We start from the raw sequence: 1,067,955 nt of genomic DNA on the forward strand, positions 1-1,067,955 counted from the left end.
ATCGGACCAGTAGTTCCTGAGATTAGCGCGTTCAAACAAACAAACAAACAAACAAACAATCAAACAAACAAACAAACTCTTCAGCTTTATAATATTAGTAAGTATAGCCTTCCTCGATAAATGGACTATCTAACACTGAAAGAATTTTTCAAATCGGACCAGTAGTTCCTGAGATTAGCGCGTTCAAACAAACAAACAAACAAACAAACAAACAAACAAACAAACAATCAAACAAACAAACAAACTCTTCAGCTTTATAATATTAGTATAGATTAGTAAGTATAGATTGTTGATTCGCAGTTTTAGTTTTCATTTTATAAAGGCGCTGAATCTATTTGAATATACCGGGCACTTTAGTAAAGCTACTATTACTAATCTAATATTCCAACTAGAATTAAAAAACCCTGCTACTAAGGCTACTATTAAATCAATTTTTCCAACTAGAATTTTAAAATACACTAAAAAAAATGTTAATTTCTCACCATATTTATACACAATCCACAAAAAGTAACAATGGATATAATTCTTACTTCTATATAATATTGTTTTATGTAAAACTTATATACGCATGGTGGTTGTGAGGATTTATTTTATTAGCATTAGCTCCTGGACCTGTGAATTACACCCAGGACTTTTACCTACTACTTCTACTTCTTCTACTTATCGTATGGTTAGTGGTCAACCTAGTGTCAAAGTTGTTCAAGCCGCCCGAAGGCCTTTGACGTGGCTTAACGACTGTTATCGTGGTAGATAACAACCGGGACCGACTTTTAACGTGCCCTCCGAAGCACGCCCAGTTCAAATACCACTATGCGGTCACCCATCTATGGAGTGACCGCGCCAAGGGTTGCTTAACCCACAGATCGTTTACCGACCGGTGAGCGCAACTGGCTATGGACGCTTCAAACTGTTACTAGGTAGCACCCAACACTTATTGATTTTAAAACATTAATTACGTTATCAAGCACCTTAGCTATAGGTACAAGTATAAAACGTGATAAGAATCCTCACGTAAGGTGTTAATTAGCTGTGAACGCAATTAGGTATGGACTTATCGACATTTATTCTGCTGTGGTACTAATTTAAAATTTTAATCACCAATATTTTGTCGTGGCTTAGCCTTCTTTCTTTGTTTATTTCGATATAGTATGATTACTTATTGTCCTACTTCGATAGTTAAGACTCTAAAATTTGACTGCCACCGTGGTGCAATGGTTTACGTCGCTTCGCCAATACCATTGCGTCGGGAGGTTGTGCATTCGATTCCTACACAGATCAATTATTTGCGCGATACACATAACTACAGTGAAATGCCAAGTACTTACATCACTTATGTCCGGTGTCTGAGGCACGTTTAGTGGTAGTTTATCTATTCAAACATAACACCCTAAAGTTTAATCAAATTAAAGTTAAAACTACATACAATATCATGCCTTTTTCCCATATGGTTACGCAGAGACCAAATAACGCCACTTGGTACCATCCTTATAAACTTCCCTTGCCTTACCGCCAGTTGCTAGTAACGCACCTGACCTTTTTTGAAGACATCGCCAAAGTAAACTTAAAACTATACGATAAATAATGAACGTTACGTGTAAATATCAGAAGGTAATCCACTTACGATGAAGCCTTACAGTAACGTACCGGGTCTCCAACTGATATCGGTTCATAGCCCCATGGCATCAGTCCAAAACTCCTTACACGATTAATAGCTACTGTTCCCGAAATAAAAGTTGCATTTGTCATTTATTTCGTTATTACTGTTCAATGGTAATAAAAGCTATGAGTAATAAAAAAGGCCAGTTAATGCTATTTTATTCATGATTCAAGCACGCATTCCATTTCACTGTGTAATTTCAAATGTCTTTATCTGCCATCTTTTTTGTCTCTATCCTCTTGCTATTGTTTTTCGTATCGCCTTCCGCAACAATACCTTCAATAGGGACAGCATTTCTATGCGCGTACGCTCTACAAAACTACGAATATTATCATTAGTAGTAGGCTCTATTAGAACAATAGAAAACAAAATAGCCTTTATTGCTTATAGAATAAGGTTGACGCAACGGCAAATGCTAAGTTGGTTTGGAGCAGCGTTTCGGTGCGGTGCACATGGAGTCGGCAGTCGCGCGCCCACCGACTGTGGTTCCGGTGGGGTCGATCACCAACGCGTAGTGTGTGCGTACCTTAACACACTACATTCCGAACTTTACTCGCGTCATGCGTGCACGGACCGTTCGCGCCAAATTTTGACATTTGTTTTTTTTATTGCATAGACTTTTTGGAACATTTATTAATTTGATTTTTTAATTTAATAATCGACTAAATAATAAAGTGGTTGTGAAGTGACTATTATTTTTTGTGAGGCGAATTAAGTATGCGCAAATATTTGTCAGTAGTTAAATAGTAGCGGATGTTTTTGTGTTTTCAAGTTAGTGTTTGTGATGATTTGAACTAATAAAACGCAAAAATGAAGATGCGATGGGACTTTTTATTACATTTATTTATTTTCTTCGTCTTCGCGACTTGTGTCGGTAAGTAGCTCATAATATTATTTAGCTGTTATTTTTTATTGCGGCCCTTTTGAAATAAACAAGCAGTAGGTAAATAGAATAATAAATAAACATAATCTTTTATAAGTTACTTTGTAAATGCTCCATTTTATTTTATTTGTAGTGTCGATCGATATAAATAATGCGATTATTTTTGGATTGAAAAGTTAATAGTTACGTATTATTTTAATACATTTATTTTGTTCTTCGTTTTGTTAAATTAATATTTAAAATATTTATTTAACGTATTTAATTTGCTTTGTGAGCCTATTAAGTAGGTAGGTACCCATTTATGAAGCGCTGGGTATTGCGGTATACCCATTATTGCCCTAACTTCCACATACAACCATAAACTGTAGGTACCTAGTATTTATTTATAGCACGTATGTATTAAATTAATACTTCAAAAAATATTCTACGTTATTAACATTATTAGCAAACATAAAACATAATTATTTCACATCTTACGTAATTAAACAACGTACACCTAAAATTTTCCGGCATATTAATTTGCCCCCACAATCATAGCTCACGGTGCCTGACCATGCAGGCCGAATGTTTTTACACTCATTGTCTCTGGTTATTTAATGATAACGATCTTCGTACACACGGCATGGAAGCAAATAATACAAACACGATAGAATTATGTTATGTATGAATAATGTCTGTAATTTTGCATTACAACATGAAGATGCTTGTCTAAAGCATTTTGTAATATTTGATTCTGATTGTATTTTAATATAGGGAATGGTATTGCACTGATGGGTTGGACGATCAATTTGATATTAAGAAATGATGTTTGGGCTTCGACCTTTTGCAATGTGCAAAGGATCAATACTTAACTAAATGTGTACCATCTTAGTAGCTAAATTAACTTGAGGATACCGAAATAGATGAATGGCTCCATTGAACTGCATCTAATTCCAGAATTGAACTAATTTTATTTCAAAATAAATATATTTTATCTATTAATCTATTAAATACATAGTTCTACGTTCAAGCTCTATGGTTTTGCCCAAAGATATAACGATATTACTAATATAAATCAACGTTTTTGTCTGTATTACGGAGTCTATTTGGCATATATCCGAAAGTGATGAATCAGGCATAATAATATGCCGTTTTTATGGAAGACACGTAATGCCGATAATGTAACATTACTTTATTACAAGAGTATTCGAGATTTCACCCCTTGTTCTTCAGAATCAGAATAATTCGGAAGGGTTATTTGTTTTCATTCAATTATCTGATAATGTTAGTTCATGTTTTTGAAGGGGACTTTTCTCGTATCATGTCTATTCATACACTGATATATAAATATATACTTACTATAGTATTTTTAGTACAGTTTGATGCGTTTTCTTAAGGTAATTAAAGAAAAACATTGTGCTATGAATCAGCTACGTAAAATCAACATTGTTTTGATAATAATGTCCGCCGTATACTTGATGTAATTAGACGTATATTTAGATATGCATATTGTGATTTATAGTTTATGAATCATTTTCTTTACTTGCTATAAATAGGTCTTCAAGAATTTATTAAGTTTTTTGTGGAGTTACAGGCTAAAATTATTTTTTAAACTTTACTCCAAATGAAAATTAACTAGTATCGGTTTGTTTTTTCATCGTCAGATTGCTATGTTTGCCGAAACGTCAAGTGTCTCCGATGGATTCTTCATATATTATCTATAAAAAAAAATTAATAATCTTATTTAAAATGCGGCCCTAAATCATAGTATGCTTAATATCTCGTATCAAATGCAATTATTTTCATAGTATTTAACAATACAAAACAAAAGTATTAAAAGCTAATAAAAATAAAACTTTAAAGACATAAAACGAGTTAAAACGAGTACTCTAGAATTTTATCTCCTGCAAGTAAAATAGTGCCTTGGAAAATTCCAAAGATCTCTGCAGTCTAGAAAAATCGAGAGCTGGAATATTTAACTAAGAGAGAATTGCATAAATCTTACTAATTATACTTACTGAACGAATTTAACACTAGTATTACGTGTAACTGGAGCACCGTTTCATAATTCGATTACAATGTTCGCTTTCAGATGACTACTAAGACTACAGTTATAAGATTAAATTACGCTTTTTACAAGAAATTATCAATTTTTTAATAATGTCGTTAATAAACATTATAAAGCAGACACGTAAAGGTAAATAAAAATACAAATTTAACAATTTTCATGACAAATTATTGTCTTCTGTGTCTACAATTTGACAATTCAATAAATTAAATCAAGCACCGATACGGTAGCTTTATCAATTATCTGTTACACGCAAAATATGCCTAAAAACATTTATTAAGGCTACATTATACAAAATCTATTCTAACTTGTAAGCTAGACTTACAAACAAATCTATAAAAATAAGTCAGAAACACAAGTACCACATAGACGGGCAAGAACGGAAGAGAAACATTCAAAGTTTTGAGAAGCAATAATTTCCGTAGCGCCAGCCCTCAATGGTCGTAATGATAAATAACTAGCTAGTTTACTCGCCTAATAGCAGTTTTAGTAACAATTAAAATAAATCCGCCTTAGTTATAGTGCTTACTAACGGTTATAACTTCACTAAACTTGGACCTATATCCATAAATATTGACATGTCGCTCCTTCAATGCAAAAAGGCCACAACTCAAAAAAAAATGAAAATCGTTTTATTGCAAAAATGACACCTAAACCGACTATATTTTATAGTAAAAAAAAACCCCCATGATTTTTGCTTATATTATGGCTGCACTGACTTACTGCCCTTTTTGCATTAGCTCACTTTGACAGGTAATGTCAGTGCAAAACAGCCACTTTGTGAGTTGCGCCCGGAGATTCAACGCAAATGCTCGTCAGTTGCATGAAAAAGTGCCACAATCCAAAATATGTCTGTGTTGGGTGCAAAATTTCAAGTTAATGTAATTATGTTTTACAATACAAAACTGCCATATTTTGGAAAACGTCCTTTTTGCATTCTAACTATAGTATTTGTTACCATATTTTGTAATAAAAAAGTGCCATATTTCTGAAAACGACTGTTTTGCATTCAAACACTAGTATTTGTTATTATATTTTGTAATATAACAGTAGCATATTTTGAAATACGTCCCTTTTGCATTAAATTATTGTGGAATAAATAATCATTTTTAGCGTGCTCGAATGGGAAGGCCAGAAATATGACCGTTTGGCATGATAATAATTTTAGTTTTCGTTACAATTTTAAAAATAAAATAATACATTTTGATGCATGCAAAGGCAAGAGGCACCCTTTCCTTTCAAATTCCTCTTTCAGGGGCAAGATCCGACCAGTCCTTTTCAAATGCGTCTAGGTCATCCCGCCATTTCCATTTAAGTCTCCCGCGTCTGCTATGACCATCTTCTGGCATCCAGTTGGTAGATATGCGGGTCCACCTTTCCGAATGCATATGTATAATGTGGCCGGCTCAGTTCCATTTCAGCCAGGCGGTCTTCTCCCTTACATCGGCTATGCGAGTTTGGGAGCGCAGTATAGAATTTCGGACGTGATCTGTTCTTTTGACGCATAATATACTATGCTCCATCGCTCTCTGGCTCTTTCTGGTTTTCCGTAAGGGACCATGTTTGGGTAGCGTAGGTAAGGACGGGTAGTAGGTATAAACATGTCGACGAGCTTTCACTTCAGTGACAGTGGAAGGTTACCCTTCATTAGCTCTTTCCTGGACCAGGATCTCTTTCAGGCACTTGTGACACGTTTGTCCAACTCTTTGTCCCGTCGGTTGTTAAAAGAGGTTATCTGGCCCTAGCAAATGTACTCGTCGACATAGTCTATGACGTGCCCGTCTACCTCGACCCTACGTTTTGTGTTGTTGGTCATAACCTGGGTTTTTGTACGGTTCCTACTCAGTCCAATCTGAAGGTATGCCGTGCTCAGATCTTTGAGCATTGATTCGAGTTCCGATGCCGAAAAAGAGAAGAGGACTATCTCATCTACAAAACAATGGTTTGTTAACTGTTTACCACTTACAACTATGCTTTTGATTGCCATAACACCGCCAGGCTCCTGAAAATTTATCTGAGGGTGCTGGTAAATAATTTGGAAGATAGCGGGTCTCCCTGTTTCACGCTTATTTGGATTTGAAATGATATTGTTGTCTATTGCTTTGATGAGTTTGATGTATGAAGGTTCTATTCTACATAGTATCTTTAAGTAGGACTTGGATGGAGTGATGATTCTATGGCGGAATGAGTAATGCTGTCAAAAGCTTTGGAATAATCCACGAATGCTAAATATAAAAGCTTATAAAACTCAAAAACCTTTTCTATTATCTTATTTCTTTAATACTCCTGCTGCACTCAGTCTACTCGTCACGTTACCAATTGATTGATGTTTAATTTGACTAAATAATGAAAGTTACGCACAAAGTTTATCTCAATAATTTAACTTACTGAATAAAAAGTTAAGATTTTTTAATTTAGATTGTTTAATACAATGTTTTCCTGGTCTATTCAGTTATGGTTTTACTTAGTAATTATTATTAAACTTTTTGATACGGTTTTTTTACCAAAAAAGTACAATTAACCATTTTTATTTGTAAAACTGTGTTTAATTTTTGACATATTTCTCATAATATTGGTTCAAATTTTGAATGCAAAAGGGACTTATATGCTTTTTTCTCTTAATAGGTAACAGCTATTACAAAGTTTATTTTGTAGAAAGATAGAACTAAAAAATACGCATCTAATGATATATTAACATCTTATATTTAATAAATAAATATATGAAATGTTATAAAAAAACAGTTTCAAAAATTTGTTTTGGCTCTCCTGTAAAATTTATAGATTTCGATTTGTGGCCCTTTTGTATTCAAGGAGCGATGTGCTTAAGAACATAATCATTTACTAGAGCCTGAATCTACTATAATATTGAGCAATTAATTTTCATAAATAAATTGAACGTTATTTCATATCTAAATTTTCAAAAATATTACCCATAATAATCCGCAATAAGGACAACAATATTGTTCAATCCTACTAATTTTATAAATGCCAAAGATTCTTAGTATAGAGGTATGTATGTTTCTTACTGTTTCACGAAACAACGACTGATCTTATTTTAATGAAATTTGGTACACCGATATCTAAGGAAATCTTTTCTCGCGAACGACGTGGCGGACAGAAGCTAGAACGCCATTATATTGTTGATTGTCAATGGGCGGCCTAAGAGAAGTTAGAGATAGCCTCTTAGTTTCTCTCTGCTTACTTAAAACCGGCCGTTGTCAGTTTATTTCTGTTTAAAAAATGCTATGGATTGAAAAATCACAGATTTTCGTTATACGAATGTGATTTTTTGTAGCAGAATCCCATAAAAACGGCATCTATATTTATAGCATCAGCACGAGTTTCATCGTAAAATATTTACGAAATTATGACACTGAATAAAATAATATGGAAAAAAGAAAAAGTTTTATATTATATTGTGAAAATACACAAAGAATAAAAAAACAGAATCAAGGATTATACGAACCATGCTTCTGCCTGCGATTTCGGAGAAAAGAATTCCCGGGGTACAATTATAGCAAGCGTTAATGCAATTTAAAAACTATCTCCTTATCAAATTTTATCTAAGTCAGTAGCCTCTAGTCATTGTATGTTTTGTTACTCTTTGTTGCATAAGCATAAATGCATTCATCCATCCATACTGTGAAACTTTTGTATTTATAACCATTCATTAATATTTAGAATTGGTAATCAATACTAATATTATATAGCTGAAGAGTTTGTTTGTTTGTTTGTTTGTTTGAACGCGCTAATCTCAGGAACTACTTGTCCGATTTGAAAAATTCTTTCAGGTTTAGATAGTCCATTTATCGAGGAAGGTTACAGGCCATATATCATCACGCTACTACCAATAGGAGCAGAGTACCAGTGAAAAATGTTACAAAAACGGGGAAAATTTTGACCCATTCTCTCTTATGTGACGCAAGCGAAGTCGCGCGGGTCGGCTAGTATCGATATAATTCCGATACAATAACGAGATAGGATCCTAAGATGAATGATCCAAGTACAGCGGTGTACCGAGCTGTATGATATTGAAGATTTACATCCTCCGAAAGACTGCTCTCAGCTAACGTCCACAACATTAACCAACAACTTCACACGCGTTTAAGAACTTACGTCGTTAAGCCAAGTTCAAATTTAATGTTTAATTCGCACGTAACTCAAAGTCCAAGTAAGACCTCCGACTAAGCTTTTTAACTTGCGAGTAAACAGTCATTTAAATAACTGTAAATTGACATTAAACTACTTGACATTTTTTTAAATGGCGAGACAAGATACGAGGTTCCAAAGGAATTAGAGAGAACACTGAAAATGTTTAAAATTACGCATTAAAATACTTTAACGTTAAGAACTCTAACTAAACTAACGGTGAAGGAAAACTTTCTGATTAAACCTCGCAATTTTTTTGAAGGCATGCGACGTCCCCGATCCGCACTTCGCCGGCGTGGTGGACTAAATGCCTAACGCTTCTCTAGTTAACTCTCGCCCAGCTTTGGGACTACCAAATTGCTGCACTATTACAACTCAGTTTACCTATCAATATATCGATGGAGCTGTAATCAGCTTAACCCATCAAGACGTTTGCACTACAGATAGTTCATTGAATAACCAATAGCTTCTGAAGTAAGTGTACAATATTCAATTCTGAGGGGCGATTCACTACTCTACCATATTCGACTATCGACAGCCGCATAAAAAAATATGGATGAACTCCTTTCGCGCCAATCTCTACCACTATCGACTATCGAGAAACGGCTAGCTATCGAACAATTCTGTATGAAAAACAAATCAGTGCCACTAGCGTGCGTTGTAGGAACTATTTTTACAGTACATTTAAATGTCAAGCTATCGATATTCGATAGTGCCATCTGTATGTGACTCATGGTACAGTAGCTCGATTATTTACAATGGGTACTATCTACAAAAAAATACTTCGAATAGCACTCGCTGAAGGCGCTATTAGCAAGCTTTAATGCAAAATTTGTCGATAGCTAGCCGGTTGTCGATAGTCGACAGTAGGAAATCGCCCTCTCTGAACAGTTGCGCAATGTGCATCAGTTAATCCACTGCAGATCGTAGGCTTTCAAACGATATTGCTCAGTCTTAATACTCAATACTATGGCCGTCGTGTGAGTTTATTTTACTTCATTCAACTCGATACTGGCGCGGATTTACGTTAATGAGTTCAATTGAACAAGGATTTAACCTAATGGATTGGATTTATTTCCTACAGTCTATAAGTCGCTCGTGAGTTTTTTACAGGCTTATTAAACTAGTAAACGTGTAAGCACTGTATCTCAGTTGACAACTAGTGTATGTCAAATTGATAGTCACTATTTAGTACATTGCTGCTTTGACGTAACGTGTAAATCACTACAATCTAAGGTAGAAAGCAATGTACAATATAGGGGCTTTCAAATAGTTGTCAACTGAGATACGAGATAGCTCTTTAGTTCTACAGTGTTTTGTCTTTTACATTCATATACAGTTGCGAAATTGATTGAAAGTGACAAAATACTGCATAACAAATTATATACGATGTTTTTTTAGTGAGACTGTGTTAGTGTATAATAGTTCTTTAATGAGGTACCACGAAGGTCAAAATGAAATTATAATGTAATTAAATTCTCAAAAGGATCGCTTGATAATTGCTTTTTGGACGTGAATGCTTAACAAAATCATCTCGGGTTACGTTGTCCCGGTTCAACCACACAATGAAGGTTGCAAGGACAGTATTATGTGTAGAGTACCTGAATTCGTAATCCGTATTGATTAGTGCTGTTTCTGTTCATGTTTTCACTATAAATATTGTAGTGGCCTACTATAATGATAATATGAAGAGGCATATTATAGTAATAAATCATAAATGTCATTGAAGTACGACTGCACCATTTTACCGTTTCGAAAGCTTCTAATATAATAAATGAGTTTCAGTCAATCTCTTTTTGGAAAAGTTACTACAAATATAAAACAGTATGCTAGTACTATATTCCTATTCCATGCATTCATATATTTTATCCAATTTTGATATAAAATTGTTGAGATTTATCGAGGTCGGTTGGCCAAGACGCAGGTTTTACCTATACAGCGAAAAATCTAGTTCAATCTTGATAGATTTTTTCTTATTGCCGTTTAGGTCTTCCAGACAAGGAGTCATAAAACGATGTAGTAAAAAACTTTTATATACAGCTCCAATATTTTGCTGAATTCGAAAAGCCTGCGTATAAAATGCCGCATGCCTTGATTGCAGCTTCATCCTATAAAATATTGCGGAGTAGGCAGGACTGATGGCACGGTAAGATGTGCTCATTAGCTCTCTTTTCATCAAGGGCTGTTTGCTGTTTTATTTTGTAGTTGAGACTAGATTTATAATTTCAGAATGATGGTGTATTAGCCGCTTCACAATGTACGGTTATTTTATTGCAGTCTAGTCCTATAGTCGAAATGTCTAACAATGGGTGAAGAATATTACATTTGTGAAGTCAAAAATATTATAAATCGATATTTTTGTGGATCGCTTTTTGGCCGCAACTGAAAATTAATTTGTAAGAATGTTCGCTCTGAAAATAGCAAACGTTTCAAGAATAAAGTAGAGAACAAAAGTTCGATAGTGTTTTACAGCACGTCAGATTATGAAAACTGCAGCATAGGCCGCAAACTTGTTCGCAGATAACAAACTAAGTTTATTCGTTGTACACCAAGTAGATTGTTTTTATCCCAAGATTCCGATCAATATGTTCTGAAGGCGTACTCTGTAAAAACACGATGTTTATTAGTTTGTTTTCTCGGCACTTCTACCCGATAGTTTTAAATCGATTTCCAAGTGATACCCAGGCTTATTACTCTGGGAGCCTCCGTGCGTATATTCGAGTACGTTTTCCTAGAAACTTGTGACGTTTAATTGGAAATGCTACTACAGTATTACTCAGCCGAGACTTCAATTACTCAATACAATGTATTTCTTGTATGTTAGTATTCCAGAAATTTCAATTATGTCTGATATTCAATCTTCGGTATTTAATTTGTATTGTGCTAGACAGCCAGTAGGTATTTCGTCAAATAACGCTATTTCATTGCAGTAATTGTGTCGTTGCAAAATATCCAGCTTCCTAATGTGATTGTAAACTTCATTCGCCTACAATTTTCAGTCAGTTTTTGTAGCAATTAGCGAATAAATGCAATGAAAAAGTAATTTGTGTTAGCATAATGTACTCAAAATGCAGGAGGACTAGCAATTTAAAGTGAGAGAACGCAATCTAACATTATTACAAGATACCCAAACGTGCAATAGCAGTACAATGTAGGTAATCACTTAATATCTCGGCTTATAACATTTACATATTTATGCATTTATGATTATATCATTAACCTCATTACGGTAAACTCATGCGAATTAATGATTAACAGTCACCGTAGTAAATATTGAAAATGACAAAATGGAATGCTTATTATAAGCAGGATGTATTAAAAACTGCAACATGGCTAAAGGCGGGTTTATAATACCTGAACCGTGTGAACAACACACGCTTGACCAATTTCGAGCACCAGCCAGCAACACGCTACTTAATTATGCAAATGCCTTGCAATGCCTTATTATTTATTCAAAATCGACTAAAACATCACTTATTTTTTAACATTTCGCTCACCTCCATATTTATTCGAGTATACCGAATTACGCGGATGGATTTTAAATTGCAACACCATATTTTTTATTAGATTAAAAAAAATATAACTGCGTTTTTAAATGACTTTTTCAATTTACTCTGTTCCCATTTATCTGAGTGAGCATTAAACATTTATTTGAACATCGCATAGCTTTTAAGTATCAATTAATTACCCTTGAGCCATCTTATGGAGATTTATAACGCTATTAATATCATTTGTAAGTGCGGAAGATGGTATTTTTCACACCTCAGTCTTACCGCTTCATTAGGCGGCTGAGAAATATTACTCGTGATCATGACCAAGATAAAGATTAAGATGAATGGTTTAGACAGGAACGTTTAAATTTTGATGCTTATCGGTCTTTTGACTTATGGATTAAAGCATGCCAGTTACTTCATAGTTAAATAAAGTTGGCTTCGTTCCCTTCCGTGTAGAAGTAGAGTTAAATCCAACAATTTTTCCTATAAATCCCAGTTTACCTAGGTCTTGCATTCTCGGGCAGGTTTGAATAAATATTTATCTGAGAATAACACGATATCTTGAGTACGCTAATAGTTTACAATGTTTGTATAAAATTGCCACTCCAGAGTGATTGGAGACTGATATTGCGAATCAGCGGGAGGCAAACGATTCCCTTCATTAGATTCACAAGTCCTTATTTCCATTAAGACCCTCAGGCGAGAGAAAGGGTCGTCCATTCACAGTCGAGGACATACGCCAATTTGTGAACCTATTAGTGCTAAAGACTTCAAAGCTATTGCGTTTTAATTGAACATTTTAAATCGAAAAATAACCTATTTTTTCTTTACCCGTTGGTAAAGCAATAAACGTCGAGAACACACTGCCACGATAATTTCATGATGTAATTACAAATTGAAATATGATCGGAATATTTTAATTCATTGCAAAACTCATTCCGTTCTGATTATCGTATTTACTTAAAATTAATTTTCGGATGAATTACGATGCTTTATACAACGAAATATAATCGCGGATATTAATTAATTTGAAGTTATTGGTACGTTTTATTTGCGGGCATCGGGTATCGGTCACTCACACTCTCTCGGGAACTTCGTTCACGGAAGATCAATAGCTATGCTTCTTATTTAGCCATAAATATTTTATGTTTATTTAATATATAATAAGACAAAAGGAAACCTTTGCGCGGGAGAGATCTTAGAAACCGGCAGCGTTGCGTTAAATTATGTCTGTCTTAAGATGAAAGATACCTACATACAGTTAAGTAGTAAACTAGAGCGATCTAAGACGGCTTATTCAACTGCCTACAAATCAACATGTATATTTGATTACAATCATCAATGCATATTTCATGTCCATTTGGCGAGTATATCTGCAGTGTTAGTCCGCCAAATACTAGTGCAGACATCATAGCGAGATGTTGGCACCCGAGCACGATCATTGGCCGTACGATGTGACAGCGCAAATCCTCACCGTGTTTAACAAAGGCATTACAACTCTCAAGTCTTTAGTGTATTAGTTAATTAAATGAATACGGCAGCACCTGGTGCCGAACGAGGTATAAAGTTTTGTGTATTTGTTACGGATTTACGAAAACTCGGATTAGGGGTGAACGTTATATTTATACCGGGTATATTTATTTACTAGCTGACTCGCGCAACTTCGCTTGCGTCACATAAGAGAGAATGGGTTACATTTTCCACTGGTACTCTGCTCCTATAGATGGTAGCGTGATGATATATAGCCTTTAACTTTCCTCGATAAATGGACTATCTAACACTGAAAGATTTTTTCAAATCGGACCAGTAGTTCCTAGCATTAGCGCGTTCAAACAAACAAACAAACCATCAAACAAACAAACAAACTCTTCAGCTTTATAATATTAGTATAGATATAGATTTACGATGGTTATAAAGTTTGACGGAAAATAAAAATACGAATACGTTATTTGTAGTCTTATGTTACAGTCTAGTCTTATGAAAGAAACGATTTAGATGTTAGAATTTTATAACGTATGTTAGTCTCAAAGGAGTAGGTAGATTGCAAGCAATATGCGAGGCTATTACCGACTTTCCTCTGATTTCTAATCTTGTCTGTACTTATAGTATAGTAACTTCATTAGTTTGTTTGTAGAGTGATTGAGAAACTAAAAAACAGAGAAGTATAAAAGTTTGCTCAACTATAAAATTGTATTTAATCTTGAAGATTGCGAGGTAATTTAAAGCAGGCAAGATTAGAGGCACAACTTAGTCACCAAAAACTTCCTCACATTTTCTTTAGTCTCTCAATTTTATTAAAAAGTCTGACCCGGCTCACGCTATACCTATTATATCTTAACGACATTCTTTAGAAAATGTAGTAAAAAGTTTTTAACAAGAAAATAAATTTTAAACCGATGTGTTGACAAAGAAAAACCCTGGCCTTCGAAGCCTTGACTTACTTTTTTTTATTAACCTTTACTTTTTTCCTTATGTTTTGATCGGAGTAGCAACGCGCGTTGACAAAGGTACGTGACCGAATTTATTGACAAAGTTATTTTGACGTATTTTCAGGTTAAATATACCTGCGTATTGTAACCCAAAAATACTCTGATTTAAGAGATATTATGTACGTTATTGAGAACGCAACTGAAGGTAGAATAAACCAACGTTGACGGCAAAGAGATGAATGTTTTATTTATACCTTTTCATAAATGTTGGATTATTTTGACTGAATTAAAGGGTTTATTTATCTTTGATGATTATTGGTAAATGAAAACATTGAGAGTACTTATATACATAGATTATTTGATGTTTACGTAAAAACTCATTTAAATTGAAAAAGTATTTCGTTCGAAATTGCTGTTTTACATTAGTCTTTATTGCTAATATTTACGTTAGTATTTTTCAATAGGTATTTGGGTTTAGTCTCCAAGAGTCTTGGTTCTCTATTGTAGAGAGCTAGCGACCGTATCTTCACTATAATCCCCTATACGAGATAGAGTCAGTCTAGAGCGCTTTCCTTTGTAATCGTTTCAGTTTCAGCAATAGAGCCATGTGATGTGCAGTTGTTTAAGCTTTCCTTATTAAAATTAATATACTCTTTTAGTGTACAAGGTAAAATAATATTTCAATATTTAGCATTTAACAGAGAACATACCTAAACTTAGCTCAAACTTGGAAATCTAATATTATTAAAATGTTATTTGTGTTTGTTTGTCTTTCGTTAATGTCAAAACTGCTGAACTAATACGCATACTATTTGGCAAGGTGATAGACCTCGAATAGAATATAGGTTACTCTATCTGCGAGCAGGGCCACGAGTATGAATAAACCATGACAGTTAATTGTCATGTATTTTAATAAAAGAGCATCGGATATTTTTAATTATTAAATAAGGTCTATATCAAATAGACCAGTCAATAGTCATAGCTCGATTCTACAACTATCGACTACCGACAACCGGCTAGCTATCGAGAAATTTTATATGAAAATCTAATCAGCTCCCCTAACAGGCGTCGCACGAACTATTTTGGCAGTACATTTGCAAGTGTCAAATTTTCGATACTCGACAGTACCGAGTGTAGAGAATAGCGCTACTGGTAAAAATCCTTTAAAAATATATCTCGCAATAATGTTACAAGAAAAATACTTTGTTTTTATTAAATCACAAAGTTTTGACTTGTATTAAGACTGACGGCGATATTGTTTCTAATATGGCCGCTCAACGAAAAAACCTATTGTGTCGGGAATGATAAAATAGGCTTTACCCGATGTTACATGACCTATATTTAGCGGATTTAGGCTTTGTATGCTTCGAAAAATATCTTTTTTACTTTACTATACTAATATTACATACAATACATACAGATACATAAATTAACTTTTTTTATTTGTTTAAAATATTTATATTATTACTTATATTATTCTTTTCTACAAAAAGCGACGCGCTATATATCGATATATAGCGCGTGAAAGATGTCGAAGCTGGAGACCCTGATTCAGCTATCTCTATGCTTAATTTCATCAAAATCGGTTGAGCAGTTTAGTCTTGCTAGCGTAATAGACAGACTTTCACATATATACCCGATATTGTTATTGATGTATCTATTTTTTTAGATTTACGTTAAGTTAGTTAATTAGTTAGAGTTAACTAGTTAGTTAATTAGGTTAGTTTAGTGTTACTACTAGGGAAGAATCTAAAAATATCGAGACAATCTTCAACGGGGATAAAAAGTATATGGATTAAATAATGTATTCGAGTTAAAATACTAAAGTAGAACTTACAGTTCATTTAATAAATTAATTCTGCCGCAGTCTTATAAAAACATATTATTATTTTATATTAATGCATCAACTAATGGAAGTCCATTTCATAGCATTAATATACTTAATATAAAATAGTTGTACCATTTATAATAGATGGTAATGTATACTTATATTAATCACAGCATAAAAAGTAATATTGTAAAGCAACCTCTGTCACTGGCTGGGACATAAACAGTTTTTTACCCTACCAAGAAGGTTGTAGTTCCCGCGGGGCATAGAGTAAAATATTATTTTTTTCCTACTCTATGGATCGATGTTTGAACATAACGGTCACTCATGCAATGTTTGTAATTACTTACCAAACGAGAAATACGGAAATCAATACCTTCAAAATATTTTGACTGCCTCTGTGGCGCAGTGGTTTAGGTGGCCATGCCGATACAATTGCGTCGTCGTCGGGTTCGATTCCCACACGCAACGATTATTTGTGCGATCCACAAATAATTGTTTCGGGTCTAGTTGTGCTTTGTGTCCTTTGTTTGTATGTTTGTAAAGTCCCCGCGACACAAGAGTAATTTTTAGTGCGGGATTAATCTTTAAAAAAAATCCTATTCATATCATAAATGCAGTAGCGCGATTCGCTACTACTAACGACAATCGGCAACCGGTTAGGCTATATGAAAAATTACTCAGCATCTCAAGCGGTCGCTGGAGGAACCATTTTTCAGTACATTTTAAATGTGTTCCGTTATAACAACAAAACGGTTGAGTCGACGTGGATAAAATTTAGGTAATAAATTATTTTCTTTCTGGAAAAGAGTAAGTCTAAAGACTCAAATAATCTTGGGCAGAGCGACGGAAAAACATTGTAAGTGGTTGTTTATCAATAAGTATACTCTATATAAGCTTTGAAAAACACTATTAATCTTCCTATAATAGGTTTCAAGTTTAAATCAGATACAATCGGATGGAAATACAATTTGTTTAAGTAGAAGCCACGACTACGGAAAATATTTCCTAGGAATTGATCAAACTGTCACAAATACGATTAATCATGGAGAACGTTTATATACTCGCGATCAGCGGTTTAGTTTGTCTTTCATTCTAAATTATAAAACTAAAAGGTAGTTTAACGAAATTTCATTTGTTATTACTGACCTAGTAGCGCTATTTTCATATAGGTACATATATTTTCGAAGATACAGTCAGTTCTATCGAGTATCGACAGTTGACAATTAAAATATTTAGTTGCGCAATTCTCTACAGTTGGTACTGTCGAGTATCGAGAGTTTGACATTTAAAATTCACTGCCAAAATAGTTCTTACAGAGCCCGGTAGAGGCGCTAAACAGATTTTCGTGTAAAATTTCTCGATAGCTAGCGGGTTGTCGGTAGTCGATAGTAGTAAAGAATCGAGCTGCTGCAGAAATAGTTCCTACGGTGACCGCTAGGAGCACAAACAGATAGCTAACCGATGTTGTAGTTTAACTGGCCGTAAGATTATGTAGCCGTTTCTACGGCACCATTCACAATCATTCTATAACAGTCCACTGGTAGACAAGAGTGGTAGTGAACACGATTTTTAGTTGTTTTCTGCTCCTACAGAACAAGGAAAAAAATACACGCACCCACACTTTTAATCTACAGAATCGTAATTTAATCACGAAAGCTCAAACTAAGCACAAAGCAGTATTTGTATCACAATGCACAAAAAATGTCAGCAAAAAGAAATTAAGTTACAATTCCTTCCATTCCTTTTGAAGAATGCCACCAAAAGCCGAAACTCTGTATCCGTGCGTCGAATCGTGAAATATGTTGTACATGTACTGTGACGTACTTTTAAAATATGAAAGAGTACAAATACAGCTCTCCTAGTTCAAGCGAGGCAATCAGAGAGAATTGTGTACCCGACTCTACAAATTTTTTACCGTCTTTTCCATTTTCACACTAAATCCGGTATACATTTTGTAAAGGCCATTGCACGATTTGATACTTTTTAAATTGTTGTTACGATGGACGATAGAGTATAATTAGCATGCGCGCATCGAATTATGATTGTGTAAGAGATAAGCGTTGGTGAGATTCTTGAGAAATAATTTCATTGGATTTCTGATTAGAAGCGCTGAAATTATGCAAAAAAATTATAAATCCGATACAATGCTTTCTAGAAATTCAAGCTTGTTATGCAACGAGTAATTTAATCGGATCATTTCCATACTTTATTTAAATTGACTTCGGAAAAATAAGAGGTTTTCAATGCGTCGGAATCTTTTTTTCTTACAAAAGTTATGATTGTAGTCCTCATTAGGATGCAGTAAGCGAATACGTGCTCTGTAGGTTTCAAGACATATTTATGATGGCAATTTGGCTTTTGGCTGTCTCACAAAATCAATTACATAAGTCAGAAGTAAGACTGAACTCAGGCTTCTTTAGTATTCCAGACATACTACTAGGCTAACTAGCTACAGTACATATCCACACTTCTATATTATACATACGTGCTATACATACTCTGAAAAAATATTTAATTTTACTGAAAATGTGTCTGTTTGTCCTTATTTTACGACAAAATGGCTGAACCTATTTAATACGTACTTAATTTAATGTTATCAAAAATGTGTCCTTGTGTTATTCTTGTCGAAACGGCTGAACCGATTTGAATAGCATTTGACAGGGCGATAAGCTATATCTTAGAGAAGGTTATAAGCTACTATTTTTTAGTTCTGATGTAGTAGTTTCGTAGTTTTCTAGATACTGTGTAGGCTGTACCTCAAGCACAAACTAATTTCAAAATTAAATCGAGTGATAAGGGGTATTATCCAAGGGAGGAGACAAGCCAGTATTTTATACAAATATTACGGTACTATACTCATAAACTAGTTGTAAAATGAATCCTGCCGTGGTCAAGGGGTCGAGTATTTCTGCGAAGTAACAAAAGTGCGCAGGATCATTCTCACGGTCGCAATTATCGCATACCGCGCGATGCACTCGCGCGCAACCAACAATGATATTTGTACAAGCTGTTATTGTTATTTGATGCCATGTGATAGCCGGCGAGAGTGTTTGACATACTGTTGGGAATATATTTTCACTTTTATATTAAAATGGCTTTTGCCCGCGACTTTGTTCGTGTGATTTGTGTCTTAAGACTGTTTTTAAAACAAATTTTCATCGTGGGGATAGAATTGATCAAAAATCGTTTTTAGCCAAATTTCAACTCGCATTCGTCGATCCGTCGCATTGTGACTGATGATCCAAAGGTAAAAATGCATATTCGCGTAAATTCCTGCATTCTATTTTATAACACCACACAAGAGGACAATTTAAAAATCACGTGGTTTTTTTTAGAAAACCTAATGGTACTTCCACAAATTGTAAAGTTGTTCCAAATTTCAGCTCAATCTGTTCAATAGTTCAGCCGTAAATCGTAATAGAAAGACACACGCGGAAAAATGAAAGAAACGTAAATGAAAAGAGGAGTATCGATAGCAGAGACGAAAATATCGAATCATATTTCGAAACAGAAGCTTAACGGAATATTCCCGAATTAAAACGAAACGGTGCAAAACAAACTATGCAGAAAGTTCGTTCGATAATCTCTAACGTAAAAATGTACAACTCGAACTATTCTCGAAGCTTAACTCGAACGAATCAGGTCAAATGGAAAACTCTCCTCTTATAATGTTAGTACTTCATATTCGTTGGATAAATGTGTGTGCTCTTGCGATAGCTGATTTATGACCTACATCTCGTATGTAAATTGGTGAAGTCCAGCGAATCACTGAACTTGGATATCGTTAGCCATTTCCATTGAGTGAGTGTGGTAAACACTGTTGTGAATGATTGTGCGATCGGAACAATAAACTGTATTCATAAATACTATACTTTTCTGGAACCTCTAACTCCCGGTTTTTGAGTACATTTAGCGGTAGTTAATTTATTCAATAGTGTTTAAACTCATATAAAAAACGCTATTGAATAGATAAACCACCGCTAAATGTACCTCAGAAACCGGGGGTAAATCCTTCAGACGTGAACTAAGAGTATCAAACAAAAAGATTGATTTTTTCTAAACTCATTTCCTTTCATTTGTCGTATTGTTAGTGGTCAACCTAATGTCAAAGAGCCGCCCGAGAGGCCTTTGACATGGCTTAACGACTATTATCTTAGTAGACAACAGCCGGGACCGGCTTTTTACGTGCCCTCTGAACCACGGAGACGCCCAGTTCAAATACGGTCACCCATCTACGGATTGACCGCGCCAAGGGTTGCTTAACCCACAGATCGTTTACCGACCGGTGAGAGCAACTAAATATGGGCGCTTTAATTTTTTTTACTGAGTTGCAAACGCTAAACTACAAACACTAAACGTGGTAGTAATCAAACACAAGAAGATCCGGATTTTGTTTCGGACACAGACAATTTGATTTAATTATGCAAAGTCTTTGAAACGTGCAGGTAATTTACTGAGAAATGCAAGCTAATATAGCTCGCATTTCACTTGTCACGATTTAAAATATAAAACTCTAAAACAGAAAGACACTCCGTCTTTACACAACTATTCTCTTTTCATTATCACATCTTCCCATCGTCAGATTACTCTTTCGAGAAAGAACTTTGACAGTTTAATCATCGTAAAAAAAGAAGATCAGCACATCATACTGTGACTATTTTGCTTTTTTACGTAATCATAAAAGTGAATCATTAAAATAATTCATTTTAAAATTTAACGTTGAAAAAAATCGCACCAAAACAACTATCTGCAACCGAGAGACACATTAAACTGCTTTAAAGGATAACCGAAACCGTTCACTGAATCCAAAACTGGCGAACTTCGATACATTACGAACAGTAAGCACCACTGTTCAATATTCAAGCAGCTCAATCAAGTATATACTACCGGTTGCCAAATGTGGTTTCAAGTACTACAAAAATATGTACGCGGTCCCCACATTTGTTTGTTTGTGTTAGTGATTTATGTTTGCAATATCCTCCCGTACGCTGCGGGTGCCCACAGGAACAAGGAGCTGTGCAAAGTGTTTGTTTCTTGTTTACTTAAACACTTAATGCATGTGGACATACGTATGTTGTGGCGTGATACAAGTTACAACTGCTTTTTTTAAACGAGAGTAGTATTAATCTAGAAAAGGAGATGAGGAATCGAAAGGATGGTTTTATGTTTAAATTAGGTAGTGAATAATTTCTGGAGCGTTATCATGAAGAAACATTAATCACAGACGAAAAATGTTACAGAAACTCTAAAATTAAAATCTCATACACTAATTAGTTAAGAAAAATTAAAATACACTTACAAGATTCGTACATTATGTAAATTTTTCACTAACGGCAGTGGACTTAAAACTGTCTCGGGCTCTAATGAGATTAATATTCTTCAAGTAAAAACTACGAAATGATAAATTAACGAGACAGCCAGCACGACGGCTTATTCAGTAAATCGTGATTTACTTTAGACAGTTGACCCGTAGCGGCCTTCTGCGTCAATATTACCTGAATTACTAACAGCCCGTGACAACAGTGGTGAAACGATCCAACCGCCAAACTTTTTGCGACTACTCTCAAAATAAACAAGCATTTTTTACAATATTTTCGTAGATACGTATTTATTCACGGGTCGTCTACCAGCCCACCTATTTCCTCCTAATCTTACGCATGGATGCAAAGTAATCTGAAATATTAGGTATTTGGAGAATATGGAATCCCTATTCAGTACGGAGTTGGGCAGATAGCGATCTATCGAAATACCGAGTTTCAAGTATCAACGTTTTGTATCTAGTTTCTGTATATTGCTGTATTTGTATCTTATTACAGAATATATTACCTTCCAGAGTTTTATTTATTCGTCTTTATTATATTTTAAGCTTGCTGTGCTTCAACCTACTTTCATGTTAGAGACTCATGTGTTAGTTTCCGAAAAATCAAGCTTTATTCGTTCCGCGAAATGACTATTCATGAAAAATGTGTGTGGTGCAGCCGACCCGTATTTGGTTTATATTACATTCCAAAAGCTTCATATCCCTTTGTGAGAAATAGTAAAAATATGAACGAACAACAATTTAAACTATATGTCATTTTTATACAGAAATCAAAGAGGACAGAAACTAATATCGAAGAGATTTTCCGACTGAAAATGAAAAAGCATACAGTTGCGACCACGCAATATATTTTTATAGACTTTGTTCATACATTTATAACACTGGGATTCATTGTACCGGCGCTGTCGTAAATCCAAAGTATGTATATGCAATGCAACAAATGTCTGCAGCTTCGAAATGAAATCTGCAAAATTAATCAATCAATCGTAACTACCTGATGTTCAACCATAAGTTTAAATACATTATAATGACTGGAGAGTATATATTTGTCATCATCAACAGCCCATTTCTGATCCCCTCTCGCTGGGGAATGAAAAGGGTATCGTCCCCCAGGTTGTTCAAATACGGGCAGATTTCACTCATCGTTTCGGAAATTACGAGTAATCAGGCCTTCATTCCACTTAAGGACTAAAGTGATCAAGTGCTGAGATCGTGGGTTCTCAGGTACTCTGAAATGTAGTTTGTAATACTAGGCTAATCTTTACATTACACTTTGATAAACTTAGCTGTGTGTAAACGACGAGACATATTCCAAAATAGATAAATTGACGTTAATTTGTGTATAGGCACTTCTCGAGTATTTAGAGAAATTACCTAAAATTTAATTGTGATTATTTAAATTGTGAAAAGAAATAGAAATCTTCCTCTACAATCAGGCTCTGCGTTCGGACAGATTATTAAATACTTACATAATATAAGCCTTTTTCCGACAGAGGTAGGCAGAGACCAAAAAACGCTACTTGCAACAATCCTTACAAACTTCCCTCGCCTCATTCACATCCATACGTCTTGTCATACAGATCTGCATTATAAATGTAAATGAGCACTATATGAGCAAACTAACAATAAAGTTTGTTTGAACAATGAACAATCAGTGCAGTCATGATTAAGGGTGGTATTGAAGAGCTCGATCGACGAACAGAGAAATACGCTTAGTAATTATCTTGGTGATTATGTTCGGATCAGTCCACATTACGTCAGCGAGGCGCCTCTAGAATAAGGCCGAATATGATTCATTGAGCTTACACTCGGCTAGACTTTGAGAAGTAATAAATCAGTGCTAAAATGATATTAATGGTTTCTATAATACTCGATAAAGTACTTAGAAACGTATTTTGACTAGAGGAACGGATTTGGAGGTTGATTTTTGAAGAAAAAGTAGCCTATGTTCAGTTTCGTATTTTCAACTACCTTAATGTAAAATTTCGTCAAAATCATTTTAGTTGTGAAAACGTTACAGGCATAAAGACAGACTGACTGAAACACTTATAATATTGATTAAAGATAAATAGTTTACTTTAAGTAATTTAAGTAAGAAGTAATTTCGAAAAAACGGTTGTATTTTAAACAATGTAATTAACGGTTCAGTCGCGTCATTGCATAATTAAATACACATGTTTGTAGGATAATGAGGGCACAAAGACGGAGTACTGTGTCTATGTACGTCAGATTAGCATATAGAGCACTTTTAATTTGGAAAGAATGCGCACTCCCCCAGGCAATGTGATACAAAGCATTCCATATGGACGCGGAACAGATTGCAGCGGTCAAAGTAATGAATTTTCATAACTATCGCGTAAAAAGCTTTTATGAATATTTAATTCATTAAAATTAAAAGAAAGATATACTATTTTAATGTTAGTATTATTGTTAGTGGGAGGTAAAATGATGTTTTTTGTTACGTGGATTAGAAGGCCGATGTTCTGTCACAGTCGACTAACGACAATTGAGCTCGAGCAGCGACAAATTTTGTGTGATAAATGGATCAGGGTTTCTAGCGCGACACAAATCTATATAGTCATTTAAAATGTCTAATGACTTTATTTTGCCGAGTGGGCAAACGCACCATCTAAGTAGAAGCCCAATAATAAAGTACGCACTATACGCTAGAAAGTCTTTAGCGATAAGAGTACTTGCTAAAGTCTGCTCTCGTTAGAAAATAAAAATTTATAGTAAACTCGCACGTCGATTTCCTAATGAATTAGTTTTAAAAGTGGAGCAGTTTGCATCCTTAAGCCACTTTATGGCGAGGTGAGAAAGTATAAAAGTATTCAAGTTGAATATTTTCTCTCTACATTACTCCCTGGAGAGCGCCATGTTCCATGCATCCTGTAGGGCTGCCATCCATCCTGGTTTACCGGACACAGTGTTAGTTTTGAATCCGTTCTCCGAATCTTTCCGGGATTTATTGGACATCTATGTTTTAACAATTTCGGTACTGTGGTTTTGGTTGTTATACTTTTTGTGTAACGGATTGAATTTAAGATGAGTCCGCGAAACCGAGAATATCGGAAATGTATACATTTTATAAGGTAGTGTTGTGTGCCTAAATGAATGCTATAAAACTTAAATTTAAAAAGGAATTGGGGGCCTTATTTGTAATTTTGGTTTTACAAATAAGTATGAATCTATATTTATCTATAAATTTAAAACGATATAGCCTTATTTTGTGTTATCTAATTAAACACAGTATAAAAGGCGATTTGTAGACGGTCTATGTGTGTAGGCAGCCCTACAAAGTGCAGGTAACAGAAACTTATCAACAATAAGTAAATATGACTGTTCCGTAGAGACACATTTGCCAGGAAATACATTATTTAAATTAAATATCGATATTTGAACATCTCTATCTTTTGCTTGTGTTTAATATTGATATCGAAAACTATTACGGAGATAGTAAGATACTCATTCAATACGTGCGTACGTATTTTTAGTATGTTTATTTAAATACCGTTCAATGATAACTGATTTATTTCTTTCTCCTTGTGGGATTTTCAATACAAATTCAGTAAAAAAGCGACCGGTCAGACCGATAACGATCTTTAAATAATCCTAATTTAAAGCAAACGGGAGCGGCTCTAGTATCGCGATCTACCACTATCCAATATCGACAATCGGTCAGTCAAGAAATTTTGAATGAAATTATAATTAGTCTCTCCAACGGGCGATGTAGCAATTATTTTTGCAGTACACTTTAAAATGACATACTCACGATAGTCGATAGTACCGATTGCAGAGAATAGCGCCATAGAAATGTGCTCGTGTGACCAGTGGGCTTAACACGTATCTCAGTTGACAGCTAGTTTACGTCAAATTGATAGTCACTATTCAGTACATTGCCGCTTTGAAGTGACATGTCAATCACTATGATCTTAGCGAGAAATCAATGTACAGCGTAGTTGCTTTCAAATAGTTTTCTACTGAGATACGCGATAGCCTTCCAGATGTGCAATGTAAGTTGGATATTCTGGCCACCCATCTAAGGAAAGGCCTCTCTATACGTAGCTGAATTAGAATCTCAGCATACAAGCTTATTGCGTACATCTTATGTAATTACAAGCATCTATTGTTTATGTGTTCGAAGCAACGTGTGCGTATATAATTGTGCCTTTCATCAGCCGGCTATTGTTGACCACGGCCTTCTAATGGACCCTCGCAGAATACAGAACTACCCCTCTTGATAATGACCACGCACGGCTCATATCACGGTACTAATGTATAATAGACTACTTTCTTATATCTTGTAACACGCATCTTGTATAAAAAGATTTTATGACCGTAAGGTTAACTCATTGAATGGATTCAAATTAAAAAAAATAATTAACAGTGATTTAGCGGTCACTTCCCCAACATTTTTTTGCTGGCAATCGTATCCATTCGAACGTGGGTTCGAATGGATACGCTTGCCAGCAAAAAAAATGTTACTGTCCCAATGCTGGGCAAGGGTCTTCTACCGATGGTTTAGATCTCAAGCTGGCTAAGTGCCGGTTAGAAACTGGGACGGATTTTAAATACTTAGTTTTACCACCATTCTTTAAAAAAAATGATAAGTTCAATTTTTTTGATGGCAATAACTATAAAATTTATAGCAGGATTAAAATGCTTTTAAAATCTTATAAAATACCATTAGTGCATTGCTGTCGAAGTATTTATATAAATATCAAAATTATTTATTATGAACAATAGCAAACCACAATATTAAAATATGATAGTGCAATATGTTTTAAGTATGGATTAAATGGAATCTATTATAATACAATAATCACTTATTGGTTTATAAATCCAACGTAGAGTGCCATTGCAATCCATTAATCTACTCGAGTACTACATAAAATTATTCATTATATCTCTATCCTATTACAATGATATGTATATTTTTATCTATATATATAAATATCTACCCTAAAAAATAGAGTTATTATAATCTAATTAGGTGCTAGCAAAGCCTTAACAATTCAAGTATTCTAGATTACACAGCCTGAACTATCCGCCCTCTTCAGAGCAACCCTTATCAAAAGGTCACGTTATCAATTTTTTATTAAGTATATCCAGTCCATCTCGATACCTTTTACAAAGTATATTTTATATCCAGGGATCTGTTTATAGAGGCTCTGACCCACAAAGTATTGAACTTGACAGTTCGCACACACTCACCCTTTTTTGAAAACACTTGCTAGAATTATTTTGTGACGTCCTCACTAAAATAAATTATCGATGAGACACCATTTTTCGGCTTAAAAGTTTTGAGACCAAACACCACTTTCGCATATAAAGCACTTTCGTTAGGTTGAGAAACAAAGTATGATATTTAACCGTTATAGATAGAACATTTTAGCTCGAAAATTTGTTAGCATGTGTCGTGAAATGTAGAGTATAAAGCCTGCCTTATTTTACGTGAAAACAAGGGAGTGGAGTTATTATTTAGGACATAAAAATCGACAGTCGACTATCTAACCTAGTATACATACAAGAATGATGTAAAAAAGAGCATCAACGCGCCAGCCGTGTCATCAAAACTGATGTTTCAACCTCCCCTTAACTTTTTATTTTTGTTTTCATAGTTGTGCTTTTTTGAGCGAGTAATCGATTCCGAATCGTTCCCTAGGGCAATACCATGATAGACAAGTATCGATCGGCGATGCTCGGGATAAGTAAAGCGTTTATGAGGATAGTCATTATAGTTGTAGAGATTATTATAATGCGAACGAGATGCGTGACCTCTTTTTGTAAAGACCCCCTTTTTGCCCCGGGATGTTGTGTGATAGACGTCAATCCGTGTATCTAAATGGGCCATTAAATGCTTTACCTTTCTGAGATTTACATGACATTACGTAATGTAGTTTTCTGAACGAGTTACGTGAAACGATTTACTTAGTTTTATAAAGGGTTTAGGTTTTAGATTTACGTTTGATACTTGAGTTTAGAGCTTTTGCAAATCTTACAAGTCATCGACATTAACATTTGCTCAAGATATTTCAATGAGATAATGAGAACACGAAGGGAAGTCCGCTTTACAATTTAAACCCTTGCTCGAGCACGGCAGTATCGCGACGTAATTCTAATTTAAAACATAAGCTATTTGTTTCCATAATAAATATATCTGTCACGTCCGCGGATATGCTCGGGGCAGGTAGACAGACGCTTTATCACCGCACTTGAAGGCAACAGAACCAAAATACGGGGGAATAGCGGAATACCGTGCGGTACTAACATTTTGGACTGATTTCTGTTGGCTATCACAACAATATTTTATATATATTTTTATAAACTTCATATACACTAGTCCCAAGAATTAAAGGATACAAAAAAACATCCAAATTTTTGGGTGATTTTCAACAAGCTGTAACTCTGAGGAAAATGGTTGTACAGAAAAAATAAAAAAAGCAAATTGTAGCTCCAAGTGTCTAGTTTTCAGATATGACCATGAAAATTTTTTGTCATGGCCAGGTCTGGAGAAATCCTACGAAAACTACCGAAAAAAAAAATTCCAAATTTTTTCCCGTCTAAAAAAAGGTCCACGGGCTTCAAAAAATTTTTTTTGATTGTTTCGTTCAAAAGCTCTTTTAGAAAATTTAATCCTCTTTAATTTGCCGTATTCAAAAAGCCTGTACGACGATTTGCCGCGGAGTTATCGTCAATCAAAGCAAAAAAGTTCTTTTTGACTTTGATATTCAATAACTCCGGAAATAATGATCGTACAGGAAATCAAAGTAAGGTTTTGAAAACTGCACAATATTCTCTATAAGAAAAGGTAAACATCTTTGAGAAAAAAAAAAATTTTTGAATTGAAAACTCGGACTGAAAAAAGGACAAAAATTCGCAAAATTAAGGATATTTGGATAACTTGGTATAACTTTGGATAAAATGGATGAACGAAGGATATCGTCGGTAATTTTTCAACCTCAAAGTGTCCCCTAGAATCCCTCAAAAATTCAAAGCGCTGCGATGTTTTTTTCATTGTGCCCCGAAGCTTCAAATTCTTTGTTTTTGCAAAAATCACCATTATGAGCAATTTTGAATTGATGAGTTTAAAAAAAAAAATTCTCTCTAAAATCTTAATTTTTTCGATTAATAAGCAAATCGCGTGCCTATGCTCATCCTCATCCTCATACTGCAGTTCGCACGCGATTTTTTCTCCGCGCAAACAACGTAACAACGCTTAATCATCCAGCTATGAGTCCTGATTTGAACCCAATTGAGCATGTTTGGGACATGCTCGGGCGTCGATTGTGGTGAGACAATCTTTTTAATCGAAAAAATAAAGATTTTAGAGAGAAAAATTTTATTTTATTAAAAATATGAATAACAATCACGAAATTGCTCACAATGGTGATTTTGCAAAAACTAAGAATTTGAAGCTTCGGGGCACAATGAAAAAAACATCGCAGCGCTTTGAATTTTTGAGGGATTCTAGGGGACACTTTGAGGTTGAAAAATTACCGACGATATCCTTCGTTCATCCATTTTATCCAAAGTTATACCAAGTTATCCAAATATCCTTAATTTTGCGAATTTTTGTCCTTTTTTCAGTCCGAGTTTTCAATTCAAAAATTTTTTTTTTCTCGAAGATGTTTACCTTTTCTTATAGAGAATATTGTGCAGTTTTCAAAACCTTACTTTGATTTCCTGTACGATCATTATTTCCGGAGTTATTGAATATCAAAGTCAAAAAGAACTTTTTTGCTTTGATTGACGATAACTCCGCGGCAAATCGTCGTACAGGCTTTTTGAATACGGCAAATTAAAGAGGATTAAATTTTCTAAAAGAGCTTTTGAACGAAACAATCAAAAAAAATTTTTTGAAGCCCGTGGACCTTTTTTTAGACGGGAAAAAATTTGGAATTTTTTTTTTCGGTAGTTTTCGTAGGATTTCTCCAGACCTGGCCATGACAAAAAATTTTCATGGTCATATCTGAAAACTAGACACTTGGAGCTACAATTTGCTTTTTTTATTTTTTCTGTACAACCATTTTCCTCAGAGTTACAGCTTGTTGAAAATCACCCAAAAATTTGGATGTTTTTTTGTATCCTTTAATTTTTGGGACTAGTTTACTTACATAGATGTATACAGGCGGACTTAATGCCAAAGGCATTTTCTACCAGTCTACCTTGGGGTGATGCAGATATTGAAAGAAGTAGGTGTTTAATTAAAGGAAGGATATTACGTTAAGAAAAAGATTTACAAATAAATAAAAAGCAATGGTCGTGTAAAAAATATAGATACAATAGATACATTTTCCAATGTGTGTTGCATATTTCAATTACTTGTTACTTGTATTCATTTGTTATAGCTATCGGCAAGTTTGGTTTGTAGCGTTGCGGATTTCCGAAACTATTGTTGGGTTACCGAATATAGACTGCACTTTACGATGCGAAAGCAAACATCCGATTGCCCTACAAAACGTTAGATTAATCAGAGCGTTTGATTGAAAGATGAGTAGCGCGTGTAATAAACTTTTATTTTTGCGCAGTGTGTGTTCTTTCTCCTAGAATCTAGGCACTCATAATATTATGCTATTAAATGAGCATCCATGAGTGTATTTTTAGTTTATATCGCACTGTACATAAGTTGTAAATACATATTTATGTTCCCTACGTGTTGCGAAGTATTTCTTCGGATGGGTTACTTACCTATTTAGTGTATTCCCTAATGTGTCGGTTCCGTTCTATTTTTGCTACGTTACACAGCTGTGGTTTACAATGTCACACGCGCATTTAGACAATGACTGTATTAGTAGCACGAACTAAACTTAGTTTCTCTAATAAGTTGTACGCTTGCAGAAAAAGCTAGTGAACGATCGCTCAAGTAAGACATTTTGCACGGAAAATTATCACGTTAGAACGGGTGCTCATTAGCACATTCCTGACAGCGTGCTATTAGCATGATGGAGCAGCCCAAACTCTCCATCAAAACTTTGCCTGCGAGTTCTTACCACAAGTATTTATAGCTAAAGTACTACCAATGTATGCATTGTCACAAGCCGTAACTGTATTTACAGCGATACGGGTAATAAGCATGACTTTATGTGTGTTTCGACTTAAACTCGCTCTTGTTTCTACAAAAACACGCTGTTGTAGAAATTTCTAAGTCATTTGCATTGAAGTTGGTCGCTAAACAAGTCATGTTTGTGAGTTATCAGGCTGCTACCCTCGCCCTAAGTTCACAGCGAAGATGGCAGAGCGCCTGGCACCCCGTGGTACATGTGTTCCACGCTTTATTTGTGTTTCGGGAGCCATGGGGAACTCCTTGTATCTTTTATATTGAAATAAAATGTAAGTAAAGTCCACAGTCATTTCATTGATGGACTTCATTTTATTGGAAGGGCGTTCAAAGTACAATTTTATATGAATGTACGACTACGACCGTGGCTTTGTTTGTTTGTTGTGTTCTTTACGAACAGTATGTAACATTGAATATAAATTCGTTCATCAGTTAGAACATCAAAGCGTAAGGAAAATAAAGAATCTCACTTTAATTTGTATTATTTGCGAGGATACCTAGAAGCTGAAATTGTTTTCAACTTTTCCCAGAGCTAAAGCGACAGAGAAAAATGTTAAGAAACCTTTTCGTTTTTGTCCCTTTGAATTAACAGAGTTGGAGGATAAACACAAACGGCCATACATTTTTCTACCGCAAAAAGAAAAGGAAGTTCCACTGGCCATTTTCCACGGTTATTATATAGAAAATATCTTCGAAGAAAATTTTGATGTATCACGCGGGATTCCCTCGAGTAATACAACAAAATATAACTTAGGTTCTTACTTTTGTACGTGGGGTTGGTCTGTATTGTACATTCAGTGAGGTATTTTGGCATAAAGCCAAGGTGAAACGGTTGGTTTTAACCGAAAGCTGAACGTTTAGGCATTTAGCTAAAAACAATCTATTGTGCACACCTGTGACACCGAGCGAGAGTTGGCTTAACGATATCTATGTTCCGTATTAGAGGAGCACCTAAACTTATTTAATACCGTGCTTCTAACGTATATTACGGTGATACTATCCATGGCCCTTATTCCGTTAATTACTTATATGAATCAGTCGATGAAAAATGGTCCGTATGGTGTAATGTAGTTCATATTAGCAGCTATTTCTTAAGGCTAAGTGCCAAGTTAAAGGCCTCCGTGTAATAGTGTTCGTTGGCGCTCGGCCAGTAATGTGTCATCGTTTGGCTCCCCTCTTTACGTGGCTATGTTAGGGTCAAGGAGCCTTATGACTTTATAATGGTTTCCTTGGAAATCTAAGAGATGTTATGCTTCTGTTTATGTAGTGACAATTAGTTTCGTTTACAGTCCAGTGAGAAAAATCCTATATTTTCCATAACGATCGACTCCAATATTTTAATTTATATATTTTTAAAGGACGTTTAAATATTTGTGAATCATCAAAATACAATCTTGGGCATATCATAGCCTACAAATTTTAATGGCTACTTGGATGTTGTCCAATTCCTGTCAAATTGATCATAATTATGGTCAATTATGAGGCTTGTATCGCGGCCCACAATCTACTGACGGAGAATCCAATTATAATTGCCAAAATTAAAACCCGGGATTAAAGGATTTTGCTAGCGGCAGAGGTCCGCAACCATTAAAATAAGACTAATGACGCGAATTACACGCGAAATGGTTTTTTTTTTCACCAAAAACAATTACTTCAGTAAATTATTTTATTTTAAAAGACTTAGAAGCGCGTTTTTTCTCGCACGACATTTTTTTTCAATCTCATAATATATGGCCGATACTTCCTTAATATAAGTACAACCCTCTATCTTTAGAGGTCATAAAAACGTATATAAATATGTTTACCGATACCCAACGATATTGGGCACGGCTCAAGAAAAAAATTCGTCCCTTGTCCCTCATATCTACCGCCATTTTATATACGTACCAACATAAATACACACAATATATCCATATATGAAAATATTTGTAATAATGTTTGTTGGAACAAATAATGGAATATCGATATTAAAAAACTAATATTGACTCCTTTATCAATAGCGCCCTTTCCTTTTCCATACGCGATTATAAATAGAAAATACGATAAAGAGCTTTATCGTAAACTTTGATGGATTGGAAGGCAAATAGGTTTACTGTTCAGAGAACTTGAAAGCAGTTTTGATAAGGAGGGTGCTTCGCCCTTTCCATTGAACCTTTGCGTCCGTCCGTCTCACGGCTTATGATTTCAATAGGAGTCTCACTCGGGTGGCTTTGAACAAGTCCCCGATATAGATAGAATGATTTAAATGTTTCCAACTTGCTTATTTGGGATAGTTTCGGGCTAATGTTTGTTTACTTTGATCTGTACCATTCGGATCTGATGGTAAAATAAACAATAAGTATACAACACCGGTGTCCGTCCGCCGGTTTATCCCAAAGTAAATTGCTTAATAAAATCCATATTTTCAATTTCAGCAATGAAACGCGACATATCATTTTATTTTCAGAAGTTTAGAACTTTACGAGCGCCGTAGATAGTCAATTCTTATCGCTCTTTGTTCGCGTATCGAATTTTAAGACGATACTGCGCGACAGAAGTTGGAAATTTATTGACAATAAAGTTTATTTTTAATCGAGCTATCTTGAAAAGAAGTAATTTTACAAGTCATTGGTATAAAAAGTAAATGGATTAAGAAATAAAAAGTGGTATCCTACAGCGTTGTGGGACATAAAGCAAATATTTGTCTACTTGATCGAAGTTACGTGATTCTGTCGCGCATGGCTGGCCACGCTCAGGGGGGCCGGGGTAGAACGGCGCGCGCGCAGGAAACCGATCCAATTTTATATCGCAAGCCCTCATTACCATTGTCACGTTTCCGGGATCATTTCCTTTGAAGAGGTGCAAATAAATAAAAATAAACGTTTAACTACTTGTGAAGCATCCGAGGGGAACTGATTTCAATAATAATTGTACGAACGTTTATTTTTTTTTACCGACCGTTGTAGAGTTCATAAGACAGAAAGAAAGGTCAACATTTTACGATGCCCTTGCATATTTATTCTTCACCTCACTTGAACGTTGTTAAGTTAATATTGACTGAGAAACGCGTAGGAGTAGCCAGGGGTTTTGATTATAGCTGAATACATAGTCTTAAACCTTTAGCAAGACATGTCCGTGTATCTTTTAGTGTGACATAAACACAATGTCCATTCCCAACTGATTGAAATGTCCAGAGTTAGTAGTTAACCAGATTGGTTCGCGGCAAATTGAAATTTAACCTCATCTGAGTGAAATTCGTTTGTCTAGCAATTAGTACGAATGCAGTAGAAATGAGATCTCATGTCGATTAGCGTGTGCTGTGAAATACTTTATTAGGTTGTTGAAATCATTATTTTTAATAATGTTTTAACTGGTTTTGGCTTTAAAACTGTTGTTTGTTATTTCATAAAATCGTTAATTAGAGTCGGTGTTATTTATATGTGTATCATAGTAGCATAACTAATATACAATTATTAGTTTGCTTCAAAGTTTTACGTCTCTCAAGGAATTAATATTTTAAATATCATATTATAGAACTTTTAAAGAAATATATATGGCTTAGGTTCCCAATAACGTAACCCAACAGGCAATAAAATTAACACGTTTTGTAGGAATACACTTGGAAACAACATTTAACTTATCTACCTGCTGAACACCGAGGAAAATTAATCAGTACAATAAACAGTTGAGCTACGCGAAACATCCATAAGTTATTCCGCTAAACCGTCTAAACTTATAAATCACGATAAACTCCAATTTCCAAGTTTTGGACAGAGATGTATCATTAAGGTTGTCCGACTCAAATCCGTTTCAATAATTCATATCAATCCCTATCATTGCTTCCCATCCCTATACTTTCACGTGGGTCCCATAATTATTCGTTTATACTCGCGCACCGTCAAGGGTTCGGTCAATGCTTTAGGCAAACTCAGCAATTATCACATCGCCGCCGGACAGTTCCCACGGGATGGTAAAATTTTTAACTTACATACAAACGTGTCGAACCTCGCGGCTCTCACTTTTTGTAACATTAGGCTCGCAGTAGGATACGGTACTGCGGTCACTCTTGTTACGAAGCCTTAGAGCGCATCCTTAGCGACTATCTCTCACTTCCTTTCCATCGCTGCCTGCCTTCCACTCGACGCTACGTAGCCACTTCAGCGAGGAGAGATGGTCGCCGTACACAAGAAAGTGGGCGTTCGGTTCTCAAGTTACAATGACGCAGTACTGGTTTTGTTTGCTCGAGACGCGCGCGATCGCGTGAGAACCTTCGGAACTGCATGGGCGTGACATCGGACTCTTTTTGTACAAGTTTTTTACTTATTTTCTTTTGTAAGGCTAATGTTGAACTGTGAGTATCGATAATAGCTATGCAGCCGAGAGGTTCCGACGTGACTGTGACAATGCAATTCGTATGATTGTTAAGATCATTACATGAGCGACGTAACATAATGTACGATATGTATTGTTTTCCATGAATAATTTCGGCGTGGAATCTGAAAAGAATTCGTTTGTAAGCGACTGGTCATTCTCGTTCCGTATCTGTGTTTCGTCACACGCTGATTTCGCGGCAATTAGCTGCGCTTTTTCAATATTTTTTGTATGCCTATCGACATAAAACGAAAAAGTTACCGAGTTAAGCCTGTTCGGGGCAGGATTATATAATTGATTGTCGGCGCGCTATTAAAAAGACATTAGACGTGAACGTTTGTTTGCTTAGGACGCATTGCAACAACAGAAATAACACAATGTGGATGGGCTGTTTTCAATTTCCGATGTTATCACCGCATTATAGTTAGGTGAGCACTTTCCCGCTGTTTGTGGGTAAGCTACTGAATATGTATTGATTGTTTATTTGGAAATTTGATCTAGTTGTATAAACTTTGCGGGCTGATATAGCTCTCAGCTGTAGTCAATACGCGCGGAGGTATGTTTGTAAACTGTGAGATTATCTGCAGCGCAAGTTTCAGCATTCAGCGAGTGCACGGTTGCTTACGTGTAAGTGCTCGCTAAACGTTTTGAATTCCACCAGAATTTAGTTTAATAAGCGCGAGAACGCAAAGGCGCATTCTTAATGAAGCTATTATGCTTGCAGTAAGAGCTCTACTTGTGGCAATGTTTGAATTAGAACGCTCACACGTTGGATCGAATTATAACTAGCAAACAACTCAATCACGTACCAAATTTCACAACAAAAATACTTTATATTCTGTTTTTTTGAGACGATGGGAACTCGTAAAAGGAAGACAACAAGTTTAACTCGATTCCTCGATCGCTCCACGGAGGGAGACTGCCTAAAATCGTACCGGGTCGAACAAATAATTCTATATACGTATTTTTGTGTAATGAAATTTACATATTTCATTTTATATAACTATCCAATAAACTCTCCGGTCTGGTATATTGTTTCCGAGCGTGCTCCGCTGAATAAAACATAATATTTTTATTGCATGTTTGCGTCCAACGGTGCATATATTTCACGTAGATCTCGATCTGGTACAACAGAATTGGGTGCATCTACATTTTTATTGGTTTTTCTAAACATATTTTTTTAAAGGGGAAATATAAAAACGATATCAAAACAATAAACATTGACGGCAATCACATTACTGTAAGTTATTATTAGTAGTTGCGGCACAGAAGTTCGGCTTTTTGAACATTTGCATATTTTTTCCGATACTATCTTCAACGACTTCGACAATACGAAATTAAATTTTCGATTATTTCGTTCTACAAAAAAGCTTACGTGCAGATTCAATGAACGAGTTATTTCTAAGGTTGTGCACCATTATTTAGGTCTCATTAAAACTTTAGATTTAAAATAGTCCGGCAGCGATACAGCAAAGTAGGCTAATTAACTTTTAAAGTTCGCACGAATGCAGTGAACACCGACATTAAGATACGGCACAATATTCCCAACATGTAATTATGTAACTAAAACCAAAGAAAAACTATTAACGGTTCCAAAAAATAATCATTCAATACACTTGGTACAGTTCCCACGAAGGTATTATCAAGATACTCGATCACAAAGTTATGTTTGCGCGCGCATGCGGCGTGCTCTTCGTGCATTACCTCGTGGAATGTACCGGAGCGGGTTCAATGTCGACTCGGTTGGCGGCAAAGGTAACTTTGTACGAGGCATAAAGCGATATAATAGAATAAGCACTCAGCCTCTGGGCAGTTGTCTATCTTTCGCCTTTTGTTGGGACAGGTGATTGATGGACCCCTCATTGTTTATGTCGCGTTTACTTTGAAAAATGGCCAATGTTTGCGTTTATTTGATTGCGCATTCGAATTCGAATGTGGGTTGAATTTTTCCCGCGTTTATAATGGCCAGTTATGGTATTTTGACGTTTGTGTAATTAGTGACATTGTTGAATGCGGAACACGGGCGTACATTAATATTTTGTAGCAAATGTACCGCGTACAATAAATGTAGTAACGGGGATTGTATTTACTTTTGACAGATGAAATATTATATCATTCGAGTTTAACCACATGTTTTGTTATACGATTGTGGTTGGAGACTATTATAACTATTTATGGGTTGACTGAAATTAGGAAGATTTGCTGTGATCGTCTACACCCACATAGTTCCGAAATAAGACAGATAATGTACTTTAAACATTTTTGCAAAATCCAATCGGCATGAAATTAGCAGGTGTACTTCAGCTTTTGGTATTAGTGAATACCACTTTATACCTAATTGGAGTTTATTTATTATATCTACGAGTACCTATATGTCGTGGCTATAGAATTGTGATTTCATATTAGAGATTAAGTTTACCATCAATGGCATTCGATTTCAAACCTTTTGATGTTCCCAGCGGACCCTCGGGTTCTTATAAATAGGATATTGCGATGTTTTGATTGAGATCCTTTTTTTAATTTCATAGTAGGGCCCATACGTACTCATGTTACCTATAGAGCTGATATTTCCCCCTCGTCCGCTCTCCCTTTTGTTAGAATCAGCATTATACTCGCATCTCACCCCTGTGTCACTCGCATGATGTCGTTTACCTATGTCAATGGACACTGAACGTTCCAAGTGGTGTAGATTTCTTATCGAAGGGATAATCTGGGTATCTTACAAGGGCGTAAAAAATGTATCGAAAATAAGAACTAATAAGTTCGGTAGTGTATCTGAGCTGACCACGAGGTTATTTTCTTCTAGATTATTCTGATTAGTAGTCTGGGGTTTGGTTTCATACACCTCTGCCTACACCTTCGCGTATAACAGGTGTGATATTATGTATGTAAAAACAGCTTGGTTTAGATTTTTTGATTGAGTGCAAAGCGCCTCCTTTGATCATAAACTACGCCCAATTTTGGCCAAAGGCTTAACTTTGACGTCGAATATACGCAATCCCATGATTTGGCAGTTCACCCGTCTCCTATAAAAAAACTATGAACGAAAAAAAATATCTAGAACCTGCATTTAGACGAAAAATCGATGTAATTGGACTTCAAAAGATTTATAGAGATATTATTACATTCGCTTTCGTCCCCATTTTAGTCAAATTTCATTCTTTACGAAAAGCAGTGTTCAATCATTCCCCTTGGTAGCAATTTATAACAGTCCAAACTTTTTACTAAAGTAAAAAAGAAAGATTTTTCACTTCACATAGTGGGTGGTTAACCCAGTGTAAGAATGTTCAAGCCGCGTAGAAGATGTTTATTGGCTTAAAAATTGCATTATGCGGTTGCAATACTGTCTTTTGGCTGATTTTTTATAGTCCAACAACTTAACAGAGAGCCTTTTGGTGCAGAATTATCAAAATCATAATTCATTATTTTGCGTATTTGCAAAATTAAGCAGTATCATGCAGACCACCATGAGTTGCATAAGCTTTTGGGTCACTGGTATCGTAAAAAAGAGAATTGTTTTTTACTTAGAACAGTAACTGTAGTATCAGCTGATGGTGGACTGGTTCATACATCCAATTATTAAGGAAATTCACTAAATTCTCAATTATAATGTAGATAAATAATTGTGCATGCCAAGGCTATACTAAGTTGTCCAACTATAGTAACTTAGGCCTCTTATGCCTGGTTTTTGAGGCACACTTAGCGGTAGTTTATGTATTCAAACTTTTTTTTATATGAGTTGAAACGCTAAACGAATGATAACGAATGGATAATCTAACTTTAAGTGTACCTCAGAAACCGGGGGTGAGAGTGCCTTAAACAATTTAGAGGAGTAAAGTAGAAGCTGCATAAATATGAAATGTACGACCAATTAAGTAAAGAGTAGAGGACATAGGAACTTCTGTCCGTAGTCTTGTATTAATTCCAAGTTTCAACTAGTAGGTTCACCGAGTGCCTCACCTGCGAGTTAAACTGTAGTTTGACATTAAGTGCAGTTCTTACCAAAACTTGGGACGTCTTTCTAGCTTTGCACGAACGGCTTTTGCTGTAAGAGCATTGTGGTGACCTCAAAAAATAAGAAGGCAGAAAATAAAGCCACATTTTTGATTCGTTGATTCAGAAAAGACGGGTGTGTTAGTAATTAGTCTTGTGTTAGAAATATACAAACAACGGGCACAAATTACAATCTGACCCGAAGCAATATCGGATATAATTTGTATCGAAATATTTGATTGAATGCCGAAAGATAAATGTTAACAATAATAAGCCAAAACATAATTTCTAAAGCTGGTAAAACAATTCGATAAAATGTTGTATTTTTTCATATTTTTTAATAGAATTTCGTATTTTTCAAAAAAAACATCACATAGCGTATCATATTTGTTGGTGTACATTCTATCAATTTAGTCGCAGGTCGTATAACGATATTGCGAGCGCATATTGCACCATCGCAATTTGAAAATGACCAGAAAATATCAGGAGAAATACGTCCCGTGTCATCGTTCATTTAGGCCGAATTTTAGGTGAAAAAATATCTTGATTTTTGGCACTCTTATGCAAGCAGTGCGGTTTTGAAGGATTGGGGTTTGGCAGTGCTGGGGAGTGGATTTATCTCGCATTTCGATCATAAATTGACTACGTTAGTTTGATTTTCAATTATGGGAAGATTAATCGTTGAATTTTGACCAGTAGAAAGGATAAACTTGAGCACTATAAGGTCTATAAATAACAATAAAGACTTGTTTGGGTATACTGTTGTAAGTTGTTGGATAAAATTAATATTTCACTATTGATCAACTTATCGCAAAAGAATTTATGTTATTTATAATATCTCGTTAATTAGTCACATAGCTTTCGGCCCCAGTCAATGAAACCTTTGTCGAAAAGTCAAGCAGAATATTAATAATTTATTTTAATAGCTTATGTATTCGCGTGTATTTTTATGTACCTAATAATAAAATAGTAAACATAAAAAGGACGGCTTTAAATTCCTAAAAATATGCGCAAACAGCACTATTAAGTACTCGCTCAATTGAGTGTAGTTCGCGCATGACGTCACGCTCTCTACATAACACTCGTTCACTCGTTCATTCGTTCAATCGTTCACCGTCAACTGTTTATTAGTTTCACTACACGATAATACTACTAAATTTTATGGAAAGCGAAATAGCTTTTGAATGCGTATAGAGAAATGTACTTAAAACAGAGGAGATAATTTTACAAAAGATCGCTACTGAATTGCCAGAAAGAAATTGAACGAAAAGTGACAACCTCTTAGCTGTGAACGCGAAACTTTTTACCCACTTTCTTATATTTACTTACTTTGTCGGGTAATCAAGTAACTAACACTTAACGCCTTCAAAAATATACATTTAGCTTTATCAATTATTCACCCTTTCCGTATGTAAAAGCCTAAAACGCCATAGCACATCTGTATTTTGAAATAAAAGTGTATATTGAATTTATACTCAGCCTGGATTTTAAGCTATGCGTTGATCGTGCCAGCTGGCAACATAGATAAATCTTGATAGGACAGACAAATGGGGAAACGATAAATATAATCATTTACAGACTTAACTTTTGGAAAATTGACATTCAATACAAAGGCAAATGCACAAAATTAAGTCATGAGTGACGTATCTCAGTTGACAATTATTTGCCACTTTGCTGTACATTGCTTTCTCCCTTAGATGACAGTGATTAACACATTACGTCAAAGCGGCAATGTACTGAAATGCGACCATCTATTTGACGTACATCAGTTCCCATAAAACAGAGACTGAACAACGCCAGTTAACTTACAACTACGAACCTTGCTAATTTATTTTGTCTCATCAAGTCTCTTCCATCTAGTCATTTGCAAGTTTAAAGTATGCATGATATAAGAGCACCAATATCACGAGATTCACGACCAGTACAGATATTTCATACTAGAACAAAAACCTCCCCTTTAGTCATAAAATATTATACGAGTATGACACAAGTTGTCTTCATTACCACATAATCTAGAGTAGCACCTGAAAGTCTTCGCTTTCAACTCAATATTTTAAAGTACTCCCAAGAGTTACCAAAGAAAATTTCCTCGTAAAAAACTACGTGTTATGAAAATTTGAGGAAAATGACAACGTGTAGTACCATTTGCTTTGGAGGCTTTACACGAGGATGACAAATTGTCACTACTTGTTTATCTAACGTTATTTATTAGAGCAAAGTAACTTGTAGGTCGCGATATATGATTTACGTAACACAACCTTCTGGCTTCGGTGATAGCGGTTCGTTACCCCGGGAAAATAATATCTGATAAAAAACCTTATGTTGTAGATACTTTTATGTTCAAACTTTTAAGTTATTTATTGCTTTGTATTACCATGATATAAAAGATAACGGTATGCAGTTCAATATAGTTAAGAGAATATTATTATATCCCAATCCAAACCAAGATTATTTGCAGCGGGGTTAGCTAACAAGTTCGGAATAATAGTTGCCATAATACCTTATTCCCAGTTTCTTGATTGTGGCGGTCTATGAGAAATTGAGTGACTCAATTTTGATTCAATTTGCCTTTGACAACTAAGAAGTTCATTCCACGAATTCAATTTGATATTACTCTATCTGAGCTGAGCGCTCTGTAACCGTCCAAAATTACAGAGCAGCTCTTTGTAACCTTTACGGTTTTCAATTTCTTGAACGAAATACAAAGAATTGTGCTCTATTGTTTTCGAACGGTTCACGTTTTCTTTAAAACATGTAAATTCGGTCAAATCGTTCCAGTGAAGCGCCGTCAAACATGTAGGTTGTGATGTCTACTTAAATGAGGCATATAGCGAAGCGGAATGGAACACGTTCCACTTACTGAAAGTATAAAGCACTAAGGACATCGCAAACTTTAAAGATCGATCGATCAACTAGTGGCAGAACTAGTTGGGTAACAGGTCGGAGGCAGCATTTCCTATCCGGACTTAGAACATTCAAAGCACTACACGGAAGCCCGCCTGCAGTTGCTGTGTCGTTAAAATTCGCGTGACAAAAGATAATAACACGTTCTCTGATTGTACTCTTTTATTAAACCTTTATGTGTAGCTGGCACATTGGCATTTTAATCCTCGTTTTATTTTAAAACTCTTGTATTGGAAAACTGTCTTCGGATTTAAAATGAAATGTTAAATAGGTTGAATATTTTCTTAGCTGGTAATTCTGTTCATAAATATATTGCTTATTTTAAAGCAGCTCCGATGAAATTAAATTATTAATGTTATCGCATTTATTCGCTATCGTAATGGAATAACAGTGTGTTAATATATAATGAACACTGCTTTACTTTCGTTTTAATTTGTAAATTTTTTTTTGATAATGGAACATAATATTTTATGTCGAAAATGTATAACGTAAAAAAGCCACTAGTTTTTTTAATGCTGACCAACCAAGAGTGTTTAGACATTCATCATTAGACTAAGTCTTTCTTCCAACAATGTTGAAGTCGGCTTCCAGTCTCACCAGACGCAGCTGAATGCCAGTATTATTTATGGAGCGCCAGTCTATCGGACCCCTACAATCCAGTTACCTGGATTATAACACGAAAGCTATCGGTAAGACTGGTTTTCAGACTTTCAGGCTTCTGACTTTCATGCTTGTCAAAGATTTTCAAGAAAGGACAACCGGGGCCCACAATTTAACGTGCCTTCCGAAACATGGAAAATATACGGCATTGTAAAAAATAAAGCATAATAATTTCATAAGTCAACTACGTTTCACATACTTGAACATCGTGCAAAGGCAACAAGGCATTCTGCCAATAATGGCATACGTATCTTAGCATAAATAAAACGTCGGTATATTTCAACTTCGTTTATGGATATCTGTTTAAAGTCTATCTTATCTATTCTACCATCCGTAGGTCGCAAACTTTGTTCTCTATGGGCGGTTATGATGTATGTGTGTACTAAAGTTGGCAACTTATAAAGCCTGCCACTCCAGGCTTTACACTATGTTTCTCGGTATCGAGTGACGTAAGTTACGGAGTAATATCCACACTCAACTGTTTGTATACAAAATGTTTGTACTGTGCGGAAATATAACTCATAGAAACACGTTAAACGTAGTACATAACTGCTTTATTACAGAGTTTTAGGAAATCTTGGGCAGATAATATTACCGTTTTAAAATTTAATGTAATATTTGGCCCGTACGTTATAAATTATCAGAAAAATGTGGCAAAGATAAAACTAGGCAAGCGCCTTTCCAGAGACAAAACTTTGCCGTAGTAAACTTTTGTTATCTGCAGCTTGTTAGTAGTTTTATAAAATAAGTAATAAAAATAAAACATTATTTAGTTTCACTTCGAATCAACAATGAATTAAGTTACCTGGAGCGTAATATGTAAGTTACAATTTTCATATTTTTATTTGCACGCTCCGTATTTTTCTTTTCTATGTAAGATCGCGAAAGTAACAGAGAAATAACAAAAAGTAGTTATTCACAAATATTAACTCAATTATAGACATCGACAAAACACCAATTTTTGATAATCATTTGTAACCTCTTTGGAACTGGCCACTAACATTTTACACCAAAAAAAAATAAAAATAGAATTAACAGAAAAAACAAATGACGCATTTTCCTTTGTATAAATTGAAGTACAAAGACGTGTGTTTCAAAATTATTTAATCATAACATTGCACTTAATTATTTAAACAATTACCTGCAGCGCGTGACGTAACAACGTTAAGTAAACATTACTTGAACAATTACTCGTTTTTTAACGCCACGTAATGTACTGTTATCGTGAGGTGGGTTTGACTCGCGACTTAATTTTTAAACCCTGAGTTCAACCACAAAAATGGACATCAGGCGGTTTCACAAGGTAATATTTCTTGACGTTAAATGAACAGAATTTTGGCACGAGAATAGATTTGCGGGAGAAATGCTAGCGACGTTTATACTTGTGAAATTTACTATGTGTGCTTGCATTTAGTAGTCGTAGAAAAATGTCATTACTAAGAACAGTTATGTTTTTCTTTAGAAAGCAATAAGCAGCTTAAGCATTTTGCTACATTGTAGAGTAATATTGTAGAGTGGAAGAGGAGCTTAGTTACTAACAGCCTCGCGGATCGATCTCTGAGGTTAAGCTACGCTTGTCGAGGTTGTTGATGGGTGACCTTATAAATATCGAGTTCTTCTGTGTTTTGGAAGGCATGTTAAATTGTAGATCCCGGCTATCATTTTAAAAGATCTTTGACAGTCATTAACAGTAGTCAGAAGCTTGAAAGTCTGGCAACCAGTCTTACCGAAGGGTATCGTGTTATAAACCCAGGTAACTGGGTTGTGGAGACCCGATAGACAGTCGCTCGACTCCAACATAGTTTGGAAAAAGGCTAGGCTCAATATAGAGTAATATCGTAAAGCAACGACGCATTTTGTAACAGTTGTTTTACTATTTCAAATTAAAATGCCTAAAATCAGTTATTTTATACTTAATTTACTTATATGTATATTGTTACGTTATGTATTGTGCATTGTCACAAACATTTGCAACCTCTATTCGATTAAAATGCGTATGCTCGAAATAAATGGTGTTTGGAAATTGAAATGGTAACTGACCATTTCAATTTCCAAACACCATTTATAAATTTACATATTGTTTACAATTTTAAAGCTATCAAAACATTTTTGAAGGTACATTTCAAAGCATATATTTCATTTGCCAGTTGGTATGACTTGTGTTGTTGTTCTAAGAGCTCTCGAAATTTTTCCCAATGTATTTCGAACTCGAAGGAGTTTTGGTCACGTCTGAAACTAATAAAACTTCTTGGCTTGCTCTGAAAAGCTTAACTTGATTGCTAGATTGAGATTCTTCATTGCTTCGAGAACTCCCGGAGGTGTATACGAAACTGATTTTACAGGTAGAAATAAGGTCTTTCATGTTTTGTTGAAAGGAGTTCGAGTGTTGGAGAGTAAAGTTATACGATGTTATGAAATGCGCAGTCATGGTGAGATATTCAGGCGATTGTAATTGCATAGAAAATATAACTGTCTAGTGTCTTAGTTATATTGCGGTTTCATTTTGCTAAATTTAAAAACTGCCTTTGATGTTATAGCTGCAATTTTCTCACTATCGCTACTAAAATAAAATTATACCATATATCACGGGTTTTGATTCAGGTTAAGACACTGTGCTAACTATATTGCTATGTACATCTTATTCAGCCGCTATTACTGCAAAAAATATTAAGAAAGTTATTTTTTAAAAGTATTACATTCTTTAAAAACTATTTATTCCTACAAAATATATTCGCACAAAATACACAATGTAGAATGTAATATCCAACACGAACATAGTCACGTGTGTTTGACTGCGGCCTCGTTATCTGACCATCTTCACGGCATTCGCTCCGGCCGTAATGAGCAGCGAGCCTCGCAATCCGTGCACTACTCGTACTGATATACTAAAGGAAAATTTCTAGATTATTCTAATGGATTACGATATCGGTGCTATAATTGTACGTGAATTTTTGCAAGAACTGTCTTTGCTTTGTTAAATTTTTTGTTACTTTGGTATAGTAGCTGAAAATTTTAATCAAAAATAAATATAATAATTCAATGATGTTAAAAGTCTTCCGTAGTAGAATGTCAACTATCCAGACGAAAAGAAAAATAAAAATTTCGATTGTTGTTTTTCTCTTTTCTAAACTAATTTGATGGTTTACAATAAATACAGCTGCTTAGTATCAACCCCTATAAAAGTTAAGTTGTTATAGTTTCGCATTACGGCTGAAAACGGTTTCACGAGTCAGGTAGTTCAAAGACCTCTACTAGATTTAATGTTATTTTTACTCTAGTAAAAAGGAATCCGTATAAATTTAACTTAATCGTTCGATTCACTAGAGTAGTATATACGTACGACGTATAGAGTGGGACTGAGGACGTCTGAAACATTGCTCCGACGCTATCTGAGTTAAAGTTCGCGCTTCACCTCACTTAAAGTCTACCCGATGCACCTCACTTCGGCTACTCGCTTCAGCGCTATATTATCGCCACGAATGTCGTCTCTTTAAAGACTTAGAGCTTTTGATTCGTGATAAAATATATTAACAAAAAACTTACCCGGAACTTAACATCTTGACTCGCATTTTGGTTTCCCTTGCCCCCATAAATCTAAAACCTTTATTAAAAACGCACAACAAAAAGTAGGTTTCGGTTAAAAGTTCGCTCAACAATAAGCTTTGATACACTCGCGGTTAGCGCTTTGTGTGAAATATTCGTAATCTTCATAAACTGTGTCGTAATGGTACCGCGGAGGCCCCGACGATTTTGCCTCGCCTACCCTTTTATGTGGCAAACGTACGGTTCAACTTACGATATGGGATGTTCATTAGCTCCAACTTCCAAATAACGGGCCGTAAAATTCAATATGTTTATTTTGGAGCGATTCTCGAGATGAAAGAAGCGTTTTGGAACGGACGCATTCGTTCTTCAAATTGCAACATGGGATACTGAAGTAAATTGGGCTCGTTTCTAACGTTAAATTCATGTGGCGGATTAGGTCTTCTTAAATTCTATGGATATTTCTTATAATCCCGTGATGTTTATTTACGAAAGGAGGTTATGATGTATGCATTTATTATCTCTTTGATGCTAAACCCTAATCACTTACAAATATCTTGCACTACTTCGTTACTTCGAGCGATACAGATCTATTTACACTGCCGCGACAGAGCTGAAAATAAATAGTTTAGTACAAAATAGGACACTAATTCAAGCGAGATATGCAAGGTTTAAATAAATTACATTTTTAAATTAACAACCAGGTTTACATAGTTTTTCAGTAGGCTAGACACGCCATGGTAAGCGTACCGTAAAAATGTTCTTTTACGCAAATTTTCCTTTGGCGGTATAGCGAAGAAAGGAGATACGCAGTGTAATTTAGGATTATTTTTAAGTTTCCAGTTCCATTTTGGTCCCATCCCTTTTTGCTTTCCTTAATTCCGTTTCAAACACGGGTTTATTTTGGGGATAGGAAGTATTTTGTAGGTAGACATTTGTTAGCATTAATTGCATTGGTTTACTTACATTTCTGTGCAAATTGTTCGTAAAGAGTGGAGTCTTAAAGCCTTGTAAAAAATAAAATACAACAGTCCAAGCTACAGTAATTGACACCTTCCGCAAACAATCTCATTCAGCTGTACAATTTATTTAAATAATAAAAGTTAGCAACTCAACTGTACAGTTTCTAGGAAATAAATCAGATATTCCATCGTTCTTGTACTTAAGGCCGAAGTAAATGTACTTGGAAATAATAAGCCGGAGAAAGAAGAGTTTATATTACAAAGTGCGATTCTATTACATACGAATGGAAGTTTTCAACGAGCTCCGACCATTGTGATAATGTAGACGATACGATCACTCAATTCAAAATTGAAATCGCTATTGTTTCAATTACATTGCTTTGTGATCATATCTATTGGTTTACGGATAATGCGGTTGTGATTGTTTACCATGAATCACAACGCAATCGATTTCAAAATAAACATGTTTATTACTTGCTAACTTTTGTCCGTTACTGCATTGAATAGTTTTCCGTGTTTTTCCGCTTATTTTCGCAGATCAAAATAAGCTTACATAATAACAAAAAAATAGCTTTTTATTAGCGAATAAATTATTTGAATGAAGGCAATAGTTTTATGGAAATACTCTCTTGTGTACAAACAAACGTAGATTATTTTAATAAAAGTACGAACTACACATATTGCGCGTAAAACCAGTTTGTTATTAAATTAGGCACACATTTAATACACCGTTGCTAAATAAATAAGATCACGTTGGCGGTAAGCACGTGTTCTGATATTTATTATATTTTTTTCAGTATTACATATATGGTAAATTTTTCTTACCCTCATTTCTTTTCTATGGAAGGGTATAGTACCTACATGTATGGGATATGTAGTAATACATACATCTTAACGTATACATTCCCATACTATATTACTTATTTGATCCGTATCAACATACATATTTGCTATTTACGACTAGATATTAGATCTCTTTGAGAGATGTTATGAATACGTTTCGATGTTTCAAAGCAATCTCTAGTCTTTACTCGTATTATCGGCATTCAATAATTCGGAGTCTTGTTTGACTGTAACGTTTCCATTATGCATTTCCTCGATTCAAAGAAACTTTATGTAACTTTTAACCGTATCAAATACTTGATTTTCTGGCGGTGACAAGTTAACTTAGGCAGTAAACTTATCGTCCAACTTGAGTGGAAGTCCAGCAACTTGCCGGTTCGCAGTTTACACGCTTTAAAGAACCTCATTTCCTTCATTGACTCTTGCAAGTTCTCGCTCAGATAAACAGCTTATACTCGTAAAGAAATCGTCTTCTTTTCATTTATCTTCCTTCTCGCTTGATGGTGCAAACTTTGTTTTTAAGGTGCTTGTTCCTACTAAAAGCATGTCTCGAGATTCCCTCCGGGTATAAAAAGTATGATTTAAATACTTTTATTTACTCAAGCCGTTGCTAAATTATAATTCGTTGTTTTGTTGTTGTAACATAGTAAGCTGTCAGCCGCAGCATTTTCGAGGCCCCACACATTTTCAGCGCATGTTCCGGTTTAGTATCAAAAATATGTTTTCAGTTTTTACAAACAGATATAACTAATTAGTTTGAGATTGTAGTTTGCAACTAGTATCATGTTGCATACTTGAAATCTAATACTATGATAAGCACGGCACTTAGACTTGACTATGATTATTATGCATCAGGTTACAGTTACTCACCATGTACTTATTGGTTAGTTTCCTCAATGAAACCTAAATTAATTAGCCAATAAACAGGAATAGAATATTCAATAAAAGTTTTGTCGTCGCAAAGCAAAATGCCTCCTTTTCATTAGCAGTCAGTAAAAGAAGCAGCCACATACCGGAACACTCTATTATATTACTTCTGCAAGTGAATGTATAACAAAAGGACTATGGTATAATTAATTAAACGACGAGACACAAAGAATCACGGAAGCTTTTTGCCTTCGGACTTCTATTTCTTTTGTACGATTTCTTCAATTAATATTAAAAATGTTTTTATTAAATATGGTATTACGCTTATTATAATAATATTAATGTTATTTCATGTGTGGGAAATGGTTTCTTGTCAGTATTTTTAGTTTTATTTAAAAATCATTGACGATGAATCCGTGATGTTTCCTTCTAAAGATAAAGAGATGTGTAGACCTCATCAATTTCCTAGTTTTACATATAAAATATATATTATAAAGTGCCTTATTTAGTAGCCAAGTATTTTGTTGTAATAAATTACATACATAATTCGGGCACAGTTCCAAATTCGTGAAAGATTTTCCTTTGTTTCAAATATATTGGTGCTTAAACAACGTTTTGATTTAGTTAAATGCACAGGTTAGTTTCCCACTAAATCACTATTTAAAGACTGATGTGGCCGCATGGTTGACCACAGAGATATGCTCCGGCAGTGCTCGTACATGAATGACAGACATCCCAACGCAAAATCTACCTGTATTAGTGTACTGCACTCCGCTCCGCTGTGGTTTAGAAAAATCTATTTAACCACAAACCTTTTTACGTTTTTCTATTTGATATAAAAACATTGGAAAACTGTTTTCAGTTTTGCGTTTTCAAGCACTCTAAATTTAATCGGTGTAGATTTTTTTATTCGTTTTATTGTAGCTGTTAGTACCTACTTTGCAAACATAAATAGGTACGTAGTAAATTCGTACAAACAAGTTAGTAATTAGAGTAAAACATAACAAGATTTTGTCAAGGTTTCATATATAACCGTTATACTTTTGATACAGCCAGTAGTTATTATAAATGAAAACGTCCACCGAATGCAGAGCCGTACTTAACGAATCTTATTGCGGGCTGATATTGCTCTAATCTTAGCTCTTGCAAGGCGTAGCGATTAGGCAACGATGCCATTAACACATACTATAGATACTCGACGTATTACTGCGTTCTTATCCTTTCATAATACTGATAACCATAAGGGAAAACGTTTGGGCGTTGAATGACGTCATAAAAAAGTAGTTCCACTTTTAAGGCTGCCCAATGGGGCTGTTATGTGGTAAATGGGCAGTTTTAAACTACCTGCTTTTTTTCAAAATGGTGTACCTAAATATTAGGTCGGGGAAAAACTCTTTTCGCATTATAGTATGAATGAACTTGTAATAAAATCTTTTCTCTACACAAAAAAGCTCGATATTTGGGTACCTCACGAGATGTGATTCTTAAAGCCAAAGAGATTGTATTACAAGTTCATACATACTATAATGAAAAGACTTTTTCCCCGACCTAATACTTTGTATAGGTACTAGTGCCCTTAGATAATGATGATATTTTTTTCACGTTTCGTCTTGCAAAAAAATAAATTTTAGGTAGTTAATAAACAAAGGAGGTTTTATTCCTATTCACCCTCGTCTCAACAATTACGGAATTTCACAGAACAAACATTGTCAGCATTCAAATCGGTGTCAAATCTATAACCTGTCGAAATCAGCCGAGCGTAAATACACATAGGACGTCTGAAGTGAGGCAGTAAGTCGTTGATTGTGAGGCTTACAGACTTCTGAGTTTCTAACGTGACATTCAAACTGTCGGCCAGTTTCAATAGTCGGGTCTCAAGGGTTTTGTATGTCAACGGCGTAACTAACAAGAATCTTGTTGTATGTACAGGCAGGTGCGGTTACGTCAATATAACATACAAATAATAACACTGAATATATTGTGTGCGATACTGCAGATATGGATAGGAAAATAAATATATATATTCTTTAGGGCTCCGTACCTAAAAGGTAAAAACAGAACCTTATTACTAAGCCTCTGCTGTCCGTTCGTCTGACTGTCTGTCTGTCTGTCTGTCTGTCTGTCTGTCTGTCACCAGTCTGTATCTCATAAACCGTAATAGCTAAGGAGCTGAAATTTTTACAAATTATGTATTGATTTCCGTTGCCGCCATAACAACAAAAACCTCTTAAATATATTTTTTAATGATTACAATACACGTGTTTTTTTGCATTTTTTTATCCGGAACCCTAGGTGCCGACACGCACTTGGCCGGCTACTTTATACTCTGTCGAACTGCAATACCGATCGATCTCCGAGAACTGGGTAATGAAATGTACATGTCCAAGCTTTACATCAGTGAATGCCTGGAGCGAACATAGTGCGTGCACCTGTAATGATGTAATCTGTAACATTGCAACTAAGGATGCGGAAAACCGGACATCGCAATGTGCGCCATGTGTAGATACAATAAGGGTAATGTTTACAATTAACAGCTACTTACTAAAACGAAAAGAAACTTTTAACGGCAAGATTTCCTTTTTTTTTTATTGAATACTACTCCCGCACTTTTGGCGTCGGGACGTGACGACCCCACCGCCCACTAGAGGTACTTCGTAGCACTAGTGCAAACAGTCAACCGACTAATGGCGGTCAAACCATTCTAACACGGCGGAAGGAAATAGCGAGACACAAGACGGGCAGCAGCGTCTTGTGATGAGCCTTCCGCTACTGCGATCGCCAACCCGCCTGCCAAGCGTGGCGATTATGGCAAAACCCCCCCAAAATGATGGCACAAAAAGATCGGCCCCTAGTCCCCGGCGGCCCCGCTATTCCTGACTATGGTAGCGGTCATGGTAACGGCGGGGCAAGGGGTGCTAAGAATCCCCGGCAGCGATCAGGCTACCACAACCGACGACAACTGGCCCTGGCAACATATAACACGCGCACACTGCGGACCGACGAGAAGTTAGTCGAACTGGAGGAAGAATTGAGCAGGATACGATGGGACATTGTAGGGTTATCTGAAGTCCGAAGACAGGGGGAGGACTCAATAATCCTTAAGTCAGGTAACCTGCTCTATTTCCGGGAGGGCGACCAGCAGTCCCAGGGTGGTGTCGGGTTTATCATCCACAAGTCCCTCGTGAACATCGTGGTGAAGATCGAGAGTGTGTCGACAAGGGTGGCGTACCTGATACTCAGAATTACCAAAAGGTATTCGTTGAAGGTCATCCAGGTCTACGCCCCGACTTCGGCACATTCCGACGATGAGGTGGAGGCTATGTACGAGGATATATCCCGGGCTATACATAGCTCCCAGACCTACTTCACCGTTGTCATGGGAGACTTCAACGCGAAACTGGGCAAACGTTGCGGTAGTGAGTTGAAAGTGGGGCAATTTGGGTATGGGCAACGAAACGCGCGGGGTCAACTGCTGGCCGACTTCATGGAGAGGGAAGGACTCTTTATGATGAACTCCTTCTTCAGGAAGCGGAATCACCGCAAGTGGACCTGGGTGGGTCCCGATGGTGCGACCAAAAATGAGATCGACTTCATCATGTCGACCAAACGGCGCATATTCAATGATGTCTCTGTGATCAATGCGGTGAAAACCGGGAGCGATCACCGAATGGTAAGAGGCACATTGAATCTAAACATAGCGCTCGAACGGTCACGACTGATGAAGTCCACGCTCCGACCGGCACCTGCTCATATTCAAAACCCCGAGAGCTTTCAACTCGAACTACGTAACCGCTTCGAGTGCTTAGGTGAGTGCGTAGATGTGGATGATTATAGCAACAGGCTCGTGGAAACTGTCCAGATGACTGGGTCCAAGTTTTTAAGACCCAGCATCCAAAAAGAACTAAAAAACTCTCAGACCCTACCCTACAGCTCATGGAAGAACGACGTAGGATGGTTCTGCAGTCCTCCGGTGACGTGACAGTCTGCCGGCGGCTCAACCGACAGATCTCAAAGTCCCTGAAACGCGATATACGCCAATTCAACACCAAATGTGCTGAAGAGGCTATTGAGCGAAACAGGGGCTCTAAGGTGTTTACCAGGGATCTGTCCATTGGGCAAAGCCGGCTGACCAAACTGAAGACCGAGGACGGCAGGATCATATCTTCCGGAGCTGAGCTCATGGGTGAGGTAGAGAAGTTCTACGGACAGTTATACACGTCCACACGATCACCTGTTTGCAGTGCGGCAACAGATCCAAGAGCCGCACTAACCCGACACTATACCGAAGATATCCCGGACATCGACCTGCGCGAGATTAGTATGGCTCTCAGACAGCTCAAGAACAACAAGGCTCCAGGTGATGACGGAATAACAGCAGAGCTTCTAAAAGCGGGCGGACAGCCGATATTAGAAGCTCTCCGAAAACTGTTTAATTCTGTCATCCACGAGGGTACCACGCCTAAGGCATGGCACAGGAGCGTGGTGGTGCTGTTCTTTAAAAAGGGCGATAAAGCTCTTTTGAAGAACTATAGGCCCATCTCGCTCCTGAGTCACGTCTACAAGCTGTTCTCGAGAGTTATTACGAATCGTCTCGCTAACAGGTTCGATGACTTCCAGCCTCACGAACAAGCCGGTTTCCGAAAAGGCTTTAGTACCATAGACCACATACATACGCTGCGGCAGGTTATACAGAAGTCCGAGGAGTATAACCGGCCCCTATGTTTAGCGTTTGTGGACTATGAGAAAGCCTTCGATTCGATCGAGACCTGGGCAGTGCTACAGTCTCTCCAGAGGTGCCAAATTGACTATCGGTACATCGAAGTGTTGAAGTGCTTATGCGAAAACGCCACCATGTCAGTCCGCCTTCAAGACCAGAACTCGAAACCTATCCAGCTGCGGCGTGGCGTGAGACAGGGAGATGTAATATCTCCGAAACTGTTCACCGCTGCACTGGAAGACGTCTTCAAGCTTCTGGATTGGAGAGGACTCGGCATCAACGTCAATGGCGAGTATTTGACTCACCTTCGATTTGCCGACGATATCGTAGTCATGGCTGAGACCATGGAAGACCTAGGCGCAATGCTCGATGACCTCAGTAGCGTATCCCAACAAGTGGGTCTCAAAATGAACATGGACAAGACAAAAATCATGTCGAACCACCATGTCAGACCCACCCCTGTCAAGATCGGCGACGCTACACTCGAAGTTGTTGACGATTACGTCTACCTAGGACAAACTGTCCAGTTAGGTAGGTCCAACTTCGAGAAAGAGGTCACTCGTCGAATCCAACTCGGCTGGGCAGCGTTCGGGAGGCTCCGACACATCTTCTCGTCCGAATTACCGCAGTGTCTCAAGACGAAAGTCTTTGACCAGTGTGTGTTGCCAGTGATGACCTATGGCGGTGAAACGTGGTCGCTCACTATGGGCCTTATCAGAAGGCTCAAAGTCACCCAGAGGGCAATGGACAGGGCTATGCTCGGAGTTTCCCTGCGAGATCGAATCAGAAATGAGGAGATCCGCAGGAGAACCAAAGTAACCGATATAGCCCTAAGAGTTGCGAACCTCAAGTGGCAGTGGGCAGGGCACATAGCTCGCAGAACCGACGGCCGTTGGGGCAGAAAGGTTCTTGAGTGGCGACCACGAACCGGGAAACGTAGTGTTGGCAGGCCCCCCACAAGATGGACCGACGACCTGGTAAGGGTTGCCGGAGTCCGATGGATGAGGGCGGCCCAGGACCGGTCCTATTGGCGCTCGATGGGGGAGGCCTTTGTCCAGCAGTGGACGATTCCCGGCTGAGATGATGACTACTCCCGCACTAAGAATTGCTCTTGTGTCGCGGCGACTTTTACAAACGTATAAACAACGGGCACAAAGTACAACCAGACCCGAAACAATTATTTGTGGATCGCACAAATAATTCTTCCGTGTGGGAATCGAACGACTTACCGACGCAATGGTAGCGGTGTGGTCACCTTAACCACTGCGCCACAGAGGCAATCATATGGCATATGTACGGCAAGCTACTGTCGAGGTACTGAAATCATACTCTAGTACGATTCTTGCCTTGTTACATTACAAATGAGCGAATGTTCCCATTAAGTCACTTCCTTCAAAAACATCACATGATAATGTTCAATATTTCATATTTCATACAGAGTAATTACAATTCCCATTTCCATTTTCTACGAAATCAATATTTAAATACACATTGATTCAATGATAATAACAGTGTAAGGGTCCATTAAAACAATGTAATCAATATAAAATAATGACTGTCTTGGACGGACAGACCGACTTTAATAATTATTGTGTAGTGTCAAAAGTCAATATTGTTACATTTCAGTTACGGAAAAGCTTTCAGGAATGTAATATAGATAATAATACGCCTTATTCCTTACAGCCCGCTTCCGTGGCGCAGTGGGTAAAATTGCCACGTCACTCTCGTTGCGTCGGCGGGTCGCAGGTTCGATTCTCACATGGAACAATTATTTGCGCATTCCACCTATAGTTAGTTCGGGTCTGGTTGAACTTTGTGTTCGTAGTTTACATGTTTGTAAAAGTCGTCGCGACATAAGAATTTAATTTTAGAAACACAAGAGCAATTTTTTGCAATTTTTAAAGTGGGAATTGTCTTTTTAAAAATGAACTGAAAGTCGGTAGAATCTTCCGCATTCGCCGCGAACGAATCGTCAAGTTAAACCTAATGAGATTCGTCTTAATGTCTTGAGACTTAAGCACCCATTAATAGCGCGATTGGAATACGGCATAGCGTCATTTTAAGACTACAGAATACGAAAGTACCCATCTCTCGAGTCGCTTGAAGTAGCGAGTACGCGAGGCTTATCCAAATCGACATTTTTGACACGATCTCATTTGAGGCTCACGTAAACTTTAGTACGAAATTTATACACCATTTGTTGTGTAGTAAAACTTGCATATATTAAAGAAGCTTTGGATGGAAGTGCAGTTATTTTGTTGTTTGTCCTTATCCATTAAAACGTATTTAAACGTGTAGCGCTGTTCTCTACAGACGGTACTGTCGGGTATTGAAAGTTTGACATTAAAAATGTACTGCCAAAATAGTTCCTACGACGCCCGTTAGAGGCGGTGATCAGATTTTCATGCAAAATTTCTCGATAGCTAGCTGGTGGTCGGTAGTCGGCAGTAGTAGAGAATCGACCTAGTGTATATTGTTTTATTGTAGCGTTCAAAAGTTAAATATTTATCTATCTATTTCAGATGCTGTCCAGAGGTTTATTGAGATGCCGACGTATACGGAAGTGAATCCGGGAGAGGATGCCTTGCTCAAGTGCCGGATATCAGACAAGAAAGGCGTTTGTTCGTGGCAGAAAGATAATAAGGTAAGTTTACTGAGTACTACAACAAAAGTTTATTAAAAAACTTTCCTTTATTTTGTTTTTGCTCTATATTTTTTTGAGATTGCGGATATCGTGGTTGTAAGTGGTGCCTTTTGAGCTCAACAACTAAGTTTTAGTGAATGGGAAAAAGTTAAGTTTTCATCAAATTAAAATACAATGCTGCAAAGACTAGAGCCAACATTTCAAATCTACTGCAGACTGAAAAAATATTTTATAATCTACGACGCAACAAAAAGTGACCTGATTTTCAGACCTGAAGGCAGTAGGTATAGAACTGCAGTTGATTACATTTAATGCTAGAATTCTATTACTTGAAATTAAAAACTAACGCTTATAAAATTTTATGTTGACCGTAAATAGTAATAGCGACGTTCATTTCAAAGGCTTCAAGTTCTCTATAGCAGTTTTCAAACAGATAAATCAATACTATAACATATGAATTGCAACTGTATTTTCTATTTATTCTGTCCGAGAAATTCTTTGTATGTGAGACTCCTTATTACAAGCCTTTCGAGTATAAAATGCCATAGGCAGAATGTTGTATTTCCAATGCCTCGCTGTATTTCTCTCGGCTCTTTTCACAAGCATTGCACTCGCTTCAAATATGTTTTCAGATTTTTATTTATATTGCGACCGAGAATTGAAATATATATGTAATTAAAAAACCTAAATGACTCCCGTCAAGTACGAAGTCTACGCCATTTTAATTTTTTTGTGTAAGCTTGCTGCGTGAATGAACGCATAATTACTACATACTCTGTTCATATTAAAACTTTAATATTAATAAGCTGGGATTAATTACTGCAAGTAAATGTTAAAACCGTTACTTTAAATTAAAATGTTTTCAACGGGATGTAATATTCCATTATGGATAAAGATAAAAGCTAAAATTTAAATTCGTTTGTTTTCGGATTTTGTAGGTCATTTGAACTAAACTCTCCTTTTGATATCCAGTACAAGTATAGAGAGAGCTCTGGGATTTTCATAAATCTCGTGATGTGTGTTACTGCTAAATAATTCCTGGTATCTCTTCATTGTATTGTTGATGTTCGTGCAACATGAGATAACATAAGTGAATTCGTGTAACACACCAGCTGACTAGGGTTCCCTTCTGGGAGGACTTGGCCCGTTGTCGGGCGAGTTTACAGACTCTCGCTTGTCATAAATGGACAAAAAACCATGGAACTATTTCAGTGACAGCCTTATTCCCAAGTTGATCCGGGATAAAAAATAAAGTGTCGCGTGCTTGTCATCCCCTGAAAGTTGTAGAGTCAACTAAGATAAATGGGTTATCGAGTTGGTCGTAGTTTGTGAACTAGAGCAGCCGCTGAATTGGCTCTGAGGCCAACACTTTGTTGCCTCAATCTTTAGGCTTTTAAAGAGCTTCCTTCTATAGTAAGAAGTTTTGTGGTTAAGGAATGTTGATACTACAAGTATTTGATGTGTAGCCGTTCACTAGTGGAGCTTTCAACGTTTGATGCTCGTAAAGTTGCGCCCTTTACTCCCCTTGTAGGTAACTGAGATTTGTACCAAAAGAAACTAATTCTTAAGAAGCTAGCAACAACTACGAATTTCATTTTTAATTTTGTACGTTCTCGTGAGCTCTTTAATTAGTTTAATTAGGCGAGAGGCGAAAGGTAAACCGTACACGAAAATGTAAAGGATTTGCTTGAAACTACAACTCTAAAATCTCTTGTATGTTGTTAAAACTTATTCGTTATCACGGGCACGTGTTAAACAAATAGGTTAGTTAATCAGTAGGTTAAATATTTTTGTAGAGGCATTCAAAGGCGATGACGGGGTGACAGCACAAGCTATAAATGCATGTTGCACCGTCACGCGACATCGCGACAGTATAGAGCCACTTACGACACTAAAATCGCAATGTCGCGTGTTGCCGCATGAGTGTTTAATTTCCCATGGGCCTCTTAAGATGTGACTAAGGAAAGATGTGCTTGAATTATATCTCTGTGCCAATGTGGGGTGCTATACAATCGTTTTAAGTACGTAATTATATTGTCTTCGAGTTGTTTACGAGAAAGAACCCTTTACTTCCGCGAGTAAACGAATTTTGTCGCACCAAATTTCTGAGAAATATTTCAACCTCGGGTATATAATGTTTCCCTTTTTTAGAGTTTTCTTCCTTTTGGGATGTTTGGTCGAAGTTATTATTGTAAACAACATTTATAAATAACATCTTCCCGGGAACTTAGCCTTTCGCAGTATTTGTAACATTGGATTTCGTTTACGCATAATCGTGAACCATACGTCTAATAGCTGGAAGTGTCTCAAGATCAGTATCATTATGCATATACGCCACTCAAATAGACACTACAGCGTCGAATGCATGACCGAATATCTTTTGAGTCATCTCAGACTGCCAGGAAAAGGAAATGCAAGTACGATGTTATGCTACACAGGACCGCTCGTAGTAACGCACGCACGCATTTCCACTTTTATATATGACTGAGTTCCTTCGGTTCTCTGGTTAGCCGTAAGCCGAATGCCGTATCCAATCCTATACTGTATTGCACGTTTCGTTCCTAGCGTTCATGCACGGAGTGTCATTGCGTGCGTGACATTCAACGGTATAGTGAAATATTACCATCGCTTACGAGAGTGCGTAGAATTGATTTGGTTCACATAAAACTTAATTTTGTTTGTTATCGGCATGTGAAACGTGTATGATTTTTGTGATGGGAAGAATGTACATGGGAGTTTTTATAACAATATCGAAAGGAAACCACAACTAAAGCCTTTATCGTGATACAATTATAATAAGTATTAATTTCACATCTATAGCCCAACTACGTTCTAGACAGCCTTTCTATACAGCCTTGCAGTAAAATAGTACTGGATGGAAAAAGAAGCTAAATGAAAAGGCACAGTCTACAGGTCTCTAATGTTGCACACAATGCTCTCTACCAAGTTATTGGACTATAGGAGACTATTTAGCAAAAACGGAAAACAATTCAGCACATCCAAACTTTAAACTGCAACTAAACTGCGTAACGAATTCAGGATAATATGTTTGGTATAATTCAAGCCTTCTAGCTCCCTCTAATGAGCACTGCTTTAGAGTGAGGTTTTGTACAGAACTTGTGTTTGTTATTATGTAGCCTCGTTTTGAACATGAACCTCAGTTTGTCAGTATAACGACTTTATCACTTGATTCCGAGAACCGAGTCATTCGTGTTTTGAATTTGAGCCGCGCGCTCACTGTGACTTTTGAACTATGGAAAATACTGTGTATTGTTACAAATTACGAACCTGGCTCGTTGTCGTTTTGTAGTTGAGTCAGTCATGTGATTGACTCATTATTTTTATTTTATATTGCCTACAGGTTTATTTTTAAACTGCCAAAAATGCCGCTGTTGTTGAAATGGGTTTTATTCCCTTAGGCTTCATAGCGAGCGTTGCTGTTTTCTATTAGTACTTAGAGTACTTTTGCAACAGTGTATTTGTATAGTTCTTAAACTTAGATCGCGTGAATTTTGACATGCGATGCCTGCATAGGTACATTCTTGCAACTTTCATTTTTAATTGTCTAATTTTGTATTTCGCATGAGATATTTACTATAATATGCTCTAAGAATTTTAAAAATACCTTTTAGGTAACATAATTGTAAAACGAAAGTAAGCCATTCAAACTATTAATAATATATCTGTGATTTACTCGTCTGTTCCAAGAATTGGCAGAGATGTAAATCTGAGATGACTCAAAAGATATTCTGTCACGCATTCGACGCTGTAGTGTCTATTTGAGTGGCGTATATAAACTAATAAAGATCAAATGCATCATTAAATGCCGCTACATGCAGACACTTCAGTACACCCCTTAAATTCACTGCACCAAATTAACTTTTAGAAAATCGCAACTAACTGTTTAAAATGGCTTAATGCGGTACAATTTCCCCGTACGAGCGATAAACAAAACTCGCCGGGAATACAGATAAAACTAAACATTAACATTAACCAGTGTTTATCAGTCGGGTTAACGTTAAACGCCCGTTTGGTATGAGCAATCGGCCGCGAACGAGATCTGAATCTTAACTAGCCCCAGTCACGATTGTTTTAAAAGTTTAAACGGATTATGAGGTCGCATCCTGCCTTGTGTACCTTACCTCTGCTTTACAAAGGGATATTATAAGGTTTTATTGCGCTCGTGGTCGATAAATGCAAATGCAAAAATGAATTTCTTTTTTAATTGTCCGTTAAACTCGAATTGCGCTAGTCATCGTTTTTTAATAGTTTTTTTTCAACAATTGGAATTTTGCAGCGCTGCGTATAAAGTATCCTGTGTCCCAATCCGTAACGTTGGCTATCTATCCACCAGCAGTTCAATCGTTACGCGGTGATTGAGTAACATTTATTAACCCGTTTCAGGACTTTCTGGTCTGATAAAGTTAATAACATTTGTGGAAAAAGTTATAACCAGGAATTGAATTTTTCTAGTTCAATTCTTGGCGTACGATATTCCGTCGTATTCAATTACAAGAATGAATTTTTAAAAAGCTCGCTTCTTTCTTCCTCGAAAAACCTCGTTCCTTCATGCTTAGTAAAATAATATTTACTTTTACTCCAAGTTAGTTATGTTCCGACCGTGTTCACAATTTGAATAACATTTAAAAAGAATACTAGACCCTCTTTTATCTCGTAAACAAAAAAGAACTAAGCATTGTGCTCCAAACTTTTTAAGGCAATGATCGCTGCATCAGTAATTATGGTAATGTCTCCTTATTTGGTGGTCGTTTGTTCAAACTGTTGTCTATGCCCCGTCGCGGTAGGTTTGTTAAAAACCGGCAGTTTCATGAATATCATTACCATTTAGATTTAAAATGGCGTTATCTTAATTGTTCGATTCTTATCCGACAAGAAACTATTATATTAAACTTTTACGAACATCTTAAAGGTGTCTCTTAGTGTTCATAGATGGCATTTGAATGTTAAGTAAAAAGGAAATGTCTCTTTTTTCTTAACTACAAAGTTTTTATTATAAAATTGTGTTTGAGATAACTTCAACAAGCTATTTTATTTAGTTTTTTAGTTCGTTCTCGGCTCCAGAAGACAAGGGTAAGAAAATCTGTCTACCTCTATTAAAATCGGTTCCGTTGTTTGTTATTCTATAACAAACATACAACAATATAGGGTAACATTTCGTACCAAACAAGTGAGTGGAATGAAAACTGTTTTGTTTTGGTTCAACATATCTAACAAACATCAATAAACTATATTTGCTATTCTCCATACAAATTCAGACATTTTCAACAAACTAATGGTTTATTTTTATTTTGTTAGCTTTCGGATTGAATGGAACAAAAAGTTTGCTTCTATTAAACCCTGTGCCGTCGAAAACTAAATATTTTTGGATATTGAAAAAGTTGAAAGTTTGCTTTATAAAATTTGCTTATCCAGTGAACTAACAATAGGTATTGGATACACAGGGTCGCGAACTGTTGTTGATTTTTTTGGTTTTTATTAAGTCAATCTTGTTTATAAATTTATTTGTATAGAAAAAAGTTTATACGCTACGTAAACTATAACTATAAAATACGTTCAATGTTTGACTGTGATAATATACCTATATTCAAAGGGTAGCCTGTGGTTTTGGAAAGTTTAAATTCAACCGGACGATAGGTAAACTCATTATGCGAGAAACCTAATTAACGTTACTAAAACTACAGAGCATTATTAAAGGTACGAAAGTACAATTGAAACCACAAACACATTTGACTGTATGTATTATTAAATTCGCACTAAACATTACTTTGCCGACTAAAACATAAAAAAATCTATTTCCTATGCAATAACAACACCATCTTATTTTAAATCCCTTTCAGCAAAGCTCATAGCACTACCTTTGACTGCAAACAGTTTTCCAAGTGCTTTTCTTCGACATGCAATTTTAATCTCTATACCAATGACATTTGACACGTATTCATACGAACAATACTAGTTATTTCTATCAGTACAATACGGGTCGAGACAAAGCCTTATGTAGAGTCATTACCAGGCCTCTCACGAGTCCGTAGTCTGTGATTCATGACAAGGAATCCTGGGAACGTTGGCAGAACGCCTGTGTCCCCGGGCATCGATATCTGTGGGAATTATACTCGCATGTCGCACGTAATAGTGATTGAATACGAAATTACTAAGACTAACAACCAATCACTTGGAAAACGTTTGATGGATTTTTAAAGATGCTCCTTTTGTACTAAGTCTAGTCTCTACTTTACCTGCAAAGGGGTAATTTCTCTGTTTGTCATGCCATTCTTAGGAATCGTTAGGGAAATGGCTGGAAGGTGATTTATTTTTCATCAAAGGACTGCCACTTTAATGTAAGTGGACGTTATAAACGGAGTAAAAGCATTTGCAAATGTGGTAACAATTGTTTTTTACATTAGTTTTCTGTTGAAACGGCTTCATATTTTTATATGCGTAATTACTAACTTATTCCCTGTATTCAGTCATCGAGGATTTTAATAGATTATTGGTTCACTCGTATTGCAAATTCGTTTTCATATTTTCTGAGTATATTGAAGTGAGCATATTATGAGCAAAGCTCAGAAGGGATTCAATATTGCAAAATAACGAGCACGAGTTATATCAGTGAATTTAGTTTATGGCGTACTAAAATACATATCTCATTCTATTTCGAAATTGTGCTTAAGCAAAGTTTCGAAAATGTTGTATCCTTTTTGTAATTAAGTCATTAGAGACAGAGAGAGAGTTGCAGTGATAAATAAACGTGCCCCATTTTGGCATCGCAACTATGAATAGTCCCCAAATTGATTAACTAACATTTTTTTCCATTAGCTCGCAGAGGTCCGGGCGGAAAAGGTCGCATATTTATAGATCACGCACAATAACGTGAAGTTACAACCATGTAATTTGTCGTATTACGCGAAACTTATAAAATTATAGGTCCTGTGTGACCGTTTAATGCGGTACCTTAATGTTGGTTTCATGTCGTGACTTATTTTGTCTAAGATTTTACTTTATAATTTGTATAAATTACTTTTGGCTGCGGTTTCATCCGCGTGTTATTTGGTTCGTTCCTTCGGGACCTATCTATTACGAGATGAAATTCTGCCTTAGCTACGGACTATTTTTCTTCATACACTGAAAAATTGCGCCTTCAAGGACGCGCTGTATTTAGATGCTTATAAATAATTACTTACCTACTTTTATTTTATTGCCAAATGCGTCTGTCGTCGTCTTCAGCAAAGTTCGTAGTATTTTTCGATTAAAGGTAGTTGTCTACTATATTTCCAGCGGCCAGTGAGTGAACCGTATAGATATCGGTAGTCTGGTTGGATTATACTTTTGGTCCGTGACCTGTGATGTAAAGACTCCCCCGGCAGAAGATTAATTCTTAGCGAGAGTAGTCTTTCGAACCAAAAAAAGAGGACGACCTTTTACCGACTGAATTAAGTTACAGTTCAATGAATTCAGTTTAAAAAAAATCCATTCAGTTTTAGTTCGCTCTTTTCGATGACACAGTGACAAAAGAATTAACCTACGTAGGCGTCAACATCAATCAATGATCTAGTCAATGTACTGTCACCGAGTCACCTATCAAATGACTATGCATATCCATTGAGAGGCCCTTCACACCAGTGGAATGTGACGAACATTAACCCTATAAACCTCTATATTTCGCTCTATAAAGCTAAAGCTATGAATTTTACATCTCGCCGCTACATTTCGCACCTGCAGGGTTATTGGCTTGATCCAAAAATACGCGTAACGGATTATGTTACGCAATTAGATGCATGAGGGCCCCTGTGTACACGTTCATGGTAATTATAATTGCAGATTGTCAACTAGCCAGAAGGCTAACCAACTGTTATGATTCAAATAACAATTAAATAAAAGCTAAATCTAATCCATTACTGTCCCACTGTTGGGCAAGGGTCTCCTCCCGTCATGAATGAGGAGGTAAGCCTTGAGTCCACCACGCTGGCCAATTGCTCATTGAGATAGCAATTAATTTATAGAAAATATAAATACTTTTGATAGACCGGAATTCAAGACACAAGGAAACAATTTATTAGTGAATCACAACAGTTCCGTGTGGTAATCAAATTCACAACACGTGGTGGAGCATTCATTCAGAGAAACAACTTTCCAATTCATGTGCAAAATTGCCTGATTCCATTTAGCTAAGGCAGTTAGTAGCTCGATTCTCTACTACAATCGACTATCAACAACCGACCTGTCATCGAGAAATGTATGAAAATCTGATCAGCGCCTCTGACGGGCGTCGAAGGAACTATTTTGGCTGTAAATTCTAAATGTCAAACTTTCGATACTCGACAGTACCGACTGTACAAAATCGCGCTATAATTCCAATTAAACAGTATCATTGGCTATATTGCTTGTCAATCAGCTGCATCAACTTCGAACGGGAGCTTCTTTCTATTTGATTGACGTTTGAGATTGAAGTTGTAGAGTACGTGTAGCGGATCCATATAGCACAGTACGGAGGTGTAAATACGGTCGTGCGAGCGACTGTGCTGTGAGGTAGTCACGCCTCGCGGTCACGCCGTACACTGCACTGTTCTACGCCTATGTGGGATGGTATAAAGGATAAAATACCGCGTGGTGTTTCCGTATGGTCGAAGTTCCTTGTCTGTCTTTGTTTTTTTAGAATGCAATATTTAGCGATCTTTATTTTAAACTTGTATATCTGTGATTGGTATTTATTCAAAGTTATTCAATAACAAAGATATTAAAATATAAAAAGAAAATGAAGAAAATTTGGTTAGTCAATCAGAAATTGAAAAATAATTTATCTGTCAATTTTCTATTTTTTCGTAGATAAAATTTACACCTTTGAAATAATACTTTTAAAAACTCTGTGTTGATCTCAATATTTTATATTCACGTACACCTATGTGTTTTTAAGTAACTGTATAAACATGACAATTATTTCTTGACTTATTTGTATTTGATTCTAAATAATGATCATTCAAAATCAACAAAGCAATCCATTCGTCTCTATTAACTTGGTCAACTAAATGTATTTAATATTACTTCTTGACATATTTGATTATGTATTTTGTAACAAAAACGCCGTGTTATTAATCATTTCTCGCAGATTATAACCGTGAAATGTTTTGTTAATAGTTTTTACTTGTACCCATGTTTTTTGCGACGGTTGACCTTTAATTTATTTAGATGCTGGAGTTATTAATATCAAGTAGAAATTGTTGTCCCTAGAATAATCAGTCGATACTCGGTCATATTAACGTAGACATTTTGTTGCCACAAATTTTGGCTCATTAAAAAAAAGTTTCGTATGATAAGACAATTTGTTTAAAACAAAACAGGACTATTACAGACAAATGTAGAGTTTGTTATGATTGTTTCCAGTAGTAGTAAAAAAATATTAAAAAATTGCGCGCGTAATTTGCATCCGCTAGATACTATGCTTTACGTCAAACCAGAAAGCGTTTTCACCACCGTGCGGCTGACATTTCGGGCGCACACGTCCGTATCCGCCTGTGACGCGACTAAAAACACCACTTTTTAGTTTTTACTACTTTTTACCTTTTGACACGGCTCGCGTTTTATTATCATTACTTTTTGTACCACGCACGCTGTTTTTGTTCACTCAACCTGTCATGTTTGTGATCCGATTTACTGCCACTGGCGTAAACTGAAATACAAATTAATATTCAATGGTTTCGGGTTCCGTTTTTCTAAGAGATTTCAATTATGTAACCTAATAAGTACTTTATGCTAATAGAAAATGTGGACTTATTACGAGTTAAAGTCTCCCGGGTTTTAAGACTTTGCTGATGTTAATCTTATAATAAAAGGTTTTTTTTTGGAATTCTTACGGAATAATTTATACATTTGCTAAAAGAAAGTAGTCAAATGTTTAGGCATTTAGCGTTCCGTAAAAGTCGTAAAATACTTTTTAAGGATTGTTTGTAGGTAGACAGCGGCGAGCCATAACCGTAACTTTGTCAATTTGTAAACCGCACAAAGTTTTTTCCATTCACGTGTTTTCAGTGCTTTTGCATTAAATCGCGGCTAATGGATTTTGGATACTCCATTAACCGGAATTTTATGTTAAAGCAATCATAATCGAGCATTCATATAGCCCTGTATGAGTATAGACTTAAACGTACAACGATTATACGATTCCGCAAATCAGTCACAGCATGACTAATAAGCCAACAAATAACCATTGACAAAGACATCCAAACAACTTTAAAGGTCCGCAATTTGAGGTATTGTGCATCAACAAAAGACTTCCAACTACTTGCATAAAAGGTTTTTTACAGTCGTCGAACATGCGGTGAACATATTTTGTCAACCGAGTTTGCGTACGCCAATCAATGACAAAGCCCTTTTCTTTATCTTAATCTGTTAGGGACCGATCGTCCGTCAGCCAATTAGTGGCACAATGGCACATTATTGCGTAGTCACCACGTTCCCATATATTACAGGGCCATTAGTCATCTATATCTGATAAGAACTCATCCATTGCGCGCTGACTCATCCGTCTTTTTGCATACCCTTGAGAAACGGGCGATGTACACAAAACGATTGATGATAAAGATGAATGATATAGCAAGTCACAGATATTGATCGTTGTGCTTGATTGGACTTGAGATGGGTTGCGATTGTCAATACTCATTTAAGGTTGGGCCACACCGAGGACTGATTATACTAACTTTTTATGCTGAATTGTAAGCATTAGCAACGAAACTGTTCAGAAAAAACTTTAACAGTAACTTAGCCACTTAAATCTGGAGTATTTAAAGGGTTTAAGAAGTAGGTAACCGGATATTACTTTGTCATATTTTACGACATATTTTTATAGCCATAATATGAAATTTTAATGCGTAATACACGCAATACAGAAGGTAATTATAAGCTTTTTATGTTGCGGACAGTTGGTGCGATATCACACGTTCGGGCGAGAAACTCCCCAAAGAGCTGTAAAGCGGAAGGTTTAAATAACGTGTGGATTTCTGGGCGACAAATGTTGGTGGGCGCGCGTTGCTTGCGACATTGAGTGACGTTGCCGGAAACCCGGCGACGTTGCTACACGTGTTGTTCAATGGACGACGAGCCGTCCACATTTGGTCCAGTTACTTCTGTTATGCTGACCGTACTGTTTGCTCAAGCTTGCCTGCAATAATAATGTTCTAAATTAAAGGAAGTTTGGATAGAAGTTACTTATTTACAATCAATCATTAATAAACAAAAGTTATACTTTCAAAAAGTTTGTACTTAAGCGTTTACTTTCTACGTAATAGCTGTCTTCGTAACCAAACAACACAGTACATATAAACAACAAAAGACAATAATTAGCACAACTGCGTGAATACATTCCCAACCATCGTAATCTCAGTTATTAATAACAAACAGGGTGGTTAGAACAAATTTCATATTTACTTTCACTTGTCACGTAGGGTGGCGGCAACTCGTAGTTCGGCCAAGTTTTCCCATTTAACTTGTTGTCGCAACTTATTGATATATTTACCAAGTTCCGAATTAGTTCGCTACTTTTAACACCCAGTAAATACGGTTTGGACCTTGTTATAGTGTTAAGTAATTAGAATTTACGGGTTGACAACTCGCGAAATTCATAGTTATCGCACGTGAATATTTTTCGTTGCTTCAAATGTTTTTTCTGCGCTTTTGTTCGCCAGAAAAATCCGCTAGCAGTTTTAATACTCAAAGTGCAGCACAATCCTATCCCATTCACAAAAGTGAGTTTTAAAACTAGTCGGGCAGAACAAAGGCGCTGTCTAATATCGGTTATAAAAAAATAGACCGACATACCCTTTATCCAAAATTTTGCACGGTTTCATAGAAAATAGGACACGAATTCCATACAGCTGGAGTCTGCAAGCTAAAGCTGGTATGTTTGTAAGTGTAATCCTAAAGTCAAACGAGCTTTTAACGTGTCTCGATGCACTCTGTCCACTCCGCAGCTCGGTTACTATAGCGTCAAATTACCGGCTGCCGTCCGACGGGCGCAAACACCAAACCGTATTAAGTTCGCTTCTTAACTTTTATAAAAGATTGAGGTCGATACCAAAGAGCTCTTTCAGCATTATCTAGGGGCCATGGACGCATTGGTCACTAGGAATTAACCTCGACAAGAATGTACTTGAGCGTGTTCTTACAGGAATTTATTCTGTGGAACTGTCGAACGGCTTGAGCACGAGGTAAGAAATATGTGTTGGCGACCTTGCCGTGTACGCGGATACTACATACTACAGATACTGCATTACAGATTTTTTAGTTTTTAGTTCAGTTACATATTTTACAGGTAGGTTTAGTATTATTAATATAAATGTTTATATTTTCGTAATAAGTTTAAGTTAAAGTACGAAATCACGAAGCCTTAAATACAGAGATATTTTTATCGCAATGAAGTCAATTCTAATTCTCACTTACTGCTTTTTTTAAACATTATTTTATCATCCTTTAAAATGATAAGTAAAAGCTTTATACTTGGTTTCGGTCACACTCAGGAACAAATGTGAGTGATATGTCAGCGAGGGGAAGTTTAAGCCACTTGCATGCATCGCTTAAGTTGAACTTGTGTTAAAAGTGTAAGTCACTCCCGCGGCGTACTGTTCGCGACTCTAACTTTCTGAAAGAGCTTCCCAAGTTTCCTACCACGTCACATTTTAATATTTCCGTAAGTATTCTCTAAAAATTTGCTACAATCTTATGTATTATCTCTTGAGGCACTGAACAATAAAGAACATAAATGTAAAGATGATTTTGATTCTAGCAAAGTAAAAAAACCTATACAAAAAATAGTTTTATACAAATAGATTTTGTAGTTTGTTGTGTTTATGTTTATAAATCCCTAAACCCTAAACCGAGAGTTGTCTTTTGTAAAAAAGAATAAAAACAAATAACTTCTAGCTCACGTTTTCACGTGTTTTGTATAAAATATAGAAAATAAAATTCCACGAAAAGAAAGAAAGGTCGAGTGACTTATCACAAATCGAAGCTTTTAACTTAAAGTGCGGGTAATCACGACGAAATGGACAAATTAGTGTGATTTTGAGTGAAGACTAATCTTTATACTTATACAATCTATACTAAATTGCTCCGTCATGATTCATTTTACGTCCAGGCAGAGAAATATGTACCTTTAATTTATTTTTTTCAGCATTCAAGTAATTAGCACGTATAAGAATTTTTCTCATGACAGGGAATTATACAAATCAGTTGTTAGAAAAAAAAATCGTGCTAAATCCACAAAATATTATATTCTGTTAAAAATAGCTTTACTTCGATATAATGTAGGTGTAGTAGAAAAGTGCAGGTGCTGTGTTGTTCAGGCCAGTGCACAATTTCAAAATTCAGATGATATACAACAGGAACAACGTAATATTGTGCATGGAGTGGACACGCGACATTTTGTCTGGCATAGCACCATTCGTGCACACTTCTTTATGAGTGAAAAAACTTGAAAATTTTTCAAACTAATTTCAACTTTAAATAAATTTCAATGACTCCCCACTTTAAAATACGCTCAGGAAGCAATTTGCAGTAACTTGTGACTTATGTTTTAGCTCCAAGAAATTAACTACTATGCAATTAATAGAAGTTTTTAGTAAAAAATGTTTTCTAAGTATTTTTAATACCGAAACACGTCGCTAGTTTGGCTAAACGTCACGCTGTATAAACAAGGGGCTCGGCAGCGGGGTTATTAACTCGTAAAGGTTAATTTTGTTGTCATTTCTTAAATATCAAATTGGATTTAGTATTTGAATACCATTCTGTGTTGTGATTTGAAAGTGAGGGGTTATACGGGTAATATAACATAGACAATGATGCCATTTCTGGTGTTACGAACACATTAGTATGCTTTCATTACTTTTGTGTCTAAAAATATGCATACGACCACTCTAGTGATAGTTAGAAAAGGCAATTTTTATGAAATCTGTTTATCCGGTTACACCTTTGAATAAATAGAATTAAAATAACCTGTAGTTAAGTACTAACCTATATAATTAAATTTATGGAAAGTAATGAAACAAGTTTTAAAACCTTTCATTTGTACAATATTGTACTGTAGTGGTAACACCTGTGTGAATAAAATATCGTATTTTACCAATAACATAAAGCTTTAAATTGAAAATCAACAAATAGACTATTCACCACTCCACTCTACACTCTAAAATTATATTAAAACTTGAATATTTCGGTACTATTCAAAACAAAAAGCGACCCTAATAAAAATTCAACCGTACAAAGCCTAACCACACGTGTTATTTAACAATAGAACCATTGGTATTCCAATACTTGTAGCCAGCAAACCGCGATTACTATTAACTGTGTTATGCGACCATGAAAGAAAACCGATGAGTAGTTCTTATCATTCCGCTCACGTTGTGTGTCAGTTCGTAGAACAGACAAGTGACTCGTAACCCGATACTGCATTACGAACATAAGGACGAGTATCATTGCTGTCTTTTATTGTATTACTATCTTATAAAGACTGTGGTAATGAAGAGCTTATGTCTTAATTCAGCGCAGCGTAGTTATTGTAGTTTTTTAACGGTCTTTTGGATTTGTTTGTCGTCAAAAAGTTTTAGGTGAAAGAATGTTTTGTCAATTTTGATCTACGATTGTGATTGTTCTGGAAAGGGTATGTTACGATAGAATTATAGTATAGTTAAAGACTCAGTCAGTCGTAAAATTATCGCATAGCGCTGCTCACTATAGGAGCGCTATATGATGATTTTTTTATTCATGCTAGTACATGATTTCAGGAAGATTTAAAGACCATCGTTGGAAAACTATCTCAATATTAGCCACAGGAAGTCTAATAAAAACAAATATAATAATATGTTTTTTCTTCCCATCGAAGTAAATGTTTTCTATTTCATTCATGTCTATACTTAATTAGTCATCCTTGTATTATCACTTGCCCTTACATACGTAATGTTTTAAACATGTCTAATGAGTAATTGTCATTAATGCTAGAATCGTAGGTAACCTATGCAAAGAGGCACCTTTACAAAATTTGAATAAACTGTTCGTCGTTATCGTGTGCACGATGATCATTACTAACATTTGCATAAAATTATGGCATAAAAACTAGGTACCTAAGTTGGTATTGATTTTCAATGAAATAGATTATACAAATTGGCAGTATCGAACAAATTCCAATAAGAGCCCACAAAAAGCATATTCGCAATCAATATGATTATTTCTTCTAATTTATTAAATCTGTGACGTTGCGAAATCGTTGTTTCGAGTTTCGAAGCGACCGAAATTGCTCTTATCCTCAAATTATAGGGCAGGCCACACATGCTCGTCTTTAATTGCACGGCGTGTCTCATACACGGCGTCACGATAATTCGGTGTTCGTGACTGTACATTTTAATATCAACGTCTGAGACGCGTTGCTATGCTTTGATACATCGATACTTCTGACTACGACACTGTTGTAAAGCTCCTTCAGATACAACATGCGGTGTCGCAACGACTTAATTGTGTGTTTTTTTGTTTCTGTTGTGAATGCGTGCAGTCATGGGTTAGGTAGTCGATAGATTGTTGGAAAGGTAAAAAATATCGTCCTTTTGGCAAGCACTTCAGATCAAATACTTTTTTGAAACATGGTTTATTTCGCTATTGAATTTGTTGTGCAAAAATCCAATGGCTCTTAAAATAACCCATACAAGTACTATTCTATATTTTTTGTGAATATGTTTTTTTATGTTCCTAGTACGCACAACTGGCTTATTGTGAATGACTATAACATAATGATTACGTAATACAGGACACAAAGCCCAGCTCCCTTTCGCTTAATCCTACTTTAATTGTTCGAACACAATAAAATCTTAATCTTTACCTGAATGGATAGCAAAAAACATACGTTGACAGTACATTATTCATAGCAAATCGTCCGTCAATGTACGCAGCGAACGAGTGAGTATTGTGTGAACGCCCTTTATTTTAACCTCTTGCTTTCATTTCTCCCCCGACTGCTTATGAATAAAAGGCTTTCTGTTCGCCGGCTCTCGAGAACATTAGCGATGTTAATATACGATAATCGTGTTCATAATCGATCCTTTAGTATTGAATGTCTCGTTGTATGAATGAGGGGCCACTTCAAAGCTCGATGTGAACCCAGCAGGACGATTATATAGATTCATTTCAAAGGATTGAATGTTAAGCACGTGAAATAATCTCTCATGCGGGCGGTTTGCAAATTCACCCCTATTTGCTTTCGTACTCTTTCATGGTCTGGATTTTATTTGATTTTCTATCTCTTTAAAGGTAATTTTAAGCTTTAATTTGTAAAGGTCGGCTTAATAAAATGAATAAAGAAAAGCTTATCCATAAATTAACTGAATGAACGGGCCTTTCTCACTATAAAAGCTACGAAAAGAAAGGAAAAATGTGCTTAATTTTTTCCTTCATAACAATATGCCTGACGTGAAAGCTAGTAGTCAATAACTTGTTCATATTACCGTCCATTATTTAAATCAGCGCCAGTAAAAAAGGAATGTACTCGAGCGAGCCTTTGAAAAAGTCTAGTCCCGGATTAATACTAAGTCGATTGAAAACCGTTTTGATGGGTTTAACACACTGAAACTTAATGACGCTTATTTGAAATCGTTGAACTGTGTACGAATAAATTGCTCAGCTAAAACTTTTAACTGATCTTATCTCAATCATTTTGGAAATAATTTTAACTTTGACGTTTTTGAATGTTATGTCAACGTCTTATTAAAATTAATTTCAAATCGGTTATTCCATTATTACCCGAAGCATTCCTTGAATAATTTCGTTCGTTTATTGTTAAGTAGGTCAAGACTTTTGAGTGCGGAGTCTACTGACACACTTCAATGTTTGGCAAAGAAGTTAGTGGCTTGTGAATCAGTAAACCGAACACAACTCTACCACAAGTTTGTTCATCATATGCGCCGAGAAAACATCAATGGTAATTGTGCGACTTTCGTCGTTCTATTACACGTAACATTTAAAATTTTGGCACAATTTATTATTTTAGAACTTTAAGAAACAAAAGATTTTAACTTAGTATTTGTAATCTGAGATTTTGTCTTTAAATAAATGTTCTCGAGCGATGTGGCCTCACAAGCTGATATGGGCGGAGTCAACGACCGGAAACGGACAGACAAATAAAATCGAACTCTAACCTAAATAACTGGCAGTAACTCAATACGAACGATATCTTCAAGGCATACAAAGGTCGTCCTTGACTGTCAGATCAATGGGTGTTATGGTGTATGCAGGATACAGCCGAACCCATCATTGTTGGCGAGTAGGTGGGCGCGCGTAGGTCGCATTGAGCACCATGGTTGAAAAATGAAGGCGAAACACGAATAGTAAGATTGATTGTGCGATACAGTGCCTTTTAATCATTTTCTTTTTTGTGTTACCACATTTTTTTTCCAAGTTAATGTGTCGATGAATGTCAAATAATAAAATTTTACTGATTTATTGCTCTGGTGCGGTCGAGAGAAACTTGGCTGGCGTCGAATCAATTGTGAGCCAAGTTTTAACTTTGTGAGCTGAGTTTAGTCGAATCGACGTGTTTTCATGCGTTTTGTATTTATTTTAGTTTGCAGGTTTTTTAAAGATCACTGGCTTTATATTAAAATTTTTAAACTATCGAATAATGAGTTAAGTTGAATCATTTGGACCAAAAGGCAAAAGCGATAGCCATTACCAAAAACTTACTTAGCAAAAAATATTATGTTCAACGTTGGTAATCGTATCTGCCCCTCTGTTACCACAGTAAACAGCATATTCTCATGTAAATACAGGCTCCCTACAAAAATCTCTATCCTTTCAACATCGAGAGCTGCCGTACTGACACTTAACCCTACACACGATCCATTACAGTATCGTTGAACGGTTCAACCCGACTAATGTTCGAACACTATATTTATAAATCGCACCTATCGCCATCTATCGGGCGTAACTTGAAACGTGTCTTAATTGCTCACCCCCAGGGAAACATTCACCGTTGGGATAAAAGTATCACATGTACACGAAATGGGTGGCTATTTGTTTTGCGAAATTTTATACAGGTCAGTAACAAAAAATTTATACATCGTATTTGTTGACATATAAAACTGCATATGGCTTCATCAATGCCGTGAAATATTTATGTACTTTTTATTTATGTATATGGCCGCTGACCGTTGCTTTGAAGTAGAGCACTTTGATGCTACGGTCTCTCCTCGAGATTTTCTAAATCTTTAGCGTCTTTAGTAAAGAGATAATAAAATGTAAATCCCTTTTCGGTCATAATTTTATTTGATGCTTTAGTATTCGTCAAAGTAAATATTATAACTCCATTGTTATTCTTACATATTATTTGAGTTTATTATTGCATTAAGTGTACAAAAAGAAATACAGACCTTGCCAATATAGCACGGCAATTATACTAGCAAAATTTTATAAAAGAATACGAAATCAATCCGTGAAACTGTACTACCTGTATATTGTATAACCTAAAAAGTAAAAAAAAATACTCACCAACAATGAATTTAATGGCTTCTTTTACTTTATAAGGTTGACTAAGGAGCCGTAGTCACTTTCCTCGCACCCTTCCTAAAGAGCACCTAATATCTAGCTTCAGGAATATTAAGCTTATTGTTATTAAGCATTATATTCCTTTTACGACTCTAGCAGAGTAAACAGACTGACAATTAGAGCAGCTTTACGTAAAATCTTATTCGATGTAGTTTGCGGTCAAATTGTAATGTGCTTGGAACTGTAATTGCCACGTTATAACCATCTGAGCCGTATGGATATGTCTTTGCCACACCCTTGCCGAATAATCTTGCTAATTCTTACTTTGTTATTAATAATTATAAATGCGAAAGTTTCGTATATGAGTATGAGTCGAATGTTTCGATGTATGTTTGTCTATCACGATAATATGTCTGAACTACTAGCCCCCGGTTTCTAAGGTACATTTAACGGTAGTTTATCTATTCAATAGCGTTTAAACTCATATAATAAAAAAACCGGGGGTAAGTTAATTCTATGGTTACAAGCATGAATTTACGTATAGTTAGTAGGAAAATCGAAATAAAAAATATATTTCAAAGGTTGTTTATGTCTGATGGAACAAAGTCATGTCTGTTGTAATTGTTTCAACATGTTCCCAAATAAATATATTTAGCTATTCTTAGAAAAATATTTTTCTTAAAAGACCTTCATATTTTTATATTGAGTACCTGCAAAGTCTCCAACCCGCATTTTGCCAGCGTAGTGGCCTCGAGGAGTAGCCCGTAGTTCGGGAGGAGATCCTTGTCCTGTAGTGGACAGTACTGGTTTAAAAACCGACCAAGTGCGAGTTGACCTCGTGCACAAAGGGTTCCGTACCGTCAAAATAAATAAAAAATACGAGAAAAACACCTTTATTGTATGGGGACTCCCTCAATCTTTTTTTTTAGTATTTTTGTTATAACGGCAACGGAAGTACATAATTTGTGAATATTTCAGCGTCCTAGCTATTACAGTTTATAAAATACAGCCTGGTGACAAACGGACAGACGTACGGAGGTCTAGTAATAGAGCTCTGTTTTTACCTTTCAAGTACGGAACCCTAAAAAGGCCTTAATAATAAAAAACAAAGCTGCCAAGAACAGCAAGTTTCAAAAGTAAAGTTAAAATCTTGGCATGGTTACGTAAACTTAATTCGTCCTCTCAGTATACCGGAAGAGTTGTTAATGTGACACTCATTACTGCTGCGGGTTGAATTTCAACTAAATTACTTCGTGTTACACCCCCTAAATTAATTAGGATTAGTCATTACACACGTTTATGTGTTTAATTTAATTATAATTGTGAAGTAGTTTGTTTTATTGGTGTTAAGTTACGCTAGTTTGTGATTGTCAAATGTCTAGTTTCGTGATTATACGTGTGATAAGTTTGTATGTTATTTTTTTTGTTCTTTTACTAAAACTAATAAAGGTAGCGTAAGTAACTTTAAAATGAATTTCCCCCGGTTTCCGAGGTACATTTAGGGGCAGTTTATCTATTCAATCGCGTTAAAACTCATACAAAAAAACGCTATTGAATAGATAAATTACCGCTAAATGTACTCAGAAACCGGGGGTTAGGTTAGGTTAGGTTAAACTTATACTTATGGTCCACAAAACTGTTTGAACAGTTTGTCTGTGGACACGGTCGAGTCTCATTTAATTATAGCAGATAATTATTTTGGTAGAGAAATGTATGTATCTAAAGCCATTTTGAGGTAATATGATATTTGTACTTTTCAGAACAATGTTTACAAAACTACTTTATATCAAAATGTAAAACCACGTTTCCATAAGTTCAAACCGAGGGTGATAAAGTAACTTAAGTATGATCTTGTTTGCTTTGCATCTTATCAAAGTTGCCGTGCACAAACGTTCATCAAGTAGTGAGCTAAAATGGCGAAGTAGTCTTGAAATTAGTACTGGTCTGTATTTCTAAAATGCTTTTATTTATGACTAGCTGACCCGTGCAACTTCGCTTGCGTCACATAACACCTCGTTTTTGTAACATTTCTCGTTGCTACTCCGCTCTTATTGGTCGTAGCGTGATGATATATAGCCTATAGCCTTCCTCAATAAAGGTCTATCTAACACTGAAAGAATTTTTCAAATCGGACCCGTAGTTCCTGAGATTAGCGCGTTCAAACAAACAAACAAACTCTTCAGCTTTATAATATTAGTATAGATACGTATTATACTGTAATACATCCTAATACAATAATAGCATTGTGCCCACTATAACTTAAGATGTACCTAATATAATATCACATGCCATAGTCGAAAGCCGTCCTAATAATCCATACCAGTAACTTACCCAAAAGAGGCCGGTATCGTACAACACAGGTGTTTTATAAAAACTATCATCGACCTTAATTATACATTGTTATTCCGCCCACTAGTTAATATTTATTATAACTCACATCTTACAGTAAATAAATTGCCTATGGCTATGTGATGTATCGTATTGCAGAATCGATTTTTGTAGGTTAATTAAAGTTGCGTGCGTGAGAGCAAATACGATGAGTTTTTTTTTTGTTCAACTGACACCTGATGGAAATATTTTACTTTTAAACAAATTAATGTTGTTATAACACAATTGGTTGGTATATGAATTTGGTCGGGTGTATTTGAAACAATGATGTTTTGTGGGTATTTTTTTATGTTTAAGTAATTGTTGTTTTTAATGGGTAGAATAAAATTAAATGGGTGGGACAAGCGCAGGATTGCAATAACAAAAAATGGCGTACTCAGAGAGAGGCCTATCCTCAACAGAGTGGGTATAAGTAGGCTAAATAGAGGAGAAGAAAAGTTGTCAAGTGTATATTATATATAAATACATATTATTTTAACCACTTCGTCTCTGATTAATCATATGAAAATGTAGAATGGTATGTTTAAATCAGAAAGATAGTAGCATACCCTTTTGAAATTGGCCCACTTCAGAATTTAGGGCGACTTTATATGCGTCGTAGAGCATAAAACTATAGAGCCAAAAGCTTTGCCAATTTGATAATCTTCACTGAAACTGCAACTGTTTCACATTACCATTGTTTTGATCGTCCAACTCGTCCAAAAAGTAAATTGTAACAGGCATCCTTTCATTCGGTGAATTTGTGTCGTTATCTGTTAAATGTATTTGTGCTTATCTTCGACATAACAAATTCTCGTTATGTGAAATTAATAGTTATCTAGCTAATATGTGCAAATATATATATTCTATACGTACGCATACGTTATATTGTCCAGCTATAATGCGGCTTATGCACATTTAATATAAGTTTACCATAAATTTTAGCGATTACCGTTTACTGATTAATATAAAATTATTAGCATACTAGAGACCGCCCGCGACTTCGTCCGCGTGAAAACCCTTCCCGTGTAAATCCCGATCTCTCGGTAACTCCGGGATAAAAAGTAGCCTATGTGTTATTCTGGGTCTTCAGCTACCTATATACCAAATTTCACCGTGATCGGTATAGTAATATTTGCGTGAAATAGTAACAAACATGCATACATACATAGATTCTCACAAACTTTCGCATTTATAATTTTAATGGGATATAATGAAAAAGATCGAAAATAAAGTTATGTTAGTAAACTACCTATTAAAAAAAAGTTAAAATTTCCGATTAGTGTTTACCATTTTTCATCTTCGCGTTGTTACTTTTCAGTTCACGATAAGCAGTCTTTTAGTATACTACTTTTGATCCCTTGCAGGACACAACTACTCAGCCATGCAAGTAATCCCCTTCTACCCTCGTGAATTACGCAACCATGATCTTCTTTTACGGCTGATATTAAAGCTTTACTTCTTATTTTACTAGCTAGGGACTAATTTAATAATATGAGTAATCTTATAAAAAAAACGGACTCGCGCACATAGGATTCCGTACAATCCATATCTTTAAATTAATTTATAAATACTCATTTTATTAATATTTCAAGCACAAACTTGTCACCATAAATATTGACCAAATCAAGCAAAAAACCACGTTTGTTGTATGAAAGCCCTCTTAAATATTGATTTTATTCTACTTTTTGCTACTTGTTACTATAGCGGCAACAAAAATACACCATTTGTGAAAATTTCAAACCTCCAACTATCACGGTACATGACGGACTGACAGACAGAAAAGTCTCAGTAATATGGTTCCGTTTTTACTCTTAGGGTACTGAACCCTAAAAAATGAATAATCAGCAAGTACCATGGGAAAAATCTACTTAAATATTAACTGTTAAACCTGGCTAGTTATAAAGTAATCATTATGGTAATTTAAACACGTAGCCATTATCACTTCGTGCGTTTATTAATAATTATGAACAGAGCAATTTGCGGCTCAATACTTTAAGTCTCCGCAGATGATTTCATGAACCGTTAATGTGATAATTGGTGGTATTAAACAATCGTGTAGAATGGTTCATACAAGCTTATACGCGCGGGTCTCTACGCGTGCAAATATAAGATTAAAGTACTATTTTATTCGATAAGGAATTAACTTTTAAAATCTAGCCTAGGCAAATCAAGTCCAGACTCTATGTGATCCTGGCCTTCAATTTTTTTTTATTTAGCCTGTTTCTGTGTCCCACTGGTGAGCGTTTCTTTCTTGAATTTTCAGTCCCATCCAACTCCAACTATCTTCAAAAATCGGCCCAGTGGTTAGCCTTATGTTCGTAACAGACAGACATTTACAGCTGTATAAAATTGGTCAAAGTTTTTGATTTATGACTAAATCAATTCGCCTCTTAAGAATTTTAAAATTCCGCAGCTGATTTCAAAAATTGGTATTGTAAAAACAATGTCGTGTATTTCAAATTTCTAAATTTTATTTATGAAAAAGGATGAGCACCGCAATAGAAATGAATGAATAATTTCCCTGTCACAGGGGACATTACAAACGTTAAAACAGGAGACACAAACTGACAACATTTTCTTGTATTCTTTGTTATTCTAGGCACTTATAATGCTTGAAAAATATGTATTTGTTTATTGTATTCTGCGGTTAGATTGTAATATTGCTTTTTTGTTAAATACCAAATGGGCAAATACGATGTGTTTAAACAGTTGGCATTTAAATGTATTGCGTATTTATTCATTATTCATTCGGTTTTAATCAATAGGCAATAAATTACAAACGGATATCTAAGTATAGGTACTTAGTAATGGATTTGTGGATGAGCAACTTTGTATAAACGTTATATGATTAAACGGCTATAAAACTTATTAATTGATATAATGTTCTGCAACTTCTTAAGCAAAAACTATCAGTTTAAGACTTGTTATTTTATCGATTTAATTCATTCTTCTATATTGAAGTTGTAGGATATCCACTTGTCCAATTTACAAATGCAATCAAGAAAATCCTTGGACTACGACCTACAATTAAAAAAATCACTTGCGATGTTCTCCTAAAACATCAATCTGCAAGTAAGTAGAGCCTTCACCTTCTTACATATTCGACCTTTGGCTTTAGTTAATAACAGAGTAAGTGCAAAAGATCACATATATTGCGCAATGAAAGATGAGGCGGTGTGGCTTTAGTATAGTGCGGTTAAATGTCTCGGCCACTCACTTTATGCAACCACTTATAACAGTATGGTACAACATGGAGGCTATTTGACCCGTTTTTACTAGTAGAAGTCCATGGGAATGTTTATTCACGGATCCATTTCATTCTAAGAAAACTTGCTTAGTACTCGTAGTTGTCTTGTAGTAGGTACCCTACTTTAAAAGAGGGAAAGATCTGGATGGGAATAAAATAGAATAAGAAATACTGACGTAATCAAGAGAAGGCCCCGGAGTAGGAGAAAAGCTGTGAATAATACTGTTTTTTTTTTTTAATCTGTGCCAGTCTGGATAAAACAGTAAAATGTAATTTTATCGTTAGCACTAATGTAGCTTATAATAATGTAGCCTAAATAAATTAAGTAGAGACATTATGTGAATAAGAAACAATGCTATAAAACATCTAAAGAAAAGATACAAGATCTAGTATACAAAAGCCGCGCAAGTACCTCCTAAGTATGTAGTTTTATGTTTGTACTTGAGATATACACATCCAACCAGTTTCTTAAGAAGCATAATGTAACACCATCATAAAAATGCTCTATGAAAATAGCAGGTAATAAACAAACGCGAGTGGAACATTTTTTTGCATGAGTATGAATAAATCATATTGTCACCCACAACGGATGAATAAGTATGGGATCATTTATAAAATTGAAATGACCTAGGTGGGCGGATAGCGTTTCCAATATACGACTGTCATTACCACGGACATGTTAATTAACTATCAGCTACGTAGTATCGTGTGTAATTGAGATAATCGCACGTAACCGTAACTCAGCGGTCCGTAAACAATCGGTGAGGTAAGCAACCTTTGTAACGCACTGGAAAATGACTGATGACCGCTTTGGGGTGATCATACACTCGGTAGATAGTGAATCCATGGCATCAGTAATACTTTAGCCGATATCTACCGATAGTTTTACCACACCACGCGATTGATCACCAATCGATCAAGATAGATTAATCAACAAGTGTAACCTGAGCCTGATTTTCAAAGGCACACTAACAAAATATACCAGTATTTTACATGGAGCAACTGCCCATCGGACCTCTACAACCCTGGGTAATAACACGATATCCTCCGGTAAGACTGGTTGTCAGACTTTCAAACTTCTGACTACGGTTAACAACTGTCAAAGATCTTTGAAAATGACAGCCGGGTCCCACAATTTAACGTTCCTTTCAAAACACGGAGGAACTCGACATGTATAAGAATAACCTCGGCAAGCGTAGTTTAATCTCAGAGATCGATCTAAGTAGTAAGTACTCGTTCAAAAACCTTAAAGCAGTTTTATAAATTTCATACGTTGGAGACGTACACGATCCAGCCACCAACGTAACTTATGTAAGTTGTCAGTGCAGCAGCTGTGCACTGTAGTGCCGAATGAATTATTACATACTTACGTTTGCAAATAGTCCCAAACTCCGTCTGCCAAGTTATACGAGTTGATTCGCAACTAAACAGCGTGTTACCTTTGCGGTGGAAACTGACTTACTAACTGACGTATAAACGCGTATCATAAACAATTGGGTCAAAACTTTGACGGTAGTTGTCTTATGAGTTATCCATCTAGGTACTTATAATAGGCTTAATATATGTATTTTATGTTATAACGAAAGGGGTGAAAGCCTTACTTTTTATTAATAATATTATAAGCATATAGAAGCTTCATATAAAAGCACATACAGAATATCACTCTTGTTGTACCCGAAAGAGTTAGCAGAGGTCTATGAAATGTTCCCACTTTTCGCTAGTGTAAGTCCCATGTAATAGGGAGGAGCGGGTAGTCTATTTTGGGAGTCGAACCTGAGACATTATGATCAACAGTATCCGACTGTTAATACATTACCGTCCGCACCAAGAAATACATAATAAACAATTTTCAGTTCATACTCATAATAAATTGTACCAATGACAACACGAGAGACTTTTAACAATTTTAATTGTTCGGAAACAAAAACACAATACAAGACACTGATTCGCAAGGTTGTGCGAATTTAAAAGTAATTGTCCCATTAAGTTATTATAACGTTATCATAAACGGTATTACAATGTGCAAGTTATTCTCAGACATTCGGTATTCGGTATAAATAGACCGCAGAACGTTTGCGGTCAACTCAAGATGGACGCAAAGTAGAGTTGTGGTTCTTTTGATAGTGAAGACCTAAATACGTTTGATGACTTTTATGTAGTAACGGAAAATGACGATTAATCGAGTAAACGGTCTCGGCCATATCGAGTTCCTGTTAGAAAAAGATGAAGTTTTTGCAATAAGAATATTGTATTATACACGGCCCCGCCTCATGCAATTCAGCTAGGTTTTGTTCTGGATTTGTTTTGACTCTGGATCTTCAATTATCTTCGTGCTTAATTTCATCTGAATTGGTTGAGCAGTTTAATATTGAGCATAATAGATATACAGGCAAACTTTAACATTTTTAATATTAGTACTCGTATGTCTAAACAATATGTTTCACGTTAAATCCAATAAGATTTATCCCTGATTCTCAGTTGCATATTGGAATGCGACAATAAATACGCACCATATGCTAAAAAGAGATGCGAAATAGACAGTACGTCAAAGTCATTTTAAGTATTCATCCCATCAGAATTCGTGTGAAGATTCGCGACTTCATAAACGCACCCTAAGGGAGTCGATTTAGAGGCACTCTTTAAATTATAGCTCTTCTTACTACACCCGAGCATCGCGTGATATGCCAATGAAAATGTGATTGGTATTTTAAAGATAGGTGATTTTATTAGATTTCTCAGCTATTGCCAATTACTACTATGAAAGATCTGAGTTGACGTGAATAATAAATAAAAGAAATTGATTTCTTAGCGAAAAAAACTGTCTCCTAAATTCTAAAATATACGAAGTCTCAGTTGTTAACTTACGACTTCTAAGAAAATCCTGAATGCCTTATAATATCAAATTAGGACTCACTGGAATCACAAAATCAAAAGTTATCAATGTATCATAACTTTATAATAATATTGAAGCCTATCCTGCAGGAAGAGATTATGAGGCCTAGAGGTCGATTTCCGTCTTGTGCTAGTTACTCCAACGAATTTCCTATTTCTATCTGAATGTTATCTCTAAACGGATCCTCTACCATTACTTCACTCTATGATGTAGACCAACCAAGATACACCAATACAAACAGCGAGAATTCACCATATTTTGATTCAATTCTCTCATTCCCTAATATAGCATTCATTAAGCAACATCTTTGGCGTTAAAACAAGCCTTTTGAACATAGACTGAGTAGATCATAGACGCGTTGTATACCAAGTTTATGAACATAAGTCTATTGAGAGCTTTAATCGCCCGACGGCATGGCCTTTGTGTTACTATAACGCTATGCGAACTTAATACCTTAGTCGGCTGTTAATTGATAGGATGATCTATTCCTAGCCAAGAGATTACGAGGAGAACAGCGATACACAAACGTGAGGATATACTCTACTCTATCGATTATAACCAAGACGTTGGCCTGTGCTGTAAGCAGTCATTATCTTGGAAAGTCTAGTAATAATTTTGTCTATGTACGTACGTTTGAGGTTTTGGAATTCTATGAAATAAAACGTTACGTTAGCTCGATGCTGTACTATTATCGACTACTGACAACCGGTTTGTCATCAAAAAATTCTGTACGCGTTGGGAAAAACATTAAAAAAATTGTTTTTTGGATCTTCAGCTGTCTTCATGCAACATTTTATGAAAGTTGGTTCAGAGGTTTAGCTGTAAATTTTAGCATTCACAAAAAGACAGATTTTCAATTTATGATATCAAAATAAATATAGATTATTTCTATTAATAAAGACAGCCAGTGTAGACTTTCATAAAACATCATTGCTCCATATTTCTGACTAGTTATCGACATATTGAATAATTCCAGTTAATGGTTCTACACAGGGCTAGAAATCTGCTGAATTCACAGTACATTATGTTCACGTAAAACCCAATACCTGCCAAATGTTCTCTATACAGTGTAACAGACATGCCCGCTAGTGAAATACGAAAGCTGATAATGGAATTTTCAAAGATAAAATGCACATACATACATAATATCACACCTTAGTCCCCATAGGGGCAGGCAGAGACCAAAGAATGCTACTTGGTATGTTTCTTACAAATTTCCGTTGTCCCACTCACATGCATACATCTCCTCATACAGCATCGCCGGTTGTGAAAACTACGTACATAAAATGCATGTAATCAAATAAATATATACGCAGATCGCATCGGCGATACCTTGAAAAAGTATTAAGTGTGTAATACTCGCAATCGGTGATGCTGTATGACAAGATGTATGGCTGAGAATGAGGCAAGGGAAGTTTGTAACGATTGTACCAAGTGGCGTTCTTTAGTCTCCTATCCGTTTGGCCTACCCGTGAAAAAGGCATGATATTATGTGTGTATGATATGAATGAATGCACGTACGTATGTGTGTATGTCTGTTTGTATGTAAGTATGAATGTAAAATACACATAATGTTGATCACAATTGTACAACAATAAATCCAGCTTTGCATAGCTCAACTGTAGGACTTATGCAGTACTTAACCACGTTTGTTTATAGCGAACAACCCTCTCGGCGAACAAAAGATGTGTATGCATTGCACCTACATACCTGTGTGTTTCAGTTCTTGTCCCATTGCAAGCGAGGTTTTAAACTGCATAGTTTAGTATTAAAATTAAAGTTTCAAAATCATTGTACTGTCTTTTTGAAACGTAAGCGACGTATATATATTTATAATTTTGCGGGGATTTTACCAGTTCGCAACTTTATAATAAACTTTATTATTTCGTGCCGGAACTTGTATACTTGACAAAAAAAGACACGCGTATTTTTGCAAAGTTGTTCCTGTAATTCACGTATAAACGTAAACAACTTAGAGTAAGCGACTTATATGACAAATGCGCTTATATCCGCCCCGCCTTTCCCCGCGCTATCAATGGCACAACAGCCTTACACAAAGAAATGACAAACACATTGTTATATTCATGCATATTTACATACAGTTAAGTTAACCGTTCGATAATTTAACATTGTGCAATTATGTTGCGATGAACAAATTATTTAATTATTCTTTTGTTACGCGTGATCTCACATTGGATTGACATTGTTTCTGCTTACTGTCTTGGGAATTTTTAATAGGCATCTGTGAATGCCTTTTGAATTTTTGTTTTTAGGAATACAGTAAATTATTACAACAGTACCGCGATTCTTTACTACTATCGACTACCGACAACCGGCTAGCTGTCGATTTATTTTGTATGAAAATCTGATCAGCGCCTCTGACGGGTGTCGTAGGAAACATTTTGGCAGTACATTCTAAATGTCAAATTTCGATAGCTAGCCGGTTGTCGGTAGTCGATAGTGGTAAAGAATCGAGATACAGTACCTCGATTCTGAACATTCGATACTAGCGTCACGCTATCGAATACCATACATTGCTATCGAGCTACTCGTTAGAAAACTGGCAGCAATCCGGCAGAGAATCGCGACCTATCGAGTATCGAAAACTTGACATTTAAAGTGAGAAAACGATTCGTTCTGAAAATTTCTTCTTTTAATAAAATTTTATTGGTTATAATTGTGTAAAAACTAATTTGAAATATATTATATAGTGGATAAAAAATAATCAAGAAAGGTATTATTCTCATAAATAATAATTATAGTCTACTTTAAACGGTATTAGTAAAAATAAATCAATAATATAAATATTATAATTAATGTTGTTCAACGAAACATTATCAACACAAAAAAGAATTAGCGTCTTTTTTTTCTACTTTGAAGCAGGCAAAGGAGACAATACCTTTTCAGCCTCGTTGGCCTTCCTAAAATTATCTAATATAGAATATTTAAATAATTTATTAAAATTAAAAATGGAAAGAACATTTTATTTCGAAATTCGAATTTCGAATTGCCCCTAAGTGCGCTCCAGCAAAAAAAATAATTTATTTTATTTTATTTTATTTTAATGTTTGGTGGAAAATGGCGCCATTGAAGAACATAGTTGTTGCGAAAATCCGCTAGGGGCGCTGATCAATTTTTCATACAAAATTTTTCGATAGCTACTCGGTAGTCGATACTCGATAGTTCTACAGAATCGCGGTACAGTACTGCGATTATCTACTACTATCGACTACCGACAACCGGCTAGCTATCGAATTATTTTGTATGAAGGTCTGATCAACGCCTCTAGCGGGCGACATAGAATCTTTCAATAAAAAATAGTAAAGCTATATTCTTACTGTTTTGCACAAAATACCTTATAAAGCGTAGTACGACTTAAAACACTAGTAAAATAACTTAATACTTTTACTGAAGGTGCATAAAGTGTATCCACATTTAATTTACACCGTTTATTATTATCGTACGCTGTCAAAATCCTGCAAATGTCAAAAAAACACGAGTCCTTTGTCTGGTTAAAACCTCGAACCACAGATGCATTAACAAATATAAACTTATAGTAAAAATACTTTTCTATGAAATTGGTATCTAAAACGCACAACATGATTGTCCCATCAGTACAAGCATAGAACTTCAACGAATATTATTTTAGAATATGACATGATAGTGCAATAACTTGTCACCTGTCCTTTCAACTGGTTTCAGTGCGACGCGACGTTTACTAGTTAATACGCTTTGAGAGATGTCTGCAAATTAGTGTTACCACTTTGGATTCTCTACGTTTCAACGCAATACTGTAAATTACGCGGGCTAGTTTAATGATGGTATTAAACGTGTCTGTTTATAGCTTGTAGCAATGTAAGGTTGTATAAGGGCAATTATGTGAAGAAAGCTAAGGATGATTATGTCACTTTGTGTTTGAATTTGCGTTCCGTCGGTTTTACAGTTGCTAATTATTGAACGGTAGGCGCTCAAGTTAGTGTTCATGGTCACTAATATTAGTTAGAATGTTATATTAGCAATCGAGCCATATTTAGACTTCACGCCTCTCCATAATTTTTCTAAAAACTGTAAAAGAGTAAACATCAACATAAGAAACAACTCATCTCACTGATGTTGTATAAACTACTTAATAGATTATACTCAGCTTTTGCACAACTTGCAAAACTAAGTTCTCTTAAAAAATAACAACAAAAGCTAATCTACACTTGCATCAATATTAATACAAAAACCTATAAACATATTCTGGAATGGACTATTAAATTTTACCTCCCGACTAGCTCTAAAATTTCATGTAATATCTGTACATACAGCTATTTTGTTAGTCTGTGCTTGCATTAAGCCCGCCATTTACGATCTGTCTGTAGCACGTAGGTAATCGTAGAAAAATCACTTTGGATCCGATGCTAGAAATATTTTCACTTCGCCAGTGATAGAGTATTTTCTTCATTGCTCTACTGATGGGTAGGAAGGGTACAAATGGGAGGTAGAGACGTTTTTTCTAAGAGGACTCTTTAACAAATTGGGAACGTTGACGATTGATGTTGCCGGCGCAACTGGTGTTTTACGAGTCTCACATATTTAAGCGTTTTTGTCTATGTTGTGTTCTATTTATTGCGAATGAAACGTTAGATGTAGTTCCTAAATTTAGTGGTTTCATCTTAAAGCTTGCTAAAGGAATCGCGAACATCTTATTATATCACACTCTACAACAATGTTCTTTTCAAAATTGTACATATCGATAATCTTGTAGTAGTAGCACTCATAAGTGTACACAACGATATCGGGTCATCTGAATCGTCTTATGCACTACCTTCATTTAATGTTTTATTTAAATGCTGTGTTTGTATTTACTGAAGCAGACAATTTTCAATCGACAATAAAAGCTAAGCCGGCTGAGCCAAAAAGCTTAAAACAGAACAAAGGTAGTTGGCATCGCAGCGAATCGCGAGTTTTCTTGCGTTGCTGTTGAAAACTATTTTCATCACAAACGAACACACTTCCACAAAGCAGACATTTATACTTCAGGCAACGGTAAACCTAGACACTGAGTATTCATTTAAATATCTATAGGTATTCAATTTACCTTTGTGTCCGTCAAATTATCAATGGACCAGGGTTCTGGTAATTGGATTCAGCTCTCCTTTGACCACAGTAAGTTAGTTATACTCGTACTGTACACTGAGATAGTACGTCATGTCCGGTAGTTAAGCAGCTCGTCTTAGGAGATAAGCGCTTCTTGCTACTTCATTTCCGTTCTGCCCCTAATCAGTGAGGACTGGAAATTAGGGTGGTTCACAACTTTAAGTGTTTTGCATGCAAGTACTTTGACCCTTAAGCTTTTCATTATCTTAGATATCGCGGATAAACTGGTGCAATATCTGAAGTTTGGCTTGGTTAGTCTGTTAAGTGGACTGTCTCTCTGTGTACTTTGGAAGTCGATAGCAACTAAGCAGAAGAAAAGTGCCTTAAATTCTGTATTTCGACGTGAAATTTAGGACATAATGTAACTATGATTTAGAAAGTATTAAGTAAATGAGATAAAATAGATTTCCCTCGGGTGATTCCCGGAATATTGTCAGTAAACAGAGGTGTCTCGTTCCACATTGTCAATGCATTCATTGTAACGCGGCGCTCTGTTTATGACCTATGAATTATAATGCATTTCTCTGACTAACAAAACGCAATATTCTCTGCGCTGAATATCACGACTTTCACATAAAAATAGACAGCTGCTGCTTCAAATACTGTTTTGTTTTTGAATTACGTTTTAGCTGAATTCGTATATTATTTCGTTCACAGGAATACGGTTTGTAAAAGAGATTTTATGCTCTACGGAACTACTAACTGCATCTGTATTACATCGAAATCAAATATTGCTTTTTGCTTCCACTCTAAAAGCTTGTCTGCAACCAATAAAGTTCAGTCGCTTTTTGCGAATACCCGAGAAAATACTTTGTATTTCGAGTGACAAAAATAACTTACATTATCTAAATATAGGGTATAATATTCTGCTGAAATTTATCCCATTTCATTTCCGTATTACACCCCGTACACACTCCCATAAAAAAACGGTATGTAGGTGGTTATAATGAATACGTTGTTTACACGAGAGAGAAGGAAGTATATTCAGTTATTAGTAGAAGCAAAAATATTATATTCATTGGCTATTGCGGTAAATTGTCGTCATATCAGCAGATATTACTCAGCGTGATTGATCGTATTGTCTACGGTATCGGATATTACGTACACATATCAACGTCACAACTAACTTCTGATTCATACTCGTATAACGACAACAGCATGTTGTAATAAATGTGCGAAAATACCTAAATAACTGTTAACATATGATACAGATCGTTTTATACGATACCAATAACAAAATCTGTTCATAAGCTCGCGTATACGAAAGTAAAAGTACCAGAGCAGATGTTTAGGGCATCGTCCACGGCTCATAAACCGCTATAAACGTAAGGCGCGGTCCACACTGGCGGATATTGCGTCTCGTATTGTTCTCTAAGGTGATTAATCAGACTGTCTCTGTTTTGTTTGTGTCTAACTACGTCACGGTTCGGTTACAGAGGTGAAACTTGCGATTAGTGTGTTCACACACGGTTTGCAAATGTGAAGTGTATCTTGTCTTAAGTGGCTACAGAATTTATTGCGTACGCTTTTCGTAATGTTATTTATTATTTGGTTCTATTGATATATCTTTTACATGACAGACATTTTCATTATTCAGTTATTTTTAGATATGGATTGAATCCGGAATAAATTACTTTTTAATATAGACGTGTTTTATATTCAAATGAATACGCCGAAATCAATTTATAGTGTATGAAACAGCGTATAAAAATGTATATTTTTTGTGGATTAACTGTAACCTCAAATGTTTTTTTAGTATCACGCCTTCCTATTTTGCATAAGCATTTTACAAAAATAGCATTTCATTTATACATTTTACAGTTAATCTATCTACATAGTGTATTCTACTGTAAGCAATCTATTCACCGTATATAACTACAAAGTGTATTACAGTAGCAAGATTCTGTACAGTCTCTTAAATCGAGTCCCGAGAGTTTGACATTTAAATGTAAGTACTTAAATATTGTTCCCATGGTTCCCGTAAGAGGCGCTGATAAGATGTTCATACGTTCATACAAAATAATTCCATAACCAGCCGGTTGTCGGTAGTCGATAGTGGTAGAGAATATCGGTACAGTTCAATCAATTTCCTACGGATATTTTATTTACCTCACCGCAGTTCCCAACGTGCGGTGCATTACCGACTGTGAGGTTACCGTGGACTACCACCAGAACCAATGCACCAAATATAATCCTTGTTATTATGACGACTTTCGCAAACAATTCTACTCGAAACTTCAGCGAATTATAACACGACTATATAAATAAAATTGTAATTATTGGGTAGTCTATATTATATGCTGATTAATCTGTTTTGTATTTTACTTTGGATTGCTTGACGTTTTGGCGCAGGTCGCACTCGCCGCGCAAACTGTGTGACCTGTGCCGCAATGTCAAGCAGTTCGACGTTAAATTCATTTTTTTATATCTATTTGAACACTAATTAAAAATTTGTGACATGATAAAAAGTCCGTCAAATACATTAAAAAAAACTTTAGACGTTTTTTTTGTTTCAAATAATTATAGGATGACTTAGTAGATCACATTAAAGTTCGTAATATCGTAAATACTCGGAATAAATTGCACTTATGCCCGGTTCTTAACGCATATTTAGCAGTAGTTTATTTAGTACTAGCTGACCCGCGCAACTTCGCTTGCGTCACATAAGAGAGAATGGGTAAAAATGTTCCCCGTCTTTGTAACATTTTTTACTGGTACTCTGCTCCTATTGGTCGTAGCGTGATGATATATAGCCTATAGCCTTCCTCGATAAATGGGCTATCTAACACTGAAATAATTTTTCAAATCGGTCCAGTAGTTCCTGAGATTAGCGCGTTCAAACAAACAAACAAACAAACAAACAAACAAACTCTTCAGCTTTATTAGTATAGAAGATAGAAGATAGATGAGCTTAAACGCTATTGAATAGATAAACTACCGCTAAATGTACCTCAGAACCGGGGGTTAGTTGTGATACGTCCCGTGATTTTCCAGCTTAGTGATAGTACCAATAGTATGTAAAATACGTTATAAATACACTACACTAGCATTAAAAATTATTAAACATGTAATCATCCCTATTCTCAGTTCGTCACAAAATAATTCATGTAATCATTTGCTGAAAGTATTGTATGATAAATTGCTTTCAAGGAAAGGGTAACCTAACTCAGGCTTTAAATGACGGAGGTCTGACCTCGGTTTGTTAATAATGTTTTATTGCTCTACTTTTGTGCTTATCTTTAATGCTTATTGTCGAATAACTACTTTCTTTTTCTTTTATAAAACTATTTTTTGATAATTGTATTTTTCCGCAAGCGTTTCTTAAGAACGAAAAGAAATTTGTTATTATTCATTCCTCGAATTTATAAGAAACAGTTTTATAAATCTGTTTGAGGTTACAATTACGCAGGAATGATTTTTTTTTAGTAGGCTTAGACAAGCCACCTAGATAGACTTTAAAATAAATGATTAAATAATTCAACGGAAAGACTGTTCATGACCATAGTTATAATTGCACATTTTAATACCTATGCCTTAAAATTACGACATTTAATACGTATTTATTTAATAAAGAAATTTCAACAAAATGCATTTAAGCTAGAATTGAAGTTCCAAGCGACCATTGTCTCCTATGACAAGAATGTTCTAATTAAGCGGGTGCTTTGAACTTATCAGTTGAGTGGACACTGTTCTTTGTTATCTCCTCTATGTAAATGTGACAGTGCATTCTCACAACCACTTTCTAATCAATTTATAAAACAATGCTTTAATTGCCAACAAACAATTACAAAATCTATTCGTTCATTTCCATACGTTGTGTTATTCGTTTCAAAATTCATAAATGAACAATGATTTTGAATTTAACAATTAATTGTAAAAACAATAGCTTTCACAGTAATTGTTTGTAATAATCAATTCCATTTTTTACCTCTCACTACATTTTGTGTATGAATATTTGTCACCAAACGTTACTAATGAATATTTATTTGTAAATATTTCAGTTCCATAGTTCTGTCGTTGTTTAAATTACACTATTGTAGTTTTAATAAAATAAAGCACTTGTATAACCTCAGGACAACAAAGCCGTAGCTTGTAAGCTGTTTAAGAAGATTAATAAAATTTCAAATACACTCAAAAGAAAGCAACACGATTACTTATAAAAGATTACTTGAGGGTGAAACATCGCTTTAAGACTTCTCGAGACGTAATGTAATTGAGCGGTACCTTACGCAGCAACAAAATTATAATATTTAATCTATTTACATTTGATATCACTTTATTCATAATAACAGACGTTGTTTCTCTCATATTTTCCTCGCGTACCTTCGCGTACAGGAAAATTCATACACTGTTCCTTTTTGATTCCGGACCAAGGAGCAATTGAAATTGTTCATTTTTCACTTTTGTTCTCCTATTTTCCTGCTTCTGCAACTGATTGTACGTTTAATGTTAAAAAATCGTCTACCGCATTTACTTTTATTGTGATATAGTGCGTCAGTACATTGCCGTTAACAAATTTTTAGTGGCATCGAAGCGTGCTTTATTGTGATCGTACGATGACATAAATCAATGGCGCTGATCCGGAGGCATATTTCACGAGTGCCATAGCCAGCGAGTCCAAGGTTAACGCACTAGGCTTTTTTATATTGATCAAAAATCTTTAGTTTTGAACCCTTACAAATAAAATAAATAAGTATCAAGATAATATATTCTCAAATAATCGCTCTACCAAATGCAAAATGTTCAATGAATGAACTCAACCACAAATGTAAAGTCTAAATTGTGAATAGATTCAAATCGCACGTAGTGAGATCGTTTATTTGAACAAACCGCCAGTAATGTCCATTGAATCGTCCATTTCCTTCTGTGCCCTGAGACATACCCCTTTTTAATGGATCTCTACATTATTGGAAAATATATGTGGCCATTTGTTACTTAAGTTCCTAATGGACGGAATTAATAACCAATGTTCTAGACCCATTTAAGATAATGTATTATTAATATTACTGTCTAGGCTTGCTGCGCAGAAAATGCTATCGAAATTTCGTTTGGAATTTAATTAGTACATACCGTATCCCTTAAAAGTTATTATAAAATCGGATCAAATATTAAACCCTCTAAACAGATTCCAGCCCAGTCAGGTTAGATAAAGTTTTCCATATATTAGCGTCAACTTTAATAACTTATTCCGAAAGTACTATCTATGTTAATTCGGGTGACTCCAGTGTGAGGAGCGTGGTATTCAGATTGTACCGACCCCTCGGGAAAGGGACAATATTACGGGATGAAAAGCCTTTTTGTGCTAATCCAGGACATAAACCACCGAAAGACATGGAAATCCATTCGGCGATTACGTCATTATGGAACTGAATTGATACAACAAACCATACCAAATTTATACTTTTAATACTTTCTAAACGATTCTGTATCAAGTATCTCTCCCTCATTATTTAACTCCAAGTGGTTCTAAAATATCAATGGCAACTTCAAAATGAATATTTTGTTTCACAAATTGTAACTCGGTTGCGTGATTCCCTGCTGGTGTTTTGGTACCTTCATTTTACTTATCTTTGCGCATAAATATAACATTGTATGGTTTAAGTCATTATATTGCTATATACCTACTATTGTTTTGAATCTTTTAGAATTATAACAAAGAAGTAAAATTGCTGTTGCGTACTGCGAACCATGAGCGATAAGCCAAAACATGTAGGCAATCTCTTTGGCTTATTGAAACACATTATACGTGTATTTACTATGAGATTGCGTGCATGTGTTACACGTCACAATAGTGAGGTTTTCTCTGTGCACGCTCGTTCGCGCTGCAATTTTGTAAATCGACGACCTTATGTTTTTCACGTACCGTTGGCACAGATAAAAGGAGCGGCTGCTCAACCGTACTCCGCTTATGCAAAGTGTAGAAATCTCGTTTTTTGTACTTTAGCCACAGTGCAACTCTCATTGAGGCTATGAAGCTATCCAAAGAAAGGTACACAGAAATCCCGAGGGTTACTCAGGACCTTTTAGTTAATTAAAATATTTGTTCCGCATAACAAAAGTTAGATTTAATTTGCGTAGCTTGAGATTTATTACGTCTCTCTGAAAGGGCCAGATTAGTTTATTTCAGATAAAATGTTACTCTGTTTCGCAACAATTCAGGTATCTTTTTAATTGTCCGCCTAACTTATTTAGATTTTATTCAGCTGTACTTGGGATGAATTTAAAACGTGTGCCGCTAATGGGCGTGCAAATAACAAAGGTAATTTTATATACAAACAAACAGCTTCATGTAATTAATGAATAGTAGGCAGCCGCGCGCGTGTTTATTTGCTAAAAACATTTCACGTTATTTACATTTTGAATCGGTTTACTAAAATCACTTTTATATTTTGTACGTGTGTTGTTTTGGAAGTAAATCAAATACAAATGTTAGCGTGTACAATGTGTAGGTTGCCTATTATCTTGAAGAAATAGCATGTACCTTCGATTCGATAATGGAAATGGGCGATTCAATGTTCTCTATAATGGTCTGACTATAATGGTCTTGCTAGACTCTAGACGATTGGCTTCAGACTTCGTAATTGGCCTCCACTACTGCAATAATACGATTTCAAACACTAAAATATGTATTATCATACGAGAATTTATTAGAAGATATACGACCACCAAATGTAGTATTCGATTCTATTAGTACATAAAGTTTTAATGATAAGTTAGGTAATGAATTCCTATCATGGGTTAGTCATAATAAGGGGCTTTGAGAGCAGCATTTAAATACATCTTATACAGGCGAATAAAATAGCCCCCACATACATTCCATTCCTTACTTCCTGGCCTTTATCCTGCGAATAGAAAGATCCATTCATCGCCCCATCCTCTATACGGGCTTGGAAATTAATACTTTTTGACTGTAATGAGTTTATATGTAATTTGATAGTTAAATGTACATAGATTTAAAATTATACAGTTTCATTCTAAACTTAATTAAGTTTGTTTTGATTTTAATTTTGTTCTGTATATTTAACGATAGTAAACCGATTTAGTGAACTATCAAATAGGCACTTACTGTATTGTTGATCACCAAATTGGTATTGTTGAAATTGACTTGATTAGTTTATATACTCTTTATAGGCTTATGGTATTCGATGCATATTATTTTCTCACGACGTAATAATGTAATAAGCGTTTATATTAAAAGCTATCATCAAATTGTAAAGACATTGGGAATATTGGGATAATGGCTTGTGTTGGATAAATCAATTACTTCGTAAGCAAACAAGCGGAAGTTTGCAGTTTCTAAATACATACTTCTGACTTATCAGGTTCGAAATTTTCTTATAGCAATAATTTTGAAGATAATAAATTGTGCTTTGGATATTACAAAGCCCACATTGAAATATTTGATTTCTTTTTTTTACACAAGTTAATACAACAGAAAAAATTGTGTACAATATTAGACGTGACAGTTAGTCAGTTGTTTTTGGATAATGTGTAATGATAGCAATGTTATTTTGTTTTCAGCCAGTGGGAATATACCGTGGGAAGTACGAATGGGCTAACGAGAACAGTCCAGTAGGGGGTGACTGCTCGCTGTGGGTGCGAGCTGCCACTCTACAGCTCGACGATGGACAGTGGCAGTGCCAAGTGACTGCCAGCAACTATGATGTGCAGGTAAGCGGTTATCTATATCAGTCAAAGGTGACTGACTAACATACCCCTGGTTTCTGAGGTACATTTAGCGGTAGTGTATCTATTCAATAGCGTTAAAACTCATATAGAAAAGGCGCTATTGAATAGATAAACTACCGCTAAATTCACTCAGAAACCGGGCATTAGTGATCTATCAACACACAGCTCAAACCATTGGACGGATCGGGCTGAAATTTGGCATGCAGGTGGATGTTATAACGTAGATATCCGGAAACTGATCCGGAAACGGACAGCGGACAGAAAGGACTTTGACTAATTCTTCCCCCAAGAGGATAAAATAGAAAATGTTTCTATGAAAATTCTATCCTAAGTCTCAAACTACGCGGACGAAGTCGCGGACAAAAACTAGTTAGGTACTTATGTAATTAGATTGAGATGACGCTCACAGCCAGTTGCTCTCACCGGTAGTAAACGATCAGTGGTTCAAGCAGTGCGGACAGTCCGTAAATGGGTGGTCGCTTAGATGTAGTTGAGCGTCTCCTTGCTTCGGAAGACATATTAAGGTCTTAGTTGTTGTTTAATATAGTAACAGTCCTTTAGCCATGTCAAACACCTTCGAGCGAAATTATAGCAACTTAAAGTTAACTGCTTTTAAAACTTCAACATGAGATTGACCACTAATTATACGAAAAGATAGTATTTTTTGGTAACAGGAAAACCACACAACGCCCACACGTCAGACCTGGTAAATTAGTGTCAATCACAAAAATATTGATTTCGATCGCGTTTCCAATCTTTTTACCTTAGAATTAATGCTTAGTCACCTACTTTATTTAAGGATAAGGTAGTTTTCTATTAGTAATATGATGGCTAACTATACTACCATAGTTCCGGCGATTACGTCCAAGTCTTAACGTTGGATTTTCACTATGATAAGAAAATAATTGTATGATTGAATAAGTAAGACAAATATTTGTGTGATGAGCATAAGTATCTGTTCTGAGTCTGTTTGTTAACTTATCTTATTATTATAAGTATGTATTTAGAAGTTTATCAGTTATCTGGTTACCATAGTAAAGGCTCTGCTTAGTTTTGGTTACCATAGTAAAAGCTCTGCTTGGTTTGAAATCAAATGATCGTGTGTGAGTTGTCCAATGATTTTTATTTATTTATTCATCATTTTAACCGCTTCGTCGAATTACACATCGTTCAATTCAACAGCTGCCAATTTATAGATATTTCGCAGAACATTCGATTTTATTGTAACGAACTAGCACCAATTACAATAATTAAAAGTACCTACGAAACTTATAGTGGTATAAATATTAATTAATTTAAATGTAGGTCATTAATTAAAATTACAATCGAGAGATGTTTTGTGAGGTTAATTTGTTTCATATAGTTCTCAGTTAATATTGCAATACGAGTATTATGTGGTTATATCAAATGTAAAGCTTCAATTTCTGTAACTGAAATAAATAATACTAAAAAGTACTTCAATTATATTCGTTTCAGCTGATTGAAAATTTTAGAGTGGTATTGTAAATTACTGCAATACATTTTTATTTGTGACTTGTATGATTCATTTGGTCCCACACTACAAAATACTTTTGTGGTGCGGCAATTTTATCAAACATACAAATAATAAACACAAAATACATCCAGACCGGAAACTACTATTCTTTGATTGCACAAACATCTGTCCTATGTGGGAGTCGAATCCACGTCCTACGCATTGCCACTTTCACCACCCTAACCACTGCGATACGGAGGTCGTAAATATGTATACCTACTTAATGTTTCAGGATGCCCTATCAAGTCCACCCGCGGCGTTAGCAGTACGAGTACCACCACAATCGCCCAGGATACTGTTCAACGGATCCCACGTGATGCCTGGACAAAACATCACTGTACCCGCCGGTAATAGAGCTACTGTGGTTTGCGAGGCCAGATATGGAAACCCACCAGCTTACATTGAATGGTACTTAGGTAAGTTACATGAATTGAACATCTACAACTTTGACACGAAACTGACTTTACTTTTTTTAACCCGTAACTATCTCACTGCTGGGCAAGGTTGAGTATCCAATTGGAGGTACCGCGTCCTGACCACTTTATGGTGACTGTTCAAGGAACACCGTCAGGTCTTTAGTCGGGTCGTCAGTCGGTATGCCCAAATTTAAAGCCGGAACGCCTAGCCGGCGGGAGAGCCCGACAGACCCTCGCTTCCTCCCTGGAGCGGGACATGCAGAAATGCATTTTCCTAAGGGTTAGGCTTTGAATCTGCTAGCCAAGTGCGAGTTAGAAACTTCGCATGCCCTCAAGAAATGTCTTAAACAACTTATAGTCGGGGGCAAAAATAAATTAAAAACTATAAATTAATTTAGTCTTAATTCAATCTAGACCTTTTATCTCAGTGTTTCTAAGATTTCAATAGTAACAAGGTTAGTCTAGATTCTGCCTAATATAGTAGGAGGTTGTCAATTATCGTTAGCTAAAAATATAGTACAGAAACAACCAGACCGTTGCTAGTCTACTACAATAGAATTGTAATTTAATTAATCAGGTAAAGTAAATAATTAATGCAATTTCTACTAGTACTGATTTTACGAAATATGAGCACATAAATATAATAGTAATATGTTCGAGTATTATTAAATTTATAAGGTACTGTTAATTTATTATTTGAACTACCCCCGGTTGCTGAGGTACATTTAGCGGTGGTTTATCTATTCAACAGCGTTTAAACTCATATAAAAATGCCATTGAATAAATAAACTACTGCTTAGTTAATTTACTCAGAAATCGGGTACTAATCGTCTATTTTAAGCCTTAAAGCACTTACTTATCATGCTATTTACTTAGCCATTAAATAGAGGCTTTAAAATCTAATAGATCTTTCCGGTGTTTAAACCTATTGCAACTATTCTAGCTTTAGATAATCGAAACGTGGCGCAAAGATGGACTGAAGGTTACGATAATATCATTCATATCCTGTCGTTTTAAGTAATATTTATTTGAGCTGTGTGTCTACCAAATGCTTAAGAGTAGAGGATAATAACAATAATATTTTCCTGACGATTTTGGAAGGAGGAAAAGATTGTTAGAAAAGCTTGCATGTCAGAGCCATCTTTGTACAATAGTGGACTCAAACTCCTTTACGAGACGAGTGTTCTCATCTCCGGGTTAAATAGGTTAAACTTAATTTTGTAAACCATTAAATTTGATAAAAATAGAACGAACAAATCGACATCAAAGGGTTCAAATTATAACTTTGGGGTGTGCTTCAAACGATGAATTTACAAGTTGTCCCATTATATTCGTCAGGTTCAACGTAAACATAACTAGATATCAGGATAATTACGAGGGTACGATTACAAATTTAGCCCTACGTGTATCCGCGACCGACGTGTGGTCCGGTGTAATTTCCAAACCCGAACTGATTTCACAAATGAGTTATTATTAAATTTGACAAATCAAGCCGGGGTTTGAAAATTTCGTGTGTCGGCTTCCGTTATTATCTGATTGACGTGCCTGATTGTGACTGTTTGGGATAAAATATGTTGATACTTGAAATGTTTTGAATATTTTTTTACCTCCTTGTTTAATATTAGTTTGTTTTAAGGCATTCTTTTAAACCTTATCCTAAATTTTGACAAATAATTCTTATCGCTTCAATCCTTTTTAAAGACTACGAAATCCTAACTTTAGAAATTGTATTAATTTTACGACATCTAGTTTCCATTAGTTCTAAAATGTAGATAGAGAGAGCTCTTTAGAAAACTCTGCCAAAAAACTTAGCGTTCTATATTTAATCAACAAAGTGGCAAGTTGAAACCCATTCAGTATTTTGCTGCCAAGAGAACTAATTTTCGTCAAACTTTTAAATGTCTTTTCCTCATTGCGGGAGGACACTGGCCAGGAGTGAAACATTAATAGGTTATATATATTTCGTTTCGAGCGCCTTTTTTAGTCTGGGCGTTCAATGTACACGATTCGTCGTCATTTCCACCGGGTTCCACTTTCTAATTTTTATTAGAATATTTCTCAATAGTAGTGGAGTTGGTAACGTGTACGGTAAATGGCAATAAACTCGTCCCTTCATGGGATTTACAGTGTAAATGACGAAAAGTTACTCTGTTTTATATAAAGCAGAAGAAGATTCTGTTTATTATGCTTTGTTTCATACACCTCTAAACCTTCGGGTATAACACGCGTGATATAATGTTTCTAAGTCTGTATTTATTGTACTTCAATCTTTACAGAGAAGGAACGCCTGACTGCATGGAGCCAGACGAACGCATCCGAAGTGGAACGTCCAAGAGTATGGGCCGCGCGATCAGTGTTAGAACTAGGAGCCACCAGGTCTGCTCATGGACGACAGCTGGCTTGCCGCGCTCACCATCCATCCTACCCATCTCCTTACTACAGGGACTCTTACACCATGCTTGATGTCACATGTAAGTAAACACAGTTAATTGTAGTTATAATCATTTGTAAAAATGCTAGGTTTTAGCAATATCCTCAAGGCACGTATCACAACACCGCTGTAACTCTTGTTTTGGTGTTTCGACATACGTGTACGTCAATTTTCATGATCGATCGGTCGAGTGCATCTGCCAATTAGTAAGTCTTAGATTTGATGACTTTTCAAAGTGTTATTGAGTTCAAATAATTTCGTACTACTGACGGTTAGGTAGAGTTAAGTAACGTTTCCAGTATGACAAATGACTTACGACTAGACAGAAGTACTAGAAGGTGCATAATATGGTGAAACAAGGGTGAATTTCATATATATCTTCTTATACCAGCGAGATGATATAAAAAGGTAATTTTCTACCGAATGGATAACTAAATGTAGCATTTTACCTGCTATCTAAAACGAAATACAAAGGTTTTGTATTTCTAGGTCGAGCGTATCTCGCTAGCAGCTTGAAGTTAGGTAATGTGTTCGGTAAACGGTAAATAGCGTGATGTGGGTATTTTAAATATACTACTCTAGCTAGTTCCGCAAAATAAAAGGCAAGAAGAATGGTTTCAAAGAGCTTTACAAACCCAATCAGTACTTTACGATGTTTCAAAGAAACAAAGTACCAAAAACAGTAAGGTTTTTTCTTGTGATCTAAATATTTTATTTCTTATCTCATGGATATTATTTGTATAAACTACAAGCTAACTACAAAAGAAACTATCAATGAAAGAGCTGACTTTCTCTTACCACTATTGATAATATAATTTGTGTAATACTTATAATCGGCGCCCCTAGCGTAAGTAGCAAAGACTATTTGCCCTATTTGGTCATCAAAAATATTTAAATGTTAAACTCTTGCTATACGATGGTTTCGTCTGAAATTCGAGCTTTAGTTAAACCTTAAAGCAGTTACAGACAGGCTTTAGTATTTAAAATTAGTATTAATTTATGGACAGCAACTAGAGAACAAATTCATTTGTCTTAGGATTCTAAATAACGTGTTAAACCCTTCTCATTGTGAACAACCCGCGTCGGGATGGCTTATGTTGATACACAATCAACCTTGTTCAAGCAACTTTGGTAATTAAGATAAGTTGTATAGCCTTGCATTGTTTTCACTCTACGTGTTAACAATTAAAGGAAAGATGTCTTTATTTCCTTCGTTAATTTTAAGATACTCTTTCTCTAAGATCGTTTAACAGGGACTTTTACAAGCATACAAACAATACACAAAAACCATCTGGCAAAACAATTATTCGATCAAACTAAATATTTTTTATTTTGTTTACGAATCGAATTAATGGCACCTGTAGCCCTGTAGCCAATAATAGCAGTTTTCAATTTAAGATATATTTACACATGTTGTTTTTTATTTCGATAAAGCAAGACATTAGAGTCAACAACTTAATAAAGGGCCCATTGATCCCAATACGCAAGGTTCAGAGCTGTGGGACGTAAACAAAAAACAGAATTTAGAGCATCAGTAGCCTGCAGTTTTATGTAGCTAAATATGGCCTGTCTGATGGCAAGACCGCGCAAATGTCTTTGTCTAACTAAATGTACGATATATTTGACTTGTGTTGAACTGTTTTCACTTTGTAAAAAGCTGTGATTATTATTCCCGGTGTTTTATTTCATTCTCCCGATGCATTTGTGCTGAAAATAGAAAGGAATCAATAAGTAATTAACACGCTATGTTGTAGAAGTACGTAACGACTGCCATTATTGTGTGCATTTGTTTGTTCACTTATATGAAACATTCGGTGTAGAGAATAGATTGTTAGTATTTCATTAGTACTTCAGTTCTTACTTACGTTACTTTGACTTAATGCAATCATCATCCTGTTTATAGTCGTATAGCCTAATATATTTCTGTCTTACAATCTGAATATTCCAAAAAAATCTGACTCAACACATAATTGGTTGCCCTCTGCCTGCATTTTTACGGTAAAATGTAACCTATGTATTAGTCCAGGCTATTAATTTTTTAGTCTTCTATGCAGCAAAGTTCCTGAAAATCCGATTATTTGTTTTGCGTTAAAATAAACTTTTATAAATACATTTTACACTATCGCAGTTGGAATTATAAGATGTTTGTTATGTATTCGAAGGCAATTGTCCCACTCAAAAGATGTCTTTCTCGTTTATCAAAATACTTATCAAATCCGTCATTCAGTTGTTCCAGTAGTGTCGATCATCGGTGGAGACGCGAGCACTCTTGCTAACCTCGAGGAAGGATCCAGTGCGTTGACCCTGGAGTGCAAGGCTGACGGCAACCCCAGCCCTTATGTGTGGTGGACTAAGAACGGACAGGTCATCGCTACTAACGGCGCTAAGCTGATCCTCGCTCCAGTGGCTAGGAATCATTCTGGTAAGTTACGAAAAGACGACCATTTTAAACAAATCTGATGACCCCTTTGACACTTTGTTATAGTACTTTTAATGGTTTTACCACTGTTTTAGTCGTCGATTGTTGTTGGGTCCATATGACGTTTTACGATTTTTTAGAGATTTATTAAATGCTTATCTAATTTTTCTTAAGTTTAATTAATTGTGCTTTTACTTTCAGGTATCTATGGTTGCCAAGCGAGGAATTCTTTAGGAACTTCTGATTCTGTCAAGATTGAAATTGATGTCAAATGTAAGTAGTCATCTTATATGTCTAAAGATTTTACTTCAAATATCTTGTTTAGACAAACATAGCAAAATTGTTCATCTTAACTTGATAATAAAATAATGATAAAATTTTTTGTTGTTAATTACAGATCCACCCCGAGTAACGTGGATTGGACCCGACACCGTAGTAGAAGCGAATCTGTTCTCTCAAGTGACTCTGGACTGTAAAGCAGAGGGCAACCCTCCACCATCATACACCTGGTATCATACGTAAGTATTTTCATTGTAGCTAGAAATTTATAATACTAATCAAACTGGTTTCATGGTAAATTTCATTTTTATATCTAACTTCTTAAAGACTTATAAAGTCAAAAATTCTGTACAGTGTATCTATCTGCTTTACTTTAAATTTAACATTACTAGAACAAATTGAATGAAATTTTGGAAGGGTAAAGAGGGATATGCTGATCATTATACCAAAAATAGCACAGGATGATAAAAGAAAAAACAAAGACAAAACCGCCAGCAATATCAACCGTAACCTCATTTCACCAAATTTACTCATTTTACTAATGAATGTATATTTTTTCCAGGTCTGCATCATCAGCTCGCATCAACTCGTTACAAGACGGCTCGTACCCGATCTCGATGACTCCGCAGTTGCAGTTACACAACGTGTCATATGATCAACATGGACGGTACACCTGCGTCGCTACTAATCAGATTGGATTAGAAGACAGGTGAGTTAAAATACAATTGTTAGCTGATGAAGTAGATTCTGAAGATACAGATTGATAGTCGCAGCTTTCCTTAAGGTCGTCTTTGTTATGGATATCGTAGCTAATGGCATGGAACGTAAAACAGTTTCAGATCCCTTTCTGGATCGAAAATGTTAAATTTGGCCGTTATTGATTTGTTTATCTTCTTGTACTCTCTTGTATTATGTGGTCTACCCACGATAGAAAGAAGCCCCTTATCGGTGTCGTAAGGTCCTGCTCATACAAAATAATACGTTCTAGATCCCTATTATAAAAAGTACACAATTTATTGCAATTTATTACAAGTATCACGCTCGTGTGAACTGAGACGATTCATTGGTTATTTATTTCTGCCCTTTTTGTCTATAAGTTAGAATATAACTTTGTTCGTGAATGGAACTAAAATGTACATGGTCATCTTCAGGAGTCACCAGTCAGAAGCAGTGACACTGAACGTGCTGGGCCCGCCGGTGGGCGCGGACAAGGGCGCGGCGCACGCGTGGAGCGGCGGCGAGGCGCGCGTGGCCGCCTCCGTGTGCGCCGACCCGCCGCCGCGCCGCGCCGCCTGGCTCTGGGGCAGCCTCAGGCTCGACGTGCCGCAGACCATCGGTAAGACATCACATGCACTTATATCATATTCATATCGATTTTAGCTTCAAGACATACTAGGTATTGAACATTTTGACAGAAGGTGGTCACACCTTCTGTCAAAATTATTAAAGTCATTTCAAATTTTTTTGGGAGTGCGTTAAGTAATTCTTTATTGAGAACGACTGAATCCGACTTTGAGCATACCCTACAAAGCACTGAGACGTTCAAGTAAAGTAATTTCTGACCGGTGAGCGAGTTGACCATTATAGTAGCTAATATGAGGTATGTGAAGACCTGAAAACATGCTAAAAACATTACAACAAAATAATTTCCGTTTTAATAAAATGATTTACAAAAAATACATATGCCGATACCGATTATAATAATATTTATCTGGATGTAGACCGTCGACCCACCGCGGAGACAAACCGGCGATTCTACCGGTACTTCACTTGTAAAAAATACTAGGTTTAACTTATACCCCTTGAAATATCTGTCTTCTCATTAAATTATTTTGGTCCAGGTCGTTACCACAGCCTGGAGCCGGCGACAGACGGCGGCTGCTACCGCTACACGCTGCTGATATCCAACACGGCCGTGGCGGACGCGCGCGACTACGTGCTGCACGTTGAGAACGAGAGGGGATTCTCTTCACATGCTGTCTCACTCACTGTTCATGGTGAGTTTATAGTTCCATCTCTTTCTATCACTGACTCTTTGTTCTATGTATGAAAGAGACAATGCGACGGTCACGGTCAGAATGAAAGCCTATACTGTAGTACTTAACTTTCAATTTCTTGTGCGCAGCAGTATGTGGTTACTAGCAAGTTGCTGCTAGGAATATTGTTCTTCTTAAAAAACAATTATTTATCAAGGAATGCGATACCTTACCCCCAGCCATACTTTTAAAAGAGCCCAAAAACCCCAATTATACCTAAATGTTTATCACACCATTACACGCTCGAAGCATGAAACAATGCCAATGTGCAATGCCACTTTTAAATGTTGCTTGCTAAGTCCCTTGCCTTGAGTCAATGTAAAAACCATCATAATAAAATATATTCCAACACACATGTTATTGCCTACCATTTCTATACCCGCATCTTTCAAATTTAAAACTCAATACCCATCCGAAAACATGCTTTTACTTGACGTTGCCGAACCCAAACACGATGCACTTTAGCACAATCCAAATACCATATTTTAATTCAAAATTGTTCATATTTTTAACATTGCTTGTTGTTATGTGAATGTATTAAAATGCATGTTTGATAACGTTATTATAATTTTGTTCACGCAGATAATTTTTCGCTAACAGAGACAGCGCACGTGGCGCCGTTGATCGCCGCGGCGCTCGTGATCGCCGCGCTGCTTGTCATCGTACTCTGTCTTATTATTAGGTGTCGGAGGCGCAGAGGTGAGTCCTATACGAAACTGCCATAAAGTCCTTATAGCATGCTACATTTTTTTGAAGATAAATAACTAGTACATCAAAATATATGCCCTATTGTTCTGCTATGAGATATTTCATTTTTTGAAGGGACACAACCGTTTTATGCGGTTCCGTCATATTTTTTCAGTTCTTCTGAAATAAAAATACATCAAAATTAAATTTATTAATATTTTGTTTTCCATTTGTTTGCAGAAAGCGTGGAGTATAAGACTGAAGATTTAGATAGGTAAGTATTTTTAAACCATACTAAAACCAACTTAAATTCCCTCTATGAAACCATCAATTAAAACCATTTTGTTTGTGTCCTAACAGCGAGAAAGCGGCACTCCCAGCCGACGCAGTATACACGCCACGTGATACAATCCGCGCGCCGATTACCGCTGCAATGGGCGCTAATAACGCGAGCGTGATGGGCGGCGGTACTGTGATCGGCGCGAGCGGCGGCATCGGCGCGGGCGGTATCGGCGCGGGGAACAACTCGGGCTCGCTGGGCGCGCGCTACTCGCCGGGCGCGCTGCAGGTGCGGCGCGCCGCCGTCGTGCTGCAGCCCCCAACCACCGTGTGACACAGCACAGGTGTGACGCACGCACTTACTAACTGCATCTACTAACATTCGTAGGGAAACGGTTTATGCCTGGTTTCTGAGGGCTCCTACACACAGAGCCGGTGGGTTACCCTGCTTGCCGGCGTCATTTATTAAAAAATTAACATTTTCAAAGGTTTCTTGTTCCTAACATTCGAGCGACTGAACCGAGTATTTGACAGTTCTGCGCGGCACGTCTCGATGGCATTGCCGCCGACTTGCGTGTAGAAGCAATAAGACACATTTAGTGGTAGTTTATCTATTTAAACTGTCATGTTTACATCAGCTTAAACGTTTTTGAATAAATAAACTACCGCTAAATGTACCTCAGAAACCGGGGGTTAATGGCGTCTTTGTTGTTTTCAGTAGCTCGATCCTCTACCACTATTGACTAACGACAGCCTAGCTATCGAGTTGTATAAAAATCTGATCAGCGCCTCCAACGGGCGTCGTAGGAACTATTTTGTCAGTATATTTTAAATGTCAAACTTTCGATACTCGACAGTACCGAATGTAGAGAATCGTGCTACTGTAGCTCTCTTGAGAATACTTTTCATTTGCATTTTGTTAATCATCTACTTCTTTCATTACTTCTCAGTCATGTCATAATTCTTTACAACCATATTTTGTTCTCTCTATAGGCAAGAATTGTTGACAAATTCATACTAAGACAAATCTTTTATTATGATAAAATGCTTATTTCAGTATAAGTATTGGTTATTATTTGTAGACAAACATTGACCTATATATAATTTGCCAAGACATATTTAACAAAGTAAATAATACATTAAATGCCAAATGCCAACGATTTTGAGATTATAATCAATCTTGCAACGGTTCCACTCTTGGCATTACCCATCAGTTAATTTTAGCCTCGGAATGCTGATGTTGTTCGATAGAGTGAATCTTATAAGAAGACCCATAATTTATTACTTTTTTGCCTGATACATAGTTCTGGATATATCACAGATTTACAGAATTATTCTTTCAAAAGACCTTTTTTCTACCGAGCAACCGGCTTTTCCGGACTAGACTAGACTCAAATGCTATGACTACTTGAAAATTGACTTCTTAAAGTTTAGAACATAAAGGCTTATTTGAATTAAATTCAATAAATGTCCATTTAAGACTTTATCAAAATCATTTCGATAGTTTTTACATAAAGCAATGCTATATATAGCTAATAGCAAGACTGACTGCGAAAAAATAAAAAAATGATTTTCTTTTTATTATCTTGAAGCATGTTGTGTCACACCGAAATGGCTTTATTTAATAAAGTTTGTAATGTTTTATGTACCATCTATTATATACAGATTTTGAATGTATCTAAGGATTAGGATAACAGTGTTTGTCGAGTGAATTTAGATAATACCTAATTTTGGTTATGGAACCGTGTGATATATTATCTATCCAATAAGTTGTACCTTATACAACTTATTGGATAGATAGATACAATAATAAATTAGTTTATAATTACACAAACAAAATCAATTTCAAGTCGGTCTAGAACGGAATGGTCAATAACACAATTTACGGTACCAAAGTTTAGTACCAAAATAAAACAAATTCTATGAAAAGACATACCAACAATCAGCTTTTCAAAAAAATTGATACTCGTCGTATCCAGTTATAAATCCAGTAGTAATTTAACTTTAATGAGCTGGTTTTCCATTCGTCAGAAAACTTTATAGTTTAACACGTGGAGAGTCTGCCCAAATCATGAGAATAATAATCAGTTAAATGACAATGAAAAAATTCACTCTAATTGAAATAGCAAGTTGAAACTATTCCAGACTATCATATACCTATAGCAACAAACATTGTTGTCTTATCCCTAATTCACTAAGAACCATGTTCTAATTAGTTGGTACGCCCATTATAACATCACTTGTACAAAGTGAACTAATGACATTGACCCATTGTGCTAAAAGCTTGTCACTTCACTGCCCAATGTCGGACAGTGGAGTGTTCCACAACCTACTTGCGCTGATAACAATTGAAAATCGGAATTCAATACAACGCGAACGTGATAAAATAACAGTGTAATGTTTACACAATACACACGCTGTATTATTGTTTTGCCCACTTTATAGGATACTAGCTGACCCGGCAAACGTTGTTTTGCCATAAAAATTAAGTTAAAAAACATTGTCCAGCGGACAAAATTGTGAATCAAACCATTCTCAGATCCCCTTGAACACACACAAAAAATGTCATCAAAATCGGTCCAGTCGTTTAAGAGAAGTTCAGTGACATACACACTTACAGAAGAATTATATATATAAAGATTAAACTTTATGTGCGGCTGTAACGGCGGTAATATTTAGACATTTATTATGTAGACAAATTAAATTTATTTGAAAGTCTATGTAGGTACTTTGGTATATATTTACTTAGTCCTGGACTTTTGGAAGACTTGCAGGGCAGGCCAACACGAGTGGGCCTTGAAAACTGCTTTAAATTATTTAAAACGTATGACGTGACAAAATGAGTATAGTTATTTCATTGGATAATACATTTTCGATGTAGATGGTTTAAGTTGGAAAAGTTTGATTGATGAGGAGCTTGCTAGGTGTTTTCAGAAAATATGAATATTTTGACTCACTGTTACTTTTTATCAAAACTGAATACGGTTTAATTAATTAAACAACTATAATAAATGAAGTATTTCGCGAAAATAGAAACATTATCGTTATTTATATTTATACTAGCTGACCCGCGCAACTTCGCTTGCGTCACCTAAGAGAATGAGTCAAAATTTTACCCCGTTTTTGTAACATTTTTCGTTGCTACTCCGTTCCTTATAACCGTAGCGTGATGTTATATAGCCTATAGCCTTCCTCGATAAATGGGCTATCTAAAACTGAAAGATTTTTTTAAATCGGATAGATTCCTGAGATTAGCGCGTTCAAACAAACAAACAAACAAACTCTTCAGCTTTATAATATTAGTATAGATTTGCGGTGTTAACGAGTACTCACTCGTTATAGACAATTAATGGCGTCAGTTAGTGGAACGTCAAGTATTTCGGACTACCGCCACTCCTCGTGCCGTGACTTTGACGATGTCGACGTAACGGGTTCTTTATTGAACTAATTTCACCAATTACTCGCAAATATTTTGGTACGTCTATAGACTTGACCTTCCACAGTTAAAGATAATTCTAGGACACATTCTTCGTCAAATATAACTTCATAATTGAAAAATACCAGCAAACTAGAACTAGAAGTAGACTTCACAAAGAGTAGGTTACAATGGTTTTAGTGTTTCTAAATTAATTATATCATTCATTTGTCAGCTATTTGCTTATTTAGGTTTCAAAGACCGCAAATGGATTCAAAACTAATAAATTATACCTACAGCAATATTTTGCGCAGATTTGTTTATTTAAAATTTGAATTTCCCTTATCAAAATAAAATCATTCATTATATTTTAGGTTAATTTTGGGTCACATAATGACTCACACACATAAATCTATTTAACATAATACTTAATATCCAAAATTAAACTTTTAGACAAACATTTAAAAATAACATATACACAAGTTACATAACCTTAACAAACATTGACTTCCTACCAAAAAGATCTCAACTAATTGATTTGTAACAAGGTGTGGCTAACAAACTAACAGTTACGATCAGGGTGAAACATTCAGCGAATAAGTCAATGTCCGTCAGCATGGCTGTTCACGTTTAATTACATTGAGTGCACACACACAAGTCCACACGGGTTTTGCGGTGAGCATGCCGAGCGTGTGCTCCTTACCTACCTTTACTTTTCAGGGATTTCTTACACTTTCCATTTGTCTTTTATATTGTTTTATAGAAATGTTTACGTGTCTTTTCTTTTTAGTTTTTTTTATCCCAATATTGATCTACATACAATACTTATATTACATTTTTAGTGTAACGACTATGTATTTCAATAAAAGGGTACTCCATTGAGAATTTTAAGAACCTCCATTATTTTTTGCAACATTTTTGAATGTCGTAGAATATATATCTAACGTATTTTTCTTTTGTCTGCAGGCAGCTTTGACGTCGCTGGAGAGAGAAGCCAAAGAGAATGTATACGCGGTTTTGGACCCGCACATTCAATACGATATTACGATTAATAAGCACGGAGAGCCGCCTAAATATTTATCCTTATCGAAGCCCCTCACTCACCAAAGAGCTCACGCATTCGATCCACAGAGCGTCCCCAATAAAGAAATTAACAATAATGATTACGATAGATTCTCTACTTTTAAGTCTGGACCGCCAAAGGCCCGGAGATCGAACAGAAAGAACGGGCCCGAGCAGAGCTACGTCTGTAAAACAAATAACGATATAGAATATTCCAAAGATCCGTTTTTTGGAAAAATAAGAAGTACAGATACAAATCAATATGCACAAAAATACAACGAACATAGAGATTCCAAGAATTATTCCCGTATGTATGAGAGGAATAATTCTGGAAGAAAGGAGAACGACAGAAGGAACCAGGATGGCTTTGAGAAGGATTTTCAGAACGCTAAGAGATCTTCGAACCGCAGCTGGAGAGGCACAAAGGAGAAGGAGAGGTCTTTCGAAGATTATACTGAGACTGAGAATGTTCAAGGTAAAGAGGAAGACTTCAAGCCGAGACCAGGGAAGGTTAAGGAAATAGCTTCAAGATTCAACAGGTGCAGTGGTGGTAATGTGTCATCATTTATGAAGAAACAGAGACCTAAACCGCTGCAGAGTTACGGTAACCAAGCGTACCTTGACCACGTGTTTCCTGACGCTGTGGAAATATAAAGTGCTGTGTGTTGGACATGACAAGTTAGATCTCCGTATAATTAGTGTGTACTTAATAAGGACTAGATTTCTCACTATACTTATTTATTAATGTAGTTTTGCCATATTCTTCTAGATATTTTAATGTGACTCGTGTCGGGAGTCGTGAATTTTGGACTTGCATTATGTAGTTGTAAATAGTAATGCTATTAGATAGCTGCACACGATAGGAAATGCACGCGGGGTGCGCCGGCTAATAGGACAGTGAGCCCGTAGAGTCTCCTGCATTCAAATTATTCATTAATCATAACGTTAAGCAATATTATAAAATGTCAGAGTTGTATTGTTACGATTTGTATTACCATTTTTTTACCAAGTTGTGACTTTTGTACTCACGAATTTTGCATTTACTATTTGTAAATAGTCTGAAATTTATACAAGTTGATTTTGTAACTTTTCTTCCTTTCTTTTGTATCAATAGATTATTAGTTCGTTAATGATTATTTCATTGTGTGTATAGACTTTATTACTTATGTTTCATATTGTTGAATTTTAACAGTATTAAAATTATCATTTACATTTTCTTGTTTTATTTGAATAATAAATGTGCCACCTTTTTATATTAGCATCAAAATAAAGTCAACTATTAGGTATGTCTTTATCTATACATATCTATAATATCTTTATGACAATATATTATTATGTCAGCTGAGTATACAACATCTTTCTACATAGATTAGTATTCAAAGAAACTAGTTTTATTATAAACGTCAATAAATCCACGCGGCAACGTGCCCGGCTAGTTCCAACGTTATTAGTCTACTAAAACAATGTCATAAGTACATCTATTATGTTCTAACAATTACAATAGTGCATTAAAACATTAGTTAAACAGACAGACAGACTAATAATCATAAAAAACGCAGCGGTTAATGCACCCAATTCCACAACCCATTACTTAAATATCAAATTGAATATGCAAAACAGTATTTCATACTCGTATTACCTGGGCTGCGCTGTTGTCGTACTCCGATACTCAATGCTTCAGATAACTTATAAACGTTCACACATCGCAGAGTGCGTCAGTCGCTAGACAGAACTCGCGAACGATTAATAAAAGAATGGCTGTCATCTTACTTAAGATCTTTGTGATTCTGTGTTATCAGTATTCCGTAATGTGCCAGTACAATGAAACTGCAAACAAAATTCCATCCAGACCTGTGAATATGTGTTCAAATGATAATTGTGTAAGTAAATGCTGCCCAAAAGGAATGGTGATTCGTTTAATCCCGGGAACAAAAGCTGCCTGCGTGATCGGACACGACGCTTTACTGAAAGAAAAACAAACAGTGTATTTCGACAAAAATATTGTAAGTGCAGTGAACGTTAGTGAGACTTACGACGTTTTGTTCGGTATGACGTGTGATAAAAGATATTTATCAAGACGACCGTATTATTTACAAGAGGTGAGTTACTGTTTCAATCTGCATAATTAATGATTTTGTGACGATATAAGGATTACTATTTGATTCTTAAATGAGGTATGTATTACTTCTACGTGGTAAGGATTTAAACAATGCTATATTAGATACTTAAGAATAATATGACAATAGTAAAATTTCCGCTGCTTAAATAGGCGTCACTGATTAAATAGGCTTTGAGGTCCTAAAGTAATGAATGGATGTATAAAATAGGTTGGTAAGTAATCTTTTGTGAAAACTTGTAAAAAGCGCCATGCTGAAAATTTTTAACTCGATTGAAAGCTAACGTATTTTATACCTACCTTATATAATAATATGATATTTTTATAAAGTAGTATCTGTTTTAATCCAAATATGTCCAGATTTTAACAAGCTAGGTACATTTTTCTTTGATGTTACAGAATAAACGTAAAAAGCGTAAAGTTATATCAATATATTCATTCGGACTAATTTTTACAAAAAATCTAAGTTTCTTTGTTATGAGTTACTCATGTGCTTAACCAATTAAAATTAAAGATGAACTATAAACTGGTAGTTCCCATAATCTGTGTATTAGATTATAAACAATTGGTTTTTGTTATGACATGTGTTCATGCGTATGTTTAAACACTTAAGGTTCCGCATAGAAGTGTCTGTTACTATCTGTGCTAGTTTCAGCCGTTTATGATGATTGCTTTGCTCTCGTAAGTTGTAGATAGTGGATAGCATTTCCTATTATTGTAACTCTTTCCTTGACTTTTCCCCTCGATAAGTGGAACCTGCACAGCATGTTTTCTTTTTGAAAAACGTAGTGACAACGTATTAGATCTATATCTATGTAAAATCTCTTTGGCTTCAAGAATCACAAATGAGTACACGGTTCATTAGGTCTCTTTCAGTGAGCTCATAAGGTACCCAAATATTGAGCTTTTTTGTGTAGAGAAAATAATTTATTACAAGTTCATACATACTATAATGCGAAAAGACTTTTTCCCCGACCTAATATTTGGCTGATGTTTTTACAAGCGGCCTGTTACTGAGTTATAGTAAGAGTCGGACTGTGAAACACTGCACTGAAGGATTTGGTGGCCGCAGGCTTGGATAGGACGGCATCACATGCCCAAATGTCTTAATTTTATGATCGGACAGATTATAAGATAGAGACATCCCTGACTCCTTACAAATGTAGCTATCGTATACTACAATATTTTTGAAACCTGATAGTTCCAGGGATTAGCGTGTATAAATATTTCCTAATTACTAAATTAGTATAGATATCTGATGAAATTGCAATTTAAATAGGTGATAAAAGTTGGTTCCAAAGTTTACTATAAGATTTGTAAACACAATGTGGTTTGTAGAGATCAAAATCAATAAAAAAGGGTCTATTTTTTAATCTTGGCGTGATAATAATAAAATTATACAGGAAGCAAATACACAAGAATCCTACACACAACAAATTTTGTTACTTTGAACATTTTAAAATAGCGTAAGCAATATTTTATCAGACTATTTACAACACTCATTTTGATGAAATATTGATGTTGGCCGACAAAAAAATATTTCATCTTTATTTTCATGAAAGTTTTTCAACTATAATACATGAAGTGGGATGCGGGATTAAGATTGAGCTGCATGACTGACACGTCTTGATACTTGAGTCTGCACTGTAATAACTGGACTCAATATATTCATAGACTGTTATGAATAAATAATTCTGGTTACGCACAGGGTGCTTTAATAAGAGTGCACTTTTTAAATATGCTGCATTTTTCTCTGAATTTCACTACTCTTATATTAAATCTTATCTTATATAAGAAGCTGGGACCCCACGATACAGGCATGCCTATAATAGAGACTACGGCACCCGCAGATTTACACTCAATTGTAAAATCTAGTAGTGTGATATTTTGACCTCACTATAACTTTTGTATTTTGTACCTACTATAGCAAATGTTTTTCATTTTCATATATAAGTATAACTAACGTATGTCAGTTCCAGTAAAAAAAAAGAACACAAGCGTTTCACACAAGAAGAACGTGTTATCACTGTGAAAGCTTATTATCAAAATTAAGAAAGTTTCGCCGAGATTTGACATATTTTGAAAACTGATCGCCTCAGCTTTTCATTATGATTAGAATAACCACCTCAAGCCGCAGGTATTATTCCAGAACTTCAGCAGCAATTGAGACATATATTTGCTGTTTCTTTATTCTGTACCTTGCTAAGACAACAGATTGTCCCTAAGTATATCAAAGTACAAGCTCTCGTTTTATTTCCACGATTTATTGCACAGCTATAATGTTTTATGTTCCGTTTGTCACTCATTGCACACCATGGAGCTATGGGACTCTAAAGATAAGAATAAATATCCCTTTTTGTTCCTCTTTAGCTATCCCAAAAATATCAAAGTTAAAATGAAAAATCTGTTTTATTGTGCATTACTTACGGCTGTTACAATATGTATAGGCAGAGACGTTTGAAATGTATCTACCCGCATTTCAGCGTTTATAATGATAAGTCCATATCACAGGTTCGCACCTGTAGTCGCTTAGGTATAACCATAATTATACCAAGTACGTTATCAAACTTTAAGCTACTATAAAAAATATTTTCATTAGTTTAAGTAACATAAATTTGAAAAAAAAAACAAACACTGCCTGACCCGAGAATCGTACCCGAAATTTTGTTCAGCAATCGTAAACACACTATGCTATATTGTCTGTCTGTACACAATGGCCGTCGTATAGACTACAGCTAACCAATTCATCAATACGTATTATTCTAGATCTATAACTTCAATATAAAACGCCGCGATCAAGAGTTACTTAGATACATCGATTGTCACTTAAGCGCTTCATTCTTAGCATACAAATGAATTAGTTATGTCAAGTTATAATGTTTATGTCTCCACTTGAGGCTTAATGATTATTGATTCAGTCGTTAACGATTATGTACATTTGACTGTTTGATTTGTCGTTCAGGGTCGGGCATGTGAGAATTTGACACCTAATTATCAAAAGCTTAATATATGTTTGTTACAGTGTCACTTATAAATACTTATAACAAAATAGTAGTATGGATTAAAATATACATTTTTTTTTTTACTTAAATGTAATGTAATTTTCATGAAACCTGTTGATGTTTTACAGTTAAAATATCAAAAATAATTCGTTACTCTATAAAACCATGTGACACAATATACTACGAATAGCTTTCCTCAAACGTCAGTACACGGAACGTGTATTAAGAACTTATTACTTTTCCCAACACATCACAAGTGGTACGTGGTAGAAGCTCAGTCATGGATATAATTTCACAAAATCAATTTCGCGTAAAGTTAGGTGACAATGGCAATCAGCGGTGCTCTGATAAAAACGCATTAATGGCTTTGTTATCGTAATAGAATACGTGGACACATGTACAGATTGCATCCTCCTACGTACAACGAACGAGATAAAACATTTTTATAACATTATTTACTACTGAGCCAATACCTACTTTGTTGTGTATACATTTTTATTGGTGTCAAAACTTTGATAAACTTTGACACTTGATAAGAATTATATTTGAGAAAAACACATGTAAATCTTTGGTTTTTATAAACTCTTCCATGTTTCTAGTAAAAAATAATACAGTTATTATGTAGGACAATAGGGCCATAAAACAAAAATAAATATTATTATGTCAGAAAGAGCTTAGTACCTACATAAGGTCATAGTCTCATTGGTCAATATTAAACACTATGATTGTCCATAAATTAATATGAGAGACCAAAATATGACACCTCAGAATCAACGTTTGAAAGCACTTTATTGTACAAACAATTTATAATTAGACATTTCGATAGCTAAGCGTACAAAAGGACAAGAATTTAAAAATGTTTTCAATGCAATTATCTCAGAATGACTTTTGTTTGCTTACTTAAATACCTTCAGAGAAACACGTTCAAATTCAATTTGCAAGAAAGGTAAACAGGGATTTTCCTACACCTACGTAATTTAGAATTTACATCTATTAGTCACATAGCTTACTCGAGTGTTTAAACCAAAACTCAAGTCTCAAGACGTTTTTCATACACTATACTACGAATTGAATGTAGGTAATACCTATATATTCTGATAATAAGAAGTAATCGGAATAATGCCTAACTATGCTTACAAGAAAATGACGAGATTTGCGCGTGATTGGAATACACAAAACATAAAGATTTAATACCCGAGTAATCTTCGACGATTGCCGATTCACTAACACTATGACGCCCATGCAGCAAAAAATCGGTTTAGTGAGTATTTTATATTTTTAGTATTTCCTTTTACCAATATTACTTTAATAAATTTTAATGACCTCAGTGAGTGTTATAGCAAGAGAGTTAAGAGATATTGCCTATTTGCTTTGTCAATCATTGTTATATAACTGTCCGTATGTTCTTGTAGTAAAACGTATTGTAGTGTTTCAGCACCGCTTTTCGTCTTCTGCCTACCCATATAGAAAATATAAGATATTTAGTTCACATAAAATAGGGTAGGTACATGTAGATAATTGTAAGATTTACTAAAAACACCACTTTATTTAATGAGAATAAAGATATTAAAGTTAAATAACCATAAAAAGATTATTTTACTAACATTGCTAAATACCGGACTTCCTGTCATTATGCTAAACATTTGATAATCACAGCACACATTTTTTATATTAATATATTTTTAACAAAATAACTGATTATTGTATTGTTACACAATAAATACTGTTACAGACTATTCGAAAGCCTAATCCCCGTGGTATAAGCACTACGCCGACACAAATTAAGGCAAATTAACCATCTGACAAGCCTCAAGGTAGTGTCACAAGTCACTACGTCGAACTCTTGAAGAACGTGAGGGTTCTATTTACTATAGTAATTTATGTACCTACATACATACCCACATAAAACCACGCCTTCTTCCTATAGGGGTAAGCAGGAACCAGAGAACATCACTTGGTACGATCTTCACAAACTTCTCTAATCTTACTTCATTCACATCTATACATCTTGTCACATTGGACTAGATGTTAGTAGGTATATTGATGTAACTACATACCTACTTACAAATTGCAAATTCATTCTTTATCATTGCATTACACAACTGTTATTTGCTACGCTCGGCTCAAATACCATTATTAGCTATTACTCATCTATGAAATATTAGTATGGCGCAGCCCTAAGACCTTGACAAACTCTGCAGTTTGTCAAGGTGTTAGAGCTACTATTATTAAATATCTGCATCTTTAGTAATAGTGAAATCTTAATACTTACAAGTTTTTAATGTTATTTATTTATTTGGGACATCTACAGACACTTTGGCCACGAGTTAATGACACAGCTTAGAAACAAATCCAAATTTATTCGCAGTAGGTACCTACTATTTTGAAAAAATAAGTAGGTAAAGTATACATGAAGGTATTTTACTGTAAAATTGATATAGTAATAATGAATGATGATATTACTTCCGAACAAGTATCGGATAACTTATCAGGAGGAAATGTGGCAGATTTTTTTTACATCGCTGTCCGGCAGACGCTTATTGGTAGCCTGTAAATCTGGCTCTAAAACGAATGTATTGGTAATTATTAGTAATAATTGTTAATTATCAACTACCTACAAAACGTAATTCATTCATTTAAATATAGGTAGCATTTGCGACATTAAGATAGGTAATTTTATTTCAACTCTACATTATTTTGATGATATATCAGAATAATATAGAGCTTTACAGACAGTGAAAGAGAGATAGAGAGAACCACAATTACGCCCGCAATGATTTGAGTATAAACACTAATAAACAGATAGTAATGTAATGTAATGTAAGAGTATTTTGTAATGTTTTGTATCTAAACAGTAGGTACAAATCACTTGTAATCACTATATTAAATGTATCAGATAAGTACCCCTGACCTGTTTCAGGTATGAGCTAAATAAATAATCATCTAAAAGCACAGTTATTGCTATTTTATTACCAATATATTAATGTACTTATGATTAGACTAGTATTTATTATACCAGGTATTATTTATAGAGGCTTCTCACTAAACCTATAAAGATATCATGGCATTACCTAATACCTATTATACATACAGCAATCAATGCCATATAAATAGGTACTTTAAATTTCTTGACGTTTTGTCAAAATCACTCGTAGAATTTTACTTTCAGATCTTCTTTTTGATCCTTCAGCAAAAGTTACTCATTTCGAGGTCATGAAAAGTTTAAAAGATGATAGCGCATTAAAAGCTCTCTTATTATTTGGTCTGGTGTTTTTTTCACACCCTATTCTTGATGCGCTACGGCCAGTTTTATAAGAACCCTACAGAATAAACGCAAACTAGTTAGTTAGATAATGAGTAAATGTGCGATGTTTCACCGTATTTAAATTGATTTATTAGTATGTAGTTTAAGTACGTAGGTAATGTAATGTAATTTTCTTGAATTTTTCCTTACTCAGAAAATCGTCACCGGCTTTAATTGTTTCATAGAAACTCTATTTTTACAATTTACACAGTGAAACGCGCAGTTTTCCAAGTAATATAATATGACACATTTTCATTGCTACCGACATCTAGCGCCTTATGAAGGAACTAAGCACTTTAAAAGTTTAAAGTGAATCAATTGGTTGGCGCTAGAGGGCTGTAGTAATATTGCATGTGTTATTTTAATCTAAATTATTTAAGCTAGTTTCACAGCTCATATACAAGTGTTAGATAACGTATCCGATGAATAGTGTCCGCTAAATTATGAAAACATCGGTCCAAAATTCTACCGGTTAGACTAACCGATTCCTATTTAAAAATGCTGAAATCGTAGATTAATGTTTTAGAGACCATTTAAATGTACCATTTTCAAAATAATAATTCTCCGAAAGTGGACTTATTTCGTTATGATTTAATATTTTTGGCCGGAACTTTAAATGTTTAATTTTCAATAAACGTTTTTATATTTACGGAAAGGATAACATTGCGAATGTTTCTTTGTCGATTGTTAAATAGCTACTTACTTAGTCCATGTTCCACAACAATAACAAAGCAAGGACCTCTTAATTATGCCCAAGATACTGTAATTAAAAACCAATATCCTGTTGAAACAAGAAATGAAGCAGTTATGATTTTGTAACAGAACATTGAAGTATTATTGCAGGTAGATAAAGAAACAATAAACAAAAATGGAATCGTAGTATATAAATGTAGAGCAGTGAATCAGTGATCTCATAATTAAATTTACGAGTATCGTTGATGCAACATAGTAAGTTCACAAACACATTTGAAATTTGAAAGGTTTTTCGACATTCTTATCGAACAACTAACAGTTTAGAGGATGTATATTTATCTACATACTAGCTCTTATAACTAAACTCCACGATTTCATCCGCGGGGTTTAGTGACTTTGGGCAGAATTGGACACAGCGCATATCCTTAAGAGGATCCTCTAGCTGGAGCCCTTACCAGGGGTGTCTTAAAACCATGCTCCTAATGTCTATCTTATTTTATTACCACCACCACCACCATTACAGCTCCACTACTGGGCAAGGGTCTCATACTTTAATGAGGGAGGGGTTAGGCCTTGAGTTCATCGCGTTGCCCAAGTGACCAAGACCAAAAGCTTTGATAAAGAACTCTGAGGCATACAAGGTTGCATCATTTATTTCTCCGCCGTTAGAGCAAGTGGTATTGTTTCTAATACACACATAACTCCATTGGTGTGCTGCCTCGGGTTCGAACCATTTACCACTAGTGAGGTGTATGCTGAGACTGACACTGACACTTTAACTTTATTATAAACTAGGTGACCCGCGCAACTTCGCTTGCGACACATAAGAGTGAAATTTCCCCGTTTTGTAACATTTTTCGTTTTTACTCCGTTCCTAATGGCAGTAACGTGATGTTATATAACCTAAAGCCTTCCTCGGTAAATGGTCTATTCAACACAAAATACATTTTCAATTCAAACCGGTAGTTCCTGAGATTAGCGCGTTCAAACAAACAAACTCTTCAGCTTTATAATACTAAGTATAGATATTTCTTTTGATAATGTTATATTTAAAACAAAATCGAGTGAAGGCTATAACATTAAGTGTAGGTAATCGCACCGCAAAAAAGATATCCATTATACTTAGACCATACATAGCTAGCTCATTAATAAATATAAGTATTAGCAAAAACCATGTACATTGTCGTACTATTTATATGATGTACGAGTGTATATACTTATTTATATAAGGCTCGGCCGTCCTTAAGCCGTCCAATTAATTATGCAAAACGATGGAGGAACACAAAGCTGGACAAACAATTCGTTTAATGGTTCAATGTAAATTAAAAGTGGTATTAGTTAAGAGGCTTAAAACCCTATTACACAGAAAGCATAATCAATATAATACTTTATAAGAAAAAAAATATTTATATGTATAATCACTCAAAACTAAACAAAGTCTTTTGTAACTTTTTTCATTAGTCCAGTTTAACAGAGCCTACAGAGTAAAAAAATATTATTGAATATAATTATTATTGAAGTTTTCAGTAAATAGATCGTTTTAATCAGATTAGAAGAGCTTAATAAAAATCTATCATTGATTTAAATTTTTAACAATGGGAAAGGCGTGAGGCATATAGGCGCTAAAACACACACATAGAAGTAGCTACTTTACTAAGTACGTTGTAGAAATGGGCTGTTTATGATAATTATGACGAACACCAAATTTAATTAATTAACCAACTTCAAATAGGTCTTCAACTTTAAAAAACCCTTTCTGAAAAGGTTTTTTATTATTACTAAAGAGATTTAACACCGAAACCTACACAACATCACGATAAAATGATTGCTGTGGTAACGTGAGATGAATCACACAAACCAATAGTTTATCTAGTTCGTGTATCGACGGAATTGATCCGTGCAATAATAATTAATTCACCATCGACACCGCCACAGGATATCCTATTGATTTACGTTATATCAGTCATAGGCAACGCTGTTAATACAAAAACACGTGGCACTTGTGTATTTGTATTCCAAATGTTTTGTTTGTGAACACAACAGTGGCGAAGGGTCAGTTTTTACAAAAGGTAAGCCGGAGCTATTAGTCATTGTCTAGGTATAGTACCTACATATTATGTACATCGTAAGAATATCGACGTAAAATTCTGCATAATAACAATATGAGAGTATTATCTACATTCTCTTATTTCTCTCTCTACAGTCTAATAATACATAGGTACTTACCATGCTACCTAATCATGCTTGTTTTGCATTAAGTTACTCTGTCTTCAGTGTAGTAACACGTAGGTAACACAACAGCACATAGGTATTTAAGATAACGTATATCGAACGATTGATGATTGTCTCGCACTGGTTGTTTTATAACATATTATACAAGCAATTTAGAATGTATTCATCAACAATAAAATATCAAACACATTATGGATAAACGCAGAACACTTTAATAGAAATGAGTTTAACCTATAAATCTGACAAAATGAAAATTTACTCGAATAGAAACATGCAAAACAATTACTGTTTAATACACCGATACGTTCACAGTTATGCACAAACACATTTACTAAGGAATAATGTTGTAATAAACACAAATATTCTAATTTGTTATAGAGCGCGCAAAAAAACAGTAAACAAACATAACCTAATGTCAAACTGGTGAAGAATGTTCGACTCATACTTATGCAGGATGCTTAGCTTATATTTCGCCATCTCGCTCTTGCACGCGGCTCGCGCCGCGACAGAAACATGCGTAAGATCATGTCTGTGTCCGGCGCGAGCGCTGTAGTGCGAAGCAACCCGCTCTTCCACCGGCTTGCTCGCCACTATGCAGCGCGGTGTAAAGCGCGATCCAAAAGGTCGTAAGCGACATCGCCGCCATAGTTTTTATTGTACGCGATTCCCGATCAGCGCCTACGGTTTATTTCATTATTATTACTTCACGTTGCGTTTTTAGCGGAGCGTAATTTTTGAAGGGTAGGCGTTTTCGGCCTGTTTCGATTAGATTATTGATTCTAGTTAAAGATTTCGGTTTAAATATTGTTGATTATTAATTAATTGTGTATTATTAGGCAAAAGTAAACAATTAATTTAACACTAATATTAAGTCTGTCTAGAAAGGGAAGCCGGTAGGAATCGAGTTGTATGGAGCCTTCGCCACTGGAACACAAGAACTGTTGTTTGGGACATTAAACTGATATTTTAATTTAGCAAAATTTGTCAAGACGGATTTATCCATTCATACTATTTTTATACATTCAGCACATTGCATTCAATACCTACATTACATGTTACTCTTTTACGTAAAAATCTATTGATTGAAGTCATAATTGGCACATAGCTTTATAATCTGTATAACTCATCTCTTAATTTAAAAAAAATTGTGAATGTTGTATAAAACTTTCACTATTCTTCTCTTATAATCTTGGAACCATATAATATTTTTGATTTAACGGCATTTGCGTGTCCATCGTGGCAAGGAAAGAGGGGAGGAAGGCCTTTGCCCAGCAGTGGGACACATAAAGTGCTAACAAAAAAAACTGCTGCTATTGCTTCAGGACAGCGTTTCAAGCGAAAAAAGTCGCAAACAGTTTAAATTGAATGAAAGGCTAAACAGAACAATAAAACCGTCAGTTTCATGACCCACATGTTTAATAAGTCATAACTTTATGAATTACGCATTGCATGATTAAGATGCCATGGGGATTGAAGCGATAATTTAATAATTAGGTTTGTTAGCTTGACCTCTTAAAAAGGTAACATCAAATTATAAAAGTATCTATACTAATATAATAAAGCTGAAGAGTTTGTTTGTTTGTTTGATTGTTTGTTTGTTTGTTTGTTTGAACGCGCTAATCTCAGGAACTACTGGTCCGATTTAAAAAATTCTTTCAGTGTTAGATAGCCCATTTATCGAGGAAGGCTATAGGCTATATAAGATCACGCTACGGTCATTAGGAGCGGAGTAGCAACGAAAAATATTACAAAAAACGGGGAAAATTTTGACCCATTCTCTTCAGTGACGCAAGCAAAGTTGGGCGGGTCAGCTAGTTACAAATATAATGATAAATTATGACGCCCTTTCTACCACGTAACCTACTATAATGCGAAAAGACTTTTCCCCGACCTAATATGATGGATCTAGTTTAGTATTTTTGTTACTCTTTGATGCAAAAGCCGCTAAAAGTACTTTAATGAAATTAGTTTCATAGGTAGTTTTGACGGCCAGTTTCATTGCAAACATCCGACGGTGTGGGACTTTGTTTATCGAGTCCAAATGTGACCACAGGTTTACCTACTCTCTATTTCCTCTCATAGCCCGGTGGGACGAATAACCGACACGACCAGTGTCAGCGCAGGACCGACCGTTTATGCCCCTCATAGTTAGCTTGTAAAATGTAACTAACACAGTATATTTTGTTTTAAGTAACGAGCACAAACAAGTTCCTTTCTAACTTAATAATGTGACAGTAAACGCATAGCTAAAAAAATCTGTCAAAATTATACTAATCTTAACCGGTCGAGTAACTTCGGTCAGTGTAAACACCTTCTTATAAGCGGTCTGAAAGTAACGCTATAGGTTTTTTCAAAGGCTTAATGTTTAAACTCAATTAATTAGTGTCATGTCATCAGGTAACGGGTAGAAATAGTTTTTATGAGTCCCTCGGGCCTGTCTATTAATGTTTAAATTAAATAGTTTATTTAGATTAGGGCGACTAATTTATTCTTTATTTATTTAGAGGTGGTGTGCACACTGCTAGTAATTTTTATCTATTTTTAATACACATTTGTTACACTCAAATAAAAGCAGAGGTGAACGCAATACACCCAGTTTTCGCCATTTCAATAAGTAGCATCTTACAAAATACCCTTTTGTAGGCAAAACCCTTTAAAAATAAAACAGGTTTCATTCTGCGGCAGTACAAAAGTACTTATATTTGTATTTTTTAGGCAATACAAATTTCATCTGAAGTTCTTAGCACATTTTAAAGCTTGTTATAGATGTTTATCAGCGATACGATATTTTAGATTGGTTACGATAAACTTAAGTTACTAGTTACAAAGTTAAAAATGTCAGTCGAGAGTGCATTTGTATTGCTGAATCTACTTAACCAGAAATACGCTTTATTTCTCGTAAAGTTCTAAAGTTAGAATTGAACAAGTCGAGTCAGTCATGCGGATTTTGACAAAAACCATACAATGGATGCCACAATTTAATTATAACTTATGTTATTATATCATTGTTTCTAGTTTTTGCGCGACTTCACTAATATCTAACCCTTTTATTCATAAAAATATATGAAGTTATGAAAGGCTTATAAGTGTTTTGTTTCTTTCACTCCTTAGCGAAATGAAAGAGAGAAAACATATTATAGTAGCTTTTTAATTAAAATAGGTTTATAGTGTGTTTATGAGTAAGAGGGTAAGTGTTTTGCTCAGCTTATATTACCGGGGAGGAGTACTACAACGCATAGCGAGCGCGCTATCTTTATTATTTTGTTTTATATCTATTTGTATAAAGAGTTTGTGTCAAACATCAGTTATTAATAATTTGCATACAATGCCTTAAATCCTTGACTATTTAAGCTGCTGTTCTCGTTCAAGGAAAATACACAAAATAAACAAAATACGTACGTAAGTCATTGTTATTCTACTACCGTAATTAAAAATATGTTAGATACGTCGTTTTTATACGTTTTTCGTTTTCGTACAAAAATTAGAGGTTTTTGAGAAAACTTAATAAAACTAAAGGACGATATTTCTTTTATTTTTATTTTCGTACATTTTCGTTAACAATAGAATCAATTATTAATGAAAAACTTATATAATTATTTTTTTGGAAGATCACAACATTAAAGAAATCAACCTATGATAATTTTTTTAAGAAATACATTACTTACTTATTAAAGGTAATTAAAATTTATTAGTTTTTTACTGGTTTTAAAAAAATGGAAATTCACATTAATTAAATAGTAGGAACATACAAAGGTAATAGATATTTATGTTTTTTTTTTAAATTTTAAATATTAGTTTAAATATTAGTTTTAAACGTTAATTTTAGTTTTTTTTTTATTATTATTTACATAGGTAATAGGAACATCCAACTTTTTCCAAAAAAACTGGCCAAATGTGATTCTGCAGAGGAACAAGATTTAGTACCTATATTTTCAGCTATTTTAAATAAGGATAATATTTATGTTTCAACGACCTCTTGACATTAGCTGTTTTGTTTACGTGCCACTAACATTGAGGATGTGCAAAACTTATTGTTATTCTGAGTACTTACAACCGACAGATAAGTTCAAGACTTTATTTAGAGGTATATGTTTTTGTCGTTAATGTTAGTACATACTTCGGTTGTACCAAATGCGGATTTTTAGAAATCCGCGGATGTGGATGTGCGGAGTTTTATTCAAAACACTAGCTGACCCGTGCTTTGCTTGCATCACATAAGAGAGAAGAATAATTTTCCAATTAGTAGCTCCTGAGATTAGCGCGTTCAAACAAACGAACAAACTCTACAATTTTATAATATTAGTATAAATTAAATCTGCGAATATCGCATTCGATTAAATAATACTTACATAAGAATCTCGAAAGACTGGATCAATTGGTTATATAATCTGCATATACTATGCATTCTTCCAGTCAATACTAAAGCTTGAATAATGCGAAAATTTGTATGTCTGTCTGTTACGCATTCACAGCTAAACCGCTTACCCGTTTCTAACGAAATTTAGCACGATGATAGCTGAGGACCTGTGATCCAGAATAGGCTACTGTTTAAAATACGTTCCTTATGAGGCTGAAATATAAGATTAAACTTTGTACTCAAGCAAAGTAGCTTCTGTATAGTTAGTTCTAAAATTTATATACGTAACTTTAACTTGTGTACTCATGTCTCAATTGCGTGTGGTACTGATGTCATAGCGCATATTATTTATATTCTTCCGTTAATATGATTGTACAATAATGCAAGGTATTTGACTTTGTGTCATCATAACCATGACCTTTATTTTGTACTGCATTTGAAGCAGAATAGAACTAAACCACATTTTTTTACAGAACACTGAGGTATCATTGAACCTTTTAAAGTCCTGTAGAATTTTGTAAAGCTTTCACTGTCAGTGTGGGTATTTTTTTTTCATAATATATTGAAAGGAATAGATTCCAAAGACATAACAGATTACACGAGACAGCATAAATGTAACAAAATTTGACACATAGCAAACAAATGAGAATAAAAAAAGGCACAGTATTCGTTAGAACAAAACTAATAAAATAAAAATGTACTCTCCCACACCCAAAATTAACCCATTGTGAACGCGCCGCAGGGGTGAGTTTAAACAATTAATTTTTCCCATTAATGAATTCCTATTCCAAGCAAGTTTATATAAATAAAGTAGGTGTCAGACCGGCCAGTGCGATTCGTTCAACATTATGCGTCGGTCGTGGCCGTCAAACACAGATTACAAAGAGCCGCTATCTTAACGTTCGCGCGAAATATATTTTTTCTCGTGCATCGAACATGTTGCCGATAATTTTAATTCTATTTTTGAACGAGTTTGTAACTGGCCAGCCATGCGAAGACGTCTTCAGTGTAGACGTTACGAACGGGAAAAGATTAAAAAATGGTTCTGTTGAAAAAGATGGTGTTGTGTTCCCGCAAAAATATGTGTATTCTAAATTTTATTCGAATGGTACTTTGAGAAAGTTTGGGTGTTTGTGTGAATTTAAGACATGTTTTCGCAAGTGTTGTCCTGTTGGTTCCGTGATGTTGGGAAAGAATTGTACACAACTTGAAGATCTGGATGTAATTGGCAGTAGCGGCTTGGAGTTGTATAATGGTTCGCAATTTCGTGAGAAGAAGACGCTAGAGCAGACCGGTTTTGGCGTTTTGATTGGAAGACCATACCATCAGTGTTACCTGGAAGATTTGTTTTTGTACATTCAGCAGGCAAGTATTACACTATTTATGATATTTTTGAGTCTTATGTGAGAGTGCAGTTCTTAGACCAAGATCTTCTTGAGAGAAGTGGATCTTCGTGATACAACGAACGTGAATGATAACAACTTTAGTCAATATTATGCCTCCATTGATATGCCTAATTATACTCAACGCAAATTTTTCACAAAGCCAAGAAAACAAAGAGCAATTCTGTACACAAAACTAAATCACTTTTCACAGCCAGAAATCAAACACAGCAGAAATTAGGTTAACAAAAACTAGGCAAAGCGTCTACAACCTTGGTTTTTATAAAGCTTGTTTTTACTCAGTAATTGTAAACAAAACGGCTGAAGCTTTAACACACATATCTAATCTTGAATGAAGTTCAATGACCGAGTGTTGACCTACAATCGGCAAGCGACGTACAAATATTTTTCTTCCGAGATCAGTCAATGTCAAGGGCATGAATGGACATGATTATTATAAATGAATATGTCAAGTGCTTGTTTTGAATAGCTTATGTTTGAAGTTCAGCGGATATAGCGGCTATTGCATTGATAACGGGTAATTTATTGCTAATTTCTGCTTGAGCCTTTGGTCGCGTAAAAAGATTTTCGGTGCTATAAAGTACCATAATTACGTGTACCTAAATCCAAATTATAGGTAAACGATCTGTGCGTGATTTTTCAAAATCCGTTTAGTAGACTTGTCTGTAGTTGTCTGTCAGTAAGAAACAAAATTATATTTATCAATGAAAACCTCAAATCTTTCGCATTAATTTCTAATATAGTTATAGACCGCGATTAGATTTACTACAGGTCTCCATTAGGTACATGCCACTATCAAAATGCAAGAATAATGTCTTAAATATCCTTACGCGGCGTCATCCAATAATTATTTTAGTCAGTGTTATTCTTGTAGCATAAAATTATCATACAAATGTCCAAACAACAATTACGATATCCGTGTTTTATTTTAGTTAAGTACAAAAACTAAATGAAGGAATAATCAAAGAGTACCCGAGACACAGTGTATACAGTATGTCCGAAACTCTTTTTTTTATTGTTATATGTCCATCAACTGTCATACAACGTATGAATCTGTCAAAAAGTGTCATTATTTGTCGAGTAATGTTATACAACGATAAAACGATCGTCCTTTGTTAAATTACACAGACATTCGAAACCCGCTGTTAAAAACATCAATATTTTTTTGTAAAAAATGTTTTAAAACGTTATTTTAATCGTTTTGTATGTAAGCCAAGGATAACAAGGCTTGATACGAATATCAACAACAGGATACAGGAAGCCGTGGGAGGATTATACCTAATAATTATTTGTGTACTCATTGTCTCGGCGTATCACAAAAACACGGTCGTTTCAATTACAAATACCTACCTACATACTTTGATTGAAATGTTTAATATTCATACGTGGGATAGTCTATAGATTTCAATTGGTTGTTGGTTGAAGGACTGCGAATTCCCTTATCCGTACCTAATCACCATCATTATACTCTATTTCTCTCTATCCATCGTAGGGCATAATCATATGCCTTCTTCGTTGTTCCTACAAGTATTAAAATGTTTACTTTTAAGTTGTAGTCCTACCAAGTAATCGTCTAAAATATTTAATCACGAAACAGGCTATACATAGAAAACCTTTAGTTATTAATGTTATTTTTGTACTACTATGAACAGCCAGTTTTATTTTATTTTTATTTTGTGCCAGTTGGCGTTGGCCAGTTCTGTTTAGTTGTGGTGGATAAAAGCCTAACCTCTCTCTCATTCCGGGAAGAGACCTATGCCCATCAGTAGAATAGCAATGACTTAAAATAAATTTGAAGTAATCTGGAAATTCCAGATGGGAAAACCCAGCTATAGTCATAGGCATAATTCTTAGTACTATAAAGATTGGACGTGAACTGTGTCCGGTAAATGACAATAGTGTTTAATAATAAATGTATTAAAAATTACAGTTATAGTAGGTAGTATATTTAAATTACCTACGTCATGACTAATGCAGTAATATTACACGGAATCAATATGATAATGCAAATGTACCTTTACCCCGAAGTTATTTAACACGACAGTTTAAAAGTTACCCAAAAGCTCAATAGTTATGATGAAATAACAATTACTTAGTTTATATCTTCAAAAAGTCAACTTTACTCTCTTCCTTTTAAAATGTAAATTTGGTTATTTATATGTTTTGTGAAAAATCAAGGCTTTACCTCTCCCTCGTTTGGGAAGAGAGGAGACCCTTGCCCAGCAGTGGGACAGTAAAGTGTAACAAAGAACACAAAAAAGTAAATGTATATTGTTTATCTCAATCAACATAATATGTATTTTATAAATTGTAAATTTTTGTGTAAATAATATGTAATTACTTAAATAAACACGTTCGGGGTATAAAGTTATTCTTTTAAGTTGCGTGTTTAATGAAAGTAATTCGTATGTTACTAACTTCACACATAATAAATCACTGACACTAAACCAGACCGTTATCAATTATGAAGCCTGACAGTTTTACATATTTATACACCCTGATTTCAGTATTAGAATTTGGGTACTACAAAATAAACTGCAGGCAATTTTCCATTCTTTTGAGCGATCAAATCCTCAAAATAAAATTAAATTGTTAGACATTTTTATACGCTACATCCATAACTGAACTAATAGCCTATATTATTCTACGTATACGCCTAAATGGGAGTAGAGGAACAACAATGAACGAGAGAAAATGCGAGGAACAACTTATAACATAATAATATGGACAATACAGTAGCATTGATCTTCCTTTTAGTCAAAAGATTTCACTGTCTTCAATGTAACAACACGAGTAGTCTACTTACCGGCTACTAATATAAAAAAGCTGTGTTACCGGCTACTAATATAAAAAAACTAGCTGACCCGCGCAACTTCGCTTGCATCACATTAAAGAGAATGGGTCATGATTTTCCCCATTTTTGTAACATTTTTTACAGTAACTCTGCTCGTATTGGTCGTAGCGTGATGATATATAGCCTGTGCCCTGTAGCCTTCCTCGATAAATGGGCTATCTAACACTCTAAGAATTTTTCAAATCGGACCAGTATTTCCTGAGATTAGCGCGTTCAAACAAACAAACAAACTCTTCAGCCTTATAATATTATAGTATAGATATATTTATTTATTTATTTATTATATATATAGGTATATAATTTGTATTTTAGGATGTCAATCACATTGTTCATTTCCTCTTGACGTAAACTCACTTATGTTTTAGCTTCTGAATCAGATCGTACCTTCAAGGTCTGTCGAATGTCTCGGCTCCACGTCATTAAGATCAAGGCTACTACTAGAAGAATCTGCAATGTTTACATTACATTGCACTTTTTGTTTACCGGTATTTTAGTAGTATTTGTTAAGTGACAGCAGTGGATATGCAATTGGTGAAGGACTCGATTTAACTGTTTAGGTTTTTTTGCGCAGCCGGCCGGCGGGGAATCCGGTTAAGTTGGTGTGCACAAAAGTATTCATAGTCTTACTAGGAAACGACTGATTATGTATACAGTTGTACTGTCCTTTTCACTCATATACAATTTCAAAAATGATTGAAAGTGACAAAACACTGCATAAATAATCAAACCTTACACGACGTTTTGTTGTAAGACGCTTATAGGTTAGGTTGGTTTAGTTAAATTTTGTGTGTTCCATCAACTTATTTCTTTAGGTGAAATTCTTCTCATTTACTGAATAATATAAAAATAAATGTTGCATGTAATTATGTATATCGTATACCGGACGTGAAACAAGTACGTCGTATGCAGGATGTGATAAAAATGTTCAATATATAATAATTAAACGGCTATAAATACTTAATAAATACAAGTGGAAGTTACTAAAATATAACTTTATCATAATATAAATTCGTCTGCGACAATTTTATCAATTTTCAAACAATGTTTGCTGTTTGCAAGTCAAATGAAAATCTCTGTTTAGAATTTAAAACAATTTAGTCAAGTTTTACAGCTTATAAATACGTGTCATATTAGATTGAAAACTACTGTAAAAATACCCTTGATAAGTAATCCGACATTTGTTCAAAGGTAAATCACATTGTAGTTTGAACTGAGCACGGAAACACGTCAAAATTTCGTCCTTGTTTGTTGTCTAAGAAAAGTTCGTTAGGACATCAGTCGTTATGTTGTGCAAAGCCTTTCAGGCAGCTGGATAATTTTGACAATAAATTGATCATCACTAACTATACGACAAAATAAAAAAAATATTCAGAACTGGTAAAACCGAACATTGTTTAACCTTATCATCAAGAAACCTCGTGAACGCGACCCTTGAAGTTCTTTAGGAAAATCTTTGTCTAGGAATCCGGATTTACTCCTTAAAGGAAGCCATACACTGAGCGTGCCAAGAAAACTAGATAGGTTAATGTTAATCTTATTTATATGGAAATTAAAACATTATGAAAACATGGAAGACGTCAGCTGAGATTGTTATATTGTTAAGATGAATCTTTATTCTTGACGCATCTTTTGTTGCATGTATAAGAAAATTTTAATTTAAATATTTTAATAACTTGTCTTTGTCTTTGCATTAAATGTCGATAGAAATGACATGTGCCACCATTTTCTACCCTCAGTGTTTATCGAGTAGAGAACGTCTGACAATTAAAATCACCTGTAACAAATAGTTCCTGCAAAATACACTAGTGGTGCTGATTACATGTTTGAACAAAATATCTTGACAGCTACTCGAATCTCAATATTGGCAGGATATTGTCGAACTGTTTTAGTTTTGAGCTTGCCCCACTGCTGGGCGAAGACCTCCTCTATCCTTAAGGATAAACACTTTTTACTGCTTTACACGTGCAATCCTTGTCAAAGAATTTAAGGTCGATAGGTAACCTATTAAAGTTTGTTATTAACCTATTTATTGAGTTTAACAATGATTATATGCAGAATCGAAACGTCGGGTAAACAAATAAGGTAAACTAACCTTTAATTTTCAGTAACGTTTACGACCCGTTGCATTATAATATTAAATATGCAGGATGTTGGTAAATACATTCTCGGTCACTCACATTAGCTCAATGAAGTCTAGCATTAAAAATAGTCTGCACCAAAATAATTACGTAAGTGTTCTGAGAACATAAAAAGCATAAAGTAGTTTGAATTACATTATCTTCAAACAGTTTCAAAAGTTATTGCATTTAAATTATACTCGTAATATGTCCCCTTGGAAAATGTTTTTGGAAATATGCCATTGGAACAAAACTAGGACTAATTGACTCACGCTACTCCACTCGTGTAAAGTTTCAACCCTTATTTTAGTCGCCGGGGGGTTAGTTTTGGAAAAAAACTTACGTTTTATACTACACTGGTCTTTTCTATATACTCTTACTTATACCCAGTATACGCTATACAATCTCAATGCTAAATTTCTAATTGCAATTGAATCACTTCATCGGTTCGGCTGTAAAAGTGTTACAGATTCGTACAGACCTTAGGGCGGCTTTAATAAATTAGAAAATATTTATACTGGGTTTCCGAAGGCTGCTTTTATTTTATTATCCCCATTCCTCTATTAAGATAGCAGTTGCTATGGATTACCATGTGATACTTACTGTGTTTCCTCATTGATGAATAATAGTAGGTAATTGATTATTTCTAGCAAATTATGTCATTTCTGTGTACTGCACGTACCTACTAATATAACGATCGTGTACCGGATCTCATAGAGGTTTAATAGCATATTTTATTTATTTCACATTTCAAATAATTACTTGATACGTTTACCTACGAATGACTAATTATCTTAAGTTTCATATTTAAATACGATCACGAAAAAATCTTGTGTCTTTGCTAATGTTGGTACGCGTTTTTAGATGTCGTATTGCCTTTGACATCAGTGTCAATCATAGAACGACTGACACTATAGTAAAGATTAAAAAATATTTTTTATAAGTACAGTCCACTAAATTGTCGGTAGCAACTAGATAATAAAGTCGCCAGTCATTTGTTAGAGATTGTTTTTTTCATTCAACATTCTCCCGCCCAGCTCAAACACCACTATGCGGTCACCCATCTATGGAATAACCGCGACAACGGTTGCTTAACCCACAGATCGTTTACCGACCGGTAACCGCAACTGGCTATGGGCGCCTCGTAATATTTGGTATGTATGTACAAAAAAAATATAGTACGGACGGATGTATAAAAAAATGTGACAAGGTTAATTTCTTCAAAAAGTTCTAAGGCTATTCTTAAAAATTCGGAAGCGCTTATGTTTTCTTACAATTTTTATATGACAACAACAGCTGACTATTTCACAGAACTAAAAATAATTGAATCGATCGCGTAGTGCCGTGATTCTAGCGACGTAGAGGAAACATTTGCATTGCAAATAGACCGCGTTAATCTAGGTAACCTAGGCAGTTTGATTAAGGTAAATATGTTGTTATTATTTATGGAATATGTTTGTAAATTTAATTTAAATTAATGATTGTATTTACTACATTACTTCGTAGCCAAGATGAAAATAAAATTAAATATTTATATGAATCGAGCAAAAGACGTTTGCAGAAGGAATTGTTTCTACTATCGACAAATTATAATTCTGATTAAAATTTGTTCAGCGCCCCAAGCGTAATTCACACTAACTATTTATTTTATGACATTTTATATGACAAACGCTAGTTTATACTAAAATTGCACTATTACGGACTGGATAACTGGACTGCATGTGTGCCGCTTTCGGTAGTGTCCGACTGCCACGTTGAGGTATCGGGTTCAAATCTTGGATCGCCAAAAAGTACTTTTGAGATTTTCTGTTTAAAACATTCTTAGAGATTGCACAGGGACGTTGAGGACCTCTGATCCTCGGAGAGCAGTATAACCGTCGGTCACACGCCTGATCTTTACGTGACTATTAATAAGTTTGGTAAAACCTTCAATGCGATAAAAATAATGCGATTTCCTTAAAGGATAATTAAACATTCGATTTGGTTTCAACAACCACAATTGATACCAATTAAACTCTTTTGCATCCGTATCCTACAGTCGATCGAATACAAATAATATATCAGAATGCACATCACGATTAAACTCGAACGCAAACATGTTTTGGTTTTAGATCGCGGTAGGCCGGTAGTCGAATATTTAAGAGGCTATTTTTTCGCACAAACCGAAGCGTCATACGCACTGTGTGGAATGTTATCGTAATCAAAATCAGCAATGTACAGAGTCAGACTAATAAAATCCTTGACAAAGTCTAGATAAAAATAAATAGTGCTAGGATTTCTGGATATACTTACACCGTAACTAACGCAGTATTAAATGTCATCGTTCCTGCTTAATTCTTTGAAATTCTTGCAAATAAAAGAGACTGAATTCTCTCATAAAATCTTGGGTCCTGACTGTAATGAGATAACAGTGGTTTTAATGTTAAGCTTACATACATACATATATGTTTTCTAATCTCAGCCTATACCTATGGGATAAAGGCGTAATTTTATGTATGTATGTGTATATTATCAAATATCGTCATCGTAACTGTCTCTTTCAATGTTCGATCTTTGATTTAAACCTTACATGATTACCCCGGAAATCTCTATACGCAGGTGAAGTCGCGTACAGAAACTACTACCTACATAAACAAATCTCTCAGGGCTACAAAGTAAATAAACGAATTTCTATCAATACTCAATGTATCGGCTGTTAGAAATAACACAAGTTACTACTGATTGTAACGATTCGAGTAACCTCAGAGTATAACGAGTGTGTGCTAATACAAGCGATATTAAACCACAGTGGTCGATATTGGTGCGAGGTTAATAGGTGTCAAGTCCTCTATTGACCAGTCAGTGAGATAATGTAGCTTCTGGTAGGAATAGGTTGAACTATTAATTAAAATCCATTTAGACAGGACATTCTAGGATATCAATTTATCCTACTAACTAACAAAGGCGGTTCCGCTTGTCTATAAACATTCATCCGAAAGTGACATAGTAGAGGCGCTTTTCATATACATATAAAAGTTCAAGCCTGGCCTTTTACGTTTAAAAGCCTGTTTCAATTTTTCGAACATGATAGTGGTTGTTTTTCAGGAATAACAATCCCTAGACCTGATTCCGGCTCCTAACTTATTTCATGCTTAATTTTATGAAAATTATATTCTGTAGTTTTTGTGTGAAAGAGTAACAATATACATCTGTTCTTAAAAAGTATCGCAATTATAATGTTATTGGGAAAAGAGCTAGAAGGTTTGGGATTTTACCACTGGTTATTGATTTATATTAAGTAGTAAGAATCGAATCGAGCAGTATAATTATGTGCCTCCTACGCAATGATCCAGGGTTCGAACCCTAAGCAGCATGCCTAAAGCTGGTGGACCGTGGTAGAACCGAGGCGGAACCTCTCCCTCATAGATGGGTATTTTCTTTCCCTACATCGAGTGAAAATGATTTTACGTTTAAGCATTCGCAATTTCCAGGTGTTATCAACATTTTATCGAGATAAGACCACTATGAGAGGTTGATGAACGTTGCGCCTACATTACAAGAAATACACATAAATCTATACCTATGAACTATTGAGCTCAGATATAAGAACTCACACTACGTATTTACGAGAGCACAACTAATAGGTTTTTATCGATATTCTTTATTTTACGAGCAGCAAATAAAAATGGATGAAGACAAATTGACGGTTATTGATGTACTTGTCTGTTCAAATGTTTGATAGACGGATATTAGGAGCAAGAGGAAAATGTATGAAAATAATATATTTAAGTGCTTTTGAGATTGACAGGTGTCTTATTATTTTGAAATGTGTAGGAATTGAAAGCTTTTATGCAAAACTAGGTTTTGAATGCAATTAATAGGTTATGTTTAGATTGAAATTACGTATGTTCTTTTCACGCATATAAGCTTTCACATTGTGTAAACCATGTTGTAAATTGGTCATTAAAGTGCATCAGGTAAAGACTTTCGATTTTAAAATAAATGTAATGACCTAAGGTACAGCCTTAAGAATATTGAAACTATTCCCAGTCGTAAAAAAATAAAATCCGTTGCTAAAATAATAGTTATAGCATAGCATTGTGCAATGTTTTAGTGTTGTTTATATCTGCATATACCCTTTTGAAGAACACCACGGCTAAATAATATCAGAGTAATAATAAAAATGAATCATACAAACTTCGCCGTACATAAATATCAAAACCAGTTATTTCCGTCATTCTTTAGGCATCATTTGCGGTAACTCCCTGGTCCCTAGGCCTAGATACTTACATTCACGGATCGTTTAGGTCAAAGGTCAGTAAACTCTTGAGTCAACAGTGTCGAACTGTTGTCGCCACTAACATCGGATGTCGTGGTTTTAGGCCCATATGGTATAAATATTTGCGTGAGAAGTATCGTCGTAGTTGTTACGGGCAGCATGTGTTTGTTTTTGTATTTCGAGATACAAGATACATTTTTCATTGACGATTTTTACAGTTATTAGAATAAAACTGCAGAATTGAAGGACGTTTTATCTATAATCCTGTATTTATATGGTACTATTCAAGACCCTTACTTTTCTTTATTGTATGATCATTAATGGCGACATATTTAAATAGGCCACAATTTGAACTTTGAAGTGAATCAAAATTACACATCGAGGTAATGGCCAAATACTCAAGTGATTCTCAGTTTAAAGTAACACTTAAGTCTCGTGATATAAAATTAAGCATCACTTAAAATTAAAAGTCTTGTCACTGTTTGCCGAGCGTAATAATGGCAGCATGACATTCAAGTTCACTAACTTACAATTTAGAGATGCTTTTCATATACATAAGTGTAGAAGTCCAAGCTGGCCTTTTACATTTAAAACTTTACACATATTTAAATAAAGATAATATATTACTTTAGTACAGATAATTTAACTACAGAATACATGCATCCGCCTTTGTAAGTACTTAACGTTACCTGAAGCTTCACGAGCTCTCAATTTAGTCTTTGCGGTTAGACTGAGTGCAATTAAATGACTGTCGGTACGTCACCAATCAATTCCAGCTATTTGTCATTAGTCAAAATGATTGCTAAAGTAAACTTATTTGATGTTTCTTAATATCTGACGCAAGAATGACTAACAAACCTTGAGTTTTCCCAGCTATAACTAATCATAACGAATATAAACCAGCCTATGCTGTTATTAAAAAAACCGCAAAAACAAACTATTTAGCCAAATTCTTAACAGAAAACAAGGAATAAGGAAAACACTTTTGTACTAATACCTATAATAATAATGTAAATTTGATAGAGAGACCCTGCTGGTTCTAATTTAAGCCTTCAACTTTGTCCCATATTTATAGTAAAAACTAGCTAGTAACTGCACGTTTGGCGCAGTGGTTAACGTGGTAGCGCCGCGTGTGGTCGGTTCGAATCCCACCTTGGACCAATATTTGTGTGACAATTAAGAGTATCTGTTCTTATCCTGGTTGTTAATTTATCTATACAAGTATGTATTTAGAAACTTATAAGTATATTTATCAGTTATTTGGGAACCAAAGTACAAGCTCTTCTTAATTTGGAATCAAATGACTATGTGTAAGTTACCCAATGATACTTATTTATTTAAACAATTTAGGACAGACCAATTCTATTCATCAATACATTTGGCATGAAAGAGTATCAAACATTCATCCAAACAAACTTTCGTCTTTATACTATTAGTAGGATTACGGTCACACTATTCTGAGAATGTGAAAATAAGTCTGAGATTCTTCGTAACACTGATCTTGACCTAAATATGTATTAAATTGCTTGTATTCAGCCTGTGCCAACACTCAGCTTGTTTTCCTTATTTTATGTGTGTATCACGCTAATATTTGTATACAAGATTATCTCAATTTTATTATATTTTGCGTGGTTTTTACCAGTAATTTTATTGTTGAAAGGCCGCCTCTAAATCTGCATTCATGTAACGTAATGAGTTTGCGTAATAAAATTGAAAAATATGTTTCAAATATTGCACAATATTAATTTTAAGCGTCAATCATTGTGCAATACATCATATTTTATAGTGGAACGGTATTATAAAATAACGTAAATTGTAGAGTTAAGTAGGTTTGGAATGAAAATCAAAAAGTACTTAAGTAGGTTCCATTTCTGTACGAAGAACTTTTTGACCATATTGTGTTCGAAATCAAACTCCAGTCTTTATTATTAGTGTCAGTGAAAAATATGTTAAGGTAGAGCCACGGGTATAAGCTTGTATGTAAACGACACGTCACGTCATTAATTGCGTGGTAGGTTACTACAATTCATGTTAATTTATAATTGTGTTATTCTCATACCACTTCTTGCTTTTAAGCAATTACTTAAATTAATTAAATGTATTTTAACTGGGGTGACTATCATTCAGGATTTGAAGTAATATTCCTTCTTTTAATATGTTAAATACAAGTTAGTGACTAGAATTATAATTTTTTAATTTATTAAGCGCCTGACTAACTAATTTAGCAATATGTAGAGAAGCAATTATGCTATACACCTTTTAAAGGAACATTACAAATTATAACACTAGGTTTTTATACCGGCGTATAACTTAAAAATATGAAAACTATTAATTATTTATGAACTCAAAAATACATTTAAAAAATACAAGTACTGCCATCTAGTCTGTGCATAAAGAAGCAGTTAATATAAAGTTTGACGTTTACGCTTAGTGCTACTAGGTGACGCTACTTAATATGCTATTCATATTAACTGTATTTAAAGCTTTTACTCATGTACTTTGCGATGTTTTTCCTTTCGTTTCAATTATTTAAGATTGAAGACGTAAGATATGCGTTTTGATTGGTTTTAGATTTTTCACAATATAAAAAGTCTTTTTTTTTACTTTCTGATATTGTAATGCAGTACGAAGTGGTGGGAAAGTCATATTTTGTAGTGTACCTCCTAGAGTAATAGTTACAAAATCCATTCATAAACTTTTTCACTTAGGATCCTTTCTTTTAAATACTAAAGCCAAGCAATAATAGTATTTGTAATAGTAGGCAGCCAATTGCGCTCACCGGTCGGTAAACGATTTGTGGGTTAAGCAACCATTAGCGCGGTCATTCCGTAGATGGGTGACCGCATAGTGGTATTTGTACTGGGCGTCTCCGTGCTTCGGAGGGCACGTTAAAAGTTGGTCCTGGTTGTTGCCTACTAAGATAACAGTCGTTAAGCCACGTCAAAGGCTTCTCGGGCGGCTTGAACAACTTTGACACTAGGTTGACCACTATACGACAAACAAACAAACAGTAATAGTAGGTAGGTAATAGGTTATTTTTATACTTCTATTTTATTCTATCGTCATACCTAATACCTAGTAGTCTTATTTCCTCTTTGCATTGTTCCACATTAATCGGGTACTCTACCAATTAAATATCATTAATATAGGTCAATGACGTCTAAACCGTCATTCTTTACGAAATAAATGAATCATTTACGACTAATATTAGGAAATTATAGTATATTATAGGTATTTACCTCATAGATATAAATAATGGGATCTTTACTAAATATAAATCCAGAAATATATTTGTTTTTTACGCCATCATTGATCTGATGATATTTCGGATTAAGTTAGCTAAAGACCTAGGACAAAGAGACATAGGGTGTTGTTTTTAAAGACATCCTTTATAGCCTAAAGCGAAGTTGCGGTGTGAATAAACGGAAAAATACTAACTGATAAAGAGATATTAATTGGTGGAGATTTTGTGCAATTCTATTGGTTATTATTTGTCCGTTTTTTCACTCCTCAAGGCAGCGCCCTGGTGGCCAAGCAGTCATGGGCAGTTGAAATAAGAGATGTCACTTAGCATGTGAACAAAACCGCGGGTCAGCTAGTTAACCTTATAAGACTAAGTAATTATTTAAAATAGTTAATGATAGATTTTTGAGGTTTGTCAAAGACGTCAACAATAGCTACTTGTTATAAAACCACTAAGGTCTAGGTAAAGTAACCGACAAGCTATGTTAATTATAAATGATAATTAATATTAAGGAAAAATGTATTGTACCAAGAATGAAAATGTCTGTGTTATTGTTAAATGTTGTATGTAGGAACCGGACGGAAATAATTTTCTTCTTACTGGGCCGAAACAAACAATCGTGTTTATCAACTTCTTCTCTAGAATAAATCAAATAAAACACTTCGTCCAAAAATATTCACTGCTATTGATTCACACTCATATACCTACTCACAAAAGATGTTTCTAAAGCTGCGAATTCAACCAGTGATAATAATGGTAATTACTTGAATCTGACCAATGATTTACGTTAATATTGTCATCATAAAACTTTAACGTAACTTGGTGTATTAATTGGTAAGGGCATGTGACCACACGTAAAATGTCGGTCCCCGTTGTTGCCAGTCAGGATAATAGTCTTTAAGCCACGTCGAAGGCCTCTGGGCAGCTTGAACAACTTTGACACTAGGTTTATCACTAAGCATACGATAAGAAGAAGAAGGGCTTGTGAACACCTCACCGCTCTATCGCTATTGATCAACAAACGAAGTGCAGTGGTTGTAAAATTATTTGGTAGTTAATATACAACAAAAAAAAATCTTTTGAAACGTGTCAATGCACACATCTATGACGTTGAACGTAAATAGTTACGATAGTTTCAATAAAGTTATTCTTAGAAAATTCCAAGCGCGGTAATAAGATGCGCGAGCGCCACTATAACTAGTGTATCACAATTAACATCAAATTATACATGCGGTTAGATGTTGTCTCAATTGACTATAATTATCTAGGAAATACCCAGAACACTATGCTATTATTAACACTTATTATACAATTCTGTAAGCCACTGTTGCGACTTGCGATGTTTTCTTAACGAGTTCTAACTTCTATGATATGATTGTTAAGTGGACTGATTGGAATGCTTCCTGAAAATATGTCATAGTTATATTATCCGATTGAACTGTTATAATTGTTCCTTCAAGATTGGTGGGAGTTCTTTGGTGATACAGACAGATGGTAGAGTTTGGGAGAGACCATGAATATGACCAAGTATATATAAGCATACATACCACTTTGGTTCTCGATCTTATGCCAGTGTAAGGATACTGCTGTAGCCCGATTTTGGACTGTCTGTACTATCGAGTCCCGAGAGTTTGACATTAAAATGTACTCCAAAAGTTGTTTCTATGTCACCCGCTAGAGGCGCTGATCAGATTATCATACAAAATAATTCGATAGCTAATTCGATTGTCGGTAGTCAATAGTGGTAGGTTCGCAGTACTGACCCTATGTCTTTTTTTGTACTCAGGCGCAACCATGTGTTATTTCGGCGTCACCTACACGATCTCACTTAGGTCGTATAGTAATAAGAATCACTGTTCATTTCATATTCATTCATTAAATAATAAAATTAAATAATCTGATAGCAAAATTGATTCGACATTGGTGATCCCGACGTGTATTTGAACACGTAGCCTTCTATTTCACACGAGAGAACTGTTATGCACTCAGTGTTTGGTTAAATAATAATAAATTATCTTTTAATTCAGTATGTATTTGTGAACAAAAACCAGACAAACCATAAGAACAACAAATCAAACACTAATTGACCGTGCACTGATTTATAAAACTTATATCAAGGCAGGTGATCGACGATTTGTTATACAACGAAAACAACTCTGCGCTTCTGAAGAAAATAGCATTAAAATATCATACATTTCACCTTGAATTTCCTGAGGTTTAAGGCTGTCCGTCAGCCTGTGACCAGGCCAGTGTGTTCTTTGATTCCCGTAAAATATTAGGCACCAAACAAGCAACGCAACATTTTAAAAGTTATGACTACCTAGCGATTAGTCCCGGCGTTGCCCGGTTTAAACAGTTATTTTACTAAGAAACCTTCACAACTTTTAAACATGAACCTTTCTTTCGAATCACCCTATCTTTAAAGAAACCTCATCATTACTGCTGCGTAGTTTTAGAGATCTAAACAATGGGACAGACGAGGCAAGAAACTATGCTTTATACATTGTAGTGAAGTAACATTAGTTAAAGTCTTGTTATAGGTTTAGGTTCGGTTGAAACAACATTTATCTACCTACACTCGATTGACTGCTACCTATACGAAAGGAAAATGAAAAGGAAACAAGCACAAGAACTGTGCAAGCCGGTCATAACTCGGCTTACTCATTTCCTTAACACCCTGTTACATCATGAACGGATTAAAGGAAAAGAAAATAACATTATTATTGTATAATATGCACGTAATTGTTCATGAAAGACGAAAAGTCGGCCTACCTGTTTACGCACTTACCGAGTATATGATTAAAGTATCCGTCATCAAACTTCTAATAGTTTACCTGTTGACTAATACGAGTACAATAATGAAAGTTGTAGGGTCAAAGACCCTTACAAATGGTTTTTAACTCGTTTTTTCTGTTTACTGTCCCATTGCTGGGATTGCCATCCCATTCCTAATCACGGGTTAGGCTTTGAGTCTATCACGCGGGCCAAGAGTGGGTCGGGGACTTTGCGTGCTTAAATTTTAGGCATGCAAGGTTTCATCACGATGTTTTACTTCGCTGTTAGAGTAACCTCAAAAAGTCTTTCATTTGCGCGGGAGGTGCCAACTTGTACCAGTCGACCAACACAGCTTCAAGAGCAGCAATAAATGTATGAAAGAAGAACTGAAAAAAATCTTATTCATAAGTGGTGAAGCCGACTTAAAGCGTTGAAACTGACGCCGTGCAAAAAAATGCGGAAAATTTCGAGTCGGTATCTCAATTAACACCTTAAATTTAATTATATGAAATATCACAAAAATATTCCTACGTTACTATATACTAATTTATAGGGATCCGTACCGAAAATGTAAAATCAGGACCCTATTACTAATAATTTTGTCTGTCTATCTTTCACCGAGCTGCATCTCATGAACCGTGATAGTTAGATATTTGAAGTATTTCACAGATAAGGTATTTCTGTTGCCGCTTTAAAAATAAATAGTAAAATCAGAAATAATATAAATATGTAAGGGGGCTGCCATACAACAGATACTTTTGCCGTTTTTATAAATAATGGTAGGTAACCCTTCGAGCGCGAGTCTGACTCGAACTAGTCTGTTATTTTTTGTATCAAAATTAAATAATCATCTATCAATCAATAGCTTCGCGCCCTATTGACCCGTAAATACCCAAAACTATTTACTATATAAGGCCTCAACAAAAAATATACAATTAATTCGGATTTTACGCAAATACTGTTTACATTTTTTGTTACGTATACATAGAATTATTTTTTATAAATCAAATGTTTTTACTAACAACGCGTTACACTATTCATAATAAATTAATTTATGATGTAAAGGAAAAAACCACAGACAAGCTGAAAGGTTGCTACGTAGACTGTAGTAGAATCATAATTATTAATTTATAATCGTTTTATTACAAATTTTATTATAATTATAATAAATAAATAAATTTAACCCATTAATGTCCCACTGCTGGGCAAGGGTCTCCTCCCGTAATGAGAGAGGGGTAAGGCCTTGAGTCCACCACGCTGGCCAAGTGCGGGTTGGGGACTTTGCATGTCTTCAATTAATGTATTAAACAAATTTTAGGCATGCAAGGTTTCCTCACGATGTTTTCCTTCACCGTTGGAGCATGTGATAATTATTTCTAATACACACTTAACTTCGAAAAGTCATTGGTGTGTTGCCTCGGGTTCGAACCTGCGACCACTTGCGTGGGAGGTGTCAACTTATACCACTCGGCTATCACTGCTTTATTATTATAATTAATTTAATATAATTTCCTGTAATTTTCGCAATGACCTGAGACTAAAGTAGTCAACTACATGATAAGAGAATTTGGAACTGTATCTCCCTTTATGACAAGCTATATATGTAAATAAAGCAAAATAAGTTTGTAAGTATCGTACCAAGTGGAGTTCACTGGTCTCAGACCATCCAGGGGAAGAAGGCATGATTTTATGTATTTATACATATATGTAATTGTTTATTTAAAGACTGTCCCAAGCCGGGACAGTTACATTCTATAATAGTGAACAAGTGTATGCACGATATACAGTTTATTTTTCAATGAATTCAAACTCCATACATAGCACTTTTTGAGTTCAATGTCCAGTCCAACTCTTCTTCCAAGAGACGAACCTATACGCAATAACGAGCTTAATATACAAATTCAAGAACATTCCATCAGATGGCAACGACAAAAGCAAAACTTCGCCTCGAGGGCTCAAATAAATCAATGTTCTTTAAACAGAAGTTACAAAACAAAACATCATGTTAGCAAGTATTTGCGTAACCGTAACTCACTACTTGTTCAGCCTTGGCCTTTATGTCTTCAAGTTGCTGAACCAAAAGATTACTTATTATGTAAGCTAGTCTTGCAATTTGTAAACAGTATAACTTAAATGAACAATGACATTAGAACGTATATATAATATGTAGTGTTAATTGAATTAGTATGTTTTTTTTAATAACCCATTCCTGTCCCAATGCAGGGCAAGAGTGTCCTCCCAAACGAAGGGGAGGTTAGGCCTCGAGTCCACCACGCTGGCCGAGTGCGGGTTAGGCACTTTGCATGCTCTCAATATATGTATTGAACAAATTTTAGGCATGCAAGGTTCCTCACGGTGATTTCGTTCACCGTTAGAGCATATATTTCCTAAACACAAAAACCAATATTGTGAAACAAATGAGCACTCATCTGCTTTCGTCAAAAGACATGATTACTTAATAAATACGTTCTTTATAATTAATTACTCGGCCGTTTTCATTGGACTATTAACTGTAGTCTAAATAAATAAGTTCCTGAATAAACCCGGATATCGTGTTCATCCGCGTTCGAACATGTTTAACGAACTTTCACTTCGAGTTCGAATAGGAAGTGCACTGTCGTGAACAATTGGTTGCCGCATTGTAATATAAAGGTTTATTAAAATTGGTACAGTTGCAAGAAGCACTATAATAATAGTCGGACAATTTAGTAGAGCCTTGTATGCGAGGTACGAAATATACAAAATTTTAAGTTTAGAATGAAATTCATTTGTTTATGCAGCGGTCAGTCACCTGTTTGCTGCAGCGTTTGTCCAATACATCGATACCTAAATTATATTATAGATCAGTCGTGGTTTTCCAGACTCTCCACTGAGTTTTCTGTCTATAGCTTTTGCTAGTAACTTCGTCTGCGTAAAATTGTCCGGGATAAAAAGTACTTATCCCATGTAGATAAAAATAGTAGATTAAAAACTATGTTTATACTAAATATTATCAAAATCCGTTTATAAGTTTTGGCGTGATTTAGTAATAAACACCCAAACGAACATCCAAAATTTTGTTATACTGAAATATTATATGATTACGGCATTATGGCAAATTGCAGTCATATGTATAATGACTAAGTTGTAAGTTGATGTAACTATGTGCAATCCTCGATGTTTGCACTTTTTGGGTCATTCACTTCATTTTACTTACGCGTCCTACTTCTGTTATAAATGCTAAAGTTCAAACTTGCATAAATAGTCACTGCACTCTCAATAGGGGTAGGCAAAGACCAAAAAAAGCTGGGTAGAAAAAATCAAATAAATCCATTAAGTTAATTATGTTTCTCTGTACTTTCTACCACAGATAATTTCTCCACTGGGTAAGAATTACATATGTGGGATGAAATTATTTTATATACGAAAGCTCTATTACTCTTTTATGGCTTTGTGGTTGAAACGATATCGTTGAACAAAAACTTACGGTGAATAATAGTTAAATTCCACGGTCAGAGTATTAATGCTACTTTACCAGTCTTAATTAAAGACAAATCTACAGCCGTTTAAAAACTTACTCATACCTTTACTAAAGCATTTTCTATGAAAATGAACATCATGTAACCGTGACTGTGCTTTAATACGAATATTTTATTTCAAACTAAGCCTAAGGCTTCTTCCCAGAACAATAAAGTTTTGACGTCAAACCTAAAAGTTAACATTAAATGTGTTTTAGAATGACCTACATTAAATCAGGGATTGCTGAATATTATGAGGTGTCTTTAAATAAAGTAATACATAGGCAACATAATCGTACATAATATTTATTTATTTACGAATAGGTATTAGCGGTTAATAAGAAAATCCTACTGATATCATAAATTTGAAAATTGGTTTGGATGTATGGATGTTTGTTATTCTTTTACGCTAAACTCCTAAGTGCTAAGTGCAATTTGATGAAATACAGCACATTATAAATTCTTAAACTCTGTGTAATAACATCCTAAATTACTACCCCCGGTTTCTGAAGTACATTTAGCGATAGTTTATTTATCCAACAGCGTTGAAACTCATACTAAAAACGTTATTGAATAGATAAACTACCGCTAAATGTACTCAGAAACCGGGCATACATGTGATGTTTTTTACTTCAGGAAAGCTTTCCACGCGAATGGAGCCACGGACTGTAGCTAAACTAGTCTATCTCAACTATAAAATTAGCTTCGACTTATAGTCATAGTAAATTGTACAGACCGATTCTTGAGATGTGCGAGGCTGGGGAAGCCTCTCTCCAATAACAATTTCTAGTGCATTCTGTCCCTATAATTATTATTCATCCAATGAAGTCATGCCTTTTACTAAGGTAAGTATAGTAACGCGTAGTATTACTAGACCCCCCTTCCCTTAAAATCAGTAGTTGAGGTGGTCGCAACGCCACTACCAGCGCGTCTGGAATGCGTGGGTTCGATTACCACACGGAATAAATAGTTTTGAGATTCAAAAATATTTGTTTCGGGTCTGGTTGTCTTTGTGTCCGTTGATTGTATGTTTGTAAAAGTCCCCTCGACAAAAGAGCAATTGCGCGGAAAATGTCTGTTTTATGAAAAAATAACATTTTTGCAAACCATTAAGGATTACTAAACACTAAGTACATAAATGAATTAAACTATACACTAGACACCGCACCCTATATTAAATAAAAAAGGTTAAAATGGCTATTTAAATCTGCGTGCCAATGTAATTATAATGAAAATCTTTATGTAGAACGCCTACTTTGTTTGCATCGCCACAGAACTTTACTAGTTCTTAGAACCAGGTGCCTTCTGTATTATACAAGTAGTGAATCGTGACTTCATTTTAAATAGGTATACCTTATCAGTGAGCAGTGATAGCCGAGTGGTTTAAGTTGGCACCTCCCACGCAAGTGGTCGCAGGTTCGAATCCGAGGCAACACACCAATGATTTCGAAGTTATGTGTGTATTAGAAATAATTATCACGTGCTCCAACGGTGAAGGAAAACATCGTGAGGAAACCTTGCATACCTAAAATTTGTTTAATACATTTATTGAGGGCATGCAAAGTCCCCAACCCGCACTTGGCCAGCGTGGTGGACTCAAGGCCTAACCCCTCCCCCTCGTTTGGGAGGAGACCATTGCCCTGCAGTGGGACAGATATGGGTTATTAAAAAAAAAAAAATACCTTATCAATAGTCAATAAGAGATTAAAATGATTAATGCCACGTTTCTGAGTACATTTAACGGTAGTTTATCCATTCAATAACGTTTTTTATATGAGTTTTAACGCTATTGAATAGATTAACTACCGCTAAATGTATCTCAGAAACCGGGGGTAAATAATTAAAAGCGTTTTGAACCAGGACATTTCAAAGCAAAAAAAACGAGGGAGGCAATTCCTTCTTGCTATCTACTTTCAAAGAACCGAATAGTTATCGAGAAATATTGTATGAAAAAATTATCAGTGCCCCCGACGTGTTTTTTTGTAGGAACGAATCTTCAAGTGAATTTTAAATGTGAAACGGTCAATGTTTCATAATCTCAAGTACAGGAGATCGCGCTACAGGCGACTTCGGCAGTTTCCCGACATTCATCCAAAATAACGTATATTCCTAACTCATCGCCACCTGAAATAATAAAAATATTTATACAAAAGATGAAAGACTATAATTAATTACGTCATTGCTACAATTATTCGAATATCGGAATTAAGTGTTTTCACACCGGTCGATTTTCAATACCTGTCTCTATTTTCCCCGTATATTTTTTGCAACATTTGACAGACGCCGTCATAGAAATATGAGAGAAGAAGCTTATGCACTGGAAATCGCCCCGTGTGAAAGCTCTCTTAAGATAACCGTCATTGTATGTTTTTCTTTTTCTTTTTTTAACTCCTAGTTCAATGGCCAGTGTTATGCAAATGAGAGCAATTTTCAAAGAAAGAAATGTGTTAATTGCAATCAACCTACTGTTTGACCTGTTTTATAAGTAGGTTGGTGCATTTCTATCTAATTTACAAGTAAACTCGAGGTAGGTAGACTCTGTTAGGGCTGCGAACCGAGTGGGAATTAATTAAATCTTTTTCTTCGCCATCTCGATTGGACTGGACACGTCTATGAACGTAGATAAGTAGTAGTAGGTAGACAAAGACGGGGAAGGCCAATTTATATAAAATCGGTCTTTGTAATATAAATAAATCATATTGTTAAAAACATTTGGCGGTTAAAAAGAGTGGCCAGGAGTTTCTTGCCAGCTCTTTCCATTGGCCCTATATTCCGATCTGGCGGTAAATTCACTTTCTGTATCATTGACTATCATAAGTGTCAGCACTTGACCTATGATTTGATTTTGATTTTTACTATAGTACCAACTTAATACAATCGAAGTATTTCTTTTGTATAGCTGAAAGTCATTTATCATATTTCAGATTTTACGCTTGTCACCTTTTTGACCTATCCATGGCCTCTAATCTCATGATTGTGTAAACATAACTACAAGATAAGATAATGTCGTATATCAATAAAGAACAAAAAGAGTGCTTTTAGGTACCTACTGTAAGTAGGCGTAGATCGAAAACACCATAAGTGCATATTGCAACACCCCTTGTAATGCAGAAAGCAATGACGTAAACGACATTTTTAAAATTAGATGAAAATTAAAATGGACTTTCTATGTCGCCAGTGACACGATATTAATACTTGTCACTGTCAATGGGAAGGTGCGCAGGTTAAATAGATTGATTGGACCGTCTGCAACAATGTGGGTGTAAGAAACTAATTTCGTTATATTGTATTCTTTATGAGGTAATTAGTTCAGTAGTGCGATTCTCTACCACTATCGACTATCAACAGCCTGCTAGCTATCGAGAAATGTAATATGAAAATCAGATCAGCGCCTCTAGCGAGTGGCATAGGAACTATATTTGCAGGACATTTTAAATGTCAAACTGTCGTTACTCGATTGCCAGTGCAAAAAATTGAGCTGCTGAAGTGTCGATATATTTGTAAACATCATTGATTTATGTCTTGGTAACAATATTTCGTGGATAGATAGTATTTTTCCGTGCTTCGGAGAACGTACACCTACTTGCTTTAATTTTTTTCTTTGTTGTATCTTATTATTAGTTTGTATTTCATCTGGCAATTTAAAAGAGTGAATAAAGCAAGATCATCAAACGGCCTATGTTTTTTACGAATGAATTATATACAAAACTAAGGCCTGTAATTTCATCTGCGTGTAAACAAAAACATAAAAAAATCCCTGTAATAAAAAACTGGAGCATTCCCAAAAAGCTTCTGCAAAAATTAAAGCGGCAACAGAGATTGCTCTATATGCACACTTACCATTTAATAATATAAACAAGATCAAATATAGTACAACAAACTTTTTTGTAGAAACCTAAAAATAGGCCTTGAGTTTAGCTGATCACAAGTTTTTGCATTCCATCAAAACCGGTTTCTAGAACTCAGACTTGAAAGGTCGACGATGTTTACCTTCAGCAAAGCAAGTGACAATTACCACTATTAATACTTAACATATCTATAAATATATTATTGAAGACATTCTCATAGCTAAGTCCACGGTTAAGCCTGCTGTGGTTTTTTATCGATATAACTCGATAGTATCTATGTGCAAAATAAAACCTCTGTTTCGTGTCATGTAAAAAATAGAACGGAATACAGAATTCTGACTTATAAATAAACTTCACTTGCAGGTTCTTTCAACCCACGGTAGAGTGGAAGTCCCCCCTTTTGCGTCAGTCTTCTGTCACTCGCGTCCATTTCTCACCGTTGTCTTAACAAGGACAAAAGTTTGCATTCTTAATAATAGTTTAATGTCATCGGCATTCTTGTATGATATCGTCCATTATCGATATTCAATTAATTTGTTTTAACAGTACAGAATTTCGGAGGCGTTGCCGGCCAGTCGTTGTTTGTATCGCGTCCTGGAACATCGCGTATAACGGTTATCGCGTTAGTCTAATACCTGTTTTCGAGGAGAAACTCCTAGTTGTATCAAAGGTGCAATCTATCTGTGTTGTAGTGCTGTGACTGTTTATGATAACGATTATAAAGTAGTTTGGTTAATTACGAAGAAGTTATCTGAGTTTGGTTTAATTTTGTGATTTTGAATTTTTTCGTAGATTGTCTGGATAGATTTTTTGATTGTTTTTTTTACTTTTTGTTTAACGTATCGTAAATAGTATTTAAAATTGGCAATTCTATAGAAAAACTACTTAAGACGTTTTGTTAACTTTCCAAAAAAGTTTAGTTTTCTAAACTTCTACTTGAGCGGCTGAGACTTAAACTTTAAATTATTTCAAGAAGTTTTAATTAAATCACGGTTTTTGATAGCGGTATTTCACACAACATGCACTTAATATTATTAGTATAAACATAGAGTATGTTTGTTTGACCTTTTTTGTCTTTAAAATAACGGAACCTTTCGGGTAAAATTTTGCAGAGCGATATTATAATATCTTGTTAAAAGAAATAAAGTTATGTTAATTTTTGACAATAACAAAAAAATCTTGATCAGAATCTAGTATATTATTGTGATATATTTATTATTTACGATGAAATATTACGTATTTCGCACATGCAGATGTACTTCAACATGTGCTGTTTACAAGCAATTAAGATAAAATATTATTATGATCATTGTAGCATGTGTTGATACAATATATTGGTCGGCATTGTTCGTAAGTAGCTGGTCTAAGTGTTTAATATCTCTTTGATTTATGATAGTTCAAGAAATATCTAAAACTAATAGCACTTTGGAATTACTAATATTTGGAACCAAACCCATATCGTGTTATAACCCGGGTAACTGGGTTGTGGAGATACGATAGGCAGTCGCTCTATGTACAACCCTAGTATTCAGCTGCATCCGGTGAGTCTGGAAATCGACTCCAACATAGTTGGAAGAAAGACTAGCCTGATGATAAAAAAAACGGTCACGAAAATCTATCCAGCCGTTCATTAGACATAAATGGTGTTAATAACACAGTTTGTTTTAAATTGCGATTTGTTTGACATATTAAAGATTTATAGATATTAAAATATATTCATTAGAAATAATATATAACATATTATGTTTCTCAAATAACTTATTTGTAAACAGAGTGAGTCACAAACAGGTTCAACTAAAATGTGGTTCTCATTGTCACTGATATTTGTGATGACGTCACGCGTGTTATCAGACTTGAACAGTACGCAAATTGTTGCCGAGAGATTGAGTGATACTGCTACTAAGAGTGCAACATTGGTTAAGTGTTGTAATCCGGGTATGGTGTTCTTAAAGAAGAATAAAACATGCATAGATTACGATGCCCCGTTTGAACCAAATGTGTATAGATCGGTGAGACCTGATCTTGATGAAAAGATAGATTTCGATATGAGAAACTTCGATGTCAAGTATAAGGCTATGAATTGTAGTCAGTTCAAAAATACTATATATTTCATAGCGCGAGAAGGTGCTTTCTTTCATCTGCTTGAGGTAAGTGTGCACGTTTTTTGTTTGTATGTTGTTCTGCGCCTGATTTTCTTCCCTACATTTATTCATTTATCGTACCTACGGTTAGTCTAGTGTCTTTATTTAGTGTCAAAGCTTTTCAAGCCGCCCAAAAGACCTTTGACATGGCTTCACAACTGCTATCTTATTCGAGAACAACTAGGACCGAAGTTTTAAGTGTCCTGCGAAGTACGGAGACGCTCAGGTTAAATACCACTATGCGGTCGCCTATTTATAGAATGAACACCTCAAATATTTTAACCGGCCGATAAGCGCAACTGGCTCTGATACGGTATAGGATGGGTTGGTGGTACTGCACACTTCGTCAAAGTGCCGTTATTCCTATTATAAGTGTCGCCTGGACTACTTTTAGGAAATATTCTAATAAGAATTTAGAAAATACCAAAATTTTCTCGATACGGGAACCCAAGACCATATTATGATCAACAGTCGGATACACTACCGATCGCGCCACATAAACAGCATAATATTAAGTAGGTTTAGAAGTCGTCAAAGTTTTCATACGCTTAACTATCATATTATTGCTAGGCGCCAGAAGACGCTCAGTGTTATTTACTCCATAACGTCATGGACGTAATAGGCTACTTCATTGGCAGTCAAATCAGCTACTCTTTGTGAAATGTCCAGATAATATATAACGACTAAAGTATGGCATTTTAGTTAGGCTCGAAGAAGAATTGTCTCTGTTTGTAATCATGTCTCAAGGTTAAAAGATAATAAAACATACGTTATTATTTTTGAATGTGCATTTTGCCTGAATAAGAACTTGAATTTTTTTGTGAACGTAGTCACGTACCACTCTGCGTATTTCAGTATTTTTACGACTGTTCAGATTTGTCTTATTTGCCCGGTAGAAGCGTTTTAAGAGCTTATGAAAAGTCTGTTTCAAATGTATTTGGTACGAAAAAAATGGAAAATTCACATAGTATTAGACTGATTTAAACAGCTCAAATAAAAGATTAAGTTATTTTTTGAATTGATGAACAGTATCTTCCTATGGGAGTTATAAGACTGGAATGGATGAGAGTGGAGGATCATAGAAATGGTGTATTGAGGAGAAGTTTATACGCAACAATAAGTAGAAGTAGGTTTAATAAATAGGTATGATTTCTATACAGTAGCTCAATTCTCTCTATCGACTACCGACAACCGACCTGTCATCGAGAAATTTTGTATAAAGATCTGATCAGCACCTCTGACGGGTGTCGTAGGAAATATTTTGGCAGTACATTCTAAATGTCAAAATTTCGATAGCTAGCCGGTTGTCGGTAGTCGATAGTGGTAGAGAATCAAGGCACTGATCAGCGCCTCTGACGGGTGTCGTAGGAAATATTTTGGCAGTACATACTAAATGTCAAAATTTCGATAGCTAGCCGGTTGTCGGTAGTCGATAGTAGTAGAGAATCAAGGCACTGATCAGCGCCTCTGACGGGTGTCGTAGGAAATATTTTGGCAGTACATACTAAATGTCAAAATTTTGATAGCTAGCCGGTTGTCGGTAGTCGGTAGTAAAAGAGAATCGAGCTACTGATCAGCGCCTCTGACGGGTGTCGTAGGAAACATTTTGGCAGTACATACTAAATGTCAAAATTTCGATAGCTAGCCGGTTGTCGGTAGTCGGTAGTAGTAGAGAATTGAGGTACAGATGATCCTTTTTATACTAATAAAGAACAGTACCTCGATGAACCACTATCGACTACCGACAACCGGCTATATAGCTATCGAAATTTTGACATTTTTAGTAGTTGTAGAGAATTGAGCTACTGGTTAGTACGAATTATTTATAAGTATTATTTGTCATCGCACATCAAATTAATTTACAAATAAATTCTCAAGGGAAATTATAATATCCACCGATCACGTTCATGTTTACAAGTCGTATGTTTTGTTGTCACCCTACTGCGAATAATATTAATGGAGTACCTCCATATCATGTCACAGTGAAATAATTCATTTTGATAACAAAAATATGCTTTAACAGTTTGTGTCCAGTTCTTGGTAATAACTGTCGTGTATAAGAAAGTGACAAAAAAGTAAAAAAGATTGAGGTTTCGTTTTAGGACTTACGGTTAAGTGCCTGATAAGTAAACTAGTAGATAGAGTGACGGCAAATATATGAAAACATCTGATAAAATTCTGATTATTAAGTCAATTGATACTCATTCAAACGTAGTCAAACCGGGGCTAAGTATAGAGAAACAATAATTTTATATGTTAACTATCTTAATTCCATTATCATTGATATCCCTACATACATCTATTTAATTGCAGATTTTTATACATCAGATAAAGGTCACTTTGTGTCTAGATCCTTTTATTTATTTTGTACCTACTAGGTAATAAATAAGTTGAAAAGCTAATTAGTGAAGTTACTTTAGATAGATAGTTTTCCCGTAGGAACTGTAAACAAACTGCCTTTGGTAAGGTTCCCATAGGTACTGTAATTCTATTTATTGTACCCATTATTTTTAGTTACGTACCTGCGTAAAGTAAGTACATTTTCAACACTATCCTATATGGTAAAATAATGTCCTCTGCGTCTGTCTTTCGGTCTGTTCGCGATGGGCTCAAAATCAATTTGACGAGTTTCTATACTGTGTTAGTCATTTTTTCTTATCGGTGCTAGGAAGTATAATTATTTTGTTAGGTCACATTAAGTTTCAGCGAATAAACAAAAATAATAAGACATGAAACTCATTGAACCTGTAAGAATAAATTCACGAATAATATATTAGCCATTTTTAAGGTTTAGGTTTCAAAGACTATTAGAAACGTACGTAGTTTTTGCATGAGTATAACAGGTATTTCGCGTTTTCCCGAGGGTGTTAATTGCGTGATATGGGTCTAATTATATATAATTTATTATTTTCGTGATACATGTTTTTTCATGAAAGTATTCACGATTGTAGTGTATATTTTCATGAATACATTTGTTGTGCAAAGATTGTTTACATTTTTTTCGTAGAGCGACAATTAAATTACAAAATTTTATTAAATAGAGCCTATTTTTCTTGTTTACTTTGGTGTATAATTTTCAAGAAATAACAACATAGTAAAATAACTAAAATTTTCGTTTCATTACTCGGTGTACGGTGGAAATAATATTTTTTGTTTCATGAAGCTTGCAAGTGTATAATACACTCGCATATTGACGTATTGTTGGAAACGTTAGTAACTGCTAAATTAATGTTTTTATTTCTCTAAATTTTAAAGCCACCTATTCATTATGTTTCATTTTTCTAAGTATAACATGACGCACATTCGTATTTACGTAGAAAAATTATAATTTAAAGCGACCGCGGCAGGAAGGGTCTACAAAACACGCTGTTTTTTATGAGCTTGTTTTTGAATAACTTTAAACTAATTAACATTTTTTTGCGAACATTATAGTCGAAGTAATTCTTAATTCATTAAATAGGCTATTTGTAAAAGCTGACTAGTTTGTTTTAGCGTTGTTATTGAATCTCAAATCCTAATCGCGGAGTGTGAATTGAGAACTTGTTTGCCAAGAAAATGATTTTAAAGTAAAACAAATCTACCGATAAAAGATACCTACAATATAATAATTTAATGATTTGTAATCCTTAATTTAGTTGAGTAGATACCTATAGTCCTATATTCAATGTATTTAGACTTTTTCGGGGAAATATTCATAAGTTATCAGTCAGTAGGTATTTGTATTCTAGTGCAGCCTAAAAGCTGCTTTCTTATCAGTGAGCCTATCAATTTCACGTATCACTTATTTTTATTGTGTTTTTGCATATGTACTACTGTGTACAAACATACTATACGACCTGAGAATCTCCAGTACTTGTGATTTTAGCGTCAACATCTGAGTATTTTTCAGAACCTGTACTTTTTATATTTGCCCTCACTTAATTTTTTTCTCTCAGTCTTTTCAAAGAAACAAAGATGGCCAGGTCGATCTATTTGTTTTAAACGTAAAATATTTTTAATATTGGCATGATAATAACTTATGTAATAACTTAGGACAAAAGGTCCTTTAAGTAGAGACTAAATAGATTTATCGACTGGTATTACATATGTAGCCGTAACAAGTTGTGAGATCTATGGATCTCACAACTTGTTATGGCAGAGACACTGAGCGACTTGGGAATTTTTACAGGATGTTTTTGAAAGCATATTGTTTGTAATAAATTATTTTTATTTAGGTATATGACATCTCCCAAAATAAATTCTGGATATTTCCGTATCTGAAACTTCACACGCCTTAACGATGTCGTCAATGATCATCAAATAAAACGACTCAGTGGAAGCTAAATATAGACTTTTATTAAGCCAATTCTCACGTGGTGTATATCCTTCGTCGCGGGAGTTCCAAACTAACATTTTAAGAAACGAACCGGAATCAACACAAATGTAAGTGAATCATACGAAGTACTAAGAGTACTTGAATCTCGAGCACTATTTCGAGTACACCGAATAGATACCTTCTGAACCTTTTAAGTGACTTACTCCCGGTTTCTGAGGTACATTTAACGGTAGGTTATCTATTCAATAGCGTTAAAACTTGCATCGATAATCAGGTCAGACATTTTACAGAAGTACTGCTAGACATATACATCAAATTCCATAACGCCTGGTCTTGAGGCATATACTTTCAATGTCTCCAATGACCTTTAGTCGTAAGTCCATCTTGTAAGGGACCTTAGCACACATCGGTTTTCCAGTCTTCTTCGATCACACAGCTCGATTGTTGTTTCACATTATTCAAGCTTAAATCTAAATAGGTTAAAATATTTTAACCAAAACAAAGCCAAGTCACAAAGTAGTCATGCTTCCAAAAACTGGGTTTAAATAAAATGAGTAATATTCGCGTAAATATTTGAAACTACTATTACATCTTTTACGCTGAGTTATATATTTTTTCTTTTAACCCCTGTGAAGTAAACTGTGGTTTAACTTTATTCACCTTTACGAAAACGTGACCTCAAATAATTAATTAAGCCGTCAGTTATCGTCTAAAATAAGTATCAATGTTAAAATCATTGGACGTCACATAACAAGTTAATGACAAAAACCACACGCAAACCGGTTCAGTTATTTTGGAGATAAACACACAAACAACCGCAACACTGACCGCTTTTGTATCTTCACTTTGAAATGAAGTACCGGTCTGTTTAAATATTATACGACGTAAACATCATCAATTGTTAGAATCCCACTCGGGACAAATATTTGTATGTTGATAAATATGTTCTGAGCCTGGTTATTAATTTATCTATGTATATAAGTATGTAATTATAAGTATACTGCACGTTTGGCGCAGTGGTTAAAGTGGTCAACTCGCCGTAATAACCGTCGCGCCTTGTGTGGTGGTTCGAATCCCACCAGGGACAGATATTTGTGTGAGGAGCACGAGTATCTGTTCTGAGTCTGGTTGATAATTTCTTTATATGTATGTATTTAGAAGTATATAAGTATGATTATCAGTTATTTGGTTACCATAGTAGCTCTGCTTAGTTGTAGTAGTCGTTTGGAATCAAATAACCGTGTGTACTTGTTCATGATATTTATTAAATTAAATGTAGCTTATTGTCCGATCTGTTAAACAAAAGAGTCATGTGCCTTAAATAAATTTAACGAGCCGTGACAATAAAAAACGGATTTGATTGAGCTGCCATCAACCTTCATTGTTGCTCGGTACATTTTTTTCATGTTCAATGTCTTCTTCGTAGATGGATGCCGTCATTTTTAAACTATGAGTAGGCACAGGCGTCAAAATAGCTCTACAAGCAAAATGAACATTCCCATTCAGTTTTTATGACGCAATTATCATAAACAAACAGTCTGCGAACGAGTCATTAATGTCCAGTTACTTTGACGAGAACAAAATAGTAAATATGATTCAATTTAATTGTCATTAATCGTCTTAGTAGGTGCGCGTGAGTTGAACGAAACCCTTCTGCCGCGAGTCGACTGAGACTTGATTTTTGTAATCAAAGTAGTCGCTGCGAGACTCCCGTACGCGACGGACGTGTGCAGTGATTAATCAAAATGCGTGCTATAATAACTATTATATTTGCGATCGTGTCGGGTACTGTGTCGGAACAATGTAACCGCGAAAACAGTGTTGAACTAACTAACCATTCGTATAATGGTATAACGTATAGGGAGGGTGAATATTTTGTGGACAACGTCACGGGACTTGAAAGAGGCTGTGTGTGTATGAAGGAGAAATGTGCCCGAAAATGCTGTCCTTTTGGCGAGGCGTACAATCCGTATACTAAATTGTGTCAGCAGACTCCGGACAAGTTTAGTCCGAGAGTATGGGATGACTCCACTGTGGTCGAAGGATTTGACGTGACGAAGGAATTCCATTTCTTGTTTTACAAGATGAACTGCTCGCAGGAGTTGAATGAATCAAGAGTGCCAGTTGACGACAGTATTACCAAATTGCAGCTACAAACGGTGAGGATAATCTTATGTTGTTATTACTATGTGGAATAACCATTGTAAAAACGCGATTGTGACGCAAAAACGTGTAATTATTTTTATAAACGGAAGGCTTATATAAGGTACAAAAGACATCAAAGCTAATTTGTCTAAAGGTGTTAAATTCAATAACCTCTTTATGTATGGAGCATTTATTCATTTTTTACTGGCTCCATACACTCAAGGTAACGACAGAAAAAATATTGATAATTTGTCAGTCTCGTTGTACAGTAACTAAATAATTCTGCGAGTTATTTCAACAGGAAAACTTTGATAAAACTACGTCTATGTTTATTTTGTGGTGACAAGTAATAAATCAAATATCAGTTTTGAAGATGGAGGCTTTTTATAAACAGAGCGCGTTACATAACGGGCCGGAATTCCCGAAGCCGAAACAACTTAGTATGTAAGTAACATCAATGTACACAAGCATGGGTTTTTTGCACTCGTCTGTATCGAACTGCAATTTATAATGATAGTAAAACTGGTTTTGGACCGCAACTTCGCTTGTATTGCGTTATTGCTTCCCGAGACCTACCTTCTATTTTCTGGTGAAAAGGGAGTTTAGTTAGTCCCGCAAAATAGTGCCCAGATTAAGAAAGTATGCAGTTCTTAAAAGAAGTTTCATATCTTATGGATAAATGTAGTATAACCGATGGATAAAGTGACGGTTTTAGAACAAAATCTGTCATTTTACATGTTAAATTACCCAATTCTTATTCAGAAGTGGCGAAACCGTCCATTTAAAATTGCCTCATAACAACACACTACATCTTGTTGCAATAAAACCTAGATATTGAACATACCACTGCCAAGCTTTTTCGCGTTTTTGATTACTTCACAACGTAATGTCAAAGTTATTTTGTTGGAAGCCTTTGAGATGACTTAATGACAAACCATGGACCGTATTTCGATGTGAATTATGAAATTTTAAATTCCCTTAAAACGACAACACTACAAAAATACGCGCGAAAGGTTGCTTAACCTACTGATTGCAAACCACTCGAAAGGCCTTTGGAATGGCTTATCGTGATGAGAAGAACCAGGTCCGACTTTTAACGTGCCCTTCGACGCACGGAGACGCTTATTTCAAATACCACCATGCGGTCACTCATCTATCTGTTAGAAAAAGCGTGAGCAAATGTCTGATAAGCTATTTGATACGTATTTCGAAGTGGAGAAACTAGGCATAAGGATCAATTGTATTAAACTGTGAATACGAAATGAGACTAGGCAAAAAGATAATACTACAAAGCCTAGGTACTTGACTACAATATGTATGCGCAAGCAGTGACCACAGATACACATACTACATTGTATGAACATAATATAACAATAAAGGTTTAAAGTGCGGATTTTTGCAAATCTTTTCCTCCAATAATATACTGTCTCATGATTGCCTTTGCCGCGTTGATTGAAGTAGAAAACGCGGAAAGAAAAGTAAATAGGAAAAAAGTGTGTTTACATTCATTACTGTCTTATATTTTAAAGCTTGACAAGGGCTATGAGAGGCCAGGCCTTTGAGACAGTGACTGTTTTTAGAAAGTATTCCTCTTTCAGAACCAATTTCTTTTTAAGCACCTATGGTGGCGGCATCTATAAGCAGCAGAATAAATAATAATAATATCCTTTTGCTATTGCTGAAAAAATAATACTCCATTTTAGAGCTATCAGACATGCAAGGTTTGTTCACGATGTTTTTTTCCAAAAAAAATAAATGTTTGGATGTTAAATCGGATGACCAATAAATAGTATACAAAACAACTGTGTTCAAGGAAATTGGCTCGAAATATAATAATAATGTAGTCAAAATCATTTATATTTTCCGGAAAATCTGGCTGCCTTTACAAAATACGAGGTTGTTTTTCCGCTATTTGTGTTCGAAATATATCTAATTTTATATAACTATTTATATTTGCTATCATTCGTTTAGATGCTAACAAGATTTCAACATCAAATATTAGAATGAAGGCCGATGGAAAGTGACATAGACTATTAGAAATGTCTTTGGGTTTTCTTGATGTTTACCGTTGCAAAATGGATTTTCCTACCTAGAATCGAAGATCCGTTTTGACCGTAAATGTACACTTTAAACCACAAATATTGTGTGTCTCAGGGTCATAATTTTGAAATTAATTTTGACATTTATGTCAAACTAGAGGCCGTACAAAACATTTTCGGCCTAGACTTCAGTTTTCCCGTTTTCGCAACATTTTTTTATTGTTGTTCAGTCTAGTCAGGCAGTCTCCTTCCACGGCTAGTGTAAAACGTTAGGCAAACCTGGGTGCATGATGCAAATGGAGTTTCGAGTTATTTTCCAAATATTCTCGATTAATATTAGATTATAGACCGCAACATGACGCGGTAAACAAATAAATTATTCATGCCTTTGATAACTTGTATTTTTAATAACTATGAATTAGTTAAAACTATTGTCGTCACCAGAATCCCATTATAAAATGATACAGCATTCTATAAATTCTCGTATATTTTTATCGACGTAAACCACAGATACATATCATGTATAAACATTAAAATTACATATAATCTGTTGTCTAGCGAAGATAAATGCTGTAGGTATGCTATAATTATCTTTGTTCGAAGAAAATGCGAAATCATTTAACGACATAACGAGGATAGAATTATACGATCAACCTTTAGTAGGCAAGCTACTGAAGCGCGATTCTTTTCAATCAACGCAGTTACAATATACTGAAAATTGGCTGATCAGATTTTAATACATTTTTTTTTATAACTAGCTGATTGACAGTCGATAGTGATAGAAAATTGAGATACTGGTAGTTGTTACCTTTTACTTACCAGTATTTATAAACTTTGCTTGTAATAAAAAGCATCTTAATGAGATTATATTTTCATCCTTTGTCGTGTTCAATCATTTGGGTAAATATTTTTAGAATAAACTAAGTATAAAAACCTACTATGATTAGACCATAAAATAGTAGTAATAATACATTTTATATATAAACTATGGTAATACCTAAGGTAGTTTTAGTCACTGACTGAAATGCAGCTTACGAAATCAGTAGGAACTAATTATTTTCTAACATAACTTCAGTTATTTGATACGAAGACATTACGTGAAAACCAATCAGAAAATCGAGTAGGTAATTAATCTTAGTTATTAATCAATTAGGTTACCTACCCACATTTACTTCCTACTTGTATTATTAATGCAAAAGTTTATAAGCATGAATAGGTAGTTAGTATGTTTTTCTGAGATTTTCTGTTAAGAATTTCTTAGAGATTGCCCGGAGTTCGGAAGTTGAGGTCGAAGACCTCCGTGCCTCGGAGAGCACGTAAGGCCGTCGGTCCTGCGCCTGACCTCTCACTGGTCGTGTCGGTTATCCGTCCCACCAAACTATGCGAGTGATGGAATAGAGAGTGTACCTGTGTATTGTGCACACACTTGGACACTATAAACAAAGTCCTGCACAGATGGCCAGTTTCAATGAAACTGACCGCCGTAGCCGTATATCGGCTAGGAGGACATTATTATGTTAGTAAGTATGTTTGTAACTCTTTCACAAAAATAGTACTGGACGGATTTTAATGTAATTTGCTACACATATAGCTTATAACCCGGATTAACATATCGAGGGTATAGTGCTAAAACCCAATAAGTGACAAATAAAAAAAGATTTTTGCGCTCTTTCTAGTTCATAGTGTAATCAAATAAGTTAAATTTCCCAGTGCAAAGCAAATTATTTTAAGTAATAACCAAATAAAATGCATGTGTTTGTCCACAACTGAACCGATTACCGATTTTATACTTATTGGGTTCAGCACTATACCCTCGACATAGGTTATTTTTTACCCGGGAAGTCTTTTCACGCGGACGAAGTCGTGAGCAAAAGCTAGTAGTCTATAAATAAGTGTAGATTTGCCTGACTGCGCGTGCGCATCCTTGTTCACTAAATGGTCAGTGTATAGATAATTACTCATTGTTAAGGAGTGTTCTCAAGGATAGGGTCAGCTCTTATCTATCGGTTAAAAACAAAGTAATACGAAGCCTTGAAGGGTTATCTTTAGTAAAGTTAATTACTGTAGTAAATTGTATTACTATTTGTGCATTTGTATGTATTGTGTAGTAACATAGTAAATTATTACTTTAACGATTATTGAAGCGACAAAAGAGCAAATCTTGCGTAGAGGAGCTGTCATTTTAAGAAAAAAAATGTGGATCGCACAAATTGTTCCGTATGGGAATCGAATCCTCCCGACGCAATGGTAGCGGCTTGGCGACCTATTTTCTCTGTATTTCCAAAAATATATGAGTATAGTTATATCATACAGGTCACCGTCAGCTGGCCAATTATACCTATTCTAAATCCTGAATTTTGTATACATCCGCCAACAACGAAACTTGTATACAAAATCACTCTACTGACTTGTTCACTGCCTACATAAATGTTACAAAATAACTATTAGGTAAATCTGTGCAATAGATGTCCAAATCAAAATGTCTATTACGTCTTTATGACTCTTAAGGAATCACGGATTTAGTTTTTGGACCATCGTTTAATGAAAAACATATAAAACTATCAAAATCAAATAAGTACAAATCTCATAAAAATCTGTGACGTAATTTGGGACATTAGAATCTATACTTTAATGCTAATATGTGAAAGTGTGTCTGTCCTTCAATTATGTCAAAACAGAGCGACGTATTAGAAATTATTATCTTTTGTTCTAACCGTGAAGGAAAACATTATTATGAAAATTTGTATATCTAACCCCCGGTTTCTGAGTACATTTAGCAGTAGTTTATCTATTCAATAGCTTTTTTTTGTATGATTTTTTACACTATTTAATAGATATACCAAATACTACTACTACCGCTAAATGTACCTCAGAAACCGGGGGTAAAAGTATTTTTATACATTTTTTTAAGGCAATCTAAGTCTCCAATCTACACTTGGTCAGCTTAATGGGCTGAAGGCCTAACAGCTCAATCAATTTGGAAGAAAACCCTTGCCCAGCAGTGGAGTAACGTAATCATAATAATGGGTTAAAATTATACATAAATTCAATAATGCACTATTTACTCTGATAACAGACGATACAGGCGAAGTCACGAGAATAAACTAGTAATAAATAAAATATTACCGAATAAGCTGTTATCTATTAAACAATTATACAGTCGTTAAAAATCGTTTAAGATATTAAGACCAATTAATAGTTCATACAAAATCCGGGAGAATCTTTAAATAATATTATTGAGAATGCATTGTTATGTCTAGTTAAAATTAAGACGAAAAACGCGTATATTTTTGCAACTAACAGCCGGCTATGGAAGAACATTTATGTGTAATGAGTTTTGTTTATGAGGAACATCCTTTGCGTGCATATGCACTTAGCTTTGTGTGTCAAGCAAGTACGAAACAGTAGGCAATTCTGTATAGTCTGCACTGTCGAGTATCGAGAGTTTTAACATAATATAAGGAAGTAGGAGTATAAGGAACGAGGAATAGTGGCTAGAGACGTTTGAAAAGAGTGTGAGTGATGGAATTGGAAGCCGTCGATGTTGTTGTCTCCATGCTAGCTATTTTTCTTGCATCCCTCAAATTTGTATTAGGCATACTCATAAGCCACAGGTTCTTATATTCAGAAAAAAAAATGTTCGTATGTCATGCTACAAACTAATTCCTTTCGGCATTAATCGGCCTAGCCGCCGGCAAAACCGAATGTGTGTAGATGAACCCGATCGGCACAAGCGAAACAAGTGAGTCGAGTCGGTTTTGTTGTTCGGTAATTTTGCCCAACCGAATGTGCGAACCGAATTTGTGTGTACTATGTAGCAAACCTTACATTATAGTACCTACATACTATGATGTTCAAAATGATAAATCGTTGTACTCTTGCGAATTTGTGTATATGTACGTGCGCATCTTTGAATGATCGCTATGAGTCAATTTATTAAATTGTTGTTGTATTTTAGCCTGTTATTCCTCCGAGTAATTTCATTAAGAGTTAATTGTTTACCTCGTGACGAAACTTATATACGTCATAAGAGTTCTTCAAGGATGTAATATTTCCCAACAAGTGCGGTGAGTGTAAATTGCGTGACCCGTACAGGAAAAATTATCATATTAATAACGTAGAATGCTAATAAGTTTATTGGCGTTATATAAGATCAAGTAACTTATATGCTAAGATTTATATGATTGGACAGATTAAACTTAGTAACCCTAAAATTGTTTTAATTTACGGTTATTTTAGTTTTTCCACCTGAGTATGAAGATGATGGAATAGAGAGTGTATATTTGGCTGGTTTCAATGAAACTAACCATATTGTAAGAAAATATCGGATAAGAAGTCATTTTTAGTATTTCCGTAAGTTGTGAAACTAGGAATCATGGAATCATCGTACAATATTAGCACAGTCAATAACACACACATATGGAAGCGTTTGTTTGTTTGTTCGCTATAAGTGTAAACCGTTGGCAAGAGGTTAATAGCTATAAATTATGGGCAAAAGGGAATGGTCTTTATCGGGCAGATTGCCAGGAAACAATGAAGGTACATTATAATATTGTAGAAGTAGCACCATAATATAATACTTTAAAAAAAAAATCTTACATATATATATAACATCACGCCTGTTTTACCCAAGGGGTAGGTAAAGGTGTACCATATGAAATAGACACTACGTTTTACCATTACAATGGTAAAGTTATGTAGGTACCAGTCACGTAGAGTCTATTCCCATACACAAGGCAAATTACCAAACTTCAGGCAATGAGAATAATCTTATATAAATCAGAAAAGACCAGAAGCACTTCACTCGAACCTACCATCGAACTCGAGACCACGTGTTCAGCACCGACCAGTACGTTTATGAATAGTTAATATAAAAAAAAACATGAACTCATCTTGTTGTTCGTTTTCACTTTAAGTATGTTATCAAGAATGACGTTGATTCATTGAGTTCTAGCTGAAAAGTAACATGACGGCGCGGTACATTTTATAACGAGATATGACGTAGTTAATTCTCACTATTAACTTTGATGCATTTGACTAATACGTCTTCTATGAATAAATCCCTACATTATTACAAAATAAAGTCCCCTGACCGTATCTGTTTGTCTATCTGCAATAAACTCAAAACTATTTTGATGCGGTTTTCACTATTAGATCGAAAGATTCTTGAGGAAGGTTGTAAAGTGTATTTGTTTAAGATTAACCCTGTCACCTGTGTGACCCGAGCGAAAAAGTTCGTGTCTGTATTTTATTATCTGTAGCGCGATTCTCTACACTCGGAAACATCGAGTATCGAGAGTTTGACATTTAAAATGTACGACAAAAATTGTTTCTACAACGTCCGCTAGAGGCGTTGCCCAGATTTTCATACAACATTTTTCGATAGCTAGCCGGTTGTCGATACTCGATAATAGAAGTCGAACTGACTGTACTAGACTAATCACATTTTAATGTTATTACAATGTTATCATAATATTATAAATGTAAGATGTGTTTACGATTTGTACGTCACGTAAACGAATCAATGTTGAACCGTTCTCATGTGCTAGGCATGTTTCGCGGTAGACCTAACCATACTTCCATACTAATATTATGAATGCGAAAGTAACTCTGTCTGTCTGTCTGTCTGCTACTCAATCACGCCTAAACTACTGAACCAATTTGCATGAATTTTGGTATGGAGATATTTTGATACCCGAGAAAGGACATAGGCTATATATCATCACGCTACGACCAAAAGGAGCAGAGTAAAATATGCTTTTTTTTCACGAAAAATATTCTCAAAATTGTTTATATCTTTTAATATAACGAAGTCGCGCTAAGGCATATCCGCCATTAAAACACTTGCCATGACAATGGAATTTTGTTATTTTAATGTCATTATAATATTGATTATTTACTGCTTCGTTCGCCACTTGAATTTTCCCGGGAAATGCGTCATTTTCCCGGGGTAAAAAGTAGCCTATGTCCTTTCTCGGGTATCAAAATATCTCCATACCAAATTTCATGCAAATTGGTTCAGTAGTTTAGGCTTGATTGCGTAGCAGACAGACAGACAGACAGAGTTACTTTCGCATTTATAATATTAGTATGGATATACAGTTGATGAAATGGATCTTTTGAATAACAATAAACAGTTTTTATTGAGTCCTCTTAACAGGAATGCGATGAAATAAATATGTCTAAATTGAATCTGATAATTGCACGAATATAAAAAACCATACTGAGAGTAGTATTATTAATATGAATGTAGGAATGTTTTTTTTATTTTCTATATATACGAAACTGCTTACCAGATTTAGATGACGTTTGGAAAAGTATGCATATAGATCAGGGGATCCCAACCTTTTCTTAGTCCGACACCACTTTTATATTATTCTGGTTAGCAGGGACCACTATTTAAGTATATTGTTAGTAAGTATAGTATTAGTGGTATTAATATCATTCGCGGACCATATTTTGGCTTCCACGAACCACTGATGGTCCGCGAACCACTGGTTGGGAACCACTGATATAGATGATAGCTGACCCGCGCCACTTCGCTTGCGTCACATAAGAGAATCATAATTTTCCCCATTTTTGTAACATTTTTCATTCACTGGTACTCTGCTCCTATTGTCGTAGCGTGATGATATATAGCCTATAGCCTTCCTCGATGAATGGGCTATCTAACACTGAAAGAATTTTTCAAATCGGTCCCGTAGTTCCCGAGATTAGCGCGTTCAAACAAACAAACAAACTCCTCAGCTTTATAATATTAGTATAGATATTCCCAATATAAATAAGTTCGCACCGGCGTTTTTGAACGGCGTGAACTAGTAACAGAAAACCTAAGTAAAGTAGCCAATGAAAATAATTATGTCATTTGCGGTTGAGTCACAGTAGGCAATGAATGCTATTCTTGTTCGATATCAATGAATCGAAAGTACCCGTGATAAGAATGTTATCTCTGTGGCTTGCATTTCCCTGTATGATATAACTTTAATGAGAAATAGATAAGTTTATAACCTATTGCTACCAAATAAAAAACAGCTGTAACGTGCTATTTTAATTTTTTTCTTTTTTAAGACATCTCTGGCGCTAAGAATTGGACTTTTACTAACATGCAAACAACGGACACAAACTACAATCAGACCCGAAACAACAATTTATTAACTCTATTGATATAATTGTTCCGCGACTATCAGACCTGAAACAACAATTTATTAATGCACAGATATTTATTCCGCGTAAGAATTGAACTGACGCACCGTTATAGTTAGTGGCAAAGAACACCTTATCCACTGCACCACAGAAGCCGCATATTGTATAATGTTATTTTATTTTATTAGGGAAAAAGCAATTCTAGAATTAGACTTACGTATAATACAATGAGATTAAATTAGAGTACAATCAATGGCGTTTCCACGAACGTTATGGATTTCTACCGTTGTTAAAAAATATCTGCGCGCCTGTTCATTTATCTTTGAGCCGCTCCCTTCTGGTCACGCAACTAAATTCTTCGCGACTACTTAGAATTTCCATCTAGGAAAACCCAAGAACTTGTTGCACTGCCGGGAATGAACCTTGTTAATATTGATTTGTTAACACTTCTGAACACATAAGAATCACATAGTTACGTTACATGTATACATAACGTAATATATAAATAACTTTTCAGCTTAGGGGTTAAATCTAAATAATTTTAGGGCCATGAGCTGAAGCTATTCTAGAACTATGGGTTAGAGGCTTATATAATTGTCGGTAGCTTAATAGAACAAAAAACCGAATATTAATCTACACGATGACACTGGACTAAGTACTAAACTCCGGATTTTTTTTAATTATCCTGCCATTAGGATATCCTATTCATTATGTCAGAAACTATACTTTAGATAGTATTATACCCAACGAAACTTTTTTACCTTCGCCAGCCGCGAACCTTACAAGACTCACTACCAATTTGTCGAACTATAGTAGCTAACCTCTGACTGCCGTCACCGCCACGGTCTATTATTACGCTTTGATTCGCGAATTTTGAGATAAAACATGATTAATTACAAAGTCGTTATAAACAAACAGTCATTGTAATCTGACAATGACAGAGGAAGTTCATGGCTGAAATAGTTTTTTTATGCACGTGTTTACATAAAATTTGACACGAGACATGGGAACTAATGGTAACACAAAGTTAAATTATACATTATACTATTTTTTGCATTTTTTTTTTATAATAGCACGCATGTACCCGAAGTTTACTATAAAAAATCATATTGCGATTGTTGGTACCATCAAACGGCAGGCAATTTAGTTGTCAGAGGTTACATGCACTCTTTATACATCACGAGAAAGAATAAATAGTAGCATTGTTTAATCCTTGCCTAACCAAAAAGGACGTAGGTGTAATTCTACAATATTTTTTTTGTTTTAAAACTTATTTTATTTCTTTTTTTGTTGACAGAACGGTCACCTCAACGTGTTCGTGGACGACACACCACAAGACTATGGTCCGGATAAATACTGCATAGACAACTTCGTGAGCAGTCCTAACTCCAACACGACGGAACTGAAAGCATTGATCTGCTTCAGATCAAAAGATGAAACACACAGCTACCCACTAAGTAGTACTTGTAAGTATATTTTTTAAACAAATTATAACTCCAAAGAACAGTCTCATCCGGTTGGTCAATAAGCAAGCACCTCTCACGCAAATACTCGACGATCTCAACCACAAACACAGAAATAACTTTTAGACGTTATGTGCAATTGAAATAATTATAACCTATTTTAATGGTAAAAGGAAAGATGATCAAATCTCTAATTCCTCACAGTTTTTTTAAACAATGCAGCATGATATACTAACGGTTTATTCCCTGCCATATATGTAGCTCCAATAACACAATAACGTCCCATTAATGGACAAAGATTTTCCTGTATCGAGAGAAGGGCTAACTTTAGGACTAACACGCTAGTCAAGAGCCTTAACGCAATGGTTAACATAGTCATCTCACGGGGTCGTTGAACCAGCTGAAAATCAAGAAACCGTGTAAAGGTTCTAAAAGATCAAGGATCCTTTAAAGCGTACAAAGCCTCATCACAATGCTCATAGTTTTTCATGTGTTTGCAAATTACACAACAAAAATCACAAAAACCTTTAATGAATGTGTTACTTAAATATCGTGTTTACATTTTAAGAGTATCGTTTTTTGGTCATTTCATTGTTATTGTGGTTATTAGCAAACATTGTTTTGCCGAAATACATCTTCAACGAATGACATTATATGCCCACTAATCTACCAACCTTAAACTTTAATTAAATATACATTTAATCTTGTCTATTGAATCACTCTGTCTATTGGAAACTAGCTAACTCGCGCAACTTCGCTTGCGTCACATTTGAGGATGGGTCAAAATTTTCCCCGTTTTTGTCACATTTTTATTAGTACTCTGCTCCTATTGGTAGCGTGATGATATATAGCCTATAGCCTTTCTCGATAAGTAGACTAGACAACACTGAAAGAATTTTTCAGATCGGACCAGAAGTTTCTGAGATTAGCGTGTTCAAACAAACAAACAAACAAACTCTTCAGCTTTATAATATTTAGTATAGATAATATTAAGTATAGATAATTGGATGAAAATCCGTTGAGAAGGTTTAAGTTCATCTAGTTCATAATGAACAAACGAAGACCGATAGACGGGAACTTTGTATTTCATATGGTCATACACAGTGATGTAATAAAGTCAACTTTATTATTACCAAATCGCATATTACGTTAATGACCAACCTAATGTCAAAGTGAAAAAATGTTATACGTATCCTCCGAACCCGGAGACGGTCACTCTTCATACCATTATACAGCCACCCATGTACTAAATGTCCGCGCTTGTGGTTGCTTAACCCTTAGATTGTTCACTGACCGGTGAGCGCAACTATTACTTTTAAGTATAATATAGCTAAAAAAGGTTTTCTGTGGGTTTTGATCTCGATGACAACATTTATTTGTTTCGCTGACGCTCTAGTTTGCTTCATGTATGTTGTATAATACGATGTCTGTGTCATTAACTGGGTCATAAGCGTAGGAGCGAAGTGTATTACAATTTTAGATACTTGAGAAGTTAATGCAAATGAACTTTACCAAATTGGTTTTTCCGAAATAAAGTTCTTTATAAGTTTTGTAAACCGAAATAGGAATAGTATGTTTACGTAATTATTGAGAAAACTTTTATTAAGTCTTGCCTCACTTAGGAACCTAGATATCGTATGTGTAATCCAAACTCATTTTGCAAAGCGAGTCTGTTACTAACGCTTTTACGACTAAACTACTGAACCGACTTTGATAAAATAGCACTGTTGAATACCCCGGGGCTATGCAAATGCAATTTTTTTAGTTTTTTTTTATTTGACTCGAATTTAATCGCGAGCGGCACCAAACTTTGACTCAAATTCAAATTAAAAATATACTTTTTTTGCGAAAACTTAGCAATGTATTCAAAATATTCTCATATTTCGTGACTCAGTATGATAATTCGCTTATGTATCGACGTCAGCGCTCTTCAAAATTTAATTAATAAATTATAAGACCTTTTCTTTGACCATGAGAGGCTTCGTTCAATGTAACAGCTATGACGTCAAAAAGAATATGCGCAAGTGAATTATTAGTACAAAGCTTTCTACAATATAGTATCTGGTTTTATGTTTGACCGAGTTAAGTTATTTTTAGCAACTACTTTTAACTAATATTATGAATGCAAAGTTTTGTTTATTTTTCTTACTTAAACATGTAAAAGAATCTGGATTAATTTTTACGTAGGTCATAACCGAAGCTCTATTTCTTTGAAATTCAGAAGTGGCTCAAATAATATACTTAGTTATTGTGGAATCCGCCAGGGGCGCTGATTGGTTTTTCGTACAAAATATATCAGTTACTATGGCAATTAATAGTGTTTTGCTTCTCTGGATTAACACAAAAGGTACTTTTTACACACCAAGAATTTTCTACGCAAACAAAGTCAATGACAGGAGCTAGATTTAAATAAGTTTTGTATTTAAAAAACGCGTCAGTTTACCGTTATATTGTAAAGTAAAAAACGTCTACGTTTTAACAAAACTTCGCACTTAGTACGTAGATTGCAATGAGTTTAATTATTTATTTGGCAAAACCCAAGATTGACGTTTCCAATATACCGTTGCGAAAGCAGTTATTTTCAAATGTTTGTTATTTTCAACGATGAATAGACAAATATGATACGTATCTAAAAGTTATTAATTCTTTTATAGGTGAAGTTTTAAATGAAAGCGAAATTGACCGACTTTTGTCAAGCTTTGCTTGTTTTTTTATAGAACGTTTTATATAAGGAAGATCATAACATATCGTATTATTCTTGGTATGTTTGAAGGTCATTGACATTTTATTTGTAGGTTTGTAGCGCCACATAGCACTTATAACATTTACACCGTACAAAATATTAATAAATTTGTTTTGGTGCATACTTTAGAGTGTAGTTATTAGAGAGAATTATTTTTTTCGTTATTATATACCTACTTACCAAGTAACACAAAACTTAGAATTTAGAATTCCAGTGACCTGTAGGCTTATGTAGGCTTGGGTAGCTGGCGCGATGCTATTTATTTGCTACAGCTAGTTAATTTCGGACACACACAGAATTAACAATAACTAAACGACATAAATCGTACATGCAAAGGCTCTCTACTAAGTTGCTGAACTATTTAGATAAACTAGGTTTCTTCGGCCGCGTAGTTTGTGACTTAGGACAGAATTTTCATACAAACTTTTATCCGCTTGGTAGAATTGATCAAAATCCTTAGCGGATACCTACGACATAACATCTACCTGCATGCTAGATTTCAACCCGATCCGTCCAGTGGTTTGGGCTGTTCGTTGATAGATTACAACTTCAGTCAGCTTGCCCCATGTGTCCTTCAAAGGCTGATTTATATGAACACATAATAATCAGTATTGGCGATGGTAATATATTGTATTTCATATGTTTCAGGTATGTTAATATCATGTTTCTTCATAATCCTGACGGTGGCGGTGTACGCGTGGCTGCCGGAGCTGCGCAACCTGCACGGCATGGTGCTGATGGCCTACCTCCTGAGTTTCCTCGTCGGGTTCACCTTCACGGCCACCATGCAGCTCCTCATGATCATCTCCAATATTGACTCTACGACCTGTGTCGTTTTTTGTAAGTAAAGATCAATTTAAAGTAGTGATGTCCCATTGCTAGGGTTTTTTACAGGAATGAGGGCTAGGTCTTAAGTCCACGTTGGCCAAGTGCGGGTTGGGAACCTTTTTAAGTATATTTGGTTTTCGTGTTTGAGACTGCCTCTGTGGTCTGGGCAGTAATGTTAACGACTGGTAATCAGACTTGGGTTCGATTTCCGGGGCGGACAAAGTGCTATTGGTATTCTCTTATTTATCGGTTTGGTCACGTACCAATAATAAAAAATAAATAAATAGTCAAAAATCAGTTCTTATGAAGTACGCTAGGGAAATATCGGCCATATCTATATCAATCTTCAAAAACATCACGACGAGCGGCGAATGGTATTTTTTAATTTCAAAGATTGCCTATTATACTTTTCATCAAACAGTTTCAAGTGCCCTGTACAACAATTATTACCAATAAATCTAACTATCTTTAAAACTAGTTCATATGTTTCATTGCATTCCGTAGGTTTTCTGTTTAATAGTGAATAAACAATAATACCGGCTCGAACACTGACCGAAAATAATCCCTATTAACCGAAATTTGAACAGCAAAGTAGATTATCTGGCTATTACTAAAGAAGATTATGTATACAATGCTTTAGTAGTTCATAAACAACATTCATCTTATGGGTCAGACATTGGTAACGACTCATCCGAGCATTCGCAACTGTGGGAATGGGATCCATGTTGGAATTTTCAAATCAAATCAAAATTGTTTATTTGTCAAACATAGGTATTTTATACATGATCTTCCATGTAGGTAGTCCGCTATTAATTTTGCATAAATGACATACAAATATCCTTAAAATGAAATTATGATAATTATCGCTATTGGTAGATGCCACAACATCAAACTCAAAGCATTTATTAATTTAGTTCGAACACTTTAACTTATGTGAAGTAACAGTTACTTAATTTGTTGTTGCTTCATAGCTCGAATATTGACACTTATAGCTGTGAATTAACAATTGAGGATTTTTTACTCCAATTCAGAAGGTAGATCAATGAGAAGATCTGAAAGAATCTCTTGGCTGCTCAGTTATTTGTCCAGTAGTTTTCAACAACGGTTAAAAATTATATTACAATTTTAATACGCCTAAAAGGTGAAAAGTTATAGAACATATCACTTTTGCATTCCCAATTGTTTCGACAATCTATCTTCAATCGCGTTGCAGTGCAGTGTAATAACTTAATCCACCAGCTCAAACATTTGAACTATTTATTTTGACAACAATCACATTTATAAAAACAAATCTTTCATGAACCACTCTTATATATACTTACAAAACTTCGAAAATAAACAGTAATAAATCGTGGCCCTTTTAAATCTATTGAACTTATATGTTTATGAAATGGTGTATAAATCTGTCAGCTTTTAAAAAGCAGCATTTGATGGATGCCGTCGTTCAAATACATCAAACTTTTAGATCTAAACACAGTTTTGAAATAAAAGTAGATTAAAATTAAACTTGTGTTAGTTTAATGTGAAGCTGTTTAAATATTACAGACAGACGACATAATATTGTGATATTAATATCAACATGTTAAAATAGACGCATACCACTCTTCATTTTTATAGTCTGTGCCTACTAGTTTCGCTAAGAATTTGTTCGTGTTCTTATAATAACGCCAAACTTTGAGATTACTGAAAAAACTATAGTTTATTATACGAATCGTATCTAATATAATGCAAAAATCGCCAAATTAATTAGTGTATCTCGTGATTTGAGACTGTTGAACAAAATTAGGTACAGCCAAAGCTCAACGAAGCAGACCAACCTTTTCAAACGGTCAAATACATTTTAGTGCGTGGACTAAATTATTTAAGGATATTTTTAGCAATAAAACCGGTTAATAACAGCGTTTTGCTTATTTTTACATCGTTATGTCTGTGGGATTACAAATCGAAAGTGTACGTTCAAGGACGGCTTCAAAACTGACCCAACACTGATCGTAAGATTATAAATGATTCAAGATGACTAGTTTAGTAACAATATTTAAAACCTACGTATATTACAAATTAGTTTCTGATCGCGATTTAGTTTACGTGAAAAGATTTCCGAGATATACAATCCTATTAGTAGGATATGCAAAAGTTTGTTTGGATGAATGTATGGATGATGCTTACACGAAAAGATTACAGAATAAATTTTGCAAACGAATTGTGAACAATAAAATTACATGTCAATGCTAACAAATCTTAAAAAAGAAGTAGATGCATGGGAATTACTGAATTCAAAAGAGTAGTCGACTACCACTCACATCAGCTAAGCTTTATGAAATGTCAAAATATGTGCGAAATTATTTCGTATTTTCAGTATAATCAAGTGAGTGCCTAATATAATGTTGCAGTTTCTGTTAACTCTATTTAGGAAAAGAATTTCATAGCAGAAGAGCACCTTTAATGAAAACATTTTAATATTTTTTCGTTAACATAGTTGACTATCCTATAGCGTAGTCTGAGCTGTATCGTTGTATTATTTTATTCATCGCGTAGTAAAACATAGGTTCATTCATTTTCCTATGCACTCAATGTACTCATAGGGGAATACTAGGGTTTAGATACTACTATTAACTAAAGATTTACCTGTTATTTTTCCTTAAAAACTGTTTTTCCCTAGAATTGTTACGTTGGATTTTTAACTGAATGGTTTAGTCATAGTTTTGTGGTTATATCGTTCCGGTCTAACATTAAATTGTGCGATTACCTTGATACTATTGAGTCTAGTACTTAGAAATTTAAAACCTACTTAAAAAGTTAGTTCGTATGGAAATCCAAACCAATGGAAGATTTTTAACATTATAACTAATAAAAATACTTTTTATTAGAAAAGTTTCCTACATTTACATAATTTTAGTAAAAACTATAATTTATTTCTGTCTTACATTTCAGCATTCATCATGTACTTCTCTCTGCTGGCTGCGTTCTTCTGGCTGAACGTGATGTGTTACGACATCTGGGCTACATTCGGGTATATTCTTTTTAGTTCTACCATACATTCATAGATGGCGTAAAATAAAAATAAGCTAACTTATTCAGTATTTAACTTTGTTTACTTTGATACTGGTCAAAAGAATAACTAGAATAAGAAACATTTAAGTAGATATTATTAGTTCGTCGTTTTTTTTTTAGAAAACGTAACCTATTTCTGATCCTTCAACTATCTCCATGCTTAGTCTATAGTGTTTTTTCTGTATTTTCTTGAAAGGTTGATTTTCACAATAATAATATCAGTGTGACAATTTATCAAAATTTGTATTATTCTTTTTCTAGTGGGAAACGTTCCACGTCCAGTCGGAGGTCAGAAGCGAGCGTTTTCTTCAAGACGTACAGTATCTACGCATTTGGAGTGCCAGCCTTCTTGACTATCTTGCTTGCAATACTAGAATTTGGAGTCGATCCTGAAATTAGTCCCTACCTGCCCCGCCTTAGGAAGCAGGGATGCTTTTTATATAGTAAGTGGTGTTCTTATAAATTGTCTTTACAGCACATATTCGGCTATGCTGGCAAGTCTAATTCAAAGCAGTGCCCAAGTGCAGTACACAGGTACACTTTCCATTTCATCACTTTTCTACCCGGACGGAATGGATGCTTAAATATGACCAATGGGAATTCGGACACAGGACCGAAGAAATAAGAAAACATCAGAAACAGCTTTTTGTGACTCAATCCCGAGTTCCGGGCGATGCAGTCATTGAAGCAGTTATATACAATGCGCTACCCTAGATCTACTAGTCAAGGGAGTTATATAAACCTAAGGGAGTTATAGACACTTAAATATAATTGTATTATTTTCTTTCTTACAGAAAACAGCAAATTAATTTACTTCTACGGGCCGATCGTAATCTTGTGCATATCAAATTTGATCTTCTTTACGCTGACAGCAATCAATCTAGCAGAGATAAAGAAACAGACAAAAGTACTGAACAGAAAAGACCAGCAGAGGTGAGAACAGTAGTTAGAAATTACGGCTTTTTGTTTGTGTTATTCAAATGTAATATCGGCGACATCAGGTGTACGATTATCAATAGTCAGTACTAACGGCTACCGAGCTCTCGACATAAATAATTACTCGTGTAAAATAGTTCTAGCAAAATACGCCAGGGGTACTTTATCAATTTCTAACACACAAATTCAAATTTTGTTAATAATTATGTGGTCGAAATAACTCTTACATTCAGGGCTATCGTAGACTTAATTGGTTCTTAATTATGTTTTGAGGCACATAAATACATACTATATAAAATCGCGTCTATTTTACTCGAGGGTAGGCAAGTAAGTACATAAATACCTATATAAATAATTTATATTCAACAGGCATTCAATTATTCCAGGTTCGTGTTATACATCAAGTTATTCATCGTGATGGGTGTCAACTGGCTGTTAGAAGTCGTCAGCTCGCTCTACGCCACGGAACATTACATCTGGAAGTTTACAGACGCTTACAACGTTCTCATTGGTCTAATAATCTTCATCATCTTCGTCTGCAAGAAGAATACATTGAAAATGATCAGGAAGAGGTGCGTTATTTGCTGGTCTTGTGATCCAGACGCCAGATATGACAAGTCATTCAACATGCAATCATACGAATAACTCACAGAACTCACTCTTACAATTATTTATTTTTATTGTTAATTGAATATTTTTGTAGGAAGCTACAATGAGTAGTGTTAGTCTCGAAACTTTTAAAGTCTGAGGGCTAATTCTCGTAATTTTTATTACTTACCTGTTTTATATATTATTTGCATTGTATGAGATTGTAACTAAATTTTACAAGTATTTATTCAAGTTAATTAGCCCTCTGTTGTATGAAGTACAAAATACTTTATGTAAAATTGTATGCGACAATTCTTTTTTACTTTACAACGAGTCAATATTAGTATCCTTGTATATGTAATAAGCAGGTTATTGACTGAAACATTGCATTTCTTAGCATAAGGATTTTGTAAAGCTAGAATACTTTATAAGCTTGATTGATTTTGTATTCAGGATCAAAAACTGTCCACAATCCAATAACAATAATGAAGACACCAGAGGTACCCGTAATAAGTTAAGTCGTTGGCAGAACAGTAAAGGAAGCAGTATGGATACGACCAGAACGCCACTTGAAGAAAGCACTAAATCTAATAAATCTAGCCTCACATAACATTACTAGGAACAAAAACAAACAGCAACGACAAAAAGAAAAAAAAATCTACCAGCTGTATGTTTTACCCAAGAAGAGATAAAATGTAATATGTATCTGAACTAGAAAATGAATACTCAAATCCAAAGATTATGATTTCTAAGTCTGACTGAGAAAATGGCAAGAGTTGGTCCAGGGCAGCGTCAGTACTGCAAGAACTGGCTTCCAATGACTGAAATACATTGAGAGCAGATGAGGCAAAGCCACAGAAGCTAAAATATGGATAAAAACAATACAAAGGTACAAACGAAGTTACACACTGGACTGTCAATGACTCTTAAACTAACTTTTTTCATTAGTGGCAACTAATGTTCAGGGCTTACTGTGTGGTGTGAACTTAGAATAAGATATAGATAAGTGGGTATTGTATATATGTATAGGAAGGAAATATATCGTTAGAAATTGTATTATAGGCATTATAATTGCACCTCAAGATACATTTTGGACGTTTTTTTTTTGGTGTGGAAAGCAGAAGTACGCGCTATTTTATCTTGTATACCTGAATTTAGCAACAAGCCACTGGCCAGACGTTTGTAGATAAATCTTCTTTTTCTTTTTGAAAGTTGTAATTTTCTATCTTTTTTTCTTTTTTACGTGTTTTGTATTTATTTTTCTGCACCCTGGCTTGTTACTTTATTCAGCAAACAAAGTATTGTTTGGCGCGGACTTTAACTTAAACTAGGATTTAGTGCACGACTAAAACTAGTTATAGTTTTAAGACTTTTATTTGGAAATACGGTCCCGGTGAATGGCATTTTTCAAGATGGTGGAAGATACAACACAGAACAGAACAAGAGATTCGCAGAATAATGTGTAGGTAGAATTTGTGTTGCTGCTTTATATAAAATTACAATGTACTTTATTATTTAATTTCGTGGTAAACACTTTTTATGGATTTTTACAAAGTCTGTTCTGGATATTTTTATTATTTTAAATAATATGGGTTTTTTAGATTATAAATTATTCAATATTATGACATCGTTAAGGTCGAATGCAGAAACATCATACAAGATCAAGCAATTGTTAAGAATCTGTGGTCTTTTTCGTTCTGTAAACTGTGGTTTCGTCGATATTATTACATTATTTTCCAATAATATAAATACATTTGAGTAACATTTAAATCCGAGGAGTTTTTTTGCATTCGGCTATACGTGATAAGTAAGTTTTTAATAAGTTGGTGTTCAATTTGCAATATCAAATTTGGTAATTCGGATTTTTGGATTGGGGGGTATGGTGACTGGTAAAAATAAATACAATATTACCATAAAATAAGTGGAGGGTAAAATTCATAAGAAGGGTTTATACTTTATACAATGATAAGAATATTTCAGAAAAAAGCTTTCTGTGTGACGCTAAGATCTAGTTATGTAAGATTTCTATTTTGAAATTGCTTATTATTTTTTGGATATTTGTTATAAAATTGAGGTTTGCATCTTTTAATTGGGTGAAATGTCAACAGAAGCGCGATTTTCGACATTCAATACTATTGACAACCGAGCACTTGAAATTTAATATTACTTAAAAATAGTTCCTGCAATGTTCGCTAGAGGCGCTGATCGGTTTTTCATACAATATTTGTCGATAGATACTCGGTTGTCGATAGTCTTTCATGGAGTTAAATCGCCATTTCGAAAGTTATTATTGCATGTATTTTCTTGGAAGTTACAAAAATGAAATATTGGAATTAAATATTTTAGTTTTAGTAAGTTGGGATTTACAAAAGCATTTATGTATTTGTTACTAATATTTGGCTTTATGATGAATATCTTACTATCTTTAAGATGTCAATGCAATGGCTTTAGTGTGACTAATTTTTAAATAGAAATAGACCACATATTTACTTTATCAAAATTACAAATACAAAACAGACGACACTAGACAACAAAAAAACATAATTCATACTTTGATATATACACATTTTTGATCAAACTACCAAAGTTATTACAAATAATAGTAATTTGAATTTTAAACGATCTTTTTACACACATCATTTAAAAGCATGTGGATTTATATCCCGCTTAAAGATATAATTTTAACAAGAAAATTTATGTTTTAGATACAGACATCTGATCGGTAAACCGCTGTCCAGGACACAGACGACGAGTACTTCGCTGTCCACCCGAACTTGCTCTCAATCCAAGGATGAATTACAATTGAACTCCGTAAACAAGACATAGGGAGAATAAAACATTATGACAGTTTCACAGCAGCTAAATAATAGTCAAACATACTGCTACGTTACTATGGATGCGTTTGCTATCCATTCGCACACGTTATATATTTTAATCTTGGTTGGAACAAAGCGATTCAAATTCTACCGTGAGAAAGAGATGGCATTATCAGGTATGCATAGTGCTATCCTTTTCTAACGCCGGAATTTTTAGCATGCCACAGTATAGAAATGAAATTATTTATAATTGATATAATGTGCTGCTCGTTTGATTACTCCCAAATATAAAGATTTAAATGTTCTTGTTGAAAGGCCAATTTCTTTTAATTATCTTATTTCTGTTACATTCTTTCTTTTGTCACCCTTATTGCTATGGCCCTTAATTCTACACAAAATTATTTTTAGGGATCTTAATGTTGGAAACACCGTGTGTATGTTTAATTTAAGACAATTTAATGACAATCTAAATGTTAAGTGTTTTTGTACTTACGTTTTTTCATTCGGTGTAAAGTATACGATCAATGTTATTTAATATATTATGATGTTAAATCCTGTATTCCGGCTTCTCAAAAGGCCCATTAGTGTGTGTAGGAAATCACACAACACGTTGCTTATAAAACGAATTAAAAATACACTAAAATATTTTAACAACATTTAATATTATTATCAGCTTTTTTTAAGATTGGTCTATTTTTTTACTTTAAAAACACGTTATAGCAGCTTTTTATATTGACGTCATATAATCGTACCTATTTCTTAAAAAATATTATTTCAGTGTAACTTAAAAGTACATGTGTCGCCATCTAGTGGCTACTTTTCTTTCGTGTTTTCTGAGTCTTAACTGCCTTGTAACTTGGTTTAATCTCCGACTATTTAATGCATGTTCTATTATTTTCTATACAATTTTAGTCAGTGATAGAGACTTGAGATTGAGTCAGAATGATTAATAAGTATAGCGGCACACCTGAAGACGCAACGTTTGGTGTCAAACACTCTATCTGTTTGTCAGTTTTGACACTTTTGACACATCAGTTGAAATTACGTCGCATTTAACTTACTAGCGAACCTTGTTTCCACAAGTTTGGCACGTGTGTCGCTACACTAAGGCAGTTTAATTAGGTCGGGGAAAAAGTCTTTTCGCATTATAGTATGTATGAACTTGTAATAAAATCTTGTCTCTACACAAAAAAGCTCGATATTTGGGTACCTCACGAGCTCACTAAAAGAAACCTAATGAACCGTGTACTCATTTGTGATTCTTGAAGCCAAAAAGATTTTATTATAAGTTCATACATACTATAATGCGAAAAGACTTTTTCCCCGACCTAATACATTGTAAAAATCTTTGTATATCAAAGCGAAATGCACATGTTCTATGTAGCTTCAGTGTAATATTGTATGTCTTGGTGTTTTATTCTCCAACACAAATCACAGCATTTACTAGTCTTATTATTTAAGGTATTATTATACGCCATATTAGATTTTAATGTATATTTTTTAATTTTAATTATTAATCTAAGTATGAAGAATCTATGAAACAATTTATGTTTAGGACAGTAAGCGGGACGAATTAAATAACTGAAAAGTCTTTATGAAAATTGTAATGCTTTTATTTTTTTGAATTAAGTCTAAAACCTGGCTTCAGACTTTTGTATAAGTACTAGATAACTTAACAAATGGAATATTGAAAGACCTTTTCATACTCTCGCTGTAATTATACCTAACAGTCAGGTTATTTGAGGCTTATCCGTAAATCGTGACTATCTTTAAAGAATCGGTAAATTTTTCGAGAACTGAAAAGTATTTAATATTTGATTGCAATTTTCATGAAATCATATTATTATTATGCATGCGAATTTCACAGTGCACTGTTACCTATATCTTAACACAAATAGAGTCTGAGCACAAATATTATTATGGAAAACGTATTATTTTTGTCAAATATAATAAGTCAATGAAGAAAAGGAATTTTGTTTTCTACCTACCCTATGGGAAAAAGGCATGTTGTATTTAAAATGTGTATAAAATATGTATGCCATAAAAAAATATGAACTTAACATTATTAAAATAAATAATGTAAGTATTTTCAAATGAATAAATAATATTTTTGATCTCATCATGGTCTAAATGTATTTTTGTAATTGTATTTTCGATGTATAAAATATAATTAATGTGAAATATTTTATGAATAATATTGATATTTAGTGCCAGTTTCGCAGCTTACAATTAAGTGTCAGATAAATTATCTGCAAGATAATGTGACATGAGATTTATAAAACAACTTTTAAACTCTTGCGTTGCATGTTTAATGTATAATAGAATACGGGAATTAACGCGAACACGCATTTTAACTTAAAGCGCCTAACGTTTCGGCGCGATTGCACTCGCCGTGAACTGATAAAACAACTGACAAAATTATATTTTTATCTGATACTTAACCAAAGCGATGGGACTAGGCTATAAACACCAAAAGTCGCCTTGAAGAAAATCGGTGCTTCAAGTATTTTTTCAAAATGTCTCACATAATTTTAAAAAAGACGAATAATTTTGACACAATAAGTAACTTAGTTCAGTAAATATCAATAGATATCATAAAAAAACAGTTATAAATAAGGCACGCATAAATGTACTGTATTATTATATTAATGAATTATTATAAATGTCATAAAAAATATTTGTTTTTTTATTACTTCATGCAAGATTATGCAAATATAGTACGTACTACGTTCAGTATATTTATACCGTAGGAAACTATCAGTTCCTACAGCACCCGCTAGGGGCGTTGATCGGGTTTTCATACAAAATTGATCGTTAGCTAGTCGGTCGGACAACCAACTAGCTAACGATCAATTTTTACTTATCACTTTCTATATGACTAGCTGACCCGCGCAACTTCGCTTGCGTCACATAAGAGAATCATAATTTTCCCCGTTTTTGTAACATTTTTCACTGGTACTCTGCTCCTATTGGTCGTAGCGTGATGATATATGTATAGCCTATAGCCTTCCTCGATAAATGGGCTATCTAACATTGAAAGATTTTTTCAAATCGGACCAGTAGTTCCCGAGATTAGCGCGTTCAAACAAACAAACAAACAAACAAACTCTTCAGGTTTATTATATTAGTATAGATTTAGTTCGTCGAAAATACGCTAGAGGCGCTGATCAATTTTCCTTTACGCAAAATCCCTATATTGTTTCACAATATTTACATTTTCGATTGTTATTTTCCTGCAAGTACACTTATACCAAGTAGTTTATATGAAAATCTGAATAAGATTTCAAGCGCAGCGATGGTCCTGTTTTTTTATTGCTCTAAATGTTAAAAGAATTTCAAGAACATAAAACTAAGGAGTGTTTAGTATGAGTATTTAGAATATCAGAGACTCGCAGGTAATCCGGCTTGAAATAATTATTTTGTTTTCGAAATTTACAGAATTACAGCCATTGGACTAGGTAAAGACTCTACTAAGTTGTTGGAGTATATTATTAAACTCCATAATATAAGTATCTAAGAATACTTAGAAGTTTCTTTGGTAGTAGTATATTTTCCTTCATTATTAGGATATTTTGAGGTACACTTAAAAAATGTACATAAAAAAAAATTGAACTAACGGTCTATTTAGTCTGTTGAAAAGTGTCGTCGACCCCACAAACTTTAACCCCCCCCCCCCTCATAACATATCATATCATTCAAATGAACCATTTGGTTTTTCTTACTAGTTTTCAAACAATTTAATTAGTTACTGAAATGTAGCTAGAACTGTACTTGGTACAGCATTATTATTCAATTACTGTGGTAAGGTAAATCCTATAATAATTTGTAACTATTTTTCATTATGTTTTCCTAATCACGTCACAGATTATTAAAATTCATATTTTTTCCTTGATAGATTCCGAGTATTTCAAAAGTAAAGGAATATACTGGTACTACCTAACCACGGCAAATAATAATGGATATTATATTTACTAATAATATAAAGTTCTACTATCCATTAATCGACTACAGCGGCCGGTTTAATTGAAACTGGCCGATTGTGCCAGACTTTGGTTGTAGTGTCCAAGTGTATGCACAATACACAAGTACACTTTCATAGCCTAATAATAATGTCCTAGTCGATATTTGGCTACGGCTGTCAGTTTTATTGAAATTGGCCAGTGGTGCAGGACTTTGTTTATAGTGTCCAAGTGTGTACACGATACACAAGTACACTCTCTATTCCTTTACTTTTATAGCCTGCTGGGACGGATAACCGACACGACCAGTGGGAGGTCAGGCGAAAGACCGACGGAACCGACGGCTTTACGAGTTCTCCAAGGCACGGGAGTCTACGACCTCAACTTCCTGTCTCTTAGCAATCAATGAGAAATTCTCAGAAAAGACTTTTTGGCTGAACTCAGGATTCGAACCCGAGACCTCTTCTGCGGTAGCCACGTGCACTTCCAAACCCTGTTAAGATAACAGACAGGGACAGAGAGGGATCAATCGCCATTTTGACCCCTGCCCTACAGAGGACAAAATGGCGGATAGTAATGGGTTTTTATTTTTATATTATTATATTTTATCATATTATTATTATGTTATCGCTAGTAACCTATTTAACTAAAACAGGAAAATAAATAATTCTAATGGACAGAATTTCAAACCGCAAAATATTGATTAGATTATGCAAAAATATATTAAAAATTAGTAATCGAAATTTTTATCAGTTATCCCGCCTGTCACCACAAGACGGTGTAAGCACAATTGTATGAAAAGTCATTATTTACTACTTTTACTAGTAATAATTATTTTTATTTTGCACTAGCTGACCCGCGCAACTTCGCTTGCGTCACATAAGAGAGAATGGGTCAACATTTTCCCCATTTTTGTAACATTTTTTATTGTTTCTCTGCTCCTATTGGTCGTAGCGTGACGGTATATGGACTATCTAACACAGAAAGAATTTTTCAAATCGGACGAGTAGTTCCTGAGATTAGCGCGTTCAAACAAACTAACAATCAAACAAACAAATTCTTCAGCTTTATAATATTAGTATAGATTCGACATTATGTTTGTAAAGATCGCACCGAGTGGCGTTCTTTGGCAGTTTGGCCTCAGCCTACTCCTATAGGAAAATGGCGTGATATTATGTATGTAAGAATGTATGTGTGTAAGGAACAATAATAATTGGTATGGCGAAAGGTGGATTTATTTCATATATAGCACCTTCGGGTATAATAATATTTAGCCCTTAATAATTCTTGTCATTATTCGAATTGCGAAATTCTGTCTGACTGTTACAACTTATCGCCTAACTGCTGAACCGATCCCTGCTTTAAACCAAAGGGCCACAAAACCAAAAAATCCAAATTCAATTTTATCATAAATTATACAAAATACGTTTTATCGGATATGCTTTTAATATTTTATAAGGACTCCCATCAATACCACACTATAAGCAATAATTAATTGTTATTAATTGTACACGCTACATGCGATATTTTTTTTAATAATGAAAAGGACTTTGAATATATTTGGTTTATCGCCCTTAAGAAAAAGCTCTTTTAAAGTAACGTAATGTTCATGTTTCGCATGGAAATGTGGAATACCCAAAATCATGTGAGCGTAAATTACGCTAAATTTTATCTCGTGACGTTATCTAATAAAGATAATTATGATGTAAGCATGTTCTCAGAATAATGGGTAATTTATAATAGCTGGTATTTTTATTGATAACAATTAGTCACTTTTGGGAAACTCTATAATTACCGATATAATAATAATTCATTCATTTACAGTTCAACTGACGCATGATGGTCCTGTATGACAATATGTGTGATTGCGAATGAGGTAAGGGAAGTTTGTAAGGATCATACCAATTAGCGCATTTTGGTTTCTACCTAATATTATATGTAGTTTATCTACCTAATTAGGGAACGTATTCACGTATATACAATCAAAAGCGAAATCACATTTTGAACGACAATTTGTATTGCAAAATAAAGTAATTTCGATTTGTAACAATGACAACTTTCAAAAATACTGAAACACGTGTTTGTTTATATTAAACGAAAATGTAAATAAACATATATTTTAATGCTGTTAGCTAAGAAAACGACGAACTTACATGCAAACTTTCATGCCCTATTTCATCCCCTTAGGAGTGGATTACAAAAAAATCCTATCTTTGGCCTTGGCCTTTGTTTCTAAAGTTGGCCTTTTATGGTGTAGGCACCCCTCCTACACTATACAAGGCCAACTTGTACAGTCAAGCAGTCAATCATTGAGTCGGGACAAGTAATTTTATATGTATAGATGAAATAGTGTGTTAAAGAACACTAACACAAATAATAACGAGAGACAATTACGTGAATAACACAGTTAATTCTAAAAGTTAAGATAACTTTGTATTTCCCCAATCTTTATAAGCATAAACAGCGATAACTACAAGTCGCGAACGACGTTTTTTTTAATCATTATCAGCTGATTAGCTTTTGCCTGCGACTTCGCGTGGTTTGTGACTTAGGACAGAATTATTATACAAACTTTCATTCCATATTGTTTCCCCTTGGGGGTAGAATTAACCAAAATGCCTATATGCCTACGCGCCAAATTTCAGCCCGATCCGTCTTTTGGTTTTGACTGTGCGTTGGTAGATCACTATGTCAGTCAATCACCTTTGATTGATATCTATCCAAATATAAAATGTACATATTATATTTAGATAGATTTTGTCGTGTGCACGCACGCTGTCTTATATTACCTCTTGTAAAACGACGGTTCAAGTCAGTAATGACCGAGGTCTGCGATTAGCCCGACTTATATAAACAAACGTTAATTATGTTATTCCTGTTTCCTCCTACTTCAATGGATAACGAAGTTTCCTTGTTTTTAGATTGTGTTTTACTGTTAATCTTCCTATATACTTATATAAAATGAACCGCTTAATGTGTTGCTAAGCGCAAATCTCGAGAGAAGGTGAACCGTATTAGTTAATTATTTTTTTATAATATTCTTACGGAGTGAAAAAAAATTAATTTGTAATTAAAAAATTAAGAATCTACTGTTAGTCGGTACGAAGTTCGTCGGGTTAGCTAGGTCCCTGTTCAAATAAATTAAATATTTAAAAGTCAAGAGTAAGCTCCAATAGTAAGGTTAGGATCTGATAACGAGTTTCTGGAACTATCAAATATTTTTTTACAAAAGTACGCCGCTAGGCATAAGGTCTTTGATTATGCTGTTAATTAACTAATAAAAAACCGAATCGTGTCAAAATCGTAATTTATCTTCACTCAGGGTGCGATATATATACGATACGTCAAACGATATACATATATTCCCAGCGTGACCATATACATCGGCAGTCGGTCATTCTTTGCGAGTTTGTGTTATGAGATTGTTGGTACACAACTGCTATAGTTAGTAGCGGAAAAAAATCTGCATAATCGATAGCTAAAAATGTTCCTGTATATTGCTTTGTCGCTACTTCTCTTTAATGGAATTAAAACAGTAAAAAGTGAATCTGATTGGACTGATATGAACAATGCAAGAGTACAAGTTGATAAGTATTGTGTTGATAAAAATTGTCTGGCGAAGTGTTGTCCCTTAAATCAAGTAATGATACTTAATACTACGGTACAATGTTATACGCCTGTCGGCAACGATTCCAAAATCGATATAAGTTTTTCTGTAATCGATGTGTTTAATTGGAATCATAAGTTGCAAATACCAGGAAATAAGACCGACAATGTCATATCACATTTTAATTTAGTTCAAAATCATAGAAAGTTTTCCAACCCAGACATAACCTATTTATATCCGGAGTGCGGATTCAAGATTTTGGAGGTAAGTTATTTTTGTGACTCTTCTTCATCTTGTCCTTATCCTTCAGTAGCTGACCCGTGCAACTTCGCTTGCGTCACGTAAGAGAGCATGGGTCATAATTTTCCCCGTTATCGTAATATTTTTTACTGGTACTCTGCTCCTTTTGCTTGTAGCGTGATGATATATAACCTATACCCTTCCTCGATAATGGGCTATCTAACACACAAACAAACAAACTCTTCAGCTTCATTTCATAGATTAAGTGAGAGTCAGTGCAGCATGAAATGCGTTCATTATCAAAAAAATACCGTCAAGGGATTTGACTAATGTTTTTACTACCGGCCACCTGTCTAACGTTAATCCTTCTTGAGATTTCTTGTGCTAACCTCTAAAAATATTATTATCACCACATCTTCTGTCTTATTTCAAATAACAATAAATAATCATAATAAATATCATTGGACAACTCACACACGGTCGTTGATCATCACATGATTTCAAACTAAGCCAAGCTTGTATTATAGTTACCAAATAACTGATAAACATACTTATATACCTACTTATTATTACTTTATTATTTACATACGCGACGGCTATTGCAGCAAGGTAACCACGTTAAGCATTGGGCCTAACGTGCAGTTAACGGTTAAGGAAGTTTGTTAATACATGGATTTTGGGGAAAAACATTTCGCACCCAAGAAGCGAAATACTTTTGTTTACAAAAATGCTTTATGTACAACAAAAATGGATATTCTACGAAAATGGAGATACCATAGGTTAAGGTTGGCACCGGTAAAAAAATGATTCGAATTTAAATTCAATAAAGAGAAAACACGCGTTTTCTTCGAAAATGTACACATAATTTTCATGTTAGAAATATTTCGTATTTACGTTTTCTCGTCTAAACGAATATACATAACAAGTCCAAAGTCTAAAAAAAATACTAAGCAAAAAGAAAATATGTTTATTTTCAGCGTACAGCACACACGCCATACACAAATGTGTAGGTGTCATAATTAAATAATAATTATATTAATAAAGTCATAGAAAATAATGATTTTATGAAAATAAAAATAATATAATATATTAGGGCGAGGAAAAAGTCTTTTCGCATTATAGCGTGTATGAACTTGTAATAAAATCTCTTTGGCTTCAAAAATCACAAATGAGTACACGGTTCATTAGGTTTCTTTCAGTGAGCTCGTGAGGTACCTAAATATCGAGCATTTTTGTGTAGAGAAAAGATTTTATTACAAGTTCATACATACTATAATGCGTAAAGACTTTTTCCCCGACCTTATACATAACGTCGTTGAAATTATATCATAATATAAGATGCGTATGAAGATACCTTAGGAGGTGTAGAGGAGCACTAAATATGAACGAATCTAAAGCTAAGGTTAAGCTGCAGGCAAAAAGCCAGTTCAGTATAAGATTTTAAAACTCAATATGTTTGTTTATATTTATATTATTTTAAATAATTTTATTACAATAAAATTAATTAAAAAAAATAGGATGACAATCTAAATATTTCTAACTTGTATAGTTTGGGTTCTGCGATGATTATCAGTCAGAAAATCAGTCAGGACAATTTAAAAGTTCTGTAGGATATAAGATTTATAGTTTACTAATTTGGCTAGTTTCAATAAAACTGGCCGCCGTAACCGATTATCGGCCAGGAGGACATTAGAATAAGAACGTGATTTTATGTATGTAAGTATGTAATTTTAGTTCTTTTTTCTTTGCAGGATGGATCGTTGTACGCAGAACCAGAAAACGATACAACATTATGCACCCATCGTATAAATCAACTGGGATATTGCATAGATTTTCTGCTTTACGAAAGTCATTTACTCTTGTATTACCGATACACGAGCGACAATTCGGAAGCAGATAAAAAAACTGTCTTCAGTTCAGCAGGTTTTGATAGTATTTGTAAGATATTTTTAAATTCACGCTCCCATTCCCTTATGGACGCTCCACATTCTCAAGAGAATCGCGCGAGAACACGAGAAGCGTGAATGTGGAAGCGATTCGCGTATTCTTCTCAATTTTTCGCGTCGTTCTCCGGATTTTCTCCACTTTTGACGGTTTTTTTTGGCGCGCGAGAGCATGAGAATTGACGAGAACATGTATTGACTCCATCAATACTCGTTCTCGCCTGTTTCTCACGCAGCGGTTACTTCTGCGTCCAACGTCATCGAGCGCGAGAACCGTAGTGAGAACTATTTGAGAACTTTGTGACAGTGTCTACCCAAAGAAGTCCTCGCTACAGTTCTCGCTGAGAATCTCCGGAGATTCTCGCTTGAACGTCTCGTGTGAATGTGGAGCGCCTTTTATAAATTAATGTAGGGGGGAAGTGTGTAGAATATGTAGAAATATGTCTCCGTTTATCCGTTTGCAAAGTCAGCCTCATGTAATAGGAGACCAACCTTTTTGAAAGCTACCAAACTCCGAAATAAAACTACGTTTTGTGGATAATGGTAAACTAGACACAGTCGCGGGTCAGTTTATCCCAATTCGGAAAATTTATTTTTTCCATATTTATATTTCAAGGGCTTACCTTGTCACAGCATGCCTATTGTTTAACTGTGTCTATTTAATCGTCCTTCTGAGATGTGATTGTTAGAAAAATATGCATTTTATATTTATAGAGAAAAATAAGTAATTATTATTATGTTTGTGTCAAAGCATTTAATTTCATTTATTTATTTACCTCTTGATAAGTAATCAAGGAAAAATAACTAATCAAATTAGTACTTCGTTAGTGAATATTTACTTCATTTTATATAATGTAACTACTTTTTACTATTTATAATAACTAATACTTAATTATCTTCATAATAATAACAAAAAATACTTTAAATAAACCCTACATCAAAAACATAAAAGCAAAAAATAACATAATAAAAAATAGAATTTTGGGCAAGTCTTTAGCGAACATGAAAAAAAATCTTTTTTTTCGGTGACCTTTGCCCAACAACAAGACAAGCTGAACATTTTTTTTTTTTGTGTTTGATTTAGGTTTTATTTAAAATAGTTTTTAGGCGTTTATTTAAAATAGATTGAACAATATATACATTTCAAACCGTGTTTCGTTATTCAGACGGGTCAGTCACTTGCTACGGCGATCACAGAAATTGCCGTAGCAAAATACACCCGAGAGAAGCCGGGTTTTCATCTAGTTTTCTTATATTTTCAGGTATGCTGATATCGGCCGTGTTTATATTCCTCGTGCTCATAGTATATAGTGTGTTGCCAAATCTTCGCAACCTTGCCGGGAAGATCTTTATGGCGTACCTCGCGAATTTATTCTGCTTCTATGTTTTGCAATCGGCTCGTTTGCTCAGCGTTAGTTACCTTAATGAAGAAGCATGTCGAAATCTCAGTAAGTCATTTATTAAACATACATACATAATATTACAATTGTTATAACTGAAGTTTTAGATAGAGGTGTATGAAATACGCCCACGTTTCGCACATGACAATGTTAGTCCCATGTAATAACTAACGGAATCATCTCGTAATATTATGAAAAACAACTAAATTATGTAAATTTTATTACAACTGAGCAGTGAGCATTCCCTTTAACAATTTATAAAGCTAATAACTAATGAGGCTTCTTTCTACGGTGATAGCGCACTATACTTAGTACATTGCATAGAAACATCTGTACGACGTACGCGCTCGACGTCAGCGTAGGAAAAAATCAAGCCTTATTAGTCTCTTTTTGTATTTTCAGGTCCCGCAGTTTACTACTTCACTCTATCCAGTTTCTTTTGGTTGAACGTTATGTCCTACGATTTGTGGTCGACCACGCGGTAAGTAAGCTTTTATTTTGCTCTCTCTCTCTCTAAAATGCACTTTTGAAAATGTGAAAACGAATTAAAATAACGTTTTACACGTGCAAGGTCTTAACTCTTATCACGATGTTATCCTTCACCGTAAAGTGATAATTATTTTTAATATACAGCAGTCATAGCCGAGTAGACGCCAGTTCAAACCCGAGGCAACACATCAATAACTTTTCGAAGTTATGTGTGTCTATAAAATTTGTCTTATACATTTATTGAGGACATGCAAAGTCCCTAATCCACACTTGGCCAGCGTGGTAAACTCAAGGCCTATCCCCTCCCTCATACGGGAGGAGACCCTTGCCCAGCAGCGGAAAAGTAATGAGTTAAAAAAACACCCTTGACCACTTGCATGGCAAACGAATGGTCGGCTATTCTTTTGAATTTTCATTCGTTCTGGAGATCAATATGGCAGTATTAAAAATTGCTTTTAATTGCAGAGGTATGCGTAAAATGAAAGACATTGATCGTCGTGGCGAGGTGATGAAGTTCCTTATGTATTGTGTATACGGCTCTGCCGTGCCTGTGCTGTTCACGGTCATGCTGGTCCTCATTGACAGACTCGAACTGGATGCGGGCAGTGATATTAAAGTTCCCTTCAAGACTTGCGCTTCTGACGGTTGGTATAGCTTCTTTACTATTGGTTACGCAATATGTTTGCGGAGTATCCAATTGTAGGTAACGCGTCCTGGCCACTTTATTTATTTATTTATTTATTTAAACTTAATATACAAATTTGTATAAAGGCGGATTTAATGCCAGGGGCATTTTCTGCCAGTCTACCTTAGGGTGATGCAGAGATTTGTTAGCTTTATGGTGTTCGTCGAAGGAAACCCGTCAGATTTTTTGTCGGTATGCCCAATTCAAGCCGAAATGCTGGCGGGAGAGCTGGACGTACTCCGCTTTCTCTACTGGAGCGAGGCATGCAGCAATCTATTGCAATATATTACAGCATACCTGCAAAAAAAATAGGCAATGTCTATTCGACGCTACTCGTGACCACTAAATAGGCTGGCCTGCTTCTAGCCCAACATACGCGCGTACCAGCAATATCATACTATGTGGCAATTCCTTTTGGGCATGTTTCTGACCGACAGCGATGCGGACGAATTCTACACGCACAGAAGAACTAACCTACTTTTATGAATTGTATTTGTTGTTTTTTATTGTTTGTCATAGCTTAGTATTAATTTTAATTCTATTATATATTAAGAATGACCAAGCACTACATTTTTTAAATTTAACGAGCTTTTTAAACATTTAGTGATATTGATGTTTTTCATATATTTTTTTCAGTAAAATCAATGCAGATTTATACTCACATACCTATGGGTATATTGACATTGTTAAATTGTTTGTTCTTCATCTTGATCGCGTACAATATTTGGGCAATCAAAAAGGCCATCAAGGGAACTATGGATTCGAAGCGCACCAAAAGCAGTGGAGACAGGTATTTAATGATTATTTTTATTTATTCAAATTTCATATAGATTGAAGTCAAATAATCGAACTAGTTACAGTTGCTCACCGGTCGGTAAACAATCTGTGGGTTAAGCAACCGTTTGTGCGGTCTTTATATAGATGGGTGACCACATAGTGGTACTTGAACTTAGCGTCTCCGTGCTTCGGAGGGCACGTAAAAAGTCGGTCCCGGTTGTTGTCAATTAAGATGACAGGTTAAGCCATGTCCAAGGCCTTTCGGGCGGCTTGAACAACGACACTAGGTTGACCACTAACTATACGATAAATGAACACTAACCAATCGAATTAGTAATAACTATTAGAATTTTGTTTGTATCCGCCAACCGCAAACCTTGCAAGGTTCTACTAACTGTTCGGACTGTAGTACTGATTTTTATTTTGCAGATTTGCGATCTTCATAAAAATATTTGTATTGACTGGCGTCGGCTGGTGTCTGGAGTTGATAACTAATCAAAACTTCGTCAACTTAGTTATCACGAGCTCCTACAATCTATTCATTGGTGTTGCGATATTTATCATCTTTGTATGCAAGAAATCCATCATACGGATGCTGTGCAAGAGGTCAGTGAACTCTGAACAACTGTCAAATGTCATTTAGATTATTTTTATTCTACAACTTCGGTTCTAAGAAATAGAGGTATGGGTTGATTTTTACAATTATACGAACAATGGATAACATAGTACCTACAAACAGACCCGAAGCAACTATTCGTGGATATTTGTTTCGTATGGAAATCGAAACCATGACTGCAAAGGTAGCAGTAATATTTAATACTTTTTAAACAATTAAAGTTATTTTTGTTAGCTAATGAATAAAAAAACATTTTTTGACATAAATTTACGAAATTATCTTTGCCAATCCTGTTCTAACGGCCTTCGTAGCGCAGTGGTCATGAATGTCGCCATACCGTAGCAGTGTGCCGGGAAGTCTTGAGTTCGATTCCTATACGAAACAAATATTTGGGTCCACAAATATGTAGTTTTTTTTTATTCTAGTAGCACTTTGTATCTCTTGTTTGTATGTTTGTAAAAGTCCCGCGCGACACACGAGTCGATTTTAGTGCGGAAGTCATCTTTTGAGAAGACAAGAAGATTGTTTGCTTTAAAGGTTTTTATTCCTTTACTTTAATTTTGATTCCATTTTTACTTATAGGTTTAACGTTCGTAGTGAATATGCAGATCGTTTTAATTCATCTGGACATAACAACACCAAGAGTTCCTCACTGAGCGCGGTTTACAGCAAGAATCTGAAAAAAAATGAGGAACCTTCCGAGGGCCCCGTCTCCGCTGCTTGAAAGCTCTTTGTTAAAAATAATGTGTATTTGGCTAATGCCCGGTTTCTGAGGTACATTTAGCGTTAGTTTATTTATTCTCAATGTCATGTTTATATGAGCTTTAACGCTATTGATTAGATAACTACTGCTAAATATATGTACCTCAAAAACCGGGGGTTAGAGTTACAATAATATAATTTTATTAACTATTGCAAGAACCTAGTGGTATAAGTTGGTTCCGCGCAAGTGGTTGCAGTACCAACTGGTTTTTTAAATGAAATTTTACAAGGTATGAAATTTACGAGAGATTATTTGTATGAGAGATGGGCTAATATAGCCACGAAGTGGGTGTCACAAGATGGTCGGCGGCAACGGGGAAGGCCCAAACGGAGATGGCGGGACGACATAGACGCGTTCATGGAAGATTGGCCGGAAGCAGCAAGCGACCGAGGGGACTGGAAGTCTAGGGGAGAGGCCTTTGCTCAGCAGTGGGACACAGAAATAGGCTAGATAAAAAAAATTAATTTCACGCTGTTCTATAAAGTCGGTACTATCGAGTATCGTGAGTTTGACATTAAAAATGAACTACCAAAATAGTTTCTACGAAGTCCGCTAGAGGCGCTGATAAATTTTTTATACAAAAATTATTGATAGCTAGTCAGTTTTCGATAGTCAATAAGAGTGGAGGATGGTAAATTTTGTACTGTATTCTCAGAGACTGTATTTATTAAAAAAACAGTATTAAACACTAATTTGTAAAATAAAGTCTTCTCGCCGCGTCAGTTTGTTCGTTCACGATAAAGTCAAAGTCAGAATCATGCGGTTACCACTAGTATTTGAAGTGATTCTCGAAGAAGATGTTAGTGTATAATTTGTTAAGATAGTCTAGCACTAGTTTATTTTAAGTAATTATACATATCATTAGGAATTAATTTACAGGTTAAGGTTTAGGTTAGGCTGATAGAGATGAGTGGATTTGAGACCATGAATTGCAAAAGTCACTTCGGGTGAGGTGAAGTTTGATAATTTAAGCATTTATAAGCTCGTAGATTTAGGGAAGGTTCATATCTGACGGAACAAACGTCGCGTATTATCGGTCACGCAACGTCAGAACAGAAAAATGTATACAAAAACTCTCGACTGTTCAAACTCAACCAATGATGCGTCGGTGCGAAGCCCATACAAATTTAGTTACGCTCGACGTATCTTCCGTCAGATATGAACGTTTTCTTAGGCTATACACAAATTTGGCTCGGCAGTAATTGGCCTAGCCGGTCGTTAATACCAAATATTTGTAGATGAACCCGATGAACAAGTAAACAGGTTAGCGAATATGTTTGTAGCAAGACTTAGACATAACGACTAGAATATATAAGATACAAGTTTGATACATGTACTTGTTTAATTTTTACCGGACAAAATGCGAAGTAATATTATTCGGGAATTAACTCGAACATGCATTTTCTTTGCATAACAGCGGCTACACTTAGCCACGGTCACTGGGCTTTATGTCAGCCAGTGTCAATAAAATGCATGTTAACATTAATTACTACGACATGCTACGAAATTACGAAAATTTATTGGAATAAAATATAGTTTCCGTTGTTCTGTCTCGCACAGACCAACTCTTTTTACTGGAGATAATTCAGTCAAAATTGCCCTTGTCTCGCGGGGTCTTCTACAAACATAGACACAACGAACTTCTAGTACAACCAAACTGGAAACTACTATGGGTGGATCGCACAAATAATTGTTTTCTTGTGGCAATCGAACCCACGTCTTCCCGACGCAATGGTAGATGCCTGGCGACGAACTTACCCTCTGCGCCACTGACGTCCGCATCGTCGTGTCGTCAAATATCGGCGTATTATCATAGTTGACAACTAATGTGCGTCAATTTGAAAGCTACGCACTAGGTAGTAGGTACTACATTATTGTTTTGACATTTGTAATGTATTAATCACCAGAATGTTATGGGAAAACCAACGGCAAACACGGGCAACAAATAATTGTCAACTGGGATAGGTACAAAATACGCCTGGTGGAAGGTAATTGTCATTTTTGTTTTATGCCGTCATAATATATCAACTACCTACATACAATACAAACGTTTTCAGTTGAAGCTATGACGTCAACGCGTCTGTGTGAATGCTGGTATAGCCATAGAATTATTGCCTTTATCTTCCTTAACGTCTATCGTCGTAAATATTATTGTGCTGCACATTGAGTAACGGGAAAAGCTCGTGGCTTAGTTAACAACCGCCGCGCGGATCTCTGAGGTTTAGCTAAGTTTGTCGAGGTTGTTCTGTGGATGGGTTACCATCTTATACATATCGAGTTCCTCCTTGTTCGGAAGGCAAGTTAAATTGTCGGTCCTGGCTGTCATTATCAAAGATCTTTGACAGTCGTTAACAGTAGTGAGAAGCTTGCAAGTCTGACAACCAGTCTTACCGAAGGTCTCAGTCTTCTTATCGTGTTGTAACCCAGGTAATTTGGTTGTGTAGACCCGGTAGGCAGTCGCTCCATGTAAAGCACTGGTATTCAGCTGCATCCGGTGAGACTAGAAGCCGACTCCAAAATGTATGAAAGGCTAGGCTGATATGTACATAGGTGAGTAATGAGCTCTACACACAGAATGTCTGAGGATTTATTTCAAAGTTTACATATCATCTTCGGTATATAGAAACAATAAACGCACCATATATTGCTATAAACGATGTTGATTCAATAAAAAACCAACGCAGTCCTGCACTATATACGTCTTTATTCGGAACCTGTTTATTCCCCACTCTCAAAGCCCGGTGGAACGGGTTACCGTCACGATCAGAAAAAGGTCACAGGACCGACGGCTTTCGTGCTCAAAGTGCAACACTGAGAATTTCTTAACATTAAAAAACAGGAGTAACTTTTTGAGTCCAATCCAGGATTCGAACCCGTAAAACCAGCGCAGAGGTATTCACTCAATTGATATAAAGCTTTTAAATTTTTCAAATATCCACCAAATTACTGTAGCGCAATTCTCTACAGTTGATACTGTCGAATATCAAGAGTTTGACATTTAAAATGTACTGCCAAAATAGTTCCTACGGAGCCCGCTACAGGTGCTGATCAGATTTTCATGCAAAATTTCTCGATAGCCGGTTGTCGGTAATCGAAAGTGGTAGAGAATCGAGCTACTGGTCCTCTTAATATTTATAAATGTTTCATTACATCTATACTAATATTATAAAGCTGAAGAGTTTGTTTGTTTGTTTGAACGCGCTAATCTCAGGATCTACTGGTCCGATTTGAAAAATTCTTTTAGTGTTAGATAGTCCATTTATCGAGGAAAAACTAGGCTGTAAAACATCACGCTAGGGCCGTTAGGAGCGGAGTAGCAATGAGAAATGCTACAAAAACGGGGAAAATTATGACCCATTCTCTCTTAGGTGACGCAAGCGAAGTTGCGCGGGTCAGCTAGTTTTAGCTATAAGTTGTCATTACGTTCCCTCGTGTATGACGTCACAAATAAATGAATATGAAATAAATACATTATTCCCACTAATAACAATGTTGACGCTACTGGAAACCCGACATCAATTCTCAAACAAGGAAAAAGGCGAGACCTCTACTGGTTGTCACTCGTCGCATCGAACGCAACATGCAGTTCACAGTATATTTAATTTTATTCGTATTTTTTATCTATCAAGTGAAAAGTTACAGTTTGGAGGACTCAACATGGAGTTTAATGAATTATAAAACGATAAAAGTAAAGGATTATTGTGCTAACAGAAATTGTGTTGCAAAGTGTTGCCCGGACGGACAAATTATAGCAACAGTGAAAAACAAAACAGGGTGTATCACGCCGATAAAACCAGAATTTATAATAAAAGTTAACTACACGAATCATTTGAGTTTTAAGTATGATTTTGTTCAGAATGATTTGCTGTCAGATCCAGACTTAAGTATACAATTTGTTGGATGTAAATTTCGTATTTTAGAGGTGAGTTATTATATGTATATCTATCCTTATTAACCCTAGAACGATAGTCTGCGTAAAATTTACGTATGCGTTTGCGAAATATCGCTCTATCTTTCTTAATATCGCGAATGCATCGCTGTGCGTTCGGACATTTCACTGGTCACTGGGGGTAACTGTGTGGCGTACGTGTCAATAAGGTAAGTTGCACCGATTTTGAAATATAACGACAAGCGTGAGTAATTTTTATTTCAGGATGGCTCCTTGCGCAGTGAAATCAGATTACCAGACATACCTTGCCGGGACACATCCAAACTTCAATTTTGCATTGGATTTAAGCATGAAATTGTTCTAACTCCTGAAGGCTGGAAACCTGACGTCGTTTTCATGTACAGTGCTCTCCATCAAAATGACCCTGATGCTAAGACAAAAACCATATTTTCTGCAACAGGTTTGTGTTATTCAACAATGTTTCTTTATTTTGAATTTCTTTCCCTGATTCCACTTACCCCCGGTTTCTGAGTACATTTAGCGGTAGTTAATCTATTCAACAGCGTTTTTTTTATATGAGTTTTAACGCTATTGAATAGATAAACTATCGTTAAATGTACCTTAGAAACCGGGAGTAGCAATAAAAAATGTAACAACAACGGGGAAAATCTTGACCCATTCTCTCTTATGTGACGCAAGCGAAGTTGCGCGGGTCAGCTAGTTGAATGATAAATTACATTTTTTTTTCAGGAATGTTAATATCAGCATTTTTTATGATGTTGGTGCTGTTAGTATGCAGACTGATCCCTGAGCTGCAGAATTTTAAAGCTGCATTGACACAAGCATACCTACTGTCTCTCACTGTATTCTACATTTTAAAGCCAGTATTGCTTTTGAACATGGCCGAAATGGATGGCCCAGCTTGCCAAAAACTGAGTAAGATAAATTTAATCTTTATTTTATTTATTTTTGTCTATTTTTATATATATATAGTTAATTTATTATTGCTGTAAATAATTTAAAATGTCATTATAAATATCGTGCAAATAATTAACAAACAATTAGTGCAAATAAAAATCTCATAAATAAAAAATCTTTTAGCTCATAACAAGCAGTGAAAGCCGAGTGGTATTAATTCGGTATGGAGATATTTTGATACCCGAAAAAAGACATAGGCTACTTTTTACCCCGCAAAAATGACGCATTTCCATGGGAAAATTCAGGTGGCGGACGAAGTCGCGGGTAAAAGCTAGTATTCGATAACGTTAATAATATGCTAACGTTTTCATTTTCAGGTCCAGCAGTTTATTATTTCTTCTTGGCCAGTTTCTTATGGTTGAATGTCATGTCTTTCGACTTGTGGTACGCTGTTACGTACGTATTAAAGTTTATTAGAGGTATAATCTATTTATTAACGGTGTCCAAGAAAATAATACATTCGTTTGAACAGGTTAAACCACCCGGATGAAAAAACAATAAGAATGAATTGAATAACATAAATTAAAATGCCTTTTTGGTCTGTGGTATGCGACTGCTGACCTAAGATGTCCCGGGCTAAATTGCTGGCAAAGCAAGTGTGATTTTAATTAGAATAATTATATTTATTAATTCATAGCAGCTCGGACTGTACCCGGTATATCGCGTTTAAATTAGACTTTTTATTTTGGGAATTGCATTGAAAATGGCGAAACGTGGATGCGTTTGATCCAGCCCTGTTCTCTGTTTCTCGATAAAACGCGGGTGTTCTTTTTATCTTTATACTAATAAAAAAAATCTTTGTTTGCAGAAACGAAGTACTCCCGACGAGAAAAAATGACTTCGATTGGCGAACGTTTAGGCGGTACTGTGTTTATGCTTGGGGTAGCCCGGCGTTGGTGACCATTATCGCTGTCATAGTGGACCGACAGGAGCTCTTCACAGACCCACAACATGCACCTCCCTTCAGAAAATGTTTTGCAGAAGGTAATTTTGTTACTGACTTAATAGTCCAAGATCCCAGAGCTGCCAGACCTACGTTATTTTAGCAAAGCTGAAATTTTGGGGATTGTTAGTAAAGGGTCTGTTAAGAGGTATATATGTATTCTGGGTCTTTAGCTACTTACAAAAATGCTAAATTTCATCGTAATCGGTTCAGTAGTATTTGCGTGAAAGAGTAACAAAAATCCATTTATACATACATTCTCAAAAACTTTCGCATTTATAATATTAATAGGATACTTGTATGTTTTCAGTGGAATCGAGACAAATATACATGGACCTACCGATCGGCTTACTCATAGGAATTAATATGGTGCTGGTCCTTCTTACGGCGAAGAGTCTCTGGTTGTCACATCGCAATCTCACTGCCAACCCTGACTCGCGGAGTACGCAGACAAATAAAGACAGGTTAGTATATAAATTTTAATTCAAAGTTTTTGAAAAAAGTTCTGTCCAAAATTATTGGCAGAAACCAAGTCGATAGTAATAGACCGACAACCAGCTTGTCATCGAGAAATTTTGTATGAAAATCTGATCAGCGCCTCTAACGGGCGTCGTAGGAACTATTTTAACAGTGCATTCGAAATGTCAAACTCTGGATACTCGACAGTACAGATTATACAGAATTGCGCTACAGATTTCGATGCTTGGTAGTTTATAACTTGATTTTGAAATTAGTAAGTCTGTCACTGCTGTGAGGTTCTCCTCCTGTAACGTACGAGAGTTTGGCCTGAATCCACCACCAAGTACGGGATAGGAAATTTAAATAATTGTATGCCTTTTTATTTCAGATTTCGCATGTACGGGAAAATGTTCGTAATTATGGGTATTAGTTGGGCACTGGAACTTTTGTCCGAACTACCTCTACTAGCTTATATCATCGTTGCGTTTTTCAACATTTTCATCGGAATCTTTTACTTCTACATATTTGTTTGCAACAAACGTGTTTACATTTTACTATGCAAAAGGTAAGAATAATTTACGTAACTTTTATATTTAATCAGCAGCTTTCAAGAAGAGATTTTCTACCACCATTCACTATTATGAATCATTTTTTTTTAAATTAATATATATATATTTTTTATCATGAATCAAATATCTATCAAAAATAAATTGGTTTGTCAAAAATAAAGTTTAACTTTATGCAAAATATTGTTATTGATAACTTCAATAAACATATTTCGAGCAGGAACAAGCAATGATCGACGTTTAATCGAAAAACAATGATATTGCCTAATTAGTCATTTATACGGTCCGTGCTCCACTCGTGCTAGGCTCTTCAACCGCAACCCCTAAACACTACACTTGCCTTAAAGTAACTTTTTTGTTGCAGGTTCAACATAGAGAACAAACTTTTTAATAACCTAGATAGGTCAATGTACACAGGGTCAGAAGCTACGCGTGGACAACGCCATAGAAGTCTCAACCAGCATACGAGAAACAGTAGAGTAGCAGAAATACCTGCTTAAAATGTTCATCATATTAGGTCAGGGAAGAAGTCTTTTCGCATTATAATATGTATGAACTTGTAATAAAATCTTTTCTCTACACGCAAAAGCTCGATATTTGTGTACCTCACGAGCTCACTGAAAGAAACCTAATGAACCGTGTACTCATTTGTGATTCTTGAAGCCCAAGAAATTTTATTACAAGTTCATACATATTATAATGCGAAAAACCTTTTTCTCCGTTCTAATACATTATGATACATATTATGGAAAATTAACGCGAACATGCATTTTACTCAGGAATATCTGACATTGCGGCGCAGATTACATTGGCCGTGGTCGCAAGCTGACTGGCCCCTAGATAAAATGCTAGTTACATTAATTTCTCGTCTTCTATTATGTAAAACATGCAACGTGAAAGTTTAAAATGATGAGTACTTAAAATGTTATTATTCAACCGTTAGTTAAACCGGGTGGTGCCTCCAAAGTGTACAAATATAAAAGCTGTTAAACTTTTGCGTTGCATGTTTACTTTTGCTTCACATTTGATTTGTCATGTTTCTAGGAGAGATTATGTTTATTAGATAATGAATTTAAATAATAATAAAGTAGGCCACATTATATATCGATTATATTAATCGAAGTGGTAATTATTGTAGGTTATTTGTAAGTAAAATACGAATTAGTGTTATAATAAATGTAATAAAGGTATAATAGTAAATTATTTATCTACAACTTTACAAATAAAGCTTGCTACACACGTATTCTGTTCGGCTGTAATCGGCCTAGCCGGGTAAAACCAAATACGTGTAGATAATGTTTGGGAAAAATGTCGCTCGACATCAGCAGCATTTTTCTTTTGCATTTTGTGATCTAAATGCTTAAACAGAATTTTAACGATGGGACCCGAAGGAACAACCCAACACAAGTCAAAGAAGTCGGTTCGAGTCGATTTTGTTGTTCGATAAATACTGCCATACCGAACGTTCCAAACCGAATAAGTGTGTAGCAAGCCTTAGGCGATTCACTTCGTTAGTAACAATATTCCTTATACCTATATTAGTAACCCTATTCTATGTTAAGCGTAAAATATTTTTGTTCTATTTAATTAAACTTGAGAAGATTCATTCAGGGAGAAATTGACTGAGAGTTTTTTTAAAGTTCTCGTAAAGGAAAAAAAAAAGTCTGCATTTCGCAGCAATGATATTAAATTGACTACATTTATTTAAATCTTAAAAATATGGCAGTATGGCACTAGACAAAAACACAGCCGAAGTTATATTCATATATACTTTTTACAGTGATGAGATCAGCATATAAAGTCTAAACTCCATTGACATTTAAAATAATTATATACCCGTTAGTATACTTTTGCAGTAGACCAGTAACATCTAGCTGTAAAGCACACCTCGACACGTCTATAATATTCCATCAACTTAATAGAGAGCCTTGTAAAGATTCTCATCTGGAAAAGGTATAAGTACAAAGTTTTCTCGGCTGGAAAACTTATTTTTTTTATATATTAGTGATACGCAAATGACACTGGTCTGGTTGAAATAACATGTTGTTTCATTTACAGAATTGTTTATTATAATTGCTCTCTACTAATTATATCGGTATATAGGAATGCCAACGCCTGTAGCTCAATTCTCTACCACTATCGACTACCGACAACCGGCATGTCATTGAAAAATGTTGTGTGAAAATCTGATCAGCGCCTCTAATGGGCGTCGTAGGAACCATATAGCAGTACATTCTAAGTGTCAAACTCTCGATACTCGACAGTACAGATTATACAGAATTGCGCTACTAGTCCTTAGTAACAATTTTGGCAGCTTCGGTGTACCGAATACTGCCGAAACTTGCAGAAGGTTATAACGCCGGCCTTTTCAAAAAATTTCTAGGTATATACCTACTGAGGTTTGCATTGGCAGCGTTTACCTGCTAGACTGTAACTGAAAACTGTTTACCTACTACATTATTTCCTTCCTCGTTCATCCGTTTATGCCTAACTAAATAAGTAACCTAACTGACTAATGTTGTGACTAAATTCTTAAATTCAAGAACACTTATTCCTACTATATCTATTTTCTATTCTATTATAAACAGAGAGCTAGAGGTATTTCAGTTTGTGTATATTTGAGTCGAATACAGAACCATGGCATCTCACCTATTTGAGTTAAAAACTATTTTAAACCAGATGGACATATAACGCATCAAAAATGCGTAAAGTTGGAACGACCCAGACACCGACAATAATATACGAAATAAACACTCGTCTATCTTTTACGGTTTTACTGCTAAACAGCTGAACCGATTATGATGGTATTGTGGTTGATGCTGAACAACAACGGACAGTAAGCTTTTCTACCAGAGATGAGTTGTGCTACGCTTATGCTACGTTATTGTAGATTTGTTTGATATCCACCAATGATATTAATTGATGCATATACTAGCTTAGATGCGAGCTGTGGATACCTGATACGCGTGTTGCGTGAACGTCTGTCCTCTCACCCTGCCACTCTCACTGCTTTCCATCTAAGATACCTATGACAAATGTGGTCAGCCGAAAAATATGGCTCCATACCCTTAATAACACGAAATATTGTTACGCGAATATAAATTGTAGCTAGTGTCGCATGTATCCGAACGGTGTACCTGTCCAGTCCAGCGCAATACTAGTCCCCCAGTGTCGGTTAAAGGACCATAGTTTGTGGCCATATTTTTACCCAGGTACCTTATTAAATCGATTCATGGCATAGCTTTGCAACACATCTTACTCGCACATAGCTTAGTATCGGTGGAAACGGTCATAAAGTTTCACATCTTAGCTATTACATCCTCGCAGCCTACAGCACATTTCTGGTGGGAAAGCAATCTTAATTTAGTGTACAATATAATTTTCTTCCGGTACCTATTAGATTTTCACACAGCTTCCGTCGATATAGTATTTATTGGTATTTGTTCAACGAATTCCTCGTTCACTGTACCGTTGCGGTGTATTCTATTACTCCTTGATGATTCCTTCAGCGTCTCTGATCCAGATAAATCAATCGACTGCGATGTCTTTCCAAAATTGTTCTTTATATTGAATCTGAAAAGTGAAAGATCTGCGTTAGTTACTAAGAAATAGGGACATCTTTTAAAACTCTACTCATCAGTCAGCATCAAAAATATATATATGTTACTGTAAAAGCCCGAACTGTGGTAAATCCTAAGATTTTCCGGTAAAACCTAAGATTTACCAACTCTCAATGGTAAAAGTCCGAAAAAGCCAGAGTTTAAAAACTATGTTACGATATATAAAAAAATCCTCCTTCATAACTATGTTTATAACTATTTCACGGTATAATTATATACTGTGACATAGTTATAAAGAAGGAGTTTTGGGCATAGCGACATGGGTAGGTTAGGTTAGAAGGCTAAGGTGGGAGCGAGCGAAGCGAAGCTCCCACCTTAGCCTTCGTGGTTATTTTTTTTTAACCACCCAGAAGGAGGAGCCCCGCGAAGCGGGGCTCCGGCGACATCTCGATATCATCAAGTGAATATAGGTAAAAGTTCGAAATAAAAGAATTGTTCGGACTTTTACCATTGCGAGTTGGTAAATCTTAGGTTATACCGGAAAATCTTAGGATTTGCCACCGTTCGGGCTTTTACAGTAACATATACACTGTTTCCTTAAAAACATTACATAAACTTATTATGTACATTTATATTATTATGTTACTGCAGCTTCAATCATCATATTGTATGAAAATTTTGTTCTAAGTCACAAACCACTCGGACGAAGTCGCGGGCAAAGGTTAGGAGTATTTATAATTACCTTTCACACAATGAAGCGAGTATAGATTTCTTGCAGACGAAAATGACGAATATAGTGACTCCAACGAAAGCATTGTAGAAGTTTATGAAGACGTATAACACAAAAGTTTGCGCCGGCACGAGCTCCAACAACCAACCGACACCAGTTAATACAAACAGCTTTATGTAGATCAAAAACCTGGAATGTAATTATATTAATTACTAGCTGACCCGCGCAACTGCGCTTGCGTCACATAAGAGAGAATGGATCATAATTTTCGTCGGTTTCGTAACATTTTTTATTCTTATTGGTCGTAGCGTAATGATATATAGCCTATAGCCTTCGTCGATAAATTGACTATCTAACACTTGAAGAATTTTTCAAATCGGACCAGTAGTTCCTGAGATTAGCGCGTTCAAACAAACAAACAATCTCACACATACAAACTCTTCAGCTTTATAATATTAGTATAGATAATAATAATAAACATCGATGCACAAGTACAAGGGTGCGTTTCCGCAAAAGCGTAGCCCGCCATCACGGAGTAAAACACTGAAGCGCGATCTTTTACAGTTAGTATGGAGTATCGAGAGTTTGACATTTAAAATATACCAAAGACATAGTTCTCCCGCTAGGGGCGCTGATCAGGTTCTCATATGAAATTTGTCGATAACTAGCCGGTTTTTACAAAATCTATAGTATTTATCGTTTAATTTCCATCGATACTTTTCGCCAGTTTTCTTCAGAGCTGCAGTAGTGTGTGAGTTTATCGCTAACAGGCAGAAATGACGAAGAATCTGTTATAATGATAATATTCAGTGCTGGTGACAGGTCAGTTTATCGGTGGTCTGTCCAGCGCATGCATTGTTTGAGACACATGGCCGCATGTGAGCTGCAAATGAATCATTTATTAATTGATTCACACTATAATATGTAGTAGAGTATTTGAGTTAACCCATTACCATCCCACTACTGCGCAAGTGTCTCCTTCTAAACGAGGGAGGGGTTAGGCCTTGAGTCCACCACGCTGTCCAAGTGCGGGTTGGGGATACTACTTTATGGGTATTATTTGTTGTAAATACCAATACCTTATTGTGAAAATTTCAACTGTCTTACTATCACGGTTCATAAGATACTGCTCAGTGGCAGACAGACAGCAAAGTCTCAGTAATAGGATGCCGTTTTTACCCTTTGGGTACGGAACTCTAAAAAGGATTTGTGTTCGACAAAAAATTGGTGAGCAATAAAAATGTCAAGCTCTCGATACTCGACAGTACCGACTATAGAGAATCGCGCTACAGTTTATGTTAATGTGCAACATACATGATTGTTTTAGCGTCAGCATAACTTTATAATTATAGGGCATTAGCCTGGTGAGTAACAATGAGAAGGCGTATTATCCTTTAACTACTATATACAATAGAAAAAATAATTTCATTGTATTGCACACACTTGGCCTGTATAAGGAAACTTAACAAAGTAGTGCAAATTTGGCTCTTTTCAATTAAACTGACTATTGTAGCCATCTGCATTTCATCAATCTGAAAAGCGATAGTTACCTACCGCTAACCGTATTTTTTTTTTATAAAAGCAACTCCCGCACTAAAAATTGCTCTCGTGGACGTGTGTCGCCGGGACTTTTACAAACATACAAACAACGGACACATAGTGCAACCAGAGCAATTGGATACACTACCGACCGCGCCACAGAAGTAGTAGGACTACTACTATATCAAACCAATGCATAACTTATCGGAAAAATTTAATAATATCCTAAACATTTGGTAAATTCACAGGTAGAAGTAATGAGGCAAAAATGTACTTATGTAATTTAAATCGGATTTTATATTTAACTTATGCATATATTATATTAAATATGTAATTAGCATATGGGAAAACCTCAATGGTTTGTATGTCGTACATACGTTACTAATAATTCTTGGAAAACTTTATATGTGCATCACTCATGCATGACGGTAAATACAAGTATCATTGGTTATGGTGCACGATGGTATTCGTCCAATATAAAATACGTATAACTTACGAAGTATCGTAAGTTATACGCGAGCGAAGCCGCGCGGGTCCACTAGTTGATAATAACAAGCATTCTAATTTGCACAGCTCAAATATTAACAGCCATTGGGCTTCAATCAATATTTCTTTTTACCCATTTAGTGTCCCACTGCAGGACAAGGGTCTCCTCCCAAACGAAGGAGGGGTCAGGCCTTGAGTCCACCACGCTAACCAAGTGCGGGTAGGGGACAAATCAAATCAATTCATTTAGGTCAAGTGCTGACACTTATGATAGTCAATGATAAAGAAAGTAAATTTACCGCCAGTTCGGAAGGTAGGGCCAATGAGAAGAGCAAGAAACTCCTGGCCACTCTTTTTACTGGACTTACAATAAAATCTTTTTTTACCTGTTTTCATTAGATTTCGTGTTCCTTGCGTCACTGGTCTTAGTCACCGCGTGCTTCACTAGCCATATGTTATAAGCAATCATCACATATAATATCAAGTTGATACCGGCCAGTATTCCAATTGGTATATCATGATAAATCTGATTCGGTTTAACTGAAAAATAATAAAAATATTATGCAATACATGTATTGTAGGCTTACCGAAAGAGTATCGTGTTATAACACAGGTATTGGGTTGTAGAGGTCAGATAGGCAGTCGCTCCATGTAAAACAATGGTATCCAGGTACAGTGAGACTGGAAGCCGACTCCAACAAAGTTTGGAACAAAAGACTATGCCAATATATATGTTTTTGATTTGCTTAAAACTTTAAGGATAAGATACTGACTATCAGCAAAGCAGCTACTAAATGGAGGTCTGTTGTACAAATCCGTGTACAATTCCAGTTTTTCTACAGCCACTATCACTAAGGTAAGGAGTAATGGAGTGCCCCAACCATACAGACAGTACAATGAGAACTTGGCCCACTCGCTGCGACAATGTGAGTCATACCGTTTGTTCATACTCCTGAAAATATAACAAAATGTCATCAAAAAACATAGTAAGTATATATTTTTTATTTTGGAAGCCAAAAAGTTAGAGTTCCAAAATATACATACCTTATGTTGCACCACAGATCGTAGGACATAACGTTTAACCAAAACAGAGTGGACATAATAAAGAAGTAATTTGCTGGACCTGAAAACATTTATTATTATTTATTTTTAAAAACAACTCCTGCACTAAGTATTGTTCTTGTGTCGCGGGGACTTATACCATAAACTACGAACTCAAAATACACCCACACCCGAAAAAAATATTTGTGGATCGCACAAATAATGGTTCCGTGTAGGAATCAAACTCACTTTCTCTCGACGCAATGGTAGCGGCGTGGCAAACTATACCTCTGCGCCACAGAGGCATTAATTTCATATGTTATCCTATTTTTTAGATTTTAGCTCCACTTGTTGCTATGTTCAGAGACATAAAGTTAACTAACGATCGTAATTTAAGCCCTGTTATATTTCTGGGTCAGGGCTACCCGAGTTCCGAGTTGTTTCAGGGCCGTACCATCTGTCACATATATATCTATTAGCTAAATCGGTATTCGTGTAGTCTATTTCAGTAGTTGATTCACTGCGGAATCGGTCCGAACACAACGTCAGAACGTCTTCTGCGAACCTAACAGCAGGCGAAGATATACGTGCCAATATTTTATCTCACTAACTAATAGAAAAAATATTTTTATTGCCCATTTACTTATCGGTTAGAGGTCAACCTAGTATCAAACCTTTTAAAAGCGCCCGAAAGACTTTAAGATAGCTTAATAAATCAATTATCTTTATTGCTATTTAGCTTTAGTACCGCTACGAAACACGCATTTATGATATTTTCGCTCTAAGCTCTGCTTTACCCGCTAAGTCTGAGCGTGAGCGTAATCTATACTAATAATATGAAATTGTAGAGTCTGTTTGTGTGGTTGAACGCGCAAATTTCAAGAACTACTGCTGCGAATTGAAAATCTATTTAACTGTTGGATAGCCTTTTATGGAGGAGGGCTATAGGCTCTGTAATATCACAAGAGCAGAGTACCAGTAAAAAATGTTACAAATACGGGGAAAATTTTGACCCATTTTCTTTTATGTGGCGTAAGCAAAAGCGCGAGTCAGCTGGTCTTTGAAATAAAGCTGAGATTCAAAGTATCGTAAATTAAAGAATTACTTACTCATAATCTTGCACATTCTTGAATCGATTAGTTCTTTATCGAGCATGATCATCATTGCCCCTTGTAATATGTAGGCTATCATAAAAGTTATGAGATAAGCCATCAGAATCTTGCCGACGATGTTTTGCAGCTTAGAAATTAAACTGTATACCAGTAGTACCAAGAACATACAAAAAGCTGAAAGCAACGTTCCTGAAAATAAAATAATTTTGATGATATCAATTGTGGACTCAAGGCCTAACCCCTCCCTCATTACGGAAGGAGACCCTTGCCCAGCAGTGGGACATAAATGTATTTATTTATTGTAATATAAATTTTATAGGTATTCGCTGTGTGCACGATGACGGCACTGCCTGGCGGTCGCGTTTTTTTGGCACTCGTAAATGCATCGTCTTTCGTACATAAAATCACGCCTTATTCCCAGTAGAAGCTAGTTGTTTGGTCATAAGTAGTTTATCCATACATCCATACTAATATTATAAATGGGAAAGTAACTCTGTCTGTCTGTCTGTCTGTCTGTTACTCAATCATGCCTAAACCACTGAACCAATTTGCATGAAATTTGGTATGGAGATATTTTGAACTCCGAGAAAGGACAAAGCCTACTTTTTACCCCGGGAAAATGGCGCATTCCCATGGAAAAAAATCAGGTGGCGGACGAAGTCGCGGGTAAAAGCTAGTTAAAATATATAGCAATTTCACCGTTCAGTCTGAGATCGATTTAGCAGTTCCCACCTCCCATTTTGCACAAAGCGAATAAGTTAAAATTGTACGATTTTAATATCGGTATTAGTAGTACTAAGGAACAGTTTTCTCCTACTATAGCTAAAAACACTATTGAATAGATAAACTACAGCTAAATGTACCTCAGAAACCGGGGGTTACTCGTTTACAAAGTGTCTATTTGCATTATACCCATGACAAACACTCGTTAAATAATTACGTCCGTAACACGTAATTCGAAACCAATTATTTTGATATGAATATTAATAAATTGTCATTTGATTACTTGTCTGTCCATGTTTATACTCAAATTACTGCGATATTGGAACATGTACTTGATAGCATATGTGTTTTTATATTTCAAACATTGTTTCATAGAAGTGCAGGCTTATTCCCGACAGTATCGAGTCGAAAATCAAATTCGATTGGTTCAAACTTGTCAAATCGTAGTTTTAAATTTCAAACTAGCGCCTGATTGAACGCTCATTTAAAGTGAAAATAGGATTGTTTGATGTAAATTATTGCCTGCAGAGTTGTTAGTTTATCACCTGGTACTGAATTGATTCATTTGGCAAAGGAATCTTAAGAAGGTATTTTGCGTGCGGCTTTTGGTCGCAGGGCAAAAGTCGTGTTTTAGTCATCCGCGTGAACTCCACGTTACTAATCACCATTCTTACTAATATTGTAAATACACAAGTTTAGAGGTTTGATATTCAATACATATAAGGGAAATAAGGTATTTATGACACAGTTTATAACCTACATTAACACAGGATGTTTTTTGTTTTACTCCAATATTTTTTAACGACGACGAAGTAGTGTTATGTAGCGAAATTCTGTATTATCTGTATTGTCGAGTATCGAGAGGTTGACATTTAGAATGTACTGCCAAAATAGTTGCTACGACGCCCGTTAGAGGCGCTGATCCGATTTTCATACAAATTTCTCTGATGAAAAGCCGGTCGGTAGTCGATAGTAGTAGAGAAGGGAGCTACAGAAGGTAGTAATTTATAAGAAAAGTACTAACCTGTTGCAATAAATGCCTTTTTTTTCGAATCCTCAGGATCCTCCTCACTGAGGCGCGTGTACGCAAATCTTACATACGTACTGTTTAGTGCTACGAAGTCCGCGCAAAAGCTTAGTCTTGCAGTATCAAAACACGGGTACGCTCCCATTTGCTCAACTTTCAACGATCCATCCTGAAAAAAATACATCACATGTGTTATAGACTAAGGTAGGCAGAGGTATAAGCAAATACCCCCTCGTCTGTTATAGTATCCATTATGTTAGTCCAATAATTGGGGGCGGCCCTATTGCCATGATACGAGCACGTTACTGAACTCCGGACTACTATTTAAAATATCCTGTTATAAATTAGAAAAAACTACAAAAAAATAATAAATCTGATGGAGCTCAAAACATAACACCAGAAGGCAGGAGTGACGCGTAAAATGGCACTCAAGCATGCACGCATTTTTCCCTATCGGGTAATTTACCCCTGAGGAAAAATTAGTGCATGCAAAGATCATCACCTGTAGCGCGGTTCTTTACTACTATTTAAAATATATTTTATAACTAGCTGACCCGGCGAACTTCGTACCGCCTAAAATATGCAAAATTAAATGTCTATTTTTCAATGATTCTGAGGGATTTTCTTAATTTTTTCTCCGCAAGAACCTTCTCCTATTAATAACAAATACAACACAAAAAGAATTAGTAAAATCGGTCCAGCCATTCACGCGTGATGTCGTGACCAAGGAAAACGGGTTTCATTTTTATATATATAGATTAGATCTTACGGCACTCACTAGGGGCGCTGATCAGATTTCCATACAAAAAATCTCGACAGGCTTTGTCTATATAGTAGTATGGAATCGCCCTTTAGAAAGAGAACTTTTTGGTTAAGTCTCCATTAGTCGCATGTCTCCTACATCTTTTGTTTTTATTTTTTTAACCTTGTTTTTATTTGGCGCGGAATCTTGCTGACCGAAGCTATTAATATGTCTGCCTAGACTTCATCACCAGACATCGTTGGGAGTTCCACAAATAGAGTAAAGCGTGTTACTAGCTATTTAAACACAGTTTGTAATGTTTTACAAATTTTACGCTCTTTCCGCGTAGATAATGAGATTTGTATGTTTACATTAAGATTGAATACAAGACTAAATAGCCTAACTGAAAATAAACACATTGCGTTCAAAATTGCTCTGTTTGAATCATAAATTAAGATAAAAATGACAAAGACTTGTTTAGTGTTTCCAGTTCAAATACTAATTGCTAGATATGATAATTACTTCTGGGAGTATTAAACTGTCATATCAGAATTTACGCGCGCACAAATTTGCTATTCGTTATAAGTAAATTATAATAATGCTTTGAAAAATGAACACGTAGCAATATTGACTAAGCATAATACCTACTATAGAAGTCATAAGAAGTGCGAAATTTTGTTCGGATATAGGAATAAACGTTTGTCATCGTTTCACACGAAAACAACTGAATCGACTTTGACGTAATTTAGCCTACAGGTAGTTTATAGCCTAAAGTATGTTACAGAAAACTATCTACCAGGGAAATCTATGAATGCCGGCGAAATTCCGGGTAAAATCTTGTTAAATGCCAACGGACCGATGATAAAGAATGGTCGTAATTATAGTCATTATCCTCTATAGTGATAAGCATTTTATATTATTTTCTTATAGCGTAAAGAATTTTTTTTTTTTGTAATTTCTACTATACAAAATACAAGTAATTAGTATTTGTAAATATTTTGCGTAGTTTATTTACAAACAAACTTATCTTACTTTTACTCTCTCTGTCTCTTTTCTTAACTATATTTTCCTTCCGTTCAAGTCTTAATCGTAGGTTAATGCTCTCTTCAATCATTGTTCTTTCATCGACACAATACATCGTTCTACATTATTGACTTCAAAGCAACCCTAACCATATCATCAATGTATACAATTATACACATTCTTGAGAAAAGACCAAAACTATTTCTTTGGTTTTAATCAAATTTTAATGGCACCACAACAAGAGCATCATCGTTCAAACAAAACGAACTAAATCGGGCCGCCTAAAGACTTTCAGGTGACAAACAAAATACAGATGACTTGAAAAACTTCCCCTTTTTGGAGTCGGTTAGAAAGATGTGTTTCAAAAACTAATCCATGCTGCTGGATTTAAATAACATATACCTATTATAAAAAATTAAACAAATTACCTGCAAAACTTTAAATTTGCGACATGCCAAGAACATTAAAATTTTTGTAGAGTCCGATAGTAAGTCATTCTGAATGAAAACAAATCGGGACGATAGAGTTTCTGTAGTGTTTCTCGCTTCTCCTGTCGTTTTATTCAGCTGATACACATTTATATCCGAATAATTTATTTTCTCTTTCACTTCTCTCTCAGGTGTATAACACACTGGCGGTTTATTCGAAATAAACCGCTTCTGAACTTGGCCTTGAGGACAACACTTCACAAAACAGTTATTCTTCTCACAATATACACTTTTATCAATAATTTTACCGTCCATGTCCCGCCATGTTGACCCTTCTAACTCGTAACCTTGTACTTTAAAAATAAATATCGTAGTAAAAACAATATGTGATAACATTTTCGTACAGCGATGTTATATGTCCAGAAGGCGAAACTTTACTGAACAATATTAATATCGCGCCTGCTATACAGTGTGTTCACTTAATTAGGATGTATTAATATTAAAGCTAATTGAAATATATATAACTCAAAGGTGACTGACATTCCCCGGTTTCTGAGTACATTTAGCGGTAGTTTATGTATTCAATAGCGTTATTTTTATACGAGTTTAAACGGAAGTTTATTGCATAGGAGGTTAGTGATCTATCAACGCGTAGCCGAAACCACTGGTCGGATCGGGCTGAAATTTGGCATGCAGGTAGATATTATGACTCAGGCATCCGCTAACAAAAGATTTTGATCAATTTTCTCCCCCAAGAGGATAAAATAGGAGGTGAAAGTTTATGTGAAAATTCTGTCTTTAGTCACATACCAAGCGGACGAATTCGCGCGCAAAAGCTGGTGATTTATAATATATTTTTCAACATTTAATTATATGGTCCATACATGTCCAATCACATCTAACTATTTAAATAAATAATGTAGAAACACAAAAGTCTGTCCGTCGCGTATAATCAAAATCGAATTATTTATTTAGAGCAAATTTTGACACTTAAGACAGACGTTACAATAACTAAATCTACGACTAACTCAAGACACAAAAATGCGGGCATTTTATTAAATCGCCAAATTATTTACGATCTGGTTAAAACAATTTATTTATCACTAGCTGACCCGCGCAACTTCGCTTGCATCACATAAGAGAGAATGGATCATAATTTCCCCCGTTTTTGTATTTTTTTTTGGTACGCTGCTCCTATTTGTCGCCTTCCTCGATAAATGGGCTATCTAACAATGAAATAATTTTTCAAATCGTACCAGAAGCGCCTGAGATTAGCACGTTCAAACAAACAAACAAACAAACTCTTCAGCTTTATTATATTAGTATAGAGGTTGATGCCTCAATCAGCAATGTAGACTTAACGTGAATACAATCAAAGGGATGAAATATAGCAAGCAATTTTCTTCACAAAATTAATATCTTATAAAAGAGATATAACTTATTGCTGCATAAATTATACGTGAGCAGACTCGTGTAGGCCCTAAAATATAAACAATTATTATAATAAGCATTTTACCTCGGTTTTGACGCAAAAGGAATTTTGCATTCCAAACTCCATTATATTCGTCTGTACCTGTTCATACGATTGAAAAGTATGATTTATAATATATTATTTCCTGTGCCTACATATATTATATTGCGAAATATACAAGTTACATATTATTATTATGTATTATGTTATACTGCACGGCTAAACCAAAAAAAAACTAAATTTGATGAAATTCTACGTCGAATTTTCGCGCCAGTGGTAGCTTAATTAATAACAGCCATCAACATATCATATTTCTTCTTCTTCTAAAGTACATTTCAATTATTCATTTTTCTTAGGATTCCGTACCCGTCTGTCACCAGGCTGTATCTCATAAACTGTAATAGCTAGGAGACGAAAAATTTACCAAATTATGTATTTCCGTTGCCGCTGTAACAATAAATACTAAAAATCAAAAAAATATATTATGTTTTTCATGTTGTTCATGTCAAAAAATTATATTTTTTGATAAGGGACCCTTCACATTTAGCCGGCTTTTTATGTAGATTTTTAACCTAAATTACCCCGAAACTTCCTTGTTTGTATATATTTCGTAACAGCCTGTATTAATCAAATAATAGCCCGCGGTTACACGGCGGGTGGTTTATCAATTGATCGAATTGCCGTTTATGGTAGGTTTTACTAGACATAACTAATTAATATAACTACATCATTTACATCTTACTACCATAAGGTAATTAACCGGATTAACGAAAACTTATTTTACTTGTGCTCATAAAAAGGTTATCTAAAATGCTCAGACTATGTGATTTTTTTCAACACACACACCGTCATTAGATTTCAAACCAAGCAAAGCTTGTACTATGGTAACCAAATTACTGATTAACATAAATAAATAAAATAATAAATAAATATTATGGGACAACTCACACACGGTCATTTAATGCCAAACTAAGCAGAGCTTGTACTATGGTAACCAAATAACTGATAAAGATATGCTTCTAAATACATACTTATATAGAAACATGATCATCCAGGCTCAGAACAAAATACTCGTGTTCATCCTACAACTTATTGTCCCGGGTGGGATTCGAAACCGCCACACATTAATAGGCTCGCCCCCTATAACATAGTACGAGTAATGTAACGAGTGCAACCTGCACCGAAACGTTAGGCATTTTAAAGTAAAATGCGTGTTCGCGTTAATTCCCGTATTCTATCATACATGAAACATGCAACGCGAGAGTTTAAAAGTTATGATAGTACGAGTACTCAAGGTCTAACCTCTTCCTCATACCAGGAAAAAAACAATGCTGAGCAAAAAAAAAATATTAGGTCGTTATTAATTTGAAATATAATATCCCCACTCTGTATACAGTTACTTATAATCAGAAACACAGTATCTTATCTTGAGTAGCAGAGTTCAAGGAACTATTTTTGTTAAATAATTGTTACACCAAATATATCGCTTTTGTGGCACGGCTGGTAGTGTATGCGACTGCCGCGCAAAATGTCTCAGGTTCTGAACGCAAAGAGCTGTAACTTGGCATTTATGCTTCTTGAAGAATGTAAAGGAGTTCAAAGAGAGGCTCATGTTCCCTACTTGCCATAATATGCCATACAGTTAAATCTTTTGATCCCCATATTAAACTGTCTGCATATTAAATGAATCCAAATCAGTTTAACACTGTAACCATATTAACCAGAACGCCACTTGGTGCGATACTTACAAATTCCCTTGTTTTATTCACATCCAAACATCTTGTCATACAGGAATATGTTATGTTTTAATAAATATTTTCTGGTATTTATATTTTCTGTTATAATAATATAATCGTTTTATAGTCAGCCAGTTTATTATCAACATTTACTCGGTTACTTAATAGGGGAAAAATTATGTTACAGATTATATTATCCTGATACCTTTATACCAACGTTAATAAAAATAATTTACTTTATTTATAATTATTTATTAAACAAATTTTAGGCATGCAAGGTTTCCTCACGATGTTTTCCTTCACCGTTGGAGCATGTGATAATTATTTCTAATACACACATAACTTCGAAAAGTCATTGGTGTGTTGCCTCGGGTTCGAACCTGCGACCACTTGCGTGGGAGGTGTCAGCTTATACCACTCACTCACATTTATTAAGGGCATGCAAAGTCCCCAACCCGCACTTGGCCAGCGTGGTGGACTCAAGCCTAGCCCCTCCCTCATAACGGGAGGAGACCCTTGCCCAGCAGTGGGACAGTTATGGGTTAAATTTATTTATTTATTATAATTATTTATTATCAGAACTGAGTATTTTTATAATTACTGTATAAAATATTTCGATTATTAGTTCAATAATTCTGCCACATTATCAAAATACACTCACTCGACATTGATAAAATTTTATATAGCCTTTCAAATTATCAAAATTGGTTTAGCTATTTTTCATATAACAATATAATATTTATTGGTTCGGATATTTATCGATTATCTGATAACATGTGTTTAAACATGTGACGATCTTGAGTCTAAACATAATATCTTTTTGACTAACTACTGGCCGCCATTTCGTTCGCGTGAGCTTTTCTAAAGTAAAGATTGTCTACTGTTACTAGTATACTAGATTGCTAATCTAGGTCTTACCTATACTATCTGTATATCAAATTTCATTAAAAACTATTCAATAGTTTCGGCGTGGTTAAGTAACAAACATCCATCGAAACATAGAAATTTTGGCATAGGTCAATTTGGGTAACTTTGAATCATTTGGGTAACATTGACAGTGGGAATATGAACTAGTTTCGATTATTTTTTCATATGAAACCAACACAATTGATAAAAGATTCCAAAACTAAAATAAACCTAAAATACCCAAATGATTCAAAGTTACCCAGGTTGACTGTACAATATTGGTATTATTAAAGTAAGACTAGGTAGATATTATATTATGAAAGTATAACTAAACTGTTAAATATATAGATCAAAAAATAATATGGTTTAAGTATTTCATTATGTTTTTACAAAAACACATTCCTATATCGAGCCCGGGGTCCCTTTAGTGCATGGTATTCAACTTGAAAACGTGGTAGTAGTGCCATCTGGGTCTTCAGTCGTCACTAATTCCTTGGGTGACATTGCCACTGAATGATTACTGTAAGTTCTACAGTATTATTAGTAGTATAATATTTTTTCGCTAGATGGCACATAACTCAAGACTGATTCGCCCAGATCACAAAGTGCAGCATGTTTTGGAAAGAGTATCTAAGCTAACATGAATAGCTTAGCTTTTTCATGTCAAATAGGGATATTTTGACTAGTGATCACGTGAGCAAACCAGATCCATTCAACGTTGCAATGCTGCCAGTCTTCTGGGCACGTAACCCGAGGACGACGTTATTTTAATTAGGTATATTTATATTGTCATGTTTTTCTTCTTCTTTATAACTATATTACGGTATATAATTATATCCCTAGGGATATAACTATGTTACGGCTTTATCTATCTTACTGCGACAGATACATGACATATGATAAAACTTTTACCCGCGACTACGTCCGCCACCTGAATTTTCCCATGGGAATTCGTCATTTTCCCGGGGTAAAAAGTAGCCTATGTCCTTTCTCGGGTATCAAAATATCTCCATACCAAATTTCATGGAAATTGGCTCAGTAGTTTAGGCGTGATTGAGTAACATATAGACAGACAGACAGGCAGACAGAGTTACTTTCGCATTTATAGTAGTACTAGCTGACCCGCGCAACTTCGCTTGCGTCACATAAGAGAGAAAGGGTTAGAATTTTCCACGTTTTTGTAACACTTTTTACTGTTACTCTGCTCCTATTGGTCGTAGCGTGATGATATAAAATATGCTTTTTTTCCACGAAAAATATTCTCAAAATTATTTATATCTCTTAATATAACGAAATCGCGCTAAGGCATATCCGCCATTAAAACAGTTGCCATGACAACGGAATTTTGTTAATTCAGTGTCATTATAATATTGAATATTCGCGACTTCGTTCGCCACCTGTAGCCTATGTCCTTTCTCGGGTATCAAAATATCTCCATACCAAATTTCATGCAAATTGGTTCAGTAGTTTAGGCGTGATTGAGTAGCAGACAGACAGACAGACAGACAGATAGACAGACAGACAGAGTTACTTTCACATTTATAATATTAGTATGGATAGTATGGATGGAGTATTAGTATTAGTATGGAGTATGGAATAGATTTGAAATGTAAATTGAAAAAAAATAGTCAGTTAATATCAAATTCTCGTGTCACAATGTTCGTTTCCTTACTCCTCCGAAACGGCTTGACCGATTCTCATATAATTTTGTGAGCATATTAAGTAAGTCTGAGAATCAGCCAACATCAATTTTTCATACCCTTTGGTGGTAAGGGTTGCCAACGCCTAACATTTTTTTTTTATTTATGTGGCAAAACAACGTTTACCGGATTAACAAAGAAAATAATTTAAATGAAATAATAAAATATTGCACAAAGAGTGTGTTGATAAATGGTCAATAACCCATTTAATTCCCAGCTATTTTTTATTTACCTGTTGTTACGCAAGATGGGTTTGTTAGGAATGCACTAGATCAATTTTCCCCATAGTTTATGTTCAATTAAAACCTGTTACTGTGGAATGCTATTGCTTGGAAAGTCCACTATTTATTTATGTACTTATTTTTATTATTTTACCACTTTACAAAAGGCAAAAACAACTTCGACACAGTTTTCTTCTAATCACTATCCAATTAAAAAATTTATTATAATGCCCGGTCCTTCTAGCCGATAGCTGGCTACAGCGACCAATTTAATTGCAACTGGCCAGTAGTGAAAGACTTTGTTTATAGAGTCCTAGTGTGTGCACAACACACCATACAGTAGGACGACTAACCGACACGACCAGTGAGTGTTCAGGCGCAGGACCGACGGCTTTACGTGCTCTCCAAGGCACGGAAGTCTACTAACCTAACTTTCTAACTCCGGGCAATCTCCGAAAAATTTTTAACAGAAAATTACAGAAGAGACTTTTAGGCCCGACCCAGGATTCGAATCTGAGACCTTTTTCGTGGCAGACGCGTACTCTGCTGACCGCACCACAGAGGCAGTAAAGGAAATAAAAGAAAAACCTATTACTATCTCACTGCTGGGCAAGGGTCTTCTCCCGAAATGACGGAGGGGTTAGGTCTTGAGTCCACCACGATGACCATTCTGCGGGTTGGAGACTTTACATTCCTTCTAGAAAAGTTGTTAAAGAACTCTCAGGCATGCAAGTTTGCATCACGATGTTTTTCTTCACCGTTGAAACAAGTGATAATATAATATTTCTTTGCCTTATATCCCAATAATAATTACTCAATTATAGCAATAAAATATTAAAATAATCTATGCTCCATTAGGTATTTAACTATAGGTAAACATGTCGTATTAGTTATTTCATTTAATGTAGCCGAAATTAATTGTTTAATTATTTAATCTTGTTTTCCTTTTACAATACCGTATATAGCTATGCAATATTAAACTAAATAATAAATTGTTATTGTTATAGTCAACAACATACATACATACAATAAACCACGCCTTTTTAGACGGAGACCAGATAACCCCACTTTCCTTGCCTCATCCACATACATACCTCTTGCCATACAGGACCTCCGGTTATGAGTACCATGTACCTTTTGCAAGATATATTTTAACTAGATTTTTTCTTAAAATATATTTTGCAAAGTTTTCTAACAATTTGACCAACAATCTTAAAAAAAAATCTTGTGTAGATAATGTCGTTGTATGAGTACCTTTTTAAGGATCCCTCACAGAGGGTGCCCAAAGCAACCTATAACAACAGCCCACCGGCAACCTGCCAGAGGACCTGTTGACTGGACAGCTATGTCCCCGTAGCCGCTCACTCACGGTCCTCACTAAAGCCCGGTTTCCATTCGATTCAGACTTCGTTAAACTCGCAAGCGCAAACTCCATACTTTGATATTCAATTTGGTGGAAATACAAGAATGCAGTTTGCGCGTGCGAACTTGCGGACTTAAGGGAGGATGCTGATCGCGCTCTATCTAGCCGCCGGCGACCTGTCCAGCGGCGACACGACGCATCGAAGCGGCAAGGTTTTGTATTAGTACCTAATTACACTATAATAGGTGAATTCCTTATTAGGTATTTAAATATTATATGCGGAAAAAGCACATAAAGCTTAGCGACATTAACTTATCCTTTCAGGAAAAAAGAGCAAAATAGCTTTTAAGCAATACCATGACCATTTTTTTGTTTTCGTGTAGTTGCGGTCGCAGATGGTCAGCACCTGAAAAACATCCTTAAAGCACTATTAACAATGTAATGATTTTGGATACTATTAGGACTGTAACAAAGATCTTAATCATTCCTCAAGACCAGTTGTGCTGGGGTATATTTATTTCGAGGCCATGGAGTTTTGTCGGGTCCGATCGTCACAATACGGTTTAAAGATTCAGCCGTCGATGTCAAGCGACATTTTTCCAGAACCTTAATCTATACTCGGTTTTGCCACCCGGCTAGGCCGAAAGATGCCGAACCGAACATGTGTGTAGTAAACTTAAGACAGTACCTACTCTAGGCTTAGAACTCGACCGCAGAACGCAGAACGCCAGAGCGATGTGGTCGGTATCTTAAAACTTTACCATTGTGGTGACCTCAACGTTTATTTACTTAAAGTACATTGACATAATTGAATTAAATAAGTTCATAGCTATAATTGAAGGTATTAGTAATAATAATATGTATCTAACTAATAGCAATAAACAACTATTGACGCAAGTTGCTTCCGTTCCTTTGTACTTATTGTTTACCTTAATTGATAAGCGCATTCTGCAACTTTATATGAGTCTTTTAACCGCGGCTAAGGAACAACGACCGGACGGATGGATTAAGTTACACTTGCCGATGTAATTCTGTGGATGGGTGACCACAAAAATATACATACCCAGTTCTTTCGTGCTTCACAAGGCACGTTAAATTGTGGGTCTCGGCTGTCATTTTTCAAAGATCTTTGACAATCGTTACCCCTTAAGTAGTCAGAAGCTTGAAAGTCTGACAACCAGTCTCACTGAATGGTTTCGTGTTAAAACCTGAAAACTGGATTGTGGAGGTCCGATCGGCATCCGGTGAGAGCCTACTCCAACATAGTTAGAAGACAGTCTAGGTTTATTGATATGAGTCTTTAGCCCTTTCTTCTAGGGATGCAGATGTTATATGTTTTAGAAACATAGTTAGTTAATACTATTAGTAAATGATGTTGGTATCGATGTTTTTTTTTATTTTTTTTTTTATTAGGTCATCTATTTAACTTAATTACAAGCCCTGTCCAATTTTATTTGTCACTTTTAACAATAAAGTTATCCTAGAAGGTTTGGTGAAGTTATAAACACGAGTATAAAATACTCGATGTTTTTCATAACGAGGTTTGCACTTCGACTTTGGATAATTTTAATGACCAATGAGGAAAATTACCGAATACCCAATTATTGCAATTAATTGTCCCTTTATGTGACAGCCTATGTGACGCGATCGATAGAGGTTGAAATTGATTCGCAGAGGTCACAGGTCCGAATCCCGGATCAAAAAGATGCTTCACAGTTGTTCTGACAACAAACGCCTTTACAACTCCCGCACTATGAATTGCTTTTGTGTCGTGGGGACTTTAACAAACATACAAACAACGGACACAAAGTACAACCAGGGGGGCTAACACGTATCTCCGTTGACAATTATTTGAAAGCCAATACGCTGTTTACCCCCTTAAAATGTTACTTCAAAGCAACAATGTACTGAATAGTGACCATCAATTTGACATACAACTGAGGTACGCGATAAGCCCACAGATCCGAAACAACTATTTGTGAATCGCATAAATATTTGTTCCGTGTGGGTATCGAACCCCGATCTACCGGTATCACCTTAACCAAACTGGGGTTTGTAGAGACCTCCATGCCACGGAGGGTAGGTAAAGTCGTCCGGCCTACACTTTACATCTCACTGGCCGTTTCGTTTATCCGACCGACAGACTACAAGAGTGATGGGATACAGACTACACATGTGATTTGAGCAGTCACTTGGATACTATAAACAAAGTCCGGCCCCATTGGCTGTAAAATACGCACATTACATACGAAATTCGATAAAATCCTGTAACTTTTTCCTTAACGAATAACTCGTTAATATTAAACGGAAATAAAATGGTTACAAGGCGTTCGAGGAATTAATTAAAACAATTATTAATACCTTAGAAACCAATTAAAAAATAAACGAATACCGCAAAAATATTATAAGAACTCTATTTAATTAGTCTATTAGAGTCGATTTCATTATGGCATGGCAACAATTTTTCTTAGTTAAATAAATAAATTTAACCCATTAATGTCCCACTGCTGGGCAAGGGTCTCCTCCCGTAATGAGGGAGGGGTTAGGCCTTGAGTCCACCACAACCCCTCAATAAATGTATTAAACAAATTTTAGGCATGCAAGGTTTCCTCACGATGTTTTCCTTCACCGTTGGAGCATGTGATAATTATTTCTCATACACACATAACTTCGAAAAGTCATTGGTGTGTTGCCTCGGGTTCGAACCTGCGACCACTTGCATGGGAGGTACCAACTTACGGCACTAGTTGAATATTATAAATGTTATACTTTTGTGTTAAATATAGTATTATATATATATTTACCTGTTAAACCTGAATGTATAGGTAGAGGTGTATGAAGCAAATAGTGTTTTTATATCATTATCTGGGGGCACGGAAGTGCCCCCGCAAGTCGAGCAAAAAAAAAGCGGCACGGCCGTAACATCCTTTTCTCGAAGCAATTCGGGCTATTTTTGACACCCCTATAATTTCGTTGTGGATAAAACAAGAAGCCTGGATTTTCAGCAACTAATCAGTCATTGTATAAACACGGTATATTGAAAATTTCAGTCAATTTGAACCAGTAGTTAAAGAATGGCAACTTGTTAAAATTTTGAATTTTGTCACTCACTGATTCACTGACTCACTGACTCACTGACTCACCGATCATCAAAAGTCTAAGGTACTTCTAGCAGAGTTAGAAGCTTAAAATTTAGAATACAAATAGGGTTTAGTGTTTTAATCATGGGAAAAATTTAATATTTTCTAATTTCGGTCCAATTTTCTAAATACACCAACTGCAACAATAACTTTGTAATCCCATATAAATGTATAAGATTACAAGGTTACATTTGCAGTTAATGAATTATTATTACTGTAGAAAATAAAATAAATAGGTGTAAATAGGTACCTACTATATGAGGCATAACGGGAGGGGGTATAGGGTGGGTAAGGGTGTTTAGCCCATGAAACTGAATAACATTCCCATAGGAAAATATGTTGAATTATGAAAAAAAACGTCTTTCCATACAAATTGGACTTATGTTCGCTCTACAAAAAGAAGTGAGATGCCATCAAAAACATTCTGTAAAAACCTCAAGTCTCGCCGTAAAAAGTTGTGAGATCTAAATAATACCAAGTCGATTAATCTATTTAGTCTCTACTTAAAGGACCTTCTGTCTTAAGTTATTACGTATGTTATTATCATGCCAATTTAAAAAAAAAATACCTTTAAAACAAATAGATCGACTTGGTCATCGCAAGAAAACACAAATTCGCCATTAACATTTCAGGAGCATTAACTTCTCGTGCTGTGTAGTGTGATACATACTAATAATCAAATCATGCGATGGCCAGGTCGGTCTATTTGTTTTAAAGGTATTTTTTTTTAAATTGGCATGATAATAACATACGTAATAACTTAAGACAGAAGGTCCTTTAAGTAGAGACTAAATAGATTAATCGACTTGGTATTATTTAGATCTCACAACTTTTTACGGCGAGACTTGAGGTTTTTACAGAATGTTTTTGATGGCATAAATACTGTTTTTCATCGATGTTCATAATTATAATATGAAGTCTCTTGACCTTTTAATTGTATTGTTTACCTCGAAAAGTAATTATTTTAGTTCTAATGCTATATCTACATAAGTTGTATGAGCAGAAAGTAGTTTTAACATCGGTGCAGTAGACAAGCAGTTTTACCATCATAATAAAAAATAAGCTTTATTTAAGCTTATTTTTTCTGATTGTATTGATAAAACTGTAAAAGAATTATTCAAATATATTATAATAAAAAGATATAAAGTTACGGGACTTTGAATTTGCAAGAATAGGAGAGAATAGGCACCGATCGGTTGTATTTCATCAAATAACATTTAATTTTGATTCCCAATGTTTGTTGCAACCATTTACAACATACTTAACTTAATTAACCAACAATTGTGATCAGTTTCCTTATTCTCCCCTAATTACGATTTACTCAATGCATCAGCGTGTTAATTCCTTTCTTATCGGCTGCAAAAAGGAGGACGTACTATGAGGATGTACTGGTATAGTTTTTTTTAGCAGTTTTGTGTGGAGTATAAAGAGAGCTAATCAAATAAAGTTTCCGGAAATATCTTCATTTCGGTTAATTTCAAAAAACTGCATGATTTTATTGTGCATTGATTATCTAAAGTTGAGTTTTTGAAAGCTCACAGACATATACATGCTATAATAATATACACCTGTCTGAATGACGGGTGACGTACTATTTATATTATTGTGTATGTTATCAATACGGCACGAGTTGCCCTCGCTCGTTTCCCGTACCCACAGTTGAGAAGCTAAGCTATGCTAACAGGACGTAACAATGGTCTCCAGAATAATTTTCTACGCTATAGTATTAGTTATATGTTCAGTGCAATCTAGTGCAAAACAAAACGACACGGTTCCAAATAATGTTATCTGCCTCGGTCCGAAGAAATGCATATACAAATGCTGCCCTCATGGGCAATATGTCGCAAAAAAGAAAGTGTGTACACCAAAGAACGCACCTTTTGAGAACCATGCATATAACGTTTACGATGATGATTTGAATCTCAAAAATAAGTCGGTGTTGGACACATTCACTTTTATCCCCGGGAAATTTGCAAAAGATAAATTATTTCATGCTGACAGTGGAAATTTGAATTCAGTCGGATACCGCACGTATTTTATGGAGGTAAGTGGTCCATGTATTAAGAGTGTGCTCGCATTTAACTGTTATCCTCGAATGGCTATTTTGAGGAATAATGTATCTACCTGCAACGCTAATGAGCCACGTGATAACTAGTCATATAATTATATTAATTACTTTAATGTACATATTACGTAATTACCTTGTACGATACCATAATATAATAATGTTACACTAATAAATTTTCACATACACTTTGACTAAGTGCGGTTAGAACACGTATTTTTTGTAGCTTAATAAATTTAATTAGTGCATTTAAATGTACTTAGCCTCAATGACAATTAGTTTAATAATAAAATAAAAATGATAAACTTCAAAGTTTTCTTTTTTTTGACTACATTCGTGATTTTCGGTGTTACGCAACAATTAGATAGTAATTCTACTATTGTCGATTGTGCGGGTGATAAACCATGTATAAATAAATGTTGTCCTTTTGGCCAATATGTAAATGGGAAAAAATGTATACCTAGCAACGCAACGTTCGAATATCATGGATATGATGTATATGATACTGATTACCGTCTGTTAAACAAATCAGCCCTGAACATATTCACCATGGTACCTGGTTTGTTTATACGGTATAAAATGTTTAAAATATATTCTGTTCCTATGGATTATTCGGGTACAAACTTTTTTATTATGGAGGTAAGTTTCATATATTTTTAATCGACTTCAAAAACAGGAAAATGTTCTCAATTCGACTGTATTTTTTTTTAATTTTTAGTAAATCAGTTTGCTTAGTGGTTAATTAGTTCTTTGCAAACGTACACTTATTTTATTATACATGATTTTACTAGCTAACCCGGCAAACTTCGTACCAGAGGAGTTGCGGAGGCCGATTTTTATAAATCCGCGGAGGTGCTTGTCGATGCGGAGTTTTATTTGAAACATCCGCGGATTGCCTATGTCTGAATTGATGAGGCTGTTCCGTGTTTGCGGATGTGGCTGCGAATATTCGCAAAACGCCTTGTCATTACTTGCTTGTACTCGCCTATAAAAATCCGCATCTGCAAATGATCCGCATTTATTATGGCGGATGCAGATGCTATTTAATATACGCTCAATTGATGTAGATGTTACGCGTTTTTAGATGTGGATGTGAATATCCGCAACACCCCTGCTTCGCACTACCTCAGAATCAATCAATAAAAATCTAAACAATAATAAAAACAAAGGGAAAAAAGGGACTGACCGACTGACATATCAGAGCGCTATACCTCAATCCCTAGATTTTATAAATATAGATTGTCAAATTATAATGCAATGAATGATTATATACAAGTCGGCCAAGTGCGTAGTATTTGTTGTTAAAGCGGCAACGGAGACGCATAATATTTTTGAATATTTTGGCTTCCTAGCTATTACAGTTTATGAGATACAGCCCGGTGACGGTATACAGCTGAGGCTTAGTAATAAGGTTCCGTTTTTAACTTTTAGGCTCGCAACCCTAAAAATTAGTTTACTTAAGCAAACTAAGCCGACGATTATAAGTTTTATTTTTGCTTTTAAAAACCCGTGACTATGCCACTGCTGCGCAAAGGTCCCCAAACAAGGGGAAGATTAGACCTTGAGTCCACCACGCTGGACAAGAGCTGGTTAGGGCCATACTCTAAAGAAATATGTTAACCTCTTTCGCAACGCTAGGTTTCTTGAGAAGTTTTTATTCACTGAAAGAGTAGGTATTAATTATATTATTTCTATAGAAGTATATTAAGAAAGACAGTAAAATACAAGACATTTTTACAAAACTAGGGCAAAGCGCGGTTCAGTTTGCGTTATTTTCCCTAAGTAATCACCTTCAGTCCATGGGAATGAGTGAGACAGGAATATTAAATGTAAAGAGTTTCCTTGACTTGTTTGTTGGTTACATGTATTTGTTCACCTACTGTAAATAAAACAGAAATAAATTATTCAATAATAATTAAATTTACGACTTCATACAGTTAGGGCGCAGTCTCATGAATTTAACGCATTAATGTCCCACTGCTGGGCAAAGATCTCTTCCCGTAGTGAGAGAGAGGTTAGGCCTTGACTCCTCCACGCTGGCCAATTGCTGGTTTGGGTCTTAGAAGTTACATAGCAATACGTTTTGCAAGCCCGTTACTTGATGACTTATGTAATCGATATCACAAGTTCACACCCAGAATAGTATCCCTGTATGCGTATCACGTATCTCAGTTGACAACTAGTGTACGTCAAATTGATCATATGATATCATATTGATGATCACTAATGTACTAATACATTGCTACTTGGCTTATCGTGTTAATCACTATAATCTAAGAGAGAAAACAAAACACAGCATAGTGGCTTTCAAATAGTTGTCAGCTGAGATACGTGATAACCCTCCAGGTCCAGTAAAAATGTAAGTCTTGAGACTTTGGCATCTGAAATGTGCTACAAAAATAGTTTCTACGGCTCCCGCTAAGACACCATTTCTCGATAGCTAGCCGGTTGTCGGTAGTCGATAGTGGTAGAGAATCGAGCTGCTAATTTCATACAAATGCCATCTGGAAACATTCTGAATTAAGATAGAAAATGATCTACAAGCAGACAGATTAAGTCGAAAATATAATTATTATTTAATATTTTGTTTTTTTACTCTAGCACAAATAACAATGACTGTTACATAGCAATCTATACTATACTAATATTATAAAGCTGAAGAGTTTGTTTGTTTGAACGCGCTAATCTCAGGAACCGATGGTCCTATTTGAAAAATTATTTCAGTGTTAGATAGCCCATTTATCGAGGAAGGCTATAGGCTATATATCAACACGCTACGACCAACAGGAGCAGAGTACCAGTAAAAATGTTTCAAAAACGGGGAAAATATCTCTTATGTGACGCAAGCGAAGTTGCGCGGGTCAGCTAGTTAAACATAAAAATATTAATCCTTAGTTTAAATCTCTTGATTTGACAGCCTCCCAACTCACGTCAATGTTTAACAAGTATCATAGTCAAAACCGCTATGACACCTACAAGTCCAAAAATAAATATTATTAGAACTATGAATCGTTTTGACCGCACGGTCACGTAGTTAGTAAACACGCCCTACTAGGTTATCACCTTACTGCTTGAAACGTGAGGAAAAACCGCTAACATTATGTCAAATTTTGACTAAACTAATTCAGTATTAGGCTCGAAACGAGTAAACAAGGAAAAAACACCTTTCAGTTTGTGTTAGCTATTAATAAAGTAAGAATTGTTCCAACCTGAAACTGGCTAGCTAGTAGGCTTAAGGCTTAGCCGCTAAGTTACTATGGGAGGAGACTTCAGGAGACCCTTGTATTGTGGCTACTGATGTTACTATAAAGCATATCCAAATGAAAATAAAAAAATATCACAGTATTCGTTTGTCCAACATGGGAATTGAGACCAAACCCAAAAAAGATATACGAAAAGTCCAGTAGTCGCAGTAACCCCCAAAGGATTGGACACTGGGATACACCAAATATACTAAACAGATTTTCCTGAAATTTTGTACACATAGTTCATAACCTAGATTCACACAGAGGATACTTTTTTATCTATTCACGCGAACAAGACCGCGGTCAGACGCGAGTACATCATAAAAATATTTTCAAACAATAAATAAATAAATGCATTTAGCTCTCATGCATTCAACTTCGTTATTCATATTCCTCTTTCAACGTTGTTTTATGGACTTGAGCTTTGAAATTAATTAAATTAACTTTAAAAAAATAAAGTACCGTGTACCGAATTGATAACATAAATGATTAGTACTGTAATGGCCTATCAACGAGCTCTAGTTTACAATAATTAAAGGGCAATCATATGATTATTTCTATGTCACCAGTATTTAGGGGTAATTTAACGGCCAATAAACAGTACTCCATTTAATTCCAAATGAAGTTTTATTTAAAGACATATCCTACTAACATTATAAATGCGAAACTTTGTGAGTATGTACGAGTAAGTATGTATAGATGTTTGTTAATCTTTCACGTAATTACTACTACTGTAATCGATTCGATTACGATGAAATTTGGTATGTAGGTAGCTGAAGACCCAGAATAACACATAGGCTACTTTTTATCCCGAAGTTCCCGAGAGATCGGGATTTACACGGGAAGGGTTTCCACGCGAACAAAGTCGTGGGTGGCCTCTAGTACTTAAATATTTTTTATTTAAAATTCTTCTTTTCTTTTCAGTCGGGAATATTAATCGTCGAAATGCCAAACGCATACTACCGCTACGTTAAAGTCAATAATGAGAGTTTCTGCGTTGACTTTCGAATTGACAAGAAAAACAACGTCATGCCTGTTCCGAAGGTCTGGGCTGTGATGACGGATGAGCAGAACCAACCAAGTGACATCTACATGACAAGTGGTGAGTATTGCTCAAAATTACAAGATTGAAAATTGTATACTGTCAACCTCGGTAACTTTGAATCATTTGGGTAACATTGAACGTGGGAATTTGAACTAGTTTTGATTATTTTTTCATACGAAACCAACACAATTGATAATATTTGATACCCAAATTTACCTTACTCGAACAATTTAGTAGATAGCCTTAGCATGCCCGATTTTTCTTAATGTTTGATTCTGAATATTTCCGAAATAAAGTACTTAGCCTCTCTCTGTATCAAAAAAAGCACAATCAGTTGCATAAGCCTGCGAGTCAATGATGTTCTAAATTTAGTACACTTCCACAGGCCGAAAACCTTTACATACAATTAACGCTCTACTAAGGCCTTGGACTTAAATAAACACTGACTTTATGATTTCTCATCGCAAATCATGTTTTGATTTACTACTTTGAACCAAAAACTTTAGTTTCAATAAGTATCTAGCATTTAGAGCGGTTCATTGCTTAGTTAACAACAGCCGCGCGGATTGATCTCTGAGGTTAAGCCACGCTTTCCGAGGTTGATTTGCGGATGGGTGACTATCTTATATATCGAATTCCTCCGTGATTCGGAAGGCACGTTAAACTGTGGGTCCCGGCTGTCATTTTCGAAGATCTTTGACAGTCGTTAACAGCAGTCAGAAGCTTGAAAGTCTGACAACCAGTCTTACCGAAGGGTATCGTGTTATCCCAGGTAACTGGGTTGTGGAGGTCAGATAGGCAGTCGCTCCATGTAAAACACTGGTATTCAGGTGCATCCGGTGAGACTGGAAGCCGAGCCCGACATAGCTTGAAAGAAAGGCTAAGCTGATATATATACGTATCTAGCATTTATTTCTATACTACGACTACTGAGGGTCTATTAAAGCCGGCATAATACTTATAATGATGAGCAATCGGCTGATTGCATTGAGATCACCTATTTAAACCACTTAAAATATAAGTACACCGTGTTTATTTATTTGTATCTATCTCAAGTTACTCATTCGCAACTCGTAATTAATTTATTGGAAATTAACCGTTTTCTAATAAAATAACAACTTTAACCGGAAAATTGTTAGAATTAATATGAATCATTAAGATGTTTATAAGGAATACTGACGTTCATATGAATTTATGGAATTATTTTATTTGAGGTATAAAGCATATTAAGGAGCGTTACTACTTGGTACTTCATAAAGATGTTAAATCATCGTTGCATCGTTAGCTGGTCTCTACCTACCCCTATGGAAAGAAGGCGTGATTTTATGTGTGTATGTACAAAGCATATAACAAGCAATGTTCAAAGATCTCTCACTGAACGTATCGGTTCTACGTCCCACCGGACTATGACAGTGAGAGAAAAGGGTACACTCTCCGCATTACGCACACACTAAGAAACTATAAGCAAAGTCCTGCACAGTTGGTTTCATTGAGGCTAGGAAAATATTAGGCTTGCTACACACCTAGTCGGTTCAGCAACATTTATCGAACAACAAAACCGACTCTGCTCATTTGTTAGGCTTTTGCCGATCAGGTTAATCTATGCATATTCTGTTTTCGCCCGGCTAGGAGGATTTATGCCGAGTTGAATATGCCTGTCTATTACCTTATATCAGCCTAGCCTTTCTTTCAAATATGTTGGAGACGGCTTCCAGTCTCACCAGATGTAGCTGGATACCAGTATTTTACATGGAGCGACTGCCTATTACCTACCTAGGTTGCCTAGGTTTTAACACCTTACCCTTCGGTACGACTGGTTGTCAGACTTTTAAACTTCAAAACCCGGAAAAAACTTTAAAAATCGGAACTCGATATGTATGAGATGGTCATCCGTTCACAAAACAACCAGCAAGCGTAGCTTAACCTCAGAGATCAATACACGCGGCTTTTGTTATCTAAGCCACGAACTCCTTTTTATATTGATTCTTATTACCTTATCTTTGATATAAATACTAATTAATGTTATGTTTCACAGCTACATTAGTATCATGCGTGTTCATGCTACTGGTCCTGGTGGTCTACTACTTACTCCCAGAGCTTCAGAACTTATGCGGTATGATCCTGATGGCTTACGTCGCCAGCTTACTGATGGCTTTCCTACTACTATCTACCATACAAATGAGTGTGTATACTGAAGAAACCTGTTTGGGATTAAGTAAGTAGTTTTGTATCTGTTTTTTTGCTGATAAATTAAGATATTTGCTAAATTGTTTGAAGATATGGAATATGATCGTAGTTACATCAGACGATAAGAAATTTCTTGGGTCGCGAAATCGTCTATACTTCTGTACCTACTTAAAACAACAATTTAAGAATGACCCAAAAATTGTTCTATTTAGTCACTGGACCCACGACCTGGAAACACAACCCAATTATTGTCCCAATAAGATGGGCACGTATCTCAGTTATTACTGAAAAAAATGTTAACATTTTTCTTTTTATTTCTTCATTGAGCGTAAAAAAGATTAAGATTAAAAGTCTTATGTACTAGAGTCCATCATTTAATGTGTTATTGTTTTTTGTTCCAGCATTCTGCATTTACTACTTTTTCCTCGCCAGTTTCTGTTGGATGAACATCATGTCTTACGATATTTGGTGGACATTCAGGTACGTAGCAAAACTACCTATCAAATATAATCTAAGTAGATAATTATTATAACTGCTCTATTAATTTACCACTGCAGGGCACTATAGTTCGATTCTCTACTGTTTGTACTATCAAGTATCGAAAGTTTGACATATAAAATGTACTGCAAAAATAGTTGCTATGGCGCCCGTTAAAGGTGCTGATGAGTCCATTAATTTCTAAATATATAAATCGGTCGATGCCTAACCAATTGTTAATAGTTAATAGTGATAAAGAATCAAACTTTGCGTCTATCGTAATGAGATAAGAGTTGAACGTTGAATCCGTCACACTGGCCAAGAGGGGTTTGGGGACTTTACATTTCTAAGTACTCTCAGCCATGCAATGTTTTGTCCCGATGTTTTCCTTCCCGTTAAAGCACGTGATTTAGAAACGCTTTACTGCAAGCATCGTTCTTGCATTGCCTGGGTTTAAAATCTTCGTGAACGCCACGTCTACAGCCACCAAAGTCTTCACATGTGTGGGAAGCCTAATTTTAAATATAAAAACATATGAAAATGAGCTCTGTGAATGAAAATTTTTGATACTGTAGCTACCAAAAACAAATGTTAAATAAAGAGGAAATGTGGGACTCCAAATGAGTTGTGGAAACACACGACACAGAACCGTGAGTCTAGATTAGGGTTTCTCATCGAGAAGTCTCGATCCGGGAATTCCCGGGAAATTTGGTCTAAGTCGAGACGGGAAAAAATTGGTCGAGTACCCGGGAAGTCGAGAAATATTTAAAAAGCCATGAAATTAGTAGTTTCGAGCTGATTCCTGGTTTTATTATTACTAAAATTATATTTTTGTCAACAACAAAGATATAAAGTATTTTAATAAAACATTTTGACTGTTATACCGAGTAGATCTGTATAATCTACTACCCAAAAACCCCAAGTAGTATACCTCAAACTCAAAAAAAATTGTACTACGTCTTTTGATACTTCATTCTACCCCGTATCGTATTTAAGTACTTAAATTTAAATTGTAAATTTTAAAAGTGAATGTTTGATGATTTGCCAATTTAAATTTCCTTTTAATATTTTATACTATTTTCTAAACTCCTAAAAAAATTTAACTCTGTGATCATAAGTGAGTGTGATTGTTTTATCTTTAACTTGTGTACGTCATGAAATGCACTCCCTGTCCAAATTCCATGTGTACCTAACTGGTATAGTTTAGGCTGTGCGATGATTTTATCAGTCATTCAATCAGTCAGTCAATACAAGTAATTTTATACGAGTATGTAGATAGACAATAAATATTATAATTTTTGAGCTGTTTGACTAAGACTCATTACCATTCACCAATTGTGGTTTGCGAAAATGTGATTTAATTAATTTCGTAATCTTTTCAATATGTTATTAATAGGTTTTACCGAATTCTCGACTTCCCGGGAATTCCCGGGAAATAGGGCTCGCGAAGTCTCGGTATCCGGGAACAAAAAACAGTCGAGAATTGAGAAACCCTAGTCTAGATGTAAACCCATATTTTGGGAAACCAAAGATCGTCCTCCAAACGTTTTTTTCTTTTATTTCACGCGCAGAATCTCGATTATATCTCACTCGATTACTATCGACTACCGACAACCATCTGGCTATCGAAAATTTTGTATGACTATCGGTTCAGCGCCTCTGGCGGGCGTCGTAGAAACTATTTTGGCAGTACATTCTAAATGTCAAATATTCGATACTCGACAGTACAAATTATACGGAATTGCTACTACTGTACAAGTATTTAAGGGTGTAAGTATACTATTAAACATAAACAATGATATCCACAGAGGTTATGCGAAAGCCCGGCCAATCCATCGTCGCGGTGAGCGCTTCAAGTTTATGATGTATGCTCTATACGCGTGGGGCCTCCCGCTAGCCATGACGATAGCGTTCGGTATCCTCGACACAATCGACATGAAAGAATATCCTTGGTTCGTCACACCCAGTCTCATGAAGACCGGCTGCTTCCTTGAAGGTGAGCCTTTATTTTACTACATATATATAATATTTTTATACTGAACTACTTATCATATGGACATACATTCGTGCATAATTATGACACCACAAACTAGTTAAAATAAATAAATAAATGTTAATGTTATTTTATGTGTGGTTTCTAAGTGTAGTGTAATAGTTAAAAATAATAATATTAGGAGATAAATCATTTAGAATAGCTGAATAAAAGCATTAGAATGTATTTTTTATCCAGACACGCCTTTTGAGAAGCTGGATAAATACCCAAACACTATTACGAATTAAGCCATCTGAATTTCCATGAGACCTTAATGACACTTTACATCTTTACCCTCAATGATCGCTGAAAAGACTTATTTATACCATTCGGTTATAAATCTCTATCTAAAAGAATTTGTAATAAAACAGTGTATAAAGTAATCTGCCTGAAATTTAAGCTACGGACAATCCAATTAAAAATACTAAATTAAATATAAATCCGTCCAGTCGTTTAGAAGATAGAGTATAAATAAAACTGTTTGACAATTTATGTGACAAACATACGTATAGAAAAAATTCAAGGTGAATATTCAAAACACAGGTGGTGTGAAGCTGTTATACCTGTACATGCCCATGCTGATCATGATCATATTTAACTGGATACTGTTCCTGATGACTGCTTTCAATCTGTGGCGATTGAACCGAAGCACTGCTGTTCTGGACACCGCGGCTGCGGGCACGCCAGCTGCGCATCGCTCCCAAAGACACAGGTAAACCTGAACATAAGGACTTTACACTGTACATTTTCACGAGTTTTCCTGGAAGGAAACTAAAAATTGCTACGCAGAAAATCCCGAAATTATTTGGTTTTACCTGCGGGTTTATTAAGTATCTCAGTTGACAACTAGTGTACGTCAAATTGATAGTCAATTTGCGATACATTGCTTCTTTGACGTAACGTGTACATTAGGGTGTCCCAAAATAATCAAAGTGATTTTTTTTCGACGCATACCCGCAATTATTATTCGTTTTGTAGTAATATAACTCTAAAATAAATATCACGTACTTCGGATAACAGCAACCCGTGCCGACTTGTATCGAAACATGTTACTACGTGAACTCCTAAGCGCGTAAGGACTTGCAAATATCAGTGCGTGTTGTTTCTTGTTTTAATATCATTTATTGCATTGTTTTCAAATAATCAACATGTCAGTCAAATTGCGCAGTTCTAAAAAGAGTGAAATATATTTAATTGGTTACGTAAAACATCAAATAACTGGTTCAAAACTTCCCTCTAATGGGCAAGTTCTAGCAGTTTTGTTTTACAATATCCGCGAAGTAAATTTAAAGGTAAATGAGAGTGCAAATCTAACGATACGCGAGTGCATTATTTTTTGGGAAAAGGCACGAATACCTACTAAATCATTGCCAAACTGTATAAAAAAACTTGTAAACTTATATCAAGTTTGGAGAGACTTGCAAAAAAATGCTAAGAAAACTCAAGATGTGCTTAAACGGCGTCGCGAAGAGTTTGTTGCTAATTTGAACAATCTTTTTGATATTGCTCACGCTGATGCGTTGACTATGATAAAAATAGATGAAGACAAAATCTTCCTGCAGCACCAGAGAGAGCCTGGTCGGCCGGGCCATCTAACTGGAGTCGACAAAAAGTTAACGAAGAAAGAGGACAGGGCGCGCCTTAGATCTATTGAGGAAGAGAATCGCCGTGCTAAATATTTTGCTGCGTCGACTTCGTCGGCGATTATTGAACCTTTACCGATTAATTCGTCTTCAGATTCTAGCGACTGCGAGACCTTGCAAGAAAGTTCCAATAGCCCGCCCATTGAAAACGTGCAACCTGTAATTTGTAAGTCAGTGCGGAAGAATTTTATTACCCCGAAGTTAGTAGCAGCATTGGACCGATGTCAATTGAGTATGAGAGATTCTGTGTTTATTTTAGAAGCTACTATTGAGGCGCTGGGACATAATGTCGACGATTTTCCAATTAGCAAATCCTCCATCCAAAGAATCAGAACGGAAAAACGAAAAGAGCGTGCGAAAGCTATAAAAATCGATTTTCAAGACAAGGTTCCAGATGTTGTGACTGTTCATTGGGATGGCAAACTATTACCAGCTTTGGATACTCGAAAATCAAAAGAAGAACGTCTTCCGATTGTTATTTCTTATGAAGATAAGGAGCAGCTTATATCTGTGCCACGTTTAGAGAGTTCTACTGGAAGTGAGCAAGCCCAGGCTGTTTGGAATGCTATAGTAGACTGGAACCTCGAAGAAAGAGTACAAATACTTTGCTGTGACACCACGGCTTCTAACACTGGTCGTCTCAACGGGGCTTGTGTGATTTTGCAGCAAAAGATCAACAGAGAAGTGCTTATTTTTGCTTGCCGCCATCACATCTATGAATTGGTACTCAAAGCAGCGTTCGAAGTGAAAATTAGCCAGGTGACAACAAGCCCAGATATTCCCCTATTCAAAAAATTTCGAGACAACTGGAAAAATGTCGATAGTACTAAAATCGAAAATTATCGAGAAAAAATTGTTTCTTGCCTGACATTAAGCGAAATCCAGAATCTGATTTCGTTTTACCGTTCTGAATTGACAAAAACAATTGTCAGAGACGACTATCGTGAGTTGATAGAGCTCTCAGTTTTGTTTTTAGGCGGAGATGAAGAAAAAAAGTTTAAAATCCGACCCCCAGGTGCTATGCACCAAGCTCGATGGATGGCTAGAGCTATCTATTCTTTAAAAATAGTGTTACTTAGCTCTCAATTTAAAATTAATAGTAAAGATAAGAATGCTCTATTGGACGTCTGCCTGTTCATCGTTTCATCCTATGTCAAGCCATGGATGCAGTGTATTTCGGCAGTCAAAGCACCCTACCAAGATTTGTCATTTTTGAAAGCCATGAGAGCTTACGAAAATATTGATAAAAATATATCAAAAGCAGTATTGAAGAAGTTTACTCAGCATTTATGGTATTTGACCGAGGAAGTATCTATGTTATCACTTTTTGACGACGAGGTGAGCCAAGAAAGTAAGGAAAACATTATATCAAACTTATCTAAAGATAGTATCTCGTCTCAAGAAAAACGCTATATACCATCAAAAGAAGATTTAAGCGGACTATTGTACGAGAAAAACATAGAAGATTTTATATCGTCTTCAAGTAAGTCTTTGTTCTCTCGTCTGAAAATTGATGATAGTTTTCTCGAAGAAAGTCCTGCTTCGTGGTCTAATAATTCTTCGTATCTTGAAGCAAAAGTGAAACTATCAACACTGAAAGCAGTGAATGACACTGCTGAAAGGGCAGTTAAGTTGATGCAAGACTTTCACGGGCTAATCACGGTTGAAGAGGAACAAAAGCAATTTTTGTTACGTTGTGTACAAGAACATCGTAAAATTTACCCTGATTGCAAAAAGAAAACTTTAAAAAGAAAGTATATAGAAGATCCTTGATGTATATTAATATCATTAAATACTATTTCTTTTAAATATTATTAGTTGTTTTCTTTCCAAAACCTAAATTAAGACTAAGTAACATAATTTTTCCATACAAATTTTTAATTTATAACTTTGAAGTCAAGTCGGCACGTGATAACATTAAGTTATCACTATAATATTTTTTATTTAGGCTTTTGAGGTCAAACAGAATAAAATAAAAGGGTATGCGTATAAGATTTCAAAAAAAAAATTTTTTCCCTTATAGCTTGGGACACCCTAGTGTACATCACTATAATCTACGGAAGAAATCAATGTAAAGCATTGTCACTTTTAAATATTGGTCTCACTGTTTGTTGTTCTTTCACGGCTGGAACAGAACCTGGAAAAATTAACCTTGTTTTAAAGTAGGATATGCAGAAAAAAATATTTATTTCCTGTTATTAAAAATATGAAACGTACTCCAGGAATAGCTAGTGTTAACTTTGTTTTTTTTCCTTCACAGATTCCTGGTGTATCTCAAACTGTCCATTGTGATGGGACTGAACTGGGTATTCGAAATAGTCAGCTTCCTCTACCCTGGGTTTAAAATATGGTGCATTTCAGATGTTTACAACATTCTTATTGGTTTGATGATATTCCTCATTTTCGTATGCAAGAAGAAGATCTATAGGAAACTTTACAAACGGTAAGTTTAAATAAATCTTGGATTTTTTTTCCGTCCGGAGTAAACCGATGGTGACTGATACATTCAAGTCTTCTATCTTAGTATCTTAGTACTAGTACTTAAATACTATATGAAATGGGTTGATCTGTTTGTACCTCGATATACTACGTATCAAACTTAACAAGAATACTTGACTTAAAAGCAGAAAATCCTTAAAGCAGTTACTGAAAATATCTCTCCATAAAATATCGAAAATACCTACTATTTGAAAAAAAATTGAAATCAAGAAAAGAACTAAGTAACTCGTGACATTTAGTTTGATAGGTTATGACTGTTACCATTGTAAGCAGTTGACCTAAAAGTTCAAGCTAATCAAAATAATCCTAATAATTGCAGCAATTTTCTAAGTGAATTATATTATTTCTTGTTATCCAACAGGTACGTGCTGAACACCGGTAGGCGATTCTACCCCGGTTCATCGAAGAGCTACTCCTCAAACAGTAACTCAGATTCTGCCGAGACCACCACGCTTCAAATATCCCCCAACCCGAAAGGGGCCATCGCTTTATCGGCTTCTGCAAACAACTTATAATATGTGTAGAACGACATTCATTCGAAGAATAACAAATAGAAATATTTGTCTAAAAATATTGAGACAAACACTCATAATAGCCATGAAAACATAAAATTGCGATGAAATTGAAAAAGTTCAAATCGTACTTTTTGAAGCGTAACTACCGTAAAGTGAGTTAAATGAGTCCTAATTATAAAGTCACTTTATTGCACCTTCTCAGGAGCATCAAGGATTGTGCAGACGACTGTTCAGACAATGAACGCAAAACGGGCATCTCCACACGCAATAATATGATTGTATTAAGTCAGCTTTAAATCTGAGTTCGAGTGCAAGGAGTTCTGCCATCGTCTTTCGGAGTTCAAGCCAACCTGTTTAAACTTTCTTAATAATATATTATAAATGCGAAAGTTTGTGAGTATGTCTGGATGTTTGTTACTCTTTCACGCGAATACTACTGAACCGATTACCGTTAAATTTGGTATGTAGGTAGCTGAAGACCCAGTACAACACTAAGGCTACTATTTATCCCGGAGTCCCCGAGCAATCGAGATTTACACGGGAAAGGTTTTCACGCGGACGAAGTTGCAGGCGGCCTCTAGTATATCTATAATAACGAACGAGGCAGAACTGGCGCCCTCTACCGATATCAACTAGAAGCGCGATTGTATATTCTTAACCGATATTGAGTAACAAGCGTTAGACTATAAATATTATCTGAAAAAAAACCTTAAAAATTTCGTGATGGCTATCCAGTGTTACATCGTTTCCCGCAAAATTTTAATGAAATAATAGTTTCAGGCCATTAGCGCATACTACGATTTTGGGAGGTTTCTGGTATTCTCGATGCCAATACCTTGATGCTATTATCTGCTTCCATGGTTAGGTAAGGATGTGAGGAACGGAACTATACTTTTATAGCCTAGTTAAATACGATATAATTTAAAAGATTTTCTTTATGTCTACCGAGATACTATAATGTGATGAATGTTATAACAAAAATATGGACCAAAAGTGTTTCAAGGTTATGTTTAAGTTAATGTAGAGCCAGTTTCACAGTTTATGTTCAATTGTCAGATAGCATATCTGCCAAATGAAGTGACAACACATGTATAAAAACAACTATCAAATTTAACAATATATTATATTTGAGATATTTAGATGAGACTTTGTCAACAATATTATATAATTCCGTAATTTTAAATACATGATATCTGTACACTCAAATTCTAGTTTCAAACTTTAAATAATATTAATATTACTTACTAGCTATTTACGTATTAATGTTTACTGGTAGGTTTTAATTCTAAGATAAAAAACTCCTTTGAACTCGATTGTGAATAATTAGATATTATTTTACAAAATAACTTTTCATTGGTATAATATGAGAAATGCTTGTAGACTTGCTTTATTTCGTATTTTTTTATGTCAAAAAGTTTTTGTGTAAACTCCAATCAAGTGTGTGTGTGTGTATGTCTTGTAAAGCGATTAGTTGCATCCAGTGTAATTGAATATACATACAATATGTTTTCGAAACACAATTTTCCCACGACCATTCTCAATGGTTGTAATAGTTTATGATGTCCAGGATAAGCGAAAGGGATAAAAAACATTAGGACGGCTGACCTTACTGCCATATTGGATTCATAGCATGAAAGAGAGAGAGAGAGAGAGAAGATACCTTAAGATAAAAGTATTATTTTGATTTTAAGTCATTTGAGTGGAAGTAAGCTTTGAGACCAAACTGTATTGAACATAATTCTAAATAATTATTTTGTTTTTAGTCTCTAGTGTTTACGAGTCGGCTTATCAAAGCTATTTTAGTTGTATATAGGCAATTACGTTATTTGTGGTCATTTTATCGTTCAATTAAAGGCATTTGCCTCCTATAATTGAAGGGTTTGCTTAGTCATGGCGAATAATAATAAGAATATAGTGTACCAGCATGTGAGTTACATCACTCTAGGCTTGCTACATATATTCGGTTCGGCATTAATTGGCATAGCTGGGTAGCAAACTGAATATGTGTGTTCGGGAAAAATGCCGCTTGACATTACCGCGCCTGAATGTTTAAACCGAAATGTGACGATCAGACCCGTAGTAACTACCCAATCGGCACAAGCCAAAAAAGTGCAGTAATTGCTTCGAGTCGGTTTTGTTGTTCATTAAATATTGCCGAACCGAATGTGCCGCACCGAGTATGTGTGTGGCAAGCCAGAGTTTCAATATCGAAATAATAATTTTACTAAGCTTTAAATACTTATTTTTATTTCTGTAAATGTCTTTTTACAATATATAGGGCTTAAATAAGATGTATTGTTTATATAACTTTCACTAGTACCTAGTACCTACCTATAATACATTAGAACCAAATATTCTTTAGTCATTCCTCTTATCTGGTATTTATTAACCTTTGGAATCCCTACAAGCTCTGATCAGTACGAAAACAATGTATTTTATATTATGTCTAAGCCCCCTTACGCACTTAAGGCTTGTACACAAAACTGCGATGCGAGATCGCATCATAAAAATCTACGAGCTTGGACAACGCATCGCAAGAACTTACGAATTGATTCGCACGTGCATTCTCCTCATCCTGGGATCACTGTGGGAGACGCCTTGCCGCACGAAATCGTCGCGTCGCATCGCAGTTTTGTGTACAAGCCCTTATGGCGATAAACCGCGAGAGCGCAAAGCCGCGCGGTTACATTTAATGAGCAACCGCATGACAATCAATAGGTGCCTTTACATACACGCTCTATCGCGCGTGAAAGAGCGTGCGTGTAAAGGGGTATTCCAGTGAGAAAGGAAAGAGCGCTTGCCGCGTTCATCTGTCAAGCCCGCGAAGGATATCGCGAGCGAAGAGCGCGCCGTCTTTCCCGTGCGTAATCTTGTACGCTCCTAAAAACGCGCGATAGAGCGTGTGTGTAAAGGCGGCCATTAGCGGTAAAGTGACGGTTTACAGGCGGTTGCATATGAAACTGTAACCGCGCAGCTAACCACTAGTGCGTAGGAGAGCTAATAAGTTGGTGTTTCAATGGTTAACAAGTACCTACAATCCTTGTCACTTATAAAACTACTTTCTATACAATAAATGTCATTTTCTTAATTCCGTTCTTCTTTCATTTGTGCATCCAAACTAGATTCAAAGCAACTGGTGACGGAAAAGTCAAATCGTTGTATATCTTGATTGTAAGGCTGCATTTCCAAACAAGATGTGCGAAGCAGAGGTGCTCGTAGTAAATTCACACAAAAAGTGCCGCTGTTTTCTTAAGCAATCTTATTTTCATCTCTCCTCGCATCCTACTTCGCTTCCCCGCACATTCCTTACAGAAAAGCAGCACAGAACTAGCAAATGTCAAAAAAAAATCCACGCAGATGTTTGTCAGTGTCAGACGCGGTTTAGGCATTGGTCGGTTCGGGAGTATTGTAAGTCTGATTATGATGTATTCACATCTTTCTTCTTACTACAGGTTCGGGAAAGATGACAAATAAGTCTCCCATTTTCTTTCATATGGGGCAAACACACGTTAAAGGTCGGTGATACCTACACCATGATTTCATTCAGTTAAATGGAAACCGCGCCTGTCGTTTGTAACTATTGAAACAGCACGGTTTTAATAGAACTGCTCACTACTGTACTGTAATATTATTATGTACAATCGCTTAAGCTAATATAAAGCACCCGACAGGCAACCGCGTTTGTTACATGCTAAGCCATTTCTATCTTAGTGTCGATTCTAGTAAGAGTTGCGCCTTCGTCAGAGGATCTTCGACGAGACCTGCGACTTTTTGCACTAATAGTACTACTCTGCGTGTTCCTCTTAGAAAACCGTGACGATTCCAGCCTGGTCACTAGATTTTTCCCGATGTTGAACCTAAAAAGATAGATTATTTTATATTGTACATCAATGTGACTATTATTAGTATAGTCTAAGCATACGCCTTTCACGCAAATGATCGAGGGCTCGAACCCAAAACACACATCATTAAAAAAAATCTTGTATTGTAAAAATCGTAGTATAAATAATAATCGCTTTTATAGGGTTTCGTAGAGCAACGAATGCGCGAATATTTTTTAAATATTCCAAAAAAATAATTGATAACTGTTCAAAATAATTAAAAACTAAAGTATTGTGTTATAAACATTATTACACGTATAGTATGAAAAGATAATTTAAGATTATGTGCTGCTAGTCTTCCTAATAAATAAAATAAAATATAGGTTTCAGTATTCTAGCGATTTTTAGAGCGAATTTGATGAAAAACATTTTAATCTACTGAGTCACCTTTTGCACAGCTGAATTATGATAGACTTTTTGCAGACTAAGATATAAAAGATGGCCACTCCGATGAACATGTTGAAGAAGTTAACGAAGACATAAGGTACTATCGTCATATCGGGGACTATCTCCAGCAACCAAGACACGCCCATCAATACTGATAACTTGATGTAGATGACAAATCTGAAAGTATTTATAACAATGATTAATGTTTTTAAACGTCGTTTCGTACACATAATAGATAAACTAACGGGTCTTAAATGGCATAATATGATGTAGGCATAAGATGTCTAGATTAGACATGCTCGATTTATCTAGATTATAATAATTCATTATTCTGAGTGATTCTAAAATCAAGTAGCAAACAGTAGCATCGAACAGGCCACCGTCAGCAACATAAACTTGAGGTGCACTGAAGCTCTAAATTCTAAATTTTTTATTCCTCCTATTCCTAATTTTTTATAGAAGGCCCTCTACGACTACGATATTCGACTTAGGTTTTCACTTTAATTGAAACCAAGCAAATGTGTATGAGTTTCGTAACGGAGCCGAAAGTTTCGTATAACAATTTGATCAGCGCCTTCAGCCAGCGGCTCTGTAAGAACTATTTTGGCAGTACATTTTAAATGTCGATCTCTCGATTCTCGACAGCACCGACTGTAGAGAATCGCGCTACTGTAGCTCGATTATCTACCACTAATGACAGCCGGTTAGCTATCGAGAGATTTTGGATAAAAATCTGAACAGCGCCTTTAACGGGCGTCGTCGGAGTTATTTAGGCAGTACATTTCAAATGTCAAACTTTTGTTACTCGACAGTACGGACTATAGAGAATCGAGCTACGACGCAAAGCGTGTTTAAAGAAAATCACTACTTAGAGTTAACTTAAAAATTTACCTGTTTTCACTACTTTTAGTGTTTCTCGAATCTGATGTGTTCGAAACTGCTCGTTTAACCAACCATATATTGTAAGCCGTCATTAAAAACAATATAAAATTGATTCCAGTTAAAACAGCAATCGGTATCTGGACATACAAAAGTATCGGCTTCGCTGAAAAAATAAAAAATATACTTTATTTCTATATTTTCAATTCAAAATAAAAATGGCGTTTATTTCATAAACTTCATACGAAGTACTTATATGGAATAGTCATAATAATATATTATATTTTTTTACCGTTTCAGAAAAGCTGTTTGCTCATGAGAAGAAAAGGCATTAAGCTCAAGGCTTATACTTGCTACAATTAATTTTCTATATTATTTTGCAGTATCTACACAATTATATAAATTATAATTTATGCTGTATAGGTACTCATATATAAAGTAATTGACCACATAACAATACTATTCTTATTACACAATTAGTATAATTATGTATATTTTTACTCGATCACGATTTAAGATCAATATGTGCATGCAAAACACACAAAGTGTAGCGCAATTCTTTACCACTATCGAGTATCGATAACCGGCTAGCTATATAATAATTTTGTATGAAAATCTGATCAGCGCCTCTAGCGGGTGCCATAGGGACAAGTTTTGAAGTACATTTTAAATGTCAAACTCTCGTGACTGCACAGAATCGCGCTACTGAAGGCGCCAATCGTGGCTTATTACTCGATTATCGAACACGTCAAATACAAAATCTATCTGCTAATACAGCAATCATTTATAGATACCGTGATACTGTTACTGTAGGAAAATTTGAGGTTAATTTAGTTATAGAAATAAGTAACTAAACAACTCGGATATAAAGCTAGCGATGAGTTCAGTTTTCCGCTTCTTGGTACTAAATATCGCTATGAATAAAATTGTACCATTTCTAATAGCGTAATTGATCTCAAAACTTGCATATCTTTCCATTTTAAAGTAACTTGTGTATTTAAATTTAAAAGAACACCGTTTTACCGGTATTCAATAGCCGGGTCCTGACTGAGTGAGCAGCCTCGCGAGGCTATAACTAGGTCTCTCTTCTTTCAGATCGAAATGAGCGTGACGGAGATATTGCCTCGCGAGGCTGCTCAGGACCCGGCCAATTACTTACCTCCCGCAAAACACGATTTGAACGGAGGTTTATGATAAATGTCCACAGATGTTGCATATAAATCTATTGAGAGTGCTGCGAAGGTTATCAGTAAGGAAGTCCCAAAAGAAGAGAGGCAGTACCACAGAAATTTGATCAGCTCTCCTTGACGATGAATGGCGCGATTTTTGCGAGAGCCTCTGTGAAAAAACATGTCAATTGAATTATATAAACTGTCGCTTTATTTATTTTTTATAGGCATTTATCACTTTTAATCTTTTGCATTGCATGTTTGCATGCTTGCTAAATCAGCGGTCGTCGTAACTATCACAATGAAGTATATTATTATAATTGGGTAGTTGACTGAAAAATTATTAAACTTGTATTCGTAAAAGGTTCGTCTAAAATGACCAGGCTTCGTAATTTTGCTAGTATTGTAATTACTGCAGACTAAAACATTTTATTAGGCACTCATTTGATATCAACGATAATACGAAACTGTGACGACACTATTTCATATTCCTATTTTAAAATGTATTTTTGACCCTGTGAATCAACACAGAGATATTCTTTCAGTAATTATGCGAATTTACTTTTATTCGGTTCATTTTTAATGTCATAAGGTAAGCTGTTTATAAACATATGATTTAATATATAGATAACAAGATAAACACGTACCTGATAGTCCACCATAGATCAAAGGACATAATATTTGACCAGAAGAAACTAGATAAAAGAAAGAAGTAGAGTATTGCACCTACAAAAAAACTTGTGTAAGTAAATAGGTACTAATATATTTTACTTTGCCTCTGTGGCGAGGTCGTTAGTGTGTGCTACTGCCATATAAGAGGTCTCGGGTTCGAATCCTGGGTCGGGCCAAAAAGTCTTTCTAAGATTTTCTTAGAAATTGCCCGGAGTTAGGAAGTTGAGGTCGTAGACCTCCGTGCTTCGGAGAGCACGTAAAGTAGTCGGTCCTGACCTCTCACTGGACGTGTCGGTTATCCGGGTTATGAGAGTAAGGGAATAGAGAGTGTACCTGTGTATTGTGCACACACTTGGACATTATAAACAAAGTCCTGCATTGTTGGCCAGTTTCAATGAGACTGACCGCTGTAGCCGGATACCGGCTAGGACAAACATTATATATTTTATGCTTTCAGCATTATTAACATGATGATGACCCCACTTTATGTGGAATAAGGTCAAGACAAAGAAGAATCTTGAAAAGAACACTTACTGATTATTCTGCATTCCTTATCCCCAATGTTTCGAAATATAATCAATTGTACCGCCTTCGTGACAAAGGTGACTATGAGACTGAATAGATACGCCATTAGGATCTTGCCTACGATGTTCTGTAAATTTGGCAACAGGCTGTATACCAATAACACCAACAACATACAGAACGAAGAGATCAACATTCCTGAAAATTGAAAATACATATTTTTTTATATTAACGATTAGAAACTCTCGCGACTTGTAATCGGATCAGCACCTCTAACGGGCGTCGTAGGAACTATTTTGGCAGTAGCCCTTTAAATGTCAAACTCTCGATACTCGATAACTCCAAGTGTAGAGAATCGCGTTAAGGGTATTTCGTGAAAAGACACAAACATACATACATATCTATCCTTTCTAACTTTCGTAGAATATCAATCCTGATATTATACGAAAGTACGATTATTGTGCTCACCTGAGGCTTTAAATGCATGTTTCTTGTGACCATCAGGATCCTCATCGGTCAGGATCCAGTAGCCCATTGTAGCAAATAGTTTGCCCTTAGTTTCATTGTTCGCCTTTGGTTTTTGCTGCATTACATATTCCACACAATATTCCAATTTTTCAACGTTGTCGCACATATCATTCGGAGATGACGATACCAGTGACCCATCCTAAAAATATACAACATAATATTAAATAAGTTTGGCGTAGAAGCTCATGGCTTAGTCAACAACAGTCGTGGGATCGATCTCTGACGTTAAGCTACGCTTATCGAGGTTTTTTTATGGATGGGTGACCATGTTATACATATTGAGGTCCTCCACGTATCGAAAAGCACGTTAAATTGTAGGTCCCCGGTGTCTGAGCGTTTAGCGGTAGTTCATCTATTCAAACTAGCGGTAGTTTCTATGACTTTAAACGCTCTGGAACCGGCGGTAAGCCAGGTAATATGCGCGTAATATATATGTACTCAAGCGTGTTCCAATGCTATTTTCATAGCAAACGACATATTTATCAAGGAGGATAATAATCATACTTACATCACTTCTATTTCAAGTGTGTTTATTAACTGTTCAATAATGACTGTTGAACTAAGTACTGTAGCCTGACAACCAAGTAAAGGGCCTTCACATGCACGATATATCTAGATTATAAGGGAGCGTCCATAAATTATGTAAGGTGTTTAAGGGGATGAGGAGTACATTGGAGAGTACCGGCAAAAATCACGCAATTTTTTTTGTGACTTGCTGACCCGCGCAACTTCGCTTGCGTCACATAAGAGAATGGGTCAACATTTTCCTCGTTTTTGTAACATTTTTTGTTGTTACTCTTCTCCTATTGGTCGTAACGATGATATATAGCCTATAACCTTCCTCGATAAATGATCTATCTAACACTGAAAGAATTTTTCAAATCGGGCCCGTAGTTTCCGAGATTAGCGCGTTCAAACAAACAAACAAACAAACTCTTCAGCTTTATAATATTAGTATAGATTAAATAAGTTGAGTTTTAATTGAAAAATACAGGAAATTTAAAGAAACATCTCACGAAATTTATGGTCGCCAACTTAAAATTCTGTGTATTTACAAAAATAAAGTAACTCTATCAAACAGGCTACCGTCAGCTGCATAAGCCTGCGGGTCGCTGATTGTCGTATTAAGAATTTTGTATACTTTACCAGTTGCGAACGTTGCCTAGAAGGCTTTCTCCAAGTTGTTGGGCTATTAATGCTTATTATTTAACTATAGTCGCAGGTTCGAACCCGAGGCAACACACCAATGACTATTCCAAGTTATGTGTGTATTAGAAATAATTATCGCTTGTTCCAACGGTGAAGGAAAACATCGTGATGCAACTTTGCATGCCTGAGAATTCTGAAGAACAGTTCTTGAAGGTATGCAAAATCCCCAACCCGCATTTGGCCAGGGTGATGGACTCAAAACCTAAGCCCTCCCTGAATACGGGAGGAGACCCTTGCCCAGCAGTGGGACATAAATGGATTAAATTTATTATTTCCTAGCTGACCCCCGCAACTTTGCTTGCGTCACATAAGAGAGAATGGGTCATAATTTTCCCCGTAACATTTTTTGCTCGTACTCTGCTCCCATTAGTCGTAGCGTGATGATATTTAGCCTATAGCCTTTTTCGCTTTCTAACACTGAAAGAATTTTTCAAATCGGATCAGTAGTTCCTTAGATTAGCGCGTTCAAACAAACAAACAAACAAACTCTTCAGCTTTATAATATTAGTATAGATAATACTACTACGTAGTTGCATTATTAGCTGAGTAGGTAGTTCGCTTAAGTAGCAATCCAACAACTCTAGAGAGAGACTTATATTAAGGTTCACGTACGTCAACAATATTCGGAATTTACGACTTTAGTGACCCGAAAACTTAAGCAAATGACGGGTTAACACGAGGAAATACATAGAAATATTAATTAAATTAAAATATAGACACGTCGTGCACGCCAAGGCTCTCTATCAAATAGTCGGACTTTAGTTCTTTTTTATACTTAGCCATTTTTTAATAAATACATGTAATTGAATTTTAGAAAAAAATATCATTATTTATATTAATTTATCCTATCAATATATATCTTACAATTACATACTTGAATAGATAGAAAAACAGAAGAACAATATGAGAGATGCGACTCAAAACTCGGCATAAAAAATAAACAAAAAACAAAAAACACCTGAAAAAGAACAAAACAAGACTGTGTATTTGTGTGCATTCCATTATGGCTACAAAAAAAGTCTTAGTTCGGCAATTTGTCAGAACAAAAGTCCTAAACGAAGACGCGCATATTTATGCATGTAAAATAAACAAAAAAATATATAGTTACCTCCATTATAACAGTTTCACAATCATTGAACAATCGCCACTTGGTCTTCGACCCATCGGACAGCATATTATTTCGCACAAAAACGAAATGAGACTCAAGATTGGTCGAATTTAATAGCCTTTTCGACTTTTCATCCCGTTTATAAACATTTACATAAGAATAATGAGTTAGTTTATTTATTATCGTGTTCTTGGGTTGCTTTTCGTAACAAGGTATTACTGGTCCTCCTTTAGGAAGCATTATTTGGTTAATCGGACAACATTTTGCTATACAATTTTTGTTCTTACAATAGGAGTTGAGGTCTATTTTATTTCCATGAATGTCAGTCCACGTTGAACCACTAAGATCGTAACTTATCACTTCATAAATTGAAAAGAGGAATAAATATATAATGTGGAATAACATTTCGGAGAGCTAGCAGAACGAAAGCCGCGCTTATAACAAATGAGGTAGGATAAATAGGTGATGTAAATGTATCCTCATTCCTCATGTTATATGGAAAATGCATGAGTTCATTATCCTATATTGATTACATAGAACCTATACCTACTTAGGTATTATTATAGGAAAGTTTAGATATTGAATTTCCTTCCGATTATGGTTTTCTTCAAGGCTTTCAAGATAAGAGGAACATTGTCAAATATATCCTTTAAGGAAACTCTCCCTTACCTAGTACTAGTAAGTATCACTTAATTTACTATCTAACCTAATCATTTCACTTTATAAACTGTATTGTTTTAGTCAAGAGAAATCCATAATGTACCTACCAACAAATTCCTGAAACTTCGGTCATGTGACGACTCATACAAAATATTTGAATCATAATTCGCAATAATTCAGTGTAATAATAGTTCTTTAGGCAGTTTGTAGGCACTGTTAGTACCTACCTAGTTCGTAGGTACTGCGCAATAACAGGCAGGTATTTATTTCTGATATGGCTTATATTATTATACAAGCAGGCAGGAAAAAAATATTTGGCTTATTATTAAACACGTGTAACATTCATATTGCACTTCGGGAATGTTAAATCAGGATTACATTTAGTTTTCGACTCAACCAATTTTTTCATTGGGCTGTGTAAGGCTGTCTTTGTGGAACGAGAAAAGGAAAAACGACCACATTCGATTTTAGCTTGGTCCAATCAGTAGCGCTATTCTGTAAAATAGCGAGAGAGCGAGAGTTTAACATTTAAAATGTACTGCTAAAATAGTTTCTACGACGTCCGCTGGAGGCGCTGATCAGATTGTCATACAATTTTTATCGATAGCTAGCAGGTTGTCGATAGTCGATAGTGGTAGAGAAGGCGGTGCAGGTAGTTTTTTAATTCAAATGCTTGACTATTCAGGCCTATAGATCCCGGCTTGGCCTATTAATGCCAGAATATGTGTGTAGCATATTACTCATTTAAATGTTGGTATAGCCTTATAACCAAAGTACTTACTTACTTGAAACTGTAAAGAGTCCAAGCATGCATAGTGTATATTGAGTCTAAACCTAAGGGTGTCCTTAATAATTCGTGTAGGTAATATATTTTATAGTAAGGTACTTGAGTCAAATATGGCCAGCCGAAAACTATAGCCATATAGCAATATTCTAAACACGAAATATTGTGACGCGAACATAAATTGTTGCTAGTATCGCATGTAAGTATACGAACTTCGTACCTATCAACCCTTCCAGAGCCTGCTAGTCGCTTAGTGTCGGTAAAAGTGAAACATGCATGAGGTTTGGAATAATGGCATGTGGCCATATTATTCGGCTAGTCATATTTGACCCAGATACCTTAATCTATACTTACATCTATACTAATATTATAAAGCTGAAGAGTTTGTTTGTTTGTTTGTTTGAACGTGCTAATCGTAGGAACCACTGGTGCTATTTCAGTGTTAGCTAGTCCATTTATCGAGGAAGGCTATAGGCTATATATCATCACGCTACGACCGATATGAGCCGAGTAACAGTAAAAAGTGTTACAAAAAAGGGGAAACATTTCACCCACTCTCTCCTATGTGACGCAAGCGAAGTTGCGCGAGTCAGCTAGTAATAATATAAAGCTGAAGGGTTTGTTTGCAGAAGTTGTTTTTATTTATGTTAGAAAAGTTGAAATAAATATAATTATCATTCTCAGAAAAAATCTATATTATTATAATATAATATGTACATAAGCTACCGTATTTAAATATGACTTGATTCTTAACCTAAAGTTCTTTCTGTTCCTTTGCTTCTGGCTGCGGCGATCTATTTGGCTTCATCTGAATTTCGTCGGCACTTTGAGAAAGCGTGTTCGATGATACTGTCGTGGTCAAAGAGTTCGTGACAACTGGCTTGCCGATCAGATACAGGAACCTAGAAATATTTTATAACAACTTTGTTACTTAAATACTCCTTGTTTATTTTCAAAGTTATTATTTTTATTTATTCCTGTTTTTTTTTAAGATAACTCCCGCACTAACTGTCGTGACTAAGTAACTCTGAAGACACGTTCCCACTATGTCTTGACAGATAATCGTGCAGTTTTAAGTGTCGTGGCTTATATGTTTAAATGGAGGTGTTCACATATATTTTAGATTTAGTATCTCTTGCATAAAAAAGTAACAAACTAACATTCAAAATTACAAGTTTACATAATTACAGTATAAGTAGGTCAATCATAAAGCTGAAATAACTATAAAATTCTCGGTCACAAAATATTAACATAACTGCTCAATTATACGAGAATTTTCTTTAAAGCGACCATCTCTCTAGTGCCCGGTTTCTGAGGCACATTTAGCGGTAGTTTGTCATTTAAACTGTCATGTTTATATCAATCTAAACGCTATGGAATAGATTTAACTACAGCTAAATGTTCCTCAGAAACCGGGCATAGGCAAACTAAAAGGATTTAGCAGAATAACACAAAATAAATTAAAGCAATCAAACAGTAGCGCGATTTTCAAGAATCGGTACTACCAGCTAACGAGCGTTTGACATTTAAGTTTAAATTATTTAAGGAAAATAGTTCTTGCAAACTACACTATATAGGGACGCCAGTTTACCATACAATATTTGCCAATACCTGGGGGCTATCACGTATCTCATATGACAACTATTTGAAAACCACTGTGCTGTACATTGTTTTCCTTCTTAGATCATAGTGCTTTACACGTAACGTCAAGTAGCTCGATTCTCTACTACTATCGACTACCGACAACCGGCTTGTCATCGAGAAATTTTGTATGAAAATCTGATCAGCGAATCTAGCGGGTGTCGTAGGATATATTTTGGCAGTACATTTTAAATGTCAAACTTTCGATACTCCATAGTACTATATACAGAATTGCGCTAAAGGAAGCAATGTATTGCTCAGTGACTATCAATTTGATGTACACTAGTTGTCAACTGAGATACGTGAAACCCGGGGTTTGGTAGTCGATAGTAATTGAAAGTCGCCCCACAGTTAGAGATATAAGTAAGCACACTATCTCCATAGACTGATTTAATTTTTAGAAGTTTAAGCGGAACACAGTGCATCCTTTCAAGCTCATAAACATTTAAAGAACAATCTAGTTCAATCTACTATTACACATAAATACTACTTTGTTTCATGCCGTAGTACGTACTCCAATATGTTTTGCCTCTCCGACTGTCTCAGTCTCGATGTGGGTTATAGGTTCAAGGTCTCCAGTTAAGATGCCGTCGCGCCAAGTTTTTCCGTCAAGAGAGTCTCCGTCTCCGAAATTTTGGTTTTAAACTTTTGGAATTGGAAGTTGTGGTTTTAAACGTCCATGCCTCGGACTGTACATAAATTTGTCGTTCCAGCTCATGATCTCTCACCGATCGTGTCCTTTCCACCTTACTATTAGAGCGATAGAAAACAGTGCGTCTGTGTATTCTGCACACAATTGTACACAATAAATGAAGTTCAGCACAATTTTCTGGTTTCAATAAAATGAGCAGCTTAAGCAGACGCAGGAGGACAAACATCATTCAGGCATTTAATCTCTGGTACTTTTTGTTTGCTGCTTTCTTCCTTGCTTTTGTTTCCATCTATGTGTGTGACGTAATACTTCCTCCGACTCACCATTTCAATATACAAAATAATTTTACATACAGTTTTATTCTTATCTTAAAATAGTACTTTATATCAAATTTCTAAATCACAATATAAAAAATCACTTTTCGTAACACATGTTCGGTGGGACAGAACTTGGGACAGAACTATCTGGCTCGCAATAAAATAATGAAACGCACCTTTTTTTAATGGATATCAACATTTTCTTTTTGCAGATGAAAAGAATGAAGAATACCACGCCAAGAAGGACGTTGTAGACATCAGTGAAGACCCAGAAAGGATGGGGATAACAGTAGCTGATCACTTCAAAGAACCAGTTGGGGCCGGTCACGATAAACAGCTTTATATAAAGAGCAAACCTGGAACAATGTCAGATTTCTTTTAATAGGTATTCAGATGCATCTGGTAAGACTGGAAGACGACCCTTAGTTGAAGTAAAGGCTTGGCTAATGCTGATTCCTTTTATATTTTTACATCAAAAGTAACCCAATGTCTGAAGACTAGCATTCAGCAAATATCTGCCTATTTTTACATATAAGGCCAAAACACAATTACTCAATAAACATGTCTTCATAAAACTAAAGTAGTAAAAAGAAAAAAGCAGGCGCGTCCTCTTTTATGGTTTTGCAAGTAAAATATGCTGCCTGATCGTTTAAACGTGGCATAAGGTGAATAAACGGAGGCCTTGCTTACCGTTGCGTGTCCTTTCTCTGCAACATCTGAGTCTGCCTCTTAATGTGTGCTATCCTTAGAGCTGTCAATGTGAAGAACACCACGTTGGCCACACATAAAATTAATATAGGCGTGTACAGATACAGTAGCTTGCTGCCTCCTGAAAAACATTTATTAATTAATAGAATAAGATAGATCTCTGGTTAAAAAATTACTAATTCTATCATTTAAGAGACCTTCGAGAGAGCTATTTCAGTTTTCAGACGCCACGTCCATTCAAGCCAAACAGTTCTTGAATAGATTTATTCCGTAACCCGTGCGGCCGGCATCGTGGACTGTGGGAGACCGCTGTCCAGCTTAGCTTAGCTTAGCCTTTGTTCCAAAATATGTCGGGCTCGGCTTCCAGTCTCACCGGATGCAGCTGGATACCAGTGTTTTACATGGAGCGACTTCAAGCTTCTGACTACTGTTAACGACTGTCAAAGATCTACAAAAATGACAGCCGGTACCCACAATTTAACGTGCCTTCCGAAACACGGGACAAAGGGCTAGATAGTAATTTATTTATAAAAAGTTGAGACTAAATCTACCGTTAATAGTATCACAAATCTTACCATTTAAGAAGCATCCTTGCTGTCTTAGGTTTGGTAACCATTTGCTTTTTGGAGATAAGTCAGATAACTCAAGGGCTGCCAATAAAATTGTCAATATAGCAGGTACTCCGAATGCGTACGCGCAGTACGCTAGGAACCGAGTATACTTCGATTTCGTCAGCCCACTGGATATAGTAATCCTTCTGAAAATAAAAAGCTGAATACGTATATAAATTACTTTATGATAAATAAATTACAGGTAATACACATTGTTTATATTTCTTGTTAAAATAAACAACTCCCGCACTAGCAATTGCTCTTGTGTCGCGGGTTTACAAACATACAGCAACGAACACAAAGTACAACCAAACCCGAAACCAACTGTGGATGACACAATATTTGTGTGAGAATCGAACCCACGACCTCCCAACACACTGATAGTAGCGAGGCGACCTTAACCATTGCGCCCCGGAGGCCGTTAGTTTTGTTGGATCCTTTGGGAACTAATTATTATTAAGCAACAAAACTATAAAAATAAGTGTTTAATTGAATAAGTATCGGAGTAGATAGACCATAGTGATTGTAACGTACCTGAAAGTCCACCAAATATCGAAGCACATTACGTTCAACCAGAAAAAGGCCGCCAGTAATGAGAAGTAGATGATAAAAGCTGTAATATTAATAAGAAATCTTTGATTATTATAGCTACAACTTATCTAGATTTTTATTAATAGTTCTGTGTATTTCTAGAATCTGCATAAATAAAACTCAAAGGTGACTGACTGACTGTCACAGTGATCTATCAACGCACAGCTCAAATCACTAGACAAATCGGCCTGAAATTTGGCATGCAGGTAGAAATTATGACGTAGGCATCTGCTAAGAAGGGGTTTTGGTAGATTAGATGTTTGTATGAAACTCTGTCAATTTGAAACCGATCGGGCCGAAGCTTTGCACGCATAAAGCTACTATGACGAAGGCATCCCCTCAGAAAGGATTTTGGTAGATTCCACCCCTTAAAGTATAAAAAGGGGGTTAAAGTTTGTATAAATCTTCTTAGATTTTCGACTGATTTAACTCAAATTAACATAGATTCACACACATAGGATACTTTTAACTACGGGAAACGTTTTCACGCAGACGAAGTTTTGGGCAGAAGCTAGAAAATATTTTCACCGGCCGACTGCCAACAGCGCCGAATCTTTCTATTAAACAGCTAGCTTTATACATATAAACTAGGTGACCCGGCTAACCTCGTAGCACCTAACATTCGAATATATTTTTATGTCATTTTCTTGCAATTTTGCTCTCCGTAAGAACCACCATGTACTTCAATGGCATATTATAAAAAAAAAATGTCTTAATGCAGTTTAAAATATCTACGTTGCTGCTTTCATCCGCATTCCATTTAAATTGTTTCCTGATATGTCAAGGTTATTGTTGTAAATAATGTGTGCACAGAGATGACACAGAGTCTAAAAAAAATGACAATTATTTAAAATATGCCATTATTCAAAATACCACTAAAATATTGAATATTTCGACACAATCAATCATTTTAAAACGCTAATTTAACGTGTATTTTTTGTTCCTGAATATCTCTTGGGAATATGAATTACTAGAAGCCGTCCACGACTTCGTCTACGTAGAAACTCTTCCCGTGTAAATCGCAATCCCTCTCGAGATCCAGAATAAAGCCTATTTGTTTTTCTGGGTCTTTAGCTACCTTTATACCAAATTTCATCGTAATCGGTTGAATAGTATTTGCGTGAAAGAGTAACAAACATACATACATACATACATTCTCAGAAACTTTCGCATTTATAATATTAGTAGGACTTAAATATGGACGTACTGCCGCTTACGCTATAGTCCACACAAAATGTGCACAAACATAATATATGTCTTATCATCATTATTTGTTAACCGAACCGACAAATAAAACTGTGAATATAGAGTAGAATCTAAAATTACTTTGCCATTCATATAGTTCAGTAAATATTGATCTACATCTTTGCGGTGGCAGTCTAAAGGTTGCTAAATCTTTAGTGGAGTACTAGCTGACCCGCGCAACTTCGCTTGCGTCACATAAGAGAATCATAATTTTCCCCGTTTTTGTAACATTTTTCACTGGTACTCTGCTCCTATTGTTCGTAGCGTGATAATATATACCCTATAGCCTTCCTCGATAAATGGGCTATCTAACACTGAAATAATTTTTCAAATCGGACCAGTAGTTCCCGAGATTAGCGCGTTCAAACAGACAAACAAATAAACTCTTCAGCTTTATAATATTAGTATAGATATATTATTATCATGTGTGACAAAATCAAATCAAACAACCCAAAATTTCGTGTTTTTTACTTAAAACGAATAGCTACCTTTACATACACACTGTATCGCGCAAGAAACAACAACCGCGCGTGAAAGAGCACGCGTCTAAAGGGTGTACAAGGGGAAAAGAAAGACCACGCGCCGCGCTCATCTGTCAAGCCCGCGAAGAAAATCGCGAGCGAAGAGCACAACTCTCCCGCGCGTTATCTTGTACGCTCCTAAGAACGTGCGATAGAGTGTGTGAGTAAAGGTGGCTATTAAGTCGAAGCAAATAAGAATAATGAAAATCAATTTGATCACCGTCATAAAAAAGAAAAATCTTATGAATACGTACCCATTGTGGCACACCATCCGGCACTGATAGTATGTTCCGTGAGCAGTAACTGAACAGTGCCCAAGCACAAGAAGCCCGTGAAGAAACTCGACAGATATGCCGTCACCACCATGCCGTTTAACGTCCGGAGCTCTGGTAGAAAGTTGTACACTGCCACCGTCACGATTATGAAGAAACAGGATACGAACATGCCTGAAAGGATACGTTTATAAATGACTAGCTATTTTTTCTCGTTTTTGAAACATCGTGATGATATATAGCCTATAAGCCTTCCTCGATAAATGGGCTATCTAACACTGAAAGAATTTTTCAAATTGGACATTTCCTGAGATTTGCGCGTTCAAACAAACAAACAAACTCTTCAGCTTTATAATATTAGTATAGAAATATAGATTTCCTTGCTCATACAGATTGATAAGGGGTGCTATATTATCTACGTATTGTAAATGTTACTGTAAAAGCCCGAACTGTGGTAGGTAAATCCTAAGATTTTCTTGTATCTAGCTGGCTCATGTAGCTCCAACCACCCATAAAGTTTCATCCTATATTCCAGGCGCTTTTGCATGGAATATGTGACTATGTTTCTGTATAAATTTACAAATTAAAACGCTTTCAAGGTCTAAAGCAATAATCTTTCTTTTTTTTTAAGTGACGGGTGAGTTGCCGAATAGAAAAATAAATAGAATATTTTGTGCCATCTAATCCAATCGGGCGAGTTTAATGCGAGCGAGGACGAATAACCCCATATTTCAGTGTACGTTAATGTCACCGGCTGAGATGACGTCATGCCCTTTCCTCTTGTGTTATTCCATGGTTATCTGGCCTACCTATCCGGCGATCAAAGCGCAATAGCCGCATTTCTATCCAAAAAGACTTAAGAATCTTTCATTATGATGATGTAGCGAAATTGTTCTAATTGTTTAGCGGCACCTAGTTATATCTTTAATATTACTTTCACCTTGACACGTGCAAACAATAAACTAATAACATAATGTACTTTGACGCCAAATTAATTGCTTAATTAATTTTGTTTGTTATATACTTAATTAAGTATAGAAGTAACAGTCCTTATGGGAGCTGTTTTCATTCTGTAGGCGTGTTTCTAACCAATTAGTTTATGATAACGTCATATAGGAATATAAGGTGCGGTCCTTTTTTATCACCATGATAAAACCAAAGACGAGCAAAGAGGTTATAAAATGTAGGCGTGGTGGATGGAAAATGAATATTGTTTTTTTCTATATACGTTTCTTGGTTTCACATAGAACTTGACTACAGTCGGAACAAACGAATAACGAGAATTTGGCATTAAAAAAATGCACTGCCAAAATTGTTCCTACAGCCCCCACTAGAGGCGCTGATCAGGTCTGAAAACAAAATTTATCGATAGTTAACCGATTGTCGATAGGTATTGTATTGTAAAAATTAGCGCGACTGGCCAAAAGACTAAACCAATGAAAAATAAATACGAAAGATATATCTTACGACCTTTAAATAACAAACGAATATTCTCTACGTCAAAAAAAGAAGTCCAGCGTGGGTTTTATTATAAAACTGGGTTTATCGATAAATCCGGAACGATGTATTATTATACTATAATTATAGATGATGGCTTATGGAAAATGTTACACAATAGATCTGACTGTGTTTTACACATTCTGTATAACACAGTCGTAATACATTTCATTGCGCGTTTCCTTACTTAATTATATTTAAGGCAAGTTTTACGATGTAAGGGTAAATGTCTAACTTATCCGATTGAAAGCAAATGTATGAAAAAAAACGGTGAAACTTGTCATGTCTCAGGCGGTGGGCCGATTGTTTTTCCTCTTTCTGTCGTTTAAAGCAGTAATCATCGTGTCTACGTGTGTGTGTCTGCGTGTGTTAGTGTGCGTGTGTCATCACTGTGTACCACAATCAATAAAATATTTGAAATATTAGGTCGGGGTGAATTTCGCAATATAGTATGTATGAACTTGTAATAAAATTTCTTGGATTCAAGAATCCGGATGAGTACACGGTTCATTAAGTTTTTTTCAGTGCGCTCGTGAGGTATCCAAATATCGAGCTTTTTTTATAGAGAAAAGATTTTATTACAAGTGCATACATACTATAATGCGAAAAGACTTTTTCCCCTACCCTAATACAAAAAGTACTCACATGATGCGATCAGCTTGTAATTAGTGTGCTCTTCTTCCGGAATGTAACAGAATAGGCCATTTATTTCAATGATTTTGTTACCATTCTCCTCTCTAATGGTATTGTCCAAGCAATACTTGTCAACTTCGTAGAACAACTCAAAAGGAGCATTATCATACGTCACTTTAAGTCTTCCGTCCTGAAATTTTAATTAATTAATAAATATTTTTGGACAACTCACACACGGTCATTTGATTCCAAACTAAGCAGAGCTTTTACTATGGTAACCAAATAACTGATAAACATACTTATATAGATAAATTAACATCCAGGCTCAGAACAAATACTCGTGCTCATCACACAAATATATACAGTATACAGTTTCAATAAAAAAATGAACTTTCTATGGCATTAAATTTGGTTTTGATGTCAAAAAAATACTATTTTCTTTCCGTTCCTTCGCTTTATGCTCGAAAATAGAGAAGTAGTCATCGTCAAGCGTATAAATTGAAACATTGTTAAACTAACTCTTATCAAAGAAAATTGTGAAATTGTTACTAGTTACATTTTATCTTCAAAGTACCTAATCTCATATTGAAAAGGTTTGTTGATGAACAACAACAATTAAGTTGATACTTCACACAAAAAGTACGATTGAAATGTTTATAGTTTTTACGTTAACCTCATCGAAATAAATAAACTAGTGTGGAATTAAATAAAATTGGACCGGTCACATTATGAGAACGATCAAAGGAGAATGAACTAAATACGTAATGAGGTATCTAAGAGATGGAAATATAACTTACAAAGGATGAAAAAGAACAATAGCACGATTCTCTACCACTATCGACTATCGACAACCGGCTGACTATCGAGAAATTTTGTATGAAAATCAGATCAATTGTGGGAACTATTTTCGCAGTAAATTTTAAATGTCGTATTTTCGATACTCGATGTTACCAACTGTAGAGAATCGCGCTACATCTCACAATAAAAAGCGGTGGAATAAAATGGGTGAGATCTATATTGAATGACAAACTCTAACAAAATTCACTAACAACTGAAGAACATCATATTATAAAATTCTTTAAGACCGTCCCTTTTTTCTTTTTGCCTTAAAATTAATGTTCAAAATATGGTAAGTAAATAAAGGTTTTGATTATACCTACGAGTTAAGGATGGACATCTGTAATAATTTAAATGTTTAGTCCTCGGGAATTTTATTAAAAAAGTATTGGACCAGGTAATTTTTCTTTCGACGCACGGCTTGGGGAATGCCCACGACACGGTTTTAGAACAAAAGCCATCGGTAACATGATAACAACAAGGCTTTTATTTCGTCCAAAATGACATCACCGCCACACAATGATTTCATGCAGTTTAAACAAAACTTAAATTATTTTATTATACTCTAACTGTACACACTACCTTCCTCGTAACTCACTTGGCTGGTAAAAATCACTTAAAAATCCACTCAGTAGGTTTTGTTTGACTATCGCAAATAGACAGACAGACGGAGCGAGAGACTTTCTTTCCTAATATATGTGGCTGTAATAATAAACTTGTTATCGAATGCCCCCGCTAGATCACTGACTATTTGGATGTTGACAACTATTTGATAGTCAACTAGTATACATCAACTAGTGTAGTCACTTTTCAGTACATTACTGCTCTGACGTAACGTGTTAATCACTATAATCTTCCTACCTATAAACAAAACATTATTTTTTCCTTATGTAGTAATATAGAAGTATTTATTTAGATAGAAAAATACATATAGAATGATATAGTTGGCCTAACCTTTTAATTTTGTTCGGTTATTTCTCTCTTGTTGTTACGACAACCGGTTTTAAGTTTTATTGACATTTAGTTGGAATTTTACAAAAATAGCACAACAAATATTATACAATTCCATGTATAATAGGTTTTTAATATATTATTGTCTACGATAGAACTTATTTTTGATTTGATTTGACTTAACAATAAATAAATATTTTGCTTCTTATTACTTATTCGCTTGCGTAACATAAAAGAGAATGGGTCATAATTTTCACCGTTTTGGTATTTTTTTTATGGTATTTTATAATATTTTAAAATTATTATTGGTATCCTATTAGTCGTAGTGTGATGTTATATAGCCTATATCCTTCCTCAATAGATAGGTTATCCAAAACATAAATATCTTTTCAAATTGCACAAGTAGTTCCTGAGATAAGCGCGTTTAACCAACCAAACAAACTCTTCAATTTTATAGTATTAATATAGATGTACATTGTACATATACATACTCTGCGTCAGTCTGACACCACACTTCAGACTCTATCAGTGTGAGTTATTAAAAATTTCCTAGTCAGCTCTTCCGTGTCATGGACCGAGGACAAAAACGCAGAAAGACTGATATCAGAAATTTTACGGACGCCGAGGTCACTCAGACGGATAGATAGAGAGGCTTGCATCCATGCACGGTCGTCCAGACACATTAAAACAATGTACATAACACGTCTTTGACACTCTTTGATGATTTTTTTATTATTTATGGTGATATTCTTTTTACAAATAGGTTAGGATCTAAGAGCATGGGTTAATTTTCAAACTTTTCATTTCAACACAACAATACCAGATTATAATGAAGGCCGAATGATAGTTAATTTGGAGTATACGGTACTCGGAAACTGTATTCAATTTTCTGTTTTTTCATCTATGAAGGGTAGGGATATCAATTGCTCAGTCAGCTTAATCGGTCGGGGAAAAAGTCTTTTCTAATTATAGTATGTATGAACTTGTAATAAAATCTCTTTGGCTTTCTCTCTTTTCTTTCAGTGAGCTCGTGAGGTACCCAAATATTGAGCTTTTTTGTGTAAAGAAAAGATTTTATTACCAGTTCATACATACTATACTGCGAAAAGGCTTTTCCCCGACCTAATATAAGGAAAACACGCTGTAGGTACACAATAACTAACGACAAATGACGTAAGAAGAAAATACAAAACCGATGATTAAACGTCTTGCGGCCACTTGCCGGTCTTAATGCAGGGGTTTTTTTAAGGAAGCGTTCGAGAGATCCGTGCGTCAAGCACCTGCTCTGCTTAATAAATACCTTTTTTTCATCAAATTTATTTATTAGGTCGGGGAAAAAGTCTTTTCGCGTTATAGTATACACATGAACTTGTACTCTACACAAAAAAGCTCGATATTTGGGTACTTCACGAGCTCACGGAAATAAACCTAATGAACCGTGTACTCATTTGTGATTCTTGAAGCCAAAGAGATTTTATTACAAGTTCATACATACTATAATGCGAAAAGACTTTTTCCCCGACCTAATATTTATTTATTTCCTTGAATCCCTACGGATACCCACTATCCCGATAGGAAAGAACAGTTTATGTGGTGATAACACTAAAACACCGCCTCGATTATCATTCGTTACTTGCTCGACTTTGAGGACCCTGGGACCTAAAAAGCACTTTAGTGCCCCCCATATGCATTTTGATTTAATAAAGAAAATGTAGTGCGTTGTTATAAGTCTGGATGACTCTGTTGATGATCCGATGAACTCCGTGTTATTAAAAATCACTATTACAGGCAGTCATTTGTACCGGAATCATCATCTTAATTATTGTCTATATTTATAGGTACTATTAGTAAATGAAAACTAAATAATAATATAGGAATTTTGGAAATAATTCTAGTTATCCGGATTTTCCCGTCGTCCGTACATACCCCACATACCAACACATCTTGTCCTCATAGCCGGATGACCTTTTACTTAGTGATATAACAGTGTGGTATATTAAATATTATAAGAGCAAACTTAAAACAAACAAATCGAACAAAAAAACGTAAACTTAATAAACCGGTTTGAATCTCGATACACAAACATTGTGTAGATGTTCCAAGTTTATAAAGATATGCTTTTATCTCACCGTTCTAAGGCGAAAGCCAGCAGTCGAAGTCAAAGGTAGTCTAACTTCTCGATCGGGTTTTGAACAATTCATTCTCTTTGTAAATAAATAAAATTCCTTGTGAATGTCAAAGCCTGGCTTCAATTCGGAACGTTCAAACACTGGTGGTTCGAATGCTCGAGATAGATTTACACATCCATAAGCATTCATGTTATAGGCTTGACCAATTGGACAGCACTTTCGGGAACATATCTCCTTCATACACACACAGCCTCTCTCGAGTCCCGTGACGTTGTCCACAAAATATTCACCCTCTTCATACATTATGCCGTTATACGTACGATTAGTTAGTTCGACACTGTTCTGAGGATTGCATGGCGGTTGTGACACTGTAGTCCTTACGATCACAAATAAGATAGTTATTAAGACACGCATTTTTGTAAACAGTAAGTGTTTGCGTACGTCCGTCGTGTTTGAGATCCCGCGTGAACTGTTGACTTGTTCTCGTCATTGAGTAACTACGACTGTATCCGCGTCAAACCTGAACTTGAACAGCGGATTATTATATTGTTTATGTTTTTTGCAGGTCTGCTTCATATTTGTAGAATATGAATCATCTTCACATAGTTATAGTAGCTCTAGGAGGCACAGCGCAATGTTGAATGGTCGCTGAATAGACAGGTAGAGCCTTATGAGAAGAGCTAGCAAGAAATTCACGGCCACTCTTTTCGATCGCCAAAAGATTTACAATGTGGTTGATACAATAATTAAACTTGCAAGGAGCTCCCAACAAGCAGCGATATTAAAGACTTAACGTCTATTATGTGGTAAGGAAAAAGAATACTTCCACAATAAATTAAATATTCAACTCAATTTTTAATTCAACCCGAAGCAGTAGTTCCTTAGATTTGAGTCAAACAATAACTAACTGTTTATCTTTGTATTAATAAGTATAGACGCAAACTTTGTTACACATTTGTATGTTGTTATACATTCTGAGGGCCAATTCTCTTATTAATTGTCACTGACAATGACAGTTAATAGAGTTAATTGAACGGCTAGTTATAAAAAATGGCTTCCAGACCGAAGTCTGTAGGGTAAAATGGTTCAATTAAAACGATGACAATCAATAAAAAGTAAATGTGTTTATTAAAATTATGGGTAAGTAACCGAAATGAAAAAGTTTAAATCTGTAATATCAGTATAAATATATGTGTATTTCTTATAGATATCTATTTTATTCAAAAAAGACAATGTTTAAAAATAGATACCAAATTATAAAAATGTTATGTATCTTACATATATGTATATTTTTTTATTATTTTTAACGACGTATAATATGAAAGACTTTACTTCTTTCTAACTTTTTTGCTTCTGTCCTTCTGAAATCAGTATTAGAAACGTCTCCATTTGTGTACTGAACTAAGTGTTATATGGGGTTGTGCATTAAAAGAATAAACGACTTTTAAATACATATTTATATAGATACATTCTTAACCAGGCCTACAAATACACAAGTATTTGTCCCGTGTGGGATCCGAAGCCGAAACACGCGGCGGTTATTACGGCGAGGTGACCATGTTTACTACCGTACCCCTACATACTTAATTAAGACGTTTTATTGTTATTCTCCAAGAAAACGGTTGCCTTTAGCGCTTTGTATATTTTTTTGTTGCAGACAAACGTGATAAATATTGTCAGACCGACGAGCATGTTAAAGGCATCGGTGTACTTCCAAAAATGATGCGCTTCACGAAACACCATGCTTAACACTTCCAACACCCAGTTGAAACCAGTTATAACAAACAACTTTATGTACAGCGTGAATCTGAAACACATCAACAATAATTAGAAGAGCCTTTGCATGCACGGTTTATCTAGATTATATAAGGTCGGGGAAAAAGTCTCTTCGCATTATAGTATGTATGAACTTGTAATGAAATCTTTTTTAAATTTTTGTACCTCACGAGTTCACTGAAACCTAATGAACCGTGTACTCACTTGTGATTCTTGAAGCCAAAGAGATTTTACTGCAAGTTCATACATACTATAATGCGAAAAGACTTTTTCCCCGACCTAATATTAATTAGTTATTTCATGTAATAAGCCTGATCCGTCCAATGGTTTGGGCTGTGCGCTGATAGAGCTCTATGTTAGTCAGTCAGTCACCATTATATCACAATTTATTATAAGGTACCTGGGTCAAATGTCAACCCAAAATTAATTATGGCCACTTCCCACTATTCCGAACCTCATGCATGTTTCACTTTAACCGACACTAGGCGACTAGAAGGCTCGGGAAGGGTTGACAGATACGCCGTTCCTACATGTGACACTGACAGCAATTCATGGTCATGTTACAATATTTCGTGTTTGGAATAATGGTACGTGGCTATATTTTTCGGCTGGCCATATTTAACCCAGGTACCTTATAATATAATGTGATATAATTAACTATAATTAACTCAAAGGTGACTGACTGACTGACATAGTGATCTATCAGCGCACAGCCTACGCCACGGAGACCGTCAGACAGCTGAAATGAAAAATTTTAACAAACAAAAATAAATACCTTTGAGTGGCCTTTTTATGCAATAATTGCTGTGTCTGTTTCCTATGCTCTAAAATCCGTTTGACCACTAATGCAATAAATACTACGTCTGAGCAACACACGAACAATATCGGCGTGTACAAGTATATCAATCTGCCGGTCCCTGAAAATTAAATAGCGTTAAGCAACACGTATATTAATATCACGGCATTTATATTCGAAGGCGTAGACAGAGGTGTAGTCCCATGTAATAGAGGGCGAAACTATTGCCTTATACTGGGCACGTTACAAAACTACAAACTATTCAGATAATAATACGACAGTCACGGGTAGAGTATAAAAATATAAATAATCATTATATCTATCTATCGTATGGTTAGTAGTCAACCTAGTGTCAAAGTTGTTCAAACCGCCCGAAAGGCCTTTGACATGGCATAACGACTGTTATCTTAATTGAAAACAACCGGGGCCGACGTGCCCTCCGAAGCACAGAGACCCTCAGTTAAAATACCTCTATGCGGTCACCGATCTATAGAATGACCGCGCCCACAGTTGCGTTACCCACAGATCTTTTACCGACCGGTGAGCACAACTAGCTATGAGCGCCTCTCATAATAATCATTATAAATGTTTACCATCTATAAAGCATCCGCGTTGTCTTAAGCGAGGCATTAGTTCATTATACATTGAAAGGCCGGAGAACTCGAGAGCAGCAACTAGTATGGTTAAAGCAATCGGTACACCGTATGCGTATACGCAGTACATTAAAAAACGCCTGAGATCCTGCGGTCTGACGCGTTTCGACGGCGTATTCGGAACTTCAAGCTTTCTGTAACAAAAAAAACATAATAATATCTATTTACATATAATAATAATAATATCCTACTTGATATCCGGCTACGGCGCGGCGGCGACCAGTTTCATTGAAACTGGCCAACTGTGCAGGACTTTATTTATATTGTTCAAGTGTGTGCACAATACACAGGTACACTCTCTATTCCATCATCTCATAGCCCGGTGGACGGATAACCGACACGACCAGTGAAAGATCAGGCCCCGGACCGACGGCTTTATGTGCTCTCCGAGGCACGGAGGTCTAAAACCTCAACTTCCTACCTCCGGGCAATCTAGGAGAAATTCTTAACACAAAATCACAGAAAATACTTTTTGGCCCGACCTAAGATTCATCCAGCATACACTACCGACCGCGCCACATATACCCACTATGTGACTCTGCCTTCGTTGTCGTCGTAAAGTGTTTTATTCCAGAGAAATCGCTCCTGTTTGTTGACATCTAGCGACATGATTTAATATCATAATATAATCAACTATCGCGCTAAAGACCTCTCGACGAGAAGCTTGGCCATACATAATTATAATATATTTAATTATTTTCTTATTGGTAAAGATAGTCTATTAAAAAAAAGTGGATTCGACTGCTTGCGTAACTTATTTATAACACAGCCATGTTTTAGAACTTGACTACATAATCTCGTTTTATTAATAATTCTCGAAACCCAGCATACCTACTTCGTATAATCTAACCTTAATAATATTAATATTATAAAAAGCAAAAAACAAATGCCTCGACGAACAGGAAAGCAGCAAATTAAAAGAAGACGACTGAAATAACACGTACTATAACATTTTTTATATTATTTTTACATAAATATCAGATTTATACAAAACACAACGTGTACCTATTTGGTTTGAATCTTACCCGGGAGAAATCTTTGTACAAGCTCTACTTAGTTTGAAATGAAATGACCGTGTGTGAGTTGTCCAATAATATTCATTTATTTTTATTTGTATCTTTGTGCTATGTGTTAATTTCAATTATTTTTCCCTTACCAGAGTTAAGCTATTAGGATCCAGACTTCCAGACCTCTATTCTTCATTGTATATTTAAATATTTTGGCTTATTGAAATATTCTCATTTTTTATCTCTGACTATTCGCAGTTATGACTGGCATGAGAGTGATGGAATAGTGCGCCAATGTAGTATACACAAGCTTGGACACTATAGTTCCTGCCTAGTATATAATGTCATTAGGCTAGAAGGATAAAATCGTACTACTTAAATTACTTTTAATTTACCTGAACTTCCACCAGGAGTCGAAACACATCACATTCATCCAAAAAAAGGCTGACAGCATCGCGAAGTAGATTACAAGAGCTGTAAACAACAAACTAATTATAACACAAAATTATTACGTGGACGTACAGTAGCATTATTGTCTACGGTCGGTACTGTAGAGTAACGAAAGATTGACATTTAAAATGTACCGCTAAAGTAGTTCCTGCGATACCCGCTAGCGGCGCTGATCAGATTTTCATACAAAATGTCTCGATAGCTAGCTGGTTGACGGTAGTCGATAGTGTTAGAGAATCAGGTTACTGTAGCGTGATTCTCTACAGTCCGTACTGTCGAGTATCCGAAAGTTTGACATTTAAAATGTACCGCTAAAATATTCCTGCGACGCCCGCTAGCGGCGCGTACCTCGATTCTCTACTACTATCGACTACCGACAACCGGCTAGCTATCGAAATTTTGGCATTTCTACGACGCCCGTCAGAGGCGCTGATCAGATTCTCATACAAAATTTCTCAATAGCTAGTCAGTTGTCGCTGGTCGGTAGCTATAGAGAATCGATCTATTGGATAAAGTTGCCAAGCCTCAGCCGCTAAATTGTCTTTCATTACTACAAGTACCTTTTTTGGTCTACCTGGGGAAAATGCAATACGCATATAACTGCTCAAAGAGTGGAGTGCAGGGTTATGTGGGACTCTCCCGCCAGAAGGGCAACAAATAAACACAGTGATACCAACAATATTAGGTTGCTGCTGTACTTGAGAAATCTGTGATCGTACCTAATAATATTATGAATATGTAATAATAGAATAATAAAACTACTATGAATAGAATCAACAACATGCTAATTTTGTGCGAGATTTATTATTGAGTTATTTATCTTGTATTAATAAGTAATATAATATATTATATAATATTAAGAATACATAACATCAACAAAGGTCAAACAGCAGTCTAAATATATCGCTAGTTAATTCAATAGTAGGTACATAAATTTTACTTCTTGTTATAGCGGCAACAGAAACACATAATCTACGTAATTTTCTATTGTTTACTTATCACGGTTTATGTGATACCGCGTGGTGACAGACAGACAAGGACTCAGTATAATAGGGTCCTGTTTTTACCCTTTGGGTACCGAACCCCAGAAAAAAGGGGATTTAATACCAATCTTTTTTATAACTAAGATAAATAATTGGGACACTTCCCCACTACTAAAAAAAAATGTAGTAGTTATTAATATATGTTTTGAGTACTTCGTTGAAATAATATAATTAATTATAATTATGTACCGTAATTTTTGAGCATAATAGTCAAACTGCGTCGGTGGTTTTGTGGACATATACTTATTACCTAAATAACTGTGTTTTAAAGTTTAATAAATAACTACAATTCTTACTCATAGCGGTGCAGCAATTTTGATTGATCATCCCGTGTGTTAGAAGGACTTGCATAGTGGCAAGGAAAAGGAATGCCACAAAAAAGCTGGACAGGTGTGCCAACATCACCATGCCGTGGAGAGTTCTCCTGATCTCCGGTAAGATAGCATACACGATCACTGTCAGGATAATGAAGAAACAAGAGATGTACATACCTGAAACAAACAAAAATTAACCTTCTAACTATAGCGATACTTTAACAATATAATTTGAAACATTATACCTATTTATATCGACAAGCTGACCTGGCAAACGTTGATTTGCCATATGAACTTTTTTTAAATGTTAGGGGTAGGCAAAGGTATAGAGTAGGTCCGATTCTCAGACCAACTCAATATGCTCACAAAATTTCAAGAGAACCGGTCACGTCGTTTTGAAGGAGTATCTACGTTAACCAACATTGTGTCACGTCACGAGATTTTTTTATAAGTATAAGATTGAATCAGCTGGTCTCCAAAATGCCAAATAATTGCTAAAAGTCATTAAATGCCCTCAGTGATTTAGCCGTGAGACAGACATTTGGCCACAAACGACGAGTTTCTATTTAACATTTATTTAATTTCGTAGAAGCAACAAATTTGGCTGACATTTTACGTTACCCCTATAATTTGACTGTTATTTTTGATGAAGAAACTGGCCGAAATTTAATAAAAAGCCGTTTAGGATTTTTTTCGTGAAAATGAAACAAAAATACATGCATCCATCCTCACAGACTTTTGCATTTATAATATTTACAGAAAAGCGTAGATGATAGTTCCTAATATTTATTCAACAACAATAATAATATGTACTTACAAGCAGCATTCATAACCAAATATCTACTTCTTTCTGATTTTTTCGGTTCATTACATATAAGCGCGCTTTGTACCACAGAACCTTGGAATATAAACTGATCTATGCAGTATTTGTCGGGATCTAAAATCTTGCTGGTTTTGGTGCCATCTACAATTGTATAATTAAGTCTACCGTCCTGCAGAATAAACAGTTACATAAATAAAAAAATAGTAAACGCCGCGACTCATTACACGTTTTGGTGGAAAAATAACTACTTAAAGTACTCTATGTTTAAACTTTAATTATATCGATTAATATTATAACAAAATTTTAAAAAGTGTTCAGTAAAATTGGTGACGTGAATTAGGCGGTTTACACATGGAACCGCGCTATGCCGCGTTAGGCGGTGAAGCCAAACGCTCATACACCGCCAGACCGCGCGGTGAACGACGCGTACACTCAGCGCTACCAGTCACCGCTTCAGTTCGTCACAGCCACGTTAATTGATGCAAATATTAGGTATTATTCAAATTTACCATTTCTAAATGTATATCCTCTGTTATCCCTAGCAGAACTAGTCTGAATTCATGTTCAGCACACTTCATTTTGGACAAAAAGAAATGGAATTCCTTTTTGGCATCAAATCCTTTCTTTAGTTCATAGTTTTCAAACACTGGTGGATCGAATTCCTGAGTAAAATTATCACATATATGTTTTGGATGATCCCAGTTACGTCCCTCGCCAAAAGGACAACATTTTCTTGCACAGGTCTTCTTCATACACACACAGCCTCTCTCGAGTCCCGTGACGTTGTCCACAAAATATTCTCCCTCTCCATACGTTATGCCGTTATACGTACGATTAGTTAGTTCCACACTGTTCTGAGGATTGCATGGCGGTTGTGACACTGTAGTCCTTACGATCACAAATGTAACAAACAATAATAAAGATACCATTTTATTTTTGTAAGAAATGGTGTGTCCAAGCGTCCGTCTGGCTGCGAATTTATATTCAGACTAAAAACTACAAATTGGGCTACTCAATAAATTGCCACTTCTATTCTAGTCAAGATTTAATCGAGTAGGTATTTAATGTCAACATTTCTTTGATCTCTTTTTTAACAGCGGTCATCAAACTTGTATCCCTGCGACCCGCTGGGACCTACCCTGTTGGACTATTTTAGGGCAAAAGGCGATCATTCATTTGTTTAACTTCGTTTGAAGCCATCCTACAACTTTTGTGCCATAATAACTATTGCTCCAAATGGCTAGCTCTATCGATATACTTATATGCCGTATCGTATCATTTGATGGCCGGCACTTTAAAAAAAGTTTATACTCAAGCTAGCTAAAAAAAAATGTAGCTATGAGCTTTCCTGTATGTGTATGTGTAGGTATGTGTATGCCACTTGACCAGGAAAGAGTGACGACCACTGCTCTAAACGTTTTATAGTAGATATGAGGGACGAGTATTTACCTGCATGAGTTTTATTATTAGTATAGCTATTTCTATCTCTCAGAAACATTCGCTTTAGAATAAAAAAAGAATACATCATAAAAAATTCAAACTTGCGAAAGGATTTTCTATCAGGTCGTATTGCATACTTCACGACCATTGGTCGGGACTATCAAAGCATCAAAAAAGAATATCCAAAATGTTTGAGAAATAAACCTGACCCCGACGTGGGCAAAATGTGTCTTAATTTATTATTAATGAAGAAACTAATACTACCTACGTAGAAAACATTTTAGCAAACTGTGGCTAAAAGTGTAATATTGCTATTTGAACTTTTAAAGGGTTAATAAATTGGAACGAATTCCTATGTCAGTAGGTAGTTACCAGCAGAAACACATTAGTTTATTAAAAAACATATGTAGTCGAAATAGCGTACTTTTACTTTGAACATAAAAAACGCACCCCAACTTATATAAATTGACGTTTTGTTGAAAAAGCTTAAATGGAATCTTTCATTAATGTTTCAGTATTTTACAATTTTTTTTATTAAATTCAAAATGCATGTTATCCGCTGACCTAATAAAATCGACTAAACAAGAAAATTACCAAAAATAGATCAGAGATACATCTCTATTAAGAATTTATTATCTATGGTAGAAAATAATAATGATTGATTTTTGTCGCGATTTCCACTGACTGAGTCTCCCAGCTGTTTGGCTGCATCAGCTGCATTGCGCCTGCCTGAACTGAATGCACCCCTGAAATCCGGGCTGAGACTTCATATCAGTCACGATGTCGGCCGCTGTAGACGAAAGGTGTGTAACTTAGTTGCACAATTTCATTCAGTGTTAAATTTCGAATAATGTGATCAATGTTTTGCAATTTTACAGAGTAACGGATGAGATTGAAGCTTTAGAGGCTATTTTAATGAACGATGTCGTGATAAAGCGTGTCGGCGAGGTGCCGGATATTATAGAGACAGTTGTTCATCCTTCGACTGGTGACGATATCGACCAGCAATTTGTGTGTGTCACCCTGGAAGTGAAGTTAACTCCGGAGTACCCCGACACCAGCCCCGTCGTGACGCTTAGGAACCCTAGAGGACTTGACGATGAACTCATCTCCACTATTAATTCACAAATCAGGGGTAAACTGAGTGATTGTCTTGGTCAGCCTGTAGTTTTTGAATTGATTGAGGTAAGATTTCGAATGCTTTATGAATCGTGACTATTGTTATCATATTTGGAGTCATAATTAATAAATAATGCTATATTATTTATTTTTGTTGGATGATACAAAATATTTGTAGAATAAAAGTAGAGTAAATTACATAAACACTGAGTTAGGAATTAGTCAGCAAAAGTCAGTAATTAAGGATTAAAATACTATAGTTCAAACAATTTATTGGAGAAAAACGATTATAGTTTTGTAAGCTACATGCTAAAGCAAATTTCAATACATATTTCCAGCTGATTCGGGAAAATTTAACTGAGAGTAACTTGCCGAGTGGTCAGTGTGTAATCTGCCTGTATGGTTTCTCCGATGGAGATGTTTTCATCAAGACGCAATGCTACCATCACTTCCACAGCCACTGCCTAGCTAATCACCTCATAGCTGGCAAGAAGTATTACAAGGAGGAGTTAGATAAACTACCTCTTTGGCAACAAGTATCTGCACCAGCTTACCAGGTAATTTACCCTTTTAGTTTTCCACAATTGAAACATGAAGGTGAATCTAAGATCTGTAGTTAAAATTATATTTTATGTCAATAGAAGGCAGAGACCAAATCTGACTCTATAGTTGAAAAGATGCATCTAAAATTTTTCTTGAAATTGAGTTTTAGTTAAAGTGTAGAGGGCCCTACTTTATTTTGCACCTAGGCCCCATACTACCTAGCTTTTTCATTGTACACCTGAATTCTGATGTACAGTCCAAATTACTGCCAGTCATGAGACCAACTCACCTGAATAACAAACCATTTTGATGATTTGTTTTTTTTAACATGCATCCATAATATCATGCCCATTATACCTGAATGTGTAGGCAGAAGTGTATGAATACATACACGCATGTTTCACCATTAACAATGTTTAGTCCCATGTAAAGGGATGCCATATACATCTAAGTTTAATTTGTTAGAGGATTGAATTAAATGCAGTTTTTCTGCATTTCTAACTACTGTGAGTAAGAGATAGTGGCAAATTGGGGATATTGTTTTCTAAAAATATTCACAAGTTTAACTTGTGAATCATTAATGCTTCACTTGCTTCTCTTCTGCTTCACTTCAACAAAGGTTGCTTGTGACTAGCCCTACAAAAGGCTTTCTATAACATTAGGTTAATTGACTACCAGTCAACTTGGCTAATCTTTATGAAATGTTAAAAAAACATTGTTTTGACATTTCATAAAGATTTAGATCACATCACGATTTTTAGTTTTAGTTGGGATCAGTAGCTATTACATTTCAGTCTGTAATCATTTTAATTTCGACATTATATACGAAAAAAATTTACATAGGGTGTGGATTTTTATTGAATGTTTTATGTGTACAAGTTGAATATTTTTTTCATTAACCCACTCAACTTTATAACATTAAAGAAACAATGTTTTAATAAATATAATAACAGGCTTTTAATACTAAATATTGTGGGTATGTGATATGACAAGTGTAACATTAGAAGGGGGCATTCTTCATTTTGTGGCTACCAGTCACAGTACAGTGAGTTAGTGACCTCTTTACAAGTTTCTGTTTGGAACATTTTGAATGTTTGTATGAAGATATATTTATGATTTAACCCATTTTCTAAGGTATATTATATTTAAGGGTGACAACTGGGAATACAAGTAGGAAGAAAATTCCCAGTTGTCATCACGGGGGACAGTGTTGGAGGGGACAACTGGGAATATAGCTTTCCTAATGGGTAAAAGGTTTTTAAATGTTACAATGGGATTTTGCTTGAAACTCCTCTGCAAAGAAGCATAGATATTTAATAAGGATTACAACAAAAATTTACATAATTTTAAAATTATATGTGTTAAGTACTATAAATCATGTTTTTAAATATTATTAGAGAATATTCGAAATTTTATAGTTTGACTTGCCGAAACCAACATCCTAAATTATAAAATAAAAAGAAAAAAAATGTGACTTCTACAAAGATTACAGGTCGAAACAACATATTTATTACTCAATTAATATGGGCCTGTGATGCAAATGTTTATGTACAAAAATGCAGTTTTACAGGGTGCACACAATTCATCATGTAGTAAAGTAAATTTAATAATTTCCTATGTACAAACCCATTTTGAATGTTTACAGCAAACATGCCCTGTGTGCCGATGCACTGTGTCATGTGACGTGGAGTCTCTGAAGAAAGCTCCACCACCCATGGACTCTGTCTCCGCACCACCGTTCTGCTTGACTGCAGAATTGAAAGTAAGTACATACAAACAGAGGTAGTCCATCTAGAGAACTCGTTCGAATAGCACCTAGCCTTACTCACAGTCATATTTGACAGGTTCAGGTAAGCCACGTCAAAGGCCTCAGGGTGGCTTGAACAACTTTGACACTAGGTTGACCACTAACCATACGGCAGGAAGAAGAAGACAGGTTCTCTTCGTGGACTAGGCTAGGCGCTATTCGATTGAGTGCTCTAGATATTGATAGCGGTATAAGGTTTTCGCATTTATAAGTGTAAATATGGAGTATATGGAACCCTTCTTGCGAAATTCCGTCACGCAAATGTTTTTTGACAGATTTACTTCAACCTAAAAATTATTTTATTTTACTCCGGTAAATCTTTCCTGGACTACGTCACTGGTAAAAACTAGTCAATATTAAATCTTATGTTTCAGGATCTTCAAAAGAAAATGGCGGCGCTATTGGCTGAGCAAGTGGCTAAGGGTGGCGTAGTGGGTATCGGTGATACGGGACCGCCACCCCTCACTATTACTACCCCAGCTGATAACGAGATTGTAAGTAACTTTCATGATTATTTATAATTCTTTTACATTTTTATTCCTAGACTGAAAGATTAAAACACCTTGAAGGAAGGGTATCGAGGATCAGGAAAATATATACCGTAAAACGGGGTGAATAGAATTCGCGGGGTGAATAGAAAAAAAATCAGGAAAGTTTTCAAGCCCAATATTTGAGTACTCCTCGTTTAAGAATTTTGTTCAAATTTGAAATGATTACACGTCGATATTACTTCTCTGCGGTGTCATAATTGTTTAAATGTTTAAATTGATATTTATACCCAAAAAATTGCTTCAAAGTCAACCGTCCTCGAATGCCTTAATGGTCCATATAATTTTTTCAAAACTTTGGATTTAAAGTGGAATTTATTTTCTAATGAGTTGTTTGGAGTCTTTATCTCTTTAAGTGTATATTTATCTATAAAGATACAATATTGTTAACTGAAAAAACGTTTTAAAACACAATTTTTCCATTCACCCCTTTGGTCGTTTCGATTCACCCCTATCGTTGGGTGAATAGAAATTGACCATTTTTTTAATGAAATATCGTAAAATTATGCATATTTTTGGATAAATATGGTTTTAACTCTTTCTTCATAGCGCCGGACATGATATAAAAGAACCCGACAATAAAAATAACAAGTTATTCGCAACAAATTTTTAGGACAAAGTTGAAAATTGTTTCTATTCACCCCGTTTTACGGTAACATCTTAGTTGTATAATGAATTTTATGAGTTTGAGTTATAAAAGACAACTCTCGCACTAAGAATTGCTCTTGTGTCGCGGGGGCTTTTACAAACATGCAAACGGACACAAAGTACAATCAGACCCGAAACAATTATTTTTGGGTCGGATAATAAATCGATCGAGTTTTATTTGAAATACTGTCAAATTATATTAGATTTTTAATCGATTCAGGATTAGGTCATTCCCACTAAGTTCAATATCGTATGGGGGTCAATGGTACGTCTAAATGTATTGCTTTAATTTGTAGGATGAAGCAAGCAACGGGTCCCCCGGCGGGTCCCAAGACATGAAGGCAGAGGCCGTGGGCGAAGCGCGACAGAATGGAAACGGCTCCAATAACAATTCAGCGCCTGGCTCGCCTCAGGCACGTGCTGCGTATCGCGGACCCTACAGGTAATTTAATAATTTAACTACACGTTTAGCGCAGTGGTTTAAGCGGTCACCTCGCCGCAAGAACCGTAGCGCCGCGTGTGGTGTTCGAATCCCATCCGGGACGAATCTTTGTGTGATGAGCACGAGTATTTGTTCTGAACCTGGTTGTCAATTTATCTTTGTAAGTATATAATAAAAAGTATATGTTTATCAGTTATTTGGTTACCATAGTACAAACTCTGCTTAGTTTGGAAAGGACCGTGTGTGAGTGGTCCAATAATATTTATTTATTTATTTCCGCTTTCGTCGGTAAATGTAGACAAAAATATAGCGTCGTGAGCACGTTCTGATTTGACTTATTTATTTTATTATATTTAATTTTAACCCATTAATGTCCGAATTAAAGTGAAGGGTAAGGCCTTGAGTCCACTAAGCTGGCTAATAGTGGTTTAGGGAGTTTGCATACATTCAAAAACTTTAAAGAACTCTCAGGCGGTAAACATCTTACCGATGGAACAAGTGTTAATTATTTGTCTCTGTGTCTCTGTCTACGCTACCAGCGACACGTTCGATTCCTGTGGCGGGCTTAGTGCTATTTTTTTTTTCTAATTTCTCAATAGTAGCTCGAAGTCGGATAACGTACCCGGTATATGACAAAAGGGTCGCCTCACTACGTATACTCGAGACTGATATTGTAAATTGTGAAACATGTATGTATTTTATATACCTGTTTGTTCGACTTTTGGGAATAATAGGCGTGTTGTAAATAAGAATGTGACACGTGCGTGGTGTGTGTGCAGGGGCTTCAACCGTCGCGGCAAGCCGGGGCGGCGCGGGGCGCGGGGCGGCGCGCGGTGACCCCCGGCGCGCCCCCTGCCGCCGCGCGCCGCATAGCCGCGCCCCCCCGCCCCCGCCCCCACCTGGCCTGCACCCCCCCGCCGCCGCCCGCGACCTCACCCGCCGCAGCTCCACCGCAGCAGGTCATGCTCGTCAGTTTGGTACGGCACGTTTTTCGACCACAATTTTCTGAAAGAAACTGTCGATACTTTGAATCTCTATCGTTTCGCACCGAACGATGCGGAGGTTGTTGTATTTTTGTATAGTTTATCTTTAATTTTAAGTTACCTTAGTTTTACGTCCGCGTTAGTCAGACTACGCGTCTCCCGTGGCGGCGAGCGCGTGCCGTTCCGCCCGGCGTTCGGCTCGAAGACAACGGTCGCGAGGTCGGCGCCGGGCGAGGCGAGACCGAACGGTACGCGGGAGACGGCGAAACCGTGGACTTTCGATACAGGGTCTACTTTGCTAAGATGGACTGAGGTGTACCTTTCGAGACTGACGATTTACCCTAGTTATCCTACCCTAAATATAGTTCCGAGACTGCTAGTGCCGCTTCGCGCGAACCGTACAGATTCTACCACCGATTTACCGCTAGCGATCTGCAACGAAGTTATTTGCCAATATTATAATTTTATTTCTAGAAAATATCTGTGATTTCGGCCTCCTTTCAGGATATTTGTTTTCGTTAGTAGATAGGTAAATAGTCCCTCCAAAAATTGCTTACACTGCCATTGTTGGGTTCAAGCGTTAGCTTAAATTTTAATATAGAAGCTATTTTGCTGTCTTGCAACAGTGTTTACACAACGGACTTAACGGGCGTACACGTATACTTTCGTCCACGTGCGTCCACGTATACTCACGTTTTACCTTTCATGCGTAGCATTGTAACGTTAAGCTCAGTTAAAATATTCGTTTAATTCTGTGTACAATTATCTATGGTAATGCTACGCGAAAATTTCTTGCTATGATGTAAACATACACGCTTTGAAACTCGTACGAACGTGCGAGAAAAGGCTCGAAAGGCCCGACGGTCCTTTACACGCAGCACGTATTATGTTTTACGAAAACAATAAGCCTGAAAGGATTCATAAGCTTCTCCCAAACACTCTTCTATTCTAAGTACCTTCCAAACGTCTTTCCCAAGTTCTTATCTATGTTTTTATCAATATTTTCACGTTTCATACGTAAATCGTCAGTCTTTTGTACAAAGTCCATCACTCTTTCAAAGTATACCAGTTTCTTGAACTTGTTTTATTAACTAAACAAAAAATCACACATTTCTATAATGGAATTGTGTAAAAAAAATACTGATAGTTCAGAAATTAATTGGAAAATTGTGAAAAACGTGATGTTCAAACGGATTTGTAAACTGTTTCATAATGTCAAACTGTGACGTTATTCCATAGACCATAGAGGAGGCATATATTTGGTGCACATAGTTCATACAATGGGTATATTTTAATGCAATAACTGCTAGTTTCATCACCTATAAATAAGCGCCTGATACCCTATCCGGCAGTTAAAGTGGCAGTAAATGTATGTTGCCAACAGTAAAATTCCACCATATAAGGTAACCAATACTTATTCAGAATCATGGAAACTGCGACTAAATGTAGTAGGTAATAGTTAAATCTTAGCCAATTTTTCAATATTGTTATCTGATTAATTTTATAGATCAATTTATGTATTTCACTGTTTAATTGCAAACACCGCGTAAAATATTAAACAACAACATTGTCAAATTGTGGAAAAATGATTTGTGTCTAGTTTGTTCGTGTCTTAATTTGTAAACGATTACAATTTGTATTGTACACGCTATTACATTGATCGCAGCGTCAAAATTTAGTATCAAGCCGCTACGCAGAAAACAACAAATTATATAGATGCCGCCAAACAATTTCACATCACACCATAATGAACGATTTTTAGTTCCGCTTGGAAAGAAGTGCTGGGCACGACGTCGCGGCTTGTTGCTATATTCACATACATAAAGATAAGTAGCGTGTGTAAGTTTACAATCATACGGTAACTTATACAAATAATTATGCATAATTATTTAGTAATTCTGTGCACCAAATATAAATCTCTAACAATAAATAGGCCATAGTGGGTCGGCACAAAGTAATAAATAATAATCGTTCATTGTATTCTTAGCTTAAGACACATTTCTGTGACGAAAACTAGTCAGAACCCTAGTATTCCACATAATTAAATTAATAAAACATTACTGTAACTGCGTGTCAAATGTTCGATGTGTTTGGACAGTTTATTGGACCTTATTTCATAGGTTTTTTAGCCCATGACTGTCCCACTGCTGGGCAAAGATCTCCTCTCGAACGAGGGGTAAGGCCTTGAGTTCACCACGCTGCCCAAATACGGGTTAGGAACTTTGCATGCCCTCAAGAAATGTGTTAAAACAACTGTAGGCATTGAAGTTTTCAACACGATGTTTTCTTTCACCATTAAAGCGAGTGATAATTATCTAATACACATAAAAGCATACCATCCACTACGAGTTCTTATGCTTTTATTGTCGTGAAACGGATTTGTGATGTCAAGTCATACGCAAAGTTCCCACCTTCAGATTACAGGTGGCCTTAGGCCTAAAAGTTCAAGCCAGGTGATTTACTGGTAATACCAAACGTTATTTGTCTTACTGATTGTGTACCAACCGCTGAAGGCAACAGCCAACTATTCAAAAATTCTTCCTCTTGAAATTTGAATCAGTACCTTTACAACACAAATCGTTGGAATACATTCTCATATCTACGTAATCAAGCGAAATAATACTCAATTGTTAAAAAATATACCTTGTTGAAATCTAGTTCCAATAAACTATCCGAATATATCATTAAAATAAGAATTATAGCTAAACCTATGTTCTAGATCAAATAAGAATTTCATGTCAAAAATCAAAACTTTTATTTTATTATTTTACAGGAACACCCTGTACATTTCGATAATTTATTCTGATTATATATTGTAAACATTGTTTTTATTTAAATGTACATGTATCAAATGGATTGTTATTTATAATAAAAATATATTTTATTTTCAAAACATGCGGTTGAATGGGACGGGAAAACACCATGACTGTTTAAATGTATTTAGCATTACTACATTATTTATTAATATGGTTGTGTTTGATATCATTTAAGTCACGGAAACACTAGTGGACAATGTCCCACGGCATGTCAAGCGAAGCTGTTGGACATATATGGTGACATCGCACACCTTAAGCTATAGTTACACATGCTCATAAAATGTTATGCTTAATAGAATATTTCAAACGAGCGTGCTAGTCAAACGGACATATTATAAGTGATTTTGTGTAGCATGCCTTTTTAGAGCATGCCGTTAAAATGTTTCGGAACACGTGTTATGAAGTAGCAGTTGATCAATAGTAGCAAGCTTTCGTGATAGTATTGAGCATATGTATAGCAAAGTGTAGCATATCAAGCGAAGTCTACCAATGGCTCCCTCTACACACACATTATCGCTCATGATACAACAATCCTCCGTGGAAGAGCGCGCGTATAAAGGGTGGACAGGGGGAAAGGAAAGAGCGTGCGCCGCGCTCATCTGTCAAGCCTGCGAAGAAATTCGCGAGCGAAGAGCGCGCCGTCTTTCCCGTGCGTAATCCTGTACACTCCTAAGAATGTGCGATAGAGTGTGTGTGTTAAGATGCCTAATGTCGCGCTGCTACGCTAAATACTCAAACATGCCGTGGAACATTTGTCCCCTTGTATCCGTGGTTTTAGTAATTAACTATTTACTTCATTAGGTACAATTTAATTGTTCAATGTCACGTGAATTCGTCTATTTCGTAATCTTTAGCACTTTTCATTGTTTATCAACATTTCTAATCTTTCGACGTCTTTAACTGTCGTCTAACTTCAAATCACGAAAGTTGACGATTATGCTTCTAACTTAAAATGTTTTACGCTCATTTGTACGTTTTTATTTTTAGCCGTATTTTTTTATTCTGCAGCTAATCATTTCTCTACGGTTTACGTATCGTATACATTTTTTCTAAGGTTTTATTTATTGTAAATAAATTGGACGTATTTTTATATAATTTGCTAGCCATTTTCGCACTTAGTATGTATTAAGGGAATAGAAGCGGAGGTATAACATTTCTAATTTGGTTGTGTTAACCTCTCTTCGTTCAGTTTCCTCTCAGTGAGTCTCATATAATTTAAAATTTTTCTTGTTTGTCTTTTAAATGTTTTACATTCCAATATGTAAATAACATGAGACTTGCTAGTATGTTCTACGTGTTTTCAATGAATGAGAGAAAGGTTTGGAAGATAGAAACGTACTTATTCTCCTTTGTTTGGGATATTTAATGAAAATTTAGGATATTTGTTATTTATTAAATTCGCAGATATTGGCTTAGCGTTAGGGGATAGCATAATTTGGCTTTTTGTGGCATTTATTAGCCAATAGGATTAGTGTATACCAGGGTTGTCAAATTTTGATTAGCGCAAATTATAATGGTTCCTATAATATTAAAAATACGCAATATTGATACGCCAGAATACGATAAGATATATTTCAAATGATTTTAGATAGTTGTTTAAAATATTAGTTAATTGTTGAACACTTATTGTTGTGGTCACAGAACACAGTCGTCTTATTACAATACAATATATTTACGAAATAAGTTTGCCAATTAATTAATATGACTTGTTGTTAAATACCTCCCAGTTACAAAGAAATATGGTTGTAATAATGATCTTCCATAGATCGACTAACGTCAACCGACTTTACAATATGAAGTTTGTTATCAAAGTATGTCTTATCGTATTTGGCGGTCCCTTACGTATCTCTTCCATTACTTACGTTGGAATATAAAGCTAAGATTTATAATGCCAAAACAAACTACCATTATTACCTAGCATACCTATCTAACTAGCACTGAAACTTGACATTTTGGCCTTTCTGCTTCTGCCATTTCCTCTCTCTTTCTTATCCTAACGCGTGAAAGAGAGCACTGAATTAAATGTCGTTAAACTAACCCACTTATTCATAAACACACATAAAACAATTTTAGTTAAAAAGCTACTATAATATGTTTTCTCTTTTTCATATCGCTAAGGAGTGAAAGTAACAAAACACTTTATAAGCCTTTCATAACTTCTTTTTTTATGAATAAGATGGTAAATATTAATAACATTTAAAATAGTGGTTTTATCCCAAAGGAGGCTTCACCTGACAGCCCTGCGTAGTGTCGGCATATCTGTTGATGACTGTACCATTGTAAGCCATCATGTGTCGCCGACTGTACCCGGTACACTTGACAGTTTTGTAAATGTAATTTTATCTATATGTAGGTATTAATTGATGAATAAAATCTTACCAAAGATGATGCTGTTTTTTTAATTTAATTAAATGTCCTTTAATCATTTATTATTACGGAAAGATTGCCAGAACTGTCTAAGGGACTCTCAGGTATGTAAGAATGCGTCACGACGTTTTCCTTCACTATTGTAACATCTAATAATTATTTGTAATACACATAACTTCGCAAAGTCGTGTGAGGTGCAACTTAAACCACTCGGCTATCACTGCTAGTAAAATCGTTACTGACCTAAAATCATACCAAGGACCTTACTGTGCTAAAAATGTCAATTGTATTTATTGTTTTAAAAAGACAACTCCCGCACTAAGAATTTCTCTTGTGTCGTGGAGACTTTTACAAACATACAAACAACCAGACCCGAAACAATTATTTGTGGATCGCACAAATAATATTGTTCCGTGTGGGAATCGAACCCACGACCTCCCGACGCAATGGTGTGGAATCGGTATGGTGACCTAAACCACTGCGAATCGGAGGCAGTCAATCTCACGAATACACAATTTAAACTAGCTACAACATTTTAGAAGTCAACATTTATTTGAAAACGTGAACTGGTCACATCCTATTATGGCCATAGCCTTGGCTTGCTTCCGATAGAGTTATTTGCATATCTGACCTACACTATATTATGGACATGACAGAGATGGTTCCTGTTAGACGTTCGGAAGTGACCGACCTTTATAATGAGGGTAATTAGTTAAGTTATAAAAATTATTTTGTAGATACAATTATTTTTCACTGCTTCAAAGGCGCAGTGGGTAATGTATGATCTCGAGGTATCGGGAAAACAATACGTTTTGTCTACTTATACAATCCTACCTATTTGTTTTACAAAAACTGCAGCGTTTAATCATGCATTTTTTAAAATGTTTATGAGGGAAAAATACGATATGACATAATATAATCTCGAATTCGCCTGGAATGGAATCAAATTCGAATGACGATTGCCGGGAGCAAGCCTGCGAGAGTTTTTATGAGTATATGTACGTCAAAAGGAAAAGTCATCCCTACTTTCTGTCAAGGTTTAAAAGTATACTTACGATACGTAGTATAGTGACTGCCTCCGTGGCGCAGTGGTTTAGGTCGTCACACCATACCATTGCGTCGGGAGGTCGTGGGTTCGATTCACACACGGAGCAATTATTTGGGCGATCCACAAATACTTAATTGTTTCGGGGTGGTTTTGGGTCTGGTCGTGCTTTGTGTCCGTTGATTGTATGTTTGTAAAAGTCCCCACGACACAAGAGCAATTCTTAATGTGGGAGTTGCCTTTAAAAAGAAAGAAAATAAAACAATTTAAATGTGTAAAATACCGAACCACGACTTAACAATGTTGGCGAAAGCTACCAACCTACCATTTAGATCGTCGTAATGATTTGATATCGACCATTACAGGGACATTAGTTGTACTTTATTATTCTGCGGCGCCTTTAAGTTTCACATATACAAAATTCCTTCATAAGATATCCTTATGGAAAGGTTTTTGCAAAGTTAACACTGCCGAATACGGATACCACTTAGCTAAACAATCCTACGCAGTAAATTAATTAGGTAAATGCCATTTATAAATTCAAATATTTGTTAATAATATCTCGTATCAATATTTTCTTTGGCTTTTCTTATTTATATTAATTTATGCCATACTTACTTATAATAATATGTTGTTATTCGTATTACCTGTTATATAATGCTCTATTTACTTACTAGTTAGATGCGTTAGAGCAAGAGTAGAAACTGTAGGCTATTGCGGCAGGCTGAGCTGCCATAAACATACTTAGTATTTTTTCATTATTGGTCTAGCCCAAAAATGAAAAAATTGTGTGTTTATTAAAGGCTTATATTAGGAATATTTTATGTTATTATATTATGACAAATTGTATCCAATATTCAACCTGAATATATCGATATCAAACAACAATAATTAAATAACTAAACTAAACTTATTTGTAAATATCTATATCTAGATCAATATTAAAATAAAATATTTCATCAAAAACGTAAATAACTTATGAAAAACGGAATGCCCTTAAACAACAACGATTAAACTCAAATATGCGCGAAAACGATTTTTATATGAATCTCAAGCCCACTCACACTCAATGCATCTTTGGTAACGTATATTTAAATGAGCCGTTTGTCCTCGTGAGTCAGTGTTGTGCGCACACTGCGTATGGTGAAAACATCCGAAGGCAAACTGTTTCTTGAATAATGAGTAATGTAATTATAATGCAGGGAGGTTGTAAGATCAACTGTCGATATGCAAAGGATATTCTCGACTTGTATTACGGAAACTGAGCGAAGGTTTAGCTCTTGGATTTACACGTACCTACTACCGTGCAGTACTATATACCTAGTTAGTATAAATCGCTAAAAACGCCAATGGAGTAAATTTTTATCTTTCTTAAGAATATCGCCTTTGTTAATGATAAGGAATTCTTAACACTCAATCTAAAAATAAATATCCTTTCAAATTTTGAGTTATAAACAAAATGGCTGGCTAGTTTTAAGAATATAGTAACACTGTCCCTAATTAGCACCCAACCCCTTTCAGTTAACTATCAATTCTCTTCTTTCTATCATTTGACTGCCTCCGTGGCGCAATGGTTTAGGGCGCTACGCCCCTACTATTGCGTCGGGATGTCTTGGGTTCGATTCCCACAGGAAATAAGTATTTGTGCGTTCCTCATATAATTGTTTCGGGTCTGGCTGTACTTTGTGTAAGTACGTTGTTTGTATGTTTGTAAAAGTCCTTGCGACACAAGAGTAATGCTTAGTGCAAGAGTTGTCTTTTTTAGAAAAATAATAAATAATGGTGGGTGATCCTAGCGTTATGCCGAATTCTGACAATAATAGTTTAATTAATTAATAATAATATGTATAATGTATACTTAATTTAAAGTTTAAGGTATTTATGGGCAGTAGCCTGAAATAAATGATTTTGATTTGGTAAGCATATTTTTGAGTAGCAGTACTTCATTTGCTAAGCTAGAACTAATCAAAGGTCATCTTTCTCCGATTTGATCGAAACCATAGCCCCAGTATCAATAAATGATTTTTTTTTTAAGAATACTACTTACCTTCTTAGTAACAGATTCATAAATACGCATACGATCTCAACTCATTGACAACATGCAATACAAGTTAAAGCTTGTACAGTAACCATTAAATACATCCGGCTTTGAATACAATTTGAGACGTCGAATGCGAATTGTAAAAGTCATTGAGGTCATCGAGTTGTAAGGAAGCTGTTTATTTAACACTTGCTTTTATGCCCAGAAGCTTTTAAATAAGGGATATATTTACAATTACTCATTCAAAGCTAAATTTAAACAACCCAAGGATATTATGATAACTGTAAGCGATAAAACTTGTTGAAATTTTAAGTTTTATATTGGAATTAAACCGTGGAGTATAAGCAAAATCAACATAATTAAACTTTACAAACTTACCTAACTTTGGTTTTGATACTACTAATTGAGTATAATAATTATAATTAAAATATAATTAATTTTGTTCAGCTTTTTATGGCTTGCTCTACATTAATTAATCAAAACATGAGTCAATTTGTCCACAGTAGTCTACACATTGTGTAAAGCAAGTAAACTTTGTCAGGCATGTTGGTTCCGTTCCGCGCGAGCCATTTCCTTCAACTTGTTATCGCGCTACGCTCGCCGCAGTCTGGTTTCTGAACGCTTACAGGCAGAACGCTTGTCGTCTTTGCCATTAAAATCGTAATAAAAATAAAGTTGGAAATATTGCGCGCGCTATTAATCATTTTAAATCTGGAGTGTCGCATTGTTTTAAAAATAAATAATTCCAATTACGAAATCAATACGATAGTTTTTTGTTTTAAAAAAGTGCTCTTAAATGCTGTTTTTTTTTTCTTGGACGTTATAATGTTATAGTTTGTTTTTAATAATAAATAAATAATATTTAAAGTAATCTGAATAATAAAGTGGTGCATTAAACTCTGTGATGTAAAAATGTCTGCGTTACTGAAGAACGTAACTAATTGCATCTGGCACGCCTTCGATTCCTTGCAAAACAACGATTTGGTGCACAAGTCAAAATTAAAGGTGCGTATAAACAATTTATTAATCACATGACTATTCAATATTTAGCTCAAAATAATGAAAAAGAGTAGGTGTCAACCTACCGCCTATCTACGTAGATGTTTTTCTATGAGGTAGATCAAGGAATAGGGAATATTTACGTCTAATCAAAACGTCAAGTTTTCCAGTCAGTCGAAGTTTTTCATAACACATACCTAGTCAGTAACAAAAGTCGCAATCCCGGTAAAAGGATATTTGTATCGTTTATGTACCAAGAAGCTTTACAAACGTGTAATCTATGTTTATTCGCGTATTAATTGATACTTAAGTAGGTATAATATAGTAAGCTTAAATTCAATATTAAGAATGAGAAGGTCTGTTTTCGGTCTGTTACGCTTTTTCAGCTCAACGTTGAACCGATTTTCATCAAATGTGGTGATAATTAACGACCGGGAGTGAAATATAGACCAACTAGGCTTTTTCTTTACACTGTCGTTCTGAAACTCGTTTTAACTATTTCGTAAAGTATCTTTATCCAATAGCTATAACTATTTTAACAGATTTTTTGTCTATCAATATACCTACTTACATAAAACTCCGTTACTGAGTGACTGACTGATCGACAACACACAGCTGAAACTACTCGTCCTAAAAACATGTAAATTGGTATGAAGATAACTTACAATGTGTAGAGGAACACTAAGAGAGGATATTTGGAAATTTCCAATCGAAAGTGAAAATCCACGCGGGCAAAGCCGCAGGCGGAAGACTAGCCCTGTTTATAAAGAAAAAAATACTTCATTCATATTTATACGTGAGCCTAGCTGGTCAGCTAGTAAGTATTTTATGACAAAACCTAGGTAGGTAATACAAAATGCATGTTTAGCATACACACGTAGAGTATGTTTTACATATCGTCACGTTTTTACGCAGCCTCTTACAAAAATGTTTAGCTAAACGGTCCTAGTTGATTGTTATTACTTACGATGAATCACTGTTCCCCAACAAGTTATTTATAGAATCGCAATATAAACTTTACGTCTACTGACTATTGTATTATTTCTTTTAGTTTTCCCTTATTGGTTCTTCTTGCCATAAATGGAGTTTTAGAATTGGGAAATCGTTAAATTCTTAAAAATAGTGAAGTTTATTACATTTTTTCATACTGCGTCCACTATCGGCATCGAAAAGAAAATAATTATTCGACATTCTTACATGTAACTGCACATTATTAGAAGCTATGCCTTAGGGATGTTGACTGTTGGATTGTTCTTCAAAAATGATGTAGCATAGTGAGAAAATAGGTCTTCAATAAACTTCTTCATTCACAACTTTACTATATCTGAGTTCTGACTTACTTCGAGAAGATTTTCAAGGTGAAAATCTACAATATTTACCCAAAACAAGCATTATCAACGGACATTTTAGCTCTTATCTACTATCTTACGGATCAACAGAGATAATGCCACGTTTTAGCCTATATTATGTTTGTTTATCTGCTGAATTTATTGTTGTAGTACCATTTAGTAGTAATTTTATAATTTTAGCATAAAGATAACAAACAATACATAAATTATATCACGCCTGAAGGTTTCGGCAAAGGTGTATGTATGTGGCGGCCAATTGCCATTTACCAAAGACGTTACCAAACTCTGGGTTAATATAACAAATCTACTAAGTTCTAAATGCGAAATTCGGAACGCCTGTTAGACTTTCAAACATCACTAATCCTATATTGATGAATTTTACGAAGTTGAATACCTGAAATTAAAGTAGGAATGAAATTTATATTGTCACTGTGGATAAAAACCGGACATAAAATATGGTCAGTAACAAAAAAGTATGATGCACTATTTCGTGGTAAGTTCATCAACCTTCTAAGAGGAAGACACTTTGCGGTACATTATCTTACCCGCGTGAAGTCCTTTGCAAATACTTTGTATAGGTGCGTTACTTTATCTAAGTGAAGCCACGTGACTAACACACATTTAGCCGCTAAGCCCGCATATACACATTCTACTACTCACTTAAGCCAAGCCTAGTCGATCGTTCATTGAATAAACTTAACTTTACATTCGGAAATCGCTGGATTCGTTTGAAGAGACATAAATGATAATAATCCTGAATGGACGCGATGTAGAGAAGTAGCCTTATCATAGTAGCAGTCATGTGAAAGTCCACTATCAATCCAGCCACTTCCAAGTTTAGCCAGAACAAACGGGCTGTTATCTTAATTTACAACAACCGGGACCAACTTTTTACGTGCCGTCCGAAGCAAGGAGACGGCCATCTATAGAATGTCCGAGGTAAGGTTGCTTAACCCACTTGACCGTTCAACGACCAGTGAGTGTAACTAGTTATGTTTGATTCTTTCCTACTGCCTGACACTACTCAGACGGTGTCGTATCTCCTCCCTTCCATTTGGGTCGGCATCTACTTTATTAGAGTGGCAGCTAGTATGTAAACTATGTATGAAACGTGACCCTAAGCATATACTAAGTAAATATGTGGTTAGCATACGCCGGGTCAAGGGTATCGCCGACACCCTGGTCGCGATACTAGATTATTTTCCACTACATAAATGTTTGACCTCGGACTTATGCAAACTGGGATTATGGGGCTTTATGACTTAGGTGTTTTGCAGTAAAAAACTAATGAACTTCTCTTATCGTGCCACAGATCTGCTTCTTGATTAAGATTCATATTTGAATCAGAAAGAAGTAATCTAAATAAATTGATATTTGACTAGCTGATTTGTGCGGCTCCGCTCGCGTAAAATGTGCAATATTGTTTCAAATATTTGAGGGGTAGGTTTATTAAAGAAGTAGTCCATATTTATTTTTTCCAGGGCTCCTACTATCTACGTGCTTAACGATATCAAAATCGGTTCAGTGGTTTAGCCGCGAGCGTAACGGACTAAAATATGGACGTGTAATTTACCGCCAGTCCGGAAGTTAGGACCAACGAGAAGAGCTGGCAAGGAATTTTAGCCTGCCCTTTTTAATCGCCTTGTCATTTTAGTACCTTCTCTTATTAGTTTCTTGTTAGCTTGAAAGCATTGTTTGCCACATCTTCATTAGTTTAAATCTTATCATTTTATACACCAACGAACAAAACTTCGTGGCTGTAGTATGGAATTAAAATATCATAACAAAAATCTATTTCCAAAAACTTAAACCACTCCTTTTTCTACGTTCCTTTTTACCGGCGGCGGCGCGGCGTTCCGTGCCAATACGTCTTGGCATGTATCCCAGTCTGCTAGTAGGACATGCATTCCTGTACTTGTACTTAACTATTGTCTTTATGCACAGCCATTCAGCAGGAGTCTACACTGGACAATACGAATGAAAACGTGACCAGTGACCAATTTATAGTCCGCTGTGCTTATTAAGTATTTTTAGTTAACCATTGATTAAACTCGGTATAGGCATGTTACAGTGCAAAACTATAGAGGAGACCTTTGCTAGGCTGATAATAAAAAAAGGCTACGACCAGCTCTGAGTGAATCTAGAATTTTGGATGTGTTTTTCAAACAAATCTATTTTTCCCATCTATACTAATATTATAAAGCTGAAGAGTTTGTTTGTTTGTTTGTTTGAACGCGCTAATCTCAGGAACTACTGGTCGGATTCGAAAAATTCTTTCAGTGTTAGATAGCCCATTTATCAAGGAAGGTTATAGGCTACATATCATCACGCTACGACCAATAGGAGCAGAGTACCAGTAAAAAATGTAACAAAAACGGGGAAAATTTTGACCCATTCTCTCTTATGTGACGCTAGCGAAGTTGCGCGGGTCAGCTAGTCTATACTAATATTATAAAACTGAAGAGTTTGTTTGTTTGTTTGTATAATTTATTCTATATAACATTACGCTACGGTCATTAGGAGCGGAGTAGCAACGAAAAATGTTACAAAAACGAGGAAAACTTTGACCCATTCTCTTAGGTGGCAAGCGAAGCTGCGCTGGTCAGCTAGTTGTTCATATTTTAGGTAGACCATAGAATCATGTTGGCCGGGTTATTTCATCTTTTCACTTAGAAAAAAGATGTTCCTCAGTTATTCAGGCTGGCAAATTTCTTTGTTATACCTGTTCTTGACCGATTAAGCCTTGAATCTAAAACATCATTGTAACCATTCTTAAAAGCTTAATATTGTAAAATTTTATCTCTTTAATATCATGCTAAATACTTTTGAAATCATAGTCAAATCGGTCATCTTAAGCCTGCGTGGGAGTTACAAATAATAACATATCATTATTGAAATAGAAATGTGATTATGGTAAATCAATTACGAAAACTGAGAGATTATAGTGTTACACGAAACAAAACAATCAAAATTGATTTACATTGAACTTCCAAACTTAGCAATGATTAATGAGAATATGCGCCTACGCGGCTATTGTCTAAAATGGTTTATATTTTGTAATTGATAAAGAGCCGACTTTAGGCTGCCTGTCCTCCGACGAGGAGAGTACTGTGGCGATATAGCAAACTGAATTGCATAAAAACTCCACTTTGTTATTTTCGCAATTTTATTGGTAACCAGAATACCGCTCCCGCTTCTATCGGGTTCAATTTAATTGATAGATGGCATTTACTAGACGAAGTATTGTACATTACTTGCTTGTTTCTGCGACATAAAATGTCTTTTATAAAATTTTAATAAGTATTGCCTTTAACGGCGGCATGTTTGTATTACAATTAGTTATGTAATCGAGACTTAACATTTATGTAGACATTTATATAATGCATCAACCTGCATAGCTCTACGCTACATTCCTATGTATAAATATATCTACACTCATAAATAATCTGTATACTTATGTATGAAGAAAGATTATTTCCTTAGAACTAAAAACTAATGTGATTGGGTGCAACAATTCCAAGGGTATATTTGTGTCCAAGTGTATCCAGTTGCCAAAACTGATAACTCTTTAGTTAAAATTGATATAACGTTAATGTCCAGTTACAAAAAAACATTCAGCATTAAATTGCCTTATTACGAAACGTAATATATACATTTAACTGCTACCAACATCCGTCATAATTACACAAAAAAACGTGATTTAAAGTTCATGCAGTCTTATCTCAGCGCAGTTAAACAAGTGTGAAAATATTTAACACGCCATTTTCTTGTCACCGGTCCGGTTCAAAACGGTCAAAGAGATAATTGACATGAATAAGTGTCATTATAGGAGTTGCTTTCACCGAGCGCGAATTTCAAGAATGTAAAAACAAAATACACTTAATTAAGCACAGTATTGCTTAAGAATATGACGCAATATATTTTTGTACTGTCGACTCTGGCTAGGCTTTTATAGGGGAACTATAAAACTGGATTACGGAAGTCGCGAAAAATTTGGCTTTCATGCCAATATGAAAAGCCAATGACCTGAAATCTAGGTCAGAGCAAGGCTCCAGACATAATAAAATGTCTAGTAGATACCTATTTCGTGAACGTTTTGTTACGCAAGCCAAGATCTTTTCTTCTGTATTATTTATATCATAAGAGATAGAATCGTTTTAAGTTAGATAGAGCCTCTTGGAAAATTAATTATTACAAGAATAAGAACGTCGATTATCATATTATTATGTAGCCTCTCTATATAGCCTCTTTATATTCAATCTCAAAGTTCAAACCTCTGCAGATTTTTTTTAAAAAACCTATAGGTATGTAAACTCGCGTCCTTACCGTACTTTTCCCCAACCCTGAACAAAAAATCGCAAAATAAAAAAGTACGACGGAAGTCGCCTCGTAATCGTATCAGAGTGCCTTTCGCTCATAAAACAGAATATAAAAGCGACTCGACAATAAAATCGTATTAGTGAACACGTCTTGCGGTGCCTGAATCAATTTATCACTTTGCGAAGATAATAAAAACTTATTGAATTATTTACGCAGACATTATCATGGGTCGACAATAGGACAATAAGAGCGTATCTATTCTAATATTTGATATTTACACGACTTCCGCAACACTTGTACACGTGCGTGGCATTAATATGTATATTTCTATGAATGGTATGACAATACATAATATGCGTACCTAAGTAGCAACTATACTTAAGTAGATTTTTTTGAAAAACAATGTTCTTCCCTGGGCTACTTGTATATTTCACCGGTATGTTAACTGATGAAAATATAATTCAGTTCTTACTAGTCATGAAACTAGAACAGTTAGAAGAGTCACTATAGTATTTAAAATATTATTTTAATTTAGATTTGACAAACAATTTACAACTGACTTGTCCAATAAATTTATTTTATAACCGCTATATGGTAAGTCAAAAGATGAATTAATTTTTTTAACTCGATACCTCCCTTAAGCCCTTGGCATTTCAAAGGGCAAACCTCCCTAAAACAAAATGATTTTCACCCAATATTAGATTATTAACCTTATTTTAACTTACATGTTCGTCGAAGCTACCAATTTATGCTCGAATTGATCTTCTCAAAATTAACCTTTAGGTACCGTTGTTCACGTTTAGGTATGCTTATTTATAGAACCGGTAACTAATTTGAATTGACGACACGAGCAAGCAATATATAATTAATTTAGTTCATTATAGATGTCTAAAAGGTATATAAACAATATGATATTATTTCATTAATTAAGTAACAAAATTAGCGACAAAACATCTACAAAGTTCAAGGATTGCAAGTTCAATTCCTACAAATATGAACAGTTTTACAATGATTATCGTAGTTTCAGGATAAATCGTTTTATTCTATTAAACACGTGTATTTGTTATCGTTATTACTGTTAGCTCACGTCCCACTTGCTGCCTACGGTTCCCTGACCTTTCAGTCTATAGCTAAACTAGAACAACCTTTTTTGTTTGTCTAGCCACATCTTCAAACCTAAACTTGTCTAACTCAATGTGTGCCAACAATTTTTAAATAACAAGACATTTAAAGCTTACGTGGTGGATTCAAAACCTAAGCCATATCTCGTACAAGAGGGACAGTCTTCCAGCAGTAAAGAGTAATGGGTTAAATCATAACGTTTTTCTTAAACCTATTACCTAACTCTAGCTACTAAATCAGAACGTGATATTATAAAGCATTTTCGCAAAAGTTGCACTCGCTACTAAAATGTCGCAAGTCGTCCAGTTATGTTCACACATCGTTTATGGCAACGAACGACATTCCCCGACGATTGCCGATGACAGCCGAACACATAGGGGTGGCAAATGTAGAAACACACTCGTACATATTGAGAGGTTTTTTTTATTATCCCTATTCTGTCCCACTGCTCTCCCCCAAACGAGGGAGGGTTTAAGCCTTGAGTCCACCACGCTGGCCAAGTGCGGGTTGGGGACTTTGCATGCCCTCAATAAGTGCATTAAACAAATTTTAGGCATGCAAGGATGTTTTTCTTCACCGTTAGAGCAAGTTGCGTGGGAGGTGGCAACTTATACCACATAGAAGTTTTTATTCACAAATATACCGAATCGCAGTTATAGTTTATTCAGTTATATAAAGCCAACACCTAAGTTTCGTGCTTTGGAAAGCACGTAAAATGTCCGTACCGGTTGCTATCAATTACCTAGATAACAGTTGTCAAATCATGTCATTGGTGGCTTAAAAAACAAACGCTAGGTTGACGCCTCACCATACGGTGAATGAATACATGATTAAATTTAATAGACTTATGGATCAGGCATTTATTACACAACACAGGAGGTCTCAAGCCCAATAATTACAGACATAAGTGATTTTAACGTAAACGCTTATAATTGTATACTTTTATACAAATTTCCACATTATGAATATCTGTCAGCATTGTTTACTTACGAAACTTGTCATAATAAATAATTACTTATAATTATATGCAATATAAACAGAATGGATATTAAATTCACATTATAACGTGCAATCACGAGGCAGCCCTGACATGATCGCTGAAAATGTCAAGCGTGACTGCTACTACTTTCACGCGAAAATTGACATTTAAATTAATAGAGCGAAAGGAGCTTTTCTATTATAAGGCTTTGGAACAACGTGGTCTGAAATAAACAGGTTGAAATGAACCCTACAAAATTTCTTAAGCTGGTTACATCTTTAAGTATGTTTCAACAATTTTAAGTCGATAGATGCTAATCTATTAAAGTAGTTTTACGGTATAAAACGCTTATCTACTTCAAATATAACCTAATATATTACATTAACTGATTGAGCCAGTATGTGAAATGCCATTAAAGCGAGTGCGCTTACGTCATCACTGGACTTTTTATAATGAATGAGCCTTAGTAGGGCTCTTCCTACTGGTAATCCAACTATCTCTACATCCTTTTAATGTGATATTACGCGCTATCAACTCCTAGTCAACGTGTGTGAACAACAATCCAATAGTCAGAAAACTACAAAATAATGATCACGATCCCAATACAGGCATATAGAGTAGGTAGTCGAAGCGCTCTACGGCAATGAACAGTTATTGCATGTTAATTAGTACCATTACTCTATTAGTACTCACTGACTACGAGGTTCTCCGTGTTCCCTACTTGTGTTATTAGCTAAATAGTCACGAACTACCGACCTGACCCGAATTATGTATAGCTAATATTATGTATTGCACAATGACTTAAGCCCATACTTAGTTTTCTTATTTTTTACAACTCCCGCACTAAGAATTTCTCTTGCGTCGCGGGGACTTTTACGAACATACAACAAGAAAATACAACCATACTACAATAGAAATAACATACATTATTTTTGGATCGCACAAACTATTGTTACGGGTGGGAAACAAACCCTCTCAACACACTGGTAGTGGTGTGGTTACGACCTTAACCACTCGTCTAATATTATAAAAGTAGCTTCCAAAATGGTGACAGGTTTTTTCTGTTTCCGGAGATTACACTCTGCATTAAATTGGCAATTATGAAGCTGAACTTCCTCAGTGTATAATAAAAATAAAAACTTAGTGTATAACTGCAGCGGATTACAACGATCTAGTCTGAAGTCATCGCTTGTTATATTAGAGTAGGTCACGACTTATCATCTATTCATATGCAAAAATAGCAACAGCGACCGCACAATACTATATGCTGTATTTATTGAAATTAAACAAAAATATCGCTACATAGTATTCAAGAATATACATAAATATCGAGCTGAAAACTCAATTGTGAGACACTTATTCTACACATATTGAACTAACAATAGATTGTATTAATGAATTGACACGAAGGACTAGGTAATAACTATTAGGTAGTATTACTAAATTCAACATTATACTGTATGTCTATGCAAATTCGCCGCAAAGATAACAAAGTAAAACATTGTTCCAACAGCTTAACACAATATCATCAATAACAAAACCACATATGTATATTAAATCACTGAAGATACCATACTCAATCGAGGAGCATGATAAATTAGCCAATTTAAAACTTTAAACCACTAATAAAGAAACTTATGTATAAATTAAACCATTTACATACATATATTGGACACGATCTTAACGAAGGTTACGTCCGGGTGGCCATATTAGACCCTAAATGAGAACAGCTGTCCGTGTTATTCACATTTTGACCCTGGCGTGACCCTACCCGCCTATGACCGATGGCCATAATGCAGTCATTGTTGAAACATTCGTGTAAAAATATTCTACAATATTATTTCAATGTAAAGCTTTGCTTTTTCTTTGTTTTTTTATCTTTGCTATGAGTAAATACGACTGCCTCCGTGGCGCAGTGGTTTAGGTCACCACGCCGCTGCCATTACGTCGGGAGGTCGTGGGTTCGATTCGAGCACGGGACCATTAATGTCCCACGACCCCCCGACGTATAATCGAACAAATAATAATTATTTGTGCGATCCAAAACTATGTGTTTCGGGTCTGGATCTGATTTGTGTCCGTTGTTTGTAAAAAGTCCCCGCGACAAAAGGCCAATTCTAAGTGCGAGAGTTGTCTTTTATAAAAAAAGAAAGATAAGTACACTTAAGGTACAGTTTCTTTCTATACCTTTCCTTGCCATGATAAATAACAGGGATATAGAGCAAAAATTAATACACATAATTAACCACAGAATCTTCGTTCCTACGTGAGTAATTGATTCAAGTTCAATGATCTGTAGTTACTTCTTAACAAGTGTACGCCTATCATGACGTGGGTCCATTGCGTAGGCAAGGGAAAATACAATGGGCCTTTTTGAAACAGTCATATGACGACTTTGATTTATCATGACCACAATCTGTTACATCATTCATAAGCTTGCATATGCATTTGCATTATGCTAATAGTCCTAATAAGCTTTACGAGAGATATGACGATAGGTTAGACCTGCGCAGGAGCGTCTATCGACTTGTTTTATTAAGTTGTAGGTACTTATAGACTTACTAAAATAATATAAAGCTGAAGAGTTTTTTTAAACGCACTTAATCTCAGAAACTACTGGATCCAATTGAAAAAAAATGTGTTGTATATCCACTTATTGGATAGAGCTACATTCTACATAACATCACGATATGACTATTATGAGTGAAGTAGCAATAAAAAAGTTTTTAAGCTGGAATTGCGGTCGAGAAACAAAACGATTAATTGTCTTAATTTACACTATCATTTGACCGATATGTGTATTAACTCACTATATTACCACAATCTCGAAACCACAGCGATAATTCAATCACCTACAAAACAATTCTACTATAAACTTCCTCTCGCATCAATTTCATAATCCAATCTTCAACGCAATGATTTTGATTAGTTACGCTAAATAATAAAATCAAAGTAGTGTAGGCGTAAGGTTATACAACCTATTTGTATATGTATTTTCTATTGGTATACTATGCACACATATACAGTGTCTAATGCTGGCTATACACGATAAATTTTGCTGTAAAATTTGCTAAAGATAGTGTTTAAAGAGACGATTTCCCTACTACTAACGACAGTATCGACTATCGAAAAGCGGGTGAATTTCGACAATATTTTTATAAAATCTGATCAGTGCCTTGAGCGGTTGCCGTGCCTTACCAGACCACAGAAACTATGAAAAATCAGTGAAAACATAGTGTATGTAAAATTTAGTTAACATATAAATAGGTAAAAATTGCCTTGCCAATCTCTACTAATATTATAAAGCTGAAGAGTTTGTTTGTTTGTTTGAACGCGCTTATCTCAGGAACTACTGGTGCGAATCGAAGGATTTAGAAGATTTATTTTACTGTTGGATAGCCTATATAGGAAGGCTATCATCACGCTACGACTAGTAGGAGCAGAGTACCAGTGAAAAATGTTACAAAAACGGGGAAAATTATGACCTATTCTCTCTTATAGCTAATATAATAAACATAACGTGATCCAGTTTTCAAAATCAAAATTTGCATACAGTATACTAAACGGAATACAACGAAACTGGCACTACAGTTTTCTTACAAATCTGGGTCAAATGTCCCGGCAGAATGATATTACAGACATCTTGATCGTATATAGCCAGCATATGACACTATGACAGCATAGTATCAAATATATACCTTTACTATGTGTGTGTAATAGTAGTGAATCATACGATTACGGAACGTTTAGCGCGATAATGAGTGCTAGTTCTAAAGCATTGCCTATTCGCACTTTAATGATTAACCATGAGCAGAAATACATCATGTGACTTTATGTAGTCCTATGTTATAAATACTCACGTCTAGCAGCCAGTTTCTTCATCAAAAGTAACAACCAAAGTAAAATAAAAATTATTTCTACTTTGCTGTTACTTTTGATAAAAAATGTGACTGTTAGATGGATACATTTCTCAATCGTATGCTTCGAAATAAGTGCATTATTTTAATGTAAGTGTTAACAGAAACAAATACAATTCGCTTTCGTCGTCACTCATAAAGAGCTCCTGCCTTGTCGCCTGTTAATAAAGTAACAGTTCAAATAACATTAAAACCAATACATAAAATAGAAAAATAAACATTGAAATCCAACAACTGAAATGAATAATAAAACAAAAGAATGTAACTCAATATTAGCAGACTAATCGTATTCCTTGAAAGAGAAATAGAATGTAACAACATAAACGGATAGAATAACAAAACTTATAATAATATGAGTCATCGTTATCGGCGGATATTGAACTGCGTGGGGAACTGGGGAACGCTTCATCACGCTCCATACTTGTACAGTGCATGCAGTGCTCTAAATAAGACGCATTGTCATTTGTCTTGCATACAATACAGCTGTTACGATAATACCTAAATTATAGAGTCGTCGTATGCGCTATTTAGCATTTATGTTGTGACTTATGTAAAATGTACATAGAAATACTATTATGTGCCCTTAAATGGCACAATAGTTGCGTATTTACTTACTGCCGTTTATCGAGTTGCAGAATTATTCCCTTTATATGTTATTCCGATGTTTGAAGTAATTTTTGCCTTGCGTAAAATTTCAGTAAAATATTTTCAGTAATCTTTGTGTTACAGTAATTAAAAATGATTTGTTTTCAGCTAGTTTCATGGGCATTTGTAAACAGACTGATGAATCGTAGAAACGATTTTCCTATTTAGTTGGCCTATCGCTTCGTCAAAAATGATGAAACCTAGATGATTCTGATACCACTATCAAAATTATTATTCCTGTGAAACTAGAACAGTGACTCATAGTTGATATCTTCCGGGTATGTAACCGAATATCTTCAGAGCTAATGTCAATCACAGTAGTCAGCATTTGACAAAAACAGCATACAATTCACGCCTCTATGTCATATGACACCTTACTATCTGTTCTCAAGGCTTTGAGGCATGTATGTGTTATAACAATCGTTTGTGCTAATGACTTTTATAATTCCTTGCTGCTAAAGGAGAATGTCTTTTCAGAGGTGCTAGGATTACATTCTACCACGAAGACTACGCTGACCAACTACGAGGGTCTTTCATTCTTTTAACAACAGTTTATATGACACTCTGACATGTAGAGATTTTCTCTAGGACTTTCCTTACAATGATACCTTCAATATTTTGAATCTTCAACATCTTGCGTGGCAAGCCATTCTCGATAAAAAATATAGTTGTACCTACTTATATCATATTCTTTCTTTTACAGGTGCTAACAGCGAACATCGGGACTCTACTAGACCTCTACGGTGTAGAGAAAGGCCTGGACCACTTCCGATCTTCCCAAGAACTGACCTTCGACGAGTTCCGCTACTACCTCCAGCACGAGGTCTTCAGTTCTCTACCTAAGACCATCACATTGCCTATTGTTAGAGAATATGAGAAGAAAATCAGTGAGGTATGTGTACCGCGCCTGACATCTCTCTGGTCGTTTCGGTTATCCATCCCACCGGGCTATGAGAGTGAAGGAATAGCGAGTGTACCTGTGTATTGTGTTGTGCACGCACTTGGACACTATAAACAAAGTCGTGTAACGTTGGCTAGTTTCTATTCAAGTGACCGCTGTAGGTGGTATCATGTATGAACTTGTAATAAAATCTCTTTGGCTTCAAGAATCACAAATGAGTTCACGGTTCATTAGGCCTCTTTCAGTGAGCTCGTGAGGTACCCAAATATCGAGCTTTTTTGTGTAGAGAAAAGTTTTTATTACAAGTTCATACATACTATAATGCGAAAAGATTTTTTCCCCGACGATTGCGAAAAAAGTTTGAAAATAGTGCCTACCTCTTTAGTTTCAGAGTTCACTAAAGTCAGCAACGACTGGTTCTATTTTCAAACTTAGTAAAGCGCTACCTTTTTTTTCAATGGGGATTTCTAGAAAAGAAAATTTCTAGCTATTCCATCAACCTTGTCTTTGCCTAACAATCCTATGGGAACACGGCATATCGATTGTATGTTTGTATGCTCATACTAAGTACAATTCCAGGAGTTTGGTTATGTTCTCAGTATTTGGGAATAACCACCGATAATAATCGTAATGACTAAACGGTATGACTGTTGCATGCATAGGATGAATTAGTGGATGTCTAATTATATTTATATTGTTATCTTCCAATGACACATTAGAGATTATGGCTACAACTTCCTGTCATGACGGTACATGAATGCAAAAAGCAAACTAATCAGAAAACAATGCAGTTAATATAAACTAAAGCATAAACTTATACGAGTACGTAATTGTAGGAAAAAAATAATTCACGATTCTCAAAACTATTTATTTTTTGTAGAAAATACTTGTGTTGGGTCCTCCTTAGCTACGAGTCAATGTAGTGTATTGCTCAATGCGCATTGCCATGACTAAGTATCTATGAAACTAGCGCCGCCCGTGATTTTGTCCACATTAACTTTACTTTTCCCGTTTTCACATTATTATTACTGCATAACTCTCATTAGTCCTAGCGTAATGCCCTAAAGCCGGCCTTCCTGAATAAATGGTCTATTCATCTCAAAAATATTTTTTCAATTTCATCCAGTAGGTAGTTCTTGCGTTAAGCACGTCCGAACAAACAAACTCTTCAGCTTCATGTTATTATATTATTAAAGAGACACACGTAAACCCAAACTATCAAAAAATAGCACTATTATGTAAAACTTCCCAGACTATATTCAGATTGCGTGACAAGTTTGCCGACAAAATTGAGGCGTTGTGCCGTACCTCAATTAGTTGGTCGCCATAAGGGTAAGAAAACACTGAACAGTGAACACTTATAGACTACATTACTTCTTATCTACGTTATAGCAATGTGCTCTAGGCCTTGAATAGTTTTTAGTTGACTCAACTGACATTTACCAGTCAGTTGTAATAGTTAGTCATTTATGTAGCAATTTAGATGAATTGCTTCAACACGCCGTCCACGTCAGCTAAGTTAAAAATATTTTACATATTTTAAATACTTCACAAAACTAAAATGCTCACTTTAATTTATTACCAATATTGACGGCCTCCGTGGCGCAGTGGTTACGGTGCCACGCCACTACCAGTGCGTCGGGAGTTCGTGGGTTCGATTCCTAAGCGGAAAAAATATTTGTGCGATCCACAAAGAGTTGTATTGGGTCTGGTTGTACTTTGTGTCCGTTGTTTGTATGTTTGTAAAAGTCCCCGCGATACAAGAGCAAGTTCTTAGTGCGGGTGTTGTCCTTCAAAAAAAAACCGAAGTGTACTACGTTATATTTTTTAAATACCCATGTTTATAATAGATATATTATTGTTTGAAAAGACAAATAGGCAGCAGTAATTCAAGTATATTTGCCTTATTTACATTAACAACAGTCATTACGGAAAGTCTAAATTCTAACAAATAAGGAAAACCGCTTTACATGTTTAACATTAATTAAGTACGAGTTCTGCGTTTATCTCAGATTCTGATAACATCTTACTCATCAATCTTAGAACTTGACGTCCCTTGCATAAAACACTAGATAATGCCATCTTCAAAGAAACCCTGCTACCCTGTGGTTACTAAAATGTAGTTATCTATCTACTCAAAAAAAAATTCAAGTAACTTTTTTTTGGCGTGATGTTCGAGCCTGGACATTAAATTCCAAAGACTTAATAGGAAGCCTTGCTTGCCTGGATCTCGGCTAGCGTAGGTATACAATATTCTGAATTTTGAATATCAATGACCCGTCGCGTCGGTAGCAGCTGACGGGGGCCTGTTTGATGCCGCTTCTTTTTAGAAAATACACGTAATTTTTAAGTCTAGATAGGCTATTCTTGCCAAGGTTCTCTACCAAGTTGACGCAATCTAAGATCGTAGTAAAAATAATTCTAAAAGGAAGTATTGCTAATTTGTCGTTCATTGTTCATTAGAACACAATTTGCGTATAGCATTGCGATACGGTGACCGTTCTTGTTAAAAATGCCTCGAATGATACGTGCAACAGCGGATTTCCACTCGGTCGACTGTTATGAATACTGAAGATTGTAGTAGGAATTGCATAACGTAATTCAAACTTTGACCTTTTTAAACGTTTTTCACGGCTTCAACGTCTGAACCAAAAAAAATCACTAATTAAATAACTTTATTTAAATCATAGAGTTTGTCATTTTATAGATTTGAGGGACAACGATGATTTGCTAACGAATAGCCATCGAGTTAGGTAAAAAACTAAATAATTGACCACGTTTTCGAAAAATAGTGGTAGATTCAGTAATTGTAACGAAGATAAGTGTTCATATTTGACCTAAATTAATAAATGGTTCGATTTCGATTTAGAAGTTATTTGTCAAATGTTAAATTAATTGACGCGAAGGTAATAATACACAATAGGTATATCCATTATACAGGATTCGGAATCGACCTCCCGACCCATGTAATAACTTTTCACGGTCTAAAGTTATTTGGCACATCTCCAAAATCCAGACAAAACGATAAACTTTGGGATAATCGTATTTTGGCTCTACTAACACTCTAAAGAAAGTTAAAAACCGTTACGCTATGGCTCCACAACAAAGCTTATATGTCTTTAATTTTCGATTATTACCTGATATTTTTAGTTCATTGCTTATATGAATAAAGCCAAAAGATACCTATCTAAACTATTCTTCAGAATAGACCAGTATTGTAATCACAACAAACATTAGTGAACAGTCTAGAAGCTCTTCAACGAAGCCACGGTATTGATTTCCACTAAAGACGTCTGGAGCGTGATATATAGCGTACAAGTCCGGCTGTTTACATAAAATACCCTCCCTGTCCCATCCCCTACTTCGCTTCCCTTAGAACTAATGTAAATTGATTGTGACCAAATGAAGAACTGTATTAAATTGTACTTATCTCCTACCCGCTATTCCGTCTACTTTATATCGCATGTTATGTCACGAACAAAACCACGGGCAAATCGTCGTTTAAGTTATATTACCACGTAAGTCTTTTCTTGCAACTTTTCAGGAGAGACAAATATTAATTTCGTGTTTAGATTCTCTAGCCAATGACATCAAAATGTCAAAACTGCCAAAAACTACTTACGTGTTTACATTTCTTGCTAGTAGTTCATTCGTTTCGACATGGTTGAGTAACAAAACATCTTTCCAAACATGCAAAACTTTCGCATTCATAACATTAGTATAGATATTTCCAAATGATCTTGAGATGTCGTTGTAAAATGTAACAGGATTTTTCATGCCTCGTTTATTCTATTTCGAGTTTGCTAAGCCAATAATCTTTTATTGCATCATACCTGTCTGAGTCGAGACTAAGCTATGTGTATAATCAAATAGATTTAGGTATTTACTTTCGAATGGTTATGCATTTTTTGCGGGAAAAAGTATCACACACTGCTGCTGCGGCTGCATTAGTCAATCAAATGATTAAGAATCGACCAAGTTCAGTGCAACATCCCAAGACGCTAAAGTATTACCTAACAGTGTTTGTCCTATGCGATTTGTATTATTTATTTTATTTATTCATATGTTTGTATTTGTTTCATTTGCTGTAAATCTTCTTGTGCATTAAGATCAGCATCTATCCCCCTTTAGATAGGGGAATTTTAAGTCAAGCAATCTTATCAATCAAAGTGCTTTCTTTCTTTCACTGTATTGTAACACCAAACAAAGTTTACACCCTATATACAAGGGGAGCAGACCCAAATGTCAGAATTATTATTCATGCTGACTGTCCAAGACATCGTCATAGAATTTTACGATACGTCATGAACGTCGCGACTATCCGAGAGCAACGATTTATCTTATTATACACGGCGCCAACTGAACAGAAGTTAGTCACCCAGAAACACTTGAAATGTTGCTTTATTTTTATTTATTTATACAGTCGTGACTGCGGATTTAAATCAGCGATTTATACAGACAAATTTGTCAATTAAAGTAATACGAGAATATTTCTTCGGAAGGTGATTTAACTTGTCTTTATTGTATCATTCTCTCCTGTAGACCGTAGATTCAATAAAATAAATAAGTAAATGTAATAAAATTGTTTTATTACCTAATCAAGACTTAAGAAATCGAAACGAATACTTATCTAATTTCTCTGGTATGGCAAGAAACTCCACGCAGAATTTATTTCTTGGACCTTAAAAGAAAAATACTTTATAGACAACTTAATAGTGTAATTATAGTTACTTACAATAATGCAGACAACTTACTTAAATAAATTATTTCAACCTTACTTCGTTCATCAATAACTTTGTTCAGCTGTACGCGAGTAGATAACAAACCTATCATTTGAGTACAAAGTTGATGCAACTTACACGTGTTGTATCTATGAGTAAAGCCTTTGTTTTAAATTAGGCAATGTTAATTGAAGTTCCAACATGTTTTGATAGCCTATTGAACCTTTTAAACGAACGACCACTTGCGTAAATATCAGAACAAACTTTCTTCACCGCTACTCACCTACTTATAGTCGATACTAATATTATCATCCTCTGTTTTATACAGATAGGGATTTGAATTGGATTACTATGTGCTATTACGTAAATAAAACTCTTTGTCCCGTCCCTTTCCCACGTTAATAAAATTAGGTTCGGTACAACATGCTTTCGTACTTAAAACGTAAAGAGATTTGGCTGATTTTCTACGGACGGCTGGACCAATCCAGTTGGATTGGCGCCAGGCGCAGTCGCCTGGCGCCAATCCTTCTTGAAAATACTTCACAGTCTATTATTTTTTAATACAATAACTTTCAAAATAACGTCTAACATCTAATACCTTTTACCTACACAGGAACTAACGGCTAGGACAAAATGCGCTCAAATGACAAGCATTCCGTGACAATACGCATGTTTACGTTAATTTATACTTAGTAGAGATTATAATTTATAATGGTAGAGTCGGCATGTAGACATAAACTTAACGTACATACCTACTTAGCAATTATTTATTTAGTACAACAGATGAATGGCGGTCGACCTTCAGCAAAGTATTACCTCATTTATGTATCTTGTAAGTACAAACTATGTACTTATAACTAGCGGGTTATTGTCTTGTCTATAGTAATAACATACTGTCTACGAAGCCGCGGTGAGTCATCGCGACCTGCCGCGATCGTTAACAATTAGCTAATGTCGCTAATTACCTAAACATACACAACGATATCATAACAGTAAACATTGTGTACAAAGTACAATATACGTAATTTATGTAAAACAGTTTTCATCGAAAGTGTCTTATTTTTTACCGTCTATAACGATCCCAAGTAAGGTGCAACTATAGCAAAACAATGAACACAAGACCAAATTGTGAGCTACTATTGATTACAATCCGGAAACCTCAATGTCACTTTGCCTGACTCTAAAGTAAACTAGGGATGTCGTACTCATCGTAAGTTATCTGCGTACTTAAAATCAATTAAACTAAGTATCAAAAGTCCACCGTCCAGCTATCATAAGTTGGTTAAGTTTCGTTTGTATAGTTGAGTTACTTTTCGATACATGTCCGTCCACATACGATTTGCCACATACAAACTTGTGTTTCTTGAACGTAACTAAAATGAAATACATAATAATTATATTAGGTCGGGGAAAATGTCTTTTCGTATTATAGTATGTATGAACTTGTAATAAAATCTTTTTGGCTTCAAGAATCACAAATGAGTATACGGTTTATTACGTTTCTTTCAGTGAGCTCGTGAGATACCAAAATATCGAGCTTTTTTATGTAGAGAAAAGATTCTATTACAAGTTCATACATACCATAATGCGAAAAGACTTTTTCCCCGACCTAATATGATACTTAACTTTATTTATCGTGTAGGTCTGCTGGCTGGTATGTCGCAAGAGTCTAGTGTCACGTGACAAGCCTGTCTTCGCCGATGACTCTGTACTCAAGCTGTTCAGGATCTTCTGTCTACTTGGAGACCTGGTACAAGACGCTGATGACACCAATCACTATGTTGTAAGTAATTATTGCTTTACATATAATCTTGATACAAATACTGCAGTGTTCTTAATTGCTGATTGACTGCCTCCGTGGCGCAGTGGTTTAGGTCGCCATGCCGCAACCGTTGAGTCGGGAGGTCGTGGGTTCGATTCCCACACAGAACAATTATTTGTGCGATCCATAAATCATTGTTTCGGGTCTGGTTGTAGTTTGTGTCCGTTGTTTGTATGTTTGTGAAAGTCCCAGCGGTACAAGAGCAATTCTTAATGCGGGAGTGTTCTTACTTCTTACTAAAAAAAAACTTAACAAAGTAGTTCAAACAAACTTAATTAAATCTAAGTATTGTCGGATTCGATTCATTGCTTTCTTACAACTATCCTACATCGAACAAAAAATCTTATTATAATCTTCGAGAATATTATCAAGTAACGAGTGTTGATTCTTTATTTCAATAACTCAATGTCTTCATAAAAATAAATCACAATTTCAAACCATTTAGTAACAAACCGGCTCGCCTATTGTCAAAGAGTCATTAACCTATGTAATAATTAATGAACACTAATAAAAAACTACCGACGGTATACTGTAGGGTACAAAAAACAACAATTAATGATACATTTTATACGTCATTACAATCATCTGCTGACCACATGTTACTCCAACAAACATTACGCATCGGGTTTATTATTCCTTATTACTTTCCTCTAAGGGCCAAAACAAGCCTAGTAATTTAATATTTGTTGGTCTACAAGAGCTGAAATAATATCGATTTTTATTGTTGGTTGCGAAAGAATCGGTGATCAAATTTAATGTCTGTGCTACATTTTTTTTAAATTTCTCGACGTTTGTAGATTTGATTGCAGTTTATTTAGCAGGAAAACAAAAGACGCTTTGTTTATAATCTAGGTGTGATAAGAAACTATTGGCATCCTAAATCCAGATTCAGGAAAGAAATACAGATATTAAGATCTCTTAACAATCGATGCCATTGATCAACAGTGTTATTGGAGTCAGATCACATAGATTCAGTTTTCGGTTCAGCATAGGTAGATTATTGCAGAAACCCAAGCTTTTCTATAACCATGTTCACCGTGTATTGTGTATTAGTGTGTTCACGCAAGGTAACCTAGTCGCATGTATTCAGGACATTTCGCAACTTCCTTAACACCTGTTTGAGAAAGTGATAAACAAACATACTTAGGCATATCGTCATAGCAAGCACTAGGTGGCACACTTTCTTATTGGTGAGCAAAATACAGACATCAAATCAAGCAAACTTCAGTTAGGAAAGTTACGATTATTACTTAGATATGAATGTTCGAAATCTCACCAAAGTGTATCTATCTTAACTTCAAATACTTACAAAGACTTTATACAAGAAACATTTTCTTCCTAGTATACTTACTAGTAGGTACTTACTAACCAGAATAATTATTATGTATGAAGTCCTATAAGAGAATAAAAAACATAATTTAATTATGTATGACCAACCATTTGAATAAACCGCAATCGCTACCACGTGAAGGTATCATCTAAGATTCATATAAATCCTCACAATTTGAGAAACACACGCAGCACTTATAATATATCATTGCAGTACAATATAATAAACTTACTGACGAATACATCTTAGCATTCCTATCTAAAACATCCAAAAAATCATGTTTGTTCAAACACGTGTTTGTATTTTACAGGTGGTTTTGCAACCTTCAGAAGCAGGTATAGTAGCGGAACAACTAGTCCATTGTCTCGGTCTCCGTTGGGACGCAGCCGATTGGGAAGCCCTAGGCACTTCCATAGGGCACTTCAAATGGGCTGCTTTCCTAGCCGTACTAGAAGCGAAGTACTGTGGAGATCAACAACTACACTCTGAAGCTCTGATTGAGGCAGTTGACGAAATATACGATGTTTTCATTGAAGATATTATTAAGAAGGTGATATTTTTATTTGTTTTGTTATACTTTTTTGTTATAAAATTCCAAAAAAAATTCAGTAACCTCCATTCCAGCGCGATTCTGTACAGTCGATACTTTCGAGTATCTTGAACATGACATTTAAAATGTATTGCCAAAGTAATTTCTACAACGTCCGCTAGAGCCGCTGAACCGATTGTCATTCAATTTTTTTCAATAGATAACCGGTTGAGGGTAGGCGATAGTGGTAGAGAATCGCGGTACTGAAACTAAGTCAGTTCTGAATGTCATCCTAAAGAGTCATGTCTACAATTAGACGTCTTTCAGTTTGTTAATATAATGATGAGTTGTAAGTTCTATTACATAGCAAAAGTTCATTCCTTGGGACATATTCTTATGAGTATGGAACCAAGTTTCATCATAAGAATTGAATTAAAAGCCTTACCACCTTAAATCGTTTCAGAGGGTACAATACCAACACTGGAAATAGTAAACGTCGTTAATAAAATTAACAACCATGCTTTTTACATTTTCAGGGCTACCTGTTCAAACGCGGCTACCTACTACCCACCATGCGTGAATACTGGTGTGTACTCCAGCCATGTGCCCTGACGTACTACAAGAGTTCCTCTCAGAAAGAGCAGTGTGGTCGCATCACCATCGACGAGTACTGTTCCGTCGAGGCAGCTGCCGGCGAGGGCAAGATACAGAGGTTCCAGCTCATCACCCCTGACAGGACCTTTGAGTTTGGCACGCAAGATCATAAGTTAGTATACTTTCCAGTCATAAAATAATGTACTGTTTTGGTCAATAATTGCACTTTGATCACATTGGCCAGCTTTATAACCTGACAGCTCTCGAGCAATTCAGGAACCATTCAAAATGTATCAGTAGAGAATCTTTATAATATTTATGTTAAATTCGACGACATCCATGCTGCAGTGCAAAAGGCTACAGCTAAAAGCAGCTAGCTGTAGATGATGAGCCAATTTCATATTGTAAAGAAAAATGTCGGATAACATACAGAATAGATAAAGTGACAACCGAACAACCGTGTAAAACACAGGCTGTGAAACTTGTAATAAAGTTACGAATGTCAATGAATGTCCACAGGAGTCGTCTGCAGTGGATATCGGCGCTGCGGCAGGCGGCGGCCGTGTCGGGCGGCGTGGAGGGCTACCAGCGGCGCGCGCGGGCCGTGCGGCGCGGGGCGGGCGCGCGCCGCGAGCGCGAGGTGCGCGAGACGCGCGCGCGCCTGCAGCACGAGGTCAAGGCGCGCCTGGCCGCCGAGGCACAGGCACAGGTACACCACCAATTTTCTCTTTCTTGCCTTTCTTCCAAACTATGTTGGAGTCGGCTTCCAGTCTCACCGGATGCAGCTGAATTTTACTGCGACTGCCTATCTGACCTCCACAACCCAGTAACCTGGGTTATAACACGATACCCTTCGGTGAGACTGGTTATCAGACTTTCAAGCTTCTATTTTATATACCCTACGGTAAGACTTATTGTCAGTTTCAATCTTCTGACTACTGTTAACTGTTGTGTGTGGAGCCTCAATTAAATAACCAAGTTAATAAAGTTCTTAATACTCTTCAGGAACTAGCAGAACTAGCGCAACAAGATAACAAGAAATTAGAAGAATTAAAAAATGCGCAAGTGGAATTAGAAAGATTACTGCAAGAAGAAACACAAGCTAAAAGAGACGAAGAAATTGTACGAGCATTACAGGCTAGGTAAGAAAAACCTATACTGCTCATGACTTAATTTTCTTTCTTAATGAAACTAACATACGAAATGCCAATAGTAAATCTAAAACTTTTCGTCAACAACACGCATCTCCGGAACGGACTTACTGTGCATGGTTTAGACATTTTTGTAACTATGTCCTTTTTTGGGCAAATATCTTTTTGCCACTCTTTCATTGATTTCTATCGACAGCCATAAACTTGCCAATGAGTACATAACAGTATTCTTTTTTTACATAAGTTTTTTCTTAATCTTATTTCGCCTCTATTACCATTATTAGAACCTAACCTTAGATCCTAGTACGGCGTTAATATAGTGTTTTGTTTTCAGAGTATTAGCAGAAGAATGGGAAAGACGAGAAGAGCTAGAACGACTTCAAGAAGAACAAAACAAAATGTTACAAGAAGAGAGAGTGAAACGACAACAGTTTGAACAACTGCAGGCAGCTAAAGAAAACGAATTTAGAGGTATGTTTCTTAGAAATAATAAAGTTAACCCAATGCTGTACCGCACACAGGTCTCTTTCTGGGACGAGAGAGAGAATAAAAAAGCCTTGAGTGACACTATTTTTCATACAGATATGTTTACAATGAATAACTCATGGCAAGCGAGTATTTTTTCGTATATTTTGTTCCCCATTCTTTTTACAATCAGACATGCAAAAATATGAGAACAGTTTTATTTATCGAAACAAAAAATTGTTTTGTATAGAAATACCACTGGACAGTAACTAAGTTGTACTTACTTCATTGAGTGATGTATTTTATACTTGTACTGTCTAAACCGTGATCTAAACTAATATTCCTTTGATATAACAGAAGCAGAGAAACGTCTAAAAGAACTAGAAGAAGAGAAGCAACGATTGGACGCTGAACTGAAGGCAGCTCAAGACAAGATCTCCAAGACTGAACTCACGGCGCATGCGCTACAGGTGCAACTCAGAGTAAGTATAACTTTGCTTGGACTGCTGTTACAAAGCTCCTGGGGTTAGGTTTTACAATTTACATAAGTCTTTTTGTTAGCATACGTACATCAAATCGCGCCCTTTTTCGGGGTAGGCAGAGACCAAAGGACTAACTAACTTTTCTCAGCAATTACTCCAATTCTGCAGAATCGCCTTGTAGAAGTTTAAAAACAAACCTTAACCTTGTTCAAAAACACAAGGTGAAGACAATCCTTAACCAATCCAAAGAACTGTGGGGATTTGAGTCTAAACTTAGTGAAAACTGACAAAATCCTACATCACAAGAATTCTTTCAAGGTATCATTTAATTCAAAATATGATAGCAGCCCAGTTAAAATTGACTTTGAACAAACCACTTCTGTAATCAACAGAAATTGCTAGAAATGTTTATTAATATATTTATTTTGTTTCTTTCAGGACCTGAACCCAGTACTGCGCAACGGTGAGCGAGCTCGTCGTGCGCTGTCATTCGTGCCGACCACCAAGAGTTCATCCGACACGCTGATCGACGTGCGAGCCATCAGACACCTCAAGATACTCGACGACGAAGACAAATTATGATCTGATTTACAATAACTAACTTAATATTATATCCAAAAGGCAATACCAATATGTTGAAATTGTTCACACTTTGGCGTGACGAACAATTGTGCAGTTTAGTCGGTATATTCCCAGCTGTCTCCTCTAAAATTGTCCCCCGGGGTGACAACTATGAATAAAAGTAGGAAGAAAATTCCCAGTTGTCACCCCGGGGTGACAGCGTAGAGGGGACAACTGGGAATATACCGTTTAGTCTATGTTAAATTGAGATGAACATCGCATGGCTGGTCTTTTATTCCCACATTTTAATAGGGATTTTTTATCCTTTTTTGGTTTTAAATGTGTTGTCGAAATATCTCCCCGCAAATTCATCTATACTAATATTATAAAGCTGAAGAGTTTGTTTGTTTGATTGTTTGTTTGTTTGTTTGAACGCGCTAATCTCAGGAACTACTGGTCCGATTTGAAAAATTATTTCAGTGTTAGATAGCCCATTTATCGAGGAAGGCTATAGGCTATATAACATCACGCTACGGTCATTAGGAGCGGAGTAGCAACGAAAAATGTTACAAAAACGGGGAAAATTTTGACCCATTCTCTTAGGTGACGCAAACAAAGTTGCGCGGGTCAGCTAGTTAATGATATATTTAATTCAGACAGTTTGGTTATTTGTCCGCTATGGTCCACATTTATCTTTGTTTTTTTGCTATGACAACATATATGAAATACGAAACACTACACACAATGGCAACACCAGCTAGAGATGATTCTCATTCGTTTAACAATAAATAAATCGTCACGACTTAGTGGGAATGTGGCTGTAGTTACCTAAATCATCATACAACTTTCTTCCATTAAAGACTTGCAATCATTTGCCGTAAAAATATGCAATTTAAATAACGACAAAAGTTACGGTTAGAAGGTAAACTATGTACCTATCGGTCAGTCAGCAATAGACCTCGAATTGAACGGAAGATAGAATATTGAAATGCATTTTTGTATTCGGCTCGATAGTTAACATTTGATAGAAAATGTAGGTATGGAGAATATGTCAAATTCATTTATATTTATTTGACAAAAAAAATCAGCCCTATTGTTTATTATTTTCCAAGATCTTGAATTGTTGTTACATTTTATATTGTACTACCCTCATTTCGTCGGTAGCAAATTTATTTAAAAAATGCTTGTTATTTAGGAAATATAAATGTATGTATTTGTGTACTGTGTACTTATTCGAAAGAAAAATGTATGATACTGCACTTGGATATTCATGTTTGCTGTTAATTGTATGACATATAAAAAAAATTGAGATAGCAAGACAAAAAAATAACCAAGTCAGATTGCCCACAGACAGAAGGTAGGTTTCTACATTAAGGGCCAATTTCGAAGCTTATGAATAAGTATCAGATAACCTATTTGCTAGATAAAGAGGTGGCAAATTGTCAAAATTATATCAGTTAGTTATTTGATACTTAAATGGTGAAACCGGGCCTTATAGTGCCTAAAATCTAGAGTAATGCTTCCAAAAACAATAGTTTATATACTACAAAAATAATAAAAGTAAAACTATGCAAGCTACTCTTGAATACCTGTATATTGTATATTTATATCAAAACAAGTATATACCGTGTATCAAAAATATAATTGAAATATACGAGACAGAGGATGTTTTATTGTACACAATTTATTGATTTTCATCTCATTGAAAGGACTGCACAGAAGCCTAAAAGTTAATAAAAAGATTCCCATTTCGCTTACCCCCGGTTTCTGAGTAAATTTAGCCGTAGTTTATCTATTCAATAGCGTCAAAACTCATACAAAAAAACGCTATTGAAACCGGGGGTTAGTGCACTGTTTGCACTTTAGCAAGGCTATTCGTATTACCGATTACCAGATCGGGATGCAAGAGAGGAAGAGCAGAGAGAGAATAATTATATAATTATATAATAAATAAGAGCAGAATTAAGTTAGTCATAACTCTGCTCAAAAAGTTTGCAGTCTGAGCACTAAAGCAAAAAAACGCTAAGCCTAAGATCCAGAAATTAAGTTACTGGGTCTTAAAACTACGTAGGTTGATTGTCATGCAATGGGAATTCAGTTGGTTCGAGTTCAGAGCCAGCCCTTTTCCCAAATCCAGCTTTGTAGTGACTAGATGCTATCTAAATTATGTTTGCTTAGTCGCAATCTGCATCCTCGTACAAATACACTGTCCAATAAAATATTTACCACAAAATAAGTTTTAAAGCAAACTATAAAGTAGTAATTCAGGCACTAAAAAAGACTCTTGCCTTCCCGTTACAAATATAAATTTCAAAATCAATTTATTTCTTCTTCTTGGCGGCTTTTTCTGCTGCCTTAGCCGCTTTCTCTGCCGCCCTGTCGAGGGCAGCTTGCCTTGCTTCTGCCGCTGCTTGTTCTGCTTGTATTTTCTTCAACTGTTTCTTTAGCTGTAATTGGATAAAGGATCGGGATAGGACACAGTTTAAAGGAAAAGGATATCAGCTACGTCTTGGAGAATTGCTTGGGTATAATGGAGTGGATAATTGGATATGGTAAAGGAAAAATAGGATTGTTGTTGGATAAATTCTTTACCCCTTCTTCTTGCCCTTTTTCGCCTTTCCTTTCTGATGCTTGCAAAAGAAGATTATAAAGATAACATCATCATTAGTACATTATATTTTACTACATCTAGGACCACACACAAGTAAGTATACTCTTAGCTATTCCGAACAAATTTTATAAATTACCTTTTTCTTTTCCGCTCTGTTGGCAAGCACAGTTCTCCACGCATGTTGTATGACTCTCGCCGAGTGCTCGATCAGGAACTTCTGCATCTTCTCCGTCATCTCTTGGTGGTATTCCTCTTCGCGTTCAGCCATCAGTGGCTCGTATTCAATGTTTTGTTCATCCAGTTTAATCTGTTAGCATATAATACAATGGCACTAAGTACGGAACAGTAATTTCCCTTTAATGGAAACTGACAAAAACTTAAAAAGTGGTAGTTGGCAGCTAAATTGTTATACCTATAGCACAACCGAAGAGCATGCTGGGAGATTGATAAATTGATATTGCAGTATCTTTAGTGCTATCGTGAACCCAAATCTAAATAAATTAACCTCTAGCTGTTGTTATAACGTCTATCGGCTAACAAAAGATTTAACGTCGCTTAGAGGAATACCCATAATAACAATAGGTTATAAAACATTATAATATTTGCCTGCAACTCTTCACACTTTTGGACCTCGTCTTCATACTTCTGCGTGAACTCATCCAGTTCGACCTGCTTGTCAGCCATTTCTGCGTCATATTTCTGTAGCCACGATAACAATTGAGTTTCGACTTTGAACCTGTAAGCAAGAACAACATTCCTAGATCATTTCGGCTATTTTGAACAGAAAATTAGTAACGATAGAACTTATTTTTCATCTATAAAATTGAATGCTTGAGAATTTATATCAAGCTTTCGGTTTTTTGCCTACTTCTATAGGAACAAAGTTTTTTGTATTCGTATAGTAAGCCTTTCTACGTCAAAACGTATGGAAGTCAGTAACAGTATAGTTTCTTCAAGTTACCTGCGAGCTCTTTGATTTTTCTCCTCTATCATGTGCATTCTCAACAGAGTTTCATAACTTTCCTTGCATTCCACCTCTTCTTCTTTCAACATCTCGTGCTTTACTAGGTGAGCTCTAGTAGCCAGCACCATTTGACGCTCTGAGTCCAGACTAAAATGTAAATTAATACTTTCAATTTACTTTACAATTACATTTTGATATCTCTCGCGCTTCTACAGCTGAATTATGTTCTAGTGTTTATGATGTGACAGCCTATATCTCAGGAAAGAAACAGGTTAAATTAAATAGTATATTGTATAATATTGAAAGGCTACGAAAGAAAACTATAAAATAAAGAATATTATATAATTACAAAAATAAATTATCACAATCTGAAGTTTAATGAAAAATATTCTTGAATATAAGTACATAAAAAACAATGGCCTTACATTTTCTTTTTCAGCTTGATCGTGGCCTCATAGTTCAGTAGAGATAGTTCGTGTTCCAGCTTGGTTATAATTTCAGCCTTCAGTGCCATCGTGTGCTCAAACCGCTCGCTCTCTTCTTTCAGTGTTGATGTGTATTCTAGTAACGTTAAATTGACATTTAATGAGAACATATAAATTAAACAACTTAAGAATAAGTATACGATTGGAAGGTCTAAGTGGTTAACCATGGATTGTTAGGAATACCTAAGTTAATTGCAATTGAAGATACAAATAAATATTTTTCCTTATCTTTGGCGATCGTTGTGACATTTTTTTATTGGCTAGAATTTTTAAATTACAAATATTTTATACTAGAGGCCGCCCGCAACTTCGTCCGCGTGGAAACCCTTCCCGTATAAATCCCGATCCCTCGGACACTCCAGGATAAAAAAGTAGCCTATGTGTTATTCTGGGTCTTCAGCTACCTATATACCAAATTTCATCGAAATCGGTTCAGTAGTATATGCGAGAAAGAGTAACAAACATCCATACATGCATACATACTCACAAACTTTCGCAGTAATAATATTAGTTGGATATCCTTGACGATGATTTAGACTTGGATTTGTAGACACTAACCCAATATGACAATACACCAAACATACCGTTAATGAGACTAATAAGACTGTTATTAGAAGCTTCCAGTTTCCTCGTGTTGATCTTAACCAGCAATTCTTCTGCAGCCGTGGTCTCCATCTGCCTGACCATCAGGTCACGAAACTGTTCCAACTCCAGTAGAAAGTCCATGCCGGGCGACGGATTTTTTGACTTGAAATAAAAACATACATAATATTACGCCTGTTCTACCCGAAGGTGTAGGCAGAGGTAGGTATATGAAAATTCACCCACGTCTCACCATTAGCTACAATAAAAATAGTCTAAATTAAATTAGAGAACAAATAGCACCTCATCCGACCTGGATATCAAACCCAAGCCCTCATGATCACTGACATCACCACATAGGCAGTAGGTTGTAAAATGACAAACTCAAGTATCGTATTGTAAAAAAAAACTATTTTCTTTCTACTTACATCTTGTGACTGCTTCATCTGAAAATAACAAGAAATCACAATTAGTTGTTTAAACACAACTAATATTAATAATACGTTTTTATTAGTTTTTTATTCCCAACAGTATTCACAACAGCAAAATATTACGCAATCGGAACCGCTAGTTTAGGCTAGTTACCTGTGTAATCATATTTTCCACAGTTGGTTTGAGTTCAGGATAATGATTCATGATGTACAGCAGATGTCCCAGCTCAGGGTTCAAGCGGTTTTTCAGTGACAAATCTCCCTGTAAATCAATAAAATAAAGACCTATAAAGGGTACAATCGGGTACATGATACTTCTGACCTACAAAAGTCACCAAGAGACCTAATCAGTTGATATATTGACAAACGGAGATTTTTTACACGCCTGCTATTAGGGAATTAGTTAGTTATAAAGCCGTTTAGAAAGTAGATACATACTATGCGTTTGTACGCTGAGATTCTGACCGGAGCAAATATTTATATGATAACCACGAGTATCGTAAATCTCTCTCGTATAGTATCGCGTATGTATTTAGAAGCACATAATTATGTTTATAAATTATCTGGTTACCATAATACAAGCTGTTAGTTAGAAAACAGATGACCACGTGTGACCAATAATATTTATTTTAATAACTTACAGCCTTCAAATCCTCCATAGTAGCCATATTTAATACACTCGCAGAGAACAGTGGATTGTCGTACTGATCGAAGATAAAGATGAGATCGTCCATATGCATGGAAGACAACACGCTGCTCAATGTCTTGAACTCCTGCACCAGGTCAGGGAGACAGATGGACAGCTTGCATTTGTAGATGGCTTCGTCTAAGATTTTCGTGATGCGCTCGCATTGAATGTGACATTCTAGGTCGATTGGAGACGCCGCTGAAAATAACATAGGTTTTTAAAGATTACTTCCTGTTTATGACTTACGATATTGGTAAATTACACATTGGTATCACACACACAACACAACAGTGTAATTTTCTTTAAAATTATTGAAAATTCAGGTATTGTGTAGAATACGCATAGAACAACTTAATCAGAAGTAACTAGTTGCAGATGACAAAAATGTTTGCTTCGTTGGAACATCTTTCTCAATCTATCGTGAGTAACAATACTATCAAGGCAATCATCTAGTGCGACCCATATGCTTTTCGAAACAAAAGGCGATGAAAACAAGGGATGATACTGACAAATTAGTTAATATTTAAGGATATGTTTAATAGTATCACACAGTCGTTTATGTAAATCAAATAATTGTATAAATTTAACCCATCCATGTTGCACTGCTGGGCAAAGGTCTCCTCCCGGAATGAGGGAAGGGTTAAGCCTTTAGTTAATCACGCTGGCCAAGTGCAGGTTGGGAACTTTTTTAAGACATTTGTCTACTGCTACTAACTATTTCCACTACAATAATTGGTAGATGTTGACCCTCAGGGATAGATTTTCGATCTATTATAAAACTTTTGATGAAGGTACCTTTTCCACTCACCATTGTCTTTTGTAAGGTCCATCTCTTTCTCCTTGTCCATGCTGATGGCAGACTTGCTGCTGCCGGTCTTCGTGGAAGACGAGGAGTATGTGGAAGGGGACTGTAGAGTCCCGGACGATGGAGCATCCATCTTCACCAACTTTTATGTTCAGCACTTTAACACGAAAGTATAGGTACTTGTCGAAATCTTTTGTGTAGAAATAGCTCTTGTGCTCGAACAATTTCCAATGCCATCCACGAACGTAGTGGATAAAATATCAATAACAATGTAAATAATTCGCGGGTTTCCGTTACCATGACAACGGTTGCCATAGCACTGACAGAAATTGTACGCGACGCAAGAAGGTACGAGCCATGTTCGACAGTACTTCTTAATGCATTCTCGAATTTATATCGTTCGACAGTACTTCTTGTACTACTAACTAACTAGTACTGCCGGTACCTACTAGACTATGAGATTGAATGACCATTATGTATAAGTACCACCAAAATATAACAAGCAATCTTGAACCACTAGTACCTATACCAATTTTTGAAATCATTTATGGACAAAATCTGTAACCCTTGCACGTTTTCGTCTTTAATTCAGGATTCAAACCCAATAATTCTCGAATAATTTGAAATAGATACATTAGGTACCTACCTAAATATAAACCAGCAGAAAGATAAACTCGTGTTTCGACAAACAATTATAATATTATGCAGTACCTATTTTCGTCCGTTTTCCTTAATATTAAACAAAATGTAGGTACACGGCAAATTATTTTACTAACGTTTGTTATAAGTAAAGACTCCTATAATATTAGGTCAGGGAAATGTCTTTTCGTTTGTTCATTATAGTAGGTATGTATGAACTTGTACCTACTCTTTGGCTTCAAGAATCACAAATGAGTACACGGTTCATTAGGTTTATTTTAGTGAGCTCTTGAGATACCCAAATATCGAGTTTTTTCTGTGTAGAGAGTTTGTCCCCGACTTAATATTAAAAAAAATAGCTTTCGTCTGCAAAAAAGATATTTAAAGGTACTTGAATAGTGACTCCTGCCTGTACCTAAAGATTACTATATAGTTATACAAAGATTAGCGTGACTGCAAAAAAGATGTTCAGCTTAACATTACACGATTCTGATGGGTCTTCGTGTCTGACATCAGTAAAAATGATAAAAGCTTAAGCTTACTTCGTAATAAACAAATGCGCCACCGTCGCGCCTCGTTCGTTTTCACGACAACATCATTAATTTATCAATACACGCCTGTTGCCGCGGAACTACTAGTTTTCAAGTTTTGTCAATACTATTATCACTATCTTGTAGTGTAGGCGTAACGCTAGCTGAATAACAAGCGCTTGCGTTAACTTGTTGAACGGTAAGTCTTTCTTTTTTCACCTCTAAATAATCAAGTTTTAAGCATGTCCGAGTGTTATACGTATCATCTCCTGTAACTGGAAAGAGTTAAGTTTCATACACCACTCTGGCAAAGGAGAGCGGTCAACTAATAACGAATTGAAGACATTGCCTTACTTCAACAACTGCTTACTCTCAAGCATACAAAGTAGGTCTTTATTGTCCCTCATCTTAATCCTCCTTCCTTAACCTAATTGAAAAAAAGAGAGCGGAGGACGGATTTTTTATAGTATTATATTAGCTATACTGGCTAATGGCTCCACTCCTGTATTCTACAGTGGACATTCACCCTGAATTTCTTTTCAGAACTTAGGTACATAACTTACTAAGATGACGAAGAAAGGTAAAGTAAACAAACTAGCTCGTATGTCTGATGAAGAACGCGCGAGGTACTTGCAACACCGCGCAGACATCGAGGAGGAGGCTCGCAGACGGAAGCAGGAACTCATTGCCAGGTTCATTAAGGTAAAGCCAAGTTATTGTCAATAAAATTACAATACGCTCTTAAGGATCGTTTAAATTTGGCAAAAATTTAAAAATTTTAAAATTGTTCACTAGGCACAAAGTCTTTCTCAATTTGCTTTTAATCTAGAAACTTTTACGTTAACGGTACGTCTATGTTTGTAAAAGTCTTTATTTTCATATCAAATGAAGGAAAATAAGAAGGATTTTTGAGAACAGATCAGTAATTATTTAACATCTTATTTCAGAACAAACTCGACAAGGAAGAGGCATACAGTCGTTTGAATACCGCTAAAATAAATCAAGAATGGAGGTTTATACTGCGCAAGATAAAATGCAAGCAAATGGCCGTGGACATTCAGGTACACATCAATAAACCACTTAATTCTAATCGAAACGCAAAATTTCTTTTGTCTCAAGTAAAACTACAGAATGTATCAAATACCTATAATTTTACAGTCTTAAATTCAATGCTAGTTGCTAATTCGATTTTTTTATAAATTCATTGATTACTTTATAATTGAAGTAATGTTCAAATAAATATTTTAAAAATAAAAACCTGCAGCATTTATCATTAATTCAGCGAAAAAAAGAATTATAATGTCGTCGATAGTCTCAATTTCATAATACATGCATAGTAATTGTTATAGAACATGTTGACAAGCTTCAACTTCCTGGTGGAGCGCAAGAACCGTCTCATTACATCGCTGATGATGTCCACGGAAGACTCCGATGAACAGCATCGACGAGCCTTCCAAGCTCATACGGAGAATGTCAGCTATTTCTTGAGTAAGTACTACTAACACTTTAGACTGATACTAACACTATAGACTTTAGTTTGTTAAAAGGCAACTATAGTTCAAATAAATAATAGCCGCGGACATTTTCAAAAACATACAGACAACGGACTAAAAATTACGATCAGACCCGAATCAGAAATATTTTTTGTGGATGACACCATAATTTTGTTTCGCTTGGGAATTGAACCCACGGTCCTTAAGAAAGGAACCTGAGTAAGAATGCTCAAAGACCACAATTACGTATTTTTCATCATATTTGGCGAATTAAGTTGTTCTCTTATTTATTGCCGACTACATTGCGTGCAAACAAAAAAGCTATTTACATTCAAGCTTTAGCTTTAGCTGCGTTAATAATTTCCAGTCACTATTACCGCAGATTGTTAATTTACCAATGCAATTAATATTTATTCTAGTTTTTGATCTCTTTTTTTAGATATAGGATCGCAACGTCTTGACAAGCTACAAGAAGAATACGATCATCAGAAGAACACTCTTCTAGAAAATTGGGACAAAGAAGAGATGGAACTAGTCGATGGTCAGGACCGAGCAGAGTTTAAACTGAAACTCATCACTTACATCCAAGATAGAGACTTTCAAAATGATAAGAAGGAAAAAGAAATTGCAAGAGCGACGGCCATGAATGATGCTAGACTTGAGGTAATCTTACGTTACATACATACATAAAATCACGCCTTCCTGTCATACATTATTCCTCTTCTTCATTTACCTTTGCTATTTTACTTTTAATCCATATTAATATTATAAATGCGAAAGTAAGAGTTACTGTCTTAGAGTCTGTCTGTCTGTCTGCTACTCAATCACGCCTAAACTACTGAACCAATTTGCCTGAAATGTTGTATGAAGCTATTTTGATACCCGAGAAAGGACATAGGCTATATCACGCTACGACCAAAAGGAGCAGAGTAGGTACCAGTAATTAATGTTACAAAAACGGGGAAAAATTTCACCCATTCTCTCTTATTGGACGCAAGCGAAATTGCGCGGGTTAGCTAGTACCACATAAATCTAGTCGAAAATATATTAAGGTGAATGAAGTAGTTTAGGAACCGTATTCCGAAAAATTGTCGCTCAACCAAGTATTTCTTATTATCTTGACTCTATAGGGAAAAGAAAACAAGATATACCAAAAAATTTATTTTTCATTTAATAGTAAAATTAAATATTTCTTAGAGTAAACGGGTAATAGATTAAAATAATGATTAATTATTAAAACTTCAAGTCGTCTTTCCAGTCGTCGCAGTTAGCTCTGCCCTTTTCAGACAAGCACATCAGCAAGTTTTTAGAGAATTCACATTTATCTTCTGTGTTTTCTGGAAAACAATATTACAAATAATTATGAAGTCAATAAATATTAGTTCCCAATTCCTTAAAGGTTATTCTTAAATCTCATGCAGGTTATTTACGATAAGAAATTCTAAACACTACCACTAGAATTTATTTGACGCTGCTCCTACGTCTTTACGCGCTTGATAATATTAATTTCATTGTGGTCATTTTAATATATGAAGGAACTTATTTGAAGATTATTTTATGTGAACTATTGATGCAAATCTAATAACACACATTAACTCGTCTACATTTGCAGCAAGAGTATTTCTAACAATCTCAGTAACAATTATAAATACTATTATAAAACTCACCATTATCAAGAATCTGGAAGCATTCTTCGATAGACTCCTGCAGGAAATCCCTCAGATCTTCGTTCTTCACGTCCTTCGTGATGGCATGAGTCACCAGATATCTGTCCGGCATGCCATCTTCCCCAGTCTGTTTTAACATTATTATTTACTTTTTATATTAATGTCCCAAGGAGGGCTGACGTCAGGCAGGTGCCTGGTAATAAAAACGACCAAATTATTTAGCAGCACATTTTTAAAAAGAAACGCACTCTCCACATATCTATATTCTATATTGATATTATAAAGCTGAAGAGTTTGTTTGTTTGAACGCGCTAATCTCAGGAACTATTGGTGCGATTTGAAAAAATATTTTACTGTTGCATAGCCTATTTATTGAAGAAGGCTATAGGCAGTATATTATATCATCACGCTATGACCATTAGGAGCAGAGTACCAGTGAAAAATGTTACAAAAACCGCGAAAATTATGACCTATTCTCTTTTATGTGATGTGACGCAAGCGAAATTGCGCGTATCAGCTAGTCGTAGGATAAAGAGAAGACAACGATTTATTCATGAACCATTTTCTATGTCTCATAGAACATACCCATAATGAAACTAACTATCCCAATGTTTTGTTTTATAAGATTATTAACGTCATCGTTACAATTGGACTTAATTCGTGTAATTAAAAATGTTTGTTTAACTAGTAATTAAGTGGATGTTGGTTTTAAATATCGTGAGATAGTTTCGTAGACAAACATTTGCGTGTTAAGTGTTAACCCAGAGAAAAGGCACAATGCATAAAATATCGAACAATGAGTACTACAGTTTTTGATCAGACCGTTATAACAGACTGCCTCCCTAACGCGGTCGGTTATGTATCCAGTTGCTGTTTTTGAGGGCGCAGGTTCGATTCCAGTGTCGTGTTAGTATACCGTCCGTTATTTCGAACAGGAATCGATTACTATTCCCGGCAGAAATTGGCCGTGTGTTTCTTGCTAGCTCTTCTCATAAGGCTCTACCCCCTTTCCGAGCTAGTGATAGATTCAGTCATTGTAACGACTATCATAAGTGTCAATATTTGACCTAAATGAATAAATGATTTATATTTTTTGGCCGTTATTTCTGACATAAACTAACCCTACTTACCATCTCCAAGTTTTCCATAAAACAATGTAAAGCACAAGCTTTGTTATCCGTTTCTTTGCTAGAATTGTTCTCACTGGAGTTCTTCTCATCACTCTTGAAGTTGTCTTCGTAGCCGGTGATCTTGTGAGTGTTCGGGTTGTACTGACTTCGTTGTCCTGAGTTCTCTGGACGTCGCTCCCGCTTGTACCTTCTGGGTGACTGCGGGGAGTAATAGTTGTTATACTGAGACATACCCTGTTATTAATATATGTATATTGAAAAATAAGACTCATTCTTTTCTATGATGGACAGCAAAAAATTTAAATGTCTCTCAATTTTAGTTATAGCCTTTAAATAAGATTTAAATTCGTGTTATGTTATCATTTTAAAGTTTATTCTTAACCAACTTCCTTTTACACTACCGCTACAGAAATATTTGAATTTCGAATTAGGTAATGTTTCTGTACACAAACACACAAACTTTTAAATAATACTCACGTTTCCATACTCGCCACTTTGAGGAAAATCTTCTCGACCATTAAAATAGTCGTCTCTTCCGTACCTATCGTCTCTTTCACCTCCCATGTTCCTATCATTTCCACCCCCCATTCTGTTCCTGTTACCCATCCTGTCACTACTGCTACCCATTCTATCATTACCCATACGATCACTATTACCCATGCGATCATCAGCCCTCCCCATCATGTCGTCTCTATCACTTTTGCTTCTTTCACTCATTCTATCATCTCTGCGGGTATTCCTATTTTCTTTATTCCCCATCCGACCTCGGTCCCAGTTGCTTTTAAGAATTTGTCCATGAGGCTCCTTCCAGTCTTGTTCCGAGTTTGACTTGCTAGAATTCTTGCCATCTTGCATTTTTAAACATTTCTTGTAAATATTCTTCAGTTCTGCTTCTTTGGGGCCCCCATCTGATTTACAGTTCAATGCCTGTGTTTATCAAAGTTTAAATCAGTTAAAGCTGCGATTTAAATATAAATTATTAAAACTGTATGACGGTATAAAATATGTCACAAAATAAAATGCTCAAAATAAAACATTAGTGCGTGAAAATAAAGAATCTTCCGGGACGTAAACAGCATTGATTTTAAAGCTAAACCATACCGAATCTTGAAGAATGTACGCTGCCCGAAGTGCTCAAGAAAGCCGGCGTAGCTCACCGTCGTCTCGTCTAAAATTTGATCAGGAATCTGGTAAACTTCTACTCACATAGCACTCCAAGACAAAAAAGCAGAGCATGAACATGTAGTACGTGGTGAGGCTCATTGTGACCGCTGGTGGAACGACAATACCGCGTGGTAGCATGTCACTGCGCATATATATCATAACGGCTTCCACGCATCAATGCCCGGCGCACAATGCAAGGGTCACCGAATATCCCTAATTACTGTGTCACATACGCAACGGACAGGTGACAAATATAGAGTAAATTTATCAATTAGTGTCGTAATATTTTTGGCAGTTAAATATTAGGTAATGTAGTATTCCCATTCATACGTGTTCTATTACTGAAACTGTTAAAGCTGCGGGAGTTTTACTATAAGTACTTTGCCCTAAAACCCTTACCGAGATTCTTAACCAATTGTAGAAAGAGAAAGAGGTATCTGATCTGAGCTTCTTTTACTTCCCATAGAAATTTATTTTCATTTCAAGCAGACCTGCATCTCGATTCACTGTCAACAACTAACTCTCGAATACATTACAACATCCATCCATGAAACCATCCATCCATACATGAAACTTGACAAAACATTGGTCCTCATTTAGCAAGATCTACTAACTACCACATAAAAATATACCGAGTACCTAACCCCATTCCTGTTTAGTTCAGTATCATACCAGATAATAGCCATCATCCATTTGTCACGGCACTCAGAGTTGTCACATCACGACAGCCATCCATCACTCGGTCGGAAGCGCGTGGTGAAGGACATAATTACAGGAAGACCTGTGGCCAATCGTAAATTGCAACCTGATATACTCGTTATGAAGAATAATTTGTTGTGTTTAACGATTATTCGTGGATGTTTACTGTCTCGTTAAGATTATCTATCGTTTTTGATAAAGGCGTATTTCGTAAGTACACTGGGACGTATCGACAACCGAGCTGTCGAGAAATTTCGTTTGAAAACCTAATTATGACTCCTAGCAGGGGCTGAAAGTACTAGTTGCCTACTTCGTTACCCATTAGTATTGACTGTAGAGAAGCACGCTAAACTAACTTCCTTTCTGGTGCGTAGGTATAATTAGAATTTGCATCAATTCAAAATTGTATGATGTGTTTAAGATCTATTTAGGTACCATTCCCTTAATTTTGGTGACTCTGGGTGTACAATTTTCAGACCAGGTAAGTAGTATTCAAGTAGGTATCTGAAGTGCTTACCTTCCACTCATTCTATCATCACTGGTAAGCTAGATAAAGTAGGTAAGTACCGATTATACCTATTGTAGGAGGTACAGTACCTATAGTCGTCTAAAAATTTTAAGCCCTAAGTATAATTTTCAATAAACTTAAAATATTCTTAAATAGACTTAAAACAAACTAATTCATTTTTCAACATTATCCAAATACTCTTTAATATGATCATAGCACGAAGAAGAAATGCGCAGTTTCTGTCGCCCGAAGCAGCTGGAGGTGGAAATGTACTGGAGCAAGTTACGTGAGGTTTACAACACATACTTGGAGGAGCACAACCCTATCATGAACCACTATCAAAGCTTACGAGAGAAAGACAACTTCTACCAGAAAGAAATAGCAAGGAACGACCTGCAGATTCAAATAGCTACGGTAATACATGATAACCTACCCTTAAATATATCTACATAATTTATTAAAAGTTCTAGGATTTTTACATCGTCATAATATTATATTTATATAATTATGTGACTGACATATGCCCGGTTTCTGAGGTACCTACATTTCGCGGTAGTTTATCTAACCAATAGCGTTTTTTTATGTGAGTTTATATCCGGGGGATAAACAATCTTGGCATTAAAACTCTTAAAATATATTGGAAAAAGCTACACGTAATCAAACAATATGTAATTGGAATATATTATAAATTGTCGATAAATAATTTGAGGGATTTTAACTACCTACTAATATTACTTGAACATATATTTTAAGTGCAAGTACGACTAAGTATTATGTAAGTTTTGCGCGTCGACTGAACTATTCAATCATTTCGGTCAAAATATCTCGAGACAGGATATTGGGGTAGATTAATTATATTTAGAGGCGCCCGTAGCCAGTTACGCTCACCGGTCGGTAAACGATCTGTGGGTTAAGCAAACCTTGGCGCGGTCATTCCATAGATGGGTGACCGCATAGTGATATTTGAACAGGGCGTCTCCGTGCTTCGGAGGGCACGTAAAAAGTCGGTCCCGGTTGATGTCAATTAAGATAACAGTCGTTAAGCCACGTCAAAGGCCTTCGGGCGGCTAGAACAACTTTGACACTAGGTTGACCACTAACCATACGACACGAAGACGAAGATTATATTTAGGTAATAATATCTATATATTATTATACACAATTATTTATATAATTAAGTATATATTTGACCTTCCTAAAGGAAACTAAAGTTTGAAGGTCCTGTTAATTGATTCCAACACAAATAAGGAAGTAAATTCAATGCATTGTGATCTAATTATGTATTAACCGTGGCGAAACAAAATTCACATGGTATGGGTGGTGACCATTGTGCTATACCTAAGTAGGTACCGACCTATTTTGTTTACCGATCATCCAAATTCGTTTTATGTGCCATTTGCTTGTTTTAACTCTAGTAGGTACCTACTGATAACTTAGAAAAATGTTGCTTAAAACAAAAAAAATATGATAATTTACCTACCACAACGTATAATTAAGTAACAGTATGTTGCCCACTTACAATATGGACGGCCTCTGTGGCACAGTAGTTAACCACTACCAATGTATCGGGTGGTCGTGAGTTCGATTCCCACACTGGGTTTGGTTGTACGTTGTGTCCATTGTTTGTAGGTTTGTTAAAGTCCCTGCGACACAAGAGATATTCTTAGTGCGGGAGGTGTCCCTTTAAAATAAAAAATAGTAGGTACGATGTATGAGTTATTTCTTACAGAGAAAAGTAATTTCTAGGTGTGTATTTCAATCGTTTATGCCGATAGGAAAACCTTCAAAACTTGCAACATGAATGGCAGAAAACGACCAGTATCACTGCAGACAAGTTGAAACGAATGGCGCAGCGGAAGGAGGAACTGTCTAGAAAATACCTTCAGTTGAAGAAAGACGCCAAAGCTGAGCGAATAAAGAGCAGCCAACAACTTGCCGTCATGGTTAATGCTAGCCAAGATGCTATACAGGTACCAAAATAACTTTTGTAGGTTTTAGTTTTTAATTAAGTTATTCAGACATTCATAGCCACATCGCAGATGTTTGGAATCAAAATTCCGCATCAGCATCCGTGGATTTCTAAAAGTCGGCATCCGCAACCATCCAAGTCTGAAGTCTGAAGATATCAAACCACTTAACGCAGTAAAAATCTGAAGTAGGTAGGTAAAGCACGGCGGCAACTGTCGTGTTAACTTACAGTAACAAATACTTTTTCAGCGTCTTCAAGCAGTAAAAGACAAATTAAATAAAGTTTTGCAAATGGCGGAAATATGCAGCAAGTACGAACATGAAGGTGACCAGCTACTCAAAAATATCAGTATTGAAATGGATCCTTTAGATTTTGATAACCTGGATAAAGATATGATCGTAAGTATACTTATTTTAAAATTGACACGTAGGTACATAAGCACCAAGTAGGTCCCTACCTATATTTTATAACATCATCATCTAGGTGAGTAGACATATAAAGAGACCCTCGTTACCCTGCTGCACCGTTAGTTTATATACCTACGCCATATGTCTTCCAGAAATTAACAAACACTAAGCGCTTTATCCGACCCAGGATTCGAATCTTGAGGTGTTAGGTATTACTTGTTTAGACCACAGAAAGTAAATAGAATATCCTAGCTTTAATTTAAACTCTATTGCATGCTCTGGGTCCGTTTTTTACTTTCTAATTAAAAAAAACATTAACGCACTCTGTTACCTTCTAGAACGAATGCAAAGAGTATAGCAAGATGGACAAATTTCTCCTAAAAGTGAACAGAGCTAAGGTTCAGACGATGTGCCTAAAGACCGAGAAGGCAAAGTTGGTGAGAGAGAACGTGCAACTGAAACATTACATCAAGCGGTATTTGACCGACCTGGCGCTGCGAGGGAAGGACCGCCCTCTAAGCATGAGAATACGCTCTGAAGTGCAGAAGATTGACTCTAAGATTCTGTATGTAGCGTATTTGTTACCTTATTTATTATTTTACTATTAACTAAAACTTTACCCCTTCCTGGTTCGGAAAGAGTCCTGCCTAGCAGTGGAACAATCGTGGATTTAAAAAAAGAAAAAATATATGAACTGCAACATTATCCATACTAACTGTTTTTTTATGTATATAAACCCTCTATTGCTTAGGATATTGCAACAACAGACTTATCATAATATTTAGGCATTAACCAGACTGGACACAATATATTTATGGACAACACTAATTATAATAATTGTTATCAGCTGCGGCACATACACTGAACCACTGCACCAACGTCAATACGACAAATTACATATCTTGTTTGTATCCAGGAACCGTCCAGTGACGTGCATAGAAGGAGCACTTTCCAATGCTGTACAGCATGAGAAACGCATCAAAGGTTTCGAGCAACGCCAAAAGAGCCTGGAAATTAAGGCCTACCCTCGCATGCAGTGTTGGATGCAATCAGCATAAACAGCATGAAATGTTAATTTGAAGGCACCCAATACTTTTTAACAGCATTTATGGGTATTAATATGTATGTATTAAAAATGTACTATATTTAAGGCAACTTTAATGTGTCATGTTTAGGAAAATGAAATAAAACAAAATAATAACTGTAAACATTTTATTATTCTTATCATCATACCCTGCTCGGACTGGATTAACTTACAACAGTAATGTATGTTTTAATAGTAAACATATTTGGTTGCAATTAGCATGGCTAAATTAAGGAATAAAGGAAACTTATACAAGGTTACCAAAGTTACATAGCGAGGTTTCCCTACAGATTGTAGTATGAAAATAATTATGCTGATACATTGGACTACCGTAAAACGGGGTGAATAGAAACAATTTTCAACTTTGTCCTAAAAGTAGCGAATAGCTTGTTATTTTTATTGTCAGGTTGTTTTATATCATGTCCGGCGCCATGAAGAAAGAGTTAAAACCATATTTGTCCAAAAATATGCATAGTTTTACGATATTTCATTAAAAAAATGGTCAATTTCTATTCACCCAGCGATAGGGGTGAATCGAAACGACCAAAGGGGTGAATGGAAAAATTGTGTTTTAAAATGTTTTTTCAGTTAACAATATTGTATCTTTATAGATAAATATACATCTAAAGAGATAAACACTCCAAACAACTCATTAGAAAAGAAATTCCACTTTAAATCCAAAGTTTTGAAAAAAATGTATGGACCATTAAGGCATTCAAGGACGGTTGACTTTGAAGCAATTTTTTGGGTATAAATATCAATTTAAACATTTAAACAATTATGACACCGCAGAGAAGTAATATCGACGTGTAATCATTTCAAATTTGAACAAAATTCTTAAACGAGGAGTACTCAAACATTGGGCTTGAAAACTTTCCTGATTTTTTTTCTATTCACCCCGCGAATTCTATTCACCCCGTTTTACGGTATTTAGTAAGATTTTCTTATAATGACAGCCTTTGCTAACCAAGAAAAAACAAAAAACATTTCACAACTTTCAAGAGCATTTTTAAAGAAATAGGCCAAATTTAGGACATAGTGGAATGCTTAAATTATTGTTCACAATATGTTGGCACTTGGGTGTATTTAATACGTTAATACAAGCTATATCACTTTACTAGTCCTCCATGGCATCTCCCAAGTTCCATGGGTCATCGAGGGCAACAAGAAACTTCGCTAGCGTTTCATGTCCTACCGTATCAATATTCTTCGTCATTTCTTCACTGAATGGAACATAATCCTCGCATAATACACTGTTACCCTGCGACTGACCATGAATCTCAAACCATCCTCCTAATGTTGATTCGCTCAAAGGTTTCTTTAACTTTATAAGTACCTCCTTGCCGTCAAGAGTTTTAATGTAAAATCCCTCATTGGCTTCTTTGGTTACTTTGCCCCATAATGTCACTTTCGCGCCATTACTTTTTTGAGACAGGTTACTACCGGTAACGTACGGGACATATTCGTTGTTGTCTGGGAACTGGCTGTCTTCAAAATCGTCGCGATCTCCCATTTTGGTATATTGTTATTTAATTAATATAAGTATATTTAGCACGTCGTAACAGTTATATGTTAAGATACAAACTAAACGGCTTTGGCTCGAAATATACAAAATCAGAAACTTTCAATGAGCCGGTAATTCTGACACTGACTGACATTATTTGACAGATTTGACAGTAGCAGTTAATTGCTTTTAAGTTCGGTTCTGAAATTAAACATACCTAGGATGAAATGTTTAAGAAATAATATTATTTATTATCTATATATATAATTATTATTTTTCGTTACATATCGTTTTAAATATTTGATTCTTGTTTGGCACAATTTATTTAATAATTCATTCTTAAGATACATAAAATGCTCTACGAAAAAAAAAACATGGAGTTACTGACCTACTAGAAGGATGGTAAGGATATGGATATATTATTATGGTTTGGATGCTAAGGATGGTATTTCTATAGCTACCTATTTCATACAGCGCATAGGAAACGGATTTAACGAGAAAGTAACAAGTAGAACAGTAATGCTTAATACACATCCTAGTTTTGTATTTATATGTAACTAGCTGACCCGCGCAACTTCGCTTGCGTCACATAAGAGAGAATGGGTCAGAACTTTCCACGTTTTTGTAACACTTTATACTGTTACTCTGCTCCTATTGGTCGTGATGATATAAAATATGCTTTTTTTCACGAAAAATGTTTCAAAATTATTTATATCTCTTATAACGAAGTCGCGCTAAGACATATCCGCCATTAAAACAGTTGCCATGACAACGGAATTTTGTTAATTCAATGTCATTATAATATTGATTATTCGCGACTTCGTTCGCCACCTGACTTTTCCCGGGAAATACGTCATTTTCCCGGGGTAAAAAGAAGCCTATGTCCTTTCTGTCGGGTATCAAAATATCTCCATACCAAATTTCATAAAATACAATCTACCTATATGCAATTCCTCTGGAATTTAGTTCAGCTGTCTGATAATTTTGTATAGGTATTCAAGGGATTGCTGTCAATGCATGATCGAAATAAAACCATGTTAGCAAATTTATTAAATGTTTATTCTCACTTATTTACAATAATTCCCTTACATGCTAAAACAAACAGAAACCACGCATCCTCGCTACAAAACACGTCACGTTGACATCTTTAGTAACGAGCCTGTGTACATGAAGGGTGTTATTCAAAATGTCTACGCGAACAAGTCTTCTCTGTCAGCGGCGAGTGTTGGCGCGGCGGCGTCTTCCATCGCTGCGAAGTTCATGAAATGCGCAGGTCGGTGCACCTCGTGGTAGAACTCACGAGGATTGCCTAACTGAACGCCATATTTCATGTTTGGATCGTGACGAACACCTGGTGAAAAAATTGAAAATATTTAGTGATATATCGTGCTTTGACAGGGTCTTTATTGATATCATTTAGCTCACACATCTTGTGGAATAGGATACGTTTAGAATTACGTACTGTGAATGTATACAGCAGTAAAAGTTTCTTACCCATGAAATTATAATTCCAGCTCCCCTGTGAAGGCACCATGAAGTATCCTAAGAATCGGTCAGACAGCAACATCTGTACCCTTTCGTAATGACTAGGGAGGTATCCCTTAGGATTGTTGCCCCTATCCGTGTTGCGAGCACCCCATTCGTAGCCGCTAGGCGTCAGTTTGTACGCAGTCAGGGAACAGGAACCCGGGGTGAATGAGCAAGTAATGATGATGGTCTTTTCGCCATCCCACGATGGGTTTTCAGCCATTATCTTCGCGTGAGTCGTGATATCCTGGAAGAAGAATGTAATTGTAGATTATTAAAAATATCAAAAGAAAAGGATGTAGAATATAAAAAAATATATTCAATGTGGCGAAATGCTTGTATAAGGAGTTCTTGGGTAAAAGAACCATGTCAATTTTATTGAAAATTTCAAGACACACTGGACACTGATTTGTGATGTAAAGCGGTGGTCACCTGCGGCGAGAGCTGCGGCAGCTCGTTGGGCTGCGTGTGCATCCAGCCGAGCGGCTGCAGGTGCTGCAGCGCGGGGTGCTTGGGCAGGTGGCGCGGCAGGTGCACCTGCTGGTGCGTGCCCCACTGCGGCGCCACCACGGCGCACTGCACCTCGCGCACCATCGGGTTGTCCGCCGGAGACGTGCCGTACAGGTAGCACGCGATCTAAACATATCAGTTTTATATTTACTTCTGAACACGAATAATACACGAATAAGCACGACAAGTGCCGCTTACGTTAAATAAAGAAAAGATAATAGAGAACATTTCTACATATGAATGTATGAATGTATTTATGCACTATGTTACTATCGTTGACACGACAGAAGAATATAGAAAAAAAATTATACTATATCGATTTTATATTTTTTCTGATTATATTCACTACAATACCGATTTGCTTGGTGAATTACCCTAATAATATAGATAAATAACTATAGTAACTAACCTGTGCTCTCAAATCAGAAATGGTGACGAACTTCTTGAGCAAGTTCTTGGGCAGGATGTAAGTGTAGCCGCTCTCCTTGATGTCGTCTGAACTAACGTAAATGTGGTTCGTACGCAGATGGAGATTTGTTGCTGAGATCGCACGCACACGCCATTCCGTCTTGGAGCTAAGATACAGAAATATAGGTTTAAATTGTGATATCATATTGTTTGATTGATTTTATTATTTTTATCTACTACAAGACAGAGAACATGTCTTCAACAGAATAAGCTAAAACAATATTATACTTTTCTATTTACTTATGGTTATTCGTGCATGCAATACATGTTCTCATTATTGCACAACACAATAGATTAATACAAATTGATGTTGTTACCTGAAGGTCTGCGACTCATAGTTGCTAGTGGTGGACGTGATGATCTCATCACCGTGTTTGTTAACCGTCCTGGTGGTAGTGGCCGTGAGTTGCGACTGCTCCTTGCTCTGCTTCTCGATCTCGGCGATCTGTTGACGCTGAGCAGACGGCGCGGATATCTCCATACCCAAGATGATGTCGCGGATCTCTGATTGTGTGAGCGACGCCACGTTCACGCTAGAAGGATTATTTCGTTACATTACTGGTGTTTTATAATATAGCTTTTCGCTTCGTCCGCGTGGTTCGTGACTTAGGACAGACTTTTCACACAAACTTTCAGTCCTTATTTTATCCCCTTGGGGGTAGAATTGATCAAAATCTTTTCCAAGCGGATGCCTACGTCATAACGTCTACCTGCATTCCAAATTTCAGCCCGATCCATCCAGTGATTTGAGCAGTGCGTTGATAGATCGCTATGTCAGTCTGTCGGTCAGTCAGTCACTTTTGAGTTACATAATATATTTTGATGAAAAAATGAGAGCAAAAGCTAGTGATATTAACGTTATGTCAGCAATTGTTAATGTTTATAGGTTCAAAATCATCGCTTACTTGTTCTTCTTGCCATAATCAGCGAGGATAAGGTCTTTGAGTTGCACTTCCACCTTGATCCAGTCGTCATCGGACAGTGTGGGCCAGATGTGGTGAGGCTCTGTTAGCGTCGTCTTGTCGGGCTTCAGTAGTACCTTCGTGCGTTCCGTGTTCACGTGGAGTGCGCGCAGGATTAGGATCAGACGACTGAACGCCTAAGTTACGCCGAACGAAAAAGTTAGATTAATATTTATTGTGAAGGCAAATTCCCGAAAAATATGATAAAGAAGAGGGGGAATAAGATTTTGACAGAGATAAATAATCACAGAGATAGTTGGTTTAATCGGTTTTTTATTAAACCTACTATAGCTCACTAGTTCTTGTTTACATGCTGTCCCCTAAATGAATTCTGTTTATAGGCAGTGCAACAGATATAAATCAAGGAAGTGCTATTAATCCTACTAAAGTTAGTTTGTGATTTATTTGTTGATATGATCAGTTAGCGTATTATCAGACGTACGGCACGTTGCGTCAATGCGATCAGCAAGCACAACGTGTTCGCACGTCTCCAGAGCACAGGGCATCTCTGGTTTCAGGACCCCTACGCGATTCATCACTTCATATCTTGAAATTGATACTCTCATCAACGTTAGACTTAACATTGTTCACAATCCTTTTAACACTTCCAAGTAACCGTAAAGGGGCTTGTGGTGTTATGTTTATTGTAAGTCCATTCTATAATACAATGGGTGGGATTAACGGTATATTCCCCCAGTCGTCCCCTCTGCGCAGTGACAACTAAGAATTTTCTTCTTACTTTTATTCCCAATTGTCACCCCAGGGGACAATGTTAGAGGGGACAACTGGGAATATACCGGATTAACAGGCACGATAATTTTTGGTGTGTGTGAAAGTACTTACGGTATATGAAGAGATAGTCTTCAGCCAGTCATCGTACAAGTTGAACAAGACCATCTGGGGTTCCGTGGCCTTCAGGATGAGGTCACCGAACTTCTCCACCTTGAGACAAGCCTGGAACGGCAGCTGCAGCTCCGAACCTTTGATCACGATGTTCGGGAAGTCTAACAAGTGCACCTAGAGTAGAAGAAATCGTGTTATCACATATAGTTTCATAAATGAACTGTTTTCTACAAAGAAAGTACATTTTAAATAGCAGTTCATTCTTCTAAATCTCTATGCTCTCTTAAACTTTGATTAGAATAATAAAGATTAGTTCTAATTAAATCACATTTGATTAAGATTTCATTGACTCAAAACCTCTAAAAATCTAAATAGGAACTCTCGACGATAAAATTTTAACCAACAGCCAAGAACCTAATTTTATGTAAAACTCACCTCAAGGGGATCCAACATGCCCTTTCTCGTGACAATAATTTGTTTAGGCTGCTCCTCCACAGGTAAAGAACGAATTAACGCTGCTACTTCTTCAGCGGTCTTCCATTTGGCGAGCTAAACAACAAAACATACTAAATGTACATATTGTTTTAAAAAGGCCTATTGTTTTGAGGTGTCGTATTTGATCAGTAAGCGTATTATCAGACGTACGGCACGTTGCGTCAGTGCGATCAGCAAGCACAACGTGTTCGCACGTCCCCAGAGCACAGGGCACCTCTGGTTTCAGGACCCCTACGCGATTCATCACTTTGTTTTGTTAGGAAAGCAGTTTTTTTTTTACATTTTCTGTGCTTTTTTTATCACAGGGGTTTTACAGTTTACATACTAATGCCCGGTTTCTGAGGCACATTTAGTAGTATTTTATCTATTCAAACTGTCATGTTTATTTGAGCTTAGACCTCAAGTCTTAAGCCTTAGATACCGGGGGTTATAACCTACAAAGTTACTGGCAATACAGTGACAAATGTAATTATTGATCAGATGTTTTGTAACATCATTAGTTGTAATTTTAAATTAATAACAAATTAGGGATGTGAAACCACTGCGACATGTTTCTCCATTAAACAGTAGCTTTGTAAATTTATGTGCTTCATACCTGTCCAAGACGTTTCTGTCCGGCCCACACACTCGTGTGAATGATCTTCAAGAACAGCTGTCCAGTGCGCGGGTTGAATATGAAGATGGCGCCGTTGATCGGCTTCGTCGTTAGATTGCCTTCGAATGTCTTGTGGATCGTCACTCGGTACACGTTTGTGTCGTCTACGAACCTGTAGGCAAATATCACGTTATTATTGGCTGGTAGCTTGGGACAACGGCCAGTGTAACCTGTGCCATAGGTCGAACAGACCGAAGCAAAAAGCGTAGTTGTTTGTATTTCCGGATAACTTTAAAAACAGTCATGTAGAGCGTTTTTTTTTTTCTTAAGGTTCAATTCTTGAAATCAATTTCTTGAGATAATTTCCACACTTTTATGACGAAGTATCATTTGCATGACACTTTTAAAAATTACTCGTACTGTTTAATCACCTTACAGATCATTCAAAATACTTCGGGGTTGTAGTGGCACCACTAAAGTACATGAAAGGTATTGGAAATTATCTAAAAAATTTATTATAATATTAGTTATAAAGTGTATAAAGGTCTTACCAAATGATCTGGTTTGAGAACAGTTCACCATAGTTCTGACTGGAGAGGTAAGGCTCGGTGGGCTCGGAGGAGTACAGTTGCAACGCCTTGCGGATACGTTCACGCAACACGTACAAAGCGGGGTTCGCCTTCATTATCTTCGCCATAGCTTGTTGTATCAGCGGCTTGCAGCCCGGGAACCAGTTGCCGTATGCACTGTGCAAGTTGTAGGCCAGATCGATAGCAATCAGCAGTCCAGTAGGTGAGGGATAGATAGACATGTTATCTGTAGTGTAGTCTAAGAACTTTGCTCTCGCGTAACGTTCAACGTCGTGCGAGTCGTAGTCTCCCCAACGTAGTTGAATGTCTAGCCAGTACTTCTGAGTCGTTGTGTTGTCCATTGTGTCTCTGTAAATAGAATTAAATGTTAGACTATACACAGCAGCATTCAAACAAAACCTAAATTTACAGAACCCCACTAAATTATAATTTTTGTGACTAAATATAATATTATTAATACGGCATGGTTATGGTATATGCATCATGCATACGATGAAATAATAGAAGAGTGTTGAGGAAGTATGAATGTTTATTAGCACAGATTATTATAGATGATAGTTCAAGACTACTTGACCGGCAGCCGCGGTGTATGGAGTTATAATTTGATGTCTATCTCCATCAACAGCATCAAATACCGTAGGTTCGACACAGAATCCTTATCATCTACATCAATGGATTCTGTGTGAATCTGTTGGGGTCCAATATTTTTGTTAGCAACTATATTTTAGATAACCATTCATCAACTCCATCAGGCCATCATTTTGAAACAGGGATCAAGTAAACTTAGTAAAATGTCAAAAAATGTAGTGATCATATAATATTTGATCTGCAACTTGTATGTATAATAAAAAAAAATGAATTATGATTCTTACTTGGTATCAGCAAGTAGTGAGGGTCTGGACACGTTCCACTTGTATGCAGAGAAGAGCAAAATGTCAGCGCACGAAGAGTTCATCTTGTACGACTTACGAGGGTGAATGGTTTCCTTCTGCACTGTCTCGATCTCTAGCGCGTCCAGCTCTTGATCGAACACCTGGGTTATTGGAGAAACATGACAATTATTTTATAATAATGATTGTATAATATAATAGCGTCAAACTTCGAAAACAATCAAGACGAAATATCGAAACAAATAGAATATTAGTAAGTATAAAACAATTTTTTATCCGCTATTTGCATTTGTTGGATAAAAGTAGAACACTTATTATTTGTACACTTCAATACACACAATGTCAATAAATCTGAAGGCACTTTGACAGTGACGTTGTTAGGATGTGTCCATTTCAGTGTGGAAAAGCGTATGTCGATTTATCTGCCCTCCAGTGTAATTCAAAATATTCTAGGCTACAAGAATATTATAATAATTTGTTTACCTGACACAAGTCCATGACAATAGACTCGTGCACCTTCTGCCACAAGTGAGCCCTAAAGATTTGAATAAGCGAGATCTTCAGCGTGGGGATCTTGCCGTGCATGAATATTCCAGTCAAGTCCAGTTGTACCTGTGTAACAAAACAATTGCTTACTGAAAGACAAACACAAAAACATGACGATACTCTACAGAGCACCAGTCAGCCAATGTAACCTAGATTAAAATGACAAGAAGGTAAATTGCAGTGATATTATAAAACAACTTATTTTCGCATAACATCTGTATTATTTCATAACTTATATGATCTCGAGATTATATTGACAGTCTTTTCTAAAAAGGGGTGTAACTAGTTCTTGTTAAACATAAGGAATAAGGTGAGCGTGCTTACCTGGAAACCAACATACACATTGGCTCTGTTGATAGTAGGCGACCACCAGAGTGTGAACCGACGGTTGGGAATCTGGTTCAAACCGGAACGCTGGGCGTTGGTCAGCTTCTTGTACTTCATCGACTCTTCGAAACCTGATGCTTTCTCCCTGTACGCGAAAGTAAATAGCATTATTAGAAAATGTTGTTAATAAAATACGCTTTCAAACAATATCGATCGTTTAGTACCATATTATTATTTAAATAACAAATAATTCAATGCATATTTTTTCGTACTAAAACTAACTGTTACCTTCTATTCGTAAAATATTAGACATAACTTTACAGACCACATACAAAAACAATTTTTATTTCTTGCAATAATAAAATCCTTGTAATAGTATTACTATTTAGTTATAAGTTTTGTATACTGACCAGAATAGACCCTCCCAAGTAGGGAAGTAGGTGCCCTTGAAGAGTGTGTGCTCGAGAATACCCTCGACTCCGCCGAGCGCCTGTATCATGTCTGTGCGGTAGTTGTTCAAGTTCCACAGCTTACCGTCGTGCCGCTGATGCGTCCACCAGAACGGATTCTGTTTTAACACCTAAAAGAAGAAGAACACCAAAAAGAAGAAAATATTAATAATTTGATTGCTATATTGAACCAACTAAAGATAGAAAAAGAAACTTAAAACATAGGAAATATATAGATTTAGATTAAAGACTGAAGAAAATCAAGTGATCAAACTTCAACTACTTGAAGCCTGCCATACTTTATACGAAACTTTTGAAACCGCAATAATAAGGATTTTTTAGATATTTTTGTGATTAAGTTCTAAGTAATATTATTTATCCTCGTTTAACGTTAAAAGCGTGCTTTAAAAAATAATTTTATGCAAGTCGTCGTAATGTTTCTTTACAACTTGTGAGACTTCATTTCAAACTCACCTGATACTGTTTGAACTCAGTACGAATACGCCATCCCTTATCATAAGCGAGCGTATGCCTGTCTTTCTGGAAGAGCGTGTTGATACGAGGAATACCTCTATCCCACGAGTCCTCTAAATCTTCAAGCGTTAGACGTCTAGAACAAAATTTATTCACGGTTAAATTCGGTTTATACTGAAGATGGTATTGTGTTTGGTGGAGTATTTTGATCAGTTAGCGTATTATCAGACGTACGGCACGTTGTGTCAGTGCGATCAGCAAGCACAACGTGAACGCACGTCTCCAGAGCACAGGGCACCTCTGGTTTCAGGACCCCTACGCGATTCATCACTTTGTTTATAGTATTGTTGTCAATGACCGAAAACATCAGTAAACAGTCCACATCGTCTTCTTAAGATAACCTCTCCTTTTTTGTGGAATTCTCAACCTTAGCCAAGTTAAAAAAGGAATGAGTTACATAGGTTGTGCTTTGGGTGGGACTCAAAACCTCGATCCCACGCTTGCTAGCCTAGCGCATTACATATAATTTTAGGATGTTTAGTTAAAGCTTTCTTAACTTTCAAGTATTAACAAGTAAGATAAAGAATAAAGTTAAGAGTAAAATTAGTTCGTGTATTACCTGTTCTGAGCGTTGGCCTCTTGTCTCTTGAGCGCGTACTCGGCCCACACGCGCTGTGAGTCAACGAACTCAGCCTCCCACGGCTGTATGTAGCGGTACAAGTTGGGAATCAACTGATCTTCGTCGTGAGACATGCCTGAACGGAAGTGGGTGATGCCCACGTCTGTCTGCTTCGACCAGCGGAGATCCGACTGTGGGAGAATTGATAGTTATGAAACTGTGTTGAAAGACTACCAGGATGGTAAAAATAACAGCAACTGGTGAGATGGGACCTGTTTTAATTAGAGTTTTGTGAGGTTTGCAGTGTGTAAACATGTGTAACATTAGACTTTTATTATAATATACCAATAAAATTATCATTTTTTAAAACATATCATAACTTCTATAATAAATAAAATTGTGTTTCAAGTTTATTTTCATAAGGGCCTAACATTTCGAAGCAGTGGTAACGTCACAACCAAGAGTATTTGGGATCTGATATTGGAAAACTGACAAATGTATCCAAAGTGATCAAGTGACCCTATTGAGAGAAACCGTGTTAAATTTGAGCATAAAGTAATTTCACTCACCTGTGGTATCAAAACGTGTCCCATAGACAACATGCCGAGTCCACCCAACTCTTTAGGCGTGTAGAACACGACGGGCGGGAAACGCGAAGGCATTTTAGAGTTGAGACCGATCTTGATACGCGTTTGTATCTTGTTCTCGCACTTGACAAGCAAGTCTAGAAGCTCCTGTGTGTTGACCACGGCTTCACGGAAGTACGTCATTAGACCTATAGGAGATAGGAATTTGTCAATAAATAGTATTTGAGGTTAACTTTAAGGTGCGATTCTTATATGGGCGGTTCTAATATTTTATTTATTGATATGTAGTTCATAGCATTATTCGGTAATTACTGGCTAACCGGGACTGATGTCTTGGCATAAGAGTCGGTAGTAGTTTCTTTTGACGTGGACAAAGATAAAGTATCATAACATATTAATCTTTTCAGTTTAATATCTAATAGGTTGCAATGAATGTGACGCGGAAATATAGTTATTATAAGTGACAGCAGAAGGAATGTAAGTGTGTACCGATGAGCGCGGTGTTCCACTTGTTGACGATCTTGGTGAAGGTGGTGGAGCCGGACGCCATGAGGATCTGGCGCACGCGGTTGTGGAAGCGCGCCAGCGACTCGTCGTCCACGCGCAGGTAGCACTGCGCCGTGCGCTCCTTGGTCACCTCGTTCTGCAGGTTCCACACGCCGTCGCGGTGGCACAGCTCCTCGTGCTGGCTGCGGCACTGCACACACACACACGTATACACATTAGCTGCTGCTAGTCTGAAGACACTATCTATCGAACTTTGTCTAATTGTTCTATAGCCATAACTATAAGATTGCGCTTAAATATTTTCATAGCCATTACAATAGCCAACAAAGAAAAACACGCAATACACGCATCATTCTTTATTATTCAATTGTTTAAAATTATTATTGGAACATTTTTGGAGGAAATTAATCATTTATAATATGACTTAAAATAGGTTTTACCTTTGGTAATATCCTGCACTCAAAACCGGCCATATTGAACAACAGGTTAGGATTGTCCTTAGAATAGACTGAGACGAAGCTGTTCTCCCACTGGATGGTTGTCACTGATCGAGGCAGACGATTCTTTATGTCCCAGAATACGGCGCGGCCACTGTGGACAACATAATACAAATTAATATCTAATGAATTGACCTGGAAATTTTGTTGATATAAAATCATCTCTATTTTTACAGAATAAAGCAGTAGAGGACTTATAAACCTATACTTTCCAAGCACCATTTTTTTCTATCACTACACATTATTTAAAGAATATTTTTGGCGTTTTGAGCAATTTTCCTATGCATTTATCTGTCAAATCGTCATAAATAATCCGGAAAAACAGACTTAATTAATTTTATTACACCAAACATTTCATGTTATTTTATTTCTAATTTCGACTATACTTACAGATTAACATCATGTTTCATCAGACGCATCCTCGCGTCTCTCGGCCAGCACTTCTTATTGTTATATCCTACGATGTTCTCGTTGTTGGGATCTGGGTGTTCTGTCAAATACCGCTGAATGAGGTCGCGAGCTTCCTCTGCTGTAAACCTGTTTGAAGAATGTAAATTATAAACATTTTCAATATGTATAACTATCTTGTAGCATGATATCAAGTTTTTGGGTATCTGCCTACTAATTAAGGCATGATTTTATTTATTTTACACTTACAATTGATACGCCTTAGTTACTTATTTAAATAATAGCACTACTTTGGTGTAGGCAGAGCTACTAATGCCAAAATGTCTGTTATATTTAACACAAACTTATTTCTTAATGTATATGGATAAATAAGTAATGTCAAGTAGTAAAGAAGTAATAACAAATAACTTTTGGAAATTGAATATCAATTTATCATAGCCCATTAATTACATGAAAAATGTAATACCGATATTATGTAGATAAATACCAACCTAAAGAATATATGAATCCTATCCACATATCTGCAGTACAATCTAATAGGATGCGCCGTCTCTGTCTGGCGGTCTTGGTAGGAGAGGAAGTCGTTGGGCAGCTGCGGCGGACCTGCCATCTCGCTCGCACGCTGCAGACCGAGCACCAACAGGTCTAGTACTAGACCGTAGTACTGCACGATGAAGGAGGCGAATTGAAGACCTCGGATGATACCGTACGAGTTTGTGTGGTTCATGTCCTGTGGGATAAAATAGTATGAATTATTTGTACACTTATATTGAATATTCAATGGTGTCAGAGATTTCTTCGACATATTATAGCAAAGCAAAGATTTTGAGGGTTAACGAAAAGATAGTAACAACTAATAGAAAAGACTTGCAGTGTTGCGCAAGTTGGGCTTGAAACAAACGAGCAGTTACGATTTAAATACGACAAAATCAATCAGAGAAATGTATAGGAAAAAAACAAATGTCTATCGTGAAAAACTTTCATAATGTGTTTGTTTATCATAAAATACGTTGTTTTTTATTTGAATTTATTTATTTTATACGACAATTTAGTGTATATTCTTACCTTATAATTAATAATAACGTTGTTCTTAGCAGTCATATAATCAGCGATGTTGTGATCGACGATCAGACGTAGCAGTCGATTGAGCAGCGTCAAGTCGATCTTCTCGTACAGTTTCTCAAAGCGCGACTCTAGTAGCACGTTGCATTCACCCTCGCCCACCTCCCATACGTCTTGTAGATTGTTTATACCTAGACAAACATTACTATTATAAATACCGAAGTAATCCATAGAAAGAAAATCCTAATCTTTTTTGCAACTCTTTTATTAGTGAGGTTTAACTTGGCTATTTGTGTTAGCATTTTCGTTCTTTATCATTCGTTCAAAATTATTATAGAGACAAAAAAACTATCAATTAACAATGACCAAAGAAGTTTTTATTCATGGTTTTAATTTGCGATATTCCGAAGCCAGGTTCTAGAAAAAGACGTATATAGAAATAAATGTCGAAACAAAGCTGGAAATAAACAAGGAATAGATTAGATAATTTCAAAGTAAATTTCTTCTTTCTTCTCTCGGTGGTGTGATCCAGATGTTAGTGCAACCGACCAAGGTGAGGTTTGTAACAAGGGGATGATCAACTGTGTAGATCTCCTTTGCCACAACGCACACCCTGGGCGGTCGCATAGCTTCTAGGACTTCTTGCTTCAGATGCCAAGTTGATGAAGGTACATTTTTGAAGACGACGCGAGACAATAAAATAACTGCTTCGTATTTCTAAGCGGCGAAATATTAGCGAAAAGCGAACTTGTTAAGCCCGAAACTTGAAAGCAAGGAAGACTTGCCTTGCTTTCGTTGTCGTGGAAATCGTTGATTGTACAATTATATCTTTAAGTTACACAAGGGCTAAAAATTTCAAATAAACACAACAAAAACATAAAATTATCGTCGCAAAGTATATCGAAAATATGTTAAGAGTTCATACCTTGGCACCACTTATACACGAGTAGCGGCGACGGTTCCGTGTCAGCAGGTTTGACCCACGGCGGCAACAGCCTCCGTTTGTCTGCTTCGTACCATAAGTATTGATCTAAGTAGGCGTCGGTGATCTTCTCTAGAGGCTCCACGTCGTATACAGGCACCAAGTGGGAGTATAGGTCCATGAATTCTATACCGACCTGTGAATGAGACAAAGATTAAATAAGCTTCATCGCATTTTTTCTCAATTTTTTTTTTAAACACAGCTCCCGCACTAAGAATTGCTCTTGTGTCGAGGGGATTTTTACAAACATACAAACAACGGACGTTTTCCATGATTAGTAATAGTTTTTAAATTGTCGGTACAACGTCAAGAATATTGGAACCATAGAATGGTGAAAATTAACGGTCATAACAACGTCAATTTTTATATGCATCATGTTCATTATTTCAACTTACCTCTCTGAACGTTCTCTGCGTGAGCAAATGACGTTTGATTCTAGACAGCGCCTCGTGAGGGTTATCATATGCTTGTTCTATGAGCCCCAACTCTTCTCTCTGACTTTGATTCAGGCGGGACTTGACGCTGTACGCTTCCTTCAGCCTCTCCAACGCTAAGATGAGTAGTTTGGTGTCGTGTTTGTACGATAGAGGAGGGAAGGGAATGGGCGCGAAACGACGGGACTCGAGCCAATGGACCGTCGTTGTGTAGATGGCCACGGCTTCTTCTGGCGAGATGTAGGGACCGTCCTGTTGATACAGAAGACTTTTAGTCACCTTTTACTGATTAAAATGTTGGTTAACTTTATGTTTTTCATTATTATAAAGATTTTTTTGTACAACATTTATTAGTCTTACGAATAATACGAAAAAATAAGTAGAACAATGACGAACAAAGATTAGATCTAGCATTTTATGATAGTATAAAAAAAACAGCTATATTAAGTTACATTACTTTGAAAGTCGGAAATCGCGATTAACTATCCCAAAAATGCACTTCAGACCGCAAAGAACTGCCGTAGCTTCCTTCTTTTAGAAAATGCTTATTTTTGTAACGGAACCTCACCTTAAGATAATTGTGCTGTCTCTCCTGTTCAGCCTTGAGGTACAACCTAGTGAGTCGTCCCAAGTTCTTCTTGCACACAGTCTTGTCGACAGTGGCGCCGCGACGTATACGCTCACGGTTGTAGTGCGCCGTGTTCGTCCACCAATCTGCCTTCATCTTCACGTAACGGAGGATCATGTTCTCTATTGGAGTTGGGAGACCTGGCACCTGTGTAAAAAAAAAAAAAAAAGATTATGCTATAGTGAATCAATTGCAACTAAATTCTTAAGAAAAGAGTATAGTGGAATCCGCACATCAACGATGACGACTTGAACTCAGCGACCGTTTCAAAGGTTGTCAACAATTGATGATTCTTTTAATAAAAAGAGCTGCCGTCATGAGTAGCCAAGTAGGCGACTTTGACGTGTGTTCATCACGCCTAGATAAATCGAAACTTTTGTAAAAGCTAAGTACAAGGTTCTTTTGTGAAGTGTTGGTCACAAAAAAGTAGTTTTTTTATCATAATACAAACCTTCCAAGGAATATTAGCCTTCCAGCACCGCCAGGCTTCGGACAGATGTTGCAGGATAGTCCTGGCCTTGTTCTGCTTGATACCTTCAGGCATCATGTCGACGATGTCGTGCATCACTGACGCGCGCAGCTCCAAGTCGAAGTGAGACTCTACGCGCTGCTTCGTCACCGTTTTGGCAACACCTTGTAAGGAGAGAATAGTTTGACTTAAACATCTATGTTAAATAGTGGGCCTATAAAATCCTTTGCAATAGAAAAGACAACAACAGAATAGATATATTATGTAGATGATTGAGGCCAGTTTCAAGAGCTAATATTGAGTCAGCAGTTTCATGGTTTAAGGATCGGAAGAGGACATCGAATTACTTACATGCATTACATGTATCACTAAGGTTTTTCATAACGTAACTCAACTTGAGTTGAAGAAGTTAATGTAAGTGATTTGAAGTTTTCTTCGACTTACCTTTGGAATGTCTTCCCTCGAACTGCCTGGACAGCAAGTTGCCGAGCCACCGCTCCAGCAGTGGCGTGATGCCTCTCATGAAGAACAGCCACACTCGCCAGCCTGGCGCCCAGAAACCACAGCCAGGGCCTTTGGATACTGGACCCTATGAGTAACACACATAATAACTATCAGATTTGTTAGGTATAAGTATGCAGTGTTACTCTTCAAATCAACTGAATATTATGTAGCTTTATTTTTATACGTGACCATTTCAAAACAAAAAAGACTGACTTTAGATTATGAATGCCCAAGTTTGTGAGGATGTTTGTATGTTTGCTACTCCATTATGCAAAAACCGCTGAATTGATTATAATGAATTTTGCCACTCATGGCAGTTTATAACCTGGACTAATACAAGGTATTTTTTAGCTCCAGAAAACTGACTGACGGAGCTAGTCTAGCATAAATAAGTTACTAAACTCACCGTGTTAAACCGATAATAGATGAGATGTTTCAAATCCTTGCACATACGGATCTGTCTCATGAGCTTGTACTTGTATCGGTACATGCCAGTGAGCTGACCGACGTGCGCAAATATGTACTGAAGACCATCAGCTAACTGGAAGGAATCCACGTTGTTGAGCCGGTACTGCACGTGGGAGTCGACAATCAGCTTTGTAAGACGGAGAATCTCACGGCACAAGTGGAATGCTGGAAAAGAGTGTCAATTTATTTTCGAACTTAAAAATAACAAGACTAATATAAATGTATAGTAAAGACATTATTTAATTCTAGGCTATTAATGTTGCCTTTCACAGAAAATTTCGATAACACATATCCAGACTACGAAATAATGGGGTAATGATTTCAGTTAAATATAGTGACCAAGAAATCACGACCTTTTCTAATTGAGTCTACTGTCTGAAATGGCGACGATATGCAACGATTCAGTTACTAATTCGCTAACTATATCGTTGAAGATCTCGGAATGTAATTTTTTATCAAAATCAACTTTATTTTGGTTGGGATACATTACTGCTTGCTCCATCAACATAAAAATCTACATATTCCATAATAAATATCTAATTAGTGAAAAATACTTACCATTACCAAACCGAGACTTCTTTCGCTCCTTAGTAGTCAAAGTCTTCACTGGTTTCAAGTTAAAGTTGTAGTCCAAATGTAGGTAGTTCAAGTTTTTACGGTGAATAAGCAAGTTCAGCATATTGTACCCTTGACGGCATACTTGAAGACCAGCTTCTACCCAATCCAAGGTTGTTGTTTGGAAGAACTTTGTTGATTTGAATGAGCGGAATAGGTATCTGGTGACAAGCAAGTTAGTTTTACTTGTCTGAAATAACTAACATTTAAATTAATGGTGAATGGCTGTTGTAAAGTAGTCCATGCTAATATTGCAAATGCGAACGTGTCTTTGTATTTCTGTTTCGCTTTATGCTGAATTAATAAAAATGAGATGGCACAATTTCAGATTATGTTTAGAGTCACAATGGACTTGTTTTCAATAAAATTTCATAATTAAGTGTGTTGTTCTTGAAAGCTCTTAAGATACAAGTTGATTATATTTGTAAATCATTAGGCCAAAAGTACACATAAGCTATTAACAGAAATAAGAATACAAGCACTTTACCTCTTCTTCTGTGGCTTTGGTGGTCTATGCTTAAGTGCATTAAGAACATAGTACTTGAGAAGCTTTTGATACGAGACCCTGACTTTCACAGGCTGGCCGGGAGGGCAATGTTCTTTGTACCATGTCTTGACAAGAGGGACGTCGATAGCACGGCGTGTGCGACCTGTAGGAAAAAACGTTATACTACAGAATACTAATCATGAACAGTAAAAACTATAGATGTTATTGCTAAATATATGATTTCAAGCTCCGAAATACAAAAAGATTGACATAATAGCCATAACTTTCAATCAATCATTCATTTTAGTCCCGAATAATATGATGATCATAAACAATGTAATTATTTTGCTTATGTTTGTGTCTAAAACATAACAATTTTTTTTTTTAACCTGTTACTCTCCCACTGCAGGGCAATTATCTCCTCCCAAATGAGGGGGAGGAGTTAGACCTTGAGTCCAATCTAAAATAATTAGGTTTATTTTTTTTTAATGTCAATGCACTTTACTAATAATTTAGTTTTATGTACCTACTATCAATTTGTGACTTAGTAAATTCTTACCTGATCTCATGTTGAAAGGCCTAGGTGCCCATAGCAGTGCAATTCCATTGGCAGTATTGTCAGTGTACAGAGCAGTCTCCTGCAAGAATGGGCTGACTTCCTCAGGCAACACAAACTCTTCCTCATCAGGCAGTGGGTCGTAAGACTTGACAGAGTGGCGATGGGAAATAGGATTGATAAGAGGATCGAAGTAGAACGCTGGTAGATCAGGATCCTCTGTTTTGATGTATACCACATTTGGTGTGTGGTACCTAGATAGTAAAAAAGTTAGATTACAATAACAACTCAATTTAACAAAAATACTGTGTTTTTGCGAGATGTGGTAGCAAGTTTGTATTGAAATGTTTAGAAAATAGCAGGTATTTCTTAAGTAAATACAATTTTGAACCTGTTAAGAAAAAATGAATATTTATAAATGAAACTTACCATGACAATTGGACGAAATGCGGCAAATTGTTGTATAAATACGGGAAAGCGATCCTGTACTCTGTCCTAATTGGCTGACGGATGATAATCTTGTTGATGTCGTTAAACTCATTCCAGTCTTCATCGCCAGCTGAGTTGTCTTTCACCAGAGGTTCAAACTTAGGGCCACCAGGTATAGCCATGTTCAAAGCCTTTGCCGTGAAGAAACTCTTTGAATCAAACAAATAGAAGTAATTGTCGTCGACCAAGTCAGTCAGCAACTGGTTTCCAAGACGGTATAGTGTAGCCATTTGTGGCAATGTCAAGTTCCACTTCCTATATGTAGAACCATTTACGTGTTTCGTGCCTAGTAAAGGTTTGTGGTCATAAAACCATGACGCGACCGCTCCATCTTCTTCCGGATCCAGTTCAATCTGGATAGGCTCTAATGGTTCTACGTCCAGGATGTTGTCAGCGTAATCTAGCGGCGGTTCCTCATCATCGAACGGCGGGAACCTCATACGCTTGAAATGCCTACGATCACGTTTCTCTCTACGCATCATGATCCACATGGTGCCCCATTGAGCAATATACACAGGCTCTATAACCCATGGGATTTCGTTCACGAATGTGATGGCTCCAGTGATGTGATACAGGACTTTGACGTCACGGATTTGTTCCCAAGGCATAGGCATATTTTCTAAAAGTTTCATGACTGCATGTGGCATGTATTTTAAAGCACCTAGGTAGACTCGTTTGTCGTGCCTGTATTTGCGACTGGTCATGTCTCCATGGTCCCTGATGATTTTTCGGATGTGTTCGGGAGGCATGTCCTCCTTTTGAGCATCCACAAAGCCGAACTTTCTCTTCTCGGCGAAGCGTTTTGATTGTAGTTGCATCCATTTTTGAGCTGTGATAAAATGGTTAAATTGACTTTTAATAATTTCCATAACATCAAGAGTGTTGACGTCAGGATGACAGTCTGATGTGAAAACATTAGCCAATTCTTCCATTCAATTGACATGGGATAAAGGCATGACAAATAAGAACATAATTTCAATGAAGGGACAATAGTTTATTCAGACAAGGTTTATTGATGTACTGATAAAGACAATTTAATGAACACTGATATATTTCATTGATAAGCCTTACCTATGACCACTTGTGATCATGATACTTTATTCAGCAAGGTATTGAAGCAAAGGCAGAATCTATTGACATTATATGCACGCAAACATGAGAAATGACATGGTTTTGGTGCTGCTGTAACTAGCTTATTATAAGAAAAATCCTTATAAATCTCTATCTCAACAGAACCTATGGTGTACCAATACTTAAAGACATGCATTTTAGATAGTTTAATATAAATAAACTATCATTATGTTTATATGTATGCAACATCAGCATTTACCAGTGAGTCTCAGACTGATAAATTATAACCTATTGCAATTTCTATTACCCCATTGTGATAATTTAAATGTCCTACTCAATAGATAAGTAAAACATTTGATAGAATTGTAGTAAAAAAGGGGTGAAATTATGTTTATACTTATATACAGTTAAAAGCTAATATTATTGCTCAGAAGCAACTAAAGACATCCATTGCTAAGCTTAGTGATGTTTTATGTATTGTAATGAAGTATGACAAATTATTATTATAATTTAAGCACCCTGTAATTGATTGAAAACAATCAATGTATACTAAAATCCCACTGTTTCAAATGTCATTGTATATTACAGATGTATGTATGTAGCATTCATATCAAACTATGTACCTATGTTTTATAGTTTCTATGTTCTGTTCTAGTCTATGTAGATATGTCAGTAACTTCAGAATTTGAATATTGCACTTATCCTTTTTACGATTAATGATATACTAGATTTCTGGTTAGTAAAAGCCAAATCATAATTGTAAGTACATATTTTGAAAACAAAATATGTACCACTGAATTGCAATGCATTGAGCAATTAGTGATCAATATGGGTAAAACTAACTAGGTATTATTTGGTGACCAGTGAAGATGTAACTTTTAGGCACCTAAATGATATACCTGCCTCAGTTGATACTTTACTCAATTTAGGTTCAATTGTTAAAAATATTATTATCTACATGGGTATGGTATTCTTTCATTTTGATAACATGATAAAACTAACAATAGGTAATCACTATTTCTTAGGATTGTTTGCAATAGAAGCTATGGATGCATACATTGTACTTGCAGAAGAGTCTAAAGCAAAATTCTAAAAAAAATCGAGTTGTACTTCGAATTACAATCAATACTATAACTGTAATAATGTAAGATAAATAAGACGGCATTCAATCAGTATCAAACAGTCAATCTAAAAGACGCTATGATATACTTAAATATAACCTAAAATAATTATTACAATAATAACATACCTTTTTCTTTAATTTTTTCTTCCGGTATATGATGTGGTTTAGGAGGCTGTGCGGGCGGCACCGGAGGCGCAGCGGCAGCGGCGGCGGCGTGGGCTTGCAGCGCTGCTTGCTGCGCCGCCGCCAACTGCTGCTGCGCCATCATTGTGGCCCAGGGGTTGGGCCCCAGCAGATACGGCGGCAGCGACATGGCTGACCGCCTTCTACAAAATCAAAGAACCATTTACGACTAACGCCACCTCAACAAGCGTAACAGTTCGTAGTTAATGAAAGAACGAAAGAAGCATGGTAAACAGACGCCGGTTCCGTAAGATTTTAACATTCGAAATTTTATTTAAGCACTTACTTGTTTTATGTTATGGCCAAATTTTTGTATTTTACTCACTTAACACAAAATAAACACAATAAACTGAAATAAATTCACAATGTTAAACGTAAAACAGCAAAAGCAACGTTAGAAGCCATTTGCAATTTCATCCATTATTGTTTTTTCCATAGATTAAAAATGGTCCAGTGTATATTAATTGGCAATACCGTTTAGTCGAGTAGAGCATTATGTTATTAAATCAAATAAATTTTTTGTATAGTATTTTTCTCCGTAATCTCAATAACCTAAGGTTTGTTATTAATTATATTATCATGAATTAGAAAATCTGTGTGAATTAAAATATACTACCCATTTAAATATTACGAGCCAATGAAAATGTCATAAATAAAGGATATCTTTAATCTTATAAAATTGTTTATTATTTTCATGTCATTTAAACAAACAGTAAATAATTTTAATGTTGTTTAGTGCAGTGAAAAAAAAATTGCCAGAAATCAGACCCTGTCGTTAGACGCTAGGTAATGCAAGGAGGAAGAACAAAATATTGTTCGTTTTATACATACATATATTCTAGAATTACTGTATTCTATATATCACGAAAACTCAACGGTGGTGTTAGGACAATATTCTCCACAGAATTCATTTCATTTGATAAGTCTTCATTTATTTCATTTATTGTTTCCAATGCAAGTTCATCATCAATAGACATTGTATCACTATGATCATCATTTTGTGAAGTTGTATTCTTGGTTTCGTTATGACTAGAATACTCATCGACGATTTGCGTCAATGCTTCTGCTATTTCGGAATCGATGGAAGAATTTTCCGTTTCAAATAAATTTTCGGGGTCTGAATTATGAGGACCTTTTCTGTAATCGTGATTTACATTATTATTCTTTGTACTAACTTCGTTAAGACTTTTAACTGATACAACCGTATCCTCGTTCCCGTCTTTTGTTTTATTAATTTCGACAGTCACATTGTTATTTTCTTCAACCATTTCTATGTCTGAATCATCACGCTGTATGTCTTCTTCCATACTATTCTCGTCATTATTAACTACACTGTTTAAAAGTTGCTCTGAAGATTTTACTGAAGCATAATTTATATCCATGACTTCATCACTATCTGTTGCATTATTTTCTTCTACACTTACGGTACTTGAGTTATTTTCAATAGGTTCAACATTTCTACTAATCATTTTCGCAAGACAGTCTTTGCTATTTTCTATAGACGTTGGCTGTACAGAATTAACAACTAAAGAACAACTGGAATCAGTCCTAATATCACTAGTACTTTTTTGTAACTTCATTCGTCCTATAATTTGAGGATAGTCTTCTTTAAACTTTTGTAACAATTTCTTGGGACCGTCGCAAGTGATGCCATACTTTCGAATCTCTTGTTGTACGTCGGCATATAATTTGTAAAGATTTACACTGTCTGTACTTTGTGGTGTTCTTATTTCGGGTGCCTGTAAGAATTCATCAACTATCAATAGCATAAAATAATTCGTTGGAGAAGGTTACTATAACTTGACTATTCCGCTCGTATATTTTCTACGGAACTGAATAATATGTATCTGGGTACCCACCTGAGTGTCTTTTCCAATGAATTCAGCAAGTTCCATAGCAAGTTTAACAATATCTTCTGGTAAATTTGTTTTAGCAGCTAAAGCAAGTCCGTAGTGTTCTATTTTTGTCACTCCAGGTTCCAATATGTACTGGTATACCAATCTTTTCTGAGGATTTTCTGCTGTACCAATTTCTTCTTCTATTACTGAAGTATGGCGACTGAGAAGTAAGCGATTTACATTTTATTGGCATTACCTTGCTATTATATCGTGACGTATAGATTTATTGTAGGTATATTCCTTACTTCATAACATTGCAATAAAGTTCTTGCAGTCGAGTTAAGTACATAAAATGAGTAGTAAAGAATGTAAATGCATTACTCATAATGAGTTCTTCGCAAACCGCCCACGCTACGGCCGTTCCTTCTTCTACGCAAGTTCCTCTGAAAATATTATCAGGCGTTTTACTTTTCATACTAGCATTTGTTTTAGATATCTACAAGAATTCTTTATGGTCTACCTGCAAAGCTCATCAATTATTACTAGACTTGAAGAAGTTAGTCCTTTTAAAATGTGTTGCGTTTCTTTCATCTGAAACATTCGCTCGTAAAGTTAAGTAATTAATAGTTATAGCATAGTTAAGTAAGTAACGTGTTGATACCAATTCTAAGACTGTCAGATATGTTCTAATGGGTACCTCAAACACGTAAGTGGAAGCATTTAGTTCTACGCTATCGTTAAAGCCAATCCTTGAGAATATTCTATCGCAAAGCCTGAACACGGCATTTGTTGCGGGAACAAAGCAGCCCAACTGAAATCAGAGAAGTGTTTCGAAAAATCTCGTTATTGAGAAACGATGTATTTTGGTCGAAGTTCTTATGGCTCTTTCAAAACAGTCGTCCTCTCTGGCCCAAATTTTAGGGCATAAAGATATTATGATTCTTTTTGTAAATATGTCTGATGATAAAGAAGTCAAACAGACCTGCGCCATAACTTGCATCATAGCAACTTGTTTTATGTAGATACTTTTGCCACCCATATTCGGTCCAGTTATAATAGTAAAGTTTTGTTCCGGAGTCGCAAACTAAAAGTTGAAAATACTTTAGAAAGCATCAAAACCACTTATGCGCATTTTTTTTATTGAGGTGTGAATAGTCTTACAATATCATTTGGGACGGGCATCACTTGAGTATTATAGTCCAAGAGTGGATGGACACTATTCCTGATATCCATATAACTGTTAAAATCTGGCCTTATGTAGGAGCCAATGGAACTAGCCTGAAGAGGAAACAAAAAAAGATATAAGTGCTACCACTACAATTGCTTTTTAGATATTTTTTATACATCTGAGCTGGTTGAAGGTCTTACTTGAGCCATAGCTATCAAGACATCTAATTCGGCAACATTTTCGCAAAGCGTGTACAGGCTTGGCATAAAGGGACGAAGATCCTTCAGCAATGAAGAAATTACTCTGCAAAGCGAAATACGTTCAGAAAACAATATGAGAGAACAGAAGCTTTAAATCAATAATCGCCTAAATATGTCACAATATTTATATACACATTATAACGCACGCTTAAAAGTCTATGATAAATAAAGTCCCGTATATCACGGACGTATACTTTCTTACCATTGGGACTTTTATACTTAATGTAGGTGCTTAGGTTGTGGTAACAATATTATCTACGACTAATAAGTAGACTATAATACAAAACCACCGCACCGGTATTAATAGCAGTCATGCTTTTAATACTTAATTTATCTAAATCCTATTACGCTTGTGAATAGTCAATGATTTTTAGAAGAAAAAGTTGCGTGACTTGCGTATCTAAGATAGTGGTTATATCATAAAACAAATTAATTACATAATAAGATATGCATGTCGACTTTTGTACTTGTTAGTGGGAAATCCCAAGTGTCTTATCTTTTTCCGTTTGTACTTAATTTTACTTTTGTTACATAGTAACTTCCGTTAGAACGAGTACATCATAAGCGATACTCATAACTCGATTTAAAATCCATAGGTAAACTTTGAAGGTATTTTTTGTCAGTATTTCATTCGGAAGCAGGGGAGAGTCTGTTCTTCGAGCTTAAAGATTTGTAAATAGGTCACGTTTTCATCAAGTTAAATATTAAGCTATCTATGATAAACAAAGTCACGCACATGTTACTCATTTTTTGTATTTCATTCAACGACTCCTTCGCTTGTTGATTCAATACCACCAGTTCTTCTGTAGTCATTGTTACGCTTGCACCGCTGTTGTGGACCTAACGAGAGACAGGGAGGAAAAAAATAAAATGATTGATGTTTATAGAATTATGCCTTCCGAAAACACAAGTCCATATTGCCGTAGGGAACTACGGTAGGCAGTATGTTATGCAATCACAATACCACTAACATCGATGCTGTGCGATAAAAGCTTCGATTTACCTGCATCCTTTTTTTATGATCTTACAGTCACGTTTCCAACTAATCATTTTTATTTATTTGCAAAACGTATAGTACTTACTTATCTTACTAATTTAATCATAATTAATCACAATGAAAATAATTCACCAGCAATTATTTATTAAAGGTTATCTCTCACCAATCGATATCATATCGCAAGTCATTCGTAAATTTCCTCTGATTAACACTTGCCTGTATGAATATCGGCGGCAAATCTTCCATATTAAAATGCCTTCTATTCTTCGGAGCTAATGCGTACACTATATGGAATCCTTTCAGCATATTTTGGTTCAGTCTCAAAGGAAGGTCATATGTTTCACTAAGTTGTTGTACAATCTTCTGTATATCTTCTATGAGCTCTGAATATGTTCTTCTCGCTACGTCTAGAAGACCATTAATGTCTGGTCTTACTGCGAAACATCTTTGCAGACTGCCCATTGCTCCTTTTTCCAAATGAGCATCGTCTTGCAGTATTGTTTTTATACGTTCTGCTATTTCATTATAATTTGGATTCTCGAAGTCCTGGGACACAGTGGAATGAAAAATGACACTATGGAAAAATCCAGTTTTTGTAAAGTGTTGAGTACAAAAAACATTTTTATTTGATATTCGATTCTATTGGGCGTTATAGATTTCATTAGCATTGCTGTCGACCGATAGCTATAAAGCTGGCCTTTGAGTACACAGTGAGAGTAAGTGAGGGTACATAATAAAATAATAGTAGAAAACAGCCAAAAAAAAAACAAATTGTACAAAATGATTCATCATGTAGGAAAGAAACAACCACCTACTGCGCAGTATTATCTGATAACTTATTACGATATCTGATTATATATCATCAACAGCATGAGCAACAGCACATATCTTTTGATACTCACACTATCATATCAGACCACAAATTGTTTTTGAATGACAACTGAGAATTCAGCAAAGTCACATCAGCTTTAAAAAGCATCATGATTTATGACGAAGATTATGGCACTTTATCAAATGCAATTATTTCCAAAAATAAAGATTGTGTGGATCCAAAGTACAACAAATGTATAAACGTAGGTACACAATACCTAAATAAATATTTTTATAAATATCATTGGATAAGTAACACACGGTCATATTTTTATTCCAAACTAAGTAAAGCTTGTACTATGGTAACCACTAATCAAATAGCTGATGAACATACTTAGATACCCCTGAATACATACTAATATTGATTAATTAACAACCAGGCTCAGAGCAGATACACGCGCTATTCACACAAATATTTGTCGCGGGCGGGATTCAAACCCACCACGTGACCAGGCGTCGAACGTGCAGTTAGTTCCGTAAGAATTTTTGTGGCATGAAATATTTTGTTTTATTTACCATTTTTATTTTCTTCAGTCTTCCACAATTGGCTCCTTCAAGTGCTTCAACCAATTTCGGTACCATATCCATAGTAACTTTTAATAATAAGGTTTGATTCAACTGAGCTTCTCCTACTTTGTCCATATTCTGATTGGCTGATTCCATGCACAGGAGTAAAATCTTGTCAATATCTGATAGTTTCTTTATGACGTCCTGCAAATTATGATCGAACATTTTTGTACCCACGTTTCGCCACTTACAGCAATGGGTAGCTTCTCTATTGCGAAATACTGTGCACCTTTACTAAACCCTTTTTCTTTTGAGAAATATACTAAACTAAATCAGAAAGGTCAGTTCTTTGCCTGACCCGGAAATCGAACCTGAGACTTTGGGATCAGCAATCGGTGACACTACTGACCGCACCGTTAAAAACTTTACGCAAAATATTTTTCATAAGTATTTTAATTAAATGCCAAAGCTTGAATTTGATACCTGTAAAGCCACCATAAGTCCCGTATCATTTTCTATCAGATCTTGTACAGCGTCTAATCTAGATTCAATGAACTCTTTGTTGCATGAAGGTTGAAGTATCGCCGCTCTTAAAGCTCTGATACCTCCGACAGTGTATGTTGGACCTAGTACTCCTAAGAGACAACAAGTAGGTCCAGCTGATGGCACTAGAGGCGCTACCAGTTCAAGTTGTGTCGCTGTTCCTATATCTATAAAGAAAGTGAATGAGCACATATTATGTTAGGTCAGGAAAAAATCTTTTCGCATAATAGTATGTATGAACTTGTAATAACATCTCTTTGGCTTCAAGTATCACAAATGAGTACACGGTTCATTAGGATACTTTCAGTGAGCTCGTGAGGTAACCAAATATCGAGCTTTTTTGTGTAGAGAAAAGATTTTATTACAAGTTCATAAATACTATAATGCGAAAAGACTTTTTCCCCGACCTAATATTTTAAGAGAGGTTTACAATACGATATTATGACAAAAAAGTCCAAATGAAACAACCCTCAGTCGCATCGTTTTATAGTAAGATGCCAGTTGTTTCGATCACACGGATATTATGAAAGATTTTTTACCTATAATCATGGTATTTTCAGAAGAATGATATTCAATCTTCAGTGATTCTCTAGCAAAGACTATGCATTGGATATATTCAACATATTTCAAAACAGCTGCTGCCGCAGTGACTGCGTAAAATCTGCAAGGAGAAGTACTTGACTAATATAGACCCATGACCTGGTTATCATCAAGTGCTAGTCATGATAATAAAGAAGTAAATAAGTCTAGCTATTACATTTGATAGGTCACAGATCTTTTAAAGAGAAAATAACTACGTATCTCTGTCTTACTTGTGTAATACTTGAACATAAACTCCATTATACTGAGGTGCACACAAAGTTTGTATATTTTGACGACCTGCTGCATCGTTAAAATGTCTTCTTTGAACCGTTATGATGTTGACTAAAGGATATTTGTCTTTTATTAGCTGATACAGTTGATTCGGCCGCACTCCTTCACAAAACGTGTGAGGCACTATAATCTGAAAAACAATATACAAGCTAGGTTCTGACTACCATTTCCGAGGCAGTTGCAAATACATAGACAAAAACACTTAATAATAATCTAAGTATTACAATCCTTTACCAAATAAAATAACACGATTGGAAGTAAATTTTCATTACCTCTATAGGATTAAAGTAGTTTATTTTCGTCAATGTATGTGTATACAGTAATGTATCACTGAATTGACATAGTACAAGATGAGGGTGTCTCAAGTCTATTGCTGCCATGCCTATTTCACCGCGAGCCATTCCTCTACCTTCAGATATGGCTGAAAAACAGACAAGAGTAGGTATAATACCTATTTACTAAGGTGAGTTTGCCGTATATTTTACGTATGGTAGTAGGTAAGTTTATATTACCAAGGATCACACTGGCTTCGGCTGCAGAAACGCTTGTAGATCTAGCTGATCGAGTTCCGCTGTATCCACCTTAGACAAATAATTATTTATGTTTTTGGTTCAATTAGTAATATAAATTTCCACGTTAAATAAGTTAATTATGTGTATGTAGTAATACTAATTGTGTCATATGATATCAGGAAAGACCAATGAAACTGTAAAAGGGAAATTACTTAAATTTGTTATCTTAAAATACAAAGATGCAATACGCATAAGTGCCTATCCGGATGGGATTATTTCCCGGGTGCTTGTGGGACTGTCCCTGTACCCAAACAAGTACTTATATTTTCCTTATGAAATAAAACACGTTCCTTGAGACCAGAATGTGTCAAACCCGAGAAAAAGTAACTACATTTAATAAGACTCATTGTATGTAATTTGACGCAATATCACCTTTGCACTCACAAGAAAATCTCCATAAAATTAAATAATATTGGTCATAACCAGATAAATCTATCTTTGACCTAATAGTCATAGGTTACGTGAACTTGTTCAAGCGTGCGATTATGAAAATTAATTCCATCAGTCATTTGTAATGAAAAAACATCTGTTAATAAGATGATAATGTAATTGATAAGAAGTAATGATTTTCCAAGATCTTTTTAATTGTAGTTACTATAGGGTCCAAAAAACGGCATTTGTCGTTAGCCTTGAGAAGTAGCGAACTATAGGACTTTTCAGAAGGGTCTTAAGTGACGTGTAACTTACAGCTGTTCATTGTTCAAGCCTTAATCAAGGTTTATATACACTCATCACTGTTCAACTGGGATTCAAATTTGATCCGATAAGTTAAAAGTCTTCTTCAGGAAAGTGAACTTGTTATGATTACGTGCAAACTTCGGACCAGATTTTTTATGTAATTGAGTTTATTAATACTAACTTTTTGATATGTTTAGCAGTCACTTATTTAAATTAATAAAAATATTATAAACATGGGTTTTTTGCTTTGAAGAACTTATTGCAAATAAGGAAGGATATTTAATAGGTAAAAACGACGTTTTAATGTCTCAGTTGCAGTTTATTACTAGAAATTCTGTTAAGTGGACGGATCAGAGAAAACTAAGGACTCCCTTACGTGAACATTCTTATCTCATTAAAAGCATTTTCTCGACACTTTCTAAGTACATTGAGTTGAATGAACAAGTAAGTGTTTTTGTTATGTATAATACTTACAGAATGATAATAAACATTTTACATTTGTCTATAATAGGTACCTACTCTGTTAAGAGCAATACTCGCCTTTTTTCCATGATATGATAACTTAAGTTGTAGATAAATGGGATATATTATTAGGGAAATTACGTCATATGTGATTGTGGGGTCACAGATATTTTTAGCACCCACATTTCTCCGATATCTCCGGGGAAATTACGCCTAATGTACCTAATTGTAGGGTCACAGATTTTTTTAGCACCCACATTTCTGCGATTTTGTATTCTAGCTCTGACAGTAGAGTAGCAAAGTGTTCTGGGGCTCTGGGGCCAAAACTAAACTACAACCCTTCACACCTAAACTACAAGGCACAATAAAAAAATATTGATCAGTATCAGGGTGCCTTATGAGCTCTGAGCCCTAGTGCGTCGCAGCACCTGCCACAGCATAGCTCTCTACATGACCATAAGCCTAGCTGTAGCTATAGCTTATTTTTGTCATAACACATATCACGGCTAGTATGTAAAAGGCTTTAGACTATCTCTCAAGCTTTTTACACATTTGTCTTCCTATGAGTTTCGTAGTAAGAACTTACCTCTACTGCTACTGCTAATGTATCTTAAAGCAGGCCTGTTCTTTGGAGTACACATATCATGTGACGTGTCCATTGCCGAGTCACTGGCCAACACTCTCGGCCGGAGACGATTAGGCGACGAGTCCTGTCTCGACGACATTGAATTTATTATCCTAGAAATGCGAAATAATTAAAAGTCTGAAAGTAGGTCGTAGTCTATGAAGCATACGTGTGATGTGGAGTGCGGATGTGGAGGACTTGAATGTTAGAAGATTTATGCTCTGATCCAGAAAATGCAGGTAAAATATTTTGATAACAGTACATATTAATTAAGTCTCGCCTAATACATCCAATTAACGGCAATATACTAGTTGGTACCTGCGCCTTGTACTTCTCGGTGGTCCAGGTGGAGGGCCCATCGCAGCTCTTCTTGAGGTCGAGGTCGAAGCTTCATCTTGATTGTTATTGAATTGATATCGAGGCGCTTTGTTTGGAACAGGGGCATTTTTAGGTGCACTAAATGGATTAAGCGCCAATATAGATGAACCTCTTATACCTTAATTCAAAAAAGCGAAATATTTTAGACATCGTAAAATAAGTTGGTATGGTGAAGTAAGAAAATAATGTAAGTTGACTATAATACTTTACCTATTGACGAATCTCTTCTTACTAATTCATTTTTAAACTTAGGCTGTCCTTTGGAATTAACTCGTTTTTCTCTTGCAACAACATTCATTTCGTATTTTTGTTATAACATGCACTTTCGTTTTGACATTTCAAAACTTTTATTTTCCCGCCATAAAATCGTTATAAAATGAAAAGGTTTTAAGTAAAAAGTTATAATATTTGTTAAACAAAAGGTGACATTAAACCCACAAATTATTTCATAGATGTCGCAATATGTCTCTGTTTTAATGTAGGTAATTGTCTATCATATTTTTATATTTTTTCAGTTTAGTAGAGTTTATTGTTTTGATTATTATATTTAACTATGGATTTAGCCATTAATCGAATAATCGTTTTTCGTCTTGCCGTCACGTGTCAGGTTCATTTGACAGCAACTGTCAAAAAACTAAAGTCAAACTTCCAGAGAAGTAGTGGTGCGTAATTTGAATTTATAATTGGGCTTCGCTTAAATCTCTTAAAATAACACTATAAACGCATCATAGCATTTAGAGATCATAAAAACAATTATTCTTAGTATCACCATTCAAATATTATGATAGTAATCTGTGATATCAACCTGGTGATAACCTTGAACTATGTACCTTATCAGCTCGTATCTTATCATTGTAGATAATAAAATAGAATTGTTTTATAAATTGAATGTTAAAAAACAATACTGTTTGACGAAAGAAGCAGATCGCGGCAAGCCCTAGACCGGTTCTCAGGTAAGTGCATTTAGATTATCATCACCTTGATAGCAATGATAGCTAAGGTCATCCTGTGATAATGCCTAATGCTGTTTATGCAGTTGTAGTCCGTGTGGTGTATTGTGCGTTCGTAATTCATATTTAAATTTATTATCGCCGGCCCTTTATTGAGGAAGGTAAGTTATGTGACCTTATTCATTATATTAGGTTGAATAAATTAAAGTACGCAAGTCATATCTATTAGAACAGTGTAATTAAACCATATTGTAACCTAAATTCGTAACGTTGTGCAATAAAACCTCATTAAGGTATGTGTAATTGCTTACTTATTATTTAAACATTAATTTATAATTTTTTAGGCATAATCTGTGTCATTTTTCCATTTATTTCAAAAGCCTATTTAAAAATAAAATTTGTTTCCAAAGACATCAAATTTTACTATATAAACTAATTAAGTTTTTTTTTTTAAATGTCTGATATCTTGATTTAATTAATAAAATAAGTATTCAGCCTATGTTGCAGTACCAATACCATGAGGACCTTAAACTGAGTGACTTTGAAGTGTCAATCAACCTGACTAGAAGTCACTTGTTTAAATTTTGTTTTCTTTGTACTGTACCTACTACAAACATATTACGTAGCTTCTTTTTGTGTTATGATAGTGCACCATCTTATCTTTGTTTATAATTCAAAATAGCTGTAAAATTATGTTGTAAACATTGAAGTTGACTGTGAGTTAGCAAACATTTGTAAAACTGATAACTGGTCTAATGCGGACTGTTAGTGTGATGTTGCAAGTTCTGTTGTTTGAAAACATTGTCTTGTTACATGTAGCTATACATTTGTTATAATCTGTATTTAATTCATAATTCCTCTTTGAACTAATTGTAAAGCAAAGTATTAGTCTCACTTAAGCCTAGTGTGATTTTAAATTAATAATACTATCAACATAATATATCATTAAAGTATATAAAGTAGTAGATATAATATAAAACATACTTCATTTATTTATTAACTCCCAAATAAATAATCTATAATTGTTTAAAAATATTTGTTGTGAGATACAATTCCTCCATGAAGTACCACAAAAATATCTGTATCCCAAAATCTACGATCTAAACCTACTTGTGTTATAGACTACTTAAAACTGAAACTTAGAATCCGATAATACTGTCAACAAAAATGTACAAAACAAATGTTAGTACCAAATACAAAGTGCGGTGACATTAAGATAGTCATAGTATGTCTTGCCCTCTACAACTGGAACGATCTACATCGTTCCGGTTAACATATCTCAATTATTATAATTATTTCGTACTGACCTGCCCGCCTGATTTGTTACTATTTATAGTTTTAATCATTTGGTACAGATTAAAGCTTGTTGAATGTGAAATATCAGGAAGTTATATGAATTAAATGTGGTAGTTCTTGATGGTAGCAAGGTTCTTCATAAGTTTTAAACTTTCGCTCTGCATGTCTCCTGCACCCTAAATCCCTAAATTTTATGTAAACAAGCTTCTATTCTATTTTATGCGCTCCTAAAAAAATTCTAATATTGCTCAACATTAATTGAACTTTACTTACGTACTAGTTTTATGCCATATCTAGCCACAACCACATGAATAGTCTTCTATCCTTTAAAATAAAATATCACTATATAAACAAAAGAAAAATTGATTAATCATATAATTCAGAAAATGTGCTATGCTCATGACTGTAAAGGTAACTCTATAGTCAGTTTCATAATGATATGTCATAATAAAACTTATGTTTCAAGTAGGTAATTAACATTAATCTATTATATGAGTACCTTCCTAATTAAGTAACAAGACTATAAACTAATTAAAGTATAATATATCTTTTCCTAATAGTTAGCTAATGGGTTAATTAAGATGCGAAAAACCCGGCGAGTTCTGACACTTTTTCGTGCCAGATTTCTTACTTTAAAACCAAACTATTTACTCGATGCCACTACTTCTACCATTGTATTGTGTGCTGTGGGTTCGATTCCTGCACGGAAAGTGACGACGGGTTTGTAAATTTTTTTTTTTTTTTTTTTTTATATTATAAATAAATAAAACTGCTATATGCACTACTAATCTCTGGAATTCTTAGCATGATTTGGACATTTTTTTGTTGTTGTCAAATTAACGAGAAATATTTTGTTACCTACATAATAATATGTTTTGAACGCTATCGCAGAGTTGAATAATGATCACCACCTATAATAAAGCGAAAACGCACGACACTATAACTATTACATAACTGTGTTTAAAATCTCGACAAAGTGTTGTATTTAATTAACTATCTCTTATATCACTGTGCTAGTCGCAAAAGGTTAATAGTTGGGCTATTAAATCATCCAGTTATCACTATCACGGCTTTATGCATGGGAGATATTGTTCTTTCACAAGTCATAATAATGAGGCAATACTACAATTGATATTGCCAACAATGGTGGTATCTTTTAATATTGGGTGTTTTTTATCAATGCACGAGCCCCTCTCGTGGTTTGATGACGCACGAATGATAACGTAAAGTTACGGTTACGCGGTCAAGACTGGGATCTAGATATGTGACTGGGCAGCAATTATGGGCGTAGCTTGAAACAAGGACGGCATTCAATGCAAGCTTTTGTTCAACTTGCAGTGTATGATAGTTTCCTTGCCAGGTAAACTACATAGGTGCACTTAAAACTTGACATGCTGGTTGAGTTCTGATGACAATGCACTCTTATGATAAGCATGTCCTCTTTTGAGGGCATACTTAATATTTTTAATTGTTTTTTACATACATTTTTCTTGGTCAAAGCTGTTACATGAATCAGATGTGGATAAACGATGGTCTAATAGAAATACGTAATATAATTAAATCTATTGTAGACTTGGGGCAAATTACTTTTGAAGTTAGATCTCCTTTCCAAGGTCTTTACCACCCTCAGCTCACGATGGAGCAGTATTTTAAATTATATAGGTACCTAACTATAAAAACCACCAATATCTGTTGAATTATCAAAATAAATGCTCGATTTAATTTGCTGATGACGCTCGCCACAACATTTTGTAAGTAAACGAGTTGTAGAAATTGCGAAAAAATTACACATAATAGGGAAGTATCTGCTAACAATAAATATGACATACTTACTAAAATGCAAAATGCTTGGAAGTATAATTAGCCTGAAAAATAATGAACTAATTACTTATAATTATATTATCAGCGGTTCAATATATTAACGAGCAATAGATTGTAAGGCATGCGCATCAAGCGTGGGAGATGATAAAAACACGTGTCAATTACTTTGAAAATACTTACGGTCTGTTTTACCTCTATGAGATAAGTATCGATTAACGAAATAAATAGAATAATAAAATAAATAAATTTAACCCATTACTGTCCCACTGCTGGGCAAGGGTCGCCTCCCGTAATGAGCGAGGGGCTAGGCCTTGAGTCCGCCACGCTGGCCAAGTGCGGGTTGGGGACTTTTCATGCCTCAATAAATAGAATAATGCCTGATGGAAAATATTGCTGGTTGGCAGGTACTATTGAGCGTCTTCCACCTATAGGTAAATGGTGAAACTAGCCGTATCATGTAGGTGTAACTAATCCGTAGGTAATATGCCTCGAATATCATCTAAGTCATGATGATACCAGCCCAAGATCGGCCGTCGTCGATCAATGATTGAACGGCTTGACTCGATGATAGTATAGATAGAAAGGTTTTACTTCCCCTTAGATTGATTGACTGGGGAACTGGCTGTATACGGTATGATGCTGGCGGTCAGCCAGTTAATTGTTGTGGCACGTCTTTAACAGCTGCAATGATTTACAAATACATGTAACTGTTAATAAGACCTATGAATTCAGGGAAAGGTATAAACATATGAAGGAATCGTAGCAAGTGCAGTTTTTTTAAGTCTTTAATCACAAATTGGGAGAATAAACCGTGATAAAAATCTTCATATTGTCCGTTCTTCGCATGCCGTTTTCCAAAATAATAATTGTTATCAGATCTCCTATCTAAAAATAGTATGATTGATAAATTTTAATGTTAATCACCTGTAGAAACAGGCTACCATAGTTTTATGTGACCGATAGCAAATTAAAACACATAATATTTTGTAGTTACATCAAAATGACTGATGTCGATTGAATAAATCATGATGTTTATTTATCAAAACATACTTGTTTGCTTGTGAAAATATTGCGTAGTTAATTTATTGACCGCGACGCAAAAAATATTATTGACATGCCTCTATGCTCTAAGCAGTAGTGTCTGCGACTGCTGATCACGAGGTCTCGGGTTCGATTCCTGGGTCAGGCAAGGTGATTCTGGTGTTTCTTAATTTGTATAAAAATAGTTCTCATTAGAAGCACAGAATTTGGTAACGTATCCGGTATATAGGCTTGGCCCCTATTACATGGGACTAACATTGTATTTCATACACCACTGCTTACACACCCACGGAAATAAGAGTCGTGAAGTTATTTATATGTATGCAAAATAAGTTGATATAAATACCATTTCGGTAATATAAATTAAATGCAGTTATTAATTTCCACCTCGTTATGAGATAACACTAAAAGTGTCAGTGTAACACAAATTAAGTGATAAGTTGGTACCAAGCATCAATGAACCGTGGCACTAGTGATAACTTGCGTAGTGCCACCCATTGATGAGTCATTTGAGTGGCACTACAAGTGTTATCTTAGTGCCATCCATTCATAAAGCTTTGAACCTTGGCACTAGTAGTTTATTATTGTAAATACATGACGTACCAGACCGAGGAAATATCCATAAATAGCTGTCAATAAAATCGGGAAAAATTATAATATTATGTAAATATTTTCCTGGCAGTCATTGTTTTGCGCACCTCTCTTTCCATGTTGTTTTTAATAATAAAAAACACACGATTTTTTTTTATCATACACGCTTATCGGTTTTGCACTTGACGCAATTTGCAAAACAAGTGGTTCCACAAAATATTCCATACGCTTCTATCGCGAGCGAGCGAGATAGGTGTCGTTTCGTCGCCCCTACTCGTAGTGTTTTCTTCGTCTGGCCGTATGTCTTTGAACGAAGACAGTGTTGTGACGTCGATCATAGTACGTAGCTCTCAGATGTTAGTGCTGTAGCTCGCATCACGGTTTATCTCTGGGAGGCTTGTGGATATAAGTCGATAAGCGCGTCAGTGTTTCTGTATTTAGTGATATCACACTCAACGGAGGCGTGTTCTCGGTATATCTTGTCAACTGGCTCTCTCATTGTACCAGTTAAACTTAAACGGTTGTTCAGTAAACAGCGATCACTATAAATCGATTGTGTTAGATCATTGTAATTTTGTTAATCGAAGATCACGTCGAAATGGCTCTCCTCAGGTACCTACTTATTGTTTATTTTTAAAAATAATTCCTTTAAATGCATGACAATATTATAATTTACTAATAGCAAACCTGTTTTTCAGTTGCTAAGTGAGTAAAAAATTATATTTTTTTATTGTGAGGTCAATAACTAAATAAGTCAAAGACTACTCGATTGTTTTATCGCACAATAATGTCCTTTATAATCGTGTTTGTGTTCATAATTCATTATTAATAGATATTACAAAGCGTTCCTTTGAATAAACAATCGTTTTGTTCATAAAGTTGTTGAAGGCGTATGACCAGTTTATGATCAGCTTTCACCGTAGCTTCCAGAAGAAATACGAAAAAATCTGCCGCCTTGTGTCCATACTTTGCCCTGTATTTACAAAAAAACAATGTTCTACAGACCATTTAATAGACGCTAGCGAATTATTTCATATAATATGTAAGGTAACATCGACTTCTTAAAAAATAGAAATCTATATTTTTGCAAAAAATGTCCACAAGCCCTATAGTTTTGAGCCTCATATTACAATAGAAATGCCACAATAACATTTTCTAGCATTTATCATAGAAAATAAATAGGTCAGCCGACCACATTTTGCACACGGTTTGACCACAAAATGCACTATACCGTGTGAAACGATCTATTTCTTTGTGTATAAAAGGAACAAGCAACTGATTTATTGTTAGAACTTCCCTTGTACCGGTAGAATCGTAATTTATTGGCGCAGTTACAGCCCGTTTAGCATCACTGTGAGTAATTATTTTGTGTTCCATAACTAAAAAAGCATAATATTAGTTTTTAGAAAACTTACAAAAATCTAAATGATTTGCCAAAAAAACTGGTATATTTTTATTAAAAATCATAGAAACATAATACAACTATTTTTTTCGTGTTCTTCATCAGTTTCGGTTATTATAATATTTAAAAAATATTATGTTAAATGATGCGTTGTCAAAGTTCTTTATATACGCACATCGTACAATTCATCCGCCGCGTGCATCGTAATCAAGTAGTGAATATAATTTCGTACATTGCGCAATATTAGAAAACACTAAGGTAGATATCGCAAAGTCATACAATCTCCAATATAAATAGGCTTATTGCTTCAAGGCAGAACAAACAAAGTAGATTTTGCGATCAATTGTGCGATTTGCATTTGCATTTTATCCTGCGTAATACGCCCCTTTGCTATCTATCTAGAATCCATGGCCTTGTTTCTTGTCAATAACATAATTAAAGAACTGTAATCAGAGCTTGTTTTGATCGATAAAGAAGGAAGTAATGTAGTTCATATAAATAGCAACCATAGGAACCAAATAATAAATTAACGCTACCTAGTAACGCAGTCGAATTCGATCGGAGTACCGCAAGGACCTATTCTCGTGACAGTTCTCAAATTGCGTGCCGATAAACCTTTGCATTCAATTTGCAATTGAAATCCGGTTGGTAATATATCCCAAGTCGTTTTGCTGCAACAATTATTTGAGATCTTATTTTCCTTCTAACAAAGAAACAGTACAAAGCCATATTTAAAATTGTAATTACTTTAAGTGTCAGTTGGTTCAATATAAGTCGGTAGACTGTAACATTTTCCTCATTCAACAGTTTGAAAAGCAACCTGCAGTACGCGACCCTGAAGACTTTGTCTCTGGTCTCGATCAGCGTGATGTCGTCGGAGCAGTCAGTGCAGGAGTTGTTCCGTACGGCGGACTGTGTCTGCTTCGATGTGGACTCCACCGTCATTCAGGATGAAGGCATCGATGAGCTGGCCAAGTTCTGCGGAAAGGGAGAAGAGGTGAAGAGGCTGTAAGTACTCATGACATATTTTAACATGTTTAAAAACAGTACTCTTTCTAATAAATCTAATGTTATGTAGCTTCAGTGTTTACGTTGGAAACTTTAGTTATTTCTATGAAAATCTGGGCCAAGTTCAAGCAGTTGAATGTATTACTCGTTACAAGTTACTAGTAATTTCAAACAGTATCGAGTACTTATTTTGATTACAATTGATACACATGCAATTTTGAAATAAGTGTGTAAACATGTTAATCAATTTACCTTGGGGTTGAATTTCTATGTCATTGAAGAAATTGTAATCGAAGATAAAATCAGCCTTGTTTTATATCTACAGTATTTACTAAAGTTGTTTATTACATTTGCGATCGTGGAAATTCCACGAATTGTTTTTAACTGGAGTAACACTAAATATGTACATAACTAATGTATATTTTTGATTGTTTTCTATACAATCAAGTAGTTCGTTGTCTCTTTGACATCATTTAATATAACTTCATATAAAGTGCTTAAAGTAAATATTTACTATTTTAATAAATTCAGTGTTTAAATATGTACACGTTTTGATAATTCTTACAACAGCAAGTATATTTAGGCCAACAGATCAGTTTCGCATTGACCTTATCGTTAAAGACATATCAGAGTTTAAAAATAACATGCTTGCTTCTCAATGTATTTCATTAAAGAAATAAGAAAAAAGCCAGCTTTGCTATATAGGAAGTAAGGAGTCACGGTAGTGCCTTGGGCGAGTCCGAAAGTAGACTAGACTATGGCATTAGATTATGTGTCTCACTTACTCCTTATATAAGCATCCGCATAGTATTAGAAATACGTGAAGGATTATTTTCAATTTGTTTTGTTCAAAATCACGTGTAACAAAGATAATATCGTATGATTTTCTACGATTGTAAACAACAGATAAAGTGAACCTTTAGGGCCTGCTGTTATCGTACGACAAATCAAGTTTAAGTGCGATAATAATAATATTTTTTTTTTAGCAGGTTTATGGCTTATTCAATAAATTCTGCAATTCAATATAACGTTTATGAACTAATTATGATTTGTAAGCAAGCCTTTGTCATAGAAACCATGTGGATTATTTTTGCTAAATTTATTTTTCTTGTTACCAGAACGGCTGAGGCTATGGGCGGCAGTATGACCTTCCAAGAAGCTTTGAAGAAGAGGTTAGATATCATCAGACCATCTGTCTCACAAATCAAGGAATTTATGGATACAGTTCCTAATTACGTCACTTACAATGTCCCGTAAGTATACATATATTATTTTAACATCTTTGAAATATTTCTGAGCCATTCGATTTCAAGTTATTATAGTACTAGAACCGGTATATTGAATTATGTTTGCCAAAATGTATATGAGTCTTCATTCATGGTATTTTTCCATTCAAATATATCCAGTTGCTAAGTGAATACATCGTATGATGAATAATTTAAAAGTTAATAATATTGTTTTGTTTTCATAATGACTAATTTTATTTGGCGTTATTCGTTTTTTCTTAGTATCTAGGAGGGTTTTTCGAACCGTATCATGATTTGTATCAGTATTACTGAAAATATTTCATTCATAATCTATTATATTTCATAATGGTGTACAATCTACGAAAAAATTTGTATCGAAAACATTAAACTTATCTAATCGGTTTAGCGAACCTAGTAATAGATAGACTATCTATATGCTTGAAACTATTACGAAATTTTTGTTGCTAGGTGATATTAAAATAAACATACTTGTTCGAACCGACGAGTTGTATGCAGTTGCAATTTAAAATGACCTGATAAAAATGTTTACAAATTATGAAATAATTTTTAATATTGATAAATTTTTGTAGTTTATAAGTTACTTATTATTACTTCAACCGGTAAAATAATTTATATGGAACTAGTTTCTACCGCTTTTCTACCAAGTTATCGGCATCGTATTGACCTCAATCGACATCATTTCTCAGACGATTTGTGATAATTTCGGCTTGCGTATTTGACCCCTATTATTTTTATTGGCGGTATTATTATTTTTGTTTTCATAGCATTTCTGGAAAAAAAAATCTTACTGGTAATTATTTTATTATCGCATTGGAAAATTTCGTTAGTAGTGAAAACAATATGTTGTTTATCAGCCTATTAAATACTGCGTTGTGAAATTTTATATTACTTTTGCGTAAAGATTTGATTCAGCTGTTATTATCGTCGGCTGTTTTAAGTAGGCTGAGCACTGACTAATTGGGTCTGCAGAGTCTAGAACAAAGTGGTTCTTGAACTTAAGAAACACAGTTATGAGTGACTATTAAAGACTGATATTCAAAATCCCAATTAAGACAATACTATAGTAATAGTAAAGTGTTACTTTGACAACAAGATTGTGATTATTTCTCTTATATCTTTATGAATGAATCGTACTGTCTTTCAAAACTATGGTGACAATTTCCCTAACGTCCACCTTTGTCACTTGCAGACAACTAGTAAAAGCCCTTCAAGACCGCGGTGTAGCCGTATACCTGGTGTCCGGCGGGTTCCGGTGCCTCATCGAACCTGTAGCCGATATCTTAAACATCCCTAAATCCAACATCTACGCCAACAGACTCAAATTCTTCTTCAATGGTAAGTGTCAAATTTCTTTCATAATTTTTGTTTTTGACTTGGCTTAGTTCTCTACCGTGTGTCCGATTTTACAGGTTTGTAGGTTAATTTTAAAGTAAAAGTGTGTGACGTTGATTTATTTAAATTGGATTACTATAAATCGTAATTTATGACGTTTGTTACTTAATATTTGATACTACTTGTTGCTATGCTGTCTGATTGATTCACGTGATTTGAATCGGGACTGTATTTATTTTTATCAATAAGTAGTCTGTATAAGTTTTGACTTTGAACATGACAAGGGCAACTTCAGTTCCTTAGCTCTTTTTGGACCCTCGAAAACCAAAAACGAGTTCTGAAAAACCGGTATTCACTTCGTCGACTGTTGCGTAAAATGCATGTGCAATTCATACAAGTAATAATTTCAAACATATTCATACTACGTAATGATTCTACAAATACGCAATTACGGCTAGTTATTTAGTTAGACAATGGTGACAAAGAGCAACAATATAAACATCTGTGATCATATGACTCGGAACAATGTATTGCTATCAAACTATCAGCACAGTTCAAACAATATCTTGTACTCTATCAATATTGAAACGGGTAAAGGTCACTCTCCTGTCATCATCTTCTTATGTACCTTGTCTTTGGTGTTTTGTGTATATTATATGTATGGATGTGAATGATGCAAATGAAAATTCGTAAGGATTGTACCAAGTGGCGTTTTCTGGTCTCTTTCTGCCCCTATGGGAAAGAAGGCGTGGTTTTATGTATGTATAAATATTAGTGGCAAACTCACGTTCGCACTTGCACACACGTAAGTTTTCTGCTAGAATTGGCTATACAAGCCATCTCCCGGCGCATCAGCGCCAATTTAATTAGGCGTTGAAGTGCTTGCCATGTGCAAAATCGGTGGAATAGGTCTTCATCAGGCAGGTTAATTCTCGATCCCTATAGTATCATAGTAGTCCATCTCTATGTTTGTTTTTTCATTACTTACTCCGAAACGGTTTCTTCGTTTCTGTTGCTATCCAGCGCTTGCACGTCATACGCCACGTGTCCGGTCGTGCCCCTGAAGCAATTGGGTCACTACTCCGCTATCATGTCTTGTACGCACTACTTGTTTTCTTTATAACACTTTTGTTTTACAAAATATTCTCGACTATTTGCAAACAAAAAGTTAGGTAAGTACATCGATTCTGCAATATTGCTACGATAGACAAGTTATAAGGATATCGATGAACTATAAATATATGTTAAAAAAATAGTATACCTACACTTTTCTGGAAAGTAGGTATAGTATTTTTTTTGTTATTGATATATTAACATTTTGCTTCTTTCATCAATTTACAAACAAGTACATAGTCAATTTACAATGATCAAGTACATACATATTTACAAATAGCTATTGATGTACCAGGTTCTATAGATTATGTAGGCAAAATTTACTTCTGGTGAAAGTAAATTGAAAATTCCAGAATATACAATAAGGAAGAATATAGAAGTTTATTTTTCGCGATGTCAAAGAACTCTAGGACAACGCGGTCACGGCGAATCTATCGCATGACTGATAGTAAACGGATCACTGTTATCATATCAAACGGAATACTTACCTAAATTATATGACATAACTACTTATTATAATATGATAGATATTCATAGAAATGATCGTACGATACCTAGAATGATTAAATAATAAACATTCCTATATGTTTATGGCTAACTTGCCCGCAACACTTCTAGACATACGCTATTATTTTATTAATATACTAGCTGACCCGCGCAACTTCGCTTGCGTCCTATAAGGGAGAATGGGTGAAATTTTTCCCCGTTTTTGTAACATTAATTACTGGTACTCTGCTCCTTTTGGTCGTAGCGTGATGATATATAGCCTATGTCCTTTCTCGAGTATCAAAATATCTCCATACCAAATTTCATGCAAATTGGTTCGGTAGTTAAGGCATGATTGAGTAGCAGACAGACAGACAGAGTACTTTTGCATTTATAATATTAGTATGGAGTATGGAGGATTTATGTACTTCCAGTCAACACGGTTTTATAATAATTTTATATAAACAAAGCCATTCAACGTTTTGATTTTGTAATGACAAACCCTTGCTGATTAATAAGGGTTGTGAAATCCCATGGAAGGGTTGAAATACGGGGTTTTTTAGAAATGTTTTTTAATCAATTTATTTAGCGGGTTTTTTGTTGTTTTGCTTTTTTTTGAAAGTGATAAAACACAATGTTTGTACCTAGTAATATTATCAAAATTCAAATTCAAATTCAAAATTATTTATTGCAACAAACATGGTTCAGAGTTCTTATTTATAATACAGTTTCACATATTTGGCCGTTATAGGGACGCTGCCCCCGCCGCCGCGGCCGGCCCGTACCGTGCCGCAATACTAATATCGTGATATCTCCTAAACTATATGTCTAAATAACACACTGTAAACTGCAAAAACAATCTAAATTAAATGCTCGTGATGATGAACTTACTTATTTTGATAAGGATATATGTATTATTGGTTATATCACCAGTTAAACATCACCCAACGAATTAAATGTTTTTTTAATACAGAAAAGTAGTTTTTGTGACTTAAATAAAAAAGCTGGATATATGTCATCGCGGACTTTTTTGTAGAACTAATAAAGACCAATGTTTTTGCTATACATTGTTCTTACTTGTATCCAACGGTATAAGCGGCGCACGCACAAATGCAATCTTCAATTGGATTTTTTTTCTGACTTCTTGGACATAAATCGCTATAACTCAGCTAATATAGTTTTAATGTATTTCAATTATATATAAAAACCTGTCGGAGAAAATACTCTTTCTATTAGTGAAAACCGCATCAAAATCCGTTGCGTAGTTTTAAAGTTTTATGCATACGAAGGGACTACAGACAAAATGGGCGACTTTGTTTTATACTATGTAGTGATTTTACTAGAGGACCCGCACGCGCCCCTTGTCCAGATTTCATGTTTCTAACTTCTATAGTTTAGGCTTTGCGATGATTATCAGTCAGTCAATCAGTCAGGACAAATAATTACATATTTATAGATAACATTCTAGACTGATGCCTGCCTCTGGCACCATTTTCAGTTTACCATTTGTCAACAAATATTTAACATACATTAAATATTACAGCTACGACTGTCATTTAAAATGTCCAACCTTTGTAATAAATTGACAGCATCTAGATCGTTCCTTGTGTAATATTGTTCAATTGACAGGAATTGACCCAATCATCCAATTGACTTCTTCTATTCGTAAGAAAATATTGGCAATGTTATTTTTGGCGTCATAAATTGACGACCAAGTGAAAAGTCTTGTCGTAGTTCAAGCCTCAATTCACGCACGCACTAGAAACCTATTAGTTAAATGTCTGCTTAAATGGATTATGTTTTATAATTAGTTTTGCAAGTGAATTAGTAGTGAGGGATCAAACCACGATCAAACTTATTTTGTCTCAGTAGCTCTCGACATAATTGTATAGAAAGGCAGACGAAGTGTCGCGAGGGCCAAGGTTTTTATATCGCAATTTAAGTGCAGAAGCACATAGCCTTGTTGCATTCAAACCGGTAACGCAGCTTTTAACCGATTTCACATACACGCAACTTATGGGGGCTGTATAGCGAGTTTTTTACCATCCATTGGTTAAACTGCTTTCGGGAACATTCGGCTATCTTCGGGAAACTCTCGTGTGTTTCGTGTCTGGCAGAAGGCAAACACTCGTCAATACTAATAAATCTTTTGCTAAGTTCTTTAGGAACAGTGCAAATAAGTTTATTTTTGCACTATTATTGACAGTTATATCTATATCTATTTACCATTAAATTACATCATAGATCTAAACGATCTTGTACCGTCGTCTCAGATAACTTTGTCACTACAATAGAAATCATCGTAATAGTCATGTAAGATTTTGATAAAGTACTTGAAAAACAATGGGGACATCTCTCAAGTGTGTTATTAGTGACTTCCCTCAAAACAGCTGTAAATGATTGTCCTATCTGTCATTTGTTCCAATTTGATAACGTTTTGTTATGTACAAAATGTGGCGTGAGTATTTTTATGAAGCTTATTGTTCTACCTACTTCAGATTTCTTTATACTTTCATCTTTACTGCCCATACAAGCTTCTGATTTTATTTTTGTTTTGTCTTCAAAATGCCTTTTGAGACTGGTTTCTGGACTGCTTTTTATTGACCATCAAAAGTTTCCATATTTCGTATTCCAATACCTTAGTTCCGTAATTTCTAAGCGTTTGTGTCTTCAAGTTGACTCGTTTATTTTGTTTCATTTTCTGAAAGTCAATAGGTATATCAAGTCAGCCAAGAGGTATATCAAATACACCCACGTTTCGCTATTTACATTATTAATCTCATGCAAAAGGAAAACCAATGCCATTTACCGAGCATTTACTGATCTGAAAGTAAAATTCCTTACTATTTGTCTATTTTCAAAGTCATAAGTAGTACGTATTCAGTCATGTTCGCACGGCAACAAAACTTGAAAAGATCTCAACAACAGTTTATCTATACAAATTGATATTGGTTTACCCGATAGCTTATCGTATCCGCAATTATCATTGAGGATATGAAATCTAAGCGGAAAAGTTCGCAGGGGACATTCGAATTATTATCATAATGAATTGCGCTTTTTTGTTGCTAAGATCTGCAGTATAATCCTTTAAGAAAGGATTTAGATTGTTTGTCAAATTGCTGTCATTATATGATAAAGTGATTCATTGATCGTACCTAATAATATTCCTTGAAATATCTTGTGGTGTTCCTCAAGGTACGACAATGGGTCCGTTTTAATTTAATGCCTTAGCTTCTCTATTGTAAGTATTAAACGTATTAATACTGTATCTGGATTAAAAATCTTTTGAAGATTAAAATAAAGGGTATATTGGCTAATGAATATTCGGGCTAAAGTAGATATTTATTTTCGGACTTAAGTTAGTTTGCTTCATTCCTTCTTCATTCATTCATTAATTGCTCGTGTAATGACTTGATATAGTTTTCAGTTTGGATCTATTTTATGTATTTTCATATAATTTCTTGTTTTTTGCCTGCACGTTTTCCTTTAAAGCTTGTTTAGATAATTGCTATGTAAATCTTCCTCGTGTAACTAATGTACTATGTTTCATAAGGTAATGATATGATTGACCTAGCAGACCTTTGCAATTTGCAAGCTGGGTTTCCCTATCTACGGATATCGTGTTCTAACCTTACACTTGTTCAAAATAGGAGGAAAATATGCGAATTGATAATAAATAGTTGTTGTGGTACATGTCACATTATCAACTACATTAGGTTTCTGCTTGAAAAATAAACTGTAGTGATGTTTAGTTCTAAAGATTGACGTTTAGATAATACTAGCTTTTACCTGCGACTTCGTCCGTCACCTGGATTTTGCCATGGGCATGCGTCATTTTTCCGGGGTAAGAATTAGCTTATGTCTTTTCTGGGGTATCAAAATATCTCCATACCAAATTTCATGCAAATTGGTTCAGAAGTTTAGGCGTGTTTGAGTAACAGACAGACAGACACACAGAGTTACTTTCACATTTATAATATTAGTATGGATGAAGACTCTGTAAAAAATATCAAAATTATACTGTATCTGATGACGGATAAGTAGCTTCTTTATAAAGTCACAAATGACATTGCTTGTCTATATGCAGTTAATCCTTTATACGATAGTGAAATAAATAACTAAATTGTTTTGATAAACGTGTCTTTATCAAGACCCCTTGCAGAGCTCACGAGCGTATTTATAAAGTACCCTGACGTAACATGTACAGGAGTCAATAAAGTCACTCAAATAGATAACATTATTGCAATTTTTATACCAATTTACAATATAGACCTTAACGTTGAAGATATAGAGTTGATATTTCATAATGCGTTTAATGAAGGCAGACATTGAAGACTTGTTTGTTGAATGACTTCTTTTTATGGAATTGAACTTCTTTGTTTCTGAGTTCAATGTTACCTTGTTTGTTTTAAGTATAAATAAATAGGTAATCTTGTATGACTTTATATAGGAAATAGTTAAATAAAGGATTGCAAACATGTAATCATGCTCTTTGTTGTCTAGTAGACACTTAAAACAACTCACTTAAAGAAATATTTTAAATACTAGACATATAAAATTGAAGATCACTTCTTTTGACAACCGGATTGATCGAGAAATGCATGAAAACCTAGTCAACACTCCTAGCGGGTGCCGTAGGAACTAATTTTTCAGTAATTTTTAAATGTCAATTAAATCCCGATAGGTACTCGTTAATACCAACTGTAGATAATCGCGTTACTAACAGCTAGTAACAAATGTATTGATTAAGAGACACGAGAGATAATTATTATTAAAACATTCAGACGGCAACCGAACAAAAACAATGGAATAAAAATAATTCCAAGACATAATATTGACAATCTAATCTTAACATACGCAAACACTTCTGTTTATTTAATTTTATTATATGAAAATATAGAGTAGCTCTTGCACGCGAATCCGTCCGCGTTGGACTTTAGTTTTATGGCTCATGTTATGCCTCGGACAAAACTAAAGGTGAAATCTATTATGTCTATGTGCCAATCTGGTACTTAAGCTTCATCAATGACAAGTTTCATTAAAATTAATTTTGACATGATTTAGTAGAAAACATCAAAACTTTCGCATTTATAATCTGGGATACAAGATTTCGTCTTGAACTTTATCCGCTTAAAAAGATTTCTCTGGGTGAATAATATCCTCTGTTAATCCATGTAATAAACTATCTGTAGACTGCATTTCAGTAGCCGTTCAGCTTTTTTAAGTAACAAACATCCATCCAAACATCGAAACTTTCGCATTTATAATACAGATATCGAGCATGATGTAAGTGAGTCATGTTGAACGGTATCATGCTCGTGCGCATGCGTGCGGTGCGTGCACGCTGACGGGCGAGCGGCTAGCATTGCGTTCTGTTTGTCAACTGGGCCATGATGACATTATGTTCTTGTATTGTAAACCTACTTGATAATATGAAAATGTGTTACGATACTACCTACTGTAATATAGTAATCACGTGTTTATTTCGGTTCAAGTGATGAGTTTGATGGTCTCACAATCGTGTGGGGTATTGTGTAATATGTGAATCTGTTGCTATTTGCTAGATTCTGTGTGGAATTTTTGTTTATGTTTAACAGAACAATTATAGATAAATATTGGGTTTCGTCTGATCTTGTATTACGAAATACTGTCAATTCGACAGTCTTAAAAGTCTCTTTTATCTCAAGATAGAATTAATGTTTCGATTTTGCATATTGCAACATTTCCGATTAGTTATTGCGGAAATCAACAACTTTTAATTTCCTGTTTGAGTTGCTCGAGTTTCGTAAGTTATCTGTGGATAAAAGTTATGTAGGTATTATACACAATATGGAGCAAAGAAAAACCAAGATATATATTTTTTTGGTAACTCTCGAAATTTCATCACTTTATGCGGTTAGATATTTTTTTCTTCTGCTGGTCTTTAGTGTATTATTTTGTTCTTTGAACAAACCCGATGCAGGATATATATAAAAAATATTTTTTATTCTTCTTTTGACTCGTATTCGCGGGTCCCAAACACGTTGCAAAAACAAGTGAATTCGTTTTTATTAACACGCATATTATTTTTGTTTTTGCTCCTTCTGCGTCATTTGTTCTATCAAATAACGTGTTATTTATTTGTTTTGGACATAACTACGTTGAAAAACATACTGATAACTTCTATTAATACGTTGATCGTTTGTCGTAAAACAATATTTATTTTTTGTTGGCTAACATTTGTTTTGTTATTTGTTAAATATCGATGATACGGCCAATAGGCTGATAATCTTGATGCAATTAAATGTATATGATAGAATGTTTGGATAATTGATTGGCCTGAGTGCCTATTATTTCTATATACCGAAGGTTCTCAAATTATATTGAGCCATTGAAAAACGAAGAGCTGGTTTATTGAAGTATCTTTCTGACGTTTTACATTTGTCTAAAGCCGCTTTCATACACATCATCTTCTTACTCACTCAACCATACGTAAGCAAAGAATGTTTGTATTTCTGCGCCAAATTTCTGATAAAATCTGTCTTCAAAAAAATATATTTGTCTTCTTACTTATTCTATCGCTGCATGATTGTTCGATTCATTCAATCAGCTATGCAGGTTCGTCGAAGTTCCAGTGCCTGTTCAATAGAAGCCTCGGGTGACCTACATGCCGCCATAGTGTTGTCAGCATCCACTATGTCGCCATGTGGCTCTCCATAGGTGATTTAAGATCAACAGTCAGGCTCTCATAGTAGTTCGAGCTTCTCCGAGCTCCTATGACGTCATTGTCTGCATTGAAAGACTTTTCTTGATATTTTTGTAACTGAAGAAATGTACTATTCTTTCACCAGAGTGCTATGTATGGTTTTGATATAATTGTGTCTCTACTTATTCAGTGCTTTGCACTCAGCTTCTGTGGTAAACTATAGTTTATTTTAGGGTATAAAAATTGCGCTTTTTGACTCCTACTTATTTTGCAAATTGTTGACAAAAAATGTAAATTCAATATTTTCTTTAGTACCTACTCTAGAGCTAAGGACTTAACACTGAGTGGCTTGAAACTTTGAACTCTTATTCAAATCCTCTATTAGATGGGTGAACCTTTTCATCAATGTCTTTTTTCTACCCCACTTTTGTTAATTTCGGTTTTTTTTATCGAACTGTTTCTTTCTTTACAGGCGAATACGCTGGTTTCGATGAGAATGAACCAACTTCCCGGTCTGGAGGCAAGGGATTGGTGATCAAGAGGCTGAAGGAACAGCACGGCTACCAGAGACTGATCATGATCGGAGATGGTGCCACTGATGCTGAAGCCTGCCCGCCTGCTGATGGATTCATTGGTAAGATACATTCTATATTTATCTTTAGATTTTCTTTTTTCATTTTGAAAATAACGTAGTGGCTTTCTTCTACTGTAGTCAACACAGTTGTACAATAATGCCTGAAAATAATTGTTAAAATATACTAGTCATGACCTGTAGCGCGGTTTTGTTCAGTCGGCACTTTCGAGTATCGACTTTTTGACACTTAAAATGTACTGCAAAAGTACTTCTTGAGACGCCCGCTAGAGGCGATAAAATTTCGATGGCTAGCCGGTTGTCGGTAGTCGATAGTGCTAGAGAAAATGGTAGAGGTAATGGTCTCTTGACTATGGTGATTCTTTTATTCACTTGTCATAGTTGTAGAAAAATATAAATACAACAAAGTTAAGTAGGTATCTCAAAATAATAAACCAAAATACTTATGTTTTTCTCATTTATTCCAGGATTCGGAGGCAATGTAGTACGCGAAGAGGTCAAAAAGCGCGCGTCGTGGTACGTCACGGAGTTCCAGGAGCTCATAAACGTTCTCACACCGCAGACCAAGTGAACAGTGTCCAAGATCTACAGATTAAACTCACGTGTGCAGCCGAAAATGAACTCTAATACGTCCACATCGAGCCCAGAATCAGAAAGCAGGAAGACGTAATAGTAAAGTAAAAAACTAAAACAAATATTTATTTAGAACCAGTTTCACGGCTTCTGGATAAGTTTTGAATAGCCTATCCGATAATGACAGGGAATGTTTGAAAGCAACTGTCAATCTGTCTGATAAGCTAATCGACACTTATTCGGAGGTAGTAAGACGATTACTATCTTTAGTTTCGCCAGCGTTCGTGATGTAGACATTTGACAGTTCGGCTACCATCGGCTTCCCGAAGTTAGCCGAAGGATTTTTTCTATATTTTTAATATTGTGATATAAAATTATGTGCCTTATTATTCGTCGCACTGGTTAGTTATTAAGACGTATTTGTATGTGCATTTATAATGGTAATGTGATGGTACTTTGAGTACGAAATGTATGAATGTCTTTTAGTATTTACGGGACTTAGTTCCGATTAAAATTTAGTTTTAGTTAAGTAAATGTAATATACTATTTAGGGTAGCTTAATAACTTTTGTAGCTAGAGGTATGACGAAGAAAATGAATCTAACTGGTTTCGTAGATACCATACTGTAATTTTTTCAACAGAGTATTGGTTTGTTAAAGTTCTAGTTTATTGTAAAAGTATTTTTTTTTTTAATTTTTAAATGATTTTTATGTAACACATGGTTTGTCATCATTCAAATCCTTACCGCATTTATGAAAATTAGTCTAATTTCACAATCACTATGAGGTCTACTATCAAAGTAGTCTAAAAATTCCGATTACTTCTGATCTTTTGTTTTACATAACTATTATCTAATATAAAATACATGTTAAAGTAAATTGCATTCATTACCGAATAATATTTGATGCATTGATATTACCGCTAGCTACTTCGAACAAAAACGTATTTTAAAAGGCGATATAACTTTGGCAATTTTATAGAATAACCTATAAAATTGCCAAATAAAACGCTTCTTTTATCTCTATATTAATTAGCATTATTATTATTTTTAAGTAAAAATGTGAATAGTGTTTATTATTCGTTATAAACATTGTTATTAGCTATTTATTATGTTACCGTTACTGCTAAGTATATAATTATATTAGAGTAAAGTTTATATATTAAACAACGGCTGTGTACTTCTTATGTATAGGTAATAAAATTAATGTTTTATAAGAATTTTAAGGTTTTTATTTTACCCTGCGAAAAAATATTAGCAACTAGCCTCTATCCGCAGCTTAGTTCGCATGAAAATATTTCCGGGGGAATAGTGTTAATTCAAGTTATTACTATTTCTGTAGGTACATCAAAATCTATTTAGCAGGTTTGGAGTATGTAATTGAGAGACAAACGTCTATCCAAACATAGAAACTTTCGTATTTCTAATATTAGGTAGTAAAATGTGTTATAGACAATTTTTAATTTTAAGCACAGAGTCTTTACGTAAGTACTGTAATGCCTATGACAATAACGATGATGACCTTATTCTACGTTTCTATCCACTTTCGAACACATTTGAAACAATAAATTATCCAAATAAAAAATTATATTACATGGTAAATGGCAGCAGCATGAAAAGAAGCTATTAAACTTGCCTCTACCTAGCTGCCCCCACTGCTGGCGATTATCACTGATTAGGATGAGTATCATTTCAAGGGATCAGTAAAATAGCCTCAAAAGCAGGCGTTCAGAATTTTTCACAATGGTCTCATTACGGGTCACGAGATAGAAAGCAGAAGCTTACTATATTCCTGATTTCCCGGTTATTTAACAACTCAAATAAACGTCGTGCCTTCAGTAAATATGTGAGCCACAATTAACGTGGAGCAGCGTTGCTCTTTTTTTTTCTTCAGGCGCTTGATATTAACGCATAGTAATCACCGCGGTGAATTAGTAATGATTGTTTAGTTATAGCCCCGAAATTAATATAAATGAATCGAATTTTAATAAAACGACTATACTTTACATACCAAACATGTTAAGATCTTTCATTCTAACATATTATATTTGGCTTTAAAGTTCAATAAAATTGGTAGGTAGGGATCTTGGAAACGACTACAGTTACGAGAAACAAAGAAAACAAAAAAGAAATGCATCTTTTATTATTTTGGCATTGTTCCAATAAGCGTAATGAACTTAGGATAACATGATACGACACGTCAATTAACGTGAATATGCATTATTTTTTATTTTCCTTTGTTAGACTTCGTCTGCACGGAAAGATTTCAATTAGTTAAAATTTATCAGTTTATAAATTCATTCAGTCGTTTTTGCGTCGATCTGTAACTAACATCCTCTAGTATTTATATTATTATCGGAACTGAAAACAATACCAAAATCGCTTGCCAGTTTTTTCTAGTAAATCGATTCCAATGGTACCTACCTAGTAGCTTTTTTAAAGTTATGGTGGCAAACATTAGAACTTTGATGAGTACTAAATCCTTATACTCATTTTTATTAATAAGAGTATAACTTATGTAATACACATTAAATTTGTGACTAGAAAGCAATAGTTATTTCGACGTATGACTTTACAATAATCGTTAATGCATAGGAAATGAACGGTCATTGTTAGGATTTCCTCATTTGCTCTAAAAGCTATTTCAAGTGTACTTGCTAAACTACATTGTGTGTAATGAATACAATGAAAACAGGTTGATAGACGACTGTTGTGGTTTGAACCGTAGTGTAGGAGATTTTTGATAGTATACCTAAGATTGCTGAGTCGGTTGCAACGATTATAGATTTGGCAATTTAAGTTGAAATTATTATCAGCAGCCCAAAATTTGCTTGATGTTATTACTAATTAGGGATGTTAAAGCAACCCTATTTAAGTTTTTGTATCAGACAAGTGTGAATGACCGTTTTCAGTAGTAGGTAAAACCCTCCCTCTTAGAGATCGTAACGAAGATTTGCCTGGGCCCTTAGAGTTTTTAACTATAATGGTTCTCATATCAGAACGAGCCCCTAGCCAACCGGCCTAGGAATCAAGATAAGCTACTTTTTTCTTTAGGGTGCATTTTTTGCATCTCACACACAAATTCTTATTACAACAGACCTACATTATATCACGCCTTTTTTCCGTAGGGGATGGCTAAGACCTAAATAACGCCATTAATCCAGTTAAATGGATGTTACTCAAACGACTTCAATTTATCACAAGTAATTTATATTATGTATAGATAATAGAAGCGAAAGTATGAAATAGAGAAGAACTCATGAATTTAAAAGAAATTGATATAATTTTCTCAATTCTTACGTTAGTAATGCGTGTACGTCTTACGTTAGTGTATTTCCTAAGACTAAACACACTTGCTTCACTTCTAAATAGCGGAAGAACGAGAGCATTAAATAACCACGCACTAAGGAAGATAGCCGATCGCTTTCCATTTTAAATTATCTATAAAACATGACATTCACTTCTATTGTAAAGTTGGATTTATAGACTTCATTATAGGCATTACATTAGGCACAGTAATCTCCGCTGTAGTCTTGTAAATAATGTTGTTGTAAATAATGCTAATCATTTAATTAACTGTCGATTTTGTGTGTTTACATTTACACGATTTACAAGGTGAAGATGCTCTAAAAAGAGAAGTAGATACATACATATATTATTGAAAATATTGGATGTAGTGCTTGATAATGATATTCTTTTTTTTTTACTCAAATTTATTGGCAAGGCCTTTAGCCAACAAAAGGCTATGTCGGCCTCATAGGGAAATTGAAATGATGTACAGCAAAATCTTAAAGAAATACTAATTTCCTAACTGAAGGCTAATGGTATTCTTTAAAGAGCGAGTTGCGACTCGTGGGGTTTTTTGTACTTTGGTTTTACATACATATTTGACGGGTATGTACAAAATGTGAATGAAGCGAAAACAGTACCATCGTATGTATGTAGAGATTGTACCAAGTGACGTTGTTTGGTCTTATAACTATTCAATCTAAATTCGAAGTAAGCCTAAATTTCGAAACAGTATCTCTCTGCATTCCTAAGACAGAATAAAACACAATCAATCAATATATCAACCTAAATGCGTCGTAATTGTTCTGTCCTTTATTGAGTAAGCAGTTAAACAATTAGATCGTATCACTGGGAACGAGACGGCCACAGTATAATATGACTAATTGACAAGTGGCTGTAATAAATAAATAAATAAGTGTATGGAAGACCCATAAAGTTAAAAACCATCAAGTTCTTCGTAATGAGAGAGCGAAACGAATACAATTAAAAATCACAACTCTTAGATTATTATGTTTTTACACTGGTGATAATACAACATCAAGTCACTATTCCTAACTTTTCTCTGCTGGCTCATTCCAATAATTCCAGCTATCCCTATTTTGTGCTCACTGTGTCACTCTTGTCAAGGTTTTCCCAAAAACTTTCCTGGGTCATTGACCTATCTTGGACTAAGGAGCGCAGGAAAATGATTTACTCCTTTATATAGGTGAAGATTTCTTTTCAAGAGCAAGGTTTTTGGGAAAGTAAAGCTGCTTAGTACATGAGCACTCCTTTACTTATACTACCTCTACCTATCAGTTTAAAGCGCGCCAATGTTCTCTTACCATTAACTAATAGAGTAAGATCCCAGAGCTGCCAGACCTACGTCATTTTAGCAAAGCTGAAACTTTGAGGATTGTTAGTATAAAGGGTCTGTTAAGAGGTATGCACATCCACTACCTTGAAAGCGGGGCCGTTTCTGAGGTAGCGCGGAGTGAAGGTGCGTAAAAAACGACCCAACCCACGTTATAGTAGCAAAGTTGGTTTTCAGATATGTTATTAATGATATTATGTAGAATTAAAATTGACTATTGCCAGACCGTTTCCCGGGGCCATTACTTCTGCCAGACGCCTTAAATGTTATAAAAAAATGAGGTCAACTACGTCATAGTAGCAAGCCTAAATTTTATATATGTTATTAAAGGTGCAATTTTAAGACCCCCTGTATGCGGACAGACCATTCCGCAGGGCCCTTCGTCCCCTAGACGCCATTAAACTTTCCCTATGAGTGCGAGAGTAAGAGCATTATTCATACGCATAAATGAAAAACAATTGAATTAAAAAAATAAAAATTGAAAAATTATTGAATACTAACTGACCCGCGCGTCTTTGCTTGCGTCACTTAAGAGAAATAGGTCAAAATGTTACATAAACGGGTTATGTAACATTTTTCACTGGTACTCTGCTCCTATTGGTCGTAGCGTGATGATATATAGCTTATAGCTTTTCTCAATAAATAGGCTATCCAACAGTAAAATATTTTTTTATTCGCACCAGTAGTTCCTGAGATTAGCGCGTTCACACAAACAAACAAACTTCTCAGCTTTATAAAATTAGTATAGATTAAAAGTACTTGGAATGTTTAGAAAGATAAGTAACATTATTTTGGGAATTATTTTAAAAATAGATATGGTTTACACTATTCACAAAAATTATGAAAAAAAATTTGTAGTCATTCATCATCATCATCATTATCTGAGCTCTTACTTCCCTCATCAAATTGAATATTTAAATCATGTCCACCATCGTCTTCATTGTTACTTGAATTCTCTGTAAAAAAAATGTAGGTAATGATGTTGAAAACAGTTACAAGTAGGTATATTTAAATAATTTATAGTTAAAATAAAATACCTAATTCGTTTTCAAGTGATTCGCTTACGAAACTTGGCAATTGGTCACCATCAAACCACTTAAAATGATAATGGTTATCCTTTAGAACCCACCCTTTATTTGCTGGGCTTATAATGCTAGGACGCTTTATATGAGCATTACTCCAGACACCCGCAATATAATTTGCTCGTCGAAATTGTTGAAGCAATTCAGATTTACAAGGAGGTAAATTACTTGCGTCGAATTTTTTAACATTTTGCCGGTGGAATTTCTCATTCAAATCGCCGACTGTATACGTGTTAATGAAAAGTTGTAGCCATGCAGCATCTTGCCAAGTTTCGTAAGCGAATCACTTGAAAACGAATTAGGTATTTTATTTTAACTATAAATTATTTAAATATACCTACTTGTAACTGTTTTCAACATCATTACCTACATTTTTTTTTACAGAGAATTCAAGTAACAATGAAGACGATGGTGGACATGATTTAAATATTCAATTTGATGAGGGAAGTAAGAGCTCAGATAATGATGATGATGATGAATGACTACAAATTTTTTTTCATAATTTTTGTGAATAGTGTAAACCATATCTATTTTTAAAATAATTCCCAAAATAATGTTACTTATCTTTCTAAACATTCCAAGTACTTTTAATCTATACTAATTTTATAAAGCTGAGAAGTTTGTTTGTTTGTGTGAACGCGCTAATCTCAGGAACTACTGGTGCGAATAAAAAAATATTTTACTGTTGGATAGCCTATTTATTGAGAAAAGCTATAAGCTATATATCATCACGCTACGACCAATAGGAGCAGAGTACCAGTGAAAAATGTTACATAACCCGTTTATGTAACATTTTGACCTATTTCTCTTAAGTGACGCAAGCAAAGACGCGCGGGTCAGTTAGTATTCAATAATTTTTCAATTTTTATTTTTTTAATTCAATTGTTTTTCATTTATGCGTATGAATAATGCTCTTACTCTCGCACTCATAGGGAAAGTTTAATGGCGTCTAGGGGACGAAGGGCCCTGCGGAATGGTCTGTCCGCATACAGGGGGTCTTAAAATTGCACCTTTAATAACATATATAAAATTTAGGCTTGCTACTATGACGTAGTTGACCTCATTTTTTTATAACATTTAAGGCGTCTGGCAGAAGTAATGGCCCCGGGAAACGGTCTGGCAATAGTCAATTTTAATTCTACATAATATCATTAATAACATATCTGAAAACCAACTTTGCTACTATAACGTGGGTTGGGTCGTTTTTTACGCACCTTCACTCCGCGCTACCTCAGAAACGGCCCCGCTTTCAAGGTAGTGGATGTGCATACCTCTTAACAGACCCTTTATACTAACAATCCTCAAAGTTTCAGCTTTGCTAAAATGACGTAGGTCTGGCAGCTCTGGGATCTTGGTCCATAAGTACAACAGTGAAATTAACCTTTAAATAGTTACATGAATTTGAGAAAAAACAATACCCAAATATATTCGACTTAAAAAATAGTTGTGCGAGTAAGTTTCTTATCTTCTTTTTTGTTGCTGAATCGATTCAGATTTTGTGGATAGTAATAAATAATATCCCGAAAATAGACACTGGCAATTATTTCTTGCCAAGGAAAAAACGACGAAAGCGGGGTCCTCGGGCTAGCTAAGAAGTAATATAGACAATTGATTCTTGTAAATCGTAACCTACTTTGTACAATTTTTATCCTCTGCGAACTCTTTATTTTTTATTCGACTTTGTTTTATGATTGTGACCCAAATCGTTTGGTTTTGATCAAGTAAAATTGCTTTTAAATACGATGGCGGGATGGTAGTGCGAAAATAGCTTACTGTTGACCTGTCGCGTTGTGTGCGCATGTGTGTGTCTGTGTGCGCATGTGTGTGTCTGTGTGCGCGTGCGACGCACACATTGACAGCTTCCCTTTGACGTCATGCAGACAGTTTTGGCGGGATTTTTACCATAGCGTTTATTGAAAATGATAAAATATTTTAAAATCTATTGCCGTATCATTTAATTGGGTGAAATTTTAATACGCCTTATGTCTTTTTATTTAAAGCTTCGGAACATAATTATTGTTGTGACTTATTACTACTTATGATTTAGTAGGTATCTAAATATGCTTAAGAAGTAGGTTAGTATAACTGACATTTTATAGAATTTGCATGCAAATAAATTCTATTTCTTAGTTTCTTATGTACAATTAACTGATACACAACGCTGAAGGTTAATTTCCTTAACACTTACTAATTAATCAATTTTCAATAATAAATTAAGAATCTTTTAGAGCTTTTTAATAGTATTTCAGGCGTTATCTTAACGTAATCTATTCCCAATAACATAACACGATCACGCACGGAAGCTGCGGGCGGTCATCCCGTCTTGAAACAGTCGTATTTTGAACTTTAAACTCTAAAAATACATCTGTGGTGACCCCGCACGACTCGGGCGCAGTCTCGTCGACTTCTGAAAGGTCAGGCCACGCAGTATTTGTCGCGGCACATTGTCTAAACAATACTAAATCAATTAATTTATACCACAAACAATAATTACTATAAACTAGCGTTTCTAAAAAAAAATATGTGACGTTTCCCGTGACCGTGCTCTTGTGTTCGATGTTTAAATTCTGATGTGTTCGTTTTGTGTTTGAAAATGGAATTGTGATTTGTAACGGCTAGTTTTGAAGTCATTTTGAAAGTAAGTATAACTACCTTCAAGTTTAAAAAGTATGTAAAAACGTAAAAGCTTTTGTAGAAAGCTTCATTAAAAGTATTTAAAGATAGTACCTATCTAACTAAACGAAGTTATATAAAATGTATAATAAAGCAGTAATTATTCGCTGTAAAAATAATAACAATATATAATTATTCGCAATATTACACGACAGTATTGTATTTATATATTTTTACATTATTTTCCTCAACGCATTGTATCGTAAAAATAATCAAGTATTATTTAGTAGACCAATTAAAAAAAATATTCCCTGTCTATGTAATAATCAAAAAGACAATTTTTGGATTCGCGTTGATTTACATTGTTGATTATGCATAGATGTATCATCTCATTACGGATTCTCAAATTCAGTGACAAAAATTAGGAGAATTGGCCCTTTGGCTATTATTTTTCCCATTTACTGGCAGTTGGCACAGTCGAGACACCTGCTATCATCCTCTCGTAGGTAGCAATTGATAGAAATAATTGTAGGTATATTTCTTATTGTAATCATAAGACAATAGATAGAATTATATACAAATGTTATAACAAGCGTGACTCAATGCCTTTCCACTTTCTCATTATGAGAAAAGAGGGTAGAATTTCATGCCCGATAGTATAGCGGTAATGGATTAAATCTCATTTATTTATTTGTTATGTGACGTAAGTACACCTGACATAACCAAGATTTCCCCTTTCATGATCACAGCTTAACTTAATTGATAGTTATCTTTCAGTTGTCCTTCTGCTGGACATGGGAATGAGAAAAGGTTCAGGCCTTGAGTCCACTACGATAGTGCAGGTTAGGGACGTGCATTCCTTCAAGAACTGTATTTTAGTTGCTGTGTGTGTGTATTAGATATAATATTTCTTTATCTATTTCACACCCTATTGACAATGAACCAATGGCGGAATCGGGAAACCGATCACGGATAGATCGGATCAATCAAAATACTTGATTACTCGTAACAAGAAACAACTAACAAATTCAACGTATTTATTTTATAAAAATACTTATGAGTGTAGTAGTGTGTAGTGTGTAGTGTATTACAACTAATAATAATATTATTAGAATTGGAAGAACAGAGTTAATTATTTTATGTAGTCTTAAAAATATTATACTTTACTAAAGTACCCTATACATTATTTTTGCAAAATCATCGATTAAGTTAAGAATTTCAATTTATTAATCGGTACTTATTACTCACATCTTCGTCTATGATGCTTATACAGCATTACCATTAGCAAAACCAATGACACAAACAATTTATTTTGATATTTCCTAATACACACGGTCATTATATAATAGTTTATTTGTCCTTCGCAACGAATTCAAATGTTTTTCTAAAAAAGATTTCCTTGCAAGGATCTCTCGCCTTTCATTTTGTAATTTTTGAATCATTTCTAACGCCACTTTTTTGGGAATACGAACTAATCCATATTTCGGAAATGCTCTCGGCTTAGCCAGTGGCCTAGGTCTATAGGTGTACCCATTATTGAGACTCCTAGTTCTAGCATAGTTATCTCCTGCGCCATATTTTCGTGCGTTATCTAATAAAAATAACGCGGTTGAAAATGTGTTGAAAGGTAAAAACAATGTTGAAGATGTTATAGCTCTTCTTTTTGTAGCAAATGGTATAAGCGTGGATGATGTGAGCTCTCTATCTCTAGTTCTTCGCGCAGTCATAGTAAGTGGTTCCGTTGTTGTTGATATTGTTGACGATCGTGTTGTAGCGACAGTATCTTCTTCAGTAACAGTTGTTCTCATTGTAGTTTCAATAGATATTTCAGCTGATGTTGGTGATGTTGGTGTTAGTGTTGTTGATGTTGTTGTTGTTAATGGTGTTGTTGTAGTTGTAATTGTCGATTCGACATCGAGCGATGACGTGCAATTAGTAGCTTCAGTATGAACAAATATGATTGGCATCGGAAAAGGTACAGGGATTGGTTGTGGAGGTGGGAATGCTGGTGGAAAGGCTGGAAATGGCGCAGGCAAGAATTGAGGAGGTATAGGTTCCATATCTGGGGCTGGAAATGACTGTGTACTTGGTGTACGGCTACTGCATTTCTTACTGCAATAGTTTCTACAACATCTACTAGGTCTTGATTGGCAGTCACATCTACATCTTCCTAGATTTCTGCGGCATGAGCGTGATCTTAGATGACGAGAATTATCTGATAGTTCGTTTATCGACCTTGAATCAAGATTATCATTGTTTGATTCTGCACTATATTGCGACAAACTAGTTTCCAGTAGATGACAAACTAATAAAGTGTTAACGATCTGAAAGAAGATAGCAGTATGTTTTACTTATGAATTGATTAAATTTGATAACAAAGGCCGACTATCGAAAAGTAGCTTAAACAATATAGAATATCGGGCCTGAATTGTGTTGTAGACTTACCAAATTCATATTTTGTTGAAAGCCTTTGGCTAGGAGATTTTTAAAACTTGTTTGATGCAATTTAAATAATCGAATACATCGTGGAACTTTTTATTTTCAAACAAATGTGTAACAAACATCATAGTTTTGTCGGCAATCTGATTGTGTGCAATACATTTTTATAGAGAAATAACTTTTTTAATGCTCTAAGAAACACTAAAAATGATGGCTTTTCTGTAATGTACTATGTGCGCAAGGCATTGTACAATATTATGACGCACTTTGTTTAAAGAAAATTATATGAAATTATGGTACATACTTCCTATAATTTCAAATACTCACACACTACTTACTTGTTTTTATAAAATTTTCTCGTACAATACTCAATAAACAATAGAAAAATATTCCATAAACATAAGCATAAAAAAATACAAAATTCAGAAAATCTATTCAGTTTCAAACACGGCTACTCTTTTTGGTCTGCGTCGTAAACCCTTTACATCACGCAACTGTGACATTAGTTTCTCTGCCATGTTATCTGAGATCGGTACAATGCCAAACTTGGGCACCCACGTGGGTTTTGTCTTCCTTAGAGCCGTCAGCATATACTTATTTTCTGCGTTGCGTGCTTTCTCTGGATTTTTCATAATAATATTGGAAATAGCGTCAATGTTGCCTTTGAGAACAGATTCTAACATGCTGTTGTCATATCTATTTCTCAAGTACTGATTTGGTGGTTTATAGTTTTCCGTCTGTTCTTCTACTTCGGGCGGGGGTGGAGGTGGTGTAGTTGTGGTTGTTGTCGCTTGAGTGGTCGTCGTCGTTGGAGCTTCAGTAGTCGTCGTAGCTTCAGTAGTAGTTTGGACATCTGGCTTCTTCACTTCTGCCGGCGTAATTTGCTTGAGTAAATTCACAAAATTAGTTGGAAATGGAAAGAATACTAGATTTTGGCCCGGTATTGAGCTGGAGAAGGATGGAGCTAATGGGTTTGGTGGCATCTGCATTGGCATTTGAGGCATCGTCATTTGCATATGCGGCATCGACATCGGGATTTGTTGCATGGGCATTTGCATCTGTGGCGGTGGTGCTATGACCGGTCTTTTGGGGCAGCTTTCGCAAACTTGTTTGCAGCATTGGGGTGGATTATCACATTTATTGCAAGCGCAAGAATAGCATTCGTCTTCTTCATAAGAATACCTCCTCAATTTCCCTTCAGCTTCGTAATCTTGGTCGTGGTTATAATTGTGGTTGGATCGTTCGTGGTGATGGTGGTGGTCGTGGCCGTGGTCCATATCGGAGGTGTCCTCTTGCGATGGATAATCTTGTTCCGCCGGCTGGTAAAATGGGTCGTAGTAATTTGTTCTTGCATTTCGAAGTAGGCACGTAAGCTGTATAAGCAGGACCTGTAAAAAGTTGCATATATTAAAAACATGTTCAATTACTATTGGTTGTACTTTAAAGGGAAATAAGTAAATTAAACCATTAATAACAATATAAACTAGAAAATATTATTAACTATTATCATATTCCCTTCCCTAGAGAGAAGTATAAATTTAAAATTCCACAAACCAATTTGAAGTGAACTACAGTTTTCATTTTGTTCTTCAACACCGACCACGGTAAGGGCTAACACAATACTGGTACAAAATAGGTTATGTATCAAGAGCGAATGAAAACAGGTGCTCTATCAAACAATAAACTCTTACGTTACAAGGTTCAGGATTTTTTGGACGTTTTTCCTTTTGCATTTGATTATATCATAAGCATTGTTAGAAGTTGTATACAGAAGTGCATAATATTCACTTCTTTCTCCGCAACGCACCTCATAGTTCACTATTGTGATTTTAGAAGACAAACAACACACTATATTTTTATTTTGTTATCTAATCAACATTTGAAATATTATAGGATTCATTGCAATACGGTACAGGATTGAAAAAAAAAACGCACTCATAAAAGGTTCATCCAAAATGCTTGTGTTATGAATGTTTTTCATTTTAAAATCCCAATGATTCCAATGAAAGTATGGGTGCGTGACGTCACAGTGTCGCATTTACTATATTAAAAAAAAATCATTTCATAAAGAGGAGCTGATTTGACCGGTAGTCAAATCTATTGACACATTTTAATTACTCATCAACTACGTCGTGGACATATTTTTTAGTCCGAGTATTATAAAACACAAAATATTACATAAGTTCGAGCTAAATAAAATCGGGTGTACGTCAAGGAGACGGCAACGAGAAGCAAGGTGGACAGGTCACGACCTTAGTCTAGTTATTCCTGGATTAGGTGCATATCGGCGTGGAGCCTTGGAACAGATAAGTAATCTTTAATTCAAAAAAAACTAAATTGAAATCACTGCATCCGTTCGGGAGTTATGATGGCACAGACAGACAGACACACACACACGTCAAACTTATAACACCCCTCTTTTTCTGTCGGGGGTTAAAAAGTAGCTGATTTGATCGGTAGTCAAATCTATTGACACATTTTAATTACTCATCAACTACGTCGTGGACATATTTTTTAGTTCGAGTATTATAAAACACAATATATTACATAAGTTCGAGCTAAATAAAATCGGGTGTACGTCAAGGAGACGGCAACGAGAAGCAAGGTGGACAGGTCACGACCTTAGTCTAGTTATTCCTGGATTAGGCGCATATCGGCGTGGAGCCGTGGAACACTGCCAGCATCTTCGGTTATGAGTACGTGATGAAAATCAATAACTCATAAAAATATTCAGTGATTTTTTTATTGCTTTTTAAATGTGATATATACGTACTACAGACTTAGACGTTATGTTTTAAGGATATGGCAATATTTTTTAAGCTTTACAAATAAAATCTATAATTTTGTTTATTTCTAAGTAGGTAGTTATGTAAATAGGATTATAATTATGTTATCTTTTATTAATATATTACTAGCGTACGCGAATAGGTTCCTCACATCTGTAACAAAATATTAATTTACGTTATTTAAAATTATCAATTTCAGTGAAATACTATACGTCACGAATTATTTGGCGTTATTTTTGCGGCTAGAGGTGGGGGGAAACTAACATACCGAATATAGGCAGGCATTGTTGTTACTAAAAAAATATGAGTGAAATACTCGCAGTGTTTGGTGGAAATGTCGATAGATGGCTCTACTGGTACCGCCTTAATGATAAAATCAAATAAATTTACATACCGATTTTAATAAATTAAAGATATTTATAATGTTTATTATTGTGGTGTAATTTTTTTAACCGATACCTTTTTTTACACCTATCTGAAATGAATTTTCTTTAGTTATGTGGAGGAACGAGGTGATCATGTTCCTCCAACCAAAGGGAGGATCCTCCGACCAGGCGAGGTGATCATGCCTGGTGGGCCTAGGCTGCCCGACTGTTGTAGTCGGGAACTTGTATATATAGTCAGTTGCCGTGCAAACTTCGATAGCGCGATCTAGGACTTGTGACGTCAGTCACACTGCGCGTGGTGGTTGGTTGCGCGCTGGTCCTAGTAGATGTCGCTGTATGTAGCGAGCCGCTACATCACTCCCCCTCAGACCGTAGGTCGATCTTCTCTTCATGTCAGTCAGTCTCTCCAGTGCCATGCATTGATGAGTTCCAGTGAGTCGGAACCCGAATTCCGCTAGTCCCAGTGAGTCGGAACTGTATGCCGCTAGTCCCAGTGAGTCGGAACTGTATGCCGCTAACTCCAGTGAGTCGGAGAGGTGCGGTGTGCGGTGTGCGGTGAAGTGTCCCCAGTGAGTCGGGGCGAGGTGCTTGTTGTCTGCGGTGAGTCGAGACGAAGCGTTGCGGTGCCCTGGGTGCGTCAGAGTACCGTGACGATGATGCCCAGGTTGGATGCCGCTGAGGCCGTAGGGTATGCCAGTCATGTGCGTGAGCGACATGTTCGTGGAGTGCCCTGGTGTGGCCGAAGATGCTGGCTGGAGTTGTACGACTGCTGCTGTAGGAGTGAGGAGTGATGAGGGTGCGAAGGTTTGCTGCTGCTGGTCTGATCTTCGTGAAGGCTGCTTCCAATCACGTCGGGGTCACCACTGTGGAGGAACGAGGTGATCATGTTCCTCCAACACAAAGGGAGGATCCTCCGACCAGGCGAGGTGATCATGCCTGGTGGGCCTAGGCTGCCCGACTGTTGTAGTCGGGAACTTGTATATATAGTCAGTTGCCGTGCAAACTTCGATAGCGCGATCTAGGACTTGTGACGTCAGTCACACTGCGCGTGGTGGTTGGTTGCGCGCTGGTCCTAGTAGATGTCGCTGTATGTAGCGAGCCGCTACAGTTACTACATAGTAGGTAGTATCTAACTATCTATGTATTTTACGTAAAGACAAATTGGCTATAGAATAATGGGTGCGAAGTCCACAATTAGAACTTCGTGTTAAATCAACATAAACAAACTTTTGGCATCAGTTGTGGCATGAAGACATAATTAAAAGAAGGCGGCATGTCAATTGTATCTAGGCAATACATACCGTTAAAATATTTTAAATGGCGTTTTGGCTAGAACAAAATGCCTCTGTGGTGCGATCTGTAAGGTATACGACTGGTAATTATAAAGACCTGGGTCCTTTCCCGAAAGGCAATCGGTCTTTTTATAATTTATGTAGGATTATTTTCAATCTTAAAAGAGTTTGGTAACGTGTCTGGTATTAGACAAGAGGCTAATTTAATATGACAATAGAAAAGTAACGATTCTGTTAGATTAATAACATGAGTCAACAATATCTTAAAAGAGAGAGAGAGAAGCTATCTTGAATTTCAGATTTATTAGAAAAGTATTCAGTAAAAAGTTTTCCCATACTTCAGTTTCTTCAGTGTATTAGTAACAATAATTTGACATATGTAGGTAGTCTCCATACTCATTGAACAAAGACAAGTGAAGAACAAAGCATTCCTTTGCGTAATATCGGTACTTAACTATTAAAAAGGTCATTAGAAACTATTCCCACATTGACAACATTTCGGGTGGCAGTGTGAGTGCGCGGGCGCAGGGCGTCGGGTCATGACCTCGTCTCGCCCAAATTAGCTCGTGAGTTCGTGACGTCACCGCACCAGGTGCCCGCCAACTGTCAAGTGGCGTACACACCGAGATGACAACTCCAATAATATACAACGATCTTATAGAACAAAAACGACGTAATTCAAAATATAAAACGTTTAGTAATTGTCATAATATTACTTAAAGTTCATTTAAGTAGGTAAATCAATAACTCTTTCGAAAATATTCTGGTGGAAACAAAAAAAAGTTAGTAAAGATCGTATCAAATAACGTTCTTTGATCACTGCCTAGCATTTTGGGAAAAATGCGTGAAGCTATGTATGTTTCTTCAACTAACACTGAATTATTTTAAATTGTAATAATAGTCGGACTACTCAGAATTTACAGTATAAACATTGTCACTTAATACTTAAAAGAATACGAAAGTTTCAACATATAAAAAATATTATGTGGTTATTCGAAAATTAGCTATTTTTGACTTCCGTCGTTTTTATCTTAAGGGTGCGAATCAATGTTTGTACGAGTGTTGGCTAGTCCTACCTTTTTCGTAAACAAAAGATTTGTTTACTGTAAAAATGTGGGATGTTTGGAAGAAAAGAGACGTTAGAATGTTGTTAAGGGACTAAAAATACATACAGTCGAGTCTAATGATCGAATTCCTTCTGATGGCAACCGTTTGGCTTTACTGAAACAGACATTATAGCATAGCTTTGGTTTTACTAAATAAAATGTTAATCTTCCACCAATTCGGTTGTCACCGGTAACGTTTCCAAAAAATAGATACCTTAGGTACTGTCTTGCAGAGCACTTGTATCGGAATATAATAAAACGAATGAAGAGTGATACATTTTAATTGACAACTACTTTTTTATCCTCAATTTGATAGCCACTCTGTAGTATCTCAGTTGACCAGTATTTAAAAGCAGTGGCCCTTAGATCAGTGATTAACGTGTGAATTCGACGTACACTAGTCGTCAACTGAGATACGTGGTATGCATTCATGTTTGTTAGTTTCGATAAAACTGTAGCGCGATTTTGTATGAAAATCTGACCAGCGCCTCTAGCGATTGACGTAGAAACAATTTTGGCAGTCCATTTAAATGTCGAGCTCTCGATACTCGATAGTGCCGACTGTAGACAATTGAGCTACTGATCAGTGCCTATAGCGGGTGACGTAGGAACTATTTTAGCAGTACATTTCAAACGTCAAACCCTCGATACTCGATATTACCGACGGTATAGAATCGCGCTACAGTACAGGGATTCTCTATCATTATCAATTATCCAACAACCGGTCCTATCGAAAATCTTTGCATGAAAATCTGATTAGCGCGTCTAGCAGTACATTTTAAATGTCAAAATCTTGATACTCGATAGTACGGACTGTAGAGAATCATTATTATTGATGATTCAATACTTAACAAGCTAAGCTCATGAACCCGTCTATACTCGAGTGGTGCAAATAACGCTATCTGTGAGTTTTTCTTCAGAACTGATACGGGTTTCCTTTGTCCAACGTTATCGTTATCAATTGTCTACACCACTACATGACCGGTCGTGGTGACGTTTGTACCTTATACTTGTGTAATTATTTTGTAGAGGTAGATATGTTGCAATGATTAATGTATGTTCCCGTATTTGCCCTGATTAGTAGGGACTGCCCCTGTGGTTTGAGCGGTAACGACTGTTGAGCATGAGTTCTCGGGTTCTATTCCCGGGTCGGACATTTGTATTTTATAATTTATATTTGATTATTCTCAATAGTATCCCGGAGTTAGTAACGTACCCGATGTGGTAATAGGCTCGCTGTCTATTGAGACAAATACATACATAGGTACTCTCTATACATATTCTACCGACCTGGTATAACAGTCGCGAAGCTATAAATGAAATTAATAAATAATTAGTGACAACGGCATAGTATAACTCACGGGAGTAGTAGGATAGACCCGAAGGTTATGGCTTCGTACCTGGGATCAAGAGGTTATGGTGGTCTTCACCCTCTGCACTACATACGTGAACCCTCACTACCTTTCGAACTGGCAGCTTGACTGTTCTATGCACCGTTTGTTCATTCTTCATCTCAAATGGGAAGTCAGCCTAAAAAGTTGCAACCATGGCCTATGTAACCTGGTTGAAACATTCAACAAACTAATGCAAATATGATTGAGTAAGTAATTCCCCTTATATCTAATATGAAACAGTAGTAATGAATAATTTCAAAGATATTCAATAGAGTAATAACGTTAGGGTTAGCGTAAACGTCTAGAGAACCTTTCAAATGATGTACGAGAAACAAACAATACTGTAAGTAAAGTAATCAACAATTAAACAATTAAATTAAAAAGAAAACCGCGACATAAGTGTTTATAACCAACACCGATGACACCATTTCCACTGGAGTATAGTTGGAAGGTTAAGAGCCCCTTATCACGTGTTATCAGTCGTACCTTGGTGACGCCCCGTTTGCTCGTTTGACCTGACACTCTGTTATCAGTATACAGCGATAACCGGCGCGTCATGGTCTACCTGTTTACACCTTTTCAACTTGGTTTTTTAAAACAAATTTTCGCGTGAAAATTGAAGTTGTTCAACCATTTCTATTTCTCATATTCTAACAGTTTGTTTATATATTTATTGTTGTTAAAATTATTGTTGTGTTAGCTTCTTTGAAAGTGTTAGTTGCAGTGATCTTTGCTCTAAGTTTGATAAGTGAATTTAAAGTGAGTTGTGCAGAATTCTTGTGTGGTTCTTTTAGGTGGGTATTTGTAGAATTATCGTCTAACAATTGATTGAATGTGATTGTAGTTAAGTTTCCTTATATACTGTATATAGTGAAGCAAAATACTGCACTGTTCCTTATTAACAATTATATAAAATATATGTTTTTTTTTCTTTTTATGGAGAATATGGTTTCTTCTTTACTTTGTAAAATCGTTTTGAGTCAAATGTTTTACTTTAAAAACTATATACAAACATTATTGTTAAACAGAAGAATAGCATCATTTTCTATTTAATTAAACTAAAATGAAACTGTCGCAACACCTGAAGTGTCAGTGACCTCAATACATTAGATAGACAGACAATTTCAAATAATTTTGTGCAAATGAAACTCATACAAATTTAAATAAACCGCCTTTGTGTTCCGAGCGGAACAGTAATAGGATTAGTTTTATCATAGCCAGAAATGCACTCGATGAACCTAGATTTATCTATTGAAATGACGGATGTTTATTAACTTCTATGACGTCATGATTGCGATATAACTTTTTGAATGCATTTATTGCTTAAAGTTTTTAAACGGGTGTCTCACACAGAACATAAGTACAGAACGCAAATAATTAATTTATAAGCATATTATATTATAGTATCATTTTTAGTCAAATGGGATTAGGTTTGAGACATAGTAACAATTGAGAACTTTATGTTCCTTCTAGAACCATTTAAAGACTCTTAGACATAATCAACCATGTTGCTGTTTACATCAGATTCTTAGATCTACTTTATAATCAAGAGAAAACTAATAAGGAATATTTCTTTTCACAGATATCGGCTACCCTTTAAAAAGTTAAAATTATTATACAATAAAATGGAAGCCGTGCAATCAAAGCTTCAATCAGTGCAGTGTAGTGAGGATGTGAGTGAAGTGAAAAGTGAAGTGACAGTGAAAATAGAGGAGGACCCTGATGAGGTGCTGAGTAAAGGCACTCAGAGGGAGAACCGACTGACCAGCATTATCGATCAGTTGAGGTGCCAGAGTAAAATGAAAGGTGAGTTACATTGAATATTTTTAGATGATAGAGTATTAATTTTGTAGTTTTTAGCGAGAAATGAATTTGACTTCAAGTTGTGACGACAAAAGTTTGAGGTGAGGTAGCTTATAGAGAAGCAGAAAAATAAAAGTTTGTTGTTCTTTACGTAGTATTGCGGTACGGATAATGGAAGTGGAGGTAGAAATGTATGCAATACCTCTACTGACCTTAAGTTAAATTTTAATATATTGAGAATATTCTAAAAGAAAACTTTACTTACAAGTTCGTATCGGTGATGGAGTGGCATACAGAAATCTTTACGATTGTAGCTACTAGCATGAAAAGACGCATTTATGACAAGTAGAGTGTCAAAAAACTGCTGCAGACCTAACACGAATTATTCACATAAAGCCGTTTTTTCCTTTCAATTCGGAAGGTTAAGAAGAACCGTTGCGAACACCGCTACACCAAATCATACGCATAAAGCACAACCACACGATGCGTGACTTCTTCACCTTTACCCGATGCATATCACCATGTAAATAGCTTAGTACATTTATAAAGGTAATTACAAAGACACAAAGGGCACTGTAAAGCCGCAATTAAAGCCATTGACGGTGTGCGCCTTAAATCTCGGTAACAATAGCGTTGATGCTAGATATGTTATCAATGTATCTGCGCTGGTAACTGCACTGAATTAGTTTGTTTAAGGCTTCGCGGGCTTTTTGCGAAAGTTTTTAGGAATATTTTCTGTGTGTTTTGGAGACCAATTGTATGGTTTGATTTCGGTGCATCCCGTAAAACAGTAATAATATACTTTATCACTTTAAACCTGCTTAAGCTAATGCCCCTTATTATATTCTGTAAAATTTGCGATAGTTTAGAAACGTAAAAAGATTAGCTGGTATCTCTTTCTCATTTCAGCAGAAGACGAAAGCCTTACAGTGAATTTTGTTTAATCAACTTTTCAGACGAAAAGCCTTTCTTTATTTTTAGTATATTCTTTATATTATGTAGAATTCTTTCACTGACGCCGCGCGTTAAATGGAAATTTTAGGTGCAATATCTAAATTAATTCACCATTCCTATTTCTTCATTCCTTCGTTTTACTTTTTTTTATTCTACTAAAATACTTATAAAACCTAACAATATGCTTAAACAGTACACTTATATTAAAACCACGTATCTTGAAAACAGTTCAGACAGTCGTCTCTTTAACTAGAACTAGATGTGTAACACGCCGCGCGTGTCAATTATAGGGCTGCCACTCTCATCTAGGACGTTTCCGACACACATTACTGGTTTAATCTGTTTTATTTGTAAGTATATTTAATTTACTATTTCTGTTGCGCGTGTGATGACCCAATGCATTACGCTCTTAAATATTATGTTAGGCATATGATTTGGCCAGTTATGTGTTAATGATTTCTATACTATTTGTAGAAAAAATTGGTTATAATTATTACATGAAAAGGGAAAAGTATGAAAAGTAAAGTAAGTTTTTTTCAGTGCGTGAATCTAAAAATGTTTTATTGCAATTAATACAAAGATTTAGAATGTAATGTCAAACTATTCAGTTTCGTAATTGTATCATAGGTTTGTTGCTAACAGACCTCAGATACAATATTTTTATTGGGTTTTGTTAATTAATTATGTTGTTGTATTTTCATCACAATTATTTTCGTTTTATTCATGTGTTAGTCAACCCTGACAGCGCTACCGTCACAACAGTGCTGCCACCGGCGCGCGCGCAATGCCGTTGAACTAATCAGCGCGATCATCTCACTCGCTCAATTAATGATCATTTGCTCCATATTGCTTTTTAACTATTTCGCTCATGAAAATCCAGGAATTCATGTTCTGTTTTATTTCAAGAACAGTTTGGGGAAGTGAAGTATTAGTTATTGTCCACGACTTCTATTAATTGTTCTAATGTAATTTTGCTTCTTCTTAATAAATATATGTATTAGTATCTCAAGAGCAGTGATAGCCGAGTGGTATAAGTTGTCACCTCCCACGCAAGTGGTCGCAGGTTCGAACCCAAGGCAACACACCAATGACTTTTCGGAGTTATGTGTGTATTAGAAATAATTATCACTTGCTCTAACGGTGAAGGAAAACATCGTGAGGAAACCTTGCATGCCTAAAATTTGTTTAATACATTTATTGAGGGCATGCAAAGTCCCCAACCCGCACTTGGCCAGCGTGGTGGACTCAAGGCCTAACCCCTCCTTCATTACGGGAGGAGACCCTTGCCCAGCAGTGGGACAGTAATGGGTTAAATTTATTTATTTATTTATTAGTATCTCAATATTTTAACTTAAATACCGTGAATACTACTATAATTCGTATAAAAATTGCATAAATATACAACCCACGCAACATTCTCCTTAAAAATCCCGTAAACTTTCACATTTTAAGTGCTCCACACAGAAGCGGTAGTAGCGGCCTAATTAATCCATCGGTTAGGGGTCGTTTAGTTAATGAATGAATAAATCGACGTCATCCCCCCTCCCCCCTACACCTCGCTACCCCCTCGAAGAGATAACGTTAATCGGCGCTCTCAATTTATGTACCTTCCGCGCTGAAATACGGCAAATGGTAGTCAACTACGACCACATCTTGAAAAAATACTCTTCACTAGACATACACGCGAAATTCAACTCTTAGGTTCAAGTAATAGAGTTGAAAGTTTGTTGTGGGGTTGCCGGGTGATAATTTCTATCGGTCGTGAGCAAATATAGAGAGCAAGCGCAGTGATGTATAGGCGGCGCGCGCGCAACTATCGCCGGCGTAATGCAGCCATAGATGAGATAGGACATAGACTGATTCCGTGACGGAAATATTTACAACAATGTTGCTAAAAGCATAAATCTGGTATTAAACGAGTATAAATCATAGTTTGAAATAAGTCGGGTCGATGAGGAAAAATTAAAAGCATTTGATTTTACAACATAGCGCTGTATTCCTCTTTATGAGTTGAAAAAAAATGCTTTAAGTTTATTCAACAAGCTCTGATTGTAAGGAATACACAGGGTAAGTCTATTCATATAATTCAAGGCACATTATCAATCTTTGGCTAACATCGAGTTCTCCAACTGAAACTCGAAAGAACTAATAACACTACCGAATTATTGGTAGTTGCCCATCATATTATGGTCTATCAGCAGTTGCCTACACGACAACTTAGGCTGAAGAAGCAGTCAATTTGTCATCAGTGTATAACAAAAATGTTTACACACATAATAAACAAATGCTTTGCACCAACAAAGTATATACTGAAGTGGAACCTCAACACTTGGATGAATGACAAAAACACTCAAGCGAAAAACCTCGTGAATACTTCAAGTTAAATCAGTATCAATTGTACGATACGTCCACGATAACGGTAATGCCTATTCCGTGACTGCTTATCTACATTGACGCAGGTCCGATTATGTTTGAAGTGAACTGGGTTTTATGTTTGGGACTTGATTACTCATCGGTAATTGGTCGTATCTCAGTTTATTGGGCACTGTAATCTTTGAAAAACTCATATACAGACGTCTGATGCCATACTAAGCACTACTATGCAATCCAGGCTAATGTTGAACATATTTCTGAATGTCTTAATACTCATATACCTACATATACTCAATTAAATCTTCTGGTTTATAATTCTTCACTATCTTCATTATCCGATAACGCGTCAACTACTGGACAAAACAACATCTAAACCAAATTATTGAATTCCATCTTATAATTCAATCCAGACGCAGAACCAATATGTTAAATTATTCTATACTCCAGGCAATAACTGCGCAACTTTATTCTGATATTTTATATTTCTTTTTTTCTTCTTTTTTTGGGCGCAACTGCACCGTTGCACCGAAAGTAGATAAATGTTTAGTAAATAAAAGACAGCTTTTATTTCTGTTTGTTACTGCTTTTTACTATGCGTGATTTTCAATTTACATACAAAATACTTTGACTGCCTTCGTGGCGCTGTGGTTAAGGTCATCAAGTCGCTACCATTGGCTCGGGAGGGCGTGGGTTCGATTCCCACACGGAACAATTATTTGTTTCGGGACTGGTTGTACTTTGTGTCCCTTGATTATTATGTTTGTAAACGTGGCACAAGTGCAATTCTTAGTGCGGAAGATGTCTTCAAAAAAAAGTACAAAACCTGTCCTATCTGCGTAAATAAATAGTAATAATCTTTGCAGTAGGGTCGCGTGCGCGGACGCCGTTACCGCGCCGCCCGCAAATTTATAATGATCGATATTCGCTCGGCGATGGACCTTGCTCTGGTTACGCGGGTCGTGGCCAGTGGTGCCGAGCTTTGTTTTTTGTTTCATAGATTAGGAAGACAATAGACTCGTATGGTGGACCGTGAAATCAGAAGTTGAAGAGGAACTTTCTTTTTTAATTGATTACGGAAAGTGTGGCTTGTAGTTCAGTAGAATGAGTCGTGTGCGAAGTACGAAGGTGACGCGTCCGAAGTCGTGTTGATAACGACTTCGTATGCGTTAAAAGATTGTCCGAGATATAAGATGTACGCATACAAAAATATTGGTTATGCAAAACTCATTCAAAATAAGTACTAACAGTAGGCACTTTTCCATACTAATGTCAATACTTACACTACTATATTCCATAATGCGAAGCGCTTTTTTAGATTTGGCTGTAACTCTATTGTAGCTATAATACTGAAATTTCGCAAGTTGGTAGACTACATGCCTTGTTGGTATACTTTGACTGCCTCCAGTGCAGTGGTTTAGGTCACCACGCCGCTACCATTGCATCGGGTCGTGGTTTCGATTCCCACACGGGACAATTATTTGTGCGATCCACAAATAATAGTTTTAGGTCTGGTTGTACATTGTGTCCGTTGTTTGTATGTTTGTAAAAGTCCCCGCGACACAAGAGAAATTTATGTGCGGGAGTTGTCTTAAAAAAACGTCCCAGAAAACACAGTTCTATATTATTTTAAATAACCTATAAGAAGCGTACCAGCGGGCATAACATAAACACAAGTTAGCGCATCATTTCGCACTAAACCTTGCACTGGTATCATAAAATATGATGATTGCTAATACCAGTGGCCTACATCGAGAAATACGGGATGTGTCCGTCGTAATGACGTGAAGCACCTAGTTATCGTTATTTAACTAATGCGATATAGAAAATATGAACTGTTTACTTTGAAAACGTAGCTGGTTTCTTCCCGGATTAAGGGAGGTTTTGAGTTCACCATGCTTGGTATGAGCGTATTATAATTCGAAAATGTATTAGCGACTCTTATGCAAGATGTATCATAATAAAACCTAATAATTCTAGGTGTTTTCGAAATAAAGTAGCCGAATAAAACAGACCTTCGGTAGTTGCAAAGGCTTGCAGGTTACGTATGTTCTAAATTCTGAATTTGTATACCTTCGTCAGCCGCGAGTCTGACATGCTACTGTCCCTACAGAGTTTAATGTCTTTAAGTACCTTTAATTTTTTAAATAATTTTTAGGAATTGTCATACAAGGTTTCCTCAAGGTGTTCTTTTTGATTTTTGATGAAGCAATCCATAATTTATAATAATAAATAACTTCAAAACGTAAATCTCTTGTCTAAGTATTGAATCCTCTATCTAAATAGTTGTGAATAAAAATTAAGAAACATATTTTTCTTAGATGCCTCCATGATAATAAATAACACACCGTAGTTAAGTATGTAATAAGAGTACGAAACAATGTTTTTTTTGCAATATTACCTAAGAGTAACCTTTCACAAATAAAATGTTTGTCGTTGTACCAACGTTCAAAGCGGATCGAAACTTTATTATATTACGTTCTTGTGTGAATCAGTGCGCGGCAATCCTTGTGAGATGGTCTAATTATTCGGAACTAGGGCTGGCAGGTAGGCCCAACGATAAATTATAGACTTGCTACTATTATTATTATGTTTGTTTGTCGTATAGGGTTAGTGGTCAACCTAGTGTCAAAGTTGTTCAAGCCGCCCGAGAGACTTTTGATTTGGCTTAACGACTGTTATCTACGTAGACAACAGCCGGGACCAACTTTTTCGTGCCCTCCGAAGCACGGGGATGCCCAGCTCAAATACCACCATGAGGTCACCCATCTATGGAATTACCGCGCAAAGGGCGGCTTAACCCACAGATCGTTTACCAACCGGTGAGCGCTACTACTATAACATGCTATTATTCTAACCATCACCTTCATTTTAAAACGATTATTTTATACCTAGATCGCGTAAACGTAATATTCAATTATTTCTTACATTTTCTTATTAACTGGTAGTCTAGCTTATAATTTGTTATTTTATGCTGTAAATTGTATTTAAATAATGTTAATGTTTTTTTACCTACCAAAATTACATCCCTTCTAAGATTTCGGTAGAATAATTATACGAAAAGATAAATTATGCTTCACCCATTGTTTTCATGTTTGTCAGTGCCATAATCGATCGATCAATTTTACAAAATTTAGTTAGGAAGTTGAGAGCTAATGTCCAATAATTTCTAGTAGGCCGATACATGATAGTTAGTTTCATAAACATGGACAGCGCGTGTGTCTATGTTCATGGTGGTCACGCCATGACCTCTGCTCTGGGTCTCGGTCTTGCAAAGGTCGAGTTCAAATATTCCTGTTCGCAACTAATATTACCTACTGTGTTTACTGAAAGTATGTTTATTTAGATTATATTTAGTTTAACGGTGCATTAATACTGATAACAAACTCGATCATATTTTATTCATCTTAAGTTAGTCTATTTTTTAAGTAACTGAAGCTAAATAAATATAATCCTAAAAGTGATGCTATACAAAAGCAGAATGATTTAAATGCAACGTATTAACTTTTTATTTTTCTAGTAACGTTTTACAGTAACTATTTTGATGAATATGTGAAATACAATCTGGAAGTCCAGTATTATCATATGGCCTATGTATTACCATACTTTGTAGACGATGAAGTTAAAGGTAGAGCGAAATGGTATCAACCTAAAGAACGACGATTCCACTTTCTGCAAAATTAATGTTCTAAAATCGTCTATAAATATCATATAAGCCACCTCAGAGCAAATCAGGCCTTTTCAATTAGAAGTCGTAATGGTCGTCGTGCTCCAAATGGGTCGGGGAGAACATCATCATCATCACTATGAGGCTAAGATAAAGAGAGAGTGAATTTCAAAAAGTGAAATTAAATCAAGTTTTGTCCATAATATTAAACACAAGACAACCCTGTTCGTACCGTGCTATCTTGCGCGATCTTTACTTAAGTAAATTAATTTACTTCACCTCATACGATGAGAGATCATAAGATAATATCATTTCGTTATTACGAGCCGGCCAGTTATGGCAAAAAATATTCTCTTAATTACCTGATAAGCAATACTTATTAGATATTTCCTCTTAGAAATATAATAAAAATGGATGTAAAAAATCTCTGTTACAAGCTTTATGAATATGGACACGACAGGCATAAAACTAGTAAGGCAAATGAATAAGTATCATCTGTTGAAAGAAAATATTTTTTTTATTGTCTGTATACTGGATAGAGACCTCCACAATAAAAGAAATGAGAACGAAAAGAGTTAGGCCTGAGTTCACACCACGGAACTCCTTCAAGTACCTATACAAGATTTCAAAGTAAAGGTTTCGTTCACCCTTAGGTTAAAATATTTATCACGAAGTTTTTTTTTGTTTTACCGAGTATTCAATTAAAAGAAAATGCTGTTTTTCTTATTTGCGTTTACAGTAGCATATACAGGAGTGAAACACTTGACTACTTGAACGCATTGGCTCGAGGGTTTAAGCGTAACTAATTGCGTATTTATTCCGTAATTCGCTGTAAAACTTAACTTAGTGTCGTAATGTTTCATTACAAATCTGTACATAAAAACTTTATTACTAAATTGATGTAACGTTACATTCATTATATTTGTTTTCGATAGAATATTCTGATAAAAAAAGCTTTTCATTAAATCTTGTGGCGATATAAGTACTGTAATACAAAAATATATTTACTTGATGCAAGAAAATACTCTTATAAGAGAATTTTCAAAAAAAGGGTAGATAGGTACACCATTGTAGTAGTCAACTGTAGTATTGTGTGATACCTTTGTAAAGATTTCTTTTTAAGCTATTTAGTTGAGTCTAAGCGCTCATAGCTCAGTCACGCTCCCCAATCGGTAAACGATCAATGGGCCAAGCAACCCTTGCTGCAGGCATTCTATAGATGGGTGATCACATTGTTGTATTCAAGCTGTTCCCTTTCTTATAAGTTGACCATTAACAAGAAAGCAAGGAACAAAGTACACAAGCAATTATTCGCGTTTAAAGTCAGACATATGTAACACGGTCCGTAGCAAGTGACATATGTATGTGAAAGCGTGACCAGTGGTTACAATTAACCATATCTTGCGAGGTGTCTGCATCAAGATAGTGTGGGTGAAATGCTATCGTTTGTATTGCATACAATACGCTTAGGGGAAGTGTAGAGTGTTGGCTTCTGGGGCTATTTGCTTTTTAAAATGTGTAAATGTTGGGGAACACAGTAGGTAGTTGTGATATGTTGATTAAGTAGTCATATTCACAGTCTATGTTCAACGGAACATAGACAACGGTCTAGGAAATTTGTCGGTGGTCATTGAAGATGTCATAAAATTATGTGATTTGAGATTGATTTTGAATTTTAGTATCACTTTTACCTGTGGTACATAGGAAAGAAATAAACGCCTCCTCAATATTCATCTCTTTTTCTCTAGCTTGCTTCTAGCCACAGTTTTATAATTAAAACCAATCTGCATTTAAAACACTTCTTCTCTTTACAGAGTCCATACCATACAATTTTTCTAGCCTTACCTTTTCTAGCCTTCAGTTCTTTCTATTTCTTCAGGACTTAGCTCAGTAGTGACTTAGTGAGGCACTGACATAGGTCAAAAAATAAAAATGAAAAACCAAGACTTTTCTTCAATGCGTAATGACATAAACTCAAGTATAAACACATCACAAACATCCGTAGCTAACGTTATCTCAGCACTTTGTTTATTGTGTAGCTCAGTTCAGCACAGTTCAGCTCGGGTGGCGGCGAGCACTCTGAAACGCAGCTTATCTGTCTGTCGCTATATCAGTCTATTATGTGTTGTTATATCTATGTTGCGTTGTTCGACTGGACGCGATCTCCTTGGGCATACGTTGTTTGGTATGACTTGAGTCTCCTTAAGATGAGAGGAGTGGTAAAGGAATCGCTTTCGTTGTCTTTATATAATCTTTTCTCTAAGACTTCCCTTAGGAGTGAGACATTGATGTATGTGAAATAATAAACATAAAAAAAAGACTTTTCTTCCATACACTCAAGTATAAACACATCACAAACATCCGCAGCTAACGTTATCTCAGCACTTTGTTTATTGTGTAGCTCAGTTCAGCTCAGTTCAGCTCGGGTGGCGGCGAGCACTCTGAAACACAGCTTATCTGTCTGTCGCTATATCAGTCTATTATGTACTATCTTTACGGCAGTTTCTTAAAGAAACTCAGTCACTGGAATCAGGTTTGTTGTACGGTAGTTTGAAATGTTAATGTCTATTTAGACTTGTGCTTTTTCACTGGACTCGAGCTATATTCACCATTGGAAACTGCAGATGGTCGTACTTCTAAATATGATTTCAGAGGTACAAATTATAGATTTTAACGGAGTTTATTTTGTCAGTTATTTTAAACATAGACTAGAGTTGTTTTTATGTTAAAAAAATAAGGCTTAATATTACAACTCAGCTTCGAAAGGCTAGTCCACTCGAAACTATGTTCTATCAAATTATGAAAAGGGTAATGCGTAGTATTGTTGCTCCTCATATAATCATGGACCCTTCGAAAAACTAAAGACTAAAACTTTGAAAAACTAAAATCAAAACTAGGGAAATCTATAAAACTGGTGGCTTTGTAAATTTTTTCAAATAAAATATTTGCGGTGTACTAATAACCGGCTACAAGGGAGTATAAGCCATATTTATTTATTGTTCACGAGTTAACGCATTTCCGCATGTATGCTCATCATAACTTGTTGCTAATTATCGCAGTCAGCTTCTTGTTATACCGCCACGGATTTATTACCTTTGAGACTTTAATATTAGAGCTAGAAATCCGACTACAATTTATAGAGCGCTAGCAAAGAAATAAATGCTAGTTTCATCGTTTATTCGCGTTTGACTGTAAGACTCGCCGATAGATAAAGTGTTAGGAATCATATAAAAAATCTGTTAAAATTATACTTGACTTGGTCTTAGACTTAATGCTAACCTATACCTACAAGTTTATTGCTCTTCAGATTATTTTGTTTGGTGATGTTTTACTTCTTCCTTTGCTTAGCTTGTAAAAGCAACATTTAAAAAAACTCATAATTAATAAACGTCATAATTTTTCACAAAAACTACGCATGAAAACCTGAAAACACATTTGAAAACCTCAATCATGTTTTCGTCACCAAACTCTTAAATTAGTTCTTCAACGACAAACTAGATGTCGCTACACGTATTGTCCCCATATTAAAAAAGAATTGAATACGAACATCGTAAACAAAAAGTGTACCAACACGCTCTCATTCACGACGACCCGCCCATAACAGTATAAGCAGAGAAGTAGCGTAACATAAGATAATTACGCATTGCTTGCAAAAAGTAGATGCACACCATCGGGTAGACGGCCGGCTGACCGGAACTGCGTAAGATAACAGGCTATCATCACGCTACGTGTTGGGAGGTAATAGGAACTCGCTTCTTTAGACTGGGAATAATTGCGGTAGTGAATACATAGTTGTAAAGCTTTTTGTGTTATTGATTGGCTTTTGATATGGATACGTAAACTGCTTAAAATAGGGTTTGATTATTTTTTGTGTTGTATCATCAAAACTTAACTTTAGTTAGCATACTAGTCCGACGATTTAGAAGGAAAATAGTCTTAATTAGACGACACCTAGTGGCTAGACTGTACTGGAATACTCTAGCTACGAAACTCCCTGTTCGGAAAATTAAAAAGTCATAAGTTTGAATAGGTATTTTATTCAAGTGAATTATTATTTTATAGATGTCTACTATTGGTATTTGACTAGCAAACTATTTCAACTCTGCTATCAACGTCCGTCAACCGTAATAGTAAACAATCTTGTAAAACAGTTCAAATTTTCAATAATTTTCTCTAACCAAATTGTCACCCTAATACTTAACTCCTTTAACTAATGAAGTAATGAAGAACAAACTCAGCTGTATTACTGTGAAGCTCACATTCTTGTTCTGTAGAGGACAATGCGACTGTCATCGGTCGATATATTACACTCGCTACCGGCCTGGCACGCGGCTAATATTTTATATGGGCGGTCTTCATTGCGATCCGGACCTGTTGTTAGTGATGTACCAACAGCATTGTCGATAACTTTCTCGTTGCATGTTTATTCTTTAATATAAAAATGAATTAAATTTGTTATAACTAAAATTTTCATCCCAATACTAAACTCCTATAACTAATGAAGTAATGAAGAACAAACCCAGCTGTATATGACTGAAGCTCACATTCTTGTTCTGTAGAGGACAATGCGACTGTCATCGGTCGATATATTACACTCGCTACCGGCCTGGCACGCGGCTAATATTTTATATGGGCGGTCTTCATTGCGATCCGGACCTGTTGTTAGTGATGTACCGACAGCATTGTCGATAACTTTCTCGTTGCATGTTTATTTTGTAATATAAAAATGATTCGCTTTAATTGCTCAGCGCATTTCTCTAGAGCAACTGAACCTTTTTCGCAAACTTTTTTTGATATTCCTTGAAGTACTAGAATGGTTGTTACGGAGATAAAAATTTAAAAAATTGCAAACCTAAATTAAGTAAGCTCGCCTGGTCAGCTAGTTATTTGATAGAATACCATCAGCCAAAAATGGGAATTCACGTTAATTTCTGTGTTCTATTGTTATAATAATATGATTGATCGACAGTTTTATAAATTAAAATATTACTAAACTAGTACGTATCTCGAAGCACGGATTTAAGAACATATTTTAGTATAAAAACAGCAACCAACCAAGTTGACATCGGTCTATTAATGCAGACCTAAAGCCCTAAAAAATTGGTACATTACAATAGTAATGGCCTTTCAGATCAATGAAACATATGAAAATGAATTCCATTTTATGAAATGAAAACGCAATATCTAGGTCAGCGATTGTCTGATATACAAAGATAGTCATCATAATTGCGTGTTACAATGATATATTTATTATGATTCACCTTATTATGCTATATGCTAAAAAAGTACTAAGATAATATTTAAATAATACATTCCATGATAGTACCTATATTTGACACTACTTATCACTACGTTTAAAATGCACAATAATGCAGATTAAGATCCAGAGAATAACATGAAAACATTGTTTTATTTCTTAATATTATATTTACCAATAAAACGATTTCCATCGTATTAATTTTATCAACTACTTAAACTCACAGAAGTTTATGATGCTTAGTTCGTACATAAAAAACTCAAATTCAAAAGTTGAAATACTTATAAATTGGTATTAAACATGCTCAATTATATCTTCAAACCAGAAAAAACAAAACAGAACAGAACAGCTAACAAAATATCGAGTGCACAAATCGCATCCCTAACCGGCGAGTGAAAGAGGCGTGCACTGGTTGCTCTCATTAATCTTTCATTTCTACGTTATATTATTAGAGGAACGGGTTTGCACGGATGCTGTGGGGGGAGAGGGGGGCGGGCGTGAACCCAAGTGAACCCTCAGTAGCACCTGCCGCGTCCGGTCGCCTCTAAGGTTGCCAAGGAACGAGCCTGGACACGTATATTTATCAGGAATTTGGACGTGCTATAGATCATTCTGATGAAGATATCGTGAGCAAAATATTGCTTTTGTTTGTAGATTTATTTGTTATTTTTATAGTTGTAGGACTTTAGATTAGAGAGCAAGATGCTCTGCGCAATATCCACGATGATGATGTTTTTTTATGAGCAGCAGCTCATGTTTGAGCTAATGTTAAAGAATGCTGGTTGCTTATTAAAAGATCTTGGTTCTGAATGTCACACGAGCAATTTCGGCGAATCACAATAAACGATAAATTAAGATTCAGAATAAAAGAGCATGACCAAATAAATACTAATTACTAAATCCTATCCTGTTACTGAGAAAACGTTCAAGCTTTTACAAAACTGTTAACTGGATGAAATATTTGCATTTATGCACTCTACCTCGAACAAAGTCAATCAATAGATATATAGATAGTTTTCACATTCACACAAAAAAACTATATCATCGAAATCGATTATCAATGAACATTTCTACATCTACATTCCAATCACCCGCCAGCCCTACCTCACAACGGAGGTCGTAAAAGGTGACTTTTTAATGTCTGTCATAATATCAGTAATCGTAGCGAGGTCTGTACCTCCTCTCATTTCGGCTGTCACTCCACAAACGTATTAACTGCCGGCTTACGACAATACTGACAACTTCAAGATGACATATTTATATACAGTTATTGTTGAACGAGATTTTTTCCGTTCCGATAGAGTAGTTTCTTGTGTACATTCTTTGATATATGAAGCAGCGATTATTAATGGGTCTTTTATACTTTAAACAAGAGTAGATAAGATTGAAATTGATTGCCACAATTACGGTAACGAAAATATGCTTTCAACAATTCGTTCGTTTTAGTTTTATTGGTGTGCCGTTTGATTGTCGTGATCGAATAATAATTATAGTGTAATTGCACTCAATTCTAATGTGAAAATCTCATTTGCTCGACTTCTATCTTAGGACCATTTACAAACACTATAATAATGGACACAAAGTACTACTATACAAAAGAAGACCTAAAATATATTGGTTTAATTTGCAAATGATATCCATAACTCCTGTTTCCAATGATGTTCTCCAAAATACTGGTGAATTAAAAACAACGTCTATCCTTTCTTTTGAAGAAGTTTGTCTAGCACAATACAGAGTAGGTTATGGATATGAAATTAAACTTTTGTGTACAACAGAATCTAGATGACTGTGACTGTCACAAATAAATAAATAATTCAATTACGACAGTAACAAGTCATAATAAATCATTGAAACAATATGTGAGAATTTAAAAAACAGTGCTTTTTTTCTTTTTTGCAATTTAACCACATATCCTGCGCCGTATTTTACCATTTTGTGTTAACAAACCAATAACACATAAAATAGTGCATTATAATACAAATGTATGAGTTGGTAGTACCATGATCTACAAGCGTGCTAGGAGATAAGAGCCTGTTGAATGAACAGACAATAAATCCTCTACGCAAAGCAGAAGCCTTCGGCTGAATCTCATGTATGTATGTATGTAGGACAGACCTTCATGTATGCACATAATTTTTAGTTACAACTAATATTCAGTTATAATTTTCTCATGAATTTGTAAAATTATTAGTTGATTTCAAGAAAGGCATTTCTCAATTGAATCCAGAATCTCCTCTCTTTTACTTTTCAAATTATTAATTACTTTCTGACTAAACTTCTAAAATCTAAAAAATATACATAACAACAAACATACTTAAATACTGCGTCAAAGAAATTATTTAATTCAAACAATTTTTGACAGGTAGTAATCAGATTAAAATTGTCTCCCTTTACTATTAAATCACGCTAAATTGTCTATTCTTTTCTACAGGCTGATATTTCTTTTATTAATCATACAAAGCTAACAGAATTATTGAATCAAAGCTACTCATTTAATAATGATTAAGAACTAAAAACAATTAAGGTATAATCTAAAGGTTTTGATAGATTTTCCACACATAAAAGCCGACCGCTAAAATTATACTACTTATAAAGTTATCTCACATTGTCTATGGAAAATTGGCCTTAAAACATTTGAATATTCGGTCTATTTAGTAACAAATATATTTCAACTATGGTAGTTAATATTAAACAATCAGTATTACAATGTTATTATATGGCTACATACAGTATGTACCGTTCGCAAGAAAGTCGGGTAGGCCGTGCAATTGTTGACCAATGGTCATTATAATTCAAAAGTTATCCGGCCAGGGTGACCATGTTCTAGGAACTGCTTTGGAAAAATATTTAATTAAGTATTTAAATTGTATATCTATAAGTCTCCAACCCGCACTTGGCCAGCGTGGTGGACTTAAGGCCTAACCCCTCCCTCGTTACGGGAGGAGACCCTTGCCCAGCAGTGGGACATTAATGGGTTAAATTTATTTTAATTTTATTTATATTGTTATCTAATGTTACCAGAGAACGGCGATACGGAGATATTTTATTTTATGATGCCTTATTTTAATTATATTTTTCCTTTGTTTATAGTAAGATTTTGGATATAGTGATAAGTAAATGTAAATATTTAAAAACATGCAAATAAATAATTTATTAAAGATGCAAGACAGGCTATAGATATTAATAACATAGATATACAGAAATTCCTATTTAAATAAGATTTTTCGAAAGTCGTGTTAGCGGTTGAAAACGACGTAAAAGTAGATAATTCTCACTTTTTTTGATTAAGGAATGTTATCATGTATTATTGTGAGTTATTTAGTGCTTATTTATATACTTAACTAAATATATATGCTATTACAATTAGTAGTTAATCTTTACATAATTTACATATAGATAAAACCCCTTTTTCGATTCCAGAACTCATAATATGAGATTTTTCGCTATGAGGTCTTTATGGCGCAAAAATATATCACAATAAAGTAAGTGACTTTCGTAAAATACACCATTTTTATGTAATCAAAATACACTGAAAATCTACATATTTGTGTAGAAACTTCAAAAAGAAAGTTGGTGATGTTCGACCGTGACAGGACTCGAACCTGCAATCTTCGGATCCGAAGTCCGACGCCTTATCCATTAGGCCACACGGTCTTGTGAAATAGGTTTCAGAAGGAAGGCCTACTTTCAGCCGTTGCCATGAAAAATTATGGAATTGAGGATATCCCATACATTATTTATTATAGGTAATTGATCTATTACACTTATTTTGAGGTTAGAAATAAATAAAAAAAAAACAACAAATATTTTGCATCTAAAAAAACCCTTCGGTCGTAAATACACTGTAAAGTTTGAAAAAAAATATGAGTTTCCAAAAAATAATTATATTTAGTACATTTGCAGCACTTTTTTTATAAAGGTATCTGCACATTGGCGAATACACTACAAAGCGCAACTCGAATGCTTTACTGTATCAGTTACATTGTGCGTAGAAAATTCAAAACGTTTCCTTCTACAGCTCACAAGACGCGAGATCCGATGCTACGCCGCGATGCATGCATACGTTCTTGAGTTTACGTTTAACTCTGTAAAGTCAATTGCATACTTAAGAATTTCATCTCGGTAAAGATACAAGTATGCAGTTTGAGCTTGCGAGTTTAACGAAGTCACTAATGTGTCCGGTCTGCTCGCGATGGAGACTTTAAAGCTCAGTGCATTCGCCAATGTGTCTGGTGTTTATGATGCTGCCTCCGAAAATCGATATTGTCAGAAAGTAGGTCACAGTCACTCTCGTTTGTATACAGTTTTGTTTGAAGGATGTCTTCATAGAGCACTTTTAATAGTGTATTTTAAAAATCTCTTTGAATCTTTTACTGATAATTTCACTAGTGGTGTATCTTTAAGTATGTTACAGCCTGGCTGAGCCTGGCTGGATGATGCTTCTCGGGCGGCTTGAAAAACTCTGACACAGGGTGATTTGATACGTGGATCAGTTACTATATGATAAAATAAAATAAAGTCTAGATGGAAAGAATTTTTTTATCTTCAAACTTTATTTTTAGATGTTCTTGTTGTGGCAATTTTACAAGCTTTTCCCTGTTCGATGCTTGAAACTTTAAATGGTACGCTGCCTGGAAATATAGGTTTTTAACTTGTAACTGCCATCGGATAGCGATCATCAAGTTTAAAAATATAATTGAACGAAGGAACCCTCAACGTACGCTTGAGATAAAACAGTTTCAAAAGCATGGTATCAAATAAGATTCTGAAGTAATTTTCAGCGTAGGCGGACAGTTTAATTGAAAATAAGTAGCTAATATTGTGTAGTAGAAGATGATAAGGCTGGTATACTACTTCTGAATAAGTAATAGATAGCATATCTGATGGAATTTTGACAGTAGATTTCATACATTTGCTGACTCCAAACCTACAAATAGATTCTCTTCTTCTTGGGAGAGTGGTCGTAGTCTACCAGTTCTTTGATTTGGGGGCAAGTGTAACTTGCCGTACGGCGTACTTAGGGTTTACTGAAACTTATTTCTACGATGTGGAGTTAACCTTAAATGTCAGTTTTTTAAACATAAATTAATTCTGTTTTTGATATTGCTTGATTCCGCTCTTTTTACGTAGGAGGATGTTAAGATAATAAGAGTACAAGATGCTGTTGTTCGAAAAGACCACGTGCGTAATTTTCGAAAATGGCTAGCGGTACTGTATGGATGTTTGCAAAGGAAGCAAAGGAAGTTTGCAAGGATCGTACCAAGTGGCATTCTTTGGTCTTTACCTACTCTGAGATTACATAATTTTATTTAAGTGTTGGTATAAGTCGGCTGATAATAATGTATTGAAAATGTCTCAAAATATTCAAAACTTATACACATCTTACTCATATCGTAAGTGTTGAAGCGTCCACCAATTACCGGCTGTGAAGGGTATGCTCATGATAATTGAATATATGGTTTATGAACCTGCGCACTCCACGATCCGACAATATGTACGCCTACCTTACACTTCAGCTTTTGTACAATATGTTAAATTGATTGGATGATCAATTTTCTTGTTATTTTTCGTTTTATGGGTACTGGTGTCATCAATCAAAATAGGCTATTTACAATTTTGTGGTCTTTTTGTGAAGGTTTATTAGTTGCAGTAGGTTTATTATGTGACTATATTATTATTTTGTTAAAGGTCTTGTATCAGAACGTGGAGACAAATAGAGTAAAAGTATGTAGAGTTTTATCGAGTAATACTCTGCTAGTTGTAAATGTATCTGTTACCTAGTTAGTATTCTGGTTTGTCTAAGATTAATATTGTTTATTTTTTAATAGTTTCTCGCCGATTCATCAGTATAATCTCCAAAATTATAATTCATAGTATTGAAACACAATTTGCGGATATTAGAGTAAAAATATTTGCAGCTTTTTAATGATTATCTGACAAAACTAATAGGGATAGACAATCATCCATGTCACTTGCCCTTTTGAATAAGATTTTATTGAAAAACAAATATAACAATGTTGATGTAAAAATATCTAAACCTATCATTACATCAAAACAACACCATAATAAGGCAATCTGTTGAAATAATAAACATGTGTATTAAGTAACGCGTCGTGGAGTCAGCGGTGCGGCGCGTGCCTAACTGACTACTGACTACTTTTGCACCGTGATGTTATTGTTATATTGTTGTTAATGTATCTATATAAGTATGTATTTAGTAGTATATATGTATGTTTATCAGTGATTTGGTTACCATAGTACAAGCTCTGCTTAGTTTGGAATCAAATGACCGCGTGTGAGTTGTCCAATTATATTTATTTCATGTTATTTGTTAGTCGTGACAGCTTGCTTTTATTACTTGTTTCATGTTTAGATTTAAAGTTAGAAAATGAAGAATTTGTGATTTTGTTCTTTTTATTTAATAAATATTGTTGTTGTTTGCTATGAATGAAAACCTAACTTTTCTTAATGTTAATACTAGTACTACTAGTGATCTTGTCGGTTAGTTTACGCCTGAGAGTTGAAGTCGAGTTAGTTTTCCGATATTTGCAAGTCCGATATTTAGTTACTTCGCGAAAATCGCTTCATTCCTTGCGTGAAAATGATAAAAAAGACAGAAAACTTCGTGAAGTTTATCGGAATATACTAAAAAATTTGAACAGGATAGACAGGCACAGAAGACCAGAATCAGAATGTGGGGCTTTACTATTTTAAATTTTAACTGCCATCAAATTAGTGAAGTGGGATTACGAAGAATCGGAAGACAGTGATGACAAATTGCTTACGTTACTATTCCAGGTAAAAACTAAAACACTTAATATGATGTATGTAAAAAGGTAGATTTACTTCCATCACACGTCGATAAACACCCTCGTGCCTACAATTATATCTGGCAACCTTTAAAATACATTATTCATTGATTTCCGTGACCATAAAGTGCATTAGAAAAACAACATATGAACTTTTACATTGAATATTAGTTTGTTCCGGGAGAAAAAGCGTTATAATCCAACAACTTCGTAGAGAGCCTTGGAGGCAACGTTCGCGGCTTGCGAAGGTATACAAAAATGATAATTTAGAACATCACTGACACCCAGGCTTACAAAATTGACGGTGGCTTTTTTTTGATACAGTTACTTTGTATTTAAAATATTCAGAATTATGAGTTATCTATTACATATAAAATTACTTGTCCTGACTGACTGATGATGAATCATCGCATAATCTACTATAGAAGTTATAAACATGAAATTTGGACAATGGGTGCCAGCCCCTAAAAAAGGATTATTTAGTAGTAGTAGGTAAACTAGAGCATGGAAGTTTGAACTGAAATTCGTCATTTTTGTAGCTAGAAGCATGAAATCTCATATTTTTCATTTCGTTTGAAATAAATAAACACGAGTTCAGAGAGTCAATGTTTCAGGAAAATAGGAGAATTATTTCAACTTTCAGTACTTTTAGCTTTTACGCGAGAGGGTTCACTAGTAATCTATAAAAATCGTGCATGCCAAGAACTCTGCACAAAGTTGCCGGACTATAGTAAAAAGTGTTAGTGCGCTAGGTGAGCTAGGTGCGTTAGGTGAAGCGCATCGGCGCGGGCGCAGCGCGTGGCGCGCGCGTGCCCAAACACCAATTACACATCTTCTCCTTTATTACAAGACCGCTCATTAGATGCTACACCACGATGTGTAAGTGCAGATGTGGTGGTTTTATTTCGTGTTTGAATGTTTGTGATAAAAGGTGATGAGTAATAGAAGTACTTAGTGCCAAAATACGGTAGATAAATGTCGTTTTGTGGAAAGTATTTTTTAAATACAATCTAGTCTTAAAGTAGAAAAGCGATATAAAGTATCCGGAGAAGGCTAAATAAGTAAAACTTGGACTCTTGACTCTACATTTGCTATACTCCACCCAGAATTATTATTCCATAGAATATAAAAAATATATTTGCATCAAATAATTAAAATTCAATTAGTATTTTTACTAGAATTTTTTAAAATAGTATTTTAAGTTTTTTTTATTAGCGTTCACACATAGTGTTACGTTGTTCACATTATATACATAATTTTGTGAGAAGTAGAGCAGTTTAAAAAACATTTAAAATTATACAAAAATTAAAATTATTTTCAATCAACTCTATTAAAACATTCCTTGGACATTTCATACTAAGTAGTAATCCAGTTTTACTTCTCACACAACTTTTGACCTAAGAAACCGTACTAAGGACATCCACACATATCCTAACCAAATTCTTGTCTTAAAAACTAACTTTTTACTCAAGAAAGCACATAGCACATCCACAAGTATTCCTCACTCCGAGGTCACGATTGAGTATGCGCAGCCGAGTGTATCGCCTGCCAGGTCAACGCGGTTGGTTTTTACTCGCGAACTAAGCGCGCCTAGCGGCTTCGCTCGCATTTTTCACCGCGATACTTACAGATAACTTCACCGCAACGAGTGCTTCTTGAAATTACTCTATATGTCTGCATCTGTCCGTTTTTGTGGTAATTTATATTGCTTTAGTGTTTTATTTTTACAGTTTTTAGACGTTAGATTATAGATAGACGGTTTGTTTTTGTGTGTGAGGCTTGTTATGTGTAGGTTTCTTGACGTAGAAAAAAGGTCTTGGTTTTTAAGATTTTTTTAAGGCAAAAATAAATTTAAACTCTTATTTCTAAGTCCACTAGACTTCATTCGCAAACATAGTCGACCTCTCTAATTCCTTGCTTATTTCGTGGGTGACCCGGAGACCGAGGTACCTAAGTTTTGTAATCGTTTTACTCAAACCCAGCGTGGTGGACTCAAGGCCTAACTCCTCGTTTGGGAGGAGACCCTTGTCCAGCAGTGGGATAGTGATGGGTTAAAAAAAAAACTAACAGACGATGTTTGGAAAATCTGTCAAAAGGGCTGAACTATTTGTTGAATCAGTTAGTAGGTATTGTTATTTAACAATAAAAAAGCGTTTCTAGAATGAAAAATGAACCCTTCATACACTCAGAAAGACAGACATGTCAATAATCTATACTTAATATTATAAAGCTGAAGAGTTTGTTTGTTTGTTTGTTTGTTTGTTTGTTTGAACGCGCTAATCTCAGGAACTACTGGTCCGATTTGAAAAATTCTTTCAGTGTTAGATAGCCCAGTTATTGAGGAAGGCTATAGGCTATATAACATCACGCTACAGTCATTAGCAGCGGAGTAGCAACGAAAAATGTTACAAAAACGTGGAAAATTTTGACTCATTCTCTTAAGTGACGCAAGCGAAGTTGCGCGGGTCAGCTAGTCTATAATATACGTAGACGTGACATATAGTTTCGTTAGTGTTCGAGGAAAATGATAAGTTGTGTGCGCAGCGACCCGCGGGTAAGTGGTGGTCGAGGTTGACGCATCCGCCGTGACGTGGCCAGGGGTGGCTTATTGTAACACTCATTATTAACTGTATGTTTACTGAAATTAGATATTGTTTTTTAACCGAGAACATGACCTGTAGTTTGATTTTATACGACTATCAACCGACAACCGGCTAGCTATCGACATTTAGACATTTAGAATGTACTGCCAAAATATTTCCTACGACACCCGTCAGAGGCGCGGGTCAGATTTTCATACAAAATATCTCGATAACAGGTCGGTTGTCGGTAGTCGATAGTAATAGAGAATCGAGCTACTATTGCTCAATTTTTTACTACTATCGACTATCAATAACCTTCTAGCTATCGAGAAATTTTGTATGAAAATCTGATCAGCGTCGCAAGTGGGTGTCGCAGGAACTATTTTGGCAGTACATTTTAAATGTCAAACTTTTGATACTCTATAGTACCGACTGTAGAGAATCTATGATTTTGCACCTTGAAAAGAAAATTTTCCGGGATTTTTGATGTTTTGTTTTCATTCGCATAGTAGTTTTTTAGAGATAAGTGGTGACGCGAATCACTCAGGACTTTTCTGGACAGTAGACAGCTGTTAAATAACACTTTTTTTGAGATATAAGTGTCTTTAAGTCTATCTATATCTCGAATAAAAGAAACCCTTCGTAATTTTCATGCATTTCCTTTATTTTTAATAAAACAACTTATATCCACTCATCCTCGAATACAAATTGCAGGTTGAACTTGTCAGTAAGTGATACATCAAATATTCAACAAGCTACTAACAAGAGAGCTGAGAAGGCAGAAGTGCGTTAAATTATATCGTGAATGTAATACAGTTAGACACTAAAGTGATTAGTTTGTGAGACTATGGGACCGCGACCGTCTTATTATAACAACATAGTTATATTAGGTCGGGGAAAAGTCTTTTCGCATTATAGTACCTATGTATGAACTTGTTATAAAATCTCTTTGGCTTCAAGAATCACAAATGATTACACGGTTTATTAGGTTTCTTTCAGTGAGCTCGTGAGGTACCCAAATATCGAGCTTTTTTGTGTAAACAAAAGATTTTATTACAAGTTCATACATACTATAATGCGAGAAGACTTTTTCCCCGGCCTAATATTATGCAAGCGGCGCACCCCGGTTTCACCAGGGTTACACCGGGATAAACTGAACTAATTATACACCAAAACGTTCTTGAGGAATCTCTCTATCTATCGATGCAAACTGCGTGAAAATCCGATTTTAAGTTTTCAGATGCGGCAACAGGCGACGTCATTATCGTGCCCTGCGTCCATCTATTGTACGGGTGTCGTTGGTAGCGAATAATTTGGATAACCTAAATACCTATATTCCGTAGGTCAATTTATACGTATTTTTTTATTTTCTCTGGTCCTACTAAGTGGGTTTAATGATATTTTATTCAAATAAATTATACATAACAATATATGTGTTATGTTAAGTCTATTCATATAATAGTATAAGAGTTTTCATATAATCAATAATAATGTGAAAAAGCTGGTACGCTATATTTATGCGCGTGCCAACTATGGCAAGTTTTAGATCAAGTAGATTTCTATTCATCATAATAAGTACCTAGTATAATATGATGGACGACAGTACTTACCATATTATTCATACTTCAATTCACAAATCATTAATTTTAAAACCAATTGTTCGAAACTAACAACAAAAATAAATCTAGATAAGAATCAGCAATACAATTGTAACAACGCCATCTAGCGATCACTTAACGAACTATCTTGATGTCTTTATTTGTTGCGGGCCATTTATTTTGACAGAATATGATACATTGAGTGGTTCCGTAGTTAAGTAATTTTATTTTACCGTTTAAATGATGACGTATGGTCGGATGGATTCATATTGTTCCGATTGTGCCGTTAAATTGAGATTTGACTTGTAGGTAAGTAATTGTTTTGTGAACCTGAAATTAAATATGGATGCCGCAGCAAAAAAAGGTAGTTTAATTCTTAGTCTATGCATTTTTATACCAAAATCGAATCGTTTAGTAATATAGATCGACATACATTCGATAATACGATCTCTGTCCCAGCTAGGGTTGCCAGACTTAGTGTTTTTTTCATTCCGGGACAGCAAAGTAAAACTACGGGACACAGGACATCACACGAAATTCCGGGACAATCCCGGAAATCCCTACCATCTAGCAACCCTAGTCCCAGCACTGACATAATAAGGCCCCTAAGATTTTAATTTAAAGATCTTTTTAGCCAAGAGCGTACCAAGACTCATGAACATATTCATAAACGTAGAATAATAATTAAATTCAAAAGGTTGTCAATAATTATTTCCGGCAACTAGCTGGAAATTCTTCTTATTAACTCGTTTGATAAGACGCTACCGACTGTGACTTATTGCCCCGTGTCATAATGATGCCTCCACATTGTAGTCACTACCAGCAACAGAAAGTAACACGATTGAAATGAGATAACATCTTCATAAGTTTTAATTATTTATTGAAAAGTTATACAGCTAACACTAATGTCTATAAATGAAATATAAGTGAGGAGCTACAATTAATATCTCGCAGGGAGGACTTTTACAAATAGTTAAACAGCAGTCATATAGTGAAACCCAACATAGATATTAAAATTAAACGAATATTCCTTTGGGAATTGAACCTTAGACTCCACAAAACAGCAACTTGATATAACTTCTTAACCACCGTGGATGTCGTTAGTTAAATTTTAAAACAGTTACTTTACAATAAGTAATTATTGTTACCATAGTACCCGTCATCTTCCATCAAGTTCAAAGTAGACGTGTCTACGGTGGTTGGCCACCAATTTGTGAAGGTAACTGATGAGTGTCATGTACCGTCTTTATTAGTGAACCATGTGGCGGAACAACTAACTGTTGTGCTAGAGATCAACTGTTAAAGTAGTCTTCCGTAGAATATAAATGACCGGTATATGGTATGAGCAGTGATAGCCTAGTAGTATAAGTTGGCACCTCTCATGCAAGTGGTCCCAGGTTCGAACCTGAGGCAAGTTATGTGTGTATTAGAAAAAAATATCACTTGGTCCAACAATAATGAAAAACATCGTGACGCCACCTTGCATGCCTGAGAGTTCTTTAAAACAGTTATTGAAGGTATGCAAAGTCCCCAAACCGCAATTGGCCAGCGTGGTGGACTCAAGGTTTGACCTCTACCTCATTACGGGAAGAGACCCTTGCCCAGCAGTGGGTCAGTAATGGGTTATTTTTGTTTTTATATGGCAATAGGCTTGCCCCTTAACACAGGGACTAACATTGGTAAAATTGGCGAAGCGTTTTACAAATATCTCTGCCTACATTTTCGGGTATAACAGGTGTGATATACGCATAAATTATGTATGTACGTATATAGTCACAGATGAACAGTTCGATTACTGACTAACTGATTCCAGCAGTTTTAATTAGCCACTCTCAATGGAATGTAATATTGAATACGCGGTAAAATTATCATACATCCTAACTACACATCTCTTGATGTCTTATTCATCTGCAAAAAGAGGCCTGCAATCACTTATAAATCTACACCGTTCAATTTTCACATAGAACAACGATAGCAAAACGCAGAGCGTGTAATTTGTAAAATTATAGGGTGTTGTGAAATGAAAAGCTTCGCAGTTCCCCGGGAAGACGGTCATTTTTACAAAACACAGTCCTGCCGAGCAATTACATCGTAAATGCATATATCACGGGGACAGAAATATATGCGTTTTCCATTGCGTTCGACACGATATTATAATTTTATTCGAGTGCTGCATTTATTATGTCTTTATTACTATTTAAGTTTAATCGAGACGTATTAACTTCTTAATTTGATTTGTAATGTTATTAAATTTTGACTCTGGATTATTAGTTAAGTCCTTCCCCCATTCCGGGAAGTGACGCTTGCCCAGCAGGACCTTATTGGGTTTTATTCATTTTTGTGTTTATTCAATTTTAAGTGACATTTCTTTAGAAGATTTTGTTACAAATTTTTGTGCATAAAACTCATCAATTAGAAATATAATTATTATTATTAACAATCTCATATTATTATGAAAGATGTATGTGGAATCTAACTTGCTTTTCGATTTGCATAATAAACTACAACAAGTGCATTAAATTTACAAAGCAAGTACTCCTCGTGGCAATAATAAAAAATCTTATTTAATAGCTTATACCCGAGCAATATTACTTCTAAGTACAAGATTATGTTAATGTATATAATTCATATTCGTAATCCAATTATCACACCACATGACGCACGCAAATGTTACTTTTGTATGAGTAAGTTTAGTTATAGTATAAGATTGTATCTTAGAAAATATGTTATTACTATGTGCAATATTAGAAGAAATAGAAAAGTGGTTTTAATTTATTATTAATTAGAATCATGCTGTGTTAACTGTTAGGACGAGTAGTTCTAGATTTATTTGAATGCATGGAACACGTGGAGGTGGTAATCTAGTCTGATGAGTTTATATTTTTATTATAATATCTTTACTTCTATAACATCAATAGTGGATACGAAAAATCCCAAAGTTTATCTGCTGTCCGTTTATGTCTAAAAGAGGTATTTTTTTTTGGAAATGTAGTAACAAGAGTTGAAGATCCGGAATTAGAAAATCATTTAATGCTGCTGAAATAGGGGATGAAAAATGCTCCGCGAGCCGCGTAGGTTTGCTAGTTGGTCTTAAATGAATTAGTGAATCATCATCATCATCTCAGCCGGGAATCGTCCACTGCTGGAGGCCTCCCCCATTGATCGCCAATAGGACCGGTCCTGGGCCGCCCTCATCCATCGGACTCCGGCAACCCCTACCAGGTCGTCGTTAATTAGTGAATAAACAAAAGAAATAATGTAAATAAATATTTTAATTTTATTTGTGTCGTTTGCTATGGAAAAGCGCTCGACCCGTGAGAATGTTCTGGCGGCCGGTTTTCTCAAGCGGCCACAAGACCACTGATTACTGAGTGTTTGCAAATATACCGACTGTTGCATTATTTTTGAAAACAAACGATGATCGCGTTTTGAATAGAGGACAGATACTTTCATATTTGTGATTGCAATTTATGACTTTATCAGATTCATAATTTATTTTCTGAAAAATTTTTCCTTCCTCAAGACATTTAGGTATACTATCTATACAATATCATAATGTGGTAGTTTAGATGTATGTATGGATAATAACAACAAAATCACGCCAAAACTACTCCACGCATTTTTCAGTTTTCAGTATTCACATAGTTTATAACCTGGATTAAGATAAGATATTTTTTACCCCGTGAAATTTGTTCACATATAGATCTTTTAGAAGATCTATAATCTCGCAAAATTTTATCCAAATCAGACCGGCATTTTTCGTGAAAGGAACAAACAAACAAACACACTTGCACACTCGCAACATACATATTGATTTGAAGTGAATGTTACTTTGTAAGTGCTTGATGAATTATTGACGTAAACTTGTTAACGAGTTTTTTTCAATCATAATTGCGTACTCATAATTAACCTTATTAGCGTTTTTCTGTGGTCATGGCCGATGGACGGTCAGTGCTCATAACTCAGTTTAATTGAAACGTTAAAACGAATACTTTTGTTAGATGTGTGTAGATGTACAAAAGTCATAACGTTGATTGTCTGATAACTGATTTTTGTAGGCCGTAAGTTTCAGAAAGAGCTGTATGGAATTATAACATTTTGCCTGTTTTAACCGAATTGGTAGGCAGAGCCCGATTGAGGAGTTTGTTTCAAAACTCCGGGGCTACATTTAAATCCAAATTAAAAAGTCAAATAGCGTTGCCAAGCCCCGAAATAGGACCCGAGGCCTGATCATCAGCACTCCAACACGCTTCAGCCCAGACAAAGTGGCAGTTAGTCAAAAAAATAGTTTTGTTAGCGATTTAATATAAATTGGTGAACTTACAATTCCTAGTATCGAAGTCATCAAGTGGCTGTCATTTATTACGTTTGTGTGCATTATTGCTGGTTGTGGTTTATGGTCCCGTGCACAGGCGCATGCGCGTTCTCCCATGACGCCATCTTGCTCTTTTGGGCGGGAAAACGTAACTATATAATGGCCACTTTAGGAGTTACGGTTAGAAACTTGGGAATTAATATTCTATGCTTTCCTGTCTTTTGTATTCATCAGATAAATTAATAAATAACGATGACAGACAAACTGGCTGCTGATGTTTATATGGAAAGGTTTCTGTCTATCCTTACTGCGACGTAGATGGGCCGCGTACATGAAGAGTGACGTTTACACGTGTCTTCATAAAATTTTTACTTTTCAGCTGACCTATCTCTCCTGCCTGGTTTGCCTGAACCTCAATGACATAACCAATAATAATGACTAACTTTTGTGCCTCGTCAAATATTTTATTTTTCCTGCACTGAATTACTTTTATGCCACAGGTACTTTTACAAGTAATTATTAGTTCCGTTAATTTTCGTTCCATGAGTGAGTCTTGCGTATAATAAGGGCAATGTCAAAGTGACAAAGTGACCGCATTATCCCCTACTCCACGGATGTCATTGACTTACACTAAAGTTTTGACTTATCAATAAGGCACAATTACGGCTTAGCAACCAATTGCAGCTCATCAACATGTCTTGAAAGAAAACACTCATATCAACATGCGTTACTCCACAATTTCCATATGTCACTTAACGAAATCAATTGTTTAGAGCAGTGACCGTATCAAATGATACGTTTGCACGAGTATACTAGTATTGTACCCTGACCCGCCCCCATATCTCCAGCACTTCCTCTGCGACTGTTTACGCAGGGTGAACCATGTAACTGCTAGTTAGTGTGGCTCCATTGTTGTAAGATATTGAAGACAGGTTAAAGTACTATTGGACATAAGAAGAAGCTTATAAAAATGTCCTGATTTTTTGTCTTATTTTCCATATTGACAGCCAGTGTGGCTTGAAATGAATTACCTGCCTGTTAATTGCTAAATCACGGGTTCCAATATGTGGTTGGTGATACTGTTATACCGGAATATCAATATGTATAAATTTCACCATTTTTTCCTTGGTTTTATGTAATAGAATACAAGACTTGTCACATAAAGGACAACATATCAAACTCCAGAATAGCAGAGAAAATACTGATAGTACTAGTTCGGACTCAATAAATTCAAACAGACACCGAGTTTTTCATATAACTTTTCCGTACTATTAAGTTCTGTACTATATATACCATTGGAAGACGGGAAAGCATCATATCTTCATACAGATTAATCTATATTTAATCCACCGTGACACAATGGAAACGCACAGAGCAATAGAAGAGAAAACGGTGTACAGCACGGCACGAGTGTCACGCCCGCCGCACGCGACCCGTGACGGATGCCAACCCGCCCGCTGTCACTAACACAGCACTCACATACAAGTTACTGTTACTATATCCTACTATTTTTTCTATCGTACGGATAGTTTGTAACTGCCAAAAGTTGTTCAAGCCGCCTGAAAGACTTTAGACATGGCCTAACAACTAATTGACGACCACCGGGACCGTTTACTAGTTGCCAGCCAAGAAAAGTGGTTCAAGCAGACTGAATGACTTTTGACAATTCAACAACTGATTTACTGTCTTCTCCATTGACGACAAGCCGGACCAAACCTTTAAGTGCCCTCTGAGGCATATAGACGTTTTTTTTATTTTATTTCGTTCAAATTCCACGGCGGCCACCCCTTTATAGAATGACAGCGCCAGGACTAGCTTAACCCACAGATCTTAACCAGAGAGCGCTACTGACTATGAGCGTCTTCTGCTATACTGATAGTACGTCCTTTTTTAAATTGACTATAACACCCTTTTTTTATTATTTATTTTGTACAAATAAACATTACAGATAGTGTTAATTGCAAGTAAACTCGCCAAACTTTGTCGTTCGAAATAAAGGTCTGAAATACGAGATGTAAGTAACTGTTTCTGCCCAAGTTATCTAGTAAATTGATACATAGTGACAATATGCTACCGGAATCAGTTGTTTAACGTGTTCTCCGAGCCACGGAGAGGTCAATAGGAGCATACGTGTCGACAACACGCAGTAGCCACTTACTACAACTAACGTCAATAACTTATTAATATTATCTATACTAATATTAAAAAGCTGAAGAGTATATATGAAATAAAATCTATGTAATTCCGTTTGTCTATCGGTTTATACGGCTCTACCACAAATCTTGGTATGCTTTGATTGCTCTGCATGTTGCAGATTTTTCGAAACCAATTTCAGTGTGATTGTTTGGTTTTCTTTAAATATATTTGATTAATTTGTGACAATATTGAGCAGTCTCCTCCTGGAAGAGCAAAAGTCTACTACGCGTGTAAAGGGCTGTTTAAGAATATTGTAATCGATTAAAAACTGCAGAACATAAGGTTTGCTCTAACAGTAATGAAGTGACAACAGATAATCATAAACACATTACATTTCTTTGCCTCGCGCAGTAGGGTGAATAGTGTGGTATACAAAAATATTTTCGCTCCGTCATCCGAATTTCTTATTTAAAACCAAAATCGCGTTTAAAAACAAGTTTCCCCATAAATCGTATCTCCATTATAAAACTTAATTAAATTTTCATTGGAGAAACATTACATCTATCATCACAGTCTATTACTATGTAAAAACGTTAACTAAATTGTTACGGTATGCGGTTGGCCAATCTATACTTATATACTTATATACTTATAATAATATAAAGCTGAAGTTTGTTTGTTTGAACGCGCTAATCTCAGGAACTACTGGTCCGATTTGAAAAATTATTTCAGTGTTAGATAGCCCATTTATCGAGGAAGGCTTTAGGCTATATATCAAAACAAAAACGGGGAAAATTATGACCTACTAGCTGACCCGCGCAACTTCGCTTGCGTGACATAAGAGAGAATGTGTGAAATTTTCCTCCGTTCAAACAAACAAACAAACTCTTCAGCTTTATAATATTAGTATAGATTCTCCCTTATGTGACGCAGGCAAAGCAGCGCAAGTCAGCTAGTTAATTATAAGTTCATACCATTACGGTTTCTCTTTATGTGCCCCGAATATTGGTGTTGGAGTCAATCGATGTACTTTGAAATATTAAATTATAGTCTCGTGTGTTGTATAGGAAGTACATTATAGCTACTGTGTAGTTAGAAATATGTTAATATGTAGTAGAAAATGAATTAATGTTTAATAACATCCGGAAATGTGAATGAGTGATTTCTTCTCTACTTATTCGCAATTTGAGACATGACTTATTCTTACGGTGTAAGTAGTTACATTTCAAGGGTTTTCTCTCAGGACTATTTGATTAATTTTGAAGATTGTATTTTGCGCGTATAGGACAAAATATGTTCTGTAAATTACTAGTACGGTTAGTGTTAAAGTCCGACAACAATTTATCAAATTAGTACGACATCTTCGTACTAAATTGATAAATCTTATTTATTTCCTAATTTCTAAATGAATACCCACTAATGTCTACCTACGTTATTCGGATTATATAATTACACTACAACCAACATGTTATATATTTTTCTTTCACCACAAAACAACCGTTTTCCATTAACATAATTAAAACAATACACGTCACATTACCGTAGATTCTTCGTAAAAAGTAAGCGAACGACTCGTCCCTCACACCTACAAGTCATGACCAACTAGACTTCTAGAACAACTGTCGCTTCAAAAACGCGGCTTCACCATAAATCGAGAGGAAACGTCTATCAACACACGCACCTATGATTATCACACTCACCGGATAACACGACAAAAACTTGATGCCACTAACTGGTTAATGTTGTGGTATGAAAGTCTGGCTTCCGAACGTAGCCGGTTAATTGCGAGCACGAGACGAAGATTAGTATGAGGTTTATGAATGTTGGCTTGTTTTTAATTAACTGTTCCACTAGGGTTCGTTATATCGGCCAATATCCGTTTTGTACCTATAACTTATTTGATATTAGTGTAGATTTCAACGTAAAAAGAAAGGTTGAAAGTAATGCGTCTGACGGTAAATAAGGATATATTTCATTATTTTTTTATTTAATATAATGACAAAAATCGTAGGTTGTGTCTCAAAAAGTTGACTATTGTTCATTGAAATTTGCTACTTAACAACTATCCGTTTAAATCAGAAGTAAAAAGAAAATAGTACACTGAAATAAAATTGCACGACAAGTGCCTGATTTCGTTGACTATGCGTAAATTTACTGTCTATTGAAAAAAAAATTCGTTATCATTTATTTACCAATTCTAGAGGTCAGAAGAACTGTCAATAACTCACAAATTTCAATGTCTCGAGACGTAACTAACAGACCATGCACGAATGATAATAACGCAATTTAACAACTATAACATTCTTATAGCTACAATCATAGGATCATGAACGCTAGATATTATGTGAAACACATCTTGTACAAACACGCAGTACTGGATACAGCAGTAAAGTTTTATGGGCATGTAACGTAGCCTGCACTTGCCTATTAGACCAAAACAGACAGACTGCTCACTACTTGCGAGAACTGATTAAGTTATCGGAATGAGTACTTATTATCTCCGCGAGCACTTTGATTTATGTCTTAAAGAGTCTTTTGTAGGATACTCAGGTGTTAATACATAGCTGCTGTAAATTTTGTAACTTCTAAATTATGGCGGTCAAGCCATACTGAAAAAAAATAGAAAATTAATTTATTAATTTTAAATAGGTAATATTAATGTTTATAATTGCTTAACTTAACAATCAATTGATTTTAGACGATGACAAATCATAAGATTTATTCCATGCGTTTATTGCTAAAACCTTAAGTAAGGTATAAACATACATTAATTGAAAAAGTCCACAATTTTCAGATCAATCTTTAAGTAGGTATTACCTAACGTTAAACATTATTCTGCATTTTAGCTTCAATTTGTTGAAAACTGACAGGCTGAAGCTGAAACTCACTTAGAGAGTACTGTTCAAATTTCCACGCGCTATGAATATGTAATGTACCTCAAGATATGAAATCATAATACATACTTCGCACAATATTAATGAGAGTAATTATACGAGTCTTACAAGTTAAATGCAAATACAATGCGTATGATTTGTGAACAAGTGATGCGTGGACGCTGCGTAACTGCGTATGTGATTATACCGTGTAATTATAATAGTGAAGTGTATGCTCTTGTTAGATGTGGTTTATTAAAAAAAGGTATGTTTTAATTTGTAGTTATATTTAAAACTAGCTGACCCGCGCAACTTCGCTTGCGTCATATAAGAGAGAATGGGTCATAATTTTCTCCGTTTCGTAACATTTTTACTGATACTCTACTCCTATTGCTCGTAGCGTGATGATATATAGCCTATAGCCTTCCTCAATAAATGGGCTATCTAACACTGACAGAATCTTTCAAATCGGACCAGTAGTTCCTGAGATTAGCGCGTTCAAACAAACAAACAAACAATCAAACAAACTAACAAACTCTTCAGTTTTATAATACTAAGTATAGATGTTGAATAGTAAAAATCTTAGCATAGATAATCCAGTTCCGCCATTAATAAACGTAAAAAAGTAATGGTGCAGCAAAGTTACTTTTAGTAGGTATAGTTCGAAATTCTAATCGTTTTTTTATGTTTCTTGGATGTAATCATGTAAGAACTTTAATATGAAATCTGTTCTCTTTAACATCAAATCGACCTGAACTATGTGGTTAATTAAAAAAGTAATTATATTGCATAAAATCAATTGACATCGTACGGGTCCTGTATTCCAAGATTCGAAGTTTCTATACAAAATTTTCTATAAAACTATTCGAAAGTGTTCTTTTCCCAAAAGCATCCTAGATTACTTTCAAAAAGACAAATATTTCACGCTTAAAGAAACTTTAGCGACAGAATATCCAGTATTCCCAGTAGTGAGACAGCAGCAATCAGTCTGTAAGTGTATCGCGCTAATGCCCGCAGCCGCCGATAAATATTCATCGCGGCAAAAACTACGCACGCGCCAACCACGGACAGCGCTTTCTTCTCATAGAGCTACGAATAACATGAGGTGGTTTGTTTATTACTTTTAATCCAATTACCAAGTACTTTTGGAATTTATTTGCCGAATAAAAGGATGAAAAGGATGTCCGAGATGGTCACCTTGTTGACAACCAACAGAAGACGCCAAGAGATGAAAGACGACTGAAGGGTTTAAATCCCATTAAAATAAAGTATAAAATTACTTTAATATAATAGGATTTAAACTCTTCTGTAAATTGATGTGGCTCAGTTGTAGAGTAGGCGCCCGTCGAATACAAGTCACGAGTTCAATTTCTTGGCTGCCCAAAGTGCAATCTTCATTTTATATTTATTATTAAAATGTTCATATTCTTTTCTCTTCATTATGCCAATATGGTAAAAGATAGGTGGCATCCTAACCCAGAGAATTGGAGGTTGTAGTTGGGGAGCATAGCCAAACAGTTTTGTATATGTTTCGCAGTTCGTCATTCCGTAAAATTTTGCAAAACAGACGGTGATATAAGATCTATTTATCAACACGTAAAAGTGTCAGCATGCAGGTACGCGCTAAGTTAAGATCTTCTTCTATCGTATGGTTAGTAGTGGTCAACCTGGTGTCAAAGTTGTTCAAGCCGCCCGAAGGCCTTTGACGTGGCTCAACGACTGTTATCTTAATAGAAAACAAGCGGGACCGACTTTTTACGTGACCTCCGAAGCGCGGAGACGCTCAGTTCAAAAACCACTATGCTTAACCAATAGATCATTTATCGACCGATGAGCGCAACTAGCCACGAGCGCCTCAGTTATGATAATGTGTATATACTCAAAATAATTGAAAACACAAGTCACATCCATGGTCTCTTAGTTCATATACACTGGCCAGCTTGGTATGCTCTCGATCGCAGCAGGTCAGTGGTAGAAAAACTTCGCCGATACGCCGTCCGCCTGTGCGTCCTACCACACCGAGCCGTTACTTTATATACACTGTATTATATACTTATTATGTACTTATATTGTATGTAATATGTAGGTAAGCTATGGTTTTATTTAATTGATAAGGTAGGGTATGGAATGTAAGAAATTCAATCAATGCTTGAAGTGTTTGGCGACGAAAAAGCTATGGTTTCATGTTTTTCGTTTGTATTTTAGAACAGCTTTTGATAATTTAGGATGGGCTATAAAGAAAACTACGTGTAATAAAATTAATTCTAAGTATCTATGATAAAGATTTCCTTTTTAGAAAATAATTTCAGTAGTGGTAAATTACAGGGGACACGTAATATGGAACAAGTTGGAAACCGCCAGTGCTTCATGCAAAATAGCATGCAGTTAGGGGTATTTGCTTAGCTAGGATATTAACACTTTGGAGTTCAACAAAACTTTCTTAATAAAATTTTGAATAAGGCCAGACCATAATCGTTTAATAAAGAACGAAAAATATTAGGTTAAATATAAATATTTTCTTTATTTTGTAGTCTGTCGGACTCTGTGATGGAATCAAAGCCTGACCCCAGATATTTTCTGAAAGAAACCAGTAGCGGGACATAAATAGATTGAATATCTTTTTAGGAAGTATAGGCTGATATCTTGTTCATATAATCGACTTACAATTTAAAAATATAAAATTAAAAAACAATCTACTTCCCGCCAAAACACGTGTCAAACGAAAGAACCTTGAGCGAAAATGGCGCGTAACACACATTAACACTACGATGAATTTTATAAAGCACAATTTACAATTCAAAGAAAACAATCATCATATTTCTTGCATTTAAAATGCCAACGAACCGATTATCAATGAATATTGAACCCGTATTCGTACGAAAACACCTAATCTATTCAAGTGGCTAGTCATAAGGGTCGCGACATGAGCGAGTGGGACGCAAATACATTTACAGCGAAAGAAAAAAAAGGACCGCGCACCGACGATGCTCGGGTCATATGTCGACCGATATGTCATAACCTGTTTGAATGAAACAGCAATATGCGTGTTGCTGCGTGTAAGACAAGGATAGTGATGACAATGACGTGAAGGGTTAAAAGTCAAGCAAAGTGTCGCGGCCTGTGCGAACGGGATAGAGATATATTTTTATGGAGCGTTGGTGAAGGATAGAAGGTTGAGGGTCAAAAGACGAGCGTCGGCAACCCTGACCTCTCCAGACGAATCGTGGGCCGTACTCGGGTTTTACAAAAAAACATTGTGCCGACTAGAATGTATTGGAATTTATTGGTTTTGATTAAAATATTTTAATATGTTTTAGTTTTGTTTTTTGAATTTCCAATTTTAGTGTGAAGATACAATTTAAGAGTTTATTTATAAAACTTAGCTGAGTATCTACGTAGGTTTTGAAATTAATTTGTTTTGGTAGATACCTCATTTAATTTAATATTTCTACTAATAAATGTAATTATTTTTTCGTTTGTCTTTACGAAATTACGGTAACGTCGTTAATTATATTTAATTTTAAAGTTATACTAATTTTAATTCTTTGAACTGAATAAATTGTTGTGATGGATTATAAAGTACCCACATAATAATATCACTATTTGTAGTATTTGTCCAGGTCATATTTTCAGAGGTATAATGCAAAGCACATAACTATTTTACTACTATTATAAGTTCAAATTTTATAACATTAATACGTTTTTATATTAGACAACTCGCGGAAAAAATCTAAAGAATAAATCAATAAAAAAAATGTTTCGCAAGCCGCCCCTGAGCCCATAGTGCACTAATGAATCGGGACAGTCGGCATAATTAAACAGTTGGATACAATCGGCCCGGTCGATGTTACACTAAATATTTTGTGTCACAGTTATATGTCACATAATACGCCTCTGACGTCACACACGAGTTACGCGAACCTATTTTCTAGTTAAAACATAAGAACAGCCATTTTGAAAAATAAAACTTTTAAATCGCGCGCGTTTTTCGACCTGTAACACTTCAAAGCATTCGATTTTAAAAACTTATTATTTTTTTTAAAGTGAAATACTTCAATAAATACAGTGTTCGATATTTGAAAGATTTAGGAACGTGTGAGTGATTGTGTTTTGTTTTTAAATTAGTGTTGCGACTGAATTTTATGTGTAAAGAAATGTTTACACCGGAGTTTCATTTCTCGAGTAAATTACTGGAATTACTAACTAGAGGTAATGTTATACTTACCGATTATAATATTATTGTAACTTATGTATGTACTCTTGGTACATAGTTCATTTGCACAACATTTATGGTAGAAAAATATAGCGAATCATTACCTATTTACCTGTTAAGAAAGTAAACTAAGTTGAGAGATTAAAAAAAAAATAATGTTAGCAAAAGGTGGGCTACTTTTATTACTTTTATTTTTGTTCTTGTTATATGTTATATAAAAGAAAGTTTTTGATAGCTGTATTATTCAAATTTTATCAAATTCTGTAAATGTAACAGTATAATAATAATATAGATTACTTTATCCTCAATATTTATGAAACGCGTGGCGACTAGCAAAGCTTATCGGCGCACTGAAATCATACATTACATGTCATGTAACTTTAGTAAATGTACTTAAACACAAGAAAAATATTTATATTATTCAAAATCAAAATCAAATCATTTATTCATTTAGGTCAAATGCTGACACTTATGATAGTCAATGATACAGAGAGTGAATTTACCGCCAGTTCGGAAGGTAGGGCCAATGAGAAGAGCTATGACTATATAAATGAACAAGACTGTGTCTGTGTGTTCGCGATCAACACGCGCAGTATTTGATTTCAACTCAAAAACTGCTTAACGGATTTTCATGCGGTTTTCAGGGGGTATTGAGGTTTTGTACAAATTTAAAAATTTCTTATAATTTTTTAAGTAGATGAAAAAATATAGCGACGTTGACGAGGTTGAAAACGATGTTTGCAAGCCTACTTGTGCAGATACATACAACTTTAATACATTTTGTTATAAAGAAAAACTAGAGCAGTTTCTATTTCGTCTTTATATTAATAGTTCGCAATAGACTGCTCTCGATCCCATTTATTTATTGATGACCTATTTTGTGTTGCCTTAATGGTGTTAGTCGCGGTGTAGAGTGAAGCTGAGGTTTGATTCTTGTGCCAGTTAATTTCTGTTTGTAACTCAGAGTTTTATAGGAGCTAACAAAATTAAAAGATTGAAAAATATGGAAAAGCTAGCCCATACCTCTGTGTTTCGCAATTTATTGGGAAAATAAAAATACTTGCATATTAATTCCCTTTACTGGTTCAACTAGCGATTAACTAAATGAACACTTTGTTTTTAATCAAATATCTCATAATTTTAGGAATAAATTTTTGCGATACTTTATAAATTTATCTTATCTCTTATCTATATCTAAGTATTATATATTTTTGTTTTGTTTACAGGAAACATACAACGAGACGCCTTCAGCTTCGCTACTAATAATGGTATGTAACGGTGAAAGGGGAGCTATTTAATAATATATAAATTATTCTGTTTTTATATTTGTGTTATTGAACAGCTAACAGTACAGAAACCAACGTAATTATCTGAAGAACTAAACATTTTTGTGACTCTCATTAGACTGTTGGTAAGAGAATGGTATCCATATATTGTTTCCTGTATGAAAACTACTTCTATTTAAAATAAATCTAAAGCCCGGTTTCACGAACACCCTCCAGTTTAGAAAGGTTTATTAATTCATTATAAGAAGGCTAATAGAATTAGGGGATTGTGTTTGTATTAGATTTTACATTCTTATTAAGAAATTATTGGTGAAAAGAGGCAACTTCACAGCCAATACAAAATCTAAAAATCACTGACAATCTTGCGAATACACTTATTACATCACTAGATTTACGTCATAAAGCAGGCGAGATAAGTAATGAAGGCAAAACAACGAGCCGTGCACATTGAGAGCGGCGCAGCGCGGACGACGTCGCGTGACACCACAATGAAACCTTTCACCCGATACCTGCCGCCTGTTATTATCTCTAGGGAAGTTAGGTGGATGGAGTTTCGGATACGGATAATATTTTTTTTATTCCTAACTGCCTTACGGTTGGGCAAGGGCTTTGTACCAAACGAGAGAGAAGTTAGGCCTCCATGCTGATCAATTGCGGGTGTCAACAGGCACACGATTCTTGAGAGCAAAGCACTGGCACTTGCCCTAACGAAATATGTCAAATAGGCATGCAAGGTTTTATTAATTTCCTTTTCGTATATGATGTTTTTTTTCGGATTATTCGTTACTTTTGAATACTTACAGTTGCGGATGCTGGAAAAAAGTGAAATTAATAGGTATTAAATTTAGACTCTGTCTCATATACTATATCTTATAGTATAACTATACTTTAATCAAGAAATTGAATTCGGATAGGGTACCTTTTAATCTTTCGCGTTGCAGGATAGTGTTTCATTTGGGATATCTGATAGCTTTTAGCTACAGTTACGACTTTCGTTCATTTGAAATATCCCAATGTTTCGGATACGGCAGAGACTCCCTATTATCTGTATCTCTTGATACGATATTATATTGTACCCTACCTTATAAAGCACATAAATGGTTCGGATATTAAAATTTCGATATTCAATGGATATGAAATGATCTATGAATAGTTATTGTATCGCTCTGTTACCGATAAAATTAAATTTTGCTTATTGTAGTTTTAGTAACTTAGGTAATCAATCAATGTTTATAAAACTCTTCCGTTACTGAGAGACTAGCTGATGACCAACGCGCTGCCGAAACTGCTGAACGTAGACAGTTCAATATGAAGATTCCCTAAGAAGTTTAGAGGAGTACTAGAATAAGATTTTCGGAAATTACTACTCGAAGTAGGTGAAATTCCACGCGGGTAATGTTTCGGCCGGAAAGCTAGCAAAAAATAAGAAGTAAATGTATGTCTAAACTATTACGCAGAAAATAAATTTGTAACAACACCAATTATTATAAAATTCACCAAAAGAACACTTCTTTTAAATACCTGTTATGCATAAAGGAAAAAAAGAGATGGGCTGATGTGTTTTACATTACCATTTTCGTAGACATAGATACAATAGTCTGTTAATGAGGGCAATCGTACAAATATATAGCTGTACTTTTTATTTAATAATTCTTCAATTAAATTTTAGTTCGTATCAAGTTGAACCTGACATGTTCACATGTCGCTATATCATTAAACACGCTGTATACAGTAGCTTTTTATTTTTAATACAGGGTGTGTTAACAAGTAGCCGTTTGGAAGTAATTACTGTAATCTGTGGTCTCATCTCAGGACATTGTTTCAACTGCTGTTTCCAGTTACAACCGGTTATGCTTATGTACAACTTTTTTCGTATATAACTTATGTAGGTGGGTAATGAGGTATTGGTTTTTGAAATAATTTTTTGCCCCTTAGTATACTACTCTGAGGCTCAAGGAACTACTTAAAGAAGAGTTTTATGGGGCTAAAAAAGGATGAGGACTTTATCAATTCTTTGATAGTATAAAATGTATTGGTATCAGACACAGAATATTACAACAAACCGGTCAGTAATGTACGTGATAATAAAATACTTACACCTGATAAAATACTGATTAACCTACCCCCGGTTTCTGAGGTACATTAAGCGGTAGTGTATCTATTCAATAGCGTTTAAACTATTATAAAAAAATGCTTTTGAATAGACAAACTACTGCTAAAAATACCTCAAAAATCGAGGATAAGAAGATTGAACTATTGAATTAAAAAGCAAAACTTTATCTTTGACGTATAAAACACTACTCCAGCAAAAAAGCACACCTGCCATAAATTCCAGCCAATAGTGTCAACTGTCAAACACATTGTCATATTTCTTCGAACAAAATAGCTTTCACACTCAATTCATTTCACACAAGTGTTATCTGACTGCAGTTTCTTAGAAGCGCGGATTCTCGCTACATCCTGAACTCGGGAGCTCTTCTCGTAATTTTTACGAGCCAGGGGTCGAACCCAGTGTCGCGAATTAATTCACTGCACTATCTTCAGTGGGATCTTAACGTAGAATGTTAAAAACACCGTTTTTTACACGAATAAGAGTACATTGTTAGTTCTCAGAGATTGTGCTAGCTGAGAAGTTTATTTTTAGAAATTATTCTTGGTTTTTCACTAAGTTTTAGTGTTGTGTCATTATTTTCGCAATTTTAGTTATACCTGTTTCATTATTATTAACAGAATGTAAAGATAACTATCTCTTTTCCTATCCTTTTCAAGCACTTAATCATGGCACCCCGCAATTACATACTTGAATCTTCGAATAGAACATTTTATTTCGCAAAAATATTGACGTATCTTTGTGAGAATTCAAATAGGAATTGATAGGATCTTCAAAATCCCTTATAACTGTCTATGATCCAACTTGTATACAGTAATTCAAGAAAATTAAAAAAAATACTGCCTTTAGCTAAAATAAAATGCCTCCAGCGAAAAAAAAAATGCTTGAACAATTTAAAAGCAAAATAATTCTACTAAACTTCAGTAGGTACTTGGCTATAAATAAAACAGTTTGCAGTTATCACACAAACGTCTGATGTTCTAGATATGACGATGGACATGATAGAGCTATTTAAACTCAGATGCAGTGCTATTATGTCACTTTATTTGTTTTACTGCTTGTAAATATTCTGTGGACTTTGAGGTCACAAAGATCAGTAAAAATATTTCCGAAATGTGGTCTGGAATTCTGGTTTTATGTTTTTGTTTTCTAGGATTTAGTTAAGCTTTTGAATTAGTGTTGAAATTTCTTTTATTTTTTACTGAATTAGGCTTTAGTAGATGTTACAGTGGTTGGACTTTAGTTAAGTGTAGTCTTCGTACGTTTTACTATTTATGACTTTAATGTTAATAGGTATATTACATGTTTTTCTAAAGGTATATTTCCTTAGTTACGCTATTTACTTAATTTCAGTGGCTATCGTAGTTTTATTTGACGACACATTAAAAATAATAAATAATGATGTTACAGCTTTAATTGTTATTTATCTTTCATAATCAAGAGTTAACGTATTTTCTTATTCATAGTTTTCTTATACAATTACTGTGCTTAATATTTCTGTTTTGCTTTGTAATTCTATTTCACTAAGCTTTGTAATAACTCTACATTTTATTATTTCGTCTATTAGATGTATGTTATAAGTATAAGGCAACCTTACGGTTACTAGGCTATCTAGATAGTGTTAACATTCTTTGTGACACGTGTAGAAAGTATAACCTATCTATCTGTCCTCTTACTTACAGTAGACTCTTACTAAAGATAGTATCGTGTTCTGACCGATACACGACTACTAGTGACTACTGGTTAACGCAAGTGTGCGCATGCTGTCGATATGTTCGAAAGGACATTACGTCCAGTTTCAGTATCTAAATCCCCAGTTTCTACATTCACACCGATACAATTCCAATAGTATCAAGAGTCCCCATCTTCAGGTCCTGGCTATTTACGCGTTTCTCACACCATTGATGCGATGAATCGCTCCCATTAGCGGCCGAGAACATGCTACAAGAAAACTATAAGGTTAACTATGCCCAAAAGTAGTAGTAGATATGCCATACAATTTGTATGGAACGACCCGCGGGCCGCAGTTACTAGCTTCCAGATCGAGATAACGCGACCGCTGCCGCAGCTCGACTGGTGCGATTTTATCTCTGCGCGCAATATATACCCTGCGTTAGACGCTACAGCGCATGCGCCCGCGCGATTGATGGACCAATAAGAACAATGCGAATTAGGGAATTATACGATAGTGCGCGTGAGTGTTCAGAGGTCTTATTTCACGATGACAGCTCTGATAGGAGACCAACCAAATTGATATTCGTGCTAGGTGGGAATGAGCAGCGAATGCGCTGTCAACCTTTTAAGGTAGTCGATTTTATTGTATCCGGTACCGCGCACTGTAAAACGCGTATCTTTTAAACATATTATTTTTTATGTAGAGTTGAGGCGTTTTTTAAGAGCGTGTGACTGTTATTTTGTAAACTGTCATCCTGCATCACGTAGTGCGCGGAAACATTTCGAGGTAATATAAAATTTGTTTTTTTAATCACTCTTTACTGGAGTATAAAAGTAGGAAGTAAATCAAAAACCGTTACTCGAACTTTATAACCATAAAAAGAAGTAACAGGTTACATCACGTTATTTTGACACTACCGACACGTCACGATTGAGATATTTCACAACGAGCCACGTCAAAATTATCGTTATAATCGATCCCTACTACCGTGCTCTCATTTCCCTCGACCTGTACTCGAAGTTTAATTTTAGCGATAAATCATGGTCGGCCTTTCCCCGAAGTTGAGCGGACGCGGCCGAACGCTCCCGACCGGTTACTCCCGCGCAGCCTCATTTAAACTGTAGCACATTCCTTTACTTGACACGTATCTATAGCCGAGGCGATAAATTCTTGTAATTAATCGTTTATAGGATAGTATAAGGGACGGAAATGAAAGGAATGGCTTGCTCGTAAATGTCTGTAATTAGATTTTAATTGAAATTAAGGTAAACTTTCGAAGTGAAGTCTGTAAACATTATTACTACTTGTTATTGGTGCATCTAGTTTCAATTTTCATGTAACTATGGTTTTCTTTACGATATTCAAACATTCGGTACAATCGTTCAAAATAGAAGTTAACGTATAATCAAACGGAACAGCATCAACAACCTTCGTATATTGCGAGCTAGCATTAAGTATCAAATATAACATCAACAAAAGGTCAAAAAAGGTTAAAGAGAGACTAATAAGACATTGCCATTTTCTCGTCTCTACCTATTAAAAGTAGAAAGAAAACTTGAAAAAAAATCTTACTCCCACACAGAAGCGATAAAAATCCGGCTTGTAAAATCGTTCAGACTACACATACGTATCGCGTAAGTGCAGATCCTCTTTTATCTCCCGCGGTACCAAGCCGCTGTCATATTTTATGCGTTTTTATCAATAAATATCTCTTGTTGTAATTACGCTTTATGCAATAACAATAATTACAAGTTTACCGTTAAAGGACTACACTTTTAAGATACGAGTTCAGGTCGAGATTATGGCTTTATATTAAGACTAACTTTGACTCTTGATTCTGTTCATAAACAATTTATTACAAGCGGATATTTTATATATAAACTTCGTAACCGTATGGTCAAAAGATCGCTTCTAAAGACAGCAGACTATGTTTTACCTTGTTATCAAAAGTAGTTGTGGGGTGGTATATCAAAATCGGTGCAGTAGTTTATGATGTGAGTGTGTAACAAACAGATGAACAGATATTTTTTTCATTTTTTACAATTTATTGCAGTATGAATTGTAATGTTCAACCATATAGGTTAAGTATGATTTAATTATTCAAGATTATTGTTATTATCGTAAATTTTGAGTTTTATTTTTGCAGTGTACAAAATCATAATATTTATAATTTTTAGCAGATCTTTTTATAGTTGAAGTACCTATCGTTACAATATTTCGACCGTTTTAGTGAAGATGTAAATTTTATTCTGAGATTATTGACATGGGAAAATCATAAACGCAATCAGAATGCGAATATTATAAGCTGAGAAAGAAATGCAGAGTAATAAAAAATATTGTCAAAATTGTCAGTCCGCATTTAATATGAACATTAAAGTCGTGATTCGTTGTCTTTTTTGCTCTTCGTTTGATATAAATAAGTGCGTCTCGTTTTCACATTTTTATACGTTTCCCTCTGCCAAAAACTGAAGCGAATTTTATCATATTATATTGCAGCTACAAGAAGACTTTAAGAACATAACTTAGATTGTTACTTAAAGTGGAATTCAGATTAATAGATAAAGAGTATTTGGGTGTAAGAGTAATACTATTAAAACATTAACCTAATAAACGCAACATATTGCTTTATTCCTCAAAAAACACTGAACATATTTCAAAATTCAACTCTATACTCGATACGGCCGGTAAAAATACCTTCCAAATTGATTCCCCTGAATTAATTACCCGAAACCGTATCACTTTGAACTTATCAATTACATACGTATTCGTTAATTAAGGACGGAATCCGAATGTTCACTTAAGAAATAACTGTCGTTTCAGTAGAAGCAAGTGCGTTAAAATGTACTAATTTGAAAATATGCCTCATTATGTTTTTAGGTACCATTTTGCGTGCGCGGGCGATATTGATATGATCGCTAGTGAATGCGTGGGAGAATGCATATGAATCGGAGTATTATTTAATTTATTTATGTAGCTGAAAATATATTTTGGTTTTAGTTGCCTTTGGTTGATGTTATTCATTGTAGTGCAAATGAAAATCGTAAGGTTATTGCGCTGTCAGAAACAATTTTCTACAAACTGCTATCAATTGTCTCTGTTATACTCTTTATTTGCAAAGTGCATGAATGTTAGACATTCTCACATTCAAATGGAAAGAAACACTAGATGCAGTTTTAAACGTTGCTAGTTAACTAACGTTTTATTGTAACAGAGGGATGATGTACTAATTAGGCACGATCATAACAGTGTTACCAAAATATTAACTTTGTCAATTCTTGTAAACGAACTGGTTCCGCGATGATATTTCAAGAAAATCGAGATATTCATGATCACGTTGAACCATGTGTAGTAATTATTTGTAATTGTGCAACAGACATACCATTTTTTTAAACATTATACTTTTAGTCCTTTAGAATATTCGATATCAAAACCAGTGTAGCCACAAAAGCCTATGAGAATGAACCTTTACTTCATAAACTCTCAAAACAAAATATCTCTCTTGTACAAAATAAGCAATATAATAACATAGTTGTCTTGCTTTGACAATATAAGGTCCTATTTCCCCCTTAAGTGGTAACAAAACAGACATAAACTAGCTCAGGTGTGAAAAGCCTGCCGTAGTTCAGTATATAATATAACGAGCGTACATATTAAATAATATTTATCTGGTTGAAACAATGGGATTTACTTGCGGCCAGCGGCGAGGTCAGGAATGGTCCTTATGTGTGACTTAGTGCCAACGACAAGGTAGCGATACGTGAATATGTAAATAGAAATAATAAGTTCCTTTTCGTAATACTTTCGAGGTTACATTGTGTAGGAAATGGCTACAACGATAGAAATTCTAATTTCTATGGTGATAGCATGCTGTGATTTTCTGCAAGAGATTCGTCTCTTCTCTTTTGGTTGATACAGTTTTGCGATCATGCATAGTCGCCAACCCACAGTTGGTCAGCATGGTGGACTCAAGGCCTTACCCCTCCCTCGTTTGGGAAGAGACCCTTGCCCAGCAGTGGGACAGTTAAGGGTTAAAAAAATCTTATTTATTTTATAAAATTTCATTAATTTAGGCGCGAATAAAGAGCAGAACCTACAGTAACAAAAATTTAATGTAACTGTGTAAAGTTCATCATAAAATCCGCTCTATATTTTTACCAATTTTCAATATATTTCATGATGTCGTGTCGTTGTAAATAGTACTATTTCACTAATATCGTGGTCGTATCGTGTAATATAACTCTGTTTTCTGTCGTGGGCTCAGTTCGAGTAAGTCTTAGTAACATCTACGATGTATGAGATTCGCTCTTGTAACAATAGTCAAGATTTCGACCTCGCAGCTATTCGCTTCAGGAAGCTTGCCAGATAGGTTTGAAGATGAATCAATAGGAGTACGAGTGCATGGGAAACTGAATATGATAGCAATGTTGAAGAGAAAAAGACGTATTTGAAACGTTAAAGATTTGTTGTTTCATCTAACTTATAGCACAGACTACTAGTATTATTATTTAATGCATAAGTTTATAGACTTATTTTAAAATAAATAAGTTGTGAAATGGCTATAGAAAAAAATATGAAATGAAACAAGTATGAGGTTGGTAAAGCTAAATGCCAGGCAAGGAAACAAACAAATAATCTAAACTAAGTATTTGTTTTTACCAATATGCAAGAGCTTAATAAAATTGGCAAGGATAAACAGACCGATTTTATTCCTGAGAACCAATGAATTCTATGCAAAAGATTAATGTAATAACCAACAAAATATAATTGCGTTCCAACCAACTCCACAATACTCGCAAAATCATAACCATCATTCAAATTATAAATTGAAAAGGACAAGTCTAAACAAGGTTCCCAACCTGTTTCAATCGGGCCGATATATTAGTATATAAGGGCTACAGTAACGGTGAAGGTACAAGTAATAACTCGGTGCGGCCGCCCACTCAGCCACCCCGGCGCTGTCTGTAGTGTCCGTGTTATATCAGCATGTCGACCCGACTGTCACTCGACTCGACACACGCTTGAAGATAACAGATATTTAGAATTAAACTTTGCATTTGCTTATTTTAAATGAAATTGTTAGTTTTTTGTATGTTGTATTAGAAAGCATGCTGAAACATTCGTAGCGCAATTCTCTATACTCGGTACGATCGAGTATCGAGAGCTTGATATTTAAAATGTGCTTCAAAAATAGTTTTTACGGTGCCCGATAGAGGTGCTGCTCAGTTTGTATGATAGTACCATCGTGACATCTCTTTACCTCGTCGGTCATCAGTTGATTGATAAGTATCCACTAGCGGTTGACAAGGTGTCGCCCTGCCAAGTTATCAAGCAATCAAAAGTGCTGTTATCACAGTTCATACTAAAATTATACTTTAAAGTTGCATTTTTTGTATGTTTCTTGTAGCTGGACTATTTCCAGTACAACGTTCGTCGGTCCAGAGTGAAAGTGCTTGCGATAAATTACAAGAAGTCTCGACCCTTTTACGCAGTAGTTCCGAATCCTAATGAAGCAATGAATATTTAACATCGTTCATTATGGAGCACTATGAGTAAGACCATGGTTTATGAGAGAAATATTAAGGAGATGATTTTCAGTTTGCTATGTTTATTGCTTAGCACTAGTGAACAATGGAAAGTATAGAAGTTTTTAAAATAGTCCGCTTCTTCTCCCTAAAGAAGTTGGGTATAATTATAGATGAAAGTAGAAACTACAAAGCATAAGGGGATTCCCGAAAAAAATATGCTTCTCTCTGACCCACTGATAATTGTTTCGGATTGATTATGTGCATGTTTGTACCACTTGATACAGGATTCTGCTTTTATAATAAAAAGACGGGCGTTTATTTGACATCAAAAGTCAAAATTATGCTTGGCGACATGACGATTTCGATAGTCGAACTACGCTATCGAAAGTAGTCGATAGCCTTTATTGCTTATCATTGCAAAAGCCAATTTGGAGCAACAATCTCTTCAAAATGTAAACAAACAGTACTTTATAGTAATATCTATAACAGTAAAAGTGCAGTTAGTGGTATCTGGTGTAGTGCAATAAGTATAACGTTTTCACCTCGCCCATTTTAATAGTTTCAATCAGGGTGAGTGTTGGTCCGAGGTACAGAGCAGTCAGCCGCCGCGATTGGGCGGCACCAGCTGCGACCGTTTAGTGTACGGCTGTTTGAAAAGTACGGGTTATATGATTCAGAATAGTTTAATAATAAAAAAAGTCTTCTTGTACCATATATGCCACATTGTAATGCTACAAAAATTGCTGTTGGTTGTTTTATCGAAAAACCTGTGTATTACGGAAATCCTTTCGTTAGTTAGGGCTAACCCTACTAACGAAAAATGAATATGAATTTTGTAATAAGTCATCTTGAGTGAATATAGTTTTAGGTCTTCGAGTTGATTTAACAGTGATTTTAAGATTATCATTTTCACTACCTTGAAGTACGATCCGAAATATGATACTTTAATAATATCTATGAAACAAACCACACGTCTCCTACACTTCGGGCATGCCAGCAACACTCATCTTACTTATAGTTTAACAAGAACAGTAAAGAAAAAATACTGCCGTCTTCGAGGCGCTAAAATATGCAAAAAAACTATATCAGTGTCGCGTACTTTCTTGTAGCCGTACAACCGACCCACACAGAAGCGGCGTGAGATTAGATTTTCTAATGGTCAGCCAAGTTCAGCGCTCTCAGGTCGTCATACCCAACCAGTTTGGAATGTCCACTAACCGCCCACATCGCTACCGGACAACACGCTCCTGCAATTAGCCGGCTTATACACACTTGCTTCCTTCGCCGGCTGATCGAATTAAAGTGGTTTGCTTTCTTTACCTTTATTATCATTGGATGTCAAAAGGGAAATCTGAAAGGTTTAGTTTATATTGTTGCGTTAAGACAAGGGTTAAGTGAAGGGGTCGTTAGTGAAGAAAGGGGATTTCGTGATAAACGTTTGTGCTCGCTTTAAGAGCAAAATATATAAAGGTAATATTAGCTTCCATATTATAGCAGCCTTCATGGTTTGATGATAGATACTTGACTGATGACTATCGAGACAGATTTTTTTATGTTATAATTTTTAGAAGGTTATTTCTCGAACAAATAAAAAACCTTTATGGGGTCATAAGCCTTTTTCACATAGAATTTCTAGTAACTAGATGAAAAATTAGCCACCTGAACATGCTCTTTTTGAGCAAGCAAGAGATGGACTTCCGTTAATTTTTAAATTTGTTACGAAAATAGTGTAAATTAGTTATTAGTTAATAAAGAAATTAAGCTAAATTGATTATATCGAAACTTACAGGAAAGTTAGATCTCGACAAAAATCACACGGCCCGACATTCAAAACTCAAAAGTTTGACATTTCGAATTGTGAAATCCCGGTTCCCATACTCTACTAACATGAGTCACGGACGTGACGTATTGTCGCGATTTTAAGGAAGGATGTGGATCAATCTTAACAAGGCATTGCCACACTGACCGGATAAAAGTCGCTGGTGTGGTTCCGGCCTTATTCGGTTATACAGGTTGTTATTAAATATGAATATTTGGTAAGCATTAGTTAGACGGAAGCGGATGAGCTTGTCGTTCTTGCTTGTTAATCATTAGTTTATTGATAGTTAATCGCTTGAAGCTTTTGAAGTTTAAATATTTTGACGTTGAGATAAAAGCGGTAAAATTGTGTTTAGATATAATGATGTTAATTTAGGTGTCATAAAACTATGGTCACAAATAAATATGATATTTATCCTTAACCTCTCAAGCGACCGGCACCGTGTCACGGTGAATTAAATTCAAATTGAATTGAATATTTCAGCACTTTATTATCAACATTTAGAACATTTTGACGCCGTGAAACCCACCACTTCAGTTACAGTGACAATATTTGTTGTGTTGGCTAAAGTTTAGTTCGATAAATAGTTGCTTCGAATTTGCGAACTATCTATTATCGTATTTTATTTATTTAGAGGTATATTATAGTTATGAAATATATGGATCTATATTAGATGGTATGTAAAATCTATGCAATATTTTTTTTGATCAACCTCTTCACCACTTAACTAAGGTGTGTCGCTACAACTTTCCCAACGAATTACAAAAGAAAATGTACAACAAAACAGTATTAAATTCATTACATCCACCATAATATGTAACGACAATTATATGTAACATAAACTTCTTAATGACAGCTTTCGTTTTTACAACAACCGGTAATGACGGACAAACAATAAAACTGTTTCATAGAACATTAAAGATCTTTCGTCACTAGAAAAAAGTAAAAAAGTCGCGCACAATTTCCTGCGGTAGCTCGAGAGTTGAATGTGCGTAGAGATGGGATGTGGCGATTGAAATTGTCGATGTGTTGTGTCATTATGTTATTATTTATATGTCTTGTAAGTCTTTGTGAGATTAAAGATTGAAATTCTCCCCTTCAAACTTATAACATAACTAATGAAATTCATAGCTTCAAACATACATTTCTAATAAGGATTCATACTTTTATAATAGATAGATTGGTTAGGGATTTGTATTGTTATCTTTGCAATAAAAATCATGTTCGAATAAAAAAGGAGATTGTTGCTGAAATTAGCAAGCTTCTTATCCAATTTCATACTAACTGTTTTCTTTTCAACACAGATTATGGGCGAAAGAAGCCTGCGTTGCTAAAAAATTGCGCTTTTCATCATAGAATTATCTACAGTTGTACAAATATTATTGTATAACGTATTTTTCTTTCAGCATCGTAATTAAAAGCTTATTAAGTATCATAACGATCACGAAACAAGATCAACAAAAATCCTAACTTTACCCAACATTCCGTCTTTAGTATTAAAAACATCGACGCACCCCACCCTATTTTATCGACACTTATCGACAACACATCACCCGTCATCGTCACGATACCATCCACAATTAGTGTTGTGCTATCGGTAATTACAATCAAGTATCGATAGTTGTTTACGAGGTCGAGATGAGCCCTCTTCTCTTGTCTTGCTATTAATTGGATGTGTAGATCGGTATTTACTAGGTAAGATATGGTAGGCTCGGGTATATCCGCTCGGTACGTGTTGGTAATCATTGTGGCCAGTTTTATAGGCGTACTTTGAAGTTGCGTTGCGTAATTTGAGGGTTTATTTTGTCCTTAGTATTTTGCTTTTGGCGTAAGCATATTGGTATTTTTTTGTGTTACATATCTTAGTTAATTTTATCATCTCTCTGTGTTCGTATTAATTCATTCACAATTTCGTTAAGTAAGCTCAAGTTTTCTTTTTGGTTTTCAGTCTCTCCAGTTTTTTAAGCTTGAAAATTTCACACCTGTGCATAAATTGTTGTCCAATAAAAAAAAAAATATTTAAATTCTGATAACACAACCACCAAAAAAACATTCACTTTTATAAAAAAAAATGTTGGTACTATATCATCAGAAAAACGCGAACAAGAGAGCGAGAATTTTAACGCGGAATTGTTTTTTTTGTTACACACGGGTTCATCTTCGTCGGATAACTTTACTTAGACAATAAATGTATGAATTATTAATACATTTTCACACATGTAGGCATTCATGTTAACATTACAAACTAACAATACAATTACACTAAAGCTGTCTAAAAATCAAATATCATAATTATCTACCACCTACTCAACACTAAAACAAATATGCAGACAATAGGAATTCGGCCTACGATCACAACGATGCAGCAACGTTCAAAACAGCTGATTAACATATAATTAGCATTCGCTTATTCAGGAATGTAAGCTTACCACTTGAAGTCACTTGAAGGTGACTGAAGGCCGCATAGCTTGATGATTTCAATCATTGTTATTGATCGCTGATAACCGACTAGGGCTGACGACTTCAAATGTACGCCGCGTTTGAGCTGATCGTAGATTTAGGTTTTTTATAAAAACGTAAAACGTGTATTTTGTGACTAGGCTGTTGTGTTAAGAGGTCACATAGTAGCATTGCTAAGTTTTGATTAATTGCTTACATTAGTTTTGAAATAAATTTTATTTATTTAGTAAGGTTATTTTTAAGCCTATTCTAACTGAAGGTGTGGTGTGTTAAATATCACCATGTATCGGGTTTTTTTGTTTTTATCCACAATATTTATTGCTATATCAATATTTTAGATACATTATCAAACTTCAACCAAACCCAAAAAACCATATGATACTGCCCAATTCTATAACCATCACGGGACTTCTTTACCGTCACACCACAGAGTTTGTTAAATCAATGAATGCTGCATCAATAACAAAAATACCTTAAGATAATAATACAACTGACCACCTAAAGAACCAAAAAACATTCAGTTAATATCTTCGACAACCATAACTAAAACTATGGTTGATAAATATAAAGTAGATCTGTTGTGTAACAGTTGTTGGTATTCGATGCGAAACTATTTTAACTGCCGTCAAATCCCGCTTGATTTATTCGCCAATGCCGTTAATGATATTGGGCGCAGTACTTCATGTCAACTGTTAGAACAGCCGGTTTTCGTTCATATTAAACTCGATTTAGGTTTTTGAATAGGCTACTTGTAAAATAACTAAAGGCTTATTTCATTCGGTGGCGATTTCCTATCACTATAGGCTATCGACAATTGAGTAACTATCGGCAAATTTTGTATGAGCGACAGGCGTATCCTGAAAAAAATATTCTATATCGCTAAACGGATATTTTTTAAGGAATTATTTGACGTTCTTGAAACTGTCAAAACGTCAATAACACAAGGAATGTTAATTTATGTAAGGCTTTTCAAAGTTCCATTGTTTTTGTACAGGTATAGTATCCGAACGATTTATCGGTGATTTGATTATTCTTGCTTTAAAAAAAAATAATAGAAAGACTTCTTTATTCCTTCGATAAAATCTTAGTGAAAATGTCATTGCGTTGTAATAATTTTCTATCTGCTCTTTATAGTAATTCAAGTGAATCGCGAACAAATAAGTGTAACTAATACAGAACTGTGTGGAGAAATCAGACGTCAATTTTGTTAAATTACATCAAATCAACACACCACTTATATGTTGTACAACTTATGATAGACATAGTATATGTTTTTAAAATAGTATAGTATATATTGATCTCTATATAATGAAAGGAAACAAGAATATAGATTTTCTATAAATTGTACAAATTTTTCCGTATTTCATCCCAAACGAATAAGTCCGAATGAGATTTGTTGTGTTATATCGGCTGTAATATGTGCTGCTTTCATGGTATGATTATAATGCTTTAGGAGCACAACTCTTGAAATTGCATTTTTTATGGTTAACATTAATAACTGCTTAATATAACAGAGAGCTTAACCCGTTCATACATTTATAATTTCGTTTCCTTAACACTCCGCTCAGTTTTTGCCTCAACAAGAAACTTTTCTTTCAAGAAAATATGCATCCACATTTCAGCACCCGAAATGTTTCAGCCATGATCTCATTAGTTGATAGACGCAAGCACATCACATAATACATGATCACATAACGTAACCTAACATTGTTTGTTTATATGTATCATTGCGACACGTAACCGGAGATATTGGACCACCGAGCTGTTTATAATTTGGCGGAGCGTAACGTCATTGTTTGATAACACTATGACGATATTCACGTAATGGTGTCAACAATTATTTGATGGAGAGCCAATTTATTTGACAAAGGAATAAGGTGCTTGTCTCTATAAAGCTTTGGGTATGCGTTTTTATTTCATTGGCAACCATGAGTTACGTCGCGTCGGTTCACCGTTGGCTTGTTAAAGTTTTTCACAACATATCTATTTTCTAAGAGAAAATGTATTCGTTTCTGCGTTGCTGAACGATGAAGGAATAGTCTTTTAACACTCCTGTTTTTACTGAAAAAAAGAGACTGTTTTGAGCTGCTTGGTATTGTCTTTATATTGACGAAATTAAATACCATAAAAGTTAAAGAAGACTGTTTATGAATTGCTTCGTACTCACATAAGATCAAAGTGAGATTAGTAATATTTTTGAATATTAAAGCTGTCTAAATGGGCCTCTACGTGTTGGCTTCGGCCCCACGCACGCCTTCTAAAAGTCCGGGACTCCATAGTCCCGAGATAATAAACAGACATACAATAATAATAATATAACTTTTATTTCAACCAAAAATCATCAGTACAATTAAATAACAAAACATATAAGTATTAACATAGGAGAAGAAATTAGAAATAGTTAGATAATAATAGTATATAAAGTAAGAAACAGAGATTACACAAAATTAGTGATGTGAGTTAAATTGTATACGATTAACGTCTTCCAATTGCAAGCATTGCAGCTACACACGTAGATTTTTACCCAATTTCGAGCAATACTATCGAATAACACCATAATCTAGTTACCACTTCAACATTTTAAAACTTACAAACAAAATTACACATACCACGTCTCAGTAAATTAGACCACACATTCAATAATACACTATACACTATAGTAACAAATAATAACTAAGTCTATTCACAAAATAACAGTACAAAGGCGAGGTATATTTGTTTAGCGGACTATTAATCATAGTTTGAACTATGACCTACTACTATTGAATTAAAAACATCACGAACTTTGTTTTAATTTAATTTATTATATTATATATTGTAGGTTAATATTGGACTAGCCTAGATTTGTTGCTGGCCTAGATGGTGTAATAAAGGTGTTAGTTTAAACTCGTTTAAAAGTTTTATAACTGACTTAAAACAACATAGGAGGTTCTCAAATCGTCGGCAACTGTTTATTGATCTGATTAGGAATATACGTGAGCCGAATTAGAAAATAATTTTTAAACGCAACTAGTAAAATATTTTTTCCCTATCCTTTATATTAGTACCTATAGTCATTAAGAGTATTATAATCGTTGTTGGAAAATTGCTACATTAACAGTCTAGGAACAGAAAGTACAGAATTATGTTCAAAAATAATAGATAGAACAAAAATCGAATCGTATTACCGTTTTTCTTTAGCATGATTTTGTGATCAACGTTATTTCAAAGCTTAGAACGTTTAATACAATATCCTTCATAGGACGGATGGAGACGCCGGTTCCAATATCTACTATGAAACAGCCAAATATAGACTCAACAAATCTTACCACACCTCGATACTTTAAAACAAAATTTGCATACCACACTCAATACTGACCTAACCTAACATATATTCTGTGTGAAATAATACGCATAAAAGTAAATATAAGTAAGCAAAGTGTATTAAATAAAGATTAAGTGCAAGTTGAATGTGGATTGGACGAAATTCATAATGCTATCGTGGCCGCTCGTGCCGCAGTATCGTTACATTAAAAGCACATTTATTACTGGGACTTAGAGCTAAATCAGCGGCGATAAGATGACGCTTCAGCTATTAGGACACTTAGTGCTTTTAGGAAATAGAAATAAAATGTAAGAACCTGAGGTTAACTTAAACTTGAAGGGTTTTTTTATCTAGCCTGTTTTTGTGTTCTACTGCTAAACAAAGGCTTCTTCCTTGGATTTCCAGTCCCCTCGGTCGCTTGGTGCGTCCGGTTATCTATCCAGGAACGCGTTCAAGTCATCTTCCTAACTCAGTAATATTCCTTCCCCGTCGCCACCGACCATTTTGTGGCACCCATTTCGTGTCAATGTTAACCGGGTGTATTCGGACACGTCCGGCCCAATTTCACTTTAGCTTGGCTAATTTTTCTGAATGGTCAACTTTCATAAAATAAATAATAGTGTATTGATGCCATGAATAAAGATATTCATCCTTAATATTATGATGATAATGATCTATCTGTTACTGTAAAAGCCCGAACTGTGGTAAATTCTAAGATTTTCCGGTAAAACCTAAGATTTACCAACTCTCAATGGTAAAAGTCCGAACAAGCCAGAGTTTAAAAACTATGTTACGATGTATAAAAAAATCCTCCTTCATAATTATGTTTATAACTATTTCACGGTATAATTATATACTGTGACATAGTTATAAAGAAGGAGTTTTGGGCAAAGCGACATGGGTAGGTTAGGTTAGAAGGCTAAGGTGGGAGCGAGCGAAGCGAAGCTCCCACCTTAGCCTTCGTGGTTATTTTTTTTTAACCACCCAGAAGGAGGAGCCCCGCGAAGCGGGGCTCCGGCGACATCTCGACATCATCGAGTGAATATAGGTAAAAGTTCGAAATAAAAGAATTGTTCGGACTTTTACCATTGCGAGTTGGTAAATCTTAGGTTATACCGGAAAATCTTAGGATTTACCACCGTTCGGGCTTTTACAGTAACATATCGACCGATTTCGGCCATGGCGACCACTTTGACTCCGAAACAGATTGGTTTAATCTCTGTCAATTTTAGCAGAGAACTTCCGTGCTGTGTTTCTCGCCTCACTCGACTACTTGTTATTCAGAAGATAAACAAACAACTTACGAGTAAGCTATAAAACTTCTTAGATCCCGAAAACAGTTCAAGATCATAAAACGTATGATAAGTTTTGCATAATAGACACCATGTTAAATTCTGCCAACCGCCTACTAACAAATATATAAACAAGTAGTAACCTTCGAAATCACCTTCCTCGGTATTTGCGCTTACGTCTAACATAAATTAACGCAAGTCCTACCGTACCAAGCAATTTAAGGATTATATTATTGGCGAATTATCATATTTATTGTCACAAAAACATTTACTATCCAAAAGGTATTTATTTACAATTTACGATCCAACATATAAATTAAATGGAGCGACATTTTAACCGCCCAGCTAAGTTACTGCGGCCACTGCGCACGCGCCGCTCCCGCCATCTTGTTTAATCTAGTGCCGTTGATCGCGGAAAAGCGCGCCAACCTTCAACGACCTTCGCTCTCCGACCGTTCTAACGAACTATACACGGTATAATCAGCTCTATACATTTCATAATTCGAATGTTTTAAGTGTCATTGTTGTTTAGTTATACGAGTGGCTGTTGAGCCTTTTCGGCATGTTGTAAACGACCCTGCCCCATGTTTTGTGTTCTACAAACACAGGATTTAAATTGTAGCCCCGGGCCTATAAATTTATCGCAGGTAGATTTATGCCAAAGTGATATTTTGTCACATTTATTGGAATAGTTTTGTGGCACTGTTCACTGATTAAGTTTATGTTAATTAGCGCTTATTGTTCTAGTTTGAGTCTATTGTGTTTTATTTTAGATAGAGTAAAGTTTATACTTATTTCGGTAGTCAAGGATATAATGAGACTGTACACATGAGCGTTGCATAATTGTTAATGCAGTTGCAACAAGCATCCAACGGTAGATTTGTTAGCGCACCCTGAAATTCCGCATAAAACAAACATTTGTATACCGGCTGTTGTAAACTTGTATGTAATCATTACACGGTTTTAATACCTTAAACGGGACTTACGGTTTCGTAAAACTATACCGAAAGGAACAGACACATACAAACATTAAGATACAACGATCAAAATTGCAGGTTCAAATTGAATAATTTTGTTTTGTAAACCTCTTTTCAAATATCGTACTGTCTGATATTTATTAGAAATACGAAATTTTGAAAAATGGAAAGATATTTAAGGTTAAGGTTTGAGATTCTTTATTTCTCACAAGAATTATGGTAATTGACTTATGTAAGAAAATTTAATAAACATAAAATAGTTTAGTCTAGCTTACAGAAAGACATATTTCTGACCTGAATTTGGATAAAAAGGGTCTAAAAGCAAGTATATAACCTGGATTGAGAAATAGAATAGACTACTACTTTTTGAACGGGCCATGTTACCATGCGGAAGAATTCCACACTAAAGTCTAGTTCAATATTTACGTATATAATTATATATTTAGTACAACATGTTTACGTTAACTATAAAAGGTTATATTAAGATAAATTACGTTAGCCGCCAATTATTGTTCACAATAATTACTTAAAGGTTATAGGTAGTATCATATTCAGTGGGTAATTAATATAATCAATAATGTACAGTCATAGCTATATAATTATACCATGACATACTTACATGGGATTATACTTACTACGTATTTAATCTATTGACGTAAAGTTATGAGCTAAATAAACCGTGGTTATAGTAATAAAATGGCTGAGTTAATTTGGTTTCTGGGCTACGTATTAAAAATGTAGCCATTTTTTAATTAAATGATAATGCTTTTTTATGAGAATTTCATAAATAAATAGTTTATAGGTTTGACACATAGTATTTTTGTACGTAGTTAAATGTAGAAAATGATAAATTAATAGCTAATCTAAGAGTTACTCAAAGGTGAAAACTTCGTTAAAGTAATTTATTTTAAGAACCTTAAAGATAATAAGATTTATTCATATAAGTATTTATACCTTTACTTACTAACAAGCATCGGTAGCCCGATTCTCGATTTTTTTTTATAGCTAGCCGGTTGTCGATACTCGATAGTAGTAACTATCGAGTATCAAAAGCTATAAAATAAGCCTTAGAAAATCTGATTAGCGCCTCTAGCGGGCGTCGTCGAACTTATTTTGACAGTATATTTTACATGTCAAACTTTCGATACTCGACAGTGCCGACTATAGAGAATCGTGCTACAGTTGCTAAACCCTTTCATTTAGCATATCAACTTAACTTAAACCTCGTATTCATCTCAACATGTCGCAGAAACACAACCAAAATGTCTACACTCTTAAAATCCATTGCATTATATAGCTACCATATCTAGCGTCCTCTAATAAATCGCCTGAAGTAAAGCACACGTATCATCACGCGGGCGCTGTGGCATTTTTCATGCGCCTCTCTTCCGCCTCACTGATTTACGGGCCGCCAGATAAGGACTATCTTCTGCTAAGCTGCTACAGCTGCTGTGTGTCTTGTATTAACTTGTAAGTTTGTTAATATGTATTTTAGGAGGCTTTTTACATGTGTTATGAGCATATTGGGTAGGTCCTGTAATTACTTTAAAAGGGCCGTCAAAGTCTTGTTTTATACTTCGATTTCAAGTCTATAACTTTGCATTTTCCACGTATAATATCTAAGGATTTTTAAGACTGTTTTTAAATAAATTTACGTAACTTTCTCCATTAGCTCTCCCCTTTGGAAGTCGCTTAAATAAATTGTAGTTTTTTTATTGTATTATCAATCACTATTGTAAATATGATAAAATTATTTCGAATTTTTACACGCTGTATGCCTAAGCATCGTTTTGATAGCGTCTGAAGGATTATAAGTCTAGAAATAAGAGTGAAAAATGCTCGACAACTATTCACATTCTCATCGAAACCAAAACAAACCGAACTTCAACAAAAACTGCAGCACAATATCAAAAGCAAACCCGATACAGTATGTAGTACGAGCACAATAAACGCACGGTACACATTATAATCGGTCCAAAAGCGGCCGTATCGTTGGACTAAGACCGATACAGATAGCCCGTTTTACCACAATTGTCGCATCGCGCCCTATTGTCCGCAACACAACCTTAATTGCCACTCCGAATAAATTAAAAGGAGAATGCTATCGCTTGCTAAGACTTACTAATGTATGTGAGAAGGAAGATTGTGGGATGGGGTTAGGAAGGCGAATTAATATCAAATAGGTATGGTGTTACTTTTTAGGAATAGTTTATGTTAGCTTTAAAATGTTGACGTGCTTAACAGACTCGTCAATGTATGGTAAGACGTGATTGCTGTTATTTTCCTGAAAAAAAAATAGTTCGAAGGAATATTTCGGTTTTGTTCGCATCAAGCTGGAACGATGTAGAAGTCTTTCTTAATTATTATTGCAGTATTTATTCTAATGTCCGTGGTCGGTAGCTGTGGCTCTTCTGTCATTTTCATATACTATTAAATAAGAGTTAAAATCGGTAAAACTCCGAGGCGGAAAGATTTTGGCAACACTGTAACACACGGTCTCGAATAACGGTCACAATTGACTACTCTCTAAGCAAACATATAACATAATAAATTCATAAATGCATACACACAAACAATTTAAATAAATCATAGTTATCACAGTGGGACTCTACACGTTCGTAGCTCGTTACAAATCCTGCGCCCGCGCAGATACAGGGCCTGTTCAACTTGTTGTTTAATTGAAAAGCGTGTAAATATTTGCGGCGTTCGATAGAGGTGGGTAGAGGTTATGAAACAGCCTTATTAAGGCTCTGTACGCTAGTATGGTTTGTTTAATGCGAATGTACAGACTAATATTGTATTTGGTTTGCAATATTTGTTGAGGAAGAGGTATGTTAAATCCCTTTTTGAAGGTATTTTTTGATTTTTAGTTTGATATGTTTAAGGTTAGTATAGAGTTCGATTCGTAATTTAATATTTTTTGGCTGGCATGATTCTTACATCCAGCCTAGTAGAAATATTTTAATTTAATGCTTACCTTATTTTTTTAGAATGGGAACTAAGGGTTAATCAAATGCGGAACATCAAAATTCTTTTTGGCCGAAAATAGTAAAATGATTTTTTTCAAATTATTGCCCTCAGTCCTAAATAGCATTGAATTTTTAAAAGATAGAGAATGGATTACGTAAAAGTAAACATAATTCGTTAAATTATTTGACCATGGAATAAATCGGCTCTAAGACAATAAAGGACTAATCCTAGCAATATTAATTTAAATTGTAACAACGTTTATCTAGATCAGAATGCAGACTTATTGAGCTTAATATGGCCGATATTTAATTAAGTTAAACACAAGATCTATTTCGATAAGACATGCGAAAATACATTATCTATTAACTAACAAGTAAATGATACTGGCTGGCTACCGTTCCTTGGCTACGGCGTTTATAAATAAAATAATTAGTGTTATTTAATTTCACCTTTACCACTATTCTCTGCCACTGTTGCACCGACAACCGACTAGCTATCGATCAGTTTTGTATGAAAATCTAATCAGCGTCTCTGACGGACGTCGTAGAAAATTTTACAGTAGGTACATTCTAAGTGTCAAAATTTCGATAGTAGACGATCGTGGTAGAGAATGATGAAAGGCCCAGTGACGTTATTTAATATTAGTTTTTTTAAATAGTTGTTCATTATATAATATAGAAACTGTTTCTATATGAAAATACCTAACTGGTGAGGACAAAATCGCGGTTGTTTCGCGATTACCAAACAAATGACGTTAGTACCTATTTTTTGACAAATATAAACTCACTTTTCCTTATCGTTAATTGTGTTAAGCGACACAATCAGTATTTGACGATTGACTTAGTTAGTTAAAAGGTCAATTAAAAGTAATAAATAATAATAAAATTAAATATTTGTAATATTTTCCCTTTTGGACGATACTGGCCGTGGATTTCTAATTCTCGTGAAATGAAACTTATTACTGCACTAATCGAAAAGCGGCAATTTTTCAAAGAATATAGGTTCTTGTCTCTGAAAATATCACAGACTATTATATATTAATAAATATCTGTAAATGCTAACAAAACTTACATTTAAAACCATGTTAACTATATTATAACAAAAAATATCTAATTACATCAGTTACCCACACACAAAATATATTTATGTCAACCGTTCACGCGTACGTAACCTTTGATTTGGTTCATAAAAAAACATATCACCGAAAAAAATGTCGCAAGTAGGCGTAAAATAAATCAGTCACTTTACGATAGTAATGTAACCATCAACAATACGACGGATTGTCACCGAAAACAACAAAAAGAACTACAATCAAACCTTAAGTACCCCGCGTAGCTATAATCAATCTAGTTTTACATCTGATTAGGTGCAAATTACAATACAAATAGACCAGTCACGATCGACATGGTTAGTGAAAAAAATGCCTTATGTTACTGCTGCAGACTACTCAAAAATAGCCTCTAATAACTGACGAATAGTGATTGTTATCGATTGAAAAACGTTCACAATTCAAACGTTTCGCTCCGGATTATACACTCCCAATAAAACAACTCAAAGTGCTTCCAATACTTACATGATTTTTAGCCCTAAATATAGAGCAGTAGAGTTCAAACATACTTTTTAAATTGTGTAAGTTACGTCCGTTTACTTCGTGTAACAACAGTGTCTTTGCGCTTACGTCAAGGTGACATGAGATGTTAATACCTATTGTATTAGTGCTAAACATCCGTGACCTTACGCTGTACAAAGTTCACTAAGTGCAGAAGGCACGATTTACCCACACAGACGCACTATAACGCTACCGAATTAAATCATCGGAAAATTGACGGAAAATTCGTCACGCGCGTTATCATCTGCGTTCGTCTGAGTAAATATTTAATGACCGCTTCAGTTTGTGTGAGTAACATAATTACCCCATAAAGGTCAAATTTGGTTTATAATGTATCGGCGCGTACGCCTCAGTTCCGTCAAAACAATGGCGGAGATGGACGTCTTAAAAGGCCATACATTTAGTGAGGAGCCCTAAAAGAGCAAAACTGATAAGTTGCGGGGGCACTACAGGTAGGCACTATACATACGCACATGACATGTGACCAAGTGATTACTAACAAACACAAAAGAGTATCACCTGTAGCGACACGCACACACGCGCGGCGCGTGTAATAAATCTGTACAACACGAACAAAATGGTTCACGCACACATGTGTGCGCGGTTCACCTGAGTAACCTCCACACAAGGGTCGCGTACGAGTTCATTTGTAGCACACTGTTGCGTTTTCACCTGTTGAGTGTTGCGCTTGTGTTTGTGACTCAGTATAGTGTTTCAGTCGGGCGGTCTGTTCGGCGCGCTTTGGTCGTATCGCCCCGCTTCGGACATTCCGCATTTCGTACCCACGTGTGTGCACTGAATGCTAATTGACTGTACTGATAAGTGCGCGCTGACATTTGACTGCCGATAACATTGTGCCTATGTCCTGGTGAAACCATTGTTTAGCAAAATTTTTTTTGGTCTTATTGGCGAAAGATTTGTCGTTAAGTGGACAGTGCCAGAAAGTGTTTACAGTGACTTTGGACGTTTCGTTATCCAAACTGAGGAATATTTCGACGGAAGAGTATATTTGGAAATACATAAAAGGTATGTTTTTGTTGTAGTTTGTTTGCTAGTGAATTCGGTCCAAGTTCGATATATTTACCTATATCTATGACACACTTAAATCATATTAATATGTTCTAATAAATCATATTTACGGCGATATCAAAGGATTAATATTTAATCCTTAATAAATCTTGGTTGTATATATTACGTTGTGACGTTTATAAGTCTAGATTTAATTATAATATTTATGTATAGTGTTGTATAATTCTTATAACCATCGGTTAGTGTGACAAGGGCGACGTTTAATAGATATCGAATGGTTAATGGTCAATTACTTATTGATAATATTTTAAAATGAGTTTTCTATAATCTTTTACTGAGCTATAACTTAGGCCTTGTTGTATATCATTTAGATTTGCAAATATTTTAAAAGGCTTTAATATATGCTGGTTAGAATCGTTATATGCAACAATTGTAGCCGTTTAAAGACGTTATAAAATCTGGTGTTGAGTATTACGTAAGAGTTGCTAGTTATGCTTTTCTTTGATACAATATAAACACAATCTTCATTATTTATTTCAGAGCATTAAATAGGTACCTTACATATTGTAGAGGTATTATCAAGTAGTGCATCATTGGCAAAGATAATGATTATTTTACTAACGCCTACAAACTGTTATGAAAAGTTTGTTTCAGGACACTATAGGCATTTTTTTGTATGGCAAGAGAGCTGCAAAAGTCATAATTTTGACTAATATATTCTATTGCTACTATTATGTAATTTATACAATTTTATTTATCCTTGATTATGTACAACAAGAGACTCGACATATTATACGAATAATTTTAAGACCAAATAAGGCAGTTTTTACTACATATAACAGCCTACAATCTAGTATTGTAGGTAAAATACTTACTCAAATTAAACTATTTTCTTAACAATAGATTAATTACGTTCATAAAATGCATCTTCAGTGTAAAAAGTGCTTATAATATCATAACTCTGTCTTTTGACTTTCATACACAGATTTTCTTCTTCACTGAACTCGAGTGGCACAGTTTAAGAATGTCTTAAGCGACATTATGTTAATTTAAATCTACGACTTTCTTCAAATTATGTGAAATGTTTATTTTGACAGTTTCACTATAAATTTTAGTCAGCTGATTTAGATCAAATGCCATGGCCTCGACCATCGCGATCTATCGAAGAATATTTATATTAGAGAAATACAATTTCTTTCAATCGCAAAATTATTTCCTCACTGGTTTCACGATTCGTGAATAAATCTTTGACATCATATCTGATGGCTAAAGTGACGGACTTTGCGTAAAAAAATTAGTCAGTCAATATTCTTTTTGTTAAATTCACCGACACTTATCGAGCTAAAATATTTTACAATTTTAGTACATCATACTTTACCGCACTAAAAAGACATCAAATAGAAAATCATAAATTTTCCCTATGATAAAAGAGTTTTTGTCTTGTCCTTATTCCGTTCGTTACATTTCTCTTGCTTTAAAAACATGCTGTTGATGATTTGGCTGTGGTTTTAACAACAGGCAGCCTTCCTAACATCAACCCTCCCTGGAAAGGAAACAATATTAAATCTACCGTCTATTTCATAATAAAAGCCTTATAATATAATGCACGTATGTCTTTACGTCATATATCGATTATACTTATAATTGGCTGTAATTACATCGATATTACAAGAATGTAACGTCAGCGTGTGAACGGTAAGCCACAATTGATATTTTAATTGACCATTAGTAAGTATAAGGTGTTATTTTTATGTCAAAACTTACTTTGTGTTGGAAGTTACTACTGACGCTCACCTGCCGGTTGTAATTACGTTTTTTTATCTATTAGTTTTATTACTATTTTTTAAAGAAAAACTGACTTTTTTGAATTCTTAGTATAAGAATGGTGGTGGTTGGAAACAATGAATGACAGAAGGGTTATAAAGTCTAGAGGAGGGGTCTTTTCTAAGCTAAGAGGTGAGAAACAGGCTAATATAAAAAAGGTTAGATGTTTGCGGTATGGTCATGAAAACTGAAAAATGCTTTTATATTTCTAGTAAATCTTTTAATTATTCACTGATTACCACCGACTGATACCAATACCATATTTGGTAATTCCTATACGTTTTATTTTTCTTTAAGACAAGACGTCATATTTTATTGGAAAAGTGTTATATTAATCTCGTAAGCTGAAATAGTCACTGCACACAAGCACAAAATTAACAGCATCACGTTACAATGTAACAAAATCACTAAGAAAATCAACTCCAAATACATTTAATTCAAGTCATATTCAACACGTAAGCATAACCTCTCAAAGGGTTTTTGCCAAAGCTCATAGAACAAGCAGTTACAAGGCATTAACAGGCTGTACTTATTAGCATCAGGGCCGGTCACGCTCCGTCCCGGAAATGACAACACTAGCTCATTGACACGCCGAGCGCGGGACTGACACGCGTGTCACCTCCCTAGCGCGTCTTAAATATTCAAATGTTAAGGGCGCGTTCTTATGTTCATATTAAGAACACAGAAAAAAATACATATTTTGAATATAGAATTATAAGAAAAAATAAAGGTTTTGAGTTGATATACTTACATAAGTAAGGGATAGTAAATTACTAGTAGCTAGGGTTATAAGTTTAGGTATATTACATTTAACTTTTATGTCCTGAGAAATTTTCAATATATTTAGTAAATTTTGAGTTTTCAGAACAGAGAGACGCGACAAGGGGCAAGATTTTGTATTGGAGCATTCATAATAATTTAAAGAAAATTATTTTTAAAATTTAACGGTCTGAAAAAGAGTATTATAATAAGAGGAAACAATAAATAATTTGCATTATGAATATTTTATTTTCAAGTCAAGGTTCTAAAAGTATGTTTATTGTGAACATAAAAGAATACATTTGATTTACCTAAGTTATACTTTAAGCGCAACTTAGCAATTAGTGAACTATTAGATTATCCAAATTTATTGTCTTTTGGAGCAATCTTAACTAATAAATAACACTTTTAACCACTGAACTACATTCCCAAAATTCAGAAATGGTAAAAACTTCAATACTTATGATCACGCCTTTTCCTATTTTAGGCAGATACCAGAAAGCCACTTGCGACAATCCCTACAAACTTGGAAAACTCTATATAAAAAATATTAACTTGAAGCATTGGGACCAACCCTTAAAGAACATCGCTAGAACAATGCTTCGTCGGGTCGGATGTGAGACGCCTGCGCACACGCATCTATCATACAAGTATTGTCAAACGTTTTGTTTCATATAAAGGAAGTCGTTTAATTGCGAATATCGGTCTCCGTGCCGAAGGATGTGGAAAAAATGTGTCGGTCATACAGGTTCTTTTAGGAATTGTGTCTTTATTATGTAGCTAATTTAAGTAAAAAAATTGAAAAATATGTTTAATTTTACGTTTTCTTAAAAATGGTATGACTTTTATGTCCAATTACTGAGGTACATTTAGCGGTAGTTTATGTATTTAGACTGTCACGATAATATGTGCATTTAGAAACGAAAATAGATAAACTACCGCTAAATGTACCTCAAAAACTTTTCGGGTGTTAGTGGTTTATTTCACAAATTCACATCTTCATTATCATCATCTTTCTGTTAAGTTTAAACTGCAAGAGAACTCGCTTGTAAATATTGCCTATATAGCATAGTTATAACCTTAAGCTAATCAAGACAAATTCCCAAAAACCAAACTTGAAAAAAACTTTTATTCGTTTGGTCGCTTTTCTATTGTTAGTGCTACAATGTAGTTATCATCAAACTCTTAAATAGCTCTTGTAATAACAGCGATATATCTTTAACTTCTTCAAAGGATGTATAATATACTTATATAATATAGCAGTGAATGGGACTCGTATGTCGCAGGTTCAAACCGCCGAGTATCACTTTCCACCGCAAGTAAAGACATAAGTTTATTAATATTGTTTTCGCTACCTCACTTTACTTTACTCTCCTTAACCAAGGATGTGTAAAGAAACGAGATGTGCACAGAAATTCAAACATAGAGTCCTATAAAATGGATCATGAATTTGAGTAATTATAAGTAAAGTTTTAAAGTTGTTAAATTAGGTATTAACTTTAGGTCGGGAAAAAGTCTTTTTGCATTATAGTATGTATGAACTTGTAATAAAATCTCTTTGGCTTCAAGAACCACAAATGAGTACACGGTTCATTAGGTTTCTTTCAGTGAGCTCGTGAGGTACCCAAATATCGCGCTTTTCTGTGTAGAGAAGAGATTTTATTACAAGTTCATACATACTATAATGCAAAAAGACTTTTTCCCCGACCTAATATTTATAGAATTTATTATTGAAGTAGCTAAATTCTATATGAAATAACGACAACAAAGAAAATATACCATACAAACAATACTTATTTGAATTACAAAAAAATTCAGACAATAAAAACCAGTATTGTTTTTAAATTCAGTAAAAATATTGTTTGAACATTTTCCGATTAGTAAGTGCATAATAAATTCTTTGACTTTTCAAATCATTTTTAGTCCCTATTCAGTTGAAATTTTTCATTTAACTGCACTAAAGAATATAAGCATAAAATTCAATACGGCTACTATCTTAACCTGTATACCTGTTGAGGCTCTTATATATTTCAGTGACACATAACGTCAAGTGGTTGTACGGCAGGGTTCAAACCGCGGAGTGTCAGGTTCCATGCGCGGTCGACGTAAAGACACAACTTATTTATAATAAAGTCTCGCTACTGTACTGCGAAATGTGACATCCGATACTTTGTGAATTTCACAACATATTCAAGAGAAAATTTTGTTAATATAAGTTGAAAGTTTTTGAGTGCAATGTTACTTTTTCTTTATTTTAAACGTTCATTTGTAGAGCAGAATTGTTTTAAACTGTGCAATGTTTTGAGATAAATGCCTTAAGATTCTAAATATCTTAATCTCGCACAGTAGAAGAATTGACTATGGAAATTTATTTATTTGACTATTTTTAAAGACATGCTTCTCGATAATGTTCTACTTTTCATTATATTCAAATAAGAGAAAAGGAGAAAATGATCACAAAAAAATGCTTTTTCACGAAAACCTTGATCGTACGCTTTTTTACCTAGACACCAACGTAATTTTCGTATGATTTCGTATTGACAAGTTACAACATTACCAACATTCAACCAAAATATTTTCACAAACCCCCATCCCAGCACATCCTATTGACGTATAACAGAATCAGCAAAAAACACGTCGTATATTCTCGTCCGATAACGAATGTAAAGTGAAACATTCCTGGGGAAGGTTCGACCTCGCGCGTCGCTTCAGCATGCGGCGCACGCGCAGCGGCATCCGCATAACCTTAGACGACATGCACTACTGTGTCTAGTGTTAGAATGACCTTAATGGAATGTGGACAACGAAATATTGACGTGTAATTGAGATGTTGATACGTAGGTAATTGTGTTTTAGTTGTTGTTTGTATGTCGTATTGTTAGTGGTCAACCTACTGTCAAAATTGAGCGAGAGTTTGAGAGTCAAGCCGCCCGAGAAGCCTTTGACATGGCTTATCTTAGTAGACAACAGCCGGGGCCGACTTTTTACGTGCGTCTTTTGTTCTTGTATAAACCCGCCCATTATAGGCAGAAGGCTCACCCTTATTACATTTTAAGGGACTCGCATTGTAAAAGGTCAAATGTGTGTTATATTTCATACACCTATGCCTATCCTTTGGGGTATAACAGGTGTCATGTTGTTCATGTCAGGTGTATACATGTATCTAAGTACCTTGTTATAAACATGCGGGTTAACAAATAACTGATTCCAATAAGTAGGTTCTCCAAATGTGTTCAATAGAAACGATAGTTAAGAAACCGTCAGATTGGCAGATTGAACATAATGTGAAATTACATCGCAGACTATTCAAACCCACCTATTGACAGCCATTTCTGCACGCCTATAATATATTTTTTCTCCATACTTTTACTCAATAAATTAACTGATGAATAACTTTTTGCGGTACAAGTCCCGTTGAGTTATACTTTTTTACCTTTTTTCACAAAGTTAACAAGCTTTGATTACGCACCTTTTTGCCGCAACATTAGTATTTTAGTTTCCCATCGAATATCTGTTTTCCTGTTTTTCTGATCGATATTAGTCATAGTCAACAAACAAAAATTTTGATTCAAAACGAATGCGATTTTTTGTGGGTCGAGAAAAAAATGTTGGTCTTGATGAACTGTCTTGAAATAAGAACAAAATATTGGTGCGGTGGCGGTGTAACTCGATAGGTTTTTTACGAGGCGTTCCGGCCGGTCGGTCGGCGCAGCGGAGGTCGCGACCGCGGCGGCGACGGCGACCGACCACCGCACGACGTGACCGACGGTTGGGAATGGTGCACCTGATGATGGCTTCCTGGTTGCGTGCTTGCGCAACAGGACTTATTCAGATATATTTCGTAAATTTTTAAGCGTTATTATTTGATCCTTATTCATATATTTTTAAGAATAATATCAATAGCTTGAAAACAAATTTCAGATGTTAATTTTTATGGTATACTAATAAGTCAATAGTGAACCTGTCCTCATTAAATTAATGCTCAATATTTAGCTTTCAAGACTTATGTATTAGTTTTTAAATAATGCAAATTGCTATCTTAATGGCCACTTACAAAAACTGCGCCTACTCATACTGACCGACAGCCACGTACGCTATTCAACATAAATGATTTTAGGCTCACAAAATAAACCACACTGAAGGTCAAATCAAATACTTTTTCGTGTTTTACGTCACTTTTGTAGGAGAGTTTTATCAGAAACGTGACAAAATCACAATCGGGACTTTTTCCCTCGACTTTTTATCGCATGCGACATATTTGTGTGTCTCGAACAGGTGCGGGTCACGTTTTGTCATCACGAAGAGCTCAGTCATCATCGACAAGTGGCATCGCGTTTTTGTGAAGTGAAAAGACATTTTTGTGCGATTAGTCGCGGGTTCAGGTGGAGGTCGCGACAAGTGCTCTGAGTCACGAGCGACGAATCGCCGATGTGCCGGTAACGCCACGTTGGGGTTCGGGATAATCAATTACTAACGCTAATAGGGTTCTATTTTTTGGTTCTTATGATACATGTTTTACTTTTCAGAGTTCGGATAATAGGATCATATTTTTTTTTGCATTTTCAGTATCACCTCATCTATCATGCAACTGAATAGTACCTACCTAATCATGTGTTGGAATTATAATGTACATAATGGAGACATAATATATTATCTTAATGATAATATATAGCTGCAGAAGTAAATACAATAAAAACAATCTCATAAATCAATTGCTGTTGCCATCATGAATGCTTCGATATTTTCATATGCTACTAAGAACCAAAACACAATAAACCACTTACATACTAAATACAAGTATATACAATTCTCCCACATATTTTTTACCAAGCACCCTAAAACGTTAACTTTTTATACAGAACCATTAACAACCGACAAATCGTTACTCTTTTTACATTTTTCTCAAATTCAGTTTGCTCTCTGAACTGGTTCGATCGAAAACTCATAAAAAACGACTGAGAATACTGAGACATACCTTCAGATCGCGTGTCATGGATCAATGGTCCGCGCTCTATTTCATTTTATTACACCGCGATTACACGAGACAGAGAATGAACGCTTAAATAAATAGAAATAGGATGAAAAGTTCACAGTTGAGTGGGTTTGATGCTGAGCTGGAGCGCTGGGTGATTTGAAATTGGTGTGCTATGATTAGATTTATAAAAAAGCTATTATTTTCTAGGCTCCAAGAATTTATTTTGTAGAAAACAACCTACGTCTTGTACTGGAATATAAAGGTAATATCTTACCACAAGAACAAAATAACTAAAAACTTTACCGATCATTTATTTAGGGAGCAAAGGAACGAATTTCGCCTTTTAACGAATCCATAGAGTCAATTACCTATCATGTATTTCGTCGTTGTTACAAAGAAACCTAAAGACAAGTTTGCTGTAAAGGTGTTTCGAATTTTTCATTCCAATATTCAAGCAATTTATAAGTAAGCCAGGGTACCTATTCTAAAATACCTATCCATAAATAGATTGTGTAACACAAAATGAACAGTTCTTACCTAAAGTAAATTTATTAGGTGCAGCTGATGTAAAAAGCGTAAAATCGCGAACAATACGAATCAATATTAGAGACAATGATTGCATTACACATATTTTATACTAGAGGCAGCCCGCGACTTCGTCCGCGTGGAATCCCTTCCCGTGTAAATCCCGATCCCTCGGGAACTCCAGGATAGCCTTTGTGTTATTCTGGGTCTTCAGCTACCTGTGTACCAAATTTCATCGTAATCGGTTCAGTAGTATTTTCGTGAAAGAGTAACAAACATCCATACATACATACATACATTCTCACAAACTTTGGCATGTATAATGTTATATATAGCAGGATTGATATACATGTAATAGAGAATGAATAAGTAAATTATTATGTATATATTACATTTCCGTATGATACTTTCACCCTTATATTTCATTCATTTATTACGTATGTAAACGTTCACTCATTTGAATGAAATGTGCGCGTGCGCATCTATACGTGATCTTATTGCAATTTCGTGATTTAATCGTTACTATGTCATAGTTTTAAAATAAAAGAAAAAAAATGACTATCTTGTTTTTCTGATAAATATTAAAATTTTGGTTTTGTATGCGTCCTATGTATTATATGATGGAGACTTAAAAAATGGAGAAGAATATTTTTTCTTTAAATGAGTAAGATATTTATTTCTACAAAATTATTGGTAGCGTAACATAAATCTCAGTTATTCAGTACCGCGATTCTCTACTACCATCGATTACCGACAACTGCCTAACTATCGAAAAATGTTCTATGACAATCGGTTCAGAACATCTAGCGGGCGTCGTTGTAACTATTTTGGCAGTACTTTTTAATGTCAAACTCTCGATACTAGATGGTTTCAATTGTAGAAAATCGTGCTACTGACCACTAACGCCAACCCTTTCGAAAGGTTAGTATGTAACTTTGTAATACCGCAGTTAAAATAAGGACAGCGGCTATTCATGATTCCAATCTAATGACGAATCCGTAGGAAAGCTACATGCTTTGTAAGACACTATCAATGTATCTATTACTCAATAAGATTCTTAAGCGCGGACCTCAGCTCCTTATGGAAAGGGAATGTGACCATTAAAGCCACTTACTTCTGGGTTCACGATATGAGGTCGTTACATAAATTAAAATATCGACGGAACTGGTCTACAACACGAAACGGTTTGTTTTTGAAAGTTACCGCAGTCAAAACAAGAGCATTATGAGATTACAAGACAAATAGAGGTCGAGAAAAATCAGAGCGAAAGTAGTGTGTAGTGACTGGCGGAACTGGGGGTAGAGCAGACTTGATCGAAGGTCCCAACAAGACCGCGCCAAAAATGGATGAGATATTAACCAATGGTGTTGCGTTTTCTGCAAGTTTATTACGTCATGTGTAGTGATAAAGTCAAGTTGTAATTGGTATCACTGGTGTTAGTTTCACAGTAGAGCTGAAAAACAGATCCTATAATGAAAGAATCATTCTCAAATAGGTGTGTTTGAATTAAAACGAAAACGAGTAATTAGTACATTTTTTTTGTATACAAACTAGAGCAAGATTTGAACATCATTCCAAAATTATATTCATATAACTCACCTAGAATATAAAAAAATTACACATAAGTAAGATTATAAAGAGATAAATTCAAAAAGTAAATAAAAAAATCCCAATCAATATTGTATTTAAAAGGTGGTCCAATTATCTTAGTTATTTGTCGTTGATTTTAATTTGTACTGCTTAGGTCACGTTTTGATGGCCGATAAGCCTTAAAGGTTGCTGCCTAAATATAGAGCGATTGTTCAGTAGTTACACTTTGTCGTGGTAGCCGGTCCGATTTATAAGTGTGTGTAGAAATTAATTAAAGTGAACTTTTTGAAGGTTATATTGTATTAGTTATTTAAAGTTCATGTTTCGGTTATCGATTGATTATTGTTTCGTAGGTATAGGAAGGAGATATCGATAAAGGTGATCGAATGACTTTATTGATTGATCGATTTACATCTGGAATTATATTAAAGCAGGTGTGTGTGCAATTAAATAATTATTTGTATACTAATTATATGGTGTAGTTAGTCAATGACTGACTCCTAAAAAATCCTATGGCTGATTACTTAAATGTTACAGTTCTTCTAAGTAAAATATGCATACTTATCCCTTATACATTTATATCGGGGAAAAGTTGAATGAATGAATTAATGAAAGTATTTTACACTACTTTTAGTATTGAATCAATTAATGTGTTACTTAAGTTTTTTTTTTAATAGATATTACAGAGATCTTATGGATTCTGACACGTATTCAGTTCAATATCTATATCAACACAAGTTTATAGAGGTAATATGCATTCTCAATAGTTGTAAAGTAAAGCAAAAAACGTTGTCAACTTGTGAAACAAACAGTCGCGTGCTTCAACGGAGTATTTAAAAAACGCAATTTCACGGAGACTTGGATGGGGACCGCCCAATTCTATTGTGATTGTGTAATAGCCGACAATTATCCACACATGGCCCGTGTCTTCCGAGACAGTTAGTTGATGGAATAGAATTGGCCGGCCCGTTTTACAAAGGTAATCGTTTGAAAACTTCGCGATTCTGTAAAACTAGAAACCGTGGTTGCTTTGTTGGTGTGTAATGGCTTGAGTTTCCTTGCTTTGATGATGATCTTGAACGTTACACGGTTATAACGTAGTGACTTTGTTCTGAACTGATTTAAAGTGATAAGGTGGGTAAAACACTACGTAAAAATTTTCCGTCTTGTATTGAATGAAACTACAAGATGAAATGTTTAGATGTACTTATGGATTGTTGGCCCGTCTTGTAAATATAATATTATGTTCACGTCTGCTCAAATAGTTACCCAGTTTTTGGCATCATATTTCTTCTTTAGTAAGTGTTTGTCATTTCATCGTTTGGGTCGTAAGCACTTTCTTTAAGGGCTATTTTTAAGACGATGTTTTATGGGTAAACGGTTCAAGTAATATCAAGTTTCTTACCATTTAACCATCAATACTATGAACTTAAGGGTGTATAGTTTTATGGACTGTGTTCTGTTCCCCGGTCACGCCCGCCGTGTTGACCGTCACACCGTTACTGTTTTACGATCAAAATAATAAAGTTGTTCAAATAACGTTTCTTTAACTACAATCTTTTTATATCTTGATCATAAAATTTATAATGTCACAACATTTTGTACTATTTTTCTCATAAATCGGATTACGGTTTAATATCTTTATAAGGTTTTATGTAACTAGTGTTTTATGTGCTACTGATGTTTAGAGCTTTTTGGTAAATTGGGTAAGACGTGCGACCGCAGTTTGTTGGTTCAAATGCATTGTCTCTTATGAAGTAGCTCTAGAATTATTTGAGAGACAAAATGAGCAATGATGAATTATATTTTCCTTTGTAAATCTTTCTCAAAACTATGATTTTATATAGTAGAGGTATAATTGCGAAAGATGTTGTTTAATATATTAACAGCTGCAATCGTATTTTCGTAACTGCTATGTAATATTTTGTAGTATATATTCTGCAGCATAATATTCTGTAGGTAAGCGTACACGTGACTGAATTTACCTTACCACGAAAGTAAAATCTATGATGGTCAACCAAAACGCATGCAGTAATGTCCTTAATGCATTGCTCTATATCAGAGGTCGTTTACCTCCAGGTCAGATCGAGGTCGTGGTGTCAGCGACTGAACGCAACTGACCAGAATACCTAAGCAACTTTTGCTCGCATTGCACAAAACTGCGTAGGTCAATGAACTAACGTAGTTTCTCTTGCGTCTTCTAGAGAATGTAATTTCGCTCCAGTTTATTGTTTTCGAATAGAATTGTATCATGGTACTGTTATCGATATGTTAGAGACTAGATAGTTCTGATATCTAAATATGGCTATATCTGGGAGGTCTCTCTTTAAGTTTCAGATTGTAATATTATGATTGATTATGTAATTTAGAATACTTATATTATTTAGATAATGTGGGCTAGTTGTGTCCAAATTTTGTTTAATCGTAGAACATTTTTGATCATTAAGAATTAAGTTTAAATCTTCGTTAAATATAGAGTTGTTTATTAGCGATTTAAGGTTGTTTCAAAATTTATATTCCAATACCATTGTTACCAATAAAAATATCTTCTAAGATAATAAAAAGTTTTTAGAAAAACACAATGCTAGTTCTAAAACCGTTACATTTAATAGCGTCCTTTGACTTTGTCCTTATTTTCCTTCTAAAAAGAGAGCAATATTTTATTATATTCTCTCTCATATAAATTTTATGTCATATTTATTGATACTAGGTCTCATTCTTATATCCAAATAGCTTTTAAAACTCCACAATTTTCGCCTCCATTGTGAATAAAACGATTTGAACTATTCATTTCGGTTTATTTATTACCTATAACTTTTACGACATAAATATTTTGCCTAACTTTTTTTAACAACAAAATAGAAAAATGCGATATAAACATTTTATTAGCAAAAGTATAATGAATTTATGGTCACATTTATATTTGAATTGTCCATTGAAGTGTTTGAAATGTTATAAAATTGGACGTAAATAGTTGATGATATGTTTACAGAGGAGATTTACCGGTTTACAGAATACCTGATTACTTGTAGATTATACAATTACTGAATTATTTCGTAAAGTTTTTGCCAGTGGTTTTTATATTAATTTATGTTTGTTTGTAAAATTAGGAAACTAAGAAGAAATGAACTGTAGTAGTCCGGAAATTTTATTGTGTCGTATATGTCATGCGTCCTATCGAGTGTAAAATGTTCAAATTCACAGAGGAAATAATTCGTATCTCCAACTATATGTTCTGTAGTGTATTTTACTGTCTTAATTAGAAAGGTTTAATTATATGGAACTTAAGCGGTGTTACATTAAAGCAAAGTGCAACACTCAGGTGCAATTCAGTACTCAGGAAATACGAGATAATTACGCATTTTGAAATCAGTCTCACTCATTAACCAATCAGTCAAGAGCGGCCGACACACGATCAATCTTCCTGCTAAGGTCATCGCATTCACTCCAAAAAACGAACAACACAATTTATTTCCACAAGTTGAAGTAAATGAGACAGCGGGCGTCATTTAAGGCGGTAGTGTCAACGGTGTCGGATACGAAGTCGTTAACGCGAACTGGCCTATCTCGGATTGGACTAGATGTCGGCGGATTGAACCGGATTGACGGGGGCTTATTTATGAGGGTACGTGCGACAATAGGTCTAATTGACGTTTAATCGCGATCTGGTAACGAAGAGACCGGTCGTTGCACCTGGACGATACAGTTTGTTTTTGTGATTAGTTTAAGAAATTTGAAGGAAACTATCGATTGATAGTTAAGCCTTTTTGATATGTGATTTTGGTTCACATGAGACGTCATTCTGGGACGTACAAACATAAATAGTCATGAAATTTTTCTTCTGAATATAATACCTACTCCAAATAACTACTTTGTTAAGCACCTCTGTGTTTAAGTCAACTTGTATTTAAGCTGATTGTTACTGGCTTGTATAATCTTTACGAACGAGCTTTAAAACTTCAAAAAGGATATAGGAAGCTATTAGTAATAACCATAGTCACAGGTAACTGCTAAAGACCGCCATTTTCAGATTATTTCCTGTGCAAATGTCTTATTAAGAATAAGGACTTATAATTGATTCTACAACTAATGTTTTACGTACCTTATATTACATTATTTTATTTACTAATGAGTATCGAGGTTTACGGTAGTTCTTGTACTGTTTGCCTTGTTTCTTAATTATAACGGATTTTTAATGTCCTGATGCAATTAAATCGTCCAAAAATATTCTCAAGAGCCTTAAAAATTACGATGGCAATAAAATATTGATTAAGTAAAGCAAAAATACAACACACTTGACCTCAATTTCAGACCTTAGGGTCACATTTAGATCAGTATCATATCATATATTTTTATTCGAAATCGGTCATTTTAGTAAAAATGCCGATTAATTTGGTAACAAGACGGTTTCGTATATTTAATGAATTTGTTTTATAATTTGCTTAGCGGAAACCATTATGTACAGGACACATAAATATGGTTTATAGCCTATTTGACATCTCTATGTATCAAAGCAAACTTGTTCAGATGACTTTAGTGAACAAATTAAACGGTTTTAATGTTACATTTGTTGATCAATGATCATCCTTTAATAATATTTATTTAGTGCGGTATTAGGCTTGTTTAAAGTATAATAAACTGTATTTTTCCGGGTAGGAAGTATAATTAAATGTGTTTTTTATACTCTATGGGCTGCAAGGTCTCGGATGTCCGGGGCAAACGAAGTGCGAAGTATTATTGAAAATTTCTTAACAAAAATCTATTTTAGCAGCTGTCATATTTTTGATAGCGAAATAAACAAAGAAAGATAAATAACTACTCTAATTCATTAATAATTTCAGCTCACGAAAATAGGGCGATTTTTTTCAACATTATGCATATTACTTTTTCTTTCGATCCACTTTTACCTTGAATTTATATAGTAATTAATTTCTCAATAAAATCACCCGCTGCGTGTGTTAGTCTCTCTGTCATAACTAATCTCGAAAAGTATTAAGCAGATTTCAATCCAGTTTTCGCTAATGGACAAACTGATTCGAACGATGTTCTGCTATAATTAAACAATTTCACGCGAACTTAAACCGCGAAGGTTTGTTAATTTGTTGAACTCTTGTATCGAACCTGAGACTTTTGATTTCTCAGTCACTGAACTGTTAGAACATTTACGACACGTATTGCAAAATTTATACACTAATTAGAAGATGGACAAAAAATGTGGAATTAAAACAGTAGCGTTTATAATATTGTCTAGGTCAAATTTTTGTCTCTTTTCAACAGACTGTAGACAATGCCTTTTAATCAATGTTTAATTCCTTTATTTTATTTTGTTTGTACATATAAAATTATTATTTAATGTATTAATTTAATGTTTAGTTTTAATTATAATTGTTAAAATAGATTATTACTTAAAAATGTAAATAATTGAAATACATTTAATCAATAAATGGTTGTATCAGTAAGCTCTTAAATAGGATCTCACTAGATCACATTTTGGTGATTTGCGAACCACTATCATTCACCCGTTACGTAAAGTCAACTTAAGTTACATAATATATCCTTTTTATTATACCTTACTTTTTACATGTCATCACCGTGTTTGCTCCAGCCAAATCATACCATTGGCCTTTTATTCAAGTACGATACGTACCTTGGTTATGATCGACCATTGATAAAAAAATTTCAAAACACAATCTTCTGAATTCTTAAACCGTATTAAGATGCAAACAATGGCCAAAATTTCAAACAAAAAGTCTCAAATAATATATTTCTTATATTCGCAGTAGACTAACGCAGTGAAAACGTAACATTCCACAGTGGCTTGCGCGTGCGCTGCTTGACAAACACACTGAATACTTGCGTGACCTTAACGGATATTTAGGCTCGTGTTACACAGCCGGGTGAAAGGGTTACGTTGATAGTTCTGTCAACGTGATTGTGTAACTAGCTTTATGGGAGCGAGAAAAGCTTTTTGTTTTGTTTAGTGGATCTTTTAAGATATGAGGTTCTAATTTTTTTTGGTAGTTCAGTTTGAAGGCAGTTTATTTTTAACTTATGTGGTATTGGAAGAATTATAATGTGTATACTGAATCAAACTTAAGGGCCAGGCCACACGGTGCGGTACGGCTCCGGCGCGGCGCCTGTGCGGTGCCGCAACGGTTTCCTACACATAAAAATGTATGGTATGCCATACGGTACGTCCGGCACCGCTCCGGCGCCGCACCGCAGGCGCACCGGACAACGGCGCGAGGCAGACGAGGCGGGGAGGGGTGCAAGCAGTGTGATGCCGCAGCGGCGCCGCCGCGCCGCTCAGTTGTTTATACGGCGTATAGGCAAGAGTAATAATAGCAGCAACACACGTCTTTTTCGATCCATTGTTTATTGTAGACTGTCGTTAACTGGGCAAGCTAAGCCTGTTGCGGTGCCGCAACGGCGCCGTAAGAACATTGCGACGCCGCACTGCTCGTGTGGCCGCCAGTGCGGTGCGGAGTAATGCGTTGCGGTGCGGTGCCGCACCGTGTGGCCTGGCCCTTAGGTGTCATTAAATTTTCTGTAAAACTTCTGTTATCGTGATGGATAACTTCGTTTAGGCGATAAATGGATTAAAAAAATCGCAAAGTTTTGCATGCGCATATGGTGCTATTTCAAAAATAGATAACTTAATCTCATTTTCAAAATATTTTTGCACGAAACAATCTTTCTGACCCGCTTCTGTGCGTGGTCTATCGGTATAGTAAGAATATTACTTTATTAATATAAAATTATTCTTACGACCACAAAACATGTAATAAATAAAGCGTTATATCGTTTGTTTTGTCATTAAGTTCTAACGATATAAAGAGCTGCAAGCAATCCGAGTCATATTATGTTAATGTCTTGGCACCTCCCGTCAATAGTACAACAATGTGCCACGACTCATCTAGGAATTATAATTATAGATGAATTTCATTATAAAACATTGTTTTAGAAGTTATGAAGTGGTTATTGAGTGTATTTTGTTATATAATTTTAAAAAAATAGATTAGTTATCTGCTCCAGCTAGATAGTAGTAAGTGTGTTCTGCGTGTCAACTATTAGGATAAAAGGAGAAAAGATATTTCTCATAGATTTTTTTAACCCATTGGTTTTCTAGTATTGAGAGAGGTGTTAGGGTGACTTTGCATGCTGATTTAATTACGATGTTTTCCTTTACCGTTGGAACAAGTAATAATTATAGATATGTAAAATGATAGACAGTAATATTAAATATTTTCTTGAAGATGTACAAATAATTTAAAGAAATAGACCACTAAAGGGATGCATTGAGATAAGAGAGATAGGTAAATTTCTCAATAATATTTTTTTTTTCATAAAAGTGAAAACTATTGCGTAGCGTTTATAAATAATAAGTAAAGCTACTATATTTCAATGAAAATATTATCCCACTGTGTTGTAAATTAATTTCTGCTGTAAAATCTGTCATACAGATTGCACTAAGTAAATATCGTATTTTATTAGACGTAAATATTCAATTATTAGGTACTTACTATATGCTAACAAGGAGTACAAAACAGGCTGTTTTATGGCCACATATGGTGACAATATTTACATAGCACCTGTCTGTCTTTAGCCCATATAAAATGTTAGCACCCAATAAATTTCACTAGAATTTAATTTCGTGATTGTAGTATGAATTAATGTAAGTATGTTTTAGGCTTTTGTCTTACTGATAGCGGGTTTGAAACGAGACACAAAAATATATTTGTTAGGTAATTATTACCAGCAATCACTGTTATTTAAATTTATCTATTAAATCTTATAAGAAAGGTGTTAACGTCAATATTTTAAAAATTTAGACCATGTTTTGTTAACATATTTGATTTTACAAAAAATAACAGCAAGGAAATAATAAGAGAAATATCTACACTATCAGGCCCCTGCAGCTAAAATTCCGACCTTAATTAACATCGTAATATAATATATTCTTTTCCTAAAACATTTAAATTCGTAAACGACACTTCATCTACATATATTATAAGCTGAAACCTTATCACAAAATAATGTTTTTCTTAATCATAAAACACGAACCGCTGTCTTCCACCATCATTAAATCGCTTTGCGCTTCTCGCTACCAGTGAGACATAAGCCTCTAGCGAATAGTAGGCCAGAAAGACGATAATTTATTGAGTAGTTGTCTTGAATGAATCTTCACGCTCTTTTTGTCCCGCGGTATGCAGCGCTGTTACATCCAACACCATTTAATGTCGAACGAATATAACATGTCGTGGTCTAAGTGGCCAGCGAGTTTCAAGTGTGAAAATGATTGAGTGATTTATATTTTTCTTTCATCAAAATTAAGTTTTTAGAAGGAATTTTAAATTGATTTTCTTATGGACTTTTATGACTGAATGTGTTTTGTGTCTCAATTAAAAGCGTTCGTTTGTTTGAGCCGCTATGCAGTGCATCGCAGCTTTGATGTTACGTATCAATCATCGTCATTTCAGGAAAAAAGCAATGTACAGCATACTCACTTTCAGATAGCTGTCAACAGAATAGGCATGGTTGCATTTTCGTTTTCTTCTAACAGAATAATACTAAAGGATGAGGAATTATTAAGCTACTTATGTTAGTTTGTGTATTATGTGAAATTCATTCCGTACTATGTTAATTTTGAAGTATGGCAGTTGAGGTGAGTAAAAAGTATGTAGGCATTTAATGTAGTGTAGCTCTAGGTTTCGATTTTTATGCTAATTCTGTTAACAATTTATCGAAAGTAGAAACTACAAATCACCGCATGCAAAATCTTTATACATATATTTCGATTTCTTAAAACACATTTGAAAACAAGTTTTATCTAACACATTAAATTAGTTTATATAACACATTAAATAAATAGATTAATAGTGCAACAGTAAATTGCTAAAACGATGTGATTGACTGATTTATTTAAATTATGTTAAATTATTGAGCACTAAGACTTGTTCCTGACATAGGTCAATTTATTCAGCGAGGGTTATAACGCTAAGGTCATTGTATAATAAGTTATTAATATCGATATACGCCATTAGACTGTTAAAGTTCATGATCAATAGGTGCATGTAATAAAAAACAATTATGATCTTATTTTATTGATTGTGTGGAAATGTCGTTAGGTTTTTTCCTTTATTGATGACGACGCATGTGCCCGTTCTGATAATTCCTCTTGCATATCAGTCTCGAAAGCATCACTGGAAATAAGCCTAAGGTCTCCGTGGTTCATGGAGTCGCCACGCCATGAGACGGATGGTCGAGGATTCCCAAATATTTGTGCTATCCATAACGTCTCTTTTAATATGGTGATAACTTGCATTCATTGTTTTGTATGTCTTTAAAGGGCCAACAAGAGCAGTTTGCTCTCTAAAAAAAATACTGTTTTAATTAGCGTTAGTCGTGTAATTAGGGCTTAACTCAATAAACTCACATAACTAATAAAAAATCTTTGTTTTTACTACCGCTATATCGAATTCGAATAAAGATTAGGGAGGTACGTGTTGCTACAAACCTAATAACAAAGTGAGGTTACTTAAACACACGGTTCTACCTTGTACTCGTAACATTATACAATGTTGCATTTGTCGTGTGCTCCGTGCCCCAGTATCTGCACACGGCTACCGGAACACTCTAGATGTAGCTATGAAATTAACTCAGAAGATGCGTCGAAAAACAGCGAAATGATCTTCGTCGATACGTAGAATAATTACAAAAGGGAATTGAAGCTTCGATTTTTATGTACGTCAGGCTGGCCCGGCCCCATGGAATTTAATAATGAGATTGTTATCAATCCAATGTACCCGGGTATACTAATATATGTAACACCTTCATTTTCAATGTAACTCTTTTTAAAAGAAATTACGTGCACTTCTTAGTGGCCGGGCCAGCCTGACGTTTTCAGCCCGGCCACCTTGTTTCCCACTAATCTACAAAAAATACTGGCAATATTGTGCTACAGATGAAATTTTAATGTACCCTATAATTTATGCATATGTAACACAAAATCGAATCCTAAAATGCAATAGCATACGAAATATTAGCGGTTGCAGGTGGCCGGGCTGAAATTATTTCGTTAATATAAAACAGTAAAACTGCAACACCTACCAAAAACTAATACCAGTACATAATGAGATATAGAGATATAGAATACATGTAACGCTTTCATTTTAAATTATAATACATATTTAGAAAGAATAATCACTTGAAATTATATTTCAGCCCGGCCACCTAAAAGCGGTAATATTCCCTAAAATCTTATGCCAATTTGTACAGTAAAACCTGATACAGCTATGAAATGAAAGTTACATTCGTTTCGTTTTAGTCGTATACCTTTAAGCCTTCTGTTTGACTAGATTATCAAAATCTGAGAAACTTGCCGAAGAGTGACTATCATTTATTAACTAATTTCAGGACATTTGGTTTGTTGAGTGAAACAAAATTGGTAATTGTCATATTTTTTTAATAATCATTTTTGAAATTAGTTAGACAACATTTGTACTTATATTAATTAGGTACTATAACAATTGTTAATTATAAATAATGTAAAAAAAGGTTACACATTGATAATAACACAGTTATCAAAAAATTATAGTAATATCAATATTACCTTAACATCGAACATTCATTCATTCAGAATATTAGAAGATAATTTTTGGTTAAATACTTATTATACCTTGGTAAAAAATCACAGATTTTCATAATGATTTTTACATCAACTTTGAATTTAAAGTTTTGAAAACTTTCAATTCTAACTGTAGCACAATATTGCCAGTATTTTTTGTAGATTAGTGGGAAACAAGGTGGCCGGGCTGAAAACGTCAGGCTGGCCCGGCCACTAAGAAGTGCACGTAATTTCTTTTAAAAAGAGTTACATTGAAAATGAAGGTGTTACATATATTAGTATACCCGGGTACATTGGATTGATAACAATCTCATTATTAAATTCCATGGGGCCGGGCCAGCCTGACGTTCATCGATTTTTTTACTCCGTGTGTTGTTTGTTGGTACAAAGGTTGTTCTTACGTTTTGCTATTTTCGCAAAACATACTGCATACAATTTACAACCGGATGTATAATATATATTATAATTACATCGTTACAAATAAAAATATAATAATATCAATCAATAAGTGTACTTATTCCTCTTTTTAATATTTCACCTTATTTAACAAGACATCTCTTTTATTTACACGGAACAAATATTTAATATTTTATTAAATCACTTATTTTATTTAACAAGATAGTCTCTACTTCCTGTGCTACGTTGCAAGATAGTCAATTTACATCAAAATGGCTTAATAAAGGTAATTAATTGCATCTATCGCAAATTACTCAAACAAAATCAATGTTTCCACAATCGCCTTTTTAAATCGCCTATTTAATTTTTGTCTTCAAATCCGCAAACATAAGAGAAAGCCGGCAGTACCTAGTACATTTAATCACCCTCATTAATTCTTCATCATGTTTGACAGCTAATTATCGAGCGGCGTGTTGTGACAAACGACAGCTCCACGTTTCTTTACAGTGACCTTGTACACGTGACCCTGCACTCTATAGGTCAAATGTCTATTGTAAGACGTGGGCACCATAATATGGTGATTGCGTAGCTGTTGAAGGAAGGTTGAGGGACTTTCTGATATCGAGGTATTGACGTAATATGGCATAGTATGGTGCGGAAAATATTATGTAAATTGAAAATATTTGTTTGTAAAAGTCCCCGCGAAAAAAATAGGAAGCAAAAATAATAGGAGCTTTGGTGCCTGGTGTAAGTCATTATTCTCGTTTCCGAAATATATAGAACTAAACATCTAATTGGCAAATATTAGGTTTATTTCATAAATCTCGGCCAAAACTTTTGGGTATAATTTGCGATGTTACGTATGTATAAATGTACTAAAAAATGGATATGGATGATTTTATTTACTTCGCAAATATTACTTGAAATGTAGGTAATGTTTAACTATGACATAATAGCAGTAATAAATAATATTATTAATAAAATGAATGTTAAATCGATACTGGCAGTGATGTAAATGAAAACGAATTGATTTATTATAAACGCGTCCAGTTTTTGCTGCGTTTATAAAACTAGTATAGGAATTATTGATATGTCTCTATGTGCATGTGCACTGAATATTGATCGATTAATATGTTTTATATGTAGGTGCATAGTGACATGTATATATTTCTTGCAGCCAACTAGATGATAAGAATTTTTTTTAACATTAGCTCTTGCCTGCGATTCCGGAATTTCCGGGATAAAGCTATCCCATATCCTGTCGCGGCTCTCAATTTTTGCGATAAATCACAAATCTCATTAACAGTTTCAAGCGGTTTTCTCCAATAGAGTAATTGTCACGGAAGATTTAAGTGTATGACGAACCGTTAGCTACCATATACATAGAATCAGCTAGTATTGTAATATTTGCAAGTAAAGTAGGAGCAAATCCAATTTGTTGTTTTATATTTTAAAATGAGTAGTCTATCAACGCATCTTGAAACCGGCGACATGCAGTATGACGCGACGTGTCGCAGATTTAAACGTTTTTGCTAGCGCCCGCGCACGACCTGGCTGACACCAATAACCTCAGGTGAACTAATATACTGTGTCCTTTGTTACCTCATTGTTTAGATCATTTATCATTCTTTTTAGAATTACTTTGATGAAATTATATTGTTTGATGTTTATGTTTGCGAAACTTGGTTAAATTTAAAAATGTCTTGCGTTGTGAATTTCTTTCGAAAAGGTATGCGGACTATATAGATTATAATATAGGTTTATCAGATTTTTTATGTATTGTTTACTGTGGCATATAATTTTGAGGACCCTTTTGATACACACACTGTGCGTTTAAAGTATCATGAGAAAATGCAAGCAAAATCATACGATTTCGGATCTGATTATGTTATGAATGAACTTATTGCACGTTAATTATATCTGTACCGGTTAGCGAGGTAGAGGTCCTTACTGCCAAAAAATCCAAATAAAAAACCACGACATGTAACACTATCGTATTAGTTTATTTTTAAGAGTCACTTTTTGACTCCCAGTAAGTCAAACGACATGACGAATAATTTCGTCACACTACCCAACTTTTACAATAAGATGATGACATAGTGTTACCAGTAAATTAGCATAAAAGTGAAGAATACATACATACATACAAAAATACGTATGTATAGTAAAAAGTAACCAATTACGTAAGGTGAAGTCAGGTATACAAATGATAATGCCTCAATGACACGGAATGACACACGCGTCATCCTTTGTAGTTGAAGGAGATGATTATGTACTTATTACTTTTAATTTCGGGTAAAATAGCTCTCTATATATGAGAGCTCACATGTACTAGGTATTTGCGAATGCTTATTTAAGGATTGTATTACGTTTTCTTTTTTTCTTTTTTAAGACCCGCACTAAGAATTGCTCTTGTGTTGCAAGGACTTATACAAACATACAAACAACTGACACAAAGTACAACCAGACCCAAAACAATTATTTGTGGACGCACAAATAATTGGTGTGTGTGTTGGATGTGAATAGAACCTACGACCTCCTGTACATACTTTTAAAGTTTAGCTTGAAATGTTTAAAATAAGGAAAACGTTAGTCTATTTTTAAACGGAGGATTTGATGGATATAATATTTAATTTCCACAGGAAATAAGTGTGTATGATTTTACATTTTTTTTGTAAGACGGATAGTTTCCGAGATATAGCGAAAAAAGTGTTTCCACCCCGTTTTCCAAGATGGCGGCCGGGGGACAAGGGTGGCGACCCCACTAACTTCGATTTAAGCTGCTATTGACCCCCCTACATGATCTAAAAATAAATTGCGTCCTCTAAAAATGTAAAACTCATGTAACATTTCAATGGACTATTTTCGCCGAACATAAAAAAGTGCATATTAATAGATTTTCATTTATGTAAGTAATCTAACATTAAAGCCTATAGAAGTAATTGAATGCAATCTTTAGTTAGAATAAATTCAATTTACCGTTCGTAGTACGGGCTCCATAAATCTCATTTTACTCGCAATACATACGGTTCAATTAAAAGTTTATGTTCACTAACTTTATTGAATGAATTCATGTTACACATAATGCACTTTCTCTTACTTTCGATTTGGTTACTCTGATTTAAAACGACAGTTACTAACTGTATGCGTTTGGCACTTAAGTCTTATTCTAGTTGAGATATATTTTGTAAGTACTTATTGCCAACTTGAGCCTGTGAAAAGACTAGGCTTTTCGTGTAACTTTTCCGTGACATAAAATAAAGAGTTTTAAACACATTTGTTTATCTCTTTGTGCTGTAGGAACTGAAGGCATTTGTGGTTTATTCTTTATGTTATCCAAGTAGTGTAGCTTAAATCTTAAACTTTTGAGATAGATACTGAAATGGTTTAAAGTAACATTAAAATATTTTTATTATCTAGTGTTTACAACTTCCATGGGTATTGCTAACACATTTCTTCTTTCTTTCGAAGTTCGCCTTAAAAACTTAAAAAAAACTCTTCATCACAAACTTAACCTACTTTACACTAAATATACAGGCTCAAATAACTCGTGTGTTGTCAATTTGAACTTGACTGTCAATGTGGATGACACTGACATTTGACAAGTCGACTGTCCACCATTAAAAGATTGAACCTATACACTATGTCGCAACGTCCGCTCCGCGCTACATTTAACGTTTCTAATAATATCATTAAATACTTTACGAGGCTAATTAATGTCAGAAGAAACGAATCAATAAAATTATTACGTAATATTAGCTATTTTGGAATATTTATGTGAGAGGGTTCGAGTTTGCGATAAATATGGCAAGTAAGCTGTGTAGTATCAAAAGGTCCTGGATTTGAGTCCTACTCGGGGCAAATCTAAGTTTTGTACACAACTCTCATGCCTAAGAATTGCTTGTAAGACCCGAAGACCAAAATAAACATACAAATATAACAAACATACAAACAACGTAAACATTGTACAACCAGACACGAAATAACTATTTTTGTAGGTAACTTAAATATTTATTCCGTGCGGGAATCGAACCCACGACTTTCTGATGCAGTCACATTAGCGTGGCGACTACAGTAACTATTGCACTGCTCCATTAAAATTATATAGGCAGTCAAAATTTCATACAGAATTGACCTCTAATAATTGACATTAAGATCAATATGATATATTAAGCTTCGGGCAATGCAAAAAATTATCATCCTAAATAAAGGCGTGTCATAATTATCACATATTATTTGATTCACCTTGACCGTAATGCTATGTGTGAATAATATACGTGATAATATATTCGTACGAAATCGTAAGTGTTATGCACGGGACTGTGCATTTAGGAAGTATATTTATTTAAAACATAATCCTTGTTATACTGGAAAGTGTAATACGCGTGATCTTCCATCATTTCACAATGTTAGTCCTAATTGGAGGCGACCAAATTCCAGGCTACAAATAAATTAGATAATCCTAATTAGCACTTAACCTAACCTGGGAATCGAAATCAAGACCTCATGGTCAGCGGTCGTATACGCTACCAATTCTGCCGCTATTTTTGTAAGGCAGTAATACTATAGGCGTTGCCACGTTTCCACCAAGTCAAAAAGTTTTCATATATTTATTGAAATTTTATCTATTGGTAGGTAAGTAGGTTATCTAACGCTTATTAATAAGTTGTGGAACTGGAGCTCAATCTCGGAATTCGATTAACTTATTTTTTAAGACAGCTCCTGCACTAAGTATTGCTTTTGTGTCGCGGGGACTTTAACAAACATACAAACAACGGACACAAAGTACAACCGGACCCTAAACAATTATTTGTTTATAGCATCAATATAATATGTTCTGTTTGGGAATCGAACCCACGATGGTAGGATTGATTTATTCATAATGTAGGACATACTAAAGATACCTAACAAACTACGACACACAAAACTATATCGTACATACAATTCTTATGTAACGAACAAACTCATTTGACAAAACAAAATGCTTTACTTATTGAGTACATAGTACATAACATGAGACATTAACTGTTATGGCCGGCACACAATGGACTTGTGACATAGTGTTTGTGCCGCGACCTTGCTCCCGAGCCGAAGGCTGTACGTCTCATCTAAGTTAATATTTGTGTTACAGTTACCATGTGTTTTGTGATAGTCGGATGTGTAATGTATTACTGCTTTATTTAGTCTATGTTTCTGCTTATCTGGGTCTCAGATTCGATTTCTGAGCTGGGCAGTATACTTTTTGAATTTTATAGCTTCTGTTGGAATATTATTAATAGTACATAGTTGTGGTACAAATGTGTCATAAAGAAATGGTACCTATAGCAATTATAATAGTAGTCCTATTACATAGGACTAATGAACAGGTGTATTTAATTTACCTCTGCTTACCTTCTGGTATAACAGACATGATGTTATAAACAAATTAAACACAAAAAGCAAAACTGAAAAATGTCAGGTCACAATAAAACTAAAGTTATATTAAGATTTAAATAGTAAAACCAATAAACATTACTACATATGTTACGTTAATAACAACATATTTTCAATCACTAACGTCACATAAAATAAACAATAATATTATGTACTCTTATGTAAATAAACAAGTTGAAGAAACCTTAGGTTGGATAAACATCAACTCCTTACTGTTGAGTAGAGTAGTGAATATAAATTGAGGCTTCACCAAAGTTTATCGAAATATTCTTATAATTAGATTTTTGATTGAAGAACTTAGATCTGATTTCGAACGGTCGAAATATAATTGTACCTAGTTAAGTGCAGATTTCTATTTATTAATTTTATCGACCGATTCAAAACTCTTGCCCTCTTATTCATAAAAATATATGAAGTTATGAAAGGCTTATGAAATGTTTTGTTTCTTTCACTCCTTAGCGAAATGAAAAAGAGAAAGCATATATTATTATAGTAGTTTTTTAACTAAAATAGGTTTAGGTAGTTTATGAATAAGAGGGTTAGAGTACTAGTCTACTAACATTTTACCTGTATCTATTTATATGGAAAATTGCAGAAAATGTTGAATTAATTTAACCACGGACAGTTTTCCCGTGGGCACCTTGTTGAGTGTACGCCTGCATAGGGCTAATAAAAGTTATGAATAATGGTTATTACCAAAAACCAAAGTACCACGAAACGTTCTCAGTTTTCATCTTAACGTGTAATTTTACACCATTTAACCTTCATTCTCTGCTTAATGATGTGCTGAGATGTAATTACCATATTTTTGTCAATAATAACATATCATTAAACATTGAAAAGTAATTGGCGTCGAATTTAGTGGCAATTTGTTTAAATAATTACCAAACTTGTTTGATGAATCTTTCGGTAAATATTAAAATACATTTAATATTAGTATTGATATTAAGACTAATGGTTATAGTATGCCCATATATAGCTTCTTTTGTATTAAATGACGTAAATTGTTAATCATTCTATTATTGAATATAAACTAAAATAAAAAGCCTCATGCTTGGAATTAAGAATTTGGATCAGATTGTTCCAGTTATTTAAAGTTCTATAACTCTCCTAGTCTAGTCGCCAAATGTGTGATAGACATTTTTATTACTTGCTTTAACACTGAAGGAAAACACTGTAAAGAAAGACTGTCTAAGGGTTCATTAACAGATCTTACAGGAATGCAAAGTCCCCAACAACGTTATAAATTTTAGGCTCAACCCTTCCCTTATTACGGGAGAAGACCTTTGTCCAGCAGTGGGACAGTAATGGGTTAAAATGTTTATTTTTATTATATCATGAAAGGTTTTAAAACAAAAATATCCACATTATCATAATACATACATACCCTACACATTTCTAACTACACGTTATTCTTTTGTCAAACGTTCTATTGTGATAATTGACATTGGCGGGGGCCAACGTCTGTCCTGCTGACCTCTTACAGATAATTGCCATCATATTGTTTCTTATTAAAATATGTTCGTATTTTTGTTTTACACACTCATATTTTCAATATTTACAATAGTCTATAGTGTGTGTTTGTGTGGGTGTAAGGTTCTTTTTGAAAAGATGAGGTCATTACGTATTATTGAATTTTGTTTTTCATTTGAATTTTAGTGTACTCCCTGCGGTGTTATTTCTTAATATGAACTTAAGTAGTGTAACTGTATGGGATTGTACCGGTGTCTAAACAAGTTTGTGATATAATTTTAAGTTATAGAAAAAAACATGATTTTGTTTAATCCATAAAGATTACAAATAATCAATTTCAATTAATCCTGTATTCTAAAATGGTGTTTAAAGAAATTAAGTGTGTAAAATTGTTTATTTTATATTTAATTGATTTACCTTCGTTAAAACATCGTCCAGGTTAACTTTGGCATAATAAATGTATAGCCTTTGTCTGTGACCAAGTTCTCAATACGGAATCTGTAGAGATTATCTCCTACAGAAACATTAAATCATAGAGCTCTAGATTTAGGTACTTCAAATATTTCTTCTACATTTTATAGTTGAACTAAAAATCACATGAAAGTTGCAAATATGTCATATTACTATGCGGTGCTGCGAACAGATGTCACGACATCGTGCAAATAATATTTTAGCGTCAGTCGATAAGGTGATCGATCGCTTGTCACCGATAAACTCGTGGGAAATGTACTCTTATTTAGGTATACTATGTAATTTAATGGCTGAAAAGTAACGAAAATTTTGCACCTACATTTTCACTGTAACACGGATCTTATTATGAAATTGTTTAATAGGCAGCATTTTTTACTCCAATAGAAGTACTATTTTAAGCCAAAATGCCGTAGAAAAAGTAAATACACTTAAATAATTGCTTCAACGTCGTCTCAGAGACAACAAGCAACGTCTGCCTTGAAAAGAGTAGAAGATTTAGGATTCCCGATGTCATGTAAACATTTTATGGATTTTGTAAAAAAGAGCCACTCATTTAATTAGTTTGTAAACAAAATATTTCAGTTGAATTATTGTAAAGCAGACGTACATACGCACTAGTTAGCTAATTCATAAATGGCACTAGGTTATAAAGGGCATATGATACGGTAGTTCAACCAAAGGCGGGGCGAAGGCGGGATTATTTCGTACAGAATATATAATATTACTTTAAAAAAGGCTCATTAACAAAAACCCACATCCCAAGGATACAATCAGACCCGCCTTTGTCACGCCCTCCGATACACCTAAATTTTGATACCTTATTAGTATATTAGTTAGATATTGTTCATTTTTAAAGTCACCTCTATTTAACCCTATAGAAAATACAATCGTAACTCGTTTTTCCATTCAAAGATAATGACTGGTTATAAATGAGCGACTCCCACACAAAACAATGTCGTCAAACGAACAATAAGTTTGTACAAAAATAAAATACATCGAGTTTTTCCGTTCTGACCTCTACAAGAGCTCTTATCATATGACCTGCTTACAAGCCTTTAACTTCCAAATTTAAATGACCTAAGTACAAAACACATGCATTTGAATATACACCCTACTTGTAGGGTATAAGGTTGCAATTCCAATGTGCTGTGTTGGTACCGTTTTGCATTCTTATCGTGAGTAGTTTTAGGCGTTTCAGTCAAATGTTTGTAAACTGTTTCGATTGTATTTGTTTTATTTGAATGCGCTACTTTGCTTACCCTTTTAAGGAGTAATGATAGATAATGTTACAAAAAAGGGATTTTTGCTTGTTTCTATCACAAATACATTTAAGAGGAAATGTAAGGCTTTGAGATAATTATGATCTATGTAGAGAAATTTGTATTTGCTAGTTGTAAGATACATCAGTTCTGTCTCGTGTAAAATCACTTTAGTAATGTGATGTGTAAACGCAGTTTAAGACAAATTATTTGCAACTTCATACAATATTATGTAAGTTCTTCCTGTTACGAAAACCATTTACCCTATAATGTCATTTAAATTGAGTAGCAGGCGTTGATTAACTTATTATGTGAAAAATTCACCTCCTGTATTGAGACTTTACAGTTTGCTAAAGACGGCCTTACAACTAAGTCATAATATATTTATTTTTACGGTCATTCGGAGCATCATATTTCAAGTCAAATATTCAAGTCTGTTACAATTTGATATCATCCTCTTTCTAATCCACAAACTTAACCTTTCATAAAACGTTCAAGCTATTCCCAAACAATTGAGCAACAAACGCCGAACCCACACGAAGTTCCCCGAAACCTCACGAGCGTACAAAAGATGTCTCAGTATTAAGTTGTATTTAGACAGTTTTATGTCAAGTTTATATATAAGAATACTTTCATAGTGTTAGGGTGAATTTAGATTACTATATTAGCATTGTTTACGTTCAAACTTATGGTGGTCCAAGAATATTCGTCGATAAGGTAATGTATGGAATCTGACACTTAAGATGAATTTAAAAAGTGGGTGGGTGACGACTCAATAATCGTAGGCTGTATTGTCATTGTTTGATGTTGATAAATATCTTACGAGTTTTTATGGTGATTTTGTTATTGTGGAGACTGCTGTAGGTTGGGATGTGGTCTGAAGAAAGAAAAACTATTTCTGCTTGTGAAATGTTAGACTTCTGATCTGTCTCCTTTGGGAGGAGACCCTTGCCCAGCAGTTGGACAGTACTGGGTTTAAAATATATAACTCAGACCAATTTTGTAGGACCAGCTTGGTGGCAGATTTGTGTTTGTGTGTGAGTGTTTAATATACCTTTCCTTTTACTCTGAAATAACAGATTTGTTACCATTGAATGTTATTAAGAAATAAATAAACCTATTTCTCTGAGGTATATTTATTTAAATGAGTGTTTTCACTAACTAAATTAACGTCTTACTATTCCGTTATGGAAACAGATTATAGGTAAACTATCAATGTGATATACTGTATTTAATTTCCGATCATCGTTCGATCTAATTGCTTATATATAACAAACTGCGTTCACTTAAATAACGGATGCTGTTATTACTAGTAAAAATATAATTATCGAGGCTTCATTTAGTTCTAAGGCGCCCTCTTTCTTTGATTTCTAGGTAATTTCTAGGATTGTCTCTTAAGTCTTCAAAGATAATGAGAATTTTAATACTATGAACGAGTACATAGATCTATCTTATTCAATTTCACTAAGGTCCTCTACCATCATTTAAATTGTGCTATATCTATGTAAAAAAATCCTCAAATAAAACTCATTATTATCCCTAGACACTGGCAAAACAGAACCTATTCGAATATATTTTTAAGAAGTATGAGGGTTTTAGGACCCTCATACTTCTTAAAGGTAAAACTAACAACGAATTCTAACTCCCGCTATCGCCTATACCTTACCCCAAGGCCAGGCACGAGCCACGCGTGGGGCAACTCGTAGGCGTCCAAATAAACATGTCTATATAACGAGGGCCTCGTAAACCGGCGTCTATCGGCCCTAGCCCACTAGCTGCCACGACAATACGATAACAGCGAAAAACAGAGACTTTTAGTCGCATGCGCAGGTTATCTCGATATCATGTAGTGTGTTTTATTAAGCTGATGATTATTTTATTTTGGATATGAAATTAATTGTATAAGGTCTGCGAAGGAAAACATTGTCTGGTTTATCAGATCTTCAAGTCTACAAACACTTGCACTTGGAGAAGGAGTCTTTAAACTCTCTCGAAAGAGTTAGGATGGAATACGACTAACAATTTTATTTTGCGTTTTTGCTGTGCAGAGACAATAGAGATAAGATAATTAAATAAATTAGTTATATTCAACCTGTGTTGGCCAAGCAGTTTTAGTGGAACATTTTGCATTGATAGCTAAGTTATTTAGCGCAGTTTTTTTTTAATTTATTTAAGTGATTTAGAGTATTTTTGAACCTAATATGATTGCAGTCCACTCAAACAACATGCCTTTATGGAATAAAAGCTTGAATATTTTGCAATTTTTTAATCACACTCGTCGACTAACTTTACACAGGAACTTACCTCACACTGAGTCAACGGTGAGGTGTGTCTTATACCGTGGAAATTCCTCACACGAACAAATGTTGAACCTTTCCTTTTGTAGTAGCATTTGACTAAGCGTTTGTTCTGTAATTATCGCATTCTATAACAATGACAGTACTTTCAAATATGATAATTGAGTCATGGCTATGGAAACTATTCTATGGAAACCAATAGGTTTCCATAGAAAGCCAAAAGTTTCGAAATTATCTAAAAGCTATCACAATCATTTTAATTTTCACGGGTGCTTTAAGCGAGTTCAAGTTTAACTATGAATTTAAGATAGTATCGAGTGTAACTTAACAAGTCCATACCAATATTAAAAACGTAAGTCTGTCTTTATGGCTAAATCGCACAAACAATTTTGATGTTATTTGTCATAGAGAACATATACAATGTTATTCTCAAAATACTCGCTGGGGGTCGCCTTTGTTAGCTAGCACTCCATAGATGGCCTTTGGAAAATCGTTTGGTTTTAGTTTTTAACATATTTTTTTCAACTTTTAAACATATGACCATAGGTTTTTTTGAAACTTGCATATGAAGTAATAAGTCAGTGAATCAAAAGGATGTGCGTCATACAAACTGAAGATTACCATACAAAAATACTCAATGAAAATAAAAAGATTTATTCATTTAGGTCAAACATTGACATATATTATGATTGTCAAGTCCTTGATGATATGTATGGCGCAACAGTCAAGGTAGTGTCATTGTTATTACGATGTAGAGAGTCTTAGGTTCGATTTTGACGTAAATAAATAAATTGAAAAAAACACAACCATTTTAAGAATAGTTTCTATCTTTGCTCGATCCAGGGGCCGAATCCGAGACTTACTAAAAATTAACGCTTAAATCACAGAAAAATGTTTCCCGTACGTCTTTTTCTTAACAAACAAACGTCGATTATACATTGAGCTTATTAATTACTAGCTGACCCGGCAAACGATGTCTTGCCATGTAAATTTTGTAAAAAAAAATAGTGTTAGTTATGGATATGAAAAATAGATGTTGGCCGATTCTCAGACCTACTCAATATGCTCACAAAATTTCATCAAAATCGGTCAAGCCGTTTCGGAGGAGTATGGCAACGAAAACTGTGACGCGAGAATTTTATATATTAGATGGTTTGACAATCATGCTGAAATGATTGTGTTATATCTTGGCCTATTAAAAGTTATGTGGCTAGTAGGAATTATTATTATATACAATATCTACAGTCGCTATAGTGATTACTTGTTACCTAAAGTATAAGGATAAAAATAATACACAAATATAAACGGTAATACCTAATTCATTAAAAATAATATATTTGTATTAAATAACAAACATTTTAACACTACATTTTCAATTATTATCCTCAAGTTATAACCTTATGTCGATAAATTATTATGAAATCCTAGGAAATAACGACCTTTTCGAACGAGACGTTTATATTATTGATTGTAATTATTATAAATAAAATAAGAGTACTTATAAAATTGCATTAAAGGAAATTCGTAATAAATATTAAATGTCTGTGTTTGTTGTCACGGCTAAATTACTGATTGGATATTGATGAAATTTTGTTCGGAAATCACAGCTAGTTGCGCTCACCGGTCAGTAAACAATCAGTGGGTTAAGCAATGCTTGGCGCGGTCAATACAAAGATTGGTGACCATGTGGTATTTGAACTGAGCGCGTCCGTGTTTCGGAGGGCACGTAAAAAGTCGGTCCCGGTTATCTACGAATGCTAACAGTCGTTAAGTCACGTGGCCTTTCGGGCGGCTTCAGTATAATAGGTTAAGAAGGATTTTGCTTTTTTTCAGCTTGAAAATAGGTGAAGATCTGTGTTCAAACATAGGCTCGTTTTTTTAAGTATATTTTTAATTTGCCTGTGATAAACGTCAGTAATCGAAGTGTTGTCGCGCGGGCCAACTAGATATAAATAAAAATATCATACGTGTACAGCGAAGTGCGTCAAAGGAAATTATATTTTATTTATATTACCTGTTCTTAATAAGGATAATGGTTATGAAACTTGGTTAAAGGTTATCAACTGCAATAGTAGACAAACATACACAGATTAAGAATTAACTATTATGATAATATCATATACTTAGCTACGGCTGCTTATTTCTTTAATACCAACCAACAGTGATTAGTGATTAGGTTGAGAATTTTGAGAAATAACTCATAAGCAATGTTATCGTCTTGCCCAGGATCCGAATCTGAGCCTTCTACAGGGTAGTCGCTTACGCTACCTATGCACCAGAGAGACAACTATCTACCTACTATTAAAAATTCCACATGAGAACTGTGAACACTTTTCAGGGAATATGTTAGGGGCACTGAAGTACCTCCATTATATTTCATAGGAACTATTTTCTCCATTTTATTTTAAAGATCAAACGCTCGTTATACAATAGTTACTAACCCCCTTATGATGTACATTTAGCGGTAGTTTATCTATTCAATAGCATTTAAGCTCATATAAAAATGACAGTTTGAATATATAAACTAACGCTTTTCCCAGAAACCAGGTATAAATCACTGTTTTTACTGAGCATTTTCTTCAACATTTCCACACACAGAGATAATATCTGAGTACTAAGTACCTACGTAAACGCGTCCAGCGAGCATAAGTTACGTCGGGTTAAGGCCAGCGCACACGAGCACACATCATTGACATATTTTACACGGTTACAATGACATAAGCAACCATCGTGTGCGCATCCGTAGTTGCTAACTGCAGTTTCCAAGGTATAAGTTATGAACTGAAAGATTTTATCAGCACTGAAAGACTTTAAAAAAATATTTTCTTACTAACTTAACTCAATTCCCTTTTGTTCTACAAATGTTCAAATTATAGGCAATAATGACTTTTCAAAAATAAATATAATTGACATAATGCATTTTACAGTTGCTTAGGAAAACATCGTGACGAAAACTTGCATCCTTTATCCGAAGGCATCTCTAAAAGTGTCAAAAATCAATGCTTTCAAAAGTTCCTCATTTAGGAAATTCATACTCGGCACTGGCAGTAAGGCGATAATAAAATGTGAACTAAAAACTGAAAATATCACGTGGAAAACCCATATGTACCTATGACAATGTTTATATTTTACTTTATCACAACATTTTTTTCCTTTGCTACTCAGAGAACAAACCACATTTTAAAGTAATTTAGTTTTTGGAATGCTACCAGCAATGTCCAATCTAAATACATTAAATAGCTACAAAATGCAAGTATGTATCCTAATTAAAACACAAGTCACGACAAAACTAAAGTTCAATTGTAATTAAAACAGTATATTAACCTTAAAATAAGCCAAATTCTAACTGCTAGGAGTGGCCAGACAATAGACTGAGTGTTAGAATCGAACCCCTGACCTTTCGATCACCAATCAATGACTAGATATCAAACGAACAATAAAGCCCTGCTATAATTTTCTATGTAAATTTGTGACGTCATTAAATATAATGTTTTGTTTACAGTATTATAAGTTATAAGAGACTGCCTTTGTGGTCGTGGTACTCGGATGCTAAAAACAAAGTTTAGACAGATTCACATGAATCAAGTATTTTCAGTTTATGTTTAAACGGTTATAGGAATTTTGCAGTTCAAAATTGACATCTTAACATGGTAAATTGCACGTTTGAAAGTACCAGAAGATTAATGCAAAGAGGCAAAAGATTTTAATTAGTATTATTATTATCTAAATTCGTCTATTGCAGATGAGTGGGTGGTATCAGAAGAAATGCACGCTTAAATGTTCCTAGATGCATGTATTTGCTATACAATTTTGCAAAAGTAACATGACGAAAACTCACTCTCTCGTGTTGAGGTAGGTTAATAATTAGCAGTATAGAATTTATCCTTATTATTTTCCTTAAAACACGCAATTTTTCATAGAACGTATTATCAAATTATGCAAATATTAGTTTGCTAGAGTGCTGTGGAGTCGAAATAATATAATTTAACATATTTTTTGCATCGAATTTATTTGAGCGATGCGATCTTTTCTAGTTCGTTCGATGTTGTTTTAGAATCAATATTGCTTCAGACAATTGCAAAAGTAAGTATGAGGATTCTCAAAATATATAAGTAAATTCCATCCATTAATTTTTCATTGCTGAAAAAGTGAGAAATTTACTGAAATGAGAGGAAGATGAAGCCATATGTCGGTCATGCAAGTCACCAAATATTGACGCTATCTACAAACGATTGATAACGATACTTTTAAAGTCTCATCCAAATAGTAATAATGAAGCCTTAATACAAGACTCATATTAAACATGCATGAAAAAAAACTACGTGTTGTCAACACACTTTCATAAATAACTCATTTAATTACTTGCAAACATAATAACCGCTGGCCGCCCATGACTTGTCTATTCCAGTCATCGTCGCCACGACCTTCGCCTCTCAGGTCGTTAGGTCGCTCATTTTCCTCCTGTACACCAATAAAACCAGTACAAACACGGTTCACGGACAACCATGTACTTAGGAGGCCCTATTAACGCCTCCGATATATGACACGTCACGATACTGTATGTGTGTGTGTGTGTGTGGGTAATCGGTTAGATAAAGATCTATAAGATTGTTTATGTTGTATTATATTGAAAATGTTTTCCTCTTAGATGGTGGTGTTTTTATATGTATGTACTTCAAGTGTAATCAATAGTTGAGGTAATCAGATCGCGCCCTCGTGTTTTGTTGTCCTCTTTACTGGTTCCAAGCCCCTTTTAAAAATTGTGAATAGTATGATGAGCTTGAGTGTGATATGTGTGCGGGTACAAAGTCTTATTGGTTTAAAAGGATGTTTTTTAGTTCACTATACAGACTATGTATATTTAAGAACCTGCTAGAGTTATCAAAAGATATTCGTACAGTACGTTGAGTTTGGTCAGTATTATACCAATATTTTTTTATTGAAATAAATCAGGATTTGGAAAACGAGTACGAAGTCGGTTATCAAAAACATACTTAATTTTTTTTTAAATACTGTTGTGTATTTTCATCTATTGCCGTCCCAATGCTGGGAGGGGACAAATACTTTTATTTAAAAAAAAGGTTGTTAATGAAATTTTATGACCTCAGAACATTTATTACAATTACAATACTAAATAAATAACGATCGTGACATTAACTATCATCGTTATTCAGTGTAAAGTTATTTTCAGTTTTCCTGTCCTTGCAAATTTCTAGAAGAGGTCAGAGGAAAATATAGGGCGTTGGCTTTCTAAGTTATGAACAAACACGTATTACTGCTTATCACTGTACGTAAATAGTGCATCATGAACAAGTGGTTTTCAGTGTTTCAGCCAATAGGCAGGTGAAGTTCAGTAGTCCAAGTTTGCCTAGGAATTTTGTTGTTAAAAATGCTGAAAATGTGTCTAACTGTGGGAGTTTGCAATTATAGCCAATTTTAAGAAATACTTGATGCATCGGAGACACTGTTCATATTCGTTTTTACATATTTGTATGATCAGTTGTACTTTACTGCCAGGCTCTAATTTTACGGGTAAATAAAAATTTTCTTCATTTTCACTTTGCTACAAGAATATGATTATATGATGATGTATGATTTTGTCTGATCTGTTAATACGCGATAGTATATTCTAATTTAAAGTCTTACGCTCTGGATGTCAATTTATCTATATAAGTATGTATTTAGAAGTATATAAGTATGTTTATCAGTTATTTGGTTACCATAGTACAAGCTCTGCTTAGTTTGGAATCAAATGACCGTGTGTGAGTTGTCCAATGATATTTATATTTATTTATATTATTGATATTTTTTTTAAACACTTCCGTACCGAACCTTCTTCATACTTCATACGACATCCAAACACATTAAACCTTAACATAGTATAATTATTACTACAATAATACTAACTGAACCTTCTGCCTCACGTCTGTACAGTATCGTCATAACTGCATAGCTGTCGGTCGGTGGCCGGTGCAAGGTCGCACCACTCATGTTCGACACGTAATGCATAGTAGTTTCTGTGCATTGTTTGTACTGCAACCCGTGTTTACAATGTATGCTATATATGTATGTGTTTAGAATATATTATTATTATAGAAAAATATATCTATGGGACTTGAGTTGTATTAAATGTTAGTTCATTACGCTGTAACTTCATTGAGCATGTCACATTCTTGCTGTGTTTTTGTGTGTTTTGTTTATAAATACACCTCTTGTTTCGGACTTTTGCAAACAAACAATAAGGACACAAAGTACAAGAAACAGACCCGAAACAACAATTTATGGATCGCCGTTGCACGCCATATGCTGAAATTTGATACCACATGAAATGATAATTGATACAAAAAAGAGTTCAGTTAAATTACGGTTCACAAAACACTTTCTGCTACACACCACTCGAATATTATCATTGGTTCTAAACACCTCCACACGGAATTTTATTTAACCATCAGATTTAGAGATAAAGAAATGACGACACAAAATTCCCCATTCCTTTTTAGCACTACACATTAGAAAGAGACGTCTAACTAAACCAGCCTAATACGGAAGCTTACACATAATATATTACAATTAAAGACCACTCATTAACGCAACAATAATCATAAACAAGCACTTTCTAGACAATGCTTCATGATGACAGAGGGTTTAAACGCAACTCGGTGTTCAGACCAAAGGTCCCGGTGAGGTAACGTTCGTGTATTAATTTATAGGTTAAGTGTGGGACATAAGTCACTGATAAGGGATTGAGTGTATTGTGTGGTACGTGATAATGTATGTTGAGTAAGATTTAACTAATAGTCTAGGAATATGGCTAAAATCTGGTATGTTTTTCAAGAAGTGTGCAATACATTTAGTGATTTAGATATAAGTACTACTAAACTTAACTGCAAATAACTTCTGCTAGCAGCGATGCAATGGTTGTGTGATTTGTACAAGCTTCTGACCGCTACTTCGTTGCATGATAAGAATTTCCGGACTAAAAAGTATCCCATAAATATAGGAATCCTGCTTATAAACTATCTATTTTTCTTCAAAATCCAAACGGTAGATTCTATTAACTGTTTTACGTAAAACGTAACAAATATATATTTGAAACCAAATTATAGTCCATTGTCCAACATGAATCAATTTTGGTCTGGTATCAACATCTATTCAAAATTTCTTCTTGTTGTAAGAGAAAACTTGTAATTGGTTCCCTTGCTTTTTATATACTAGTATGTAACATAGCTGTAAGTCTTCCATAATATAAATGAAGAAAACAGTACATTTGTTTCTGGAAATCAACCATATAGCCCGTATTGACATACAAGTGTTGTCACACGATGTTATAGTGTTCAAGTGACAAACTTTATAGCGACAGAGTTTCCGACTGCTCACACGTCGGGCCAAAGACCAAAGGTCCGTGACGTAATCAACTATGTATCAATTTACATACGATTGAATTTGAGTGTCGAATAAATCTACCGCCCAGAAACTATGAAGTTGTTTGCACCTTTGTTAATATACGAGGTAAATTAGGCTTTTCATATTGCTGTTGCTAATTTGTAGTCACCAAATTCAGCTGACTGGAATTTGTTCATCTTTTAGCGACTGCATTCTACAAAAACGCGACTCGATAATATTAACGAAAGAAATATACAAAAATCCATTTTATAATATACTAATAACTAGATCATGATGATTAGTGCGATCATGCATAGTCACATGAAATTGGTTTGACTTTTTGGCCAGATCGCGATAGTCTACTACTTTAAAAACGATCAAAATTAAGTATAATAGAGAAAGACACCGCTTCTCTCAATTTTTCAGGTTTCGAAGCACAGTCTCTTTTTAAAAGACTGCCCACTACAACGGCTATATGCTTACATAAGCAAAAATAGTACCGAAAGTAGCCATTGTATTCTCCCACAAAGATGAGACACCTAACACGATATTTCCAATCACAACAAGAAGGTTACAAAATAATATTTTTCTAGAATACAGAGAGGTTTTCCGCAAGGTTGTCGTAACCATAACATTGTTTTGTCGAGAAATCCGAACTGAACCAAAAGTATGTTTGCATGATAAAGGCAGCCGATTCACAATGGTGCCGCTAAAATGCTGCATTACGAATAATAAATTGTTTTTATACAATTGACGTGGCTTTTGAGGTTGAATTGTTATGTGCTTATTTGTTAAGGCATTTTTTGGATGTACATCGTTGACAGAAGGAGTATTAATAATATTTTGAATTCATAATGTAATATCGTCGTTGATAGCAGTTGACAGGAGTTCATATTAAAAATGATTTATATGCAAAACGTAATATCACAGGCAAGTTGATATCATCAGAAACGTAATTTTTGATTACTCATAACCAGGTGTCAAATTGGGATCCTGTTCCTTACGGTATGATTCATTGTGCAGCTTATTCTAAAGATTAGTTGCCTGATAAAATAGTTGCGAGTAATTGTGGAGAAGGTATAAGAAATATTTTCGTTTGTTCGTTAATACGTTCGTTTGTCAGCGAAAGAATAATATTGATTTGTGTATCCGCACCTATATTGTATAAAACTAAACTCTAAATAAATAATCTACAGTCTTTAAAACAAAGTTCTTCGAAAATAATAGCTCTGTTACCACCTCAATATATTTCAATAAGCAGCAGCATTTTAACGATGCTCTAGTGTCGTGCGTCAAGTGTTCTTATTCATTGGAAGGCTTTGTCCATATGCTAATAGTGGATGGCCGGTCACCGGCGCGACCTGTCAGGACCGAAGGTCGAATGTAGGACGTATGGCGCAGACAACTCGCTAACCATTGCCAGTGAAACGTGACGTAATGCGCACGGGAATTTAAACCTTATGATCCGTCAATATTGAATGATTATTCTGTTTTGTATCTCAAGGATTGGTAATTAGGAGTTTATTTCCAAGAATTGTTTGCATGAGAGTTAGGTCGTTTTAGAATTGTGTAAGAATGTTCACGGTCTTTTGCTAATATTTCTCGTTAAAATTTCAATTGTTTAATTTTACTATTATCATTATTATTTATTAGCCTCTCAAATAAAGAATAACTATAATTAAATACCTATAGGGTTACGAAAATCCGCATCTGTATTTAATTAGCAAAAAAATGAAACTAACCTCTCTCTAAATATATTTCTTAGTTTTTTCACATAAAATCACGCCTTTTTTCTATAGGGGTAAGCAGATATGTTTATTTATTGCAAGGAAAGTTGGGTAAAATATTAGTGTCTCCCTTACCCTCTTTCCCAACTTCCCTTACTTCATTCACATCCATACATATTGTCATACCGGGGACCGACTACACGCACTACGCTCCAGACTTTTTTTCAAGATTTAACAAAATAATTCGAAAAAAAAATTGCAATTTTCTATAAGTTACCTTCACTCACCAATATACCATGGAAATTCTATAACCTTTTTCCATATTACCTTATAAGTGTTAAGAACCAGTTGTAAACAATAATTGTTTCATGTCTAACCTACATAGCAGTGAGGAACAAAAGGCATCGGCCGGCTTCGAACCTTGGCCTCATCGCGCATCCTCGCTCCACATGCATTGTTCCGGTGCTCCGTAGGTGATACTTATGTTAATAATTATAATTATTAGTAATTACATAGTAATATAATATTTAATAATAATTTTTCGATACCTGTAATGGTGGCAGGTTCGAACCCGAGGCAACACACCAATGACTTTTAGAAGTTATGAGTGTATCAGAAATAATTATCACTTAGTCCAACGGTGAAGGAAAACATCGTGATGCAACCGTATATGCCTGAGAGTTCCTTAAAACAGTTCTTGAAGGTATGCAAAGTCCCCAATTGGCCAGGGTGGTGGACTCAAGGCCTAAACTCTCCTTTATTACTGGAGAAGACCCTTGCCCAACAGTGGGACATTAATGGGGGAAATTTATGTATTTTATAATATTTAATAAATATTTTTATTTCATCCTTGGTTGTTTAGAGAATATTTAATTGATTGTATATTTTATGGCTAAGATATTATTTATAATTGCTCTGTGTAGCCTTTGATCTTTTATGCTGTGGGTTTAGATGAGGCGTGCCGTGGTTTTAATTAAATATGTCTTGGTTAAATGTAGATGTAGAAGCAGACATAAATAGGATAAAAAAACGCAGCATGGGTACGGAACTACTGTGTAGTCTTCAATTTTCAAGTCTGAAAAATGTTATATTAAAATATATGGCTTGTAATTTACATAATAATATAATAAATAAGTATCATTGGATTTACACAAATAAACCAAGCTGTAACAACCTGTTATAGGTCAAGAAAGTGCCGACGTACATTAAACCATGAAAACTATTACAAAAAATTTTGTAAATCATGATTTTTAAACTCTCGCGTTGCATGTTACCGGAATATCTTATTATATATTAATCTTGTAAATCTTTTCTTTAAAATTGTTTGTTAGTTTTTTTATTTTTAGATGACTTTCCTAATCAAATTATTTCTTAGTCACAATTAAACAACAGTCGCGCTCACTACAGATGCAAGTCAAGCAAAATCATAGAGAAAAAATATTATACCTGAGCAGAATGCAAGAAAATCAAGTACTCTACAAAAGTATTGATATACATGCCACCTAAGAAGCGATATTAACCTACCATTGTTACCGTTACCTAAGAGGCAGATAATATTTCATCCATCCAAATTAACTCGTTATAGTGTAGGATAATCAAGCATGTCTTAATTGCTACTCTCGACTAATGTACTATTATTTACGCGTCTTTGGTAATAATGCTATAGATTTGATGATAGTTATACATTTAGTATGTATCGAAATTATTAAGAGGAAGTCTTGGGTGGAAAAATGTGGACCAGTAGATTTGATGCTTTGAAGTGATCGTGATACTCATTTTGAGAACTATTATTTCAGAGTTTCATAAACTTATTTTTATAAATGCGGTTTAATCTTTTTAATATCTACGGTTTTATTAAGAGTAGATTTTTGTTTTTTTAAAACATCTCCTGCACTAAGAATTTCTCTTGTGTTGCAGGGACTTAAGAAAAAACTTTTAAAATTATTTGTTAGAAGTTTGTGTCAAACTAATATTATAAAATTAAATAAGGTCCGGGGCGAGCAATAAAAATAGTCAAGTAAGTTATCGTCAACTTAAAAAAAAGGATAAATAGCTTTTCTTGGAATAAAGCGAATTATAACACACAATTATTTTAAAATCTTTTCTTATATACGAACATAAATTAAGACCAAACTTCCCTTTAAATTCATAAGTAATGACTACTTTCTTGATATTAATGATATATCTCAGATATCATTATTAATTGGGTTAAGAAACATGATTAACCTGCGTCTGTCTGTCTGTCTGTCCGTTTCGTACAACAACTGAGATCAATCACGCTAATGACAGTTGTTTTGTTCGGTCAATGTGCGTAACGCCCGGGTATTATACAAAATAGTTAATTAGAGGTAATAGCACGTAATGTTTGTGGTTTTTGTGTTAATTACTTTAGCTTGTTATTTTTTATGTAATGTGTTATTCTGGTTTTGTAGAGTTTGCTTCGGTTACTTATTATATAAACTTTAGAACTGTGGCCGTAAAATTCCTGAGGGATAATATAATTTAATTTGAAATTTCTCATAATTTATAGGGTAATTTCTAGTTATCCAAGTAATACAACAAACGTAATACAGGCAAAAAAATTGGCTTTGAAAATTTTACTGAGATTTTTTTATTAAAGTAGGGGGCGAACAACTGAAAATATTGAATTAAAATCAATACATATAAAAAAATGTTTCTTATCAAACAAAACATACTGGTTCCTAACAGCCGCAAAAGCATTTTTTTACAATTCCTCCCCTGCTAGGGCATCAAACTCTAGTCTTACCCTTTTTACAATCATATCAATCTATCAAAACCACCAATAGTATCAAAATAAATTCGCACATAGGCGCAGTGTTCAATCATGCGTGTCGGACCGCCCGCGCGCTGACCCGCTTTGATCTCGCCGCTTACCTTCGACCTCGCTTGATGCTACATCGCTAATGAATTGCTCTCAATCTTCCTGTACCATGTCATGTGGACCACACTGCTTGATCAAGACTGGCTGGTTTAAGTATGAGTACTTTGGTGGTACAATTATGTGGATATGAAAAATATGAATGATGAATGATACAAAAAAAGAATTTGAGAAGAAAAAAATTTTTGGGCTTAAAAAATTGTTAGCATAATTCTAAGCCATAAGAATTCTATATAGCAAACGGTTGAGAGAAAATATTGGTACCAAAAAAAATAAGGCAGTCAAATAGAAACCAAATTTATTTTTTATGCTTCTTCAGGACACAAATAAGTATGAACATTATTTAACAAATCGTTTCCGAAACAAAAGTATGCATACGCGGCATACATAAAAATCTCTTCTCAGAATTATACACTTGTCAGAAATCTAAAACGAATAAAAAAAAGTCGTTTCATAAACTCCACTGGGTACTAAAGATCAATCAAGAAGATACTCTAGTTTCCCCTCCCCCTCCGAACTAACGGCAAAGGGGAGGTAATGAAATGCATCTACAGGGTTCTTAACAACCTGCAATAGTAGCAACCTCTTGTGAGGCCCGATAGTGATGCGACATATGCAAATACTCGAATACATTATAATATTTATCGATACATACCATCCACTTTTATTTACGATATTATTCCAACATAAAATAAATTCGAATAACGATGTTATCTTTTAATTCGTTGAATAAATAACTCAGTATGTACGAGATTAATGTTTATATGTGTTTAAACAAATAAATCACAGAAATGGGAGGATTAATTTCTATAATTATTTTAGACTAGTTTTCGCCCGCGATTTCGTACACGTGAAAATATTTCTCGAAGTGAAAAGTATCCTATGTGTTAAACTAGTACTATTTGTACATATATCAAATTTCATTAAAATCCGTTCCGTAGTTTTATCCTGAAAGAGTAACAAACAAACATACATACCTACATACATCCTACAAATTTTCGCATTTATTATATTAGTAGGATTTAGTAAAAGTTTTGTGTACATAATGGCTTTGTTTTTTTCTGTGTTATAATTTAGACAGCCTCGTAAATTAACAGATTAAAATGTGAGAGTTTTATCACATTTATTTGAGCTTAATGTGATTTAAACTCGTGTCGTTCGGAGTTTTACTGTTATTTAACCTTTAATAAGATGTAAACGTCCGAATTAACTGTCAGTATTGAATTTTTATGACAATATTTGCAAAATTGAAACTTCGCCGCTGTTATTATCGCAGACAGCTACAAAGTGCAATTGCATGAATAAATTTATAATTTGTAAGTTAAATTAAAACGTAAATTAACCCATGAATAATAACGCTTGAACTATAATAATTATACTTATTTATTGCTCCAATTTTCTTTTACAATGAATCAATCAATATAAAAAAAACTTTTCCTTTACTGACTGATGGACCACTCACAGCCAAAAGTTGACATTTGACATGAAGATTCCTGAAGTGAAATTCAACACGGAGAAAGACGCAGGCGGAAACTAGTTCCATATTATGTAATTAAATGCAAATTATACTTTTTATTTTTTAACAATATTTTCCAAAATATCGATATGATCTTCAAGGAAGATCAACATGTCCCAGCCTTATTTATTTGAATGTTAGTCGTACCTACCGCGTCGTAGGTCTCATTCATAAATCTCTGCAGCCAGGAACAACACCGTTACATCCCTAGCAGATATCGACTGTCGACCGACTGATTTAGTCGTGAGCTCAACTTGCAGTTTATACCTGTTATATTGTTCATGTATTTCAGTGGATCCTTTCGAGTACGGTTAAGACTGTGTAATAAGTTTATTTAAAAGAAAACGGTATTAGTATATGACGGTATTAGTCGCTAGCGCCTGAGTAATCAAAACCATACTTTAAAAAAAAATATTCAGACTAAAACAATATTATTAAGTACTTAGGTTTCGTATCTCGGGACTACAGAGTCCCGGACATTTGGAAGGTGTGCGTGGGGCCGAAGCCAACGCGTAGAGGCCTTATATAGACGACTTTAATATTATTATGATTATTATGCCGCTAGGTCTTTATAATCAGAACTATGACATAACATGTTTTTTAGTAAAACACACAAAAATATTATTATCTATCGAGCTCAAGCATCGAAGCTGCTATATCAAGTGCAAAAAAATTGAGAGACGACATTATTTAATTATTTTTACCGGCATTTTTAAAGCTATTTCTCACACTTAAAAAAATAAAATCCCATTTCATTTATATATTTTTGTCAGAGGTCAGTAACCACGAGGCCTTTAAAGTATTAAAAAAATAAAAATTATTTAGTTTCAATTCACGCTCACTTTGAAAAAAAAGGAATACATTTCCATTAATATATTGACTTTTATTAATTTCCATTTCTCTGGAACATTATTATGATGACTGGTAATAACTTTTTACGATCTTATAATGATATCATCTTCGTATCAGCAAGTGAATACATGGTTATTGCCACAATAAGCATATGGAATTGTTTATTTATTTAAATTAGACAATTGATAGGTTTTAATCAAGTAATTAACGGTGACAACGACTTATAGATTCATGCAGATATTTTAATGATAATTGGAGAACAATTTGTATAATTTTCGTTGAACATAATACATGATTAATGAATGATTTGCATGGAGTGATGGTTTTTGGAATATGACTCTACATTATTCACTACAGACTTTGTTGTTACATGTTTATTGATAATCTATACTAATATTATAAAGCTGAAGAGTTTGTTTGTTTGTTTGTTTGAACGCGCTAATCTCAGGAACTACTGGTCCGATTTTAAAAATTCTTTCAGTGTTAGATAGCCCAGTTATCGAGAAAGTCTATAGGCTATATCATCGCGCTACGACCAATAGGAACAGAGAAGCAATAGAAAATGTTAGAAAAACGGGGGAAAATTTCACCCATTCTCTCTTATGTGACGCAAGCGAAGTTGCGCGGGTCAGCTATTTTCTATAAATGGTTATGGTGGTTAATGTGCATTGATTTATATGTATTTTTAAGCATGAAATACAATATTTGATACATTTCGGCGCTTTAGGGACTGATAAAAGTAATTCTTACTCAATACTTTCTTTTCTGTTACACATCAGAGAAAAACTTAAATTACGCTTTTCAATAAGTTCCCTGTAATTTTTGCATCATCCTAAAAATCACCTCAAGAAAAACTTAATCCAAAAGTCCTTCCTCTATATTCCCGGTTTCACAAAACAACACAAACAGTTCTATCTCCTATTATGACTTATCTAAGCCAAAGCCGTCTTATCTCAGTTCAAAGATGTTCAGGACACAGACATACCGATAAGCAGGTGTTCTGTCCGTCACTACGTGTAATTGGCGCTGCTTTCTACCTCGACACGCTAGCTCTTGTTGATACAGGTAATGGCATTCGATTGTAAGGCGATATTTTCTACCGGCTACATGATTTTGCTGAAGTTGAATGCTTGGAGATGATTGTAGTTGAGTGAAAATTGATTAGGAGAGAAAAAATCTTTAACATTTTGTGCATTTCGTGGTGTAGTAATTATTTCTCCTAAAGTTATTAATTGAAATCTGACGATAAGTAGGATTTTTCAGGAAATGCGTATTGGTAATGTTAACCGTTATTGGTTTGCACTAATATGACTTATTTATTTAATATAGCATACCACGACATGACAAAATGATGCTTATTTGCTTCGAAAGTTTACGCAAAACTGACTAGTTGCATATGCTGTCACTTGCTGGGAATATTATGAAACCTAACTATATAAATTCACATTAATAGAATTCTATTACCTCATCAAAAATAAATAAGCTTTTTTCTAAAGAAAAAATTAACTTTTGTCTCTTGGACTAAGTAAGACCTAGTCCAAGCGTCAGTAAGTCAAAAAAACACTTAGTATTAACATGTAAATGGTACAGGATAAAGATAACGTGTTGGTCACATGTTCGATATGTTCATCCCTCCGGTGCACGGGCACAGTTAGCGGTGGTCCGTCACTCGCTCTGTAATTGCCACTTTCTACACACTGACGTTATACAGCGTGTTGTTTTACGCATTGATTTATTTTGTAGAACAATGTTGAAGATATTTTAACGAATAATAGTTAGGACCTAGCCTAAGAGACAGTAGGACAGGAAACACTTGGTATTAACATGTAAATAGCGTCTCTACCGGGCTCAGCAAAAACTATTTTGGCAGCACATTTAAATGTCAAACTCTCGGTACTTGACAGTTCAGACTATACAGAATTGCGCCACAGATCTTTTTTTTTGTCCTCCTGTCTCTTAGACTAAGTAGGACCTAGTCCAAGCGACAGTTAGTCAAACAAACACTTAGTATTAACATGTAAATGGTACAGGATAAAGATAACGTGTTCGTCACATGTTCGATATGTTCATCCCTCCGGTGCACGGACACAGTTAGCGGTGGTCCGTCACTCGCTCTGTAATTGCCACTTTCTACACACTGACGTTATACAGCGTGTTGTTTTATGATTTGATTTATTTCGTACAACAATGTGTTGAATGTATTTTATGGGAAAAATAGTAAACTGTATTATAGTAATTGGGTCTTACTTATTTGCGAAAATACTTTAATACTTTTATTTACGAAAAAAATTTTAAACTTAGTGTTGCACTTCTAATAACCCCGTTCTTTTGCCGTTATGTTAAAAAAAACTAACTATTTATATTTATTTTTGACATATTTTTACAAGGTTTTTCTTTCTTCTCTTTAATTGCATAGATCGTACTCATACGTACTCATCATCAGGGCCATCTACCTATATAAGTATGATAAATGATTTAAAAATGGGTCTCCTCTGTAACTACATATTTTTTATATTGTTCTTTCACCTTGAGACTAAAAAAACACAACATCTAAGAATACCTATAACCCAGAATTAATTAAAACAAACACAACATTTATCTCAAACTAACAAAAATCAAGTAACAAAAATGTGAACACACTGTAGTTGTCACCGGGTCGCGTGTCGTCTCTAATGGCGGCTTGGAAAAAAGCCTCAATTGCCTGCAATTGACGGCCGCGAGTTACCAGCGATCTGCGCACGACGTTACACCTGGTGTACGTAGGGCTCGCACGCGTACATCCACAGATTGTGTAGCGGTTTTGTTGCTATTGCACTTGGGATTTAAATGGTTCTGATGGTTCGATTTTTTTATGTTTAGGTTTTGAAAAGGTTTTTGCTTTTAAGACTAGGTTTTTTGCAGATATTTGTTATGTGCAGTTTTTAAAGATATTTTTTAATTAGTAGCAGTGCCTATTACAATATTTTTTTTTCAAGGTTTTTGCTATAATTGAGCACCTAGGATAACATACTTATGCACATAAATAATCAAAAAAACGATTCTTCAATATTTTCGATATCAGCATCTAAGTGATGAATGCTCACCATTTCACAAGGTCTACGCTTGTTTTATATACAACATTATGACGCATAATTCTAACTAAACAAAAATACTTAAAACAAGCGCGTCAACCCTGTAAAAAACAGCTCGCGGGCATAGACAAGCCGGGCGCGGCGCGTGCGCGGTCCACGCCCAACGAAACTGGAACGACCGCCCGCCATTTAAATTTGACCATTGTCACGGAAACAGACAAACAGAGGCCACTACTGCCATTAGATACCACGAGATACCACCAGATACTGAACGAAAGTTACGCTTTGAACAAAGAACATTGACATCTTGTTAATGGCTTTCACTCGAGACTTTTGTCTGTTTGCGGTTTTAGGTTTATATTTGACGGTTACAAGCAGTTGTTTAAAGCAATGCTCAATAAGTTTACTGAACCCAGTTTGAATAACAACATATGGTAAATATATATTATATACTAACTGTGTCCCGCAGTTTAACTCGTATTTTTGCGGTGATTTTAAAGCTCTCATTAGCTCGAGCGTGATATAGAGCTATAGCGAGATACAAGCTTCCTCGTATCACGGCTATCATAATTTCAGAATTCTCGTCTGAAATTAGAATCAAGATATTTTTATTTCAGACGAAACCCTGTCTGGCAGCAAGATAATGTCAGTGGTAACCTACTACATTGTAAACTGTATTAATATAGATAAAATGGTTATTTGGTTGTTATAAACAGCTTAAGTTCTAGATGTAGAGATATTTAGGGTTGATAGTAAAGTGCTACTGTTTATCACTTTGACTTGGAGAACTCTTTATTAAAAAAAGCATTACCTTGCTTCCCTGCCTTACCAAAACATATTATATTAATCTCTCTTTTTCACAAAATGGATTTTCCGCGACTAGAAGTTTATCATTGATAATTAATAATCTATTTCTCAAAACATTCAACAATTTAAGAACTTAATAACAATCGAGAAACAATGACTTGCTATTACATTTTTTGCTAAACTAATAATTACATTGGTCTGCTCACAGCCCTATAACGGTATACTAAAAATAGATTTCTTAATCAAAGGAACCATAGTCTAAAAACACTATAAAGTTTTTGCAGTTAACTAATCATAATGTTAAATAATAGTGTATTAACCCCAGCAGCTACACCAAACTATCTGAACCGTAAACGATCGATTTTACGCGTTCCTATCTTACCGATTACGGTTTTCTCACAGATAAAAATAAATGGAGATTGTTGTCAACTCTTTTCCTTTAATGCCAAAATAAATATAAGTAGGTACAGTGTTTACAAATAACTTGAGGGCTATTAACCCTTCATCACGTCTTGATTTTACTTGACAAATATATTTGATATTATGACGATAAACTTATAAAACACAGCAAAGTTTGACAGCTAAGTTGAGTAAATCCTTCAAAATATGAGGACTAAATCCAATTCACAACAATTTTTTTAAAATAAAAAAAAAACATTTTTAAACACCTATGTTTTGTAACCGTAATATGATCTTCTAACATTAGTACTCACGCAAAATATCAAAACAATGATTTATATCAAATTAGGTTAAGCAAATACAAAAACTCAAAAAAGGACCATACATTTAATATTTATGTAATTACACATACTATAATTCGCAGGTCGTACAGTAGCTCGCGCATGTCGGCAACTAAATGAACTTGGACCGAATTCGACATAAGTAGTTTTTAATGTGTGACTAGCGTGTTAGGCGTTTCAATTGCAACAGTTTTTTTATAGCAGACCTTCTAAATAATAGCAGATTCAATAATATTGTCAGCGTGGAGAATAACTTGTTTTAAATTGTGGTAGTATGTTATTTTTTTTCGATACGTGCCCTGTAATCTTAAGACTATTTTGTAGGTGCCTTATACCGATTTCGTAAGTAGGGTAGTCCCAAAAAAACAAACGGTTTATCCCCTTTAGGTCACATTTTGTTAAAAGAAAAAAAGCCTAGCAATGGGAATAAGGCGTTATAAGCAGAATATAGAACATCTAACGTCTAAAATTCAAACGCGCCAATGAGAACCGCGGGCCAATAAGAACGCGCCACGTGTAAAAAGTGTATGATGTCAATTTGTAGGGAGTTGCGATGGGGCGGGGCGCGGCGGCGGTTGAGATGCCGCACTGATGCTGGCCTCGCTGACAGCGCGCCGCGACCTGGACGCGGAAGCCCCGGTCGTCTGGCCCGCATGGTGCTACTCAGGTATTGAATTGTAGGAATAGTAGACCAGTAGACCGGTAGACCAAAAGACTGTAGGTCTTCTGGGTCAATGTAACTATGTGGATAACCTCCGTAGACAATTGAAAATGTAACCCTATGAATATTTCCAGTGGAATAAAAACTGTACGTCTTTTGGGCCAAAGTATCCATATTTATGTATGTGGTAGACCAAAAGACTGTAGTGGTCTTCTGGGTCGATGTAATTATCTGTATGACTAAAGTAGATTAAAACTGTGGCTGTTCTTTGTCGATGTAATCATAAAACTGTACTCAGTAGACCAAGTGTCTGTAAGTTCTTTTGGGTCTTTGTCTCGTAAATATGTGGATTCAATGCGAATATCATGCTTTATCTTGAATTCCACTGGAAGCGAGGAAGGTTTGATATTAACCTAGTCTCATCTTGAAGAAATCTTGACTTGAGTTTGTTTAAATTATTTGCAACTAGTTCATTATTTCCAACAAGTAAAAACCAGTAGTACCTTCACAGAACTAATTACAAGCAGACGCAATGTTGCAATTCTTCAAACAATACGATTAAATCATAACCGTTTAACTTTCTAAATGTATCAAGCAACTACATCAACACCTTCGCGTATTACCCGCCTGTTTTATTACACTATACTCCAACACATTATTCAGATTAGCACTTTCTGACACTCAAAGATCCTATCGCAGCCTCGGAACATGTTCTAGAAGTAGCTATCATAAACAGTTTCCACATAAGTAATTCAAGAAATACGAAGTTCTATTTGTTAGGAAAACGTGTTGCTATCCACCTGCCTGCAAGGTGCTACTTAAATAAATATGACATATTAAATCAACATGGAAATTCAAGATACAAAGCTTGAATAAAGGGAGGTTTTCTCGCTTTGTGGGTTAAATATGATCAGAGTAGAAAGTACTCTAGTTTATGCTTAGCATTGGTAATTTTGTATTGAATTATTAGGTGCCTTTGCTTCTGTAGAATGTTTTAGTATAACTTGTTTATGAACTCTCTCGTTAATAAATAGCTATGTTTGATTGAAAGATAGTTGAGTATCTTCTAAGCTGTCTATTTAATGGTCTGATTTCTTGTTTCTTTTGACGTGTTAAATTTGTAAAAATGCCTAGTGGATATAATTTTACGTCATGTTGATCTAACAAATACGTTACCGTTCCTAACTTTATATATTGAGTTATTTTTTCTTATTATTTGCATACATGTGCACACATTTATTACAAAGCAAACCATCACCTAACGAGCATCAAACATAAGAAAACAATTCCACATCCCTTCAGACTCATCTAAATCTCTAAACGATTCATGAAAACGGTAGCCGTGAAAAAATTGTAGGCAATCTGCCGTAACAGGTAGTTAGGTAGTCTAACTAAGCAGTAGTTTATCTCCGCGCAGTGGGTGGTTCGACAGGTGCGCATGCGCCGATTTCCATACGTCTTCCGATCACGCCCGAACACGCTCGGCTTTTTTCGGCTTGGAAGCATCATTATGTACGAAGCTGTACAGTCGGTACTGTCGAGTTGAGTTTGACATTTAGAATGTACTGCTAAAATAGTTCCTACGTCACCCATTAGAGGCGCTGATTTTCGTACAAAATTTCTCGATGACAAGCCGGTTGTCGGTAGTCGATAGTAGTAGAGAATCGAGCTACTGATTTTAAACACTATATTCTTGTAACTGTTTGATTTATAAAAATGGTGTGATAATTGGATTTTTGTAGAGATTTAATCTTTTCTTTGACGTTTTGAGGCCGCATTTGCGTGTTTTGAGTTCATTATTATTGTTGAATTGGTTAAAAAGGTGCTAAATGCGTCCCACGCTGATTAATGGGCTTAAATCCTAATACATTTTATCTCGATCAATATTTTAGAAAAAGTTTATTGGTGTTATTTGAATATAACATTTTTTTAGCACAAGATTATATTTACTACCGTCACCGAATAAAACCAATTTTGTAGCACGATGAAGACTTTATTTAACAGGCTTCATAATGATTATCAAGTAGGTAGCCATTACAAAATGTAGAGCAAGAATAGTTAAACAAAATCACTACTAGAAAAAAATAAGTACAAAGTACATTTAAGATTTTGAACATCAGCTACAAAAAAACGTCCATTGCTTTAACAAGAAGGTAGATACTTAACTAATAGGCTTTAACTCAACATTCACCGTGGGAGATCGAACCGAAACTACGCCAAGAATTTTCAATCGGCATTACTTCAATTACCGTAAAATCACTCGCAATCATCAATTACACAGAGTGCCACCACATGACACTAACGTTTGAACTGTTACCGGTAATAGCCGGTAACAACCGGTAACGGCTGGTAACGGGTGGTAACGACTTCTCACACTAAACAAAAGTCATCGTATTCGTGACTTCAACTCGGATATTTTTGGGAAAATTATCTCGTTACTTCGATTGGTATTTGACCTGATAAAGATCAGTTATAAGATAGTCTTTTTTAGAAGCTTTTGAGTATTTAGTTCTTTAATGAATCATTGGAGCAATTCATTCACCAGTTATAGTTAGTAGGAGATACCAACTGCATCGCTATAATAATATATTTACATTAGCAAGCTTAATAATATTAGATTACATACTAAACTAGAATACTCATTACTCTCTTGAACATTTGAACCCTAGTAGTAATAGCTACTGAAAATTTATTTCCGTTCATGTTCATTTACAAACTTTAAAAAAAAAATACTTACTTTACATCTGAATAATCCTTAATAATCTAATATTAATATTTATACAAATAAGTCATAATTTATTATAATATTTATAACAAACTGTAATATTTGATCTACTTATAGCTTCTAATTTTATGCGATTATGGATTAAAATGTCAATAATATGAATAGACACGTTGTGACGTCATCACGGGATACGTTCAAGGTATCATTTTTATTCGGAATTGTCTGTCTGGACTGTTTCCTGTGCCATATAAATCGAATGAAGGTAATAAAATTTATCGATAGATTATAATTTTTGATATTTTACTATAAAATCGTATGCGATTAATGCAAATATGCGTAATAATTTTAAATTTTGTTATAAATGTTACTTTAAACTTTAAATCCTCTCAAAGTACAAGTTACACTGCTTTTGGTGGTAAGCTAGTAAATAAATAATAAAAAACATCATAAAAACAAATACATTATAAAGAGACATCTAAAACTTTTATATGCTAATATTGCAAACTATATGTCATGGTAGTTTTAGTGAATTATGTGTTCACCTGTCACAGGTATAGGTACATATTAGGAATGCCTTACATTTTTAAGTTACTGTACCTTTTAACAGAATGTAACAATAAGTGTTATCTACTGTTCGTGATCCAATAAATTAATAAATAAACAAATGTTTTTGAAAAGTCTTAACTTTCAACTTCACGAACAATGCTGAATCATTACGAAGCAAGCTAAATATCTGATTTAAGTGCCTTTCAGAAAGCCTTTTAAACTGTATAAGCGCACCAGAGTGAATTGAGGAAAACTTTACTTTGAAACGGTGATAAATTACACAAAATGATACATCTAAACATTAGCACCTTGTAACTGAGCCCATCAATATTAACGTCGGTTCTTTCAAAGTGAGATAATCTCTCATTGTAAACAATGAGTAGAAAACTGAGTCGAACTAAAGCCTTAAAAAGTCGACACACTTGAAGCCTATCACTGGTTTTATCCGAACCTTCGGCATGTAGTAATAGCCGAGTGTTGACTTAGCCAGCAGGCTAATATTTTGTCTCTTTTCTTTCAAACTGAAAGGAGTAAGAACGAAATATTGCCTAGCTTGCTAATTCAAATAGACATAACTTTCTGTATACTGGCATTTTTGAGTAGCACTATTCTTTAACACGGCTATTGACGACAGGATAGTTGTCGTCAAATGTAGTTTGAAATCCTAAGTAGCGCTCTTTTTAAACATATTGAAGTATATCGTATTTTTAAGTATATCTTAAATGTCAAACTCTGGTTACTTGAGAATACCGACTGTAGAAAATCGCGCTACTGAAGTCGCTGTTTACCGGCTGGTTCAAGCCGACCGGCGTATATCAGTATGTAGGTACTCTAAGAAACTTAGCTGTAAATAAACGAGTGTGTTCATGTATTATAGATTTATTTTCACTGTAACGCTGTATTAAGTTAATGTTTGTTAAATGATTCTGTACAGGAACCGTATTTTGTTGCTACTAATGCGATAAATACGGGCCTTTGGAAAAGTTTAGTGAGACTGCTAGTTGTGTGTGTGTGTTTGGAATTATCTAAGTAAAAAAAGAAAGTATTAAAATACTTTATTAAGTCAGTTCTGAAAGTTATACATACATAGGTATTTATGGTAAATCGGTAAAATATAAATAAAAAATAATACTATGTAGAAGAAAAAAATTGTGAATATTATGCTAAATATAGCCTTGCCAAAATAATATTAGAAAACATTTTTATACATAAATCACAACCCATTGTAATATTATATCAAAATTATAATACAAAATGATTTATAAACAGATACTATATTCCAAAAGATTAACATTACCATAATCTAACAAAGTACAGATATAACTAAGTAACATCGAACACAAAAGACTTAATATCTTGATACGGATACAAAATGGCTGCTATCAATTTATTTCGCGTTTATATTAACAACTCCCGTTAACACTAAGTAACAATCCGTATTATTATACTATCTGAAAGATAGGGATGGGACCAATGTATAATAGAATACGGGAACTAACGCGAATGGGGATACGGGAATTAAGGGAATGTTCGCGTTAATTCCCGTATTCAACGCGAGAGTTTAAAAGTTATGAGGGATGGGACCAGTTAGGACCAGTACCGGTTGCAAATATTGGATGAGATTAGTGTCCTGCTTACCTTTTCGCTTAAAATAAAGTAGAAGAAGATTCGTATTAAATAGATTTAATCTTAGTTTTCCGTCTACCTTCTAAATCGGCAATTATGAATATTAATGTTCAAATTATAAAATAATTAGATTAAGCACATTACAGCAGATATAAATGTCAATATTTCATATCAATAAATAAATAATAATTTAATTACGATATTAACTCACTTAAGTTCATTTCCCGTCACTATCAATAGCCAGTACTGACCTGTAAAGTCGTTTTGCATTCGCCCTCAGTATTCTATATTAATACTTGTCCGAACTTCATGTTGAAAGCATTAACTTAATAGGAACTTATTTAAATTCATGTACACTCACGACTTATACTTGGGCTGCTACAGTTGCGATAAGTAGACGTATTTTGTAGACAACTTATAAAGGGAGTAAATTGTACGTTTTTTCTGTTTATTATTGTTAATAGAGATGTTTTTTTATTTTTATGTGAATTGATGATCTGAAAATCGAGTTTCAAGATTTAAAAAACGCTAATAGTAAACTGTAATGCGATTTCTTACTTTCTTTAGGTCGATTCCTGTCCTTTATGGATCGGCTTTGAAGTTTTTGCGTCGCATAATTTATAATTACTAGGCATAAATGAATTAGGGTATTTAACCCTAGGCATGTTGAAAACTGATAAGATTAAAAATTTGTAAATTTTTCAATTTAATATGTAGATGAAAACTGCCATCTAGACCGCATTTTATATTGTGCGATATTTGGCAGTTTCAATACAAGATTACATTCGTAGCACCACGCTCCTATGCAAGAACCGCAGACCGCATAATATTTTCTTAGACAACCGAAAAGCTTTAAAGAGAATCATAGGTGGTCTGATCCAAAATCACTGTTGTACCACCTACGTTCTATCAAAGAATCCTCTCATATATTGTAGTAAAAAGTGCCACGATATAATAAATGTATTATTTAAACTGGTTTCGAATCCGCGTGATATTTACATTGTTGATGTAGCGTGGGCGTCGCACGCGCCGCACCTGAGCCGTGTTTATAGAGTGACAGTGTCAATGGGAAAGCCAAATAGTACCTAGTGTAGCGGTCAACACGTTTGGGGTCCGTGGGCTTAGAGTTTTATAGAAATGTCTATAAAGCTATGTGCCCACACAGCTAACTGCCTGGGTGGCGCAGTCGATTGTGTATCCAACTGCTGATCATGAGGTCTCGAGTTCGATTGCCGGGTCGGGCTAATTGCTATTAGTCTTAATTTGTGTTACAATATTTCTTTGTTATAGCCCGGCTCACCCCCGTTGAATGAGGCAAAATTAATTGATGAATTTATTTTATTTTTTGTTTATTTTAATTTATAGCATAACGCGGATTTATTATACAGTTTTACCTATACCTTTGGGTATTACTGGCGTGATATTAAATGATGTATGTTTTTTTTTTAAAATTATCTTTAGATTTTAAATCGAACTCGATTACTTTGGAAGGTAATTTTGTGTAGTTTCTGTATTATTGACTCTACCGCATGTCTAGATCGGTTTCTTTTTGTATGTCTAATCCTTATTAATAGTACTATCAACGCAATCGGCACTGTTAATAAGCGCTGTAACTTATACTCCTTGGCGACAATGACAAATTGTCGCGATTTACACGCATTATTAAACAAGACATTTGCTATAAATTACTTATTAGAATATTGAACAATTGAACATTAAAACAATTTGTTTGTTTTTCTTTCGTTTTCTTTTTTGACAACTCCCGCGCTAAGAATTGTTCCAGTGTCGCGGGGACTTTTACAAATATACTAAAACGGGCACAAAGTACAACCAGACCGTAAACAATTATTTGTGGATCGCACAAATAAGTGGCCCGTGTGGGAATCGAACACACGACCTCCCGAGGCAATGGTAGCGGCGTGGGGACCTAAACCTCTGCGCCATGGAGACAATTTCTAAGTTTGTGATCCTACGAATGGGAAAAGCTTTCTTACTTCGCGGAACCCAACACATACATAGCCCTACTTATAAATCGTTCTGTCATTGACACTGTCAAAACATTCACGAATGAATGAATGAACTGTTATCTCACAACAGGTCAACACTCACAGACTGGCAAGTCACTTCACTATTCCATTCTCTATACAGGGTGCTTCACTAAGGTCAAGTTCGACTTTTGAGGTTAAATATACTAATTTTTATTTGATTTGTGGAAGTCTGAATTCTGATGATTTTTAAAATATATTCAAGTATTAGGTTACGATTTCTCTTTGTTGATTTAGGTGCAGGTAACAGGTGCAAATATTAGTATTATGTTACGTTTTATGGCTTTTGTTGTTGAGGTCAATCGGTGTCAGGGTTATCTATATTTAATGGAAGAAATTAAACTCCCAACATAGCTTAATTTTTGAAAGCTATAGAACCAAATGCTAGAAAGAGGATTTTCCATAATTTTCCAGCACAAATCAGGTTTTTTTGGGAAATTTTCTGCTTAGGGGTAAAAACACAGAATGATTCTTAAGTTGTGTTTCACCACAGAAGCTTCTATAGCAACATGTCAGTAATAATGATAAAAATCTAAAGATACGGTGACGGGTGTCAACTCCCGACCCGAATTGCGGAAGGCAGAACCACGACAAGTTTATTTGAGACAGTTATTATTCCGAGAAACTGCCATGAAAACTTTAAATATGCTTCGTAGCTTGTATTAATTCGTGTCCATGTATGGAGAATTCACATACTTTAAGTGGTCAAGTCACGAACGGCGCCGGTGCCGACATTCTACAAAAAATTACGACTGCCACCAAAATCAATAACAAAATACAATAATAAAAACTGAAGGTGTAACTGTTCTTGCAACTGCCCGATAAGGTTAATCGAGGTCATTCTGATATTACGATAACACACCAAACGGTCGGTGCTTAAGAGAAAATTGAAAAATTCAGTACATTAAACGTTTTAACCAACATTTCGTTTTAAAATATGTCGGTTGTAAAAATTACGATACAATTAAAATTCGGGCAAGTTTTTTTTATTTTTCCTTTTAATGTTTGATATAATTCGGGTATCTTGCATCTGTATTTGGACGTCTCCATTTGACCGGTAATATTGTGTTTACGACTGCTAGGGATCCGTAAGCACTAAGTACTTTAAAGATTTCAAGATACCCTCGTTATTACAGTTTTACTTTGATGATCTTGTTTATTAGTATTACAGATTCGGGGAAAAGCCCTAAAATGTTTCTGTATTACTTTATGGGAACCTGTACTTTATTTCGTATGCCATATTTTGTACATAAATAAACCAATCTCGCTTTTAAAGACCCATATTCAAATCTTGCTTGCTCAAAAGAAAAACTTAGTTTTTTTTTAAATAAGCGAGAGTAAAAAATATATGAAGTTATGAAAGGCTTATAAAGTGTTTTGTTTCTTAGCGCAATGAAAAAGAGAAAACATATTATAGTAGCTTTTTAACTAAAATAGCTTTATAGTGCGTTTATAAATAAGAGGGTAAGCCTTTAGGACATACTTATATTATTATTTCTATAGTCCAAAAAACTTTAACATCCTAAAATTTCGTTCCCTCCTTCCGCCTCAAGCGCTACCGAAAGCTAAACATAAACACACATGTTATACGCGACTGGCGGAAACCCGAATAACCCTAACGACCTCGACGGAACCCGTTCCTCGTTGTATGGACAAACTGGCCGGGGGCATTCCTTTTACTTCGCAAAAACTCACTGGTTCGACAAAAGTCTTTGTTTTTTCATTTATCGATAAGCGAGTCATTTTTGTATGGTTACTTGAAAATGCCAAGAATTTTGCACCCGCTTGTATTAAAGTTAATTACCGTAGTCATATTTTTACTACCTTGTTATTATGACAGTTATTTGGCGACGCCCGTCGGTCGAAATATCACACGTAATTTATGATACCTACTCTGTAATAAAGTGAAAAACTATACCACCGTTTCATTGTTTTTACCCATTTTTGCATTATCTCCTATTGTTGGTTGTACTTAATTTACGCTCCTTCATTAAAAAATCAACAAAACAGAAATATTTTTTAAACCTTTAGACCAAAAAGTCTCTGTTACTCTTACATAAAGTTCAAAGGTTCTTAGATCTTCATCGTCTTATTTGCGGAGTAACAAGATCAAGTGGTTAAATTTTCTGCTATTGAACTATTGACATAAGTATTTGTTAATGATTTCCGACTACACGGTTCATCAATTAAATCAATTTGTTTTAAAGGCTAAGTACTTTATTATTACGTAAACAAATAATATTAGACACCACAGTTTGTTTTTTTCTTCTACGCACGCATATACGACAGGCAATCAAAAATCTAATGAAAATGTAAAGTTTTTTAGTAATAAATGTAATATCATCGTTTTGCGAAATAATCGCTGTTTCAATTTTCGACGACTGGTCGATTAGATACATAATTTCTAAAGTAACTTTTTCTGAGAAGAAGCAAAACAAAGGGTTGGAAAGAAAAGGTTTTAAAATTAACACTGAAATTAGACTTTATCTTCTACCTAATTACACAAAAGCATAAATTTCATAATATTAGTATAGATAGAGAATAACCTTTCCTAACACTGTTTAACTAGTAAATTCGTGTTAAAACAACCAAGAGCATCCCACAACAAAAGTGCGAATCATCCTGTTTGCAACAAAGTCTTCAAATACCAATGAAAACGTGTTACAGTCGTTTAGATAATACTATCCTTATATTAGGTATTACAGCGCTGTATTAGTGAGAGGTGTAGGCAGAGATATCGGTGTAATGATATGATTGTGATTATATTTGAGGATATGAAATGGATTTAAATATAGGTGGCATTTTATAGTGATTTTGTTTTGTGAATATATTATTGAGTGGTCCAAGAACTGACTGAGGATTACGTACGCGTAGGGCTACTCCTATTTACCCTACTGAGCAGCTCAAAGGATGTTTAGGATGATTTTTAAGGGATTTTATTGATACTCTGGACCTTGGTTTCAAGTCATTGAAACTTTTATAAATTACTTTTTCAGAATAAAGTACATTCCAAAAATATACTTTTCATTCAGACAAATTTTTTTGGACTAATTTTTTCGTTCCTAACAAGCTTTAATCCGTCTTAATTCTGTAAGGAGATCCTTGCGCAGCAGTGTGAGGGCTCTGTAGCACTACTTTATACCTTTACCCACAGTGAAAACACAATTATTACCCATAGATTTCTTACCCGATGGTTGCAGATCATTCGTTGATCTAAAAATAAAACATTTCGAGATTGACTGTCGGAAACAAAAAGAGCAAATAAAAGAAGCTTAAATATCAACTTTCACTTCATCTATACAGCTACCAACAGCTAAGAGGTATCAATTATAACAATTATTGCATTAGTTATCAGTGAAGATCGAAATAACTTAATTGGCATGTACCACTGCTATACTTATAACGAAATATAATAATACAATGTTATCAAAACACATTTTGCTTCTGAAGACTTCTTGCATCGTACAAATTCTACGTTCGATGAAATAATATAAGTATCTTTTAATATAAATAGTGGTATTTTTATATAGATTACCTCAGGTGGTCTATATGAGGTTGAGGTTTAGTTTGCAAGTGTAACCAAAGGGTTGATTTTCTACCATTATTTAGTGTCGAGAACTGTTTATATAGCTATCGAAAATGTCTAAAAAAAACAGACCCAGGTCCCTAGGTTCGTCTCAAACAACAATTTTAAATATCAACCGCTGGCTACTGAATAGTGCCAAGTGTAAAAAATTTCGCTACAGTTCGGCCGGAGCGAAACAGCCCCTCCCAAGTAACATAATGCAAACAAATCAAAGAATATAATTCGTGACCGCGTTAATAACCTTACATTAGATAATGATCATGCAACACGAAAGTTTAAAAGTTTTAGTATTATGATTCCAAAAATCGGTAGTGTGATGAACTCATAAAACGGCGTATCGACATTAACAGTTCATTATATAACAGCGGAGCATTAGTCCTTAATAACATAAAAATAACTCGAAAAACTGGATTAAAAGAGATAAAGTAACCCACATTACGACTCCATTACATCACTGTTAGTCGATGTTAATAAGCTATTTATCATCAACATTAACGATATTTTAGTTAATTACCAAAAACTTACAGCTTCGGGCGACTTTATGCAACAATAAAACAAACTGGACTACAACACTCGATACTCATAATATGAAAATGAAGAAATAATCGGGTTGGTAACGAGCCGCGGATTGCAGGTATCGATAAAAACGCCTTTATATCGACTTTTATGTCAAGCCCTAACAGTTGCCGTAAATTCGACATGTTATGACCCCTGTCGTGTGAGTATAGCTTTATTAATGCATAGTGAAGTGCTTTGTTTACACTCATACGATTATCCACGTCTCGGATAACACGTGTAATCCTAACACCCGCGACACTTTATCGACGTAAATTTTAAACCGATTGTTCCTTATTCACTTTACGCGATACCCGTTAAGTTTTATACGAAAACTTGTTTGTTTTAATGACTAGATGTTCCCATAAAGTTTTATAGAATGTTAACACAAATGAAGTTTACTATTGCGGACGTATTAAATTAGAGACGAGACAGTAACGTAGTAGATTTTACAAGCAATTAAACACTGTACAAGTAAATTATTTTACGAGGTGTATTGCACTAGTTTTATTGAGTAAGCTAAGATTTCTCGAATTAAATTGAGTATAGTATGATATTGATCGATACAGAAGGGTGATTTCTTGTTACTTGCGACACCCGGCTAAATGACAAATTTTGTATAAAAACCTGATCAGCGCATCAAACGAGTGCTGTAGAAACTGATATCAAACATCGATAGTTCTGACTGTCAAAATCGCGCTACAGATTATCGATATAATCTGTCTTTGTCACATCCCTATGTGCTACTCTATTTTTTGATTTGCAAATTGTTGGTGTTTATTAAACTTGTATTTTTTTTGTTATGATGTGTTAGGGTTGTCCCTTAACGATTATGAGTTAAGTGAGAGATGTTATCTGATCGTCCTACGTATGTTACTTTGTTGTTGTACAGCTTTTATTATGTGCTGTTTTAAATGTTACATTTTAAATGTGGACGTGGGAATGTTTATTTGTTTCGCGATGTGCCATGTTCATGATAATTTTACTCGCTGCTTTAAGTGTATAGTTCTGAATCTTGATCTCAAAGATGTGTGGTAAAATGGTCCTCCTTAAGACACTAAATTGTTAAATCAACTAACTAAGCACAAGTTTCGCAAACAAGTAGCATAGAAGAATCGCATGTTAAGTTAAAGTAATCTGTAGTTATTTCGTTTGAACTCAAGACAAAAATCACTCTGAAATTAAATTTTACTTTGTCAACTAAAGCTTACAATTCAGATCTAGAAGTAGCATCGCCTCCATTACCTACCCTTTAGACCTTCTATTGACCCATCTCGGCATAAGCCCATCATCATTGGCTTGTATTCATCTATTGCATATGATTAAGGCGGCGTCAGGTAGAATTAGTGCACTTTCGTTCGCAGCTTAAAAGGCCTATGCGGGAGTAGCAACCGCGAATATATTTAAGACAGAGAATAGTCTATAAACGTATGAAAACACGAGAAATCCTACTCTATTTTGAGATAGTGCTTATACATTGTCAAACGATATCCAAAACCTACGCGAAATTTTACTTTTGTTTTTAAAGCGTTGGTATAACGGTCTCAGCGAAATATTGAGTTAAAACGCCGTCAAAGATTCACTTTAAAATTAAAACATAAAAACACGTTTTATGATGACTGTCCAATTTTATCTGAGTTTATTAAAAGGCTCATTTATTTGATGTGTTGTATATAAGCGAATGTACCGGTGCCTTTGTAACTCTTGTTTTAATCAAAATTCTTTTTTTTCGTAATTGAATTGCGTGGGAAAATTATTTTATGTGCAGATCTGTTTTTAAATTTAATAAAAGTAATTGATTTATGTAAGAATATTTCTCGCTGTCAGAAAGTGTGAGAATTTCCGAATTACTGAAATATAAAATGCACTTATTATTTCTTCTTTCGTTTTTTAACCGTAACTGTTTCAATGTAGGACAAGAGTCTACTCTCAAACGAGGGATGGTTAAGAATTTCATCCACCACGCTGGCTAAATGGGGATTTTGTTGAATGCCCTCAAAATCAGTGGTGTTACTTCAGGTTCGAAACGTCAACCACTTGCATGTGCCGTGCCAAATTATACCACTCTATGATCACTGCTTAAATTTCGTTTCTATGTTAAAATTTATTTGGTCAAATCCTAACTGTTATACGGCTATCCAACTAGGTAAATAAGTGTTTATTTTTTTTATATTATAGGTAGTAAGATGGCATAGTACCTATACATTTTAACCTTTCATACAAAAATGCAATAAAATCGCTTCCTCATTTAAAAATGATTGATGTCACAACATCAATATATAAAGGTGATTTTTGTTTTACGCGCTCATCGCATCATGCACGCGTAATTACGCGGCACGCGCGACAATCGCTCTGAACGCTCGTTCGCGCGATTCGTTCAAAATTGTCCATTCGTAACACATTAGATTGATGTGTCCATTTATCATGCATGGTTTAACCTTTGAGGTGATGTATCTTTCGTTCTTTCATATAATAGGTTAGAAATATGTATGGAATCGATTATTGCTTTGTAGGTAACAAGATGGCACCAATGCGGTGACATCTATAGAAAAACGTTCGTATAATTTGTCACTTTAATGTCATGTTATAATGGCCTATGAGTGTAGTTCTTTAGTTAAATTTACGTCATAAACTGTTTTTTTGTAATTGTTTGAGTATAAATGCCAGTAAAAGCTTCTAAAATCAGTCGTTACAAATTATCCAATGAGCAAGTAAGTATATTAAGAGAGAATATAAAGTATGCACTTGATTCCATAAGATAGTAATTTTCGAGCTTTTATTTTATAAACAACTAACATAAAGATATTTAACAGCTTTATTAAAATGATATTCTTCTAAATATGATAAAACAAAACAGGTTGTTGACACCCTATAAGGAATGATTTTGTTTTACGCGCTCGCGTCGGTCGCATTCGTCACGAATGATTACATTGGACGCGTGGCGATTCGTCCCTTACAACCGATTCGTTCTTAACCGTGTCACATTTACATAATATCTTCTATTACTTATTTTATTATAGTTGAAAGCGTGGCTACTTCATAGATAATATTATATTAAGAATATTACTAGTTCTTTATAAGATAAGTATACATTTCGATTTCCATTTCGTACAACTTTTAAAACAATAGACATTAACAAACCACAAACCTAACTAATCCCCGGTTTTTAGCGTACATTTAGCAGTAGTTTATCTTTTCAATAGCTTTTAAGCTTATACAAAAATGACAGTTTGATTAAATAAACTACCTCTAAATGCGCCTCGGAAACCAGGCATAAGTAAGATAAAAAAATAAAAGCCAAATTATAGACATGCAATTTTTTCTTCATAAATAAAAAAGTTGCCTCAAATATTAAAAATCAACTCAAACACAAACCTAATTGGCGAAAGCATGAAAAAACCTATTGTGTTAAGAACAAAACTCAATACACATACAAAAAACGATAGGTCAAATAGTTTAAAACACCCACACATCATAAATATGTGAGATACATATTTTAAATAACAAAATCAACATATAGTTGTCTGCCAGGTCCATGATTCACGCTTCAAATGTCGCGGAGAGGCGCGGCTAATCCGCGATAACGAGCTCGCCAACGCGCATAGTGTGGACGCACCTTTGCATTAAACAGCTTCTTTGATCTTTTTGCTTTTGAGGAGCGAATAAAATGTAGAATGTTATTGGAACTTGGACAATGAAATCGCATGGTTTCTTTATAAAGGATTAGATTGTAAACGGGTATTGTGATAATTTTCTGAAATATTGAGTCGGATCCCAGTATTAAAAGTTTAAACTGAATTAAATAAGAGTTTAAAAAAATTGGGAGGAAATAAATGTTTTCAAGTAGAAAACAAATAATATGACCATAATAAATTACTCGGAACAAAATAATCGACGTACTTTTAACTATAGTAAATCTACTTTTACAATCCATGTTGCCGTTACTATGGACTTTGGCTGTCTTGAACCCATGACCTTTGATTCTTCAAATCCGGAAGTCCAGCAAAAATCAATTCCACCAATCAGACTCGTAAATAACCTCAAAATTGTAGTACACTATAATCTAGTCTAGTAAATACGGTAGCTTTGTTCGTGATACAAAAACAGAAAATAATTCCGCGAAATTACAGAGCAAAAGAAAAGAAATCAATTCACTCATGATACAGTTTTAAAGTAATGCAATTGACCCAGATCGGCCAGGTGTTGGCAACCCTAGGTAGTCTTCAAATCACTATCATTAGTGATAATCATTCGTTCTGTACGTGTGCCTCTTGTTATTAACTTGTGTTTTTACTGTTGTAAGGCTTAGGACACACTGTTGGAATTAGGGGAATCTACTCTAGGTGATTATTTGATTTGTTTGTTTTGGTGACGAATGTGGTTGTTTGGTTTGACCCTTTTAACGCCACGGTCGGCTTATATACTTGATAAATTATAACGTGCTCACGACGCTTTCGTCGGCAAATGTCGACAAAATATAGCGGAAGTTATCACAAAATTTGTATAAATTTGGTATGATTTTTCGATGATGCGTAACACGTTGAGTCATTTCAAGGTTTGATTATATAAAATTATATTTAAAATGACTTCATTTTTAGTACCAAAATTAGAGTTTTGAATTAAACTAACATCAAGGAATGCTGTTAAAATATTATCAAGAATGCGATCTATTTGTAAATAAATGCAAGTAACATTCAAGAAAATTAATTGATATAATAATTAATATGTTTCATTAAGATATTCTGTTAAGATTAGGAATCTTCCATCAGAATGTTGTTTGTACTAATATGGGACATTAAATGCCAAGCTTCCACATTGAATTGAGTTGATTTTATGCAGATGATTATGAAAATATACAAACATTATGAATATTTTAGTATATACCTTTAGACTGCTGCCATAAATCAAATTTTAAATACACATCTGCTAAAGCACTTAAAACTTATAAGTAAGAAAAGTAAAAATACTTACAAAACCTTAGTTCTAAAGTCATCATAAATAACCATTCAAAAACACCAATCACTAGTAAGTAGGCACTAAAAATCGGTTTTCTCTAATCCAATATCGCCGAAAGCCGTCAAATACAATTAATTTTGATTACTAGTAGTAACTCGTTTGTGTACAAAGCTTTACAATTGCAATTATAATAATTGCCACTGCCACTCACTGGCGTGTCGCGGCTTTCGACACTGTCAATTGTTTTCTACAATGAACACACTACTTGGTCTGCGGACAGCCTTAGGGCAGGCTTCGTAGATTAGATGTACGGTGAAAGAAAATATAAATAAATGTTTGTACTGTTCAATGAACTGTTTTTGAATGAACTGATGAGTTGTAAATAAAATCTTAGGTGTTAAATCGCTTTTATTTTTCTTTAAATACCGTTTTATTTTTCACTATTTAGTTATTTAATTTGTTACAAATTTATATGTGAGCCCAGTCGTGGTTTATTCTCAGATACTAAAGATGTTTTAGTATGAAATAATATAATATACAATACCTACAAACCTTTTAAGTTAAAATAATTATTTTGTAAAATTATTTAAACGATAATTATTAATTAAGTTTAAAGAAGCTAATTAAATATTTTTATTTAAAAATGTGACATAATGAAATTTCTAGAGGTTCATCACATGTTTCTTACCACGATTACGCTACTGTTTAGTTTAAGCATCAAAATAGTCTTTGAATTTAGTTAAGAAACATAAATCAGGTCGTAAAAAGAAATAAATAAAGTTGTCTAACTTTCATTAAAATCTTATCTCAAGTTAAATGCTCGGTGTTTCTTTCAAAAATGTTGTTTTTACTCTTCACCGGAAACAGTCGCGAATAATTTATACAATTATAAAATTAACACGTACATCGTGACCGAAAAGAAATAATATGACATATTATTATTATATGTTATAGAAAGTGCAGTAAAATTCATTTCGAAAGTGCACGATCCAGATTTAATTAAAATATCTTGATGTTTGATTTTATATCACAAGCGAATTTTGACGTGTTGCTGTTATTTTTAAATTATTATTTTTTATTGGACGTGATTTAATCGAAACTGATGGTGAGAACCATTGGTTACTCTAAAGAGTAAAATAATTTCCGAAGGGAGTTTCATAGAAATGTTTTCGTATCAAACATTTGTCGTAAAAAGTCTTGTTAATATTGAAACTTTGCGCAATTTCTCTCAATTTTCTAGACTATATATAGGTATCTAATCTAATTTTTGTATAAAATTGTCTAGGACCTTTAACGTACGTAATTTAGTATGAACTCGAATTGAAAAAAATATCGATAGCGTTTGAAGTTTAATCGATAGAATATCGGTATTAATATTTCAAAAGTATGTGTACACATATTATTGTTGGGAAGATATACTTTATGAAATTATTATTACTGAAACTCTTTATGCGTATATTTTTTTGTGCATTGTCTATAACCTGAAAACTAATACGTCTTAGCTATCATAAAGCAACCATTTCAAAAATAACTCCTACAGTACTTAACTGCACCAAAAACAAAATGGTTGTTTTGCAATAATTTAATTAATTTACTAGCGTTGTGAAGTAACAAGGTTGCTACATACTTTATTATAAGTTACATTGTAATGTGTAGTTTGAGTTACAGTTACATGTCTGTCTGCAATGTTATTTATTTATTTCTTTTTTGTTCACAGGTAAATATTTGAAGAGAGAGGCTACTGGATTTGTAAGTTTAATACGATAATAATAGATTTTACGTCTTCAATATGCCATCATTGACATAAGCGCATTTAAACCACGGAGGTCTGAGTGCTCGATTTTAGGAGAGTTAGATCAAGGATTGGCTGATTAAAGGTACTTTAATTTGAAATATTGGAAAGAAAAAAAAATGCAACCAATTCACTAAAGAATTAAGTTTGTCAAAATTTCTTAAGGCAGTTCAGTCCTTTTCAAAATAAGGGGTGGTCTTTTTTTGCATAGAATTTTCCGTCATTGGCCTGGTGCTGTCCGAAGAGATGATCATGTTTATGTCTAGAAATATCTACTTAAGACAATATAAAAAAAACATACTATATCTCAAATATCAATGATCACAGCCCTACTAAAGCCTACAATCTCGGAAGCGACCAGTTTAAATTATAAGCAGTTTCAAACAGAAGCCACATGTTTATGTAAATACAATACAAAGTACCGCATCCATTAACATATTATCTGTTGCCAATTAATTTTACAATATATTGCTATTAATACTAATAGCGTTAATTGTAGCTACTCTATGCGTTGAATTTAAATCGCGGGTTCAGAATATAGTACTGTTATAGAATATTATGAAGATGAAAAACGGGAGTGGAGATTTAAGTAAATGAAAGCTGGTTTTGACTTCCATGAGGAGACCGTTGCCCAGTAGAGGGACGGGTTTATGTTATTTTTATTTTCTTTCTTAAGTCTTAAACTGTGGTATTGTACGACTGTTCAATGATATTACAAATAACATGATTTAGGAATTTATATGTTTGTTTGCTTGACGTTTCGGCGCTGAGAGTTAACTTGCGATCGGACGCTGTGCAACTTGTTCCAAGAAAATTCATATTTTCTTTTAACTGTTTTCACACGACTTACTTTAGATTTAATTATAATCATTTTCTAAATATTAACATTGTGTCAATAATTTATTGAAATGTTTAGTTTTTGTCGACTAAATTATATATTTACTGTTTTGAAAGGATAATTTATCAGTAAATCAAATCAAATAATTTACATTCTTCTAAGTAATTTTAGCATAGTGTTTACATTCTAGTCATATCGCAATAAATGCTTTTCAACACTTTATGAAGTTATCAGATAACCTAGTTATTATTCTAATAATACAGTTTGTTTTAGCTATTTCTACAACTGCTATTAAATACAACCTACAATCAATTAATTATACAAATTATAACAAGTTTTAATTGTTTTGTAAAATATTACCTGTCAACCCACGATTTTGTCAACATAGACTCTAGAACTTGGAGTACCTATTTGATTTATAAACTTTTGTAGATCAGTTTGTTCTTATCTGTTAAGTAGGTCGTAAGATTTGGTATATTATGTATACTTCACATATACTTACTGTTAAAGACAGCTTAATATGTACAGGCAGAATTAACAATACTTCATAGACAGAAAATACTCTCCTCATATCAAAAAAATACTAACGTATGTAAAGAGAATATACGACCTGCCTATTAAAGTTTCACAAAAGATCTTCGGCCTAAAAATCTAAAGAAATACAAAAAATACAATCTAAACCCTTTACTCTAGGGAATATGAAATTCAGCCACAACTTTGGCTATCAAACAAATCAGAATCAGAAATTGAGTTCGGAATTCAAACCGCTGGTATGCAGTAACCTTGTGGCGACGTGCGGAAGACAACTGACAGTAGCACCTGCCGATACGCCGTTACAAGCTCACAGCATACATGGAAAATATGGAATAGCTTGGACACATCTGTTCATGTTTTTATATACAGATGTTTGTAGATTGATTTTATATGGCTTCAAGATTTTTTTTGTTAATTTACTACATCACATTAATACTAGGTTCATTATTTTATCACAGATTTTTATCTCCAAAAATCGATTGTTATTAATTTGTTTTTGCTTTTTGTAAATTCTATATTACAGTTTAGTTTTAATTGTTATTTCTGACAACATTTAATGGCACATAAATATTTTAGGGCCAATTTTTTATCGTATCATCGTCAACTTTTCTAAATTTTTTACAAGTCTGCTCTCAGGTGCTTTGTTCTTTTCGATTCTAAACAATAACAAACCGTAATAAATGTGGGTCAACTCAAACACGAAGATTAATATAGGTATAATAATAACTTTATGCAAATTACTTGGCTACTTATTTTAATAAGGCAACATCAAGGGCGCGAGTAAAGCCCAGAAGTTACACCATAATAATATTTTTTTAGGATTTACAATAACTTTGCATATTTATTCAATAATTTATCAAACAAAAGATAATCTACCTTCATTATTCATAATCTTAATGATCACTAAACCGAGTACTTCAAAATCAAACAGAGAGTTACGTACGTAAGTTAAGAGTACGTTCGTTAAGCTGGTCACTATGATATCAGTGAACTGGGTTTGGTTTCCATTCATAACAAATATAGTGCGAATGCAAATACAAAATATTTCAATTTTTTTTATAAAATTATACACAATTGAACATAATACTAGGTCGTGGCGAAAGTCAAGAAAATATAATATTATCTCTACACAAAAAAGCTCGATATTTGGGTACCGCACGAGCTCACTGAAAGAAACCTAATGAACCATGTGCTCATTTGTGATTCTTGAAGCCAAAGAGGTTATATTACAAGTTCATAAATACTATAATGTGAAAAGACTTTTCTCTCTCTCCCCGACCTAATATTTTGTTCTCGAGTTTATTTTTTAGAAATTATTTTCAATCGTATTTATGTAAATAATTTTCGGAAATTACAGAAATCGAGCAACTGTCAGCTACTCAAAGACGCTAATTATATTGTTCCTCTGATTTGTCTTGATTGATTTCAGTTATTTATCTTGTCTAGTTAAAACGCCAATCAAATAATCCTAACCACAATAAATACCAGTTATTTCCATTCCTAATAATTATAACAATGTACAAAACATGCTATAAACTTGCTAGGGTTAACATGGGCTATAATTTTGCCGTATTAGCGTCATATTAGCTAGTAAACGTTTAGACAGCCCTGTCCAATAGTTCACACATACCGAATGTACACAAATAAATAACTTAGTTTATGCTTCGAGCTTTATTTGGGAGGGGTGTCACTTAAAGCGGGATGATGAATAATTACTGTAAGTTTGAGATCAGCTGTTCAGATGGTCAGTCCGTTCTCTCGTCTCTGCCTACACTTATGGAAAGAAGACGTGATTTTATGTATGTAATTTCCTCTTGCCCAAGATTTCTTCCAAAGGTATATTATTATGTATCTCTCTCAGTAAGCTTTTAGGTCTAAACTGCTGAAACTATTTTTTATGAAATTTGAAGAACAGTAGAAGGAGTACTCCTGAAATATAGGTTATTTTTTTCAAAAATCTGACCATACGTGAGCAGAATCTTAGAGATTGTTTATTCCTAGCTTGGATTATTTTAAAGTACTTGTTGCAAATAGTATGTCTATCTAAAGACAGTGTAACATACAACATGATAAGTCCTAACTTCCGACTACCGCCACAACATAACAGCTTTTCCGTAAACAATCCCAATAATTTCCGCTAAAACATTAAGCTTTTCATTCACCGCTGGCATAAGAACCACGCCTTTTATTGCCAACACAAAATAAATCTTACTACAACGACATAAGGTCCACACGCATCTTGTAAAAGACTAATAACTTAGTCTGAACGGACAAACAGCCGTAGGAATTGCCTTAAGTTCTATACAAAATTGCAACGGTTTCTTTGTTAAATATATAAATGTTTGTTGTAAATAATAAGACTTTCGCTCGCAAATGAATGGAACGATTAATGTAAAACAATATGCATATTTAGAATGCGCATGCGCAGATTGGTATGAAGATCGTTCGTACCGCGGTTTCTTAGACGTACAATGTTAGTAAGAATTCCTTGAATTGGAATAAAATTACAGTATTCCATTACACTGAGACACTAACACGCTAAGTGGTTCCTTTTCTAAACTGTTTAGTGTGAAAGAGAGAGGTATATATCCGTTGTTGAATGCAGTTTATGGTTAATTTCGGAAAAGTTAAGGATAGGAACGTTTACAAAACATTACCGTTTCTGGGTTGATCGCGATACTTTGTCGCACGAAAACTGCGGTTTCAGCTACCATAACAATATAAAATAATATAGTTAGCTATAAAGAAAGGATGAATTTACCGATTCGTGAAGAATTTCCGTCACATTAGGAAGAGCACACACATCTATTGCACTATACAGTAGACAACTAGGCAATAACATTCCTTCAACAACATTATGAAAAAATGTGTAACAAATCAATTGAACATTACGCAACCGTATCACAACTTCACAGTTACAAAGACGGAAATAACGTTATATAACGAATAACGTTAGGCTCGCTGCACACGTATTCGGACCAGCATTGTCGCTTCGGCAGTATTTATCGAACAACAACAGCAACTCGAAGCAATAGTGCACTTGTTAGGCTTCTGCCGGTCTTGTTAGTCATTCGGCACAAAAATCATTCAATTTGGCAGTATTTATGGAACGAAAATGCCGACCCGTAACAACCATTACATTCGATTTTTGGTTTATGCGGATACGGTAGCTCCTTTGGGTTCGAATTCCGGCGCGGTGATGTCAAGTGGCATTTTTTCTGAACATTCATTCGTATTCAACTTTACTGCCCGGCTAAGCCGTTTTATGCCGACTGAATACGTGTGTAGCAAGCCTTACTGCACCACTTTACTTGAAGAAAACAGATTTATTATGATTGTAATGCATTTGCATTATCGCTTGATAATTAGCGATGTGATAAATGTCTGTCGACAACTTATGAATTATTTCAACGAATATTTTCATAGTTTGTTACATGATAATTGACGTTTTCTTGCTCGTATTTACATCACTAGTTGTAATCTGCATAGGCCTTACGCTGTCATCACTACATAGCATAAATTTATAAGGACTAGTAGGGAAAACCCGGGCATTAGATTGGTTTCAAAGCATACACTTAATGCTGCTTAAAATTCGCAGAATTTAAATGTATCGTCTTTTGTTTCAGGTAAAACTTTTGTTTTCTCACTCATTTTCATAATTATCTTTTGCGCAAACATCCTGATTAGCTCTGTCAGTCTGCATTTTCACACCACATTAGTGTGTTATCTTTGTAAGAAGCGATCGTAGCAAATTTTACTTTCTTTTCTAAGATTTCGTGTTTGTTGTCTAAGCCGCCCGAAAACCTTTGACATGGCTTAACGACTATTACCTTAACTGAAGACTGACTAACTATAAAGCGCTTAGTCGGCTAAGTATCACCAAGCGGCTACCCATCTATGGAATGTCCGTCTCTACGCCAAAGGTTGCTTAACCTACTAGCCGTTGGAAGTGATACTAGCTTTAAACACCAATTCAGCCAGACTTTGAAACTTAAGCTCGAAAAAACGTTACTCTACATACTGTAGTTCATTTTGTACTTTTTGTAGTACAATGGAGTAGAGAATATTTATAATTCATTAATTATTTGAATATAGTTTAATGTGGAAAACGATAGAATTTTCCTATAGGGTTTTCTGATTGCAGACGACACTTTCTTAAGATTCTTTTATATATTTTGTAAATAATCTGAGTGTATTGAAGTCAATCCTACGTAGAATGTTAATAATTGAAAGTAGTTAAACTACTGCGGTGGACGTTAAATTAGGCATTTCCTCGACACCTGTTACTTGTTGCCTTGCATACAATTCTGTATTGAACCTGCGAAACTTATAACTTTTATTACGTCACAATATTATTGTTATTAAGTAAATATACTATTCGTAGTCAGTAAGAGTATATCCAAATATTTATGTTTGTGAAACTTTCCGAGGGCAATTTTCTTCCACTACCCATTATATTAATAGTAATCAGCGCTCCTAGCGTATTCCGCAGGGACTATGTTAAAAAAAATATATTTGTGTTTGTTATACAAAAATTACGATTATGCTCAATAAATGTATCTAATTATAAGCAAATAAATACTAGTGTTGTTAGAAATCTCTGCCCTAACTTCAATTTACATTTTAATCATGAAAATATACGATTTTCTTGATACTTAAGGCACTTCGAACATAATTTTACGACGACTATTAATAGTTCGCTAGGCTTTAATGCGTAAAATTGAAAGGTATCGGTTTTAAGCAAATTTATTCTATAGAAGAAAATAGCTTATATAGTTCATTTTACAAGTTTTCTCAATTAGTTTTATATACATGATGTCCTGACTCGCATGACTTTGTTTACGAAAATTCTGTCTAGACACAAGTTGATATATTTATTTTTCACTTTACGATTAGAATAGTAATAGAAATGTAAATATATGATAACTTTTAAAGGTAACATAGCCGATTATAAAAGCTTAGAAAATATACTTTTCCAGTCGTTTTTCTAATCTCAATCTTCACTGAGTCTCATCAGTGCTCGCATAAGTTTGCCTTGGCCTGCAACTATAAAAAAAGCAAAATAAACCCCAATACACACAGTCACCTCAACATAAAGTCCATCATCACGTTTAACATATTCCTTTCGGCAAGTTCTAAGCCAAGTTAATAAGACAGGCGTAGAGGACGGAAGGCGTACGTCTCTATCTGATGAATATCTGCCATCCTGCGGGCTTGAGACGTGCCTCCGGCCACGACATCTCGCGGTACGACGCCGAACTAATTTACTGCACGTCTACCCGCCGTGTAATGAGCTTCTGATCGCTACTTTTAATTAAAAATGGGTGCTTTTTGTGAATATTAATCCTTTATTTACACGAATGAATACTTAATAATATGATGCATGTTTTTTCGTTTCATTTTTAGTGTAGTGAAAGTGAGACACTTCAACTGAGAACCCAGAGTAAGAAACAATATTTAGATAAACTGGATCTGGCTATGAGAAAACGTTAAAATTTGTATGGAACCAAATGGATCCAAAAATATTTGACTCTTATTAATGTAATCTTCCCTGTACAACTAATAAACAATACTAAATTACCAAGAACATCAATAAATCAAAACAAAACCTCTATCCAAATCACACAACAAAACAAGCCAATCAAGGGCAAAACAACAACCACGGCATTTAGTCCTCAATATCGGCAAAAACTAATTAATGACAAACAAAACGTTAGGTGGGGGGCGAAGGGGGAGGGGCAGGCCAACGCACCTGCGGTAGCTCCTACAAACGCCGCACTAAAAATACGTTATTAACGCGGCTACTTTTATTTTTATATGCGATAGCCGCAAGCTAAAGGTTATGCCAGGGACGAATCTTAACACCGGATTCTTGAAAATCTTTTTAATTTTCACTTGATTTTTGAAGTTGTTTTCAAAGTAAATGTGTCTTTATACTCATAATATTATAATACAACGGGTCTTAAACGCGATTGAAAATTAAAGGTTAGGTTAGGTTAGATTAGCTTATTTGTTTACACGACGTTTCGATCGAATTGCATCGACTGTGGTTTTCATACTGTGGTTCATTAAACGTATATATGATATAATAATATCTTATATAAAGAAAAGTGGAAGAAATAGATATGTTTATGATTTTCCTGTTTAATGAGTTTTGCCCTTTTAGCTAGTCACTATAATAACATGCGTCTACATGATCAAATTGCCATAAACTCAGATAAAATTTCTTTTTCACAACACACTCCGTTTTGTATCGCGCTATTTTCAATAGCTTCTAAACAATTTTTCTCTATATAAATTCAAATAGCCAGATTACCAATACGTTGTCCATATTATTTTGATGCCAATCTGTAGTAATTTAAATCGTAAACTAAAACTGTAATGTATACGAGACCTACCGAACTGTGAACGTAACCTTTGCAATTTGATCTCCAACGACCTGCAGTTTGGACTCAGTGTACACCTGATCTTACTGACCCTAAACAAAATCTATATACATACATTAGTAGGGTTGCCATCTAGGAAATCTATAAGCACATGGAGTGTGAAAATATAGATTTTGGAGCCTTAAACCTAAATATTTAGGGCATAGAAGACGTGACTATGGTGTTAATCCCACTATTGGGTATAAAAACTTTTATTGATTTTTATATACAGTTTGATGCTCAAATCAACAGGTAAAATTAATATCATATTGGAAGAAAAAGTTGACGGCTTGTGCGGCAGTAATAAAAAGAATACCATTTCAGCAGCCAAAAACCCAAACTGGAGTAGAACGTCCCTGCCAGCCACTCTTCAGACTTCTTAAGCAGTAAAGGCATTTTTAGTAGCCTCGGAAGGGTTTATTTTCTAAAATAAACCCTTCCAAGACATTTTCCGATTGCCTCTAAACTAGGACAAAATCGAGGAAAACTTAAACAAATGACATCCCTACATTAGCGGCTTAAAACCACTAATAAGATACCGGTTTACAATTTTAAAGTGATTGAACTGTAACATAACCTGACCTATGCAATGACCTCCACTCTTAAAACCCCAGATGTTCATCGAAAAAATAAATATTTAAAAAACTAAAACCATTTTGCATACTGATTATCGAGCAAGGACATAAATAAATACGTTTCCGACGTTCCCACAAACTGTGTTAATACTAAAATGAAAAATATGTCATCCATCTTTAATTATTGATTCGAATTTATTATATAAATTAATAATTATAGCTTATTTTAACAAGCGATGATATTTATAATAACACCGGCTGATTTAAATCGTTTTTGGTTGAAGTTTCGGTATTTCGTGTAGAAACCGGTATGAGGTTTTTACTAAAAATGTTTGACATTGTTATTTATTTGCTCTCTCGTCAGTGGTCGTCTACATTATGCTTATTGGTCGTATGTTTTCCATTTTATATACATTTTCGAATAAATGTTTTAAACAATTTAGACAATGTTAGGTATTTATTTGCGCACAAGTAGAAAAGGAAATCTCATTAACAGCATCAAGGCTCCCATTTTTTCTAAAATGTCTGAGTAAACTATTTTTTTTCTTAATTTTTCGTAGACTATAAATTAACATTACTTTCTCAAAACAGCTCCACAGCTAAATCGAACAAAAAAACACTGTCTAATCCGTGCCTGGCTGATCTTTCGGCATCTGGCCGGTCGGAGGCTGCGATCTCGAGATAGCCCAGGTCACTGTCCCCGCACACACAAACACACACACACACACACAAACATGTGACACTAGAAACTGGAGCGGGCTTCTTGTAATATTTGTAATTACACATCATTGAACTTCCACTGAAATGGATACGTTATTCAAGTTCCATTACTGTGGGGTCTTTATTTTTGAATGAGAAATTGGGTTATAGAGTGGAATGTGGTATCTGATTTGTGAGGAATTTGACGAGTCTAATGAGATGCGATGGAATAGCGAACATTTATCGAAGTTGATCGATAGAATGTAAATAAATCTTTCGAACTTGAAATAGTTTAAAGTTCCACGTTTTGGCGCTAAAGAGCTATTTTTATTTAAGTTAATGTTTCAAGATCGTATTCATTATGGAATAAAATATCTTAATATTTAAATAACTAACACATTTTCATATAAATAGTCAAAGTGATAGTTTCCTCTACATGTAGTTTCTATTTTCCTTTAACATTTTGTTCAACTAAGTAAACAATGAGACGTGCATTCTGCATCTACTTGCATATTTTTGGTCATAATTAGATCGGTTTAGTGGTTTTGAAACAAGAGGTTATAAATAAACAGACACATTCTGTCACTTCCTTTTCTGTCGTATTCTTCAACACTTGTTATACTTTCACGCAACCGCAAATACATTCGGAGTGCATATGCGAAGAAAAAAGTATCATTTCGATTCACGACATTGCAACTTTTGTATTACACAAATAATAATACATTTTTTTACTAAGAAGGGACTTTTAAAATCTTATTAAAGATGTTAACATGAATGAAATTGAACAGTAGTATCAGGAGAAAAGGCTTTGGTGGAGCATTAAAAAAAAATTAGGTGCATGCGCAAGTTTGAACTAAACTGAACATTGTGAAACCTTCTACCTTCCTCCTTATAGAATTACATTTTAGATATAAATAATCTTAAATAGTGAAAATATATACTAAGCATTTAAAATTCATATAAAACCACTATATTTGGCTAGACGTGAAGACGGAAGGTGGACCAAAGCAATCACTGAATGGCGGCCATGGAATGGGCGAAGGTCTCAAGGAAGGCCTGCAACTAGATGGTCGGACGACATTGTTAAATGTGTAGGACCGAAATGGATGAGACAAGCGGAGGACCGTATAAAGTGGCGTGCTGAGGGGGAGGCCTATACTCAACAGTGGGTGGATACGGGCTGATTAGATAGATAGATAGATAAAACCACTACTTTTACTCCATAACCTCATAAACATATTTTTCTTAAATTGATCTACATACCAGAACTCAAACTACAAGAGGACCATAAATTGCCATAATTAAAATCGATTTGAAACAGTTGCATAATCGTTACGTAATGATCGATTAATCGTTAAGCAGTATAACGATTAACGATATAACGTTTTATCGTAGCCATCATTCGCTTTCGAAGCGTGATGAATTAACATTCGCGAATGTGTCTTAATTATGAAGATTTATTTGTTTATTTATTAATTACGTCATGGAGAAAAGATATTGATGTATTTGAAATTTATGAAGATATTGACTAAGTTTTATGTGTATACAACTTAATATGCACGAAAGGGATATCCTGGAAGTTAAACTAATAACTGTTTTTACCGGCTTTTATTTCAGTTTTACAGTGTGAACAGTAGTTAGTAGTTCTTTTGTTGTATTATTAGCTACTATTTTTAATACTATATTTTTACGGGAGGTTATTAGTAACACATTCGTTAATAGTGACAATATATTTTGGATTAAACAATATCGATTTAGGCTTAGAAACGTGGCTTTAGCCAAAATTGAAAACGAATCAGAGTTTATCACTGCAATAATAACAATTAAAATAAACAAAAAAATTACTGCCTTCAAAAAGTCTAATGTACAGTCTTCATAACTACAGCAGCGGAATGCAAATTAGTTTTTAAGACTGCCACTTTGTCAATCTGATTCATCTACAATATCAATGAAAAATCGAGTAATAAATTCAAAAAATAATCATAAGTAATTTTCCTTATACTATAACCCTAAAGCTACAATTGCAACAAAGTCAAAAGCTTCAATTGGTTGTACAAAAAGTAGTCTAAACTCGTTGACAGGTACGTACGGGTGCAGATAGTTTTTGTCACCAGTTTGCCAGTAATGCCGACCTCGGCCGTGGTCGAGGTGTTGAGCAAAAACTGTACGGTGCTCGAAGGTACACCATGATTTTGTGGTTATTGGACATTGGTGGAAGGTGAAGGACTTTTGGTGATTGCGTATTAAATATTATGAGTGAATGGATTGATTGTCGAGAAGGATGTGTATTTTTTTGTTTCTTTTTTTAATTTTTGAGTTTACAATTCTCACTCTTTATTGTAAAAATTAGATAGTCTACTGAATAAAGGTTTCTGTTTGGAATTCTCACTTTAAACAAAATACTTTAATTTGATTCTTATTTTTTTTATTTGGAAAAACAAACTTGAAATCAGCAAAAAAGATTTTCAGACTTGTAAAATACAAATGTAAAAAAAGCTAAAGAAATATTTCGTGAGAATACGCACAAAAACTTTTTACCAAAACTATCCTTTTTAATTCGCTATACCATCAAAGGCATTCATAAATATTTATACGAAAAAAATAATTCTTTATTTTTTTTTATATTTCGCTTCACAACAAAAGCCTTTATTTAGATTTTCAGACCCTCGTTACTACATATATCAAACAACTTACGTAAATATCCCAAACAACCTACGAACACAGTCTCCCTACAATATTAGTCATATAACAGTTTTTACCAAGCATTACCTACGCATTCGGGCACCGGTCAGAAGTTTTTACACCACTCGCCATATCAGTTACAATGGTCTATAGATAACAATAAATAATTTAGTTTAATATATTACCTAGGTATGTGTATTAATAATTTGAACTGGACTATAAAGGTGAGGTTTCCGGGTTTAGTTTTTTTTTTGTGTATAGTTCAAACTAACACAATACATGGGCGTTATCTTATATTGTAGGGGAATGAATGCGATCTTTTTCACGAGGAGACTTGTGGCCTAGACCCTCTCTTGTTCACGAAGGAGAACCGCGTCCAGCTTAAGTAATGGGTTAAATTCTAATACCTATAAAAAACAATAATTATAAAATACTTAATTAAAATACATACCTATACGTTATTAGAACATGTATCTACATATATATGCATAGGTGTTTGTTACTCCTAATATCCAAAAATATACTTATAGAATGGATTTTGATAAAATTTGGCATAGAGTTGGATACTTTTACCTTAATTTATATACTTCCCCCAGAAAAGTCTTATTTCGCGGATAAAAGCTAGATTGCTTATGAATTACCTACATACACCTTTAGAGGATGTAGTGTTCTGACGATCATCGACCCGAATAATTACACATGCAAATATCTTTATCAAGCACGACAGCTAAGTTTACGGTCCCTATGTAATACGAGGTAATTGGTATTCGGTATCGATACCGGTATCGAACTGGCACGTCACTAGCAGATAGTGATGTCAAACAACGAGACCTTAATTAAAACCGTGTTAACATGTACTGTTGTATTTTGTTATGAATTACGGTTTATTGCCGTAATTCGTAGTCAATAATATAATGAGGGCTAGAAGTAAGTTTAAGAAGCAAGAAAAATGAACGGTCCGAAACTTATATCGAATAATAATTTTTACTATCATTTTGTGACAACTTATATGCCATCAAAAACATTCAGTAAAAACCTCAAGTCTCGCCGTAAAAAGTCGTGAGATCTATATAATACCAAGTCGAATAATCTATTTAGTCTCTACTTAAAGGACCTTCTGTCTTAAGTTATTACGTATGTTATTATCATGCCAATTAAAAAAAAATACCTTAAAAAAAACAGACCGACCTGGCCATCGCATGATTTGATTATTAGTATGTATCACACTACACAGCACGACGAGAAGTTAATGCTCCTGAAATGTTAATGGCGAATTTGTGTTTTCGTGCGATGACCAAGTCGATCTATTTGTTTTAAAGGTTTTTTTTTTAATTGGCATGATAATAACATACGTAATAACTTAAGACAGAAGGTCCTTTAAGTAGAGACTAAATAGATTATTCGACTTGGTATTATATAGATCTCACGACTTTTTACGGCGAGACTTGAGGTTTTTACTGAATGTTTTTGATGGCATCTCACTTCTTTTTGTAGAGCGAACATAAGTCCAATTTGTATGGAAAGACGTTTTTTTTTTCATAATTCAACATATTTTCCTATGGGTAAATTCAACATACTTTCATGGGCTAAACACCCTTACCCACCCTATACCCCCTCCCGTTATGCCTCATATAGTAGGTACCAGTTTACACCTATTTATTTTATTTTCTACAGTAATAATAATTCATTAACTGCAAATGTATCCTTGTAATCTTATACATTTATATAGGATTACAAAGTTATTGTTGCAGTTGGTGTATTTAGAAAACTGGACCGAAATTAGAAAATATTAAATTTTTCCCATGATTAAGACACTAAACCCTATTTGTATTCTAAATTTTAAGCTTCTAAGTCTGCTAGAAGTACCTTAGACTTTTGATGATCGGTGAGTCAGTGAGTCAGTGAGTCAGTGAATCAGTGAATCAGTGAGTGACAAAATTCAAAATTTTAACAAGTTGTCATTCCTAAACTACTGGTTCAAATTGACTGAAATTTTAAATATACCGTGTTTATACAATGACTGATTAGTTGCTGAAAATCCAGGCTTCTTGTTTTATCCACAACGAAATTATAGGGGTGTCAAAAATAGCCCGAATTGCTTCGAGAAAAGGATGTTACGGCCGTGCCGCTTTTTTTTTGCTCGACTTGCGGGGGCACTTCCGTGCCCCCAGATGCTCTTCTTGCTTTCTTACTATCTAGTAAGAAAAACATTCTGTTCATAATTTTGATTTAAATCGATACTGTCAAAAAGCAAGCGATTTACAATAAACATTACTTAAAGAAAATAGTTCTTACCAAATACGCTAGAGGCGCTGATCAATGTTTCATAAAAAGTTGTTGATACTCAACAGTGGAAAGAAATTGGAATCTGGTCTTAATTCCTCTTGCTCTCATTTTCAATGAATTTCAACATCCCTTTAAACCTAGAATGAAGTACTTTTCACAATCCACAGCAAAAACAACTGTTAATAAATAAAAAATTCAAACCTATTCAAAGGTGACAAATAAAATATAGTTTGTCTAAAATGAATAATAAGTGTGTGGCACAAAGGAAGAGGTTTAATTAGAGCACAACACATGACATTCAGTGCGATGCATTAATCATACAAACAGGTTCGCGCGACAACACACAAAAACTTATAGCTTGAGTTCTAGGGCGCGGTTGCGGTTCCGTAGAAAAAATGTATTGGTTAACTTGTGAAGGTAGTAAAGTACTACGTAGCAGTTCTGGTGTTATTCACTGTTTGAAACTAGAGTAACGTTCTTTGATACATTTTTATTATCTCTCTCTTTATTTGGTCCGATTTATTGAGTGTAAGTAGATCTCTAGGAAATACGCGGATATTATGTATTTAATAGAGAAAATAGTAAACTGAACTTCTACAGATACTGAACTTCTAGATTTACAACATAACGCGCACTTCAATACGATTTTGTCGCTTTGTATCGTGCGTTTGATCCTTGAAGTAAGTTGTACCAAAATGAATTAAGCAGAACAGCCCTTGTAATTTTTTTATTCATCATTTACACACATTAGATTGTCCTGGCCACTTAAAAAAAACCTAAATATCATTATCTACGCAATAAAAAACGCGAAACACATAGGTACTATAATCAAGCACTACAAGTACACATATATCCACAAAACCTTGTCACCGCCCGCCGTCTCAATCTCAAGGAACCCTAGTAACCCAGTTAAGAGAGTGCCCGAACAGCTACACCCACTAATAATAATTAGAAGTATAGCCGGCTAATGTCAAATGTCGAGTAAATGCCAACACGTAAAAAGTCATCGGTCATGCGTACGCGCACCTATGGATCTACTTCCTTAGTGCGACAGTTTCTATTGATTTATTGACTACTAGTTGTTGCTCGCGACTCTGTTCGCGTGGACTACAAAGTTAAATAGTTATATTATTACCTGTGTGTTTCCCGTTCTTGTAAAATTGTTCGGAAAGAAAAATATCCTATATAAAAAAATAATTTAAACCCGTTTAGTGTTTTAGGCGTGAGGAAGTTATATTGTTACTTTCGCATTTATAATATTAGTAGATACTAGCTGAACCGTACGCTTAAGGGTAGATTTTTGGAAAATTGTAGCATATGTTTTTGTCGGTACTGCGATTGCCTGCTGTCTGCGAGACACTGATATGTTAAATAACTTAAAGCAAATACATAGTTGTTTATAATACGCTCGGGACGCTGAACTGTGGTAGGAGATCGCCCTACTCCTTGACTATTCCATGTTAAATTTCATCAAAATAGGTTTAGCAATATCCGTGAAAGTTAAACTGACAGATAGACAGACTTACGCAGCATAATATTAGTTGGTCATAGAATAGACTAGTACTTAGTTTTTATGGTCATTCAAGTCAGTTTTAATACTGTGAAAATGTATGGAGTGATGAATGTTGTCGTAAATAGTATTATAGTTAGTGTCATAGTAATGTAGAGCTTGTTATGCGTTTAATGATAAGAAAACTACGTGTTTGCATGTTATAAATGAGTTTTGTAAACATATTCGAGAAAGTTGTAATAAAATGTATTGACGTGTCCGTTTTACCATCTTTAGAGTATTACTTTGACCCATACTATTAGATCCTACTCAAAAGAACAAAGCACAGAGGTTTTATATTTATATTTAATACCGTGGGGAAGTCGAACCTACGATCCGTCACAGTGATAGTAGCGTTGCAACCACCTAAAAATCTTAAGTACCTAATAAGTAGAATCTAGTTTGATTGAACCTCAGCATTTACGTTATAGAATATAAGGGTATCGCATCAGTACATATTATAGTATAAAGTCCCCTCACCGCGTTTGTCTGTTTGCTAGTGATAAATTCGAAATCTACGGAAACGGTTTTCACTAATAGCAAGGATTAAGTGCATAATTCGTTGTTTCGTGTAATATATTTTCGGATTAAGCAGAGGCGCGTTGCTACTATTATATGTATTATTGTTCTTGATGATTTAATAAATGTTCGTAGGCTGTGATGGAAGATTCGTATGGTGTATAGGTTATAGTTAAATGCGTGAAACACGAGCCTTCGTGATTTATCTAACTAAATTATAAAGGTTAAGTATTCAACGACTATAGAAAACCAAGTAGTTGTTATAAATTCGATACAGTTTACGCTGTATCATTTGTTATTTATTAATTTATTGCTAGAAGTCTATAAAAGGGAACGACTCATACTCAGTTAAGCTAGAAATACGTTGTATGGCAAATGAATAGGCGGAAAATACCTTGAGAAGGTTGATTCGACGAACAGGACTTACTTTATTCAATACGGGGCTTATAAATTTTTTTCTTGATATAGTGGGAACTCATATTAAAATTAGTTTATGGGAATACATCCAATAGTTTATCATGTCAATAAAATGAGAGACTACCAACTGACCCGTTTAGTTCTACTACTATATCCTATCGATAACCAGCTATCTATCGACAAATTCTATATGAAAACCTTATCAGCGCCTCTAGTGGGTGGCGTAAGAACTATTTTTGGGTACATTTTAAATGTCAAACTCCCGACACCTATACCTATATCTCGATGATCGAAAATGGACTCCATTTAAATAACAAATGACGTAACTGATACAGTTTCAAAGCATCAAATAAAGGACTATTACAGCGCGTTACGTTACGTGCGTACAGGACAGAGTCCGAGCAGGAAATGACATCGGTCTGTGCGCCGCGTCGATTTCTCCTTCGCGTTGGCAATAAATAACCGCGGGTAGTTCTAATTCTGCGCTATATTTACGCGTTGCGCCGCGACCAGCGTGGGCGGCAGTAGAGTAACCAAACAGTTGCGTTTTACATACGACCTTCTAAGCGTTAATATTGCAGTTCCGTTTCAATTTGTTGGTATTGTAGATACTAATTTGTGTAATTATTTATGAGAGGCATACTATTTTGTTTTAGTAAATTATTTGTCATAACAATCGACCTACAAGCACTGTTAAGAAGTTTAATTTTAACGTGCACTTTATATAATTGTATGTTGTTATTTCTTCTATTACAAATATGAGTAGGCGCTTTGTAGTTGCGCAATATTAGTCTTAAACAACATAATCAATACTTTCAAGCAAAAAACTAATCTTCCTTGACATACAACCTTTCACCTAATAACATAATAGCAGACACGTTAAAAATAGCTTCTAAATATATCGCCCACACAATACGGACCATTAAAACCAAATTGCAATCCCCATTGTCCGTTAAAATGCATAGATGAGATACGACTTACAGAGACAGCCGTGGAAATGATCAAATAAATTCAACGTAGCGCTCTGTTCGGCACATTAATCTGTGGCGAGACCTTTATCTAACGGACAGGACTATTGTAGAATCAAGTGCTAAATTATGATTGGACTAAGATTTCAGAGAGCGATCATTTTCGTACTTTCGCTTACGATAGAGATCGGTGTTTATAAATACTTCGATTTGAAATTCAAAATTGTTCGATCTAACCGGTAGGCCTACTATGTTTCTTTAAATCGAAGTTTCGTTTTCGATTACGCGCGTAAACCCGAGATAACACTCTTGTAACAGTCTTTTCGATGACTATCATGTATCTAAATTATTTATTGCTTTAATGCTTTTGTGAATTTTGGTAGGTTTAGAAGATTTAATCGTCAATGAAATCTCGTAAGAGACTGGAAATGCTACGTTATTTCCAAATTTCCGTACACATTAATACGAAATTTTGTGTGGAGTTTATCTTTTCGTCAAATTAGAGTAGGCCCTCAAGTGAAAATTATATGCGTATTAGAACATACCTGTTACAATACTGTTACATAATATAAGGAACTGTTCTCAGTATTTGTAGTCGTCATTTCGGTTTATTATGCCTACTGTCCGTGTTACTAGAAGCTTGGAAAGTTTCTAACTTCTTATTACTTCGATGGATGTTATTAGTTCTCAAATTAAATGTGTTGTAGTTTTGCTTTGTCAGTTTTATTGTTTCAGACGTTAAATATATTTTGACTGATTGATTCACTGTGTTCCTTTTAGTTATGTCCCTTTTGCGAAACGTATGTGTTAAATTGCAGATAGATAATTGTATTTACCATCCATATTGCCCTATCTACACAAGAATCGTTGCGTACTACAGTTAGTCAAAGAGAACAATTTCATCACGTTGTTTACAAAGAAAATTAAAATAAAGCTCATAATTTTCCCAATTAAAAAAGGAATCAGTCTCCATAACTACATAAAAAAGAAGGTATAACTATTTTGTCATTTCAAAAATCGTCATCAATCATAATTAAATTAATGATTATATTATGTCTATTCTAACATTATATGAATAAAAAGTTACCAAGTTTACTAATTATAATTATGTAGAAACAAAATTCAGTTTTCAATAGCCTCTAATATCAAACAACCATTAATTATATTTGAAACTTCTTTCCCCAACGTTCACAGATGTTCTAAGACCTAATATATCAGGTCTACAAGCCGAAACATAAATCCATCGGCACTATCGATGTGTTCTCCGCTATCGTACTTGTTATCACTCGATACTTAGCGATACAAATCACGGCTACTGTTCGATACAGTACCTAGTACAATGCAGACTCGATTTATGGGGAACAGGTGATATTGTTGCAATTAGGGCTGGACTACTCTAGTTTTATTTATCGTTTCGTGTTGGGTAGGCCGTTATTTTAGTTTAAAAAGCCATAAAGTTAAAAAAAGTATTAGCATAAATTACTTATTTACATTAAAAAAATAGTTTGTATACTTTATTTTTTATGAATAAATCAATCAATTTATAACATCCGTCAATGTATTAAGCATACTCAAAATGCTGTTACTCGTAGATATAGAAAAAAAACAATTATTTTTTCATAAGTATTTTAAAAAACATCTTTTTTAATACCCCTTGACAAACACTTGCGACCAAAATAAAGTATTCACTCAAATAAATTCTCAGATAATAGCAAACACGCACGTCGCAATAAAAAGGCATTTCCGCGTCGTAAATTTTCGCGGACAATTTTATTGTTGAACATATTACCCTCGGGTCGGTGTGAAGTTCTAGGTCGGGATCGGAGATCACATGTTGTGTTACGTAAGTAATGTGCTGACCGGGGGCCCTGCACCTTGTGCGAATGGCGCGTGGGCGTGGCTGCATACTATTCTCTGGCCGACAGTGTACGGGACTTTGTAATGGCAATTTATGTCGCGAATGAGGAAACTTCGGGGCATTATCATGAAAGGTGGACAATAGTTCCTCGTGAAAATTGTGAAACTAGAAATTTATTTATTTGAACCCTGTGTTTACTGATATCGGTCTATGGATAATATTTCACACAAAATTAAAGTTAAACAGTAGTATTAAAAGCTTTTTATATTGCCTGTAGACATAATTCTTAGAAATTAATCTTTCTTAATCCTTCTAATCAATCACTTATTAAAAACAATTAAACCACTTATTACACAATTTGGCAACTTAGCGCTCTTCTGACGAAAGATTCAAACTTGTTGCAGACAATCGCATTAAGTCTGTTTTGTACATAAATTGGGTCAATAAAGTTGCCGGACGTGTACCAGTCAGGTGATGGCATACGAAATATTGTTTGTAGTCCTTCGGTAGTCGCAGGTTTGTATTGCAATATAAGTCCGCGTTTATAAATTATGGAGCAGTCGAGTATCTCCAAATAACAAGTATGGTTTAGAAAAAATGTGAAAAATACGTTAAGTATGTATTCGTTTGTAGCCATTAAAAGCTATATTTGCACTTACCACTTTGCACATGATCAGTGGGTTACAATAATTTTAGCGCCATCACTCTCTATATGTGAATCCGAATAGTATTTACAGTGCTTCAAAGAACATACTAAAAGATGATCCTTGTAGTTATCAATAAATTAAAAATTATTAAACAAGATAAGGTCTTCGGACGTTTTGAAATTATCTAACTCCATGTTGATCTCCAAGCATACAAAACAGTGTGTAACCTCCTTAATCCATGCGGTCGAATCCTACTACAAGTCGCTAATGTGAAAACAGTGTCAGCAACTACAGGCTGTTTAAACTCCTAACGAATTGTCGAGCCGTTAATTATACAGCGTGTGTTCTATTCAGATTTATGTTTATTTACGAATTATAAATGTCATGGCATAATTGTATATGTTTATAGGTATGTGTATAGTGTCGGTAAACGAGGGTAGCATTCCTAACAAAGTAATTGCTAAGACATCGGACAAAGAATATTTTTTCCGTAAAAAGAATCTTCGTTTTAAATCTATACTAATATTATAAAGCTGAAGAGTTTGTTTGTTTGTTTGTTTGTTTGTTTGTTTGTTTGTTTGTTTGAACGCGCTAATCTCAGGAACTACTGGTCCGATTTGAAAAATTCTTTCAGTGTTAGATAGTCCATTTATCGAGGAAGGCTATAGGCTATATATCATTACGCTACGACCAATAGGAGCAGAGTAGCAATAAAAAATGTTACGAAAACGGGGAAAATTATCACCTGTTCTCTTTTATTGACGCAGGCGAAGTTGCGCGGGTCAGCTAGTTTATTATAATGTACTTTTATGACCAATTACTCTTTCAAATCGTAGTAGTAATTTTAGATTGAATACTGTCAAATAAACTTAATATTTTCAGTTTTATAAGGTAACCAAAGTAAATACAATCTAGTTTATTTTCAATAAAAGTAAGTAATCAATTCAACGACTTTCCGCAGAAGGTATTCGTCATTATTTTTATGTCTCAATTATCAGATACAAGCGAACATGGAATAAATAACGAACTCTCAATCAACAGCTCTTCTAATGTAAATGTACTTGCAACTGATACATCGCGTGCAACCATTTCGACATCTATCCTCACTTTATAACAGAAATGACATACATTTGCTTTCATGATACTGTCAGAGCAAAAAGTTGTAAAACAAGCGTATCTATTAAGCAGTATTTTTTTCTATTAAAGTATAGTTTAATTGCAAGTCTCACGAGGATATTAAAACCATATAAACAATTAATACAAGGTAGAACTGAAACAATTATTTTTATACGTGGATTACAAATAATCAAATATAACTTATTTGTTCCGGATGGAAATCGAACCTTTGATATCTGAGCTGAATGATGATGGTGTGGCGACCACCTATATCACTAAGCTACTAAAGGTAGAATAATACAAATAAAACTATATCCATATACAAACACGATGATAGTTAGTTACTCTTTTGACGAAAAGTGTATGTCATGTATATATTAGAATAAAATTATTAGATTGACAACTTTTTGGCTTGAGTCATTCTCAGTAGTTCTATTTATCTGAGTTCTCCATATAAACGGAACTTTGTAGTAGGCCACTTTTTGTCCTAAAACTTGCAGAAACCTAATAATTCAAAGAATGTATACCGCCGAAAGCGTTATACCCATTATCGGGTTCACAATACCAGTTATGACTCCAAACAATTCCAAATATCAATTTTGAATATCTATAAAGTGCAATTGAATTATTGATTTAGATATTCATCGATTCAGAACAATGGACATAATCGAATAACTTTATCGATTCGAGACCAGACTTAATAATCGTTTAGTTGATGTTATAAAGGACGTGACATCTGGCCGTTTGGAATATTCAATGTTCTCGTTTGGTGGCCATAAAAAAAACAATAATATGATTTAAATATAATAACTTTATTGTGTTCTGAAATTTAAAATATGTGTCATTGGTTCACGAGAATAGGTGCGGAGCTTTTTTTGTCGGTTTTACAATACAAAATAACTCAGACAGCTTGTATTGATACAAAGTATGTTTATGTTCAAACTAAATATACATACATAAATGTCATTTGACGAGACTAAATGATGTAAATATTAGTACTTTTTTTCGTTTCTTATATGTACTTATCTTTACACCTGATACCAAAGGAGCTAGCAGGAGCTGGCCCTTTGTTAGTGCTTACGTTTCACTAGCATGATTAAAATTTACAGTTTTGTATCTGTATTTAAATCTTGCAACACCATTTTTTTAAACACTTAAAGCTTTTTAGCATCAGCCAGTCTTGTTTACAGCAAACGTAACCTGAAAATCTTTTTCTCTTTAGCATATATTTTCTCCATCATAAATATCAATCAATATCAGAGCTCAGTCATATAGTTTACACCATATTAAAATGATTTAAGATCAAATTTAAAAGTAGATATTCTCATTATCGCGGATGTCATATGTGGCGGTAAAAGTCTATAAAGCCGTATTGTTTATGATTTTACCCTCGAAAGTGTTGAGTGTGTTGACATAGAAACCCAAGATGTATTTATTAACTATTATATTACAGTGATTTATTTTAGTATCAAATGTTCAAGTGTCGATGTAATGAGACTGCAGTGAAACATTACACGTCTGCGCCGAGTCATTTTTTAATTACTTTGCTAATGATTGGATCCTGGTGTTCTCAATTGTATAAACATTAACTGCGGTGAGACATAGATATATTTCACTTTTATGACCTATTCAATATATTTTACTTTACTTTTCTCCATTCTTGACGTCATCATAACCTATTATTCTTATGACTCCATGGTTTGAATTTTCCCATTTCAAAAACATACAGTATCAATGCTTCAATTGCGACGAATTTTTCTTACACCTGTGACAAAAAAACGCTGATAAAAATGTTTATATGATTGTTATGTATCATTTGGGGGCCAGCCATGTAGGAAAATTACTTTAAACATCGAAGTTATCCTAATTTACTGAAAGGAAACATGGTTTTTTCTCAAAAGTAATTTAACAATATTACCGTATTCGAAGATTGATAAATACCCACATGCACCGGGAACACATAAATTCTGGCACTATTTTTTCCACCCTGTATAGACATTATTCTAACTATAATCCACACATAATAACCTATATTCCGCAACTTGCCACCTTTACGAAACAAATTACTCAGCCAGACATTTGACAACAATGCGTCTTATCATCAATCTATCACAAGGTAAGCAGAGCTACCCGCGGCCATCTAAAGGTCTAAGCCGATCACTTTCCCAGCTCGGATTACTATCCAAATGTCAGCTGCTGTGACATTTTTATACGAGACTGATAGGTCGCGAGATAGAGAGCACCAATTAGAGATTAATTTATTTTTGGGCGTGGGATAAAGGTTGATGTGTAAATATTGTGGTCGCCTTGATTTATTCATGTTGAATGATGATATAGTTTAGAGATACGAGTATAATAATATGTGTAACTAGTTGAGCGAATGAACTGAAATCACCATTTAAGTCATATGCTTTGCTACGAAATATTTGCAATTTTTATGGCTGTCCAAAAAAAAACCGTTTTCGTTTTTTTTTCATTTTTTGGTAGTAGCTCGAATTTGTTGACGTAACTCATTTATAGCAATAGGCTCATACTCTTACATGTGATCAACAATATTCCCCCATCGACGGCGAAACTCAATTGCTTCCTATAGGTATAACAGACATGGTTTTCTAAAACTATTGCAGTTTCGTTAAATTTACAAAATCTCCTCATAAATTGAAACCCCTACTAAGTTTACACACATAACGACGACTAGTAAGTTTCAAACAGCTTTTATTCCTTGTACCCTCAGGAACAAGATGTAAGTATACACATCCAGTTCGCCTACGAACCTATTGTTTGATATAAGTCGAACATTCCATTTGTCGCTCACTGATAGTCAACTCGTTCGTTCTTTACTCAGTAGGAGTTTATGTGAATGTGTTATCTTCTATAGTTTGACAACTTAGTAAAAAGCCTCGGATTACAGGAATTATGTATATAGATTATAATAAATTAATCTGTAAATTTTCAAAATAAAGTAGGTACTGTATTTAAAAAGTCTTACAGAACAGTAGTGACAACTCAAGAGCGATATCTACAGTCGGTACTATCGAGTATCGAGAGTTTATTATTTAAATTGTAATTCAAAATTAGTTTCTACGGCTCCTGCTAGGTTGGCGCTGATCGGTTTTTGAAATGAATCGTTATTATGATTTAAAGTACCATAAATATATTAATGAAATCGCTCTCAAAAGTTAGTTTTGATATTAAAACAATAACGTATGTGCCCCTATAGACCTAAAGCATAATTATGTAGCAATATTTACACTACCTGCATGACCTTTTATAAATGGTGTTATCATAAAAAGGACACAGTGCAATGTGTATGCGGGTCATAGGTTTTCATACTTATTTTTTGTAAAGACATTACATATAATAATTATCATAATATGTATGCAAAAATATTTTATATAAAAATGTATAAATATATGAATACGTCAAAACCACTTAATTTGGCTGATTGATGGACCGTAACACGGAAAAAGATATAGCTATTATTTTTAACAAGAATACACGCAAGTGGACCCGCGGTCATAACCCAGTGTTAAAGTCATTTAAACCCATTATTATCTCAATGCTTTGAAAGGGTTTTCCCTTGGATTTAGTATGGGGTTAGGCCATGAGAGACCACAACCGCCAAGACGGTTTTGGGCTTTGAAAAGTTAATAAATGAAGTATATAAAACGTAGCAAGTAGCTACACCCATACGTCCAATAGTTTTTAAAAAGGTATCATACAAACTCAGAACTGTGGTGGTCCGTTCATATTTACAGTTTATATAAAATACCGTTCTTGAAAGACGGTAATTGACGTCCAACTGTTACATTGCAATTTATAATATTTATGGACTCTTACATTATGTGCCATAAGCTCTGGTTTCGCCACCTCTGAATTAGTGACGGTTAGGTTATCAGCATGATTTTGTTTGCTGTCATTATATCTGTCGTATAGCTTGTCTGACAGTTATTTATAAGTTGTGAAACTGGCCGTTAAATATAGACAATTTTATCACACAAAAACGTTTATCAATTAACTTTCCATCGCGATTTTCAGAAGTCACTTTGAAATGATTTTTTTTAATAATACAAATATATAAAAAACTTACATGGCCCAACGTGCAACTCTATCTAAAGCCAGAAACAAGTAGCATAAAACCTAAAATTCCAATACCTACATTGTCCACAACATGGTCAAGACAAAGAGTATTGAAAGTACGTACGCGATACCATCGCCACCTTTCACCGGCTACAATCACTCGATTTTGCTCCAAATAAGTGAAAACCCGATTGTCGCATTAATGATACTCGAGAGGTATCGTATGACGTAAAATTCTGCGTTTTATATAACTCCATGTTAAAAATCAATGGTCAGTGCTTCCGCGAGTGGTTTGTGCCATTTGTGTGAGTATATAATGATATATATTATGGCATGCGGCAATGGTAAGCATGCTATCAACATTAGTTGCTGCGTTTGAGTTTAAAGCCGCAACGACTAGGAGTTATTTAGATGTAAAGTTAAATAATGTACCTTTCTGACAAGACAAGAATATAGGCAGTTTCAAAACAGTATAATATAATTACAAAAAAAATGCAACGCTTTATTTAAGAAGGAAATTATAAACTACCGCTGGATCTCATTTCGTTACACCTGGAAGCATTGTCTCCTTAAGCAGTCATCACAGAAATGTTGTTTTTAATCGCCTTAAATCAAACATGTAATGTATTACGGCGGTTTTCTGCTACACTTAATATTAAGTAGCTTTTTGTCAAGTTCTCGTTTCTATTTCAAAATGTTGATAAAAAATTCTTGCTACCGAAAAACATAAAAAATATATAAAAAAATTATCACTGCAGGTAACCGCTTAAGTAGTAAGAAAGTGAAAAGTTTTATGACTGGAATAGTTAGGTACACATTTCAAACATGACATCATATCCAACAACAAAAATAACGGTGAAACAAAAATTCTACTCAAATTTCTTAAGTAAACAATACATAGGAATCCAATAAAATCTAATATCATCAATATGTTCCAGCATAAAATTTTATTATACGAAGATTAAGCTGCCAATAGTAATATGTACCTATGTATTAGTATATTGATCCCATTCATGGTCATTCAAAACGGTTCGCTTTTAAATCTGTGTGGGGTCAGGTGCCAGTGCGGCCGTAATTTGACACTTTTTGTCAATAAAAACAATTCGATTTGAAGTCTCAATTTCGAAATGGAATAGAGTTGTTTGATAGATAAATGTCACTTTTCCGATAGTTGAAAGACAAATCGTCTCACTGTCTCTTTGGGTGGAGGTTCTTTATAACTAGGGAATAAGAATGTAACTTCTATTTTCTATAAGAACTTGATTATGGGGAACTTTAATTTCACTTGCGCGACTCTTCCGTGTAGAATTAACTTCGCATCGTAATAAATAATTCGTGCTAATCTAAGCTGTCGTTGATACGCAAATTGACATCAAAATCTATTCTGTACTTTTTGCGGGAAAAAGATTCGCTGTCGACCCGGGGTGACTACTGGGAATTTTCTTCCTAATTATATTCCCAGTTGTCACCTCGGGGTACAGTGTTAATATAAAATTAGCAGGATACATAAATCAAAATTACATATTCAAATATCTGTTAATACAAATATGTCTCACATTTCCTGATTACTCCCGTTTAAAAACCTTGAATGAACATGATTGATTATGAACTTTCGGTTATATGATATGTAGCTTATCTGAACACAAGATGGCTAACACGCATGCGCGACAAATGTCTTCATTATTCTGCCCACGCGCATCTAAGGCTCGTTACCAAAGAGTGAGTTTATGGGCGCAGATACGACAATACAATTTATCGTGCTAGGCATTGATGTAGGTTGAGAGATAAGGCTTGATCTAATTTGGTTTAGATGTTTATGGCTTATTTTGTGGTGGTGATTTGGTTTAAGAGGAAATAATGCAGAGATGTTTAAGAGTGGCGGGTTTTGTAGTTAGTTTGTCGATTAGCTACTGGACTATTTTAATCACTATTAGTGTAGGTACCTTCATATACTCGTACTACGATTATTTTATTCTGCATTCAGTTTATAAATTGTTCTTATATTTAACGGTGTACGAAAATATGAATACATTTTTAGAATTGATGTAGAATCAACCTTTGCTCTTGGGAAAAAAAGCCCTGGGATTACGCTTGTCTTCTGGTAATTCATAAACATATTCTGCTAAGCGCGGCCATTCCTGTGTCATAAATGTTAACTTCTACACCCTACTTAACCGTTACATTTAAAACATAAGAACAATAACTCATACAAGTCATACACCAAACCCACTACAATGATATGCACATAATGCAATAGGCACAAACGGGTCTTTATTGATCTATGGCCAGGTCACGCCCAGGGCGGGCAAGCGGCCCACGCACCCGAAAGGTTACACCTATACATACACATATATACATATACATTATATTGAACAATGCATGGAGCAATGATCGAGCTCTTGTCACTCGAGAGGTCGTTCTCCTGTAAATCATTATTTATGTAATACTAGATGTCGTTTTTCTAGATAAAGATGTGTGGCAGTGATCGATATTCGCTAAGGTGTTATTGGCAGATTTGATATGGTGAAGCCTTTTTTTTGGTTAGGACTTGTTGTCAATACTGTAATGTGGGATAGAAGCTTTTATGTTTTGTTTCGAGATTTTTTTTTGCACTTGTATCATTTGGTGGTACGTTGCAAATTTTGGGTCGTCCCAAAATCATTGTATTATATCATTGTGGCGTGTGCTCCATAAGAACATACAAATGAAAAGACATTTCTGTTCTGACAGTTCTGTTTTGTATGCGTGCTTGAACCTTTTACTGTTACGATTAGCATTTACCCGTCGTTCCCAGGGCACGTAAAATGTCGGTCCTGGTTGATGTCATTTAAGAAAACAGTTCGGGTGGCTTAAACACTTATGACACTAAATTGACAACTAACATGATGAATGAAAGAATACATTCTCAGAATCTTCTTTCCAACTCAACATTGACCTCAGAATTACATCAATGATATGACGTTCATATTTACAAACATCACTCTTGAATCACTATCCATTACCTCACGTTGTTTTCTTGTTCTTGTTTTGGCATCTCGCCAGCACAAGGTAACAATTATGTCAATAATTATGTTTTGTCAACTGCGACGAAAATTGTTTAACAACACATACCTGTTTGAATCACGAAGATATTCGGCTGTACTGAAGTTAGATGAATCCATAACAATTGTTAGAAATTAGCTTTGTTTTGGTATTTTGTTTGTGTTGTGTTCTAGGAGATGTGGTGGAATGTAGGTAGGTAGGTAAACAATTAAGCTTTTCTTGACTCTGAACATAATGAATTGGCGTTGGTATTTTCTACTATTCGTTTTTGGTAATAAGAGGTTGTGGTACATACATTCGGATCTATAAAATTTGGATTAAACGTTGTCTTTATCGTATACGTTCACTCTTGTTATTAGCTCTCGTACGAGTGACTTCAATTCTGCAACCCGTAATAGATATTCGGGTATACTTTCCTTCACAATTATTTGCAAACCATGAAATTAATGTATAAGTTTTTGTTGCGTAGTACGGGTAGGTTGATTTGTTACATCGCGGGAAAGTAAGAAGAAATCCGCCTACTAAATCGGAAATTTATCTATTTAAAAAGAATTTCCCTAAAGTTCATAGGTATACAACAACTGCCTTAACATATCAAGTCAAAGTCTGAATGTATAAAAGTGCAGTATATTTATACGGAAGTTGTTTTCTGTATTTGATAACTCAATAGCAACAAAATAGGAGTGTGGCCGGCCGGCTAGCATTACGTGCTGCTAACCACACATTGTGCAATGAAACAATCGGAACGCACTCCTACGAACTGATGTTTCTATGTGTAGGGGAAATATTTTGCTAGGATTTCTTAGGACGGGAATTTTGTAATACGAAATCTTCTTAGTTGTTACAGTCTAGTCAAAGTGGTCATCGTCATTGGAGATTGGTGACACTCTTCACAATCTGTCGCTATTCTTCCAGAATTGCCGCTTTTTTCGTTCATTCTTGTAGAGAGAACTATCCAGCTTTTACCTAGTCGGTATCCAGTCATATCACTATTGGAGGGGGTGAGATGTAGCAACGCTGATGATATCGATTTTATGACCAGTTTTACAATTGTCTGACAAGCTCCTGCTAAATTGATATCAGATAACTCATATAAGTTTTAATTTTGAATTCATCTGCAAGATATGGCATATACAGAAGTGGCCAAACTGTTCCTTTATCAGCCTAAAGTCTACAAACTCTACACGTCACAAGATACTTAATTCAAGCTTATAATGTTATAGAAATCTTGCAACCACCAGGGCCTGATAAACCCAAAATTTTCGATTCTCTAAGAACTTGATACGATACTTGTAAAATTAGTAGTAGCAGTAGTTTAGTAAATAGCTGTAATTTTGAATCTTCCCTCAAACTAGCAGTTTGTCCTTCTATTCTTTTACCTATGGTCGTTCTACTGTCTGACCGGCCATACATCGTGGTGTTCAGCACACAGCTCCACCACTAGGACTAATTTACAATGGCTCATTGAATCCCGCGTACACCTGTACTCGTTGTACGAACAGATCGTAAATAGTCCTGTGCTGTGTTCAGTTGATTTTGTTCTAAGATATATGGCTGTTCGTGTATTAATTCTAAAAGGCGGTTGCTGAAATTTTAGTTTTAAGTTAAGTTGTTGCTGCTTTGATGATACTAAGGTTCGTAATTATGAGGAAAAAAGGAGCACTTTGATGATGGTTGTATTTATTATCATTTTAAATCGCTTTGAAAAAGCCTCCTTCATAATTGACTTATTAGAGGAAAGTACTTATATTATTATTACAGGATATATTAATGGTGACATAGAACCATTTTTTTTAAAACAGGGACAATCATCGTGACAATTTTCACATTACGTTGTTATTCCAGAAGCTGTATTATAAACGCCCACTTTTCCCAATCGACGCACAATACTTGCCATATAAAAATAAAAAACGGATATCAAAACCGACTTTGTGATCTGAACTCATTCATACTTCCTCTACTTAAATTTACCATGTAATTTTTCACTACAGTCACATGCAACAATCAAACTCATACAAGCTTATTAAGCCGGTAGCCGAGGTTACAAAGAAAGTCTGCTAAATAACAGTTCCTTACACCTCGAGTAACGCGACCGCTGTATCATTACGCTAACACATCGAGAAACAAGGACGAAGATTACAGACATTACGATAATTCTAGACTAGACTTAAAGTAAAGCCACTAACGCGTTATACTACTGCTTTCTGTTGAAATACCAATGATATACATACAAACGTACATACATTACACTGCCTCTGTATAGACGGAAGTGTACTTCTAATAAAGCCGATGTCCAACTGCGCGATTCCAAGTTCGATTCCGCGGTCGGGCAAGGTGATTTAAAAAAAAAATACATGAGCTTATTGACTGCCTTTGTGGCGCGGTAGTGTAAGCGTAGAGAGGCTTTGCCCGACCGGGGATGAGCTTGTTGGAGCTTGATTCCCGGGTCGAGCAATACTAATAACTGGTTTAAACTATGTATTAATGTTTTAGAAACATCAACCCGTAGCTTGTTAGTGTGCCCGGTATTCGGCCATCAATACATTGTAAACGGAGAAACGCGGTCGTATTTCATACATCTCTGCCAACTGACACTTGTCAATAAAATAGAGTTTTGCTCTTAATCCATGTTATTACCTATTTACTCTCAATTTCATATTGCAATCGTGTACCGTGCAATATACATAGGCATTTCATACAAACAGCTGTAAAAACTGGTTCACCTTTCAACATAAGTTCAATTCGACTTCCTAAATAAATTATACGCCATTTACAATCTGGGCGGGACAAGTAATCGAAGTTTTATCTCAAATAGTTCAGCATTTACATAAGTGACAATTTGTCAGAAAATTATTTAAAATTGTTGACCTTTTCTACGTTTTTTAAATGCATTATGCAACTAAATGATCTAGTTTACACCGATGTATGAGTTTAGATAAAACGAATGGGACTTGTTTTACTAATAGACTTGATAAATGATAATAGAATTGACCGCATATTTGAAGACTAAAAGGTCTGTTCTGTCAATTGACGTGGAAGTATATACTCCGGTCAATTTAGACATTTGACCCACGACAAATTCAGGGGAAGCTGAAAATTCTTAAAATTGTTTAAATTATAATTATAAACATTGTCTTAAAAGTCCCAACCGATCCCATGTAAGAAAAAAAAATTAGCGGGGTAATAAGGTCCAAAAAATGAGTTTTTCGCGATTTTCTTGAAAACGGTAAGTTTTATCGCAAAATTACCCTAGACATAATTTGTAGATCAGGGAATTTCCTATAAAAAAGGTATCAATAATTTTTTCCCTAAAAGCCACCGCTTCTGAGATATAACGATGCAAAACCTCTGGAAAAGGATTATGTATTGAGAACCATTCCAAAAGTTTTCGTAAGTCTTAGCATCTTTTTTTACTCGTGAATCACTTGCATCAACATGCTGCTCGGTCGTATCCATCCTAACATTAGCCAGATCTTCTAATTTTTCACAAACTGTATTCATTGCATGCATACTATAAACCCATTTACTTATGACACTCTGTTTTGTGCTTCTTCCTCGAGCAATACCTCCATCTGTCTTCATAGCTTTCATCATAGACTGCTCAATTACCATGTCCGTTGAAGTGCCACAGCTTAATTTGTCTGAACGTCTCACAGTGAAGAATCCTTCTGAATTTTTTTTATAGACTTCAGGATCTATGAAATTCTCTAATTGTAGCATATCCTGCAAGTATAGGTGTGCAGACTTAGCATACGGAAAATGTCCAGACTCGTGAAAGTAAGGAAGCATTTCTTTGACGCAGTTTAAATGAGCTTTCCAATCCCCCATACGTTCAGCTCTTAAAAACTCTTTAAGAATTGAAACCATATAAAAATATTGAATCCAAAGTTTCGCTGTTGGTCCTCGTTCCTCATAATCCTTAAGTTTTTGATTCAGTTTATTAAGTAAAGCTCCAGATATTTCATCATTTTCAATATCATTGTATCTACTATATTTTCGATATTAATTATTAAATCAGCATCCATGATGTCATCGATTTCAACTTCTTTTAATATTATAATTGCTAAAGCAAGTTGAAGTAGTGTATGAGTGTATTATGACGCTCGCAATTTTTTGCAACGTTATATCTCAGAAGCGGTGGCTTTTAGGGAAAAAAATATTGATACCTTTTTTATAGGAAATTCCCTGATCTACAAATTATGTCTGGGGTAATTTTGCGATAAAACTTACCGTTTTCAAGAAAATCGCGAAAAACTCATTTTTTGGACCTTATTACCCCGCTAAAATTTTTTCCTTACATGGGATCGGTTGGGACTTTTAAGACAATGTTTATAATTATAATTTAAACAATTTTAAGAATTTTCAGCTTCCCCTGAATTTGTCGTGGGTTTACTGATTTTTTGGTCTAATTTGACCGGACTAATATTGTATAAATTGCCACCTAACACTTCTATAGAGGTAAAATATCGTTTGCTTGAATTGTACTTTTCGTTCGGTTCGGTAATCGAACCCAAGACCTCGTGAACAAATAAACACCAGTCGCATTTACTCGTACCATCGACCATTAACTATTTAACTGCTTAATTACTTATTAATATAAGTACTAATATACATTTTATTAAATTAGTTAATATAAAAACATGATAAAGAGCAGTCGGATACACAACCGACCGCGCCACAAAGGCGGTCAGAAAAGAAATTTATTTACAGTGTTTGGGAGAAGACCCTTGTCCTGCAGTGGGACAGTAATGGGTAAAAAAATAAATAAATAAAAAACGATCGGTATGTTCAATCAATCGGACTGTTATCAAACAAATTCAAAAGAATAACAATAATTTTCCTTAAGAATGATATTACTTATAAACGCAGCATCCATCTCAATAAGGATCTTTTTAAAGGTCAATTCCTGGTTATTTCTCCATAGGTTTTATTTAAGAACGCTTCAATAACCTTTAACCTTTCCAGTTCCCAGAGAAAACAACTCTATAAAAATTAACGAGCAATTTATATTTATTATTAGTTTTGTCTCTTTTTGACTTGTATGATAAGTAAGAGCATCATCATAGTGTGTGAAGCTGACTTTGATGCGACTAAGAGTGATCTCGCATTGTATTAGGTCGGGGAAAAAGTCTTTTCGCATTATAGTATGTATGAACTTGTAATAAAATCTTTTTGGCTTCGAAAATCACAAATGAGTACACGGCTCATTAGGTTTCTTTCAGTGAGCTCGTGAGGTACCCAAATATCGAGCTTTTTTGTGTAGAGCAAAGATTTTATTACAAGTTCATACATCTATACTTATAATAAATCAGTAGAGGGTCAAGGTCAGGTTTTTTCCTGTCTGTATGTTACGCTATCACGTAAAAACTACCGGATAGAATGCACTGAAATTTGGTATATGCATAGAATAAGTAGTGGAGCAAGTACTGGGATACTTTTTATCGCATATAATTTCATAGATTTTTAGAAAATTACAAAAAATACGTAGAAATCGTTTTGAACCTGCTTTTCCCTATGGAGACCATAGATGGCGTTGCAATTCATTTCACAACATTCGCATAGTGAACGCGGCGCGTGCCGTATCGATACCTGTTGTTGCACCAACCAATAGATGGCGTTATAGTCTGCGACAAAGCATGTTTTTCCTTATTAATTTATTTTGATGGCTTGTGTAAAAAAATACCTTTGAAACAGGCTATACATTTATTAGATTTTCAAACATAAATGTTGTATGATATATTACACAAAAATGTTGTTTTACGTGGGTCTGGTGCGGTCGAGATATCCTAGATGGCAAACCAAGTAATTTCGTTCGTTGTCGTTGTTCGCCGCAACTAGCAGATGGCGTTGTAGTTCGTAACACATAACCAAATTAAATTAATTGGTTGCATTAAGGAAATAAATTGGATAACTATGAAACAGACTATGTGGTAAGTTTTAAAAAATAAACAACGGATGATATATAAAAAATAATTACGGGTTACGCGGTTTCGGACGTATCATCGCAAGTATACATTATTACGCGTGTGAAGAGCTCCAGCGCAGATAGGTCTGCTGTACGTATAATAATATTCTGAATCCAGACGGGTAAGCAATGGTCAGTCTATATTAAGGTATTATATTTTACACTGTAAACTGGTACGGATACAGACGAGAGAGGAAAAGAAGGTTACCACAGGAAATCAGACCTGCCTGAGCCTGTGTCACATTGTGTGTCCTTCGGGTCCCTTTCGTAAATAACCATTAGATGACAAAGAGTTGTTAGCATTTTTATGTGTAGGTGTATCGAGTGCTTCGCAATTCGCGTGCTCAAACGAATAAGCAACAGTACGAAATTCACGCGAGCGGAGCCGCACGGGTCAGCTAGTACTATATATAATGCGAAAATGCTTTTAACCCGACCTAATAGATCAAATAGTCAATTTGTTGGGCTACTAGTTCGCGGCATTTGTACAATAAAATGCTCGTGAAACATCCCCGACGAATAGTTACTATAGTAGAGGTAGGTAGACCATAAAAATAACAAAAGAATTTGCTAAAAAACGTAAAATTTTAATATTTATTAGTGGATTTTTATTTCTATTTTACTACTTTTCTCTATATTCTACATGAATGCTATTTGTTTCCTTGTAATGTGCTAACAATAATGATGCTATTAATCATAATTTCAAAAGAATGTTTTATATGCATTTAATACAACCAGGTAGTCCAAAGTTAAGGGCAGAAGTCAAGATATTTAAGGCTATATATACACTTTGCATATCCAACCTCTATAATAGTCTTTATGATAATCGAAGCCCATGTATAACTGGCCATAAGCATGTAAATGGTTTACAAAAAGAAAAAACTTTGACAGTAAAAGCTTTGAAATTTGACGTTAGAAATTCAAACCGCAAATTTCACACGCCATCATAACCGCTTTTAAACAAACATTAATTTCAGATCGAAAGTAAAAAAAAATCAAAATAAACTGGCCAGTAATCTCTTGAACTATCACGCTTGGGGTCAACGGCCGGTTGACATTTGACACGCGAATGTCAAGGTGCTCATGCGCATTTCCGAGAACTTAGGGCGACGGATCGAGATTTTAATGTATGTGATATGTTTGACATTTTTCTTAAGAAATGTCAAAGCTGTTAATGATCGACTTAAGAAGAATTTGTTATGGATTATTTTAGTGCTATTTTATTTATGAAATATGATATTCATATCATATTTTAGCCGACAATGTAGCGCGTGTCTTCAAGTGCCTATGTGCAGATTGTTGACATGGTTTTGAAGAGAATAAAAAGTGAAGTAGAAAGAAATATAATATACCATGTCATACTTTTTACGAAGAAAGTGCTAAATGTTTAGCAAATATTCTTTTTGCTTAATAATTTTTACTATATTGTGAGCTGTTCCGGTAATTTCTGCATGCGATATAGTCCAACAACTTGGTGGAGAGCATTGTGTGCAAGTTTCGCGGCTGCCGTAAATATACAAAATCCGGAATTTAGAACATCAGTAACCCGCAGCTGACGGTGTCCTGTTTGATACAACTACATTATTTCAGAAATACATAGAAGAGGTATGTAGTATGACTGCCTCCGTGGCGCAGTGGTTTAGGTCGCCACGCCGATACCACTGCAACGGGAGGTCGTGGGTTCGATTCCCACACGGAGCAATTATTTGTGCGATCCACAAATAATTGTTTCGGGTCTGGTTGTGCTTTGTGTCCGTTGTTTGTATGTTTGTAAAAGTCCCCGCGACACAAGAGCAATTCTTAGTGCGGGAGTTGTCTTTTTTAAAAGAAAAGAAAAAAAAAAGTAGTAAATTGTCAAACTATACTCTGTTTACACCATATTAACCTACACCAAAAAGAAAAGAACGTAGTGACTTTTCAAGTGACTTTTGTTACGGATCATTATTCTTAGTCATCTTATTTCCATAATTACAAATCAATCGCCTTTTACTAACTCTTAAATCTCAACTAAAAAAATAATCCCCGATTAACTAAAAACTTAAAAGGCTTTATTACAATAAACTCACGTCACCTAAGATAACTGTGAAAATGAATCAAATATGAAGAAATGTTAACTCAAAACAACATTATGACTAACACCGAAATATTTAAAAGAAACATCTCAATTTCCATTTCTTGAATCCTACACGATGATCGTTTACGGAGTTGAGGTGTTCTTTAGGGCTATCACGTTATTCATGTTTTATGATAAGGTCACTATTTATGTGTAGTAAATTGGTCGTTTTTTGACGATGTTATTATAACTAGAATATTTTAGTAAGTAATTATACTCATTATCTTTCCTGGTTCACAAATAATGTCTTAGATTTTATAGTGTCCACAAAATGTCAAGTCAAATTTCGTTAGTAATTTGATTGGTGAAGGGGCAGTTTTACAGTTATGGAATAAAAAAGAAGTCAGAAAACCTATTTACTAGATAAAATGCTAGCAAATGTATAAAAACAACTGCAACATTTCATCCAATGAATTACCTGATAGTCATCCGAGTCGTAAACCGCGTCTCAATAGTGTAGATTTAGAATAAACGTATACAGAATATACGTCTATACATCTCGACTTTGAGTATTCCGAAATTTTTAACCAACATTTGTCTTCATAACATTAAACTAAAACAACACAAATCTTCATATTCGTTATTTTTAGCAACAGATTGTAATCTCTAACCAATTACCGTCAAGTGCACGCCAGCCCTAACATCCCGGCGCACGTGGGCCGCGGGCATGACATTTGGCCCGCGAGTGCACTATGACGTCATCGGGTGAATCAATGCGCGCGGTAAACACATCTATATACATATATCGTACATCTATACTAATATTATAAAATTGTAAAGTTTGTTTGTTTGAACACGCTAATCTCAGGAATTACTGGTGCAAATTGTACGTATGGCGCAGTGGTTAAAGTGGTCACCTCGCCACAATAACCCTAGCACCGCGTGTGATGGGTTCGAATTCCATCCGGGTTAATCTTTGTGCGATGAGTATAGTCTTTTGTTCTGAGCCTAGTTGTCAATTTATCTATATAAGTAGGTATTTAGAAGTATATAAGTATGTTTATCAATTATTTGGTTACCATAGTACAAGCTCTGCTTAGTTTGGAATTAAATGACCGCGTGTGAGTAGTCCAATGATAGTTTTATTTATTCGGATAGCCTATTTATTGAGGAAGGCTATAGTCTAAATAACATCATGCTACGACCATTAAGAGCGGAGTGGCAACGAAAAATGTAACAAAAACGGTGAAAATTATGACTAGTTCTCTCTTATGTGATGCAAGCGAAGTTGCGCGGGTCAGCTAGTTCAGTTATATGCGGACTAACGTTAGTATACGAGTGGTCGTAGGCGATAATGTCCTAGGTTTATTATCACTTGTGTTAGTAAACGCGTAATGGCGAGCCTGTTAGCTTTGTGTTTGTAGATATAGCTGCGTTTTACCACCTATAAGACTATTATTTAATGGTTTTTGTTATGTATCTCAAAATTATAATTGGAATTATTTAATACTTAGAACATCTTACGGTTATATTTTAATCTCTATACATATATACAAAAAAATCACGTCTTTAATAACTGATTAAAAATATTTAATGTAATGATGTATGTTAATGTATCTATATAAGTATATATTTAGAAGTATATAAGTATGTATATCAGTTATTTGGTTACCATAGTACAAGCTCTGCTTAGTTTGGAATCAAATGACCGTGTGTGAGTTGTCCAATAATATTTATATTTATTTATTTTTCATCCCAATTTTACCGACGTTTTCATAAATAGTTACGTAAAACCATATTTTTTATTTAAGGGGAATCTAGCAAAAAAATCACTTGCTACAATTTTCATTTTTTTTTTCATTCGTAAAGAAGCTATCTATATAATATATTTTAAAACAAACTTACCTGAGTTCTGTATTATTCCAAACAATAGCATTTTTTTCTTTATATGGACATTGATATATGTTATCATCGAAATAACCTTTTAAGCAACCTTTATAACCAGCCAATGAAAATACTAAAAATCTGTATCAAAATCAAACCAGTAATAAAACTGGCTTGAGCAAAACGACTCTAATTCCATTGTCCATTTATGGCAAGTAGAATACTAAAAACCGTACTGATCTAACTAATATTATAAACATAAGTTTGTTAGAATGTTTGTTACACTTTAACGTTTATACTACTGAAAGAATGAAGATGAAAGGCACATTATGTAGATAGTTTAAATCCCGGAGTTATTCAAAGCAATGTATGTATACTACATGTTTACCCAAATGAATTTTGCGGGAAATCTGTCTGCTGCGACGAAATTGCAGTTAAAAGCTACTTATTACTATTATAGGTGCTAAAGTCTGTCTTTTCGATGAACAATTACGACGAAATTTATAAAGGAGATACTTCAAGAACTGAGACCAACAAAAAACTACTAATTTCTTCCAAAAATCAAGTTTTAAAGTGTTCAAATAAGCAAGTGAAGCCGCGCAGTTCAGCTAGCACTGATAAAGGTTTAGTCGCAAATCAACGAGCAGTACTAAAGGTTGGAAGGCACTGGACAGTTTAGACGGCATTAAGATCTGAATGCGCCGTCCGCGACCGCCTACACAAGTCAGACTAGTAAATTATAATTGTCTGCGATTTGTCGTAAGTGCTGCGATATGCGACTAGGATATTTGTTTTGGAATTAGTTTCTGATATATTTTGACTTTAATTCTAATTTTATTTACTTCTTCTTCGAGCAATTCGTTTTAAGATTAAAGAACTACAATATATCTACAGTTTTCAAAAATATTAAAAATAAAATCATTTCATTAATTCAGTGTACCTCTACTCGCGATTGAGTTTAGCCTCTCCACCAGTATCATGATTCTCTACAGTTAGTTCTAACGAGTATCGAGAATGTCACATTTCAATGTATTGAAAAATAGTTCATAGGCTGCCTGGATTTACCCTGCAACTTTTATCTATCCTTGAAAATATATTTTTTAAAACGCGAGTCTACTACTATGCAAGTGGCACCGTAAAGACCGAAATTTATAAGACCTATCGCTGAAACTCGACCATTCGATACTCAATTTTATACATGCTAAAGATAAAACCAGCATAATACTTCAACACAATTTACAACCGAGTGAATTTTCAATCCTATCAAAATGGTCCTCATAGACAAATCTGTTTAGTGCAGTCGGCCTAACGTTGGACATGCAACACGGCCGTGGCTGAACACGAGTGCGTGGGCGCAGGTCACCGCGTTAGCGGCTTATTATGTCTGTCGCGAATAATAAACTATGCACAATTATGCCAACACCATCTCGCCGCCATTTTGGCTATGCCAAATACAGACAGCATTTTTATTTCGTCATCATTTTTAATAATGGCAGTTTTGTTCGCAAATTGATCTATTAAAGTTCACCTTTAGACTTGTAAAATGAATAAAAATGTAGTACGTTTGTGTGCTTAACTATCGAGAGATTAAACATCCTGAACTATTTATCTATATTTCCAATGTGGCTTTTTCTATAGCTTAAAGGTGACGCTTAACTTAAACACGAATGCTTCTTCAAGTTACGGACAGACTTGCATAAAATGTCTTTGACTAATGATGTACCGCAAATTAGTGTAAGTATAATTCAGAATATGCATAAGTATACCATACGCATAGAAGTATCGTACAAAAGAAGGACAAAGTCACGCGTCATATTATTGATTTTAGCAATAAAAGCGAGCTTAGATCAAACAATATTTGCTAGTACTGTTTCCTCATACAAAGTCAATTTCGAAAATTGCCTTTGTCTCAAATAGCTTCCTGGGCTTATATCACGGTACAGTACAATTTAGGGACAGCGTGGGAAAGAGGCCCACCGTTGGGTTGAGGATGACGTAAGGTAATGTCAAACAGGGACCCGACCGTTGGATCCCACGCGTCTGCGACTTTTGACCGCTGCGCCTACGTGCAAATCGCTTATGACTTTAGTAAATATAGTATGTTGATATTATTCGTTAAGGTTGCAGATGGTGTGAATGAAAGCGAATTATTAAGGTTTTCTTGTTAGAAAATGATGTTAGTGATTGACAGCTGGTAAGATTCAATCAGGTGCCTCGCTACTTGGCTAGTTTTTAGATTGGATTATACACGATATAAATAAATGCAAGCGTTTTACACAGGCAGCTTGTTTCCAGTATACATTTGTGTACTATCATTACAAAGTGCAGAAGTTAGTCTCGTCAATATATTGTCTCTATAACCAACATAATATTTTCTCTCTAAAATGTATTAGTTTCTAAGTCTGTATCTTCGGTTACAATCTCAAATATTATATTTTTTAGCCACTATTCAGTGTTTGTTTTCAATCATTTATCAACAGTTTAACGTAGTATCAAAGTACACTCTTCTCACGCAATAAAACATCCGGTTTTATTCGCTATTCTAATCGACGTTGAATATTAATTAGAACGATCTTTGACCAGCCGTATATTTTTTTCTGTGTTTTTGTTACTCTATTTATATAAAATTAAACGATTTGAATGATATCGTATCACCTTTAAAAAGAGACTCCTTAATTACCTACACTGAGCTCGCCGAATCCACAATATGTAGCCAGTCCACACCAGCCCTTGAGTGGTTTCTGCAAAATAATAATTGTAATAGAGCTTAAAAAAATGCGTTTTTCTCCGCTCAGTTCTATGCATAGCGGGGGGCTTAACGTTGAAAATATCTTGAAAAAGAAACAATTCTTGCAAAACACACTTGGGGCATTATTAGTCCTTGATACCAAATTTTCGTGAACTACTCAATAGCACAAGAAAGTCGCTCCACAGGTAACACTAGTATACAAATTTTGATTTTGAAAAAGTATTTTCTAGTGTAAGTAGCTTTTTTTATTTATGTTGACATACTGCATACGAAATTACAATTATATTTTTTTAATTAGTTTCCATTTCCTCAAAAAATTTTTTTAAGTTTTTTTTCAAAAATAACAGAAATTATACCGTTATTTTATTCATTAGTAGAATTGCGACGTGGTTTCTTCGATGCCCTTTTGTACTCTGCTTCTGGAGTATCTCGATGAATAGTCCAGCAGTAATCCGCTAACATTGAAACGTTCCACTGGCCCTGATATCGTTTTTCCATGTTAGCGATGTCCTGGTGGAAGCGCTCCCCATGTTCATCGCTAAAGGCCCCACAGTTATCCGGAAAGAGGTCCAAATGAGAATGTAAAAAGTGGATTTTCAGGGACATGTTACAACCCAGTTCTTGGTAAGATGACAACATATTGTCAATAAGTTCAGCGTAGTTGTCGCTCTTCTTATTTCCCAAGAAGTTTTTTGTCACGAGGCGAAAATTCAGCTTGTTTCAGCTTCATCATTTAATTCAGCTTGTGTTATCCTGTGTGGCTGTGTTGATGTACTAGGTACCTCGTATTCTGACATTGATGAAATTGATGGTGAGCTTCCCTTGATTTCATCTTCGTCGTCACCGATGTGAGGACGCTTCGGGATCGGATGAAGATCGCTGTGTGGTAGAGGACGAGTACCTAGCTGATGGTATATTTGGATATGTTATGGCACTCTTCTTTTTTTTAGAAACATCCTTGCATTTTCCAAATACATCAGTCGTCAGGCAGAAATAACAATCACTTACGTGATTTGTCGATTCTCGCCACTGCATTGGCACTGCAAAACGAAATGATGTTTTTTTGCCATTCAGCCAATTTCTCAAACCTGTAGCACATGGATTACAGCAGAAATGTAGAACCCTGCTTTTATCCTGGTGTTTGATGTTCTCGTTAAAGTAGTAAAAATAGGTTTTTTTTATTATAGGCGATATACAACACCTTTGTTTATTAAATATCACCTCACCGCAGATATAACAAAAATTGTCGGGATTATTAACACATTTTCGAGACATTTTGCTATAAAATAGTATTATACTTTTTACTTTTAACACTTCTATATCGCTTAATTTAAGAGAAAATAGCACTAAATCACAATATTTCGAATATTTGATACAAACTAACTATGTAAATGTCGAAACATTATGAAGTTAAATGTGGGTAGTTCCATTAAGAAAGATACGATTATCGTAAAAACTCAAACTAATAAATGAATTTTAGTTATCAATCCGAATTTTGCATGGACAGAGAAGCAGAAATTAGTTTAAATTATTTCGGATACTTTTCCTTGTAGACTAGTGTAATCATTTCCAACTCGGAAATACAAAATAGCTTTTCCAAAATCTAATGTCCGTATCGAATTCCACTTATTCGCTCCATGTACGGCGGGCTACATAGGTGGCTTTACCCCACTAGAGAGATAATTATAACTCCGGCGAACATAATTTTCCGGCTAATGAAATATCTAATAGATTACAGAACGCAGGAACATTGTAACAGAATATTTTGCTCGATAAAGTAACCCGTAACGGGAGTTAATTGATTGGTGGTCCCATTTAATAATAGTTTTGTGTTAGGAATAAGGTGTTGTTATTATATTTTTCTGCTATTTGTGGTTGAACTAGTGAAAGTAAAAGCCTACTGAAATATAATTGTCCCAAAACGCTTTCGAATGCTACATAATTCCTCACTTTGGTACCCACGTTTTTTGAATACATTTAGCGGTAGTTTATCTACTCGAAAGCATGTTTTTATATGAGTTTTAACACTATTGAATAGATAAGCTACCGCTAAATATCCCACAGAAACCGGGTGTTATTCGATTAGTGATGAAAGACACCCAAACTTTTGAAAAAAACGCCTATCGGATTTATATTTTTCATCAGAACATTCTAGCAAACGTTATAATCAAGACAAAATCCTTTGACACCCATAATAAGTTATCAAACTGTAGTAAGTTATTCACACTTCACCACGACATAACTACTGTTACAAGATTACAGAATCAGATTAACTTGTAAATACCTAATAGACACAATAGAAAATCAATTACCAGTCGGACGTCGCTTGACGCTTTTCTAAGAACACCATGCGTCCTGAATCTTATTAACCTTTGAAACAAATACTTGTGGCTACCGTAGTTACGACGAACTAGGTTGAAATTTGACTAAAAGAAATCTTTCTGTGAGGTGTACATTATACATGGTACCGATAGTCTTGGCCTTTAAAGTCAGAACTTGTATATTTTGTTAATCATATTTTAATGAAAAAGAAATCCATATAATTAATTTTCGGTGCATAAGCAAGATGCTTCCGAAGTATTATATATTATATAAATACACATTTTAACAATTAATTGCTTTGCAACTACGTTTGTATTATTGTGTTATTTTTCTTATATTCTCTCTTTTATTGAAAGCTCCAAAAGTCATTGTAAACTAGACTGCGTTGTATTAAATCTAAATTCTAAACCATACAGTATTTAATAACACTACTAAACTAAATAAAACAAATTTGTAATCGATTTCAATCAAAACTGACCGGACACATCTCCAAAAAACGACCCAAAAAAACGCACACCATCCATCGCTCGTCATCTCCATTTCAAAACTGACCTTTGCTTATCAAACCGCTAATGGAACACAATCACAAGATAGCCGTCGTATTAACATAATCCTTCGGACGACCTGTCAAACTTTCACTATGATATTTGTCAAGTAGTGCAATAAAAAGAATCAATGACCTCTACTGCGAAAGTAAATGGCTTAGAATAGGTATTTTTTGTTGTATTGCTCTTTTGTATTGAAATAAGATTGTATGGTCAGGTAAAAGGTAGTTTGGTTTTGTTCAAATAAATGTGGTAGTTTAATTCAGCATGAGGAATTGAGGAAAACTGACAGGTCGTGTAATGACACACTGACATCACGCTGTATACATTTAAATAATTGTATGTCTAAATAGAAAAGTTTATGTAAATGGCGAGTCAGAAAATATTATGCCATCAAAAACATTCTGTAAAAACCTCAAGTCTCGCCGTAAAAAGTTGTGAGATCTATATAATACCAAGTCGATTAATCTATTTAGTCTCTACTTAAAGGACCTTCTGTCTTAAGTTATTACGTATGTTATTATCATGCCAATTTAAAAAAAATACCTCTAAAACAAATAGACCAACCTGGCCATCGCATGACTTGATTATTAGTATGTATCACACTACACAGCACGTCGAGAAGTTAATGCTCCTAAAATGTTAATGGCGAATTTGTGTTTTCTTGCGATGACCAAGTCGATCTATTTGTTTTAAAGGTATTTTTTTTTTAAATTGGCATGATAATAACATACGTAATAACTTAAGACAGAAGGTCCTTTAAGTAGAGACTAAATAGATTAATCGACTTGGTATTATATAGATCTCACAACTTTTTACGGCGAGACTTGAGGTTTTTACAGAATGTTTTTGATGGCATCTCACTTCTTTTTGTAGAGCGAATAGAGCAAACATAAGTCCAATTTGTATGGAAAGCCGTAGTTTTTTCATAATTCAACATATTTTCCTATGGGAATGTTGTTCAGTTTCATGGGCTAAACACCCTTACCCACCCTATACCCCCTCCCGTTATGTCTCATATAGTAGATACTTATTTACACCTATTTATTTTATTTTCTACAGAAATAACAATTTAATTCATTAACTGCAAATGTAACCTTGTAATCTTATACATTTATATTGGATTACAAAGTTATTGTTGCAGTTAGTGTATTTAGAAAACTTGACCGAAATTAGAAAATATTGAATTTTTCCCATGATTAAGACACTAAACCCTATTTGTATTCTAAATTTTAAGCTTCTAAGTCTGCTAGAAGTACCTTAGACTTTTGATGATCGGTGAGTCAGTGAGTCAGTGAATCAGTGAGTGACAAAATTCAAAATTTTAACAAGTTGTCATTCTTAAACTACTGGTTCAAATTGACTGAAATTTTAAATATACCGTGTTTATACAATGACTGATTAGTTGCTGAAAATCCAGGCTTCTTGTTTTATCCACTACGAAATTATAGGGGTGTCAAAAATAGCCCGAATTGCTTCGAGAAAAGGATGTTACGGCCGTGCCACTTTTTTTTTGCTCGACTTGCGGGGGCACTTCCGTGCCCCCAGATTCGCAATTCTGTGATTTTAAAAATACTCCTTTTTGATAGTCTTTATAAAAAGTAAGGGGTTTTAAATTCGTCGAAAATTTTATTTCTGTTTATTATTGTTATTGCATATGTTATGAAACAATTATCTAATTATGTTTTTTTGTTTGTTTCAGGTAAACATCCGCCACTTAATGCAGTACACGCTGAAATAAGTTTAGTAATTATTTTTAGAAGGTTCTGGCGTATTAACTAACGCATATCAGAACTTTTGCGGTTTAACTTAACTAAGTGTTAAGTTATCGTGTATAGCAGAAAACATAAAAAACTCACTTTTACAATCACAAAAATAACGAACCTAAAAACCGTCTTGTTGTTAGTGGGTCTCAAACCCACAACCGTGTGAGTGCAAAGCATAACACTATTAAGGAAACCTTCGTAACCAACAATATCAAACATAAACGATTTCCGTCAAAATATTAATTATTTCCTTCCTACACAAACACGTATTCATTACATCAATTATAAACCAAAACAATAAAAGCAGGGAGCAAAAACAAGCGTAAATCAAAAACCAGTTGAGAGCCGAAATGTCACGAGGCACGCTCGGCATTCCTCGGCGCGCCTATCCTACGCACCCCGAGCGACCTTCTCAATGCTAATCGTCGCCTGCGCATACAATGAGGCCCTTAACAGACGATACAGTTTTTGTGCTACATACTTAGCGGTTAATGGAACAATCTTTTTGGAAAAATACTCGTCGCCCGTTCCGAATACGCCCAAAAAGTTCTACACCACACGTTTCTACACCATCCTTAACCTATTGGTGAAAATCGCATGATAATCCGTTCAGTAGGATTTAAGTTCTTCGCTAACAAACAAACGCTTTGAAACGACTTTGTAGTGACACAAAGAAAAATTGAAAGGAGAACCCCCTATTTTGAAAATGGTTAATTATTCACGAAAAAAATGTGTTCTCCGTATAATTGTGATCCGACATAATTGGGCCCTATAATAGTACGACCCTGGCCAGGACGATCCATATTATTTGTTCTAATTACTATACGAGTAGAGTACACAATGTTGTTTATTGATTAGTGATAGTTGTTAAGTGACATTAGTGAAGTCCTTGGTTCGATTTCCGGGTTTCTTAAATTATTTATTTTGATTTGAAGAATTAATTTCCATCGCATGGATCAATTTGAGATTGGTGTCAAAAGTGACCAAGTAGTAACCAAAAGAGGTACAATACCTACATAGATATAGGTATGTGCATACAGACTATTTATAGGTCAAGGCCTTTCCACCGAAACAGGTCACCAAATCACCATAGAAAAAACCTATACAAAGGTGAATGTACATTTATTTGTTTGCGACTAGTTTTGACAAAAAAGCCAGTCTGTTACGGGTCTAAAGTGACACTATGAACCAACCACCCGCAGACCAGGAAATATGTTGACCTTATATATAATAGTATAGTGAGTGTTAAAAGTCGCGAGTAATGATAGCTCGTAAACGATTTTTTTTATGTTAAATTTACTTTAGTGAAGTTTATATTGGAATTCGTCCGTATTTTCTTATGATGATATGTCTAATTCGAAGTTTGAGCCCATGTTCCTAAATTTGAATTAGTAAATATTCCTTAGGGCCCCACATCGGATTTGAATTTATAATTTCGAAATTTATATAAAAAAAGGTACATGTGTTTCCTATATAGTTACAACACTAAGTTATGGCAATCTTAAATCTATTATAAAATATGCCATATTTTGAATAATAAGCCTAAACTAAATTAATACTTAGTCTGACTATGGAATTTTAGAAACTTGAATGAAACACCATTATTCAAACAGCACTTTGGTAACCAAGCAAAATATACTTATAGCAAGTTCTCAGAATTGGTTCACTATTAAAATAAGACCTTATATTCCACATACCCATATTGGTTGAACTCCTACAGAACAATACTATCGGCTATCGAGTTTTGGATATAAATGTACTAACAATAAAACGGTGCGTTACCTTACGTGGAATTGAGATCTTCGCGGAGAAAACTCCATCTAAGGAACCGCTGAATTGTATGTTTATTTTGGAAAATTGAAAACTTAGAGTAGGAAAATTGGGCGAATTTACATAGCTGTTTCGATTCTTATGAGAAAGTTTAAGAATGGTTATATCCACTTCTTGTTTATGCCAGTATTCTTTGCTTCAATCCCGGCTATAATTTAATTGTGTGTAAAATTTCAATCAAATAGTTTTATGTGAGAGAGTTATAATGGATTTTTATAGTCTGTATAACATAATGATATTGTTAATGCTAGTTTTCGCCCCGAGAAATCTTTACTTTCCACGCGGTCGATAAACGTGGCAAAAGTCAATCTACAACATTTAAAAATTTGCGGAATACTGTATTATAAAATTTACATGACCTACCCAAATCTAAATCGTACCGAAACCTCTAAGATATCGATATTACTGTATATCTCTACAAGCTATAAGCATTTGCGCAAATATCCAATACCAAATAGAAGTAAACTCACTCAATACAAAATTAAATATATCACATCAACAGTCGATAATGACAATAGTCTTAGCTTAAACCCTTCAAGATTAGCATCAAGTGGGCAATCATTTATTTGCTTTACGCCTCGGTTGTCAACCATTCTATTTATTCCCTACGAAAGCTTGAACATTTCGCTATTATCAATTTTAATGTCAGCATTATAAAGTGTAAAATAACCATTACGTTCAAAAGATTATCATTTGACAATTTTATGGTTTGAGTTTTAACATAAACTATTTGAAATGGACTTTGAAACTTGAGAGGTATGGAAAAATGTTATGATGTATGGAAAATGAATGGGATGTAATGTTTTGTGTTTCATTGATACAAGCGACCCCCCGTGAGTTTACGTGTGTGTGAATGGTGATTGTATGAATGAATCGAAGAGGTTTTTCAGGTTTTTGAGGCTTTTGTTCACGTTTTTATGATGTTATATGAATGATAAGCTCGAGTATTAATACTTTATAATGGTTGCTAAATATGATGAAATAGTTTTTAGAGAAATGTTATTCAGGAAGCAAAAAATGGGTTAAAAAATATATTATGTAATTTACTTTATCTTCTAAATTTTCTTCATTATTATTGTATGAAGTTGAACAATATATGTATATGTAGTGAGTAATTTTTTATTATATTCTAAAGTTGAAAATAATATTCTAGATCCAATTTTGGCACCTCAATCCGGTTCCTAAGGATTAAGATACCATTGCAATAATATGGAGATAAAATAATGTAGTATCAGATTAGTGCCAATAAATTCAGAAAATAGAGAAATAGAGTTATTTATTAAGAAAAAATATAATATCGATAAGAATGGTATTTATGTTCTAATATATTATTATTTGAACAAGGCTTTGTTATGAATAGATACAACTTTTATCAATCTGTGTATTATTAAAGAGAGGATTGGAATGTGATATAAAGTTACTTGAATTTGGAATTGAAGCGCATGGACCGTATTAATTTGTTGCTTTTTATCATTTATATTATGACACCGAAATGATAATCCAGTGGACGCAGTATCAAAGAAATTTATCATCGTCATCATCATCATATTAGCCTGTAGACATCCGAGGCTGAATATAGGCCTTCCCAAACGTTGTCCATCGGCTTCCCGCTACTTTTACTAAGTCGTAACTAATGTCTAACAACAAATTCTTACCGGACGTTATTATCCGTCTGTTATCAAAGCTATATAATTAATCCTTTTGTTTCAAGCCACAGCAATACTAACTGTAAAACCAAAGAAAATATCCAAACAAAACAGAAACTTAAAACCTAATAAACAAACAAACTTACACAGCGACTTCTAAACACCCTATTTATGCAAATGAAACAATGAAACTCAAGTATCTAAATAATTTACTATAAATTATCCACAATAGTTAATTGTGCCATAAACAGCGGTTATTTCAAAACGTTGGCTCATAACCGTTGGGCTCCAGACACGTGTCACTATGAGACAACGAACGACCTACCAAGGATATTTGCTTTGAATACTTGCATTCAATTATTCTAGTGGATTGACTTAGATGGAGCGATATTTTATTATAGAACTCAATATAAAGTAAATTTTTCTATTGTCAGTAAGTCGGCACTATGAACAAATCTTGTAAAAACAAAAATAAGCATCTCATCACCGCTCCTAGCGGGTGCTTTAAGAAAGAATTATTTTTCAGTACATTTTAAATGTCAGACTCTGGGTTTCCGATAGTATCGACTATAGAGAAAATTATTATCGAGCTTTAGTCAACGAAATTCATTAATGTATTTAAATAATAAGATATAATAAAATTATTTACTTTCATTGCATAGGTACTATAAAATCAAGATACTTAGTTGTAGATCGCAAGTGGTGTTGTCACAGCTGGAAGTCGAACTTCTGTATCCACACTGAACTGCGGCGATAACTTACTTAATCAAAATCAAGATTGAAAAATATAATAAGTATTTTTTAAATCTTGATGACATACTCGTATTAGACTACACAGTATAAACACTGTTTAAAGTTCGTCAAGCATGAATTATTTATACCTAACACCAAAGACATTTTATACAAAATAAATAAAAACACTAATCTAATAAGACCACACAGCCTTTATTTCAACCTAATAATAATATATTCAACGTGATACAGTTTCAAAATTGCTATTGTATCTACAGTAACAATATAAATTCTATTCAAATCATTCAGAAATACTTTCTATAGGTATACGCCTCCGCCAAATTTGACAGAAACAACCAAATATGGACCATTTGAATAACTTTGGGCCATTGAACCAGCGTTGTTGGAGTTAAATGTTTTTAAAGCATTTAAATTAGGTATTAACTAAATTGAAACTTCGTAAAATAGTAGTCACTGTTATTTAGAAATATGCATTATTACTTTGTTTTAAATTAATATATCAGGGAAAAGTGAGCAGCTTGCGAAGATTGTGGTTCATTTATGGAACAAATTATTTTAGATACACAAATAGTTGTTTTTTTTACAACTAATTAATCAAAACTATCAATAAATTAACTACCCTTATCAACTAGCCCACATACAAATAGCCTAGGATTTCACTAAATACAGGAAAATAAGTAAAAGCTTTATAAGAAGATATAAGAAAAACTCAAGACTTTTATATAGTCGTATTCCTTTTACCTATAGAATGGAAGAAAAATATATTTTGCCTACCAGTGCGTTTATAGTGTATTATTGTTTACAATCGCTCACTTCATGGCTCTATTCTAGGATGTCATCGACTCATAAACATTCTATCAATCTTTTTAAGTTAATTAAGATGGAATTCACCTAAAATACGACATACTAATGGATTTTAGGTTTAAATAATATTTTAAGCACGCGTCGACATCAACTTTTGTGACATTTGAAATTCAACCTTAACCTTATCACTATAAGACTGAAATTAGCATAAAAAAGAAATCATACTAAGAGGCTCAAAATTCCGCTATATTTTGTTTACAAACTAAATCACTTTGCCTGTCGCGAGAGTCGAATCTGAGACTCCTTAATCAGTTTCTCTACAAAATCAAACAATAATTTTTGAGAATCAAACCTGACACGAGAATCGAACCCGGGAGCTCTTTACTTACTTAGATATATTTAATTTTATGACTTAAGCTATCAAGCATACATTGTACTCGCATAGGCTTATAACAGTTCAACGTGGATTGAACCCACGACCTTTCGATGCCCCATCAACACCATATTTGAGCTATTGTTGCTAGAAAATCTTGTCTTACCATATAAATACGAATATATTACAATTAATTTTCATATAAATTTATCAAACCTCTTTGCGTTCTCGAAGGCTTTGCTGAATTGTTCAAATAATAGAAATGGTGGTTGAAACGCCCGGGTCGGATGTCAGAGGTCTCGGGTTCAGATACAATGGTAATTTGCATATTAAATTGGAATTAACTGTTGCTTAAACGAAACAAAAAAATAATACGCAAAGAATCGTCGCTATTTCTTAGACTCATTTTTATAAAGCTTCTTTGGGGCACTTTTAGGACTTTGATTCAGTTCTTGCTATTAACTATTTATTACAATTTTCACTTAATTATATCTAATAATTTTGCGGTTCAACTAACATACATACGTACTCTTGAAATTCTCTTATTCACCACTGATTAAAGTCGTTTCGAAAATTTCATTAAAAATTTCAGTCGCCGAAGGATAGACTTTTTAATAATAAGCAGTCACTACCCATTAATTCTCTCGATCTCTTTATCTCAGAGCGAAGAAGACAAAACACAAAATACCAATTTCGTTTTAAAAATAACAAAAAATTAAATTCAATAACTCCTGAATGCCACTGGTACGCAAAGAACGTTACACCTTTGACCTTTAAACAACAACTGATAAATCTGCGTGCAAATAATTATAACTATACTTTAAACAACAAAAAACAAGTGACCATTACTCACTGTGATTTAACGATTACATTTTTGTAACGACCACAGAATATGAGATACAGATGTGTTGTTCTTTGGTTTGAAATGTTGTTTTTTTTCGGTACAAAAGTCGGACGGACAATTTTGTTAGAGATTTTGACATAGTAAACATTGTCAAAGTCCTCACAACATTCTACAGTACTTAAAAGACGAGTGTGATATTAATTGAATTGATTTTAGATACGAAATCCTGTCGATAGTATTAACATATTATGTGTGAACTAATCATAAAAGGCACTTTGCAAAATTTTACTCGATCAATTGCAAAGAAGCATCAGGGGATTTTCTAAAAATTTTCAAGATTATTTCACTGACATTTCTTCTGTACTTATAACTCTATGGCCGGTCTCCATTGTGGTCAAAATAAGCAAAAAATCTAAATAATTTAACGTTTCCTTGACAAGTTGTAGAATGTGTCACGGCGCCCACGCGCTAACCTATTGTGAATTTGCCATAAAATGCCGAACTAGAACCTAGAGCATACTTAGTATATGCCACTATAAATACGTAGATTTATTGAGGAAACTTTTATCTTACGAGTTTTAGAATATATATTTTATAAAAAATCTTATTTATTTTATTATTTCGTATATCTATGAGATACGAATCGTACATTAAGAATGATTTTATTTTTTTGCAGTTACTATTAGTCACTACAATATTAGTCAGTGTAATGTTTTGTTAGTTAAGCTTCTCATTGCCATTTTAGTCTCCTCAGATTAGTCTGTAAATTTTGTAAAATAAAACAAAGTATCCGTATAAATATTTTACTTAATCCCACATAAATGAACTGCAGTTGAAGAAAGTATATTTATTAAAAATATTTATAACTCCATCCACAATTTCAATTCAAACATACATACCTAAAATAGCTACCAATCACATCAAATAACGTAAGCTAAATATAAAACGTTTTACAAATCCATAATGGCTGTAACACGGTAGCGAGAACTTACGATCCATGCATTATTAATAAACGAATAAATTTTATACAACATCCACCTTATTGTGTTCACATTATTACATTGATTTACGTATTTAATAATAATTAATAGCTATTTAGTTGTAATAAAGATAATAAAATAAATATATCTTGTTATTATGGATTAATATGTTGGGGACGCTATTAGTGTCAGTGGCACTGGCTACTGATTTTTGAGAAATATGACAGGTCAATAGGCTATGACCTTTGTTGAAGAAAAGATCTTTCTAGAGATCCTCTAGCATATAAGCACGTTGGTACACACGAACATAACATCACGCCTGTTCTACCCAGAGCTGTAAACAGAGGTAAATTAAATAATAATAATAAATAATAAATATAATAAATTTAACCCATTAATGTCCCACTGCTGGGCAAGGGTCTCCTCCCGTTATGAGGGAGGGGTTAGGCCTTGAGTCCACCACGCTGGCCAAGTGTGGGTTGGGGACTTTGCATGCCCTCAATAAATGTATTAAACAAATTTGAGGCATGCAAGGCTTCCTCACGATGTTTTCCTTCACTGTTGGAGCATGTGATAATTATTTCTAATACACACATAACTTCGAAAAGTCATTGGTGTGTTGCCTCGGGTTCGAACCTGCGACCACTTGCGTGGGAGGTGACAACTTATACCACTCGGCTATCACTGCTCCTAATAAATATTAATGTACATTAATATTTATTAGGAGCAGTGATATATAATTAATAATAATGTACATTAATTTTTCGCTATTAACAAGGTTAGTACCACGTAATAGGGGATGAACTTATTATACTAAAAAATAAACTCAGATACATTGTACGAAAAGCTTCTAGTTAAATGTTTATGCTCAATAACTTTTATAATACTTGTATAGTGGCTACTGGATCAAAGTCAATCATATAAAAATTAGGTAAGTCGATTTTTATATGATTGCCCTAATTCGAGTTCTTAAAACACACGAGTTTTAGAATGCCCTGCCTAATCGTTTTATTAACTTTTGACATCATGGATATTACTTTTCCTCTAAAATAATATTATAACATTTCGATAGTAACAGAAAATATTGAATTTCTATAACAAAATAAATATACTATTTTGAATAAAATATCCAGCCAAATGCAACAACGCTATATTAAATCTGCCAGCTAATCGTGATTAATATTACCTATCATTCGAAACGATAACTAAAACATTTAAAATTAATTTATAGGATTTCACAAAAAGTGTTCTGTAACTGTCGAAATGCAATGATTTAAAAGATTGGACTTGAAATAATCTATACTAATATTATAATCTATTCTAGTATCATAAAGCTGAAGAGTTTGTTTGTTTGAACGCGCTTATCTCAGGTACTACTGGTCCGATTTGAAAAATTATTTCAGTGTTAGATAGCCCATTTATCGAGGGAAATCGTTATATCATTACGCTTCGACTAATAGGAGCAAAGTACCAGTTAAAATTTGGCCCCATTCTTTTTTATGAGACGCAAGCGAAGTTGCGCTAGTCAGCTAGTCTAGATATAAACTGTGGCGAAGATATGTTAACAAGATCGTGACATTGCATAAAAATGTTACATTTGCATACGTATTAAACACTTTGAAAGCTGATTTTGTAAAAATAAGACCGGTAAAAGAAAATAATTTTTGTATCAAAATATTTTAGTAACAAATATTATGATCAAAAATTTTCGACCTTCAATTTAATTTTCGATGATTATTACAATTCAAAATTATTTTTAATAAGGCAAATTACATCAATAAAGTATTCAATTAAAATAATACCTACTCAATATACGTTTAAACTAATTAAAGCCTTATTGAACAAAACACCACGTGAACGAGTACAGCCCAAAGATCGATCCACTACCTGTTGGCTTTTTTTGTCAAAGGTCCATTCGTCGGGTCGAGCCAGTGCTCGCGCGCACCTCGGCACGGTCGCGCGCCTCCACGTCCGCTTCAACAAAAACCTCCATTGAAAACTTTACGTGCTACCCTATAAATTTCATTACCGTATTCGCGAAACAAGATCACCCCACTAATTTGAATTTTGTCTGAACAAAAGACATAAACGCGTTCAAGTTTTGTGTTGTTTTTAATATGTGGTGGTTTTACTAACTGTTTTCGGATTTTATGGTGGTAATATAAACAGTTTTGGACGTTTTGAACTTGTGAGGTTAGGGTTGTGAACTGTGACGTTATTTTATATGAAAATAAAACTTGTGGATAACCTTTTGAGTGTGAATTGACACGATAATACAGTGATTTCAAACTTTTATTAATTCGTTTGTGACTTATAAACAAAAAGTGCTTGTATATTTAGTGTAAGATAATTTTGTTTCATATGCCTATGTTGTGAACATTGTGATTTACTGTAATGTACTTGAAAATGTATATTAAATCGGAGAGGTTCTACCAACAGCCCGACAATCAGGCTTTGAAGGAAGACAGGTGCTTCTCGGACTATGAAGAGGAGTTAGATGATCGTGAGTAGCATTTATAATAGGTACTAACAATATTTTAAGCTATAAAACTATACGCTATAGAAATAATATATACGGATAATACTAGTGATACAGTTTCAACATTGAAATGTTATAGTTTTATTAGCTTACGTAGCCTCGTCTGTTACATTAAAGTGTATCACTAATACGTTAAATATTAATTAACCTTCTAAAGCTATTTAGTTATTTATAATGCATTAAAGCTTACAAGAATACTGACTTAGCAAATTAACTATATTATTATAAAGTTTAAACATTGTGCAATTTAGCAAGTCTAATACTTTACTATTTATTCTAAGCTAAAATACTAAAATATTTATAAGAAACTTATAACAAATTAATACGGTCTTAAACGCTATAGGGTAGTAATCAAATCTATTATTTTTCATTACACTCAAGAGCACATCGTAACGAGCGCGCGTTGATGTCTTCTGTTCGAAAGATGTGTTACCGACGGAACGGATACCCGGGCTTGTTATGCGTTTATTTACTTTAGTATTCATTATATAGTTTAACTACATATCAATATTCTTCAGGAAGAATATTAAATTGTATATAAGATCTATGGAAACGGAGTTTTTAAATTAAATTTATTGATTTCCCCAAAACAATTTTGTTCAACCCACAGGTGTTGCAAATTCATATTTGTCTACTTGTATGTACATTTTTGTATGAGTGTCTGTATAACTATTGGCCATTATTTTGCTTCCGTATTGACTACGATTTAATCAAGCTCTACTTAGCCAGTTCAAACTTAAGCTTTCCTAATACAATGAGACCACCTAACCTTTTATTCTACAATTCTTAAACACGCATTATTACACTACACAGAAGGATTTAAACAACAATTACTTTAAAAAGGCACGTAACCAAATCCGTAAGACTTTCGAATTTAATACACAATCAGGTAAACTTTCAAATCCCAATGGTCAACCCTTATCCGAGGAAGCGTACAAAGGGTCCACTGGACCCCGCCAATTAGAGACAAAGAAATGCACAGGTACTAAAGACCCGTAGAGATTAGTTCAAGGGTTTTGCTAGACAATACGGTCAATTGTTTGCGAGATTTCGATTTCCTGTCCGGTCTGTGGGACCCACCACAAAGCTAAACTTATAAGCTTTAATATTCCATATTCTAAATTCTATTATTTAGAACTTAGTTCATCTAATAACAACAATTTAACCCAAAAATTTATTATTTAATACAAACTACAAATTTTAGGTGCTTGCAGCTACTTCTTTTTATTTATTGGTCAATTGTCGATCAATGTAAAGTTTCTTAGTCACTACTAGTCTATGTAAAATAAACTGAGTGTTTTGACAGCCAAATGGTCTAACCTTAATATAGGCATAATAATTATATTTAAGTATAGACGTAATAATTATATTTTAGTATAGACCGAATAGTGTACTGGTGGTTGACTCTAATTTGAACACATGAAACAAAATCAGTAATTAAAGAGAAAAGTGAAAGAAAAAAGATAGCAATCTTAAACTTACAACCCGATTATAATACTCTACATTATAAAATAGAAATGCACATACCACTTTTATAACGCAGTCGGTAAAGTAATACATAAGATAAGCATCTACACCTACTTAGTGTACGCGGTTATTCGTATTCATAATGAATTGTAAACATATGCGCATGCGCACCGCTACTCATGTTCTGACTTCTGACCAGCTTGTATTAAAATATATGTATGACTGTATGTAAGTACATATGTATTGCTATGTATGAGTACTATGAAAGAGGATTTATTTTATTACTTACAGATTCGTGTTGTGCAGTTATTTGTTGATAATTTAATGATTTTTTTTCTCGATTACCTATGAAAATGAACTTGCCTTTCTATTCTATTCTAAAGATATCGTTAATATGATTTGTGTTTCGCCATATTTTACCCTAAACCCTAAACTTCTCATAAGAAGAGGCAATAATTTGATTGGTCTCACTTTAAAAATATATTTTATATCTATTATATGTATATTGTTGCCAGTTTATTTAAGTGACACAAAAAGTGTAAATGAAACTATTATTAAATCTATGCAGTTTGCGATGGCACACATTGTATTAGGCGTACAACTTTTTCCAAAGTTGTACGTCTAATAACGTCTAGTTATTTAAACCAATACAATAATACAATCAAAAAAACCCACCGCCCCTTAACGTAATTCACCTTACACTATTATATTCTAAACTATTACGAATTGGCTTCAACGACAACGTACTCATACACCCTCATACAAACCTTCAACTATTATTCTTCAATATTAAACAGGAATGAACATGAATATCCATTCTACCTTGCATTGCTTGACGTTTCAACGCACGTTGAACTACCATGATCGAAAACTTTTGCTTCAAATGACACCAGAAATACCCAATTTTTTTTGCTTTTTTTTGCAAATTCTCCGAACAGGAGTACCTGATGTTTGAAATTTAAAAAGCAGGTACGTTTACCTGTACATTTTTTTTTAAATGGGCACGAAATCGCGACAATGCGGGCAACGGTCATAGTTTGGGATAAGTGCAAGAGTGGAACAATGAAACGAGATGTATTGTTAGCAGATTGAATCGTAAAGGCTTTTGGGCAATGAGTCATGCTGTTTAGATGTTTCTAGTATGTACTCTGGTGTAGGTTTGAAATTAAAATTCTTGATAATTGTGTTGCAGTCATAATTCTATCGTTACGGTTCATAATTTTGTTTGTGACAGAAAGTTTGTTTAACATCGACAAATTTTACTTTGCTTTTTTCAAAGTTTTAAACAATCTACACTCGTCCTAAGGAGTATACTGGGTTTTATTAACGGTTAAGATTATATTTAGTTTCCCGGAGTACTCTTTTCACGTCTGTGTTTTTTATACCCAAACTTCCTTGCAACATAATATTAAGCCATGTCTGATACGGAAGATACTAATAAGAAGAGCATTTACAATAATTGATCTAGTAACCCCTAAATATCGATAACATTATTTCGTTTCAATCAAATCAGTTTCAATACAAAACTAATTATTTCAACAAAGACACGCAAATCGATGCAATAAAATCCGTTTAAAATATTAAAAACATCATCATGAGCAATAAATTGTAAAAAATAAAGTAAATGATAATTTATTTAATTATCAAATCGTTGATGTATCAATCTAGAGGACGAGTTGAATAACGTCATAAGTGCAAATTATTGCAAGTTAATGTGAATACGATCATAAATAATTATGACATATTGCTACCAAGTTCAAGAGTGTACAAGAATTTAAGAACTAGCTAACCCGCACGGTTTCGCTCGGGAATATACTTTCAACATCTTTTGAATTTCTTTTTTTGATGTTGACAAAAAGTAGTCAGTATAATGATAATAGATCAAGTCTCTAAAAATCGTTTGTTATAGCCGTAGAAGCGTAACAGACAGACATATACATCAAATCTTATAACTCTCAATTAATGTAATTGCAAAACCATTTCATATATTTAATCATTATCGAAGTAAGTACACAAAAAAGCAACACTAAAGTACCATCATAATTATAATTAATGTTCCAATTGCAACTCAAAACCCAAAATAATTTTTAAATTTTGAAAAAAAGAAACCCATTAATATTTTTTTTTAATATACAACCTCACAAAACGGTGAAGGGTAGAAGGGCAAAGGGTCGATAGAATGTCAAAAAAATCTCATTCGTCTTTATTATACCTATTTGAATTTATAATACAATATTTTACCTCAAAAATCATCAATTTTATCATCACTCACGTGCATTTTGTTTTTCTAGAAGGTGACACTAATTAACCCGGCTACCGAGGCAAAAAGGTTTATCTTTTGTATTTTATATGAAATGAAAATGAAATAAAAATTACACGTGATCTGTGACTAAAATTACAAGGGTCGTTTGGTAAAATAAACAATCAAAGAAAACTATTAAAAAAAGTAATATGATTTGAAATGTAACTTTTTAAAAATAATTTTGTTAGGACGGTCCAAGAAAGTATCGTAATATGGATGTAGCTTACGATAACACACAAACATACGATATTATGGGTAGATTTTTGAAATTCGATTGTTCCCTTAAAGTACAATAAATAACATATTAGCAAAAATATTAATGTACTTTTTAACACTCTACTCTTCATTATAAAACTGCATTTGTGTGCAGTAGGTTGCATAGACGGGAATTTCCACTAATATTGGGATTTACCTTAGTAGGTGTACAATACAAGCATATTCGCGTAAATTCCCACTTACATATGGTTGAAAAATATCATCCTTGAGACTCTGTTATCATAATTCTTAAGTCTTGATCCGTATATATCTATTTCTTAAAGACTCACCCATAAAACATTAATGATAAAATTCAATTTCTACAAACGAATACTATTTCATACATATGTACATTAAAGTCACGCCTTTTGTCCATAGGGGTATTTAGAGATCAGAGAAATAATACTATACGTTCTGTAAAAAAATCTAATCAAACTACAGTAATAATATATATTCTACAATAAAATCAGTACGGTTACCACTCATTGCACCACATGCAAACAAAAAAACAATTTAACAAAACAACAATTCTCAACGGGGAAAATATTCTATTAAACAAAACTCATTATCCTTTAAACATAAAACTTTAATACTCGTATATATGTAAATATACGCGTAAAAATAGTCGGCAGTCAAGGTGAGGGTCTCAGTGGCAGGGGTCGAGAGATGAGCGTTGATTCATTCCGGCCAAAGGTTCAACACCTCTGACATTTACTACGTAATCGGTTAACGGTAGTGCCATATAGTATGCAGTGATTTCAACTCGTGAAATTATTGAGGCAGTTTTTGGGTATTATGAGTAAAATTACAAATGAAATTAAATTTCAAATAATAGAAAAACAACAGTTAGGATGGCATTTTTTTATTAAAATTGAATCTCAAAGTGTAAATTGCAAAACATGTAAAAGCGAGATATTTAGTTATTTATAAGTTTATAACAAGTCTGTTTTATTTGAACTATAATGAAACAGCAACAAACAGATTATATTTTGAGTTCCTTGTTACAGGACGAGGCTTATGAAACATTGAACCTTAAAATTGTAACATATGGGTGCAGTTAGATATTAAATTCAAATTAACATTTTAAAGACGCTCTTCAACGACTCTTCTTCGACTATTATCAACAAAACATTTATCGTAAAATTTTAAACAGTTTTTTTAAGTGTGAGAGATCAGAACCGCGCCATTAACATATTATACACTAAATACAAAATTGTGTACTTTGTACCAAGTGATCAGTGGAGTGCCAAGGCGAGGGTCAAGGTGAAACAGGTCGTGGGACGCGGGTTCGACGCCTGTTGATTCACAGCCGGTCGAAGGTGGCCAACCTCTGACATTTCAACGTGAAACGTCATACGAACATGAATAAACACTAATTTGTATGAAAGGTAGCGTTTATTTGCAACTAGATGTCGGCGGTATAAAAAGTTCAAAACGACCTTTTATCTGATCAGGGTTTGATTATGGGAAGAAAATACTAATGTCTGATTCCAAATCCACACTATACATATGTATATTTATATTTTTGGTGTTCTATAATTTGGCGAGCAGTTTAGCCCAGGAGGCGCAACAGACAGACTTTTGCATTTAAAATATTAGTAAGCATAGTACGAATTTGAAATGTTATGCGATTCATGTCATTGTCGCGATGTTATGCTTTAGTGTTTCTTCAAGTCCACACTTCAAATCTACTTTAATACAAATAAAAATAGTGAAGGTGTTTAATATTTTATGTAATTGAAAACAGCCAGCAGCAGTCAAATGCATAAGCCCGTAGTTCAAATTCAATTGTGTTTCCACCAGCTACGAACCTTGCAAGGTACCAAGGTAACCTTTACTAAGTTTCTGAGGGTATAGTAATTTGTTACACAACTACAAGATAAATTTCTGTATGTTTCCTCTAAGTTGTTAGTGATTTAATGATAATATGTAGTAAATGAAGTCTATTCATATGTAAACAAGGTCTGATAGTCATCTGAGTATAAACTTGTAAAAGACTTGTAGTAATAAAAGCTTTAAGTATCAGTTATTTGTATTTTGTCGCTAATTTGTTATTTGAAAAATTGTAAACGGCAGTTGGGAGAAGTATTGTAAACTAATTCCACCTATTTCTCATTTTTACTTCCATTTTTAACCTAAAGGATTATTATTATTTGAATCTTTGTAATTTTGTAGCAAATCTTAATCACTAAAGTTTTTTTGTTATCTGATTACTTTTTAACCCGATTTTTTAAAATGTTTTTTGTTAAATTCATATGCATCTTTATTCCAAATTGATTTATCAGATGATGGAAAAATCGGACGTTATTCAACCTCTATGAAAACACTTGTATTGTATTTCTTCACTTCGACTTATCTCTTAAGAAATATATAGCTTATAACATTTCTATGGAGAACCAAACACAGCTTGTAACCTAAAAGTAATTCATTTTTTGGCTTATTTTGGACATACCTAAAGATAATTTGAACCAAAACATTCACGTGCCAACTCAGTTGAAGTAACAAACCTTACACGAGTTATAATTCTCACACGTGAACTTCATTTTGAACTCAAACGTGTCAAATATCAGCTATTCGCTAAACAGGCAAGCAACGGTGCGTTAGGCTGGCGACACACCGCCGCGCATACAAACGTAAGGCCGGCGTCACACAGGTCGCCGGTTCGAATGCAAATACAGGTTAATTGCGGATTCAGAACGACCCCGCCTTAGAAAACGAAGACATGAGCGGAATTTTAACTTGAAGACACTTTTTGTATGTATTAAGTTTTGGCTTGCGGATGTCGCATTTTAATATCGTGGTTCAGCCTTTAGAGATAAGCAGTAAGGTACTTCTACTTACTATTTTATATTTGTATTCTTTTACCGATTGATTATATCACAATAACAAATATTTGCGCCTCGATATGTTACATATTAAAGGCAAATCTTAAAAAATAAGATTAGACTAGAAGACTAGAAAACTTAGTTTGTAACGACAGCTAGACTTAATCAAGTTAAATCAAATCGAAATATATTCATTTAAACCTTCAAAAAATCCATATTTTGAGCTGGATTCTACTCTAACCATAACTAAAGCTATTTTCTTTTAAATTTTAGGTAATAAATCTCACCAATTCAACAACCCATGTTGACATTTGCCATGCAAACATATCACTTGACAAAGCATACCGCCAGATGGCACACCTAACCGTACATTTTTTCTCACGCCGATATTACCTATTCATAAATTCAGTCTCAACATTATTTAATAACTCCTCTCTGTATGGACGTCGCAATTGGGAGGCCATACATATGCTAGCACACGGGTGCACTCACTCATGCGGTCGAGAGGTCGGCCCTCAGAGCGGAGGCAAATGTTTTTCCTCTGGGCACAAACGTTTGGTCACACGTCAAGGGCACTCCTTATTAAGGGCCTAGTGATGTAGTGATGTTAGCTATCGATATTTTCGTTGCCTAATAGCTGTAGTATGATTTAGTTATGATTCCTATATGAATTTTTCTTTTCTCTTTTGAAGCATTTTTATGTTTTCTGTTCGTCTCGGTGTATTTTACTTCTTATACAATTGATGTTGTTAAATTATATTAATGTATTCATACAATTTCAAAGTACTTAGAATCCTTACTAGAAAAACTAAGGTTGATTACTATATTTATCCATAATCAAAAAAAATTAAAGAACACAGATCCTTTCGTTTGTTAAAATGTAGACGTAAATCCACTTGTCTTAACATATCGATACTTGCTACCATCTAATACCCGACTCTATCCCACCTTACGGGGAATCTTAACGACGCTAACAATTTAGCGTCAAGCAGGTGACGTTGGCTCAAATGTTTGTGTTATGTTACATTAGTTTTGTGTGCACGACTGTACAGAACGGCGATAGAGTAATATGGGTACATGTTTAAGGAACCTGTTGAAGCACTTCAAATGTTTTGGAAATAGGAAAACAAAAACATTTTGTGTTGTTTGAGTCAGTAGATTGTTTTGTTGATTCTTTGGAAAGGATTGTTTTACTTACACTTTGAGACACTTTGAGTCTATTTTGGAAAAGTAATTTGTGTATTTACTATCCAGAATTGTCAGATTTTTACTAAATAGTTCTCCTAAATCCTAATAATACAAGGATAAATTAATATAGGTTGGGTTTCGAATATTAGAGCCAATTCTTTTTATACTGCAGGTACCAGATAGTGAAGTATATATTCTTAGGTAGTTTCATCGCCTTCATTCTTTACATTACCTTTACACTGCCTTTAAATCCACACACTAAATTACTACTACTAGTTTTCAAATAAGTCGATAAATTACTCTATTAGCAAAAATATATAATAACAATAAGTATTTTCCAAACACCAATTTATTTCGAAAAAAATCTTCCAAACTAAACTCCCAATGAGCAGGTCGCAAGGCCGCCACCGCGTCGACGCAGGTGGGTGAAGCTCAAACAAGCAGTGTTTGCACATACGCACCGGCTGGCCCGCCCGCGTACACAAACAACAGGTGAGCTGCCTGACCTGCAAGATACGTGTTTATTGATGGAATGAGATTTTCGAGTTGAGTGTTAGAGAAGAAGGTTTGGGTTTTTGTTGACGATACATCGGAAAACAGAATAAGAGTACCATATAGCCCCATTGCAGTAAGCAAAATAGATTTATCTATATATCTTAACACTCGTATCCATGATAAATATATTGCTCGTTTCCATATTTTTGAAACCAAGCATAATTCAGTTGTTTATCAGTTTTCAAAAATATTATAATGAAGTTTTAAAATTGAAATGATGTCAAAATTGTACATAATACAGCCAAAAAAATTTGCAGGCAACCTGTAAACTACACTAATGTTGTAATGTATAGTTAGTATGGTAAAAATACAAACTTTGCTCGATATCTTCGGTTAGATGATCTATTGAAACCAATTTAAATGATTTGTTATTAACTTTCAGAGCAAAGTTCATACGGTTTTTCTATAATACATTAATGGGTATCGATTAATTTAAGATCACGTATTAAATGGTAAATGGTCCACAGGTGTCGTTATACATTATTATATTAATGTCTAACTTAACTATTATTTATAATATTTCATTTATAACTAAAATGTTAGTTCACATAAATATGATAAAATGATTCAATTGATTAGGGGAAAGACCAAAAATTCAAAGTACACACACGTTCTCCCCATATATTTTAATTTATTGCCAACATTTTTCTATAAAATTGAGTTACTAAAATATCTCACGAAATCGATGTTATATATCGATTAATTATCGCTTTGAAATTCGCAAAGAATATTAGAAATATGTGATTTATTGAAGAATGTTTATGCAAACAGATTAATTGGATAATAGTCTAACCTGTAAATCAAATGGAAGACCAATTTACAATGTATTAATAATATTTAAAAGCTGGTAAAACCGTGCTTACATAAACACGAAATACTGTCTGTCTGTCTGCCAGTCTGATACGCTTTTACGACTAAACTACGGAACCCATTTTTCTATTTTTTTGGGAATTACTCTTGGAGTGAAGGAAGTGGGAGATGAAACTTTGACCCCCGGTTTCTGAGGTACATTTAGCGGCAGTTTAACTATTCAATAGCATTAAAACTATACAAAAAACGCAATTGAATAGATAAACTACCGCTAAATGTACTCAGAAACCGGGGGTGAGTGAGTAAAGCCTGGTGGATCAAGTAGTATTTATGTATATACTACCATAAATATAACCTTTTATTTATAAACCAATGAATTATTAATGAACAATGACGTATCAACGAGTATATGACGCATTTCAATACTCCGCTTGGATGCACAAGTCTTGTCACATTAAAGATCGTGAAGTGTCAACCCTAACTCATGGGAGGTCACGTGTTTACCCCACCCACGCTGAGACGCGTGTGGCGGACTAGGGATGGCACGTTGACAACTAGTTGTTACTTACATATACTTCATTATTATTTCAAAGTTATTTAATGACCATTGTTGTTTATAGAAATGATTGATGATGAATTGAAAGTCCTTGATGTAAATCCAAGAAAATATTAAGTTGAGTTACAGATGAGTTGTACTGTAATCCTGACTTCGATTTCATATAAAATTGTTTCTTTTTCAAAATACACCTTACCGTATTTTTTATTTATTCGGCCGCTATGCATAAAAAATCACACTGATATTTATTACTTCATAACAAAGAGTAACTGCAGATTAAATAAACATATAAAATCCAGGGCGAATTTTCAATTCGTTACATTTTAGCAACACTGCAAATTGTCCTAGCAGCCCTGACTGCAACGACCCGGACACGACACGTCTCCGACATTCCACTAACAGTCGTACTGTTGATTTTGTACCAGTGCCTCGAATTACGATGTCATAACGTCTATGTAATGTATTAAATAAATACACAGAGTATTTTCCTTTATGATTTGTGTGGACATCTGATCGATGTGTTTTCTTACCATGTTTGGTTTAGCTGTTGCCGTTTATTGAACTAATTTTGTACTGGTATTAAGAAATGAAAATTTTGGTTAGGGATATCTAAATTGATAATTTTTTCTCTGAAAATTTTGCAATTTAAGTACTTTTGATTGGTGAGGAATAAATAACATGAAACTGAAAAACCGTTTCAAAATTCTGTGTAAAGAAAATAGCTAGTTATTTTTTTCTTATTCTTTTTCCACCATTTGCTACTTAAAAGTATCCAAAGCGAGTAAAAAAAACATTGATGTTTCTTAGATAAAAATACTATGTCTAATTTATTATTCCAGCTATGAATCTATTTAGCGAAACTCAACTGTCAGTCAGACAGAAAAACCAAAGAATCAAAGTTTCAATGATTTTTTTCTATAGCAGTTGAATTTTCAAATAAAGTGAGTATATTTGTCCCCACCGCGTCTAATAAAGCAAATATTAATTACGGAGCTTACACGCCCGTTAGTTTGTTCTAAGGCTCTTCATTTCGCCGAACTGGCTTCGGTTCACCTGCTTCAAGCTCTTCACTTCTGTCAACAGCCGTCTGAGGCGAACTCTGTTTGAACAACGTAAAACATCTTCAACTTGCCATGAGTTAGGAATTATTGGATGAGGCACTTCGGTGAAGGCATGCACTATACATGTATTGTGGGTGGTTTTAAGACTAATTTTGTTGGAAAAAGAAGTTGTATCTGTCAAAGTGGATAAAGTTGTGCCCGAACTGTAAAATGGCTACTGTCAATGTATTTACTTTAGCAAAATTTTTGTGATAAATTATATCGTTTAAAAAAAAAGGCGAAAGATTTATGCGTTTTGAAGGGAAACCAGAGTTAAATTATATCGTTTAAAAAAATATATTTTATGCAACATTAATTTTTATATAAGTAAGTATTTTTCGTAAGTCTAATTACAATAACAAAAAACTTAAATGTTAATAACAAGAGTTGTTTACTTAAAATACAATTATACGTATTTTTTCACTACTGCTGTTTTTTTTTAAAAAGAATTATACATTTTTCTTTAATTTCAAAAATGATCACCGCATCTAAAATCTGGCTTCAAAATGATTTCTATCCCCACTAAACTAGAAACAGAACCATTAAGAGCAATAAGACCGTGTAAATTTTCAAAATTACATCACTCGCTGCAGCATATCAACTACCTTTAATCTTTTTAACCAACTGCCACATCACTTCCTTCGCAGTTCCCTCAGTCGATAATCACGTAGTCGCGAGCACATATTTGTGAACGGTACCGATCACTTAGGCAGGTCTGCGTGTTACAACGGTACCTTATTTGACGACTGCTGACCCTACCAGTACCGTCAGCACGGTACCAACCAGCAAATTAGCGACGCACACGACCTGTCATACACATTTACAATGCAATGGAATGTTCTAAGTTTTCAATTTTGAGGCACAATAGATAGTTAGGGGGACTAGTATGTAATAGCTTCGTGTAGCACGATTTTCTGTAGACTAGCGACCGATGGACGCTTAAAATTACTTAAAAAATATAGTTCGTTTAAAACCCGCTAGAGGCGCTAGATTTTCTTACAAATGTTGGCGAGCTGCTCGGTTTTTGAGAGTAGTTTCCCGCGTTTCCAAATCTATGTTGGAATGTACTAAGCTTTCAATTTTAAGTCACAATAGATAGTTAGTCGAACTATCTATTATGACTATTGTGACAATGTTTACTGCTTCCTGCCTGGATGACAGTCCCAGCGTGTGCAAAGATTTCAATTTATGGAGTTTTCAGACATGGGCCCAGAAATTGTGATTAACGCTTTTCGAAGCAATAGCAAACAATACAAAAAACATATACACACTCTACGAAAGTAAAATTCTCTATACCGCAATACCGATAACCTTTTCTTGTTACGATAAAAGCATGCCATGAAGTTTCACTCCTAAATTACTTTTTATACACAAACTACTATTATAAACGGAAAAAATACAGGCTTAATTTTTCTAAAATTCATTTACGATTTCCAAAGTACAATACTATACTAGGTTTACATTTAGAATAAATATCATACACGTATATGTCATATGTGTGTATTACATTAACCAAATCTTACACGAGATTGCAACAGGCCACCCTTAAATCAATTCACCGCTATTTCCCATCACTTGCACCACACCCAATCCTGAGGTGTCAAGTCAAACGCGTTGGGAACAATACAGGTGTTCCACGGCACATTATTGACGGCTCGGACTGCAGGTTAATTGAACCTTGTCCTACGTTTATTGGTTAACCGTGGTTAACGACGGTTAACTAGCAACCAATTAAGTTATTCAATTGACTTGTATTGAGTTGGGAACGATTGATGCGTTTCGATTGAAAGTTATTTTTGTAAAGACTGATTTAAGTGTACTATTGTAAAACATTTACGATATATAATGCTATTGTATATTTTTCTCGTCGTATGACACTGAGATAAAATATAGTTGAAATTAAAATATTTGTCAGTCGCTGTATACACAGTGTTACAACTAAATTGGACAACGATCGAGAAGTTTGATGTTAAAATAAAATTAAAAAATTACAAGATTTGTTCCCGTCTGTTATGTGCGTATGACTAAACTTGGTTATAAGTTTTTAGATTTTCAGTTACGTACTGACGCGCTCAAATAACATTTTCAAGCCTTTTCACACACAAAAAATCGTCCAAGATTTTCAGTGGCTTTTATCCCTAACTGTACAAGTACAGTCATCAACAAAACATTTAATATTACAAATAAAAGTTCAATCATGTTACTTTATACTGTATTGATAGTTTTCATATCCGTCAGTCTTCCCCATTCCTAAGGTTTATGTACATACCTAAGTCATTGTAATGGTTGAATTTATATCGACATAAACTTTTCTTATTGTTCTAGCGGTGTTTGGGAAAACGCTTCTTGTATAGGAATTTCGTTTATTGTCAACTTGTGTATAGTGATTGTCACTAGGCAACACTGTTTCGATGACCGAGATAGTAATAGTATCTCTTTGAAGCCTCTAGTCTGTAAAATGATTGGAAAGAAAACGTAAGAAACGAATATTGATTTTAAAGTTATGTTACACGCTCAAAAAGCGGGCAAATATATTTTCGTTGATTGTCTTATAATTAAACCTTTATAGAAAGATAAGGAAGATTTAAAACTGAATCTATGAAGAGGTCGGTAGCTGTCATGAGTTCTCGGGTTCGATTCCCAGGTCGGGTAAACTGTTGTCTTTTCTATATAAATAATTATATGACAATATTTCAGTGAGTAGCCCGGAGTTTGTTAACGTGCCCGGTAAAAATCCAGAAATAATTGTTACTATTCTCTCTGTAGCAATAAAAAGTCAGCTTTAACACATTCTTTCAAACACAATCCTTATTATTATCTATTTAGTTAATCCCTTGTCACAAGGTGACCACACAAGACCACATAACGGTGTATATCCTCTCATTATAGCATGGCAACATTGCACCGGAAGTCGCCGTTCAATGGTCGATCGGCGCTCGTAAATACCGATCACTTCCTGCTAATTTTCAACACTTATTTTCAAGCTAGGCTTATGATAATTTGGTTTTTATGTGTTCTAACTGTTTTGCTCTTGTGATTAGGAATATTTCTGGCATTTTTTTTATAAATCCTGTCACTAATTTGTTATCTACTCGTAAATATCTCGAGGTTAAAGTTTTGTATAAAACAGCTTATTTAAAAAAACTTTTTTCATACTGAAAAAAGATGACAATGTCTATTTAGGTATTTAGATAAGACAAAAAAAATAGTTGACTTGTATTTAAGGATTACGCTTTATTGGACGACTGACTGACTCTTATTCCAAGGTACTAAACTGCACTTTTAATATGATTTTAGTAATTTTATTTGTAGCTAACCAAAAGGTCTAAATTCCTAAGTCTTATGTTCCCAAAATACCATGAAATTCCAATCAAAATATTTCACATTATAAACAGAAGTAGAAGCATATGTTTCGCTAAATGCGAATTCAACGGCTCGTTGTATCCAAAAATAAAATACTTGAACTCAAAGCCATAACCTCGCGACAATTAGTACCGGGATACAAAACCGGCCAAATCCGGTTAGAACTAGAATAAAAAATCTTGACAAGTTACTACAGACCGCGAATTGTTGCAGATAGAATGTACACAATTATTATTAGTTATTCTATAGTATTCTCCTACAAGGAAGTAGGGAGCTTTGGCATGCCATCTGTAACTGTTTTTTTGTAATTTATCTGAATTAAAAATAATAATTTGGTGTAGTTCCAATAAAAAAGTATTAGACAGGACAACGCCTTCACCTCCACCAGTCGCTGTCAAAATTCCTCCCGACACGCTAACTGATACTTATACAGAAGAAAAAACCAGGGCTAAAAGTTTTTAAATTCTGTTTTGTTTTTTTACTAACAACGCATGTGTTTTATCAGCCAGTATTTTCCAAAGGTTCAGGTTCAAGTTCTTGAATGACAACTTATAGTCGCAAAAATACTTATTCTCACGATAGGTATCACATAAAATTATCATAATTTCTTAATTAAATAAAAATCTTAATAATGTTTAAAATAAAATGTCTTTAGGTATTCAATATTAATGAGATGAATTAAAAAATATAACGGAAATTAAGAAAGTGTTTACAAGAAGAAAAGAAAAGTACATTTACTTTTAATTTAAGGTTCATTTACAGACAGCCATGTATTATTTATGCTTGATTACATTCTTGAACTCCAAAGGTGTCAAAAGCTGGTCGAGGCATCTCGAGCTCTCGGCCTCAGTATCCAGATAGAATCAGTCGGCGCGTTTGATCTCGGCCAGTGCGAAACCCGTGCTTTCGTTGCCATCTCGTCGATCTACAGAATTAATGAGCAAAGTGTGAACTGTCACTGCGTACGCGCAGGTTTTCGGAAATTCCTCGCGCTAAAAGCATGTTACGCATTTTTTTGTAACTTTGAACTTATTTTTTGTGAAACTTTGCTGGAATTGTGATTGATGAAAAAGTAACCAGTATTTTTTTCAGTACATTTTTTATTTTTTTAGCGATTGTGATGTGGTAGTCTGCTTTTCTATGGTGACTAGGTATACAATTGAGATTCAATACAAAATCGATTTCAATACGTTACTTTAATACATTTTTTACCTAAGGTCATGTAATCTACCATCTTCAATACATGGGGAAAATCAATTGAGAAATTCGAGCAGTTACCTAGAACTCACTAACAGTACCTATTGAAAAGTATCCACATAAATTGGACACGGAACTAAACCAACAAGGAAGACAGCTCTTAAGAATTAATCTTCTTAAAACGTATTTGCAACCACCCAAGTTCGAAAAAAGTTCCTGTTTACAATAACAAAAAATTATAATTCAAAATGTCAACGTAATTATGCAAGCTTGTCACAATCAGTTGTACCGATAAATCAGCTCTGATTAATTGTGCGAATACCCTGTTACTTGTCACCGAAATACCTGTTATAAATCACACCTTTTACGGAACTGTTACACTGGTACGAGTACAACAAAGTACCCTTAACAGCTGTTGTTGATAGCAATTATGATAATGTTTATGTCATTATTAATGCGAGTAAATATGGGCATTTGTATGCGGTTTGACATTCGTGAGATATTTTTTATGATATTAGTTTCGGCCTGCGACTTTGTCTATGTGGAAAGATTAATTAAGTTCAGTAGCAGCCTGTTTTATATGTTTTTGAAGTCACAAATAAAAAGGGTACCGTCTTCACAGATTTTCATTTATCTGCAACAGACAGCCAGTTATTATGATGTGTTATTGTAGGGCTGTTAGTCTGCCAAATTTCAGTATCACCCATTCAATAGTGTTTGCTTGCGTAGTGCAGGGCTATTGACGTATATTGGTGTAAAATAACATTAAGATCCATTCTGTAGTTTGTGCTTGAAAGAATAACAAACATACACACTTTTGCGTTTATAGTAGAAATGTAAGAAAGTTAGAGGTTAACATTATGTGGGAACAGGCAGAGTTGAATGTGTTCCGGTGATTTTTTATTCTTAATCTACTCGTTGCGGTCACATGTTAATATATTTGAAAATGGTGATAAACACGTCAAATATTTAAACGGTTATACGATGTTTATGGATGTTTATTTAGTTAATGTATTAATATTCTATAATTTACTCACACTTTTTAAAAGTGCACGGTTTCGTGCGTATACTGTGAAGGTCTTCCGCAAACTACAAGTTTAAGTTATTTAAACTAACAGCTCACACTTACCCCTAAATAATTATAACACTGTTTCATCCCTTATTTCTAGCGTTGGGGGTTCATATGTGATCTATGTTGAAACTACTGCTTCAATTATCTACAAGCAAAATATTATCAAAAATAGTTCTGCAGTTCGGTAAAGTAACGCTCCATTTAAAATACTGGTATTCAGTTGTATCCGTTGAGACTGGAAGCCGACTCTATCTTAAAAGGTGGGCTAGGCTGATGATGAGTTCAGTAAACTAACAAACAGACGGTCGCATCTATAGATAATAACTAGAACGTCTTAACATTTCCTTATAAGTAAACAGGGATAAAAAAAGACATTTCATAAACCACTTCCTAAATAAGCAGTATTAAAATAAACAGCACAATTTACTACCACATTACACATTTACATCATAAATAACAGCTCAACTTATTAAGTAATACCCATATACCATAATCTAAGTATTGTATTATAACATTCACATCAAAGTACGACCATAACATAACATATTACTGGAAAATTATAATAAGTTGACGTTTTTTCTAAAGAAATGGACCGGCTTCTAGTGTAGGTGTATCATTTGTTGTCCAAAGATATACTAGAATAATGATAACATGATATTATAAAGAGATTACGGACCACATACGTAGATGTATCAGGTATATTTGAGAAAAATATCGACCGGATTCGTCCATAATTTGTTCAGTTTTGGACCGGTCAAGGTGGGAGTTCGTGGGTTAGAAATATGGTTCCAAATATTGATCGAACGGTTGTTTATCCTCACACAATGGACATTTGGATATAAATTAGATTTTTGTAAGATTACAAGAGATGTTCGGATCAAGTTTTGTGAAATTGGTATTGTTTGTTCGTTTTTAACAACTTTTATATCGAGTCCCGTTTTAAAAAACGGATAAAATGTAATTCTATGTTATATTTTAGACTTTCAAGACTCTCGTTCAGCATTAAATACTAAATTAATCGAACCGATAATAGGGCCCTTAAAACATCAATATTTTTTTCAAGTAGTAGATTATATCCCAATTACAGCGGGAAGATGCTGTATTCGTACTTTAAAATATTAAGAGATCAAAAATAACTACTTTTCTTTTGTAAACTTCTTGAGATCCGAAGAAATGAAATGCTTAAAATTGTAAATAACTAACTGCGTATAGGAATCATCGAACAAGCTAGATCATTACTTTTAAACTCGATATTCCGCCGACTATCCGGCGTCCGTAAACATCAGAACCTAAATGTCTCTATATCAAACACGACAGTGATAGTATAAATATCATGAATATTAATATCAAACTCATTTGAATATCGACTAATGTTACGCACTTCCCACTGCTCGCTACTTCCTTTACGCTTTATTAAGTTTAAATCCAACGCACACTTTGATTTTTTTTCTCATGACATTAGAATATGTGCATATATTGAATTTTAATGAAATGGTCGATTAATGGTACCGGTTGAGTACTGGATATGATCCAATGGACCATTTAATAGGGCTCCTGTGGCGTACTGTTCAACGCACTTTGATGATTATTTATTGAATGGCGTAATGAGTAAGCTTTGCTTCAGGTTTTCTCTCCTATATGATAGGAAATGTGTGTGAAGTAGCAAATGATGATTAACTATTTTAATTGATTACATGCAAATTGATAGATTAAGAACCTGAGACATATCAAACAAAATATTCATCTTTCAAGGCAAAGTGGACACTCTCACTGCCTACTTTGGTTTCACAGTAGAGAAACAATTAACTGTTTAGGCATTCTTCTTTTCCGCGCTTTACCTTACTTGGACCAGCATTATTCTTGATCCTACATTTACCTACCTACCATATTTTTATTTTGGCATTATTAAAAATCATATTAAAATGTTATTTCTTTTGTGGTTCAGGTGAAGGCGGCGGCGGAGGCGGGGGCGCGCGGCGGTGCGCGCGCGATGCGGCGGCGTCGCCCGCGCATGCGCCGCCGCCGACGCCGACGGCCGCGCCGCAAGCGCACGCGGTCAAGAGCGAGCGCCTCAGCCCGCACGACTCCAACGCTTCCAGGTAAACAACATCAAATAGCCACCATTTGTAGTCTTTAATTGATTTAAGATGTCTATTTTTGCCTCTGGCTATCGAATTGTGAGCTAGTAGCTAAAGCCCTGCGAAACTAGAGTACAATCAATAATATTGTAAAGATTTTCTGAACAGTAGAGTCCAAACAATGACCTTAAATTACTAGCATATAGACTTTATAAGTGACAGAAAATTCAGAGTTTATTGTTGTTGACAACTGTTACCTCTTCAATAAGTAAACAATCATCATTCATATTCAATAATTTTTTTTCAATAAACTTTGAAACCTGACTTTTGAAAGAAAGAATGGAAAAGCAAACAAAGCCTGGAATCATCAACAAACTTCTTTGACTATTCAACTGTACAAAAGTACCAAGCCAGATCGTCTACAAAAGGTTGCAAATAATCATACATCTGGTGTAGATCTCGCAGCGTGACGCCGTCCACGTCGTCGTACCCGGGCACGCCGCCGGAGCGCGGCAGCCCGCACGCGCCCGCTCAGCCTGCGCCCGCGCACCCGCCGCGCAACTACTCCGACATCATGCGCTCGCTCGCCGCGCGGTACAACACACACAACAACAACGAGTTAGTATCAAACTATACTTTTTACAAGCTCTTTTTCAAAAGGTCATATAAACGATTATTTCAATACTTCTGAATGAATAGGAACTTATCAGGTGTAATTTTCACACTTGTTTTCATAGTAGAGAAATGTGCCTTAAAATGTTGGTACATTTAGCCTGTCTGTGTCATCATAGCAGCTAAACAAATGAATCACTGTGGTACCTGCAAGTATATTATTATGCTTCAACTTTTAGCTTCGTTCATTTCAACTTCGTAAATCTGTTTAGTCTTTTTGATGATTATCCTCTTAGAAGTAATTGTTAAATATGGTACCATAACAAAGTCAATTAATAAGTGTGATGAGATGAAGCAGATAATATTCTGGACTTCTATTTAAATTATACCGTTTCCGAGAGTTACACGGAATTGGAGCAGTAGCAATCCACACTCCGTAGGGCGGCAAGTCAAAGCTTCGGGTGACTCCGCCCAAACTCCATTGCACCGCCTACATCGTTCATTAGAAAATCAATATCATATACAAAAGTAATTGGTTCAAGATATAAACATCAATAATCTAATAGATACAATTTTAAAAGCCATAATTACATCTTAACTGTAATAGAACTCGAATTCACAGTTAATTATACGATAAATCACTCATTTATATCATTTAACTTGAAAAGAAACCAAATTACACTAAATAGTTCAAAATTACAACATTAACCTTGCATTCTTTTTGTTAATAACGTTTAGGAATCATATAAATTCCTTACTTAATATACCATCGTTATCGACTAATCCATTTCCGATTATCGATTCTCGATTCGATACTCGCATTCATCAATCATTTTTCACACGGTCCGTGTCACAATAGTATGCGACCCGCAGTTCACCGACCGGCTAGTGATGCCCAACAACGATTAGCATATTAATCGATTTGAAAACTTACGTTTAGTCGACAAATTTACATGATTCGTGAGAACCGAAGCTCTCCGTGTGAACTTATGTTATATTAATGAATTGGTCACCTGAGGTCGATGAACTTTGTCTATTTTAATTACCGATGCGACAAGTTTGGCGCCCGGTGTCGCCTACATTTGCATTTAAAAACATGGTTTCCGTTCGCGGACTGTTTCGGCTGCATCTTAATTGGTAAAAAAACTTTCACAAACTCTTACTTAGGATAGAAAAAATGTATCATCCGTTAGTGTGTTTAAAAATCTTTGTTGGCGTATTTGACACCTATTTTCAAGTCATCAATAAAAAAATTGTGACAACGATTTGTCACTTTTCTCTTGAACGTGGGTAAAAAGTTAATACAAATCAAGGCGTCGGCAATAAATTCAGAGTTTTATTGTATCAACGCGACATAAACATCAACACAGATGCTCATTAATTTTCATCAAATAACTGTTGCATTAAAATTGTTTTGATAGAAGAGATAATTATCACCGGGCCGTTTAATTTATCATGTCATATTAGCATTTTGGGATTGCCATTTTTCATTTTCGTCTCCATTTTTACTTGTCGAATCTACATTCATGTATCAACAGTTATAGCTTCATTTCTCAGTTTTAATGTCTCCAATCATCATCAGATTTCTTTATGATATCACCAACTAAAATGTATATTTGATACAAAATTATGAACTCATAAAACGATTCCTCAAATCTGATATTCGTGTAAATAACAAAGTGACATCCATGCTTAATTAATTAGGACCGTAGAAATAAAATCCGTTAATTATAATATTCAATAGGGTATTTTACATAACAAACAAATAGCGGTCGGCATAAACGTGCAAATTGACTTTTATAACTCATTCGTATGTCGGTATAAAGTCGCTGAGAAATTTGACACACTTAGATATGATTTATGTTATAGATTGGAACAAAATAAAGGTAGAAACATAATTCATAATTAAGAGACTCTCTCTGCAAAATATGTGCGAATGATTTAATTATGGCGCTCGGTTTTTCCTCGTAAATGAGGAGTGTAATGCGTTGATTGGCACACGCGTGAGTGCTGTACTTGTGCAAGTGCGTTGGCCTCCCCCAGACCACCATAGCGTATAGGGGTAATCATAACACTTAGAAGACAGATCGCAGTGTTTTCTTGCAATAGTATAGAGTTACTACTATTTGTTTTTTATCGATTTGAGCACCTATGATCGGCAAAAAACTCAGCGTTTTCCATCATCGCTTTTTCAACATTTTTAAAACGTTTACGCTTGTAGTTCCAGCCATAGTCAAGTGATATCTTAATTTATTTTTTATAATGTCAACTCAACAAAATTAGAACTCCTAAGTCGAAGGTTAATTATAAAACCAATAAATAATATATCAAAGGAGTATAAAAAATCATCATAATCAAAAATAAAAACATATTTTTTTCCTCAAAACAGTTATTTCCATCGCATGAATGGTTTCGGCGAGGTCCGACCTGCGGCGTCGCCGGCTCAGGATGCTACAGACGCGCCTCTCGGCGGCTTGTTCACGAAGCTGGCCAGCAAGCAGGGCGGCCCGCCGAGACTACCCGCCTTCCCCGTCATGCTTGACATGAGCTCTACTAAGGTAAGCGAGAGTTATAACTGCAAAGAGTTAGGCATATCTATTTAGTCCTTGATTGTGGTAATGCAGCCTTGGAAACAGATAGATCGGTAACGCAGGTTTTATGCTGGCCAATTCTCCCAAAAACAATGACTCACCAAAAGTATCCTCGGAAGCGGTTTAAAGACTTTCTCTACTTTTTTTTATAAAATGAATTCCTGCTATGTCTGTAAGTCTCTTTTCTTAAGCCAAAGCAGTAACGATAGTTTTATTAAAGGTGTTTTCCAGTTCCTTTTTAAATTTCCGTTAACGCGTTCCCAAGCATGACGGTCATTCATATTTTGGTTTTAACTCGTAGAAATTCTGTATAAATACGGTTAATAGCGGCTAGAGGAAGTTGGGGACCAAAACATTTTTTATGATAGTTTCACATGAAGGTAATTTCGTGATGCTTTCTGAAAACGATTAAACTTAATTCACTTGTGGTTTTATAACGTATCATAAAAAAACGGACTTTCTTCTTTTAAAATAATAAGATAAATTTAAACGACATTTCATTGTTTGTTCAAATCCTGCCCACCGCACAAACAGGAAGTATGTAATCACAAACAATTGTAAAATATACGTCTTCTGTTATAATCCCTATAATTATTTCCAAGCTATTTCTTTCGGTAATTATAATTTTAAGAAAAAACACAGTTTCGTACGTATTACTTCATAACGCACGTTACTTACGGCAAGGCCACTGCCCCTATGAAATAATTTACGGTCAGATGAGTTTTCATTTCAAAAGAGCACATTTGTAATTCATATTAATTACATACACAAGTGCTCACTGACCTTCCTGTTTTAATTACACATCATACACCGTTTCATAGTTCACGGCTGTGATTAAAATGTCTCGTAAAATTCATAAGGCGTTATCGCACGAGCCATCTCCACGGAGCGTGGCCGGTTTATGTTAATTTGAACCTCTTTAAAATCATAATGCGCGGTGAGCACCCCGCTTCCTTTCCAGTAATAATGGACGCAATTAAATCTGATAAGGCTCACGACCTTTACACTTCCTCCGCCGCTGCATAGACACAGTAGAGAGAGTGTTAATTGGCGTCCGTGTGGTGCGAGCGCGGTGCGATCGCGGTGCGCGCACAATCGGCAGGGTAATAGTGGTGCCCCGCCCCCTGCTCGCCAGCGAACCGTCTCGACTCGACTCTCCACTGTAAAAGGAACTGGAGCTGCACTAATTGGCCGCGGCACGCGCCGCGCATGCGCGCCGCCGAGCTCGCCCCGCGACACGCTAGTGATGGGATGTGAAATCGAAACACAACTCGACTTTAAAATTAGTTGACTTTTTGCACACGAGTGCAATAAGAGACACGATAAAATTGCAGCGTGGAATCGTAACAGTTATTCGATTTCGACTTTCTAGGAAAATTGCAGCGACACAGAGAGCATCACGTGTTTTTTCGTAATTTCATATGATACGCAATCGAGATCAAATTGCCGTCCACGCGCGGAGCATGATTTGTTACATTTCTCTTAACGGCTTAAGCGATCTATAAATAGTAGTTTAAATGTATTTTCACCTATAAAGAGAAACAGGGGCGACGCGGAAATAAATCGTAAGATTTATGGCGGTGGCTCTGCTTCAGCACGTAACTGGTAGGCGCGGCGGTGGCGCGGGCCGGTGTCGGCGCACACGCGCGTGCCCGCGCACTACAGCACCGTGTTCATTTCACGCGCGCGCGCCTCCGTCTGAATTTTATTCGGAATTACCCTGCATTCGCCTTTTTTAGTGCGCGTGGCAATTAAAAAAGATAGATTGCAATTTGACCCGCGGGCGGCGAGCGTGACGGTTCAGAACGTTATTATGATGAATGCTTGCCACTTACGATACGAGAGTGCTCTCGATCAGATAATAGCCTACTGGCTCGCCTTTCATGTTTGCTTAACATTGTACTGTATGCGCCGCTTGATGGACTTCTGAGTAATTGAGTTTTTTCTAATATCGCCTAGCTGAATGGTCATGGTTCAAATTCATTCCGCTATTGATTACTAGAGCGTCGAACTGATTGTCTTTTTACACGTGAAGTTCAAAAGGTATCTTAATAACTTTGCGTCTGGCATCAACCTGCTTTGCGTTGTTTTTTGTGCTCCACATTCCATTGTATTGATATATTGCGGACCAGTTCCTATGTACAAATGATGTCATCTCCTCGGGCATGATTACTTGTAGTCACGTCCTGAGTTTCTCCTGGTTTATTTTGTATTAACGTTTGAATATTATTCACAGACACTGCTGGCGATATCCCGAGTGGGTAGAGGTGGGAGATCTCGTCGGAAGCGCACCGGCGCAGGAGTAGCTCCTGAACATTCACCACTGGACCTGTCAGCTGCCGGAGAGAGTGCTGCCAAGCGTGCCAGACTATCTGCGAGTCCGAGCACGAGGAGTGACAGCGACGAGAGAGATAGAGTATCTAATGATGGTCAGTACTGCTTAAATAAGTATGTGAATATGGTTATGATATGTTAATGAGTTACCTCAAACATCCTGTCTTTATCATCGTCGTTAACATCTACATCGGCTCGTACCGAACAGAAATATGCCGTCTTATTTACGGAAGTCTCCTTATCAAAATAATAAATAAATTTGGTATATTTTGGTTGAGTAAGCGCGGGAGCTTCAAAAATAACCTATGTTAATTCTGACCTTAAGCAATTACATAGTCAAGTAATTAAAAACTGGTATAGATCTCCTTCCTACTCCACAGATTTAAGTAATTTAGATAACATCATTAGTTTATGTTAATGTTTAGTTCAAATTGCAGCCATTAATTACTATCATACTAATTTTATAACCACAGTAACGTTCATCCAATCATACTTAATTTTATCTAACGAAAAGAATCAGTTAACTAAATCATCAACAACAGAAACAAAAGTGTCAAATCCATTATTGATATGTCACTACGAATATATTATAATTCATGACTCATTATAAATTAATAACTTGAGACGAAAGACATTATTAATTCACACAATACGTATAACAACGTCTTAATGATCGTAATATATCTTGAGGCTATTGGCCGCCAAGTGCTAAACATCATCAAATTATAATGTCGTATTGTCATATTATCACATTATTGAATTCGACAGCCTATATGAATGAATTAGTTTTACGATCTGACGCTAAACAACATTTTAATGTTCGATTACTTAACTCGACATTTTTCATTTATGTTTAAATCGATTTCAAATATGATAATAGTAATAAATTTAATTTATTCGACTATCATTTCTCTCCTAGATCGTAGTGAAGCGCGCGGCGAGTGCCTCTGCGCCGAAGCTCGAGCGCGCCTATCGGCGTGGTCAGTCGATGAAGTTTGCGACTTCGTCAACTCTATCGACATTTGCGCCGAATACGCAACGGTAAGTCCTATCACTATGTTACCCATCTAAATTCAAATTAAGAATAGTTATTTTTGTCTTCTGTCATTTTTTATTGGCTGACCAAATTCGTAGTGAAGGGATACGTTTATTTATTATTAATAAATAAAAAAATACGATTGATACAATCTTGTAGGTAGATCATTTTATCGGCAGGAAATTGCGTCTATAAATTTTACAACACGATGATCTATAACAGGTTAAATAAGTCGTAAATTTTGCAGAGGTGAATTCTCTTTGGGCGTCAAACGTTGCATAAATTAATTGCTACCGAAATAATGTAACATTACAAATAAGGTAGTGTTCATCTTAATCGTGGTTATAAAGATTGAAAAGTCGTAATAAGTTCGTTTACTGAGACATAAAAGCGGAATTAGGCAATCATAGTTAAGTGCTCGGATGTGAAGATATTAGTTAAAGAACATTAATTTTATGGGCAATCGAATTATCCATATTTTAAATGACATGTTCCTTAGTAACTGCCAACTAATGTACACATTTAAATTGTCACGAAATTACTGTAGGTACAATCGAGATTTTGGTAGAGCTTGACATAGTTGACATAATCATTTTATAGTTCTTCTGGGACTATAAGAAACTGAAGTAATCTCGAATGGCAACTCGACGATAAAATGACAAGTGATTCACGATCGAGAAAAACGCACCAAATTAAAGAAAGACAGTGGCAAGTGGCACCGATTGTAATTTAAAACAACATCTAACTATTACGTACAAAGTACTAAATATAGCCAACTTGTGAAGTAATCACATTTACGTCAAAATTACGATGACCTAACGGAATATAACTACAAAAACAATACAAGTAAATGTAGTAGTTATATAAAAATAGAAACTTACCTGCAAGACTTTTCACACCAATCTGTATTTATGAGCTTCAATTAACACCTACATTACATTAAAATATTTACGAGGAGAGCAAAATGAATTGCCTCTGTGGTATGGGCAGTAGGACAAACGACTACTGATCACGAGGCCTCAGGATCGGTTCTCGAGTCGACAGTTACTATTAAAATCGGTAAAAATCGGTCTTTTCTAATTTTTTCTGGTGATTAGCAAAAGTAACAAGGGATGTCGTAACGAGCCCGGTGTATGCTAATAGGCTCAAAATTAAATGGGACTAATTATGAAAGCGACAAAACACGGGGTATTTTCGTACGCCTCTGCCTACACATTAGGGTATAACAGGCTTGATGTTATGTATGTAGTGGGTATATTCTTTAATACAAAATAGACAATCACCGTCACCTCTATCACATGAAGTTTTAATCATCATTATATTTATTAAGTCATTGTTCCGGACCCAACATCCATTTTAAGTAGACCTTTACTCTACTCCAAAGTTAAGGAAGATCAAGTGTCATCTTATACTGGAGTTAATTCTGCAACATTTTGTTTATTTTCTGTTAATTTTAATTGCGTAGTGAAAGGGAACAAATAAACCACGATTGGAAAAGAATCATAACCTGAACTTAATTATTGACTTACATAAGTCCATCTTTGTTCAAGCCTTTCTAGCTACCGTTACGAGATTTCTATTCTCCATTGTTTTTATATTACTTTGTAGAAATAAAAGAAGTGAATTAAATTCTAGAAGCTATGAAATTGAGTATTAGGGAGCTTGATTGTAAACTTAGACGTATTATTATAGTCGAGTAGTAGTAATTATGATTTTATTTTTGAAAGGGTTTCCATCAGTAAGTTAATTAAGGTAAAATAATTTGCTGAAATGTAATATCGGGAAATATTTATCCAAATGGGGTCAAATCGATCATAACTTCTACTTATTTATAAATCATACCTAAACTTTTTTACGATTAAGGTATTATAATTGCGAAAGGATGTCTGTCTGTTCGTTTATCTTCATGACATTTTATATACAAAACCAAAGGACAAACAAAAGCTACTTATTTTTCCAAAATCGATTCCTTTGAAGAATATACAAATTTCTGCGCAAAGCTACGCGAGTAATTTAGTATGAAATAAATCAATCTAATTACTCGAACTTACATCCATTTACAGTAGTTCGACAATAACATAAGTAACTTGCATAAACGAGTAACAAAAATAACAATAAAACAAGTGTGGAGGCATTAAATCAATCGTAACAAGCATATTGTTATAAACATTTCTATTAGCGATTGAGTAATAAAACAGACGCATTGGGTGCAGGCTCATGACGTACAATGAACGCCGTGATGCGAATCATAGCGGGCTGTAGGGCTGACTGATTGACTCATTTTCATGGTACTTGACTGCAAATAAGTTGAGTTAATAAAGTAAAGAAAACTTAGGCTAATTGTTTAGATTAAGACACGTTCTTTTGTATGGTTAGAGGTTGACTAGCGTAAATGTTCAAGCTGCACTACAATACGTAGGAATGTATTTTTTATTTTGCAGTAACCCCATTTCAACCACACTTTACACTCCTTCCATGTTTTTAAAACACGGAGACACATTACTTTTAAGCTTCATTTAACTATGCCTTATAAGCATTCCACGTCTTTAAAAATATGGAAAAACTTAGCTCGTTCTTGTGAGTACAAATTAAAAACTATGAATAAATACGTTTGGCAAGTCTTACATGTCAATAATTTTTGGGATAGTTGTCTGATAAACAAACATTATAGTAAGTATATAGTAAAACATCTTGGTAAAACTAACAGTAAATTACAATTATCATAATTAATTACAATTATAATAGCCTTACAAGAGTTTGCACGTAATACCCACCAAAATTCTTTGCCAAGACCCTAAATGGTCATCTATGATACACCTCTACAATCTGTAGACAGATGACTACAGCCACAACTACCTTCATAAACTCTTCCACAATTTGCTAAACACAGCCCTACACATCGCATTACACAACGTTTATAATGCACAAGCGTGGCGTCGCATACATTATGTCGATGTGAGCTAACAAAGACGTGGGAAACGACTGAACATTTCAAATTTACATGATATTTGTATCAAGAAATTGCACAAGAAGGACACTTGAACTTGATACGGAGCTGACATAGAGTAAGATGTGTTTTATTTACTGTGAGTTATCTAGAATACTAATTTGAATTCGATGTATATTTACTTATATTATTGAGATAAATTTGACGATAACTCTTTGAGCATCTGTTAATAACTCATTTACAAATTGTTTAATAGATTAAGATCAACGAAATAAGTTTACTGTTTAAAATGTCTATGTGTAGACCTGCGGACGAAAGTTCTTACATTTTGTCAAATAAAAATAATATTAGTTAATCATCCCTCCCTTATTTCGAGAGAAGGCGCAGCCGGAAATGCTTGACATTTGGGCTGTTATAAGTTGTGTTAAATTCGAAACAAAACTTATAATAAAAAAACAACTATCTGAATCTGCATTCATATTTCGTTATTTACACATTGTACAGAACACAAATTAAACGTATTTTCATTTTCATTTCATTACGCAAAAAACTATTCATTGAAACGATCAAATAAATTCCGCTAACGACACCATAGACTAAAAGCACAAGCAATAATAGTAATTGTAAGCCTCGCGGTGCACGCTCGTGACGCACAACGATGTAGGTGACACTTCATAACATTCCCATGCTTTACTGCCTTTTATTACGAACCTTATTACATGTGTAATTGAACTCTAATTATCCTTGTTCATATTACTGATTTAGTTTGATGTTTGCTTAAGGAATAGTTTAGTTTTAGTTAGATGGTCTTGTAATGGTTAATGCTGACAAATTTTCCTGGTTGCATCGGACTGTTTAACCTTTTAAAAATGACTATTCTTTGTCTTACTCCTATACTTATACGTTAACAACTTATTAACTCAAATTGTTTTTAGGGCAAACTCTTCTTTATCATAGTCACATTTTTGTACCTACATTCTCAATCTTTCATGCAACTTTCCTAATCTTTCAGCTTGTGACGACTTAATACACGAAACAAATATTACTATTTATTTTACTTATATACCGTTTAAACTTTAACATAATATATGAACACATCTCGTCAAAAGCTTAATGCCTGAATCTGTGCATAGAACTTTAACACCTTTAAAATTTCCAATACCAATTCACACTACGCTCAATATATATTGGATGTCAATAATCCCTTATTTCAAAAAGACGTAAGCGCCATAGAACAATACCGAAATGACGAAACAATCCTCCATAAAACTATTTCACAAGTTAAAACGATATATCACAAAGTGTGGTAGCAATATCGGATTACCGAATGATTTATAAGCAGAAGTGTCGCTTACGCCGCGCTAACAATTAATTGTTCTTGATATAATAATACTGTTCAGTGATTAATGTTCTTTGCACTTTTGCTGAACGTTTTATATCCTTGTTAGTGATTAATTTATTGGTGATAATTAACGTTTGTTATAATTACTGGGCTGTTAGCCTAGTTTTGGTAGCCGATTCTAGATAGACTACCATGCCAGTGAATTATAGCCTAATGAAAAAAATAGGCCGCTTACGTTCAGAACCTGTAGTACTGTATATTTTACGAAATATAATAATATTCTCGACGATCATTTTTGGCGTAAAAAGTGCTTACTAGTATCGCAAACTTCAGTTTTGCTATGAAACTGCTGAATAACTAAATTTGGATTTCGTTTATGTTTCCATTCTATTAAGTTTCATCTAACCGCTTGAGACCATGGGAAAGGTGTGATTTTATGCATTATTTACATTCCAATAATCACCAATCCATGTTAACAAGCTTATGACCGTAATAAAAGTACTTATTCCTATGAATATGTATCATACATGCATATGAAATTAAAATATACCGTTTTGAAGCTGATACCGCTCTCGAAAGTCGCTTAAATACATTATATATTAATTATGCAATGTTTGCCTCAAATACACGAAAATGTGTTAAAATCCACTCCATGTAAGCAATTTGAATAATATTAATTGGTCGTAAATTTATGTAGATACACGTTTTTATTACGGATAGTATATTGATTGAGAATCTCCCGCGGTTGCCGCTTACGACCTTCTGTCTCCCAGGGTGAACATTTTAAATTATTTAATTGAACATACTTTAAATTTGTAATACCAAAGGTCTTAAGTAACTGTTATTAATAAGCCATATAATTCAATCTAATGCCGTATTATAAATTTTATTTCTGTTAATTATTTTAAAAGTACGTTTTAAATCACTCATACGATCGTAAATATTTTTAAATTCATCTCATTAAAGTTATAATCTCAGGAATCTCAAACGTTGCTTGTGGAGCTTTCACAAACAAGTAATTATGTACTTTTAATGACATCTCTTGCGTAAATGACATAATTATAATTATTTTTGCGTCTCGGCAATTTTGCAAGAAAACAATATTTAAAAAGTTTTATGAAATACAATAATCATATCTAAAAATCAAAATCTATCTAATTATGTTAAATAAATAATAGTTTTACTGCAAAATCATCTTCGGCTATAAGCTTCCATAAAACAATAAAATGAATATATAAAAGGATTCCATTCCAAAACGGAACTAATTTATAATACAGTTTTCTAGTACAAAAGCCAAAGGACTTGGGAACGTGAGTAATAAACAAACAGACACGCAAACAAGCTGCGCCACGAATTTGTAGATGGGATCTATGGCACCGTATGTCAAATCAGTGCGCTTGCACAACTATTCGTGCGGAGCGTCGCACTCACACCGTCACTAACTTCTAATACATTTGACACTATGGATTTCACATAAATCTTAATGAGTTAAGTAATTGTTGCGATTGAATTTGAAGGCAAATAAAATTTAGGCTGAGTCGATACAGTTCTAGAATGAACTGTTTGTAGTTTGTGAATTTTACTTTACCTGTTCTGAAAGTTATCGCAGTTTAAACAATATTGTAGTTAATATTAAAAACAAAAATATTTTTTTGTTATCTTCCCTCATTTCAAGAGGAAACCCTTGCCCAGCAGTGGGGGAGTGAAGAGTAAAATTTGTACATTTTTATCAATATTAGAATCATAGATAAGTATAAAACGCAAACTGAATGTCATGCCAAATTAATTTCAAACGTAATAACATGTACATAAAACCTTATTTTTTCACCATACACAAATTAACACACTTATAAAGAGTTCAAACTACTACAGTCTACAGCATCCTTATTCCAAAACAAAAATAAATCACGCCATTCGCCTAATACGACTTGAAATACACACCTCGATCTAGATGTGCATAATCCTAATTGCGCATTGTCACCTGCGCAGGCGCAACCGGCGTGGATGCTCGTGCGATCGTGACGCGGTGTCGCAACTATCCGTGATTTATACAAATTACCACTGTATATATATTATATATGATATATAACAGTAAAATTATAGCGATATTCGATCGGCATCATCGTGGTTCGTGCGACAAATTGTGATTTGTAATCTAGGGGTATTAGTGGCTTCATGATGCTTTAGTTTTAATATTAGTAACACGAACTGCCTATAGACTCGTGCTCCTTTCAGACGACTCAATATATACAACATTTTTGGTAATTATTTACCTACTAAATATTATATTAATACAAGTACATTTTAGTCACATCAAATCGTAGTTAGGACTCTTAATATACAATATTATGTGCCTATTCTACATTTTTAATTAAAAAAAATGTTCAGGGAAATTCAAGAGAATAAGGGATTTCGAGATCTTATCCTTAAGATTTTTCCACAAAATGACGAAATGTCACAATAAGGAAAAATAAATACAAAAGCGCAACTGTCGCTAGCAAATCATTGCAACAATTCTCACGGCATTTGAATTTTGTGTCTAGAACACATGAGATAAAACACCTAACTCACGAAGGGAATACAAATACCTAGCAAAGAAGCCGCTACTCGCTGGCCGAAGCTTACGTTCCTTAAGTTGAACACACACGACCTGTGGCTGCGAATTGAACGCAGAGGGCTGACTCTACTAGCGACTAAAACCCCAATAACTGTCAAGAAATATTAAAAGATTGATCATCTCTAGCATAACGACTATCGAACCAGTAGCTGCCAAGAAATATTTTAAGAATAATTAACGCCCTTAGCGCATTCGGTACCATCAAACGCTCGTTTCTTGTTAGTACCGAAAGCATGTGGAAAATCGAGCTACTGGTTCACACTACGGGAGTACAGCGACGACTACGATATATCTAGCGGGTCTTTGTTCTGAAAACGCCAGAAAGCTATTGCAGTATAGAACGTACCTGCAGATACATTAGCTTCGTGTATAGATACAAAAAACCGCACGGCTCACGCATCATAAACGTCCCGATACGCTCCCACTTTTCGTGTGTGTTACCCCTTAGTACCACTGGTATTAAACCCGCACTCAGCATTAATCGTTGACATGGAATCCCGTATGGAAAATAAATGAGGTCCTACGCATGCGCGTGGGCAATTAGCTCAATCGCTAAGTATTTGTGCACGACGAACGATCGCTAGCGCTGATTAATAGCACATTTTGTACGCAGAAGATAAATGCTTGTGAAGAGATTGGGATGAAGGGAATACATTAGTTCTGATGGCATTTTGAAGGCTATGTTTGGAAATTACGAAACAATTGAAACCTAAACTTATTGGAAGCTTCTCAACATATATGATAGTATGTCTTTTGATTAAATGAAAATATAAAAACGTCCTTCATTGCAAATGCAAAACATTAAAGGCATTAACTTTAAAATTACACAAATGAAAACACAAGCTACTGTTGACAAAAACTTCGTCGTTTCATTCACAAATGAAAAACATTGTAACGTCTAAATATATCTACAAACTAGAAAAAACAAAATTACTAAAGATTGAGTATGTTAACATTGAATTTAACAATAACCAGGATAGCGCATCAAACCTTATACTTCAGTTTACAAAACACAATGACAAGACGAAGAGAAAGGACCCACAATACATTTCATTGCAATCCCTCTGGTCATGAAGCACTCCGTGGAGATGCCACACACACAGTCCGTCAGTGCAATTCATAATCACGTTATTATACCCGATACCAACATAAATATCACCCAAAACAAACAATGTTCATCACCCCAAGCCATACACGACTCATACGGCAAAAGCATCAACTATTGTTAAACGTATTACAAACTTACAATTACACTCACGAAAATTCAACAACCTAACTATTTTCATAGCAACAGAATCCTAACAACGGCAAACCTAAGTTTGTTTTCTGTGAAATGTAATTACTATAATGGGCGTTGTATCGTGATCACCCGACGTATATTGTTATGATTTTAGACATGAAATCGAAAATGGTCACGGGTCATCTCCATGTGAGCATTCGTTGCGCAAAATGATTGTGGCCAACACGATTTCACTTAAAGGTGGGCGATCGAATGATTCATTCGATTATAGCGGATTAATCGATTGTCGAAATTAGGCTGCTCGATTGAATGGTGCTTGATCGTTTTTGTGAATGATTTTTTATTAATGGAGTAGTAAAATAAATTGTATGGTGTGCACTATTATAGTGTCGTCATTTATCATATTCATTTTGCCACTTAATTCTTACTATGCGATGTAGAGTGATTACATGACACCGTAATTTTTATCTAGAGCGGTTATGAATTCTTTGATCGAGTCTTCGTATCGAGTGTTTGGCATTAAAAAAATAACGTTGTTTTGACAAGTCCTTCGTATTAGGCTACCAATTACAGCAGCCTGATTCAACATCGAATAAATCTTTTTTTATTCAAAATCGAATAAAACCTTCTTCTTTATTCTACTTGTCAACTCTTCCTCACTATTCCATCCAGCGATTTTATTACTCGTTTAACGACATTTGTCACGTCACGATATAGTGAAATGGCCATAAGTTAAGACACAACGAAAATAACTTCAATGGCCTCAACCAATTACAGCTTGAAAAATGACAGCACATTTTATGACCACTTATTTTTATATTAAGACAGAAGTTCCTTATTAGCAATGTCAAATGTTTTAAGTATTTTAAGATTTTATGACTTTTTGAAATTATATTTATTGTCAACTTTGATTAAAACTTCAATGAGGAAATGTATCTTAATTAATATCGGTGCTCTTTGTTTCTGTAATTGCGAATTACTATTTGTAGGTGCAAAAGACATTAGAATGTAATCACTAAAAAATAATATAACAACTTACACTGTCTAATCATAATAAAATTACAATCGCTTTTCTCGCGAAACGAGTTTATTATCATACAACCAGACGCTGATTACCGTCGAAGGTACAATTTCTATTACAAAAGTAAATTATCATTTCAATTCACTACTAATTACTAAAACGTTTACCACCATAGCAGAATGAACGAGCGAACTATCGACGTAGAAGTTATTATCTTACCTTTTAATCGAAACACCGGTGGTCCTTCCTTAATCTATCAAGCCTTCTAAGTAGCGATCTTAAGCCAAACTTTCTACACCTACAGGCCAAAGTAAATATTAATTACCTCACAATGAACACTTCATAAGGCGGTTACACAACCGGCTACTTAACGCATCCGACTTGCGACTAAAAGTCGTGAGGTGTAAATGAACGTAATTTATAAAACGTCGTGTCAAACGAAGCGACGATAATTCGGCGCTTGCGCACGATGTAACTAAAGTTGTTAAGTTTATAAGTGGATTCCTCAGTTGTGGAAAGTATGGAAAAAATTGCTTTAATGTACTTAATTTGTTGTAATGTGTTGGTTTGTAAGTTATTTTATTATTAGAGTAAAAGTGTTATTCTCGTTTGGTACTTTCTTTTGTACACAGTTATTTGACAATAAGTGTCGCATGATAAGATTTTTATCAGACAACTTTAAATTCTTAAATACACAATGAAAAACTGAGCGTAAACAGCGTTAATATTAAAAAAAAATAGCAAAAAAAATTAGGTCATGTAGACTTTTCATACTTTCTTCCAAACCTTATTGACTTCATAATACAAAAATTTGCCTATTGTATCTTGAGCAACATATAGATTTCTCTCTAAATCTTTTCAAAGTACGAATACATCTGGAAGCAGTAACGCAAGACGTTTAATAAAATACCATCGCGTTAGTTTCTCCGTGACACCAATCAACTATTCTTGCTTGTGTATCATCTTGTTTTTTCTCTAATGATGTTTTAGATTTATTGCGATCTAGTAAATTAGGTGCGGAGCAAGGCCGTCTCTCTTCGCTTGGAGTTCCGCTTTAGTAGTTTAGATGGAAACCTTTTTTACTTAATATGAAGCTTACAGTTTGCTTTTTTGCAGGTTCAGATAAAATAGTTTTTTTTAATGTAAAGCTGTGTAATAATTTATTTGATAATCTTGGTTCAGATACAAATTTGTTCACACTAACCAGCTGGCCTATTACAATGGCAGAGGGTTAGGTAATAGAATTCTCCTTTGAAATATTTATCCTGTATGAAGGAATAGCTCTGATTTCAAGTTATTCCTTCATACAAGATAAATGTTTCAAATCATTTTTTATTTCTGGGGCGTAACCTCTATAAGAAGTAAACGTAAGAAGTAGCCATAGTAAAATAACTAATTGTATGCAATTTAAAACAATAAGTCGTCACAAATCTAATACAGAACCCAGGACACGATCCGCTCATAAACTCATTAGTTCCACTGGTCAAAGGCGTTATCTCAGAGGCTAAATAAAATTGAATCAAGTCGGCTTTCTCCACTGACAGCTGAAGTAATGATGACATTAACATGCTTGCGACAGAACCGCGATTATTTGAAGCACCTGCACTACGCGACAACGACCAACTGTCAAGAGTGAAAGAGAGGTCCGATAGAAAGTATACCGTTAGAAGAAGACGGAAAGATGACAAGTCTTTGTTCATTGCGTAATTGGAACGTAATTAGACGACTTTGTTGCAGCTTTTGAATTAGCATATCGCGTTTTGGTTTAAGTAGATTAAAGCGTCTGGTTCCTTGTGTCATTGCTATAAAGTTCACATTTTTATTATTGTTATTTAGTGCTTGTTTTCTAATTGATATTCAGTAAATGTATTTGCCGACATGATTGTACGTACTGCTGACAAATTGATTACATTATTCATGACTAATAAGTGTGAACATATTTGCCACTAATAGATCCTCATAAAATGGCCGTAAAAAGAATCTGCAGTTTCAAAGCGTCAAGTGGCACGTCCCACGTAAAATCAACTATAAAAGAACCTGACTTTTTCTCTGCTTCTGCAACCTTTTATCTTTAAAGTCTTCAGAAAACAAATACTTCTGGTATGTTGGTCTTTAGTTTCTCACTGTTTAGTGTCTGTTTTGTGTATGTTGGCTAAAAGACTTGTAACAGCTTTATAATTCTTATCAAAGCAGTCTAAAACAAAATAAATTTTCAAACTAAAATACCATCAAATTGAACCCATTCCGTTTTCCTTACCCACGTAAATAAAGCAGCCATGAGATCCAACAACTACCGTTTCTGGAAGCTTCTGTCTCGACATGGTTAATACAGTTCTCAATACAATTAAATTACCAATCATTTGGGTACCGCCGCATAGCTCAGTGGACCAAACTCGGGCATATCGTAAACAGATCGCGGATCAATCACTGTTTATTGTACGTTTAACTGGTTCTTATAGTGTCTTCGCTAACGACAAGATTACTGAGGATTAGACTATGCAATGAGCAGAAGTTTAGGATTCGATGTTGGTTGTTTATAATTTACATTCCGATTTTCTTCTCTATAGACAGTAGTATCGAGTATCAAGAGTTTGATATTTATAATTTAAGATAAAAATAGTTCCTACTGCTCCCGCTACAGGCGCGGATCAGAGCTTCATACATTTTTTTTGGTAGCCATCTGGTTGTGAATAGTCGATAGTAGTAGGAAACCGTTGCTTTGCTCGGATAATCTTATCATTTTCGTGTAAATTTTGACATTAATTTTACTCTTTACTGTAGCACTGTTGGGTAAGGTTCTCCTTCCCAGAATCAGGGTGATTGCTGGCAAAATTTAAGTTGAGTTAGGTTGCTTGATATTATCTGACATCATGTAGATCTTTAGACATACATGAAGGGCGCTGATACTCGTAAAATTTCTCATAGATGTTTCGATATTGGAAAGGAATCGTTCCCCTGATTCAAATTTATTTGACAACGCGTGTGGCTTAAGTTTTGAATGTAGCCTCTAGTATAAAACCCGGTCAGCGTGGGTTTAATTCCCACACGGAACTAATATTTGCTCTCGAATCAAACATATTTGCATAACAGAACGTTAGGTTTATATCTACAATCACAATTCGATTTATACCTAGCCTGCGACGTTTGCGAGGACTATAGTCATATGACTTACTAAGTACCCGTATTGTTCCCGTTCCTACGAAATTTTCGGGACAAAACCAACCTGCCGTCTCTTCTTGGGTCTCTAACTTCCTTTGTTCAAAATTTCATCCAAATCGGTTCAGTGGTCTAGGCATGAAGACAGAAGAAACAGACAGACACAGTGACTTCTGCATTTATATCATTAGTAGGGATAAGTGAAGGTTTTTAGTAGGAAACTTTCGCACAAAACTAACCTACGGTTGTCGATCTGCGATAGTCCGAACATCTATATCGTTGAGCGTATCGTCCGACCTCCGACCTCAATTAAATGTCCAATACAACCTCACTCACTACTAACTCTAAAATAACTATTTATTTCTCCATTTAACTGCTTGACATGTTCACTTGTAACTCAACTATTACAGATATTTATCGTCAATTAAAATAAATCGATTAATTAAATTTTATTTACAATCCATTTTACTACGATATTTATTTATCATACGTAGTGATTTGCAAAATCGAATCCAATTACATGTATCTCTTATTAAATGGTGATACGGCGTAATTGCTTTATTTAAACATGTATGTTTAATATAATACCTTGCCTTTATTAGTAAGACTAGGTCTTGCCCGCGAGTCTGTCCGCGTGGACTATAGTCATATGGTTTAATACCCGTATGGTTCTCGTTCCCGTGGGATTTCGGAGATAGAAATATATTCTATATTATATCCTTCTTGGGTATCAAACTATCTTTGTACAAAAATTTAAGTTTTTTGGTTCAGTGGTTTAATCATATAGATACAGACAGATAGATACTTTAGCATTTATAATATTAGTAAACTAATCACTAAGTTATTTTCACTGTAAAGTAAACGGTTGTTAGATAAAACATTTATTGCCGATAGAGGTAGATAATTGCACTAATCATAGTATGACCCTACTCGCGTTAATTCCCGTTATCGTAAAAACATAGTAGCGCAATGGAAACATCGATAACAAGATAGAACTTGGAAAATGTAATGATAACTACAACTGTTATTAGATTTCTTGGACATAAGTTCAAAGAAGCAAATTCTCTATACATTGGTACAGCGTTTATAGTGAATCACTTTCCAGTTTCGGTGTTATGTAAATTAAATGCCTGATCTAGCGTTATTTTGTTACATTCAGTACCATCGATAATCGAGAAATTGACATTTAAAGTGTTCTTGAAAATGAGTTCCTACGGTATCCGCTAGGGGCGCTGTGGATTTTGTATAAAATTTGTCGTTTGTCAATAGTGGTAGTAAATCGGAAACTTGCTTTTTCAAATAATTTTCATTGTTTACAAAATATGTTTAATAAAAAGATTTAAAACCAGGTCTTACGTACGTTCTTTGTATGTTGCTAGTGGACACAAAAGTTTTTATCAAATATTCAAAATATAATCAAGCACTTTTCCGGGTTGTATTTATAATATTTAACGTCCTAAATAATCTTCAACAGAATTTCGTACAAAACCCTTCAATGCTTGTTGGTAATAAAAGTTGCAAAAGCGAATGTTCGAGTGCCGTGTGTGTCCGTCCGATGTCGGATAAGAGCGGGCTAATAGGAACGAGACCACCAATAAAGTTGACTGGGAGACCGCTACAAGACACTGTATCAACGATACGTATTAGAATCGCAATTTATAAATGCTTGTTCAATTTTATGGTCAGGATAAATTGTATGTCGATAGACGATTTGTCTAGAGACCGACGTTTTGTGGAATTATAGAGATTTAAACTGAAAATAAATATAGAATATCGTCTGACATCTGTACACAATTTTCTATATCTCTTTATTAACAATCATTCTGATCATCTTTCTCAACTTTTTCTTTTAAACACCCTCTTCAGTTAATCAATACATCATTCCGACTTACATTGGTTAAAATTGAATTGGGTATTAAGTTCGCCTGCATACATCTTTGTATATAAAATAAATAACAAATAAAGAGTAAACATATTAAATTTAACAATAGATCTATTCTTACTTGCTTTATTCTCTTATAAAACAACGATGTGTCCAACGGCTATTCACAATGTTCGACACATAGCGAATCCTAACTGTTGTAGCCGTAATCTTAACCCTGTAAGAATGCGGAGTGGTGCAATCATTATATATGTATAATTAACTTACAGCATATAAAACATAGCTAATTATAATTATAAAAAACTAATTACACTATCTAATTAGATCTCAGACGTACTTCTGACGGTTTAATAAGGTTGAACTAGAACTGAATTGTAATCATATTAAAATTTATTTTTACTACCCCACTACTGAATCACTTTCTTAACCCACCATTCTACGAGCAAATTGAAAATTGGAGACTTTTTATCCATTCAAGAAGCACTATTTTTTAAAGTCGTAAGATAATAATATTTTTCCAAGCTTCTATTTTTCCATTACCGCTTAAATGTGAAACAAAGAAATTTAGCGTAGTTGAAGATGTCGAAAATCGGGTAACAAAAGCAAAACTCGAGTGAAAAGTGTTATCAAGTAGCGAGGTTTTGACATTTGAAATTTCTTCGAAACCATGGTTCTTGCGGAATACGCTAGGGGCGCTGACAATTTTTTAAACAAATTTATATTTACTTACAAGTAGATATAGGGCAGTCAATAGTCAACAGTACTAGTAATTTGCTTCTCAATTAAAATAATTTCAGGCTGTATACCCATGTTTTCTTCAACTCATAAGCAATATTAATTAATTTCTAATACACACATAACTTGAAAACTCAGATAGCGGCGTAATAGCAGTTATCATACTATAGATTATTAAAACTAGTAGTTATATAACTTAACTGAAAGATTATTTTAATTGAACGAGAATAGTAATTAACATGCAAGCCCTGAACTGAGATGAACTTAACTCTAAGTTAGCGATATCGGGTTGAACATCTTTATAATTATTCTCATGTTGTTTCATAGGGAGTTTATTGTTTAATTTATTAATATTAAGCAATTTTCTACTATTATTGTGCTAAAATTACTTTTAAGCAGACTATAATATCTTTAAATCTGATAGAAATTTTGTGCCCTGCAATAAAACAGCTTTGCTAAAAAAACGTTTTAACAGATGCAAAACAATTCCTTTTTATATGTCTATCACGTTTCACATTTTTAAATAAACTTTCCACTAAAATCTATGCATTATATAATAAAAATCCTTTAGTTACTAATCTGAATAAAACAATACGAGCCAAGAAAATACAATGTTAAGCTTCCACCAGTAAAACTTTACAACCGGCACTGATTCCTCGCGCAATTATAATTAATATCAAGCAAAACTATCCTATAAATCTATTATTTGATCATTAATTTCGCTATAATTCAGCATTTTATACGCGTTCGCGGGTCCAATCGTTGCTATAATAGTTATTCTCCTACCACTTTCACACTGATGTAGCGAATATATTGCATCGTAAATCCCTTATAGAATTGCTCCTCTCGCTGCGGATCCATGAAAGGGAGTGTAATTAAAGTACTCCGGTGTTACAGTATGTACTAAGCTTAACTTGTACAATCTGTTATAATAATAATCTTCGATAAGTTGCTAACTCATGACTTCCTTCTACGCTTTATAATGTGCCAGATCTGGCATGGTTATTGAGTTAAAATGTTTTTGAGATTTTATCTACCTATTGCTGTAGCTATTTATAGGAATATGAATTAATGCTGGCATTGCTAGCGGAGCTACTAAGAAATGTTAAACCTAAACGTACTTATAAATTATTGTAAATTCTATGTTATGTGAGTCAAATTGATTGTGTTTTAAAACTGGCTTAGTAGCGGAGACAATTTAAAATTATTTTATAAACGAGTGTATGGCCTTGAATAACTTGTAATTATAACAGCGGGTAATAATTTCTAATTAAACCACACACAAACTAGTTCAAACTACAATATCTATGTAGATGATCTCATTACAATATCAATATTAACAGCATTACGTGTACGGAATTACTTTCAGATATAAAAACAAACTGGGTAGTAAACAGCCACCACCCAGACTCCGGGCACATGAGCGTTATTTAGCTATAAATTGAGCGGCCCATCTAATGACTTCCCAAGCTAATAGCGTATAGAATAAGCTTCTATACGTAAGAACATTTAATTTAGCTCAATCGAGTCTCGGGAGGCGTGTATTTAAATTGAGACGTCTAGATGGCGAGATAGGAGCTGGGAACGGCCAACCAAGATGCTATCTCGAGAAGCCGAGGCTCTCGTTTGTAAGTTTCTCCGCGACGAGGAGCGACCGTCGTTTTTCTAAGTCGAAGCTTACGTATTGCTATGATTTTGCTTTCCAGTTCAATGAGGATACGTCTTTTGATAAGCTTTTTGCTTCTCATTTTTTGTCGCATTGTTTTATATTAAAAAATATAGTTTCATGATCGAATTACTCGTGTTCTATTATCATGGAATGGTAGGTAATATTTTCGCAAAATACTGTCACATACACAACCTACATCTCATACCACATTTTAAATGAAATTCCTCTCAAATTGCATCGCTATAAAATAATTTTCTAAATCGTCCAGTGGTGATCACGTAGTCCTGTCTTCATCTCGGAGCAATTCCTTTGGCATTCAAGAGACAGGGACATGTGGCCGCTAGGTAATTGTGTCACGTAATAAATATAGAGTAATCCGTGCAAAATGTCCCTGATATTTCTGAACTGATTCGATCTGCGTTCTCCGGAAGAAGTTTACTCCCACATGGATATAAATTGATTAAATTTAATTCACTATTTTTTATATCTAGATAGTCTTTTCAAGTGTGATATAATCTAGCAGACACACTTTTACAGCTTGATTCTTGAGCACCAAAGTAAAAAAATGGAACTAGTCACAATTAGTCTTAGTGCAAGAGTTGTCTGAATAAAAAGTGCATTCAGTGTATACATTAATAGTTATACATTAAACATGCAACGCGAGAGTTTAAAAGTTATGAAATGCATTCAGATTCTTTAAGAGTTATTAGGTATATATATATTTGCCCGTAGCTGTAAAATCTGCATAAAAAGTCAATAAACATTCTTCATGATTTATTAATTAACACATTTATCTATGCAAATATGTAAGGAACAATGTTGCTGAATATCAATCAATAAATGACAGTGGACTAGTAATTCAATGTAGATAGCCGCCACCCACGCGGGACTACGACTGAGGTTAAACTAGAGTTTCTTCGGCCACACCTTGCCAATGACTTGAGACAATATGTTGAGGAAAAATTTCGAATTAGACCACGTATAGGAAGTATTTATAGATTGTCTTAGGGCTATAGACAGCTTATACGACGTTAGGCATTTATATGATGAGTCGTGTAAAATAAATAAGTTCTTATTTTTATTGCTAATGCGGGAGCTAATCCTTACTAATAAAATTAGATGCATCTTTGTTACGCTTTCACGGTAACATAGCTAATCCAATAGAAATTTTGTTAGGAACTGAAGAAGAAGAAACTTTTTTCGAATAAATGCTCAAATGCGGAGCAGCTAAAGCTAATTTTAAAGTGAGAAAATTCTTCACCATCCATCATCATTAAGGAAAATGTCACGGTCCAAAACTGTGGTTTCCACCACAAAATTCTAACCGAACACAAACAGCAACCGTCAATTAAGAAAGTGAGGAAAGATAAATCAAGAGTTCTCATCAATGGCGTATTAACGACCACATACCGACGTTGAGGGCCATTTCACGCCGGCCAATCAGCGTATTACATTGCCGCTTTCGAACGGAAACGTAGAGGACGCGTGCGGGTATAATACGCAGTAATCTGTGTAGTAATCTGCGGGCGGTAATACGCGGTAATGCCGCGGCAGATGGTCGCAGATGGCAGGAATGGTTGCAATCTATGCGACCACTGCCGGCGTCCGCCCGTAATAGTTGCGGTAATGCTCGGACCAGTTTGCGACCTTTCAATCTAGGAATGTCAACTTAGCGCAGGGCTGTCGGTGTTTACACCGCTTTTTTATTTACGACACCTGACTTTTCCCATGGAAATGCGTCATTTTCCCGGGGTAAAAAGTAGCCTATATCCTTTCTCGGGTATCAATATATCTCCATACCAAATTTCATGCAAATTGATTCAGTAGTTTAGGCGTGATTGTGTAACAGACAGACAGGCAGACAGAGTTACTTTCGCATTTATAATATTAGTATGGATAGTATGAATGTCATAGATAAAACCATCGCAATAAGAGAATTGTATAGAAAGTTTTGTTTCCAATACATCCTGATAGAAATGCTAAGCAAAAGCATTAAGGTAAAAAGTGTAGATTCGCGTTAATTCTCGTAACAATTTTTTCTATCTATCTGTATCCTTTGGTATGCAGAATTAGACCAATTTACAAGTAATCAATTCGATTTCACACCTCTTCGTTTTCTTAATTCGCATTCTAAAAAATATATTTATTTACATTCTAAGCACAGATTTCAAACAGACTTTTTTAATTAGTTTTCTTAATTGGTTTAAAGTAGATCGTTCATCTTCTAGATCGATTCTTGTTTCGTCATTCGTCACAACCGGTTATGCGGTGACATCGAAAATTATATTGAGAAGCACATAAATCTATTTGTAACTCTTACCGACCCTACATGACATCGCCCGTGGTGTTTTGAAAGTACTGCTATACTTTCTGTGCGGTCAACATGCACCTTATCACAAAGACTTAGAGTTCATTTTTCTTTAATTTTAATTTGTAAGTCATGTCAAGTCATAATGCAGTAACGACCGCGATTGTCCGGCGCTATTTCATGATACAGTTTTATCTCATTGTGAGGTTCGATTACCGGGTAAACCGTGTTATTTTTAACCGCTTAGTTGACTTTAACGGGAGACTTATTGACTTTTATATTATTGAATGTAGACTATCAGTATAGTACTAAGTTCATCATCATCTTGAAACAATCAGCCAGAAAGATCATCAAAGAAGGTAAACCAAAACTGATTTCTAGAATCGTATTCAAGTCTAGCAATTATTTTATCAGTAATCGAAATAAATTATAAAAAGAAGCATTACGTTATTATGGACCTATTATTCGTATTGTAGGATTATTTTCCCTCTAGCCAGGAGTTGAAAGCAGACTTGTTTAAGATCGCTAGACCATCGCGCCAAAGAGACGCCTCATAACTAATATTGACGCGAGTATAGTTACATAAAGCTTATTTATTCAAATATTATTCAAGTCATCGCAGAACTAAAGTATAACAACAATTAATGGCTCCAGTTATAACTTGTCTGACATTATTATACGAGTATGTTGCCATTTTTGAGAAAACGCAACCATTTTCACTTTTTGTATTAAGCGTAGGTCATACTGTGAGCAAAGCAAAACTAAGTTCGTATTAGACATACCCATGTAGGAGTGCTCGACCTTTTCATCCTCTAGTTTCCTTCGTAAATTGAAAATCTAGTAACAAATGCGTAGGTAAAGGCTGGCAGGCTGTAGCAGTAAAGGTGACGTCTTTCGCTCATATTTTCACATAGAAACCTTAAATATCAAGCATGTTAGAAACATTTCTCCTCGCACAAAAGTCTGCATACCTACGACATTTCTTAAAATGATTCTTGAAAGGCTGCAAAGTCTCCCACCCAGTAATAGAAGTAAAACAGATCATGAAGGAGTATAAAGTCCTCAAATCGCGCTTGATCATAGTGGTGGTATCAAGGTCTAACTTTGCCAACGTACCGGTAGGCGACCCTCGCCCAGTGGGACATTAATGAACTTAATTAATAGAGATTAATAATAGAGAGTGCTAAAGAGCTGCACCGCTCTACCAATATCGACTATTGACAACAGGCTAGCTATCGAGAAATTTTGTATAAAAATTTGATCAGCAACTCTTGCGGGCACCGTAAGAACTATTTTGACAGTTCATTTTAAATGTCAAAATTTCGATACTCGATAGTCGAGACTGTAGAAAACGCGCTACAGTATTATAAACTATGTATCAAGTTGAGAAGTTGCGTTTCGCTTCGTATGCAGTGTAGACTTTGCTTTATGTCTGATGTTTGTATAAATATGAGAGATCTTAACATGTAGATTGTAATTATAATATAACATTTTAGTTCAAACTTTCGCGGGTGTTTTTGTGTACTTTTTTGCGTTTTTACGCTTTTTGATTGTAAAAGTTAATTTCTCAAAATTTTATAACTGCATGTCTTATATTTTAAGTTAATAAATAACTAACTAAAGTTACTTTTTAGCAGCCATTACTAAAAAAATGCGCTCTTTACCAAATAATCCCACTGCTAAAAATTATTAAATTAAAAACATTTTTAATCATAAAACTGACTCGAGGACTCGAGGTATTAAGGTAAAAGACCGAAAAAGATTACAAATGGAATATTTAAACTTTTTAATATTTCAGTTATAAATATAACAACTTGTCGTTTTAGTTTCCTAATATAATAAAATAACTGCCTATATATTTATGGTTCGGTTAATATTCACCTACTGTCAGAGGCCTTCAGCTCTTCCGGTTACAGACAAAAAACAATAGACCATCTTTATTTACAAGGGCTTATGTAGTTCATATTAGAATATTAACTTGTGATGTTTTGTTACTGACCACATGACGTAATTTTTCGGCGAATTATAAGTTCATAATCGATTCGCTGATTTTTTTTTAAACTCTTTAAATTGTGATGGGACATTTTCGAGCCTAAAATGTCCATTGACATGAAACATCAAATCGTTTTTTTAAGTCTGAAACAAGGTATTATGACAGATAAAAATTTATGAATATCTTAGTGCATTGTTATTTCACACGTACCTAAAAATGTGTCAAATTGAAAACATATAACTGTTTAAAAAAAATGTTGAGCAATATTTCAAGCACCGTCTGCAATATACTTGTCTTATCTAATACAAACAAACAAACAAACCCTATATAGTTCAACCAGTAGCTATTACATTATGTAAAACGGCAAGCGGCTTTAGGCGGTATCATTTGTCGCCGTCGTACAGTGACATCTGTCGTCAGCAAAACGAGTTTATCTTGGCCCAAACTCATTATTCAAACTCTAGTACCACTGGGCTACCTGTGTCAATGATAAAGACTGAAGATAAATAGTTATATATTGTGCCTTTCACTGTGTAGGTACGAGGTTCGAATCTGCATAGTTAGAAGATTACTGTGCGAGATATTTTGAAGGCTCTGTTTTGTTTTGATTGAATTTTAAGTTGTGATTGGAGTTTATGGAATTGTAAAAACGGTGCAGATTGTTGCCTTTTCAGTTAAAAAAGAAAATATATTCCTTAACTTGTCTGAATTCAGCTGCAAAATTTAAAAAAGGTGATGACATCTAATTTAATGTCTTCATCATATAGACAGAAAAAAAGATTTAAATTTAATTTAATTTAAAAAATTTACGTATGTACATAGCAGTTCGCAACAAGTCAGTAATGCACTGCTAAAGATGCCGTGATTTTATCAATCCTTTCAGTAATTTGTTGAGAAAGTAGCAAGTCCGAACTTATTTAAATATTCATGAGCAATACTTTAAAAGGAATCTATTTGAGGAACGCCAGAAGCATGTATGTTTTATCACTAGATATCGGCCTATTGATATTCAAATTAAAAGTCAAGAATGTGTAACAATAAATCCTACTATAGCTCGATATAATCTGAAATCTGTCGAAGAATGTATGCCTTCACACATTAGTTCCAATTTATAAGCGATCATCATTATACAATCTAAGGCCGGGTATAGACAAACGTTACTTGTAACGTCACGCGAATTCTGCGTGTGGATGAAACTGCGAGCATTACATGTGCCTCTCCCATCAGACCCATCGGCTGTCGACATGCGCAAACGCAAAGTGCCTTCTAAATTGCAATGATTATTAGCAGGATCCTCAAAAACTCTTGAATGGGCCGTCATTTAGAATCGTAGATCATAGATCGTGAATAATTCATGCTTTGAATTCGTATTTCGCGTCGTTCGCGGCAAGTCTCCACAAGTCAGTGGTCTGCCGTTGCATCGTTTGGTGTGTATATCTGACGAATATAATATTATATTATAGATACGTTACACTCATCTGAACCTGGCTTTAGACAATCACAGAAGTATGCGATTCATTCAAAGATTCAGATCAACTTTCATTAATACACGAACTGTTAATAAAATCTGAAAGTGATACATATCTGGTGTTACATTCACACAATAACGTAAGAAACTATTCGATCACTATGTGGATAGAATACTGGCTATTAGCATATTGGACAGTATTGGTAGGTTTCATTTCCAATGAGGAAGCGAGACAAAAGTTAAATTAGAGAGAGAGGTTAGATCTTGCCTTTAGTATATTTTTGTGACAATTTAAATTCTAGACACAACCTAGTCTAAGAGATAGTAACCTATAAATGCGAAATACAGATGTTATCCATCCTAATGTGTCTGGTTGTTCGTCTCTTTTTACGACTAAAGGGAGTAACCGATTTGTATAAATATTAGCAAGGTGATAGATTATATGTAGGAAAAGGATGTTGACTATTATCTACATAAAAGCGAGTCAAACTGCGGTAAAAGTGTTGAATAAAATGAACTTGTCTTTATTCAATAAACAGAAATAATTGAACGACAATAAAACTGGAATATCGCATCTAAATAACAATTTTAATAGAATTCCAACTGAATGATATTTTCATTCCGTATTTATGTATGGTTTAAATTAATGGAACAATCATAGAAAACATTACGTAGAACATCTGTATAAAGATAAAACTATTTATTGAGTTGTAATAATAATATGAAAAGCGATTCCCGCTTGGATCCCTTGAGGGCTTGAAAAGTATTTTATTGATCGGCTATCACGAACAAATTTGAATGAAAGTGTGATTGGCACTCAATATATCCACGTCTACGGTTGTATGAAGGGAATTAGTTAAATAAGTTAGTTATATTTAATGTAGGGCCTTTTTATTACCAGCACTTTCTTTTCGAGAATGCCTAACTATGTTGTTTTGTTATTTCACCTTTGTATTACCATAAAAAAAAAATTGACTTCACAGTCACTGGTCTAGGTCGAATAAATACAATTCTGATCAATATTCTAATTTTTTTTTTTTTTAATAACCCATATCTGTCCCACTGCAGGGCAAGGGTCTCCTCCCAAACGAGGGGGAGGGGTTAGGCCTTGAGTCCACCACGCTGGCCAAGTGCGGGTTGGGGACAATATTCTAATACCAAGAGAATTTATATTAGAGCCGATTTTTTATAAATCATATTGCCGTCTTGTAAGAAATAACAAAAAATACACTTAATCAAAACAATTAATAGAAAAATTAACCAAACGATTGAAAAAGAAACCAGAATGAAACAAAATATAAAGATGAAAGTTCTATTAAATTAGTAAAATTACCGAATGAGAGTACAAAACTACGATTCCGATAATTTTGCTTTCGTATTCGCACATACATGACTTGTCTAATATAAAATGTCGCTAGCTCCGCGTCTAGTGACTTGCAATGTAATTCGCTGCAGCTTAATTATTTAATATCACTGTACGTCTTACGTCGTACGTTCGACGGCAATTTGATACAATAATCTAAGCGATTTACATAAATAAAAAAATAATTACACAATAATATTAATTTGTAAAGATCGTACCAAGTGTCGTTCTCTGGTCTCTGCCTATCTAAATGGACAAATAATAGAATTGCTACTAGTTATTAATTTCAAAGTCATTTTACAATCACTGTAAGTTTATTGGTGACAAATAGCCATAATTAAACATACATTTTTATACAAAAAAGTGAGTTTAAAGCTATTACAGCACACACATTGTTGCTCATGTCTGTACTTGGAAAATCATAAATTAATAATTCCTATTCCTATTTTACTACGATAGCATGTAGATTGGGTTCGTTGAAAATGGTCCTGTAATATGATAAATAGATCCGCGTTAGTTTAAGCGAGGTTTACTGAGTTTCACTTAAGAATAATCGCTACCGTTTTATAATGCTTTTCTATGTCCGCTTTTCCTGTCAAACTAGTAATTTCAATAAATATTTCATTTACTGAGAAGTAATGCTTTTAAAAAACTAGTCTTAAAGTTGTTATTTTTTAAACGTACATAATTTTCTCACATTCGATTTTTTGTATTTATCTTCCACTGTCTTTACGGCTTTTGCCTAAACTTTTCGGAAAAAATCTTTGCTAATCATTTATAATCACATCTAATTAAACCAACTAAAATATATAAAAGAATACAAGTTAACTTTCCAAAACAAAAATGTACGTTCTTAGACAAATACAATACTAAGCCAAACTACCAAAACAACAAACTGCACTACAATACACCTTGCATAATCCTGTAAGCCGGCCACCCACAAAGTGAATTGACATCCAAATGACAGGCAGAGGGGACACAGAATAATACGAGACGCCGGCTTAGATCGCGTCCTACCCTACAATGATGGTCATTTGATCATTTCACAGTTTCATGAAATCGCTCCAATAGCCCGCAAGATTATAGCTCTATATTTCGTAGCAAAGTGAAAGGCTTCAAATTGTTTAAATATTATAGGATAGCCGGCTTTCTTTTATATTGGGCTTTTCTAACGGGTTGAGCTTTATTGCGGCCTTAGGGTTTGCATTTTCATTACAATATGGAGTTGTACAATAAATTTGTTGGATTTGAATTTTATTTGACATGCTTTTGCTATCTTATTTGACAAGGATTTACGTATCCTTTTTTATGTGAAGCTTGTTTGTTGTAAAATAAGACTCAGAATACGCGCTTGGCTGTATTTTTTTCAGTTTTTTAAACCACTGAGGATATCGATAGTAATTAAAGAACAAAGCAAGTTAAAGCCTCATTAATAGTTCACAAAATATTAATTTCAAACATCTCTCATCGATAATTTCGGATGAGATGATGAGGCAACTCAGCGAAAAAAGGATTTAAGCCGTAAAGACCTATTTCACCACTTCTGAATAAGTATCAGATAACTAATCAGAAGGAATAGGTTCATCTGAAAGCTGTGAAAGTGGCTCTTAATCTGTGCAATATTTTCGCGAGTGAACACAAACAACAGCACAAGTTTAGAAACGAAAAGGCCTGTTGTCGCAGATCCGTGTAGAAAGTAAATAAATTGTAGCACAGTTCGCTCCGGTGCGCCTGCGTCGGTACTTTGTTTATTTGTAAATACGTAGGACGTTTTAATAGTACTACCTTTATATGTATCAGGTGTTAGACGTTTGTTTTAGGGGCATTAAGATATGGGCACGGTTGCATGACTATTTCACTGCCAGGCAAGTTTTGATAGTTTAAGCAGTTATATTTTCGCCGCAGAAGATAGCTTAGATAAGTTTGTAAAGGATCATTTATAATAGAAAAAAAAATACTTTGATTTTTTGTTAAATTAACCGAAGATTTGATACAGAGGAGGATCAAATTAGTATGGCATGGCGATAGGCTTACCCCCATTGTATGGAGCGTTGTGTATGGCTAAACGAGGGTGTATTTTACAACTTGCCTAAGCCTTTGTGTATTACAGGCGTGATGAATGTCCCAATCGGAAAACCACAGGAAAACTCACTGAAATCACTAGGTATCCAATACCTAGTGTTTTACTAAACGACGTAAAATTTCTTTGATCCCTATAAATCGTCTGTTCCACTCAACTTTTGCCTACTTATATGCGCTCAACAATTGAATCGCATCAACAACAAACAAACTTATACTTGAAGTTATTGCTTTATACCTTATTTGTGGTCAGTTGGGCACGCGCCGAGCCGCCGGCGTCGATCGTGCCCGCTCTTACAAACTATAACGGAATCTATCGCTGGTACAAAAAAACTGTTTCGGTGTCATAAATATTTGTATAGTTTTTGCTTTCATAGCTCGTTGTGTTCCAAAAAATTGATAAGTCATTACTATTTTTTTTGTATTTCAGAAAAAATATAGTTTAAGTTTATAGTTTTTTTCGGTGATGTCATTAGAGCTTCAGTTTAAGTTATTTTTTAATCTAGGTGAAACTAGCCTTCGTGCTCTAAAGTACGCTAAACATGGCTTAATGTTTGCTAGTACTTAGAACGGAAAATCTTCGAAATAGACTCGTCAAAGAGTTTCCTACACAAAATACTAGCCAAAAAACAGGTATATCACTCTCAGCTATCAATATTCATTACCACAGGTATGAATAACATATTAATAACGACATTATCTATACGAAAACATGCCAAAAGAAAAAGCCTCCACCGGCCTTAATGACGCCGCAGTAATAGATTAACTTTCCTTCCGACGGCACAGGACGGATGATCTATGTACGCTTCCCATTCCATGGACCAATATTAAAACATTTTCTAAACAACTACTTAAGCATTAATGTGCAAATTTTATGATAATGATTCTATGTCGCATACCCAGTGCAAAGGCAAGTATGAATACTTTTTTTGCAGTTACGAATAGGACTTGTTTCTCGTTAGATTTTAAACTGCATTAAAGGTTTTTGTACCAAATGAATAATAATAATCGTAAAACGCAATAAGTTTACTATTTCGCCAATAAAAACCAATATACATGCGTAATATTATTCCTAAATCAAAATATTTTGTTTAACTTTTTTGGTAAGTAAGTGTATTCCAGTTGCTCCTTTATTCCCCTGTATATAGCATACTGGCCACCTACCTCGATTGCCAGCAAAAGAAAAATGCGCGCCAATATTAATTCGATAAAGAAAACTTTTTTTTAATTGGGCGTAATTCAATTTTAGAAGATTGATACTGGCAATAAAGTTAATGAAAAATGTTTCGTAATCTTGAAAATGGAATCAGAATTGAATTAGTGATGTAATGCAGTGCGCCTACGCAGTATGAGTGAGTACTGACCGTCGGATGTCAGATTTGATTCCAGGGTCGGACAAAATTAGATCAATTTATCATTGAAATAGCACTAAAGCCTGGTTAATTACTGCTGTATATACCCTTTGAGTGTGCTAGCATAGTGATACGTTTTACTAAACCAGATGATGTCATATCTTAGGCATACTTACATATTTTAGATGATTCTTGCGTAACCTCGTGACATCAACTGTGCCAACTTTTACTTAATTCTAAGTTTAATTAGAAGATTTATATATACTTAGTAGTTAAATATTTAAATGAAGCATGTAATTGATTAATTTATAGGCGAAATTGTAATCCGGAACATAATCGACCGATTTAATACAAAAAACTGTTTTATGCAACACTATTAAATTTATTAATATACGAGCAAATTGATTTAAGATACGTCTTTAAAATGAGTTTTTCGAATAAGTATCAACTTGCGGCAATCTAAGTCGTCGTAATTTTCTTGCCCTTGTTCCATATCATCAGCGATTGATATAAATTATTGTTTATGTTATATTAGTTTCGGCCCGCGATTTAGTTCACACGGAAAGATAGAAAACCTTCAAACAGAATCTCAAAATAAAAAAATGGCAATTTCCTTATTTTTCGTTTCTTTAAAATCTACTTAGTAGTTTATGCGCATAATAGCAACACACACACACAAACAGCCTCACAAACCTTCGCATTTACAAAATTTGTTCATATAACATCAACTCATATTTCCTCTCCATTCATAGACAACTATTACTTATCAACCCCAAAGGTTGCCATAAATAATATTCGGTAACACAAAAACTGACAACTGGCAACAATACGTGTGGATGTTGTCTATGGCGTGTAGGCGGGCCCGTGGGACGCCACTAGTGTACTGGCTAACTCAGTGTTTTAGCTGATATTGTGATCTTATCATTTAGAGATTTAATGGACGTGCTTGAAAGTGTAGATTAACGAATGGGGAGACAGCGAGATAGTAATGAAATGAGAAAAAGGAAATTATTTGTTCAAAGAAAGAAACATTATTTTGTATTAAAAACAAGGACAATTATTGCTCTGCCACGATATTTCTCATCAAAATATAGCAGACTAGTTTCTGCCCGCAAAGTCGTCCGCGGTCATAAACTATTTGTGTGTCAAATTCCATAAAAATCCGTCCATTCATTTTTTTGTAAAAGAGTAACATGTAACAAACTAATACCATCCTCACAAAATTTTCGCATTTATAATATTAAGTAGGATTTTGCATGTTTATATAACAAATGAAAAAAGGCTCCAGACAGCTTACCTTTACTAAAAAGTTACGAAGCTTGTTAGAAAAAAAAAACAACCTATTATCCGCTTGACTGTACACTACTTAATCTAATAAAAAAGGCGTATGAGAATCGCATTCCAAGTATGAATACGCTTAGCCGTAGGTGTACCCGAAGTGTTCCGAAAACACCCGAAAGGTCGCTCGGGCTAAATGTCAAATGAAACATACGAGGTCGAAATGTCCAAGCCTCGCGGCTATTAATTGTAAATCAATAGGTTTAAATAAAAGTTATTGTAGCTCACGGCATTATATTTGAATAATAGATGACGGTCTTTGTATTCTTTCAAATTGCTTGTAGTTTAAACAGCTGTGTGAGGAAATGAAAGTGAAATAACATCGTTAAAAGGCACCAACTACTTAAAGTAACGAATGACTTTTGATACTTCGTAAACAGTTCATAGTTACTTACTAATTCATTCGCAGGGCTGATAAAACTTAAAAATATACATTGCTTTTTATTTTGTGAGAGAGCTAACTTTAATATAACTGAATTGACAAATAAAATGTTTTTAAAGCAACACCACATGTCGATGCAATCACAAAACTCAAACATTTTAATATTTCAAATGTATTTTTACGTCGCGTGTCACGAGGTAATGACAGCAGGTGTCTCTTGACGATTTAATAACAGCTATGGCGTCCAGGTGGAAGGTTGATGGCTTAAAGCATTCTTTGGTCATTCCAAAAGGTGCAACAATTATTTCAGAAGTACCTAAGTAAAGATTATGAGTTTAAGGAGTATGAAGTAAATACAGCATCGTAATTAAAGAGTTTTTTTTTTATTATGACCACAGGTTCATTGAATATTGGCAAAATGTTACTCGCTAACAATAACTGTTATATTAATATTTTTCATAAACATAAAACAAAACATGTAATTTTTTACATTTATTTTTGAAATTATGCAGGAAGCAATTTTTTTCGTTCTGTAACCGAAAGCGCGGCGGTTTTTTTAACCGCAATAAAGAAATACGTCACATACGTCATTAGGCTTATTTTTTATTTGGACAGCAAAAAAATTGAGTCAATTTTCATTGGTCAGAAGGAGGGTAATGGTTTTCACGTGTATTTGTTGCGTAATTTTGTGACGAGAATTAAATAGACCTCTGACTAACGTTTGTTTTAATCTGTGCAACATATTTGTAATTGGAACAATGTTTTTTTTTTCTTACATACCAGCTGTTGAGTGATGACAATGTTTTGTTTTTTTTTGTGTTCTATTTTGGAATCATTTTGTTATTTTTTCATTGCATATTCTGTTTGGTTTAATGATTTGTCATAATATCTGCCTGAGAGTAATTAGATTGGGAAATATGGTAGCTTAAAGGTTTACTCAAAATTCTTCTAGGGTAAATAAACACAGTTAACGAATTTAATGCTCTAAATTTCTCAACTACAAGTTTTCTATAAGAACAGACGGCAAAACCAAAATACGTAACAAGAAAATACACATAATTTTCTTCGAATTAACTCTCGCTATATCAAATATCAAGAAGTAAACACTTTCTAATTTATAATTCTAGCATCAATAGTATCAAGTAATGTAATCCGACTAGTCATTGGTATAATTTGTTGCGATTTATTACACATAATATCTAATCTCGTACATAATGTATGGGCTTGTAATTGACGACATCCGTGACACAGTGTGATAGTAGTGAAGTAACACGCGGTATTAGGACAAATACTAAGCCGTTTATAGTAATCAGAATTCGGAATGTCTTTTACAATTTTTGTTTATTGTAAGGAAATTAATAATCATATAAGGCCCAAATTAAAACAGTAATAACATGGACGCATTTCTTACTGATGAGTCAAAACTATTTGCTAATATCGGTCTGTTTGGACAAATAGGGGGAGGCCTTTTAATAGGTTATTTACACAGGCTGAGGTAAAACTTAAACTAAGTAGGAAATCTTTTACGATAATATATGTGTTTTTGCGAATTATAGGTATATATGTATGTCAATAAAAAATACAGCTATCTTTTACGGTAGTATAAACAAACGTAAAAAGTATAACGTAAACTCTCATACTACAAAGACAAAAGGCTTCCCTAAAGCAACCAATTCATTGCTGGCCGTATTTAAATAGCGCAATTTGTAGTAGTCTTCAAGAAAATTGTCTTTTAAAAGTTCATAATACTTGCTTGTAAAAGTCGTGTACCTCTCGCGTGCCACAGTGGTATTACATCTCTATACATACTGTGTCCATCACTATCATTACCAAAAAGTCTTATGTCACAAGTAAATCTATTTCTTTTCATACGTTTTATTTATTTAGCGATATTAATCGGCACTCATTTGTCTACTATTATGTTCTTTCGGAATGTCAACCGCAAGTTACGAAATTGAGGCGGCTTTTGTCATTTGTAACATCTGTTTGATAAAATTTGTATGGTTAATTAATGGTGGTTATTCTTTACGCGATTACGTAATAACGTACGTACTACAGCAATCACTAGTAACATTATTTGTTTAGAAACTGTGTTACATGTGTATTAATAACTATTTTATTTGTCGCTTGTGCCCCAAAAGGAATATATAAAGATTTGGATGACACTTACCTAAGTCACATTTGATTGATCGTGGGAGACCATAATATAGAACTATCGACTCCTTAATTTAAGTACTTAATTTTACTAAAAGTAAGAATATTGAGACATTTTTGGGGGAACCAATCCAACACTTCATTATTCAACATTTAGTAAACTTACAATTTACCACACACACTTTTGATGAAACACCGTATCTACAAACAACCTACCTATCAAAGTATACTCCGCATTTAACGAAACTAGATCACCAACAATCAGGCGAACATTCACTCACAGAATATCGATCAAACCGGAGCTGTACAAAGGGAAACTTCCAAAATAATTCAAACATTCAATGGTCCAAATTACAAAAAGCAATCAGGCTATCTTGTGGCCGATAATGATGGCTGTAAAAAAGTAAAAAGGCCCGATATGAAAGGGTACTATTCACGAGTAGCCGGTCTCATCTAAGATTATCTATTTTGTATAACCTCACGACCCGAGACCGGTATAACAATATAATTAAAGATAGATCGCTGCGATCGAAGCTAGGGTTGGTTATTGCTCCTGGACTACCTATATTAATGTAGTTGTATATCTAATCTGTGTCTACAGTCTGTGGAGATTACGGCCGCTATATATTATTATTTTATATCTAGATGTAAGTTTTTAACTGGATAAATTTATTTTTGATACAACTAATGTAAAATCGGATTAAGTATACGTAAACAATAGTAAGTCGGTCCCGGTTGTTGTCTACTAAGATAACAGTCGTTAAGCCATGTCAAAGGCCTTTCGGGCGGCTTGAACAACTTTGACACTAGGTTGACCACTAACCATACGACAAACAACAAAGCAAATAGTACTTGCCTATTTGCTTATTTACTTCTAAATATCACAGGATTATTTGTTTCAATATTTAAAATAAACTGGCCATTCCTAAAATAGTACTAATAACTTACCGTCACGAATAAATTCTAAAACCGACAAATCTTTTCTCCGTTTACCTTCATTTCGTGTTCCAAGTGACTCCCACAGAGGGCAGTATTTCTCTGCCAGCCCTACATTACCGGATGTCGATACGTTTGTAAAAGGAAACGTACATGATTGTTGCCCCCAACGCGTTACTTGTCATTATTTAGTTGCGTCGGCTTTTTACATCCTATACAAATTGTTGGGTGCGCGTGCGCAGCTTCCACTGTGGTCCGTCGCTTTAGAAAGTAAGCTGTAAATTAAGCCGCTTACGGCTTTTAATGAAAAATTGGATTGTTTTTGGTATGAGTGTTTAGTGTGAAGAAGCATTGTAGTTTTGGAGCTTAGGACTTAATGAAAGTAGATGAAGCTTTAATGAAAAACTTTAGACTAGATTTTGGTATGAGTAACTGGTAAGAAAGAGCCTTGCAGTTTTTGTCGTAGTTTTTTTTATATGTGTAGATTGATATCAATATTATATGTCGCTTATGTAGGTTGCTTGAGCCTCAAATAGTAGAGTAAGAGCTATATCTTCAATATCAATATTCACTATTATATCTTCAATATCTTAAGACAGGGCTGTTAAATTAGCAGTTCTATAAATAATTTAAGTAACAATATACAGTTTTCAATTTACAGAAATTGTAAAATTGAGGTTCAAGATAATGAATAGTGTTTCAAAACGTTAAGCAGACGTTCAACCACATCGCATGGTACTTGTACCTTGGTACCTTGCAGTAACACTTACTAATTCCCTATAATTGAAGTAAAACAGCTTCTTCGTAAATATATTTTTACAAAAATAACTCGGTGCTAGATTCAGACCTCACTTTTACGGTTTTTACTTTTAAAACATTACGTACTGGCAGCTTTACGCGACATGAAATATTTTTTCTTCTTTTTTTTTGTTTCTATCTTAAAAATGAAGTTTAGAAACATTTTACTCCAATATATACAATACATAAAATCACGCCTTTTTCCCGGGTAGACAGAGACTAAAGAACACCACTTGGTACGATCCTTACAAACTTCTCTATCCTCATTTACATACATGTCGTTTATAATAAAAAAATTTAGTAAAAATAAAGTTTAAATACGTAGGTATGTCCACTTGCAGGCAAAGTTTCACTTAAGGCATAAAAATAACAGTTTTAAAAAGAACCTATCATCTCGAAAAATTGCTACCTTCCCTCGAGCGTCGCTTACCGCAAAAAGATAGCTAATCTATACGTGTCTTTAGTCCGTTAGCTCGCAATAATTTCAACATTCATAGTTGAACTAATTTTACGTCTTTCAAGTCCTAAAACTGGCTCAAATTATAACATTCTGCACCAGTATGCGGGTTTTTATAATTAAATGAGAATTTTACGTGAAATCGATAAACGGTTGAAAGTAAGATGACTTAATTTTTCGAGTTCATTTGATCGGAAGTAAGTCACGAGTAACCTTAAAATGCTACAGTTTATGCACTGGAAAGATAAACCTGATTTCGGCAACATTCTTAACCTTATAGCATAATTGTAACTATAATTATACAGTTTGAAAACGAAACCTTGGTGTATTCTCTTCTGCCTGAGCCTTCGGATATAACAGGCTTGAGAGGTTTGAACTACATAAAAATGACATTATACTACACCATCAATCAGAGATACATAATAAAACCATAACATATGCGTTACTAAAATAATCATTTCAAAGAATAATTTGGAAAAGTAGCAATAATAATAAGAATACTTAACTAGAACCAGCTACTAACTAACTAGACTAAAATCAGAACGCACTTTTGTAAACGCAGAGATAATCGGTCACATCAGAGCCCCGGGCGCTTCAGTGAGACAAAGCCAAAGATACAATCTCGCTTGTGGGTGTACCGCCAGATTTATCGACCTCCGCCGTATAAGGTGATTTGTAATGCCAACGGTAGTTCCGCCGTGAAAAGTTCGCTAAGAATTTGAAATGATTTAGCAAGTTATAACCCTTTTAAACTCTCGCGTTGCATGTTTAATGTATAATAGAATACGGGAATTAACGCGAACACGCATTTTACCTTAAAATGCCTAACGTTTCGGCGCAGGTTGCACTCGCCGTGGTCCCAGGCAGACTATAACCCTGTTATAACCCTGTTCGAGATGGTTTGACTGCCTGATACATAGATTAAAACATTTTATACTTACTTTGACTGTTTTTATCGAAGACTTAGGCATTGAAACTTACATGACAAAGACAAATATGTATTTTCTTTTGTTAAACGTACTACCCATGTGTAAAAACTAACCGGGTAGGTGATTTTGTAGTTGTGACAATCAAAACCTTTCTGATTGAAAGATTTTACCAACATTACTTACTGAAATTCTATCCAGATTTACAAACGGTAGAAGAAGTTCCAACGATCTTAAGTATATAGCAACTAATTATATTTTCGTAAGTTGACATTATAATGTTTTAACAAAGATTACACTGCCTTTACCCTACGACCTTTACCATATTCCCGCCTATATCACACGCTACTACAATCAAAGATCTTGCCTACGGACTCATGTAAGCAAGAATGAGTTAGCCGACACTAATGCGTAGTAGAACAAGCGTTGCAATGCAAATACAGACTCATGTATATTCAGTAGTTACAAACAAATGCATGAGGTATCTTGTCGCGGACCGAGATATGGACTTGTAATTTGTAGGGAGACTACTGTTAGGCTGTTGCTGTGGACTGTCTTGGGAACAAGCTTGAGAAAAAGAATTGATATTAAATACTGTAAGGTGTCTTTGTGGACTGTCTTGGGAACAAAATAAAGACCAATTATTCACGCTAAAAATGTTTTTAACCAATGTAATTTTGATCAAAAATATCTTAAACTGCTTAAGCTTCTTTTGCGTATTGATATTGTTTCGGTTAAATGACAATTTAGTGACTAAAATAACGAGAATTGGTTGTCTCAGGGTTCAAGTCAGCTTTGTGTTTGAACAGATTTTTTATTTACAAGGTTTTTATAAAGGGTATTATGTTAGACCACGTACAATACATGGCTCTTCCAGCATTTCACCAAATACATATATAGAAACCTAGATAAACTGAAATGGAAACCGGGCTCAATGAATACTCTTTGCACCACGAAATCTTTCCATACGCTCGAAATCGTTGGAAGAAGCTAGTCAAACATATATATTTGGCGACTCAGTAATTCCCCAAAAACCTACACAATAAAACTGTTCTCTATATTTAAACCATGGTCACCACAGGCCTAGCATATCCGCGTAGACCTTATAAGGGCCATGAATTCTGCCACCGAACTAGTTGTCGGATGAAAGCCGCTCAGCTAATAACGAAACTAGTTATAATGCGATATCTGAGAGCAGATCGTTATTTATATTGAACGCAGATAATGTTCTAATTAAATGATTACTGTAAGGGAAATGAGAACATTATATGTACGTAAGGTTGATTTAAAATGCCTTTTGATGATAGTTTTTCTATGTTTACGCATGTTTATTTATGTTATTTTCATTTTTCTATATAATGAATATCTATTTTATAATATTAGGAAGTTCGTGTAATTTTGTTTGGCATGTAAAATATAATCTAGTGTAGGAATTATTTAATAACTATTGATCTGGCACTTGAAATTTGGTGGTCGATAGCTATCCTACTGAATGGGACATAAATTCAAACTCACCGATTTTTTTTCACCTTCATAATATAGGACAAAATTTAGCACGAAAAATCTTTCTACACACAAAATTGCAAGCAGAAGCCTAAACATAATCCTAAAGTTTACGCAAACACTCAATGTATACCCTTATTGGAGGCTTAGTTTGCCTTTAACGGTACCGCGTAAAGAGCTTGTTTCATTAGTAAGTTATAAAGCAGCACTAATGCGAATATCGGATAGTACCGACCCTTCTCTGCGCCGTGTTAACAAACGCAACATCAAACGCCGTTTACTTGTCCAATAAAACCTAGTTGAACGTATTTGGAGATTTTGTACGTGCTTTTAGTCTTTAACGAAGAACTTAAAGGAAAGTAGGGAGTTTGAACTTTATTATTTTTCCAAATTTTATTCAACTCTGTTTTAAAAGCTAATTATAATTATAATGTTCAGCGGTTGAAATGATATTTGTTGGAGTCAGACGTCGAGTCTTTGGAAAAATGTACTTTCAATAGATCGTTGCGATCGTCTTGTTTTGCCTTTACTTAAATACTGTATATGTATTTTGTTGTTTAAAGTGATTATTCTTTTTTTATTTAACTTAGCCGAGGAACCTACTTACTGCGATTCAATTATGTTGTTTAATACTACTTAGGTTTATTTATTTAGTTTTTTTCATTAATCAGAAAGAGTCTAACAAAAGAGCGAGTAAAAAAAACATTATTTCTTTAAAAGTAACACGTCACAAACGTTTCCCGTCCTATCTCAAACTTCCTACCCAACCTCATACTTACAAGTACTTAGAAAACACTATTTAGCCGCAATAATTATCTAAGAAGAATCTGAAACGGCTTCCTATAGGTAGTATGGCGTCGATTTAAGTAAAACGCGTAGATAAGCGCGCCGGTGTCCGCGGCACTTTCTTCAATCGGCCGCGAGAGGGCGCGCTGGCACGCGACCGCTACTCGTGCCCCGATAGAGATGGGAAACAAAGATATCGATACTCCCTGTTATTGAGCTACGAGCTAGAATAACAACGCAATGTTGTGCTAAAGTAGGTGTTAGGTTAACTGCGATAAATATTGAACGGTTGTTTTTGGCTATTTTGTTGGTTCATTTCGCTTTTGTTTATAAAGGGTATGTATTTGTATGTAAATGCAACAGTTTAAACTTATTACTAAACAATGTATCCACTTTAAAGCTGACATTAATTTTATTTCTAGTTTTCACAGAGTAATATCATTTTATTTGGGGGGAATTCTGTTCATGTGGAGGCATTTGTTGTACGCCATAGACATTACTCTCAAGAATTTTCATTATAAATTACCTAAAATATGTGTATGGTGAAAAAAAATTAATATTAATACTCAAACGTACAGCAATTCAATCTCAGACCAATCAAAACACAGCCAACTTTACTAATCGACTAACACAAATCAGCGTCACATCACTATAAGTACACAAGTGGCACGGGCCGATAGTATCTACCAACCGATGATACTAGTAGATTGTTTCACCGGAACACCGTGCACAGATACCAAGAACTATTTACTCTTTATAATACGATTTAATCGTGAGTATCGATTCACGTTTCGAAAGTGCCGCTTTTTGATTTAAATGGAGAATAAAGTTGTTTAGTCGATTTTGCGATAGTGAGGTGCTGGTTTATGATCTATGAAGGTTGGGGAACAAATTATTGATGTTTAGTATCGACTAAGCTTATGATTATTGGCACTTGATAACATCGAGGTAAGTTTTACTGTAGCTTTAAAGTTATTGTATTAAGTGTTTTGCATTGGTAATAATATTTGTAATAATTATAATTATGTGTGGTTTGATAACATTAATGACACCTAAAATAGTTGTTCTCTGGGTAGTTAAATGACATTACTACAGAAAACTTGTACGTGTCAAATTCTTTCAGATAGATCATATGATAAAAAGATTCTAAAAGCTAGCAAAGAAAAATATACGAAGCACCAACCACTTTTTGACAAAAATGTCTAAGAAATTCTACAATCTTTATGTCACGACAAAACTAAATTTACAAGAATATAATATACTTACAAGTAACGTATATGGCGTTTAATTTGATTCCTTATCTCCAAGAACAAGGTGTTGTAACTCTACAATAAACTCTACATCGCCTTTAACGAGGTATCAACAAACTAATAGTGGCTTGTAAAACTCTACTCTCTCTACTTAAATGCCATTATAAAATATTAATAGCAACAAGAGATTCACTTAAGTGGCTCTACATTATTAAGTACTTATTAACAATGCAATAAGTTAGTAGAGACTGCGTGTGCAACTCAGTTGTTTGTGTAACGGGATAGAGACGTTAGTACGCTACTATGCAAATATACGTCTCTACAAATGATTTTCATATGAATATAATTAAATTAATATGTGTTTTTGAGAGAGCGGCACAAAAATCTGGTAACTTTTAAACTCTCGCGTTGCATGTTTAATGTATAATAGAATACGGGAATTAACGCGAACACGCATTTTACCTTAAAATGCCTAACGTTTCGGCGCAGGTTGCACTCGCCGTGTTGCACAGGCAGGCTGGGACCACGGCGAGTGCAACCTGCGCCGAAACGTTAGGCATTTTAAGGTAAAATGCGTGTTCGCGTTAATTCCCGTATTCTATTATACATTAAAAATCTGGTAATAAATCAGAATTAAATAGTTTTTTTCAGCAGTACAATATCACGAACTCTACATTTATTATATTTTTGTTAATTAAATACGCGTCTCTACAAATTAATTTCACATAAATGTTACAATATTTTTACGCATTTTCTGTACCTACTATAGACAGAAACGTTCAATAAAAGATATGGTAAAAAAAAACAAAATTAAATAGTTTTTTCTAACAGTACAATATCACGAACTCTACATTAGCATTTTTATGATACCTTTTCTTATAAAAACATATCCAACGTCATACTAATACAGTAAAGTTGTGTTCATCGCATACTCTCGTAGAGTTTATAATAAATCTCTGGTAGAGTCAGTAATTAACTCAAGCTATTCAATAACCCTCGGTAACCTCTATCTTGTTTAATTTTAACTACAACGGGTGAATCAATTACGTTTTACGGGCCTTGTATTAACATAGAGCATATTTTATTACGGCTTACGGTTATATTGCCTCTATGTAGAGTTTAGCGCTGTTACAATTTTTTATAGCGCCATGAATTTTGAATGAAAAAAATATTTTGCCTTTGGTATTTTTGCTGATAATTTTGCACAATTCAGTCTTGTTTTTTAGTATCTACATTCAATAAAAAAAATAGCGTCGTTAAGTTTTTAAAATATACAATATTATTAAAGGAAATAAAATCCATTTTATACCAGCGTCTATAAAAGTAAGCCATCAATTCCTATAGCAAAAAAAAAACAATTACATACATACTTTACACAAGAAATGTAGAGCCAATTAACAATAGAAATGCTTACACTAGTAATTTAATTTATTAAAGGATATCACAAGTTATTTAAAACAATCTATTATCCAGACTTGTATTAGTACGATAATACCTATATAATAGCTCTACATCGCTCAAACATAGTTCGCATTGTTCATCCAACCAATATAGGAAGAACTCTCGATTTAATCACAAATATCGTAAACAAAAGTTCAAGCAAACTGGTTTATAGTACGCTAACATTAGCGACTGGGCGTTCTCGGTTCGGCCGAGCTCGGGAGCGTTCGGCTGTACTCGGCTGTTGTGGCCCCGCCCACCTGCGCGCGCGCCTCGCTCTGTCTTTATCGTTCCTGAAGCAGTCCGCCAGTCTGTCTCGCGCCGTCGTTTCGGACGCTCGCCACACCCACAGATCAACGTTAGGCTATTTTCCAATTATTATGTAGGAGCTTTTTGCGCGCGCGCCGATGCCAACAATGATAAGCTTTCTAGTAACAGAATGAGTGAGGTAATCTCTTCGCTGTAAGACAACAATTTGGACTAGAGATATTTATAGAGGTTGTTTATTGTAGTCCGAGCTTCTTAGAAAACTATACGATGCTTTATCTTTGAGATTAGTTTCATTGTGGCAAAGAAACGTATTTAAAATATAAATCTATGACTAATTGAGAATTTATATCAGCTGTGCTATCTACCGTATATTTAAATGCTATTCAGAGATAAGTGGAGACATTCAGAAATCGAATGGAAGTAATGGTATTTATTTTATGTTCGTGCAAAAAATAGTGCCGGCTAACGCCCACCTGAGACACCGACTGTTCGATAAATAATAGCAGTAATTCCCAACTTTAAACATAAAAATCGATATCACATCTGCATAAGAACTAGCAATAATTTCACCACTTTTCACTGCAGCTGCGTTGCCCTTAAAAGGCAACCTTACAACTAAAAATAACATCCCACAAAAAGCAGACAAAAGAAAACTACAAAATAAAGAGACTACCAAAAAACCACCTTTGACGAAATGCTTTAAAACGAAATCGACAAAATGAAATACCGAACTGTACCGAATAAAAAAACCTGGTATAATTATAACTACGATAGTTCACGACAGTGGCATTCCTTCGCGCAATTAAACGACTTTTTTCAACGATACAGTAAAAAATTAATAACATAAGTGTGAGTTAATGGACTCCATTACTGAGTAAAAGTTTAGAAAGTGTGTAACAAAACGACAATTGATAAAAAAAATCGCGACGGCTTCTCTGACCTCTTACCTCTTACTAAAAATAAAATATTGGCACCAATGTTGGTCGAGATTTGGTCCATACGTCTATTATTACATCGTTTGTGGTCACGTCAATGGACTTGGGTATAATAGCAGTAATCTATATATTATAATATATACCACTAGGATATACAAAATATGCTATGAAATATGTGAACCAAATATTTGTTTGACTTATGAGTAATTGCTGAGAACTTCAGTTTACTCTCTTATGCGTGGGTGTCTTGAATGGGGTATGGTTCTGTTGCCTTCAATCTATAGGTAAGTAGGTATATTAACTTAGTTTTCATAATGACGCTGAATAAATGATGGTTAATTCGCGACATCCATTAGATTAAGGGGTGGCCAATTCCTTTTCCACACGGAAAGATTGGTTTAATCCACAAACGATTGAATCTGATCCGATTGTGCTTTACGTCCTATGTTCGTACTTATTTTTGTAAAAGTCCTTTTGACATAATATTAATTAGTCGTGTGATTTTTTTTCCTTAAAAAGTTAATTTTACGTCAAAAACGCTGCCGTTTCAGCTTATTATTATCTTTATTAAAGAATAAATAGTTTTTTATACGTTTATCTGACGATTTCCCGGTGAAGCCTAATAAATTGTGAAGTTATTCGGATGGTATCTCACTTAGGTTACGGAGGCCAGACGGCGATCACGCAACGGTAGCTATATATGGCATCGCTCAGACAGGAAGATGATGTAAACTACTTAAAGTTTATTAATTATGATTACAATGAATTATGTACAAAAGAACAAGTATTTTAAAGATGCCTAACATAAAAATCATTATGTTTCAAAATAATACTGACAATCAACTACATTTTATTAAACTGTGATCAAAACATATTCACAAGGTATTTTGATAAGTAACTACGTAATCTTAGTAAGTCAAGAAATGATATGAAAACTCCAAAAAGATCGTTTGGAAAGTCACACTTATTCAGAAGTTAACATAAACCAAGGCTTGAAACATACAAGCAGTACATAAATTTACTGATTAAAAAGTGTTGAAAATAAACTAAATCATAAATGTCTTTCATCAACTATATTCAACAGTATAATTTAATATATGTAATAAATTACGTTTCGATAGTTCAAGTGGGTGCTATCGTATCATTCTATGTATAAAAAACAGTTTTATTTATGAACTTATTACGTTTGCATAGCACAAATGGAACTACCATACCAAGCTAAGTAATATATATACTATAATAAAATTCTACTATGCCATATTAAAAGATAAAAAAAAATAATCAGTTTGAAAAACCCAAACATTTTAATACCGTCAAATGTTTCAATAACAAAATTATCAGATAGATTTACGTCTGAGTGAGATATCAAGTTAAATACGTCTACTTAGTGCAACCTAAATATTTTTGTGCGCAACTAGATCGTTGATAATATTGTCCAATACTGATTATTGATCTACATTACTTGGCTCGAGATTATAGGCTTAATTCTAGCAATAAGCTTTTGTTCTTCGACATTTAGAAGGTACAACCTTGTGTTAATTAGAAGTGGTTTCATGTATATTCTGAACTTTATTTTGAAGAAATGAAATAGTATTTTTTTATACCAGAACTTCTACTATAATGACGCGTAACTTTTTGTTACATTACATATATTGTGTGCTTTTAGCATTTATCCTCAACAAAATTGAATATAATGAATAGCTGTAAAATTAAAATTACTCTGAAAATCACTGAATTATAGTCTGATCAGACTTCACTGAAACTGTCTCGGAAAATATTAACTTTGAACGTTGTCATTCAAAGAACTTTTTTTTTCGTTTGAATTTCAAGACTTATATGTTATGTTTACGTAAATACAGTCCACCATATGAAAAAATAGTTGTTCAAAGACTTAAAATGCTTTCGGGGCAAATACTACTAAATTGCTGTACCTAATATGAGCAATAAACAACGTCTGAAAACAACGACAAATATCACAAGTCAAACGATAATATCGTACATTTAGCAGCAGAAAGTGTAAAATAAAAGAGTTTCAGTTGAGAAATGACTACGGTGTCAGTTTATAATTACGGTAGAACTCACCGTCAGTCACCACTAAATATTACTTAGGGCTACCCGAAGATACTATCCGTCTAATAAATAGAAACATTAGAATAATATCACTATGACTTAAGGGGTCAGTTTTACAACCTATGAATAAGTGTCTAATAAGGTTTATCAACTAGATAAAGTGACAACAATAGCGCGAACCCAACACTCCAAATTTTATCCTGGTAGACAATCAGATACTTGCTAATTGTAACGTCCCGTGATCGCGAATAAATGTTACAACCTTTGTCGTTATAATAACATATAGCATTTTTTCTACAATAAAAGCAAATAGGATTGAACTCACAATAATGTATTTGCTTCAATTCATTATTCACTATCTCCGTTTCCTATTGTCTAGACTAGAAATCTGTTTACAATACGTCTAGGAAACGGGTAGCTAATTCATGTAACTGGTGCATTTAAATGCCACTTACACTATCAAGCATCAAACGCCTCACACGAAGCTGAAACAAAAGCTAACTTTCATTGTTCCGTAACATTTTACAATGTGCTATATTTACTCACTAAATACGCCTGCCAACCCTACTGAAGCCCTGTGCGTTCCATGCTTTAAACTTAATAGCAATCTTTATAGCGCAATCCGGCCCCTGAATAGTGATGCTATCACTCGATGTCGATGTCGATACCGTGTTATTACAACGTGCAATTGCGTGTTGCCACTCACGTGCACAATTGTTCTTTGCCCGATCATTTATAATTGCTCCAACTTGTGTATTTTTTAACCTTAATTATCACGTATGTTGATTAAATTAACCCACCCGCCATTTAAAATTTAATTCTAAGCTTTTGGCAACACTTAATTATACACCCGTCTAAACTTTTGATTTAATAACTTCACTGTTCCTCGTTGCAACCGGTATTTTCCTGGTCATTATTCACTAGAAAATATTGTGATTTTCTAGATTATAAAATAAAATAAAAAATAAATTTAACCCATTACTGTCCCACTGCTGGGCAAGGGTCTCCTCCCGTAATGAGGGAGGGGTAGATTATAGGTAATTATTAAAATTATTAAAAATTATTCTAGATTATAGGTAAGCGCAATTTCATATTCAAACGCTGATTTCTATTTTGCATAAAATATTCCTGTGGAAAATTAACCGTCCAACAAACAACACTCCAATAACTCGCGGCCGGATCGTTGCGTCGATAAACGTCGGTATAATTCTAGCGAGAACGTGCTTGTCACAATTTATCGATACGGCGCATCACTAGCCGGGAGCAAAGGTTCGGCAGAGGGCGCAGCCGGCGCAGGCATCAATTTGCGCGCGGTAGCCGCCGCGGGCGCCGCGCCGCCCCTGTCATTAGCCCCTCTTCCCCCCTTAGCCCCTCGGTTTCCCCTCTCGACCTCAGGGGAACATACTTTAACCTTTTTTGCTCCCCTGCAACCTGTTCGGGACGCGGCTGCTGCGCGCGCGCAACAGCGCGGTTCATGGCCACAGGCGATACGCAGTATCTGCGAAATAGGGCTGCTCACCATACACGTTTGTTTTTATTGGTAACTGGTTGTAATTATATGGTAAAAGAATGTAGGTAGCTTTTAAATAAAAGTTAGTTACCTGTCGGATGATTGCCTCTGCCACTTTAGATTTACTCCGTCGTATTTCATTTCGAATAATTTTACTTATTTTTGCATGCGGTTAGTCATACTTTTACAAACATATCATTATCCGTTGCAGCTCGCATTCTCCTTAGTTTGCATTCATAAAAATCGAATTAATTATAAATGAATTCAGAAAACATCCTTGGTTACGCATCTACATATGTTAAAAACGTGTACGGGTAAACTACCATACACAACTCTTTAACAACTGTCATTTTTAACAGAAACTACAACAAACTAAAAAATCGTGATTTCTAGTTTTACATTTCATTCATCATCCTAATCCTGAAGTGCTGTGCCCGTCAACCCTGTAGCAACCTGTTAAGTGCACAGTGCGCGTAATAACGCAGGTCCGATGTTAGTTATCGTCCGCTCCCACATCATGCTGGCCAAAACAACCACAACGGGTTACGTGATAATAACCAATTTATATTGCACCAGCTGCCCCTAGCTGCTATGACTAAGTACTGCCTTCGAACAGACTACGATCGTTCCAAACGACAATGTTTTATGAAAATAGTGCTGCTGCTTTGTACTGCTATCGATAAAGTAGACACTTTACAGTTTAACAAAATGAGTGTAGATATGTTTACAGTTCTCTATAGTTTCATTGAAAGATATTTACGTACCAAATTAAGTACTTTTGGCGACTGATGTTAAAAATGTTTCCACTTACATAGTTCTTAAGTACCTAATAACTATTTTCGTCTCCTCCGTCCATATGTTTGACTATTATTCTTTTAACAGCCTTTACCCTTCCTTACCTGTTACAAGTATAACCTCGAAACTAAATACATCGTCGAGTAGACGCAAATAAACAAAACTTCACCATAGACTCTCCCTTTGACTTTGAACATCTAGAGATAAAAAGGTCAGGACCGAAACAGGTCCGCGGCGGTTCCCCGAACCAGTAATTTGAGCCACAATTAAACAATTTTCTCGAATATCATTCCACTTGATTTGAACGAAGCTCGGGTCACTCCTGACCCCGGGGCACAGACGTCAGGGTCCCGCTCCGATTCCGTGGCTCCATAAACCCCATTAAACATAAACATGCCCCCAAACCACTCTCCGGCGGTGCTTCGTTCCACTTTATTTAATTTCAATACATTAGAACGTGGAGTTTTCTAATCTCGCTCGGCGGCGGAATGGCTTCGCATTTGCATAAAAGTAAATTTGCTCCCAAGACCGGGATAACGCTAATGGCAATCTCAAAAGGAACAAAACGAGCGCCGCAAATTGACCTGTCCCTCAGCGCCGGCCGCGGCCGCCGCGCCGCAGCCTCCGCAGCCGACGACCTGTCGCCGCTAAATAATTCCGTTCCCATCATCTAGCCAGTAGCTATCTTACTTTAATTATTCATAGACTTTTTTATACGCTATCGCTTTTTACCGCTCGACGGCCGGTCGAAGCCTTATAACATTAAAAAATAAAATAATCGAACGTCGGCGCAATTTAAAAAAGAAATAAGTCGGATGACACGGATCGAACTCCGGGCAAATGTCGCGCGGTAAAAAGTGGTCGAGCGGTGCGGTGAGACGAGGCGCGGGGGGCGGGATGCGGCGCGGGGGGGTGCGGGGAGGTGCGGGGGCACAGGACGTCACGTAGGCGGCGCGGTTTTTGTCAACGTTCCCGCGGAGATGACAGGTCGCTGGACGCTACGCCGCGACCTGTCCGCGCCGACCGTCTTGATGCTTTCCATTTAGGTATAACGACAATACAATTATTGCAAAACTTATTAGGAGCACAAACCAGATGTTTCAAACTCCGCAATCGTAGATGACATCATTATCCACTCGTGCGACCATTATTTCAACTGATGATTTGGCTATGTCAGTGGAGTACTGTAATTAGAGTAATGGTCTAGTACACTTTACTAGTATTATGCGACTTAACACGGTTGTTCTGAGACGAGATTATGTGGCTCAGACATACAAGTAATAATTATACGTGCGTGTACTCTACATATTAACTAGGGTCAGATATATCTCAAAAACAACTTACTGTGATAGTGAATAAAATACTTACATTGAAACGATCAAAACTGATCGATCATCGTTGCACGCACTCAGAGATTGTGGCGCGACAGGTGCGTTCGACGAAGAACGCGTTGATGTCTAATAATAAACTCTTAAGACCTTGTAATCCACAAATTATTTGGATTAAAAACTTCATAATTTTTAGATCAAGTATTTTAAGCTTTTATGATTATGTGGTAACGTGTTGTAACTGCAACATTGGTTCATAAAAAAATGTTCCCATAAAATAAATAACATTTTGTCAGCCAATAAGGAAATTGAGTAACCTGCAGTCCAAATTCTCTCACGGTTAATTAATTCACATAAAATTAATGAATATTTTTCTCTTGCAGAATTTCCGTGAACAGCGGATCGACGGCGCGGGCCTGCCACTCCTCACAGAAGAACACCTAACAGGAATGTTGCAAATGAAGCTAGGTCCAGCGCTCAAACTACGCGCGGTCTTGGCCAGGCGGCTGGAGGCTTGCGCGCAGTGCCAAGCCACCACCAACAATATGGCCAACAACTTGGCGGCCAGCACGCCGACCAACATTGGCGCCAGGATCAACGGCGCGGCGATGAAGCCCGAGCCAAGAAGTAACACCACAAGCCCTAGTTAGGACACATCCAATTAGATATTTTAACAATACGTATCGTTCCTGTTAAACAGTTCTTTGTTGATTTAGAAAGTGTTCTCGCTTTAAGGTATCGTCGTTTTAATTAAAAATTAACCACGGTTCGTGGTAACAAAAACGATATTTTCTATAGAATCAAAGAGCTGTATAAGATACATAATTCATTTAGTGTGGACATCATTGAAGGTTGGCGAAAGTATATAATTGAAGTACTTTACCCCTATTTTCATTAGCGGACCCATTTGAAAACAATAATGTTTAACAATCATAATAATACTAGATTAATTATTATTATAGTCATCTTCCAGCATTCGTACAGTCTTCCTGTTCATAGATTTTGCATTTAGTTACTATAAGACGCTTTAGATTACATATAGGTTTAAGATTTTTTGTTTTGTATATAAACGTGTTGCCGTCCAAATGTTTAATATAATACTTGCATAACAAGTATTTTTGTATGTTAATTATTAATTGGAGTTTAAAATATGGGGTCGCCATTTCAAAATGTTCAAAGCGGCCCCGAATCGAACTTTTACGTGTAAACAAAAAATACTTTCGTTGTAATACGAAATCAGTTTCGGTGCTAAGACCCTGTGAATTAAATATATTGTATATAATAGCCGTTTTGTAAAAAATATTGCTTAAATAATCGAGGCTAATATGTGGACAGGGTCACAAAGTTAACGGTTTGTATATAAACATATACAATAGTTGTATAGATGTATAGTTATATATACGTGGATATAGCATTTACTTACACCACACCTGAAGAAAGCTCAGTAACCGTTCTACAAATAATATGTAGTGTAAAATGTTCTAGGTAGTTGTAACTTCACAGTGAGCATAATATTTTCATTGTAATTATTATTTTCTGTACGGAGGAACGTCTGTAAATAAATATTATTGTAACGAGTGACTTACAGCGGAGCATAACTGATGGATTCAGTCTGACAGTGCGTGGCCACTTATTGGTCTCGCATTTTGAACAAGAGTCGGATGAAGTAGATCTAATTGATTTTTGACTATACTGAGGTCGAGACCCAAACAAAATATTGCGCAACTTCTGAGAATTTTATATTTTCGTGATTGTCACTTCTTCAAGTAAATCTTACTTTACGTCTTAGATACCGGCTACCAAAAGCAATTTTGCGATTTTAAGATACTTTTTTTTACATTTCATGTACAATATTCTCGTGTTTTTTCTTTTATATTTGCTTCTTTTCTTTTTCTACCAACAGGATATTTTTTTAAATTTATGGAAATGTACATCAGTTATGCTTCCAGTCCTTTATAATAAACATAGATAATAATGTCTACAGATATTGTAAAAAAAGTGGTTTTTCCTGTGGTAATCTCCTTAATTGCCAAAATAGTATGTTAAATAAACAATATACTTATTTAGTAGGTAATGCGGGTTACTGGGAACATGAAATACGAAAGTAACAAAGAAAAGGAGAATTTCTATACATTTTTACGAGTTTTATTCGATAGTAGCAACGGCAACTACACCTAACATTGTGAAAAGAAAATTTTGTTTCTTTTTTGACAAAGAATACTATTTTAAATATAATAATATTATTAAATGGACACCCATTAGAAAAATTGCATGATTTATTTAAAATTTTGGGTAAATTTACCATCTCTATACTCTTAGTCAATTAAGGGTCAAAATTTTCTTGTATCGAAAATCATGCCGATTTTGAATGGTCTGTACTGCATCACCAGTGACCTTATATAACCAACATATCAGCAAATCGTAAGGTGCTATTTCATTTAGAATCAACACTGTGCCTTAACAGTCTTCCTTTAAATTAGAATAATCATATTTTTATATTAATCATAACTTTTTCAGAGTATTACGGTTCGACGCTTTAAATTGGACGTTAATATACGATTATAATCATAGATTTAGATTCAAAGACAATACCAATCATTTCCATTAAAATATTGCTATTAAACTTATAAAAAGCTTAAGAATATGACGCTATTTGTCTTGCTTTAATGTACCTCTCTCTGTTTCTTCATATAATTGAATGATAAAATTTTCGATTAAACGATAATATGTTTTTAACTGAATCTATGACTGTAATGTTAGTATCTGTATGCTTGACGAATTATTGTTTATAAGTGTTATTATAATAGAAATATAGATCACAGCTTTTATTACGTAACTAACGAGTAACGGACCAGTGACTTACGATAGTATGTGTAAATTTGTACCTATTATTATTCTGTGTTAAGTACTTTAAATAATGATAATGAATAAACGAGTCCGGTTTTTAGTTTAAAAGAATCGCTTTTCATTAAAATCATTTTTGCAAGTCGTCTTGTAAACTGCAATGTGTCTTGCAAGTGGTCGTTTAAACTGCAAGATTTTTACAATATTTTTGTATATTGCTATTTGTCTTGCGAGTTGAGATGTTGTTTGCAAGAGTTATTGCTATTTGTCTTGCAAGTAATTATATGTGCAGGTTGTTTTGCAATTATCTTTGCGTCTTCAACAAGACTTGGTTTATTGTTATATTAATGTATAATTATTGTGCGTAACAAGGTTTTAGTCACTTTGTTAGTTTCCTTGCGAACATTGTACTTAGTTAATGATTTAGCTTGTTTCGGTCGTACGATCCAACCTTTTAAGTATTTATGTGAAGAGAAATAAAAGCGACAACTTAATGAAACTATTTTTTGTTGTTTTATTTTTATATCTAACAAATTAGAGTATAAATTATTCACGTCGGGAGCTACACTTACTAAAATATAAAACATACGAAATAGTAGAAAAAATATTCTAAGTAAACACACAAATATTTCAACATTGGTACTTAATACTAACTTAATATAATAATTCTACACTTTAGAGAGACCTTGGTCAACGCAGGTAAACTTTGTTCCAATTTTTACAAATTTAAGTAACGGACTAAGAATAAATCTACAATGGGCTATATTTATTACTTTTTTTTTTCTTAATTTCATTTTTATTATTTAGGGATTGAGATAGAATGACTTTGAATGATTAATTATTTTTCCCAACAACTGCAGTACATAATATTACTGGAACGATCTTCTTATTTCTAAGTGCATTGTGATATTATTGCAATGGTTCTTGTTCTTTCTTGTCAACGAGCTCGAAGGTTCTCTCGCGATGATGTGCCTTCTTCACTTTGTACTCCATCACTTCTATAACGGTGTAGCCAGAGAAGCCTAGTATTAGGAACCCGAGGAGAATGTACAGTCTGAAACATTAAGTAAATACATTGGTATTTTTCAAATGCAACATAAAAAACAAACCATAATTTTAAAAATAATTTGAATAATTTCTACGAAAATCAGAAACATACTCGACCCGGAGTTAAATATTGCTGATGAGCTTTTTTGTACGACGAAGTAGGAAACTTCTTATACCAGGCGATATTTTCTTTACATTAGTAAATCAAAAATAAGTTAATTTATTTAAAAGACATGGTTTCAAAATCACTTTCACCAGTATTAATTAGTGTAAGGTTGTGTTTCTCCTACACCCTGTTGAAAATTATCGTGTTGGGTTGTAAATTATTGCAAAAAAATTAGTCGTGTCGTAAATTATTGCAAATCTTACCTAGTTCTTATACACAGATAAGGTGCCGTGGCGTAAGAGAGCACACTACCGGTCGCCTCCCACAGACGGAAGTTTGAATACGCTGCTTCTTCGTTACCCGGGAACAAGATACCGGATAGGGCTGTAGAAAAAAAAAGGAAACATTGTATGTATGTTCAATAGTATAGACAGGTTGCCACTTATTTTTTGCCAACAATCTTTATCGCACATAATAATAATGTGTTATACTTTTTACAAAAAAAATGTTCAACACCGCTTGTTCAAGCATGACTAATTCCCGGTTTCTGAGGCACATTTAGCAGTAGTTTGTCTTCTTAAACTGTCATGAGCTTAAACGCAATTGAATAGATAAACTACCGCTAAATGTACCTCAGAAACCGGGAGTAAATAACGAGAAAGATTAAGGAAATGTATGAATATGAACCCACTTACCATTAACTTGTACCAACCACACAGCATCAGCAGTGCCCCAGATGGCAGCGAGTCCGTAGAATACCAACCACTGATCAGGGTTTGGACGCCAGGAGAGCAGAGCCGTCAGAAGACATAGGTTCAACAACTGGAAATATAGTTTGACTTTATTAAAAACTAATTTGTTAACTGAGGGTGAGAGTTCGTTCAACGCCTGTAGAAAATATAATAGCAATACGAATAAACGAAACATTATTTCAACGTCATAAATTGAGACGATATTTCATTTTAAACCGCTGCATTTAAATAAAAACGTTAATAAAATGTGATTGTAATCTCTCAGGTACTCCATATGTCATAATACTTTCAAAGTTTAGGGTTGGAATAAAGCATTTTATGGAGAAATAAGTGTATTCAGCTGTGTTTAATTGTCTGACTGGTTCTTTTGTTTGATTCGTTGAATCTTACCGCAAAGTTAAGTGGCGTTATTAGAAGTATTATCTTTCCACAAAATATTGTAATATTGTAATTTTGTACACATAATCTTTTTTTAAACTTTCAAAAATTAAAGTAAATTTATAAAATGTTGACGTACCAATGCAGTAACCATGACAGGGTATCGGCCAGTGATTTTCACGAGTGACCCGGCGATAGGCGCCGCGAGAGCGTTGAACACGCCGAAGCAGATCATCACAAAACCGATGTTACTGATGCCGTACGCACAACCTATGAACGCCTGTAAGAAAAATTACAGCAATGTTTAATGCTAAAACTCAAAAGAAACAAAAATGAAGATGTCTGAAACAAAGCGTGTTTAATTTTGTGTTGAAATCACATCTGCTGTGTATAACAGCCATTTATAAAAATAAATATGTTTCTGAGTATAATTTTAAATAGACGCCTGTAAAAAACTTCACTGCAATAGCATCAAACTCGTATTAAAGGCTTACACATTACAATTCAGCTCTTATTTGAAACCAACAAAAATACGTTACAATGACGTCATTGTGTCGTATTTCTAGACTATGATATATCATAAAGAGTAGCTGATTTGACTCGTAACAACGGCATTATTTCTGTTTTTTTTATTTCCTTCCAATTATCACATTTCAGCCCATTGTTGGAAATCGAACCGTTTTTTTACTATTTAATTAAAAGTTAATTAAGCTAGTTCCAAACACTTACTTGTGTAAAGTCAGCAGCCATGAAAGCCTGTTCAGCGCCGATGTATCCAATAACAGGCAACAACAACAACTGGTACTTGTGTCTCAGTTGTTTCAGCGTCACAGCGAGGAGACGGACTCCTGTCTTACCCTGGCATTTGGTTTTACGACCTGCTGTGTACCTAGAATAAATAAATTGAACCCATTAATGTTCCACTGCTAGGCAAAGGTCTCCTCCCGGAATGACAGAGACCTAAACGCAAAAGTTTAATATTTTGTAATCCTTAAATACTTAAATGCATTAAAATAGAAAAATACGAATTAATATCCAACAGAATTTCTACAAGAATCGTAACTAACGGCGTTCTTTGGTCTCTAAGCCTACGGGTAAAAATCTAAAATATAATCACGGTTAATGTATAGCATTATTTATTTCTAAGTATTTTAGTTTTAACCTTGGTTGATTTAAATAACATATTGTCATATGTTAACAATAACACATCGAATAACACAGCGTGTGAAATTCATACAAGCATTAATTAAAAGAATTATGAGATTTTCAAAAAATAATTGCATAAAGTTTTTGCGTTATCAAAAAGTGTATATAATAATGTGTTGTTTTCAAAAAGTCATGGCCGCTGGTTTTATTTCCAAAAACAGAGATAACCTCAGAAACTGTAATTATTTCGATGGCAAAATAATTCCAAATTATCAGTTCCTGTATTTAATCTTGTGTGACAATATTTGTTACACACATTTTTGTACACATTCGATATGAAAAAAATTTGCTAATCATAACTCTTAAACTCTCGCGTTGCATATTTAATGTATAATAGAATACGGGAAACGACCACGGCGAGTGCAACCTGCGCCGAAACGTTAGACATTTTAAGGTAAAATGCGTGTTCGCATTAATTCCCGTATTCTATTATACAAAATGAGCTAAACCTAACCAACTAAAAACCAGGCAGACAAATGTGGTCAATTATACTTAGTAAAAATAACTCCAAGAAACAATTACTAAGGTATAACCTAAAGAAGTCAGCTTCGTTAGTAATAGACACTAACCTGGTCAGTGAGTCTACTCCGACGGCTACAAGAATGACGGCGGCTGCCATACAAGCGAGGTAAGCACCGGCTATCACTTGTATCTTCAGAGCTGAAGGAGGCTCTAAGTTTGCATTCTCCTGAAAAATACAATGAAACATTTGTTGGGAAAGCGAATTTATGTCAAATTTGTTTTATCTTGTATTTTATATGTAGAAACTGTTTTCTTTGAAATCGTTTCGAAAGGCACGAAATATGGTAATTGACTATGTTAACCAAAATTATAATTATAATAATACACTTGTACTCTTTTAACAAAGAAAAAAGTTTCTAAGAGGTTATTTTGACAAGTGAAAAATTATTGTGATGATTGACAAGTAAGTATAAGAAAAATTACTGTAGAGATATTTTTTTAACACGGGCATTATATCATTCTACCCAACTTATAAAAAAAATAGATTTTCTTTTTACGTACAAACAGTAGTCAAAATAATTCTTACATGAGAGGCACTGCCGCTGCAAAAATTGACACCGCAGGTAGCTCCAAAGTCAACAGTAGGTGCCGCACTTGTAGCGTTTGTGAATAATGCAGCCACACTTGATGAGGTTTCGTTAGACACTTTCGGCTCATCACCAAGAGATGATGATAGAACTGTGGAAAAATAAATACCTTATTGAAAGTATTTTTACTTTACTTCCGTTATTCTAAGTCAAACACAATATACATAATAATATGTAGTTTTCTACCTTAACTAACTATTTATGACAAGAGGTCTTAAGTTCAATTACGGTTGGATAAGACGCTACCGATATTTTTTATTGGTATTATTTTATTTTCTTTAAATTCTGGGATTTTGATAACGTGCCCGGTATAGGTATTATATTGTGACAATAGCACCTCATTACGTAGCAGTCATTTAAAAGCACTTCGAAGATTGGAATCATTATTTTATGAACTATATTATCAGTATTCATTGTCAATGTATTGTATACTCTCTAACCAGACTTAAAACCAGTATGATATAATCCTTTCCGGAACTGGAGCTTATTTCCTGATACAAATAAACAAAGCGATTGGTATCAAACTTCCTGGCTATATGACCAGTGCATTATTTACAATAGCACGTTCAAGGCCGATCTTTTGCATTCATACTAAACTTTCACTATTTGTTTTATTATAGGAAGTTGGTTCCGAAGTCTGGCCTTAAAATATTTTATTTAATTTTACTTTGGATCTTATGCTAGACGTGCCTGTGGGGCTGCCTACTACTATTGACGATCGAAAACCGGCTGGCTACTAACATAATGCAAAACTAATCAGCGCTCTGAGCATACTTTGTAAGAAGTATCACTTGCTCTAACGTTGAAGGAAAACATAGTGATGAAACCTTTCATGTCTAAAATTTGATAAATACATTTATTGAGGGTTTACAAACTCCCCAACCCGCTCTTGGCCAGCGTGGTGGACTCAAGGCCTAATCCCTCTCTCGTTAGGGAGGGAACCGTTGCCCTGCAGTGGGACAGTAATGGGTGAAAAATAAAAATAAACTTTATTATGTAATTTTTAACGATAAACGCTCGATTGTTGATAACGATTGTGGTAGATCACGCTACTACATTCTAGAACTAATCGAAAAGCTGTCCAATATTCTATTACATACCTTAGAACAAAACCGTCACCTCGTCACAAGTGGCTATAGTAGTGGTAAATACAGCTTCGTAATACTAACTACCATTTTAGTCTTCTAAACGTTTGAAGCGATTAACATTAAATTCGAGAAGAGAAGAGAATTCGTTCCTTGGAGACAAAAGTGCTTTTTCGAAAAGTCCACTCTTAACTAATACAAAAATAGTGATTAGATGTTTGCAGATCAAAAACGTGGTATTGACTGTACGGATTTTTATATGAACTCTTTTGACAAGCTAAAATATGAAAATGCTATTATGCGGGTAGGAATCAGTCTGGTGTAGCATCTACGTACGTCGTACGGTGTACCGATAATAAATATTTGCATGTTCCGTTTGCATTTCACTAACTATTTATTGTCATCGTGATTCATCATGAAATCATGATAAAGTTTTCAGTTCTAAGCAAACAAAGTCATATTTATGCCAGTTATTACGGAAGATAAATTATTTATTACGCTTAAATATTTAATTAGAATAACAAATAAAATAATAGCTGGCTACTGCTACATAATGAGAATAGTTTTTTGTCTTCTTTTTAAATATAAATAATATCACTGAGTAGCCAAAATGGAAGAAACGTGTATGTACTCGTAGCTAATTCTAAAAGCAAAACCTACAGTGTTGATTCTGGACCAAGACATTATGAGAACTACAAATAAAAACTACTGATCCTTTATTCTATTATTAGGTATTTATACACAATTTCACCAAAAAGAGATGTTTCGGAAATTGATACAAACATTCTTAGCAACGAATACAAAATACAAAACTACCAAACTTAACAGCAATAAGGACGAGCTTGATCTTAGACTAGATACAAATACATTCACCTAATACTAATAATAAGATACTTACTGGCAGAAGATATCAGGTTACCCCAGATCTGTGCCATCTGGTAGAACATGAAGAAGAGGCCGAAGAACCTCACCACAAGGACCTCGGCTGATACTCCTGACAACTTGGCGTAAGGCTCGGCTACCTACAATAAATTCACACACATTTTATTGCTGACTACGCTGTATATTGTGACAGCAGGGCTGATTGCCCTGCTGTCTCAATATACAGCTTACATACATAAAATTATACCTCCTTCCCATTGGGGTAAGCAGAGACCAGATAATGTACATATCATTCAGCAGATCATAAAATACCTGAGTAATGTTCTAATTAAAACACTCATAATTACTATCATTCGATTTTCGATAACTAAGTACATGAAACAATATAAAAAAAACGTCTTCTCTATGTTGATTGTTCTAAAAACTATTTTCCTTTTCCATTTGCTTGCAAGTAGAAGTATTACTACATATCTACGAATGAAATACCTTATACTTTTCTTAAAGGTACTTAAAAGCAGATAAAGTTCGGGTAGATTATTTTTTCTTCGGAGGTACCTAAGACATTCTAATAATAAAGGGCTGTAGGGTATGGACTATAAACATACAAGGTCTTAGCAATTAATATTCTTCAAGCGTGCGATACTTCTAGATGGAAAAAACATGAGTTAATATATATTTTATATTCATATACATGATCCAAGGACAGTTGGTTCCAAGCATAATGTATAACTATTTTTCATGAATAAAACCGCGTATTACTTTTAAAAAGATCTACGAGATAACTTTGAAAATAATTCTGTGATTCCAATGCAAAAAATTGTATATCAATTATGAAATAATATGGACGGAAACAAAGCTAAGATTACAAGATGATAAGTGACATTCCAATTTTTTTTAAATTCGGTAAATCGTGTTTCTCACCTCCTTTAAACATTTATACTTAAATTTCACGAAAGTTCACGAAAGCTTTCCTATTATGCTTGTACAGATATTTGACGAAAGCTCTACTCACCTATTACTTAGTTATCCAAAATTAAATGGCAATATTTCGATACTTTTACATTTAAATACAAAAAAAACATTAACTAAGGTTCAAACCGAGGCAACACACCAATGACCTTTCGAAGTTATGTGTGCATTAGAAATAATAATTATCAAAAACATCATGATGAAACCTTGCATGCCTAAAATTTGTTTAATGCATTTATTGAGGGCATGCAAACTCCCCAACCCGCACTTGGCCAGCGTGGTGGACTCAAGGTCCTCCCTTGTTCGGGAGGTGACCCTTGCCCTGCAATGGGACAGTTAATGGGTAAAAAATAAGGATGTTATTTATTACTTACCACAGACAAATAAGTGCACTTGGCGCACCACAGGGGACCGCCACCGAACCCGACCATCATACCAGCCGGCACTAGGGTGTACAGTGCAGGATAGAACTGTGCTGCTATGAACGGCATGTAGGCTATGAAAGACACGGCTACTGCCCATTTGCACCCTAGCCATCTGTTGAAGAAAGTATTATTGAGTAGGTATTTTAGCCCGATGCAGATGAAAGATTTCAGTCCGCTAAGAAGACTTAGTTGAGAGATAGTTGTATCTTTTTTTGTATACTTATATCATAGTCGTCTTATATTAATCTTTCTTATAAAAACCAGTGTGTGTATTTACGCAAACTGGTGATCTTAGGAGACCTTTTTTCCACAAGCATATTGAACAATCTCATACTAGGAAATATAACCGACGCCGACGTATGGGTTTCTGTAACTCTAGTTAAATATGGTTAAAGAGACTGGCGTTTAATATAAAATAATCATAGGACTGGTAATTATGATATGCTTAAGGTGTCGTATCTCCAGCCATCTCAGATTGTATTATGAAATTTCTAATAAAGACTCACTTGATAACCACAGCAGGCAGGAGTATATTACTAAGTATAAGCGAGAAGTATATGGCAGCCAGCGTGAATGCGCCCGCGCCGGCATCGCTGTTCACCGAGCTCTGAAGGTTGGCGGCTCCGTGGAACGCGGTGAAGTGCACCATGAACGCGAAGCCCAGGACTAGAATGTTGCGGTTGATACGCCATTTCTCATTCGTGCCGAAAATTACTGATGATTCGGGCATTGTGGAATCTAAAATCAAGGTTTTAACTTTCAATGTTTGAAAAGAAGAAGAAAAAGCAGAAGGTGTCACGCTACTACCAAGTTACTTTGAGTTGCTTCTAGTTCGATTATAACTCGTGTCTTACAACATACTACGCGGGACGCACATCAAAGACCTCAAAACTATTTTACAATGTTTTTGTTGTTATTTTATTAAACACCCTAGATATTTATAAAGAACATCTAAAACAGTTCTCTGCACACTCTCCGCCTATATAATTACTACTAACCGCACTTATATTTTTTTCCTAGGTTGACTCATAAAGACCTATTAACCCTGACTACCTAATCACTTTGCAAGTTCATTCATGTGTTGTGTATGTTACAATTCTTCCGCGTATTTCACTAATTAGCACCCTCATCTAAACCGTAATTTCCGGCCTCATTGACAACTTTTTTGCCAACAGTTTTTTCTTTAATCCAATTAATAAATAAACCACAATACGTAAGGAACACCATTCTCTTAATTTAGATTCAAGGATATTTGTTTGAACCAATTGTGTCTTGATACCACCGAACCAAACCGGTTTACTATGCAGAAATACAGTATCAGTTATCAATGAAGGAAATAGATAGCGTTACTAATTTATAATAGCGATGTTTTACTAGATTTTATTGTTATTTTAAACGACTAAATGATTTAGCGCCGGGCATGTTGGCTAGATGTATGATTGTGGAAGCGAAATAAGTTTGTGAAGATCGTAGTAAGATGATGATCATCTTCTTTAATGTAACCATGTGTTTATTTAGTTCTAAAGTTTATCTATGTCTTGCTTAAGTCACTAACAGCCAATCGAACCACTAAAAACGTGACGACTCGAAACTTATGTTGATAAAAAATAATTGCAGCATTTTATGAGGATTCGCTAACATCTGAATTAAGATTTTTTTACAGTTCTAAATACTTAAATACTTCTAGGAGAGTTGTTTATATACGATATTTGGCTCGTTAATCCTGTTAGTATAGATATATGTAACCTCTAAGCAGGCTTAAGGTGCCTAGTAATAAAATTACATACACAAAATTAAATAAACTTTAACCATTAGGAACAGAAAAAAAAACGAACTACGTTATCTTTGTCGGCAAACGACAACATTTTTATCAGATCTCATAACCACTAGTGGTCCTAACAAAAAGCTAATCATATCTATACATAATGTATTACATCTAAGTACACAATACAAGCTCTGTGACCTTGGCCCGGCTGTATCGCAGTTTTGAGGCCGATTGTTGGCACGAACTTCATAAATCAAAGCTTAATTGTTTTTCAAACGATATTGAATGTTAATCAATCAGTTTACATTTATATTATTGTAGAGTACAGATATTGCAATAAGTAACCGTGGGTAATAAATTAGACTTAGGATTTACGAATTGTTACCTAATATTTCTTATTATAAATTAAAGTTTTAACTATAAAAGTTTATTGTCAAAGTTCCATGCCAATTTTAATGTAAAAGAAGGCTTATTGGTTACAAACATATCTCCATACACTTTAGAGGTAAATTACAGATATCATACACGATTGAATGAAATTGCTTGCACTACTTTGCCTAAATCAAAAGGCAGAAAAAGTAGTGCTGGTTTGATAGGAACAAGTAGTCGAGTCTTTATTAAATAATCCAAGTGCATAAGCATCGTAATCTGATGTCAAATTATTTCCAGTCAGCATTGACTTCTGGAAAAAAAATCGATTTCATTTTATATGGTCTGATAGAGACGTATTTTTGTCCATCTGCCTGCCAGGTTAAACTTTGGGGCCCTTCGAATAAAATCAGCCGCGATATACGTACTTATAATTTTAAATTTACTATTCATACCGAAAAACCGTCAATAAAAATACTTGAGCGTATAAACTGAGCAAAAAACTTATTAGAATTTAAACTACGTACGTGTTACGAAACAATAAGTAAGTAAATAAGTAAGTTCCTTAAATTGTAATGCATACCGTTGTCTTTTGAATGTTACGCAACACATTACCAGAACTTGCTTTAAACTATTTTAGGAATTGTTGCCAAGATCTGTTACTCAGATTCCGAATTTAGTATTAAGATATATCTCATTCGACTTGTGATGCAAATGGATTAACCATTTACGTAAGTTCATGGTATAGACTTTGGAAGACACAGGTTCTTTACAATTTATAGGTCATCAAAAGGTCAGTTATGGTGAGACGGTCAGTTTCAATAAAACCTGCAAACTTTTGAGCTAAGGGCTACCTGTTCTCATAGTGTATATATGTATATTTTTTTAAATTCTGACTAATGGGTACAAAGCAGGCTTACTTGACCTCTGTAAGAATGTTTAGTTTATGATCATCACTTTATGCATTGTCTATATACAGATGTTTTATTATATCTCATGTAATTTTACGACGGAACCCATAGATATCGGAGCGTAGAGGGGGGAACCATAATTTTAACGGTAATGTATGTGCTTGTAAATATAAAATAATCATTTTTTGCTCATATCCATTAAATAAATACGCATTATAACACGTCTAGCTCATAATATTTATTATTTATCACTATGGTCGTTGTAATGATCTATTAATGTATGTGTTACAACTAGTTTTTGTCTCCAACTTTGCCTGTTTGAGCTCATATTTTTTTAAATTTAGCTGCATTTTGGCTGTTCCATTAACTAATATTAACTAATGATTTCTCATTTTATTCGCTTCCGTTCGGATAATGATATACTAGGCATATAATCTTTATGTAGAATAATGTAACGTACAATAATAATACAATTATTATAATAATTTATTCTAATTTAATGAATAATGCATAAATGCGTGATGCTTCAAATACGTTAATATACAAAACTATGTATTACTATTATTTCTACAAAAATAAACTTAATTCCATTTTTTTAATAACAAACAAACAAATTATTCGAAAATAATATGTATCAATATTAATAAACAGACGTGAATGCATAAAGATCGATCGATCGATTGGAATTGATTATAACAAAGTTGTTACTAGTCATTTTAATTTACCTTTATAATCTGCATCATAGCAAGGACAGATCTTAGATCCGACACAACTAACTTAAACGTTAAGCCTCTTATCCATAAATATATATTGGCTTAGCCTTTGTTCCAAACTATGTTGGAGTTGGCTTCCAGTCTCACCGGATGCAGCTGGATACCATTGTTTTACATGGAGCGATCTGACCTCCACACCCCAATATCTGGGTTAAGTATAGCACGATACCTTCGGTAAGACTGGTTGTCAGACTTTCAAGCTTCTGACTACTGTTAACGACTGTCAAAGATCTTCGAAAATGACAGCCGGGACCCACAATTTAACGTGCCTTCCGAAACACGGAGAAACTCGATATGTATAAGATGGTCACCCATCCACAGAACAACCTCGGCAAGCATAGCTTAACCTCAGAGATCGATCTGCGCGGCTGTTGTTAACTAAGCCACGAGCTCCTTCCTTCCCTTATCCATAAATAAAACCTATTATATACAAGCCTATGCTCTTTACTTTCCTAGACTCTATTCAGCTACACTTAATGTCCTCCTAGCCGATATACGGCTACGGCGGTCAGTTTCATTGAACCTGGCCATCTGTGCAGGACTTTGTTTATGGTGTCCAAGTGTGTGCACAATACACAGGTACACTCTCTATTCCATCACTCTCATAGTTTGGTGGGACGGATAACCGACACGACCAATGAGAGGTCAGGCGCAGGACCGACGGCTTTACGTGCTCTCCGAGGCACGGAGGTCTTCGACCTCAACTTCCTAACTCCTTTTAAGAAAGAGATTTTCTGTTAAGAATTTCCTAGAAATTGCCCAATTTCTAGGAAATTCTTAACAGAAAATCTCAGAAAAGACTTTTTGGCCCGACCCAGGATTCGAACCCGAGACCTCTCGCTCCGCAGTCGCATATACTACCGACCGCGCCACAGAGGCAGTTTCACTTGCACTTACATATTATATATATTCTCCTTCTTCTGTCTCATAGCTGGATTCCGACCCAGCAATAGGCCACGACAGCCAAAACGAAAGTGCTGGATACATTACACCCTTAAGGAACTGGTTTAAAGTACTCTAAGTCGTACCAAAGACTGCCAATTATTATTCGTTGCATTTTTAATTCAAGATTTGATTACTTACTGACTTACGAAGCTATGAACAGTGTTATTTAATTTTATAGACGATGCTATCAAAATAAGAGCGTCATAATGCAAATCGTCTTGTTAGAAAGAAGCATCTTGTATAAAACTCGTCAAACATGTATAATAAGAGACATTTTAATTCAATCTGTATGGAACTTTTAACCTTACATTCAAATATAATAAAAATAAATAAACCACCGACGTAAATGGCAGTTATTTTATGTTTTTCATCCAGATTTAGTCTTTTATGTTTAAAACTTACGCACTTTAAACATTTGTTTTAAGGAACATATAACTTTATCATTCCATCATATATTATTTGAATAGACTTGACTATATAAACAATGAATCGACTCGAAGAAATTTATATGAACGTGCAAATACCTCCCCTCAATTCAATACACAGCAGCCTGAATGTAACTTTACTTAAAATAAATTATTCTTAGACTGATTCCTTAAAACCCATGACCTGTCTGGTTCACGTTATTTCTCAATACCAAGTAAAGGTTACCTAACTGTAGCATATCTGCTAATTTGGTGCAGTAGTAGTGACCTTAAACGAACAATTAACAGTTATTATCGTGTATTACGACAATGATTAAGTTATTATAACTGCGCCCACTTGTTAAACTTTGTGCACATGCTTTAAAAATAAAACTGTATGTAATTTATTGAGTTACGATTTTGCTGTAAGATATTATGTGTGTTGATCATTACGCTCATTATAACATATAGCAAATTTATTTCTTTGATTATCTTGTTATTTATGAATATTTATATAGTTAATTCCTAGGGTTTCAGCTTGTCAGCTCATCTTATTAGTTCTACATTCGGAACTGGCGGTAAATTTGTTTTCTGTATTTTCGAAAATTATAAAAGTCAGTACTAAATTAATAATTGATTTGAATTTGATTTCAATGCTTTCGTGCATCAATACTGTTGGTTTACTGCTAGGCGATTGTATAAAAATGAACAAATACGCAATCGTATTTCAAGATTTTTCCATTGACCACTCGATATTTATAAACAAACGAATAAAAAATGTGTCAAACAAAACATTTTGATATAGTTTTTATTCACGGTAGGTTGGTGTTACTAAACGGAATTAGCGTGCCCTTGACTTCACTCGAGTTGTGATAGGCAAAGGCAACTAGGCATAATGCCGCATAATAACCATTTCAATTACAAAGACACTGCGTATATCATTGTGTCAAATATAATATATTTTGTAGGCAATTGTTTCAAATGACCTTAAAAATAGGTTTTATACACATATTGTCATATAAAATTTAATTTGATTGAGCCTCGACCCGCAAAGAGTAATTGGCTTATTGTTTTTGATGAAAAATAATTTAATTGTGAATATAAATAGGATTTTTTCGAGATAATTAGCTATTAGTTCGGTTTAACAGCAGTAAAATTTAATTACAATCTCGAGTTAGCAAATGAGTCACATTGCCAATTATGCTTTTAATGTCTACTATATTTTCCGAGAGTAAATCATATATGCATTCATAGAAACTGTCGTTAAGAACCTATGATTTGTGGTTTTTACGTTTGTTTAATTTCCATCTCTGAAATAGGTACAGATAAACTCAGGAAGCATTGTAATAAGACGAGAGGACTGTATTCATTCATTTCTTCGATGTGGATGTTTCAAGACTCGATTTCATTGACCGATAGTCTATGAAATATTTTTTTTGAATATAGAATATATCTACGAGTAAATGCAAATTGATCTTATTAATACATACATAATACAAAAACAAAATCTATTTATCATCATCACACAAAAATGTGCTTCATGAATCGGCATACTTGGGAATCGAACCCACAACAATCGGCGCATTAGTAAAATGGTATGACACTTTAACTACAATCTTGTCATCAGAAGATCCTTTTAAATAAATGCATATTGCAAAAAAAGATCTTTCTTATTATGGTTTTTAAACTATGCAAAGCTTACCTAAATATTATGTTCTGTTTTAACGATAGAGCTCATTATGTATTAATTATATTATCTATGTATCTAGGACATCGACTACAGTTCACAAATCATTTGAAACAGCCTATAAGTGAACAGATAAATAATAGTGATTTGTAAAGAATATAAACATTAATTTTGAATTAAACAACATAATTTTACTTTAAATGTTCAATTAAAAAAATCAATAATGACTTTACGAAATGAACCTTAAAGCGTTTTATTTCTGTTTAAATGCAAAAATTTTAATCTTAATTAATATGCGTGCAATATGATATATAAATAATATATATCTAAGCAGCTTAGTTTTATTATAAAAATAATTAACTCACCTTTAATGGCAGTAATTCCTTGGAAGTAAGATCAAAATGCACACAAATTATTATTCATTAAAATTTTATAACCTTCATCACACTTGTATAAATTGACATTTCTTATTTTCCCGCCAAACTATAAAATTTACCAAATAAAAAAAAACACAATCGCACGCCACCAGAGTTCAAAACTGTTCTATTTTTAAAATAGTTTAAATTCAATTCAAATTGTTTTTTTTTTATTTGATTCTTTTTGTTATCTAACTTTTTTTAAATATTTGAATCGTTGCGAATTTATCAGTGCCGAATCGATTAGCCTGTGTGTCCGAACCACAAGATAATAGGTGCCTAACTAAGTAAACGGAGCTAGAGAGCCTGTGCACGTGGGATTTAGAACGTTTCCACTCTACCACATAGCAATATTCCGAACACAATGTAATGTTATATATGGTCGAAATAAATGAACGGCTATAGACATAGGTTCATAAAGGCTTGTTTTATTATCTTAGTTTTTAGTTTAGTTGCAATTTGTAGAGTTTATTATTTTTTTTATCCCTTATTATGCGAATTTCAGCAATTTGGTATTTTTACATATTCTAATAAATGATTATAACGATAGTAAAACTGTGATTTTTAATTAAACAAAATTAATTTTCAAATGAAACAAAACATCAAATTACAAATAAATTTATTAAATTGATATTGATACTGTTCATGAAAACCAATCTGATTATTTTCGTCATTCTTGACTTTATTTTAACTTGTCGCGGTGTAATGGAAACGTATCATAATGCCCGCAAGTAATTTACAATAATTCAATACTGGTATGCATATTTATACCACCTTATAATGTAAAACCACAGTATTGACAAAAGAACCTAGAGCGTACAATTACTAGTAAAACACTAGACTAGGTATAATAATATCACAGTTCCGTGGACATATTTAATATTTATCGTTATTTTAAAAATATACTTAAGCTATTTTTTTTAATAGTGAATGAATAAAAAAAAAATAAATTAAGTAATATTATTGTGTCAATAATTAAAATGTTTGTTTATTTTCAAATATTTTTTCTTATCAGAAAAAAAAAACAAATTTTCAATTAAATGATTCATTTAATTTTGGAAAAAAATATTTTGGCATTTTATTGGCAGTTTTAATTCCACGCGAACTCAAATCTACAATATCCAGTCGTTTATAAGAATAGCTTGATAAACTGGTATGACAATCACAATTTGTTGATATTTCCTTGTATGCAGATCGTGACTAATCGCAATTATGTCAAATCAGGAAATTAAAACTACTAAAATGCATGTCCTAGGCCGTATTGTTTTTATATTATGAGTAACTGATTGCCATATAACTAGTTAGAGCATTTTAGATTCGCCAAAAGTTATAAAATGGCTAACAATTATTTAAATTAAAAAACATGTTTAAAGGGGTTAAGTAAAATTATAGTTTGAAATTATCAAGGTAAACGAGCGCAAAGGTATAAAACTATTATAACAATATGACTTCTCTCTGCACGAAAAATATATGTCTACCGCGGTTTTTAGGTTTCATCTTTCACTAGCTAATCTCAAGACTCTCAATAAGGCACCATGGCCTTAAGAATACAATAACATTTTAAAGTTTTTTAAAAGTCTTTTTAAAGTTAATTCTTGGCCTTAGAATAAAAACAGAGGCCTCTACATCACAAAATATGGAGTGCTTAACTCCTGATGGAATGTGTTCATGAAGTCTAACACATGTGGCGAGATTACATCGACAGTCACGATGTATGAATGTCAGCCATCCAACAAAGGCTTGACACGGACAATTATTTAGCATTTACAATTACATTGTTACTTTATAATATGATTACAGCATATACGTATAATAATCTCCAAAATAATAGCCTAATAGCAATGCCTAAAGTTGCGTAATAGTCCTTCCCGTAAACTTTGAAGCGTGAATTAGAACTTTTCCGTTTTCACAGGATTACTTTTATATATGTTTATCTACAAATATATCGATACTATGAATAAATAATAAATAAATTACATTTTCTTATGTTCTTTGCAAATAAATCAAACAAAAATAGTAGACTCGGACACTTTGAAAGTAAAATTAGACAATTTAATAATAATAATAATTTTTTTAAACTTCTTCTCTCTGAGGTTTCTTTAGAACAGTTCCTAAAGGTATGCAAAGTCCCCAACCCGCACTTGGCCAGCTGGTGGACTCAGACCTAACCCCTACCTCACTACGGGAGGAGACCCTTGCTCAGCAGTGGGATAATAATGGGTTAAATTTATTATTTATATTTATTATATTGTATAGTATTTTTATATGATTCCTGCCTACTTCTAACAATATGAAGCAAATACTTACATACGACTATTCCTGTTTGCCACATTTTTAATGTCAGTATTTAAAAAGTGTATAGCAGCAGATGTATGAGACCACAGCAATCCGTGTGAAAATTGCCCACCAGTTTCTTAACAATCTAATTACATTTTTAAGTAAATATTATCCATGTACAAACTATCGTAATGATAGTAAACAACACACGTAACGTTAAACTACATAGCGATAATTCATTGTTAACATAAAGATTAATTTGTATTTGTACTGACTATTTTGATATAAGTCAATATTTAGTTATACTTGATATTGACAAAATATTTACATCTAAACATTCTGATAATTGCTTTTAGTGAATTTGTGAAAATCCTTCTTTTCATGTTATTTTACATACATAGCTATACAGATTTACAACATTTTCGGCACAATAAAACATATTCTCATAAAAAACCGTGCTTAGAATATTTGAGACATCGTTTTGCTTTCGAGGAGAGCTTTTGACATTTAAGCGTTGTGTCGTCTCTAGACTCTCTAGGTATTAAATTAACGCCTGGTTCCCACTTGTCGGGTGTCGGATCTGAACATTAATCGGAGGTTTTAGTAGCAGCTTGTGTAAAATACGCTGGGGGCGATTTTCAATGATATCAAATCGATATATGTATGATAGTTCTCTTCAATTTGATCAATGTTATCGCTTATAGACTCTACGGTGCATTTGAAACAGAGATCCTACGTAATTTGAAAATTATTATATTGATACGGAGATACGCGTTTACTTCTCTCAGTTTGCCGTAGTTGCATTTGTACCTTGACAATAACCCTAATAATAGAGCCCCCCTGGCCAATATTCGGCTACAGCAGCCAGTTTCCAGCAACCTAGTAAGAAACTAAAATATTGACTGCATATTTGTAACACAGATTACCTACCGTCCCGTAAAAGTTATTAGCTCCCACGCATTCACAAACATTTAAGTATATAAAAAACAGTGTTTATATAAAGAGTTAAGGGCATTAAAGGTCTTTCAGTAGTCGTTTCTATGCCAAAACTACGTCAGTACTAGTATTTTTAAATTCTACACTTTTATACTAGTTATTTGCGGAGAATAGCAACACGAAGACGCATTCAGTGAGTAGACTAGGATTTTTTTGCATGTTTTCTATTAACAGTTTAATATATACTTTGCTTTCGAGTGAAATTGGCACAATTCCAATATCGTAAAAAATGCAGTATGGATTTTACAGTCAGTAAATTTCTAATATTTTTAAAGGCAGCAGGGGTACCACTAGGCCCGTTAAGTTGTCCTGTATTCTGTAAAGGGACGAGTGACACTATGTTATCCCAGCTATCCCGTGGCAAGAGTGCCACTATTTTGATTGCAGTAGTCGCCTTGCATAAAAATCATGACACCACTGGGACATAGCACGGGTCAATCCTATTACACCAATGGATCTCGTTATGGGACATCGATGACCCGGCTATTGGTAAAAATACGTTCAGTGGACGAGAGACGACTAATCAGAAACAAGTAATTTATTGCACAAAGAAAATTATCGATGCTAGCGATAAAATGATAAGTTTAGTTAATTAGGGCTGCGGACTTCTGACTAACACATATATCTTATTGCAATTTTGGATATAAAGGTTTTCAAAAATGTTCAACCAGCAAGATTTTCGCGCATATCCGAATTCCTACACTACAGCTGACATTCCTTCTTTCAGTAACAATGCGGCGTGTGCAAAAGTCATGAACGTAAACAAATATTTACACTTATGCTGTATTTTCTAGTTTATTATTGTACTAAGGGTCAGTTTTAATCAACTACTATTTACAAATCTGACTAACATTAGTCTGTTGCGCCGCTCGCTTTTATATCGAAAATAAATAAAAGAAGCTCATGTTACCATTTAAGATCGGGCGTTTTATATACAAAGAAAAGCTATAAATTTTAAATATCAAATCAATCGGTTTGCTTTTTAACCATGACAGTATAACAGACGGACAGACAGGTCTATTTTTACATCTATACTAATATTATAAAGCTGAAGAGTTTGTTTGTTTGATTGTTTGTTTGTTTGTTTGTTTGAACGCGCTAATCTCGGGAACTACTGGTCTGATTTGAAAAATTCTGTCTGTGTTAACTAGCCCATTTATCGAAGAAGGCTATAGGCTACATATCATCACGCTACGACCAATAGGAGCAGAGTACCAATGAAAAATATTACAAAAACGGGGAAAATTATGATTCTCTTATGTGACGCAAGCGAAGTTGCGCGGGTCAGCTAGTTCATAATATAATTTAGGATATTAAGGAAGAATGAGTAAAGTTAAACGTGACTTACAAAAACATACACACCTGCAGAAAACATATTTTATATTCACACAATATTATTTATTTCTGCAAACTTATGTACTAATCCTTGATGTAACATTGTAAATAATTGTTTTACGACTGTCATCGATGTTAAATCCTTTGTTTGATGATCAAATAATATGAGTTATATAAAGATTAACGGTACGTTTGTTCTTTTCATTCAGTTGCGAGTTCACACGGCAAAAGAAACATCAAAACGGTATCGCCGCATTGCCACCATATAATAAAATGGGTTATTGATATTTCATATGCTATAAGTGTTAAAACACAGTTTTCGGCTAGAATAGATTTAAAAAATCAAAATAATATCGTAAAATAAAAGATAAGTAGCTAGAATATTCAAAAAGTTATTGGTCGGCAAAATTAGTTAAAGCAGTAATAGAATATGACTCAAGAAAAAGTCATAGAGAGTGGGCTAAAGCCGAACGAGAAATGGAGGATAATGAAAAACGTAGCTGTAGTCACCGTAGCTTTCATGGTGCACTTCACTGCGTACAGTGTAAGTATTAAAGCAAATGTTGCCACTAAAATGACGAAAAGATATAAACATCAGTTTATATCGCAAAGCATTTATTCCATTAATTCAAAATATTTTTACCATGTCACTTTTAAGTTTCCGTGGTTAATATAGTCGAACAACTTAGTAAATAGCCTTATGTGAAAAGGTCCGCGGCTGGCGGAGATATACAAAATAAGTATAGTATATTAGTCACCCACAGGCTCTGCCGCTTACGGTGGCCTATTTGATACAGCTACTTTTATTTGAAAATATATAAAATTGTGCATTCTCTCTACTAAATTGTTCCAGATAAGTATATTTAATTTGAACTTCACTTTTCACGTGCCTTACTTCTAGGGTGCTGCTAATCTACAAAGCTCTATCAACTCGGAGGCAGGTCTGGGTACCGCATCGCTAGCGGCGGTTTACACCGGCATTTTACTCTCAAATATCTTCCTACCGGCTATTGTTATAAAGTAAGTAGACATCAAGATTTAACATTCAGCGACAACCAAGCCAACCAAAATACAATATCTTTTAATGTAAAGTAGGTACTAACTTTTGCTTATGGCTTCGTCCACGTATTTAATTCCTTGTCGGGAATTCTAATCAAGAACCAGAGTAACCAAGGATCCTTGATGTAACAGGTTGTAAGTCACTTGAATTCCAAATATAGAAATCCAATTAATATTACTTGCTTATAAGAATAACAAACATCCGAAAATTCTTATACATTTTCGCGTTTTTAATAGTAGAGTTTTAGTAGTAGAGTAACAGCAATTGAAAGTTTAAGGCAAATAAAATTCTTTCAATCGCAAAAGTTACTTTAATAACCATTCGTCTTTGGTTACAGATGGCTAGGAACAAAATGGGCAGTCTGTTTCTCTTTCATAACCTACTTGCCGTACATAGCATCACAGTTGTACCCCAGGTTCTACACATTGGTGCCTGCAGCCTTTCTGCTTGGTTTAGGCGGTGGCCCGCTTTGGTGTGCCAAGTGTACCTATCTTTCTGTGGTAAGAAAACATTTTGTTTTAGAGCCAAACTTTATATAAATTTGCATTAATAATATTGGTACTAATTACATAAAATCGTTGTGTGTTTAATCTTTTTTCACCACTTGAAATCGTTGATCCATTTTTACAGTTAGTACGCTTAATTTGTTGCAGATGTTTTCAATGATGATTCACAAGTTGAATTAATTTTGCAGGCTGCGGAGGCTCACAGCACCATATCCAAGATACCAGCAGGAACTATTCTGTTACGTTTCTTAGGATTCTTCTTCATGATCTACCAGATGAACCAAATTTGGGGAAACTTTATCTCTTCACTAGGTAAGTCTCTATTATAATATCATAAGCCTTTGTCTTTTTAGGTGCGATCTGTTTAACTGTATATATTTGAAAGCATTGAAGACGAACAAAGCTCCTTTCGTTATAACATTTTAAAACGATTCTTTACAGATGACGTTCGGTTGAAATCATATGATTTCAACTGAACGTCATCTGTAAAGAATCGTTTTAATAATATAGTAGGTATAGTAGGTGTCTCTTTTTGCAAGTTTAAACTATTCTCCTGTTGCTTCTAGTGTTATCATCAGGTAACAACGCGGCGGCAGTGACGTCAGTGAACGAGACAATGATCCCAATACTGTGTGGAGCTAACTTCCTTGCTAATGACGATGATGGAGGAGTACTGGCCACACAACCTCCTGAGAAAATGCAAATGATAGCAGGTAATGACCAAGAAGAATTGACCATGAATGTTCCAAAATGTTGCCTAATGTTTAATATCTCTCATTAGCTTGATTAGCTTACCAGGAGGATTGTCGTAAAACTGGACAATATTACAAACCTGCACACACAATCAACTTAAATAATTTGTGAAGTCATGGTATAGCTACTGCGGGACCGTTAGTTTATCTTTTTTAATTCAGCAAATGTTTTGTTTCAGGAATTTACCTTGGTTGTATGATTGTGTCAACACTCATAGTCGCTATTGGATTAGATTCTATGAATAGGTAATGTAAATATACTGTTCTTATTCGGCCTTTCTTTTGCTCTATACTTGCAATATAAAAAAAATGTTTTGTATGATAATTCCTTCCCAGATATGAAAGTTTCCGTAAAAACAAAAGCAGTGGATTATCAGGACTTGCACTCCTAGCTGTTACGGCAAAACAGTTGGCAGACCCCAATCAGTTGCTACTCCTCATTATTAACATCTTCATTGGACAGCATCAGGCGTTCTTCAGCGCTGATTTTACTGCAGTAAGTAAATAATAAGATGCCTCATTTAAATGTAATTACACTTTACCACAATATTGATACGAGTGAAGCGAATTAAGTTTGGACATAGGCGCTTTGTATAATAAGCATTCTTGGTATAAGTATGTATGCTGACCCTAATAGAAACAGAGTGAAGTATATTTATTCAATTAAGGCGCAGTTTTTTAATTTCAAATAAACTTTTGTTTCAGTCTTTTGTATCATGCGCTGTCGGCACTGGCTCTGTTGGTTATGTAATGATGACATTTGGCCTCTCCGATGCTATTGGATGTTTAGTCACCGGCTATTTAGCTAAGGTAATATAAATTGTTATTTCTAAAAGATTTTTTAACATATATCAATCTCGACTCCCGCAAGTATGCGCATAATAAATAATTGTGTGTAGTTAATACAGGCTGAGAGTCTGGTCGTACTTTTAGTCCTTATTTTTATTTAAAGAAGCTTAAAAAGTATTACCACAAACTAATTTTAAAATAAGTATTGTACTACTAACTATTTTCAGTAGATAATCAATGTGACTTTTTCTAGCTGGTAGGTCGTCTACCTCTGCTCATTGGTGCATTATTCGTCCACGGAGGAGTATTCATCACAATGCTAGTATGGAGGCCTCACCCTGGAGACCAATACATCATGTTCATCATCGCTATGCTGTGGGGACTCTGCGACTCCTGTTGGACGGTGCAGATCAATGGTATGTATGTTTGATGATTCACCTTCAGTGGAACAACGGCATGAGTGGTTTTAAGAAGACTCCGTCTTCTCCCCTTCTCCTTTTCTGCTTCTAAAGATGCATGTGCAAACTAAAGAAAACGTAGATAACATAATATGTTAGGTTGACTAACGTCTATATGTCTGCCTATCTATGCCAATTCGGTTTAGTAGCCACCAAAGAGCAACAGCTAGACTTCCGCATTAACAATCTATGTCCGTATGAATTGTAGTACAAACATGCATACTAAAACCCTTGCTATTTTACCCGACTGCACTACACAAAGTAGCGTAATGTGTATTTGTCAGCCAATGTTTGCTATTACTATTCTCTTTACAGCCTACTACGGCGTCTTATTCCGTGGTAAAGAAGAAGCTGCCTTCTCAAACTACAGACTCTGGGAAGCATTCGGCTACATCATCTCCTATGTTCTCTCTTCATACGTGAGGACTCGGTACAAGATCTACTTGCTCCTCTGCAGCCTTATAGTGGGAGTCATCGGTTACCTTACAGTGGAATACCGACAGTATAAGAGTGAGAAGAGAGAGAAATATGAGAAACAAATGAAGGAAGATGTAAAATATTGAATCAATTGTGTTAGTTATTTAATGTACTGTTTTGTTAATAAACCATAGATACTGAGTATGAGTATTTTTAATTATTAACCTAGGGATAAACGAAATCAATGAATACAGCTTGGCCAATTCACATCCATTCTTCTCGTTGCACAGGATTCTAGGAACAAATACTACGCACCTGAGCTAGTACTACGCCTACACCTATGGGAAAAAGGCGTAATTTGATGTATGCGTGTATATTCATTACCAGGCGCCCATAGCCAGTTGCGCTCACCGGTCGGTAAACGATCTGTGGGTGAAGCAACCGTTGGCGCGGTCATTCCATAGATGGGTGACCGCATAGTGGTATTTGAACTGGGCGCCTCCGTGCTTCGGAGGGCACGTAAAAAGTCGGTCCCGGTTGTTGTCGATTAAGATAACAGTCGTTAAGCCACGTCAAAGGCCTTCGGGCGGCTTGAACAACTTTGACACTAGGTTGACCACTAACCATACGATAAGAAGAAGACCATGCTACATGCCCTAATCTGCCCCAATGCTTGCCTAGAGAATGCCTTGCGAGAATGAGGGGTCTGATCAGGCCCTACTGAGACATTGTATCCTTTCTAAAATTATGAAATTAGTTCTCAGTTTTGATTTTGCTTCCATTTTTATTTGTGAGCCTAAATTTATTAAAATAAAACTATAACATTTTTTAATAACTATAACTGTTTATTAAAAAAAAAACTAGTGTAAAAACTTACCACCTTCCCGTTTGTACTTTAATTAACAAGACAGATAAAATACAATAAAACACCTTGATTTCTTTCAGATTTAATAAAAATACATGAAATAGCCTAATAATAATTTTAAAATAAATAGCTGGATAACAAAAAAAAACCTATAAAACTCCTTTACCAACTCAAGACTTAACATCACTTAAGTCTTTCTTTTCCCTCTCCATCTTGCCTCTCTTTCGCTCGCGGTACTCCACAGTGAAATAACCAGAGACACCCACAATTAAAACGCAGATCAGCAGATACACTTTGTACCGAGTCATCACGTATGAAGAGATGATATAGGTAGTGATGTATCCAAAAGCTTCCCATAACCTGTAGTTTGAAAACGCTGCTTCTTCTTTGCCCCGGAACAGAATTCCATAGTAGGCTGCAAGATATTAATTGAAGAGTTAGTATGAAATTGTGATAGTTTTTTTAAAGATTTAGTTTAGTCTGGGTTGTTATTTAATCGCAAGCATCAAGTTAAATAAACTACCTGGCTACCTGGTCTAAACATCAAAGAAGCAAATGTAAAACGTGGTACTTGAAATAACCTTGTCATAAAGCGAGCCGAGAATGAAATTTCTTTATCTAATACACTAAAGTATTTTTGAGGGAGCTTCAAAGTTCCGATTCTTCAATACTGTGCTAACTATCCTATGGTCTTCGTATGTAACCAAAGAAAGGATATAAGGGTATCAAGTACCATACCGTTAATCTGCACAGTCCACACCGAGTCGCAGAGTCCCCACAGCATGGCGATGATGAACATGATATAGTCGTCTCCGACGTGCGGCCGCCACCACAACAGCGTCACGAACAATCCCCCATGTACACACAGCGCGCAGATTATAAGTGGTAGACGCCCGAAGACCTGAAACCGTTATTTTCAACATCTAATCAAGTTATGTTAAGCTAATGTTAAGAGTAGGGATAGCAACGGCAAATATACTCAGAAATGACAGGATGAATTCCTTCATAAGGGTCTGATATCATATTACAAACTTTTATTACAGTAGTAGTGTAGTAACTTTTAAAAAAACAAAGCTCAATTATGGATTATTCAATTTAGCCATTTTTATCAGATTATGATACCTGAAGCTGGCAAAGGTAAGCTTCAATTAAATTTAGTGAATCGACAATTAAAGTAAGTATGATGTTATTGCGTTACGTAACAGTATCCACCTTGGCCATGTAACCGGTGATAAAACATCCTACAGCATCAGACACTCCATAAGTCATCATGACGTAGCCCACTGTACCCGTGCCGACTGCACACGACACGAACGACTGAAACAAGATGGGTCAACAATTGATATTAATATTCAGTCCCAAAAATCTAACATGGTCTATGCATAAATGGCGCAATAGAAATAGAAATATTATTCATTTGCAAGGGATGCTTGAGACCAGTTTTGGTTGTTGCAGTTATGTGTATGATATTCGACTACATGCAATAAAAGGCAAACCTCTGCATACATCAATATCCTCATAGAAACCCATAACTCTTTGTTCTTACAATTCCTTGTGTCATATCATATTGCATATCATCTTACAGCTGTGAAGTCCGCACTGAAGAATGCCTGGTGCAGTCCATTGAACACGGTGATGACAACAAGTAGCAGCTGGTCAGGGTTACCCAGATGCTTCAGTGTCGCCACCAGCAGTGCAAAACCAGAACTACTACTGTTCTTGTTCTTTCTACACGAGTCGTATCTGAAAACCATACAAAGTTTATCCTCTTTTTTTTATAAAACAACTTCTGCACTAAGAATTACTCTTGTGTCGTGGGGTCTTTTACAAACATACAAATAACGGACACAAGGTACTACAACTAGCTCTGAGACCATTATTTGTGTAATCGAATCCACGACCTCCCGACAAAATGTTAGCGGTGTGGCGACCTAAACCAGTCAGTCGTAATCAAAAGCTTATTAAGTTTTGTAACGTTTTAGGCATGTGTTGTATAATTTATATTTCATAAATATCATCAGCTATTATGAGAAGACGCTATATAGACATACCTTGTCATAGAATCTAATCCTACAGCCACCAATATAGTAGCAGCAACCATACATGCGAGGTAAATTCCTGAAACAGAAAACAACATTCGTGAATTTAGAAAACCGGCCATTTCGTTATCGAAGTTTCCCGTACCATTACCGTCCATAAAAATGGCAAAAATATGACAAGACAGAATGACAGCGGAGTTTTGGTGTTATAATCCATACATGTATATAAGAAAGTCGTCTTAGTTACACTATTAAAAACTCAAAACGGCTGAACCAATTTGGCTGTAAATTGGTCGAGAGGTAGCTTAGAACCAGGTGATAGACAAGAAGAGAAAAAAAAGAAAGCTAGAGCGGAGCTGCGCGAGTTAGCTAGCTTATTACAAGTTAATAATCTCACCAGTAATCATTTGTATTTTCTCTGGTGGTTGCGGAGTGAGTACAGTTTGTTCATCAGCATTGGCAAGGAAGTTGGCTCCACATACTATAGGAATCATAGTCTCGTTCACTGACGTCAATGCTGCTGTGTTGTTACCTGACGAGAGCACTGGAAAACATGAACAGTACTTAACCTTAAGTTAATTATCAAACTTTTTTTCACTTAAAAAATTAAACGTTTTCACATTTGTGAGACTGAGGCCCAGTTTTACTATGTCTGGATAAATATCAGATAGCTTACTCGGTGAATTTTGTGACAGTTGTTTTTATACATTTGCTAATACTTTATTTAGCAGGTTTTCTGTCACTTTTTCATAAGCTGTAGAACTGGCCCTGAGTGTTGGTATGCCAACAATTATGTTGGCTACAACACTAGCCTTTAATAACTACAGTAATGCTATTGATGCGAATTACATTCTGATGCAATGAAAACTTCTGAGTGAATTTAAACTTTAAAAGATACTTACCTAGTGAAGAGATGAGATTGCCCCAAACTTGATTAGTCTGGTAGATCATAAAGAAGAATCCTAAGAACCGCACTAGAAGGGTACCTGCTGGTATGTTCGACAGCGTGCTGTGTGCTTCTGCAGCCTATAAGAAGAAAAATTCATATAAAAAATAACTGCACAAATATTGTGTACTGAAAAAGAATAACGTATTTTTTTTTATATTGGCATGATAATAACTTATGTAATAACTTAAGACAGAAAGTCCTTTTAGTAGGAACTAAATAGATAAATCGACTTGGTATTATATAGATCTCACAACTTTTTGCAGCAGGGAGACTGAGCTGCGAGACTTGAGGTTTTTACAGAATGTTTTTGACGGCATATATGTATTACATGGTGCGACTGCCTATCGTACCTCCACAACCCAAAATTATAGTCACAAACAAAATAATCCGTCGCTTTCATTATATTATACTTTGACCCAGAGAAGAGAGGTCATACAAAATGTTAGAGCTAATACTTGTAAAGAGTTTCTTACCACGGCAAGATAAGTGCACTTCGCACACCACAGCGGTCCACTGCCAAAGCCCTGTACAAGTGCAGCAGGTATCATTGTGTAGAATGTCGGATAAAACTGCGACGCGATGTACGGCATGTAGATCATGAATGATACGCAGATCGTCCATTTTGTACCCAACCATCTGGAAAAGAAAAATAGTTTAAGATGAGAATCGTCAGTCGGTTGATAAAGATTTGAAATTATTATAAGTAAGTAGTTGAAAAGTGGTTTATGTATTCTTGCTTCAATCAATTGATGATATCAATCATTATATATTGAAGTCATGTCTTTTATCCGTAGTTAGTCCGTAGTCAGTAGGAACTGAACACTACATTTCCTTTCCTGTCGATTGATAACCCAACCTAATTGAGCCTGAGCACTACAAAACTTATTTTTTTTTTTTTTTTTTTTATTATTTAAAAGACAACTCCCGCACTAAGAATTGCTCTTGTGTCGCGGGGACTTTTACAAACATACAAACAACGGACACAAAGCACAACCAGACCCGAAGCAATTATTTGTGGATCGCACAAATAATTGCTCCGTGTGGGAATCGAACCCACGACCTCCCGTTGCAGTGATATCGGCGTGGCGACCTAAACCACTGCGCCACGGAGGCAGTCTATGCAGTAAAATTGAAAACTTACTTTATAACAGCTGATGTCAGAAATATATTGGAGAATATAAATGTGGCGTAAATGGCCGCCAACGATGCTGTGCCTAGACCGGCTTCTGCGTTGATAGAACTTTGTAGATTAGCAGCACCCTATAATACAAATAATAATCAAGAAGATTGAATTATTTGACCAATACCTCGAAACGAGCAATCTCTGTATTGACCGAGTCTATTCAACAACTTAGTAGAGAGCACTGGCATGGTGAATTGAATACTGCTGAGTATTTAAAAAATAAAGTAGATGTATCGGACAGGCCACCGTCAGCGGTCGGACAAGTTACTGATGTTTAAAAAATTTACATTTTTGTTTACTTTCAACAACTGCGACCCTTGCGTTCAAGCCTTTATAGTAAGTTGTTGGACAATAGTTTCTTCAGAAATGTGGAAAAGTGAGTTGTTAGACTATAATATAGTTTCTTCAGAAATGTGGAAAAAAGGTACCATTTCTGACAATACCCATTTTTTATTTTTACTTACACTGTAAGCCGTGAAATGTAACATAAAAGCTACAGTGACGACGGCTACGTTCTTCATAATCCTCCATGTTTCATTTGGCTTCAGTCCACTGTCCGGTACTTTCTGTTCTTCAGTCATTTTCTTATACTTATATTACGTTAATTGATCACTTTATAAACTTAAAAGCTTTTTTAACACGTAACTTAATACAAAAATTTGTATGAACAATCTTCAAAATTTCTCTCAAGTCTTTGAAGATATTTAAATTGGTCTAAGAACCACAATTCAGTGACGAAGAATCTTTCGCAATACACATAAATTATGTTTATCAGTTACATCGCGATTGTTGTTACTAATTAAATAATATAATAGTACTATATACGAGTATGATATCGCCATATTATTGTGTAGATCTAAATGATTATATCAAAACTTTTGTTTGTTTGAGGCCAATAATTTCACAAAGTACCATTTGAATTGCAAAAAATATTATTGTGTATTAGGGCCACACAAAAAAGGAAGGCTATAGCCTGTCTTACGTCCCGCTTCAGCCTACGAGAGCTGAATAATCATGTGAGTAAAACAGCGAGACACAAATAGTATGCATTCGTAAAAGTACAATAAATAATGACAAGATATCAGTCACTTTGTTATAATAAGAAGCTTTGTGACAGTATTTATATATATATATATATATCGTACTTACGGTGCAACACTGTCACTTATGCAAAAATGTAGTTTTTCAGGAGAAGCATTTTAAACTTTGACACCTCCCACAACAATAACTTTATGTGATATTGATAAGATGAATACATCAGCGAATACTTTTAACTTTACTTTTGCTTATATAATGATAATAGTAATACAGTAGTAGTGCTTTAAATCAATTACTACATAAGTAACTCATTTTTGCATTTTTTTACAAAAGTGACATTATTGCACCGGGGGTGCGATATATATGCACAGATTTTTTGAAGATAAAATTGATTTACAACGAGAATACACTGGAAATTATTATTTAACATTTCTGAACATTTGTTGCCACGACGATAATGATTATGATAATGATATGATAACATAGTTAAGCTTTATTTAAACTAACTAGGGGGCTCCTTGAGAGTGTACTACTTTGACTGTTTCTACCTCGTGAAAGAGTTCTTTGAAGGCAACTTTTAAGGCTGTAGTAAATAAGAATTGTAGTAATAGTATTTGTACGTAACTTTCTAAGACTGCAGCAAGTGAACGAACTAAATAGCAGCGATCAAAAAGTATAAAATACGTGAGTCTTTATTAGTTAAAATTATTAAAGTTTTTTAAGTTTTTTTATCATTTAGCTGCATGGGGACGAAACGACATTTAGCAAAAATAAAAGTTAATTTTGTTTTCTTAAACTGAAACTTAAAATCTTTAATTGCTCACCAACGTAAGTTAAAAGTAATAGAGGACCACCGTTTTAAATAATCAATGCATACTACCTATGTACATAGGTATTTATACTTTTGACTGCGAATAAATGAATATGAAATATCTGGCTTCATTTCAACAAATCGTCACCTAGCGACAGCAGCACTGCACGTGCACATACACGTAGTAGAAAACTGCCTATCTGCACGCATGTGCGAATATTATTATAAATAATAATAATGCAACTCTGTATCATTTGAGCATACTTTTAGATAGTAAATATCCTACGAATGTTATGTGCGCTGTTTACTGCTTTTTATTTTGCAAAACACTTTACTAACGTATAGGGTCAATAAACGATGAGGCTTGGGAGAATTCGACCCCTTAGTTGTAAATAATATGGTTTATGCCGACAAACGGTAAACAAAACAAAGGCAGCATTGAACAGAATCCTTCGCGTATGTTAAAGAGCGCCTGTGTAAAGTAACATAGCAAAACTTTTGAGTGTGTCTTCCAGTTATATGATGGAATATTCTACAGGCGCTGCGATATTGTACTCAACTTAAAGCATGGCATATAAAAAAAAACTATTTATTGGATGAAACTGTAACCTTATTTGTTAAAAGTAAAGGCTTCTTGGCGGAATAAAATAGATCACAAGATATTAAAGTATTTTTTTTTAATATAAATATTTTACAACTTAAGTACTTGAGAACTACATTAAGAATATAGTTTATGCCATCAAAAACATTCTGTAAAAACCTCAAGTCTCGCCGTAAAAAGTTGTGAGATCTATATAATACCAAGTCGATTAATCTTTTTAGTCTCTACTTAAAGGACCTTCTGTCTTAAGTTATTACGTATGTTATTATCATGCCAATTTTTAAAAAATACCTTTAAAACAAATAGACCGACCTGGCACCCTTTACCCCCTCCCGTTATGCCTCATATAGTAGGTACCTATTTACACCTATTTATTTTTTATTTTATTTTCTACAGTAATAATAATTCATTAACTGCAAATGTAACCTTGTAATCTTATACATTTATATGGGATTTCAAAGTTATTGTTGCAGTTGATGTATTTAGAAAACTGGACCGAAATTAGAAAATATTAAATTTTTCCCATAATTAAGACACTAAACCCTATTTGTATTCTAAATTTTAAGCTTCTAAGTCTGCTAGAAGTACCTTAGACTTTTGATGATCGGTGAGTCAGTGAGTCAGTGAGTCAGTGAATCAGTGAATCAGTGAGTGACAAAATTCAAAATTTCAACAAGTTGTCATTTTTAAACTACTGGTTCAAATTGACTGAAATTTTCAATATACCGTGTTTATACAATGACTGATTAGTTGCTGAAAATCCAGGCTTCTTGTTTTATCCACAACGAAATTATAGGGGTGTCAAAAATAGCCCGAATTGCTTCGAGAAAAGGATGTTACGGCCGTGCCGCTTTTTTTTTGCTCGACTTGCGGGGGCACTTCCGTGCCCCCAGATAACAAAAAAATATACAATTCGTTTTTTTATTATAATACTTCTCATAAAAACATGAGACTGTTAAATTACTATCGTAATAAAATCATTTTTGTGGCTAATTACAAGTTTCACAGGGTCAGAGCAATGCAATAGCTGATAGGCAACAGGCGATCCATTCAATCGTACGTTGGATATTAAAATGATGAAGCCCATAAAAAGTATTGTTTTTATTCAAAACACACCTTCATGTCACTCAATTTGCTTTTAATACTGTTCTATTATTTGCAACGAGACGGCCGGCGCTAATGAATAACGATTTGACGTAGTGCGAATCATTTCGCAATTTTCATTTATTTCATGCAATTTCGTTGATATTATTACAAGGGATTGCATAACTATACAAACCAATAAATTATTTTCCTGCTTTTACAATCTACACTAAATTACAATCAACATTTGACGTCTTCAGTTTTCTCTACACTCGTCTCCTTTTCCTTCTCCGCATCGCCCATGTTCCGTGTTCGGTATTCCACCATGAGATACCCTATGATCCCCACTGTCATAGTCAGCAGTAACAGGTAGACCTTCACGCTAGTCTTGATGTAGGAAGAGATGATGTACGAAAAGATGAACCCAGTTGCTTCCCACAGTCTGTAGTTTGAGAACGAGGCTTCTTCGCTGCCTCGGAAGAGGACGCCGTAGTATGCTGTGGAAAGAAGAAGATATTATGTTAGGAAGATGAGTAAATAAACTATAATATCGGTAGTACACATCTTTTTTCATATATCCGAATTTTGGTATACGCAGAGATGTTTAAAATAAAGTAAACATGTAAAATGAGCCAACGAAGTGAAAGATGAAGGAAAACATATGTAAATTGGAAACAAACGTACCTGACAGTAATCAAACTGTATAAATTATTATAGATATTAGAGTTATTATTGACAGCCGTCATTTAAACTTTGGGTCCATTGGATTTGGGGAAGACAAACTCGTACCCAACAGGCTTAAAGAAAATTATCCTTAAACATTATAATTACCATTAATTTGCACAGTCCATATAGAATTACAGAGGCCCCATAGCACAGCGAAGATGTAGATGATGTACTGGTCATCAGGTCCAGGGATCCAGGTCAACATTGTCACTAACAAGGCCCCATGTACTATAAAACCGAGGATCATCACCGGCATGCGTCCGACCACCTGTACAAACACAAAATATTTTAAATGATGTACATATTTCCTTTGCTGTTCTTTTTTCCGCTAAATATCATAAGATATTTATCCAACCTAACCAGTTTATATCATATATGCATACATACCAAGTACATAAAATCACGCAAATTTCCAATGGGGGTAGATAAACAACAAAGGAAAACTCTTAGCTCGATCTCAACAAACTTCTTTTGTAAAATAATTTTCTTAAAGCTAATTAACCAAGTGAAATATATGTTACCTTGCCCATATAGCTGGTAACGAAACTACTGATGGCGTTAGCAAGCCCGTAAGTCATCATCACGTAACCCACAGTGCCAGTCCCCACCACGCATGACACGAATGACTACAAAATAAAAATATGGTTATTAAAAACTTATTTTCCAGTTTAGTGCATTTGCACGAAACTGCATGCACAGTGCACACAGACAGTAGAAAAGTTACAGAATGAAGACGACTATACATACAGTAAGTGGCATTGTTAAATAACTGACGTAGAAAATAACATAAGAAAAAATCTATCAAGGGGGCTATCGCGTATCTCAGTTAACAACTAATCGAAAACCACTATGTTGTACATTGTTATTACATAATAGTGCATAACACGTTACGTTAAAGTAGCAATGTACTGAACAGTGACCATCAATTTGGCGTACACAAGTTGCCAAGTGAGATACGTGATACCATTCATCAATCCATACTAATATTATAAATGCGAAAGTAACTCTGTCTGTCTGTCTGTCTGTCTGCTACTCAATCACGCCTAAACTACTGAACCAATTTGCATGAATTTGGTATGGAGATATTTTGATACCCGAGAAAGGACATAGGCTACTTTTTACCCCGGGAAAATGACGCATTTCCTGGGAAAATTCAGGTGACAAACGTAGTCGCGAATAATCAACATTATAATGACATTGAATTAACAATGAGATACGTGATACCATTCATCAATAAATTATATAAATACAATCTTACAGCAGTAAAGTCAGCGCTGAAGAATGCCTCATGCTGTCCAATAAAGATGTTGATGACGAGAAGCAACGATTGATTGGGGTTGCATAACTGTCTCGCAGTCCTGGCCAGCAGAGCTGCTCCCGTTATCTCACTGCTGGCAGACTTACGACATGACTCGTATCTGGAAATCCATACTAATATTATAAATGCGAAAGTAACTCTGTCTGTCTGTCTGTCTGTCTGTCTGTCTGTCTGTCTGTCTGTCTGTCTGTCTGTCTGTCTGTCTGTCTGTCTGTCTGTCTGTCTGTCTGTCTGTCTGCTACTCAATCACGTCTAAACTACTGAACCAATTTGCATGAAATTTGGTATGGAGATATTTTGGTACCCGAGAAAGGACATAGGCTACTTTTTACCCCGGGAAAATGACGCATTTCCCGGGAAATTCAGAAAATTCAACGAAGTCGCGAAAAATCAATATTATAATTGAATTAATTAACATTGAATTAACAAAATTCCGTTGCCATGGCAACTGTTTTAATGGCGGATATGCCTTAGCGCGACTTCGTTATACTAAGAGATATAAATAATTTTGAGAATATTTTTCGTGAAAAAAAAGCATATTTTATATCATCACGCTACGACCAATAGGAGCAGAGTAGGTAACAGTAAAAAGTGTTACAAAAACATGGAAAATTCTGACCCATTCTTTCTTATGTGACGCAAGCGAAGTTGCGCGGGTCAGCTAGTTACATATAAGTGTCAGTTTTAAACTGTTATAAAATGTTATTGAATTCCACTTATAAGTTAAGTTTGAATTTTGAGGATTTGGAAATGAATGGACGTCTATCCAATTAATTGTGTCAATTACATTTTGGGGAAATTACTCACTTTTTCATAGAATCTAATCCAATAGCCACAATCACCGCAGCACTGGCCATACACGCGAGGTAGATTCCTGAAAAAGAAAATAGGTTATTCATATCTTTCGCTTAGATTTGGGTGATATGTCCGCTTAATAGTCCAGTCATTATGGTAAGTTCACCTCGGGATTCGAGATACCCAGCTGTAAGTCTGTAAATACTTGTATATTGACACCCTAAAAGTTGTCTCAAAACCTACATATGGTAGGGTGTACGCAACTATAAAATTTCAAGGTCCAAAGTCCCAAAAACCGGTTTTTTGAGCTTTTTTTGTAAATATCTCATTTCCTATGGAATTTTTGCATTCGTATTCATTACCAATATTGTACAGTATAAAATTCTCTACAAATTTTGTTTGAATTTTTTTTTTTACGGTGAACCGTTTTCAAGATAGAGGGCGGAGAGCGCGCGGTTACAGGATCATTTCAAGTCAACCGGTGCCTCCGGTCGAAGATGCGCCATATATAGTTGATGAACTATCGATAAATCAATGATTATAATAATAAATAAATTTAACCCATTACTGTCCCACTGCTGGGCAAGGGTCTTCTCCCGTAATGAGGGAGGGGTTAGGCCTTGAGTCCACCACGCTGGCCAAGTGCGGGTTGGGGACTTTGCATGCCCTCAATAAATGTATTTAACAAATTTTATTCATGCAAGGTTTCCTCACGATGTTTTCCTTCACCGTTGGAGCATGTGACAATTATTTCTAATACACACATAACTTCGAAAAATCATTGGTGTCATCATTTTCTTCATAATTATATTAAATCTATATCTTTTCAATAATACTGATTTATTTGTTTTTTTTTTCATCATATAAGAAGTTATTAATATTAATTAGGTTAAAATTCAAATATAGTGCCTATATTTTCATGAAAAATTCTGCAATTACATGGGCAGGTAAGTGTTGATAAGTTAATTAATACTGAATAAAAAGTGGATAGGTTATGAAAAAAATAATGTAATAGTTAATAGAAATTGACAAATATTTATTAATCATTGATTTATCGATAGTTCATCAACTATAATATATATGGCGCATCTTCGACCGGAGGCACCGGTTGACTTGAAATGATCCTGTGACCGCGCGCTCTCCCCCCTCTATCTCGAAAACGGTTCACCGTAAAAAAAAAATACAAACAAAATTTGTAGAGAATTTTATACTGTACAATATTGGTAATGAATACGAATGCAAAAATTCCATAGGAAATGAGATATTTACAAAAAAAGCTCAAAAAACCGGTTTTTGGGACTTTGGACCTTGAAATTTTATAGTTGCGTACACCCTACCATATGTAGGTTTTGAGACAACTTTTAGGGTGTCAATATACAAGTATTTACAGACTTACAGCTGGGTATCTCGAATTCCGAGATTCTTACCTAATTTAAGCTTAATTGACTGCACTATAAATGTAATTAGCCGGAATCTCGTTTCTAGGACCCAAAAGTTCCAAAATTCGTGTCAAACTTAACAAGCGTGAACTCATAAAAATACAAATTAAATCATTATATTAGATTCATGTTGTGCATCAATAAACAGTTTTACTTTAATGATAACTTTCACGTGTCAACAGCTTCTAATCTTAGCCTATAATTACCTGCAATCATCTGTATTTTCTCCGGCGGCTGGTCCGGCAGTACATCTTTGGCGTGCTGGGAGGCGATGAAGTTCCTACCACAAAGCTGCGGGATCATTGACACGTTCACTGACGACACAGCCGCTGTGTTGTTGCCTGATGATAGCACTACAAAGAACATACTACGTTTGTAAATGGCAAATGTTAAACTTTGAAATAAAAAATACCCATTACTGTCGCACTGTTAGGCATGGATCTCCCGCAACGAAGCTAGATTTAGGTCTTGAGTTCATCATGCTGACCAAGTTTGAGGCCTTCGCATTCCTTCAAGATCTGGCGCACAAGGTTACAATTAAGATGTTTTCTGTTATCGTTAGAACCAGCGTTAATTATCTCTAATACTCAAATAGCTTCGTAAAGTTATTCGTGTGTTGCCTCCATTTTGAACTTCAGACCAATATGGTGACAAATGCTTAGGCCACTCGGCTATCACTTGTCTCATTTACTAAACTTTTATAAGATGACGAAGTTTCCTTAAAAACTGCTCCGCCGTCAACGCACGAGAAGGCCCTAGTTTCAAGTCTCACACGGAAGATATATTTCTGTGATCCAAAAATGTTTAATCCGGGACTGGTTGTATTTTGCATCCGTTGTTAGTGTATTTATAAACCAATTATATGTATAGTTTATTTTATTTTACTGCTGGTATTGTTTTCAAAAGCAAACAAACCGGACAAGAACGACTCCAGAAACGGAATGCAAAAGAAAGGTGGAAAATTCTCTGTTAACAGTTTTCGAATGAAATCCTTCATTTTACATAGATTACATCTCTATCAGCCTCCGTCGCCCATTTTTTGCATTGCTCCTTACCTAATGACGAGATGAGGTTCCCCCAAATTTGATTCATCTGGAACAGCATGAAGAAGAACCCTAGGAACCGCAACAAAATTGTTCCAGCTGGTTGTTTGGAGATCGAACTGTGAGCTTCTGAAGCCTGCAACATAAAACAACAACACTAAACTTCCTATTATCAGCACAGAACCAGAGGCCCGAACATTAAGTTAATAACCCATTTCTATGATTAATACTGAATTTTCTTAGCTACAGCTTTCGACTAGAAAAGTAATATTGGCCCAGTGTCAAAATAAAGTACAAGCCTATTAGTCATGTAATAGATATGATGAAATTCCGCGAAAAAAAATGTAATAAATGAAATTGGAAATAGTTGACCACTCCTTGCTTAAACAGCAGTTTGGAGATGAGATCATTCATCATTAGTTATGCTAACGTTTACGTAAAGACAATCTTGAAGACATGATAAACCTTCTTAATCTTTAAGCTAATAGATAAAACTAACTGTACCCTTATGATGATAACTATGATGTCAGTGTATACGACTGTTGATCACGAGGATTTCGATTATCACTCAAATTGCTATTGGGCGTTTTAAATTGATGTTATAATTTTCTCAATAGTGACGAATAAAATGTCCTATACAGACGTAAATGTCGATGTCTTGTAAAAAGATAACGTAGGTAGTAGTGGTAACCAGCGGTCCTGTATAACAAGATGTATGGATGTGAATGAGGCAAGGGCATACGGGAATTAATGCGAACACGCATTTTACCTTAAAATGCTTAACGTTTCGGTGCAGGTTGCACTCGCCGTGGTCGTAGGCTGACTCAGTTGAGTCAGCCTACGGCATTTTAAGGTAAAATGCGTGTACGCGTTAATTCCCGTATTCTATTATACATTAAACATGCAACGCGAGAGTTTAAAAGTTATGGAGGCGAGGGAAGTTCGTAGGTGTCTTACCAAGTGGCGTTCTTTAGTCTCCGTCTACTTCTATGCGAATGACGTGATTTTATGTATGACCAAGACTTACATAGTAAATGACAAAATAACGATATATAACATACACTTCTGCCTACACTTTGGATATAACGAGCGCGACGTAAAAAATATTTAAAAAAATGGGATAAAATTAATCACCTGAGCAAGATAGGTACTCATGCCAACCCACAGCGGGCCGGCACCCAAGCCGACTATAATTGCAGCGGGTATCAGTGTGTAGAACCGCGGGTACAACTGCGCTGCTATGTACGGCATGTATGTGATGACTGCGAGACATACTGTCCATTTTGTTCCTAGCCATCTGGAATATAAGAGGAATTCATTATTATTTTGTATTATTTACGCTCGTAACCCCTCCCTCGTTTGAAAGGAGACCCTGTTCTTGCAGTGGGACAGTAACGGGTTAAAAAATGTATTATACCATCTGACAATTTCGGTTAAGTAAAACAAAACATACCTAAAACACAATTTATCATGTACAGAAACTATTACTTTTACAATAAATAATGACTTATTCCCCGTTGAAAATATAGTCTTTATTTGGCCCCGTTTTTAACGTCAGCGTCAGCGTCTAATATCTATACACTATGTAACTATAGTTTAAACTTTAACTAATAGCCACATCATATTTTAATCACCGTGGACATTGTTATCCAAAAATAACTAAATTACAATAGAAAATAGCACCATTATTTATCTTAAATATGTAAAGAAAAATACATATTCCAAATCAGCTCATAATTTATCTGTGTCGGACATTTAAGAAATACGGGTTCCGTGGTCAAAATCAAATTATTTATTCATTTAGGTCAAATGCTGACACTTATGATAGTCAATAATACAGCTAGTAAATTTGACGCCAGTTCGAAAGTTAGGGCCACTGAGAAGAGCTGGCAAGAAACTCCCGGCCATTCTTTTTAATCGCCAAATAGTTTTAACAATATTGATAATACTTACTTTATAACGATAGATGGTAGGAATATATTGGAGAATATGACTCCAGCGTAGACTGATGCCAAAGCTCCGGTGCCCAGACCAGCCTCTGAGTTTATTGAACTTTGAAGATTAGCAGCACCCTGTAAACAAACCGTAATGATAAAATACTAGATTCCACTCATAAGGAAATATTTGCCATTATCCTTAAAAGTATTCAGAAAAGTCAATTATGTTACACAGACATTATGAAAATGTCTGCGTCACATAGTTAAGAGTTAAGAACTTATAGCGTAAGAAATATGTCAAAATTTATTAGTTACTGAAATAATGCCCGAAAACCGAACCAAATATTATGTGTGAAGAAATTACCATTTTTAGGCAACAAGAACGCTTCTTTGTTTTGAAAACATATTGCCGTGTCCATAATATACTAATTATTTTTCTCTCGTGTAAGCAGTTTGTAAGTATTTACTCCATAAGGAAATCTTTAAGATTGTAGTTCTAAACACATAACTCGGCATTGAACGAATTGCTTTATGGCAAAGGCATGTTATAGGTCACTATTTTACAAGTTCATTGTCATCTCCATAAGAATAACATTTGAATAACTTATAAACACATTTGCAGGTCATTTTTGCTTCGAGTTAAGATTAAATATTTATCTTTGAATCGCTTATTGCTTAGTTATACGGAACTTGTGCTCAAAAACATGATATTTAGACACGTGATGCCCAAAAAATGGACTAAACAGAAACTTAATTTTGTCAAGAATAAGATAGAATATGTTTTACATGTGACTTAAGTTTAGAGAACATACATTATCAGGGAATGGGAACGACCTCGGTGAACGACAAAACGACGAACGAAAAAACATTTCTGATAGAGTCTCTCTAATCAAACGCGTTACATCAAATTTAAATAAATACGGCTGTAAGCACTGAAAATAAAACTGCGAACTTAGTAGAGGTAAGGAGGCATTTTAAGGTAAAATGCGTGTTCGCGTTAATTCCCGTATCCTATTATATATTAAACATGCAACGCGAGAGTTTAAAAGTTATGAACTTAGTAGAGTCTTGGCATGCGTGTGTAATCTACATTGCAGTTAATTATCTGTATTTCTGTAATAACCGTACACCTGTAACGAACAGGCCGAACAAACTAACTAGTCAGCTAACTGACTAATGTTCTAACTTCAGGAATTTTGAATTTCGACAACCCTGCATCCAAGGCTCTACTCTGTTGTTGGACTATAATTTGACAGAAAACTTAACACCGTTTCAAGAAAACTAATTCATTGTTAAGATAAAAAGTATACAACTAGTTTGTGAAAGAAATAAAAAAGCTGTGTACTTGAAGCCATAGATTTCCTTTAACGACTGTTACAAATAAGTAAAATAGATAATAAAATAGATAGAATCAAATAGAAAAGCACAATAATCCTCTCAATATATCTGTTTGTTAATTAATCTAATAGAACTTAATACTCACATTGTATGCAATAAACTGAAACATGAACGCGATTGTGACGACAGTTACGTTCTTCCAGATCCGCCATGTCTCTTTAGGCTTTAGCGCTCCCTCCAATACTTTTATTTGTGTCATTTTAATTCACTTCACTTATTTAATACTTGTTTTTTAAATTAAATCTAACTGTCGTCAAATTTATTGAGTATTTTTTCTAATTTTTGGTAAAACTAATTGAGGATTTTTTGTCTTGCTATATTTTATATGTTTTATATACTCAAAATAATGTATTATTTAACCATTTTCCAAAGTTAATCAAATTACTTTTAATAACAAAATAATACAGTTTAGCCCCGACTTATCTAATAGAAAGTCAAGCACATAAATTGCCACTTAAAACACTCGTTATATTAATTTACATTTAAAGTAAAATACGTCAATTGAATCGCGTGTTCACACAAGCTGTACTACTCGTCGAATAACCAAATACGAGAACATCATAATAATTTTATTTGAACTACTAACAATACCACTTGACACGTTATAATACACTATTGACTGTTATAATCTGCAAATATGAAGGAGATAACAAAGTAAGGAAGAGTCTGCAGTACTTTTATAATACAGTGAAACGGAAAAAAAAACATCATCATGGCGTTGGGCATTTTCCTGCATAGATCAGAGCCGCACATCAAGGTTTCTTAACCAGGCTGTCAGATACAAACATCGATTCCGAAAAGAAAACACGACTACAGTTGAATGCTTATTAAGTTATTTTAAGGAGTACACAACAGGCATTTGTATGAACAGCACAACCAATACATAAACATAATTAAATAGCATACTTACATAATAATAAATTTAACCCATTACAGTCCCACTGCTGGGCAAGGGTCTCCTCCCGTAATGAGGGAGGGGTTAGGCCTTGAGTCCACCACGCCGGCCAAGTGCGGGTTGGGGACTTTGCATGCACTCAATAAATGTATTAAACAAATTTTAGGCATGCAAGGTTTCCTCACGATGTTTTCCTTCACCGTTGGAGCACGTGACAATTATTTCTAATACACACATATCTTCGAAAAGTCATTGGTGTGTTGCCTTGGGTTCGAACCTGCGACCACTTGCTTAGGAGGTGTCAACTTATACCACTCGGCTATCACTGCTTCTACTTACATAAAATCACGCCAATTTTTCACGGGGGCAGGGATAGTCCAAAGAACGCCACTTGCTATGATACAAACTTCTCAAATAATATATAAAATACCCAACACCAACAAAGAAAATGAAAATGTTAAGTCTATATTTTTTCTAAACCAAGGTTTTAAGAAAATTCGTGGCGGAAATACATACGCTACTTACTTGGCCTACTTAACTGATAATACACTACTGTTTTAGAGTCTTTGGTGTTACACGTGACTATTTAGTCTTAAGTTATTCATTTTAAATGAAGTCAACAATGTATAGAAGTAATTTGTTTCCACATGCGAGAACGACTCGTGACGTGGACCATGGTGTTATTTATTAGTTTCTTTTTCAGTGTAATGGTCAATGATGCGTTCGTAAAACTTCTTCTTCTTAAAACGCCGTTGTGAGATTATTATTTAGTGTTTTCAAAACCTTCTTTCTGTGACTTCCCAAGCTACTTTTTTTCTTCTATAAGCTAAAGCCAAATATACAATATTGTCTTCTGTCAAACCAACCCACACGTTCATCATGGCTCAAACACAGAATAGCAATGCAACGTAGCCCTATCAAAAGAATCCTCGACGCTTTTCTTTTGTGATTTCCATCAAAATTTCTTTGTAGATTATACCTATTCTGTCATATTCTTCGGACTGGGTACATGAAACCAGTCCAGCCGCCAGGACAGTGTTAAACATTATTACAGTATCTTCGAGGCGCCCGTAGTCAGTTGCGCTCACCGGTCGATAAACGATCTGTGGGTTAAGCAAACCTTGGCGCGGTTATTCCATAGATGGGTGAACGCATAGAGGTATTTGAACAGGGCGTCTCCGTGCTTGGGGGCACGTAAAAAGTCGGTCCCGGTTGTTGTCAATAAGATAACAGTCGTTAAGCCACGTCAAAGGCCTTCGGGCGGCTTGAACAACTTTGACACTAGGTTGACCACTAACCATACGACAAGAAGACAAGAAGAAGACAGTATCTTCGCAATTAAAGTGCAAGAGATCATAAAACATAAAATCATTAGAACAATATATAATTTAAATCTCATTAATTTCTACCAGTGTGATGACAGCCTAAAGAATAACTTTGTAGTATATTTCTATATACAGTGCATTTAAATATGTACAGCGCTTAGTATAGAACGTGTTCACCTTTATTCAAACCTATATAACTCGTTGTAAAGATTAAATCAAGATCAATCTTGAAGTCTACAATTTCTCTTTATAACCTTCATTGCTATACTATTTACTCTAAATCTGGATCAGCAAGGATTAGTCGCAGCAATGAGTGTCTAAAGGTTCTCGTAGAAAACCGGAGAAAATATCGGTGCGATGAAGAAGCTGAGTGAAAAGCTCAAAAGACACAAATTAAGTTTCTAGAATTTGTATTGAGTGACGTATACAATATTTTTTTTTAAAAGGCAACTCCCTCAATAATAATTCCTCTTGTGTCGCGGAGACTTTTACAAACATATAAACAACGGACACAAAGCACAACCAGACCCAGAACAATTATTTGTGGATCGCACAAATATTTAATTGTTCCGTGTGGGCATCGAACCCACGACCTCCCGTCGCATTGGTAGCGGCGTGGTGATCTAAACCACCACCACCGCATATTATTTTAACATACAAATAACACATTTTACAACTATTCAAGTGGTTTTTTCTGAAATCGTTTTCTGAAGGTATCTTATAGCTGGCCATCGCTAAATCCGCACAATGTAGGGTGCCATTTATTTCACTTGACAGGGGTAAGTATGTTACTTGTTTTGGGAAAATCTAATAAGTATATAAAATTCTCGCGTCACAGTTTTCATTACCGTACTCCTCCGAAACGGCTTGATATTGAGCATATTGAGTAGGTATGAGAATCGGCCAACATCTATTTTTCATGCACCTAAGTGACACTTTTTTTTTTTTTTTATGGCAAAACAACGTTTGCCGGGTCAGCTAGTAATATTATAAAATTACATGCGGGTGTTGCTTACTACTTTTACACGCCTGTCATATAACCACTTCAGGTAGGAAATAATATATAATAAAGCACTCTTAGCCGATAGAAAAGTTACTTTGCTGCATCGTTGAAACAAGTAACAGGAAATTTCGAATACGCACGTGACATGCTTGCTTAAAAAAATTTTTTTCTTCAGATAATGTGGCTATAAGGTTTGAAAACCTACAGGCACGCTAAGAGAATGAAATAAAAGATTAGATAAAAAAGGCCGCTTACGAAAAACTAAAGATTTTAATCCATATATACCAAGTTGGATTAATATCACATTGTTAGTTTATCTTTGAGCACATTTTTTACAAGCTTTTTCCTGTAGACAATCTTATTTCTAAACAAAAATTCAGTGGCTCTTACATGTTATCTGTAACACTTTGCACTAAGTAAAACTGCTACTATTTACTACTAACCACACAGAGGAAAATAAAACAAGAAAGTCTTTAATGTCTTTCTTTATTGTACAAACCCATGGCACGAATAGAAATAGTAGCAGTTCACAGTTACTAATATTTTGTGTACCCGTGGGTCATGCCAATAGGCAGGGTCATAAGCAGAAATAAAGCTAAAATTATATAAAAAATAATTTATTTATCACATAATTTCTCAGATTCAAGTTCATAAAAAATTACCAAACAATCATCATTTAACACCAGAGACAAAAAGGCGGATATTTTTTATCTATCATCCACCTTTCATCATAGGTACTTCTTCCTTCACAGCCTCCACTTTTCCTTTCCTATATTGCTGGTATTCCACCGTGAAGTATCCACATACTCCCACAAGCATCATGGCTATGAGAAGGTGGACCTTGTACATGGTCCTTAGGTATGGAGATATGGAGTATGCAATGATGTAGCCAACTGCTTCGAAAAGACGGTAGGAAGAGAAGGCTGCTTCTTCTTTACCAGCAAATAGAGTACCGTAGTAACCTGTAAAAAAAATACGATTTATTATGAGAAGCTAGTTACAGTATTATGGTAGCTTATTATAATCCAACACAGATTTTTTTACTCATATAGCAGGGTATATATGTATATGTTCCTATTCTCCCGTTTACAAAAATATCTCTGATATATCAAATAATAATTGCTGCTCGTCGCTGATGCTTAGGGAATGTATTTCAAAATTCCATTTGTAAGCTTAAAAAGAGAGTCATAGAATATAATCTTGGGATTGCCTATTAAAATATAGAAAATTTCCTAAGGATCTTGGAATTTTTACCAGGATCTCATAATTTAGAATCATATTTGCTGTCTCCTAAGCCCTTGAAGTTACACGTGTAGGGTACTACCTACCGAAAACGCTAGTCATTATTATTTACCAAATTTTTTCATGTCATTCTGAAAATTACTTATACTGCAGGCTTGTAAATCATTGACACATTATCTAAATCTAAGGCTGTATGAAACAAATCCTAATATTATTTTATAGTACGCGTGAAACCAATCTGCGTTGTGTCGTTTTATCACGATAGTTTTTATAACCTCATCATAAAGATAGGTCTATCGCACAATTCTAAGGCCTTAAATAAGAACAAATATTTTCCATGTTGAGACTTTCGTTAACAGCAGATATTTTTGAGTTTTGTTTACTGCATTTTTGTCTCAAAAACAATTAAGATCTAGAATTTTTTTTCTTGATTTCTTAATTAATATTTTTTTCAAAAGGTATGAGATAACGTCATGATAGCAGGAAAGGCATTGCATGTTCATACTGGTTCTGAATACAAAGACTGCTTGCTAACTAAAAACTATAGTCCAATTTCACACGCTCAATATCACCGTTCAATCTACGTTTAACGTTTCACACATAAAACAAGATTTTACGAAACGAACTCCCTAGTCCCTGATAACTACTTGGTATCGATAGTAGCAAGAAAATGCCCCTAAATATTTTTCGACTAGTGAATTCTTGAAATGTTTACCAGTAATCTGCACAGTCCATATAGAGTCGCAGAGTCCCCACAGCATAGCGATGATGAACATGACGTAGTCGTCTCCCACGTGCGGCCGCCACGATAACAGCATCACGAACACTCCTCCATGCATCACCAGGGCACAGAGTATAAGGGGCAGGCGACCCACTGCCTAGAAACAAAATAACAACAAACATGATAACGGCTAATAACATAAAATTTCAACGGCTTTTGTCTGGAAAGAAAAAGTATTCGCCTTGTTTCCACCTCGGTCGCCTAATGCGGGTTGGGCATTTTTCTTCCTTCAAGAAAAACCTGAACTTTAGATACTACTTATTCCCAACGCCTCTATCAGAGCGTTTAAGTAACTTAAAATAAGTAGCAGTAAAAAATAAACTTACTCGACTTCTGCAAATATACAACTCTATCGAAACTTTAGTCTCTATTAGCACATCCAAAAACAATGTTAGCTTTGATAAATGAGCGATAATAAATCAAATCAATTGTTATTGTAAAGCAGAACTACTTCGAAAACTATACAAAGCAATCACAGTTTTGTCCTCAATAGGATACAAAGGACACGCTTTAAAGTATTATAAAAGAAACGGCCGAACGCAGAAACATGGCTAAAGTTACCTTAGCTAAATATCCAGTGAGCAAGCATCCCACAGCGTCAGAGAATCCATACATCATCATGACGAAGCCAACGGATCCAGTTCCAATTGCGCAGGATACGAATGACTAAAATGTTAAGAAAATTCTTTAATTACATTTATTTAACAAAACGAAATTTGTACAATTATGTTTCGTGTAGTTAGGACTTACGATCTCCACCATATGGGATTCATAGCATGGAGGAGAGAGAGCGAGAGATAAAGAGAGAGATAGAAATAGAGGGTTACGATCTCTTTAAAATTCTCATTTTGTCATACCTAATTTAGTTCTCATTTTCAATTCAGATAATAACGAGTAAAAAGTAACATATAAAGAATCCCGATTAATTATGTCATCGTCGATTCTCTTTTGAATCAAACTTACAGCAGTAAAATCAGCGCTAAAGAAGGCCTGGTGCAGTCCGATGTAGATGTTGAGGATAAGGAGTAGTAGCTGCGTGGGTTGTGCACAATGTCTCATTGTTACAGCCAGCAGTGCGAACCCTGACTGACCACCACCAGAACCTTTGTTGTACCCATCTCTAGAACAATTAAACCACCTGCTTCTTATAGACACACATATAAGTTTCTCAAGTAACAGACTGTTGCTCGGAAGAGCACAGACTCTTGGCATTTAAAGAATAACATTCCTTTTGAACACTTACAAGTCGTCATAACGAACAAATTGTATTTCGATTTTTAGGACAACTAGGCGTCTTTAACTCATCTTTAACCATAAGCATTAGGTGTTCTTTGATTGCTTTACATATATTATGTTATAGCGACAGATGAAAATATGAAAACTAATCTTTTTTACATTACAGTAGCACATAAAATATGATTTAATACCTTTTCATAGGATCTACAGCGATAGCAACTAACACAGAAGCCCCGACCATACAAGCCAGATAGATACCTGAAAAAAAAACGTGAAATCAGACAGACGGATAGACTTTCATATTTATTTTACTAGTTCGGATCATTTCGTCAATGGAAAATAGAACAGTAGTTCAAGGTAACATCTTAGTTTAAAGAAAATACAATTAAAACTTCCTTTAAAATATAATCTGGGAGTAATTAGTTTTACGCGTAGAGTAGGTACATTAATAAGATACGTGTGTTTGACCTTCGTAGATAACGAGAGATAAATATACGGAAGACTGTAAGATATAGTGTAATTGATAAATGTGTTCTTTATAGATAGGTAGTTCATAATTCTTTTCAGTGACAAATTGACGAATAGTCATTTCACAATTTATTATTGTATCGCGATAATTTTATATCCTTCTTTTTATCAGAGGAAATGTAATATCATGTAAGAAATTTACGTTTAAGTTAACATGTAGGAAATTGTGTATAGAAACGAAATTTTTCTAATCGTTTCGGAAGAAAAATAAAAATCACTTTCTTGACCAGAAAAACAGCTGTCCATAATTTTATTAAATCGGAATGTCAGAAATTGGTTAAATTTGAATTTTTTTGCCTTCAAAGACTATTATAACAATATTTCGCGCAATTTATTCAATTCTAAAGGAGCTTAACAGTAGATGTCTTATTGTTTTATGCTTGATAGTAAAGTGCATCTTTCACACCCGAAAGCATAGGCTATCAACGTAATATTATGTCACTGTGACCTGTCAATTATAATATACCTATTTATTTATCCACCAAAACAAAGTGGCCTCTATCGAGTGTACATGTATGTATGTATAATTGTATACTCATAGTTTTTAAACAAAGGCAGTTATTTAGAATTAAATTTTGTATCGTAAGTCTCTATTTAGTCTCTATTTATCTATCTATATTTGTTAGTCTCTATTTATTTAAATTGGTTTAAATAACACACATTCTGTCCACGACTATTGTGAAAAAAAAGCTGTTCTTTAGGCTTGCTACACACATATTCGGGTCGGCAGTATATATCAAACAACAAAACTAACTAGAAGTAATTACTGCACTTGTTCGGCTTCAGCTAATCGGGTAGTTCTTTGGGGTCCGATCGTCACTATTCGGTTTAAACGTTATGGGCGGCGATTGTTGAGCGACATTTTTCCCATACATTCAGATATACATATTATTATTCAGTTTTGATTTTACGCATTGGAGGTACACTCCACGAATTCACACGGAGGGCAGCAGTGCGGTAAGAATGGCGCAGGATTGATAGGCGTGCTACCAACCCCGATGTGATGACCACGACCACTCTGCCGAGAGTGTAGCAAACAAGAAGAAAAAAATAAGTTTTGATGATAGAACGAATAATAATATGTGTGTAGCACGCCTTATTCCTATGAAGATTTTTAGTATAAAAACTACCTGCAATCATCTGCATCTTTTCAGCAGGTTGAGAAGGTATTGCTTTAATCTCATTAGAGTCTGGCAAGAAATTGGCTCCACATAATATTGGTATCATCGTCTCGTTTACATTCGTGGCTGCTGCTGTGTTGTTGCCGGATGATAGCACTGAAAATAAGTCCAAATAATAATAAAACTATTATCGCCATATTCATAAAATTTTTGAAGTTATGAAAGGCTTATAAAGAGTTTTTTTCTTTCATTCCTTAGCGAAATGAAAAAGAGAAACATAACGTAGTCGTTTTTTTGCTAAAATAGGTTAATAGTGTGTTTGTAAATAAGAGGGTTAGTCTACTAGTCATGCTACATTGTGCAAATTTGGAATTTACAAGTCAAACCATTGATTGGTCTTTTCAATCTAACCTCGTACCATGTTTACTTACCTAGTGAAGAAATAAGATTGCCCCAGATCTGATTCGTTTGATACACCATGAAGAAGAGTCCCAAAAATCGTACAAGCAGTTCTTTAGCCGGTGTCTTCGTGAACTTGCTTTGAGCATCAGCAGCCTGTAGACACAAAAAAAGTGTTTTGTTTCCATAATATGTTTTAGCATGCCAATTCCATTGCAAATGCAATGCCTTTTTTTAACCGACTTCAAAGAAGGAGGAGGTTCTCAATACGACTGTATTTTTTTTTGTCAGAATATATTCAAGGGAAGCAAAAAATAAGTTGAAAAGCAGGTTATTTTCTATGATAAATATCTTTTTGTATTTCATTTCTAGTCGCAAGTCGAAAATAGATTGACCAATGAACTAACCGTAGCTAGGTAAGTACCCTGAGCACACCACAGAGGTCCTCCGCCGAGTCCGAGGAACAGTCCAGCCGGTATCATGGTGTAGAACCGCGGGTACAACTGCGCTGCTATGTACGGCATGTATGTGAAGAACATTAGAGATACCGTCCATTTTGTTCCTAACCATCTGAAACACAAGTATATAGAATAATACAGTTTAAAATTTAGGTATCAGGTATTTAAAAGTTAATAGGGTTTAAGTACCTAATAAATCCTTTTCGTGTTTTTGTTATTACATTGGTTGATACAGTAAGATAAGAGTAGGTATCTCGAATCTCTCAACGAAATTCGGTGGTAAATATAGTAACTGACACAATGTGAGAAAATAATATATTGAAAAATTCATAATTCAACATTAGCTGAGTTTCTATGAAATCGATGAAAGAAATCTCAGATTAAAAATCTGAAATAACTTACTTTATAACAGCTACTGGTAAGAATATATTGGAGAACACTAGGCCGGCGTAAACAGCCGCTAAAGACGCAGTTCCAAGACCTGACTCTGAATTGATTGAACTTTGAAGATTTGCAGCACCCTGTAATGTAAATAAACATTTCGTCGTTATAGTTCCTATCACCGCGTAAGTAATTTTTTGGCAGTTTTGATATTTTGATGTCATTGGCTAGAGAATCGATAGACGAAATTGAAATTTGTCTCTCCTGAAAAGTTGCTAAAAATTACTTACGTGGTGATAGAACATAGACGATGATTTGTATTATAGTAAAACACTAAATAATATAACGCAAATGGTTTCTTAAGCAAATAAAGATTTTATAAAATCTAACATGCACTAGACTTCCACATTAGATAAACGTAAAATAAATACAAACAAAACTTCCGTGTGGAAGTTTCCATGAAAACCATCGAAATGTAAAATACGAGTATAATTTCTTAATTATGGTTAAAACAAATTTTATACTAGATTAGAGAAATAGTTTCCGTTAGATTATAAATAAATAAACAATGTAACCTTTATAATTATTTGTACGCTTTAGTACCGGATGGTACCGGTACTACTGAAAGTGTTTTCCTAGGGTAAAATGAGGTTTCAGCCTTGCCGCTCTCAAGTATAAGAAAAGTCAGAAAATGGGTTGGAAATTTTTCTAGTTTTTTTGGAAAAATAGGCTCTTTATTTATTAGGTAGTACTTACGCTGTACGCAGTGAAGTGCAACATAAACGCCAACGCAAGAAACACAACATTCTTTCTTATTTTCCAAGTTTCGTCCGACTTTAACGGTTCCACTTCCGATTCAAACTCAAACTTCTCTAAAGCCATTTTATCACATACTATATTAACTTTAAATATTTATTTATTTAGATAATAAAATTCATTAATATATTGTTGTTTGAGTATTTTATTTATTCTTGACTCTGTATCGATAGGTTCAAGAATTTAATTCACCTTTCAATAATATATAATTATTTTTTATTAATTATTTATTTAATAAAATCAGTTCGGTCACATCCGCGTGCAAGTTTGAACAAACATTGAAACTGAACAATTACGTATAGTAATAATATTAATTATAATAGATATGAATGTTTGGTGTTTACCGGTACAATGTCACATGCTCCGAGATAGTTCAATAGTAAAGATTGCGATATCAAATAATTGGTAGATGTAATCATTAAGCATGCACTCAAGCAGTGATATCTTAGGTCAATGTTATCAGTTCACGTAATATTTAGACTAAATATAACCAAAAAAATGTTTCGCACGTGTAGCTAATTGATTACACGCTGGCCAAGAGCAAGTTAGGGAGTTTGCGTACCCTTTAGAAATGTGTTAAACAACTTTTAGGCATGCAAGGTTTCATCACGATGTTTTCTTTAAACGATAGAGCAAGTCGTAATTATTTCTAATACATATCACTTCTAAAAGTTATTGGTGTGTCGCCTCGGGTTCGAACCATCGACCGCTAGTGTGGAAAATGCCATCTAAGGCATTCCTTGCGTATAAGATAACCGATAGTGAAAGAAGTGACTGTTTATAATGTAAAAACATAACAAGTGCTTCTCGCTAGAGATTTCAGTCTCAGACTCTAAATCCCAAAATCTAAATCAAACTAACGACATCGCTGCCGACTACAATGTAAGAAATGTCTATAAACAATATAATTTTTAATCTCTGTAAATAACGTAGCACAAATATTTGGCTCAGATCAGAACAAATGCGGCAAGGTGACGTACAAACGTGAGTTGTACGAGTTGAATATATTGTGTTGCTTAAGACAATAGTTACTATAGTTCTAATATTTGTTTAGTTTAGGAAAATTAATCGACAGTCTACGAAAAATGTTATATTTTTGTTTGCAAGTATCAAAGTTCATTCGCCTTTTCTGTAAAAGAAAATGTCATCATGATATTCCATTATGTTACCAACATAGTTAAATATCATGATGAAATTTAAGTAATATAGTATAATTAGTATTAGTTTTCCAGCTGTTAAAGGAAAAATGTTCGGTAGAAAAGTGGTGCGGACAAACCGAATACGTGCATTTTTTTAAGGCGACGTAGGCTTTATAGAGAGATGATTGATGACTACAAGGTGACCTGCAAAGAGATAGACAAGAAAGGAACACCCAACAATGGCTTTTATTTGTACAAAAACCGCATCAACTTTGTTGCAAAATTATTTTTGATGCTCGTACTCACGATATCTAATAAAATGTTCATATGCATTCTTACTTCGTGTTTGAGTTCAGCAAATATCTGCAAAGCACAGCTGCGGACAGAGAGCCAAAATTTATAATTATATTACAATGATATAATAATGCGATTAAAAATAACATACAGGTGTAGAATGTAGCTCCTAAAAATAATTGCTATAATCTTGTTTGGATCTTAAAAGTATACAAAATACTTAAATACTTATTGATAAAATATATACTTGCTATCAACTTCGTGTGCAGATTCTTTACAAAGGATGCCTGATAAATTATGCATATCATGATGGCAATTATTTTTGTGTAGAATAGGCTTAATGTTTAAAATGGAGACACGAAAATATATATATTACTAACTTCGCGTAACGCGCAACTTCGCTTGCGTCACATAAGAGAGAATAGGTCATAATTTTCCTCGTTTTTTTAACATTTTTCGTTGCTACTCCGCTCCTAATCGCCATAGCGTAATGTTATACATATATAATAAATAGCCTATAGCCTTCCTCAATAAATGTGCTATCTAACACTAAAAGAATTTTTCAAATCGTACCAGTAGATTCTGAGATTAGCGCCTTACAAACAAACTCTTCAGCTTTATAATATTAGTATAGATGATATATTATATGACTTAAATTAGCATACAGGTGTAGAACGCGCCTTTAAAAATAATTTATTACTATTTTCTTGTCTTCGTCTCAAAAGTATATAAAACACTTAAATATTGATAAAATATACTTGCTATCATCTTCGTGTGCAGATTCTTTACAAATGCCTATGCCAATTAATTATTTTTGTACATAGTAGGCTTAAAGTTTGAAATGAAGACATGAAAATATATTGTATAATACTAGCTGATCCGGCAAACGTTGTTTTGCCATATAAATAAAAAAAGTAGTGTCACTTAGGGGTATGAAAAATAGATGTTGGCCGATTCTCATAGATACCGGATAAGCACAAAAAATTTCATCAAAATCGGTCAAGCCGTTTAGAAGTATTTCACAAACCTTTAGCTTATCTCTTATGTAAGCCTACTTGTTTACTTGTATGCAGAAAATATTATACCAATAGTCAACATTAGTAACTGTTAGAAAACGTGTATGTCGAATTAACATTCCAATATAAATATATTCTAAAAATGTTGGTATATATTATATGAAACTGCCTGAATAAATATAAATACTCGTGTGAGTATGAAAAGTTTTGCACAGGTGTTTTTCTTTTCTTATAAATGCGAAAGTAACTCTGTCTGTCTGTCTGTCTGTTACTCAATCACGCCTACACTGCTGAACCAATTTCCATGAAATTTGGTGTGGAGATATTTTGATACCCGAGAAAGGGCATAGGCTACTTTTTACCCCGGGAAAATTATGCATTCCCATGGGATGATTCAGGTGGTGGACGCAGTCGCGGGTAAAAGCTAGTTACTTATAAATAAGTCCAATATTTTCTACGTGTTCCTGCAGTGTTGTATACTTAGATACAAGTTGTTTTTGGGTAGCGGGGATAGAGGGAATGAAAAAGCAAAATATAATAATACTATGATTTAGTCGTTTATTTTTAGGTTATATTTTATTATTAGCTATACTGACAATATTATCACACTTTATTCATATTTTAATTTAACAAACATTATTACAAAATATCGACATAACTTATATTTACAACTTATTAACTAACAGATCATGCTAAAACATTTATTCACATTACTGAAACTAATTTGATCGTTTTTTACCCTGGAAAATATTACCTGGAGTCGATTTTTAGATAATTTTACATGAATAATTTTCAAATAACTCTTGACAAAAACATTTGTCTTAATTTAAAGTAGAATGCAAAGTTATGACTCCAGACAATTACGTATTCAACTTGGAGTATTACTATTTCAGGACAAATATATTTTAATTCAGCACATTTTCGGATTTTAGCTGTGGAAAAGAGAAATAGTTCAGGTGCTGAAACAATAGGAGTTGTATTGTATTGTGTCATGCTGAAAAAGAAATGCTCTACACATTCGGTAGAAAATTACCAAGAACAAGTCCACAATTTTACACTTTATTTAAAGACATAACAGATAAATTAAAAACATATAAGTCGATCTTTCACAAAAACAGCCTTACAGACACACACATTATACTAAAAACAACTCTATCACACACACATAAGACTTCTAATCACTCAACGTTCCTAAAAGCGATATTATCACAGCCCTTCACTTGATACAGATCTTGTTTCTTCTCCCTCTTAGCATTTCTGTGCTGTTGGTATTCAACTATGAAATAGCACAGAAGGCCTGCGATCATAGTAGCTATGAGCAAGTAGGTTTTGTCACTGGTCCGAAGATATGGGGAGAGAATGTAGGCTATGATGTATCCTACAGACTCCCATAGTCGAAAGTTCGAGAATGCTGCCTCTTCGCGACCGGGGAATAGGATGCCGTAGTATGCTGTGAATGAGAAAATATTGACATTGGTATAAGGTAAAGTGTTGATACTAGTTCTGTTCTCTCAAATAAATCTGTTGTAACGATTTATGTAATATGCAAATAAAACATTCTTCCGAGACAATTTTTACTGATCTTGCGTTCAAAAAACAGAACATTTTGCATCGAGTTTCAATAATTAACTAAAGAGCATTTTATATTTTAAAGCTTCTGTTATCTCAAAATCTCAGAAGCAAAAGTTCTAAGCTACGAGTATTTTAGAAATGACCAGTTTTAACACGGCATCTCATGTTGGTCGTAAAGTAGATCAAAATCAAAGAACTTCATTTGACTCCATACATAATAATACAACTATTTTCATAAGATTCTCTGACTTAAAGCATTATATTTGTATTAAGTTTCATAGCATACCATTAATTTGTACGATCCACACGGAGTCGCAAAGGCCCCATAGCACGGCGATCAGGTACAGAATGTACGCATCCCCAGCGTGTGGACGCCATGTCAGCACCGCTATGAACAACGCCGCGTGGCCTATTGCAGCACCGCAAATTAATGGGAGACGACCAGTTATCTGAAAAAATAAGGATATAAATAAAACGTTTTCAAATTACATTTCTTCCAAAAGTTTCTGCTGATTTATGGATAGATGAACTTTCGTAGAAATAAAATTCCAGAGAAACATGTTGTAAAACATGAAATAATTGATCTATTCTTGATTCGTTGCAAAGTCATGATAATACAACACGATTAAGTAATAGTTTCCAAACTTATAAATAGCCGTACACTTACTCTTTAAAAAGTCACGGGAAGTGTTAACATATATAACAATGAAAATTCTACACGTTAATGTAATTAATTCATAATCAGATAATTGAGTTAAGACTTAACAATACCTCCAGAATACAACTCCATTGAAAAAGTACAAGATGAGAAGGAGCTTATATCACGGCATTTTATTATAATACACATAAAAATAATAATTGTTACCTTAGCCAGGTAGCCGGTAAGTACACATCCAATAGCATCAGCCAGTCCGTAAGTCATCATTACAAAGCCGACGTACCCCGTACCCACCGCACAGGAGACAAATGCCTGAAACAATACAATCATATCGTCTATATAAACGAAATAATTATACCTTTGTTCAATATTTTAAGAAAGACACTTTAAATTCTATTATTTTTCTTTGTGACTGAGTCAATTGTCATGAATGAAGTGTTATATATAATATTACTAAGTAATTTGTGAAATCGTATCTGAGATTGTCAGGATCATTGAGATATTATGTATCCTAATCAAAAGCTTAATAAGGTTTTTTATTGTTCTATCCTTGAATCTTCTTTAACTAATTAAGTATTCTTAATGCAATTGTTATTATTTGAAGCATTTTGTTCAATAAGAATATTTAAAATCTTTCCAACAAGAAAAAATCTGATTATTAACGCGGATTGAATCATGTTCCATTTCGATTTAGCTAATAAAAAAGGTTATTTTTCCCTTGGTACACCTCATGGTATCGTTTTAGGGCCTAATTAATTCGAAAGTCATATTGTTTGGGTCTTAACAAGGTTTTGGACTAAGTATTATTTTCAGATTTCAATTTATTGGCCTTAATTATTTTTATTACATGATACTAGTTTTGTATGATTGTCCTATATTATTTATTATCAGTTGCATTAAGGAATAATCTGAAAAACACATCATGGGAAACATAGTTTAATAAGACCTTAGCATTGCTAATACTGGGCGGACACCGCCCCTGGCATTATAACTTATTATCCTCAGTAAAAAAAATAGCAGGCGCCCCTATTTTAATACCAACTTTTATAACAATATTTGTCATGGGATTGCTTCCAATTGGTTGAATTTGCTGTACATGGTTTCTTTTGAAATCTTTTATATCAATTCTTTTTCTTTTGGATTTCTCTCCTTTGTAATATTCTTCATTTAGTTATTAAATTATTTGATAAACATGTATGAAATATTGCTTTGTTTTATTTTTTTTTTTTTTTGGATTGTTCTTCTCCAGATTCTTATTTTTAATATTTTGTCTTGTTGATTGCATTTTTTGTAATGAGATTGTTCTTTGTTCGATCTTAATTTAGATTGTTTCTTTTTATGTCTTCTTCATCAAATTCTTTTGGCCGTATATTTCGTTCTCGTGGTTTGTAATATTAGTAATATTAGCAGTTCTAGAGTGTTATTCTTAACATTCTACGTTAACCGTACCATCTGTATCGTCACCCACTGAACTAGCTTCCCCTGCGTCGTGTGAAACATCTGTTTTATCAACCCACGGTGCTATTGTGTGCGAGTTTGCGTTCGTAGAACCGGCTCCTGGCACACTTGTCGGTACCGTCGGTACGATGGAAGCCCTCGCCGCGCGCCGCCGTTAGTACTAGCAGTTTTTCAATAGGTGACGCTGTACGGATGACGTCACTTTCTGAATCGCGGTGTTAAGATTCTCCGCGAGCGAATGACTACCCCTGAGCGCGCGGCGTTTGTTATCGCTTCTCGGCCTTTTGGCTAAGATCAAAGTGTAGTATCTGTTCTTTTCAGCTTAATATCTGAAAGTTCCCTCATTGAGGGACCAGTATATTAAACTGATTTTTGTAAGCTGACGGGATGTTCGGGGCTCGCTCCACTCCTGTCACGGGTCGGCCCGGCATTGCAGTGCCGCCGGGATCGGCCCACATAATTCCATATTATAAATCTGAAACTTCTGATCAACATAATAGTGGTCATTAAATGTTCTAACGACTATTGGCACCGTATGGAACTTTGTGTCTCGAATTAAACATAGTTTTCATGTTTGATAATCTGCATTAAAACCTAAATTACAAACCAAATAATGTTTTCTAAACATATCAATCCAACACACACACTGGGAAATTCTGGTCTATCCCACTAGTCCCGCTGAATTGTCCCGTAACGGGACAATTGACACAATTTTGTCCCAGTTGTCTCGTAGCGGGGCAAGTGACACTGTTTAGGAGCCAGTAGTCCAGTTGCAGATAATCATGGGGCTAATGGGACAGACGGATGCCTCACGCATGTCTTCCAAAAGTCCGGAATTCCATAGTCACGAGATGGAAAAGACATTTTATTTCTTAAGCGTGCTGTTGTACGTTTTTACTTAATTTCTAATAGATAGGCTGAAATTACATTACAAATTGAATTGACTTGAGTGTTTGAGCTCGAGCTGCTCTAGAGGCCCGTTAACAAGTCATTTTTGGCTTCCTTAGACATATGTTTATTCAAGTAGAGAATTTCGGATAAGCGTTTTACATTTTTATGGTATTGAAAGTCATAATTGGACGTAGTTATGAAAGAACGTTCCAATCCACAAGGTGGTCAAAATTGAGTTTTTGAGCCCAAGCTAGGTATTTTGGATCGTCCTATCTAGTGGTGAAGACACTGACTCTTTTACGACAATAACTACTGAAATAATTACACGGTCTAAATGATAAAACGTACCAAAAGATCTAAATTGTAATCGTATAACGTGACATTACATTTGGATCGTACTATTTTTATTTGTTTTGGACTGAATGCAATAGAAATAACGATCCAATCCATCTTAAAACGTTTTAAAATAAATAATTTTAAGAAATTTTAAATAAATAAAAAAGTGACATTCCATTTGGATCGTTATATTTTATTACATTTTGGACTGAATAAAATGAGAATAATGACTCAATCAACTTGGAACGTTTTTAAAAATAACAATTATAAATGACAATTCATTTGGATCGTACTGTTTCAATACGTGTTGGACTGAATCCACACCGGGTCTCTGAGTACCCCGATCCCCGAAGCCCCCGTCCCGGAGTACCCCAATTTATTTTTGTCTTGATAAACGACTAAAAGTCAGTTTAGCGTAAAAGTACCGTCAGCAAATGCTATGTCAAATACATTTTTTGTTAGTTAATACTTAACTTTAAGGATTAGGAAAAGATTATAAAATCGTGCTTGGTTAAGGAAAATATGGTTGGGGAAAAAGTTTTTTCGCATTATAGTATGTATGAACTTGTAATAAAATCTCTTTGGCTTCAAGAATCACAAATGAGTACACGGTTCATTAGGTTTCTTTCAGTGAGCTCGTGAGGTACTCAAATATTAATAATATAATATTATTAATACCCAAATAGCTTTTTTGCGTAGAGAAAAGATTTTATTACAAGTTCATACATACTATAATGCGAAAAGACTTTTTCTCCGACCTAATATTATAACCAGAGAATATAATTTAGAGCCTCTTAGAACAATCGCAGGCTTTAATTACTATCACATTAGTTCCTTTTTCAATACAGAAAATCAAAATACGAACTCAAAATGGAACATCAACATCATCATCATTGCCTTAAAACGCAAATTGTCTTGTGCTGTATCGTAGGTTGCTTTATCAATCATTATCACTGTTTTCCATTATTGCCAATCAACCATCTTCTATTTCATGTGACGGAAGACATGCGAGACAGATGCACATTCGCACAGATGATAATATGTAATTAAGGCCTGTCATTGCTCTAGGAGAGTACTCTGGATTGTATTCTCTGATTATAATATTTACCTTAACCAAGCACGACTTAATAATCTTTTCCTAATCCTTAAAGTTAAGTATTAATTAATAAAAATGTATTTTACATATCATTTGCTGACGGTACTTTTGCGCTAAACTGATTTTAAAGAATCGTTTATCAAGACAAAATAAATAGGGGTACTCCAGGACGGCGGCCTCGGGGATCGGGGTACTCAGGGACTAACCCAAAGCTGTAGTGTTCGAAAAGTCAATTAAATAAAATGTGAATAAATCGCAAAATAATCCGTAAAAGTTGTTTCATTTAAATGTGTCGTGTTCGCGTAAATAAAAGACAACAATAAAAGTAAAATAATGACGCCATTGACGATGCTGATGGATTCGGTAAAGAGCTGGATTTCGATCTGGATGATGAATAAATTGTGATATTATAATTTTTATTCATCATCTAGATCGAAATCCAGCTTCTTAGCTTGATAATTTTTTATGCTTTGATACAGTTGTATCAACGTATGGAAAATCATCACAATAAAATTTACATTCACATATTTCACATACATCACATGTTATCTATATTAATATTATAAAGCTGAATGAAAAGAAGAGTTTGTTTGTACGAGCAAATCTCAGGAACTACTGGTCGGATTTGAAAAATTATTTCAGTGTTAGATAGTTCATTTATCGAGGAAGGCTATAGGCTATATATCATTACGCGACTACTAATAGGAGCAGAGTAGCAATAAAAAATGTTATCTATACTAATATTACAAAACTGAAGAGTTTGTTTGTTTGTTTGAACGCGCTAATCTCAGGAACTACAGGTCCGATTTGAAAAAATCATTCAGTGTAAGATAGCCCATTTATCGAGGAAGGCTGTAAGCTATATATCATCACGCTACGACAAGTAGAAGCAGAGTACCAGTAAAAAATGTTACTAAAAAGGGGAAAATTATGACCCATTCTCTCTTATATGACGCAAGCGAAGTTGCGTGGGTCCAGCTATGTATGAATATTTCTTAAAAAATATGTTTTAATAATGTTTCATTGTTTTACTTATGTTTTAGAAAATATATATATTAATTACCAAAATATAGCAATTGTAACATATTGGAACGTTTTTGTAAATTAAGTTAAAATCTACCTCCATACATTAAGCCTTTTTTCAAAAACGTTCCAAGTGCATTTTTTTCATAATTTGTATGAGAAATATGAATAAATTTTAGTGACAAGTATATTTAAAAATAAAGTTTATTTATTTAGTTGCAGTGATACATACTACTTAGCTGTACTCGCTACCAAAAAAAAGTGTACCACAAAATTACAAAAACGCGATTTACTCAGTTCGACCTGCGTGTGGATTGGAACGTTCTTTCATAACTACGTCCAATTATAGACACTTGTCAATTTAATTATAAAGTGAAAGGCCTAAAAAGTAAAAAAATCTTGTGAATTTAAAGTACAAATGGTAGCATACAAATCATCATTTGAGATATCTACCCTTGTTAAAATGTAATAGTTTGTATCCTTTGTATAACGTCTGCTATATTACCAAAGTACCAAGTGCTTGCTGTCACATAACAACTCGATGGTACCAGTGGTATTGACCCTTCCGCCTGTCCCATTAGTCCCATGGCTACTTCCCATATGGTAAACTTCCCATTTGGTAAACCTCAACTAATACCTAATAAAAAGTTGCATATGGTAAACATTATTGATTTCATACATTTATTCCCATTTGGTAAACTTTCATTTAAGATGGGTACAGTCAAGTACAGAAAGAAAACACGAAACTGTTGATAGTATTCATATATTTTAGACTAGCTCTTACCCGCGACTTCGCCCACCACCTGAATTATCCCATGGGAATGCGTCATTTTTCCGGGGTAAAAAGTAGCCTATGTCCTTTCTCGGGTATCGAAATATCTCCATACCAAATTTCATGCAAATTGGTTCAGTAGTTTAGGCGTGATTGAGTAACAGACAGACAGAGTTACTTTCGCATATATAATATTAGTATGGAATAGTATGGATTAGTAAGTGGGAGAAGAAAAGTCTAGATTTAGAGACGAGAGACTTTAATTTCAATAGTAGTAGTATAGTGTAGCCAGCCATCGTGTATGTACTCCCTGGTTAAATGTGCAAGAGCCATACATAGTTTGGCGTGATTGTGAGATTCTTCATGTTGTAACAAGCCAAGAGGATTTTTGCCTTTATTAATAGCGCTCTGCCAAAAAGAAAACACCCTTTGACAGTTGTGTTTGGAAATGTCTCTTTATTGCATTTCTTGGAGCTTTTTCAAAATCCAAGGTAATAACTTCTGCTTTCCACTCGGGTAAATGAAATTTTAGTTTGGAAATTGACAGAATAATGTTTATCTTTACTGCTCCTTGATAAGCCGTACTTTTTGATGGTCGAGATTTTGTCTTAAGACTTTGAAACTTTTAAAAACTTCAACATTAATTTCACACCGACTGTACTTAATTAAATAAATAGGATTAAACGTATGAAGTAACGAAATGTTTACCAAACGCAACTTTTTAGTAGGTATAATTTGAGGTTTACCAAGTGGGAAGTTGACCAAATGGGAAGTAGCCATGATTCTCTGCAACTGGACTACTGGCTCCTAAACAGTGTCACTTGCCCCGCTACGAGACAACTGGGACAAAATTGTGTCAATTGTCCCGTTACGGGACAATTCAGCGGGACTAGTGGGATAGACCAGAATTTCCCAGTGTGTGTGTTGGATTGATATGTTTAGAAAACATTATTTGGTTTGTAATTTAGGTTTTAATGCAGATTATCAAACATGAAAACTATGTTTAATTCGAGACACAAAGTTCCATACGGTGCCAATAGTCGTTAGAACATTTAATGACCACTATTATGTTGATCAGAAGTTTCAGATTTATAATATGGAATTATGTGGGCCGATCCCGGCGGCACTGCAATGCCGGGCCGACCCGTGACAGGAGTGGAGCGAGCCCCGAACATCCCGTCAGCTTACAAAAATCAGTTTAATATACTGGTCCCTCAATGAGGGAACTTTCAGATATTAAGCTGAAAAGAACAGAGACTACACTTTGATCTTAGCCAAAAGGCCGAGAAGCGATAACAAACGCCGCGCGCTCAGGGGTAGTCATTCGCTCGCGGAGAATCTTAACACCGCGATTCAGAAAGTGACGTCATCCGTACAGCGTCACCTATTGAAAAACTGCTAGTACTAACGGCGGCGCGCGGCGAGGGCTTCCATCGTACCGACGGTACCGACAAGTGTGCCAGGAGCCGGTTCTACGAACGCAAACTCGCACACAATAGCACCGTGGGTTGATAAAACAGATGTTTCACACGACGCAGGGGAAGCTAGTTCAGTGGGTGACGATACAGATGGTACGGTTAACGTAGAATGTTAAGAATAACACTCTAGAACTGCTAATATTACTAATATTACAAACCACGAGAACGAAATATACGGCCAAAAGAATTTGATGAAGAAGACATAAAAAGAAACAATCTAAATTAATATAGAACAAAGAACAATCCCATTACAAAAATTGCAATCAATAAGACAAAATATTAAAAATAAAAATCTGAAGAAGAACATCATAAAAAAAAATTAATACCAAAGCCAACAACTTTACTTGATCATATTTCTGCAATATGCAGATTTCTTCAATCTGGACAATACTTACAGCAGTAAAATCAGCTCCGAAGTATGCCTGCTGTAGTCCTATGAAGATATTGATGGTGACAAGGAGCAGCTGCGTGGGTTCTGCCATCAGCTTGAGGGTCACAGCCAAGAGGGCCATTCCCGACATGCCTGTCCCAGAACCTGACCGCCCGGAGTCATATCTGAAGAGAACAAAAGATGATTCAGAAAATAAATATGTTTTGTAGCGGCAAAATTGTTTGCATCATGAATAGAGATAATTTTGTCAAGGCGCTTGAATTCTTTTACGCTATTGTATATCTCTTATCGCTCCAATTCGGCAAATATGGGATAAGGGAGAACTGGAATTGTTTTTAAGGTATCCATAGTAGTACGAATTCTTTATTAAAGTTGAACTAAGTTGTAAAAAAAGGTGTATCTAAAATTTCTAGGTTACTTGAGAACTTTAGTCCAATACAAGCTCCAAGTATCGGAACTATAACAAATGTCTGTTTGATTTAAAAAAAAAAAATAACCACTCCCGCACTAATATCCTTTTAATCTTGGTATACAAACCTTTTCATAGAATCGACTCCAACAGCTACAATAAGAGCTGCTCCAGCCATACAAGCAAGGTAAATTCCTGGAAGAAAAATATATTTTATTTTAAGTCATCGAATCTCCGAAGAAAATAATAGTAACAATTGAATGAAACCGATAGTCTCCAATACAAAACCAAGGAAAATCAACATTAATCCAATCCAATTTAAACTTCTTGAACAAACGAAGAAAAAAAATGGATCTTACTCTCTGCTCCATTTTTTTTTATTTTTACGAGCATTATAAGTGTGTAAATTCCTCTCCCTTACATTGAGTGAATAGAGAACAAGAATAACGTAAATTAAGCCATAATCTTAAAAACAGCTGGTTTTACATTTCTGTAAGCCTTTAATGTTATGTCGTCAGTTTCCTAAAACATTAGCATATCAAAAGCCTGTTGTCAATGGGCCTCAAACAGTCTAACATCAGAACAAATCGTTTTTGCAAATTTTTCTGTGAAGGTCGCACACAGCGAACATTAAATTTGCTTGTAAAATAAATGTGCAGGTAAATATCTGTTTATTATGTCGTTTTTTATAGCAATCCCTTTTTGATTAAGGTCTAATCTTTAATTAACAAGAAATTAAAGAAACGCATACTATATGTATACAAATCTATCAGCGTATAATAATAATTCGCAACCCTGTCCCGTTTTTTTCAATATCACCCTTCCTTTTCTCTGACCGGACCCTTGCAAACTTGCACAAAGACAGGTGCGATTCTTTACAAAGCTCCCCTCTCTTGTACTGTATTTTTGCACCACTCCATTCAAATCTTTGCAAACCCTCTTTAGAAGTTATCAATACAAGCAGGACACACTTATTTTGATTCTGATTATGATCCTTATCTCACAGACCAGCAAAATAATTTGTAAAATTATAGCACCAGTTTCAATTAAATTTAATTTTTCCTTTAATTTTGAAGTAAAGAAAGAGAGAAACTCCTATATGTTTTGTAGAAACTAAAAGATATCTCGCATAACATACCAGATAACATCTGAATCTTTTCTGGAGGTTGTGGTGGTAGGGCTTCTCCCGCATCAGCGCTGGGAAGGAAGTTGGCACCACATAGCACTGGGATCATTGACTCGTTCACTGACGTTACTGCCGCCGCGTTGTCACCAGAAGATAGCACTGAAATATGGTGAAATGATTCTATAAAATACATTGTAGGTTACACTGTTAGCTATATCAAGTGATAGAATTTATACTCAATGATTCAATCCACTGATTTATATTACTACGGATTGAAATGGAAATCCAAACAAGGCTTAGGTATAAACATTGTAAGGAAATCTCTATAAAATAGAAGCTCCTGCAGTTAAGTAAAGAAAGGAGCTACAGTTCCTATTTTCAATAAACTCAAATATCTTTTGTGATGGTTTATAATATAAACACTCTCTTTCATATTATTATTGTTATTAGAACAAATTCAAAAGGTCTTTGATCAAGTTGAGAACACTATCTATATTTCTATTTAGTCCGTTTTTACTTTTTACCCTCTGTTGAATATAGACCTCGCCCTCAGAACGCCATTTAATACTGTCCTGCGCTTCTCTCATCCATTGCAGCCCCACACATGTAACTTACGATTAACATTCGATAAATTATAACTTACCTAAAGATGAAATGAGGTTGCCCCACACTTGGTTCATTTGGAAGATCATGAAGAATAGTCCCAGGAATCGTACTAAGAGCGCCTCAGCTGATATCTTTGATATCCTGCTGTGAGCTTCTGCAGTCTACAAGATAAACGTGTAACATAAAAAAAATACTTGTTATTTTGTGAGGCTAAAGGAAATGTGAAAATCAGCATCACAGTATTTTTTTCACCCGGTACTGTCCTACTGCTACAAACTGTATGTCGAAACAGGGAGTATACGAGTTGTTAATCATGAGGCGGGTGGGCATCAAAAAAAATATCTAAATAAATCTGTTATTCAGACAAAAGTAGAAAACAATTGCCAACTTTATCAAAAAACCGTAATAAACAAATACAAGGCATATTATGCTTGTACCAGAATAATCATCCTTACCACAGAAAGGTACGTGCACTTGGCACACCAGAGCGGGCCTCCACCCAGCCCTACGAACAAAGCAGCCGGTATCATGGTGTAGAATCGAGGATACAACTGCGCTGCTATGTATGGCATGTACGTGATGAAAGATAAAGATATCGCCCATTTTGTTCCTAGCCATCTGGAACACGAAACGAAAGTGTAAATTAGAATTATGGTATGGCGCTAGGAGAAAGTAAATTAAAAACTAGGCCCAACAAACAAAAAACAATAAGAGGTCTAGTTTACTAACTTACTTTATCATAACCACTGGTAGAAATATATTGGAGAAGATGAGTCCAGCATACACGGCTGCTAAAGATGCAGTACCAAGCCCTGCCTCCGCATTGATAGAACTCTGGAGATTTGCTGCTCCCTGAAATTTTCACAATAACTTTACGATTTCTTTTTTTACAACATAGGTACGACAATTTTCGACGAATTTATTCTATCTATGACTTGTACTTTAATAGTACGCCTCACTAAAGCCGATTTCAATACCTATGGCTAAAAGTTAGGCCCGCTAGAGGCAACAATTTTTGTTAATAAACAAATTAGAACATCTCGCAAACTAAACTGTAGTAAGCCTATCTGTAATGTTATCGGTCATGAGTACTACTTCCTCAATCAATTACAATTTCACTGAAAGCCAAAAAAAAAATCGTTCTGGCGCCTTACGGCAAAGGTCTTCACAGATCGTAGCGCCGGGTTGCGTACAAAAACTCAACGTTTCAGTAAAAAACCCGCGGCTAATAGCTATAAACGATTCTGTCACACTTCCGTACTTAAGTGTACCATCATCATTAACAATCATTTGTATATCACGATTTTCTTTAACGAGTGCATTATTCTACGTGGGAATTAAGGTAACCGGGAAGTTTTATTCCATTATTATAATATGCATGTTTGTGAACTTGCTTTTATTAAATTTGGAAGCAAAAAGTTGTATTCTTCAGGTACCTAACTGTATTAGTTTGAAATCTTGGTCGCCGTAATTTACTCAGTGATCGCCTTATCCTAACCAACTAGTGCCATACCCAACAGCCTAACTACATTACACTTATTATATCAGTAAAGAAAGCATGTTCCTATAGTAACAGGAGTATTAAACTTGATTTTGTCGGAGGACAAGACAATGATATGCGTACTATTGCGTACAAATAGTCCTGCGCTTACTAGTAGTAGTCTAATGTTCTTCAACTCCACCAATTACTATTATCTTTTCAAACCCTTTGATCACCTTGTATATTTAAACTGTCAGTAAGTATACGGAAACAAGTCTTCTAAAAGCAATATAGACAACTAAATGATACGTACCGGCTTTTCTGATGCGTTTAAATCCTACTATAATATTATAATTAACGTACATTTTCATAAACAGTTGCATAAAGAACTTTGTCCTTTTTTATCTTAACGATTAACAAATAATATCTTGCGACCCTAAATAAACCTAACATACAATTCAATATACCTCGGTATAAATAGACATTATCATCGAAATGTATGTACTCGCATAACTTTCGACTAACTATCGTGTTTGTAATTAACAGGACAAGGTTTGTACGGGATCAACGGGATCCTAAGCCCCACGCAAATAAGATCAATCGGATAAAATCCTACTAGGTACATACCCGGACGAAGTCGGGCCGAATCAATTTTAGGAAAATACTATTTTCCTAAAACGTCCCCAACCTGCACTTGGCCAGCGTGGTGGACTCAAGGCCTAACCCCTCCCTCATTACGGGAGGAGACCCTTGCCCAGCAGTCGGACATTAATGGGCTACATTTATTTATTATTATTATTGTATGTCTGTTCATTATCTCGGGACTATGGAGTCCCGGACTATTAGAAGACGTGCGTGGGGCCGAAGCCAACACGTAGAGGCCCATTTAGACAGCTTTAATATTCAAAAGATGTATGTTTACACACTCCGGTGACTATCCCTGTCTACACTATAAATTGCATCCAAGGATAGTCACCGGACTGTGTGGAACTATGGCAAAACTAAAAGAAAAAACTACTTGGGCTATTGGGATGGGGTGCTGATGGACTTGAAAACTATGTATCTACGGGGCCTATGGCGCCTGCCTATAACAATGTAAAACACGTTATTATTACTATTTTTCACATCTGAAATTGTAATAAGTTCTAACCGCGATATATATAGCCTTAAAATGCAAGGAATTTAAAGCAGTAGATATGATTTAAGGTGTGAAGAAGACAAGTGTAAGTGAACAATCACGTAATTCACATAGCGTTTAACCCGCGAGGTCGACTGTGTCTATCAAAACATGTAATTTTACCCATTCATTGTTTAATCCATCACGTAATAATTAATGATAGACATTCATTGTTTAACTATTGTCTCTGCTGCATACTAGTATAAATCGTCTGTTACTGTCGAAGCTTATTGTCTCTTACGATTTTCGCTTTGCTCAATCACATACTTACAGCAGGCTCTACTAATATTCTTAATACAAAAGATCCTAGAACAGGAAAGATGAAATATGTACCGTAGAAAATGTTACCCCAATCACACTGAATAACCAGGATTGACTCATAGAACGTGCGTGTATCCTAGAAACTTGCTATGCGATCAAAAATGAGCCAACGTTAATCTCTGCTAATTTTAGGATTGATATTATGAATGTGCAGGTTGCACATTTCAATCATCACTACAACTAATAAAAATACATCATATATATACTTAGTCCATATACTCACACTATAAGCAGTGAACTGCACCATAAAAGCCAAGCTGATGATCACCACATTCTTCATAATCCGCCATGTCTCCGTCGGCTTCAAACTGTCTACGGGTAACTTTTGATCTTGAGTCATTTTTAACACTTCACAATACTACTTTCTTTTCACTTCACTTTTTCAATTACTGAACCAATTACTTATTCTTTCTTCTTTACGTTTCCATACTTGATCAAGTGTTGAGCGTCACTGAACATAAATCCTTATCTTTGAGAAGCTGAAACAATAATAATATCGTGTTAAAATATGTACAAAGTAACATGAGTTATACCTGAATAGCCTCTAAATTGTATGGTACGAATACATAAATGTCCGTTACTTTTGTTATGAAAGACTGGAATAACAATGTAACATTCACAATGGAAAATATTGAAAATTCTTCACTTAGAGGCAACTTTACTGTCGTACTTTATTCGAGATTATTTTTAACTATTTAAAACGAAAAAATAGTCTTTTAGAAAAATAATTTAAAAAACTAAACTTGTCATTATTATGAAGCTAGTATATTTACAGAACTAGTAAAAGAAAATTTTCAAAAGAGTCATAAATGTATTGGATTCTTCGAACAGCTATGAAGCTGATCTAAGACGACTGTTTTCCGATAGCAGCAAATTGAAGTCATTGATCACTCGTAATCACAATCGTAATTTACCTAATGACCACCAGATGCACACGACCGTTCATTTAGCTCCCTAACCACACACTGAATTAATACAATCGCATCTTAATTATATCTACAACAATATGGCCTTGTAAAGAAGATACATTTTTTACTTCATTAATAAACCCAAAATCCGGCTATGTGTATCAAAAACCCGGAGTACCGAGTACCTTTGTGGTTTTACCAACTGATCGCGAAGATTTCGCGAAGTATGTGGTATTGTTGAAAATAACTTACGTTGGAGCCACGAAGAACGACAATAGCTTATGCTTTTGATAAACCGCTCTTACGTTTTAAATGGCTCTTATGAACAGACTTGTCGTTAAACACAGTGTTCTTGACAGAAATTTATGAAGAGACTAGTTCCGTGCTGCAGTCTAAATTGGTCACGAGGTGATATTATAGGATGACCGCATTTTGATATTTAGTAAAATATTTCACTATTAATTTTATCTGATGGACTTATGTTGATGTTATAGTATTTCTGTGACAGAGTTAAACATAACTTATGTATTATGTTGATACTTAACTCGACGCTTTGGCAAACGAATAGAAACTGACACTTGAAACTAGAACTCTCATTGAGCAGAGTACACCGATACCCACGAATAAAATAATAATAAAATAGTCCGTATTTATATTTTTTTAGCGTGGTGGACTCAAGCCTATACCACTCGATAAGGAGACCCTTGGCCAGCAGTGGGACAGTAATGGGTTAAAAAAAATACTAAAGTATTCTACTTATAAAACGATCTTTACAAATAGATAAAAATAGCATGTAAGGAAATTACAAGTAAGGAATGTGTAGACAACTTCAACATTATATAAATCGCGTTCTTCGTGGCCACAAAACAAAGTATAAACAACAGTACTTATCGATAACATCACGAAACATGCAACCAATGTATTACGAATCTAATCAAAACATTTTTTACGAAGGTGTGCATGGGAACTTATTAGAACAACATTTGATTAACAGTTTTTGTTCAATGAGTAATCGTAATCATGAATTATCATAATAGAAGATTGGGGAAGGATATTGTGGTAAATGGTAATCACGACGGGTATTCTTTTGATCACTGTCAGATCTGTATCTCGTATAGGCAAGGTCCCATTGTATTAGATTCCAGCGGAATTCGGACAAGCAGAATCAGCAACTCGCGTGTAAGACTATAAAAAGGATGCAAATGATGGGCTCAAAGTACAACCAGACCTGAAAAAATTGTGATTGTGTTGATGCTTATTGTGACTAACACACAAGTATGTGGTGATTCCACGTGATATCAGTGATTCTAAGGCGAATTCGGATTTTACGGAATTTGGAAATCAGCGTAATGTACTTAAATCTTAACCCTCGACATCACAGCAGATTTTTACTTATTATGTCGTATTTATATGAGTACACGTAAAAATAATTATTAACCTTGGAAACCTTTGCAATAGCAATCATCTCAAGTGATGTAAAACATAATACGTTCACGGGTCATTCCTCCCTTCAAAAGTTCAAGAAATACTTTTATAAAATCACATTGCTGAATAACTTACCGTTTTCCACTCTATACTTTGTACCTTTAATTACTATGTAATACTATGTATGTTTATCCAAGATTGTTATATCTGAAGTCAATTATGTTTATGTACATTTTCACACAAAGTTGTAATCACGTGTGGGATCAGGAAAAACTCACTGAACACAATAAAATAATTACTTACGTAGGTACTACACCGTACACCGCGCCGTGGTGCACCTACCTTTGGACCAAAGAAAACTTGACAATACAAACTAAAGATAACTTTACGTGATATATCTTCATAAAATTAAAAAAAATACGATGCAAGTGATTTAAAATGATCATATTTATAGTCAACTGTTTACAAAAATATGTTAGTTTAATCTTTTGTAAATTACAATTTGTTAATCTATAATTTATTTAAAAAATTGCTCTGGGTATCGGCTACCGTTTGGACACCCTCGGGACAGTACACGTTCTGCGCTCAATTTTAACACCCACTATAAAACGTTGTTACTATAATAATTTTGTGGTTAAATATCTGAATTGTGGTATAGATATCGTAATTTTTTGCAGTACACGGGTTTTTCCTATTTTATAACCGCATCCAAGCGTGGTTTGCGTGCACGAAGAATTGAATAACGCCCATATTCAGGTAAATCTCAAAGATCTTCTGGTTTAAGTAGTGTAAAAACATCATTTACACACTGATAATAGTAATTATACGATAAACCACTATTTATAACCTGATACTTTTTGGAAATACCTGTTAGTCTAGAATATTAATTAAGTACAAAGTTTTTAACACATTAAGAATAACATCCGACATAGTTTTAATTATACCTGTCTTATGTTAAAAGGTGTTATCTTGTTTTTCTGTACATTACGTGACCTACTTGGTCCATACACTTATGTAGCAATTTACTGTGAATTTGAATACGTAATGCAAGAAATATGTGACGAAATAAACGTTAAAACAAGTGTTTATGACATATACGACGTACCAAAATTAGTATTATAGGCTTCAAAAGTATAGGTAACCACTAAAATTGAAGCTAAGCTCTAAATCATAAAAAGTACCTCCGAATGATAAGTACTTCTCAGGATTTTAAAAACTATACTTAATCTAAAATGGATAGTTTTAAATTTATCTATGAGCTCGTTGCATGCACGAGAAAGAGAAACAATAGGGATCCTATCCCGCTAGTACCTTCAAATTGTCCCATTATTCGACAAGGAGGCCAATGATCCAATACCGATAAAGTAACTTTTTTATGTACAGCAAGAAAATACCTCTCCTGTAAACCATGTTACAAAGCAAATAAACGAGTTTTCATCAAATGTTTTATGTTTAGTTTACGGTTAAGGCTATTATAAACATAAGGCAGTATCCGCAGTATCCATATGTGTCCTTAACCCTCATATGTCAAATAAATCGTAAACTAACTGACGTCAAACCAATATGAGTTGAATACATTAAACTAATATTTCATTCAATTATGCAGATTACTACCCAAATAGGCGTTACATTGAAATTAACGGATATACGATTATTATCTGTAGTCAAAAGTAACTCGTAATATAATTAAATGTTATGGAAAGAGATACTGTCTCATTATTATGGTATTATATAATATTGTATTAATTACATGTGAATCATACAAAATAAAATCTAACTAGAAAAATTACGGGAAGTAGGTAGGTACACCTCGGCTTATCTTAATAATTATTTACCCAGATGTAAACAAACTTAGCTCTATTAACTTTTGTGAAACTAAACTATAGAAACTCGAAACCTTCTTTGCAAATTGGTTTTTATTATTTTTCTTTTTTTTCATTAATTTTACTATAGAGTTTTTTGTAGGTAGTGTAGTTGAGAAAGAATGCTGCATTTTAAAGTGTTCCCGACCTTCTCAATCTGCAGTTAATAGATATTTTATTTAAATTGGTTTAGCGGCGAGTGTTTGTTATGTAGATGACGTCATTACTAAAATCAATGATGTTATTCAATGGTCAAGATCATTCGTGTAATTCACAGTTATTAGAAAATATAATTAATTATTGACGTAATTATATAGAATATCCGCTGATATAATAATATTTTATATTTCCGGCTATGTTATTTATTTTTAACTTTATTTATTTACGGAAGCTGTTATTTTCAATGATAATGTGATGTAAGGAGCTTACCTTTTCACTTAAGCTTAAAACAATGCCCTTGACCAACCACCTCTAGCTATCCCTTCTGTAACAGAACCTCGGCTGTAGAAACGCCCGAGTTACATCCAATTGCAATATTAACCTTGGATGTTAAATATATTTAACATATAGTTATATATTTAACACCAGATTGTAATTTTGTGAGCTATAATTTAGTTTTTCCTAAACTATTGTAGTCTTTTATAACGCGGAAACGTGAAATATTTAAGGAAAACATCTCAAATATGATCATTAATCAGGGTAACCGGTAGCGCTCACTTCCTCCCACTTAACCTTAGAAGATTGCCTTACTTGGGACAAGGAAAGTAACATCGCAATGAATGAATGCCATAGATCTTTTTTTTGCCTCACTTGACATAATAAACCACGAACATCATTAACAATTTTCTATATAGGAATTATATGAAAACCTTCAGACTTTATAATCAGTTATCAAAATATGAAGAAGAGTTTGTTTGTTTGTTTGAACGCGCTAATCTCAGAAATTACTGGTCCGATTTGAAAAATTCTTTCAGTGTTAGATAGTCCATTTATCGAGGAAGGCTATAGGCTATATATCATCACGATACGACCAATAGGAGCAGCAGAGTACCAGTAAAAAATGTTACAAAAACGGGAAAAATTTTACCCATTGTCTCTTATGTGACGCAAGCGAAGTTGCGCGGGTCAGCTAGTACTTCATAAACTGTCAGGAGACGTAGATAAACACATATAATTCTAGCATACTTTTGCAGAACACCCAATTTACTCTATGGATCACTCTTCTCCAATTATGTGATATAACAAGAGTTATAAGAGTTCCCAATTCTATGCCACAGTCTTTTTTAAACTTATTTAAACATGTCAAGCATTGAGCTGACAATAGTTAATTGTTAAGTATCATCAGTGTCAATGCCGCGATTATCGCTTTAGAGCACAGATTGTTATCACTGCAATAAACGAGGAAACATATTCTACTTGAAAAAGAACTAACCTGAGTTGTTAGAAAATATACTTTTGAATTTTTTAGATATAAACGAAGATAGATAGATAGATTTTCCTAGTTTCCTGCTTTTTCAACGTAGTGTGTTGAAGGATTTCTCATGATGATATCAATACTTTGGTACCTTCTTAAGTAGGTAAACGTGAACCGAGAATTATATGAAAGCAAGTTAATGATTTTCAAACAGTCACGTAGATTATCTTTTTATAATGATTACACTTGGATTCTTAACCAACTATAAATCCTGGATTACTGGATAAGTTGTTTTCACTAAGCTACCATAAAATCTTAAACGCCATTTATAATGTTTGCGTTACATGTTCTTGTGAAATCCATTGACCAGAAGACCAGTATTGTATTAAATATTTTACACTAATATACCTAATTTTTCGCGATCGCCATACACTAAAATCTCTTTTGGATTTAAATAGATAGCTACAAGCGCTTTTGACATTCGAAGAGCACTCTTAAAGACAGCCTGTATGACTAGATACCTGATAATAAGGCTATAGATACAACACCATTCCGTACAGTACAGAAAATTTTCACGCTCAAAGTAACTGCCTCTGTAGTATGCTTATCATGGTATTAAACGTCACGCCCTTGCTAGTGCACTCGTTTTAAATCTTAGCAAATAGCTAAAGCCTCATAAAGATGGTCAGGTTTATCTTATACACAGATTAGTATTGTGCCTCGTATTATAAGATAAGGATAAAGTTAAATAGTAACAAGGAATATTGCATTTCCTTCAGTGAATCAGTGTAAACCTACGCATTAAGCCTAATATCAATGTCTGCGCACTAAACCTGGTAAAACTAGTCACTTGCTATGACGGTGAAGGAAAACAACTTACGTAGGGCTTCCCCGGATTTGTCATAATTTTAAGGACATAAGGACTTCAGGTCTAACATTTACCTTATCTACTGGGCCATGGATGTTCTAAACTTTTTTTTTATTTTCTGACTAACCTAAGCAAACATCGTTGATAAATTCTGTTTTAGACTCTAACTCCAAGGTTTCCACGTTTCTTATCCTGGTTATCAAATTATAAAAAAAAACGATAAGTATCTCAATAATGTGTGAACTTTATTAAGTAGGCTGTTTTACCTACAAACAACAGACACAAAATATCTAGATACCCCTGTGTAGCGTGTTTATCACTTAAACTACTGCAACTGCGGACGTTGTTCATCAAACATTTTAAGGTTCAATTAATACACATTACAGATATCACGAAAATATAAAAAAGTGCATTAGTATTATCTCAAATATCTTAAGTACCTTCTGACATTTTAAGGTACTAATACGGAAAAGCCTTGACCTTATTCGTATTATATACATAGACGATACGTTATGTTTAATTTTGAATATTTTAACGTGTTAAGGTGGTCGGTTGACAATGTTATAAATGATTATGTCCAATCTTTATCAAGAAGATGTCTCTCAATCTGTTGTAAAAAACTAAAGGCTACAATTGTTTTGACAAAAATTACTTTTGTAGAAAAAAGGTTTTTTATGACAAGGGCCTTGAGTAGGTTTTCCACGATTTCCCAATTCTTTAATTAAATAAATAACAAAAAAATATCTGGTTATGTGCGAATATTTATTTGAATAATTGCCAAACCTGAAATTACAATTAATTGCCCTTTGTGATAAAATGTAGGTACCTACTCATGTTACAAACGTGTTTCTTGTTAAGCGTGTTTTTAAAATAATAATAATATTTTATGTGTTGATGGTATTTATTTTTCCAAAATCTTATTATTTTAATAACTTCCTTTAACAATTAACAACCACGTGCAGGTGTTTTTTTTGTCCGCAGTATAGACCATTCACATCGTGATATTGAACCCAGATAAAAAATATGAACAAAAAAACAAACTTCTAACAATAACGTATACTTATTATAATTTGTTTAATTGGTTTGTTTGTTAAAATTGCTGAAACTTAAGTTTATGACGGCTTTCCAATCAAATAGGCTAAAAGTTAAATTTCACCTTTTATCAATAGATAAATAAGTTTACCGATATACCTGAGTTACACTCAGATGAGGCTTCTTTTTAGCAATCTTGTAACACGTAGGTATGATGAAAGAATGATAAGTATACTCTTTAGATGAACAGAAAATGTTAGCCCATTAATAATTCGTTTAAAAATACAGAGATTCTTAATTGAGACAATTGGATCTTACATTATTTCGACGTCTAAATTGCAAATGTCATAGTCTCGAGTGGTTTTTTATTTCATTACACTCTGTGTATGATACTACAAATAACTTGGCAATCACAATCTTTGCATCGCGTAATGTGACTTCAATTCCTAGATAGAGCAAACATTTAAGTCATCTTTGCATACGTGTTGTACGATCGTACTTTCGTAAGTTGTGTTGAAGACACAGAAAATTATCTAAATAAATAAAATTTAAAAAATCTAAAATATAAAATTATCGATGTTAACAGCTGTTTTCTAAATCAAAAATCAAAATCAAATCATTTATTCATATAGGTCAAATGTTGACACTTATGATAGTCAATGATACAGAGAGTGAATTTACCGCCAGTTCGGAAGGTAGGGCCAATGAGAAGAGCTGGCAAGAAACTCAAGGCCACTCTTTTTAATCTAGTATTCTCAGGGATACCTACTATACCTAATCAATTGCTAAAAAGGTAGTAATGACTGCGTAACACTCCCGCGGGAATCCGGTGTATCGTAATTTGATGACATTTACTTACGCACAAAAAAACCTAACTTACCTGTTTTTTTTCTTCTTCTTATTATTAAATAAGTTTTAATCAAGTATCTCCGTATTGGTTCTTGGTAAAATGTAGTGAATAAAGAGCTGATATTCAAGGCTTTGGTATAAGTAAAAAAATGTTAACACCTCATTATCATTTTGTAAAATGTTACTTAACACCAGTTGGTAACTACCTAGGTACTTATTGTTTCTAATGCATTTCCATTAGTGCAACATTTCGTTCAATATAATTGTACAATCAATTTACTTGTTAATCGCAATTGAAGGTTCTGCCAAGGTGCGGACTAAGTACAAATACTTTCTATTCTTGTTTTTCAATTAAAGAGCGTAAATACATAAATCCAAATATATTATGTTTATATTATCGAAGTTCGTTAAAGAGAACATTAATTTCTTTAATCATGTTAGAGATCACCTTAACACATAGGTATCTACCTAATTGAAAAGTTTCCGAGATCTTAAATCTAAACTAGCCTCTCGTCATCTTTATATAATTTAAACTAGCGGACCCGACAGACGTTGTCCTGTCTACACGTCTTTAATTTGAAAATTTTAAACTTTTTTTAATAATCTAAACCATTCTCAGGTCCCCTTGAACGCACACAAAAAATTTCATCAAAATCGGTCCAGTCGTTTAAGAGAAGTTCAATGACATACACACTTACAGAAGAATTTTATATATATTGAGATATGAATACTAGATAAATAATTAAATATTTCTATGTTCAAAAAGGAGGGGAAACAGTTCATTACTACTAGAAGAATTAAGAACCAGCTCTGACCGTGACAGAGCTCGTTTTTCAAGTTTAAGGCCAATTCTTATTTACATTAGAATTAAATAATCAATATAACCTACTAGATTATTTTTTTCGACGATGCTAGTTTAACAGCTTCAGCAAATATTTTGGTAAGTTTTTATAAGCTATGGAAACATTAATTTAAAAAAAAAGACAACTCCCACACTAATAAATTGTTCTTGTGTCGCGGGGACTTTTACAAATATGTCAACAGCGGACACAAAGCGCAACCAGACCCGAAACAATTATTTAATTTTGTAGATCGCACAAATAATTGTTCCGTGTGGGAATCGAACCCACGACCGACGCAATAGTAGCGGCGTGGTGACCTTAACCGCTGCGCCTCGGAGGCAGTCAAAATGTAACTCAGGAGTTGGTTAATTTAGAAACTCCTGAGTTTGTTAGTTACAAACTCCTGAATGTTACTAAGAGTAGGTTAATTTAGAAACAAATAACTATTTTGTAGCACTGTAGTTTTCCTCTGTATTAAAAAATATAAGCCGAATGAAATGTAATACACGTTTTAGTTGTATAATAACAAAATGATCACGTTTTATAAAAAACAACATGTACATCACACCGTGTATAAAATCTTATGAAAACTCGTCTTTTCATTTACAGAATAAAAAAAATATTTTCATTATTAATATTTTGGTATTTGTATATAATAAATAGATTTTGGTGTTTCAACCATACAAGTAAATTATCGGAGACAACGAAACAGATTATCATCAAGAACACAATTTTCGTGGCACTTCAAGGTAACTTTTTTGTTTGCATTATTTTTTACTTTTTATTTTGGCGCATCAAAATAATAATAGCGGTCATGGCCTGCGTTTCGGTTCACTGAACTTAAGATGAATTTGTTCTCTTACTTAATCATTAAATAGGAATTAATTTACATGGATTTTCCATTCAATGGTATTTTCGTTATTGTAAGAAAATGTATGCCAAGAATTTTAAAAATGTGTATGTCAAATTATTTTACATACCTTTAAAACAAGGATTCCGTCCAGTCGATTACTGATTTTTTTCCTATTTATTGCTGTAGTAGATATTTTCAAAGAAAATTCACAAACTCGCGCGTAAAACGCGGGAAAGATGAGCGCAAGCGCGACGCGCTGCCACAGACCATCGAGTAAAGACTAAAATTGTCTCCTCTCGTGTTGTCTCGAAGCAATGATCACAAACTCTTGAGCCTACAATGGTACTCGACCACTCACGTGTTACAGATTACAGTTTAACGGATACATCCTGTGTTGCGCCAATTTAGCGATTCTTGTCTTTTAAAACGATATAAATAGACTGCAAATTAAAGTTTCTAAGCTGGTTGATAGGCCAAAAAATGTCATAGAGTCAAACAGTTTAGTCATTGCAATAAATTATCATTTGCCAAGTATGTAATCAACGGGCAAATTGGCGTTAAATAATGGTCCAGACTAGGCGGTATGTTTGTAAGGGACGTTTAATTTAAGTGACACTTTAGTCACTAACACTATTTCTGGACTCAACACACGATTTGCTTCTTGTGGAATCCGAATCGAACCTACGCCTTCATACAACGGATTTAAGTCCAATTGGCCGCATCGGGGGAGTGACAGTGAAATATATATTTGCATAAAGACCTCAGGCTTTTAGTTAAGTGTTTTGGTTATCATTAATTTACTTAAATTGCATGCAACCTGCATAATATGTGGCATTATGTGACCTTTTTTAATGCAAGCGCAGATACAACCTTACAGCATTTCCGCGACATAACGCACCTAGTCTATGTCATAGAAACGTCGCTTCCTATCTTATCGTCCACATAATATTTTAAAATCGTGTTTATTATTACCAAAATGTCGATATTTTCTGTTAAATACAAGGTCAGTACTATGAATAGTAGGTACATACTAATAAATCCCATTAATCACAGTAAAAAAAACGGTGGTCGTTATGTTAACTATGGTATTAATTTTGTATCAAAATGTTACTCGATGTGTAACGTTTGATTTTAACTCGTTTGTGGGTTTGGTCGGCCATATATTGTTTGCCACAGTTATAACGTGTAGTTTTTTGTTTGGGTACAGTAAAAAAGATAATTAAAAATACATATTATATTTGTCATAATGTTTATTGTTTTCCAAGAGTACTGTTGTGAATAAATTATGAAAGATCCCATTGCTCACTAACCATCACTAAGGCATATTACTGTAATTCGCTTCATCAAATTATATAATTATTTATATTAATTATACAATAAGTTGTGTGAGTTACAAAATAATTGGGTTACAAACTATCGGTTTGATCAGACAATGTTTCAAAAGACTGGTAATTCATGTAGAATCTTTGAATATTGTAAATCAAGCTGCTATTTTGTAACATGAATATTATGATTATTTCTTTTTATATAAAATTCGCTCAAACAAGCGTCAATATAATGATTACATGACGAAATGCAAGCCAGTAATGAACGGACTTATTCAATTTGCACCTTGACGACTATATTATGGAAGCAGTCTTAACTGTAAAATTCATTGTCATGCTTCTACCGAATTCCTTGGTAGATTAATTAGCTATACATTCCCGGTATTAATTAGTTAATAAAATCACCATAATTTCAAAATCATAGACATTACGCTTAGGTAATAAAATATTACATTTAAAGTGTTTCTCGAGGCGCGCAGAGCTCGGCGGTACGAGGAGCGGCAATAACAGGAGTACACAGTCAAACTCTCAATATACATTACAAACTGTTCTAGCTAACTACTAACTCTGTCACCGTTACTTTCCTCCCGGCTCCTAACAGAATCCGGGTATCGGCCAATTTAAGCTACTAACTACCTAAACGAGGCCAGTATGGAAATAATATGAGGGTGTTTTATACAGGTGCCAAAATACAGGGGTAAACGATTCTGTATAATATATCCTCAGGCCGAGTCGACCGACCCATGACTACTTTGTCATCGGACGATCGAAGTCCGCCGGTACGGGCGAACTAATAAACTTCACTAACTACGAGGTCATCGAACGATTAATTCTCGTCGTACAACGGAGTGGCATCTCCGAGTGACATGGACCTAGGGGACGTGTTGGTGTGTGGTGTGGATCGGAGAGAATGTGCCCGCGACGAACGTCCAGAAGAATGTCCGTGAGGGGTCGAACGGACGTCTCTGGACTCGCGAGGTGTGCGACCTCCACTCATTCGAGGCGTGCCAGACGAGCGAGGGGTTCCAGAGGGATCGCGAGACGAAGCCACGCGACGCACCCAATCTTCGGCTGCCTTTTGCCAATCCGCAGGCTCCGTGTATCCTGGAGCGGCAGCGTGCGGTCTCGAGCGAGACGGAGGCGGTAAGAACTCCGGTTGTCGAGGAGTGGCTGCAAACGGAGTCATGTAAGGTGTTTGAGCGGATGGAGTGTAGGGCGTGTTGATGTAGGCGGGGCCGGGGGTGTGCGCGGGCGTGTGGAAGGCCGGAGTGTGCGCGGCGGGCGTGTGGTAGGCGGAGGCCTGGTGCGGGGTGCGCGCGGCCGGCGTGCGGGGCGCCGGCGTGCCGCTGGGCGGGGGCTCCCGGAAATGTTCTTTGAACCAGCGCAGTAAACCTGGCAGCGAGTCGAATGTTCTCTGTCTGAACTTGTAGCCGTCGGGCGTTACGGATACGTATTCGTGCGTGCACCTCGCGCGGGGTAGGTAAGATAGCAGGAACCTTCCCGGGTAATTCTTGGCCGCAGATATAACGTAGTGTATTTTATTGGGGTTTCGAGCTTTTTCCTCTTTGAGTATCTCTTCGGCTTTATCCCTCATGCCTCCCAGTGGTTTGTAATACTTGTAAGAAATAAGATCACGAGCGAGTCCCGCCATGGGCGTGACGTGTCGCGCTATGATTTCGTCTAAGTCTTCAAACTCTGAACCCTGAATCCATAAACTGCGACCTGAGGATAAAGTATAAAGTTAATACTTCTGAAGTTAACACACAAAATTGTATATGATTTCCAAATATAAACAAGTACTGACCTAGTGAAAACGCGTTTTCCTTTCCTTCTTCCCGCACGTCAATGTGTTGATAAATACCATCAGCTACTTTCCACGTTACGGTAAGATGGTCTGAACCCTGAACAAAAAAATGCCATCATTAGCAAAATAAACTTCGGTGGCTATCGTCAAAGCTTTTAAATGACCACTATTGATAGTGCACTTACTTTGCTACTAGGTCGTACGATGACCTCGCCCTGCGCCATCTTCTCCATGAGTTTCTCGGCCTCGGCAAACGATATGTTATGGAAAGCAGGGTGCACTATCACTCGCTTCACGTACTGCATCCGTTCTTTCGTTTGTTTCGCCTCTTTCTCTTTGCGCAGGTCCTTGTCTTCTGTTTCTTGGTCGTAATACGGGTCCTTGGGAGGTCTAGTAGAAATAAAAAGTAATTTGAAGTATACATTGATGAAGTCTAGAATTCATGTCGAGTACATCGGTTTCACATGCAAAACAAACATGTGCTTGACTAAAAACAAGTAATCGCTGAAATTGCTGAAATGTCACTAATAATAAAGTACTTAGACAAATTCTTACCTCCACTCATTATTTTTATCCAACAAATCGGAGGATTTTGACGAGCAGTCGACAGAGAACCTTTCTACATCAATCTTGAGTATCCTACAATGTACAGTCTGTCCTATGCGCACTCGTTCCGTGGGGTCGGACACGTGTCTGTCTGATAAGTTCTTTATATGTATGTAGCCAGAGAGACCGTTGTCCAGTCGTATGCGGACTCCTGTGGCCTGACCTGGACATGCGCCTGCGTCGAAGTGATTCCATACCTACAAAGCAAATATAACGGTTACATACAGATACAATTTTTTGTTATTTTAAGCTAATAATATCATAGAAAGATACCGCATCCTCAGAGCGAGAAAGGCGTAAGTAGTCATAAGCCTCTGATATTTTATGCCTTTTATTTCATCATGTGTAAATCGTACTTACCTCAGACAATTCAGGGAAGTCGTTCTTGTGACAGAAAGGACACTCCCACAAGCCAGTCTCGTCGTTTCTCACAGGGTTAGCCTGGTCCAACATTTCTCTCTGCGGCTTCCTATGAGTGATACCAATCACCGACGCCAACACCATCTTCCCTACGTAGAAAGTCTCCGGCGATTCTTTGGTCAGAATATCGAACAACTCCTCAGGAGTAGCCGAGCGATAAGCAACCCTAAGATCCTTATACCTAGAGTTCAATTCTTCTCTAATATCGTATAAAGTTATGCTCTTGTTGCCGAAGCCTTGACGTTCTAATTCTTCCGCGAAAGCATCTAAATCCAAGTCTTTCAGTCTTTCGGGAGCTTCGAGAATTTCTTCAAGAGCTCCAGCAGGATTGGCGTCTTCGTCCTCGTATTCGAGCGCGTCGACCGCCATCTTTCGGGCCCACTCGTACGTTTCCGGATGCACTCGGGAACCGTCGAGCACTTCGATATACGCCTCAGTACTGTCACCAAGACTGCTTGTATCGATTCTTATGAAACCGGAACAATTGATGAAGACTTTAGGACCCATGTGACATACTGTTACGAGTTGAGTACGATTCTCTAACTTTTGATTGGTTTGTTTGAATAGTTTGATCAACGCTTGTGCCTTTCTAGGTCCTAATCCGCAGACGAACTGTAGTAGTTCTGTCCCTCGACCAGTTAGAACTGCTTCATTGACGTCCACGCCTACTTCGTTCACTCGATTGACGAACTCTAGCTCGATACCTTCAAGGAGATCTTCTTTAGCTATTTGGTCTTGTAACGTATGATATCTAAGACATAATATTTCCTCATCGGGGCCGCAAAGTTGCGATATTTCCATTAACGGGTCCTGTAGTAATCGTGCTTGGCAAATAGCTTGGCGGAGAATGTCGGGATATTCTCGGAAATCATTCTGTGAAAGAAGAATAGTCATTGTAATTTGCACAAATGTTTAGTTACATAGGAAAACATTAGTACTGATTGTAAATAATGTATACTTACACGTCCTCTTATACTATTACTGTAAATCTTGCTGATATGATTGTCGGCGATTTCAATAGGTATTCTAGGGAACTGTTCATCTTCTACGAGCTGTTGGACACATTCAGAAATGTCAGCCTTCACGTTGAGCGCCTCGCGGGACTCGCCGCCTATTACTATCACATGCGGCTTCTTACGTAGAATAAACCTGCAAATAAATTAAAATTAAGAATTTATATCATCAAAAAAATATGGTTTACTACATACATTCGTATCAATTGTTAAAATGCAAGATATTGCACGCAACTACGTACACCTTCCGGTAAACATTATAGACCAGATTATGAGTGTTAGCACCGAAAACACGTCGTCAGGCAAGGGCCTCCTACCGAATGAGGGAAAGATCAAGTCCACCACGCTAGTCGAGTGCGGGTAAAGGAATCTACATGCCCCCAAGAAATGAGGTAGACCGCCGTTAAATTCAGCGTTATTCGAACATTTTGATTTGACTGTGACCGTCTGTGACGGTGCTTCACCGTCGTATAATAAAGGCCATAGATAATAAAGAGTGTGTTATGTGGCGTGTACCTGCGCAGCGCGGTCATGTCGGCCTCCTTGTTCTGGCGCTCCAGCGCGTCCCAGGCGTTGCGGCGGTGCAGCAGGTGCGGCAGGCGCAGGTGGTCGGCCAGCTCGCCGCCCGCGCCCACCACGCACGCGAACGCGCTGTGCGCGCGGTCCGGCACGTACGCCACCGACAGCACGCGCAGGCCTGCACGTATTAATATAAATTATAACATAACAATAACCAGCAAATATTATCATTTAGGCCGTAAATTCGGCACAAACATAAGAAAGTAAAGTTTCGTAACCGTTGATTTTTCCATCGCATTAAAACCCGTGTATTTTATAATACTTAACATACGAGCACCCTTTGCAACGACTGAAACGTTCGGTAAAATGATTTTTAAGTATTTAAAACCGAGACTCTCAAGGGAGTGACACACAAATATATTATTTTTATATTTAATTGAATTAAATTTGCTTTACATACTCTAACTACTTACCATTAGAAGTATCCCACTCTTCATCATCATCTTCGGACACTCTGGACTCGTAGGGCGCAACCTTCAACCAATCGTAGAGACGTCTGCGACAACACCTATGACAAGAACAAACAATAAAATAGTAGAATCTACACAATCATACTAAAATTTGTAATGCATTTGGATGCTTGGATAGAAATTTGTTACTCAATAACGCAAAAACTACTTAACAGATTTGGAAGCATTTCGGTAAACAGATAAGTTTACTCACACTGGATTAACACATAAGATATTTTACCCCGGAAAATCTTTTCACACGGACAAAATCGTGGTCAGATCATAGGGAACTTAAATAGACTTGAAAACACCAGATGAAGCGCATACTTACTTGAGCACATATTCTTTAGACTCCTGCAACAACACAGCTTGCAATTCTCTGCGTAGTTCCGGCATCACAATCTTAGTAAGAGCTATAGTGACAGCCTCCGCTCGCAACTCATTCCACGCCTGTACTGTGGCCGCGAACTCGTCCTAAGAAAGGTAATGAGACATTTTATAAACCATTATTTTATTATGTATATTAAATTTAAATAGATAGCTATTATAAACCCAACAATGTTTAGATTGTAAAAAACTTTTATGATTATTATTACTACATACTACTATTACTACTTGTTTGAAATCTAAGTTCCCTGTCGCCCTTCTGTATGTCTGTTCCAGAAAACTCAGAACTGGATGGATTTTGATACTATTTCTATGCAAAATCCGATAGTGACAGCAAGTCTTTAGATTCCCTATATACTAAATGTTGTCTCTTTTAATACTTACTTTCTGATACAATTGTTTAAGTTCTTCGAGATAGCTAGAGGAGGTGTTTCCTTCGATCTGTTCACTTATATTCAGTTCAAGCAGCTTGTCTTCCGAAGCCATCGTCAGTTTGAGGAACTGATCACCCGTGAGGTCACGAACTGGCTTCTTCTTCAGGTATTTTAAACTGTTGGCGTTATTTACTATATTTAGTATTAAGTAAGAAAATGTTTAAACTACACAACAATACTAATGTTCCTATTGTACGGATAGTTTCTTTATACAACATATTTCACATCAAAACGGCTAAATTGATTTTTGGACAAAATTTGGCAGGTTAATGCATTATATCCCGGTACTTAAAAAAAAACATTAATTCCCGGTAAATTTCAATAAAAACGAGACAATAACTAGCTTATTTCTGCGACTAATTTCATAGTATGATATGAAAAAAACAATACTTTTATATTAAGAAACATAAATCACAGTATATCTTTCAAAATAAACGACTTACCCCTGGTTTCTGAGTACATTTAACAGTAGTTTATCTATTCAATAGCGTTACTTTATGTGACTTTAAACGTTATTGCATAGATAAACTACCGCTAAATGTACCTCAGAAACCGGGGGTAAGTCGTTTATTTTGAAAGATAGACTGTGATTTATGTGTTTCTTACATAACACTAACTTTTCCACAACAAGGACATTTTCAAACCACTTCAATTAGTCGGACAAACTCACCTAAAGCAGGCATGATTCTCGTCGATCTCTTTAAGCCCGCGCTGCGTGGGCTTGACGGTGATGGTGGCGCGGTCCCTCAGCGCGTCCCGCAGCGTGGCTCTGAGCAGTGGCTCGCGGGCCAGCTGCACGCCGCACATGTACACCGCGCGCCGAACCACCTCCGTCGCTGAACCTATCGACCCCACCTAACACATACCCACCAATTAGTACTGACTTTACATAAACTATTTATAATGTCATGACCAGTTTTTGGATCAAATTTGCAAAATAAATCGTTATTATAGTCGAAAGACTTAGTAGAGAGCCTTGTTCAATAGTCATGGCAGTCAGAGGTATACGAAATCCCTAATTTAGAGCAATAAGTAACCGGCAGGCTTCTGCAGCTAACGGTAGCCTGTTTGGTACAGCTACTTTATTTAAGAATTACATAGAATTATTCATTAGAATTTAGATATACAACATGATGCATTTGAGTGGGTAAAACCTCTTTATACTTTAGGAAGTAATTAAACATATACTTACATACTCAGCGGCGGCCTCAAGCGGCGCAATAGGCTGCTGTTCAACCTCGTGTCGCTGGTAGTTGTCACGCACGTTCTCCGCGAACTGCTCCGGCGTCAAACCGAACTTCTTCACAAGTGGTTCTGTACACAACAATTCTCACTTGTAGCATTACAGAAGTACTATTTCAAAGACAAGAATACTTTTCAAAACCTTGCCCCAGTAACCCCGACAAAATTTCGAAATATTAATCCAAACAAATTATAATACTTTACCACTAAGAGGCATATATGCTATATGCGAAGTGGGTAACTGACCAAATCGATCGCAAAAAAATTTAATATAGAAATGTAAAATAATGTGAAATTAAGAAGTGTCTAATTTCCATACTTTATCATATAAGTTACTTAAGGCATAGTAAAACATTTCAAACAGCACTTACCAATACCCGCCTTCCTGCACAGCTCGTAAGGTCCGGAGCGCACGGCGTACTTGACCTCGGTAGGCTCCTCATCTTCAGGCTCGGCGGCCTCCACTGCGGCTGCAGCTTCGTCCGGGTCCTCGCCGTTCTTGTCCGCTTCCTCACGAGCTTGACGCCTGAGAAAAATATGTTACTCAGCATTTCAGCAACTACGATCATTGTCACCTGCCCTAAAAAATCAAGCGATCCAAGTAAAATGCATGTTCGCGTTAATTCCTGTAAAATATTAGATAGCACTGGAATCGAATACGCTACCTAATTTTCGAGAAGAGACAGATAACAAACATGCAACACGAAAGTTAAAAAATATCAAATTAAAATAACCCTATGCAAATATGGAATCTAGTCAATCTTAACTATGATTAAAACTGTGCACGTATTATTTAATTTATATTATTGCAATATAAGTCGAAAGTAACGACAAAATGTTGGTCCAAAATCACATAGGTTCTTCGACTACAAATATATATTACAATTTATTGTATTAAACTATATCGCTTACTTTCTCTCCTCGAGTTCTCTCTTCTTCTCTTTGGTGCGCTGTACTCTCTGCATCTCAGGCAGATCGTTAGAATAGTACAGTAGGAAGTGTGTGTGCACGTCACGAAGTTCTTCTGGAGTCTGAACGCTTTTCAACCTAGAATAATAGCTTAAATTAGCACAACATTTTGAAAAATAGTAGCGTTTACGAAATTCAAAAGCTACTGAATGGAATTACATACAGTTTTCAACAATATACAGTAATTAAGTCCTTAACCATTGCGGAAGTATGTAAATAGTCGGAAAAATTAGGGGACATAATTTAAGCAAAACAAACTTTACTGGTTACTCTAGCTAGCTGGACTTTAAAAGTATTTTACTTGTCAATGTCCTCATCGCGGATGATCCTCATGTTCTCAGGTATCGGCGCGTCGGGGTTCTGCATCACCTTGTCTAACTGGAAGTCGCGCATGTTCTCCAATAACTTGAGCAGGTTCTCTTTACGCTGCTTCAGTTGACACCACTGCACAGGACATCAAATAATTAAGTACGATACAAAAAAATGGAATGTTGACAAAAGTATTTTTGAACTCATAGTTGGTTACTGACTACTAACTGAATTTCGACTTCGATTTAATTTGATTTACAGCTGATAAAACCGCTTTGACAAGAGAAATAAGAGAAGAATTACATAAACTTAAGAGAATAATTAACAAAAGGCTTTAAACGTAACAATTAGCGTACCTTAGCATCATATTTGTAGACCTTCCACAGATCATTGATGCTCAGCTCCGGCTGTACATACTCCTTACGATAGAACGCGATGAACGGCACTTCAAGCGTCTGGTTACGCATAAAGTCTAATGCTTGACGGATCTTCGTGATTGTGCTATTACCCCTGTGAAATACGCATATTTATAAAAACTTGCTTAAGTTCTGAATTGAATTCAATCATTTTGAGATCAAACAAATGTTTTACAAAAAGAGTTAAAGCAATAGACAAAGCAACAAACTCAAAGATATGTATATTTTTTAAACCCGTTACTGTCCCATTGCAGGGCAAGGTTGTCCTCCCAAACGAGGGGGAGGGGTTAGGCCTTGAGTCCACCACGCCGGCCAAGTGCGGGTTGGGGTCTTAATATTTTTAACAACAATATTTTTTTAATATAGTGTACTTTGTATAGCGAATAATGTTATAAAAAGTATAATAGAAAACAGGAAACAAGCCCTGGGGTGGTTATATTTTTGTTGTTACAAACCTGCGCGATCGTTCCCTAGCCTCTTGCGCGTCAGGTTTGGACACGGGTGGCTTGAGGAAGGCCTGCTTGTAGATCCACTCGGCCTCGTCCTCCAGCTCAGTGCTGCCCTCCTCCACGGGGGTGATCGGCACTTCGCGGGTCTGCATGCGCTCGGGCACGTCCGTTTTACGTATCTGTTAGGACGAAGCAGGAAGAAACATTATTAAAAATGTATGTATATAACTGGCAATGAATGATAAATGGTAAAGTTAGGTATATAATGTAAGGTGTTATATTATAGTAAATAATGAAAAACAATGTTGTATAAAAGTATAAACAACACTTGAACATTGAATAGGACTGAAAATTGGATGGATTTTGAGTTAAAAATGTGTGAAATATCACGTTGATATAGTAAAAACACAAACCTCATTGTCCAAATCAGTAAAGTGACTCCTCTTCAACTCACTAGGCTCGTAAATCTCAAATATAGACTTTTTGCTTGGACGTTTTGCTTTACCCTTTTTCGTTCTGCGCTTCTCACCTAAATACAGAAATCACAAAATGTGTAAGTGGAATAAAAACAGTAATTTTTTTATTTTATTTCAATTGGTATTTTACAATACAGGTATATGGGTATTTTAACATTATCCACACAAATATGAAGACAATGAAATTTATTTACATGTCCAAAAAATTATACTTAACTATAACTTATGATAGAGAAACAAAATATCGCGTTTTCTATTTGTTCCCGGTAAGGCAATCAAACACATTAATTTAATAAAATATAACATACCTTCTTCTTCCTCATCCTCCAAGTATTCATCCAGGTCCTCGTCCTCCTCGTCTTCGTAATCCTCTTCACCATATTTCTCAAACTCATCATAGTCAAAGTCCACACCGAATATGTCTTGACCCTCTTGAAGGGACCTGTAGATTTACATTTGAATGAAACAATTTTATTGTCACTGAGAATTTAATACTATTTTTTCAAAAATAATACTAAACTCTCTACTACTGGTAATAACGTAATAGCTTTGGTAATAACAAAATATTACATAGACTATACCCATGTAGAAAATAAATGTGATCTTTAGTAAAACAATACAGAATATGTTACCTATAACATAATTAATTAATACCTATAGGTTGATTTTAAATGTTACACATTATTTGTGTATTTATCTCATATTCCTGTTGTTTTGTTTACATTATTTTACATAACAAATTAATGAGTCACTTGTTATTCAACTGATAATAAAACAAATACAGTATTTATTTACAATTATAGTCTATCTACATTATAGTTAGAAATTCTAGTATTTCTGGAAAAAGTAGTTGAATCATCATGACATTTGCTGTCACTTTAACTATCTAGTCGGTTATCAAACACTTATTTATAAGCTGTGGATGTCGCCTTTATCTTCAATAATTACTTAAAAATAAACCAAAACTTACGCATCAGTAAATATAGGCTTCCTTTTCTTCTTGCGTTCAGCTATAGGTCTGCCATCATCGTCTACAATAAAGTCATCTGCATCAGATTCTAGATCCTCTCCCTCCTCATCATATTCCACTTCTCCTCTTGGAGCAGCTGATTCTGAACGATTTTCATCCTCCTAGAGTGAAAAACATTAATTTATAGATAAATAACTCAAACAAGTTTCAATAATAAAAAAACATCATCCAGAGACTTTGTTCATCACTCTTTAAATCAGTGTCAATAACATGGTTTGTGCTGTCACCCAGTGGATAAAAGATCTTGGTCTTCAAAGGAACCTAGACAGGCTTAAATTGACTTAAGGACACTTTTTTAATTGAACTGCTCTTCAAAGGGACACTAACAAAAAAATCTATAACCAGACTTACATCATCTGAACCTCCAACAAATAGTTTCTCAGCAATGACCTCTCTCTCAAGTTCAGGGTCATCATTCCCTTCATTATCACTGTCATCATCTTCCAAGCGACGCAAACGCTTGAATTTGTTCTGGAAAAGAAATACCACATTTTAGAAAACCTATTAAATGTGAAGAATCTTTTAACATATTCAAATTATATGCTAACTAAAGGGTAGTTAATGCAGATATGTAAAGTTAAATAGTTGCTAAAGCAATATTAACAAAATATGCTCAAATATAATGACTGAATTCTTAAAACCACCTGTTTTTGAACAATATTAAATGACAAGAAGGGTCCTCTTACTATTTTTGTAAACATTTAGACTGTTTAATAAATTACAGAAGAAAACAGAGAGACATATCATACAGTTAAATAAAGAACAAACTAAGAAATGTTCATAGATTTGTTTTGCATTTGAATAAGTCATGACCTTTTACTTAAAAATCAACTAGATATACCTTAGTGTTGTATAGAGATATCATATAGATATAGAGAGAAATATCATACAGTTAACTATAGAACAATATAAAACAATTTTAACACTAACTCTGGCAACTTTGACACCAAGATTCTCCTCAATCAGGTCATAATCTTCGTCCTCAAGCCTGTCATCCAGTTCATCATCACTTTTTTTCCGTTTCTTTGGTCCTGCACTAGCGTCTGAATCTTCTCCATCACTCCCTGACTCCTCTATAGGAGCATCGTCTATCAAATCCTTTAACTCTTCACGAAGACGCTCCTCATCATCTGAAAACATTCAAGAATGTTATATATAGGTACTACTAGTTTGAGAAAAAATTGCTATGATGATGATCTGTAGTCTTTAAAGGGTTCTTAGGTAAATAAATGTTCAAATATTTATTTTCATATTCATATTGTTAATGTATGTATTTTTTATTAATGCTGTATAGTTTATAACCTAATACCTGGTGATTGAGTAGTTTAGCATGATATCTATATGAGGCACTCATGTTATAACAATACCATGATTATAGATATGTACTGCTTCATCTCAGTTGTTTTATAAATCTATAATGACCGTCCATAACCAAGAAATTATAGAAAAAACGAAGATAACTGTACAGAAACTGAAAAGTGTGTCAGCAGCCTAACATATAACATTTTAGAACTATTTCCAACAATGCAACATTGCAATCTACTATTTTACTGTCCCCGTCACTGCAATATCGCACAAACATGCAATATTGTTTATAAAAAGATAAAATTGTAGCAAAAACGCAAGAGAAAGTGCACGATGTCAACATTACCTTCCTCGTCTTCGTCTTCATCGTCACTTTGCACGGCAGCCTTGCGTTTCACTTTCTTGCGCTCTGCTGGCTGCTCGTCATCTTCAGACTCAACCTAAGACCAAATTACACCCATCATCAAGCATACTACGCAATCGTAATCTTATTGAACACAAGCTTGGCACAATTTTTTCACTAACCTCGCTTTCCTCAGCTTCGGATTCCAGAAAATCAGCCATTGTTACTTATAATTACCTAAAAGTAGTAATACTTTAAACTTAATTACGTGATTAACTAATTAAATACCCTAAATAATTGTAATTTCTACAATTCTAAAACTAATAATTTTCGCTTGAAAATATGACACGAATGAAAAGAGAGCGAGAACGAACTACTATCTAGAAAGAAACAAAGGGATAGGCTACACTATGTAGCATTCATTCAATATGTATGAACATGCGTCTTTTCAGTTTTAGCTTATGATGAATCAATGCATTATTTTTCTTGCCTACCTACATAAATAATAGCATTTCGGAACATATAAATATTTCTGAATATTGCGCGTAACCATACTTGTACATAACATTATTTATTACGCTATGTTGTAATGTAAGTCGTTTCTTTAAGGGACTTACATAATACAACTTGAAATTACTTTCCACTTTACGAGCATTTTAAACATTGATTTCATTATTTAAGTCAGAAATGCTCGTTACATGTTTTGGTAAAAATTCATCTAATAAAGGTTTTATTTAGAGTACATTCACACATTCAATTATTTGTCATGTTTCGATCATGTCAAAAATGACAATTTGTCATTCAAAAGTCATTCATCATTTCAAGTTGAATTCAAGAATCAAGTAACAATCGTCGTGGTTGTGAACAAACAAATAAATATTACATTATTTTTTACTTGATTGTGCCATATCAAATCTGTTCAAATGACTCAACCCGCTCCAATCGTTAAAAAACTTATTCATGCTGGGCAGAAGTACATACCAATAGCAAATGGCAGTAAGGTGAGGGTTTTATTTACATTTATATTTTTTAAATAAAATTATGGCCTTTTTATTTAAACTGATTGTTTCAGGTGCACTTCCACTTCCAAACATGGCTACTAGGTAAGGAGCGAGTCCTTTTGGACGACAGTCGACACATAGGGAAGAAAGAACCTATGGTATTAGTGATAGGACATAAGTTCAAATTAGAAGTATGGGAAACTATAGTCAAGATGATGTCAGTTGGAGAGGTGTCTAGTTTTCAAGTTAAAAAAGAGGTAAATTATTTCTATACCTACCCTTTTTCATTTGTACCTAAAGCATAACTTTTTGAGATTTATTTATTTTTTGCTATGTAATATCAATGTTTTTGAAACATTTTTAGCTAGTGTTCAGTTACCCGTTCATATCAAAGACATTGCGAGAGCTTGGCCAAGACCCGCACAAGGTCAAACACTCATGCACAATGACCCTGCAGACTGAGGGGCTTGGCCACACTGACTTGGACCACTTGATGAAAAACCCCTGTGATCTGGAATTTATCATAGGTATGCTTACTTTAGTGCCTTCATTGCAATTCATAGATTGTTGCTTTGCCATACTTTAACTTAATATTCTAAACTGTAATATCATTCAGTTTTATTACATACATACTATTGTGCATGCATAATAATATTATAGAAATATAAGATATTTAGAAAAATCTTTAAATAACTTAAAGGATCAACTTGAATACATTTTTTATACTTCTATGCCATTTTCAGAGGTTCTCAAAGTAGAGAGATCAGATGAGTATGAGAAGGAACTATGGCAGTTGAATGCTCAGGAACGAACAGACCTGATTCCTTCTCTAAGAGAGAAAGGTAATAAGCTGTATGCACAAAAGAAATACTCGGAAGCTGAGGATGCTTATGGACAAGCTTTAGGCATCTGTGAACAGCTTATGATTAGGTAAATACAATTTTAAATCCTAATAATAATAGATATCAAGTTTGTGAGTATAGATGGATGTATGTTTGTTACTATTTTGCTGAATGGATTCCAATGAAATTTGATACTGATAGGTAATAACCTGAAATCTTTCCATGTGGACAAAGTTGCTTAGGCTAGTTATTATAAAACAATGGCTTACTGTTGCATTATAGTAACTTATTGTTTTATATTGAAACTTGTGTTTAAGATAGATAAGTTTTATTAAGGTGCAGATAATGCCAGGTAATGTTTCATTTAACACCAATTAATACATTTACCCATTTTTTTTGTGAATCTATGAAATTTATTTTTCAGGGAAAGAAAAGGTGATGAGGAGTGGGATGTATTGAACAAAATAAAGTTACCAATATTACTTAACTATGCACAATGTAAACTTATTAAAGGGGAATATTATGTTGTTATTGAACATTGCAACACTGTACTAGAGTATGATCAAGGTATGCAGCAATACATAGTTTTTGTGGACTTATTATAACACTTATGCCTTTATTTACCATAGAATTCAGAAATATTTCTTAGAGTAAGTTTGTAAGGATTGTACCAAGTAACTTTCTTTGGTCTCTGTCTAGCCCTGTGGGAAAAAGACATGATTGTATGTACCTATGCATACTTGTAATAAACATATTTGTGTTGTTTTTGTTTTAGATAATGAAAAAGCTTTATACAGAAGAGCAAAAGCACACATAGGTGCATGGAATCCAGGTCTAGCAGAAGAAGACTTCAAGAAATTGAAGTCACTCAATCCGTCCATGAGCACAACCATAGATAAGGAACTAGAAAATATCAAGAAATTATTAAAAGATAAAGAGGATAAGGATAAAAATGCTTTAAAGAATATGTTTGGTAATAGTAATGGGGCCACATAGCAGTTACTCATATACTAGTATGTACTGACTATACCTTGTGTCTTGGTCTGTCTGTGTATTGTGATAAATGTGGGTAATATGAAATTATTGAACTGTGTCTGTGTATTGATGTGACGTGTTATGTTGTAGATGCTAATAAATTATATTATTTGTTATATGCTTAGATTAAATTCTTTATTATGTACTTACTAACTGAAAACTTATTAGAAAAAGAATATTATTTGTTAAAAATAGATTACTATAGGTTTTTAATTGATATTTGCAACAGAATTGAGGGGCCAATACCCTTTTTTATCCCTACAATATTATTTACTAGTTCACAAATTGTTTTAATATTGTTAATGACGTACCAACTTCCTTATATAGATATATAATTTAGTGAAGTATATTTTGTATTTAGGTGCATGCCTATCGCACAGACTTCGTGATTTTTTACCTCATCGATGTGCTATAGTAAATAATAAAATTGTGCTAAGATAATACTATCTTCCATGTTACTATAACGTAACAACTTTTGTACTAAACATTTCAAAATCTATTGTAATCTTATTTATATGTCTGGAGAAAATTATACGACATGTTTCATAAAATGTGTGTGTGTTATTATTTAAACTAAGAATTTTAAGAGTGGACCTGGATAGAGTAACCTGCTGGATTATCTCTTCGTACTTATATCTCATTCTAGGTTTTTACCGACACAATGTGTCGGTAAAAATATGTCATATTCAGTCTCATAATGTAAACCATACATAGGCTTAATAAATCATACCTGACGGAAAATAACAGCATGAACAGGAAATATTATATTATATCAGAAGGGACTGCCCTTTTTGAGCAATACTGTTAGATCTTATCATGGTATTAATAATTTTTTAACGAATATACAAATGTCAAAATTAGGTGCTGATCAGGTCACGTTGCCGCGTTGCAATACGATATTTATGACATTTATTTTTTCTTTCTCTGTCATATGCACATGTAATCAATGTAACTTTTTCTCTTTCTGATATGTCAGATGGGTTCATGTTTTCCCCAAGTTTCTAACCTCAAAAAGGTGGAATAAGTGTAAATACGGCAGCGGCATTTACAAAAGTGATAAATAGAATTTAATAATAATGGCTGAGGAAAATACAGCAACTGAGAATAAAATGGATACAGAAGAGAAAATAGAAGCCAGTGAAGAATATGCCTACTTAGATAGGGGTGGATTTTCATCAGAAAAATACAAAATTGAAATGCGTGGACTTCCCAAGTTTTATGGAATTGCCGTATGTTTACAAAACTTAATTCGTACCTTAGTATTCTTTTTATTGTCTTAATAGCTACATTGGTATTAAATTTTTATGTTTCTAAAAATAACGACCAACTTTCAGGAACTAAAAAAACTCATGAACCAAAAGCTTGGACTCAACACAAGCAAGATAAAGAGACCAAAAAATGGGAGCCACTGGCTGTATGCTTGTTTCCAAAATGATGAGGAGCGCACAAAGGCTATTGAAGCACTTAATGGTTACTCATGGAAAGGTGATGTGAATTTATTATTATTATTGGTTGTTATAAAAACAATTTCTATTACTGTTTTTTAAAACCAATACTTGGTACATTTCAATGAGCAACTTAAATAAAATCCTGTTTATACTGGCTGTGCACTATCTGTGTGCATAAGCACTCTATTAAAATAACCTTTTACATTTCAGGTAAAACCTTAATAGCAGAAATAGCAAAACCGGCTCCAGATCCTTTTGTAAGAAAGAGAAAGCAAGAGGAAGAGGGACAAGAGCAGCAGAAGAAAAAGAAGACTGTAGATGACAACAGGAGTCAGGAGGACAGATTGAAGGATGCCACCACTCCATATTGGAACATAGAATATGCAGAACAGGTCTGTTTGCAAACATTGACATTTAAATGATCTCTTATTGGAATATTCCTTGAATTGTTATATCTTCATTTTGCTCTTCTTAATGAAACTTATTGTGATAATTTTCTATTATTTATACTTCTGATTAGTTAAGTGTGATTATGATGCAAACTGTAAAGTTCAGTATAGTTTCTATTCCTAAACTTCACAACAAAACTAGTTAGTTTTTTTTTAACTTTACATGCTTTTAAACATGTAATGCTTTCAGACTACATCATAAGCAAAATTTATTTTTACAGTTAAAATTAAAAGAAAAAGAAATCAAAAATATTCTCATGAGATTCGACAATGAGGTATGGAAAATAGATAAAAGTAGGAGATCAGAAATCGAAGCGAAAAGGAAGGAACACAATGGTCTTAGCTTTGAACTGAGACCGATAGAAAAGTCACCCGTAACTATGGGATATAGGAACAAGTGTGAGTTCACTGTGGGGATCGATGAAGAGACTAAACTGCCAACCGTTGGGTTTAGATTAGGCAGCTATGTAACTGGTACTGTTGGCGTTGGGCCTATACAGTCAATGATACATATATCGGAGAAGACGAAAAAGGCAGTGTTGGTAAGTTTTTTTGTTCTTCAACCTGCTCATAGGTACTCTCTCAAGTTCAATTAATATGTGTATGGTTTTCCATCATTATTGTTTGTGAAATTTTGTTCTGTCTATATTAAAGTGCTTTAACCGATTCATGGCCAATGACTCAACAGTTGAGTCATTAAAAAACCTTTAGGAAGGCCGATGGCTCAATTGGTGAGTCAAACCAAAATTGTATAAAAACGGATATTAAAAAAAAAAAACACTTAAACTACCATTTTTCAGATCTCATTAAACATTTCCGTGAATATCAGACCTGGCCCTTCAATTCAGAGAATATTTTTATTAGTCAGGTGTCATAAACCTTTTGTATAACTGCCGCAAAACATCTTGAATATTTTTTAAATTTATCCTTAGAGAATAATGCATTAAAATATTTTTTTGCTGCACAGCAAACATGTTCTGTTTTTTTTTCTATAGAGACCTCATTATTCATTTTATTTTCATTCATATGGAAACTATTTTTTTTTCTTTTATTATCTTCGTCTTCATCAGAGTCCAAATTTCTTCAATGCTAGTATCTGAACTGTTGTTAGAAACTACATTGCAACTATTACGAGATTGAGTGAATGGACGCTTCTTTGGTACACTTTTTTGTAAAATCGATTAACTACAGCTTGGAAAACCTTGATTTTCTTTATCTTCAATTTGTTGATCATGGAAATCAGTAAACATTGCCTGGCTACATTCAGTAAAATCGTCGTAGTCCTGATTATCTACAAATAATATTACAATAATAAATAATGATTGAATACTACTAAAATGTTTACTACCTCTGCAATATTTCATTAAAACCAACAAATACTACCTTGAAACGCCATATTAACTTTTATTATCCACAAATTCGAATAGGAGAACACAGTAACACGTTTCTGGTTGTCAGACTGGCTCGAATGATGGCGAAAAGCATTAAATCATTACAAGGAGCCAATGACTCATCAGTTGAGTCATCCTTCAGGGAGGCCGATGGCTCAAATGGTGAGCCACCGACCAATGAATGGGGCCTGGCTGAAATGTTCACGAAAATGAAGGTGGCAATGAATCGGTTAAAAGGAGTTTTGAGAACTGGGCAGTAGGGTAGTTCAATAAAGCTTATAAAAAAAAATTGTGTAGGTTCACAGTATTACTCATTTGTTAAAAATAGATATTGTAGACCCTCAATCTTATTTCAATATTATGTAATAATAGTTTTATTTTATTTCAGTTGTTCCAAGAATTTATTCGCAAGTCGAAGCTTGCACCATTTTCTCCCGCCGACTACTCAGGAAACTGGCGATACTTAACTGTTAGAGATTCTACCTCAACTGGTGATGTGATGCTCATTGTTTCTATGCACCCACAGGTAAGTAACATGCAATAAAGTTTATTAGATGCCTTAATTAGTTAACCAAAATATTACCTATTGAACTGTACTGCTATTAATGAGGTGAAAGTGAATTACATGAATAATCCCAAAATTAATGTTTGATTTCTTTTGCAGTCACTTACTGAAAGTGAGTTAGATGAAATTAAGAAAGAATTGATAGATCATTTCAATTCTGAAGAGGCGGTTGCGTGTGGAATTAAATCTTTATACTTCGAACAGATTGTTAAAAAGTAAGTCAAAAACTTATTAAAGTTACCTTAGAGCTAAACTACAACACTTTGATGCGACGACGCAGCACTAAAATCTCTCTCTCGTCGCTTGTCTACGGAACTTGTGGTGGTGTGAGCCATCGTATGAGCGATGCGTCGACGCAACGCAGTGTTGTGATTTCACCTTCATAGTTCAGTCACCATTATTATACTAATATAAACTTTATTTTACTAATAAAAATTTGTGCGATCCACAAATAATTGTTTCGGGTCTGATTGTGCTTTGTGTCCGTTGTTTGTATGTTTGCAAAAGTCCCCGCGACAGAAGAGCAAAACTTAGTGCGGGAGTTGTCTTTTTTTAAAAAAAAAAGCTCGGTTTCCACCGCGAGTGGAACGGGACCATTAATAACTTCGTTAAACTTGCAAGCGGAAACTGCATACTTTATTTTATGCCCATATTTCAGACGAGTAGGCGAAGACGGATCCAAACCGGTGCACCTGTCAGGCTCCACGCATATCACAGACACGATACTAGGGAAACAGTTCAGGATATCGCCAGAAGCCTTCTTCCAGGTGCAGAAATACTACTTAAGTTACTATTATTCTAATGTATTACATGCACATAAGCTATACTTTTCAATGTATGTAACAAACCTATTTAACCACTTCTAAATATTTTGGTTTGTTTTCAAGGAATACATAAAATTACGCCATAGGGTAGACAGAGACCAAAGAAAAAAATATTTTTTCTTTTTGCAGATTAACACAGCAGGCGCGGAGGTGTTGTACCGTAGTGCTATCGACATGAGTCAAGTGAAGCCTGACTCAACTGTGGTGGATATTTGCTGCGGCACTGGTACTATCGGACTGTGCTTCGCTCAGGTAAACATAATAAAATGATATTTATTTTTAGGCATACTGTAAGAAGCATGCTAGTGGTATAAAGTAATCACATCAGGTAATAAAGAATATTACAAACAAACAAGATACGCGTGAAAAACGTAACCCACGCCTTACAATCGGGTAAAAAGCACAACCAGAAATTGGGACAAGGGTTGACTCTTTTTAAGACATATCTTTATGATTTTTTTTACTTCGTAACAGTATTTTTTAACGCATATGCATACGCTATTTATGATATGTCAGCAAGAGATTTCGTTTTCATCTTGATTGTATGAACCTAGTGTTTATGTTATAATACTTAGGTCACTATTTATATTTTGAGCCTTGACGAATCTGATTGTTTTAGACCCCATTTGGCGTTTTCATCGTAAAGTTTAGTCTTTTTGACTACTACATTCCTAAGAAAGTTTTGAAATCTGCGCTGAAAATATTTTCAATATCGTCGCTCGAAAATTGTAAGTGTGCGGGAAAATGGCATTAGGATGTTAGAATTTTCGTGCAAATATTTTTTGCGACTTTCGACGTGACTTATAGAAACAGTTGTGTCTATATCGACTTATTTATTATTTTGGCGATAAAGTCTGATCCTTTGAAAATTTGAAACGCCAATAAATAGATTTCTATCATGATTATTTTTCCATCACCAATTAAATTCCTGAAAGTCGTCCAAGGACACCAGTTGTCTCCGGAAAAATTGATGCTGAGCGAAAATTAATTATGCATTTTAGTTTCCTGATACAAGAAAAGAATGACACAATCCTAAACATTATTTCCACTCTTAGACATAAAATATTAGGTAACAACATTTCCGATTAGAAGATTTTTTCTAAATTAACCAATTTTTTTTTAACAATAATTCGAGAAGTTCCTCCCGCCGATTAGTGCAAACAAATGCTTGAAAAGTCCATCGTTTGGCTTCAAAATACGTGTATCAAATTGTGATAAAACAGGGATCTAGGATATAATGCGCATGAGCCCAAAAATAAACACCAGTCGACTTTATGGAAGCTTTAAGATGAACCAAATCCAGAAAAAAATATTCGCGCTTGAAGCACTTCGGAACAAATGGTCCCTTGATTTTTTATAAAAACTTTATAACGGCACAAAGTATCTTTATAAAAATGCAGAATGGTTAATTCTTATTGATTTACAACCAAAACTTTACCTAAAGACTGGTTTAAAATATGGAAAAATCACAAAATCCTACAGGTCGAGCTCAATAAAATCAATGCCGGCCGTAACGCATCTCGCTAAACAGCCGGCTATTATGTGCAGGAAAAAACTAATTAATGAGTTTCTCGTAATGCCGTTACAGTTTGACATCAAGTGACTTTATTTAGATCCAAAACGTCAAAAATAAATACCGTAAACATTGATTTTTCATCGCCTCAAGAAACAGGTTATGCTTTTAAACACCTTGTTTTTGAAGGGTCTTCGGGAAAGAAAAAAAAATATTAAAAAAATATTTTGATCGGATAAAAATCTATCTAGATCATGCATAAGAATACCCGTGAACACGATAAAGTAGTTTTCACTCACACGTTTACCGTTTTTCATAGTTAGGCTCAAAATATAAGTAGTGGCCCACGTATAATCTCTCGCCGTTCAAATAGTGCGTTTATTCTATTAACGATATAATTTTTAATACATAGCATTGCGGCAAAGTCCTGGGCCTCGAGATGATAGCAGAAGCAGTGAAGGACGCTAAAGCGAACGCGGAGCTGAACAAGATAGAGAACTGCGAGTTCTTCACCGGCAAGGCGGAGGACATACTGCCTTCAGTACTGGCGAGGGCCACCGCTGATGACCTGATAGCAATCGTGGACCCACCACGAGCTGGATTACGTAAGTTTATATTGTTACCATTGTTTATTGTAACCCGCACTAGTTTTTTTACTAAAATTGGCTATATAAGCTGTTTCGAATTAGGAGTTTAACTGGTCGCCATTGCTGAAATCGGTCGGAGCTGAAATCGGAAGATCAATGTAGCCCGCTCAATGTATGAATGTATGTGTTTATGGATGTGGATATGGTTCACTTAACTTCAGCATGAAGACATGAGTCTTAAGCAAAGCAGCATGAGCTGCTTCGCCTCTTTTTGTAAATGGTATCATATTTTACTAAGATTATAAATAAGAAAGGTTGTTTAGTTGATACTTTTTCATGCACTTCGTGTTCACTCTATTGAAATTTGTAAAATGGATATTTTACGTATAGAAAATGTTTTACTCCAGAAATGTATCACGAGACGTCGCAGGAAGCGTATACTTCATACATTCTGAAATGATGCAACTAAAATACATTTTTTCACAGACATGCGTGCGGTAACCCAGCTCCGTAACACGAAGAAAGTAAAACGTTTAGTGTACATATCGTGTAGTCCCTCATCAGCGGTGAAGAACTTCATCGACCTGTCGCGGCCCTCGTCCAAGACGTTGCGGGGAGCACCGTTCCTGCCGGTGAGGGCGGTCGCGGTCGATATGTTCCCACAAACCAAGCATGTGGAACTTGCTATATTGTTTGAGAGAGAGGTAAGCTTATTAAAATTAAAAATTTATATAAGGTATTAAATCTCCTATAATTGAAGGAGCATTTTGTTGCAAATGTTGATTATGTGTTTTTAGACGTGTAATGCATCCTTTCTTGGAGATTCATAATAATAAATAAATAAGAGTTTTGCAGGGGCCGAAACAGGTCAGTAAAGTCAGTATTTTTGGACCTGGTCAGTAAAAGTCTGTATTTTCGAAAATCGGTCAGTATTGTCAGTATTTTTCCAAACTCAACGATTTTTTTTGGTTTTCCTTTGCTGTTGGCCAATCTTACATTCGCGATTTGCCCAGTAATGATATCAGAAAGCTGCTTTGGATGCTCGATATTATGTGGATGATCTACGTAATATATATGTTACTGTAAAAGCCCGAACTGTGGTAAATCCTAAGATTTTCCGGTAAAACCTAAGATTTACCAACTCTCAATGGTAAAAGTCCGAGTTTTGGTATTTCTTCGTGGTTATTTTTTTTAAACCACCCAGAACGAGGAGCCGGTGACATCTTGACATCATCAAGTGAATACAGGTAAAAGTTCGAAATAAAAGAATTGTTCGGACTTTTACCATTGAGAGTTGGTAAATCTTAGGTTTTACCGGAAAATCTTAGGATTTACCACAGTGCGGGCTTTTACAGTAACATATACATGTATTGAAGCATCACATGACTTCAATAGAATAGCGAATTAAAATTTACTATTTTTTTGAAGTCAATATTTTTGAAGTGAAAATTCTTTAGCGCCGTTGCGCACTTTTTAAGACCTAATTGAAAATTCGTAAGACCTGATTGAAAATTCGTAAGACCTGATTGAAAATTCTTAAGACCTAATTAAAAATTCGTAAGACCTGATTGAAAATTCGTAAGACTTAATTGAAAACTTTACTAACAATAGAAAAACCTTTTTAACGCAATAAAAAGGCGGTGCTGGTTAACTATGGGGATGATGGAGACCAATAACCGAAAATAAGCTTTTTAACCGACATCAAAAAAGGATTTTGACTTTTCAATTCGACCGTATTTTTTTTTTATTTCACACAATTCACCCGAAAAACGGTTTAGAAATGGTCTGTATTTGGTCAGTATTTTTGAATTTTTGGTCAGTAAAATCAGTATTTTCGACCTCGGAACTTGTTTCGGCCCCTGGTTTTGGTATCTCACCACGATGACGATATGTTCACCAAATAATTAATGAAATACCAAATAATTTTAGGTACAGACATTAGGTCTTGGCTTCTTTTATTTTTTTCTAGCCGATCGTTGGGAATCTCATGTCATAAAATTACGAAGATATCCTTTTTTCTTTTTTTAAAATCAAAATCGCTGAACCTATTAAGACAAATCTTGGTAATAAACTAAAAATAAAATACAAACTAAATATTAATGTTTTCGACAGCTAATACAACAACGGGACTTCATTCAATTTGTTATTTTTTGAACTTATGCTAGTTAAGTACAACTTTAAGAAGGCGAAGTGTACCTTCAACCTAACTTCTTGAAGAATATTTTCATGAGGTTGAGGTTTGTGATGTTTATATTTACCAATTTCATTAAACAGTTAAATAATTAATTTTCCTAAACTAACGGTATTTACATACATTATTTTATTCACAGAGTTCAGCAGAAACAGAAGTAGAAGAGTCAGTGAAGACCGAGGATTCTTCCGTTCCAGAAGTAACCGCGAAATCTGAAGAAAAAAGTGACAATACTAATAATATAGATTCTAAAGCAGATGAAGTAAATAATGTATAGATATATTTTTGACAAATATATGATTTATTATCATTTTGTTGTTTGATTTCTTCGACAAAGAACCCAAATCTCTTGAGTGCAGTAAAGTGGTAGTTATAGAAACTAAACTTAATTAAAACTGATCTATTAAGTTTTAATTTAACTGTCACCAATAAGCCCTAAACAATATGTGTGATTTACAAATTTTATTTCAATAAAATAACTGCGGCAGTTATTTTATTTAAAAAAAATGATAATGCAATGTATTTGTACATTTATGAAGCGACGAAGGCTGAAATAAGTAAGATTCTAGCATTACTTTAGTTTAAATATATGACCTTCATAAAATTAAACAGTATTTACACAAACATTGCGAAGTATTTATCAATGACACTTAGTACGTTTTTCGTAAACTTGCTCACCCCTCTAGCGCGTTTTAATTCAATAAAACGTTAATCTAAAGATGCGACCTCATCTCGGGCGAGGGCGGTGGAACGACGTAATTCTGAAGGAATTTAATATCGCGCCGACAGGACCGGTGCATTCCAATGTCGAGCCGAGAGCCCTCTACCGCTTTATACAGACACCTACTATATTTTATTAAGTACTGCTTTACTAAGCATATTCTCACGTGGTCCTGAAATACAGGCAGAGAGAGAAAAGAAAATTTACTTTTTCGTTTTTCTGACCTTTTGTTTTTATTGACATGATCGACTGTTTTCTAGTAGATATTTTCTAAAGCTTTTTGCTAAATTTTATCGTATCGACATTATCTAAAATGAATAAAAATAACTTAAGCTTAAGCTTAAGATAAGTGCTAATTAACCAATCTGATATAAAGTCACAGCGAATACATGAAATCAACAGCCACAAATTCACCTTGATTAGTTAACACAATTTATTGTTAAATGGAGAAACTGGGGATCAGTCTCGAAGTATACCTTTACAGACAATTAGACGCTAAAGATTGGCTGGCTATATTCAATAGGTAGGTGTTGTTCAAAAATAAAATCAACCTCAAAAGATAAAAACATCCAACTCATTTTGTCCCCGAGTGTACCAGTGCTATATCTCAATACTAAGTACGTACCGTTTCTCTCGGCATGCCAATATGAACCACAATAAGGATATCTATAGCCATAGTGGTGGGTAAAGGCTTCCCACCACTCATTGTCTCCTGTACGCGCGAACTAGGCACACCACTGATCGAGTGCTTTACTGAAATGTGGTAGAACGATGGCTCTGAAGTGTATCATCGCGATACTGTCACTGTTCATTTGTTCACATTATTCTTATACTATTCATAAGAATGCAGGTAAGTTTGGTACATTTATTTAAAGGGTCTGAATTACGGATTTAAAATGCTTTAAAGTTTACCAGTGTCTAATAGTTTGACTAATATAAAGCCAAAATGCAGAAAAGAGCTTTGTTTAGTTTTCCTTTAATCAGTTTATTTAAAATTATGAGTTAAATTTATTAATTGTCAAAGACGATTAGTCTTGAGTTCAAGTCCAGGACGCAATACCTTAGGCTTGATTATGGCTTGGATGTTAAGATTCCATAGAGTCATGATGCTTGTTTCTAAAGTACGTTTCCTCGCTAGAACACCAGTTGGCCGAGAGTGAATCAGTATTGGACACCAACGGCGAGATATTACTGAAATGGCGAGTGGATTATACCTTACGAAAGATACAGTTTCAAATAGTAGTAGCAGAAAAAGGCCCGGCTTACAATTGGTTCGCTCTAGGATTTTCTGATCGCGGTAAATTCAACGATTCTGATGTTTGCCTATTCTGGACCGATTATAGAGGAAATCATCATTTCGAGGTAAGTAACTCGAAGCAGCTCATATAAATAAATAAAATTGATCCATTAATTAATGTCCCACTGCTGGGCCAGGGTCTTCTTCCAGAATGAGGAAGGGGTTAGGCCTTGCGTCCACACATAATGAAAAAAATATACCTTAGCTAATTTATTTTAAAATCTATAATTTATGCGTACTTAATATATACAAATAATGTTATAATAATAGTTTCGTACAGCTCAAAGGTGACGTGTATATTTTAGGATATGCACGCAGATGATAACGGAAGATTAGTACGAGATCCTAAGCAAGATTGCGATGGATTTTATTTGGATGAAGAAACACAAAGTATAGTGTTTGAACGATTCTTCGACACTTGTGATAACGATGACTATATCATTGAAGTAAGTAACATTTTAAGACAATAATTTTTCTTGTTAGGTAAATATTTATTAATTTAATTTATAAGGATTAATAAGCATCAAATTTTCTATTAAAAATAGACACATTAACGCAAACGCAGTAAAATAGTTTTATTCGACCTATCACTTAAGTGCAACTTGCCTGACGAAGAATGAACAAAGAAAAAAAAGATTGCCCTTAAAACATCAAGTCTTAAACGTTTTCAACCGATTTCAACCCCTTACTTTAACTTCAACTTTTCTTACAAAAGAACTTCAGGAGAAGAAACTCCGAGGGTTTCAGCTTCCTACTTTTACATACTTAATTCCTCTTTATTCTCCACAGGACGGAACAGTCCACGTTATTTGGGCACACGGCAACGACAAGCTGTTCTCATCTAAAGGTCTCTCCCTGTCTTGCACTCCATCACACAGCCGTGGTTTCATCAGAGTTCGCTTGCTCACTCCTATGGGGAGCCCTAAAGTGGGCAATGCTTATCATCTGCGAATAACGAATAAGAACCTTAAGGTGCCTGGTGGAGATACCACCTACTGGTGTAAAGTGGTCAAACTTCCAGATTTTATTACTAAAAAGGTCCACCATATCATTCAGGTAAGAATTTATCTCCACAAGATAATAAGTAGGTATCTATTACGTAACTTGCCCTTAAGCTACTTAAGGTTGAAATAGCAGTAGGTAGGTACTACTGATCTCATCTTTGATTCCCGACTAAAAAAGTGTTATGTATTGACTTAGTAAAAGGTTACTAGTAGCAAGGGTGCTGCCGATAATCGCATCCGCATCTACAAACGTGGAAAAACTGCAACAATTTGGAATAAAAACTAAGCTTCGGCATCCATAATCGCGGATTTCTAAAAATTTGTACCTAAGGTGACGGTACTCAATATACAACACCTTACAATATTCTTTTTTTATTTCTAAAGTAACCTAATCATAAATGTTTTAGTTCGAATCTACTATCACACAAGGCAATGAAGGCTTGGTGCATCACATGGAAGTGTTCTACTGCGACTCGGATCCCAATAAAGATATTCCTCTTTATGAAGGCAACTGCTTCGCTCCTGAAAGACCTGAAATTACCAAGACATGTTCTAAGGTAAGATAAAGATTTAATTTCAATTTCCTTCTTCTCCTTTAAAACAACAATTCTCGCACATAAATTGCTCTTGTGTCGAGGGGACTTTTACAAACACCGGACACAGGGTACAACCAGACCCGAAACGATTATTTGTGGATCGCACACATAATTGTTACGCGTGGGTATCGAACCACCTCCCGACGCACAGTGTGTTATAAACCCTATTTTTGTTTCGTCGTCTTTTTATTGAATTAATCAATAGAATATACCATTCTGAGGATTAGAGTAAAACTCCGGGCTCGCTAAGACTTGTACTTTTTTCGTTATTCAGTGTCAAAGTTCCGGAATATCCGACTATTGAAAAACGAAAAAAAAATAATTACAATTTAACGGAAGTACTTATTCCAGAATTTATTTATTCTATCGAAAGAAGATATAATAGCCGACCATTCCACCAATTCCTGAAGCTTTAGCATGAATAGGTCGAGAGATATGATTTTTTTTCTCATTTTTCGTTTTTATTTTTTTATTCATCTAAACCGCCGTAGTAGGTGGTCATTCCTACATCAAAAAATTGCTAATACTTTCTTTTATTTGCAGTATTAGTTCTAAAACCTAACTCGTTGGTTTCCAGGAGATATTTGAAATTTTAAATTTTACTTAGGGTTGTCACTTTCGAGTATCCGAAAATTATATAAGATTATAAACCTTTATTTGAAAAAAAAGTTAAGGCAAGCCCCCCGGCCGTAGTTCTGCACGACGTACCTCAGTCACGCCTTACTGAGGTTGTTGAAGTGCAGAGTACGGTTACGATATTAAGGTTGACTGGCGCTCAGTCCCCTAAAATTGTTCCAACTCCAGATGGAACAACCATTGATTTTGCTTTAAAAAAAAATCAACAAATATAATTACATAATATGTGTATAAATTATAATAAATAAATTGTTGACGAAAATAATTTTATCGTATTTTTTAAATAAAAAATCGACACAATTGAACATACATGATAAAATTTGATTTAAAATTATAGATAGGTATATAATTCATGTAGATATATATAATACATTTAAAATTATTCTTAAAATTGTTATACCACAAAAATTACAATAAAATAGATTTAAAAAAAAATGGTTGTAAATCATTATAAAATATTTTTAGTTAATTTATTTCATTGTAAAATTAAATAATATAACTAAAAATATTTTGAAAAAAAAAAACAAAATGTTGTAATAGTACTTATGTTAAATGTTGATTTATAGGTATACTTATGAGATATCGGAAAGGATTTTCTTTCATTTACTATAAGTTGAGTCTTTTGAGTTAGAATTTATAGACAGATTCCAAATAAATGTATCAATCAACTTCATACCAATTTCTTAATTTGTTTTTTAATTTCCTTTATAAAATTACCCAATCTTTGCCATTTTAAGCCACAAAATAAAATTATGAAATCTTGTTATGGTCGTGATATAAAAGCTTAAACTTTATAAAAATAAATTTATTAAATTTTGATTGAAGTGGCAGCCCTATATGCGGATATTTCGGATATTACTAAACTTTCAAATATCTCCTGGAAACCAACGAGTTAGGTTTTAGAACTAATACTGCAAATAAAAGAAAGTATTAGCAATTTTTTGATGTAGGAATGACCACCTACTACGGCGGTTTAGATGAATCCATACTAATATTATAAATTCGAAAGTAACTCTGTCTGTCTGTCTGTCTGTCTGTCTGTCTGTCTGTCTGTCTGTCTGTCTGTCTGTCTGTCTGTCTGTCTGTCTGTCTGTCTGCTACTCAATCACGTCTAAACTACTGAACCAATTTGCATGAAATTTGGTATGGAGATATTTTGATACCCGAGAAAGGACATAGGCTACTTTTTACCCCGGGTAAATGACGCATTTCCCGGGAAAATTCAGAAAATTCAACGAAGTCGCGAAAAATCAGTATTATAATGACATTGAACTAACAAAATTCCGTTGCCATGGCAACTGTTTTGATGGCGGATATGCCTTAGCGCGACTTCGTTATACTAAGAGATATAAATATTTTGAGAATATTTTTCGTGAAAAAAAAGCATATTTTATATCATCACGTTACGAGTACCAATAGAAGCAGAGTAGGTAACAGTAAAAAGTGTTACAAAAACATGGAAAATTCTGACTCATTCTCTCTTATGTGACGCAAGCGAAGTTGCGCGGGTCAGCTAGTAAAAAAATAAAAACGAAAAATGAGAAAAAAAATCATATCTCTCGACCTATTCATGCTAAAGCTTCAGGAATTGGTGGAATGGTCGGCTACTATATCTTCTTTCGATAGAATAAATAAATTCTGGAATAAGTACTTCCGTTAAATTGTAATTAATTTTTTTTCGTTTTTCAATAGTCGGATATTCCGGAACTTTGACACTGAATAACGAAAAAAGTACAAGTCTTAGCGATCCCGGAGTTTTACTCTAATCCTCAGAATGGTATACTCTATCGATTAATTCAATGAAAAGACGACGAAACAAAAATAGGGTTTATAACACACTGTGCGACGTATTGGTAGTGGCGTGGCGACCTTAACCACTGCGCCAGTTAAAATATTCCTCAACAGCAGCTTGAGTCCTTCGTAAAAAATACCTCATGTTAGATTCTTGTTTGCAATTAATAAAATATTGATAATTGCAGGTGAAAGCAGCCTGGGCGATGGGTGCACCTCCATTAACATACCCGAAGGAAGCTGGCCTACCTTTAGGAGGACCGAAAGCCAATAAATATCTGATGCTTGAAGTACATTATAACAATCCTGAATTGAGAAAAGGTATACTGAGAAGTAAACTAGAAGATAATTTGTAAATATAATTTAACTTCGATATCAAGTGCCTTTATCCTGTAGATAATCAGGAGCTAGTATATGGCACTATATTTATTTTATAGTATCGGGTAAAAAAATGCAGCTGTTAGAAATTTTGGAGCAGACAAAAGGATACTTTTAAAGCGTATATTTGTTTTTCATTATAGTAAATGTTTGCATAAGATTAAGGAAAAATTAGTAAAATAATTATAATAATATTTTCTTCCAGACTGGGTAGACAGTTCAGGCATAGCACTGCACATCACAGGTCAGAGGCGCAAGTTCGACGCGGCTATCATGGAACTGGGTCTAGAATACACGGACAAAATGGCCATCCCCGGCCGACAGAAGGCTTTCCCTCTTACTGGATATTGTATCCCACAGTGCACTGGAGTGGTAAGTGAATAAACTCTAATATTAAAACTGACAAAATTAAATAATATTATAGGGAAAACGATTGAAAATAAAAGCTAGACTGCTGGTGACCACGGTCGATGCAATTCGATCGAAACGTCGTGTAAGCAAATAAGTTATCCTAACCTTTCATATTCAATCACGTTTAAGACACATTGCATTATTATATTATGTGTAAACGTCACGAGAGTTTAAAATCGTTAAATGTCGAATAATTTACCCCGTCTCCTTAAAATCACAAATGGCTAAAACACACCCCTTACTTTTATCCACTAACTAAAATAGTATTTACATCTTATAATGACATAGAATGAACGCAATGTTTCTACTTCCAGGCTCTACCAACAGATGGTATCGTGGTGTTCGGCAGTCAGTTGCACACGCACTTGACCGGCATAGCCGTGTGGACGAGACATTCTCGCCAAGGAGTCGAACTGCCGTACCTCAACAAGGACATGCACTACTCCACACATTTCCAAGAGATCAGGATCCTTCATCAACCTGTGAAAGTTTTACCTGTAAGAGTATAAACATGTTTTTATAACGGTTTTAATAAGCTATTTTCGTAACTGCGGTGATAGGACACCATTTAGTATTGGTATGCTACAGAGACATCCACGTAATGCATCTCGCATTTTTTTTGTTTGTCGGCTTTAGTGAGACCACTGGTAACTCTGATTGGAATGCAAATTAAAAGAAAAGCTTCCATATCGCGATACATAAAATGATTTTCACGGTTAATACGATTCAACTCTATTTTCTACGCCAGAGGAATCACTCATCAAAATAAATAACAATTAATTTCCCTATCGCCCTTTCTCAAACCGGGAAAAGACATTTTAACAATGGGACTGTTATTAAAGTAATTTCTACCTCATCATTATAATGTTATCATCTCTCTTCAAAAGGGTGACTACCTAGAAACAACGTGTGTGTACAACACAGAAGACAAGGACAACGCCACGGTGGGCGGGCACGCGATCACAGACGAGATGTGCGTCAACTACATGCACTACTACCCCGCTACCGACCTCGAGGTGTGCAAGAGCGCCGTGTCTAACGCCGCCCTGGAGAACTACTTCAAGTTTGAACACCGGTGAGACTTTAGTTATGAAATCTTAAATTAATTGGCGGTGGCCGCCGGTTCCCAAACTTCCACCAATGTGTAGACAAATTGTCCACTGATGGTATGAGTTCTTTCCAACTATAAGCCTTCAAAATTAATTGGAGCTGTGTATGCAACATCAACTGAACTCAACAAACCATTGATGTGTAGCGTGTTATGGCCATTATTATCGTCTAAAATGCTCACCATAACAACAGTGCATCAACTTAATACCGAAAATTAATAATAAGTATATTTAGGTGCCTTGTTTTCGTTTTCATTTTTAAAGTTTACAAAGTCCCATTAAAAGCTAAAACGACTTGCTATGTATATTACTTATATTGTTTCACAGATGGGACAACATGTCTATTTCATACAAGAATTCACCTCGTAACAACTACTTGTCCATCACTCCTTGGACGTATTTGAGAGCTAACACTCTGCACGCTCTCTACACCGAGTCACCCATCTCGATGCAGTGCAACAAATCTGATGGATCACGATTTCAGGTACACTTAGCTGGTACACTTAGGACTTTAACGTATCACTATTCTTTGATGAGGCTGATTAAATGTCCTAGCAGCAAACATCGCTTTTTATGGATTTTAAAACTGTGTATATAACGTATCCACCGTCTGCACTTGACTTTTCCTGGATCATGTGGTCCCTTATATAAAGGTAACGGTATTATGTGGAAAAAAAAACAGTAATTTTTGTATAAACGGACGACAAAACCCGAAAAGGGTTGATGTTAGACAGGGGACTCGTTGTAAAAACAATAGCCAAGTCTCTTTACAGCATGTTTACGGTATGTTGTGCCGACCCCACGTAATGTGGGATAGAATCAAGATCTTTTTGTCAAGCAACATTTATGAGAGACAAAAAATTACGGTAGTAGAACCACTTGCATTGTGTCGTTTTTTCTTAAGCCTTTTTTGTATTTTGCAGGGTGACTGGGAAGGCATACCGATACCAAGAATCAAACTGCCCCTACCAGCAGAACAGAGAATTTGTCCTGACATGTACAATGGCGTAGACAAATAAAAACAATACATTTAAACTACTATGTAGCTCTCAATTACAATTTAACTTGTTCTAGTCATGTATAACTCTTCAAAAATGACTTCAAAAATTCTCAAAAATTGTTACGCTTATTACTTTATCACGTATGTAATGTATGCTAGATATTTTAAAGTAGTTATTTATTGATTAATAAATAATGTTAAATCTATTGTGTATATAAGATCTTTAATGAATAACATGTTTATAATAAGTTAATATTCAAAAACCACTTATAACTAAATACTCTAAATATCGCAATACGAAATGTTTTATGTATAGTAACCTTACCAAGAGGCTAGAAGTGATAATGATGTGCAATAAAATGTTTATGTACCATAGAAGTTCTTAAAATATAAGTTAGAAAACAAAGAACTATTGTTTTATTTTATTTGATGCCCAATAAGCATGAAGTTAAATATCTAGGCTGCTGTAACCTGTTCACCAATAGTGTGTTGACATAGCAATGGGTCCCGAAATAGAGACTGTAATAGGTTTGTAACAAATATCTAATTGTTTTTTTTGCTCTCGTTCTTGATTAAGACTCAACTAGATTCAATAACAGTAACATTTATCAATAAAACAAACGCAAGGGTTTACCTCTACTACATATTTAGGTATCAGTCACTTTATTTATCAGATACCTAGGATATACGAGACTTAAATATAAGCTGTGACTGTGAAGCAGGCCCTGGATAGAAATGTCTAGAAACCCTTAACACCTACATAATTTGAGTAAAACTAGCATAAAAATGGAAAATGGACACCCTGTATATAAGGCACCCAACGACGAATACAAACAATAATATATTTTATAGAGCATGTAAGTCTGTGTACAAGTTACCTACTTCGATGATATTATTTACTTTTTTAGGAAGAACGTCGCAGTTTATCCGCGACTTTTTGAGAGATGACAAGTCGCTTAGCTTCGTGTTTCTGCCATGTCTCAAAATTCGGTGAGTTGCTAATTATAGCGACAAAATTTTTATCGTTTCAAAGCGATCGGGTGTTATACCTGCATTAAATTCATAACTTATTTCTATTTATTTTTTGGAGACCCTCAGGCACTTAGAAATCTCAGGCTCGACGCACACGAGATTGGTTTTGTGTGGGTACCAAAGGTTAGCAAACAAAAACCTGTCATTCTTAACTTACATTATTTATATTACGGCTTTATAAATATGTAGCGTATAGAATTACATTTGATTACAGAAAAATGGCTCATATTTTCAAAAAATGTCTATGGCGATCACAAGAGGGCTACAGCTATGCAAAGTCAAAAAGTAACTACAAGTTCATACTTTCATCACTTAAGTATTACCTAACTGAATACCTAATCATATAAAATGGCTATAATAGGCACCTTCATATCTATGTAAGTCTCCTATCTATCTGTTTGTCACGCTTTACCTGCTAAATAAAGCTGAACCAATAAAAAAATACTATATAGAAGAAATAATAATATAAAGAAGAAAATCAAAGCCTGAAAGTGAATAAGGAATAATTTGATTGGAATTCCTGGAACACATTTTAATAGGTACAATGTCATGGCTTTAATGGTAGAGGGTGAAATTGTAGTTAAAACGTTGTAGTTAAAAACTTAAATTCAGTAGCTATCTTGATGTGAAATTACTTAATAATTAATTTAAAAATAAAGTGCATATTTATGTAAACGTATAAACACCAGAGTAAGGTAATACATAAAAATAGTATGTGGTGAGGAAGGCAAATAATAATATAATGTTTATTGATGTTTTAGTAGCTAACGTACTAAAGCCACAAACACCAATATTTTAATTAATTGTGTCACTAGACTACAATAACTAGTATATTATTAAAATACCTTAGAAAAATCTAAAATATTCGTTTTCTTTTACTGCTCAGTATAATAAAAATAACACAAAAGGAATTAAGTATGTGATTGTTTCTCAGAACAATATGTGGCTTCTGAACGCACCTCGGTTCACTTGATTTTGACATTTCACGCTACGCGATTGACTGACATTTTGTTTTTCTTCCTTCTTGTGGAGTTCTACTTAGTTATTTTCTTTCGAAAAAGAACTACTTTTCTGTAATCATGTCCAATGATTACGGCTTTAACAGTGATGACTCGCCAAATAAAACAAATTCCCATTTGCAATTACCTAGTCCGATAATTACGCGACGAAACCGGACTGCTTCGACGTAAGTTTTTATTAAAACACTTTTTTTTTTCAAATATGCAGGAATTATTTTTTTACAGTACAGTATTTTATGTAACACTTTGTTCTAATTTTAGGTCAGAAAGAGCTCTAGGCAATCCGCTTGAAAGTGGCAAAATTAAATCTTTTTGCCGAGAAAAGGGTCACGGATTTGTTATTCCAGAAAAAGGTGGCGAAGATCTTTTTGTACACATCTCTGAGTAAGAAAATTTAAAATAATTATTTATATCCTAAATTTGAAATATATTTTTGATTGTCTTATTTAATACTCTATAGATTATGAGCTAGCTTCTCCTAAATAATAATAATGTAACTATATACTATACTATAGACTTATAATAACAAAATTTATCAATTAAATATTACACACAATATAAAAGACGAATATTTTTGTAGTTATTTATAAGCTTCCTATTAGATTTCATACAAATGAAACGGAAATCACAACTGCGTACTATAAAATCACTTAATTTAGTATTTAGAGTTAACACATTTAGTTTACACAATAATTCTGTTTTACATTGCATGTTTTACGATGCAGATACAAATTGAGTGAAGTGAGTGTGTTTACAATAAGGCATTGTTCCATTTAGAGACTGATAATGAATATGTTGGAAGGCGTTATGTTTACATTACCATACATTTGGAGGTCAATCATATGACTTTATTAGTAACATGTGTTTCATGTGATCTTAGAACTTGCTGCTATTCTTAGCATCAATTTATGACTTGACATTGAACTGTATTATATTTTTTACTTATTTGAATTTTTTTATACCTGTTGTTGTTCATATTATTTCTTTAAGTGGGTATTCTTTAACCTGTAATTCAAAAACTAAAAGTTAAACAATTTTATTGATGTTTTAATTTTTCACAGCATCGAAGGTGAATATGTTCCGCTGCCAGGTGATGAAGTGATATACCGACTTTGCCCTATTCCTCCAAAATTTGAGAAGAACCAAGCTGTCCATGTGCGCATCGTCCATCTTACACCAGAGAAGCACCTGAAGTGGGACGAGCCCCCACTGTAACTCAATCCATCCACACAACATACCTCACCATCTTCAATATAATTTGCAAGTTCCACTTGCTGCCCAAATCTCTCTTCTCGTGTCATATCTTAACCCTATCGTATTAATGTGTGTTATGCCAATTGTATTTAATTTTTAGTGTAACGTATAGCAGGCAGTCCTCACTTCAATGCACTGTAGAGAAAAAAATTAACACCATTTCCTGATTAGACATGATTAAATTCAAACAATTACGCATTTAATTATACACACAATGTAATTTTTGGATGTATCTTACCTCTGTTTACAAGAGAGGTCAACCAACGTCTATTTGTCTAACAATGGTATGGTTAATATACAGTGTTTAATAAATGTAACTTAACAGAAACCTTTGGGTCCATGATATAATGGAGAAGTGAGGGCTGCTTGTGCATTGTGCCGTATTAAGTGTGTCGTCAGAATCGAGCGCAACTTCGTCAATTGTATGTACATGTCTTTATTGTATGTACCCTTGTATCTATTGGCCTCAACTAAAACTTGCTCATTTATTTTTTTAATCATGACAAAAAGACCAAGGTTGTAACAATTGCGTGTGTATATTAATTGCAAATTCAGTATTTTAAATATAGTGAGAAGCCAACTTGTGGTGCTAAATTTTCGAGGGTTTTACCATCGTCTTAAGATTTTGATATCAGTTGTATTTCACACAGTGAACGGTTAATGGCTTCTTGCACCAATAATTAGCTTTACAATAATGAATATGATAGTGTTAGTGACTGAGCTGCAACAATATTGGCCTAATGTTACTTTTCTCAGGTATTACACTGTACTTAATGTCATAAACGAAAATACAATGCAATGGTTATAATGATTGTAGCTTGTAATTTTGCACAAATAAGATGCCGGATGTGAACAAATCAAATGTATAACAAATGTTCTGTTTATCATACCGGCAAATGAATAATAATAACATTTTTTTTTCCTTAGTTACCGATATTCGAATCTTTGTATTGTAAGCGCAAATATAATCGCATGTATGAACCCAGCATTCCACTGCTCAAGCATTTTTGGTAGTTCCAATAACAATAATTTGTTATTTTTATTGAAATAATATATTTTGATACTGTAGTGTCCCTGATTCCTGTGTGCAGGAAGTGTATTATTAATGTTAATCAACGCGTCGCCATGCTTCTTTGTTTAGTTTATAGCAGTATTAGTTTAATACAGCGAATATATGGATATGTGTAAGCAAACTTGTTTGTTTTATTGTGTGTTGAGCGTCGCATTACAGTGATAAATGATGCGGCGGTATCGTACAAGGTCGCAGATTTAGATAACAACTTCGAGTTTGCAGTTCGTTGACCGTCAAACGAGTTCTGACTGGGATTAAAAACACCGGCCGTCACGCCGGGACATATATTATTAGATTGGATATGATTAGATAAATCGATCCCTATTTGGACATAAACATGTGTTAACGTCAACATCGAGTATGCGTAGAAATCTGGATCACGATTTCCTGTGAACACACATTGAAATGTAAATATTAAACACCGACAATATCGATCAAAAGAAAATCAAGGCAGTTGAATTATTGATGAAATTGAATAAAAGATGTAATAGATTTGACATAGGTATATTTCATTAGTAGATATCAAATATAATGAATAAATAATACAAATTGCCGTGACAGCCATTATTTAAACTATTCAAAGGTATATAAATCAATTAGGTACACTTAAAGTTAGAACTATAATTACTATTAGCCATATTGAGGGCACATTCATGTCACGCCTAACCTAGTTCTATAGAAAAAAAATTGGAATGTGTTTATGACACGCCTCACACGGCTCAATTCCCATGTCATAGACACATGTAGAGCTTACACGATTAATTACAAAATATCTATACATATAGGTACATAGACAATTCACAGTTGTTGCCTTAGTCTCGTCACTTAAAGCTTAATGTCTCGTGATCATGCGTACTCAATTGTCGGGGGGTTCGGACCAGTTTAAAGGCTTGTCGAGCCTTACGCATGCTTGCTTTCTGTAGCTCCTATGAGACATGAACACACTAATAATGACATCATAATATCGTTATTTAGAAAATGTAGTTGTAGGTACACTATAAAACTTCGTAGCTTAGAACATTTTTGCTACGTTTGTTGTTTAACTTGAAATTGTAAACCAGTCGTGTATTTTCCATATCTATTCGAATGCAAGAAACATGATCCGTTCTTAGTAATAAGAACAAAAACTACGTGTTTGTATCAAACTAGTGTGTTCACGTCTTAGGTCCACATCCATACGTATTCATATACCCTACGTTTACAATCCTTGGCCTTATTACTTTCCATTAATAATAAACTATTTCTACAGAATACCTTCAGTCTAACGTTAACCGCAACTTATTATTTATACGTCACTTACTTCAAGGTGAGCCAGCATTGTCGCGGCCACGTCAATGGACAGGGTACATCAATACATTATTACTACCACATAATGTGCTTGTTTATTCCACAAACAAGTAAAATTTGTTGTCTCTCTCTTCCAAAATAAATAAGAAAAGATAGCAAGATATTTACTGAGGTGAAATAAGCCCTGAGCCGTATACATTTTAATCTACGCATTACATAGTACTTTTATAATAATATGGACAATACAATTATTTTAGAGCGTTTACACACCGGGCGTGTTTTATGGTACTTATATCATGTTTTTATGTTTAAAAAGCTAAAGTATACATACATTTGCGCCCTGTACACGAACGTTGAATATATTAGTATCTTTATAATATGATATACATACATACGTACCGCAAAACACGCCAAGCATGTAAACGTACTATTACGAATCGTGAGCTATGAAATCTACAATTTAACTAGCTTACAAGTTAGCCCAAATGGTTATAATTTTAGTTATTGAGTAGTCACTCTGATATACAGCGCTATTTCTACGTTACAATTGAATGTCTTCAAAGGAAGACGTTTAACGATTACCTTTTATTCTCTCGTCTGTTATATTAGAAACTGAGCAAGGCAAGCATGTCAATAATTCGTTGTATACAGTATAAAAATGCGATATAAATGTAAAAGTAAACGCAATGAACTGAATAATAGCTTACTAAGTCTGCAGCAGTCATGTTAGCTGTATTACTTCACGTTTTGTCTCTAACTCGTTCAATCTTTGCCGTTTTCCATGTTCCCGTTCTGTAATAAAAATAGTTTTTAGAATACTGAGACATAACATGCATAGAACAACGGATTCTCAACGTGTATCATCTCTATGAAGTGACAGATCAAAACTTGTTTCCAATTAAATAATTGAAATGGAAGATTTTAAAAAGTGGCTCATTCCAATGCTGGACAAAGGTCTTCCTTCTTTCCTTCCTTATCTGCTGACCTGGGCGACTTTCTGACGTTCCTGACTTGTTTTACGTATATGTCGCCAAATCATCAAGATTTATTTATTCAAAATTTCTTCTTTCTTCCTTTTATGTAATGAGGACAAAATGTATAATTCAAAAGATATACCTACCTATGTTTAAGAATGAGACAAACCTTAAATTCAAAATGTTTAGCAAATTGTGCCAAATAAATAAAAGATATAGGAAACGAAAATCGGTATGGAATTCATCTCTCTAAAGCAGGGGTTCCCAACCTTTTCTTAGTCCGGGACCACTTTTATATTATTCTTGTTAGCAGGGACCACTATGTAAGCATATTAAAAATGTGTAATAATCATCCTGAAAATTTTAAATTTAAGAATCATTCGCGGACCATTTTTTGACTTCCGCGGACCACCGGTGGTCCACGGACCACTGCTCTAAAGTAATATTGTGGCAGTAAAAACCGACCTCCTCTAGCTGTGCAAGTTGGTAGTGTCTCTTCCTCAGTGCCGCAAGCCTTGCACGTTCTGCGTCGAGCGCAGTCTCCAGCTTGAGCGAGCGCACCTTGCTCTCCATCTCCAGTCGCCGCGTCGCTGTTAGCGATAGTGCTGATGTGTCTAGCGCCTCTGTACAGACAAAATGTAATAAAAAGTTAAATAGGTGTGAGGAATTGTTGTAGTAAAATTATTTTTTAAGATCATAAAACGCGTTTCTTTGTTATTGGGATTCTTAAATTGTAGTGTGTTACTGATAGTCTGTGTGGTGTAAGAATTTGCCTTCTATTCAACTGGTTTTGGGTTCAACTTAAGACAACACATTTATGACTGTTCAGACTTATTTTTGTAGAAGAATGTCAAACATAGAATATCTTAATGAAATTTCGTTCCTCTGGGTGCCCTTCGAAACAGAGCAGAAGAGATATAGTGCCCTGGAGCGGTTCTTTACAGTCAGTATAGCAGTATTTACGTTTAACCCCTCTCTAATTCCTGGAAGAGACGCTCATAGTGGGGCAGGAAAAGATTTTTTTATTATATCAGTACTGCGATGATACCTTGTTCCAAGACGAGTGCGGAGCCGGCCTTGACGGCGGCGACGAGTGCCCCGGTGGCGGCGGCCACGTGGCGCGACGCCTGCGTGAGGCGCGCCAGCGCGGGGGACTCGGGCGGCGCGCGGGCTCGTGATGCTGCCACCAGCTGCGCCGTACTGCCCGCCACCTCGTGTGCCGCGGCCGACACGCCCTCCACCTGCCCTGAAGCTCCTACTGCTTCGTCCGCTGATGTACTACACGACAAATAATCAAGGTTACAAAGGTTTACAAAAACTCACTGACAGGAATTTTCCTACCTCTAACAAATAAGTAACTCGAGAAATTTTGTTTCAAATGAACTATTTTATTAAGAAACTACATACATAGCTTTAAATGACGAAAATGCTCTTTCCTATTTCACTGACTGTAGAAAATCAGACAACTGGAACTAAAAACTGTAGAATATGAACGATCCACGCAGTTCTTTAACATTAAAATCTTACAACTTACACGAGCAACTTGGCCGCAAATACAACAGCTTTAGCCGCCGAGATTAGTCCCTCGGACCACTGCGGGTTCTTCCTGTACATCTTCTGCCTAGTCTTGGGGTCTCCGAGCTCGTTCTGCAGCTTACGGGCATCTTGCACCAGTATCTTGACGGCGCCCATGAGTGTGGTGCACGCGTCCAGAATCTTGCCGTTCACTTCCAGTTTGACGCCTGAGTCACCCGCGCGAGTGGCCGCTAACATACTCTGTGGAAATCGAACGTCAATTAGAATAACAACATTATGTTCAGACGGATCCATTTCGACAAGAAACTGTTGCCTTTGTTATGTATAAAAATAAGTGTTTGAAAAAATTTGGTACAGTATATGGTAATACTAGATCAAACACATTCAAGATAAACACTAGTATAATATCCGCATTTCGGGATAACGTCTGAGCAAAACTAAATAGCAGCTGAATAGACCAACAAAGTCTGGATGAGATTCAAATACTAACTGGGTTAATATCTGAACTTCATCTCAATCTAGTCTCTTTCTCATTAGTTCAAGAAATATGATCAAAGTTATTTATTAGATATTTTGAAAAAGGCAGTTTATGTACTAACTTCAATCTGCGAGGCAGCTTCTTCAATAGCTCGGTCCATATCAGCGAGTTCGTCGTCGACGCTCCTCGCGCCCGTGTTGTGTCTGTCGGCGGCGGCCGCTGACGTCATCATGGCACGCACTATGCCTTGCGCTTCAGAACATGACGAGCTCACTATGGAACCACTCTTGATGGACTCCAGGCAGACTTTAGTCGCCGTCAACATTGAGCGACATTCGTTGTTTAGTTCTGAAAGTAAAGGGTGGATTAGAATGTCATTTAGGTATATTTGTGTTGTCTGACAATTAATAGAAAGTGTAGTGTTATTGTAGCTGCCATTTGCAAGTAATTGCAGAAAATAAAATTACACAATAAGTGTGTAATTTACTTTGTAATATATTTAGATGAAAAATTAAATCAGCGCTTTTTATTTTACTTTTAAATGATAAAATCGGTTTCAATATACTGTCTACTAGTGTCTACGAAGAAACTTTTACTCATTTGAAATAGTATAGAGGGTAGTTGAATAACTTACTGTCAGAAAGTTCGATATCACGTGAAACATTGGACACGTCGGAGACGTACGCAGACAACTGTGCAGTGTTGTGCGCCGCGAATATCGCGCACTTCGCCACTGATTCTTCGTTACCCGATACCTGTCAAAAATACACTCATTTTACACTGTTTTAACAGATAAACTTTAGGTTTCAGCATTGCTTTTAGGTTTTGTCACAAAAAGTACAATTAATCGGATTTTAAGAAAGGGTAAAAATATCTAAACATTAAAAAATAACATGATACTGCGATTTATTATGGCAAAATTATATCAAAATATAATTTAAGATAACTTACGTCACTATGCCTGGCTAGTTGTTCAAGCGCCTTGGCCGCTAGTTCAGCGGTGGCGCTGATGGAATCGTGAGCGTTCGCTTGTTCGAACGCGGCGATCGCTTCGTTCGTCACCTCCAGGGCCGCCTCGCCCGCACACGTCACTAGCCTGCTCGTCTCTGAACATTCAAAGACAAAGTTAGTATTTTGACAAAAATATTGAATGAGAAAAAGCAGTGACAGCCCGATAGAAAAATCATGTTCGTGTTTTAAAACAGTGCTATAGAGTAACAAGCCCTATATTTATTTACAATGATGCAGAAAGCTTACCAAAATGAAATTATACTAACGCTTGTCCAAAGCTTTTTGCGCGTCCTCCAACTGTTTCTTGACGGCCGCTAAATCGGCCTCAAGCACTGTATTGTGTTGCAACAAATCCTGCAATTCACACTCGGCGTTCAATCTCTTAGTCTCCACGTGTTCTAGTCTATTTTCCAACATCTATACCACCATAGAGAGATAAAGGAGTACTCAACGCAAGTCGCAAGTTCCAAGCGAATCCAAGAGCGCAGTCCGAAATGCATCCAGCATGCACAGCGTTGCAGAAGTTACGTAGACGCAGGAGGAAAAGAAATAAAACATGCGATTTAGATATTGTAACATGCCAATACATAAATATAACGAACTAGAAGCGTAAGAGAATAGTGAAAATATAGCAACTAATCAAATACACATCGGAATAAGAACAATATCAGAAAACATAGAGTGTAACGGTGAATTACTTTGAAGACCACAACCAAGACATATGATTACACGATCGTTTTCACAGCGACACAACACATAATACATTGAACGTCCACCACCAAGTTAATGTTTCAGTTTACTAAGCGTGTTGATACATGGCCACTCAGACGTCACTGTGTTCCTAACCTGTTTCTCTCGATCTTTCTCAGACAACACTACGTCCATGTCACTTCTCTCTTTTGTCACTAGTTTCTGTAGTTCCTCCAAGTCTTCCCTCATTTTCTGTATATTACCCTCAGTCTGACTGATAGTTTCATCTTTTTGAGAAATCTGATTATCATAGAACGCTTCTAATTTTTCAATTTTGTCATTTAGCGAAATAATTTCATTGTCTTTGTCCTCTTTCATATGTTTATAATCCAGTTTGAGTTTTTCTATATCATTGCTTAGTTCAATCGATAAGGATTCTTTTTCGTACTTCAAATCATCATGGCTTTTCTTTAACGTTTCGTAAGATTGGTTGAGTTCAGAGATTTTACTTTCCAACACCTATTTAAAAACAATTAGATTAAGGTATCATGTAACTAAAAGACGTCACAAACAAACAACTAGTATTAAACAAACCTCTTTTTCTGAACTAAATTCGGTAGTAAGTTTTTCTTTTTCAGTTTCTAATTCAACTTTCTGACTAGTGACTTCATTAACTTTGTCATGGAGTTCTCGTAGTTCTTGATTTTTCATCACTAAATTATTTTCATTAATTTCAACTATCTTTTCATGTTCTTCCTTCAGAGAGAGCAGTTCATTGTTACCTATTTCTATTTCTGCTTGTGATTCTTCCAATTCTTCTTTAAGCCGAGCGTTGTCTTCTGCTATTTTAGTGACTTCGACATTGAGAGCAATCACTTGTTCGTCTTTCTCAGTTATCATACTTTTCAAACTAGTGATGATCTCATCTTTACTCTCAGACAAATTGTGTAATTTATCTTTAAGTATTGTTATTTCGTAAGTGTAATCTTTTAACTTATTCTCGTATTGATTCTTTTGTTCTTCTAAATTGGTTAGTGTTTCATTAAGTTTCACAGTAAGTTCTGTTATTTCAGTAGTTTTAATCTCTATAGTTGTCGTTAGAACAGTAATGTGCTGGGACAAAGAGTCACTTTCAGATTTTTGTTTATCGCCTAACTCAGACAGTTCATCAATTAGCTTTCTGAGTTCATCAATTTCGTTATTCTTATCTTCTAACAATTTCTGTAAATTATCGTTTATATCTTGTATCTCTTGGTTTTTATTATTTTCAAGATCTTTCAGTTTATTTTCGAGGTCCACGATATTTGCCAGTTTCTCGTCTAATTTTGCTTGGACCTCTTCTTTCTCACTGTGTTCTATTTTAACTTTTCCTAATATATCCTCTTTTTCGGCAATTAATTCAGTTTTTAGCGTCTCAGAGGACTTTTTATACTCAAGTAATTCATTAACTTGGCCTTGAAGATCGGATATTTCTGTAGTTTTTGATTCAAGTTCTTGTTTTAAGAACTCAAGATTGTTTAACGCTTCATTGATTTCTGTTTCTTTTTCTTGAAGAGTTTGTTCTAATTCTTCAGTTTTAGAATTGAATTCTTGATACGAATTCTGACGCTGAGCGGCATGGTCCGATTCAGTGATAATAATTTTCTGTTGTAAACTATCTTTTTCTGATTGTAACTCGTTTATGCGGTTATTCAATCTATCAACTTCCTAGTAAATAAAAGCCAATATGAAATGAGTATCACGTACTATGATTGTCATATTGTCATGTTAAAAGGTATATTAGTACAGATTGTTACTTAAGACTTTACGTATTTAATAGTACCTACGATTTTACTACAAAGCATTAATTTTTATACACTTTGTATTGATTCATAAACGCAAAACCTTGTCTTTGATTGATAAGCAGACATCCAAATTGTGAAATAAAAATATATGCATTACTTTACCTCTATCTTCATATTGCAGCATTGCAGCATACTACCTTTCAAATCACATTATGCTTAAGTTTTTCGTTTACGAATCAACATTATAATAAATATTAGAAAGTTAATTTATGCGCCATGCAAGTCCTATACAAGCAAGCAACTACGCCTATACAACTATCAACTATTTACAACATACACCATACTAACCTCTTTTTCTTGCAAATGTTGCTGTTTTAACTCCGCTACCTGACTCAAAGCCGCTTCTCGTTCTTCCACCACCTTCTTATACTCATCCCCACTCTTCTCCCTAAGTCCTACCAATTCTTCTTTGACTCTTACTAACTCTGCTTCCCTCTCACGTTTCTCTTGTTTAATCCTTTCTAAATTCTCTGCAGTTTCTTTCAATTCGTTTGTGACTGTGGTTAGTTTTTCTTCTTGTTCTTTAGTGGCAGTCTTATGTTCAATTTCTAGTGCTTCCATTGACGCTCGCACTGTTTCCAGTTCAGCCTCCTTTTGTCTGGACTGTTCTAGTTCGGCGCGAAGGTTCGTTATTTGTGCCTTGTAAGCCTCTACTTCTTCGCTCGATGAAGCGCTCTGTTGCAGTAATTCTACATCCCTATAATTTGGTAAACATGTTAAATATTGTAACTTAACACAGCAGAAATTTGGAAGTTGGTGTATTCAGGGAAAACCTAGTTTATGGGTTTATATATAAGAGAAGAATCTCAAAAAAAATTTTTTATCAAATAATGGTTAGAATTAAGAATGTGATTCATCATTAGGTCATCAAAATTAATTATGAATTGTATTACTTCTCAGGCCTATTTCCAGGAGTAGAAAAAGATGATCCTTGTCCAATAGTAGGCTAGTAATGAGTTACATTTATCCTAGTAATAATGATAAATAGTTAATGACTTACTTCTGCTTATCATTAAGTTCTTGTTGCAACGCTAACTTGGCACTCTCGTGCTGCGCGGCCGCCGCTCGTAAGCTCGCTGACAATTTATCCACTTCGGCTTTCTACAACATAAACAATTTACAATAAAAAATAATATTGATTTTAAGGTAACAGGAAAATAATCCAGGCAGCAGTAGATATTTGTCATTCTTTTCCTGCCCACTGCCAAAATATGTATCAAGGCCGGACTTAAAGCGGAGCGAAGAGAGTTAAGAAAGAGTTGTTCAGCTACACACAATTTGACTAATCGAAATCCATACTAATATTATAAATGCGAAAGTAACTCTGTTTGTCTGTCTGCTACTCAATCACGCCTAAACTACTGAACCAATTTGCATGAAATTTGGTATGGAGATATTTTGATACCCGAGAAAGGACATAGGCTACTTTTTGCACCGGGAAAATGACGCATTTCCCGGGAAAATTCAGGTGGCGGACGAAGTCGCGGGTAAAAGCTAGTATATTTATAATCTAAATAATAATAAATTGATGATTCTTAAACGTAACAAATGGCTTTCGTTAGTCTTTGCATGCCTTTATTGGAAAAAAGGCGTCTTATGTTCGTAATTCATAAGTAGATTTTTAAGTTAGCAACACAAACCTGTCTGATTAGAGTAATGTGTTCTTCTCTCAGTTGTGTGTACGCGCCTTTTAACTTCTGGAACTTCTCGTCTTGTACTTTGGCTTTCTCTTCTGTCTCCGTCAGTTTCTCTACAAAACATAATTTAATATGAGTAATTTAGGCAGTAGGTTAAAGATACAGGTCAACATCTAAAATTATGGAACCTAATGTAAGGTTTGTTCTATATTATAAAAATACTATGTGAAGTAAAGAACACTATGTTAAAAAATATGCCACATTTTTGTTCAAGTAAAAGATAAAGCTAATTTACAGGAAAACATTTTAACAAAATAAAATAACGGTTTGTATTAATACTTACGTTTAATTTCTGGTGTTTGCACTGATAATATTTCCGCCCTTTGTTTTTCTTCCTCTAATTCTGCCTGTTTACAAAAATATTACATATTATTATGACATAATTTATTTTAATCACTTTGCTTCAAGGCACAAATGTTTAATACTAAACTAAGTAAAGTTTATAAAATGGTATAAGATTTCTTTTCCTTTGAATAAATTTCTATGTCATAAACGCTGTAAGATGACTTTTTATATCGGAGCAAATCAGGTTGATGCATCTGTAAAGTATACGTATACGTATGTACACGCACTCCTTATAATGTTTAAAATACATAAGAAAGTATCAATGCAATTAAACTATGCTCGGGGTCTAACATGTTCGTTGCAAAACTTGATTGACTTGATCTTTGCAAGACTTACCTTAGCACTGTGTAGTTGTGACTCTAGCCTCGTACAATGCTCCTTCATGGATCCTAGCATTGTGTTCCTTTCTTGTACCAGTTGAGACACTTCTGACCTATTTGAACAAGATTTTATAAGAATAAGGTATTTAGTGTACATATTTAATTTGCAAAATTCACTATTACTTCAGGTAACTATCGCAGAGTAACTTTTAAAGTATCTATTTATAGTTATTTGTACCTCATTCTCTTCAGTTCATTTTGCAAGTGATCGATAAGTCTATCTCGTTCTACGATGGGGTCGGGCTGTGGAGACGGCGTTGGTCGAGCTTCGAAGTCTTCCATGGGTTCTGAAGGAGCCTGGAAAATAAGTCAAAGTTCATTCATTCATCGCATGGTTAATGGTCAACCTAGTGTTAAAGTTGGTCAAGCTGCCTGAAGGCTTTTGATATGACTTAACGACTGCTCTTAAAAGGCAACAACCGAAACCGACTTTGGCGTGCCCTCCGAAGCACGGTGAGGATCAGTTTGCCATTACAGTATAATTCACTGTCTTAGAAGCGTCAGCAATAATTATTAGCTCCACTGAAAATTCAATTATATTTGTACAGTTATTCTCTAGTTCTTGTAAAACTTTAAATAAAATGTAGTGGTATACCTGGCTCATAGTGTCGGAGGTGTCAATGAGAGAGCCGACGGAGTCTACTTCATCAGGCGGCGGCTCCGGTATAGACACCACCGGCGTCACGTATGTGCCGAAGTCACTCTGTGAAATAAACATTTTAAAATTGTAATACATCTACAAACAACATGAAGATGAAATGAAAGACAATTCGCTTAGTTAAGTTAAATAGGATGTGAGGTAAATTTAACTAAATCAAAATCAGGTTATCTATCCTCATAACAATCAAGTTAAATAGGTAATGGGTAAATTGTCAAAATCATATGATATCTATCCTTATAACAATTGTAAATAAATAGAGTCAAATTAATTTTGGAATTGATTGACATACAGGAAGGAAAGAGGGGAAGCCTTTGCCCAGCAGTGGGACACATTAAGCGCTAACAAAAAAAAATTGAATTTCATGTCATTAAAATTTTTTGATATAACAGCTTTTTAGCTGAAAATAGTACCTGTAGTAAGAAGTTAGGTGGGTTGGTGGGTAGTACGGGCAATGTGAGTAGGTTCCTGTAGTATTGCAGACTGCTAGCGTGCTTGTAGAACGAGCTCAGCTTCTTAAACTGTTGCCGGAACCTGATGGACGGGCGACATTAATAAATAACAAAAAATAAATTGCTCAATGTGTTGCTAGCTGCAATACTCGAGAACTGCCCGATTTGTGCACTAAAAACACATTTAGTATTTATCTTATTTCTTCAATATTTGGCTAATTTATTTTAACGTAGTACGCTAGAAAATGGAAAACAGTTCCTACAGAAATAAAAAAAAACATTTATTGAAAAAAAACTTTTAACTGTACATCTGCTACATTGTAAGCAGAATATTTAAACCTTTGCTTTAACATGAGGAAGCAAAAAGGAGCAGAGTATACGAGAATAAGCGTTAGTTGACCTCTCGCGGTGTCCGGAGAGCGTGTCGGGCGGCAGCGCGGCGTGCAGGCGGAACAGCAGGCGCACGTTGCAGTCGTACACCTGCGACGCGTCCTGCGCGCACGGGATCAGCGCCGCCAGCCGGCACTGCCCGCTCGCCGTCATCGAGTTCGCGCGAGCGTTGCCCAGGCTGTCGAACACTACACCAACAATATTTCTTTAATAACTACCCAACTAGCACACAAGCGCTATAACAAGCTGCACAATGGCCGGTTAAAGGATTTTTATAACGCCTTAGGCTCCTTAGTAAGAAGTATAGTGGTTCTATAAGCGGCTACAGATCTCTTGTAGCGTCAAATAGGCCCATACTGTCCAGCTTATAGCTCTAAATTGGATCTACAGTGGTCGTAAATAGTAATTATAATAGCACGTAGTATAGTAGTAATACAGGAGCGCTAAAATAAGATGAAGGTGGTATAATCGCGCTACAAGAGATTTTTCGCAGCTTCGTGGCGCTTACCAGCTGTTGTACAGAGGTGGTTAGCGCCACGAGCGTTCGAAAAAGCTCCTGCAGCGCGATTATACCACCTTTACCTTATTTTAGCGCTACTGTGTAACGGTTATAAATGCTAACGCTCTAAATTAGTAATATGGTCGGTTTATTATGGTGTAAACTAAATATATTGTATTAAAATGAATCATCAGTGACAAATGAGGAGACATTTTATTTTTACGGATTGGATTATGAAAATAACAAGTAGTCTATCGCTTTTATTTCTTTGTGTACGTGATATGAAAGTGCGAGTTCCAGTTTGCTGTCAATATATATGTATATTATCGTCAATATTTTCATGCGCCCTCAAAGTATTCAGTTTTAAATGCAAAAATTATATAGATATGTGGATTTGGAAATTGTATTTTGAACATAAATAAGACTTTGAGGGTTACAGATAGTTTAATTAGGGTTATAGGTAATAAAAAATGATTTTAATTATGTTAACGTTACCAGGCTATAGATTTATATGATCTTCAAAAGATCGAAATAACCTCAAAAAATATGTTTACCAAATGCTGTAATGGCGTCTCGATCAAGCACCTCTCAGAGTTGGTTACATCTGCTCTAGCGGCTTAAGCTGTACAAAGGCTCTAGTGTTTGCTGTTGTAGACCTCAAGGTTCTGCAGTTGTGGCATAGGAGTGCTTCCATATAATTGTTTTGGTCGCACACCAGCATTTTACTCGTACTTTTAGGGGTCAGTCGTTGAATATTAAAATAAAATATTTATTTTATTTTATTTTATTTTATTTTATTTTATTTTATTTTATTTTATTTTATTTTATTTTATTTTATTTTATTTTATTTTATTTTATTTTATTTTATTTTATTTTATTTTATTTTATTTTATTTTATTTTATTTTATTTTATTTTATTTTATTTTATTTTATCACAGCACAGAAGCCATATAAATATCTGATATAACGCTCAAGGCGCTATTAAAGACCTACGCAACTCTTTTATAGATGAGTAATACACTAGCCCTAAAAAAATCTGTTATAGAACCTAAGGCATTACAAAAAGCTTATTTACGCTCTTGAGCGCTATAAGCGCAACGCATAACTCCGTTTAAACTCCTTTATCTCCTAAAGGCCCCTTATACAGTTAACGGTGTTATAGAAGATTCCATTAACTCAGTTATACTTCCCTAGGCTGTCTAGCGATGCAATTACATGCTCATATATCACTATAAGTCATTAGTTTCCTACTAAACGGCTACTGTCCCGCCTAGCTGTTAAAGGGTTTTTTAAATAGCTAGTATACAACTTATAGAGAATTGTACAGCATTTGAACGACTCTTATGCAACTATCAGGCTGTATAACGACTGTATAAGCAGCTTGTGTGCTAGTTGGGTAGTATTAACTAGTCAAATGAGTTGTAGATATGTATAAATAACTTTTAATAATGTTGAAATTTTTAAGATCTTCTTGGTCTATCCTCCTTTAAAATGGGATAAGGAAATATTTTGACACGGAAGAGGTTATTGGCTAGTTTTTTTTTCTAAATTCAACTGCTGTGTGGATGAAGATGAAACATTGAACGGCGACGATCGAACGATTGACGGAATTGGCGGCTGTGAACCGATTTTCAAATAAAATAACTATAGAGAAGGCATCTTTTTAAATTTTTCCCAAAAACCGTTTTCCTACCAAAATTACCCATACAGTGCCTAATATGTTTAAGGTACTACACAAAAACTATTAAAGGAACGAAGTTCCTGAATTGTTAATATAAACGCGGTGTGAGAGGAAGTGCATTTTTCGCTAATTTTAAATTGAACAATAAATAACTTCTTTATTGTAACGATGTTACAATAAACTCGAACTTACCTGCCGCTTGTAAGTTGAGGATTTCTTCCATATAGTCGAATAACTCCACACATAGCTGGAAACTGAAACAAAAAGCGAAACCTTAAAATACAGTTCAACGTAAGGATACATTAAAGCGGTCGTACGACGGTATACATATAAATAATTATATTCTATCCAATGGGTGTGCACTATATGTACACAAGTACATTCTTTACTCCATCACTCCTATGGCCCAGCGGGCCGGATAACCGTCACTACCGGAGAGAGATCAGGCGCAGGACCTACGGCTTTACGTGCTCTCCAAGGCTAGTATGTAGAGGTAAGTAAGTCATCAAAGACATGATTATGTAAAGGTGTTCTTGAAGATAACTTACTAGTTATTGACATCGTTCTCAGCGATGGCATCTAGTTCGTCGGCGGTGAGCTGCAGGTTGCCGGGGAACCGAGGGTTGCGCGAGTGGAACTTCAGTTTACACACCAGCAGGTTGCAGTACAGGTGGACTAACTTGCCGTAACCTTCGCGTAAATGTACCTGGTGGAAGGAAAACTCTAATAAACAGATTGTATAAAAACAGATTGAGATTTTTCCCACTTCTGGACAAGAATCTCCTCCCAAGTTGAGGGAGGGATTAGGTCTTGAGCTGTGGTGGACAATATTTAATAAAAATCCTCGTACGTAACTTTTGATTAACAATGGTATATTGTGGTAAAGATTAGAAAGTTAATAACTATCTATGCCCATAGGAACATAAAAAAATGCGTTCTGAATTCCCTTCAAATATAACTTCATCTTAAGAATTCAGTTTTCACTATACTAGTACACAAGTTATTTAGGTTGCCTAAGCTAGTTGCTGTAAAAAATGTTGGCAGCCGTGCCCAATATCCATTCATAAAGACTAAAATAAAAAATGTACTAGTTTTTCCGTTATCAAACATTTTTTGCAACACATTGTGTAATGTTTTTTGCTAATCCGACGTAACTTAAATTCCATTAAAACGTGAAGGTTAAAAACGTGATACCGTTTTATGAGAGCGAAGTAACCTGCCGTCAACGAACTATAGAGTTATGAAATACAAAGACACCAATCATAGCCCTATGAATGTAATAATACAGTTCATAGTTGAGTAAACCTATTCAAAATCTGTCCGGTTTTTTTTTTCTATTGAGAGAGTATAGGCAAAAGGGAGTAATTATGTAAGGCCATTTTCATCATACATAACATCATGATAATAAAAACGAATACTTTAAAGTCATATTATTTCGAAAGTCACATGACTCGGGTCCTGTGATTCTATTGGCCTGGAAACATTAAATTGAAGTGACTTATATGAAGGTATCTTACATACTATTTTATATACTTCCCAAGGAGGGTTGGCGTTAGCAGGTTATAAAAACATCAGCCAAATCCCTAGACAGCATGCTTTTGAGAAAGAGAACATGCTCTACCATCCCCAAATAATGTGGGATAAGAACAATACCAAGAAGACTTATCCTAAATACGGATTTTCTTTAGCTTTTATATCTACGATATCCTTACCCATAGCTTGCCCAAGTTCTCGATCATGCCAATATGTCGCTGCGAGTCGTCCAGGCAGGCGGGGTGCCCCTCGCGTAGCAGTTTGTGTGTCACGTGGCAGAACTTCCATGCCACGATGCGGTTGTCCTGGATCGGTAGCCGGATTGCCACCATCTATACACAAGGGACAAAATCATAATAATTGAGTAAAGGTAACTTAACAGTAAAGGTCAACTATTATCTGTGATCACAATGAATCATTTAGTTTAGTTTGTTCTGTATGGGAATTTCCCTCCCTGTGCAATGTTAGCAGTAACCATATAAGCCTTTGGAGTTTTAGAGCCCTTTCATCATGCTTTCCTCGCTATTAAACAGATTTTTCAGGCGACTATCTAAAATAAAGACTTATACAATCTCTAAGAATCTTCCGTTTCGCTTTCAATTCTTTCGGTTAATGTAAAGAAATCAATTGGCAATTACGAAAGAAACCATGCAGTCTTAATAAAAAAAAGTATTTGTGCAAATACTACTCTAAATATTAGTTGAATGACCCGTCGCGTGATAATTTGTCAGTCACAAAACTCATAAACGATGTTTGCAGACAAGACCGTACTGAGCGCGATCATACTAAGCCGTTAACAAAGGCACTAACCCCCGATTTTTGAGGTACGTAGCGGTAGTTTATCCATTCAATAGCGTTTAAACTAATATAGAAAAACCCTATTGAAAAGATAAACTACCGCTAAATGTACCTCAGAAACCGGCGGTAATACCCGTAGATTCCAACCGTCTGTCAAACTACTTAATCGTGAATTATGTTCATAAAGTACAGGATAAATAATTCGCCATTTAAATTTCAAATTACTCGGTTGGTTATCTGAAGTATGATTACGATCTTTAATCGAAAAATGTGAGATAATTATAAGTACTATCACGTTTTTGGATAAAATATCGAAGATTATAAAACTGATCGTTGAAAATTGACATAGTCCTTATTGAAAACTGCGAAATTTCTTTTACCGCTATCCCGATGCGATTTTTACATGGAGACGTTTTTGTATCCGTATTCCCATATTCAACCAAATCTTAAACATTTTAGGGCATTTGTAATAATGTTTCATTCTTACCCAATAAGTGATGGCGCTCTGCTCCTGGAAGGTGCCGATGATAGTGCTTCGAACATGTTTCTCTTTGACTGGGGTCTCGATTGCGTTGATCGCCTTCTGTATGGCTAGTGTCTGCAATAAACCACAACACTATTAGATAATATACTAACTTAATTGTTTATAAACACGATTTGATGTCATATAATTCTACAAAATATTTTAGTCACCATTCTGGCATTCAAGGAAATATTAAATTAAGTCGGGGAAAAAGTCTTTTCGCATTATAGTATGTATGAATTTGTAATAAAAACTTTTCTCTACACAAAAAAGCTCGATATTTGGGTACCTCACCAGCTCACTGAAAGAAACCCAACCGTGTACAATTCAATTGTTATTCTTGAAGCCAAAGAGATTATATTACAAGTTCATACATACTATAATGCGTATTTATATTTCGTCTTTCGAAGAAATGTTTTATAATGATATTTTGCTCTCCATTTTCGTGAAATCTCACTATAAATTACATTGTTTTCTGTTTGGATTTATATCGCATTCTAAGCAATGGAATTTCATATGCTGAAGTTCCATTAAACATTCTTCGCCGTGTCACGACCATAAAACAACTATGTCGGCATAACATAGCAAACCGCAAAGGTATTTAAATTCAGCCAGTATTTTTCGCTGCATGTTTTTGTTAGGAAATATTCGAAATAGTTAGACTATTATTGCATTTGTTCTTTCAAAGTTATTTATTCTACTATGTTAAGTCAATACTACTGCATCATATATGTGCATTTTAGTAGCTCAAAAGTAGGATAATGTGATACAAGTTTACAGTAAGCAATAAAAATTCTTAACAGGCAATGCATTTGAATCAGGCAAATGTACTTGTATTGTTTCTTAAGTCCAATGGTCTGGTACCAATAGAGCTCTTGTTTTCGTAACCATTTATTGAGTTAATGTCTGGTCCGGAAGAGTAGAGAAAAGACTAAATGTAACGCTTTAAGGTCCTCTGTATTTATTAAGGTGTTATCCTTACTTTTAGATCGGGTTAAAATGTTATGAGTAGGTTTAAAAGTGTTTTACTAATAACGAACTGCATTGCATCTAAATGACATAGGTACTTTAACCCACAAAAGGGTAGGTATAGCGGGAAAAACCAAGGTAACATGATAAACAACGTCAAAAATGTAAGAAACATTCAACAAACACGTACATTTGTATGCACAGATCATCTGGAGTTTGCGTCATCGTATCACTGCATATCCCGCCATTGATTTCTGAGATTTATTCCGAGAACACATTCTTACGATGACCAATAATACTGTAGCTGAATATTGTTTCCGATGTAACGCAAAAACAGTTTAATTACTCGCCTCGATTACTTTGACTCTTAAAACTCGGGCCAATTAATTGAGATCTTAAATAATACGTCTGTTTTCAGTACATTCTACATTTTGCGGCGATTAAAATAGTTCGTAATGGTCACGCTTCAAATTATATGACATCGTTGGCTGTGATTGATAACATTTTTTAATTAACTAATCTTATGAACATAATGTCGGATGTCAGAATGTCGAATGTGTTAGTAATGAACGGACTCTACACATACACACTTTTTTTTGGCATAAAAAGGCACAATAAAAGTCAAAACGTGAAATTATCCTCCATTCTTGTACATCGCTGTCTGCGATACTTTAAAGGCTTACATAATAATAATCATTTGACCTTACAATTATCCACACAATGAACATCTGACCAGTCTTAGAAGATTAAGAACAAGAACGCCTAAAGAAACGCGTGTCTAAATGACTAATTAAAAGTCTTAATTACACACATAATGCGTTACGTAGATAAGAACTAACAGATGTCTCTTTATTTAATTCCAACATAACTTTTAAAAAAACTGTCGGTACTCATCTATGACGTAGTAGTACAGATCCAATACGGGAGAACATCATTGAAAATAAACCAGCCAGCTACGAGTTGGATTCGCACGAAGTGTTCCGTACCAATATTAATTTACAAAAACGTCAAGAAATCACTTTTGTTGTGTGGGAACGCCCCTAAATATTTATTTAATTCAGCTATTTTTATTTTTAGCGCTGAAGAAGCAACAGTTATACTAATAATAGTCTGTGAAAATGTCAATTGCCTAACTGTCACGGTTCATGAAATAAGGCCTAATGACAGACCGATAGACAGACAGCGAAGTCTCAGCAAAAGGGTACCGTTTTTTTCCTTTGGGTACGGAGCCTTTAAAAACGTCTATGCTATTCAATAGCGTAGGATTCTAAAGATCCAATTAACGAACGATATCAATCACTTCTTGAACTAATTAGGTTTTTCATAAAGGAACGATCTGGCGTTTCATTTCAAACGGGAATTCAAGAGGGCGAAACCAGATAGTACAAACTCCACTCTGTAATTTAACTTTCTCTCCAGCCAGTCTCACAAGGGCTAAGTTTAAATCAAAGCAATAGATAGTTTGGGAAGCAGTCGGCGAATCCTAGACGTAGCTAGGAAACTGCCAAGTTTATCTACTTGCTAACTAGAGACACTGGAATGAGTTTTCCAGTCGAAATCTCGATAGACTTCCGATGTAGTAAAACTTTAGTACTCAGTCTAGTCTGTAGATCGATTCAAGGGAATCTATGTTACCGATATATCTACCTATTTTCTGTAGCGCACGATCCTTATACATCTGCAAAAATCTGATTTAAGTTTTTTAGCTCTAGCCACTAATTAATAGTTGATAGCATTGTGCTCGCCCCCATTACATAGGACTAATAACATTGTTAATGGCGAAACGCGTTCTGGCTACACCTTCAGGTATAACAGGCGTGATATTATTTTTGTATGTATTACTTTAATACAAATTGAAATATTTAATTGGATACAATATTGAATATCACAAAATATGTGACCTATTTTCACTAAAAACAGGAATGTACTAGGCCTCTCAAAGGCAAGGTGTATTTGCCTAGGGGTGAAACGGTTTGAAGGAGCAGTGGGGAACGACAGCTCATTAGGGGAGACTAACAACGATCTGAACTCCAGAGCACAAGCTTACTGGCAAAATAAACAGTAGGTACAATAAACTACTGTCATTATGAATTACAGACTCCAGAAACTCTTTACACCGCGTAATAAGTGTAATTTTTCTTTAAAAAAATATAAAGTCTGTTTGCCCGTTAAACTTTCCCTGCTAAAGTAATGATTTCAATCTAATATATAAAGTTCTCGCGTCACAGTTTTCGTTGCCATACTCCTCCGAAACGGCTTCACCGATTTTGATGAAATTTTGTGAGCATATTGAGTAGGTCTGAGAATCGGCCAACATCTATTTTTTCATGTCCTTAAGTGACCATTTTTTTTATTTATATGGCAAAACAACGTTTGCTGGGTCAGCTAGTAAAATATAACATGGACATAGTTGAAAACAAACAAACAGCACTTTTTCATTAACCTTGTTAAGACTGAAATGTAGCTTTATACGTTAACAGAGTCGCGCGGATAAATTATTTTTCAATTTTAAAGAATGTAATATACTTAGGTACCTACTGTATGGAATTTATTTATTGTCATAACTTAATTTTTATAGATAAGAACAAATAGAACTCTACAACAACTAGTTCCTGGTTATGGCTGCATATGCCTCTGTTTTACGATAGCAGTATTATGTTAATGCGTATAAAATCATAGCACGACATTGTCAGATTTGCATAGTAAGTATTTATACATAAGAGTATCCATCGAGTATAAAGATTGCGCTGTGCTAACTTAAATTGCTTTCAATAAGTAAAGGAACTCTTCCTGCAAAATTTAAGCATACATTTATGAACGACTTCACAAGGAAAAATACTCCAACGCCCCAGTTGATGTAATTGTAACACGATCTTTAAGTTTTGTTAATAATTTTTCTTTGGACCCACTACAGCCCCCCACGAAATGCACCAACGTCTACTAGGTCGCGATATCGGCCCCGTTGGGAACTTTTGGTCTGACCTTATACTATACTAATAGGACCATTTAAAGCCGTAGTGAACAGCCAATTATACATGTTTCAAATTTCATTAGTTTCTTAGCATCAACATACAACAACTTAGTCCGCTACAAAGCCAAAAACATCTATTCACCCAGTTCTTCTTTTTCACATTCACAATCAAAAGCGCAAAGTTTACTTTACTTGGCTAAGTAGCCACTTAAGACGGGCCAACTGGGCAATAAATCGAGGGACGGCATGTAAACAAGACGAGTACAGTAGTTACCAAACACATGTTTTCTTTGCGTTGAGCGTGCCCTATTTATAGATGAGCCAACTGCATCTCTGAGTAAACATCCAAGCTTATTATGGGAAAAAATCTATTCGCAGTGGTAGTGGATCGTTTGAAAGGCGTTGCTATACGTTACCCAGACGTATCGATAGTTTATTCAAGAGATAGATAGGAGTATTATGCCAAACTAAAATTTATTTTCTAGAACAACCTAAGCGGCCACCACTTTGATCGATCTTATTTTGAACAAATTCATATACGAACGAAAATTCAAACTGAACATAATATTTTCTTAATTAGTACTCTATTATAGTGTAAAGAAATATTAGGTGCTTAACTGTAACATAAAATGTTTAATTACATACATATCCTTTCATGTTACTGCTTTTGTACCTACATGGTTACCTTATGCTACTGCGTACTGAAGTGAACCTTGAATCCTTTTGAAAGGCAGATAAAAATAGATCTAGTGACTTAGTCAAAAAGAACTTCGAGTATACATAAAGAGTGTGTCAAAAGCTGACTTTTCGGACATTTACTTGAAAAATGACAGAGTAATCTTATTCTTTTCCAATTACCGCTAGTATTTGATAAATGGGCGTCAATGCTACAGGATAATAAATAAATGAATCATTTCCAGTAGTACCACGGGACTGATTGTGACGACCATTCATTAAGATAATGAATAAATGAAATCATCGTGACACGTGCTCGCTTAACAACCTACGTAACGAGTCTATACATACAATGTGTTTATAATGTACTATGAATAGAAACAATTAACGATATTTGTCTACTATATTTCCTTTCTTGGCCTATATAAACTGTAACCTTATATATCCTAGGAAATTATGTTAGCGGGGACACGCGAGACAGTAATTTCATTACACGTACTTTCTTATGTGACACGGTGCCAATTCTCCTTTAAAGTAATGTAAAAGGGTGAAAATAATTCAGAGAATAAAATTTGAGAACATAATTTAGTACGTATTTAAAAGAAAATTAGAACATAGCATAATCTATGATCGTAATACAGTACAATAAAAACTAAAATAGCAAGTGTCACAGGTTTTTGATAAGTGTCTGATAACTGCGAAAGATGACAGTAAATTTTAAAGAAAATACTGTCAAAATTCCATCTGACAAGCTAATAGACACTTATCCAGAAGTAATAGTGAACCGCAATACGTGAAAAATTTTCCCACAAGAAGAATGTGCGCTTGTTACACGGGCTTTGAGATTGCTTGTAAAGGTTGTAAGCTATTGAAAATGTAACGACGATCAATTACCTATTTATGTAAGGCTTGTTGGTAAATTGCGAAGGCAGAATTACAAGAGAGGAGAAAACTTATGAAGTAGGCTTCATTTGCATAAGATAAATGTAGCCGTTAGGGTATTAAGAAACTATCTTATGGTCAAAAAGATTGCAGTAAAACTTAGTGCTGTTAAGTTAAGTATGTTTATCAGTTGTTTGGTTACCATAGAACAAGCTCTGCTTAGTTTTCTTTTCAAAGCATCAAAATCAAAGCAAGAATCAAATGATCATATGTGAATTGTTCACTTTATCCAGCAGAATGGTTATTATACACGTATCCCAGTAAAACTTACGTTAAAAGTACTATCCTTAACTGTAGAACTAAGTATTTTTTTATTGAACATTGTAGATACAGAAATCAATGATGCGTATATACAAGTGCATAAATAAAGTGCATTTATTACCAACGTGAGCAGAGCAATGGCAAGGCTAAGTGCAAGAACAAGGAAAATATTTTTCACTTGAGTATTCTTTACGTTAAAGGAAACGTTAAAGAAAATGTTATTAAGGAAGAAAGATTCAGGAAAACACATCATTAAGTATCTATCATACATTTCCATCAGTGCAATACAAGGTTTTTATAACCTTATATAACAGCAGTTGTTTTCATAAGCATTCTAGTAACGCGATTATCTACCAACTGGTTAGCTATCAAAAAATTTTGTATGAAAATCTGATAAACGCCTCTAGCGAGCAGCGTGGGAACTATTAGAAATGTCAAACTCTCGATACGATAGTGCCGACTGTAGAGAATCGCGTTACAGAAACTGGCATTAAGATTGCTTTATACCTAAGTTATTTGATAGTAATCTCGTTATTTAGATAGAATCAAAAATATTTTTTTCATAAAAAGATCGTTGCACCCGGAATATTCATGTTATCGGTATCATCTCGGGACGTAATCCCAGATATTTTTTGCAACTTTAAGAAGGGAGGGATAATATGTTCGAATGATTGTTTATTTTTTACATTCATCGATTACTCCACCATCAGTGGACGTCTTTTCAAAATTAGTTTTTGACTTTTATACATTACAACCGATGCTTATTCTGTGTGCAAGGATCTTCAACCTAAAATTTCAGTAGAAAATATGACTCACCAACTGATAGAACCGCTTGTCGTTTGGATTCGCCATAGCAACGTGTTAGTGCACAGCGGTGGAGACAACGGCATGCATTAGTTAAGTGCGGAGTGACGCTGAAATGAAATGGCACCACACTCTATTAGTACTGTTAGTGAATGTGACCATTGTGTTCAGGACATGCAGAAGAACACGCAAGCAGAGTCGAACATCGTAAAGTCGTTCGAAATATACAGAAGAAACAGTATTCTAGTATCTACAGTAGAAGAAAGAACAGTTGAGTTAAAATTTTTAATTATTTTTTCCGTATTTCCGTAGTTCTGGACCCTTTATATGGATATTAAAATCTGTTATAAGACACAGACCTTTGCATTCTGATAAGGCAGGGTTGTTCCTCAGTTCGTTCCTGAACATCGACGACAAAGCAAAACTGACTTGCAGATAAATCGATGTGTTTTTACAATGAAGATTATTTCCATAACCATGTGATATTATGACGGCTTTACTAGGTATATTTAAAATTATCAATAGACGTTTACATACCAAAGCAATTATAAAAACTGTTATTAGGATCGTCAAAGGATTCTAGGAAAATGTCATCCACGTAAACACCATTGTTAAGGCAAAATATTATTGTTATATGGCCCGGCTTTTTAAATATTCCATGTCGTGAAGCCCATATTTACAAGGAATTAGATGAAGATGATATTCACAGCAGAATTAAAATATATAGATATAAAAGACACGGTGTGCCACGGCTTCCACCAAGCCGTTATATTATTCATGCAAGTGTGCACTGAGAGTGAACTGCAAAAACGCATCCAGTAGTTCGGAACCTTACCTGTAACAAACAAAAAAACATCGTCAGAGAAATATTTGCAACAAATAATCGATCAATAACCGGTGTGACTGGAACGGTTTAATATTTTTGGTTAAAGAAGCCAGTTGCTAAGGTATCTGCAAGTGATCTCAGGCAGGTGGTAATTTTAGTACGTTATCGACATGCGAAGGATCCATCCGCACCTTATGCCACATCTGCGTGTTATTGGGATCGGATCTCAATATGTAAACCATCTACATATCGTAAGTATACTGCGTGAGTGCTATAAATCTACTATAAAAGGTTTCTTATAACTCAATTTTCGAAGTTATTCAACCTTTGGTAGTGAACATTTTGGGTTTAATACTGTCATGATAATATTGTATATGAACAATCTAAACTCTAGATTTTTCCGCAATTAGGTAAATATTGTCATGTAAATACGAACATGTAACGCTAATATTCCAATTTATCTTTTTGTTTTCCTTCCTTCCTTTTGCTTCCTTCCACCTTGTGCAGACTATATCTTGCATTAAAATAACAAAATACTTAGATCGTAGATCGTAGCCTGTACCTAGGATAACCTAAAAGATTTCCAAAGATCCACCGACTACTTCCTTTATTAAATAAAAGTTTGTTTTAAATTGACCTGGCAGATTTGAAGACGACTTCAAACAAAGATATCATTTTTCTAACAAGTTAAACACACTCTATCATAAAAATATAAAGGTATGAACCAAAATAGGCGTAAAAAATCAATAGAATAGTTGTCGCCACGTAAGATAAGCCGATAGTTCGCGGAATACGGCTTCTGTTGGCACACTTTCATATTCGGTTGTACTTGTGGGCGATTAGGCGTGAAATCAGGTTACATGTAAGTAGGATAAGCCGATACACGAACGCACTGGACGTCTGACTTCTTGTTAGGGTCAGTATTCCACATCTTGAGGCAGACGGATCGTGTCCTTGTGAAGAGTGATAACGTTACGTCTAGACTCTTTATAGCAACGAATTGTTTTGGTGGATGTTGGTTTTTTGTGAGACAATTTTACTATAACTTGGCTCCACTTTTGGCAGCCCGCTGATTGAGCTATGTCTTGCTTCCGTCATAGGATAACAGATCTCACTATTAATGAGAGAGTTATCAGTTATTATAGTAAAATCAGATCTAGACTCGGAAATAAAGTAAGTAACTTTTCTATAACGTAGGTAATTTATATACTATTATAGGTTAAATAGTAGTAGTAGGTGTAAGTTATAAACAGATATTATAAAAAACTGCAGACACGCATAAAGCTTTTAAAACGTACATTATAATGTACTAACAACATAATATGGTACATTAACTTTCGTATACTAAGTGTAAAGTAAGTTATGCAGTGTGTTTACTCAAAAAAAATGTTTGTATGAATATATTTGCGTTTCCATGCGAGTAAACGGCCTCGTACATACTTGCATTGAATACATTATGTTAATTAGCTCGCAACATCGCGTGGTAAGTTCAGTGCTAAAAAAACTTGTCCCTGACACATATTTTGGTCAAAACTATGTGATTTTAGATTAAAATTTTCATTAAAATTACTTAATTACATAATTTTATTTGGGAACACAAGAAAGTCTATTAAATTAAGACGGCGAATCACGCAACTCTACAAATGATTTATGTTGTAACAAAATATTATCAAAAGAAGTATCACTTACTCACTACAAATTTACGTTTTTTTAATTATTTTTTAATTAAGTTAGGGTTATTTAGGCTGTAGGTAGTCTAACCAACTGAACATATTATATTTGAGTCTGATGTGATAGGCATAAAACGCATATTAGCTGCATCAAATGTTACCAAATACTTCATACGTAGAAAGCTGTAGTCGTAATAGTTTTAAGTCCAAAACAAAACCGTTTGCATACTACGTCTATGGTGACTAAACTTCCAGGTAACTAAATATTCTCGTGGCAGCAGGAAAATGGCCACTCCTACGTACAATATTCCAGTGGACGTCACATTATAATACATTATTACATTTATATATGAACAGTTACAATAATAACTTTGTGTGTCCCACGCACGGGCGTCGTCGACCGGCTGCGTCGGCGCATGTCTAAATCCGGAAGCTGCACTTTACGAGGCCCAATCTCCGTTCGGCTTGTGTATCTCGCAGACGGATGCACTCGCGTCCTAAATGACTTTTTTGTGTTTGTCGTACACACACCATGTTGATAAACTGGAACCAAATTCTACGCAGAATATTTGGACTAACAACTAAGAAACGAAGGAACAGAGATATTTTTGTGGCAATTTTAGAAACGAAATCGATATCAAATTATTTACTCATATCTAGGTCATGTACTATAACACTTATAATAAGTAGTCAATGATACAGATAATGAATTTGAAGAAGTGGATTTCAAGAAAGTCTTGTCCACTTCTATTAAACTCCAACTATATTTTTTTTTAAATATACCGTCATGGAAAATCTCTATGATAGATGACATTCTCAAGCATAAACTGGACGTTTCTTAGAAACCAAGAAGTATTTAATAATTCTATGTAGCAATAAACAACATTCAGACAGATAAATATTTATCCTATTACAAGATAAATGTGAACCTCAAGTCTTGAAGCCACGCTCCATCTAGTTCAAGAACATCAATAGCAGACAGATTTACTACTAACTTCTGACTAGTTGATTGCTTTACTAACTTGAAGCACTACATTTGTCAGTCTGATTGAAATAGGAAGCCTTAGAATACAGCGCTCAATTGAGTAGGTATAGAGTAGTGCAATATATATTGTTCAGTGATTCTTTACACATAGGTGTTTTGGGCAGCAGCCCAGAATTTAATTGGGTCAACAATCAAATATCTTAAAAGATAAAAAGAATGTTTAAAAAAACTTAAATCAAAATAATTGAGTCTATCTAAACGCGTCACTAATCGTTAAGCTAGCAGATCCACGGAAGAGCTAATACTCTTGTAATATTACCTCTCACATATAAACCAAGCTTTAAGCCCGCAAATCCTTGATCCGTCTAAGACTTATGTCAAAGCATTACACATATTAGATATCTAGACTACTGAGAGACGTAAAGCTAAACCTATGCTTTCATTCCTTGCCCGGTGTTTCACTGTTGTCACTAGGGTTGCCAGATGACCGGGATTTCCGGGATTGTCCCGATTGTACGATACTACGACGTTTTTTTATTGGTCATTCCTATTTCGTGTAGTCTCGGACCGGAGACCTAAACTCTGATTCCGTTCGTGGCCCCAGAAATGTCCAGGAAATGATCAGCCTGGATCTGGCAACCCTAGTTGTCACACTCGTCACCCACACGGCAGTAGTCTACTGACACAATCGTACCGTCACAATGCTAAAGATTTCACAACGCCATTGTACAATAAGATACGAGCTACTGTTCCCACATTACATTCACCGGACTTATTGCATTTTTGAAACAATTATCAATAAAGATACTATCTTTAGGCGGCAGTTCCGACTTAGTACGTAACTTAAAACTGGGAATCAACATGTAATTAAACATCTAACTCATATTTCCTATAGTATTATCCGTATCAACTATAGAGACCACTTACAAAGGTAAAAAGAGTACATGGCGCAGAGGTTAAGGTTGCCACGCCACTGCCATTGCGTCAGGAGGTCGTGGGTTCGTTTTAAACACGGAACAATTATTTGAGCGATCCACAAATCGTTGTTACGGGTCTAGTTTTACTTAGTGTCCGTTGTTTGTAGTTTTGTAAAAGTCCCGACACAAGAGCAATTCTTAGTATGGGAGAGAGTAGAAATTTCTGGGGTCCGAAAAATAAGAACCTTGGATAAAATGGTACATAGAGAGATACATTCATAATTCTCACCTTATGCATCTGAAGACGAACTCATTACTCTAATTAGTTAAAGTAACATTTCACCAAGTATCATTCACAAAGAGCAATTAGAGTCATTTGCATTTCAACAGTGCGTTGCACTAATTACACAGTGCTTCTAATCTTTAGTAACATCTATACATTACTAAGGTTAGTTCACACTATTTCCGTGATGTACCGATAAATTAATAATTATAAATTACTTTCACCGATGTCAAGTAGAAAGTCAGTTTAGTTCCAAGTTTCATGAACCATTTAAAGCGATTTAATATTTTTTTGTGCGTTTACCATTACTCGTTAACTTTAATGTCAAAAAGACACGCAACCTGTACAAAAAATGAACGGAATTTTTTAGCCTGATTGTCACAATTAGATATATTTTGTTCTATTTCTTATTTTTGTTTTTTTTTTAAAACTACATTTTCTTTAACGATTCATGTTATCAAATATTAACCAGGAAATTTACTACAACATTAGCATCAGCACATATAGAATACGAATGGAAGATATGTACTGTACAGTCGGTACTATTAAAATATACCTACTGCAAAAATAGTTTTTACGACGTCCGCTAGAGGCGCTGAACCGGTTGCCATATAAACATTTTTTGACAGCTGGTTGTCAGTAATCGATAGTGGTAGAGAATTGCGGTACAGCACTTCAATTTCCTAACATCAAAACAATGCGACAAAGTTATTCAACGGGAAAGCTCAGCCGTCAACAGCAGGTTTAAGCCATACATCAACGATACGCTCCAATTGTCATCCATTGCAAGTAATAACACGTAACTAGTTACATCGGCTTGTCGAGCCGTTACCGGTGCAAGAAACGCATCGAGCATGCGCCTGCGCCTCTAACCGATAACAGTCGCACGTAGCGCATAGCGAATTGACAGACGAAGCGAATCCGTATTACTATTCAAATCTAATATTCATTACAAAAAGTTTCGAGGTGGTAACAGGTGAATCGATTTAAAAAAGTTTATAACGCTACGACTTGTGAAGAAAAAAACATGCAATGCGATATGAAAACACCGTGAAACACGTAATACAAGATCTTTAAGTAAACAATTTGGGCTACAATTAGGATTAAAATTAGGACTAGATTAAAGCTACACAAATAAAATCTCAAGAAAGTGGAAATCGTCGAGAACAAAATCCCCGTTTTGCCATAGCTTTAAAGTGCCACTTTAACATCTAAAATGTAGCTACAATCTACATGTAACAGCAACACATTGGTGACATCAGAAAAACTATTAAATTCTATACAAAACTTTATGCATGTTAATCCAAACCAAAGTAAACCGTTAGTTTTGTTCTAACATGTGCAGAGACAGGTCATTTGTAGCGGTCTGATTACGTCCCACGGCAGCCTGTTACCTTTACTAGTACAGGCCCTACTAGTTGTACCCAGTAGTATAGGTAAATGTGTCAGCCAGCCAAGAACTAACGATAAGCTAAACACCGCACCGCTGGGAAAAGCGCTCATTATAAGATAACAGCTTGAACGCCTTAGACGTAGGAAATCAGATCAACATGCTATGTTTAATGAAAATCTCTTCTGTAACTGAGTGACTGACTGATAGACATCGCACAGCCGAAACTACTGAGCGTAGATATTTGAAGTTTGGTATGAAGATTCCTTGAGAAACGTAGAGGAGCACTAAGAAAGGAATTTCAAAAGGGGGAAATCTTTTGTATGCAAAATCAGCAATATGAAATGCAAAAACGGAGAAACTAAAGCCTTGGCAGACGATGTCGCGACCGACGGCTAGTTCTCTAATAAAATAACCAGAATCTACGGAACAACAAAGATTGATATGAAAATAATATCTTATGCTTAAGATCTTGTTAGGTGCTAATTCTACTCTTGACGTAAAGATGTTATCTTTATGTATATTGAGAATAGTAGAACTGTTGTTAAATAAAAACTTGTTTTCTAAAAGTCAACAACATCTCGATCAAAAATAAATAACAAGAGCAATGTCAAAGTCTGATATGAATAAACCTTTGATATCTTATCAAATATGCATAATACAGATAACTTATAATCAAATAAAAACTATGACGAAAATTCCATTTCTTTTCCGTACAAGGAACTTTCTCAACTATTTGTGAAAAACATCTAAATGTCACATTGTCTTTCGTGGTCTTGAACTAATTACATTCAAGTAAGTGAAGAATGTTCTATTTTAAGGGCTGAATACTTTACTACAACTAATACTAGGTACTTAGTTATATTTCAGTTTAAAAGTTACGCTTATCGTCAGATTTACGAACCAAACAATTCATTATCCTAACTAAATTCTGTAGCAAAAATCTGATGTGCCACTGAACATTTTGTCATCCGTTCCAAACGAGGGAAACCATAACCTAAATATGGCATTCAACCGCTATCATTAGTATCATTAGCGTTGTCTATTCGTACACATAATGGCATAAACGTGTGTCTGTATAGCGGTAGAGGATGCTCCGGTGATTGCCCCCGGCCAGTCGGGACCGAGGTCTACCTCCCATCTGCCGCGCTACACAAACATTCGGTGCTTGTGCCAATATTAGAACACACTAATTGGATTCAATCCTATTTGGATAAGTAGAATTAATGTTGTTAGGAGGCTTCGAAAATAAGGAAAAGTAAATTAAATACGGTACCTATAGCTTAAAGGTTTATACTTCATTCCTCAAACCTAATTATTTACTATATTTAAAAACCTTTTTTACTAATCATAATGAGTACATATACGACCATCATGAATGATTTCAAACGATAGAAACAAAGATTAACAAGCCTGATTATACGAGTACACAAGGCCCCAAAACAATGCAATACTATATTTGGCAAGGGGACCACTGTCCAAAATCAGCAACTAAAAAAACAAAACATCATAATTCATTCACACAAAAACCACTAATTTACATAAAACCTCGTACAAAACGAGTAATGCAAAACAAACAAGAGAGTTTCATTTCAGAAGCTCATCATATCGCGGTTTATCGCTGCATATTAATCTCTCTACTAACTTGTACGATGATTATCTGAACACCACATACTCCATATAACAGTGATCATAAAATTGGAAGAGAAACGTGAGGAAATGTCTTAGAAAGCTGTACTTAGTAACTTGACCGTGCTTTATTGGAAATGGTGAATGCAAGCGATTGATAGAAAGAAAATAACTTCACGTGGTAACGCGTATTCCCTGTACATATTTTCCCAGGGTTTTAAAATGACCGGTTCGACAAGACCGAACTATAAATAGTGTAAGCACAGTTTATAAGAATATGAAATCCCAAAAACTGGTAGTTTTATTTTGACGAGAAATAGTGCATAAATCCATTGAATTTTACATTTAGGGTTTTTCAGACAATTTTAAACTTAGGCTTTTACTCACCAAAACGGTTAGCACCAAAACTTAGGCTTTTACGCACAAAATTGCGTCCTCTGAATAAAACGCAATTTGAGGCCTACATTTCAATAGGCTAAATTACTTAAATACAGACAGATTTTTTAACAAACCAATACTCCACTGGTGAGAATAACTATTCCTACTTGTGCATACATACAAATAGTCGGTGGCACTTGTGTCGTAATAAGTGATACATGTGAGAACTCTGGGAACTAGCGGTGTGAACAAACCTTTCTTGTCTTTACATACTTATTATTATGTAGGGAACACTCATGTTTACTCTATGGCTGATAGACTAGATATTTTTACTTTTTACTGGGACGTTTCCCGATTAGGTACTTGCCAGTCATTCAATCAAACAATTTGCTAATGTCCTATTTACTTTCCGCTACCTGTGAATTAAATAGTTCATCAGAAGAAATTTTGTCAGTTGTTTTCATACACTTACAGCCACTTTATTCAGCAATACATAGGTAATAAAAATGTGAAACTGGCCCTTAGTAACTTATTTATAAAATTGTGAAACTGGGACTTAATAAGTATGCGAAAATGATTAAATTCAGAATGAGTTACCTAAAGAGAATCTGTTCACAAGTGTATAGCAGACTGAAAATGCAAAATAACATTCAAAAACCATGTCACACATTGAAACAGACGCAATAAAACTTATAAACAATAACAAGATAAGATGAATGGATTACATCGTGGTGAGTCGTGGTGATAGACAAAACTATTGCGTTCATTGCTCTTCAAAGTGACGAGAGAATAAACATAAACATTACTCATGATTAGTATTCTATTCGGCTAATTGCAAGGTTTGAATCACTCAATCAACTGACAGCAAGATGTAGCGGAACCATAACTATGTAGATGATCCTTTAATATTATGCTGATGGATACTTAGAGAGCCCTATTTATATAAGGATACAGATTACTTTATATATAAGCTAGTTAGTTGCACCACGTCGTTCTGCAGCAACAAAATGAGGACGTGTAGTAAGGGTTTACCAGTTGATACCAAGAAACTCTATACACTAATTTAGTTGGTGGTGCGACCACGGTTTCTCAATAAAATAGGGCCCATCTTCTCAAAAATTTTAAGATTAAAGTACTAACTCACCACGTTTACAGTCTAGAGTTAGCAAACTTCATACAGTACCTTTGAGATAGCTAATATGAGGCACTATTACTACACTATAGCTCGCAATTGCAGTTTCTAACTGATCCGGCCTCCAGAAAAACTCTTAACAACGTTATCAACGAGAAAAACAGCTCGCATTAAGAACATAAAGGTTGCAAAATATAAAACATCGAAGCACTAGGTCAATGCGGTAATATTTCTTCCGTCAACAAACCGGTTATTCGCATCGGAGGCAAGCATTGGTCGGTCCGTAATACAGTCGTGAGACTCGTGAGGCACATTTGTGTTTGCTGAGTCACACCTACATAGTACACAGCAATCTACTAGGTATACTGGAAAACTCCTCGGACTTAGTCATAGCTAAACAAACGCAATTACTGAGTCGCAAGATAATAAACTTCATTAACTTCTTTTCATATTTTTCTATAACCTAAAAACCTAGATGATTTATATGTACTGAGCCCACATTTTGGACTTCTCAAGTCCCCTTTAACAAGAAGTCATTGCTTTTATAGTAGATAAAGTATATACCAACAAACATAGTAGTGAGTCTTGGCATACCCGATTTATCTAGATTTTAACTAAGAGTACTGTTATTCCAAAATCCAGTAACTGTGGCAAACAGGCAACCGTCAGTTGCATAAGTCTGCGGGTCACTGATGTTCTAATTTTTTAATTTTGTACACCTCTGCCAGCCGCCTACCATACGTATTAAGCTCTCTACTGTGTTAGTCTAAGTTGTTAGACTTTAGTAATAAAATGATAAGATACTTACTAAATAATTTCTAATAGAAGATCTCATAGATAATGTTGGATGAGGAAAATGTAATCGACTCGAACGTCAGTTAGTAGTTATAATGGGAATATACTTGCTTTTTGCTTGCGCGGGGAAACCAGGAAAACCCATTATTTTCCGTTTATTTTACTACTCACTACCGTGACTACATCTGAGTCTATTTAATTGAATTAGATGAAAAAGACGACGAAGAACTAGTTACTTGATGTTCGTGGATCAGGAGCCCAATAACTCAATGATCAACTACTCTAACGAAATTCTATACCAAATCTACCGCAATAGGATATTGGAAAATTAAATATTTTGAAGCAGTCTTCGAAGTGGCTCTGTGTTTGCTCTCGTCTTAGAAGGACTAACAAGACCTCCGAACGTCTACACGTCCAATAAAGGGATATTGCTCTCCGGACGTGAGCCACCGACGAATAAACTAAAGTGAATTGCTTTAGACATTCTTATAAGGTCACAAGGCTACCCAGATACCGAATACTTGACCTCAAATAACGGTTTTACACCTACAAGGTTTACAAATGTCTTATTTGTAGTACATCTGCATTGTTATGGACCTGCTAAGTGGTTTTTATTAAACGAGTTGTACGTTTGGAGCAAAGTATTTATTATTTGAATACATACCAGTAAAATATCATTATTGTCAGCCTTTGACCGGGATCGGAGTAACTCGATCGAAACGTCGGGCGACAAAATAGGGTATCGTAAATTCGTAACCTTAAATTTCTCATCTCCTTTAGCAACTTAGTATCACGTGTACAAGCTACATTAGTTTAAAAACTTTAATTATAGTGTTTTAATGAGGCGATATTTAAGGTCATCGAAATATTACCAACAGAACGTCATCAACAGAAAGTATTTTTACAATTTTCTTCCTCATTTCCTTTTGTTATCTTCAGTATTTTTTGTTATAGGTACGATGTTGTATGACTCATGTTGATAATAATAATCACATATATTGTAATGTTTATAATCAGAAGTAACAACTCAATTACTAAACTAAGTGTAATTTTAATTATTTATTACGCCAGCCAGTTAATACGAAAACTATTTTCATTTTAGACTTTTGACAAAAAAATATTATCACACCTCACCGAGTACCTATATTAGTTAGTTACACATACGATGGAAAGGCTGTTACAGTCAAAATATTACATCCACGAGTCCAAAGGGAATATAAAATATGAACTAAAAAAAAAAAAAAAAAAAAAAAAAAAAAAAAAAAAAAAAAAAAAAAACTAGATGTGAACCACAGGCGGAAACTGGCAATCATGATCATTTTACTGCACCGCTCCGAACACCGATGCCCGACATCCAATAAATACAGTTAACACTGAATAACGCGCTGTCTATTAAACCATTAAGCACCCCTAACATGCAATTTATAAATCAGAAAGATTGAAACCAGTTTGTAGTCTAACCATCTAGTTACTGGGAACTGATTCTAGCCGGTGTCTACTTTCGCAGCCATAGGGCAGATTACATTGAGAATGTATACGGTTGATACTCAAGTAATCATTTAAATAGAAATTTATAAATTCGATTATCGGCGTATCCGGGTTTGGAGATCCTTTCCCTAAACTACATCTTAAGGGCTCTTGACATGTTATAATTAATAATTAATTCGAAATGGTTGCTGCGATTTGACCCAAGTGTAGCATCCGCAAGAGGCGAATTTCTTCCACCAGTACATGTTTATTTACAGCCCTACAAATAAAAATGACATTTTATTCTGATTCATCTTTGTTGACTAAAACCTCAAACCGAGGTTTTATCTTCGACTTACTTATAATAATTACAAAGCATTATTATCACATCAATTTGCTGATAACATTCAGATAACAAACAAATCAAGTTTATAGGGAAAACCTTTTTGTATCCTCGGTTAAAAAGGAAAATAATTTAGTAGACTGTAGGTTAGACTAGTTGCGTGACACAAAATTTTGCGTGATGTTTTCAAATAATGCAATTACAGTAAAACACTTCACCTTCAAGGAACATTTTGCGATAAAAGCGACCGTAACTTCCAATAGAGAAACTATATTGCGGTAAAGATATCAGTTACGGAACCGTATACAGTTCACTACGAAACAAAGAACTATAATTATCTCGAAATATAAAGTTCATTCACCCATCATCACTTGTGCGTATAATCTTTTGTATATTGATATTGTCTGAGCGTAGTCTTACCGAAATAGCAGGCGATGAAAAACAATCCTTTGACCACTTATTTCACGAACTAGAAACTTCTAATAGCACAAGTGCAATGTTTCGATTCTATTTGTAACTAAATCGAAAAGTGACAGCCGTGGGCGTAGATAAGGTATCGAGTCATAAGTGCTGACAACAAATATTATCTGTTTGATAACAAAAAACTGTGAAACACCGGAGCTATCGGCCAACACTATCGCAATATCGTTAGTTACTAGAACTGCCTCAGATTCATAATATTTATCAGTTGGATAGCGGCTATTGCAATGCTTGGACGCAATCCTTATGAGGACTAGCGCAATGTATTGAAGCCATCTGATTTAATGTTCGTATTATCATATTCAATTTAGAACTTCGAATTGCGAGAGGGAATTTCTTGCGGGAAAATCTAATTATACTTGGTTTGACCTGGAGATCAAGCTATCCTACCTATCAGAAATAATGACTCATTATTGAGTATGCAGTATGATTTAAGTACAAGTACTTACTTCAAGGCGTTCGTTTGCGTACGCGTACGCAACATGTGCAGCTATAAAAATGCTTGAGTAGTCATTTATGAGGAGTGTTTATTGAATTGAGTAACTCATTATCGTGTTTACAACATTATTTTATCAGAATAAGAAATACCTAAGTTTAAGATCAAAGTAACACTATGTATATTACTAGACATCGAATGTTATCCCGACGCCATATGTGTCACGTATCATATTCAATTAACAGCTACATCATTAGAATTTGATGTAACGATATCTAAGATTGTTATTTTATACTGTACTAGTGGATTTTGCTTACTGTAAAGTTAGTAAGAGTAAAATTTTATCTGAGCAAGATTGCGACAACCTTTATTTTTCAAAGAAAAGCTACTCCCAATAAAATTTATTAGCAGTTTCATTACGAAATCGAACCTACTATTCTACTGCGTCAGACTCGTTTTTACGCTTCTCGCAACATTGCAAAAGGGGTCCATGACCAAGTTATTTTTTTCGGGAAGACTTGAACAGGAGAGGCACAAATCAGAGATGACTGGTGACAACGACAGGAGGTAAATCTAAGTTCAGAAGCAACTCTTAATTTCTGCTTAAATTTACACTCCGGTAAGTCCAGCTCGTCCGCTGGGAGTCCGACTCACGTCCCCAATCAGCCGGGATGGGGATACGGTGCGCATGAGCATTTCAACCGAGTAAATTTACAGCGGGTAGAGACAAGCTCCGTATGATGATAATAGTGAACAATATGGATGAGACTACTCATCTAATTTTTTGGTCGAAAGCATTTTAACCAGCCCTAACCGGAAACATAGATGTACGAAGAATAGCGGCGATTAGACGTGGTAATACACAACAGACAAAGCATTAGATGTAGTGATAAGTGCGGCATTCGTATGGTAAGTAATGTTTGTATACACAGTTGGCGACATGACGTAACCGACATAGATCGCGAGCGTGTCGCCGTACCCGCGTATCCGCAACACTGGCGCAACTACCAATTTCCCTCCAATTTAGTGTGGCTCATTGCAAAATGACCTATTTATATTACAACAAACAATATTCGCATTTAAAAAAAAGACATATCCAGCAGTAACATTCAAGTATGGCAAGGTCTTTTATAGATACAGAAACAATGACACAAAAATTTACCAGATTTTTTACAACTTAAATAATACCCACAACCCAGAGCTACAGTACAGTGGTTGGGACATTGCAATTGTCAAACTTTTTGCTATTCAGTCAGCCCAACAATTTTTTTTATATTGAAATAGGAAAAAGTGTTTATCACTATCCATTCCACACTAAAATTTAAAACCAGTCTGGAGAATGGGAGACTAGCAAAAAACCTTATCACATTAAGACCTTTATAAATAGACTGCTATCCACTAGGAAACTTAGTTTTTAAGAACCCATTTAATATTCTAAACTAAATTCCAGTCTATAAGTACATATACCTTAATCAAAAAAAATAATGAAATGTTAGAAACATACATAACATCACACCTTTTTACCATAAGGGTAGGCAGAGACCAAATTAATGAAAAGAAATTAAATGTTCTAAGGTTTATAATGATAAAGTCCATTACAGTTGCTATACTACCTATACATACTGTTGTCGTGTCACAACTAATATGACTAATTTATTGTCATAATTTGGAAACACAATATGGTCATTCCAGGAATTGGTTCTTACTCACATTGGAAAAACCAAATGTGGAATGTACTATAGCAACATTAATTTGTGTTTACATTCGAACAAATTTGTTAAAGTTTTAAATGAACTATTTAGTTCAAAAACATCAATATTTAAAAAGCTACAAGAATAGAATACAGTGGCAATACAGAAATTGTTTGTTGTATTTTTTGCATTAATCACTATCTCAACATAATTGTCTCAGCTGACAACTATTATTGTACATTATGTTTCATGATACTTTATTATTTTACAATTTGTTCGTAATTAATATTTTAATGATTCAAAGTGCTTAAGTTCTGTCCTGTACTTGAGAATAATATATTATTACCTGTGTCAGTTTAATTTAGTTACTAGTAGAGTAACTTTTTCTATGTAACTTGTTCATAAGTACTAAGAGCAATATGGAATTATAATTTTCTACAATATACTTTTAGCCAATAAAACCTTGAGGTGAGATACATAGTCTACCATATAAGGTGTGTGCGACACTTTAGACCAGTCTGTGTAATCTTATTATAATAATTGAGCCGATTAAGGCCGACACTTTTGAAACTGTTTCCTGAAGTAGAAAAACTTTGTACTTTTTTTTTCGAAAGATGTATTCAGCCTTTAGTCTCCTTTTAATATTACGTGTTCGCTAGTAAGGCGAGACAACTTGAGGCACAAAAACAACAGGAAAGGCGACAAGGTCAATAATTACAAAACTCAAGTGAGCCTCACCTGAAACTTCTCGAACTGCTCACGCTCAGCGTCCAGGCTGTTCTTCTTCAGCTGGAGTACTCGCGGCAAAGATAACGACGCCATAGAGTACTCACATGCGAAATACACCTACGGAAAATAATAACTAGCGGAGGTACACCGAATAACCGCGACCCGATTTGTTTTTAAATGAAGGCGAACTGCAAGTTTATTACAAAACCCAGTATCACGATAACACTAATATTCACCAGGACCTGGACGGTAATATTTAAATTTTAGAGACATAAAACTAATCAGATATTTATCTGAAACTGTATCGTAAATAAAAGTTCGGAAATTCACAACACGAAACACGGCTATCGCCCACCCACAAAAAATGAGTGAATGAATATTGGAACGCACCTGCCCAAGTGTCAAATTGACATTATAGTAGCGTTTACAAAGATTATCCGATTCTGATGTCAACTAAATCACTATACATGGATTAATAAATATACGGAAAAAAGTTCTAAATAATCAAAATTTCTTTCTCTCTATAATTCAACAGTTTAAGGTTCATGCAATCCATCTATAAATAAATATTTGCAAATGGTTGATTTATATTCTTAGATAGGTACATGACTTACAATAATCTAGCTTAGGAATCCTATAACGGGCATTATATTATTTGGAGCTACATGATGGAAATAACCCATAACCTTTCACATGCACGCATGATTTAGTAGACTAGAGACTAGACAAGACTAGACTTCTGGCTATTCTACCTTTAGGCATTCAAGTGTATTGTCCTTAACAACAATAAATGGAAAATTTTGCAGAATTAGTCATTCAATCTTACATTCATTCGCAGATGTCAACTGTCAAATTTGTTGTTTCGCTGAAGCCGCTGGACACAGATTTTTTCCGCTAACATTTAGCGCGTGGATGTTACTGAGCACATTTTGATAAATTTAAGTTTATTACAACCCAAATTGGTCCTACTTTGAAAACGATGGAATTTCTCGAATATAATGATGTGCAAGCTGAGATCAAAGGAGCAATGGTATGGATTTTAATGCGACTTTATTCTATGTTTCCATTTGGTTTACAGTTTATACAGTTAATAGATTAAATGTAATCATTTAAATTTGCAGGTTCCTGGGAGGTTGAAGATGACGGACCAGAACATAGTGTTCAAGAACAGCAAGACTGGCAAGGTGGAACAGATACCAGCCAATGAAATAGAGTTGGTTAACTTTCAGAAGTTTATTGGATCATGGGGCTTGAGAGTGTTCCTCAAAAACGGCACACTTCACAGATATGGAGGTTTCAAAGAGGGGGTAAGTTTATTAACCATAACTAAGAACTAGAGATGTATTATTTTGTAGCACACTTCATAACAAAGTTCTGTAAATATCTGTCAGACATGCAATATATTCCATTGTTCTTCTCCATGCGAGACTAAGGATTATTAAACTAACTAGAATTATACAAAAACATAACAATTAATTCAACAATTATTTTCATATTACTGATAGTACTGTGAGTAATTTAATTTACAACTTTTGTACCAATCCTATTGTATTTGTGTATTTCAACCACATTTACATAATATGGTGCAACTGAATACAGGATGATCACAATATATTTAAATACTAAAAGATATCATACACATTAACCTCATCAGTATTTAAAATTCCTTTATTACATTTATGCAATGATTTTATGTATAAGAACATACATCATTTTAAACAAACCTCTTTTCATATCCTCAGGAACAAGAGAAGGTAGCTAAGTTCTTCAAAGCTAACTACAATAAAGACATGTTAGAGAAAGAGTTGTCTCTGAAGGGATGGAACTGGGGAACGGCTAAGTTCAACGGAGCTGTGCTCAGCTTCAATGTGGGGACAAATACAGCATTTGAAATCCCTCTGCACTACGTCTCTCAATGCAACACTGGCAAGAATGAAGTCACACTTGAGTTTCATCAGGTAATAGGATAGTTAAATCGCTTATCAAAACATTTTTGTACAATACCATACTATTATAACCCATGTAACTGTGTTGCCAAGGTCCAATAGGCAGTCGCTCCATTTAAAATACTGGTATGCAAATGGTGGTATGAAATTAAAGTTTTCCTTTGATCTTAAAGAAAATAAAGATGGTACCCTTATTATGTCATATTTTTATACTGAAATATTGATTTTGACACTTCATAAAGAGTAGCTGAGTTGACTGGTAGTCAACTATTCTATTGCAATAAATATCAAATGATCAAAGGTATAATTTATAGGATAGTGTTGGATCGTCATCAATAGACTGTGTTGCTTTTCATTCATAAGGTTCATTTGTAATAAGGATCCATCTTTAATACCAGAGAACACCTACAAAAGACTTCATTTTTGCATAATATGTGTTAATTTGATGTTATGTTAATTTGAATATTTAAAGTTATTTATTTCATAAATTTAACAACAGCGATAACGCGCCATCTTGTTTCCAGAACGACGACACTCCAGTATCTCTAATGGAGATGAGGTTCCACATCCCGGCGAGTGAGGTGGGCGGCGAGATGGACGCCGTGGAGGCATTCCATCAACAAGTTATGAACAAGGCCAGCGTCATCTCCGTGTCCGGGGACGCTATCGCCATCTTCAGAGAGTTGCAGTGTCTTACGCCTCGGTATATTATAGTCCGATTAACTCAATTATAATTGATATATTTTTTTCCAAAATTAAGTATCTGCATTAAACAGGCTACTATCAGCTGCATAAGCCTTCAGGTCAGCTGAATTTTATATAGTTTATGTACTTGCATGCAAGGCTCCCTATCTACCTCTCATATTTACTTGTGATAGCAGTAAAAGCCTTATAGAAAAATTAAGAAGCAACAATTTTGTATTTTATTACGTCCTTGTATTAGCTCTGATAAGGGCTAACTTAAGGCAAAGAAGCTCATATAAATACAATATCATTAAACACGATAAATTCAACAAAATGTAGGTTGGCATGATATGCAAGCAACAAAATGAGGTTATGATTTTACTTAAAGTGTTGTTGCTCAGTATAAAAATAAACAAGCCAGCCTTAAGTAAAAAAAAGGCCATTTAGACAACTCTGCTTAACATTTCACCTAGATAAAGTAATAATATTGATTGTTTGTTTACAGTGGTCGTTACGACATCAAAGTGTTCCAAACGTTCTTCCAACTGCACGGTAAGACGTTCGACTACAAGATCCCGATGTCGACGGTGCTGCGGTTGTTCCTGCTGCCTCACAAGGACACGCGGCAGATGTTCTTCGTGGTGTCGCTCGACCCGCCCATCAAGCAGGGTCAGACTAGGTACCATTATCTAGTGCTGCTGTTTGGCATTGAAGAGGAGACTAGCTTGGAACTACCTTTCACTGAGTAAGTACATATTTATTTTATTTTAATTTTAAGTTCTTGGACCTACATCTTTGCCTTTACAGAGATAATAATATGTACAGGCTATGAATAAAAAAAATGGGAAAATCAAAAACATGCTGTGATAACTTGCGTCAAATAGTCTTTTTTCTAAATATTTTTATGGATTTTTATCTGAGTCTACTATAAAAGGATTCACTTGCTCACACAATCCAATACTTACGAAACTAGCAATACAATGAATTTATGTAGTCTCAATTTTTTACTTATCACTACTGCTTTGTTTTGTTACAGGGAAGAATTGAAAGAGAAATACGAGGGCAAGATAAGCAAGGAGCTGTCAGGACCGACATACGAAGTTCTAGCTAAAATTATGAAAGTTATCATCAACAGGAGAGTGACGGGCCCTGGAGACTTCTTAGGGTAAGTGTGTCATTGTGATCACAATAATATACTGTAATCAATATAGAATGATATATAGTGATTAGCAAGACAAGGAGCAGCAGCTTTTGCCCAGTAGTGTCACACTTAAACAGTAAACACAAAAAATAATGATTAGTTTGCTTAAGTATTATAAAAATAAAGGTGTGAAAGTAGTAAGTAGTTATATGTATTTTTATTTCTTTTCGTAATACATAACTATCATTATGAGAACTAAGTTACATTAAAATGTATTATTCTACGAATCTATTTAATGTATTTTACAGCAATGTACAGTTAACGGAAACATTAAATTGAGTACTGAACCTATTTCTTTCTTGCCTGGATGAACAATGAACATGTTTTACCAATCTCAATATTTTAGTTCATTTACGATGCTATGAACGCCTGTTTTAGTAAACAGGCGTTCATCAGTTTGTCTAACCATTAATTCGAGACTTAATATTTGTAATGTTAAATAAATTATTGTTTCCAGTCACCACAAGACGCCAGCTATAGCCTGTTCATACAAGGCCGCCGCCGGCTACCTGTACCCGCTGGAGAAGGGCTTCATATACGTTCACAAGCCGCCCGTACACATCCGCTTTGAAGAAATCGCCTCCGTCAACTTTGCTAGAGGTGGCGCCTCTTCTACTAAGTAAGTGGTACCTTTGTATAGTTATGTATGGTTAGGTTCTTATAGGAAATATTCTTATTGACTTAATGATAAGTCTTATAGAGGTATGAGGAATTAAGTCTTATTTGACATCTAATTAGATAAATGACAATCAGTATAGTATATTCTTCTGTCTGTCTATTAGGGTCTCAAAAATTTAGTCTTATTTGATATCTAATAAGAAAAAAGTCAACCAGTAATTCGTCTCTCTGACTTCATGAAACACAACAGTACCCCATGTTGTAATCTTTATCTATATAATTCTTCTGTAAGTGTGTATGTCACTGAACTTCTCTTAAACGACTGGACCGATTTTGATGAAATTTTTTGTGTGTGTTCAAGGGGATCTGAGAATGGTTTAGATTCACAATTTTGTCCGCTGGACAATCCGCTGGTTTTTTTAATTACACTAGTCTACAAGGAAAAGTATCCGAAATAATTTAAATTAATTTCTGCTTCTCTGTCCATGCAAAATTCGGATTGATAACTAAAATTCATTTATTAGTTTGAGTTTTTACGATAATCGTATCTTTCTTAATGGAACTACCCACATTTAACTTCATAATGTTTTGACATTTACATAGTTAGTTTGTATCAAATATTCGAAATATTGTGATTTAGTGCTATTTTCTCTTAAATTAAGCGATATAGAAGTGATAAAAGTAAAAAGTATAATACTATTTTATAGCAAAATGTCTCGAAAATGTGTTAATAATCCCGGCAATTTTTGTTATATCTGCGGTGAGGTGATATTTAATAAACAAAGGTGTTGTATATCGCCTATAATAAAAAAAAGCCTAATTTTACTAAACCACGTCGCAATTCCACTAATGAATAAAATAACGGTATAATTTCTGTTATTTTTTCAAAAAACTTAAAAAAAAATTTTTGAAGAAATGGAAACTAATTAAAAAAATATAATTGTAATTTCGTATGCAGTATGTCAACATAAATAAAAAAAGCTACTTACACTAGAAAATACTTTTACAAAATCAAAATTTGTATACTAGTGTTATTTTTTACAAATTAAAGACGTGTAGACAGGACAACGTCTGTCGGGTCGGCTAGTTAATTATAATTATTTGATGTTTTACTTAATGCATAAAAATTACAACAAAACATTTGCTATATTTAAGCAGTATATAGTATTAAAAGGCGAAAACAAGTGACATTACCTTTCTTTAGATTTAAAGGATCACACATACAAACATTACATAAAATCACCCCTTGTACCATAGGGGTAGGCGGAGACCAAAGAACGCCACTTGTTACGATCCTTACAACATTCCCTTGCCTCATTCACATCCATACATCTTGTCATTAGTATTTAAAGAATCATAACCCCTTAAAATGATTATATCCTACAATTCTCCTTGTCCAGGTCGTTCGACTTCGAGATCGCGTTGAAGTCAGGTAGTGTGCACACGTTCAGCAGTATCGAGAAGGGCGAGTACGACAAACTGTTCGACTACATCACCTCTAAGAAACTGCATGTCAAGAACACTGGCAAGAATGTAAGCTTTATGTATACTTTTGTTTTTATTAGGCTTGTTACAATCATATTTAGGCATTGGCGGTTTGACCGTCATTGTCAAACAGCAAAACCCACTCGAAGCAATTACTGCGCATCAACACAATTTGGTTTTCATTCAAGCTAAACATAGAATATAATTAAATAATAATAAAAAATCACGAAGTAATAATGTCTCGTGTGTCAGCCACATCTGCATGGGCATTTAAAGTGAGTAATGATAAACTGAACTTGAATTTATCTTACTTATATTATATTACTCCCAACATTAACAAAAACTGCAAGCTACTTTTGTCACATATTTGAAACTATGGTAAATGTAAAAAAACTATAACTTATTTAAATATTTGGTTAAGAACGTGTACAAAATAAATATTATTAGACAGTATACGCGTGTATTTTTAAAACAACATTTGTTATCTTGTTTATAGGACAAGGCACTCTATGACGACGACTTCGGCGACTCGGACACGGAGAAGGAGCCCGACGCGTACTTGGAGCGAGTGAAGGCGGAGGCCAAGGAGAGGGACTCTAACGACTCGGACGGCTCTGACGAGAGTACTGACGAGGACTTCAACCCTGACAAGGCTAAGGAGAGCGATGTCGCTGAAGAGTTAGTGTTTTATATCTATACTGTACAATGATGAAACGTCGTGATGAAACAGGTTCAACGCATTTGTTGAAGGCATGTTAAGTCCCCAACCCGCACTTAGCGTGGTGAACTCAAAGCCTTACCCCTCCCTCAAATTCGGGAGGAGACCCTTGCTGAGCAGTGGAACAGTAATGGTTTAAAATAATCTGTTGTCTCTGTGGCGCGGTCCGTAGTGTATCCGACTGCTGATCATGAAGCCTAATATTACATGGTTGCATGGGGCTAACATTGTCAATGGCCAAACGTGGGTTCCATATACCTTTATACTAGAGTTGCCACGAATAGTTAATTGGCCGAATACCGAATACCGAATATTCGGCAATGCGGTCGGCCGAAGCGCCGAATATTCGGCCGACGAATATTCGGCACGAAATTCATGCTTGTCGGAGGCGCGTTAGCTGGATTAAGACAAGTCGCAACCTGCTTTCCTCGTTGCGTAGGCGCGGCAGGCGACGAGGGGTGGAGCGGGGTGCAAATAAACACAACACATTGTAGGCGAGTATTGTTTCAATTGCGAGTAAATCACGTCACGGAACGCTTTGTCAGTGTAAAAATCTATACTAATATTATAAAGCTGAAGAGTTTGTATGTTTGTTTGTTTGTTTGAACGCGCTAATCTCAGAAACTACTGGTCCGATTTGAAAAATTCTTTCAGTGTTAGATAGCCCATTTATCGAGGAAGGCTATAGGCTATATATCATCACGCTACGACCAATAGGAGCAGAGTACCAGTAAAAAATGTTACAAAATCGGGAAACATTTTTGACCCATTCTCTCTTATGTGACGCAAGCGAAGTTGCGTGGGTCAGCTAGTAATACATAAAATAAAACTTAATTACTATTTTGCTAAGAGGCTAGCTTGCTAGGAGCTAAGAAGGCCGACCCTAACAAGTGGTGGTTCGCAAACGAAAAACAATACCCAAACCTTTCGAATTTTGCTAAAGTGTATCTTTCTTCTCCTGGAAGTAGCGTGCATAGTGAAAGGTTATTTTCTGAGGCTGGTATCATTTACGATGAAAAGCGTAATCGTTTGCTACCAAGAAATGCTGAAAAGCTTGTTTTTATTCATCATAACTTACCATTGGTTAATTTTAACTACTAAAGTGTTGTAATTTTGGAAATAAATACATAATTTTGAGTAATATGCTTGTCTTTTTTACATGGTTTGGTATTCGGTATTCGGCCGAATAGTACCTATTATTCGGCCGAATACCGAATAGCAAAAAAAGTGGCCGAATAGGCCGAATAACGAATAGTTGCCGAATATTCGTGACATCTCTACTTTATACCCGAAGGCTTCTTCGGGTATACAGGTGTGATATTAAGCGATGCAGCCACGAACTACTGTATCGATTGGAGGCGGACGAATTTGCTTTACATATTTGGTGGCTCTACGCGACTTAAGCCCGTGACAGAAAACGTCTAAACACATCAGTCAACACTGACGATATGATTGTGTCTATATTTTGTCACTTTCGATCAAGTTTTGAGCAGTCTGTACGAGCAAGAGATGATATATTGTATACCAAATCTGAGCTTCGCTGCGTAATCTTTCATCATTTATTTAATCCAAACTCGTGAAACCTATACAGTCCTAAACCCATAATAATCATTTTTCTGATTAAAGCAATCACATACATAACTAATAAACAATTCCAATAAGAAAACTCAAGACAACAATGTATAATAGAAAGCAGCTATTGTGTTAGTATTGAATGTTGGTATTCTAAATGATTGAACTGATGATGTGTTCTCAGGTATGACACCAATCCGTCGTCTTCGGAGGAATCGGACGCGTCGGCCGCGTCTAACGATAGCAAGAAGGAGAAGAAGAAAGAGAAGAAACATAAGAAGGCTATCACTATTGTAAGTTTACCTTTTGTTATAACAACTACGATTTGCGACATAAATTAAATAAAAAAATATATAAAACAGCAGTATACAACAGTCACTCAAATATTCTGTAATTTAAGAATGTTTAAAGATAGATTTTTGTATATTTTTTTGTATAGAATCAACTTAATGATTAAAACATTAGTCAATATTATTACCCTATTATTAACTATTCTCTTATCGTTTTCCAGTACAAGTATTTTTATTAAGTACAATGTTTAAACCATTTTCTAGCCGGAATCAGCTCCACGTAAGCGTAAAGAGAAGTCGAAGAAACGTGAGAAGGATGCGAACGCGCCCAAGCGTCCAGCAACGGCGTTCATGTTGTGGCTCAACGAGAACCGCAAGAGTATCGTGGAGGAGAACCCCGGCATCAAGGTGACGGAGATCGCCAAGAAGGGAGGAGAACTGTGGCGTGATCTTAAGGACAAGTCTGTATGTATCTTCCACTAATATTTTATCCCGTTCTTAAGACTATGTACATTGTTTTATCTACCAATTCGCATAAAACCACCTTTGATAGTAATTTGTAAGAAATAATTATTGTTAAGGCACTATCGTAACAATACATCACGAAAACCTCTCCTTATATTATTATTAGATAGAAAAGTCTTTCGAACATACGAAATATATAGTATAGGCATCGCTTTGTCTGCGCCATGCGACAAAGGTCTAAGAAATTAGCTGTGTTTGTTATATAAATCAACACAAAATTCATATTATTAAAAATATCCTACCTCAGGAATGGGAAGAAAAGGCAGCTAAAGCGAAAGAAGAATACAACCAAGCGATGAAGAAGTACAAAGAGAGTGGCGCCGCAGACGAGTTCCAGCAGAAGAAGAAGCAAGCAGAGAAGGAACGTAAGGCCGCCGAGAAGAAGAGCAAGGCCCCTCCCCCCAGCAAGAAGGCCAAGAACACCAGCGGTACTGGCACTAGTACCAAGTTTACCAGCAAGGAGTATATTGAAGATGATGATAGCTCGTCAGATTCTGATAAAGAGAAGACTAAGAAGAAGGATAGCAAAGATGTAAGTGTATTTCGTTTTTACAATACTATAGGTATAAAAATGGTTTGTTTCAATTTACCGTTCTATTTGTATGATTAAATATATTAAAAATACCATTTAATGATTTGAAGACCTTCAGGAAAACAATAATATCACATCAGAAACTTTAACACACAGTAATGGCGTCTCTTCTGGCACGGACCTCCTTGCGTAGTAAGAGATATCTTATATAAAAACAAAATTAAAAAGATATGTGTGATGTTGTTTTTCAAAAAGATAGGCACGCCAAATTTATGCAACTAAACAGCACAGTGCATTCTCATTGAGTTGAGTGTAACACCGAGTAACACGTGGTATCGTGGTCACGCACAAGTGACCCGAGTAGTAAATGTAGATTTTATCAGACGCTTTATTACCCACCCACTCTATGACGTCGGTTAAATAATCAACACCTACATTTTAGTATAACAGTCTACAGATATGCTAGTGTAATGGTACCTTTTATCACAATTGGTTATTTGAATAGTCAAATCAACTACTCTTTATGAAATGGCAAGAATGCTTTGTATATGAACAAAGATGTACTGCAATATGACGTCAGACGGTAACTGATTGGGATTTAGGATCAAATAAAATTATTAATCTGCCGTTCCTTCCTATTAATAAATAATAAAAAGCGTTTTTTTTTATTTAACTTAAGCAAGATTTAAGTCTACTTTTTTTGTTGTCCCAAGTATGTTATAACAACATTGTTTGCTTGCTGAAAGCCTTATATGTTTACTTTTTACAATATATTAAAACTGATTTATTGTTTACAAGATAAAGAACATAGCACTAATATAAAAACATATTTTAGTTTGTATTTTTATTGTTATGTAAAATAACCTAAAATAAGTCCAAAATAAGTAACTGTCAATTCTAATATATACTTTTTTTCTATAGAGCAAGGAGTCGAAGAAGGAGAAAGCAAAGAGTTCGTCGTCAGAAGCTGAGGCATCTTCAGGAGGGTCGGGTGATGAGAGCGGCAGCGGGAGCGGAAGCGATTAAACTAGATCACTCGGATAATAGCCCCGTTAAATACATAACACAGCTAAGAACTGACTTAATTATATTATGTATTTTTAGAATCATTCATCATTTCTAAAATCATTTTGTTTTAAATTTAGGAAATTAGTTTCGCTTTTACGTTTGCAGCCAGTGATAAAAAATGTATCCAAAAAATCTACAAACCCGATTTCATTCGTGTTTTAATAGCGTCAAAATAAACTTTAGGCAAATTACAAAAACAAAATGAATACATTTTGTTATAATCTAATATTGATAGTATTATGATTAACGAGATCTACTTTTTAATGTTTATTTCATCCGAGTTCAACATTAATTTTGATCAGTGGTCTCTAGATTTTGGACCACGGCGCGGGCGCTATGATGTGTATATTAAGTAAAATATTTTTTTTGAAGATGAATTACTGACGACCTCTAATAATTATTGTTTAATATTGTAATTGTTTTTTTTTTTTTGTATAACTGAGATGCGCCTACGCAACCCGAATCTGTTTTCCCGCCTTTTGTTTTCAAAGCTTTCCTTTATTAGGGAACTTAGGTAATGTGATATTTTGTAATAAACCTTCTTCAATTTTAATGTGTTGTGCAAAATAATGGTTAATGTGTACTGATGTTGATAATTCTTGTTAGTTGTAAATGTAAATATTTGTTAAGTCCTGTTGTAATTCCATTATAAATCGTATTATTGTCGATTTGGATGCCCCAACTCTGTAGATGTTATGTTAGTGTACTGTATTCTATTATAAGACTACCTATATTTTTATATGTTGTTTTCTTTAAATTGTTTGATACCAGGAAATTCTTAAAAAAAGACATTATATGATAGAAAAAAAAATAGCATAATAAATAAGCAGGTACCGTTGTACTAAGCTACTAAGGTACTAGATGTTGCTAGGAATTCTGAAAAATAAATATCTACAAGTTGTACTAAGAACAGGGTTTAAAACCGTTACACTACTACATTCATTGCAGTTAGTCGTCCCCTTACGCTTTATAAAAAATGATAAGAATGTCCTTTGCGCCGAGCTACTTGGGGTCCCGGAATCCCGCCAAAACAACATGAGGCCGTCCCGTTCGTCGCCCTTTTTTTGTACCAAAGCTATTGTGTATTTCTAAAGAAGAGCAACGCGGAGCGCTTTGCGGTAGGTTAGGGTACAATAATTCGTACTAATAATTAACAATAGCCTGAGAAAGTTGTACAAATCGTTTTTCTAGTTATATATTTTATGACTAGTCATAAAATTACTTATTTCTTACTGGCCACAAGGTACAGGCAAAAATCATTGGTTAATTCTAAGGAAGCAGATGTTTATTTAATTCACTGCATCACTTTCTGAGCCGTTAATTAACGATGACAGGCTCGTTATAGATAATTATTAAATATGTAAAAAAATACTGCCATTAGCAGGGAAAGATCGAGGACCCGCAGTCGATTTCAGGTAAAGTGTTCGACGTTCGCATTTGGTCACAGTTTTAGAGAAGAATTCTGTTCTGCGATGACAATTTTTTTGTAGACCTCCAAAAACACTCGTTCCCCTTTATAATATATGAGTAGCTAATGCAGTCTTATATGTACTTAAAACTCTATTCAACTAAGGAGTTAGCGTTTATCAATTCAAAATGTGAATATTATCAACTCATATAGGTCAGCCGCACTTACACTGGCTGGCAGCACTTTAAACGGCCAGGGAATGATAACATATCTCCGCCTTATAATGCAGTCAGCGAATAAGACATGTTATGTGTACGCAAACAGTTTACACGTGGTAAGGTTACTATTTTTCAAATTAAATGATTTTTTTTGAAGTCGTAATTTAATCAGTATGATGACTTGACGCATCTAAGTTTCAATATCGCATAAGTTCCGACTAATCATCATTAAATACTAATATCATTGCGGTGCTTATACCCAATGTGTTGATCAAAGGCGTGTTATCGCATTATAGTCCGTTATATTTTGTTTATCGCTAGCTTGATAAATCAACCTATTATTATCAGTCTGATAGACATTTACGGTTTGTCATTTAACGATAGGCACCAAAGTACACATTGTCTTAAAATAACAAAGACTAGGTACCTATTAATAAAATAACCAACAAAGAAGCTTATTAGGACCTTGTAACGGTCGTTACTTCGTGAGAACGGTGCAAGCATTCAAAAAAATGTTCTCATGTCATGACAATGTCTATTTATAGGGTTAATTCATCGATGCAGGGTAATATTTTATTGTAAGCGCCTCCCCTAGCTAAATGATACCGTGCACCCATGCACTGCGGTAAACTTAGACTATATTTCGTTTCGCGTGGATACCTAACTATTCAAAACTTTAGAAAGACAAGAAGGGTATTGACCAAATTGTGGTTATATTGCACGGCGCAGCGCGTAAACGACACTCGACGCGTGCGTCAATAACCAGTATAACAGGACTTGACGATAATAATGAATAGGTCCACGCGTGGTTCTGAGACCTCAGTTCGTTTGGATATTATTGTATTTAGCACCTACTTACTTTTAATAAGTATCTAAGTACTTTGGTATCAATTAAAACATGCAGGTGTACCTATCTATTTTTAACCAGGATCGTTCAAATTTATTTTCTAAATAGAATGTCTTTAAATAGTAGGAATTTTAGTGTTAATATTCTTCACCTTCCTACAAACCTATCTGGTAATTGATTGGAAGTTGCCTATGCAGGTAAACGAATGAAAGTACCTAAGTCAATAATGAAATACGGACACGATCCTCAAATTCCAAAGCAAACCTATGCAAAAATTGTAGGTATCTACTCGATTTTTAGTAACTAAACAGACAACCGACTAAACTACTTTCTTATTTTTGAAGAGTACCTGTAGCTTATGAGCTAAGAAATCAGATTGATAATAAGTAGGTATTGCCTCCAAATGCCGTGAGTTCTTATCCTTCGATTGAGTTACCCCTAATCCCACTTCTGACTGAAGTTTTTGATTACTTTTGAGCCTAACTGGACTAAACAGGATAACATCCTAGTAGGTAGGTATTTAGTGTTTCTAGCAATTTGGTAGTGACATTCGCGGTTACGGTGATTCGTCCAAAGGAAGATTTAAAGAAGCGTTAACTAAGTTTATACTCATTTATGGATGGTTGAACGACAGTCAAGTAGTAAGTACAGTTGATTAGTTATTTTCTTATTGGTACCCAGGTACCAACTATATTCTGACCCATCATCCTATTCCTAAAGTAAGTACCTACCTAGGTAGATCGGTAAGTAAATAATGGTTCAAGGCTGTATTGTCCAAAAATCGATAGAAAGTAAGTATGCATTCTAGACGTAAGTATAGCAACTCTGGTTGCTACCTGAATCCACATCGAATACTTTGGTCCCTTTGGTATCTACTTAAGGAGACTACTACCTACTAGGTACTACTGCGATTTTTCTAATCTAGATACTAGGTAGGTACCTTCCTACTTAGCAATTCAATACCTACCTAGGTCCAATCCATCATTGCCAGGTACTTAGATACTTGATCTACTCATTAGGTATTAAATAGAAGTACCTAATTACTACTACGAACATAAGAATCTGTAAATTCTGTAGATATCTAACCAAATTGACGAAAACGTTAAAGAAATCAGTTTGATTGTTTATCATTTTATTCTAATATCCTCATTGTTAACCCCTAAATACTCTTGTTCAATAATGTATTTTAGGTACATAAACTTAAGAACTAAGAACATCACACCCTTATAATCTAAGAAATAAAAACTATTTCTCAGGTTCCCACGAAATAATATCGTAAACAAACGCGTCTGCCATTCAAGCGCTATGTTTTATTGGCGTCCCTTTCCCGCTAACGTTTACCGCGCTTTTTACGTTTTCGAAATTAACGTTGGCGGCATTTAAAATAGGGCGCGAGTTAATTTCGATAGAAGTCTGGTGTTGAGTGTACTGGGTCATTTTTTGATATACTTCTTTTGTAGGTGTGAATATTTTACTTGTAATAAATAACTTGAGGTGTGTTTAGGATGTTAAAATGATAAAATTGACCCGTTTCTATACATATTTTCCTCGAAATATCGCGAAATAAATTTTTCAAGCAAATGTACTAGAGCTGCAACATCTAGCTAAAATAAATCTTAACGTAGCATCATAAAGTTGATTTTGGCATAAACAATCCAATCGATACGTCACGGATATACGTAGTACACGATGCTCCATAAGATTTGTGCAGTTGGTAGCATTGTATTTGCGGGCCAATCACGTTCGAGATAGGTGGCGCTTTCGTACCGACGCGAGACGACCCCAAGCTAGCTTGCTCTGGGAACATTTGCTTCGAGCTCCATACATTTTCTTCTGGTTCTCTACGTCTATAGTTTGGTTGTGCACCAGTTCAAAAATAATTTCAAAATTTTTGCCATCAGGTAAGTCCAATCATTTTTCCAATCAAAGTTAAGTGTTTTAATATGTGTATTCGTGTTTATTACGGCCGGATTCATTGAAATTAATTTCATTCCACGTTGGAATTCGCATTCAAACATGGCTATAGGCTTCGTCGTACTTTCCTTAGTACGCGTGGGTATGGAAAGGACGCCTTATTTCAATAATTAATTTCTCGGATCTTTACTATTGAAGGACTGAAACAGTTCTTCCACAAGTTATAGGCAAATAGTCATCGGATTATTTGGTAATTATGTCATCTTTAGTTATTGCGTATTTTCAACACAATCCGTGAAAACAAAATGGCTCTTTCGACCCAAGCTTAGGACAGTGAACTCGTTATATGGGGCGATAACTATTTTCGTTAATTACTTCATAGTATATGAGTTTTATTAGGTATTTTAACGTCATTTAACTAGTTTTGCGTATATTTTGAGATCTGGAATATATATTTTCGCTTAGAAAAGCCGTAAACGTGTTTCCCGCCAAAACGCCGCCCTACTGTGCCATATAAGCAGTGCGAAGGCTAGCTGCCTATCGGATGCTCCAAAGCATGGTTCGCATAACCTGTTGCCAAGAATTTACTTGAGATTTAACATCATTTTTCTTTGTTTGGTTGCAGGAAAAAAGTCAAAATGACGGACAAGCCTAAGCGTCCTATGTCAGCTTACATGCTGTGGCTGAACAGTGCAAGAGAGACTATCAAGTCCGAAAATCCCGGCATGAAAGTCACCGACATTGCTAAGAAGGGAGGAGAGATTTGGAAGTCAATGAAAGACAAGAGCGTAAGCATAATCCAATAGAGTAACATGTTGTCTTTGTCTTTACACCTACGTTTTTATTACATTAATAATTTCTAATTGTTCAGGAATGGGAGGAAAAGGCTGCTCAAGCTAAGGAGCAATATGCTAAGGACTTAGAGTCGTACAATGCCAACGGTGGTGGTGGCGAGGGTGGCGGCAAAAAGGCAACAAAGCGAGGGAAGAAGGGCAAGAAGGCTGCGCCAGCTGTAAGTATCTGCGATGTTCACTATATTCTTCCATTTTGTTTATTGTTTTGTTGTTGTTGTTCACATGATTCATTTCTAACTTGTCTTGTTCTTAGAAATCCAAGAAAAAGAAGGAGGAGTCAGAAGATGAGGAGGGTGAGGAGGAGGACGAGGAAAGCGAATGATCTCCCTGCCTATAAGACATTACTGTTCATATTGAATAATTTACTTGGACTTAATTTATTACAAAGTAAAATGGGACTGACTTTCCAAAGTCTGTATGACAATTCACTTTTTATTAATATTTTGATGGGTAAAATTTTATAATTTTGGCTCATGTTTCTGATGCATTATAACAATTAATTTTTGGTCTACACATGGAATTGTTGATTGTTTCAGTGTGTTATCTACTACTTATGTTTTGTAGTATTAATAGTAATGATAGAGATGAGTATGTAAGGAGATTGCAGAGTTTGGAAAGTTCTGCCGTTGGCTAGGGTCTAGGTTTCTAAGCCTCAAAAAAAAAAAAAATAATGTTTAAGTGTTAGCATGTATACACCGGGGAATTGTACAGTTAGCCCTCCCTCGTTAAGTTCGCTGTGACTACTGGATGCTCACTTTTAAGATGTACCTCAACTGGTTTCATCAAAACTAGTATGTCTGCAATATTACCTGATTTGCTGTATAACAATTATTTTAAAGCTGTGCTTTGAACTAAATACCGTATATTTTACTGTGTAATGATAAGTTGTGTGCATTATTTGGACATAGAAGTTTTGGTCAGACTATACCAACATGTAAAATTAGAGACTATTTCATGGAAGTATGTGACGGCTTATTGTTAATTAAACCTACCTCTTCTCATTGTAAATTTCAATGCTGATACTGGTACCAAACGTTAAGCTAGGAACAAGGTGGAGATTTCTCTCCACTGGGCAATTTAAATAATCTAGGAAATTGATGTGTATGTTGTATTTTTAGTTAGTTAATAGGTAGGTTTTCGATGTGATTTGTCTCTCAAATTTTACATTTGTGTTATTTTGTAAATGAGAATTAGCATTCCTCATGTCAATACGGATTTTACATGTTCAATAAAGTAATTTCATATAAAAATATTCTATTTTTCAATTTGTCTTTTCATTCCATTTCCTAAGTTATCGTCTTCCACTTTATTTTGCAAACTTCTTTTCTTTCCTCCACACCTTTTAGTAGAGGCGGTAATAGACTGTCAATGTCAAACGTAGTGACGCGCGCTAATCTGATGTGGGAAAACATCGAAATGCTGTGCATGCACGTGATACTGGCTGACCGCGTGGCAATATAGCTACCGACCGCGCTACACGAGCTTTTGCCACGTAAATAATAGGTATCTACTTATTATATTTATGTTTACAAACGTCTCGCACGTGTATGTAGGTATTATCGAAAATGAAACAAACATTGCTCATATAAAAGTACATAACAAGCTAAATTTCATTTGGGCGTTTCCCTCCAGAAAATCAATAATTTGTGCAAGATTAATCTAGGTTAATGGGGTAATATACGAACTCCAGGTCATCAATTTACATTAATTTATTTAATATAGATAATCAATGTGTACGAAGATAGTACATAATAACTAATTAAACTAATGTGATGTAAAAAACAAGCTATCATCTAGTAGTCAACTTCATTTAGCTTTCTGATCTTGCTTGAATAATGACAGAAAAGGCCTAGAGGTTATTTACGTCACAGCGGTATCCAGTCGATCGATACTGCAGTGTTAAAAATGTTGCCGCATTTCTTTATTTATTTACTATCATGGACATTCATGGAACCTGGTGCAGCTATAGGCAGCATTCTGCGTTAGTTGTGCACATCGAATTTGGTTCATTATTCGATTTTGCGCACGCAGTAAAACGTGTTAAATTCCCAAATGAAAACTGTTAAACAATTGTTTCGGCTTCGTTCGATAGGGATCACTTTATTTTATTCATAAATTATGCATCTTCATTCCATTAGTAAATGACAGTAAATGGATAGAATAAAATAAAGAAAATTCGGCCAGATACCTTCAATTTAATTTACACCAACACACATGAAACTGATAATATTATTATTTTTCTATCTAATATCCAAAGGGTTGACACACTTGATACGATTATGGACCAATTTCGAGACTATCTTTAAATTATTAAGAATAATGGTAATGTACGCAGTACGACAAATCTATTACCTCGCTAGTCGCTTCCAGTTTTCACCATGTAAATACCCCTTTTTATTTAATTGAGTCTATATACGTAGTTGAAGGTAAAAGAGAATGCCGGGCTACATTCACGCTACACTACAGTTTGAATGCTGTTGAGACCCCGCTTCATCTGTGGGCTGAAGGCATTCAATTTCAATCCATTCAGAATTATACAAAGATTATTATGATTTGGTTATTCTGGATATTGAGTAGAAACCTTTGCTTTATTCTTTTTGGAACGATTATCCGTTACTATATAATTACTTATGCACTCAGTACATATCTGCGAAGTTAGTTATATTTCACGATAGACAACACTTTACTATTCTGTCAGGGTCAGGATGGACTGTCAAGTAGTGTCAAGTGTCACTTCTGTATTTTGTTGTTGATTGATTTTGACATGAATGCTTCTTGTTTGTATGATTCCAAAACAAGAATTACAAGATAGCATTTTAAGTACAACCGACCTATTACTATCTTGAAATTTACAATTATACTATAAATAAAGTATCCGTGAATATTACCGCAAGAAGCATATTCTGAGAATAAATTGAAAAGGTATTTGAGGTTATAATGATATAAATTTAGTTTAGTTAGTTACCTATCTGTTTAATAGAAGTACTGTAGTTGCAGCTATGTCGGGAGATGGCAGCGGCGGAGGCTCGCAGGTGGCGCTCGTCACTGGCGGATATGATCATACGATCAAGTTGTGGCAGGCGCATAGCGGCGTCTGTCTCCGAACCATGCAACACCCAGATTCTGTCAGTATTGATAGTGACTATCGAAACTGAAATATTATTGAGTACATAAAACAGAAATTCACCAGATGTACTGATGCTTCAGTTAAATGTTTCCAGCAAGTCAATGGTCTGGAGATATCTCCGACGGGACAAATGGTGGCTGCATGTGGCTACCAGCACATTCGCATGTATGATCTCGCCAGTGCTAATCCAGATCCAGTCGTTAACTTTGATGGGATAACCAAAAATGTCTCAAGAGTAGGCTTTCAAGTAAGACTCTTACTTTGTTTAATCTTGATATAAATAGCACATAGAATGAAGTTTGTACTTCTTACAAAGTACTTAAGTTATTGACTAAAATATTGTTTTGTTGTAGAAAAATGATCTCTGGATGTACACTGGTGGAGAAGACTGGACAGCTAGAATATGGGATCCCAGGTAATAACTTACTTCTTACTGCTAAACTTAAACTCTCTTATTCCTAAACACACTATAAACCTATTTTAGTTAAAAAACTACTATAATATGTTTTCTCTTTTTCATTTCGCTAAGGACTGAAAGAAACAAAACTCTTTAGAAACCTTTCATAACTTCATATATTTTTATGAATAACAGAGAAAGAATATGTCTATAACTTACTAAAAAAAAATGTTTTATAGGGCTGCACCACAGTTTCGGTGTACCAAGATATTCCAAGTTCAGGCACCAGTGAATGCAGTGATGCTACATCCTGATCAAACACAGATCATGGTTGGTGATCAGAGTGGCATCATTCACATGTGGGATCTTCGCACTGACCAAAATGAACAATTAGTAAGTCATTACATATTTATCTATCATGCTGTAGATGACCTTTGTATAGAGATATGTAGATAAGCTTCAATTACTGACTACTGTGCTTATATATATCTTTTGTGGCTAACTTTCCATGTCTCACAATGATATTCATCATTAACATGCTGTGAAGGACTATGAAGTAGAAACTAAGTACTTTATTTTTATTAAGAAGAAAAATGAAATCTTTGTTAGTCAAAAAAATTTATGTCTTTCCAAATAAGGCCAGTATTGTAGCTGAGGTTTATATTTGGTTAGTTGGAACAGTAGTGAGTGATCCAAGTTGTTTTTTCATAAAAATACATGTATTTGTCCTTATAGATACCAGAGGCCGAAGCATCCATCCAAGACATAGCAATAGACCCAGAAGGCAAGATGATGGCAGCAGTGAACAACAAGGGCAACTGCTACGTGTGGTCGCTAGGGGGCGCCGCACCCCACCCCGTGCCACTCAAGCACATTGTGGCTCATACTAAATATGCTTTAAGATGTAAATTCAGTCTTGATTCTACGTAAGTACTTTATAATTTTTCCTTAACATCATTAGCTACTTCAATAAGTATCTATATTTTCAATCCCGTTTAAGACTCGTTGCATTGTAATACTATGTACTTCAATATTATTGGTTTCTGCTACCCTGGTGCTAACTTCAGTCTAGAGCACCATCTGATGACATTGCTGTACAGTGTTGCATCGAATAATGTGTTATGCTATGATTCGAAGAAAGCAAGTCTCAATGAGATTTTTATTGTGATAATTTTTTATTACAGTATGTTAGTAACGACATCTGGCGACTGCTCGGCGAAGGTGTGGCGCACGAGTGATTGGTCGCTACTGAGGGAGCTGCGCAATGACACGCAACGCTGGGTGTGGGACGCCGCCTTCAGCATCGACTCTAGATATCTATTCACTGGTGAGTACCACCATGAAATATTACTAAAATACTTATCAGACCCTCAGCACTTGTTTTCTTTGCTAATCTCACACCCAATTTCAAATTATTGATACCTAGTATGTATCTGATTTTTGCCTTGGTCAAGGGAATTTTTTTAATTCCCTTTACTTCAATTATGTTATATTTTGCAGGCTCGTCCGACAGTTACGCGCGTCTATGGGACGTTGAGAAAGGCACACTGGAACGAGAATATTGTGGGCATCAAAAGTCCATCACAGCTCTGGCATTCAGAGATCAGGCTGTTTAGGCATTCCCAGTGATAAATATTTAATGTAAATTGTACATAGTTATAGATCACAAACAGTTGCTTTTTTATAAAGTTCAATCTCAAAAGTATACTTGCTAATGCTACTGCATCAATAAGTTTAAAAGACTATGAAATAGTAATGCCACTGGTTTCAGTCCATTACATGCAGCAATGATTACTCAATTTCTTTTAGCTTTTTCATTTATATTTCTGGTTAAATTGTGAAACTATTTATGCTTGTGCCTATTTATTTATATAACACAAGACTGTATTTACCTTAAAATGTGTAAAGGCTGAAATAGAAACGAATCACCATCCAAGGATTCTCCATTTATATGACATGTTCCTTTTTGTGCCATTAACTAGTTTCCTTTTAGGTAAAGACCTCGCTTATTCTATAATACTATGACACCATTTAGTTAGCTTCAAACTTTCTTCTATTGCAAATAAAGTAAAATAAATAATATGTTTATTTGTGAATATGTTAGATGTACTAAGGCCTTATTTCTTTGTACGCTGACGTCAGTCGCGAGTACATACATGTTCAAAAGGGCTCTTCACAGCGACACTGACGAGCGATTCGATTTGATGCGTTCCATTGACATGCGTTACCGATGCAGCGTAGCAGGAAAGGAAGCCTTTTAATATTACTTTAATACTTTTGTATCATATTTGTAAATATCGTTAATTGCCCTTGTGATTGTAGCACAAGCTTTGATTGTATGTTGAGTAGGACACTTAACTTGGTAATCTCCATACATAAAAGACTTGCTGGCTTCGTTGTTTTTTAATATTCATTTAGCATTTATTATAGGAATGATTCTTACAATATAGAGCCACTAGATTTTCTTTAATAATTGATTTGATTGGTAGTTGGCTTACTCTTTCTGGAAATGTAGCCACCTCGAACTTGCTGTTCTTTTGCAGAATAACGTCCTATCGTCATCCTGGAATCTGGCCTTACGTTAAATAATACCTCGTACTATGTGTTCGATGCATTTACTGTGTAAATGATTGTTGTTAGTAATTATAAGTAGTTATTTTGTATAATGAAAATAAAATGTACTATATATAATCGCATTTTTATTTTTTTCAATAAATAAGATGTTAGTGCCGACCACAAGAAAGAATATTTTGTAATATAAGTCGAAGCTTAACTTGTAAATAAGCACTGGAAGGTAAAAAAAATAGTAAAAATGTAACTAAGATCTTATATGATTAAAATTATAATTCAGGGTTATATTGCACGGCGAGGGAAAGGTGCACGAACACAAACAATAACTATTCTAAAATTGTACATCAAATGCAACAAAAGTTTCACAGTAGTTAAATATTTTTGTTTCAATATAAATGTACTAATAATACTGTGATAATTACACATTTTAAAATGTGGACACTGTTGTACACAATGTCTAAAGAATTTAGCATGATTTACTTTTATACATAATGTTATAAATCATTTTGAATGACACTTACACAACTGATGATAAGTACACAATAATAAGTCATAATATATTAATAAGTACACATATTGAGAAGTACTGAAACATGGAATGTAAAATAAATGCCTTTTTCCGATATTCATTAATAAAATCTCGACTAGAAAATAATTATACATTCAATTACATTATAAAATAATTTATATATCTCACTCAGTCCTAAAGTAAAGTACTTGTCTTTTTCCAGTTCATCCCCGAGTAAGCTTTGCGATTTGTATCCAGCTAATTATATAAATTTTCGCATTACATCCGAGGTTATTAAGCATCTAAATTTAATCGAACAAGCTTTCGGCCATCAATATTAAATGATTACAAATACAATTTGATAGTACTATACTTGTTCAAGCGGTAGATCTTTAACTTCACCTATTTCGGAGACCGTGTCTTCTTCGTGCGTCGTGTATGTTATGACGAATTTGAGATCTACTTGAGGACACGAGGAGGGGCGTCCGATTAACAACACTTGTGTGATGGCCGGCGGCGGCAGGAACCTGTTGTAGGGCGGCAGTACTGTGCCTGATGGCGTCAGCAGACGTGCCTTGCAACCCTGCCGATACAAAAATGATTATAGAATATAATGATTATAGAGGTAAGTACTTATGCAAGTACCTCATCTATTATTTAATTAAACACACACATATAACAGTACCTTAGGAACCGCACACCGAAATTCATAATCTTGTATTGCTACAGTATTTTTGCTGGTGGTGGAGACGACGATGACGTTGACGTCGGGCCGCGGCTTGTCCTTGCAGAAGTGCAGCACCACGGTGACGCCCTCCTCCTCCTCGTAGGCGGTCCGCGGCGGCAAGCTGCTCGGCTGAACACTATCTAAAGTCACGTGGATGTCTGTCAATGGTCGCACTTCACTTTTACTAGTCTTCTCTCTCTTTTCCTCCTTAGAATTAGTTTCCTTAGTCTCTAATGGTTCACTTTTGGCATTCTCTAACGGTACACTTAGGTCCAATATGTTGTCTAAGGGACTGTTGCAATTTATATTAGTGTTTGACGTGGAAGGGTTTACACTGATGTCGACTATGACGTCGTCGGTCGGAGTTAGGACTTTTCGCGGTTCTGCAACTGCTTTGGGTTCTTCTTTGTCTTCTGCCTTTGTAGTAAAGAAGTCTAGATCGAAGAGAGCGCCGTTGTTCGGAGGAGGCTCGTGTTTGGGCGACGTAAGAGCGTTCATAGGTATTTTCTTGGTTGTTTTACTGAAATAATAAAGATTTCTTAGTTTCATAGTTAGTTGTTGTGAGCATAAATTGATTTGACACAGTCTTATCGCATATTTTTTAACAAGAAGTATTTTAAATATCAAAATGAGTCTTTCAAACACCTGTGTAGGAATAGTATAAATACATATTTTTGTGTTACCCATTGAAACTCTCAAGCCTCTTAGCATTGTCAGGGAGTGATTGCTTAATAAGTTGTTCTCCCAGTGAATCTAATTCATTCCAACCTTCTGCTTTATTTGGTTTATCTCCTAAAAGATCTACATCCTCTGAAAAATAAGCATAAAATTAAATTACACTGTTTTATAGCTATAAATTGAATTTAAAGACATATTCATAAAAGAAAGACTATATTTACCAGTAGGCATCAAACTAACAGGTTTTAAGGGTTCAGCAATATTCTTAGAAGTACTTTCAGTGGAGAATATATCACCAAGCTCGTCAATTGCAGTGTTTGTCACAGAACAGTTAGTTTTAACACCCTTGTCGCCGCTCCCTCCGCTCACAGCGGCCACGCTCGCCCCCGCAAAGTCCAATAAACTTTCACTATTAGTTACTTGTGGATGGTCAGTAGTATCGCTTCCTGCTTTCCCTTTCTTTTCCTTCTTATACTTACAATATGCGTTATATTTTTCAAATACTTCGTCTAACACTTCACTAGCGTGTAGAATGTCACCTGAAAGTCATATTACATTAATGAAATGTTTATGAATTCGACACACTACTTGCGAAACATTTGTGCCACATATTTTCAACAATACATGTTTAAGTATTTTGAGATCATAGAAAAATAAATTTCGTAAAATATTGAATGTGTTCATTTAAGATCTTTCTCAATTCTATTCTGACACAGAGTAGGTAGCAGAGCAGTTTTTTGATTTTTGTACCATAGTTCGACCAACATTTCATAATGGACAGAATTTTGATAGGAAAACTAATTTTGTTGGACTATTTTTGTTGTTTGTCGTATGGTTAGTGGTCAACCTAGTGTCAAAGTTGTTCAAGCTGCCCGAGATTGGATTTTAGTAACGCCTCTGATCTAGATCTATAAGGTAATACTGTAGCCTACCATCAACAACGGGTGTAAAACCAGCAGCAGTTTCCGTCTGCGTCATGTCAGCAGCAGCCAGCCTCTGCAATGCTTGTTTGAGAGAGCTACACGACATGTGCAGCTCGTGTATGAGTTGTTCTTCCTCGGGCGAGGCGTCTGCCGCATTCGCCAACAGTTCGCGCAGCAGCTCGGCACTGTCTAGCGCAGTACCGACTTCCTGTGCGCGACGACTACTCTCTTCGTTACGACGTTCCTCCTGTTAGTGACAGCTTATTTGTTTATTTTTTAAAGGCAACTCCCGCACTAAGAATCGCGGAGACTTTTACAAACATACAAACAATGGATACAAAGTACAACTAGAGCCGAAACACTATTTGTGAATGGCGCAAGTATGTATGTATTCCGTGCGGGAATCGAGCTCTCGATGCACTAGTGGCGACCACCTTAACCATTATGCTGTGGAGGCTTTACATGGAATAAACCTCAGATAACAGCTGTTTTAACAATTTTAATAAAGGTGGTTAGTGCTGTTGTACATCAGTAGCCTATCAAAGATCTCCATAACTGATTAAAACAATTGTGTCATGTTGACGACACAATTGTTTCAATTCATAGCAACTCTAATAAGATTCTGTTTAGGTTTTTAAGGCCACAACAGAATGATGAATACAAATTAATGTATGTGGCCAAAATATTGTTTTGTTAATGCTCATCATATTCATATAATTTAATAAAACTGAAAACTTATAACAGCCTATGCAAGACCTTTACATTACAACAGTAGGCTCTGTAAATCTGAATGTAAATGCCTTCCTTGAACATAGAAATTGTTAAAAGCAAGGGCATGTAGTGCTTTTATAAATAATGCTAATATACAGCTATAGTATTTTTTTACATGACTTACCTCTCTAACCATAGTTTTAATAAGTCTATTAGCATGTTGCAGATCTTCAGGTTTTTTACTTTGTAGTAATTTTTGTAACAATTTAGATTTTTCCTCATCTTCAAATATGGCACTTTTTGCCCTGTTCCTAGGCAGTGCCAGGTCTTCTGGAGGCAATGGTGGTGGAGTTTCTTTCACTACACCCTGGTTCTTTAACATGTCATAGGCAACTTTAAATTTAGACTCCTTTGGATACTCAATAGACCAGGCATGAAGAAGTTGAAGGACCTAAAACATCAATAAAAAAAGGAAAATTATAACAGGAAAATAATCCTGTTGGCTTATCAATTAGGTAGGCCAAGGAATAAATAATAAAATTGAGGAAAACATATTTGATTGGTAAATCAGTGCGTCGTAACATTGCGGTACTTAAATAATCATTTCAGTTTCTTACCCGGGTTCTTACTTCAGGCGAAGTCCGATCAGCGAAGTATTTAGGTGAAACTAATTTAATCATCTCGTTGAGAAAGCGGAATTTCCCGATTTCAGCGTGAAAACTTGCGTCACATCGCCGCATACAACGATCCAGCATCATGAGAGCGAGTAATGCTTCTCGAGCATTCGGCGTATGTATGCGAGCCGCCAGGGCCTGCGCCGCCAGCTGACCACCCTCACTGGAGTCCCGCATCACGGCGCAAAATGCCTCCAGTGCCGCAGCATCCGGACACGGTAGAGATTCATGAGTAGCTTTTACTAAAAATCGGCAAAACAAATACGTTTTCATAATAAACTCCGAAACTTTCTCAAACTCACATTTATTACTTTGAAAATACTTACAAATTAAAGCTTCTAAACTAGTTAAGGTAACGTTCATTTTGTTTAATGTGAAACGATTTCCATTAAATACAAATAAATTAATTTATGATGATTTTTGTTCATTTCGTTTCAATATTCCTGTTTGACATTATCAATATTAAGTATTGCTACCTTGAAAAAGACAACTAAAACAAGACTGTATAAAGGTAGGTTCACATTACACACCGCTTTGGATACGTGGGATCAAATAAAATAAATCGCCTAAACTACCTAGTAAGTTATGTTAGGCTGGCAACACAAGAAATGCGGTGAATGACGTCACGGTTATATGTCAGCCAGACTGTCAAAAAAAGCTGGCTAAAAATAATCGAATACGAAAAAGGTTTTTTTTAAATTGTGCGCAAAATGGCTTTATTTCGGCTATCTCGGCTGATATCTCAATCTAAAAAGCTGTCCAAATATGCAAACGAATACGCTATGCAAAGGCGGAATGCTACGACGACGCCGACTGGTGCTATTCTACCTGAGCCTGAGAAGACACCATTTGGACTTCTAGGGATAGTGATGGCCGTGGTGCCTGGTCTACTTATTGGAGCAGCTATTAGTAAAAACATTGCCAATTTCCTAGAAGAGAATGAGCTGTTTGTGCCCTCTGACGACGACGACGATGATGACTAAAACAAGAACAGCTATAGAAACTTTATAATATTTCTTCATGGATCTACAAGTTGGCTATTGTCACTAATAATAAGTATAGTTTAAACATTTTGTGATTCAGTAGACAAGTAGTTTGTTTTCAACATTTTAAAAATGATGTTATATTTTTATAAAACTTATGCCTTACATGTATTGATTGTTGACTTATGTTTCAGATTTGTAAGCTTAATGCGGGTATAATTATATTAAGACTCATTTTAATGTTAAATTTTTTATTATAAGGACTGTTACAAAAACATTAAAAATTTTGTGCTCAACATCAAAATCCCATTGCACACAGTATTTATGAATTTTGACTAATTTAATGATTTATTATATTAAAAATTCTATTCTTATTTACATGATTTACATAAATACAATGTATGATCATAATATATAAAACAGCAGTCTATATACAGCTAAATCAATCAAATCATGTTCATAATAAATGCATTGTGAATAAAATGCATGTTTCATTTGTTGAAGAAGTAACACAAAGGCAATATCTGCTAATCTAGTCACAAGTTACTCTCACAAATGTAGCAATAAACTCTGTGTAATCTCATCACACTTGTGCTTAATATTTTATAGATGAAAGGTTCAAATAAATGAGATAATGGCATGATTCAGTCTTTCATTTGACAAGCCAACAATACATTCTAACACTGCATCATTTAATTAATAAACACATTTCTATAGAGTTACAATAAGTTCATTTTTTTACTGAACTAAAAAAGGTATTAGTTTGTATAAAAAAAGGTTGATTAAATTTTGGCAGTGTTAGAACTTGCAACAAATAGTTACCCTCTAATAATGTCTTTGTATGGAAGCTCAATAAATATTACAACTATAATTTAGTAATACTCAGTATTGCACACAAACATACTGGCTCCTGTCAATAAATATTTAAAAATAGCATTTCATTAAAATTGTTACAATACTTGTTCACCATGTTATATGTGCAAACATAGACAAGGTTTAACAGGACAATATAAATTTTGTGATTTTAATATGCATTGTCACACATAACATTACAAAAATACTGTTTGATATTACTTCGGACAAGACAATGGTAATATATCAAAAAGTATGTCTTTAAAAATGATGTCATTTTCACTTATTAGCTACAAATCATGCATATAAAATAGGATGTAAAGGCTTATATAATTGGAGGTATATTCACATAAAACCTAGATTTGCAGGAACAATTTTAGGAGTCTTTCAATCATGGCTTGTTTAAAAAGAAGTGATAAAACAACCCCTAAGTATAGCATTCCCCTGAAATATAATATGTATGTGAATATAAGGTTTACTAGTATAGTTAGTTAGACAAGTGACAGATCTGTTTATTCCGGCGGTCTCTTGTGCTCGCCCCAGCCATGGAAGCACTTGGTGAACCTTCGCGACTCCTTGTTCTTGAGGGTCAGGAACAGTTTGCGCGGCTTGCTCGGTTGTACCGTGTTCATGTGTTGGATGTATACCTATTTAAAAATCATTTTTAATTATAAACCGGCGGTCCTGTATGATAAAATGTATGGATGTGAATGCAAGGGAAGTTTGTAAGGATTGTACCAAGTGGCGCTTTTTGGGTCTCTGCTATGGGAAGGAGTGTTTTTTATGTATGTACGTATTTAAATTATTTAGTGTTGTTGTATGGAGATACGAGCATATGTTCTAGTTAAATGCAAGGTGTAGTGTATGTGTGTAACATAACACATGTTACTTTATATTCCCGTAAATATTTTGGTTTTAGTTGGTTGTCATTTAAGACATTGTATATTGTTGCTAATAATAAAGAGATTAAGATGGCAATTCATGCAAAACAAACCTATAATTGTAAATGTCATGATACTAATTTTTATAGTAAACAATACAGTAGTCAGAACTAATCAGTAATAAATTATAAATAGAACGTAAAGTTGGTGTAAACAAATGTGTGTAGCCAACATAATATTACTTCAAATATTTCCTCTTTCCTTATATTGTCACTTTAGGTAATAATAGCGCACATAAAATATGCAATGTGAGAAGAATCTGTCCTCTCAAAATATATTGAATGATAACAGAGAATCATACATTGACCTCAATCGATAGTGATAAGTAAAAGAAATCTCAAAAAAAAAATTGCAAATAAATGAGGAAACTCAGCTGTTTCATTTTGCACAATATTTAAACGTACGTACCCGTATACGTATATTTTACAATTACCGCGAGTAAAGTCACGTGTCACAAGTATATCGGGTATATTACCTGAGCAGACTTGTAGGCGAGTTTGATCTCCACTTCAGAGCACTTGGCGCCGAGCCATAGGAACACTTGGTCCCCGTTGTCCAATATCATGATGTCGTCGTCTGCCAGATCATCCTTAAATAAACAAATATATTTATATACTGATGATTAATATAAACATTACAAAGTTGAAAGACATGTGTATAAATCTAGTCATTCAGAGGGTATTGCGATATTACGCCATGAACAATTGTTTTAAGAAAGCTTTGTAGACAATGCAAACTTCTTATTATAATATAACAAAAAAGGAAGAAAATGTCACATTGCTATAATTTTTTTTATTGATTCTTAATGTTTTATTACACACTAGCTGACCCGCGCAACTTCGCTTGCGTCACATAAGAGAGAATGGGTCAAAATTTTCCCCGTTTTTATAACATTTTTCACTGGTACTCTGCTCCTATTGGTCGTAGCGTGATGAAATGTAGCCTAAAGCCTTCCTCGTTAAATGGACTATCCAACACTGAAAGAATTTTTCAAATCGGACCAGTAGTTTCTGAGATTAGCGCGTTCAAACAAACAAACAAACAATCAAACAAACAAACTCTTCCGCTTTATAATATTAATATAGTATATAGTATATATAGTATAGATTAATTGGGTTCGTCGCACACTTACACAGAACTACTCACATCTTCGATACTTAGCGATTTTAGTCCTCAAGCGACTTTCGTTGTACAAATATATACATTGTTCGTACAAAAGTCACGTCGCCGATATTCGTCTCGCGGCTTGATTTGTATGATGGTAGACTTTTCAACGATTGTGTAAAAGACTAGCGTAGCCTTGTCTATGAAGGGCATTACGTGTACAAGTCGTGCAAGTTGATAGATATTACCTGACAGAAATCGGTGCATTTTTCAGAAACAGTGAAGTATCCCTTCTCGTTGGAGCAGCGGAACAGTCGCGTGTAGTTGAGATAGTCGGCGTCCGTGTCGTACGGCTTGCGGCCGCCTAGCGCCACCCAGAAGAAGTTGTCTGGCTCGCTGCCTTCCGTCAGTACCTGGATGACAAAGGTTACTGTAGTTTTTGAAGGACATTTACACTATTATATTATTTATAACATTACGCCTGTTATACTCTTTTACAATTTGCCTTTAGCCATACACCGAGTATGTTACCAAACAACAGGCCACTGTTGAGACCAGTCACATATTAATTAGATAACTCCAATAGCACTTTGCCCGAGCAGAGAATCGAAATTGAAACCTGTTGATCAGCAGTCACATAGAGTACCGCCCAGATCACAGAGCTAATAAAGCTATAAAAGGCATTTATAATCTTATATTGCAACAAGCTAGATGACCTCAAATATTTCCCTTTTCACTTTAAATCAAGCAAATTTTTTAATCTGATATCTGTTATCAAAAAAATACATACAGAATAACGATGGTATGATAGTTACCTGCAGGCTGACCCAGGGGTTATTGAACTTCTCCTCGGCGATCTGTTCGATGAGCCGGGCGGAGTCCGCGTCGCTCTTGCTACCGATCCACGCGTACACTATGGCGGAGGACGTGTCGTTGGCGCCCTCCAGTGGCACGTTTAATATGTAACTGTAACAAAAGATATATAGATAAACCACAAAGGAAAAAGGCAATGTGTTTTGCAATAAGAAATATTTTTTTCCAGTGCATTATAGGATACAGTTGAACAATTTTTAATACTGTAGACGCCCAACATGACTCTGGTTGCGTCAGGCCGTCGTAGCCAACCAGAGCCTATGTATGTAATAGAGTCTACGTTCAAAACTTGCCTACCTACAACTATTAAAATATTTGTAAACTGTCTTTGAAATAAAGTCAGTTGTTAGCGGGTCAGGGATTGTGGTGTGAAAACTCCTTAAACTAAACCGTAGTATAGTAGTTATACACCGTTTGCCCGGAGACCAGGTGCATTGGTTGTTATTCTTTGAGACAAGTGTCACTCATATATTATAGTAAATACATAGTAATTGTACACTCACCAGAAGGCACTGTTAAGTTGCGTAGCGTCAGACTTGACTTGTACAAGGCGCGTGCACAACGCAGACCCGTTACTGCGCAGCTCGAATAGTTCCACCGGCTGCCGACCACTCTCCTGGAGAAATACATTCATTTTAACACTAATAGATGATTACTTCAAAACTATATATTTATTCTTTATCTTGTCACTTCATAAAACGTATTACTCCTTATTAGTGGAATATTGAATAGCTTAATTGGTATAGCATGAAAAGGTTTCTTCATAAAAGTATCCACACCAATCACCCATTTTATCTTGTAGTGCCTGACGGTTCAGCACAAGTTACATAGATGGCTGAGTCAGTTAATTCCCGTTTCCTATTAAATAATAAACACGCAACGCGTTACTTTAAAGTGATGAATTATCTCACCGGTTTCTGATTCCTCTTGCCGTCTTTAATAATGAACCTCCTGTGGAAGTGCGCCATGAACTTGAGGCTCTCCTGCTGCTGGTGGGTGCGCACGACCTCGAGGCGCTTGCACAGCTGCTTGAACTTGCGCTCCAGCCCGAACGTGAAGGTCAGCCAGCCCATGTTGGGCGCCTTGCGACCTTGCCAGAAGTACACCACCCACGTCGTCGCCTCTGATTCCGTGTCTTCTGTTTCACCATTTGCGCTCTCGTTTTCGTCTTCAGGCTGTTAGATGAGGCAAAAATTTAAAGACTCGCCTAGCTTAACAAATGATATACGAAGATATGATATCTTTGTTGGTGACTGAAATGTTTGTATAAGAAACAAATAATGCTAACTCTACACGCGTAAGTTTATTTCCTAATTACGCCACACATTATAAAAACATTACACAAGGTTAAAATATTCAGAAATCACAACGCAAAAAGAAAAGTTACATCACCGTGATAATTGGAAGACGATATATTTTTTTATACGATATTTAAGATATATCGTTGGAAGACGATATATTTTTTTGCCGTCACGGATTAAAGTTTCAGTTATAAAAAGATGTTATTACCTCAGCAGGCAGCACGTATCTGCAGAGGAACACGTAGCAGTCGTGGCTGTGGAACACGCCGAGCTCGTGGTCGGGCAGGCGCACGAAGTGTCGTCCCTCCAGCACGAAGGCCTCCATGCCCTCCAGGTCCTCGTTCCACTCGTCCGCCAGGGTCTTGGCCTCGGCGCTGCCCATCGCCGGCTGCCGCGGCGTGAATAATGCTGAGAGATCCGCTCTACAAACAGTGATCAATTTAGACCATATTTTTAGAGACAAGATTGATTTAAGCATAATGAAACTAAATAATGGTATAGTCGGGAAAGATCGTTAATAGGCTGAAAATATACTTTAAGAAGTTACAAACAACAATACTGTTGAACTGTAACCAACGTTGTTTCCAAAGCCTTTAAATTGTTTTTAGGGTTCCGTACCCAAAGGGTAAAGCGGGACCCTATTATTAAGACTTCACTGTCTGTCTGTCTGTCTCAGCTGTATCTCATAAACGGTGATAGCTAGAAAGATGAAAATGTCACAAATGTTGTATTTTTAAGTTAGAAAAAGGTAAACGTACTTGGTTTCCTGCTGTTTAGCCCAGCTGGCGAGGTCAGCGCCGGTCCTTGCCACTGACTCCGCGGTTCTAGTGAAGTCTACCGCGATCACCTCCTCCCAACCCAGGAAATAGGTTTTGAACACCTACAGAGAATACGAAAGACACACACATGAAAAAGGCGTGATACTTTATTTATTTGATCATTCTGCCCAGGCTCTTGCCAAACGCGTCTTTTCAAAATAATACGGCTTTTACACATACTAAAAAGATGCACAACGGGTCGTATAACGGTGAATGTTTTAAAGGTTACGATACTTTATTTAGACCATGGTAAACGTCCCCTAACAAATAACGTATCTTTAAAATATTCATCGCGCATAAGACCCGTTGTGCGGTCTTAGTGTTAAGAATAGAACTATACCTGTGTCTCAGTGCCTTCCTGCAGCCTGGTGACGAGTGCATGCGGGGGGCGCGCGACCATGTTGAACAACTCCTGCGCTAACTTCACCGCCGCCGCGCGCACCAGCCGAGATGACTTCTTACCGAACCTATGTACAATGGAGAAAAATTTGATTAAGATTGTGTATAATTTTGTATTTCAACTATGGATACCAGGGTTCATAAAAATAATTACTATATTTGGCCACTTAAAGTCCGAAGTTTTGCTCGGATCCCAAAGTTTGTTATTTAAAACTTTGCGTATTGCATCTTATTTATCGCAACTTAATAAATTCGTTCAATGAAACGAGGTTATATAAACTTAGGTCCTATTTCATTGCCTTTAAATATCTATAAAAAAAAATTGACAAATGTTTTCGTACATTTATTGTCAATTTATTAAACAAAGAAAAGTTTATCTTTCATTTATTTATAAACTGTGAAACTATCTCTTAAAGTGCTAGTACGTACCACACAAAGACATCGATGTGCGCGTCCAGTATGTACACGTTCCTGGTGGCCAGCACGCCGCGCGCCAGCGGCGTGGCCTCGGGCTGCGGCAGCTCCAGGTAGCCCATGCCCAGCTCCACGCGGTACAGCCGCGCCGCCGACCAGCTGAACTCCGCCGGCACGTGCTCCTAACACACATACAATAAATATTAAAGAAACAGCTGAAAAGTATTTCAGTATAATTCAACAGAAAATAATTATATTTAAATTATTAATCTCAGAAACCAGCAATTTATCACTAATTTGAAGCCTATTCCACTAGTCGAGCAGTCTAGTGTTGCGAAAACTATTTGTATCGTGTTAGTTGTGCCTTTACCGTCCACATGACACGTCATAGGACTAATGGGTCATTCGGAACCACCTTTTGTTTTAATTGTGTCGTTATTTTTCTGATGCCAAAAAAAAATATTGATTGAAATTAAATATTGTCACTGATGTTTTACTGTAGTTATTTAGTAATGGGTTTGATTAATAATTAATACTCACTTGTGGTACAAAAGGCATGTCGCCGTCATACTCGAGCGTCTCCCAGAAGGAGCGCGGTTCCTTGCCGGGCGGCTCCGCGATCAACTCCGCTTTGTTCTTGCGCTCTTCTTTGTTTATCTTCTCAGCGAATAAGCGAGCTTTCGACTTTAACGTGTTCTTTGCTTTCTTACCATACCTATATAGTAATTACAGTGTTAAGTTGGACTACTATAAGTTTTAGTATTAATATTAATTTTAGATGAATGCCTCACTGTAGTAAGCCATGTTGTATATTGTTATGTATTTTTTTTCGGAAACTATTACAAAACGTACAAATTAAAACGTACAGCATGTATAACTGAAACAATTATTTATGAATCACTCTGATTTCCGTAAGGGAATCAAAGCCTGACACCCTGAAGTTATCTCGTAGAAGCGAGGTCAAATGATTTTTAAGATAGCTACATATTAAATTTTTCTATTGTTACACATTACCGATAAATTATGCTGTTTCATAATGTTGTAAATTCACTCACCACAAATATATGACGAGTCCGGTATCAAGCACGAACACGTATCGTGGGTCGAGCGAGTCAGCGTGCACGGGCACCGGCTCCAAGTGTATACTGTTGCCTGCGCCGTGCACCCGGTACAGACGCGTTACGTAGTGCTGGAAACACAAACAACAACATGATGGAAAACTAAACTAAACACTTTTGTAACATTGTAATGAAAGAAAGATTTTTGAATTTGACTCAGCGTGTCAACTTTTAAGCAAATAATCCTTATTATACTATTATTAAATAAACGTTAATTTGTGTTTACGAGTCAAAGACCACAAAAAAAAATGTTGACAAACAGATTTGCGGTAGAACGGCGGCCTGTCCACCGGAGCGGAGAAGCTGCGATGCGACCAATAAATACGGATAAATATCAAGGAACCGCTACATAATTTATCGAATTTGCAACGAAATTGCAATAATTTTATGCAATCCTATCGCTTAATGTTACTCCATTTCTCCAAGGCAGGCAGTCTAATGTTCTGACACTTATGAAAGTAGTAAATGTGTGTTACGTACGGGGTCGTCGACGGTGAAGAAGCCGGAGGGCGTGTGGCTGCCCTGGATGTAGACGGGCGGCGTGGGGAACAGCGCCAGGAAGTCGTCGGCCTCGTCCAGCTGCTCGTGGCGCTGCGTGCGGCGCGCGCCCAGCAGGTTGCGCAGGTTCACCGCGTGCATGGCCGCGCACGCCGCCTTGTCCAACTGACGGACAACACGCGATATTTCACTTACATCTTTATTGTTGAATGTGGTATTCTTTAAATACAATTATAATCCAAGAGATACAGGCGCATGTTTATGTCGACTACTTTCTGCAGTACTTTTAGTCTTGCTGTTTTATGACGTGTAAGATCAGTAATATCGTTTAAAAAGTTTATTAATATCCTTTAAGTTTGCCATTAAAACGACTTACATGACAAAACTTGGAATTGTATAATGAAACACCCCTGTATCAGCCGTTAACAAAGAACAAGGTTCTAGGTAACTATTGATTTTAAAAAATCTTTGTTAATAAACAAAAAAAAATACCCGTTACTTTACACCCTTTTCTCATAGTAATATTCAATATATTGTTCTGCTATTACTTACCGTAGCCTTGGAGCCAATCCAGAAGTGAATGTCCCAGGAGAGCTGACCTTGTTCTTCGATGGAGGTCTTCAACACTATGTAACAATCACCTTCGAAGAATTTACCGTGCGCGACCTACGAACACACGATTACTTTAAACTTCCTCTATTATAGGAAATTGCTCACAAAAGAAATAGACATTTCAAATATCGATTTGAAAATTACAATTAAAATGCAATCATTGAGCCAACTGTTTGCTGAACAAAATACTTTTTTAATGCCAATTGAAATATACTACTTTTATTACGACAGTGTTGTTTTTCTTTGAAAATGCTTTTGTGTAATCTTATATTAAGATGTTATTATTTCTTTTTAGTCAATGCCCAACTCAAGCTAGTCTACTAACGCTAATAAATTGGGTGTTGTGACTTGGGTATTTAATGTAGGTTCTAGGGGAGGCGTGGCTAGAACAGCCCTGGGAACCCACGAAAGTAAGAAGAACCATGTATTGGTTATCATACGAAAATATATTTATGACAGCTGTTACCTCGTCTACGGGCGCAGGTATAAAGTTCTCGATCTCCCACACTTGCAAGCCGGGCGTCTGTCCCGTGTCCTCGTCGAAGAACTCCGAGTAGTCTAGCGGCGGCTTCTCTAAACTCTCGTCCCAACGCTTTGGCCTACAAACATATGTTCATTAGTCACATTTATCTGGTAACAACATAATGTACATTTGTAAAGAAATCATCTTTGTAATTAAGTTGTAAGCCTATAGGCCAGTGGTTCTCAACCAGTGGTCCGTGGAAGTCAAAATATGGGTCGTGAATGATTATAAATTTGAAATTTTCAGGATGATAATATTACACTTTATTTTTAATATATACTTACATAGTGGTCCCTGCTGACAAGAATAATATAAAAGTGGTCCCGGACTAATAAAAGGTTGGGAGCCCCTGCTATAGGCAAATGTAATCCGCGCCGAAACGACAGGCACTTAAATGTTTCGCGATTATTTAAAAGTTATAAGTATTAGAGGTCGTGGGAAGAAACATTGGATGTAAACATCGAATTTTAATTCAATCAAGGCAAAGAAATATTATTCTAGATTGTACATGACAGAGCATTGAAAGTCTTGATTAGCAATCGCGAAAAAATAAACAACAACATATCAACATATACGTAGGACGTAAATATCAAAGTCTGAAAAAGTACTTAGCCAACTTAGCGCCTCTAACTCACTTGTGTGTGTAAGAAATGTATGAGTGTTTCAATATGTGGGAAACACATTACTTACTTAAGTTCAGAGTTCCTCTGTTCGAGTAGTTGGTCGTTGTGTTGCGTGTTGGCCTGGTCCTGCATACCGCGCAGTATGAGCGCCGAGTCCCGCTGCTCCGGCTCCGCGCGGCCACGGCGTAGTCGCATCTTACGTGCTATCGGGTCTGACTTTACACCTATACACACGTAATATAACGCCCTTTAATATTCGAAGATGTAAAGATAGGTCTAAAGAAGATAAATAAATAAATGTTGACAGAGACGTACGAAACACGCGCACGTTTAGCCATTAACAATGTTTTTCCCACGTAATATGGGAACGAGCCTATGTCCATATACATTACCAAATTCCGGGGTACTATTGAGAAATATTTAAATGTAAATTAGAAAAGACCAATAGCACTTTGCCCGACCAGAAGATGGAACCTCATGATCAACAGCCGAATACACAACTGACAACGCCATAGTATAGAAACGTATATAAACAATTGAGAATCTTTTTCGAAAAGAAGCAAAGACTAGTTTCCTAATACTCACTGTTTGGTGTCGTTGGTTCGTTGGTGACCGCTCCAGCCAGCTGCAATTGAGCTTGCAGTGAAAAGTCGATGTTATAATACTGAAGACCAGCTCCTCTGGGCCGCTCCACCGGCTTCGGCGGCATCACGAGATCAGGGTTGCCGTGTAACTGAAGGCTCTCCAGGTCACTTAGTAAGTGTATAGCGTCGGGCAGTGTAATCAATTTGTTACAGCTTAGGTTTAGCTTTTTCAGTGAACCACATCTAGAACAAGAATATAATTTTAATTTCGAAATGTAATTAGTCAAATTACTAAAATATTTAGGCAGTCCCACACGAAGGTCACGAAGGTAAAAAATATAGGTTGTGTTTCTGATTAAAATTATTAGAAATATCTACTAGACTACAAAATTATTATAGTAATAATTTTATTTACCCGACGCAAAGGATTATTATTGATGATATTATTCAAACCGGAGCCTTATTAACATTAACGCATGCACGGATTCCATAGTAAACATACGGAGATAATGTAAATATATCGGCGTATAACCTCAGTAAATACTATTAGGTCTTGAGAATAACAAACATGACACCCACCCCTGTCCCAAATTCAAAAGAGGACAAACATTTAAATATAAATAAAGCTATGATAAATTAAACGAGTATACAAATAAAATAAACGGGAGACAAAATGTCGTAATATTTTACATAATTTTTCAACATTTCATCTCATCATTTCTTAATACAAATAAAATTACTCGTCCTGACTGACTGATAAATCGTCGCACAGCTATATATAGAAGTTAGAAATATGAAATTTGGTCAGGGGTTGCCTATTACGATTTAGACGCAAATGGGGTGAAATAAGAGAAGAAAGTTTGTATGAAAGTTCGTTATTTTCGGAATGAAACTTAATTTTTAGGATGGTCGTTTGATATAAATAGACACGTGTTTCAGTGTTGTATAACCTAGCAAGTTAAAGTAGGGGATGAAGGTTAACTTTTAAGCGAGCGGAGCCGCGCGTGCCCAATAGTATACGATATTTATACATATACAGGGTGTAAACGACAGCCTACCGAAAACGAAAAAAAATGACTTTAGACACGATTCTGGTGCTTATGGCGTTGAAAATTTTCATCGGTTTTTTCTTGATTTTTCCGATTTTTTATGCGTTTTTTTTTATTTTTTCTGGTATTATTTCGTTAATACTACACAATGCAACATGAATATGAAAAAAAAAACCGTCATATTACTGTTTTTCACAAAAAACAGCAATGGATTAAAACAACGTATAAATTCGCTATCAGCTGTTCGGCCAACGACACCGCGCCGGCGGCGGCCGGCCGCGACGGTCAACGTCACGCCGCTTACCTACGCGCGCCACACAGACACGATTACGCACACAGCTGTCAACCTCACACTCACTAGTATGCAGCGTTACTTAGTATTTGTTCTATGTTAAAAATGAAAATTACATAATTATCCCGCTCTCCGATGAAAGGTAAATTCATAAGATTTAAAATGTGTGATATCTTATTATTACACGTACAAATACATACAGAACAACAAAAAATCCTATTGATATTCTTTAGCGCTATAAAAATCTCTAATAAACAATTTAACATGTATTGTCGCTTTGTTCCATTAAAATTTGTTCTTGCAAAATTCTATTCGATATTTACACGCTCATTCATACTTCATACAAGCGCGGTGCGACTCGAAAAGTAGATGGCCGTAGTGACGCGTGACGCCGCGACCGCGCGTGGATGTTACATAGATGGGATGCGACAAAATGGATGCTAAGTAATTCTCCGGGGATTATGAATTATGATAAGTTAGTTTCTCTGATAAGAATATTAAGGGATATTGATTGTTATCATTGTTATGTACCTACATTTTTTATGGTTTAATTAAATAAACGTTTCGTGTTTATTTTATTTACTTTAAGCTGATTTTATGTTATAAATATCAAAGTTTTTTAAACTTACATCAATAATGTTTGTAATGTTATTTGGTATTTGAATAAAACTACAATGCAACCAGTAACAACTGTGACAAGTAAAAATAGTAATGCCACATCAATATTTTATTGAATCTAATCTCTCGCTGGGATCCTAACTCGTCGCTCGTCACCAAATCGGCGGCGCGCGGGCGGACGGCGCGGAGGGAGCGGGTGGCGCGGGCGAGGGGCGGCGCGAGTGAGCGGAGAGGCGCCCGCGCCGGCGGCTCTCTTTGATCGATAGTTCGAGCAATTCGCTCGCGGAAGACGGAAGCTCTTCACCGGTGTCGTTCGTTATGTCCTATTCGTCGTGTCGTGTGTGAACTGCTGTTTATTATTACTTGTTATTGTTCCGGTTTTGAGTTGTTAGTGTTTTTATTGTTATTATTTTTGTTGTTATTGTTTTCAAAGTGCAGTTGTGTTCGTAAATAGGAAGAAATGTTGATGTGTTATGTATGGTGAAGCACGTGGAAGTGCACGGCGTGCTCTGCACCTGTACGTCCGGATCCAAAGGTACTCAAACTCTCGCCATACACCAGGTATTTGCGTGTTGATAGACATTGATAACAATTTGTTTTAGCACTTCCTTATTATTGGTTACGTTTTGCTATTATTGTTTGATTTCACGTAAGCCAAGTAGGTACCTACCTACTTACAATTTTACTATGAGCTATTGTAACATACGGGCCTACTTACGATACCATAAACGATACATAAGATTGTTATCTAATGATAGCGTTGCATACTAGTGAGCGCATAGACGTGGTGGTACGCGTATGTACCTACGACGCGTCGCGACATGTCGTCGCTCAGCGCGCCGCCGCCGCGCCGCCAGAAATCTCGTAGGCATGCGCGGAGATACATCGCGTTGTTCACTATACATTGAACGCTCAAAAATGACTAACTCGGGAACCAATCATTTCCGAGAAATATCGTTGGAGTAAATTTCGCGCATACAGTGTCACAAACTTACCAGTAAAGTTTTCGGTTAGCTGTCATTTACACCCTGTATAGATCACTTTGTAACCACTATATTATCATACCAACATCGATTAAACACGAATGGTACATAAATTGTAGTAAATGTACTATTAACATAACAGGCTATGAATAATCGTGCCAATTAACATGTCTTGAGCATATGAATGTGGCATAATAACTCATGATACGATGATGAACATCTCAACGTTGTCATGCCGTGACTAAATTAAACGTCAGTGTTCACACGCGATACATCGTGAAAGTACGCCGGCGGAAACTTTAATATCGTTTTTGATTTATTTCTAATTAGTATTGTATTGTTAGCTATGTGTATGAGACAGGCGGTAGATTAATTTTAGTTAGTCAGTTTATCTACTCTTAAGAACATGGCTAAAAAAAGATTTATAACAACCGAAAAGATAATGCTCTTTAAAAGCTAAGAATCTTTGTTTGGAGACGCCAACATTCAGACAGTGTTATAAGCATTGTCATAAAGAAATGTTAGTTTAAAACGACCCCTTTGTGCCGAGTATAGGTATGTATTTGCCTCGTAAAGTAGTTACGAGGTATAGTTCTCATCCTAACATCAGTATATTATTGTCTAAAGCTAAACTATTGATCCAGACATCGCGTGCTCTAGTAAAATAAGCGTATATGAACAACCGTATAAAGGTATATAACGACAGTGGTATGTGTCATGGTATTTATCACCTTTTAATACTTGGAGCCGTTCCAAAACTCACGCTAACCTATATTTTAACAAAATCATGTTGTTGAAATGTGAAATTTATGCTTATTTCCATTGTCTATTAAATAAAATACATGGTACGTATCCTAATTCCACTGATGTTATTTATTGGTATTTATATTAGACGTGTTAACATAATATTTGTGATAAAAATGTCAGAAAAGATGTGTGTTAGGTCTTTAACCGGGTTTTTCTATGAATAACATATTCCGGATATTATTTAAGTCTAAGAATGTATATCGCCCTACATTTGTACTACGCATTCTTACACGTAACATGTACGGTCGAGTACCGACTGACACTAAAATGTAGGTTGCTACTTTGTTAAAACAAATCTGTTTTTTATTTTATAAAATATATTTGTTTCGATTTAATTTTTTACTAAAACATTCAAATGACTTGCCTAATCTAAAGTTCTTTTCTTCAATTTCAGTAAATAGCTCGTAATTCTACTACTATCGCGTCGCCTGGTTGTCGAGAATTACTCATGCCATCAAAAACATTCTGTAAAAAACCTCAAGTCTCGCCGTAAAAAGTAGTGAGATCTATATAATACCAAGTCGATTAATCTAGTTAGTCTCTACTTAAAGGACCTTTTGTCTTAAGTTATTACGTATGTTATTATCATGCCAATTTAAAAAAAAATACCTCTAAAACAAATAGACCGACCTGGCCATCGCATGATTTGATTATTAGTATGTATCACACTACACAGCACGACGAGAAGTTAATGCTCCTGAATTGTTAATGGCGATTTGTGTTTTCTTGCGATGACCAAGTCGATCTATTTGTTTTAAAGGTATTTTTTTTTAAATTGGCATGATAATAACATACGTAATAACTTAAGACAAAAGGTCCTTTAAGTAGAGACTAACTAGATTAATCGACTTGGTATTATATAGATCTCACTACTTTTTACGGCGAGACTTGAGGTTTTTTACAGAATGTTTTTGATGGCATCTCACTTCTTTTTGTAGAGCGAACATAAGTCCAATTTGTATGGAAAGACGTTTTTTTTTTCATAATTCAACATATTTTCCTATGGGAATGTTGTTCAGTTTCATGGGCTAAACACCCTTACCCACCCTATACCCCCTCCCGTTATGCCTCATATAGAAGGTACCTATTTACACCTATTTATTTTTATTTTATTTTCTACAGTAATAATAATTCATTAACTGCAAATGTAACCTTGTAATCTTATACATTTATATGGGATTACAAAGTTATTGTTGCAGTTGGTGTATTTAGAAAACTGGACCGAAATTAGAAAATATTAAATTTTTCCCATGATTAAGACACTAAACCCTATTTGTATTCTAAATTTTAAGCTTCTAAGTCTGCTAGAAGTACCTTAGACTTTTGATGATCGGTGAGTCAGTGAGTCAGTGAATCAGTGAGTGACAAAATTCAAAATTTTAACAAGTTGTCATTCTTAAACTACTGGTTCGAATTGACTGAAATTTTAAATATACCGTGTTTATACAATGACTGATTAGTTGCTGAAAATCCAGGCTTCTTGTTTTATCCACAAAGAAATTATGGGGGGGTCAAAAATAGCCCGAATTGCTTCGAGAAAAGGATGTTACGGCCGTGCCGCTTTTTTTTGCTCGACTTGCGGGGGCACTTCCGTGCCCCCAGATAAACATGACGTTTAATTTTTTAAGTTTTTTTACGGGATCCTCTTCGGCGTTTCCGTTTTCTTCTGCACAGTTATTCGTCATTCTACATTAATTCATTCACAATCTAAAAGAGTTAAAATTAAGCTAAAGTACTAAGGGTAATATACCTGCATAGTCCTTCAGGTATCATCTCCAGCAGGTTATTAGCAGCGGAGAAAACTTCCAAGCTGCCAAGTTTCCCGATTCCCGACGGTATGCCTTCAAAGTCCAGTTTGTTGTCGTCCACGTGCAGCCGCCTCAAGTTCTGCAGCTTACACATCGACGCCGGGAGCGAAGTCAAGTTGTTTCGTGATAAGTTCAAACTCTCTAACTTCTGCCAGTTGTCCATTGCTGCGAAAAAAATATTATAGTGTATTTGTTTTATTTATTAGTAAGAATATGTAATACGAAGGTCGGTTTCACAAATTTTGAATTAGTATCGGTTAGTTCACTTGGTGGAATTTTAACTGTGTTTTCATAAGTTCGCTTTATCTTTGGCGATGTGATAGGTACTTACTTATTCACTCTGAAACTGGCCCTTATTGTTAAATAGTTTGTTTCTATAACGAATAAGGATCATGGCCTGGATTTTTGAATATATCAGTCAGAAGTTAAGAATGCAACGAAAATCCGTCAAAAAATATTTGAAGAAAAAAGTGATGTTTTTAAAAGAATTATGATAGGGTTATCGTTATCTTATTCCGTATGAACAAAAGCATTCACGTTTCTTGCGCTGTATACAATACAGTTTAAGAGAAACCAAAAAGACAACTCCTAAACCATAACATCTACTTCTCGTAGGCTTATAAAAATACCTGCTGATACAAACTTACTAACCTTTCCTGCGACATAAGTACCCATAATTTTCTTCCCAACATTACTGACTATAAAAAAGGCGCCCAAAACCAGTTGCGCTCATCGGTCGGTAAATGATCTGTGGCTTAAGCAAACCTTGGCGCGGTCATTCCATAGATAGGTGACCGCATAGTAGTATTTGAACTAGGCGTCTCCGTGCTTCGGAGGGCACGTAAGAAGTCGGTCCCGATTGTTGTCAATTAAGATAGCAGTCGTTAAACTACGCCAAAGGCCTTCGGGTGGCTTGAACAACTTGGACACTAGGTTAATCACTAATCGTACGATAAGGAAAAGAAGAAAAAAAAACTCCCGCTTTTTAAATATCGATATTACATAGACTGCTGGCTGGCACAGTGACACTGAGCTTGACAGTCACAGATGACCAGTTGGAGTTCAGTTACGTTCGTGTGTACCACACCGTAACATCAATGCTTACGTTACAATATCAGGTGACAACGCACGTGTCCACTTGTACCGCCTTTGTGTCTTTATTGTGTGGCTTTCTAGGACTTTTAATTGTTTTGAGCCCCCGGGTTAGGTGTCCCAAACATTACCCAAGAACCAGAGGCTTTACTACAGTTAACGAAAAATAATATTTGTTGAAATTTCGTTCGTTTCTAATCACAATTTTAATCTATCTCTTATAATAAAGTGTCAGTCGAAGTATACTTAGTACAAGAATATAAGGCACCGATCTTATCCGATACCGACTACTGCGTGTCACAATAGAATTTATATTTTTATTTCGTTTTCACGAACCATAGTAGGCTCTTAGTAACCATGAAGTATGTGGTCCATGTCCACACATAGGTGTAAATAAAATTTTGCAAAAATGAAGAAACAAATATTGCTTTGAGCTCATCCAGCAATATTATGTAAAAATGGAAAGTTCAGTATTAATTGCTGAAAGACATGCAAACGCACCAGTGAAACACTTTCAATGCGCATTGATTTTAATCAATCACACGATGAGCGAGCATAATTAACATACTTCCGAACGGTATGGTCTGCGGCTGAATGATAAATACTCATGAATCATGATTGAACAAGAAAAAAAAACAAACGCATAGACTTTCACACTGCACGACGAACATCTCTCGTATTTTTTTTTATTTAAATCGACCAATTGTCTCTTAAGACAAGGTTTATATTTTAAATCCTTACGACTTGGATCCGAAAGCGAAATGCTACGCCTTCCGTTCTCGTTAACCGCTGCGGATTCAGAGTCTGGACAACATAGACACATATTTGTACATTGACAAAATTTGAATATATTGAACAGTATTTTATTTCGGGTCGATAGCTGACTAGCATACTTACCGCGACCGACTTCCAGCCCTGCCATGTTTTAAAGAACCAACTAGGCTGGATAATTCTTGAAAAACTCTCTTCTAATACTATAGGTAATTTTATGTGTGTTCGAAATACTTTCGTACATTGACCAGAGTCGAATGTAGAGAATACTTTTATCGCATCTACCAATATTAACAATGACATAATAACATTATGTTAACAATTACTAAATATACTATTATACAAAATGTTAACTAATACAAGATAAGGAAACTATTCTAAGTATTTTTAAGGTCTATTCAGTGGAACGTGCTTGGTACAATAGTGTAATGATAACATTCAACTTTTTAGACGTACTTAGAAAGGGTTACGTACGTCGTTACGTTGTATTATTTTTGAGACTACTTTTGAGAAATAATATAAAAACTAATCCCTATTTCTCTTATTCACGCCATTACTCATGAACGGCTGGACCGAATTCACTCTTTTTTGATTTGTTTGATTACGCCTGAATAAGGTTCTTATGAACAAAAATAATAAAAAAACAAAGAATGATACGTTTGTAGAGCTGCGTGAGTCAGCTAGAAAATAATATAGACACTAACGTTTTTCCTGAATAAAAGAAAACTATATGGTTTCAAAAGATTTTTTTACGGCAATAGGTTGCTCTACAAGATCGTAAGATGTAACTTTGCACTTACCAGCAGATATCTCTGTAATCTCATTATCACTGAGATTGAGTCGCTTGAGGCCGAGCAGTGAGTACAGCGCGTCAGGTACTTTGGTGAGGGCATTCTTAGATAAGTCCACGTCACACAGGTTGGAGAGAGTGTCCAGAGATGCGGGCAGGTTCGCCAGCGTGCGCTGTGTGTTGCGCATGTGGAGTGTCTCTAGGCTCTGCAGTGAGGGTAGTTGCCTACAAAATATTAGTAAAATTAATACAAGGAGTGCTGTAACTACAAAGGCAAGGATATAGGATCAGGTCAGAATTCTTGCAGGTCAATGTTCTTGTAAACTCCAAAAAATAGTCTGAAGTCCTTTGAAAGATCTAAAACCCTGTAGTTGTAGTTACTGTAGTGTACAGTAGAGACTGGAGCATACTTTGCTGAATTGCTGAATTGCAAATTTGCCATGGTTCCCACCCTACCAAACAGCTATTGTAATTCAAATAATGCTTCACTTTACAATGTACAATATAACAACATTGATATAGAGCATTCTAAATAATGGGTAAAATGATGTATTACCTCAATTGAAACACTCCCAGTGGGTTATCATTGAGTACTAGAGTCTGCAGGTTCGCCAGCCTCCTTGTCTGAGGGGGCAGTGTCTCAAGCATGTTGTGGGACAAGTCCAGGAACAACAGGTCTGTCAGTTGCACAAATAGTGTAGGTGGGATGCTCTCAATTCTGAAATATTACACTACATTATTACTCACGAAAATTACTTCCTACTATGTTTCTATTACTTTCAAGATATGCATTGATATATACATTGATTCAATTAATTGTAAATGAAATAATCAGAATCTTTTTGAAATCTTTCTTGCTTTTTTATTGTTATACAATACAACAATATATTCCATAACAGATGTATCAGCAGGAGATTATTAGCAAAAATTTACAATCTCAGTTTAAATATGGCAAATTAGTACTGCAAGTACAGCTTAAATAATATAGTAACAAAATTAAGGCATGATCATGTTAATGTAAATTTAACCATATCTAACCTTTAAGGAAAATAATGCTACATTTAGACAATGTATCAAATATTATTATTGATGATTCAGCCGTCATGAATGCTTATCTGATTATATACAAACAATAAACATTCTCCACTCAATACTTGTTACTTACAATACTATCAACAGTTATTGTTATTGTAAAGGATTCCTCAGCAAACCAAATATGGACAATGTTCATTGATATATGGTCATCATTTATGTAGAAGACTTAGTAATGAATGAAATGAGCCTGAAGTGGTACTCAATAACTGAATTCACTTATTGAATAGAACTAAACTAAACTAACTAGCTTTACTATTGGGAAATATTTGAGAGTACATAAAAAAGGACCAGTAAGTACTACTTAGCCCAACCCAGGAATTTAACCTGAGAGCTCAGTCTTCCTCTTGCATGTAGAAATTATGCATTAAAGCCAGTGTAATTATACAGGCACAAAATATACCTAACTATAAAACCACATGCATATACATATACTTTGCTGATAAGCAATTTGTAACATACCATGTGGCAACATAGAACAAAGCAGAATACTACTGGACTGAAAACTTTATAAACATGCCTTCTATAAAAAAAAGCAATGATATACTCACTTATTATGACTGAGATTTAATACTAATAATGATTTGGCTTTCTCCAGTCCTTCAGGCACTTCTTTCAGTCTGTTATGTGACAGATCCAAGGTCGTGAGCTCCTCCAGACGGAACAGTTCCGCCGGGATTCCAGAGCTCTTCACCTTGTTGTGTCTCACATTTAATGATCTTAGACATTTTAATTCAGTCAATTCTCCAAACAATTTCTCTAAGCTATTCTTCTTCAGTGAAAGGTTCTCCTGTTTACAGAACAAAATGATAGTAGTTTTACTACTAAGCCTTTTGTAAGCTCAGATTAGTAATAAAATGTATTATTCAGCTTTACATGGTTAAAATCTTTATTGAATATGTTCATGAGTTAACTTATCCATACTTACACCATGGCTGTTAGTAATGTAATTTATTTTTAGTATTGCTTAACAATTCTTTATTACTATATATCTATACTTGATAATATAATTCTATAGTAACCATGTAGTATGTAGTCTTTGTTGATGTAATAAAGTATTTAATACATTACAAATAAGGAAAATATTTTAAAGAAAAGCAAATATTTAATAGTCTACAAAATCCAAATAGATTATCATCAATTGAATATTGAGTTTAAAAGCCTAAAGTAGCACAATACAAATTACCATATTTGTGTATAAATCTATCTAGGTTAAATAAGTTACCATTAACAGTTAAAATATCTGAATATAAATACATAATTACATATATTTAAAAAAAAACACCACTCTTCCTTGGGGTAGAGTATTCAATATGATATCTAGGAAAATTATAAACTGTATAGTGTATATAATATATATTATTATGGTATAAATAATACAGAGTACTAGGAATGGACATTGTAATTATAGTGTGTTTGCTTTTATTATACTTTTTCTTTTTAATGAAGTATTTATCCAAAAGATAAATACTTCTCTTTGTTCACATAGTTCAATAAAATCTAATCTTTATTCTTCATTGTTAGTTACTTTAAAGTACTTAACAAAGTTTTTGTCAGATACCTAGTTATAAAAATACTTTCTTACCAATTTCATTAATTTCCCTAACTCCTCTGGGATGTCGGTCAGATTTGTCTTGTCAAGCCTGAGCCATTGGAGACCGGTCATGAACCGAATAGCGTCTGGGAATTTATCATCCTAGAAATGAAAAACTATTTAAGACCTAAATAGGTAAGCAAAGGTTAGGAGATATGATATCATCCTCATTACTCAGGTATACATATCAACATATTTGTTAGTCACTTACGCTGAAATCATTACAGGTGAAATCAACACCACGAACAAATGGCAATAATCCGGTATTTGCCATGTTTACAACGATTTATTTATGAAAATACATTGGTTTCCTTTCCAATAAAGTTGTCAGGTGTTGACATTTACGTGTACCACAGACTAAAACAACATTGTGTGTGACAGTAGTGACAGGACGGGCCATTTGACAGTTGTTGAAAATATTGTTTTTTTTTTAAGTAAAGCTAAGCTATTCAAAGAGTAAACCAAGTTGGACATCACGAACATAGCTTTTTACCTACATAAACGAGGGTGAAGGTGAGGGCGAAATAAATAAAGAAAGTGGAAGGAAATAAGTTTTAGAATTATATATATATTCGCTTTCGCTATACCTACCTATATTAATTCAAGTTTATTTTTAACGCTCCAGTTTTATTTTTAAGAGATAGGACAGCAATTCAATGGTTGTGGGTAAACTTACCTAACGTTTACGGTTACGAGTGGCGAAGAACATTAAATTTCAGACACTGATTAGTCGGTTTAACTTCCCCACTACTGCAAAGCTTATTACGTGGAATGTGGTAATTTTCTTGTAGATACGTAAGGCTGGATCTTTAATGTTTTCTCTTGATCAAATCAGAAGCAAGTTACCGTCTCCGTATAATCAAGATATAGATTCTATAGATAGGACCTAATTATTGTCAAATAAAACCTACTGCTACTGGTACAATATAACCACTGAAATCCATACCCACTTACACGAATCATTACAACCGCTATTACCTTTTACTACTAACTTCTTATGAACATTTTAACGTAATGTTAGGTGGGTAGGTGCTTGGTAGTTGATAGCGCAAGAAATCCTGTTACATGTTTTATTTCTGCATCTTTCATTATAAAGACAATTTATCTTCAGACAACTTTAGTCAATGGTGACCTAATAACAGAAAAAGTACTTTGGTGATAATGATAAGTTGAACAGTAAAAAGATACTATAAATACTTGACTATTTTGATTCTCTATTCCCTGTCAGCAGAAGTTATAATGTCTTCAGTACTTTTTGTTTTACAGAGGGATTGCAGGGTACTACTAGCTGTGTACGTTACGCCAGCAAGAAAGTGTCACCTAGAGTGATATAAGTAGAACGTATAATTAGTGCGCAATCTGCTGTAAATGTGCGCCGCATAAAAAAATTGTGCATGTTGTAGTTTTGAAAAAAAAACGTAAAAACGATTCCTGCTGGAGTAACGTTGTTCTAGCAAGAAAATTCTAGACGAATTATCGGAGAGATAAAATACATACATGGGCAGAGAGCTTATATTTGTGCAAGTATGTGCGCCATAAATATAATTTGTGCGTCTTCAGGTTTTCGAGATATTGCGTTTCTCGCTGCAGTAACGTTTTGCAAATTCGTGTATCTCCAAGACCATTTTATGTGCGCCTGTAGAATGAACATACACGAATAGCTCTTAATTTGTGCATATTTGTGACATAATTAGATGCCAGATAATATTTATAATTTTCAAGTAATCGCGCTTTATTGAAAACTTAAAAAAATATTGTAGCGCCTAAATGAGAAGACGTATAAGCTCGCTAAAAACTGTATTCGTTCCATCTTTTTGTTTATAATTACCATAAAAAGTTTCAAAACAGAACCTACAAGCGTTAATGAATAATATTACTAAAAGTCGAAACGACGGCATCATAACTTTGACGCCAACAAACAAGAAACTGGCTCAACCTAAGATGTGTAGATGTAAACCAAAAATTAGTGCATTTATCAAATAATATATAGTAAAAATATCCAGCTTCAACTGTTTCGTGTTAAGTAAATATTAATATCAAACCAAAACAGTTATTCAGCGCAGGTTATCCGACCAAATTCGAATGACTACAAAAAAGCGACGGATTCATACGTGTCGATGACCTTCTTAACTTTACTCGCTAACTGGTTGAAACGTATTGTGCCCGAGTACAGTGCAGTAGAAAATAGTTAAAAATAAATAACTTTTGATTAAATTAAACATACCTATTCTTCTATCATTCTATTCTAGCTGTTCCGGTAACTTTGCGCACGATTATGTACATCATTTGTTGGCCGAGATATAATTTAGTTTTGGGTATGATAGTATGATACGCGAACGTAGTATAGACCGGTTAAAATTATTATTCTTTTTTATCCTTTTATTAATTGCCTAATTTGAAAACCCAAACCTAAGCAGCCCGATATGTGAAACTTGAGTTGAAGTTTTCAAATCCGGCTATTCTTTAAAAAACATAAATTGATAACAAAATATAACGCTCTATAGGTTTTTATTACGTTCGCGTACTATATAATCATACCTAACCAAAACATAATTATATCTCGGCCAAAACAACAACTACTTAATATTTAAATTTCACGCCATGATGGTACTGAACTACTTTAAGTGATTTTATTGTTTGTGTACTTAAGTAAATGAAAAACTGATCTGTGATTTTAAATAATACCAAATGACTATACAAGGTACAAATAGTTTAATTGAACAATGTTTGTTCTAATATTTATAGGTAGAAAATTTGATCTGTGATTTGTTGCCATAATTACTTTAAGAATCATGATTATGATAATAAAAATAATATTTTTTTAAACCAACAAGCTCTTTGATTTCATATGATCAGAAAGTACATTTAATACCTAGGTATATTACATATATTATATTTTTATTAGGTCATTGTAATAATAATTCCCAACGAACATTTGAGCGTGACTGTACGAACACAGTTTAGGTGTAATACGTTTAATAAAGGAGGTCATCGATACGTATGAATCCGTCGCTTTTTTGTAGTCATTCGAATTTGGTCGGATAACCTGCGCTGAATAACTGTTTTGGTTTGATATTAATATTTACTTAACACGAAACAGTTGAAGCTGGATATTTTTACTATATATTATTTGATAAATGCACTAATTTTTGGTTTACATCTACACATCTTAGGTTGAGCCAGTTTCTTGTTTGTTGGCGTCAAAGTTATGATGCCGTCGTTTCGACTTTTAGTAATATTATTCATTAACGCTTGTAGGTTCTGTTTTGAAACTTTTTATGGTAATTATAAACAAAAAGATGGAACGAATACAGTTTTTAGCGAGCTTATACGTCTTCTCATTTAGGCGCTACAATATTTTTTTAAGTTTTCAATAAAGCGCGATTACTTGAAAATTATAAATATTATCTGGCATCTAATTATGTCACAAATATGCACAAATTAAGAGCTATTCGTGTATGTTCATTCTACAGGCGCACATAAAATGGTCTTGGAGATACACGAATTTGCAAAACGTTACTGCAGCGAGAAACGCAATATCTCGAAAACCTGAAGACGCACAAATTATATTTATGGCGCACATACTTGCACAAATATAAGCTCTCTGCCCATGTATGTATTTTATCTCTCCGATAATTCGTCTAGAATTTTCTTGCTAGAACAACGTTACTCCAGCAGGAATCGTTTTTACGTTTTTTTTTCAAAACTACAACATGCACAATTTTTTTATGCGGCGCACATTTACAGCAGATTGCGCACTAATTATACGTTCTACTTATATCACTCTAGGTGACACTTTCTTGCTGGCGTAACGTACACCTACTAGCTCTACAAATAATTAAAGGTAAAATGAGTAAAAACTGCATTTCCAACAGTACATTTATTCTAATAACAAAGCATCACCTATAAAATGTTTTCACAAATCAAATGACTATCTCACTAACCAATTAACAGTTATAAAATTAGACCCATTGACTGACATACCTGCAACCGTTAGGAACGGGAAACATATTCGATTTAAGTAAATAAAGAGAAAATGCAACTTATTTTTAATACAATTATAATAGATTTTTAAACAGTAATTTGATATATTACTTGACATTCATGAATAAATGCAATCGGGAATTTCAACATAGGTACTTATGTACAGTCCAGTAATTGTAAATATCTTATATCATCCCAATCAAAAATACTTCAAATTACGTTTAAAATAGGTACCTATTGTGTTTAACTAATACACTAAAATTAAAGCATTTAGGATGTAGAATATTTCCATTATATATGTTGATAATGTCAAACAGGTTACAATGAATGTGCTCATTAAGTCTGATAACATCCTAATTATCGTGGCATAGGTGGCATGGCTGGTGTAGGACCTGACAAGGCAGTATTGGTTCCTAGCAACACCTGAAACAATTCATAATATTTTTAGCAACACAATAAATATTAAATAACAAAAAACCAACATAAACTCATAGAAAACAATTTTTATGTAGATATATAAATAATCTTCATCCAACAAACACAATTCTATGAGTATCTCACTAAACAAACTTAAGGTAGGTATTTAAAATAGGAGGGATGGGTATGCCATGCATACCTGTTTTTGTTGTGATTTTTCCATTTCAGCCATTTGGGCTCTCTCTACTTCAAATATGACTGGAGCGAACAGGATAACTGATGAGCTGGCTACTACCCACATTACTGAGCGAGATAGGCCATATAGAGATTTGACTCCCGACCTAAACAACACAAATAAAATATGTAAGCATAAAACAGTATAACAAACATGTATATGTACAAAGATTCTCAATAACACATATCGCAAAACCTAAGTAGGTTTTTGAGTACAACTGAATCAAAAGTTTGTCTCCTTAAACATTACAAAAATATTAACAAACATGAATTACTCAGTGCGTGTTCATGTAAATTAAAAATATTTAATTTTTTTGCGTGTTTTATATGGCCATTTGTAGCCTGTCAACCATGTCAACAGTGAAATTCACATACTTGATCATGTGAATCTGTCTGACGTATAAAGCTTCAAATATTTGGATAAATAACTGACACAAATAATTATAAGAGAATCCAATAAGAACATCACTATTTGCAATGCTGTTAATGAAAGTTTAGTCAAACCAGACAATGCTACTAAACTTGATGTAGAACAACTTGTTACTGAAGTTATACACTTTCAACTCATTATATCATAGCTACTACTGACTGGATAACTGTAACACATGGCAATTACTTACCAGGTACCTGTGGTGACTGTGTATGTGCAGTTTCGAACGCTTTCAGGAAACATTTCAGTCAGGCCCCATAACCTCTCACAAAAGGTCTCGTCGGGTTCCTACCGGGTTGAATAAAACTTAAATTTTTGACTAAATTTTATTATAATTTTAAGAATTAAAAACTTGTTATCTAATCAGCACCCACACACATAATTAAATAATGTTATACTTACATCGTCGTACTCTTTTAGCGGCCCACCAAGAGGTGTCCCTGCGCTAGGCGACGATCCTAGCTGTAAATACACAATAATCAATAACTAGTAACATATTCTATAATCATAACGATAACTACTATCTGTACATACTGAGGGGGTTATGAAAAATTCTTCGGGTCTACGCTCCGGGGTATCATCTTTGCTTGCAGTCAAAGACTCCATTCCGCTATCACTCTGTTCCAGTTCATCCGTCAAATCCATAAGCATAATATACTATGAAGAATCGTCGTGAATATTTTACACTCCGTTAAACACTAATAGAACACTTTTCTAATTCGGTTTTACAGCCCCAAAAAATCGTAACATGCACCCAGCCTTGCACAAAAGACGTGATCAGAGTTGCCAACTAAAGTTTAGGGTGGCTGGCTATAATATTTAGTATTTAACTTTTTATTTTCGAATCAGTGTAAAGATTAGACACAAACTAACCTATTGACTGTTATTCATTTAGTGCCTATATTTTGTTAATTTCGAATAAAAGTTACAGGGGACATAATCTTTGATGAAATAGAACGACAGCGCCAGAAAATTCAGTCAAAGACAAGACAAATTGATCAGCCTTGCCAGGACAAAAGTTGAGTGTTGGACTGTTGGTAGAATGTGTAGAGGCAGCATTAATCTACATGTATGAACTAATCTTGAAAGCCTGCAGCACCAACAATTCTTGAAACTATAGTTATACTAAATATAATTAACGTGTGCTAAATATGAAGCAAAATTTCAATAAAATTAAAAACTCATTTAAACCTCTTATTAATGCTATTATTAAACGAGTTTATTTAAAAAAATCATAATATCACCAATAATTACGTGACAATCAGAAGGAGTGCTGCATCTGCATGGACTATCAGAAGTCATTTCAATTATAATAAAATAATATTTTGAAAGAGTTTATTTCCCTTAGCACATGCCAATACTGACAATGGCAAAGTCAGTTAGCTTCACACTGTGTAATTTACTTCCAAATACAAATTAATGTCATGTATATGACCTATTTGTTTAAAAATAAAATATATTATGTGCACACTGCTTATTGCACAATGTATAAGAGTTATCTACCTACTATAATAATTAATTAATGACGTTATCCAATGCTCCTTACTCATATATTTACTACTTGCAAATAGCGGGCTAAATTCACTATGGCTAAGCAAGCACCATATTCAATAATCCTGTGGGGTGGTTAGTGGATAATCAATATTTTTATTTAAAATACATTTTTATTTTATTTATTAACATTTTGCAACCTTGTAGTTGCAAAATTACAGATTAAGCCGGATTTTTCACAGTACGTCCAAATTCATATTTATTGTGCTTGTAGTCTCAGTTCGAGCTTCAAGCCCATCTATACTGTGAGAACCTAGCTTTATACTAAATTGTTCTCATTAAATTCGTAAATTGTAATGCATAAGAATTGACGCGGTTGACTCTGGAACGTGCTAACAACCAATTCAAAATGACATAATAATGACAGTTGACAGCAGACTTTTTTCTGGAATCTGCCATATTTCTTAATTCGTGCAATTAAAAATTAAAATTCAATTTATAACAGTTATACCTCATCTATCTATTAATGATTTTATGGCTTTAGGTTCCTCAAGTGCTTTATCTGATTTATGTTTACACTTGGACTGTACGGCTACTTCGAAATTATTAGCTTCAGCTTGATCATCGATAGGTTAAAACCATTTTCACAAGCAGAAATCTATGCTAATCAGTGAGTGTTTGAACACTGCCAAAATTGGTGAAGTCTGTACATGCCCTGTTGATATACCTTCGAAGCGTGTATCAAAGGTATGTATCTATTTGTACAATATATTAGATCTTAAGATATTCTACTAAATCGATAAAATGTTTTCCTGAACTGTTTTCCGTGTCGTCTGGATTTTGCCTTTCTACTGGTCATATATATTGTCCCTAGCATCAGTAAGTACTTACTTACTATGTGAACTTAATATAGATGAAACTAGTATTAAATAAACAAATAATCAGACAATACAGTTCACGAAATATAATATTTCTACAATTTTCGTGTAGGTATTCCTCTCTGCAACATTACTTTTACACACCTCTGGGTGATCAAAGTGCTTCTGGATATTCTATTCTGTTAATTCTAATCATCAATTAATAGTTATTTTATGTCTTGTTCTTTGTTTGTTTATAACTGTTGTTCAGCAAAAGAGACCAACGGTCTAACTTTTGTTGTTTCTTGTCACTCTGTTTATGTGGTTCTAGTTGTGATGTTTGTATTTTTTTCTGCCAATGTGTATAAAAGATCTAATAAACCATCTAAATATGATAATTATATTTGCAAACATCAAAGTCGTGAGTTCAATCTAAATTCATTAATACTTTTGGGTCTAAAGGTTTATCGTACGATTTGTGCAACTAATATAAGTCACACATCACAATAAATATTATTTCTTATTCTACAACTCAATGAGACAAATACTTTAGAAAAATATATTATGATTTCATTTTATGAATACATACTGTTGTTATGCCCTGCATGAGGACACAAGGAGAATATCAACTTGTACATCAGTCAGCCATATGTATTAGTAATATAGCATGGCAATGACAAATGTTTGGCTAATACAATAATTATTTACTGAATGCCAAGCCATTTCGTCCTGTGAATGTCAGAGTATTAAAAATACATTAATTTAATATGTTTATGTTGGAATAAGCATGACGTACAGAGTGATCCGTGCATCATACAAAACCCTTTGTGAAATAAAAACAAGAGTACATTATCTCAATACATTGCCACCAAGAATAAAACTGTGTCTAAAATAACTCACTGGGCTGCCACGGTTGAGGTTTAATTATAATCTGCACTGCCAAACCGACAGACAGAAATTCTTCACTTTAAAATTATTTACATCAAAAAATTGTTTGTCTCATTGCCAAGGAAATATTATAAACCATAAAATAAACTTTAAAGATAACTTGTTGTTTCATACCTACTGGTTTTCAACTTCCACTTGCAATTTTTAATACTTTTTTATACTACTGAGTTCTCTCTCTGAATTTTTCCAGATGTTCCACTTTTTATGTAATGTTTTGGCATTGGTGCAAATTACAATTTAAATGTTTATATCTAAATTCCTTAGGTCCATCTGTATCACACATACAATTTGTTTTATTATAATATACTACTTACCCTAGTTAAATCAACAGAAAAATATTTCCTGAGCAATAAATTCCAGATTATATTTTATTCATTTTATTTCTATTGCTGTTACTTGCATTCAATTTTGTGTTGAGTATAAACAAGCTAAATTCTACTTATGAATTTGTTCATAGAGAGTTGACCTAATTAGTCAATACTTCCAAATCAGTGGCTGTCTCATGCATCAATCATCATTTGTGAAAACAACAACAAGCCCCTTATCTGTCATAGCATTTCATTCAAGTGTCAATTGACGTCAGGTCGCATCGTCGTCAACGCCATTGCACTAGAATAACTGCACTTGTATAACTTCCCATGTATTTATGTCTGATATGATTAGTGAGCGCGCCGCTTCCGTATTAGTACGCAAATAGCTATTGTTTACTTTTGTACGCGAACTGATGTTCAGCCTCGAAAATGTCCAATTTAAATAGATGTGCGGGTTACAGTCGTAAATACGTGCTCGGATTAATTAATCAATCCGGATCTGTGATCTCTGATATTACGTGATCGGAATGACGATTCCACATATAATTTTCTACTATAACGCCTGCAGAAATAGTACGATTTCTTGTACCAAGTATCTGAGATGTTTGTTTTCCTGCCAAGCTTTGTCATTTCAAATAGTATTGCATCTGGTGTTTATAGCAAAGGTCTCCCACTAACTAATCACATTTTTTATTATTCACTATTACATTTAACAATAAGTCCAATTACCTTGTTGTTAAGAAAGTTATGAATATTCAAAAATAACTGACGAAATACACCTGTTCTATCGTAAAATATATTTCATAACACGGTTCTTTGTTCTGGTTTCACAACAATGCTTCGTCAATCTGGCTGTATATAATAAAATCGTAAAAATACTGTACCATCTGGTGAATCTCGAATCTATATTCGTTGTCTGTTTTACCTACCACATATTACGCAGTTCTTCATTTCAGTAATTTCCTAATAGTTGAGTCTATTGCTATGTCGAAGCATTGAGCAGAGGGGTGACTCATTTACAAGAATTCATCATTAACAGACCTAGAGTACACTTGCTTATTATTATTTGTGTCTGGTAGCAGATATACAGAGATAATAATAAAAAATAAGCATCAAGGTCGCGGTAAAAGTTGTCGAGTTGATTATACAAGTCTTACAAAGGTTCTAATTGTCGTATGTATCGTACGTAGGCGCTGGGGGGGTCAACGTGCCCGAATGCACTTGATAGAAACATACAGCACACTAGTTCATATCTATTTTAAATTAACCTGATCTTTATACAAACGTATAAATAACCTAAGCCTTTGGCTGCTACGCAAATCTTTCAGATAGTAACTTTGATTCACAGTCAGTTCGAACTATATCTATTTGCAACCTTTTCATATTTTTAATGTATAACAGTTCTACAGACATTCGTAAAATGTAATTATGCTATATTGTTTGAAAACATCAGGCAATGTTATGCATAATGATAATGCAAGAAAAAAGTTGTTTGATGAGATCGAAGAATCACGCCCAAAAAAAGTATTTACCGTTCTTATCAGATAAATGATAGAAACATTTTGTTTTAATTAAAATTAAGTAAACACCTGCGTAGAAACTTTTATTTTTCTGAACGAATTGATTTAGTTATTCGGAAAGCATCCCTTTCCACTATCTAATTACTTTAATATTATGTACTAATTAGATTCTTAGATCTTAGCGATTGTAGTATTTACTACAGCCTATCATTATGAACAGGAGGAAGTCATCACAGACATAAAGGAACTTGCTGTACATGATATCGTATCGTAATAATAGTGAAATACGAAATTATTCATATAGATAAAACTTAAGAAAATTACTTGTTGTAAGTAATGAACCAAACAGTACTTCCCTAAGCATTGTAATTTTTGCTTTTCTTCTACAGTCAAGATTTCTTCGTGTTCAAAGTTGGCATTGTTTTAAGGTTCATGGTGGGCTAAGTACCCGAACGGCCACGAGGTCATTTTCTACAAGGACTTTCCATCTCATTCGGGGCGACCACTTACACCAAACTTTACATATTTAACGTGATATTTCGTTAATATCACAGCAGTTGCTATGGTATTACATGCAATTTTATCACATTTTCCCTTACCGTTTTCCTCGTTTTAGTATTTTCCTCCTGCATGTTTAATTCGTGATTATAATCTGCTGCCAATAAGTAAGAGCGTGTATTAAATCACGGTCACTTATTTTGAACCTATTAACTTTCATAGAGCTACGTAATTATTGAATACATCATAAAATCACTCGGGCCGGTTATGTTCAACACATGTGTTGATAATTTCGTGACCTAATATCACGTGAGGAAGTCGTTATCCAGCGATTACTCATAGGTAATATATCACAAATTTATCGCATGATGGAACTTTCTCTCGTAGTAATTACTATAATCTGATCTTTGTGCACTATGTTAGTGTTAGGTATAACAAACCGATATCAGTTCAGGCAGACGAGCCATTATAAGCAGTCATGGGTCGCCGGCGCATTCTGCCTTATCTCAATTCTGTCTGGTTCACATTGGTTCCATTATAAATTCTTGGTTCATTTGAGTTAAAGTGGATGATTTGTTGCAAAAGCTGTCATGTGAGTCCTAGAAGGAAGCTGATGAGTTAAATTGAATGATTTGGTTACAAAAGCTGCCATGATTGTTTGATTGTTAAGACGTCATGTGAGTAAGTATTAGTCGAAATTGGTTCGGAAAGACTTTGTTTCCGTTTCAAGTAGTACTGCCGCGCCTGATAGATTGCGTAAGTAGCTGTTTTGGACATGTTTACATGGTGCAGTGCAAAGTAAACAAGCTATCATATTCGCCCGCTTATTGAGGGATGACAATGTACAAGCTGAATGATATTTCCCCGCGGTCCGGCGATTGTGGCGCGACGCCAAACTTTTTGCATTACTGAGACGACTTCCTCTTTAAATCCATTAAGAATCATTGTAATGATTCATTTGTTGGGCACAATCAATTTATTGTGAGTTTCAGTAAATTCAAACAGTTAAAACTGTCTTCCTGACCATACTACCTCAGTTCAGACAATTGACTTGTCTGACATTGAGTGAGTTTTCTCTTGTAGAAGATCATTCGCTTGGCCGCCTATTGCATCATCTTGATTACTCTTAATTTATCTTCATTGGTTCTGGACGGACAATAGCTTCGTCCAATGATAATTTTCTTGGAATTAACCAAGTAATTTATTTTTTAATTGTAGTCTCTATGACGAACAAACAATTACAGCTCAAGTGTTTACGAATTGTTGAAGAAAGGTTGTTCACCCTGTGGTCGAACGCTAGACTCAGCGACGCAGACTTGTGCGCAAGGCATTTGGTTGTACTTACCCTATGTGCTTATCATGTGACAAAATTTAGGCCAATTAAGTTCTGACGTCATATCAGTAGAAATGCGATAACATCTCACACAAATATTATGAGCTAATCTCGCTATTTTTGTAAAATATTTAAATTTATTGCAATTTTAATGTATCTTTCAAACGTTTGTCAATATATGAAACATGTAAGATGCTAAAAGCGTTCCATCAATGCCGAATACATTGCTTTCTCGAAACAAGTTGTAGATTCCACAAATGTAATGTATTGAACTTCGCTCTCCGCGAAAGTGTATACTTGAGAGCTCGTATTGGCTATATTTCAGCTCGAGGTTTGCACAAACAGAAATACAGAAATATTTTTGGTATCTGTTGAAAACGCCTGGCCTCCTTGTATTGTTTTGAACGATTTACACATTAATTTTGCGAGCGTGATACTTATCACTTAATGTTGATACAAGATAATGGCTACGCTATTTAAAGATGATTAGGTGATTCGGTCGACGACTTCTTTATTATTGATTTTGTTAATTTTAGTCTATTTGTTTTCATTCTTGTGACATTGTTGACCAAGTTGTTATGTGACAAATTGTACTACAGAGTGTACTCATAAACTCTTAAATAGCTAAAAAAGACAAATATATGCCACTTGATGTCACATTATTTTAAAATATAGCGCTGTATACTTAAGACTGTGTGATAAATATGTTTGCAGATTTTTTATTTGCACTTCATTTGCAAGAACAGTAGTAGAGTTTTCCCCATTAGTCGTACTGGAACTGCAATATTAACTTTACGATAGAAGTAATAAAACGTAGGCAGTTACCAATTAAGAACATTACAATTTTAATTAAGTTTGTAATGTAACCAAAAGATGTTTTAATTGAAGTATGAGCTCAGGGTTCCTTACATAGGTAGCAGCTATTTTCGTACCAACGCTATCGATTTTATAACTTCCAGTGGCTTTATTATGCAGGTATGAATACTTTAAATGCACGTTCTTCTTCCCCTAGTTACTATGCGGGATGTACCCTTGACTCTTTGTCATTATAGCATAAAAAACGTGATGGAAATAATGATCGCTGGGATTTCCCGCGGCGTCTCTTTGATAAATGAAACATAGTAAATGAATCATAATACTTAAATACATACACGTCATCCACATAATATTTATAAAAAAGCTTTAGAGTATTTAAAGGGTAGTAATATACATATATCGTGACCTTATTAGGGTTTATTAGCCCAACGTCACGAACAAAGCTCTTTTGATTTAGTCGTGTTCGTTTGTTTCTGTTACATGACATCGCGTTTTGTTTCATATTGCGTGCCACTAATAACAAATTAGTTCCTGTGTTCTCAAAGACTCAAACTCTCTGGACTTCTATAAATTATTTCCCGTTAGTGACGGTTAATTATGCTGATCGGTGCCATAATAGGCTACCAATGTGATCCGTTCTTACCTACCTGTCGGGCAAACTCGACAGCCGAAGACTTTTTGTCTCAGTACTTTGCAATTCCCTGTATAAAATTCAGTCTTTTTATCTACAAACAAATAAAATAGTTACAAAGTTTTAGTTTCCCTTCCATACAGGGCTTGAACAAAACCATCGTAAAAACGAACTACGTCTTTGCTCTTTGTAAGGCAAATAGCCTGCTTGTTTATGACGCAACTAGAAACAAGATTATATTCACCCGATTCGATCCATCAATAAAACTCTAGGTTTGCAAATGCATTCGTTATGTCCTTTAAGTTTGTTGAAGTTTCCTAATAAATCAACGTTTCTCTCACGTAGGTGTCCCTCAGAGCATGTTAACATTGACTTGACAGTGTTAAATTGACTGTAACATTGTTTTCAACGAAAAAACGTCACTTTGGTCTTAGAAAAGAAAACATGCTGATGTCTTTTAGGCCTTGACACGATTTTCTCTTCGTTGCCGTGCCAAAGGGACAGGAATGGGATTGGCCTTCCATTCCTTGTCTAAAACCCGTGCTACATTCACAGTAACAGTAGTAATTCAAAGTACAAACCTACATAATACAAGGGCCATGTACAATGTTTTCAGTGGCGTGCATTATTTAACCCGTAGTGTATTGTGTGGTAATATCGTCGTCCAATGGCTAATGATTCATTATTTATCGTGTTCGTGTTCCTATGTAAACAAATACTGCGCAGTTGTATTAACGTAATGCGGCACAGTTTAGGATTGCCACTCTTTAATAGTCTTTAACGAGGAAAAATATCATGTAAAAGTCCTTATCTTTTTGCATAACATCGTAAATTTTTGCACCTAGTGTTTATCAAAGGCTGGTTTTAAGGTATTACTAAACACAACAGCTATCCTTGACATTTCTTGATAATTTTTACGAATTGTAGTCGTACACACAAAGAGATCTGTGCATAGATCCTACTTATAGAGGTGGACTGGACGCCAACTCGAGCATTGTTTGTGTCTGTCCATGAACGACTAACAAGAAACCCGTTGTCAAATGCGGGATTTCTCAGTATTCGCGTGACCATATTTTGAAATTGACTCGTGAATGGAATTGATCGGAGAAGGTCTTGAACATCGTTATGCGATTTAATCTTGTCCTGTCTGGCATGTTTCCGCTAGATTCTGATTTGGATGTGAGTTCGCATTGAAATCAAAAAATATAACAGCTACACTGACTTCTGATTCCTCGATCCACCGTCGATAGTACCAACTTGAGCTTTTAAACTGCAAAAAATATTTTTAGCATTAATAAGATAACGCAGATCACAAATTCACTTTAATAGGCCCAAACTTCTGTCGAGTAAATTTCAGTATCTAACCTCATATAGTATTATTTGTGGTAGTGTAAGCGACAGCCCTGATACAAGTAACTACTTTGTAAAATAGAATACTAGTTTCCTTGCTACGTCACGGTGACGCTGACTTACTTTCTATATCACTGTCCATTAGGGAGTGTTTCACTTGATTAGTTTTCGCTTCAAGGTTCTATCACTTTACCGTGCAATTTGTATAACGTTATTTAGTAATGCTACCGTCGAACTCACCTTGAAATAAAATAAACCGCTAAAAGAAATGTCTTTAACATAACAATGACTATACAATGTATAGCCACATTAATTATAATATCAATTAAGTAAACGATGTGTCAGCATTGAAAGCAATAATTGTTGCAATTACAGTAAATTAACTTGATTACTAATTAAAAACTTCTTGATAGGTGCATTAGTTTCATAAAACGTCAGACTCAGCGAATACGATTATACCAAATTGATGTTTATTTAAAATCTGTGTCAGCCGATATAATATAAAAATCAGCATTATATGTAGTTCGAAATTATATTCTTTGTTTGATTGTTCAGCTTCTTCTAAATAGTGAGTCCAATCTTCACCCAACTTGTATTGCTTCGTAAGTGTATTAAACATATCCTGCCTGTTGTTTTGTTAAGAAGTCAAGATTGACCATTTCCTGGGACTAGGACTGTGTAATAAGTACATTTATAAAATTTAAGCTTTTGAGATTCAAATTAACGATAAAAATGTCAATAGCTTTGAAAAACAATGGTTTTGATTTTTTAGCCTAGTTATAATGCTTCTATGTTTTGCATGCAAAGCTAGATGTGATTGGTTGTCGGAGCATACCTTATTAGTCACGGTAAACGCTGTAGTTGTAGCGTTACTAATGAGTATGCGATTATAACACTATGTCAAAAATAAGCACACACTTGCTGTCATTGTTCTACAATAAATAAATTGTTTGAAAACAGGGTTAGTTTTCACTTTTTACTTATGATTTTGGGACTAGGTACGGTACACTGGTCTGTACTGTACCTGTTGTGATATTTAAAGTACCTACCCTATTAAAGAAAATTCAAAGATTTGTCTCTAGTTCATGCACTAGAAGGAAGTAGAGTGGTGCTAGTACTTGATTAAAATATCAAACTGTTATTCCAAATCCTATTTAATTGCTAATGTTTACTATAATAAATAATAATTATCTTCATCTCTAATCACGGTCCTCTCTCATAGCACGCTACAGTACACGATTTCGCCACGATCATTAGGATTTCTAATCAATAAACACGGTTGGTCGAGCGGCCTGATGACGTAATAAGGATATTGAAGCAATAAGGCATCGCTTACGTCACTATACTTAGGTATAAATAACTCCTCATGACAAGAGACCTTCGTTAAATGTACCTTTCTTCTGGAAACAGGTAGTATTGGTATCTCCCTTTTGAAAGGATTTTAAATGCAGCAAGGTTTGTTAGGTTCAACCAGCTGTTTGCACTTTTAGTATATTGCGTAGCTAATACTTTGAAATATGTCTGAAAGTAGACGGAAAAGAGAACTAATCGTAGCCGGATCGAATTCTGGAATGATTTTCCATGGTTGTCAATTATAGGCATAATTTACCCGCGACTTTGGACTTCGTATGTCGAGGTTGCGATAAAATGTTGTGTTAGGTGCTAATAAGATACGTTATTTGTGCCAATTTTCATTCAAATCGGTTCGGCCATTTTTGTGTAATCGAGTTACAAACATCCAACAATATTAGCGTTGCGTCGATAATCACAATATTTTGCACTGATTTCTAATCAGTCTACCAAGTCGTGTGCTATGATGTAACGTTTGTATATATTTTTATAAATAGTTGCTATCTTCAAGTTGTTATCAATATCGAATGTTTTGTACTTTTGTTGACTGATCACTTGCTAATCCCATACATGGCATGGCATACATGATTCATTTGCATCATGTGATAATCTCAGATCATGCTTATGATATACAAATTGATGAGTGTCCTTGCTTTCTCGATTGGGGTTCCCCAACTTTTGTGCTATCCCTCCTATTTTCATGTGCATAGCTTATTATAAGCTTTATTAAGACGAATATTCTGTGTATTCGATTTCGACGATTTCTTTGTTTTTCTGCCCTACCGAGTTAATTTTAAATCAGTCTACACATTTTACGTTTGTTTCAAACAAAGTTTCCTCAGGCCAACATATTGAAGCAATATTAATGTAATTTAATAGTAAACACTCGTGTTAAGTTTTGCGATATTATAGATCGAGTTTATTTCAAACTACGCCGTTCTCAAAAACACCTACACTTTCGACAACTAGGTCTGTAACATTGAGAATGTTTAGTCAAACAATGATACTTATTTTCTGGAAATCGGAAAATATTTCATAAAGCAATAAATGACTTCAAAAACTTTATTTATGAACCACCGAGTGCGCAGTAACCGGTGACATCTCTGAATCACGAGTAGAATATTTTGTTGCAAGAAAATCTGAAATCATACAATCTCAGTAAAATTCTCAGTTGAAAACTTATCTTTCGCATGTTGTGGTTCTGCTCCATTTCCCGCCACCCGCTGTTACTGTGCTGCTATAATGAGTTCAGACACAGCTGTTCCGTCGTAGATACAGGATTGAATAACATTTTCCCTTGTTTGACGTCGCCCATCACTCGTTTGACGGCAGACGGGCTGGCGTGCAAGCTGTGATCAATGCCGTGACGGAGCCACCCATTGTTTGGGCCTTGTTTGAGTCCGTCCAAGCGTACAACAGAGAAAACTATTCGTTTATTGAATTTGTCGTCGTAGTGATCAGGTGCTTTACATTATGTAGTCTATAGAACCAACTTATTTGTTGCCATATAAAGGCAGTTGTCTTTTGAATGAGTGCATAGTTGTTAATCACCTGACATCTTGTGATTTGTTTGTATTACGTGTACGGTGTAGTTTTGCAGGTCGTCGCCACAATGTATTTTTCCACTAAATCAGTCATCAAATTGGACGGCTCCCTAATTCCATCGTATGACTGTCATGTGATCAGCATGACTGTGACTCTTTATGTAGGAGTCAGGAATCATTTTCTTGTGAATGTATGACGGTGTTGAATAATTTGTAGAAATTGTATGTTTGTATGTTCTCGAAGGCAAATTAAAATACCTCAGTAAAATTGTTGTAAATATAATAATCTAAATCGCAGATTAAATATAAATACATTAATTTATTTTTATAAAGTGTGACACACACCGTCATTTCGATAGTCGCGACTACTACATTTTATGATTTTTATATTTACTTTTAATGGAGAATGTTACTAGGTATGCCAAATCGCTTCAAATTTTGACACAGTATAGCCTGTGTGTATACATATAAACTAGTTTTTGTTTCAGTCAAAAATACCGAATAGTTTTGATTTTATAAGCATTCAAAGTTTCGAAAAATATCGAGTCCCGCTAACGGCCGCGTGAGTGGTTGTGACGTCATACTACACTTGCGCCGCTCGGGCCGCGTCCCGCTTAGTATTAAGTTGCCAGCCGTTGTTGTTGGTGTAATAACTTGCGCAGTATTTTGTTGTGTTTGCGTCCGCTTATTACATTTATAGTGTAGTAATAGTAAATATTATTCAATTAATAAAGTGGATGAAGGATTTGAAAATTGGAAATCGGATAATCTACCTAAAATAGATGAAAATAATGGTTGCGCATTATTTATCAACAAATAGAGATTTTGTTGCCTCCGAAATCCTTTTTATTATTATAAATGCGAAAGTTTGTGAGAATATATGCATGTATGTATGTACTATTTATTTATTTGTACTATTTACTCCGTACGTTTGGCGCAGTGGTTTAAGCGGTCACCTCGCCGCAATAACCGTAGCGCCGCGTGTGGAGGTTTTGAATCCCATCCGGGACAAATCTTTGTGTGATGAGCACGAGTATTTGTTCTGGTTGTCAATTTATCTATATTGTCAATTTATCTATATATTGAGAAGTATATGAGTATGTTTATCAGTTATTTGGTTACCATTGTACAAGCTCTGCTTAGTTTGGAATCAAATGACCGTGTGTGAGTTGTCCAGCAATATTTAATATTTAATTCAATATTTAATGTATGTATATAGGTATGTATGTATATATATATGTACTTATGTATATAGGTATGTATGTATATATATATGTACGTATGTATGGAGGTTTGTATGTATGTATGGATGTTTGTAACTCTTTCACGCAAATTTGACTGAACCGATTACGATGATATTTGGTATATAGGTAGCTGAAGGCCCAGAATAACACATAGGCTACTTTTTATCCCAGAGTTCCCGAGGAATCGGGATTTACACGGGAAGGGTTTCCATGGAGACGAAGTCGCGGGCGGTCTCTAGTATATTATACATACATATTTGTAATATCTATACTAGAATATTAGAAAGCTGAAGAGTTTGTTTGTTTGAACGTGCTAATCTCAGGAACTATTCGTCCAATTAAAAAAAACTTTCACTGTTAGATAGCCCATTTATTGAGGAAGGCTATAGGCTATATATCATTACGCTAAAACCAATAGGAGCAGAGTACCAATAAAAAATGTTACAAAAACGGGGAAAATTTTGACCCATTCTCTCTTATGTGACGCAAGCGAAGTTGCTCGAGTCAGCTAAGTTAGATATTCACGATCACGCATATTATAAAGAAACAATTTTTAATCGAAATAATCGCGTACTTATTGATTTTACATTTTTCCTGCCACTGTAAAATCAATAAATTCGCGATCAATTCGGTTAGAAAGTGTTTCATTATAAGATAAAGTTAATTATTATTACTTATATACTTACCTACATAAAATTTAATTACATTTAGGCGCAACATATGATTTCCTAGTATTTAAATTGAACATTTTTAAAAGTATTTAGGTATAATTTCAACGCACCGAGCGCGCAATCGCAAGCGGACTGTGTGAGCCAGACTGAGCGTAGTGTAGTGTGACGTCACACCGTCCCCGAGAGCAAGCGTCGTGCGGTTACAACTTGTTTAACTTATAAATCGGAAACTAATTGAGATATCGAAGTAATTCCTTCACTAGTATTTTTTATTTTTAACAAAGAATAAGGAGTGCTAAAAATCAAAATTTGTTAACATTCTCCATTCATGGCATGTCTGTGAGTTCTTAGCAATTGAATAAAATAAGATTATGATTCAAGATGTTCAATATATAAAATCACAAGTGTGTATTTGGATTTTATAGCGGTAGTATGTTTATGATACACGTGTTTTGTTTGTGCCACGTCGGTAAGTAGTTTTCCATAATTACACGCAAACAGTATCTAGGTAATTTGTTACGCAGCGCCTGTGCGGTTTACTGGTATGTAGTATGCGAAGGCGAGTGGCATTACTGTTTGTGCTTACATGCGCCCGCCACTGTTGCCATGCTAACTCACGCCATTCAACCATCTAATCTCATGAATGCACGTGAGAACTGACAACTTCATTAGGTTTTGACTTTGCATAACGCATTACGTAACAAAAGAAACAGAATCGAATAAATAAAATTTGATTACATAGTGTTGTTATGTGTTTAAAGTAATCATGTTCGATAACAATTTATTCTTGATGTTAAATAATTATAATCCGTCGACGAAATTCAATTAAGGAAATCCGTGATAAAGCGATCACAAACAAAAAGCGTTATCACCATCGATATCTGTACAGAGTTTTCGCTCGACGAGCTCTACAGACTCTACACATTGACCCGATGTTAACACTTGCATAGCTTTCCTAGCTCTTTGTAGATAGTATCGATAGCTCTCCCAGAATGTTGCCTGTGAGACTCGCCCTAGTTGGCTTCCCTCCATCTTCTCGTATAACGATAATAACACTTTCCCGGAGATCTGCTTTAATTAGCAAATCGATTTATTTTAATAACGAATAATATTTTCTCAATACACATTTAAGGTACCGATTCGTAACGGAAACGAAGATCTAAATTAAGAATATTTTTATTCATATGCATAAATACGTTATTATTTCCAAAAATATTGTATAGCGATGTCAAATTGTGACAACACTGCAAAAATTTTGGGTATTCGTTTCGCTTCAAGTGAGTTTGATACGGGCTTTTATTTACAAAATAATACCTGACATGTGTCCGTTTTGTCGGTTCACTATATTGTTATCTGTTCCTTACAATAGCAAATACTCGAGCGATATACAAATATAACATAATAGTATTTTGACTTGTCCTCTACGTTGAATACTTACTCGTGTAAAGATAAAGTAGTGTGGTGACGTGTTGAGCATGCTTATTGCTTAGCTTCTCGTGTTACTTCCTGTGAACGTTGCTTAATGTATCATTTTACCGACTTATCAATTTTAACAGCACAGCGAATTCCCATCCGTAATTCAACGGTCACATTCACACTAGTGCAAGGTAGACATTTCGTTACATTATGATACGCTTTCGCTTTACTAAAACTACTCGTAGACTCTGTCCTTATTTGCCGACAAAGTCAACCAACCATTAACTGCTTTCAATAATTGCCGAGTTTATCGACATTAAGGGCGTCTTCCAATATCGTATAACTTTAAAATCTATTGTGAAATGCATTATTAGACGGAAGAGCAATTATGAGTGCTGATCACTTCACAGTCTTAAAATAGGACTAACCGCAATAGTTAAATACTCGCTCCCATGTGACGAATGATTAAGACAAGGAAATAATAAATCATTAAATATTCACTGTTTATAAATAAATATATGGGTGCCAGCTATAATCTTTGTTCCTCGTTATTTTTGTTATATTAATAAATAACTAAAATACATAAAAATATATGTAATTTTATGCTGTACTTAATGTCACGTCAGTTAATTTTATCGTTTTAGTTTTATTTTCGGTATTCGAGTTCAGCGATATCGCCTAGAGTGGGTGGGACGACAAGTTTGCCTTTTTTATTCATACAAAATTTACTGAAAACATTTGATTTCGATCTAAAAGAAGAAGTCTGAAAATCCAAAAAATCGCAATTCAACAAAAGGAAATAATAATATTACTTATTGAGCAAATCAATCACTGTTCTATAGCTACTTTAAATAAAGTTTGTAGTAATATACACACAAAATAAGTAAGAAATAGGAATCTAGTAGCTCTATTTGTATAATATCTGCATTATAATTGGTGGAAACGAGAAACTATAAGTATGGTGATTACTCAACAACCTTACCTTACATACTAAATTGTCAATAGAAGCAAAATTAGTATTGTGAAATTGTATTAAACGCAAACTCCACTAATCATTAATAATTTAGTAATAACTATCCACCGTTTTTACGTTTAGCTTTCATGATGGCAATTTGTAATTTTTGAGACAAAAAGGCAACAGAAATGATTATATACTATAGCAATAGGCAATTATGTTATCCAATTTGATAACTATTAAATAATATCTCGGTATTTAGTTTATTATAAGCTCTGACGTCAACCAAATTATTTATGACGCAGTTTCACAGTAAATTGTTCTGTAGTTCAAGAATGTTCACCTTAACTTCACAGGGGCTTGTGTATCGAACTGATTTCAATTGTTATTATTTATAGTTTTTCATTGTATATAAACTAATCTCTGATTTATTTATTGTACTCTACTTTTTACATTTATTAGTTGCAGTCACTTGCTACCCAAACATGTAATGTAAGCGGGAGAACAGCTTTGCGATAATAAATGGCTGAGGACTGTGGGGTGATCTTGTGCACATTTTCTCTTCAAACCCCTATAGATTTTCAAGACGTGGCTCTCTCTCACTCTGTTCGGCTTTTCAATTTCTCTGATTTAATAAAAAAAGTTAATAAAAATTTGATTAGTAAAAACGCAATCTGTAAGTCATTTTTCAATCTCAATATATTGCGTTTCTGCATTCGATTTAGCGAACGAAATACAGATGTAATTGTGTGGAACGCAGCTCCCCAATTACAGAACCCGAAGTAGCTTATTGATTTTTGAAAATCTGATTAAGGGGTGAAAAGCGACGAGCGGCGCTTGAATTTTGGTTTACTGAACCATCTCCTTTCTCCCTTTTCATTCGATTTTTCGTGTGATCAAGTCTTGCACTAATATATAATAATGAAAGCTGTCTTGTTGGCACTTTTCGAAGTACATAATTTAACAACGACATAATTATTGCAGTCGTTACCATTAACCGTTCAGTCTGGCGATATTCCATATACCTGTTGGGCGAACAACTTGAATTTATAACCGGTTGCTATTTAAACACTTGTTATTTTCGTCTGTTATAAGGGCTCTAAATAATATCCTATCTTATACCTTTAACTACATCTATTGACGCTCAATCTTCAAGGTGAACTAAATTGTTCGGCTGCGTCATAGCCCAAGCATTTCGTTGTATAAATTTTAATGTCCAATATTTTTGTTTACGATGACAGGCGTGCGAATTTACGCTAACTGCACTATTTCCATCTCGATACATTACTAATATAATAGCGACCTGGCGCCGGCCAACGATCGCTATTTATTACTTTTCTTTGGAAAAACGCCAAGTGTCTCTCGAAGTCGACATCAGCAAGTATCGACACATGCCAAAAGAAAGTCAAAGTTCGACGGCATGCGTATAGAATATAGTACAAGCACTTCAATCATGTACGACGGATCAACACATTCAGCACCACGCCCTAGCACCTAAATAATCACATAGGAAGGTACGTGCATCTTCATTTATTTTCTGGCACTTACTGCAACCTTCTAACAATTGCGTCAGTAATAATTCAATTGTCACTCAGTTATTGTATTTATATAATGAAAATATTATGACATTTGTGAGTATCATAATAGCAATTTGAGGTGAGATATGAAAGTTGACGCGTGTTTTGGGTTTCATCGCTGAACAAGAATTCTCAAGACTCATATAGAGCAACGAAGTTGAATTTCAAAAATATTAAACGAAGTGAGAACGTGAAACATGAGATTTAAAAAAACGTATTCTCATTCCCTGTCGGATGTAGTGAAAGATGCGTTTGTGTAAATGCAGCTATTATTTATTTTAAGAAATCTCTAAATAAAATATGTATTTTTGGTCAGATCCTAATTACAAAAAATATGGTCTCGATGACGTCTGGTTGGCGATTTGACAGCATTTAAAAAGAACAATACATTGTATATGTAAGAAAATATTAGCTCAGTTTTCTTCAGTTTGTATGACCTTATTATTCCAATAAAAGTTAAACAATAACAGTTAAGATTAATTATCCATTGGAAAATTACTATAGAAAAAGTGTGTGGTATGTTTCAGTTTCAAGTGCTTGCATGTATGTATGTAACAGTGCAAACACGTGGGAATTTGTTATTTCTACGGAAATAGGCATTTGCAGAATACGAACGAGTTGCAATCTAAATATTTACACCCCGAGTGCGTACACGGCGTATTTAATAAAGATACGCAAATTTTAGCTCCTCCGTGGTAGAACAGAAATAACTGAATGTAATCAAATGTCCATACGAAAAACATCGCCATTAATAAATAGCTGCAAACTGAACGTGATACGTTTTTACGACTATACATATAAGCTGTAATTACGGAGATTTACCGAATACTTATTTTTAATAATGTTTTGCATCAAGTATTGATGCTTTCCAAACGCCCTAAGCATTCGAGCAAATATTTTGTACGGTAATGAGTGCTAGAAAATTTTATCACGTACAGATAGGACCATAAAAGTCTTAATGAACACTTGGAGACCGAGAGAGTAAACGAAATTGCGAAAAGAAGACACGTGTATGACATTGTTGTAAGGGTGGGATTGTACCGGGCGGCTGGTAGTCTGGTGAGGCGAGGGCGCATGACTGGGGGCGCACGCGTAAGGGTGACGTCACCGGCTGCGTGACGCCAGCCCCTCTACGCACCCCGAGGCCAAGGCCTAGCAGTACTTCGACCCTCCACACTTGACATTGGGTGGACAAACCATTCCAATCACGTCTAAAGGTTGAAGTCAGATTGAAAGTCACTTCACCTTTCACAAATTCGTTCGTTACCGGTACGAACTAATTAGCTCATTATTTCTGTGCATTGTTTAAACCCACTTACATACCCTCAAACATTTTACCTTTTTTAAATATTGTACTCATTCTATGCTTGTGTTACGTTACATCATGTATTATGATGTAATATTATCTAAGCTCGCAACTAATATTGTCTTATGGTTTGGAAATAAAATCTTTTTAACTATACCGATACTAACTTACTACTGGCTTACTTGAGGATCTTCGCTCGTTTACGATTTTTTTATTTTCCATTGGAAGATAAATCCTGATATTCTTCTTGGACTTCTACAAACATTTCCAAACCAAAATGAGCCAAATTGGTCCAGTCGTTGTCGTGTTTAAGCGAGACTGACAAACGCATTTCATTTGTATAGATAGGTTGATTGAAATGATTTCTGATTGATTTATTGATTGCTATTCGAACATTGTTAACATTACAAATGACCGACATGTACCTAGAGCTATTTGTTTTGGCGAGCCCTATTTTAGTGAATAAAAAACATTGTAAAAATCTATGACATATTTATTAATTGATCTTGTTTTGTAGATTCCAACTACTATTCCTGTCTTACACGGACTTTTTTCAAATAAACCATCTCGTCGTAGATCAAAAGAAAAAATAAGAATCGATAAGATGACTAATAAGCGGATCTACGTGACGCATTTTTCTAGTAAAAAGGTTGACTTTAACTAACAAAATAATTAGTAAACAAATATTTTTATCACACGCACTCAGATACCACGATATATATCAAGTTGAGTGCGTGTACGTGTAATCCTACACTAGCTAATACAATAGGTACTCAACTTTTTGTGCGAAATAAGTACAAGTAGTTTTGCAACTATGTATTACTACTATGAACCATCTCCAGAATGGAGAATGTTAACAAATTTGGATTATTAGCTCTCCATATTCTCTGTTAAAAATAAAAAATACTAGTGAAAGAATTACTTTGATACGTCAATTAGTTTCCGATTTATAAGTAAAACAAGTTGTAACCGCACGGTGACGGTGTGACGTCATTGTACACTACGCTTAATCTGGCTCACATAGTCTTTTTTAATAATATTTACTATTATTACACTTTAAATGTAATAAGCAGACGAAAACACAACAAAATACTGCATAAGCTATTACATCTACGGCTGGAGACTTGATATTAAGCGGGACGCGGCCCGCGCGGCGTGGTGTACTATGACGTCACGCTGTTAGCGGGACTCGATATTTTTTGAAACTTTGAATGCTTGTAAAATCAAAACTACTTGGTATTTTTGACTAAAACAAAAACTAGTTTTCATGTACATGTACAGGCTTTACTGAGTCAAAATTTCAAGCGATTTGGCATACCTAGTAACATTCTCCATTATTTCAAAAGATTGAATCATCATACCTACGATGTTTCCGCTAGTATAATACTAGATTTTGTAGCTTTTATCTATTTCTTCATGATATCGCAGGAAATAAACCTGGGATTATCTTTTATGAGTCATTGTAATTCAGAATACAGCTGTTGATAAAATGCTATAAATAATTACTTTACAATCTTATTCCGTTTGTTAGAAGGCGCGATATTTAATACGCAATTGGTGCGCAAATAATGCGTACAATGATTGGTCGGTAATTTCACTGTAACTTTCCAGATACGACGCATTTGACTGACTGGTTGCAGCATTGTGCATTGTGCTACTCATTTTTGTCATAAAGGAAAGTTTTCCCCGGTACGCATTCCTTTTACCTAAAGAAATCGCTGAATATTCATTCACAATCATAACAGTGACATGTAGGGGTGCCGATTATGTATGGATTGTTTGCAATGTAGGGTATTCCCTAATATGTAAGATGTGGCACAATTTACGAGGCATTCCCCTCAGTCTATCTAATAACGAGGGCAAATAGTAGAACATCTTCCTCCTTCTCATACGATTCGGGCCGCGTCCGGGGGGTGTTTTGCCCTGACCTTGGAGTTGATTTATCGGGAGATGGGGATCGCACTGCGGCATTTCGGGACCAACCTTGAGACAGACAGTTGCCTCCGTTTGTTTTCTTGTAAGCCTCGCTATATTTATCCCCAACTTCTGCGTTTTACCATAGGCGCGTGACCTTTCAAGGTGGAGGACTCTTTCAATTTATAAATAACTGTACAATTATAGTGAAATAAAAGTATCAGTTTTACCAATAGTAGTATTTGTCGACGTACCATTATGCAATTATTCATTATCAGGCACTTTTGGAAAATGTTGCTATCTTTGCCTTATTCTCGTCCATGTAATATGCTAACATAAGTTATTGACTTACTAATGAGGATTGTAAAAAATTTAGTTTTCATTTTATATAGAGAATCGTGTAAGCGGGGGTGGCTTTTGACTTGCGTGGGTGTAACAGTTAAAGCGTAGGCGTCGTGTGGGCGTTGCTGACTCCGTTAAAAACCTTTATAAATTCTCTCACTATAGTTATATAACTGTGTGGACTGTGCCGGTACTGTTTGAACGTTATATTTAACTATCGACTATCTTGTCTCTAGGCCGATAATGTGATAAAGCGATTGCACCTGATTAGAACGTTATTGTTTTATGTTTTAGTCTGTTGTAAATAACGGAAAGTGCAATACTTGCGGACTATTAGATCACCTTGCGTTTTAATGAAAGATTTTATTAAATTGTATGACGTTAAATATCAATGTCAGATGTGTAAGTAAAAAGCAACAAACATAGTATTATTCGTAAAACCATAGGTACAATGTTGTAGTTATCTACCTAGAATGATGTCAACGTTTGAATTTTTTAGCATACGACTGAACTACCTACTACCTATCTAGCCACAACGCTGACTACATGCACCTGCCTCGTCTCCAATAAAATATTCAGACTTTATTCACCGGCTCGCTTGGTTCGCCTTCTACACGCGATGCTCGGCTAAACTTAGCTTGATGTAGCGGGACACTCAATCATTTGCATACATAATATATGCAATCGGAAAGTGCCATTATTAGATCATCATTATCACACAGACCGAATAGCACAGCTCCCCACCCACAATGCTCCCCTTGTCTACTCACGTCTCACAATAATATATTCTTATAAAATAGAGGGGAGTTACTAGTAATGGGAACGTGCTTTATTACATCAACTTAGGGTGGGATCATTCACCCCCAGTTTCTGAGTACATTTAGCGGCAGTTTATCTATTCAATAGCGTTTTTTTATATGAGTTTTGACACTATTGAATAGATAAAATACGGCTAAATGTACCTCGGAAACCGGGAGTCAGTCAGTTATGCTCATAACAAAGATATTTTTCAAGTGGGGACACGCGCATGTCTAACCTATATTACAATAATTTTTCACTGTCGGGGAAGTCCGTAAACTTCACAATTGATGATTGTTGATGTAACCTCAACCTCCGATTGTGGCCTTAACATGTCATTGTTAAGAAGATTCTGTGTAAAATTTGGTTTTAAGGAATTACGTGGAAAGTTTTATGGATTTATTACCGCGTGTGTGTCGTCGTTTGTGTACAGTAATAAGTTGCAGTGAGTAATAAGTTACAAAACAATGTACAGATCTTGCGATTCTGATGTCTGCCGGTTTAACAGTGATTTTAATTATGTTTTGAGTATAGATATTTATGCATAAGCACTAGACAGAAAAAAAATGCTGACTGGATCTGAAGTTACAGTCATTATGATGTGTAACTCTTAAATACATCAACCGGCACGTTTCACGCAATATTGTTATTAACATATAAATAACTAGCTGACCCGCGCAACTTCGCTTGCGTCACATAAGAGAGGTCATAATTTTTCCCGTTTTTGTATTTTTTTTACTGGTAATCTGCTCCTATTGTGCCTTGTGTAGGTACTGTTGAGTAGTATACTGCCGTCGTAAATCTAAACACAGTAACTTCAAAATATGCGTTTTGAGAAAAACGCGGTTGAAGTTTAATGGTTAATTTTTGCTCTCATGAAGATACTAATTATTGTATATTATTTCATGCAACTTTTAATGTTAGTATATAGTTAAATCTTTGATTCTGTATATATATATCTAGTATATTATTATTGTATAAATAATAAAATTAGATAATGTGTTTTAAGCTAGGGTAATAATATAATATTTTTTTCTTTTTTAAGTTACAACACGGTAACTCAACGGTTACTGTGTTGTAACCAAGTTTTACCTATTACTGTGTTGTAACTTTGTAAAGATATTAACATTAGGGGAATTACGACACAGTAAGTATGTACATACTGTGTTATAACTATGTTTCTTAGAAATACGTATAAAATCAGTAATACAGTAAATGAGATACTGTGATTTATTCAAGTATTTGTTGTTTATCTTTGAACAATATTTTATACGCAATCACAGTAACTGAAGAAGCCGTGTTATAATCAAGCAAAAAAAAACAAAATGTAAACCTATTCACGTTAAAAAAACACAGTTAGTAGTGAGATACTGTTATTTAATTTAAAATAACACAGATACTGTATTTTTTATTAAAAAAAATGTTTTTTTTGTAAAAATACTGTGTTTTTATTTAATGTATTTCGGTAACTATCCATCGTACAAACAAACCGAAAACTTTCTCAAATAGCCCGCGGTCTCCTGATTCCAAAGAACTAAACTAACTATAAACACAGTAACTTAAGTTACTGTGTTTAGATTTACGACGGCAGTATATGCGTGAAAGAGTAACAAACATCCATACATACATACGAACAAACTTTCGCATTTACAATTTTAGTAGGATCTGTCTACCAAATTTCATCGCAGTTTTTCAATAGTTCTTGTGTGAAGGTAGTTTGAAAGAAACAATCATGAGGAATGGAATGTTGCATTAAAGTTAATAAAAACTTTGTATGATATGTTTGTGGGGTTCTCTCTAAAACTACTGAATTATTTCACGATTTTACTAATACAAAGCTTAATTATTCCTTAACAACAAAATATGCTTTTTTTCACGAAAAATATTCTCAAAATTATTTATATCTCTTAATATAACGAAGTCGCGCTAAGGCATATCCGCCATTATAACAGTTGCCATGACAACGGAATTTTGTTAATTCAATGTCATTATAATATTGATTATTTGCGACTTCGTTTTTTCTTTCGAATTTTCCCGGGAAATTCGTCATTTTCCCGGGGTAAAAAGTAGCCTATGTCCTTTCTCGGGTATCAAAATATCTCCATACCAAATTTCATGCAAATTGGTTCAGTAGTTTAGGCGTGATTGAGTAGCAGACAGACAGACAGACAGACAGACAGACAGAGTTACTTTCGCATTTATAATATTAGTATGGATAACGTGACGTGATGATTAACGAAGCAGGTTCAATTTAGTAATAAGTACTTACAAAACAATAACAATAAGTCGAAACTCAGCCTTCTATTGGAACAACGTGTTTGTACTACTTCAAAGGAGGCTATGAATCATTTTTACAATAACTTCTGGTGTAACAACAAGCTTCAGCTTAGTTCCGTTATAATAGCATTAAGGAAACACCGTGCGTTACATTGTACATTCGGAGTGACCCTGAATGATGCTTAGTACTTGACCTTAGCTTATGTTCCATTTGACCTTCGAGTTAACATGTGCCCGAACAGGTGCTTATTGTAATTAAACGTTAATAACACCAACTTTTTGTGAACGCAAAACCAGTTTGATTTTTTTCGAATTCTTGAAACAATCATGCGATGATACGACGAAATTAAACTTGTTATTGTTTGTTATGCCAAATGGAATTTGATTAAACAAAACAATTTAGACCGGAATATGTATTTTTTTGTATAAATAGACTGGCCATGAATATTTTCTAACTCACAATGAACGGATATATTATATTCATTTATAACAGCGTATTTATATTGATCAACTCAAACAAATGGTACACCTGGCTATTTGAATCCAGTTGCCATTCGTGGTTCATAACCATATTGATTTTAGCGATAAAGGTGTAAGGTACAACCCTCACCGAATAATCATATTCCCATAAGAACCACACATAAATATGTACCTACCTATGAGACTTAAATTTATAGAAATAGTGACAAACCTGTCGCTTAGGGCTTTAAACAATAACGCGATACCAGGTGATATCGCGGGTAGGCTCAGGGCGTGAACCCTGCTGTTTCTACGGCATTATGTTTCATAATATGAAACTATATGTAAGTACGTGCTTGTTTTTCAATATCAATGCATAAATAAATAAAAAAGGAAATATACAAATTCCTATTGTATGGTGTAGAAAATGTCAAGCCTATGAAATGTAAGTTTAATTTCTGCAGTTAGTTTCAGTGTAAGCAAAACACCAAAACTTTATTCTATCAACGAAAACGTATATTCAAACATTTTACTTCTGGGAAAAAGCCTTATATTGTATCTCAGTTGCTTTATTTATTGTATCTAAATAACGTAACGAACCATTCCGGAGAGTTTGTGTATTTGTATTAGCTCTCTTTAAATACGAAAAGTAGCATAATTTCGGAATCAGTGTTTACTGAGAATAAGCTTTATTTAAATGAATTCTAAGAAACCGGAATTAATTTAGATTCCTGTAGTGTTTTTGTCTTACCGACTTTTAATACCTATGTATTAGCCTTATAGGCAGCTCTATGCTGGTGGAAAGCAATATTTCACTTCGCTTGTCACGCTGGACATATAATATGTGCGATATAAAAAGGCGAGTGACTGCGCATGACATTCAATTATATGCTTGGCATGCCATTTAGCTACTAGATATAGCGTTATGAAAAATACCTCCTGATATCATAGTCGTTTCAGTCTCCGCACGGCTAATTTAAATGTTATAATTTTAATAACAGACTGGACTTTCCAAATATTTCCATGCCAATATTGCGAATTATTTGTGTAATTGCCGTTGTAAAATTGTTTGTTTATTTGTCTCAGATGACACTTACGATTAGTTACGATTGTCAACGTTACATTTTAATCGACGATATATATAACTTCAAAATTAAACTGGTTACTACAGGACAATAGCATTTTATCCAGTGGGCTCCAGTAACTGGCTGCTTCGATGAACTTGTTTCTTTAGTGTAGTTGTATGAGGTCAAAATGATCGCTGAAATTCCTATAAGTCTTTCTATTTAGAGGAAATTAATGCATCATTGTAGAGTAAGGAGCTGCATTGTCAAAAGTAGTTAACTATGTGTATATGAATAATTGGTTACACAAAATTTCATTTATTAATAAGCATTCAAATTGCATAGAAATTTCACGCTGAAAATATGTCAGTGTCGCTAATTTGTAGCCTTTCTTTAATATTGCGATAAATATGTCTATAATTAATTCGTTAGTTACGGAATTCTTTCCCATATCTTTGAATGTTTCCTGATTAAACTATTTGATAAAATACCAAGGAATATTTCAATCATCAACCAGTTTGTTTCGTTCCGCGCTGGATCAATAAAACCTTCGGTTATTTCAGGCAAATCCTAGCTGAAAGCTTTGATCGATGTTATCGTTTATATTTGCAGACTATTGAAACCAAAGGCACAGTGCAAACATTCAGAATAAACAGAAGTATGTAAGCAGGATTCTAGATTGAGTGTTTATTTATGTTTGTGATATTTAATGTAGAGTGTACATCATGTTGCCATGCGAACGGACGGCTTTAAAATCAATGCAGGTGCGTGCTGCGCCTATATGTATGACATTTAGACGACGTTATCAGAATCACTGAAACGGCACATGTACGTCTGCCATTTATAGATGTAATGCACATATCCATTTTACATACTTACCTATTTGTGAATTAACGTAGTGTTGCGCTGTTACAATTCTACAGTAGTCGGTATAAATTAACTCCTCCAATCTCCTCTATCGTAAATTCTAATTAGTATTTTCTTGAAATTGTGAAACTGGATGAGTCATTGATTGTGAATCGGTGACACATTCATTTTCCGTGGAAATTGTTTCGCCACTCGAGGCCCGAGTGAATCAGGAATTATAACAACTAATTGTATTAATATGCACAGCATTGGAAAACTGCCCTCGAGGCATTAAAATTGCTTTGTTCCTGTTTCTGCTTTGTTTCTCCGACGCATAAGAAAGCGTTTTCTAGGAAAGTTTAATTATGTACCATAACGTCGTATAACCAGTGTTTCAGCTAAGAATGAATCGTTTGTAGCGCGTGGACATACTTTAATTAGCACTGCGGGGTATAACACATTGGCTAGTTGCCAAAATGTTTGAGGGAATTCACCCGCGGCTGGATTTTTGTTACAATCTCAAGAAACTCGGTGCAAGCGGCCCCTGGCGCTTTTTGTTCACCACATTCAGCAGTCCATAAAGTACCCTGAATTTAAAATAAGATCTCACTGAAATGCGGTCGTTGCCGTCTGAATTCTTTCGTTTATCGCATTCGTAAGCTAATGCACGATTAAAAGCTCAATAGTAACAATGAATGCAATGATACAATAAATACGAAATTATTTTGTAATATGTATTCTCTCGTGGCCATGAATTGTTACGAGATATCGTAAATCCTATAAACAAACTTCTAATGTTTGGTATCTAAGTTATGTCGTCAGAGCCGACGATAACAACAACAATGTACACGTATATTGTGTTTAGTTTTAGGTACATTTTGCTTATTTGTTATTCATGATGTCAGATTGATAAAGGTTCGCTTGAAAAGTTTGCAGGCGATCTATATTTGGTGATCCGCCGATAAGGTGAAGGTTAATCGGTATTTTGATATTTGTTTGATAAATTATGACCAAGTAAAGGATTTAAACAATATCAAATTATAAAACCGAGAGTTCATTAATCCCGAATAGAATATTTTTTTGATATTGCTTCGATTGAACCTATCTCTGTTATCTAAACCATGATTTGTAATGGAAATTTTAACCGTTTAATCCTCTTTGAACCGGCTGTTATCATGGTTTGTTATGGTATAGATAATACACGTAATCTTAGCAAAGCTAATAGAGCGTATTGTGAAATACGAGCTTATAATAATGTATGTACATATTATGTTAATATGAAGGATTTACTGCTGTACCAATATTGGCTTAGTTGCACATAAATTCATAGTTCGTATCGGTACCGCAAACATTGTTGGAACTAGAGTTTTTGAAACTTCCAGTTGCATAACGTTGTTTGTGTCAACAATACGTTTATTGTTAGTGATAAAGTTTTGTTGTAGTAAATATGCTACGTCACTCAATATTTATTTAGGCTATTATTGTTCTAGAGATCTGAACTTCGGCCTTTTCTTTCAACCCCTCGATTCTTTGTTTATATTCAGTACTTTGTGTTTATGAGTTGAATTCTGTTTTCTACTATTGTTTTATGTATTTTGAAACAAAACAACAGTTTAGTAAACGACATAAATGTTATGTTAGGCTTTGTCTTGGTTTAGGTGGTCACGGTAATTGAATATAGTGTTTATTGAGTAGAAAACTAAGTAAATAAGGTTTTTAAAAGTACCTTCAAAGATATAATGCTGATATTACGTTCAATATCTGTTAAGACTATCGAGAGTTTTCCATACTCACTGGAATTTCCCATTCTGTGTTTATTCAAGACAGTTGTCTGCAATAATAAATCAATCAATAGCCATGTAGGATTTAGTTTCGCAAGTTACATTTGCAATACATATGTGACAAAGAGTACATGGTCGTTATCTTATCTGTTAAGTAATGTGCCCACGGTAATCTGTGCACTACAGAGGCTAAAGTGAAGCAATTGTGAAACATACGATGTTGCTGTCAGGTGCGCGACGCACGTCCCTCGGCTGCGCGGGCGCAATCAACACGGACCTACAGTTCGCCTCCACACCGGCGTCACCCTGCTTTGACCAGGTAAGGACAACATTAAATAAACATTATACACGTTTATTTATACCTGAGTTGAAAGCTTCTTTTTTGGATATTTATTTTCAATATGGGTTAATGTAGTTTGTGGATTTTTAAAGTAAGTATGTCTTGATTTATCGGATGGATGTGATGTTTATCAGGATTAAAAAATGAGATGAGCATTAAAATATTTTAAAACGAAAATATTTGATTATAAACTTGAAACTTGAAAATTGGATGCGAACTGATTTTCTAAGGATTCGATTGTATTCAGAATTTAATTTATTAAATTAACTTAGACAGTAGATACCTACTCGTTAGATATTTGTTATAACAAGTATGGCTACTTAATTCTTATCTAGTAAAAATAAATGAAAACAGGTAGTACCTAAGTATAAAGTGGGTGTAGTGTATGCAATAAATGAAATAACGATAATGATAAACCGATTAGAATAGAAAATTGTTTATGCCACTATACATACAAAACAAGAATTACGTGAAGAATAATCAAGCAGCAAGCAGTTTCTTGGTGTAAAGTTTAAGGTTTATATCTCTATTGTTTTGAAGAGTCAGGTGGAGTGTAATTTTCACAACAGGCTTACAAAGGAACGTCATATTTAACTAGCTGTCTAGCCTTTGGCGCCTTGTCGGATAGCGACCAGTTAATTGTTGTGACCTGACCTTTGTCATTAGAGAAAGCCCTATCTCTGAAATTGTGCTAAGAAACGCCAGCAACATCTGAAGGATTTTTTTTTTGAACAAGTCAAAAAGATTTGTAAACGAGAATGACGTAACTGCTTCGTTTGTTATGAAAGCGAGTAGTCATTGCTGGGATTTCCCCAGAAAATATGATGGAGCTTCTATCCTTTTATCGATCCTTCCCCAAAGACATGATTGAAGTAATTTTAATTTTATTTTAGCTACTTCTTCCGACGATCGAATCGAGGCCTCGTAGAAGCTGAAAGCTCTTTGATTAAATCAGTGATGATGCTTGAGCTTATATTATTATATCTGCTCTTCTTTCTCTCGTATGTGTTTTCCACAAAATTATGTACAAATCCTTGCTATATAACTTTAAACAAGGTACATTTAAATAACACCGACAGTGACAACATAATGTGTTTTTACATCAAACACTAAGAAATTATGTCACCATTAGTCAAGACGACTTTTCTAGGTTGAGCTGAATAATCCTGCCCTTATTAATCGCTACATATGTATAATTGCCAGTTTGAACAAATTCTTGTTGGTTTAAACAAGTTTTAGGTTATTATTTTTATTATTAGGTATCATATTCACATTTTGTGCCATTTTCATTGCTTCGGTGCAATATTTGAGGAACTTCCAGCACACTTTAATTCATATAATGTGTTTAACGTTTACCATAAAAAGACGCCGTCGAGTGTCTTTATAATTAACGTCAGTTGAATGCAGTCATATACTGAATGGATGTCATTACCATTGTTAAGCAAAACTAATGGAAATTGCCAAGTATTTATGTAGCACATTGTATCTCATCTCAAGAATTGTTAAAAATAAAACATTATGTTTTAATATTCTTAACCCTTTGTTAGAATTGGACGAGAATAATTACCGGGAATGTAACTTAAGGACATTTTAAATGAACTCCATACGGTTATTAAAGAAGACATAAAATTGGTATTGTTCGAGATCTTTCATTGACACGCTAAGTGGTATACGCCACGAATTGCGTCTCGCCGGACTGATATAAGTCAGCGTCAATGCCCCATTATTGTTCCTCAATATGCATCTACGTTCATGTGCAACAAAGAAGTAAACTACCATTATATTATTTACTGATCTGTTTTAATTAGTGCTTATTGTTGTTGGTTGATTTGATATTTATGACAGTTTCATATCTCTGCAGTTTGTATTTTGAACTGCGTTAAAAATATCCTGTTATTACTAGATCTGAACCCGACGTGTAGGCGGGGCCAGATGCGTAGTTCCGCGTGATTGGAAAAACAAACAACCTAAACGCACTTCAAATCATAATATTATTTAAAACGGGATCGTTCCGTACCTCAGTCCACATCAACTCAATAAACGTCAGGTGGTATAAATGGTTGGCACTTCTTTAAATAACTTGGTTTTTACAAAAATATAACTTTGTTATTTTGTGCTTTATTGCTACTTTATAGCGGGACGCTTTTAAGATGAGGTTATTATTACTTTATGGCGCCACCAGTCGACGCAACTTTGCTGAATTCTTGCTAATTCTTACAGATTTTCGCAACGGTGTTCTAAAAGTTTCAATACCGGGTATTGTGTCTCTATTTACACCTATATTTAGGTAATTAGCGCTGTGTATTTTTAAAACGTTAGTCTGGCATAACTAAGACTTAAAACTAGGTGTCTCCCTAAATAGATATACTTTTTGTGACTGTAACCCTATTATGACGTATACATTAACAGGTGGGATTGAGTGGAAATTACTCTACATATCCTTAAAGGTAAACTTAGTTTTATTTACTGCTTTATTTCCGAGTTATCTATACATTGATTGATTACTAAAATCAGTTATGTCTTTACATTGAATATTTTAAGGTATTTATTTGCATTAGGGTTCTACGAGCTCCCTCTCTACACTTACTCGTACATTTTAAAGTTTTTTTTTCTATTATTCCAGTCAGTTATGCTACACTTGCAAGTAACAATACAGTTATTATAGCAGCTGTTTTATTACGATTTATTATTTTCTATTTCATGGTTTATGAACCATTTAGAGTCATCCAGCTACTTTCACACGTTCATCTGTATTATGCGGATAGTACCAGCTCGGGGTGGCAACTTCTAATGTTGTATAAATATAATAATACCGCTCGTTTTTTTTAGATATTGTTCTACAAGATTCTGTGGATCTTTTTAGGATGTCGGGAATAGACATCAAATTATAATAATTAATTTATCTTGTGAGTTAAACCTACTTACAAGTATTTCAATTACAATGCGACTTGTACAATGGATAATTGTCTACCATTACGCTTTATTTGATGAATATTAATCGTGGCCCTAATGAGTGGCTACCAATAGCGATTACTTTATTGCGTATCATCGGGTCTGAAACAAACAGTAGCTTTTCCGTGTTAATCCCCTCATAGTAAAATGTTACAGGGGTCAGATGGGGTTCGTTTACACGGGACAGTAGTGGTCGAACAGGTACCTCCAGACGGGCTCCCGTGGCGAGACAATGCTGTCCCCCGCTGTTCCGGCTAGGTCGGGTATCCCTCGTGTGCATGTGTGCGACCTCTGTTTACAGATACGGCACACAGCGGCGTGCTGCGCAACATTGATTCGTGGTTCGCGCTTCGCCCGCTATCGTCTCACTTCTCAGTCACTAGTGCGCAACGCCAAGAGAAACAAGTGTTCGCGCTTCGTAGCGCTACTTTTATTTTTGCGTTAATTTTTTTTTGTGCAAGTCTACGCTTCAACAAAGAAAACCTGTTTTAAATTGCCCATGTATTCTTATATGAACACGAAGGAGCAAAGTATTATTTCCAAAGTGTGTTACATCGTTTGGCTCAGTACCCAGTTCGGTTCCTGTGTGTTGAGTAATATTCTGTGTCAGTTGTAGTGGTTGTGCTTGTGATAGACTCTGACAGTTTTATCGTGAACGTGTTCCATATTGGGATTTCACCACGAGCGGGCTCAAGGAAGTTTATAGCCAAGTGAGTTAATGACGACATACATGCGATTTAAAACGTCATTTTGTTGGTAGATTGTGTATTGACTTTCTTTTTCTCTTATTGTTTTTGCGACCGTCTATTTTGCAACTAAATAGCGATTACTGGTTGAAATGAAACTGGTTTAGGCAGGTCTCTTTATATTCTAGATATGAGAAGTCATTGAGGAATCGGTTGGCGGTTCGTGAGCGAGTGTTGTACCTTTTACAAGTGTGAGAACGAGTTGATATTAGTGGTAGTGGATCGCGTGATGGTACCGTACCGCGTCGCGAGCAGCGCGTCGCGCCACGACCACGTCCGACGTCACTATCTCACTGCTCGCTGCTCGGTACACTGCGCTCCACAGCGCCACTTATCTCCCACAGTGTATACTCGGCGAAACAATTTGTTTCATGGTTAACATTTGACTTTTAAATTTCGATCGACTCTACATAGTCAAATCAATTCGTAATGCTAATACTCATGGTTGCTCAGGCAAATCTGTGACTATTTCAATACTTCAAATTGAGGGAAAATACAGCTCTATGCCGTTCCCCAAAACGTCATTATTTTGATAAGATTGCTTTACCTTTATTATATTTTCTTTATTGAATAGTAATCAAAGATTGACAAATTGTGTTGATTTCTATTCTATTATTTAACTTCCAATTTAAGTTATGTAAAATGTATGAGTGTGTTTTGTTGTTCTCTTTCATCAACGTCATTAGGTATTATAATGAATTCGTGAAATAAACAAGTTCTTCAATGTTTTTAAGCGGTTTCTTCGTATAGAAGGATATCATTTGTAAAAATATAACTGACGGTGCTGCTTCACAGGCTTCATAGGTAATGGGAAATTAATTTAACTGAAACTGAACTGGTTCACTTGATCAGTAGTTGCAAGCCTTATGTCGGTTAATGCAGTTGGCTCTATTAGTATAGTAATGTTGTTTTGGTACTGCAATAACACAGCGCCCTGTCCTTTGGCTAACTAATCATGACAATTCTACTACCAAACAATCTTACATTATTGCTTATGTCTTTATTTACCTTAGTTAACAAATGTGTCAGTTATTTATTTCAATATTACATAAATGATACTTGTGAAAATACAATTGTTGTAAAGGTTACACAAGGCCATTGTTTACGTGAATCTGTTTGCTCATCTTTGTCGTCTGCTGTTGTGTATTAATGTTGAACGTTGGTAGTCCCAAATATAAGGATATTTATTAAAGGTTCTCGACCCCAGAGCTTAAAATAAGAGCAAAATGGGATTTTCCCTAAGATATTAGCGGATTCGTCATTTCTATTTCCTTAGTAACTAGATATCACGTTTTCTTCTCTACCACGCAACACGACCAATGAGAATCGAATTAATGCATGTACACATGCAGCAGATAACAGTTGTATCAAATAGTGTAACTACTGGAAGTCTGGAATTTTAGAGTTTTCTCACGCCGTTTAACTGATTTTAGTGAAGCCTTCATTGAGACTCTACCACATAGTTGACGTTAAGGTTTGAGGACACAAATGTGTTCCTATACGTATATTCCTGGGCGCTATACACTGCTAGATATAAAACAGGGGGAAACAGGCAGTACACAATAACCCCTGCCCTTGAATTTTCACATTGTTCAGTTGACAGTTAGAAACCGGCCAAACTTGCTCAACTAGTCGTCTAGCTGCATGAATATTAAAATATCTCACAGTTTGTCATATCTGTCCTAAATAATGTCTTGTTGGCTGAATAGACCGTGTCGACCGTCCCGGTCTCCTACGCGTAGGCATTTTTAAATGTCATTCAGATGTGTATCTAGTTGTTTCATAGAATAATACTTGTTGAAAGTATACAGTTGTTGTAAGGTTTATGGTGGCGTTGCATCCATAGCACTCAGTGAAAGTGTCGATGCCGAATACAACGTGCGCCGGCGCAGCACAGTTGTATGTCGTAAGTCTGCGTGCTCTGTGGGGCTCTAGAAAGCTCAGTGGAATTTTCCGTTACGAACGGAGCCTCCTGATCTTTTCCGCTTTCCTTACAATACCTAATGAATTTGCATTTCCTGGTGCTTCAATATGATAATTTTAATGGCACTCAGCAAGATCACATATATACAAACAGAACTCAATGAAACCGTGTCATGTTTAGAATAACAATCTTTATCAGTGAGCACCGCCCTGTTTTTGTGCATGCAGTGTTTGTATTACGCGAGATACTCGTACTACTATCTTAGCATGTCCCGAACATCGATCAATCACGGTATAATAACGCATCGTTTAAGTAATTAAAGCTGGCACAGTGGGTTCAGTTGGCGTGCAGTCCTCTGTCGGGCGCATGCTGTGCCACGTGCCTGCTCCGGATAATCACTCGGAACCACCCACGGCAACCGATTCACCAAACAATAAACAGTACATCACACGTTACTAATTATGACGTTTAATTGAGCGTAGGAGTATGAAACCATTCAATATCGAGCACATATTAGTGATGTAAATCGCCTGCAAACGGTTACGTAATCAGTTCTTCGTTAGTAGTACTACTTTTTGTGTCGTCAGGTCAAGCTCAAGGTACCAGCATAATAAATATACTTCAACTGGTAGCGACGCACATGTGTGTGTTTTTAGTGACAAAAAATAGCAACAGTAATTCCTCGCTTTTTCAGTAATGCGCTAATTTAAAGAGTAAATTAGTGAAACGATTGATACTTTTGTTTCGAGGACGATTCCGTATTTAATGCATTATGTGCTTCATTCATTGGGTATGTACTACTATCGTGACAATTTAAAAACAAAGTTCCGTGAATGAAAATGATGAGTCAGTGGTTTGGCTCGATTAGCGTGTTTTCATTCAAACCAACATCGTGCCGATTCTCGCCAAGTACGACAATGATGAACGATACTTTTTACTGTAACTTGTTTTAAGGTTCTGCTGTCACAATACAATTTAAAAGCAAACTTAATAATTGCATTTTAATGTTAGTGATGTTTGGTCTTCAGTAAATTAGTCGTCAACGGATTGGGACATACATGGGGTTAAAATATCATCGAACATGGTTAAGATACATCAAGCTTGACAAAAAGTCAAGAAACATTCCAAAAATTTCTTGTTTTTGTCAATCGGAGCGGGTGCCGGATCTAATTTTGTTTGTAAGATTAAATCAATAGTCGACTAAATGTAGAGTCTGTCTGCGGGAGGCACTGTCGACATTACAATCTGACGGGATCAATAATGTTTTATTCTGGCTATTCTATAAATAGCGCAGGAGGTATAAATATCTCTCGCTTATTGACGGTCACGGATAGTCACACGACTCACACGGCCAGTTGGACTATGTCTGTGCTGTCACAGTCGGGTGTCAATACACGTGAGACATTCGAGTTTAACGAAGCGTCCCAACAAAACGTATTATTTTCTTTCTTTACTCTTGTTTAACAAAGACTAATAATCTAGAATGATTGGTGTTGGCAGATCACAGCGATGCAGCACTTTGTCGCATTCCACTATCTCGTGATTACATTATGTAAAGCCAACGTCTCTCTCTGATCTCGCGTATTCTAGATATCTTACAATTTAACCGGATCGACATTATTCGGTTCTATTTGCGTTATTAACACAATACGTCGTAGCAATAGAATTCAATCTGAAACGGAGATTGTGAAGTGCCCGTTGCGTTTGGGAGAGCTCGAAACTTGCACTGAAATAGTCAACGTCTGAGAAATTTGTGTTAATTATTGCATTAATATCAGGTTTAAAATATATTCTAGGTGTAACCGCGTAGAAGCGTGACCCAGTGACCTAAATTTTACCAGTGTGAGTACGACGCTGCTCCCATACATTCTGGGTTATCCCCGCTCCTTGCTGACATTACAAATTTGCCTAGATGCACCACAGTCCAAAACGATTAGAATAACGTATTAGACAAAAACGCGTGTGTTTTCTAGTGCCACACAGGATTTCTAACAATATAATATCTGTCATAATTACTAAGTTTAATTTATTTAACCAAATTGTTTGAATTGTATCTGGATAATGTTGTTCTCTCAAAATAATGTTGTCAACGCGCAAGGAGATGTCAATGATGTACACAGAAATACACGGCTGGATGCTCAGAATTCTTGTAGCGTTGTTCACATCAGGGTCACTATATTAAATTGTTATGTTGTGTTTACGAGAAATAGCAGCATATGGTAAAACAGGGGAATAACCTTGGCGGTTACGTTTCAATCTTAAATACTTTGGAATATTACTAAGTCTATAGAATAAATGCCCTGGTGCGAGATTGCTAGCGTAAGAAAATTGTGATGTGCAATATGTCCGTCTGTCATCTACATTAAAATTTGATGTTAACAATTAACTTGGCATAGAGCAGTTCTGTAAAAAATAGTTACTTTTTACTTCGTTTGAAATTGATAGATTTCTGCAAAGTGATAGATCATTTTAGGATATTAAGTAGATAAAAATTTGAAATTTCATTTAAAATTGCGAAATGTTGCAGTTAGGAAAATAGGGAAAGGTATTCTATATTCTTTTAGTTTGCCTGTAAAAGTGTAATAGACAGAGACAGGGTTTCTTTTTCATTTGTAATATTAGGAAAGGAATGGATAATGATTTTAAATACAATATGTGATTTTTTTATTGTGTCGACTATTAATTTAAATTTGAACGTTTACTTTGTTTTTTAATAGACTTTTTTACAATTGTCATTGAAAGTTTTTGTGATAACGGTAAGCGAACCGTGGGATTGGCATCACGCAGCAGACACAGCGCATAACGTTCTATTCCCATGCCCATTAGATTACGTAATTCTTAATAACAGTAGCTTCACAGTTGTCAGTGTTCTACGATAAATTTAACTATGTATGTCGAAACAGCGGCTCCTCGTCTTCTCGAAACCGGTCCTATCCGGTTCTCGGCACTCATGACCTTATTATCTTGCGTTTACAAACATTCGCTTCTCATCAAACTCAAATTCCACTAAACATTTGTATTGTGCACACACGATTTAGGATATGTTACATACGCATAAATTGCTCTAATCAAGAGTTTGAAGGTCTCGTCGATAATATTTGTGCTTGCGCCCATATATAAATAATAATTATTATTGATGTTTACTGCTACATACGACCGCATGCATACTTGCCTAGCAAATAGTATATTTTAAATCTTACTACAAAAGCTACCTGTTAGTTATGTAACCAGGAATCTATGTAATTATTTTGGTTCTGAGTTCCTGCCAAACTGCTGTTGTTTACTGTAACCATATGATTTTATGACGTAAATTTTTTGGGACTCTATTTCGGTATTTCCTAGCGTTGTGACGTGCTGGGAGGTGGTTCGCTGACGAGACTCGGAGTGCCGGTAAGGCGGGGCTAGCGCGTCACACAAATATACCGAAACAGATGCGGGCGCAGGCGCAGGTTCGCTTCTAATTTGGTGACGCCGCGGGCGGCTGTCCGCTGGCAAGCTTTGGTACTCGCTACGCAATATTGACGACGCGACGCGACACTATCATCGAGAGTCGTTGTGCTGATTTTGCGTCATAATAACTCATTGATAGAATATACAAAGAATATTGTTAATACGTAGATGTTTACGTTTAACGTAGACCGAACCGGGTGTACTAACGGCCGGATGTGGTGGGTAGACTAGTTTATATTTTAGCTGAAAATTAGAAACGCAAAAACACTACTAAAGCCATATGGCTCAAGCGTCTGGAGGTCAAGTGTTTTGCGGAGGTTTCTGGATTGTTGCCTGTCTTTCATATGCACGTGACAGACACGAGTGAAAGGCTAAGAAGTAGTCGATTATAATAAGCCGTCCGTGCGGTAACGACTGGCTGACGCTCTACTGAAAGGCCCACAGTTCCTGGTCGTACATCATCAGTGGCTTGTATATTATGCGTCTATTTCAGAAGATTTGTTATATATTTCTCGTTACTTTCTGTATATTTAACAAGTTCGATAAAATCGAATATAGCCCAGTCGAATTTAAAAAGGTTGCTGTTTTCTTGATGATTTATTTAGGTAATATTTATACGATAATTCGATACGATGCCGTAAAGCATTTAAAAACATCGCATCAGTAAGGTTCTTATAGCGTTCAATTGAGGTCAGTTAAATTAAAGCTGTTTGCCAATGGTCATGGTCTTCACGCTTTGAAGCCTTGTGGAAGTGGCAGGTAGCTAGATGTGGAAGATAACATCGTATTTTATTTTAATTAAAATATTTTTATTGTACATTTATTACCTACATTCCGTTCATTATATTGAGTCTAATTTCTGGGAGAATTTCTTATAGAGACTAATAGAGAGTCGACGTGAATTTATGTTTTCTAAATAACCCGTATTCTATGTAAGTCATCCGTATAGAGAGAGTTTTACTATACATCGGTGAACTTAAAATAAAAAAATCCACAGTATAAGGTACCTTTGGCTCATTGTGGCGTAAGTAATGCTTAATTTTATGGTAACGTGTTTCACATTATGTCATTGATTTGGAAATCATTTGCAATTGCGTCAACATCTATTAGTTAAGATAGGCAATAATTGCGTATTTTAGCCTTAAAAGTGAAGTTGACATAAGAATCCATAACATATTACTAAGCAAGACTTATATGGTAGTGGTGTGAATGGAGTGGCATTTCCCAGATATATTTGTGTTGTAGATAGAGGTGTGAAGGTGTTTGTTGTGTGTTGTTGCAGGTGGACAGCGGCGGCGGTGGCTCGGCCGAAGTGATGGTGTACTCTCTCGGCTGGGGCATGGGCGAGCCGGAGCGGCGCGGCGCGGACCGCAAGCGCGCCCAGCCGCCCGCCGTCAGCGTGGTGCACTCGCCGCTCTCGCCCGACGACGGACACGAGGTCGACGTGCTGCCCCTGCACAATCAGGTAATACATTCATTGCACTGTCTTTATCCTCTCAATCAAAAAGGCGTTGAGTGCTACGTACATAGATCGTTTTATGTATGACCCAATCTTAGGATTTCCGGCGTAGCATGTATTATACTACACACTACACATTTCTACTTAAAAATATGTACCTATTATAAACACTAAAACTAGGGTATTTTCTTGTGCGTACTAATTATTCCTAATGTTAGATCTTGTTAAACTCGTTGTGTAATATTTGCCACAACCTGTATCTTTTCTAATAAACAACATAATCAAATATTAGAAGTAAGCTAAGCGGTACAAAATTTAAACAATGGCTCGTCCTTTATTTGTCCAGTGATTGTTGACTTTACTTTGTTGAACTTAAGTGTGCTACGATTGTGAATAACAATTACATTTCGGAGTCGGAGTGCAGTTCAAGTGCGTTTATATCATTCAGCCTTTAAGACTATTTAAGGAACACTTTCAAGTAAGGGAGAGGACAATTCGCCTGCCATACCTTATAGCTGCGAAGGCCTTCCTACACGATAAAAAAATATTTCGCTTGTCATATTGTTTCAAAATATTGGCAATCTCTTATGTCGTGCTGTGTTTATGTTCGACTTCTGGTTCCAATAGTTACTGTTGTCACCAGCAAGTATAGACAGTATAAGTATGTATAACGTAGTGTGAAGTGACGGTCCATCGTCCGGAACGTAGCGGAACGCTATGACTGAGCCGTACTTCTGTGAGTAATAGCTCACGTGTCTTGGCGACACGCGGCCTGATGCCCATTGTCTCTTTAAATGGTCTGCTACTTATGTTGCATTGTTCATTTCTAATACCATCGTCTGCTTGTTGTATCAAGTGTTATCGAAGTGGCTATTGGTATTGGAAATCCTCGTTTATATTTTGGTTAAATATCGGTTCGGATCACTCGTTAAAATGATGCAAGCAACTGTTTGCATACTTGGATGACATAATATAGAGATGACCGTATTAACCGAGTTGACTTGCTCACTTGTTATCGATATCTCTGTATCGAGGGCTGTGCGCGAGTTAACACACAATGTGACCCGGTGCGGGCCGGGCGACGACGCAGCGGCCGGGTCGACGCGCCGCGCCCAGGTGATGCGTGCCTCCCCGCCGGGTCAATGGCATTACACCGCCATACTTTTTACACTATTTTCTCACCCGCAAGTAATTCGATCGGCCGCCTAGTGCATACTGCACCGAGCTTTGCGTGCAACACGCCGCGCACAAATATGTACTATGTTCCGAATAACGTAAATACAATGAACTATATTGATCGCCAGCTTGTTTTTGTTCATTGTACACAAACAGAACAAAGAGAACGAAAATATAGATACAAACGAAATGATCCAAAATTGTCACGTTATCTGATAAAGAAAACATTCAACTCCGGTATGTCGACGGCGACCTGTCTACATACATAAACAACTGATCAAATGACTCATACGTTACAAGGTTGGTTGACAATGTTTAGGTGACAGAATAGTATCACAATGCGATGAAATAATTACTTTGCAAGTTAAAGTCAAGTATCGAAAAAATATACATTACCAACCAGACTATACCTATTTAAACTCAGTTAAGTAGGGCGGGTACCAATTTTTACAAATATCACTGCGAATATCTTAAATTGTCAACAATATACATAAAGTACATACATCTACGGATAAAGTTAATATTTAAAAGAGAAATTGGTGATTTATGATAGCTAAATTAATTACAGTAACCACAAACCCTTAGGTTAATGGATATCGACTCCGCTGCAATTTTGTACGACTTTGGCAAATAGTACACTGTATGAGTGCATCCTTAACAGATTGATTTAACTAAGAGACGTTGTCTACAGGTCGGGGGTCACACCAGACTGTTGGTGTTAAACGACAGTACAGTAATCAAGCCCCTCAATATACGAGAGTTGCATTTCTACCAGAACATTCCTGAAGACATCCAGAACTTCGTACCCAGATATAAAGGTGAGCATTATATTCCTTTGTCCACTGGACGACGAATCAATGCCCGCCCGGTACGCTTTTACGATTCGCTGAATGCATCATGTTCATTCATTGCATCTTACATTATTTTCTGTTATAATAATGAATTACTCGTTTTTGTTTACATATCAATTGTGTTGTTTAATGTGTTTGCATTTGAAGCACTAAGGAAGTTATTGATAACACTGAAGCTGGAAAAATAAATTGTTATCAGTTTTCCACAGCCTTATGCATATCGTGTTTACGAAATATGGATATTATTGCCTTTAATTTTATCGCGCGCCACGTTTCGAAACCTCGCAATACGTGTTATTTTAATCAAAGTTTCATAAGCATTTGTTTTTATCATTTGCGTCATTAGGTACTTAAGATATATCTAATGAAATCGCAATTCGATACCATAAAGCTGTGAAAATAATCAATGTGATTAAGTGTACTGACATTGGCTTTCCTTATTGCTTGATGATCGTAACCATCATTTTCAAATTGAGTTATATGTATGATAGAGACGAATGTATGTTGAATATGCAAACCCGCCGACCGCAAAATTATATAAGAAAACATTTATTAACAAACACAGTATATCTTTACTTAATGAGTATCGTTGTACGTACGTATAGTGTAAATAAGCAGGCATTCTCTACAAACAGTAGTATCGTTAAAACAATTACGTAAGCAGTAACTCCATTGGGTAAGTATTATGTTATATTTTTTATATTCGATAAGGAGTTATTTCTCTACATCTACGCATTACGAAAATCAAGAAACTTATGTTCTCCTGGGCCTATTTAAATATCGTATTGTTGAAGTAGCACTGTTTTAAAAAACATTAAAAAAACAAAGCCATGTCTGCACTTTTGAGAGTCTAAGATCATTGAAAAGAAATGTGGTGGGTTATGAAAATATAATTTGATACAAATGACATAGACGTTTATAATAACAATGATGCACAATATGGCAATATCATTGACAATTTCACATGATTGAAATAATTTTAACCTGAGGTATTCTATACATTTACTACAAACTAATATTGCCCACATTGTGTATCACATAACTGATAACTAATTGAACTTTTACTTTGTTACCGATTGTACCGCCTTAAATGTTTTAGAAATATATTAGCATGCCATTATTTTTTAACGTTTTATTTATTTATCGATTACTGTTTTTGTGAAGTAATAACAGTTAATGAACACTAGTGTTTATTATTTTGCTACACAGGGAACTGTCAATAGTATTTTTTATATTTTTATTGGTTTAATGTTTTGTTTAAATCTAGCAGTGGTAAGATACGTATTATTGTTCTGTGAAGTGAGTGCTATATAGCCGCAAGTGAAACGGACGGTACGCAACGTGTATACAAAGTACGGAAGGATAACGTAACTAAAAGTAAAAGTTCAACGCCATGCCGCCATGGATGTTAGAGTAGGTAGTGTGGGTACGTAGTAGTTGTTGAGTCAGAGGTTGATGGCGTGGCTCGCATAGGCGCGGGCGCGGCGGGCGGGTTTGAGTGCGAGCGAGCGAGCGGGAGCGGGCCTGGGGTCAGGAACACAATATTAGTTTCCTTGTTGTCGCAAGGGCTGCGGCGCTGCGGCGGGCGGAGCGACGCCGGACGCGGCACCACACAACCGCCCCTAATAGCGCCCTAGCGGTAATTTTACATTTTGGGTTTGTAAACCTTTACTTAAAAACTACACCCACATCACACGTACACACATAGCCACAGATATATGTACACACACGTATATACACATACAAACATGCATTGTCTACTTACAAAAATATAAAAATTGTTTGATCACAGATTACATACACTATACCTACCGACACAAATACACATCACATTAGACACATTACAAAAGATATACAAACCCTGTTTAAAAACAAAGTAACCTAATTTCACTTCCTCATCAAAATAACGATGGCAACTTGCACTATAGTAAGTTTATGTTAATTTTACCAACGTAGATAGTTTATGAAGTGAACTCACCCCGTATCTTCCAATGTGATCTGTGCCAGCTTCGGGGTCGGCACCCGGCTGGGGATGCATTAAATAACTTCTATCGTTTCACAAAATCATTCATTAATTTGAAAGTGAATAGTATGATTTATTTTTGATTTTAATTTTGAAATAAATGTTAAAATAATGACCAGTGATACATTAAACAATAGTGTATATTATGGTGTGTGTGCATGCGGACAGTATACTGATGGCTCGGCCGTTTGTTTCAGGCGTGATGCAGGCGTCTAACACTGGTGGCACCAAATTGGACAAGCGGTACTCTCCATGTTTCCGCGACGAGAACGGGCGCAAGCAGTCGCTGGGCGGCAAGCGCAAGCGCGACGATGTGTTCAAGTGCGTATCCGCGTGACTCGCGCGACTCGCGGCTCGATGCGACCGACACTCCTCGACACTTGTCATGTGTCCTTTATCATATTTCAGAAGCTTTGACGTACGCCGGCCCGGCAACCGACGTCGCCATTAATTCATATGATCGCAATACTTACATGACTATCCCACTAACGCGTGAGCGATGCACGACCCATTCACTCTGCGAGCCTCCGATGACTTGCGTCGTGGAGTCGTGGTAATGATACTATTTGATTCAAATGTAACAATATAACAGATAATCACGAATCTGTGTTTCATTAGCTCCTAAACTATGATTGTGTCGATCGTAACACTCGTGTGCCCCCCGACGAATTAAATCAATTTAAGCTTTTTATTTACAGATTTAAAGTTCACCGAAACGGTAATGCGAGCGACGTGCTCAAAAGTATTGCCCACATAGACAACACCAACAAGCAGTGTAAGTATCATTGATGTAAAAAAACGTTTTCGTAAAATGTCACCGTCTCAAGGTCTAAATAAATAATAATCAGAGCTGCAACTAACTGTAACAACTTCTTACAGATTTCCTTATGATGGAGAATATCACGTCATCATACCGGCGGCCGTGCGTCCTCGACCTGAAGATGGGCACACGACAGCACGGCGACGACGCTTCTGCGGAGAAACGCACCAAGCAGATCGCCAAATGCGCGGCGAGCACGTCCGCCACGCTCGGCGTCAGGCTGTGCGGCATGCAGGTATGTCACCCGACGTTCGTTCAGTTCACATGGCGCAGTGCGTACGATAAGATCTTATTCATAACACAATGTTTTTCATCGTGTGTGTAGGTGTACGTACCGGAGACGGGCGCGTGCGTGCGCCGCGACAAGTATTGGGGACGTGCGCTCACGGAGAACGGACTACGCGAGGCACTTCGCGACTTCTTCGCGGCCGGAGCCTGTCTGCGCGCCCGTGTCGTGCGCCGCGTGCTGCGGGACCTGGACGCGCTGCGCCGCGCCATCGCCAAGCAGACCAACTACCGGTTCTACTCCTGGTCAGTACGACTCCGATGCCAATTTTCCGCTCCACGTTAGACGTCGAGGATGTCACGTTTGAACTTTTCTTTTCGATCGCAGCTCCTTACTCATAGTGTACGAGGGTGACGTGTCGAGCACGCTGACCACCGACGAAGCCGGCATCGTGACGAGCGAGTACGACGGAGACGCGTCCAGCAGTTCGGCCGAGCTGGCTCCGTCGCCCGGCCACTTCGACATGTCCACGCTGCACGACGAGATCTCGTCCGACGCGCCCGCGGCGCGCGAGCCCTTCCGTCCGCACTCGGAGGAGACGATGGGCGGCTACGAGGAGGGCGAGGTGGCGGGCCACTCGCCGCGCCGCCAGCCGCCCAGCCCCGACTCGGCCGACAGCTGGATGGCGTACTCGTCCACGTCCAGCGAGTCGTGGCGCGGCGAGGCGGAGGCGGAGGCGGAGGCGGCGGAGGCCAGCGGCAAGCGCGCGCGCACGCGGGACTCGTGGGCGGCGCCGGCGCCCGCGCCGCTGGAGCGCGTGGACATCCGCATGATCGACTTCGCGCACACGGCCTACGCGGGCGCCGCGGCCGAGTCGCCGCTGGCCACGGCCACGCCGCACCACGGGCCCGACTGCGGCTTCCTCACGGGCATCGACAGCCTCAAGCGGCTGCTCACCGAGATCCTGCCGCCGCAGCCCTACAGTTAATGAGGCGCTCGCCGGCCCGAGGGGCCTCCTCCTAGAAAAAAACGTTAAAAATTCCCCTCATTTCGGACGAAATTCTGAGAGAGCTGTGATCCTTTCGGACGCTTCGGCGTCGGAGCGCCGCCCTCGCGGTCGCTCCGTGGTGAAATCTTTCGGATGTACGTTTTAGTTCGCCGATGGTGAGTTTCGATGTTGTTGAAATGTATATTATAATTGAATGTAAAAACTATTTTCCTCAAAAATTTACCGTTCGACTGATGTAACTTTAAAAGTAGACAAATTACTAACTGATCGCTATGTATTTACATAAAAAGGACACATGCAGGGTATTTTACGTCCCACGCTCGTCAGGCGCGAGACTTATATATCGATTTCTTTTTATGTAATTGCGTAGTGATTATCGCACTTAGTGAATGTTGGCGGTACAAACTATGTTAATTTTATGTTAAAGCTATTATAATTTGAAGTGGGACCCAGTAGGTATTCTTAAAACTTGTATTTATAAGTATTACTGTTAAGTTATTCCAGATTGACGTGCTTTGAGTTGTCTCCTAGCTTAATATTTGTTTTCTGTACGAGTGCTTATAGTCGATGTGATTACGTAAAATTGACATTAGACATTCCCTGTCACTACTGATTAGGATATTGTTCATAACAACCATTTACGTTAACATATTATTATATATTATATCACTCCATTTTGTTATTCTCTTACTTCCCATCGAATTTCCACATTTTCATTTTATAATATTGTATCTTTCCTATTTGTCTAGGAGCAGGTATTAAATTATATCAGCCCAGTCAATGAAGCCAAAGTAATATTAGGATATTTAAATTACAACACAAAAAATAATTTCCATAGTAAAATGTAACTCGATTAAAATTGGTGTTTAGAATGTAAATAGTTTAAGCATCGCTAATCACGATTGAGCGATTTTTAGCTTGAAACAATAACTTTGATTGAAAAAGTGACTTGTGTTTTATATTCTAAATATATTTAGTTTAAATAGGACGTGTGCCCTTACTGTGGAGGTGCACGCGTTGGACAAAAGCAATTTTATTATAGTTCCGCTAACAGTATTATAATGTTGTAGCTGCCGGGGAGTTAGTAGTGCGTGTCTAGCGTGACCAGCGTGACCATAGCGATCGGATGTGGTGTAACAGTGGACGCCTGATTGTGGATGCGTTCCGTGAGAGGACTGTGTAGACTGTGTGGAGTACATATAATATGGTGCCAGTTCGTTATTACTACACCGAAGGTTGTAAATCTAGAATATTAGACGCCATGTTTAATGTTGAGAGTTGAGTACTGAAAGTGGGTCAGTGTAAACAGCTAGTTTTGCGCACCGCACGGTGAATGTGTGATCACTAGCGTTAGCCAACATTCCTTCGTGCTGCATTCGTCATTGTTTGTCCTTTTACTTTTATTATTTTTTATTAGTGGGATAAATTTTTGAAAAGTACCTGGTTTAATTAGGATGCTAGGTTGTATTGCAAATTATCATTTATGTCTGTTATTTTAAATAACTGTATGACACTATTTTGTTAAATAAATTTTAGGTATTAATATATTTGTTTTATTTACATAAACATGATTTTTACTTGAAATCCCCGCAACCATGTTAATCTAAGGTTTGATTTTCCCGAAAAACCCGAATAAAGCGTAACGATTTTAGACAAATCCTTGCCTTAGTCTGCCTAATAATCATAATGAGCCATAATATAATACACAGTGAACTATACATCTCAAGTGCGGTGTCTGAATAGTAAACTCATGACACTATCGGTTATATGAGCAAGTACCTAGGTAAAGTAAAACGTTGCAAACTACGTAGTCTACGAACTACAAATTAGTACAAATAAATAAAATATCAGACTTGCTTGAATACTCCCTATGCCCTTTTTTCTGCTTCCGTACAAAAATTAGTTGCAGACTTGAGCTTTTATAAACGTCAATCGTTTGTGTTCATATTAGGTTGATAGGTTTTTGTTTTGATCTTAATAAACTTAATAATAACAAACTATCATACAATTTGTCAGGTTTGATAGGTTCTTAAAATAATAAATTAAGAAAAATAACGTGAAATAGGCAAGGTTGGTAATAAGGCCGCTAATACAATTGATTGCGTTGGTTCTGTCTCCAAATTAAAAAAAAAAAATCCCGCCATTAGTCGCTGGGTACCGTTAACTATACTTAGAATATTTTTTTACTCCGTTCAGGCATTCAGAGCTGTTTAAAATCCAATTTTAGTTTTAATCATTAAAATGGAGGAAGTTAACGACGTGAAAGCTTTAGAAAAGATATCTAATGAAGTAGATGAGTCCCAAATAAAAGTTATTCTTTCGAGCCAGTGTATAAAAGGTATATTAGCTTAATTAGTTAGACTCTAGTTATTTGTTCATACGTTACAGAGATAGGTACGTATGTACATTTTACCTGGTTATTGAACCTAATCCAACAAGTAAATAGGTACACAAGAAAATTAATATCTCACTTTGTATTGCCTAGCATTCGAATTTAGGCATAGACTTTCTAGGTTTTCAAATTATTTCAGCTCAGGCATTTCTACTGGATAAATTGAAAAAGCAAACTGAACGTCATAAGGAAACATGCAGGTTCATCAGCAGCGCTAACTTGAAGGTTGAGGCGGAGATTAAACAAGCCGAACAAGAAATACGAAGGTTGGTAATACTATAATAAGGAAAATTCAAGTAGGTTTATCTTTAGTTTACTCTTTATCCTGTTCATATCTTAACTATATGTAGGAAGTGTATAAAGCCTTGCTAAAATCAAACACAGGATATATTTATTACTAACCTATGATGAGATAGGTTTTCGAAACCAGAAGTCATTATGATGCCCGTAAAATTTTGACCTTCTTTGGTATATCGATTTGGATGAGCATTTCTACATCTTTCTTACTATTAGTTTTATATAGGCACTATCATTAAACCAGAAGTAAATTTTTTGTAGCCTGCTGATTGCTAAGGACACTATAAAATCATCTAACGTAGAAACTAAAAAGGAGTGGCTATTAGCGAAAAACAAAAAAGCCGACATAATAGAACGCGTGACGGAAGGAAAAAATAAATATGAGGCTTTGTGGTCGGAGTGTAAAACCAGGTATGAAAGTGTACCATTTGTGCAGAAATTACTTCAAGCCAAGGAAAAACAAAAGACAACCGACCAAGACATCGATGATATGGACAAACAAATAACAAAGCTTTACGAAGACATTGAAACTAAACGTAAAATTTGTGCCGATTTAGATATAAAACGATGTGTGGAATTAGCCAACTTTATGATCAACGAAATGCCAAATACTCATAAAATAATCGCAGAAAAATCTGAGGAGATTAACGTATTGAGTAAAGAAATTGAACAATTATTAAAAGAACAGGAGAACCATGCCGCAAATGTAATAAACGATGATCTGAATATACAGCAGGATTCCAGTACAGTTAGGGACGAAAAAGAAATAGGAAAAGATGATGATACTCTTATCTTGTCGAAAGATGAAGACGATCCTTTGGTACAGTATGAACTATAATAGTACAAGAGTAACAATATGAGATGAATGGCACTTATTATTACTCGTTGTACTTATTAGTTCCTAATACTTACTGGTTTTGGTTTTCAGATACCCAAATTAAATATAATAGATTTTGATCTCGACGTTATTGATGTTAATTTGAACCAGGTAAAGTGTATCTTAATTAATATCGAGGTCAAGGCATAGAATCCTTCAATATTAAATTCGAACTTATACGTCTTACTAGGTAAAGCTCAAGAAAGATGAATTGAAAAACTATATTTCAACAAGATCGGATCCTGTAACTCATAATTTCGAGAAAAATGTCGAGCCACGCCTTGAGACTGACAAAGCTTACGAATACATAATATCACCATATTTCAAACGTTACAAGGAGGAAAAAACTCGCAATTTTTCGGAGAAAAAGCTGATAAATATTTTGGAAGACATAAATATCAACAATAGCGAAGCTTATAATATTGTTAAGAAAGTCAACCCGGAGCACCTTCGAGATGTTGATGAAATTTCTGCTGAAGTAGTGCGAGACAAAACTTTGCAGAGTTCTTCTTTAGAGAAGGTACCTTCATATTATTCTTAGCCGTCGTTCTCGTACCTACTGGGTTAATTAAGACAACAATAATCCAATACCAGTGACTTTTATACTTACTTTATTAAAGGTACAAAGTGTTAATTATTGTCCTCAAGCTTTTCTCATAATTTGCTTTTAATGGATAAAATGTTTAATTACGTATTATTCTTATTTTCTGTCTGCGTTCTTTCGTTCGTGCTTCAGTCGATTCAATTAGTGTTGTTGGTTTTTTCTGTTATAGGATAACAAGGCAAAGAGCCCGATAATCAGCGAAAACATTGAGGAGATTGATCTTACATCTTCGAATGCTGAGAATAATATAATAATACCACCCACGCAATTCTTGGATATTACATTATCGGTACCTATATTTTTTTATAATATCTATGTTACAAAATGAATTTATGATTTCATACATGCATACATAATATCACGCCTTTTTCTCATAGACGTAGGCAGAGACCAAAGATCGCCACTTGGTACGATCCATACAGACTTCCCTTGCCTCATTCACATCCATTACATCTTGTCATACAGGACCGCCGGTTATGAGAACTACACACCTGACCTTTCTTCAAGTCATCGCAGATTTATGATGTCGTATGGGATGAAATAACATAAAAGTCCATTTTTAGGATGATACAAGAAAGCGAGTTTGCTTCGATCTGTCTTCTTCCGTGCAGATAAACGAAATAGTTGAGGATACAGACCAGCAGGTCCATGAAGAAAGAGTAGTCCACGAGACTACAACTAGCCAGCTAGACGTGAGCGCTGCTAGCGACGAGAGCTTTGTAAAAATAAAGGAGATGTTACTCAAAAAACACAATTTAGATCTGTCGCCACAATTTGTTTATGCAAAGAATAATGTCTTGCAAAAGGTAAAGTAGAATTATTTAACGATATGTAATAGAATACGGATGAGAACAACACGACGCCTGTAAACAATATTTTTTGAACCTGTTCAAAGGCTAAAAACTGTAAAAGAGGAAGAGTTTGCATTACCAAATTTATACTTACTATCATTTTAATAAACATGTTATTCATTTTCAGAAAGATGATAAAATTGTTACTTCTAAGTTTTTCCAAAATAATTGTGAGCTGAAGGCAGATGAAAATACTGGTCATGAAATGGAGGTTGATAAACCTTCGGACGAGAAGCAGCCAGAAGAGACGGTAAACCATGACGTAGAGAAAGTCATGTCTCAAAAAGATGCCCATCAAGATGTTTTGATACCAATGGATATTGATGAGCCGATTGCATCCAGCCCTATGCCAAACAAAGTAACATTTTGTTTTGTTCTTTTCTATACAGCATCATTTCTTTTTAGTATGTATTTGGATGCGATTGCCTATGACTATCTACAGTGTTTGTAGATTTGTATGAATTCAAAATCCCGGCGGGTATTTCGATTTTTTTAATATCAGTAGATAGAAAATAATGACAAATGACAGAACTACAACTGACATGGTCATCTAACCCGCTCTCATATCTGATAATTATTTTAAAAATGCATTAAAAGTAAGTATTATTAAAAGTATCTGTTTCAGGTTGATGTACAGCCTAATCAAGAGCAAAAACCTGATAAACCCATATCTGGATTATTATTTACACACGGAACACAAGCCATACCAGATTCTCTGAATGTGTCTATGAGTACGACTGGATTTGACGACTCTGATTTTCCTCATTGCATTGGTACTACGAAAATATTTTTTTTAAATGATTATTATTTCATATACTCTATCATAGATTCTAATGAAAACTGCTGTTTTAGATTCAAGTCTTCTTCTTTCCCCTAAAGCTGATATACCATCGACTGCAAATAATCAAGAAGTGCTATCTCAGGAAGTGCCTAATTTTCTTTCTGGTGGGTACTGGTTTCATGTTGGATAAATTTTAAGTTATAATATTCAAAAAGTTAGTATTTAAAAATGTTTTTATTTTTTATTTTAGGGTTTCGAAAAACAGGTTTATCATTTTTTGGTGGTCAATCTACTTCATCTGAACCTAAGCCAGACTCTAGTGCTCAAAATGAAGGAAACAATTTCAGCTTCAATTTTGGAGGAGAAAAGAAAAGAGGTGGTCTTTTTAGTCTTTTCCATTAAATTATTAGAAATAAGATTTTGTTATTTTACATACTATGTTTATCCTCTGAATAAATAATTACCCATTTTAATAGTATGTATTGTTTTATTTTACATAAAAAATTAACAGGGCTTATTGATGTAGTTGACAGGCTCTTACAGCAATCAATTGTAGAAGTATAAAAAGTGGTGCAAACACTTCACTGTATTCTATAGCAGAGTCTCCTTGAAGTTTTCTACATAATAGAAATTTGAAAACAAATGTTAGACCTAAGAATATAGCACTCCATGATGCTCTATATAAGGAGGCTTTATATGAACTCTCTAAATTCATTCTTATACATACAATACAACAAAAATATGCATTCATTGCATCACTTACAAATAATGGTGCAAACACTGTCCACCAGGCACTGTTCACCACATTATCTATTTTTAAAGCTAGTAACACTGAAAATATTGTTATTGTAATTAAGTTTATCCATATCTCAAACACTGTAAGTCCAATCCATTGCACAATTTCATTAAGTGTGAAAAACATTTTTACTTCTTATTGGTTGGCACCGAGCATTGCAGTCCGGAATATCCTTATGTGTATAGAAGATGAATGTCTAACTTGTGAGTCAAAATCTAGATCTTCTGTAAGTGGTTCCAGGTCATCTGAAGGCAGAAATTTTATTTATTTTTCAACTGCTACATACAAGTATAACTGGCAGGTATAGTACATCAAACTGCTTACCAACTAAATCCACAGTCCCAGTATTTACTTCAATCTGACAGGTGCCAGAGAAAAGTATTTCTAATTGAAGTGCCAAGTTGCAGCACCGCTGTATGGCTGCTCCTAAACCATGGAGAATTATTTCCTTTTCACCTCTGGTTAAAAGATCGCAACACTTGTCAAGTTGTGCCTAGAAAGAATATTTATTCGACCTTAATAATATTATATATCAATCGTAGTACCCATATAACTAAAACCACGATACACAAGCAAAACAAACCAATTGTAATGCAATAAGTACCTTGAAATTGGTCTTCTTGGTTATGAATATTACATTATCGCCATCAATGGGTCTTAAGGGTAAACGTTTCTTTACAGCATAGTTCTTATTTGGATGTCTTTTAGGCTTTTTCTTAGAGTCCTCTTTCTTTTGCTGGGTGTTTTCATCTGCCATATTTCCACAAGTGATGAAAGGACAAGTGACAATACATGTGACATCTAACGTCAGTCTGACTGACAGCTACGAAGTGCGTTCAAAAATATGTTTGGATTAATATAAATATTTAATTAAAGTTGTAAACCACACTTCACATATTATTGAGTTCATGTAATCATTGTTACTACTTAGAATTATACAAAATGTTGAGATACAATTTTAGCAATTTGAAAAAAAATATGGATTCGGAGCACGATCGGCAGGATTCGTAGAGCTAGAAAAATCTCACTCTCAAACCAATAATCTCGCAACATGCGGGTTTGTATTGTAATACGATGCGGAGTCCTGCTTGGCCGAGTTCTTGGCATTCCTAACAGACTAGGTATTCGCTGTAAGATCTCAGCCCTCTCTGATGATACATGTAAATCCTCTTTGAATGAACTTTAATCAAAGCTATCGATGTTTACAGATCCAGGTATCAAGGATTGTCATTTTCTTTGTCATCTTTTGTAGTTTTGAAGGGGGCTACAGGGGACTGGGGAATAGACAGCCCAATATAAATTATTTATAAATGAATGTTATTAGCAAACTATAAATTTGTAATGTAGCCGTTTCTTGTGTTTTCCAAAAGTCAAATAAATTTTTGTGTACAAATGTTATCTGCTGAAAATGGGTTGTGTGTGTTGCTCTGTCAGTTCATTCATATCAATTTTCTTAGATGCACTCGAAAGGTAAGATTGAAACAACTAGGTGCATTACATCTCTGGGCTAGTGGACCCAAACACCCCCAAAAGCATCTGAGTTTATCAATTTACAGTGCCCGGGCAACAGGTCCAAGCACTTTCAATTTTAGGCCCCACAAAACCAATACGGTCTCCGCGTCGCAGTGGTTATTGTACTTAGTTGCCACACTCCTTCCAAATCGATGGGAGCTTAGGTCGTGGGTTTGTTTCCCACACGAAACAAATATTTGTGCTATCCACAAATAGTTTTTTTGGGGGAAAATTACCTATTAGTGCCCAATAACTACAAATACAAATCCATTTACAGAATAACATTATGCACAGTATGTGCTTTGCTGACATGTTGTCTGCTGTTTACCATCCTCACAGTATTGATTCTTGGAATCGGTATAGGTTACCACTACTGTTTTGTCGCTAATTCTGTTGAAGCTATGGGTAAGTAGTCCAATTTTAATGCTTATAATACGATGTGTGCTATGTTTAACTAATTATGGTATGTTTAATAAAATTTTGAATTACAGAAAAGGCTGCGAAAGCAGGAGGTGCGTTACGTACGGGACTCAGACCAGACAGTAGTGGAAATGTGATGCGATCAGTAAATAAAGCAGTGAAGCGAGGCATCGCGCATCGCGTCGCTCGACGAGACGCTGACACCATCCCATCCTCTAACAATACTCATAACGCATTATATCCTCAAAATTATACATTATCTAACGACACCCACAGGTTGGTTACAAGGCCAAGTTATGCATCGTTCAATGGAACAAATTTCACTACCCTTAGCTTATAACAATGTGCGTGTTATATAAATGTCTGTACGTTTGTGTGTAAGTGTACTTTATGAAAAATAAAAATATTTTTTATATGATATACTTTATTAATTTCAATTAGAAAAATAATATAATAGCATAAAGTTCAATAATGTTACAACATAAAGTCAAGCGGTACCTATCGTTGAACCATTTTTTTGTTCAACAAGGTATTGCTACCTAATAAAAAATAGGTAGCCAAGGGCACCTAGTGGTATAAATTCGAATTAATTAGATATTCTGTCCCTCCCATCAATTACGAGAACGAAGTAAATTTAAAATCCCATTAGATACAAGATCTATCATAATCACGTTGTCAGAAATACCACGGTTGTGGTGGTGTTCCTCAATGGTCTGAGGAACGGCATGGCTGAAGAAGTGTTGTTTCGTGATCGACGGAATCGGCCAATTAGTCTGCGCGCCAAATTTCTTTCTTGCGGGGACAGCTCCGGCTTCTTTGGCGGCCTGAGTAGATAAAAATGTTTGAACTGCACGAAAGACTAAAAATACCTCAATCAATTTACCTGTCACATTATGTGGCAACATTATTTTATACTTATCTAGGGACCTACCCGGAGATATGTATACCTTATTTGGGAATTAATTTACCCACTCACCTTTCTGTCTCCAATACGATAATAGGAGTTTCTGATGTCTCCAAATAAATGTTCTCTCCAGGTTTATTGGTACCGTACATCTCTGGAATGTTGAAATTTTATTAGGTACATTTATAGCCATAAGTATACAAACATAATGTGAGAATCATAAAATTACAAACCAACTAGTGGATTCGGCGGACGTTCTTCGTCGGAGCGGTTGACGGCGAGCAAGCGAACCACCGGCCTGCCCTCGGGACCCGATCTCAGCGCCGTCGACGGCGTTGTTGATCTTGATGTCACTGACACACAAGGATTCATTTTATTATTGGGACACAACCTTTGGTTAGATGACCTTCTGAAATCTCGACATAATTCTACCACGTAGGTTCAATCTTCACTCATTTAAACTAATAATAGTATGTAACTCACTAGCAAATGAAGCAAGTTCTTTCTGCGCGTAGTGATAGCCCACTGAGATCCCGTACACCATCAACATCACGACAGAGAACATCATAAGAATCAGTAGAAACGCGCAACACGTCCATGTCAGCACTCTGGTAATATGGAGCGATATTAATTTATGAAACAGTTACTTGAACAAAACCAAATTAGGTAGGTAGGTATATGACATTCGCTTGAAAATTTATTCATAAACCTATCACACCTTCTTTAGTTAAATTTACTATTTCCTATGCTATATGATTAGCAAACGAGTCTATAGTAAAATCATTTATAACGTTACCTTTCCACACAAAATGTTACAGAACAGAATACGGATTGAAGCACACCCATTTTCACGGTTTATTTCGATATCTGAGGAGTAATGTTTGAATCAATATAACAACCGGAACTTAATAATAAAATATGAGTAACAAGAGTATTCATAAGCAGCAACCTAGATAGATCATCTCTATAAATATTATAAAATAGTAAGTATAGTCGAACATACCTCACATATGTAATTTAAAATGTGATGTGAATCAAAAAAGACTTCGATATCATTCTTCTATACGTATTAAAATGTAATAAGGATAATATATTCGTATTTATATTATCGCACAAAAACCTTATAAAATATCGCTAGAAAATGTCAGTGTCAATCGAAAAAGAACTAGTTATTCTTTTTGGTTTGAATAAAGCCATAGTGTAAGTAAGCATAGCAAAAGAAGAGTTAGGATCTTTTTACAACAATGTTTAAACTCTTGAAGCAGTCAATGACCCGAATGGATTTCTGTTCTACTTAAAACACACACTTTCCCTTCAGAAGGAAGTAAATTACTTGTCAAAACGTAAATTTTCTGAATATTCTATGATTAAAGATGTACCTCTATATTATGTAAAATGATTGGAACCCTTGTTTGAAGCAAGATGTAGTAAGGATGATTAATGTATTTTTTTTCCTGCTAATGTAATAAGCTAGCAAGGTAAGCTAATAAGCAATATTATCAGCTCAAAAATGTGTATTTAATAGATAATAAAAAGCCATATGCAATGAAACAATTTATTTAACAACTTGTATAATAAATATACAAATTATAACAGTCTCCACAGTTAAAAGGCACTTACTACACAACCAATACAAATTATATTATACAAACTAATGGTACAAAATATTTTATATTTACAATACGTTAAATAATTTACTTCTTTTGCAGGATGATGCTCCTTTATACAAATCATTAATATCCTGTTCAGTTACAATATACGGAAATACATTATAAAAATTATTATTCGCTAAGAACTAACATAATGTACGCGTGATGTAGGGATATTCAGCAAAGAATTGAGCCATCTTGAAAATAAATAATATAGGAGTAGAATGAAAATAAATAATATGTGAAAAATACGTTTGTCACTCAATTCAGAATTTATAAGTAAAAACAACTTATAAAATACAACATCTCCAAGCCAATAAATCAGTTAAAATTGTTAAAAATTATATTATTTAAAAAATAATATCGTTAATATTGCTCCAAATTGTTAGTATAATTTACTAAAAACAAAACATTCTTGACATATAAAATAATATAACAACATAATTTTCATATCAGTCAGACCATAAAATATCAAAAAATAACATGAGTAAAAAATATTGCTTATGTACACGGAAGATATGACGAATGGAGAGTAGTAAATTATTAATAAACAAAGAATAATAGAAATTAGTGAAATAATAACAATAATAAAATATGTAAGTAAGAAATTCGTAAAAATGTGAATAATGAAAAAGTATAGACTTCAGACAATATAGGACGGATAGCGGGACAGTTTCAACCGAATTGTGATTTTTAAAAGTAAGTAGTTAATTTCAAGTCATACAGATGTAAGTGTTGCAAATCACAATATATTGGTGCTATTTCTTATTAAGAAACTTTATACATACATCTGTTTTAGGTTGGTAATAAATAAGTTTAAAAATATGTAACTTATGATTTTTTGAATGCTAATTCACTTCAATGTACTTCTATCGTATGTACGAACAATATAAAAAAGAAACATTTTTTCTGCTTATAAGACGTGATAATATGCAATGGTAGAACGAAATTTCTTCAATCTTTTCAAAACTCGATTACTAGTTTCGAACAGAAATACACACAAACTTCTATTTCACTATGCAGTTTACCTTTAAACAGTATAGTAACGTATTTATGAAAATTACAAAAAAAATACGTCATATTGAACTAGATTCCTGTAAGTTGTTGAAACGGTAAAAGGACTTATAGTAATAGAACATAATATGTTTTACGTAATTCATTGCGGATCATTTCATCTATCAAATATATTTTTACAACGCATGTCGAGATCAGTGATTTCTGTAGAGACATCAGCGTATTTGGCACACATTAGGTGAGTCCACTAGTTTCAAAGCCAGCGTTTATACACAGAGGTAATAACGGACTACTACTTCCTTAACAACAAAATAAAAAAAAAAGCTTTAGTCAACGATATCCATAGCTGACATTCGTTATTTACTATTAACAGGAATGGTGACTTATATAAATGCTACAATTCTGTGATGTCAATAAATAAATGTTAAACTGTAAATACTAACAAAAGTATGTACTTATTATGAAAGGATACAAAATTGACTGTGATTACAAACTTTATCGCCTTTACAAATGCTCGAAGTTTGGCTTCAATCGAGTTGCTGTAAACTACTTTCAGGACCAGTTTCCCGGCTTATGAACAAGTGTCGATTACCTATACGATAAAATAAAGTGACAACAGTAATGAGGAATAAATAAAGCTATCACGTTGATAATGCAACCGATACTTATTCAAAAGTATACTGATATCAAGCAACTCGAGAGCCGTTCCTTAGATGCTAGATTACCTCGTCGTTGAAAGCATGTGTCAGTGTTTTCCGTGTAGCATGTCCCATAGTGGTAGTTCCTGTAGCGCGGTGTGCAGTTCATGCTGGAGCTGTGCGGCCAGCGCGGGCGCGGCCAGGGCGCCGGCCGCCCCGCGCAGCCACGAGCAGACCAGGGGCGCCGCGCCACTCAGCGGACCTAAGCCAGTTACGTGTAGATCTGCACATCTGTACGATAACAAACATTTTATTAAGAGACAAAAGCCTACATACTGTTGTGGAATTCAATTTTTTTTAAAGCCATGCATTTACATAGTCTGTTGATTATTTGGTACGTACGTGCTCTTAATTTGAAGGTTGAATGTACGTATACGCACGTGCACGTATCTTTGTTTGAATATTAAAGATGTCCTATTATGTCTTTAAATCCCTATTTTCATAGTCGTCAAAATTAATAAATAATATTCAATGGTATTTGTGTTTTTGAATAGTAACAAACAGTATACATAGAATGGTACATACTCTAGTGCCTGCACGCGCAGGTCGTCGAGCTGCGCGTAGGGCTCCCAGCGCGCGAGCCCCACGGACAGCGCCACGTGCAGCGCGTGCTGCTGCAGCGCCGCCGCCGCGCGCCCGCCGCACGACACGCCCATCGCGCGGATACGGTACTCGTCGAACCCGATCTAGACACCACACACAACATTAGTAATGTACAATCAAATGCAACATTAACCAATACCTGTTTCCGATCGAGCGAACACGTCGAGTCGCTGCGGTTAAATCGAATAAGACAACATGTAAATACGTATGACGGCCCGGTCACGGGCACAAAGTTACAACCGACTGAGTCCGACGCTACAATTCAAAGTGACACACAAGGGAAAGCTCAGTAGCTTTCTGCGGCGTGCATGAAACCTTTGATCTTACGACTAAACAAAACAGCAGTAAAATCGTAAAAGAGCCGTTAATCTATCGTAATAATAATCAATCTTACTTGTAAGTCCTTTATCCTCAAGGTGACCCTGAAGCAAGTCTTCATGGGGTCGGGGCGCGTGACGCTGACGTCATTGATGCGGTTGATGGTGGCCAGGTTCTTCACCCACCCCACGTCCGTCTCGAACTTGCCTATGAACGATAACGAGCCTATCTGCAACAATTATTGCATTTTATTACAGACATTTGCTATCCTCTTTAAATTTGTAAATGGGGTTTAAAGGCGATGAAAATGGCATTCCTAGACTAACATCCATACGACAAAGACCATTGTAATTTGGCCGAAACCTCGAGAAATTGAACAAAACCCACAATGTAACTGTTTGAATGGTAAAGTTATGACGAATTAGGTTTGAACGTTTCATCTTTAATTGTAAGATCGCTAGCTGAGAATATAAAAAAAAACTGTTAGGACTCATGTTTTCAAGCTACAGGTCAAGTAGGTATCCTGCAATTATGGTACCTTGTGCATGAAGGTGGCATGTATGGGCGGCAGCTCGAGCACCTCGCGACAACTCTGCAGCAGCGTGCGTCGCATGTTGATGAGGATCATGTCCACCACCTTGTTGCCGCTCTCACTCAACTTGTCTATCATCGAACTGAAACAATTTAAACTTGTTATTCACTTGTTGCGTTACTTATACAAAGATATTTAATACGTTGTTCATAATTTAACGTCTGACTACTTTCTGAATATTTTCTATGAAGCAGTGTTAAAGCGATCATTATTTTGTAGGAGATTGAGATGGAGAAGTAAGCAGTTAAGAAAAGGAAAGATATAGTTCCTTTTCCCAGCCGAGTAATAATCGCATACTACTTTACCATAAAGTCTGAGTCTAAAAGGAGAGAGAGACAATAACAGAACATCGGAGATTGATTGAGACTGTAAATGCGTCTATTTATAAGTGGTAAAGACATTTTCAGCTTAATATACTTTCTGTACACTAATTCTGTACGAAACTATATTAGTGAATTTAATTTATCCTGTTTCGGTGTTACAAATAATTCGACTGAGCACCTGTATGCTTGCATCATGCTGGGGTTACAGCACATGAGTTCGGACACGCTGGTGGCCTGACGCAGCACCAGCGCCAAGTGTCGCTGTAGCTTCTCCCGCAACAGTGCGTACAGCGGGAGTGATATTGCCGCTGTTAGAGGTAGGTCGTCTGAAATACAAACATGTTCGTAAGAAAATTGTAGTATATTGGTTCTGAGTTAGAGTTCTGGTTATGAGTGGCAGACGAAACAGGTACACGGCCTCAAAATAAAATATATTGTTTCTCGCACTATGCGGGTATAAAATTTAAACTTACTCATGCTAGTATTCTTTCTCATACGTAGAACCCAGACTTAGAGTTTTAGATTCAGGATTCAATAAAAAATCACAATTAAATAAATTGTTAACGAGGCAGGAATTAAACCAAGAGTCCATTGCGCGCCAGGGGTCTTCTATTCATAGGAAGTTGCTGTTTACAATTCTAAATAATGAACATTTCTTTTACCCCGAGTAAAAAGAGGAGAGAGTTCAACAAGCCTATTCTATTTAAACTGTTAAAGTGACGCTGAGACCGACGGTACAACATCGAGAATAAACAAGTTTTTAATACTATACCAGTGTAGACTATCGATGTGATTAAGATTAGAATCTAGAATTAAGATCAAACTGAAAGTTGGTTACGTAACAATGAGCTAAGTTCGTTGATGTCACAGTGTCCGCATACAAGTCATTGACTTCGCGTTTTTGCATTCTATAGTTCAATGCTTTTGAGTATAAAAACTAACTAGATATTTTTATGTAAGATTGTTATTATGCTTGTGACATTATTATTTATCCGAAACGCAAAGGAGGAGAAAAAAGTATAACAATTTTCTTTAGAACATCTACAAAGCGCCGTTTACACTGCGTTGCATTTACGGGGCCCATAAGTCTGCTAGATGGGTCTTTTCGGTTTTACGAGCCCCAGTGAGTCCTTACCACCTAAATGTGGGTTGGAGTGTTAACTTATACTTAAAACGAGAAATCGGGAAAACACCGCGTGTTAAATATTGTAAAGGGGGCCTAAATAGAGCAGAACACGTTTACGCCACCAATTTTTCGATAGTATGGCAGTTAATAGTAGGTACCATAAAGTTGACAATAGTTTCTACTTTTCTTGCTGTTGATATCGTTGTGCAAGTAGTTAGTAGGCCAGGGTTATATTGAGAGTTTATACAAACAATACTACATAAACCATAAGCCTTTATTTATTGAGAATCGGTTAGAAAAGTTAGCTAAAAAATACATCTGGGCTCAAAAAAAGGGATAAATGTCAGGCATTCCAAGGTAAAATGCGTGTTCGCGTTAATTCCCGTATTCTGTTATCCATACTAATATTATAAATGCGAAAGTAACTCTGTCTGTCTGTCTGCTACTCAATCACGTCTAAACTACTGAACCAATTTGCATGAAATTTGGTATGGAGATATTTTGATACCCGAGAAAGGACATAGGCTACTTTTTACCCCGGGAAAATGACGCATTTCCCGGGAAAATTCAGAAAATTCAACGAAGTCGCGAAATATTAATATTAATGACATTGAATTAACAAAATTACGTTGCCATGGCAACTGTTTTAATGGCGGATATGTCTTAGCGCGACTTCGTTATACTAAGAGATATAAATAATTTTGAGAATATTTTCCAAGCATATTTTATATCATCACGCTACGACCAATAGGAGCAGAGTAGGTAACAGTAAAAAGTGTTACAAAAACATGGCGGAATATGTGACGCAAGCGAAGTTGCGCGGGTCAGCTAGTATAATATATAATAAACATGCCACGCGAAGGTTTAAAAGTTATGAAGAGGAATAAATAATTACTAACTACTACTAACTTAATGATTATTAAAGTAGCATGTTATAATATCTGAATCATTCGGGTGAATGCACCACGCTATATTAAATAGTACCTTCATGTTATCTGTTAATGTATGTTCTGTTACCGGCTCACGTTAGCATCGTTATCAAACCGCACTTGATAACACACTAACGCACCAATTACTCGGTTTTTACACTATTTGTGTACCTACTAAATACTGATGCTTGCGTTAAGTCCCATAAAAGATAATACTCGAAAGTAAAGTTGGTAAAGGTATATTGGGGCATTATTAGATTTGTCAATATTTTATAGTAATTTTTATTTTACTGTAGTAAAGTTACTATCTGAATGTTTTTTATTTACAACATTATTCTATAATTACGTTCTCGGTCGCAGATTGCAAAGCGTCCGATGTGATTTTAGTACTTTATCGCGAGTAAAAATAAAAATAACACTTTTCCATTAACACTATCTAATCAATAACTATATAATTCAATGTTTTGTAAGTGAATGGAATTATCCAAAGGGTTCCCTAGTTTCACCAATCATAAACAATTAAGTTACGATGAGATCATAATAAGATATTACGACGCCCCTAGCGACCCCGCGTTTGTTTGTCTGTTCGCGATTAACTCAAAATTTACTGAATGGATTTTCATGCAGCGTTCAATAACAGATATAATGTTTTATAGTGCATAAGGTTAACCCTGTGTAGCCTGGGTGAAGCCAGGGAACGCCGCTTATATGGCCTAAAAGCCCTACTTATAGTTTTGTAAATAGTTAAGTGTGTCAAGTCCAGAAACCAGATAGACTTCCTACTGAGAGTAAGATTATTTTCTAAATGATTTTGGGATCTTTTCAAAAGTAAACTATGCTTACGAGAAGCTGCATTGTTTATCTGTTTGAGACACTTACCTATATGTTTAGCTAACTGTTCGGTGGTCGCGAAGTCGTAACCGCCGTTTCTCTGCGGCGAAGGCCATGACAACTGCAAGGGAAAAAGTTTCACAACTTTATTATTATTTCATCTGCAGTCTAAAATTAATTAATGATTGTCCTTGTTTATATATATGTAATAATTGCACCAGACAAACCAATTTGCCTGTTAATTCAATTAATTTATAGAACGGCAATTATAGCTTTTATAAATTAGGTACTCTGTAGTTTCTCGAGTTAGCAATATCAATTCTATTTTGTCTAATAGAATCAGACCCATGTATATGACTTAGATAAAATGAAACGCAGTTTCATTTCCAGAAAACAATCTTAAACACTAAGCACAGAATTCCTCTGCTTCCCTGCGCCAGTACCGAAAAGTTCTTAGTTTCAAAAACAGTTGTTGTCAAAATGCAGTTTCAGTAATAATGTATTGGTAAATCACCCTTGCTTAGAATGTTGTTAAAAGATGTGATTAATAAATTATTTACCTTAACAAGTACTTCGTCGTGCGTGAACTCAATGCCAGGGTTGATGAAGGAAAACGCATCGTCCTCCAGCACGAGGCCCACATTCACATCTGCGATCATGTTTGACAATGATATTCTAGAAGTAGTTACAATTTAACATTAATTTAGTATAGATACATGTGTTAAATATATTGAATGATGATGTGAGGCAGTTCATATAAATTTTACCATTTAAATGATTTCAATACAAATACATACCTTACTGAACATCATATTAAGCACAGACCTGCGTTAATGACAGATTCAATTTTTGATAAAAATTGTTCAAAACTTTTAAAACAAGATACATAAACTAAATTTGGTAATTAATAATATGTTGATGATAAAACATTCAACACAGAAAACAAAACATAGTTATTATATAATTAAAAAATGTGAAATAGTGCAAAAAGTCTTACAATCAATTGTTGTGAGTTAGTATCTTTTGAGATCTAATTCATAGTATTAATGCTGAACATAAGCTTTGCAATAATATTATACACACAATAATAGTATTATTATTTATTAACACTATCACAAACAGATAATAATAAAATGAGTTGCTCTTCTATAAATCAGTGTCAATAGCCTATACAAGGAAGGGACAAGTAGGGCACTGTCAATAACATAATAATAGTGAAATATGACACTTTAGGAATACATATGAGTTGAAAATTTGAGAGAGATGTTTTTGGTGTCTTGAAACCTTAATAGTGCTCTTCTTCTTACTGCATTGTTAGTGGTCAACATAGTGTCAGTTGTTCAAGCTGCCTCTAGGCCTTCAATGTTGTTTGATGACTGTAATCTTAATACACAACAACTGGGACAAACTTTTACATGCCCTCTGAAGTACATAGACACCTAGTTATATCATTATGCAGTCATTCATATATGGAATTACCGCAACAAGGTTTGCTCATCCCACAGATCAATACCAAGCCCCAAAATAGCATCTAAGTGTCTCATCTGATCAAATGATATAAAAAAAACCAGCTCATATTACTTACATTACATGTCCCTCAGCCATCACTGGTATAAGATTGTAAAGGTTCTCATTAAATGCACTGTACAGGCCCTTCACATTGACTTCTCCCAGTGAGCACTTCAGTGACAGGGCCATTGACTTCAAGTCTAGAGAGAGGTTCTGCATGTGGAATGTTGGTGCCTTTACTAGTTCTAAACGAGATAAATTACTGCAAACAAACAATCTTTATTAGAATACTAATTATTTCTTCTAATATATATTGGTGTGTTCTAATAGTACGATTAGTTTCATTGCATAAGAAATGACCAGTAAGTTATGCTTACACTTGTGTATTTTTGGCAAAGTATGAGGTGTCTGCCAATGTGTCAGGTTTGTGTTGTTCGCCATTCTTCGTCTGCTGCAGGACCACGTTTGTAAAACTCTACAACCATTTACATAAAATCAGTCCTTATACTAGTAGTAATCAATTCATTTAATATAAAAACTATGGAATATTCACCCTTTTAATAACATCTTGTAAGTTCGGTTGGACTTTTGTTAAAAGATCGTTTAGTTCCTGTTCAACATCCAGAGCTTCTTCTTCAGACATTGTTAACATACATTACCTTATGAGTAATGACTACGAGACTTAGATTCATTAAATAAATATCAGTTTATCTCAAACGAGAAATAGTAACATATTGCACTATTTGCACTTGCTTGACGTACGCTTTTGACTATTATGACAGCTCAGCTGAAGCTGACACAAAGTTGTTGTGTTGTAAACGTCAAGAATACATTAATGTTCGGTGCATTCATTATCCAATTTGTATGAGAACTTAAGCCTAAGGCCCAAAATAGTAATAATATTATTTCCAACGTTACAATTACGAGGGAGTCGTCTACACGGCTATTTATACTTTGCGTCGATATTTTTCATTAATGTCTTGCATGCTTGGTTCCAGTCCTAACCTATAAAATAGGTAGTTTTCACTTTAAATCACATTTATTACTGTATTTTACTTCATTTTCAAGTATAAACGCGGCAATCCGTTCAACTTCTGGCACTCTAGTTAACGTGAGATTATGACAAGATTTTGAAAAGACTTGGTTAATACAATTAATTTAAGTATTCATTGAAACCTAAGTATACAGTATACATCTTAGTCAAGGTGGGTGGACGTTAAGCATGCTGTAAAATCATCTGCCAAATTCTCTATAAATAACTAGCTGACCCGCGCAACTTCGCTTGCGTCACGTAAGAGAGAATGGGTCATAATTTTCCCCGTTTTTGTAACATTTTTCGTTACTACTCCGTTCTTAATGGCCGTAGCGTGATGATATATAGCCTATAACCTTCCTCGATAAATGGGCTATCTAATAGTGAAAGATTTTTTTAAATCGGACCAGTAGTTCCTGAGATTAGCGCGTTCAAACAAACAAACAAACAAACAAACAAACAAACTCTTCAGCTTTATAATATTAGTATAGATGTTTTTGGGAGAGAGTAGGTATGTGCCAGTCCTACGAAACGTGGGTTAAGGACAAGAAGAAAAAGAAAACACCGATACGTAGTTAAAATTAGGCGCCAAAATAAAACAATAACAGTGACTTCGAGTGAAATATTTATTCTCCTAATGCTTTATCTTATTAGGAGATTGATTTTTGAATGACTCTTGTCCGGTTTGATTTGTTCCTTTCCTTAGAGCATCACTGTCGCTATCGATGTCGTCGTCATCCGACTCCCTATTTCTAGACGGAGGATCCAGATTAACTATTTCACTAGAATCAATATCGCTAGTTTCTGCATACTTGTTGCCGCTTAAATAAGATCTTTCGATTACAACGGCTGGCGGGAACGGAGCTAGAAGTATAAAAATGCTTATATAATCCTAGGTAGTACGTTGGTATAGATTTAACTCTCTTTAATTAACGGTCTGGTGATATAATATATACATAAAATCTTATGTAGGTAGGACCTATATATTCGACCATATCCCGCCTCGAATTATTTAATTCTAGCTGTATTAATATTTATTCTGCTCTCAATTTCATGGTATTTGTTTATTCTTCATGTCTAAAAAGTATAATTATTTATGAAACTTACTGCATTTTGGAAGCGATTTGAGCAAATTCACGCCAAAAATTAAAGAGTTGGCCATGATAGCTGTGATTTCGTGTTTCAATAAGTGTTTGAAGTTTGATATCAATATGTTGCCGGGACCTTCCACGGTTAAAGAGTCGGGTCTGAAATACATAAAATTATTTAGCTACGAAGATTTTAAGAAATTACGTAAATAGTCTTTCTATAAAGTTTTTTGGTCTTCTGGATTGTGGGCGAGAGCTACTACACTACATAATAATATGAAAATGTAAGTTTGTTTTAAAAAAATACTAATATAAAGTATTCGAATCACAAAATCTTCATAAGTAAGTAAATAGATTTTACCCCAGTGGATTAAGAAAGTCGATATCAATTTCCACAACTTCAGGATCCTTCAACAAGCCCAGACCTAGGTGGGCTGTGAGTTCATTAGCTGAAAGAGTGACCACTCCAGCCTGAGTTGCCGAACCAAGACCACCAACTATAGGTGTGCTCAATTGATATCTGTATATAACCTGTGAACAATACACTCAAATTAAAAACAAGATAACCTCTAGTCCTCCACAATGCGTAGCTTCAACCCGGAACTATGGGGCAACAGCAAGACATCGTTCTTTTTTATTCAATGGCCTTTGCCAAAAACGTTTTTAAAAGTCGACCCACTGATCCATATTATTGCTGCATAAGAAACAAGCTACTGCTAAAGATAGAGGGAAAGATTGATAAGTGGATAAGTTATTTTGATAGTCGTACCTTCAAATCACTGAAGCCCACTATGGCGTCAACTTTGCGAACATTCTTCGGTGTGAGTACGGAGGTCGCTACCGATCTTCTGTACAAGGTGTCCAGTCCTCGCAAACAGCCGTGAGTAATGGTGAACGTCTAATCACAAGGAATCTCTATTAATTATTTCCAACACTTCCCGGGTAATATAATAGCATAATAATTGCTGGAAAAATTCAGCCGTTCCTAGATAATGTTGGTCTATACTAGACCGGACTTTGTCGACGAGTGTCTTAACGTGGACTGTCAAGCTACTTGACGCACAATTTCAAAAAAATAAGCCTATGGTTATCTTCTAAAACTTTAGAAGATTGAATACATGGGTACCCCACTATTGCGTCAGGAGGTCGTGGGTTCGATTCCCTCACAGAATTAGACTTGTTTGTATGTTTGTAAAAGTACCCACGATACAAGAGGAAGTCTAAGTTCAGAAGTTGTCTTTTTAAAACAGAAAGGGAATAAAAAAAGAGAAGTTAGTTTCACTGCGTCATGCCAATAAATAAGTTTGAAATAATTACCACGCCCTCGAGGGTTGTAATAGTAAACTCAGGTGTCCTGATGTGTTGTCCTTTATGTTTGCGAATCCTCTTGTTTATAGTATCGATGGCATAGTCCATGTACTCTGCTAGTGCAGCCGCTTTTTCTTTATCATAATTCCTAAAAAAGAAAAAAAATCGAGACAATATGGGTACAGTAGCTTATGGCCTAAGTATTTTGTTCTTGTTCATTTCAGCATTCTAAGTTATGTGTTTTTAGTAGAAAATAAATACATACTCTAAACTGGAAATCATCGGAACTTTCTCTAAACCTGTATAAATTAAGCGGTCGTTGAAATAGTCCTTCACCCATTTGTCTAGATCAGTTTTTAGACGTTCCAAAAATTCACCTGAAAAACGGAAAGGATTTAATAAGGTTGTTTTGAGGGGAAACTGGAAGAGGAAATAAAGGGTCACTTCCACCGCTTCTGAATAAGTGTCAGATAACCTATCTTCTAGATAAAGTGACAGCAAATGTATGAAAACAACTGTCAAAATTCATTCTGATTAGCTATTAATCTTGCTATAAGAAACCTAAACAAGAAACAAGAATTCTCGGACATCTAGTTCAAGATGTATGAAAAATAAATTACTTACGAACGTTTCGTTTTTCTATCCTTATCACTGGGTTGTCCACCTTTTGATTGGCGTACTGGAAGTATAATTTCACCGATTAGTTCTAGATCTTTCAAATTCCCTGCAACTTGTAGATGAACAAAGTCCTGTTCCTTCTCACCTCTATTATAACGTCTTCAACAGTTATCTCGGATATGACTAGTTCAATGACTAATCTTTTCTTGATCAATCTATAACGACCTTCCATTTTGTACCGTGCGTCTTTTAGGAAAATCCTGCGAAAATACATTACTAATTTAGTACATACGTTTGTTATTATTTAATCTATTCACTAAAAAATAAACCTAAATCCTTACATTTTTACTTGACGTATAATAAGCATCCGAAATCTTAATTTGTACCTATTTCACACACATTTCATTTCAAATTGAAACATAAAAGCCTATATGCAATACCTACTTATTGCATACTTACTTCCAAAGAAAAGGTTATAAATTCAGTTAATAAGCTTGCCTACCGGCCTACCTAGTTCTATGTACCATGGTTCGAATATAATAGTATCATGCTTACTGTAGTTCTCCAAACGTAGGTTGATAAGCGAGTTTGGAGCGCGATCCGTCTGTGAGCGTGCGGTCGTAGGCGCCCTTCAGATGCAGGTCGTTGAGCGAGATGTGAGCCCTCAGCGTCATGCTCTCCAGGTCGTTGTGCAACGCGTTTATACGGAATACCGTGCTGTTGCGCAGCTTCATGCGGTGGAAGAAACTACGAATACAAGGTACTATATATTAACTAAGTTCCAAAAAGGATGGCGTTCTGCCTTTTTCTGAGTATAGCTTGGATTTGAGTCATTGTAGGACCTCAATGTTTTAAATAAGATTTAAATTAAATAATCTAAACACCTAGGTAGAATATAAAATATTTAAACTTCCCGAAATATTGTATTGCATTTGGTTTAATAATTACCTAACTTAAATAAAAGCAGGGACATAAAAAGACTTTGTCTATGGTCAACTGGTATGTTTCGATGTAGTCTTATGTAGTATTACTCACACGAGAGAGTTAGGCATCCTCATGATCAGTAAACCTCCGAGGTTAATGCCTGCAGGTATAACAGCGAAGTGTATCATTTCATTGGTGAGCTCCCGGGCTGCGGCACCGCGGTAGCGCAACATTTCCTGTTCCGGGGACCAAAACAAAACTGCGACATCAACCATCGTAAATACTGTATAAAGAAAGCAGGCACCTAATATTGAACCAAATTCTCAAATTCTCAGCAATGTGCTGAGTCTTTGAACGCAGCCGTGATCGCTGACAATATTGCAGCTATTGTTCGGCTCAACTTTTTGTACAGAAAATAATAAATGGTAGAGTCCTTAATCCATAAATAATTTACTTAACACTGATTAGAAAGTAGGGAAAACATTACCTCAAGCATCTGATCATCAAACGTATCATCTTCAAAGTGACGTTGCACAGTTTTTCTCGTTGTTGCATATTTTTCTAAAACAGTAATCTTTATCATTATTTCGAATAGAAAACGTACTTATAGCAATAATGATCTTTCAATACTATAAAACATACAGATACTTTACAATACAAGAAAATTGTGACGGAATTAAATATGTAATTTCGTTCGACCAATCCTCATTAAGAATAAGATTAAGACGGAATATGAACTGAGATTTAAAGTGGGAAAATGTAATACGAATAAAAGAAATAAAACATAATTACTATCTAATTTCTCCATGGTTTTAAAAAGTCCGGGAGCACCGAGTTTCATCCAACAGTTGCTATCATCACCATTCTTTTTTAGCGGTTCAAAGTCATCATTTTCATTGTTAGACGATCCTGGATAATAGTTGGAAATAAGCATGACAACATTACAAATACATAATTTAGATGAACATCAATACGTTATCAACATTCTGCGCACGTTTGTTTCTACGAAATAATATTCATTTCCATAAAATTTTGTCAGCAGTTGTTAGAAGGTACGATAATATATTATGCTACGATATTATGTCTACTTGTACTTACATAGTAGAATATTGGGAAATAATTATTCATTAAACTACCAACAACCAATTTTTGTTTCTTTAGAGCCTACAATACAAGAAACTAAATTACCTTCTGCGTCAAATTCCGTGAAATCTTCTGAACAGTATATAAATTCTATAAAAAGGGACAAAAATATACAAATTAGTCTTATGTCCGTCATGTTCTTTCGTTTGTATGTGTCTGTACGTCGTTGAATTAATTCAAAATCCTTATCTACAACGATTTGTATGCGACCATAAATACGGAAAATTCAATTAAGCGTTTTAAAATTAATGAATTTACTTACATTTGGTATTGTAGAATTCTCGGAGACATGGAACAAGTATAAAAGTTATAGCAATGTACTTTGTTGTAATAATACTAGCTGTTTTATCAATAAATTCTATTGAATCAAAATTGCTTAAAGATCATATCATAGAATATTTTAAAAGTGGTAAGTTTTTTTTAAGGTTAGGCTTAGCGCTGGCTACAATGTAGATATTTGTAGCAGAGAAGATGAAGATGCCACGTACACTCAATAAGGCATCTACTTGTTACTTAGCACAACTGTCGGATAATAAATAAAAGTTTGGTCACAACGTAATTAGGTACTACTTAATTATGATTTTGGATATACCTAACTTCTGTTGCGTATGAGATTAACATTGAACATCTTTGTTACGGATTTGTCACGTTTACTACTCATTATATTTTGCTACTCATTATACTATTTGAAATATTGTACAATATGCGCGACGTCTCTTAGTGTTCAAAATTTAAGTTTAATACTTATATGTTGCTTTTATTCAGACTCTGTCAAGTGGTTCAGAAATGAATGGGATAAGCACAGACAGGCTATGGAAATTGCGATTCAGACTGTAAGTAGAATAGCATTCTATAAGAATGAAATAGAATGATTTCAGGCACGAAAAGTCTAAGGTATTTAGATAACTTGCTATATTAATGTTAACACTAAACGTACTGGAGAAAACGAGGCTTTAAGTCAATATAACTTATTATCTTCATCCAGTGCTACAACCAATATGATTCTTAGGCTCTCCACAAACACTCTTCTCAATGATCTTCCCTTGTTGTTATTTAATCTTTCAGGCTTGGCAAGAGATGTCAGGACACGACGCGATGAACGTATTTGTGTTAAAACCTTGTGAAGCAGAATTAGCTCAGGGATTCTATCACAATCATGGTCGAGTTCAAATGTCAGTATATTTTTATTTGTTCTTTTGGTCTAGATTTATTTGTGAAAAGGCTTAAGGCAATTCATTATGGCGTCAAATTAAAAAAGTAATTGCAAAGTCATTTTATCCTCCGGTATATGCAGTTTCAACAAATATAAGATACGAGGAAGTTTGTCATAATTGATAGAATAGTATCGTAATCTAACACGTACTTATTATAAAAGCCCATCTGTGGAATACAAACGTGCTGAATGTGCTCGCTGCTCGGCCGCGAGCGAAGCCGCCCGAAGGCCTTTGACATGGCTTAATGACTGTTATCCTGATTGATAACAGCCGGGACCGAATTTCTACGTGCCCTCCGAAGCACAGAGACGGCCAATTCAAACACCACTATGCGGTCACCCATGTATGGAATGACCGCGCCAAGGTTTGCTTAATCCTCAGATCGTTTACCGACCAGTGAGCGCAACTAGCTAAGATATTATTTTCTCCTCAGAATGTTTAGCCATTTAAAAGTCCTCGAGTCTCCGCACTGCTGGTTGCCAGACGTGGCATTTTCTTTAGCATCGAACGTACTGAAAGTAGAATCAAAGCTCACTAAGATGATCCTCGACGCGGAGTGTATTCTGATGAGGAACAAGTCGGACCTGATCACTGACCTCAAAGATCAGAATCCCTTCAAGAATTCGCCGTTTTTGTTCGACCAAGTTTCCAATGTGGCCAGAGCTACGTAAGTTTTCTTCCGTAACGGTTTGATGTAAATACAATGTTTTAAAAGTTAATAGGCTTACGACTAATATTTTCGCAAGGAAGAAACAATTTTGATTTTTACTGATTGTGACTTTGGCAAACCAATAAAAAATAGAACTTTAATTCAGGCTTCTGCCAGGTCAAAGGACGATCTCAGAAATGTTAACAGATTTCTTGGGTAAACTCTAGATTTATTAAAAAAATGATGTATGTAAGAAAATGTGTAAATTGTTAGGTTATCGATTGATGGGTGCATGATTTCGGGATACATAATAGCGAAATTGAGCGTCGACTCCGTCAACCTGGGCCACAGCCGGTTCACGCTCACCAACTGCGAATATGTCGTGGAGGTAAGAGATATTAAATGATAACTACAGCATCCCAATTCATAACAAAATGTACCAATGAACCGTTATTACGAAGCCTCTATACCATTCTCGTGCAAGCAAAGATTGCTAGATATTTGATATTGATAGTAATTAAAAAAGAAATTGTGTTATATTTTTATCAGCTATACAAGCCCGGGTTAAATATGCCGCCAGTGATAGCACAGTACTCGACAAAAACTAAAGAAGCAGGAAGTAAGCTTTATTTATGTTTACTAAAAATCTATTTTCTCCTTATTTCCTCAGTATAAAAAGTACATCTTGCATTTTAAAATTATGTTTTTTAGGTGCTTACACCGCTTAACACACATTTATATGCATATATTACGAAATGTAGATAATAGGTATGTTTTTCTTTTTTCACGCTTTTCTAAGCTCACATACGTAGTGGGAGCGGCTAGCCGTCGGGTTACAGTTTTATTTGCCGTTCGCCTGAAAAGTGCTCTTTAGCGGAATCACAGCGTGACTGATTCCACATGAGTAAATGCATTAATCTGTTTTAACTTTAAGGTTTAAAACTTGAGCATTTGATGCTAAAACCACTGGAGAATGAGTTTGTGCCAAAGTTTCAAGGGATCTTATTTAGTGTCATGAACACTACATCAATTTTCGGAGGCAAAATTCGTGATATAGAGTAAGTTTTCATACTAAATAGCAGCATACATAAAAATATTGCCAGTAAAAAAGTTTGTGATAAAATTAACAAACAATTTTCTATACAGGAAAAAGCAGACTGAAATATTCCGTTCTACATCTGCAGTCTTAACAAAAGCTGTTAGGAAAATGAACATAGAAACTGTAAAGAAAAACCAAGGAGCCGTTAAAATTCCCGACTTCGACGTGAACTGGAGTGACGTATCGGATGTTAAAGCAAGTATACAAGATAACATGTCAACTGTTAACTCATCTCATATTTAGTCAGAGGGTGGACAGACTAACCCCCGGTTTCTGAGTACATTTAGCGGTATTTTATGTATTCAATAGCATTTTGTGTATTTTTCTATACGAGTTTAAGCGTTATTGAAAAGACAAACTACCGCTTAATGTACCTCAGAAACCGGGGTAAGTGGGGCACTGCAACTAAGATTTTTTTTACAAATAATATAAAAAACCGAACTCTAAGTCTGACCAATCCTATTAAGTACAATCCAATTAAGTAAATTGAGTAACCAACGTATTTTACGCAGGTTACTCATTTTACACGTCTCGGGTAAATATTATCTTATGATTTCAGTATTTCAATCTTGATTCAAAAAAGCGAGCTGGTCAAAAATTACATGATATAATGTTGACTGGCTTGGACACTGCATACATATCAAACGCTGGAGGTCCGTACAAATATGACAACATTATGATTGGCGAACAGTTGAGGTTCAGCACCTTACAGGTAATTTATTTTAACTTTTACCGCCTGTAATATTCTAAAGATTTAATTTCGATGACAGATAACATTTCTTGTTTTACCAAATTCTATTACAAACTCTGACACACGGAACATGAGATGACGACTTCACGAACTCTTCTTTCGCTCACAAAGGTTTGCTTGTGAAAATGTGCGTAACGGAATTAACCAATCGTTAACAGACCACATCGTCTTTCAGAAAATAAGAAATTAAGTAAATTTCTTTAAAAAATGATTGCTCTTTTTATCATGTAAATACGTGAGAAAGCAGCTTGGGCGCGACGATATGGACCTGTAATCTAATCTTTTTAATTTTTTAGCTTACGCTAATAGTTTAACGCATGATGCTACATTTTTACAACTTATTCATTAGGTTCGCGGTAAAATGACTGACATAAATAAGGAACCACCATACATTTTAAATTTTGCGGCTGAAATAAACGATCTGAAAGTCAACATAGACTTTAATGTCAGCGAAAAGAATAAAGATGATATCAAAATTGAAGTGATAGGAACCAGGTGAGTTCTGCTAATACAAGAAATAAGTGTAACCCATTAACGTCCCACTGCTGAGCATGGGTCTCCTCCCGGAATGCGGGAGGTGTTAGGCCTTGAGTCCCTCACGCTGGACAAGTGCTGGTTTCAAGCACTATAGAACTCACAGGTATGCAAGGTTGCACAACCACAACAAGTTGGAACAAGTGATAATTATTTCTAACACACACACAACTTCACAAAGTCAGTCGGTATGTTGCCTCGGGTATAAACCGTTGACCACAGGTGTGGGAGACTAAATGCATTAATATGTTGTTGTCTATAAAGACTAGTATTTATAAGCCGAAACTATAAACTACATTCCGATTACAGGGAATTAAATTTTTCTGTCGAAACCTTTATTTTCTTTAAATCTGAATGTATCATAACGGGATACTTGAGAAGAAAAGTGTCGGAAGCTGTATCGAAACACCTGACCGATGTAGGTGTGAAAGTAGGCGTGGTCGAGGACAAACCATACAAAGAACCACAACTTTACTTTGATTTCACTGAAGACAACAAACCTGGTGATTCTGAGGGCGGTGATGACGATGGTGATGGTGGTGATGGTGATGACGATGATGATGATGATGATGATGATGATGATGATAAGCCTGCAGGCAGAGATAGCGATCAGCCATCTGATAGCGGCGGGGCTTCTGCTAAGGAAGAAGATAATTCATCAATAGTAGTGCTGGATGAGTATGACACCGATGGTGACGGGTCGTCTCCGGATGTTTTGAGAAATGTGCAAAAATCTCGCCTACCATCAAGCACAAATGATAAAGGTATATAATTTAAAAGTCTCTTTTTAAGCACTAATTACGAATGAAAAAATGAAAATCTGATGATCTTATTGTGATAGACTGTTTTGTATTCATACATACTGCTCAAGCTGTAACTTTTGTTTTACAAATCACATCTTCCGCTTTGTTTTTGTTATGGGGACTAAAAGTAATATAGCTCAGGGTGAAACAAACGAATTTGATTCCACGTGAAAATCGAACCCGCAACCTATATTTACTACAGACGACAATCCTTTCATTATGAAGCTTACGTTTCCACTGTAAGTTAAGTTTCAGGCTCAAGGAATCTCCACTACTATTATAAATGCGAAAATAATGTTAACTTTCTGTCTCTTCTTTATGCCTGACCCATTTAAACGTTTTGGATTAAGTAAATGTACTGGAGCCTTTAATTACTTATTAATTAATTCATTCGCTTGTAATCAGCAAAAAAAGCGGTGAGGTCCAAGAAAATAGCTAAATCTGCCAAGAGTTCACACAAGAGGTCACGTGGACATCGAAAACCAAAATTATATAAACGAAACCCCGAGCATGGAGCTGGGAAACATGTGTCGAATAATGAAATTCTCACCGAGATTCCATAGTGAGAGTATAAGTAGCTGGTTTTTTAATAAAACTGTGCACACTGGCTGTTGTGTTTTCATTTATCTAAATTAAAGAAAAAAAAGAAATATTGATTCGTTCTTTGTTTATTTATGTAGCACTCCCGAAGAGTGGGAAATACATTATTTCTGTCATCAACATTCGCGCATGACTTCGTTATTGAGTAGCTATTTACTTGGGAAAATGTATCGCTACATTGTAAAAGACGAAAATTTATTTTTTTAGTTAATCAATAGTCTGTAAACAAATAACAGAAATATGACACGATTGCGCTAATAAGTCATTTCAGTCGTCATTAAAATGTGCAGATTTATTAATATGTATAGTATAATATGTATAACAAATACCAATAACAAAATAAATTTTAAGTTAATAAAAGAAGACATTTTACAATTTTTAATTATAAAAAGTCTTTTCAAAATGTGTCAGTGATATTTTTACCTGTACAGGTAGGGATGTGAGTATACTTGTACATATTTAGTGGTTTATAGTTCGGTTAGGGCGCGTGGGCGATTGTTGGTTTAGGATCGGTTACAGGGCCGCGTTTGTACAATTAATCGAACCTATACACTATGAACGTTGTTCACTATGAATGTTCTATTTTTACATAATATCTATGGGGCAATGTATAATTATATCTAATCATACAGAGCATTTTGCCTCTGGAAAGAACTGTACGAAAATTACTGTTAGTTTCATCACCTCTATGTATCGGCTAGCTCACCATGGTGGAATATTTAGATATTTTTTTCATACATTTGCTGACAATTTATCTCTCATATAGTTTATCCGACACTCCATAGGACGTGAAACTAACGATCAATCTCGCAAAAATGAACGACATTTTGAGAGGTGCGAGATCGAGATGGAATCCCTTCTTACAAAGGTTAAATTATTTATTATACAAGTACGATACTAGTCCTTAACCAATATAGAAAAGAGTATTGGATTGTCATACATTTTATTACAGCATTTGAAGGTGTTAGAAACACTGAAACTACAGAGTTTATACAGGTTTATACACGATGTTGTCTTCGTCAATCTCTTCCGTGACATAGTCAGGTATGACAGGACGCCGGGATGTTGTCCACACGCGCATCGGTATGTACCTGACAAAGAGTATCCAGCGTTTTACTTGAGCCAGGAATTGAAGATATATGTACATCTGTCATGCTTATTAATATACCTACTTCATATACTTTTAATGTGTCGCTCAATTGAATAAGTGATCAAAAGACCTATTTATTGTATTTTTTGGCTCGATGCATTACTAGTTTTTCAGACGATGCTTAAGGGCATCATTTAGCTACAGTTAGGATTGCTACATAAACCATATAGTAAGACCTTATATGGAAATAAGGTGTGGTACTTCGAGATTTTCTATGTAACATGAAATGACCAACAATTTTTATAGATAAATCTCAGGACTAACTAAAAATCCAAAGTATGTTACCCTTGTTTAGAAGCACCAGCGCGCCTGTGTGCCGGTAATCCTTTAGTCTTCTGTTTACTGCTGACGAAGCCCAACGACTTCAGTGACAAGTCAGTGCTCGCTGAGAGCTGGTCTTCTGGTGTGTTTGCCGCAGACATGGTCGGTATGTTTATATCATCTAATGGCTTGAAGTTCCTCATCACGATCTGCGAAGACCCACTAGGCCACGATAATGTCGGGATCAACATGTTAGGTGCTACCGAAATCACGTCCGATTCTGGGATTTTACCAAAACTTTTCTGAAGCTGATGATATATTTGTGGTAACTGAAAATAAAGATATGAATTCATTGATGATAGCTTATGATAACAACACAACAACAAACAATACAGATGCATTTTTTGAGGAACTGGCTCATTAAAGTACCTTTATTTGTTTACAGTCGTCATTTGCAATTTTATTTTAGTCTTTAAAATCTGTTTAATTACGTAGGGCTACAGTTATTTTCAATTATTTAACTGCATTTATATAAAAACTATATTTGTTACCTGTGGTGGAGGTGCCGTCGCCTGGCTCATCGACTCGACAGCAATAGGCGCGATCTCTTGCGCACGCAACACTGGGACACTTTGAACGTCACTTCCCTTGGGGGGCGAGTATTTAGTCAACTTCTCCGCGTAGTTCCTGGTATCCTGACTCTTCAGCCACGTGTCTGCCAGACGCTTTTCCCCCTGCTCATTATCAGTTCGGTTACTGAACACTAGAAACAAACATGTCTGGGTTATCTAGGCTCTGTATCTTTAGCCATCCATACCCCGACATCCTACATTGGCCGGTTAGCATATTATATTGGACATAAAGTAAGCTTAGTTCCCCTGGGTTATCCAGAACACACCAAATTGAGATGCTTAATCTGGCTTTAGACCATAGCATAAAAGAATACCACATTACAAATCACCATTTCTTCGCAATGTGTCATATTAGTTCAAGTTTTACTCTTTTAATAAGAAGATAGGTACTTACATTCTTCTTCACTCTCGCCTGTCCTTCTCCTAGGGAGTGGCAGATCAGGCTTATCGTAGAACTGTCCACGACGCATAAACACTGTCACATCGGAGCCTGCGAGAAGAACCTTCCATTAGCAAGTGAATTACTAAAAGTACCTATGTTTTTAACAATTACAGTAGGTCAGGTAAGGTAATACAATAGCCCCCGGTTTCTGAGTACATTTAGCGGTAGTTTATATATTCAATAGCGTTTTTTATATGAGTTTATGCGCTATTGGATAGATAAACTACCGCTAAACTTACCTCAGAAACCGGGAGTAGGTCAGTTACAATAGGTTTAGTTTTTTTATCTTTAACTTATTTATAAGTACCTAATAGATAAAAAAATCTTGGCTTGCAAGATCAAATATTAAATCGGCAGGAATTATTAAAAGAATTCGGAAATACGCTACGATCAGAAATAATTACTTTGTTTGATAATTATAAAAACCATTATTATAAATTAATTAACGTATTTCAAAGGTATATAAACTGAATGGTACCCAGATGTTTTCACTACCAATAGTGTTTCTATTTGCACTTAATTCCCAATTGAATTTGTACGTAAATAAGTGCGCTGGATAAATAAGGGCTTTAAAATATGGCGCCATTAACGTTTAAACGAATTCAATGAACGCTTTAGCGATTGTTCATTGTCTATAATTAATCACAACGGGATAATAAGTTGTTGTTATATGGACCATTATAAATTTTTAATAGTAAGTATGAATAAATTCGCCCAAAATTAATAATTTTTGTTTAAATAATGTTAAACAATTTCAAATAGAAACTGAAAAGTCTGTAATTAAGTCCACAATTTTCTATCGCCAGCGAAGTCACTTAATCCCTGTTCTAGGGTTATAGTCTCATGAGGTAACATAGTAGATACTGTGTAGGTAGTCTAGCTGTGAACAAAATTGTATTTTTTATTGAACTTCATGATTTTGCGAATGTTTACCTCTATACGTTTATAAGACAAATTATATGAATAAACACGTAAGTATACATACGTGTGAATGTAATGAATTCAGCCATAGAGTAGTTGTATCCGTAGGCGATGCCTGCCACGATGGCGAGTGTGAGACCGAAGCACACCGCGCAGCTGAGGATGCAAGTTAATGCAAAGGTGATGGATCTGGAAACAAACACACAATGATTGCTTTCAATTTGCTTGCTGCTTGTGATTATGTTCAGGCACACAAAGTTAAATGGCACGTACTATACGCAAATTGTAACTGGTTTCTGTTCAAGGAACGGTTCAAGGCAATATTTTGCTTATCTCAGTTATATTATGTCGTCTCATGAAAAAAATATGTATAAAGGAAGTGCGTCAAAACATTTTATGCATCCTGCCTAAATAATAACGACGTATTGTCGCCGAGATTTTAAAATACCAAAATGTTTACGGATTTTTATTTTCAACGCTTTCAATGCGAATGAGGGTCATTAAAAGTTTTTACATCAGAGATGGCTGCGTGACTCGCCCTTTCGTTTTTTAACTTTGGTTTTCAAAATGAAGCACCCATTTAAATGTTAACTAACCAATTACTCACTACAGAGAACTTTTAACACGGGTGTTTGTTGGGTTAGCCTAACTTAGGTTGTTATTATACAAAAATAAAAATAAAACTTCGATCAACATCAAACCAGAATTACAAGATTTAACTAAAAGTAACAAAAGCTAGAAACACTAAAATATCTATAAAAATATAGAAAGCTATAGTTTCAAGTGTGGGCGGGGACATCATTATTCGTTTCACATCGGGTCGCGGTCTGGGCGGGCACGGCTGCGGCGAAGTTATGTTCCCGATCCCTCAAAGTGCTACAAGACTATTCATTTAAATCTTCTGGGTAGGTGAGCGCTATATTTTCCACACATTTTATTATTCAAGTCAAGGCAGCAGAGGTCAAGCCAGATTTGTGCTGGTCTGTCGGCTTCAATTTGTCTTCCGCACTCCACAACAATTTATTATGACAACGTAATGTTCTGAGATAATACTAAATGGCTTCCCAAAATTACTTTTCAATTTACTTTTTGAGACGCGGAAAATGGAAGTGGAAATGTGGACAATCATATTGTTGATGTTTTTCTTAAGTAGTTCGCTTTATTCGTCGTTAAAATGTAAATTTGATGACTCTTAGTTAGTAATTCTGTTCTTTTTGCAAAGTTTATGAGAACTAAGTATACAGGGTGTCCCAAAACTCAACGATAATTCGAGACAGGATGAAAGGCCAAGTCATACCGGTCCTAGGAAAAATAAAAAAAAAATTCCATGTCACTTAGTTCAGCAATAATAGACACTTTTCGAAAAAGTTGAAATTCCACACCCTTGATCGCATTTTCAAGTCCTGTGATCACCAATGTAACAATTTCGCTGTGTTTTTTTGAATTTCGTGATCTTCATTAAATATGCTATTAATCGTAATACAAATTAATGCACAAAACATTGTTAATTTCATAAAAAAAGTAAAGTTTTAGTGAGTCATGGTTCACAAAAATATCGTTAGTTAACTTTGACGCTTCATATTGAAAAAAAAATGTACTACACTACCCCTGGCAAGTTATTTCAAAAGTTGGCGCATTTAATCAAGATTTCAAAATGGTGCAACACTTGCTACTTTTCTTGCCATTAAAAATGATATTTTTATTTGAACGACGAGTATCCTCGAAAATGTATCGGACGCAGTGGTACAATTGTATGGCCTCCTCGTTCCCCCGATCTAAATCCAGTAGATATTTTTTACTGGGAATGCATAAAATAAAAAGTCTATTCAAAATCAATAGAAAACCTATCAGAACTTCACCAGAAAATTGACACAGCGTCAGAGGAATAAATTGCAAGGAATTTTGCTTGACTGGTAAAAAGATCTTTTGTACGCCGTTGCAGAGCCTGAATTCGTGCCAGAGGAAAGCAATTATTTTTAGTAAAGAGGTAATTGAGTCAGTCCATAACCAATATTTAATGTAATAAACATAATAGGTAATAATAATAAAAAAAAGAATGAACGAACCATCGTTCTTATTTAATTATTCTCCTTAAAAAAAGTAATTCCGAATTGTTTTCCTCTGGCACGAATACAGGCTCTGCAACGCCTTACAAAAGACCTTTGCACCAGTCAAGCAAAATTCCTTGCATTTATTTCCTCTGACGCTGTGTCAATTTTCTGGCGAAGTTCTGATAGGTTTTCTATTGATTTCGAATAGACTTTTTATTTTATGCATTCCCAGTAAAAAATATCTACTGGATTTAGATCGGGGGAACGAGGACGCCATACAATTGTACCACTGCGTCCGATACATTTTCGAGAATACTCGTCGTTCAATTAAAAATAACATTTTTAATGGCAAGAAAAGTAGCAAGTGTTGCACTATTTTGAAATCTTGATTAAATGCGCCAACTTTTTAAATTACTTGCCAAGGGTAGTGTAGTACATTTTTTTTTCAATATGAAGCGTCAAAGTTAACCAACGATATTTTTGTGAACCATGACTCACTAAAACTTTACTTTTTTTATGAAATTAACAATGTTTTGTGCATAAATTTGTATTGCGATTAATAGCATATTTAATGAAGATCACGAAATTCAAAAAAACACAGCGAAATTGTTACATTGGTGATCACAGGACTTGAAAATGCGATCAAGGGTGTGGAATTTCAACTTTTTCGAAAAGTGTCTATTATTGCTGATCTAAGTGACATGGAATTTTTTTTTTATTTTTCCTAGAACCGGTATGACTTGGCCTTTCATCCTGTCTCGAATTATCGTTGAGTTTCGGGACACCCTGTATATAGTAATATATATCTGAACTAATATTTGGTTAACTATATTTGGGTTAAATCACTCCTAGAAGTTTTGTAAAATGAGTCTTAATGCGTTATTATTTATTTGATAGTCCAGCAATTACTTTATGTTAACCTATGATGATGCCCTAGAGGGCAAGGGAAGTAGACTAGACAACACAAGACTAGTCTACTTCCCTTTTATTGATTTATATATTATATTTATTGATAGAGAACTCTTAACATATCCGCCAATAATAAACATGTCACTTGATTCAATTATTTTCTACCTTTGGACATTGACACATTGACCTTAAGGTGTATAGCTTAGATAATCGGAAAAGATCTCTCGAACCAAAAAGAACATTCAGATAAAAGACGTAGGAACCTTGAGAGCGGCATGTCATCATGACAAGTAGATCTATTGTCGTGAACTACAAGACAGATACAGGACGGAATCTTTTGATTCCTCGCAGACATTTATTGATGTTTGTGAAACGAAAGAGTTGCGACCAGCGATTTACTCAAACTCCTTTTTTTGTTTTTATAAAACCGCATGTTTATTTCGGGTTTTATGTTTCCTTTTTTTTTTCATTTAGATTGTAATTATATTGGATTTTCCTCAAACCTTTTTTTTCAGTGGATGTCTTTAAGGGTATCTGTAAACTCAAATGTACACGATAATATACATCCACAGTTTGGTAGCTGTTTTAAAGACGTGTCAAATGTATCTGATATTCTTTTCTGTTTTTATTAAAAGCCCTGGTTGTGAATCCTTTTTGTCAATCCATCATCATTTATCTTCCAATACCGAGATACAACCCTAATATTTAAATTCTGTGTCGCAGGTAGCAATATGGCCACATAATGTGTTTTGTGTCCGACGCGATGTTTACACAATATGCTCGGTGCGATTTTCAATATATTCCCTATTATACTCGGCAAACTGTTCAAGTCTCTTATTCCCACACAATTTGTTTTGCTATCAATTTTAATCCCTTGTTTTTTGATAAAAATATTATCGTTTGTTTTAAAATGTCGGTTTTTAAAACTTACTTTTTAATCGATTTATCCCAAGCGGTCAAGCTTTACCGTAAATACAGGAAGAAAATCTCTGTGGATTTCTTGAACTTCTTAAAGCTCGATTTGCAAGAACTTAAATTGCAACTAGCGCTGCGTCCGGAGACTACATTATTTACACTGCACACAAGCTTTAACTTACAAGAAAAACAATCTTTTAAGTCAAGTTGCACTATAGAATATTACAAACTTTTGCGAGAACCAGCAGAAAACTTGGAGTGACAAATAAATAATTTTAACGTCGCGGTTTTACCGTAATCACAATATGTTGGTGGTGTGGTTACTCGTGACGTATTGCCGAGGTACATCCCTTTATGACGACATAAATTGATACTTAAAGTATTCAGCAGGTATCACAATTTCGTTTAAGTCAATAATTTAGCGGTTAACATCTGTCGTGCGGTTCCGGAAAAGTCTCATTTACAAACACAACCCTCTCGTTTGTATTTGTTTTATAATTTTCATGAATTTCGATTTCCAGTTCGTTTTCAAAGAAAAGTTTCTGATAAATTGTTTGGAATCATTCGGTCGAAGGATTTTTATCCGCATTTCTTGTAAGGTTTGATATCGGTCGGATAATCCGTTTGTAGGAAACCATAAAGTTTCTTTGGTTAATCTTTTTATTTTTTACTCTTGTAGGGGTAGAATGAATTTATGGTTAGAAAACTACGTTATCATTCTCTATTTGGTTTTATACTGTAACTTGATAATTGTCTACTGGTTATCACATTCATAAGAAGTCCATTTAAACAGTGTATTTAACTTTCTAAGATGTTCGCTATCATTTTCCATTATTCCTCCTATTCCATTTCCGTCCTCTTTGTGTTTGTTAAGAAAGTTAATTACCCCGTGGTGAGTTGGTGCGCGTTATGAATAACAACTGAAATATGCGGGCAACTGAACTTGCTGACAACTTCACTTTTAGTAGGTATTATAAAATACCAAGACCAAAATCTATCAGAAACTGATTAAGCCACGCATCAGAACAGACTCACACGAATAGTCATTATACTATTCAGTTTTCAAGAAGCTTGAAAGCCTGTATGCTTATTACCAATTATATGTATACAGATTAGAGTAATCAGCATAGACATATGATAAATATTCTGTTCACGTGTTCTACGCTCCACATTCACATCTTCCAACACCGTTCCTAAAGCGATTTCACACAAAATACCGTCTGGAACGTTTTCACTGAATTTGCCTCTAAACATGAATCGACTAAGTTTTCAAAGTCAATTTCTTCCGTCCCGTACGTGCGGAAAGTCGGACGACTTTTCACCCGAAATTTCCCCGTGGGACGCGACACCTCTTCAACTACGTGAAAAGGGTCTACGGTCCGTCAACTGCTTGACTAAGTTATGACGTAATTATACTAATATTAAGAGTCCGGTGAGTGCCTAATGTAATGTAGAGCTTATTGTGCTTTCTTTGACACTACGCATACATTTGTAGTGTATTATCGATAAATGATCATACGAAATGAAATTATAATAACAAAATGTACACCTTCACATTGCGCTTCATATAATGTTTGGAAAAACTTGTGAAATAATAAAAAACTGGTGAACTAGGGAATCCTAGAAGATAATTAAATCATAGTCTATGAACATCGTCGCCAAGTTTTCCGAGCTTAGCGGCTCACTTTGCATTACCTACCTTTTTCTCATAGTTTCAGCGAGAATACAATTCATTGTCGACTTGTTTATTTAAGGTTTTATAGCTCAACTGTTTTTCAAAGAGTAATTGCACGCGATACAGTCGAGCCGGCGTAGTTTTTACAACGGCGATGTTCACTTTGTCCAGTCCTTTATGCATAATCCCGTTGTGTAGCTCTACCGGAGTAATTCGTATATTTTATGTGAACGAAAACTCAGATAATTGCTTGAATAAGTGAGTGCTCTAAATGTAAGTAGGTCAGTGCATTGTTTATCCGAAGATAGACAGTAATTGGTATGAAATTTTGATCGAATCAGAGCACTATTGTTCTGAATTATTGAGGGAAGTACCTATTTTTAAGTGAGAAGTTTGAGCTTGGCGGCTTTACTTTGCGGTAGAGAAGATATGTAGTTAAAAATTATTGAGGTTTACTACTATGACTTTACAGAAAATATATTCTGTCCAATTTTAATGATCAGTTAATGTATTGTAAGTTTTACCTTTGTATGCAGTCTAGCGCGGAGGAAAAGCAGCTGCATATGTAGCACATAACAAGTCTTCGATCAGCACAGCAGGAGCAACGCCACGACCATTATCTATATCGTCTAATTGGATCTGAAACAAAAATACAAAGAACTAAGTGCACATTGTCTAACATCTTAACATGTCTTAGGTAATAGGATGATCAGCACGTAAGAGACTTTACAGTCCTTTGAGTTATTATATGAAGCTTATGCACCTAGAGATGCAAGTCGTGCCCGCATTTAAGGCTTAACGTACGACATGCATAGCGTATGCAAAATGATCTAAGACGAGACCGCTGTAGGTAAATACTCCTTTAGTTAGTATCTTTCATAAAAATATTTTGTTCAATATAAATATTCCGGCCAGACTACAATATTTTCTCTTTGCCAATTTTACTTGATATTAATCTCAACCCAAATATTTCTGCTTCAATTCGTTTCAGCGGTTAATATTAAATGTATATTTATTATGTAGGAGATAAACTACGTCTCAAGGCAGTTTCAATATCGCGGTACATATCTGGAAAAAGCGGTTAGGCGTCCGTTCGCAACAAAGAATTATCGGCGGCTAATCTGAAAACATATTAGCGTTGCGAATAAATACGTAATGGCCTATAAAGTAAAGATGGACTTTATATAAAAGGTTTACTAAATTAAGTGGGGTTTTAGAAGCTGATTTAGTAGAAGCCATACAGTTTATTATAGGAGCTGAACGCGTCAGCACATTGCCTCTAAAGGCGTAGCGTACATAGACATGTCGATCACTCATTTTGTATGTCCTATAACGCTCAGTGATTTGTCTAAGATATAATATTGAGTCAAGAGTAAGTGAATTGGAAATATATTTTTTGAAAGCAAATGATTATTATGTCAATAAACTTTAATTGTGGGATTTTTATTTTGAAAGCTCATTTCCAACGCTATAGCGTAATATAAATATATTTTTTCATTATTGTACTTCCACATTTTATAACAGAAAAAAATACAATATGCATCAGCATAGTTTTACAATGGTTTACCCTTTTCATCGATCCCATAAACTCGAAGACTATCGTACATAAGACGGATGAACTATTCAATTATTCATGATGCACCTTTACATTTGAATGCAGTACTTTAAAGTTTCTACAAATACAAAGCATTTATTACAGACGTCTCATGTGAAATTCATCTGTAAGCTGTATCTGTAGCAGCGATCAAGAGAACGTTATCAAATATAATTTATTTACAATGCTTTGAGTATACAAGGTACAGGTAAGTTAGAAGCTTTCCAGAAATCTCATTTGCGATTGAATGCTATAGCACAAACCTCTTTGCAGTAATCGGACGATGTATTCGTTTCTGAAAGCCATTAATAGATACCGTAGTTGAACACATGATTAAATAACGATGATACTGATGATGATAACATTCAAACATTGACACAACAATCTAGATTCTATACTGAAAATTTCAATACCGACATCGAAATATCCGCCAAATTTCACAACGCTAGCGCCAAATTGTCAATCAATTATGGACAGGCGTCGGACCGTACAGACCATATCTTTACAAAAAAGATAAAAAGAGTCAATATTTGAAGGCCTCTTGTTTTGAATCACTACCACCAACTCTACTCACTTTTCAATCGATTGAAATCAATCAATAGCATCGATAGATTAGTGTGGTAACACCTTTATACACAAACGACATTGATCATTCGTCGCTTCAAGCTACGATACAAAATGTGCACGTGTCACGGCCTAATGTGTTGTATGATAAAAATTTAAATAAATCATGTATGTGCGCTATTGTGGTTGTGGTAGGGTTACCAGGCATCCGGACAAAACCAGACATAGACTTTTTGACTACTGATACTATCCGGCCAACATAAACGGTACCATATCCGGCTTTGGTAAAGACTTTTACGGTTCGAAATACGCGCGGGTCGTAACTCACTTAATTAATTGCAAATAATCAAAAAAAACTTCGTCCTTGATTCAATATTTTACTCTAAGACATAAAACTTTCAACATTGCAGATTGTCGGGCTTTTTTAACGCAAATACTATAGACTAAACTCGCTTGTCTGTCCGGCCATGAGTAACCTGGCCACCCTAGTTGTGTGAAATACCTCATCTTGTATGCTCCACGGCTCCATCAGCGACGAGCCCGCGCGACGAAAACACACGCTTTTGTTTGACTAGCTATTTAAATAACATCTAATGCCATTGTGTCCTCAACTTCACGTGACTTTTATTTTGCATACGAAATTGTATTAGTAAAATGTAATTATTATTTTCGCTTTTAGTTGGTTTCTGGTTGGGTGAAGTTCATGTTTATTGATCTTATTATGGTTACTTATTCGGGATGCACTATTTGCATCAAAAACAAAAACAACAGTTTCGTCGTAGCCGATTCAATCATCCTGCGACCATGATCAATGTAACCTGCACCAAACCATTCCAAGGAAAAATGCGCGTTTTGCTCGCGTAAATTCCCGTATCCTATTATGAAATAGACGTGCAATGCGAAAGTTTAAAAGTTATGAACACTTTCGACCGCCCTAAATAATAATATGTAACTGTACGTTTAAATAGATTATAACAACAAATGGATATTGAACAAGTTGAAGCTTGAGCAATACTTTATTAGGTTATCTATTTTGAGATCGCAATTTCACCACAAAATACGCTTGGCTAAAAATAACAAAGAGGAAAAGGATGAGTTTAATTTAATTAGGTTGCGAAATACGAGAAAAAATCTCATATTAGCAAGATTTACATTCCAACAACAGAAATCTACGAGCACGACTTTCAGATTAACTCATAATTCTCACTACACTTCCATTAGTGTTGATTATTTATACAACTTACCAAGATCACATAAGTAACTTTCATTCATTAATAAAACCGATCGTATCACGCAAAACTTATTAAAATAAAGTTTAAAAAACCTTTATCGCATAGAAACCTTCGAAAAAGTCATATTGACAGCACGACAAGCAAAAAATACACGTTCGTAAAACAGATGTTTGAAAAGAAGTTTATAAAAATAGGCCGTAAAAGAAAAGAGTGGGATAATTTGTACGGTTCTTTTGCTATTCGATCGTCTTGTAATTTTATATTGTGATGAGTTTAATTAGCACTCAGTTAAAAATAATTTCAACGAAAATAAAAACTTAAAAGTAAAGAATTTTGGATTGTCCAAAGGTACCTGTAATTATTGTGATTTTAATAGAACTAGTAAGAGAAACACAATTTCAATGTTATAAAATCCGTGATTTACTTTTAGTGTGGTGAAACGTCAATTAATTATAGTCTAAAACCATTAAAAACTAAGAGTTTTTAAAGTTTCAGAATAATTCGTTTAAGTCTTATTTGTAACTTTACAAAATATTTTATTCCTATGTTTACGTTGATTTTACAATACGCTATGACACGAAATTGTACCAAAACCCAATAATTCTAATAAGGAAAAAGGAAGGAGCCACCTAATAAAAGAGGTTATTTGATAAAACGTGTGTAATTTCCCCATTTTCAAATTATGGAATAAATATTTCCACTCCTAAGCGATATTTTATATAAGGACACGATTTAATCTCTAATATTCCACAATTTTCCGTATCCGCAATATGTATTAATTTGTAATTTAAAAGGTCCTCTCATTCCCAAATTCTCCAGCTGAAAGAGTTTATGAAAAATGAAAACTGATTTTCAGTTATAAAATGTGCAAGTAGTTGATGATAGTAGTGTATCGGTTCAGTCGCACTGAGCGGTTGACTGTGGGCGGTCGTCCCGCCCGCCCTGCGCCGCGCCACACTCGCGAGTCTTTGCCGTGATCTAAATTAAAAAAGTTTCAACCGGTATTCGTGGACTTTTAACTCAAACTGTGCGTTACAAAGTAAAGTGACTCTGTGTGAACTAGTTACCGTCGTGATTGCTGGATTACCCCGGATTTACTTCTTAAGGTAATTTTAATGTTTAAGGCTCGTTAAGCTCCCGCCCTCTTTTAAGACGTCAACTGTCGACGCTGCATTACTGCCTTCATCGGGAACCGTAAATTACAAATTAGCTGCTGAATTTGAGCGTCCACTTCATTCATAATATTGAGCTACTGAGCTCATTATAACAAAACAGGCAAGTCATTAAACTTACACAAGTTACTTTGGTTTAATTAGTTCTTTTTGATTGTGCGAGAGAAAAATATTAATTTGGTTAATTGAGTGGAACGTCTATAAGAGCTTTAGGTATAGGGCGAATGGATAAGGGACTTTATTTTTACTCACACGGGAAAAAAAGAAAAGACCTCCGAAATGATTGACGACTTGCTTTATTCCTAAGTGTTGCTCGGTTCTTGATGACAGTCTTTACTTACACTCCATATATTGGGATTAGTGAATAAAGTGACGTATTAATACACAACTATTTGGATCCCTTAGTACGAACGTCAAAGGTATAACTGAAAACCAATTCCAGGTAGATATAGAACAACATTTTTCGCGTGGATCTTATATCTCTTAAAGAATATGCGTAGGATCTAGTATTAATACAGGAAATCGCAGTCATTCCCGACCTACACTAGATACCTGGCTAGTCACATAATTTATACCAAACGATTTCTACATAAAGCTTTCTTTTATACACCTAAATATGTCTGAATAAATCCTAATTTCGTGGGATATGTGCCACCGGACTGTTTATCGCTAACAAAGTTATTTGACCGATCGAATTATTGGCTGATGATCGTATTAAACTACAGCTTCAATAATGCGGACATTAATACGCAAATTCCGTTAGTAATGATCTACTAACTCTAGTAATTAAAGGAAATATATTTGACTCAACTTTGTGAGCTAAATAAAACTGCTTGAGTACAATTATATATTTTTAAGGTGTACATAGTTGTTAGTACATAAAAAATGATAATTGTGTTAATTTGGTGATTAAAATATTGTTTTTATTGGTTTTCACTGTTTTGCAATCTGCTTTTATATTTGCAAAAAAAAAACAGTCGTAAGATGATAGTTAGAGTGATTCAAACATTCAATTTATTACTGTACAGACTATAGTTTGTTTGCCCAGACATAGGTTTATTAAAATCTTAAAACCGCTTCATTAAACCTTTTAAAACTGAAGGATAATCCCAAATAAGTCTTCGGATCAACTTTGGTAAAAGAAAGAGTGGTTTAACAAACGCTAAGATGTTATGAGAAATGTTTCATATAAACGTGGTATGCAAACAACTTTCTTTGAGGCTTCCCTTCTTACATATTTGTTACTGTAATCTGTCTATCTACCTTCTTTGTTTCAGAGATACCTCTTAAATTGTTTGTTGTAATTATTTTTGTAGTTGGGCTTTCGAAGTTGCCAACTGCTTCAAGTTTTAAGAGATTTTCTTCAAGAATATTTAGCTTAAATTTTAATTCTTGATTCATATAATACTAGCTGACCCGCGCAACTTCGCTTGCGTCCATTAAGAGAGAATGGGTGAAATTTTTCCCCGTTTTTGTAACAGTTTTTACTGGTACTCTGCTCCTTTTGGTCGTAGCGTGATGATATATAGTCTATGTCCTTTCTCGGGTATCAAATTATCTCCATACCAAATTTCATGCAAATTGGTTCCGTAGTTTAGGCGTGATTGAGTAGCAGACAGACAGACAGATAGACAGAGAGACAGAGTTACTTTCGCATTTATAATATTAGTATGGATAATAAAATCAAAATCAACAATTTTTTGATATAGGTCAAATACTGACACTTATGATAGTCAATGACCAAAGGAACCAATTTACCGCTAGTCCTCCGAACTACGGTAGGGTATTAAAGAACAGAATCTGCAAGCGGCATTGTTTTCTGAACCTAATTTCTATACCAATTTTTAATTCTTTTCATTTTAGCCGTGGAAGTTTAACATAAATCAGTATTAATTAAGTAAAAACGTCCATGTAGCCACAACACTAGCCTTACTAACTAAGGCCAAACAAAGTCAGGGGCGTAAGGCAGGGCTCAATAAATCGACAGCGCGGCACATTACATCATGTGGCGTGTTATTGGCCGTGCAGATGGTGCATTTGCATGGCCCTCACTATTAAATCACTGCCCTATAAGAACTTACTACATTTTTCTAATACAGCAGTTTTAACTCTGTCGAAAAATACGTCAAATCCAACTTATAATTTGATTATGTCTTTGCGAAATGTTCCCAAGAATTAGGAGCATTGTCTTTAAAGAAATTTTCTATTTAAGCTTGTACCCTATTTCTCGATGTGATTAATATTAAAACTAAAATCCGCGAATTCAAAGAGTAGATATTGTACCACGTGACAAGCTAACATAATGTAACACTACAATGGTTTGTGGTTGTTAAATGTACAATTATTCGAAACTGACCTGCCTTCAAACACATTGTTTGAATACATAAGCTTAATGTTTTAATCCTTATAAATACACACAATAGTTATGTTTACATATTCTTGCTGAGAGTTCATTTAACTTTCACTAACCACTTTAAAACGTTCATAAATGATGTTTGTAGCGAAATGAAACATTCTAAATTCCTGCATACTTAATATCATTCAGTCTACGAGTGTAGCTCGTAAAATGTGGGAATGAGCTGCGACTTAGGTATGTATTCACAAAAGGGCCTCTATTCTCGCGCAGTCACTTGTGGCGGTTGTTCAAACAACAAGCAAATAATCCCACGTCGAGAGAAGCTAATCTCAGAAACAAAAGATACTGAGCAAAAAAGATTTTGTTGTAATATGTATGTAAATGCAAGTGGCGACAGTTTGTATGCATGTCTATTTCGGCAACGTTCGTATGACCTATAAACTGAATATATGCTGATGAATACTGATTAAATAGCTTTCTATAATCCATACATATTTCATAGAGGCGCACACCTTTTTAGAATAATTTATTTAATGCTTTTTATTGATTCACATTGTTAATGCAGTACTTTATTTCAATTTGAATAAAAATATTTGCATAACAAATGTTCAACATTAAATTGTTATTTTTCGGTGCAAGTTTATACTATTTCAGTTTTATATTTATAACACTTTTACAATTTTCCTAGTATATTTGTGCTGGATTCTATACAAACATAAGAGTGGCGCTCACATGGACACAGTAAACAAACTTGTCGGTCGGAAGTTATCTTGTTAAAGAAACATCGGGTTAAAAGTGTTTTTGTTTGTTATTGTTATGTTTACGAACCGGACCTCCGTCTCCCACTTACGACTTACGAAATGATCAGAAATATTGTAATATCAAGAAACTCAGTTTCTTTTTAACAATATAGCAATTACTCCACAATCTTTTACGACAAAACATGAAACTTTAGATTTTATTGGGTTACGTACGTATCTCGCAAATAGTACCAAAAGGTATTCAAAAGTATTATAAATAAAGTGTGTTTTTCCACATGTATCCAATCATAAAATGCATTCGCTAGTGACCGAAAGCAAAATCATAGCTACTCGTATTGCTCATAGCTTAGATCTGAAACTTATTTAATCGCCAAATGTTTAACTTTCTAGTTTGCCCAAACTCACTGAATAAAGAGTTATTTTTAAAACACCGAGCTTTCCTGAAATAGGCCTGTATTACATATGCAGGACTCATGGGAAATAACTATAATTCGCCATTTCGCGTAGTCGTATTCGAAAACGTCAAAGTTGGGAATGTTTCACTTAGCAAGATTACACATGAACTTAGTGAGTTATTAAAATAGTTCGGAAGTTGGTAACGGATCAGTGAGAGTAATGAAACAAGTTTCGGTTATTTGGTATGACAATGTTATGTTTCATTGCGATAGTTGTAAAATTTTATGAGTGTGATAAATAAGAATGGATTGGAGTGAAGTGAAAGATGTATCTTATGAGAGATCACGGCCATTGTTCAGTCATAGTAAGTTCAGATTCAAATTTTTAGGTATTTTTAGTTACAATTCACTATAAGTACATTAAATAATTGGGCCAAACCCTAGAGTTATCAACAATTTGTGAAAGTTACTATAAAATATATTATTGTGAAAACAATCAAAGGGATCCTCACATCGTACGTCAAATTGGGATTTATTTTATTTGTGGCATCATTTCTCGACTATCAACTCAGTCCACCTGCCGAAAACGATTAATCATGCTGCCAAAACTATTTTCATATACTTAGTGCAAAATAACGACAATAGTCTTGCTTTACGATTGATGCAAATTCATTTTATTTGAATAATCTTTGAATTAAATTCTGCCCGCAATAGTGAAGAAAAATAAAAATGAGAGTGTTTAAAAACTTATTGCGTACAAAACTATCGTTACTACCTCTAGTTCTGATTACCTTAACAGATCTGTTTAGTCAATAATTTCAGCAAGAGCTTAGCAGTTCAAGCTCGCTTGCTACTACTCCAAGTAACTATAAACACATTTTCTTCCTTTTTTCACATCATGAGAGTAGGAACAAAAATAAACATTGTACAATATTAAAGTCCTACAAGCCCTCTTTGGTTTGTTTACCGATACTTGATGTCATTTGAGTAAGATAACTCAATTTCACGTGAAACTGACGAGTCGGCGCGACGCAATGCTCTATCAGATTTGTCTATCGATCTAATTATACACCGTAAATATACTCTAGGCTTTTACTCGGAAATGGACCAGCCAGTAATCCCCAGTAATCAGTTAAAATTTACATTTAAATATTTTGTACCTTATATTTTGGTAAAGTTCTGTATTTGCAAAGTTAGTACGCGCTGTAAGTAGGTAAGTACTTACTTAGACTACATGCGGGTTGATATCATCTTATGCGAGAAATTCTCAGTAATTTAGTTACCACGAATGTCTTAATCCGTTTAAGGACAAGCTTATATGATTATAAAGTTTACTCTACCTTGCACCTGTTTTATAGTACTTTACTTATATTAAATAATAAGTAAGACCTAGAGTTGTGCAACTGTACGTGGAAAGAGGATCGTATGTATCATTGGCAAGGCATATACAGTGATGAAAAATATCAGAGTACTTACGCTGTAATCGAACACACCACCTCGAACTTACGTCGTGTTACATCCGAAAAGCAGCTTACTACTACGTAGGAGTGAACTTTATGTCATCTTTCTAAACCCACGGAAAAGATATTTAGTCAAGTTTAACGTAGAAGCATAAATACTTCACTATATCTATAACCAAACATGTAAATGAAATTATTCATTAATAATAACCATCATTTCTGCTCCTCGCGTCGTCTGATTTCCGTTTCAAATTTATTTCATAAACAAATATTTCCCTCCACGACCTACCCTTGCCATAGATAAGTTAATTGTGAAGGAACAGTCACGGTTTTGCCAATAATACTTCCGTTTCCGTGACTCAAACGATCAACATAAGATACATTGACAGGGCGGCAGTTGCGTGTGCCAATAAAACCCAGTTTTAAGATCGCAGCGATGCTCAAATGGTGACAAGTTAAGATCCTATTGCACACGATGACTGTAGCTTATATATTTTTGGCAACAATTTATGTTCTCGCAAAATATTGAAAGAATTCTTTATTCGCGTCAAATTTCTCATTAAAATTTCCTTCTAGGGATGAAGGTCGGCCACAGGCCTTCGTGCTCCCCGCCCGCGAAAATGGTTGACGGACAGAATCCCTAAATTCAGGCGGCCGCGACCGCAACGACCCTTTTAGTCGCCTCTTACCCAATACTGCAGGGCCGACTTATTGGTGGCCTATTTACAGTTGCTTAGAAACCGCACGCTAAAAATAGACTGCTCCAATATTTCCGCCTTCCTCCAAATGTGACAGGGATTAATAATAATTCTGGAGAAAGCGCATCGACCCTGCATACGTATATATGCGAAGAATAAAGTCGTAAATGTTTTGCCCGCGATATATGTAGCAATAAACTTTTGACTGCAGTTGCATTATACAACAACGGGGCTAGGACTTTAGGCACTCTCTCTCGATTTTAATCTTCTACAGGTTTCTATCCTGTGTAGTTTTGAATTTGAATGAGCTACAAACACGAGATAATAGAACAAAGAACACACGCAGTTGTGGTTCGGATAGAGAAATATTAGTAATCTTTTCAAAGATCCCCAAATGAACATAGTTGACTGTATGAAGATGACTGATAAAAACATAAAAATTACAAATTAGTTCTTTCCTAAATAACATCTTATAATTCACCAGCAGCCTCCTATCAGACCTTAATGTTGCACAGCCTAATTATAATTATCAAATGAAGCCGATAACAGCTGGCTGCACTCAATGATTGGTAAATTAAGATTAAGCGGTATTAGCCCGTCGATAGCTACCTGTACATCGTGGTAGTGTTTCTACTCTGTTACAAAATTACTTGATTAAAATATAACTAATTTAGGTACATTTGCCGATAATCAGTTGAAATCTGAATATAGTCTATTACTATAGCATCTCAAGGTACCTATGTGTCACTACCTCCGACAGTTCTTAATAATAGTAGAGTACCTTACGAACTAGTAAATACAAGAAAAACCTTCAATGTAACCTTTAAAAATGAAGAGAAACAGTCCGCGTAAAATACTTCAATTCATTTCCAGACAAATCATATCCAATCTAAAAATACAATTTCACAAACGTTTTCCGTTGCGTCGTAAGAAAAGAGTTAAAAGTTTGTAAGTAAATTAAAACTCGTAAAGAAACAAACCACTTGGTTAATAGAAATCGTAAAAACCATATGGCGGCAACTATAAAATATTTTATTATTCCTAAACTCCTTGAAGATCTTACTCAGCACTGAAACATTTTTTATAACAGATTTCATGAAACAATATTTATGGGAAACTCTATGCATATATTAGAGGTAGTTCTATTTGGTTTTTTGGGCCCTCTCGGGATTGTGAACAAAGAAACTAGGTTGAACATAATTACTCATTAGTTTCCTCTTCTGCATTAGTGTAGTAAGTGTATGGAAAGGTGCCAACAGAGGTATTCTCCTTTGTCCTTTTAAAAGGCAAGTTTACTATTAGCCAATTAGCGGTCCCTCATTGTACGAAAAGTAAACACTGAGAAATTGCCTGCGTTTCCCTTGACAACAACATTCTTGCAAATAAATATATCGTCTTTTTCTCTACGAAATTCCAAACCATAGTGACAGCTTTTCAGTTTCATACGAATCACGATATTCCTAGAAGGCGGGCGTTAAATGCTTGCTTTTCTGAAAGGTCAGGCTCTCAGTTCGAAGGTTACATACTAATATTTGGCAATCCTACAACACTGGTTTTACTATAAACATGAATTTCTATTGTCCAGGGCTTGCCAACTTTGTAGCTATATTATTTGGGATGTGTAATTAATTAGCATTTGGACAACAATGGATAGTGTTTACTGTTAACCGAGGTTGACATATCGTGATATACTGTATTACTGTTTGTGACACTGTAAGTAATTGTGAAGAGAATAGCGAAAACTAGAATCAGATAAACTGTATATCTAACAATTTTCGGTATATTACTTCTTTCTTAAGATATTGGTCATCATTTACTATCAAAACAGAATATTTTTATAAAAATTAGATTCGTTACAAATGATCTAGAAATTTCCATTTATTCATCGCAAGTTAGTTGTGATTATGAAGCTTTATAGTTCTTTTCAATCGATACTTTCAACTCTTTCAACCATCGTACTACACTTTGAAATCCATAAGTATAAAAGTAAACTTGGAAAGTGCATTAGGGAAATAAAGATCGCAAGTCATTTATGAGGCATTGACCTAGAAACAGCTCGGCATACGATGGTTTAACGTAAGTATACTCTGTTTTATGCTATGTGTTTATTGGCCGTGGTTACTTATTTCTTTTCAAAAGCTCTTGCAGTAGTGACATGAACTAGTTATTGACATTGTAAGGCAGTTTTTTCAACTTACTAGTTCAAATTTCTATCATAGATGCTAAAAGAAGCTAGTGTGCAGTCTCCCAAGAGGAAAAATTAGTCCGTAAAAAAATGGTCGGTAAAAAAAAGTCCTCTTATTCCCAATATTGTGACAAGAGATATATCACGATACTAGTACTACTTACCGTGATACGATAGTATGTTTTTGTCGTGTCTTCTCACTTACTTGTGCTAAGCTTGCAGTGAAGTTCACTCCAATGACAATCACTGTTAGACATCAACTTCGATCTGTTCAACACAGCTTCAGATGCCAGCTTTTGCAACCTAAAGGCTACCAAAATGCAATATGGTTCTGTTTAGTTTGAAACTAAATGCCGGTATATTTACCGCAGCCTGTCAATTCCACGAGTTGGCCTAGCTTACATCACTAGTTTGTGTGAGGTATATTAATGCGTTTTGGTATTTTGAGATTTCTGCTTTAGACATCGAAAGGCACGCATCGAATGCCTTTCAGATATTCTACTACTAGCGAGACCAAACTAAACTTCGTTCAGTTGTTCTCTGTAACTATTGACTATCGCCAATTCGCCTGAAGTGGACGCCGTAGAAACTACATTTGCAGTACATTTTAAATGTCAAACTCTCGATACTCGATAGTAAAGACTGCAGAGAACACAACAGAAAGTAAAGTAAAGTTTACAGAAGTGTCCATTTATGATATAACTAATAATAAACATTACAGTTTCAAGTTGTGTCATAACACAAGTCTTGTAATAAAAGGTGATGTATTGCCAATTTCCTTCACTGGGTAAAATGTTCATAAAATATTCGTCAATATACGGCTTTTGCTTGTAAAAATTAACTCTTATCAGATCATTTTGACCTAATACTAGAGAAGACAATCGCCATTTCAAATCACCACCAAGAATCGGTATGAGTCCAATCAATACGCACACGTATTGTCTACCTCTAATGAATGGATGCAGTTCACTTAATACCGTGGCAGGTGAATCCTGGCGTGGCGCCAAACTGGCTCGCACTCACATAAAACACTGAAGCGTTACTCTCGCTTCAAGCCATTTCTCTCACCACCTTCACGTCTCCAGCCTCCCGCAGCTATCCCGCAGCTCAGCAACTGGGTCAAGGCAGATATTAGCGATTAGGTATGAAACAGTGACGGTCTCTGATTGCCGAATGAATGCTGCTCATTAACTGTGTCGAGCCGCTACATTTGAGAGCGGTTTTTGTCCGACATGAAGTTTTGTAGACGGTGTTTAAGACTAGCGAGATCGTTTCTTTGTTTTATCTTTGTTAAAGAATGTTAATAGCAGTAGTCATCTTTAGAAGGAGAATGATGAATTGGTAGTTGTGAAATATGAAATTCGTACTTTACTTAGATCAAGACTTTGTTTTCTTTCATAATGAACGTTTAAGTAAATGAAGAACTAAGAAGAAACTAATTTAATGTCGATGAAATTGTCGTGTTTACGCTCCAATAAAGTAAAACTTGATACAATACAAGTAAAGTAGCAAGCTGTCGCTAAAGTAGGAAGGTATTATAAGACCCTTTTAACGGGGTGAGTGAAACTTGTAATGGTACTTACCGGAGATGGATCTCACTTCAACCAATGTACGTTCGGAACATAAAAGTTAAATTTCAAGACCCCGATGAACAATATTTTATAAAATACACAAGACGCTGGAGTAAACTACACAAACATTATGATGAAAGAAGCATAATTTATGGAAAACTTCAAATAACAAACGTCTGGGTTGTGTGTTTTGATAGAATTGATTTTTGCAAGAACAGTCACAGTGAATAAATACCTTGAAGTTTTATCAAGTATAGTTAGTTCTTGTTTAATTACAGCTCAGCAATTATGTGAATAATGTATTCGCCCTTATTTCCCGAAGCCCTGTATTTTTAGTCTTAGCCACCAGTCAATTATTATTTAGATAGCTCGACCTTCAGCGATATTAATGAGGTAAACATTGATTGATTTATTATTTCCTCCCTGACGGTTTATAGCCTACCGCTGAGCAATGAAGTTGTTTTATAATATACCTATATAAATCATCTATAACTATGTTAAAAATCCACATGGTGTTTAAAAGACTATAAAAATCGCAAAAATAAATCGCACCTGGCAAAATAGTTACTTGAAAATTTTACGAACAATATTTTGTCATCATAAAAAATTCAGCACTACTTAAAAATAGGTCACAATGGAAACCTCAAAACGAATTTAAATAACAATAAACTGAATACTCGTATTAATAATATATTGACATCCGGCGGAAGAGCGGAGTTGTGCTATGAATATAAAGATATTATGATGTTTACTGGTGCCCTAAATATTTGTTTGTCAGTCATAAGCTGTATATTGTGACAAAATTGTGTCGAGTGAACTGCAACAGTCAAGGCCGCTATTACGATTTGGTAATACGCCCTTGGAGACGTGGGAACATAACAACTGGTCCTATTTAGGATTTTATACTTTAAACAACTATTTTGGGCAGAGGTTAAGTTTAATTGTAGCAATTTATGAACATTCAGAGATACATTTAAATATTGATTATTTGTTTTGAAATATTAAAACACTCGTCTATCACACACATAATTAAACATTTAAACTTTAGAATTTAATTCAAAGAAGCCAAAGCTAAATAATACAGTTCGCAAAGGTTATACTAGTTTTCATAACAACCAATCATAAACGTACAATTAAACATATTGCTATGAAGTGCATCAGACGGTAGGTGTCCTGGCAGTCGGCCACTGTCCGCACTCACTGTCAGCCATTCATTAATTAGCCGTGACATTGTCATTTGAGCTACTCTAGCGTTTGTTACGATCTGTAAAATGTAAATGGGAATTCCGGGAGACGACACGGAAGGACGTAATGCGAACTTTATTGCAGAATGAGTCAATGTTTAACGTGGCTCGCGTGGTAACGAATTTGAAAAACGAAAAGATCCTAAATCACATTTTATCTTCTAAAACAGTTGGGTAAATCTAAATCACACAAAATGACTTATCAGTGGCTGTCGAAACTCCACCTTTAATTCAATTATACTCATGTCATCACCCGACTTTGACAGTTGTCTCAATACGAATTCGGTACAACTGTGATAAAACTTTGGGTATATTTATCTGTTTGACCTAATAGTCAAAACACCAAAATGTTTGTATCTGTGTATAGAAAAGTTAGGTAACGAGTTCGTAGCAAAGTTTTGATTGTTCTATTAAAATGGAGTTTCGAAATAAGTTATTCAGTTTCCGTGGTCTCGTCTCACGTCTGAACTCTTATTTAATCTGTTCACAGTGACACAACAACGAACAAAGTTCTCCAACAAACCATTACACGCTGTCAGACACTGCTTTCACAACTTACTGGAGCACCTACTTGCGTTTGCATGATTTATGACTTTGATATTTACTTAGAGATAGTAATTTTCCTCAATTCAAGATACCGCTAAGTCGTATATTTAAAAGCTATTTTACACATTTTGTTTCTGTTCCTTATTAAATTCTTTATAACTTCCGCGGCAGTTCGCGGAAGCGTTGATGTAAAAGGAATCTTCAACTGGCTTTTATTTGGTGGTGGAAATAATATTATGAAAAGTTTTTCTATTAACTGGGTGTCTACGCACACAATACACAGTAAGTTTGTCGCCATGGTTTTCCATGATGTTAAATGAAGTAACCCTAAACTTGTACTATAAAGATGCCATTGAACTTTGCAAACAAAAAGTCAGTTTTGGCTGGATATAGGCTGCACAGCTCGCCAAAATAATAGAACTTTTTGCGTACTCGGCACGAGTGAACTAATAAAGAGTTATAACGAATGTAGGTTAAAGCCAAATGTGTGACTTTTGTGTGAAGCTTTTAGCCAACGTCTGTCACAGCTATTACGTAAACAACTGGATCAGCGGCTTAACGAAATTTTCGAGGGTTCTCGCGATGACCCTCTGGAAATAGACATTCTAGGTCAATGAAGAGTTAGGCAATAATTAAATTAATTATTTCTGCTAATTCGACTACTGTTCGACACAATCGGTGATCGACGGCAAACTGATACCTGGCACATTTATTGGAGACTGGTTTTCTCCGCTGTTGATTGCAAATCGGAGCTTTCTGTTCATCCACCACTCACGGACAAGTACTAATATAGCTTTTTCTACAAACAGTTCTCTTGATAAGATAACGAATGCTAGTATGAGAGGGTGAAATCAGTCGTTAACCCTACAACAGCTATCTATTGTAATACAAAGAGATGTACTATGTGGTCCGAGGCGTGGCCGGAAATTGCAAACATGTGGTTACGCGGCGCATATTAAATCTATAGTACTTAGAAGACAATTAACTCACTAATACGTTTTAGTAAACCAATAGTGGGTTAAATGTTACGTTAAGATCGATCTACATATCGGATATTGCTTACCATGATTTTATTAATTTTGAAGCATCGTTCAAACGAATTTGTTTTGTAAGTAGAAAGAAAGAAATAAAGAAAGGAGTAGTAAAGAAACATAGTAATGTAAGAAATCGACGTAAGTAGTGTTCAAAAAAATATTTTTTAAACATTATTGTAGAACATCGAAATTGTTACAGTCAACCTGGGTAACTTTGAATCATTTGGGTAACATTGACAGTGGGAATTTGAACTAGTTTCGATTATTTTTTCATATGAAACCAACTCAATTGATAAAGGTTTATCTTAGTTTTGCAAACTTTTATCAATTGTGATTCAAAGTTACCCAAATTGACCTGACTCAAATCCTTTGGATTAAAGAATCGCAACGTACAGTTCAATTTAATAGTCAGCTGAGTCGTCTGTCAGCTGTCGAAGTCCTGAAGGGCTGACGCATGACCTTGCTGTTTTGACATCGATCCCCCGAGCTAAGGTTAACGCTATTACCTTACTTCCGCACACATATAAACTGAACACACATTTTTATACGTTTACTAACTAGACTAGCTGTGATTTTGTGAAAAGACTTCTATTTCTAGATGGGCAGTTCTATAATTCTAAATTTCTTATGCTTAGTTTAACTGAAGTGACCACTTAAGTCTTAGTTGATACTAGGTAATGATTTAGCGCTTCAAGACATAAAATTATGTGTTTGCTTGTAATCGCTCTTTGTTTTTTTCTTTTTTCGGTTGCTATTTATTATCTTTGGCAACCAGACAGAAAAAAAACCCTGAATTAATGATTTAGACTAGGATTTCATAACGTTTATCATTGGCTAATAAGCATTAATTTCCCTAACTGGTCAATAATTATTTTTCTCATATTAAAAACAAGAGTTTCGTTAATTTATACATCTTCCTAGGCACAAAAATATTAGTATACTTATAAACCTTTGCGATGTTATTATCAGGAAATAGCCTTTATATGGCTGGCCCAACTCATTCTTATGTCAAACGCACATTTCAACCCAAATTGTGAAGTTTGTATTATAACATCACAAAAAGATATGAAATACCCCGTAGTTTTACAAAAGGACGTAATCTCGTATAATCCTTGTATTATCCGAGAAAAAATAATGGACCATTAATACTCCATTACTGCCCTGTTCTACGGAGATTCTTTTTACAATATGTGTGCTTACGAGACGAAAGTACCTCGTTGGTCTTTGTTATCAGAATAATAAATCTATGTAAAGTGTACGTAATTAAACAGTTTTAAATGTATCCCTCGTATTTTAATCGATAACCTTGTGGTTATAAAACCTGACGTAAAACGACTAAACTTAGATTTGAACCTGAAAGTTGAACCTACGTTTTGTTTTTTATTCATGTATTTTATTCGGCTCGTGTAGTTCATATTTTGTATACTTTCTACCTATAAAACTATAACGCGCTTTATGGTAGGGCCAACAAGGTCATTTACACTTTCATTAAAAATGTAATTCGGAAGGTATTGACATTGACCTGTGACCGTGTAAAAGGGGCTTTTCACTATTCTTATTGTATTGACAGTTTGCTTATGGCGGGAAACGGCATTTTTCTTTATAAAAACTTAGACCATTAATTTATTTTTGTTGTGCTGACTCATTGAGTATGTTTTAGTTATGTTTATTACTCTACTTTTTCGTAATTAAGAAAAGGTACACATCATGCCAGTTTTCAAAGAAAAAGTAGTAGCTTGTTTATGGAGTTGATTGACATTGCCATAATCCATAGAGACACAGGCGCGAAACTATTGATTGAAGTAATAAAGCAATAAAGCTGAGTAATTAATCGAATTAAATTATTTTATGGGCACTAATTTTATCGCAGTTAATCATGAAGCTAATTTCGCTAAAAGAATCTTAATTTACGCATCAAATTTTATTAAACGATATCGTTAGTTTCTAAATTACTTTTATACTTGTACCAGTCGAGTAGTTATTGAGAATGTGCCTCGAATGTTATATTATTATTTTACGAGACTCCGTTTCTTTAAGGACTCTTAAAAACAAATTTTGTATTCACTGAGTGTTCTAACTCCCGCTTCAAAATTAGTTTAGTACCACATAAATTTCTATAAGAACATTTGATTTACGGTCGGCGAAAATAGACTGCCCCGAAAAAGTATAATTAAAGAGTTTTGTAGTCATAAAATATGTCCATCGCGGCGTCGTTTACGTCTCAATCAATCAATCATAGAGTCCACAATAGAGTGCCGTTGAATATTGTCCTTCAACATAGGTAGACCGTCGTTATAAATGATCACTGAATTGTGCTCATACTTATTGTAAGTGGAACTTTCTTTAGATTTTATAAGAGGCCAGCAAAAACTGGTTTTACATAAAACTTTTACGTATTACACACTCAACCTTTGCCGGAAAACACCTTTTCCGGGAATCGACTCTATCTATTGGTGGAAACCGCATAAAACTCAGTATAAAAAACGCATGTTTATCACACAATTAAACATTTAACATAAGAGAATAAATCCGAGACTCGAAACGGACAGAAGGAGAGAGAGAGAGAAGACTTTCATTTAAAGCATGTAACATCCGAGTATCCGAGCAAACTGTGAAGATCTGCGTCAAATATAAATGAAAACATACATAGATACACATATGTGTTTCTATTAGAGTGGGTATATAATAGTGAGCGACAAACGCAGTTGCTTCGTTAGTGCGAATGTCCGCTGTGCGACTGAAATAAAATTGAATCCAGAGAACGTTGTGTGTTAAGCTGACATAATACTAAAAGCATCGGTGATTTGATCGGTTTGCGAAGCCGTATGACATTTTAGTGCAGTTTATTTACTTCCTATATCAATATACCTACTGTATATTTACTCTATGTATTTTTGCACGGTTTTAATTTGAAGTCTATATTTAGTTTAGTTGGGATAAAAATATGAATAAATATGAGTTTATTTGGGAGTATTTAACACAGTTCTTGAAGGAATGCGGAGTCCTAAACCTGGCTATCAGACTCAAGACCTAGACTTTTGCCCAGTAGTGGGATAGTAATGGATTGTTCTTTTATGAGTTTACTATTTTAATAACTAGGTTTTTCTAAACGACGGTGCAGACTATATTATGTACAGTAGGTTGCAGATCAAATATTCAAAAGCAATAAGAAAAAGCACTAGAATTGCTCTTGTGTCACCGGGTTTTCTATTTAAATTAAGTTTTACACAGTACTTAGCGAGCCAAGTGACAAAGATCTGAAAGGAATTTCATCAGCTAGTAACCGGATAAGTTGGAAAGTAAGAAGATTGTCGGCACTAACTCGATTGCGTCAGTTGACTTACAGCTTGAGCCAACCTTAAACCGCATGTAATTAGTTTTTCTTGCTCTCGCTGATGGAAATTAGATAACTTATTGATACTATATTCAGTTTTCCTTGCATTTATTATTTTTCAATCAGTAGTAATGGCCCATAATTCTATCTCTTTATATGAGTAAGGCAATGTTTTATAGACATTTTCGATTTAAAGTCGGAGGTTACACAAAAAAAATGGATATTGAAATGCATTTCCTTGGGGGGACCTTTTCCAAATTACATATTATTATATAACTTATTTGCAAAATATACAAACTCATGTATTTTGTCTTGCTGAGTCATATTTGTTGATGTCTCCTAGGCGTTTGTTTGTATCACACGTCGTCAAACATTAGTTATAGAAAAGTTGTACGCCTACGATAAACTTACTCTATTTCAAAGTTAGTAAAACTTTTATACGAAGAGAGTTTTTTGACCTGTGTTTAGCGAGTACTATTCGAGTGTTGTTTATCAAAACTTATGTTTTCAAAACAACGGACTAAGTAAAATTATATTCACATGAATGCTGTTACATTAATTATTAATTTATATTTAGAAATCACTTATGTTTTTCTAATAAGAGTGGTTCCCACAATATGCTAATTAAGTTATCTCACATTGCAAATTTTGAACTGTTTCTGAGAAAACATTTGAAGACAGAGAACATTTCCCCGAAAGAAAATCCATTATGAAAACCCACATCTCGACATATCACTATTCTTATATAATATCTTAGTACAAAATACTGCAAAATAAACAGTAATCCAAGTTGAATCTAAGTTGTGAGTAAAAGTGGTAAGCACAACATGGGCGACCTTTGGTCACGCGCGCGCGCCTCAATGGTCAACCATGCAAAATTCAACCGGCCTCGTCACGCAACCCACATACCTCAGACTTACTAAGATAGAAAGGGGTATAAATGGATACGGCAGTTATAGACAGCAATACGATATACTGTAAATAACATTGCTCTATTCGAAATTGGTGTGAAATTCTTATGAAATCATTTGTTAAGTACATTGAGGAAATTCGAGAGCCCCTAAAACAGACTTTTTTCTATATTAGAACAAGAACTTCTTTTTAAAAAGATGATTAAAAAATATTGTCCGTAATGTATTTAGATATTGACCTGCCTACGTATTGTAGGTGATTTTTGATAATATTTACTTGCGGTGACAAATAAGTGAAACATACTGCTAAACAATAAAATAAATCCACACACAGTGACGTTGTTCTATAGGCACGTTATTCGATTTATAGAATCCATTAAGTTCATATATTACCGCAGTACATTGTTTGAGCGTGTTGCCAGACGCCCTTATTTATTGATTCTAACTTCCAACGACTTCAACAGTATATTTTAAGGGCAAAGTAACAAGTTCACGTTCACTTTCGACAAAAGATAAATGGCTTTAATTGTGAAGTTGTTATGTTGAATACTCTCAAGTATTGATGACTGTTGTTCAGCGGTGTGTAAGAAACGATACAAAATTGTTTACACAAGTTTGTAACATACAAATATATGTGTAATTATACATCACCTTAGGTTATGTTTCGTCAAGTTATAGAAAGAAAGTTAAAGAATACGTCAAGTTTAGTTTAGCAATGCACGTTTGGCGCAGTGGTCAACGCGGTAACCCCGCCGTAATAAATCGTAGCGCCGCGTGTGGTAAGTTCGAATCCCACCCGTAAAAGATATTTGTGTGATGTGATGAGCACGAGTATAAGTACAAGTATGTATTTAGTCTGGTTACCATAGTACACACTCTGCTCAGTTAGGAATCAGATGACCGTGTGTGAGTGGTCTATATTGTTTATGCGAAAAATACAATTGTTGTTAGTTTTTACACTGACTTGACTGGGGCAGGCAAACGTGAAACTACTAAAACTAAGCAAGAATCAGATAAGTATGTTATGTAGTATTTTATGTCCAAAGTCGCTCGACTGTTGTCTCATTGGTTCATAACTTCTTCAGGACGAGACATTGAATTCTTTGCCAACAGATTATTAGCCGCAAGTAGCAGAATTTTGTTTACGCTAGTATCTTTAGGGAAATATTGCTGCTATATTAAAATTCAAGTCGCAAAAATTGTACCACGTCTTTAACAACGCTACTCATGATGAGGACCGTGTCGCCACCAATCAATGTTATCGCGAGCGAGAAATTGTGAAGCAGGGGAACATTGCAACATACACCATTGTGTCATGGCGATAGCGACTTGACTCCTGCCAAACGTGATGCCAGAATAACAACCTTTGTATAAATACATGGCGGAAATTACCAACGTATATGTATTTCTTTCTTTTGTGTAGATACTCGATACACTTATCGAGCTGATCGAGTCACCTTTCGTTGCTTTTATGAGTCTCTTGGTGACATGTATACATGTGATGTGCACTTCACAGTGAAAGAACGCCAAGATATCATTGATTCATTCCACGAAGAAGCTTTTTCCACAAAGGCGACTGCGATGTGATCCTCACGGCATTTTGCAGACAAAACAAGCCACAAAAATGTACGGTTTACATTTACTGCTTACTATGGCCGACTTTAGACCCGACATGTTATTGCTGTTCCCTGGCTTTAACGGCTCTACTAAAGGGTTCGGTATCCTCCAAGGAAAAAATACAACTATTTTACCATATAAATCGAATTTTAAGCCGCGTTTTTGTACATCCTTGGTCATATAAGTATAAAGTCTTTGTTCTGAAGATTATCTGTTTTTGATTACCCTGTAATGTAAGGGTTTGTCGGCACTTCTTTTATGAAGCCATTAATGCCATCGCTCATTGTTTATTCATATAAATATCCGAAGAATTTATTGATTCCATTTCAAATCGATTACCGTCGACAATATAAAATTATTTTATTATGTATAGAGTGAACTGGTGAACGAGAGTTTCTTGCTCTATATTTTATTTGTAGACCAAAAATAGCGAAACAGTTTGAGAACGTTTTTATTGATTCTGTGGTTAAACTTTGTACAAGTTTGTGCTTGGATATAAAACGTGGGGTTTATGGTAAGTCGGTACCGAATTGCAGGGTTACTTTTACAATCTTGCAGGTCTATTGTTAGAACATAGTTACTTGAAGCAATAACTTTTTTACATCAATTTCTTTGAGATTCTAAATAAATATACAAATAGTTTCATTTGTACCTACTTACATATATCTTTTAGTTCCCCGCTCAAACATTAGATTTGTATAGGTGCTAAAGTTATGCAAGGTACTTGAAGGCGGTCTTGTCAGACATTTCTTAAAGCTAGGAATTACAGGCACAATCCAGACAGTCCTAAGTTATCAAAGGGAGAGTGTAGTATAGTTGTGGCTAAGAATCATCGCACTTGACTGGAGAGAATTAACTAAAGTGGAACAAGCCAGTGAGGTGTGTACCGGCCTCTGGTCCTGACTGTGACCTGTCAGCCACTAAATTGTCTTTGCATATTTAATATGCCTGCTTTATGTTGTTCATCATCAAAGAACCACTTGGTAATACTTGGCTGACAGACCGTTAAAACACGTGATTAATTTGAAAGCCAACTGATTAGTGTATCAAAATGGTATGAATCAAAGGAATTGAAATGTCCTGCTAAGCTTTCGTATTGTATGTTAACTTTATTTAAATTCTACGTTAAACCATGCAATATTTTGTTACCATTATAAAAAAAACATGTATAGTAAATACCAGTGTATCGGAATAATACCTACCTATGCTTAAATTTTTTCATAATCTTACCTCTAATCACTCAGCAGCAATCTAATTATACCTAATACGTTAAACAATAAAATTCTTTACAAAAACGCATAAAACTTCGAAAAGAATTAGTATTTTAAATGTGATTAGGTTCATGCCCTTGTCAGTAACTGAACGATGGCCTGAAGCCAACGTCCTACGCAGCCTAACACAAATTAAAATTAACCCAGAGACAAACCCCTTAGCTTTAAACCTCAAAGGTTAACAGTATCCGACAGAATTAGCATCACGAACTTTCAGGAGAGGACTGAATCTTCAATGAAGCTTGCTAACGTACTTTATTAGCAGGAAATTTTCAGATAGTATCGTGAATTTTAAATATGAATAGGAACTAGGTATATTGAATTCTGTAATTTTCAGTAGCTTAGTGATTATTGTACTCAAGTTCTTTTTTATTTTAATGCTTACACGTTACTGTACTTCGGTATTCTTGCTGTAAATCGGTGACAAACATAAAATCTGGCTAAATAAATTTACAAAACAATGTGATAATAAATAAAATCTTTTTTTTTGCAGCGTGAGAAAATAAAATAAGCAATAAACCCTTTAAAGAAATGAAATGCTAACGTTTTTTTTGTGGAAAATATTTTGCAGATGGTTCACCAAGAGATATGCATATAATAATATGTATATATATATATATATACATCAGTGTGTGCAAGACACGTGCAGCGGTGTCATTAGTCAAAACTACGAAGCAACTTGAGCGCTCAACATAATCTAGTTACTCCATTAAGCACAGATTTTGTTCAAGAACATATTACTTGGTTTTGTCGTAGCTAGAAAATACATTATACATGATTTAACATTAAAAAGAAATGGGGTGGATATAATTGTCTTATTTTTCACTCATAAATATACTTTAAAGTAGAACAAAGGGGCCGCCAAAGGTTAGATTTGATTACGGAAAAACGAAATTGAAGTAAACGTGTAACCAGTCTAATTTTTATGAATGGAGTTTTTAATTTCCATATCATACTATTTCTTCATCACTATCTCAATCCTAAAAGACGTTAATGCTTATTTTATTGCACCCAAAACGTCTAAAACTGAGCGTATGCAAATGCAAACGCGGCTTACACAGTAATATAAATTGCATCATCGACTTAGGAGTAAGTCCGGTAAGCACTCAGAAGCTTCTACGTTTAGCAGTAGGTAGTCATTTATAATATTCCTTAATACTAGTATAGGATTTTATCATGTTTTCTAAATTTTATAAGATCGTTCTAGATTTTTATAATCCCTCCAAAGAACACTAGCTCATCGAAACAGTCTCAATCATCATAAAATATCAATCTATCAATGCTTTTACTATCCCATATACTTGCGCGGATTTTCCAACAATTTTCAAATTGTTCCGACCTAAATAACAGTAGTTGGGAATCTTGCGAACTTCCTACATGAAATGCAGTTCGAGGCAGACCGCATTTCGTTCATGTAACAACTTAACGAGTGTCTCAAGGTTATCGCATGCATTTGCGGTGCATGCCAGCGGATGCCGGTGGATGCCGGTGGATGCCCTATTTATTGGGCCAAGGTTCACTGCGATTTGTCGATACAAGTCTAAGCTGTTTTGGGACTAAGACGATTTTTTCTTCCCACTGTAATGTACAAGAGATTTTTAACCAATTAGTTATTTACATCATAGTAATAATTTGTTAGAAATTTAATGCTGTATGTTCCGTATTTGATGTTAAATGTTTAGTTTTTTGTTTGCATAGTATGCAGAGGCAGTCTAATTCTTGCTTTACGAAACTAATATATAAAACAATGTTACCAATTGGTCGTTATATTTGTAAAATACAGACTTGCTAAGCTCTACAGTCTAGACTACTTTAGACGGCTTACTATTTAGACAATTTTGGATGATACTCGACTTCATTTAGTTTACATAACATTATGATAAATAAAGCCTTACTATTAGAGAAAAGCCTTTCTTTTTTCAAGTAGGTATATGTAGAAGCTAGCTGAGAATATTGTATAAGTGTACGACGATTTCGTATCAAGATTTTTATCTCGTCTTAGATATTTTCCGTCAGATGGATGTTATCCCTTCGTATAAAACACCCCGGAGAGACTTTACGTGTTTACAGCATTGAATATGTATTAAAATGTTGAGTAATGCAATATTGTAAACAGTTCCCTTGGTAGACCCGACCCATAAACAATGTCTTCATATTCCTTCGCTTGAATATTTAGAACCTATTTACGTCGCAGGATCTACGCGAGGAAAGAATAAAAATCTTTATTTACCTATATTTGTTTCTGAGTGTGATTTGGGATAAGTAATTTTACCGACTACTTTTGTATCTTAACATTTCACATATCACCTTAGTATTAAAAATTAAAGAAATGTCGGTCTTAGTATCTGAAAAACTACCTTTTGATTTAAACGCAAATAAAAATGGTTGACATTTTTACTTCACTTAGTTAGAAGCAATACAAGAAAAATCTCAGCGCAGTTGGTTTATCTGCAGAACTGTATCGCAATCCCTTGTGAACCTTTGTAAAAACATTGAAACTCAACAATGCATAATAATGTCACTAACAATACTTATGATGGGAAAACTTTTGTTTGTCGGAGCTTGTCGCTCCTGCGGTTCACTGACACCGATGTTAATCATGCTCTCAACATCACACTGTATCATTCACGAATACGACACTCGACTTATATCTCCAAGTTTGTTCTCACTTCTCATCTACACACTTGACTCAAGATATTATTTTGTTAACCTCTGCCTCTATGTATATGGATGAGTGGTAACGTTATAGCCATTTATCGAATACATTTTCTATTCACTTAAAGAAAGCAATCCAATCGGCACGCATTTCAATTGCTACATTCTTAGAATACTTCTTTTCATAAAATTCAATTCATAATATAAATTATGCGTCCCACGTACCTTATAGTTATAATATCAAGATTTTATTCATTCTGGTATCAAGTGCCAAGCTTGGATAGTGCTGAACATAACCATTAGATTTCATATTCTTATGGAATACGTAATAAACTTCACAATGAACTTGAGTAGAAAATATCGTTATCACTTTATCATTAGAAGCTTATGGAACAGGTATATTCTATTGGATTTAAAAAGTGCTTGGACTTTACGATTGCACTCGAAATAAGGGGGAATGTTGATAATCCATTTTTCTCAGTTCTTAATGGGATATTTAAAGGAAATGTATTTCCCTGGTACCCAAGCTGATCTTTACAGGTCAATAAACTGGTGGAACGAAATCTCATGCCCGCTTCTTCATGATTTAGAGTTTCGTTTTTCAGAGGTTAGTAATCTTCGAAATTACTTTTAGGAGTTTATTTACCTCTGCGTGTAGGTATGTTTTGTGTTTGCACATAAAAAAGTAATTGTTGAATTGTTGTACAGAGTGCAATAAAACGTTTACATCGGAAATTGTTTTAATTTATTTAGAGTGTCAACCAAAATAAACAACACTGAAAAGAGACTGGAATTCCAGACTTGCAGGCCCACTTCCCGATACATTCTTGGCAAATACTTGACGCTTAAGTTAAAAGTGACTAAATGTAAAAAGGCAAGTCCACATGGCACTGCGCCAGTCGCGCTGACCGGATTCCCACTGGATTGCAATGCTCATTATTTACGATGCGAATGCTCCCCGTATTTCAAATATGCCTAGATTTAAATCTAGATTGTAAGCCACAGTATCCGCACGCATGACTTCCAACCATTCTATATATTTAATTCACTTTTAGGATTTTAATAACGAGAATTTGTACTAGAATTAGCCGTGCCCGATTTAGATGACTTGAAAATTATATTCGGAGAATCAAATGTTTGCGTATTTCGGTTTTCTTTGATTGTCTAATAGTTGGCAGGGATAAGAGAGCCTAACGATCTGATTTGATTCGTGGAGTTCGTGCCGGCACGTTTAGAATACATCAACAAAGTTGAGAGACTTCGGTAATTGCCCCGGGCCAGTATTTGAGACTCAGTAGTTAGTTCCAATCCGATATCTCGAGATTTTACTCCGAGAAATCTGAAGTTGCAACTTTTGTTTTGTATTTATTGTTAATCTGCAATAGATGAGAGAAGTAAGCGCCAATTGTGGAATGTCCAAAATGTTGGTAGACGTTCTTTATATGTATAAGAACACAAAGCATTGTTTTTAACAAAATGTGGTTCTCTGATTTCGTAAAGATGTGTTTTGCTTGAGTGGCACGACCACTGACATAATAAAGAGTAGGTATAAGAATAACTTATGATCTGATACTAAAATTGAGCTCGAAGGATAAATACTAATTTCACATTTTGATCAAGTAGTGTGATAAAAAAAACCAGTATGTATAATAAACATAGCTGGAGGCAACACACAGGCTTTCATTAGTTCATGTACTGACCTCGGTTCACTACGCCAGTACTTTTTGCCACTCTTTATACTTTATCTCTCGAAATGTTCGTCTGACAACCACCCACTGTAGCATTTTATTGCTCATTTTCATAATACATTCGTCGGCAAAGAACAGAATCATCGTAAAGTTGGTTGTTTTTGTCCAATTATGATCTTTTGTAGTCAAAATGTGACCGTATTCGTAACGTGGGAAGTCACGTGGGCCGTTCAGAATTAAACTGTGGATTTTCCTTTTACAAAATAAAACAATACTTTTCTTTTACAAAGAACCTGTTATAAAGTTAACAAACGTCTTGTATTGTCTTTAACTTTGAGGTTAAATGATTTGGCAAGATATCCAAGGTTTAATATTTATGATTCATGAGTCGTAATGTACCGTAACACTGAGCTACACATGGCTGTTGACGGCATGTGTCAAATTTCAATTACTTGATACAACCCTGATCACTGTCCTTGTCATCGTGTCAAAACTGCTGAATAGATTTTGATGATATTTGGTATAGAGATAGCCTAGATAGAGTAGGTCAGTCTTACCGCCAACAAATCTACTCATGTAGACAATGTTTGGGAAAGAAGTTAGCACCAAAAATAAGGAAGATAAATGTATTTTTTTTTAAACACAAATTAGTGACATTTACATAAGTAACACAAAAAATGTTATTGGGGATAATAAAAGAAGGTTCTAGATTCTTTTCCTTAGCATACGTACTTCCAGCACATTTAAATCAATGATAAAGTAAGACACAAATAGTCTAATCACGTATTCACCGTGTGCCGCGCTAATATAAAATTCAAATTAACCTCTTAGAAGATTGCTCCTAAGCCACTAAGCACAATTATGTTAATACACCCCATTTATAAACAATATAATCAACACGGTCTATTTCAGTTTTACTAACAGTCTATACGGAATAAGGACAGTGCAAAAACTGCAGGTATATAAGCTAATATCATCTTTTCTATCCCGTGGTTAGTGAAGCTCGTCGAAGTTAATCAAGCCGCGTAAATTAGCTGCTGGAATTGACATTAATACAATCTGAATAGATTCATTGGAACTAGCTAGCTGTATATTAGCAGTTTGATAGTGGATTAGATGAGGCTGAAACTAGTCTGCAGTGAACTTGCAACAACGCAAAAGTTAGCGTAAATCGATACAATCTCATTCTTCAGTTATTCCTCTATGGACACGTGTACAAGATGTCAGAACTCTATTTGTGAGTCACGTAGCGTCCATTAGCGGTCCACTTACTGAGCAAATATTGCACCCTCTTAATTAACGAGCATTGGATGACGGTCCCACGTATAACCACGTAGTTCGCGTGTCGAGGAGCCATACCTCCTGCCACCTCACTACATTAATGTATTAAATGCATAAATTACTCAGATAAGATTTATACCCTTGATTTTATTCTAGACTGATATCGTTTGAGATTAAACTTTATAGATTTTGCTATCTTGATGATATGATAATGTTCTTTATAACTATGACGTTGCATGAAAATTTAATGAATTATCAAAAAGAAAATCGAATATACGCCAAAGATTCTAATCAATCATGTACTAGATACCGTGTTTAATAATTTTTAAGACCTTTTGCCAACAAAGTTTAGTTTTTTTTGCAGAAAAAAGATATACCATGTCAATATTACAAAAAGATATACCATCCATATACCATGAAAATATGTTTAAGGAAAAAACATCGATGAACGTATTTTATTTCAGTATTAAATAGAGTGACGAGGTACTGATAGAAATGACTGATCTAACGACACGTGCCGTAAAAATTACCACCACACAACTATAAATTATTATGACATATTTTATTTTAAATATTTAGGTCATGACCGAATGTTTAATTAAGAATTGATTGATGTAAAAGTCGAAAGATATTGTAGGTTATAATTACGTAAAAGTTATAGCTCAGTGGCAATACATTTTCACTGACAAGACTGGTGGAAAGCATATACTAATATTATAAAGCTGAAGAGTTTGCTTGTTTGTTTATTAATTTGGAGACGTAAGCGACGTTGCGCGGGTCAGCTAGTCATATATAACAATGGTACAAATATATATTTAAATCTTTGATTTTCCATTAACAAATTCCATATGACAATAAGAAAAACAGAAGTCAAGTTCCATACAAAACAAAGTTACCTTAATAAATTGGAATACGTTTTTTGTAGATGCCACATAGTGGTTAGCAAACCGGGAATTTAATTGCATCGGACGTTGGTTATATGACAATTTCTCCGATGTTCCATGCGTGAAATTCAATTTGCAATTTATCATACAATCTAACAGGTTTATACAATTATTATACCGATAAATTCAAAACAATTGTTGAAGGGAACTTTCCGATAACACAAAAGAAATCAACTGCAATCGAGTTTCCTTAATTGGCAGTCTTCTCCTGGGCAAGAGGAACTGAAAATAACAAACATATTTTATAGCTGTAGATTTGATATTTCTGCTTCACTTACTATGGATTATTTTTAACCGACATTAAAAAAGGAGAAGGTTCTCAATAAGACTGTAGGTTTTTTTTGTTTGTTTAATTTTTTACTGGGTGGGCCAATTTTGATCATTCTTGTTTTATGTACTTATGAATAGTATTAAAGTTGATTACTTCTTTCATTTATTGCAACAAGGGCAGATTGAGATAGTTATTTTTACTCAAGCTAATGTGTTAATGTGGTAATAAGTAACCGATCTCTCCCTCGTCGGACGTGAGACTACTACAAACGTCGGATTTTCCCCTAATTGACCAATAACCCCTAATTGACAAATAGACCTCCATTATTAGTATATTTGTAATCGGTGGTAATGTATCTAATTATAATCAGTAGTATAATGAGGTACTTTTGAGATGGTATATTTAAGAAGAGGTATATAATGTACACTAACTTCAATTTCTTTAGATTTTAGATTAATGTTCTATTTTGAAGAAGGATAATACATATTGTATTAATCAACATTATAAATATGCATATACCACGCTAGTGTTTTTTTTAAATAAGTTAAAACGCTATTGATTAGATAAACTACCGCTAAATGTACTCAAAACCGGGGGGTGTCCTTTACGAAAATTTTATATTTAATTAAACAAGTTTCAAGAAGTATAAGGAATCTTCACAAATCTTCTTTTATTTATTTTTATTTATTCGATTGTAACGAGTTTGGTTTTCGGGATCTACCGATGGATATTGATATAAAATATATTTAGAACGTTATATTTAGACATGTAAGACGAAAACAAAGCCCTTATATGATCACTTGTCGGCTACAGGCAGTTATCGGAGCATTTTATGACGTACAACATTTGGCGTAACAGTCGATTTGAAGAATCTTGGTGACGTGTGTAACGTATATATTTTATTTGGAGAAAATATTACGTAAAGACAACGTTTGTTCGTTGATCTGCAAAAAGAATGAACTAACAAATGTGTTTCGATTCAATTCAACGTTATATCTTGTATTCATCTAGTAAGCAAGATTTTTGCCGTTTCCAGCAGTTACAAGCTTGAAAATCTCACAACCAGTCTTACTATGGAGTATCGTGTAAAAATCCAGGTAACTGAGTCTGATGGGCAGTCGCTCCATCTTTAATACTAGTATATCAGCTGCATTCGGTGAGACTCTGACATATTTGGAAGATAAGCAAGGTTGCGACTATTCGAAAATTATTGTTAAATAAATTGTTTGTCACCTACAAAATTAATAATTTTATTATTATATTCAAAAGTGCAGTCATAAATTTCAAAATGCATTATCCCATTATCCCGTGTTCTTGAGTTTCACAGAGCTTTCACACATGACGGATCACTCTGATTTATTACTGTCCGATAGAAAATGATAAATCATAGACACTATTTAACAAACTATTCGTCATAATTCATAATGCTTCGTTTGCCAAAAGCCCGATGCCACTGCACAAAATAATAATTAAAATAAATAATGTATTCAATGGAAGCTTTAAGTTTTTTCATAGATCGTTATTCTATAAAAAAAAATGCTCGGTGAAATTTCTGCATTTTAGTTAGTATGCATATTGCGAAAGCAAAAAAGAGGGAGACAAGTATATAATTGTATGCTAGTTATGTGTCAATGTTTTTTAAATAATTGGGCACAAGGCAGAATAATTCAGTCAATGTCAGTACCTCGATTCTCTACCACTATCGACTACCGACAACCGGCTAGCTATCGAATTTTGACATTTAGAATGCACTGCTAAAATGTTTCCTACGACACCCGTTCGAGGCGCTAATCAGATTTTCATACAAAATTTCTCGATGACAGTTCGGTTGTCGGTAGTAGATAGTAGAAGAGAATCAAGGCACAGCATGCATATTTTAAATTTCGAACTTACTTTCTAAAAACGATAGAGCATTAAAATTAAGTTTGAATGTTTATAATTAAATGTTTAGCTATAACATTTGTGTCCACTTTCACCGCTTCTGGATAAATGTGTATCAGAAAGATTTCATAGATTTCCTGTTATTTTTGTGTAGGATAGGTTATCCGACACTTAACTTTAAGCTGTGAAATTGGTTCTAAATGTATTAAAAAATAAAGTAGTAAATCATTGCATAATAATTTTGTTTACATTACAGCGAGTAATAGAGACATTACGTTGAATATTTAGTGGATTCTTTACAAGATAAAAACGCTATCAAATATCTAATTATAAGTACGGCGCGTCGTTGGCAGCTGCTTGTCGATGTTCCTTCTATTTCCATACAAACATGAGGCCCCTTGCGTAATAATAATCACTTACACAATGTAAGCCGTGACTCATGAATTCATGAAACTTCACATTTTAAACAATACAAACTGTACTTTAGTAGATAATAAAGCTGAAGAATTTGTTTGTTTGTTTGTTTGAACGCGCTAATCTCAGGAAATACTCATCCAGTTGTAAAAATTATTTCAGTGTTAGATAGCCCATTTATCGAGGAAGGCTATATATCATCACGCTACGACCAATACGAGCAGAGTACCAGTGAAAAATGTTACAAAAACGGGGAAAATTTTGACCCATTCTCTCTTGTGTGACGCAAACGAAGTTGCGCGGGTCAGCTAGTCTCTAAATACTTCTACTCTCTTCATAAAATCTTAAAAATATGATGTCTTTGTAACTCAACGATAAGACAAATAGTGCAGTTCAGCGTTTCCACCGTTGCCTAGAATCACGAATCAATGTTTCAGTGGCTGATCTTAGTAAAGGTAGAATACTAAACTAAACTTTAAAAAACCTGACGATACTTATTACAGAAATGACATCGTCACACTGAGTCATCATATTGATAATTTCCGCTCTAGGACAGGCAACTCGGGCCATACATCATTCAAGACTGCAAATATAACACGGCCATTTCAATGATTTAATGCTCGACTTACACTTTGAACATACGACGTCGCAATGACATGGATCTTCAACATTCGTGAAAGCACGTGAATATTATTTCATGTCAACGCCTGCCAGGCCCAAGATTACTTTGTAGTTATAGCTATGATGTGTTACTGCCAAAACGAACCTGATTCGCGAGTTTGAGTTTTTAAAAGAACAAGTATGTTTCCAAGGCCGGACAATTTGTTTGATGTGTGACCTGAAAATATTAAAAGATGCATTTAAAGGATAATAATATGCAGTTTCGGAATGTAAAGATTTCGCTTAAACATATGAGAGAATAGAATAAGAATTAGATTTTTTTTAATGCACATAACCATTTTAAGTTTGGTACACGTCTGAGCCTGGTTTCTGAATACATTTAGCGTCGTTTATCTATTCAATAGCATTTTTTTATATGGGTCTAAACGTTGGGGGAAGTGTTAATTTAACAAAAACATAACCATTTTATGAATACGACAAGCAAAATGTCTTCTTTCTTAATTTTACTCAAACATCAACAAGAACGCTGTAAGTGGAAATGAGGATTGTTAACCCTTAACAGAAGCGTAGGTGTATCAAAACACCTCTGTCTTTCTGAGAAAAAAGCCGGGTTATATTAAACGCAAATAACTATTAACGTAGAGGTTTCATATAATAATATAATACAAACTTACAGTATCCGTGACGAGTGTATAATTGCCAAAGGGAATTCGTGGTTGATGTGGGCGACTTGATACGCGGGTGTTCTACGGACGCCCACCACACAAAAGGTCCCAAATTATAATGTAGTAGTAAATTGTACTACTTTATAGATTCTCTTTGAAAGACAAAGGATGTTTTGTTATATTTATCCTGTGATGAGGACTTTTGATTTGAGTTTCTGAAATCAAATGTTTTAATTAGAAGTTAAGCTTTCGTGTGCGACGGGTTTCAGTTGTATATCAATCAACGCTTTTAAATTTATGACTGAAGTGTGAACATATTTAAAAAATATGTCATTTTACAAGAATAATACATAAAACTTTGTGAAAAAGACTTAATTTTAACACCAACTTAATTTTTTTATATTGCGGTATACAAAATATTTACACATGTTAACCTTTAATAATAAATTATTCAATCAGTCAACCTAAAAATACATAAATAATATACGTTATATTATTTAAGTATCCGCTACACCACATACGTATAAAGCGTAAATAAACATTACCCGAATGGACCTGAAGTGAGTACGAAGTTTATGTACAACTAGCTGACCCGCGCAACTTCGCTTGCGTCACTTAAGAGTGAATGGGTCAAAATTTTCCCCGTTTTTGTTTAAAATTTTTTAGTGGTACTCTGCTCCTATTGGTCATAGCGTGAAGATGTACAGCCTATAGCCTACCTCGGTGAATGGGCTAACTAACGCAGAAAGATTGTTTTAAATCGGACTAGTAATTATTGAGATTAGCGCGTTCAAATAAACAAACTGTTCAGCTTTATAATATTAGTATAGACAAACAGGTGTAAATCTTAGCCCGCAGAGTTGTGGTCTAAATGTACGACCACTAGACCGTCTCACCACAATTTAAGCTTTGATACTTTTTAACCCACACTACTATTCCTAGTGGATAGTAGTGTATTCTAACGATGTTTTTTTTAACCTCACCGCAGTTGCAAACCTTGGACAAACTATTATTGTTAGACAGTATGTAGTTTACAATTTCATTGGTATACGATAAGCATGAAAAAAGTCTTTATTTTGAACTTCTGTAGTATGGAACTTCCAATTACATAATAACATGAAATTAGGGCTTTTTTAAATGTCACCTACCTTGATAAGTATACAAGGATGGGTTTCCATGACATGGTATCAAGATTTTTGTAGGTACTACCTGTTAATACGCTTTAATGAAATATGACAAAAGCGAGTCATAAATAATATAGCCCAGCCATATCCATAGTTCGTTAACAACCTAATCTAATAGAGCTACCGTCATTATCTTGGACGGTAAAGGCACATCAGCATACAGCCTAGTCGTTTATGTTCAATTCGAATTACTCACACCTTCGGGAAATTGAATTATCGCAGGTCAGAGCCGGCCGAGGGTCCACATCCTCGTGAGATGAAATTCTACGCGAAAGGCTATTTGCATCGGTCGGCTCACGTGTTGGGAGATCGTTCGTGTGTTTACCTTAGCTTGTTAGTCCCGAATATGTAACAATACGCCTGCTGTCGGCTCACAGTGAATTAGTTATTGACTAGGGACTGTGTAGTGTGTACTTGTAATTGGTAAAGGCGTGGACACGCATACGATTAGTGTTCATTTGGGTTCGTTTTGACTGTGGTCTAGATAAGTTAATGTGTTGTGTATTTGCTATCGTATTGAGCGGAACAATTACTATCCAATTGGTATTCAAAAACGTTCGAAACTAAGTAGAGATACATTTGGGAAAGTCAGCCCAGCCTTTCTTTCAACTATGCTGGATTCGGCTGATGCAGCAGTATTTTACATAGAGCGACTGCCTAACGGGCTTCCACAACCCAGTTACCTAAATTATACACGACACCCCTCGCTAAGACCTTTGGGAAAGTATTTGGGAAAATATAATTGTCCCTCAATTCTTGGCTTTTTGTAGTAGGTATAAAACTATAGTTCTCGGTAAAGTCCAAGTTAATTACCCACAAAAATATCGCTTTATCGTCAATCACGTAAACTAGGCTAACTGACCTATTTCTGACTGCCACAGCTGCGCGAAACTGTCAATGCCATTTAAATAACTATAAATAAGCGCGAATTTTAATACGTCCAACGTAAATAATACTTGACATTAATACTGTAGCTTCCAAGACAAATAGCCAATAAAAACTACAATGAATACAGTATCTCAATCACACCACTACTGTGAAGAGTCAACCTACGAATGTTTCTATGTATATGGAGGATTTCAAATAATTTTAGTTAACGAAGTTCACGTTATATTCTGTTTCCAAAATAGTTTGTATCTGTACCGTGATTCTCTACAACTATCGACTATTGAAAATCGGCTAGCTATCGAAAAAAATTATATGAAAATCGATTTCGCGCCTCTAGCGGGCGTCGTAGAAACTATTTTTGCAGTACATAATAAATGTCAAACTTTTGATACTCGATGGTTCCGATTGTAGGAAATCGTGCACTGTAATGTAGGTGTTTGAATTGCCGTTTGTAACTCAATCACGCCAAAACGAATGAACACAAGTTGATAAAATATTTAGTAAACAGAGATATCTGTTAACCCGTAGGTAGTCGCGGGCAGATGCTAGGCTTTATATTCTGCGTAAAGTCAATTTTAACAAATAAAAGATGCAACGTCACAGATCAGTGAATTAATCGTAGTCTCCTTTAAGATCTAAAAAATATTTTCTGAACTCGAGACGAATCTTGACAACATTCAAAATAACATTGATCCTACTGCTCAAATGTACTTACCTACTTATTTTAAGATTATGGAGACTAGACAAGTCTTGATTTCTAGAAACAGATTGATAAGAAAAATCATTATAATATAAAATTTTCTTAATCCTTAGCTAGGACGAAAGAAAATATTATATTTCTTTTCTGCGTTACAAATCAATCTTTTTAGTTGCAACTGTTCCAATCAAACTCAATATCTCTGAAAGAACGGGCAATAATTTTGTTAAAAGTAGACATAAGTACGTATCATTAAAAAAATATAAGGTTTTCTATTTTATTAAACAATACAACAAAATACTACAATAATACAGTACACACAAATTAGTAAGGCCAGCAAGAATTCCAACCTTCGATACCTATAAAAATGTTCTGCAATGATGCATACATGTGTCGCTTTCAGAGAGCTTTCATCAATCACTTGTAGAGATACTTCACGAATCGATTCTGTAACCGTCTATTTTCCTTATATTATCTATTTAATAGTCAAATTCTATCATACCTGTACGTTATATTAGAGATAGCGAACACGCAATCGAGGGCAATAACATATCGCAAAAAATAGAATGTGTTAGTACTATGTTTATTTTTAGTGAAATCGCTCCGTTGACATAGATACCTCGTTGTTTTAAATATCTCTTTTTAATTTAACGATCACATGTACAAACTACTTGCAATATTTATTTTTGTTTCATAACAGCTATGTTTACGATAGTTTGATATAATGTTGATGTAACATTGTTTATTGTTCGTGTATAATATTAGGAAGTCTTTTGTGTAAATACTTAATACTTTTAGGAATTTAAGGGTCATCTTTTATAGTGCGATTCATAACAGTCGGTCTTATGGTGTATCAAGGGTTTGAATGATAAAATTTACTACAATCGTTGATTCTACGGCACCCGCTACAAGCAATGATCATATTTTCATACAAAATATTTCGATAGCTGGCCGGTTGTCAACAGTTCATAGTGGCTGAGAATCGCGCTACTGGTATCTTTTGCAGAGGATGAATCGTCAATTTATCATTTTTTATCTAGGTACTTAGTTCTAAGTTGTGTTGTAAAACCTTTTACGCAATAACACTCATGCTACATGAGATAATTATACAAAATTCTCACATAATTAGGGTGAAAACTTATGATCTCTCAATTGCAGTTAGTGTGACGCAAGTGTAAAATATAATGTGACATAATGGACAGCTGCCAAGCGACATTATTACAAATTCATTTTGATGTTACTCGTGTGCATTAAACGCGGTGACAACGACCCGTTACTGTCCCACTAGTGGACTTCCAACTACAAGATGAGAGATTACGGGAGGATTAAACTATTACGCCATATATACATAGACCGAACTATACATAACATATCTACTACAAAGATCGAACATAAGCCCAATTCTATTTGTCTAATAATACTGATGTTTTTAAGACGTTCATAGTTAATTGCTGTCATCAATCGGTTACAAAATCTCAGAGAGTTATGGTCCTTTTATTTAGAAAGACAAAACATATACTTGTATTGAATAAAATCGCTGTCATATTTGTTACGTTTCACTTTAAATTACACTATCATTACCTGTATACTATTGTACACTATAATCAGAGTATCCAAATCCAAACCAGATAACCGTCAATTTGGCAGCTGCCAGCTTTCATTAAGCCTCTTTGGCGGTACAATACTAATTACCTCTCGAACTATCCACGCACCCTGTACTTACGTTAATAAACGTTTAATTCCCGCAATCTTCACACAAAGCCATCCCACTGGTACAATAATACGCACTTATACATTTTATCACTTCCATTTCGTTCCACGAACATGGAAATTACGAATAATCCGGTGGCATATTCACATAAAGCGAACGGAATTTACATTGGAGTGTCCTTAGAACATTTTATTAGTTCGCCGTCAGTAAAAGGGGCGCTGGAACGTTTATTGGGCAGTTACCGAGATTCAATAAGAATTATTGGTTCTATTTTATTAACAACACTTTCTGCCACTTCGCTATTGTTCACGTTCGAATTAGATTACGGTTGAAGTCAATAAAACTAAATAAGTTTACTTTTTATTTAATGGGGTTTCAATTGAACTTGCTCTTTTGCAGAATTCACGCGTTTATTTAAATGCTTGCCTGCCTGTCTTATTGCATTGGCGCATAGATAAAATGTTAGGCACGAACCATTTGGATTATGATTTTTAACAACCCTCAAAATGTCCCATTGCCTTGTTTAAAACTAATTTATTTTGGGAAATTGAGGCAGAATCTGGGTACCCAGAGAGCAGTAGATAAATTGCTCTGAGGAGGCCGTAAGTAGACTCTACCTACGTGGTCTCAATCAATAATACATATGAATATAATGAAATTGGTTTGTAACGTAACTACTTATTATCATTTTGCGTAGGTTTTTATGTAACATATCGTAAAAGTTGCTTCAAGGACAAAAATATACACATGTACCGTACCGAAAAATGAGAGAGACTAGACCGAATATAAGTAGTTACGTAATCTGATTTAAGGGGACATATTTTCCATCTCGGGAATGCATTTCCCCGAAAAATATAACCAGTTGCTAACGGTGGTAGTATTTGACACGTGATTTAAAGATAAAAACATTTATTTCGGTCCCAGTTTATAATATTTTGTAAAACAATGTATCGTACCAAGTGACGTTTCTTGGTCTCTGCATATACGGGAAAAAGACGTGATATCATGTCATTTTCTGTATCTTTATCAATATGAACAACTACCTGATTGGACTAACTTATAATAATTATATAATTATGTTTCGCGACTTTAATGTTGCTGAGCCTAGAGCATATAATTGATGGATTCAATGTTGGTGTGTAGATTTCATAACATGCTAAATTTTTAACCCTAGCTTTACAGTAAGGCAAGCGGCCAAGATTGCCCAAGATATACTTGCCACTGCCAAAATTAGCTTCCCATATTGCGGCTAAGTTGCTATCGATAATTAAATCTTAGAATTTTCACCTTTATATTAGTCTTTTCAGTTTTAAAATAGATAATAAGTTTTCAATGTACATATTTTGATATTTGTATTACAACTTGACTTGTATTAAGTTCACTGACTACTAAACTACGCTGTATTTAAGTTGTTCAAAACAATATTGTCTTTAGGTCGTAGATATCGAAACTAATTGAATTATTTTCTTTCAGATACTTGTCGTAGTTATCACTTAACAAAACTTTGTTCTGCTATAAAATAAAAGTGTTATGAAAGTAAGAATTTAATTTGTGCGTCCTTTTCGCTTCGTTTAATGGCGGCGTCCAGTGTTGCCAGCTTAAACTAAAATTGTGTTCGAAACTTTAATACTTGACAACAAAGTTACATTATTATCCACTGTGGCAACACTGACATCAAGTTATGATTGCGGCTGTTATATAGGAAACAAGCATTGAGTACATTTTAACAAGAGTCAGATGTAGAGCTCATGTTAAACACCATTTAACTTTATATGTATATTGTTTAGCATTTCCTAAGGCTTACTCAGAAGTGTGAATATGTGTTATGTTTGTCTAATTATGTTAGGGATATCTTTAGCTTTAACAAGTAATTTGACGCGTAGTGCAAACATATATCTTACAATGATGCAATAACTTTTTACTCGACGGTAATCACCGTTACGAAATACTAGTATGTGACTCTTCGGGACAAATTATGTGGTTTCACAAACTTTTATAAAGTTGATAAGACAAATAAATTAATAGACTCTACCTTTGAACAGAGTCAATGTAATATGGTGACTCTAAGTAGTAATATCCCAAATGACGTGCACACTACCAAAGATAAGAAGCGCTATATAAACGAGAAAGATAAAACTTTAATTAAGATTGTACAATCCAGAACATCCAGGCAAAGAAGATTACGTTGTGAAAAATGTGCAACCAGCTCGCCGTCTTGAGCCGTTGTGAGTTTACGGAACATATACTCAGAAGGAATTTAAACATCTATTTTAGGATTAAAATTAACGTTGGCTTTTCTAATAATGTCTTTTGTTTAACAGCTTGATGTATGCAGTGTGTTACGTTCTATGTATTGAGCTTAAAAAAGTTTCTACTGAGAATATTCGTAAAAATATTTTGTAACGAGTTTAAAACGCTGACAGGAAAAACTAAACAAAGCCGTTTTAAACGCTTCAGGGTACATTTTCGTAAATTGTGACAAATAGAAAAAATGTGCACGTGCATTTTGTGTTTGATAGTTGTTTTCTAAGCATTATTCTATATAACTAGACTTCGTGATACGTATTTATTCTTTTACTGAGAACTTAAATTCACCCCGAGCCGTCGGCCATGTTACTTTGAGATCGGAATTCTTGATCCTTTTTCTTATAAAGTAGACGTAGGATTACATAGCGACTGATACAATTATTTCTATATGCTAAAGGTTACAACAATATGTTTAGTATTGAACTTTAGTTTATCTAAGTTTATTAAGTTTTAGTAATACAAGCACACACGTGTGAAGCCGTGTGGTTTGTTCACAAGAATAGTGGTGATCTATTTTAAACCGTTGCCTATAACTATTGAGAAGTGAGACGATGGTTTGTACAGTTGTGAAACAATTGTCAGCGATGCTTTAATCTTTTGTAAGGATTCTCTACACCAGTTATTGATATACCTACTTAGATTATTTTGGATGAGTTGATTTGCAGTGAATACGACGAAACAATTTGACAACTTTAGATTGATACGCACAGGTTTTGCTTCTTATACACTTTTATTTAAAGTCATAAGCAATGCTAGTACCAAAATATAGTCTCTAGATTTCTAAAAAACAATAATAGTGGAAAATGTATACTTTACCTCGTTTAAAAGTAGCTTAGCAGACGACAGTGTGATAACATATGAATCAGAATAACAACATATTGTCAGTGGCGTGTATAGTCTGTATATTTTGTGTGTAGACAACAGACACGCGTCATGTTGGCCGGTGGGCTCTACGTGCTCACGGAAACAAAACACGACTGTCTATCATTAAAGTGTGCACCTGTTACATTAAAGATTACTACACAATATAGCACTTTGTATTAAAAGTGGTCGCGCGCTTGTTTGTCTTGATAGTACGATGTTTTAACTAGTTTTCACCGGTTTTATTCTGTTATAATCTGTGGTGTATAAATAAACTTTTGAGTTGTCGTATCGAGCGTTTGACGTTTATTATTATTTTATAAAAAATTGTTTTTATAAAAGACGAAGGCACTGATAAATTTTCTTTATAAAAATTGGCCATTGCATGGAAATAGCTGGAATTTCTGATTACGCTTATATTTGTGTCCTCAAATTAAAAAACGCTGCTTATTTTAATTTAAAACTTTTCTCACAAAAATAGCTTAGTTTGTTAGTATAGCGCAGGCTTTTAATGCACAAGTAGCCTCTTTGCAGTATTACAGTTTACACTTAGTAAATTGCAAGCACTACAGTGTGGACACTACTTAAGTTTCGTTAATAAACAACGAACGATTCTTGTACAATTTCTTTGAATTATGAATTTGTGTGGTGAAGTGAGAAAACAAATAGATGATGTTTGTAATTCTTTCATCTAGTCGGGATGGGGTTTTTAAGCGTTTGTTATTGTTGAATCATGTTCAGATACATCTTACAGTGAACAATTAGTGCTTACGATTTGTTTACCTTTGCGTGGGTTTGGAAAATAGGTTGAGAAACAATATGATGCAGAAAGGAACTTTGATCGTTTCTTTTAATTGGTAGATATTTACTTGATTGTTGTAATGTTGGAAAGTTAAAGCCATATTCTTTTAAGTATTTAAAAAAAGATTTGAAATTGCTTCATCCCGATATATTATGCGGACACAGACGTTAATTTATTGTTACATTCTAAGTATTTATGTCATTTTTAAATATGGTTAAGTAGACATATTTAACTTTACCTCATCTGGTAATGAACTGAACAACCAGTATTTTAATTAATAAAAAATATGAACAATATAGTGTATTCATACAATAAACGTCTGTATGATCATCATAATAACAATAAGTAGTAAATAAAGTCTTGTATCTCGGCCGCACCGTATTGTGCCCGTGCCTGCCGCGAAGAGAAAATAAACTTGCATTACATTTGCTCTTTGTTAGCCACACTTTGTTATTACGCTACTTAGTACTTTGATACTATGAAATAAGTAATAATCATACTGCTATGCTTTTATTTGAATTTATCTCTTCCTTGTACAAGACATATTAAGATATCATTATGTATTTCTTCAGAACTAATGTAAGTTCTGATAAATAGAACAAATATTGTTAAAATTCACCTTTAATACACAAACCAATGATGAAGTTTATAGATATTTCTCGCATTTTTTCAGATTAAACGGTTTATGGGCATACAACATAAACGTCAACAATAAAAAAAGATTTTTTACTTGAAAATAATCTGTATTTTCTATTGTTTCAGGTTTGTAAAGAAAGTGGTCGGAACAAGTGCTGCTTGCAGTAATCCAGACTGCCTCAAGCCTCCTTTTATAAAACAGGCTATTGTGGATACGTTCTGAATCGACCCTCCAGGAATATTTCGACGCACATGTAACAGGTGGAAGAAAAACTTAATAAGCATGATCCGGAAATAGAAAAAAATAGATATCCGGATTTACACATCAATAGGAGGAGGCCGACATGTAAAATGTTAGGCAGAAATTGAGGCGCTTACAGCTAGTTGCTCTCACCAGAGGAGTAAGTATCAACGGCGTGGATATTCCATAGATGGGTGGTCGTTAAGTGGCATAGGAACTAAGAGTTCTTCACTTCGTGCTTTGGAGAACATGTTGTTATGTCATGTCAAAGACCATCGGACGGCTTTAACAACACTACACAATCACAAAACATACAATAAATAATAATAAGCAGTACGATTCTACGTATTTATTTATTTCGTCCAATGAAGCGATTGTGTGACACGTGTCCATTTTGTTTTAACGGTTACCATGTGAAGCTATAGTATATATAAAGTTTTATTAGTCCGTAATGTTCTATAATTATAGAGTCTTTCGAATATATAGTACTCCATAATAGTTTGAATGTTGTGACGAAAACATTTTCTTTATTTATGTCACAAAACTATTGTGTAGATCAGATAGTTTTATGTACAACACAGTGTATCTACCTAGAGTATACGTATTTAGAGTACTGCCATTTGCGGCCAAGTTGTAAGTCCAGCCTTTTTACTCCGTATTGCTCAGGGAAAAACCACATCCCATTCCCCTTTTCACGGTCGATCAGTCACACTGAAAAAGTGCTTTGTATTTCTATGTAGGTTTGTCTCTACGTACATTTTATACAACAAGGAACAAAAAAAAACGTACGAACGTGTCTACAGAACAAAAAAATAAATGCAATGGTAGTAAATACCTAAAGTTAAAACTTACTTTGCCCGGTTGATGATGAGTGGAAAACAAATCCTTGCCCCCACCCACTGCTTAGGTGTCAAAATTTCAAGCCAAGTTTTAAATCTTGTTATTATAATCATACTAATAAACAATAAAATAACATAAGTGTTCCTCCCTCTGTCCTCCATTTTAGGGGAACAAGTGTAACAACATATAATAAAAATTCTTAGAGCTTTACTTCAATGCTGTCGATAAAATATTTTTATGTTATTCATTGGCTGTCTCAGTGTCAAGGCCACTCAGCCTAATTCCATTTGAGAAAGTTACTTTATTTAGCCGTGAACAAAAAATAAATGTATATACTGCGAATAGATAAATGTTTTTGTTGTAGTAACAGATTCTCGGCCATTTTAAAACTTATGGAACTTTAGAACATTTATAAGTCTTGTCATTGACGAGTGTGTATTTATTATGATTAACCATATTTTCTGAATAATAAAAGCAAATTTGTGTAGTAAATAGATAAAAAGTACATAAACATTGATATTAAAATTAAATATAATGATGATAAATAGTCGAAACGGATTCCATCCTTAATACCAAGATCGTTGACCCGAAAAGAAATCTTAAAAATAATATCTTGTTCTAATTTCAAAATAATTATTAGAGTAGATTGGCATAAATTATGATCAAGGAGGGTCAGACCACCGGACGGTACGATTAGCCTATCTGACATAGCAGCCGGGCCACGTCAATATATTTAAAGAAATGAGTCGAAGCTTAGCCGTGTTCGTTGCGTGATGCCAGTAACCTTGTCCAAACGTCCAGGGTCCAATTGGTATCGATCTACGCGATCAATTGAACCTATTACAAATACACCTCTAACATTATAAATAAACCATACTACAAATATTTCCCGAAACATTATTGCTTTTAAAATATCATAAACCAGAGGCTGCCCGGGACTTCGTCCGCGTGAAAACCCGTACTGTGTAAATCTGGATCCCTTGTCTTCAGCTACCTCCATATCAAGTTTCATAGTAATTGATTCAGTAGTATTTGCGTTAAAGAGTAACAAACATCCATACATACTCATAAACTTTCACATTTATAATATTAGTAGGAAGTGACGCATTACATTGATGCAAATCTCGCTATCTGTTGGCCAGAGCTAGTAAAGAAGTCAAAGTGTAGCCCCTAGTGACACTATGTAAATCGACACTACAGTAAATACATGTTACTACTTACCTGCTAAACATATTCCGCATCTCTAAGCTGAGCAAATCTTCAAACGAATCTAAATAGAGTCGCCATTACTAATTAAAAATCCAAAAGGTGTTTTTGCAAACACGTTAAAGAATATCCAAACATTTAACATAATTGAAATTAGCAAATGGTTACCTTTAACGCTTAAGGCGATTTTGAATGGCATGACGTCACGCTCCCAATCATTATTTTTTACGTATTCGCAATGCTTAGTGATCTTAAAAGACGTAAACATCCACTTAAGGAAACTGAATTAGCGACAGTCGAAGATTCCAACACGATAATATTGTAAGATAGTGTTAGTACAGAATATTTTATCCGCATGACTGGCTGATAGCTAGTTGGCCTTAGCCCAACTTACTAACGAATGATAGCTGAATGAAATGCTATGATTATTTACGTAAAATACTAGAATGAGCACAGAAATGAACAACGGCATTTATACTAGAACATTCTCTAGGTTAGTAGTGCCAAAAGCTATTATAAAAATGATCAAGATTTAACAAGAAATAGCAATATTTTGCTCAAGATTTTTCGATTGACAATTTTATTAAAAATGCTGACTGAAAAAGTGAAACCGGTACCGGTATTTGACATTGGAACATGTCGAGTATATTTAAAAATGGAATTGATTTCAGCCATTGACATTCGAGAAATTGCCGAATTGGTTTGGTTCGAAAATGCTGAACATTTTTACGCTTCAATGAAATTAATAGGTTTTGGTTATGTGACTTGGATGCTTTATATAAGAGAAATGTTGGCACTTTTCCGCAATAATATTACTTCTTGTAAAAGGAATATTTTAACGTATATTATTGGGTCTGTTGGAATAAATCAACATCAGTTTTGTATGGGTCGAATTTACACTGTAGTTGTATGATGTATTATATTTTTTCACATCGATATAGCGTCCAGGCTCTAAATGCCTTTGAATAAGTTTTCAATATCTTATCGTCCTTCGACTGTTAAATTGTTCATTAAACTTTGTCTTGACTTTACACTAAAGCTGTTTAATTCGTTAGACATAGCGTTACAAGTTAGCTAGAGTTTCAATACTACTGCAAGAGTTGATGCACTGAACTCTTTTTCTTTTCCAAATAAATAATGTAAATTTAACGCAATACTATCCACTGCTTGGCAAGGGTCTCTTAGCGGAAAGAGATAGGGCTAGGTCTAACTAAGCCCTATTACGCTTGCCGTTGAGCTGATTACATTTTTGGAGGTGGTTTAAAATATCTATAACTACATTTTCAACGTTAACAAAAACCTAAGTTTAGTCCATAGCTAAAATATCACACCTCCTTTGAAAATAATTATCTATATAATCTGTGTCTACTTTATAAACTGCACATATAATATTAACGTATAAAGTATATTTCCGTCGCGAGCCTTAAATAACAACATAATCCCAAAAGCTGCTTAAACATAATCTTGTATGAGCCCCGGTATAAAATGTACCAAGTTATAAATAAGTTTGACATAAAATATCACTAATTTACCTTTCATACAATATATTAAATTTAGTATTAATACCGTGGAGGTTCGTCTGCCTATAAGGATATTTTCATATAACGAACTACGGTAAACATCGCACTTATGATAGTAAATAAGTGAAGAGTTTGTCCGTTGGTTTGTTTGACCACATTTAAAGGAACTTCTTGATCAAATAGGAAAAAGTGTGAAATAGTCCTTTGTTGTAAGGGACAGAGAGAGAGAGAGAGAGACGAAGGCTAAGTAACATCACGCTATAACTAATAGGAGTGAAACTGAAAACTAAAGTTCTAAAAAAAGTCTCTTATACGAATAAAAAGTCAATATCTTGTATCAAAATTTTAGTATTTACGATGACTTGCCTCCCATCCGTCAGTGAACCAGTATGGAAGGTGCCCTGCATCGTATACGGATTAATAGCCGATCGTAACGTTCGTATCCAATAACCTATCGTTACTTTCGTAGCACTAGGCCTCTCGTTTGTTTACTATCACATATTGGTGTTTTTAAATTAAATAATAAAAGTATCTTATATACTAATACTTTCTCCAGCAATCGGACTGCATACGTAAAAAAAGGCTAGGTACTGATGAAACATGTTGTGTGATTTTCAATAGTTAGTACTTTCGAGAGTTTGGCGGTTATTTACTACAAAATTAGTTCCTACGGCGCCCGCTAGAGCGCTGATCAGGTTTTCATATAGAATTTGCCGAAAGTCGATAGTAGTGGGTAATCGCCCCTTCACTTAGTCCTAAAGACATGTTTTATTTGCAAGAAAGTTTTTACAATAACTTAAAAATAAGTGTTAAATACTAGACCGATAGTAAAGTTCCAAGCTTCCAAATAAGATATCTAGTACTAAAAGAAAACCTTAGATCACGGTTAGATCTGATTTCTATTAAACTATTTCGTGTTACTTTGATCTTATGGCAGCTGTACACAGGGCCGCAGTGGCCGTACTAAAATAAATGTAATTAATGTCAATGATTTGAATCAATTCTATTTTCATTTTTATTGTAGTATAGCATCGTATGTTCATATTTATCTACCGACTGTTAAAATTTATAGTCTTCCTTAAATTAAAATATAAATCAAAATGTGTGTTTAGAAATATTAAAAGTGTTTCTGCCTATATAAGTAAAGAGAATCAAAAAGTATTTAAATAAATGTGCCCTAACACATTGAAATATAATTCATGGTAACATAGAAGAACACTTTAATTATACATGTATATTTTTGTTTATAAATATACGAAAGTTAAATGTGTTTTCCAATTCGTCTCTGTCTGTCGGCTATTTTATTAGATAGTGGAAAGTTAGTGGAAGTGAAATGACTTTAGTTGGCTATTTGCCGCGGCGAGACATCGCCCTCCACCCTGACAAAATGGCCACTATTTTTTGGCTAATAAAAGTTTATTATGATTGTGTTTCGTCGATTTTTCAGCAAGCTTTCAGTTTGAACCTTGTTTTGTTTACTAAATAAGAACCAAGTTCGTGACAAATATTTTCAATACAATATACAAGCAACTAATTTATGGGAATTGGTATCATTTCAAAAAAATCGTTTAAAAATTACAACATGGTCAATGGTCATCATAGAACAAATGAGTTCTATCTTTGTTGAAGATATCATTTATGCAAACATCCTGCATATGCAAACAACAATATTTTTGATTTTATCTACCTAAAAAGGACCTATGGCTCAAAAATATTTCTCACTTCTACTATTCACTATTACACAAACTTATTGAAAATCTACTACTTTGCCTTCGTAACAAAATACTAGAGGCTGTTTATTTTGCCTGCTTGGATAACGAACTGTCAACGAATAAAATATTGACTATGAGGAAACAAACGTGAAGGGACATCGCCACGGCCTACATTACTACTGATTTTGAAAATAATTGGGTATTATAGTTCAATAACCGGGCCAAATATTCCCGTATTTGTTATTTTGAGGATTTTGGGAAAGAAAGGCTGTTGTATCATCGGACAATATGTATGAAGTGGAGTGAAATAATCATCCATTGTGTTTGCCGTGAGGGCAGGATTGTTAGTCCTTTGTACGGCTTCGTATCGATATGTGCAGCTCTCGGACCTAGAGAATTGACTCGGTTTTGCTTTCAGTGATTAAGTTTCAACTTTAATTCAAATTCAAAATATCCTTTAGTTCGTAAACTTCATATATTCTTCATATATTAGTATTCGAAATAGTCATATATTGTATTTCTTTTGTCCCTTTCGGAAAAGCTGGTTGCTCGTGAGGAGAAACGGGAAGAAACTCACGGCTTGCTCTTTTAAAATGTCAATATGTTTGTTACAATTTAGCATTGATGATTTACTGTGTACACTTTTTTAAGTCATGGTAAGAATAACGATGTCAACTTCGTTTCTGCCTTAGAGGTGATGCAACTCGCGGCTTGCAGGTGATGCAACTTCTATTTATTTTGCAATTAAATGGGATCTTATTAATGCACGAACTAAAAGTTCTAAAGGATTTTGAACCGCTTTGAACTATAATGATTATTGATTTAGTTTGAAAGTTCTTCAATGCACTATATTAAGAACAAATCGACCCAATATCTATACTAATATACTAATATTATAAAGCTGAAGAGTTTGTTTGTTTGATTGTTTGTTTGTTTGTTTGTTTGTTTGTTTGTTTGTTTGAACGCGCTAATCTCAGGAACTACTGGTCCGATTTGAAAAATTCTTTCAGTGTTAGATAGTCCATTTATCGAGGAAGGTTATAGGCTATATATCATCACGCTACTACCAATAGGAGCAGAGTACCAGTGAAAAATGTTACAAAAACGGGGAAAAATTTTAACGCTTATGTAACGCAAGCGAAGTTGCGCGGGTCGGCTAGTCTTTAATATATCTTCATGAAACGCTGATGGCAGTCCATTAAAAGCCGAGACTGGCCGACATAATCGATATCCGGCCATAAGTCAAATTCCAACTCGTTGTATTAGTTAAATGGTTTGGCTTAATTGTTCTGTGTGTCTAATTGTTTTATGTTACGTCAATATGTCCCACTATGCTAATTCGCTGACATTGTTTATAGTCTAGTTTTCATGATGTTACGCGTGTGTTGTTTTCGTAGGGCTGGGCGGAAGGTTATGATACCATGGTATTGTGTGGTCTTGGCGGTATGTATCACGTACATATTCACGATATACTGATTAGGAAGTCTTGGGTTTGATTATTGGCTTGAGCAAAGTGCTAAAGATTTTTATAATAATTGAATGCCATCAAAAACATTCTGTAAAAACCTCAAGTCTCGCCGTAAAAAGTTGTGAGATCGATATAATACCAAGTCGATTAATCTATTTAGTCTCTACTTAAAGGACCTTCTGTCTTAAGTTATTACGTATGTTATTATCATGCCAATTTAAAAAAAAATACCTTTAAAACAAATAGACCGACCTGGCCATCGCATGATTTAATTATTAGTATGTATCACACTACACAGCACGACGAGAAGTTAATGCTCCTGAAATGTTAATGGCGAATTTGTGTTTTCTTGCGATGACCAAGTCGATCTAATTGTTTTAAAGGTATTTTTTTTTAAATTGGCATGATAATAACATACGTAATAACTTAAGACAGAAGGTCCTTTAAGTAGAGACTAAATAGATTAATCGACTTGGTATTATATCGATCTCACAACTTTTTACGGCGAGACTTGAGGTTTTTACAGAATGTTTTTGATGGCATCTCACTTCTTTTTGTAGAGCGAACATAAGTCCAATTTGTATGGAAAGACGTTTTTTTTTCATAATTCAACATATTTTCCTATGGGAATGTTGTTCAGTTTCATGGGCTAAACACCCTTATCCACCCTATACCCCCTCCCCCGTTATGTCTCATATAGTAGGTACCTATTTACACCTATTTATTTTATTTTCTACTGTAATAATAATTCATTAACTGCAAATGTAACCTTGTAATCTTATACATTTATATGGGATTACAAAGTTATTATTGCAGTTAGTGTATTTAGAAAACTGGACCGAAATTAGAAAATATTACATTTTTCCCATGATTAAGACACTAAACCCTATTTGTATTCTAAATTTTAAGCTTGTAAGTCTGCTAGAAGTACCTTAGACTTTTGATGATCGGTGAGTCAGTGAGTCAGTGAATCAGTGAGTGACAAAATTCAAAATTTTAACAAGTTGTCATTCCTAAACTACTGGTTCAAATTGACTGAAATTTTAAATATACCGTGTTTATACAATGACTAATTAGTTGCTAAAAATCCAGGCTTCTTGTTTTATCCACAACGAAATTATAGGGGTGTCAAAAATAGCCCGAATTGCTTCGAGAAAAGGATGTTACGGCCGTGCCGCTTTTTTTTGCTCGACTTGCGGGGGCACTTCCGTGCCCCCAGATGTTGAGAAGGGATGTCCGGAGTTTGAAAACGTACCCGGTATGTAACACATCCACGGTTAACGTTGTAAACAGTTAACCGTGGATGTATTTCATACACCTCTGCCTCCTCCTTCGGGCATAAGAGGCTAATGTTACGTATGTATATTTATCGAAGTGTTTCATTTTCCCTTTGCCAAATAAAATTCATAGCTATTTCTATACGACGCGGTTAAAATTAACAACACAACAAACGATAATATTTCTCTATTTTTTTGACTACCCTCCCCTATCTTCCCAGTTGGACTGCCTCCAGAAAAACCGGGCCAAAATTAACATTGTAACTTGACAACGTTAATTTTCTCACTTAAAATTCAAAGGGGTTCGATAGAGGGTGCCATTTTGTCGTCACTGAAAATCGTTGGAAATGGCCGCTCTGCTACGCTTTTAAATTGTAAAAAATACGGCCCTTCTTTACGGAGCCTTATCAAAAATAAGCACCCTTGCTTGAATTATTAATGGTTGTGTATTTATTTTAATATTTATGAGGTAATAGACCCGGCGGGAAATACTGCTTCCAGTCAAGATTTAAAATTATTTTATCATTCTTCTACTTTAGAGATTATTTTTAACTTTACAACCTTTAAAGACTTTTAAGGTCGTCAAAATACATATAATAGAGCGGTTATTTGAAAAACAACAGACACATTTTTATGTGAATATTTGTGTATACAATGTTGCATTATGACTTAAAAGTACGAATATCAAACATCAGTCCGTTTTGATGGTTACTATTTGCACAGTAACCACCAAAATTGTTTATCAGATTCCTTCAGTATCGTTTTCATACAATTACGGTGCCCGCGAACGCTAATGTTATTTGGTTGTTGTATAAACAAGTCAGGTGCTTCTTAATAGGAAGCACTCAAACTTGGCCCGTACATTAATGCACGATTGTTCGCCGCACTAGCACGAACTTTGTATACCGCCTAAATGAATTAATTGTCTTCGTAACATTGTTATACATCGCTTTCTTTAGAATATCTTGATTGTGATATTCTAAGGTTTATTTCGAATCTTATTATTAATCTCAATGGTCAGTATTGTCTGTAGTGAAGATGTATATACCTACTATCTGACCCGGCAAACGTTGTTTTGCCATAAAAATTAAAAAAAAAGTGTCACTTAGGGGCATGAAAAATAGATGTTGGCCGATTCTCAGACTTACTTACTCAATATGCTCACAAAGTTTCATGAGAATCGGTCAAGCCGTTTCGGAGGAGTACGATAACGAAAACTGTGACGCGAGAATTTTATATATTAGATGGATCTGTCTAATCATAGAATAGATAAATTCGGGCATGCTAACCCGACCTACCCGAACCACTACAGCGTACAGCAACTCCTTCCGTAAAGTTGCAGTGTTTCAAAGTTTGCCCCACCTACGTATATCACTATACCATTAACCCTTCTTTATTTAATATAAACAAAGAAAAGAAAAAACAAAGAAAAAAAGAACAGATATTAAAAAAAATATTTTAATGTAAGATAAAAAAGACCGAAAATTTATATTTCAAATTTATTATAATGTGTGGTAACAATTGTGTTATAAAAGACTTCAGTATTACCATTCTTTTTAACATCGATACATACAAATTTAACTGGCAATCTACAAAATATATTCGGTGTATGTAACCCTGTGTTGAACGGAATTAAAACTACCACGCTCGAGGCATAAAAGTATGTTTTATATTCAACAAATGTTCACGCTCGCTCGTCGATCGCTGTACTTCAAATTGATCAAAGGAATTTGCATCGCGACGCATTTCGTTTAAACGCTCCCGTAATTTGAAAACTCCTTGTTGACAGTCATACCAAACTGCAATGAGTGCTAACTTATTAAATAGTTTAAATGGGACGAAGACTTGTAGAATATTTAAACTTTTACTAGAGCATTCATAATAGAGCACTAGAAAAGTTTATTGTCTTTTATAATACGCGTATTTAGTAAGGTCTGCAAATCTCAAACGTCAAGAAATCCATATAGAAATACGTTCTAACAAAAAGATATGATTTCCGATTTTATAGAAAAAAATCTAGTTCTTTAAATAAAAGCAGTAAAACTGTCTAGATTAATAACAAAGCTAAACGTGTTTAATTAATCGCTACAGTCAGCGCCAATGTGAGAATTACAGCATTAATTGAGTATCGCAATAAAGCCTGCACTTCGCAGATAAACCCTCTATTAAATTAATAACAGTTTACTTCGTTCGTGCATTTATTAGATAAAATGGTAAGAAACTATGCAGAACAGATATACGTTGGTGCAGCCGAGCGAGGAGATACCGACCACAGGCTATTGTTGTACTGGACTAGTATTTATGTGACTGTCTTATACAGCTTGCGTGAATAATGTAGCATACTCGTTGTTCTATAGGTAGACGTGAACACGCACTGTGATAGAATTCTCCTGCATCTCTTATTGTTGATGACGCAGTTCTAGTAACTAAAATCGGAAATAAATTATCTTGCCCATTCTTATACACGCTTCGTTGTTTTCGAAAAAAACAGTGGTATTTTAAATTATACATGTAAAACGTCAATGACCTGTAGCTAGACGTTTTCTCAATAAAAAGAGATTAGATATTGTTAATTTCTTTATCTACAATTCTTTCCTCAAAAACCAATATATCGATATCGTAGATTTCGTTATCGTTCTAGCGTAGCACTGGAGGTGTACTAAGCCTTTTGCTACGAAGTGCTACGCCTATGCTACGAAAACCTTTTCTACATAGTTACCAATTTGTGTGGATCAAAATTTAAGTATGATTTTTTTCTTCTTCATGCAGCGGATTCGCTATTTTATTATAGCTGAAAACACTGAAATTTCGCTAAAATTATTCGGTGATAGTTTGTTAACAAAATAGACCGAGATATTATAGAGCGTACAAATTATTAGGGTATTATTTACTACAACAGATAACAAAGTACACACCTAACACATAGTAGATGTACCCGTACATATGTATTGTGTGTGTAACCGCAAGATAAATTCACAATAATTACCCTAGCTGGTTATTGTGAAGGTAAACAGTATTGTATTGTAGATCTAGTAGAAGATAATTTACGCTTGTTTTGAGTAGTACAACTATATTATTTGATGTTTGTAGAAATACGTTTAGTAGAAATACTGTACATTATTAGGGTAACATTTTACTATTAAAACGGCATAATTATAACCTGACGAAGTATGTGTTACTATGTAGATACATATTATGTTGTATTCAAAATTCAATTAAAAAAATGCAACATTTTTGCTTAAGAGGTCTTAGCATTTTTTTTATGTACCATATATTTCTCACAAATAGAGCTTTTTTCAATTCGTAATATCTTAAATTGTTCAATACAAAAATAATATCTAAAACGATGACTATGACTTTGAATGTGTTGCCACTTAATTATTTTCGTTACTTAGATAAATGTAAACTCAAAGAGTAATTTCATAACTAAGTATATCCTTTGTGGTGAGAATAACCGCGGAACTAGTGCTCGGAGTAGCGCGATGTTTTTACTATTAGGTTTCACACAAAGCCGGTGAAAGCCATTGTGTGTAGCGACACGACCGTGGTCCGCACGCTGGCTAGCAACTGCATCAGATAATATGAAATATTGTTGCTTTTCTAAATGCTGTCTGTCTTCTTGCATGGTTTCACACTTCGTACATTCGTTTAGAATGATACTTATTCTGTATTTGCATGCTGTTTAAATATTAATATATGGTTCGTTGCAGAAATAATGATTCTCTTTATCGTACGTGGTCTAAAAACATACATAAAATCACGCCTTTTTCCCAAAGGGGTAGGCAAATACAAAGCACGCCACTTGGTACAATCTTACAAACTTCTCTTGCCCCATTTAAATCCATGCATCTTGTAATACTCTATCTTATAAACATCGATATAGATAACCCCATGTTTTACAGCAAGCATTAATCTTGCTATCTTTGTTAAAACGGAAATAAGTCGAGAATCGAATATATTATATCAAAGCTAAAAGTAATGACTACAGAAAAAAACATACAGCTCAGGCGACCAAAATATACATACCTATGACATATTTTGATTACGATACTGTCACACTCCGCTGCTGGTGAAAATAGGGCATTTCCCTAAGGAGGCCATATTTTCCTTGTATGCCATTATTAAAACGTTTGGTGTACGAATATAATAATATGTTTGACTAACAGTACGGCTACATAGTGCCTCTAGGGGTCTAGACAATCAATTACATGTAGCGAATAAAAAAACAATACGAGAAACTAATATAAATTGGTGGTTTTAAAATAGCATCGTCCAATTAGTGCCGCCATTGCAGAAAATTGATATTCATGAAGCCCGTTAAATTCCGTAAACGCGAAAATTTTTACTAGTTATTACCCCTACCACTGGTAACATATTATTTTAACTATATTAAAAAGTACTATCGTTATAGTTCGAAATCAAAACTTTTCCGGTAAGAGGCTACTAGAACAAGCGAACTAACAATAGAGCCAATCAGGTTCTATGCTCTTGAAACAATAATATTAAATTAAGCCAATATAACCGCGGACAAAAGACGTAGAAGCGAGTGTAACGTGTTGGGTTACAATGAGCTGGTACCACGGTGTGACACAAAGGCGACACGGGCCGCTACCCGCCGCGGCCCAATGCGGCCCTGCATTGTGCGATTGATGCACTCCGCGTGCACCCCGCACAAAGGTTCCATCTCCACGGTGTACGGTATCGGTTTAGATTTCGTTGAGAATAGAGAGATCTGGGTGATGTCGTAATTGTATCTTGCTTTCACCCAGACTATATTTGATGAGATTTTGAAAAGCAGGTTCGTAAGATACCTTATATTTCGCTTCTACTAGGATATCAAATCTAAAATCTGAAAAGAAAGAATCTAGTTAAAAATTAAAACTAATATTATACATGCGAAAGTTTGGATTGATTTTTGATTGATTGTTGTCTAGTCATGAATAACTAATGAACAGATTTTGCTAGTTTATAACCTGCATTAACACATAGCAATTTTCAGCCGGAACATCTACGGAAAAGGTTGCGGGCAGAAGCTAGTTTCCCATATTTATAAAAAAAAACAACTCACAAATTCTATTGTTAAAAAATTGAAAAAGCTTCTTTGAAAGGTGTTCAAAGGTACTGCCACATTCCCGATGGTTTTCTATGAATCGTCTAAGAATTTGTAAAGGAAATAGCGGTGTACACGTCATATACCTATATATGTAGACTTTATATATACATGAATTTACTGATGCATGCCACGTGTCGCGTCTCTGTACTGAATTCAGATAGCATTTTGCAATCAAATTACTCTTTGAGAATATAGTTGTGTCTCAAGTTCAGTCTAGAGGAAGGAGAAACATAATATATATGAAATGAATATGACGAACACATAAAAAATAAAACTATTGAGAACTTTAGCTCTAAAAAGGACAGAGCAAATGGTAACTAATTATGATTTGGTTTTGAAGAATGCAAAATCTAAAAAGGTCTCTAAAATGCCATTACTTTTTATCACCCAAAGCAAAAGTTTAGAGAAAGTGTAAGAAGTTTTATCATTAGCAAGTTCAACAAGATTTTCCATTAATAGAACTAAAACAATAAAATAAAGCAAAACAAAATGCATAAAATATTATTTAGTTCTAAGTCGGAGTCAAGAACATTTAATTATGTTTAAACTTTGTGGTAAAATGTGTTGTTCTCATAAAGAATAATAACATTCTATGCATAGTTTAGATTTAATCAAGACGTTGTATCTTTTATTTATTCAACAAGTTACATTATTTTCCTTCACTTAGAACGTATTTAAAATGTAAACTTCAATCTTTCTTAAGTTTAGGTGTTCGTTCATAATTGAAAGGTTATTCACCTCGGGGAGCGAATGAAATGAATGAAGAATGAAAAACTTTATTTATGGATCTAAGTTTAGTACTAAGATGATAGACGGAGGAGTAGAATAGAGTTAAAACTACGTGGCAACTCTTGAGTGTAGTCCACGCCGCACGGCAAACTTGATTAATTGGATTCTAGTTGAATTTGACACTGAGGAATGGAAATGTATTGGCTATTTTATATAACTATGATCTAATATGCAAATCAAAGTTCGCGTAATGTAGTACGTATTCAGCACTCACTATAGTCTTTAAAATATAGCTTGATTAGAATGACAGATGTCAAACTGTTTTGACTAGGGTTGTAGAAGTATTGATCAAAATCGATAGCGAATAAATCGAATCTAAAATAATTATATTCGATTCAATTATTTTTGAATTAGCTTTTTACGAATTGTTGTTGTGAATCTTATTGTTTAAGCAAATTCTAGTTCTAATTCTATTTCAAGTATAGTACGACCAGCCCTACTTTTAACACCGCACGGAGACCTCTCCTAGTTTAGTATTAATTAGGATCAATTAAATAAAACAATGAAATTAAAGTTAAATAAAATTAATTTATTCAGTTAATGGTGCAATTCTGATGATAGGGATGAAGATGATAGTAATATAGGATGCGCAGTTAATGGTGCGCATCCTAAATCAGTATCATCCTCATCGCTATCATCAGAATCGCTGGAACAATCTTGGAGATTAATTATTAATTCTTGGTCACGAATAGTATCAAAGTGTACTTCGCGATTAACGATTAATCAGATGATTTACTCTTATCTATTGTGTCTCCTCACTAAATTTTTTGCAACATGACGTAGCCTTGTAGAGAGGTTGAAAATTATTAGGTTTATTTTTAAGACTAAAGAAAATAGTACTCATTTTTAGTTTAAAGGCTGATTGTATTGAATTATTCTGATTTCTTATTGAGGATCTGTATTTAAAAAATAGTTATAATGCTAGACAAGACAGATTTTTCGTGTTTCAATTTGTAATACTCGTTAGACGTCACTACAAAGTTGTGTGCTCTGTTTTGCTTAGAACTGTCATTTTAATCAAGCTATATTTTAAAGAGTATAATAAAGTACTGAAATAGATAAAAGATATAGAATTAAAGAAAAGGCATCTTTATCTTAAAAGCTCTTTATATAAACGGTAATAAACCAAAAATACTTAACAATTTGCTTCATAAAGTGGAACTCGACCTCCCGGATAGTCTTGTTATTTTTAATCCTACTGAGCTTGTTTCCTAGAAACTAGCGAGGGAATTATATCAGTTTCCCAGTAACATTATCATTGTAACCGCTTGCACTTGACGGACATTGTTGCTTTAATTTAAATTTACTTTGTTCTACATGATGTGATGCCAACAACTTTAATATGATTTCAATACATCGTTAAATTATATTTTCTAATATAAAGAGCGTTTTCTACACGTGTAACGTATTGGGCGTGTAGTCGCTTTATCATGAAATATTGGTTTTCAGACGAGTTCTCGATGAAAGTGGTTGATTACAAGTAATAGGTGCTCATGAGTAATATCAAGTAGAAATAAGACAATTTCCAAAAGATGCAAGACTCATTCGACTCTACTACCAAGCCACTTCAAGATTTTTTTATCGGCTATAATCATGTAATTACTGTCAAAATGTATAGAATGTAGGTAAGTTCGGCAAATATGCTCCTGCATGTTGGCATCGACATACTCCACACTGGGCCACACGTGGCGACAACGCATTGTCAAGGCGACCTGACTAATATTAGCAACAGTTTGTATGCGTTATGAGAAAATAGTGATAGTACGACACTCACGTAACCGATTTATTTTTAAACGAGCTTCTACGAAGGTAACATTATTCGCAGTTCGTTCAAATCATATAGATTGGTGACTGTTTTCTTAAGAGGCGTTTGAATACGAAATAACCGGGTTGTTTTCACAGCACAATCGAAAAAGACCTTTGAAGTTAGCTGAGTCGTAAATTATTTGAATTATTAGCTGTGTGAAACGGAAAATGATTGATTGACGCCAAACTTCAACTGCGTTATAACGTGAGACGCTATTGTGACCCTTAAGAGTTAAGTAAGAAATATTATTAGGAATTTCAACATCTAAGCGGTCAGCTTTTTGTAGTTTTGGCAGTGATGCCGGCGTCGCTTCAAAGACAGGGCCAAAACGTTTGGAATTCCTCACATTGTCGGCCCATACTTGATGGTGAATTAAACCGAGTCGGTAGGTCAAAGTCTTGGAGGTCACCTCAGCACATGAATGTTAATCTGTTCGTAGTTAGTTAAGTTATCAATTTGACTTCGTATATGATACTAGCTGACCATGCAAACGCTGTTTTGCCATATAAATAAAAAAAAGTGTTACTTAGGAGTATGAAAAATAGATGTTGGCCGATTCTCAGACATACTCAATATGCTCACGAAATTTCATAAGAATCGGTAAAGCCGTTTCGGAGGAGTATGGCAACGAAAACTGTGACGCGATAATTTTATATATTAGATGATGTATTCGATCTAAAATAGATTATTGAACGAGTCTTCTGAAGAGAATCTATATCCTATACTATATAAGATATACTTTTCTACAGGACAACTTTATTTCTATCTATTTTTCTCAGAATTAGTTGCAAGGAAGTGCGCAACACCGTTCGTCCCCGGAAGGTGATAACATCCTTAGATACTAAGGCCCAGCGCAGACCAAGAGGAGCGCAGCGGAGAGGATTTTTTTAACGCACTTGAAAATCAACTTTAAATTAATTAAAATAAAGTGCATAATTGCTTGAACCTGACAAAAAAGGCTCGCGCGTCCTCGAGGATGCGCGGGTATCCCCGCGCATACTCGAGGACGCGCGAGCATCGTACAAAAAATTTCAATGTTGTTACTGAGTTTAAAGAGAGAGAACGTCATTTTTATTCTTCTTCAGTCAAAAGAGCAATTATAATAATGGCACAGTCTACCATCGTTGACGAATTTTCACGAAAACTGGCCTGTTTAATGAAGAATGGTAACCTAGAAAGCTTTCCTCGCGCAGGTTCGAGCAGTCGCGAGCATGCTCGAGCATCCGCGAGCCGTAAAGAAAATGCTCGAGACCGCGCGAGGATTATTCCGGTCTGTCTGCGCTGGGCCTAACCCGTCAATTTGATCGTTATTAAATGTTTTATCACCGCTATTTATTTCTGTCGCGGAACCATGATCATATTGTTTATAAAATTGTCTGATAACCTATTAAAATACATGTAATGTATAAACTACACCAAAATATTTATAAAACTTGCGTACGATACTCCTATATTGTAGTTGAAGGTGCATGTCTTGCATCCTGCTGGCACTGTAACTATCGTCCTGAGAATTAGTTAATATTTAATGTGCCATATACTAAATACCTAGACTTATTAAGATTCCGTACCCAAGGGGTAAAACGGGATTTAAACGTGTTTTTTTCGTTTTTTTTGGTACGGAACCATTCGTACGTGAGTCCGACTCGCACTTGGCCGGATTTTTTTATGATATAATTCATAACAAACCTCAGATTACAACAACAGCAATCAAAACACGAAGCAGAAGTGATGTAAGCAACGCAATGCGATACATTTACAATGATTTATCACGGTGTTCATTAGCGAGTCGGGGTGCGGACACATTTCATTCATTATGTTACTCCAGCTTTTAAAGGGAACGACTACCAACGACCAAAAGGTTGATGTTATGACTTAATTACAGACTACTCTGTTACTGTTTTATAAACTTTTATGTAATACGTCATCCAAGTTAACAAGGTAGACATTTATTTTTACGCTTTATGTTCCAAAAAGACTTAATTTGGTTTAAAACCCTCTATTATTAGGAAACTAGGGCCGTAAAGAAGATTTACGGATAGGTGTTAAACAGCTTTTTTGATAAATAAAGTCACAGAGAATGTATGGCAAGATGAGGGATAAGCTCACCGGTCGGTAATGGATCTGTAGGTCAAGCAACCCTTTGTTTGGTCATACCATAGATGTGTGATTCCACGTGATTAGTTGGTCGCGGTTGCTGTCTATTGAGATAACTGACACATAACTTAATAACAACTAGTTATTACTGTTACTATGCCAACGGACACATAAATCACGCACGTATACATTTGCCAGGAAATTATTGTAAAAATGATATATTAATCCTTATTATTTCCGTGACAATACAACAATAATATTTTGTTATTGATCACAAACAACGTAGTGATAGCAATTAAGTGAACATAACATAATTGTATGTAGTTTGTTATGCCGACAGAGAAGGAAAAGCGATCACAATCCACTTACGACTTTGATTTTAACATGTTATTGCAAGATTTATATGAGAAAAAATTATATAAGTAGGTGTGAATTTTTTGGCGTTAATTTGTCATGAGATTCATTCGTTTTTGTTGAGCTATTTTCACATTTTTTACTTGAATTATAGTACTGCAGGAAAGTAGTTTACCCTTTTTAGTAATGGGGTAAATATGCTTGACCATCATTTATGTACTCATATTTGAGTACTGATGAGTTAATATAAGATTACAAAGGCCGGCAATATCCCTATAGAGGTACGTTAAATAGAATACCATTACCCCGATATTTTTTTAGCCACGATTGGCTGCCACAAATGTCCTTAAACCCTCAATAATACTTTCCTGATTCAATGATCCTCGGTGGCACGTGCTACCGGTAGACCTCCAAAACAATTTCAAATTACTTTTTTCAGCCTTGTCACTTTATGAGCTCGGAATAAGTAATAAGGAGTAAGTATGGCGTTATGTCCTGTTCATTCAATTGAAATAATTAGTCATTTAAAATCAATCTATATCGAACATTTTATAGTTTCAAAAGAAAATGATTAGTGCTTTGAACTAAATCCAAAGCATGATTTGAATGGGACTTCTCACATAATATTCCTATTATTAAGGACGACAATCTATATTTTAAACGTATACCTGTTCAGATATTTTAATAAAAAAATATTGGAACAAACGTCACGATAATCCCCTGTATTGATCGCGTTGTAACATGTTATTTGAACAGAAAATACCAACGTGAAAATTATAAAATAATCTATATTTCCCTTTTGTAACTGATGTGAATCGCACGGGGATGGAAATACTGGAAGCTACGAGTAAAAAATTAAGCCTTTGTAAGGCTGTACATAAATTGGGTTTGGATATCAAATTACCTACTCTTTCTTTTACAGTTCTTAAAATAAAAAGTGACCTAATCTATTATAATGGCTTTAAACTGCACTTCCATTGCCGAACTTTTTCTAAAGTGTGGTACGATCACAAAAAGTGAAATCCATTCGTACAGTCTGCTAAATGTGCCATTACTTTAAACCTTTAAAACTAAAAAGACAAATCGAAACCTTAAAAGCTTTTTTGGCACATTTAAAAAACTACTTTCAAGAAAATCCTGAAAGAAAATAACTGTTAGCACTTCTTAAGTGAAAACGGCAATAGTATTATTTGTATTGTTACCTCGCACACGTAATTTTATTTTGATGAAGTGGTGTACGTCTGGAAGGCGTTGTTGGACCGATTCAATTCCACAAGTAAACATAGTTGAATGCTCAACTAGCTAAGATTTATTCAGTGGCGAGTTTATCTTGCTGCAACGTAGTGCAAATTGAAAATGTTGTGGACTGCCACTGGGCTGTTGCCCTTTGTGCTGCGTTATTTTATTATTTGCTAAATATATTGGACTGTAGCGTAATTGGATAGTCATGTTTTATGGAAGAGCTGAATAGTGCAAAAGGTAAACCTTGTCTACAACAACAACTATACTAAAATGAAAAATCAATAACTTTTTTAGTTCTTAATTTCTGCTACTATTTTTTTTAAATATTGGGTAAAAGTATGATAATCTTAGTTTAAAATTATTTGGTTTTGAAATTTGGAGTTTGTAAACAAATCCATAAAAAGTTAGCCTATCAGGATTTTTCTTTTCTTTTTCATTCACGATACAGCAATAAATATTCGAAATAAACAGCCTTTGATGCAACAATATAGTCTCATTATGACATTTCATTCAGTGAATATTAAACATACTTCCAAGTACTTCACTATCATAGCTTTAAGAGTGTTAGGCGCTTAACACACTGCCCCGCACCACGCAGCGTAGCGCGTGAATGCGTGTTCGAACGTTGCTTGTAAGTATCTCCGTTTGTATGGAAAACACGCACAGTCTAACACACAGAAAATGCATCCACGCGCATTCATGCGGATCACGCGCATACACGCGTGTTTCCATACAAACGGAGATACTTACAAGCAACGTTCGAACACGCATTCACGCGCTACGCTGCGTGGTGCGGGGCAGTGTGTTAATCGCCTTAGAGGCGCAGCAGTCTCAGACTTAAGAAGATTACATGGTGTCGCATCAGGATTACGCTTCAGCTTAAGGCTGACGTACCGAGGAAACTAGAATACTCATAAAGTGTTTAATATTGCATGGTGCTTTTATATTGATGCAAGTATCGCGCTTCGAAGAATAGAACTACAACATCCTGCTATTTATGTTTTATATTCTCAGTTTTTCGTGTTCCAGTGAACTGTAATGTGATATGTGTAAGTAGGTATTTAGCTTGAAATGGACGATATCGAAAAATGTTTTCATTTTAAAAAGTCCTTATATCTCATTGTACTTCAACATCTTGTTTTATAGAGTCAGAAATACATATCAACGCTGCAAATGAAGCCAAAATTACTGAAACTTTTAAACTCATCGAGGTACAAATGTGCGTGGGACGGCCACGATTTCGCATTACGGATGGACTACAGTTTACAGATCCTCTTCTCTGCTCGTAAAGATTACTCAGCTGCATAATACGTCGCGTGGTGCCATCATGTCTGCGTTTTCCTCACAAACCTTGTTTGCATTGATACCAGTTATTAACAGTCCATAAACTATCTACGAATTCGAACGGTTTAGTTACCCTTTGACCGAATGCCCACACCATAAAAACATATTGTGAAGATTAAATAGAATGTAATACTTTAGAACCGTATCAAACTAAAACGGCAATCTGAATGCTTTGTAGTGTAGAGTCAAAGGTGTAGTGTATGAGGGTCTGTCATTCACAGGGCTCGTCAAAAATGTCAAAAGTTTGAACGGCTGGACAAAAACTATTACTTTATTCAGCTCTGCTAGAACCGAATTAGCCGAACTGAATTTAGAGAGATCGTTATATTATAGACACAGAAGCCGGCTTTCTAAGCATAAAAGTTTGTATTGATTTTTGTTTGTTGTATAAAGACAGTAACATTTAAATTTTGGTGGACAAGGAATTGTGTATATAAGAGAACCTATTTTGTATAAGATTTACTCCTTAATTGTACCTAGTGTAAATTGATTAGATCAATGCACTTTATAAATAAAATAACAAGTACATTACACGAACAGAACTCGAAAGTGTTATTGGAGAATGATTCCTGAAAAAAAAGGTGGGAAGAACATACCTTCCCCGTGCAATAAAACGTGAAAGGTTGGAGATGAATACGCGATAATATCTGTGTAATTCTCATCACGTACGCGAACATATTAAATAACACATGTCAGTCGGCGCCTTAACTACAGTTTATTTGAAAACGGACCGCTACAAGATATTTACTTTGCGTTAAACAAAGGGTGTCGGCCGCGTTGCCCCAGGGATGTGCCTACGAATTAAACATTACACGTACCTTGTGAATAACAAACGTACTTTCGTGTAAAACTGTTATGAAAGTTAAAACTTGTTACTGTTTATAAAACTGACGGTGATAAGGAAGCACCGGCATTTTGTTTATTTGAATAGTTTAACGTTGCCGGTGGAACTAAAATGCGGATGTTTAATTTTTCATAATCATTAAAGACGTAGCTGCATTCATAAATTTCAGTATCTAAAAGAATACTCAACACTATCTTGTATTGAAATAGTTTTTAAGCCAGTTTGTTTTTAATCTCTTGATATGTATTTTAACTGCAAATTAGTTTCATACCCTCTTGAAAATATGTACAGAAATATCTACAGTTATTTTGTTTACAGTTTTTATTATATTGGCAGACGCAGGCCGCTAGTAAAAATACTTATTTTGAACAATTTCGTCGAGCCGCGGCGGCGTCTGGAGACCGTGCCGGTGCAAGAGGATACTTAAGATGAACGTTATCGAAACAGCTTGGATTAAACGACCAACACCTGTGCCCAAGTGTGTACACAAAATGGGAAAAGTAACATTTTGAAAGGATTTTATTTTTAGATATTGGTATCAAATATTAAGATACGAAATATTGCGTGTTTTTCTTGTGAGCAAACTCTGCAATATACTGTATATACAAGCACAATATTCAAATCTATTATGTTTGTTTGAAGGAAGGGAAGTTTGTAAGGAATGTTCCAAGTGGTGCTCTCTGGGCTATCCCTATGGGAAAAAGGCGTGATTTTATGTATGTATGTCATTGCATGTTTTTAAAATAAGGTTTGCACATTCAGACATTCGTAAGCAATGTAACATACATTTAAAATACTTTGATAACCTCTCAAAGTTAGTTGGATAACCTCAATAACTTAAGCTATATAAGCAGTGGTTTTAGAAGGATGATGGCCGATTCAACCGTTGGGAGCTCGTTAGACTACCAGTTCAGTATCGGATAGCAGATAGCAATTACTGTCGATAACTTGCCGCCGGCATAAGCGCTCATAATCGATACACTGTTTAACCTGACCAAGTTATCATTATCACACCCAGTAGATTATTTAAAGCTAATTTGACTACGTTTGTATCTATGTATTTTGCAATTTACAGTACTGTTAGACACACGGTTTAACAAAGAAGTCATTTTCTTTTTCATTATACGTAATGTCTCATGTCCGTGTTAAACGCGTTCTAGTACTTAGAAAAAGATATAAACTCAACTCATTACTGTTACTGTACCTAACAACTTTATTCTTGGACGAAGCAAGGCAAGAAAATGCTGTTTTCTTAATCACCTCCTTAGTTCACTTAAGTAATTACTTTCACGCAAATAACAAAGAAAATATACCAATTACTACAAAGAAGTAACATAAAAATAGTTTGCGTTAATCCGCATAATAAATTGTATAATCTAGGTCACTATGCAAAGCACTAAAAGTAATTAAAGCCTACTAACTGTGATTCGCGGAAATATCAGCGAATAATGTTGTTTTCTCACTCATTTCTATGACAAAAGAAGAAAACATAAAGCACTACGGGAGGCCTTTGATTTATGGTGTATTTTTCAAAATATTACAACACGGGAAGTGAATAGAAGAAAATTTAATTACGAGAGACAAAAGATCGTTCTTAAAATTTAACAAGTTTATTAAGAAAAATTAACATAAAAATATGATTGAAAAATCTTCACAAATTTATTGAACGACCTAAATTACAATGGAGTTTGATACGGAACAAAATTATAATTTAACTGCCCTTGCAGCTCGTTCGAGTACAATCAAATTGAAATTAATGATATCTTCTAACACAAAAGTTATTCACTTAGCGACATTGTCAATATAATCAATCATAACATCCACTGAAGGACAGGTTTATCTCAGTTTGTACCACAAAGTCTGACTGTCGTCAATACTTATCGCTTAAGTTCAGTCTTCTTTACATTGTTAAATAAGGTGCAAGTTTGTTCACGATATCTTCAAACCACTGCTTGAGAGTTTCACAACTTACTCACTTCACTTCAGAAACATATTTTATTAAGTCTATTTACATGTTTATAGCTGTACCTCGATTCTCTACCACTATCGACTACCGACAACCGGCTAGCTATCGTTAATTGACATTTAGAATGTATTGCCAAAATGTTTCCTACGACACCCGTCAGAGGCGCTGATCAGATTTCATACATCATACAAAATTTCTCCATGACAGTTCGGTTGTTGGTAGTCGATAGTAGTAGATAATCGAGCCACTGTATATTCAGAATAACGTCAAAATATGTAAATTCTACATACAACTGATTGGTTCGTTTGTTACGTTATCCCGTAAATAGAAGACAAACACAAATATAAACAAAACAGAAGCGTGAGTAAATCAAATAGCAATAAAAAATATTACGAGATGTTGGGCGTCAAATATTAAAAGCTATAACTGTAGGGCTGGCGCGCGATCCGAATCTCCAATTTATTGAGATATCAAGCGGATGTAGGACGATAGCGCTCGCTCCGAACATTGATGATGTACTCCCGGACTATAATATTAAAGAGACGCGAGATCCTTATCCTCAAGTATTTATATTAAGATTTACGCGCGATTTCACTGTGACGGCGATAGCGTTTTGTAAATTACGAGCCTCAGCATTTGCATACTAAAGATACCTCTAAACTCCAATGTTGTGTTAAGATTTCTTGCTAAACTAATCTTTGACCATATACCTCAAACAGTTGAACGTTCACAGTAAGCTGTTTAAGACAATAAAATGCGTGGAGTATCGTTTATCAAATATATTATTGTAGAATTCTGAACCTATGCAATTACAGTCATTAACGAATAAATATTGATGTCTGACTCTGTGATCATACTAGGGAGCCGAGCGTTGCGAATATTTACAATATTATTCCTTCAGACAAACGCTTACACGTTTGTGTTATGCATTCGGAACCATTCAATTTCACAAAACATCAATAAGTTAGTAGCGGATGTTGGTGCATCTACGAACTATACTTTGTATTCGATCGCAATAAAATTCAATCTCATGATTTACATCGGAAAGCTTGGACATTTATCTTCGACAACCCTATCACGCAAGGGGTTGCTCGAGTCATGAAATTTTATGAACAGACCGAAGGGCAAAGCTGTCCTTTTACCAACTATTCTAATATCACCATTTTTCGGAATTTTAACATCTGATACAGACGGATAATCCAGCAATAACTTAGACTTTACTTGAAACTTATTTGAATATCTAAATGAGATTTATAAATTCAGGTGAAATTATTACAGAAAAGTACGTTCAGTATATCTCGCGTTTCGTATTTCGCTAATCTAATTTGTGAATTTACAATGCCTTGCTAACTAGTGCTTTGCACTTTGGAAAATTAGAGACGAAATAAAATGGTTCGTTTATTACGTTCTTCCCAATTCCCTAGAGTAGAATAAATGGATTGAAATGTGGTACAATTTACATTTTCAAACACTCTGTTTTGAATATTTAGGAGGATTTTAGTTAAGATCTATTTAAAATAAATGCCTAGATATCCTAGATTGCCTAGATTGCCCAGATTGTCAAGATTGATTCGCGATACCACACGTATAACCATTGTATGTTTTTGTGTATAATACAAAAACTCAAGCTAAGCATTACTTCGGTGGTACGCATTGTATTTTGGCCACCCACCGCGAAACTAATTCAACTTACAGTATTTCGAGGTACAAAGTTATTACTAGCTTGTGGGTAGCTCGATGTGTTTGCCTACGTTTGATCTCGGCTTTACGACCGAGTATATTATCAACAGTCGAGCTCAAAACACGCGCACCTAATAACAACTGATTATGCGAATATCATTATATTCTTAGATTTCATGTTTCATGAACCATTATGAATTATACGTGTAATTTCGAGCGGTTCTGATTATATTATCATTTTTACATCTTAATTTTAAATGTTTATTTTCGGCCATAATCATTGCCAGTTTGAGGATGATGCTATTATGCATAACCAATTTCTTTTAAATATAACATCTAAATAACGGAAACGAGCATAAATTTACGACAAAGATCAGTTAAGGGTTAGCTCGTAGACAGTTCAACGATCTCCCAATAAAGCTCATTGCACATGCAGCACTCTGAAACTAAACTAAACTCTTTAATCTATAAAATCTGTTTACTTGTCTTTAAAAATTGATACAATATTGTAGTAAGTGTGTTTATTTAATTGAACGACGGGAATTACTCGCATAAGCATCGTTGTTTAGTCGACTACGCTGTTATGTGTGCATCGATCCACTGAAAACTCCACAAAGTCACGTTTCCATTCACGTCTAATGAGAAACGAAATCATTACGTTTTTTTGCGAGAGCATTCAGCTTTTTTATAATAGGTTTTCAGTTGTTGATGTAAGTGATGAAAAAGTATGTACATAATAATTAGTCAGGACCAGATTTTATGCTATATTTTATGGTCTATTGCGTTTTAATTTTAGGTACTAGTTTGTATGAACTACCTGTAGGAGTCATTAACAAATATAAAACCGTCTGAAAATTTTAAAACACATCTTATTGATTGTCAAATTTTAACAGGAAAAACGTAAATGAAAACTAGTTAAAATGGTACCAGGAAAATGAAATAATGTTATAATTCAAATATAATTATTAGTAACATAATAATTTCCGGAAAACGTTAGTGAGCTCAAACGCAGGCCTGGCTGATGAGTCGCGGACCACAAACAAAATTAATTTTGAATGTAATTTTTACGAACACTGGCGCTCATTAAGCCAAGCGTTGAAATAGAATATTTGATCAATTTGCAAATGAAGCCGGACTTAAATGACGGATTTTAACTTTTAAACAGTTTCCTTTTAAATAAAATATTAATTGATGTCTTTTTCATTCATATTTTCGAAATAGTTTACAAAAGACAATGAGTATTTTTGTATTTTCACAGTTGTTCTAGGATTTTTACAAACAAACAATAAATAATTTTCCATTGTCGAAAAATCTTATACATCACACAAAATAATAGTAACCGACTAATAGCGAATACCGTGAGAGACAGCGGCCACATTCCCTTACTCCCTAAACACATTAAGTCAAGTCAAGTGGCTTCAGGCGTGTTCTTTTCACCCCAGCTGCTCTAGGGACAAATGTTTTTGACTCTATCATATCAATCACCTATCACGTTCTATATTGAAATGCCTCAGTTTAGCCCTTGACAGTTACAAAACTTTTAGTATTAAATCAAGATTTCTATCATAATTGATATTTATTTAATGCCTATTTTTATTTATACTACAAGTCTATAACATCAACCTGTGGAATGGATGTACCAAAAGATTGTTTACTGAGACTGTTTACTTGACAAGCGAATTCAACAATGAGTGCATTAAAATTACATCGAAAACAATGTGAGTTTGATCTCGCCTCAGCTAAATGAAAGAGTTGCAATATTCTGCATGAAAAAGAATAGTTCATTTCCAAATGAATTTAACGTGATAAAATAGAGGAGTAGTCGGCGGCGCGATGTTGTGATTTCATTACAACAAATTGTTTTATAATTAAGTTACGTCTGTACCACTTCCCAGTGTTTTTGCAGCGACCGTTTCACTTTCATAAATTATAACAGAAATGAGTTTATGAATGAGACGCCTGACGTTTGACCCTATCTTGCTACTAAGTTTGTTCAGCAACCAGGCTATGTTTTAATTGCTTAAATTTCATACTTTTTTTAGCGACATGATTGTAGGATGACGGCATGTTTTTTGATTTCGTGGTAAGTATTTAATCCCAGGATTACTTTATAAAAGTAGGGTATAAATTTGCTGGTTCTTTAGAAAAGGCTAAATGGTAAAATGTGATTCTGTTTAATAATATATTAGTTCTTCTCTGGCCGTCAAGAGCTTCTGGTATTCGAGTTTATACTTTGCAGTAGTTTTTAAAATTGAATTTGTTATCGGGTTTATGGAAAGGTTTATAAATCTGATTTCGCCACAACGGAGATTGAATGGTAATCCTGTGAGATAAATGAAATGAACTGCTATGAAATGGAATATTTAAAGAACTGCGAGATGTTTTCAGTATACATAATGTTCTATATTTATTTGCTTACTGTACGATGATTGAAAATATCTACATGTACCTTTAAAACACTCTCTACATGCTTATATTTTAGTCAAATAAATACGATACAGCACAAAATAATAATTATACTGGGTCATTTAATGAACACATCAGCACTTAAAAATAAAAAGTAAATCTGGTACTCAACTGGCTGAGTTTTGATGTAAATGAATATTTTTCATGTACGCCGCCCGGATGGGGCGCAAACCAATGTTTTTACGTATTCGTATCGTGTTACGACCTTATTTCCCTTTATTTACGTACACTTTATTAATTTAAAAGCACAGAAACTGGCCGAATTAAATTTGTAATTTCATATTTCAGTATTTTTAAGAGAAACCTTCGGCTTTAGTATAAAATATATTGAGGGTCGCGTAATAAAGAACGATTATAAAGGCACGAGTTAGGAATATTATAATACCTGAGTCAATGTTTAGTTTTTATGTTAATATTTAATATCTAATTTAGCATTACCATGTTGTTAATGGCACATTTATTAAAAATACCTACTTACAGATAGTTATAAGCTATAATGGGGTTCCTGTATTTCTGTCCTAGGAAACTAGTTTTATTCAAACGCTTTAAGTAAAAGACATTCAAAATAAACCAAGTAAAATTTATTAACGCTAAGGCGCTAACGCTAACCACAAGAATTATACAAAAATTAGTATAAATGGCCGCTATAAGCTGCCTTTCTGAAAATGAAGAGAAGGGTGACTTATTAGTAGACGTATACACTCGTCACAGTCCTCGTGTTACAACAAGCGATAATAGAGTTTATAAATAACCTTTATACCCGTCCACCAACCACGTAAACTGTCAATCAAAAGAACATTAACCGAAAAGAACATAATTGAATTTAAATAATGACAGGTAACCGAAAATACGAAACGTTTATCAAATTCGATCCCTATTTTTATTGTAATCGAGTCGATTCATCCCTTGACCTTGCCTGTATTGACTGGAACGTAAATAGCTGACGTTACAATGCCGATTGTTATGGGAAATCGTTCGAAGGACGTTGATTTATTTTGTGATACTACAATACGAACAACATACCTCTACTATAAAAGAACATCCATGAAGAGCACCTTGATAACGTACCGTTGAATAATTTATATAAATTAGCTATTGACTGGGCGGTGTTTGTAATAACGTTACGCACACTCGTCTAGGCTCTGAACGACTAGACAACGCTTCAGTTTACATATGAACTCGTATTTGCGGGTTGTTTTCTTGGCAAATATCTACGGCTACACGTGCTCAAAGGCCAATTACCGTCGGAAAATTCAAATTCGAACAAGATCCGAACATTCAAAGAAAAGAAAGAAAATAAGTATTTCTACAATCTAGGTAATTAGCAGCTAACTTAACCAAGTGAAGACGACTAGCGGTCAACATTAACATTTTATGAAACGTTTCAAATGCTAAGAACTTGTTATTTATAAATTGCCTTTCAAGTAAAACTAGAAATGGTTTAAAAGTTTTGATTTAAATGCAAATAAGGCGCTTAAACGTTGAAGATTTAGAGGAATGTCATGTCATTTCGTGTCGTCCGACCGTATATATCTGGCTTGTCATTTGTCAATGGCATTGCAGTTGACGTTGCGTTTTCTCTGACATGCAATATTGGAAAACGTTAGGCATCAATACGATTGTAGCGCTGTGAAAAATGCTGCTTCGATATGTCATTGCAAAGCGTCACTGACATTAATGTGGATTTGAAACGTACATTTAGGTACTGAGAAAGCCTTTTGATAGTGTGGCGTACAATATTTTAAATTGGTAAGAATGATACAGAAAACACGATGATTTATTTCAAACCAAACGTGATGATTTTATTTTATCGTAATTTATCATGTTGCCCTTTACCATGTGTTCTATCACATACGATCTTAGGATTGTTTAACTGATTATCTAAAACATCGGTCTTTAGTGATACAGTTTTAAGCCCGCCAGAAGCTTCGAGTTTTGAAGAAATGTTAAGACACTAACCAATTCATCGATGGTTTTGTCCCAATATTATCTTTTAGGAATAAAAACATTTTATATAAACTACTCCATTACAGTCTCCGCTCTCACAAGCCTTTGTATTTTTGTCTTATATTTCAAGTATGTCATATTTATATTGCTTTCCTTACATTTGAATAAATTTGTAATTTATTTCAACATTATATTCTTGTTATAAAAAGATCAGACATATTACGTTGATCCCTAAAACTGTTTAGGTCTAACCCTGAGCAGATGATATTTGTTCCAAACATTTAGGGACCTTCTCATACTCGTAAGTATTATCCTCACAAATCTTTTTTATAGCTTTGAAATGAGCATCTGTTGCCGTTCCGACATTAAGCTCCCGTAAGATCGTGTCGTCTTTATATGTTTCATATAACATATTCGTCTCAATTTACGTCGTTATTAAATTATAAGTATATGAATGGAAACATTACATCATTTTGTTTTCACTATCCGAAGGGCAGGCTTACTATGAAGTGGTAACCGCGCTTTGCGTAGTCAAACATAATCAATTTGGTAATAATCTACATGACGAGCTGGCTACAAATAGGGTCCTGCAAACTGAGTCATATTTCCCTAAAATTTTCTCTTTTTATTTTCAGATCAACCAAATTGAGATGCTATGGAACGCGGCGGCAGCAGTGAGGTGACGAAACCAAGAAGAATGGAGCACCACACGTTCGTCGGGCCGGCATGGAACGGCTAGTGGTGTGAGAGAGCGAGACACACATAGCCTTCCGACATGGAGATGAACGGGACGGACACGCGGGCCGACGAGGCGGCGGTGACGCTCGCGCTTAGCGTCGCCGTCACCGTCATCTCCGCCATCGGACTGCTGCTCAACGCCTACATATTATTCATCATAGTTATAACTAAACAGGTAAGCACATCTTCAACTAACTTCTTCTGCTGTAAAGACACCCTTAGTAACGACCCAAAAAAAGAAGGATGCTACATCTAGTTCCCAGGAGCTAAGATTAAAATTTAATCAATTTCCATCTTGATGTGACCAGCTTGTAGGTTCTAGTCAGTCAGACAGCAATAAAATATAGGCACTCGAGTAATAAAACCTACTTTATTGTTTTCAGTATGTTTGTTTATTTTGATGCTGTCCTTGAGAAGCAAATGTAAAGAGCACTTCAATCATCAACAATAAAAAACTTTCAATAAAATAGATAGGCCAGGCATTTCCACATTACATAGATAAAATTGGGCTGCTTATTATTTACGTGTTACGACCATATTAAGGCAATCATTAATGTTCCCTACATGAATTTTATATCACTCTTGAGTACCAAGTCCATGAAATATTTATATTGAACAGGTCTAATTAAGGCCGAATTATATTCTAAGGCTGTTTAGAAATAGTAATGACGCATTCTGAATGTGATACAGATATGACGTCACAATACACTATTCATATCTTGGTGTATTCATCAGTTGTTTGGACAAACAGGCAGGTTGTATCTGCTTGACGACAGGCATTTCGCTCTCCATATTATTATTAATTTGAACAAAAGGCAGTTTAGCGTTACTTTCAGAATTGGCTTTTAATAACAGTTTTCAGGGTTGATTACTGTTGTATCTCTCTCCCCAATAAACACCGACACTAAACTTGTTGTATCGTACTTTTCCTGACTTTTTCTTCCACATTTGATACATACGATATATGTGCATCTAAGTCCTGAATATGATTTATAGCAGAGCGTCGCCGAGTTAAAGAGATATATTCCCGCGGTTACACGATACCGTGCTCTTCGTTACCCCCAACTAGTATTAAATGTCAGTGCGCGCTCTCTGCGAAGGGTGAAATATTGGGATGCATTTTTAACGAGTGCCGTGCGCTATTCCGTTTTGAAAGCTGCATGAAATACATATGTATGTACGTTTGCGTAGTGTTTCAGTTATTTGCTTCCATTTGTTACCTGGACCACTATTAGCTATTGCTCTTGTTATTTACGATGCTCAATTCGGCATAGAAATGGTTTTATTTAGTGTCCTTCTGAAATTGTATCCATTGTGTATAAGAACCTACATGATAAAATTTACCAATCTTATTTAAGCCTAACGGTTGTCCCTATTAGGTAGAGTATATATACCTATGTATTTGTCAATAAAAATAGTATATAGAATAATTTCAAACCTATGCTATATCATATGTATATTTTGTTCAAGTAAAATCCGGGACCAAAAATAATGAGTCTAGACTCTAGATGATCAAAATAGAAGTGTATTACATTTTGGTCTAGACTGAAGTTAAATAATTATAAACTACATAAACTTACATCACAAACTTGTCAGTTTATTCACTGTTGATATTATACTAATGTTTGGACAAAGTTGGCCGAGTATTGCCGTGTAACCCGCCACGCTGGCTGTAAACACAAGGGTCCCAACATTCACAAGTTTCGGATATCCGACATGTTTCCCTTGCTACTTGTTTTGCTTAATATGTATCCAGTTTCACCTTGTTGTGTTGCTAATTATTAATAATATAATTATTTTAGTTAGCGTGCACGTAGTCAGTTTGTGCTGTAATCGATATGAACGTCTAAAATTATAGTCGACAATGACATGTTGATTGCCTTGACAGATAACATGTCATGTCATTTCATATTTGAATTAAGAATAGTGACATACAATTTTGAAATAGTATCCTTGTCTATGAATAATCTATTTTTTTAAATTGTTTAGTAGTAAATTAAATTCAAACCTGTTTTCTACATCCTTTCCTTACAATTAAAAGTCTACCTTAAATACCTTGTGAAAATAAAAACATCTTATTCAGAAAGTTTGAATAAAACAGCTTAAATGCGAATACAATTTGAACAAACTTAAATGTTTTTGAGGTTATTTGCTTTCACAGATTGTAAGCAATTATTGTCGAGCGTCCTTACTCGAAGTTCGAGTACTTTAGATTGGATATTTGAAAATGATTCGTTAGTTAGAAGCGTGACTGAATTACGAAGAATAAAATATCAGTTTTTCAAAGGCTTTCATACGATAAAACTCTTTAATAAGAATAGTTAGTGAAATTAGCTTTCTTTGAAAAGGTTTGTGTAGCCGTACGTGTCAAACAAATAATCTTTCAGAAGTTTTCGAAAGGATTTTGTATTCGTCAAAGGTACAGTAGCATAATAATATTGCGAATTCGGACATTTATTTCGGTTGATAATTTCGCACCAAACTGCTCACTGTGGGAATAAATGACAAACTTTTACAATTTACGGTGTTAAAGTTGGCATTCACGGATATTGAATATCTGTTACGTATACGGTAAGTAGTTTTCACGTCGAAAATGCATAGTACTCGTGGGAGTGAAACTCAAACTGTATGCGCTCGGAGTTGTGTGCAAAAGTTACAAAATGTTCAACCTATATAACTTTGCGTCCACCACTCATTCTGAAATTCAGATTCGACAAATAATTTTGAGCGGTCAACCTGGAACGAAAATTATTGTTACTAAATAATCTTTATCTTAAAACTATTAAACTTACATATTATATTTTTTTATTACGTCAGTCGGAATAGTACTTTTTAATCTTCGAATACTATGGCGATGTTTTACATTTCCCGCCCGCGGTGAACCAAAGAGAATAGAACACACCAGGGAACCGTTTGAAAGCAGAACAGAGACCGCAACATTCATTTTATTCGTTTTATCTCATACGACTTTGTGAGCCAAGAGCCAATCTGTGTAAGTTTTAATTAATTTCTTAGAATTAATTAAACTGTGTACTTAAGCGCAAACAGCTTGAGCTCAGTCTGATAAATGTGGTAATGCCTTTGGATGAGCTTTGTTCTGCTAACTTGGGAAACTAGAGAATAATTTATAATGGACGTGCGATGATACAGTCTTATCCTTTTAATTATGTCAATACTGTAAGCGTTTGTTTAAACTCTTACGGATCATAATAATCCAAACATTACATTTCGTCTAGGTAGCCATGTATCTGATAAAAAAAAACTTGTTTTTATTTTATGTATGGCTGAAATAATAATTCCTTATTAACTCTTTGTGTGTAACATTTTTGTATTCCGTATTTATTGAGAGCCGGGTGTATGTTTTATTTACAAGCTCTCTTTAATCATTATTCTTTTGGTAATTATATTGTCTTATTTACAGCCAAAGGTTTTAATATAATAAAATATTTATGCGACTGGCTGCTATTGAAGAAAAAATATTGAAAGAAGCCTTTAAATAAAGAAAAAGTTACAGAGGAAAAAACTTTAATGGCGTCTTAAATTTTTTTTGACATCATGTGGCCAGTGGCGTTTGGCAGTTTAACTTTTCATTTAAAAGAAAAACTCTTTTGTGCACCCTTCTTGTATCAAGGAAATTATTTATATTTGAATGTATTTCACTCTAATTTGTTTGATAAGAGGCTATAATAAATATTGTTTCAGAGATGCTTCTGTAATAAATGGTGATAAACAGAGCTTAAGTTATCACAAGTCAGCTTTACGAAGCGTAATCTTGTTAATTGCCACATTTAATAAATGAAGATTGTTTTAATGTAATTAACTCAGCTATTTTTATAAGACAAGCCTTCTACGCAAAGAAAATATTTATTTTGGTAACTATTTTTTCCGGTTTGTTTAAGTTTGTGGGAAGATAGCCTTCATCGTAATAGTATTGTTTCATGAACATCATTTCAAATTAACAATTTTCTAATTTATTTGTAAAATTTCTAAGTTTTGTACACAATAATCGCCCACACAGTTTAAGACCGTAATAGACTGTGGGAGTTAAAAAGTAATAGAAACTTTCTCAACTTTAAATACAAAACAGGAAAATCAGAAATCGTTTCCTTTTATTTTGTTAGCTGTAGTCTATAAAAAGTTTTAAAGTTTCTATTTATTAAAAGTAACAAGGATAATATTAAAAGATAAATCGAGTTTTGATTCAATCGTTGCTTTTAAAAAGAAAACATAAGAAACTACGTATTCAACGGTTTCGTCTTTTTGCTGTAATAACGTTAGATGTACTGTCGCAAACTTTGGGCTACAGTCTAGACTATTCCTTAACTTTCTAGATATTTAGTTTGAATCTATCAGTTTAAGAACATGTTTTAAAACTCATGAATAAGTGTCAGATAACCTATCAGCTAAATAAAGTGACAGCAAATGCAAAAAATAACTGTCAAAATTCCTGCCGAAAAACTATTTATAATACTCTGTAAGAGATGGTGAAACTGTAATTTAGTCTAGATTTTTCTCGTTTTTATTCCTAGAAATATCTCGAGTACTTACCCTACATTTAACTCATATACCGTGTTCATCGTGCACTGGTTAACAAAAACATATATTCTTAAGCACACCGCGCCTAATTAGGGTTTAATTAAAATATACTCGAGTTTTCATTACATACGGATACAAGTTTTAATTAACTCGCCAAATGTACCATCCCTTCAAATCTTGCAGTCTTTTTGAATTTTAATTACCCACTTGCCCGTATTTGGGGTAAATGTCGATTTTAATCAGAAACTTAATGGACGTACATATCTACTCGATTACATAATTCTGTGAAAGATGACTTAGAGTAACCTTTCATGTAAAAGAAAGTAAAAAATATATATTCTATACATACCTTAATAAATATTTTCTTCTATACTTGCCTTTGTACTATGATAATAAACAAATTAAACCTGTTATTGACCCACTGCACTTCCCAAAATGAGGCAGACCACCCTCCCTTAGCCTTGACTCCACCAACTGCGATCGCTGGTCTACTGTGGGTAAGGGACTTAAGGTTTCTACTAGAACTGTTTTAAAGTACACAGTAACGCTAGTATTTCATCAGTATTGTGATTTTCCTTCACTATTACAGCTAGTGGAAAAAAAATACAAGAGAGTTTTTGTCCTGTTATAAAATGAAGAATGTTTAACCAAGTGAATTGTTCTTGTAGTTTTGTTTAAGCAACAATAAACTTAAAGTCGAGCTTGATCCGGGAGTCTTTGAATGCTCGTGTAATTTTACTAGGTCATTTAAAACAACTTAATTTATTTAACGCAAACAAAATTAAAGTTGGTAATAAGTATGTACTAAAGACATGGTTAAAAAGTCCTTTAGCTAACTAGTGTCATCTTAGAGATCTGAATTCAAATAAAATATAAATTCCGTCTTTATTTAAACATATTAGATTTTCTAGCCTTGATTTAAAGAACTAAACTAAAATCATAATTTTGGTAAGTTTATGTCTTCCGTCTCGATAATCAATGGTCCAGTTAAATAGACACAGGTTTCGTTTGTGGTCAGTTGTCAAAAGTTCAAAACCTAGATAAAGGCATTACTTTACATAATTACTACTTGTAATATCAAAACGCTTCGCCTTACATTACCTAATAAAATGACTTAGTTCACATTACCCTTAAAAACTGGTCTACAATTTGTGCGGTCGCTCCGGGGATATAATTTTACAGCCTAATACGTCAAGGCCTTGGTTTTACTGTAACTTCTACAAAAATGTGCTTAAATACACTAAAAATAAACTTTCGTGTGCCTGACATACTTTACACACATTCTGTTATATGTCTTGTGTCATTTTGAAATTATTATAAAACATATTTCAGCCGTTGTTACTACTTATGACCGCGGTGATGCTGAAACGAGATCCTATATCACTAAGAAAAGGTAATTCCATGATTACCCTTACATTATGATATTCTTTAAGATTATTAAGTAAAAAAACATAATTTTGTGACTATACTTTAACTAACACAATAGGTCATGAGAGAGCAATAATAAAGCGAGAGTAAGAAATCGTGACAAGTCTTTTAATTAAAAGAATACCGCTGCAAAGTTAAATTAGTTTGACAAAATACCGAAGCCCCCTCTAGGACGGGACTTTCGGCCCAATTATAATTTATTTTCATACAATTTAATAGGTTTCATTGACTTTTGTTGTACGTAATTGCGGAAGACAAAAATAGTACTAAAATGTTGAAAGCTTTTGTTCGCGGTAGAAGCATTAATAATTAAAACTTATGTGCTTTGAAAATACATCGCTGGACTGTTCGTACATTAGCTAATATCCGTGGCTTTTATTACAGAATAGTTTGAAACATTCTGGTTATATTCGAACACAAATTAAAATTCTTTATCGGGCCGGCAAACTATTTTATGATTAAAACTTTTCTACTTGGGAATAATAAGAGGAAATGAGATAGAAAAATAAAACTGGCTGCAAGAAACACACATTACATATAAAATAAAAAGTACCTAATCAATCTGTTGAATGGTTTATCTTAGCGCAAAACAAGGTGTTGCGTGCTAGATTGATTGCATTGTTCGCAATTTAATTTATTAAGAGAGAATAATGAGAACATTTATTAAGACTATTACTAAACTCAATCACTTTCATCCATCTTCTTACTTTATTTTAAATAAAGGAAGTTTGTATAAGAGTGACCACTTAGAGGCATTACAAGTAAGTGTTTTTTAAACTGCCAGACACTAAATCAAATATCATGAAAGGAACTATTTCAACAAAAGAAAAACACAATCAATGAAAAATAAACAAACAGAACAATCGAACGGTAACTAAACTACTCGGAACTTGTTCTAGAGTCGATTACTGGCCGGAGTCCGTATTTTTCGGCGGCACAAGGTCGCGTCTTTCAATTACTTTGATTGAAAGTAATAGGTAAACACCTCCGTGCTCGGTTCAACGGTAGATTTATTATGGAAGTTGGTATACAGTTTCGGGTCACGTTCGTCAGCCAATTCGTAACGTTGTCGGCTTCGTTCAGGTAACGCTTCAGTACAGCAATAATGTAAGTTTTTAATTGAACTTTCCCATGTGTACGTTTGAAGCGATGATTCCTTCCAGGCCAGTCAACAATGTTTCATTAACGAAATTCTCACGAACAAGTTTCCTTTTGTTCTAATTGTGTTCTCAAAAAGAACTAAATTAACCGTCTGAAATGTATCCATGAAAAATTTCCTTTAGTTGCCTAGAGCCAAATAAATAGCCCCGTATCAAATGTACAGCCTGAGACTAAGGAAAATACGGAAAACAATATTTTGAGTTACTTCAGGAAACTAGAAATACAGAAAATCTATTATATTGTAGCTTATTGATTAATTACTTATGTAGTGGGTATTCATAATTAACAATTAGGCTGCAGAACCATTAAATAGATTTTCCATCGCGTTTAGCTCCTATTTGCTTACAAACGTTCCTTACTGTTAGTTTATGAAATGATTGCACGTAACTCTATCAAGCGTTTATTAATTCACTCACAGTTTACGGCTGGTACAAGATAATTCTTCAGTAGGAATAGTTGAAGCATCGGCGGCGTGTTCGCAGTTCGTTTGTTGCATAGTTGATGTAGTTGTTAAAGGTTCTCGGACGGATTATCTGTAGGCGGTTTTACGCTCCAGTTCCCCGCCCACCGCCAGCCGCTGCGGAGGCTTCTTTACAAAGCCGCTTTGCTTCTTAGCAAAACAAACAATAAAGCTTTTACTGCAAGTGTACACACTCATTTGATATCAACTAAGGACGTAATAACAGGCATTATATATTCAACAGTAATCATAATATCTCTCAACTCCGGCGGTTAGAAGGTCGTTACCCAAATCATAATCCCACAATGAGATCCCCAAGGGCTATACCATTCAAATACTAAAAATAGTAGTCACGTTCCTAATTCCCTTTTATCTGTGATATATAAATACCATCTCATAAAATTTTCATCACGTTTCTAAGATAAAAATTCAATAAAACTATTAAAACTTCATCCGAGGAATTGAAAGAAATGTGGCGCGTCTCTAGATTTAATAAAATATTCGCAACTTCTTTAAATAGTTAAAGATTTGAGAAGTCTGCCAAAATTGTACGAAGATACGTACTTTTAAAATGTGAGATTTTTTTAGTGCTCTTATTATATTGTAGACCATTTGGGTTTTTTGTCTGTAAATCTAGTTCGGCGGCAACCTTGACCCGAAAAGGGATGATCCTTTGCCAAAAAGGATGGCGTATTAGCCGAGGATTAACATTTCATGGTCTCGGGGAGACAATCAACATAATTTGAAAGTGAAGAATGTAGGAGAATGAATGATAAGATGTGGTCGTGTCGTATCTCGGTCATCTCGGCACTCGTGCTACCTGCGGCGGGATCTAGCCACTTGCCTTCACTCGGCCATGCCACCACTCACGCCGCGCCTTCTTACTGCGCCACTAAATAACATTGTATGGGTTCTGTCGACACTTTCTCTCGTTATACGAGTCAAACTTCAAGCTAGACTCTTCAGAAATCTTGATGTGACTTTGTCCTTCGCTGCCTTGAAGTGCCTTGTTAGGTGTTCAAAATCTTTCTTTTTACACTTTATACAAGACTACACGTATAGTTTGTGATTCTTTCTTTGAGGCATGTCTCTTGATATTTTAAACACTTTACTTTTACTAGTAAATTTTCCTAAATAATGTCAAATGGTTATTTTCTTCCGTTTAAGGAACGCTAATAGCTTTTCGTCCTCAACTTTGTACATATCTACATAACAATGTAGCACTTAGTACTTACGGACTTGTAAAAGTTTTAAGTGGTCCATTGCAGCATCCTCCATTGAAACAGTGATAAGTACTGGTACTTTGTGTGAGGAGGGAGGAGGGAATGTTGCTGTTTGATGTATTTTATAGAGTGTGTGACAATGAGGACGTGTGGAGTGGCGAGTAATCAAGGTAATGAAGATTGAAAAGTGATATCCACTATAAAATGCAGTAATGTATTCTTGGCCTGTTATATAAATTGTAGTTTAGTTTGGATACTTTTATAAAGTATCTATTGAATAAAGGATAGATATGCCATATCAAGCACATAATAATGCAAATCCTTTGCAAATTTAAATGATAATCCTTAAATGTACTCGAACTGTTCGAATATTTTACACTTTTAGTTAATTAACTGTTGGATAAACTTTATCATTTTTACAATATCCTCTCAAATGTAATCCTACATTTTTTTTCTTTATCATTTAAAAAAATGTCCTTGAAGCATTTGATGACGGTCAAGAGATTTTGATTTCCTGGAATTTGTACACAAACATAAAAAGTCTCCCGAGTACTTCGAATAATCCAGTCAGAATGACAGGATTACCTTTTGACTCTTAAACCAAGGTGTAAGCAAATTTTACGCTTCAAAGGAAACGATTCAAAATCTATAACCGAATTACCCGAGAAATGATGCCGCTACTGAGAAGGGCAACTTCCGTGGATTCAATAATTTCCTAGTATTTTGTAGGTACTTTTTGATTAAGTAAAAATCAAATTTACATGGATAATTTGAGCTGCTTTTAAGATATTGGACTTTTTTAGCATAAGAATCATTTTGGTAAAGTCAAATCTGGATGTAATACACCATATTTATGCTTTTATTACACAAAAAATGTAGACCCAAAAGCGCTAGAAGACAGTGACTGATTTCGACGCTAAGAGTATTGCCCTAACTTGAAAATATTTGCGAAAATATGCTTAATCTGAAGAGACAGCTTTTCCTCAACGCTTACTGTCCGTAAGATCTCAGTATTGATATAAAACCAGCGTTAGATAGAAGTAGGCGTGCCGTAGACGTAGGTCGTCTGTCGTCGGGGAGATAAGCCCAGCCACCATAGACCGGTAATTGCTGCCGTTTGCCGCCGTTCCACTCTCACCTTTATGTTGTTTTTGCTTAGTTTCCAACTTCCTACTTACTTATATTTATTTTCTTAGCCATTTCCAAGTAAGTACTTTACTTATACTGCCGTAAATGATTTTGCAGTGATTTATGTTTTAGAAGTCGTTCAACCAAAACGGAGCCTTCAAAATGAAATAATGACGATATTTAAAGTCTGCCTTAAAGTTAAAATAGAAATCTCATTATTTGCTCATTTCAAGCGCTTGAAAATGTTCTATTCGCCTTTAAATATTCCAAATATAAACGGTTGAAGCCGACCGAATTATACATAATGCCATCATCGCGCTCTGATGGCGATAATAATTACAATCCCTTTTTCGCAACATTAATGTTCCTTGAATTCGCAAATTCTCGGAGAGTGGAGGTTTCACGCTTGGCCGCTTCGTAACTTAAGGACATAAAGATATTTCCTCGCCATATCTTCCACGGCACTGTCAAGGGTTTCTCAAATAAGATTTTCTTGGATACAGGTTTATGAGCCATAATTTATTGCCTTCCTAAATCGTATCGTAGGGGATCCTTATTTTCATTTATCTTTTTAACCTTATGGATACTCTTACGTACCTGTTAATATGTCTAATAAAGCCAAAAGTTAAATAAAATCAAGAACCGATTGTTTACCATTAGAAGTCCGGCATTGAGTCGACCTCCATAATAATGACACTTTATTCCCGCAAACGCATAAAGTTGACGAGTCGCCATGAACACAGACAAAGCTTATCTAAACTTTGCGGATTAAGTAAAGTATTATTAGTTCTTCCTTAAGGATTTTTACTGAGAATTGGCGATGGGGCTCGTCGCTTGGCCAACGCTGTTATTAAATTTAAGCAGACAATCGATACAATAGTAAATAATGCTGTATTTTTGACATAAGCGACAGCTAGACTGCCTCCGTGGCGCAGTGGTTTAGGTCGCCAAGCCGATACCACTGTGTCGGGAGGTCGTGGGTTCGATTCCCACACGGAGCAATTATTTGTGCGATCCACAAATAATTGTTTCGGGTCTGGTTGTGCTTTGTGTCCGTTGTTTGTGTTTGTAAAAAGTCCCCGCGACACAAGAGCAATTCTTAGTGCGGGAGTTGTCTTTTTAAAAAATCAAAAACAAAAAAGCTAAAACTTTCATTTCCAGCACCGATCACATATACACGGATGACCCTCTTCTAACAATTTGGCAAAAATGCGGAACTTATAATTCGTGAAAGAATCGATACTCTCTTATCTGCTATTTCTTTTCTCACGATATTTTTTTTAACCTACAGCTTGTTATTAAACTCATGCATGGCACTAGATCATAACTGTCATTTGTGTTCACAAAGCAGGAGTTCGCAAACGTATCATTTCAATTCGCTGTTATAATTGAAGCTCGCTCGTTCTCAAACAGACACGTTTGTGTTTCATCAATAGCGCATGGCCCTCTCAAATATGCTATTAATGCACAAAGGGTAATACACTGTATGCAGTATATGAACTCCTATTCTCCGGGAACAAGAGTGGTTATGTAAGTAAACAATTGCAGTTTATTCAGAGATTTTCTAGTTTTAACAACAGAGTTAAGAAAGGGGGATCTCAGTTTGACTTGTATGTATTTAACGCAATTGTCGGACTGAGCTTTAAAGCAGTTTTCATAAAGAATTGTTGTTATATCATTTACGTTTGACTGCAACTAAAACCAGTATAATCACCTCTGTGTTATGTACGGAGCATTGTTCTAAAATTCCAAGAATGCATTTTGAAACGACCAACAGGGTGTATCCTGTATATATCCTCATAGATAAACACTCGAAAGTGCGCAAACAAAGCGGTAATTGCAACGTTGTTAAAACTAGAATCCGTTGCTCAGAATTCAAAACTTAAACTTGAAGGGATCAGTTCGCCGCTCGGTAGCAACTTCGCTGCCTATTTCCAATTTAGCCGACGTTGTAACATAGTTTTATGAGTATGTTAGTGATAAACCTGCGCATCTGGAGTTAGTGGATCGTCTAGTTTATATTAAACTCATTGCTTTTGGTTTACTGCGCGTCTTGATCTACTATCATGTGTTAGTTGAAGATACTCAAGAGTATATACGTCTTGAAAGTATTTCTAAGTACAGGTATCTTTAAAGATAGTGCATGTTGTAGTTTGAAGCAATTATGAACGTATTCTTTAATACAAACATCCATGAAATCACGCCTTTTTCCATGCGGGTACGCAGGGAACAACCTAAGATCGGCAGTTGTTAAGATTCCTGCTTCTTTCGTTTTCCATTTTTTATATCACAACCAGACATCTTGTGATACAAGACATTAGTATTATTCTATAAAAATACCTTTATGCTATAGTAGGGCCGCTGAGTTATTACCGATTTGACACATGACAAATTGACAATACTAGTGAAGTGACTGAACATGTAACCCTAATATCATTTTGGAACAGTTTGTTTTTAAATATTCTAGTATAGGGTGTAATTAAATAAAATCAAAACCAATAACAGTTAAAGACACAAGTTCTTCATTAGGTGGAGTATCCTTGATGAAATAAAATAAATATCCATATTCCTTATTCCTATATTCCATCAATATTCCTTGAAATAAAAATCATACCTATTCCAATGAATTCGGACCGAATATTATTAAGCACATCACTATGAAAACTAGACGCACGAATCCGCACGATGTAACTTTATACAAGCGCGCCAAACAACAAAAAAATAATGTTTTCATATTATTTACAAACTATTTTAAGTTTTGAAACAGTGTTTATTGGAAAACTAATTAATTCTGATATTTTGACATAAAGTTTTATATTAAAGAGGTATTCTAAATCATTCGGCAAATGTGTCGCTCGTGCAAGGTTATATCAATTAATTTAAAGAATAATCTGTCAAATCGGTAATTACTCAGCGGCCGTACTTTAAAGCATTCAACCTTAAAGTTTAGGTTTTTTAGAGTTAGATAAAATGAAATAAAGGGAATATAGATATTCTTAATTTTAATGGACACCACATGAACATAACAAAACACTCATTTGATACACTACATAACAAACATTAAAATAACATAGGACACATGTTTCACGCGGATTTCGACAAAAATTTTGCAAACACAGAAAGCGTCGGGATATCCTTTCTTTTAGGTTTATTATTTAATATTGGCTCTTCTGTACTCGGTTTATCGTGATTATTGCCTGCCAATTTACATAGAAGGACACTACATTTTGTCGGAGCGATATCGATAAAGTTTTCTATGAGGACAACATTTGAAGTGGGACTAGGTTGATAATAATTATCCATAGCATCAATAAATAAATTCTGTATAGATTCTAGCTTCAATATTAAAGGACCAAACATATTATTTGTTGTTGGTTTTTCAGTTATTTCTAGACTTTCAGGTATTTCAATCATTTCAGTCGTTGTTGTTCTTTCCGTTATTTCAGTTGTTTCAGTTTTAGGATCAAGATAAGCTAACGTTTCTCCTTCATGTTCTTTGTGTTCGGTCATCTTCATTGTGACTAGTTCAATAGATAAAGTATTACGTTTCTTAGATAGCCTCCTTACTGCTGTACTGACTTTTTTACTATCATCGAATTTGACCGTGTAAATAAACGGAATAAATGTTTTCTTTGATTTCCTAGATGCTTTCAACGTTGTGTGTTCTTCATCAGAATCCATAGAATCAGGATGAAGTTTCTTTAACACTTCTTTCATCTTATTCCTTTCTATTGTTTTAATATTTATTTTCAAAGGTACATCATTGATGTCTTCATCATTCGTCTCGATGCTTCTACGTTTTCGGACAGGAAGTCCTTTTACTTCATAATCGTAATCGTCATCGGACTTCGGCTTGTATTTTCTAAAAAAATTATAAATATAGATATTTTATTTTGTTTTTATTCTACTTTGCCAATCTTGTTGGTAATAAATGAATAGGTAAGTGTAATAATTTAAAAAAATATAAAAATATGTCTTAATAGAAATGACTTACGTTGGTGCTGCAAATGTATTCAATCCCAATCTATCCCTAAAAGATTCCACGCTCTCCTTAGTAGCTGGACGCTCCTCAGTGGGCTCTGTGGACGCCGTGCTGAAGAGAGTAAGGGGCACGCGTGGGGTCAGGAACAAGACGTCTCCATCAGGTGACATGGCGGTAGGAGTCGGCCTCAGCGGTCCTCGTAGTGTCATCGGCGAAGGAAATGTTATCTTTTCTCCTGCAAGCCCGAACTCGTCAAACTGACGCTGAAAAGCTTGCGGGTGATGCGGGAATAACCATTGTACAGGAGCATTGATAACATCAGGCACGGCTTTTCTTGCATCACTCATTTCTGGTTTATAGTTTAGCTGATTTTCCATCCTGCGTCTGGAAAGATCGCTGTGGTATGCTTTCTCTGGTTCCATGAAAGGATATGTTGGCTGTTGACAATATAAATACCAATTTATTTATGTACAACTTAATTTATAAACCTTAACTTTGAAATATTTTGCTATTTCAATAATGTAGCTAATATTCTAGTTAATCTAAAGCTTAATGAGACACATTACCACTGGTGAATTGGTAGTCCCGCTTTGAATTTTATTGACCATTGCCCTTCTTGCGTCGATTAGGCTCTGCACCTCCTTGAGTGCTTCTAATGATCCTTCGGGGTGATTCTTTATAGCCTGTAATACATATTTTAACTTTACTATTGCAGACTGTATAGCGCGCTTGATTACAAGCTTAATAATAATGTTTGTCCCGTGTTAATGCCTTCCTTGCATCAGTTCTAACCTAGAACTTGAAGGTATTAATGTGTTACTTCTCCATCCAAGTGTGAAGTATCTTATGCTTAGCAACAAATCAGCATCAGTGTGAATAAGGTGTAAAACAATCATTTTCATACCGCGACCATCTCGTCATCTCCAGTGATAATCGGTGCATGCGTGCTGATGAAAGGCGCTTTAGCTGTAAGTCTCATCAACGAGCCCTCGTATTTGTTCTGATCGCCTGATTCAAACACGGAGTCCTCAAGTCTTCGCCCTGACCGCAACGGAGTGGTGTCCTCCTCCGGTGGTGCTGTTATTACTACAGTTGGAAACGGAAGTACAAAAGTACTTTTAGTATATTGTTTGCGAAATATTATCGATCTAATTTGGACAAAACACAAAATTATTCAAACGTCTTAGAATATTCAAAGAGTAAAAGTAGCATTATTTGCGTGTGGTACCCATTTCGCGTACACACAAATGTTATTATAGTTAAGGTCTAGCTTGATCCTATTAAAAGCGCTCTTGAATAATGACATTGTATAAAAGAACAGTTCCATAAAATGTCGTAAAGTAAAAATGATCACTGATGAGTAAAAAAGTATGTAGTAATTAGTTCATACGGTTGTCTGAAGCGAGATGTCCTTCAAGCTTTCTTCCTGATCGTCGCCAGTCCAAGTCAGCGATCTCATCGTCGAAGATACCACGTCTCATGTACAACGAAACGTTCGTCTCTGTAAAGTAAAATAAATTCAGATAAGCAAAACTTTACAATTATTCGCCAAAAGCAAAATACTACATATTATTGTGACAGACCCAAAAATCATAATGAATTTTAGCTTTAAATTCAGAAAACATCGTAAGACAAGTAAGTTTCTAAACACTTAGATAATTATTTGTAAGTTGAGTTAAATTCAATACTAGCACTGATTGCTTAAGTGAATCTAACGCATTACTTCTAAATCAGACAGTAGCAGACAGTAAATAGCAAATTTGAATAGAACCTTTCAAGTCGATATACTCAGCAAGTGAGTAGTTGTAGCCCAAGGCTATGCCGGCCATGGAGGCGACGATCATCGCGCAGCACACGGCCGAGCTGATGCAGCAGGCCATTGCGAACCCCCATAGTCTAAAACATAAATGACATTAACAAACGTGTCATGACAAACTAGATTTATACAATCCTCGAAAAACTTTAACCCGATTTTACCTTTGGATAGTGTAACATAGCTTATCATATGAAATTTTTTAAGGTGTTTACATACATTTGCTGTCACGTTATGTAGCCGATAGGTTATTGAGCTGTAAAACTGACCTTTAAAGTTCTCTATCATTTAGGCACAATTTATTGCACAGGTTGTTCTAAATATTTGTCTGTGTAAACAAGTTGTTTTGCGTACAAACATCTGTCGCTTTAGTGCATTTTAAATAGTATGAATCCTTTTTTTTTAAATATATTACCTTTGAATGAGATCTACCATCCATCCGCAGCACGTGAATATACAACACATTTTGACGGTCTATTTTCCACTCAATTTTCACTCAAACATTTCGAAAATCTAAAAGAAACAACCAACTGTAATCACGTTATTTTATTGAGAAAGTCCCTAATCAAATGAAAGAATACTGCTATCGCTAGCAGCAGTAGATGTTAAAACAAAAGTCAATTGATATGCGAATCAAATCACCTTTGTTTACCTTTATTTGTCTTGGTGATTCAGAGCCTAATTGAAAGGGCATCATCTTTGAAGATGCGTAATATATTTGTCATGCTAGCTGATCCGCGTGGCTCCGCACAGAAAAAAGTTGCCTAACCCTTATTTGCGTGAAAGAAAATAAGTTACACATTTTCATAATTTTAGAACGATTTCTATATAAAATCTTTGTATAACCTTTGTTGTCCGATAATGCATCTAAATGTGATTGCTTGATTAGAAGCGTATTATCACCATGTGTGACTGGTTTCTGTGACCGAGTATCATTTGCTCTTTCATCTGCGAAACTTGATTTGATTTCCACTACCTTCCTCTGTTCGATGCTACACATCAATCTGAATAAAATAAATTATAATATCAGTATTCAATACGCACACACACAAGTATTTAGTTATTACTAGTATATAAAATAGTTTGGCGATTTTGGACTTCAAAATCGTCCTGTAATCCAAGCCAGTGACTTAAATATGATAATAGTCCCTCCTGTACATTGATTTATTACTTATTCAAAATTAATTGTTGTGTGTTAGGGTTTGATGAGAACATGTCTGACTTACAATTTATGTAGGAAAGAGTCATTTGCCAAACTATGTCGACTCTCCCCTCGCTTCCATTATTTGCTTGTACTGTGCATTACTGTGAATATTATCTTAATTCCTTTACTGTGGAATTTATTAATAACTTCTATGAATTTCATACCATGACCGTTGATGGCTGTCAACCAGAAAATAATGAGCCAGAATTTGACATTTATTTCTGTCACCATACTTTTTTATCCTTTAATTATTATTTGAAATATACCTCCTTACATTCATTTTAGGATCTTTAATTCATCAAAAGTATCGCAAACAAAACAATATGCTCATCGACCCAAATATTGAAGGCTATATAGGCGTCGTACAATCACCGAACGATACTCTTGAGTCTTACTTAACTTATTAAAATAACAGTGACATTCGTCATTGGCACATACACGATCCACATTGGACATTATATAGCTTGAAATGCAGATTATAAAGATGCGATTATAAAGACTCCAAATAACTCTTTAGGACCAATATATTTTAATAGATTTAACAAATAAACCCTAATTAACGTCTTCAGAATACATTTTAAAACCCCCAGAACACTTGGCGACAATGATTAGTATGTAGGTATGTTACAACAGCGTAAGATGTTAAAGTTCTTCCTTCTCCCACTTATTTTATCCCCAAATCCAATTTACAAGAAAATATAAAGAGAAAACATTACTTGAATACGAAATCGTCCACAAATCGATGTGTTTGAACGTACTTTATTGTTTGCATTGTCGAAAAAATAGGTTTGTGTTATGTAAGAGTTGTCAAGACGTAGATGTGTTAATATGTCGACGTCTGTCCAAAATTATTCACAAAGAAGAATATTTTCTAGGTTTTCGTTCAAGAGACAGCTGCTCACTGAATTGCCTATTCATAAAAAGTTGATTGATAGACAGCCATAACCTAGATCTACAGTAAAATATATTTTAGACAAGACTGTGACGTTAGATGTTTAGGTCTTTTTAACATAGACCCGATACGCCGAGCTTACTTTCGCAGAAAATTGCTAACGACTAATATAAATAGTATTGATAGCGAATTTAACATTAATTGAAGCTGACATAATTTGAAACTGATAAATAAAATATAGCTTCACCCTTATGAAAGAAGCTAGTGCTTCTTTCCGTAAAATATGACACTAATATCACTCTTTTTCCCATAGGGGTGAGCAGAACACACACACGACCAAAGAACGGCACTTCGTACGAATACGATACTTACAAACTTCCCTTGCTTCATTCACATCCATACATCTTGTCATAAAATATGAGCTGTGAAGGAAAACACATTTCCACCGCGTGACGCCGCCGCCGTAAGGTACATCTCAGAGCATCTCAGGAAGCTGTTTCTTCTATTGCCACTTGTTGCGGCCGGAATTACCGCTAGAGGTCGCGACCGACGCCCGGATACTCCACCCACGTCATATCCGCCCCACGCGAGCCTTATTTATTCACAATTTATGATTTATGTACTAATAGTTGTTCGTTGCTGAGGGAGTAAGATAAATTTTTCATCGTGAGTGTGACTTGAATGAAAACGAATGAAATCCCTACGTTATACTTTTACAAGACACTGATATGTTTATAAGTAATGTTTATGTCCTATTATAAAACTTAGGATAAATTGCCTCAAAGTATTAAGAACACTACAATGGTGAGCTAAACTCACCTCTTTAGTACTGTTAAGCCCTTCTCCCATTACGATACGCCCGCGCGACTCTAGTCTCGGAGACTAGTCGCCACGAAGTATCTCACATACATTTGTATGGAGACTCTCACATTACGATACTGGTAGTAATGATTTTTAGGCCCTTCTCCCATTACGATACTTGTAGGGTACGATACTCGAGTATAATACTAGTTGGATACATGTTCGCTACCCGATGCTCGCATATTATGCAACTTAAAAGTTACTAAATTCATCATTTGTGCAAACTCGTTTTTTGTAGACTGACGTTATGTCGAGCGACTCCAGTGACGATGAAGCTCTTGCAGTTTTTTTGTTCTCAATTTCTCACAGTTTCTATAGCACCTAGGAGCTGTGAGGAACTGAGGAACTACCTATATTATCAAATGTTAGATTCTGTCAAACTTGAAACGTGGTGGAACTATATAGTTCCGCGAACATGTTTCCTGAACATAGTTCCAATTAGAAAATGAATAATTCCATGTTCAATCCGCTCCCGAACATGAGCGCATGTCTACGCGAGACGCGACGCACAAGCGACCAACACGGCGGGTATCGCGAGACTAGTCGCGAACGCGTAGAATACCAGTATCGTAATGTGAGAGTCTCCATACAAATGTATGTGAGATACTTCGTGGCGACTAGTCTCCGAGACTAGAGTCGCGCGGGCGTATCGTAATGGGAGAAGGGCTTTAGGTTCCTGACGCTTTCAGTTCGGTCAAGATCACGGTTAAAATTAAAAAGTAGACGTAACGTACATAATATGTCTTTCATTTTTCGTGCCGTATTCAGTCGTCGGATTTCAAATGAGAAATATACCTGCCTATAGGTATTCATACGAAAATAATCATCAAATCCTGTGTATAGAAACTGGGTCGTAAGTCGAAAGGCTACATTCTAAAAAGCAAACACGCATGAATGGGAGCCCGTGAATACCTTCGAATAAAATGCAAACATTGGTCGTTTTCCACGTGAAACATATCGTTGCCACAGACCTTTATCACATTTGTTCCGAGTCAATAGGCCGAGTACAATATTCAAATAAAAAATTGTACGTACAAAGCAGTACTTGTGTTCCGACTGTTTTATTGTGTTCTGAATACAACATCTCGGAATGAATACAAGAGCGCGCCTTTAGAAAAGTACGCCGTAAATATTTTATACGTACTCGGTAGGGTTTAGTTGCTGTGAATATGCGGACAGGAAATCGTGAAAAAACTGTGGAAAGTATACTAACCGAATTAATGCTTTGCATATAAGATGTCCTACACTACTTACTTACCTATTAAATCTATTATTTTAGACTCTATTACTTTCATCTTTTTACGAAATCTATTATTTTGAAATATAGAAACGTTTAAATTTGAAAACCTTCAAAAGCATGTAAAATAAAATGGAAACACAAGTACATACGACAGTTATTTTGTGCATGACCAATGAAACATACAGTCAAACATTTCCTCAAATATAAACTAAAACAATAATACGCAGTGCAAAACGTAAGTAAAACATCTAGTAATAATAGCGAATCCAATAACTCAACAAACAAAATAATGAAAAGCGTAGTAAAACAATAAATTTCACCTTATAACATCAAAGTAATTTAACCTTGTCTAAGATTTGGTATATTATTTCAAAAGTTTAACATAAAAGGTAGTTCTTGGATGTATTCGTATTCTTTATAAGGAAGTCTGTAGAAATAGTTACTTGTAAGGAAACTTAGAGGTATAAAATATGAGAACTGAAGCTTTAATGTTCTTTCACTTTGTTCTTGAGCAAGAAGCCGGTTTGTATGCTCGCCGACATGCTCACACAAAGGACATGAGATACATTATGTAGCCAAGTTGAAATGTGAAACTGTGCAAGATGGACGTTATCGTTTAAGTTTAATTCATGAGTGAAATTCACTGACCACCCAAAGGCCAGTCAAAGCTATAAAGGAGTCACTTTCAAAATGCATACGTTCTGTAATAGGTTTTACATACTTTCATCTTTTGTGTTGTTTAACAAAGTGATTCCCCCCAAGTTTATCAGTAGAATTTAATTTGTAAATGTTGAATGTAGCTGCGGTTTGTTACAATTATATGTAACAATGCAAAACCACAGCAAAATTGATTAAAGTATAATTGAAATTGTATTTGCAATATCAATTTATTGATTTAGGCAATTAACTCTGCACAATACACTTCACTAAGCATCTCCAATTTTGTGTTTACTGGATTTCACTTGCAACCCTCTGTGTTTGGTCGAATGTATAATTTGGGAATTCACACATTCTAATCTAAGTTCAATGGATATTATAATAATTGATTTTATTTATTTGTCAGCCAGCATCAGCGTCATCAGTCCTGTTGGTGCACCTGGGCGCGGTGGGTGCGCTCGCGAGCGGTGCGGCGCTCTGCGGCGGCGGCGGCGCGTGTGCTTGCGGCGCGCTGCTGCACGCGCTGCACCCGCTCCAGCTGTGGACCGTCTGCGGCCTGCACGCTGACAGAGCGGCGGCCATCGCTGCACCACTACATTACGCTGCTATCGTATCTGCTAAAAAGGTGATCATAATAGTGTAATGTTGTTATACAAATGGAATAATGATTAAAAGGTGGTTTCGTCATGTTGAACTTTGATATTTGCTCATAGGTGATGATCTGCGTGGCGAGTGGATGGGTGGCGACAGCAGCACTCCTAGCGCCGCTAGCCGCTGCGCAACCACCGCTGTCGTTCAGCGTGGGGCTCGGCGGGTGTGCGCCGGACTGCAGCGCCGGCCCCACCGCGCTCGGCTTCTGCCTCGTGTACGCGTTAGTCACGTTGTTACTGCCAGCTGCACTCGTACTCATGTGCAGCCTCAAGATACTCCGCATAGCTCGATACCACAGACATCGGATAGCAGCTGCCATATACGAAGTGACGTTATCAGCACAGGTCACAGTCACACATCAGAGAAACCCTTTCTCTCCTCCGCCACCACCTCGTCGGCGAGCACTCTCAGCAGTGATTCAGCCCCTAGGTTCATTGGCCATTTTATATTTTCCATACTACTGCGTTTTAATATGGCCGGCGATAGCAGTGCCCCCTCAACCTCTGGCTGCTATATCCGCAGCTTTGTTAGCGGCCGCACCGCCGGTTAATGGTATTCTATACGGTATACGGAGTCGAGCACTCCGCGACTCGCTTCGGAACTATAGAAGGAAACGAATGACTAAAAGTGAGGTGACGCAAGAGATACAGGCGCGGACGCCGAGTGCGTGTGGGTCGCGGCGGCCCTCGCTGTCTGCGGGTTCGGGTTGTATACGACCTCCCACTACGAGGAGATTATCTGACGCTGCAGCGATGGGGTCTCGAGGGTCGGAGCGACCCGCGCAACGTGCGGCGTCCTGCAACATGCTGCAGGATTCGCAGGAGGAAGAAGTGCCACGACCGCGAACGTCAGCCATTCCAATAATACGAGCGCCACCACACGTGGTGCTGGGGCGCGCGCTGGGGCTGGAGGAGATGGGCGGGCGTGACCGGCGGCGGCGCCAGTCCCCGCGCATCACGGTGACGCGCGCCATGTCGGACGAGAGCGAGTCGCCCACGCGGCGCCCGCTGTGCCGGCAGCAGTCGCGCTCCAGCGGCGCGCTGCTGGGCGGCGTGCCGTACTCGCCCGCCATCTCGGAGCACGTGCACCTGGACAGCCACACCGACGAGCAGCTGCTGCTCACCTGGCCGCAGAACAACGTTCACGACAAAAACGACGCTTTATAAAACGGGTATTAAGCTTAGAGTAGTCGCTGATATTGTGTATATGTAAAGACAATAACTATGTGTGCGGTTCGAAGTCGAGTCAGCTTCGGTGTTTTGAGATGTTATTTTTTAATCGCTTCGTACACCCGTGTGCTCGACCTCCCCGGCCGGACGGTGACCAAATATAAAGTTTCCTATAACTATTTACAACTGTATCGTAGGCGTACGATTTCTCCTACAGGGTTCCTCCATATCGTTAGCTTTACCTACTGAAGTATTACTTTAGTGTATCGTAACATAATTTCCGAAAAATTCCATAGGTTTAGTGTGATATGAGATTTTGTTGTCTTGTTATTTTTTTAGAAGATATTTATGTTTAAATTATATTATTTAATGTTTAAAGCAAATAATAAATAGCTGTTTTAACATTTCGTTACATACGTACAAACAAAGCCAAATATATTTTGATAGTCTGCTTAACTTTCAATATAATTGATTGCAGTGGAACGAGCCACTTTCTTTGTATTTATTAGTGAGGCAGCACTCGGCAGCAGTCGAATCAGTCGATACCGCTCGGTGAACCAAGTTCATTGTTGCTGCCAATTGATATTTATGTCACAATATAAACTAATATAAGACATTGATATTATATTTACATAAATTGATATTTAGTATTATTTAGTTGTTAGGTTGAAGCCACGTAATGGCCCATGTCTGAGGGCGAAGGTAGATTAATAGATATGTTCGGCAGATGGCATGCGACGATGTTCAAAGAGCTTGCATGTTATTTGTCGACGCCGCTGTGGCCTAGAGCCGTGGTGTGTCTAACTGAGTGTGCACATAGATCTGTTAAGTACTAGATAGACAAATGCAACGCTTTTACGCATCGCAGCCGTCCAATTCGGTAACTCCTGTGACTTCTGTAGCAAAACATTTACTAATTATTTGGCATTTTCTAATAAAACTACTTATGTTGAACTATTTGTCTAGGCACTATCGTTATTCAGTAGCCACATTGCTTGGTGGGATTCAAGTATGTCTTTATAGGAGCATATTTTAGTCTGCGATATCGTTTATTACATTTTATTTGCGATAATATTGAACATTATTTTATCCAATATTCCTTTCAGCCCGAAGGCACATTCACGTTTATGTAGTAAATGGCAAAACCGGACGAAATATTAAGTTCGTTATTGTACGAACTGAATAATATTCAGACTGTAGATATAGGTGAATTATAGTGTCAGAATTGGTAGTTTCGGTACTTTTGAAACAAAAAAATACGGAACAGTACTGTTCATCAAAATCCCCTTGGTCTAATAAAATTATTTTTCACTACGTTATTGTCATCTTAATCATCTGCAATACATGAATACAGGCTAATATTGATATTGATAATGTTCTAATAAAATAGTTTGGACGGCTTATTACTTAACATACAGTGTTGACCATAAAAAAGAAAAGTACACGCTTATTATAATAGGTATTACACAAGTTACTGATTTTAGTACATAAAGAAACTCGTTTTACTTGGTACGTATAAAACATTCAATTGTTTTTCTAATTGTCTGTGTGACACTAATTTGTTAAATGACCTGTCGTAGCGACTCTATTTACCATGAAAATATATTTTATTGAAAAAGTTTAATGTCGATCTTGTTGTTATGAGAAATGAAACATATTTTAAAATTGTTATTTATAAATCAATCAGTAAATGATGCCAAATAAATGGAACATTATTTTTGCGTAGAAGTATAAAATGTAATAGAAATAAATCTATTTAAAATTTATATTACCTTCTTTCCAAAATTGGTTGCAATTTGACGTTTAAGTTATATCACTACGTAAGTCATTATTAGCAACTTTTCAGGAGAAACAAATTTCAATTTCGTCTTTCAATTCTCTAGCCAATGATATCAAATGTCAAAACTGCAAAGACTCACGTGGTGATAGAACTTAAAAGATGAATTGCAAGAATCTTTTCCCATCTCTTTGATTTCACTCATTTTTGAACAGTGAATCAAATAGTATCTTATAGAAAATTAGCAAGCTTACATTTCAGGCCTATTAATAATGATTTGATCATAAACCACATAGAGCTTGGACACAATATTATTTTATTGTATTTCTAAGTTGTGTGCATCAAAGAAATCTCAGTGCTGTTTTAGACATAATTAATTAATTTAATTAGATAACGGCAGCTATTGTTTTTGCGATGTTTTAAATAGAATTCGTGATGTAGAATAGTATAAAGATGTAAAGATTATTTATAAAACAAAGGATTTAAATGTCGTTGTTCGATGATAAATGTTTAAATAAAATACGAATTGTTATTCTAGTCAATGAGCTGTTGTTTTATGTCTGTGTTAATTTAAATGATGTATTAGTGATTAATTAAATAACACGTGTAAGATGTTTGTGACTTTTATTTTGACTCTATCAAACATAACTCTTTGCTCGTACAGTTATTAAGTGTTACTAAGTTTTGCATATCTTGTCCTTGGTTGCCTCCATAGATAGGAAACTGTGAATCCGTATAGACATTATAGTTTAAACTCTAAAGTTCAGCATGTTTCGGCGATTGGTGTAAGTATTCATCTTTTAAAGAAAATCTTCTTTTTATCTTGGTTTTGTTAATTTAGGGCAGAAATTGCAAACCTAAATTAAGGCTTTCGAGAAGGTTTACTGACGTGTTAAGGGCGATGGAAGCATGACAGTCCTGGCCATCGCGTCCTGGAACTCCTAGGCGGACATAATAAATATTTTATTATGATGTAGCAAAATTGTTCAAGTTGCTTGGAGGCAATTTCTCTATACAATTCATATTCATAAAAAAGAAACATCATTATTACAAAAAGCATCGCAAAGTCTTAACATTTGAATTGTAATCGTTGTTACATCTCTGTCGGTATAAATCCTTTAATCTCCTTGTAGAACGCCTACGGAGACAAATGTCATGACTTTTTCGTTTACCTCCCGAGCCTTCCCACGGTCTTGTTATCATAGCTTAATTTAATTGTTTCACTCACTAAGACTTACTAAGAATTCTTTCAGAAATATATTTGGCTATTCGTGTTATATTGTTTAATATTATAATGACGGAAAACTGACTATTTTATACGCAGTTAAAATTCAACCTCGGAAGCACAATTTATTTAGCACTAAGATACCTAGTTGAAAACTGGAGGCAAGACATAGTTTAATATATTTGTCTAAATACATACCTACATACAAACATACATATAATCACACCATTTTCTCATAGGTTTAACAGAAACTAAAGAAAAAATCAATTCTAATCTTACCCAAATTACGTGCATGCAAGCATAGCTAAGCGGATCAAATAGATATAGAATAATAAATTAGTAATTATTCAGATGACCTTATCGCCATTGACCATAGAGCTCTTTCTGCCCAAGTTCGGTCTGTAAACAAACTTATGCTCACCAACGTTCTTTCGTTTTCATTTCGTTTCGTTTTAAATATGCATTAAGTATTTCAAGCTTGCTTTAATATTAATAGCCAGTCTGATGATATCTAAAAGTAAATACTTTGTAAATTAGATTAGGCATTGTATTTTAAATGCCTTTGGAAAAATGTTACCTTTGTTCTCGAAAATAGTTTCTATTGCGGTGTTGACATTCTACCCTTAGAGAATTTATAAGCTTTTAATTATATAAATGCAAACATTCAAAATATTAATAGCAAAAATTTAGGACTGAAAAACGTTTCAAACAAAACACAATGCTTGCAAATGTACGAGTATAAAAGTGTAAATAGTTTTATATTCTTTTTCATTCTGTGCTGTTGTTGGTTAAAACAACCTTTTGGGTTTGTATCCAAATAAAAGCTTCTCATTTAAAATTCATGAACGTCTGCGTCTGTACGGTTAAACAAAAACTAAAATATGTACATGCATGCCTCTTTATGAAGCCAAATAAAATGTTATTGCATTTCAGACCACATTCTGGTTTCAAAAGATTTTAGGACTAATGCCTGTTAAAAATAAACTAAAAAATACAGCTTCATTGAATAATCATTTAACCTCTTTTGACGCCAATTAAATAATACTTGGCCACTTCTCCTCAAAATAATGAGGTGATGCCATTAATTTTTTTTTTCTTCTTGCAGCTAATAGCGTTTCCTTAAGACTTTTGACTCAATCAGCTAGCGTTATTTTATAATTTTACAGGTATTTTTTTTTAAAGAGTTCGCCGTAATTATAACAAGACTTTTTACGATAATTATGCGTAATATAGCTTTTTAGTTAATTTTATGAAAATTTTATTAATGATTTAGACTAAACTTGCCTATTTTATGTTAGTGTTATGTTTAAATAAAATACAATTTACTCTCTTAGCATAGCTATAAAGTAGTTAGGAATAATTGAAATAACATTTTGTAATAAAAACGTGACACACAAAAACAGCACGGAATCGCAACTCAAGCATAAAAGAAAAACCTGTTTCAATGGCCGATGACGTCGAAGAAAATACAAGAAGTTGATAGAAAAAAGGATAAAAATGAAAACAAGTTACGTGAACGGAGACAAACTTGTGAGACTTCGGAAAGAAATTGCATAGAATTAATTTTCATTTCAAGATGGTTCCTCAAGCTTACTGAAGAAGGACTTGATTATAATCATTTGATCAAGTACTTAGCTATATTCATTTCCCTTACCACATAAATTACGTTTAGTCTCCATTGCTGATTGTTAGCAGCTCTAAATAATTTTATTAATAGCTGATATCGTTAAAATAAAATGTTAATAATACGATACATTAAAATAATTAAAGGTTCCATATTATTTCGTTTCTAAGTACAAAGTGATAATCATACTAAACCCGACCTCGACACAATTTAAAACCTATAATAAGCCATTAAAAATAATTCGTTCTCTTTAATAATACATAGAAATGGTAGTTACCTTCGGGCTAGGAATAGTAACGACATGACTTGTATTAAATATTAAAATTCAGTTAAACCTCACCCGTGTAACGATACTTTAAATAGTAAGAGAGTTCGGGTCTTCCCGCCAAAACTGCTTGAATGTTACCTGAATTAACCATAGAGACGCATTTTCCGTATGTGCTATAAAAAAAACTGAGGTAACTTGTTTTTATTTAAATGAATAATGTGGTCGATGAAAATTCATAGCGAGCTTGGCTTATAGTCAATATTGTATATAAGGGCTGAATACATTTACAAAGATCCATAATGTGAGGCATAAGAAAAATGGTTGCTTTTTCAATATAGTTTTTCAAATTAGTTATTTCCATTTAAACTTATAAACACGTTCATGATACGTTATTTAAACTTAGTTTCAGGTATTAGGGTTTTTAGACATTAGACAAATGATTACAATATTTAGAAACCAATAAGTAAAAAATTAGATTATTTCGTTTCTATAACAGACCTTGTCATGTTCGTGTAATTAATGTTATTTAAATTATTAATCGAAGTAGAAGAAACCGTATCAAAACTTTATTTACAATTCATAATACGCTGAATACTGATTAATTAGTATTTAGTATTCCGTCTGTTCGAGAGTATCTTGTGAAAAAAAGAGATGTTACAGGTTTTTCTTGCGTCGAATGTTAGGGACAATTAGTGAGTGCCGTAGTTAATCTAATGTGGCAATTGCTGGATTACAAGATGGAGGAAAAACGTTTTTATACGTTTGTGCTTAGTGTTTGTTTACGTTTTTGCAGAGAAAATAAAAAGCAGCTTTTCGATACCCCGTAACCGTGCTTTTACTTTTGTGAATGGAAGAAATCTTACAGGATTTTATCAAAAAAAATGTTTTTTTTTTAAATAACACAAACTGTAAAACTTCAAAATATACGAAACAGGTAAAACGTACCTGTTTTGTATATTGTGCACCTACCATAATTTCAATAACAAATGACTCCCTAGAAAAAAAAACGAAGAAATAAGAATTAGAAATTTCATAATTTGCAAAAGTAGAGCAAACCTCATACTATTTCATTTGGTATCGATATCACGTGTGTTCATTGATTTGTCCATTTATAACAGTATGTCATACCCACCGTCCTACATCGGAGGGTATCCAGGTGAAAAATGTCAATTCGCCGAAATAGAAACAATATTCGTGGTGTCGCTCGTCGCCTGACCTAAAAAGCCAATACATACAATCTACGCGAATGTCGAGAGCTTGTACGACAAATACAAACACACCAAATGGGCAAACATACAATAAAAGGTTATAGCCTTTCACCTATTGTAATTTGATTTCAAATACTCATATTTACCAATCAGAATTCAGAACGACTTTCGTAAAAAAATAAATTTCATTATTATTTCTCATCATCATTCTCATTGCTGCATAAAAACTTTTAAACTCTTTTCAATTCATTTTTATAAAACTACTGGCTGCTTCATGTCAAAAAAAAGTGGTGGGTGCCATTAAAGTTTTACTTTTAATTTATATTTTTTTATTATAAAATGGTGTCATTATGTCATAGCAGCCTGCTTTCTAATAGCAGTAAGGTATAAAACCTATTATCATACGGAACATTACATAAACTAAAGCCAAAATCAATTTGTAAACAAGTATTATTTTAACTCGATATTTAGAATAATGTTATATTAACATTCACACGTTGATAACATGCATTACGCAAAATAAATCCGATTAATTAAATAGGCTTTGAAACTCGATGCTGCAGTTTCTGTTTGCCTATCAATGACCAATGCCCACCACAGAGGCGGTTACAAAACCAGATTGAAAATCATTTCATTGCGCGATAGAGTGTGTGTAAAGATGGCCAATATGTCCGAATATTTTTCCGTCAATTTTTAAAAGCTATTTGTATTTAACTATTTATTTGTCACATTTTAATCATTTTCTTAGCTGCGGTTTATTTACTACTGAGATTTAATACTCAATGAAGTTGCATATTTAAGCGAAGGCAAGTTTTTAAGGGAGGGGAACTCAATATAAAATATTCACATATGTATATCTAAACATATATTAATTTTATTCTAACTAACTATGACTAAAGATACGGTTCCACCACTTTGCTGTTAGATACTCTTTCGGATAGGTTAACTGACACTTATTCATAATCCGAAAAAACTAGCTCTGAGTCTAGTAATATATAGTTTAAACTAGCTGATCCGCGCAACTTCGCTTGCGTCACATAAGAGAGAATGGGTCATAATTTTACCCTTTTTCGTAAAAAAAATTACTGGTACTCTGCTCCTATTGGTTGTAGCGTGATGATATATAGCCTATAGCCTTCCTCGATAAATGGGCTATCTAACACTGAAAGAGTTTTTCAAATCGGACCAGTGGTTTCTGAGATTAGCGCGTTCAAACAAACAAACTCTTCAGCTTTATAATATTAGTATAGATATGTTACACTTTGTCATAAAACGGATTGAACAATATATTTACGTCCTCTATAAATATATTCATATACTAAAGTTTAATATATAGGCGTTTTACCGGATTTCTTGTTAATCCTATCAAGTGAGTATTAACTAAGAGCTTAATTCAGCGGCCACTTAATTAACAAGGATTTATTTTAAAACCTTTAGTACGTTTATCTCGAGTTAATCTGGCCGTTTTATTAAATTTGGAAAGTGTTTTACTATAAATACATTGAGGATATATAAGACCCGCAATATGTTTGTATTCTAGTCATGAAGTCTGTTTTCTCTTAGAAATAATAATATACATTATGTCCCGTATACGGATCGCAAAATTGAATGTTTGCCAATCAATATTTTTCCATGACCCGATTTTTTCTTTATTATATTAACCAATGCTGTTACTATTTTTATAGATATAAATAAAATAATACGTAACGGGACTATAAGGCAAATTTTTTATAGAACAAAAACTAAAACTTGCATTTTTAGACATAATTTTTCTTAAGCTCCTTAGGTTTCATTTTTGGAAATGTTTACCGTTCCAAAAATATTGTAAGATGGAAACGTAATTTCTAATACTTCTTAAAGTTTATAATATAATTAAACATTTAGACAATCCTATTGTACGAGTATTAAAGTTGCTAAACAGTAAATGAAGGAGGGTTGAAATATTTGTGAAGGCGGCATTCTCAAGTGGTCATTGCTCTAACGAGAATCACTCGAGCCGCTCAAAGGTTATCAACTTTCCATCATTTACATTGTATTAATCCTTTCACTGCTCTTTGATTTAAGGGATTAAGTTATATTTACGTGTTTAAGGTCTAATAATAATTTATTTATTTGTAGCCTGATACATTTAATTTTGCATACGCTGATTACATCGGTGATGTCTTTTAAAATGGTCAGATGAGCAGTAGTCGTACCCGGTGGTTTTGTACGACAAGATGCATGGATGTCAATAAGGGAAGAGTAGTTTGTAAAGATCGTAGCAAGTAGCGTTCGGTGGTCTCAGCCTACTCCTATTGAAAAATGATTTGAAATGTGATTTTATGTATGTATGTATATTTCATTCTAACGATGACAGTAACGTATAGGGTACTCAAAGTTCAACTCACACAGTGTAGTGATGCATAATATACGTGATCTAAGATAATTTGCTAAAGAACTGATTTTTAATAAAATATTTCAGTTAAAATACTTGAAAGTTCGTCTTACTTTGTAAATATTAAAACTTGTGTAGAAAAGTAAATGTTTTCCGATCATATGTTATTTTGTAAGGCAACGAGCTCTGTAAGAAGAGCTGACCTGAATAGTTCAAGTGACATCCTCGCGCGGGACCAATACGATTGAAATACAAAACTACGTTTCAATTTACGCCGTCTCATCTGCGGCTTAAACTTTATTTCCTTTAAAAGAATGTATTTTCCTGCAGATTTTCTTATAATATTTTTTATTGGATTCTGCATACGATTTTAATGATAAACCCAAATTATGATTAGGCGGGAACGTTTGCTTGTGGATTCTGCAAAACACTGCATAAAGCGCATCACTTGTCCAATCAAAGTTTGAACACACTCCACACTCACTATACACAAAATAAGGAATAATTAAACATTTGCGTAGACCGAGGTTAATACCATCGTGTGAACAGTACACGGATGCTTTTCGTAGACACGTAGCACGCTGCACGTAGCATCGCGACGTAGCGTTGTGCTACAACTCTGATAGAGGAAAACTTTAATACATGTGAGATAAAAGCTTACTGTTATTTTGTCAATTAATAGACATAATCTATACTATAACCTCCAAGCCATGGCATTTTTAACGTTAATCCTTCAATATTGCAAGATTTAAGTCCAGTATAACATTAGTCACAGATTTTATCCCCGGCTCGATCGAGAGGGATTTTCCAACTTGACGCGGCGAAGTGCGGCTCTTCACACCGCAGAGTGGCTCACTAGAGAATCGTACACACTTCAATCCACTCAGGGGTTTAAGAGTAGTTGAAGGCTTTACCTACAATAAAATCTAACACTTTATCGATATAACCTTTTTATAAAACTGAATTGGATTTCTCTGTAACAATATTAATTTGTACTGTTCAAAGATCATGATTCAGTTCGTGTAAACAGTAATACGCTTGTGGTATTTATATCCGTGTTTCAATTAAATTAATAATTATTTTCATAAGCGGCAAATGATATGATAATGAGCACGGATATGTAATACAAACGTACGGTATATAAATATTACGCCCGCAATAAAAACATTAATACACACGAAATGATTGAGCTTTATGTTTATTTTGGATAATTTTTAATTAATCCAACTCGAAACTTTACCAAATAAAATATTCACAAAAGAGAATGTTGTGTAAATACAATTACGCTCTTGGTTATATTTTATGTACTTATTGAAATATAAATAAAAGGATAGCCTCATCTATTTAATATTTAAACCCTTCCGATTTTTTACGCTATGCAAAAGCATAATATGTTAAAAGTTTAAAAAAACTTTTAATATTTAGCATTTGTGTAGTGTTAAGGCTGCTACACACAGTGTTACAAATTTAAAAAAACAAACTAAGAATTTATTGGTATTTAAACTCTTTGGTACTTTTTATAAAAGTTGAAAGCTAATTCTATTCATTGCAGTTAACCTCACCAACTTTACATACGTTTAAAGTACCGAATCTAACTTTATACTAAAACCGTCTTAAAACATCAGGTGTTAGGAACGAAAAAGAACTGATTTGGCAAAAAATCTTTAATTAATCAGTGAGCACTGTCGTAAAAAGTGTAATAATATTGTCATCGGAAACAGCAGCATATCACGCGAAATAATCATCTTATATATCAACCTTGTTATTGCTATGAGGTCATACTAAGAGTTCCTACAGAAAATAACCAATACCCTAGATACCTATGAAAAAAATATAGGAAAGTAAGGAATAAATAATGATTTGCATGAATCTTGTTATTCTAATTTGCGTAGAGTAAGGCTTGCAATACACATATTCAGTTCAGCATCGGCCTAGCCGGCGGCAAAACCGAATATGTGTAGATGAACCCGATCGCAACAAGCCGAACGAGTGAGTCTAGTCGGTTTTGTTGTTCGATGAATATTGCAGAACCAAACATACCGAATATTATTATGTGTGTAGCAAGCCCGAAGGTCGTTGACCCCAGAATATTGGTAGTAAAAATAAACGAAAAATATATAGTCTAGGTTATATGCCTGTTATCTGAATAAAAGGTCGGGTGTTAGTCGGTTGAAGTGAAGAGAACATTCTTGTGATACAATAGCAACGAGTACAGACTTGTTCGTTGTTCTGTCATCTACAGCTGTACTTTTGTTGTAGAAACTTAGTTATCCGCATTGTGAAGTTCTGATATGATTTCCTTTTGATATGAGCTGCTTTTAAACTTAATACTAGTTCCTGACTTACCTAGTTAGCTTCGAGTAATCGATGAGTAAACATATGCTCTAGAGATGGTTCTATTTTGATAATTAATTTTAATATTTTTTTAAATTAATAATATTAATAACTAGCTGACTCGCGCAACTTCGCTTACGTCACATAAGAGAAAATGGGTCAAAATTTTCCCCGTTTTTGTAACATTTTTTTATCGTACTCTTCTCCTATTGGTCGTAGCGTGATAATATATTGCCTTCCTCGATAAATAGGCTATCTAACACTGAAAGATTTTTTCTAATCGGACCAGTAGTTCCTGAGACAGGCGCGTTCAAACAATCAAACAAACTCTTCAGCTTTATAATATTACTTTCTTCTAAAGTTTTTTTTTTCAGAGTAAGATTTCATGTGAAATTAGTGCTCCGAGACGTGTAATTAAATAGGTTTGTGTTTAAGCTTGGGTGAATTTATTAAATTCGTAATATTGTTGATGGCGTTATTTAAAAGTGATAATTGAGGAATAGCTATAAACAGGTTACAGATTTAAAAAATAATTTGAATTTATATTTCCACATAAAAAGCTATCATTTTGTTAAAATTCAGTTGTTGTTGTTGTTGAAATTCAGAGTAAGTGTTTATATCAACTGTCATATTATGTTTGATATTAATACGTAGGTCCTAGTATTTGAATCAAAGTATTTGCTTCAATATTATTTTCAAGGAAATATTTCTAACAGGAATTGCATCGGAAATATCATTAAATGGAGAGC

General features: G+C 35.0%; 50 protein-coding genes, 1 long non-coding RNA gene and 3 other non-coding genes across 79 annotated transcripts; 26 read left to right on the forward strand and 28 right to left on the reverse strand.

The window, feature by feature from the left end:
* The first annotated feature begins 2,122 nt into the window (after nucleotides 1-2,122).
* Nucleotides 2,123-110,822, forward strand: LOC142977829 (kin of IRRE-like protein 3). Of its 2 annotated transcripts, none has more exons than XM_076121924.1 (15): nucleotides 2,123-2,531; nucleotides 56,233-56,354; nucleotides 96,056-96,205; nucleotides 97,990-98,173; nucleotides 100,450-100,644; nucleotides 102,832-103,026; nucleotides 103,225-103,296; nucleotides 103,421-103,541; nucleotides 103,865-104,011; nucleotides 104,454-104,638; nucleotides 105,144-105,299; nucleotides 105,921-106,037; nucleotides 106,266-106,299; nucleotides 106,386-106,648; nucleotides 110,686-110,822. In XM_076121924.1, exons 1-14 carry the CDS (start codon nucleotides 2,468-2,470, stop codon nucleotides 106,636-106,638), a joined length of 1,995 nt encoding a protein of 664 aa, XP_075978039.1. In that variant the 5' UTR covers nucleotides 2,123-2,467; the 3' UTR covers nucleotides 106,639-106,648; nucleotides 110,686-110,822. The 2 variants fall into 2 exon arrangements, with proteins under 2 accessions (XP_075978039.1, XP_075978040.1); XM_076121925.1 differs by having other exon boundaries at nucleotides 105,939-106,037.
* A 1,694-nt stretch (nucleotides 110,823-112,516) lies between these two features.
* On the forward strand, nucleotides 112,517-183,366 carry LOC142977660 (putative G-protein coupled receptor Mth-like 3). 5 transcript variants are annotated; one of them, XR_012959719.1, is made up of 9 exons: nucleotides 112,517-112,880; nucleotides 169,562-169,730; nucleotides 173,119-173,310; nucleotides 176,230-176,308; nucleotides 176,611-176,792; nucleotides 177,144-177,282; nucleotides 177,672-177,857; nucleotides 178,327-178,762; nucleotides 180,579-183,366. XR_012959719.1 is itself a non-coding variant. In XM_076121727.1 (8 exons), exons 1-8 carry the CDS (start codon nucleotides 127,422-127,424, stop codon nucleotides 180,697-180,699), a joined length of 1,497 nt encoding a protein of 498 aa, XP_075977842.1. In that variant the 5' UTR covers nucleotides 127,326-127,421; the 3' UTR covers nucleotides 180,700-183,366. The 5 variants fall into 5 exon arrangements, 1 of the variants encoding a protein (XP_075977842.1); XR_012959716.1 differs by lacking the exon at nucleotides 112,517-112,880 and adding an exon at nucleotides 127,326-127,850; XR_012959718.1 differs by lacking the exon at nucleotides 112,517-112,880 and adding an exon at nucleotides 152,242-152,628.
* Nucleotides 183,367-187,887: 4,521 nt separating this feature from the next.
* On the forward strand, nucleotides 187,888-196,489 carry LOC142977718 (G-protein coupled receptor Mth-like). 2 transcript variants are annotated; one of them, XM_076121796.1, is made up of 8 exons: nucleotides 187,888-188,519; nucleotides 190,247-190,433; nucleotides 191,701-191,886; nucleotides 192,241-192,319; nucleotides 192,793-192,971; nucleotides 193,649-193,802; nucleotides 194,219-194,395; nucleotides 194,988-196,489. In XM_076121796.1, exons 1-8 carry the CDS (start codon nucleotides 188,133-188,135, stop codon nucleotides 195,127-195,129), a joined length of 1,491 nt encoding a protein of 496 aa, XP_075977911.1. In that variant the 5' UTR covers nucleotides 187,888-188,132; the 3' UTR covers nucleotides 195,130-196,489. The 2 variants fall into 2 exon arrangements, with proteins under 2 accessions (XP_075977911.1, XP_075977912.1); XM_076121797.1 differs by having other exon boundaries at nucleotides 190,247-190,418.
* A 2,230-nt stretch (nucleotides 196,490-198,719) lies between these two features.
* On the forward strand, nucleotides 198,720-202,566 carry LOC142978017 (putative G-protein coupled receptor Mth-like 11). The gene is made up of 8 exons (XM_076122234.1): nucleotides 198,720-199,090; nucleotides 199,322-199,517; nucleotides 199,808-199,993; nucleotides 200,353-200,431; nucleotides 200,844-201,019; nucleotides 201,289-201,442; nucleotides 201,826-202,002; nucleotides 202,368-202,566. The coding sequence occupies exons 1-8, from the start codon at nucleotides 198,749-198,751 to the stop codon at nucleotides 202,501-202,503; spliced, it is 1,446 nt and encodes a 481-aa protein (XP_075978349.1). The 5' UTR covers nucleotides 198,720-198,748; the 3' UTR covers nucleotides 202,504-202,566.
* A 1,273-nt stretch (nucleotides 202,567-203,839) lies between these two features.
* LOC142978016 (putative G-protein coupled receptor Mth-like 3) lies at nucleotides 203,840-214,824 on the reverse strand. Its single transcript, XM_076122233.1, has 8 exons — nucleotides 214,415-214,824; nucleotides 212,219-212,390; nucleotides 210,469-210,660; nucleotides 209,363-209,441; nucleotides 209,092-209,270; nucleotides 208,705-208,858; nucleotides 206,306-206,482; nucleotides 203,840-205,576 (listed from the first exon to the last, which is right to left on the reverse strand). Exons 1-8 carry the CDS (start codon nucleotides 214,808-214,810, stop codon nucleotides 205,408-205,410), a joined length of 1,518 nt encoding a protein of 505 aa, XP_075978348.1. The 5' UTR covers nucleotides 214,811-214,824; the 3' UTR covers nucleotides 203,840-205,407.
* Nucleotides 214,825-226,596: 11,772 nt separating this feature from the next.
* On the forward strand, nucleotides 226,597-243,750 carry LOC142977864 (G-protein coupled receptor Mth2-like). The gene is made up of 8 exons (XM_076121979.1): nucleotides 226,597-226,995; nucleotides 231,186-231,363; nucleotides 233,342-233,521; nucleotides 233,895-233,973; nucleotides 235,779-235,966; nucleotides 236,546-236,714; nucleotides 239,906-240,088; nucleotides 240,506-243,750. Exons 1-8 carry the CDS (start codon nucleotides 226,645-226,647, stop codon nucleotides 240,657-240,659), a joined length of 1,482 nt encoding a protein of 493 aa, XP_075978094.1. The 5' UTR covers nucleotides 226,597-226,644; the 3' UTR covers nucleotides 240,660-243,750.
* A 140-nt stretch (nucleotides 243,751-243,890) lies between these two features.
* Nucleotides 243,891-251,420, reverse strand: LOC142977862 (G-protein coupled receptor Mth2-like). Its single transcript, XM_076121978.1, has 8 exons — nucleotides 251,015-251,420; nucleotides 248,638-248,836; nucleotides 248,182-248,367; nucleotides 247,623-247,701; nucleotides 246,966-247,144; nucleotides 245,819-245,972; nucleotides 244,928-245,104; nucleotides 243,891-244,516 (listed from the first exon to the last, which is right to left on the reverse strand). The coding sequence occupies exons 1-8, from the start codon at nucleotides 251,417-251,419 to the stop codon at nucleotides 244,351-244,353; spliced, it is 1,545 nt and encodes a 514-aa protein (XP_075978093.1). The 5' UTR covers nucleotide 251,420; the 3' UTR covers nucleotides 243,891-244,350.
* Nucleotides 251,421-253,135: 1,715 nt separating this feature from the next.
* On the reverse strand, nucleotides 253,136-265,534 carry LOC142978000 (putative G-protein coupled receptor Mth-like 3). 2 transcript variants are annotated; one of them, XM_076122206.1, is made up of 8 exons: nucleotides 265,064-265,534; nucleotides 261,159-261,336; nucleotides 258,999-259,190; nucleotides 256,922-257,000; nucleotides 256,352-256,530; nucleotides 255,759-255,897; nucleotides 255,245-255,424; nucleotides 253,136-253,360 (listed from the first exon to the last, which is right to left on the reverse strand). In XM_076122206.1, the coding sequence occupies exons 1-8, from the start codon at nucleotides 265,475-265,477 to the stop codon at nucleotides 253,213-253,215; spliced, it is 1,509 nt and encodes a 502-aa protein (XP_075978321.1). In that variant the 5' UTR covers nucleotides 265,478-265,534; the 3' UTR covers nucleotides 253,136-253,212. The 2 variants fall into 2 exon arrangements, with proteins under 2 accessions (XP_075978321.1, XP_075978320.1); XM_076122205.1 differs by having other exon boundaries at nucleotides 256,352-256,533.
* Nucleotides 265,535-266,389: 855 nt separating this feature from the next.
* On the reverse strand, nucleotides 266,390-272,878 carry LOC142977911 (putative G-protein coupled receptor Mth-like 3). The gene is made up of 7 exons (XM_076122039.1): nucleotides 272,435-272,878; nucleotides 271,920-272,094; nucleotides 271,085-271,279; nucleotides 269,691-269,769; nucleotides 268,229-268,422; nucleotides 267,615-267,756; nucleotides 266,390-266,870 (listed from the first exon to the last, which is right to left on the reverse strand). The coding sequence occupies exons 1-7, from the start codon at nucleotides 272,852-272,854 to the stop codon at nucleotides 266,651-266,653; spliced, it is 1,425 nt and encodes a 474-aa protein (XP_075978154.1). The 5' UTR covers nucleotides 272,855-272,878; the 3' UTR covers nucleotides 266,390-266,650.
* Nucleotides 272,879-274,030: 1,152 nt separating this feature from the next.
* LOC142977681 (E3 ubiquitin-protein ligase RNF25) lies at nucleotides 274,031-284,656 on the forward strand. The gene is made up of 7 exons (XM_076121753.1): nucleotides 274,031-274,168; nucleotides 274,244-274,550; nucleotides 274,823-275,041; nucleotides 276,673-276,789; nucleotides 277,209-277,328; nucleotides 278,327-278,472; nucleotides 279,252-284,656. Exons 1-7 carry the CDS (start codon nucleotides 274,146-274,148, stop codon nucleotides 279,307-279,309), a joined length of 990 nt encoding a protein of 329 aa, XP_075977868.1. The 5' UTR covers nucleotides 274,031-274,145; the 3' UTR covers nucleotides 279,310-284,656.
* Nucleotides 284,657-288,311: 3,655 nt separating this feature from the next.
* On the forward strand, nucleotides 288,312-315,272 carry LOC142977783 (differentially expressed in FDCP 6-like). Its single transcript, XM_076121873.1, has 10 exons — nucleotides 288,312-288,729; nucleotides 301,759-301,947; nucleotides 308,320-308,460; nucleotides 310,140-310,379; nucleotides 310,895-311,124; nucleotides 311,472-311,661; nucleotides 311,958-312,094; nucleotides 312,438-312,574; nucleotides 312,926-313,050; nucleotides 313,489-315,272. The coding sequence occupies exons 1-10, from the start codon at nucleotides 288,637-288,639 to the stop codon at nucleotides 313,630-313,632; spliced, it is 1,626 nt and encodes a 541-aa protein (XP_075977988.1). The 5' UTR covers nucleotides 288,312-288,636; the 3' UTR covers nucleotides 313,633-315,272.
* Nucleotides 315,273-315,333: 61 nt separating this feature from the next.
* On the reverse strand, nucleotides 315,334-321,378 carry LOC142977785 (dynein regulatory complex protein 10-like). Its single transcript, XM_076121874.1, has 11 exons — nucleotides 321,359-321,378; nucleotides 320,181-320,334; nucleotides 319,326-319,570; nucleotides 318,839-318,946; nucleotides 318,682-318,699; nucleotides 318,256-318,418; nucleotides 317,612-317,747; nucleotides 317,184-317,333; nucleotides 316,829-316,958; nucleotides 316,359-316,529; nucleotides 315,334-316,058 (listed from the first exon to the last, which is right to left on the reverse strand). Exons 2-11 carry the CDS (start codon nucleotides 320,308-320,310, stop codon nucleotides 315,933-315,935), a joined length of 1,377 nt encoding a protein of 458 aa, XP_075977989.1. The 5' UTR covers nucleotides 320,311-320,334; nucleotides 321,359-321,378; the 3' UTR covers nucleotides 315,334-315,932.
* A 535-nt stretch (nucleotides 321,379-321,913) lies between these two features.
* LOC142977728 (dynein regulatory complex subunit 2-like) lies at nucleotides 321,914-331,459 on the forward strand. The gene is made up of 9 exons (XM_076121805.1): nucleotides 321,914-322,048; nucleotides 322,294-322,407; nucleotides 322,696-322,834; nucleotides 323,279-323,502; nucleotides 328,224-328,421; nucleotides 329,783-329,977; nucleotides 330,225-330,374; nucleotides 330,722-330,948; nucleotides 331,300-331,459. Exons 1-9 carry the CDS (start codon nucleotides 321,914-321,916, stop codon nucleotides 331,439-331,441), a joined length of 1,524 nt encoding a protein of 507 aa, XP_075977920.1. The 3' UTR covers nucleotides 331,442-331,459.
* Nucleotides 323,988-326,965, reverse strand: LOC142977786 (uncharacterized). Its single transcript, XM_076121875.1, has 5 exons — nucleotides 326,843-326,965; nucleotides 326,114-326,563; nucleotides 325,637-325,834; nucleotides 324,507-324,633; nucleotides 323,988-324,176 (listed from the first exon to the last, which is right to left on the reverse strand). Exons 1-5 carry the CDS (start codon nucleotides 326,957-326,959, stop codon nucleotides 324,073-324,075), a joined length of 996 nt encoding a protein of 331 aa, XP_075977990.1. The 5' UTR covers nucleotides 326,960-326,965; the 3' UTR covers nucleotides 323,988-324,072.
* Nucleotides 331,460-331,581: 122 nt separating the features above from the next.
* LOC142977937 (uncharacterized) lies at nucleotides 331,582-333,129 on the reverse strand. The gene has a single exon (XM_076122071.1). The coding sequence runs from the start codon at nucleotides 332,978-332,980 to the stop codon at nucleotides 332,585-332,587; it is 396 nt and encodes a 131-aa protein (XP_075978186.1). The 5' UTR covers nucleotides 332,981-333,129; the 3' UTR covers nucleotides 331,582-332,584.
* An 883-nt stretch (nucleotides 333,130-334,012) lies between these two features.
* Prp8 (pre-mRNA processing factor 8) lies at nucleotides 334,013-353,762 on the reverse strand. The gene is made up of 34 exons (XM_076122201.1): nucleotides 353,623-353,762; nucleotides 353,280-353,479; nucleotides 350,900-351,788; nucleotides 350,474-350,724; nucleotides 349,915-350,077; nucleotides 349,371-349,588; nucleotides 348,751-348,977; nucleotides 348,285-348,429; nucleotides 347,823-348,004; nucleotides 347,312-347,518; nucleotides 346,705-346,995; nucleotides 346,253-346,445; nucleotides 345,331-345,518; nucleotides 344,757-344,995; nucleotides 344,248-344,394; nucleotides 343,801-343,951; nucleotides 343,343-343,550; nucleotides 342,836-343,041; nucleotides 342,267-342,457; nucleotides 341,648-341,783; nucleotides 341,135-341,304; nucleotides 340,722-340,869; nucleotides 340,335-340,463; nucleotides 339,834-339,994; nucleotides 338,923-339,309; nucleotides 338,372-338,543; nucleotides 337,717-337,830; nucleotides 337,282-337,455; nucleotides 336,382-336,575; nucleotides 335,794-336,009; nucleotides 335,418-335,583; nucleotides 334,931-335,134; nucleotides 334,466-334,745; nucleotides 334,013-334,322 (listed from the first exon to the last, which is right to left on the reverse strand). Exons 2-34 carry the CDS (start codon nucleotides 353,464-353,466, stop codon nucleotides 334,162-334,164), a joined length of 7,095 nt encoding a protein of 2,364 aa, XP_075978316.1. The 5' UTR covers nucleotides 353,467-353,479; nucleotides 353,623-353,762; the 3' UTR covers nucleotides 334,013-334,161.
* Nucleotides 353,763-354,190: 428 nt separating this feature from the next.
* LOC142977729 (mutS protein homolog 4-like) lies at nucleotides 354,191-363,405 on the reverse strand. Its single transcript, XM_076121806.1, has 19 exons — nucleotides 363,318-363,405; nucleotides 363,048-363,225; nucleotides 362,691-362,842; nucleotides 360,905-360,973; nucleotides 360,665-360,813; nucleotides 360,332-360,522; nucleotides 360,059-360,180; nucleotides 359,460-359,686; nucleotides 358,986-359,180; nucleotides 357,816-358,145; nucleotides 357,339-357,442; nucleotides 356,543-356,645; nucleotides 356,336-356,452; nucleotides 356,157-356,258; nucleotides 355,872-355,985; nucleotides 355,695-355,765; nucleotides 355,480-355,617; nucleotides 355,196-355,394; nucleotides 354,191-355,075 (listed from the first exon to the last, which is right to left on the reverse strand). The coding sequence occupies exons 1-19, from the start codon at nucleotides 363,403-363,405 to the stop codon at nucleotides 354,191-354,193; spliced, it is 3,534 nt and encodes a 1,177-aa protein (XP_075977921.1).
* Nucleotides 363,406-363,781: 376 nt separating this feature from the next.
* On the forward strand, nucleotides 363,782-384,483 carry aay (phosphoserine phosphatase). Of its 4 annotated transcripts, none has more exons than XM_076121674.1 (6): nucleotides 363,782-364,060; nucleotides 371,016-371,216; nucleotides 372,335-372,469; nucleotides 373,674-373,819; nucleotides 382,573-382,734; nucleotides 383,160-384,483. In XM_076121674.1, exons 2-6 carry the CDS (start codon nucleotides 371,077-371,079, stop codon nucleotides 383,261-383,263), a joined length of 687 nt encoding a protein of 228 aa, XP_075977789.1. In that variant the 5' UTR covers nucleotides 363,782-364,060; nucleotides 371,016-371,076; the 3' UTR covers nucleotides 383,264-384,483. The 4 variants fall into 4 exon arrangements, with proteins under 4 accessions (XP_075977789.1, XP_075977791.1, XP_075977788.1 ...); XM_076121676.1 differs by lacking the exon at nucleotides 363,782-364,060 and adding an exon at nucleotides 364,200-364,218; XM_076121673.1 differs by lacking the exon at nucleotides 363,782-364,060 and adding an exon at nucleotides 369,147-369,418.
* An 8,146-nt stretch (nucleotides 384,484-392,629) lies between these two features.
* On the reverse strand, nucleotides 392,630-395,675 carry LOC142977761 (uncharacterized). 2 transcript variants are annotated; one of them, XM_076121848.1, is made up of 3 exons: nucleotides 395,594-395,675; nucleotides 394,046-395,427; nucleotides 392,630-393,924 (listed from the first exon to the last, which is right to left on the reverse strand). In XM_076121848.1, the coding sequence occupies exons 1-2, from the start codon at nucleotides 395,618-395,620 to the stop codon at nucleotides 394,471-394,473; spliced, it is 984 nt and encodes a 327-aa protein (XP_075977963.1). In that variant the 5' UTR covers nucleotides 395,621-395,675; the 3' UTR covers nucleotides 392,630-393,924; nucleotides 394,046-394,470. The 2 variants fall into 2 exon arrangements, with proteins under 2 accessions (XP_075977963.1, XP_075977964.1); XM_076121849.1 differs by lacking the exon at nucleotides 395,594-395,675 and adding an exon at nucleotides 395,541-395,581.
* Nucleotides 395,676-402,613: 6,938 nt separating this feature from the next.
* LOC142978059 (uncharacterized) lies at nucleotides 402,614-664,778 on the forward strand. 3 transcript variants are annotated; one of them, XM_076122334.1, is made up of 8 exons: nucleotides 402,614-402,809; nucleotides 440,807-440,848; nucleotides 608,676-608,829; nucleotides 609,265-609,426; nucleotides 611,810-611,978; nucleotides 614,248-614,440; nucleotides 615,265-615,386; nucleotides 661,815-664,778. In XM_076122334.1, the coding sequence occupies exons 1-8, from the start codon at nucleotides 402,629-402,631 to the stop codon at nucleotides 662,079-662,081; spliced, it is 1,290 nt and encodes a 429-aa protein (XP_075978449.1). In that variant the 5' UTR covers nucleotides 402,614-402,628; the 3' UTR covers nucleotides 662,082-664,778. The 3 variants fall into 3 exon arrangements, with proteins under 3 accessions (XP_075978449.1, XP_075978451.1, XP_075978450.1); XM_076122336.1 differs by lacking the exons at nucleotides 402,614-402,809; nucleotides 440,807-440,848 and adding exons at nucleotides 465,298-465,633; nucleotides 516,805-516,927; XM_076122335.1 differs by lacking the exons at nucleotides 402,614-402,809; nucleotides 440,807-440,848 and adding an exon at nucleotides 589,425-590,004.
* On the forward strand, nucleotides 416,878-418,819 carry LOC142978060 (uncharacterized). Its single transcript, XR_012959738.1, has 3 exons — nucleotides 416,878-417,146; nucleotides 418,475-418,536; nucleotides 418,608-418,819. It is a non-coding gene; the product is annotated as an uncharacterized LOC142978060 (long non-coding RNA).
* TRNAR-UCG (transfer RNA arginine (anticodon UCG)) lies at nucleotides 418,636-418,708 on the reverse strand. Its single transcript has one exon. It is a non-coding gene; the product is annotated as a tRNA-Arg (tRNA).
* A 121-nt stretch (nucleotides 664,779-664,899) lies between the features above and the next one.
* Nucleotides 664,900-679,769, reverse strand: LOC142978058 (UNC93-like protein). Its single transcript, XM_076122333.1, has 12 exons — nucleotides 679,701-679,769; nucleotides 679,454-679,571; nucleotides 672,741-672,972; nucleotides 672,184-672,346; nucleotides 670,857-670,980; nucleotides 668,813-668,964; nucleotides 668,334-668,452; nucleotides 667,288-667,447; nucleotides 666,698-666,838; nucleotides 666,124-666,250; nucleotides 665,692-665,812; nucleotides 664,900-665,329 (listed from the first exon to the last, which is right to left on the reverse strand). The coding sequence occupies exons 3-12, from the start codon at nucleotides 672,962-672,964 to the stop codon at nucleotides 665,185-665,187; spliced, it is 1,476 nt and encodes a 491-aa protein (XP_075978448.1). The 5' UTR covers nucleotides 672,965-672,972; nucleotides 679,454-679,571; nucleotides 679,701-679,769; the 3' UTR covers nucleotides 664,900-665,184.
* Nucleotides 679,770-682,869: 3,100 nt separating this feature from the next.
* LOC142977857 (UNC93-like protein) lies at nucleotides 682,870-688,296 on the forward strand. The gene is made up of 11 exons (XM_076121971.1): nucleotides 682,870-682,910; nucleotides 684,322-684,656; nucleotides 685,014-685,132; nucleotides 685,510-685,672; nucleotides 685,867-685,990; nucleotides 686,245-686,391; nucleotides 686,610-686,676; nucleotides 686,767-686,926; nucleotides 687,136-687,240; nucleotides 687,473-687,635; nucleotides 687,993-688,296. Exons 2-11 carry the CDS (start codon nucleotides 684,543-684,545, stop codon nucleotides 688,238-688,240), a joined length of 1,410 nt encoding a protein of 469 aa, XP_075978086.1. The 5' UTR covers nucleotides 682,870-682,910; nucleotides 684,322-684,542; the 3' UTR covers nucleotides 688,241-688,296.
* An 821-nt stretch (nucleotides 688,297-689,117) lies between these two features.
* Nucleotides 689,118-693,864, reverse strand: LOC142977815 (UNC93-like protein). Its single transcript, XM_076121908.1, has 10 exons — nucleotides 693,595-693,864; nucleotides 693,089-693,207; nucleotides 692,421-692,583; nucleotides 691,901-692,024; nucleotides 691,396-691,542; nucleotides 691,011-691,077; nucleotides 690,543-690,702; nucleotides 690,172-690,276; nucleotides 689,698-689,860; nucleotides 689,118-689,374 (listed from the first exon to the last, which is right to left on the reverse strand). The coding sequence occupies exons 1-10, from the start codon at nucleotides 693,709-693,711 to the stop codon at nucleotides 689,130-689,132; spliced, it is 1,410 nt and encodes a 469-aa protein (XP_075978023.1). The 5' UTR covers nucleotides 693,712-693,864; the 3' UTR covers nucleotides 689,118-689,129.
* Nucleotides 693,865-696,488: 2,624 nt separating this feature from the next.
* LOC142977966 (UNC93-like protein) lies at nucleotides 696,489-705,867 on the reverse strand. The gene is made up of 10 exons (XM_076122119.1): nucleotides 705,405-705,867; nucleotides 703,938-704,056; nucleotides 703,119-703,281; nucleotides 701,997-702,120; nucleotides 701,148-701,294; nucleotides 699,515-699,581; nucleotides 698,648-698,807; nucleotides 697,911-698,015; nucleotides 697,495-697,657; nucleotides 696,489-697,160 (listed from the first exon to the last, which is right to left on the reverse strand). The coding sequence occupies exons 1-10, from the start codon at nucleotides 705,516-705,518 to the stop codon at nucleotides 696,904-696,906; spliced, it is 1,419 nt and encodes a 472-aa protein (XP_075978234.1). The 5' UTR covers nucleotides 705,519-705,867; the 3' UTR covers nucleotides 696,489-696,903.
* Nucleotides 705,868-709,012: 3,145 nt separating this feature from the next.
* Nucleotides 709,013-715,811, reverse strand: LOC142977704 (UNC93-like protein). 2 transcript variants are annotated; one of them, XM_076121778.1, is made up of 10 exons: nucleotides 715,445-715,811; nucleotides 714,710-714,828; nucleotides 714,257-714,419; nucleotides 713,882-714,005; nucleotides 713,460-713,606; nucleotides 711,993-712,059; nucleotides 711,529-711,703; nucleotides 711,127-711,231; nucleotides 710,500-710,662; nucleotides 709,013-709,504 (listed from the first exon to the last, which is right to left on the reverse strand). In XM_076121778.1, the coding sequence occupies exons 1-10, from the start codon at nucleotides 715,568-715,570 to the stop codon at nucleotides 709,257-709,259; spliced, it is 1,437 nt and encodes a 478-aa protein (XP_075977893.1). In that variant the 5' UTR covers nucleotides 715,571-715,811; the 3' UTR covers nucleotides 709,013-709,256. The 2 variants fall into 2 exon arrangements, with proteins under 2 accessions (XP_075977893.1, XP_075977894.1); XM_076121779.1 differs by having other exon boundaries at nucleotides 711,529-711,685; nucleotides 715,445-715,809.
* A 2,684-nt stretch (nucleotides 715,812-718,495) lies between these two features.
* LOC142977934 (UNC93-like protein) lies at nucleotides 718,496-743,113 on the reverse strand. 2 transcript variants are annotated; one of them, XM_076122068.1, is made up of 11 exons: nucleotides 742,928-743,113; nucleotides 732,971-733,226; nucleotides 730,503-730,621; nucleotides 730,225-730,387; nucleotides 729,807-729,930; nucleotides 729,176-729,322; nucleotides 728,166-728,232; nucleotides 727,633-727,792; nucleotides 720,391-720,495; nucleotides 719,812-719,974; nucleotides 718,496-719,403 (listed from the first exon to the last, which is right to left on the reverse strand). In XM_076122068.1, the coding sequence occupies exons 2-11, from the start codon at nucleotides 733,085-733,087 to the stop codon at nucleotides 719,132-719,134; spliced, it is 1,437 nt and encodes a 478-aa protein (XP_075978183.1). In that variant the 5' UTR covers nucleotides 733,088-733,226; nucleotides 742,928-743,113; the 3' UTR covers nucleotides 718,496-719,131. The 2 variants fall into 2 exon arrangements, with proteins under 2 accessions (XP_075978183.1, XP_075978182.1); XM_076122067.1 differs by lacking the exon at nucleotides 742,928-743,113 and adding an exon at nucleotides 733,662-733,821.
* On the forward strand, nucleotides 721,910-722,102 carry LOC142978065 (U2 spliceosomal RNA). Its single transcript, XR_012959740.1, has one exon. It is a non-coding gene; the product is annotated as a U2 spliceosomal RNA (small nuclear RNA).
* On the reverse strand, nucleotides 726,861-727,053 carry LOC142978067 (U2 spliceosomal RNA). The gene has a single exon (XR_012959742.1). It is a non-coding gene; the product is annotated as a U2 spliceosomal RNA (small nuclear RNA).
* A 919-nt stretch (nucleotides 743,114-744,032) lies between the features above and the next one.
* Nucleotides 744,033-756,724, reverse strand: Spt6 (transcription elongation factor Spt6). The gene is made up of 24 exons (XM_076122281.1): nucleotides 756,539-756,724; nucleotides 756,360-756,453; nucleotides 755,639-755,838; nucleotides 755,060-755,179; nucleotides 754,649-754,809; nucleotides 753,987-754,120; nucleotides 753,616-753,731; nucleotides 753,209-753,381; nucleotides 752,694-752,847; nucleotides 752,330-752,472; nucleotides 751,972-752,106; nucleotides 751,431-751,585; nucleotides 751,010-751,131; nucleotides 750,488-750,672; nucleotides 749,768-749,933; nucleotides 749,328-749,470; nucleotides 748,961-749,055; nucleotides 748,485-748,665; nucleotides 747,918-748,104; nucleotides 746,896-747,828; nucleotides 746,485-746,732; nucleotides 746,115-746,319; nucleotides 745,930-746,026; nucleotides 744,033-745,847 (listed from the first exon to the last, which is right to left on the reverse strand). Exons 1-24 carry the CDS (start codon nucleotides 756,575-756,577, stop codon nucleotides 744,952-744,954), a joined length of 5,082 nt encoding a protein of 1,693 aa, XP_075978396.1. The 5' UTR covers nucleotides 756,578-756,724; the 3' UTR covers nucleotides 744,033-744,951.
* Nucleotides 756,725-757,143: 419 nt separating this feature from the next.
* Nucleotides 757,144-759,779, forward strand: LOC142977956 (AH receptor-interacting protein-like). The gene is made up of 6 exons (XM_076122107.1): nucleotides 757,144-757,357; nucleotides 757,429-757,614; nucleotides 757,722-757,884; nucleotides 758,101-758,287; nucleotides 758,624-758,766; nucleotides 758,975-759,779. Exons 1-6 carry the CDS (start codon nucleotides 757,280-757,282, stop codon nucleotides 759,193-759,195), a joined length of 978 nt encoding a protein of 325 aa, XP_075978222.1. The 5' UTR covers nucleotides 757,144-757,279; the 3' UTR covers nucleotides 759,196-759,779.
* A 405-nt stretch (nucleotides 759,780-760,184) lies between these two features.
* On the forward strand, nucleotides 760,185-768,512 carry LOC142977868 (tRNA (uracil-5-)-methyltransferase homolog A). Its single transcript, XM_076121985.1, has 11 exons — nucleotides 760,185-760,463; nucleotides 760,569-760,719; nucleotides 760,893-761,074; nucleotides 761,353-761,673; nucleotides 762,911-763,048; nucleotides 763,187-763,302; nucleotides 763,746-763,854; nucleotides 764,041-764,163; nucleotides 765,837-766,029; nucleotides 766,498-766,715; nucleotides 768,342-768,512. Exons 1-11 carry the CDS (start codon nucleotides 760,311-760,313, stop codon nucleotides 768,477-768,479), a joined length of 1,842 nt encoding a protein of 613 aa, XP_075978100.1. The 5' UTR covers nucleotides 760,185-760,310; the 3' UTR covers nucleotides 768,480-768,512.
* A 1,101-nt stretch (nucleotides 768,513-769,613) lies between these two features.
* On the forward strand, nucleotides 769,614-777,545 carry Tbh (Tyramine beta hydroxylase). The gene is made up of 11 exons (XM_076122108.1): nucleotides 769,614-769,773; nucleotides 770,062-770,285; nucleotides 770,526-770,666; nucleotides 771,010-771,276; nucleotides 771,632-771,781; nucleotides 774,436-774,568; nucleotides 774,831-774,997; nucleotides 775,351-775,533; nucleotides 775,924-776,111; nucleotides 776,473-776,629; nucleotides 777,069-777,545. Exons 1-11 carry the CDS (start codon nucleotides 769,695-769,697, stop codon nucleotides 777,162-777,164), a joined length of 1,785 nt encoding a protein of 594 aa, XP_075978223.1. The 5' UTR covers nucleotides 769,614-769,694; the 3' UTR covers nucleotides 777,165-777,545.
* Nucleotides 777,546-779,143: 1,598 nt separating this feature from the next.
* LOC142977826 (cold shock domain-containing protein CG9705) lies at nucleotides 779,144-781,643 on the forward strand. The gene is made up of 3 exons (XM_076121920.1): nucleotides 779,144-779,363; nucleotides 779,458-779,580; nucleotides 780,258-781,643. The coding sequence occupies exons 1-3, from the start codon at nucleotides 779,257-779,259 to the stop codon at nucleotides 780,409-780,411; spliced, it is 384 nt and encodes a 127-aa protein (XP_075978035.1). The 5' UTR covers nucleotides 779,144-779,256; the 3' UTR covers nucleotides 780,412-781,643.
* Nucleotides 781,644-782,010: 367 nt separating this feature from the next.
* On the reverse strand, nucleotides 782,011-820,448 carry Hip1 (Huntingtin interacting protein 1). 5 transcript variants are annotated; one of them, XM_076122326.1, is made up of 25 exons: nucleotides 820,081-820,448; nucleotides 804,933-805,030; nucleotides 798,263-798,373; nucleotides 797,157-797,309; nucleotides 795,993-796,150; nucleotides 795,637-795,698; nucleotides 793,275-793,452; nucleotides 792,836-792,956; nucleotides 792,360-792,467; nucleotides 791,943-792,061; nucleotides 791,721-791,817; nucleotides 791,323-791,386; nucleotides 790,983-791,092; nucleotides 790,343-790,443; nucleotides 789,631-790,039; nucleotides 788,093-789,205; nucleotides 787,655-788,017; nucleotides 787,075-787,225; nucleotides 786,749-786,903; nucleotides 786,432-786,552; nucleotides 785,919-786,145; nucleotides 785,318-785,559; nucleotides 784,832-785,061; nucleotides 784,249-784,406; nucleotides 782,011-783,601 (listed from the first exon to the last, which is right to left on the reverse strand). In XM_076122326.1, exons 2-25 carry the CDS (start codon nucleotides 804,966-804,968, stop codon nucleotides 783,572-783,574), a joined length of 4,617 nt encoding a protein of 1,538 aa, XP_075978441.1. In that variant the 5' UTR covers nucleotides 804,969-805,030; nucleotides 820,081-820,448; the 3' UTR covers nucleotides 782,011-783,571. The 5 variants fall into 5 exon arrangements, with proteins under 5 accessions (XP_075978441.1, XP_075978442.1, XP_075978440.1 ...); XM_076122327.1 differs by lacking the exon at nucleotides 820,081-820,448 and adding an exon at nucleotides 817,156-817,228; XM_076122325.1 differs by lacking the exon at nucleotides 804,933-805,030.
* A 464-nt stretch (nucleotides 820,449-820,912) lies between these two features.
* Ssrp (structure specific recognition protein) lies at nucleotides 820,913-831,449 on the forward strand. Its single transcript, XM_076121798.1, has 13 exons — nucleotides 820,913-821,101; nucleotides 821,193-821,378; nucleotides 821,814-822,029; nucleotides 822,542-822,720; nucleotides 823,207-823,446; nucleotides 823,738-823,866; nucleotides 824,360-824,521; nucleotides 825,921-826,053; nucleotides 826,502-826,683; nucleotides 828,480-828,588; nucleotides 828,850-829,050; nucleotides 829,358-829,642; nucleotides 830,564-831,449. Exons 1-13 carry the CDS (start codon nucleotides 821,051-821,053, stop codon nucleotides 830,666-830,668), a joined length of 2,178 nt encoding a protein of 725 aa, XP_075977913.1. The 5' UTR covers nucleotides 820,913-821,050; the 3' UTR covers nucleotides 830,669-831,449.
* Nucleotides 831,450-834,927: 3,478 nt separating this feature from the next.
* On the forward strand, nucleotides 834,928-837,216 carry LOC142977580 (high mobility group protein D-like). Its single transcript, XM_076121553.1, has 4 exons — nucleotides 834,928-835,084; nucleotides 835,723-835,885; nucleotides 835,969-836,109; nucleotides 836,205-837,216. The coding sequence occupies exons 2-4, from the start codon at nucleotides 835,736-835,738 to the stop codon at nucleotides 836,271-836,273; spliced, it is 360 nt and encodes a 119-aa protein (XP_075977668.1). The 5' UTR covers nucleotides 834,928-835,084; nucleotides 835,723-835,735; the 3' UTR covers nucleotides 836,274-837,216.
* Nucleotides 837,217-838,654: 1,438 nt separating this feature from the next.
* Nucleotides 838,655-842,166, forward strand: Lst8 (MTOR associated protein, LST8). 3 transcript variants are annotated; one of them, XM_076121597.1, is made up of 8 exons: nucleotides 838,655-838,873; nucleotides 838,932-839,076; nucleotides 839,173-839,325; nucleotides 839,432-839,493; nucleotides 839,715-839,868; nucleotides 840,211-840,401; nucleotides 840,660-840,802; nucleotides 840,976-842,166. In XM_076121597.1, exons 2-8 carry the CDS (start codon nucleotides 838,951-838,953, stop codon nucleotides 841,089-841,091), a joined length of 945 nt encoding a protein of 314 aa, XP_075977712.1. In that variant the 5' UTR covers nucleotides 838,655-838,873; nucleotides 838,932-838,950; the 3' UTR covers nucleotides 841,092-842,166. The 3 variants fall into 3 exon arrangements, with proteins under 3 accessions (XP_075977712.1, XP_075977711.1, XP_075977713.1); XM_076121596.1 differs by having other exon boundaries at nucleotides 838,943-839,076; XM_076121598.1 differs by having other exon boundaries at nucleotides 838,949-839,076.
* A 55-nt stretch (nucleotides 842,167-842,221) lies between these two features.
* Nucleotides 842,222-846,734, reverse strand: Gga (ADP-ribosylation factor-binding protein Gga). The gene is made up of 8 exons (XM_076121595.1): nucleotides 846,594-846,734; nucleotides 846,211-846,509; nucleotides 845,778-846,044; nucleotides 844,892-845,129; nucleotides 844,181-844,498; nucleotides 843,965-844,091; nucleotides 843,240-843,801; nucleotides 842,222-843,137 (listed from the first exon to the last, which is right to left on the reverse strand). The coding sequence occupies exons 1-8, from the start codon at nucleotides 846,628-846,630 to the stop codon at nucleotides 842,922-842,924; spliced, it is 2,064 nt and encodes a 687-aa protein (XP_075977710.1). The 5' UTR covers nucleotides 846,631-846,734; the 3' UTR covers nucleotides 842,222-842,921.
* Nucleotides 846,735-846,893: 159 nt separating this feature from the next.
* Nucleotides 846,894-847,893, forward strand: EMRE (Essential MCU regulator). The gene has a single exon (XM_076122030.1). The coding sequence runs from the start codon at nucleotides 846,978-846,980 to the stop codon at nucleotides 847,248-847,250; it is 273 nt and encodes a 90-aa protein (XP_075978145.1). The 5' UTR covers nucleotides 846,894-846,977; the 3' UTR covers nucleotides 847,251-847,893.
* Nucleotides 847,894-847,925: 32 nt separating this feature from the next.
* Nucleotides 847,926-869,511, reverse strand: fliI (FLII actin remodeling protein). Of its 2 annotated transcripts, none has more exons than XM_076122029.1 (23): nucleotides 869,483-869,511; nucleotides 868,798-868,908; nucleotides 867,764-868,002; nucleotides 866,677-866,838; nucleotides 866,131-866,345; nucleotides 863,410-863,632; nucleotides 857,912-858,153; nucleotides 857,394-857,550; nucleotides 856,647-856,779; nucleotides 856,121-856,234; nucleotides 855,551-855,733; nucleotides 855,008-855,141; nucleotides 854,493-854,667; nucleotides 853,968-854,134; nucleotides 853,480-853,606; nucleotides 853,080-853,201; nucleotides 852,530-852,743; nucleotides 851,932-852,195; nucleotides 851,524-851,636; nucleotides 850,963-851,113; nucleotides 850,396-850,560; nucleotides 849,519-849,632; nucleotides 847,926-848,749 (listed from the first exon to the last, which is right to left on the reverse strand). In XM_076122029.1, the coding sequence occupies exons 2-23, from the start codon at nucleotides 868,876-868,878 to the stop codon at nucleotides 848,615-848,617; spliced, it is 3,630 nt and encodes a 1,209-aa protein (XP_075978144.1). In that variant the 5' UTR covers nucleotides 868,879-868,908; nucleotides 869,483-869,511; the 3' UTR covers nucleotides 847,926-848,614. The 2 variants fall into 2 exon arrangements, with proteins under 2 accessions (XP_075978144.1, XP_075978143.1); XM_076122028.1 differs by lacking the exon at nucleotides 869,483-869,511 and adding an exon at nucleotides 869,018-869,179.
* A 3,160-nt stretch (nucleotides 869,512-872,671) lies between these two features.
* On the reverse strand, nucleotides 872,672-874,666 carry mge (translocase of outer mitochondrial membrane 22 homolog mge). Its single transcript, XM_076121993.1, has 5 exons — nucleotides 874,406-874,666; nucleotides 874,274-874,333; nucleotides 874,062-874,159; nucleotides 873,407-873,548; nucleotides 872,672-873,213 (listed from the first exon to the last, which is right to left on the reverse strand). The coding sequence occupies exons 1-5, from the start codon at nucleotides 874,520-874,522 to the stop codon at nucleotides 873,148-873,150; spliced, it is 483 nt and encodes a 160-aa protein (XP_075978108.1). The 5' UTR covers nucleotides 874,523-874,666; the 3' UTR covers nucleotides 872,672-873,147.
* Nucleotides 874,667-875,789: 1,123 nt separating this feature from the next.
* Ip6k (Inositol hexakisphosphate kinase) lies at nucleotides 875,790-921,689 on the forward strand. Of its 3 annotated transcripts, XM_076122172.1 has the most exons (9): nucleotides 875,790-876,109; nucleotides 903,401-903,489; nucleotides 913,865-914,047; nucleotides 915,909-916,035; nucleotides 918,289-918,412; nucleotides 918,790-918,866; nucleotides 918,971-919,146; nucleotides 919,237-919,442; nucleotides 919,525-921,689. In XM_076122172.1, the coding sequence occupies exons 3-9, from the start codon at nucleotides 913,898-913,900 to the stop codon at nucleotides 920,123-920,125; spliced, it is 1,461 nt and encodes a 486-aa protein (XP_075978287.1). In that variant the 5' UTR covers nucleotides 875,790-876,109; nucleotides 903,401-903,489; nucleotides 913,865-913,897; the 3' UTR covers nucleotides 920,126-921,689. The 3 variants fall into 3 exon arrangements, with proteins under 3 accessions (XP_075978287.1, XP_075978285.1, XP_075978286.1); XM_076122170.1 differs by lacking the exon at nucleotides 903,401-903,489; XM_076122171.1 differs by lacking the exons at nucleotides 875,790-876,109; nucleotides 903,401-903,489 and adding an exon at nucleotides 906,824-907,172.
* Nucleotides 921,690-921,912: 223 nt separating this feature from the next.
* LOC142977730 (uncharacterized) lies at nucleotides 921,913-926,350 on the forward strand. Its single transcript, XM_076121807.1, has 11 exons — nucleotides 921,913-922,484; nucleotides 922,678-922,804; nucleotides 923,097-923,655; nucleotides 923,764-923,823; nucleotides 923,903-924,232; nucleotides 924,486-924,605; nucleotides 924,880-925,122; nucleotides 925,295-925,525; nucleotides 925,793-925,940; nucleotides 926,020-926,112; nucleotides 926,199-926,350. Exons 1-11 carry the CDS (start codon nucleotides 922,388-922,390, stop codon nucleotides 926,348-926,350), a joined length of 2,160 nt encoding a protein of 719 aa, XP_075977922.1. The 5' UTR covers nucleotides 921,913-922,387.
* Nucleotides 926,351-926,415: 65 nt separating this feature from the next.
* On the reverse strand, nucleotides 926,416-927,534 carry LOC142977986 (transmembrane protein 203-like). Of its 2 annotated transcripts, XM_076122173.1 has the most exons (3): nucleotides 927,349-927,534; nucleotides 927,069-927,237; nucleotides 926,733-926,989 (listed from the first exon to the last, which is right to left on the reverse strand). In XM_076122173.1, the coding sequence occupies exons 1-3, from the start codon at nucleotides 927,499-927,501 to the stop codon at nucleotides 926,880-926,882; spliced, it is 432 nt and encodes a 143-aa protein (XP_075978288.1). In that variant the 5' UTR covers nucleotides 927,502-927,534; the 3' UTR covers nucleotides 926,733-926,879. The 2 variants fall into 2 exon arrangements, with proteins under 2 accessions (XP_075978289.1, XP_075978288.1); XM_076122174.1 differs by lacking the exon at nucleotides 927,349-927,534 and having other exon boundaries at nucleotides 926,416-926,989; nucleotides 927,069-927,210.
* A 234-nt stretch (nucleotides 927,535-927,768) lies between these two features.
* Nucleotides 927,769-929,094, forward strand: LOC142977987 (uncharacterized). Its single transcript, XM_076122175.1, has 3 exons — nucleotides 927,769-928,214; nucleotides 928,534-928,661; nucleotides 928,748-929,094. The coding sequence occupies exons 1-3, from the start codon at nucleotides 928,153-928,155 to the stop codon at nucleotides 929,014-929,016; spliced, it is 459 nt and encodes a 152-aa protein (XP_075978290.1). The 5' UTR covers nucleotides 927,769-928,152; the 3' UTR covers nucleotides 929,017-929,094.
* A 54-nt stretch (nucleotides 929,095-929,148) lies between these two features.
* LOC142977949 (uncharacterized) lies at nucleotides 929,149-930,466 on the reverse strand. The gene is made up of 4 exons (XM_076122100.1): nucleotides 930,064-930,466; nucleotides 929,814-929,933; nucleotides 929,653-929,734; nucleotides 929,149-929,500 (listed from the first exon to the last, which is right to left on the reverse strand). The coding sequence occupies exons 1-4, from the start codon at nucleotides 930,146-930,148 to the stop codon at nucleotides 929,344-929,346; spliced, it is 444 nt and encodes a 147-aa protein (XP_075978215.1). The 5' UTR covers nucleotides 930,149-930,466; the 3' UTR covers nucleotides 929,149-929,343.
* A 655-nt stretch (nucleotides 930,467-931,121) lies between these two features.
* LOC142977888 (uncharacterized) lies at nucleotides 931,122-939,937 on the reverse strand. Its single transcript, XM_076122016.1, has 10 exons — nucleotides 939,726-939,937; nucleotides 939,550-939,647; nucleotides 939,249-939,434; nucleotides 938,224-938,338; nucleotides 937,712-937,784; nucleotides 934,956-935,103; nucleotides 934,401-934,536; nucleotides 933,939-934,091; nucleotides 933,467-933,627; nucleotides 931,122-933,172 (listed from the first exon to the last, which is right to left on the reverse strand). The coding sequence occupies exons 1-10, from the start codon at nucleotides 939,822-939,824 to the stop codon at nucleotides 932,989-932,991; spliced, it is 1,353 nt and encodes a 450-aa protein (XP_075978131.1). The 5' UTR covers nucleotides 939,825-939,937; the 3' UTR covers nucleotides 931,122-932,988.
* An 882-nt stretch (nucleotides 939,938-940,819) lies between these two features.
* On the reverse strand, nucleotides 940,820-945,488 carry LOC142977961 (uncharacterized). Its single transcript, XM_076122111.1, has 13 exons — nucleotides 945,332-945,488; nucleotides 944,936-945,052; nucleotides 944,631-944,704; nucleotides 944,255-944,379; nucleotides 943,775-943,966; nucleotides 943,365-943,479; nucleotides 943,226-943,280; nucleotides 942,867-942,978; nucleotides 942,611-942,749; nucleotides 942,063-942,191; nucleotides 941,655-941,824; nucleotides 941,313-941,452; nucleotides 940,820-941,069 (listed from the first exon to the last, which is right to left on the reverse strand). The coding sequence occupies exons 1-13, from the start codon at nucleotides 945,420-945,422 to the stop codon at nucleotides 940,840-940,842; spliced, it is 1,689 nt and encodes a 562-aa protein (XP_075978226.1). The 5' UTR covers nucleotides 945,423-945,488; the 3' UTR covers nucleotides 940,820-940,839.
* Nucleotides 945,489-945,535: 47 nt separating this feature from the next.
* LOC142977960 (uncharacterized) lies at nucleotides 945,536-950,943 on the forward strand. The gene is made up of 12 exons (XM_076122110.1): nucleotides 945,536-945,695; nucleotides 946,052-946,119; nucleotides 946,352-946,458; nucleotides 946,934-947,167; nucleotides 947,423-947,537; nucleotides 947,699-947,768; nucleotides 948,084-948,207; nucleotides 948,296-948,443; nucleotides 948,808-948,960; nucleotides 949,349-949,494; nucleotides 949,843-950,297; nucleotides 950,742-950,943. The coding sequence occupies exons 1-12, from the start codon at nucleotides 945,602-945,604 to the stop codon at nucleotides 950,897-950,899; spliced, it is 1,872 nt and encodes a 623-aa protein (XP_075978225.1). The 5' UTR covers nucleotides 945,536-945,601; the 3' UTR covers nucleotides 950,900-950,943.
* Nucleotides 950,944-951,924: 981 nt separating this feature from the next.
* LOC142977731 (uncharacterized) lies at nucleotides 951,925-960,523 on the reverse strand. Its single transcript, XM_076121808.1, has 6 exons — nucleotides 960,417-960,523; nucleotides 954,407-954,531; nucleotides 953,374-953,469; nucleotides 952,899-953,110; nucleotides 952,372-952,676; nucleotides 951,925-952,027 (listed from the first exon to the last, which is right to left on the reverse strand). Exons 1-6 carry the CDS (start codon nucleotides 960,464-960,466, stop codon nucleotides 951,925-951,927), a joined length of 891 nt encoding a protein of 296 aa, XP_075977923.1. The 5' UTR covers nucleotides 960,467-960,523.
* Nucleotides 960,524-964,198: 3,675 nt separating this feature from the next.
* LOC142977955 (uncharacterized) lies at nucleotides 964,199-1,058,773 on the forward strand. Its single transcript, XM_076122106.1, has 4 exons — nucleotides 964,199-964,388; nucleotides 1,033,889-1,034,166; nucleotides 1,054,983-1,055,201; nucleotides 1,055,290-1,058,773. Exons 2-4 carry the CDS (start codon nucleotides 1,034,029-1,034,031, stop codon nucleotides 1,056,391-1,056,393), a joined length of 1,461 nt encoding a protein of 486 aa, XP_075978221.1. The 5' UTR covers nucleotides 964,199-964,388; nucleotides 1,033,889-1,034,028; the 3' UTR covers nucleotides 1,056,394-1,058,773.
* On the reverse strand, nucleotides 1,046,936-1,051,151 carry LOC142977852 (uncharacterized). The gene is made up of 9 exons (XM_076121959.1): nucleotides 1,050,949-1,051,151; nucleotides 1,050,569-1,050,726; nucleotides 1,050,138-1,050,235; nucleotides 1,049,681-1,049,805; nucleotides 1,049,300-1,049,410; nucleotides 1,048,814-1,048,995; nucleotides 1,048,476-1,048,592; nucleotides 1,047,922-1,048,346; nucleotides 1,046,936-1,047,789 (listed from the first exon to the last, which is right to left on the reverse strand). Exons 3-9 carry the CDS (start codon nucleotides 1,050,185-1,050,187, stop codon nucleotides 1,047,012-1,047,014), a joined length of 1,788 nt encoding a protein of 595 aa, XP_075978074.1. The 5' UTR covers nucleotides 1,050,188-1,050,235; nucleotides 1,050,569-1,050,726; nucleotides 1,050,949-1,051,151; the 3' UTR covers nucleotides 1,046,936-1,047,011.
* Nucleotides 1,058,774-1,067,955: the final 9,182 nt, after the last annotated feature.

The sequence above is a fragment of the Anticarsia gemmatalis genome, chromosome 13, assembly GCF_050436995.1.
Source record: "Anticarsia gemmatalis isolate Benzon Research Colony breed Stoneville strain chromosome 13, ilAntGemm2 primary, whole genome shotgun sequence".
Classification (NCBI taxonomy): domain Eukaryota; kingdom Metazoa; phylum Arthropoda; class Insecta; order Lepidoptera; family Erebidae; genus Anticarsia; species Anticarsia gemmatalis.

What these genes read in the sequence shown, in the direction of transcription:
- LOC142977960 (XM_076122110.1), top strand. Translation starts at nt 945,602, where the DNA reads ATGTACTTTGTTGTAATAATACTAGCTGTTTTATCAATAAATTCTATT. An exon ending in GTGACGTATCGGATGTTAAA is followed by an intron (nt 948,444 to 948,807) that starts GCAAGTATACAA and finishes TTATGATTTCAG; the next exon opens with TATTTCAATCTTGATTCAAA. An exon ending in ATCAAGCACAAATGATAAAG is followed by an intron (nt 950,298 to 950,741) that starts GTATATAATTTA and finishes GCTTGTAATCAG; the next exon opens with CAAAAAAAGCGGTGAGGTCC.
- LOC142977660 (XM_076121727.1), top strand. Translation starts at nt 127,422, where the DNA reads ATGTTGCCGATAATTTTAATTCTATTTTTGAACGAGTTTGTAACTGGC. An exon ending in TACGACCTGTGTCGTTTTTT is followed by an intron (nt 173,311 to 176,229) that starts GTAAGTAAAGAT and finishes CTTACATTTCAG; the next exon opens with CATTCATCATGTACTTCTCT. An exon ending in GACATCTGGGCTACATTCGG is followed by an intron (nt 176,309 to 176,610) that starts GTATATTCTTTT and finishes TTCTTTTTCTAG; the next exon opens with TGGGAAACGTTCCACGTCCA.
- LOC142977580 (XM_076121553.1), top strand. Translation starts at nt 835,736, where the DNA reads ATGACGGACAAGCCTAAGCGTCCTATGTCAGCTTACATGCTGTGGCTG. An exon ending in AGTCAATGAAAGACAAGAGC is followed by an intron (nt 835,886 to 835,968) that starts GTAAGCATAATC and finishes CTAATTGTTCAG; the next exon opens with GAATGGGAGGAAAAGGCTGC. An exon ending in GCAAGAAGGCTGCGCCAGCT is followed by an intron (nt 836,110 to 836,204) that starts GTAAGTATCTGC and finishes TCTTGTTCTTAG; the next exon opens with AAATCCAAGAAAAAGAAGGA.
- LOC142978017 (XM_076122234.1), top strand. Translation starts at nt 198,749, where the DNA reads ATGCAGTTCACAGTATATTTAATTTTATTCGTATTTTTTATCTATCAA. An exon ending in AACCATATTTTCTGCAACAG is followed by an intron (nt 199,518 to 199,807) that starts GTTTGTGTTATT and finishes TTTTTTTTTCAG; the next exon opens with GAATGTTAATATCAGCATTT. An exon ending in CCCAGCTTGCCAAAAACTGA is followed by an intron (nt 199,994 to 200,352) that starts GTAAGATAAATT and finishes TTTCATTTTCAG; the next exon opens with GTCCAGCAGTTTATTATTTC.
- LOC142977718 (XM_076121796.1), top strand. Translation starts at nt 188,133, where the DNA reads ATGTTCCTGTATATTGCTTTGTCGCTACTTCTCTTTAATGGAATTAAA. An exon ending in CAAGACTTGCGCTTCTGACG is followed by an intron (nt 192,972 to 193,648) that starts GTTGGTATAGCT and finishes TATTTTTTTCAG; the next exon opens with TAAAATCAATGCAGATTTAT. An exon ending in ATACGGATGCTGTGCAAGAG is followed by an intron (nt 194,396 to 194,987) that starts GTCAGTGAACTC and finishes TTTTACTTATAG; the next exon opens with GTTTAACGTTCGTAGTGAAT.
- LOC142977852 (XM_076121959.1), bottom strand. Translation starts at nt 1,050,187, where the DNA reads ATGTGTTGTATATTCACGTGCTGCGGATGGATGGTAGATCTCATTCAA. An exon ending in ATGGTAGATCTCATTCAAAG is followed by an intron (nt 1,049,806 to 1,050,137) that starts GTAATATATTTA and finishes TTTATGTTTTAG; the next exon opens with ACTATGGGGGTTCGCAATGG. An exon ending in ACATCTCGCTTCAGACAACC is followed by an intron (nt 1,048,996 to 1,049,299) that starts GTATGAACTAAT and finishes TTCCAACTGTAG; the next exon opens with TAATAACAGCACCACCGGAG.
- LOC142977956 (XM_076122107.1), top strand. Translation starts at nt 757,280, where the DNA reads ATGACTCAACCCGCTCCAATCGTTAAAAAACTTATTCATGCTGGGCAG. An exon ending in CAATAGCAAATGGCAGTAAG is followed by an intron (nt 757,358 to 757,428) that starts GTGAGGGTTTTA and finishes TGATTGTTTCAG; the next exon opens with GTGCACTTCCACTTCCAAAC. An exon ending in TGATCTGGAATTTATCATAG is followed by an intron (nt 757,885 to 758,100) that starts GTATGCTTACTT and finishes TGCCATTTTCAG; the next exon opens with AGGTTCTCAAAGTAGAGAGA.
- LOC142977934 (XM_076122068.1), bottom strand. Translation starts at nt 733,087, where the DNA reads ATGACTCAAGATCAAAAGTTACCCGTAGACAGTTTGAAGCCGACGGAG. An exon ending in AAAGATTCAGATGTTATCTG is followed by an intron (nt 728,233 to 729,175) that starts GTATGTTATGCG and finishes TTTTTCTTCCAG; the next exon opens with GAATTTACCTTGCTTGTATG. An exon ending in TCGGAGCTGATTTTACTGCT is followed by an intron (nt 720,496 to 727,632) that starts GTAAGTATTGTC and finishes GTATTGTTTCAG; the next exon opens with GCATTTGTCTCCTGTGCGGT.
- LOC142977730 (XM_076121807.1), top strand. Translation starts at nt 922,388, where the DNA reads ATGGAGGAAGTTAACGACGTGAAAGCTTTAGAAAAGATATCTAATGAA. An exon ending in AAGATGAAGACGATCCTTTG is followed by an intron (nt 923,656 to 923,763) that starts GTACAGTATGAA and finishes TTTGGTTTTCAG; the next exon opens with ATACCCAAATTAAATATAAT. An exon ending in TCTTGGATATTACATTATCG is followed by an intron (nt 924,606 to 924,879) that starts GTACCTATATTT and finishes GTCCATTTTTAG; the next exon opens with GATGATACAAGAAAGCGAGT.
- LOC142977868 (XM_076121985.1), top strand. Translation starts at nt 760,311, where the DNA reads ATGGCTGAGGAAAATACAGCAACTGAGAATAAAATGGATACAGAAGAG. An exon ending in TAATGGTTACTCATGGAAAG is followed by an intron (nt 760,720 to 760,892) that starts GTGATGTGAATT and finishes TTTACATTTCAG; the next exon opens with GTAAAACCTTAATAGCAGAA. An exon ending in CTATATTGTTTGAGAGAGAG is followed by an intron (nt 766,716 to 768,341) that starts GTAAGCTTATTA and finishes TTTTATTCACAG; the next exon opens with AGTTCAGCAGAAACAGAAGT.
- LOC142977862 (XM_076121978.1), bottom strand. Translation starts at nt 251,419, where the DNA reads ATGTTATTCCACATTATATATTTATTCCTCTTTTCAATTTATGAAGTG. An exon ending in ACATGCATTTAAAGCCTCAG is followed by an intron (nt 248,368 to 248,637) that starts GTGAGCACAATA and finishes TTCAATTTTCAG; the next exon opens with GAATGTTGATCTCTTCGTTC. An exon ending in GATCTATGGTGGACTATCAG is followed by an intron (nt 247,145 to 247,622) that starts GTACGTGTTTAT and finishes GTTTTTTCACAG; the next exon opens with AGGCTCTCGCAAAAATCGCG.
- Gga (XM_076121595.1), bottom strand. Translation starts at nt 846,630, where the DNA reads ATGAACGTTACCTTAACTAGTTTAGAAGCTTTAATTT. An exon ending in TAGTTTAGAAGCTTTAATTT is followed by an intron (nt 846,510 to 846,593) that starts GTAAGTATTTTC and finishes GCCGATTTTTAG; the next exon opens with TAAAAGCTACTCATGAATCT. An exon ending in TTCGGTGTGCGGTTCCTAAG is followed by an intron (nt 843,138 to 843,239) that starts GTACTGTTATAT and finishes TTGTATCGGCAG; the next exon opens with GGTTGCAAGGCACGTCTGCT.
- LOC142977966 (XM_076122119.1), bottom strand. Translation starts at nt 705,518, where the DNA reads ATGACACAAATAAAAGTATTGGAGGGAGCGCTAAAGCCTAAAGAGACA. An exon ending in TGAGTACCTATCTTGCTCAG is followed by an intron (nt 702,121 to 703,118) that starts GTGATTAATTTT and finishes TTTATGTTGCAG; the next exon opens with GCTTCAGAAGCTCACAGTTC. An exon ending in TCAGCGCTGACTTTACTGCT is followed by an intron (nt 698,016 to 698,647) that starts GTAAGATTGTAT and finishes TTTATTTTGTAG; the next exon opens with TCATTCGTGTCATGCGTGGT.
- Spt6 (XM_076122281.1), bottom strand. Translation starts at nt 756,577, where the DNA reads ATGGCTGATTTTCTGGAATCCGAAGCTGAGGAAAGCGAG. An exon ending in TTAAACAATTGTATCAGAAA is followed by an intron (nt 749,471 to 749,767) that starts GTAAGTATTAAA and finishes TACCTTTCTTAG; the next exon opens with GACGAGTTCGCGGCCACAGT. An exon ending in GATAAAAATAATGAGTGGAG is followed by an intron (nt 746,320 to 746,484) that starts GTAAGAATTTGT and finishes TATTTCTACTAG; the next exon opens with ACCTCCCAAGGACCCGTATT.
- Lst8 (XM_076121597.1), top strand. Translation starts at nt 838,951, where the DNA reads ATGTCGGGAGATGGCAGCGGCGGAGGCTCGCAGGTGGCGCTCGTCACT. An exon ending in AAATTCAGTCTTGATTCTAC is followed by an intron (nt 840,402 to 840,659) that starts GTAAGTACTTTA and finishes TTTTTATTACAG; the next exon opens with TATGTTAGTAACGACATCTG. An exon ending in CTCTAGATATCTATTCACTG is followed by an intron (nt 840,803 to 840,975) that starts GTGAGTACCACC and finishes TATATTTTGCAG; the next exon opens with GCTCGTCCGACAGTTACGCG.
- Ssrp (XM_076121798.1), top strand. Translation starts at nt 821,051, where the DNA reads ATGGAATTTCTCGAATATAATGATGTGCAAGCTGAGATCAAAGGAGCA. An exon ending in ATGGAGGTTTCAAAGAGGGG is followed by an intron (nt 821,379 to 821,813) that starts GTAAGTTTATTA and finishes TCATATCCTCAG; the next exon opens with GAACAAGAGAAGGTAGCTAA. An exon ending in AGAAGAAGGATAGCAAAGAT is followed by an intron (nt 829,643 to 830,563) that starts GTAAGTGTATTT and finishes TTTTTTCTATAG; the next exon opens with AGCAAGGAGTCGAAGAAGGA.
- mge (XM_076121993.1), bottom strand. Translation starts at nt 874,522, where the DNA reads ATGCTTATGGATTTGACGGATGAACTGGAACAGAGTGATAGCGGAATG. An exon ending in CGCTAAAAGAGTACGACGAT is followed by an intron (nt 874,160 to 874,273) that starts GTAAGTATAACA and finishes TCAACCCGGTAG; the next exon opens with GAACCCGACGAGACCTTTTG. An exon ending in ACAGTCACCACAGGTACCTG is followed by an intron (nt 873,549 to 874,061) that starts GTAAGTAATTGC and finishes TGTGTTGTTTAG; the next exon opens with GTCGGGAGTCAAATCTCTAT.
- LOC142977783 (XM_076121873.1), top strand. Translation starts at nt 288,637, where the DNA reads ATGTCTGCGTTACTGAAGAACGTAACTAATTGCATCTGGCACGCCTTC. An exon ending in TGCACAAGTCAAAATTAAAG is followed by an intron (nt 288,730 to 301,758) that starts GTGCGTATAAAC and finishes TTTCTTTTACAG; the next exon opens with GTGCTAACAGCGAACATCGG. An exon ending in TAAAGAAAACGAATTTAGAG is followed by an intron (nt 312,575 to 312,925) that starts GTATGTTTCTTA and finishes TTGATATAACAG; the next exon opens with AAGCAGAGAAACGTCTAAAA.
- Tbh (XM_076122108.1), top strand. Translation starts at nt 769,695, where the DNA reads ATGGCTCTGAAGTGTATCATCGCGATACTGTCACTGTTCATTTGTTCA. An exon ending in ACGATGACTATATCATTGAA is followed by an intron (nt 770,667 to 771,009) that starts GTAAGTAACATT and finishes TATTCTCCACAG; the next exon opens with GACGGAACAGTCCACGTTAT. An exon ending in TCCCACAGTGCACTGGAGTG is followed by an intron (nt 774,998 to 775,350) that starts GTAAGTGAATAA and finishes TTCTACTTCCAG; the next exon opens with GCTCTACCAACAGATGGTAT.
- LOC142977815 (XM_076121908.1), bottom strand. Translation starts at nt 693,711, where the DNA reads ATGACTGAAGAACAGAAAGTACCGGACAGTGGACTGAAGCCAAATGAA. An exon ending in CAATCTCATCTCTTCACTAG is followed by an intron (nt 691,543 to 691,900) that starts GTAAGTATCTTT and finishes CATGTTTTCCAG; the next exon opens with TGCTCTCGTCAGGTAACAAC. An exon ending in GGATTAGATTCTATGACAAG is followed by an intron (nt 690,703 to 691,010) that starts GTATGTCTATAT and finishes TATGGTTTTCAG; the next exon opens with ATACGACTCGTGTAGAAAGA.
- LOC142977864 (XM_076121979.1), top strand. Translation starts at nt 226,645, where the DNA reads ATGGTCTCCAGAATAATTTTCTACGCTATAGTATTAGTTATATGTTCA. An exon ending in GACCGGCTGCTTCCTTGAAG is followed by an intron (nt 235,967 to 236,545) that starts GTGAGCCTTTAT and finishes TTCAAAACACAG; the next exon opens with GTGGTGTGAAGCTGTTATAC. An exon ending in TATAGGAAACTTTACAAACG is followed by an intron (nt 240,089 to 240,505) that starts GTAAGTTTAAAT and finishes GTTATCCAACAG; the next exon opens with GTACGTGCTGAACACCGGTA.
- Prp8 (XM_076122201.1), bottom strand. Translation starts at nt 353,466, where the DNA reads ATGTCGCTGCCGCCGTATCTGCTGGGGCCCAACCCCTGGGCCACAATG. An exon ending in GACAGCACAATTATCTTAAG is followed by an intron (nt 346,996 to 347,311) that starts GTGAGGTTCCGT and finishes CTGTATCAACAG; the next exon opens with GACGGTCCCTACATCTCGCC. An exon ending in GCATGTTGGATCCCCTTGAG is followed by an intron (nt 337,456 to 337,716) that starts GTGAGTTTTACA and finishes CTTCTACTCTAG; the next exon opens with GTGCACTTGTTAGACTTCCC.
- LOC142978016 (XM_076122233.1), bottom strand. Translation starts at nt 214,810, where the DNA reads ATGTTATCACATATTGTTTTTACTACGATATTTATTTTTAAAGTACAA. An exon ending in AAAGGCATTTATTGCAACAG is followed by an intron (nt 210,661 to 212,218) that starts GTTAGTACTTTT and finishes TTTTATTTTCAG; the next exon opens with GAACGTTGCTTTCAGCTTTT. An exon ending in AAGAATGTGCAAGATTATGA is followed by an intron (nt 209,442 to 210,468) that starts GTAAGTAATTCT and finishes AAATGTTTTCAG; the next exon opens with GTCCAGCAAATTACTTCTTT.
- LOC142977785 (XM_076121874.1), bottom strand. Translation starts at nt 320,310, where the DNA reads ATGGATGCTCCATCGTCCGGGACTCTACAGTCCCCTTCCACATACTCC. An exon ending in CTATGGAGGATTTGAAGGCT is followed by an intron (nt 318,947 to 319,325) that starts GTAAGTTATTAA and finishes ATTGATTTACAG; the next exon opens with GGAGATTTGTCACTGAAAAA. An exon ending in AAAAGTGTGAAGAGTTGCAG is followed by an intron (nt 316,530 to 316,828) that starts GCAAATATTATA and finishes ATATGCTAACAG; the next exon opens with ATTAAACTGGATGAACAAAA.
- Ip6k (XM_076122170.1), top strand. Translation starts at nt 876,023, where the DNA reads ATGCTAATCAGTGAGTGTTTGAACACTGCCAAAATTGGTGAAGTCTGT. An exon ending in CTTCGAAGCGTGTATCAAAG is followed by an intron (nt 876,110 to 913,864) that starts GTATGTATCTAT and finishes GTGTTGTTGCAG; the next exon opens with GTGGACAGCGGCGGCGGTGG. An exon ending in CTTCGTACCCAGATATAAAG is followed by an intron (nt 916,036 to 918,288) that starts GTGAGCATTATA and finishes CGTTTGTTTCAG; the next exon opens with GCGTGATGCAGGCGTCTAAC.
- LOC142977955 (XM_076122106.1), top strand. Translation starts at nt 1,034,029, where the DNA reads ATGGAGATGAACGGGACGGACACGCGGGCCGACGAGGCGGCGGTGACG. An exon ending in TCATAGTTATAACTAAACAG is followed by an intron (nt 1,034,167 to 1,054,982) that starts GTAAGCACATCT and finishes TTTATTTGTCAG; the next exon opens with CCAGCATCAGCGTCATCAGT. An exon ending in CTATCGTATCTGCTAAAAAG is followed by an intron (nt 1,055,202 to 1,055,289) that starts GTGATCATAATA and finishes ATTTGCTCATAG; the next exon opens with GTGATGATCTGCGTGGCGAG.
- LOC142977729 (XM_076121806.1), bottom strand. Translation starts at nt 363,405, where the DNA reads ATGAATGTTGTTGCAAGAGAAAAACGAGTTAATTCCAAAGGACAGCCT. An exon ending in ATACAAAAAATGAGTAACAT is followed by an intron (nt 356,646 to 357,338) that starts GTGCGTGACTTT and finishes TTCGCTTTGCAG; the next exon opens with AGTAATTTCTTCATTGCTGA. An exon ending in ATAATTGATGAGCTTTGCAG is followed by an intron (nt 355,618 to 355,694) that starts GTAGACCATAAA and finishes TAATATTTTCAG; the next exon opens with AGGAACTTGCGTAGAAGAAG.
- LOC142977857 (XM_076121971.1), top strand. Translation starts at nt 684,543, where the DNA reads ATGACTCAAGAAAAAGTCATAGAGAGTGGGCTAAAGCCGAACGAGAAA. An exon ending in CTACCGGCTATTGTTATAAA is followed by an intron (nt 685,133 to 685,509) that starts GTAAGTAGACAT and finishes CTTTGGTTACAG; the next exon opens with ATGGCTAGGAACAAAATGGG. An exon ending in TTGGACGGTGCAGATCAATG is followed by an intron (nt 687,636 to 687,992) that starts GTATGTATGTTT and finishes TTCTCTTTACAG; the next exon opens with CCTACTACGGCGTCTTATTC.
- LOC142977731 (XM_076121808.1), bottom strand. Translation starts at nt 960,466, where the DNA reads ATGTGCTACATATGCAGCTGCTTTTCCTCCGCGCTAGACTGCATACAA. An exon ending in AGGCGAGAGTGAAGAAGAAT is followed by an intron (nt 953,111 to 953,373) that starts GTAAGTACCTAT and finishes GTTTGTTTCTAG; the next exon opens with TGTTCAGTAACCGAACTGAT. An exon ending in CGACGGCACCTCCACCACAG is followed by an intron (nt 952,677 to 952,898) that starts GTAACAAATATA and finishes CTTTATTTTCAG; the next exon opens with TTACCACAAATATATCATCA.
- LOC142977888 (XM_076122016.1), bottom strand. Translation starts at nt 939,824, where the DNA reads ATGTTAACAATGTCTGAAGAAGAAGCTCTGGATGTTGAACAGGAACTA. An exon ending in TGAGGATAAAGGACTTACAA is followed by an intron (nt 933,628 to 933,938) that starts GTAAGATTGATT and finishes TGTGGTGTCTAG; the next exon opens with ATCGGGTTCGACGAGTACCG. An exon ending in CTGCGCGTGCAGGCACTAGA is followed by an intron (nt 933,173 to 933,466) that starts GTATGTACCATT and finishes GTTATCGTACAG; the next exon opens with ATGTGCAGATCTACACGTAA.
- LOC142977961 (XM_076122111.1), bottom strand. Translation starts at nt 945,422, where the DNA reads ATGACGGACATAAGACTAATTTGTATATTTTTGTCCCTTTTTATAGAA. An exon ending in TTGAAGACGTTATAATAGAG is followed by an intron (nt 943,281 to 943,364) that starts GTGAGAAGGAAC and finishes TTATACTTCCAG; the next exon opens with TACGCCAATCAAAAGGTGGA. An exon ending in TTACAACCCTCGAGGGCGTG is followed by an intron (nt 942,192 to 942,610) that starts GTAATTATTTCA and finishes CCTTGTGATTAG; the next exon opens with ACGTTCACCATTACTCACGG.
- LOC142977826 (XM_076121920.1), top strand. Translation starts at nt 779,257, where the DNA reads ATGTCCAATGATTACGGCTTTAACAGTGATGACTCGCCAAATAAAACA. An exon ending in CGAAACCGGACTGCTTCGAC is followed by an intron (nt 779,364 to 779,457) that starts GTAAGTTTTTAT and finishes TTCTAATTTTAG; the next exon opens with GTCAGAAAGAGCTCTAGGCA. An exon ending in CTTTTTGTACACATCTCTGA is followed by an intron (nt 779,581 to 780,257) that starts GTAAGAAAATTT and finishes AATTTTTCACAG; the next exon opens with CATCGAAGGTGAATATGTTC.
- Hip1 (XM_076122325.1), bottom strand. Translation starts at nt 820,164, where the DNA reads ATGGCGTCGTTATCTTTGCCGCGAGTACTCCAGCTGAAGAAGAACAGC. An exon ending in CTCTCCGGACACCGCGAGAG is followed by an intron (nt 792,957 to 793,274) that starts GTCAACTAACGC and finishes CCCGTCCATCAG; the next exon opens with GTTCCGGCAACAGTTTAAGA. An exon ending in AGAAAGATCGAGAGAAACAG is followed by an intron (nt 787,226 to 787,654) that starts GTTAGGAACACA and finishes ATGGTGGTATAG; the next exon opens with ATGTTGGAAAATAGACTAGA.
- fliI (XM_076122028.1), bottom strand. Translation starts at nt 869,080, where the DNA reads ATGGCAAATACCGGATTATTGCCATTTGTTCGTGGTGTTGATTTCACC. An exon ending in GATACGTGCTGCCTGCTGAG is followed by an intron (nt 852,196 to 852,529) that starts GTAATAACATCT and finishes CTCATCTAACAG; the next exon opens with CCTGAAGACGAAAACGAGAG. An exon ending in ACCCCTGGGTCAGCCTGCAG is followed by an intron (nt 850,561 to 850,962) that starts GTAACTATCATA and finishes TTTGTCATCCAG; the next exon opens with GTACTGACGGAAGGCAGCGA.
- LOC142977786 (XM_076121875.1), bottom strand. Translation starts at nt 326,959, where the DNA reads ATGATATATATGCGCAGTGACATGCTACCACGCGGTATTGTCGTTCCA. An exon ending in AAAGTGGCGAGTATGGAAAC is followed by an intron (nt 325,835 to 326,113) that starts GTGAGTATTATT and finishes TACTCCCCGCAG; the next exon opens with TCACCCAGAAGGTACAAGCG. An exon ending in CTTCCAGATTCTTGATAATG is followed by an intron (nt 324,177 to 324,506) that starts GTGAGTTTTATA and finishes ATTGTTTTCCAG; the next exon opens with AAAACACAGAAGATAAATGT.
- LOC142978059 (XM_076122334.1), top strand. Translation starts at nt 402,629, where the DNA reads ATGGAAGCCGTGCAATCAAAGCTTCAATCAGTGCAGTGTAGTGAGGAT. An exon ending in CAGCTTCGCTACTAATAATG is followed by an intron (nt 440,849 to 608,675) that starts GTATGTAACGGT and finishes TTTGTGGTTCAG; the next exon opens with GTGAAGGCGGCGGCGGAGGC. An exon ending in AGATAGAGTATCTAATGATG is followed by an intron (nt 614,441 to 615,264) that starts GTCAGTACTGCT and finishes TTTCTCTCCTAG; the next exon opens with ATCGTAGTGAAGCGCGCGGC.
- LOC142978000 (XM_076122205.1), bottom strand. Translation starts at nt 265,477, where the DNA reads ATGCGTGTCTTAATAACTATCTTATTTGTGATCGTAAGGACTACAGTG. An exon ending in CTGGCTTTCGCCTTAGAACG is followed by an intron (nt 261,337 to 265,063) that starts GTGAGATAAAAG and finishes TTAAAATTTCAG; the next exon opens with GACGGAAGACTTAAAGTGAC. An exon ending in CGGATGGTGTGCCACAATGG is followed by an intron (nt 257,001 to 258,998) that starts GTACGTATTCAT and finishes TTAATATTACAG; the next exon opens with CTTTTATCATCTACTTCTCA.
- LOC142978058 (XM_076122333.1), bottom strand. Translation starts at nt 672,964, where the DNA reads ATGCCCGAATCATCAGTAATTTTCGGCACGAATGAGAAATGGCGTATC. An exon ending in CTGTCATGGTTACTGCATTG is followed by an intron (nt 666,251 to 666,697) that starts GTACGTCAACAT and finishes CTATATTTCCAG; the next exon opens with TTGTTGAACCTATGTCTTCT. An exon ending in TATCTGTGTATAAGAACTAG is followed by an intron (nt 665,330 to 665,691) that starts GTAAGATTTGCA and finishes TTAATGTTTCAG; the next exon opens with ACTGTACATTCTCCTCGGGT.
- EMRE (XM_076122030.1), top strand. Translation starts at nt 846,978, where the DNA reads ATGGCTTTATTTCGGCTATCTCGGCTGATATCTCAATCTAAAAAGCTG.
- LOC142977937 (XM_076122071.1), bottom strand. Translation starts at nt 332,980, where the DNA reads ATGGGAGATCGCGACGATTTTGAAGACAGCCAGTTCCCAGACAACAAC.
- LOC142977986 (XM_076122173.1), bottom strand. Translation starts at nt 927,501, where the DNA reads ATGGCAGATGAAAACACCCAGCAAAAGAAAGAGGACTCTAAGAAAAAG. An exon ending in CCAAGAAGACCAATTTCAAG is followed by an intron (nt 927,238 to 927,348) that starts GTACTTATTGCA and finishes TATTCTTTCTAG; the next exon opens with GCACAACTTGACAAGTGTTG. An exon ending in TGGGACTGTGGATTTAGTTG is followed by an intron (nt 926,990 to 927,068) that starts GTAAGCAGTTTG and finishes TTCTGCCTTCAG; the next exon opens with ATGACCTGGAACCACTTACA.
- LOC142977911 (XM_076122039.1), bottom strand. Translation starts at nt 272,854, where the DNA reads ATGGTATCTTTATTATTGTTTGTTACATTTGTGATCGTAAGGACTACA. An exon ending in ACGCGGATGCTTTATAGATG is followed by an intron (nt 267,757 to 268,228) that starts GTAAACATTTAT and finishes TTTAATTTTCAG; the next exon opens with GGACCGGCAGATTGATATAC. An exon ending in CATAAAAAGGCCACTCAAAG is followed by an intron (nt 266,871 to 267,614) that starts GTATTTATTTTT and finishes GATGTGTTTCAG; the next exon opens with ATTCACGCTGTACATAAAGT.
- LOC142977681 (XM_076121753.1), top strand. Translation starts at nt 274,146, where the DNA reads ATGTCGGCCGCTGTAGACGAAAG. An exon ending in GCTTGACTGCAGAATTGAAA is followed by an intron (nt 276,790 to 277,208) that starts GTAAGTACATAC and finishes CTTATGTTTCAG; the next exon opens with GATCTTCAAAAGAAAATGGC. An exon ending in GCGTATCGCGGACCCTACAG is followed by an intron (nt 278,473 to 279,251) that starts GTAATTTAATAA and finishes GTGTGTGTGCAG; the next exon opens with GGGCTTCAACCGTCGCGGCA.
- LOC142977704 (XM_076121778.1), bottom strand. Translation starts at nt 715,570, where the DNA reads ATGGCTTTAGAGAAGTTTGAGTTTGAATCGGAAGTGGAACCGTTAAAG. An exon ending in TGCACTTCACTGCGTACAGC is followed by an intron (nt 714,829 to 715,444) that starts GTAAGTACTACC and finishes TTTACATTACAG; the next exon opens with GGTGCTGCAAATCTTCAAAG. An exon ending in TTAGCGCTGATTTTACTGCT is followed by an intron (nt 711,232 to 711,528) that starts GTAAGTTTGATT and finishes TTAACATTTTAG; the next exon opens with TCATTCGTATCCTGCGCAAT.
- LOC142977949 (XM_076122100.1), bottom strand. Translation starts at nt 930,148, where the DNA reads ATGATGTTCTCTGTCGTGATGTTGATGGTGTACGGGATCTCAGTGGGC. An exon ending in AGAACTTGCTTCATTTGCTA is followed by an intron (nt 929,934 to 930,063) that starts GTGAGTTACATA and finishes CTTGTGTGTCAG; the next exon opens with TGACATCAAGATCAACAACG. An exon ending in ATCGTATTGGAGACAGAAAG is followed by an intron (nt 929,501 to 929,652) that starts GTGAGTGGGTAA and finishes TTATCTACTCAG; the next exon opens with GCCGCCAAAGAAGCCGGAGC.
- LOC142977728 (XM_076121805.1), top strand. Translation starts at nt 321,914, where the DNA reads ATGACGAAGAAAGGTAAAGTAAACAAACTAGCTCGTATGTCTGATGAA. An exon ending in TCATTGCCAGGTTCATTAAG is followed by an intron (nt 322,049 to 322,293) that starts GTAAAGCCAAGT and finishes ATCTTATTTCAG; the next exon opens with AACAAACTCGACAAGGAAGA. An exon ending in TGAATGATGCTAGACTTGAG is followed by an intron (nt 323,503 to 328,223) that starts GTAATCTTACGT and finishes ATATGATCATAG; the next exon opens with CACGAAGAAGAAATGCGCAG.
- aay (XM_076121673.1), top strand. An exon ending in GGAGAAGAGGTGAAGAGGCT is followed by an intron (nt 371,217 to 372,334) that starts GTAAGTACTCAT and finishes TCTTGTTACCAG; the next exon opens with AACGGCTGAGGCTATGGGCG. An exon ending in ACTCAAATTCTTCTTCAATG is followed by an intron (nt 373,820 to 382,572) that starts GTAAGTGTCAAA and finishes CTTTCTTTACAG; the next exon opens with GCGAATACGCTGGTTTCGAT.
- LOC142977829 (XM_076121924.1), top strand. Translation starts at nt 2,468, where the DNA reads ATGAAGATGCGATGGGACTTTTTATTACATTTATTTATTTTCTTCGTC. An exon ending in TCATACACCTGGTATCATAC is followed by an intron (nt 103,542 to 103,864) that starts GTAAGTATTTTC and finishes TATTTTTTCCAG; the next exon opens with GTCTGCATCATCAGCTCGCA. An exon ending in TAGGTGTCGGAGGCGCAGAG is followed by an intron (nt 106,038 to 106,265) that starts GTGAGTCCTATA and finishes ATTTGTTTGCAG; the next exon opens with AAAGCGTGGAGTATAAGACT.
- LOC142977761 (XM_076121848.1), bottom strand. Translation starts at nt 395,620, where the DNA reads ATGAAAACTGTAGTTCACTTCAAATTG. An exon ending in CTGTAGTTCACTTCAAATTG is followed by an intron (nt 395,428 to 395,593) that starts GTTTGTGGAATT and finishes AACTTTTTACAG; the next exon opens with GTCCTGCTTATACAGCTTAC.
- LOC142977987 (XM_076122175.1), top strand. Translation starts at nt 928,153, where the DNA reads ATGGGTTGTGTGTGTTGCTCTGTCAGTTCATTCATATCAATTTTCTTA. An exon ending in TTCTTAGATGCACTCGAAAG is followed by an intron (nt 928,215 to 928,533) that starts GTAAGATTGAAA and finishes ATCCATTTACAG; the next exon opens with AATAACATTATGCACAGTAT. An exon ending in TAATTCTGTTGAAGCTATGG is followed by an intron (nt 928,662 to 928,747) that starts GTAAGTAGTCCA and finishes TTTGAATTACAG; the next exon opens with AAAAGGCTGCGAAAGCAGGA.